The 1,026,283-nt window shown below is 39.8% G+C and overlaps 2 protein-coding genes across 6 annotated transcripts in view; one reads left to right on the forward strand and one right to left on the reverse strand.

Annotated features, from left to right (window-relative positions):
• The window catches only part of LRMDA (leucine rich melanocyte differentiation associated), an 871,997-nt gene extending 632,893 nt beyond the window's left edge, over positions 1 to 239,104 (forward strand). Inside the window, exons 6-7 of one of the 2 annotated variants that reach the window (XM_063307686.1) lie at positions 97,709 to 97,793; positions 150,630 to 150,728. In XM_063307686.1, coding sequence (XP_063163756.1) covers positions 97,709 to 97,793; positions 150,630 to 150,697 — 153 coding nt within the window. In that variant the 3' untranslated portion in view covers positions 150,698 to 150,728. Of the gene's footprint in view, positions 1 to 97,708; positions 97,794 to 150,629; positions 150,729 to 238,407 lie in introns of those variants that run through there. The other variant, XM_063307685.1, reaches the window with a different exon arrangement.
• Positions 239,105 to 422,828: 183,724 nt separating this feature from the next.
• KCNMA1 (potassium calcium-activated channel subfamily M alpha 1) lies at positions 422,829 to 965,196 on the reverse strand. Of its 4 annotated transcripts, XM_063307683.1 has the most exons (30): positions 964,837 to 965,196; positions 831,846 to 832,010; positions 725,701 to 725,762; positions 674,162 to 674,255; positions 672,073 to 672,184; positions 639,692 to 639,767; positions 634,783 to 634,858; positions 633,130 to 633,300; positions 631,034 to 631,125; positions 604,420 to 604,530; positions 601,990 to 602,095; positions 600,940 to 601,022; positions 598,173 to 598,242; positions 594,007 to 594,162; positions 586,772 to 586,881; positions 582,159 to 582,227; positions 577,186 to 577,197; positions 570,384 to 570,470; positions 568,225 to 568,301; positions 511,530 to 511,623; positions 496,824 to 496,947; positions 492,972 to 493,196; positions 491,023 to 491,215; positions 456,248 to 456,361; positions 452,989 to 453,119; positions 441,035 to 441,229; positions 440,133 to 440,251; positions 437,928 to 438,152; positions 435,375 to 435,403; positions 422,829 to 423,258 (listed from the first exon to the last, which is right to left on the reverse strand). In XM_063307683.1, exons 1-30 carry the CDS (start codon positions 965,179 to 965,181, stop codon positions 423,104 to 423,106), a joined length of 3,678 nt encoding a protein of 1,225 aa, XP_063163753.1. In that variant the 5' UTR covers positions 965,182 to 965,196; the 3' UTR covers positions 422,829 to 423,103. The 4 variants fall into 4 exon arrangements, with proteins under 4 accessions (XP_063163753.1, XP_063163751.1, XP_063163750.1 ...); XM_063307681.1 differs by lacking the exon at positions 435,375 to 435,403 and having other exon boundaries at positions 422,829 to 423,255; XM_063307680.1 differs by lacking the exon at positions 435,375 to 435,403.
• Positions 965,197 to 1,026,283: the final 61,087 nt, after the last annotated feature.

Genomic DNA, 1,026,283 nt, shown 5'->3' on the forward strand with positions numbered 1-1,026,283 from the left:
GCCTCAGAAGGAACATGTATCGAAACAACCTGGCTGTTCTGCTGTTTAGAAGTGGGAGGCAGGATTTATTTGCAAGGCAACTTCAAAGAGACATTTTTCTGGGGGTATGACAAACAGCAATAAATAAGTAGCACAACAGCTGATCCCAAAATGGCAGATAACCTCTGATTTCAGTTCTCAAACAATATGCCTCAGAAATGAGTCCCTGTATAAACATTTTGTTCTTATGTCATAGAGAATGGCATTTGTGTACATAATCTAAATCAAATATAGCTATGGTGAATGCTTGTTGTTTTGTTTGGCCTCTGTAGAGTGTCTCGTACCTAGAATAAGGATGTTCCATAGAAAGCTCTATGTGAAAGGACAGTACCTCTGACATCAGATCAAGTCTTAATTACTTAAACTTGGGTTGTTGGAGATGTGCATCTTAAAAGGTCCTGCATGACTTGTTTTGTCCAGATAAATCTAATATAGGGAAGCAGCACTGATTTGGGGGGGAAAGTTTTATAATCCCATCTAGATTCCAGATTCTTGTTCCTTGAATAAAAGAGACTGGAAAATGTGGTTTTGTTCTTCACATGAAGGTATAGAGAGAAGCACAGCTGTAACTGATTGGAAAAATGCCATGATTTTCCCCATCTGGTGTTTTGGAGAGAAGCCACCTTCTAATCTAGATCAATGTTTCTCAGCCTTGGCAACTTTAAGATGTGTGGACTTCAAATGTGTGTTGAAGTCCACACATCTTAAAATTGCTAAGGTTGAGAAACACTGTTTTAAACAATACAAATTCTTCCCTATAGAGGATTAGATTCACAATGTTCTAGAAGAAGCAGGCCTTTTTGTTCTCCACCTACTTGCCAGCTCTTCTAGAAGAAACAGGTATCTCTATCTACTTGCCGGCTGCTAACTGATAAATAGAACTCAGATAGAGGCCAGGATGGCTGGTTGAAGGACAACACTGCTGAAGGCTAGATTGCTGGACAGTGTTGCTGGAGTGTGGAGTATGTTGGAGAAGGAGCTGGGTATTTGAGCCTACAGCATATCCATTTATCTAAAGAAGGCAGAAGACACACAGGAAGAAAATAACAAGGAAAAAGCTGGAGAACTGACTCATTGTGGCAGTAACAAAAAGCAGTAGGGTCAGCTGAGAGCTACCTGCAAGCAAAGGAGAAGCAGTCTAAAATCTGAGAGAAAAAATGACTTTGACTACCAAGTGACTCTTCTATCTGGAATCTCCAGGAGACAGGGAAACTGATCTCCTACAGTGTGAGTTGGAGGCTAAGAAAATACTCTGTAAAGAGACTGTGAAAATGAAAGCAGATTAGAGAGAAGGAAAGAAAACTCTAGAGCACTGAAAGAGGAGAGACAGAAATAAAAGAGACTGCATCTGAGCTGGACCCTCTGCACTAAAGTAAGAGTATTGCAGATAGATAGATACTGTAGGTAGGTAGATGATAGAGATTTTAGCTTATAGGAAACTGCCTGTGGTTTATGTTAAATTAGGTCTAAGAGTAGCATTAAGACTTTATGTTAGTAGAAACACTTCTGTATCTGTAAAGCAATAAGTAGAACCTGTTGAGGTTGTATCCTGTATCTTTAGGTCTGCCTGCCTGTACTGAATCATATGAAACAAATCTGTGATGGTTCCTGCAAATCACCACTAAGGGAATCAGCAGGAAAATTTGCAGGGTGGAATCCTCCCTTGATCTCTTCTGTCATTTCCGCTCAATGGTGAATAAAAGCACCAGGTAGCTCTTTTAGCTGTTTCGTTTTAAGCTATTCACATCTTCTGCCCTAGAATGGAATGAGTTTCACAATTAAAATAGTGAAATCAATGCTGCATCTATTGTCATGTCTTCAGAAGAAAAGCTTTAATTACAACAGTCTTTAGATAACACAATCATTCCACCCCCTTAATCTCAGATATGAAATCAGTCCCTTTTGAGTGCTACACTACCCCTTTTCTTTCATTTTTTTTAAATGAATGGCTTTTTATCTGAGTACTTCAATTTGTATGGCTTTGCTTCAAGGCAGTTCCCCCTGATATGTTAATTGCAGAGTGCTTTAAGTACTAAAAGATTAACATAAAACCCTTTGCAAACAAGCTAATAGTTTATGATAATTTTTGCACGGCCTTTGTATGTCTATCACTGCGTTGCCTCTAGCTGTAATTTTATAAAGAAGCTGTAAAATATCATTTAAACAAGTTCATTTACACATAATTATTATACCAGAATCACATTATTCAATTTAGATACTCCAGCCTATTAACAATCCATGAACTAAAATGTAATTAAACTATTTTCCTTTTATGAACCTATTCATTACAATGTGTGGGGGATAGATCTTACAGATTCACTAAGACTTTCAGTACTTTGTTGTTGAAATTGACAAGTCTGGAACTCATTTTGTGCTTTTAATTATATTAAAAGTAATTCCAGACAGCTCAGATAAAGAATATATTTAGCAAAAGAAGGCTTAGAGATGCCAACAATGGTGCTATCCAGAAATTTATATTTATTTCTCTCCCACACAGTTCCTGCACATTTAACTATGGAAAAGATATGATCGAAAGTATTCTTATGATTAAAAATGTGATTAGGTTTCTAAGCAAATCCTCTCCCCCTCCTTAAATATAATTTAAAGTTAAATCATCTTACAACAATGTTCTGTATGGTAATACAGTTTCTGTACTAACAATAAATTGAACTTTTGAAGGCACATAATTATATATCATAGGTATATTATACATTAAGATATGCTCCATAAAATAGAAAGTGAATGTATCTTTCATTGAAAGTTAAATAGTAAAACATATGGTTTGGTTGCATAAAGTTGCTCCTTTTGATAGGATTGTGGATTAAAAATGGATCAGAATCCAATCTTTTGTCCCCTCCAAAGCTGTTGGGGGAGGGGGAGAAGACATTAACTTGGAATGAAATGAAACAAAAATCTAGTTCATTTAAAACAACCTTTGTACTTTCAGTCTTTTTAAGCATTTGGCTAAACATACTATGATCTCCCAAAGTTTATGCCACCAGATTTTTTGTCACTTAAGCTTCATCCGGTTACTCCCCAGACATAGTTGTGTTCAGGAACAGTAAGAGATTTCTCTTCTAAAATGCCCACATTTCTTAGGCTGTTCAGAATACAAAGGATAAAGCTGAATATCACATCGATTGGGCCACACCTTATTCTGAGCTGCCCAGAAAAGTCATTGGAATCAGTAGTGATGCTGTGAGGTGCTGCCGATTACAAATCCCTTGAATGGGCCTTGAGACACTCATAGATGAAACTAAAGCACTTTCTGTGTCCCCTATCTGAAATTCAAGGTGTTCTTCTTAAACAAGCTCACCCTAGAAAGAGATTCAACTTATCTGCAAAAGAATTGACTTCCCAGCCTGCTCATCTCCAAAACCCTTTCCCAACCTGGAGCTTCCACCATTGGCTTCTTGCTTAATTTATATTTGTATGCCTGGCCATGCAAATCATTTTCCATATTTATAAAGAGAGGTCTGCCATAATATTATTTTGCTGGTCCTAGTTCAGAAGCTTACTGTCCCTTCTTTGATTTCAGGAAGAACATGTGCTTTATGTTTAGGACTTTGCAAATAATGTTTAAAAATTGCCTTATTTGTCTTTATTTGCTTCTTGTTAGATTTCCTCCTCTAGAGCTCAAGGGGATGTGCATAACATTGCCTCCTCCAGTTTTCCTTTGCAACATCCCTGTAGGATGGGCTCAGAGAGACAGAATAACTTGTTAAAGTGGCTCAATGAGTCTGGATTGGATCATAGGTCTCCCTTGTTCTTGACCAACACCCTAGTTATTACACCACACATGATGATGATGATGATGATGATGATGATGATGATGATGATGATGATTTCCAAGACTAGAACTAGGAATATTTGGAAATGAAAATAAATCAGGAAAAGGAACTCCTCCATTAATTTGAGAATTTGATTTCAGTTTCCGCACCGGATCATCCCAAGTGTGGGAGCTGAAATCCAGAGTTTCTCAGATCACAGATATTGGTTACGTTGACAGCCAACAATTGCTCAACTTCACGGCTGAGAGTGCATGGCAAAAAGCCCATTGAAGCATGGGAAGGGTGCAAGAAATAAGCTCCAGATTGAAGCAACTGTGGGTATAAAAAGAGAATTGCACAGAGAGCAATCCACTGTTGTTGTAACCTCTCCTTAGCTTGTAATAAAGATTCATTCTCTGGCATGTGTCAGAGAGCCTTAGCAGAGTCCTGGGTTGAGTATCCAGGAAATTTTTGCCAAGGTTTTGCTAGTGAGCCTGACACTAAGATTTCAGATTGGATTTGTAGATTGCTGGTACCTAGAGAGCAAGTAAGGTCAAATGAAGTATTTGAAATTGATTTGGTGGAAAATGTGCTCCCAGATTTGTTTGTCTTGACCGATGTTTATGAACAAGTTACAAAATAGGTGGGAATATCAGAGAAACGCAAGATAAAACTTTATCAAATGACACCCTTGGCCTTAATTCTCCAAAGAGGAAGCACAGTAATAGGATAGACTATAGGTGGCCAAAGAGTCAAGGGGTTTTGATATGGTAGAACTCACTTCTTCATAGAAAACATCTGTCTGAAAGAGTAATAGCAGATAAAATGCACCCAGAGATGATCTAGGTGAGCCACTGAGGAGATTTCAACATGTCAGCTCACCAGTGCTATACAGAGGAATTGGGAATGCCCAGTTTGAAAAAATGATCTGATACCTTAGCATCCATGCAAATTCAAAGAGCTGGTGCTGACCAAAAAGAAGACTTCTAGCAGAACTTGGAGACTGACTGTCTTTGGTGGCTTGTATTCAAGTCATATTTACATATTGTCAGTTACTCAATTACTGTTTCAATGTGATGCAAATACAAAACACTTTTATAAGCACTATAATAAATCACACCAAGGTTATATTTGCCAGACACAGCTCTTGCAAAAGATTAATTTTAAACAATTAGCTTTGGTTCATATCTCTGGTAGTCCAAAAAATTCTATAGCCTTTTTTAATTTATTAAACAAACAGAGAACAATAAGGTTGATAGCAACTTAATAATGGAACAGAAAGAGAGAGGGGGAGGGAGGGAGAAATTAAACAGCATGTATAATATAAAAAGGAAAGGAAAAAAGTGCTTGGAAATATGTATCACAGACAAAGCAACTCAAGATATTTTCCATGGTCAGTTTTAAAAAAAACAACAATTCAAATGTTGACAAATAGCACATACCAGCAACTCATTGCTGAGAATGAAGGGTAGATGTATTTCCAAAGTCATTATTATGATTTGGCTACTCTGCACATCTGTGAAGGTCCATAATTTATTTATTCAATCATTAAACATATTTTAAATAGATATTAAATATATTTGTATGCCACCACAATAAAAAATGTTAATCACATTCTAAGATCAAAGGAGACTAATTCAGTTTTTCAAACTTGCCACTGATTTGTAAAACCAAGGAATCTAAGCTAGCTATTCAAAAAATAGCATAAATACTATCAAATATATCTCTTTGCTTCAACTCCTTATAAGGGTAATTTACTGGATGACAAATTTTATGTGATTCTTTGAGTATGTGCCATAAGTACAGATTTTCAGGGATAACGACGACATCAGGACTCATGTGTTTGGTGTAATGGTTAGGGCACCAAGCTAGAAACTGGGAGACCGTTAATGGATTGCTAGGAACCCCAGGGAATAATGGGTTACCAGGAAGAGATGGGAAGGAAAGTCCTTCAGGGGCAAAAGGAGACCAATGTACAATATAAACAATTCCTTACATTTTCTTGAGAGCCAGTTTGGTGTAGTGATGTAGTGGTTAAGGCACTGGGCTAGAAACTGGGAGACCATGAGTGGGTGACCTTGGGCCAGTCCATCTCTCTTAGCCCTAGGAAGAAGGCAATGGCAAACCACTTCTGAAAAACCTTGCCAAGAGAACTGCAGGGATTCGTCCGGGTAGTCACCAGGAGACAAACTGATTCGAAGGCACAAAACAAAACAAAACAAAGCATTGAGCAGACTAGTAAGAAATCTTCCATTAAATAAAAGTCAGTTTTAAAAAGTACTAAAATAGAGCTTGTGGTTCTTATTTTTAATTATTATGAGAAGTCTAGTTCACATCCAAAAGAGTTTGCAGCTGTTCTTAATAGAGGATTATCCCATAATGGAAGGTTTTGTTGGGTAAAGAAATCAATACCATTCAATATTTTTGTATACATAGCTCCAGCCTTAGCAAAGGCATTGAAACAGAACTCTGAACAAACAAGGATCGGTAGGGTCAACTGGTAATTTTCAAAAGGAGATCAGTTTTGAAATTTCTCATTCCAATCAAAAGCTAAAATGAATGCTCAGTGAGCAGCCAGAAAAAGTGGAAGACCCTGCTAAAGAGAATTATTCAAAAGCTTACAGTGAATGTAAATGTTTGTCTAAAAGTGTGGATTAATTTAAGACTTTTTGCTATATGAGGTAGAAGAGTAAATAATAACCATAAACACTCAGGTCTACTAAAACCATCCCATTTTGGCACAGGGAACAAAAATCCCATAATTATATATCTACCTCCTTGGCAGTAAAATGTAAGAATATCAAATTAAATCTGCTGCCTTTTCATGATATTCAAAATCTTCCACCCTGTTACACCTAATGATAGAGATGGTCCTACTACCCCCTCATTTAATGGAAAATGGATTTGCTAAAAAACCATGTGAAAGAGGGACTCCACAGCAGAACATAAGTTGGGCTATTTGATTCATATTTGAACTAGGAATTTCTCCCTTTGTCACACATCATTCTGTCTGAAACACACCGTGCGTTATTTGAAAATGTATGATTCTGCTGAAATTATAAATGGAAATGGAGAAAATAACAACAAAAGAATCCTGGATTTGTTATTTCCTTTTGTAGGGAGTTCACTTGCACAATGAACATCCTTTCTTTAGATTATCATTCTGTAATAGAGGTTTTTAAATGTCTAAGTAGATGAATGAATGTTTGGTTACCACCAGCATAGCATCTGCTTTTTAAATGACGAGTTTTAGGTCTGAAAACTACACAGGAGCAACATAGTCATGTAAACTCATAATACGTTTGAATTAGGAGCTGAAGACTGCTCAGGGGCAAAGTAGGTGACCTGCAGGACATTTGTTTTGTGAACCATGATCAAAGCCACATCGCTATTGGCAACCATCACTACAGAATGTTAGTAGATGGCAAATTCTCCCAAGCTACAGCTGGGATTATCTCTGGCTGTGAAATGGGAACTTTCCATAGATTCAGGGCAATGCTACACATTAGAGTTTGCGTTTTGAAGCAATAGTCTCTACTTCACGTGGCTTGCTCATGGGCTTTCTAATGCATGCACGGGCCCTAAGGCTGTCAAACTTGATGAGACCCCCCCTTGTTGCAAAGCTGCAAAGCGACAGATTAAAACCATGGAGCGTCTCTACCCCAAGTTGAGTGGTTAGAATAGTCAGTTAAGGAGAATATTATCCCATTTTCTGTTCTGTAAGGAGATGACTTCCTTCTTAGAAATGACAAGCACGCTAGTTTAAATTTGTGTTTTACCTCAGTGTTCCAAATCCAATTGCTCCTGATATATCAGGGAGAACAGTTATGAAGGAACCACAAGGTATAAAGAAAAGCATTTTTTTATTTTAGTATCTTCCAGGCCTTTCCAAGCTTCCATTACTTGGGCTGTCAGCTCGTCATTGCCTGAGGTGTATTCCAGCTCTCTTCTAAAAAATATGCTTTTCCACTAATGGCGATGTTCTTGCAATGGGAAATGTAATTTTCCACTCCATTACAAGTAGTGTGTAAAAGGCCCTTTTCTTCACTGCACACAGATCAGTTCCCACTGAAATCCTATTCACTAAATATTACAGTGGCAAACTCCACTTCAAATACACGTGCTTGTCATGGTGCTGGACTAACAGCCTGGATCAGCCAGGATGGTACATTCAATATTTGGGTGTTCATCACAGTTTAACAAAAATAGAAGAGAAGGGGGTGGGGCTGGTCAGAATGCTTTGCCATGAGAGGCAACAGAGAGATGATAGATAGAAAAAGTTAATGGAGTGGGCATTTCCCTGCTGTTTTGCTGCTAAATTTTGTTGTGCCCATAACATCCTAATGATGAAAAAGAGGTGGATCTTTTCCTTAGAGAAAATCAGAAATAAAACTGAAGTAAAACTATACAGCTAATAACAATATTCAGATAATATTGTTAGGTAAGTAGCTCATTTGCTGCCTCAAGAGAGCATTGTTATGCCAAATGCATAAGCAAACTCACATATACATGTTTGTCAAAACAGAAAGGGAAATGTGCATGCTACCAGACCTATGCTGTGTTTCAATGATAAGTGAAGTTTTTATTAAGCACAGGGAAAAAAAAGCTCAGCTTAAAGTCCCAAATTGCAGACTTTATTTTTAACAGATGCACAGATGCCTCCTTTACTATATGGAAAAGAATGGTGCAATTAGTAACCCCCCATTGCTTCTAGAAGACCTAATCAAAAATAAGGACTTGTGGACATTATCATCTGGAGCAGAAAGAATGCCATGACAGTGTCAAAACGGAGCAGAAAATGTGACCACTGGTGAAGCTGGAAGGCTTACAGGGGAATTGGGAGATTTAGAGAGGGAGGGAAAAGAAAAGCACAACTTAGGACCAAGGTAACTTATAAGTCCTCCTATCACCATAAAGTCTATCCATGCTTTTTACAAGTACCCGCTCTACAGGCATCGGACTTCAGTGACCAACTTGGCCTTCTCTCTGGTCAAGGAGAAGTTATAAAATAATTTGCTCCCTGAGATGAACAAAGCCTTCCTCACACAGTTTAAAAGGGGGCTCAAAATGCATATATGTATTCTCCTGAGGCCTTTTAATTCTCTTCTGTTAACGTTTGTGCTTTACCTCTGTTACAGTTTAATGCTTTTATGAAAGATTTTGCTGTATCCTGTAAGCAGCCCAAGTTGTTGAGGGAGTAGGTGGTGTATCTAGATAGATTGATCTATTTTCTAAATCAATCTTGGAATGATTAAAAAGGTCATAAGCGGCTTAATCACCTCTTTTAAGACTCAAAGGCAGGATTTTGATTCATGGTTAGTCATGAGATATGGGAACATGCTAAGGGTCCAGCTTATGGATTGCATTATTTGGTCCTGGGTTCAAAATACTAAGGCCAAGCTGCTAAGTTATCCAGAGCTCTGTGTAAGTAAGACTTCTGGAGCAGTCAGTGAGGGTGGAGAAAACTCTGTGAAGGTTAGCAGTTAATAGAGATGCTGAACTCAACAATTGGGTATAAAACCAGACTTGAAATGGAGGGTCTTAAAATGAACTTCTCCTAAAATCCTGTTGCTCTAAAGGAAAAAATTATTGAGAGAACAAGGACGTTGCAGGAAATGGATGAGAGAGGTGGTGGGGCTGGTCCTCAAGGTCTTTGACAGTGACTTCATTAAATGCTGTAAATTTCCTAGCATTGATGTCCAAATATGTTTCTCTTGTTGGTTGGTTTCTCTCACTCTCCTTTATAAGGCATGGAATGGTATGTTACACTAGGTGTGCTATTTAAGTATGAATCCAGGCATTACACTCAGCCAGGGTGAGCAGAGGGCAGTGCTGGGAAAAAACGACAAGTAAATGTGGATTAATCTTAAAACCAAGCTAAAAACAAGGAATACTCTATGCTGAGGGTACCCAGGAAAAAAAGAGAAAAATAAATAACACTTAGACTCCAGAGCAGTTAAAGGCTTGAGAATAAAGAGTATACTGGAAAGAATCAAGGAGGGGAAGGTGGTGCATAAGATAAAGAAGAATAAAGAGATCAGCAGCTTGGGAATTGAAGAGAGGGGTTCTGTTAGTAGACTGAATGTCTGAACAATACTAACCCCTCGCAGAGTGGGAAAAACGTAATGGTATGAGGGGTATAAAACATAGACAAAATGTCAGGAAGATGCTTCTGGAGTATTCTGATCAGCTGACCTATCCTAGTTAGGAACATGTTCCTAATGGGACATTCTTCCCCCTAAGAATCTGGATTGCCAGTTTAGGGGTACCCTCATCAGTTATTGGTTGGGTGGTGACTTGGCAGAAAGGTAGGTATATTGATGTTCATGAGAACTATTCCCTTTAACGGGGAAATATCACATAAAATGAAACTCTAATCCCACTGCAGTTCTCTAGATTTGTTCTCTTATTCCTGGTAGACTTGGAAGCCTAGAGACCTGCTTTCTTTTCCAGAATAAAATGGGCTCCGATGTCTGAAGCTTGTCAACAGCTATCCTGTGCCTGTAGCAAGGAGTGGAGTGGGGGCGGGGGAGAAAAAAAAGGACTAACACTGTCACAGAAGATGTAATACAATAACTATTCTGTGCCATAACTTTCACTGTTTATACCTGGAAAAATGCATTGTGTTCCTATAGATTTTAGATCAGCTCCTGAAAGCAGAACCATGAATGAATGAATGAATGAATGAATGAATGAATGAATGAATGAAGGAGTATCTTTATTACGGTCTTTGACCAGCCTTTGCTATAAAATAAAATAGTTAAACCCAACAATTTGTTGTCAGGAAAAAGGAAAACAATAAAACAGTGAAACAATATATCTAGTTAAAAGTTTTGCGCAATTGTATAACTTGATAAAAATATTTGCCCACCTGGTGTGTGACTGTAGAGTCAGCATTCCTTAAAAAGAAATAAACATAAAATCTGTCTGTATGACCCTCAGATTTGGAGATGATTGGGGAGATCAGAGTACATCTTGGGGCATCATAAAAAGGGCACTGTATGAGGACATGGGCAAGAGTTTCTACCTCCCTGGATCCACAAGGGCAAAGTCTCTGTGAACAAGGAGTCCCAAGAAATCTTCCTGCCAGCAGTGCTGAAGGGAGGGCATCAAAGCAAGCTCTGGAAAAGGCCCATCTATATTTGCTTAGGGTTAAATTATATAGATACCCTGCAGTAGAGGGTTTGCAGCTAAGAATTTGATGATAGAATTCGGGAGCACTGGTAATATCATTTTGGTTATCAATGTCCCAAATTCTTTCTTTTACTATTGATCTGGCCTTCTCCAGGGTTAATTGGCCTAAATATTCAGGAGAGAGGTCAAGACTGCAAAGTTATTTTGTACAGGTACAGTGCCAATGAGATTGGTAGCTGTCTGACAGCAGCCAAAGTATCAGGCCTGTAGGGTTGAACATGATTTTGAGTCCTGAAGTTAGAATCCCGATCCAGCCTGAGCCTTAATTCTTGGCACGTTAGCTTCAAGCCTCAAAACTGCATTGGGGGTGCATTTTGGGGCACCAAAAAAAACCTAAGGAAACGCAGTTGAATGCTTTTATAAGCCCTTAGGTCTGTATATGGGCCAAGTTGTATCCCATATTATAGTTGGGCAACTGTTTTGGCCATGAACAGTTTAATTGTTGCTGGGAGAAAGCAGAACCATGATATTTTTGCTGGGTAATGTTTTCCATGGCAGCAACCAACTTAGAAGCCTATGAGAATTGCTGGCCCATGGGCCCTTGCTGTTGGAGACTTCTGAAGTCTCTCCTGAGATGCCCCTGCCTGCCATTCTTACCTGCTTAAGAGTTAGGAAGCTTACAACCAATCTGATGGAGGTTGTACCCAATTTGCATACTTATTTCTGTGCAAGGATCATCTAGGGTAAGGAAAGACAACCCACTGCCTATGTACAACATGCGGTTCCCTAACCCTCATTTGCATCCTCCCCAGCACCCAGAAACGTAGCAGAAATTCAACAAAACTGACCAAATTTTAGCGGTAGAAATTCACACTGGGATAGGCGGGAGTCAAGAATGGTCTTCTCGTGTTCTGATGTCCATCTCAACCTTTCCCTAAAATGGAAAAAAGACACCCAGAAGAGCCCCACCCCTTCCAATGACAACATAGCATCGGAGTGGTCTGGAAGACAGAAGGTTGAATTGCAGTTCCCCATCCCTCAAAACATGATCACTCCAAATTTAGTCAATTTCGGTTCAGTAGGTCTTACACAGTCTATCCCCAAAACAAAGTACATTAGATTGGGCACATAAGGGATCCATCACTGGTCTTCCTGCATGTAAAGTTTATATTCTGCCACTGGGTTTTGAAAAATTTCCATTGGTTTCTGGTGAGCACAAAGAAAAAATACCTTTATCCAGTTATCATTGGTTGATTACCATATACTCTTACAAAAATCAGCTCTTGGTGTTTCAGAAAGCCACTCAAAGCTTGTATCCGTTCCCTTAATGAACCTATGTGCAGCATTGCTTTGTATACAATTCCAAGACCAGCACAAAAGAAAGTTGCAATTAACTAATTAATTAATTAATTGGGTAGAGTTGCCACCTTTCGAGACTGAAGTCTTCTCAAAGGTTGCGACAGGACAGAATATACCATGCAATTTTCAAAATTACTGAAATAATTTTATCATTTCGAAAAAGAAATCAATGTGACAACAAAAGTGTTATGTATAATAAAACTAGCACAATAAAAATGTTCACGTAAAAGCCAAAAAGAACAAAGGCATTTTTAAAAATTGCTTCAAAATGATAAAAGTGATTTTAAAGAATCCTTCCCAGTTTCTTGCCCAGGAAGAAATTCTATAGGGCCCTTACAATAAATTCCTATCCCTAGAGCCTGTAAACTTACAGGTATTAATAATGGGATGTTCAGTGTTCTTAATGCAGAGGGAGAGATATTCTTAAAAGTGTTGGTCGCCATTCATGTAACTTGGACCTAAACTGTTCAAGCTTTAAAGATCATAAACAGCACTTGGAGATGACTAGCAAATAGTATAACTGATGCAATAGTGTTATAATATGATCAATAAACCTTTCTGGAAATGTCTTAAACAGGCATATTCTACATTAGCTACAGTTTTTGAGCTTTTCAATGGCCATCTCCATACAGGACATTCTAGTTGCCTAATTTAGATATAGCTTTGTGTGCTTGTACATGTGTGTGCACACCTTCAAATCACACTTGACTCCTGGCAAATATGTGGACATACAATTTTCTCAGCAAAATTTTTGAAAGTGGTTTGCCCTAGGGCTGAGATAGGGTGACTAGCCTGGTGTCACCCAGCTGGCTATTGTGACCAAGGCAGGACTAGAACTCACAGTCTCTCAAGTTTCTTGCCCAGTGCCTTTAATCGCTATACCAAACTGGCTCGCTTAGATTTGTACATGCTTCTTTGAGGCTATATCCAATTTCCTTAGATAAAATTTCTTTATTAACCAAACATGGCAGAAGATGCTCCTGGCTACTATAGGTAGTTATACTTTCCCAGCAAGTGTCTAATCTAGAAGCTCTAGATGACTCTATTGAGAAGTGTCTTGTAACATTTTGAATGGGGACATTGAATCATCTGTATAATGTTGGATTGCTTTGCACTCTGTGTGAAGGACCAAGTTCATACTTAAAGATGCTGCTGGATTCCATTCAAATAATAAATAGTAGGGACAAAAAAAATCCCTTTGTGCTATCCCACAGTCAAAAGTGGAGCAGAAATTCATGACCTGAGAGCCATAAGATTGACACTACATCAAAACCAATCCAGCCAGATGATTGGAGAGAGACCGATCATCTGATGGAACTGACATGAGGTGTCTAAGCAGTTAACAGCACTGCACTCCCCCATCCAATCCTTGATGTCAGTGCTGAACATGTACGCATCCAAGATGGTGGCCTTGACAAGATATGTGGATTTCAGAGGTCGCACATAGTAGCATTCCAGATGGAACATGTTATGTTGCAAAACTGCTTCCTGTCCTGACAAAATAATAGTGTTATAAAAGGACTACTTGGCAGAGAGGGGCAGAAATTCTAAACAGGTTGAGGCTTTTGACAAATTTTGCAACATGATTTGAACTCCATGATGATGATGATTGCCCTGTCAATCATGCCATTCAGTTTCCGGAACTCATCCAGCTCTGCCTTCCAGATTTCAGTGCGTCAAAGTGCTAATGTAAGCAAGCTGGCTTACAGAGCTAAATCAGTGAAGACTACAGTCTCTGCTAAAAAAGCTCCAAGGAATTTCCAGCAGCCAGAACGACAAGCAGTTATTCCTGGGCTCCTAATATTCAATTAGGAAATATTCAATTTCAGTCCATGCTACTATTACTCCTCTCTGGATTATTGACCTCTTTGTGTACCTGACCAAGACCTTAGCCAAGAAGGGTGGGCACTGTTTTAAGGAAGGTGCTGTTGAACTGAATTTGCATAATTTTTGGGCTTCATTGGATAAACAAAACTGGAATGCTTTGATTAACTCTCTTTGGGGCAGAAATAGCTTCCTGAGTTGGGGACTGAGTTTTCGAGGTGGTGTTGAACTCCAAGGCCATCCAAATAATATGCCAGCCAGTGATTCAACTGCTTGCAAGCTTGGGAGGTTAAATCATCACTGCCACTGTATATCTGAAGTTCCAGTGACTTTCCATGAAAAAGTCAAGTTGGCCTCAAGTTAGGCAACACACCCAGTGATTGATTAACCCATCCATGCAGTTCTCTTGGGCCACATTATGGAAGTTTCTTGTCCATGGCTTCTTCTGGGATGTTTTTCCAACTTCCCTGTGTAATGCACTGACTTGGGATTTCCTGATAGTCTCCTATCCAGCTACTACCCAAGTCTTACACTAGCTTTTTTGAGATCCAGGTTGGCTAGATGTTGCCACTTGCTGTGATTTTTCCAAAGACAATCACTTTGGTATTTTTTTAAAATCTTAAAATAATTTTATTACATTTTCAGACATAGAGAAAGCAGCTAACATCAAAAGCATAAGAATTAAAACAATGATTTGTATATAATGATTACACTCATCACCAAGTCTTCAGTATAGCTAAATATTTTATATTTCTTGTATACATAAAAGCACTAACAGAGATTCTATCCAAAAGGCTTACAGGCTCCGGATTAGTAACACTGAATATGAGGGTAGATAATCAGAGTCAGCATTTGAAGTATAAATGGGTATCCACAGTGTGGTAAAAAAAAGTCCAAGATGGCCACAGTGGTGTGATTGAAGCTCTGCCTGTTTTTAAAGTGCATCCCATAAACGAATAGTTTATTCCATATAGACAAAAACGTCCTTGTGCTTTGAAATATTAAAGTTATAATTTTTTTTCCAGATATTGCGGTGTCACATAATTTAGAGTATCATTGGAGGCCATGTTTAGTCAAGCTACAATAGACATAAAAACTTTTCTTTTTTATTTTTTTGCCTAATATCAGTTTCTATAAAGATATTCCAAAAATATAAAGCAGGATTCAGTGATACTTTTATATGCAGATCCTTGGAAATTTCGTTGAACTTAATTCTACAGAACTGTGTTCTAGCTGGGCAGGTCCCCCATGAGCACGAACAGGTACCATTTTCGTCTCAGCCCTGCCAGCAACTGGGGCATTTAAATTTTAGCTGGTTATTTTAGAAGGCCTCCAACAACAGAAACCTTAAGAGATTGTGCTTTAATTTGCCGTTTTGTAACACTCTCACTTTCAGCGTTTTCATGAAGGGACTCACCGTGTTAACGTGCTCTGAATTGTGAACCCATTCCTTGTTAACTTCCTGTTAGCAGCCAAGCTAATTCCAGAGATTTCAAAAGCCTTGAAATCACTGCTGAACCAAGTGCATGTCACTGCATGTGTTATTTTAGCTTTTATGTACAGTATTTGTAGTCAACCAGCGCATAATAACTCTTTCTAAGAGGTTCATTTCAAGGGGAAATTATCTTTTTTTCAAAGGTAACGGATGAAAGAAGCCATGTTTTAAAGCCACTTTGAGGTTAGGAACCCTACTTAAGAAGCAAAAGTTAATTTGATTAGAAAAGATGCTTAATTAAGTCTCAGGACCATAACTTTGCCATTAAAGAGAATTCTTGGTGTCATATGTTTTGAAGGAAGGCAGATTACAGCTTAGAGGTAATTACTTCTCTTTCTGAAATACTTTCCCTAATTCTATTAAAATGAATATGATCAAGGACCTCAATCAAATGACAAAGGAAGCACTCGCTCCGTTACAACTGAGCATGGCCAAGTAGACATGCTCTTCTTTCTATGTGTCACAATAGGTCTTAATTAAAACTGCTGTCATTAAGTTCCAGGTCAGTGTAGAAGAAGGTGCTTTATGCTCAGGAATATCTGCAGCCACAGCTGAGAACACAACTTGCTTTGCTCTACGTTAAAGATATTTTGCACAGTCAGTTGCTATTATGGCCATATCCTTCTGGGATAACCACCAGGGGTCCATGGCCTCTGCCTGAAATACTTCTGTCCACTTTTAGAAGTCTTAATACTTCGAATCGCATCTAAAAGACTCAATTTTTCACATGGAAGGAACACCACTATATTATATTCCTTTAAATGCCAAACCAAGATCTAGCTCTTTTAGAAGGGTTTTCTAAAGACTTGTGTCCCCTATTGTATCCTGATTTTTCTGGACTTTGGCTTCTGGTTAGGATGTTCTTTTTTACTTCTTTATTCCTGTTGCTATGTCATTTTTTTTTTTTTAATCTGTTCAATTGGGTCTGATTCTCAGAGACTGCCTGGACAAGTCCCTGCAGTTTTCTTGGCAAGGTTTTTCAGAAGCGGTTTGCCATTGCCTTTTTCCTAGGGCTGAGAGAAAGTGACTGTCCCAAGATCACCCAGTTGGCTTTGTGCCTAAGGCAGGACTAGAACTCACAGTCTCCTGGTCTCTAGTCTGATGCCTTAACCACTACAACAAACGGGCTCTCATGTCAAATTTAACATTACCCAGATGGCAAAATCAGCAGTATTGAATCATGAGAAAAATCTGAGACGAATCCCAGATCTAGATGGAGCCAATGCCTTTATTAAACCAATTCATAGTTACAAATAATGTGCAAGTTTCTGAGATTTCAAAAAGTCTTCATCCAACAAGAGATTAAGGGAAAAAGGGACCAGAAAGTGAAGTTATTGCTCAACATTGGTGTTCTATATGTGATAACAGGTAGAATGTGGGTTTAAATGGCAGTAAATGTGCTGATGTTGGGCAGCACCCCTGCTTCCCCCAAAATTTTCTGAGATGGAACAAACGCTTCCCTGTCTTGGAAGACAGTAACAAGCCAAGTCCAACCCCGCTCCATTTCTGTCTGAAAAACCCTGTTCCCTTGGGGACTAGAAAGGAGAAATGAGACAAAATTTAGTCACTCCTTATGTGAAGGAAGCTGGAGATAATTTAGAAGATTTATGAGGCAAAAAGGATAAACAAAAAAGTCCCATCACTTAGGATTACATTGTTCTGGGAAGGTGAGGGTATATTTATCTTGAATGGTACATACAGAATAAAGGCTCATATGTACCTTTAGATACATTGACAGAGCTATACACTGATAGAGCTTTTTGCTTGCTTTCTGGAGCATTTGATGCCCATATGTGGTACCAATCAAAGTGAATATTTCTAACATTTACATACCATTCAAAAGAGACAATAGAAAAGCCAAACGACCAGTACACTCCCTTGCCAGCAATCAACACCCAGCTATGCAAAAATCAACACTAGGATTAACACCAGATGAACCATCAAACAGCACAATACACCCTCATCAAGGAACTATTAACTCAGTCAATCAACCAAGCAGCAAACAACAGCCCAATCAAAGAACTCCCAAGGAGAGAACAACACCCCCACCAACACAAGCAGGGCAAGCCACGGTATATAAACTGAGAGCAAGGCCCGCTCCCTCCTTGCACTGAAGATGTTGCCTAGTCTGGCAATGAAACGTCTGCAAGAAAACAACAAGGCTCAGAGAGCACCAAGGACTCTACACCTTTTGCTTGTTTTGCAGTTTTGGATTATATTTTAATACATGTATTTTATCTGTATGATTTGAAGGGCTTTTTTAAAATCTTCTTTTCATTCCCTAAGTGGCTTTGCATCCACCATTAACAGCAAAAACTTGACTCATTGTGCTTGTTAAGACCTGACAGTAAATCTCTTCCCAGACTTGGATGATGTTGGGCATCCAAGGGCATAAAGCAAGGGAGGGGAAGGGATTCAGATAAATAAACTGACTTAGCCGAGATTTTGAAGGAGGTTGTAACCTCAGGGCCTACATATTCCCTTCTCTGTCCAACGGTGCCAGGTCTCCAAGCTTTCTCTTTCAAGCCTAACGGCATGAACGCAGCCCCCTCAGATGCGAATGACCTAAAGCAGGCAGTGAACGGTTGGCAGAATGCTTTGCTTGGAGAGAAGTTATCACCTTGGAGCTTAAAGTGCATACTTACCCTTTGGGTTCTGATTATGTTCTCTTAAAAAAATGAAAATAAAAAACAACGTACATCACACTGACCAGGGTTTCTGACTGAGCCAGCCAGCTATGTGAACCCAGCTGGAATCTACAGGTGTTTAAAGAGTTTGCTGCCATCTAGTATGTGAGGGTGCAACAAGGGTCAGTTTAGCCCTTGGCAGAACAATGGAAATATTCTCCAATCAATATGGAGTTTTGAGCTGCTATCATACAGGATTCAGATTGCTTCCATGCGCTTTTACGGTGTTGGTCTTACAAAAATGTTTCCTGGGGGGTGAACTTCAAGCTCTTATAGTATATATGGCCTATGAATACAGTTGTCAGGGCTCAGAAAGTTAGAACTATAATTGCTCAAGACTGCAAGTGGATGATTTCTATAATTCTGGTTCCAGATTTGTTATCTAGCTGTAGCATAGTACAGGTAGTCCTCATTTAATTTAGTGTTGGTTCAGACTTACAACAGTGCTGAAAAAACTGACTTACAACTGGTGCTCACACTTACAACTTTTGCAGCATCGCCATGGTCACGTGATCACGATTTGGGCGCTTGGGAACCAGTTCACAGTTTTGACTGTTGCAGTGTCCCATGGTCATGTGATCGCCATTTTTGACCTTCCTGGTTGGCAAGCAAAATCAGTGGGGAACCATGTGATTCACTTAACAACCACATGGTTTGCTTAATGACCATGGTGATTCACTTAATGACTGCTGCAGAAAAGGTAATAGAATTGGGCCAGATTCGCTTAATGACCACTTCGCTTAGCAACTGAAATTCCGGTCTCAATTGTGGTCGTTAAGCGAGGACTGCCTGTATGCCAATTTCATTAGTTTAACTTCAACGTTGAAATGTTGCCTTGAAACTCATTTTCTAATTCTGATGTGTCTCTAGTTAATGCTTCTCCCATTTTGTCCGGCCATGTATTAACAGATGCAGTATTTTTAAATGCTTTTCAAATAAGAGTTGCAATATGTAGATCCTTTTTTCCTTGATGAACAAAACTGCAGTGATTTAAGCTATAAAATAATTCCTGCCAGTGGAAAAATTGCGATCAAGACTACTCATGTTTTTGTGAGGCTCTAAATTTTCACACCTCCTTTTCTGCTACCAAATTTTTCTTCAAATATTCAAAGCTCCCACACTTTTTGCTGCCTTTTTCATTTTGTATTGCTTTGTGTTTTCTAAAAGTGATGGAGGGGGGGGGGGAATCTGGATAATACTTAAAATAAATGTGTGAGGTGGCAGCTAAAGATGAAGGTTTTAAAGCATGTGCAAATGAACCACTAAAATCATCAGGTCATCTGAAGAGACTTTGGCTAATAATGCCATAGTTTCAGTAAGGAACAATCTTAGCTTTTGATCTGTATTTTCCATGAATATTATTTTTGGTACCCTTTCACTTTCCTTCTTCTTGAAAGTTCTGTTTCCTTTTGAGAACATGCAATGGATATCTCTTTATCTGGTACTTTTATGTTAGCAATATTTTGACATATATGGTGGCTATATTGCTTCTCCTTGTCATCAATTGGTTTTTCATGTGTTTTGTTTTGTTTTCTGTATCTTTCATTCTGTGCCTCCTGAATTCCAGTTGAACTAGGACACTCTAAGCAGTTCTGTCTCTATGTAAAAACGTTGTAAGTGTGGAAGGAGTAAGAATGTCTAAACTGGCATCCTTCCCAATATACTTAGCAGCAGAATGTGAGCTTCCATTATATTTTGTTCCACCATAAAACTTAGGAATCTCATGGTGCTGGCTGAAAAGCGAAAAAGATGAACAGCTTTCCTTGAATTCTACTTTGGGGTATTTTGTTGTGTTATTTGTTCTAAACAATATTGTTGAGGGGAAAGGGGGGAAGTCTTAGATACAGTGAGTTAGCCAAGTGATCTTTGTATATCCGTTGGTCTGCCGTGGACTGCTCCAATCGCTGGGAATAGAGAGAACTTGAGGGAATATAACCATTTGCTCAGCTCACCATTTTCCATAGCCCATCCTTAGAAGTCATAAGAGGTTATGTCGCTTTTGGGTCTATTCAATTTTTTAATCATTAGTTAAGGGGAGTCTACCCACCCATCTGTTGAGGATGCAGTGAGGATGCAGGAGGTTGGACTCAAGGGTTGAATGGCCCCTTCCACTCAGGGAAAGTCAAACTGCTTGTTGCCATAATGCAAGGTGAAAATGGTGAGTTTAGAATTGCCAGATCTGGGTTACCAGACATGAGGGTGACCACTAGGTATCAGGGAAGAGTATCATTGGTGCCATCTAGTGGTCATCTGTATTTTAGCAGTCCAGACCAATTAGCCCTACTTAAATCACAGGAATATCTGGGAAAAATATGCAGCACATTTAATGTGCAAATCCGTAAACATCATAGTAATGCAACCCCTAAACATAGTAATGCATCTTCAAATACTTTATGGCCCTCACATTGTTGGCCAGTAGGTTTCTAGACTCACCCTCTCTCTGTGTCTATGTGTGTATAGTTTAAGTAATGGAAATAAAAACCAAGGCATGCTGCACATACAGTATTTTGTTTTAAAATAAAATATAACAAATTATTCCTAAAGCATCAATTCCACTTTGCAAATGAAGCCAGGTAATTTGTAATTTCAAGAGAAGGAGAGTAAATTCCAGTGTGGGGACTGCAGAAGCTTTCTTATTTAAACATAGTTATCAGGGGGTAGACCAATGTTCCAATTTATGCTGCTTGTCTTTAAAGCAACCTCAGTTTTTGAAAAAGCAAACAGACATTTATTTAGGACTCCCTGACCTCCTGCTTTCTAAGGGGCTGCAACTCTCCGGGTCTGTTAGATATGGTCTCCAGATCTTCTGTTAGAAATGAGTAGCCATCAGTGCTGATTTGAAAACTGAAGTCCAGCCACTTCTGTTTGCTATAGCACAAGTTAAACAAAAGATGGTGGTATTTATGTTTATCACTTGGATAGGAGGTATAGTACAGATGTGAAGATGACATGGTGAAGGCTTATCTGTGAAAATGAACTCATAGCTGGCACAGCAGATAGCAGCACATTCAACAGGGTTCTTGTTTGCCTAAATTTTACCCTCCCTGTGCATTCCAGCAGATGCAAAATGAACTTCTATCATTTTGCAGATGGAAAAAAATGTCTTCTGCTATTGTCTACAAATTCCCCAACACTGGGATCTCTGCATCTCTGCCTTTTGGAGAGCAATTGCCCTGTCTTCTAAATGGAGTACAACACTCATTAAATGAAGAAGATAAAGGCATTTTTCCCATAACCAGAAACAAATATATGGGAATGAAAAGGTGGTTTTTGTTAGAAAGAAATGCAGGTATGACTCAAGATTGCCAGCTCTGCCACCGTTCATAACTAGCTGTTGCATATTTTTCTGATGTTGTGTTGTGTTGAACCCTGTTGACATAAAATGCCAGGGCTCCCAGATTTTTAGCTGCAAAAGCCCAAATAGATGTTAGATGGCAGCAAAGTTACTGGAAACTCTATTTGCTTCTATATAACGGGCATCTGGACTTCTACAGCCCAGACGTTGTAGTTCTGCCTCAACTGAATCCATCCATCCATCCATCCCCCATCATCTATCTATCTACAAGAGAACAATGCTTGTTAAATTGATATGGTATGACAGTTGAATGGATTTGTTTATTATGAATTCCTAAGTACAAAAAAGAGCCAGTTTGGTGTAGTGGTTAAGGCATCAGGCTAGAAACTGGGAGACTGGGAGTTCTAGTCCCGCCTTAGGCACAAAGCCAGCTGGGTGACCTTGGGCCAGTCACTTCCTCTCAGTCCTTGGAAGGAGGCAATGGCAAACCACTTCTGAAAAACCTGCCAGGAAAACTGCAAGGACTTGTCCTGGCAGTCTCCAAGAATCAAACACAATTTAACAGATTTTTTTTTTAAAAAGTACAAAAATGGCTCAGAGGGAAAAGCCACCAAAACATTGGGGTGATGCTGTGAGTTTGCAGTGGAGTACTACACAGGTTAACACAGGATGCTTCAACAGAAGGGGCTTGGAAGGGGATTATTTTGCAACTATCCTGTCTGGTAATGAAACAAAAAGGAAATTAGTAGTATTCTTCCCTTCAGTGGGCAGGACAGATGTTAAGTGGCAGAACAGTCTGAAAGAAAAATCTGAACCCCATTCTCCAACCATCAGTTCTTCACTGCTGTCTTCCAAGTGGATTCTTGTTTTGTTCCCTTTCAAACCACAATAATATAGTGTAGCTCTGACAAAGCTCTGAAGTAGTTACTCCTTCCCTTCTCCATGTGAGTGAGAGTTAAAGAAACAGATGTTTCAGGCCAGCTCTGAAACCATGAAAGACACCCAGATTAGGCCTGCAAAAATCCAGACACCCGCTAGGTTAGAATGGGAGATTTCTATATCTGTTTGCTGCCATCTAGTGGTTGTTCAGATTCTGCTGGGCTGCAATGAGGCAGTGATCAGCAGTGTGTCTGTAATAGCAGCAGCCTCAGGAGTGTGCTACTTATTTATCAATTCTTAATTGACTTGATGTTTACTCACGATTGCAAACAGATGATTAATTTATCCCAGACTTTTATGACTATGATAGTGAAGAGATCATTAGAAAGAAGGATTATAATAGACTTCTCTGCACTTATAAGCCTTCTAATAAAGATTGACTAATATAATTAGATATAGCTTTATAACAAATGCTATTAAACTGACTCTGGATTTTTATGTAAACCCACTGGCCTGCTATCTTGAACTTATTAGCTGGAGGGAGTTGAGGGGACCCCCTGCCTCCACTGTTTATTCTTGCCACTAGAGATTAAAGCTGCTGTGTGGTTGGAGTTTGAATTCTATAGTACATAATTTGTTTCAATGTATTTCTGTGTCAGTTTTTTCCCCATCATCAACGTGATTGCCCCAGCCTGGGGGAGGGGAGGAAAGAAATGATTTTAGCTCTGTGCCTTAAGATGGGGGTGTCAGCGGTGAGCTTCAGTCAATAACTTCAAGAGCCAGCATTAGGCTCATGCAGTTGAAGGAACTGTCCTCTAATACTCCATTTAATAAAAGAGTGGGTTAGAATTGTCTGGGTTTGTGTAAAAAGCCTTTGAGACTTCTTTCCCTCCCTGAAAAACTTCTTCTCTTCCACCTATTTCACTTTTGTAAACAAACTAACCTTCACCATACCTATTTAATTTCAGAAACATATCCAGGGTGCTATAATGACTTTCTTCTGCATTGTCTTATCTGATGGCACTTCCAATTAAGTATTTGGGTCTTTTGGCCATAATAAAAATATTACATTACTTCCAGCTGAGCTTAAGTTGTTTACAGGATCTCCAAGATGGAACTCTGGGGTGTGGGGAATGTTTTGGAAGTAAGATAGTTTTGAGGGTTTATGGGCTTTTCAGACTTTTTGAAGAATGGAGGAGGTGCATGGCATGATCTGCTGGTCTCAGGTTCCATCACATCCTCTACTTAGAAGAAGAGGGGGTGTTTATGCAAGGGCTTCAATTCCTGTACTCTAGCCACATTAGTAGTATAAAAAAAACAAAACTTATTCTCTGAAACTGCCCAGGAACCAGAGTATTTGGGAGCATGCCAGTTCTCATTTTTTGGCAGGTTTTATTCTACCATTGCACCAAGTAATCTGAACCACACCACATGAATGTTCAGGACCGGACACCAATATAATCTCTGTGTGATAGGGCTCTTTCTTCTGGGCTAGCTCTCTTTTTTTTTATACTACAGTGGGCAGTCTTTGAGGAAATGGGAGTCACAACATAACCATACAGTTTTTTTGTAGGGCCACAGGAGGTATTAGATGACACTCTGGTATCCCTAGAAGAGGTATGACTTAATTTTTTTCAGTTATTTCCCCCGTCCTTAAAAACATCCCAAACCCCAGAAAATGGATTGACATCTTCAAAGTCCTTGAAAAACAGCCATTTGGCTACTAAATTTCAGCAGCATGATCTGAGAGTGCCGTGGACCACAAAGAGAATTTGGAGGGCAATGTGGCCCATGGGCTGTAAATTATGCATTAAAATCCTTGTATTCCATTCTGAGATAGATAGATAGATAGATAGATAGATAGATAGATAGATAGATAGATAGATAGATAGATAAACAAACTTTATTCTGGTCATTGACCAATAAAATACATAAAACAGAGTTATCCCCTTAGTATCAGTAACTGTACAGGGACGCGGTGGCGCTGTGGGTTAAACTGCTGAGCTGTCGGAAGGTCGGCGGTTTGAAACCGCGCGGCGGGGTGAGCACCCGTTGCTAGTCCCAGCTCCTGCACACCAAGCAGTTCGAAAACATGCAAATGTGAGTAGATTAATTGGTACCGCTTCGGCGGGAAGATAACGGCGTTCCATGAGTCATGCTGGCCACATGACCCGGAAGTGTCTGCGGACAACGCCGGCTCTAAAGGCTTAGAAACGGAGATGAGCACCGCCCCCTAGAGTCGGACACGACTGGACTTTACGTCAAGGGAAACCTTTACCTTTACCTTTTATCAGTAACTGTTAACAATCATTTGTAGGTGAAGCTTACACAAAACGTAGCAGAATTTTGCTACTTTCAGAGAGATACATTTATCTTCATTATTTAGCAGAAAATATAGTAAAAATTATCAGAGTGACCTGGGAATTTAGGCAAGAGGGGGGTAATCAGCTGGTGGCGAATATCCCTATAAAACTGACAATACAAGAGAACATGGGCCGTGGTCTCCACAGCACCCATGTCACAGGGGCAAAGACAGGTTTCAGATGGTATTTTCTTATATTTCCCCTCCAAAACGGCTGTAGGGAGGGCATTCAGTCAGGCTAGTGATAGGGCTCTCTAAATTTGGGAACTGTGATATAAAATAAATATGGAGCTGGTTTGGACAGTAAGATTTGATTATTGACAAATATGTTATGAGTAAAAGCAGCAATTTCTGTTTGGCCTTCAATACCTAAGATCCTTTGCCTTGGTAGTGATCTAGCCTGGTCTGACTCTAGGGCTAAGATGGCATTACTGGACAAACCACCGAGGCTCAGTCTCTTTTGGATAGCTGTTTCCCAGGATGATTTAAAATTATCTGTCAGTATTAGATGGGTCAGCCCACTGGGGTTGTGATGTAATTTTAACTAGTAGCTAAAGGTATTTATCCAGAGGTTAGATTTGAGTTTACTGACTCCAGCTTCCCATCAAAGTACAGCGTTTGGAACACAACAGGTAACCTGGAAGATATTTCTTAGAAATTTTGTTTGGATTCTTTCTAAGGCAGTCATGTTGTTCTGTGGTCCCAATTGACCCCAGTATATCAGCTGTGCTCCCGCTTTAGCTGCAAACAACTTAATTGCAGCAGGGATAAACTGTGCTCCTCTGGTAAAGTAATATGTTGGATGGCTGATGCAGATCCCTGGGCATTGCGAGTTACATAGTCCATGGGGGCATTTCTGCTTCCTGTAGCTTGAAAAACTATCCTGAGATATCTAAATATCTTAACCTGCTCAATGGGCTGCTCACCTAAGTTCAGTTTCTCTGTTTGGATGTTTGGAGAAAGTAAGTACCTTAGTTTTTGTGTAATTTATTATTAATTCCTCCTCAATACAGTAATGCATAAGTGATCTCAAGGCTCTTTTGAGGCCAATAGAAGTTAAGGACAGAATTACTGCATCATCGGTATAGAGTAATAAATTGATATGTCTTTGGGCTAATTAGGGGGCTGAAAAGTGGAGTTACTTAAATGAGGGACCAATGAGTTTATATAATAGTTGAATAAAACTGGAGCCAATACACATCCCTGTCTGACTGCCCTCCTTTGTACTGGAGGTATTTCCTTTGTGACATGTCCTTGGTTACTGCACCTGACTTTCTATCTTGTATTCTCTTGTATTTTAATGAGCAGCAGGAGTAGATGTTTGTCAATTGTGGAATTTTTCAGTTTATACCACAGTTTGGTTCTAGATGCTGTGTCAAAAGCTGATTTAAAGTCAATAAATGCTGCAGAAAGGGATTGCCCTGATTGATGGGTGTACTTTTCTACTAAACGTTGCAGCCCCAAAGCATGGTCTAACGTTGATCGTCCTACTCTAAATCCAGCCTGTTCATCCATCAGAATGTCTTCAGATTCAAGCCCACCATTTAGTTTCTCCTGGAGATGTTTGGCATACATTTTGCTGATCCGACTTAACAAACTAATTGGGCGGTAGTTAGCTGGGTCGTCTCTTGCCCTTCTTGTATGTGGGTATTATAGTAGCCAAGTCCCCATCCTTTGGTATCATGGCTGAACAGTCTATAGCAGTGGAAAGTGAGGCTAGCACCGGGGTCCACCATTCCAAATTATTTTTTATGACGTCATACGTAATAAGGTCTGGACCAGGGGCTTTCCCTGGTTTGAACTGTTTAATTTTATTTCTGATCTCTGAGCATGAGACTGGGGGCAATGGGGAAGGGAGGTTGCATTAAACTCCAACTCTGCCAGGGAATTCTCTGCTTGACCCTATAGGGTGACAAAATGGTGTTCCCATATATGTGGCAAAGAGCTATAAATATTGTTAAAAAAAGAAGGGGCTACCAGCCTGCAGAAGATAGCAGGGTTTTTCGCGCTGGCAGCCACTATCAAGCGTTGCCAGGAGACCCTCATAGCATTCCTTTTTTTTCCTTTTTGACAGTTTAACTGTTTATACTGTTTTTTCAACGTCATTAACTCAGAGCCAGGGTTCTCTTTGTATAATTTAAAATGGCGGTTTGGAGAATTCCAAGCATCACGGCATTCATGGTCGAACCAGGCATGACGTATTCTTGGATCATGTCTAATTGTAACAGACTGCGGGGCTGTTAACAGCGATTGAAATAATTTGGTCAAGGTATTAAAATTAGCCAGCATGATGCCATCTGACTTACCCTCCACTATTGCTGAATAAAGAGACTTGGCTGGTTCCCTACTAATGGAGTTGGTAACTATTGCTGCTTGCCGAGGTGTCCATTTAGCATGAATGGGACAAAGGTCATCAGCCACTGATGAAACACGGCAAGAAGGTAGAAACGAACTATTAGAGATTTTTAGGCATAGAGTAATGGGGAAATGATCACTTTCAGGTCAACTGACAATTACAAACTTACATAGATTGTTGTTTATTCGTTTAGTTTACATAGATAGGGGATTAAATTCTGAGAGATCCTAGCGTAGACTAACAGGGAAGGCTTGGTGCCAGCCCAGTGGGTATACTCAGCTGGGTAATCATCACTAGTAGACCCATTTAAAATTACCAAATTCAGCTTTGTGAAATTTCGACCAAGGCAGAGCCCTCTATTGTTGTTTATTCGTTTAGTCGCTTCCGACTCTTCGTGACTTCATGGACCAGCCCACGCCAGAGCTTCCTGTCAGTCGTCAACACCCCCAGCTCCCCCAGGGATGAATCCATCACCTCTAGAATATCATCCATCCACCTTGCCCTTGGTTGGCCCCTCTTCCTTTTGTCCTCCACTCTCCCTAGCATCAGCATCTTCTCCAGGGTGTCCTGTCTTCTCATTATGTGGCCAAAGTATTTCTGTTTTGCCTTTAATATCATTCCCTCCAGTGAGCAGTCTGGCTTGATTTCCTGGAGGATGGACCGGTTTGATCTTCTTGCAGTCCAAGGCACTCTCAGAATTTTCCTCCAACACCACAGTTCCAAAGCATCTATCCTCCTTCGCTCAGCCTTCCTTATGGTCCAGCTCTCACAGCCATATGTTACTACGGGGAACACCATTGCTTTAACTATGCGGACCTTTGTTGTCAGTGTGATGTCTCTGCTCTTAACTTTTATTGAGATTTGTCATTGCTCTTCTCCCAAGGATTAAGCGTCTTCTGATTTCCTGACTGCAGTCAGCATCTGCAGTAATCTTCGCACCTAGAAATACAAAGTCTTTCACTGCTTCTACATTTTCTCCCTCTATTTGCCAGTTATCAATCAAGCTGGTTGCCATAATCTTGGTTTTTTTGAGGTTTAGCTGCAAGCCAGCTTTTGCACTTTCTTCTTTCACCTTCATCATAAGGCTCCTCAGTTCCTCTTCGCTTTCAGCCATCAAAGTGGTATCATCTGCATATCTGAGATTGTCAATGTTTCTTCCAGCGATTTTAACTCCAGCCTTGGATTCCTCAAGCCCAGCATGTCCCATGATGTGTTCTGCGTACAAGTTGAATAGGTAGGGTGAGAGTATACAGCCCTGCCGTACTCCTTTCCCAATCTTAAACCAGTCCGTTGTTCTGTGGTCTGTTCTTACTGTTGCTACTTGGTCGTTATACAGATTCTTCAGGAGGCAGACAAGATGACTTGGTATACCCATACCACTAAGAGCTTGCCACAATTTGTTATGGTCCACACAGTCAAAGGCTTTAGAATAGTCAATAAAACAGAAATAAATGTTTTTTCTGAAACTCCCTGGCTTTTTCCATTATCCAGCGGATATTGGCAATTTGATCCCTAGTTCCTCTGCCTTTTCTAAACCCAGCTTGTACATCTGGCAATTCTCGCTCCATGAATTGCTGAAGTCTACCTTGCAGGATCATGAGCATTACCTTACTGGCATGTGAAATGAGTGCCACTGTTTGATAGATTGAACATTCTTTAGTGTTCCCTTTTTTAGTATGGGGATATAAGTTGATTTTTTCCAATCTGATGGCCATTCTTGTGTTTTCCAAATTTCCTGGCATAAAGCATGCATTACCTTGACAGCATCATCTTGCAAGATTTTGAACAGTTCAGCTGGGATACCATTGTCTCCTGCTGCCTTGTTATTAGCAATGGTTCTTAAGGCCCACTCAACCTCAGTCTTCAGGATGTCTGGCTCTAGCTCACTGACCACACCATCAAAGCTATCCCCGATATTGTTATCCTTCCTATACAGGTCTTCTGTATATTCTTGCCACCTTTTCTTGATCTCTTCTTCTTCTGTTAGGTCCTTGCCATCTTTGTTTTTGATCATGCTCATTTTGGCCTGGAATTTACCTCCAATGTTTCTAATTTTCTGGAAGAGGTCTCTTGTCCTTCCTATTCTATTGTCTTCTTCTACTTCCACGCATTGCTTGTTTAAAAAGAATTCCTTGTCTCTTCTGGCTAACCTCTGGAATTTTGCATTTAATTGGGCATATCTCCCCCTATCACTGTTGCCTTTTGCTTTCCCTCTTTCTTGGGCTACTTCTAGTGTCTCAGCAGACAGCCATTTTGCCTTCTTGGTTTTCTCTTTCTTTGGGATGTATTTTGTTGCCGCCTCCTGAACAACGTTGCGAACTTCTGTCCATAGTTCTTCTGGGACCCTATCTACTAAGTCCAGTCCCTTAAATCTATTCTTCACCTCCACTGCATATTCCTTAGGAATATTAGTGAGCTCATATCTAGCTGATCTGTGGGTCTTCCCTAATCTCTTTAGTCTGATCCTAAATTGTGCAAGAAGAAGTTCATGAACTGAACTACAGTCAGCTCCAGGTCTTGTTTTTACCAACTGTATAGATGTCCGCCACCTTTGGCTGCAAAGGATGTAGTCAATCTGATTTCGGTGTTGTCCATCTGGTGAAGTCCATGTATAAAGGCGTCTCTTAGGTTGTTGGAAGAGAGTGTTTGTTATGCAGAGTGAGTTGTCTTAGCAAAATTCTATCAGCCTATGTCCTGCTTCGTTTTGTTCTCCCAGGCCATGCTTACGTGTAATTCCAGGTGTCATTTGACTGCCCAACTTAGCATTCCAGTCTCCCATGATGAAAATAACATCTCTTTTAGGTGTGTTGTCCAGTAGGTGCTGCAGATCCTCATAGAACTGCTCTACTTCAGCTTCTTCAGCATTTGTGGTTGGGGCATATATTTGGATCACTGTGATGTTAGATGGCTTGCCCTGAATTCGAACTGAGATCATTCTGTCGTTTTTTGGATTGTATCCAAGCACTGCTTTAGCCACTTACTATTAATTATGAAGGCTACTCCATTTCTTCTTTGGTCCTCTTGTCCACAGTAGTAGATCTGGTGGTCATTTGATGTGAAGTGGCCCATTCCAGTCCATTTCAGTTCATTGATGCCCAAAATGTCTATCTTTAATCTTGACATCTCACCAATAACCACATCCAATTTGCCCTGGCTCATAGATCTTACATGCCAGGTTCCAATGGTGTGTTGATCCTTAGAACATCGAATTCGCCGTTCACCACCAGCACCGTCAGCCGCTAGCCGTCCTTTCGGCTTTGAGCTAGCTGCGTCATTACGTCTGGGGCTAGTTGAACTCATCCTCTGTTCCTCCCCAGTAGCATTTTGACCATCTTCCGACCTGGGGGTCTCATCTTCCGATGGTATACCGACATATCTCTGGTTGTACTGATCCATTTATTTTTCACGGCAAGAATACTGGGGTGGGTTGCCATTACCTTCCCCAGGGATCGCATTTAGTCTGACCTCTCTGTCATGACCTTCCCGTCTTGGGTGGCCCTTCATGGTTTAGCTCATGGCATCATTGAGGTGCTCAAGCTCCAGCACCATGACAAGGTAACGATCCTTTGCTGAAGGAGCCCTCTATAGTCACTGTATATGTCCTTAGATTGGCAGCATAGAATAGGGGGTGTTATTATAGAGGGTAAAGGTTGGAGATGAAATTGGCAAAAAGTGATTTGTCATTTGCTCCAATTCTTGCATTAAAATTGCCAGCCAATATTAAATATACTGCAGGGAATGCCACCATTAGATCTTCTACATCGGTATCTATTTTATCCCATACATGTCTTATCTGTGACGCAAATACGCAGGGGTGAGACGTACACATTAATCAAAAGGAGTTGACTCCTATTGAATTGAAGCAGAACTGCCATTCTGAGCTCATTGGGAAAGAACAAGATAAAAATAGAATGGATATATGATAAAATATACCATAAAGGCATTAAGCCTGACATATGAAACTTACCCATTTCTTCCCTGTTAAAAACCCAGAAATTGCTCCAAACATATAAAATTAATCTTTTGAGGTGTGCAGACATTATGCGAACTAATTCTTAACCTTAACTTACAGCCTAAATTTCCTTATTGTGAAAGAATCTTACGCTGCAAAGCAGCTATGGATGTCAATCAGCAACATGAATGTGCTGTAGTGTGATTGAAGTAAAAAGGGATTTCTGGAAGGGAAAGAAACGGCAAGGAGAGGGAACCTCGGTAACTAAAAGGGGAAATGTTTGTGTGAATTGCAGTTAAGAACACTGCTGGGATTCCCCTCCCCAACACCCAGTACTTTATCTTTGATGCCAAATATTCCTGAATGACCAGTTGGGAAGGGGGCTGATTATTTATTCTTCACCAGCTTTACCAAGGGCTCTCAGGGACAACCAAAGAAGGTGGGGTTTTTTGAATGATGAAGGGCACATGGTTTAGAATTAAAGAACATTGGAATCAAGTGGGCAACTGAAGCATTCCAGAGACTTCTATGCCCTCTAAAGACTTCTATGCATGATCTTCAGAGGCCATCAAGGTATCTATTCTATCTTCAAGAGTTCTTTGAACACAGGCCTTGGATTTAACAATCTGCTTAAGTGAATTCTGCATATTCTTCTGAATATGTTCCTTCTGAACGTTGGCCAAGGTAATGGAATATCCTTTTAGTGTGCAATCCTAGACAGAGGAGGAGAAGTACGCAGTTGGAGATGTTTGGGAGCCTTCATCTCATTACCCAGTAGCTGAAGAGGCAAGCCATGGCTTTAAAATGGAAACATGGTTTCACCTCTAAAGGAGGCATAGGTGTCCACAGTGGGTGTAAGTGATGAAATATGGGTCACAACTTTGTGATGCTCTAATGTCCTTGTGTGCAATGTCCTGATACAAGTACAAAACGGTAGAGCTTGAGTTGTGACATCACAATGCAGTTTTTGTCTTTTGGGCATCATGAGGTTTAGGAATGGATGCTATGGAAGCAGGGGCTTGTCCATTTGGAAACAGAAAACTAGACAGCTGTTGGTCTATTTCAACAGTGTAAATGAAAGCTTGATTTAAATGTGCATTTGTATGTGGGGTTTCATCAACACATAGATGAAGAAGAGCTGCTTATGAAGATGCGTAGGCTCATGAATGTACAGGAGAAGGAGAATTGCTCACAAGCATGGGTGAGCAATCTCACAAAGTACACATGGGAAGACTATTCAAATGTGCCTTTGGCTGGTTATTTTCATTGGTTCTCATTCTCAAGGTCAGTCATTTTGCTCAGTCCAAAACACGACAAGCCAAGTTCTGCCTTTTGATGCAGCTGCATGCTTTTGATGCAGCTGCACCCTTTCAGTCAACCTGAAGAAATTGGCAACTTTTTAAAAATACTGTATGTATGGACCTTTTTCCCCCCCGGTGCCCTTATCTTCCTTTTTATACAAGTGAAACATTGAATGTTATCTAATGATAACCAGGATACATTTGATCTCTGACAGAGTTTGAAGAAATAATTTCTGGAAGACATTAGAACAGAAATGTGTTCTTTATCTTCAGATTGCCTTCTTTAACATGTATGATTTCAGTCATTTGTTTGTGTGTGTTTCATTTTACTCGTAGATCTTTCTTCCACTTAACTGGTGAATAATGGACAGTGGTTGGAGGGGTGGGGGGAAACCAAGATCCATTTAAATGTGTTATTGGGGAGTTTCATTTTTATGTAGATAACATATGGTTCCTTGAAGATTATAATCAAGTGAAGATAATCAAACAGCCTAGAAATGAATGCATGGAACAGACTCAGCTCTCCATGCACTAAATTTAACTTACACAACAGGATCTAAGGTGCATAAATCAATCAATCAATCTATCTATCTATCTATCTATCTATCTATCTATCTATCTATCTATCTATCTATCTATCTATCTATCTATCTATCTATCTAGTAATTCAATTTCGAGGCCTCCCAACCCCTCAATGGATATGGGCAGCTTAGAATTAAAAGGGAAAAAAAAGAGATATTAATAAAAACACAGCTGACTGGAAGACTAACTCCATATCACAAAAACCAAAAAGGCATAGAGGCTCTTCAGCCATCCTATCCCACTGAGTCATTTAGGTAGGAGCAATATGTTTCTTTGGTCCCACAAAATGACATTGACATGATCCAAAGCACGAACATCCTGCCTGATCTCATTGGATGGGCAGAAACATCACAGGAAGTGGTATCTCCAGGGAGAGCTGGACCAGCTGCAGCTTCTGGATGCTCTTCAAGGGCAGCCCCATATTACAGTAATCCATGTGATAGGTGACCAAAGCATAAGTGACTGTGAGCAGAGTTGTTCCTGTTGTCTATCCAGAACGTGGAAGAAGGTCTTCTTCTATGTGGCCCTTGCAGTCTGTGGAGTGACCTCTCCAGTGCCTTCACTCTTGTAGTGTTTAGGAATAGGACAAAGACCAATATCTTTCGTGAAGCTTTTAAATATGAATTTATTTTTAACTTCGTTTACTTTAATACTACATTCTAAATACTGTATTCTAGTTTTAAATGTTGAAGCTAACTTGAGACCTTACATGAGGAGGAAAGCAAACCCAACCCAACCAATGAATGGGTAGATGGATGAGGCAACATGAAAACAGAAGATTTTCTGGTTCACCCACTTCAATATTCTACCTGTCCTTGTTAACAAAAGAAGCTTGTTGACAACAGTTTAAGCTGAGATCTTTTGTGAAACAGCTGGAGAGTGAAAAGAGGAATTGTGGAGGGGAAGAGAAAACCTCTCAGGACTTGCACATAGTCTGATTTCTATGCGGGACTTATTTAAACAATATGAGTGGGATATAGTGTGCCTGCCTTGGCACAAAATCAGAGGTTTCATATGTCTCCTTATTTGCAGGAATGAACTTAGCAAGAAAGCGTAAAGAGGAAGTCACAGTAATCCCCAATATCTCTGTGGAATTGGGGTCCAGTTTGTCACGTTGATGCCGTTGCCTTTACAAGAATCACAAACACACAAGGGACTAACTAAAGATCACGAAATCAGTCAAAGTGGCTCTGCTAATATTGGACAGATCAGGGAAGCTGATAGCTCCATTAGTGTGTCAGATTGGTACAAGATAGTTTTAGGGAAATGTAATAACAGTTTCTGCAGTGGAAATAGCTGAAGTCAACCTCCCCTTCCTTTCCCACATGATGCTAGGAAATCATATCAGCATTTCCTCCCTCCCACTTAGCCTGTGAGACCAGCACAATTGGATTTGGTTCTGCAGGCTGCCACTATCAGGAGCCATAGAACAGAAGAAACCAAGCCTTCTTTCTAGTATTTGCCAACTCAGCTTACAGAAGCCTTCTTCAGTGTTCACTGAGTCTTGAGGAAGGTGGAAAAAATCCTCCTCCTCCTCCTCCTCCACATCCCATAGTTCATTTCAGAATAACAACCTGGACTTGGTTGGCTTATATTAAATTTTATAGAGGATCGTTAGATTTGGCTGCTGAAGGTGCTCCAAGTGCATCTCAATCGTGACACCCAACAGATCTGCACATCCCTGCCATGCTGAGCTTTTCAAATGGAAGGCCTAGCTTTTGAAATGCCATCAAACATCTGAGAGATGTTGTTTTTGGGTTCACGAAGTTGGTTTTTTCACTGTCTGTTAAAAGAGTGACTTTGCATAAGAGCCAGTCTGGTCTAGCGGTTAAAGTGCTGGGCTAGAAACCAGGAGTCTGTGAGTTCTAGTCCCACCTGAGGCATGAAAGCCAGCTGGGCAACCTTGGGCCAGTCCCTCTCTCTCAACCCAACTCACCTCACAGGGTTGTTGTTGCAGGGAAAATAGGAGGAGGAAGGAGTATTTGGTATGTTTGCCGTCTTGAGTTATTTATAAAAATAATAAAGGCAGGATAAAAAATAATTAAATAAATATTTGTGGAGTCCTTGGTGCTCTCTGAGCTGTGTTGTTTCCTTGCAGATGCTTCATTGCCAGACTAGGCAACATCTTCAGTGCAAGGAGGGAGTGGGCCTTGCTCTCTGTTTATATACCCTGCTTGTGTTGGTGGGGGTGTTGTTCTCTCCCTGGGAGTTCTTTGATTGGGCTGTTGTTTGCTGCTTGATTGATTGCCTGAGTTGATGGTTCCTTGATTAGGGTGTATTGTGCTGTTTGATGGTTCATATACTCATAATACTCAAAAATAAATATTTGTTTTGAGTATTGTTTTGTTGTTTATTCGTTTAGTCGCTTCCGACTCTTCGTGACTTCATGGACCAGCCCACGCCAGAGCTTCCTGTCGGTCATCAACACCCCCAGCTCCCTCAGGGATGAGTCCATCACCTCTAGAATATCATCCATCCACCTTGCCCTTGGTCGGCCCCTCTTCCTTTTGCCCTCCACACTCCCTAGCATCAGCATCTTCTCAAGGGTGTCCTGACTTCTCATTATGTGGCCAAGGTAGTTCAGTTTTGCCTTTAATATCATTCCCTCAAGTGAGCAGTCTGGCTTGATTTCCTGGAGGATGGACTGGTTGGATCTTCTTGCAGTCCAAGGCACTCTCAGAATTTTCCTCCAACTCCACAGTTCCAAAGCATCGATCTTCCTTCTCTCTGCCTTCCTTATGGTCCAGCTCTCACAGCCATATGTTACTACGGGGAACACCATTGCTTTAACTATGCAGACCTTTGTTGTCAGCGTGATGTCTCTGCTCTTAACTATTTTATCGAGATTTGTCATTGCTCTTCTCCCAAGGATTAAGCGTCTTCTGATTTCCTGACTGCAGTCAGCATCTGCAGTAATCTTCGCACCTAGAAATACAAAGTCTTTCACTGCTTCTACATTTTCTCCCTCTATTTGCCAGTTATCAATCAAGCTGGTTGCCATAATCTTGGTTTTTTTGAGGTTTAGCTGCAAGCCAGCTTTTGCACTTTCTTCTTTCACCTTCATCATAAGGCTCCTCAGTTCCTCTTCGCTTTCAGCCATCAAAGTGGTATCATCTGCATATCTGAGATTGTTAATGTTTCTTCCAGTGATTTTAACTCCAGCCTTGGATTCCTCAAGCCCAGCATGTCCCATGATGTGTTCTGCGTACAAGTTGAATAGGTAGGGTGAGAGTATACAGCCCTGCCGTACTGCTTTCCCAATCTTAAACCAGTCCGTTGTTCCGTGGTCTGTTCTTACTGTTGCTACTTGGTCATTATACAGATTCTTCAGGAGGCAGACAAGATGACTTGGTATCCCCATACCACTAAGAGCTTGCCACAATTTGTTATGGTCCACACAGTCAAAGGCTTTAGAATAGTCAATAGAACAGAAATAGATGTTTTTCTGAAACTCCCTGGCTTTTTCCATTATCCAGCAGATATTGGCAACTTGGTCCCTAGTTCCTCTGCCTTTTCGAAACCCAGCTTGTACATCTGGCAATTCTCGCTCCATGAATTGCTGAAGTCAACTTGCAGGATCTTGAGCATTACCTTACTGGCATGTGAAATGAGTGCCACTGTTCGATAGTTTGAGCATTCTTTAGTGTTCCCCTTTTTTGGTATGGGGATATAAGTTGATTTTTTCCAGTCTGATTATTAGTTATTAATAATTAATATTATTATTATTTGAGTATTAGGGTTGTGCTAAGTTCTCTTTTCAATTGGCATTTAATTTTGAAATAAATAAAGTGTCAGAGCTTTGTTCAGGAAGAGCATTGTGTATGCATGTACAAACATACACGTTTCCTAAACCTAGAATGTAAATTCCTTTTTCCACAGCCTATTTATTGATTGATCAAATTTATATGGCTGCCCATCTCATGAAATATGAAATGAAATGAAACTAATGTCCATTATTCTCATGTTTTCAGTATTCCTATTACTGGCCTTGCTGTATCATGGTGCCTTACTATCTATACGTTTCTCATTTATATGGGGAAATGGCTAAGATGGAAAAAAGTAGTCTAAAGCTGGGCTTCTGTGTGGCTGATTTAGTTGTTTGCTGTTGACTGGTAGTATCGCAATAATGGATGGACTAGGCCAGGCCACTTGATCTTGGAACATTTCACTATAAATCCCCGTTGGGTGTTGTGATCAGCATGAGATTTCTTCACTTTTCTCATTTTAACCTCTAGCTCTGTCTATAATAAATAAAATGTGGTCAGATATTGGCTTAATGTTCACATGGAGTATGGCTTTTATAAAACTTCAATCCCCTGAATTGTCCCTATACAAGTCAGAGAACAGCAGCACAGAAGAAGGCAAGACGGGTATCGATAGGAAGTTTGAGAAAACACTTCAGCTGGTAATGAATGGCATTTGGCTTTGATGGAATCTCTGTATTCAGCAGAAATCCTGCTTTTTGTGACTATCAGGGCAAACCTTAAACATCTCCAGTTGTGTGCAAATGGTTTTAAATGTATGGCCTTAGCTGCCATTCTTGTGAGTCAAAAGTCTCACCTTCCAGAGCTCCAGATATTCTTTACTATTATTCTAAATGTTAGAAACCTAAGCAAAGCACAGCCACATCACTTGTGCATGGTAATTCAGAGCTTGGCATTTAATAGAAGTCTCAGGTCCAGTGCATTAACCTCCAAACAGCTATTTCTGACCTTATGAAACAAGAAGTTGGCTAACCATTAAACTGAAATATTTTGCCAGTTTTAAAACAAACAACACTTCAGAGTCAGCATGAATTGTTCAAAGTCCTCCCTCGGGCTGAATTTGAATCTGTAATGGCTTGGTGCAATTAACATTATTTGTGGTTTGCTGCAGCATTCACCTTTAAAAGGAGGCCTTCCTTTGGTCATCCCTGTGGTTTTTAAAAATGGAAACACTTTGGCACACACATATAAAATCTCTGTAGCTGGGAACTACAGAAGATTGTTTAGGCAAACAAATGCTGGAAGTTATCTGAAGATGTTCTCTTCTAGCAGGACATCTCTTACTTGACAAGAATGCTCCTTAGGAGTGTCCATTAACTCTTGGGACTGTTATACAGCACGTACAAAGTGCTATAATTTGCCAATGATTTGAAAAGCCCCAGAAGGCTGCATTCTCTATATCCTAAATCCTATCATTATGCAACACAGCAGTGCAACATTACATGAAGATATAGACGGTTGAGGCATAGAGACCAGATTCATCTGAATCCTATCTTCTGACCTGAATCTGCCTTTTTTGGACTGAATATGTCATGAGCACTGATGGTGAGCAGGAGGGGGCCCCTATCCAGGGGAGAAAACACATGCGTTTCCCCCCCTGGATAGGGGCCCCCTCCTGCTCACCATCAGTGCTCATGACAGAATATGTGGTTTTCCAAAGGCAAAGGGAATTCCTGTGAGGTGACTCTGATCAAACTGAGACTGTTAGGAAGCTTGGGGCATGACCTGGCTCAACAGGATGGCTGCCATAACAGGCTTTCCTCCAGTCTGTGAGGTGTAACTTTTTCTGTCCTGACACCTGTGTGGTGCTGTCCTTATAGTATTAATGTGAAGGGCAGTGATTGGTGGGCTGTTTCCCCTCCCACCAGCATTCCCATGTCTACTTTCCGGATGGCAAAGCCAACCACGAATCGCTTGCCTTAAAAGTGTGGAAAGTGTCAGGTGGCCTCAGCAATGAGCCAGGGATGAGTTGAAGGCATCTTGAAGTTGTTGTTACGGGAACAGGTGGATGAGTCCTTCGTGCTTCTGGACACTGTATCTGAAAATACACCACATTCCTTTTTTGTTTCTCCATAAAATATGTCAATAGGGGTGCAAGGGAGGAAGAGGTAGGAATGGATGTAGTGTTGCCTCTACAGTGCAAAGTGTCTCATCAGGGAAAATCATGGCTGCTTCTGTATACAAAAATATTCTCTGTGCATCTTTGCTCCAATATATCATGCCTTCTCAAATTGCCACAGGTTTTGATCTATGAATTGCTTCTTCTGATTTAACCCTGTCACATTTCTGGCTTATCTTGATGGATGTCCACTTATAAGTGCAATCAGTGGCTCCTATATTGCTCATGTCAAGGCATTCAGAAATCAGTGCTGGTGCTCCTTATTAAATTTGTTTAGATAATCAGTGGTATGAAAAAAGTCAGCCTCCAGACCTAAGATGAGGAAAAGTGCTAAACAAGAAGTTGACACAAGCTATGTTCATTTTTCGTCAAAATCCACAACTCATTAACTGCACAATTTGTGAGACTATTTATTGATTTATTGATTGATTTGATTTGATTTGATTTCTATAGCTGCCCATCTCAGCAAGTGACTCTGGGCGGCTTATGCTCATAATAAGAATCAGTGGGGTTTACTGGTTAAGGTGTTGGACCAGAAAACCTAGGTTCTAGCCTACCTTCAGCCATAGAAGTTCACTGGGTTACTTCAGCCCAATGTTTCTCAACCTTGGCAACTTTAAGATGTGTGGACTTCAACTCCCAGAATTCCCCAGCCAGCATAAGCAGGGAGCACTATATATTGTACAGCGCCCTGAGCACCCGATTGAATGGCAGAATATAAATCTAAGAAACAAATAAATAATGTCCCTCCTTCCTGTATAGCTCAACAAGGAAGTTGATATTCATTGATCTTTCTCAAGCTGAGTTGTTGAAATTGAATAGGGCTGCTCCAGGGAACTACACAATGTTCCATGTTCTGCATTCATCTCTGGGATCCATTTCAAAAGCATAATAGAACAAGACCTAATCATGTGAGTTAAAGAACCTTCATATTTCTTATATCTCAAACATAAAAAGTCTGAAATTCATCCCTTTTTCAGTATTCTCTGAAGGGTTCAACAAACCTGAAGTAATATTGTCTGATCAATTAGTTTCATATTAAAATCATACAAAAGTATATTTTGCTGTTACTTCTATTTTTCCAAAATTGGATATTCCAGTTCTTCCTGCCACAGATCAAATATATAGCTATTACTAGCTTTCATTTCACTTTTTAAAATCTCTTGGATTGCTGCTAGATGATTCAGTCTAAACGTCTCAAGAATCAATTACGAAGTGATCATTTTTGCTGTTTTTTTTTTGAAATTTTAATCAGGTTAAAAAAACACACACATATGACTCTTGTTTTGGTGTTGGGCACCAAAAACACCTCCATTAATCATCTCCCTAGAAGCCTTCTTAAACAAGGTCTTCCAAAATGAGTGAGAACTGCAGTGTCCCTCTTTGTTTAATTGGAACTTGTGCAAGAAATTTGAATTGTGAATTATGCACGTTAGCAATTCTTATGCAGACCAAGCAGGTCTTTGTGGTTCAACAAAGATCACATTGGTTGTACAAAAAAGAGAAATAGAAGAGAACAAAAATTCATCCTTGCCCTTACCCAGGAAGTTTTAGGATGGCAATATAAATTTATATACTGGGATAAATATGAATTGAATAGAGAAAGCCTATAAAAGCATCATTGCACATATTCACCAGACAGTGTAAAGAATGTGTATATTTTTGAACAGAGAACTAGAGGATAATGTCTTTCAGTGTATTATTTACAAAGAAAAAAAATGTGCACTACTTTCAAGGACAAATTATAAATAGTTTGTGAGCAATGTTTGAAATACCTTATTGATGATCGGATGTTCTTTTCCAACCTCGGTCTTGACAACCTTAATGTTTTTGTTTTGTTTTTCTCATGTAGTCTACACAGTTAGGTGAATGTGCACAATAGTTATTATCCATATTTCCCACTCATTTTACCTTAATCACAAATTGTTTGCATAGCAAAATACATATGTTGCATTGTTTCAATGGCAAATAGAGAAGTATGAAATCCCCCAGTTTTACAGCATTTTAGCTTATAGCATATTGGTATTGCTCAATGCTGTTTTCATGAGTAAGCAGATATACCAATATTGCTGATTAGATTTGACCTTATGCTGAATTGCTGCTGGTTTTTTTTTTTTTTGCAGTAGTTGTTGGTGCTCTGCAAAAAGTAGGTCTGTCTTCCATTCATAAGATGAGACTGGGCAGTTGGCATAAGTGAGCAAACAACTGCATATCTATGGCCTTCTGCTTTATTTTTCAAGGATCAACTGATGTTTTTTGCAAACTTGTTCCTTATTGAAGATATTTGTTTCTGCATCTGATTTTTTTTCTTTGAGAAACAGAAAATGGGACTATTTTGTACAGCATATTTGCTTGAAAGGTGATGCCAATAAAACTGTTTAGTCAGTTTAGATTACATTGTTAAAAAAATAGTAACTGCATATGCTTCTTAGTTTTCAGGGATGCTTTTAAAGAAGTTACGGCAATGCATTGCTTTTTACCAATAATGGAAAATGAATTCCAACCATGCAGAGCTCTGCATTGCTTTTTAGAGTGATTTTTGACTATCATGTGAATGCTGTAAACCCTACAATTTATCTGTAGGTTGGTGTGTGTGTGTGTGTGTGTGTGTGTGTGCCTGCGCGCATTCTGCTGTTGTCCATAGTGATTTCCCACGTTCGTCAAGGCAAAGGTTAAAAAAGGGAGTGAGGTAGGCAAGAGAAATAGGCCACCCATTCATTTCTGTATGTCAGAAGTCTACTTTGTCATGCTAACAGTTAAGTGGTATAAATGTCTACCCTGCTACTCAGGGTTAGAACAAGAGTGAAGAGGTAGAAAGAAAAAGAGAAAGCAGAGAACGAGAAATTACTGAAGGAATTTGTGCTTTCAAATCTCACTGAATATACTGGAAGGACTCTGTATGGGGGAATATTCTACTGTAGAATGCCTGCAATGTGGCAACAATTGATCGGGACAGAACTTGAAGTTGCAGCAACAAATCTATTCATATAAATAGTGAATCCGTTGCTGCAGAATGCGTCTGTTTTGGCTTAAGGTCTGAGGAACATGTTGCTTTCAAAGTGAATTCTTAGGTGTCAGTTCCCATAACTTATTGCTGGAGATTACAAAGCTACTGATATAACATATTAGTTTGATGGACAGAATTATACTTCCAATGCTTCCTGCTTTCCCCAATGACGCACACTAACTTAGTGTGCTGTGACAGCTGCCTTGATTTACCACCAGGCTGTGAGGCCAAGTGGGAGAGCAAACATTCACATGAACGCTGAGGCCGATACTGGCCCAAAGCCTAGTTTATAAAGCTGCCCCATAATTCACCACAAATGTGTCACCATTAAAAGGGAAAAAAGGATTGCAGATAATAAATAGTCTTTAATTTATTAGCTAACAACAAAGAGATCAGAGCCAGTTGTGATGTGATTGTTTGACATAATATTGTCAAGGAAAAAGGCTAAGTTGACCAAAGATGTATATTACACATTGGACCAGATGCATCAACTTTTGGCTTGTCACAAGCAGGGCTAAACAAAACGCCAAGGAGAAGAGAGATCTGGCAAACCACACATTCATTTATCTCGGGAAGAGACGTACTCAAGAGCGGGTGAAATAAGACCTAGTTCTTTCAGCTTGGTCAAGGGCCAGGTTCTAACTATTATAAATTAAAATGTTTTTGTGTACAGTGGATGGCAACTGTGCTGGCCTCCCCTCCTTCTGAGGAGGAAGAGTACAGAAGGCCCAACTGTGTTTCAGGAAAAGTGCTGATGGTCACAGTGTCTGATTTTTACAACCTTGACTTTAGTAAACAGAAATTAAGCAGCGTGTTAGCAGCTCTCTCTGGGATGTATCCAACGAAGCCCACAGATGTCCTGTCTTCTTTCTTTCTGGTTCCCAAGAGAGTGAGCTGTTAGAACATATATCATACAGTCATCAATGAACTCAGTTCAGGTTCATCTGTTTTTAATCTGATTTCAAAATTGCATGGAGTTTATTTTGAGAAAACAGCATGGGCTTATTTTAGACCGGTGTTGTTCATGCTGTATCAAGTGTTTCCAATGCATATTTTTTTGGTTATGCGCTGAAGAATTTCTGCCTTGGGATGCAGAGAGAGAATGGGAAAAGCTGCATTTCGGTTTGTTTACTTTTTACTACAAACAGCCCAACTCATTCCCATCCCCTATTGTTCCACTGTCACACTCTGAAACACAACATTTTACATGCCATCCCCATACGCTCCCCTATGACAAAAGTCAATCCATTCACATGGTCATGCGTATATGTGATTAGCTTATTATGGGTAGGCAGCCAAGAGTGGAAGGCTTTTCCTAAAGTTTCTTTGTGAGCAGTCACTGACTGGATTGGGCCATTCGTTTCCAAGATGGGGCCTGTTCTTGCTGCTTTATCTGGAAACATCAAGGTCTACAAGACCAATTATCTGCACTTAAAATGAGTCTCCTAAGTTCCAGTGGCTTTGGGAACTGATCTTTGGGGAAGATAAGCAAAGAGTCCTTGTGCTGGCAGCTCGATTGTTTACTCTGGAGTAACTGGAGTAACCGAGACAATCAAATCTTCCTATGTAGGGCAGTTAAAAACTTTATTTGGCAATTATCTTTGTCGTGGCTACATTTTAGTCATAACAGTTTTTCCTCAAAACTGAAACCTAGAAAATGTGAAGGTCATATAGGCTTTTATAGACCTTTAGAGGAATCTGTGACCAAGCACAGTATTCAAGGGCAACTAGGTCTTCATTCTTCTGGCTCTGTTTACCAGGATGTAGGAGCTCTAGAATCAGTATGGACCAATCTCTCACACTGGGACAGTAACACAAAATGTTTTGCATTCTGAATGTGCTATATAAACACAAGTCATGGTTATTATTCTCCAGGACAAAGAGACAAATGCTACAGGGCTCAATCTACTGGAGATGTTTTTCTGACCATTGCTAGTCTAGTGAAGTCATCGTGTAGAAATCTTGGGGAGATCCATCCTGTTGAATCATCCCTAGTTAATGGCACATGCAAAACAAACAAAAACTGGACTGGCATATTTTCCGTAAGATTATAACGATCTAGTGAGAAAACTCTCCTGTGCAAAAATCATCGAAATGAGAAGAATGTAAGGATTGGTTGTTGGTCCAATAGAGCAATATTCAGTTTCCCATAGTAGTAAGCCAGGTTCCCCTGATACCAGCCCATTGTTTTCAGTACTCTGAATGTGTCAGGCTTTTAAATGATTTACTAAAATTCTGATATATATTATATTTATATTTGCCCCTAATTTACTGCCCATCAATTTCAGTGGGTAATCTCAGTGACTTACTCTCTTACACTCATAATTTTATAACTGATAATCAGTTTGACTAAGTTGAACATTTCCAAATAGGTTAGCTCTTTTCCTTAATAGGAAAAACGCTGAGGCTCATGATCCCTTTAGCTATCTTTATCTGAATTTTTTACACGATTCTGAGATGGGTGGACAAAACTGTTCAGGGTAGTGTAATTGTTGTAACAGGATGCAATGATATGAAAGCATCATGATAAGTGACCTTCGCTAATAATTCTTAACATTGACTTGGTCCTCTTCTCTCCATAATTCATTTCAGTGGGGTTTGTTCCAAGGAATTTTTCTGACAAATTGTGAACTAATGCTGCAATCCTACACTCACTTACTTGAGCAGTAAGCACAACTAAGCCTTCTTTAAAATAATCATGGTTTTCTGCTTGTTTCCTGCATTGGTGGGGAGGAATGAAGGTTATCACTCCCTTGAACTGAGTCAGACTCTTGCTGATACATGGACTCACTCTAGGCAGCAAGACAGAAGTGCTCCACCCCTGACTTTTTCATTCAGATCTATCTACAGGTAGTCCTCATTTTACGACCACAATTGCAATTTACATTGCTAAGTGAGGCAGTCGTTAAGTGAATCATACCAGATTTTATGACCTTTTTTGCTGCGATCATTAAGCAAATCACTGTGGTCGTTAAGTGAATCACATGGTTGTTTAGTGAATCCAGCTTACCCCATTGACTTTGCTTGTTGGAACCCCCTGGGAAGGTCACAAATGGTGATCACATGACCCAAGATGCTGCAACTGTCATAAATACATGCCGGTCGCCAACTGCCTGAATTATGATCACATGACTGCAGGGACAGTGTGATGGTCATAAGCGTGAGGATCGGTCATAAGAAACTTTTTCTGTAGCTTTGGACAGTCATGAAACAAATGGTTGTAAGTCGAGGACTACCTGTATTTGCCTACCTACCTACCAATCTAGCCTACTGCTCTGGGTTTAATGGTGGCCATCCACCCGAATACTAACCAAAACCAACCCTACTTAGCTTTGTTCAGAATCTACGAAAGTTGGCTAAATGTTGCTACCTGCTGTTGAAGAAGGTAGAGCAGAATCAAAACTGCACTGCAGCACAGATGTTGTTCAGCGTTATTACATCATTATCTTTGTAATGCTTGTGGCAGCCCTACCTATAAGGTAGGCCAGTACTGTCTTCATATTCCAGATGGGGATAAGGCAGGGTGGCCACCTTTAGGGAGATAGACGAACGTCTTTGATCAAAGACTTCCTTGAGCATAATTCAGGTTTCTATTTAGTCATGGGACAATGCCAGAAATCTAGTGTAAGAGGAAAAAATGGGGCACAATGGGGGGAAAAAGGAGCATGAAAAAATAGTTCCAAATGAGCGGTCTTCTGGCTGCAGCTTTGTCTGTGGGATTTGGGTTTTATTTTTTATTTTTTGGATCCCAGTTCTATGTGTTTAAATGAGCACCAGTCAACCATATATTGAAACATCCTCAGCATTTCTATCAAAGAGGCACTTAGTCTGATTCACAGCAGGAATCAGACACCCAGAAAAACGGGAGGGAATCTTCTAGCAGTTTTGGAACATTCACATACTATTAATTCTAATGACTGTTCTCCTCTGTATCACTTGAAGCAGTTGTAGTTTTTCCCCCCAAACTTCAGTTTTCAAGTGATGCATGTATAGGTGTCTTGTTAATGCTCATCCACGCACTTGTTGATAACAATATGCTTAATAGCCTTAGAGGTCAAGTGCTGAATCCCTGCATATCGCAGGTTCATTATAAACCAGACACACACCCCACGGTATAAGCTTTTTAAGAACATTAATTCTGATTATTATAGCTTTTTTTTTTTTTAAGTGGTGGCCAGTGGTGAAATTGGACCGGAAAAGTTCTGGAAAAAAAAGCAGTGTTGTGCCCTGGGTTAGGTAGTCTATCAGGCTATGGTAGGGAATTTAATAAAATTCCTATTAAAAAAAAGACTATGGTAGGGAATTAAGAGCTAAACTTGGGAAGACAAAGACCTGGTTTGCATGACGTGCTATTTTATTGTGCAGTTAAGCTTCCATGGATTAAATTGTTCCTTAAGAGGAGTATCTTAACCAGAGTTTTTAACCATTGCCTATCATAAATTCCTTGGTCCTGCCTGTTTGAACCTAGGTGAGGAGAAGTTATTCTGTGATTAATATCCCTTTCAGACAAGGAGTCCTTTCTGCTCCCAGTCCCTCTGTTGTTTCTCTTTCCCAAATACCCACAGACATATTAGGTGAGTGTGCATGCATGCAAAATGAGAATGGAACGAGTGAGGGACTCCCTTTTCTTTAACTAAACTATGGAAGTTCCATCTCTGAGCAGATCATCGTGTTTTTTGAAAATACAGCAACAATAAAAGGGAAGCATCCATGAAATAATCATCCCAAAGATGGCTGGAATGTTGACCAAAATGGAAATGGATCAGCAAAATATATCTGACTATGGTTTGAAGTATCATTTGGAGCTAAGCCCCAGTGCAAGTTTTGGCTTAGTGCGCCCTGCAGACATACTCAGAAATAAATTATACCTTGCCTCATGATTTCTGAGAAGCTCTTGAGCCCAGAATTTGGCAACCCCCAGAATGCTCAAGGTGACAGGAATGGAATATGCAGCTTATACTCTCTGTTTCTTAACTCTCATCTGCTTTAATGTGTGCTTTTACATCCAGAAGAAAGAAATGATTTGTCCACCATGCCACATGGTTGGCTGCTTTGGAAACAGAAAAGAATTTCTCAGCCCATTGGTGATACACATCAATCTGCTATTCGAAGAAAGGGGAGAATAGAGTCTTCCAGAAGATTTGGCTCACCTGAAGCAGTAATTTTGATGCCAGTTTAATTTTTCATGATATAAGAATTCAGGTGATTTTCCATGACCTTTTTCCAAAAGAACTTGCCATTGACTTTAGCATTGCCATTAGTGCTGAATAATAATATTCTCATCTTGTAAAAACTTCTACAGATGATTGGATCTAAACATAAGGACCCAATTCATGGGAGGTAGGTAGAGAGACAGACAGAAATGTGCATACATAGACACATATGCAGACATACGGTGTTACGTAGAGTGAATTCAGGAGTTCAATAGCCATGGGCCCAGAGGTCCACGGCAGCTCTCCCCCATTGAAAACAGCTGGACAGGATGAGAGAGGTGACTCCTGTTGAGAACGTGGGGGAGATAGATGATTTCTCCATCCTGCATATGATGCTTATTATCCAAAGCCCCCTCCCCGCCAGATATGCTTCTCTCCCTCCAGATGGAAATTTGAGGAAGAATAAAAATATATGCAATTCTTTTCCCCACCCCATTTTTTTTCAATCCTAGACCTAGAAATTTGTATTTATTTATTTCATAGTCTTTTGAGGAAGGCTTTTAGAATGCATATCTTTGTAGGGCATCTTATATATAACCTTATGCATATTTACTAGACGCACAGTGTAGAACGGTGTTTCTCAATGTTGGCAACTTGAAGATGTGTGGACTTCAACTCCCAGAATTCCCCAGCCAGCAAGGGAGTTGATGTCCACACCTCTTCAAGCAGCCAAGGTTGAGAAACACAGATGTAGAGCTTATCCCCCAGTAAGTTAAGCCTCCCAGTACAGTCTCCTAAGAGAATAAATGCATACAGGATTGCTGTTTTAGGTTTGTACAGAAAAAGAGAGACCTGCAAATTGCTGTAGTTACATTACCCAAGGACATATTTCTTTGTTATTGTTGCTTGAGAAACAGGGAAAATTAAAAGTTAAAAAGCCACTAATAAAATATTCTGTAGACCAAAGCGGCATCATATAATCACAATATTTAAGACTGACAGCATATCTGACTTTCTAGTTAAAATTTCTAACAACATTGAAAATCTAGAACTCTGCAGTATATGCAAAAAATTATTCCCTATTATTAAATTAAATTGGTCCACCTACGGATCTCGAGTGCATAAATCTGTGTAAAACACATTTAACTCATTCCAAACAGTTCCAAACAAAACCATACCATTTGTTGTTGTTTTGCCTAAAGTTTCTAATTTTATGCCAGAAAAGTAGGGAAAAAATCTCACTGGCCTTGTCATACCAGGCCAAACAGTACGAATAACGTTTATCTGGACCCTTAGCACTGTGAGATTTGAACAGGCCCATCTTGCAGCTCAGACACTTGGATTGTCACTCAGTCTAGTGGCATGGCTGTGGTCTCCATTGACTAGAAGTGTGCAGCTCAGATCTGCTTAGTGGAAATCATCCGTCCCATTTCTCTGTCCTCCAGAGAAGTACCATTGGAAGACATGAAAGGCCAGGTTAGGGATAGAACATCATGGAGAAAATCTATCTATGTGGTTGCCAGGAGTCAAAAATGACTTGATGGCACATAATCAATCCAGAGAAGTACCTGGGGGTAATATAAAACTAATACATACAACAGGTATATGGACCCAGAAGGAACAGTCCTTATCCAGTAGACTTAATCTACATTAAGGGCTTTTATCACATGGTGCCTTTTCTTTGTAATATTTTGTTCAGTAGCCTTTTCACTGAAGGCTGGATTATCCAAATAGCCCTGGGTGATCCGTACAGAGCAGCAGGCTAAGTGCTGAATTACTGTGCTAAAACATGTCCTACGATGAAACATCCCCATCTGTCACTAGGGAGCGAACAGCCACGATATGCCTGTAATTTGTGTTTATCCATCTTTGCAAATAAAAATGAAGTAAAATGAAGAGAGAGGAAGAAAGGAAAAAGAATCCTTCAGATGGTAATGGGTTCCTGTCAGTAGCTACCCAGGATAAATTTGAACCCTTGACCTAGAGGTGAGAATCTCCTTACTCCATTAACTGTCTCCTGTATCATGTTATCAAATGGCATGTGTGGGAGATATGTATGGGCTTTCACTCTAGAAAAAGATTAAAATAAAAATTATGAAGTGTTCATCCAACGAGGCCTGTTATCGTGCAGCTCCGTTTTATGTCTATAATAACCCAAAGCCAGTACTTGTACTTAGAGCTCTTATCAAATGGCCATAACTCTAATTTTGGCCCTGCTTTGCATTTCTGAAAATGTCTCGGTGGATATGATTGTGGAAGGTGAGCCCATACTGATGTTTCTCTTGAAGAAACAAAGGAATAACCCACAATCTCCTTTCCTACCAGCTGTAACTGCTTTCTAATGATACTTGCCTGTGATCACTGGGAGTGGAAAGTGTCCTATTAGGTTCTTAGAAGTTAAGTAAATTTGGGCTTAAGCATAATTGAAAGCATTTTATGCATTATACCTCCCAGCTTCTGTAATGAACCATTCACTAGCTTAAGAATTGAAACAAGTACAGTGATTCCTTTCCTTTGCAGGAACAAGCCTGTATTCTGCTTGACACACTTTTTTGCACTTTACACGCAAGCGTGTTGAAGGGAGATTTGGGTGGTTATATTCTGTGCCTGGACTTTTCTCTAAAGGTGCTCCTGTAATTTGTTATAAAGTTTATTTCTGACCCCAGCTGTTGGCAATTGGAATCAGAATAAATACATTTTGAGTAAATCGGTCAGCAGCTGCCTTCCATTCAGGTTCTTCCAGATATTAACCTGTCTTTGAGTTTATGACAAAGTTAAAAATTATTCATTAAACTGACCTGCAGTATATTCAGTAACTGGAAAATTGCCTTGCAGTTCTATTTGGTTTGTAGATGTGATCATGAGTAAATTTTTAACTTAATTAATTGGCCGTTTCTGTTGACAAGAAATTTATGTGGTAATAATTTGCTCGAAATAGATGCCGACTGTAGGAAATGAGATATCCATCATAGGCTTGTGTTCCACCAGCTGCACAGTGGCTATTATGAAAGTATTTCAGTCTGCAATGACCCCACTGTTTGTGCAGTCAGGATTATATATACCCACGATCCATTGCCTGCCTGAAAGGCGCTCATGGAGGTCTATGATAACAAAGACTTTGTGATTTATGGCTTGCTGTGAAAGCAAAGCTTGATGAGATTAAACAATTTCATAGCACAAGTGTTTCTTAAGACCTGATTTGTAGTTGCAAGCGGATGGTAAATCACATTTATATATCCAAAAGCAGGCTCAGCAGAGAAGTGCAATTACAGTTTAAGACAGCTACTTTTTATTTAATTTTTATCCTGGTTTTGTCTCTTTTATAACCTCTTTGTCTGCAAACCGTTCACCTTCACGAGTCCTTTCCTCTGGTTGGAAGGAGACTGAAATCACGGATGTTCTTCAGCCTTATGTGCTCACTTACGGAAAGCACTCAGGCGTTTCAAAGCAGCTTTTACTGGATCCAGCTGTCTTTGAACTGGCTAAAGGTGCGTTTCCTAGCTCAGGGTGGTGTCAAATGTTGGCGGGGGGCAGTCGTTCCCACTTGAAGCAAAAGGAGTCATCACCAACCCTTCCAAATTGCCACAATTAATATACGAAGCCTGGCAGTTGAGTACATCCCAAGCCAAATGTCCTCTTGTGGCTTTTTTTGGTGCAGATCAGACAAACATTTTTAAATAATCCCATTTATCTATTTTTGCCCAGAAATTGATATTAGTGATGGTTTGTTCAGGATTTGGAGGGTCCGATGACTTATTTGGATCATGTATACATAACTGTGCTTTCCTCTCTGATACAGGCTATTCTGGAAAGCTTATTTGATTTGCTCATTCTGGAAGGAAAAATATTTTACACCTGCTATCCTCAACAAGCTCTTATAAGTAAGGCCTTTTGTCTGTGGTTTGTTTTTAATGGAGTTATCTTTCTAGTAATCATGATTTAGATTACAGTCTTATTTTATTTTCCAATTCATAATCGTTATCATTTCCATTGGAGTGCATTAATGAGGTGTATGTGGTCTAATTGCTTGGGAAAAATCTTGCCTCCAGCTCTCAGCTCTAATGCTAGAATCTGCATGTAACTGCAAAGAGATAAAATCCATCATTTCACCATAAGCTGCAATTCATCATGATGATTATGATGAATTACATAGAGAATTTCAGTGTTCAAAATATGTGCATGGATACATACATACATACATACATACATACATACATATAAACTTTAAACAGCCTTGTGAGATGTTGGAGAGTAGATTTCATGGTTAGAAATTCAAGTAGGTATCCTTCCACACTTAAGAAAGCAAGAATTTTGGGTGCAAGGATTAAGAAATATATTAAGGACATTACTGACTGAACATAAATCCCCATCCTGTACTATCTCTTATAACACTAAAATTATGAAGCTTACATTGAGCCAGATGAAAATAAATCAGGCCACATACTTGAAGAATTGGAGGATAGGTTTCCTTTGGTTTCACTTTTGTTTACCTTCTTCTGGCACGCTTGGCTGATTTATGGGAAAAGAAAATGCAAGCAACAAGGAATACATATACACCATAACACACCAACTACCTTAATATGTGAATATACATACCAGTTGGGTGTGAAGAATAAGTATTATGTCCATTATTTGCTATCTTCAGCCCTCTTCTTTATATTCTACCTTTATACACAGAGTCTCATAAGGTAGAAGAACATGCTTGCCCCAAGATTGCTACTTAAGCTTGGACTTCACTGAGGCTGATAACTACGTAGTTCAAACGATTTTGCTATTCTTGTGTTCTCCACTCTTTCTTCCTCATCTAGAACACCCCTAACAGGAGCTTTACACTTTTCTCCAGTTTTAGAAAAAAGCAAGTGAGTGTCCCCCCACCCCCACAACAGTACAGAAAACTGTATCAGAATAGGTAGCACCAGGCAGCCCTTGGAAATAACTTTGGCTTCCAAAATGTCTAAGTGCTGCTTTCCATGTTTCCATACCCTCTAGCATCCTGGATGCCATAATCCCCAGCGAAAACAGACAGCAACCAATTGTATATCCACATGGCTGAAGAGAAGCTGGTGGAGGAGATAATTGCTTGCAATGCTTCTGCTCCAGCCCTCTGAACCTGGGGGTCTACTTGCCTTCCTTGCCAAGTCACAACTATGGGGCATGGTGTTGCCTCTCTTCCACCAGCTACCAAGGAGTTGGCCTTTGTCCATGCCAGTGCTTCAGCAGGTGTGGCTTTAGCAGTGAGTGACCCAGTCCTGCATGGAAGGGTCAGTAACCATCTGTGGCTCTGACACCTATCAGAAAAATCACAAAACTATAAGTGATAGAGGGTCAAACATTATAGAAAATACACCTGTTGCCCCCTTCATTCCTTTTAATTTTAATTTCTTCATTTCATTTCATTTTTTTCTGATCCTCTGAAATACCCCCCTCCCCCTCGTTGCCCCACTGTTTCAAATGTGCACATTTCCACTGAGGTCCCAGAAGTGGAATAGCATTTTCAGCTCAGGTATCAAAAAAATCCTTTTTCTTCATCCAAGCAGAAATGGTGTGTTTTGATTGCCAAATTGTGTACTGAAACCATTTGCCCACTATATTGGCAATAGGCAGTAAGAAAAGTCTGGGGAAAGTTTGAAGGTGATTGCACATTTGATTGCATTAATTTTCTATTTTCATTGATAAGATGCATCAGTAAAAGTGTGTTGACTTCTGGACACAAATCCCTGCAATTTTCTTGGCAAGGTTTCGAAGGTGGTTTGCCCTTGCCTGCTTCCAAGGGCTGAGAGAGAGTGACTGGCCCAAGGTCATCCAGTGGGCTTTGTGCCTAAGGAGGGACTAGAACTCCCAGTCTCCTGGTTTCTAGCCTGATGCCTTAATCACTACCCAAAACTGGGTCTCATCAATAAAGACCAACACAAAAAGAACTTTGATATAATCATTCATGAAATGCTGGTTTACAGATTACACCAAATGTGCTCATCTTCGAGAAGAAAGTTTCCTTTTCCATTTCCTCTTCCTATACACCAGGGGAAAGATTTATATAATGTTTCATTTCAGCTTTGCAGAATCCTGACTTAGTGTTTCATATAACGCAAAGAACTTACTTGAGTCAGTTTTTTTTAATGTCAGCAAAGCTTTGATAGAATCCTTGCAGCTCAAACATGTAACAATGGATCTTTAAAAAAAAGTATAAACACAAAATGGGCAGTTTCCTTTCCTACAAGAAAAGGCTAGAAAATCTGAGGCTCTTTAGGTCTGAAAAACGGTGACTGAGAGGGAAAATGATTGAGGGGTAGCATGGAGAAAGTAGACAGGAAGAAATTTTCCCCACTATTTCAGAACACTAGGACTGGGGTCATCCAGTAAAACTAACTAGAAGGAGATTTAGGACAGAGAGTGGAAATTCTACTCATTACAAGAAGATGTAGCTGTAATGATTGCCTATTCTGACATACTCAGCCTCACAAGCAGGTTCTTAATGAAAACTGATTTATTGAAAGAATAGTGTGCAAATACAAAGAAAGCTGAGAATGAGCAAAAGCGCGCCAAATACAAACTAAAAACCCTCGCTTCAAACCCAGTTCCGCCCCCGCTCCCGCTTAGCAACCACCCCCTCCCCGGTGTTAGCAACGGTTGCCCACATCGGCCTGAGAAAGTAACCTTGAAGACATTCCATAACCCAAACATACATTCCACAGTTACAGTAATGAGATGACAGCCTGGCACGGCTGGAAATCTCCACTCTGCAAACACGTATCAGGAAAGTGACATGCGAAACGTTATGATGTATTCAGAACATTGGAACGATGAACATGACAGTAGCAACACAGAGGGGGTCAAAAATATCAAGATGAGGTCCACAACCATGCAATCAAAGCCCCATCCTTTTTTACATTGGCATGATGCTTGACTTTTTTGACACGCCCCCCGTGGACCCCCTCTGTGGACCTGCCTGAGATGTATCAAGGACAGTTCACTTGAACAGCTTGAAAAAGGGATTGGACCAGTTCTTGGAGGACCTGTCAACCAACGGCATTAGTCTTGAAGACACAGAATTACTTCTGAGCTGGGAGCATTATGCCTCCAGTACTAGATGCAGGAAAACTACCATGGGAGAGGTTATTTACACTGAAATGATTTATCTCCATCTCTTGCTTGTTTGGCTACTGTGGGAGATAAAATGGTAGACTAAGGTAAAATGGACTTTGACCTGATGCAGTGGGACTGTGCTTAAGTTCTTCTGCCACTCCCTGTAGGCTCCGGGGTTCTATTGACCACGACTCAAAAGCAATGTGAAAATGGCAGTATAATGGTGGGTGGTGTGTTACCAGAAAATATCCAAAATGATTATTAATATGTCAAGTTAGTGATTTATGCTGCAGGCTTTCCAGTATCATTCTTTTCCATCAATTTCCTCGCCAATTAAGAAGAAAAAGAAAACCTCAGTGGCTCTATATGGATTTAAAACATATTTTTCTTTGTTTATGTTTCTTCTTTTATGCAATAAAACAGGATTCCCTGCAATACACACTTTTCCTTACCCTATTTTCCCCTGCGAGGCTCTGTATCAGTGCTTTATTTCAACCCATCGCTAAGATACGGTTGTTAGTTTTTACACACATTTCAAAAAAGTATGTTGATTTTGATGAGCTTTTCAAGCCAAGCATGAGGTGTTTGTGTGTGTATGTGTGACATATCCCTCATTCCAAATAAAGTTTTCTTGCAGTTCATAATGCCTCTTGTGTGAAATTTGAGTATAACACCATTCTGTATTAGTGCTATCAAATTCTCACTCCTCCAGATTTTCTTTTGCTCGGTACAGCTTTCTAAATAGTGTGGAATATGAGCAGAGCTGTTTGACAAATTCCCACCCTACTGGGGTAACCATTTCAGGGGAAGAAGGAACTGTTAAGCTCGTTTTCGACAGTGGGATTTGCCACTGACAATTGAGCAACATTTTTTCAAGGAACAGCAGTACCATTTGCGTTGACAGTCTAAGCCGCCATTTTGACCTGCCATTATGCTCCTGACTGAAGACTAATCTCAGATATTTTTTTTAAAGAAATATTCTGAGAAACTTTGGCACAGCTCTAAAGTGACTCTATAACAAAGCATCTGTGGACCTAAGCATGTTATGTGAACGGATTATTTATTTCTAAAAATGGTTAACTACCTTACACAAGTGTGAAATCTGCAGTCCAAATTCCACAGTTAATTTGACAAATTTAGCTTTTTAAATCAGAAACAAAGTAAAGTAGAATGCAAAGATAAGAAACTTATGGAGTAACAGAGGAATGGAACAAGGAAAAAAAATATCCTTATTTCTTCCATATTACATTTATTGTTTATAAACAGTCCTTAAACATGTATTGCATTGTTGTATTATATTTCTTGGAGGGGATGTTATATTTTTCTTCTTGTTCCAGCTGAATAATTTGTGATAGGTGAGTGAATTAGGAATAAAAAAATAGATATGAGAAAGCAACAGTTTTAAGGAGCACATATCCTGACCTTCCTTTCATGTAGTAATATTTTCCAAAAGAAAACCTGGCAAAAGTTCACAATCCCCAAATTTAGAAAGTGTATATGTACGTATGTTATAATGATGCCCACGTTAAAGATCTGAGGCACAGTTCTTACATAGCTGTGTTTTCTTTCAAGGGAGACTTCTCTTTTGGATAAAATGAAGGGCAGTGTTCTTTTTGACAATGCAAAAAAAAATCCTCTGGATTATTGCTTTGAAAGGGGATGAAAGTGTCTCCCTTTGAAAAAGTTACTGCCCTCACTTGAAATCATTGCCATGAGATGAGTGCATAAGCAAATCTGTTTGGCTCTGTATTATAGTCCTGCTAACTTCTCCCACTAACACATCTTTGGGAAGGTAACTGCATTAAGATCCGAGGCCCTACGCTAATGAGCATCCATCCATATATCTTGGTGGTGATATCTGCCAGACATTTCAGTGGCCTCCTATATGATTAATCTTCCCATTCATCAATTTACCTCCCATCGCAACTGTGGCTGAATATGTACTGGGTTAAAATAGTAGCATGTCTATTGTATCTCTATAGGATGCTCTTGGGAATATCATATTGGAATGATCCTTACGTCAGCAATGAATGCCTTCCAAGGATTTTCATTTTTTCCTGTTTATCTTGCCTTCCTGTCAAATGTGTCTGATTTTTCTTCTTCTGTAGTAGAAGTAGGATTGGCAGATAGGGGAACTTTTTTGCAGGGTGTTAGGACTTATTTTACCACATTGGCTCTTCCTGCTTACCCTTTTAATCTGTTCATTCATTTTTTCCTGGTTTCAGGATTTCATCATTTTCCAAAGGTGAATATTCATTTTTAACCCAATGGGCTGTTCTCTGTTAGGCTAAGCAACATTATGCAAAGCACAGAAAATGAATAACACAATAATCAAACTAACAAACAAATCTTCATACATTGCCTTGAATAACTTTTCAGCCACGTGCATTTTCTTCACCTGCACTTGGATGTAATTTTCCAGGCCATCTACGTGGAACAGTGGCACAGCTACTTTACGCTGCCATCACATATGTGGGAGTTCAAGTCTGCATGGGGAGAATTCCAGGCTGCCTTTCTTCCTGCCTTGATATCCAGAAAACAAAACGCTGTTGTTTGTGGAAGTGGTCAGGCACAGCTTTCAGAGTCCAAAACTGACGCGAGAAATATTCTATCAGAGAGGTTAAGAATGGCAGGAGAAATGGGGCAGGAAAATTGCCTATTTTTTGTTTACTTGTGAAAATCTGAAGAATGAGCAGTTAACCTTCTGTTAGTTATTATCCTCAGGCAGCTATGAGGTTGTAGAGTTTTGTGCAGAAATAAATTAAGGCAACCTACAGTACGACCAGATATATCTATAACATTTATCTATATAATTTAGGAATCAAGGAAGCAATATTTGATTATTTTATTTAATAATACCACAATAATATCACAGCTGTCCTGCGGCTTCCAAATATGTCCATAGAAGAACCTAGAACCATTAGAAGCTGTACAATCAAGATTCCTCAGGAATCTGTTTTTAGTTCCTTGTTGTGTGGCTAACTCAACCCTTCGGACTGAGACTGGAATGGTCCCAATTAAAACTCATGCCCAAATAGCACATGTCAGTTACTGGCTCAAACTAATTCTCAGCCTAGGTTGCCTGGCATCTTTGACTCTTCAAGACAAATTCCAGACTTCTTGGCAAAAATCCCTTGGTGTCACCCTAAGCCATTGTGGATTCTCCTGTGATGTATTGATTCCAATGGGATTTGATCAGGCCAAAGCATCTTTCAAGCAATGTGCCAGAGATAGGCCCTGCAAAAGGATCTTAACCAGGCTCCACCATATATTAATTCAGTGAACCCACAAAAAAGTGTTGCTCCTGCACATTACTTCTACAATATTGTCCCCCAAAACACCAGAAGAGCTTTTACTCTTACCCTCTGTAATGTACTCCCCTCCCTGCCTCTTGGAGGAAAGGTTTTATAACATACCCAAAGAGCTGGGGCTCTGTCCTTGTGGTGAGCGGGAAACTGAAACCGTGGGTCATGTGTTGCTACATTGCCTTTTTTAATAGAAATCTACAAGAGATTTATATTTTGCCATGTATGACACAATACCTGGGCAGGCTGGAGGCTGATTACCTTAGTCCAGTGCTTCTCAACTTTGGCCACTTGAAGATGTGTGGACTTCAACTCCCAGAATTCCCCAGCCAGCATGGGAGTTGAAGTCCACACATCTTCAAGTGGCCAAGGTTGAGAAACTCTGCCTTAGTCTCTTGCTAGCTGACCAGGTGGCAGGGATTTCAGACAGTGTAGCCCGGTTCTGTGTCAGAGTTATGATTAAATGTAAACACCTCCTCCAAGTGAGGTGATGCTGAGCCTTAACTTGGCTTCCATAACTCAATATATTTCTTCTTCCTCTTCCTCTTCCTCCCCCCTTTTTTCCTTTTCCTTTTCCTTCTCCTTTTAAAAGTATACATAACACTTTATGTTTGATTTTGCTATTTCTTTTTATAATTGGTTGGATCATAATGGTGTTAATCCCAACAAACCCTAGCAGGGCTTCAGCAAGTATTAGACTTAATAAAAGTTAGCATAGCTTTACATTCTCATAGTGTTTTATAAATTCTAGTATTCCTTATGTCCTTTTATAGTTATCTACCCTAGTAATTTATAGTGTTTAGATTATTCATTGTAAAATTAATTGTAATTTTATAGGATTCTTTTGCATTTTAATACCTGTACTCTGTAATTTTACTTTAATAATTTTATCTTTTCCTTATTTTATTCTATCAATATGTCTTTTTATTTTTATTTCTATTTTAGCATAATCGTTACGTTATTAGTTCTATGCTGGTCTACGACCAAAATAAAATTGATTGACTGATATGTAATTGAGGAATTAAGGAAGCTATATTTAATTTGTTTTTAATTGCAGTGTTTAGCCTACTTCAAGCTAATACTTAAAATTAAGGGCTGTTTCTCACAGTTGACCTTGTAGGAATTTTGTAAGATGTCTGTGCTTTGTACCACATTGCTTGCCGTGATCTTATGTTTTTGGCACTGAGTGGCAAAGTTTAGATCTATAGTCCTCTGCATGCTTACTCTGCTGAATAGAGTGTGATTTTCTTCTAAGTAACCATAATAAGAATGTACTGTGTGTTTTCAAAAAGGTTTTGTGGTATTCCCTTTTCAAATTAAACTGTAACATATAATATTTGCAGAAGCTTAACGTGTTAATAAGTCAATACAGATGTTGTTTTTCATGATTTTCTTGTTACTGAGTTAAGGCTTCATTTATAAGTCTCCACTAAAACTGTAAACACATTTTTTTGCATACAGAGGATCAATATAATTTAATATCATTTATAGAGAATTTTCCAAGCTACGAACGGTTTCTTAATATGATCTTGGGGGGGGGTTGTTTTGTTTTAATTCTTAAAAATTGTGGTTGTACTTTTTCTTCTTGGACAGATGAGCTGAGTAGGTGTGATGGCTCAGTTTATAGAAGAAAACTGTCAGGAACAGTCATAGTCTAAATCCCTTAAGAAGGGATAAATTGCCTTAAATGGAATGAAGGCTTCACATGACCTTATGGAAGGACGAATTATATTGCTATGTGTGTTGCTTTATGTATATTCTAATTATAGGAAAGCACTGATTAAATCCACCTTGAGTGCTTATACAAAGGCCAGGTATACCTTTATTTTATTTATTTATTTATATATATATATATATATATATATATATATATATATATATATATATAAAAATTCATTCATTCATTCATTCATTCATTCATTCATTCATTCATTCATTCATTCATTCTCTGTGAGAAGACCAAGGACTAGAAACTGATGGTAGGAAGTTTCAGGGGGTGGAAAGTCAAAGGTTTAGAGAACTCAGTGGCAAGATAGTTGAAGATAGGAGGAAGAGAACAGGATATGAAAGCCAAAGAAAGGACAGGTGGATGAATCAGAAACTCAAGGAATAATGTATTTAAATTGCTAAATAATCTGTATATACAGTACTTCAAAGAAATAATATGCATAAAGGTAGCAGAGATGGGGCTGGGTTTGAGTACCTCTACACGGAGCCTTTGCAAGCGTTAACCACTGCTCTGGACTTGTGCAGTCCCATGATGTTGGCTCTGTATGACAGTCATTGTTTGTATTCTGGGATTTGTGCTAGTAACAGCAGTTTATTAATGTCTTTTCTTTTGTGTGGAATAGGATGAGATTTGCCCCCTCCCTCAGTGTTTCCAGGATGTTAGAAAACTGGAATGGTTCAATCCACTTTTTAAAGGCTGAAGAAAGAAAAGTGTGTGGTATGGTACTGCCCACTTTCTTCTCTTCCTAGCACAGCTCTTGAAACAAATATGTCAAGGAATAGTTTGTGCACATTGAATACATCCCCACCTACTTCAGCATAAAGGTATGCATAGCTTAAAAGATTCTGCAAATAATTGCCCTATCATATCTGAGGTGCAACCAGTATTCTTGTGCTCATTTTCATTATTTTTACTACTACTGAAACCAACATGCCTGCATGTCAGTATTCCTTCTTTCATTATCTGCTACTTCTTGGTCCAAATGCTTCTACTTATTGCTGTAAGAGGGTGGCTGATAGGTTTTCAAACTGCTGCTACCTCTTGATGATAGCATCTACTCAGAGAAAGTCTATGCCCCTATACTGATGCTTCCATTTGTTTCAGAGGCAGACGGAGGGAGAGAAATTGCAAGTTCTTGCTACTGTTTTATTGAGAGAGATGTTGGCCTTCGTAACTTCACACTAACGAAGTTGCCTGAAGAAGACAGGCAGGAGGCCACTAGCCAATATTCCTCTTCTTATCCACTTTCTGTCAGAACAGAAGAATCACTGCTTTCTTAGTCCGTAATGCCATGAGAAAGCTGGTTCCTTTTTTCTGGATTAGAAAGGTTTTTTTTTTTTAAAGGTCTACCTTTCTTATCTTTCACATCGTTCCAAATACAAACCATCATTCTGGGTTTGGGAGTGTATGCCACAGCCCTCAATTCTTGTTTATTGCCATTGTTAGTCTTCTCTGTGTAGTTTGCCCACCTGCTACTTTTCTGTTTTTTCTCTCTCTGTAAACTGGTGTCACTAACTAGTTAACAGCCATTACTTGGGGATGAGAAAGCATCAGAGGGCATTTCCAGGTGACAGCCTTTCTGGCTGTCTAGAACTCACAATTCAATCTCAAGTGACCTATTCTTAGCTATAACACTACTTCTGCAATTCCTTGAACAGATTCAGTTATTTTGCAGCAGGGTGAAGAGCACCTCGAGTTGTTTTGTGTAAATAAAAGGAAGATTTGTTTTCATTAATCTCATCTCATCTCATCTCATCTCATCTATCCTACCCTACCCTAATATCATTTAACTGGCCTTGAATTGAATTTTTTAAAAAAATCAACATTAATGTGTACTCTTAATAAAAACAGATGATGATGACGCTATTCATTCAATCATGTCCGATTCTCTGCAATTCTATGGGCCAGGTCTCTCCACATTTTCCAATCTTGTACAGCTTCTTTTAGTTGTTTCATGCTCTGGCTGGTGTCAGCTTTGATGGTGTCTAGCCACTGTGCTTTTTGACGGCCTTGTTTCCTTTTACTGCTGACCATTCCGAGCACAACTGCCTTTTCCAATGTGTTTGATCGCATGATATGGCTGAAATAAGTAAGGCGGAGTTTTGTGATTTTGCCCACCAGTGATATGTCCGGTTCTGTATGCTCCAGGACTTCCTTGTTTGTCACCTTTGCTGACCAAGGAATGTGCAGGAGCCTTCTCCAACACCACAGCTTGAACGAGTTGATTTTCCTCCTGTCTTGTTTTTTATGGTCCAACTTTCACAACCATAGGTAGCTATGGGAAACACGATAATGCAGACTAATCTGCATTTAGTTGCCAGGCTGATGTCCTTGCTTCTCCATACTTGCATCATGCTCATCGTTGCTGTGTGAACCAGTGCAATTTGATGCTTTATTTCTGGACTGCAGGCACTGCTTTGATCAATCAGCAAACCTAGGAAAGTGAATTCTTGCACATATTGCATCACAAAGTGAATTCTTGCACACACAAGAACAAATACACGTTGGCAAAAGCTTTTATGAACAATATGTTACTAATTTATATGAAGTTTTAAATGTTGTTGGTAGTTATTTATCAAAGATTGTGGATCAGTGTTAGGGCAGAGATGCTGTGCTTAGATGGCAGAAAATGCAAAACAGGGGAGGAGAGAGAGATTGTGACAATTATATTAAAGGTTAACTATAAGATTAATAGTGTGACTATTCAGTAAGTATTTTGAATGTAACATGAACATCCTGGCCTTCCTAGGAAATTAATACCTATAGTAGGATGAAAACATATTATCACCATTCAGGCCAGAGGTGATAGAATTGTGTTACTTGATAAGTTGTAATTCTGTGAGTCTCCCTTTGAAGTTCCTTTGTTGAAAAATCACTTCTTTGAGGTCAATTACAAGCTATCCTTGGAAGTGGGAAAGATCTCCCACTGTGTTCTCACTATAAGCTCCTTCTGATTTTAGGTTTGACTCAGTTTACTACTTTGCAGAGATACTGCCTTTTTTGACCTGCCAAGAATGCAGATTAGCTATCCTGAATCTGTTAGAGTGCAGGCTTGATATTGAGACATGTGCTTCCTTGAGAACAAATCAAGGATTCTCCAAGAGGAAAGGGTGGTGGTGCTGAAGAAGCTTTCCTGGAAAACTGACTTCATGGGGTTAGTTAGTGAGGTCTATGTCACTTTCTGCTGAATCCCTTTTTAAAAGGAATATTCAGGAACTGCAAAACAAAAAATAAAAGTACATAACTAAATTCTATTTAGAGCTTTTGTCCTGGAGGTACTTGCAAATCTCAGTGCTGTTAATTAATTGAACGGATCAATTTCAATTTGTCCAAGAATCCTCCTGTTTTTGCAGAAGGTATGTATCTTCTCTGAAGTTGAAAACTCACTTACTTAAGATACATCTGCTGCTGTTTTATGTGAAGTGATAGACTGCATGACAATTTGAAAAGTTACACTTACATGAATTCTTTTATGTGCATTTCAGTTTTGAATTCTCCAAAGTAGAGAAGTGAATACTTGCATAGGTAGAAAAGATTAAATTCCGACTTTAAAAAAGAAAGCCTTTAGCAGCTACTAATACCCATGTCCAAACTGCCAACTTGCAGCTTCATCTGCATTTTTAATATTCAACCTCATGTGCTACCTTTCTGCTGGAGGCTTCCCAGCATGAGCCATTAGCTGCCTGTTGGATGTAACCTTCCCATGTCTTACACCCAGCTGCACACGAGCTTCGGTACAACACAGCCTTCATCTCATGCATAGCAACTAAAAAAGGCTGTTTAACTTGTGATCAATGATCATATGATCCATTTACAGGATACAGGTTCAGTCAAGTTGAACTGGTAAATCATTATCCCAAAAAAATGCACTCAACACTCTTCCTGCTGAGTAGAACATCATGCTAACATAATTCCACCCCCAGTCCCTCAACAGCTCACAATGTGCTATTAGTAGATCTAGATAGACCAGCACTAGGTTTTTAAATAAGCAGACTAACAGAATAGGCAGATCATTACAGAAGACAAGGAATTCACAAGATGCTTGCTACTGACATTAAGGTAAATGCTTTATAATGCCAAGCAACTGGAATTTATTGGAATGGATAATAACACTTCACCCAAATTGTTTGAAGCATAGAATCACTTCTTCAAAAAGAAGACCATACCATCATTAGGGTTGTGATATTATGAAGCTAACTTGGAGAAACATCTTAGGAGCTTTAAGCACAGCAGACTATTTGCATACAATTAGCAACATGTTATGTAAAGTACAGTATGTTACACACATACACACACACTCAATCCATTGCTGCAAATTGCTGCAAGAATCTTTTTCTTTCCAGTCTTCTATTATCATTCTTTTAGCCAGCCCCCCTGGACAAATGAACAAACAAACAAACAAACAAATCACAATTCCTAATCATTTGATAGACTCCAAATGCTGGGGTTATGACCAAGGATATGTGTCTTTAATACAGTGATTGATCCAGAGTTATATTAATGATCCAGCCCAAGATGTAAAGAGTAATCATAGAAGACTTAATGAAACCAGTTTATTTTCCAAATCCTAAGTTGCATCTTCAACAGCAAGGCACTTGTAACCCTTATTTTCTGAGGTATCCAATATGCACAAAACAGTTATTTCCCCCTTCTATTAACCACATTTTAACACAGGAAACCAACTTTTAATTGTTCAAAGTAATCCTTCATCAGTTTACCAAAACAGGAGATTCAAGGTCATTGTTCCAGTGATCACATAAATAGTTTCAATTTCATCAACTCCTGGTTAAATAAAGGTTCTGGCGTAGGAGTTGCCATTAATTCCTCCCAAACTTCCAATCACTATGGAAGATAACAGAGGCTGCCTCTGAACCAGTGGCTTGGGCAAGAAATCTTTGAGATGAATAGAGTAGATTTCTAACATAGGTATTATGTCATGGCCAGTGGTTGTTATTCAATAGGCAGAGACAAATGTTGCAGAAAGTTGGGTCAATCATTTCACATATAGTATATATTCAAGTCACAAAATCTTGAACTTGAGAGATAGTTTATGATGCCATTTGGCATTGGATACCTCCTGACCTATATGCATTTCTCTGGAAACTGGATCCATGAGGATACTAATTATTCTGAGTACCATTCAGGGCATCACTTTTGATCCATAAAGCTCTGCAAGAATAAGGACCCATGATGGTGCAGCCATGTCTTCCAAGTTGACTGGCTGGCTTTTCTGTGCTGCCTGGGAAGGGATTCACTGAATTTCCACAGTACAGACGGTGAAGGGACTGGAGCTCAGAATAAATGCTTCTCTGTTGCTCCCTTGGCCTCCTTGTTGAGATCCAACTAGCCCTCACTTTAGTCACCTTTCAGAAAACAATGAAAACAGGGCATTTTTGATGGGCATTTGAAGCCTAAGGTCTATGCTTTGCTTCCTGTCCAATTGGCACTGGTTAAATGTTTATATTATCAATTAAAGGTTATTTATTTATTTATTAAATTTATATCACCGCCCATCTCCCCCAATGGGGGACTCTGGGCGGTTTACAATAATACTTGTTATGCTTGTTTCTTTGCGGAGTGTATAGGCTGCTCCAATTGGCACTAACTTTTAGTGGAGTTATCATAATGCTTTTTGTTTTTATTATTTGATTTGTAAACTGTCCAAGAGCAGTTAAATATTTTAACTGGAAATAGTGAGATACAGAAGTATTAAATAATAATTAGGAACCATTTTGTTGACTCTGTGTTGCCTTACTGCAGTTACCCTGAAAAAAAAAAGAGTTCATGCTATATTGGCATGAATACTGTGGAAACAGATACATTCCTCATTGATTTTTGTTTTAAAAAGTCCTGAGATAAGGGCATGTATATACAGGAGGACACCCTTTGTGTGTTTGTATTTAAAATGTCTATCTCTGTGGAATGTTTCAGGGAAGGAGTATCTTGGAAAGATACAAAGTTTATTACATTTTTAGACCACATTATCCTTGTCAACCAGATTAAAGCATTCTTGCAGTTTCTGCACTGTATTAACAATGGAAGTGAGGACATAATGCAGTGTTTTACACAGAGCAGCTTATCAATTCTGACATTAAGTGTGTGAGAAATCACATGAAAATATGAAGCGACCAAGAGGAGTAATTAGGATTCAACAGAACAATCTTAGTAATATGACAACAGAGGCTAAAGCACCCCACAGAATTGAAATCATCAGGTTTGCTTGACCTATATCTTTAATAAAAACACCACATTGCCTTTTTATTAAAGCTAGAGGGGAAAGGGAAGAATCAGCTTTGTCTTGTTTTAGGAGCAATTGCAAACAGCAACAACCAAAAGTTTATTTATTGACTCTGTGCAAATGACCTGTTCTGCTATTGCCAAGTGACAAAACAAGTCCTTGCACTTAAGGCTGTTTTTTAAATGCTGGCGTGCACACACACACACAGACAAGCATCTATGTGCATTCTTACCCGTTTGCGCAAGTTTGCAAAATATATATATATATTACGCTATATTCAAATAAGATCAATGGCTGTGTTAGTAGCAGAAAGAACCTCCTGTTTAATTAGAACATAAGAGCTATATGGAACAATAAAAATGGTTACTGCAGCCCTCCATCTCTGTTTAGTAAATATGATTGTGGTGGAGATAATGTTAAATGTGATTTATTTCTGCAATTTCTCAGACTCTGGAATGGCTTGCCATGCTGATGCTCTCCAGACATGGGGAAGAAAGCTGCTTTTAAAACAAAACTTTATTGATAGAAAATAAATGAAGAAAGAAAAGTTTTTCCCCCTCTACATTTTCCATATTTATTTAGAAGAGGATGTTTTTTCCTTCACTTTTTATAAACTGAAGCTTGTGTTATCCAATACAGGTATTGACTTTCTCAGGGTAAATTAGTACTTGGAAATAAATCAGTACTTGCAAATAAATCAGTACATCAAATGATTAAGTGTATTAAAAGTATTAAAGGTGCTTAATATCAATACTGGGCATTTTAAAATATGATTTGAAGATCCTCTGAAAGAGCTCAGCATCTGTCCCAACAATCCTGTAAAATAAATCCTTATTATCTTGATGATGCAGATGACAGATTTCATAGAAGTGATGAGATCAGAACTTGAGAAATCCTGATTTATGGCTCAATCTCTAGCTATTCCAAAATATATTCTCATTCTCTAAATTGGTTCTCATTAATGCTACACACACACAGCATTAATGATATATTAATTAATTAATTAATTAATTAATTAATTTAGGGAGACTCCTGCTTTTGTTAGGGTCCAACCACAACTTTATACTGCACGTTTTTGTGATTCTCACATACATGATGAAGAAGAAGAAGAAGAAGAAGAAGAAGAAGAAGAAGAAGAAGAAGAAGAAGAAGAAGAAGAAGAAGAAGAAGAAGAAGAAGAAGAAGAAGAAGAAGAAGTATTTTAAGCAAATGGCTCTAATTTACAACTCCTGGAGCAATATGTAAATTGGAACAAAATTGTTCTTTGGATTGCACACCTTTCTAAGCTGTGCAACAAAATCCTCAGTTCAAGGAACTGTGTTCAAAAGAGCATGTGTTAAGGAAACCTGTGCTTGAAACTGCATAGATTAAGGGAAGTCTCATATCTTTAGTTTAGAAATTGCAGACAATGAACTATGACTGAATATCATGTGTACCAGAAATAGACTTGTCTGTTCTATTTTCATGTGCCATGGGAGCTGAGGGCAGTTAAAATAAATAATAATATGTTCTACTAGCCTGTTTCGCAAACTTGGCATGGGTTCATTGAAGATGTTTTCTGTGTAATAGGGGAAAGATGCTTGATAGGACTAGAGCAATGAAACACTAATATCTTATCTGATGGGAGAATGGAAGGATGAACTATCTAGGTATTTCTATCTGCACTCCAAGTGTATCTCTTTACAGGAATGCCACAGATTCTAACAGTCATTTGCAAGGTAGAAATTGCTGTTGTAGACATATTGATTGACTGGCTGACTGATTATGTGCCATCAAGTCATTGTTGACTCTTAGAGATTTCATACATAGATTTTATCCATGACAATCACTAACCTGGTCTTTCAGGTCTTCCAACAGTGCATGCATCACCACTGTAACTGAGTCTACCCACTTTGTTGCTGGTCATCCTTTGCTTCTCTTTCTTTCCACATTTCCCAGCATCAGAGCCTTCTCCAGAGAGCTAGGTCTTTGCATAATGTGTCTGAAGTAGGGTAATTTGAGCCTGTCATTTGTGCACTGAGTAGGAAATCTGGGTTGATTTATTTAATGATCTATTCGTAGACACATAAGACATATAAAATCTAACTTGCCATATGCATAGAGTAGTTTCTTGAGCATAGAATCTATACAGGACTTTGAAAGGGGGTATCTTTTAATGATGCACACAGAATTGCTGTACCAACAGTGATATGTCATTAAAGAAAAAGATTTATTGAGAATTAAGGAAACCATTGAATTGACAAAATCATATGCAGTTCGAAATATCATCCTATTGTATCTCTTTGTAGTTGATCTTTCAACCTGGTATAAATTGGTATTTATTGCAAAACCAGAGGTCTATTAGGTCTTTTAAATGTATCAGTATATAGAAAACTGGTTGGCACACAACAATATGATTTCAACACAAAGTGTTTTGACAGGAACTGGAGACCTACAACTGCACTTTGCCTATGCAAACAATAAATACTGCAGTAATGCTGAAAAAGTTTCCATCATTCATCATCAGTACTAATGATGGTGAAACTTATTTTGAAGAAGTCTGTGGCCCTGTAACATTTTATGCCACTTAATATCTAATAGAGACTATATGTAGCTCAGGGTTGAACTGTGGAGTCCTTGGTGCTCTCTGAACTTGGTTGTTTGCTTGCAGAGGTTTCATTACCCAATTAGGTAACATCATCAGTGCGAGTGAGTGTGGGGTTTGCTCCCTGTTTATCTACAGTAGCTTGCCTTGCCAGTGTTGGGGGGAGGTGTGGTTTTCTCCTTGGTAGTTCCTTCACTAAGGCATTGTTTTCTGCGAGATTGTTTGTCTGGTGTTAATCCTTGCTTATCTGGGTGTTGGCTGCTGATGAGGATGTGTCTTTTTGTTTCCTTCTTAGCTTTTTTTTTATTGTCTCTTTTGAATGGTGTATAAATGTGGTTTATCTCTATGTGTCTATTGATGGCTGATTTGTCTGAATGCCAAGCGTCCAGGAATTCCCTAGCATTTTTATATTTAGCTTGGTCTAGGATGCTCACAGTTTCCCAGTTGATACCTTGCAACAAGTTGTATACAGACAAAAGCTGTTAGAAAATTAAAAATAAGAATGTAAGACCATCCAAGTAATATAATCACTTAAAAAGAAAAAAAAATGTTAGAAATCTAGGAAAATAAGACAAAACCTAACTTATTTGGAGTACTCATAGGACACCTTGTGGCTCTCCAGATGTTGATCAACAATTCCCAGCAACTGATCAGTGATGAAGGGCTAAGACTTTGGCTCAGCAATATCTGGAACAATCTATACAGGTTCCTCTTTTTCAGGTATTGCATGATTTGTTAGTTTTGTAGATAGATGAATATTCACTTTTTGAGTTGGATTGAATGTCAGAACTTTCAGCTCAGTGAAAAATTGGCTTAAGTGGATGACATTGTTAGAGAAATGGAGACCAACAATATCATCTCATCATAAACTTTAATATAATTATTCAGTGGTTTTGTCTCCCACATTTTATTCAGGAACTCAGGGCACCATATGTTGCACTTCCTCCTCCTATCTTTCCCAACAAAGACCATCCTGTGAAGTAGGTTGGGTTGAGAATGAGTGTCAACATCACCCAGTGAACTTTCTGGCTGAGGGTGGACTTGTCCCTGGGCTCACCTGTGTCAGCCCAACACCATAATTACTACTCCATACTGGGTCTGATATACTGTATGCAGAGTTAAATGAAAAACTTGATCTCCTGTTACTAAATTAGGGAAACACTGCATCTAATAGGTTGCCTAAGAAAAGAAGGAATATTTATGTAAGCAACAAAGGAAATATGTTCTATCCATAGCACTGGAAGAAGTTTCTTTATGAAGCCATGATGAAGAGTTTCATTCTAATTTAGACTTACAGTAAATACTTTACTGTGACTTCATTCACTATACTGTCCATGGATTTTTGAAGAAATAGGCCAACAGTGTGCAGGTTTAGCAATGTCCAACCAATGTGCAATACAAATAATAAAATACCGTAAAATATGGGTATCAAAATTATCAGTAAAACAGAGAGATAAAGCCAGCATGCCTGCAGATAAATAATTTAATTTAATTTAATTTAATCTAGCCTTAAGTGAAATAAATAAATAAATAAAATGCCCCAAGAACAATGAACAGAGCTGAAAAACACAGTGCTTGATGGAAAAGACCTACAATTTAGGCACCATCAGAAAAAAAAAAGACCTCCATTCTAGTGGCAGGACATTTGCCAAGTTCCAAAACCTGAGATTCTTAAAAAGGTATATCAGATACCCCTGAGATCTGGTAGGCAGGCTCAATAAGAACTCCTAATGAACTCCAATGCTGTGTTATAGGAAAAGGGGTCAACTTTACCAAGAGGATGAGAGCCAAGTTGCTTTTGAGTCTTTTCCCTACATGGTTTTATGAGGTTCTTTTAACCTGAGATGCCAGATGTTGAATATATTGATCTGTGAAAAGTTTGAGAGATTAATATGTTCACAACCATTCTGCAAAGAAATATTTCAGCCATCAAATGATGTTAATGTGTAGTATATAAATTTCTGCACTGAATAGCAATACATCTTGTTACTTATATTCTTTTAATGTCTTTAAACTGCCTTGGAATCAATGATAAAAGATATACAGTATACTGTAAACATTCTTAAATAACTGGATAAATAAGCAAAATTAAATCAGCAACAGCAACATAAACTGGGCTGTTGAGAAAAAGGGGCAACCAGCCTTACAGTGATGGTTCATAGTGACGGTTGGGTGATGATGCTATAAATCACTAGCGTATTTTTACACTTTCTTCTTGATCTCACAATGGATTTGATAAATTTTGATCCTAGTATTTATAGCTCTTGCAGCCCAAAAGTTAATAAAAATGCAACGGAATGAAAGGTTATCAGAAGGGATCTAATGTATGATGTGTTGTTGTGGTTTATACGTTGCTGAAAACACAAGTAGCCTTTGAGTCACCTGGACAGCAGACCTCATTCACACTTCCCACTTTTGTTGGTCTTTTAGCCCTGTAAAAACCTTTTAGGTTTGTGGAGAAAATGGTTTGCCTGGAGTCATGTTAGTCTGAATGCCCAGTAGCCAGGAAAGTATAAATGCTCAATACTTCTGTTCTCTTAGGGGAGATTTGCAATCTCTTATAGGAGATTTGCAAGAAATAAATAGAGTTATCCATTAGAAAAAGGCAGTTTTACAAAAAAAAAAAACCTGAACCCTATCTGCTTCATTATCAGCATCCGTATCCTCGCCAAATCCTTTAACCGTCTTGGCTGCCTGGTTTCCATTCTCTACTCTCTGAAAGGAAGAAAAGGCTCTTCTCATACCGACTCGTAGGTTGGGGAAGGATGCTTAGCAACAGCATTCCTGTGCCTTAAGTAGCTGCAAGCCTCTTGCTGAACTCTTTGAAGTGACTGTCAGGCCAGATTTAGTTTGTTTTAGCACATTGTCTACTTGTCCAGATGTATCAGGAGATAAAAAGGAGTCATGTTTACACTCTGGGTTTTTTTTTCCCCTTAAGATGTAATTAAATCGCAGTTTTGATGAAACTCTGGGAGACTGGAGATGAAACAGAAAGCAGGAATTGGCTGGAGAAAAGGGGAGGCAACTCACTTGCCCGTCTAACACCTGATACATTCAAGGGAAATATATATACAATATTATTTTTATATATATATATATATATATATATATATATATATATATATATATATATATATATATATATATATATAGTATATACACACATACAGTACATACACACACCTAGCCACGAATGTCTCTGTATTGATTTGATTCAAATGCCTGGGAACTGAGGCATATTTTCTTTTTAAACTGAAAAGGAGGAGAGTGGCTCCATTCTTATCCTGGATAATGATTCTTTCTTTAGTCTTACTCAGTGCAAAAGAAGCTTGTGCCTGGGTTTCTGCAGGAGCTCTGGGTCCTGCCTGGAAACCTACAGCAAGTAACACACCAGGGGTGATGGGAAGTTGCCTTTCTGAGTTTCTGCCTTGAGTTCTGCCCAGTTACTGCAGCAGAATCTCTGTCTTCAGCTGTGCCTTCTCCTCTCCAGGAAAACCAAAGTCCTGTTACCGGGAAAACAACAGAAGAATTATTGGATAGTGAAGAGCATTTTCTTTTCATATTTCATAATCCAGCTTGAAAGTATCAACCTAATTTCAATCTCTTGTTACCTATATCTCAGAAGAGATCTAGACGAGAGAACTGTGGTTCTCACTGAATCTTGAATAAGAGGACTTCTGTGCCTCACTAAGCTTAAATTAAAACTACAATGCAGGGCAAATCTAACTAAATTTTCCACTAAAAGCCATATGCTTCCTCACACTGGCGTATTCCTACAAACATTTTTGGAGTGTGCATGGATGCTTAGCAGCATTGTTGTAAACTCCATTAAAAATTTACACAATTCAGCAACAGCCTGGTTCCTGAACTAAATACTTCACCAATTCTTTGGAACAAGCCACGTGCTTAAAAAACTTTAGCTTGCATGTGCAAGAAGTTCTCCTTGCATCTTTGAAAAGGTTACACCACAGCACCCCCTTCTGCTAACTGAGCTGAGTGGTTTAGCTCATCCGCCCTACAGCATAAAGACTCTTTTAAGTTAACTTTCCCAAAGAGTAATAATGAGAGTCAGTGTGCATGAGCCATTAATTTGTATGATTTGCAGAACTGCTAACAAAGAGATGGACATTTCAGGATTAGGTATTAAGCAAACAAAGAACCTGATTCGGATTATAATGATTGCTAGGCCTTGGACAATATTTTAGGCTGAAGCAGTCAAAACCAAACAGTCCCGATCCTCTATCACTGATATTCAGGATGCTTTTAATGTGTTTTTGTAGCTATGTACTGTCTGTGCACAACACAGCATAGATCACAAGAAAATAAATCATTGCGAGCTGAAATATTGTTGAAGTACTAAGACTGAGACGACTCCAAGGTGTAAACAAGAGGCCAATAGCAGTTCCATTTTTTTAAATGACAAATTTCATCTAAAAGAGATTTAAGTGAGGAAGTGGCTTTTAAACCTTGCTTACAGTCCTACTATACTTAATTGCCATTCTAGACATCGGATGGGATCTATGCTGATAGACCTGGTAAGGTAGCTTAACAGAATGGGTGGCATATCTCCTGTATTTATGGGCAATGCAGTATTCTGATCTTTCAAAGTAAACCTTGATGAGGCTCAAAATGCAACAAGTTCTAGGACTGAGCCAAAACTTCACCTTTGCAAAAAACAAAAAGCAAATCTTAGTTTGGCAATCTCATACAGATTGCTAGGTATAGACCCCACAACACACTTAGCCTCATCAGCTGCTAATGTATTAAATGTTCTTAGGGAGGTTTTGGTAGTATAGGTAAAGGTAAAGGTTTCCCTTGACATAAAGTCCAGTCGTGTCCGACTCTAGGGGGCGGTGCTCATCTCCGTTTCAAAGCCTTGGAGCCGGCGTTGTCCATAGGACACTTCCGGGTCATGTGGCCAGCATGACTCACGGAACGCCGTTACCTTCCCGCCGAAGCGGTACCAATTAATCTACTCACATTTGCATGTTTTCGAACTGCTTGGTGTGCAGGAGCTGGGACGAGCAACGGGAGCTCACCCCGCCGCGCGGTTTCGAACCGCCGACCTTCCGATCGACAGCTCAGCGGTTTAACCCGCAGCGCCACCGCGTATACAAATGCACTAATCAGGTCAAAAGCCACCCATTTCTTTCAGGAAGTTCCTGATATTCCATGTACCTTTGTACCAGGAGAATCCTGAAAGCCTTCTGGATATGGCAAGCCCTTTCCAGGCTGGCTTGTGAGTGGAGTCCACTGACCAAGCTTAGGTTCAGGCTAGAAGAACTGGGCTGCAGAAACCTCTCTGCTACCATCTAGTGTTTGTCCAGATTGTTGCAGTCCAGTTATATAGTTTTGTCTTCCTGCAAATACAAATGACTGACTGAGTAGTTAGTTTAATGCTAGGAATGAGTGCATCAGTTTATTGCTAATTTAGCCCACTGGGGATTGGTTGTCTGGACCAATTGCCCATTTCGGTACTTCCACTGTGTATTAACCTCCACAGTGAATCATTTAAGTCTGTTGTGGAAACAGAACCAAAGCTGAGAAAAGTCATCCTGTTCACATGGCAGTGGCCTTTTTAACTCAACAAATGGCGGCACAGTTTGTTTCCTGAGTCTGGGAAAGGGCTGCTAACAAAGAGATCATGCTACGCATTATGTGACAGACTGACCCTCTCTGAAAGCATAGCACGCTCTTCCTAATCCCTTTTTGTCCTATCCACCCAAAATATGTTGATGTCATCAGCAAATCTGGCTCCCTCATTGCTTGCTCCTAATTCCAAATGATTTATGGACATGTTTTAAAAAAATCCTTGGGTAACCATATTCCTTCCATTGAGAGAACTCCTTGATTTCATCAATACTCTCTTCTTGCTACGTTTTAAGTACCTACCACTCCATAAAAGTGGTAAAACTCCTCTCATCCCAGGAGTTTTTTTTTTCCATTGATCTTTTGGAAATCCAAATAAGTAATGGATAATATCAATCTGTATGCTCGATATTCAAAGATCTTCGAAGGTTTAGTGAAATTCTACTTCATTTGCAGAAATGATGCTGATTGTTCTTCAGGAAATCTTGTCATTCTGTTTAGCTGATAATTACATCTTTATTATTTTTAATAAAGCTTTACACCAATTTACCCAGAGCAGGCGTTATGTAATCCAACTGTAATATATATGGATGAGTCCAGTATATATCTCATCTCTCTGATGAGATTAAGGCAAAAAAGGTAATGATAGATTAGTTTAAGGGGTCGGATGCAGAACGACCCAATAACCTTCCAGACACGCTTCCATTTCTTAGCAGCTAGTTGTCACTTTTGCTGTGCTCTTTTAAACTCAGAAAAAAAAGAATCCAGATTGGAACTCTGGCGTTGGTTCAACTTAATTTCTTTCTATGTTGTCCTTTTTATGCATGTTGAATTTCTTTTTATTACGTTTACTATTATTTTTAAGTCAGGCTGTATTGTTATGACCTGTAGCCATCGCCATAAGCTTATTGCAACAACACTTTCCTGAAATCTCTTTGGATCCCTTAAAGAAAAAAAAAAAATCACTGTGGTCACTGCTGGGATCATTCCCTATTTTTGCTAGAAGATTGTCAATTCGACATTGGAGTTCTGGATCTAATTATTTGTTGCTTGGTTTCAGTTTGGACATGCTTATGTCCACATTGGCCTAAGACGGCAGCATATGTTTGGCTTTTCTTCCAGACCAGTTCTGCATGGACATCTGCTGCTAAATTATTCCAGAAATCTTACAGTGGAGATGAAAGACTGTGGGAATCAGTGATACACATCAAAATCAGTTTGTATAATGTGCTGTAAGGTTTTGTTAAAATGAGCTCATTGCTTATTTTAATTTCTAAAATCCTTGTCATGAGTGATCATATATCAGCCTCTATTATGAACCACCCTGTGGGCTTTCAGAGCTGAAGGGTGGGGCAGAAATGCAGTCAATCAATACAAAATTCAAAAACCAGAGGAAACAAATCGTCTGGCTGAATAAAATGTGCAATATGTTACAGTAAAACAAATCAATTTTGAGCTCTGCAGAAACAGTCATTCCTCATGATTGCATAAAGCCTTGTGGCCTTTGATCAAAGAGAAGCCATTCAATCTAGTCCCTAATCCAATCCTTTTTTGAAAGGCATTTAAGCAGTGGGAGTGGAGAGAGAAGAAAAAAACATTGATAACAGCTGGGATTTAAATTTGATTTTTTTTTTTTTTTGCCTGTCTTTTGTTTTGAAAGGATTCCTGTTATTGCCACTTCCTTTTTCATCCCAGGAAGATGGGCCATTGAGTAAATTGAAAAGGTGTAAGGGGAAAGGGGTGGGGACTTAGAATTAATCTTCCAGGAAGGAAAGAAAGAATGTTTGATCAGTGGGTAGAAGAGGATGGAAACTTCTGATGTTGACAGCAGGCAACTTTCGGACTGCCCCGTGATTGGCATCTTTGATGCCTTGGTGGGGAATTGGTCTCCAGCCAGGCAAAAATACCTTGTGATGGTGGGTGGCAGTATTCCTGATATGGCCCCTGGGAAGATTAATTCTGGATGAGATGCAGGGTTAAAGGGGAAGTTGTGATTATAGAAGGACCGGTAGTCATAAGACTTCTTCTATCAGTCCAAAGGAAAATGAATCAGGGTGGATTGAATCAGACTTCTTAAACATTATTACTGGAAAGGAGGTTGGAAAAAAAATTAACCAGGAAGGCATTTAGGATATTAAAGCAAAGCCTTGAAGAGGATATTAGAAGAAGAAAAGAAAGAATGAAATTTCTTATAAGACAAAATATCTTCCTTTTCATAAAATAGCTTTAAAGAGTTCAATATACTCCTTCCTGTTACAGGACATCAATATATCTATGGCTGCTAGGTGACCTGTTGAGCTTCAGAGAACTTGGCATACCTTAATTTTATTTCTCTCATTCTTCTCCCTCCCTCTCTCCTTATTCTATCTTTCTCCCATTTCCTCCCCTCCCTCTCATGTACACACACACAAACACACAGAACCCAAATCAAAATGCATTTGGAGAAAGTTTGCTTAAAAATAGTCTCAATACACTGCTCCTTTGTATATTTTCCTTCCTATTCTTTTTGGTAAAAAGTAGATTTTTTTTTTGCCAATAAATTCTGTGTTACCATTAAAGAGGCTATTCATCATGCTTACTAATGTTATTAATCAAGATAACCACAGTACCCTTAAAATGAGATCATTCTGATAAATCATGTATGACATGAAAAGACTTTATTCCTTTTAAGTGCAATTTAGACTGTAATTTTTTCCTCTCATTTATGATTCATGGGAGAAGCATAGATAAAATCCCCCTGCACATTTACACCTTATCTCCAGTAATAATTCAAAGTTACTTTTAGATGGAAATCCAAGGGCTGATTCGTCACAGCAGGTTGCTGCCTCATAATTTTTTGGCATTCAGGCATTCCCCCAAAATGATGTCCATACATTAGGAAGTTATTGATTTTATGCAATTAAGCTTAAATGAATGAGACCTTCCTTTTTTTTCTCTTAACACTGCTGATCCAGCTACACCTAATTCTTGACTTTGTAAGGTGGTGGAATAAAACAATTGTTATTGTTACTGTGGTAAATTTCAGCAGACCCTTGCTTATAAAAATCAGGACTTTTTTTGGTAGTGCCATCTTAATTTTGAAACAGTGATATAATACTTAGAGGAAATATCTGGATTATAGCTCAAGGGACATTTGGAAACAATGGTTGGCTTCATTAAAGTTATATTCTGGATTAGAAAGGCAGTTGATATATATGTCTAAGAAAAAATGTCCAGTCCACCACTTGAGATTGTCCATAATTACAAAGGAAATTTAGGAAATTTTCCTACTTCTACTGAATATCTGAAAATGTGAAAAATGTCCACATCCATTGTGCCTTTTTCACAGTTTTGACATGATTTCCAGGATTTACCAGACATGAGCAAAATTGTACAAGACCCATTTGTAGGGCAAAAAGAGAGATAAACATGTGTGGGAATCTATATGTGAATATAGACCCCTCTCTTTCTCTCTCCTAGGTAAGTGCCATAGAAAATTACAGCCTTTCTGTAATATAGCCAGGTGGCCAGCGTTAATTTGGAATTGTGGGGAGTGTAGCATAAGCAAGGTCTATAAGATGAATTTTTCAACTCAGATCTCTGAGTTCTCTAGCTTGAGCTACAAAAAGTCAGGACGCAAAGAATGGGAAAGGTGCATCTTGGAAGAAAAGTTGGCGCTACTGCTACCAACATTCATTCAAAACATTCATTTGGCCTCCTCTATTTTCTGCTTTACCTGAAGGAAAAGGGCGGGCCAACCATTGGGCAGAATGAGATGTTAACCTCAGGAAGCAGGGAGACGTGAGAAGACCTGGCTGGGCAAGTCGCAGGGCCTACTTCAGCTCCTTCTGCTTACTTCCTGAATCTTGGTACATCTTGACCTGAGTAATCTTCATGCCTTTTCATCTTTTCGAAGTACGTGTTAATAAAGCAAGATCAAACAATTCCAGTCCTATCAAATCCCCTTATTCACATTATCCCTGCAGGGTTCACGTATACCATACTAATCAATTCCTTTTTACTGCAGGAATGTTTATGAGACTTTAAAAAAAAAACCTTCCTCATCAAACACTGCCAGCAGGATTTGTTTGTTTGTTTGTTTTGTTTTATATTGGCAACATACTTTAGAATATGTTAAAAGTGACATCATTGTGCTGGTGAGGGGTACAGTGTTGATTGCAAGTAAGACAATAGTGCTATTCATTAAGCCAAAGAATGTCTGAAATGTTGAACTGCTAGTTCCTTTAAATCATGAAATAAATTACTTAGAAATGTTTACACTGACATCTAAGTTTCACAAGTGAAAAAAAGTAATGGCATTTCATCTAGAACTCAGCATCACTTAAGAGGGTTTTTTTAAAAAAATCTTCTTTACAAGTGGATTGGTTAAGCCCTGAAGAATGTTTTTTTTTTCATTGCAGGGGATAGAGATGTGATTGATAAATAAAAATTAAAAAAAGGTGAACAACTCTCTGCTAGAGAGGTAGAAGAACATGGCTGGTCTCCAAGCCTAACAGGAGACAAATTAGACACACAGTCTGGCAGCGCCTTCAGATTGGGTTCGAGTGGCCACGGCTTTGGATTGGATCATGCCTGAGCGGCCTCTCCGTGCCCATGGCTCCCGTGGCTCCCCATGGTTTACGGAGGAGCTGAGGAAGCTTAAGAGGGCTAAGAGACACCTGGAGCGCCGCTGGCAGAAGATGGGGAGTGAAGACGACCAAACACGAGCTAGAGCCGCTATTAGAGCCTACCTCATGGCGGTAAGGGTGGTGAAACGTGGTTATTTCTCCGCTCTTATTATATCCGCAGACTGTTGCCCGACGGCCCTGTTTCAGGTGACCCGGTCCCTCCTTGGAAGGAGTAATATTAAGGCTTCACCTATAGGGTCACTGTGAGGAATATGCTGAGCATCTGGTGGGTAAAGTCAATTGCATCTGCTTTGCGTTGAATTCCAGCCTTAATGCAAGGCCAGTGGGGGCCACGGGGGCTGAGTCTTGCATGGTTATCTGGGAGGAGTTCAAGTCTGTTGAACCTGAGGAAGTGGACAGGGCTCTAGTAGCTGTTAGTTCAGCCACATCTGTGTTAGATCCATGCCCCTCCTGGCTGGTCAAGGCTGCCCAGGAGAGGACACGTGATTGGGTCTCAGCAGTGGTTAACTCCTCTTTGAGGGAAGGGGTGGTCCCGCTGGCTCTTAAGGAGGCAGTGGTGCACCCCCTCCTGAAGGGGCCATCGCTCGACCCATCCAATCTGGATAGTTTTTGTCCAGTCTCCAACCTCCCCTTTTAGGGAAGATGGTTGAGAAAGTGGTCGCATGGCAGCTTCAAAGGGTTCTGGATGAAGCGGATTATCTGGACCCCTTTCAGTCAGGATTCAGGCCAGGATATGGGACTGAGATGGCATTGATTGTGGTCTTGGATGACCTCTGGCAGGAGCGGGATGGGGGCAGTGCGACCATCCTTGCTCTTCTTGACCTCTCTGCGGTCTTCGATACCATAGATCATGGTATCCTTCTGGACCGACTTTGGGAGTTGTGGGTGGGTGGCATAGTCTTACGCTGGTTCTCCTCCTTCCTCCGGGGTTGGTTCCAGTCGGTGTTGGTGGGAAGTGAGAGGTCCAGTCCATGGCCCCTACTGTGTGGGGTGCCGCAGGGCTTGGTTCTCTCACCCTTCTTTTTTAACATCTACGTGAGGCTGCTGGGTGACGTGATCTAACAGTTTGGGGTGAGGTATCATCAGCATGCTTTATATCTCTACCCCGGGCTGTCTGAGTGATGCCGTGGATGTCAGTGCCTGGAGGCTGTGGGAGCCTGGATGGGGTGCAATGGGCTCCGGCTCAATCCAAGCAAGACTGAGTGGCTTTGGCTGTTTGGGCCTCCTGGTACCACGGTTCTTCCATCTTTGGATGGGGTGGCACTGCCCCAGATAGACCCAGTGCACAATTTGTGGGTCCTCTTGGACTCATGGCTCCTGCTGGAAGAGCAGGTGGTAGCCATGGCTAAGAGGGCCTTTGTACACCTTCGGGTTGTATGCCAGTTGCTCCCATTCCTGGAACAGGAGGCACTACTCCCTGTCACTCATGCCCTCGTGACCTCCCATTTGGACTACTGCAACATGCTCTACATGGGGCTACCCTTGAAGAGCATTTGGAAGCTTCAGCTGGTACAAAATGCGGCTGCTCGGGTTGTAAATAGTGTCGGCTACTCGGCACACATAACACCTCTGCTTTGGGAGCTGCATTGGTTGCTGGTGTGTTTCTGGGCGCAATTCAAGGTGCTGGTTGTCACCTTCAAAGCCCTTCATGGCTTGGGACTGGGTTACCTGAGGGACTGTCTTTTCCCATCCAATCCGTCCAGCAGTTCTGCCCATCCAATCCGGTCCAGCAGGATGGGCCTGCTCCGGGTCCCGTCAGCCAAGGAATGTCGGCTGGCAGGGACCAGGAAGCGTGCCTTTTCTGCAGTGGCACCTGCCCTCTGGAACATCCTTCCTCCTGATATTAGGATGGCCCCGACCCTGTTGGCTTTCCGGAAGGCCTTGAAAACCTGGCTTTGTGCCAAGGCCTCAGGTCCCGAGTGTGGGAAGGGCCCCATTTCGTGGTTATGTTAACACCATGGCTTTTAGATCACTCAGCTGTATTTATATTTATTTTCAATTTTTGTTATTGTTTTTATTGTTTTATATCATGACTGTTTTTATTGTAGCTAGCTGCCCAGAGTTACTAGTCTGAGATGGGTGGCAATATAAATTGAATAAACAAACAAACAAACAAACAAACTTTATTGGGGCAGCTGCTCACAAAAACTTGTGACCTAGTAAAATTGATTAGCCTCGAAGGTGCTACCAGATTCTATGTCTGTTTTGTTGCCAAAGATTAACTCAGTTCTTTCCCCCTTGTCCACTAGGAAAAGTATGAAGAGTCAAGCAATTTACAAAACCACAGATCTGAAGTCTTTATAATGGCACTATTAGATATTCCTAAATATTTTTATAATACTACATCTGCTTCTCATAGAAGGGCATTCACACTGGCAGGATTTGATGTCCTACCATTGAAGGTTATAGAGAGGAAATTTGATAACATACCTTACCAGGAACACCTATGGATGACGGTAGAGGTTGAGACAATTGTATGTGTTCTGTTGCATTCCCTTTATACTCAACTTGTCAAGCAGAGCTATTTTCTCCCCTTATTAGCAGAAGCTTGGGATGGCCCTGGTCAGAGAGTGCAAGTTTTTTTATTGAAGGATTGGTACAGCAAAATTTCTGGGAAAGTTGCAAGAGAAGAGAATATCTGTAGCTCAGGGTTCAACTGTGGAGTCCTTGGTGCTCTCTGAGCCTGTTTGTTTGCTTGCAGACATTTCATTACCTGTCTAGGTAACATCATCAGTGCTGGTGAGTGTGGGGTTTGCTCCCTGTTTCTATGCAGTGTTTCTGTTTCTTGCCAGTGTTGGTGGGGGTGAGGTTGCAAGAGTTTGTGCCATTGTAATCATTAAAACAAGATGCTGGGTTGGAACTACGTATAGATGAGAATAGATGTAAGTAGGTACGTATGCATTCTGGTTTATGAAGGTAGATTGTCTTTTACGAATTTGGACCTTGTTAAATTGGTTTCAGGTACGCCGTTCTGTTTTCTATGTAACTTGATTGTGAAGAAAGAAAGAAAAAGAAAGAGAGAGAGAGAGAGAGAGAAGCAAATATCCCATCTATTTATCTTTTTCAGTCTCTTCTGCCAGTAACTCCAGAAAGGGCTATGACATCATAATTTGTTATTCTTTCAGACCCCACAAAGATTCCTTCTTTCTTCTGGCAGAACAGATGCACACAGCTGTTAATGAAGCTCTCCATGAAGTTGCAGGGTTCCCACACTATGAATCATGGGGTAGAAGAGAGGTCTCCAGCATGTGTTGCTTATCATATCTACTCTGTTGATAATAATCTTTTTAAACATTCTACATGATTTTACTGTTAGGGTTGTTAACAGTTTTTATGTTGTCTGAGTCCCTTTTATGAAAGTAGAAGGCAGTTGAGAAGTATTAGAAGTAAAAACATTTAAATGGGATCCAGTTTCATTCAGTAGGGTGGAGGCCCTAGCAAACTGAGCAAGAGAGATACCATAGATAGTATTGCTGTTAAAATGATAACTAGGAAAGGTAGTTCTGTTGTCAGAGAGCGAATAATTGCATCTGTATTTTTGCATCTGTATCCTCCTCATTCTTCAAGGACACCATAGAACCATGCACACAAATCTTTTATATTTCACAATAACCCCCATAAGGTTGCAGCTACCCAAAGTTCATTCCACATTTTTTAAAAGCCTCTTCTAAACGAGACACGCTTTCCATTATGACACAGTGCCTGCCCATTTCCTGGTTGACTAGATGGGGCTTTCTTTGTTTATCCTGTCCCAGAGGACTTGTACAAAAGCCTACTTGATATGAACAACCTTCAACCTTCGTTTTCGTTTTTCATTTTGTTGAAGTACAGGTTGTAGTTATACTTGAATGGGATAAAGATTTTTACTAGTTCTAACTCAGTTTGAAGATTCTTGTTGTCTTTCAGCCTGAAAAAGTGCTCAGCTCCTTTGCTGTCAAATTGCTTATAATTTATCAAACTCAACAACTGCCGGTTCAGACAAATCTGGGTCCTCTTCATTGCACTTTACTAAAATAATAATAATAAAAAAATCCATCCCTTTGCAATATATTTTATTATCATTCTAGCAAGAGTCAGCATATTGTTACAGCATAGTCTGTTTAAGGGACATCTTGGGTGTACTTGTGGCTGATAAAAGTCCACCCCCCCAAAAAAAACCTTAATGAAATGCTTGTTTGTTGTTTAGTGCCATGGTCAAATGTCTGATTTTTTCCCCCCTAAATACAAGTTCTATTTTCTGTAGGGTTAACAGGTCTTCTCATTAAGCCAGTAAAGATTAGACCGCTCGTGATAATGCCATACAGCTGGTATTTCTTCCTAATTAAAATGTCTCTATATAACTAATTTATGCTACAAGTTTATCAACAGTGATGCTTCCAGGGTGTCCGGTGTCATTGCAATGTTTAGAATTAAAAATAAACTCTTGGGACTGTTAGCAAGCAAAGTTAAAAAAAAAAAGGCTGGGCAGGGATTACATGCCACCTGTTGGATTCTTCAACACATAGCAGCTACTTGTCATAAATCACTGCAGAGCCCTGAGCTTCCTCTCCCTTGAAACCCAGTTTGCAGTAGCTTGGCAGACAGCATGATCTATGTCCCTTTTCTAAAAAAGCAGATGTCCTTCTTCCTTCAAGCTGATAAATAAAATTGTCAACCATATAATATTTATACCAGAGCTTTTCCGTGGAGAGGTGGGGGGAGTTGTGTTAGTTCACTGCAACAAAAACAGCCCCGAATCCTGTGGCACCTTAAAACACCCCAAAATTTATTGTGGCATGAGCTTTGCTGGATTAAAGCTCATTTTGTTAGATTCAAGGAACCTGATCCTCAGTTGAGAAAGATATATGAGCAATAAAGTTTGTAAACAGGGCAATCACAGGACCATGAAATGCAATGGGTAGAGTAGGACTCCCATGTATTGTGCTGAAACAAATGTATAAGGATAAGACCACAACAATACATCACAAGTTTGGAAAAAAACACTGATAATAACCCACAGTCTTCCTCAGTAGGCTAATTTGACACCTCCATAAATAGTTAAATAATTTTCTATACAGAGGAAGATATCTCCAACTTGAAGGCATTCAAGTTGAATCATTTTAGATTTGGCTTAGTTTGGAATCTTTTTTCCTGAAGTATGACCCAGCTAGGGTGGCAGCACCTGTTTGACGTCAAAAACTAAGCAGAACGTGGCATGTCAGTACCCAGATGGGACACCACCAGGAAATCTCAGGGCTATATGGCAAACAAGGAAGCAGACACTGGCAAATAGCTTTGTACTGGGGCTAAGAAAATTACCTGGTTGTGACCGGAAAATCACAAAGATCCAGGCTGAAGGCATCTTCACCTTCACCTTTATCTTTGTGCCACTCTTTTGAAACTACTTAAATTCTATCCACTCCCAAAGGACTGCATGTCAGATAGATTAAGACTGATTGGAAAAGGCAGTCCTGAAGGAACCCAGTGCTAAGACGCACAAGGCTTTAAAGGTTAAAAACTGCATTCAGGAACCAACAGGGAACACAGTGCAGGCCTGGAGCACAGAAGTTATGTGTTCAAATTGGCGTCTTCTAGCCAGCACCTGGGCCATGGCATTCTGGGCTGGTTGAAGCTTCTGAGTGGTCTTCAAAGACCTCCTCTAGAGGGTCTGGACTTGCAATAGTCCTGATGTGTATCGATAAGGACAAACAAGGTCCTTGTGTTCCAAACAGGTCTGCAACTGATGCCCCAGCCAAAGCTGACCAAAGATACCCCTGACCACAGCTTCCACCTCTCTATCTAGGAGCAGCCGTGCTGTCTGGGTGAAGCCCACGTTGCAACTCTTTCAAAGGCAGTTCCACTCCATCAGGAGACGACCCTGGAGACATCAGAGAACCCTGATGAACAAAGAGCTATTCCATCTTGCTTGGGCTCAGTTTTACCTGTTTTATCCCATCCAGTGCCTCCCAGGGTGCAGTCATGGTCAAGATGTTGACAGCCGCACCTCTGTGGCCCACGGTAGTGATGCACAATTGGGTATCATCAGCATACTGATGGTACTCAGTCCTGAAGGAGCATATGTCAGTCTCATTAGGTAGAAATCAACTCCGCATGAAGGCTAAATCTTACTGAGATTGGCTATAGTAACAGATTCTTGCAAGTCTGGTTGTGCTGTACCTCCTCCTCCTCCTTACTGTTCATTGTACTAGGGAGCTTTCAAACATTATCTGTCTGTTGTGGACTTAAAATGAGATCTGTAGCAATGGATGTTGCATATCTCCATCAAGGTCATCTTCCTTATTCTCTACATCAGATGACCTCCTCCCAGCAGCTTCCTGTAGATGTAACAAAACGGGGGAAAGACCAAACCCTATTGGAAGCAACTGTTTGGCTGATCTCTCCTCCCACTCCACAACTGGTACCATCTCCTGAACAATGCATCCAGTTCAACACCACTCCCATCCAGATCACAAAACAGGACATTCACAAGAGTGACCAATGCTCTCTCCATCTCATGCCTAGGTCTGAACCCTGACTAGAGTGTGGATAGGGGGCTCTGTGGTTATATACTGAGTGAAGTCTTGATAATCTTCCTAGAATGGAAAGTGAGGGACAGAGGAATGGTTGTCAAAAGCAGATTTGTATTTCTACATACAAACTACTTTTAGATATTGAACTTTCTCTACAGAATGATGTGACCTGCCACTTTTCAAAGTGACTCCTCAAGGCAACAGATTCTTGAATGTTGGACCATAGAATGCATCAGTGAAATGTTAGCAATTAGAAACAGTATAATAAAAAAGCATAACAGACTCTTCAAACTACTCTGCAAATATATAAAACAATGCATATTTTGGGAATACACATAAATATATGTATAATATTAAAAGTGGAGAATGAATTTGGTCTAGCGGTTAAGGCACTGGACTAGGAGCATGGAGATTTGAGTTCTAGTCCCACCTCAGGCACAAAGCCAGCTGGGTGACTTTGGGCCAGTCACTCTCTCTCAGCCCAGGAAGGAGGCAATGGCAAACCACTTCTGAAAAACCTTGCCAAGAAGTAGTGTCCATGTAGTTGCTAAGACTGATTGAAAGACATACACATACACACAAGCAGGGGTGTCTCCAGGGGATCAAAAATGGCAGCCACAACCATGAAATCCAAGCCCCCTTTTTACGTGTGTTGTGATACACATTAAAACGGGTGGGTCTTTGACTAGCCTCCACCTTGACTTTATGACTCTCTCCCTAGTGACATCCCTATACACAAATCTCAAGGAGAGATTCAATAAATACATTTTTATAGACAGAGATAATCTGTGAGCAATTTACAGGTTAATACAGTTTAAAAAGTGTGACCAAATATGAATAAAAGTGTTCTTCAAGACTCTTTGCTGTTCTGTTAGTTTTTCAGCCAATGCTATTTCCCATACTTTTAAATACCATTGATCCAAAGAAAGATGGTCTTTAGTTTTCCAATATTTTGCTGTAGTAAATCTGACAGCTAACAACGAAAATTGAATTAAGACTCGTTTTATATGTCCTGGGAAAAATGGACAATAGGTTCTACATCAATAATTTACTGCACCGTGGCAGTAAATATATAACAATAAATTAGATAATAATCAAGTCCTTAATCCTATAAAGTCCTTTATCTTCCTATTCCTTGATCATATGTATTCACATGCTTAAAACTGGGACGATCAAGGAACAGAAGAAAAGGAGAGAGATCAAGGACCAAAAATGGTTTTTATCTTCTCAAAACATCTGAAATAAGTTTTCAGTATAGATTGTGATAAGAGAGATACATTTCTTAATACATTTCTTAATGGTGCTGCCCTAACAGACTGAGGATCCAATTCTTACTTATGGAGTACAAAGACATTCCTTTTAGGGGTCACAGAGTGAATCTCTCTTCACATCAAGCTCAACTCCTTATGGACATATCCATACAGTTTTCTTACACTAATAATACAGAAACAATTAGCCATCACCACCTTATAGGATCTCTTTCGCGTTTCCAGACTACTTACAGTCCTGAGATTCTCCATCTAACTACTAACCAGTTCTGATACTGATTAACTTCTGAGTCCACTGTGAGTTAATTTTGTAAAGCAGAAAAACCTTTGGTGGAGGAAGGGCTCTCTGTTCCCCACTGATCTCGTATCCCCACTGATATCCTGATATGATGGAACCACTAAAAATGTCAAATTAATAATTGCCTGAGAAATACAACACTTTTCATGTTCATAGGTTGCAAATAGGCTTGAGGAAAAGCAGAGAGGCACTAATATGAAAAGGCCTACAAAATACATTTTGAATTTGAGGAAGCTTTTTTTTTTTGGTGATTAATTAACTTTGAGGCTTTGAAAAATTACTCACAGTATAGTTCTCCACCTCCTTAGGAGCACTGGTTTAGGGCAAGCTTGAGTTTCATTCCTGGGATTTATCTGACCTTTCTGGGTGAGTAAACAGTGAGAGATCATTTAATTGCATAGCACTGGTGAAACTAAACAGATGCAGAGCTAAGCAGAGCAGAGCCCATCCCTCTGTTCTTTATATTCTATTAGAAAGAATTGTTGTTGTTGTTTATTCGTTTAGTCGCTTCCGACTCTTCGTGACTTCATGGACCAGCCCACGCCAGAGCTTCCTGTCGGTCGTCAACACCCCCAGCTCTCCCAGGGACGAGTCCGTCACCTCTAGAATATCATCCATCCATCTTGCCCTTGGTCGGCCCCTCTTCCTTTTGCCTTCCACTCTCCCTAGCATCAGCATCTTCTCCAGGGTGTCCTGTCTTCTCATTATGTGGCCAAAGTATTTCAGTTTTGCCTTTAATATCATTCCCTCAAGTGAGCAGTCTGGCTTTATTTCCTGGAGGATGGACTGGTTGGATCTTCTTGCAGTCCAAGGCACTCTCAGAATTTTCCTCCAACACCACAGTTCAAAAGCATCGATCTTCCTTCGCTCAGCCTTCCTTATGGTCCAGCTCTCACAGCCATATGTTACTACAGGGAACACCATTGCTTTAACTATGCGGGCCTTTGTTGTCAGTGTGATGTCTCTGCTCTTAACTATTTTATCGAGATTTGTCATTGCTCTTCTCCCAAGGATTAAGCGTCTTCTGATTTCCTGACTGCAGTCAGCATCTGCAGTAATCTTTGCACCTAGGAATACAAAGTCTTTCACTGCTTCTACATTTTCTCCCTCTATTTGCCAGTTATCAATCAAGCTGGTTGCCATAATCTTGGTTTTTTTGAGGTTTAGCTGCAAGCCAGCTTTTGCACTTTCTTCTTTCACCTTCATCATAAGGCTCCTCAGTTCCTCTTCCCTTTCAGCCATCAAAGTGGTATCATCTGCATATCTGAGATTGTTAATGTTTCTTCCAGAGATTTTAACTCCAGCCTTGGATTCCTCAAGCCCAGCTTGTCACATGTTGTGTTCTGCATACAAGTTGAATAGGTAGGGTGAGAGTATACAGCCCTGCCGTACTCCTTGCCCAATCTTAAACCAGTCCGTTGTTCCGTGGTCTGTTCTTACTGTTGCTACTTGGTCGTTATACAGATTCTTCAGGAGGCAGACAAGATGACTTGATATCCCCATACCGCTAAGAACTTGCCACAATTTGTTATGGTCCACACAGTCAAAGGGTTTAGAATAGTCAATAAAACAGAAATAGATGTTTTTCTGAAACTCCCTGGCTTTTTCCATTATCCAGCGGATATTGGCAATTTGGTCTCTAGTTCCTCTGCCTTTTCTAAACCCAGCTTGTACATCTGGCAATTCTCGCTCCATGAATTGCTGAAGTCTACCTTGCAGGATCTTGAGCATTACCTTACTGGCATGTGAAATGAGTGCCACTGTTCGATAGTTTGAACATTCTTTAGTGTTTCCCTTTTTTGGTATGGGGATATAAGTTGATTTTTTCCAATCTGATGGCCATTCTTGTGTTTTCCAAATTTGCTGGCATATAGCATGCATTACCTTGACAGCATCATCTTGCAAGATTTTGAACAGTTCAGCTGGGATGCCGTCGTCTCCTGCTGCCTTGTTATTAGCAATGCTTCTTAAGGCCCACTCAACCTCACTCTTCAGGATGTCTGGCTCTAGCTCACCGACCACACCGTCAAAGCTATCCCCGATATTGTTATCTTTCCTATACAGGTCTTCTGTATATTCTTGCCACCTTTTCTTGATCTCTTCTGCTTCTGTTAGGTCCTTGCCATCTTTGTTTTTGATCATACCCATTTTTGCCTGGAATTTACCTCCAATGTTTCTAATTTTCTGGAAGAGGTCTCTTGTCCTTCCTATTCTATTGTCTTCTTCCACTTCCACGCATTGCTTGTTTAAAAATAATTCCTTATCTCTTCTGGCTAACCTCTGGAATTTTGCATTTAATTGGGCATATCTCCCCCTATCACTGTTGCCTTTTGCTTTCCTTCTTTCTTGGGCTACTTCTAGTGTCTCAGCAGACAGCCATTTTGCCTTCTTGGTTTTCTCTTTCTTTGGGATGTATTTTGTTGCCACCTCCTGAACAATGTTGCGAACTTCTGTCCATAGTTCTTCTGGGACCCTATCTACTAAGTCCAGTCCCTTAAATCTATTCTTCACCTCCACTGCATATTCCTTAGGAATATTAGTGAGCTCATATCTAGCGGATCTGTGGGTCTTCCCTAATCTGTTTAGACTGATCCTAAATTGTGCAAGAAGAAGTTCATGATCTGAACTACAGTCAGCTCCAGGTCTTGTTTTTACCAACTGTATAGATGTCCACCACCTTTGGCTGCAAAAGATGTAGTCAATCTGGTTTCGGTGTTGTCCATCTGGAGAAGTCCATGTATAAAGCAGTCTCTTTGGTTGCTGGAAGAGAGTGTTTGTTATGCAGAGTGAGTTGTCTTGGCAAAATTCTATCAGCCTATGTCCTGTTTCATTTTGTTTTCCCAGGCCATGCTTACCTGTAATTCGAGGTGTCATTTGACTGCCCACCTTAGCATTCCAGTCTCCCGTGATGAAAACAACATCTCTTTTAGGCGTGTTGTCCAGTAGGTGCTGCAGATCCTCATAGAACTGCTCTACTTCAGCTTCTTCAGCATCTGTGGTTGGGGCGTATATTTGGATCACTGTGATGTTAGATGGCTTGCCCTGAATTCGAATTGAGATCATTCTATCATTTTTTGGATTGTATCCAAGCACTGCTTTAGCCACTTGACTATTAATTATGAAGGCTACTCCATTTCTTCTGTGGTCCTCTTGTCCACAGTAGTAGATCTGGTGGTCATTTGATGTGAAGTGGCCCATTCCAGTCCATTTCAGTTCACTGACGCCCAGAATGTCTATCTTTAATCTTGACATCTCACCATCCGACATATCTCTGGTTGTAGTGATCCATTTAGTTTTCACGGCAAGAATACTGGGGTGGGTTGCCATTACCTTCCCCAGGGATTGCATTTAGTCTGACCTCTCTGTCATGACCTTCCCGTCTTGGGTGGCCCTTCACGGTTTAGCTCATGGCATCATTGAGGTGCTCAAGCTCCAGCACCACGACAAGGTAACGATCCTTTGCTGAAGTCACACACTTTAGACAGATGTTATTTGCTTTTTTAGAATTTTAAACATTATGACCTACTTGATAGAATCCAGATATTCAGAAATAAGTGCTATAAAATTGTATTAATATGACCTTAGATAATAGCCTTAGAGTACATTTGATTATAATAAGCCCATTGATTTAATTGACTATGGTCAGTTAAGTATCAACATACTTTAAAAAATATTCCAAATAAATGAAGGCTTAATTCCTTTTGCTTTTCTTAATAACAGCCTCAGCTACATGGTTTTGAAAGAAGACAAAAGACTATCCAGTTGGGTAGGTTGTACTATCCACTTGAAATATTCCATACAACTTGGAATGTAGAAGTCTTCTCCTGTACGATACTTGTGAACAATCGTATCCACAGGAATGAGGGAGGTCTATCAAAAGAGACAGGATGGTGGTTGTAGGATCACAGTCAAGCCCTGCCTCATGAATGTGTGACTCATGTACAAAGAGAGGGGTTTCAGTCGTGCTGCCACAACTGCCTTTTTGCCTCTTTTGACCTGTTGTTGTTTATTCGTCCAGTGGCTTCCGACTCTTTGTGACTTCATGGACCAGCCCACGACAGAGCTTCCTATCAGTCGTTGCCACCCCCAGCTCCCCCAAGGATGAGTCCGTCACCTCTAGAATATCATCCATCCACCTTGCCCTTGGTTGGCCCCTCTTCCTTTTGCCTTCCACTCTCCCTAGCATCAGCGTCTTCTCTAGGTTATCCTGTCTTCTCATTATGTGGCCAAAGTATTTCAGTTTTGCCTTTAATATCATTCCCTCAAGTGAGCAGTCTGACTTGATTTCCTGGAGGATGGACTGGTTTGATCTTCTTGCAGTCCAAGGCACTCTCAGAATTTTCCTCCAACACCACAGTTCAAAAGCATCTATCTTCCTTCTCTCAACCTTCCTTATGGTCCAGCTCTCGCAGCCATATGTTACTACAGGGAACACCATTGCTTTAACTATGCGGGCCTTTGTTGTCAGTGTGATGCCTCTGCTCTTAACTATTTTATCGAGATTTGTCATTGCTCTTCTCCCAAGGATTAAGCATCTTCTGATTTCCTGACTGCAGTCAGCATCTGCAGTAATCTTCGCACCTAGAAATACAAAGTCTTTCACTGCCTCTACATTTTCTCCCTCTATTTGCCAGTTATCAATCAAGCTGGTTGCCATAATCTTGGTTTTTTTGAGGTTTAGCTGCAAGCCAGCTTTTGCACTTTCTTCTTTCACCTTCATCATAAGGCTCCTCAGTTCCTCTTCGCTTTCAGCCATCAAAGTGGTATCATCTGCATATCTGAGATTGTTAATATTTCTTCCAGCAATTTTAACCCCAGCCTTGGATTCTTCAAGCCCAGCGCATTGCATGATGTGTTCTGCATACAAGTGACCTACTGCTTGCTAATTGTAATATTCATATCAACACTAATCTATAGCTATTGTAACATGCTTTTAAGTAAGCCAACAATTCTGATTACCTTGGGTTTGTGTGTGGGTCTGTTTATAACTATCTTGTACAGCATCCAACCTCCAAAGGAGACTTACATCAAGAGAACTGAAATGACTATAACCTAAGATTCCAGGAGATTAAAGCAATAACAATAATAGAACAGCTGTAATAATGGGAGAATTTTTAATGACGTGTGGCTTTTATAGTTTTCTTATGTGTTCTTCTTGTGATTTTATGTTGTAAACTATCATTTGGGAGTTTGGTGGTATAAAAGAATGAATGAATGAATGAATGAATGAATGAATGAATAAATAAATAAATAAATAAATAAAGTTATAACATTAGTTGCAGCTGATACTTACTTATTTAATTAATTATTAAAACAGCACTGTGTAGGTTCCCTAAAGTTAATGGGCACAAAACAGCCTCAAAGTGTCTCCTGAAGGCCAACAAAGACAGTCCATGTATATTGCCCATTTAGTCTATAGGAAATGAAGAAGACCTGATCTTTGATTTAGCAATGTCTATTTATTATAACCATTGTGTTTGTTTTCTGATATTTGCATGGAGAGATGGTGTCTCTCATAAGGATCCAATGATCTCAGGTAAACTAGATTGTGACTTGCCCAACTTATCACAGTCAAATTGTGGGTAGGGTGCTGGGGCATCTTCGGGTCAGTATAACAGCTAGTCTGGCTAGCTCCCAATATTCAGAAGAGCAAATACGGTTTCCTTTCCTTCCCCCTCCTACCATGCCAAAGTGTTTGCTTGCTTGCTTGCTTATTTTTTTATTACATCCCTAGATTACTTCAGTATAAAATGTCTCCAAATACCATATGAATGAACAACAATACCACAATACCAATGCAATACCAACATCATACATATATATTGCATTATAAACCTTAGAGGGCCACACAAGAGCCATTCAGGTTTACTGCCATGAGCATAACGTAATCAGTCAGTGAAGCTCTTCCAAATTTTCCCAAGCCTTCAGAAGACCATGAAAGTAGGAAGCACCTTTGAATTGTTGGGCAGGTTTTTACTAAGACGGGGAGACCACACAGAAAATGCCTCCTTCCATAACCACAGGTTAATAAGATGTTTAACAAAACTGTTTAGGTGAACTGGTGTTGCTTACAGTAGCTAGGATGCCAGAAAGAGAGAAATACAACTAAGCAAACTGGATACTAGAGCTTTGGGGGGAAGATTGTCTTATGTCCAGGACTCAGGAAGTGGGGTCAATCTTCTATTATTCCAAATGCTGCTTTATTTTCAACCTTCTCCTATAACTACTATAGCATCCTCTTTTGCAGAGTGGGAGTGTTGGGTTGACAAGATATTGTGAGTAACTATTCAGCTTCCACTTGCCCTACATCTGCACCTGTGGTGGGAGCACAGACTTGGATCACTGTAATACTGTTTGGCTTGCCTTGGTCTGTAGCATTTCTTGGATTGTAGCAAGCATGGACTTTGACACCCTTTTGTTAATCATGATAGCTCCTCCATTTCTTTTATGATTTTCTTGCCCAAAGGACAAGAGCTGATGCTCCTCTGTTGTGAAGTGACCCATTGCAGACCTTTTCAATTTCAATGTTTTATCTTGCCATTTTTGCTCTGACAAGATAAGTTTGCCTTAGTTCATGGTTCTGATATTCCACGCATCAACAGTACGTACATCTTTGCAGTATCAAACTTTCCTGTTGCCTTGGCTTCCAAGGGGGTCTAAATGTTTATAAACATTGTACGTTAGCAGAAGCACAAAAAGAGGGAAGTTAGAAACCAAATAGCCCTTTTTTCTTTTTCTTTTTCTTTTTCTTTCTTTTTCTTTTTCTTTTTCCTTGCCTTTTTTATTTTAGTTGTTGTTAGCTATATTACTTTGTCTATTTTTTTTTCTCAACATGCACAAACAATAATAAGTAGCAATACAGTGGAGATTTTGTATTAAGTAAGCAGCTTAAGACATAAAACTTTATTATACAACAAATATTTTGATGTTATTAGCAGCTGCTTCTTAATGTTATACACCAGCTTTGGATGTAAGAGCTACATAATCTTATTAACATCGACATTTTGAATCATACTTAATACTGATATAATAATTTTTATTATCTTTAATGGTCTAAGTTATCTAAACTAATGTTAATAATCTCTAGTCAACACTATATGTTCAAAATAATATAATGTATTATGTACAGTATGTCTTATAACAATATAATAAAACAAATTATTGATCTCCCCCCGCCCCAAATATTTCCTTTTTCCCTGGTACTCAGGTGAGGACAAGCCATCTTAAAGTGTGACTTAGCATGGGTATGGTTGAAGGGATCCTTCACATAAATTGGGTCTACTTTAAATATGAATCTAACCTATTGCATTTTCAGCAGAATATGCATGCAATTTCAAGAAGATAAAAAATGGAGTCATTCTTGGTATATCCAGAGAGAAAATTTGGGAAATGAATCCAATCACTTTAGATTATATCTGGAATAGATTGCTCAATAAAACATTGTTTTAAAAATTTTTGTCAGCTGAAGGAAAGAGGTAACTTTTAATATTTGTTTGCATCTCCATAGCCTTCTCTCTCCTTTGTATCAGTCATAAAGGTCCATTCATGGTCATTTCTCTAATATACCTGAAACTTCCAACATGGTTGTAAAAGCTGTCTGTCAACATGAGCTGTCACATGTCAGTCCTTTTGGTATCAAAATATTGCGGCAAATAGTAAAGCCTATAATTCTTCTTTACAACTCATGTTTGGAAAATTAGTAAGGGTGTAGTGTCATTTGTTGCTTTAAAATGGGGAATTATGTTAGTACATAGGCAATATTCCCATTATGTAAATCAGCATTTTTCAGCCAGTTGTAATTTGTGCAAAATAGTTTCAGCATGGAATTAACTAGCATTTGTAACTGCAGACTTTGTGGAGAGGTAATGAGACTCTTGTATTTTTGACAGGGAATTATGTACAGAAAGGCATTAAAAGGCCTATAAGAAACTCTTCTGTTCTTGCTTTTCTTAACATGGAAAATAAAGCTAAATTGTCCCTTCACTCCAGTATCCTTTTTAGAAGTTCTTGAATTTTGATCTGTCAGTGGTATTTGCTGAAAAGGCAGAGTTTCCTTCCAGTAATTTTAAGAAAAGCTATCATCAAACTGTCAACAGCCTAAATTGAGATTAAAACTACTGAAGAGAAATCTTTGCTATTATCCGGGTTTCAACTAAGAGCCCTTTAGCAGACAGAAAATATTTGAAAGGTCTAAAATGGACCAGCATCATTTCTTTTGATCCATTGGAGAAACCTAGGGGAGGGGGGAATAGGTCATTCTTTAAATAAGTGACAAAAACTTAAACACACTACCCTGGGTTTGCAGACAAGTCAAAATATACAGTAGGGAAAGCACCTGTGGTTTGCATACTGTTTTAGATTTGTTGAAAACATCAGAGAAGTCTGTTGGGTGATGTAGAGCCAAGAAGGGCTGAATGTCTTCCATCCACCTTGCATGCTAAGGTTTAGCATATGTTGCAAATGTCCCTGTCAGCCCCATTATCTAGTTCTGTTCTTGAGAACTCTGTTCGTCTTCTGAATATTGGGATAACTCAGGGATCAAGGAACCTACTTCTGTCAACTCAAGAGCAGCACCAGGCTTTCATTGACATGTTGAGCGATGCACTTTGAAATGGGTGGGGCCAGGGCATGGGGAGGAAGTTTCAGTATAAGAGGTGAAGACTTAAGTGATCCATTTCACTCTTTAGAACTACACCCAAAATGTTCAGCTCCATGACCTTTCAGATTTACAGGACTACAAAGAAGATGCCAGCGTGCTGCATTTTAGCATCCCCTGCTTTAAGTAACTCTTTGTATACATTCACGTGTTGGAGATTTTTTTCCTTCATTCCTCCAGAATAAATACTGACCAGGAGGAAAATCATATTTAACTCCTGCACAGCCAGTCACATCTGACATGACATGATTGAAGATCCTGTAAACTGGCAGATAGTTTATGAAGACAGAGCCAAGGAATCATTGGAAGGGAGAGAAGTGTTTTTCAATTGCCAAGAATATTTGTGGGAAAGTAGTAAATCATGGAAGGTCATAGCAAAAGCACATCCACTTATTTGAGTGAGGGCCCCCAGGTTTTGCTAATTCCTCAATCTGTATCCACCTTGATAAAGTTGCTGATGGACCTTCAGGAGTAGAAGATCTCCACTTGGTATGGAAGGTTGTAGCATGAGAAATGAAAGAAATTGAATGCCCTCCTTATGATAGTAAAATTGCTCTAGGCCAGTGCTGTTGGGGTAACTGTGTTTTGCACTGAATATAACTTTTGAAATCCAGTTTGTTTGTTTGTTTGTTTATTCAATTTGTCCCTGCCCATCTCCTCCCATCGGGGGACTCTGGGTGGTTTACAATAATTGATTAAAACAACCATATGATAAAATAAAATATACAAATATAAAATTATTCTAATAAATAAATATAAATAGGAGTAAAAAGTAAAAAAGTTGATTTCAGTGTTGCTGTTGTTAAAGATGATTATTTTTGCTACTGAACTATAACTATATATATGTTTCCATTCAAACTCTCAAAATGTTGAGATATCAAATCAGGGCTACATACTGGAATTGCACAAATATGGATGATCACTTGATGGACAGAGAGAGATACAGAAAATTCTGGTGATTGTCTGGATTAATAGAATCAACAAAGGCTAGGCAACAGAAGAGACATATTGTTACATGCGGTAACAGTAATTCAAGATCAGTTTAATATCCCAGCAATTTCCCTTCTTTGGATGGGTAGTGGAGGTGAGATTTGTGGTATGTGTATGCAGGGGTGGGGTCTGGGATATGGGCTATTTGGGGTTATATGGTTAACATCTGGATCTGAAGGATGGTTTGAATGTGAAAGCAAAGGCATAGCCATTCTAGTTAAATATATTGGCAATAGATGCTGATCAGCTATTTTTGACTGATATCATGACAAATTAGGAAAGAAACTGCATTGGCTGGCCAACGTGTACATGCAATTCATCTTAAGCATGTTTATGTAAACTAACAAACTCTTGTAATGGAACATATTTTTAAAAATGCATTTTTTTCACTGTAAGAGTGAGTTTAATGATCAATATGTGTAATTATCTTTCTGTGACTGATTCCTTGTGCTCATTGCTTAACACTCACCTTGGAATTCCAGCAAAAACATTGCTTATAGCAATGTTATTGGTCTAATATTAAAACATATTTTACAGGAATATATACCAAATGTTATTTACCAGGAAATAACCATCTTTAACTTTAAAAATGTACCTTAGTAATATCTAGTTATTGCCAACCTAAATGTTGTTAGTAAATACGATTTGATTTAAAAATCTTTGTCATCCTGGGCACAATATTGTCCAAAGTGTTTTTAAAAATATAATCTAGACCCAATGTTCTTACAAGAATTGTTATTTTGTGTTCCGATGTTTAGAGAACAGTTAAATAAATTATGTGAATTTTCTGTATTTATGCAACTTCTGTAACAGTCACATAATATTTTATCTATTCATTTTTAAAATTACAAATGAATGCGACATTTATGATTTATTTTACTTATTACATCTATGTATGTTACATTTGGGAATACTTAGTCTTATTCAAAGTTAGTCGGTGATACTCAGTGGTCCAAGCTGCAGCCAGAAGTGACACTATCTGCACTCCAAATTACTTTCAGGATTGGCTGCTAAACTAAGTTGTTTCATTTCTCATTCCGCAAAAGGATGAGCATAAGCATCGGGTGCAAGGCATGATGACATCACATGTATCATGGTGTCCTTTGCAAAATGACATCATGATCTCTGTGATGTCACTTCTCTGTTGCCCACACTGATAAACATGTTGCTTCTGAGGACCACTGGAATGGTCAGCACATATGTTTTGCCCAGCCACTGGACAGTAATAGAGGGGCAAATTCCTGCTCAAGCAGCCTCCTGTTACCTACCATCAAGATGAAACTACAAAAAGATAAGAAAAGAAAGTGTGTTATAAGGGGCAGGAAAATGAGAAAATTTGTTACGTCGGCTCCCATGTGCAGCCTGAAGAGGTGCAGCTTAAACAAGAGATATGGCTTCAGTGTAAATTCAACACAGCTGGAAATAAAACACACTTTTTTCTGATTTGACTACTGTAATGTGAAAGTAAATTTGGAAAGCAGTGTCATCATCTCTGAATAGACTTAGTGAGATGTCAAGTGATAGAAGAAGATTGACTTATCTATTTTTTTAAATTCCATTTCACTTTAAAAGTGAAAACCATGAGAGTTACTTGAAAGTTATATTTTGCTAGTTCTGGCCCAACTTCCCAGAAGCTGACAAGTTATATAATTGTGTACATGTTGAAACTAACATGATTGCTTTATATCATCTATATAGCATCTTAACTGAATATACACTTTAATATTAATTATTCAAGTGATCACTGTTACAGGATTCTGTTGAAGATGCCCCTGCTTCCTCCCAGACGTCCTATACACCTTTGCCTTCTGGATCAAGGAACCTCACCCACCACAGAGGTAAACAGAAGTTCAGCCATGTGTACACAAAACCACATTGTTATGAATTACTATAAAAGAGTAAGCATTTTTATTTGGTCATTAGACTTCATTACAGCTCTGTCCCGTCAGGCCACTCTCTGGGGATGATGTACCACCTGTAAGAATGGTCTACTTGGCAAAATTAGAATTTCATTATTTTGAACTGGCCCTAGAAGTCCTCTTCAGGGGCAGCAAATGAATCTATTAGATCACACTTTTCTACTTCAACAAAGACACAATTAACTGAAATATTTCTAAACAGACAAAAATATATTTCACTGATGAGATCAAAACAATTTGTAGACATTTCTGGTAAGAGAAACATTGAAACATATTTACTTTGCAGTTACTGTATAATTTCAGTACTTTTGCATTCCATTAATTCTTTTTTATAAATTTGTAAAACAAAAAGCATAGGAAAAGGATAAATGATGCCTGCCTGCCTGCCTGCCTGCCCTCCCTCCCTTCCTTCTTCACTGTGTATTAAAATGGAATATATTGACAGAATAATTCATTTTTAAGCCTCTATGGAAGAATTCCCTCTGCAGTACAGGAAATATTCTGAACACATTATATTTGTTTTTAAAAGGTGAAAGTTGGTGTGTTAGTCTGTTATTCTACAGCAGGGAAGAATGACAGTGAGCATGAGTTGCTGTTATACAGAGATTCTGTTTTGTTTATTTCCTCAATGGAAATTGTATAGATGGTACCAAATAGACCAGTCAAAGAAAGGAAACCATGCTTTATAAACAGGTGTGTGGGAAAGACAAGCTATGCCTTTTGATTTTAAGTTGTCTTACAATCTCCTATGATTTAGGAGTAGATTCTGGAGTTCTGGAAAACAGTCAGGGACCTTGAACATGTAAACAGTTCCAAGTTTTCCTTCTAAGTTGATTCATGGTGATTCCTTGACCTGCATTTCAGAAAGATATTTATTATGGTTAGCTTGTTGTCTTTGTCCAAGTGTTTCTTTCCCATAGAAAGATCACAGAGACTGTGAAAATGTGCTGGAAAATGGGCAGTTTAAACTCTGAATAGAAAGAAGTCATGAGTAAAATGACTAGGGTACTTTTGGGTCATCATTCCTCACCCGAGCAGTCTTGAGAAGAAACTCTGAATTTGGGTCAAATCCTGAGAATATAATAATGGTACGTAATCTAATTCACACTGGGAAAGTCTGAGCTCTCAAACTTCATTATACATTTTAGAATGAGGAAAATGTAGATATGCTCTTATTTTGGTGAAATTGCTGCACACTTAAAAACTCTGTAGAGAGGGGAAAATGTATAAGCAGCACTTTAGCTGGAAAAAATGAATTCCAGAGTCTGTGCAATTTTACAGCTATGGGGAACAGTAAGCAAAACTGAGAGGAGTAAAAGCTTGCCTATACATGTTTTAACCTGGCGACAAATGGAACAGATTGTGAATGTTGGATATGTCTCCCCCTGGGGAAAGCTTCAGGGTTCCAGCACAGAGAAGGTCCTCTCTGGCACTGTATTTGAAGAAAATAGAGAAGGATGACCTCCAGTGATCTCTACGCACAGGCAAATAATCCCCTGCATTTGTCACTGCCTTTCAAACTATGGTGTAACCTTGAGGGGGTCTAGCAATGAACAAAATAAATGACAAAATAAATAAGAATTTTTCTTCTTCCACCATGTTGCATGATTCAGGGCAGTTAAGAACAGTTGAAATCACCCTGAATATATAATATATTAAACAGTTATGATTTAAAAAAAAATCAACAGGGGCATTTAATAGAACTATATCTATCTAGGGAATCAAATCCTTGCTTGAAGACAAAGTTTTGTTGCTATTGTTCTTGTTAAGGTGGGAATTAATTATTTACCTGATAAATTTATATCTCATATTTCCTCCAATTTTCTCAAGGCAGCATAGATAGTACTCAGGTCCCCTAATTTTTTTTCCCCACAGACACAACCCTGTAAAATAGATTAATTTGAGAATTTGGTTCTGTTTAAAAGTAGTACTAAAATGTGTTGAAAAGATAAAAATTGAAGCAAAAAAACTCAATATGATCATCAAACCTCTGTTATTTTTTAGCTGAGCAGTTTATCAGATATTTTAGGAGGCTCTTGTGTCCTAATATAATTTCGATGATCAACATAACAGAGCATTTTTGTTGCTGAACGTACGTTGCTGCTCAAATGAGTGGGATATGTAAAGGATCAGTTGGTTATCTATTGTTGATTTGTCTCTTGATTTAAAAAAAAATAGTAAGATTGAGGTTGCTTCCAAGTGGCTCAGCATAGAGAATGATTTATTTCACTTAGACGTTTGTTTAAATTCGGATGAGTGAATAATATTCTGTGTATTTTAAACTAAAGTGCAGTGGCACAATCCCAGCCAAGATGTCAGATCCCTGCTTTCAGGGGGAGAGAGCTTAAAAAGTCTGAAGTCAAGTTAAATGCACTTCAAGTAAATGAGAGAACATTATCCAAGGGTCAGAAAAAATGCTCTGACTGTGACATAGTCGGCTCAGTTGACTGTTCATACATATTTACTTTCAAGGAAAGCATAATTAAAGGATGCTTTCCAGAAATCCAGGTGCTGTGAATTGAGTCTGGAATCTCCTGCTGGAAGACTATAGGTCAGCCATCAAGTTTTTCCATAAAATGCACGGACCTTTTCTGAGCTAAAGCATTCTTAATTGGAGTCAAGAGTGTACCAAGAAAAGAATGAAACACATAAACATGCCATTTTGGAATTCCACCCCTGAGGTTTTTCTATTCCCTGAATGATCTCCATCTCACATAAAAGAATGAATCAGCAATTGCATATGTAAATATTGGCAGCTTTCTGGGAATTCTTTGCAACCCCAAGCAAGAAGAAAATGACCATTGACTTTATTCATCAGTAAAAGGGCTTGTTTACAGGGCTCTGAATCTTCTGGGAACAAGCAAAAGCAGATGTAAATTCACCCCCTTTGGGGCTCGGAAGGAGAAAAAACAGAACCAACTCATCTCTGTTTGGCCCTATTTTCACAGTTTCCACTTTGTTCTCACCCCTCCTTTAGAACAAAGACAAAAAAAAGAAAAGAAAAGTATAGAAGAAGCAACTCTTTTCCTATTCAATTAAGTTTGTAATTTTTGTGATGGCTCCAAAGAACATTCACGTGTCCAGGCCACAGTCATGGTGAAGTTACTGGAAAACTACTCATCCTTTACAACTGCCTTCTACTTTTCTACTTTTCTCTTCCAAACTGGAGTGTGGAAGCTGCTGGAGAAAGAGAGGTGGAAAACAACATATTTAGATGGTTGCCCAGAATTGGAAGCCCAAATTGTGTGTGTATCCAAAATCTTTGGGAATATACAGGCACTGTTTACATTGCATCTCCCAGCTCTGTGTCAAATATTTTATTACACTTGAAAGAGGACTCACTTCATTGAAAATATGGAGCAGCTTTCCCTTCTTCTTGGACTAAAATTTGTCTTTGTATCAGTTGGTATCATGTCTTAAATCTAGAAGATTTAATTCCAGGTCTTTGCATTCTCTTCAAGATATAATACCATACCGGGTTTGGAAAATGACTGAAGGACAGTTCGACAACATATCTGGATTTCAAATTTACAGAGGAATAAAATTCAATTTCTAATAATTTGTAGGCAAGATTAGCTAATAATGGCATTCCCTCGGTGGAATGCTCATCTTCATGTTTGACTCCTAGATGTATTTTCTAATGTGTGAAATGTTTTCATCATTTGGTACCATAACAAACAGGGTCATAAGTTAAAACTAGCAAATCTTTAAAAATGTCCAAAGAAGTTCAGTATAGAAGCTCTGATATTTAACCACAATTTTGTTACAATATACATAGTAATTCTGCTGTATGAAGGAATAATGGCATCCAGTTTTTCTTAAATGTTGAGGCAGAAGGTTAATTCTTAGAGCAACTGCCAATTGTAAAGGTTTACCAGATTTGTAAAGGTTGCATGCATAGTATATTAGCTACTGTACTTCATCTTCAAATATTTTATATTACAAGAAAATTCAGTAGTTCTATCCCTAAACACAAGTATGGATGGATGGACAGACAGATGGACACATACACATACAGAGAGAAATTTCTCTACTACTGTCAGTATTCTTTGATAAAACAAAGGAAATTACAAATGGCTAATAATATTGGCATCTTTGAAGGTATCACTGCTTGCTCTTGTTTCTAACTCATAGAAACTGAGAATTATTTAGTAATATTTGCTGCTGGCAATATATATAGTATGTGGCAAAACTTTAGCAACTGTTATGCCTTCCCAATTTTCCAGAAGTTTTGTTTACTCTATATTCAAACATGTGTTTGGGATCTTCCAAAACACAGCAAGGAGCAATCAAAATTATTTGGGGAGAGGTTTGATAGGAAGCAGGTATTTTCTCCACAAACAAGAGGGCTTTTTAATTGATTATGTACCTTCAGGTTGCTGTCAACTCCTAGTGGCCACAAAGATAAATTTTGCCCATTAAAATCTGTCCCTAATTTGGTCTTTCAGGTCTTCCCACAGTGTACTCTTTTCCTCTGTAAGTGAGCCCATCCATCTTGCTGCTGGCTGTCCTTCCAACTTTCCCAGCATTAGAGCCTTTTCCAGAGAGCTAGGTATTCACATAACATGTCCAGAGTAGGATAATTTGAGCCGGTCATTTGTGCCTTGAGTGAGAACTCTCGGTTGATTTGTTCGATGATCCATTAGTTGGTTTTCTTCGCTGTCCATGATATTCTCAGGAATCTTCTCCAATGCCAAAGTTCAAAAACGTCAATACTGTTCCCATCCTGCTTCTTCGAAGTCCAGCTGTGACTTCCATAGGGTGTCACAGGGAATACTATTCTTAGGGATGGAAAAAAATATTCAGTGAAAGATAATGAAACCATAAATATTGTTTAACAGCTGGATAGATAGAATTCTCCTTAGAATATAGTAAAAAAAAAAAAAAGCAGTGCTCCCATCCCTGCCTCCCTTCAGGTTCAGTTCCTAGTGATTTCATGGATGCAACATACAATATTTTTGGCAGCCGTACAAAAGTGGTTTCTCATTTTTTAAAAGCCTTTCAGCTTACTTCCATGTAGTTTTCTTGGCAACTATATGGAAGTGGTTTGTCCAGGATCTTTTTGTAATTTCCCAGTCTAATCTAACCGAACCTGGTGGCCTTCCATCCAGTTTATAACTAGGTCCAATCCTGCTTAGAACTTTAGAGCTTCACATAAGGCCAGATAATGTGCTTCCACTCTTGCTGATCCTCTTCAAGTAGTGGTGGGTCAGCCACTTAACATAGTTGTCAATAGATTTAATACATGTAAAATTAACTCTGCTGTTAGATCTTGGATGCATTTTTTTCTTTTCAGAAAGAGACACCGTACAAGTGCTATTTAGATGGCATTTGGCCCTTTGTTGGAACTGGAGAGCTGCTCCTGAAATTTGCATGAAAAAGAGTTTCCATTGTTCCCATATAAATGGCAAACAGCCCAATATGGAATGGCAGTGCCATGGAAGCTGAAAAGAGAAAGCCCCCAGGCCCCTTGCTGGTGTCTCCATCATGCCTTATGAGCTTTTTCAGAAAGAAAAGTCTTTCAAGAGAGTACAAAATGGTCAATACTCAATGAGTCAAGCTTAATTCCTGTGCCTTTGCTTTACTTTAGGTCCTCCTCATTATGGCCCACAGCTATAACATTTTCTGGTGTTATCCCATCCATTTACTCTCTTAACTGTTTGAGATTGGCTAAAGTCACCTGGGTTTAAGACAAAAAAAAACCCTCAAACCCTAAAAAACTGTTAATATAGTTAGATTGTCCCTCTGGAAAAATGCAAGACATTTTTTTTGACATAGCAGGAAAGTAATTGGTGGCATTCAGGATCACGGTATATGTTGAAGGCTTAAGTGGTCTTTACTGAGAACTAAACAAATATTGGGAGAATCTATCATTTCCTGAGAATCACTACAGCTAAATGGGGTGTTTACATTCAGAAAAAGAGGTACTGTATATCTTTGGAAACAAAGGCAAGAGACCTGCCTTGTTAGTAAATGTTCAGCCTGGTTGTTGATGAAGACAGGTTTTCTCAAAGAAGTCCTTGTTGTGATTTAGCATGTTCTTAGCCCATCCTTCCCCTATCATTTCTGTTAGTGGAGTCAGCATTCTGGCCTTTCAGTGCCTCAAAACAACATGTGTGTATGGGATGAAAAATTGGCCTTAGCAGGTAAGGTCCAAAATAGATAAGGTCCAAAGTCACTCTACCACCTTGCAACAGTTAGTTAAAAACATGCTAATCATAAAAATGGAACAAAAGACTTCTGTTTCCCAGAAGGTAATTATTTTACGCATGTTATCAATCACAAATACCCTTGCAATCTTTGCTATTGATACAGTTGCTAGATTCCTATCCCTGTTTACAGCAGAGGCTTCATCTATTTAAAATTGAAATGGATAGCTAGGAATGTCACTGTGTAATTTACACAGCAGCTTATCATAATTAGTCAGAGTTTGTAGTTTCCTTAATGTGAATTGTACTTTATGCTCAGTGGTTGATTTTCCCCTGTATCTATATGAAGCTCTATATTGTGAGCCATTCAACATAGTGTGTTGTTTTGCTTTTTAAGTATATTATGTTGTCAAACTGAGAAATCATGAAATATATTTAATCAGGGTATAGAAATAGTCAGTATTTGCTTTGACTCATTTATTATGGCACAACAGAATGAATGAGGTAGGCCGGACTAAGGGAGGGACTTGACCTGCCTAAAGTCAACTGGTCAAGCCAGCCAAACTGTTTGGCTTCTTTCCCCCCCCTCATTTTTTGAGCCCAATTCAAGATGCCAGTTTTATGGTGGCAGTTCTTCTCTGAAGTCTGAAATTGTTTGGGACTGGGTATCAGAAAGCCTACATCTTCCTTTTTCTCCCTGTCCTGGGGCAGCCAGCTAACTAGCATCTAAACATGAGACAGGTGCTTCTTTGTGAAAGGAGAGAGAACTGACACATTTCTTCCAAAATCCCAACTGGATTCTTGCCTGGCCACTTTTCACATGACAATGTTGTCTCCCACACTGGATCCCTCAGTACACAGCACGACCCTTCATAAGCCCGGTTTTCTCCTTTGACCATAGCAATCACTTGCTCCACTTCTATAAAGTTCTTAAAACCTCCAGGAGTCTTTTGTGATCATCATCTCCTGCATTGCCCCAGGCTTGTAGAGCAACACTGAAGAGATGAAGATTTGGGATAAATCTCCTCATCTATCAGTGAACCACAGCCAGATGTGTAGAGACAATCTTTATTGCAGGAACAAGGGGGTTGTAATGTGTTGTCCTTCTCTTATTCTTCTTATGTGAGGATAATAGCAGAGCCTGACCACCACCACCACCACCACTTTGGAATGAAAAAAGCTCTCTCAGAACTGCTGCTGATCCATCTATCTCTAGAGAATTAACAACTTGAATGGACACTTAGGTAGGAGATTAGAAATAGGCTTTACTGCAAGGTCTGTGTTTCTCCTCCTGTTTGTGCTACCAGACCTGAGCTGCAAATATCTTTATGATCATTACACAGCAGCATACTCTTTCCCACCATTTTGTACAGGTCTTTGCAGCCTGGATTCAGTAGCATTACCCGCCCAACCAAATATCTCTTCTGTAGACTTTCAGTCCATGTTTCAATGTCCTCTCATCCTTCTCCCCCACATCCTCAAAGCAATATGTGCAGGCTCTCTTTTCAGCTTGGCCACCCATCCTGGTCCCAATGAAAAAAGAATTAGGAAGGGGAAGCAGCCATCCTGATGCAACTATTTAGAGACTTAGAACTACTGGCTACAAATATGAAAAAATATTAAAACAGTAATAGAGACCCTGGGTGACATTGTGTTGTTATTGCGACTGCTATTCTCTCTTTGGGTCTTAATTTGTTAGCCCTCTTTCCTTGCTCTCACCCAGAATCCTGCTATTTTTCCAAAAGCTTGCAGTTGGGGGTAGCCCTGTCTGCCCCTGTAACAGACACGTCTGTCAATGCAAGCTTCTAGAGGTCCCTGTTAGCTCAGAACAGATACACAAGTGATCTGTAGACTAATCCCTTCTACTACTAGTCTGAGGCCTAGTTGGCTAACTCTCTGAGAAAGCACAACCCACCATTCCTTGAAGTTAAATAGCGAGGCAGGAGTTTGCTGGAGGCTTTTGCTCTTTGGAATCTCTCCTGAAACAGCAGTGGCTGTAGGAACGGAGATAAAAGACACCACTCCCCATTCCGCCTGCAAGTTATGAAGTTAAAGCCACACTAGGTGCTGCAAGGAACTAAAGAGAAAGTGAGGTTAGGTTTGATTTGGTTTTCTTCCCAAGTTGTTTTTTGTTTTGAGATTTAATCCCCATTGTTCCTTTGCTTACATTTCCTCTTTGAAGCTTATTCTTTTTCTCTAAGCCATCCATCCATCCACTCATGTGTGGGTTTTCCTTTCCTGTTGTGTGTTCTTACTGTAATCTAAATACTAATATAAACAGATTTCCTAGTGCTGATTTGTGCATCTGGAAATATACCTTAAAAAGTAAATATACCTGGGGTTCTCAAGACTGGCTACCCAATACCAGAGCAAGGTCCCTTTGTGTTTCTCAGCAGAAAGAGAAGGTATTCTTCTTCCTTTGGCCTTGTTCCTATAACTTTGTTTGAAGAAAGTGGGGGGAAAAGGTGGTAACAGCTAATAAGCTAAGTTCTATTGTGTCATGACAGGTTGTATAGACCAATTTCTGAATCCAGTACTACCCTATCACTCACCTCTTTGTTCCCCATGGTAGGCAAACGCCAAAGAACACTGTTTGAAAGCATTTTTCCTAACCTTATTGCATGCCGAGGACACTGAGCTCCTGGTTTAAAGGTGGACTTTTTGGGAGGATCTTGAATTAGAAATAGGGTGAATTAGAGATACATGTCCTTCTTTGTGTGAATTACAAACCATTCTGGACTGCTCCATTCTCCGTCAAGTTCATCTTGGACTACAATCTTTATAGCAATTGTATTGCTTTGTATGTGCTTAGCCTATTAGCCTAGAATTAAGTTTTGATCTCCTCAATCATTTCTAAATTTGAGGGTCATACTGATAGACTTTATGTTTATTTCTTTTTAAGGGATGCTGACTCTACACTCATATACTAGGTGGCCAAATATTTTATCAAGTTATACAATTGCACAAGTTTTAGTTAGATGTGTTGTTTTCCTTTTTTTCCTGATAATGAATTATGGGGTTGAACTAATTCTCTTCTGTTGTAAAGTCTGGTCAAAGACCATAATAAAGATATTTGAATTCAGTTTTGAATTGGAATTAAGATGGATGTTTACTTAATGCAAAGGGTTGTTAAATTAAATACAACTTCAGCAAAGTTACAGAATTGTACAACAGTAATATGAGCCTAGTTCTGTGTTTGCCTTTTTCTAGAAATCACACAGATGTTACTGAATGTTTAATACATTGCAGTTAGTTTTGATTTGGACCCTTGACTTAATATGGTTCAAAATGTACATTTATTTGGGTCACTGGATTCATGTTGCTATCATTTTCTAAGCTCAACAATTTTGTGTCTGTGCTTCAGAACAACGCTGTATTTCTATCAGGATATTGCAGGCTGTTAAAACTTTGGCATAAAAGTGTACCACTGGCTTGTGTAGAATAATGGTGGGAGTAGCCAGTCATGTGGAATGAGAGATGGGTGAATGGGTTTGGAAATGTACATAAACACTCTCAGGGGCCTTGCTGAGAACTTGGAGAAAACGTTGCTTGAGGCCCTTGGGGGTGAAAAAAATCCACTAATAGATTTCAGATTAGATAATGCCTTCAATTGGTAATGTCATCTGCCTTCCCAAATTTTCAGTGTAAGACTGAAGCTTTGAAATCTTAGAGAGGGAGAGGGAATCCATATTTTCTTGCCCAGCTAGTTGAGTTTGTTCTTCCTTGTCAGACGATTAAGGGTCATCTTCTGGGAATCATTGATAGTTATTAAGAGTGGGACCTGGGTAGATTTTGGTTGCTACCTAGTGTTACTTTGGCTTATCTCAAACAGCTAAGCATGACTGAGCCTGGTTAGGATGTGGATGAGAAAGCACCAGATAATCTCAGGGCTGTGGGCTGTAGGGAAGTTGGAAAAAAAAAAACATTCTTGAGGAGGCAGTGGCTAACCTCATTAATATTGCTGCCAAGAAAACAAAAATGGATGTCTGTATAATGTCACTAACAGCTGATCACACTTTCCAGAAGATTTGATGGTTTTACCGTTAGTACTTTCGGAAATGAATATTGTATTACTTTTTCAACTTGGATTGCGTGGTGCTTGGAAGCCCAGTGAGATAAATGGCCGCATTGTCAGGGGGAGTATTCCTTCCCATGGAATCTTGAGATCCTTCTTTTACAGAATCCCAGACAATTACTCCTGGTTTATCCTGATTTCCTGGGGTAAAGCTCTAAAAAAAATAAGTAGGTACAATATAGCAACTGAGAGAACCTCTGGATTGGACCAAGAATAATCTTCAGAGCATGTCTTTGCACAGAATTAAAATTAACTTTTTACTGCAACAATGGCTGTAGTTAGAACACACAAAAAAATTAATCATTAATGCTGATGGGGGATATGTGTACGCAAGAGACTGGAGCAGGTGTACACGTCAATAAATTTCAATTGACGGTAAAAGTCTGTAGCCAAACAGCTTCATCATCTGCCTTTCAAACCTTGTAGACAGGCAATTTTTCATGATTTCACCATTTTGGCCAAATGAGCCCTTTGAAATTAAATATACCCTTTGATTCCAGATGTTTGTTTATTTGCTCCAGCCAGGCCATAAAAAATGGCTGGTTAATCTCAAATTGGAGGATTTTTGAAAAACAAAACAAGGAGGAAAGAAAAGGGAGTCTGGAGCATTAAATAAACATGGAAATTCCCAGAAAAACTGTTTTTGCAAGGCAGCCTTTTTGCTTTGGTTTGTTTTCAAATTCTGAGCATATCAATGCTATATTTAAGGAAGGGGATATACTGCACAATTGCATTTTAAGATAATATTACAATTAGTAATGCTCAGCCCAGAAAATGAGTTTTTGGGTCTCTCTCTCTCTTTCTCTTTAGTTTCTGAATGCCACTTGTACAGCCTTTTATGTCTCGAATGTAATTAACATCAAAAGTTGATTTTCCTGTTAAGTTAAATCCCCTCCCTGTATAGTACATCTACAGGAGGAACTGTATTATTTTATTGATTTGTTTGGTGACCAGTGAACATATCTCTAAGATCTGTATGTGCATGAGCCTATGAACTGAGGAATCAGTTTAGGTTTTAAAGAGTAAACATATCATTCTGTGAAGCTAGCTGTACAGTCTTCCATATGGTTTTCTTGTGAGTGACCATTGCCCTTGGGAGAGGGGAAACTTGGGAGAGGGGAAATCTCAAGGGGGTCCTGTCCTATTCCCAGTGAAGATTGAATACACTTATTGGGCATGGAATGCTGGCTAAATGTGATCTGAATCAAAGAGTGTGATTGAGTGACTGGAATCCTGAACAAAGTCAATAGTTCTTGGTTTTATGATTTTACAGGTTAGTATGAGGTATAGGGGGGGACGCGGTGGCGCTGCGGGTTAAACCGCTGAGCTGTCGATCGGAAGGTCGGCGGTTCGAAACCGCGCGGCGGGGTGAGCTCCCGTTGTTAATCCCAGCTCCTGCTCACCTAGCAGTTCGAAAACATGCAAATGTGAGTAGATCAATAGGTACCGCTTTGGCGGGAAGGTAACAGCGTTCCGTGTCGTCATGCTGGCCACATGACCCGGAAGTGTCTATGACAACGCCGGCTCCAAGGCTTAGAAACGGAGATGAGCACCGTCCCCTAGAGTCGGATTCGACTGGACTTTACGTCAAGGGAAACCTTTACCTTTACCTTATGAGGTATATATGTATCTAGGCTGTATTTCACTTTATTTGAAAGCATGGTTACTCTAGTCCTGCTCCATTTTAAGATCCTCTAGCTCATGTTCAGAAGGGACTGCTCTGGAGCTCTGCATTAACTTTAAAAGGGAACACTTCACATTACAATATTTTGTTGAAGCTTCCATTGCATTTGAATTCTCTGGGTGCTGGTCTTTTGGAGCTAAACAGCATCATGCAGATTTAACAGGGATGGGAAATTCACAGACCATGAGCTGAATGCCCTTTCTTTTGTGATTGCTAGAAAGCTTGCCCCTGAATATCAGGGACAGCATACTGAGAAACCAGAGACATCGTTTCTTAACATTTTCCGGTAGAATTCTACATTGCAACCTTTTGCTTCTGGTCCCATCTTTTTTGTGTGTGTTTGTGTGCCTTTGAGTCAGTGATGACTCCTGGCAACTGCCTGGACTAGTCCCTGCAGTTTTCTTGGCAAGATTTTTTGGGCGTGGTTTGCCATTGCCTCCATCCTGGGACTGAGAGAGAGGGACTGGCCCAAGGTTACTCTGCTGGCTTCATGCCTAAGATGGGACTAGAACTCACAGACTCCCAGTTTCTAGCCTGGTGCCTTTAACCCCTACACCAAACTGGCTCTCCCCTTGCGTATAGGTTATACAGAACTGGCAACTGAGTTCCATGAGTCAGTGCAGTGTTCCCCAATATGAGATCATGTAGTACTAGGACCACAGCTCCCAGAGTTCCTGTCTGAAGTCATTCTGGCTAGTAATTTTGGGAAGTGTAGTCCTGACACTTCTGGAGAGACCATGTTGAGGAACGTTGACGTAACAATCCGTATATGCACCAGAATCCTTCTTTTGTATTATTCTGTCCCTGCCAATGCATGTTTAAGGTGAAAGCCAGTAGGATCCCTTGTTAGCATTGCCTCTGTCAATACTACCTTTCTTTTAAACTTCTGCTGCCAGAGAGCTCAGGTGTCTCTGTCATCAAAAAAGGAAAACAAAGAAAGAAACCAAGACATGATAATCTCAGGTTCTGCAGGAAGACACTTTGCACCAGGGATCTGCAGGAATGGAGGTGGTGTGTGTGTGCGTGCATGCGTGTGTGTAGTTGATCCTTTCTTGTTATTGTCAACAAATGTCATCTTGTGAAGTTTGAGAGCTGTATAGAAGTATTGATTTTGTGTGAAAATAAGCCTATATTGATATAAAAATGAAACACACATTTCTTGCACAACTGGCAATAAGGGTATCTTTTAATGTGGCTTTTCAGAAGACTCAAGGGTGATTCCTAATTGTCAGCCAGTTTTGAGAAATCACTTGGGATCTTCAGTCTTCCCACCCACAGGAGCAAGTCATGGCGTAAACCTGCAAGAACAATGGAAAATCATTCACTGAGTCTGCATTTTGCAGCCTGTGGAAAACAAAACGCATCGTGAAGTAATTTTAGTCCTTACATGCCACTAAGGAAAACAGACACTTTCCATCACATCACTGAACACAGATGAATAATACACTGAAAGCATCAGTGTATTATTCATTCAGAGAGCCAGTTTGATGTAAAGGTTAAAGGCACCAGGCTAGAAACCAGGAGATTGTGACATTTTGTCCTGTCTTCTGCACAAAGCCAGCTGGGTGACTTTGGACCAGTCATTCTTTCTCAGTCCCAGGAAGAAAGCCAGGTCAAACTGTTCCTAAAATGTTGCCAAGAAAACTGCATGAACTTTTCTGTGTACTCACCAGGAGTTAAGACTGACTTGAAGGCATACATACTTTATCTAAGCACTCTGATGTGAAACCCTCAAATTAAAAGTATTGTGTAAGTTGTATCTCCCTTTTGTAATTAATGTGCTAATCTGAGAAAACCAAAGAACTAAATTCTTTGAAAGTTGCCCATTGAATTTCTTCTGAAGGCCATTCTTTTTTGCTTCATGAGAAAATAGGCCTCATTTTAAGTACAGCTTAACTAATTATATGCATAAAGTGGCTCCATTGGAGATTCTGAATCTAGTATTATCCAATATGTGCTTTTTTAATAGTAACTCTTGCTTGCTATAGGGTGAAGTTAAATCTTTTTACCAAGTGATTTAATAATTACTTTTTAAAATATCTTCATGTCCTCTAAATAGAAAATGTGTACAATCTAAAAACTTGGCCTGCTTCTGTTCCAAATATTCTAGGTAGAAGATTGAAAAGTTTATACCTAAAAACAATATACACACCCACGTTTTAGGGGAAGAGGTTAAAATAGAGATGGGCGACTTGTGAGGCGTGGGCCATATCCCGGCCTCCAACTTGGATTGTACTATAAAAATCCAGTGTCAAATGGCACAATTTTTGATGGCAAAATGTTCACTTGATTTTAGAGTTTGGGGTGGTTTTAAGGATGGGATGGGAGTGTAACGTATTCACAAGGGAAATGGAAAAATTTTCCAGAGTGTCAAAAGAATTCTAGTCCTTAGAATGCCTTTGAGATAATCTAGAAAACATTTGGAGATGGCCTGAATTTAGAGTTTAGAATAAAAGGCATAAAATCTCAGCAAGCCTCTTGTAACTGGAGACTCAACTCTAGCACTCAGCTCTGGGTAGTGCTCTTTAAGAAGGATTCTAGGAGACTGGAACAATAGGAAGAAATTCTCTGAGTATATTAACAATTAAGCTTTACAAGATTGTTTGGGATACTGTCACATTTTTATAAAAGCAGATGATGTTGTAGCTCTAAACTCTTACACTGCAATAGCAATCTATAAAAATATTAATAGATATTTTTTGTGATGGAAGAAGTAGCCATAAGTGTGCAGCATTTTCCATGGAGTGGGGAAAGAGCTATCTCTGCTCATGTTTCTATTCAGAAATGCAGCATTTTGTTTTAAACATGATGGAACCAATTCAAAATGAACTAGGAATGGTGGGATGTAATCATTTCTATTTGTCTATAAAGGATACTGTTTTAAGATACTATAAAACAGATTTTCTTGTAATAAATAAAGGCTAATAGAATTCCTTCCTGCACTGGCTAAATGGTTGACTCTACACTCAGGTTGCCTGCAGAGACAAACAAGCCTTGCCATCATTTTGATTTGGCTTTGGATCTTGACAAAGTCTGATTGGAGCTATGATTTGGGCACAATGACCTCGTCAGAAAGTCAAGTCAGAATGAAGCTCCTACTCTGTTTTGAGTTTGTAACTTGGCCCCATTGCCTAATCAAACCATATTACTATTTGTTCTTACTGCTTGGCATTGCATGCAGTACAGTGAACGATTTTCTAATTAGTGAAGCAGATAAATAAATAACCCTCCTTTGTTTCTTCCTTAAAGTCTCTTTCCCCTTTCCCCTCCTCCAACCAATAGCCAAGATCTCTTCATGTGCATCTGGCACTGTTTCTCCTGTTTCTACATATGTACAAATGTGTGTGTGTGTGTGTGTGTGTGCGTGCGTGCGTGCTTTCAAGTCAGTGTTGACCCCTGGCGACTGCCTGGACAAGTCTCCGCAGTTTTCTTGGCAAGATTTCAGAAGTGGTTTGCCATTGCCTCCTTCCTAGGGCTGAGAGAAAGTGACTGTCCCAAGGTCACCCAGCTGGCTTCATGCCCAAGGCAGGACTAGAACTTACCATCTCCCAATTTCTAGCTTGGTGCCTTAACCACTACACCAAACTGGCTCTCATATGTACAAATAGTTGTGTAGATTGTGAGTTCTACTCCCACCTTAGGCCTGAAAGCCGGCTGGGTGACCTTGGGCCAGTCCCTCTCTCTCAGCCCAAGAGCCAATCAGGGTTGTTGTTGTGGGGAAAATAGGAGGAGGAAGGAGTATTTAGTATGTTGACCACCTTGAGTTATTTATAAAAATAATAAAGGTGGGATAAAAAAATCTAAAAAAAAATTACTGAGGCTACAGTGCAAATGAAACATGGTGCCTCTTGGTAAAGCTTGAATATTGGAATCTAGCATATTGGAAGCCTAGTGTGGAATCTTAAGAGTGGATATTTTGAGCAAAATATTGGTATGTGGGAGATCGCATGTACTCCAGATGTAAATGAAAAATTTCCCTAGACATAACTTTGTGGGATTCAACACGATGGTCTCTCAGTTTCCAGACTAACTATAACCATTCTAATGCGTGGCACTGCATTTTTGACTGACGAAGTATTAAGGATGATTTGGAAATTAAATAAGGAAAGTAGTGTTGAATTTGCAGAGCAGGGAAATTGCAGCCAGGAATGTACCTATAATTTAGGGTAAAGAGCAATAATGAGAGCCCATAAAAATAAATAGCCATGCTGTTAAATAGACTGCAGATCATTGGCACCTCATGACTTTGCTTAGATTGTATGCCAGTTAAGAAATGTGGTAATAAGCTTTTGCAGGTTTTGCCAAGCAAATTTCTGAAATAATAAAATTTCACGGGTTTTGAAGGGCTTGGGAGTTGCAGTGGGTGTAGTAAGGCAGAAGTCATCAAGGAATCTACTGACCAGTGGGACATTTTTTTTAATCACAGAAAGAACCAGCAACTACTTTGTCCCTCTTTGTGAACAAATCTGTTGCTCTTTTCTACTCTTTTCATTTTTAGAGATATTTATTTATTTATTATTCAAATTTCTATCACCGCCCATCTCCACCCAAAAAGGGGGCTCTGGGCGGTTACGTGAATAATCGTATGTGAATAATCATCAGAGGGCATTATTTTCTCCTTTATAAACTGAAAGTACTGCAAGACAGGGATGACTAAACTTTTTCCAGTCCCCACAGGGGAGAAGAGCCCTTCCATAAGGAGAAAAACAGCTTTTAGTGCAAAAAATAGCAAGGACAGCATTACGCAAATATTCCCACTGAGGTGACTGCAGCTTCTGGTGTTATTCCTCTCCCTTCCCCACACACAAAAAACATATCAGGAGTGTCTGTAAGGTGCGATTAAAAAAAAAAAGTCAGGATGGCAGCTGTGATGGTGCAATTGAAGCTTTTTGTACGTCATACCTAAAAAACAGGTATAACTAAAATCATACTGTTGTGGCCACCATCTTGACGTTTTTGCCACATCCTGCACACATCCCTAAAACATATCCTATCCAAAGTTTCTAGCATCTGTCAAAATTTTATTTTTCAAATTACCCTTTTCCTTGATTTAAGGTAAGATTACAGAATCCTTCACATTTCTGTCTCTCTCTCTCTCTCTCTCTCACGCTCACTTTTATAATCTTATAATCTGCTTTGCTTCCATCTTGTATATTATGATGGCTTTAGAAATCAGGCTCTATGCTTGTGAACTTTGGAGTTCAAGCGGGAAGGGCCCAGCGAGACACTCCACAGAAATAGCTTCTCTAATCCCCTGATAGAGATGTCCCAAGGGAAAGTATGCCTACCACATCTCTGTGATCCAGTATGCTATCTCAAAATTTCCCTGATTGTAGTATTTGGTCAGGCAGAAATTCAACAATTTGGCCACAAACATTCTTTACAGATATCTAAGATGGATTTGGGCTTGGGCTGTGACGTTAGAAATGGCATTGCATGAGCTAGCAGTGCAAGCATAAATATGTAACTTAAAGACACCCATAGATTAAGCTCAAAAAATGAATGGGCAGATTTTTAAAACCTGACCCTTCTTGTAATATTAGAACACTTCTCTCTGTCTGCCATTTAGCAGTTATTTGAAATGTATTTAGGTTAGGACATGGAAATGCTTACAAAACCATTTGGTCTGCGGTGACTGTTCCACGCTCCCGTTGTTGGGGAGTGCTAGTCACAAAAGCTGATCTAGAGATTATTTAACACCCTTGAAGAAGAAAAAGGACTTTAGTTTGGATCAGGTGCTGGTTGGGTTCACTATAAAGGCTCTACAAAGCAAACAACATCTAAGTTGCTGCCAAGAAAACTTGCCCAGAAAGCCATTATGAACCAAGTTTGACTCGAAGAAGATTTTACAATGGAAATTTATTTTGTTTTTATTTATTTATCTAATTTCTATCCCGCCTGTATTATTTTTATATATAACTCAAAGTGGCAAACATGCCTGATACTCCTTCCTCCTCCTATTTTCCCCACAACAGCAACCCTGCGCTCTACTTTTCCTTCTTTGACGAATCCCCACATTGTGTCCGCTATCAGCTTTCTTATGTTGTGTGCAGAGCATATATTCATGTAAAATTGGAGAATGCAAGGCAGATTAGAAGGTATCTGGAGCAAAAAGGACCACTTTTTAAATATAGGCCAGGTGCAACTAACTTCCCAGCATGAGAAACAGCCACAGGATGGGAATTTTTAGAACTTTTTCCTCATCCATCTCTCCTTTGAGCCTGAACACAGAAAAAGTCTTTTTGATCTGCACAGGTCCATCTTCTTCCCTATGCACAGTGTTCCCCAAGAGTGATCCTTTCTCTCTGAACAGATCCACAGCTGTAATAAACCCAACATAATACTTTGCACAGTCTCAGGGTCATCTGTATGGTAAGCAAAACAGTGAAGATGGCAGGTGTGACTGTGTGATTTAAGTCCTTTCTCTTTTTTCATGCAGCAACTTTGAGAAAATATTCATTCATTTAAATTACTTAAAATTAGGGCCCCAACTGAATCTCTATTCAGGTCTCTAAAATAAAATGTGCACCTGATGAATCTCTCCACTGGCTATTACTCTGTTTCTTATTTTATTATGTGTCATTTTATTTTGGCTCTCTTTCTACATTCATTTACAAATTCAGAAAAAAATGTTCAAAAATATGTACTCATTTGGGGACAAGTTTTTCTCAGTATTCACCTTTCTGTATACACTGTTCCTTAGATGCAAATTCTTACAAGCAATGTTTTCTATAATACACCATGTTTCATATATACTTGGGGAAAAAAATCTTGATGTACTTTTCTTTAATGTATGGATTTTGGTGCACCTTTTAAAAATTGCAAACTGACGTTCAGAATTCAAGACAGTGGAAATGTTGCACACAGTTGTAAACTGAGTAAACTCCTCATTCCTCCTACAAATAGTCGGTAGCTAACTCTGGAACTGAAGATACAAGCTGCAGGCGGGTTTACTAGGGAAGGGTAAAATCCAGATCCTTAGCATTTGACTGTCTGCCAATCAAAGTTGATCCCCTTTTTCTTATAAGCCCCTAAGAAGCCATCACAAGCCTTGAATTCACTGCCTCTACTTCACCATCAGGTTAAGGGGATTCACAGTAAACCCTTGACATTTCTGACACTGGCAAACAAATTACATGCTGTGGTTTGACCACCCTTAATTCATCTTTGGGTACTAAGCTGAGCCAAGAGTAAGTAGAAGTCTGAACACATTTTTCATGTGTAGGATGTTTTATCTTAACTTTGGCAAATATCCACAAATTAAATGTAGAATGCATTGGCTCTAATGATGTGTTTTAAGTTCAGTGAAAAGAAGAGTTACCAAGAATATTCCCGTTCTCAAATAAAAGGGAAATCCTCCTCAGCTGATGCATAAACATAATCCACTCATAGCCATTTATCTGGAAAGTTAGTGCTTGTGATAAGTCTGTCTGTCTGTCTTCCTTTCTTAGAATGAAGTTGGCAGTGCTTCTTGCAATGAAGCTTTGAAACTGTAAGCATTCATACATTCTTGGGATTGATTGATTGATTTTCTATCCCGCCTTTATTATTTTTATAAATAACTCAAGGCGGTGAACATACCTCCTCCTATTTCCCCACAACAACAACCCTGTGAGTGGGTTGGGCTGAGAGCGACTGGCCCAAGGTCACCAAGCTGACTTCCATGCCTAAGGCGGGACTAGAACTCTCAGTCTCCTGGTTTCTAGCCTGGTGCCTTAACCACTAGACCAAGCTGGCTCTTACTCCACATCTCAAAATAAGGTTGTTCTTCTTTGTTTTAACATGGAGGTTCCTCTCTCCCCATGCAACAGTTATTTCTCATTTTTAAACCGACTATACTAAAGTTAAACTACTGGGTCTCTGTATCTGCATGAGCAATTTAGAATATGGTTGATGGCATTTGCCTTAGGGAAAGCATGCTGAGAGGGACAGATTGGGGAGACAGGCTCATGGACTGTGTGCTGCAACTTAGTGTCCATCCCTAGTTCTTGCATTAGATCTTAGCCAAAGAAGGTTCTAGATCTACCTATGTGCAATTCTTGATAGCACACTAGGACTAGGCCTGAGGATTCTTCTCCAGAATGTAGAGTCACAGCCTAAGCATCACAACCAGTGAAGATGTAATGTTCTTACACACTCTCACTGAACTGCAGAGAAAGAATTCCACTTTGCCAGCAACAGACCCACTCTGAGGCAAGCTAAACTAAGCTTCACCTAAAATGTGGAAAAAGACTTGGAAGACTCACTCCACTGTCTCCATTTTGGCATGCAACTTGGAATGTAGAAGTCTTCTCCTGTAGGATACTTGTGAACAATCATATCCACAGGAATGAGGGAGGGCTATCAAAAGAGACAGGATGGTGGTTGTAGGATCGCAGTCGAGCCCTGCCTCATGAATGTGTGACTCACGTACAAAGAGAGGGGTTTCAGTCGTGCTGCCACAACTGCCTTTTTACCTCTTTTGACCTGTTGTTGTTTATTTGTCCAGTGGCTTCCAACTCTTTGTGACTTCATGGACCAGCCCACGCCAGAGCTTCCTGACGGTCGTCGCCACCCCCAGCTCCCCCAAGGACGAGTCCGTCTCCTCTATCCACCTTGCCCTTGGTCGGCCCTTCTTCCTTTTGCCTTCCACTCTCCCTAGCATCAGCATCTTCTCCAGGGTGTCCTGTCTTCTCATTATGTGGCCAAAGTACTTCAGTTTTGCCTTTAATATCATTCCCTCAAGTGAGCAGTCTGGCTTGATTTCCTGGAGGATGGACTGGTTTGATCTTCTTGCAGTCCAAGGCACTCTCAGAATTTTCCTCCAACACCACAGTTCAACAGCATCTATCCTTCTTCGCTCAGCCTTCCTTATGGTCCAGCTCTCACAGCCATATGTTGCTACGGGGAATACCATTGCTTTAACTATGCGGAACTTTGTTGTCAGTGTGATGTCTCTGCTCTTAACTATTTTATTGAGATTTGTCATTGCTCTCCTCCCAAGAATTAAACGTCTTCTGATTTCCTGACTGCAGTCAGTGTCTGCAGTAATCTTTGCGCCTAGAAATACAAAGTCTGTCACTGCCTCTATGTTTTCTCCCTCTCTTTGCCAGTTATCAATCAAGCTGTTTGCCATAATCTTGGTTGTTTTGAGGTTTAACTGCAACCTTCAGCATAAGGCTCCTCAGTTCCTCCTCACTTTCAGCCATCAAAGTGGTGTCATCTGCATATCTGAGATTGTTAATGTTTCTTCCAGCTATTTTAACCTGTAACTTTTTTTTAACCTTAAAATGGGTGGCCATACAAATTGAATATGTTGTTGTTGTTGTTAGTTAGTTAGTCAGTAGTCAGTAGGACTTGATTTATGAGACTTTGCATATAACAGGCAACATTTCCATCCAGACATCATCCCGTAAACAATGGACATAGTCCATTGTATCAGAAGTAGCCTGGGCAATTCCTGTACATTTCCATCATTTGTGTGATTATGTAGTTATGTAAATGAAGCAATTACAAAGGATATAAATTGCTAATGGCATAAATTCAAATGGGTTGTTGAATCATAGTTTTAGTGTATATATGCACATGCATATGCCCACATATACAGAGAGACTAGGGGTATAAGGATACTGTAAAGGTTTACTGAACCTTTTGGGAAGTTTGACATTTATGGATAGTATTTTAGAAGCATAAAATATATGTTGCATCAGATCTAGATTGCACAAGTCAGCATCATTCCTGGCACGTGCTGGGACTTAGCTTGGCCCTACTTTTGTTGTTGCTAAAGCTCTGCCAGAGCCTATTTTTCAACTTTGTGAGTTTTTTGTAAGTGGGAGAAAGAAAGAGGAAGGAAGCGCCCTTTCTCATTCCTTAAAATGATGTTCCTTCCAGTGTTTAAGCAACCCATGGTAACTGAGGCAAAGTTTTTATGCCAGTCAGCACCTAGGAAGTATGGCAATTAAAGTATTGCTATTTCAATCCAGTCCTGATTAACAGAAAAAGAGTAGGTTGATGCAAGAAGAGCTTAATGTACAGAATTCAGGTGGATGATGCAGCCATCAGCAAGTATCACTCTGGAAGAAAATGTCATGGTTTCCTTATTATTACATTCCACATCTCTGCCTGGGTGAGTTCTACTCCAGTTCTACAATGTTAATATCAGAAAGAGAGCCAGTTTGGTCTAGTGGTTAAGGCAACGGACTAGAAACCAGGAGTCTATGAGTTCTAGTCCTGCCTTAGGCATGAAAGCCGGCTGGGTGACCTTGGGCCAGTCACTTTCTCTCAGCCCAACTCACCCCACAGGGTTGTTGCTGTGTGGAAAAGAGGAAGGAGTATTAGGTCTGTTTGCCACCTTAAGTTATTTATAAAAAATAATAAAGGAGGAATAGAAAATAAATAAATTTTAAAAAGCCCTTCCTTATCTAGTCTAGGCATTTGGTAGAAGCCATGATGATATAACATATGACATGACATCATTTGCACAATGGGATGCCTTGGAGGAGGCATTTTAGAGTCTTGTTTTCTTGTTGCATAAAGCATGATGGTATGTTCATAGTTGTGTTTGTCTGAAGATTTACATCAGTTGTGGTCAATCTTAACTCTGAGGCACCTTTCAGATCTACAACAGTTTTACATTATTGTTCTGTACCATTTAGGAGTAAGTGAAAGACTTTTTCAAAATATTTAAAGAGCAGGGAACACATGTCTACTGGACACAGCTGCCAATGAAGGAAGTGTGCTTACATCTGCCAAGACTTAGAATTAAGCATGTCATTTGATAAATAGGAACACATTTTTCAAAATCCTTTGTGTGCCTAAAGAGGAACCTATAAGGAGAATAGAAGCCAATGCTCTTTGGAAGTTTTATGTAACTAAAATCCAGCAGAAACTGAATTTGGAGCAAGATCTCAGAGACAAATGGTGAAGGGCAAAATGCCAAGAACAGATGCATTAATAATCCCTATAAAGCAGTGGTAGCCAGCTAATTTGAGATATTAAAGGAAACCATGAGTTTAAACTTTCCTGTATTTTGAGGATGCACAGTTCCATCAATAAGTGCAGGAAATATTAAACTACCCCATTAATGCCAAAGGAGAACAATAAAATATCTGGAGATCTTATTTCAGGTTTTTTTTTTATTTCTGCTTTCAAAATGGAATCCATTACCATATGTGAATGATTGTAAAGACTTATGATACCTTTTAAGGTTTCTTTTATGTTTTTTTTAATTGCCAACTGTAATCGAGTTATGTGAATTTGGGAACATGTACTGGGCCAATTAATATAGATGAAAATGAATGCAGACTTTGTAGTTTCACAGGAGAGCAGAGTTTGGATTGAGGACTGTTTTTGTTTATTTGTGTTGAAATAAGTTTCACCTTCAATTGCTTTGTTTGCAAGCACAACTCATATGTTTTAAAGCCCTAAAAAGTTTGGGTCCAACTTATTGAATATAATGATATGTTTAGAACTGGAAGAGGGACGCGGTGGCGCTGCGGGTTAAACCGCTGAGCCGTCGATCGGAAGGTCGGCGGTTCGAAACCGCGCGGCGGGGTGAGCTCCCGTTGCTCGTCCCAGCTTCTGCACATCAAGCAGTTCGAAAACATGCAAATGTGAGTAGATTAATTGGTACCGCTTCGGCGGGAAGGTAACAGCGTTCCGTGAGTCATGCTGGCCACATGACCCGGAAGTGTCTATGACAACGCCGGCTCCAAGGCTTAGAAACGGAGATGAGCACCGCCCCCTAGAGTCGGATTCGACTGGACTTTACATCAAGGGAAACCTTTACCTTTACCTTAGAACTGGAAAGAGAGAGATTTGTACTGAAGCAAGCTGGCCATTCCCTAAAGTGAAGGAAAGGGCCTCTTGACAAGTTCACATGTAAGAGACTGAAACAATCTCTGCCTTTGGAACCTGGAAGATAAATTGAATTCTAAAGGGGTAAAGCAATTCAGTTGGTGAGATTTCTGTAACCTTATCCTATCCTCTCTCCATACATCTTGATAAAAAAGTTTACAATGATCCTGCCTGCTCACTAAGTGCAAGAAAAGAACCCCTACTATACATTCCACTGCACTGTGGAGTTGTGCTCCGGATCACCCTGAAATATCTTACTATGAATGAGAGAAATCCAGAGGCTTAAACATTGTACCATTACAACTCCCTGGTAAAAATTGAAAAGAAGAAAAGTAACCAACACCCTTGATGCTATAAAGACAGAGTAGAGCTTGGTGTTCCATCATGCCAAAGTCATAAGGTAGGTGCCATATGGTAGCAGAATGAAGCTAGCCAGGTATTCTCTATAGGCATATGGGCATGGGCATGGGGAAAAGGGAGAGAATGTCTTGAAGGCATACTCAAGGCTGTACTTGCAAACTACTTCAGCTAGACTGCTAAACCAATAGGTAAAATTGATTTAAATCACCTTAAATCCATGGTGTAGACTTGCTGGGTTATGGATTAAACTAATATGAGATACACTTTTCAAGATAGGGGAAAATGTATAACAAGTCAATGACATATTAAGGAAAAAATCATGAGATTGTTAATTTGTGAATTCTAGCTCTTAGTTATTATTACTGCTCTAAGGAGGTCTCAGTTACTTTATGAGATCTTCCTTATCTCACTTCCTTTAGGTCAAGACATATCTTTGTGCATGGGAAATAAATAGTTTTTCCAAGTATTAGATGCATCTGCCAAGAGTGCATCCTAAGATATCAAGCATTGCAAATTCATTCTAGATGGGAACAGACTATTACTAGCCCACTTTGCATAAGTATATTAATGGAAATAGGTAGGTCTGAAGCGTATTGTTTTGATGGTGACATTAGTTGATTCTTCTGCTGGCAGATGATCACATTGCTTGCACCAATGTCCTTTAGTGAGTTCTGTATTTCTCTGTTCTTTTGGTACAAACTGTCTATTTTTTCTTATCCCACTCCATCCCCAATTCCCTCATCCACCTGATTTGACAGGTTTCCAGTATTTTAAGGGGAAAAAAAAGTCATTCATCAGTGACAGCCACATGTCACACGTTCCAGTCCATGGAAATTACTCTCTAGGAATGTGTTCCTGGATAGTCAACCGCTGAAGCATGAGTTGTTATTGTTTTCTCATGTATGTGAGTGTTATCATTGTATCTGAATGTGTATCACTTCATGTGGCATCTTGGCTTTAACAAATTATAAAAGGAAACTTGCAAGGGAAGAAATCCAGGATAATCAAAACATTGTCTCTACAATGATCACATGAAGGTTAACATTAACTGCTCAGAGCAAGGCAAAAGGGATTGCTTCTTAGCTGACCCCAAATTTACAATAAGATGGCATTCCATGCTTGATTTCTGGGGTTCTCAGAACAGGAATCTGACTGATGGTTGCAAGGTAGAAGACAGGTGGCCTCTGTTTATAGTTCTTTCTTAAGAAATGAAGGATAGATTTTTTTTATTTTATTTTTTAAAAAATGGATATGCCCTCCAGATACTTGAAAAAGCTCCAATAATTATTTTACTGGCTGAAAGAAACTGGTACTGGTGACTTAGTTATTATACCAATTATTGATTATCTCTGAAGGCTTTTGAACAAAATATGAATGGAAGAGGGAGGATAACACAGTTAGCCAATCAGGATTTTCAGATGAATATACCAGATTCAAACCTGTGGAATATACAAGGGAATGGAGATTACATATGCCTGGTAACATCTAAACATGTCTTTTCATGCTGAATTTGTAAGCAATGTTAGCTTAAAAAATGAACTTGTGGCTGTAACAAATTGAGCAAAAATGGATTTGACAGAATCACACATTCCTAAAGCAGGTTGCTTCTTGATAAATTGCACTAGTCTTATTGATATTATTTTTTGTTTTTCTAGGATAATTTCAATTTGTAGTGTAATTTCTTTTCAGGAAAAAAAAAATAGTGCCACCAGCTTTTCTGTTTTTACCATCTCGATCGTCTGGGTAGATATTTTCCCCCCACAAAATGTCTTAGCCTCTCAACTTTCACAAAGTTTTGAGGCTAAGAGGACATTCCAAAATAGCTCAGTTATGAAGTTACATTACTTTCTGAGCATTCCGGAAAGGGACATATGGGGAACATCCTGATACTGTTGCTAAGCTAATCAAAAGTCTGTTTACTTACCTTAAAATGCTTCAGATGTTTCACCCAAGCAGAAATCCATGGACCTGAATTGAAATTTTGCTTCAGGCAAAATTTTGTTACTGAAATGCCATTTAGCAGATGATCCTAGTCAAACCTTGGCAGTCAGTAGAGATTTTTATGTCTGTGTTTTGTTTACTACCAACTACTAATCCTGCTAATATTGTTTCACCAAACTAACCTAAAGGCAAACTTTAGAGATGCCTAGTGATTCCAAATAAGAGGGAGTCCCCTTGGGGACTCAGTGGCAATTATATGAATTAAAATGAAGGCTTTTTGACTGTCCAAAGGTCTTTACCTTTTAAAATTTATGAATTGTTCTCTTTACAAGAATCATACAGTGGATCCACTGATACCTGTGATATAAATACCTAATAAAAACTGTGCAGGGCACTTTTTGTGTCCCTGAATCTGGGTTCTGAAAGAAAATCATGATGTTTGGAAATAATATTGAAATCTTAAATAAAAAAAAAGAGATCTCAAGTACCTCATTTTACAAACCACTAGATATATCCTAGCAACATGGAAAAGTAAGAAAAATAAGTAAGAGTTGGTGATCTCAGTCATCAACATGATAAGAAGGATAACATTCCACAAATGAGAAGTTGGTAGTACATTGATTATATCCACTTCATTTGTGTTAAGATGAGCTGTGACCCCCTCCCAGTTAAGCTTTTTGCAACTCAAAGTGTTTTGCAACTCAACCAGTGTTACAAAAAAACTCAAATATAGAAAACTATGAAAATGTTGTGAAAATTTCATAATGTACTGTTAAGAGTACATCTACTGAGACAGTGTAGGACAGAGTATGTTGTTTCCCACCTTTTACTATTTAATTAAACAAAACAGAAAAAGAAAAGAAAATAGAACAGCAGGGAGCAGAAAAAAATCAACAAAGTCTATGTCTATATATGTTTATATATGTATATGTATAAAATATGAGGTCTTCTCATACATGTATATAAAGTTTTCCACAACAGTTTCGATAAAGGAGGATCATATTTCATTATAATTTTCTATACATAATCTATGTCTGTAAACAACTTGTTCATAAGTCATGAGTAACATCGCATCTTCAATCCCCTGAGTAATTGGAATCATAAATTTATATTTCCAGTGTTGGCGGATGAGTTTCTTAGCAATAAAAAGGGCACAGAGGTTCCATTTTTGTTATTCAGCCATTAATTCTCAGGTATTAGATATGTAGGTGAAAATATGGATGTCTGAAAATAGTAAACCTTGTCTCAAAATTCTTTATGGTTGCTCTCTTTATTCATATTTGTGAGAAAGGAACTAAATCTATCTTTTATTTCTGTTTGAGGGGGTCTTTTCCATGTTCATTAAAAGCTGTAGAATGTGCTGCTTTCTTCTTTTGATATCTCACCTGATGTTTTGCCATCAAAATTCCTAAAAGAAATTGTCCCAGACACTGTTATACTTGTCAGACATTGCAAAAAAGAAAAGAAATAAATTGTATAATGGGCAGCCCAAAAAGATGGCATGACAAAATTCTGTACAGAAAAACAAAAGAATTGGCCATCAGAAAAATTCTAAAGTCCATATTAGGTCAATACTTTTATTAAGCTAACTCAGAGTCACAATTAGTGTGCAAGTTTCCATGTTTTCTTCATTCAAAACATGAATCTTCATTTAACTACAGGTTGATAGAATGTGGAAGCAGAAAGCAGACAGAAATTGGACTTTCAGGTGCTGAGATAGTCAACGAAAATAATTGTGCTTATTTTATAACACTAAATAGTGTGAATTTCAAGCAGTGCAGGCTTTGAAAGCTACACAATTTGCAAAACACAGATGCAGGCACACTGTCTTCCTCCTTGCTCTGTATTAAGTTTATGGTGAACTTTTAAAAACGAATATGGGCGTTGGTTTAAATATCTGTATTCCAAAGCCAGCCATATTAGTAGTAATCTGTACTTGTTTAGCTTTTGACAGACCCATACATTTTATAGTGTGATGAAAATGTAGGTAAAGTTTGATTAAACAGCACATCAGTAGAAACACTAGATTTCCAGCTTATGATGAGTGTTAACAAGGAAGTGTTTTCCTATTTGCATTGCCATTTAAGCAGTTGGCTGTAATCACTGGAACAATGTAATGGCTTAATCTCCCTATGAAGTCACCTGTTGGGGTTTTCCAAGGGATGCTAGCCATTTTCTCACACAGTAGACACCATGAAATTCAAAGAACACAAAGAAAAAGATGTAATTCAAGGCTCAGTTGTCTTCTCCTGGGCTTAAAGACATAAAGACGAAAAAGTGTGATGATGCCACGGTTTTGCATTCCCATAAAGGTATCACAAAAGAGGAGAAACTCATCATTATGTGATGATGGAGAATAGGAAATCCTATATATTTGTTTGGCAGGATAAGAAAATGGAAAGAATCCGTCATTGGAATCAAGTTGGTACTCGGTGATAAAGCATATCCAAATATTTTTCATGCTTGAGAGATCAATTTTGAGACTCTGATGTAACTGGAAAGGATGAGGTTGCTGTTTTCCCATGACTAGATTCCACAATAATCAAGTAATATATGAAGTTTGAATCTAGTATCAGAGAACTGGTTTCAGCAGAATTGCTGTAGTGGGTATTTATTTGACTGAAATTGTCCCATGATTCTTTTTTAAAAAATAAACACAGTAAATGCGATTAATAAGATCTACAAATGCTCTAAAGTATTAATAGCTTTTACATCTTTCAATGTTTTTGTGGTTCTGGTTTTTTGGTTATTTTCTTGTATTGTTTTTTGTGTTTTTAACTTCATAAGCTTCACATAGATGAGATGGGTGGCTATATAAATTGAATGAATGAATGAATGAATGAATGAATGAATAAATAAATAAAAACAGGAAGCAGGAAAACAGGGTGACTTCCATTAATAAATATAATAGATAAAATGCTCCATTCAGTATCTACAAGAATTCTGCTTTAAACAACAACAACTAGCTGGAGATCTAAGGAAGATTAGCTGCATCTTCTTACACTCCCAGGCACACCTCTAGTCAAATCCCTAATCAGTTCTGCCTTAAAATCAGTGTAAGGCCAAGTAGTATATTTTTTATAAGATTGTTGCTGTAGCCCGATACAGTTGTTGTCTTAATCAAGAAAACTAGGAACCTTAAAATTCTGGGCTCTGGACAAGATCATGCCAACATCTTAACATCAAGAGGGAACATGGGGATTTCCAAGATTGCAAGGCACTGATATAAAAGGTAAAGGAGGAAAGGTATTAGGTTCGAGGAAAATCTACTTTATTTTAGATCACAACCCATTGGGAATCTCTCCTCTGAAGATTCTCTAAAGCTCTGAGAGTTGTATCTGAACAGCTCTTGCTCATTTTTAATGGGGCTTGGGCTGGAAAACTTCATAGTGGATTCTACCTATAATATTTTATTCGAGCCAACTGAATGTCTAATATAGTTTATTGATCTCTTTTGAAACGGATGATGAATCATTCTTTCTCACATAATTTTTGTATTACATAATTCTTTGTGTAATTTATCAATGGCAGTAATGTGTGTTGACCTTTCTGGTGTGACATTAGACACTGAGGAAGCTCAGTTATACTTAACAGCATTAAAATATAAGCTAGAAAGGTATGAGATACTGAAACAAAGAGAATTAGAAGAGTAGGATATTCAGAATAATTGTGAATAAGAAAGACTACAATATATATTATAACCTAATGGCTGAAATATTTAACATCAGTTTTTCCTATACTGAATAATTCTGTTGGCTGTAGGTTGAGTCATGGCAACATGGCAGCTTCTTCAGTCTGGGCAGAAGACTGAAGAAGCTGCTTGGACAAGCAGCGAAACATTTCTACCCAAAAGAAAGAAATCCAGTTGCCATGACTCAACCTACAGAAAATTCCACCAGGATGACTGAGAATCTTCATCAACATAATTCTGTTGTGTTTTGATTTTATTTATGGAATTATTTTTATTTTGGATATCTTGAAGTATTTAAAATCCAGTTGCTGAATTACATGTGTCACTATTTTATGTCCTGATTTAAAGATTAGAAATTAAGAGAGCTAGGACATAATAGAAGCTATTCTTGAGTATGACTTCTTCCTTATGAAATTTCCTGTCCAAAGAAGGTTGTCCATCTACATTTTTAAACAGATTTCAGTGGTATTTAATTTTTTTTTAAAGTAAGATCTTCCACCTAAATGAGGCCTGGTGATTCCCATTTTTAACTATTGCTGATTTTGGATCTGTGGGGTTTTTTTTCCCCCACTACAATGTTTTTAACAGTTACACCACCATTCTTTTGATTTCAGTATTCAGGTCAGTGACCCCTGCAGGGAGGGTGGGAGGGGGGAACAGACTGACAAAAGATACTTTGTCCCTCTTCTATTGCTGGTAGAAGAGGGGCAATGCTAAACAATAGAACATAAAAAAAATTATGTTTGGGTGGGAAGTTTATGATTTTTGGCTTTGATAAAACTATTTTTGTTGGCATAATAATCCCTGAAGAAATGAGGATGGCTGCAATCAGTTGCTTCCTTAAAGTTCATATCATAATTTAGCAGGACCATATGCGACTCTTCAGAAAATATTAAGAAAAGCATTTCAATTACTGTACAAATTTCTTTTCTTAATATTTTCTGAAGAATCCAGGCTGTATATCTCATTTTAGTCTGTAATCTATACATACATGGTGTTTTATGGATATATTGGTAGATTTATGTTCCTGTAAAATGATGGTTATTATGTGTCCAGCACTATATTTAATTCCTGACTTTCAAATATGCCACCACAAATTAGAGAGCTCTACTGCCTCACCACCAGGTTCTCAACAATTTGGAATCCACTGTTTTGCTTTGATAAAGCTCTAGTAACTTTCTGTTATAGGGTATTTATGCACCAAAATAGGGCAGGGGGTGCAAAGTTATTGTTGTAAGCCGCCCAGAGTCACTCACTGAGATGGGCGGCTGTAGAAATCAACCAACCAACCAACCAACCAACCAATCAATCAAATAAATAATAAAGCACATTTCAAATGACTTGAACATGAACATGAGAATCCATTGGTGTTTACATCAACACAAGTTGCTTCTAATCCATTCACAGAACTCCTTAGCAAAAATGAGACACCAGCAACTCATTTAGCAGGATTCTTTCCAGAAAACAGAAAAGAATTAAGGCTGCCATCCTATGTAGATTGGAAGTAAGTCCTACTTCCTTTTTATCAGGAGATAAAACAGTAGCAGGGGGAAAAAAGAGCCCTGCTTATGGGGAGCAGAAGGAATTATTAATTATTTTCCATTTCCACAGAAGTAGTAGACCAAAAAACAACAAAGAAATGTCTTGCACCTTTATGATTAAATTATAAATATAGGAACTATAGCTTATGCTGTAGATATAAACATACTGCAAAAATAATAGATTCCATTTAAGTTTTCAGAAGATGGGGAATATATCAAGTATCACATGACAATGCTTATTTTTCCCCATCTGTGTCTTATATGACATTGCTCTACTGGTGACTGATCTTTGAAAATGGGCTACAAAATTGGGAAGGCATTTTTCCCCCTAGTCCAGAGAGGATGCTGATGCTGGGGAAAGTGGAAGGCAAAAGGAAGAGGGGCCGACCAAGGGCAAGATGGATGGATGATATTCTAGAGGTGATGGACTTGACCTTGGGGGAGCTGGGGGTGGTGACAACCAACAGGAAGCTCTGGCATCCATGAAGTCACAAAGAGTTGGAAGCGACTAGACGAATGAACAACAACCAGAGTTCTGCAACTGGTCAGTGTGGATTGGATGGGTGGAAAACGTTCACCATTAAGTCACCATCTACCACCCTTGCTGCAGAGAGCAGAAATTTTCTTGATGATTTAAGTTACCAGGAGGTTAAAATAACTGGAGAATTCTTAAGGTAGCCTGGTCTGACATTGTGTATTAATATTAAAAGATAGAAACTCTTTTGAGTTTAGCTCAGATCCTGGTGACTTTATGGATTATTGGATTTTGGGCAACTAATACAGAAGGGGTTTGACACTGCCTTTTCTTGAGACTTCTTTCAACTTCCCCATTAGATTGGAATCATTCATCAGTGCTACGATTGGCTTACCATGTCACTAGGTTACTTGAGGCAGTCCTTTGAGAAATATTTGATTTACTGTTTGGAAAGTTCTTATGTTTTTTTTTAAGCTATGTTTGTGAATGTTCTTGGAGCTGTATATCTTTTCTCCTAATTCCTGAGTTTTTAGGAAAGAGCTATCTAAATGAGACCAGATATTAAAGGAGGAATTTGGATGTAGTGGTGTGAAGTGGATTCATTCCAGACTTACCTGTTTTGGGACCGTTCCTGTTAATAATGGTGGCAGAATTTACCAAAGTAGTTGCTAGACACCCTTTCATTCCCATAATTTTACTGCAAACAATACAGAATTTCTCCTAAGATTATTTATTTATTTATTACATTTCTCTGCCGCCCACCTCATGTACAAAGACAATTATGAGTGATGAAAACAGCAGCTGTCCTGAATAGCATCTTTTTGGCATCCTTCTTAGAAAATTGTGGGGTATTTGTTTCTTTGTATTTTGCAACACTTTTGATTAAGTACTTGTGAATCAGATCAAGGCAAAGGCATTGCAGCTCACTTTCTACATAAAAAGTGCCATTTTGTCCTTTTCCCTGATCATATGTCCAAGAACTTTCATTTCAGGAAGGTGACAATGACCACGAGAGAGGTATCTACCCTCCAGGGCCCCAAAAGTGCTCTTCTGAACTTGCCAACATTTCTTTTTCTGAATATACTTAGACCAATGAATGGAATATTTCTTCCCACATTACGTTTGTTAGTGTATTACATCAAAAAATACAAAATTTAAGTGCAAGATATATCACAAAGGCACTCAACTCAATCAGCTCAAATGAAGTCCTACTAGATGCATTCACACAACATCCTGAGCTTGGGTAGGATGGGCCTTCATTAGGCTTTTGCGTATGCGTTGTGCAAACCTAATCCACTGACTAAGCTCATGATTCAATGTATTGTGTGAATCCAAAAATGGCTGAATTCCACAATCAGGTTGTTTTGTAAAGCCATCATTGCCTGAAGTTCTCTGTGGTGAGCAGATGTCATGAGTAAGGATGGCGAGCAGGAGGGGGCCTCTATCCAGGGGGGAAAACGCATGCGTAGTACTGAGGAATTAAGCAGCCATTCAAACAGACACAGATCAGACCCGCCTTAACTTTCGGGGTTTATCTGTCTGGGTTTTCCCACGCTTCTTTGGTTTGTTAGGATTCTGTTTATGTAGCAGTAATAAACATTAGAGACCTACTCCTCGTCTCAGCGTGAATTCTGACTGTTAGGACATCATCCTTAGTTCATGTTTGTGCTAAGTGTGAAATGGCCCAGTTAATGAATGGAACAGAGCAGCATGTTCTGTACTTTCTACATTTGGTGAAGAGCAAAAAATCAAATTGTGCGAGTTTTGCCCCCAAATGAATCAGGTTGAAGCACACAGCGATGGGAAAATGTGACTGGAATGATACAGGAAATGAACTTTAAGGTACATCTCCCCAGAGATAAATTATGGTGTCTAAACCTTCTTTTCTTCCCTCTTTAATTACAACCAGGTTTTTTCTAAATCTATTACACCCCCACAGGTCAAAATGATTTATTTCTCTATTTTTGGACATGTGAGTTCTATTCTACTGTTGCCAGTGTGTGTTCAACTGTGCCAAAAACCAAGCAGGTTTGTGGTTCCTTTGTAACATCAAAACGAGGACATTTATCATAGAGATTTATCATGGGACAGCTAAACAGATGGTTTGGGTATTTTGAAAGTGGATGCTGGGCCTTGATCAGAACATGCAATTTTTTTTAGCTTACAAAGATTACATCAGCTTCACAGTAAAATTGCTACTTTGTTTATCTTTTTAGTGGAACAGAAAATATTAAGGTAATGGCAGCAATTGCTTAGATGTCATTTTCAGAAAGAAAATCTAGTCATAACCAATTCCATTCATTGTGGAACCTCGTCTTGGTTTGCAGACTGCTGAAAAGTATACGCAAGGACAGACTGCTTAATCCTAACTCTATTGCCCCCACATATTTTTAAAAAACACTTCCTGGATTTATACACAATGCTTTAATTTCTTCAGAAGATTGCATGCTACACTTTCAGTAAGTTGAAAACACAACATTTGCATGGTGATTGGTAAAGGTTATTAACTGAAGTTTTAAAAAAAATGAGCAAGATTTTCTAATAGGTTCAACTGCACACATTTTCAAGATAAAAGGAATTCAGGTTGTGAATTCAGAATCTATTGTTTCACAAAAGGAGGGGGGGAATCCCAAAAGCCTAAAAGCCAAGGAGTTGGATACAACTTGGCAGAAGTGTCCAGCTTGTCCCAAAGATGATGAGAATGGGTGCTATTTCTGACCCTTGTCATACTCAGCTTAAATTTAATCACTGATTGCAACTGCGCATATTTGCTGAAGAGAAATCTGTAGGAGAACAGAAATGCCTTTGTTGCTTCCAGGTATGTTCCAAACATGCTCATACACAGTACATGAACAAATAGGTATATGCAAGATCTTGTGATGATGAACCATAGCTGCATATGGAAAATCTGATACACCTTCCAGAAAGACTACAGACAAAGATAGTGAATCCAATATTCGTGTTTATAAGAATTTGATTGGCAAAGAAGGGGAAAGGGAAGACTAGGGCTGCTGTGGATGCGAATTAGGAATGTTTAAAGGAAGGACTTGAAGATAAATGTCAGCTGCAAACTTCAGGAGACTTTGCAGGGTTGGGATCACGGTGAATGCTTAAGAAAAAAGATATAGAGAGAAGTTAATTGTTTTATGGACCACTTAGAAGAAAGAGAAGATAGTCCAAAAGTATTCTTATCTTTATCCTTATCCTGGGATACAGTGAAAGCTGGCTTTGGTTCTTCTAAAGAAAGAAGGGGTTAAAGAGAAACAATGGGAGGATCCTGCTTAGATAAGCAGGATGTTTGTCTCCTGCTAATCCGAGAATAAGGGAGGACCTTTTTATCCTTTCATTGTGGAATTTAATACATCAATGAAGAAATACTCAAATTCTCAATCATGGATAGCTCATCTGAATTTGGTAAATCATCAGTAAAGGGTCAGACAAAAGAAGAAAAGGAGAAATGCTTCCCCCCCCCCTTCTTCCTGGGATGGGGAAGGAGGGAAGAATAAGAAATCCTTTAGTGTAGTGATCAGTGAGAGACAGAATCTCTCAATGATTATTTATTTATTTATCAGATTTGTCGCCACCCATCTTCTCCCACCAGAGGGGCTCTGGATGGGTTACAACAAAAGTTGTAGATTATTTAGATTATCCTGAACAAAATGGTTTTCCTGAAGTGATGGTTTTGGCAGTATCAGAATAATGTTGGAATTGCAGATTTATTTATTTGTTTGTTTGTTTTTTAAATTTATTCAGTCGTCCGTCTCACTTGTATGTGACTCTGGGCAGCATACACTGTTAAAACACAAGTAAAATTATAGTCTTCTACCATTAAAAACAATCAAAAGCTATTTTTAAAAATACAATAATAAAAAGACAATATCAAAAAGACAGAGGAGAGTGCAATCTAACTACATACAGTGTAACCATTTAACTTCCTTGGAATTATGCCAGACTCTCGTGTTTTAGTCTACTTCTTTCAAATCCATTATCAGGATAATAAAAAAGCACAGAAGTTCTGTCTGGGTACATAAATATACGCAGGGCATCTCTCTTTCCCTTTTTGGCCTAAATAGGACCACTTCTTGATGGCTACTTCTATGAATTTGGTCCTTAGGCAATGTCTGCATTTTGAAATGTGGTAACAGAAAGAGATGGACGTATTAAAAGAAGACAATCTACCCACCAAAGGTGCTTCAATTGGAACTGACCAATCAATGGTCAATTCTCAGCCCTACAAGGTAGTACTGGAAAACTCCTCCCTAAAACTATGGAGAGCAACTTCTGATCCATCTTGACCATACTATGTTAGCTGATCCAATTGTCTTAGTCAGGCATATCCACCCTTTTATCTGGTGTCCTGAGTTTCAATAATGAAGAGGCTTCTTCTGTGCCTTTGCCAAGCTGGCATTGCTAATGCAAAACAGATAAACTAGCCTGTAGTTTTCTGCCAAGGATTGTCTATGCAAGATTAAATGCCTCTTTTTTTCCACTATCTCTGAACCATTAGAAGACAAGGAAGTAGTGATTAGACAGCCACACAATCCTGGGAGAAGCTGCAGCTGTTCTAAAGAGTTGCAGACAGGTACTGTATTTTGCACTTCCATGTGCTCCAAATTGGAAGGCTTTTCAAATAACCTTCTTGGCTTCTCTTGTGCTCCCCTCCACTAAACTGAGATTCCAGGTGAAGATGTGTTTTCACCTCTTCCCCATCTTACATGGGCCACTATTCAATATAAAGAGAACATTTAAGAAAGTGACAGAAAGTGATACTAATATATAAGATAAGATAATATGAATGTGAATTTTTAAACAGGCTAGTCCTTCTGCAGAGGGCAATTTGCTTCCAGGCCATACTCCAAGGCAATCTTCTTCAGCTAGGCAGAGTGAGAAGCTGGTGCAATAGATATTGTGATCCACTTTTTTTCCTTTTGAATGTCAATAGTCTTCTAGAATGTTCCAAGTATTCTCTCACCTCCCATTTGGACTACTGAAACTCATTCTGCTTGAGACTGCCCTTAAAGACTAAGCTTCAGAATATAGCTGTTGGTGGGAGTGGGAGTGATAGGATTTCTCAAGTTCTCCCCTGTAAGGCTCTCATTTCAAGAGCTGCACTCACTACTCATCAACTTTGGGGTGCAATTCAAGTGCTGGTGGTCACCCTTTAAGTTCTACATGGGACAGAGCCTGAATATCTACAGGAACATCTAGTCCCAGTGGCTCCCAACTGTCCTATGAGATTGAGCAGGGCAGATTTGTTCCAGGTCCCTTCCCTTAGGGACTGTCATCTACAGGGCTTAAGGAGTTGAGATGTCATGAGTGCCGTTGAGCTGAAGACATCAGCACAACGGCACACATGACAATAACGAGGAAGCAGAGGAAGGGACTCAAGATAAGCATAGCACGCACAACAACAGACACAGACCCTGGCCGGAGGATGCAGCCATCAGAGCACAACAACAGACACAGACCCTGGCCGGAGGATGCAGCCATCAGAACACAAAAGAGAAAGAAGAAAAGACAAAGACTAGGCGGATCACGAGGCACACCCAAGCTGTTAGCAAAAGCGCAACGGAGATCGCCCAGCTGACAGCAATCACCGGCTGAAAGAGGAAACCGATGATGGGTGATCCCGGGGCACCAGCTGGGGCCTCGCAACCCTTCACCTACTGGCACGACAGCATGCAGGACAAAGGGGGGATGACGTAACCCAGGGTAAGGGGGCGCTGACCGGCGCGGGGTATTTAAACCCCGCACCGGCGCGCTCCCCTCACTCTCAGCTTTTTTCGCAACTGACACTACATATGAAATAAACCGGAACCTGCTCTCCTTTGAATCAGCGTCTGTGTTTTACTCTGCGGTAGGCAGTGCATGACATGAGACCTCTTGCAGCACTGCAGATATCTGATGGAGTGAGTTGCAGCTTGGAAAAGTGTATGCCTTTTAATAAAATTGGAACCCATGCCCTGGATGTTTTTGTTCTCAGTGGCTTTTGTTTCTTTATTAGTAGCTTGTACTAAGTCTGTAGTAACTGTACTAAGCCATAGTAACTTACTATGTCTGTTATTTTATTATATTGATTTGCAGTTTAATCCTTTTACTATAGGAATGGAATACAGGCTGCTCAGAGTTCTGCCTGTGGGCCTGAAGCAACACATAAATCCCAGTAAATCAATCAATCAACCCATCCATCAATGATCCTCACCCGTCTATCCTCCCCTTCTGCAACGGAATCCATGGCTTTTCCTCACTGTGTGTTGAAGACCATAAGGTTGCATGCAACTGCTTTGGGCTGGAGATCCAGTTTCTAGACAACGTTCAGTAGCATCAGCAGCAACCAGCACATGGGTGCTGTTTCTGAAGGATAGATTAATGTTCCTGAGTATCAATGGACAATTTAGTCCACATTAGCTTCTTAATGTAGATTACTTACCCAGATATGCCACAAGCAAACATGCCTGCATAAATTCACAGTTCCCAAATACACTCCCAAAGTTAATCACTGGGTAGCTTAATCAGATAATTACATGTAGATGTTTCGGTATTGATGAGGAAGTAAGCCAGCGAACTCTTGTTCCCTCAGGGGCCTTCCTTCTTCTTCATCTTCTTCTTCTATGGCCTTTATGGCAGCACTTCTACAAAATAAAGAGGGGGAAAGAAGAAATAAGGTAGAGGAGATGGAAAACTAATGATTCAAGAAATCACATAGCATCAGATAATTCTATTTTGAAATCACAGCAGTGACTCCCACAGGCGTAAACTTCCCAAATTGCTAGTGATAGCCCCCTTTGACGTATCTGCTACTAGGAAAAGCCCTGAAGCAGCCTTTTCTTCTTTCTTTTTTCCAGTTGTGCCTAATGTTTCCTGAAAAGACCCCATTTAGCAAATACCTGTGTAGTTTTATATTCCAGTTTCATGGATGCTTATAGCAAAAAGCTTTCTGCTGCTGCTGGATTTCGAAGAATAATATTCTCTCTGCTGTTGAACAATTGTCCTAGCCTTTGCAAGCCAAGGAGGTGTGAGTTCAAGAGTGTGGCTTATTTTTGTCTATGCCTTTTGGAGCCATCTTAACTCTTGAAAATAAATCTTGTTTATTATCAGCCTGTCATTGTATCTGTTACAATAAGACTTGACTTGCTGCTGATGTGACCTGAGGTTCATATAACATGCAGCCAATTTCCCTTTACTAAAAAACAGTTGGTTAGGAATCCGAAGTCACTGAGCTTGTGAAAATTGCTTCAAGTATGCCTCAGATATTACTATTCTATTATTTCTAGATCAAATGTCTCAGCCTGGGCATCTTTGTGCATTTCCTACCATTCATGGTGTACGTTGTACTTATTTGAAAGGAAAACTAGGTCCCCCCAGTGAGTTATAATTAAAATTGGGGGATCATGGATAATAAAGTAATGGAAACAGGTCAGGGTTGTCTAATTGTTCTGGGGTGGGGAATTGTCTGAAATTAATCTTCATACTTGTACATGCAACTTAATAAAAATAAAGCAAGCGTATATTGGTGCCCTCTGAATCATTATGTCTGTTATATGTATGCTTTAATTAGAGAAAACAACCTGCAGGATAGGGTCATTAGATGGACAACCTCAAAAAATTAAACCTGGAAACCAGGTGTAACCTGGCATTCATTTACTAGTGCTTGGTATAATAGTTCTGACATTATCCTGACTGCTTTAAGGCATCTTGAGGTGTACAATTAGAAACATTCATTATGATTTAGAGTGTACAAATTGCTCTGAATCTTCTGTCAAAGGGCAGGCAATATGTGTGTGGTCAATAGCTACAATTCAAGCTCCTGAACTGAAGGAGGCTGTCTGGTGATACAGTGAAGACACCAGAAGATGTGGGGCTGAAATCTTTCTGTCCATTTTTTTCTGTTTTAGGGGCATTAAGGATAAGAGGGGAGCCTTCTGGAAGACAAAGCTTCTCCTTGCCACCAATTCCCAAACTTTGAAAAAAAGCCCCAGATTGCCACAAAGTTTGATTTCTGTTGTGAGCAGAAATGGGCTGCAAAAACACTGCATCCATTAAGTTTTATAGAAACAGGAAGAAGGAAATGGGTTTGGAAAGATAGGGAATCACCTCTTCAAGTGCAGCACTGTAGCAAATGGATTGGATAGCTCAATTTAAGAATGTGATCAGTTGATGAGTTTGGACAGGCCATGTCAATCCAAGAGTATTCAGATGAGTGAAAGGCAGAGGTCAGAGTAATGGCTGAGTCCAAGATCCTGCTAGTTGGCCTAGTAATAGATTGATGTTAACCAGAAAAAAATTGTCTGCAATTATGTGGTTAACCTTAGTATTTTTTTAAAGGGGGAGGGGGGCTTTGAAAAACTTGTAATATAAGAAGGTGATCAAAACAGCCCAAAGCTTTAGCTTTTGCTTTTATCTCCTGTAGATAGCACCCCCTCCCCATGATTAATGATGGAGCTCAATAAATTACAAGGCAAAAATAATAAAATGAAGCTGAGTAGAGTTAGTTTATGTTCACATATGTTATTTATTTAAAATTTGGATGGCTTTGCAAAACTGCTGACTCTGTGGGTTAAGAAATATTAGTGTCATTTCAGGGAGGATGGGAAGGCCTTAACACTATACATTTGCTAGGATTAATTTGACATGCTGAAAAGGAGTCCATTTTGATTTATGCTTTGAACCAGACCAGCCACTGATTCTCTTAAGGAGAGAAAGTACCATGTTTCATAGATACTTTGTAGCATATTTCAAGATATTTTGTATGTAGATATATGTGGTAAGTATCTTGCTGTAGCTGTTCGCTCAGATCTTTACGTTAATAGAGCCAGGTTTCCAAACTGTCTGCATTTTGCATAAGTTCCGTTCATTTGACTCAGAGGCCATCAGTCCCACAAATCAGCCACAGAATCAGTGCTATTAAGAGAAGCATTTGAGCAATATATTCTGCCAGCAGAATTCATGTAATTTTTAGAGGAAAAAAGATGCCCTGTTGTTGATTTGTTTGGAGAATCCCAACATTTCCCAAACCACCATTTTGAGACCTGATGTCATAGCAGATGTTGAACCATATGTAAATGTTGAGATCTGGACTTGATTCGAGGTGTCTGTGTGATTCAGTAAAACAGCCTACATTGACCAGAACCAGGCCAGAATCTGCCAGATTTCATTAGATCCTGAATCCCAAACAATATCTGGAAAATCAAAATGGTGTGCCCCATATTGGGAGAGCCATAAACAGAAAAGAAGAAGAAGAAGAAAAAGGAAGAGAAGGAGGAGGAAGGAGAAGGGGATAAAACTTAGGTATAGGGATGTTGAAGGAAATCTTCATAAAACTGTAAAGTTCCTATAATTCATTCAATTAATTGTAAATTAATAAACATATTATTATACTCTATATAATTATTTTATATATTGTTCATTATGATCAATGATCAGTCAACATAAAAGAGAAGTTCAAGACACTAAGCTATAGAAGAAGTAAAATGTGTAAGAGATAATCAGAATAGAAGGTATGACAATCATGAAAATATCTAAAATGTTGCTTACTATCAAGGACACATTTACATGCAGTATACTTGAGATATACTTGTAATAAAAACGAATGATTTATATTTGCTATTACAGAGGGAACAGAATAGGGCAGTTATTCTATCTAGGGGTGCTACAGATTTGATAGGTAGGTGTCCCCCTGTGACAAATATAACCTAAGGTCAGATTTTCATAGCTGTGATGCAACTTAAGCTACGGGGTGAGTAATGTTGGTCTAGCAGTCTGAGAAGAGAAGTGAGATGTATACCTAATCTTCTCTACCTGGTAAGTCCTTTAAGAAAGGAATGATTAGGGTGCTCATAAAGGTAAAGGTTTCCCTTGACGTAAAGTCCAGTCGAATCCGACTCTAGGGGGCAGTGCTCATCTCTGTTTCTAAGCCTTGGAGCCGGCGTTGTCATAGACACTTCCGGGTCATGTGGCCAGCATGACGACTCAGAACGCCGTTACCTTCCCGCCGAAGCGGTACCTATTGATCTACTCACATTGGCATGTTTTCGAACTGCTAGGTGAGCAGGAGCTGGGACTAGCAACGGGAGCTCACCCCGCCGCGCGGTTTCGAACCGCCGACCTTCCGATCGACAGCTAGGTCCCTATAAAAGTTACCATAAGAGATCTTGTGGTATCTAACAGCTGAAAAGGGGGTTTCTAGCTTAGCTAGAGAAAAATCTCTACAATGGTGTTGGAAGAATTTCTTTTCTATGGTTCTTCCTTGCTCAGGTCAAATGCCAGATATCATAGTTGAGTTCAAAAATGTATTTAGCACACAAGGCAAGAGTGTTGGGTGTGGCCAGCTGTGTGCCACCTAGTTTGTACATGTCTAACTCTAAACTTCTCAAGTTTTATTTCCCCAATGTGGTATAACCCAATTTCCCACATTGGTATACCTTATCTCTTTTGCCAGATGTGTAGACATCCTCCTCAGTCCTTCCTTACCTGGCCACGTGACCCTCTCGCTTTTCTGCAATGGCAAAACACTGACTTCCTTTCTAAAATGGCATTAGTTCAGCTTTCTAATAACTTCTTTCTAAACATGGGTAGAGTTTGTCAAAAAAATAATGGCAGTAATTGGCTAGACTGGCTGTATAGGAGATGCTCCATAGTTTGAGCTGCCTTGGGCCAGACTGATTGTACGCTGCCCCTCTTGACCAAGTATTTTCTGTTTGATGGTCTTGCTAGCTTGATCAGCCTCATGTGGCGCAGAGTGGTAGGCGGCAGTATTGCAACTGAAACTCGCCCTGCGACCCGAGTTCAATCTCAGCAGAAGCTGGATTCTCAGGTGGCCGGCTCAGGTCGACTCAGCCTTCCCTCCTTCTGAGGTTGGTAAAATGAGCACCCAGCTTGCTGGGGAGGGTGATGACTAGGGAAGGCAATGGCAAACCACCCTGCTATAGTCTGCCAAGAAAACGTTGCAAAAGCGGCATCCCCCCAGAGGGTCAGACATGACTCGGTGCTTGTACAGGGGACCTTTCACTTTCACAGCTTGATCAAAGCGCAAGGATTGCAAGAAAAGCCATATAGGGTCAGATTATACTGATTCTTGGCTTCCACTGTAAGTGAAAGCTCTCTCTCTCTCATTCTGAGGGAGACCAGCCCAGATGAGGTGAAGATCCATTTCAGCAGGTACCTGAAAATAACATTCCAGATCTGGGCCTATGTTACAATCAGGTGTAAACTACAGTTTTTTTCTGCCTAAAAAGTCCAAAATAGTGAACAAAAGCAAAAATAATAAACCCTCTACAAAACAATGAAAGTCAATTTGGTGTAGTAGTTAAGGCGCTGGGCTAGAAACTGGGAGACTGTGAGTTCTAGTCCTGCCCTAGGCATGAAGCCAGCTGGGTGACCTTGGGCCAGTCACTTTCTCTCAGTCCTAGGAAGAAGGCAATTGCAAACCACTTCTGAAAAACCTTGCCACGAAAACTGCAGGGACTTGTCCAGGCAGTCTCTGGGAATCAGACATGATTGAATGAAAAACAAAACAAAAAATTACAACTGCTTCTAATAACCACAAATATTAATTTAAAAGGCAGTCCTGGAACAGCTGTTACCTGGGGTAAGAAGCTGCGGCTGAAGTTTTATCTTAGACTAGAGCAGGGGTTCCTAAAGTTTTTGCCATCACACCTCCCTTTAGTGTAATCTTAATGTACATACCTCCCCTAAAATTCCAAATACCAGAATCAACACAGATGAACAATAAAAACAATACAATGAAACTTTGGGAAAGGTGGATTTATTGTAACGATGTACAACTAAGAGTTTCTTCATACATCCCCTGGACTCTGCCTGCACCAAGGGAGGTACATCTCACAGTTTGGGAAACCCTGGACTAGACAGTGAGGTTAGGATGAGGTTAGAAGGCCTTACTCATATGAATCAAATATGTGTGATCACAAGGGGGGCCTCAGCTGCTAGCAGTGACATTGGTGGAGACATTTAAGTATTTGGATCCTAGGCCATTTAGGGCTTTGTAGATTAATGTCAGGACTTGAATAGAGTTGGAGGTTCATAGAAGGACAGAGCAGAGCTTTAAGGTCTGGTATTGTGCCACCCCATATATATATATCCCTGTTAACAACTGGGCTCGGTGTTAACAGGAACCCTATTATTATTAGGGTTCTAATTAACAAATTAAGATCACAGAGTGGAGCTTGTTAACTTGCAGTTAGCACTTATTAGGGATGCTCTGCACTGAGAAGAAAAGCTGCTCTGGAAGAGACACTCAAAAAGCTGGGCAATATTTGCTTTTAAGGCCATGGCTGCTGGACAATTCAAAAACAGAAAAACAATAGAAGTAGTAAATCTTCCTATTCTTGTATTTATTGCTTGTCTTAGTATCTCTGTTGTTCCTTCCTGTGAGCTATGCTTCCTTCTTCCATATTGATGGAGTTTTTAAAGGTTAATAAAAGAACTCCAAGCAGCAGACAGCAATCTTGCAGAGTAGAAGTGTGAACCAGAAAAGGAACTTGCACATTAAGCTTAATTATGTTCAGAAATAAATTCAGTCTTTACACTGTAGTTAGATGAAGAAAATAGAGATAGCTTACTTTTATTCAGTAGATCTGGATACAGGTAGGTTCATAGTAGAAAGCAATCATCACTGGTTCTTTGTAGACACTTTCTGTGTGGAATAGAAAGTCTACATGCAAGCTAGATGGTAGGGGGAGGGCTGCATTCCTGCAACACCTCCTGCTTGCAGGTCTGCCAGTGAGGTAATAGAGATTGTTAATCCCCAAGCCCAAGAAGGAGGAGGAAGTGGAAATCAGGTGACCCATGTGACATCCCACAAGCACAATAGAGATGCGTTTACTAGAGAGACCCCTTTATGCTTATGAGACAAAGCTGAGTTGACCCCTGATAATTCCAACACATATCATTATTTGCATGCTATAATGACTTTCAGCTGATCTGTAAATGCCAGATTGCTAAACAGGCTGTATGTCAGTGTTAAATTTTCAGAAGAACAGTGCTGTCACTCTGTACCATATGTGGGCTAATATTGTGGCTATTTGACCTAAATTCCTCCAATACCCTTTTAAAAAATTAATTTAAGATTTCAATCTATAGAAACTCCCTGCCAGAGGTTTTAGTCAGATAGGTCTTTCCTAAAATGCTGTCTCTGTTACACCACTTTTAACCCCTGCTATCAAAATATGCCTTATTTATAATATAGTCTGATATCTGCATGGAACTGACATTGGACTATATTATAAATATAGTCAAGATGAACAGAATTAAGATATGTATTGTGGGGATTAGTTACAAAAAGGGATAAAATCTCAGTTTTTCATAACAGAGAATTTCAATTTGGGAAAAATTCCAGCTGGGAAGAACTTGAATTCACTGAAGAAAACATTCTAAAAAGATTTCTCCCCTGTGACTCTATTCCTTTATTATGTCACTAACCTCTTAAAAGGATTGACTAAAAAGTACTTTAGTGATATTTCAGAGATCAACCAAACATAAATGAAACAAGTAAAATGATACAACAAAGGCACATCAAATCTTAGAAACAGTTCTTGAATTTCTACAAGTATTACTTTATCTTTCAAATTTATATTAGATTTTGAATCCTATGACATGCATATTCACACATGTTAAAAATGGCATTTTATAGCCATGTCAGATATCAACTTAGAAAAAGTTTTAAAACCCTACTAAAAATTGCAGAGTTTCACATGTGTGCCAAAACAGAGGTGTGGCAATAGGCCATGATGTCTGCAACTTAAGCATTCCTATCAAAACCACACTTCTTAAAAGACACAAAATGAAAGCTACAAAATTGGCAAGGGGAAGCAAAAAGATGTAGAACACATTAAATGTGATAGCTGCCTTGAAAATTAAGACATCAGAATATTAATATGGATATCCTGTAAGCCAGTCTGGCTTAATATGTTCTACAGTTTGACCTTTGATTTATTTACTTAGCTAAAGAAAGAAAATGTCAAACACAATGTGAAGTGATATCTGCATTAAGGGTGAAATGAATGTTGGTGTATGCATTCAGGATAAAAGTCTGAGTTTCCCAAAACATGTCATCTCAGCTGTGTGTGTTTTAGATAAAATCCTGTTGTGATGTTACTCTTGCAGATGAAGATGCTTGAGTGAAAGTTGTGTACATACATGCAGAATATCATTCTGTTTCATGTTGCAAAACTGTAGACCAACTCTAAGGCATAAGGCAAAATGAAGCAACCGCTTTGAGTTTGAGTTGTGATGGATGGCAAGTTTGGACTCATCCTAACCCTCTACCATCCCAACCTGCAGACCAGAACAGCTGTTTTGTTGTGTATAAAGGAAGGGTTTGCTGCCCCAGCCACCCAGTTGGTCAGAGGTGGTCCTCAGTGTGAAACATTGTGAGGTGTTTGCCTACCCAGCTAGCCAATGGAACCATTTCCTCAGGTCATCTATCCATTTCAAGGAAGAGGGCTTTCATGGGTCATACCTCCAGAAGCTTCCATCATTTAATGTAAAATGAGGCTGTAAGAGTTATTGATCTCAACAGCAGTGGGAATGCCATGGATCTGGTTCACTTCTTCCCATCCCAAATTAGTGCGACAACCCAAAAGTTTCCATCATCTCTAGGCCTTTTCTTTATCTCTTCCACCTGTGGTGGGACAGCAAGGACCTATTGCTTTCTTTTCTGTGGGTAGGTCTTGAGGATAGCAGTTCCCATTGACAGACTTTTGTACGAGCTGCTCTGCACTAACTTCCTGTTATACCTGACAGCTTCCCAGTAAACTGGTAAAAAAGAAGCTGCCCAGGGTCCTTGAGAGTTGGGTGGCATATCAATTTAATATAAATAAATAATAAATAAATAAATAAATCCATGTTACCATTCCTTCTGTTGCTTGGCTAGAAGAGGAAATTGGCAGAATTCTTGTCAATTTCAGCTGGTGGGGAGGGCGGGGAAAGGAAAGGGCCATCCATTCTATCAGCACACTTGTAAAAGGATGATGATGAAGAAGAATCATGACTGGAGCCCTTGGAGCAATACCTAATGGACTCCCTTGATATTTGGAAAATTTGAATTTATCAGACCTGAACATCCTAACTTTACAAAAAAACAAAAACTCTGCTTGGAATTGCCTGTATCCAAAGACACTACCTTAATAATTTTAGGTCCTTGGTTAGGACTTGAATTATTAAGATTTCACCAGTCTTTGACTGTGAATCTAATGGTAGATTATCCAGATGATGATGATGATGATGAGATAAAAAGAGAACGTTTTTCAATCAACATCTCTTCAGAAGGAGACAGGTAGCCCAGCCAGTCCAGTACAAAATGGTCATAAAGGGCGGTGACCAGTGACTGAAGATGAGGGACCATTCCTGTTACACCCCAGCCAATTGGACTGGGGATGTTTGCTTGTGATGAAATGAAACACTACAGGTGAACAAGACAGCACTTCCCAAGTCAGAAAACACTCCTTTTGACATGTAGCAGGAAAAAAATGTGTGAAGGTTGCCTTCCTGGAGGTGGAGGATGACATGTCTTCCATTCTTCAAAAAAAGTTTAGTGGACCGTAGTTGTGCTGAGACAATCTGTTTGTGCAGATCAGCCCTTTGTAGTGCTTAGTTTTATCGTGAGGATTGATGATTGACTAATGGGGATATATGCTAACTTCAGAGATCTTTCCAGAGAACATAGTAATTGTCAAACATCATAAAGCTCTAGAAGCAGGGATGTCTCTTCTTTTTCATATTTGGGAGTGTGGGAATTTGCACGTGAGGGAAAGAATTACATTCCAGTCAAAAGAAAAATCAGAATTAATTGGACTGAATGTTAAAGATTATGATAGGGAGAAGAGTGGAAGAAGGTTCTCTTTGAACCACGCTGTACTATGCCCAACCAGTTAAACCATATAAAAAGTCTAAGTGAAGCATAGGTCTTATTAGACTAATCTCACCTTTTATTCAAAAGGCTTGAATAATGGCCTGCAGCTAAGTTTCACTTTAAAAGAAGAGACTTGCTGCTGTGGGAATCTTTTTATACCCTTATTGAAAGAATTATTAAGCTTCTTTTCATTCCCAATGAACTAAGACATTCTACTAAGACAAATCTTATAGTTTGTTTAAACTCATTATTTGTGCCTTTTTCAGTATCAAGTCTTCCTCCCTCCCTTCCTTCCTTACATTTAATATTTAATTTGTGTTATCAAAAACATGTTTATTTTATTTGTATTTATTTATTCAATTTGTATGCTGCTGTAATCAAACTAGTCTTTTGGCAGTTCACAACCCAGCAGCAGCAGCAGCAACAAAAGATAATAACAATGTAACTAAAACATTCTGAGTAAATAATACAAATTAAATTTAGTATTTACTTTCTCACTTACTTACTTACTTACTTACTTACTTACTTACTTACTTACTGGGGTTTATATGGTGCTCCAATCTAGAGGGATTAAAATATATCACAACCAACTGTGTTTTAAAGAATAACAATAAGCAAATGTGGAGTGCTTGGTGCTCTCTGAGCCTTGTTGTTTTCTTGCAGACGTTTCATTGCCAGACTAGGCAACATCTTCAGTAAGCACATGTTTTGTGGTCCCCTCACTCTCCAAAACAGTTTTGTTTCTGGTATCTTTTAAAAAGCCAGTAACCTGAAGACAGGTCCGATCTCCAGAGAGAAGCTATTCCAGAATCCAGGTATTTCCACTGAAAAGCAATGCCAGAAATCTTCCTGAAAGTACCATGTAGTGCTCTATAGCTGAAAAAAGAGCATTGATTTGCACCTGGAAGCCAAGGAGAACCCAAAGTATCAGGGTAATGTGCTTTCAGCAACCAGCACCAGCCAATAATGAGACTGCTGCATTCTGGACCAGATGAAGCTCCCAACTGGTCTTCTTACATACAGGCATGCCTTTCTTGTCATCAAGATGAACAGATATCTTATGCTGTATTTATGAAAGGGAAAATACCTCTTTCCAATGTTGTTTTAAAGTAGCAATTTTCAGCTGGACTCAACATCTTATTTTGTTCCCTTTTCTACAGACAAACCACAACATGTAGTTCCCTATACAGTAATTCATATCACCTTCTCTCTCAGTTCAGGGTCCCTTGTTTGCTGGGTGATTCCCAGAAGCCTTTGCTGCTCATTTACATTCTGCTTTTGCTAGTTGGGCATTTTGTAGAGAACCCTCCCAGTTCCATCGTCACTAATGGTGGTACCTTGGTTGCCACATTGTCTACATGCCTTAGAACTTGGTGGGGAGGCCCTTCGTCCGATACCTCTCACAGCTCTACATTCCATATTCCAAAACAGGCCTACAGTTGCATGTCCGCCCTTATTAGCCTCAATGTTATTGACAACCTAGACTAAAAAAATGTTTCATGGTTGAGACATGACATTAACATTTGTTTCCTTTTTAGTCCTCATATTTCCTTAATAAAACAACTTTGAGGCCTGAGGGGGTGACCTCTTCCTTTGTGTTCCCATCAACAACATTCCATATAGTCACTTTAAAAGCTACATATGTAGCTGGTTCCCTGCTCTAGTTTTCATTCGTTGGCTTTTTTCATCCTACATTTTCTTGCCAAGGTCTGTGCTGTGAAGTTTCATTCCAAGAGGCCATCCCTGCACAGCAAAGTTTAAATAAACAGCTCATTTTATTAGATGGAGATTTATGGCTTTTAGAAGTTCTGTTGTTTTAATAACTGACTGGCTGGTTTTGCTGCTCGCTTTAACTAGTCAGAATAGCAGGATGCAAATTGCAAAAAGAAAAAGAAAAAACCTCCAACAACCTCTTTGTGATGATTGCTGCATGAGATGGACTTAGTGGGAAAAAAAGGCAAATCTTTTCAGGCTCTGTAAGAAAATGGCGAGGGGATTTTACATGACTTTTGAAATGTCACAAATTAAACTGAGATAACAACCAACTCTCACTCATAATTAATAAAATATTTAACATTTGCCAGAAAAAATCCATCTATCATATCTTCAGCCTTTATGTAAGATATAAAAAAGTATATTGAGTGGTGGGATGCAAATAGCAACACAAATTCTTCTAACCCCCTCAGAGGCTTTCCACAAGAGCCGTTTGGCCTGGTCCAGAAGCCCCTGTGGTTTCATGCCATTGGAGCTCTTCAGCAGCTCATCTAGAGTTGAACCAATTGACTTCTGGCTCAGCTGCAGCGCAGGAGAAGATATTGGAAAAGTTGTTTTGCTGCATTAACCCTGAAGTTGTAAGGCTATTGTTATACACTGGTGAGAACTCTTGCCTTGCCCTGTCTTCCACCTCATTGTTCTGCTTTGTTCGTTCTGTGCTAGCATAGAAGCTGATAACCAGTTTCCAGGCTTTTTAATCTATGTGATAAGGTTCTCTCCCCACCATGCCTGGCTCTAATAGTGTACAGCAAGGTAATAAAAGTAGAGAGGGCAGGACGCCCTCTGGATGCCATTTTTGTGTTCTCCTCTTAGTTAGCTGTAAGGAGGACTAGTTGGCATATGAGGACTGTTGAAGATTGCAGGAATAATAGCAGGGAAGCTACCTGCAGACTAGTGCAAAAATGTTCCCAAAGGTTTGATGGTGGAGCGCATGATTGTGGAAGTGGCCACATCCTTCGCAGCTTTCTTTATCTTACCTCGAGAGCAGAGAAGTGGAAGAGATGCTCATGGCAATTGCATTGGCTTCTGGAATGTTGAGCCTTCGTGGCTGGGCTGTGAATGTTGAAGTCACATTTAACATTTTCAGTAACAATTTAGGATCTTGCAGAAAAAAAAGGCAGTTTCTCGTAATAAGTATCGACTGTGCTGATGTAACTATCAGGGCATCAAAAAAGCCAAGATGGTAGCCATGATCACACAGTTGTGGTTTCCATCTTATTGTTTTTAACTCCCTCCTACTGTCTTCCCTGCTAACCATAGTGAGGATTGATTTTTAGGGCTGCACATATTTTAAACTTGATTCTGAAGGAATACTTTATGCAATCACAACTCCTCTTTGCTCTTCACTCCTCTCTGCCTCTCTGCCATCTGCATAAGGCTGAAAAAAGTGTGCTAGCTCCTTTAAGAGTTTTTATGTTAATATAGCTGAGTCCTTCTGCCTGTTTGGAGACCTTTGTCTGCTTCCCTAAATCTGGAAAGCACTGTAGCCTCTTGGCCTGGACTGATGTGGACTTGTCTCAGAAGTCTCTTTGAGATGTTACCTCTATAAGAGCACATACTGAATTAACATCCCAGAAGCACTGTGATGGGATAGGATTCTTTTTCAATGAAGTGGACTCTAAGATAGATGAAGAAAAAGTCTAATAATAACTAGGAGCACAGCCTCAGGAAGTGTGGAAAGTTATGGCAAAATGGTTCAAAAGCCTGATCTTCTGTTGTTATAACTGGTGAAGGACAAATAGCCTGCACAAAATCTAGAAGGAGATTTAGAGAGCCTGTAGGAAGAACTCTAGAGAAAACTGTTTAGATTTATGAAAGGATTCTAAATTATCTTATTCGGTCTTCTTGTTTCCTTTGAAAAAGTGAAAACTCCCCCAAGTGTTCTAGTGACAGCATGGGCAGGGACATACAATTTTCATAGCAACCAATCTCCCATTTAGATACTAACCAGGTCCAACACTGTTTAGCTTTTCAAGATCAGCCAAGGTTGGCTAGGTGTGGCCACCTGCAGTGATGCTTAATCTTTGCTGTCTAGCAATTCCTTAATCAAAATGATCCTGCCAACTAAGCTTTTTCAGAATTCCAAACAGCAAGTTCTCCTTTTCCTTCAAAACTTGCATTCATAGTTTCTAGATGGATAGCATGCAAGCTGCTAAAAACAATTTATTTAACCAGAACAACTGCTTTAAAAATATTCCTATCAGTTCCCATTAGTTCCATTAACTCTCTTGTGTCCCAATCCTAGTCTCACAACCACACAACACATTTAACTGGGTCAGTTACAAATCTAGCAGCTGAATTCACACAGTGTACTAAGCTTGGCTTATTTTAACTTTTTAGTTAGCTTTCTTGTGGCTTAGTGTGAACCCAAGCCATATGGTTAGTTCATACTGTACTGTATCACACAGACTCAGAAAATGGGTTAGCACAGTAATCAGATAAAAGGTGTTGGGTGAACCCAGACATAGAGAAGCACACATTTCATCAAAAGTCCTTTAGATCAATTCTGCATCTCAAAATTATCTTCTTTTGAGGTGAAGGAGGAATACTTAGGTATCTGTAATTCCTGCATACATACATCAATTGCAGTGTTCTTCATTATGAATGTATAGAACAGGATGAGTTCTTCCTCCCAACTTCAATTGCTCTCCCAATCTTTATCTCACCCAAGATAAAATGAAAAGAAATAGAATTTCTTCTAATAAAACATTGTTTCTCCCTTCTGTTTTGTTCGTTTATATGCACGTTGCATTCTTGCCCATCATTCCTCCTTGAACTCAAAGTGAAGTATCCAGTACTTTCCTCCAATTTTATCCTCATTGCTACATCTGTTCTCTAGAATTGATTGGCATATCATTTAATGTACTCTGAAGTACTGCCCTGAGCTGAATCTTCCAAGAATTTAATTGTGATAAGTTGAATCTTCTTCAGATCTACCACTATCCCCAAACTTTGGTTATGCTAGCTAGGGTTGATGGGAATTGGAGTTCAGCATGGGGAAGATCATACGTTTTCCAATCTATCTTTAAGGATTATTTCTGCAGGATATGTAAAGAATAAAGCTGTAGTTCATAGACTCCAGGGAATTACAGTATGAGAACAGACCAAACATTATGCTGTGGCTTCTATGGTAACTGATACAAGTCAGTCAACGTTACATGGTTGACGTTAGGGGCCTCATCATCCAAGCAAAAAACGTTATGCCCACTGATTATATGTAATGCTTCCCAGGTTTTGGTGTCCAGCCATGGCAAATGGAGCTTGATGTGGTCTTAAATTACACTGTGGCAAACTTGGCATCTGGGGAGGGCTTGGCTACTTTCCAGTAGGAATAGCTGAAGATTAGTCTTTTTTTTTTTCAAGGTCAAGTTGTTGAACATGCAAGAACAGAAAAGCCAATTCCTTGCAAGCCACTTCAGAAGCTCCTTTAGGGTTTTCTTTGAAAAGGCCAGCCTGAATCCTAAGCAGCTATAAGCCTTCAGTCCTTCACATCTGAACATGTGAAGGCTAGAACTGGGTAGAGCATAGAGCTACTGTATACATGCTGCTCTGGACCTTGTTGTATCTGTCTTCCATGTGGAAAGGTGCACTTTCACTGGAAAGTTATACTCAAGTTGTCAAACTGCATGTAATTTAGATGAAATTTCCTATAATAAAAGCTTAGGTTTTTTCTGTATTACCCTAAAATTGTTTCTTTCTTTTCTTTTCTTTTTTTCCTTTTTTGCCTTGTCAGTTCTTCACACATTTGTCTTGTTCATATAACATTGTTACTATCAGTTTCTTCTTTTGGTCTTATCTGTCTTGCAACCTGTTTCAGTAAGACTTGAAGAAATATAGCGCCAGTATCCTTTTAAGGATCAAAACAATATCCATTGCAGAATTCAAAGAACTGAACATATAAAAGACATATCTGCTACCATATGTCTTGACTGAAAATGTCCATGGAAAGGAGCACACATTTGGAAAGTTGAGTGCAAAAAGTTATCAATTTTTTTTGTGAACAGAGATGTTTATATTTAGGCAAAGTTGTGAACAAACGTGCATATATGGGAAATATAATGTGTATTAAGCAAACCTATGTAAGACACCAGAAGACAATGACGAACGAACCATGGTACTGTTGATGAGAAATCTATATGAATGTGTCCTTTCATGCTTGACTCAAATAACCTTACCTAGGACAACAAATGGAGATTTCTTTAGCATGTTTCAAAAATTAATTTGCATGGTATTTAACAATATGGATAGACTTAAATGTTTGCTGCTCTTATATGAGCTGAATCTGCATGTTCATATGATATCTGTAATATATAATGAATAGGCCATAGTTACTTCCAGGCTAGAGAGACCCATTATGTCAACACAGAGCAGATGCCTCTCGAGATCAGCAAGAAAATGGCCAAATACCCATCAAGCCTGGAGAAATGTTGGCTTTGACTCCTGTAAGTTGCGCTTGACAGATCTGTGTATAAATGACTTCATTAGTCATTTATACGGCAATGGAATTAATGTGTTGTGTTATACAGCAATGGAGTTAATTGTGTTGTTTTGTGTCTGTAAGCCTTCAGCTTACTATGCCAGTTCTGAATAAGAGGTATCCCTCTGAAGACCTGAGTTTTTCACCACACATTTGCAAAGAGAGGTGATGCCAAAAACTACTACTTGAATAGTGCAGAAAGACCATTTATTTTTGCCTGGTGTTGATTGATCTGTGCTTCCTGTGCTCTTTGCATCCTGTTGAATACTCCATCAGTTATTAGAATGCTATGTTAGCATGAAGATCCACTTGGGGACAGGGCAAGGAGTGACAGCATGCTAAAATGAACTCTTAGCTATCAACCTTCTCATTATTATGTGTGGTCTCAGTACCAGTGATGTAGTTTTTACTTTCAAGGGCTAATCTCAATCTCTGTTCATCTTCAAAGCAGGACATCTTCAGCTTGGGCTGTTTTCATTTGCAGCCCTATGTTGATTAACAAGAGTAAGGATATATACCAGAAATACTGCAACATTACTACTCTGCGTTAGGATAAGCAGATGATTACTATCAGTTCAAATTAAATAGCTTATGTGAATGACTGTCTTCACGGGCCTCCACCTTAATGGCTGGCACCTTAGAGTGCTCCTCACACACATGGACTGAATTAGATCCTGCCACTTGGATTTTACTCTTATTTTTATTTTTATATCTATTTATTAATGGTATTTATATTTTTATATATTGTATTTGTTTTAATTGACTACCTTTGCTCTAAACCACCCAGAGTCCCTCTGGTGGGAGGAGATGGGCAGTGACAAATTTGATAAATAAGTAAATAAATAAATAATGCTATAGGAACAAAATAGCTCAAAGGAGCAAGATGAATCTGGAGAGTGGTTTGCTCACTGATTAAATATTCCACAACAAAAACTAGGGAGGTGGATTTACCAGAGACCCTAACAGAAATATAAGATCCTTGCTTTGCCTTGTAGATTACACCCTTAAATTGTTTTAGGCACAATTTTTCATAAACTTTTCTTCCTAGCATGGATGTTGCTTTTGATTCTTCCAAGTGGAAGACTGACTAAATTCTTTTCTCTCCAGAAAGGGAGAGGCTGAGGAGCCCAAGGGGATCCTGCTTGTGAGAAGTATTTGAATGCCTAAGCTGGAGCGAATGTGGGGTTGGGGGGTAGACTTCTGGAGGTTTCCTTTTAATTTCCATGAAATCTAAACCTGAATACAGATTTGTTTACAAGTGTTAAGGCAATCACAAAAGCAACTTTCCCATAAGACCCACCGTTAATTTTGTATGCAAAATGACATACTTATCCTGTGTCTAACAGAATGATCTTGTGCAAAGAATGGGGTGCAAATTATTTTACTGTTATAAAGAACTCAGCTTATTACCTAAAGTAATGTGCTTACACATGTCTGGGAATATATATACCACATTTTCATGCAATATTTTCACTGCTGTATAGCTGTCTTCTATTGTGAATTTTAGATATGGAGAAATTTAGAGTATTTCTCATAACTGGTTAATAGTGATGGTTAGAGCAAGCTATCTCTGAGTTTTCAATAAGTCTTCAAAATATAAATATGTGCAGGCCTAATAGCATTGTTCTTTAAGATGGCTAAAAGCTGTTCAGTGAAACAGAATGAAAAAATCATTCCATTCCATATTTTTTTTAAAAAGGGAAACTGAAATGTAGGGGAATAAATTAACACATTGCAAGTTGGTTAATTGGCACATTCAGTTGATCCCATTGTGAGCCTGAGACAATAACACTGCAAGTGAAGACTAATTCTTCACATTATTCCTTCCATTCTCCATGTTTCGTGGGATTGCGGAGGGGGAAATGGAAACGAGAGCATCAAAGAATAATCTGTTCTATGTTATTCCAATAGTTCAGAAATAGTTGGACTGTCAGTCCTAATGAGGAACATCAGTACAATAGAAAACCTGAAATATGGGCACAAGGGGAAATGGAAAAAGGGAATGTTTTAGATGCTTGAATCAGAAGAAAGCAGTGATTTAAAGTTAAACATTGCGGGTACCAATTGTGGATCATAGTACCTCTTCAAACGAGCTAACAGAAATGTTCCCTCTATATGTTTGTGTGTATATGTGCATATGTGCATATGCTAGCTTGGTACCACAGTATAGTGATTTTCAGTCTGGAACAGTCCACTGTTGAGGGAACAGTTTGATGCAGAAAATTGAGGCCCACTTTGATACCTCTAAGCCAAAGCACTTAAAGTGAACTATGTGGATTTGACCAGTCATTTCACTAGGATGGAAATACCTTTTATGCATGCAAAAACCCAGTCAGCAAACACCAGGTCGACATAGCTGCCACCTGTAATCTGACAACTAGAAGGGGACGCCATTTTGCAGAACTGGAGCAAGGGGTCATTTCAAATGCTCAAAGTGCTCCAAATTCAGATTGTCTGTTCTGGAAATACACTCTACTTCTACTTCTCCATCTTGGAACTGCAATGGACCTTTTTGATAAAGCAGTGACAAGATCTATTGCATTTTTCTCTAAGTTGATCTGGTTCCCACATGTGCAAAGCCATACTGAGCAGCTGGCTTTAGCTTGGTGTGTTGTGTGTATTCAGCCATTGTGCCTAGAAGCTTGTTTGCCTTTTAACGATCCTCACTGAGAAATATTCAAGGGATCCTAGATCTCCTGAAAAATATTCAGACACATTTTTCTGATGAGTGGAATTATGAGTTTGGATGTGACATGCTATATTTTTGCTGTTGATTTCAGAGATTTGTGAGTAGCATTTTAGGGATTTACAAATAGCTTCTCCAAGCAGAAGTTTGAATTAAGAGGCAATATATTTTATTCTCAGACTCTCACCACACGCTGTCATCTGATTCTAATGGCTTCCATAGCTGTGTTAAAATAAAGATCTAGTTCATATCTGTGCTGTTCAAGTCTCTGGAAAACTTCTGCCTAATTCATGCTAACTTGACAACCCTGACAATGGATTTCCAATACAATTTATATTAGGGCTTTGTGGACTTTGGATTCAAAGGCAAAAGGTACTTTAGAATGCACATGGGTGCTCCAACGCACTTTTGTGCCTCTGAAATAATCAAATCATAGGGCAGGAAAGGACTCTGGAGGTCTTCTGGTTCAAACTCCTGCTGTCAGTCCTTCAGGGGAGACTGAACTAGGAAACCAAAGTCATGCATGTAATACTACTTTTATTAGAAGGTTACAGTAACAAAGTCTTGCATGTCTGAATGCACTTCCCTCCCTTTATCTTCATGAGAATTAGGGATGCTTACTCAGGTTACAGATCTGGCCAGGACTCAGATTTCCTTTATCTGACTGTTGTCTCAGTAGCAGCTCTTCCTCCTGTTCCTCAAAGTTATTCCTTCTTCCCATTACATCTGCCCAGGACAGGAATCTTCAGACTATCCAGGAAAAGTGACAGGTCAACCTTTGTTTGAAAGCCTCCAGTGATGGAGCACCCATGAGTCCAGGAGGCAGGCTGTTCCATTGCTTAATAGCTCTCACAATCAGGAAATTCCCCCTTATGTTGAGTTTGGATTTCTCTCTGTTGAGCTTCCACCCACTGGTTCTTGTCCTACCTTATGGAACTATGGAGAATAAATTCAAACCCTCTTCCCTGTGACAGCCCTTCATGCTATCATGTCTTCATTTAGCTTTGTCTTTTTTAAGCTAAACAGAGGCATTTCCTTTAACTATTTTTCATTTGAAATGCTGCACAGGCATAATGGACATTGTAAACACATTAAGAATATATGTGCAATATTAGAAGGAAATGACACTGATAGAGAGAGTTAATGTTCTAGTGTTTTAGCCATTTAGAGTTCAGAGAAAATCAATCTTAAAGATAACTTTTAAAAAGATTACTTTAAATGATTGGGTAGTAGAGAAGACTTCAGCAAAGGATCGTTACCTTGCCATGGTGCTGGAGCTTGAGCACCTCAATGATACCATGAGCTAAACCGTGAAGGGCCACCCAAGATGGGAAGGTCATGACAGAGAGGTCAGACTAAATGTGATCCCTGGGGAAGGTAATGGCAACCCACCCCAGTATTCTTGCCGTGAAAACTAAATGGATCAGTACAACCAGAGATATGTCAGTATACCATCGGAGGATGAGACCCCCAGGTCGGAAGATGGTCAAAATGCTACTGGGGAGGAACAGAGGATGAGCTCAACTAGCCCCAGATGTGATGACGCAGCTAGCTCAAAGCCGAAAGAACGGCTAGCGGCCAACGGTGCTGGTGGTGAACGGCGAATCCGATGTTCTAAGCATCAACACACCATTGGAACCTGGAATGTAAGATCTATGAGCCAGGGCAAACTGGATGTGGTTATTGGTGAGATGTCAAGATTAAAGACAGACATTTTGGGTGTCAATGAACTGAAATGGACTGGAATGGGCCACTTCACATCAAATGACCACCAGATCTACTATTGTGGACAAGAGGACCACAGAAGAAATGGAGTAGCCTTCATAATTAATAGTCAAGTGGCTAAAGCTGTGCTTGGATACAATCCAAAAAACGACAGAATGATCTCAATTCGAATTCAGGGCAAGCCATCTAACATCACAGTGATCCAAATATATGCCCCAACCACAGATGCTGAAGAAGCTGAAGTAGAGCAGTTCTATGAGGATCTGCAGCACCTGCTGGACAACACGCCTAAAAGAGATGTTATTTTCATCACTGGAATGCTAAGGTGGGCAGTCAAATGACACCTGGAATTACAGGTAAGCATGGCCTGGGAGAACAAAATGACGTAGGACATAGGCTGATAGAATTTTGCCAAGACAACTCACTCTGCATAACAAACACTCTCTTCCAACAACCTAAGAGACGGCTTTATACATGGACTTCCCCAGATGGACAACACCGAAATCAGATTGACTACATCCTTTGCAGCCAAAGGTGGTGGACATCTATACAGACGGTAAAAACAAGACCTGGAGCTGACTGTAGTTCAGATCACGAACTTCTTCTTGTACAATTTAGGATCAGACTAAAGAGATTAGGGAAGACCCACAGATCAGCTAGATATGAGCTCACTAATATCCCTAAGGAATATGCAGTGGAGGTGAAGAATAGATTTAAGGGACTGGACTTAGTAGTTAGGGTCCCGGAAGAACTATGGACAGAACTGCGCAACATTGTTCAGGAGGTGGCAACAAAATACATCCCAAAGAAAGAGAAAACCAAGAAGGCAAAATGGCTGTCTGCTGAGACACTAGAAGTAGCCCAAGAAAGAAGGAAAGCAAAAGGCAACAGTGATAGGGGGAGATATGCCCAATTAAATGCAAAATTCCAGAGGTTAGTCAGAAGAGATAAGGAATTATTTTTAAACAAGCAATGTGTGGAAGTGGAAGAAGACAATAGAATAGGAAGAACAAGAGACCTCTTCCAGAAAATTAGAAACATCGGAGGTAAATTCCAGGCCAAAATGGGTATGATCAAAAATAAAGATGGCAAGGACCTAACAGAAGAAGAAGAGATCAAGAAAAGGTGGCAAGAATATACGGAAGACCTGTATAGGAAGGATAACAATATCAGGGATAGCTTTGATGGTGTGGTCAGTGAGCTAGAGCCAGACATCCTGAAGAGTGAGGTTGAATGGGCCTTAAGAAGCATTGCTAATAACAAGGCAGCAGGAGATGACAGCATCCCAGCAGAACTGTTCAAGATGATGCTGTCAGGGTAATGCATGCTATATGCCAGCAAATTTGGAAAACACAGGAATGGCCATCAGATTGGAAAAAATCAACTTATATCCCCATACCAAAAAAGGGAAACACTAAAGAATGTTCAAACTATCGAACAGTGGCACTCATTTCACATGCCAGTAAGGTAATGCTCAAGATCCTGCAAGGTAGACTTCAGCAATTCATGGAGCGAGAATTGCCCGATGCACAAGCTGGGTTTAGAAAAGGCAGAGGAACTCGGGACCAAATTGCCAATATCCACTGGATAATGGAAAAAGCCAGGGAGTTTCAGAAAAACATCTATTTCTGTTTTATTGACTATTCTATAGCCTTTGACTGTGTGGACCATAACAAATTGTGGCAAGTTCTAAGCGGTATGGGGATACCAAGTCATCTTGTCTGCCTCCTGAAGAATCTGTATAATGACCAAGTAGCAACAGTAAGAACAGACCACAGAACAACGGACTGGTTTAAGATTGGGAAAGGAGTACAGCAGGGCTGTATACTCTCACCCTACCTATTCAACTTGTACACAGAACACATCATGCAACATGCTGGGCTTGAGGAATCCAAGGCTGGGGTTAAAATCACTGGAAGAAACATTAACAATCTCAGATATGCAGATGATACCACTTTGATGGCTGAAAGCGAAGAGGAACTGAGGAGCCTTATGATGAAGGTGGAAGAAGAAAGTGCAAAAGCTGGCTTGCAGCTAAACCTCAAAAAAACCAAGATTATGGCAACCAGCTTGATTGATAACTGGCAAATAGAGGGAGAAAATGTAGAAGCAGTGAAAGACTTTGTATTTCTAGGTGCAAAGATTATTGCAGATGCTGACTGCAGTCAGGAAATCAGAAGACGTTTAATCCTTGGAAGAAGAGCAATGACAAATCTTGATAAAATAGTTAAGAGCAGAGACATCACAGTGACAACAAAGGTCCGCATAGTTAAAGCAATGGTGTTCCCAGTAGTAACATGTGGCTGCGAGAGCTGGACCATAAGGAAGGCTGAGAGAAGGAAGATCGATGCTTTGGAACTGTGGTGTTGGAGGAAAATTCTGAGAGTGCCTTGGACTGCAAGAAGATCAAACCAGTCCATTCTCCAGGAAATAAAGCCAGACTGCTCACTTAAGGGAATGATATTAAAAGCAAAACTGAAATACTTTGGCCACATAATGAGAAGACAGGACACCCTGGAGAAGATGCTGATGCTAGGGAGAGTGGAAGGCAGGGGGCCGACCTGTCATGTTCACCATTCCAATGTTACCGTTACATCGTAACGTTTCGCATGTCATTTGGCTGATGTGTGTTTTGTCTGGGAGGGGAGGAGGATTCCATCTCGTGGGATTGTTATATGTTAGCAGCTGAATTGGAATGTGTTTGGGTTATCTCGTGCGTTCAAGGTTCCTTTCCCAGGATATCAGCAGAAACGGTTACCAGCATCTGGGGGGGGGGGGGGGGGAGTTTGCAATGGCACGGCGAGGGGAGGGATTACGTTTGAACCGAGGGTTTTTAGTTTGTATTTGGCGCACTTTCACTCATTCTCAGCTTTCTCTGTATTTGCATACTATTCTTTAATAAATCAGATATCATTAAGTCCCTGCTTGTGAGTCTGAGTCTATTAGAGCAGGCAATCATTACATAAAGCTGAGAATCTAAACATTTACCGTTAGCCCCTTTCCAGATTTATTTTGTGAGGGAGAAGTGCTAACAATCAGCAAACCAAATCCCCAAACTACGGAAAGCGAGGAATCAAGTGAGGGGGAACCCGACTCCACAGTGATAAGAATGGAGAGGGTCCCTCTTCGAGAGCTTTCAGAAGTTTGAGAGGGGTCAAGTTCCAGCCTAAGAGAAGAGGAGGTTGGAGGTAAAAGAGCCCCTGAACCGACTGGTGAGTCGCCAGGCGAGCTGACCACATGGGATGAGACACAGGGATCCCTACCAGGGACGTCCAAAACGTCTTGGAAGCAGCGATACCTGAGTTCCCCAACTGTGGTAAGGCAAGAGGGAAAGGAAGATTCCGAAACCCCTGACCGTATAAGACTGGTGGAGGCTAAATTGGAGTCACTAGAATTTATGTTTCAAAAGATGTTCATGGACTGGGGTCCCTGGGAGAGGAGGAGAGAGGAGTCTAGTACTAGGCATTCGACTCCTTCTTTGTCCCCAACTTCCCCAGAGGAAAGGAGTAGGACCCGGCACAGAGAGGAAGCAAGAGCACCGAGGGTGAGGATTTCAAGGTCCCCTCCTCGTGAGCGGAGATCCCTGGGAGCTACAAGAAAGCTCGATCACCCAGCTGTGGCGAAGGGACTGCCCGGAGTGGGGGTTAAGGACTTTACCATTAAATTTGATGGAGATCCAACTAAGCTATCGTTCTTCCTTACCAAAGCAAGGAGTTATATGGATGAGTGGGAGCAGTTTTTCCGTTCAGAAAGAGCCAAGATTAATGCCATTGCGACTAGGCTCAAGGGGCGGGCAGCTGATTGGTATGTGCAGTTATGTCAATCGGATGCCCCTGAGCTGGAGGAGTTCGAAGAATTCCTGTGGGCATTGAAACTACACTTTGAAGACCCATTAGCTAAAGAAAGAGCAAAACGGGCACTGAGGGAGCTGTGCCAGGGGCCACGATCGGTGGCAGACTACGCACTGGAATTTAAGGCTCTAGCTGGGAAGGTTGAGGATTGGTCCCAATCCACATTAATAGAACTTTTTAAGGACGGTCTGAATATGGAGTTCCTGAGGTGGTCGCTCGGCAGGGATGACCCAGATACCCTGTATGAATGGATACAGCTGGCAGGGAAGGCTGAGCATGCCCATGAGACCTTCGCTCACAGGAAGGGTTCCTGCACTGCTGCGCCCACTGGAAAGTCCGGTCAACGTGCCTGGGAAGAGGAGAGGGAGTGCCGCTATGTGAAAGGACAATGCCTCCAATGTGGGAAGGAAAGTCACCGAGCGGCAGCGTGCCCGAAGGGAAAGACCGATGATCATCCGGGGAAGCCGTCGGGGAAATCTCCCTCTCTACCCAAGAAAATGAAGGCAGCCATGGCTGAAACTGAAGTGGAGGAGATTCCTTACTTCGGGGGCGAGGGGGAGCCCGATCTACTCCAGCTGGCGGGAAACGCCAGCCACCTGCTTTAAAGAGCGCCTCTGGGCAGGTGGTGGAGGAGGGGCGCGAACATATTTCGGTGAGTGGCAACTATCCCACACTGACTGTTAAAGTGAAGTTAGGCTCCCGCACAAGAACCATTGAAGTTTGGGCATTGATCGATTCAGGGTGTTCGCGTTGCTTGATGCACCCTGACATGGTGGCTGCTTTGGAGTTGCCCAGCTTTCCACTACAACGTCCCATGATTTTCACCCAGCTGGATGGTTCTACGGCGGGGGGGAAGCCAGTCACCCATTTCACGGGCATGGTGGCGTTGCAAATGGGCAGCCACCGTGAGGGGCTGCCGTTTGTGGTGGCGCCTGTGGGGGGTCCCTTAGTCATTCTGGGGATTCCTTGGTTGGTCCAACAAAACCCATATATAAATTGGGTGCACAGGACTTTGACTTTTGGGGATGGTTTCTATCAAGCCCCTGGGGAGGACGATGCTCCGAAGGCTGCAGTGGGGAGGGTGGCGGCAGCAACCCTGCATTTCGCTGTCACCCCACTGGAGGGCTTGCCGGAGCAATACCAAAGCTTTGTGGATGTGTTTGGTGAGAAGGAAGCGGACCAACTTCCACCTCATCGAAAAACTGACTGTGTGATAGTGTTGGTCCCCAACGCGCAACTGCCCAAACCAAAAATCTATGCCATGACGCAAAAGGAACTGGCGGCATTGCGGGAGTTTGTGGACAAAAACTTGGCCAGGGGTTTTATTGAACCAGCAAATTTGCCAGTGGGCGCCCCCGTCTTGTTTCGAGCGAAGAAGGATGGGACATTGAGACTTTGTACAGATTACCGTGGATTAAATGCGGTCTCGATATTAAACAAATATCCTCTGCCAATAATAAAAGACATGTTAGCACATCTGGCTAAGGGAAAATCTTATCTAAGCTGGATTTGCGGGAAGCCTATTTCCGCATCCGCATACGGGAGGGGGATGAATGGAAGACTGCTTTCAATTGTCCTCTGGGTTCTTTTCAGTACAAGGTTTTGCCTTTTGGGTTGGTGGGGGCACCAGGGGTGTTCATACAATTGATCAATGAAGTGTTACATGAACATTTGTTCAAGGGTGTACTGGTCTATTTGGATGATGTTTTGATTTATACTGAAACGGAGGAGGAACATGAGCGCTTGGTGGAACAGGTGCTTAGCAAACTGAAAAAGGCTGAGCTTTATGCTAAACTTTCTAAGTGTGAATTTCATCAGACTCAGCTTGACTACCTGGGGTACAGGATCTCTGACAAGAGCATTGAAATGGATCCTGCGAAGATTCAAGCTATTTTGGGGTGGGAGCGCCCGCATACCCGCAGGCAGCTCCAAAGTTTTCTTGGATTTGCCAACTATTACCGCCAATTCATCCAGGGGTTCGCAGAAATTGCATTGCCTCTCACTGATTTGTTACGTACGAAGGGGTTGGGGGACACACGCAAGGTGAAGAACCCGGGGGCATTGCTCAACTGGACACCTGAATGCCAGTTGGCTTTTGACAAACTCAAAAGCCTGTTCACTGCTGAACCCATTCTTCAACACCCTGATCCCACTAAACCCTTTGTGGTTCAAGTGGATGCTTCCGATTTCTCAATTGGAGCGCTCTTGCTGCAAGCGGATGCTGGTGGCCACCTGAAGCCCTGTGCGTATCTGTCCCGGAAATTTTCTGAGATGGAAAGGCGATGTCATGTTTGGGAAAAAGAAGCTTTTGCAGTCAAGGCTGCTTTGGAGGCATGGCACCACCTCTTAGAGGGGGCTAAATGTCCTTTTGAAGTTTGGACTGACCATAAAAATTTGGAAGCGCTCAGCACGCCCCGTAAGCTCAGTCCTAAGCAGATCCGCTGGGCTCAATTTTTCAGTCACTTTGACTTTAAGTTGAAGTTCATTCCAGGCAAGAAAAACTTCCTGGCTGATGCGCTTTCCTGCCTGCCCCAAGATGGATGGATGATGGATGATATTCTAGAGGTGATGGACTCATCCCTGGGGGAGCTGGGGGTGTTGACGACTGACAGGAAGCTCTGGTGTGGGCTGGTCCATGAAGTCACGAAGAGTTGGAAGCAACTGAACGAATAAACAACAAGTAGAGAAGAGGTGCAGTTCTACTGGGATGGCATTCCAAATCCAAGGAGGTATAACAGAGAAGACCCAGGTTCTTCTGCTTGTCAGAAGATCTATGGAAAACCTGATATTAGAATAGTTGTTTATTGAAAACTTGCAAAAGAAATACCATGCAGAATCCATTTTTTTTAAAGTCCATCTATAGAAATATGAACTTCATACTACTTATACATATGGTGTGGCTTTAAGTTTCCTTCTCTGCCTTCATAACCCTGCCTTCTACTCCATTGGGTTAAGGCTCCTGCCAGTCAAAATTCAGAGTAGAAGGGAACATTTCATTGTGCAAGAGAAAATTTAGCAAGATACTTCCTATGCATCCCCAAATGTCCACCTAATTTCATTTGGGGGTGTGTGTTTAAGAGCATCTAGAAGGGTTGTCCTTTCTTGATAACATGTAAATAAAAAGTTCTGATGTAAATGTAAATATAGATATATTCTCATTTGTCTCTCAGCTTTCTAAATTATTATTTACTCAAAACAGCCTATGAATACCAATGAGCAAGTGATAGAATTAAATCTTATAGCAGATCTAGCCCTAAGGATAATAGGTATGGATCCAGTTAAGGTGCTCTCATTTATTTGTGACCAATGGACAAAACCATGGGAAAATCAGCCACAATCACTAGTTTCAACAGTTGTAGGCAGTTTATGTTGAGTGTTACTCGGATAATGGTTTACTGACAAGACTGCTTACTTATCTGAGGCAAAATGCATTGCCACTTCTGTTGCTAGCTTTATCCTTTATTCTGATGCAAGAATGTTTCATATAGTGATATTCTTGGATTATGCTCAGCTGCTTACAAATTATATGTTAGTGCCCTTATGCAGCGTCTTAGGACTAGCTGATTACATGCCCCCTTTATTCTATATATTTTAATAAGGTAGCAAACTATCAGAATATACCATTTCTAAAATGTTAGGCTGTGAAAAGTTACAGCCTTTGAGATGAAAGCCCGTTACTTTTGCATGAGCCAGTGAGATGTTGGGTCTTAGCTCACCTTTAGCTGCAGTCAAGCAAATAATATGTACTGAGCACTCTATCATGTACCATTATAATTAGCTCTGTCAGGTCTTAGCCCTGCAACCCTCATGCAGATAATATGATAATATGTCTTCATAACCAAGTGACCTTACATGCACAATATTTCTCCCCTTATGAAGATTGCATGTCAATAAAGTAATTGAGTCTCAGAGGCTGGAGCGAGTGAAGATTTAGATGATTGGACTTTCAGGGCAGTGATGTATGACCGTTATTATTCTACTTGTCAGAGAGCTGCATACGAGCGAGGATGGTCAGAAGATGGCAAGGATGAAGAGTTGTGTTTCATTAAAAAAAAATATTGCTGTTAATCACCACGCCATTCTTTTCAAAGTCACTGCAAAAAGAAACTCCTTTTCATTTTAGCCTTGGAGAGGAAGCACAGAGACTTTGCAGATCCACAGCTTCAGAAGGTATCCAGTTTAGAGGAGGTGGGACAGAGTCACCAGCTGGAAGCTGATGTTGATAATGGAGAATCCAATTAGGTTCACTTTATTGTGGTCAAATTGAAGCTAATTTATATGGACTTGGCTTTGTGGGATATGTTCAGTGTGTGTTCAGTGTGAACCCACACATTCATGGTTCAAATAATTCCTGGTAAACTAATGCACTGTGGCTTGTTTGGGAAACCATGTTTAGAACAAATCATGGTATAGCAAGAGACAAGGATCTAGAATCTATGTCAGTCAAGTAGTATTGCATCTCAACTAAAAGGGAAAGAAGATGTGGTTAAGGCACAACTGGCAAGGACATCCTAGGAAACTATCCCTTCCTTTCTGAGCAGTATGCTGCAATTTTATCACTGATTAGCCCTTCCTGTTTTTATGTCTCTTTCATTTGGCAAAACTCAGCTCCCAAAGTGGTTGGTGGCCCAATCAGGACTGGGACCACCATATGTGGGGTGGTGGAAAGACACTCCTTTTCCCAGTCCCTTTGTTTTTATAACCAAACCTTGCATGCCTACAGAGAATGAAAAATGAAAGTAGACATGGCAGAGAAACTATGATTCAACTTTGCAGGTGTTCTGTATCCTAGCTTGTTCTCCTGGAAGATTAATAACAATTTTAACAATAATCTTAGTCTGAGTTTGGATGAGTATCTTGGTTGCAACTGGTAACGAAGGCACATCTTCAGGTTTGGCTTAGGGTGTGATGCAGCCATAAACTAAGCCACCAGAACTGAACTGGAGAAAGATGCTTTATAATGCTATAACAGAGCCAATGAAACCATTGAATGTTAAGAAAAGAAAATATACCACCCAGTACAGCATTTGCTGAATGAATTCACAAGATGGTGTGACGCCTGCTACGTTAAATGGCACTAAAAAGGACTCAAGAATGAATGAATGAATACTGAAAAACACGTTAAATATATAGTGCTTGTGCATGCAAATGAAAACAGATTAACATTAAGGCTTCAGCTAATTCAGAATCATATACAGTATTTGTGCTTATATCATAATACAGTTACCTTTAACAAAAAAGCCAAGTGCTTTTCTTTTCTTTTTTCTTTTCCCCCCTTAAAATGGGGTTTGGCAGGGGAAATGAAAATTGCAGCAGACAGAAGAGAATTTCTAGCAACATGTGCTAGAGATAGTTATTCTAAATGCAAGGAATACAGACTTCAGTTAACGTTATTTCAGTTAATTTTACACCCAGATACATATGTTTGCTGTTTCAGTTTTAGTCTCAGATTAGATTCTAGCCTACTTTTCTTTTTCTTTTTAAACTAAACGTTTAAGCCTTAATGTTTCAACTGCTAAAACATTGTGTGCATTGCACCAGTGTTGCAAAATTCTGGACATGGTGAATTGAGCTGTTTTTCCATGTACTATCTGATTGGACAATTGTGACTTTCGGCACATTCATATTTCTACATTGTCCCCTTTCATAAATTGTGCCTTTCTTCTTTTACAGTAAATTTGCCATGTGATGCAACAGCCTCAGACTTATTTGATGACAAAATATTGTTTCATATTTAAAGAGAGTGTTGCTTTTTTATTTGATTTTATTTCGTGGCACATTACATTGCTAGAGGTTTGCAATATATATTACAGAGCATAATTTATGGCATCATTTAGTTCATAACTTCTGGGGTGGTTTACACATGGAACTTTCTAAAAGAATGCATATTTTCAAAGTGTAGCTCTGTTTGGTGGAAAATTGTACAGTAGAAGAGGCTTAAGAAGTAGAACATTTTAACTGGAAATATACAGTATCTCTCATAAGGAATTGGCTTCAGAAGTCTTTATGCCCTCATGTTTAAGTAACTGACTGAGATATAACAGCCTTGAAGCAAAAAAGCCTATCCAATCACTTCTGAACATACACATTAAGGTACTAATTTATTGTTTGAAATTAGCACCAGCAGCCATGTCCTTTCAACACTGGTGATTCGACCAGCTCTTTGGATTCAAACAACAGAAGAAGGATAGCATCAAGTTTGTATTTAGATAATGATATTATAGAACCTTGCCTGAATATGATCAAGAGGTCTATAGCTTATTTCAGTAGCTGCATGTTCTGTTTTCCCCATAGAACATATATGCATGCAGTCCTCCTGGTTTTCTCCAGAGCAACAGCCCTGTGATGTAGGGTGGGATGGAGGGCAGAGGGAATGGCCTTGAAGGACAGGAAGAAGAGCTGCTATGAAGGCAATGGTCAGATAATATACTTATTTTAACTAAAACTATCTAAAGAAAACAAAGATAGCTAAAATATACTATTTAAAAATAATATAAAATTAAAAGGGCAGACGCATGGAAAAATGTGTGTTGCTGGGCTGCTACTGTATGTTGGCTCCACCCGCCACAGTATTATCTATGTTTCTTTAGAACAGGATAAAAGATTGGTAGCTTACACTCCCTTGGAGCTATGCCATGAGTGACCTACTTCTCCCTTAGTGTCCTTTGCTCACTGTTATTGGTGGTGATATTTGCACTCTTCACAGAGAGCCAAATGAGGCCATTTTGATCCCTTGTGCTTTTCTTCCTGTCCCTCTTCCCCATCTGTGGTCACTGTGTCATGTCAAATCCCTGTGTGATGGCAGATGTAGGCTTCTAAAGGACTTGGAAGGAGGCACCGGGCTTCACATGAAATGAATATAATAATGGGAGCCAGAAAAATAGCACGGACCAGTTATAATGGAAGGAAGCAGCTAATAAGGGTTGTTAGTGGTTTCTGTGATGGTAAAGTTAGAAGTACATCCTGTGGACAGGAAGGTGAGTTTGCCTTGTCTCAGAGTTTGGTTACAAGCAGGCTGCGAAGATTAGTATTGATGTCTGTCACGTTGTGCCTGTCAAGCTGTTTAGTTGAGAAAATGATAAAAGCAGTGGTTATCTGGTAATCAGCCCTGTACAGGAGGATAGGAAGGAATGTAGAAATGCTGGGAATTTTATCCACAGGGTGACTTTATTTCTATATATTCTTCCTCATGCTCTGAATGACATTGTCTTTCCATCTAGCAGCTTTGCTTACACAAAATTAACTGCAGAATTGTTTTCTTCATTGTGTTATCTGTATATTTTCAATCTTACATTGTTTTATCAGTTAATGTAATCATTTGAATAGATTTTGTTGGTTGTAGAAAACAGATTGCATCAGTTTCCATTTTGCAAAAGACCGAAAGTCTACTCTGATAGTCTCAGAGATTTATTAGGCTATTCCTGTTGCTTGCTATTTAGTTATTTGCTTATTTATTAACTGTATCTGTTTCTAACCTCCTTCTTCAAGAAATTCAAGGAAGCATATTAATAATTCAGTTTCAATAATTACTGGAATTACTGTTGTCTTTGTTCTTCAAACATGTGATACATTGCAGGTTAAAACAGTAGATTTTGAAGTTGGACTCATCTGTAACCTTGCTCAATTGTTAGAAAACACATGTAAATTAACTCTACCATTCAAGCCTTATTTCCCTATTTTTCAAAAGAAAATGACTCCTCTTCCTCCTCCCCACCATGACTCTTCTTTTTATTAAATACTCATTGCCAAACTCTCAAAGGTATGAAAGGCCTCATCTGACCATTCCAGAGTTCAGATCCTGTATGTATTTTGAGATCTGTGAACATGACATTCTTTGCACCATCCCTGGCTGAGTCTTTAGTCTGTCATCTTCTTAACTTCATCCTACACACCTTCGCTTCATGTTATTGTATTTGTTAAAAGATGCAATATGTTCCAGGTGTCCACAAGGGAAATGCTTGACTTCTCTCTCTTGCCCTACCGAAAATCAGTAGCTTCACAGCTTCTATTTTATCTTTGACTGACACATCTTAAAATCCAGCAGGTGTTCAGCTTGACAGGAAGGAGGCCTTTATTTAACACACTAATCACAGATTTGAGTGACACTGGTAGTGGGACTAATCTCATTATTTTTATACAGGTAGTCCCCACTTACTTAACCCTCCGTTCCCAGAAGTCCTTTGAGTTTTATACACTCTGGCCCTGCTTTCCTACCTTTGGGTAGCTGCTTGCCCCCACGTATCTTCCAAGGGGATGGCTTTGCCTGGTGTCCTCCCCGTAGCCTTAAATTAAATAAAATTAAAGTTTAAATAAAATTAAATATTAATTAAAGTTTAATTAATTAAAATTTTAAAAGATTGAATGAAAGATTAAAATGAATCATTCTGTAGTTCCACCTCCTAAGCCTATATTGTATATAATTAGGGAAATCTGTGCCCTCTTTCTCCCACCTCCCAGTTGCGAGTTAGATTGCTCCCACAAGCGATAAATAACTTGTTGGTCACTGACCGCAATAAAGGTCACCTATCTATCCAAGTCAGCCTTTCTCTACCTTTTTACCCTGGAGGAACCCTTGAAATAATTTTCAAGTCTCAGGGAACCTCTGCATAAAAAGTACAAAAAATATGAAAACTTCACAATGCAATTTACTTCTAACCCGTACAATTCACATTTAATGACAGCAAAACGGAAGGCTGGCAGCTGAGACACAGTACGAAAAAATTCCCACCCTAGCAGGTGCTAGCACTACATAGCATACAATGTTCAAAAAACCTTTTTTTCCCAGTCACAATCTTTTGTGGAACCGCAGTAGAGAAAGGCTGATCAAAGTGATAAATAAGATTATTTTTTAAAAGAGAGAGAGAGAGAGAATAGGGAATGTAAAAATTCCTTTTGTTGCTTTAAGTAGTGACGGGTTAGCAAAAGAGATTAAAACGTAGAGCTTTTCCAATAATAGAAAAATGATTTAAATGTGACCTCCCATAAAAAAAAACTATAAAGGCCAACTCAGGTTCTGAGTTCTGAGATATTGTTGCTCTGTCCCTAATTTAAAGGAACTCTGCTATAAAAAGGTTCCATGTTGCATAAAAGCACACAATTCACTGAGCATGTACAGAGAACATAAATATTGGAATCAATCATTCTTAGCTAACTTTTCCCTATTCATCTCGAGGACAGATGAGCCTCAGAACAGATGTTATCTCTCTGCCAATGTTGAAAGCTAAAAAATTGTGCTTTCAGGAGTGCTGAACTAAGAGAGACAAACTCAAGGTCACCAATTTAGATCTGTGTCTTCAAAGGGCACAGAGAGTTTTTTTAGCTCTATGGAAGATGGAGATACCTAAAAATCAGAGGCAGACTAGATATCATTGTAGTCACAGAAATAATCTGAAAAGTTTACATCCCTTTGGCTGCCAGAATCTTGTTCGCTGAGCAATTATTCTATCATGGAATCAATCAGTCTACCAGTGAATGAGGTTCAAAAGATCCAGACATTTCTATAAAATATAGGCATGTTCTATTACTGTTATGTATATTAGGGAAAAAGATGTTAGCTAAGCAGTTCCATAACCTCAGATTAACTGCTCTCAGGGCTACCAGATAAGGAATAAAGAAAAAAACATGTTTTTCACAGGCAATGTCCCCAAATCTCCAGCCCTAGGAAGAATGCCTCTGCTAACCCTTGGAAACCTGAAACAGTGCACTGATCCTTCTTTCTGCTGAAGTCACAATATTCTTCTGCATGTATTACCCAACCGTCTGTGGGTGAACATAACTAGAAACTAGATCTTCACATTCCTCACCCAACATCCATTCCTTTGTTCTCAAAATTTACAGAGCCTTTTTAAGGGTTTGCGTGGCTTCATACAGTATATGATCTCAGTAAAACTTCTAGTACAGGCATCTAATAATTTTAGGAAGTGACTGAGTTTATTTTATAGCCTGTATCTGCATTATTATATTATTCACAAAATACTGTAGATAGCTGCCATAAGTCAAATGAAGGAATTTTCCACTGAATTTTATTCCCATATTATGTACTGAATTAACTGGTTGACAGGTATGGTGTACTAGTTTATGTTGACATGAGAATCATTAAACATAAACTTTATTGCTCTCATAATTTTATAGCAAAGTAGACCTAATGGTTTATTACAGAAGGTAGAGAACTGCCCCAGAAGGCTTGAGTTTTATTTTCCTTTATTGTTTTTTTCTGGAGTTTGTGAAATAGTAGTACAGTTACCTTCCTGTGGATGCAGTAGGATAGAAATTATCTGCACCAGTCCTACAGCTGCAGCCCATTTTCATAATCTCAACTGTATATGACAAAATAGGACAGAGATGGAGTCACCAGACAACCAGCCCGTCCAAAGGGCAGAAAATAGGACTTGCTATAAAGTTTCATGACATAAATAAGAGGGAAAGTTTAAATGTAGCCACTTTGATGATTTTTGAATTACTTTTAATGAAAGCTGGGGTAAAAAGTAGGATGGGGGTTAAGCCCCTAGGATTTCATTTGCTTGAAGAGTTACCTTTTCTGGGCATACATAGTTTGGGTTTCTTATTGTTTCCATCATCATCATCATCATCATCATCATCATCATATGTTATATGCTGCCCAGAGTTTTATGGAGTTGGATGGTCTTCTAAATCAATCAATCAATCAAATGAAAGAAAGGTCCCCAAGTCATTTTCTGCCTCCTTGGGGGACGCCACTTTCATGACATTTCCTTGTCAGACTATAGCGGGGTGGTTTGTCATTGCCTTCCCCAGTTGTCACCTTCCCCAGCAAGCTGGGTGCTCATTTTACCGACCTCGGGAAGATGGAAGGCTGAGTTGACCTGAGCCGGCCACCTGAGAATCCAGCTTCCGCTGGGATCGAACTCGGGTCGTGGGGAGAGTTTCCATTGCAGTACTGCTCTGCGCCACACAAGGCTCTTTAATCAATCAAATACAACAATTTAAAAAATAAAATGAATTATTGCATAGGCCTCCTCCTCCTCCTCCTCCTCCAATCCAGATCCAAAGGTGAAAGGGTAATTCAGACATTATACTGTCAGCAACACCTTAAGTCAAATACATCTTTTTCTAGGGCTGTGCACATGTCTAAGAAAAGGGCTGCAATGGGCCTTTCTGCATGTACTCCAAATTACCTTTTCCTCTTCCAATTCACATTGCAGTACACCAAATGAAAGATGTTAATAAGCCAATATACCTTTTGCTATGAAAACCGAAGATAACCTACCCATATAAAATGAAGATTACTAACATGGTCAAAATAAAATTGTAAAAAAGTACTTCAAAAGTCACTAGTATAAACCATCAGTTAATATAACTAATATTTACAACAAGCCCATCCTACTGTTTCTTACGGGCCATAACATGAACACTTCTGGACTGTTACCACTTTCCAAAAAACATTTTTATGCCAATTTTAAAAATAAAAACTAATATATATACTCTGGACAATACTATAAACCCAAAGGATAAAACTAATGGCAGTAATCACCCACAATTAAATTTATAAACAAAGAGGAAATCTAAAGTTACATGGAGAAGGCCTGCTTCAAAAGTCCAGTTGGATTTTTCAGATTGATCATCAAGAACAATGTTTGCAAGGAGATAAACAAATCTCTTTACCTTATCATTTGGCTATTTACTGTACATCATATCCAATAACTGTTCCAAGGGTCTAGAAATGTTGCTCAAAAAACGGACGTTCTTTGGGTTCTAAAGGACCAAAAGTAATTGAAACTAGTCTTAATTCTAGGGTCCATTTTTTGTCAATTGTAATATATTCCTGTCCTTGAAAGGAAAAAAATGTCTAGAGGTAATGAACAAGATCTAGGGGAACATGAATATATATGATATAAATTGCATCTGCTACTATTTTCCAATATGTATGCATTTTCTCCAAGTATGTACAACATTCCCTTTATCTGTTGAAAGTATCAGCGCTGTGTATATCAGTATACAGAGTACTGATACTTTCTAGTGGCTGATGCTGATCTATAGAAAGTATACCAACAACAGCTGTTATGTAGGACAGACAGGCAAAAGACTAGCAGAGTGCATCCTTGAACACAAACTAGCAGTCAGACGACACAATGAAAACTCCTTAATCACAACACATGGACCTTAGTTTCAGCTGGGAAACTGTGAGCATCCTAGACCAAGCTAAATCAAAAATAGTAGGTGATTCCTGGAAGCTTGGCATTCAGACAAATCAGCCATCAATAGACACATAGAGATAAACCACATTTACACACCATTCAAAAGAGAAAATAATAATAATTTTAAAAAGCTAAGAAGGAAACAAAAAGACACATCCTCACTGGCAGCCAACGCCCAGATAAGCAAGGATTAACACTGTACAAACAATCAGGCAGAAAACAATACCTTAATGATGGAACTACCAAGGAAAAAATCACACCCCCGCCAACACTGGCAGGGCAAGCTACTGTACTGTATATAAACAGGAAGCAAACCCCACACTCACTCGTACTGATGATGTTACCTAGTCGGGTAAAGAAATGTCTGCAAAGGAACAACCAAGCTCATAGAGCACCAAGGACTCCACAGTTCCACCCTGAGCTACAGATATTCTCTTCTTTTGGAGTATCAGCCCTGTCTGTTGTTGGTGTTCCAAAGCTTCAGGATTTCTTAAGCAGATAGCTCCTACTGAACTGTCATCTTAACATTGCTTGCTCTTCATATTAAATGAAGCAAGAATGGTGACTTTTTCTAAAAAAGGAATTTCTACATTTTTGTTACCACCAACGTATAAATAACATGTTCATTCCCTACAGAGCAGGGCTGTGAATCTGAATAGAGTAGATCAAGCTGTAAAATTGGACTGCAAATTATGTGTCAGATGGTTGGGGAGACCCATGACCTGTGCAGAATCATCCAACTTGAGGTGCCGGAAATGGAACATAGGTCCTCTCTCTCTTTTTAAAAGATGTCTCCCTTTCCAAAAGTATAGTCTCCTTTTTTCCTCCAGGAGAAAGCCCAGAAGGGATTTCAAGATGAAAACATACAATATTTAGGCACTCATTTCAAGGACAGGAAGGAATGGTGGGAGACTAAGGACTGTTCTAATAGTGTTGTTAGGTTTTAGAGATCACCTTGGATGAATCATTGCTTTAGGGATATGGCAAAAAATTAGTCTTCACCTATGGTTCATGTCTACCAAGTAAGTTCTCATAAATCTGGTGCATGAGAATGCAGAAGGAGTGGAAAAACTATACTGTCCTTGTATTAATTTAATAGGAGGCAGACCTATTTGTCTCTTCTTCATTAGCTTAACTGCTGTTCTCCAGTACCCTTCTGTCTCTTTTTCTTCCCATCAGCTGACAGACTGCCTTGAATTTTGGTCTTTAATTTAACATAATTAGTTTGTAACTGAAAATAAAAGTGATTGGTGGCTTGGCAGGGTATTCCTTAGAACCATCTGTTTCTCTCTAGCACCTATTTAGTGCTTGGAAGGGTAATCTATTTTTTTATCTAGACCAACAAAGGTCAGATTTAATTTGGACTTACTTTTGAATCTGTCACTGTTAACACAACTCAGGCTATTTCTGAGACAAAATGTCTGGAATATGTTAATTGCAGCTGTTATGTCATACAGTGTGCATTTTTCAAGGGGGAAATTTCAGGGGCAATGCTTAGTTGCTAGAACATATCCAGTACTCAGTGGAGAAATGCAGGTAGAAATTTAATGAATGTAATACAAGAGTCAGTGTGAGCTTAAATGTATAAATATAATCACGTTGCCATGAGAGAAAGGTGGACTGAGTTCATGCGTGCACCTTCATCACCTAACAGTAACTTTGAGGTGAAAAGATTTCTAAACAACAGCATCACATGATGGCTTACATGGAAGGGCAAGAGATTTAGTCTGGTATTCTGGAAGACTATTAGATGCAGATTTATTTATTTTTTGATGTGGGAGAATATTTGGAAGGATAGTCCTTTCTAGCTCTACATCCTAATGGTATAAAATGTACATAACATGCCCTGCATTTTATCAAACTGTTAGTTGGCCAGTAAAAACACCCCGCAATACTTGAGTTATCATTAAAATATGTACAGCGTGGGTAAGAATTAGATTAATTAGTCCTTCTTGCAGATACAACAGATTCCACTGGAATGGGAAGGGAATAATTTTCTCTTACCCTTCCTAAACATCCCTATTTTAAGGATGGGAGTTCTTCTGGAGCAGCCTTGGGAGGGGCAGTTGAAAAAGAGAAGAAAGAGTAGGAACCCTGTTTTATGGCATTTTATTTGACCTAAATATTTACATCATTCATTTAAAAGAAAGTGCAATAACAAAGAAAGGGAACTGTACTTCAGTACTACTGACATATATGCCCTCCAGCTAATTCTTATAAAACCAGTTTTACAATCATTTTAAACCACCCAATTTTTATATTTTTGTTAGGCAAAATATTCCATGAATGCTATATTGAAAGGTTGTTCTTGGCTTTCGTCCCAGAACATGAGGGTAACCTAAAGTTACACATGAGGTTTAGTTTAGAATGGCAAGAAATAAATAAAGCACAGTAGCAACTGTGAAGAGATGGTGCAGTCTTACAGTGATGTGTATCTTCATGCCTCCAAGTGGATAGGTACCTTTCTATCTATCTATCTATCTATCTATCTATCTATCTATCTATCTATCTATCTATCTATCTATCTATCTATCTATCATATAGCTGCCCATTCCAGTGGACTCTGGGCAGCTTCCAATATATAATAGTAATAGTAAAACAATAGTAATAGTAAAACAATTAAATAGTAAAACAATAGTAATAGTAAAACAATTAAAAACATAAACAAAACATAACAAGACAGCTTGGACTAAAAACCATTGAAACCAGGCAAGACAGCCCTTCCCACCCTACCCCCACTCCAGCATTAAACCTACGTCTAGGACCAAAACCAGATGTAAGGACTTTTTGGAACCACAGGAGAGATGGTGTCATCTGTATCTCTGGGTGGATGCTGTTCCGGTGGCCGGGGGCTGTGACAGAGAAGGCACGGTTCCTAGGTCCTGTAGGATGACAACATTTAATAGAAGAAAATTGGAGTGCATGTAAAGAATATTTGACTTTTTAATATCAATAAGAAGTGGCATTTGTATCATCTTTTACTAGATGGCATTCCACTGACCTCCGCAGAGGATTCATTTTTCATTACACTGAAGTAACTCAATTTCACAAGAGCTGGGTTCGTGTATGAAATCTAAACAGATGTTAACACTTTTTAATTTTTTTCATGTATTTTTTTTAATTTTTAAAAAAATGATGGTGCCACCACCTGAAAAGGTTCCTTTGCTCCAAATTATGTCAAGGTATATGTTTGGGAGAGAGCCAATCTGGAGTCCTGGTTAAGGCACCAGACTAGAAACTGGGAGACTGTGAGTTCTAGTCCCACCTTAGGCACAGAGCTAGCTGGATGACCTTGGGCCAGTTGCTCTCTCTCAGCCCTAGGAATTAGGCAATGGCAAACCACTTCTGAAAAACCTTGCCAAAAAAAACTGCAGGGACTTGCCCAGGCAGTCGCTGAGAATTGGACACGATTGAACAGATTAAAAAAAAAATTGTGGAAAATGGTGTTGTTCTACACTCTTAAGTTCATATGTTCTGAGTGCAAGTCAGGTTCACATACAATCTATTGATTGATTGATGATGATGATGATGATGATGATGATTCACTTTAAGAAAAAGAGAAGAAAGAACGAATACACATATAAAGAAAAAAAACTAAAATAAAAACTAAAGCTCAAAGTGGATAAACAGGGAATTTATAAGGATCACAAAATTACTTTAATTCATTAAATTTGTAAGGCTACCAGTTCAGAATGAGTCTGGATGGCATACTGTTAAAAACAGGGCGGGGGGGGGGGGAGCATTTATCAATAGGTAAGGCAATGCAGAAGCCTTGGCATACCCCCACACTACAAAAGTACTGTTGAAGACCCCACCATTGGTTAGCCTAAGGCCTGGGGGGTGGGAAACAGGATTTAAGGACTTTTTAAAAATCAGATCAGGTTGGGGGCCATATGGGTCTCAGGGAATGCCGGTCCAGATTTCCAAATATGGAAAAATTATCCAACCTGGTTGTTACATTTCCAGAAATTTTAGAGAATGAACCACCCATTTTAGCAATCACTATTGTAGCAATATACCAGTGGGATATTACCAGTTTTCTTTAACGTTCAGTGTGAATTTATTGTTTTTCTTCCAGTGAGATTTCCATTGTTGCATATCAGTTGTTGCATCTAAATTCTGCATCCATATAAATCATACAGTCTTTAATTTGTTCAGTTTCTACATCATCTTTCCCCAACAATTTACGTATAAATAAGGCCCAGCAAATGGTTTTCAAATCCAGACAGGTCTTTAAGAGTTCCCTCTTGTTTCTGCAATTATTTTAAAGCTATATTGCTAATGTGAAGATATCAGAACTAGCCTGGTGCCTCTGATCATTCTGCAGAGAAATCCTTAAAAGATTTTCTCATGTTACTAATAATCAGATCTTGCAGTTCATTCAGCTAGTTGCCTCTCCACTGAGTGAATGTCATTGTACATTGTATTCCATTCCTCATGGAAATAAATCTTCTATTACAATGGAAGAATATTTATCCCAAACTTTTAATATGCTGTTTATTATTGCATAGTCACTTATAGCCTGTTTATTTCTGCCTGTATCATTCCATATTGTTGGGTGATATGATCCAATCTGTAATGCAAGCTTGATAGTACAGTTTAAAGTTCAGGCCTGCCAGATCACCTTGTTCTTTTAAATCCTGTAGCCTTTTAAATTTAATTCTTGGCCTTTTATTAGACCATATAAAATGTGTTAACTTCTTTCTCCCAGTCACTTAATACCTTATTTTCCATTGTTATTTGAATCATCTGGAACAAAAAGTTAAAGCTTGGTAAAATGTTTGTCTTAATGGCGGTAATTCTTCCTAACCAAGATAATTTTAACTTTCTCCATCTGTCATTAGCTTTTTCCAGATCTGTGAATAAGTATTTTTAAATAGGTCTCTATTGTTTTTTGTCACAAGAATTCCAAGGCATTTAACCTTTTTAGCAGTGATACCACATCCCATTATTTAGTACAAATATTTTCTTCCATTCAGTATTTCAGTTTTATCCTTATTGATCCAATATTCTGACACTGAAACATACTGCTATATGTAATCCATTAACAATTCAGTCATTTGGCTGAGTGACTGTAGCTACAATATCATCAGCATATAATTTTGGTTTATGTCCTTGAATTGCAATTTTAATTCCTGAAAGTTTGTTTTCTTGACATATCTTTTTTGGCAGTGGCTCTAATGTTGAACAGCTCTACCTTGTCCCCTTCATTATGGTGCAGTTTTGTCATTAAAAAAAAATATGATATTGGTTTCTTGTTCTTTATCAATCACTGTATCCATTTTTTTAAAATAAAGCCACAAGTCATTTTTTTTCAGTCTTAAGCATGAAAGACCCATCCAAATTATCAAAAGCTTTCCCCACATCAGGAAAGATCAGAGTCATCCTTTTGTTCTGATTTATTTTATCAATTAATATTTTACCAAGATATATTTGATACTATCTCTATTTAGGAGAAAGCCAGCCTGGTGAGGATGTATTAATTCAGTTTAAAAACCCAGCAACAATCTTCCCTTTGCAAATATCGCTATCAACAGCTCATAGTCTAATGTTCAATAAAGAAATAGATCTTTATGACTCTGGATTGGTCGGGTTGGTTCCGTACTTGTAGATCAGAAAGATCAGGTTAACATCCAATCTGAATGTTTATCAGGGTTCATAGAACTGCAAAGTCTTCCTATTTGGTCTCCCCACCTTTTTTGGGGGGGTGCCTTTCAATCAGATTTAACTCCTGGCAAGTAGGCGGCATTTTGGGGAGTGGTCTGCCATTGCCTTTTTTTCTGGGACTGAGAGGGAGTGACTGGCCCAGGATCACCCAGCTGGCTCTACTGCCAAAGCCAGGACTAGAACTCAGGTTTTACTGTGCCTGGACTGGCATCTTAACCACTAAGCCAACCTGGCTCTTCTCTCCTTTGGCATGTCTCAAAAGACCTGCAAACAAGACCCAACATAATCATGTTACATCAAATTAGCCAAGTCACCTGTATAGGTAAGCATGCATGCGGATTTTAATATATGAAGAGAACCAGCATATTCTCTCAAAATTCACAGGTATCTAAACAGTAATGATGGTCTATGGATGCCTCATAAAATCCTTCTTGACCTATGTACTTATATGCTAATTGCATTGTTGATGTTGTTGTTCTTTCAACTGCAGTATTTCCTTAAAAGCACAAATAATCTCAAAATATTTTTCATGGGCTCATCTTGCTAATCATCATAAATATTTTAACTATTTATTTATTTATTTATCAAATTTAGTCACCGCCCATCTCACTCAGAGAGACACTCTTGGCGGTTTACATAAAACGGGAATAAAATATTAGTTAAAACACAACAAAATGGTAAAACAATAAAACAATGCAGTAAAAACAATCTTCTTAATAAATAATCTATTCCAAGAAGTAGATGGTAAAAAGTTCTTAATTTAATTTCCAGGGAGCATCTTCAGGGTGCTAACCACCCCCAAGGTCATTTACCCCTCTTCATGCCCCTAGCATTGGGCCAGTGTCACCTGGTCTACCAATTGTCATTTGCATTTCTTGCTGTGTACTGGGAAACTTTCTGCTGAATTGTAGTCTGTGTCAGACTCAAACAGAAGTGCAGTCTTTAAAACCCTTCAAGCACTCTTCAATATGATCTGAATAATGAGGCACAAGCCATGCTATAACCAATTGCGGTAAGAAATTGTTAATTGTTTAGCCCACATAAAAAGAAAAGTCAGTTGCTTATGCTGATGACTACATAATTACAAAGCATTTTAGAGTCAAAGCAGCCTGCTGTGTATCCTATTAGACCATATATGCATTTTCCAACTGTATGCCAAGTATGGCATATCCAGTATCAATATGAAAGCAAAATATGGAGGTGCAACTAAAACCAGTAGGTCTATGAATCATGTAATACTGTGTATTTGTGTATTTGATGTCCCTGATAAATCAGGCAATAATTTATTGTGGTGGGAGCCAATAGTGCCAAACCATACATTTCATACATAGTTGTGGAAGAAGAAGGATAAAAAACAAAGTGCTATTCCCTTGTGTTCTTAAGTAACACTCTGAAGTTCCGCCTTTAGAGATTTCACTCTGAGATTTCACTCTCATTTTCAAATAAAGTAATTTTTTAGACCTTTGCAGAGGAAGGATTAGAAAGATATGGCTTTAAAAATAATAACAACTACTATGGATGTTGGCTATTGTGTTCAAGGGGCTGGTATGTAGGAACTGAAATAAAAGTATTGTAGGCATTTTCTTTCCACGGGATTGTGGGCAAGACTAATCCTAGCCATAACACAATCAGGCTCATTTCTATCCTTTTCTCCCTAAAAAATCCCAAGCTACAGAACAGGATGGGATTTAATTTACTGTAGTAGAGGAATGCAGTACATTAGTCAAAACAATCTTTCTTCATTAAAAAAAAATTAATGAAAGAACCTGGAATGTTCAAAACAGCAACAGAAGCTTCTCCCTCCTGTAGAATTTCCTGGAAATAACATATGTTCTATCCATATCATGTGACCAACCCAAGCTACTCTAGAGGAGGAAAAGGTCTCTTCTAGCACTATTGCAAGCATGGCCAAATTTTGCAGTGTTAAAAGAAAAGAAAGGAGTTTCTTGACCATCCTGGCCGTCTGAAATTAAGTTAAGCTCCTCCAACCTCTGGCACCAAAATAGTGAATATCCACCTAGTTTTTCAGTCTCACTAAAATCACTGAGCCAGTAAGCGGGCAGACCACTGATCCTTCCTCGCTTCCAAGTTGACCCAGGTGACTGGTTATGTTTGCTAAATTCAGTATCCATCACTAAAGCCTACGCACTATGCCAGAGAGATGTTATTTTAACTGGCCTTTTCTTCGTTTTCCCAGCACTTTTAAGCAGGAGGAGATACTAATTAAAACAAAGGTAATGTTTAAAAGAAGTGCCTGCTTGTACCTTTGTAGGCAAGGCTGGTTCAGGTAAAATCAATGTCATAATGTGTTTGCTTACTGATTAGTTTAGTTTTGTTTGTTTGTTTATTTAATTAATTTCTTACATTGTCACCCAAAAAAAGGTAGTTCTTCTCTTGACTTAAAATAGAGATGTGCTGTTTTGGATCATACAGGTTCAATTAAAGGAATAGAAAGGCATTCTTTATGGAGGTGCTAAATAGGTAGAGATATTAAGGTCTATGCTCCCCCAGGCAGCCCCTTATTGATTGATTGATTGATTGATTGATCGATCGATCAGATTTGTCACTGCCCATCTCCTCCCCCTTATGGAACAAAAGTTTGCCTATTGTTTGCATTCACACTTTAGCTAATGACTGTTTCCATATATAACAAATGGGAAAATGTGCATTATTTTACTCATTCAAACTAGTTACTTTCTTTTCCAGATTTTTTTTATCCCACCTTCACTATTTTTATAAATAACTCAAGGTGGGGAACCTACCTCATACTCCTTCCTCCTCCTATTTCCCCCACAACAGCAACCCTGTGAGGTGGGTTGGGCTGAGAGAGAACGACTGGCCCAAGGTCACCCAGCCGGCTTTTGTGCCTAAGGCGGGACTAGAACTCTCATACCACGCCTGATTGGCTCTTGGGCTGAGAGGGAGGGACTGGCCCAAGGTCACCCAGCAGGCTTCTTTACAAGCGAACCCTATTCTGCTTTCAAGTTTAGGGGATATGATGCATGAACTCCGGTAGTGATGCTCCAAAAATTCCATGTGTGGTTGATGGTGTGCAAAAATCATGGGGAAAAAGTCCTTTTGCTATTTCCTGAGTAACATATTCAGAGGTCTAACAGTAAACTGAACTGTTCCTTATCTATTTTTCTGCTGTTGATGAAAAACTCAAGGAAGATTTTGGTTTTTGATTTGCTGTTTATTCCAGAAAATTATATTCCATATAAATTTGCCAGGCAGCCTATATGTGTTTGGTTATTTATTAGCTATGTTTTGTTTAATGAAAGAAGAGAGAAAGGGAGGGAGGAAGGAAGGGAGGGAGGGAGGGAGGAAGGGAATCTTAAGGACTATGAACTATGTAAAGTGAAAGCTTCAGGCTAAGCATGGTGGTGCGGAACTGAAAGGCGATTTGTTTCTCTTTCTGTTTTGGAAGCTGTTGATTCCTTTCTCTTCCTTGCTGCTAAGGTTAAGGGATGAAAAAATTTCTTGAACTGTTGAAAACTGGAAGATTACCAAGCTGCTAAAGATCAGTTTTAGACCACAGCCTGAAGAGATTAGCTCAAATTTATAACAGTTCACATTTTTACTATTTCTCTTCCAGAATCACTTGGTGAGGAAATTAAATTTGTGATGTTCATATTGGTGTCACGTTTAAGATTTTTCCCGATGCATCCAAAGGTAGACATAAAAGGTAATAGGAATTGAGAAAAATATCTGGTCCTTGATTTTTCATTACAGCAGAGTTAAAGAAGCAATTTCTCAGCCTATTATGTGAAATCTTGACTCAGAAGAATAGTGTTAACATGAAATCAGATTATTTTGATTTTCCATGCAATTTTCAATGAAAGCAATCATTTCTATCAGTCTGGTAAAAAAGTATCAATTGCTATCTTGCTTGCTTTGGAAATGCTAAATGTCAAAGGTTTTTTTGGAAAACCACAAAAAGGTTATCTTATTACTGGAAAGCTTTTTGAGAAGTTTTTTTTAAAGGTATCCTATGCTAGGTTTGTCTACTGACCAGACAAAATTTCTTGGCTGGTTGACTTTTATTTAAAGATCAGTTTAAACCGGAGAAAGTTGTTTCATCTTCTTTGTCGTCCTGTAGCATGTCCTGCATAAATATGCAACTCTTCCTCTGGACCTTTCTGTAAAACTTTTAACGAGCTTATTAAAGCTTTTGACTTGTTCAAAATAACGTGCTCAATTAACAGCATTTAATTTCAAGGGTTGACAAAACTATTTTTTCTCCAGACGTATTAAACCCTAAATCTATATTCCAGAAATATAATTGGTACGTTCACTTACACGCCCAGACAAATGAGCCACATTCTGGTTTAATGTGATGGCCCACCTACATCTGCACAACATTTCAAGGCAATGACTAGGTACCCATATCATGCTGAACAATGAACTACCCAATCTCATTTTAGCCTAGCTTGTTGTATGAGCTCAACCAGTGTGTGGCTTCTGTAATGTGCCTTCTCCAAGTGGAAAAGAATTCCCATTCACACTAAGCCTTCCTTTCCCAGACAGAACAGAAAAGTTCCACTAACACAGGCAAAGAGCCATCTGGTCCAGGATTCTGAATCACACAGTGGGCAACAAGTAGATGTAGGAAGCTTATAAACTCATTAAAGGTTTCAGAGAGAATGCTTTATTCTTAAATATGTGCAAAATTTCCTGTTCCAGAAAAATGACCTGCCCATTCCAGAGGCGGTCTGAGAGGTTTTCAGTAGTTAATCTTCCAAACTGCACATGGGTTTTTATGTTATGGACACAGATTTTTAATGTTATGGACATGGTATATATTGGACGACACAGCTTATTTTTGGGACAGACTGTATCCAGGACATCCCAAACTCCTTCCAGATTGAAGGATTAATTTCCAAAAATCTGCTGGAACACCCCTGTATTCGTATGATCCAGAGGAGAAACAAAACATTCCAGCATTCTTTAGAATGATCACATGCTCAGACAGTAGGTTCTGCCTGCCCTTATTTATTTTTATTTATTTCTGTGCTCATAAATCAATTTGCATTCTGTAGGCAAAGATACACTTCTATCTTCTTTTAAAGAATGATTACTCAGCCCAGCTTTAATCTTCCTTTGTTACGACTAAATTTTGACTGGTAGATGTAAAAATGCCTCTTCTGGACAGTTTTACAGTCTATGTCCATGCTAGAGTTCAGTTTTCTAACCAATGGGGAACTAATTTATTTTTGAAACATTCATTTTCTATCACTTAAGAAAATGATATACAAAATCCCCAGATAACATCTGTGGCTGGCCACATGTGTACTTTTTGTAGAATTGTTTTTATATCCACACACATTCTAATCTCCTGGAGAGTAAGAGAAAATGAGCAGAGCCCTGAGAATCAACAATATGATTTGAAACAAATCAGGGAAACATAATCATCTACAATATATAGCTGGAGAGGTACATCCCCCATTTTCAGTTTCTAACAACTTTTATCTTTGGTATCACTGCATTTAGCTTAATTGATTCTAATGAATGGTCCTTTTGCATCCTGGAGAAAAATGTTATGGATCAAGTTTTTTTGTTAAGAAAGATGAAAAATTAAAACCAGTGTGATTTTAAATATTGTGGGGTACTTTTGTATTTGAATTTTACACAATGTTCAGCATTCACAGCTAAATAAGAAATCAGGTATTTGTGTTTTGACTTTTGGCAGTCACTGTTTTCATCTAAGGATGTTTCCAAGCCATCATCCTCTTAACAAGAGGGAAACCTCAGAATCCTGTTCCATTCAGCACATAGATTTACTACTAATACAACTTAGACAGTTTTATTAAATCCATTTTCCATCATAGGATGCTCACATGTAAGATCTACAAAGCAGGTTCAAAATTCCACATTGCAGGGTAGAATCTTCCTTCATAAATCAAAGATAGCATGCAGTTCAGTTGGACTGAGATTTATTACATATGTAGCCATAGGCTATTACGTAAGGTTATGTTGAACAAAATGGAGAACAATCAAGGTGGTTTTCATTGGATTTATACAGGGTAATAACTGGTGTGCAAATCACACAAGATCCAGTTCAAATTGTTGATTGAATCTGAGAACATGCATCAAGCTGATCCTATTCAAATTGTCAGTTTGGTGTGATAAATTGAATTGGGTCAATCTGGATAATTGATTTAATTTTATAAAAAGTGTGCACACACAAAAATGCATCCAACTGCTGAACTGAATTGATGGTTCTTAATTAGAGCCTATGCATCAAAGCAAGTTGGTGGTATGATTCAAAGATGTGATTCAAATGGATGATTCTTCAAATCAAGGCTTCACATGGCCTTAGTATATTCTTTAAAATCAGTTTTCATGGCTGTCAGCTTGTTGGCACATAACTTTAAGTCTCATTGGGGAAAGAAACATACATTGAGGGATTGGAGCCAAAATTTATTACAAGATATTATCTGATCTGGTTGCTAGTGCAGTGAAAATTGGCAAACTCTGATGGAGGGGTAAGGTACAACTTTATTTGTTGGCCTTCAAGAGCTGAAGTGGTCTTGGTGGTGACATGGAAACATCACTAGAAGGATAAAGCTGAAAAAGTCAGCCTTTAAAAGAAAAAGTTCTTTTTACTTAAGCTTATCTATCAAAGCATATTTCATATGACCCTCAAAAAAATTTATGCTCAAAAATATCAGCAATTAGTTGCTAATTTTCAGCAGTGTGACCTTCAGGAGAGGTGGTTCCAGGACACAAGTTTCCCACCCTATCTTAAATCATAAGCAAAATGTAAACTAAAGATTAGTAAGAAATGAAATAACTTATTTTGAACTCTAGAATCTAGGATCAAAAGAAAAGGATGGGAATACTGCCTTGTAAGGGAAGAACCTAGAAGCATAAAATATCCATGGTATCTTTTAGGAAGTTGTAGAATTTCAGTTGATTTCCAATTCCATGTAAATTGGTCTCATTTGCAGCCCTTGGACTATTGTGCCAGTTGAAATAATTACCCTTTACTTCAAATTATCCTCCTCTGAACTTGGGGACACAGAACAATATAACAATGTATATTGGGAGAAGGTGTGTTCAAAGCACCTTGAATCAGTACTGTGGGAATACAGGATATTCTTTCCCATAATTTGTTTCCAGGGAATTGAAACCTATCAAGGTGTCCTCCACAATGTTTGTGGTTCTACAATGGCTTGGAATTTGGCTCATGACATTTGCTCGTAGCTTTTCTTTTTCTTTTTCTCTTTTTCTTTTCTCTCTCATTTCTCACCCCCCCCCCCTCCAAGTGAGCTGTTGGTGGGAAGGTGTTGAAGCTTTTATTTCCAGCCTCAAATCAGGCAATTCTTTCTGTCGATGTTGTTCATGATACAACTTTAAATATGCCTTATTGCCTTTGAATGTATTTTAGTAAACACTTCCTTGCAAGAAGGTAATAAAACAAGACACTTCATAGCCTTTCAAGTTCTACTAAATATGCTGCACAACACTGCAATTCAAATGCATTAAGATTTGCTGACTTTATTGTTCTTACAAAAATGCCCTTCCGTGCCTGCCTTTCATCACATATGTCTAAAGAAATCTGCCAAATGTTAAATCTACAGCTCCAGACAGGTGTGTATTATTCACCAGAATGTTCAATTGTGGGACCTGTAATTGACTAGTCGTCCTGATTAAGCCTTCAATCCTTTTGCACTTTACATTTTTAGACTTATTTCAAAATATCTCTTCTAGTGTCAAAGTCACTGTTAAGGCGAGCTTCAACTGTATATTTTGGTACTTGTACTTTTTCAAGGGCTTAAAACTGTGAAAGATAGTCTGCCAAGGTTAAAATGATGTCAGATATTTTCCACTTTCAATTTCCAGCTAGAAAATGAACGATTTTCATGGGATGCAAACAATTCTTCCCCTCTAATGCAAATTCTATGAATATTCTTGGTTGTTGTTTTTTTTCCTCCTGTTGTTATACCCTGAATATTGCTGGTTGGTGTACTTCACAAACTTCAGGAGTCAGCTTTGGATACATGATGCCATCACTGAAAACAAAATGAATAAATTAATATTATGTAGTGCCTTCTTAAAAAGAAACAATGATTGTGCTTTTGAAACCTGTACACCACCTTGGGTGTCCTCAGTGACAGACAGTAATTTAAAAGCAAACAAACATTTACATTTTTTCTGGGATTAACTGGAACAATTTCTAAAGAAAGGATCTTTTCCAGCAATGTTAAATATGTTAATAATACTCTTTTGCATACTTTCTGATCAGGTATGTTTAAAATAGGTGAGGAGAAGGGCTCATAGCTTGCTAGTAGAATACACACCTGCATACATATAGGACCAAATATCAAATAAAATTTCAAATATCTCCAGTTAAAATGATCGGAGAAAGTTGCTGGGAGGAAAAAGTGCATAGTTGTCCAAAATGAACCATTTTGTGGAGTATCTTGATGGTTGCTTTGTGGTTCTCTTTGGATTTAACATTTTTAATTTAATTAATTGTTAAAGCACTTTCTTTGTAAATAAAAGTCCAGGTTCCATCCCCAGGATTTCCTATTAAATTAAGGAAACATCTCTTTCGGATCACAGCTCTGGAACTCTCTTCTTGGTTAGAATAGGAGATAAATACCATGTGGAGTCCTGGGTGCTCTCTGAGCCGTTGTTTTCTTGCAGATGTTTCATTGCCAGACTAAGCAACATCTTCAGTGCAAGGAGGGAGTGGGCCTTGCTCTTGGTTTATATACCGTGGCTTGCCCTGCTTGTGTTGGTGGGGGTGTTGTTCTCTCCTTGGGAGTTCCTTGATTGGGCTGTTGTTTGCTCCTTGGTTGACTGACTGAGTAAATAGTTCCTTGATTAAGGTATAATGTACTGTTTGATTGTTCATCTGGTGTTAATCCTAGTGTTAATCTTTGCATAATAGAGAGCCAGTTTGGTCTAGTGGTTAAAGCAATGGGCTAGAAACCAGGAGACCATGAGTTCTAGTCCCACTTTAGGCATGAAAGCCAGCTGGGTGACCCTGGGCCAGTCCCTCTTTCTCAGCCCAATGCACCTCACAGGGTTGTTGTGGGGAAAATAGGAGGAGGAAGGAGTATTAGGTATGTTCGCTGCCTTGAGCTATTTATAAAAATAATAAAGGGGGGATAAAAAAATAAAATAAATAAATCTCTGGGTGTTGATTGCTGGCGAGGAGGTGTTCTGGTCTTTTGGCTTTTCTATTGTCTCTTTTGAATGGTATGTAAAATTTAACACTAGGATTAACACCAGATTTATCGATTAGATAAACCCCAGTTTAACTGGACAAATATTCTAATCTAATCTAATTTAAAAGATTCATATATTTATACTTTTCTCATTTTTAAGCATCCTGAATTTATGTAGAAAATTTCAAATGTCAGATACAAAATAGTGGCTGATATTTATGAACATGTCATATGTTGGACTAAGGTTCAACTCATGAACCTCAGATAAAACAAGCATGTTGAAAGTGTTTCTTTGTTTTTTTTTCTCTTACTTAAACGGCAGCATGTAACAGGTTGTTCTTTTATTTTAAACTGTAATAAAATAAACTTCAGCTCTTAAATACTATTTAAGATACTGATGTTTTTCTTGCTTATATTTTTAGTGGGATCTTTTTGAAATGAAGTTAACTTTTCTAGTATCATTTACATGGCTTTTTGAAGGCTTTCCTTAAAATAGTTGAACTTTACATGAACTTGATTGCATTGATATTCTTTCATTTTGGTAAGGCTACACTGATGAATTCTGTTCCTCAGTTCTTTCACTCACTTCAGTGGTTTTTATTTGTTTGTTTGTTTTATTTCAGCTGTATTTATACTTGCACAAAATAATTTTGGAGCTGAAGAGAATTGGAATGGCTATCTTTTTTTTTCCTGGCAAAAAATTGTTGCTACCATAATCATTTTCTCTAAGCATCATTATTACAAAAAGCTGTTTAATATCTTCCAATCCACAAACATTTTTTTTCAGTTCAATTAATTCAAAAGTGTTCCTTTGAAGAAAAGGTAGTAACAAAACATGCCTCCTAAAAATATAACATTGGTCTGCTGTTTAGTACAACTATATCTTTCAAACCTGAACTACAATACTAGGAAAATTTCTCAAATTTAGGGTCTCTTAAAAAAAAAAAAAGTCTTACATCATCATCATCATCACCATCATCCCCCCAATGGGTTAAAATTACTGATTTGTAGTGAGGCTGATAAGGAGAATTTGGAAATCGTGTTATATTTTAAGCATGCATCATCAGGAATAAAATAATTTACTCCCAAGTAAATATGCTGAAGAAGTAGCCAAATGATTTGGAAAAACAAATTAACAAACCTATTTTACCAGTTTGGGACTAAATAATTGATTCTTCCCATTCCTAGTGTTTAGTCTTTGGACTAGTTCTGCTTGATCTAATTGATGAAGTTATCAGGCATGATAAAATGTCAACACTCCATCAACATTAATATGATTTAAATATCACTTAAATTGGAAGCTCAAGTTCATAAAATTCAACAGAATTTTGATCAACCCAGAGTAGGGAGAACTGACAGACCAATTTTTATGCTGTGCCTTAGAACTGTTATTTGTATCTTGTGAATAATTCCTGGATGCAAACACATAACAGTGTAACACCTATGACATAACTCAAGCTGCTTTGGAAACACTTCAGTTTGAAAAGTAATGTTTTATCTAACAAGGTTGGGAATGTGGTCACTCTTGTTAAAGAATACCTACCCAGAAACTCCTGAGCAGGCAAAGAAATAAAACAAAGAACACCATTACTGAAATGTCTGAGCCCAGAGGACATATTTGAAAATATTATGTTAGGAGTGATGTCCAGTTCTGTAGTTCAAATCAACAGTTTAAGTAGTAATCCAAGATCAGCGAACAGAAGTTAGAGGAAAGGAGACAAATATATTTCTGAAAGAGCATAGGACCAAGGATCCACAAACACAGAAGAATTCAGTGGGTGGTCAACCAAGAAACAATAGTAAAATATCTAAGGATAGACATTATCCTGACATTGATCTTCTGGCACAACATTTATTGTCCTGCTATATTTCAAGAACTAGCCAGCTAAAAGAGTCCCCCTTTTTGGGGGGAGATGGGCAGTGATAGAAATTAGATAGATAGATAGATAGATAGATAGATAGATAGATAGATAGATAGATAGATAGATAGATAGATAGATAGATAGATAGATAGATAGATGGGCTACTTGGAATTAGGATATCGCTATGAAGTAGACCTGTTATTCTCAAAGGTATCTCCATTCCAATGCATCTGTGAGGCCCACAAACTTGAAACTTCTGTACCTATAATCAACAGGGGAGGTCATTGTTTCCCATGATGAAGCTAGGTTAACGAGTTCATGGGATCCAGCTTCATTCTTAGAGGAAAAGGCAAAAAATTTTGAGAGGGGCCTAAATAGCCTTTAAAAACATTAATAGAAATAATATCCATAGAACTTCTGTTTCTTATATACTGTCTCCTACATTTTGGATATGATTAAAATTATATTGGGGAAAAGCATTCCAACTATAGCTCTATAGTTCACTAGTGTAGTTGAAAAAAAAGCAGAAGAGCAGAACATTGGCACTTATGGATATTTTGCTATATATTGCTGGTTTCAGGTGTGTATGTGTATATGTTTAGACTTTCCTTAGTAGTGAAACTCACCAGCCTTAGTTTCTCATTTCTGAGCTAGTTCTGCCTGATGAACTTGATGAATTCTGAGAGTCAGCATATCAGAATTTGTTTTCATGCATTACGTTGGAATTAAACGTCTCATGTTTCCAAAAGCAGCATTCTCTTCCCTTTCTTTCTGTTGCTCAAGCTGCCAAGTTGATGTAAAATGGGTAATCAGAACCAAAATTATATGAGATTATGAAAAGATTGCAGAGGTGACAGTGAAATGGAAGGATGCTTTCGCATGAATGTGTTTAGACAGTGTTCAAATGCATTTTCCAAAAGAAATTAGTAAATTCCTAATATCAGTGTCGGGGTACACAAATCAGTTATGCAAACAATGGTGCATTATAAATTGATACAGTGAGCAGAAGACCTTGGTATGGGAATATATCCTATGGCAAGCATTTGAGCATAGAGTGTAGGACCTGAAAATAACATAAAAGTCATCAGTTATTTTTGGCTCAAATTGGAAATACAAGCAGCATTTAAAAACAAACAAAGCAACAACAACAAAAATAGATTTTGGAGTCCAGAATGCTCCTGTAACATTTGGAACATGAGAAGGTACAAAGTACCTGCAGTCTTTGCCATGTTTCTCCATTGTTCTCACCTACCTTTCAGGAATAGAAGAGATAATTCTTGTACTCCAGCCTCCCTTCCTTTCTGAGCAACAGTATCTAAGATGCCTAATACCTTACTGTATGAAATTTATTCATTTCTTTCAATCTGGACACCGTCTAATTCCAAATGGCTCTGGGCAGTTCACAAAGAACAACAGAAGAACCAACAAAAGCCAAAAAGAAGATTGCATTCAGGCACAATATACAAACAGAAAACAGAACTAACGAACACACCCAAAATAACAAACACACCCAAATTAATCTTCTAGGAACTGAACCATAAACTGGGGGGGTGGCAGCCAATATATAAGTTATCACCCTCTTTTTGAGATGCTGATGAGCCACGCAAAGTACCTGAGATGCTTCTCTGCAGCATTTGTGAAATGCTGGGGGAAAGGAGGTATTTATGGGAAGATGTCATTGTGCTTTGAATGCAACCAAGCATTGAACTCAACAGGTATATGTTGAGTATATCAACCTGAAATAGTATATCTACCTGAAAAGAAGACTGACCTAAGTTTAAGACATTCACTGTTGTTGAGGCTGAAATAATTCAGCTCTCCTGTTACCATATTCTTAGTGAATTGAAGACAACACTCTTATTTAAAAGGAATATTTTTGGGTGAAAAACGTGTCTCCTTTTCAGGTAAATACAATATAAACTTCGGCAGCATGGCTAATTTCCAGTAATGTCGAATTTTCCCGATGGACCCTCCAGTTTTAGCCCTTGGTCATCCACATGTAGTTGATTGACTTCAACCATGGGAATCTAGGACAGTGATTTTCAATTTAATAGACTCTGTCTGTGTTTCAGTCAGCACATTTAATTACAATTGTGATTCTCTATTCAGTTTTCATTAAGGCCTGCTAGCACTTTCCTTTTATGAAGGCTAGAAGTGTTTCCATTTCTACAGTTGCTGTTCTGTAAACAAAAATAATTAGCAGTCTTTACATGATCACTATAATTCCAGCTTGACTATTCTAGATGCCTTTAAGTACGTTCACTCCCTTCTCCCCCAGTATGTCACATACTGTAAGATGGTTTTCAAAATAATCTTCATGTCCAGGATTTCAACTGTAGAACATCTGTTTCATTTTGAAGAAACTATGATGAGCATCTGTTTCCAGGAAAGGTATGAACTTAACCAGACTGTATCCATTTGTGGTGTCATGGATTATCTAGTCTTAAACTATTTTACAGATAAATCAAAAGGTTTGACCAGCATTATCAACCATATTAGCATATTTCAGATTAGTATAAATCTTTTGGTTTGTTGCAGTTTTCCTCTGTCCACTAGCACTAAAATATATGGTTAACAACAATAGCAACATTCTTCAGCTGTCCTCTGCTCTCTGGAATGCTGTACAAAATTCAGAAACTACTATTATTATGCAGTTAAGCATTTTCTCAACAAATGAATAAGCCAAGAACACTTGCAGTATAAAAAGCTTCAGTCCAACAGGAATAGAGAGGGACTCTGAAAAGACTAACCCAGAACCTGCCACACTGAATTCGAAATCATCTTTGATACCACTTGTTATCTATCTTCTTCTCTCCTTCTCACAGGACAGAGATATCAATTATCAGAATTAGAGAAGACAGTTTTACTGGGGCAGTGAAGTTACGTAAATATGAATGCTATTTCCATGGGTATAGATATATCCTCCTGTTAGAGTGGCATTTTAGAAAATGGGACTCAAGAAACAGCATGCAAATATATGAAACAAATGGCATGAAGAAATGGTGCAAACTGAAGAGATTGTTGATGATGTTTGTGTGGCTAGGAACCAGTGGTTGATTTTATAAACTACAAAAAACAGATTTCATATAATAGTATTAATGTCTGTTTAATTGTTTTGCTCCTATGTTGTAAGCTGCCTTATACTCTAAGATAGAAGACATCATAACATCAGACTATGCTATTGGCAGACAAGGAAGAAATGGATTAAATAATTAAGATAAAATAAATACACTACTTTTCGATTAATCCCATTGCTTCCAATGGGACATTTCTTTCTGGATTAGTGCCATTGGCTGTCACAGAAAATTTAATTTTTGCTTCAAGCATATGGGCATAATGGTTGCACCATTAAAAAGAAATAATATTACAAAGGTCAGATTCCATTTTTATTGCAGATTCCATGACAGATGTTTCCAATTATCTTTTCCTTTTAGAAGAGGGGGAAAAAACTGTCTGCTAATGACTTTTTTTAAGTTACATAAACCAAAGCCTCAGGTTGGGTAATTGACACCCTTTCAAAATTCACTTTTCCTTGTGCCAAAACAAGGCTGGTAGTTCTCTTGCACAAGCAACAGGAACTTAGGACAGCATTTATGAAGTAAGTTAGAGTAGTGTGGTGAAGGCCAATTTCTTACCACAGGAACTGCTAAAATGATTAGCATGGAGTTGTATTTAATGGATGTAAAATATCCCTTTTTATACATAAATGCTGAGAAAAATAATATTGGGAGACCCAAGTTACACTAGTAATGATAGTGGTAATTCTATTTTAAACGAATATTTCAGGTGATCTTAGTCTGTAGAAAAAGGATCGGAGTCTTATAAAATATAACATCAATTGTTTTACTTGTCATTTTATCATATGTTTTTCTGTTCGGGGATGCTGGTTTTCTCTTTAAGACAAAAATAATGCAATGGACACAATGTTGGTTTCTTTTATTGTCTTTCTACATTATAAGCCTTATGTGCATAATTTTCAAGCCTTACCTACAATCAATATAACTTATGTAGAGATAATGCGTAGTTATTCTCCATGGGACATCAATAGCGGATTATGCAAGGAACTTAAAGAGATAGAAAAGGCAAAAAGGAAAATCTGCATTATATAACTCCCTTGCAGAAAACATCATTATGCATGGACATTTTCAGAACAAAATATAATAAATTGGATTAGCTACTTATCAAGCAGAGTAGCAATCTTCATATCAAATAGAAACCATAAATCATATATTTTCTTTCCTAAATTTAGGCTTATAAACAACTACTTTTTCTTCCTAATCATTCAATTTTCTTGGGAGCAATTCATATAGATGTCTCCATCCCAGATTTTCATAACCAACTTGCACTATTGAAAGAGTCAGCTACCACTGATCTTTTCTTCTTGGGATTGCAGAGTTGTAACCAAGGTAATGGGGTAAAATACACTCTTGGGTGCTCGACCTTCATTCCCCATGCTGCCAATATAGTACATTTTAATACATAGAATATTAACATTATTCCATAGCTTACAGTGAGTTTTCATAGTCTTCCTAAGACATGGATGGACCGATCGAGTTTGCTTTTCATGATTTTCAAAATGGTTGAGATGATCCATCACTGGTCTTCCTCCCTCCCTCCCTCCCTCCCTCCCTCCCTCCCTTCCTTCCTTCCTTCCTTCCTTCCTTCCTTCCTTCCTTCCTTCCTTGTTTTTTCATAGTTAATTGTTTTATTGTATTATAAGATGCAAATAATACATTATAGAATTCAGATATTAGCTAGGTACAATCCTATTTCTACAATAGAAACTAAAAATTGTTGATACTACAATAATGTAGATAACTTAAACCTTTAAAGATAAGAAAAAAGTTTATAGCAATGTTAATTATATTTCTGAAATGTTTATGAACATAAGGTTGCTTAAATTGTACAATTAAAGCTGAATGTGGCATTGATAGACTATTATTGAATTAATTCCTAATATAAAAAGGATGTCTATATTTAACTCGATAATTAATACTGAGATCTCTGCTGTATTATTATTCATTATTGTTTATGAATATTAAAAAGAGGGAAAAAAAGAAGAGAGAGAGAAAAAAAGGAAAAAGGAAAAAAAATAAAAACTGCTTAGAAAAATAGATAACTTCCCCCTTCCTTATATTTTGACTGATTTGCAATATTTATAAATATTTACACCCCCTTAGAAACCATATTGAAAGTATTTGTATTTTCCTTGCTGTGTGACGTATTGCATATAGAGAAGCCATTCTTGCTTAAATTTAGTTAAACTTCTGTTGTGGATATATGCTGTTAATTTTGTCATTGCTGCATATTCTCCAAATTTAAGTTCCCAATCCAGTATCGGCGTTGTATCTTTCTTCCAATATTGGGCAAAGTTTATTCTCACAGCTGTGAGCGTATATCTCAGTACATTATGATATTTCTTGTTGATGGTTTCCACCATGGGTTCCACCATCACTAAAGTGAGGGGAGATAGCAATTGTAACTGCAAAAGACTAACTGCTTTAATAGCTTAATGATGAAGAGCTGCAATGAGGCAACTAACAAAAACATGCAGGCACCAAGCACATGGCCAATGAAGACCATTTTCTTGACATGAAGATCAAAACTACCCAGCTCAAATTTTAAAACTTGTAAAAACTTACACTGTAAAAACTCAGGAATTTCTTTCTGTTGCCATGAAGGCAAGCTGAAGACTTTTCATGATTCTTGCTGATCATCGTTTAGGAGCTGAAATGCTCCATGTATAAAAGCCCACCTCCAGACTTTGGGAATCTCTTGACTCATCCAGCAATGAGATTTATACTTGGTAAGGGAATCCATGCTCTAGGGACCTCACATCCCAACTGGAGTTATGTACCACCTACTAGCTGCAGTCAAAACCAGAGGAGGCAAATTGCTCTGGTACTCAGCCACCAAAGGGGCAGTAATTCACTAATCCCAAATTAGGATGAAGAGGAGGGATGCTGACCTGTTCCTGAAAGATTGCACTCAGACTGAATGTGCTGCTTTTATGGAACATCTTGGCTTGCTTCACATCTTCATCTCAAAAATGAAATGGAAACAAAAACACTCTGTTGGAAAGGGTAACCAAAGAATTCCATCCTGTTTCTTCATAAAATGCAGTTTAATAGATACAAAGTCTGCATGAAAAGTGTTAATATTTTGTGTGCCTTTTATTTTAAGGGACACTGTTTTTCCCTACTACAAACTTCTTTGTATAGCTTCCTCCCACAGACATAAGATATGCTTTTTTTTTAATTGAAGAACATGTCGTAACACTTGGAGAAGTACAAAACCCAAAGGATAATTCTGTTGTGTGTTGTGTATTGTGTATTGGTTTGCAATAGACTCAAATTATTTGCCTTCTCTTCACTGCTTATTTCAAGCATTTGTTAAGAGAATCAATAACCACTCTTAAATCTGATGAAAAGAACATTCAGACAATTCACATAGATATGAACAGTATGGGAGATAAAATTAAAGTTTATAGAGTCACATTCATTGTGGAGGACTAACAAAGAAGATCTACTATTTGGCATTGTCTCTGAGGTAGCAATAAATCAACTTAATGCAGTGCCTTCTAACAGCCAGACTATATATAAGAATCTAAGTTCTAACTTAGTTGCAGGTGTTGAAGATTTCTGAATGTTGAAGGGAATGTTCAGCGTCATATTAGCATTATATATTTATCCAGATTAAATTCTCTAACACAGAAATCAAAGCAATTTTATTACATTGTTGTACACCTTGGTACACAGGATCTGACCAACAACTGTCCAAATACCTTTTCTTTTAATAAGGTAATAGAGGCTCCTTTATTCCTATTAAATGTTAATACTAGTGTGTTATAGAGTGTTACATGTATTGTGGCCCATACACTCAGAGTCAGGGAGCATACAAGTTTAATAAATTATTATTATACTGCTATGGAAACCACCTTCAGCAAAGGATCGTTACCTTGTCATGGTGCTGGAGCTTGAGCACCTCAATGATGCCATGAGCTAAACCGTGAAGAGCCACCCAAGATGGGAAGGTCATGACAGAGAGGTCAGACTAAATGCGATCCCTGGGGAAGGTAATGGCAACCCACTCCAGTATTCTTGCCGTGAAAACTAAATGGATCAGTACAACCAGAGATATGTCGGTATACCATCGGAAGATGAGACCCCCAGGTCAGAAGATGGTCAAAATGCTACTGGGGAGGAACAGAGGATTTCGGTGTTGTCCATCTGGTGAAGTCCATGTATAAAGCCGTCTCTTAGGTTGTTGGAAGCCCCAGACGTGATGATGCAGCTAGCTCAAAGCCGAAAGGACGGCTAGTGGCTGACGGTGCTGGTGGTGAACGGCGAATCCGATGTTCTAAGGATCAACACACCACTGGAACCTGGAATGTAAGATCTATGAGCCAGGATGTGGTTATTGGTGAGATGTCAAGATTAAAGATAGACATTTTGGGTGTCAGTGAACTGAAATGGACTGGAATGGGCCACTTCACATCAAATGACCACCAGATCTACTACTGTGGACAAGAGGACCACAGAAGAAATGGAGTAGCCTTCATAATTAATAGTCAAGTGGCTAAAGCAGTGCTTGGATACAATCCAAAAAACGACAGAATGATCTCATTTCGAATTCAGGGCAAGCCATCTAACATCACAGTAATCCAAATATATGCCCCAACCACAGATGCTGAAGAAGCTGAAGTAGAGCAGTTCTATGAGGATCTGCAGCACCAACTGGACAACACGCCTAAAAGAGATGTTATTTTCATCACAGGAGACTGGAATGCTAAGGTGGGCAGTCAAATGACACCTCGAATTACAGGTAAGCATGGCCTGGGAGAACAAAATGACGTAGGACATAGGCTGATAGAATTTTGCCAAGACAACTCACTCTGCATAACAAACACTCTCTTCCAACAACCTAAGAGACGGCTTTATACATGGACTTCCCCAGATGGACAACACCGAAATCAGATTGACTACATCCTTTGCAGCCAAAGGTGGTGGACATCTATACAGTCGGTAAAAACAAGACCTGGAGCTGACTGTAGTTCAGATCATGAACTTATTATTACACAATTTAGGATCAGACTAAAGAGATTAGGGAAGACCCACAGATCAGCTAGATATGAGCTCACTAATATTCCTAAGGAATATGCAGTGGAGGTGAAGAATCGATTTAAGGGACTGGACCTAGTAGATAGGGTCCCAGAGGAAAGCAAAAGGCAACAGTGATAGGGGGAGATATGCCCAATTAAATGCAAAATTCCAGAGGTTAGCCAGAAGAGATAAGGAGTTATTTTTAAACAAGCAATGCGCGGAAGTGGAAGAAGACAATAGAATAGGAAGGACAAGAGACCTCTTCCAGAAAATTAGAAACATTGGAGGTAAATTCCAGGCCAAAATGGGCATGATCAAAAACAAAGATGGCAAGGACCTAAAAGAAGAAGAAGAGATCAAGAAAAGGTGGCAAGAATATACGGAAGACCTGTATAGGAAGGATAACAATATCGGGGATAGCTTTGATGGTGTGGTCAGTGAGCTGGAGCCAGACATCCTGAAGAGTGAGGTTGAATGGGCCTTAAGAAGCATTGCTAATAACAAGGCAGCAGGAGACGACGGCATCCCAGCTGAACTGTTCAAAATCTTGCAAGATGATGCTGTCAAGGTAATGCATGCTATATGCCAGCAAATTTGGAAAACACAAGAATGGCCATCAGATTGGAAAAAATCAACTTATATCCCCATACCAAAAAAGGGGAACACTAAAGAATGTTCAAACTATCGAACAGTGGCACTCATTTCACATGCCAGTAAGGTAATGCTCAAGATCCTGCAAGGTAGACTTCAGCAATTCATGGAGCGAGAATTGCCAGATGCACAAGCTGGGTTTAGAAAAGGCAGAGGAACTCGGGACCAAATTGCCAATATCTGCTGGATAATGGAAAAAGCCAGGGAGTTTCAAAAAAACATCTATTTCTGTTTTATTGACTATTCTAAAGCCTTTGACTGTGTGGACCATAACAAATTGTGGCACGTTCTTAGTGGTATGGGGATACCAAGTCATCTTGTCTGCCTCCTGAAGAATCTGTATGACGACCAAGTAGCAACAGTAAGAACAGACCACGGAACAACGGACTGGTTTAAGATTGGGAAAGGAGTACGGCAGGGCTGTATACTCTCACCCTACCTATTCAACTTGTATGCAGAACACATCATGCGACAAGCTGGGCTGGAGGAATCCAAGGCTGGAGTTAAAATCTCTGGAAGAAACATTAACAATCTCAGATATGCAGATGATACCACTTTGATGGCTGAAAGTGAAGAGGAACTGAGGAGCCTTATGATGAAGGTGAAAGAAGAAAGTGCAAAAGCTGGCTTGCAGCTAAACCTCAAAAAAACCAAGATTATGGCAACCAGCTTGATTGATAACTGGCAAATAGAGGGAGAAAATGTAGAAGCAGTGAAAGACTTTGTATTTCTAGCTGCGAAGATTACTGCAGATGCTGACTGCAGTCAGGAAATCAGAAGACACTTAATCCTTGGGAGGAGAGCAATGACAAATCTCAATAAAATAGTTAAGAGCAGAGACATCACACTGAGAACAAAGGTCCTCATAGTTAAAGCAATGGTGTTCCCTGTAGTAACATATGGCTGCGAGAGCTGGACCATAAGGAAGGCTGAGAGAAGGAAGATCGATGCTTTTGAACTGTGGTGTTGGAGGAAAATTCTGAGAGTGCCTTGGACTGCCAGAAGATCAAACCAGTCCATCCTCTAGGAAATCAAGCCAGACTGCTCACTTGAGGGAATGATATTAAGGTCAAAACTGAAATACTTTGGCCAGATAATGAGAAGACAGGACACCCTGGAGAAGGTGCTGATGCTAGGGAGAGTGGAAGGCAAAAGGAAGAGGGGCCGACCAAGGGCAGGATGGATGGATGATATTCTAGAGGTGACGGACTCATCCCTGGGGGAGCTGGGGGTGTTGACGACCAACAGGAAGCTCTGGCATGGGCTGGTCCATGAAGTCACGAAGAGTCGGAAGCGACTAAACGAATAAACAACACATGGAAACCACAGAGGGGGGAAAAACATATCTTATAGAAATTACTTAAGCCACTTCCAACATGTCATGGGACTTACAGCCTCCTCTGTACAATGCTAATCACTTTCACAGACCCTGGGTGGTAAGTTTGTTCCTGCTTAGAGACAGCCTCCAAACTAAAGCTGTTCCATGCCAAGAACAGATCACAGAACAGAGATGCAGATCAGGGACTTGATCACCAGGAACCATTCTGATCAAGGAGATGTGGACATGGAGATCAGCCAATCCTATCTATCTCCATATCTTTCCAGGCAACACTATTTCAGAACCTAATAACTTCAGCCAAGCCCCAAAGTTTTCTCTACCTGCCCAGCTTCCAAACTTATAATCTGCCAGCATGTTCTTCAGCATTGTAGCTAAATAGCATCTATGCAAAGTTACAAATCTGACATCAGAAAAACAGTATTTAGGAATCAGGGGAAGAATACAGATTTCTATCTCTTAGTCACTTATAGAGGCCAAGCCATAAAAGCTCAACATCTGGGGCTATGCCTAATATCATATGATTAAAATGCAATTATCAATACAGATTTTTCCTCTTTTTGAACTCTCTGTATGCTTACTTATGAAACTTCTAATTGTCTATGGCAAGATTTTGTTTACATGGTGGGAGGAGGCTGCAAGATGGAGGGAGATCCCATCCAGATGCACATTGTTGAGATTTATACTGGACTCATGACCAAGATGTTTCTAAGCCCAGCTTAACATTCTACTGGTTAACTTTAAAGTTCTAAACTGTTGAGACAATTTTATTTGAAGAATTGCTTCCACCTACCCAAACTTGTCCAGGTCCTAAGATGTGTGCTCATTTTACTGACCTTGGAAGGATGCAAGGCTGAAATCTCACTATTACCTGATGAATAACTGTAATTAATTTAGATACATTAAAGCTTTAACATAATTGCTAATTAAGTTAACGCTTCTGGATTTTTCTTTTTCATTTTTCTCTGATCTTTCCCCTCTACATCTGTGGGTATAGCTATCTATGCAACTTGTTTGATGAAATAGACTGCAATCCCCAAAACCTTTCTACTCTGATAAATGTATTAGTCCTTCCTTCCTTCCTTCCTTCCTTCCTTCCTTCCTTCCTTCCTTCCTTCCTTCCTTCCTTCCTTCCTTCCTTCCTTCCTGTTTTGCTGCAACAAATTAACAGAAGAAAGTATTAATTATCATTGTAAGGAGATGGATGAAACTTCTTTGCAAAGATCAAGCTCTCATGTGATAAGCCACACTTCCGATAAACTTCTTGTGTGGCATCAATAACTGAAAATTCACTAGTTGCAAAGCACAGCTCCTGTCTTGTATCACCTTAAAGACTAATAAATTGATCATTTCATACATTTTTATGGATTGCATTCTATTATCCTGAAACAAATACAAGTACATGCGCATGAGCACACACACACACACACAAGTCATAACCATGCATAATAGGTTTTCCAAGCATCCTTGTCACATTAAATCACATTAACCAGTTCTCAGGCAATGTGTTATGCCTTGACACACTGGCAAGTAATATTTTCAACCAGACCATGACTGTGCATTCAGTTTCAGTGCCACTCAACCTGCCTCCAAAGTTTACCAAATTTGGAAGGTCAACCACCCACCTCAGCACTGGAAATCGTGCATTTTACTAACATAGAGCAGTGGACAGTAGAGGAATAATTTTAGTTTGAATCTTGAGGAATCACTTCTGTCAATGAGGGGCTGGAAGTATCTAGCACACAACAAGCCCTTACATCAAGAAAATACTACAAGGTTCAGGTGGTGTTAGTATAACCTATGCAAGACATGGTAAAAACTGGGAATTAGTTGATTCCTTTTATGTGTTCCAACAACACTGTAATCACCTCAGAAATTCAGTCAAAGGTGTTGTGGGAACACAGCCTGTGCAAGGCAGCTTCAGCTGACCATATTTATGAGGGTATTCTCTTGAGTTCAAAATTAACAGTTCCATTTCCCAGTGATGTAATAGATGAGATTGTGGTTCATCCAGCAATGTAACAGAAGTAAGGTTTTGGTTTCTGTACCCATTTTTCTTGTGAGATTCTTATTGTTTTTATATTTAGGTCATGCCATTTGCAAAAAAAAAAAAGTATTAATTGGAATGGTAAGTTTTTCCAAGAAAGGTATTTAAAAATAAATAAATAAATAACAGGAAATTCACATGGTGCCTTAAGGACGTAATTTATTTAGCTTGCTTTTTTGATATAAATACTTTTGGGGGGGGGAAGTAATATATTTGTCCCATTGCCCCCACGGAGATAACACAATATTCCTAAAAACGATCCTTTTTAAAACCCCTGCAATATACGCTGTGAGATGGGCTAGGCCAAATGAGTTCTTGACCAAAATCCAACCCAGAATTTCAAACCAGGTTTCATAGTCTAAGTTAAAAGCTGAGTTATTCTTTGCTTCTGTAGTTTATTTCCTTTTATAAAACAAATACTTAGTTTTTCTCAAATTTTTGAGACACAACCACAACTTTAGAAACCTAATGCTGTGGAAACGTGGTGGTTGATTCTGTTGTTTGAAAGAAGTATGGATTTTATTGAGATCAAGGATAAAGTTTTGACATTTAAAATAAATCTTAGCTTCTTCGTCTTAGAATACATTATTCAACATTGTCAACATTGCCAATATAAATCAGACTTGAAACCTCCTTTCTCTTTTTCAGTTATGTGCTAACATTTACTTGAATATAAACTAATTTATTGATTGTCTGTAAATGAAAAGGTTTACTAATACTTTTGTCAGGTTTCATAATATTAATCTTCCATAATAAGGTGAAAAAAAACCACAGTGGTAAATGGTAAGGTTAAGGGGGACATAATTTATTTTTCACAGAAACTGTATGTAAAAATGGTCAGAGTAACTACTGTTGAGAACTTACATGGTTCCTTCAAATCAAATGCCACAAAGCAAGAAACCTCCAATTTTGTGTTGAAACAGGAAATTTTGCATAACTGTAGTTTATGGTGCAGGCTTAAACCAGGAGTTCATTTGTTAGAGGCTGGCTTATGAATCCTGCTACTTCAGAGGAATAGTGCCAAGTGAGATCTGCCATGGTTCAAAGCAGAAGAAGATGCTAAGAGATGGATCAACTAGAAGTAAAGGAGGAAAAAACATGTATGCTCATGCAGCTTCTCCCTACTACTGGGGGAGAATAATATCTAGCTATTTTAGCTAGTGAGGAAAGTTCTCTGGTGTTTCAGCAAGGTGATTTAAATCAGAACCTGCATATGGCAATTCAACACCAATGACTTCTCTTTGCCAAACTCTTTTTTGCTAATTGATTATGAACCATCAAGTCAGCATTAACTCTTAGCAACCAAAGAGACAGAGCTTCACCAGGATGATGTCTCCCTAATCTGGCCCTTCAGCTCTTCCAACGGTGCATCCGGAACTCATAGTGTTCTGATTAGGTTTTGATTAAATTAGCCTGCCATATCTACCGTAAAGATGGTAATGGAAAATTAGCCTGTACTCTCTAATTATAGGTTGGGTAAATTTACTCACAGAGGGTAGTTGTTGTTTCCAATGGATTAAAGGAGGGTGAAAGACCACCCCCATCCACGCAAGCCAAGCTCCTAGCCATCTTGGCAGGGAAAGAGACATGAAAAATGCAGTTTACCTATTTTACTTTTTCACTTTTAAGGCTGTCTGGCACAGTTCCCACTGAATCTGGAGGCCTCTTCTCTTCCCTTACTGCTATCATCTTAATTCTTTTCTTTCTTTTTCAACAATGTTCTGAGTACTTACATCACCAAGGATGCTGGGAGGTCACCGGGGTTTTCATAATCAGAAGGTAATGTAAGAAAATCTAATATATCCTGCTCCTTCCCTGTGCAGAAGGACTGCATCAGAGGTCCTCTGACAAGTGAAGAGTGAGAGATAAAATTCCTTTTGCTGAGCTGTCAAGATCAATTGGGTTTTACAGCATTGGAATTAAGAGCATGGAAACCTTTCCCGTACTAGCTTAGACGATTTGTCCACCTAGCTCAGTGCTATTTACTCTGACTGGGGACAATTCTCCAGAGTTTCCATATAGCAGAGAAAGTTTTCTTCTCTTGTTACCAGAGATCCTTTTAATGGAGAAGTTGAGGTGTTTGAGAATTCGGCTGTTGTGAAGTTTGATCTTCTTCTTCTTGTTGCTTTCATTGTTGTTCGGTCATGATCCAGTGAGATCATTTCACCAGGGTTGTCTATCAGCAACTGCTTCTCTGAGTTCTTCTCAGGATGTGCTTTTGTCATCAGCAATAGTATCTAGCCACCTTGTCTTCTATCAACCTCTTTGACAACTGCCTTTGATTTTTCTAAGCATCCAGGTTTGCGCCAGTGATGGTTGCTTATATATTCAATGCATAGAAGTGTGTAAGATTAAAACAGTCCAAAAACCAGGTCTTTTCTGGAAAACTGCAGCTTTCCAAGGAAAAGCATTGTGTAATATCCATGTGATTACTAAGAGGGTTTTGTCTGAACCAATCTTGCCTATGGAGTAGACAATCTTTTTCAGCCTCAGAGGATGTGCGTTGTCCTTCTGCCCTGCTGGAGAAATTGCAAAATGTATGGCTGCTGACCTCATGGTATCACTAGAATTTGGGACTTCTTCTTTGTGTGTGTGTGGTTTGGAGAGTTGGGGAGTTTAAAGGGTAAATCCCTCCTCAGAAGAGTCATGAGCAAGTTAGAGAAGGTCCCAGTTTTTCAGAAAACCTGATCAGCTTTGCATTGGCATAGCGAGTATGCTGTTGGAATTCATAACATCAATTTCTCTGCAAAAGCTCTAGTAAGCAGTGGTGGCACCCCAAAATCTGAGAAACCTAGTGATGTCTAGATTTAAATTTTATTATCAAAAGTAATGGTATATTTATTTCTTGCCCAACCACAATAAAATAATTTGTTTCATCATTTGGAGCAGGTCACCTAAACTCATGCATCATTTTAAGAAGTTGTGGCACTGCAGAGTTGGAGAACCTGTAGCTAAGGAAAGCAAGACAGTCAAAAATAGAATGGTTGGTATCCCAGTAGGTGGTAGGTCGTAGTCTACAAATATTGGATGTCTAAGGTGTGGAGGTTTAATCAATTTATATTGCAGTTATTTTAGTCAGGAGTTCCTTCATTGCTTAGCTCATTTGTGAATTGGAGTAGAGCTGTAATAAAATCACACATAGGAACAAAAGGCTAGAGCTGTGATCCCGGAAACAGATAATGGAAACCAGAATCTTGTCCCTCCTTAGAGTGTGAACGGAATGGTGTGGAAGGAGGAAGTATCTGGACACAATAAACACTATTGTTTATGGAACCGAATGACTGTATCTAGTGGATGTATCTTGAGGGATGAAGAATACCAGGGGTGCCATGGTCAAGTCACTCCCAATCCCTTCTCAAAGGCATTCCAGTGCAGAGGTCACACTACAATGTACAATATTTTCTTCATCTCTTCAATGTAGCGTAACAAACCAATCGTATATAATCTGTAAGCTTGCTTTGATTTGAGCTGTTCTGCAGTTCTTTGGCAAGCAGCCCAGGGATCACTGTAGTTTGTATATGCCAATAAAAGATACATTGTGGCATCCATCTCCAATCACTTTGGTTTCTAACTGAAGTAAGCATTGTTCTCACAACAAAGGCTTGAAGTCTTCCTGTATGGGCTGCTATTAATGAGCCCACTTACTCCACTATTCAAAGTATTCTTCCTTGAGAGAACCTCAGGTGATGATTTAACCCAATACTGATATCTGTAGCCAGATACTACAGTCTTCCATCATATGAGTTCCTGCTTGTGTTCAAAATAGCACATCCTATACATTTCCCCATCTCAGTATGAACTTGGCCTGTGAAATTAATCCAGTATTTTTTATTCCAGGCTCGTCTTCCTTTTCACCTTCTGCTGGGCTTGAAAGCAGTATGGCTGGCTTGCCATACTGATTATTTCTCAAATTCTTTGAAAAACTCTCTGTCACTGATAACTAACACTGGTAGGAAAGTCTTTTCCAAAGAACATATTGTTCGTGTGCCTTGAGATAATAATTTTTGTTTCCCTTCCCTTTTCATTTTTTAAATACATTGCATCTTATTATACATTGCCTGCTCATCCAGTTGCAAAACTAAATCACTTTGTCCTTGGACCAAGCCAAAAAAAAAAAAAAAGTTCTCAGAATTATGAAAAACCCAAGTTACAAAGAGGACATAAGTGATCACCTAGTAGATCAGGAGAAGGATATCTTTTGGACCAGAAGTATCTTGGGCAATCTGACAGAATAATTGTCATAGAAGATAAGCCTCTTAGTAGCCTATGCCAGGACATTCATTCACCTGAAGGAAAACCAACAGTATTAGTTTCCCTCTGTACCATCCTGGAGAGGTCTCAGAGAATCCCAAAGAAATAGTTGCAGATAACTCTATAGACGAAGACTGGCCCTTTGCTTTGCCACAAGCCACTTTTCTGAAGCCAGGTAGGACAAGGACTTGATAAGCACCAAAGGAGTCTGTCGCTGGAATAGGAGAAGGAATAACGTAACCATCTCATTCACAGCACTCAGACTTCAGCCTATTGAAGTCTGTTGATGTCTGTTCTGACTATGTTCTTTCCTTCACTCCTTGGCACCAACAACCACGTGGCTCTTCTGTGGCCTACTTCCTCCCCAGAATCAGTAGCACTCAGCCATTGTCACACTGTTGCACCAATGCCTTTCTTCTGTTGCTGCAAATGTGTCAATTTAGGATATTGTTCTATTTAGACTTTCAAATGTATCATTTCTGTTCTTTGTTTTGCTTGACATTCTCTTCTGGACTGTATACTTTTTCTCCTTTTGTTGCAACTATCAGAGACAAGGCTTAAATTTTTACCTTTTCTCTTCTAATATGCTGATAAATACTGCTGATTCAGAACGTTTACATAATCTTTCCAATGTCAGCAGTCATTTAAATTATCCTAACTTTGTCCTGAATCTCCAAAATCCAATTACCAGCTAATAATAATTGTCAGTTTTACTCTAAACCTTTAATGATAGGTCACAAGGGAAGTTGTATCAGAAGGATTAAATCGCTGGAGACGGAAGCTATGCCCGGCCTTAAATTACTAGCTTCTTATCTGCTGGTAACAGAGCTACTATATGTTTTGTCGCCATTTTTGCTAAATAGAATAAATGTCACCCAAATTAATTTCATCTCTCTTAAATTAGCTTCTTAGTGTGATTTCTCACTTCAGTCAAAAATTTATTTCCCAACGGAATTAAATTTCCTTCGTAATCTCTTTTTATTTGCAAGAGGGAGTGGAGGGGATGAGAACATTCATGAACAAATGCTATTTAATTCATTCTTGGAGTAGGTTTGAATGCTTATTCATTATGAGGAGTTAACTGTTGAAATATGGCAGAGTCATCCTGGATCAGTTGCTCCCATGGGCAGAAACATTCTTTAGTGAGTGAGGAGCTCAAGGCTTACAGTCCTGCTTTGGATGCTAAACTATCCCCAGTGGAGAAGAAAAAAAATGAAAGTCTTGATTTATCAAGGTCCAGTTCAGGTCATTATCTGGACCAACTAACACACAAAAATATTTCTTGTATAAAAAACAACGTATTAGATGTTGCAGGTGCACCGTATCAATATGAAAACTAGCCGAAAATTAATAAACTCTTGCCACTGTTAGCTACCAGATCTAGGCTGAAAAATTGCAAACTACTACTAGATGGCAGCAAAGAATTAGAATTTTCTCTGTCCTTTGCTGCCATCTAGTGGTCTTCCAGATCTTTTACATCCCAGATCTGATGACTGTTTTTTTTAATCCATTCAATCGTGTCTGATTCTCGGAGACTGCCTGGACTAGTCCCTGCAGTTTTCTTGGCAATATTTTCAGAAGTGGTTTGCCATTGCATCCTTCCTAGGGCTGAGAGAGAGCAACTGGCCCAAGGTCACCCATCTGGCTTTGTGCCTAAGGTGGGACTAGAACTCACAGTCTCCTGGTTTCTAGCCTGATGCCTTAACCACTACACCAAGCTGGCTCTCAAACTCTCAAACTGGCTCTTCTCTGTCCTTTGCTGCTCTCTAGTGGTCTTCCAGATCTTTTACAGCCCAGATCCAATGGCTTCAATGGTAACAAATTCACTGTTTTATGCCACTAGTTTTAATAAACTAGCTTCTCAGACATTGCAACTTTCAAACACTAAAACCTATTTGTGGGTTTTCAGCACAGCGATCCCTAAAGACATAGAGATATATTCTTTGCCATATTATCATTAATAACTATCGATAGTCATAGTAGTAACAGCTATTTTTCTGGAAGAGTGTCAAACATTGTATTTCCATGCCCAAAATATGCAAAATGGATAGTGATAATTAAGAAATGAGAGACACAAAAAGGTATCTTATACCCTAAATGAGCAAATGGGCTCTCCTAGAAGTGTAGGTATATGATTTGGGACACCCAAAGCTATTTATGGGTTATATACTGCTGATTACTTAACCATTTTTGAATCATTATCACTCGTACAAACACACCATGCATGACACTGTGGTGTATTCTAAAGATACCATTCATTTGGAGCATTGCCCCAGACCTTACCACAGCTTTGGAAGAAACTGGAAAAACAACATGGTGCTTTTGACAACTTATCAGGATGCTGGCACTTACCTGACCTGAGGTCGAAGAATTGGAAATTAAAAAAAACCAAACAAACTGGACCTTGAATTAACATAGATGTTACAATTTTTATTATATTATTTCTTACGCTCATCTGATTATTGTCTAAAAATTACTTGGCCATTACTGTAAGTTTGCATTCTTTCTGCTGTTTTCAGAAACTGGAAGTTCCCTGTGAACTAAACAGCTGTCCCACTCACATTTTCCCGCGTATATAAGGAAATTGCCCCCTTTTTCTTCTATCTGTCCTTGTTATACTAGATGCCAAAAATGTACTTAACGGTGGAAATTCTTCATGTGCCACCTTTTCACATGTGTTTCCATGTATAACAATTGGCTTGATGTGCCATCAGTGAGCACTGAGGAAAGTCTTCTTGTCAGGAATGCTAAAACAGAGCTACAGGGAGACGACATTTTCCATTTCTGAGATGAGCTGGAATTTAGCAGTTTGCTTTATATGGCTTTAATCAGCTATAGAAAATAGTGTACCTTTTGAGGCTTAATGTAATTGGGAAATGTATTGAGAGTATAAGACTAGACTTCATTAGGAATGGAAAGAGCATATTAGTCTAGAAATATTGCTGCAGAGAAACAGTAAAAAGATCCCTGGTCTCCAATGTAAATTGTTTTGCAAATACTGATTAAGGACTTCTGAGAACACACCCTCCTTTATTGCAATCTCCCTGGCATCTGCTGGAGGCTGTGTGTGTGTGTGTGTGTGTGTGTGTAGTAAAAAAAAGTGGAGATGGCGGCTGCGACCACATGATCAAATCCCTGCCCCCTTTTAATGTGCCTCAACTTATGTGACTCATGTACTTGCGTTCGATGTCAGGATGCAGGTTCACAAGTTTGCTTTTGGGGGGCGGGGGTGCCGTCAAGTCAGTTATGACTCCTGGCAACTGCCTGGACAGGTCCCTGCAGTTTTCTTGGCAAGATTTCAGAAGTCGCTTACCATTCCCTCCTTCCTAGGGCTGAGAGAGAGTGACTGGCCCAAGGTCACCCAGCTGGCTTTGTGCCTGAAGCAGGACTAGAACTCACGGTCTCTCGCTTTCTAGCCTGGCTCCTTAACCACTACACCAAACTGGTTGTTTGTCCTTTCCACATCACTGAGGTTTGAACTGAACATGTATGCACTTGCTTACTTCCAGCTCAAATTTTTGAGGGAGCCTGTGAGAAGCAGATGGACAATATTCGAACTATTACTGGTATATTCCGTAGAATATGTAGGATGAATCTACTTGAGAACAAATTCAGTGGTTTTTTTGCCCTGAAACCATGCCTTTATTCTTGGACATTTATAAATGTCATGGTTGCACAGCTCAGTTCTCTCTATCTTTGGCTCACAAGTCCATTTATGTTAAAATAATACATTAAAGCTACCTCAGAAGATGTCCCTAAGGTATCCTGGACTGCTTCATTTGGATGAATGTTTGAAATGGGCCACTGATTTCCTTCAGAGTAAATTGACTTGATCTCCAGGGCTGGAAGGGTGATTCAATATGAAACCGGTCAATCAGTCTTGGACCAACTAAAGAATGACTGCCTCTTTGAGGTGATGGACAAGCAAATGGACTCAAAAAAGCAACTCTCCTTAGCAAAACTGAAGGAAGCTGAAGAAGGGGAAGACAATGGACAAGGTGGAATAAGGTGGATGGATGGGATCATGGCAATCATTATAATGTCCTTGGAAAAGGTCTGGGTTATCACAAGGGACAGGTTGAGAAGATGGGCATTTGTCTGTACCCTCACGAGGGCTCTTACTCAGCTTTGTAGTACATTGCTAACATGGTGATTTCATGAATATGTTCATGTAGTTTTCTTGGCCACAGTATTGCCACTGTCATCTTCTGGGACATTTTTTCAACTTCCCAGTCTGGCCTACACCCCTGAGATTCCTGTGTGATCTCCCATCTAAGTACTAACCAAATCCCATCTTGTTCAGCTTGTGAGCTTGGCCAGATACTGTCACTTCAAGCAAGTAGTTCATGCCGTTTGCTGGTTGTGGAAGTCTCTCAGTCTCTTCTGGCCAATGTTTGTTTCATTTGAACAGCAGCTAGAAAATAGCAAGTCGGCTGCTAAGCATTGTTAGATATAAGCTAAGTTTACTTGAAGACAGGGTTTTGGGAAGATATTTGAAGATAAAGTTTCAAGTAGATTACCTGAAAAACTGTCTGTAAAAAGATCATGAAAAATGATACTGCAAAATACACAGAGGCTGGGTAATTATGGTGATAATGAACCGCAGTGTTGTATATGAACAATTTCAAAGTTCCTCTTCTCTATCTCCTCCTATTTCTCTTCCTAATTTTAATACATAAAATTAGACACCCCCCCCCCAAACATTCTCCTAATTCTCCCTCCCAGTTTGCATCCTCTTGGCTCTCTTAATATCTACCCACTGAAATCATTCCTTCAAAGTTTTGGAAATATCTCCTCTAAGTCTTTCCCAAGTACAGAATTCCTATTAGGGTATTGTTGAACACTACCATCTCGATGCCCAAATGTAATCAGAAGCCATAAAATTCAGTTAAAATATATGAATGTAAGTGATATCCATTCTTAATTACTATGTATTAAGAGTATAATTCCATTTTGTCAGCCTTGTGAGGTAGTCCAGACAAGAAGCACACCCAGGAATACTAGCTCCATCTTTACTGTAAGGTTACATTGACAGAATCTTGCAAGTCTGAAAGTACCCCTCCCTCCCTTCATTTTTACTGTCCCAAAAACTAGGGGGCCCTTCTAAGCAGCTTTTACCACCCCTCCTCCTTTGGATTCAACAGTCGTTTATCAGATTGTTGTCTAGGCTGCAGCTCTTCCTCCTGTCTCCCAAGGTCATTCCCATGTACCATTATTTATTACACACATATATTTAATGTATAAATCACACATATCTTCTACCTTAAGCCTATGCAAGTTTACTTAGATGAAACTGGTACCATGGCTCCAAGTGGATGCACCTAGCCAACCTTGACTGAATTAAAAAAAAAAAAGCGAACAGTGTTTGACTTCATTAGTACCTATACTGTGTGTGGTCAGGAGACCACCAGGAAAGTCAAGCAAGATCCAGATTTTTTTTTAAAAAAACCTCTACCATTATTGGAAAAGGGGGGAATGCAATGTTCTTCCATATTGTCAGCAAGAAAACTGAATGGATATGTCTATGGGGGTCACCAAGACCTGAGATGACTTTGAAGGTGATTTTATTTTTTAACCATGACTTGGTCTTTTTTAACATACACGAGGTGCTCACGAGGAAATGTAATATTGCAAATGGTCTTTTGAATTAGAACAATGCCTAAAAATGCCAGAAGGTGTTGCAACTGTGGTTAATGATGAGAACTTGAGACATCAACATTGAGTTTTTATTATTTTGAATGGAATGTTACACATTATGTTTGCAATATTAAAATATTTGTAGTTACAATTAAGTCCACTTCATCAAAGTTGCTGGAACTGGAGCTGAGAACTGATCCTAACAAAAGTAGAAGATTTTTTCCCTTTCCAAATAAAAGGTTCATCATTCAAATTCAAAACAGTTTTGAGATGATAACCATTGTGTCCACCCATTGAAGTTGTCAGAAATTAGCTTATATTCTTCACAGTAGCTTTTCTCACTTCTCCATTTTTTTTCACCCCTTGTTCGCTTCCCTGACACTAATCTTTTAAGCTAGCTAGCCATCCATCCAAGCTCTTTTATTTATAGTTCCCAAAGCTGTTAATATTATTGTTAAATTAATTAGAAAAATACTGAGATGGGTTGTGATGGTAACTTTGGTACTGACATTTTGGAAAGAAAAATCCAGCATCTTTTATTTTTCAACAGGCCTAAAAACCTCAGCAGCATCTACTTAAGAGTATTTTTTTGCTTGGGGAAAATCCCATTTTTCTGTCTTAGTTTTTAGCAGGGAGTCTTTACCCTTGGGCACTATTACAGTACAAGTTAGTAAAAATGGAAGCAGTTAAGAATGCAAGCCTGCATCATGAAGTATTTTCATTTTCTACCACACTGTGTATTAAAAGTATTATGCCACTCGAACACAATGATATGTTTCTCCATTGCAGAATGTTTGCTTTACCTTGTCTTTCCGTATCTAATAAATTTATTAGGGGAAATTTATTATCTCTCTTCTTTCTGATGTTGAATGGCATTCTTTGGGACAGATCTTCATTTATTGCATTTATTTATTGCAAAATAACAAACTTGCTGTCCTAGTCTTATTCCTTTATGCAGTGTTATGCTGGCTGGGGAATTCTGGGAATTGAAGTCCACATATCTTAGTCACCGAGGTCGAGAAACACTGCCTTTATGTGAAAAGCTGGTAGTATTTTTCAGACTTTTGACTTTTTTTTTTTTTAATGGCCCAGATGTTTTGTTGAGGCAGAAGTTCCAAAGTCAGGGGATGCAAAGTGCAAGAAAAAGAGCTTCTGCTGGATACATAGGAACCAGGGCTGCTCCAGAATACTGGCCCACCTAAGGAGAGCCTCCTTCTCCCTACCAAGTCAGGATGCAGATAACTTCTGCACCAGTCAGAGAAAATCTCACAAGCCTCTCTCCTTTCTAGTAGGAAAATACAATCATGGTGTGATGACTGCCACTCAGTTTACCATTAAATCCGATTCATACGTATTAAGTAGAAATCTCTTGAATGGATTGTAGTGTGCAGTACAGAGAAAAAGTTGTGAATAAAAGTTCCTGTGCTTTCCCCAAGTTAAACAGTCCAATGAATTCAACCCCCTCCCCCTTCTTCAGTATTCAGCCCCCCTTTTCGTGCCAGTCTGTTCAGTTCTGTGCAGATGTCTGCAGTGGCTCTGCCGGTTGACCTTGGATGCCAGAGATAGTCCAAACAAGATGCTTTCACACTCCTGGCTAGTCCCCCCTCCCACCTCTCAACCTGTGTTGATTCCATTCATGCATGCGAGTCGGATCAGATGTTCTGGGAATGTTTGATCTGGGAGCATGACACATGGTTTAGTGCTAAATGTAATTGAATAACTAAGAATTTGTTGCCTACCAGACCGAGCCTAGTATCGAACCCTACAGTTTACGGATTCTTCTGAAATGGGCACGTGCCATCGTCTCATCTCTCTTCAATTCTAATTCTGAAATTTTGCTGGGCTTTCACCTTGGCCCGATTGGATGCTCTACCCTTTATCGTTCTGTGGGGACGGTAGAAAAACATCCCTGTTCAGCCATGCTTATGTCCATGTGGAAATGGCTCTGTGGAATCCCTAAGCCAGATGCTCCTTTGTTGCTCTCTCTGCAGGAATCAAGAAAGATGTATATTTATCCCATTTTAAAGAACCACCCTGGTAGAGAGTACTAGGTCTATCTGCCACTGCTTCTATTTGACCAGGACCTGACATATCTTTTCCAGTTGCCTGATTTTCTGCTATCATTTGTTGTATCCGACCTACCTACAGTTGAAGTTTAGCACCAGTTTTGGTGATTGCCACTGCTATTTGTGCTATGTGAGGTCCCCTGTGCGAGCACCAAGTCATGTCTGACCCTCTGGGGGGATGCCGCTTTCACGACATTTTCTTGGCAGACTATAGCAGGGTGGTTTGCCATTGCCTTCCACAGTCGTCACCTTCCCCAGCAAGCCGGGTGCTCATTTTACCGACCTCGGGAGGATGGAAGGCTGAGTCGACCCGAGCCGGCCACCCGAGAATCCAGCTTCCGCTGGGATCGAACTCGGGTGGCGGGGAGAGTTTCGGTTGCAATACTGCCGCCTACCGCTCTGCGCCACATGAAGCTGTATTTTTGCTATAGTTACTATAATAATGTATTTTATGTAATTTTATTGCAATTTTAAAAAAGGTTTTATTAATAATTACAGGTCTGTGTATTTTATTGTTGTGCTTTCTGGCCCAGAGGCCATAGTAAAGGTTTGATTTGACAACCAAATCAAGACAGTCAAGACCTCTTGTTTGAGGTGGCAGCAGCTTCACCATTCTTAAAGATACAGCCAGAACCATCTTTCTAAAGTGGGAGGGGAGGAAGCAGTGCAGGGAGTTGCCCCTCTCCCAAACTCATAGGAGACTCCTTATGAAATATAATGTAGGATTGAAAATGGTCAGAGGAATCTCTATTTTTCATTCCAGGCAGCCCAACTCGTCAGCTAGGAGCAGGAATAATGAGAGTATTTCACGTTTCCACCCACACTCTTCCAATAGCTGAGCTAATGACTTCAATTAACCCCAAACCTTGGAGGAAAAAATACCTTGATGAAGGATGGAGTAAGAAGGAAATGGGGAGGGACAGTTCAAAAGAATATTCTGCACCCAACTTCCAAACCTCACATTGTGTCCAGGTTTATGTCCTGACCAGCTGAGGTTAGGAAGATAGGAAAAGAGCTTTCTAATTTCATGCGGTCCTCCAAGGGGGGGGGGGGGGGTCTAAAAAACCTACAGATTGCATGCAGACCTCTGCCCCTCATCAGTTTAAATCCTGGTGCATTCAGTCACATTCCCAAGGAGGTTACAGTGGGGAGGTATGAAAATAAAAGAAGACCTTTGCCAATGCCTGCATTGCACTGGGTTCTGGCTCTTCTTGCCTTATTTGGTTAGAACAGAGGAATAGGTGTGATAGGCAATAGGCACTTTAAAAAGTGGATTCTTGGTGCCTTCGTAGCTGTGTCGGTGTGTTTTTATTCTTGGCAACAATATGGAAGGAATTTGCTATTAGTTGCTTCTGGATCTTTTCCTTTTTACTTCCCCATCTGGTTCCCAGAGCTGAGATTTTCTGGTGGTCTCCAAGTACTAATCAGATCCAACTGTGCTTAACGTTTTTGAAATGAGCCAAGTTGTTAGGTGCTGTTACCTCCTATGGCTTAAGCATGTTAAGGAGGAAAAATACCCTTCCTCACCTGAAGTTGAGAACCCCCCACATTATACTGAGGGACCAAAATGGAGAGATTTTGGAAAGGGTCTGTGGCTCAGGTAGAGAACTGGAAGTTCTCCAGATAAGCCATTTCAGTTTCTGCCAGTTCCCCTTCTAGCTTCAGTTAGGGAAACAATCTACAGCGAGGATATAGAGACTGGAGGATGTTACTGCAGAAGATTCAGAACTGAAATTTTCATCTTGATTAATTCGTCTGTTTCGAAACACAAACATGATATTCTTTAAGGAAAATACTAGGTTAGGCCAGCGCTAGCTTACAACGTTATATCTTTAAGCAGGAGGCGGGGGGCGGGTAGGGGAGAAAGAATATTAAGAACTGGAGGCCTGATTTATTAAAAGATTGGGGGGGAATAGAAAACTAAACCTCTTAAAACTCAAGTTCAAAGAGGATGCTTAGTACCAGGAAATAAGACCCAGCGTGCATTTTATATACCATAATTTAAGGCTGATTTGTCGAATCATTGCACAGAGGAAATATTATAACAATAATTTTGTTGGAAGAAGGTTAAACACAACTTTATGAAATGGCACTGTTGTGCAAACAGTCCTCCGTCTGGCATTGTTCTCTTATTGCTTTGTAGCGTGTGCAACATCCAGGTCACTGCTAGTACAAACCAGACAAGCTTAAGCTGTGATGAGTGATAGTGAGGGGGAGCAGCAGAAATCTGTAGCTCTGGATTGTCTCAAGCAGATACCCCAAGCAGACATCTAGGCTGTCAGATCATTTGGGCCTGCATGTGCGTCTTTGTGTTTGTGTTGTGCGCCGAGGAGGGAGGAGATCTGCAGCAAAAGTCTGCAGTGTGAAGAGATCCAGACAAGGACACCTTGCCCAAGGTATTCATCGCAGCTTCTGGTGCGGTGAACACACTGGCCATTAGAAGCTTTCTAAGCAATGTTTCTCAGTCGCCCACCCCCACCCCTCTTACTCCTTCCCTTTATGTTTTGAACTGGTTGGAGTGACTGGTGCTGAAACCATTTAATGCCTGCCTGCAGAACAAAGCAGAGGACATCCATTGTTCTGCTCCTTTCTCCTGACTGCTTGATTGTTCTTGGTGGGGTCTGCCTTTTTTTCCTCATCTAAGTTTCATTTTGCAATTGTAGCTATGATATATTCCATGCTTTGCAGGGCTTTTCATTAAAAAAAATACTTTGCAGACAAGATAGCATGAAAGGCATGGCTGCATTTGTCCTACAGAGATACAGTACATGTTTATATCTAGGCCAGCCTTTCTCAACCTTTTGACCCTGGAGGAACCCTTGAAATATTTTTCAGGCCTCGGGGAACCCCTGCACATTCAGGCTCAAATATAGGCCAGAAGTCACAAAATTATTATATTCATTTCACGTGTGTGTGTGTGTGTGTGTGTCTATGTGTGTGTGTATGTGTATGTGTGTGTGTGTGTATGTATATATATATATATATATATATATATATGCATTAACAGTATTCTTAAACTGAAAATAAAGAAGGATACTTACCTATTTAATGTGAAGTTGCCCAAATTTGAAATAATTTTTTAAATAAATCGTGATCTCCCATGGAACCCCTAGGGACCTCTCGCAGAACCCAAGGGTTCTGCGGAACCCTGGTTGAGAAACCCGGATCTAGACTGTAGATGCAAAATGCATGGGATCACCTCCTTGAATTCTCTTCCTCCTCTTCCTCCTTCATCCACTGTTGATTTATTTCAGTTCAACATAAATGTTTTCTCAGTATAGTTTCCCACATTACCTATTCACATTACTCTCCTGTGTTCACATAAACGGGATTTTCTTGCTCTTAGATCGATAGCATGAAACAAAATAGAAGAGATAATGCAATGATTCCAGTGTTTACCCGGAAGAGACCCATTTTTTTTCTGGCAATGCATCCAGTACTGGTAACTCAGTATCTTCTTTTTCGTCTTGTGATAACGCCTTCCTAAAATGGAATGGGTCCAGTATGTGTGTGTGATTATACGTAGGGTATGCCAGGGGATATCTTAGCTGAAGACTGAAACTTGGAGTCATAAAATAGCAGAATCCCAGTTCTCCAAAAAACTAGACAACTGACATACATAAAGAGTTATATCCCAACCATCACAAAGCAAAATCATAAAATTCTGGAATTAAAATTAAAACAAGTGCATGCTTGCAAAATTCTAAATCTCTGTTAATAACATATGACACAAATCAATGCAACCACAACAGAACATTTCTTTGTTGTTCTTTTTGCTGAAACTCTTTTGGATGCATTAGTTTACATATTTTTTATTTTTGCTTTTGTATATGACCATATTTGATTTCATGGACATGTGCTGTACCTAGCTTGTATTTTAAGTGTAGTAATTGATTCTGATATTACAAGTTTTGGATTCATAAGGTTTTTATCAATTGACTTAGTGAGTTATTAATATGTAGCTTTATATGTTCTTGTAAAATGATTGTATTGAGATATGTATACTTTTTCAGGGCTGAAACTGAGAGTCTTGAAGGATTTGACACATACAGTTGCATTGCATTGACCAGGGTGGCACTGAAGACCAGATTCCTACGCTTTCTGCCTGGTTTGGATAATCCATAAATGTCTGCTCACTGTCTGCAAGACTGACAGATGGCAGGCAGAAGTTTCTGGGTTGTTCAAAATAAACATTTTATAAACATATATAAAATCTCCCTTCTGTGATAAAACTGAGCTCTGGAAATTTAGCAGAGAAATTTCAAGTATTGTCTTACCTTGGAAAGACCAAACAAACTGAAAATTTGGAAGACGAGACTGTGTCAAACCAATTGGAAATAACACTTTGATAAGCAGATAAGATCAAGCAAGCAAGAAGTATTGCTGGGGAATAATGGTTGGTGGGTTGGTGGGTTGGGCATCAACTTTGCACATTCCTGCCTGGCACTGTAAACGAATGGACCTTAATAAGGTTATCATCTTCTTAAAATTAAGGGTAACTGATCCTTCAGAGGAAGGATACACTTGGTGGGGGAGAATGTCCTCTGTAGATGCTCAAGTTATTTATTGCTACCAAGCTTTTCATAATTAAAATGTGGGCAAAAAAAAATCTGTGATGTTTCCCTTGTAAAATGTACCCATAAATTGGTGCTTTAAACACGGGAACATCAATGACATTAACTGATTTATGGTCATTTAGGAAGGAAAGGGAAATGTGTACGGCATGCCATTTGTCACTGTAGGCAGAATGAAGGAACTATATGCATCCACTGTATGCTTGACAGATGCATTTGCCCCTTGCAGTGTTAATGTTCACTTCTTCTCACGCAAAGAATCATCAGGATGAATCCAAACATGGTTTTCTTATACCTTAAGGAAACCTAGTGATATTTAGTTGGGCACTGAACCTAATAAAATGTGGACCAACATCCAGAATGAATGCAGGAGCTAGTTTCTAAACGTGATTCCTTTTCCTTTGCGTTAAGGTACCATCCAGTGTTTTCCCTCTGTGTCACTCTCTACAGCTTTTCTCCAGTAACTGTATCAAGGAAAAATTGCTGGTGGGCTTGGCTGGAAAGGCACATGACTCCGTTTATTTACAGCCCTTCCTCTCAAAGAAGTTTCAGTTATTTTACTCTGACTGAAATAAGAAACCATAGTCCATGGATGAAAAGACAGTGGACAAACTCAGTTAAATCTTGAGTACCCCGAGGCCATATATTTTGCCCATTTTTCTAGTTCTTTATGCTCCCTCCCTCTCTCTCCTCCTCTTTCCTTTCCCCCTGCCGCTATTTCCAACTTTTAACTTTTGAAAAGCCAAGCAGTTTAAGAGGCTGGGGCTGGCGAACTGATTGGTATGCAGCACCAATCCACAACCTGTTCCCAAGCCCGTGCAGAGTGAAAAATGGCCTGCATTTTCTTGATAGCCCATGTGGTTGTAAAGAATAAATGGCTAATGAATTACAGATGAACATTGACGCAAATTAATCTTCCTGATGTCCCTGGGTTATATGGTAGCCATTTAAAAGTTTAATCAATACACTGAAGTTGGAAACATGCAGGCACTGCAGTTGTTTGGATGTAATAAACATCAGAGGGAAACGGGAGGCTTGTACCCAGTCCATGTATCATAATGACAGGTATTTATGTTTAATGGACTAAATATTTTTTATTGGTAGAGAGCAAATGTCAGCCTAACTTTGTAAGCCCTGCATTCAACTTTCCTTTGTGGTTGGTGAGAGATGGCTGACATGTCACTGAAAATGAAGAGGGGGGAAAATGCCAATAGAGACAAAGCCAAGGATAAGGAGCTACATTTGAAAGCACATTGTGCTGTTTTTAACACTCCACAACCATTCATTAAATGAAAATGTTAAGTCCATTTCTAGCATTGCTGTAAACCAGTTTACTAGGGAAGCTTTTAATGGGTATTAGGGAAAATGCAAACCTACTGCTGCCAGATTTTTTTTTCCCTGTGAGCATATTATTTGCAGCATCTTTTCACAAGTTTCACTTCTGGGAGATTTATAATTAGCCTCCTCACCATCTCTTTCACGCACACTACTTGGCAAGACAAGAGGAAACAAGGAAATGATTTTTAGAACCTGCTTTTTTTCCACACAACTTTCAGTTGGAGTAAAGTAATAGCTGGGCATATGCTTTCCAAACAGTCTAATATTAATTACAATTTGAGTCCGTAAATTTCTGAGCTGTCAGCTTATTCAACTTTGCCATAAAGAAAGTGCTGTGTGTGTGTGTGTGTGTGTGTGTGTGTGCAGGGGCAGGGTGGAATCATCCTCTAAACTAGTTTCTAGCATAGCAAGGTGTGGAGTCTGAAGGTAAAATGAAGAAAATAGTAGTTTAAAAAATCCCAGTAATATCAGGGGAGTAAGAACTAAGCTATAAAAGTCAACCTGATGCAATGGCCACAGTGATGAGTTGAACATGATGTGCCCTGCAGTCTCCTCTCCTAGAACGGATCCCCTACAATCTCTCTGTTGTCAGGGTTTGGGGTTCCTACCCAGTCATGGTTTTCAGATCATGTTTGGTCACAACTTCATAGCTGCCATTTTCCCCTGCTTAAACCTCCGTAACATATATGATGAAACAATTACTTTTCTAGTGATGAAATATAGCTGCTGAGAAGGAGCAAGAGAAAGAAGATAGACATTATTAAGGGTACAATGGACTGCGAGCAGAATAATCCATCAGTCCTGGACCAAATAAATAAATACTGAAGGTTCCCTGAAGATCTACAAGCATAACTCAAATGCTTTGGGTTTGTGATGTGAGTAGATGATGGACTGGAAGAAACAACTATGCTTGGCAATGTGGAGAAAAGGAGAAGCAGAAGACAGTCATCAAGGTAGATAGACAGGATCAGGGACATCACTGGAATGTCTCTGGAAGATGTTGACAGGTTGAGGTGGAGGGTGTTTGTCCATACAACCATCAGGAGCTGGGCTTCACTTCTGTTACATAACTAACTGATTGAACTCTTATAACAGCACACACTATCAGCTGATGTAGATTACTTTATTCTGTCCCAGGGCTCTGCAAGTTATTGTGCCCAGCCAACCTGCAAGTTACACCAGCAATCCAGTTAATTAGATGGCGTAAATGCTACCACCATACTTGTCCTAAGGAGACTTTTTGTTCCACTTCCTCTTTTTTTGATGTTGCTCAGCAGGACTTTTTCTGGTGGTGGGATGCTAACCCAGAAATGAAGTCGGATAAGAAGTGAGAAAGGCCTCACAGCAACCATTTTACAAAAGCATCTGGGCGTTCTCAACATTTATAATATGCATATCATGCCAAAAATAGTTGGGGAATCTTGGCATAGAGAAATGTTGATTAGGAGTTCAGTTGCTGAACTGGGTAGGGACGGCGTGTTTCACATGTTTTTATATCTAACTTCTTTTCCTTATGTATTTATAACGGGGCTCTAGAATCCTTAAAGTCTTTTTGAAATAGGAGGATCGGTGGCAAACCAGATCCCTTGTGCTTCTCTCCATGGTGATCTACTTGGCCCACCTCCAATGACCCTACCCTCCATGCCACCAACCACAGGGGCCATCAGCCACCATTTGTCCACTATTTGTGATCAAACAGAGGAACTTAATTCAGCTAGAAATTAACTCTCTTCTGAAAGATTCTCTTATATATGTTTTAGGGGAGATAGTCGAAAAATAACTTGTACTGATCTTTTTGCAACACTCTGAATAATGGCACTATATAAACTATAGATGGTAGTATTTCTATTTTGGTGCTAATTCACACAGGGTGCTCGTGAAAGCGCCAGGGCTGATGCTGTGCTTTGCTGAGTTCAGAGGCGGAAGCAACTGTTGAAGAAGTTGTTTGGTTTATTATTGTTGTTGGATTTGTATCCCACTTTTCCTCCAAGAACTCAAGGCAGTTCGCCTAGCATTCAGTCCTGCAGTTTTTCTCCACAAGCAAAACTTGGTGAGAGAGGTTAGGAGGAGAGAGACTGGCCCGGTGGCACCTATTGCACTTCCAGGGCTGAGCATGGACTTGAATCCGGGCCTCCCCAATTTTAGCTCACAGCTTTGCTGTGACAAAGCCTGCTCTTCTTCAATACTGTATCCTGCTTGATTACTCTGCAATCAGTTAATGCCAACAGGATGAGAAGTGATTTTGAGGGTGGTGCATCTCCAGATTCTGCTGTTGGAACCACATATCACTGCAGCACCCTCAGAACTTAAGTCCCTTTACCTGTCGATACTGAATAACATGCATATGATAAAAATGGAATTTACCTTACAGACATACGGCTATTGCCTGAGAAATCACACTGCATGCTATTTTAACAAAGAGGAAGAAAGCATGGGGGGTGGGTAACCTTTCATCATAAAGGCTTAGGAAAGCCATAAAAAAGCCCCCTTTTGAGACAGGGTCATGCATTGCTCCTTATATCTGAGAATTAAAGTAATCATTTGAAAACAAAGTGGTAATTCCCAATGGGCTGAAGGCGCAAAAGCTTTAGCCAGATTTACATTTGTGTATCATCCATGCTTCAAAATGCAACCCATGAATAACACATAAACTACAGTATATAAAGCGTAGAGGCACAAGCACGATATTTAAAATCCAACACACCCCCATTGTTGTGGAATCAAATGCACAGCAGGAATGGTTCCAGTTGACAGACACGCAATGAAGTCACGGCAGACAAAAACATATTAATTATATTCCTTCAAGATTAAGATTGTAACAGTTGAGATTCCCTAATTGTCCCATACTGCTGTTGCTTCAAAAATTCATGTTGGGGTTTGGAGGGTGGGGAAAATCACTGAGGTTTCAAAAATGGTTGAAATTGCTGAGGATTGTCTTGGCATAATCCTGTGTTTGTAACATGCTTCCTGGCTGAGTCAACAGCATGGGGCGGTAGCAAAGGACAAAACCAGAGAGAATTATAAGCCATGGAGAAATAGGAAGGAAAAGGCAAAAAAAGGGCAAGGGGAGGAAGAGAGATTTGGGTCCAAAGAAGTATTTGCTTTACATGAGCTAGTTGCAGAAACAGACCGTTTCAAATGTGCAGTTCTTAGGTACTTAAGGAAACGCAGCTGGGAGAATTGCTCTGCAGCATTCTTGCATTATTGAAAACACTAAGAGATACTTAATAAAGAGAATCCAGAGTCCGAGGGCTGCTCAGTATTTGATATCAGAGGATTCAGAGGAAGATTCCAAGCAGGGCATTTCCAAAATGATTCCTTTTTCCCTTGGTTCTTTTCTTTTGAACGCCTCATGAAACCAGGTTTTTATAATGGCTTTACACAGCCGTACAAGGTAGGAAAGAAAAACAGGGATCGCTCTCCAATGAAGTGGCTGATTTTGTCTACCCTTTTCTTCCACATGAACATCCAGCCTCTCATTATGTAGTACAGTATCTGCACCTATCTGCAACGGATTAAAAGTTCTGACTCTGATAAACTTTTCCAATCTGGGCTCAGGAAAATGTCAGTAAACTTGAATGCAATGGTTAGATTTGCACAATCATTCTTGTCCTATTTCAGATGAGGAATATCTTAGGAGGTGATGCAGCTGTCTGTGTCAAAGCTGGGATAGTCTTTCCTAGCATTTGATGACTCCACAGACAGAGGTGTTTGCAAATTTAAGCCTCTAGGTTTTAAAACGGTGTTCCACATCATTTTTCACTTCTTATATATGCTCCAGATAATGTGTAATTGATAGCCTGCATTTACTGACATGGCTGGTATACAGATGTAAATGTTATTATAGCTTTTATATTTTATGTTCTCTCTGAAATATCATTTTGCCTTTGAATAATAATCCTGTTCAGATTTCTGGGGGCTGGAAAGCGAGATGGCTGAGTGTTTGCTGCTCTGTGTGTGTGTGTGCGCGTGCACATTTGTGTGTGTTATCTTTCCAAGGGAATATGAATTAGATATTGCACATCATATATTTCTTTAAGGTAATTTGGAATTTTAGGATATAGGATTTTCCGTGATTGATAGGCTGCCTGGATGAGCTATATCCCACTGAAAATAACGGTACTTCTACATGCTTACATCTGTCTCAGCTCATAATTCACTTTCACACTGGGTTATAGATGTCTGTATGCAGTGAGTCTATCTCCCCTTCAGGTATTATTTCAGCCCTTTGAGATAATAAGGAAAGTTTAATTGCGTTGTTAATTGATTTTTTGCACAACATTATTACCTTGATTGATTGCTGAGTTGATGAAAATGTTAGACACAGGCAGCGTAAAGTATCAGCCCTGGTAAAGTGTAGGAGTCTTGCGGAGAATAGATAACCTTGACGTTAGGAGCAATATCCTTCAGATATGTCTTCCCTTGACATATTGATGGCCCTTGAAAAGGGAAAAGCTGATTGTATGCAGAATGCAATCATTAAACCCACTTCAGCTAGCTCTTGATTAATTTGTTTTTTTTTCCCGCTGAAAGGTCTAGTTAAAGAGAAGGTCTCACCAGTATCAACAGCAGCCGTTTCCCAGGCATCAGAATTTGTTTTAAGGCAACTTGCAACAGAAGAAAAGGATGATGCTGGGCTGAGTACTCTTTTCACATGAGGAATGTCCAAAATACTTGGCTGCAGAAAATCCAAATGGTCCTCACCCCAAACAGGAGAACCCATTCCAGTAGGAGCTTCAATTTACAAGTCCTGTTAAAACGAAAGAGGGGCATCTGCCCAAGCCCTGGGTTCTGTCTGATTTCCCCCCTCCCCTGAGTGGTGCCAGAAATCTGCCCTGATCTCCTTGGCTTGCTCCCTGGTAGCATAGATGGGAGGCCTTCTTCCATACTGGGTTGATTTTTACAATTGCAGTGCAAAAAGGTTCCCTGAAGATTTTGCAATCATCTCTCCCATCTGTGCTACCCCCAGAATCTTGCTCATAATGAGGATTCTTTCATGGGGATTCCCCCCCCCCCATTTTATCAATTGGAATTCTCCCATTAACCTCCACTCTCCCAAATTTCCTCACCAGTGTCTAAAATGTATGGGAATGCCCACCTCTTTCATTATTCCAGCTACTTCCAACCACATCATAAACTAAGCTGCTACTTAAGTTCGTAGAAGGAATGTGCACTAGCCTTGTTACAAGTTGTCATATTACCCAATTTTCCTTGTACATTCCTTTTAGGTTCAGAAGAAACGTACTGTGCAGAACATTTTTATGGGCTTCTCTGTGAGAAGAACAACCAAAATTTCTTTTCATGAGTTTTTGGAACTTGTCCTTGCTCACCAATATGATTTATGGAGGATACATTATCCTGACATATTTAACTGGCTTGTGGGATGCTTAGTGTTGACACTTAAACACCTTAACCCAGAAAAGCAACCCCAAAGTTGTCAGGCTAAGGTGTCTGCCCCTTATGCCAGTCTATGAGCGTAATAAAGATTTGATTTGATTTTATGAAAGTAACTGCCTCAACTTAGCTGTTATCCAAACAACTTGCTGATGTGGTAATGGTAGTAGTGATGAATTGTTACTGCTTGTGAGATATAGATAAAATCTTAGTGATTCTCAGTGAAAATGGGTCTTCTCTAGGAACTCCATCTCTGTAGCCATTTTAGTACCCTCCCAAACTGTTATGGCCAAATGGAGGGAAGTTCCAACTGGGTCATAATAGATTTTATCTTTTCTTCTTTGTCACTCCACCTAAATAAATAAAAGGAAGTAATGGGCCCTCAGCCTTCTTTGCAGTAATTCTACAGACTTACAAAACAGCAGCTTGGGTCACCGAGGATCATGAGCCACTAGCTCATAGAGGTAAGTGTCTTTAGTTTGACCCCAACTGGCCCAGTCTTATTTGGGGTTGAAATATATTCTCCTTAGTCAACTATCTCCCCCATACCGGTAGGCTAAATGTGCCTTCCAATATCTATGATATCTATGATAAAGCCAAGTCCTAAAGTCTCTGGTTTCTCTAGCACTCCATCTCTGTAATAATTTTGTTCTTTGCTCTCCAAGAGAAAGACCAGGGAATTAAAAGAGGGAAAAATAGGTTGGGGAAGTACATCCCATACAACCTTGTCCACAGTAGCACCAAGCCTTGACACACCAATGTGGCACTTCAGAAGGGTGGGGTGGGGGACTGAAAAAGCCAGGAAATAGGAAGTTGTAGATGTACAACTACAGCAGTTGAGAGGACTGAAAGGGTAGCTCCTGATCAGGACATCCCTCATCAAGCAGTGCTGTTACAGGAGGATGGTCAGTTGACTAATGAAGAAAATTGCTGAGTCAGCTGGACCATGTGAACCAATTGACTACAGTCAATTTATACTCCCTATATTGATTCACAATAAATCTTTAAAATAATCTAGCTGGTTACTCTATGGACTAAAACAGTGGAATTAACATCTCCATCTGGCATTCCTCACATGTGCCTTCAGACAATCCCTGAAAATAATTATGGGAAGGAGTTCCCATGCTTCTAATAATTGACTAAAAGGAAGAATTGACAGGTGCCTGCTTTAATGCTGTAGCAATGAATTGGCTGACAGTTTTACTTAACATGGGCCCAGACATTCTGTTTTGTATTGAGACTGACAATACTGCATCAATAAAACCCATGTGGCTTGTCCCCCCACCCCAGCTTAAGAGGCCAAAATTAACCTCTCTGGCATATCCAGGAGAAATGGTATACTTATAGTAATCTGCCCAGTATTATCTGAGGGGCAGGGAAAATAAACAAACTTTACTGTTTCAAGGGACGCGGTGGCGCTGCGGGTTAAACCGCTGAGCTGCCGATCAGAAGGTCGGTGGTTCGAAACCGCGCGGCGGGGTGAGCTCCCGTTGCTAGTCCCAGCTCCTGCTCACCTAGCAGTTCGAAAACATGCAAATGTGAGTAGATCAATAGGTACCGCTTCGGCGGGAAGGTAACAGCGTTCCGAGTCGTCATGCTGGCCACATGACCCGGAAGTGTCCCTAGGGACAACGCCGGCTCCAAGGCTTAGAAACGGAGATGAGCACCGCCCCCTAGAGTCGGACACGACTGGACTTTACGTCAAGGGAAACCTTTACCTTTACCTTACTGTTTCAAGTAAATATAAATATCGTGACACACCCCTAAAACATGTATAAAATCTGCAACCAAGTTAGGGATGTCAGCCCAGACCTAGCTGTACAGAAGCTTAGGAATTTTCCTATTGATAACTTTGAATAAGGCTTTGGAAGTTTGAAGGAATTCCCCATCATTTGGAACACAAAGTTCAAGAGAAAATGGGTGCTGAATCTGCTTTACATAGAAGGAAGTAAAACAAACTGATTCAATCCAAACTACAAAATGTGTGACAAACAAAAAGAAGTAACTATTAAACTGGGAATTAGATAATTCTAGATTGTAAAGAAGGAAGCAAATTGGAACCATAACCTGGATCAGATGGTGCCCTCATAGTAGAATTCTTGTAGTGGAACTTCAAATGTATAGTTACATTTTATCAGCAAGCCTTTCTTCTGATGACTATTTTTATTACTTTATTGTTAAAATTTGTTATGGCTGCCCACTCCAGAAGACTCTGGGCGGCTTACAAAATCTAAAGAAGCAGTAAAACAGTCAAAAACATAAAACAACACAAACAGCTGGGGTAAAACAGCCACAACAATAACAATAAAATACCACAGGGGCTCCACAAATACATTAACCCCAGGCCTGGGACTATTCTTTCTAATAAATTGAAAACTGGTATCCAGATATTTCTTATGGCCAGTCATTCTTTTTTTACCCACTCGTTTTGTTCTATAGCCTTCATCTTTTTTGTTATCATGGTTGTTCACGTAACACACTTAACTGGGTAAATAAGAAGGTAATACATTGTGGGAACACCAGAAAGTGGTCGGCTGACTCAGTCAACCTATTCCCATGGAATTAAATTTAGTCCATAACAGTTTGCCCAGTTCATGCAAAGCTTAAATTGACTCCTCACTCAGTCATACTGTAGGAGCATCTACACATAAGCAGCTGGCTCATTTAGCTTACCTAGTTCTCCAGGAAAAAGAGCTGGAGAGAAAAAAATGTTGAAAACGTTTGACATTGTAGAATTCAGTGCCAAGAGAAAGCAAGACAGTATGTACTTTCCAAATAAAGATTGGAAGAAGTGGCTAATCCATGGCCACTGCTGCTGGAGTAACCAATAGGAAAAGGTTGGTGCAAGGACTTAGAGAATACTATACTAGGTACTTCCTAAAAGTGTGTGTGTGTCTGTGTGTGTGTGTGTCTGTCCATGTATGCATGCCTTCAAGTCAGTGTTGACTCCTGGCAACTGCCTGGTCAAGTCCCTGCAGTTTTCTTTTTGGATTTTGGAAGTGGTTATCCCATTCCTGCTTCCTAGGGGTGACAGAGAATGACTGGCCCAAAGTCACTCAGCTGGTTTCATGCCTAAAGCAGGACTAGAATTCACCATCTCCCAGTTTCCAGCCTGGTGCCTTCACCACTACACCAGAATGCCTCTCTTTCCCAACAGTAGACATTTCCTAAATCAGCCTTTCTCAACCTTTTGACCCTGGAGGAACCCTTGAAATATTTTTCAGGCTTCAGGGAACCCCTGCACTTTCAGGCTCAAATATAGGCCAGAAGTTACAACATAATTATATTTGTTTCATGGGTAGGCCTGTATGTATGCATTAACAGTGTTCTTAAACTAAAGAATGAAGTTTACCTCTTTCATGTGAAGTTGCCCAAATTTGAAATAATTTTTTAAATAAATTGTGATTCCCCCAGGTAACCTCTAGTAACCTCTCATGGAAGCCCAGGGTTCCAGAGAACCCTGGTTGAGAAACCCTGCCCTAAATTATTACTCTTGATCCAGTTGCTGTGATTGTGAGCTGCCAAAACCCCTGGTAAGTAAATTTAACCAGATTGGTGACTGATGAGATTATGGGAGCAGGTCCTGTTTCTCATTAGGTTTATCCAGCTGTTCCAGATTCACAGAACCTTACTTTAAGCAGAAGAGGAGCATAGTGTTTAATATGTTCACACCCGCAATAATGTGAAAGTTTAAGAATCAGTAATCAATGAAGTAGCAGTAGCAACCATCATGAAGGTTGTGTTATATTATGAATGTCAATGTTTTGTTGTAAGGCACCTGTTGGGAGTTGGCAGCATATAAATTCAATCATTCAATCAATCAGTAGGTCTGTAGTGCAGTGTTTGCCAGAGATGTCCATCCTGGACACACTTTAATACATATCATGGGGGCTTCAGGACATCTCTTCTTTCAGCCTTTCAGAGTATGAACTCTGCTAGAGAAGATCGAGGAGAACTGCAAAGTGAAGAAGCATGAGGAAACATGATCTCTTTGCTTCACATTTAGGGTGTGGCCTCACAAAGCAGCTTCAAAGGAACGCTTGGCTCAAATCTTCATCAAAGTGAAACACTTTTGAAGATTTGCGCAGCCCTTCTTCTGCATAAATGAATCTAAATTTGTGCTGTTAATACTGCATTAGCATTTTAGCATAAAGATTGCCAATACTATACTGCCAATAAATGGATGTTTACTTATTGTAAGCATTACCTCAATAACAACATCAGTATACTGGAACAACGATCAAAATATAATTAAAAAATACCATGATCAAACACCATACTTTAATGCTAATGCCTATATTTTCCAATGACCTTTTATATGCAAGTCACCATGAAACCAGCTATGGCATAATGAAGTGGGTTTTAGCCTTTATTATGCCACAAAAAATTTGCTCTGGAACTTTTCCCTAAGAAAAGTATTGCTTTCCATCCTGCATTCTTATGTAATCAAAACAAAATGTAGGGCTACTTCAGAGTTGCTCATTTTTGCTTCAATTACAGTTTTTTCTATTTCCATTTTTAAATGGAGATGTTCAACATCCCTTGAGAAATGATGCCAGTCTTATGAAACATGGTGAGCTGGCTCAGGTCTTGGAACAGAAATGGGGAAACCCCAGTTGAAGTCCATCCTCAACTGTGGAGGCTCATTGTGTGATTCTGGGATCCTGGAAACAAGCAACATACTGAATAATCAAACCATCAAATGCTGCTAGTCTCAACATTTGCTTCTTTCAAAATTCCCAAGTGTTTCTTGCAAGCAGGAACTTCAAATGGAATTTCAGTTATAGGCCCAAATGTTGGCCCATTTCATAGAATGTCTTATGGAGTTTAGATCATATGGTGGGAGGAGGAGATAACAGCTTGCTAGGAACCTGCAGTGAAGTTTTAGTTCATCCCAGGAGGGATGGTGCTCATAATTATCTCTTGTCTAGGGAGATTTCACCACGCTTGGTGTTCAGTGTGGGCCTTCAAATTGTTTCTGCTGAGTAAGATTTAGAAATTCGCCTTAGCATTTGCTTAGAGAGCAAGCGTTGGTGGTCATTGTGCCTTTTTTTTTAAATGATATTTCTTCCTGGACTGGACAAAACTTATATTTTTCATGGTGCGGGCTTTGCACAAAGATAGATGGTGAGTGGGATTTTTCAGTCTACCACAAGTCAGATTCCTAGGCATAAGCTGGAAGCTATGAATGTACAGATAGAAACCACAGGTCCTTACAAAGCATAAAGTGGACTGTGATGGAAGTAAACAGCATTGCTTTAATTGTCCTAGAAGAATATTTAGTTTGTGGCTTTGGTCCCTTCATTTGACAAATTAATGCTGCCCTCTAGTGGGCAAGGCCTTCAGTTTAGTTGCTTAGCTGGGTTTGGGGGAATAGATTTCTTTGACATGCTTTCCATTACACAGGAGAAGAGGAAAAAAGACTTATTTCCATGCCATACCTTTAGGGATATATCTTTAGGCATAATTTCAATGCACAAATTTCAACTTTCATAGCAACATCAATTAAATGTGAATATAATGTTGTCTGCTATGTTTTAAGCTCTTCCCTGGGTCTGCCTACTGCAGTCTATCAATGAAACGTAATGGGTACCTGTGTGTGTGTGTGTTAGTGCCTTATACACAAAAGTTATATTCATTACAGTATATTAATGTCACATTCCAGCTTTGTTTTTCTGGGGTCCAAAAACACTACATGAAATGAATTTCTGAAAATTCCTAGAGTGGTCTAGCTTGATGATTTTTCTCAAGGAGCTTCAAACAGTTTAGAAGTACTATATTTAGGTAAAACATCAAGATGGTGCTTAAGTCAAGTATGAAGACCCAATAGTTTTAGGATGGTACTATGTCCAAGAGAAAGGAAGTGGTATCTTGAATGCTACACAGCTCTGTTAATGGCTCTTCTGGATGTATGTCACCAGTGGCAATATGGCATTTCTCAGTTGGGCAATGATGTAGAAGAACCTAAGAATGGGAAAAGATCTAGAAAATAAGATTAGATATAAAACCTATAAGTTAATTTTATTGTAAACTGCCCAGAGTCCCTCCTTGGAGGGAGATGGGCGGTGATAGATAGATAGATAGATAAATAAATAAATAAAATAAGTTAATCAAAAAGAAACAATAGAATTCAAGTGGCAAACATAGAACATTACAAACAACATTAAAATAGACAACAGTTGTTTACTAATCCTGTCTTTGCAGTTCTTAGATTTGCATGTGTTATGTGCAATGTAACTACTTAATGAATAAATAGCTCTTTTTGCCTTTTACTAATGCTATGTTTTCTATTCTTCTGCCTCTGTCCTCTGTTTCACATATTTTACCCCTACTGAAAAAACAAGATGGTATCAAGTGTGATCTCTCATATTTTATCTGTGATCCAGTTATGGGACACAGTTCTTCCCCTGAAAAACAGTAGCAGATTAGAAGTGGTTTAGGGAAGTTCCCCCTTGCTAATTTTCTAGAGAATCTTGAACAAACATTAAATGTGGAGTGCTTCAGATATCAAGTACAATGTATTAAGCAGAATATTGGACCTAGAGCAGAATTTTATTTGTATGTACAGTATATGTGTGTGGATGTGTGGATGTAGACATAGATGTAGATACATATAGATACATATACACTATATGTCTTCTGTGAGTCAAGGTTGACTTCTGGTGACTTCATGGACAAATCCATTTACTATTGTTGGCAACAAAGCGCAAATGGTTTGCCAGGGTTTTCTTCCAGTATGTTTTTAAATCCCCTAATCTAGTTCACAGCTATAGGGTTTTCTTGTGGTAGTAAAGGTAAAGGTTTCCCTTGACATTAAGTCCAGTCATGTCCGACTCTAGGGGGCAGTGCTCATCTCCGTTTCAAAGCCGAAGAGCCGGCATTTGTCCAAAGACCCTTCCGTAGTCATGTGGCCGGCATGACTACACGGAACGCCGTTACCTGCCCGCCGAAGCGGTGCCTATTAATCTACTCACATTTGCATGTTTTCGAACTGCTAGGTTGGCAGGAGCTGGGACTAGCAACGGGAGCTCACCCTGTCACACGGATTTGAACTGCCGACCTTCCGATCGGCAAGCCCAGCAGTTCAGTGGTTTAACTCGCAGCGCCACCACATCCCTCCCCTTCTTGTGGACTCCCATCTAAATGTTATCTAGGTTTGACTCTGTTTAACCAGGTGGTGTCATCTGCTGAGGCATGCATCTGTACATCCTCCAAATGGCAAAATGGCAATTTACCATGATTCATGTGGAAACACTTGGGAATTTGTTAGTAGTGCTCTTGCAGGTGAAGAGAATTTCTCCACCCTTCCACATTTAAAGGCTAACATTTCAAAACCGGTAGGTGGTAAGGATTTGGCCATTATGCTAAAAAAACAATAGGGATTCTTAACTTCCTGTGCTTCCATTCATCCTGGCCATGAAGAGGAGATAGCAAGCTTCTGCTTCCATTTTCAGTTAATCAGTTTAAATGTGCCTTTATAAGTATTGGTTATGGATAGAAGGGAGCTTTATGGCTTCAAATCAGTTCATCTCAAACTACTGTTAAGTAACCACAGTTGCTCAGCTGTGGAATATAGACAAACTTCAGATGATAAAACATGTAAATGAAAGCTTGATTAAATGGAAGGAGAGCAAAGAGGAGATTGGATGAACCATGCTTGGCCTAGTCCTGTATCCTAAAATGAGACTTAACTACATCTGAACCAGCTCACTTGCATGAATGAAGCCCAGTTACCAATCTCTATCCTTTGCCAGTTATTAATTTGTTCTGATCTTCATGCTTCCCTCCATCAAGAAAACTCCTAAGCCAAACATTTACTGTGTAATTAGAGGAGGGTGAGAAGCAGAGGGTAGGATGCTGTGAAGTATAGGTCAGCAACTGCTGGAAGGGCATCTGCTCCCCATCCATATCCCATTGGCTCCTATTGGACCTTAACAAGAACAAGTAAATGTCCCCTTTTCCCTTCTTTTTACACACAGAGAGAGACTACAGAGGCCTTTCTACAAAGTCCTACCCAGCTATTTAAAATAATTTCTCTGAAAGGACCTATGTTCACCAGAAGGAGTGGATCTGTGGAAAGCCCAGTGCAAAGATCATGGCATTGTCATTCAGGAAGGAAAACTGCTTTTCTGCTCTCTTTGCAAATGAAGTATGACATCTGAGGCACAGTGTGCTGTTTGTTTCACTGCAAGGATATGCATAATGGAAACATTCGCTTCCCCCCCCCCTTTAATCTGCTAACCTAATGGCTTGGATCCTTAATGCATTAGAGAGCCTTAAACTATGTCTCAGCCTGGGTCATAGAAAGCAAGCCACAGTTTGTGGCCTGACTAGATCATGATGACATAAATGAACCCTGGCATAGTATGGCATATTATTAAACATCAACTTGTCTGTTCATGTCCCTGCACTTGGCCTAAGCTTAATTTTTTGCTTTGGGGTTTTTTTTTTCCTTCCTAACCAGACACAGTTAGTTATATAGAGAGATTTAAGTTACTTAAAAATAAAATTCCAGGGAGTCTGTTTTCTCCCATTTCTTTTTTTTAGAGAAAGGACACCCATTTCATCCATAGCTGCAGTGGAAATACTGAAATGCTTTTAACCAAGCTGCTTTTAATTACACATTGGCTGGACTGCTAATTTGCCCAGAAGTATTATTGAAGTTTCTGTTGGCCTAGTTCAGTGTTTTTCAAACTTGGCGACTTTAAGATGTGTGGACTTCAACACCCAGAATTCCCTGGACTTCAACTCCCAGAATTCCTCAGCCAGCATGCTTTAAGATGTGTGGACTTCAGCTCCCAGAATTCCCCAGCCAGCATGCGTTAAAACTTCTGGGAGTTGAAGTCCACACATTTTTTATTTATTTAATTTTCTATCCCGCCTTTATTATTTTTATAAATAACTCAAGGTGGCGATCATACCTAATACTCCTTCCTCCTCTTATTTTCCCCACAACAACAACCCTGTGAGATGGGTTGGGCTGAGAGAGAGGGACTGCCCCAAGGTCACCCAGCCAGCTTTCATGCCTAAAGCTGGACTAGAACTCTCAGTCTCCTGGTTTCTAGCCCATTGCCTTAACCACTAGACCAAACTCATGTTGGCGTGTTGGCTGTCGAGGTTCACCTCTGATTTCAACCAGTTTGCAACATTCCAAAAAATTTAACAGTTGGCTCTCCTAAGCCTGGGAGAGCTGGCTCCATCACACCACTGGATCTAGACCACTTAGAGTTTTCAAGACTAAGACCGGGAATTATGATTTGCCTTTGGCCTGGAAATAAAATGATAAAATAAAATAAAATAATAACTAATTAAGTTATTTTAAAATAGAAAGAATCTATTCCTAGCAGGTTATTACTGCTAACAATAAAGGAGCTTAATTTTGCACCAACTGAAGCTTTCAGATAATTTGAAGGGTTCCCGTGCCTAGAGTGTATTGTAGGGTCAAATCATAAAAGCAACTGCCTGGGCATTTTCTGTGGTCACAGGATGGCCAATGCAATTATGGACCTCAGCATGCAGGGACATCTGTCTCCTTTCCCTGTAGGACCCTAGGAACTGCCTAAGAAGAGGCAGGGATAAGGCATTCACATCCCAAACAGTGAAATGCTGTTGCATTCAGTGTAGGAATTTGGGTGTCCTTGTTGGAGGTAGATCATAACTTGCCAGGGACATGCTGGGAAATACTTCAGTGGAAAACACCCAGCTATCTATGACTGAGGAGGATCCCTTATCAGAAGATAACTTCTGTCTGAAAGAACCATTATGTCTTTTATGTAACACACTGGTTGATCCTTTGTGGGATATATATGGCATTAATCCAGTTTCAATCTTCCAGCAGGCTAAATTGCTGGTAAAGCTAGGTCACAGCTATCACTTGACTATGCAGAAGTATGTCCTTTTAGAAGAGGCATGAGCTGTTTGGGACATGTTTTTTCTGGACAAAGTATTGCTTGAGATATCAAGTCTTCTCTATTTAGGAGAATGTTGAAGCTGCCGTTATAGGCAATGATATCAGAAGACTGTTCTGGTGTTTAATACTAATTGGAATGAAATTTGAGCCAATGACATGATCTCATACCCTGAAAGAAAGCCTTTGTATTTCCTACTAGCAAGTGTATACACTGTAGTTTAAATATTCAAGAGTTTTGAGCACTGCACACTCATTTTTCTAAAATGCATTTTTTAAACTTGTATTGGTATGCATGCATGTATTTATTTATGAGGATAATTGGATCTCCCTCCCTGCACCCGAGCTCCAGTAGGTCTGTCGCCCTGACAGTACAATGTAATGTTTGAGTGAGACAGATATCCCCGTGCATGCGAACGATTGCAAGATTGTTACTTACCCAGTATAATTAGAACATCCATTCCGCAGAGGGAAAACATTTAAAAGATAAAGAGTGTATTTAAAAATGAATCTTCCCCATGCAATTTTTTCATAATTATAGTTTTAACAGCTTATGGGTGACGGTGGAAGTGGCTACTTAAGAAAAATTAGGTGCCTCATTTGGGGAAGGATGATCTCTCAAGAGAGTGCGTATCATCATTTTTCAACAGCCTGAACAGGGAGCAGAATAGAGCTCCCGGTACTTGTTGTTTGGAACCATATTTCGCTTATCAGGACCAGCGCTAGATATTTTAATTAAAAATGCCACGTAGGTCATTAAAGGTTGGCAGTTTTTTCATTCTTTGCCACCCAGTTCTGGAATTATTTTTGGAAGATATAGCCAGCGGGGAAAATGGAAGCATCGTCAGACGGGAGAGATCCATCTCCGAGTCAAGGGAGACTGGAATAGCCAGCCTAGCTACCTACCACAGGCTCTTCCTGAAGCTCACAGCCCTGACCATCTGCAGAGCTTTCTCAGCTGCAAGGAGTGGGAAGAGGAGGGTATATGTATTTGTGTGTGTGTGTGTGTGAATATAAATCCCTGCGAGTCTGTGTCTGTGTGTGTAAAAGATGCAGGAATCTCTGTCACCTCACTGAAACGATAAGGAAGATTATTGCTTTACAAATAACTTTCATGATAAAAAATAATAGCCATTCCGCTGAGTCTGTTTTTAACTTGGCATTTATCAGGGCCCTCTGAGCAAAAAACGTGGGCATACAGCACCCAGCGATGGAGCTGCAGCTGCGTTCCTTAGTAGGAGCCCTCCTTGAACACAACACTTCATTAATTTAAACAATTGTAGACCCAAGGAGTTAAAAAAAAATCCAGCTGACTTTAACAGTCACGAGCACCTTTCTCCCCAGGCCAGCAGCAGCAGCAGCAGCTGGATTTCATTTCTTGCTGCCAGAGTGTCCAACATCCTTGCCCAGCGTCCCTGGAACGGAGGGCTGTTCCTTGAAGGACTTTATTTAAGGTGACAGTTCCTCACACTTTAGTGTTCAGATCACCTCAAGTCGCCGAAATCGCCATGAAAACGAGAGCGCTTCTGCCGCCAATTCCAAATTTAGATTGACTGAGGTTATCCTGAGGCCCCTAGGACTGAAGCCCCCATGACAGCAGAGGCCTGCCAGGAACTTTAGAACAACACTAGAGTTTGTAATGATGTCTGGGGAGGGAGAGGAAAAAAGAAAAAAGAGATCTGCAGGAACCACAAAGAATACTCTAAGTGGTAGGAAAGGATGTCAGGTTTCGTTAGGGCTGGCGACAGTGTTAGTATATACGTGGCGTAATACAGCACCAGTATCTCTGTCTGTATTTCTGTTTTCTGTCACCACACACAATTCCAGTCTTGTCTCTAATCCTGACAATGTCTTCTCCGATCAAGTTATTGCCCAAAGAGTCACTCTGCCCAATCATCCCCTTTGTTTGAAGCCTGGCCTTTTGTCTTTAACACATTTGATGTCTATTTAAAATTGGATGGTGACTGCAGGATCTGTTTTGCTGTCAAGAGATCATTGACAATATTAATACGTTGCGTCCTTGCCTCATTTTCTAAGCCCTGACACCTCATCGCTGTCTGATGCATTCATCAAAGGGGGCTGCTGCTCCAGGATTTTCATAAACAGCCTCCGTCCCAGGCACTGAAAAACGGGATAGACTTTATGGACGGCTTTATCAGTCCAATCTGCCAAGGGAACTTGAGGAATGTTGTTAATAAAAAACAACTCATGCTAATAAAAATACACTTCATGGTCTTTAAATTTTGATACTTAAAATCGACAGGCCTGTGTAGCCTTGTGGGGGAAAGAGAAGCAATGATAGCTTCAGTGTTTGTCGTGGAAAGTCATTCTGGAAGATGAAAACCCTGTTTTCCATGGATGGTGATTTGCAGAAAAGATGGAGGAAGTAATATCTTTCTGATACACCTTACCTTCTCAGCTGTTCATCTCTCAGTCTAATCTACCCATTTCTGCCTTAATCTCTGAAGAAAAACAAATATGCATGGGAACTTGGAATTATATGCGTATTATATTGTGGATATTATTATACATATTATATTCTCTCCATAATTATATGTTTCTAAATGTACTGTTTTTCAAAATGCATGTGTCTCGACATATTCTTTCAGAAGGCATCTTTCTAAATACCTTCAGACCTGTAAAAGAATGCTGAAAGGTAGCCCCCATTGAATTCAACTGAATACGCTCAGTGCTTATTATGTTTATTGAGATGAGAATTTTCTGGGAATCCTTGGAAAGCAGAAAGAATATGGATGATTTAACGGTGATCCAGTAGGTCAGATTAAATTCAGAAGTGGAAAAAACTGAAAATAAAATTATCGTGTCATAATACAGTGCTGACCATCAAGTGCTAAGGCGAGCACCTTCCCAGTGTTTTGATTCCAGCTAGCATTCCAGTGGTCAGGAGTTATGGATGTTGTAGTTCAAACCTAATTCTATACTATATTTCTCTGATACAAATCATGCAGATTTAGAGTAGAATTTTCAGGGAGTTTCACCTGAATGTATGTTGATATGTGTTGCATTTTATGATTGGGTAGGGTGTTGGCTAAATATATTTTGCATTGTTATATGACAACTTTTGCTCAATGATATGCAGTGATATGCAACTGCAGACAGCTAATCCATTTTCAGGGGTAACTGCAGGACATGGCCCCAAAAAGTCAACATGTCAACCATGACAGTGTGACGCTCTGCCCATTTTTTATGTGTGTCACAGATGCGTAATTTTGCTCTCTCAACCAAACAGCTGGGTTGCTAAAAAGTCTGTCTAAAGTACATGATTTTTGATGTGTAATTTTACTCTCTGAATTTGAGTGGAGACATTGGGAAGTAAATTTCGCCAATATTAAATACACATTTCAGCATTTAAAAACCTCCTTGGAAGATATTATGTAAAGATGCAAAATAGACACATTTGCCTGGCTAAGTGACAACATCTAGTTGACCATGGCTGATCTCAGGGAGCTAAGCAAGGGTGGACCTAATTTGTATTTGGAGGGGTCTACCAGAGCTGTAGACTAGAGTGAAGTAAACAGAAAACTACTTTAGTATTGTTGCCAAAACAAAAAACAAACAAACCTACAGGGATGTATTCATGAAGTCACCAGAAGTTGAACTTGATTTGAAGGAAACTTTAGTTTTTTAAATGTGGTGTTAAAAGACCTTGATATGCGTTGTACAAGTCTTTTGTAAAATGTGTCCTGAGCTCAGATTAATTTGAGAGACTTATGGTTTAAGTGAAATCAACCATGATGACTTTGTTGCAAATTCAGGTGTCTCCATGGATGATTCTTTATCACCAGTCCTCTTCCTTCACAGGGAGAACAAGAAAGAGATCAGGAATTCCTGTTCTACCTACTAGAAATGCTTGCCATGCTAAATATCTATGTGTGGATTGAATGCTTAAGAAGGGCATGATGTATAACATATACGAATGTGGTCCTGGAAAGGAAAATCAGATACCTTCATATGTCCTGGAAATTTACACCCTATTTAAATAAAGCAGGCAGGGAAAGAAGTATTAATCTTGCTTCTTTGCCTCAAAGATAAAGCAGAAAACCTAGTCCAATCTATGCCATAGGATATTAAATATTTAAATACAAGACTGAAGAACACTCAGTTCTTAAACTCATTTTTTTTTTATTCCCATCTCCCTGCAAGATACTCTCATTATATACATCAGAGTAACCTTTTCTGTTCCTTTGTTTGCTGCAGGTGTTCTGGGGAAATGCCGCTATGTCTACTATGGAAAGCATTCTGAAGGCAACCGATTCATTTGCGATGACCAGCTTTAAGGCCAAGCGTGGGTCTCCAAAACCACACTTGTTGGCATATGCTACCCACACATCTTGCATTTACATCTGCAGATCAACCCATGTAGACCTACACACGCCACACACACAAACACACACACTGTGTTCAATTTGTAGAAAGAAAAGAAAAAGGATGTGTAAATCAGAGTCCTCAGTAACTCCTGCTGACTTTGCCAGGCCTGTCAAAAGCATCCTTCAGCTTTAGCCTGAGTAGACACATAGATTTTGACATGATTGCCTCTAAGCAGGTTCCATCTACCCTGGTGACAGACGGCTGCAGCAAAGCACCAGACCTGACAGCAGGGACACCATGATGGATTGCCTGACCCAAATGTTGCTTACAAAAGAGCAAAAGGTCACACCTGGGTCTCACTGAGCATGCTCAGCTGGTCTGAAGACAAGCATCTCCTTCTGGCTGCAGCCTGTTGAGTGTGAAAGCTATATGTTTATCAGAAAGATGGGTGCAGTTGCAGCTATTAAACAGCATCACTTCCTTATCCGACTTTATTTTCCACAAGAATTAAATATTTAAGGTGGACATACAGAGAGGGCATACCACATGGAGAACATGGCAGGGTTGTATGTTGCTTGCAGAGAAAAATAAACATGATTTAACTTTAACATCTGTAAGAGTGGTTATGTGAGAAATTTGGAGGGTTTGAGTTCATTCCCTTATCACACAGGATTAAAAAAAAATCTCACCTAATTTGTTTGCAGTTTTTTTGAATTGGGGTGGAAATAAAAAAGTGGAGGGGCATGGAAAGGGACATGCAAAAGAGCTGGATGAGATTGACTTTGGAAAAGAACTGTCTAGTTGTTCTCCTTAATAATGAATCTTGTAAAAGAAGCATGTAGGTTTAGTAATGTGTCATAAAGCAATATTAGTAGTCTTTTTATTAAGTGTTTATCCATATCCAAATGAACTTTTAGTCTCTTTTTGAAGCGTTAGTCCACCATATTGTTCCTCACAGTGGCCAACCAGATGCCCTCTGGGAAGTTCTGAAGGAGAAGCTGGAGATGTATCCCTCTCTCACCATTTTTGCTCTGCAACTGCTATTTAGAGGCATAGTGCCTCCAACATAACGCTGAGTCTTCAAGACCAATAGCCTCTGATAAGTCTGTTCACCATGAATTTATCCATTTCCTTTTAGAACCAAACAAATCACCCATGTAATTAATTTTATGCACTGTTTGAAGAAATACTTTCTGTTGTCTGTCCTAAATCTCCTTCCAATCTATTTCATTACATATCCCTGGTCCTCATATTTTGAGAGAATGGAAAAACCCCATCCCTGTCCACTTTCTTCACGTACACACCCTGACTGTGTCCCCACTCAGTTGCTTTTTTTCCAAGCTAAATCCTCCACATGGAAGCTTTTTATGGGACAGATCATGAATTGATTACAAACGAATTGCCTTGTAATTGAGTTTAATGACCAATTAATAGATCTTAAATAAGATTTCTATGAGTCGAGTAAAGAACAGCCATAAGAATCTGCTTTGAAGAACTATTAACAGTGATGAAGCTTAGTTGAGATTATAAAGCCTGAACATTACAGGTTACCAGCTCTGGAACAACAATGCTTTCAAGAAGGGATTGGAGGAAGTTAACTAGATCCCCAAAATACCAGCAGACTGTAAGCCATGATTATTTTCATTTGATTGGTGGTTTTGATGCATAAGTGCACATTTTGGCCCTAGCCATGGCATTCAAAGTATGATGTTTGCAATAATTTCATGTTGCACTCAGGCTGGTTAGATAGTTCTTTCTCTCTAAATCATGTTTTTTAAATCCTGTACAAAGGCACAATGCATTTTCAAGCTGACCCCATGACTTGGGTATTTATTTTGCCTTTCTTTTCTCAGTTGCCAAAATCGTAAGCATCATTCTCAAGAATGGTTTTTTCCTCCTTCAGAGGCATGAGCATTTTAGAAGTATATTGTGACCATGGGATCATTCCCAACCTCATTTGTTTTGAGGTTTATTTCTTGTAATGTTACACACAGCAACTTTAATTACAATTAGCAAAATTATCCACATTGTCAGATCAACATCCATCTTTTTCAGATGAGCCAGACTAGAAATCACTTTCTGCATACAATTTTGCAGTTAAATACCAAATAGTGTGCAAGCTTCTGTTGTTCTCATGGGAAATTGTTTAAGGTGAAGCAGATAGGAAACACCAACAAATGATTTTGTTAATGCACAGGACATGTCATCGGCAAACAGTAAAAGAAAAGTTGAGTGGGATTGCAGATTTTTTATTTTTCACACCTTTTACTAAGTTTTTGGCTATAGGTTTTTAAAAAGGTAATACTAAATATAAAAGTTCAAAGCATACTTGAAAAATTTGTAAAACTCTGAAAGGAGCATTCATTAAAATAAGATGTGTGGAAGACGAGCAGTATAGGTCTGTGTGTTTTCTGTGTGTCTGTATAATTTATTTGATTTATATCCCACCTTTATTTTGTACAACTCAAGCCAGTGTTTGTACTTAACGTCCCATCCTACTTTCCCTACAACAATCTTGTGAGGTGAGTTGGGCTGAGAGAGTGACTGGCCCAAAGTCAGCCGCATGTGCCTAAGGGAGAACAAGGACACATGGTCACCTAATCGTTTGTTTGTTTCTTTGTTTTCTATTGCTGCCCATCTCAACAAGTGACTCTGGGCAGCTCACAATCATAAAAACTATAAAACAGTTAAAATAATTAAAACAATTAAAAGTACAAAATAAATATATATGGTCGCCAAGTAAACGATGCATGGATGTTAATATAGCCAAGAAACGGGGCCCTTAACACACTCAGGGCCCCAGGCCCGGGCACATAACCAGGTCTTCACAGCCTTACGGAAGGCTAACAGGGTCCACCAACTGACACTCCCTGGCTGATGGGACCTGTAGCATGCCCAACCTACAAGAATAAATTGGACAAGAAACAACTGGGAGAAGGCGGGCCCTTAGGTAACCTGGTTCCAAGCCATGAAGGGCTTTAAAGTTGACAACCAGCACCTTGAATTGTACCAGGAAGCACACTGGCAACCAATGCAGCTCACATGGTACTGATGTTATGTGTCGAATATCCGACACCATTTACTACCCATGCAACCATACTCTGTACCAGTTGAAGCTTCCAAATGCTCTTTAAGGGCAGTCCCATTTAGAGCGCCTTGCAGTAGTCCAGACGGGAGGTCACAAGGGCATGAGTGACTGTGAGCAAAGCCTCTTGTTCCAGGAACGGGAACAAATGGTGCACAACCTGAAGGTGTACAAAAACCCTCCTAGCCATTGCTGCCACCTGCTGATTGCTGCCACCTGCCATGAGTCTATGAGGACCCCCAGATTGCTCACCATCTGGGGCAGTGCCACCCCATCCAGGACCAATGATGGAAAAACCTTGTTACCTGAAGGCTCACATACCCAAAGCCATGCAGTCTTGCTTGGGTTGAGTCGAAGCCCATGCACCCCATCCAGGCCCTCACAGCCTCCAGGCACTGGGACAGGGCATCCCTGTTGTGTATGTATATTGCCACAGCATATGTCTCTCTGTGTGTGTGCATGTATATGTACATGTATTGAATTTATTGTGAAAATATTTGTATCAGCTATTCAACATGGCTACTTACCAGGAGAGATGGGTCAGTCAAAAAGTCGAAGAGGAGCTTAAGTCAAAAGACAAATGTAAGACGTGGGTAGACAGCCTGTTTTTGCTGTCCCATTTAGCACAGAAGGGTAAAATGTGTAAGTCAAGGAAGGGAAGATTTTAATAACTCTACTTGTTGAAAGAAATAGAGCTGGAGAACTGAGGAATGCAGTTTCTCCTGCCAATTGTTTTAACTTCCCCAAAGAAATGCTGTACTGGACTATGAATAGATTTCTGTTGGTCCTCTATTCTATGTATGTGGGGCCACTGAGAGTGATTAAATATAAGAATACAAGGACTGGTTTTCTCCAATCAAGTGTTTCTTACCTCGTCCCCCTTCATTGATTATAACTTTTTCGAGTAGTGTTTTACTGAATCCACTTGGGTACTTTGAACACAAAGTATTTGGTTGTTTGAAGATAGCGTTAGCTATGAAGAAATCACTGGAGTGGCAGAAATCCACAAGTTGGTCTTCTGCTTCATTTTGGTTTCCTAATCCATACAATCCAACCACATTTCCTCCTTACTATTTCCAACTTTGCATTCCAGTCTCCAATCACAACCGGTGCATCTGGCTTGCGTGTTCTGTCCATTTCAAATTAAACTTGGTCATAAAACTCATCAACCTCCACTTCTACATCAGTCTTTGGAGCATCAGCTTGAATGATTATCATATTAAAGGGTTGTCCATGAAGTTTAATTGATATTATTGCATTGTAGCCAAGTACTGTTCTTGCCATACCCTTCTAACTATAAAAGCAACACCATTTCTTTTTTGTTTTTTCATGTACTGAGTAAAAAAACAGTGTGATCTTCTGACTGAAAGTGTCCAATCCCAGTCCATCTCAGTTTGCTGATGCCTCAGATGTCAACCTGTGGTCATTTCATTTCATCTTTCACTGTGTTGAGCTTTCCTGTGTTCATAATTCTTACGTTCCATGTTCCCACTGTAATTCTGTCTTTGCAGCTTTGGATTTTCTTTTCCTGTATGGCAACATCAGCAACTAGATGTCCTGAAGGCTTTAATCTAGCTATGTCATAAACACCATTAGTACTCCAAAAGATCCTCAGCTCTTCCTCATTAGCATGTTGAGTGAATCCAACCTGAGGGGCCCATATTGTCAATCATTTTATATTTTTTTATCTAAGTGGTTTTCTTGATAATGGTTTACCATTGTTAGAGAGTTAAGATGACCTTCACATCCTGGGTGACCCTGCTGGGAACATACCCTCTTGGCATAGACTCCTGGTGCTCTTCACTCACCTTCCCAGGAACACAAACACACACACACACACACACCACCACCACCACCACCACCACAATGAGGCAGCCCGACAGGACTTGGGGAGGGGAGTGCATTTAATTCTCTACTTCAGAGTTTTTCAGTGTGCTTATTGTTTTATTGCAAGCTGCACTGATGACATATTGTCAGAAAGGTAGAAGATTGAACAGAAAAAAACAGATTCTGTGAATGAGAGCATAAAATCCAGTGACTTTCTTTCAAAGGGAAAAAAAAGTGAATGATGGGGTTGAGATTATGCTGGTGCTCATGCAGCAAAACAATTTATGTAGTTGCTGTGAAGCACATCAGAGATAAAGATTCATACCATCCTGCCTAGTTTGAATGATACATGCCAATCAGAACATTAGTTTTTCCTCCTTTTCTTGGCTACAATTTCCCCTTGGAAAAATGATCTTTCTCCCATTTTGCTTTGCCTTACAGCACATTCCTGTGATGAAGGGGAACAGGAGCATGTATGACATTTAATATAGTTCACAAAAGATTGGCATTGTTCATAACCCTTGCTTCCCTGTGAATCTGTCACTCCCTCAGCTCAAGACAGTGTTTCCAGGATCTGTGCATAACCATTTATGATGGCGCTTCCAGAGAATGATAATACTATAATGATAGCAGCCCATTTGCCCATTCAGAATTATGTTCTTGGGCCACTGATTCATGATTGGGAAAATAATTGGATCTACAGACTTCAAAACTTGAAATATTTAATCTTATGCCTGGATGTTGTAGTCTTAAGCAAGAGAGACCTCAGATAAGTCTGTATTTGGGAAATTTCTACCACCATTGATTCTCAGGGCCTAGAAACATAGTCAACACAGAAAGAACATAGTAAAAAACACAGATTATTAATTCATGTTTAATCTTCCTTCGGGTAGATCATCTTAAATTCATAATCATCCTTCTTTGGGGGAAATGTGCTTTTTGAGTTTTGTTTGTATGTGTATTTGTTTTATAAGAAGTGCTCCAAATCTCTTGAGATAGTCCAATCTTCTCAGATCTATTGGTTCTCACATGGGATCTCATGAGATTTTGGTTATTTTTTAAAGTTATTTGTTATATATTTTAAAACAAAACAGTTCTATCAATTCTTGTTAAATTATTGGAAGCCTGTCCATGTAGTTACCAAAAGTCAAGCTCAACTTGATAGTCTTTATTTTTTAAAATAAGCTATTTAAAAAGCCATTTCAGGGAGTGACTAACATCACATCCTATGGCAGTGGTATTCTTTAATTGGATATGTGCTTTGTGAAGATTTCCCCCTTATTTCAGTGCTTAAGCTTACTGCTGATCAATCTCATTGGATGACCCCAATTTCTAAGGGAGAGAAAAAGAGGCAGAACAGATGTGACTATCTGCATGCTTTCATAATCTTATAAGCACATGTCACATCCTACTGCAAGGGTCAATCATATACTCTGTTAATCTTCACCTCTAGATACAATAAGACCCTAAGTGCGTTTGCCATTCTTCGTGGAGATGGTGCTCCAACCCCTTGATAATGTTAGATGGTTATTTCCAATGTGGTGTGCACAGACCCGGACCAATCAGCACATCATAACAATTATCACCATCCAAAGACAAATAGGAACCCAATTGTTGCATATGAAGTATGTTACTTAGTGCAGGCTCTTTAAGTGAGCCAGATCACGTGGCCCAGACTAGTTTGAAAACACTGGATGGCTCAGTTACACCAAATGTCAGTTCCTTGGCATGTTGCAAACTTATTTCGCTTAGGGAGGTTGTGAAAAAATAAAAGACTGGATGGCTGCAAACTATAAAGCCACTCAATTCCGATCCCATGAAGGCAACAATTGTACTGCTGTGAAGTCATTCTGACTGCTACAGCATTTATGGCAATTTTACAAAAGGATGGTCAGTTATATTTTGTGACTTTTAGGGTTATTAACTCTTGGCAGGCATTAGGGACTGAAATTAGACTCCAAGATGCTGAGGCAAGTGGCTTTCTCAGGGAAAAAAAAATCAAATGTGCTTCTGACAAATACCAGCTCTGAAAACCCTCAAGCTCCTTCTTCACTTTGCTTGGAAATATTCTCCTCTTCATAAGAACTCTTGCAAGCCACACACAACATCAAGTTATGCTGAGGGGTCCATGATCAAGTTTTTATTAATGGTGTGGGCAGTTTTTCTCTTCTGTGAATTAGCAGCTTAAATAATTAGCCTATGGAGTAGCTTTTCTACAAAGCTCGATTTAAACACCTCTTTCATCTGGAGAGTTCAGTCTGGAATGTTGGGTATTAGTAAGATTTTTGTTGTTCTTCTGTAGTAAGCAGAGTCCAATGACAGTAACAGTTACAGTTTAGGGGAAACTTCAATTAAAAAATGGCCAGATGGTGCTATGAGCAAAATGTGTCAGCTAATACATTTTGCATACTTCCCTAAATGCAAATTCTGGGATCAAAAATATGGATATTGATGGTTTTGTTCAACAGGAGATTCCCCCAAAGCAAAGACTGAGTAGACAGTGGTCTCTAGGGGGACTTAAAGAGCCAAAAAGAAAGAGTTCTAAGAGACAATAAATGACTAACAGGTACTTTATAGAGAAAATAAAATACAAGAATGCTAGTGGGTTTGTAGACCATCAGGAGACTTGAAAGAAAGAAGCAATTTGAGGAAGAACTGGTTCAGAGGAAAGGAGCAATCAGCATTATCAGGCTAGCAGAAAATAATGTAATATGTGGACAAGTAAAGTCCCACCAGAGAAAGTCTTCCATGTTTCCAGTATCCCTCTGGCACATGGTTGCATTTTGCCTTGAAGCCACAGAAACAACCTTATTGCAATAATATGTTTTGACTCCCGAAGATGCTGCACCCCATTTAGGGACCACCGTCTCTTCCAGACTCTGCAAAAGCCAGAGGGAGCCCCAGAAGTGGGGCAAAGTGAGAGGGATGCAAAGCACTTTGACGGCTTCACTTAGTCTAGAAAACTGGGGAAAATGTTCCCAAAGTCAAGGAGCTCTCAGCTGAAGCCTCATCAAAGCAAATAACTCATTTGCAGCTTAGCACAGCCTGAGTCTGCAAGGTGGCTCACCTTTCCATTGGCAGGTGGGAGGAAATCAAAGGATTTTCAGCTGTCATTTCTGTGTGTGTGCAGGCGTGCATGTGCCTGCACATCTAAAAGAGACAGAAAATGGATTTGTTCATATTCACACACCCTCTTTTAACCATTCTGTGTAATGGCTCCTTTCTCCCCACTGTCATCAAGCCAATAGTGATGTATATTAAAAGACCAAAAAATGACCCCTGAACCCATAAGAAATAAGCGCTTTTCTGGTGTGATGTAATGCCCATCAAGAATGACAAAATCAAGGATTTTCTTCCGTTCCGCAAGATGATTGTTCCTGCCATTTCTCATCTCCTGCCTCCGGGCTGCTCACCCTGATTCATGAGATGAGGGAGGGAGAACCTTTGAAGCTTTGGTGATCCAGTTGTCCTTATCCTATTGCCCAGAGCTGCACGTCTGAGGGAGGGATCATAAATTTATCCTAGGCTTCTTTAATAACCTAGCTGCTTTATTTAGCCCTCTGACCCCCTGCTGCAGTGAATTCTGGGTCTGCCTTGTACAGAACAGTATTTCTTTCCGTCGGGGAGTTCTTGGCTCACATTTATATGATGGCAAAAGGGTGTAAAGAAATAAAAGGGGGAGGGGATCTCGGTTCCAAAGTAAAGTGTGAAGCTTTCTAAATAGGTGACCTCTACATCAAGAAGCAGGTCCTTTTCTTTGGTGGGATAGTGCTGTCAGCATTGAGAGAATAGGGATGAGGGCAATTTTACAGTCAGGTGATGCTGTCAGGAGACTGGTACTCTTGCTATCAGCCAAAATAGTCATAATGCTTTCCAAGCACTCCATCATGGCAGTGCAGCTGATTCAAAAACTCTTGCAGAATGAGCCAGGCCAAGGCAAGCAACCCTTGATGGGGACCCATGTGCAATTCTCTCCCCACCACTCAATCAGGAAAGGCTTTGCCTTTGCCCAGCTTGGTGCTAATAAGGCTCCAAATTCCCTGTGACAATGACACCCTCACATCCTGAACCACAGTATGTACAGTATATGCCCTTGATACTATTTTCATATACTGTGCCTTTGTCTCTGTTGAGAAGCTTGGAGAAGCCATCCAAAGGCTGTTAAGACAACTACGCAAGCAGAAGCATGTGTGAGCCCAGGAAGGTGGCAAGTATTAGAAAGGGACTCACACTGGCTCCCCCCAACTCCTGGGGTATAAGAGGCAGGGTAGGGGAAACACAGGCAGTCTTGCAAGATTCTGTTACTTCAGAATACTTCTTCAGTTTCCTAATCTGTCTCATCCAAAGTATCACCCCTCTGGAATGATGCCTCCCTGAGATCTTAATGGCTTCTACCCTGAAGATGCTCAGGAAGCTATTAAAGACCTGGCTATTCTCCCAGGCAATAGAGCATGGCAAAGATTAACTCCCCTGCTGGATGGGCTTCAGTTATCTATTTATCTTTGGGCTGTTCATCATTTGTGTTTGTGTGTGGTTTTTTGTTTTTGTTTTTCTTTTTAATTGTAAGCTGCCCAGAGATGTTGGGAATCGGGCAGCTTCTAAATTGTATAAATGAATGAATGAATGAATGAATAAGATCCGAGCCCAAAGCTGAGGTGGCAAAGAGTCACCTTCAACTGTTCCAGTTTTCTCTTTCCTTCCAAGTCAATGTTTGCCATGGAGATGCTCTTTGACAATGTGGTTGAGCTTTTTTTTTTTTGCCTTGTGGTTTTCGTCTGCTTGTCTCAGATGGAAATGAAGCTACCTAAGAAATTCTTTCCTGGATCTCAACTCCTTCCTCTACTTTCCTCTAGTTTTCCATCCAGACCATGGTTGGACCACGGTTGGGCAATGGGCCTCAATTTGGCTTTTCCTTCAATTGATTTGAATAATTGTGTTATGTGTTTATCTCTGTCCACCACCCAGAGTTCTACAGGTTAGATCATTGGCCATATAAATTTGTTGAATAAATAAATATAAATAAAGAAATGCCACGGGTGTGGCATTTCTGGGCAGGGTGTTAGACCTGCTTCTTAAACATGGCCTTAGCGCTAAGAGCACTAATCCTATGCTGCACAGAAGGTTGATTTAAGCTGAGCAAGTGAGCTAAGTGTTGCTGGGTCTGTCCCAATGAGCACATTACAGGTTTTCTTAGACTTCTACCAACAAGAGATTTTCATGTAGCTATACTTTTTGTTGGATGTATTACTCCAGGGACAGGTTCCATTTTGCCTATTGCATGTTTCTGGAACAGTTGAAGGTGACTCTTGGCCACCTCAGCTATGGGCTCGGATCTCATTCATTCATTCATTCATTTCTGGCACTAGCCATCAACAGAGCAAGGAGGTTGCAGGAGCAATGGGAGGTTTCCCTTCCTCATTATTCGACAACCCTCCTCCTCGCTGAGAGACAGATCTCAGTCCACAGGAAGGGCTGAGGATGGATAGTGAAGGAAGATCCCTATTACTCTTTGCAACCTGATCGCCACACTTGCAACTTGACAGCTGGGCTAACCCTACCATATATAACACTCAGCTCTGCCTCAGAACACCTTAAGGAGAACATCTGGTGGTGGTATGTCCCTCCAGCCTGTGATGTTTGGTATGAGAGGGAATCCACCAATTCCTTTCCTTAATTGTAATGACAGCACAACTCACCAGCCTCATTATAGAGGCAGACTAGGTCTTGGTTGTTAAGGCAGTGCAATTTAGGCTAGCCTGCTCTTCTGCCTGGTCAAGGGCTGGTGGCTGAAGTGGCTGAATCCTGAGGGATTGTCAGTTAGGCATCATGGCCTTCTTCTGGGTTTGTGGGGGGACAGCTGAATTCTTAATAAAGAAAACAGGGAGTCTGAGACAAACTGAGGACTAAGAACTCATTTACTCTGCCAGACAGGTTCAGTAGTCCTGCTGCCTATGGTTTTATCTGTTGACATTACTGAAATCAAATCCTTTAGCATCACTGTCTGTAACTCAAAGATTTGTCAGTTGGGATTGATATAACTTGGGACATGGAGAGAAAATCTATATTTGGAGATGGAGTCATTGTCAACATACATCCTATTCCTCTATTTTCAATATCTTTCTGTGACTGCTGGTAAAGAAATTGCTCTGCCAAGTTCCAGCTGTTGAGCTCTGCTCAAATTATGTGATTTCCCTTTTTTTTAAAATGCAAAGTTGGCCCTTCTTGAGATTTTACAAACTTATGATTCTACTCTAGAATGTGGGAAATGGGTTGGACTCCTCCCCTTTATCTTCTCTTCCATGTCTCCAAATTAAATTTGCACTAGCTATTGAGCCCAGAAGTGATTGGGCATGCAAAAAGAGATATCAGAGGACCTTTTCTTTGCATGTTTAGCATAATATAATCAATCCAAACTTGAATGGAGGCAGAGCTTCTTGTGGGTCGTCAACACCCCCAGCTCCCCCAGGGACGAGTCCGTCACCTCTAGAATATCATCCATCCATCTTGCCCTTGGTCGGCCCCTCTTCCTTTTGCCTTCCACTCTCCCTAGCATCAGCATCTTCTCCAGGGTGTCCTGTCTTCTCATTATGTGGCCAAAGTATTTCAGTTTGGCCTTTAATACCATTCCCTCAAGTGAGCAGTCTGGCTTTATTTCCAGGAGGATGGACTGGTTTGATCTTCTTGCAGTCCAAGGGACTCTCAGAATTTTCCTCCAACACCACAGTTCAAAAGCATCCATCTTCCTTCTCTCAGCCTTCCTTATGGTAGCATCATGCAAGTTTGGCACCCTCTTCCTCTCTTAAAAGCTTGCCTTCACAAATAGAAGCTAAACCTCTAAGCCCCTGCCTTGTGCTTGATTTATCTCTCTGTCTAAGGTACCCAGATGATTTAAGTGGAAATCAGCCTCACAGCCTTTAGGTAGCACTGACTTTTTAATAAGAGGAATTTCTGTAAAAATGCAGCATGCCCAAGGAGTCACATTATCACAGCCTGATTGTATTTGGAAAAAGCTAATAGTAAAGAGCACAGAAGGGACGCGGTGGCGCTGTGGGTTAAACCGCTGAGCTGCCGATCGGAAGGTCGGCGGTTCGAAACCACGCGGCGGGGTGAGCTCCCGTTGCTCATCCCAGCTCCTGCTCACCTAGCAGTTCGAAAACATGCAAATGTGAGAAGATCAATAGGTACCGCTTCAGCGGGAAGGTAACGGCGTTCCGAGTCGTCATGCTGGCCACATGACCCGGAAGTGTCTATGACAACGCCGGCTCCAAGGCTTAGAAACGGAGATGAGCACCGCCCCCTAGAGTCGGACACGACTGGACTTTACGTCAAGGGAAACCTTTACCTTTACTAAAGAGCACAGAACTTCACTTCCAAGGCCATTAGATAAAAAATATGCATCCAGAATTAAAATGGAAGAAGTTAGGAAGTAACCACTCCCCTCCCCACCCCTCACCTCAATTCTTGGAAATCAATGGCAGGTTAAGCTATTAACTGCAAGCCTTTCGATATCCTACATATTTTAAACTAGATCTTTTCGATAACAGTGACACGTAGTGATTTCTTTTTTCCCCCAGTGGGATATTAAACATTTAAGCTGTTTAACCTAGTTACTGAATTAACTGATTTGCTGAGTTGGCACAGTACGTTGAGCCATAAAGGAACCAATGGGTTAAGATTGCACTACTGTACATGTTAAACTACATAAAACATGGTTAACAAATCTGACTGGGTCTTCACATGACCTGTGCAGTTATGTGTGTTATGTGTTTGGTATGTTAATAGTTTACAGCAGGAATTTTTAACAAAATACCATCATGATATTGGCAGAGAATTTGGGACATTGAGAAAGAATGCCCAGTGGCCATTTCCCAGTCTCAGGATATATGTATGGCTGTCAATAACTTGGTAGCAAATATGCAAAGTGTAATTTCCATAAAGGCATTGCAAAATACAGATTGAAGCAATGGAATTCGGTGAGAAGGACCCAACGAACAGGATTAGATGATCACTGGAGAATCAGATCTAGGAACTCTGGGGTATCTGCTGAATAACTGAAAAGCAATAAACATAGGGGATGAGATATAAAAATGGTGGAGAAGGGGGAAGAAGTTCATTTTCTTCCTTTCCCCTCCCCACTGCCTCCCTCATTTCTGAGTTTTCAGGTTCCTGTGGTCCTGGCCTGCTGGAAACTGTAACTGTTTCATCAGATTCTGCAGGGTGTGACATGCAGATTTTTACATTAAGTTAAGCTTGCTACAGGATCACACCCTGGAACAACCTCAGGCATTTTGCATCAGATTGACAATCTGGCCTCAGATCGACACGCTCCAAATCCATCTACCCTGATACTTTGGGTTGGATGATCCTTTCCCTTGAATACAGATGTGTAATTTGTTAGATTGTGAAAGTACATAAGAGTAGCCATGCTGAACTTACTCCAGCTTTTTGTTTCTCCTGATGGACAACTTGATGACTCTGAGGTGTCTCCCAGAAGGAGATGGAGTCATACCGCTGCCCCACCATTGCACTTCTGCAACTGGTATTCGGAGTTGTGCAACCCCCACACTGTAAAGGGAGACTCTGGTCACTTTGTCCTTTTTTGCACAGCAAAGTTAGCCCTATAGAGTCTCTGGCTGGCTTCTTTCCTCCATCTATGGCTTTCTGAAGGCTCTATTAATGCTCTCCTGCTTGTAGACCAGCCACTATTTGTTGCTTAATAGATAGAATCATGGAATTGTAGAGTCCAGTCCTCTGCAATGTTCAAGAAAACCAATTAAATCCTCCAGGATAGGAACCAGCCTTTTCTTAAAAACCTTCAGAGATGTAAAACCCACAACCTCCATAGACAGATTGTTCCACTGTTGTATAGATCTTACCATCAAGAAGTTTTACCTCTTTTTTAAACAAAATTTAGGTAGTTGCATCTTATTCCCTTTATTTCTGATGCTAGTTTCCATGGTCATGAAAAATAGTTCTTGATCATCTTCCTTGCAGTTTCCTTTTGAGTACCTGAACATGGCTCTCATCGTTTCCTTAAGACTGAACATTCCCAAATCCTTTACCCTATCTTCATGTCCCTGTATCATCATCTTGGTTGCTGTCCTCTGAACCCTATTCAAAGCTGTCAATCTTCTTCTGGAAATGTGGTGCCCAGAATCATAGACAATGCTCTATGTGGTCCTACCAATGCCAAATAGAGAAGAATAATGACTTTGTGTTCCTTTGATATGATGCTTCTTCTAATACAGCCTGGAATTATGTTAGTCCTTTTGGCAGCTGTCTCATACTGTTGAATCAGTTCAGTTTGTTGTTAATGACCACACTCAACTCCTCTTGGATGTAATATTTCTAAACCATGAACCCTTTATCTGGTATGTGTGTCCTAGATTTTTTATCCCTGACTGTAATACCTCACAATTCTTTCTGTTAAAGGAGATATTATTCCTTTCAACCAAGTCTTCCAAACTTGTCCTGATAAAATTGTAATTGTGTTCTATCAACCTGAGTGTTGGACCCATCTCCCAATTTTAAGTCATGTTCAGATTTGATACATCTTTAATGTCCATCTATGTAACCTCTGTAATACTGCAAATTCCATAGATGAACTCAACTCAAAGGAAACTTTACTTTTAATATAAAATGGCAGCGTTGAGACGGCACAGTCTCTTTCATCTACACAGTAAAAGTTCTGTTCTAGATAGTAATTTAGGATTGTCAATAAACCCTGTGTAATCACAAACGTATTCTGATCAGAGTTATAACTAAGAAAGAGAAGATATTTCCAAGTGACAGTATCCCTGATAGGAGACTTCTATCTGTTTGTATGTTATTATTTTCTATAATAAACAAGGTTTGAGTGGAGTTATTTTGGAAGTAACTGAGTCACTGGCCTAATGATAGGCATAAGGTGTTTGTTTTCATGGAGAGAACATTTCTAGAATGCAAAAGTGATGTGTTTGGGTCAAGAACTTGGAGAAATCATTGTCCATAACTCAGTGGCATTAAACTAGAACAGAAAAATCCATTTTAACTTTCTCTGAACCCAGATATTTGGGAGCTGGGCCAATGTCACAGGAGCTTCCTAGCATCAGTTAGATGAGAAGGAATGTGGTTTTAAGTTTCTGAACTATTGCTGTAGCCTGCATCCATTTGTCCCCCCCTCCTTTAGTCTTGTTCTAGTGTGACATAACAAGGATTTGAAGTGACACACACCAAACTTTGAATGTCCTGCAGGCAGTTTCATTGGCTCAGATGCTGTCATCTTGAGCCACATCACTGGCTCAGTGGCTTTGTCCATGACACATGTCAGAAACGTTCTTACGTCTGCTCTTTTTTTTCATCAGGATGCTTCTGTAGCTTAGCAAGGGAAGAGCTGACATTTTCGGTTTGGATGGAAGTTGCTCTTGTCCCCTCTTCCTGCCTCCTCTAACTGTCAGTCTGAGTTTCCCCTAAACATATCACAGTGCAGTGAAATAAACCATGTCATTTAGAAATATTTTCAGTAATAACCAGGCTTTTATAGCAATAGAAAGAAACTTGGGCACATTTTCTCAAAGAACAGATGCATGGTGCAAAACACAGCAATGGGCTATCTCTGACCTTTGTTATGTGCCGAATTCAAATTTGATGTGCAGAACTCAGCTGCAGTATGTGTTCCTTGACATTTCTGGACCCCCATCCCCACCAATCAAGGGAAATTATTTGATAAATAATTTATTCTCCTCACTTGGCAGAAGTTGGAAGAATTAACATTTGGATCAAAACACTTCAGTGAAGGAAACTACACTACTACCCATAAACACTGCACGGGCGCACTTGGATGACTCCTATTTTAGAACTCATTATTTTTCACAAGATTTGAAGCAACTAAATCCTCACCTTCACATGGGAAGATATTTTCTGGATGACAGCCCATAAACTCCATCTTCCTCTTCCAACAGGGGTCATCTAGATGCGTCCAGGAAGCCACAAGGAAATCAAGAAGATATCTGCTCTCCTCAGTTGTATGCTCCAGAGTAAATACTTATCTTGGATTGCTGAGTAACCAGTCCTGCCTTAGGAAGACAGTTAATCAATATCCAGTCAATATCCTAGAAGTCATCATTGATATTTGTTTTTTTAATGGCAGCTCATTGGTCAGAGAATGATGATATCATAAGAAGTAGAACTTGTATGAAGGAAAGAGAATCTGGAGCTGAGAAAAAGGATATTCCACCTGCTGAGATACAGGAGATGAGCCAAGACCCAACCATTTCTTGGTTTGGGAAGAAAAGTAGTGAGTTAATGAAATGATGGAGTCGTCAAGGTTGAAGGAATGTTACAGGGCCCCCCTCTGGGGGTTTAATATGTCACAGCAGATGGCAGCACTTACCCAGCCTTTGCTGATCTTGAAAATGCTATCTGCCAATAACTGTAGTGTTGGAGTACTGCTAAAGCATTTCAAAGTCTCAGAACATACAACTTCATAGGAATTGCATTTCAACCACAAACAATCCTCTCCTTGTGGTATATGATATAGATGATAGCAATGAACATGTCCGCCTTTATTAAGTCTCCCTCTGCTAGTCAGGAGAAGGAATAAAGGGCCCTGTAACCCACCTTCCTCCTCAACAGCAGATGGCAGCATATAGTTGACCATGGCTGACTTTGGAAAAATGTAGGAAGAGTCAGACCTTAGGACTTGGATGAAAGACCACCAGGAAATGCCAGAGGAGATGCTAGGCTGAGAAGGCAGCAGCAAATCATTTCCAAATTGTTATCACTAAAATAACATGTCAGCAGGAGTTGATCTGAGCAAAACTTTATGCAGGCATGCCTTCTAGGACAACATGGTGTTTACCTATACTTGTGTTCCCCTTTGATATCCTATAGAGAAAAACACTAGAAATGACCAAACTGAAATAATGCTATTCTTTGATTTCTATAGCAATGCTTTAAAAGAAGAGACTTCTTCGTAAGAAGTAAGAACTTATTAGAAGAAAGATAGTAAAGGTCCAATCTCAGACTATTCAATGAGAAGCATCTGGAGGAACCTCTATAGTAAATGGAAGTGCAAATCACCAAGGACAAAAAAGTAAACAAAGCTTGCAGGAAGGGTGCCAGATAAGTTAAGATTTGTCATGAGATCAGATATTCAGGAAATATTAAAAAAAAAAAAAAAAGAGCAGCAGGAATAGAAGGGAATCCACAAGGAGAAGACAGAGACATATTAAGGCACAACAGAGAAAACAGAAATGTTCTTATCTTAGGTTTCCTCAAACTTCCTCCATAAAGGTGGTAATATTCAACTGAGCAAAAAGAAATCAAATTATGAAGGGAAAGAACTGCACCTCAAGATAGTGATGAGCATAAACATGAGTTAACTACCCAAGGGTACAAAAGGAATTTGCAAATAGAATCTCAGTGTCTTTGCATAATTTTTTTGAAAATTCTTGAAGAACAGAACAACTACCACAAGACTGGGGATGGAGGAAAGCAGGTATTGATCAGCCCTCTTTCCTGATGATATCTGGAAAACTTGGCATTACTACCTGACAGTTTCTAGAACTAATCAGTAAGCAGCTTTTTAGGAAGAAATATTATGGACACTCCAGATCAACACTTTTCTGAAGAACAGCTCTTACATGCCTTTTGTGGAGCCTACCATACAGCAGAAATTATGTGAATGGAGCATATGATATCCTATCATACATACGATATCACATATGATATGATATCATATATATGTATATGATATGTATGGACTGTATTAGATTCTCTTGCCACTTGGATTTTATTCATATTCTTATTTTTACTCTTATTTTTATATTTATTTATTAGGGGTAATGATATATTTATATATTGTATTTATATTGTATGCTTGCTGTTTTAATTGACTATTTTATTGTAAACCGCCCAGAGTCCCCCGATGGGAGGAGATGGGCAGGGACAAATTTAATAAAATAAATAAATAAATAAATATCTTGATTTCTGTAAAGCTCTCAACAACATTCCCCCTAATAGTTTTGCTGGCAAATGGGTAAAATGGGAGCTATACAATGGCACCACTGCATGGTTCATCCACTGGGAGAGGAATGAAAAATGGGGCACAGGATTGTTTAATAGTATCTTTATAAATGACTTACTGTAGAAGTACAACAGAGACTCGTGAGATCAGCAGATGACACCAGTTGGGACAGGCTCATAATGGATGTTAGGGCTGTGCAATAGAGACAATATATGAGCTAAGCCAAAGCTGGGAACCAGGAGGGCTGGAATCCTGCAAAGTCAAAGATCAAGCCAAGAAAACAAGACCATGCATATAAGGTGGTTCAACATTCTACTTGGAGAGTTGCATATAGGTTCAGCGATTTCATAATGCATTCCCTTCCATAAGAGCAGGATACATTATACCTCCCTAGGCCACCTATCCACTGTGCTCACCTTAATGCTCTTGCAGAATCTTAAGCTCATATGACTGGGCTTGCACAGCACACAGTGCAGTAGGTTACTTTCAGATTTGGGAGACCATGTGGTTTAAAATGTTGTCTATCCCACCCAGTAAGTCTGAAGAGTTTGTCTATTCCAGGTTGGATATCTATGAGACAGTCATATGTTTAGTGAGGAAGCAACGATTCTGCTTCCTTACTAAACACTTCCTCACTAAATATTTCTCCTTCCTAATCCTGAAATACCTCTGCAAAGGTCTTCTGTAACTCAGTCGTCTATGAAAGGACTACTGGGAAACTGTGGGAGTTCTAAGGTAGGTAATGCATATAGATTTTCCTTCTGGGTTGCTAGAATAATAGTAGGATCCTTTCAGATTGGGAATGAAATGCAATAAAAACAGATGCAAATGTTAACTTATGAATTTCCACAAAATGGTGGAACTGGCATGGAGGCAAATGTCACTTTACTCCTCAAATCATAATTCAGATCAACATCCTCTTTCAGTTCATGTACACATTTGTACTTGGAAAAGATGCTGAGTTTGCTGAGCTTTCTGTGATGACTGGACCCATCTCAAACACTATAAAGCTCATTCAAAATCACTGAAATCCTTAGAAGAGCATAATAGCAACAACAAATAATATGTTATTAATTAATTGTGGGACCATATCTGATATAGTTATAGATAGATGTAGATGTAGATGTAAATGTAGACATTGACATTATAGAAAGTTCAGAAAGGGAGTAAGAAATACCAAGCCAAAGATATTGAGATAAGAGAAGAAAAGGAAATTTGCCTACATCTACTTTATAACTTTACAAAGGGACGCGGTGGCGCTGCGGGTTAAACCGCTGAGCTGTCGATCGGAAGGTCGGCGGTTCGAAACCACGTGGCGGGGTGAGCTCCTGTTGTTAATCCCAGCTCCTGCTCACCTAGCAGTTCGAAAACATGCAAATGTGAGTAGATCAATAGGTACCGCTTCGGGGGGAAGGTAACGGCGTTCCGAGTCGTCATGCTGGCCACATGACCCGGAAGTGTCTATGACAACGCCGGCTCCAAGGCTTAGAAACGGAGATGAGCACCGCCCCCTAGAGTCGGATTCGACTGGACTTTACGTCAAGGGAAACCTTTACCTTTTTACTTTATAACAGCACTATTAAGTGTACTTTTCTTCATAGCTTTCCGCACTAGCAAATCATACTAAGTTATGACACATGCTGTGGTGATGCTTGCTATATCCGTTATACTGTTTTTATATCTCTTTTTCAATGTGTCATCAACTTCACCAACACCAACGTCTTGGTCTTGTCCTTCCCCTTGATTCATTCACTCTTTCTTCATATACTCCTCATTCACTTTTTCTCTGTGACCAAATCACCACAATCAATTTCTCTCATAGTGGTTACTCACTTTTATATTCAGTCCACATTCATTTACCATCCATACATCCTTGACCCTATCTCTTTCTTTTATCAGCCACCATTAAACGTCCTCACATTTTTGTTTTGTCTTACATATCTAAAATTTACTTCCATATCACAAATTGTACAACCATGTCCACTTCTTTTGACAAACATTCATTCCTCCCAACAGACTCACATACTACCCACTGTCTTTGTACCAACACTGATGTGCCTTAAAATTTCTCCTTCCATTTTCCCATCTTTAGTAAGCATTCTACTAAGAATTCATTTCCTTGTTCTAGTTTTTTACCATATACTGTATGTATACCTTGCAAGCATGCACTTCATTTTCCCTGCCACCTGCAAATATCTGGTGACATCTGCACACAACATTAAGCATATATTCATGACTCCAACCAACATACCTATCACAACAAGCTGTCAGGACTTCACAAGGCACAGAAATGCTGTTGATGTCCTATCCCAGTGCTGGGAGGTTGTGGGTTCCTGAATAGGGAAAACAGGCTTCAGCTGAATCCTGGCAAGACAGAGTTGCTTTGGGTTTGGGGGCTTGCCAGTTCTAGGACTATACCATTTTTGGTGCTGGATGGGGTTGCGCTGCCCCAAACAGACCTGGTGCACAACTTGGGGGTTCCCTAGACTTGTGACTCCTGCACGAAGAGGAGATAGCAGTCATTGCTAGGAGAGCTTTTGCACAGCTTCATGTCGTGCACCAGATGCACCTGTTCCTGGACTGGGAGGCTCTGCTCACAGTCACTCATGCCCTGATCATGTCCCGAATGGACTACTGTAATGTTCTGTAGATGGGGCTGCCCTTGAAGAGTATCCAGAAGCTTCAGCTGGTGCAAAATGTGGCAGCAGGAGCAGTTATGTGTGCCCCTAGAGGGACACGCACTACACCTCTGCTCCACGAGCTGTGTTGGTTGCCAGTTTGCTTCCAGTCCAATTCAAGGAACTGGTTTTGATCTTTAAAGTCCTACATGGCATGGGGCTGAGTTATCTGAGGGACCACCTCCACCCAATTACATCTGCCCATCCTATCAGGTCCAGCATACTGTGGGTCCCATCTGCGAAAGAGTTTCATCTGGTGCAACCCAGGAGGCGTCCTTTTCTGCAGTGGCACCCACCCTGTGGAATATCATCCCCCTGCCCCAAGGTGAGATTCACCCCATCCTTGGCATTCTTCCGAAGGTCCTTTAAAACATGGCTGTGTCAGCAGGCCTGGGGATCTCGAGGCAATGCTGAGTTGATGAGACGGATGCACTGTTTTTAACATCAATTCTCCACACTATCTTGTTAATAATATTGCTGATTTTTTTTTTAATTGTAGTTTTCAACATTTGGATTTTACAACTGTTTTTATTGTAAGCCTCCTAGAACCACTTGATTGTGAGATGATCTATAAATGTGAGAAATGAATGAATGAATGAATGAATGAATGAATGAATGAATATCAACTCTTCAGAATCTAATCAGTAACAGCAGAGGTTTCACAGATAAGTTGATTAACTGCAGATTTTTTTTTTAAAAAAGTCATTCTTTAGGTAGTCCTTTTTTTCTCCCCAACAGTGGTTAGTCCTGAGTTTGTGAAACTGCCCTGAAATGGTAGAGCACAGAAATCAACCCCTCAGTATATTCAGTGACAGGGTTTAAATCCAAGATGTTCACCTCCTTCTTGGAACAGTCTTCTTTTTTGTATTCATATTACATCATATCTTTCTCTCACCCTCAACTTTTGCTACAACCATTCTCTAATATACATATTTCTTATCCTCGGTCTCTTTCATTTCATCCTTGCACAAAGGATCCTTTTTCAAACTTCCCTTAGTATAACCACACACCCTTCTCTGGCACTTTGTAGCATAATTATTTTCATTCTGTCCCAAGCTGTAAGGTTTGAGTCTGACTCTGAGGTTGAGGAGGGGGAAACTGAAACTTATGCTGGGCAAAATGAGGAAACCCTGACCAGAAGAGCAGGAAAGTCCTGAGCAGTTGATTGGAGGAAAACAGGAGCCCGGTTTAAAACCACCAATCAGGTCGAGGGAAAGGTGAGCCAAAAAGTGCGCCAAACAGAAAGAAGCCCAATTGGTTCCAGAAGGGGAATGGCATGAAAAGAACTGGATAAAAAGAAGCCAGAGCATGGATCGGGTCGCTGGAGACAAACATTCCACTGAACTAACAGCTTCTTTTGGAGATAAGCCAGAATCATCCTTGGAGCCTTGCCCTTCCATAGCCACTACAGAACCAGAGCCTTCCCAGCCTTCTGAATTCCGCCTTGCTGCCTCGCATCAAAGCCCCGTCGCATCCTGTCTTGCTGCCTTGCCCGGAACCCCAGCCAAGTTGAGTCCTGCCAGCTTGCCCAGAAGCCCAGCCGAGTGAAGTCTTGTTGCCTTGCCCAGAAGCCCAGCCAAGTTCTGCTGCCTTGCCAAGAAGCCCAGCCAAGTTGAGTCTTGCCGCCTGGCCGCAGAGTCCAGTCGAGCCGGGTCTTGCCGCCTTGTTGCGATCCTTAGCTGAGCTTTGCCTTGCTGTCTTGCCATGATCTCCAGCCATCTTGCTGCCATCTCCAGTTGAGTCCTATCCAGTAGCCTTGCCACCATCATCGGCCAAGTCCTGCCCAGTCTCCTTGCCTCAGTTCCCAGTTAATCCTGGCAACCTCGTTTTGCCCAGTGATCCACCATTGCCCACTTGGGTTTGAACTAACAGTTAATAAAGGTTTACATTGCTACTGTAAATAGTTTACTTGTAAATAAAGATTTCTAATTGAATTCTACTGGTTGTCTGAGTCTAACCAGAACACAAGCAGCCACCACATCCTCTTTTCTTACTTCTACTTTCCATTCATTCTGTGGGAAGATTATCCATCTCTTAATACTTCCTGCAGTTGTTCTACTTTTATTCTAGTTTCTTTCACATCTTTCCTTGTCTTCCATATTCATTCTTCCACTCTTGACACTACCAAAATTTTTTTATCACCACATTCAGATATGGGTGATTAATATCCTTCACTAATTCTCTTAACCTTTCACTGTAAACAGTCAAATCAGTTATGCTTTCAGATTTTATATCCACTTATTTTTCATCTGTTCAAATGAATAGCCTTATGCTTAAACCATTTATTCAAAAAGATCTTTTTCTCACCAAACAGGAACCATTCTCATTCATTCTTGGATCTTAAAGTCATTTTTTCATTCTGGGATCTCAGAATCAATTTTTGTCCTCTTTCATCTTGTTCCCATTCATCCATTCATGCCACCTAACAGAATGATTTTTGCCTGGATTGCATTCATTCAGAATACTGCACAATTTTCCTCAAAATTCATCTCTAGTTCTTCTATTATTGCCATTCATTGGAGCGTAATATACAACTGTAACCAACTTATTAATTCCTATTTTTATATATACCCCCATTAAACAAGACCAATTCATGCTTTCTGACATACATTTTAGACCTTTCATTCATAATTAAACCTACTCCTTAATTTCCCTGCATATAGTCATCAGCCCCATTTCATAAGTTCAGATCACCTTCATTAAGATCTTTTATATCTTTCCTCTTTCTTTTAGTTTCAGAGACACACGGCATATTTAATTTTCTTTCTTTCATTTTCTTTCATTCATTAGGTCATACTCTTTATTATTCCTCTTACATTCCAAATCTCAAACATCATGAAAGTCCCTTTTTTTTTGTTCCAGAAAGCAGGAGCCCTGGATCAATAGATTTAGATTAGGGGGGATCTAAACTAACATTAGGAAGAACTTCCTTATCGGGTTTGATCTTTTAATAAGAGTTTTAAAAGCAAGTAATGGAGTTTCAGAATTAACAGGGGGATAGATGGGAGGAACTTTTGAACTTCCTCTCATTTCTGTGATGCTTTTTCAGCCTTCTTTCTCATAGTCACCAGCTAACAGCCTTTCAGAAAACAGATACCAGGATATGAGATCAACCACTTTCTCCTTCTGTGATTTCCTAGTCAACAAACCATATTAGTCCCTGAATAAACACTACAATACCTCAGAGGCATAGTAGTATATATGACTGGCAAGCTTTAATAGCCTTATCAATCATGAATTAGTCTAATTCCCTTTTAAAGCTATCTAAATTAGTGGCATGACTAATTGGCTGCTGTTGCATTTATTATTATTTCTATTTGCGGTACCTGCATTATTAAAATTCATTTAAATAGCAATAGAGTTGGACAATTTGGGGGAATGTTTACTGCTTTACTGATGATTAAAATAAAATCAGTCAGTTCCTGCCCTGAAGACGTATGGTAGGTTCCTTCCCAGTCTGTCTGCAACTCACAGCTGCAAATAAAAAGGAGAGAGGCAGTGCCTGAAGATTTAACAGAATGAAGATGCATTTGTTCTTGGCTTCTAATTAATCAAGATAACATCTCTTTCAGCCATTAGACAGTAAAATCAATAGGCTGGGCAGCCTGACTGCCATTTAGACTTATATACAAACACCTAATATTGGCAATAGTGATGTATTTAACCATTTCATCCTTTATTATATTTCAAATAAGAATCAGTCTCAAGAAGATGTACCAGGTTCCATGATCACATTCACCTTGTTGTAAACATTTGATGTTCTCTGTATTTTCCTGGAACAGGAACAGAATCCGTATATCAGACCACCAGCTTGGCTTTATAAGTGAGGATCTGTTAAGTGCCTAGAATGAAAGAATGTATCTGACAAAGTTGTGAACTGTTCCATTTCTTTCCTAGCCAGCCTCATTCAGTACCATGTTGTAACAGCATCTTCCTATTTCCTGCATACATTACCATTAGTTTGAAATAGGACATGGAAGGGCCAACTGAAGCTGAGGACAAGTCTCCTTATAGGAGTAGCATTCATGGACCTATACTTAGCAGTCCCCAGGTTTACTTGTATTTTATTTTAAGGGAATGTAGCAGGGAAAGATAGAACCTTTAATACTGTTTATGTTAAAATTTGGATTAAAATCTGTATTTCATTTTAAATTTCCTGATTTTTAACTGTTTAGCTTTGTGGGTATACAATTTCATGGGCACATTGTGTTCCTTGGCTACAAGATTACTTTCGTCCTGGGTGGTGCTTTACTCCCCCCCCCCCCACCTTGCATTAGTCTCATTGTTCTTCCCATTCACTCAAGGGTCACTCACTAAACAGGATCCATTCACCATATGGCTAAAGGGGTTTGTATGCATGATAAAGTCACTTTCACAGGTGTGGCAATTTAGGTGGAAGCATCTAATGTAACATACAAAACAGAAATGATTTACCACTGTCTCAATGAGTGCCAAAGTCCCCAAAATTAAGAGTTTGTCAATATTGTCAAATAAGTTAATAAACAGATCTAAGCGTAGGGTTGACTCTAACATACTTTTCACTGGAAGCTTCCATGACCCAAAGGATATGAATCCCTTCTCACTCTTAATGTGCTAATGTAAATTAATGAGAACAATATATTCCTTCTGAGTACGTTAGACAAATGCTAAATTATACTCAAGCTGTATCGGTAACTAACAGCCAAATGTGTGTTATTCTCAGGACACTGTAATGTTGGATGATGGAGTAGACTCATTTGAAACAAAACTCTGAGGCTCATGACCAATAAAACTTTTAAGTATATATAATCTGTCTACAAAGTTACTCCAGAATCCTTTGGAAAAAAAATGGGTTGATGTAGGCTGCTGCTGGTCAATTTTCATGAAGTCTCAAGTTATTTCTGTGATCCTGATTTCGCTTTGATCTCATATCCAGTTGAGTCTTTCAGCTTATCAAATTATTCATTAGGCGATTGGCAAAATACGTCTATGGCTATTTTAAATGGCTCCCTAGCTAGCCTGTATCAGCCTGCCTTTAGGACCCCATATTGATAAATTTAAGACCATGTTGCCACTAATGCCAAGGTGCAATCTAAAGATTGCCACAGTCAGATAGCTGAAAAAGGCTTGGAGGATTGGCACACAGAAGGAAGTTAGACTTCTCCTTTGTCACCCAAACTATTGGATTTAAGTTGCTGTGAAGCAGGTTCTGGCTGAACGTTAGGAAGATCTAATAGTAAGAGCAGTTTGATAGTAAAACCAATTAACCAGAGAAGTGGGTTCCCCTTTGCTGGATGTCTAGCAAGTGGACGCTAGACAGCCATCTGTCAAGGATGCTTTAATTTGGATTCCTGTACTGAGCAGAAGGTTGAGCTCGATAATCGAAATAGTTCCTTCCAATTCTGTGTTTTCTACTTATGTTCCCACCTTGTCTGGTCTTGCCTTTTTAACTATGTTCAGTGTGTTATGTCTTCCTTATATCTCTTCTCCACATCTGAGAATTGCCTGACTTTAATACAATTCTTGATATATTGTAATTAGGTAGTCCCCCCCCTTTCTGAGTGAGAGTGTCTGAAAATTTATGATATCTGAAGGACTAGCTTGTATGCAAAGCCAAATCTTCTTTGTGTCTTGCAATTTCTTCCGTTTTCTCTCCTCAACCTCCAGCCACCCTATCCTTGGCAATATTTTAATATGCAGTTAATATCTTTTTCAGTGTAATAGTGGTTTAGTTTTTTCTTGCCAGGGTGTGTTGTCTTGCTTCATAAAAGAACAATGGCCACAGAAAGGTGGCCTCCAGCACTGTACAATTTATAGGTATGGAGTGGTTTAAATAGCCAATTTGTAAAAGCTTCAGACTCAATTTATGTGCTAGGTTTTTCCCCCTATGGCGTTTACTTTGATAAAAGTGTAAAATGTGCAAGGTTTCAGTTCTGTTTACTCCGTTTGTAACTCATCAGCTAACGAAAAGGAGAGAAAGACCCACTTAACCATAGTTTTAAATTCATTTTGTCATTGAAAATAAGAAAAGCATACATATTCTTAAAACACATAAAGCATAACCTTGAAGCTACATATTTAATTTTATTTAGCACTATGCTAAATATCTACAGCTGGGAAATTTGGAAAGGAGCAGTTCAGGTGAAGATAAAATTTTATTGGAATATTCAACTTAAAAAAAACACCTTTGAAATCATTGTTTCCCCACCTTCTGTCACATCAGTATCATTTTTCCCTTGGCCAACTAGTTTTCTCCTTTAAGAATCAGTCCCAGTGGTGACCACAATCAATTAGGAATCATGAAGTGAACTGGACACTGTCATACTGCATAGTCAATCAGATAGCAGGCTCTTCAGCAACTGCCTAAACCAACAGAATTTTTTCCAAGTGACATTCTCACAGAGTCTTCTTTAACAAGATTTATTGAGATGAAGCAGATAGGGTTACAAGAATTGCAGCAACTGAATTATTTCCAGATTAAAACCAGTTTATCCCCCAATATAGTAAGATGGAAAGTTTCTTAGTTTCTTGTTAACAGCTTTTCTGTGGATCAGGGAGGAAGCTGTTCTTGCCAAATCCAACATCTCCCAAATCCTCATGTGAACTGATTCAGTTAAGTGGTTTATATGAATGTGGACAATATTTCCTGGATTACTCATTTGGGTGAGTAATGAGATGAGTTTTATAGCCAGTCACATTTGCACATTCCCATAGCCCAGTACTTGTTTTGGACAACTTTTGAAAACACTTTTTTTTGTTACTGTCTTTAGCCTTCCTGCATACTTAATTCTAATATGTGCCTTTTGCATTGATTATTTATAGTTTGTCACTAAAAATAGAAGGTAAGGAAGAACTCAGGCAACTCTATGCATGCATGTGTATGAACTTCTCACAAGTTCAACCAGTCATAGGCCAGATGGGAAGTCACCATGGTCACTGAAGCAATGGTACAGGTAGTCCTCACTTAACGACCACAATTGGGACTGGAATTTCAGTTGCTAAGCAAAGTGGTCATTAAGTGAATCTTATCCTATTTTACAATCTTTTTTGTGGCAGTTGTTAAGCAAATCACCATGGGCATTAATCAAACCACATGGTCTTTAAGCGAATCACATGGTACCCCACTGATTTTGCTTGTTGGAAGCCAGCCAGGAGGTTGAAAATGGTGATCACATGACCATGGAATGCTGTGATGGTCATAAATGTGAACCAGTTGCCAAGTGCTCAAATTCTGTTCATGTGACTGTGGGGACACTGCAATGGTTGTAAGTGTGAGGACTGGCTGTAAGTTGGTATTTCCAACACCATCGTAAGTCTGAACTGTCACTAAACAAATGGTTGTTAAGCGAGGACTATCTGTACCTTTCTGCCCAGAAAACATGAGGTTGTTTCTAAGCATTGTCTGCCAGGTGTCATAGCTGGCTCCCATGCCTGTTCAAGGCCCCCTTGAAGTCATACGTTTAAGTAGCATTTGCTACCACCTCTACTTTCATGTATTCATTCAGCATGAGGAAGCCCAAAGCCATAACATATCGATTCAAGAAGTTTAATGGTCTCAAATGCAAAAAATCTCAGGGCAGAGTATGGGAATTGCTGTCAGCATCTTGGCTGGGCTATTGAAGAAGGGACTGGCTAATTCAGTCCAGCCTGTCTTTCTGCTACAGCTTTGAGTGATGTGCATGGCCCAGTGCACATTTGCTGAAAACTAGTATCAGGGAATGACATACAGTTTGATAACATAAGATGCTTAGGGTTTTTTTGGCTCAAGTGAGATGTTCAGAGCTAATAGCCCTGGTGAGCGGAGTTTAGCTGTGATCTGTACCTTGAGATATCGGCTGTGTCTGGCTCAGGGAAAAAGGGGGGAAGAATGAAAGCTTATTTCTAGAAAGGGCTTCCGATGAGCAGCATTTGTCATTGAAGGGGAGATGGGTATAATTAGCTTGTCAGTCTCATTTGGGCTGAGCTGGCTTTCTCTGCTAAGAAAGATGGACTAACTGTCAGAGCTGCTGACAGGTAGTCGATAATGCAGCAATTAATGTCATAAATAATTCTGGAACCAATTATATCAAAATGGACTTTGAGCTTTAAAAAAGATCAGAATTCCCTTCTTCTTCTTCCCTACTAACAGCAAGCCACCGTTTTCATTTTTCTCTATAATTACTTTTCATTGCACATGGCCATAATGTAAAGTCTTTTTCTTCTGCCCATATTTTTAAACCTCTTTCAGTCCCCATCATATCCCCATCTCCATCCCATGTCCCTCCCTGGTCCCCCCACCCCCCAAGTTTTGATGTTACAGAATATCTTTTGGTGTGTGCATAATCTTTTAGCCTGACGGTTTACATGATAAGTCCCTCTGCACTATAATGATTAAGGACCCAGTTTTCTCAAATGTCATGAGCAATGACAGCAGAGCAGACCAAAACAATGGCATTTGGAAATGAAGACATTTGTGAAATAAATTGATTTGTCTTATTATTTTAAAGGTTGTTCTGACTTTGCTTACACTGAACCTATTGATTTGTGGTGGCCTCCTCCTTTTCTACTACAGTTGCAAGCTGAGAATGTTAGCCAAGCTATTCCCTCTATGTTGCAAAGACAATTTGCTACAAGTTTAACAATGGAGTTGTAACCCTTTCTTGTGTCTAAGAGGGAAATACACATATATGCACACATACACAAAAGAAAATATTGTTTTTTTCTTCGATGGATGGCATTTTTAAAAGAACCGGAGGCCTTTAAAATGATGGCTGTCAGAACAACTGCATCTATTTGTGCTTCCATGATGTGCATTTTGAGAGGTTAAGACTGGAATCAGCTTCAGCTTTGCATGCTTTAGGATGATAGCAGAGCAGGAATACATAGCATTTATTCAGTCCTTAGAAAATTTACATGAGTAACAAATCAAGCACACTGAAACCTCAGGGAGGTGGAGAATTAGTGGGAAGAACATTTTCTAAGGATATTTATTATTTATTACCCGTTAATTTACAGCACTTACTATATATTTGATATAGTTGCAGCAAAAAGACCTAGTTTTTTACCTTAAACCTAAATGAATTTTTGACTAAAATTTATAAAGTCAAGAAAGATTCATATTTTCATTCTATGGATAGTATTTCAGGGTTGAGAGGGATATTTGAAATTAAACTAAATACATTATACTATTCTGTTCCATTCCATTCCATTCCATTCTTACAAGACTAAGTGAAACGTGTAACCAAGATCTGCAGCACAACCCCATATATTGTCTACTCAGAAGTAAGAAGTATAATACCACCAGTAAGAACAAACTGCTCTTAGAAGAAAAGAAAAGGGTTGCTGATGATGAGGAATTGGACACAGATACTGGTACCCCTGTTTCATCGCCTGTCTCATTCTGAAAAAGTTGTTCCAGGAAGGAGCACTAAGACACAGGGACAGAGAGGTGTGATGGAAACCCACAGTCCTCTTTTTGAAAGAAATGCAAAACTGGAGCATAATCGTGCCAATGAATGGCACAATTTGTTACCCTGCTGCAGGGTTGGAGATGGGAGAATTTGGGAGATCATTGTCCTCCATTTAGAAAACTCAACTGGCTCTACAGCTTTAAAAGTATTCCCACTAGCAAGAGTTATAATATTGCTAGACTTGAATATACATAGCTCAGTGATGTGTGAGACAAGGTGTAAAAATAATCTGTAAGAAACATGCAAATATTGATCAGTTCTGTGACTTGTTACCTGTCAATGTTTCAAAGCATAATTTTCTTCCATGTCTAAAGGTGATTCTTGGCTCTTTCTTACCTCCCCCTACCCTGGTCATGTCAGTACATGTTTTTCCACCATGTTTCCATGAGGTTGCCTTTGTCTCATCCTGACCCCAAAGCTGCTTAAAGTCATCCCTGGGGATAAAGTATTGTTTTTCCGTCTTCTCCTGACACAATGTTGGGAGTCTTATGATCTAACTTTAGAGTTGTAATCTGTTCAGCTCCTAAAAGCCACTAGTGGCTACTAGAAGCACACACACACACAAACACACACATCCAGTTGCTGGGACCTGCCCTCCATGACCATTTCACCTTGGTCTGCAGCAGAGAATGGACACCTGGCATCCACAAAGGCATCAGTTCACATAATTTCTGACCAATGCTTTCAAAGGACATGTCAGGTCTTATACAGACTCCTTATATGCACCAGTTTAGTGCTCTTTTATTTTTTTTTAAATTTAAGCTTTTAGCAGATTTTTTAGTGAGTTAAAGATACAAAACACAGAGTAAGTAAAAACAATGGTAGAATAAAAAACATTATAGGAATACTTTTAACTTATGTGTCTCCCATTCCATTCCATTTGTTTCCCCAACTGCTTATCTAAATATTTGTACTTTACACTGAACATTGAACATTGACGGTTATGGCTAGTATGTGGTTAAGTAATTTCATGTGTTGTTTTTGATCGGTCTCATAACTCTTTCCATATTCCAAATGTCTAAATTCCAAATGTCTAAATATGCCTTGCTGTGTAACCTGTACTATATAAGGGAGCCATTCCTATTTAAACTTGGTTAGACTTCCATTATGGATCTACAATATACTATCAGTTATGCCATCGTTGCATACTCTCCCATTTTGGTCTCCCAGTCTTGTATTGATGGCAAAGTTTCTCTTTTCCAATGTTGTGTCAAATTTGTCCTCGCAGCTGTCAGCATGTATCTTAGTAAACTGTGACATTTTTCATTTATAGTTTCTGGAATCATAGCTAATAGAAATATTTGTGGTTTCAGTTCAAGTTTAGTGCTCTTTTAAAAGAGCGCTAGACCTGTGTTTTAAAAATTGGGCTAATGCTGCTGATTATCATTACCTCCCACTTCTCTGTACCCATCTCCTCCTGTCAGTTGAGCTGTTTTTGAACACCAGTTTAGCACTGTTTCAGGAAAGTGATAGATTTATGTTTTTAAAAAAACCCAACTGATAAGTCACAGGCACAGAGGAGGCATTATGCTCATGAACACTTCTCCTGTGCACCCTTCTGCACCTGTGATCCATTAGTCAGGCAACTAGGCCAATGGCTAAACTCACCATTTTAAGCACCTGCCTTCTAAACATTTTACTGAGATACTTTGTTCTGTTATACTTCACAGAAGAATTGTCACCTTGCTATTTCACATACAATAAGTTACAAGGCAGGTCTAGATCTTCTTCCGGCTTGATATAAACATCTTGAGGGATTTCAAAGGAAAGGAAAAAAAAAACTTTTCCCCCATAAAACTAATGTATTTCCACTTGGGGTAACAAAGCTTCCACATGTTGGTTACATACTGTAGGTCTCATGGGGCTGCATTTCCACAACATACTTAACATGGTTCTTGAATTATCTTTTCTAGATTTATACAATAGATTCAGCCATATACTAATTGAAGGGGCTGGATTTCTACAACATACTAAGCCACAAACACATTAATCACATTTAAAATTAACCAAGCATGACATATTGTATGTCCATGTAGGCAGCATGAGGATTTTGAACTGGTCTAGTTAAGAATTGGATTTATTTTATTTTATTTTATTTTATTTTTTATTTTATTATTTATTTTATTATTTTATTTTATTTTATTTTATTTTTTGTATGTTGTTGGAAATCATCTTCCTGCTCTTAAGCATTTTGTAAAAAGCAAGTATTCCTTTTCTGAGAAACATCTTTTTGAGGGTTTGCAGTTAGCAAAAGCAAAGCTGATAGACTCATGTGATATTTCTTAAAGATTAAGAAATATTTTGTGCTGGAAGTTTTCATATACTGACTTCTCTTGAGTAGGAAGGCACATTAGATGATGTCTGGCCGATTAGAATACTTGGCACAGCTGTCTTCTTCATAAAACAAAGTAAACGGCTCTAACCTGCTTGGCCTCAATTCGAATCTCATTTTTCTTGTTCCAGATCTCATTGCACTACAAATGTTTTTCTGCTAAATTTCACTCTGTTCTGGTAAAAAGACAAAAAGTTATGAGCACTTTTAAGAAACAGATTTTTAAGAAGTAGAACTTGAAAGGGTCTCTTCTGATTTTGGCAAAATGGATTCATCCTTTTGTTATCCTTCATCTCTGAATGTCATCCTGTTCTGCTAAAAGCAACAATATTGTTAGAGCCACCTGAACTTTCATAGATTTCCTATCCTAGATATATAAGAGGACAAAGTTTCAATATTCTGATTCATGCTCCAGAATCAGGAGCAAGTTGGAATGGATGACTGACCAGGGACAAGATGGGCTGTCTTTGAAGCCAAAAATCCAGCCTTCAAAGTGAGTGAAGAAATCTCTACACAGGTCGGATTTTGAGTTTCTTAATGGGATGTTAATCTAACATTTTTATGCTATTGTAAACCTCACTGAGTCTTTTTACCATGAGAGGCTATGTAGGAATATTTTTTAATAGAAAAATTGGGGCAGCCATTGATGGATTCTTCACTTCTATTTTCATGAATTTAGAAAATATTCATGGAAAAGGGAATAGGCTTTTTTTCCAAACAAGGTTGCTTATCTTTATTATAAATGAGATGATGATCATCATCTAAGAAGAGTCTCCTACAAAGAGCCTGATATGCATTTAATTTCACAGCAGCTGAATGTATTATGATTAATAAATAGGTGTGCTCTTTCTCCTCTCCTTATATTTCTCCAATTTATTTAGTTTGGCCTTCTGGCAAGCTGATTATTCGATTACCTCTGTTAGTGAAATGGCAGTGAATACTCAACAGGCAAGCGAGGTGGCCTAAGAGGAACCTCAAAGCAACATGCAGATTCAGTTTGTAACATTAGTCAAAGCTTACAATAAAAATCTCTTTGCTTTCAGTAAAAGATGGAAGTTTATCTCTTCACTGAAGACACTCCATGAAGTAGGAACAGCACAGGGAAAGTATGAAAGGAAAGGTTATTTCAGCCAGATGTGCTGATGATATAAAAGCACTATTCTTGTGGATAAAAAGAGAAATTCATTGATCTTGCCTGCACATTTAGTAAAATCACACTGGGGTCCTTCAGGGACTATATCATTTTGGAATGCATGCAGATGATACACTATGAAGATGATACACATGAAATAATATCCCATGGGTGGGATACCCTAGATGCAAACTTTACTAAAATCATCTTTAGAGAATATTTATACTTTCTGCTAATGCCGAAAGCCTATATTCCTTCAGTAATTCAGAGGGTCAGGTTACTTGCTGGAGAGCTTCTGCCTGAGGGTATCTGCCCATCCTACTAGGTTAGAGAGAGTGGGTGCACTCCAGGTCCCTTCCCTTAAATGTTGCCATCTGATGGGACCTCAGAGGCGTGCCTTCTCAGTGGCTGCCCCAGCCCTTTGGAACAGCCTCCCACTGGAGATCAGAGGGATCCCTACCCTTTTAGCCTTCCAGAGGGCAGTGAAGTGGGTGGGATTCTTCCCCCAAGCATTGGGCTAGGATGGGGTTGAGCTGTGAGGAAGCTTGGTCTGGTACCTGGGGGGAGGGGTATATTTTGAACTATGTTTTATGGATCATTGTGAGTGCCTAGAGTCATTGTATGAGATAGGCGGCCATATAAGTCCTGTAAATAATAATAATAATAATAATAATAATAATAATAATAATAATAATAATAATAATAAGTCTTGATTTTGTATGGTATTTTTATTCAGGACAACAATAATTTTGAGCAAAGAAGAGAGCATGTATGCCTTTTCTTCTTCATCATGCCAATAGTTTCATTTGCAATATTATAACTGCATGGAAGTGCATTGTGATCACTCAGAAATCAAGTGAAAGATTGCACAAATCAATTATCTGTATGAGGCTACTACATAGTTTTGCATGGTACAGGAAAGGGGGCTGAACCCTTTTCTCCATGACAAAAGTATGGTCATTTGTCTGGATTTTCTCTGACCTGGAACCATAACCCAAATTTCTAAAGCACAAATAATTTTGTGTTCAAGGGAGACATCTACTATGGTTAGGGCCTGTCTGATCAGTTGTGGCTTGTGGTCATTCAGATTTCTGCAACCCTGACCTTATCACCACACCTTAACAAGTATTCCTCCTTGGAGTTTAGGTGAATCAAGAGTCCTGTGGCATGCTATTCGAAAGGAACTAACTTGTTATTACTGTTTGTTTCTTTTTAATCCATTTAATCATGTCTGATTCCCAGAGACTGCTTGGACAAGTCCCTACAGATTTCTTGGCAAGGTTTTTCAGAAGTGGTTTGCCATTGCCTCCTTCCTAGGGCTGAGAAAAAGTGACTGGCCCAAGGCACCCAGCCAGCTTTCATGCCTAAGGCAGGACTAGAACTCCTGGTCTCCCAGTCTCTAGCCTGGTGCCATAACCACTACACCAGACTGGGTCTCTAATCCTCATCCTTAAAAATATTTTATTCCAAGTTATCTTTAGCAGAATTTCTACCCAGTTTCTCCACCTGTCACCTATTTCTCATTTGTATCTGAATTTTTTTTTCTTTTTCTTTTCCTTTTGCAGCCCAAGTTTGCTTTTCCAGAATAGAAAAGGTGAGTTTCGTTCTTCATTTCATCAACCAGCAATTACCACCTTGTATTCTTCCCTTCTTTCTCCATTTAACAAAACCTTGAAGTCGGCTGTGATCAAGTGCATAAAACCCAGTAAGAACGCACTGAGTAATCACCAATGAAACGGCTTAACTCCTGTGGCAGTAAATCATGACCAAACAATGCACTTTCTAATTGAAATACCTTTTCCCCACATCTGATTCACAAACGTACTTACTGGGAAGATAATGAATAACTTATTCTTGGGCGGAGTGGCCTACGTTTGATTTATCTCTTAGTATAAATAAATAAGAAAAGTCTGTCAAATCTCGATGCATAAAGCTCATGTCTCCTAGAAGGCTTGTGTATTAGGATAAAGGGGTGGAGAATAAGCGAGCAAGTGCTTTTACCCTAATTGGGATAGCAGGGAGGGAGACAAGCATACCCTCTGAGGGAATAAATCGTCAGCCCATGAGAATATTTCTAGAGAATTAAGGGACTCTGCAAATCATATTTCCAAGTAGATTCTTGGAAGTTGAAGAAGTAGAAATAATTCCAGTGGAGAATTCCTGAAGTGGACCTCACAATCTTGGTAGGGTTATACAGTGGCTGTGGCCACCAGATGCACAACTTCTCTCCAAACAGAAATGTTGCCACTTAATAACACCTTAAGCATCAACAAGCAGTTTTTCTTACTAACTGCTTTTCAGCTGTGGTCTTGGTCAGAGATCTACCTTCAGGATGTAGGTATGAGATGACAGATAGATAGATGATAGAGAGAGAGAGATAGATAGAGACAGATAGACAAACAACAGCCCAATCAAAGAACTCCCAAGGAGAGAACAGCACCCCCACCAACACAAGCACGGCAAGCCATGGTATATAAACTGAGAGGAAGGCCCTCTCCCTGTTCGCACTGAAGATGTTGCCTCATCTGGCAATGAAACATCTGCAAGAAAACTACAAGGCTCAGAGAGCACCAAGGACTCCACGGTTCAACCCTGAGCTACAAATATTCGCTTTGATTGGTACAGATAGAGACAGATGGAGACAGATAGAGACAGACAGATAATAGATGATGATGATAGATAGATATATGATAGATAGATAGATAGATAGATAGATAGATAGATAGATAGATAGATAGATAGATAATAGGCTATCAATGTACCCAATGTGGCTCACCAACACAGATGAACTCCATGCATACAAGGGCTATATCTATGTGACTACACAGATTTTAAATAATTTATTATAATGTGTTAACTTCTGAACTGAATTTCTGTCAGTTAAGCTTATTTTTCTGTGAGAAAAAGATTCAAAACAATAACATGAATTCCTATGGAATGAAAGAGTTGAACTCCATCCAGACCAAATAGGGGCTCATACACTTTAAGAGTGTATATTCAACAAACCTCCCACCATAATGTCCCAAATTAGGATGTTCCTAATGGTATTCTTGAAATGGTGTGCTTGGGATATTGGAAGAACCCCCATCACTTGTAATAGCATGGACATGTGGTCTCCTTCCTTGTTATTGTCCTAAAAATGATTATTGTTACTGAGCATATATCAAGTTTAAACTTAACACATGAAGAAAAGTTATGCCCTACACTTAATGTCCTGCACATAAAAGACAGTTTCTTTGTCCCTCTGGCAGCTTTGTACAGGAAAGAGGAATGAAGTCTTTAGTTTGCAAAAATCATTTAGTAGGAACTGCCTAATAAAATGTCAGAAGACAGCAACACACAGGCTGATTTGCACACAGTTAAAATACCAGTTATGACCACAAGGATTGAAGCAGTGGGGAGCGTGTGTGTGTGTGTGTGTGTGTGAATAAACATACAAAAGAGGTGGGATTTGTATTGTGACTCGTCTTTTGCCATCTTGCTTTATTTTTTGTGTAACACCCATGCCCTGCCCCCATGGAAGCAGCAGGGCAAAGGAAGATAGAAACTTCTAACACATCAAAATCTAAAGAAACCCAAAGGGAGGAAGAAGTGACATGAGAAGCCACAGAAAACCAGACAAGAGTAAATTAAAAAAAAATAGGGGGGAGGAGGAAGAGGAGGAGGAGGAGGGAGCAAATCAGGAAGAAGCTGCCAAAGTGTTTGTCTGGTGTCAGGAGTTCCAACTAGACAAATGCCAGGGCAATCAGAAGTCAGGACTTAGAATATTTCCTAACTTGAGTCTAAGGTGAATTAAGGACATAAGCTCAGAGGAGAATCACTAGATTCAGGGATTCTGGAGAGAGAATTGGCTCTGCTGGGGAAAACAGAGCCAGCCTCATATGTACCTCCGTATTGATCTTTCTGCTTGACTTGTTTAACCAACAGCAATCAAGGTTCAAAGTTTCCCGGTATAATTACCTTGATAGATGTATTTATTAATCATACACCTTTTAGCATATTCTTCAGCATGTCATGTTTTTTTTAAGTTTTAAAATATAAAGTTTCCTGCTTTATTCTTGGTCTTTGGACGTAATTCAAATGTTTATGTATCTTATTTATTGGTGGTTGGTTTATTTATTTATTTGCATACTTGGCGTATATACCATCCTGATCATAACTGACTCTGAGTGGCTTTCAGACTTACACCCAATAGCTAAGATTAAAACAATGAACGCCAATCTTATGACAGCATCAACAACAGCATCCCTCCTTGAGGGAGAGATGGGCAATGATAAAAAATTGATAAATAAAATTTGATAAAGGGCTGGGAGGCAGCCATGGCTTTTTCCTTCTTTTGCAAGTCACCTCAGCTGGCTTCTTTGTCCTGCAGACCAGCAGTGGCTGGAAAACTTCCAGGTGGCTCCAAAGAAAATCTTCACAGGTCTTTGTTACTTGCCTTTAAAAATGTGCATGAGGTGTGGAGCTGAACTTTCTGCTCTCTCTGGGGTTTCCCTGGGCTGCTTACTGGGCCCATAACCTGTGGCAGAGTGTTGGAAAGCGCTTGGCCCGAGAGATCAGAAAAAACACACACCAGGCATTTCTATACAAATAAATGTATTTACAGAAAGCACAAAAACATATTTACAAGCTTGTGCATTCACACATGCTCAGAGAAGACTGGGAGGAAGGCTGTGTAGAAAGCAAACCGAAACTAACAAGCACAGGCAAGCTGCCCTCCAGGCAAAATCAGGAGCTTTAGCTTATATGGTCATGACTTTTCACCCCCAAAACTGAGGATACTTAAGTTTCACCTGTTGACCCTGCCAGAGTGATTTGTTACCATAGTAACTTAATGGCTTGCTCCTTGCAAAAAACAAGGAAATGCCAACAAGAAAGGCACCATGTGTGAAAAGCTTTGAATGGTGCAGCTTGAAACTTCACTAAAGCATCAGGATGAGTAAACATATTCCCTCAATCTTAAAAAGAGAATAGGGGGGACTTATTTGGGATTATGTTTAAATCAAGCAAAGATCTGCATTTAAGAGAAGACAAGCCATGCTGCCAATTTGTTCTCAACGGCCTCTCAAGTCATGGCGAACTCGAGGTATAGGACAAGGAAAGCTTTTGCTTGATAGTCCAGAAAAACAAAGCATTCTTTTATTTTCTTTTTCCTGGTGTTCATCTGAGAGTTTGTGGAAGACCTGAGATAAAGCAAGCTCCTGCATTTTTACCTAGCAGCGTTAATCATTCTTGTCTCTCTTGACTAACACTGCTAGGTAACAATGCATAAACTTGCCCTGTCTCAGGTCTTCCTCAAATTCTCCCTCTCCCAGCCTCCATATTGAGGATCAAGCCAGAAGCTGATGCAAGCAGACTGCTGTGATTGGATCTCTCGTCAGCACTTCTCTCCACACTGTCCAGCTGCTCTACACAGCTGCAATATTAAATTTTACCAGATGATTTTTTTTTAGAACAAGGGGCTCTGATATCCCCCCCCCCATTTAAAATACATTTATCTAGATGTGCACATAAAACACAGAGGCATACCTTTGTGGGGGGCATTCTATGTACATGGAATTCTGGACTAGCCCAGTTCAAGCAGGGCAGTATCCTGGCTTCTCATGTCTCAGCCAAAATAAAGCCTTCGGTGATTTCTCACCACAAGTCAAAATTTGTGACAGGCAAGTGGTCTTTTAGAGGTCTTCTCAATTTCTTGCACTTCTCATTAAAGAAGACTTGAAAAACTAAGTTTGCAAAAATCACACCGAGTCCTTAGAATACATGTTCATACACACACACACAAACATATATGAAGAGATGAGAGGATAATAGTGCTAGATACAAATTGGTATAAGCAATATTTGTTTGCTTATTACTAAGATTTCTATTCTGCTTTTTTCCAGACTGGAACTGTAAAAAATTGGGAGGTTGATGGTTGTGTTTGTGCCCTACAGAAGAGAGTTAGGATTGAGTAAGAAATATAGTCTCACAGTTTTAGTTCTGAACATCCAAATTAGATAAGAAACTTTTCCAGCTGTCAAGTTATACCCATTATATCCACTTATATCTTTTTCTTTTTCTTTTTCTTTTTCTTTTTCTTTTTCTTTTTCTTTTTCTTTTTCTTTTTCTTTTTCTTTTTCTTTTTCTTTTTCTTTCCTTTTCCTTTTTTTTTTTTTGACCCTTCAAGTCAGTCTTTACTCCTGATGACTGCCTGGACAGGTCCCTGCAGTTTCCTTGGCAAGATTTTTTGGAAGTGGTTCCTTCTTTCTAGGGCTGGGAGAGAGTGCCTGGCCCAAGGTCACCTAGCTGCCTTTGTGCTTAAATCAAGGCTAGAACTTACGGTCTCCCGGTTTCTAGCTGGTGCCTTTAACCACTACACCAAACTGGTTCTCCCACTGTCATTAGATAGTATAAATATAGCTAAGGAAGTGAGTTTTCAAGTAATATCTCCCATTCCCTATGTGCAAGACAGATAATCTTTCTTTGATAAATGAGTTTCAGTTGGTCTAATATATTTTCTGAGACTTGACATATCTGAGATGTTTTTTAAAGAAAATATCATCTGGCTTAAACTTGGTTAGGGAGCAAAGTCAGAACTGGGTTACAGTTCTGGTGTAAGTTCAGATGCTTATATATACAATGTTGGCAGCAATATGGATGGAAAAAGCATGTGTTGAATCTATCTTGAGTATCTTAGGTCTCTGAAGGTCACTCTGCTAAAGTAATATATAGTGCCAGGATTGCTGGCTCAAGGTCAAGTCAGGATGCTTTTCATAATGCATAAACCTGAAGCTCACACAGACACCAATCATCTGACCTAAAGCCTTGGAACAAATATTTTACTAAGTAAATCAGGAGCATGCTGGCATTTCTATTAACCTTCAATGCACTGGTGACAGGAAATGAATAATGATAAATAATAACTCAGGCCTGTAAATCATACCTAACATCATGGGCAGGAAGAAAAAAAATGTGGTAGACTACCGCATGTTAAGAATAAAGCTTTTAGAGCTTGTTTCCAGAAAACAAAGGGAGGACAACCTGCTGCAAAGGCTTCTCAAGGTGTCCTTAAAAATAGTGAAAGGAAACAGTGATTTGAAGGTATGTGTTTCCTGGTCAAGTGGGAGTGATGATATGTAGGAAAGCTTAAGGATTTGACCGTCTTATGTCTGTAATCAGGACTACTTTCTCTTGCTACACCTTTAAGTACACCGAGGGAGTCTGCCAGACCTCCTGGACAACGGAGGAATGAATAAGAATGGATGTGCAACCTTTTATGGCAGGGTAACTCCTTTATGCAAAAGAAGAGGAATCAAGACAAAACATCACCAAAGTATAGAGCTGTGCAGGGCAACTTTCATTTGCTTTGACAGAGTCATGCCATGGAGGAGGCAGTTAGCATATTCTCTAGCAGCTCTTAGCAAAGCTGGAGATAAGCCATGTTGGGCAAATACATGCTGCTGGAGAAGGTTTGAAGGAAATAGTGGGAAAGAATTACACTCTTCTGGTATCTTCTTTTTGTATCTGTCTTTCTTCAGAAATAGAGAAAACATCTGTCCCTCTCAATTTCCAATCTCACCTTGAATGCCAATACATACAATGTATGTGTGTGTGTGTATACACATACATACATACATACATACATACATACATCCCAAAGTACTGTGTGTGTGTATACTTTTTCACATCTCCAAACCTCACCTCCTTCCTTTTTTTCTGAACTTTCAAAAGTTATTGCCCATGTGTTTCCATTTGTTTTGATTCAGAACATCAATCCAATCACCTTCCCTAAATCAAATCTGAAAATCAGTTTGAATTGATGAATCAAATTGGATGCTTCTGAATCAATTCAGACTGTTTCAGACATTTTTGCACATGTGCAGAGACTGTTTTTCCTGAATTAGTTTGACTTGTCAAATCAAATTAGATCAATGTGAGTCAGAGTCTGCATGATTTTCTTAGGGTTTGCACCTAGTACTTCCAGAAAAATAGATGAAATTGCATTTGCCTCATGTTAATTTAATACCGGCATGTCATGTTCAGTGAGTTCAAAGAGAGCTCCTCTTTGTTGGAATTAAGTATATTTGATTCATTGGTAATCCTGTGCAAATGTGCTTATGCTGAACACCAGAATTCTGTAGTAGCAAACTAGACTAACAGATGTGAACTAATAAACCTTGTATCTCTATCCACAAATACCAAATTACATGAATTTAAGCTGGCTAATGGATGAACCACTGATCTTCCAGCTTGGCAATAATGTAGATTACTGTCTGGTCCATCTTTGTTCACTTCTGTGATTCCGAACTGATCCATGATCTCAATTGATGTGTTGGTCTCATTATACTTCTCTGATTATGCTTCTTTGCTTCTCTAAAAATTATCTGCTGTAACATCTTTAGTTACTTGCAAGAAGGCCAACATCCTGCTCATCTCACTGGGAAATCTGTCTATTTATCTATCTGTTTGTAACACTTGCATGTCACTCTTTTTCAAGGACTTCAGGGTGGTGTATGGTGTATATTGTATATATAATATTAAAAGTGTTTGATCAGGATCTATGTGTATCCTGTTAATACAGCATTTACTTAAGAGAAGCAGCAGCAGAAATTTTTGTTAATGTTGACTATTGGCATCTTGTATTCCAATTATAATGATTTATTTGCATGTCCAAAAAGAACCAGTCAAGAAGCAAAGCAGGGATACTGAGTATCATTCAGAAACTGATTAGACTGTTAGTATCTAGGTTTCTACTGCTTTCAATTCACTAATTTATGGCTGGGCTCTGACAACATGTTAAACTAAGATAAAATAAGGTTGGGGAATTTAAAGTTTGGCACGCTGTAGGAAACCAATTGTTTTAACATGTTATGTGAACTGAGCCATGATGTTAAAAACAGGACCTTATTTCCTTGTGGATGGTGTGTAACATGAACAGCAATTGTATTTTATTAAACCAGGTTTACAGTTTGGTATGTTGGACAAAGACAACCATATAATGGTTCCAGTAATGTGTAAGGAGTGAAGAATCAGAGTGGGGCTTTTACAGTTCTTGATTTAGCCTTCTATCACCTGACAATGCATCGATTGATTGATTGATTATGTGCTATCAAGTCATGCGGACTCTTAACAGCCACAAAGACATATTTTCTCCATGACAGTCTGTCCCTAACCTGATCTTTCAGGTCTTCCAACAGTGACCCCATCACCACTGTAATTGTGCCCATCCACCTTGCTGCTAGCTATCCTCTTCTCTTTCCTTCCATCTTTTCCAGCATCAGAGCCTTCTCCAGAGAGCTAGGTCTCTGCTTAATGTGTCCGAAGTAGGATAATTTCAGCCTGTTCATTTGTGCCTTGAGTGAGAACTTTGGGTTGATTTGTTCAATGATCAATTTGTTTGTTTTCTTGGCTGTCCATGGTGTTCTCAGGAGTCTCCTCCAACACCAGACTTCAAAAGTGTCAATACTCCTTCTATCCTGTTTCTTCAAAGTCCAACTTCTGCTGCTGTAGAGTGTCACAGGGAATATGATTGCTCATACTATTCTGATCTTTGTAGGCATAGACACATCACAGCATGCATAATGATTGTGGGAACTAACTGCCATTTAACAATTGTAAGGCAAAAGTGAACACGGAAGATATTTTATTTATTTATTTATTTATTTATTTATTTATTTATTTATCAGATTTTTATCACTGCCCATCTCCCCCACATGGGGACCCTGGGCGGTTCACAATAAAAACAATTTAAAATTTCAATAAAATCATAAATACTACAAATAATCAATCAGTGTAAAATGCAATAAAGTCCAAGCCATGGGGGATCTAATTCAAACCATGAGGGAATAAAACTAGTCCCGGCAGAACAAGGGAACCAACCAGCCCCAAGAATGGCTCTTCCCCTCCCTATTCCAGGCAAGGCAGCAAAACCAGGTTTTCAGCTATTTTCTGAAGTCCAGGAGGGAGGGGGCTAACCTCACTTCCTGGGGAAGGATGTTCCAAAGGGCGGGGACTGTTGCAGAGAAGGCCCGCCTTCTGGACCCCGCCAGATGGAATTCTTTTACAGACGGGGTCCGCAACATGCCCCCTCTGCATGACCAGGTGGGACGGGTTGATGTAGTGGGGGTGAGACGGTTCTGTAGGTAACCTGGACCCATGCCATGTAGGGCTTTAACTTATTCACTTTCTTATGAGAGAATCATAAGTTTCAGATGTCTATAGAGAACTTTACCTCATCCTGTTTAATATTCATGTCCTACCATAAATTTTATCTTCACGATGCCTATCATTTTGAGAGACAGTGAGGAGAAAGGTCTGTGTATTACAGAACCTTTAGTTTCTGTCTTAATGGATGTCAAGGTATCTTGGGTGAAACAATATCAGCTAAGAATCCTCAAGTCTGGCATTTTCGTTTTTCTCACCAGTGGGGTAGCAGGCAGACACTTATATGGAAGACTGAAAGGAAAGTTTGTTTGCTGTTACAACCTTTACATTTAGGAATCCTTGAATAAGCTTTCAAACACCCCAGTGCTTTCTAAGAAAATTTGAAGACAGATATCAGATCAGGGTAAATCCCAAACTGACACAGGACTGTTCTAAAGCAGAGTAAATTAGAATTAGAACAGAGTAAGACTGTTCTAAAGCAGAGTAAATTAGAATTAGGGATCTGAGTGGGGGCAGGAACTCAAAAATTATTATATTTTAAGGTCCTTCTGCCTCTTTGTCCACATTGGTCATCCATTTTTCTGTTATTCATACAAACTGAGCAGTAGACAAAAAACCTTCATCATTCCTCCTAAAGTTTTAAACCTTCATATGTCCTTATGAAATGTTGCTGATTTCTTCCCTAGGTACTCTTGCAAGATGCCTGCTATTTGCCTAAAAACTAGGTAGCCCTCCCTTGTTCAGGGTAGAAGAAAATGGTCTAAATGGTGTTTGTAATATCTGAAGACTTTTCTTTGAGGGGAAAAAAACCCCATCTCCTCTACTCTTGCTAACTGGAGTTGCTTGTCATAATAATTCCCATTCAAAAAAATAAGGACATATTTTCTTTTTCAGAATCCTCCACACTGAAAAGAAATCTAGTGCTACAATCATCAACCATACAGAACTTCACTGATTTAATACTTCGAACAGTCAACCGTCAGAAATTCCAACAAATTCTGCTAAGAAAAGAAATTTTCATTCAGATATCTATTTGTCTGAAATTTCCTATCCTTCACCCTTAACATTCATGAAAATATCACCCAGTTCTCTTCACAATTATAGCTCTTTGCTTATCACACCAATGGGAGAAAAGTAAAAATAAATACAGTTGACCTGAGGTGATATGACAACTGATATATTTCCTCTGTTGCTTTAGCACTAGTTCTTCCAGAAAAGATCTTTCCAAATTTAGTAAAAATAAGCCAAATTGTATAATAGCAATGCCAACAGTTACCAGTTTAACACTTCCATTACAAGACTAATGCTTGCAGGAAGCAGACAAATTAATTCTGAAGAAGTAAATGTTTAGTCAGCTCCTAGATAGAAAGTTGAGCAATTTAGCCCTTTCATATATACCACCCACTTTTTAAAATAGAAATTAAGTCATTTAACAATGATTTAATACACACTGGAAAAGTGTAATAAACTAAGTAATGGATTGGATTTCATATTTCATATTCCTACTTTGTACTCAAGCATTTTTGCTTTTACACCAATTTCACATTTTTGTCATTGGAGCTTCCCCAGGTGAACTTTTATGTCATTCCTCTTTCCTCTGAAAATTCATCTAACCTGCAAAAACACAATCAGGAAAAAATAATCATTTGGCCAGATACATTGCATTAGGAAAAAGCTAAATATCCAGCATATTAACCATACACATTTGAAAGGTCTCTTTTCATATATCACATTACAAAGGATTTAATTTCTTTCTCTCCTTTAAAATGTGGTGGAGAGTGGAGTCAGAATTCAAAGGCAGAAGGACATGTTGAACGAGCATACCAAATTTCATTCCATTATCTTAATTTTCAAGGAAAATGTTGTCCTGAAGTGTGCCTGATATTTTCCTGGTTCGCTTGAAACTTTGTGCAGGAGTCAAGCTGATGTATGAATCCAAAGCACTGAATAACACCAGGAACTGATCCCTCAGCTTGTACTCTGTAATTTCTTTCTTCAAGAGAAGAACACACTATGTGATAATATGCATCTTTATTGCCTTATCTGAAAAAAAGGTGGTAGAATAGAAGTACATGTCAAACCTGAAATATCAAGCAAATATCAAGCAAGTGCTTGAACATGGATACCAAGGTTTCTTATGATTTCTTCTTCTTGGCACCAGGTATTTCATTGTGTCCTATTTCCTAGGTCAATTTATGATATATTTTGAGACGAGCTGGTGTTTAAATTTGATTTGAATATTCTGATATGAATGACGCACCCCAATTTCATTCTAGTATGTCAGTTTTGAAAACACATAATCACCAAGTTGATGAATGCAACTTGGACACATTTTCAAATGGCACCAATCATTTTTGTTTCTTTAGGCAAACTTTTACTGGGGGAGAGGGGAGGGTGAATAATACTTCTTTTTAAAATAATTCAGGAAAGTCCTGGGTAATAATAAAAGCTTTCTTCTAGTGTAATGGCAATTCAAATAAAGAAATGGCCCATTTCAATTTTGGGCCTAGTTGTCTTTGTTCAGAAGATGTTGTGAAGAAAACTTGCCTACAAAATAAAAACACACACACATTTGCAATGTTGGCTATAATTCACTTACAATTCCAACTGAATCGTGATTGGTTAAAAGTCTATAGACATGGCAAATAAGTCACTTGTTGGATGGAATGAGAAATTTGCTCCAGAAAAAGAAAGAACAGAAGAGAGACAGAAATTATTAGCAGTTGAGATCAGTGCCCGAGAGGAAGTGAGACAGTGTCAGTGACAAAGCTTAGTTGTGGTATTTGGTTAATAGAGTTGCTTTTTTGTGGGGAAGCAATCACTTCCCATCAAGGATGTCTGTTTTTGAAAAAAACCTCATCCTTCTACAGACTGTGTGTCTATCAGTCATAGCTAGCACTCTTCATTCAGTTGCTAACACGTTAAAAAGCAGGAATGGTCATTGTTCCAAAAAAGGCAGAGGAGTGGTTGCACGTTTAACTTCGTACTTCAACTTCCAGAAAGACTAGGGACTACCTTTTTTGTAAAAGAAAAGAAAAAAAGAAAAAAAAAAGAAAAGAAAAAAAGGAGAGGGAGAGGGAAAGAGAGAGAGCGCAAGCTGGAAACCTGGATATTACGGCTCATCTGGACATTATATTGCAGATATAATGAAATAAACAAATATATTTAAATGGATGCCATGTTAATCTCTTGCATCAGAAGCAATGTATAGTCCACACTTCTTCTAGGAAGCAACCATGGTTTGGATACAGAAGATGATAGGTGCTCATTGAAGATGGTAGGTGCTCACTGGCATTCCAAATTCTGTATCCAAACCATGGTTGCTTCCCAGAAGAAGTGTGGATGCCATTTTTCTTGGCTTCATCACCAGGTGGAATTCTTCAGCTGAATGTCTGCCCATCTGGTTAAAGCCAAGAGAATGAAATGAATTCTAACAGAACGTTATGCATAATGATAGGAGCTAATACGAAGTAACAGCAGGGAGACTTGGGTGATGAGCTAGGTAGAAGAGAGTAGACTATGAAATTTATTATTTGGATTGTTATGCCCTTTTGCTCATATTTTTCTCATGTTTAATTGAGAAATAAGTAAAGTTTCTACTCACATTGTCTCGCAAGTCCTGTCCTAATTCAATGCCTTCCTGTCTAGGATATCTGCCTTGTAGGAGATACATAAGGCATACAAGTATGAGGACCACATTTATCAAACAACTGGGAAAGCTGCATCTGATGAATGATTGCCTGGCCAAATTCCTCCCGGTCCCAAATTAATCTGAAAGATCATAATGTGAGCACATAAATCCTGATTTGTAAAGCCATCTTAATATACGAAACCAAAAAAGGATTTGCAGCACATAAGATGTTATCTTAGACACTAGTTTCCAGGGCTTTGAAGCATGAGTGAAAATAATTTTATAATGTCATCTTAAACTGAAGATTTTATTATGATTGAATTACAACTCATTTTGAGGTTTTCAAAATGACTATTGGAGGTTATGCCATCATTCAAACATGAAACAAAAAGTTGTGTCTGTACTGAATTACACTGTCCTGTCTCCAAGTTTAATTGTGTTATCGCTATCATTATTCAAATGAATGGAATACCAAGCAGGCAAATTAAATCAAAGGTTCCTCATTGTTCAACCACTCCTTCCAGAGTCAGATAGCACCATTAATGATGCTATTCAGGCAAAAGGTGTGCTGCAAGGGGTGGTGAAACCATGTTATCATGGAAACATGTATGGTGCTAGCTACTGTATCTTCATTATGTTGTGTTTAGGATGAAGATATTTACAGAAAGAACCAATAATGATAATACTAACAATAATACTAACAATTAGAGCTGAACTCCAGGTTGAACTCTAACCCTAATAAAGTGATAATATAGAGGGCAGCAAATTTCCTTAAACTCCTGATTATAACATTTTCATGCTTGTTAATAGCCATATGTTGACATTCTTTTCATAATCTAACACAGTGATTCTGTAACTGTTGATATTTTAAGCTGCACTAATACTTCTTTCAAAGAATCTGGTCTCACCAAGACAGAAACAAGAAGAACATTTTCCCCAAGAGAATCACTAACTAGAGATGAACCATTGTTTGTCACTGTGGAACATTTTTTCTTGTAAACCAAACCAAAATATACATCCAAATTATGAAAGAGAGATCTGCTAAATGTGATTTGATTTTATTTTGGCTGCTACACCCAAATTTCTCAAAGGCTTCACCAACCTTGAACTCCAGGAGATGATCTAATGACGTGCTCAGTTGCTTTTGTCTTAGCACACTTACCTGGAAACTGGAAGCTCTGGGCTCCTTCCCTGTACTCCTCATGATCTCTCTTCCTACTTTATGTTTGGAAGGGCAGCCATACCCTACCTTGAGATGACTTCTGCCTGCCTCTGTGATGTGAAAGGTCCCTGTGTAAGCACCAAGTCATGTCTGACCCTTTGGGGGGACGCCACTTTCCCGCTGTTTTCTTGGCAGACTATAGAGTGGGGTGGTTTGCCATTGCCTTCCCCATTCGTACATATTCTACGCGCTGATAAACATTGCTCTAATATATCTTTGTTTCATTATTGTTTGATATTCATATTTTTTCACTGATCTCAGTTGATCAGGGATCACATATTGAACATGTCAATGTTTAAATGCCTTGGAATTCTCATAGTATGCAGCAATGTGCTGATTTCACTGTGGGTAAATGAAGGTCAATAGAGAAGGATCCATGCTTCCTGTAATGGTCACATGAGCTTTCCTAACCAAAGAAGTATGAATCTAGGAATTCATAATATTTCCTAAACAAATCCTGGGGTGGGGGGCATTATAATAAAGGTTCCCAACTCTCCATTTTGGCTTAGCATCACAAACAACTGTGACAAAAATGCACCAAGTGTGGAAATAAAATAACACAATAATATTATTAACCATCTACACAATTATAAATCTGAGCAAAGTGGTTTGGGAGTTAAGAAATCTAGTTGAAAGCTCCATATCTTTCCGTCTGTCTGTCTGTCTGCCTGTCATCTGTCTGTCATCATCTAGCTATCTCTATTTAGCTATATTATCTATCTATATCATGTTGCTCCTTCCCAGTTATAATTCATGTATGTTGGAATAATATACTCACAATATATCCCAATATGTGTATATGGTACTGTGAGATCTGAGCAGTCCACAATGAGGTATAATTCACAGTGTTTATTGCTTAAAAAAAGACTTAAGACTTAACTAGGATAAATCTACAGATTAATTAAAATGAAACAGTGGATATTTATTTTGTGTTGTAGAGTCTATGATGAATAGCTCTGAAACCTATGTCACAAATAAATAAATAGTCCTTCATATATTCCATGAAATTACACAGACATCTTGATTTATTGTGGCCAAGGATGTCTCAATGAACGTAATCACTTGATCATAATAGATCATATTGCATTAGGATATATCTAGGGATGTAATTTACTTTCCAAAGTGTGAAGTATTAGCCCCACTGAAATAATGTCTAGAACAGAGCACTTTGAATTCATTATGTGCAAGCTTTGGACTTTAAAACGTTAATAATATTGTAAACTAAAGGTACACTTTGTGTACTATAAATCTCAGTGTCTGTTCATCCTTTGCGCTCAATAAATATACTTCTCATCAACTTTTAATTATGCTGTTTACATTATTCTGTCCTGAAGAGGATAACTCCCAGTAAATCACCTACTTCTAATGTATACTGCAGCATAAGTTCAGTTAATTAAACCATATATTTTATTGGTTCTTGCACGTCCATCTTGCAAATGTACACTGTTCTAGGGGGAAAAAAAACCTAGAGAAGTCTTTATTCATGATGGAATCAATGCCAGAGAATTGCCTGGAATCTGATTCTTTTTTTCTTGTGAATTTCTGCTCATGACAAGCTACTATCAAGCAAAAAAGCACCGTCATTGATAATGGGACCAGTCATGTTGGGAATGCTAAGTAGAGACGGATGCATTATAGTAGAAAGTGGTTTAAATCACCAGCTACTGAAAATGGCACAATTTACATAAAAAACGGTTTATGCATTTTTATATATACATCCTCAAACTTTACTTTTGAAGCTATCGCCTGTCCATTTTTATTAATTTGGACCAAATGTGAAATGTGTAAATATATTGTATCTGTTTCTAGTCATATTTTCACTTTTAAATCAGTGTTTTTTTTCTGCCCGGTAATTGCCTGTGTGTCTATGTGTATGTGGGTATATGTCAATAGTTTTTGTATATATGTATTTTGTTTTAAAAATGTATTTCTCTCAAAGCCACAGCCATCTGGATTTTATTTATCTTTAGTTGCTTTGTGAAATTGTTTTATGGTGTATTTTATATTGGAATTTTATTATATATTTATTGTTTCTTGGATTATATTGTTGTAAACCGCCCAGAGTCCCTCTGGTGGGAGGAGATGGGTGGTGAAAAATTTGACAAACAAACGAACAAACAAATAATAAAACACTCATGGTAAATTGTATTTCAAATCACTGGGAGCTGAGATCTACATCAAAACTTTGGGGAGGTGGAAAATTCTGCAGAACATTCCAATCTGCATGTTACGCTGGTAAATATGAAAGGTCAGTTCCTATCTCAATTCACAAGGATGAAATTCCTCAAAAGCCTATAGTTAAGTCAAACATCTGTAGTTCATCCTTTGTCCTGCATATTTTGGAAATTTAGAATTTGGAAATTTAGAAACCAATCCCTTTTCTAATTAATTTTAATTGGGTTAATATAGGCCAATTAACAAAAATGCAGACTATTATGAGATAACTGAATGAATTATCTTATTCTTCCCTAATGTTTACTATGTGAACAATTCCCAGAATTCTCAGAAACATCCCTGGGGAATTGTGGGAGTTAAAGTCCATATATCAGAAGGTCACTCAGCCTAAGTAAGACTGTGTTATCTCCTAGTCAGGGGAAAAAAGTGTGACTTTACCTATGCATAATCAAATCCATAACTGTCTGTATTAGGTTGGCTATACATTCATCCATACAAGTTAAATAGCTCTAAGCTGAGTTTGTCTTACAGTACTGCACAGGATTCTGTAGCTCACATGACAGGCCAGGTGTGTCCGTGGGATTTAAAAAATCGAGATGGTGACCTCATTTGCACAATCAAAGCCGCACCCCATACTGTTACTCTTATCATTATATCAGCCTTTAGGATCTAGGATCAGTGATTCTAGAGTGATTCCAGTCATATTGTATAACTTATTACTCTCTTGGATGGCTTTTAATTAATTTCAACCAGTAGTAATGAAGTACATCTCATCTCTTACCTATCTGCTCATCAGGAAGGAAGGAAGGAAGGAAGGAAGGAAGGAAGGAAGGAAGGAAGGAAGGAAGGAAGGAAGGAAGGAAGGAGAAAAAAAATGCTTTTCTTTTTTTAAAAAATCTATTTTTCCACTTGCTATTTAATTCCACTGATCATGATACAATTCATAATTGTATATCCAGCCTCCCAACGGAATGAATCTGATTATGGAGGCTAAATCTACCTCTCAGGGGACTTCCCCTCTTTTTTTGCAGTAAAAGAAGGAAAGCTCTTCCCCTTTTGTAGTGACCTCTCTTTGCCTGGCGATAAGATGAATAAGTGTCCTTCTTTTCTGTAAGCTTGAATTTAGCTGCTTGCCTTTAAAGTCAAAGTAGATTGGTTCAGGGCTCCAGGCCACTTTTGTATTAAGCACTGAGCAGTTGGCATGGAGCTCTAGTAGAGTGGACTCCATCAATAAAACAATCACGGTGGGGGGAGTTTAAGAAATATAGAAGTCTCTTAAGCATCTCAAGGTGACTTGGGAGGAAAAAACAGTGTTTATTGTTCTGAAAAGGTCTATTCCCCCCTATGCCCTTTTGAGGTGAAATTAAAATAGAACTCGAGCACTAAAGAGAATGGAAAGAAGGAAACTAGATTACGGTAGATCTTATTTTAGAAGAAAATGAGTAGTAGGAGAAAGGCATCTAATGTTTTCCTCTGAGAAGTTTCATAGACTCCAATTCTCTTGAGCACCTTTGTGATGGTACCCAAATTATACCAGGCTTTTAAAAAAAATTCCCTTTCTTGTTCCTTTGTCTCAAGTATCTGAAGAAGCCCTGTTAAAGCACAATCTGAATATGGAGCTTATTCTTTACACTGATAATCGCTCCACACATGAAACTGTCAGGGAATTCAGCCCACAAAAATGGGACAATGTCACAGTTGTAAATGACTTAAGACAGCACACTGAAAGACTTCAACATCTTTCATGCTGTGTAATAGCCGGCACGCTGCAATTCCAAGTGATTCGGGAGACCACAGTTCATATTACAGAAAATTCACAGCTCTTCAAAGTTTTACAAATATAGGCCAATGTCAGCAAAAGGACCATCTGTTTCAAAGTGATGTCCAACGTGAGCCAACATTTTTATCAGAAACACTCACACACTTATGCATATTTTGCAACTGAAAGCAGGCAAACCAAGGTGAGAGTGAACTGAAACATAACATTAAGTGCAACCAACCAGTCTTTTCAAGCAAATTCATTTCTCCTATTGCTTAAAAGTATTGGTGAAGCAAATCACTTTTTCCGCAAATGTCATGCTTTGTAGAGTTATGCAAAACCTATCTCTGTATTTAAGAGGTGTGTTCAGCTTTTCTGCCCCAGGGCTACAAAAAAGTACAAAGTCAGGTGTTAAAAACTGGAGAGCTGGATGAAGGCACCACCAATGTTCAAGGCCTTTAATGTTTCAAAGGCAAGCTTACTTGGATTCCTATTCCTATTGTAAAACTATAAAACTCCAGTTAGTTTATTTCACAGCTTACATATCCAGTGCAGTCACCAGAGTACTCTTCCCTCCCTCCCTCCCTCCCTCCCATTCATTCATCTATCCTTTGAATAGGATAGAATCACCAAAAGGAACTATCATTGAGTTACAAAGTCCACATCTAAAAATTGGACATCTTTGGGTATTGCTGCACAGAAAATTATTAGTTTTGGAGAATAACTTGTCTGTGTTGGGAGCTTTGAATCAAGGAGACTTGGGCAATTCTTCACTGCAGCCTAAATGGCTTATTTCCCTTGCTGCTCCCAGAAGCTCCTGAAGCCAATTCCAGTTGGTGGGTTGGTGCTCAGTCTAGACTATGACCACCATGAAACTTGAATGGCCATTCCCTGCTCTTTGCCCTTCCCATCTGTGCAGGGAAGGCAAGTCTTGTTGATTGTCCCTGTGTGGATGGGTCTAAGTGCCTGCCTTCTCCTGTTAGGGATTGTTCTCTCTTCACTAGTCCCTATGCTTTTTCTCTGCTTTCATAGATGTCTGCACACATGGCTGTTTTCATATTTTCCTCCTACCTCATCTCCTTTGACACTGCTGCAGACCTTTCTTTTCTTTTCTTTTCTTTTTTCTTCTTTTCTTCTTTTCTTTTCTCTTTTCCCTTTTTGTACCATCTTTTTTCTGATGCTACAGTGACCAAAGCAAAGGGAAGAGATTGTTCCTGTGCTGTGCCATAATTCCATAGAAACTTTTAACAAGGAAGATCTGATAGTACAGATTCATAGAAAGAAAAGAATAGCAATCATCAAAACTTTGTAGCTTTGTTCCAATGAATGAAACTCAAAGATTAAAAGAAAAAGAGGGAAGGGAGGGGAACCATTACAATATGGTGGGCTTATGGTCTCAAGGAAAAGAAGATTGCACTTCACCCAGCCTGTGCAGAAACTGAAAGGGTGTCCACTGGAGGATATAAGGATGGGATGGAGCTTATAATGATTGCCTATTCTAAACAACATCAGACTCATAAGCAGGATCACAAAGATATCTGATGTATTAAAGAATAGTATGCAGGTTCACAAAGAAAGCTGAGAATGGAAAAAGTGCGCCAAATGCAAACTAAAAAACTAAAAAACTACAAACGAGATCCCTCCCCCCGTAGAATCTTCCCAGGTTCACAATCCCAGGTGCTCCTAACAGCTTCTGATGGTCCATGGGAAAAGTCTTTGAGCAGAGCACATAACCCAAACACATTCCATTGAAATGAACATAGATACAGAGCTTGGCACAAGGTTTCACAGCAGCTCCCTCCCAACAGAAATGCGCGTCAGCACCATGGCATGTGAAACGTTATGATGCACAGTGCACATTGAAACAGTGAACAAGACATACTGCCCCCCAAAAGAAAGAAAGCATTAAGTGGAAGGTTTCAATGGGTAAGCCAAATGGAAATGGTTAACTAAATCAGGAGCATTAACGTGGCGAGCAGGCACCCATTCAGGATGAGGGAAGTGTTTCCAGTGGATCAAGTACTGGAGGGTGCCCCGAAGCTTGCAAGAATCAACGACCTCCTTGACCTCAAAGTGCTGTTGCCCGTCAATCATGATCGGAGCAGGAGGAGGAGGTTGGGGATGCCACTGGGAAGAGTGGTGGACAGGCTTGAGCAGGCTGCAATGGAAAACAGGGTGCAAGTGTTTCAAATTGTGAGGCAGGTCCAACTTAACAGTAACTGGATTGATAAGACCAACAATAGGGAAAGGACCAATGAACTTGGGAGCAAGCTTCTTCGAGGGCTGTGGGGACTTGATGAATTTAGTAGAAAGATAAACCTGATCCCCAATTTTGAAATCGCGTTGCAAAGAACAACATTTATCGGCTTGAAACTTGTAAGCAGCCTGGGCACCAGCCAAAGCCTGTTGAATCACTCGCCAGGAATCAGCCAGCTTAACAGCCCAGTCAGATGCAGAACAGGACTGGGGAGGGGTTTGTGGCAGCTCAGGGATGGGAACAAAGTCATGACCAGAAACCACATGAAAAGGGGTTTGCCTGGTGCTCTGATGGACAGCATTGTTGTAAGCCACCTCAGCAAAGGGCAACAAGTCCACCCAATTGTCCTGATGGTAATTTATGTATGCTCTAAGGAATTGTTTGAGGGCAGAGTTCAAAACCTCTGTAGATCCATCAGTCTCAGGATGTGACGATGTGGACAACGCCTGTTTGGTGCCAATCAATTTTAAAAATGATTTCCAAAACTGGGAAGTGAACTGTGTCCTGCGGTCACTGACCAAACGGGAGGAGCTACCATGGAGATGGTAGGTGTGGATGACAAATAGGCGGGCCAATTGTGGGGCTAACAGGATGGATGCACCTGGAATGAAATGGGCTTGTTTGGAGAAAAAATCTTTTACAACCCAAATGACAGTTTTCTTCTGACTGGGGGGGGGGGGGGGTAAGTCCACAATAAAGTCCATAGAAATCTCGTCCCAGGGATGGGATGGGCTGGCCACTGGCTGCAGAAGCCCCTGTGGTTTACCCCCTTTTGCTTTGACATGGCACAAACAGGACAGGAAGCAACATAGTCCTTTACATCACGCCTTAAGGTTGGCCACCAAAATTGACGGCGAACCAAATGCAATGTTTTGACAAAACCAAAGTGTCCAGCAAGCTTGTCATCATGGGAACACTGCAAAACATCAGCCCTTAAAGTTTCAGGCACATAAAGGTGGTGTTCCACCCACGCTAGACTGTCTTCAAAAGAAACATTGTCTCTATTAGCTAGCAACCAAGTGTCAGATTTCAGTGCCTGGAGAAAGTCCTTCTGTAACTGACAAGGAACTTGCACTTTCCGCTTCCCAGACTGTGCTGGGGACGGGGGTGCCTGCGCACAGGTCTGGCTCTGAGTGACAGCAACCAAGCCCAGTTGTGGTTCAGTGAGAACAGTCCCAACCACATCTGCCATGTGGTCAAGGTCCTGAGGTAAATGTGACAAAGCATCGGCCAGAAAGTTTTTCTTTCCCAGAATAAATTTTAACTGGAAGTTAAAGCGACTGAAAAATTGAGCCCAGCGAATTTGTTTAGGACTGAGACGCTGGGGGGTGCAGAGGGCTTCCAAATTCCTGTGATCAGTCCAAACCTTGAAAGGGCATTTAGCGCCTTCCAGGAGGTGACGCCAGGCTTCCAAAGTGGCTTTTACAGCAAAAGCCTCCTTTTCCCAAACATTCAGTTTCAGAAAATTTTCTAGACAAATAAGTGCAGGGTTTTAAGTGATTGTCAGAATCCCTCTGTAACAATATAGCCCCAATTGAGGAGTCAGAAGCATCAACTTGGACCACAAAGGGGCGTTCAGGATCGGGGTACTGTAAAATAGGCTCAGCAGTGAAGAGGGTTTTTAACTTCTCGAATGCCGCCTGGCATTCAGGCGTCCAATTCAGCACTGCCCCAGGGTTTTTCACCTTGCGTGTCTCTCCCAAACCCTTGGTACATAGCAAGTCAGTAAGGGGCAAAGCAATCTCAGCAAATCCCTGGATTAACTGCCGATAATAATAACTGAACACTAGGAAACTTTGTAGTTGCCTCCGGGTGCGGGGACGTTCCCAACTTAAAATCGCCTGAATTTTTTCAGGATCCATCTCAATGCCTTTGTCAGATACCCTATAGCCTAGATAGTCAAGTTGGGTTTTGTGAAATTCACATTTGGAAAGCTTGGCATAAAGCTTGGCATTTCTAAGCTTACTTAACACCTGTTTGAGAAGGGGTTTGTGTTCCTCCTTGGATTCAGTGTAAATGAGCACATCGTCCAAATAAATCAGGACCCCTTTAAACAAATGATCATGTAATACTTCATTAATCAATTGCATGAAGACTCCTGCTAACCCAAAAGGGAGGACTTTGTACTGAAATGAACCCAATGGGCAATTAAAAGCAGCTTTCCACTCATCTGCAGCTTGTATGCGGATGCGAAAATAGGCTTCACGAAGGTCAAGCTTGGAGAAAATCTTGCCCTTTGACAAATTGGCTAACATGTCTTTCATTAGTGGTAGAGGATATTTGTTGCAGATTGAGACGGAATTTAACCCCCGATAGTCCGTACAGAGTCAAAGCGTGCCATCTTTCTTTTCTGGGAATAGCACAGGGGCCCCAACTGGGGAATTTGCAGGTTCAATAAACCCCCTTGACAGATTTTTGTCAATAAAGTTCCATAATGCCCCAAGCTCCTTCTGAGTCATTGGATAAATTTTTGGCTTGGGCAATTGAGCGTTAGGAACCAACTCTAAGGCACAATCAGTTTTCCAATGAGGGGGTAGCTGATCCGCTTCCATTTCTCCAAAAATGTCTGCAAAAACTTGGTATCGATCGGGCAAGCCCTCTAAATGTGCCGAACTAGGGCGCGGCATGGCAATTGCAGCCCTTCCAACCCCCGCTCTTGAAGCCCTCTCCGCGGTAGGGGCTTGGAAAAACCCATCCTTAAAAGTCAGAGTTCTGTGTTCCCAATTTATATGGGGGCTTCGATAAGTCAACCAGGGAATTCCCAGAATTACTAAGGGGTTGCCAACGGGTGGTACTATAAATGTTAAAGTCTCATGGTGGCTGCCCATTTGCATTGCCACAGTTCCAGTGAAATGGGTCCCCCCCCCCCCACCGTTGAACCATCCAACTGTGTGAAGATCAAAGGCTGCTGGAGGGGAAAGCTGTCCTGACAGTGAGACACACACTGAGACGAGGAGTAGTTCTCTAGTGTTTATTACTGCTACACAAACAGAATCCTAACAAACTGAATAAGCGTGGGAAAAACCCAGACATATAAACCCCAAAAGCTAAGGTGGGCCTGATCTGTGTCTCTTTGAATGGCTGCTTAATTCCTCAGTACTACGCATGCGTTTTCCCCCCTGGATAGAGGCCCCCTCCTGCTCACCATCATTACTCATGACAAAAGCTAGGCAGGTCCAAAGCAGCAACCAGATCAGGGTGAATCAGACACCTGGAACACCCAGAGTTAACTAAAGCCCAGACCTCTGTAGTCTTTGTGCAGGAGCCCAATTTCACTTTTACTGCTAGAGTGGGACAGTCAGCACTCACCATAGCATCTTCGCACCCATCCTCCTCCACCTGCCCGCAGGAGCTTTTCATGGCAGGTGGCTGGCATTTCCCACCGGCTCCTTAGAGTTGTCTTCAGCCTCTCTCAAGAAGTAGAGTACTTCTTCAGCGTCGGCCGCCCCCTTGGCTGCCATCATCTGCCGCGATGAGGGTGGCGATTTGGCTGGCAGTTTGCCCGCTCAGTCTCCAGCCTTGGCTTTTGGGCAATCAACTGCTCAGTGCCCTTCCTTTCCACATCGGAGACACTGACCCTTCGCATAGCGCTGATCTCTCTCCTCTTCCCAGGCTCTATAGCCTGACCAGGTAGCAGTTGCAGCACTTCGGGGTCCCCTCATGGTGGCTGGTTGCTTTTCAGATCGTTTGGTTTGTATGTAGGTATGCTGGACATGCTCAGCCTTGCTGGCCAGAGAGATCCATTCGTACAATGTCTCTGGGTTGTCTCTACACAACGCCCACCGCAGGACGTCCCGGTTGAGTCCCTCTTTAAATCGTTCTATTAAGGTTGACTGAGACCAGTCGGGGATTTTCCCAGCTAAAGCCTTAAACTCCAGGGCGTAATCAGCTACAGATAGTTGGCCCTGGATAAGATCCTTCAGTGCCCTTTTAGCCCTTGCCTTGGCTAGAGGATCCTCAAAGTGCAGCTTTAATGCCCACATGAATTCCTCGAAATCCTCAAGCTCAGGGGAGCTAGCCTCACTTAATTGAACATACCAGTCAGCCACTCGTCCCTTCAGCTTGGTGGCAATGGCAGTTATTTTAGTCTCTTCGGAAGGGAAGCAGGGTCCAAACTGTTTCATATAACTTTTAGCATTAGTGAGGAAGAAATACAACTTAGTTGGATCCCCGTCAAACTTGACAGAAAAGTCTTTCACCCCCACTCCTGTTGGAGCTGAATTAGCAGCTGCTTGAGTGACTGGGCCCCAGGTTACAGTAGTTCTCCTGTCTCGGGGTGAGGACACTGATGGACGAGCTCTGTGGGGTGGAGATTCATCCTGGCTCTGGCTCTGGCCCCGCTCCTCCAGTGGTTTGGGTGAGGGGATGGAGGATGATTGCGTGGAGCTGGATTCTCCTTCGCGCCTCGGCTCCCTGCCCCCCCCCCCCCATGACAGAGACAGGGCTTTTAGCATGTACTCCATCGATTCTAATTTGGCCTCTACCACTCTTAGCCTTTCAGGGGTTTGAGATTCCTGCCTCCCTCACACGTTAGGCTGTCTCCCTTCTAATACCGTGACATTTGGGGTCAGTGGGACCTGATACTTCCAGGACTCCCGGGACGTCCCTGGCTGGGGTTCTCCCATTTCATCCCAGGTGCTCAACTCTGTGGGAGATTCGCTGGGTGCTGGTTGCTCTGGTGCTCTCCCATCTTCGGATTCCTCTCCCTCAGGACTGGAACTCGAATCCTGTCATAAACCTGAAGGTTCTGGGGGGAGGCTCAGTTCTCCGCTCCTGACCGTTGACTTGGGCATCAAGCCAGTCAGCTCCTCAAGTCTCTCAGTTGTGGATTTGGATCTGGCCATCGTTAACTGTTTTCCCTCACAAGAAACTAATCTTGGTAGGAGCTAACGGTACAACTTTGGTGATTCTCAGCTTTATGTAATGATTGCCTATTCTAAACACCATCAGACTCATAAGCAGGATCACAAAGATATCTGATTTATTAAATAATAGTGTGCAGGATCACAAAGAAAGCTGAGAATGAAAGTGCGCCAAATACAAACTAAAAACCCTCGGTACAAACGAGATCCCTCCCCCCGTAGAATCTTCCCAGGCTCACAATCCCAGGTGCTCCTAACGGCTTCTGATGGTCCGTGGGAAAAGTCCTTGAGCAGAGCACATAACCCAAACACATTCCATTGAAAGGAACACAGATACAGAGCTTGGCACAAGGCTTCACAGCAGCTCCCTCCCAACAGCAACGCGCATCAGCACCACGGCATGTGAAACGTTACAATGTACAGTGCACATTGAAACAGTGAACATGACAGCTGTGCTGGCAGAAGAGGCAAGAAAATGTGGTGGCCAAAAGGAAATTACTAAAACAAAAAAGAACAAAACAAAACAAGAAAGTTGCTGACCAGCTGAGAACATAGCAGCAGAATAGCCCAGGATGAAATGGACATAGAGGCCATGGACAGCCAATAGAGGGTAGTGGGCATGCTGGGCACCGTAGCTAATCAAAGAGGGGAACTTTGCTAGCTTGGAATGAAATACAGTAGACCAAGTGGTTGGAAGGGCCGAAGAGAGCTCAGGATGGAAAATGGGAAATGAAAAACTTTTGAAGCGGAGCTTAAAACCATGGTTGGGGGTGCTTTTGCAATTGGCAGGGAGCAGTTGGAAGATGATGCCATCTGTCCCTCCACTCAGGAAGAAGTGGGTGCCCTGTACTGGCCTTGGGGCAAGCAGAAAATGCAGATCTGGCCATTATCATTTTTTGAGCATTAATTTGGTTTATTTGAGTAGATCGGTTTTATGTCGTGATTGCTGATGGTGAGTCTGAATGTTGATCTGCCACTCAGTAAAATATTGGAATCCTTTCTGGAACGACAAGAGTAAAACTCAGAGGATGTGTTGTTCTCAGCCCTTCATCTGGAGCTGTTCTGTCATGTATGTATGTATGTATTTATTTATTTTTTAAAAATTCCCAGTGACAAAGTGACCTTTATTATATTCACTTGATAAGGATGAATAGTTCCAATTCACACAAGGGATAAATGCATGAAGGTTCTCAAACTAACATCACTTCTTCCTTTTTTTTTCAGATACACAACTTCATCTAATGATGTACCTCATTATTAAAGCCACCAAGTACAACGACATACATCTCATCCCATTATTCATACACATTCACCCATGCTTACATGATAAGCATACACATCTAATCAGCATTTGTTTTACATCTTAAAATAACTCACTCATGTCCACATACTGAGTATAAGACACTACTCTCAATTATGCTGCTCTATGCAAACAAATTGAGGGCTGGATACTCTTGAAAATTTCTGGAAAGGAAGTAGGGCAAATCATTCACCTAATACTCCATCCTATTGTGCTGTTCTGAATATTTTCCACTCGCAAGGTGATGTTCTTTGTCATAAATGTTTGATAAACACACAAACAAGTGTCGTAAAAAGTAAATATAGCTGCGTCGGTACTTGAAAGAAAATACAAAATCCATAGCTGGGGAATTGTTTTATGAGGACTAACCAAAATGTCAAAAAAGGATGTTCAAACTTTTGAGTTCTCAAAAATACCACAGTAACAATCCAACCTCCCACAAGAGAAGCTGTGTAAGAACATTATTCAGATGAGCAGTTACACACTGCAGCAACCCAGCACACCAGAAAAAAGAAAAAGATCGTCTGTACAGCATCTTCCAACAAAATGGATACCTGCTCAACTTTATCAAAACGTGCCTCACCACCCAACCCACTACAACCCAACCAGCAGAAGCTATGAAAAGGATAACACTACCATACATCAGAAACATCTCAGAAACCACCAACAGATCGTTACAACCACATGGCATCACCATAGCACATAAACCAACTGAAACTCTTCAGAACATATTAAGCAACCCAAAAGACCCAAGAGCCCAAGAAGAAAAAACAGGAGTTATTTACAACATAAAATGCAAAGACTGTGACAGCCACTATGTAGGACAGACAGGCAGAAGACTAGCAGAGCACATCCACGAACACCAACTAGCAGTCAGAAGACACAATGAGAACTCCTTAATCTCACAACACATGGACAGACTCAACCACAGTTTCAACTGGAAAACTGTGAGCATCCTAAACAAAGCCAAATCCAAAAATGCCAGAGAATTCCTGGAAGCCTGGCACTCAGACAAAGCAGCCATCAACAGACACATAGAGGTAAACAACATTTACATGTCATTCAAAAGAGACAATAGAAAAGCCAGAAGACCAGTACACTCCCTTGCCAGCAATCAACACCCAGATATGCACAAATCAACACTAGGATTAACACCAGATGAACAACCAAACAGCACAATACACCCTAATCAAGGAACGATTAACTCAGGCAATCCACCAAGCAGCGAACTACAGCCCAATCAAAGAACTCCCAGGGAGAGAACAACACCCCTACCAACACAAGCAGGGCAAGCCACGGTATATAAACTGAGAGCAAGGCCCACTCCCTCTTTGCACTGAAGATGCTGCCTAGTCTGGCAATGAAACATCTGCAAGAAAACAACAAGGCTCAGAGAGCACCAAGGACTTCACAAAAATACTTCATTAGGCAAGATTTTTCCAAAGGAAAACATTTCTCTCTCTCTCAATCTCTCTCTCTTGCTCTCTCGCTCTCTCTTACACACACCAGAGTATAACAGAGTAGCAAAGAAGTCCAAACATTTGGCCAGATGTTCAGCCATGACATCTGCAACTCAAAAATCAATCCCAAGTCATAGCTTGTAGAGTGAATGCAGAGTTTATGTTACGTTACGTTACGTTACGTTATTATTTATTTGTCAGATTTAAATGGCTTAAATTTATCATCTCACCCAAAGTGACTCTGGAAAGCATACAATAAAACCAGGAATTAAAACATTTTACAAACCCATTAAAACAATAAGAATAGCTAAAACAAGACCATGAGAGGGAAGATGTTTACATACAGTGTAACCAGTGCGCAGGCTCCCTATTACCAGGGAGATCCCCAGGCTTGCTGAAAAAGCCATGTTTTGAGAGCTTTCTGGAAGGCCATAAAGGTTGGGGCTAATCTCACATTAGGAGGGATGATGTTCCAGAGAGTGGGTACTACGGCAGAAAAGGCCTACCTCCTGGGTCCCATCAGATGGAGATCTTTTGCAGACAGGACCCACAGCATGCTCTCCTGCCTGATCTGATGGGATGGGTGGATGTAATTGGGGAAAGGCAGTCCCTCAGATAACTTGGCCCCTTCCCATGTAGGGCTTTAAAAGTTAAAACCAGTACCTTGAATTGGACTGGAAGCAAGCTGGCAACCAATGTGGCTTGTGGAGCAGAGGTGAAGTGTATGTCCATCTAGGGGCATGCATAACTGCTCATGCCGCCACATTTTGCAACAGCTGAAGCTTCCAGATACTCTTCAAGGGCAGCCCCATCTAGAGCATGTCACTGTAGTCCATTTGGGAGTTCATGTTATATTTGTCGGTTTCAGATTTAAGGCTAGCTTTACAGTTTGGGCCTAATATATTTTTCTCTATTATTTATTGACCTTTTAAACTAAATAAACTCAGGTCAACCTGGCTTCATGCACAGCTATGGAACAGAGGTAGTTTGGAACCTGAGTTAAATGGAATGTTGCTCTAAGTACATACAGTAGATAGAAACCATGATGTCCAACCGTATGCATATTTGATTTTATAATGACTAATACTTGCACTGAGAAATCAGTATACTTTTAAAGGTAAAGAAATAAAACAGTGATGTATATTATCCTAAAACACAGTCAGTGAGAGATTATGTGGTTGTCATGTTCACTGTTTCAATCTGCTTGGTACATCGTAACATTTCGCATGTCATTAGCCTGATACGTGTTTGATCTTAGAAGGGAGGAAGATTCCTCTTCAGGGAGTTCTTATCTGTTGGCTGCTGGGTTGGAATGTATTTGGGTTATCTCATGTATTCAAGGTTGCTTTCCCAGGATGTGTAGAAAACGGTTACCAGCACCTAGGAGGGGGGTGGTTGCTTTGGCTGACAGGGGGGAGGGATTACGTTTGGAGCCGAGGGTTTTTAGTTTGTATTTGGCGCGCTTTTAGTCATTCTCAGCTTTCTTTGTAACTGTCATAATTTCCCTAATAAATCAGAGTTCATTTAAGTAACCTCTTGTGAGTCTGAGTGTTTGGGATAGGCAACCATTACATAAAGCTGAGAATCAAAAACTTCAACTCCCGCTGGCCCCTATCCAGGAAAAGACAAGTTCGTCCGATCCTGTGAGGGAGAGTGCTGGCGATGACCGATCCAGATGTGCTACTCGTGGAAAGTGAGGGGTCAAGTGAGGGAGAGCCCGATTCTACTATGATGCGCCCCAACAGAGCCCCCCTGGGAGAACTCTCAGCGATCCGAGAGGAGGCGAGTTCGGGGTCTGAAGGCGAAGCTACGGGCATGAAGACCGTGCCAGAGACCACGGTCACGACCCTGGGCGAACTGGTCACCTGGGACGACAGTCGGGGGGACTTCTCAGAGGCGAGAGGCTCGTCCTGGAGGCAGAGATACCCGCTGTCGCCAACGGTGGTACAGGTGCTGCCGAGGGGGGACTCCCCCACTCCAGACCGAATCCGGGTGCTAGAGTCGAAGATGGACTCCCTGGAGCTCATTCTGCAGAAAATGAGCATGGACCTGAGTTCGCTGAAAGAGGTGCGGGAGGGGTCAAGCCAGCGGCATTCCACCCCTTCCTCCCAGGCACAGTCCCCAGAATGGAGAAGGGGAGCTCGCCCAAAAGAGGGGGATTGGGCTCCCAGGGTGGAACTAGCGTCGCCGCCCGTCCCTGAGCGGCGGCGGGCGGGACCTGTCAGAGCAGCTGAACCACCCATGGGGGGACGCAGCCCATTGGGTGGAGGATTGAGGGACTTCTCTGTCAAGTTCGACGGAGACCCGACGAAACTCTCGTTCTTCCTGACGAATGCCAAGGCGTACATGGAAGAGTGGGGGTCACTTTTTCGATCGGAAAAAGCGAAAATCATCACCATTGCCACCAAGCTGAAGGGACGGGCAGCAGACTGGTATGTACAGATGTGCCAGTCAGAAGCCCCTGAACTGGAGAAATTCGACGAATTCCTCTGGGCTCTACAGCATCATTTCGAGGATCCCCTAGCGAAGGAGCAGGCGAAGCGTGCCTTGAAGGAACTCAAGCAGGGATCGAGAAGTGTGGCTGACTACACGCTGGAATTTAAAGCGCTAGCGGGGAAGGTGGAGGATTGGTCGCAGGCAACTGTCATAGAGCTGTTCAAAGATGGTTTAAACACCAAAGTGCTGCGCTGGTCGCTGGGGCGGGATGACCCTGACAGTTTGTATGGGTGGATCCAGCTCGCTGGAAAGGCTGAGCATGCCCACGAGGTGTTTGCGCAGAGACGAGCAATGAAGTTGGGGCGAGATGGCAAGCCCACCCGCCCCTCGGGCTCCTTTGGTCGATCTGGACAACGTTCCTGGGAAGAGTAGAAAGAGTGGCGGTATGCGAAGGGGCAGTGCCTGCGCTGTGGCAAGGAGGGGCACCACGCGGCGGTGTGCCTGAGGGCAAAGGGTGAAGATCGGCAGGGGAAATCGACTGCGAAGTCCCCTTCTCTACCGAGGAAAATGAAAGCAGCTGTGGCCGACAGCGAGCTGGAAAGCGTGCCGTTCTACGGGGACGAGGGTGAACCAGAATTGCTACAGCCGGCAGGAAACGCCAGCCACCTGCTCTAAAGGGCGCCGCAGGGCAGGTGGTAGAAGAGGGGCGCGAGCCAGTGGCGGTGAGTGGCAACTATCGCATTCTCACTGTGAAAGTAAAATTGGGATCCCGTTCGAAGATGATAGAAGTGTGGGCGATGATTGATTCTGGGTGCTCACGGTGCTTAATGCATCCCGACGTGGTAGCTGCCTTAGAGTTACCCACCTTTCCATTGCAACAATCCATTGCTTTCACCCAATTGGACAGGTCCATGGCCGGGGGCAAACCGGTCACGCATTTTACCGGTTTGGTAGCCTTGCAGATGGGTAGCCACCGGGAAGGGTTGTCATTTGTAGTGGCTCTGGTGGGGGGTCCTTTGGTGGTTTTGGGGGTCCCATGGTTGGTCCAGCAGAATCCGCAGATAAATTGGATCTATCGAACTGTAACCTTTAGGGACGGATTTTACCAAGCACCAGAGGGAACTGAAGCCCCAGAGGAGGTGGTGGGGGTAGCGGCAGCTGCAACTCCGCAGTACCCAACCCCTCCTCTTGAAGGTCTACCGGAGGAGTACCAGGTCTTTGCTGATGTATTTGGGGAGGAAGAAGCGGATCAACTGCCTCTGCATCGGAAAACTGATTGTGCCATTGAGCTGGTGCCTAACACTCAATTGCCTAAGCCAAAGATTTACTCAATGACTCAGAAGGAACTAACTTTGTTAAGAGAGTTTGTGGACAAAAACTTGGCAAGAGGGTTCATTGAACCAGCTAGCTCGCCAGTGGGGGCACCGGTCCTTTTCCGCCCGAAGAAAGATGGGACATTAAGACTCTGTACCGATTTCCGTGGGCTCAATGCAGTCTCAATATCAAATAAATATCCCCTGCCTTTGATAAAAGATATGTTATCACATCTGGCAAAGGGGAAAATCTTCTCAAAACTGGATTTAAGGGAAGCCTATTACCGTGTGAGGATCCGGGAGGGGGATGAATGGAAAACGGCATTCAATTGCCCGTTGGGAGCTTTTCAATATAAGGTTTTACCCTTTGGTTTGGCTGGGGCCCCTGGGGTGTTTATGCAATTGATCAATGAAGTACTACATGAACATCTGTTTAAAGGGGTATTGGTCTACTTAGATGATGTATTGATTTATACTGAAACGCTGGAAGAACATGTACATTTGGTTAAGCAGGTGCTTCGCAAACTAAGAAAAGCTGAGTTGTATGCCAAACTGTCAAAATGTGCCTTCCATCAAACACAAATTGATTATCTGGGGTACCGGATCTCAGATAAAGGCATCGAAATGGATCCTGCTAAAATCCAAGCTATCCTAGAATGGGAAAGACCCCGCACCCGTAGGCAACTTCAAAGTTTCCTTGGGTTCAGCAATTACTACAGGTTATTCATAAAGGGGTTCGCTGAAATAACCTTGCCCCTGACTGATTTGCTTTGGACAAAGGGGGTGGGAGAAACCCGCCGGGTAAAAAACCCAGGCGCACTGCTTAGATGGACTCTGGCTTGTCAGGCAGTGTTCGACAAGCTGAAGGAATCTTTTACACAGGAACCTATTTTACAACATCCTGACCCCTCCAAGCCTTTTGTGGTTCAGGTGGATGCCTCTGATTATTCTATTGGAGCCCTGTTGTTGCAAGCCGATGGGGCAGGGTGCTTAAAACCATGTGCCTACCTGTCCCGCAAATTCTCTGAGACAGAGAGACGTTGGCATGTGTGGGAAAAGGAGGCTTTTGCAGTTAAAGCGGCTTTGGACTCTTGGCGCCATTTGTTGGAAGGGGCTAATCACCCATTTGAGGTGTGGACTGACCATAAGAACTTGGAAGCCCTTAGTACCCCTCACAAGCTGAGCCCTAAACAAGTCCGCTGGGCTCAGTTCTTTAACCGCTTCAACTTCAAACTGAAGTTTATTCCAGGGAAAAAGAACTTTTTAGCAGACGCGCTGTCCCGGCAACCCCAGGACTCCAGCGCAGCACCAGAGGTGGTCAGCACGCTGTGGACACAGCCACAGCTAGGAATGCCTGCTGTGACCCGCAGCCAAGCCCGCGCGCAGCAGCCAGCTGGCAGTGATTCCGCGCCGTAAGGCACTTTGTCTATTTCGTCTCAATTGCAACAAAAGTTTCTAAAGGAGCAGAAAACTGACACTTGGTTGCTAGCCAATAGAGACAATGTTACTTTTGATTGGGGATTCGCTTGGAAATCCAACTGTCTCTATGTCCCTGACAGCTTGCGAAAGGAGGTTTTACTCTGTTCGCACGATGATAAGCTTGCTGGGCATTTTGGTTTTGTAAAAACATTGCACCTCGTCCGCAGGCAGTTTTGGTGGCCCACATTGTGCAAAGATGTGAAGGATTATGTGGCATCTTGTTCTGTGTGTGCTATGTCTAAACGTAAAGTGGGAAAGCCTCAAGGCTTGTTGCAACCAGTGGCCAGTCCCGCTTGCCCCTGGGAGGAGGTGTCTATGGATTTTATAGTGGAGTTGCCTCCTAGCCAATGAAAAACTGTGATTTGGGTCGTAAAAGACTATTTCTCCAAGCAAGCGCATTTTATCCCATGTGTCTCCATTCCTTCAGCACGACAATTGGCCCGCCTATTCCTTGTACACGTGTACAGGTTGCATGGATGTCCCTCCCGCTTGATTTCGGACAGGGGCACACAATTCACCTCTCAATTTTGGCGGGCATTCTTAAAGCTTTTGGGTACTAAACAGGCATTGTCCACGGTGTGGCATCCTGAGACTGACGGGGCCACAGAGGCGTTAAATTCAACACTGGAGCAATATCTGCGTGCTTTCGTGAATTATCAACAGGACGACTGGGTTGACCTCCTTCCCTTTGCTGAGGTTACCTACAACAACGCTGTTCATCAAAGCACCGGTCAAACCCCTTTTCGCACCGTACATGGCAGGGATTTTGTCCCTATCCCTGACTTGCCACAGCCATCCATCCCGCCTGCCTCGCCGTCCGAATGGGCAACACACCTGGCGGACTCTTGGCCGGTTATCCAGCAAGCACTAGCGGATGCCCAGTCTGCTTACAAACAGCACGCTGATAAAAAGCGTGCCCCTCACCCTGCGTTTCAAGTGGGTGACATGGTTTATCTGTCTACTAAGTTCATCAAATCCTCTCAACCTTCAAAAAAATTAGCTCCTAAGTTTGTGGGTCCATTTCCTATTGTCGCACAAATCAACGCTGTGACTTTTAAACTTGATTTGCTGCATAACTTGAAACGCTTACACCCTGTCTTTCATTGCAGTTTGCTCAAACCCCTTACTCGCTCTGACTGCTGGCGTGGCCAACCTCCGTCGCCTCCTCCCATCATGATTGACGGGCAACAACACTTTGAAGTAAAAGAAATTCTTGACTCTCGCCGGCTTCGCAACACGCTGCAGTACCTAGTTCGCTGGAAACACTTCCCCCACCCTGAGTGGGTGGCGGCTCACGATGTAGCTTCCCCTGTACTTGTTGCTCAATTCCATAATGCTTACCCCTTCAAACCGGGTCAGTGGTGTGATCTGATCTGCCTACCCAAATTAAAAGGTGAAGAATAGTTGCTATGAGCCCAAAATCTGATGGTAGTGCTTGGATTATTATTCTTAAAGATAGCTTCCTACTTTTAAAAAATGACTCCTTAAATAAGAATTAATCAATGGCAATTTCCCACATTTTCTAAACCATTGTTTTCCCTTAAAGAGTGTCTTAGATCTTTGATCCTATGTTTCCCCTGATATATTAAATGTGCACATTACCCATCTGTTGAGTTATACATCAATGGAGTGACTCATTCTGATGATGTATTCTATTAATACATCATCAAAGCACCTTGTACTTCTGTTGCACTAATGATATGTTACTGTAATACATCACCAAAGTGAACTGCACTGAAGACGTATTACTAAACTGGAGATGGCATTATATGAGCAAAGGCTGGTGGATCAAGTGCTGTTTATGCACAAGCAAAAATCTAATTATCATTATTGCATCTAGGAACTTTCTTGATAGCACTGCTGGTCCTAGCTCAGCAATACAGTCTACAAATCCAGCTTGGAGAAGTTACATTTCTACAGCAGTTATTGTGCTGCTGAGCTTTTGCATCAATGTTTGCTCTTTATGTCCTAATGAGAAGCATTGTGACTCTGAAATGCAGTAAGATAGCTTAGTAGCTCCATTCTCTTTCCTTGCATAGCTGGTGAATTATGGAACATGACACCCCCATTCCAACATTAAGCTTGGCACTGAATGCTCTGAGGTGATTGATGTTGAAGCAGATGATCAGCTACTAAAAGTAGCATTTCCTATTGCTATTTCCTTTTCTTGAATTTGGCCAGCCTGATCGTATTGTATAATGGCATGTGAGAATGATCTTGGGAGGCAGGTGGAAGAGCTGCAGACTAGACAACAGTCAGACAAGCAGCAGCTGAGTCCACAGAAGGAATGTGGGCATGGCAAACATCTCAGAAGAGACCCTCCCTAGTTTCTTGGACTGTAAAGTCGAATGAGAGAGAGAGGTACTTGCAGACTTGCAAGATTCTATTCCTGTAACCTTACAATAAAGTTAGAACAAGTACTTCTGGGTGTTCTTCTTGTCTGGACTACTTCGCAAGGCTGATATATTGTCTCTACAAAGTGGTAAAAAGTGGTAATCCACCCTTGACGATTGCCTCTAGTCTTTGCCCTAAGAATACAGCTCATCATCTGGCAGATGTGTACCCAAGACTTAAATGTCTTGAGAAGATTGGTTGGTCTTTGGGTTTAGCAAAGTAGAAGTGGAAAGTAGCAGTGGATATCAGACTGATGGCAATGGATTATGCAGATTAGATTAAAATGCAGAGGATTAGTGTTAAGATTAGGGTAGAAGTTTTCATTATCCTTGAGGTCTATCTTCTCCACTGCCTAGGTGATGCTGCCTTCCCAAAGCAACATGATAGCCAATCAAGTTTTTGCTTGCCCAGAAATGAAGATGAGAAATGAATGAGAAATGAAGATATTCTGCCAGTTTAAGAGAAGTCAATGAACTGTTGCTACATTGTCCTGTTGCTGCAACTCAGCTGTCTGATCAGTTGCATAAGGCAACCTTCTTTTCCATTACTATCTGAAACATAGGAAAGAGTCATCTGAGTTAACAAGAGGAAGAAAATCAAAGGTACTACTCTAGTAGCCTAACTGCTAATGATGATGGCCATTCTCCACAATCCCTTGTCCCAGAACAATATAGTAAGATTCCATGCAGCACTTAGGGCTCAGTGAGTCTGGGTCCAAGACCTAGAGATGACCAGGATTCATCTCATCTCCCCCAGTCAGAAAATGATCAGCAATAAGAGCTTCCTTTTTCTGATTGGGGAAACCTGACTATAGGAATGCATTAAAATGGCACGCATTTGCAATTTTGTATATGTGGATATCTGGAATCTATGAGTACGTATGATTAGCTCTGGAAAACTAACCTAGGGCTCCTTATCCAAAATTAGATGGATTGCATCTACCCAAATACATCAACCCATATACATTGTTGGTGCTTTTAAGCTTTCCTTGCAGTTTTATAGCAGGTAACAATTTTTGGCAACTACTTCCCATTCTCGTTCTTGGTATTTTTACTTCTTTGCTGTCAGAGGCTGGGGCATAATCCAACTGTGTAATCAGCATGCTAGAAATATGAGAATCCTCCAAGTTCCAGATTTGAAAGATAATCCATCCTGTGTAAATGCACAAGCAATGGGTAGCTGAATCTTTGGTAGAAAATAACTATGCATCAGAATCTCTTTGTATTTTTGCCACTCAGAACTAATATAAACAAAACGCTATAGTTCTCAACAAGTAGGGAAGGCCTCTCAGTATATTCCAAGTGTAGCAATATTATTAGAAGGAACCATCAGACTGAGTCACTCTTTCATCTTTAGCGAGAATGTTCAACAGGTTTGCATTATTGCTGATTATTTTTTAAAACATGCTCCCTGTCTGGTGCATAAGCCCTCACTGAACGGTTTTAAACCTGATAACCTTGGATACTGCAAAAAGAGCATTTTAAGAAAGTTGCATATAGCATGTACAGTAACTAAAGGTCTCCAAACCAAGCAATTAAATTGCATTGTATGATTTGGGAAAATATGAAACTGAACACTGAGGGCACTTTCATACAGCTATCCCCTTCACCCCTCCACAGAGAAGTCAGAAGTATCCTCACCATTGCCCAAGACACAATGCTCAATGCTCCCCATCAGCTGGCCAATAAAGTTTCCAGCCAATGCTCCACCCCTCAGCCCCAGCCTCACTGCTCCTCTCCTCTCCTCTCCTCTCCTCTCCTCTCCTCTCCTCTCCTCTCCTCTCCTCTCCTCTCCTCTCCTCTCCTCTCCTCTGCCTTCGAGTCATTGTTGGCTCCTGGTGACTACCTGGTCAAGTCTACACAATTTTCTTGGCATGATTTCAGAAGTGGTTTGCCCTTCCCTGCTTCCTAGGGCTGAGAAAGAGTGACTTTGTGCCTAAGGCGGGACTAGAACTCACAATCTCCCAGTTTCTAGCTTGGCGCCTTAACCTCTACACCAAACTGGCTCTCTTTTTTGTTCTTATCGTAAAGGAAAAGTTCCCTTATTTAAACACATGCCCATAAACACATACAGAGCAAAATAGTGGCTAATGTCTGAACTTTAGAAGGAAGGATGGTGAGCCCCGCCCTCCCCATTTAAAAGGCACTGTGAAATTGTGGCAAGAAGCCACAGTGCGTGGACCTGAGCAGGACAGGAATACAGTTGAGCTCAGCTGCAGGAAAGTGACAGAAGCGCAGGGATGGATTAGGAACATGGAGGTGCAGCCTGGATCCTAAACAGGTGCAGATGATACATGTGCAGGAGTTGGGATTCAACAAACACTTATGCTAGTTAAAAACAAAACACAAACATCTGGCTTCATGGCTTGCATTTGTTTCTGATTTGGAAACCATTCAAACCTGTACACTACATTCTGTATACTGTATGTATATATGCAAAACCAGGAATATATATGCAAAAACAACCATTCTGTTTCTGTCTCAGACCACATTGACCTGATAATTCTGGACTTTTCTGGAAGTTAATCCTCTGAACTGGAAGCTGTTTGTAGCACTCCAGACATCATTCTCCAGACCCAGAATAGTGTGTTTTATCTGGAACACCATGCCTTCAACAATGCAAACCATTTATGCTTTGGGGTATTAATTTCCAGAAATCTTCTTGACCATTCCAGGAAAGGCTGGATTGGCATGGCCTGAGAAAGAGATTGGGAAGGATTCCAGAGCTCAGGGAAAAATCCAGAAGACATGTGTTTTATGGTGGAGTATGGGGGAAAAATATGACACACACACAGACACACCTATATCCTAAATATTCAACTAGACTACAGTCACAAACTGCTGCTGTTGCTCCAGCTTTTAGTGTTGTGAAATTGTTTTATTGAATATTGTTAGTTTCCTTCTCTGTGAGCCATGCTGTCCTCAGTAATATTTTGACCTTGAAAGGGCAAGATGAAAAATATAAACGCAACCTTTTTAGAAAGCAAGCTCTTAGGATCACTGCAACATCATTTATTATCAGATTGCATGGTGAGACCAGTACCTCTCAGGCAGCAGTTAAGGAGTTCTTTATTTAGTGTGTGAAACTTCTGCCCTTCAGCATTGCTCTTAATGGCTTTCACTTAGCAAAGTAGTCATAGTCAATATGCATCTAATTAACATTTCTTTTCCAGATGGATCTATCTAGGCCTGTTAGTGCCAACTTAACCTCTATGTTTCACCCAAAATGAATGGAAGAAAAATGGGATCTTCTTGTCTTAATAATAAAAATAATGCCTCTCATTCCCAGAATTTTATCTGCTGAGCATCTTTCTTTTTTTTAAAGACCAGGAATTATTAGATGAGACTATGAAACTGCTTTATAAAGAGACAGGTGGTCTTTACTTTCACTTAATCCTGTAGTGCCTACTCTGACTTACAGAAGTTTCTCGATGGGTTTTCTTAGTGTGTGTGTGTGTGTGTGTGTGTATGCGCCTTCGAGTCAGTGTTGGCTTCTGGCAACTGTCTGGATGATTGATCTGTATCCACTGATGCAAAGAAGTTTTTTCCACACATATGGGATGCTTTGCATCCCCACAACTATGAGTAAGAATATACGTACAATGTGTGTGTGTGCGCCTTCGAGTCAGTTTTTGACTCCCAGTGACTGCCTGAACAAGTCCCTGCAGTTTCATTGGCAAGGTTTTTCAGAAGTGGTTTGCCATTGCCTCCTTCCTAGGGCTGAGAGAAAGTGACTGGCCCAAGGTCACCCAGCTGGTTTTGTGCTTAAGGCGGGACTAGAACTCACAGTCTCCCGGTTTCTAGCATGGTGCCTTAACCTCTACACCAAACTGGCTCTTTCTTAGTTTGGCTACCTGTAGTTCTATCCATTGCATATGCCTAGGATTATCTGTATATAAAATATGTAATTTATTATTGAATAACAGCAGCCTGTTTTACGCTCTCCTTGTTGTGATGGAGTAACCCATTCCTTTATTATTCTTTTCTACTGCTGCCTCCATTGAATCCCTTTGAGACTTTAGAATCATTAACTTAATATGACTGGGTGGAATATGGAGAAGATAAAGGATAACCCAGACACTTGGTTAACATAAGAACAAGGGAACAAATGGACTCCTATTAAATAACTTAAAAAGAAGTCACTTATTTCTTCAAATTATCTATGTCCCAACAATTTGTTGTTTATTCGTTCAGTCGCTTCCAACTCTTCGTGAGTTCATGGACCAGCCCACACCAGAGCTTCCTGTCAGTCAACACCCCCAGCTCCCCCAGGGATGAGTCCATCACCTCTAGAATATCATCCATCCATCTTGCCCTTGGTCGGCCCCTCTTCCTTTTGCCTTCCACTCTCCCTAGCATCAGCATCTTCTCCAGGGTGTCCTGTCTTCTCATTATGTGGCCAAAGTATTTCAGTTTGGCCTTTAATATCATTCCCTCAAGTGAGCAGTCTGGCTTTATTTCCTGGAGGATGGACCGGTTTGATCTTCTTGCAGTCCAAGGCACTCTCAGAATTTTCCTCCAACACCACAGTTCCAAAGCATCTATCTTCCTTCTCTCAGCCTTCCTTATGGTGCAGTTCCCACAGCCATATGTTACTACGGGGAACACCATTGCTTTAACTATGCAGACCTTTGTTGTCAATGTGAAGTCTCTGTCTTAATTATTTTATCGAGATTTGTCATTGCTCTTCTCCCAAGGATTAAGCGTCTTCTGATTTCCTGACTGCAGTCAGCATCTGCAGTAATCTTTGCACCTAGAAATACAAAGTCTTTCACTGCCTCTATGTTTTCCCCCTCTATTTGCCAGTTATCAATCAAGCTGGTTGCCATAATCTTGGTTTTTTTGAGGTTTATCTGCAAGCCAGCTTTTGCACTTTCTTCTTTCACCTTCATCATAAGGCTCCTCAGTTCCTCTTCGCTTTCAGCCATCAAAGTGGTATCATCTGCATATCTGAGATTGTTAATGTTTCTTCCAGCAATTCCCAACTTTGTCTCCGTAAAGGATTTGCTTTTTCCAAATCCATGTCTTTTCTTCCCTTCTGCTGCTGGAATATAACTTGGGAGGAGATGCCCAATGGTGTCATCCTTTGATTGGCAGTTCCATCACCAAATCAGCACACAACCCAAGGCTTAGGAATGTAGACCGATGTGGAATACTAAGAAAAGAATGAGAAGAACCGAAGGGGAAATAAGTGCTAGCGCAGGAGTAGGTTGGATATATAAAAATGAATTCAGCATTAGAGGCTATTAGCAACAGGTCTGGATATGAAATAAAAGTTATGGCAATGGTATTCTGTAAGAATCTTGTACACAGTTTCATTTCTCCATTCAGTACCTGTTTTCAAGGGCCTAAGGGAGGCAATGTGGAATTGAAACATTGAGTTGATGAGACTGAGCTTCACAATGACTCAAGTACCATTATGCGAGGTGGTCTGGGTGGAAGACATTTTACCCCAGCAAATAGCTTAAGGAGCATCCTGAGTGCCTTTCTTTGATGAACTTTTACTCACAGCCTTCCTTGGTATAGAGGGAGATGCAGTAATACCTTAATCCAGGGGTGTCCAACCTTTTGGCTTCCCTGGCCACATGGAATGAAGAGGAATTGTCTTGGGTCACACATAAAATATATAAGCCAGGTTTGGGTTTGTTGTTTATTCGTCCAGTCGCTTCCGACTCTTCATGACTTCATGGACCAGCCCATGCCAGAGCTTCCTGTCGGTCGTTAACACCCCCAGCTCCCCCAGGGACGAGTCCGTCACCTCTAGAATATCATCCATCCATCTTGCCCTTGGTCGGCCCCTCTTCCTTTTGCCCTCCACTCTCCCCAGCATCAGCATCCTCTCCAGGGTATCCTGTCTTCTCATTATGTGGCCAAAGTATTTCAGTTTTGCCTTTTGCCTTTCAGTTTTGAAATGTAAGCTGGGCCATGCCTTTTAATCCACCCCCAGCCCCCCCCTTCTCTTGCCCCCCTCCCCCGCCAAACTCAGCAGCATCCCCAAAAAACCCTTGAGCCCCTGCCTCCCAATGCACGGGACCACAGCTCCCACCATCCAGCTGCAGCCCCCCATGTGCCCCACAAGCCACACAGTGGGTGAAGGCTGCCTTTCTCCAAGGACGGGTGCACAGGACAAGGCAGTGCAGCATGGCAGGCACAGGCTCAAGGGACCATCACCACAGCCACGCATGCTCCCTCCTGGCAGCCAGGGAGAGAAGGAGGGAGGGCGCACACTCCACCTGCCCTGCGCCCAGGCCAGCCCCCGGCCTGCATGCCCACCTTCCTCTTCCCTCGTCCACTTGCTCAGTGGCACCTTGTGTGCAGAGGAGGAGGAGCAGCAGCAGCAGCAGCAGCTCCCCGCCGGGGGTGGGTGGGGAGGAGGCTCAGCCACCTGCTGCCAACCTTTCTTTCCCTCTCCTGCTCCCACCGGGAAGTGGCTTCCTCTGCTCTCTGCTCCCTCTGCCTCTTGTTTTTGCTTTCTGCCCCTTTTTCCTTCCCTCTTTTCCCCCTCCTTTTCTTTTTTTCTCCCACTTTTGGGCCGCGTTTGGCTCTCACTCCCAAGCAGCAGTGGTGGGAGCAGCAATTCCAACAATAGGTGCTGGCGGTTTGAAAAAAATCACAAAATAAGGTTAAAAGTTTATGATTTGGGGGGGCCACATTACTAGCCATTCAGTGCCACATGTGGCCCACGGGCTGCAGGTTGGACACCCTGCCTTAATCCAATATCAGTCTTGCCCATTGCGGGAGTCTGCCATCCCTGTTTTATTGCAGTGTCCTTTTATACTTCCTGGTACGTAGACGAAATCATCCCTATGTTGTCCAGTGGGGGTGGTCTGATGAGGAGGAAACTTTCCTGCTTTTGGCCAACCTGTTTCTGAACCAGGAAGGTAGTCAGGTTTTGTGCAATTGTGAGTCATAAATGGCAAGTAGAGAGAGCAGACTACCAGAACATGTTTTCCTATTTCTTTTCCTATTTACTAAAAAATATGTTCACTTCCCAAGAAGAATGTGTGACTTTCAGAAACATATTATCTCTTCATAAACAATAAACATTCCTTTGCCAAAGAAAATGTGATTGATCGTATTTTTAATCTGCAAGTTGGGTCCATCTGTTGGACAGATGGGACATTTTCTCATGTGTGGCAGCTGTGAAGGAGTGCCTAGGAGATACCTGCTTCGATAGACAGCTGTTGGTGTCTTTACATGGAGCATTGAGGCAATGGAAGATGGATGGAGGAGGAGCACACACCACAGAGGGTAAGGCATCAAAGGCTGAGAAGCATAGGGAATAGCAACATCTTTTATTCTGAACAGAGCGTTGGATTTTAATAAAAAGTGCAATGACGGGAGGGCCTTCTAGACATTTGTCTACGAAGGGATGTCTAGTGGTTGGCAGGGATCATGATTGTTTTTGCTGTTGTGCATAGCCCACTATTCTACCCTTAACTCTATACATATTTGCATCTGAACACAGCAGTGTATGATTGTATGTGAGTAGGATTACTTTATTGGACAATGTGGTAGATGTGAGGGTGTCTTATAGTTTTTGAGAAGAGAAGATGCTGTTGAAAAGAAGTGAATGAGCAGAGGTTAAGAACAGCTCAAGGAACTAGGCGTGTTCAGCTTAACAAAAAGAGGACTGAGGTAAGACATGATAGCAGTCTTCCAGTACTTGAAGGGCTGCCACAGGGAAGAGGGCATCAACTTATTCTCCATAGCACCTGAGGGCAGGACAAAAAGCAATGGGTGGAAGCTCATCAGAGGGCGATCCAACCTGGAAACATGGAGGAATTTCCTGACAGTGAGAACTATTAAGCAGAGGAACAGCTGGCCTCCTGGGGTGGTGGGCGCTCCATTGCTGGAGGTTTTCAAGAAAAGATCGGACGACCATGTGTCTGAGATGGTATGAAGACTCCTGCCTTGGGCTGGGGGTTGGACTAGAAGACCTCCCAGGTCCCTTCCAACCCTATGATTCTAAGGGCAGATAACCATCACTTGCCTGGTGAATTTTAACTCTTTTTTCAATAATCAACAGAGATTAATGCTCTTTCTTTTCCTTCCCTCTCAATTTACTTTGCCCCCTGCCTTACCCCTTTACCACCCTTTTTCCTGTGAGGTGTCTTTTTAAAACCTCAAGCCTCTGAAATCCTTCTATGATTCAAAAATGTTCAACAAGCCCTAGAAATTTTGTTGACCTCTTTCTCTTCCCTTTCTTTCCCTGTGGAACTACCACTTTCTCTTGCTCTGTCTTGCTCCAAGTTTCCTCCTCCTCCTCCTCCTCCTCTTCCTCCTCCTCCTTTTTTCTGATTCTTCTAGAAGTGTGTGTGTGTGTGTTCTTGTATATTTCTGTGTGAGAGAATAGTTTGTGTACAAAAGAGACGAGAACTGGTATATGCAGAAAGGAAAACTAATTTTATAAATGGAGCATACAACTTTAAGGGCCATTAATTTTAAATAGTAGTTATTAGTTAATGATACTTTAATTTTTGGTATAGCTCTTTTTCCCTTCCCTCCTTTTTTCTGGCAGGCAAGTATTCACACATACCTATATCCACACATATATACAAATAACTTATGCACAAACACTTGTTGGAAGGGGTTGCCATCCAGCCTTTATTCCTCCTTTGGGAGGTGGGAGGAATGGTTTTAAATTACAATTAATTTTCAGTTACTACTGCTGTATGCAAATTAAGGCCTGTTATAAAGCCACCTAATGTTCATTTCTGATGGATGTCAGACCTATATATTCCACAGAAAGAAATAACTTTGGTATTTCAACATTCCCTCATGTTTTCCAAAAATAAGTATGCCAAGTTATTAAACTGATAGAGGTGGAAGAATGCCTCAGATGCTTTTAATTATGAAATATAGATTTAGATATTTAAATATAATTTAAATATTCAATTATAAAATATCTATGGTGAGAGTATAGAGACTTATTCTCTTAATAAATCATGAGGTGTTTCGTAAATTTGTATTTTTACAAAGTTTGTACAATGGTCAAAAGACGGGCTATTGCCAACAAAATATTACTTGCTCAAAGAGCTGCTACAGATCCCTCATTAATAATTCAGAATTTAAGAAGTTCCAAATAGGACAATACTGATCATGTATTGTCTGCCTCCTGGTGGTTAATGTAGTTGGAAACACCAGGATGTACCCTGTATAGAAATAGCAACATTCTCCCCACACTTCGACGTAGAACCCCATACTTGGGGGCATGACATAATCTAACTTCTGTATCTCCCTGCTCTGAGGGCTTAAGGAAATATGGACTGTATATACCATTCTTATTTCAAGTCAAATGAACAGGCTTTGTTTGAAATCCTTCATCACAGCAACTTCTCGACATGCATTATGCCTCTCTAAGAGGTCCTCTTTCCTGTGATTTCCGTTATATTTAAACTCCAGCAAGGGAAAGAAAAATCAGGATTAGGTTTGCAGGAGGCGAATGGTGGTGGTATCTGATAAGTCCAGGGAAGTTGGTTACTTATGTGTGTAGTAGAGTGGTACAATCTTTGGTACAATCTTTGCATTGTGACACTACATTCACCTTCTTGGCCATATTGACATCTCCTTCCCTCAGATGCCACTGCTTAGAGACAAGTTCCAGAGAAGGAATCTATCCTATATCCTCTGTATATTTAACCCTAATGCATATCTGGGTTACTGAAACCCATCTTTCCTTGTCTCTTTCCCAAAAGAAATGGATATCAATGAGTCATTTATGTGGAATAAAGTAAAACGTTACAGTGGTCTGGGACTCCGATGACTGCTTGGTAGTACACCCAGTTCAGCTTCTGAAAAGAGGTCCTCTTTGCATAACTCTACTCAGAATTATTTTTCTTACTATTAGATGCAGTGTTGAAAATTGGCTTATTTATATATAAATGGAGACATCAGGACTCTGAGTACAAATCTCCATTGCATCAATTTGATGAAGTTTTGATGATTTGATACATGAAATCAGTTTGTTAATCAACACATTAGATCAAATCACCCAACTCAATTCAGATGTTTTGTTCAGATCAAAATGGGCAGAATCGATTCAATATGATTCCTACATTTGAATCAAATCAATCCTTTTTTTTTTAATAAAATCAATTCAGTCTCTTGAACTGGATCTGGTTCATATGGACTTAATTGATAAAGATGTATAAAATGCCTAAAATTATTAGACCCTTTGCAATGAAATTTATAGTTATGTTCACATATTATGACTTAATCCAAAGACCTATCAAGTTCAGTATAGGAATATAAAATAAGTTCACCACAAATTTGATTGGGACAAATTTGAAATTTTTACTCCCATTAAACTTTTTAACAGCGCAAATGAATTATCTTTTTCATAATCAAAACTCTACAGATAAGAACAGAACAGAACAAAAAGAGCATCTGAAAAGAAGGTATGAAAATATGCTGAAAGTCACATACAAATAGTGGTGGTTATATTTTAAAAAGAGCTTACATTGAAGAAATTTACATTTAAAAAGCCCACATCAGGAAATCTATATGTCAAAGCCCGAAAGCTGGATAATCTGCATTTTAAAAAGGCTCTTGGGAAATTAACATTTTAACAACTGCATAAATTAGCAAAGATGGATACCAAACCTTGGTATATTAGGAGACAATGCAAATATATCTAGATTAATTCTTTTTTTTTTTAATCTGTAACCCTCTTTTCCATCAGACAGGAATACTGCCCTATTATCACAAAAGGGTTAACTTACCCATAAATAAAAACACCTACCTGTTTCTCTCCTTCTTCTCTTCTGTGACTGTAGTGTGTGCCTGTGTGTGTGTTTGTGTGTGTGTGAAAATGCATATAACTCCAGAAAGCACACTTAGCACACTTAGAAAACCTTGTTTCACTACAGCCTTTGTCTCAGTTGCAGATGTTGGAAAGGATGCTTAACTAGGACCACCACATCTGGGATGCAAAATTTCAGGTAACTACTACATGGCAGAAAAAAGGGAGAAAAAAACTAACTCTCTGTTTCCATCTAGTGGTTGTCTGGATTTTTACAGCCAAGATATGGTAGTTCTAATTTCACATGACATGGGTCAATTAGTTTAGCCCCAAACAAAACTGGGCCTCTCTGGATCTCAGTTAAACTGAGTCTTACCAAATAGCCAGTCAAATATATGGCAATTGAAGGTATGTCTTCAGGATAATAGCTCAGTTATAGACCTCTTATAGAAAGCAATTTCAGAAAAAGCACTGGAAATAAAAATGAGTTCACCTGTGCTAAACTGTATCTCCAGAATTGATTACATTTTTTGTTCTGCCTCTGGATTGAGACAGATTTTGCAAAACTGCATATGGGGAGCATGCTAATACATTATAAAGCTTTATTTAATCACTTTCCCAGTTAAACAGATTAAAGCTTGTGCCCTAAGGATATGCAGCACCCTTCTGAGAAAATCTGCTAGTCTTAACTATACACTTTGTGCATCCTTCAAAATAACTCAAAGGTTTAGTCTGAGAAGCTTTCTTCAAAGTCTTCCTAAACTCCAAATTCAATAGCTGGTTAAGGACACATAGAATGCTTTTGGAGGACTATCTTTCAACTCACAGAAATGCTATGTGCGTTCTCCAAAATTCTTCTATGATTTGCCCAGAATGTCATTTTCCATTTACCAAAATTCAAGACCCAAATGTTCTGCCGAATGATGATCACAATATGTCCATTAGAGATTGAGCTTATTTGCAGCCACTCATCTTCATTGGGTAAGTATGGGTGTAGTTACTGGTACCAATTCTTAGAGAACAGATTATGCCAAAGAATAAATAAAGGTTATTCAGTCTCCCTTCTGTCAAGTTGAGGACCAAAGTAGTCTAGTTGCAGCTGGTTTTGGCCCTTCATAAACTTAATTAATGCTACTGCCTACAGTCTGCTTGATGGGACGCGGTGGCGCTGCGGGTTAAACCGCTGAGCTGTCGATCGGAAGGTCGGCGGTTCAAAACCGCACGGCGGGGTGAGCTCCCGTTGCTCGTCCCAGCTCCTGCTCACCTAGCAGTTCGAAAACATGCAAATGTGAGTAGATCAATAGGTACCGCTTCGGCGGGAAGGTAACGGCGTTCCGAGTTGTCATGCTGGCCACATGACCCGGAAGTGTCTATGACAACGCCGGCTCTAAGGCTTAGAAACGGAGATGAGCACCGCCCCCTAGAGTCGGACTCGACTGGACTTTACGTCAAGGGAAACCTTTACCTTTACCTTTACAGTCTGCTTAACAGGGTTAGGGCATACTATAATGTAGCCATGACATGAAATTAATAGAAGGGAATATCTGTAGCTCAGGGTTGAACTGTGGAGTCCTTGGTGTTCTCTGAGCTTGGTGGTTTTCCTGCAGCTGTTTTGTTACCCGTCTAGGTAACATCTTTAGCTGCCCAGAGTCATCATTGAACGAGATTGGGTGGTGGATCAATTCATAAATAAATAAATAAATCATTTTAATACACCTGTTAATATGACTCAGCAGCATACACATCTTCTTAGATGCGCATGCTGATGGATTACCGTCTTTTCCTACTCCAATCAATGCTTTCAGTTGTGCCTCCTTTTGATGGATGGTCTTTGACCATATGTGAAAGGGGGAAATCAATGGGAAAATGTATATTTTCTTCTCTTCTCTGAAAGGAAGTTTCTTAGTTGGTCATTTCTTTTCATGTGAGCTACAGCTAAAAATTTGGAATAGGATCTTATCTACAGCCAACAGTCCTGTCGCATACTAATGTACATATTTCAACAGATACAGTATATACTATGCTCCCCTTGTGTTAGAATTTATAAAACAATAAATCACACAGTTTTAGAAATGGAATCATAGAGATAAAATTAAAGTAAAACAAAATGGAATTACAAAGATAACAAATGGTATAGATGGTAATGAAAAAACAAGAGAGCAGCTGATATTATTTTAATATTTTAGGCGCACCAGATCAGAACCAACTACTCAAAAAAATAATGTTTTTAATTTAATGATGCTGGAATAATTTCCTCATTTAATTTTTATGGAAAATAAAATAAAAGGTGGAGTTCCCTTCGCATAGAACACGAAGTGAATTCATAGATACATTCATGTAGTTTTCTTGATAGAATCTGCTATTGCCAGATTCCACTTTTTTTCCAGCTCTTAGTCTAGCCTTCAGCCCTGAGATTCATAGGTGTCTGAAAAAAAACACAATAATGAAAAAAAAAAATACAAAAATCATTGCAACATCACAATGTCACCTCTGAGGTCCTTTTCCTGATTTCCCATCTGATTCTGAAGGATGGTACCCACAGAGAAGGGTGTCTGTGTTGGGTTTCAAGAAAACATGAGTTCATATATGGTAAATGAAGATGGCTTGATAATACAGAGCGGAAACCTGACTTTGCTGACTCTCAAAATGACAGGCTTCTTGATCTGAGTTCTCCTCTTGTCTCTGTCTTTCTCCCTTCCCATCTCTGTCCCTCAACCATAAATGGAACCTCGCATCTTAAATCTGCAAGTCTGCCTAGAATAAGATCGAAGTGAATTTCAGTTCCTTTCCATCTAATTGTATGCCTCGGTCTCTCTAAACAAAATGAAGACCTATAGTCTAAGATGGCTGGAACATTCCTGCCTAACCCTAACCCATTTGCTGTAGACTGCTCCTGGGATCACTTCTAGATTAAAATAAGCAGAAATGAAGCACTGGTACCAAAAGCAGAACTCACAGCTAGGATTACTTTTTTTCTTTTTTTTTCCTGATTCTGACTTATAGAAAAATAAGGAGGAATAGTTGGGGTACTTCTTTTCAAAGTAAAATAATATGGAACTGGATTATTAGTTGCTGAGCAGAAGAATGATGACTGTTCTACCTGTCCTGAACTGCAAGAATAAATTCTTTTGCCAATGGCATTTTAACAAGTACACACAAATGCTGCCTTTTTGTTTGGATAAACTTTGGCCTTTGGGCTTCCACTTTTCTTTCATATGCCTGGTTGTTATCCTTGAGTTTTCCTTCATCCTGACTGAGCATTGATGGTGGTAGGTGGAACCAGCAGCTCTTCTCTAACGAGTTTATATGTTAAAAAATCAGCTCTGAAAATTCAAAGAAATGACAGGAGAATAAAAAGAACCATAACCATTGCCCCAAAGAGGATTCATACTGTGGTTCTTTTCCTCCATTGATATCAATTGCCACTGCCTGCCTTAGCTTCTCTCAGTCTAATTTGCGTTCTTTAGGGGCTCTGGAGATCGGTGCAAGCTTTTATATATCTGCCGGCATGGCATGGCAAAGCAAGGAGGGGTGATATTAAACCCTCTTCCTGGGACATTGGGACCATCCTTCATAATCGAAGCTGTCCTTGGGAGATGGCAGCTCTTCCAATGACCCTTGGAAAGTTCCACTGTGCTGCTCAACAGAAAAACAACAATTATCTTCTGATAGATGGACAAGATTACACTTTTTCTTATTTTTACTTTTTATCGTTTCAAATAAAAAAAAATCTTTGTTTAAACAGCCTTCACTTCAGCCAGAAACCCTTTTACAACTCAGAACTAGACTTTCCTGATATGTAAAAGGAAGGTCATTTTTGTTCCATAGATAAAGAGGGCTTTTGAACTCAGAACTCAGAGCAATGACAAATCTCGATAAAATAGTTAAGAGCAGAGACATCACACTGACAAGGTCCGCATAGTTAAAGCAATGGTGTTCCCTGTAGTAGCATATGGCTGCGAGAGCTGGACCATAAGGAAGGCTGAGTGAAGGAAGATTGATGCTTTGGAACTGTGGTGTTGGAGGAAAATTCTGAGAGTGCCTTGGATTGCAAGAAGATCAAACCAGTCCATCCTCCAGGAAATAAAGCCAGACTGCTCACTTGAGGGAATGATATTAAAGGCAAAACTGAAGTACTTTGGCCACATAATGAGAAGTCAGGACACCCTGGAGAAGATGCTGATGCTAGGGAGAGCAGAGGGCAAAAGGAAGAGGGGCCGACCAAGGGCAAGGTGGATGGATGACATTCTAGAGGTGACAGACTCGTCCCTGGGGGAGCTGGGGGTGTTGACGACCGACAGGAAGCTCTGGCGTGGGCTGGTCCATGAAGTCACAAAGTGTCGGAAGCGACTGAACAAATAAACAACAACAGAACTTAGAACTAGGGCTGCAGTTAATTGTAGCCTAATTTGCTTTATCAGATCAAGAACACCAGATGGGAAAAGTTATTTCCTGAATATGTCTGAAGTGATCATCTTTTTTCACTTGTTTCATCGTTTTCTGTTTCCTTTGATTCCCACCCCACCCCACCCCAATAGGAGCTTCTCTCTCTTTCCTACAGTATTCCCAGGTCATTGTGGTGTGTTACAGCATCATCATGTTTGTTGTATAGCATCGAAAGAATACACCAAACCAGATCAAAGCGAAAGCAATACTTTCTAGATCAGCACTGCTTGCTGATGCTGTTAAGGCTTTTCAGAACGCTTCTACAAAATCTCAAAAATGACGTGCATTTCGCCAAAACATCTTTTTGGGGGGCAGCAGATGCTTTCTTTGGTTCCTTGGGTAATTTTGCCATAAGAAAGCCATTCAAATTATTTTATGCATTGTCAGTTCTCTGTGCATCACCCAGGACTCAACACTTCATTGGCTATTTTGCAGAGGAAGGACCACCCCCTCAACTGAACCAGAGCTTATCACGTGCTTGGATTGGTTCTGTATCTTTCCTTATCTGGACTACAGTAATAGCATTAGTAGCTAAGAGCTTGGTTTAGCATTGAAAAATGCTGGTTTATTGCTGGTTTAAAACCAAGCAGAAATGTTTCTGTTCTTTGTTTTCTTAATTACATTTTTTTCTGGAGTAGATGGTCTCCTCTTCTGCATTTTTAAAAAATAAGTCCAGAGTTTTACCATTTTTCCAGGCACCTGATGCAGAAGGGTTTCATCTCCAGCTCCAAGAAGATAATCCAAAGAAGGCCAAAATCAGTCATGGTTAAAAGAGGCAAAGAAAATGCACAATAATTTTGATGGAGATAAATAATTCTGATGGAGATTTTTTTTCCAAACTGGGTGAAAAGGGCTCAGAATTAATTTTATTATTTGTAATTTATTTAAGGAATTTCTTATAAGACCTCTCAACTCATAATTTATAATTCTGAGCAACATGCATTAATATAAATTTTTAAAAAATCAAAATCAAACAAAAATAATATAAAGCCAATATAACAAAGCACAACCACATATGCTGAGGATGGGTATTGCTGGTACTCACATTCACAACAGAATAGGCTCATTTAAGAACTTGGTCCAATACATGGAAGAAAAGTCATTCTTCATGGCTCTATGGAAGATTAATAGGGTTGACTACCCAAACTTGCAGGGGTGTAGAGCTTGTTCCAAAGAGCAGATACAGCCAGAGAGAAGATATGTATCCTACATCCTATTAGATGACCCTCCTCAGAGAGGAGACCTGGAGCATTTTCACCCTGTGTGACCTGGTGGGACAGGCAGAGCTAGGCAGTCCTGCCAAGAATAAAAGTGATGAATGGTTTGAATGAAACAGATAATGCTGGAAATAGTATTTCTGAGTATGGGAAAGATTATGATACATCAAGGAGTGGAACTGAAAGGCATGTGATAAATGTTAAGTGTCTGAGATAGAATTGATGAATAGGGAGTCATAAATACTGTGAGAATTTGAAAAATGGTAAAGCTGCAGGAGTTGACAGCATAACTGGAAAAATGTTAAAATATGGATGTGGTTTGCTTATGGAGCAGTTGCGTAATTTGTTTAATGTGTGTGTGAAGGCTGCATCTTTGCCTTGCCAGACTTTTGAGGCAGGCCAGGTCAAGAAGTAAACACTGCAGAGATACCAAGAAGGCTATTTTATTGCAGCAGGGAATAATAGCTGAATCTTGAAAGCCTGTTTAAGTTTCTCTCTGTCCCATCATATGCGAAACAAAATCAATGCGGGATTAGTTTGAGTTTCTTTCTCATGCTTGCTTCAAGTGCCTCCATAATGTCTCATTCCTTCCTTCCCCCCAAAGGGCTCTTCCCCAAGGTCAGCTCTTAATTCTTTTACAGCCAGATGATTGGAAGAATGCTGGCATTGCTCCCCCATTCAAAGGCAAAAGCAGCAAGTGTGAATGCAGAAACTACATTGATTGTTTTCAATTCATGACAAGTTGCAAACGTTGCTTTTAAATAAATCAATGCTGAATTTTATATTACACTAAAAATAAAAGTAAGTTGGAGGTCCATTTTGGAAAAAAAGGCAGTTATTAATTGAACAAATCACATCATCCCGTAATGGTTTTGCCTTCCAGTCAACTGTATTTTTCTATTGTTAGACAGGTATGTTCTTGCCATGCATCTATTGATTTGATTTTTAATCAGGTGGTGGTTTGTAGAAATAAAAAGATCCACACATAGAGCAATATCAGCTAAAATAGTGAAATTGTTAAACAGAAAACCTTAAATGGAATTAAAGCAGTATCCCAAAAACCAATCATACTTCAGTGGTGCTGTGTTAATTAATTTATTAAAAGCCCTCTTAGAAAAGCTCTATTTTGACCAACTTCTAGTAGGTCATCAAGGCTGGGCCAGATGAACTTCCAAAAAATGAGAACCATAACAAAGAAACATCTCCTTCTAGCCTCCCCCTTACCCCTAATTTTGTGATAGTGGGAGATTATCAACATTTTTTTTCTTTACAGTTCATATTAAATATGCCAATTCTAATTGAAGGAGGCTGTCCTGAAGGCATCTTGTTGCCAAGCCGCTAAAGTCATATAAGCAATTTCTCCATAAATGATCCTGATATTTTTCATAGATACTTGCAAAAACAAAGTAATATTAAAACCAATTATATGCCTCATGATACATTCAGCATAAATCAGTAAATACACCAGTAAAAAGTAGTATTTCTAACCATATTGTGCTATACTTAATTCTGTAATATGTATTAGATGTAATGCATTGTGTCGATGTTATGGAATGTGTCTCTGAAAGTGGGGTGATGTGGTGGGTTTTGGCAGTGCTGCTGGTTCTCAGGAAGGAGGGAGCACATTCCAAGGAGGTGGAGCAGATAAGCAGAGGCACAGTCCAGGGAGCAATGGTGGGAAAATGAAGAGCTTCAGAGTAGCCCCGCCCTAGAGCCTTTCCAGGTTATTTTCCCATAGGTTAGGTAGAGTCGCTTTAGTCTGGCAAGATTCTGTCTACACGGTGTGAGCAAATAAAGAACTGGAGTTGGAATGGACTGACTCTTCATTGTTCTTGGGCTGGGCCTGACAGTCACTAATTTAAAATATTTTTCTATAATTTTAATCTTCACTGAGAAATGATGATGGTTCTACGCTGGTTCGCCTCCTTCCTCCAGGGCAGGTCCCAATCGGTGTTGATAGGGGGCAAGAGATCTGGCCCACAGCCCCTCCTTTGTGGGGTGCCACAGGGTTCAGTACTCTCCCCACTCCTTTTTAATTTCTACATGAAACCCCTGGGTGAGATCATCTGTCGCCACAGGATGAGGTATCAGTACACTGATGATACTCAACTCTACATCTCCATCCCAGGTGACATAAGTGAGGCTGTGGCCACCCTCTCTTGGTGCCTGGAGGCTGTGGGGATCTGGATGGAGAAAAACAGGCTTCAGCTGAACCCTGGCAAGATGGGGTGGCTGTGGGTTAGGGGCTCCCGGGTATCCGGGAACATACCATCTTTGGTTCTGGATGGGGTTGCACTGCCCCAGACAGACCTGGCGCAGAACCTGGGGGTTCTCCTGGACTCAGTACTCCAGCTCGAAGAGCAGTTGTGGGCAGGGGAACCTTTGCACAACTTCATGTTGTGCACCAGCTACGCCCCTTCCTGGATCAGGAGTCCCTCCAAACGGTCACTTATGGCCTGGTCACCTCCTGTATAGACTATAGTAATGTGCTCTGCATGGGACTACCCTTGAAGAGTATCCGGAAGCTACAGCTGGTCCAGAATGTGGCCATGCGAGCAGTCTTGGGAGCCCCAAGGAAGGCAGATATAACACCATTGCTGTGCAAGCTGCACTGGGTGCCAGTTTGCTTCGGGGTCCAATTCAAGGTTTTGGTTATCACCTTTAAAGCCCTACATGACATGGGTCCAGGTTACCTGAGGAACCACCTCACCCCATCACATCAACCCGTCCCACCCGGTCAGGCAGGGAGGGGATGCTATGGACCCTGTTCATGAGGAATTGCCATTGGCAGGGTCCAGGAGGAGGGCCTTCTCTGCCATGGCCCCAACCCTGTGGAACAGCTTACCCCCAGAGACAGGCCCCCATTCTCCTGGTGTTCCGGAAATGGGTGAAGACATGGCTATGCCACCTCGCTTGGGATAGGAGGGGGGATAGCCATTCATGGGGGTGGCTGGCACTGTGATCATGCCAAGTATAAGATCCTATTGCCATCTTGAATATTATATTATATATCTTTGCATTTTTATATTTTTATTGGTATGTATGTATATTTATGTTTGTATTGACTTTATATTATACTGTTTTTATTGATTGTTATTTTATTATCTGTAAGCCACCCAGAATCGTTGTATATGAGATGGGCAGCAGAGAAATGTGATAAATAAATAAATAAATAATGATTTATATATTTAATGTATTTATATATATTCTGATGGTTGAAAAGATACAATAACATTTAAATCCTATGTCGAGTATCCTCTTAGTTTTGCATTCAAATTTAAATTTCAGTGAGGTATTATGGACATTTAATTATTTGGCTAGTTGTACTAAAGATCATTTTTTTTCAAAATTCATTTCTCCCTTGGAGCCCAATCTTTTTTCAAAGCAGCTTTGCTAATACGTTATCTCTTGAAGAGATTCAAGCCAAGAAGGAATCTCATCAAACATTTTACTTTTATTCATGCAAAATCACAGAACTTTAGAATTTCTAACAAGACCCTTTTACCTATATATTCTTTGATTTTTATCAAAGCAACTTAGCATTCTTATACTACTCAATACCATCTCCACTACATAAGCCTTACGGATGATCCGTTTTCTTTGCCTGAAGCCTAGATAAAATTCAATATATTTTTGTGCAAAGGGGCTTATTATAGTCCTTGGTGCTTTAATCACATACCCAGATGAAGACCTACAGTATTAGGCAATTAAATTAGGGGCATCATATGGCAAATATTTACTTTAAATGTAGTCCCTTTAGATTGCTGGTATTTACTGTGTCAGGAGCATGTGAGTTCTCACGTTTCTCCCTCCAATGGATACCAGTATATGTCAAAGAGGGGGTAACTCCATAAGATATATTAACTACTTTATGAAAATGCTGAAAAGATCTTACTGTATGAATGTATGGCAACTACATTGATTATTAGGCCAATGTGGGGTCAAAAATCAGTGCAACTTTTAATTGGAATAGAGGGTAAGCTTGATGAAGGTCTCAGACCAGCTTATATACATATAGTATGCATAAGATCTTCCACAATTTATTAAAACAACAATAAAAAAAGAAGGGGAAAAGAAAAGTTAGGGTTGGGGTTAAAGTTGCTGTTAGATATGGGAGGAGTGCTGTTGTTTTATACAATATTGGCTGCCCCATTCTCATAGCAGCCAGAGAGAATCTGGCCATGTTGTGAGTACCAGTGTTCTTGTGCTCTGCCGGGAGAAAGAAGATGCACCAGTCATCATCTTCTGCCTGGGGGTTCTTTTATGGGGGCCTAATTAACACAATCCTTCAGCAAAGGATCGTTACCTTGTCGTGGTGCTGGAGCTTGAGCACCTCAATGATGCCATGAGCTAAACCGTGAAGGGCCACCCAAGACGGGAAGGTCATGACAGAGAGGTCAGACTAAATGCGATCCCTGGGGAAGGTAATGGCAACCCACCCCAGTATTCTTGCCGTGAAAACTAAATGGATCAGTACAACCAGAGATATGTCGGTATACCATTGGAAGATGAGACCCCCAGGTCGGAAGATAGTCAAAATGCTACTGGGGAGGAACAGAGGATGAGCTCAACTAGCCCCAGACGTGATGACGCAGCTAGCTCAAAGCCGAAAGGACGGCTAGCGGCCGACGGTGCTGGTGGTGAACGGCGAATCCGATGTTCTAAGGATCAACACACCATTGGAACCTGGCATGTAAGATCTATGAGCCAGGGCAAATTGGATGTGGTTATTGGTGAGATGTCAAGATTAAAGATAGACATTCTGGGCGTCAGTGAACTGAAATGGACTGGAATGGGCCACTTCACATCAAATGACCACCAGATCTACTACTGCGGACAAGAGGACCACAGAAGAAATGGAGTAGCCTTCATAATTAATAGTAAAGTGGCTAAAGCAGTGCTTGGATACAACCCAAAAAACGACAGAATGATCTCAATTCGAATTCAGGGCAAGCCATCTAACATCACAGTGATCCAAATATATGCCCCAACCACAAATGCTGAAGAAGCTGAAGTAGAGCAGTTCTATGAGGATCTGCAGCACCTACTGGACAACACGCCTAAAAGAGATATTATTTTCATCACAGGAGACTGGAATGCTAAGGTGGGCAGTCAAATGACACCTCGAATTACAGGTAAGTATGGCCTGGGAGAACAAAACGAAGCAGGACACAGGCTGATAGAATTTTGCCAAGACAATTCACTCTGCATAACAAACACTCTCTTCCAACAACCTAAGAGACGGCTTTATACATGGACTTCACCAGATGGACAACACCGAAATCAGATTGATTACATCCTTTGCAGCCAAAGGTGGCGGACATCTGTACAGTCAGTAAAAACAAGGCCTGGAGCTGACTGTAGTTCAGATCACGAACTTCTTCTTGCACAATTTAGGATCAGACTAAAGAGATTAGGGAAGACCCACAGATCAGCTAGATATGAGCTCACTAATATTCCTAAGGAATATGCAGTGGAGGTGAAGAATCGATTTAAGGGACTGGACTTAGTAGATAGGGTCCCGGAAGAATTATGGACAGAAGTTGGCAGCATTGTTCAGGAGGCGGCAACAAAATACATCCCAAAGAAAGAGAAAACCAAGAAGGCAAAATGGCTGTCTGCTGAGACACTAGAAGTAGCCCAAGAAAGAAGGAAAGCAAAAGGCAACAGTGATAGGGGGAGATATGCCCAATTAAATGCAAAATTCCACAGGTTAGCCAGAAGAGATAAGGAATTATTTTTAAACAAGCAATGCGCGGAAGTGGAAGAAGACAATAGAATAGGAAGGACAAGAGACCTCTTCCAGAAAATTAGAAACATTGGAGGTAAATTCCAGGCCAAAATGGGTATGATCAAAAACAAAGATGGCAAGGACCTAAGAGAAGAAGAGATCAAGAAAAGGTGGCAAGAATATACAGAAAACCTGTATAGGAAGGATAACAATATCGGGGATAGCTTTGACAGTGTGGTCGGTGAGCTAGAGCCAGACATCCTGAAGAGTGAGGTTGAGTGGGCCTTAAGAAGCATTGCTAATAACAAGGCAACAGGAGACGACGGCATCCCAGCTGAACTGTTCAAAATCTTGCAAGATGATGCTCTCAAGGTAATGCATGCTATATGCCAGCAAATTTGGAAAACACAAGAATGGCCATCAGACTGGAAAAAATCAACTTATATCCCCATACCAAAAAAGGGAAACACGAAAGAATGTTCAAACTATCGAACAGTGGCACTCATTTCACATGCCAGTAAGGTAATGCTCAAGATCCTGCAAGGTAGACTTCAGCAGTTCATGGAGCGAGAATTGCCAGATGTACAAGCTGGGTTTAGAAAAGGCAGAGGAACTAGAGACCAAATTGCCAATATCCGCTGGATAATGGAAAAAGCCAGGGAGTTTCAGAAAAACATCTATTTCTGTTTTATTGACTATTCTAAAGCCTTTGACTGGGTGGACCATAACAAATTGTGGCAAGTTCTTAGTGGTATGGGGATACCAAGTCATCTTGTCTGCCTCCTGAAGAATCTGTATAACGACCAAGTAGCAACAGTAAGAACAGACCACGGAACAACAGACTGGTTTAAGATTGGGAAAGGAGTACGGCAGGGCTGTATACTCTCACCCTACCTATTCAACTTGTATGCAGAACACATCATGCGACAAGCTGGCCTTGAGGAATCCAAGGCTGGAGTTAAAATCTCTGGAAGAAACATTAACAATCTCAGATATGCAGATGATACCACTTTGATGGCTGAAAGTGAAGAGGAACTGAGGAGCCTTATGATGAAGGTGAAAGAAGAAAGTGCAAATGCTGGTTTGCAGCTAAACCTCAAAAAAACCAAGATTATGGCAACCAGCTTGATTGATAACTGGCAAATAGAGGGAGAAAATGTAGAAGCAGTGAAAGACTTTGTATTCCTAGGTGCAAAGATTACTGCAGATGCTGACTGCAGTCAGGAAATCAGAAGACGCTTAATCCTTGGAAGAAGAGCAATGATAAATCTCGATACAATAGTTAAGAGCAGAGACATCACACTGACAACAAAGGTCTGCATAGTTAAAGCAATGGTGTTCCCTGTAGTAACATATGGCTGTGAGAGCTGGACCATAAGGAAGGCTGAGCAAAGGAAGATCGATGCTTTTGAACTGTGGTGTTGGAGGAAAATTCTGAGAGTGCCTTGGACTGCAAGAAGATCCAACCAGTCCATCCTCCAGGAAATCAAGCCAGACTGCTCACTTGAGGGAATGATATTAAAGGCAAAACTGAAACACTTTGGCCACATCATGAGAAGACAGGACACCCTGGAGAAGATGCTGATGCTAGGGAGAGTGGAAGGCAAAAGGAAGAGGGGCCGACCAAGGGCAAGATGGATGGATGATATTCTAGAGGTGACGGACTCGTCCCTGGGGGAGCTGGGGGTGTTGACGACCGACAGGAAGCTCTGGCGTGGGCTGGTCCATGAAGTCACGAAGAGTCGGAAGCGACTAAACGAATAAATAACAACAATTAACACAATCAAGTAAGTCTCTTTAGAAACGGTAATACAGCACAACCTGTCATACCTCCTGACGCAACCTCTGTGGGGCAGAGTCACCTGGGCAGGGGCATTCACGGAAAGGAATCTTTCAGTATTTCCCATCAAAAACTCTGAGGGCAGTGAACCCAACCTAGCTGGGGCAAATACTCAGCAATGCCTATGCTGGTGAAGGATTGGCTCTAATCAGTTGGCTTAGTGGTACAGTCGAGCCTCCAAGACTTACGCTGCCCTGGTGCCACGCTGATATCTTTCTGCCATCCCGTGTCAAGAATCCTCTCCCTCACAATTTGTTTTGCCTGATCGTATCCCCTTTTCTTTACTGTCTTGCTAGAGAAGCCATGCACAGCCAGTTTTTCTCTGATACTACATGTCTTCCAGGTAGACTGCAAGTTACTGTTGTTTGTCGGTGATATGAGCCCCACTGAGGTGAACATTAATTCCAGCCAGTAGTTAAACATGGCAATCCAGAACTTGGCCTCTATCCTTGAGGTTCCTGATTCTAATCTTGAAGCTGCACTGGAGACACATCTAGGAACTTGCATAATTGATCTTAGAAACTTGGACAGCACCTTCTCTGCTACAGTTAGGTTGGTACAAGGCCCCAACTGAGTGCCAGACGGTAACTGTGTGATCATTTTAAGGCATCTGGAATCTACTTTCAGAGAATAAAAGGGTTAGGGTCTCTGAAGTACACAGGCCAGGTGTGGGCCTCTATGCCCTGAGGAATGAAGGTGATTCCCAGGTAATTAGCATTTAACTTGCTCTATTATGTTACCATTAATAAACCAGCTATTACGTTTAAGGCCATATTTTTCAATTTTCTCTATCTCTTCTATTCACACAAACACAAATACAGACGAGAATCTTGTGCGATACACTGTGCTCCTCCAACTGAGGTACTCCTGGAGATTTTGCCTCCCCCACATAAATGTGCCAATTTAATATAGTCATCTATGCTTCTGCATATACATATATATACACAGATACACACTGGCCAGAAAGCACACTCCAAAAAAGTGGCAGGACAAGGACACAATTAAATCATTATTAGTCAAATTAATGACTACTGATTAAAATTAATTGGCTGTAAAATAAGCTACCTTGTTTATATAATGAGTTGGCCTCAAATTTATATCAACCATTTTCTCTCACAAGCACAATCCACTCTCCCACAGAAATATAAAAAAGCATGCACACTTTCTCCTCCCTCAACCACAAAAAAGAGGAAATAAAAACATAATGAAGATGATAGCTGCATGGGGAAGAGAAGGGGAAGGGGAAGGGAGGAATAAATGGAAATAAGGAGACTGGAAAGATTAACTAGTCACTAGGAAGAAAATAGAGGGAAATCCTGTTTAGGCAGTACAAAAACTGCTAGATTCGCTCATTCCTTAGTTTCTTCTTCTAATGAATGTAAGAAGGCTCCCCTGCCCAATTCACAGGTAATTAGGGGGAAAAAAACCCTTTGTCTTCCTATTTGATAAACACTGTATATGCTGGGGCAAAACTGTCATTTCAGGGTGTTCATCATCTTGATATTATTAGGACTGTGTGAGACTGTTGGCTTGGACTATGGATATCCATAGATGTGATAGGTAGAGAGGACAGTAGCAGAAAGGTCCTCATCTCTTGTCATCTCTAACACACTCCCTTGTGTGTTAGTGATAATAATATTTTCCTCATCAAGGATTCTCCTTAATAAGATACTTTGTTCACCGCAAACCTTGATTGATTGAAGGAAGTCATGCTCAGAGGAGGACCTTCTGCTACTCTCCTCTCTACCTATGACATCTATCGATATGCATTCTAATGTGCACATGCACACAACCTCCCCATAGAGGAAATGGGGTGAGGGAATGCAAGCCAAGTGGGGCGGGGGAACTCTCCTCTCTGATCTCAGCCTCATCTTTTCGTTCAACCTTTTTGCCATGGCCCCTTCTTCCGTGTGAGCTTACCTGGTCTTTGCATTCTGCCCAGATTCACTGGTGATTTTTCTAGGATCTGGCGATATTTCTTTAGTAATTGTTTGGAGGATGGCGTTGTGCTTATTTGACTGCCAACCACTTTGAGATTTTTGATTCAATGAAAAGCTGTATATCCAGCTTGAAAAGGGAAGAAAAATAATATACTCTAAATGCATATTGACATACATATCGTCACTGTATCTTTTCCTTCTTCTTCCCCACTCCTATTTTTCTGATCTTATTCATCAATGTGCATTACTTCCTGCCACCACTTCTGAGTACAACAGTCTCAGCAGCAAGAATGAAGACCCAGAAGTATGCTGAACTCACGGGGAGCCTATCAGTGCTGTAACTGATCTGCTGAACCTGGGAAATACTAGTTGCCCTAAAAACAGATCTAATCTTTTAAGATCAATATGATGCATTTTCCCCTTTATTTTGCTCAACGCGATAACAGTCAGTTCATACGCAATCAAAATCATAGCATCATAGAGTGTAAGACCATAGAGTGACCCTGGAGATCATCTAATGTAACCCCCTGCCCAGTGCAAGAATCCACTAACACAATATCCATAACTGTTGGCCAAACAGCCTTTGTCTAAATACTTCCAGCAAAGGAAGGCCCTCCATTTCCATAGGCATCTGCTGCACTGTTGAACACCTCTTCTCATTAGAACATTTTTCATGATAACCATCCAATACAGTTTCATAATTTAATTTAATCTCATTGTTTTTTATCTTGTCTTCTGAAACAACAATGAACAAGACTGCCCCATTTTCTACATGAGCCCTTCATATACTTAAGATTGATCATGTCTCCTTGCAGTTCTCTCCACTGTGTTAAATACACCCAATGTTTCCAACCCTTCCTTCCTTCCTTCCTTCCTTCCTTCCTTCCTTCCTTCCTTCCTTCCTTCCTTCCTTCCTTCCTTTCTTTCTTTCTTTCTTTCTTTCTTTCTTTCTTTCTTTCTTTCTTTCTTTCTTGGCTTAGATGAAGACATCTACATGGGCTTTTTTTAAAATCCATTCAATAGTGTCCGATTCTTGGAGACTGCCTGGACAAGCCCCTGCAGTTTTCTTGGCAAGTGTTTGTCAAGTCTTCCTAGAGCTGAGAGAAAGTGACTGGCCCAAGGTCACCCAGCTGGCTTAGTGCCCAAGGTGGGACTAGAACTCACAGTCTCCCAGTTTCTAGTCGGATGCCTTAACCACTACACCAAATTGGCTCCATACACATGACCCTTAGATGACCCTAATTATTGTAATTATTTTATAAGTTCTTTTTGTTGAAATTAATGGAACCTAAAAGTGTTTAACTTTGAACAAAACAACTCAATATAGTAAGTGTTACATGTTTGTCATATTTTGGTGATTCCACAAACTAGGATGATATTTTAATGCCTTCAATTAATTAGGTAAAATCATTTGATCTGTATCTTTAACTTTATTAGGGACATCTCTGTTCAGAACCTAATAAAATGTATTTTATAGAGTTAAAATAAATCTATTATTATTTTTGTTTCTTTCTTCCAAACTCACTCACTCACTCACTCCCTTCCTCCCTTCCTTCCCTCCTTCCCTCCCTCCCTCCTTTCTTTCTTTCTCTTTCTTTCTTTCTTTCTTTCTTTCTTTCTTTCTTTCTTTCTTTCTTTCTTTCTTTCTTTCTTTCTTTCTTTCCCTCTGGCAGTCTGTCCTAACCCTTGGTCCAGAATTCCCACAGGTTGATAGTAGAATCCACTGTTCCTTTTATGTACAAAGCAAGTAATGCATAAGCTGGTTGGAAAGATAAAAACTTGAGGAACCATTACTTTTGATAGCAACTAAGGAAAAAATATATTAGTTTCAGTTAAGCATAAAAGTATGTTACAAGATCTTAATGATTACAGAAATGTGAGAAGTGTGAAAATATATTTGGTGTATTATGACAAATTTTGCCTATTACTAGAAAGGAGGTAAAGTGTGTCTCAAGATATAAAGTATAATTACTATTCTCTATTATTCATCAGTAAAGATTGATCTTAGGGCTTGATTAATCCCTTACTCAGTACAAGAACCCAAATTTAAGCACCTCAGGTAGATAGCTCTCTATTTGTTTTATTTCATTTTTGTAGCTGTAATTAGAAGAACGGCGGATATTTTCTCAATGACTGGCTGATGTTGGATGGAATGGGAAGGAAACAAAGGCATTGGAATATATGAATCCTTTTCCTTAACCCACTCTGCAAACTGTAAATGAAGTCACCACCATTCAGCAGCAACATGCTTGTACTAGGGCAGAGACTGGCAATGGGAACAGCAAATGTTATGTTAATCAGCACAGGACAATTGTCTGTGTGATTTCTGAGATGTGTAAACCTAGAGTACAATTTTATTACTTCACCTGCAAGTGTAATAACTTGTGCTGTTTGAATGCTTGCAAATATTTGTTGAAATAACATTAATGGGAGTCCCATATAGCTGCTTAGCTTTCTTGTGTTACAAATAGCACACATTTTAATATATTTCAGGTTTCTTTGTGGCTGGCTCATTGCTATTGACTTCATGTCTTTGTGAGAAACCGCTCCACCTTTAATGTAAGCAGTAGCTTGTCTCAAGAGAGTGGATGGCAACTTTTCTCAAATTGTAAATAAATTATATTTGTATACTACAATTACTGAATTTCTCCAGAGGTATCAGTGGTTCCAAGACACTTTGTGTGTTAGAGATGCACATAGCACAGATCCATATACAGTATTTAGGCAAATATTCCCCTTTAAGAAAGATCTGTATGGTCATGTTCTAAATTGTCTGTCACTCCTCTGTTTACTCCATCAGAACAGTCCTGCCTCATTTGGTATGCTGGGGATGATCTCCCATGGAGACCTGTTTGGGGCTAAGGAACAGGGATTATTTGGCAAAAGTAGAACTGAGGTACACAGGGCAAACATCCTCTTCCTTAGGTCATGGTTCTATAAGGCCACTTCTAGGTAAAGGTAAAGGTTTCCCTTGACATTAAGTCCAGTCGTGTCCGACTCTAGGGGGTGGTGCTCATCTCCGTTTCAAAGCCGAAGAGCCGGCATTTGTCCGTAGACCCTTCCGTGGTCATGTGGCCGGCATGACTAAACGGAATGCCATTACCTGCCCGCCAAAGCAGTACCTATTAATCTACTCACATTTGCATGTTTTCCAACTGCTAGGTTGGCAGGAGCTGGGACTGGAAACGGGAGCTCACCCCGTCATGCGGATTCGAACCACCGACCTTCCGATTGGCAAGCTCAGCAGCGGTTTAACCCACAGCACCACCGCATCCCTCACTTCTAGGTATCAGAGACCTAATAGAGGTCCAAGTCTCCCAACTGATGGTATTTAACTACTGCCAATCTTAACACATCCATAGCAAAAGGCAGTTCTTACTGGGTTGGATGCAAAAATTTGCCCTTTGGCACACAGGCATAACCTGCATATCTTCTGGCATCTTCTGGAAGTCCCAAAGTCCTCAAATAAACATGGTGTATAAGCCAGGTCAATTATCATTACACAGAAGCCTGCTCAGAGATACACCAATCCATCCCAAGGATTTATCCCTTGAGGATTTCTCTGCCAGTTTGAAAGAAGCTCCAAACTTTGTGTCCTCCAAATGATTACAAAATTGAAGAGCTGAACAGATTTATTTCTAGCTCATCTATACTGTAGTTGAAAAGGAGTCAGAAATAGTAAGCCATAAATAAATAAATGAATATAACAAAGGAATACAGCTAAACCTAGCCTATACCAATGGTATTCACTACACAGGTAGTCCTCATTTAGCGACTGCCTCATTTAGCAACCGTTCACATTTACAACAGTGATGAAAAGGTAACTTCAGACCAATCTTCACATTTACGACTTTTGCAGATCTGAAAGCAAAGGAAAGCTGAAGTAAGCACAGTCACGGTTTCACTTAGAGACCACTTTGCTTAATGACTGAGTTGCCGGTCCCAATTGTGGTCACTGAACGAGGACTACATGTACCTCTTTCCATAACTTCCTATCCTTGCCAGCCATTTTGCTTCCATCAGTTTCCAGTAAACCCACCTGCATACACTGTTTTTTGAAAATGCTCACCTATCTCTTTTCAGGATCTCATCAGCTCCATCCAGTCGCCTCACCATCAACTTTCCCTTCCCACTTGACCTGTTCACTCTTCCTTCCTATCTTACAAAAAGTGTGAGCTTAGCTTAGGCTAAGAATTCATGTCTGGCTGAAAGTCTCAGCTAAGAGGGAACCATGTCTTCTCAGTCCCAGCAGATCAGATAGAGCTATATAGATATTTCTGTGGCAAGATATTCCTCATATTAACACCATGAACTGTATTAAGTTTCACTGTAGTCTTTCAATGATTTCTGGATTTCCATATTTATACAATAAATATGATCACTGAATCACAGGCCTAGCCTGCTTGCTCATTTGCTTGTTTCTTTTTAAAACCAATTAAATACAACCATGGACTGTAGTTTTTCTTATTTAAGTCAGAGAATTAATATACCCCATGTACACTTATATCTTACTCAGTTAGAAAGTTGGTTAGACTGATAAACAGTTAGCAATTCAGCCTTTCGTTATATGAGATTACTTAATTTTTTTTTAAACAAATATTTTTTCTGGACAGCCCAGATTTCAATACTTATACAGTTGGCACAACTAACAATATATCTGCTTTTTTAAAATGAATGTAGATCTGTCTACACAACTTTTAAGTCATTTATGAAAAAACATTTAAGCCGGGTGTTTAAAAAATAATAACATGATTATTTATGTTAATGGGGATTTCATGCTACAATGATCATCTTATAGAGGGAATGTAAATTTGGAGGTTGGTTTGTAAGCAAATCAGGGCACATCCACTCATGTATGATCAGGGCAATTATGTAAAAACCACAGATCTGACATTGTGAATCTTCTTTTCAGGGTAAACCAGCTGTGGTAACAACAGAATGATCACAGGCAGTTGTAAAATGGAAAGTATATAATAAAAGTATACCCTGCTTCATGCTGATAGTCGGGAGAGGACAGGATTGACCATCCCTGCCATCAAGAGAGCTCTACTATAGTTTTAAAAATCACTCTTGGATCAATAAAATCAGCCTTGCCTGGTTTTTATAGAATACTTGCCTTTTGGTTGAAAACATTAGCCAGACTTCTAAGCAAAATTTGGAGAAAATAAAACCAGGGGATCTAAAAAGGAGAAATAAAGCAATTATAACAGTGTTAGACCAAGAGGAACAAGAATTGTTGCAGGATGCTGTTTTATGTAATAGATATATGACAGCATCTAGCTGACCTTGACCGACCTCAGCAGGCTAAGTGGGACTGGTCTAGTTAATACCTAGAGAGGAGACTACCAGGGAACCCTAAGGGCTGAAAAGTAAACTGGTAAGTCAGAAAGATATCCTGGAAGAAAGAAGGGGCAAATCGCTTCTGTACTTGTGTCCCCCCTTCCCCAGTCCTTTGTGAATGTGTCCATGAAGCCACCAGGAGTTGAACACCATTCAGTAGAGACTTTATTTTACTTTATTATTGTAGAAGACTGGGAAGAGATGATAATCAGGTTTCTTAAAGGAAAAGGGCTTGCTTTTATTCAGTTTTGCTCTGCCATATTTCTGGCCCTCTTCCCCAGGCCTCATTCTGAATCTGAAAGCTCTTTCTGAATACCCATGACTGAAGACTTGATCTGAAAGAAATGTAAGGGCCATCCCAATGAGATCAGAAAATCTCAGCAGTGTAAACAATGGCTAAATAGTAGCTCTTTGTCTTTCTCTGTCTCTTTCCCTCCCACCCTGTTCTCTTGATGGTCTGAAAGTATGGATTTACTATCCATACCAACAGTAGCAGTCAATGATGAATTGCAGAGATTAGATGTCAGGGTAAGGGATAAAAGGAGGGAGAAACACAGAACTGCTTTTTCTGAAAACTGACTGATCCAATACTCTTGCAATGGGTGAATTTTTCCCTCAAGGAGAATCTAAGAGGCCTGTTGAGTCAGTTTCTTGTTTCATCAGTGGCCAGCCTGGATTCTGGGTTGTCCATAGAAGGGTAGAAAGAAAATATCTTCTTTTACACCTAGCTTTTCATCACTAATGACCCTTTCCATGCAGGCTATTCAGTCAACAGATTTTTAGTAACAGAACTTCCATTACAGGACAAGTTTAGCAAATAACCCTTAGCACTGTCAAAATAGTTTAGTGGAAAGTCGGCATGGGAGGACTACCAGATCTGGGTTGTAAAAATAGAGATGACCATTAAATGGCAGAACAGATAAACAAAAAGTGCTAAGTCTTAAAGTCATCTAATGGTCACCCTGGCATTTGCATCTGACTTGGAACACTGCCATTCCACCAGCAGTTGTGAGTTGCATTTGAAGGTGCACCAACTCATATGCCTACATACATATGCACTCATGCATGTATATACACAAAACCTATGACAACACACATCACAGGATTCCTCAGAAAGACATATGAGTTGGGTGTACACTCAAAAGTCAAGATGGTAGCCACAACCATATAATAAAAGCTCCACATGACAGTCAACCCTACCTACATATTTGGAAATCAAAGCCTAAATCAAACAAAAGGAAGATAAGAGTATTGTCCCCAATTACTAGGAAGGCAATGTCTTTGAAATTAGAGAAACAGATATTTATCCTCAAATGGTTCCTTTATTTTTTCATCTCTTTGGGCTTTGTGTTCAGGAATTTAAGAATGATCTCCTGACACATCTGGAGATGAAAGACATGTTGAAGTTATCTGTTGAGATGAAGAAGGGGACATTTTTTTTCTAACATCTCAGACATTCCTTATTAGCTTTCATAAAGATGAAGAACATTCCATTCACAATTCCCTTTTTCTCCCTCTTGTGTCTTCTCTAGTATGTTTTGATTGAGTAGGTCAGTAATGTAAACTGATAAACAGTGGGGAAACATGATCTGGACATGAAGACTTTAATCAGGCACATTAGTTTGAAATAGCCCTCAAGTTATTAAAAAAAGAGGGAAGAGGGGATCTTAGGAGATGTCAAAACATCTATGTTGTTTTTGCCTACAGCAGTCTTTCTCAACCAAGTGCTCTCCACAAGCTTTGGGAATTCCTCTCTCAAATTTCACAGCCAGCACTGCCAAAAGTAGGTCTAGAGATTGGTACAAACCTGGCATTTTACCCAGTATAAATGCAAAAGGAGAGGCAAATCTATTCAAAAATTCCTCCTGACTCCCTCAAAATGGTTGTAACTTCTAGTGAAATTTCCTTCTTCTATTATTTTCCCATCAAATTCATCTTCATCACTCCTCACCACTAAATAGCATAGTTCAATTAAACCTTTTAACAAAGATTAACCTCCCTAATATGCACTAATCAAAAGCAGCTACATAGTTGTTATATTCCCCCTAACACTCCTCTCTTACACAGAATTTTGCCACGTTACAGATGATGGGCTCATCCCTATCTGATAAAAGTACAAAAGAATAAAATGGCCTGACCATTTGAAAAGAAATGGAGTAAGGTACTTAAGAGGAGTATCTTGATACAGTTTATGGCAGTGTTTCTCAGCCTTGGCAACTTTAAGCTGTGTGGACTTCAACTCCCAGAATTCCCCGGCCAGCATTGTGAGAGTTGAAGTCCACACTAAAGTTGCCAAGGTTGAGAAACACTGGTTTACAGTATAAAAGCACATCAATAATGTTCTCAATTGTTCTGATTCACAAGGGCGAGATGCTGTTAATGCAGAATATGTATCCGCCCTCTAGAAATGCCAGTGGTAATACATCACACCTTGGTTCTGTAAATACTTTTTTTGTTCAGATGGTATGAAGGAGAGGAGCCACGGCACAGGTTTCCCTCTAGGACACACAACCCAGTCTCTAACTCCACTAGACCAAGAGGCAAAATCTTCCTGAAGATCTTATATCCTCAGATCATTGCCTGAGAGATGCTGCTTGCTTATAGCCCAAGGAAAGAAGCCACTTGGAACACTGGCCTAGAAAATGCAGCTTTAACTCTATGGCCTGCTTCCACCTGAACAAAAATATTTTCAACAACCAATAATTTATGACTGCAAACCAGGCTTTGTAACTCTCACCACCGAAACCTCCAGTCATAAAGCTCCATTTGGTGCCCAAAAGTTGCTCTGAAAAAACTAGATTGTACTGATTCAAGCAATCCATAATTGGAGTAGGAGCCCAATTGCACAGAATCAGGTTAGATACAACCATCAAGGACATTAAAGCTTGCCGTTCTCAGGTTGTTCTTAGAGAACAAGCTTCTTGTACCTCTTCTGTTGAAGACTCCACAAGTTTACGTCTTTTAAGCCAAGGGATACAGTATTTTCCTCTGACTTCCATTACCCAGCAGATAAGATATGTGGAAAGATAAGGTAACTGACAATGCAATCTTGTTATGTGTACTAAGAAGTAAGTGCCATTCAGTTCAGTTGGACTTCCCCTGAGGGGGATGTTTTAATAACTTTTAATAATAAGGTTTACTTATTATTAAATAAGTGATGATAATAATGAAACTCAGTAGAGTTACTGAGGTCTTCAGAAAAATATACAGATCTTACTTAATTATCACACTGGATCTCCTGATTCTGGCATTTCACAGTATTGGATGGGATGGTAAAAGAAGAAGAAACAGTAGACATCAGAAGCTCCACAGATTTCTGCAGTAGAATGACCATTTTTTCTCTTAAACCTGTTTCTCCCTGGGATAGTGGCTGTTTGGCTGATGTGGATACTTTCATTCCTTCTCCTTCTCCTCTCCTTCCCCTTCCCCTTCCCCTTCCCCTTCTCCTTTCATAGAGAACCATATTACAGAGAGGAAAGATTCTTCCCCATCTTCTCACCATCATGCTAATTTTCTATGTATAAAGATTTATTAGTTTGATTTGGTACTGAGGGATCACATGAGCCCCATTATCCCTAAAAGACCCCCAGAACAAAACGTTCAAAGAAGGCTTTAGATGGCTGCATCGATTGGTGAGGCAGTGATGTAAAACTGATGTTAACATAGCGGATTTGATATTGAGTGTACCTATTGCTGAATTCTATATAAATCGAGTTGGGGAGATGTATAGCAACTGACTGAACAACTGCTGAAGAAGCAGCTGCAAATTTCATTAAACCGTTCCTTATTTATTTATTTATTTGGAGGATTTTTTTCATCTACCCACTTCAACCCCACAGAGATGTGTTATCTGGAGAATGTTTCTGGAATCATATCTACTTCTCATTGTGCTGTTTTTCCCCTCATGAATCCCCCTTTAATTTTGGTTTTACAGCTTCCAAATTCTTTCTGAGGACCATAAATCCTATTGGAAGTTCTACTGTACACACAATGCATGCCCAGACACACACACACATACAAGGTACACCTACCAGGTTGGGAAGCTTTTATCAAACCCCAGAGATAATACAGAAAACTTGGTGTGTTTTTAGCGTAGCACTTTAATTCTGTTAATCGCCCTAGGTAAAGATTAGCAGCTGTTGTCAATTTAATTCAGCTTCAAACAAAGCAACAAGGTCACTTTTTTTTCCTTCTTAGCAAACAGGATTGAGTTGTCATGTAGTCCTAATAGGCAGCACAGGGAATCATTAGTTCACCTCGACTCCCTGACTGACGGGCATTTCATTTCAATCATTTGACAGTGCTCCAGAAGTCCACTACTATTGACACCATGTCAGGACTGAAAGTAGATGCCTTAATCGCCTCAGACACTCTCTGCATTGATTTGACAAGTTGCTGTAATGACCTTCCTGGGTTCCCTCCACCCACCCCTTCCTTTTCTCTTTTCTGAAGGATGAGTGTTTATCCAGGGAGGTGCCGGGGTCTCTGTGCATTGCATTGTCATGGAAACTATTATTGTTGCATCTCAATCGCATTAATGCTGTGGTGTGTGACATTGATATGAGGCACTGAATATTACAATGGAGAGCAGGCCATTGCAAAAACACTAGTCTCTCTCCATTAACCAGGCTTTTCACAAGCCACGAGGAGTTCTCCCCACATGGTTGAGCAGGTTTATAAGTGCTCTTCAGTGGCTGATATACATATACATATACATTTTGTTGTTGTTTATTCATTCAGTTGCTTCCGACTCTTTGTGACTTCATGGACCAGCCCACGCCAGAGCTTCCTGTCGGTCGTCAACTCCCCCAGCTCCCCCAGGGATGAGTCCGTCACCTCTACAATATCATCCATCCACCTTGCCCTTGGTCGGCCCCTCTTCCTTTTGCCCTCCACTCTCCCTAGCATCAGCATCTTCTCCAGGGTGTCCTGTCTTCTCATTATGTGGCCAAAGTATTTCAGTTTTGCCTTTAATATCATTCCCTCAAGTGAGCAGTCTGGCTTGATTTCCTGGAGGATGGACCGGTTTGATCTTCTTGCAGTCCAAGGCACTCTCAGAATTTTCCTCCAACACCACAGTTCAAAAGCATTGATCTTCCTTCTCTCAGCCTTCCTTATGGTCCAGCTCTCGCAGCCATATGTTACTACAGGGAACACCATTGCTTTAACTATGCGGGCCTTTGTTGTCAGTGTGATGTCTCTGCTCTTGACTATTTTATCGAGATTTGTCATTGCTCTTCTCCCAAGGATTAAGCGTCTTCTGATTTCCTGACTGCAGTCAGCATCTGCAGTAATCTTTGCACCTAGGAATACATACATATACATACTGTATACATATACAGTACATATACCCTGTACCTAAATTGAATTGTTACATACTTGATCAGAAGCTGAAACTTCTTATTCTGCAAATGATAACTGAGTTTAGTGGATGATCTGATTTTTAGAAAATATTGTATCATCATCATCATCATCATCATCATCATCATCATCATCATCATCTATCATCCAATAAGACTATCATGTGTTGATTTTGGAAAGCATATATTAATGAATGCAGAAATGAATGAATCTGTGTCTGTATGTATGTACAATATCTGTATCTGTATCTATCATCTATCTATATCACAGTATATAATATTGTAGACATCCTTACCATTTTCAACTCACTTTCCCCAATTGCATTATGTTCCAAACCTCTGTGATTTAATGCATGCAAGGCAGCAAACCCCCTTGACCCACCCTCGGAAACAGGGGTGGGGGGGAATTTATTTCATTCTAAAACCCAGCATAATCGAAATAAAGTACAGTCTCCAGTCAAATGATGCATGCTACTTGTGCATAGTAAAGAACATTCTATAAAAATATAGGGAATATGGCTTATTCTTGGGGAAGTATTTTGATTATTTATTTCTTATTTATTAACTTGTACGCTGCCTTAATCATGAAGTGACTCTAGGCAATTTGCACAACAGGGTTAAAAACTTCAAGTAAAAAGATACTGTATATAAAAAAAGAAAAAGAAAAAAAATAAGAAAAAGACGTGAAGCAACAGGCAAAAATAACAAAAAGATGACAAAAAATAACAAACAGACAAAAGACAAAAAATCCACAGCAGAATACATAGGGTGCACCAGGAAAGGGTAGCTAAACAAACATACACCCAACCACCCACCACTGCGGAGCAGAGAAGCAGATACCTAAGGGCCTGTTGGAACAGCCAGAGTTTTGCAGCTTTACAAAAGCCCAACAGGTTCAACAAACCCATGCGGACCTCAAGCAAAACACTGTTCAACAGGGCAGGCCCTATGACAATGGTTTGGATGCCTGGAGATGCCACCTCATTCAGATCTTACTAGTCAGGCAGAAACAAATGATGGTCCTGTAGGTACCCAGGATCTGAGCCATGGAAATGCTTTGTCATGGTCTTTTTCTAGAATTTTTTTTTTCAACTTCCCAATCTAGCCTGGGAGTTTCCTGGGACTGTCCCATTAATCATGCCTGGTCCTCCTTAGGGCCTGAGCTGAGAGAAAAGTCAGCTAGTGCTGCACTTGCTAAGGCATATAGGTTATTAAAAAGGTAAAGGTTTCCCTTGACATTAAGTCCAGTCATGTCCGACTCTAGGGGCCGGTGCTCATCTCCGTTTCAATGCAAATAGTGTTGAAGGGATACAGCACAATTCAGTTCTCAACATTTGGAATACAGTATCAAGGCTGAGCACTCCAGTACTTGGGTGTCATGAGTACTGATGGCGAGCAGGAGGGGGCCTCTATCCAGGGGGGAAAACGCATGCGTAGTACTGAGGAATTAAGCAGCCATTCAAAGAGACACAGATCAGACCCGCCTTAACCTTCGGGGTTTATCTGTCTGGGTTTTTCCCACACTTCTTCAGTTTGTTAGGATTCTGTTTAATGTAGCAGTAACAAACACTGGAGACCTACTCCTCATCTCAGCGTGATTCCTGACTGTTAGGACATCAATCCTAACAAACTGAAGAAGCGTGGGAAAAACCCAGACAGATAAACCCTGAAGGTTAAGGCGGGTCTGATCTGTGTCTCTTTGAATGGCTGCTTAATTCCTCAGTACTACGCATGCGTTTTCCCCCCTGGATAGAGGCCCCCTCCTGCTCGCCATCAGTACTCATGACATTGGGCCACACCAAATGGACTCTTGGGTCAAAACTTGTTGTTAAGTTCTGCAGTGTTGGACCAAGCTTAAGTCCTTTGACAATGGGTGAATGGGTGCCAGACCAGCACTAAAAGAAGCTGTGCTCAGTGTTTCATGCTTTTAAGAATGGAGGTAGGGATATGACTGCTTGCTCTTCTATACCAGCCAGCCTCTTTCTCCATACGTTGCCTATCTCTGTATGTTGTTATGCCAGCCTGCTTCCATGGGCCCCTTAATTGCCTTTCATAGAGTACTGCCAGCAAATCATAATTCCTGGAGCAAGAAACTCCTGCCCAGAACTGGCTAAGATTTGCCATAAGGCTAAGATCTACCTAGCATGACACAGCATCAAGGCCAGTGATGAAGGAGATGTTCCCGGGGAAGGCAAGCTTAACAATCAGGTATCACAACCTGGTGGGTTCTGACACCCCTCTAAACGCAACGATCATATGCAGCAAAGATGCACCACCCCGGATTGGCAACTTCCCCAGAAACAAATGGGGAACTAAGAGCCTATTTTCTTAACAGTTTTTGAAAATTGGAGTGTGATACTTTTTTCATTGGTTCAGCACCATCTTTCTTTAGGCTCCTTCCTGGACAATTTGGACCCTGTTGTTACTAACCTTTCCTTAACCCTGTCATCTTTGCCTTAAAAAGGGTACAGGGGGGATATTTCTAAAAATTGTTGCAATGAAAGACTTGGAGGTATCTGGCTGTAACTTGACAGGGTTAATGTCTTCTAAAACTTCTACCATCCCCATTGTTTTCAGCCCATTCTCTAAAAAAAAAAAAAAATGAAACAGTTGCAGGGGTTTGATGCTTCCTGGTGACAGCTTAAGGAATATCTTTTTCTCGAACTGAATCTCAAAATAGCTTGGACTGAATCAGTTTTCCCTCAAATTATGAATTGCATATTTGAATCAAATCATATACTCCTCAAAACCTGAAGCACCAACCTGAAATAATCTGCACAGGCCTTTGAAAAAGAATATATATTGTGTCTTGTGATGGTTTGTGTGTGAAAGTTTTCAAAATGTGGATTGCTCTGGAAATTGGAGAAACAGAGTTATGACTCAATAGATTTAATTTAATTTAAAGTTCTGCTGTTGGAATGTCTTTTGTTGAAAACTGTTTTTAATTGTTAGAGATGTTGCTGTGCCTCAGTACCATTTTCAGCCTTTTAGCCACCTTGAGAAGAGTATGGTTTTGGAAGACATGAAATAAATAAAATGATACATTGGTTAAACAAACAATATACAGTAAATAACTGATGCGTGAAACTGACATAGGCTGGAAATAGACTGATTTGTCCATTAATTGCTACTTGTGAGTAGAGACCTAGTTCCAAATAAACATGTTTACAATTCCACTGATAATCAATTTTAATCTAAAATTGATTAACCTCACCTTGTGAAAAGTTGCTATTCTTATAAAAATTACCTGAAATTCCCTCCCTGCAGTCCTCCCAGATGGTTAACCTGAGCAAGATTCCCCAAATTAATTTCCAATGATCCTGAGTAATTAGTACAATTTGACTGGAAAACTTCTCTTAGGACACCCCACTTCAAGGAATGGGGCAGCAGCGTCTGCAGGGTGAGGTCAAAGAAAGCAAGGTGGCAGGAACAGTGCTGTGATGCAAGCCTTTCCTCTTTTGTACACACACACACACACAAACACACTAAACAAAACAGCTGTCTGGGCTGTATAGAGCCTTCACAGGCAGTAAAGAGGAGAAGCTGAAAGATGATTACAGCGGAAATTCAAATCACTGGAAGAATTTCAAACTGGAAGTTTTGCTGTTTTAATTTTGGACAATCAAGCTAGAATAAAGTCCTCTTGGGAGCACATTGGGGATCCTAGCACAAAAGGAAAGGCTGTCAGGCTATTGAGGAAAACGGCATCAAACGGCATGAGGAGGTGCTCTTAACATTGGAAAAAGGTGAAAATGACACAAATAGAAACAGGCAAGTTTGTCTGTCTATAGTATCAGCATTTTCTTCCTTGCACAATAAGGTCTTTTGCAGTTGGACCTATCTCTAGGAGATAGACTACACTATGCTATCGGGTCAATGTGGGTTTCCAACAAAGGGAAGGAATAGATTCTTAAAATAATGAAGTCAATTGAACAAGTTCCATTCTGTTCTTCAGGAATGAATTTGCACGTCTATCTCACAATCACAAATGATCTGATATTTGTTCTTGGTAACGTGAAGCCACCTTGGACTCAATTAGGATTAAAATCCATTCAGTCCATAAATCCTATATTTCTTTGATTCATTGTAAGACAACTTTCTGCTCATGTCAGTTGGTTCACAAAACCTCCAGTCAAGCTAAAATTGGTGGCTTGAGAAAGCTCTGCAGATCTTATACTGTCTCAGGTTTATTTTGAACTTCTCCATGACAGTATGCAAAAGAAGTTAAATATCCATGTTTCTGATAGTGAACATACTCCTCACCAGTTTACTTCAATTCACGAAAGAGCTTATGCCCCCAAGTAACCCCTTGTTTAAACTCGTAGTTAGAGCTGGTCTCTTATTCTGCTTAATTAGACAAATATATAATCCTTTGAAACAAAATCAAAGTTTTGGTTCACTTAATCATATTGTTTGCTTTTGAGATGGAAACCCTTGCATAGTGCTTACCCTTGCTATAATCCCAATCCAAGTGGGAGCCCAATGCCTGCAATTTGCTTAAGAAAAAAGCTTCTTAGGTCCTGAAATTCCTGAAGAACCCTAAATCTAGCCAGTATTATTCAGCATTTCAGGTCTGTCATTGGTATGGAAAGTGTTTGGAGCATCTAGGGATTGAACTATAGACATTCTGCGGATTTTTCCGCATTTTGATCTAATACCGCAACAGATTTTTTTGCCTTGTCCCCCTACCATTGCTGTCATCTCATCCTTAGCCCATCATCTCATCCCCAACTTAGTCATCCCTAGCTATTCTAGTGTTAAAGAAAATGTTCCCCCTTATTCTGATACCAGGGCAGCAACAAGGTGTATAAAATCTGTTAGGCAGTGACTGAGAAGAAAGGCAGGATAAGGAACAGCAAATTTCATGCTTGTCATGTTTTTTCAACAGTTCAAGGATAGGTTGATAGCACTACTTTGCAATAGGGAAAGAACCTGAGATTAAAAATATCAAAATTCTAGTGGATGTGCTAAACTGTACTTGGGGGTGCTTGCACCTTTGAATCCAATTAGTCCACAAAATTGAGCCTTGCATCTGATTAAGACCACCATCCTACATGCATACAGTCCCTCTTCTGGGGGGAGATGGGTGGTGGCAAAAAAATGATAAATAGATAAATAAATAAACAATAAATAAATAAATAAATAAATACACACTTTGATGTTCTCTGCTTGGCATTACTGGACAGCAAGCACAGGGCTAGGGGGTACAGATGCAGCAATGGCATTTTGTTGGCACCATCCCACTGTGCAGCTTGTCCCTAAGAGTACAAGTGACCTGAAAACCCATTGGGATCACTAGCCAGCTCCAATGGAGAGCAAACCTAGCTTTCTTTTCCTCTGCACATCTGCATATATCTGCATCTGAAATTCTATGCACAGTTCTGTTTTCCACATTTGAAAAAGAAGGTGATAATGCTGGAGAAAGTGCAGAAAAGGGGAACCAAAATTATCAGGAGGTTTGAATCCTTTTTCTATGAGAAAAACCTAAAACGTTGGGACTCCTTGGCTTAGAAAAATGGTGGCTGAGGAGGGGAGATGACTGAGATACAAAGGACAATATGTAGTATGGAGAAAGTGGACAGAGATAACTTTTCCTCCCTCTCTCCCAAACTATAGAACCAGGCCATTCAATGAAGCTTCTAAATGCATTGCATAACAAACACTTCTTCATCCAGCACTTGTGAAATTCATTGCCAGAGGACATGAGGAAGGCCACTAAAACTTGGTTGGCTTTAAAAGTTGACTGGAGCCAGGTGACAGATCTATCATGGTTATCAGTCTTGGAGACTAAGTGTGGCCTCCCTGTTGGGAACATCATGCTTCCAGATATCAGTGGCAGAGGAAGAAGGGCAAGATAGGGGTCTATTCCACCTCTTTCTTATTTATTTATTTTATTTATTTATTTATTCGATTTCTATAGCCGCCCATCTCAGCAAGTGACTCTGAGTGGCTTCTTGCAAGCACTCAAGAGGCATCTGGTTGTCCAGTTGGAAGAACCAAATGCTGGACAAAAAAGAGTTTAGTCTCATCCAACAGGGCTATTCCTATCTTCTAATCCTAATCATCAGAGGCTTGTTCCTATCCTCTGCCCAAAATGATATCTTTCCTTGACCACACTGTTGTCTCCACTCTACTTCAGACTAAATTGTTTTTTCTCTGCCGATCGGAAGGTCGGCGGTTCGAAACCGCGCGGCGGGGTGAGCTCCCGTTGCTAGTCCCAGCTCCTGCACACCTAGCAGTTCGAAAACACGCAAATGTGAGTAGATCAATAGGTACCGCTTCGGCGGGAAGGTAATGGCGTTCCGAGTCGTCATGCTGGCCACATGACCCAGAAGTGTCCTACGGACAACGCCGGCTCCAAGGCTTAGAAACGGAGATGAGCACCGCCCCCTAGAGTCGGACACGACTGGACTTTACGTCAAGGGAAACCTTTACCTTTACCTTACCAGAACCAAGAGTGACAAAGTCTCATGAGCAACAGAGCTGGCCAGAGTAAACAATGAAGAGAACTGTGTGCTGCCTTTATCTTCTGGGGCTAACTCCATGCATTCGATATATTTGTGTGCAAGTTCCATTTCCGACCCAAGATATGGGGGGCTACATAGGACACCAGGAAGGAAATGACAGGATGTTTGCTATGTACCAACAGATCATATAAGGACTCGTTGAAATATATATTAAGATGACAAGACTCCAACTGTGATAAACCCTCAGACTGCTAATAGATGGCCTGTTGTTTGCTGCCCCCAAAGACCATCAGCAGTGTTTCACATTCAGGAGGGATAACATAGGCCAGCAGTGTGTCACCTTAAATCAAAATGTTGCTTGGCAATATGCATGGGCATAATTGAAGATTATGTATCTGGCATCTGCATGGTATTATAATAATATATTTAGCCAGGAGAAATACAGCACACCGAGAAAAATAGTGATAAATGACATCCAAATTAGGAAGGGAATGGGCCGGACTTGCTCCTTTGAATTAAAGCCCTCAGGGTTAGCATGGAATATGCAAGCTATAGTATTTTATTGCCTTGTTCTGTCCCTGTCTTTCTATTTAAATTGGATTTAGCCTGGTTCTGCTCAACAGCAGCCCTGTATCTCGTTAAAATAGAATCTAGTGCAGCCATAGGCATCTGAAAAGTTTGGAACTGTTAGCATCAGGATACAAGGGGCTAGCCTGTGGGATCTGAAGAATGAAGCAAATCCACTTTTGCTTTTGGCATTTCTTTGAGTGCTATGGAGGTCGACCACCGGATTATGCCTTACATCTGCTGCAGGACACTCTCTCTCAGTATACAGTACACAGTCAATCCAGAGTTGAGATAGTGCAAGCAACGAAAAAACAAAAGCAAAAATAACCTGCTCTGCAGTCTCAGGAAGACAGCTTTTCTTTTCTTTTCTTTTCTTTTCTTTTTTTCTTTTCTTTCTTCTTCCTTTCAGCATCAGGTAGAACATGCACTCCAGTAGGCTTCCTTTGCGCCTTGTTTGTTCACTGGAGATCATAACTGCCTGCTATACCTTCTGCCTCCTAGCTCTCAATTCATTCATTCATTTTTTTAAAAAAATCGGTCATAGACTAGCACAGAACTAATAACTAATAACAATCACTCTAAAATAGAAATATTTTTTTAAAAAATCATAAAATTATTAATGTAAAATTACAAAGTACAGGAATTAAAACCCAAGAGAAACCTATAAAATTACAATCAATTTTACAATAAATAATATAAATGCTCTAGCTAACTAAGATAGATAACTAAAAGGGCATAAGTAATACTAGAGTTTGTAGAACACTACAAGAATGTAAAGAATGTAACTTATACTAAATCTAATACTTAATATAATTCATTCATTCATTCATTCATTTATTCAGTAACAATTTGCTCCTGAAAACATTTGCAATCTGCTGGTGGTAAAGACAAAGCAAAGGAACATCAAATGAGGCATCCAGTGCATGGGGATGATTTTGTATCTGAATAAGTTATGGAGTGGTGGAGTTTGAGATTGAAGTTCTAGACAGGCTACAGTAGTCCAATGTAAGAGTTCTAGGTCCTCCTGAGACCAAAAAAAATTACATGCAATCAACCTCTATGTTTCTCCCCTTTGAATGAGAAGCTATAAGATGAACTTCACTCCTTATACCAATAGTTTATTGCTTTCTGAACTATCAAGTTCTGCTTGCAATGAGACAGGATTGATCAGGACCAAGAAGTAGGCCTTTACTGCAGCATAACTAAAGGAATAGGACAGAACTGGCTCCTGGTTTTCATAGTTTATGAACTGATGAGAGTTATCTACTACCTATTTCTTATGTTCCTTATGGATAAGACTCTAATTCCTTGACCTCATTTTCAAGGTAATCTCATAAGCCCTCATATCAAATCTTGGCTTTGGCTCATTTCTAGTAAATAGTTAACAAATATCAGTCAGGAATCTGTAAGCATGCAAGACCAGAAAGCAATGTCAAATAGGACCCTGCAAATATTTAATTTGGAGATTAATCTCCAATGCAATTTGATTGAACCTTTGAACTGAATCAGCTTATTGAATAAGGAAATCCATTTGTATTATTAAAAAGAATTGGAAGTTTCCAAATAGATTTAGACAATTATGAGCATGTGTAGGAATGGGTTTTTCTGAATCAGTTTGGAAATCCCAATCTAGTTGACTTGATTCAGCAATTCAATATGAATGACCAAATCGGACTGATTTTCTGAATGGATTTAGATTGTTAAATTAATTTTCTGAATCAAATCAACATTTCAAATCAGATTTCCCTATTCAGTAGGGAAATAGGTCCCAAAATGGGACCAATAAGATCAGGGAGGTCTAAATTAGTTGAGGAATTATGTCTAGGACTGAAAGCTAACTTCAAGATACCTAGTATTATCTCTAAGACAAGCAGAACCTGAATAAAATTACTCAACTTCAACAAACTCTGAATGGAATTAAAATTGCAGTTTTAAATTTAAAGAATTTCTGAATTCTTTGGATGGCTGTAAAGAAAAATAAGTGTATCTTCAATCCCAAAGGTTGTTTTTTTTTCCAATTATACCTTTACCTGTGACTCAGGTAGAAATCTGCAGGCTAGTTTAGCAGGAAGGTGGGAATGAGCACAGGGATAAGAATGGATTAATTGTTTTTATTTTAATGCAATGAATAATCTCATCCTTGTATTCCAAAAGCATCTCGCATGCAAAGAATAAATACCAGGTGTTATAGTACCTTTGTTCCTGTGAGATCATGGTAGGATCTCACAACAATTAATTATATATCATGCCATAATGGTTATAGCTGTTGTTATTACTATTACAAAGAAGGAGACTGGTCGATGATTGCTACTCAGAATATAAATGTCTGGAGACATTTCCTTTTTCAGTTAATCTATTTTGCTCCCATCTTTCTGTTTTATCATCTTTTTCTTTTTGTAGCATGCATGGGTATATATCTGCTTGCCTGTTATGTGTACATGAAGCAACACTTTGCAATGTGTTAAAGTGATTTGTAACTTCAAATATTTTTACAGTCCTTAAGAGATGTAGCTCTTTTCTTGGGCATAGAAAATCTGCACAATATATTCTGCATTCAAGAAATTGGTACTGGGTAATATTTTCTATTATTATCTGTACCTTTTGCTTATGGTCTTCTACCATTATGATACATGAAATAGTGATCAGATTGTAATGTATGTATTACACACATTTCTTAAATGGAAGGTGCCCTAATCAGCCTTGCATCTTTTCCTTTATGATCCTGCAGCAGGAAGTTGCAGAAGTTAAGACAGACTAACGGCTTGATTAAAGGGGCACAGGATGGCATCTCTGGTTCAGATGATTTGGGAAAACTCCCCAGAAAAGTCTCAAAACATTATTGTTTATAAGCGTTGTCTTGGCTCATAATTGAAAATCTGATACCTACAATGTACTTGTTAAAATTGACAGCTATGCTAATTTTCAATAGCTTTGATAAAAATGGCTACAGGTACAGCCAGTTTAAAAATGCAGAATATTGGTGCCCACCTCCCTTAACCTTTTCTCTTTGTGCCAATGAAATTTTTCCTATTTTGTTGAAATGAACTCCTATACTTCATTACAGCTTGTCAAAAAAGACCATCCTTCATTAGCTCAGTAAAGTTCTGAACAACAACAGTTCAAAAGTTACAACGCATTTACTTCCCATAAAAGCCTATGGCAGTAACTGCAAGTTAAGATATTCCACTGTGCAGGAAAAGTTTCATTTTGAAGCTCAAAGGCTGCCAGTGTGCGGTTTTTGCAAAGATCCACACGCAATAACTTTTCCTTTAATGATATGACATGGTCAAACTACACAATGGGCCATCAATTAAGTACCTAATCCCAAGAAATCTGTTTGATGCCTGTGGGTATCCAGAGCACATGACTTTTTGGCCCTGAGAAACTCTTCAGGAAGAACCTAAGGAGGACTTTTGTGTGTGTGAGCCAGGTATGAAAGACAGTGGAAAAATCGAGACAAGAAATGAATTAAGGACTAAGGCTTTAAAAACCATTAACTAGGAAGGCTGTGAAGGAGAAAATTACCAGGAAAATCTTCTAACAGCATTTATCCAGTTGCAACCATTTATCCAATTGGAAAGGCTAGAGTTCCAGGGCAGTGCAGCAGGAGACAGAACTGAGATAAGAGGCCCTAACTCCTTATTAGTACTGGATGCACTAAGGTGTAACTTGTTCTACAAGCTAGAATGCAACTGTCTGTTTGCATTCCACATCTTTGTGTGGGGAGTAGAGAAACAGGCCTGGTTAACAACTTTAGATCTTCTAGCTTTATTATATTTGAGAATGAAGAAGCTTTCTTAATGTTTAAAACCTGATCTTCTCAGTTTTGACTTAAAGTTAAAAATGTTGTCTGCAGGACCATCCAAAGGAGTGGTCAGATAAGTCAAGATGGTGGTGTGATCATGGTTTCAAAGCCCAACCACTTTTTTACTTGCAAAACAATATAACAATGACACATGTAAAAAAGGAGTGGGTCTTTAATCACACAATTGCAGCCACTATCTTGACTTCTTTTATTGCCTTGGTGGACACCCCTGGTTGCCTATATTTATTCTTTCTGCTTAATTAATAAACTTACCTGCCTTCACTGTTGGTTGGAGGTGCAGACCTTAAATGAAATGAACTGATCATTTCTATTATATAGTCCTACTTTTCATTTAGGTTAATGAACACCAAGGACAAGGACACCAAATCAACTATATTGGAATGGGGATGGCATTGCCAACCAAGACATCTTTTTGTTTTTTTCCTTTCAAAAAGTTAAGGTGCTGTGTGCTAAAATTCCACATAGGAAGGAAATTGCACATTAAGACTAAGGCCTTAATATTTGCACCCAATGAATAATCAGGATATTTTGTCCAGTCACAACGTGTGCCTGCTTACCATTTGCTGACACAAGCCCATGGTCTTCCCAAATCCAAATGGGGAAGACCAGCAAGGGTCAGAAAAGATATTTCAGGTTATTCTGACCCTGCTTTTGAAATACCTGAGTTGTTGGGTTTTTTTGCAGGAATTGCACACTATCATCACTAATCATGCAAAATGCATCTTATTTCCAATTTCCTAGCTTTGATGGACTTGAGCTAAGATTTTGGTAAATTTCCTGAGGACTGAGGCATGATGTGTATTGATGATTAGAGTCCCTGTAAACATACTCAAAGACAAACCTTTATAGCGCTGTTTCTCAACCAGGATTCTGTGGAACTCTAGGGTTCTACGAGAGATCACTAGAGGTTCCCTGGGAGATCACAATTTGTTTAAAAAATTATTTCAAATTCAGGGAACTTCACATTAAAGAGGTATGTTTCATTATTTTTAGTTTAAGAACACTGTTAATGCATCTATACAGGCCTACCCATGAAACAAATATAATAATGTTGTAACTTCTGGCCTATATTTGAGCCTGGATATGCAGGGGTTCCCCAAGGCCTGAAAAATATTTCAAGGGTTCCTCCAGGGTCAAATGGTCGAGAAAGGCTGCTTTAGATACTTGGAGATATAGGACTCTCGAATGTGAAATGACCAAATCAAGAAAGAATTTAGCATCCAGGTCATTAAAATTCAAGACAAAAGCACTATTATCATTTTTAAAGTTTTCCTTTCTGTTAAAGAATATTTGGCAAATTGTCTACATTTCTTATGTAGTGATTCCCATGTCAATGGTATCTGTTGTCCAGATCTACCTTAGGGTGAAGTCTGTTTAGAAAGGTTTAACTGCTACGGGTGAGTAAAATAGGTTGAATTTGATGCTTTACACCAATTTGGTTTGGAACGTTGGATCACTATTTTTTAGTTTACTCTCCCCCCAGTTCTGGAGACCTATTGGGAGAATGGGTGAGTTTGGGATCTGGTATATCTAAAGAATTCCCCAAATTTCCCTTTTTGACCTTGATGTCACCAAAGATAGATGGAGGGCTGTTGCTACTGCAAGAAAGCTAATGAAGCCAGACATTTCTCTCCATCTGTAGAAGGGAAATCTACAAAATCCTGTGCCACCCTGAAGACACTTTCTTGTAGACTCCAGGTTGACATTCCAAGTAATGTTAAACATATTTTTATTTTCCCTTATTTATAATTTTCCCACCGTACAAGTTTTGGTGCTGCTAAAATATAGTTAAAGATTATGATCATACCCTGCTAGGAGATAATGTTTGCATGGAAGATTGCCAAACCTTCTAATTTCAATTTTAACATTTCAGTCTCAGATATTAAATAACAGCTGTGAAAATTGGAAAGTGGGTTTCTTAAGTTAAATTAATTTAAGTTCTGTTGAAAATATTTACAGTCCTGCCAAGATCAGCTACAGCAAGGAAATCCTGAGCTGTAGTCTTCTCCCTCTAAATTTCTGTTTTGCATTTGTCTTCTTATAAGAGCAAAAATGAATAATGTTAGCCAGAGGAAATGGGAACTTCTTTTTATTATTGAATTGCTTTTGGAAACAAATGTCATCTTTGGCTGTCTGGTGGAGAAAAAAAGACAACCGCTAATGGCAATACAACCTTTTGCAGAGAAGTTTTGCTATTTAAATAATATTTATGCTATTATGGAAATGCCATCAGTCTCTAGTCTATGTACAATGGTATGGTTCAAAAATCAGTAGGCATCATTACTTCAGCTACAGACACTTCTAAATATTTGTCCTAGCTAATGGTCTAAAAGACCAATAAAACAACCCTACAGGGGCAGTTAAGCAGGTCCAGCCATATTAATAGCCAAGATGCATAGGGAGACTTGTGTTTATTTTTATTAAAAGGAATAATAATCAGGACAACCTAACTGCAGAAATCCACATGACCTCTAAATGGCAGAAAAGAGTCATGTATTTCTATTGTGCCATCTAATGCTCATCTGGATTCTTTTCAGCTCATATATGGTCCTAGTGATAATATTCATTTTAATCATGAGTACTGATGCCCACTTTTACTGGCAGGATGGCTATATAGGTGGAAGTTGAGGCTCATGTCAAATCAAGCTTGATGGGGTAATGGTGTTAGCTTAATCATTTTTCTATTGCTTTCTCATCTAGGGTGTTCAATCTTTCTCATCCTGGGGGTTCTTCTTTTAAAAATGGGCATGTGTCTAAAACTTACTCCTCAAGCTCCCCAGACTAACTCAACTTGGACAATTTTTTATTTCTGGCAACAGGAATCAGTCCTCTGCCTACTACTGTTTAAACCATTGAGAGAGATCTTCTGTTGGTTCAGGGTGTGGATTCATATACGCTGATGATACTCAGCGTTACACCTCTACCCCAGGCTGTACTGGTGGGACTGGTGAGGTCCCGTCCTGGTGTCTAGACGAAATGAGGGTTTGGGCATGAGAGAACAGGCTTTAGATGATTTCTATCAAGATGGAGTTACTGTTTGTCCATCCAGGTGTTCAGATGTTCTTATTGTGTCTTTTATCTTATACCTACAAAAAGCTATCACATCCCATTATTTAGGCCTTAGCTGCTGGATTTCCTGGGTAATGCCAAGGCTGCCAATGTGTTAATTTGCCCTTTAGTTGATGCTTCCCAAGCTCCATGCCCAACTAGTTTTATTTTTATTTTTCTAGAGATTTTTTATTAAATAGGATGCTTTGCAAAACAAAGCAATTACTGAAGCCAATATCTTTATTTTCCAGAATGCCTTGAGGTCCCACAAAGAGTTTTTATCCTTTTTATCTTAAAAAATAAAAATGGTGGATGGGCAGCTGCAGCCTAGACTGGCACTGCAGAAGTTTGGCAAGGAGTTAGTGGTGTGGACCCCTTTTTTCCTTTTCACTGTGCAGAAAGGATTATTTAGCTGGCTGAGGCAATCTATAGTTGTCTATTGCAAAATTGCTGTAGGCATGCACTTAGAAGAAGTGACCTAGCAGAGTTTTGCAGATTATATAGTTAATGCTTGCTTCTTATCTGTATGAAGACAACACCAACTCCCTATCTAACACCTGCCTAGGAACAATGTTCTCATTGAAGGGGGCACTTCCCAAGACATGGCATCACCTCATTCCTAAATGCTGTCTGCTAGAGACTCTGCCTTCAATAAAAATATTCTTGGCAGAGATTCCCCTGTCTAAACTTATGATCCAGTCCCTGATAAAAGGTGCTACCAAACCATCTCCAGGTGTTATTGTTTACACCTCCTGTCTCTTTAGAAAAGTATAAAAAGGGACCAGACAGTTTGAACCACAGTGTAGAACCAATTCCTGGTTTGCATAACTGGCAAGCTGAAGGTGCATTTCTTTGAATGCTGACCTAAAACACTTGAAGTCTATACCCAACAATGTCAATGTCTGCACAAGGAGACAAAACCATGTTTGTAAACAAGATGTGCGCCATCTTGACATCATGGGCCACTTTAAACTTGGCAAGTTTCAGCTTTTCTTTTTCTTAAAAAAAAAGTTTTGTTTTCAATAGTTTCCGTGTATGTACATCTAAACATATACTGTATGACAGCAAAACAACAACAACAATGTATTCAGAAACATGTATATTATATAGATACCACTGTCAAGGAACTGTGATGGCTACAGTTCTTGATAGCAAATCTGAGTTTGCCCAAATGTAATCTGTAAAATAGCCTTATTAGTCACAGTGTCATGAGTACTGATGGTGAGCTGGAAGGGGCCTCTATCCAGGGGGGAAAATGCATGCGTAGTAGTGAGGAATTAAGCAGCCATTCAAAGAGACACAGATCAGACCCGCCTTAACTTTTGGGGTTTACCTGTCTGGGTTTTCCCACCCTTCTTCAGTTTGTTAGGATTCTGTTTATGTAGCAGTAATAAACACTAGAGACCTACTCCTCGTCTCAGCGTGATTCCTGACTGTTAGGACATCAATCCTAACAAACTCCTACTCCCATTGAAAGAGGGAGGAACAAAGAAAAATAAAGGAGAGACATTTGGAAAATGTCTTCGGAAAACCAGGAAATTCGGCAAGCCATCCAACAACTGGCAGCAGCCCTGCAACAACACCACCAACAAGTAGATCTCCAGATCAACACATTACAAGCAGCCATGCTACAGCAGTTACAACAACCAGCTCCGATTAACCCACAACTGGTGACAGCAGCAGCAGCAGCAGCAGCAGCTCCGCCAGCAGCCTTGAGATCCCAGGGCAGTCTACCAGAGAAGTTTGGAGGAGAAGTAGGACAGTTGAGAACCTTTCTCACACAGTGCACAATGTTTTTCGACAGCAGACCGGCAGAGTTTCCCACAGACAGAACCAGAGTCACCTTCATTCTAAGTCTGCTAAAGGGACCAGCAGCCAAATGGGCTATTCCCATGGTGGAGAACAACGACCCAATTCTCAACGACTACCAGAATTTTCTGGCAGGGTTCTGAGCACACTTTGACGACTCGATCAGAGAGGTCACTGCCAGCCAGGAAATTCAGAAGCTCAAGCAAGGCAACAAGAGAGTGGGAATCTACATTGCTGATTTCAAGCTGTTAGCAGGAGATCTGGACTGGAATGAGAGTGCCTTGAAAGACCAATTCAAACAGGGGCTGGATGAAGAAATTAAGAATGAATTAGTGCGCCAGAGAACACCAGCTACCCTAGAAGCCTTATATCAGTTGTCTGTGGTCATAGATGCCAGGCTAGAAGATCTCAGACAGATGCAGCTGGGGAGAGGCAGGGGCCTCAGGATGCTTCCAGGATTTCCAGCTCTCTCCACAGCACTTCCTTACTCAGGACCAGAGGAGCTGATGCAGATTGGGGTGAGTAGGAGGCTTACTTCTGAGGCTGAGAGACAGAGGAGGAGAGAGAGAGCCCTCTGTTTCTACTGCAGAGTCCAGGGGCTTGCCCAGCGAGAGAGCTTGCCCAGCGAGAAGCCAAGCAAATTCCGTAAGAGCCCCAGGGCAAGCAGCAGAACCAAGATCCACCTCCGCCTCTACTTCCAACCAGGGAAACTCCGTCAGTCTCCCTCCACAGAGCTCAGCAGGGAGACCATCAATCAATTAAGAAGGGCTCATTCCGAGGATTCCAGGCAATCCTTTTACTACTTACCAGTAATAATGCGCGTAAACCCAGAGCACCAGGTCAAGCTAGAGGCCCTCGTGGATTCTGGAGCTTCCACCAATTTTATTGATGTACAGACCATACAAGACTTCAACATCCCGACCATAGAAATGCCACATCCCATAGAACTGGAGACCATTGATGGCCAGCCCCTCAAGGCAGGGCCGATTAGAAGTTTCACAGAACCTGTGCAACTAACAATGGGAGACCACATTGAGTGAATCCAACTTTATGTTATGGCATCACTTAATGTGCCTATAGCCCTGGGCACACCTTGGCTGAAGATCCACAACCCATTGTTGAACTGGACTACGGGAGCAATCTACTTCCCAGCTAAGGAATGCCAGCACCACAAGATTCAAGCTGCTCTCCTCTCTCCAGCAACCAACGCGGTCACGGAAGCAGGGGGGGTCCAGTTGCCAGCCAAGTATGCAGATTTCGCAGACGTTTTCAGCAAACAAGAGGCCACAGCACTAGCCCCCCACAGGGACTGTGATTGCACCATTGAGTTGATACCAGGAGCCATGATTCCAGCAAGGAAACAATATCCCATGTCCCCCAAAGAACTAGCCACCTTAAAGGATTACTTGGATTCTAATCTCCAAAAGGGGTTCATCCGACCATCTACTTCCCCAGTGTCTGCTCCTACCTTCTTTGTACCAAAGAAGCCTGACCCATTGGCACCGGCAAACCAGGAGGCACCCATGAGAGTGGTCCACGATTTCAGTTTTTTAAATAAACTCACAATAAAAGAAAATTACCCCATGCCGTTAATATCTGATCTGCTGGATCGCTTACAGAAAGCACGCATTTTTACTAGGTTGGACCTCAGGAATGCATACAATCTGATCCAGATGAAAGAGGGGCATGAATATCTGACTGCCTTCGATACCAGGTTTAGTAAATTTGAGTACCTTGTTTTGCCCTTTGGCTTGTCTAATGCAGGAGCCATATTTTCCGGATTTATGAATCAAATTTTCTCTGATTTACTAGATAAGTATCTGGTCATTTATCTAGATGACTAATTAATTTTCTCTGAGGATGCTACAACTCATGTAACCCATGTACGTAATGTCTTACAAAGACTGAGAGAGAACAAGCTGTTCGTCAAGCTAGAGAAGTGTGCCTTTGATTTAACTGAATTACATTTCCTGGGCTATAAGCTATCAACAGAAGGCATATCCATGGATCCTTCTAAGGTCCAGGCAATTCTCTCTTGGCAACCCCCCTGAAATGTGAAAGATGTACAAAGATTTCTAGGGTTCTGCAATTTTTACAGGCGGTTCATAAAAAACTTTAGTGACAGGGCTAGACCCCTCACACAGCTTTTGAAGAAAGGATCAAAATTCATTTGGGGGGAGAGGGAGCAAGCAGCATTCTGAGAATTCAAGCAACTCTTTGCATCCCAGCCGCTGTTAAAACACCCTGATCCCACGAAGCAATTCATAAGGCATTCAGATGCTTCTGATATTGCCATTGGGGCGGTGTTTCTGCAATATACAAACAAATCTGAGAATACATTGCTTCCTTGTGCATTTTTCTCCTGCACGCTCTCACCAGCAGAGAGAAACTATGATGTTTTTAACAAGGAGTTGCTAGCAATTAAAGCAGCATTCCAAGAGTGGAGGCACTGGCTAGAAGGTGCAGCCTTTCCTGTGAAAGTTTGCACTGATCACAAGAATTTACAGCTTCTACAAAACACCAGATCCCTCACCCCACGCCAAATCAGATGGAGCCAGTTTTTCTCCCATTTCAATTGTGTTATTTCTTATGTTCCCAGGGTGCAAAACTGTTTGGCAGATGCCGTATCTCGATCCATTCAGGCAACCCCTGCCACTCACCAGGAGGTACAGGCTACTATATTGCAACCTCACAACTTTGATCAGTCAATGAGGGGGAACCAGACAGAGATTTTAGCAGCAGGCAGACAAGCAGAGGACCTATTTACAAGAGTCAGAGCTCAGCAGCAACAGGACCCGTATGCCAGGGCCAGGATGGATGACCTCCAGAGGGGCCCGCAAGACACTGCCTCACCATTCAATGTGGAGGCAGGAATCCTCTGGCATAGTGGGCGATTATACATTCCCCCCTCATCGAGGGAAGAAGTACTGAGACTTTGCCATGACCATCAAACGGCAGGGCACGGAGGTGTTTTCAAAACTCTCCATAGAGCTCTGAGAGACTACTGGTGGCCTAAGATGACTGCAGACATAAAGGGCTACATGGCTTCTTGTCATACCTGTAGATGAGCCAAGCCTCTCCCAGGGAAGCCCACAGGACTCTTGCAACCCCTACCCACCCCCAGTGGGCCTTGGGATACAATCTCCATGGATTTCATCACTGATTTACCCCCGGTCCAGGGGCTGACTTCCATACTAGTGGTGGTGGACCTTTTCACAAAAATGGTGCATTTTATTCCATGCAAGGGCCTCCCATCTGCGCAAGCCACCGCGCAGTTGTTCATGGACCATGTTTTTAGGTATAGAGGCATGGTAAATCACTTGGTGAGTGACAAAGGCCCTCAGTTCACTTCCAGTTTCTGGAGGGCACTTTTCCAGTCATTAGGGGTCCAGATCCACCTATCATCATCGCATCATCTGGCTAGTAATGGGCAAGCTGAGAAAATTAACCAACGGTTACAGCAGTATCTCAGGTGTTACACCATTTATCAGCAAGTCAATTGGCCAGCCCTACTCCCCATGGCAGAATTTACATATAATAATTCTGTGCAATCCTCTACCAAGATGTCTCCTTTCCAAGCACTCTACGGGGTTAACCCTCGGGTGTTGCCCACCTCCTCCCAGCAGGGAGCTGTTCCAGCCGCGACTGATTTTCTTAAAGAGCAACAAGCCGCACAGGAGTTGTTAAAGGAGCAGCTGAACAGGGCAAAGAGTGCTTACACGAGAGCTGCAGATGCTCACAGACAAGAGGGGCCAGCGATTGCGGTAGGAGACAAAGTGTGGCTCTCTACCAAGTTTTTGACCTCTACCACACCCTCCAAGAAGTTGGACTCTAAGTTTGTGGGCCCTTTCACTGTGGTACAGCAAATAAATCCAGTGGCTTATCGCTTAAAACTGCCAACATCCATGAAAATCCATCCAGTCTTTCACAGAGCCTTGCTAGCCAAGGACCCTCCCCCAAGTGCCTTATGATTGCAACTGCCCCCCCACCTCCAGTAATTGTGGAGGGGGAGGAGGAATACGAAGTCGAGGAAATTCTGGACTCTAGGAGGAGGGGAAGGGGCATCCAATATTTCATACACTGGAAAGGGTACCCTGAGGAAGAGTGCACGTGGGAGAATGCCAGAGATGTGCATGCACCAACGCTGGTTCATCGATTCCATCAGCTTTTCCCTCACAAACCCAAGCCTCGCACTCTACCAGAGATCCCTCACTTGGCTGAGCAAGCAGAGAAATCCCAAGCAGAGGAGTTCGTAAGTTTGCACTTTCCACCCCCGCCTGAAGCCTTGACACCAGTTACGGGGGGGGGGGGGGGGGACCGCAGCCCTCCACCTTGGGCTTGCATTTCCCAGGGGGGAGTGGGGACGATTCTTCTAATTATATAGCTATTTTCCAGCAGCAGCCACCTGGGCCAGAATTGTTATCAGACCTGGAGAGCAACACTGATTCGTCCTTGGAGGAGTTTTTTCGTTGCCCAGTTCCCATGGGAGCTTAGAAGGAGACATAGACTCTTATCAAGCCTCTGGAAGGGAGGGGGCTGAAATGGAATGTGAATCTGGAGGGGAGGGTGATGTCATGAGTACTGATGGCGAGCAGGAGGGGACCTCTATCCAGGGGGGAAAACGGATGCGTAGTACTGAGGAATTAAGCAGCCATTCAAAGAGACACAGATCAGACCCGCCTTAACTTTTGGGGTTTATCTGTCTGGGTTTTGCCCACCCTTCTTCAGTTTGTCAGGAGTCTGTTTTATGTAGCAATAATAAACACTAGAGACCTACTCCTCGTCTCAGCGCGATTTCTGACTGTTAGGACACACAGAATACAGAATTTATCCCTTGGAAACTTCTTTTGCCCTATTGTGTTTTTTTTTCCTGAAAAAAGGATTGTATTTTCAGAAAATTATGCTGTCTTCTTCAAATGTGTTCATTTTTTTAAATAACCAGGAGTACATTATTTTCTCTTCCCATGGTATCCTTCTAACTCCTTTTCTTTTACCAGTACTACATAATTGCTCACTTCTTTTAGAAGTAAGCAGAATCTTCAACTAAAAACTGAATTGCCTTCGACCCAGAAGTTTACTGGCCTTCTTCTTCCTTAATGAATGCCAAAATAATCACAAAAGAATGCTTCATGAATAATGCATTGTGGCCCAATTAAATGTGACTGCTCCTTTATTTACTACGAGGGGTATCTGATGTCAACAACTATCCAGGACTTGGTGCTATTTTCTTTTGACAGACAAACCGACAACTTGTAAACATATAACATCGTTGGAATTCTAGGAATTAAAAATGACTGCTTAAAGTTCTTCACCTTAATTGTGGTTCATTTCCCCTATTATAATAAGTTATGCTTAACTAAAAAAAAGGGAAATCACGTGATTCTATGTCTTTACAGAAGCAAAGGAAGTTGCAAAGGGGAAGAACTGTAGAATATCAAAAGCAAAGGAATGGTAAGATGTAGAGAATTGCAAGTTTTTCCAAAATGTTGTCATGACTTTGGCTGCGTACATACTTGTGAATCAGTAGCCATGGACTTTGAAAAAAACATAACTGTCCATGATGATGATGGTGATGATGATGATGATGATGATGACAATGATGACAATGATGATTTGAGCCTGGAAGTTAGCCTTCAGAAAGTAACCCCTTGAGAACTTGACTTGCAGTTTGAATTGTGTTGGAAATAGATGAACAAAGAACTGTGATTGAAAAGAACATACCTTAGACAGAAGGACTCTCCATTGAGAGCTGTTAAAGGTATGGTAGATTTGCTTCCAATAGATTCTATTTCTGTATTTGGTATTTAAATATAGAAGCTACTCTGAAGTTCCAGTGGTGTCTTTTGTAATAGAGACTGAAGCCTGTAGCTCTCTTAGAATATATTCAAGAAGGGAGAATTTCACCTTGACTGCTTCTGCACCACTGTGTGCTAGGAGCCACTTTACAGGACTGCAGCTTTTAAAATTGCAAGCAAAGGTTGCTGGGACTGGATTTAATCAAACAGCTGCAACAGTTATATTGATTGCTAACAATGCTTACTCTTACTACCTTGAAGACCCAAAGGATTTTTTTGAGTCTCTTGTTGGCCTGCCCACTAACTTTCTCTTCTAATTGTTCTCTTTCACTTCAGTGTCTCAATTAAATGAGTATAAAGAATTGGTAGCAGAGCAATTAAATTCTCAGCTTGAACACGGAGTTTTCTGAAACATATATTTTCTTCATCTCTCCTGACCTTGCAATGCTTGAGGATGCATCCAGGTTTGTGTTAATGACATGTTAAGTGCAGACATCTCCTTATTAATATCTGTTGTTTCCAAAGCCACCTTCACCGTTGTCTCAACCGTTTCTATCTAGTGAGTGACAAGAGCCATCTTTTTTGCAGTGCCTTTAAGGCTTCAACTATATCAGCTCAAAGTAATTGCTGACAGGGGTCGAGCTCTAATTCAGGAACCATGAGAGTTTCTTTTCCTCCTCTTTTTTTCCCTGCTTCATTTGCCATGTTTGGAAGATTGCCCTAAGTATCTGAGCTGGAGTCTCTTCCCTCTGCTTGTATAATAAACGTGTTTTTCCTTTAGAAGACATCCCTTAAAAATATTCAGTTGTCTGCTCTCTTAATCGGTTTTCTGAGGTAGATCTTGAAATTAGGCCATTATAGATAGTTGAGATCAATGTTATGCAACCATCTCATATGGGTGCCAGGCCATGCACAAAGAACTGTGCAAGAATGGCAACAATGATCTAGCTAGTTCCCACAGCTGCAAACTACCATTACTTGGAACTTTTCTCAGATATTCTCCAGATGTACAGTATAATAGAGAACTACTTGCATTATTGACTGCTCCATGTTCATGCAGATTTCTTAGCAAGAGTATGGGAGTGTTGACATTATGTTCTTTCCAATTTTTTCAACTGGCCACTCCAACCTTCAGTTTTAGGGCTTCCTAGAGATTTCTCATCCAACCTTGCTTAACCTTTTTCAAGGTCAGCCGAAGTAGGCTAGGTATTGCCATCTGAGTTGGGCATCCACGTGATATTTCTTTAGAACAATATTCAAGGGTTTGCCATTTTTTTACTCCACAGTCTAGTCTAAAGCCCCAGGTCTCCTGTCTAAATGCCAACCCAGTCCAACCTTGCTTCCCTTTTTCAAGATCAGCTAAGGTCAGCTCTAAGCAAAACCTGTGCAATACAGTACACTATCTTTCTCTAGGCAGAAGTAGTTTTGTCTGAGACAGAATTAAAAAAGGTGATATTTCATCTGTATTCTGAAGAGATATAGCCAAGAAGGACATAATCATGCAATTTTGTTGAGCTCATAATCAAAAGTCCCTTGTAAAAGTCCCTGTGTAATTTACACTGTATAATTTGCACATTGTGTTTGCCTTTTGCATGGAAATAATATTACCCAGTTGGGCTTGTCACTGCTTTATGATTATATAAAAACTGTGGAGATAATAAGGCTAAATCTTTGCTAATTATTAAAAAAAAAGTGTGTTGGGTTGTAAACATATTTTTCCCCAGCTCAATTTAAAAAAAATATAAGACAATATTTTACACTACCATTTGCCATTGTCTTTCTTCACAATGATTTGTTGACCCCACAAACTAGCCCACAGCCTTGGGTCTCCTATCCACATAACTAATCTGGTCTCACTTTGCTTACCTTCGTATGTCTGTGTGAGACTGTGTATGTGCTATGTATGTGCACAGACTCAGTAATAAACTAAAGTTGCTAGTAATATTGAACTAAACTATTTATACTGATTGATAATAAATTTAATTTAATATTATTGAATAGTGAATTTAATATTTAAAGGGAGTTGGGCTGAGATCCTGCCTCTCATCCCCAACCTGTTGACAAGAAAGATATGAAGAGTTGAATGATTTGCCTAAATGCAGTTGCTAGGGATTTGTAATGTGGGGTCCAGTTTGACTCAGACACTAACACCAGTTAGGACAATCCCTCAGATCTGGACAACCAAACTTATCTGGATTGACTCTCTGAGTTTGGATCATTAAAATGCATGCGCGTGTGTGTGTGTGTGCGCGCGTGCACAAAGCATCTGAATTGATTCAGATGCCTTCAGTTTGATTTAACAGATCATTTCAATTGTGCATAATTGGACCAAATCAATTCAGACCATAAAATATTCATACAGAGGTAACAGTTACAATATTGCATGGAATCAGGCTTTAACTGCAGATCTGCAGATCCCCTGCAGTCCCAGAACTAAATTCATTCAAATGCATTTCCAGCTTCTTTTTTGGTTTTCCCTATCAACAGGGAGAGGGCCAGTCTGGTGTAGTGGTTAAACCATTAGGCTAGAAACCGGGACACCGTGGGTTTTTATTTTAATTTTTTTAGCCAATGTGTTAGACAGTTTTCAAAACTCTTATTCACAAGGGCTCTTTATGGCTTCATTAACTATATGTTAATCTTAAAACACAATATTCTTTTCTTTTTCACTTTCTTCTTTTTTATCCAGAATCACAATCTATGGTACAGGTTGCTCTGATGGGAAATTCCTGGGAGGAAAAAAAAAGTGGCTATTAAAAAGCATACTGATGATGCCAGTGAATTTCCCCTCTACAATCCTAACACTCTCCTAAAATCCTGCCCCAGTTTGGCCACCTGAAAATGGGGTGAAGAACTGGCTGTCAAGATATAGGCAACATCTCAATTCTAAATGACTTCATGTCCATGTCCCTATTGGGGGGGGGGCACAATATGGATATTGTTTTCCATTGCTTTATTCTATGTTGTCTTTTCAACTTTCCAGTTTAGCCTACCACCTCAAAATTTCCTTGTGGTCTCCAGTCCAAACACCCCATATTATTCTACAGAAACTGAAGGAAATCCACAATTAGAGAAAAATAAGCATTTATTGACTGAACTGAGGAATACTAATAATTGGGATACTCTGTACAAACCAGAAATTGTGCACCCTCATTATAGACACAAGGCTGCATGCTATACACATTAATTGGAAATATTCCCATTTGCTTCAGAGTAAAGAGGGAGACTGCAAGGGTCATACTAAGAGCAGAGAAACTTAGCCATCCAAAATCCATGGTTATTGATGTCTCACTTTATAGTAGTAAAATGATGCAGCTTTTTTAATATTAATTAGTTTAAATAGAGTCCTGAACTTTCACTCTGAGCTTCTTTAATTAACCCATGGAAATGCAGTATAATCACTGTCATTACTGTCTTTCAATACTGAATTTAGGAGCTTTGCAGTAGCAAAACTGGTTGTAAGAAAAGCATCGCAAAAGATGGCTCTCAAGGTTACTTCATTCAACATGCCAGTACAAGACAATATGGGATAGAGTACGTATTTTAAGCTTCAGTATTTTAATGTTCCTACTAAAAAGCTGTCCTTGGAGAGAAAACATAAGGGTAGAGTGTGTACACCCCACACAACCTTTACATTTTTATATAATGGGGCTTGTTAAAGCCCACAAATGGGGCAAGAGAGCTTTCACAGCTGCGCTGTATATTTCTCATCCCTTTGTGTGTGTGCCTACATAATTTTGAATGAATTTATCTGCACAGCCAGCCTGTGAGATGGTTAACACTGAAGCTCTGGATAAATATGAAGCTTATGCTAGGATCTAAACAACTCTTGTCCAACTCTGCATCTCAGCTGGGTTCCACAGCCTTTTTCCCAGTGACAATTATCTGGGGTGTCGCTGTGTCAAAGAGTTAAACCCTTGCCCTGGATATCATATTATTTTTCAATGCATTTTAGATATTTGCAGAAAGCTTCCTCTCCCTCTTCCTCTTTCTCTCTCTGCAAGCCAGAATTCTGCCTGGCGAATGGCCCCTAAGCTTCCTTCCCAGTTTGTCTGAAATGTTGCTCCTTCTGAATCACATATCTTATCTTGAAGAAACACATCTTGCTCTGTATCCGAACCCCGGTGGCTTATCTCACCTCCAGAGACTGCCCATCAATGGTAGGGTGTGAAGTGAAGTGGCTTCCCTAGTGATTGGTTCGATTTGCAGCAAGCAGCCCGCATCTCAATAGCAAACACATAATTCAGTTGACTTTGGCAGACCGTTAAAAGGAAGGTTAGTCTGGCCCTCGCTGAAATATATCAACCCGAGACAGAAACTGAGTCCTGCAGGTCAGGATTTGAGGACACAAAACAAAGCTTAAGCTTGTGTCTGCAGCAGCTGTTGTTTTGAGATCTGGAGACTCAATCAAGCAGAAACTGTGATGGCACCAGATATTTTCAGAAATAATTAAACATGGTGTTCATATTACTAGTTACCTTATGTTACGGAAGAGAAAGGACAGCAATGTGGATCGTTATTTATTTCTCAGTATGTTTCAAAATACATACTGTATTCACCTACCCAGGAAAAGATTCTTACGCTATTTCCAAAACATGGAAATAAATTGATCAGAAATGCTTTGGACCTGAAGATAATTCAAGCAGATCATATCATGGTTTTCAACAGCCACATGGCCTGCTATCCCCACCTTCTTTTAGCACTGGGTCTTTGTCATAATTCCATGAATCCTTGACAGCATAGGAAAAGCCAGAACTCCACATCTAGAAGGATATCTATTCTTGGACAAAAAGGAAGCAAGTCTGATCATCAAATTTACAGATGACACAAAGCTGGGGTGGTAGCCCATACCTTAAAGCAAAGAATCAGCAGTCAAATTGACAAAGCAATCAACAGCAATATCAAGATAATCTCATACTTGTACGTATGTGTGTTTATAGAAGAACAGGATAAAGCTCAGGATTAGAATAGCAAAGCTTGCCAGTAATTTTAGCATCTGGCTCAGCACATACACAATGAGAGATTGTTGGGCTGTAGCTTAGAAATATTTTAATATAACATTGGTCACCAAATTTATTAATGCTCCTATCCAGAGAAGACGCACCCAAATAAGCAATATGGCACTCAAACAATTTTCAAAGTTTCACCTACGCACCATCAAAGTTTTGGGGAACTTTGATTAAGACTCACAAAAGCAGGGCCCAAGCCATGCTGGAAGCTCAAGCAAAAGCAGAAGAATAATACATATATCAAGTCCCAGCGTGGACCGACAGCTGAAGAGGTTAGCCCCAGAGCTCAGTAAAGTTCTGTAAAGTCTGGGTCAATACACAGTTGATCTGTACATTCAGAAATTTCTGAGATAGGTTCCATGAAAACATTTAGGATTAAGGCATGTTGCATTTTAAGTTTTTTTAAAAAAATAAGTTCAGTAAAGCAATAATAATTAAGTTTGGACACCAAAGCCTGCATTAAGATTAAGAGCCCCCCCCCCCCCCCCGATGGTTCTGAACTTTAAGGGGAAGGGCTGGATATGTTTGTGAAGCATAGAGCTACTGGCCTGGGCAAAGTCGGCAGTGGTCAGGGAGCTTGGGCTGATGGGGTTATAAGATCAGGTGGAAACATAATGGTTTTGATGGGTAGTGGGAAATACAGCAGGAGACAGTTATGTCTTCTGTACTCAGTGAAAGATGGTGTTGATGTTTTATACAGTACCAATCTCATCTTCTAGCTCCCTCGGTTTATCAAGCAAGACCAAGTGGCTATGGTTCAAGGACCATCCCCTTTGGCAGATTGCTGGACAGAGTAGTACTTCCCCAGACAGAACTGGTGCTCAATTCAGGGGTTCTTCTTGACTCATGTTTCCTGCTTAAAGTCAGAAGGCTACAGTATGTCTAGGAGGACCTTAGCACAAACTCTTTAGGAGACCCTTCTCCCAATCACACCTGTCACCTCTTATTTTTATTATTGCATTGTACTCTACATGAGGCTACCCTTGACGACCACTCAGAATCTAAAACTGGTCCAGAATGAAATGATGCAAGTAGTTATAGGTGCACCTCAGTGCATCCATGTGGCACCTCTACTTCACAAACTACACTGATTACCAATTGTCTTCTGGGTGCAATTTTAGGGTCATCTAGAAAGCCCTTCATGGTTTAGGGCCTGGTCGTTTGTGGGACTGCTTCTCCCCAGTCATCTCTGCCTATCCTATATGATAGAACAGGTTGGCAAGCTCAAGATCCTCTCAAAGAAGAAATGCCTATTCTATCACACTATCTGCTAGTTGGATCAACTTTTCCCCAAAAGTCTGCATGGTTCCAACTTTTCTGTCCTTTGGGAAAGCCATAAGGGACCCGGCTCCTCCAGCAGGCTGTGGGCCAGGAGAATTTGTAAATTCACTGGAAAGGTATAGCTTGTTACAGTGTTTGTATTTCCTGGGTAGTTGACTGTTATTTCTGATTAACTTCTGTTTTTCTGTATAGTGCCTCGAGTTACATGACAATTAGGTGGGGTTAACAAATCAAATCTTATGCCAGTCTATGTGTCTGTCTGTCTCTCTGAAGCATATTTGTCCAGAAATAACTCCCACTGAGTTTAACAGGACATGAAAGTTTAACTTGTTCCTGGGAAGGATGCTTAGTGGAATTCATATTTCTTCCTTGAATCTGGCTGTCAGCCTTACACAGTAGTTCTGAAACAATGGAGGCCCCATGTCTTTAGGGTTACCACAGATGGGCTTTGAAGATTCAGACAACTATCAGGCGGTAGCAAAGAGGCAGAGGAAATGTTATCGCTTTGCTGCCGTCTTGTGGTGGTCCATATTTTACCAGCCCAGCTATGGTAGCCCTATTATAAGTCTCAGGACTGCCTCTGAGATGTATGTAACTGTTATGTACGGCTGCTACTTGGTTAGGGCTATTGAACTGCAAAAATCCAAGAGACCTGGAGATGACAGCAAAGAGAGAGAAACATTCTTTGCTACCATCTATTTGGTTGCCCAGATTTTGTACCATCAGATATGGTAGCCCATGCTTCCTGCCATCAGCTGCTGACGTCTGTATTGACGGGGAACAGGATAAGTAGAACAGACTAATTTGTAAAGCCAGGCAGAAAATGATGGTTTGACTGTTTCTATCATTGAGCCCTCTGCCAGTTTAAACAGCTGATTAGTCAGCTTCTCTGGAATCGATCTGAATCAGTTCCACCTGCATGATCCCACCAGGAGCCATTTTATTGTAAATCAATCATTCCAAGAACAACTCTCAAAGGGGCCAGTCCACACTAACAAGCCATCAATTTAACCTGTCTATCTGGAGCACTCTGGCAATTAGGGGTACAACAAACATTTATTCAAAAATTATGGGCAAGTTTGCACAGTGTATTTTCCACTTCTTAAAAGCGGTCTATAACTATTCCTTTTGCCACAGCCTTGTTCTTTTCCACTGGGAAGGAGAATAGTTTCTAGATGTCGCCATAGAAATGTGATCTGGGTATGTGTGCCAGAAAGGAAACACGTTCAGCATTTTAACCATGAGATCAGGTAGATAGCCTTTATTACAGAAAAAACAACATTAACAGGAACTCTGAAGTTTTATGACCTGCCCTTGTGCCCTGGGGGTTTCAGATCAATCCTGGAAGGATTCTCCTCATTCTCTGACATGATGAATTGCTAAATTTTGGTCTTGCAGATCGTGACTCTTCCAACTGTCAATAGTTGGTGAAACTGCCTCAGGAGAGAAACACAAATATACCATTTGGTGTTTCAAGTCCTTTATCCCAAACCATCCTGAATAAAAGGGAATTAAAAATATACATTTGCCTCTCCTCTCCTCTCCTCTCCTCTCCTCTCCTCTCCTCTCCTCTCCTCTCCTCTCCTCTCCTCTCCTCTCCTCTCCTCTCCCCTTCCCTTCCCTTCCCTTCCCTTCCCTTCCCTTCCCTTCCCTTCTCCTTCCTTCCTTCCTTCCTTCCTTCCTTCCTTCCTTCCTTCCTTCCTTCCTTCCTTCCTTCCTTCCTTCCTTCCTCAGCTTGCCTGAGTATTTCATTTATGTCAGAGCAAGAAATATAAGAATGGTTTTTGGAAGTTTGTTGTTGTGGTTTATCTTTTCAAGGAACTCCATCTCCTTCAGTGAGATAAAGCAGCATCAGGTGAAATTTAATTGTCCTACTGATAAAGATAATAGCATGAAGAGATGCAAACTGCTTTGCCTTCACAAAAGAGCTGATCCTCCTCTTCTTTGGTCCAAAAATGCACACTCACACAATATTGTGTTGTGATCTTAACCTTCCTTCTAATAAATACTATTAATCTTTGAGTCTGCAAGGAGGAAATACTGACATTAATTCCTGCAAGTACTCTCTTTTCGTATGAGAAACCGACGTATTGGCAATCTTCATCAGCACAATTCTTGTCCATTTTCTCATGCTTTTTCAGTACAGAGGAAGCCTGCCTTTTCTGCAAAAATGGAGCATGCACTGGATGGGTATGAGAGATACATATTTCTAGTGCTGTTCTGGACTATGCTACGTTTATTGTTTAGCTATGCTTTTAGAAGCTGGCCAAATAAGTTATTGTGGCTATAAAATGTGATGTACCTTAGACATCATACAATACACCTCTAAAAAGGTAGGAATGGGAAAAGTCCCATTTTCAGTTTCCATCTCAGTGGTTTTCAAATGTACTATTTTCTGAGAACACCTTTCACATTAATGCATTTGCTGATCAGTCCTTCCTTACTTATCACAGAAGCTTACCCCATTGTTGTTGCTTTTAAGATGTTTTAGAATGCACACCTACTTGTATTTGCTAGTCACTGCCTATTGGTGCCCAGGAATACATCTAGCACTGCACTACAACAGTGCATTGCTAGGAAAGACTGGAAGTGCTCTACATGGGGCTACCATGTAGCTACAGCTGGTCCAAAATGCAGCCGCGTGGGCAGTTTTTGGTGCCCCAAGATCAGCACATATTACTCTCTTGCTCCGCGAGCTGCAGTGGGTGCCAGTTTGCTTCCAGGTCCAATTCAAGGTATTGGTTATCACCTTTAAAGCCCTACATGGCACGGGTCCAGGTTACCTAAGGGTGACCATCTCATCCCTGTTACATCTACCCATCCCACCCAGTCATGCAGAGAGGGCATGTTACGGACCCCATCTGTAAGAGAATTCCATCTGGCAGGGTCCAGGAGATGGGCCTTCTCTGCAGAGAATATCCTGCCCCTGGAAGTGAGGTTGGCCTCCTCTCTTCTGGACTTCAGGAAATGGCTTTGTCACCATGCCTGGAGCAGGGAGAGGAAGAGCCACTCTTGGGGTTGCTTGGTTCCCTAGTCCTGCTGAGGCCAATCTTGTCCCCTTTGGGTGGAATTAGGTCTGCCATCACTTAGATTTTATTATATTTTATATGTATATTTATTGATATTATTCTGATTTTATTGAATTTTATACTGTTTTATTGTGATCTGCCCAGGGTCCTCTGAGTGGGGGAGATGGGCGGTAATAAAAAATATGATAGATAGATAGATAGATAGATAGATAGATAGATAGATAAGAAAGAAAGAAAGAAAGAAAGAAAGAAAGAAAGAAAGAAAGAAAGAAAGAAGTGGAGGTGTTTCACAAAGATGTTTCATAGAACTGGGCTGAGCAATTGAGTTCAACTCCCTCCTTAGGGCAAGAATCCAAGTTAAAGCATCCCAGGCAGATGACACACTAGTTTCTGCTTGAACATACTCTATGAAGGGTAGCCCACTGCCTCTTTGGTTAACTGGTTCCACTTTCAAACTGGTCTTGTTAAGAAGTTGTAAGTAATATGACTTGCATTCTCCTTGAGGAGCTCCTGATAAGTTTCTGGAAAAATCCAATTTATTCAGACAGAATGCAAAGCATTATCCTTGCTCAGCTGCCTCAAAATACATGTTTGTCATAATCAATTAAAATCAGATGAAAGATTCTTATGGTCTTTTAGCCTATTATAATCAGGGACATGAGCCATTTGGGGTTTAATACCAGTTTTAGCTTACTCAGAACATCATCCTTCTCTGGTCCAAGGAAAGGGCAACGGCTTGTAATGGGATCAGTCACTTTTATAAAGAATTTCAGATCCAGTTCATGCATATGAATGCAGCCCACAATTATCTTCACAATGAATATCCTATACGATGCCTCCAGTGATGAACATTAACCTGAGAAAATGTGTGAGTCTATAGAAGTTGTTTACCCTTCCATGGAACAGAAGTTAAGCCTGTGCCTTACGCTGTAATGCTTTACAGTGCATGAGTAAATTTGTAAGTAGCTTAATTAAATATTGTTATGTAATAAAAGATACATAACTGCATCATCGAACAGGAGAAATTAATTTCCAACTGCCGCTGCTCAGAGGCTGAGAAAGGAAGCCATCAGAATGTTCTTCAGCATCCAAAGGCTGAACCGGGAAATTGCCCAACCTTTGATGTCTTTTGGCTTGGTGGTGTTATATCATTGCTGCATTCAGCCCATTCCTTGGAAACATTAGCGGTGTCCTGGGGTGGAAAGGCTTTGTTAGCCTTTAGTATGTGCCCTGCCAGGTGATGTTTTGGAATGACTTTCCCTATATCTCACATATGTTCTAGGTGAAAATTGTGGGGGTCCAGTGCCGAAAAGTTGCCCCGTTAGCCTCTTTGTATTTCCTGTCTTGATAATTTTCAGCACCACACTCAATTTACAGGGAAAGAAAGGTAGGCAGAGAATTGACAACAGCAAGAAATGATTTACAAGCCTGAGCTTGCCAAAGAACTTGCCACATGGCTAAAATCTTCTCCTTTCCTTCTCTTCAAGCCACTTCAATAAGAGTAAAATATGGGCAGAAAATTGACTGCAGTGTTATGCTTCTGTAGGAAATTATCTTGACCTGGAGTGTAAAGGATGCTTCCATGCCAGTCATTACATCAGAAATATTAAGCTAAATTCATTCACTTTCTTTGTGGAGAAGTCCAGTGACATCAGACCAATCTACTGTACGCCAGTCTTTTCCTCCTGACTTTTCTCCCCAGGCATTTTTGTTCAGTTTGAATTAGTTTTGGAGCTATAGTACCTTCAGTCAGAAGCTTCCTCTTTATGGCATATGTTCCTAATCATTTTCTGTTCAGTTGCTACGGCATTACTGATCAGGAGCAGCTTATACAATCTAATCTTGTGGCTCCCAGCAAAGCCTCAAGAAAGTTGTTTTGACAAAGGATTGATCAAAGGATCCTCTACAGCTGTTCTGTGGAGGCAATGGGTCCTACTCTTGCCTCTAAGAGCAAAGAGACACATCCATGCTTTGCTCTGCTTGGCAGCCCTTCTGCAGTATCTTCCACCTGTTGCAAAACCTGGAAGAGACTTCTGTACATAGATGTAGGTGCTGAAGGAAGCAAAGAGGAGGTTGTAAGATGATTCTTCTCCCTGCAGCCTCCCCCAGAATATGCAAGGGTTGTTCTCCTTTGCAACCTTCTTTTTGCCACCTCTTGTGAAAACCAGAAGAATATTTTTCTAAAAGTGTGTGGCCTTTTGGCCTGGGGAAAGCAATTTTGATTCACCATATTGAAGTATTCCAAAGCTTGAAAAAGCTGCCACTGGCCTCATTGAAGCAAAGAGGGGACAGTTTGTCTCAAGAGGCACTTTGTATTGTCTTGCAGCCTCTCCTAAAAACTATACTCCTATACAGTGTCTTAGTATCTGAGTTCAGCAGGCATATCCCTAGTACCTGGATAGAAAAATAGGAGATAAATGGATGAAATCAATCAATCAAGCAATCAAGCAATCATATTACATACACTTATATTTAAAAAAGTGGGAAGAAATAATAATAATAATAATAATAATAATAATAATAATAATAATAATAATAAAATATCCTAAAGACCCATTTCTTTACCCAAGCTTCCTTTTGACTCAGTGTTATAGCTCTGTCCCATTTGGAATTGAATGTTACTATTCTGAATAATAATTTTAATTGTAAATTTCTTATATGTACATGTTTTCCTGCCATCAGCGGAAAAAGAAGACCATCCTTTGAGCCCCCAAACTTTGAATTTCTCCCTTGCCTTGACCCAATGAAATCAAGCTAGCAAGGCCCTCTAAATAGCCTACTAACAGACAGCTGCTAAGGTCTGATAGACACTCACCATCTGCATAAACAGCATTCTTGCTTTTAAAGGAAATTCTTAGTTTGCACTGTCTGGCTAAGCTATCCTGGGCCAATGCCTTCTTAACCATTTTCCAGGTAGCATCTACCTTTTGGGGGGTTCTGTCACCTTTCCAAGACCTTCCTTCTAACTTGTCCAGCCATCCATAAAATGTGCATTCCTGACAATGTCTCCTGTAGGTTCAATTTGGTTGCGCAACTGAGAATCTTGCTCTTACACTGACCAAGATTGTTTTCACCGAGATGTATGATCAAACTGACTAGGGTGACATTCATCAGAGAGAGGCCCACACCTAGGGCTGCATTTCATCTTATAACATGCACCAGGCAACCTGTCCTGATGGATCAAAAAGGGGGCTGGGTAATCTGGGATGATTATCTGTTAGGCCTTTTTTAGAGCCTTCCAGCAGGGATGAATTAAAAATGATATAAACTCCCATTTCATGATGGCTACTCTTAGATCTTCTTAAGGCCCCCTCTATCCACTTTTCCTTGGAGGATGCTATTAGCTTCCCACCCTATAGACCCTGAAGGAAACTTGCAGACATTCTGAAGTTCAAAGATATCCAGAGACACCAATCAACAACATATCCATTTCCATTGCTGCAGTTTTTCTCAAGTTCATCATGTAGGGGAAGTGCCTGGAAGAGTGTGAGGTTTTGTAACTGACCTTTAGGTTACTTTGTTAAGATCTCCCTTTTATTTGTGACTCCAGTGTTTCCAGAGGAATATGGTAGAAACATATTATAAATTATTTGTGTTTTTTCCCTTTTTTCTAGCAGTGACAGAAGATGGACTCTCATTTGAATCAAGCTTGACTCTTGGTTACTTCATAGATACAGTTTTCTCAGCAACAGAAAATGGCTTATCAGTACTTTCTTCTAAGATTTTGTTTTACTTCCTAGTTTCTTTTGCCAAGAAAATGGCATGGATGTGTCCATGTAGCCACCAAGCTTGACTCAAGGACATGTTTACCTTTAAAATGTCTGGAACAGCAAGATATAAGGAGCTTGCAGGGTGGAATTCATTCTGCCTTCTAGAAGGTAGCCTTCCAGGTTCTCTGAGGATTGTCACATAGTCATAATTGTTTACTTGCAGAGTTTGTTCTTGGGTATAGCTTTGAGAACTTCAGCAAGGTCCCTCTTTCCTACTTCAAGCTGCTACATTCCCAGCCAAAAAGGATCACTAGGTCTCCTACCAGCTGTTAGGGTTTGAATAAATACTCTAGGGCAACCAGATGGTCCTTGACAAAACTTCAGACATCAACTTTCATTCTGATATCAGAACATTTTCTCATCCCACAGTTTTATGCTAATGTGTTTGTGCATAGTCATGCACACATCTTAGCAGTCTCCACTGAAAAGTATTATGTGTGACACATATTCTCTACCTGTGAGAAGCTGACAAGATAGCGAATGTACTCATAGAAGTAATCCTTTAATGGTATATCCAGTAATGCACTTCCATACTGAAACATTTTTTTACTAAACTTTTTTTTAAAGATGCAATTTGTATGCCTGGTCTTTTTTAATATATATTTGCTGCAAATATTTGATTAAAAATCGGGATTAAAATGTACAGTATTTCTAAGATCTGTTGTTCTCTGAGATAGCAAGAGTTGTTCTGAGTTTTGTAGTAAGTACTTTTTGCTTAAGAAAATACTTCATAGTCAGAACCGGCATCTTCTTGCCACCAGCAAATGCAGTTAGTATCTCCTTTCAGTGTTGCATGCCTCTAGAAAGTCCAGTTTTCTGGATATTAGACACTGGCAACATAGCATGCTCACTTCAACCCTGGGGAAAGTAAGCATTGTTTTATAACTTTTATTCACATGTCTATGTGATAGGGACATTGGCTTGCCATATATGGCTATAAAGGACAACTGCATCTAGTTTAGAGCCAGTTTGGTGTAGTGGTTAAGGCATCAGGGAAACCAGGAGACCATGAGTTCTAGTCCCACCTTAGGCACACAAAAATCAGCTGGGTGACCTTGGGCCAGTCACTCTCTCTGACCCCTAGATGCAATTTGTATGCCTGGTCTTTCTTTCTATATATTTGCTGCAAATACTTGATTAAAAATTGGGATTAAAATGTACAGTATTTCTAAGATCTGTTGCTTTCTGAGAGAGCAACATAGGAAGGAGGCAATGGCAAACTGCTTCTAAAAAACCTTGCCAATAAAACTGCAGGGACTTGTCCAGACAGTCTCTGAGAATTGGACACAATTGAACAGGGGGGGGGGGAAATGTAGTTAATAGGGATTAGGACACAACCACAATTGAACTGATTCAGTAAGCTGTTTGCAGCACGGAAACCATATGTGAGGTTCGTAGTCCATAAATCTTGAAAGCAGAAACTCTTGCCACAAGCCATTAAGGATATGGAAAAGTTCTTTATTAAGAAAAGTGACTAGATCCAGGCTAAAGCCTCACAAATCATCAATTAAAACATTCAATTCCCGCTTCTGTACCAGCCCCTCCTTTCGGTGAGACTAACTGCTCAGTAACTTTCCTTTCCATTCTTACACCCCCACTCTTCCCTGCTACAAATCCATTAGAAGTTCCCAGATGGTACCAACTTGCTTGACCTTGATGTAACACTTCACTTAAACAATCTCTAACAACTCGGTGGGAATGCTGGCGATCTCCCCCGCTTTCACTATGTAAACTACAGTCTACTAAATCCCTTGATTTAATACCCACATGTACCCCAGTTACCCATCTCTATCTATCCCATGGCTGAATGTTGCATTCAGACGCAGTTGACCATTGGGTCCGAATGCTCCATCCTGACACCATACAGGGGGTTCTTCTGGCTACTGGATATGACAGAATAGGGTAGAACATGGTGGTTGGAGTGATGCAAAGTGAACCAACATAGAAGCTTTGAAAGAGGACAGAGGAAAAACAGTTTTCAAGGGTTGCTTCACACAAACCATTGTCAAATCTTCAATGTTTGCACAGCCCACACTATGTCATAGTGAGAGTGCAGAGAACATGGTTCAACAAAGCGTGAGACAATGAAAGAGAGTCATGGGAAGGACCTACTGTAGGTGTGTTAAGAAGAAACCTTGAGAAATGCATTGGGGTTTGCTGACAGAATTTGGCTTTGTTTTTGTTTAAATATTTGATTTGATTTGATCTTATGTATTAGCCATTAACATTACATCCTTCAATACATAGAAATGATTAGTGCAAAAAATTATTATGTAGAATTCTGTAACCATCTTGTAGCTAGTCTTTCTTTTTAAGCAGGCAAACTAAGTATATTTCTTGGTGGATTTTTTTTTCTTCAATGCCAGAGATGGATGTGCAATCAGGGATAATAGTGATCTTTCCTTTATTCTTTCTTCCAGATACAGAAAGAGCATTTGGTAACATAAACAGCTAAATGTCAATTTAAGAGAAAATTCATTATGAATTAAGAGAGTTTATTCTATAATTAGGAGGTCAGAATGACAGAAATTCTAAATAATATCCATTGCCTTTGAGAACTGTAATATTTATGAAGGTAGATTCTGAAGTAAGCAGTGGTGACTTCTTGAGCTTAGCCTTAATATGCAAGTAGATAAGGGACGCGGTGGCGCTGCGGGTTAAACCGCTGAGCTGTCGATCGGAAGGTCGGCGGTTCGAAACCGCGTGGCGGGGTGAGCTCCCGTTGCTCGTCCCAGCTTCTGCACACCAAGCAGTTCGAAAACATGCAAATGTGAGTAGATTAATTGGTACCGCTTCGGCGGGAAGGTAACGGCGTTCCGTGAGTCATGCTGGCCACATGACCCGGAAGTGTCTATGACAACGCCGGCTCCAAGGCTTTGAAACGGAGATGAGCACCGCCCCCTAGAGTCGGACACGACTGGACTTTACGTCAAGGGAAACCTTTACCTTTACCTTACCACCAACACCAACACCAACACTGCTCTGTCTCTGTCTTTCTCCATCTCTGCTTCTTTGGATTCTCAGTTGCTGCTTTCAGATGTTCCCCAGACTGTTCCTGAAGCTGTTGAGTCCTAACATCTACTTGTCTTTTCTAAGACTGGCCCAACCTGTGTCTTACCAGTCCAGATCACACCTGTGATCCATATCAGTCTTTCTCTTCTTGCAACCTGAGATAAAGTCAATAACAAAAACAGAGGAACCAGAAGTACACTGAGCTTCTAATGAGCTATTGCACATGGCTGACAAGTTATGCTTGACTTGTTGAAGCTCAAGCTGGCTAGACAGGCTCCAGGATGAAATTAGTGAATGGATGGGTGGCTCTTCAGCGTCTTCATCACCTGGGGCTCCAGAAATCCAGAAATCAGACCTGATTACCAGTCTGTGTCACCATTATTCTTGGAGTCTTCAAGTGTCAATATAAGCCCAATAAAAATGAACCAGAAAGGATATGGAAGAGAAGTGAGCATGCTGGGGAAAATGATATTTTTCATGCAAAACCCGATCAAATTCAGTAGCCTGCAGTGATGGAAAAGATACATAATATGATAAAGCTTGGTAGCAACGGCATGTGTGATTGAACAAGCCAATGAAGAGATAACATTTGAAAGCTTTACAGCTTGGAAAGCTGTTAGCAAGCTGGGGTCCCCTTCATCATTTTTAATTTTAGTTTTACTGCCCTTCATTTGCTTTGACGGGTTGATGTTGCCATGGTGCAGTTGAAATTCTCATAAAAATGCTGTTACCCTTTTCAGGATGGCTATTTCTTCCTAGGGTTTATGCCACATTTTATAGTTATGTCAGAAGGTTTACATGGTTTATGAATTTTGCAAGCAATAGGGTTGCTTGGCAAATTCTGGGCTTCATTTGGGCAACACTGAACAGTTTGAGCTTTAAAAAAAAAATCACTATCTCAATATGTTACATCCTTAAATAATTAAACTCATTACAAATTTATATCTTTGTTAATAAGGGCACATAAAGATAGTTTATGCTTCTACTTCCTATTTAATACAAAAATATTTCCTACAGAGGGATGTCCTTCTCCCTCTCTCTCTCTCTCTTTATGAAAGAGGAGCTGTCACATATTTTTAATGGCTTTTAAGTGATGCTCTGGTATTTGAAATAGTATTATTAGTAGTAGTTTCTAAATTTCCAGGGCACTGTGATAATTTTTATTTGCATTATTTGTTAGATAATCAGAATATATCTATATTTCTAAAAGTAGCAACATTTTACTACATTATGTGCAAGCTTTGCCCACAAATGGCTGCTAGTAGTCATCAATGTTAGGAGTTAACTTTGCTTTATTTGTTTTACTGAATGTATTCTTATTGGTCAGTGACTGAAATAAAGTTTCTGTCTGTCTGTCTGTCAGTGGTATAATCTAAGGCCATAAGATTTCTCATATAAACAGTGATTATTTCATTACATGAGGCTTGTTTGATTTCCATTCAAGACTGCATTATATTTTATGTTAAACATGCTATAGGGTATGTTCCCCCATTGGTATGTTTATACTTATTAGAAAATATGTTTTGCAGAACATGTGACTGACCCAGATTAAAGCTCTCTGCCACTCGTAGCAATGTTCCATGTCACCATTGCAGTAAGATGTATATACATACTGTATATCATACAGCTCTATTAACAATTTGAAATAACTGCAAATAGGCTGATTACAGGAATTACAGGCAAGCATGGCCTGGGAGAACAAAACGAAGCAGGACATAGGCTGATAGAATTTTGCCAAGACAATTCACTCTGCATAACAAACACTCTCTTCCAACAACCTAAGAGACGGCTTTATACATGGACTTCACCAGATGGACAACACCGAAATCAGATTGACTACATCCTTTGCAGCCAAAGGTGGCGGACATCTATACAGTCGGTAAAAACAAGACCTGGAGCTGACTGTAGTTCAGATCACGAACTTCTTCTTGCACAATTTAGGATCAGACTAAAGAGATTAGGGAAGACCCACAGATCAGCTAGATATGAGCTCACTAATATTCCTAAGGAATATGCAGTGGAGGTGAAGAATCGATTTAAGGGACTGGACTTAGTAGATAGGACTCAGTTCCCGGAAGAACTATGGACAGAAGTTCGCAACATTGTTCAGGAGGCGGCAACAAAATACATCCCAAAGAAAGAGAAGACCAAGAAGGCAAAATGGCTGTCTGCTGAGACACTAGAAGTAGCCCAAGAAAGAAGGAAAGCAAAAGGCAACAGTGATAGGGGGAGATATGTCCAGTTAAATGCAAAATTCCAGAGGTTAGCCAGAAGAGATAAGGAATTATTTTTAAACAAGCAATGTGTGGAAGTGGAAGAAGACAATAGAATAGGAAGGACAAGAGACCTCTTCCAGAAAATTGGAAACATCGGAGGTAAATTCCAGGCAAAAATGGGTATGATCAAAAACAAAGATGGCAAGTACATAACAGAACAAGAGGAGATCAAGAAACAGTGGCAAGAATATATGGAAGACCTGTATAAGAAGGATAATAATATCAGGGAAAGCTTTGATGGTGTGGTCAGTGAGTTAGAGCCAGACATCCTGAAGAGTGAAGTTGATTGGGTCTTATCATTGCTAATAACAAGGTAGCAGGAGATGATGGTATCCCAGCTGAACTGTTTAAAATCTTGCAAGATGATCCTGTCAGGGTGATGCATGCCATATGCCAGCAAGAATTTGGAAAACACAATGGCCATCAGATTGGAAAAGATCAACTTATATCCCCATACCAAAAAAGGGAAACACCAAGGAATGTTCAAACTATCGAACAGTGGCACTCATTTCACATGCCAGTAAGGTAATGCTCAAGATCCTGCAAGGTAGACTTCAGCAATCCATGGAGCGAGAATTGCCAGATGTACAAGCTGGGTTTAGAAAAGGCAGAGGAACTAGGAACCAAATGGCCAATATCCACTGGATAATGGACAAAGCCAGGGAGTTTCAGAAAAACATCTATTTCTGTTTTATTGACTATTCTAAAGCCTTTGACTGTGTGGACCATAACAAATTGTGGCAAGTTCTTAGTGGTATGGGGATACCAAGTCATCTTGTCTGCCTCCTGAAGAATCTGTATAACGACCAAGCAGCAACAGTAAGAACAGACCACGGAACAACAGATTGGTTTAAGATTGGGAAAGGAGTATGGCAGGGTTGTATACTCTCACCCTACCTATTCAACTTGTATGCAGAACACATCATGAGACCTGCTGGGCTTGATGAATCCAAGACTGGGGTTAAAATCTCAGGAAGAAACATTAACAATCTCAGATATGCAAAAAGCTGAAAGCAAGGAGGAACCGAGGAGCGGATGAAGGTAAAAGAAGAAAGTGCAAAAGCTGGGTTGCAGTTAAACCTCAAAAAAGCCAAGATTATGGCAACCAGCTTGATTGATAACTGGCAAATAGAGGGAGAAAACATAGAGGCAGTGACAGACTTTGTATTTCTAGGCGCAAAGATTACTGCAAACGCTGACTGCAGCCATGAAATCAGAAGACGTTTAATTCTTGGGAGAAGAGCAATGACAAATCTGAGTAAAATAGTTAAGAGCAGAGACATCACACTGACAACAAAGGTCCGCATTGTTAAAGCAATGGTGTTCCCCGTGGTAACATATGGCTGTGAGAGCTGGACCATAAGGAAGGCTGAGCGAAGGAAGATCGATGCTTTGGAACTGTGGTGCTGGAGGAAAATTCTGAGAGTGCCTTGGACTGCAAGAAGATCCAACCAGTCCATCCTCCAGGAAACAAAGCCAGACTGCTCACTTGAGGGAATGATATTAAAGGCAAAACTGAAATACTTTGGCCACATAATGAGAAGACAGGACACCCTGGAGAAGATGCTGATGCTGGGGAGAGTGGAGGGCAAAAGGAAGAGGGGCCGACCAAGGGCAAGGTGGATGGATGACATTCTAGAGGTGACGGACTTGTCCCTGGGGGAGCTGGGGGTGTTGACGACTGACAGGAAGCTCTGGCATGGGCCGGTCCATGAAGTCACGAAGAGTCGGAAGTGACTAAACGAATAAACAAACAAACAAACAAAAGCAAATAGGCTGAGAAACAGAAATAGATATTTTACCATTCAGACTACGTGTGTGTTGGAACTGAATCTTCCTGACTTTAGACTGTCCATGGATTTGGGACTGGTTGGTTGGCTAGATGAGTTTATCTGCATCTTTCTCATTTTCATGTGTTTATACATTATTTAGCTGTTGGCAAATTTCTAACAACTAGCATGTATTTTTGAGAAACAAAGATACATATCTCCTTTTTGTAATCTATGTTTTGGGGGGCAGAGTGAGTATTTTTGTTTGTTTTGCATATCTCTAAAATCCTGTCCCATTGGCAGATATTATACCATAAACATATGAACATAGAGGCTTGTTTTGTACTACAGTATTTGTGTATGAGGAACTGGTAGCACCTACGCTTGGAAGGTAAGCGGGGATGGACCTCATACTACCTGAATGGGAGATTACTAGGGAAGTCTAAAGCTGTAGAGTATTAACACTTTTGAACTTTGACCTGAGATAGCCAAGAAAACAAACAAATGGATCATAGAACATATCAGTACAGAGTTCTCACTTGAGGCACAAATAGTCAGGCTCAAATTATTATGTTTTGGACACCTTAAGCAAAGACCCAGCTCCCTTGAGAATTCCACAAGGCTGGGAAATACAGAGAGAAAGAGGAGAAGAGGATGACCAGCAGGAAGGTGAATGGACCCAGTTGGTTACACTATTGGAAGATCTGAAGGATCAGGTTGGGAACAGATTCTCCTGGAGAAAATCTACCTGTGTGGTCACCAGGAGTTGGTCATCAACACCAACTTGATGACACGTAACTGATCAATCAGATTGGGAAACTGAAAAACTTCCCTATGTTTACAGGAGAGTCACAATTAACTTTCACAGTATGATCAATAGCTGATCCCACCATACCTGACTTTATAGTCAGGCAGAAAATTCCATCAGCACCTACGTCTATGGTGGTGGTTGAAAGCCAATCTCCTCAAGCCAGCTGCAGGATAGATACATGAGGGAACAATATAATTTTGCTATATTCCTAAGGAAATAGCCTATCTGTCATTTTAAATCTACTTTTGTGCAAGTAAATCAAATGAATGAAAGTAATTTATTGATTCATTTATTTATTTGCTGAAAGAATCTTACATGCTGACATTGCTAGCTAGCTTACAATACAAATAATAACGTAAGAATGAAGAATATCTTCCCCATTTGCAATGTAATGTAAAACATGTTTAAAAATATAGTAAGATTTTCTAAAATAATATGATCAAAATCTTATATGCTGGACAGCTTAGGAACAACATTCACACCTCAGGTCTTTATTTTAATTTTTAAGGATGGCTCATGATCAACTACTATCCTTAATTGTCTTTTGGGTGGGGTATTGTCTCTTCTTTGATTTATTTTTTGCTTATCTGGTGCTGGTTTTAATTTACCTGGGTGTTGGTTAATATATTTGTAAGGAGGAAGGATGTTTAGATCTGTTTGCTTCTTTCCTTGCCCTTTGGTTGCTTCCTTTCTTGAATGGTTTGTAGATGGAGCTTATCTCAATATGTCTGCTAATGGTTGATTCATCAGAGCACCATGCCTTTAGGAATTCTCCTGCATTTTTGGATCTGGCATAGCCTAAGATGTCTACTGTCTCCAGTTCTAAACAAATATGGATAGGATGAGACTATATAACTACACTCTTATCCACACTTGCTCAGAAGTAAGCTACTTTGGAAAAAATGAGACTTCCTTTTGTGCACTTATGCCAAGGACAGGTCTCCAAGTGACTTGCCTAAAATATTTATTTATTTATTTGTCAAATTTAGCACCGTCCATCTCCCCCACAAAGAGGGACTCAAAATATGCCAGAGCTCCTGCAGCAGTGGATGGAAATGACCTTGGAATTTCCTAAGCACCAGGAGAAACTGACCTGCTTGGTCAGAGAACAAACAACAAGCATTGTTTTGAAAGACTGAAAAACTTATATGGACTTTTTGCTGAAAGAAGAAGAAAAATGAATTGATGATTTATGGATTTGAAGATAAATGGGCGGTGATTGGATTTGATATGGATCGGAAGATAAATGGGGGGAGATAGGCAGTGATAAAATTTGATAAATAAAAGAAAAGAAAAGAAAAGAAAGAAAGATGTGGATTAAGGGAGGGGGTGAAGGGTCTTGCCAAATATTTAAGCGGGAAGAAGGGCAATAAGATTGCAATTATCTCTTGAAAAGAAGTCATTTATATATTTCTGAACTTTAGTTTTCTTTTTCTGTTCTTACACTATTTGTTTCTTTTCTTTTCTTCCCTTTTTCCTTTTGATTTGTCTTTTATTGTATAAAAAATCTTAATAAATATAATTACATTTTAAAAAGGGAATTTCCTAAGCACAAGTCATATAGTTTTGCTACTATCAGATGCTGGTTACTTCCCAGAGGGTGAAAAACAGATGCCCTGACATTAAATATATCTTTGACTTGAAGAGGAAGAGATACAGATAATATACATGTAGCTGCAAAAAGTTTGAATCAGTCATTTATGGACATCACCTTGTTGTACTTTGTAATAATGCTTTGTCTTCAAAAGCAATATGCTGTCATTGACCCCTCTTTGCTCAACAGTGTTCTTCTTAATTGCCTTTCCATTCGAGCCAAAGATGTATTGTAGCAACCATGACGTGGCGCACAAAATCCATTCACTGTTATCGGTCATGGAGCCTCCTGAAGGGGCACCTTATTAAGAACCAATTCACTACTACCCTAGAGCAGAAGACGGATCACATTCAAAGTTCATAATTTGAACAAAGGCATCTTACTCATGGCAAATTTATCTGGGAGAGTATGGTAGAATTCTACTTTATCTTTAAAAAATGGTATTTTATAAAAGTAAGATATTTACTTCTGTTGCAGTATGGGATTTAAGTGGACAAATCCCTCTAATGTTTGTTTGAATTGTAGTAGAATGATGAGGCAAAGCCCAGCTATATATCAAGAAACTAAAATGGAAAGAATAATAAAAAGAAGACTCTGGGTTATATTGTATAAGAAGAAAGCACCCTATATTATTGCTGACATTATTTTGTTCATTAAACAGATGCTTGTCATTGAAATACTTTCCCAGTACTATCCTAAAATTAATAAATCTTCCCTTTCCTGTTCCAGCTGCTACATTAAAAAAAAAAAATCCAGGAAGCATACTTATTCATTGGTGACATCTCTTTCATGCATGTTCTGTATTTTGAATGTTAGTGTGATTATGTTTTTGGCCCTGGAATAAAGGCATACCTAGGCATGCTGGATAGAAGAAAGACAGCCAAGGAAATTGTTGTCAGGCACATAGGAATAAATAGATATATATTGAAAGGAAGATTTGCATCATATAGGAATGGTTCACACACATAGCAGCTCAAGACTTGATTGTTGCAATTTCAAAGCTTCAAACAGAATATGCAAACAGGAGTCAAAAGCATTGGATTATGCACTCTGGTTCTGCTCAGCATCTTCATCCTCTCTTTCCTGGTCTGTAAGTTGGTGGGTTGAGTGGCAAGGGCTGAAGAGACGCTTCTGCTTGTATTCACTTAAATGCAAATAGAATTATGCATACAATAAAGGGACTTATGCTTTTGAACTCATGATCATATAGGGTCCTACACATGAGATGTTATAAGCAGGATGTTATATGTAGGAACATTTGAGGTAGGATCATAGCCCTGTATCCACAGGGTTAGAAACTGATCTTCCCATTGTGAAAAACTCAGAGATAAGCAGATTTCCTCCATACATTCAGATCTGGAAACAAACAAGGTAAATTGCTATATTACTTGGAAGTTTGTATTTATTTTATTTATTAATCTTATTATCCCTTCACGTATCAAAATCCCTTCTTGGTTTACAATGAGGATATATCTCTTAACTCTGTTAAATTCAGTAGGCTTACTCCAAGGCTAGTCTGTACATAATTGCAATGTCATCCTCCATTACCTGATTAGAAATTTAGATTGGGAGAACTTCTGAAACTTCCTTATATCAACTTCTGTAACATCTGTTATATGATATTGCTTGGCTTTAAAAATAATGTCAATGCACAAGTTTCAGCTTCAGGGATGAAGGATCTTCAGAAAGTGATTTTTTAAAAGAAGAATTAACTTTCTCTGGAACACATTAGGTTCTAACATGTCCCTGTTGAACATTTTATCATAGCAAAAGCCTAGTATCTTGCAAGCATTTGAAGGGCTGTCCAGTTACTAAGACAAGTGACATCACTTGGCAATAATGTCTCTAAAGTGCAAGCATATTACAAATCATATAGGCAATGGAAATACTGTGGAACTCATGTGCCCCCGCATTCCATTTAATGTGGTTTCTCAGCAAACCTTTCATAAAATTCATGACTGTGGCTGATCCTTGTTATTGGCTGTTCTCTCTTTCTTTTTAAAAGACCTATAACCTAGCTCTGAAGAAGTAGGCCTGGGAGAAACTGATGTGCAGATAATCATGTTCTCTTCAGAAAAAAAAATGCAGAAGGTGAAACCCTGGTTAAACAGTTGATTGAATGTCACAGAGCATTGGGCTATCTTCTCCAAACAGCGACAGGATATATTTCATTTTCTCTCCACAAAAACCCAATTCTGCAATCCTCTAACAGGATAGCTTTCAAGGGAATCTTTAGTGAAATGAAACCTGAAGTGAATTTTGGAGGGCTTCTTCAGGAAGATCACCTGAAGAATATCAAATCAACCTCCCCCCCCCCCAGTTGGAATAAAACTAGTGATGTTTCTCAAGGGATTTCTTTATGTTCTGAAGATAAGCTTTTATTTAGTTTTCTATGATTAAATGTGGCTTCATATCCAGGATCTGACAACCATCACCTCCACACCCTTTGTTGTTTCTCATGTTTCCAGGTGGCAGCATGTTTAAGTTACTCAAACTTAATGGTGTCTATTTGAAGGACCTTAGCAAAATATAGGACCCACTGTCTTGGCCTTCTATCTTATAGTGGGTTACTTTTTCCTAAACTCACCTGCATATTTTGAAAAATTATGTTTTTGTAAAAATGGTAGAAATTGTGAGTAGGGTTAGGTTCACTGGAATGTTTAAGACTTTTCTCTGGATGCTATATCGAAATGTAGAACTGTGGATATCAGTGCAACAAATTGCTCTATGACTAACTTTCCACTGAAGGTCAGCAGTTCTTCTTGGAGTATCTCTGGCTCCAACCCAATGTTCCTAAATTATATTGACATGGAAGGTTTCATATATTGATTTTTTTTCCCTTTGTCTGTGCTTGTTACTGCATTTTTGGTTACGTTTTTCTCTTTTCAGTCTTTCTAGTTTGTAATTCATCCAGACCACTTTTTGTTGTTGAATGGGATAAAAACGCAATTGAAACATGCAACATACAGTACTTGCTTTAGGTGGGACTCATTCTCCTGCTGTTAAATCATCTTCTTTAAAGGAATTATGGGATGTTGCTCTGAAAGAAATCCCATTGCCATCTTCTTCCCAAATTAAAAAATAAAACAAAATGTAATTCAGTTGAGCATAACCCACAAATGCTCTTAGCACTGTAGGGAAGCAGAGAGGGTTTTCTTTCATTCCCTTTACACAGAGCACAAATCCATGTGAATGTCTAGCAAGATATTTGGTAACATTGTAACCTGTATGGTAAAATGCTGCTGTGATCACAATGCTTTTGCTTCTTCCTCCATTGTGTTTAACTCTGGGAATAAATACCCCGCAAAGCAGCTTCCCTCAATCTAGCAGCCTCCAGATATGTTGAGCTAGAATTCCCGGAATGTCCAGCTATCTCTGACCATCTTGGTGCTGTTTCCTTAAGCCATCTGCCTCTGACTTGGATCAGATTTCTACATGCAAGGAAAGATTGTTCTGTCTGAGAAAATAACACTGGGGAGATTAAAGCCACTGGAGTAACAAAGCAGCTACAAATACTGTAAGGTGGAATTTCCAAATTGGTTTTCACAGTCTTGCATGACTCCTGGTAATCTCTCTTTCTCTCTCTCATCTCTATCTATCTATCTATCTATCTATCTATCTATCTTCTATATCTATCTATCTATCTTCTATATCTATCTATCTATCTATCTATCTATCTATCTATCTATCTATCTATCTATCTATCTATCTATCCTCTATCTACTTGGGCCAGTCACTCTCTCAGCCCAACTCACCTCACACAGTTGTTGTGGGGGAAAATAGGAGGAGGAAGGAATATTAGGTATGTTTGCCACTTTGAATTATTTATATAAAAAAATAATTAAGTAGAATAAAAATTAAAATAAATCAAATAAGATAAATAAGATAAATAATCTGATTTGTAACCCACTTTTCTATTTGGTGAAGTTATTATGGCATTGCCTAGGTACTGGAGGACAGATCAGTAATTTCACATTTTCAAAATAGTCCCACAGTTATTTTCCAAACAAGAAATGATCAGAGGAAGCTGATTATAAAACTCAATTTTTTAAAACATGCTTTTTTAAAAAAATGCTTTTAAGCTTGCATGCTTTTCTGCCACTATAAATATAAGGAATATAAATGCAAATGGCAATATTCTAGTGTGTAATGATTGCCTATCCTAACATACCCAGACTCACAAGCAAGAGCTTCATAATATCTGGTTTATTAAAGAATAGTGTGCAAATACAAAGAAAGTTGAGAATGAACAAAAGCACGCCAAATACAAACTAAAAACCCTCGGTGCAAATGTAATCCCTCCCCTCGCCCAACCATTTCAAATGCCCCACCCCAGGTGCTGGTAACGAGTTCTGCTGATCTCCTGGGAAGAAAACCTTGAACACAGTAGATAACCCAAACACATTCCATTCCCCGGAATACAGATAACAAACCCAGCAGAAGGAGTCCACAGACCCCTCCCAAACAGAACACGCATCAGCAACTTAACTTGACATGCAAAACATTGCAATGTACAATGCATATTGAAACGGTGAACATGACATACCGTCCCCCCAAAACAAAGCCAAAACATCAAGGAGCAGGTTTCAAAAGGTAAGCTAAATGAAAGCGTCGGACCAAAGCAGGAGCGTTAACGTTGCGAGCAGACACCCACTCAGGGTGTGTGAAGTGCTTCCAGCAGATAAGGTACTGAAGGGTGCCACGCAGCCTGCGAGAATCAAGGACTTCCTTCACCTCAAAATGCTGCTGCCTGTCAATCATGATCAGAGCAGGGGGGGGGGAGGCTGGGCATGCCAATGGGAAGAGTGGCTGACAGGCTTGAGCAAGCTGCAATGAAAAACAGGATGCAAACGTTTCAGGTTGTGAGGTAAATCCAACTTAAAAGTGACCGGATTTACAATGCCAACAATGGGGAAAGGACCAACAAATTTCAGGGCTAACTTTCGTGATGGCTGTGGGGACTTCATGAATTTGGTGGAAAGATACACCTGATCGCCAACTTTAAAATCAGGCTGAACATCCCTTCGCTTGTCCGCGTGCAGTTTGTAAGCAGACTGGGCATCAGCCAAAGCCTGCTGAATCACCGGCCATGAATCAGCCAGTTGAGCAGCCCAATCAGAAGCAGAACAGGGCTGGGTAGGAGGTTGTGGCAACTCAGGAATGGGTACGAAGTCCCATCCCAAAACTACACGAAAAGGAGTGTGCCCCGTACTCTGATGAACTGCATTGTTGTAAGCCACCTCAGCAAAAGGGAGCAAATCAACCCAATTGTCCTGTTGGTAGTTTATAAATGCCCTTAAAAATTGTTCAAGGGTCAAATTTAAAACCTCCGTAGATCCGTCAGTCTCAGGATGTGAAGCAGTGGACAATGCCTGCTTGGTGCCATTCAATTTCAAAAATGATTTCCAAAATTGGGAAGTGAACTGTGTCCCATGGTCCGTGACCAAACAAGAGGGGCTACCGTGGAGCCTGTAGATGTGAATTAGAAAAATGTGTGCCAATTGTGGGGCAGAAGGAATAGAAGCACATGGAATGAAATGGGCTTGCTTGGAAAAGTAGTCCTTGACTACCCAAATTACTGTCTTCTTCTGGCTGGGAGGAAGGTCAACAATAAAATCCATAGAAATCTCCTCCCACGGGTGGGATGGGCTCGCCACTGGCTGCAGGAGTCCTTGCTTTTTACCCCCTTTTCGTTTTGACATGGCACACACAGGACAGGAAGCGACATAATCTTTCACATCGCGCCTCAGAGTGGGCCACCAAAACTGGCGCCTAACCAGATGCAACGTTTTCACAAACCCAAAGTGCCCAGCCACTTTATCATCATGAGAATGGGTTAGAATTTCAGCCCGCAACTGTTCAGGCACATAGAGGCGGTTTTGCTTCCAAGCTAAACCACCATCAAAGGGTCTGTTTGCTTGCAACCAAGTATCAGATTTCAGTGTCTGGAGAAACTGTTGTTGCAATTGAGAGGGAATCTGTGTCCTCCTCCCTGCCGGTGCAACCGGGGTCAGAGGCAGCTGCGCCCTGGTTTGGCTGCATGTTACAGCCTGTAGACCCAGCTGTGGCTCTGTCCACACAGTACCCACGATCTCAGTTGCGTGGACAGAATCTTGGGGTAACCATGAGAGAGCATCAGCAAGGAAGTTTTTCTTACCTGGAATAAACTTCAGTTGAAAATCGAAACGACTAAAAAATTGAGCCCAGCGAATCTGTTTAGGACTGAGTCTCTGGGGGGTGCGGAGCGCTTCTAAATTTTTATGGTCAGTCCAAACTTCAAAAGGACACTTAGCCCCCTCTAAGAGGTGGCACCATGCTTCTAAAGCTGCCTTAACTGCAAAAGCCTCCTTCTCCCAAACATGCCACCTCCGTTCGGTCTCAGAGAACTTCCTTCAAGTGATTGTCAGAATCTTTTTGCAGCAAAAGCACCCCAATTGAAAAATCAGAAGCATCTACTTGAACCACAAAGGGCCGAGTGGGATCAGGGTGCTGCAAAATGGGTTCAGCAGTGAAAAGGCTTTTAAGTTTTTTGAAAGCTGCCTGGAATTCAGGTGTCCAATTGAGTACTGCCCCCAGGTTCTTCACCTTGCGTGTGTCTCCCAATCCCTTGGTACATAACAAATCAGTAAGGGGCAAGGCAATTTCAGTGAACCCCTGGATAAACTGGTGGTAATAATTGCTAAATCTGAGAAAACTTTGTAGTTGCCTCCTGGTACGTGGGTGTTCCCACCCCAATATCACTTGAATTTTAATGGGGTCCATCTCAATGCCTTTGTCAGATATCCTATACCCCAGATAGTCAAGTCGAGTTTTGTGAAACTCACATTTTGAAAGTTTGGCATATAGTTTGGCACTCCTAAGCTTGCTAAGCACCTGCCTAATGAGGTGTTCATGTTCTTCCTCAGTCTCCGTATAAATCAAAACATCATCTAGATACACCAGTACCCCTTTAAACAAATGGTCATGTAACATTTCATTAACCAGTTGCATAAACACCCCAGGTGCTCCCGCCAACCCAAAAGGTAGGACTTTGTACTGGAAAGAACCCAATGGACAATTAAAAGCAGTCTTCCACTCATCCCCCTCTCATATGCGGATGCAGAAGTAGGCTTCCCGCAAATCCAGCTTGGAGAAAAATTTGCCCTTTGACAAATGGGCTAACATGTCTTTTATTAACAGGAAAGGGTACTTGTTTGATATTGAGACTGCATTTAACCCCTGGTAGTCTGTACTAAATGGATCAGTACAACCAGAGATATGTCGGTATACCATCGGAAGATGAGACCCCCAGGTCGGAAGATGGTCAAAATGCTACTGGGGAGGAACAGAGGATGAGCTCAACTAGCCCCAGACGTGATGACGCAGCTAGCTCAAAGCCGAAAGGACGGCTAGCGGCTGATGGTGCTGGTGGTGAACGGCGAATCCGATGTTCTAAGGATCAACACACCATCGGAACCTGGAATGTAAGATCTATGAGCCAGGGCAAATTGGATGTGGTTATTGGTGAGATGTCAAGATTAAAGATAGACATTCTGGGCGTCAGTGAACTGAAATGGACTGGAATGGGCCACTTCACATCAAATGACCACCAGATCTACTACTGCGGACAAGAGGACCACAGAAGAAATGGAGTAGCCTTCATAATTAATAGTAAAGTGGCTAAAGCAGTGCTTGGATACAACCCAAAAAACGACAGAATGATCTCAATTCGAATTCAGGGCAAGCCATCTAACATCACAGTGATCCAAATATACGCCCCAACCACAAATGCTGAAGAAGCTGAAGTAGAGCAGTTCTATGAGGATCTGCAGCACCTACTGGACAACACGCCTAAAAGAGATGTTATTTTCATCACAGGAGACTGGAATGCTAAGGTGGGCAGTCAAATGACACCTCGAATTACAGGTAAGTATGGCCTGGGAGAACAAAACGAAGCAGGACACAGGCTGATAGAATTTTGCCAGGACAATTCACTCTGCATAACAAACACTCTCTTCCAACAACCTAAGAGACGGCTTTATACATGGACTTCACCAGATGGACAACACCGAAATCAGATTGATTACATCCTTTGCAGCCAAAGGTGGCGGACATCTGTACAGTCGGTAAAAACAAGGCCTGGAGCTGACTGTAGTTCAGATCACGAACTACTTCTTGCACAATTTAGGATCAGACTCAAGAGATTAGGGAAGACCCACAGATCAGCTAGATATGAGCTCACTAATATTCCTAAGGAGTATGCAGTGGAGGTGAAGAATAGATTTAAGGGACTGGACTTAGTAGATAGGGTCCCGGAAGAACTCTGGACAGAAGTTGGCAGCATTGTTCAGGAGGCGGCAACAAAATACATCCCAAAGAAAGAGAAAACCAAGAAGGCAAAATGGCTGTCTGCTGAGACACTAGAAGTAGCCCAAGAAAGAAGGAAAGCAAAAGGCAACAGTGATAGGGGGAGATATGCCCAATTAAATGCAAAATTCCAGAGGTTAGCCAGAAGAGATAAGGAATTATTTTTAAACAAGCAATGCGCGGAAGTGGAAGAAGACAATAGAATAGGAAGGACAAGAGACCTCTTCCAGAAAATTAGAAACATTGGAGGTAAATTCCAGGCAAAAATGGGTATGATCAAAAACAAAGATGGCAAGGACCTAACAGAAGAAGAAGAGATCAAGAAAAGGTGGCAAGAATATACAGAAGACCTGTATAGGAAGGATAACAATATCGGGGATAGCTTTGACGGTGTGGTCGGTGAGCTAGAGCCAGACATCCTGAAGAGTGAGGTTGAGTGGGCCTTAAGAAGCATTGCTAATAACAAGGCAACAGGAGACGACGGCATCCCAGTTGAACTGTTCAAAATCTTGCAAGATGATGCTGTCAAGGTAATGCATGCTGTATGCCAGCAAATTTGGAAAACACAAGAATGGCCATCAGACTGGAAAAAATCAACTTATATCCCCATACCAAAAAAGGGAAACACTAAAGAATGTTCAAACTATCGAACAGTGGCACTCATTTCACATGCCAGTAAGGTAATGCTCAAGATCCTGCAAGGTAGACTTCAACAGTTCATGGAGCGAGAATTGCCAGATGTACAAGCTGGGTTTAGAAAAGGCAGAGGAACTAGAGACCAAATTGCCAATATCCGCTGGATAATGGAAAAAGCCAGGGAGTTTCAGAAAAACATCTATTTCTGTTTTATTGACTATTCTAAAGCCTTTGACTGTGTGGACCATAACAAATTGTGGCAAGTTCTTAGTGGTATGGGGATACCAAGTCATCTTGTATGCCTCCTGAAGAATCTGTATAACGACCAAGTAGCAACAGTAAGAACAGACCACGGAACAACGGACTGGTTTAAGATTGGGAAAGGAGTACGGCAGGGCTGTATACTCTCACCCTACCTATTCAACTTGTATGCAGAACACATCATGCGACAAGCTGGGCTTGAGGAATCCAAGGCTGGAGTTAAAATCTCTGGAAGAAACATTAACAATCTCAGATATGCAGATGATACCACTTTGATGGCTGAAAGTGAAGAGGAACTGAGGAGCCTTATGATGAAGGTGAAAGAAGAAAGTGCAAAAGCTGGTTTGCAGCTAAACCTCAAAAAAACCAAGATTATGGCAACCAGCTTGATTGATAACTGGCAAATAGAGGGAGAAAATGTAGAAGCAGTGAAAGACTTTGTATTCCTAGGTGCAAAGATTACTGCAGATGCTGACTGCAGTCAGGAAATCAGAAGACGCTTAATACTTGGAAGAAAAGCAATGACAAATCTCGATAAAATAGTTAAGAGCAGAGACATCACACTGACAACAAAGGCCCGCATAGTTAAAGCAATGGTGTTCCCTGTAGTAACATATGGCTGCGAGAGCTGGACCATAAGGAAGGCTGAGCGAAGGAAGATCGATGCTTTTGAACTGTGGTGTTGGAGGAAAATTCTGAGAGTGCCTTGGACTGCAAGAAGATCCAACCAGTCCATCCTCCAGGAAATCAAGCCAGACTGCTCACTGGAGGGAATGATATTAAAGGCAAAACTGAAATACTTTGGCCACATAATGAGAAGACAGGACACCCTGGAGAAGATGCTGATGCTAGGGAGAGTGGAAGGCAAAAGGAAGAGGGGCCGACCAAGGGCAAGATGGATGGATGATATTCTAGAGGTGACGGACTCGTCCCTGGGGGAGCTGGGGATGTTGACGACCGACAGGAATCTCTGGCGTGGGCTGGTCCATGAAGTCACGAAGAGTCGGAAGCGACTAAACGAATAAACAACAACAAGTCTGTACAAAGTCTTAGCGTGCCATCCTTTTTGTCCCGGAACAGCACGGGGGCTCCGACTGGAGAATTCGCTGGTTCAATAAACCCCCTGGCCCAGTTTTTATCCACAAAGTCCCGCAGTGCCTCAAGCTCTTTTTGAGTCATTGCATAAATCTTCGGCTTGGGCAGTTGAGCGTTGGGGACCAACTCTATCGCACAGTCAGTTTTTCGATGAGGAGGGAGTTGGTCCACTTCCATCTCCCTAAACACATCAGTAAACTCCTGGTATCTATCCGGTAAGCCCTCCAGAGGTGTCACAGTGAAACGTGGGGTTGCCGCCGCAGCCCTCCCCACCGCAGCGCAAGGAACTCAGTCCACCGTAAGGGCTTGGTAAAAGCCATCTGAAAAAGTTAGAGTCCTGTGTTCCCAGTTTATATAGGGGTTTCTTTGGACCAACCAGGGAATCCCTAGGATGACCAAGGGATGACCAACAGGTGCCACTACAAACCTTAACCCCTCACGGTGGCTACCTAATTGCAACGCCACCGTTCCTGTGAAATGGGTCACCGCCCCCCCCCCCTGCTTCTGAACCATCCAGTTGGGTGAAAACCATGGGGTGCTGAAGGGGGAACCTGGATAGGTCCAAAGCAGCAACCACGTCTGGGTGCATTAAGCACTGTGAACACCCAGAGTCAATTAACGCCCAAACCTCAACAGTCTTCGTGCAGGAGCCCAGCTTTACCTTCACATTCAGAGTGGGACAGTTAGCACTCACCAAAAGATCTTCACGCCCATCGTCCTCCACCTGCCCACAGTCGCTTTTTAGAGCAGGTGGCTGGCATTTCCCGCCAGCTCTTTAGGATCGCTTTCCTCCTCTCCACCAAAGTAGGGCACTTCATCGACTTCAGTCTCCCCATTGGCCGCCGTCATTTTCCTGCTCAGTGATGGCAATTTGCCCGCCGATTTTCCCAACCGATCCACTGCCTTGGCTTTCGGGCAAGCGGCCACCCTGTGGCCCTCCTTTCCGCACCGGAGGCACTGCCCTTTGGCATAACGCTGCTCCCTCTCTTCCTCCCAGGCTCAATATCCTGGCTTCACAGCTGCTGCAGTGGTTCGGGGTCCCTTGATGATCGCCGCTTGCCTTGCCACCCTCTTGGTCTGCAAGGAGGTCTCTTGGGGATGTTCAGCCTTCCCGGCCAGCTGTATCCATCCATACAGGGTGTCTGGGTCATCTCTGCCCAACACCCACCTCAGGACCTCCGTATTCAGACCTTCTTTGAATCGCTCTATTAAGGTAGACTGGGACCAGTCATCAACCTTCCCAGCCAAATTCTTAAATTCCAGGGCATAGTCTGCTACTGACCGTTGCCCCTGGCTGAGATCCCTTAAAGCCCTTTTTGCTCTTTCTTTGGCTAATGGGTCTACAAAGTGCAACTTCAATGCCCACAAGAATTCTTCAAACTCATCCAGCTCAGGGGCTTCAGACTCGCTTAACTGAACATACCAGTCAGCTGCCTGCCCCTTCAACTTGTTGGCAATGGCATTTATCTTGGCCCTTTCGGAACGGAAATAGGGTCTGAACTCATCCATATAATTCCTTGCATTTGTGAGGAAGAAAGACAACTAGGTTGGATCCCCATCAAATTTGACGGCAAAGTCTTTCATGCCCGCTCCAGGTGGGCCCCGTGCAACATCTGGTCACCCGGTCGTGTCCCTGGTTGCCGGGGATCTCCGTTCTCAAGGAGGGGATTCTGGGAGACGAACTCTGTGAGGTCTTGGCTCAGCCCTGTGCCATCTCCTGCCTCTCTCCAGCGGTGGTGCTGCCGAGGGGGGGGGGAAGGGGATGAGTACCTGGCGCTTGATTCCCCTTCGCTCCTCACCTGGGGCCCCCATGCCATTGACATTTTCTTAAACATATACTCCATCAATTCCAATTTTGCCTCCACTACCCTTAGCCTCTCAGGGGTTTGGGAGTCCTCCTTCCCTTGTCTGTCCGACTGCTTCCCTTCCATCCTGACGACGGTTGGGGTAACAGGTAACGCTGCTTCCAGGACGTCCTGACCGTCCCTGGTAGGGGTCCCTGCACCTCAACCCAGGTGATCAGCTCTCCTGGTGACTCTCCAGTGGTTTCGGGTGCCCTTCTTTCTCCAACCTCCTCTTCCTCCAAGCTGGAACTCAAACCCTCCTGTACCCATGATGGTTCTGGAGTAGGGTTTCTCTCTGTTCTCCTAACCATGGAATCGGGCACCCCGTCACTCGCTTCCTCGCTTCCACCGGTCTTGGGTTTGGGTTCGGTCATCGCTAGCTCTACTCCCTCACAAGATTAAATCTGGAAAGGGGCTAACAGTAAAACTTTGAGATTCTCAGCTTTATGTAATGATTGCCTATCCTAACATACCCAGACTCACAAGCAAGAGCTTCATAATATCTGGTTTATTAAAGAATAGTGTGCAAATACAAAGAAAGCTGAGAATGAGCAAAAGAGCGCCAAATACAAACTAAAAACCCTTGGTGCAAACATGATCCCTCCCCTCGCCCAACCGTTTCAAATGCCCCACCCCAGGTGCTGGTAACGAGTTCTGCTGATCTCCTGGGAAGAAAACCTTGAACACAGTAGATAACCCAAACACATTCCATTCCCCGGAATACAGATAACAAACCCAGCAGAAGGAGTCTGCAGACCCCTCCCAAACAGAACACGCATCAGCAACTTAACTTGACATGCGAAACGTTACGATGTACAATGCACATTGAAACGGTGAACATGACATAGTGATATTCAGTAGCAAAATGCCTTCTCATTTTGCTGTGTTCTTACACATTTAAGAAATGGGGGACAGGAGAGGCTGACAGTGTTGACAGAGCACCCAACCAATGGAAGAGATTTGAATTGGAGGGTCACAAGCAGGTCACACTGTAAGATCTGTCCCTTTTGCACACATGTGCAATATTAGAACATGCTACTTAAATACAGGGTGGAGTTATGTCAAAGCATCACAGTGCTGCGTTTAGCATTTCCCCTCCTTGATCCCCTCTGCAGATACCTCTGGTTACAAATTGTTCAGGCTTGATATAGCAGAGTTTCATGTCAAAATTTCAAAAGATAGTAAATTCAGTGCAAGGTTTGATAAAGTGCAATTCTAGGGGGAGATGTCTGATCCAGCAAAGGTGGAGGTTTTCTTAAGTGTCAATGGTCAAGTCCTTCCAGGATGTCAAATCTTCCTTATATCACAAGACTAATGCTTTGTGACCATCAGCACATGGCTAGGGTAATCCCAGGAGTACTGCAAAAGGAAATTGGCAGAGCCAGAGCATTGGAGGACCCTATTCCATTAATTGTAACTGAAATGACAATGCCACATGAACTCCACAGCCATCCTCAATCCAGAAGATGTACATGAGGATTCCAAGGAATGTTCTTTCATTATTGCTGGCATATGTCCTTTAGCTTCAATGCTAGGAAATTGTTGCGGGCAAAGGGTAATACTTCTTAACATGTTACATTTCCCTCAGGATTTCTTGACTGACATTAAAATTGGTTTTTCCCCCTCTCCCCGTCCAACTGATTGACAAGGTGGCAGGTGTGAAGTGATGGTGGAGTGCTGTAATAATGTGTCAAAATACCTTAAATCAAGACTAATGTGGCTTCAGTGATAAGTTCCCATATCATTCATATAGAATTAGAGGGACAGATTCAGCTGTGGAGTGTTATTTCTAGAATCATTGGATTACATAATATTTCAGTTCTAAAGAGGACTTGGACAGAGGTTTAATATAGGCAGTTCTAGAAACCGGCTAAAAAAGTGAGTTTTACAAGACAGAAGAAAGCAGGTAGGTGTTATGAATCCCAGAAATGCATAAAACTTCTTAAAATGTTTTACTAGGCATAGCAAATCTCTAACATATTCTTCATGTTAGAACACTCCAAGCTTTATTTTGGTAGCAATTTTAGACTCAAGGTATATTAAATACAGAGCTATTTTAATAAATTCTGAACTCCCTTCCAGGACACTGAATAAGACCCAGCTAGACATATCCAACATTTTAAAAAAATGTATAAAGGTTGTCCTGAGAAGGTGTTGCAAAAGCCACTTCCAATATTCAACTTGATAATTCCCAGTAGTAACACATTTCCACCCTTTTTTTTCCCTTACGAGATCAATATTAAAAATAATATTGTTGTCTTTTATCGATTGGAATACAGGCTTGGGAAGAGGGAATAGAGAAAGTTATGATGTAGAGTTGCTATCTCATATTCTTAATATATTATCAGTTCTGCTGGTGCAATAAAGGTTTTGATCCCAGCTACTTCATTATGCTTCCCTTTCTTGCAGGTCCCCTGCTGTCAAGGGAATTAATGGCCCCTTATTTATGTATTTAATACATTGACATGCTACATTCTTATTTTAGAACAAGTTGTTGTTGCCATTATTATAATCTATCCAATGGAAGACTTCTTCTTAGGTTGATTGTGCAGAGTGTTTGTGGATTTTTAAAGAAAGGGATTGACCCATTCAGCGAGGCAATTAGGCTTTTAATCCCCTTCTGTTGAAGCCACTGGAAGGATTTCTTCATCCCTAATTACTGCTGGGATGATGATCAGATGGAGAGGAACTGCAAATTCTATCCAACCCATTCACTACTGTGTTAGACAACACAAAGATGGCCACTCCTGAGTGGCATTCATGTAGGGCATCAACATCTGCAAGATGGCAGATGCAATGTCAAGATCCAAGTCCCATCCCTTTTGTAGGTGCCTCAACATCACACACAATGAGGGCACTGTCTCAGGAGAATCTTGACACTCCTTACATCGGCTTCTGCAAGACCATTTGATTCTGGGTATTCAGGATTCGATCTCATATATGTTGAAAACTATATGCTATGGCAAAATACTTGAACATAACATCTACAAATTGTAGTCCATTATCTGTTACCACAAGTTGTGACATGCCATTTAAATGTGTGTGTGTGTGTGTGTGTGTGTGTGTATACTGTATGTTTGATGATCACTTGTGTGTGTGTATACGGTGTGTCTGATGATCACGTCTACATCTTGAGCTACCTCTAGATAATTTAAAGAGTAATCCATGGTTACAACATAGACTTTATTATGTTGTTTGAACAAGTCAGTGCCTAACTTTTCTCATGGAGTGAAAGGAAAATCCTCATCTGAAGAGTTCTGTTGGAAAACTGGGATAATGTGTCTGACAAACCTTACTGAGACCGACCCACACTTCAGGGTGGAAGTTCATAATAAGCCAGTAAGGAGTGTCTCAACACATCTCTTGGACTTTTCAATCCCTACATGGCTTTCTGTAGACTAAAACTGTGGATTGTGATGAGTGAGGTATTTGTTTGTTTGTTTGTTTGTTTATTTTCTATCCCGCCTTTATTATTTTTATAAATACCTCAAGGCAGAGAACATAGCTAATACTCCTTCCTCCTCCTATTTTCCCCACAACAGCGACCCTGTGAGGTGAGTTGGGCTGTTGTGGGGAAAAAAGGAGGAGGAAGGAGTATTAGGTATGTTCTCTGCCTTGAGGTATTTATAAAAATAATAAAGGCGGGATAGAAAATAAATAAATAAATAAATAAATAAATAAATAAATAAATACCTCGCTCATCACAATTCACAGTTTTAGTCTACAGAAAGCCATGTAGGGATTGAAAAGTCCAAGAGATGTGTTTGAGACACTCCTTACTGGCTTATTATGAACTCCCAAGGTCACCCAGCCGGCTTTCATGCCTAAGGTGGGACTAGAACTCACAGACTCCTGGTTTCTAGCCCAGCACCTTAACCACTAGACCAAACTGGGAGATACTTTGAAAGTTCAGAGAAGGCAGTTTCCAGGTACTGAACACTCCCATGATTACCTTACAAACCTTCCTAAGGATCTCATTCGGTTTAGTGGCTTCTGTAATTTGTTGCCATATGTGATTGTTCATTGGATAGCTCCACTTTATGGCATTCACATTACAGGATTGCAGTCCTTTTAATATTCACCATTCAATCTGTTATGACTCCTGGCAACTGCCTGGACAAGTCCCTGCAGTTTTCTTGGCAAGATTTTGGCAGTGGTTTGCCATTGCCTGCTTCCGAGGGCTGAGAGAGACTGGCCCAAGGTCACCCAGCTGGCTCCGTGCCTAAGGCAGGACTGGAAGTCACGGTCTCCTGGTTTCTAGCCTGATGCCTTAACCACTACACCAGACTGGTTCTCTTACAGATAATCTGCCATTACTAAATGTTTGCCTCATTCAAACCTGAGTTCAATGTTGAGGTGACAGCAGTAGTCTCCTTGTTCTTGGTAGAACATTATTTAGTCCTCTTTTCATAGCAGAGTTGCTTTCAAACACCATAGAATTTTTTTGTTGAAGACGTTGCCATTCACCTTCCATCGCTGCCACTTATGGCCTCATAGCATCCAGTAAAAAAAATGTTGAAGCTGTCGCTACTCAGGTTACACCAAAGAGGGCGCTATTCCTTAATGGCTCCACAATGATGCTGCAATTGGCCTTCTAACCCAGTGCTCACTTTGTATGGTTTGACTGGGCAGTGGTACTCACATTTTCTTCTTTTATCAAGCTAGAAGATTATTATTATCAGGTTAGAAGGTTATTATTAAGAACGATCACACTTGAGTTTGTAGCATGCTAGCACTGCCGCAGAGGCATCCAGCTTCATTTCTGCATTTCATGCATTGCTAATTTATGAGGAAGCCATGGCACAAGACTAAGTTTATCAAGATTATATTGGAGTCAACTCTGCTCTTCTTCTGTACAGTTCCAGGGCAATATCATAATGTTCCTACAGAACGTGGTCCATGTGGCATAGAAGAGGTTGAGTTGATCACGCATGTTCTTTCGTACTGTAGATCTTTTTTGACAATGAACCAAAAATGTCTTTTTTTTAACTGCAATCCCTGACCATTCAGATGACTTCTATGTTATTCTTCTTGCAGACAATTGTTTTTTTTAACATACACTGTCACAAGTTTTGTTACGTAGGTTCAAGATTGCAGCAGGAGATCCACAGTGAAAAACTAAGCCAGATTGCTGTAGATGCTTTTTTCCTCGTTGTTTTTTGTATGTGTTCACTGGCCAATGGATATAATAAATTAAAATGGAAACAACTCTGACCTGGAATAAAAAAGGACTTGACCTATTGCAAGGAATGTGCCACTATTCCCCATCATATGGGGTGGTTCAACTTTTGATAAATTCTAACATCTTCACACACACCAGCCTTCTGAAAAGCAACAATATTAGTGGGTGATAATTGGATAGTTTCATTTTGCCCAGTCTTCTTCTGGCCAGGTTGTTCAACAAGAGTTATGCAGTTATGTGTTTGTGCACTGTACAAATTAGAAACACCCACACATAATAAAAAGCTTGGTACAGCATGAGAATATAAATTTCATTTGGAGCTGACACCCTCACGTTTTCCAGAACAGCCAAGAAAAACATGGATTATCTAGCAATATAGTTCAGCTTTGGGGAACTCAAGTATTTGTTTGCTCTTCATATACTCCATATAGTCCTACTGATCTTTAATCAACTCAGCTCTGGCTCAAAACATTGATGAGTCAAATGAACTCTGCCCTTTCTTTTTGTCCATGAGTTAATGTCACATTAATTAAATCTCCATGCTATCCTCTCAGCCTCTTCCTGTGTCTCTTGTGCTGTGTTTTCCTAAAAGCAAGCTGTTTCCAAATATGAATAAATTTGAATGTCAAGTGAAGTTGCTGTTCCTGCTTCAAATGCTGATCAGAATATGAGTGTCAGGGCCCTGTGCAGGCTTAGATTTTGGCACAAGCTTTTCTCGCCTATCTGGATGAGTGATTTGACTTCTCTATATTGCATTAGACCACTGTCATTAACGACAGGGATGTCATTTTGATGTGATCTGTGAGGCAGCCGAAGCTTTGAAGTTGAAAGATGGAACAGATACAGATAAATTGTGCTTGGAGTATTCTGCAGTTGCAACCATTATTGCTGGCAATTATTTCTCCAAGTGACACATCTGATAGGAAGTGATCTTGCTTGCTTGGAAAAAAGAAGGGAGGCCCTCTCTCCCTTCACTGCAGAAATGTGATAGATCTGTTGATTCTGTATTATTTTTTAACCATCTGGCAAAAATAAAATAAAGAAAAAGATTTAGACATAGAGCTGGTTGTGTTCAAGTTGTTTTGTGCAGCTCTGCATTTCAAGGATCTCTCTGGATGATCTTGGGTGGGTCAGTTTTCAGCTTCTGTGTCTAGATACCTGTCTTGTGTCTCCTTGCATGCATTTAAGTTTAAATTATTTAATTTTGTTAAAGTTAAGTATTTTTGTGATTCAGCAAACCCTGCCAAGAGTTAGCAAGCCACCATTCAAATTAGCAATTCATTTTTTTTTCTGGATTTTAGTTTACAAAAGAAAACAAACAAAAATAAATGGGGCCTCCACAGAATAAAAGCCTCATGTGGCGCAGAGCGGTAGGCGGCAATATTGCAACCGAAACTCTCCCATGACCCGAGTTCAGTCCCAGCGGAAGCCGGATTCTCTCTCAGGTAGCCGGTTCAGGTCGACTCAGCCTTCCATCCTTCCAAGGTCAGTAAAATGAGCACCCAGCTCGCTGGGGGAAAGGTAATTATGACTGGGGAAGGCAATGGCAAACCACCCCACTATAGTCTGCCAAGAAAACATTGCGAAAGTGGCGTCCCCCAAAGAGTCAGAAAATGACTCAGGGACTTTTCTTCTCTTCTCCACAGCGTAGCAGTACCTTTCCGGGCATCATCCAATTGCTTCATCCTACTGTATGACATACATGCTTTTAGAAATCAGCAAAACTATAGACCTCAGCTGCTTCAGAAGGAAACATGGTATGATGAGGAGGACCTGTTATTTTTCTCTATATAGCAGCATGAGAACATTGGAAAATCACCAAAGAAATTTGTATATTTTAGGAGATGCCTTCATACTTTCGGGTATTGACTTCCTACTTATTTTAGCCTGAGTGTCAGTGTCCAGCCAAATGATCATATATCCATTTGTCCTTAACATTATTGTTCATATGTAAACCAATATATGATTTTTAGAGCCCCTGAGTTACATTATCTTCTTCAAGGTTCTGATGAAGTAAATGTTGTGCAGAGGTTTTCAGTAAACCTTCTGCATCTTCTGCTCTATTCACTAAATAAACAGTCTTCTTAACATCCTTCTCTTTGCAAACCCTGAAAAAAGAGATTTTCTTTGAAGTAATACTGAAGAATGCTATCTATATTTGGCAAGCATTCAGAGCATGCTTTCAGCTGGTCAACCATGTCTGAACTCAAAAGTTAAGCATGGACATCTCAGGTTATTCTTGGATGGGAGATCACCAAGGAGAAAAGCAGAAACTAATCAGGAAAACTACACTGACATCTTCATGAAATCATCAGGAGTTCAGCTGAACTCAGGGAAAGACTTTACTCTTTCCTTTTCTGGATAAAATGTACAAAATGGTCATAACCCCCTCCTCCTTGGTGTCTATTTTGTTAATATCTTTTCACAAATTTCTGTCTTTGTTTTGTCAATAATGTCTGCTGCTTGAATAGCTTCAAAATGTCCATGGCAATTTGATCTTGTATTTATTCATTTATTAATCAAATTTATGTGCCGCCCAGCTCACTGTGCCAGTGCTCTTGTTTTTAAGAGTCTCTTAACCCTTCAAAATTACAAGTTGAGTTCTTGCCTCTTAAATCCTGAGAGAGACATTCCAGAAGACTCTCCAGTCTGTTGGTGTCATGACTTAATTTATATCTTTCAGCTACTTTGTTACTCCTCAAACTTTGCCACCAGTGTTTTAGGATGAATTCTTTCCTCAGCAGACAAGTGAAATGGATTTTATAAGTTCTGAGTTTCTGCTCCTGACACATTTGGAAAAATAGCTATTTTCTGTACTTTGCTGATGAGTGGATACTGGAACCATCTGTGAATCTTGCTTAAATTTCCATTGGTCCTCCCAGGTTCATGTAGGAGAGCTAAAGGAGAAGTAGTCATCAAATATTCCATTCTGGGCAGACTTGTGTATCCATTCATTTATTACCCTGTTTACACACCACCAAATCCTACCATGACTTCAGACAGTTTATAATAATAATATGACACTGAATAAAATAAGTAATTATAGTTCAATAAAATATGATCAAAATTAAAATAAACTAAATATATTAAACTATTTTCCCACGCTAACCATTAGCAGCCTTCCCGTAAACATGATGAAAGTATTTGATCCAATCCAAAGGCATTTTGAAAAAACAATTCATCTCCTTGAATGACAGCAATGTACAGGCCTTTGGGGGCAGGAGAAAGACTATCCCAAAGGCTTTGGGTGGTGACCAAGAAGGTCTGACTTCTCCCGATATTTCTCAGAGGATGGGAACTCAAAATATCCCCTTCTGCACAGAATGCACAGGGAGGGCCAATTCAATTTGGGAGAGATGGACCCACAGGTACTTAGAAACTAAGTCATGTAGGGCTTCATAGATTTAAACCAACATTTTGAAATCTACTCAGAAACTTATCAATAACAAATGCTACAGCCACAGTCCAGTATTACATAGTTACAGCAGTTCTCACCCACTTTTTGGGCCACTGTGTCTACACAATTGAAGTTTCCAGATAGTCTTTAAAGGTAGCCCCATGTAAAGTTCATTGTGATAATCCAGGTTAGAGGTGATGCGTTACTGTTGTCAATCCCTCTCACTCCAAATAAAGACACAATTACAGGCATACCACAGGCTACTTTCACTCCTGGCATCCTGTGTCACAACAGTATACCACTTCTATCTGCTTGAGGGCCACCCCAGGCTTTGTATATATTCAGGGAGAAATTCTGAAAGTGGGTAGGTCCAGCATAAGGCTTTGGAGGTGGGTTTAAGGAATGTTTTAACTGATAAAATGGATGATCTCAGCCTCAGCAAGACTTTCAGAAACCAGTTGGCTTCTTAACTGTCCTCCTGAAATGCTAAATCAGGCCCAAAATGGGTAATACTTTTGCACCCCTCAATATGATGGAGTTTGGGGACTCCACTTTTATCTCAAGTGTTTCTATCTCTGATATTTTATCAACTAGAAACCAACATAGGTTTTTAGCAGAAAGAAAACCCAAAGGTATGTAGTAATATCAGCTTCTTTGAATGGATAGCCTTGACTGAAAACAGTCTTCACACAAGGACATAAGACATAAATATAAAAACCAGACTTGAATAAGAGGCACAGGCTCTTCTTCCCAAATGTAGACTTCGGTTTGTATGTTCTCCAATCCAAGCTTCCTGATTTTACCAGCGGGCCTGAGACATCATCCTATTGTCCAAGAAAAGCCATAAAAACTCTTCATAGAGTATTTATCCAATACAGGCATTCTGGTCCGTCTGTTTTCTGCAGTTAAAATGGGCTCAGATGCATTGTGAAACCTAAGTGTGTTTGACTCTGCCTTGGCTGATGAGTTTTGGTTCAAACCATACATTTCTTGATTATTGGTTGCGGCTGCTTCTTGATTCAGAAAAATTAGTTCTCTGCATGTGAAGTAACTTCTGTTATGTGTTATTAAATGATATGCTGTGTGGTATTGCAAATACAGTATGTGCGGGGGCTGATCCTCAGAGTAACTCTGATGCTGCAGTTATAGTCAATGGGCCTCCATGGGCTGATATTTTTCTATTGGTGTCTTTTTCTAATCTAACATTGGCACAGAAAGTCAATTCTGATGGTAGATCTCCTGCAGGATTAAGGCAGAATTATTTATTTATTTATGTATTTATTTTCCTGCCTTTATTATTTTTATAAATAACTCAAGTTGGTGAACATACCTAATACTCCTTCCTCCTCCTATTTTCCCCACAACAACAACCCTGTGAGGTGGGTTGGGCTGAGAGAGAGGGACTGGCCCAGTCACCCAGCCGGCTTTCGTGCCTCAGGCGGGACTAGAACTCTCCTACCATGCCTGACTGGCTCTTGGGCTGAGAGAGAGGGACTGGGCCAAGGTCACCCAGCTGGCTTTCATGCCTAAGGCAGGCCTAGAACTCTCATACCACACCTGAATGGCTCTTGGGCTGAGAGAGAGGGACTGGGCCAAGGTCACCCAGCCAGCTTCCTTGCCTAAGGCGGGACTAGAACTCTCCTACCATGCCTGATTGGCTCTTGGGCTGAGAGAGAGGGACTGGCCCAAGGGACCCAGCTGGCTTCCTTGCCTAAGGCGGGACTAGAACTCTCCTACCATGCCTGATTGGCTCTTGGGCTGAGAGAGAGGGACTGGCCCAAGGTGACCCAAGGCTTTCAGGCCTAAGGTGGGACTAGAACTCTCCTACCATGCCTGATTGGCTCTTGGGCTGAGAGAGAGGGACTGGCCCAAGGGACCCAGCCGGCTTTCATGCCTCAGGTGGGACTAGAACCCTCAGTGTCCTCTGCACAGTTGTGGTCTATACACTGCAAGCTGGTGTGAGGAATGACAAAAAATTATTGCTGAGGAGCTAGGAAGGAAAAGCTGAAAACAGCCTCTCCCATAGACTGCTCTTGCAGGAAGGAAATGTCTCAGAGCATCTTTCTCCAGCTATGGGTCTTCCAGATTCATGGGAAGACGTTCCCCTGTGAATTAAGGGAGCCATACTTGAGAAAGAGTGCCTAGATATAAACCACTTACAACCTCACTAGGTGTATTTGAAAGTAGTGGTTTTTACAGTTACATTGTGGTTGCAACCGTTGTTAACCAGCAAGATCTTAGCTGTAGACTTCTGGCTATACGCAATTTTCATGAGCCACTCAGAATGGTAGCTGAGGAATAGGGGGTTGATTCATATGAGTATTTGCCTTTGTTTTGCTTGACCAATATTTGGTCAGTGGGAAACTTGCAGTCATATGGCACAGCCAAGACTGTGAAGACAAGTGGGAGGTGTTGAAACTCTGTGCTGCCATTTCACTTGCAGCCTTGTTTGGTGAACCCCCACAAGAAGTCCCCTCAGGAAGTTCCATTGGGAAATGGCAGGTTGGCAGTGCCTTGCATCGGCTACATCAGACAGATGGCACATGATTACTCAGCTTTCAAACATGCCATCTGGGATCTATAATGGATCTCCACTTAGAATGTTAAATTCTTTCTGCATCTCTGGTCATAGAGAAGCCAGTTAAATAAAAGAAATGAATGATGCTCTATTTTCATAACCTATGGTAAGTAACATTTTGACTTAACACAAGTGTTGGAAGAAAAGCTGCTTCTGGAGCATTAAAAGGGAGTTGGTCTGAAAAGTGGATGGACAATGTGCTTTTATTCCCAAGTCTGCAAACTTAAAAGATAAAACAGGAATTGACTTTTGTGGCACTATGAAGTTGGAAAATTAAAGGGGCATTAAGCTGCTCACTTTGCATATGTCCAGGGCAAAATGTTCCCCACCTTCCTATGACAATAGCAAACTGATGCTGAATTAAGAAGTCTTGATGACAATGTGTGCTTCAGAAAGATGGAATCTGCTTTCGGGAGATTTATTTATTTATTTGGCTGCCCTTCTATTTGAATAAACTCTGGGCAGCGAACAAAATAAAATAACATTCATTTGAAACTAGAATGCTAAAGTATCATCATAAGCTTCAGGTCCTTGATCTACAGTTGTTTCTATGGGAATGTGACTTTAAAGGAATTTTTGTTCAGGACTCACTATTCATGTCTCTTACTTCTGTATTTGAAAAGAAGGAGGGACAGATTTGAGCTTCAATTGCTGATGCCCACTTCTGGCAGATCTCAAAACATTAAGTAGGATTGGATCTATTTAGCTCGTGGATGGGAAAATCCAGGACTCTAGGCTAGTCTGGGAAGTTGGAAAATCATTCTGGAAGAAGGCAAACAATTTTTTCATAGTTGCCAAGAAAACATGAAGTCATCAGGAGTTCAGTTCAATTCAAAAGAGAATGACTTTTCTTTTTATTTCTAGGAGTATTTCCACACTATCAGACTATTTCCTAAGCCTTTAGAATGCATGAATTCAGACTCTTTCCCTGTTGTCTTTGCTTTTTAGAGCTAAGATGATATTCATAGCATTGCGATGATGGGCATATCTTTATTCTGCAAGTCCACATCTTGCAGGGAACATCTACCAATCACGGTTCCTAGAAATCGCCTCCATATGAACAGTCCATAATTGAATACTTTGTGCCCACAGGAAGTTCCCATCCCATTGTACAAGTTATGAATTCACAGAAATTCTATAATCACTTATCTACCCTGTTCCCCTGCCCTAATCCATGTATTAATTTCAGCAAATTTATTTGCACGGGTCTGGTTTGTCCCTCCAAAAAAAATCCATTCTGACTGCATGCAGACTGGTGATATGGTGCTAAGCCTGTATTCCAGAAACCCTACTTAGTAGTGAGGAGTGATGAAGTGAAAGAATATCACGTGTAAACAATACATGCATAAATAAAAGGAGACTGGAACTAGGCCCTAATTCTCTATTCTGGGGGAAAACAGATTGTTGGCAAGTTCTATACCTCACTGATTTCACATGGAAATGTAGTATTTAAGTAGTATTTGAACATAGGAATTTGGATCAAAGGGGTATTGCAAGAAGTCCTTCCTGTGGCATACATATGTACTGCACCCATGAGGCTAATGAAATGCTACAGAGGTTCCTGATATAATAATGATGTGGCTATTGCAGGAAATCTGAAAGGGAACATCCAGTTTTTCATCATGTTTGGATGAAAAGAAAAGACATAATTTTGATGAGAAAAGGAAGGAGGAACACAAATTTGGATGAGAAAAGGGAAGATAAAATCATAAAAACTGCTAGTGGATTGGGCATTTTACTGGCAGATTTAAAAAAATGTGTAGATGGTATCCATGTGATGAAGAGTGTATCTTTGCAAGGACTGGTTGTCCAGATCTGTCTGTTTCTCTCATAACAGTTTCAGTGAATTCTTTGTTGCAAAAACAATAGTTATATCCAAACAATGACAGGGGCAAAGAATAGGCCATCTCACCACCACCCCACACACGCAAAATTTACTTTATTTGATATTTTTATTTGTATGAAGTAGGAAGGAGCTGTATGCATCCCCCTTACCAGTTAGGATACTTAAACAGTTAATGTTCAAAAGAAACCTGAACATAGGTTTAGTGCTATTTCAAAAGAGTCATGCAATAAATAGCTCCCAAGCACTGTGAGAGCTGTTGGGTGAAACAGATCCTCTTCCACTTCATTCCATAGCCCTGAGAACCCATCAGCTTTTTCCAACTTTTACAGGCAAGTGCTCAGAGGCTACGGGGTGATTCCCAGTCTGAAAGAGAAAGTAGGGAAAGCCAACTGTTTAATTGCCAGGTCAATCTCTTCTCCTGCTACATTTCTCACGCAGCACCAGTTATTGTAGCTGGTGGACCTTGTCCAAAGCCTAACTTTCTACAGATGGCTTCAGCTGCCATGATACCCATCTGTCACACTTCATTGGGCAAATCTCCATTTTCAGCCCTGTCCCAGATAAGGAGAGTGATTGATGGATATTTTACCACCAGTTAGTGACATCTGGGAAGAGGGAAGGAAATAAAGATGGGGAATCCACCATATTCTTTTCTTAACTTGTCCTGCAGATTAAATAAGGACAGCATTATCTGAGAGCACCTTTCCTGTAGCAGGATAGGGATCAGCAGACTTTATTCCAGTGTAGTTTTCACCTGCCTAAAGAGCTCGGGAATATCCCTTTGAGTTTTAGGGAAGCTGCATTAGTGCTTCTTCTGATCCTGCTTCCTCACTGATGCCGATGTGGTGGATTTCGGCAGTGCCACTGGCTCTCAGGAAGAAGGGAGCACATTCCAAGAAGGGGAAAGAGACAAGAGGAGACACAGTCCAGAAATGGAACATGGGAAGACTAAGAGGTTCTGAATAGCCCTGCCCTAGAGCCTTCCCAGGTTATTTCCCTTTAGGTTAGGTAGAGCAGCTTTAGTCTGGCAAGATTCCATCTACATGGTGTGAGCAAATAAAGAGGTGAAGTTTGGCTGGACTGATTCTTGCTCATTCTTGGGCTGGGCCTGACAGCCAGATACTGTGGCTTGTTGAACAGGGTAGCTGTGCCCAGACTATGCCACTGGGATCCAAAAATGTGTACTCTATTATTCTTTTGAACAAGACTACAGAACTCGGAGGGGTGGGGAAGAAAAAGCCACACAAATCTAGGTTCTTGAGTTTTTACAACACAAATACATAAATTTTTAATCTGAGAAAAATACAAAATGAAACCATGTACAAGTTATGTACAAACCCTTTTTACAAGACAATATATTTATCACAGGATATTACATATGACAAAGTCAGGTAGACCATTTCCTGAGCACCAGTGTTTGCGCTCTCTCTCTCTCTCTCTCTCTCATGCCCTCTTCCTCCAAACCTTAGTCACACAAAAGAAACTAAAAGTTGATGTGGCCACACCCCTTTTTCTTGATGAACTTTGAGTTAATGCCACAGGCATTTCCTAGGACAGCTTTGGGAGAAGCAGCCAGCTCAGACAGCTGTCTCAGTAGGTTATATGCTTCTGTGATGGGGTTTGGATGGAATAGGTAGGCCATTTTTGATGGCTACTTTTTTTTCTTAATTAATTGCAGGCTTTTGATAGTAGGCATTAAAATTTGCAATTTCTGGACATGTGCTCTGGGCACAACCCCCAAAGAGAAGCTATAGCTTCTGTATATCTTTTCCTAACCTGGTTGGGAATTTTGAGAATTGTAGAATGGGTTTGGCTCTGTTGGGTAGAAATTCTGAATTTTACAGTCCCAACTTACCTGAAGGGCACCAGGTTGAGAAATAGCAATTTTTAAAAAATTGAGTTTACAAACATCCCTTTTGAAGCCTCTGATGGCTTTTTTTTATATTTTCCTCCAAGCTAGTAATCCTTCTTAAATTGCATTAACATACCAATCTCTACTGTTCCTTCTAAAATGTTAGATGCATGTATACATTATTCTTATCTATTTAGAAAGCATTTAATTCAGAAATAAATTGGGAGGAAAGAGGGTGGAGGAAAGAGGGTGAGCTTCTGGAGGAAAGTGGGTCTGGAGGAAAGAGGGTGAGCTGCACAGGAATGATCTGAGCATTTCTTACCTGACAAGTCCGGTGGAAGCATGTGTCATCTAGCTCAGTGCATACCGAAGGCATTACTAGCAAGCTTTAATACTGATGCCTTCTCAGGGGAGGCAATTCAGTCTGGACAACTCAATCAAACAATTTTGAAGAACTTAATGGAACCAATCAAGCTTCGGAATGCTTTGCCAGCTAGTGCTAAGACCAGTTCCAAGAGAGGATAGGACACTATGGTATGGACAATAACATGGGAAAGGAAAGTAATTCTCTCTGGCATCTTCTATTTGTGGAATCTGTTGAAGTGTGACCTATAGGTAATGAAGCTGAGCTGCAAAGGACTTAGAAACAAGATACTCAATGCATAGCTGTGTTGTTGTTTTCACATGCATATGTTGCATTGAATTTTAATATTCAGGTACAAAATGTCCAGTCTAGGGGCCTACCACCATGTTTTTGTGGCCACCTAAAGCCAAAAAATGAATGGAACCCCACATTTGGGAGAGAATTGAATTATTTTTTTTTTTGAGTTTGGGGCTTTTTTTGCATGCCTTAAGTTTTACAGATGCTCAAGGAACTTGTTGTACCCTTTGACTTCTAAGTGCTCCTCTCAGAAAGGGTCCAAGTGCTGTTCATTTTTGGAGCATGGGCCTTGATATACAGTACAAAGCTTGGTGTGGCTCTTGAACTGATGAGAAGTTGGTGCCCTCCTGCTTCAAGACACAGCAGAGCAAGTGGTCCCTGGCAGCTGCGTGCCCAAAATCAGAGCCCTTAAAAAGATTCTACTGTGGAGGACTTATCTCAGGAGACCACAACAGGTTATCATAAGGAAAGCATGGGTGACCCAGTTGTGGATGGTATTGTGAATTCTGAGTTATGAAAGCCTGTAGCATTAATCCACTTTTAAGTTATTGCTCTTGTATTGCAGCAAGATATGGAGCTTATTATTGCAAAAGGTTTAAGCATTTTAAGCCCTCAGGTTTTTCCATAGAGTTTGCCTCTCATGGACATCCAAACCAGGTCATTAGACTCTAATGTTATTTTCAGAATCTCCATAAAGATCTAGTGAAAGCTTTCTTGGTTTCAGACTCTCTATTGAGCATTTCATGCATGTGTACAAGAAGGCAATAACAATGCACATCCATATGTTGGCCAAGAAAACATGTGGACATGCCCATGAACTCGACTCATGGAAATATTATTTGAACAGACATGTCTTGATTAAGGCAGTAATAAATAACAGAATTATGCTAATTAAAAATCAAATGGCTTCAATAATGAATTTGAGTGCCACTCAGAGTTTATTAAAGGATTATGGCAGAATCATTGAGGCCCCCTCTTCCCTGCAGAAAATGACAGGGACTCAGTAGTTAGTCCTGATTTTTGGGCAGTTGGTACTTTTGCATTCCTATGTCTGCTGTTTTGCTTCTGCTCATTCCTGTCACTGAAAATAACTAATAGGAGAACACTTTAGTAGAAGCTCTCTGGAAATAATTAAATGTGTGTATGTGTTGAGAGAAAGATAGCAGGGGAGAGATGCTGTTAAGGGCCTCATTATTAAAGGTTATTCAAGGCCCCTCATTTATTTTTCCTGGAACAGGCCAAGCAAATGTTCAAGGGGTTTTAACATTTGACTTGCAAAAAAGCCTAAAGAATTTGTTTTCAGGCTAAAAAAGAAAAATCCTGGAAAGGAACATTATTGAGGTTTCTAAAATTATGAATGTTGGGGAGAAAACAAACATCATCCCATGAAAATGCTTGGTAATACATTTAAGACCAGCAAAAGAATTTGCCACAGAGGGCGTAATTAAAATAGATTTCACTAAACAAGATGAGTTGATGGCCATTATCAAGTTTGGCTTGAAGAGGCCCTACTAAATTACTGACTCAGTTCATTGGACTGTACTAGCCATGGCTGCTATAGGGACCTGCTTGAATCTTCTGGGAAGGGCTAAACCAGAACCCTCTACTTGTTAATTTTCCAGAGGAGTCTGGTTGTTCCTGATGTATTCTTCCTCAAATGCAGACTTCCCTGACTTGGTGTGCACCAGATGTGTTAGGACTACCACAGTAGCTGGGAATTCTGGAGAGTGGTTCCTAAACAGGAAGTGAAAGTGAGGCTGGGGAAGACTGTTCAAATCTATCATGTGTTTCATATGATATCAAATGATCCTATAGAGCAATACATGGGCTTACCATTGATTCTGAGATAATAATAACAGTTGTTGTTGTTGCTATTATTTATTAAATTTATATGGCACCCAACTCCCAATGATTCTGGGCAGCTGGGAGTCAGGTTGGAAGATACTTGATTGTATTCACTAGTTAAATTACTGAAAATCAGTTGACCAGAATTACGAGGCCTTATCTAGCCATACATTTTTTTCTCCTGATTTTTAATTAATACAATGGATTTGAGGCAATGGTTTACATCTCAACTGGTGGTAGCAACTTAGCTTGCAAGCTAAGCATGGTCAGACCTGCTTGGTACATAAACTAAAACCCACCAGGAAATCTCAGGATAGTAGACTGGACTGATAGTCAAAAAACAAAACAACACCCCAGAAGAAGGCAAAGTCAAGCCACTTCCATTCTGTCCCCAAGGAAACAACATACTGTAGATGTATTAATGAGGTCACCAGGAGTCAAGCTCAAGACTTTACTGCTATAGATCTGCACATCACTTTTGGTCACTTCATTTATTTCATTGTAGTCTAGACAGTGGACTCATCTTAATTCATATTTCTATCAAGCATTTGACACTTTTCTTCTAACTCTTCAAAATGATGAAAATGCAGGTTGTAAGTTTCTGACATTTTGACTAATTTAAATGCATGGTGCAATGGACTTTCCTTTTCCTCAGCTGTCTCTCATCAAATTTTATTACAAGGTTACAAATGCATTCAGTTCACTACATCCTCAAAGATCCCACTTTTTCATGAATGAGTTCAAGCTCTATTCTGTATTTATTTAGTTAGCAGTTTTATATGCCACCCAATCCCAATGTCTTAAAAAAGATAATCAGATAATACAGTGATATACATTTCATCAAAGTTACAAACTCTAAAAGGCTTGAATGAAATGATATGCTTTAAGCCCCTCCAAAGAATGTAAGAATAAAGAGACTTGGAAGCAACAATCTGTCACCTAATAAAGCCCTCCCCCGCTTCATGGAAAAAGCAGAATTAATCACTAATGTTAAATATATCTGTGTGAGATCTGAAAAAGCCGCTCATGAATTCTTTAAGCTATCAAATATAGATGTAATAAGTAAAGATATTATAAAATGAAGAAATGAGCAATCCATATATGATTTTTTTTTTCTTTCTCATGAAAAATTCCCAATTTACTTTGGGTAAACATTCATAATACGTAACTTTCCAGTCATGGCTGAAGACATTCTTATGGAACTTTGGGACAAAATGCTACAGTGATTATGAAGACTGCAACTGAACATAACTCTGAATTGGCTCTTCCATGGATTGGCTGTGCTCACTGCCAAAAGTCTTACAGTTAGACTGCTTAGGCAATCCAATTTTTGCATTAGGCAAAGCTGAATTCACTTCTTCTCCACTCACAGAATTGGGAGATATATGTACCTTCCTGTCCTAACCATATTAAGTTCTTCAGACCTATTAGCAAACTTTAGAAAGAAATAGTCAGAAAGCTGCTACTATAATTCTAGCCTGCAGTCCTTTTGGACAGATGTATTTTTGAGCTATATTGATATACCTGAATCAAAATTTTGTACATCCGTAGTGTTGATTTGTGAATATCATCATTACTATTCAAGTGCCATATTCTAACTTTAATGTTAAAAGGGGAGGGGGAGAGAGAGAGATAGGCTTGGGGATTGTAATTGTTCTGATTTTTTTTTGCTTTTGATATTTTAATTGTGTGAGCCACCCAGAGTCACATACTGAGAGATGGTGGCTATATAAATTCGACAAATCAATAATATTTCTAATAAAAAGGATGGCCCTCCCCCACTTTTAAAGGTGCTTCTTTTGATTGCATTAATTGTCTATGCTTTGCTCTCAGAGCCAATATTCTAAACATCCAATATATTATTATATTGAAGCATATTATGCTTTTTATATTTTTCAGTTCATGAATGAAAAAGGAGTACAGACTCTGACACAATCCATGTCCTTTTCCACCACTGGCCATACACACATTCATATTGGATTGTGCCCTCTGAAGACAAACCTAATGCAAAAACTAGAAGACAATTTGCAACTGCCCTTATTTTTACAGTGGTAAGATTTCTCCGTAGAGCCCACCTTCACGTGGGTCTTATGATATGGCTAAATAGAACTGCACTTCATTGTTGATTTTCGGGAAAAAAGATGAAAAAAGTACTTTGATAAACAGTCCAACTACCCATATATCATATTCACCAGTCATTTTTGTTTGTTTGTTTGTTTGTTTGTTTGAATAAATAATTCTACAAAACATAATGACAGAGTAGTCACAGTTGAAGAAGTCACTCTGGAATTCAGCCTATTTGGACAAAATAAGAATATATTTGTCTTGCAATCAGTAGACCAACATTAAAACTGAAATAATTTTAGGTTAAGGTACTGGGTCATACAGTACTCATTTGATTCACTGATATTACTCTAATGATAACAATATCACAGAATGCTTAATCTCAGTATGTTTACACTTTGCACAATTACGAAGCTTGAAATTAGCTTGTGTAGTGTGACCTGATGCCATCTTTGACCTCAGCCTTATTGTGCCCATTTTCTTCAAGAGATCATCTGTCTGGGTTGATCCAGGTCAGTAGTACATAATTTAAACTGGAGAGAGTTGCTAAATTATTTACAGCCTCAAATGCTGGAGTGACTATGTTTTGCAATACAGATATGAAACACCACAATTTTGTCTAATGGTAGAGAGGTCATCAGGCCCGCAACTAGGGTCTGTGTCACCCGGGGCAAACATGGATTCTGTGCCCATTTTGGCAACCCCCCAGCACTCATTTTGGTGCCCCCACAGCGTGGCACCTGGGGCACATGCCCTGCTTGCCCCCCCACCCCTAGTTGCAGCCCTGGAGGTCATCCACCATTTTGAGAAAAAGAGCTCTGACTGAGTTGTAAGCCTTTTCTAAATGCTTTGTATTTCTTACATTAAACATAGTTAATATTCTTTATTACTGTGCTTATGCTTGATTTGATATAACTGTAATGGAGAGTTCCAAATGCTTGGAAATTAAATGGTTAATTTCTAACTTTGTTAAAAAAAATACTCAGAAATTAGGTGGCTGTAGCTTAGCACAAGCAATGTCTGAACCACAGTGTTTGCATCACAGTTAGAGCTTGTTTAACATCTGTATGTATTATGACTGAGAAGTAGGGTTCTGCCATTAGCAACACAAGACACCACTGAGATACCGGCATGAATTTTGTCACTTTTCAGGGTGCAAGGCCAACCTCAGCTTTTTGCTAGATTAACATAAATCACACTGTAAAATATCATTGTCAAATGATTTGCCTATCTTCTTTAATTTGACCTTGGGCTGTAAATAATGCCTTCTGAAGCTTGTTGAGAAACTTTAAATTGCCATGGTTGACCCCTCTTCACCTTGAGATCTTCTGATAATACTCAACATAAAGCTACAGAAAGAAAGCAACCTCATTATACAAGTTTCTGGAAGAAATAGAGATTCAAATGCTGCACTGATATTTTTTTTCCTAATACTCACTTTCTTATTGCCCCTGTTACCCATTGATGTTGCACTTGGACCTTATATTTCTCTGGGAGGAAGATTCCATTATGAACATCCATGAGAACTATAGTGGTAAGAAAGCCATTCTCAAGCTAGTGTCTTCCATTGTGGGAATTATGATCCTCAAACATCTGGAGGGCACCAGTGTGGGAAGATGGTCTTTAAAGATTCATAATTCCAGAATAATATTAATTCTATAAAAATATGACGTTTCCACTTTTTTTCAAAATAAATATGCTTTTGTTTATTAAGAGCTGGTGTCAATGCTAAACAAAATACAGGTCTTCCAGAAAAGAAACATTCTAGTAAACTCTTCTTTGTTTTTTCTTCTTTGATTTACTAAAATATAAGTGGACTTGTTTAAAATACATTATTTGTCTCTCTTAATTACATTTTTGCTTTGATTTGTGACCATCATTCTCCTGAAAGTGACAGAAAGGAGGAGGAATATTTAATTTTTTCTTACTTTCTTCCTCCGTTACTTTGGGGGGGAGTCTGGCCACAATCTGCAGCTGTTCTGTTAAGGGAAAATACTTGACAATGAATAAAGATTATATATATATATATATATATATATATATATATATATATATGTATATATATTCTTTCTAATAAATAAAAATAATTAAAAATGCTAGAGACTATACATGACTGTTTTTATTATGTTCATTTATAAATGAAATAGTTTCCAAAATACATGGAAGCAAATATTAAAGGCAGACAAACAAAGATCTGTCTATTGTACTTTCTGGCAAACACTTGCCTTTCATTCACTTTTCCCACCAGAGGTTCAGCATGAAAGAGGAATAAATGTTATATCGCCATTCATGATGTCTGTCGGGTGTTGTTTCTCTCTCTCTCTCTCTCTCACTTTTTTTTTTCCTTAAAAACACATTGTCCTGGCCTTCTAGGAGTCAACATTCATCTTCAACTTCTCTGATTGGTGGGATCAAGCTGCTTGTAGACTTATACTGATTGATGTGATTGGCCACATGTGTGGTCATGGGCTTGATCTGAATGTTTCTGGGATAGGCATTATCCGGTTCATCTGTAAACCATTTCTTTTCTGCTAAAGAGCAAAATGGAAAAAGAGACAGAACAAGGAAGGAGGGAAATGAAAAGCTTAATTAGTGCCATGCCAAAAGCAGTTGAGAAAAGTGCATTTAGGTTTTGTTGTGTGTGTGTGTTTTAGAGCAATCAATAGAAAGTGACTTTGAATAATGACTAGCAGTGAAGGGCAGTAGATTTTATAAACCTGAGAACATTGATTAGATGAAAGGATGAAAAGCTTGCTGGTTTGAAGGCAAAGAGTTAAAAAGAACTGGCAGGAGTCTGACTTATTTATGGAAGGTGACCAGCCCCTTTAGCATGGTGTGCTGGAAATGTGAGTCTCTAATGTGATTAGTGAAGTGTCTAGTATTTGACTTTTAAGAAAGTACTACATGGTTGAGATTAGAACCGAAATGCATTTGCTGTGCTAAATTCTCCTGAAAAAAAAACGCTTTGGGAATTTCAATGTCTACTCTTTTTATTCCTGAATATTGTAATATTTCATTTTACTATCTGGTGATAATTGAATTCAGTATTTGATATCCCATGGCTGAACTATAGTTTTTGATATTGGCAACATTTGATAATGCCATTTTGTGGTATTGGTTATCTGATGCTCTCATCAGAAAAGCAACACGCGCTTTTTTTTTTTTTTGGAAATGGCCATGGAAGGCTATGCTTCATTGCAGATGTGCAGCATATAATTGCATTTCTTAGCATGTAATTGACCATACCTATGACTGATTACAAGTTGTAAGTTGCACATCTGATACCTGCCAGTTCAAATTGAGGGACACTCAATTCTCTAAAGTACTCAAATTATGTGACTTTTCCTTTTGTGTGTGAAATGTCAAATTCGGAATGTGAGCAGCAAACCTGGAAAATGTGATCTGCTAACTCGTGTTAAATCTGATGCTTATTTTCTACTAACTGCCCCTGGAATGAGGTTCTTATGTTTCCTGGCATTTATCGCAAAATATTTCCTATTTACTCTTCCTCCTCCTTTGTGTTAAAAGAGAGTTCTGCTCCTCAAGGAAGAAGACACATTTCTGATCTTGAAGGGTACAATCAAATGCTGGGTTCTTCTTTTCTGCCTGCTAGGTTTAGAAGCTCACTCTTTTAGACGTTGGGAAATCCTGGCCTGGAAGACCCCAGAAGGACATTCTAGGAAGTACTGAGACTCCAGAAGAACCCTTTTTATGCCTCAAGCCAAAAAAATAATTTCCCTTCCATGGTTCCCGATGGGAGGTTAAAATACGTTTTAAAAAATATAGAAAAGAATCACATGACCTGATTTTGCTTCATCCATTTGGGAGACTCCAGTCTATAGTAGTGCTCAATTAAAAAAATATATATTTTGGGAGGAAATGCCTGTCTAAATGCACTTTAATGACGATTTATATCACCATCACCCCCAAAAACCCACCCAAAACATTAACTCTAAAATGCAGGTTGGAACAGATTTTCTGGTGAACACATGGACCAGTGATAGAGATCAGAAATAGACTGGTTTCCCCATCCATGGAAGCAAAAAAAAAAAAACAGTCAAGAGAGGTTCAGTGGGTAGGAAAAAACTGAGCCAACTTTCATTGACTCAAATCAATGAAAAGTATCCTGTGAGTGGGAAGAGAAAGATTGAGTTGGCCATTTCCCTTCCTTTCAGTATGAAGCCAGCATCCCCATTATTCCCTTGCTGATGAACCAAATTCTCCAAAATAGCAATGTTGCCCATGTGGGACACTTTTTCAGTCTCCACCATTGTCTAATCAATTGCTTATAAAGGAACTCCTTTGTGGCTTTTACACAAGGCATTGTTGTTGAAGAAATGGCTAGGGTGGCAGCCAGTCCAGTGATTTATCTGTATGACATTTGAAGAAATCTTTCCTGTTGTGGTGACATATTGACTGACTTTGTAACCAGAACTGGCTGTTAACTTTAACTAGGTTTTCACTGAGCTACATAAGTGAGAAATTTAGATGACACAAAGAGGTTTTATCCCCTGTGCATTTTGTTACAAGTCATTTTATTTTGCTTGTGGAAGTCTTTATTTCTCTGTCTTTCCATTTCAAATGCAGGTGCTCCAGAAGAGCATACTTCTCTTCTCAGAAAAGCCTGCATGATCTAAGTTCCTTGGTCTCTAATTAAGTTTGCTCTGATTTGAACAGATTGGCCGATAGGAATTCATCATGTTAAAATCCTGCATAGCAAAGCTAACTGATTAAGTGCCCTAAATTATTCTTCCTGACAAAATGATGAAGTTACAATCTGTTCTAAGATGATCTACAGCTTTGCAGATTCCTACAGTGTCTTTCTATATTCATTTATCTTTTTTGGTCAAGCAAGGTTTTTTACACATATACAGCCATATATCTTTTAAAGTCATCAGAACATTTGAATAGTTAATGAGGCTTGGGAGGGAAGGAAGGTAGGTTTCAGGTGGGGCTGGTTTCTGAAAGGTTGCTGGGAGAAAATTCCAGGGAAACTGTACACTTCAGAATAATTTCAGCTCCATTTAAAAAGCATTTAGTTCAAGTACAACACGCAAACCATTTATGCATTTGTGGAAACCAATTTTGCATGAGCTACGGTTAAGCTAACCTTTCAGGGATGTGTTAAAATGTGACAGTTTGCCTGTTTTACAGACCTTGCATGTTCACACAAACACGTTCTAACTGCTTTGTATTTAAAATGAAAGAAATCTAAGCATGCATACTTTGAATCTGTTTCTTTTATCAGTGTGGTGTTTGCCAGAGCTGCTGTTTTGCACACTTTGCTTTACACAAAGGTGTCCTTGGATTAGATATCTGAGAACCAAGTGATGGAATGGGGAAGGTTTTGGACCAGTACTGGGCCATGGAAGCATGCTGGTGACTCTCTCTCAGCCCAACCAACTCACAGGCTTGTTTTGCTGGAGAAAATAAGAGAAATGAGTGCTGTGGATGCCACTTTGAGCTCCTGAATGAAAGTTCAATATAAATCAAATAAATATGGGTTCCCGCTTCGACGGGAAGGTAACGGCGTTCCGTGAGTCATGCTGGCCACATGACCCGGAAGTGTCCTATGGACAACGCCGGCTCCAAGGCTTTGAAACGGAGATGAGCACCGCCCCCTAGAGTCGGACACGACTGGACTTTACGTCAAGGGAAACCTTTACCTTTACTAATGGGTAAATCTGAAGAAGGAAAGATACTTTATCTTGATCCATTACACAATTCTTTATATTCCTGTGCTAAAAAAAACCAAAACATGTCTGATGCAGGAACTGTGTAGAATCTAGTTCTTGCTTTCCATAAAAAAATATCTTCAGATTCTGGATCAAGATTTTAAAGTGGAAGGAATGTCCAGAGACACTCATTTGGGCTCTCAGCTGCTACATCAGTCTGTTTCACTGATATCAGTCTTGAGGGAATGGCAGGGGCTGCCATGAAATGGACCCAGGGTCATAATTTTCAGAAACGCAGAACAGTTTTCCTCATCTTGTCAACCCGGTTTCCGCATCCTTTGGAAGAGGTCTTTTCCTGAGGCTGACTTGAGTTTTGCTGGCAGCATAAGCTTTAATACCCTAAACTAGCCTTTCCCAACCTTTTGACCCTGGAAGAACCCTTGAAATATTTTTCAGGCCTCGGGGAACCCCTGCACATTCAGGCACAAATATAGGCCAGAAGTTACAAAATTATTATATTCACTTCATGGATAGGCCAGTATAGATGCATTAAAGTGTTCTTAAACTCAGAATAAAGAATGAAACTTACCTCTTTAATGTGAAGTTGCCTGAATTTGATATAGTTTTTAAAATAAATCGTGATCTCCTGGGGAACCCCTAGTGACCTCTCATGGAATCCCAGGGTTCCACGGAACCCTGGTTGAGAAACCCTGCCATAAACCTAAAAATCATATCCAAAATGTTTGCAAGGGGTACCCAAAAGGTTGATTATTATATCTTCATGCAGCTCTTGGCAAGTCATTGTGCATGCTTTCTATGGCCTGCAAAATCAAAATAAATTAACACGTCTAGAAAGAAAGGGGCAGGTGGATCTCCTGCAATCTGTCTGCCTCCAAATGGGTCGGAACTGGAATTCCTATAATATCATGATACCCTAACCAAAGGCCAGAGGCAATGTCTGGCTGAGAATTTTGGGAGTTGAAGCTCCGATTTCTGAAACTTGGGGTAAGCTGGATTCTGCGACTCACATAGTAAAAAAAGAGTTCTTAGTCTCCCAATTTTCCTTTAAATTATGTTTTATTTCTAATGAATGATAATACCATTTTACACTGACCTCAGCTTGGAGCCACAAATCTCACACTAGACTGACGATTTTTGATAGAGTAATCCCTTTCTTCTTTTTTCTCTGCCTGGAGCTTTCCTGACTTTCTTTAAAATATATCGTAAGAAATCAGAATGAAAATGTGTTAACGCCTATATTATTAAGGCGCATGAATGCTGTCTTTCAGTTGAATTTGGTGGAGACCATAAGGATTTATGACTGAATGAGGGAGTTTTACCTTTCTTGTAAAAATGCAGTTGTGGAAAAATCAGTTCCACCAATTATGTAATGAAATATTTACTGTATTACAGGATACACACACACACACACACACACACTACATATACTCTACAGTAAGCATAGGAACAGTCATTTTTTCTTAGCCATCACATTTAAATTAAAATGTCAGTGTTGGGGGAAGTTTACCTTGCAATTTTTTCCCCCTCTTTCCCTAAATGGCATATTAAAAGTTCTATCCCTGGCATGCTCGTTTATTTGGTAGGGAATATTTTATATGCAGCAGCTGATAATGAGTTTGCAAGGGAGTGAACTTGTTCTCATTATCTCTGAACTCCTCTGACTGGTCCTTACTTGGTTTCCCTGCAAACTCATTTCACGTCAGGAAACATGGGGGCCATGATAAATCAAGATGCCCAATAAGACACCCATCCCCGACAAGGATTCTTATTCTGCTTCTTAATTGTAAAGAAATTGGTTCCCCCCCCTTCTCCCATTTCTTACCAGCACCTTATATATGATTTGTCTTCATTCACATATAAAGCAAATGTGTGGGTCTGATTTTACTATTCATTACTTATTGGAAGTGAATTTGCCAGGGAGAAAATTCTTTGGATGCCAGTCCACACAAGGTGGCAGCTAGAGTTCATCTCCTATCACCTGAAGTCTTATTTTGATGTGAAAATCATAGATCCAGACTCATGAATACAACAGACACATTATCAAACAAAATCTGGCTGTGGCTGTTCCAGCTAAGTCCTTGGTTGATCATAAAAAGCATGCTGGATATGATTCGTATGTGGATGAGAGGCCACCAGGAAATTCCAAGGTTGTGGGATAGACTAAGAAGTTGAAAGAACATCCAATGGACTAAAAATCTTGGTTATAAGGTACAAATTGTGTTCCAGCCTTAAAGAGGATTTTTATAAAATGATGTACCATTGATATTTGTCACCAAAGAAACTGCCTGGAATGTATAAAGCTACATGGAATCTTTGATGGAAATATGAACAACATGAAGGGACATTTTATCATGTTTGGTGGACAAGTAAAAAAGCTTAAAAAAATGGATACAAATACCTTATTAATTCAGAAGATTTTAAAGATTAAAGTACAACTGAAACCACAGACTTTTCTTTTGGGACTGATGGACAAGCAACTAGAAAAAGGTTATGGGACTTTGTTCTTATATATGACAACTGCAGTAAGACTATTATACGCTCAAAGGTGGAAAAAGTCTGACACTACCCACAATGGAGGAATGGTTGCCTGAAGATGATGGAACTTGTGGAGATGGCTAAATTAACTTCTTTGATTAGAGAAAAAACAATATCTACATTTATGGCTGATTGGAAATCCCTTATAGACTTTTTGCATGAAATGGGGAAAAAATGCACTTATGACTTGTGGTTTTGCAGATTAGAAAAAAAGCCATGGATAATAGAAAAAAAGTGAGCCTTTTTTATAACATAGGGTAAGAGGTAATTTTGTAATTATATTTGCTGCAAACGAAATCGGAAGCTTCTTTTTATTCTTTCTTTCTTTCTGCACTTTTTCTTTTTTCTTTCTCTCTCCTTTTGCTTCTTCTACTCTTTAGTAGTTTGTGTTAGTTTTTATATTCTTCATAAAACTTTTAATAAAATTTATTTTGGAAAAAAAAAAGTTGAAAGAACATCCCAGTAGAAGGATGTGTCAATGAAGTCATCAGGAGTCAAGCTCAACTTTACTTTCTTAAAGCCAAATTCACAGGATAAGTTCAGAGGTAGACAAAATTGCCCATAAAGGGCACAATAAAATCTTGAAAATCTCTAGTCCTCTTTTTCAAAACTGTGTCTTTAACTCTCATTAGGTTCAGTATTGTTTGTTAGCAATAAGCATCTTATGCTGATGTGACTTCCAAGTACAAGACAGGTTTGTGATGGATCTACCATTACGTTAGTAATAATGTACGTATTTAAAAGTATATGCAAAAATCAGCTCTGTGTACCATACATGTTGGCCTGTTTCTGTGCAGGAACATTCTAGATCTCAGAGTTTTGCGGGGAAGCTCTCCCGAATTTTCCTGAGGAGTTGCTCCCACCTTTCCCTCAGTTCCATTCTTATCACCACAACAGATTCTTGGAGTGTGCTTTCCTGACTGAACATTGTCCCCTTCTTCAACTCTTGCTTGGGTTCTACCTCTCTATGAGTCATTTGTTGATTGTTTTGTGAGTTTCATTGTGTATCCTGTATGCATTCACTTGCATTAGCCCAGCACAAACCAACCAATGTACCTCACATGCATGTGTGAAAGCCGTCACCAGGGTATCTGTTCTCATTCCTAATACTTTTCAGCAGGCTTTGTGGCCCTGGGTGTAGTTATTGTTGTGGGATCAGGTCCTTGATGCCTTCTTTAGGTAGGTTCCTTGTCTTTAGGGTTCCAGCTGCTGCTTACTCTACAGAGACATGTCCTTTGGACACTACGTTTCCTTCAGAATCTTCCAGATCAGTACATATATCAAAGCTTCAGGATCCGTAGCCTTGATAACAAAGTTGGGGAAGCCTATGCAGCCTAACCCAGCTATCACTTCTCCATCACCGGAAAAGCACTGCAGTACATCATTTCTGGAAATTAAAGCTTAGGGCAGTGCCCCAGGCTTCCTTATTCACCCCTTCCATTTTTCAGTCACTTTTCCTCTTGCCTGCTTTTAGGCAAACTAGCTACTCTTCTTGTTTAAGACCTGGCTGAAAAAGTTGCAGATCCAATCTATCTTTACCAATTCAAAAAATCTGCATACTCCTACTCCTTGCCATTTTTGGGGGGTCCCTCTCACTGATAATCTGTGATTTTTCCATTTGGGAGATTGGCTCAATTTGAAGGATGCTATTTGATATATCTGTCATAGTAATTTTGTAATTGAACAGTTTAGCTTTTGCATCTTTGTTTTGTTCCCAGCATTTTTGTATTTTTATGAATATTGTATTCTGGTTCACTTTAATTATAATTCAGTTGCTACTACTATTGGTACTACTACAGATTTCTTTCTCTCCTTGTTTCATTTAACTTTTATTATCTAACCCTACATAATTCTGGCTAGTGACTTTAATAAAGTATTGATTGAGTTCACATATCCATCAGGCAAAATCTCGGTTGCTTCCTTCACTTTATGGTGTCCACGTGCAATTCCATGACCTACCCTTCAGCCTATCAATTGCTCCAAGGATATTTACAAAATACATGGTGATATAAATTCAGCTTTAGGTAGTTGTCATTTTTCTGTAAATCAGTGATTGGCTGCTTGTTCCCTGACCAACAAGTTCCTTTCTTCTCATATCCATCACATTCTCATTTCTTCCATTATGTAGACCAGATCCAGCAGTCACATCTGGCTCCCTCCAAGGTTCTCCCAATTAGTGGTGCTATTCTACACACCTCTTGAGGCTGATTATTTTTTCCTTGGAACCAGTGTTGATTTCCTGGGTGGAATCATACTATCAAGTTGCTTTTATAGGCATTGAAGATCAATTAAAAGTGTTTGAAGTCAAGGGGCATAATCACATTCAATATTCACTATGCCAGGACTCAACTCCAATTGTGTTTGGTTCCTCTCAATATGCCTATCATGCATTTTACAGTCATGCTGGCTGTTGTCTCTTTTACTCAGTATGTGAACTTCTCTTCATAGTTGACTAGCAGGCTACAATCTCCTTTGAGATGTGCTTTTCCCTCCTCTTTGACTGTCAGAGTTCTCATCATGCAAACATTTCAGTTGGAATCAAGGACTGTACTCTAGGTGTTTTCACATGCAAAGCCAATTATGAGGATCTGTGGTAACACTACGGATCAATGGTCATGAATTACTGTGTTGAAGGCTTTTGGACTTCAGAGTGCTTCTTCAGGGACACACTGTTAATATTTTGAGCAACAATATGAATCAAGTTTGTTACCTTCACCAGCAAAGTGATGCACACTCCTTTGTCAATTCTCCACCTTTCAGTATAAACATAGGCTTCATGCTTCAAAGTATTCACTTAGTTGCCTTGCTCATACAGGGAATTAAAAAAAAAAACCCAACTGTGCCCACATTTTCAGTTGAACTTATATATGGAACAGCATGAATGGCACTTTCCCCTTCCATAGTATAGAGACATTCCCACTGGTGGGCCTGATCGCACATAGATTGTCTTTCATTACAGTGTTGTTGTTTTTTAACTGCACCTGCATGGGCAAAGATCAGACCGCAGGAGATCTGTCTCTGTTTCCATTCTTGGATATGATGTTCTACATACTCCTTCTGTTTCCATTGCTCCCTTGATAGTCACAAGATTCATAGGATTGTCCAAATATCATCTTAATTACTCTTTAATGACCTCATCAGCCACGGTTTGAGTTCTTCACCTTTCCAAGCAAGTATATTGGAAATTTCAAGCCTACTTAAGTAGCAAGACAGAGGAATCCATCACAGAAAACTATTTTCTCATAGTCTAACTCCTGGAGAATCAGGTTGCCCAAACTTCAGCATCATTCATTTTTGAAACATTTAGGTCTCCTAGGAGGCCTTTCACCAGGTGGTCCTACATCTCACAATAGTCTATGTTTAGTAACTTTCTTAGGAGTTGGGCTGTGATTCAAGATCTATTTCTTTTGAATTGTATTTTCCAAATTATTTATCATCATTTGAAAAACACTGTCTACTTGGTGACTATTTAGGCATTTCTTTTGCCTACCAAGAAAATTTCAATTTTTCTGCATGCCTTTAATCAGTGTATCACTAAAAGTGCAAAGAAATCTCATCCTCCAGGTGTTCCTTTGTTAATCCCCTGGTTCCCGACTTTGGTTCTCACACAGTTGAGGAGAAAACCCTTTGAGTCATTTGCAATCTGTGACCTGCGTCTGCTGACATGAAAAGTCATATTGCTCTCTCAAGTAACTTCAGCATGGAAGGAACACGAGTTGCCAACTCTCAGAATCGGCTTTCCTTTTTTTTTTAATCCCACCTTTATTATTTTTATAAATAACTCAAGGCAGCAAATGTACCTAATACTCCTTCCTCCTCCTCTTTTCCCCACAACAACAACCCTGTGAGGTGAGTTGGGCTGAGAGAGAGTGACTGGCCCAAGGTTTTTCCTTGTGTTTCATTAGGATTTTTTGTTTTGTGTCTGTTTCATGCACAGACCTCTCTTTTTTACCTAAAGATTTTTCTGAATTTCACCTTACGCAGGAACTTTTTTGTTTTTCCTCCATCCTAAATATATAAACAATATCTTTACTACACACATCGGATCTTCACATAGCATTGCCCTTTATCTACAGAAAACTGAGCCACAATGCATCTATTATGCATCTATTCCACTGTCTTACAAGCTAGCTAAGCAATCACTAAGGTGGTCTCAAGCAAGTCCTTTCTTTACACAATTGTGTATTTACACTGCTTTTATTTTATTTTCAAAAGAACTCTGATAGTTTAAAAGAGAGCAACTTGCCGCATCACCCAGAGGTAGGGCATTCATTCACCAACACTTCATCTGATTACTGAATTAACCCATTTTCTGGATTTGCATAATATCAGTGAACTATAAAATAAAGAAACAGACAGGATGCATGCAACAACAACAACAACAAAAACCTTAACCAAGCTGAACTGTAACAAAGATTAACATATTGGGCTAATTCACTTCCTAGGGCCTCATCTGACCTGGTTAAGTACATTGTGTGAATATAGCTACTATTATGGTTGAGTTGGAGTTTTAATGCATTCTCCTTGATCCATCTCTGACAACCTATCAGTAACAGACAATTATATTTACTTCAGTTCATGTTCTGCTCTAGAAGGATACTATTGGCCTACCTGACAAAGTTGTTTTAAAGATTATACAGCACTATATAAATGCTAAGTATAATTAAACATTCTTCATTTCTAGCTGAGCTGCCACTTGAAGGCACTTCTGGTATCTGGCAGTGGCACTTCAGACAAGAAACATTTACAATTAGAATCCAAAGTAATGTGTACATGGGATATAATAGCAGTTCAAATAGGAAATGGCATAAATACAAGAGAATAAATTACATTTTTTAACTTCTTCTCCCCTACATGCACACCAATTTTACTATGAATCTACTTCTAGATTGAAAGTAGTATAAAAGAGGCTGGTGGTAAATGGCCCAATCCAGCAAAAATGGTGAGCTGAATGCCATTTTTCTAGTGCAGGTGTGGCATGCCTGTGCCAAGTTTCATTCAAAGGAATGGAACTATGTAAAGCAGGGATGAAGAATGTCTGGTCCTATAAGCTACATCTAGCTGATAGGTTTCAGTTTTGGCCTTTGGGGCTTTTGCTGAGGTGGTTCTGGTCTTTCCCCAATGCCCAGTCCTCTCCAAGAAGAGAGAGAGGGAGAAAAATGCTAGTTCTGTTTGAAAACTATGTTGAAGTGGTGATTCCAAGCTTCTCTTTGCCCTTCACCTCTCCCACCAGGAAAGGTGATGGCCACATGAAGTCAGCTTCCGGCTGAGTTCCCCTTTGAAGACACTTCTGGCGTCTTGAGGTGGGATCAAAATCAGATCAGACATGCAAAGCTCAGCTTAAAAGTAGCTCATGCTGCTAGCTCAAAGCAGTGGGAATGCCTTGAGACAGTTATTTGCTAGGGGTTTCCTTCACCTCTTTCCTTTTTGGCAAGACAGCTAACACAGCAGTTAAGCATTATGATGTCTTACTGGTGTATGAGTGATGTGGGACACGTGATCATGCATGGATGAGGTTGTATGTATCTGCATCCAGACAAGGACATAAGAAGGCTGCATTAGAGATGGCCTCAGGGTAACAATGCACACTCATACTTGGAACTAACATGGCCTTCTAAGCTAGAAATGTGTTTGCTGGCTTGATACCTAAGAGGCCCAATTTAGATTTGTTTCTGAGTATTTTACTTCACAAAGGATAATTTCTGGTCCATCACCCCTACCAAGCCAACAGATTAGCCGTGATCATCTCCATTTTGAGCATATTATGGATTTTCCCCCAGGTACATTCTTTGTTATCAAATGCAAATGGAAAATGCTTTCATATGAACATCCCTTCCTTAGTTGGCAGAAACAGGATGAAACATTAGCAGAAAAATAGGTCAAGGGGCCAAACTGGAAGAGGTGTCCCTCTCTGCTCCCCATCCCTGGTGGGTCTGATTAAATTAGTAGCATAATTTCACATCAATTTCACCATTAGAAAAGGATAGAAGGATGATGGTGGACATCTATGGGGTTGGAGTGGTAGTGGGGAAATAGACAAGACAAGGTGGAACCACAGGAACACAATTTCATTGAGTACCTAAATATCCAGTACAAAGACACATGCAGATGGAAGTGCAAGCAGATGAAAGGGTTTATAAATGAAACAATCTGGAAAAAAAATAATGAGAGCTGAGCAACAGCAGCAAGTATAGCTAGTTTACTCTGAGTTTAAGAAATAAGGCAGAAAGAATAAAAGCACAACGAACATAAAATGAAAAGTAAAACAAAAACAAAAGAAATAAAACAAAAACAAAAACTGAATTAAGTTTGGTAATGTGGTCTTTAATGTGTCACAAGTTTTCACAAGGACGAAGTTGTAGAAGGAAAACCCCATAGCAGTTTTCTAGCTCATGCAGAACCAGCAGTGGTCATACCTTGGCCCATCCTATTCATCCTTGTTGCACTTTAGAAAGAGAAGTAAGCTACGTAAGTTTTAAAAGGCTTTTAAACTGTCACATGTCCCATTGAGCACTTTAACTGGCACATCCTTGGCATCTGTTAGAAAATGCCTAATGGCAAACCAGGGGGTGGGGGCCTGTTCTTTTGCAAAAGTACATTAATTTACCTCCATGATCAAGCACTGGCAGAAGGGGACCACAATACTGCTTTCCAGCTGGGGCTGGAACAGGGACGCTGATTGGGAGGGGAAGAATATTAATCGGAAATGATTTCCAGAAATTGTATCTTCCAAATCATCAGGATCAAAAGAGGAAGTATTTGTGCATAGCTCTCATTGTATTAAACCAGAGGTTGTCAGTAAAAGTGCTTGGCTTCATTGTCAATTCACACAGCAAGCTTTTATAATCAACATGCTTTGGGGAGAAGCAGAGGGGAAGGAAATGTCTATCTAGCAACTCTTCCCGCCCCCAACATACTTTCTAAAACACAGAGCACATGCAAGGCAACCGACTAGCTCTCTCTATAAAAAGAAAAGAGGGTAGGGAAGGAATCATACAACTGCAAGGAATTAGCTTTCTGCAATGGAAAAATAAAGTTGTGCAGAATTCCAAAGTGCAGTGCTGATAGCTTAGAAACTTAACATCTTCTCTGGACATTCAGTTTTGATTCCATTCCTACAAGTCACAAATAATTGACTGCAACACAGTTAGCTTGATCAGTGTCTTGCCAAACAACATTACTAAGTGCTTTTACTTGAAACTAATAAAACAGAGTAATGAGTAAATATATTTGGGATTTAGATATCACCTATGCAAAGAACTGTGAAATATCAGTTCACCCTGTCTATGTTTTGAGAACAGGATTTTCTCAAACTGTTTTGCTGAGGATATCAGCATACTGCAAGTAAAACTAAAATCTGTCTCAAAAAAAAAGAAAAAAAGAAAAAAGAAAGCACTCCGTGGGTGTATTAATTTTATCATGTGGTCTGTAGATATACCTGTTGCAACAGGGAAGTATTATGCAGCAATGTTGTCTGTACGTATACACCCTGCCAATAATACAGCCAGATTAACTGGCAAGCAGGGAGGAATCGATGAAGCATCACCAGTACCCAGAAATATGGGATCATTTTAGTAGCAAATGGGCAGGCAGAAAGAATGCTGGGGGCCATATTAACAAAAAATATGCTATGGTTACATATGGATGCCTGTTCTTCTGGAAGTGGATTCTTTTTGAGTGATAGAGAGAAATAGGTCTCCACTGTGGATCCAAAATGAAATGTGGTCCAGTGTTTGGAAAACACTGACTAAACACTTAATAAGGAAGTGAGATTTGGCAAATCTACTGGAGTGATTACCAATGTAAAGAAGTATAAGGCAGTCTGTTTGATGGCTTCTTTCACCTGTTAAAACCAGCTGGTAGATTTCATTATTATACAGCCTTGCCAAGTCCATTAGCTAAAACCTGATCCCATCTTTTCTTCAAGGTGTATACCTTTGTTGAGGTATTCATAGCACTAAATTAAGCTCTCCAGGTAGGGAGAAGGAGTCCACAGAGGGCTAATACTCAAATAAGGAAAACTTTCTGCTCTGTTTTGAACGTTCTATATATGCTCCTTTGATATGTGGGGGAAGATTTTACCCCATTTATTCTGTACATCAGGTGACAAATTCACCTTTTGTTAGAAGTAACAGTCTCGGGAAGGAAGATTCTAATGAGTTGCATTCAATATTTATGATACACATAGCTCTTCATCCCAAATGTCAAAAGTGAGAGAAAATATGGTTATTCGTGTAGTAGAATAGACAGAATTTAATATGCAATTAGAACCTTATAAAAAAAAGGTTAAATCATGACAACTGGAAAACTATATCCCTGACCATTTTTAGTATTTTGGTATTAAAGGGAAGAAGGCACTGGGATACCAATGTTGCTTTAGTATAAAAGCACATGCTGTAAGACTATGGAAAAAAAGAAAAACAGTGTGCAAGGCACATGCTGTCTGCAGTCCAAGAGATTGAATTTCCTCATTTCCTTAGTACATCATTTCATTGATGCTTGCAAAATTATTCCATTGGGGAAAATCCCAATTTCATGTGTGTGACTTTGACGTCCCCCTCCCCAACTCTTACATTAGGTAGCTTTGTTTCTGGAGTTGGCTTCTAAAATCAGTGACCACACTAGAGATGCAAGTCGTTCTGATATTTAGAGCAGTTTTAGGAGGGAGTTACTCACATCTGCTCTTCACTCTTTTCAATCTGCTCTGCGTCATAAATTATGTTTGGTCCGTCTGCTTTGTTGCTGTTGTGCTTAAGGGTTTCATGGTATTGAAATAAAAATGACAACCACATGCACACTGTTATACATATGCCAAATATGTGTATAAAATGGGAAATCCATGGGGAATGCCAGGGAGAACTGGGGAAGCTATTATTGGACACACCAATTAGGAAAGTATGAGTGGTGGATACAGCTTCACACACAGTGAGAGTAGATACATGAATCAAAGTCTATCTTCCTGCACGTACTTCTGCTTTTCCCTGGAGTCTCTGGTCTTAGGGCGATTCTGTCGATTTGCAGTAGCTGGGAGAGAATGGACTGAAGAGCTTTTCTTGCTAGACGCATAGGAAGAATGAGAAGAGTGGGAGAGGCTAGCTCGAGACTGGCCAGCGTTATGGTCATACTGCATCAAACAGAAGATCCAGTCTGTCGGCACAAGCTCAAATTCATAAGGTGGGTTGGCTATAACAAAACTGAAAAAGAAAAAGGACAGTGGTCTTACTTCCCTTCCATTAGCTTTCCCTGGTTTGAATACCATTTTTAACTGATCAGAGTGAGCCTTTTAGCCCTTTGGAAATTTTCGGTGGGTGGCTGCATTGCTTCTGTAATGCCATCAATTGCAATTTGAGGGAAAGGTGTGACTTTGGCTGCAAAGCCAAGCTGAGCTCAAGAAAAGCACAGAGTCTTCTTAGCAGGGTTCAACACATCTCTGATTAATACATTTGGGAACTTTCATTCAAGTCAACATATTTTGGAGCACAGGGTTGATATTAGACCAAGTGAGAGGGGGAAAACATATTATACTGCTAATGGCTACAGTTTCTCAGTGGTTTACAAGCTGTACCTGACAAATATTACCAGCCAATTGGGATGATTAAGGGGAAAAAGGTAGATTTCCAGATTACTAAGTAACCATCTGCTACTCTATCCTGTTAGCAGGAAAGAAGAGAGTTTGTCCTGCATTCTGAGAAATGGTTTGATCAATGAAAACCACAATATTCCATTTGTATTATTTCGTTGTAATTCTTCACATCTTAATCCTTTCCCTTATTGGGGTCTTTCAGACTTTATCATTTCCCTTTCTTTGGTCTCTCAAGTTTCATTATTTCCTTTTCCACTCCTTCTTCTCCTTGACCATTCACACTTCTGAGTTTTCCAGCTTTAGCCTTATCTCCTTGGCCAATCTAGAATGGAGAGCCTTTTGGAGAACAGCATTAAGGCTGATATTTGCTTTGGGAAAGGAGCATGCTAAGGTTAAAAGTAAAATGGAAATAGACAGTGCTCACTGTGGTTACACATTGATGCTATTGGCTCATTTATTTTACTTATCAAAACAATTTCTATCTCATCTTTCTCATCACCACATGTGACAAACCCCTTAAACTCTGAGAAGGAGCTTGAAGGGAATCTGTGATTGTCTTTTCTCCTCTTGAGTCAAAATGCTGACAACAGGGGCTCAAACACCCTGTCCCATCCTGGACTGCAGAAAGTCACCCAATCTCACAAAAAAGCAAAGGTTGCACGCTTGGCTGTTTGAATGCTTACTAGTCCTCAGATAAAAGGAAAAGAAAAACAGACACAACTCTTAACCATTTTTCATCTGTGTGTTGTGTGTGGGTTACAGAAGGGGAGCTGGAAATCTGACAGGCTATCCCTCCCCGTAAAAGACCAGAAAGAGGAGTGAGATAAGAAATCTTTCCAATGGGGAAATGGAGCCCCAGCATCTCAGAAACAAAAGCAAACAAACCAACGAAAGCCTTCAAATCTACATATCTCAGTGGCAACTGTAGCTGAGTCAGAAATAAATCTGTTCAGCTTTCCAGTGCTACCAATACTGGAATACAGAGATCTGAAGCTGCTTTCAAACTGGTGCTGAATCCTCATGTGGTAGCACCCCAGGTTTAATGTTCAGGTGGGGGCAGAGGAAAGAATAATAGTATACATAGCTTTTATGCACAGATTATAAGTATTTTTACTCAGGACAATTGCAAGATTTTCCCAAATACAGCAATCAGAAGAAAGGACACCAAGCTTGCCTCCAAGTAAACATATATCTGATTGGGCTGCATGGATTACCAATACTTCCACCGCTTTTATTTTAAGAGAAAGCAAAACAAAATCCAGAAATAAGGTTAAATTACAATTTATATCATCTCCCAGGCTCACAAAAAAAATTCTTCCTTTCCCTTCAACATCCCACTCAAGAAAGAATTGTGGGAAATGTGAAAGTTCAGGTCTGCAGAGTGGACATCTGTATGTCCTATCAGAAAAGAGTGGGTTTTTTTAAAAGCAATTGTGTATTTCTATTTATTTCTGTGCAGAAGCAATAAGATATCTGAAGCTAACAGGGGTAAGGCTGTTGAACAACTGCTTCCTTGGTAAAAATCTAATGAATGGTTGAAAAGATTTAAAGTAACAAGGATCAGCCAAGAATCCCAAAACTTTGCACATACCGTTTCGTGCATTGGCTAGGCGTGCTTGAATTGAAATCTCTTAATCGGTATATTCCAAAGCATAGCATATTGTAAGTTTTCAAAGCTTTACAAAATAGATCTCCATAACAACCACCATCCTAGGAGACAATAAGTAAACAAACGAATACATAAAAGAGATGTCACTTTCCCCCCATATCTCAGTTATCACTATGACACTGAACATGAGGAAGATAATTTAAATCAGTAGTTCCATGCCAAGGAAAGGAGGTGTAAGGCAATCTGTTGCAAGTGAGAGACGATTACTCAAGGAACTGTCTCATTGAAATGTTTAACCTTGAAGCAGCTAATACATGTGTGCATGGGAGGTGTGCAATCTCACTAGTTGTACTTCAGAACAACAATCCTAACCACAACCAAACAGCTGGAAATGGGAACACCAAGTGACTCTTATTTTAACTGAACACCCAAGCCAGGGGTCCAGAGGCCAGCTATTCCACAAATTAAGAGCAATGTAGTCTGAACTGGGATGATTAAGAAGATGTGACTTTTTCTTTCCTGCTCTAGTCTTGGAAATTACTATGTCATACGGCTTCATTTGTTCATGCTGTCAATTTGCACTAAGATAGTTTGGATTTCACCAGGGAGAGGAACACTTTGTAGGTAAGGACTGTCCCAGCTTGCTCTGGGAAAAGCAAGGAGATTAGAGGTGGAAAAGAAATCATATTTCTACTTATTAAGGTTTCCAACTATCCCTAAGCCATCCATTTACTCTGATTATGGGAATCAAATGCTGTTCAATATGCCAGATGCAGACCCTGGTTCATATACATATAATGAATCAAATTTGTTCCACCATAACAAATCTGATGGATAATCTTAGGGAAATCTTCCATAACTTCCTTTCCTTGCGATGATCTTACCCCAAGGTCTGCAAAAGGTCCATCCAACAAGGCCAGCTGAGCCACCCGGCACCTGTCCCTGTTGGTCAGAGTCTGGGGGGTACTGTAGCCGCCCCTCAGTGCATTCTCTTCAGCGATCAGTGACTCCAGCTCTGGCGTGGCCCCTCCCGTTACCAGCGTACGTATCAGTGTGAGAATATTGTCATTGAAGTACGTCTGCAGAGATAAAAGACAGCTCCTTCAGCAAACACCATTAAAGTCACCACAGAAGACACTTTTCTGGGCTTCTGCTGTTTAAAGTTCTTGGCTGTCTCTTCAAATAATTTCCCATTGAAAGTGAAAAGACAGCAGCCCCCATCTATTTTCTTCTGCCCTATTAGGCTTCCACTTGATTTGTCCCCCCACTCTGTCTGTCTGTCTGTCTGTCTCTCTATCTTTCATCTTTCATCTATTTACCACCCCCAACTCGGGAGTGATTTTTATTAAGGAACAGAAATGTAAATCATTCATGTTTCCTATAATTGGTGTTACTGGTGAAGGAATGACTGCCTTTCTTCTCGTCGCTTTCATGTCTAATAACAGCCTTGAGGACATGCAGTTGGAAACACTGGACCACATTTAAAGCTTCTACAGGCCAGCTTGCATTTTTATATTTGCCACCAATACACTGCGGAGTCACCTCTGTGTTTTGGGTGTCATTACTGATTACTGTGCATGGACTTGAACAGTTTTCTCAAAGCATTGTACTAAACATTATATTACAACATTTGACAGTGTTGAGACACAAGCATGCATCAATTAAACATTCTCAGTCCATTCCACATACATGTATGATGAGTTTAGGATCCTGCTGGTAAAAGAAAAACAAAAAACCTCTAGGGTATAAATAAGTGTGATTTATTAAGGAAGATTTATTCCACTGTGACATTTTGCCAGCACTGGAAGCTAACCTGGTCTTTCAGGCAAACTATTCATTTTTAAAATATTAATTGCATGCCAACAGAAGGACATTTATTTATACAGTATGTTCAGGGGTCTGGTGCTCCATTAAGAAGTTCAGGTTTATGTTTCATCACATAGAATAATTTTTTTTTAAGATACTGTTATTGCTCATCAGAATTGGACTCACACATGCACCCCCTCAAAATTTTTGCTTCACAGTTTGCTTCCAGCAAAATTGGATGAGCGCTCAAACTCATGTGCAGAAATACTATACACAGATGTGTAGAGCCACTACCATCCCTACCATCCCTATCTAGAACTTCCGTCTTCTCCAAATAAATTTCATGAGCTTTGGAAACATTTATCCCCCCCCCCCCCGTTTCTCTGATTGAGACAAAATGTCCAAATTTGTTGAGTAGTGGAGTTTTCTTTTTTTCATGTAGACAGAACTTTGCAGCTCTCATCAAACTGTCTTTGGGAAAACACCACTGATGCAGTAATTTCAAGGGAAACTTGTAACTGACTGGTAGCCTGATCCCAAACATTTGAAGAATTTCACACAAGTGGCATACCATAGCTTGCAAAGCTGTATTTAAAAAAAAAATTGTGGAAAACATACACCATACATGCACCATTAGTTTCCATCTGGTGGATCAGGGTCCTACCTTTCCTATAGCAGCCCCTGCCCGGTGAAACACCCTTTCCCTTGGGATCCAGGAGGTCCCCATTCTCCAAGCTTTCCAGAAAGCCATAAAGGGTTGGCTTTTCTAACAGGTGCTAGGACAGGGTTCGGTTTTATTATTGTTGTGAGCTGCCCAGAGTTGTGTTTTACAACATGGGTGGCCATATAAGTCTAATAAATAAGCAAGCAAGCAAGCCACACCTATTTATTTGTTTGCTATATAGTCATAGACCAAAAAAAAAAAAAAGATTAGAGACCAAAAAGGTGAAGAAAGCCCTAGATCACATAATAGCTATGGACCATGGACTAGAGGCAAAATAAAGGAAAAGGGAGAAAGGAGGGTGTTTGGCTACATAGATATATATGTGAGTATGTATGTGCATAGTGGGAGAGCAATTAGAGAAGATAAGCTAGAGCTGTGGTCATAAACCTTCATGCCAAACCCATGGCCTTCTAACAGTGATCGCAACATTGTAGAAATTCACAAGTTTTGTGGATATTATATTGGACTGGCTACAACCTGACTGAACACCCTATCTGGAATACCATGAACCATTTCAAGTTTGGAAAATTAACTTCTGGAAAACCACTGGATGATTCCCAGAATGCATGGACCAACGTGACCCAGAGAGGAAGTGCTCTCCAGAACATTTTGTTCCTAAAACAGTAAGCTTTGCACTTTCAAAGCAGTATGCAAATTTATTTATTTATTTGTTTGTTATTATTAAAGCCCTACATGGCATCGGACCAGGCTACCTGAGGGACTGTCTCATCCCCATAACATCAATCCACCCCACCCGGTCAGGCAGAGAGGGCATGCAAAGGAATTTCATCTAGCGGGGTCCAGGAGGCGGGCCTTCTCTGCAGTGGCACCCGCCCTTTGGAACATCTTGCCCCCGGAGTTGAGACGGGTCTCCTCGCTCTTGGACTTCTGGAAGAAACTGAAGACCTGGTTCTGCCACCTTGCTTGGGACGGGGAGGGTGACAGCTCCATCTGGGGGTGGTTGGTGCCATAGCACCCCTTATTAATTTTTATTTTATCTCATCTTGGATTTTATATTTTTATCTTATTTATGTTTTTAGACTGTAATTTATGTTTTTATATTTTTATTATTATTTTTATTGTAAACTGCCCAGAGTCCCCCATTGGGGGAGATGGGCGGTGATACAAATTTAAATAAATAAATAAGTTTGTCAAATTTATCACTGCCCATCTCCCCCTCAAGGAGGGAGTACAGTAGAATATACTCAGTAGTTACTGAGTAGTAGTAGTAGTACTTACAATTAGTAATGTAGTTACTAATTGAACTACTCAGTAGTCCAGTTAGTAATTACATTATGAAATTAATGAAAATAAATAATACTAACATTTAATTTTTTGCTCTGCCCACTTTTAAATGAGTTTGTCTGTGGTCTTGCTCCCTTTTCTGCTGCAGCCCAACATAAAGGCTGGTGCAGCGCTCAGTAAACGTGGTGTATCTCTGTGGTCCAACCCTGTAAGAGAGGAGTGCCAAACCTGGATGCATTCCTGTATAATTCACTAGTTAGTTAGATGCCATCCAGCTGGGTTCATCGCCTGCTGATCACATGGACAAATGCTCACCATCTTGAATGGCATCCAGAATAAGTTATAGTTCTCCCAAGGCTAGCTCTGTAATCTCAGTCCATCCACCTTATCTTCTGTCTTTGCCTTCTGCTGGTCCCTCACCCTTGCCACCCTTGTCATTTTCTTCTAGTCTCACATCAAACACAAAACATGTAGGTGTAGATAATTCTCTCAAGGAAGCAGCTGTCTTTATTTAGTTCAGGGCCAGCTGAATAGTTTCTCCTAGCAACGGTGTTCTTAGTAATTGTGTTCAAATCCATAATTGGAAGGTATCTATCTCCTTCCTCTTGCTGTTTCTCAGGGTCCAACTCTCACAACCTTACATTGCCATGTAAAGACCATTGCCTCAACTGTTCTGATGTTCATTTTCATAGAAATATCTTTAACCATCATGTTCTTGGCTACATTTTCCATTCCCTTCTTCTGTAGGTCTAATCTGTTTCTTTCTCCAGCTCAGTGTCCATCTATAGTTATTCCTGAGTCCAGAAAAACAAAACTATCTACACCTTCACTTCTTCACCATTAACTGTAAGTTCATTAAAACACCTACCGACATTAGCTTTACCTTCTCAATATTTAACATTAACACCGATTTTTCAATTTCCATTTTCACTTTCAAATGAGCTTGCCTTCCTTTATTTTTCGCTGACAAAATGCATATCTGCATATCTTAAATAATGTTTCAACTCCCAGTTTTGATTCTAAATTTCATATCACCCCATTCTGCATTTTTATGATTTATTTATTTATTTGTATTTCAGATTTCCATCACCGCCCATCTCCCCCGAAAAGGGGACTCTGGGCGGTTTACAATCAAAATATATTTAATGTATAAACAGAGATGGGGACACAATATGCATTTTGGTCTCAGTCCCTTTCCTATTATAAAATACTCTCTTCTCCAGATCTACTTTTTAAATAGCTTTTTCTTTACTGTAAGTGAATGTTCCATGTTTCAACAGTTTCTTTGTTCCTCAGAAGAATAATCATAATAGCATATTAGTCTTAATACATTCCACATTCTGACCTAATCCATACAATCAATGGCTTTGCCTCAGTCAGTAAATCAAAAATAACTCTTCTTCCTTAAAGCATCTTGCTCTCTCCGTGGTATGATCCTGTGTCCTTCTGCCTTTCTGAAATTAGTTCTTAAGCAAAACTTCTATTGGGTAAGTAATTTATAGTTCAGTAATTTGCACATTTTACTGTATCTCCCTTCTTTGCATACTATAGGTATATACTATGGTCTTTTCCAATCTCTAGACCACACTGTGTTGCTCAATAATTTGTTGATATAGAGCTGTTGCAATTTTAAATGTCTCTTCTCCAGCTTCAAACAGTATTTCAACCACACCTGTTGTTTTCCTATTTATTTATTTATCAGTCATATTTGTATAGCTGCCCATCTCACGACTTTAACAGGTCTATTATCTGTGGTGCCTTATTTTCTCTTGGCAATATTTCTGTCATTCCATATTCCCATTAGGAAGGACTTCAGGACAGTCTTTCCATCTTACTTTAACCTTATTTGCCTCTCACATCCATGATTACTTGAGTAGCCAATCTTAGCTGTGGATTTTATTATGATTTCTCTGATCTTCTTTTAAAAAATCCTCATTTTCTTATTTCCTTTTATTTGTTGACATTCTTGATTGTCTTTTCCAGGTTGGCATTTGATGTCTGAATTCATTTGTTGTATTTGTCCTTTGTGTTGTCTAAGATTTAAATCCTTTGTCTTTCATTGGGTGTCATGACAACTTGTTCTTGTCCACTTTTTTCTCTTTGAAATTTGAGGAATATTTTTATTGTTTCAGTTTCATGATGATTTTTACCTCATCCCATGTCTCCTTGGGTTCTCTTTTATATATGTTAAATGTACTGAATCTGTTCCTTACATTGATCTTAAATTCTGACTGTTAGGTTCTCTAGGTCAAATCTTGCTGGCACATGTACTGTTTTCAATTTTCTAACTTTAACCCATACATTTGACACCAATAATTCACAGTCTATTCCACAGTCTGCACCTGGAAGTATCCTGGCTGACTGGATTACATTTCTTGATCTTCTGTTTCCTATTATGTAGGCAATTTGATTCCAATGTTGCACATCTGGTGATGTCATGGGTAGAATGTGTGTTTATGTGGCTTGAAGCAGGTGTTAGCAATAAACAACAAATTCTCTTTACAAAACTCTATTGACCTTTACCCAATTCAAACCATCTTTGCTTTAGGTTTCTTCATTTCTCTAATGTTTACACTGCAATCATCCATTAGATGCATCCTTTCTTGCTGTTCCCCTTAGCATCTTGTGCAATTTGCAACAGCACTTCACAATGTCTTCCGCCCTGTATCAGTGATAAGTACATAATATAGTCACTAATTTTAATAAATATGATCCTATCTTTTTTTTTAAATCGTATGGCATAGCAGTTCGGTGTTCATGCTGCTTTTTTTTCTTGCTGGGAAATCCTTGTGAGGTCCAGCAGCCAGATGTGTAGACTATTTAGCCGTGACAGGTCACGTTGCCCGGGGTGCACCACAAGGAGGCTAGTCTACATTGCACCAAGTTGGGCTGAGAGAAAGTGACCAGCCCAAGGTCACCCACAGGCTTTCATGCCTAAAGAGGGACTAGAACTCACAGACTCCTGATATCTAGCCTGTTGCCTTAACCACTAGACCAAACTGGCTCTCTGTCCTACCATTTAATGATATAATCCTATCATTTATTGGATTATACCCAAGTATTTTCTTAACCATATTCTCTTTGAGTATCATTGCTGCACCATTCCCTTATATAGTCTCATGTTCTGAATAACATATAATCATCTGACTTACAGTTGTCCATTCCAGTTCACCAAAGTTCACTTAGTCTTAAAACCTCCCATTTCAGATTTTTTTTTATTCATGCTTCTCACATTCTACATTCCAGTTGCATGTGTTCTTGCACATTACTGGCATCACCAGTGACACGATTTTGTTGAGCTTCGGTCTGACCACATCATCACCTCCAGATCTAATTGTGAAAATTTCCCCAGAAATTAGAAGAATGCCTTCTGACCAGGGAAAGCCTCATCATTTAGTACCCAAAGTTGTCTAATGTTTAAGCCATGTTCACACAGTTGATTTGTTTGCTTGTTCGTTTGTTAACCATTGATTTCTTATAGCTTTGACTTAGAAATTTCTTCATCTACGTGGGTTGGTTACTCTCACACTTGCAGAATGTCACCTCTCCTTATTCCTACTGTTAATTACTCTTAGCTTTACTCTTCCCATTCTGATCTTACTCATGCCATACGTCCCTTATTATAAAGGACAGCCCTTTATTTCAGAAACCTGTCCTTTGCATTTCTTTTATTTTAATTACTTATTTTCTTGGTTTTGCTCTTGAATTTGCCTTTGTAAAGCAACAATACAGACATAAACATTTTTTTTAATCCTTATCAGCCTCTTTCAGATTTGCCCCCTTTTCAGGTTTGTCCTTTATTTTTTTCCCAAGAAAATATGGTCACTGTATCTTACTGGCAAGAATGACCTTCCCAGGAACTCTCATTCCCACTGGCTTCACTTTGGGCTTATAGAAGCTACTGAATGCTTTCCAGGTGGTAATCCCCTGGAATGGATATACTTAACATATAGGTAAAAACTAGCATAAAGAAGATAATTCTCTCTATCTGCTTGGAGAGGTTTAATCTATAATTTTTTAACAGTTAAAGTGTGATCCTAAGTGAGGTAATTCCAGAAACTCAACTAGGCAGCTCTTGAATAGTCACATTACCAAGGACAAAAACAAGTGGCTGACATTTGGTCCATTGCTAAAGTCCTGAACTTTAAGAATACTATTTCCCCCCACTCTTTTATTACACTCATCTATAGGGCCACCCACATCATTTGTGCAAGTTCCAAGGGTGCGGTAAATGTAACAGAAGACTCTGCTGAAAGAAGGACAAGGAATTCCAAAACATGTATGAGAAGATGATTAGCATCCTGTTCGGACTAAGAAATGGCCAGGCAGATTACAAAAGGAAGTTCTTTATTTACAATTATTTACAACAGAGAAGAGTCCAAACGTTAGAGAGTTCAGTTCAATCAAGTCCACCCAGGCAGTGGAGGGTAATGAGGCAAGGCTGCAAGATCAGGAATAGAAGGAGTTTGTGGCAACACAGCAAGGCAGAACTCAACTAATCCTCGCAACGAAGCAGCAAGACCGGGTGTGGTGAGAGCATGTGGCAAGGTGGAAGCTTGAAGTTTGACTGCAGGGCGCTGCAAGGAGATGAGGCTAGGCTTGGCGGTGGAAGCAAGGCAAGACTCTGCTGGAGCTACAAGGCAAGGCTCAGATCTGGGGGCAAGGCTGGGCTCGGCTGGAATGGCGAGATGAGGCTTGGATCTAGAGGCAAGGCTGGGCTTGGTACTGGCAAGACGAGGCTTGGTACCAGAGGCAAGGCTGGACTGGAGGCAAGGCTGGATCCAGCTGGAGCGCTAGGACAAGGCTTGGCTGCGGAGGCAAGACAGGACTCAGCTGGAATGGGATGCGGAGGAGATAAGTCTGCGTTGGCGGAAGGAGCTGGCACTGGTTCCACGTCAGCTACAGGCAAGGCTCTGGGTTCCGGCAAGGACTCTCCTAAAGAAGCTGTTAGCTCAGCAGATCAGTTGTCTCTGGCAGTTTGCTCCTTGCGCTGGTGCCTTTTTTATCTGATCCTTTTTGCACTGTTTCTCCTCTGTAGCCAAGTGGGCTGCCTTTTGCTTGGCTCGCTTCTCAGCTCTCCTCTCGTGAGCACTGATTGGAGGATTTGAACCTCCCTCCGGTTTCTGCCCAATCAGCGTCTCCAAATTTTCCTACTCTGCTGAGTCACTCCTGGTTTCTTTTCCCCCAATTCCCTCCGGATAAGTTTTGTTTCCCCCTTCTGGCTCAACATAGGTTTCGATTTCCCTTTGTTCAGAGTCAGAGTCAGACTCAAACCTCACAATTAGGCTGCTAAGGAATATCTATCCATGTTATCCATAGCTACCCATCCAGATCTGCACTGCTTGCTGGGAGAAAGCACTCTCCTTCACCTAAAGAGTCAAAATCAGAAGTTGGACCCTGCCTCCTTCCTCTTGGAAGAGTTGCAGTCCTGTGGTAAGCAATGCCCTTTTGAACTTCAGTAGAAAGAATGGGTCTTTGCATGCTGACAGTCCAGAACTAAGATCATTATTTTAACATCAATGACATCCCAGGAATAGATCTCTTAACAGCACCAGAAAAGTGATAGTTTATAACATATAAATCTACCGCCGAAATTTATAATGTATTTTATTATATTATCATAAATAAGTCAGACGGTGGTTTATCAGCTGGTAATCTGTTTCAACAGCAGGGGACAGCAGTATAAATCTTGTCATTTTATGGTGCCTGTCAACTAATACTTTTAAAAAGACACTAATTGATTAATGCTTTTGACTGCAAAAATCTAAATGAAGACATTTCAAGGAATCTGAAAGAAGAATTACATTCTGTGACATTTGGTAGTTCAACTCAGAAAAGACCTGCTTCTCCTGCACCATATTCCTTGCAATTCTATCTGTCCTTGGCTATATTATTCCATAGGTGGTCTTCAATGCATTTGTCTTCTCCTATATCCTCTTTGTCTTGCAATCCTAGCAATTCTCCATTGCCTGCTTTGCTTCTCACTTCAGTTACATGCTTATTTTCTATATTTACTTTAACCAACTATGGCTACATGGAACTTTCCACAGAACTCAATAAGAGAGATGTGAGTTCTGGCATTATAAAACATGACTCTTTAACTGGAGAGAAGCCCATACAAAACAAATCCCCTCCTTTCTAGACAATATTGTATCTTTGGGCCCAAATGCAGGTACTTTGTTCCAGACTTCTCTCTTGAGCACCATCTCAAGGGGATAGGTATGTTGACATTCCTATCCCAAAGGTCTTAAGTCACAAAGAAACAGGTGAAGAAGGCAAGAGAGATGAGATTATATGTATGTAGATGATTGTATTTATTCAAATGTTCATAATTTATTCATCATTCTTAAGAATAGCAAGAAACAATTGTTTCAGGGAGCAAGGAATGTTTGGGAAGCTGAGAGTGGTACAGCTGAATAAGTGAAAGTCAAAGGAAGGAATATGTTGAGTTATTAGTGCAAAAGGTTCTGAGAGGACAAGATTGTGGAAGACTGTGAAGGTAAGGACAAGAAGCTTATACAGATAGCCAGAGGAATGTTTTAGAAAATGGAATTACTTTGTCAGAATGAGAAGATGGATTATGTGCCATCTAATCAGGGCTGACTCTTAGCAACCACATAGATAGACCTTCTCCAGGTTGATCTGTCCCCAACCTGGTCCTTCAGATCTTCCAACCATGCACCCATCACTGCTGCAATTGAGTCAATCCACCTTATTGCTGGTTGTCCTCATCCTCTCTTTTATTCTACCTTTCCCAGTAGGAAAGGAAAGGAAGCTGGTCTTCTCATAATGTGTCCAAAACATGACAATCTAAGCCTAGTCATTTTTGTCTTAGTTGAGAAATTTTGTCTTAGTTGAGAACTTTTTGTCTTAGTTGAGAACTTTGGATTGATTTGTTCTGTGATCCATATGTGTCATTTTGGTTATTCACAGTATTTGCAAGAATCTTACCCAGCACCAAAGTTCAAAAGCATCAATATTCTTTTTATACTGCTTCTTCAAAGTTCAATTTTTGTTTCCAGAGAATGTCATAGGGAAAATCACGGGCTGCACAAGTCTGATTTTTTAGTTATAGATTTGTCGTAGCATCTGAGTATCTTTCCCAGGGCCTTCATTGCTGCCCTACCAAGTGCTAGTCTGGGATGTATTTCTTGACTGCTGACTCTTTTACTGTTCATAGTTGATCCTTAAAAGCAGAAGCTATCCACCACTGCAATATCTTCATCATCATTTTTAAGGTTGGGTGCTGTACCTGTTGTCACTAATTTGGTCTTCTTTATATTTAATCACATTAAATGGGCATTAGTCCCATTTTTTTCACTGTGCTCTGTGACTTTCATTACTAGAGCTTACAGATCATGTGCATTTTCAGCTATCAGAGTAGTGCCATCAGCATGGCACAGATTATTGGTCTTTTTTCCTCTGTGTTTAAAACCATGCTCATTTTCTTCCAATCTTGCCTCCCTCAATACATATTTGTATATGTTGTAATGCATATAGTTTGAATAAAGCCCTCCTTTGCCAACCTGGACCCAGTCTGTTTAACCATGTCCTGACTATGGCTTCCTGTTCTGTGTATAGGTTTCACATGAAAGCAATGAGATGTTCCCATTTTTCTAAGGACATTCCACAGTTTTAGATAGCGGACACAATCAAAGGCCATTCTATATTCAATGAAGCACATGTTGCCTTCTTTTTGATATTCTTTAGCTTTCTCAATTATCCAGCATGCATCAGCAATAATGTATCTTGTTCCTTGGCCTTCTCTAAAACCAGCTTGCACATCTGGCATTTCCTTTTCCATGAAGGGATTTAATCTGTGTTGGATACTTCTAAGTATTATTTGGCTAGCATGTGAAATTAAGGTTATTGTGTTATACTTTACACAGACTTTTAAATCTCCTTGGTATTGGTATGTAGTTTGACCTCTTCCAAGTCCCTGTTGTACTCCAGATTTGCTGGCATAAATTAGTTAGAACCTATACTGATTCTTCTTCTGTTGCTTGCCATGTTTCTGTAGATGTTCCCTCAATTCTTATAGTCTTTCAACTTTTTAATGGCCTGAGTGTTGATCTAACTTCATCTTTTAGTCACAGAAGTTCTTGTAAATGCTTAGTCACTCAGTGCATCTGAAGTGAGCTGTAGTTCATGAAAGCAGATACAGTATTTTCCTTGAAAATGGTGGGTATTATAATCAAGTTCATATTATGTACATTGGTTGGCTTTCTTTTTCTGCTTTAGCTTGACTTAGAACTTCATAATTTGTTCCACAGGCAGTCCCTGGCCATGTTTTTGCTGTTTCATCTGAGCTCTTCTACCTCCTTGCACCAATAATATAGTCAATTTGATTTCTGGGTGCTTTCTCTTGTATTGTCTATGTATATAGGCATTATTTTGGTTGTTTGAAGAATGGGTTAGCAATGAAGAATTAGAACTAAGAGACTTGTCTGGACAGCAGAGAGTGGATGATGCTAATTTGGCAGAAATCAGTTGAGAGATAATCAAAGTATGGGCAGGAATTTCTCTTAAAGAGACAAAGAGAACAGACCATAGATTGTCATAGAGGCCAATTTTCATTCCTTGCCCAAACTATATGCATTAGATAAGAACTAAAGCATGTAGGTTGTTGAGCAACATGAAATTAGCAAAATGGAATAAACTGCATCTTGTGCTGCTTAGGCTTAGGTGGCTCTAATCATGCCAAAATGAGTTGGTAGAAGAGCAAGGGCTGGAGAAACATGACACAAGTTCAAGATTTGAACAATCTTTTTACTTGTCACCTTTGAAGTTCCTCAAAGGGATATTTGGGAGGCATTCTTCCAGTGAAAAGTTGCCCATTTCCTCTAGACATTGTCTATTCCTACTTCACGTTCTTCACAGATTTCTTCTACCTGTGCTTTGGAAGGAGAAAAAGGATATGCAGAAAAGCAGGGGTCCACTACTGTGAGATGTTATCTGGGAATGGTTCCCTTTTATGCTGGCCACAGGGTGAAAGCAGAGCTATAGCTGAAACTACAGTCTTACTCTTATGATACACAGGGCAAAAAAAAGGTTGATGCTTACTGCGCTCATGAGGGAATCCAGCACACTGACCGCAAAGGCAGTTCCACATGCAAAAGGCTGTGTGAGATACAATTCTGTATCGGGGTCATCATCATCATCTTGGTCCAGAAACTGAACATTTGAATCATTTACTGAAAAGAAAATGGTAAAATATCTGTATCTATAATGGATACCAGCAGATAACTTTTATATGCTATACATGAAGAACACAGTGTCTGTATAGAAATGTATCTTGAATGCTTACATGTTAGATGGTGTACATAATGCTTCTATGTCCTATTTTCCCCACAACAAGAAGTTGTGAAGTTGGTTGGGCTGAGAGGAGGTGGCGACTTGGTCCAAAGTCACCCAGCCAGCTTCCATGCCTAACAGAGGACTAGAACTCACAGACTCCTGGTTTCTAGTCCAGCACTTTAACATTATACCAAAATTATCTAGAAGAGGTACCTGCAGTACATACATAAAGCCCTGTATTTGCATATGCTTCTTGCTATTAGCAATACTGATATATCAGGATTCAAAATTATGTGAGGAATCTAGAACTGCCCTGTTGTTTGCAAGGAGGTCAAATTCAATATATGGACCAAAGAGATGGGGTCCTGTTTTCTCCTTGGAGCACTGAAACAAGATTAAATGGGCTTGAGGTTTTTGTTCCTCCGCATTCATGTTCCTACATTTTCAAATACACACACACACACACACACTTTTTCTGGGTGCCAGGATTACAGACAATATTGTTGTTAAGTATTTCTCTGTAATATATCATATTGTCAGATGATTAACAGAGATTTTGTAATGAAAAGAAAAAGACAAAATAAGGCCAGTTAGCCGTATGAACAATCTTACAACTAAATTCTTGGCAGATATGGCTTTAAAATTAGATTCTCCATATCTTTGTCTCTTTCTCCTTTGCTGCAGTTAATTAAAAACTGAATGTGACTTACAGTAGATTAATTCAAAACAGCAATAGCTCCATCAATAAAACTGTTTAATAGTCTTTACTCAAGTATTTTAACTTATTTTAAAATTTATTTTAAAGTTTATTTTATGTACTTGAAAAACGACATTTGACATCAAGAATGTAACTGTAAGAAAAGTCTTCCATCGAGTGGTAAATGAAACCAAGACACAAATCTTTAGTAGCACTTCTATTCTATATACTACTGGCACTCCTGAAAACTAAATTGCACAGGCTGATGGAAAAACTTATGTAGAGATAATTTTGGGGCCAGGGCAAAATCTCTGAACATGTAAGTGCAGGCTTTAGCACCAGAGCTCAGTTGCTTTACCTCTATGTTCTCCTAAGGTTTATTCAAATGGCTCTCACCTAGTAAGGGGAAGGACTGGGTTAAACATTCAGAGCTTCATCACAGACATGATAATCAAAATTACAATTGGGTAAAGGGGAAAAATGCTTAGAAGCATAGTTGTTTTCATGACAGCCAACATGGAACCTCTGAATGAAAACGTCTTCCCACAAATTTGCGAACCCATCAAGTCTTAAGGGAAAGAATAATTCTTTCTTTCTTTTTTCTTCCTCAAATATTTGTCTTTCTTTTATGTGTCTGAGAACTGATAAAATGTGTCTGTCAAATTGACAGCGAGGAGGAGGAGGAGGAGGAAGAAAGAGGAGGAGGAAGAGGAAGAGAAAGAGGAGGAGAGGAGGAGGAGGAAGAGGGGGAGGAGATGATGAACTGGTGTGAAGATGCTATGGAAACAGCCAGCAGGTCAGACGAATGTGATCAAAGATTTACCGATACTGTATGTAGAGAAGAAAAATCATTAGGAAAAGGTGGAACAAGACAGTCAGTTTCAACTGGAATCAAACACATTCAAAGTAGTGCTGAGAGGGCAACTCTCTGATGCAGCCAGATAAAGAAAGGGGAAAGCCAATGATAGTAGGAACAGCAGCAGAGCAAAAAAGCAGTTGATATCAAAGAGAAAGCCTTTTCTTACCCCGTTTGGTTATCATTAGAACCTGACTCCACTGTTTTTTTTCCTGATTGAAACCAAAGGCAGAAGTTTGCCAGGTTTAGCTAATAAGTGTTGAGGAGGGGAATGGGGTTGGGGTGGGGATGGGCAGTGAGGGAGGAGAAGGCACAGAAAGAGAAAAAAATAAGGGGGTAAGAGAAATAAAGCTTAAAACTAAAGGGGAAGACAATAAAATGAGGAAAGGACCACAAATCAAGCTTGTCTTGAAACAGAATGGCTTGCAAAATCCACACAGGAAAAATGAGAATGAGTGACATTGCAGTCTTCTCCATGCTTTTATGGCAGAAATTAATAATTAATTTGTCAGCATAATCTCAAAGGGATGAACAAAGAAGACTTTCTTGGCTTTCAACATGCAGGGAGGAAGGCAAGTGGCTCTATTTCCTCTAGGTCCAAAGTGTCATGCTTCCTTTGCCACCACAATCCTAAATCTGCCTCCGAGGGCACTGTGGGGAAGAGCCAAATGCCATTCTGGGTCTTTCTGAGCCTGGACTAAGACCAGTAAAAGAGGAGAATATTCAGAGGGTCCTGCTCTAATACCGCTATTGTTATTGTTTTGATTTGCCCCAGTCATCTTTTGCTGTACGGACTCAACCCTACAAATGTGTAGGTTGCTACCAAGCGAAGGAAGAAGTAAGATTGTGATAGTGCTTTAAAAAAGGAGCTTGCTTAATATTGTGTGTGTGTGTTTCCCTCTGTATATACAGTATGTACAGTATGTGTAGGTATGTTTGTTTGTATGTATATGTGGTATTACTATCAATCGACTGCAAGAAGAAGGCCATTTCATGAAGGTTATAGACTGCCATCTACCATGCTGGTCCAGTGCAGATTGGGAGAGAGACGTTTTTGACTTCCAGACTAGGGATGAGAGAGGGTGACTGGCCCAAACTCTTCCAGTTGATTTCCATGCCTACAGGAACACTAGAACCTGGGTCTCCCTGTTCCTAGTCCATCCCTTTAACCATTACACACCACTAGTTGTTGTGTTGTTGTGTTGAGAGAGTGACTGGCCCAGAATCACCCAGTTGGCTTTCATGCTTAAGGGAACTTTACAACCTGGGTCTCCCTGCTGCTAGTCCAGCATCTTAGCCACTATATCACACTGGCTGTATGTATACGTCTGTGTGCTTGTTTACATGTGTATGTGTAGAAAAGAAGAACATTCCACACCTTAACTCAAATAAAGCATGTTTACAGGTTAGTTTCCCTAGGCTGGGGAAAACGAAAAGAAAATAGGTACGGAAAAGATCCCAAGAGGGCTTACCTAACTCAGTAATAATAGGGATATCAATTCCCGTTGTAATGGAGGGCTGACGGAGAAGGCCATGCACTGGACTCTTGTCAGGTGATGACCTGTCCATTCCTGGTGGTGAAAACCCTGTAGAGACAACAATACAAAGAAACTGAAATGTTACACTAGGACTCGTAACTCTAATTACAAAAAGATTCGGCTTGGAAGCAGCTGCATTTAAATGTGTAATAGTGGGCCTGTGGATGGAAAGAAATAAGAAGGCCAAGATTTTCTTTGTTAAGGATGAACTTGAACCACTTGCTGCCAACTTGGATCTCCCTGTCCAATAAACCCCTAAAGTTTACATTGGATCCATCCCAGGACCGAAACCTGGATGGCTTGAATTTTTTATTTTTTTAATAGTTTTCTCAGCAACAACATGGGCCTTTGTTGCCATCATCTTCTTCTGGAATGTTGTTTCAACATTTCTCTCTAGCTTACAGCTCTGGGATTTTCATGTGCTAATTAGATCCATGCCAGAGACCATGTAGAAATACCCTGCTTTGCTTTTCAAGATCAGCCAAGGTTGGCTAGGCTGATCACTGCCACCGAGCTGGGCTAAGAATTATTAGGAGCATCAAAAAGAGAAGCCTATTTTCTGAATGGGCAGCATGACGCAATACCATAAATGACATGCTTTGCAATTATTTAAATGACAACCCCTTCCACACTCAAGTTCTCTCTCACATTTACAAGTACTGTGCTAGGGATGTTATACAGTATATCAGCTTATCTCCTGAAACAAAAATTGGTAAAAACCACACATAAAACATTAAAAACATAAAAACAGAAGTTATTCAGAGGATGTTACTATATTCTATCAAAACTATGTTTTCCAAATTGGATGGTAGTAGTGCAATGAAAAGAAATAAGCTCCTATTTACTCTATGTAAACTATATGCAGCCAGGGAGTCAATCCAAACAAGACTAAAATACTGCTGCAAATGAATTTTTAAAAAGATGCCGTGCCTCTGCTTCCCCACTGGAAGGAACTCTTGCCCCTTTTCAGGATGCTTCTTCGGCTTCTAAGGCTAATCTACACCCTCTCCAAATATTAACCAGTTCTGACCCCATTTAGCTTTTCAAGATAAGCCAAGACTGGTTAGCTGCTGCCATCTAGGGTTAAACTAGCTCCCCACTTTACCAACTTATCTCTGTGCAGTGTGCACATTCAATCAGTCATGGATATCAGAAGTAGTACTTAGTTAGGAGTTTGCATCACACAAAGTAGTTGATTCGGGAGTTAATTTAATCCTGTTTAGGGCTAAATCAAAGGAACACCAAAAAGGGTGTCAACTGGTCCAATTACCCCATGGGGGTATTTGACTAGGCCAATGAACCCTTTTTGGGTGTTCCCATGGTGTACTAACCCCTCCATTTCATGGCAGTGGGGGCACTGAATAATATCTATTGTGTGTTTCTCTGTGTGTGTGTGTGTGTGTACGGGAGAGAGAGACAGAGACAGAGAGATGTGTGTCTCTTATGGTCCTGTTGTAGCCTCTGGGGCATTCTTGCGGCCAGCACTCATTTTGTATCATTCCTCCCCAAATTAAAATATAATTCAAAACCTTGTTTTAAAAATAAACTCAAAGAAGTCAGGAGCCTGGATGACATTTGCAGAGGATGCTACGTTAATCAGTGGAGAACACAAGCTGATCACAATTTATCTGCAGGATCCCTATTCCTTCTTCAGCTTATAGAGTCCTACCACAGATCCAAAAGCAAACGATTAATCCATCTGTCCATCCATTTTCTTCATTTATGTACAGTACACTTACAAGCATCAAGATATTTGTGAATATGTGGCTGTACATCTTTAAACAGGAATACAAAACACCTAACTCATGGGTTACATGTAGCACACCAGCTCCTGTTGGTGGCCTGGGAATACTTCTGGGGGGCTACGTCAATACATTAAGCCTTGCAGAGTCTTAAGATACCCAGTTTTACTACTTCATCCATCCAGCTGCATTTGCAACCCCCAAACAGATTGGGTTGCAAATGCAGCTCTCAACATGCCATACAAATGGGTCCTCAGCCCAATGGGTAATGTGCAACCCTGGTTTATGCAGGAAGGAAAAGGTGTCACGTGACTGGCTCTATTCAAGGTTCAGGGTTGAACATGACTGTTCAAGGTAATTGAAAGTACAATTAACAGTTATTTACAGTGCATTATTTTTCTTAAGAAGTATAAGGGTGTAATATCAACATATGAGTTCCCTCTACTTACTAATTCTCCCCCCTCCCCCTGATTGTTTGAAACACAGAGTCAGTAGCTCTGTAATTTTGAATTGCATATTTATTTATTTGTTTGTTTGTTTGGTTATTTATTTATCAAATTTGTCACCGCCCATCTCCTCCAACCAGAGGGACTCTGGGCGGTTTACAATACAGAACAATAAATATACAATAAAATTCTAATACAATCCCTCTAAAACAATTTCTCAGCTACCCCAGCTCATAAAATCCAGATGGCTGTGATCTCCTTCAATCATTATGTAGGATATGCTACAAAAGCATAAAGGAAAGTTTATTAAAAGGCTTGAATAAAAAGTGGCCCTGAGCAATTGCATACAAATATATGTATTTATTTAAAACATTCATGTGACATCTTTTCACTCAGAAACTGAACATTTAAGCTGCCCAGAGTCACTTGCTGAGATGGGCAGCTATAGAAATCAATCAATCAAATAAATAAATTTAAAGCAAGGTAAAAATAGACAAGGCCAGAGCCCCCTAATTCCTTAAAAATCCCCTTCAAAAGAAATCACTGCTTTCTCCTCCAAAAGCATTTATAATTCACTGCGCTAGGAGGGAATGAATGTTTATGAAAAAGTGACCTGCCTTATTTTTTTGGACTGTGTGTACGTGAGAATATTTTTCACTCTTGAGCAGAAGGATCACAAACAAGTGTGCCAGATAGCCAAATCATGTCCATCAGTTTCTTGAATGTACCACATGATCGTTCTCTTAGCATTGCATAGCGACACAACTATGGAATTCATGTCATTTGCATCATGACGTCATGCCATATGTGTTGTTACTCCCCACCACTACCACCAAGGTTGCCTATGGTGAGTAGAAATTTCCTTCTCTTGGTTCCACCAAGAGAAGCTGGTCATAAGTAGACAACCAGCAGTGGTTGTTCACAGTTCACAGTTTATTTCTAACTCTACTCAGGTTAGAAATCACAGGCTGTTATCCCACACCACCCCAGGCATAAGCTATCTAAGCGAGAAAAGTCAAAGAACCAGGGCTGCACTTCAAAAGCATGAGCCTTCCAACAGAAAGTTCCAAATTGTTTTTCTTAACAGAACCCCAAAAAGTTATGTTGTTCCTGGAAAGCTGGAATCCCATCCTTTAATACCTTCATCAAAGGAAAACCTCTCAGGCTTGGAAAAATGGTGACTGGCTACACATCAACATCAGCTGACATTACAAAAGAGGAGAAGAGGGGTTGATCTATTAAAATGCCAAACTAGGACATTAAATATAAAAGTGTTCATCAGTGGGTATTCATGCATCACTGTTCACTTGTGGTTGCAGGGGAAAAGCAGCTTTCGTTTCTCTGAACTAATCTTGCGAAGAATTAGGAATTCCCTTTAGGGGTATGTAGGAATGCTTATCTTCAGCAAAGGATTGTTACCTTGTCGTGGTGCTGGAGCTTGAGTACCTCAATGATGCCATGAGCTAAACCGTGAAGGGCCACCCAAGACGGGAAGGTCATGACAGAGAGGTCAGACTAAATGCGATCCCTGGGGAAGGTAATGGCAACCCACCCCAGTATTCTTGCCATGAAAACTAAATGGATCAGTACAACCAGAGATATGTCGGTATACCATCGGAAGATGAGACCCCCAGGTCGGAAGATGGTCAAAATGCTACTGGGGAGGAACAGAGGATGAGCTCAACTAGCCCCAGACATGATGACGCAGCTAGCTCAAAGCCGAAAGGACAGCTAGCAGCCGACAGTGCTGGTGGTGAACGGCGAATCCGATGTTCTAAGGATCAACACACCATTGGAACCTGGAATGTAAGATCTATGAGCCAGGGCAAATTGGATGTGGTTATTGGTGAGATGTCAAGATTAAAGATAGACATTTTGGGCATCAGTGGACTGAAATGGAATGGAATGGGCCACTTCACATCAAATGACCACCAGATCTACTACTGTGGACAAGAGGACCACAGAAGAAATGGAGTAGCCTTCATAATTAATAGTAAAGTGGCTAAAGCAGTGCTTGGATACAATCCAAAAAACGACAGAATGATCTCAATTCAAATTCAGGGCAAGCCATCTAACATCACAGTGATCCAAATATACGCCCCAACCACAAATGCTGAAGAAGCTGAAGTAGAGCAGTTCTATGAGGATCTGCAGCACCTACTGGACAACACACCTAAAAGAGATGTGATTTTCATCACAGGAGACTGGAATGCTAAGGTGGGCAGTCAAATGACACCTGGAATTACACGTAAGCATGGCCTGGGAGAACAAAACGAAGCAGGACATAGGCTGATAGAATTTTGCCAAGACAATTCACTCTGCATAACAAACACTCTCTTCCAACAACCTAAGAGACGGCTTTATACATGGACTTCACCAGATGGACAACACCGAAATCAGATTGACTACATCCTTTGCATCCAAAGGTGGTGGACATCTGTACAGTCGGTAAAAACAAGACCTGGAGCTGACTGTAGTTCAGATCACGAACTTCTTCTTGCACAATTTAGGATCAGACTAAAGAGATTAGGGAAGACCCACAGATCAGCTAGATATGAGCTCACTAATATTCCTAAGGAATATGCAGTGGAGGTGAAGAATAGATTTAAGGGACTGGACTTAGTAGATAGGGTCCCGGAAGAACTCTGGACAGAAGTTCGCAGCATTGTTCAGGAGGTGGCAACAAAATACATCCCAAAGAAAGAGAAAACCAAAAAGGCAAAATGGCTGTCTGCTGAGACACTAGAAGTAGCCCAAGAAAGAAGGAAAGCAAAAGGCAACAGTGATAGGGGGAGATATGCCCAATTAAATGCAAAATTCCAGAGGTTAGCCAGAAGAGATAAGGAATTATTTTTAAACAAGCAATGCGCGGAAGTGGAAGAAGACAATAGAATAGGAAGGACAAGAGACCTCTTCCAGAAAATTAGAAACATCGGAGGTAAATTCCAGGCCAAAATGGGTATGATCAAAAACAAAGATGGCAAGGACCTAACAGAAGAAGAAGAGATCAAGAAAAGGTGGCAAGAATATACAGAAGACCTGTATAGGAAGGATAACAACATCGGGGATAGCTTTGACGGTGTGGTCAGTGAGCTAGAGCCAGACATCCTGAAGAGTGAGGTTGAGTGGGCCTTAAGAAGCATTGCTAATAAGAAGGCAGCAGGAGATGATGGCATCCCAGCTGAACTGTTCAAAATCTTACAAGATGATGCTGTCAAGGTAATGCATGCTATATGCCAGCAAATTTGGAAAACACAAGAATGGCCATCAGATTGGAAAAAATCAACTTATATCCCCATACCAAAAAAGGGAAACACTAAAGAATGTTCAAACTATCGAACAGTGGCACTCATTTCACATGCCAGTAAGGTAATGCTCAAGATCCTGCAAGGTAGACTTCAGCAGTTAATGGAGCAAGAATTGCCAGATGTACAAGCTGGGTTTAGAAAAGGCAGAGGAACTAGAGACCAAATTGCCAATATCTGCTGGATAATGGAAAAAGCCAGGGAGTTTCAGAAAAACATCTATTTCTGTTTTATTGACTATTCTAAAGCCTTTGACTGTGTGGACCATAACAAATTGTGGCAAGTTCTTAGTGGTATGGGGATACCAAGTCATCTTGTATGCCTCCGGAAGAATCTGTATAACGACCAGGTAGAGACAGTAAGAACAGACCACGGAACAACGGACTGGTTTAAGATTGGGAAAGGAGTACGGCAGGGCTGTATACTCTCACCCTACCTATTCAACTTGTATGCAGAACACATCATGTGACAAGCTGGGCTTGAGGAATCCAAGGCTGGAGTTAAAATCTCTGGAAGAAACATTAACAATCTCAGATATGCAGATGATACCACTTTGACGGCTGAAAGTGAAGAGGAACTGAGGAGCCTTATGATGAAGGTGAAAGAAGAAAGTGCAAAAGCTGGCTTGCAGCTAAACCTCAAAAAAAGCAAGATTATGGCAACCAGCTTGATTGATAACTGGCAAATAGAGGGAGAAAATGTAGAAGCAGTGAAAGACTTTGTATTCCTAGGTGCAAAGATTACTGCAGATGCTGACTGCAGTCAGGAAATCAGAAGACGCTTAATCCTTGGAAGAAGAGCAATGACAAATCTCGATAAAATAGTTAAGAGCAGAGACATCACACTGACAACAAAGGCCCGCATAGTTAAAGCAATGGTGTTCCCCGTAGTAACATATGGCTGCGAGAGCTGGACCATAAGGAAGGCTGAGAGAAGGAAGATCGATGCTTTTGAACTGTGGTGTTGGAGGAAAATTCTGAGAGTGCCTTGGACTGCAAGAAGATCAAACCGGTCCATCCTCCAGGAAATCAAGCCAGACTGCTCACTTGAGGGAATGATATTAAAGGCAAAACTGAAATACTTTGGCCACATAATGAGAAGACAGGACACCCTGGAGAAGATGCTGATGCTAGGGAGAGTGGAAGGCAAAAGGAAGAGGGGCCGACCAAAGGCAAGATGGGTGGATGATATTCTAGAGGTGATGGACTTGTCCCTGGGGGAGCAGGGGGTGTCGACGACTGACAGGAAGCTCTGGCGTGGGCTGGTCCATGAAGTCACGAGTCGGAAGCGACTAAACAAATAAACAACAAAGGAATGCTTATGGGACTCATCTATGAGATGGGATGGTATTGATGGACAGAAAAAGAGAGATACATATATCACTTAGACTGAATGTTGTATTTGCCAGAGCTAATAATTTTTATAATTGCAGCCACTTCGTTAATGGAGCGCTTAAGCAGGGCTTAAGCTGTATTAAGCATTACAGACTAGTACAGAGGTGTCTGCAGGTGGGAGTGGGTGAAGAAATGAAGATGGTGGCTGTAGTCATGTGATCCACCCCTTTTTTTATATGCATCACACATGGGACACACATTTAAAAACTGTCAGGGCTTTGATTGCACAGTTATTGCTTTGTGTCCATTCAATAAGAACTAGTATGTGGCATCAGCAGATGCTGATACAGGGAACAAGGAGAATAGCTTTTACAAATATATAGCAGAAGTGCATGGAACAACCTCAAAAACTTAAGCACAGTCAGATCTTATTACCTGGGTAGGAAACTGCCAGAAAATGCAGAGTTGTAGGTAGGATTGCATCCTATAGGGTCACTAAAAAAAAGACATTATGGAGGTGTCTGTGATGCAAATGAGACTTTACACATACAAGTGTATTTTCTCATTATTTTTCTATGAACCCATGCCTTTTGTCCACAGCTAATAATTTTTATTGGGTTAGCCAGGAGCAAATTCCACAATACTGTGCTACATTTATGGGTTTACATATCACTTTCTGTGAATCAGTGGCACTCTTTTATAAAATTGCTGTTTTTAAAAAAGAGCTATATAATTGCTAAATATCATTGTTTCAACTTTCGTAGAAAGCGGAAGCTCAGAGAAAGCCAGAAAGGTGTTCCGTTCTTCAACTTTCAGAAAATTCCGCTTTGTTGCCTGCCTTTCAGGTCACAGCATAAATTTTAGATGCTGTCTGTTTTCTTCCTTCAGAAAAAAAAGTCAAGGAAGCCTAAACTGTTTTATCACAACTTTCATTTGAAATTACGAAAAACTGCAAGTGACAGCTGGGTGAATTCAGTGAATGTGAAGTTTTTGAATTTCTTCAGCTTGACAAGTAAACACCTTAAATCGCTAATGCTAGATATGCATTATACATGGCCTGTATTTTGACATCCATCATCAAATGCTGACTAGAGAAAATGCTGATTTGCACCCATAAAGCAAGAAGAAATTCAGGTCACAGAGTATTAGGAAAACAATATTTCATTACAGCATCAGAAACACGCTAAGTCATGAGATGTAAAAGCTGCGTGGGGTGTGGAAGGGTTTTCTTCTTCTTCACAGGACTTCCTTCCTTCCTTCCTTCCTTCCTTCCTTCCTTCCTTCCTTCCTTCCTTCCTTCCTTCCTTCCTTCCTTCCTTCTCTCTTTCTTCTTTTCTTTCCTTCATGCCTGCCTGCCTGCCACACTTTACTCAAAGATCCATTTTCATCTGCCTTCTCATTTCTCTACTTCTTCAGCTTCAGCGACTACAAAACTGAAAGCAGGGGACACAACTCTGTTCATACATTATGCCTGAACAAGAAATTTGAATGTGTGAAGAAGTATAAGACCTTGCTCCAGCTCCAGAGTCAAAATCTCCATGCCCTCCACCCTGATCTTCCTATGCTGGAAGATCTGCACATACTTGGATTACCGTGCTTAAAAATGGTTCATGTTCTACACTTTCTCAGGATGACTCAACATGGGAAATCTTGTATTTATACTACTGAATGGAAATAGATGAATCCTACAGACCTTCCTATTCAATGGAGAAGAATTGGGATCAGTTTAATAGTTGTTAATTCTCAGCTTTAACTCTGTGTATTATGACTCCCTTTCTGGTAATTAATTCATTAATGGTTAGCTATGGCAGCTATGGAAAATCACTATTCCCCCAGATGTTACCAACTACAATTCTCAGCAGAGAATCTAGAGCTGCACCTCCAAAACATCTGCAGATAACTCAATATCCAGTCTCACTTCCTTATTTCTGAAAAGACTTCCATGCCAGGAAAGAAAAGTGTGCATGAATATGAACCTTCTTGCTCTTTGGCCTCCAACTTACAGGGGGCATTCCTACTTCAGGCCTACTTCATTCCCTATGATCAAGGGAGCCGAAAAACAAGCTGATACGATGGATCTTATACAAAGAATTGCTTTATCTAAGATGTAAAGATTTCTAGGGCGGGTTGCATTGTTAACTCTCTAGCTCGGATAACTCTATTTCTGAGGAGAAGCAAAATTGTCTCATCTATTTAATCCTTGAGGAAACTCTTATTTTTCAAAGTACACATAATCAGATAACTAGGCTAAGAGCCATTTTTAAGTTGTATATATCTGCAATGTGATGCATATACTGTAAGAAAAAGAATTTAGCACCTGGATATTTTCAGAAACCGCTTAAAACTGCTGAAACACATTCAGATTAAAAAGTGCTGGAATATTTAGGGGATTCAGTGGTTTTGGTTCATACACGATTATCAGAAATTTTAAAAGAGAATACAGTTAAAAAAAGTTTCCCTTTTTCTATAGCTCACTGCATGCATAATTTGATCCAGGTTCTCCCTAAGTTTCGAATACTTATCCCACAAAATCTGTCACCTTACTGCTATTTCAGATATTATTCTTTGAATTGCTATTTTTTTTTAAAGAATAAACTCTCTCCCTCCCACTCTTTTCCTGACAATGTGGCCTTTAAGATACTGTTCCAGTGATCCCCTCTGCTACCATCAAGTGGATGTACTAATTTTCTCTTTGCCTCTGTTTAAAATTACTTCTGTAGTTTACTGATGGATCCAGCTGGTGAGTACAGTTTAGTAGAGAAATTAAGGGATTGTAGAAATTAAAGCATTAAAAGGTAAGCCAATGGCAAATTTAGTTTATATGGAAAACAGCAATTGCACTGTCATGGGAATGATATTTAAAGGCAGAGAAAACATCATATTTTAAAAGAATTTTAAGAGCTAGCAAAAAAATTACATACCAAAACAACATGAGACATATACCCATATATATATATATATATATATATACACACACACATACACACACACATACATACTCTAGGTCATTTATCTTCTTTAGAAAACATCTAGAAATAAATCTGGTGCTTTGGGAATGCTTCCCCCCCCACCACCATCTTGGTTTGGATTTCTAGATTTTTTCTTCTTTCTCCAGAAATATCATTACTGATTTGTTGTGCGCTTACACTACTACTGGGAGGGACGCGGTGGCGCTGCGGGTTAAACCGCTGAGCTGCCGATCGGAAGGTCGGCGGTTCGAAACCGCGTGGCGGGGTGAGCTCCCGTTGCTCGTCCCAGCTCCTGCTCACCTAGCAGTTCGAAAACATGCAAATGTGAGTAGATCAATAGGTACCGCTTCGGCGGGAAGGTAACGGCGTTCCGTGAGTCATGCTGGCCACATGACCCGGAAGTGTCTGCGGACAACGCCGGCTCTAAGGCTTAGAAACGGAGATGAGCACCGCCCCCTAGAGTCGGACACGACTGGACTTTACGTCAAGGGAAACCTTTACCTTTACTACACTACTACTACTGCCCTTCCTAACTTCTAATCAAACAGAAGGAAAACGAATATTTACCCCTTAAGTTTCCAGGATAATAACTTATTTCATTCCCCCACCGCACACCACCATTCTCTGACTTTTTAAAAATGTCAACAATATCTTCTAAAGCATTTTACTGAATAACCAAGAAAAAACAGGGTAAGGGTTTTATTCCTTTACAGACATCATTTTAAAGATAGTTATAACACTGCTTTTCTACTGAGCTTGGGGAAATGAATGTCACTGTTGCGATCGATTTATTTATTTATTTATTTATTTATTTTTCAAATTTTATCAGATTATGGGTGGATTATCTGATGAGTTTTTATGAGAGAGGCTGTATTAAATTGTGACTATTTTTGACACTGACCATTAATTGGGTAGTTCAATAGTTACTGGTTGTTACTCTATTACAGTTGATTTATTGTACTAGTTGTAAGATGCTTAGAAGATTGAAGCAGCATTGAAATTTTGCAAATAAATGAATATATCAAGGGAGCCAGGAAGCAAACTTCAAAATGAATTTGGTGCTTCCTGCTTAGGCCAAGCATTTATCAACTCTGTGTCGAACTAAACTAGTTTCAACAAAATTAGCAAAAATGGCTTAGGAGAGTTGCATAGACACATTTCTACAAAATCAATACTTTCAGGATTCCTGAACAAATGAGATAGACTGTGCCCTCAAAACAACTGGCTCAGGGATAATGGTAATCATTATGGGCTGGATGGTTGAAGTTGAAGGCCTCTATGGACCAGTCTGTAGATATCAGCCTGCTCTTTCACCACTCTTAGCATGGAACAATATAAACTCCCACAATAGTAATGGTCTTACCCAGTGCCCTATTAAGGTGTTATACACTTAAATGGCATGCTGGTAATTGTGTTGCTTTTCATGTTCAGATAGAGGTACAAAACAGTTCACCAAATGCAAAAAGTCACACTGCTAGCAATGAAATGGAGACCTTACTCTCTTTGTTTCATCAATACAAGGCACTATTACGAGCCCTCCCATACCAGCAATCATCGGCACCACTGCCTATTTCCCTTGCATTGTCCTTCTTGGACACACAACTCCCAAACATGTTAAGCTGCCCCCTACTGGGCTGAACTGTGAGTTGCAAGTTGGGAGGTAGGGGTGGGTCAGTTTCTCAGATAAAATATCCACAAACACAGGAAGAAGGTTCTGGAAGGTATATTACATCTGGTTTTGAGGCAAAGGAGGACAAAAAAAAAAGGCTTAATTTTTGTTGTGTTTCCAGTTCACAAAAAATCAGTGCTGCATTGCTGAGTAGCAGGTGTACACCTAACACATGGTGATTGTAGGGTACAATCACCATGTGTTAGGACACTATGCTGTTTATTTGGTACTCTTCTACCTCACCAAATTGATTCTGTCAAAGAACTTGAAGAATTCCATTCTGACTCCTGAGCTTCTGCAAGACTGCTAAAATCCAGACCATACCCTGATAGTATTTATCTGGTGTCAATATGTGCATCTCCGTCTCTGTCTCCATCTCCATCTCCATCTCCATCTCTATCCAACTATCTATTCTATCTATTCTATCTCTCTAATGCTGTTTTGTGATACTGTTGAGACCAGATTTTCAATATGGTGAAAATGGAAAGGTTACTATTAAAAATAAATACAAATTAGAAACACATTCCGTTTTCTCCTATTTCTTTTTCTGGGGAGAGAAAGGAGCATAGAGAAAAGCAAATTTTGAAAACCTGTGCAAAAAGGAAACCAAATTATTTTGTTAAGTAAACGTAGCGGTTTTGTTTTAACACATGATTGGCAACTGCTGAAACATAAATTACAAAAATTTCCCATTGCTGCTTATGGTGAAATTATGCAGATTAAAATTTGATTAGGTTTATTTCATGAGACTCAATTTGGACTTTTAATCTATTAAGCTCCAATAAATTAGGCATCTCAATAGCTCCCTTGAGCTGCAGCTGAAAGGACCATAGCTGTTCCCTCACGCTACACCCCCTTTTGCAATATGAGTTCCAGCAATTTCTTTAGGAGACGAAGTTACTGAAAATCCCAGGTCTCTGATTACCATTACTTCTTAACTAGAGTGTAAATGTCAGGTAAAACAAACTGTGCATTAAAACGTGGTATATTTATGTATCTTTGCACGGTTTTGATCACTTTCAGGTATGCATCCAGGAAGGCCAGGAAACATATATAGCATTAGAACTGCAACTGAGTTAATATACTCTATATCATGCACCTTCAAAATGTGTATCTCACTAGAACTTAGACTTCATAAATGTTAATTTTTTCTTAACTATAACCTCATTTCTGTGTAATACGACATTGTCATCATCATCATCATCCTCACAGAAAAGTGCAAACAGAAATACTACTGGCTTGATGAGCATGGGTCAGGTTTTCCCCCAATTGTTTCTAAATTAATGTTGGCCTACTTTGTTTTATATAGGGACACGGTGGTGCTGCGGGTTAAACCGCTGAGCTGCTGAGTTTGCCGATCGGAAGGTCGGCGGTTCGAATCCGCGTGACGGGGTGAGCTCCCATTGCTAGTCCCAGCTCCTGTCTTAACAGCCAGGAACCACGCTGAGACAAGGAACAGGTCTCTAGTGTTTTATTGTTGCTACATAACAGGGAAATCCTAACAAACTGAAGAAGCGTGGGAAAAACCCAGACATATAAACCCCAAAGGTTAAGGCGGGCCCGATCGGTGTCTCTTGGAATGGCTACCTAATTCCTCAGTGCTACGCATGCGCTTTACAGCCTGGATGGGAGCCCCCTGCTCGCCATCCTTACTCATGACAGCTCCTGCCAACCTAGCAGTTCAAAAACATGCAAATGTGAGTAGATTAATAGGTACCGCTTTGGCAGGCAGGTAATGGCGTTCCGTTTAGTCATGCTGGCCACATGACTGCGGAAGTGTCTACGGACAAACGCCAGCTCTTCGGCTTTGAAACAGAGATGAGCACCACCCCCTAGAGTCGGACACAACTGGACTTAATGTCAAGGAAAATCTTTACCTTTACCACTTTGTTTTACAGAATTGAACAGCAGTATATCTAAGCAGCACATAAGAGGAACTTTCAGTTGGAGGGCATTTTGTACACCTGCATTACAAGGAAATCCACAAAGTTTTAAACCACTTTTTCTCCTCTTTTCATAATGCTCTAGAATAAAGACCACTTTGAGTGATTTGTATGTGATAATGCTTGTTTCCATATTCCTGGAAGTCATGCCAGATCCCTTGTCTTCTCCTACAGTGGCTTTGAAAGAAACATATCCTAGCCCAGCGTTTCTCAAACTTTTTGAGGTCACCACCCCCTTAGTTGTACCAAGTTTTTTGTAATGCCCCCTATCCTGTGTGTGTGTGAATTATTAAAAAAAAAAATCTATTGCACATTTATTATTTCTTTGCAAAGAATTTGTTGGATACGTTACGTGTAACCTTCTGTTATTATAATCCTAATTGCCCCTCCTGTCACCCCCTTGCTGTCTAACACCCCCGTCACCCCCTTAATGCCTAATGCCTCTCTGAATAATTCAAATGCACCCTAGAGGATGGTATCGCCCACTTTGAGCATATTGTGGGCATTCTCAAATACGACTGCCAGAGGGTGGCACCAACATACTCACAGAATGGTTGCCAAGCTGAACATGACATGTCACAAGACACTCATTTATTGTGGCTACGCATTCTGGACCAGAAAAATCCACACAACTACTGGATGGCAACGAAGTGTAAGGGTTTGTTCATTTCCCTGCTGCTGCAAAAATCCATTTTTTTGGATTTTTGTTGCCTTAAACTATGGCAGCCTTATCATTTAGCAGAACAGAAACTGGTAAGGTTTCCTCCTACTATTGACTCCATCATGCAGCTTACCTTCATCTTTTTTCTACCTTCTAGACCAGTGTTTCTCAACCATGGCAATTTTAATGTTGAGAGTTGAAGTCCACATATCCTAAAGTAGCCAAGGTTGAGAAACTCTGGTCTATACATGTAGGGATGAGGAGGAGGAGGACTGCCTCCTCCTCATCCCAAAATTGCCGTGGTTGAGAAAAAGCTCTCTGAGGCTTACATATGGCCTAGAGACATTCTTGTAAACAAAAATAACACTAGAAGCCATTTAAAAATGAAAACGGACTTTAAAATCAGACGACTCAGCAAGGTTGCAAAGTGCAAAAAAGTATTCCTTGAACATTGGCATCCACAGACATCACCTTATTTCTCCCTACTGCAGGGAGATGCTTAATAGTAGCTCATTGGTGTTATTTGGTGTTTCGCCTTCTCTTCCTCCTTTGTTCTAAGATTGCCTGAAACCTCTGAATGCTCACAGCTGGGCATTTAGAACAATGCTGACCATGGAAAGAGCACCTAAAACTTTCAGGTCTGCCAAATCACAGTGCAAAATTGGGAAGAAGTGGAGATGCTCAAGCAGTTTGAAATCTAAACAGATTTTAGATTCTTTGGATAAGCTCTGTCAAATGGGCCCCATTCACCACCGATGTCCATCAATTGCACACATATTGGCTCTCACACGAAGCAACACAGAGAATGCAGTGCTGTGGTCCGTATGAAGGCCAAGACATATATCATTGTATAGCAAAGGCTTCCTCTCCTAGATACTTGGGTTTAGTGCATCAGTTCCTTAAGGAGATTGGTGTAAATTTGGCATTGTCAGCAGGGGCGGGCCTATTCTGGATTATTCACATGGGGAGTGCTGAAAATTCCTATACAAACCAAACTTGCAGGCTTATTAGGAGTTTGCAAAGTATTTGACTGGGTTTTCATTTGCAGAACAATCCTTGGCTTGAGAAAGCAGTAAGAGCTGTTTGACACAAAATACTTTCAGACTAATGATTTAATTACATCAGTGGAGTAGTCAGGGCTAGGCCAAGTTGAGAAATAAAACTGATTTGATTATTACTGGGCAGCTTTTCATATTCTACCTGATATTCTTCGTATATTTTTTTTTAAAAATCAGGGAAGGTAGGTAGAATACCTCTGAAAGTGGCTTGAGGGCATTCTGCTCACTGTAGGGTTTTATTGGGAAAAAAAAATCAACTTTCAAAGCATGTCCTTTTAGCAAAAACAGCAGTGAAAGATCAAAGACTGCAGATGGACAGCAAGCAAGCCTATCATAAAAATATGTGTTCTTGACAGTTGTAGCTCTCCTAGTTCAATGTTCAAAGATTGTTTGGATAAAATATATGCAAATCATATGCTTGAGTTTTCTGTACAAATTCAATGTGTCTTTAACAACTGCTACTTGCAGTTGTAATAATCATACAAGTACAGCAATTAATATGGCATAGGAAAACGTAGAAATGCATAACTCAGAATTGTTGTTTCTAAATCATACTGTAAACTCTTTAAATTGCATAGTATAGATTTTGGGTTTTTTGGTTAATCATTATCATCACTGTCATCATCATTTTTATGACTAAGTAGATAGGATTATATAATCAATATATTATAATTAAGCCTTATTTGATGTGAGAAAAACATGGAAAACTGAAATAAATGTGCTAAGTAATCATTAAAAAGCCATTTCTTGTCTTTTATATTTCTTCCTCCATCCTCAAAATTAAATAAAATAAAATAAAATAAAATAACTTCTACCTCCCAGAGATCCCCTCCAGTAAATCATACTTTATAGAACCACTGAAATGTCAGACTCATTCTACTAAAATTGTTCATAATTCCATCTTCTATCACTACTCTTTAATCTTTATGTAAACTCAGTTGTAAAATATCTTAACAAAAGGAATTTCTATCCTCCTAAATTAGCTGATGGACACCTTTCAGGTCTCCTGTATGCTGATGACATGGTTATTTTCTCACTGTCCATGATATATGAAGAAGAAAAACTGAGAATAAATTACCAAATCTTGAAAATTATGGTCCTAAACGTAATAGCTGGTTTATTAATGGTAACATAATAGAGCAAGTTAAATGCTAATTACCTGGGAATCACCTTTATTCCTCGGGGCATAGAGGCCCACACCTGGCCTGTGTACTTCAGAGACCCTAACCCTTTTATTCTCTGAAAGTAGATTCCAGATGCCTTAAAATGATCACACAGTTACCGTCTGGCACTCAGTTGGGGCCTTGTACCAACCTAACTGTAGCAGAGAAGGTGCTGTCCAAGTTTCTAAGATCAATTATGCAAGTTCCTAGATGTGTCTCCAGTGCAGCTTCAAGATTAGAATCAGGAACCTCAAGGATAGAGGCCAAGATCTGGATTGCCATGTTTAACTACTGGCTGGAATTAATGTTCACCTCAGTGGGGCTCATATCACTGACAAACAACAGTAACTTGCAGTCTACCTGGAAGACATGTAGTATCAGAGAAAAACTGGCTGTACATGGCTTCTCTAGCAAGACGGTAAAGAAAAGGGGATACGATCAGGCAAAACAAATTGTGAGGGAGAGGATTCTTGACACGGGATGGCAGAAAGATATTAGCGTGGCACCAGGGCAGCGTAAGTCTTGGAGGCTCGACTGTACCACTAAGCCAACTGATTAGAGCCAATCCTTCACCAGCATAGGCATTGCTGAGTATTTGCCCCAGCTAGGTTGGGTTCACTGCCCTCAGAGTTTTTGATGGGAAATACTGAAAGATTCCTTTCCGTGAATGCCCCTGCCCAGGTGACTGCCCCACAGAGGTTGCGTCAGGAGGTGTGACAGGTTGTGCTGTATTACCGTTTCTAAAGAGACTTACTTGATTGTGTTAATTAGGCCCCCATAAAAGAACCCCCAGGCAGAAGATGATGACTGGTGCATCTTCTTTCTCCCGGCAGAGCACAAGAACACTGGTACTCACAACATGGCCAGATTCTCTCTGGCTGCTATGAGAATGGGGCAGCCAATATTGTATAAAACAACAGCACTCCTCCCATACTCTAACAGCAACTTTAATCCCAACCCTAACCTTTTTGTCTCTCCTCCTTAACTAGCTATTTAAAAAAAAGCACTCAAAAAGTCCTTAATGATGGCTTACCACAAGGGTTCTGTCTTAGCCCCCTTTTTATTTAATCTGTATTTATTTAATCTGCCTGATACGATCTCCAGAAAGGTTGGATATGTGGATGACTGGGCTACAGGCATAAGACATCAAGCCTTTGAGACAATGGAAGCCATCTTAACATCTGACTTAGCTGCCCTGGGAACATACTTCCACAAATGGAGATTGCAGCCAAACCCTGCAAAGACAGAAATAGCTTGCTTCCACCTACGTAACAGGTTGCCGAATAGAAAACGTAATGTTCAGTTTGGAGGCACTAGACTCCAACATAATACACACCCAAAATACCTTGGGGTAACCCTAGACAGGACACTTACTTATAAGAAGCACTTAGAAAATACCGCAGCTAAACTGAGAACTAGAATTAACATTCTTCATAAGCTATGCGGTACTACATGGAGTTCTTCTGCTGACACACTGCGCAGTTTGGCTCTAGCGCTGGTCTATTCAACCGTTCCAGTGTGGCTCAATAGTGCACATGCAAGGAAGGCAGACATACAGCTCAACAGTACGATGAGGATTAACTACCATGTCCACTCCTATCCAATGGCTGCCCATCTTGAGCCATATCCCTCCTCCAGACCTCCAGCGGAAGAATGCTCTTCTCCAAGAATATAGAAGGATAGCTGATAACTCCGAGCTCCCCATACCTGGCAATATAGCAGAATTAGGAATAAACAGATTGCGATCTAGGCATCCACCTATGGCTACTGTCAGAGAATTGGCTATAAAAAATTTTCATCTCCTCGATTCCTGGAGGCAATCTTGGCAAAAAGCCTGCCCCCAGCATTGTCAAAGCCTACCCTGTATTACAATGAAGCCTCCTGCTTTTGATCAGTCACGCAGAATATGGTCAGCTATCAACAGAGTGTGCACTAATCATGGCAGGCGTGCAAATTCCCTAAATAAATCGGGTAAGATACCATCTCCAAGGTGTGACTGCAGGGCTGACAGGCAAACCGTTAAACCCATAATACGAGAATGTAAGACTAGAGCCTACGACGGGAACTTTGCTGATTTCCTGATGGCAACTGATGCTGCAAAAGTCTATATTTGTAATCTTAACATTTGTTTTTAGTTATAATTGCCCTATGACCAAACTATATTTTCTATGTACCTTTTTATATTCCTAATTTTTTTTAGTATGATGTGCTGCCATACGATAAATAAATAAAGAAATAGCTATAAAACTCAGACTTCTGCTTCCTTTGATGGTTTTGGTGGGGGGATGACAAGGGAGGCAAATTATGACACATACAGTATTTCATGATGTTATTATGCAAATGCTGCAACTTATGTACTTGTGTCAGAAGTCCTGCAGCAAGTATATAATTGTGGCATTTCCTCAATATGACATTGCTGCAATTTGGGGCAGATGTCACTGCTGCAGATCATATTGCAGTCAGTCAGTCAGTCAGTCAGTCAGTCAGTCAGTCAGTCAGTCAGTCAGTCAGTCTGTCTGTCTGTCTGTCTGTCTGTCTATCTATCTATCTATCTATCTAGGAAGCCAGCATGGTTTCAAATTGCTATATAGATATAGATATATATCAATCTGAAACCATGCTGGCTTCCTAGATGAATATCCGCAGGCCCTGTAGGCTGAGGAAAAAGCAGAAATCAAACCAAGAAAAAGACTGTCGTGCACCAAGAACAGAAAGATAAAAACCCTGGAAGCAAGTGAAAAAAACCCAAAAGTTGCAGGGGGGGGGGAGAACATTTTTGCTCAATTTTTTGCTTTCAGTTTTTCCGTGAGAACTCGGCTTAAAAAAAGGGGGGAGGAATGTATTTTCCTTTATTTTTCTCTGGTGTTCTTCCCCCTAGATCTTTACATTTCTAATACAAAAATATCAAGCAAGCATCTTCAATTAGTTACAAATTCTTAGCCTAAAATTTCAGATAGTAAAATTTTAAAGCGCCTGATGAATGTCTGCAGCGAACGATTCGGAGATGACCAGTATTCCTGCTTCATCTGTTGTGTGTTTAGATGGTAACGATGAGGCAGTAAGCAGAATTTAAAAAAAAAAAAAAGTTTCTGGCAGCTGTGCAGTGGAGACCCCTCTGTAAGAGTTCACTGAAGTTCAAGAATTGCAACACCCCTAGGTGGAGACTCAACATTGTAATTACCTTTAGTAATGAGTGCATAGTAGGGACATGTGCAAAAAGTTAACAACACCCATGAGCAAGAGTAGGGACATGTGCAAAAAATGACAATGCACCTGAGCAAGAATCAGGAGTGAGATGATGCAAATTAGTAGCTAGGTAACCAGTACAGATGGTATGCATAGGTATTTACAAAACACCTAAGCGTGTTAAGATAGTAAAGCAACACTGGCATATCCTAGACCGAGAATTCCCCAGTTTGCATAGTCTATCGCTTCAAGGCTGAAAAGCTGCTTTTCACTTCATATTTTGTTGCAGGAATTTTACTTTGTATCTCTTGCAGAAATGTATAAAAAGTTTGTTAATCTGAGAAACTTGGTGCTTGGCTTTGGAAAATTATTCCTCTTGGGCCTTAAATGCAGAATAAATATTTTACTATCTCTACCCTTGGTGTGTTTTATTGGGCAAAACTGCATGCCAGGCTACGAACCCAGAGTTTTTTGGGACAACGGTAATATATTATATGCACATATCTTCAGCATAGTTCCTCCATCTATATATTGGGTGCATACTGTATCTTGGTTGGAATTGCTAAAGTTCTCTTCTGGAAAGCCAATACTACAACAGTCATTCTGAAATCCGTGAACGTTCCTATGTAATTGCCTCAAAGTATATAAATAACGATCTATTAAACAAACAATATGTGCCAGAACAAGGGGGAAAAAAAAAACCAGAAGGAGAATATCTGCTGTTAACCCTAACTCTAAATTTCTGTGATTCTTATAATTTATTATTGGTACATTCTACTTTATCAAAGCTATCTTCATAATCAAGATAGCATCACAGCCGCTCTGGGCATTGAAACTATTTTTAATTTTAATTTAAAGAGCAATTAAAGTAAGACAACGGATACACACATAATGAAGTAAGTGATTAGCGGCATACGAACAAGGCTGGCTTAATGATAATACTCAGTTTTATTCTCCAAAGACCCCTGTTGAGAGAACCCCTTCCTACTCAAGGATTGTTTGGTTAATATGCCTCAACCTACAATTACAACATTGCTGACACCATTAAGCACTGAAACAACATCCCTTTGCAAAACTCTTGTTCTCTCATTAAAATGTAAAGGGTCAGGTAATTTACCAGCTTGGAATGTCTAGTGTTGTTGTTGGTCATTAGCAAACATTACACAAAATAGGTCACCATTGGGAGTCCATGAACTTTTGTGAAATATGCAAGAGGTAAATCTTTATATTCTATTAAAATTGAAAATAAGGCTGCGATCCTATGCGCTTCTCTGGGCTTAAATCTTAATTCACTCGTATTGAGAGTAAACGATAGATAGGCTGCACAGATTTTGCTGCTTAGATGCCTGAGAAGAGGACATAGCTGTCTTGAGAACCTACAGGAAAGTGATTAAAACACAAAACTGGAACAGGATGCAGTTCTAGTTTCATGTAAATAACGTGGGTGAATTGAGACTAAATAGAGTTTCGTGTCAACATGGATGCGTTATAGATCAACCCACAAAGCTACTGAAACAAGTAAGGGCTGAGTAAGTGCATAGAGTAAAAAAAATAAAAGTATAGTTGATGGGTTTTAATATAGTTAATTCCAAGTTAAGGTATTTAGAAGGGTTAGATTAAGAATCCCAATGCCTCAATGTGATTTACTCGCATGCATTCAGACAAGAAGATTGAGAAGCCCCTTCTTGAAATTCCCGGGCCTCCTTTTAATATGAATTTCCTACCATATTTTTAAAGCAGCTCCAATAACATTTACCATTAGTTAATGTGCTGTCTGGAAACAGGCTGGTATCCTATTCTTTAAGTGGATCGTTTGGAACATAAACTACATTCCAATAAAAAGTGAAGAGAAAATTATGAATTCATTAAAGCACTTTGGTACCTTTTGTACTACATATAATATTTATTTTCCAACCCCTGTAAAAATATGCTTTAATATCTTTAGGCAACTATAAGGACTTAAATATTTATAAAACAGCTAAAGATAAAGCATGGCCCTCTTCCTCTGACATATAGATGATGTAAGGCGTGCAATCAAAGACAATAACGTTTTCAACCCATTTGTCATCTTAAAGCAGCTTTTTGACTTCCGCTCCCTTGTGAACCATCTGAATGAGAGTTGTTGTCTACGCATGCCAGCCCAGACGAGTATGCTTCTTAAAAACTACCAAGAGTGCTATACTTCATATAAAACAGGGTTTTCGGAAAACGGAGACAAAACTATAAATTTGCAGAGGCTTCCAAATACTGCTGTATTTATCTCAGGGACATCTGGGAAACAGGAAGCATTTTGATTTAATATTTCATAATGCAGAAGCAATTGGTTCCCAGTCTGGTGTATAATTAATGCTCATAAAGAGCAGTTGTGTGTCTGTGGGGCCAGGTTGTTTAAATTTTATTTCAAAGTATCGGAGATTTTAAAAAAGATAGGCACCTGCATATTAAAAGGGTTATTTGTCATTTCAGTTTTGAATCAAAAATATTGTTATAATTAATGTGCCACACCATATGCTTAGCAATTCCCCCCGCGTCCACTTGCAGTCTTTCAGTTTATTAGTTTGACCAGAGCTGGCTTGCGTCCAATTAGAATCACAGAAACCCTGATCATAAATATGAAAAGTACCTCTAACTAAATTCCAGCTATTTTCACAAAAGCTTATCCATTTTCAGGCTCTTATAGCACACAGAAGTCCACCAGTGCAGACGTTAAATGCTGATTTGCTTAACGAACTAGGAAGTGGCCCCTAGAGCGAGACCCCTTTCCTGCAGGCACTTGAGTTTTCCCTTAACTCAGAGTCCATAACTCACTTCATGCAATCATTCCATTTCAAAGAGAAACTCTGCTTACACAGTGAAGACTCATTGGAAAGGTATTCGTGATGGGATTCCAGTGAGGAAGTTAGCATTAAAGCTGCAGTAATCCAGTTTACCATTTATTCATTGTCGACTGAGACTATCTTCTATTTATGTAAATTTACACTGTCCTCAAAAATTGCACTCAACTGTCTGATCTTTTTTTGCACCTTCTGTTATAGTTAATCCTACCTATAACTGCTACAGCCTACAAAGCTGACCTTTTGTTCAAAATTTCAGAACAAATTTGTGGCCAAGGCCATGCTTTATAAAGTCCAGGAGTTTGTCCAGCTGCTGTAGGTCACACGATGGATGGCACTAAGACGGTGTTCCTGGAAGGAATGGGATTTTCAACTCTCTTTTTTGAGTTTTTGGATGACTAGAAAACAAGTCAGTTAGCAGGTTAAACTTTGGAAGGCTTGTCACATCCATTTTGGGGGAGGGGGGATATTTGTGAGTTGTTTTTAAGCAGAAAATTGTCCAACTTAATTCAGAAGTTTGCCACCACACTCTTGGGTGCTTCTAGGAACCACTGAAATTGGATCGAGGGCATATGTGTCTATGGATTGCCAGCCCTGAATTTAGAATACAAACTTTTAGGATACCTTCTTTGTCTTTGGTACAAAAGCTAGGATACTCTTATATTATTTACAGGTTCAACAGTAGTGGTAGAATGAAGTCAAAATCCTAAACAACATCATAGAACATAAAAAGTCAGATGCTGGGAGAGTAAAAGAAGACAGCCATCACCAGACTGGCAGCAACCCATAAGACATCTGTCTGGTTTTGTTCACATATAAGGCTGGGTTCTCTGGACTCTTGACCTCATCCAATAAGGCCAAGAGTCTAGCCCCCTTTTGTAGCCCTCACACCCCTTGTTAGTCATGCTCACATCTTCTCCCACTCAACCCTCCACATAAACATCTGAAGAACATTTTTTTGCAACTTAAAAACTTATTAGGTAAAGGTAAAGGTTTCCCTTGACATTAAGTCCAGTCGTGTCCAACTCTAGGGGGCGGTGCTCATCTCCGTTTCAAAGCCGAAGAGCCGGCGTTTGTCCGTAGACACTTCCATGGTCATGTGGCTGGCATGACTAAGCAGAACGCTGTTACCTGCCCGCTGAAGCGGTACCTATTAATCTACTCACATTTGCATGTTTTCGAACTGCTAGGTTGGCAGGAGCTGGGACTAGCAATGGGAGCTCACCCCATCACGTGGATTCGAACCACCAACCTTCCAATCGGCAAGCTCAGCAGCTCAGCGGTTTAACCCGCAGTGCCTATTACCATCCCAATAAAGCTGATTAGATTCCTCTCTGTTATTTGTGATACATATTGCACTTGTTCTGTCTGTTGTCCAGTAGGAACTGTGGGTTTCTTGAAGGAAACAAAACTAACCAGCCAAAACCACCCATTTTTTTCACCAGAACCTGTCAGCAGACATCCAGCTGTGACATTTTTGAAAGGACAATATGATGATGGTAATAATGTATATATTTATGTTATTTGCTTATGTATAATAACATCTTAATTCAGGTAATATTTAGCTTGAAATGTCAATATTTAAACCTGTTAACTAATGACAAAAATACCTGACTATTGTTTTTTCATCATTTCTCTAATAAAAGTTAAAAAGAATTAAATTACTAGAATCCATGTAGATATGAACATCAATAGGAAAAAAGAGAATTGTGGGTTAGAATTTGGCTGTTTTCCAATCTGCCATATACCCTGATGGTGGAGTAATATTATGTCAGCAAAATAAATTCTGTAACATTCTCGCTGTAATTCAAGAGATACAAATGTCTGCCCCTTATCTCCCCCTAGAGACATGAAGGACAGATTTCAAAATACGTCTGTAGCTCATCATGGCATGCCAAGGGCCTATGAGAGGTGAGATATTTCAAATAGTAAGGTAAGCATTATGGGAATCTTTCATTGCATATTCTTGTGAAGGAACTTAAAACACAGTCGTGGGGACTTGATAATGGGAACTCTAGGAGAAAGAAGTACTGATTGTGAACAATATACAGCCAGAAATAAGGCCAATATAAGAACAACATATTGCTAACATTTGTCTTCCCAAAACTCTTGTAGGTACTTCAGATCAAGGTTCAGAACCCAACCATTTAGCAAGGACCTCAATTCTACCCTAGCATCTGTAGGCACATGGGCGACATACGCAAGGAAGGAGCATAACAAACTTTGGAAGTCTGATTGTAGAAGGTGGGAATCATATCCTGCACATAACCCACAATATAGGAAATTAAGGATCATCTTCCTGAAGCAATGCCCCCCCCCCGCCTTTCAACAGGTAGTAGTACAGTTTCCCACATGGAAACTTAGGGTACTACATGGAAGAATAGTATATGGAAAGTACATGTTGGCCATTTATTTCCAATGCAGATAATTTCTCACACACATCAGTATGTGGGCAGTATAGATACTTTTCTAGGTGAACATCAGGCATTACTGCTGACCAAATATACCTATCCTGGCTATTGCTGGTATGATAATCCATACAGTTGAGGAGAGAGATGATAAAACCTTCTGTGACAACAACCGGCATGTAACAGTCAGTCATTTTGGTGTAGGAGAGAGATGGACAGGTCTGACACAGGTATTTTAAATATGTAAGAGTGAGGTACCTGATAAGGTTTGGTAAAGTAATGCAAAGCAGAAGATAAAATGACACTAATGTCTCAGACTGTGTTCAAGGGGAAACCTGACATGCTTTTATCTACACTCTGGCACTGAGCTGGACTTGATGCAAAATGGTGTCTTCCCTCTCCTTGAGTCTATGAAAATGTCCATGAGCAAATCTGTTTCAACTCTGTCTTGACAGGGAGATATTAGAGGTTCATTATCCCATTGTTGTGTGTTGATGCATATTCATAACTAACATGGGGCTCTATCGGGACATAATATCATGACAAAAGGGCAACGCAATCTCCAGTGACATCATTAAAAAAAAACAGGTTTGAAAAAGGTACAATCCCTGGCTGCAGAAAAGCTGATCAACATTGTCACAGAAGGTGTGGGAGCTTCTGTTATCTCTTCAAATTAGTATTATATTGCTGTCGACTCTGCTATTCAGAGTCCATAAGGTCTCAGCTCCATTCTGCCACCGTGATACTGCTTGAGTTAAAGGCTGGTGGTAAAGGGGGACTCCAGGATCACCTTACGAAAGCTAATTTCTCTTAACTCATCCATCTCCCCCTATTTAATTCCCTTTATATTTTGTTATCACCGGGCCTATTACAGGAATTGTAAATGGAACTCACAGCAGAATTACTTATGTGGTTGAAATACAGTTCCTAGGGAAAACTCTCATAAGCTGAAGTCATTCAGAAAACTATTCTCTGAATGCTGCAGTGCTGAACTACATCTGAACTATTACACTGTGATCTTTCTTGTAATTTCTTTGGGGGAAAAAAATGTTACTCTACAATTCTTTTTTCTTCCCCAGCCCACTTTAAGAACTGCTGAAAGCCATAAGATGGCTTTGTACTCTATGAGAAGCACTTTTAATGAAATTCATTGTTCTTATAATCTAGAATTCAAAATAACAGCTTAAATCATTTAGCCAAGAACATTAAATTACTGAAGTGCGTATCTCAAGTTGTTACACAGAAGTAAAGCTGCTGTAACATATGCTGTATAAATCTTGAAGTGGTTAAGTATAATTGTCTTTATCCGTTTTGGTGAGAACTACCCATGCACTATCCATTATAACAGGGGAAAATATTTTGTATTCTGCAAAAGCAAAAAGAAAAGAAATTCAAAAGGAGAAGGAACAAAATAGGGAAAATGGATATAATAGTTATAACCAGAAGAGTTCCAATCTGCTTCCCAACTCACATATTTACTCACGTCTGAGTAATATTTTATGCATGTAGCTCCACCCAGAAATTTTGCATTAGGCCTGAGATATTTTTTTATTTTATTTATTTTCTATCCTACCTTTATTATTTTTATAAATAACTCAAGGCAGCGAACATACCTAATATACCTTCCTCCTTCTATTTTCCCCACAACAACAACCCTGTGAGGTGAGCTGGGCTGAGAGTGACTGGCCCAAGGTCACCCAGCTGGCTTTCGTGCCGAAGGCGGGCCTAGAACTCACAGTCTCCGGGTTTCTAGCCTGTTGCCTTAACCACTAGACCAGACTGGCTCTCAGATCTAGCATTCATGTTCTCATTTGATCAATTCCAATATTAAGTGGTGACATGCATGCCTGAATGATCAATCATGCTGACACCAACAAAAGCAGTGCAAATATTCAACTGTAGTGAAGTGTGTGCGTGTGTGTGTGTGTTTAAATTGGGCATAACAGTTCCTGGTGGTTCTGGCATATGTTTTCCTCTGTGGATGAAAAGCAGCTCAGGAACAAATGGGGGCAGATTTTAAGGAGTTAAATAGACTCCCCCTCTCACTCCAGTGCTGGTCTTCTACTTAAGATTCCAGCTTCTTACGGTTAGCTATTTAGTTGTCATGAAATAATGTAGTCTCCTAGGCACTATATGGACAAATGTTCATCATCCTGACCTGTCTTTAATAATAATTCACAGGCTTTCTAAGGAGATTCCATTAATCTCTTTGATTCTATCCATCCATTATAGCTGTCATTCGTCCCCTTTGTTTATTTCTCTCAACCTTGCAAGGCACAATCATTATTTCTAGCCCATCATCTCCTGCTTACATCATATGCCCAAAGTGAATTTCTGTTTGTTGATCTTTGATGCCATAAAGCAACAGTCTCCGAGCTATGTTTGGTTAACACACACGCTATCCCATGGATAGTTTTAGCAAGAACGCAACATGGGCAGCATTCTAGCAAACTACGGCAGTGTGGGAGTGAGTAAACAGTATAGCAATTTTGTGACATGATATAAAACTGGAAAGACATTCTGGTCCCACAGATCACAAGAACGTGTTGCTGCACAGGACCAGGTTGCCAAAAAAACCCATCCACAACACAGATCTCAAAAAAGCCAGATGAAAGATATTAATCACTAGAAAGGAAAGCCATTTCAGTAACACAGAAGAGGGAAAGTGGTTGGGTTCTGCAATTGTACCATTTTCTCCTAGGTAAAACAACATCAGAATGATCAAAATAATATAGAAATACGGAGGGAGGGAGGGAGGGAGGGAGGGAGGGGAAGAAAGTGCCTAGTTTTTTCAGTATGCATTAACAGAAACACTGCATGGAAGTTGCAATAAATAATAGCATAAATAAACTTTGCATTGGAGTTCACTCAGTTAGGTGGGATATTGACCCAACTTCAACAGCGGGCAAATAACAATGTATTTAAATTGGCCATGCAGCCATTGTTGTTATGTGCACAGTCTATTGTAAGTTGCTGACAGTCATGTGACTGAGTCAGTATCCACCACCAGCGACTGTAAACATTTACTATATATGCAATGGCTGTGGGACAATTTGTCTTCACTTTCTTGGCTATTTCGTGGCTGTTCGTTGGAAGCTAAAGGATATCTAAGATGGTTTTTCAAGTAAAACAGCTGAGGCCATTCAAGGTAAGCTATGGTAAACTAGTCAGTTTCTCAGGGAATAAGGATTATACAAATCTACTGTATAATTATACTGGATTTGGGCCTACAGTGAAATGTGAAGTGAACTGTCAAGCTCCTTTTCAAGCAGAGGACTATTTTAGAGAGAGAAGACATCAAACAGCAATATTTCTTACTTGGGCTGTATTGATCCCTGCTTCTAAGTAGTTTTCCTGTTTCTCCACATGGCATGTAAAGCTCATGTTTTCTAGAGTGCAAAATATTCTACCTGTACTGGCCTCAGTCACCTGGATCCCACTGGATGTATTGGACTTCAACTCCCATAATCCCCAACAGGGGCATCCATGGGAGAGTGTAAAAAAAAAATCAGATGGCAGCTGTGACCACAAGATCAAAACAGCACATAAGAGGTGCTGTTGACACCTCTGATTTCCAGGGGTTTTATTTTTAGACATGCTGACTGAGAATTATGAGACTTGCAACATCCAGGACATCCAGGGAATTGCAACCAACATTTGATAATGATGGAGAAGTATCAAAACCAGAGCAAATTCAGAGTTTGCTATATTTTTTGTTGCTTTAAAATCAGCAAGGAAATGCTTCACAATCTGTCCTAATTTATGGATGCTCAGATCTTCTGTTGAGTATTGTAGATTGGTTACTGTTTGACAAATTAGTCACTTCTTAAAAGTAGCCTTTCTGTAGCCTTTTTCTTAACAGAGAACCTCTCATTTGTATGGCAGAAATTACTTTAAATATGAGATGAGTCTGCACTGTTGATTTTGCTTAATTGATTTTTTTTTAAATCTGATTTGAAATATCTGTTTAATCCATGGGGTTGGAAGAAAAAATGTTTCTGGTCAATTGACTACTTGGCTTCAACAGTGACTTGCTACCTCCAAATGGATTATTGGGATTACAAAGAGCTGTTGAAATCAATCAATGGCAAACCAACTTTGCTTTGTGGTGCCTTAAAGTGGTGAAACTGGTAAATAGGACAAATGGAACATTTCAGACAAGTCTGCAAAGTTCACAGCAGTCCAGTTAAACAGCTTATATTTGTCAAAATGCACCTATGGAGTATCTCTGCTCCTCACTGAAAACCCAACGGAATAATTTTGGCATCACTGGAGGAAAAAGTGGTAAATATGAGGAGAGAAGAATTAGAGAGCTCTCTGGGACAGAACCTCTGTTACTACTTAGAAGATTACCTAAAGCAAAATTCAATGAGGAATTCTTTTGAAATTCATCCATGAAATATCTGAAGAATATCTGGGGAAGACAAAAGTATTCTAATATCAAGATGAGGGCAGGGGAGATAGACCGAGAGTACCCCACATTTTCTCCTCCTTCTCACTTTTTTTTTTTTTTTGCTTAAAGGAAAATTTCTAAGTGGTTTCAGCGTGAATAATTAATTAATCAAGATGAGTGGGATTTTTCCTCTCTCTAGCCAAGAAAAAATATATGGGCCCAAGCAAATTTATTAATGGTGTATACAGAATGAATCAATGAAACATGCATTTCTATCCCATAATTAAGAGACATTATCTAATGCTGAATAAGTCCTGTTTGCCAGATGACAATGATACCCATTCCTCACTAGGCAGAGAATCAGATGGAGTGATTCAAAACACACATTAGGAAGCGAAAGTTATCCGCACCCTTTTTAACATGCACGTGACATTGCTGGGAGCCATCTAGACTTTCCATCATAATCAACAAAACTATTCAAGTACTAAATCAGGGTCTGAGGTCTTATGCTGGTAACAGATGAAAAGCAGCTGATCTCTGCAGAGGTTCTGAAATCAGAAGGCTGCCAAAACACTGCCTTCCACTTTGATCCTCCATCTTTATTTCTACATGGGGTTGGGAGGAGGGGGGAGAGAGGAAGTTGTCTTCAGGGTCCGATGCAAGGTCACTATGGTGCTCTGCAAGCTTTGTAGCTACAAGAAAGAGGAGAACCATGGAATGGTGAGCCGAGGGGTGGTTTGAGTTCCTGAAAGTGAAAAACCAGGCTCCCCTAATCCTGTGGGTTCTGCCATAATCAAACTGTCTCAGTTTGAACACAGAGGCATGCCCCAATTTGGGAACAGTTGTTGTGTGGAAGCAACCTGTCTACCTTTCTTCTTTTGTCCTATAAGATGATGCTACTCCAGGAGTCACTGGGTTGTCACATCATTCTGGGTCTGTTCCCATGCAGGTGGAACCTTGCCAACCCCATCTTTAAGTCTTTTCTAAACTATTTCAACTAGAATAGTTCGAGGAGTCAGGTTGGAGTGCGCACAAAAGCTCTCTCTGCGGTAAATCCAGCTGCCATGCATTTCAAAACAGAAAATGATTTGGGTCAGATTTTGCACCTGAATTATATGATTTAAAATGTTTTCCCAGGATAAATAATGCACCAACTTTTAAACAAAAAGAAAGTGACAGCTGCTGTGCAAATAAATGCATTGAGTAACTGGTAAGGAACTGTATAGTGAAAGCGTTCTTTGCTGACCAGCAGAAATAGCATCTCCCCCTTTATAGATATAAGTTATTGCCTTTGTAGATCCTGCTTATTAAGGGTAGAATGGGGGGAGGCTTGGACAGGAGAGCTTTCTGCTCGATTGTATACCTAAAACTATCCCACTCCCAATACATCTCACTCTAAATACAGTTTCCAGCCCAAGTTGCACACGATCCCCTTTGATCTAATTGCTCCTGACTGTGTGAGCCGTGGTATTTAAGATGCCTCCAAAAAGTCTCCCTACATTCTGTCATGAAAGCACAAATAAAAGATCAGAAGTGGTTCATACATAAGTAATTGTAGTAATAGTAGTGGTACTTTTATTTGCTAAGTGGCACAAAACTCTATGGGTGGAAGGCTAAAAGCAAAGTGCCTGAGAGCAGATTGATCCATTACATAGCAAAGCTCAGGTGTCAATCAGCCAACCAACCCAATGAGGGTGCCCATTGTCTATCATGATGAACAGCCAGGAAAAAGGGATGCAAGATTAAAACGTTGGTTCTGCTATATGGATGTAGCTGTTTTTGTTTTTGTTTTAATTATTCATGGCTTTTCTATGATACAGATTTTTGAAGTGGCTTTCAACCAGCAGTTGAAATAATTAATATATATGGACTTTATTGGTCCTAAATATTCATGGCCCAATTACAAGGAATAAAAATATCATTTTCATTCACACAGAAAATCTAAATCAGCATCTGATTCTTGTCACCATACAGGTAAGTCCGATTTCCTCTTTCTGTTTCCTTCAACTTCTCACTCTCCTCTTTAAAGAAAAATCAATAAAGAAGTAAATTATAGCACCACCGGTATGTGTTGCTTTAATTTTGTTCATGTCTTACCAGCTGAAGACTAATGTTCTATAATTTATTATTAATGAATCATTATAATATATAATAATATTACAGAACATATTATTAATATGTTTGGCAATATATTAATATTATGTATTATAATTATTCATAAATTAGCAAACAGTGTATTATATTATACATATTTCATTATACATATAATAAATAATAATTATGCATAATAAACTACTCTTTACTGCTGAAATCAAATAATAGCAAAGTTATCCATTCCAAAGTAATAATAAGAAAGATAAACTCAGTAAAGTGTAAGGTGAAATAAAGATTAAATAAAAACAAAAACAAATGGGAAAAAATAGATTAAATAGGACATTAGCCACAGATTAATTCTGTCCCTGGGTGAGGAATATAAACCTATAAATTATTGGTTATATAACAGTCAAAAGTGTGGACCATTGGCCTCCTAATGGCCATAGCAATCACACAAAACCCTGCTACATTCTTGGATGTTTCAGAGAGCAGATCAGCTGAAACAAGGTGAGTTTTCTCATCTGGCCAGTTGGAACAATTTGGCAACAAGATGATATTAACTGTCTCTGTGCACCTTTCTGAGTCTGATCAATGGTTCTGACATTGTCCTCCTTCAAGAAACATAAAAACATATGGAGGAAGACTTAGGTCATATGCCTTAAAGGCCAGTCCAAGCCTGAGTAGAGGCAGGGCCAAGGTGACTTTAGTACCTTGATTTCATATGAAATCAAAGCAGCCATTCTAGAACTTGTGATCTGGGTTCAGACAACTGAATATTTGTTGGGACAAGCTGGGGTACCTGTTGGAGTCACTGCAGTGTATCCTGATTCTGCTGTGATACTTGCTGGTGACTTTAACACCAGATTGGGTCCAAATGACAAAACTCTGTTCTCCCAATATAATAGTGAACCTCCTCTGGCTAATGGTCTCAACTGCACCTAAACCAATAAGTCAAAAGATAAGGGGATTAATCATGGGGACTGGTGGTTGATGAACCTGTGAACCTGTTTATACTAAATGGCTCTGTGAACCTGTTTATACTAAATGGCTCTGTGGATGGGGATTCTAAAGAGGAATACATATTTGGGGGTTGACACGTGGCTAGTACTATTGAATATGCTATACTGACCTTAAGCTTAATTAGTAGAGACTTTTATCTTTACAATGATCACTTCACCATTATTGTGAAATTAGCTGACTAATTTCTGAGAGACTTACAAATGGTATCTGTGTATTGTGCACTTTTTTTTTTTAATCCATTCAGTCATGTCTGATTCTTGGAGACTGCCTGGACAAGTCCCCACAATTTTCTGGACAAGGTTTTTCAGAAGTGGTTTGCCATTGACTCCGTCCTAGGGCTGAGAGAAAGTGATTGGCCCAGGGTCACCCAGCTGGCTTTGTGCCTGAGGTGGGACTAGAACTCATGGTCTCCCGATTTGTAGCCTGGTGCCTTCACCACTACACCAAACTGTGCACTTAAGATATGCTTTATCCCTCATCACTTTGGTAATAGAACATGAATATCTCTGCCAAGGTCATCTTCCTTACTCACTACAAAAACAGACAGATAATATTCAGAGGTAGCTCAGATAGAACCTTCCTATATCACTGAAGTATAAGAAGGGGGAGGAGGTATAGCAGATTCTGTTATTATAACCAATCTCAATAAACATAGTTTTTGCCTTCCTGTAGAATTGATTTCTTGGTCTGGTCAACCCAGTAAGGCTGGGTGATGATAGTAGAAGGAAATTCCTACCAATTCAAATCACTCCTGTGTCTTCTAAGTACAATCCCATACTTCCATAATCAGGAGGGTTCCCTGCTATCATTTGAGGACATCAAGGCTGATCTAGAACAGACAAACCAGTTCCCAGTGGTATACCAGATTTGTTATACTGAATTACATATCTTACAAAATGATAGCCAAGTTTGTTGTCTTGGAGTATAATTTGAAATCCCAGTTAGGTGGCAACACTTAGGTGATGTTGGCTGACTTCCATATTCCACTCACCCCACCCCAAAAGTCATATAGATGTAAACATGACCATTTTTATATTGTTTGGAAGTACATAATAAATATTAACAATCAGTTCAAACATTCAAGTATACAAATTCCATATCCTATAACATCTTGAAATGCAATCCGGTTGACTGACTTGAACAGACTTCTTACATCAATGGCTCTCTTCATATTAAATGGTTATAAAGTTTCTAGAGTATCAGTATTCCGTGTAGATGCTAATAGTGAATAATTAAATGGCCAGACAACTGTTCCCCAGCATATAATCTTAGGTTTTACCAGGGCCGCAACTAGGGTCTGTGTCACCCTGGGCAAACATGGATTCTGCGCCCATTTGGGTGCCCCCCCCAGCACTCATTTTGGTGCCCCACCAGTGCGGCGCCCGGGGCACATGCCCTGGTTGCCCCCCCTAGTTGCGGCCCTGGGTTTTACTGTTACATAGGGATCATTCCTGTTTTAAATAGGGAAGTGAAATACAAAAGTGATCCCTACCATTATCACGATTTATTTTTCACTTTCATTGTCCATCAAATCTTCAATAGTAGATTTTTGAATGAGAGCAATTTTCTGGAGTTATGAATTATAATTGAATGGAAAGAAGAGGGTGATTGCTTTTGTTACCTTTAGACTTCTACATACAGGGATCAAGGGAGGCAGGAGGAAGATCCAAATGAATAAATGAAATATTCATTGCCACAACATGCAGTATTTTGGTATTTATTCAGCATATTTTTATTGATTGGTTTCTTTCTATATTGCAATATTCAGGGCAGGTAGGAGGCACTGATGAAATATCAAGCCTTGTTTGCCGATGATCTGTCTATCTGAGGTTTAAAATGTTTTAATCTGTTTTGTGATCTTGGGAAAACATTAATGAAACAAAGGAGCAAAAAATATGTGTTCAGAAAGGTGTACTCTTAGGTGCTGTGCTTTGGAAATTGGAAGGATTTTGAACAAGACTGTAAGGACTTCTGTGCAGATTGTAAACAGGTCTTTACAAAATCCTCCCCATCTTTTTTCTCTCTCCCCACACCCCTGCCCCGAAAGGTGTTGCTGCTGCTGCAGCATTGTATGACATTTAGATGATATAAACTGGTGGACAAAGCAAAGATGCTGGTCAAACGCACTTGCAATCATCCCCTTTTGCATGCAGCATAAGGAAACACAACCTCTGGCAATGCAAAGCGTATCAGTCTGACTTTATCGTTATGCACAGACAGGGTGCAGAGTTCTACAGACTGAGCAGTGAGTACAATGGAATAAAATTCTCTCCCCAATCAACCTTTGTTCTCTTGCAGAAGATCACCCAAATTAGCTTTTGTTCCTGTGCATGCTGCACTAAAACCCCATCATCCCGATCAGCAGGTTTAACCATCAAGCAAGCTGATGGACAGTCCCTTTGAGTTACTGAGTGAGAGATATTCTTCCTGCCAGATCCTGTCCCCTTTAGGCACTGTAGAGAAGTATTATAGGGCAGTCCTTACCTTGGGAATTAGCCTGCAAGACCCCAATGCTGTCATCAAACTGCATAGATTTGATGTTGAGTGACGCCAAGATGCATTCCTTGTCCTGCAGCGAAGTATCATCAATATTATTCTGATTGGCTGACAGGATGACGCACATGTCGCAGAGGTTGATGTTGACAGCCCTTAAATCAGCTCGGCTTAATGGTGTACCCTTCAGCAGAGAAAGGGGGAGAGAAAAGAGGAAGGGAATGAAAGAAAACAAATTAAACACCGAGAAGGAGCTTTGGGAAATTATTTAACAAGTATTCTTTTTATGCTCTGACATTAAGCTGGTCTAACTGTGTGCCAGGGAATAGAAGAAACGTGCTAATCTAAAAGGGTAGTTGGTGCTGATGGCAGCATTTTACTGTTAAGTCTCAATACTCAGTCAAGCTATTACTAACAAACAAGGAAGAGGGATGATGCCAAACTTTCTGCATCATGACTGCAACTTAGAACCATCTTGATGTCCGTCAGTCTCCTGGGCAAGAACTGTCTTTCTAAGCATAGCAAGGGGTGTGTTCAGATACCCACCACTGGAAATACTGGAGCTGTGCCAGTGTTATGGAAAAGAATGATACCCTTTACGGACCTAAACAGAAAGCAATCTCTCTCTTTTTATTTATTTATTTATTTATATATATATATATATATATATAGAGAGAGAGAGAGAGAGAGAGAGAGATCAAAACCATAGTACCTGCAGCAAGTTTCATCTTTTTCTAAGCTATCCTGCCATGACATTTGCTTAAACAAACTGGGATTTTGTTCAGAAGAGAAAGGAACCCTAAATTGATAAGCACCACATGCATGCTGTTTTCTAGCAGCAAAATTACTAATTGGGCCATGTAGCAAAATACTATGATGCTCTTATTGTTTATATGTGTTTGCACATGTTTATAAAATATACTCAAAACTATTGGATGGTTTTAACATTACAAATAGGATGACTTCCTTCAGGCCATAGCTGTGCAAATTTGGCATGGATGTGAATTAGAGTAAGAGCTAGAGGGAACACAATCCAGGGGGGGAGAGAGAGAGATGCACAGCTAATCTGTGATGGTGTTCTCCTGTTTTGTGTTCCTCAGCTTTATGACAAGTGGGATAAATGGAGAGATTGCTTCAGCTTCAAAGGTTAATATGAAACAGCCCCGCCAAACATGTAATGATGGATTTCAGTTTCAATTTTGACTGTAGGCATTTTGTTTTATTTTACCCTTATTTTGTTTATTTTTGTAAGTTGTCTTTTTGGAGGGAAGATTAAGCAAACATAGTATTCAAAGAAACATGTAAATGTGGACAAGGTAGTGATTTTCTTCCTGCCCTTGTGTGAATGGCAACCTATTGTAAAATCTGCATTATCATTAACACTGAGCCATAAATGGTGAGAAATTGGGGCCTTCTCAATTCTGTTCTCATTTGGTGATGAAGAAATTCATGTCCTTTGACTCTGTACCACCTTAAGAAATAGATAAGATGTCCCTGTTGGGGTATTAAAGAGAAGAAAGCCAACAGGCCAGCTTTCACAGATCTGTGCAAAGGCAGAGATCAGGTAATAGGCAAATAATACAAAATGTTTTCAAAGGTTTCATAGGCATAAATAATGCCATAACTAATAATTGTCATGCTGTCAAGAAAAATCAGAACATCAAACTGGCTGTATGCAAGGCATTCGGGCAAGTGTTCAATGAGCAACATTGCTAACATATTTGATAGCAGCTGAATTTCATCCTTGACAAGGGACTGAGTACATCGGCAAATTTCTTCTAATAAGGTCTCACAGGGCTTAGTTTTCATAGCTACAACAAACAGGGAAAGGCCAAGTCCTGAGGCTTATAACTAGTCAAGAACAAAACAATGAAACCCAAGATCAAAGGGAGGGAGGGAGGGAGGGAGGGAGGGAGGAAGGATCAAGTCTTTGGACTTACAGGCAAAATGGAGACCTTGGGGAAGTTATGCATGGTCTCCCATTCCCTCCTTAAATATTCAAGGGAGCCAACAAACACAATGTGTTTGAGCTCATGGTAGTGAAAGTTGCTTGCTCTGAGCGGCATCACAAAATTTCTTAGTCCAATCAGCGCTGACGTCACATCTCCAAATATACAAACCACCACATGGCCACTGAGGACTGTCATAGCAGCTTCACTTCGTGTCTGAAAAAAGCAAAACAAAATTGGGAAAGGAGGGCCACACAGAGAAGAAAAAAAGAGTTTTAGATGCTAGCAAGACACCACCTGAATCAAGCACTACTGTGCCTGCAAAAGCATGAGAACACAAGGAAATTGTTTCTGTATTTTTAGTTCAATAATATTTTAATATAATATTAAATGCTCAAAGCTTAGAAAAAAATATAGAGTTTGGAAAGCAGAAGAATATAGTAGCTGTTAAGTAGAATCCCACATTGTTGGTATGGAAGATAAGAACCAGGTCTTCAAAAGTTATGGACTGTATCACATTCACACATTCCATCAGACTAGTAATGGGGTAAGAAGGAATGACATTGGGGTGTCGGGACAAAAATAATGGGCGGAGCTTTGATCACTCCATTACAGCCGCCATCTTGATCCTTTTGACATCACCGGATGACATGCTAAATAGAACTTGATGATTAGAGATATCTAGATATGGATATCATTTATAACAGTGATTCACTGATAAAAAGGAAATGTTTAAGTCAGCTGTGGTATAAGTCTGATAATTCTGGGGGGAGTATTTTCAGGACTATGTGTGATTAATTAGTGGTAGTTAGATATTCTATGGTGGACCATTGCTGCTTGAGTAATCTAGCCCACTGATCTCTGATACTGGCCAGGAGGAAGAAAAGAGGGCTGAAGGATATCAAAGGAAAGGCTTTGCTTAGGTCTCCTGATGTAATGGGAAGAAGGAATCACCCTGAGGAACAGGAGGAAGAGCTGCTTCCGAGACAACAGTCAGATAAAGAAAATCTGTGTCTGGGGCAGAAATGTAATTTGAGAAAGCATCTCATACAGGACTCTCCTCAGTTCTCATGAAGATAAAGGCTGGGAGAGGGGAAGTGTATTCAGACTTGCAAGACTGATGTCAGCCCAAGGTAGACCAGTCTAGGGAACCAAAGTTATGAATGCCAACACTACTTTTATTATATGGTTATTGTAACAAAATCTTGCAAGTCTGAATCTGCTTGAATCCGCTGAATACAGACTCGGATTTCTTTTGGAAATACCATTTAATGGAACAGACCATGAGATTAAATGAATACAGTTAAGGCTGAAAGCAACTGCCTATCTTTTTATGAGAGATGAAGCTGATATGATTCAGCCCCTATCATTTGTGATTTTCAGACCTGGTGTTACAAAATTGCCTTAAGGTGGCAGGTTGCTCATCGAACTGTTTAAAAGTGTGACTATTAAAAGTGCAGTTTGTATAATTGCTATGAAGTTCGTTCGTCCTTTCCTTCTTTCCTTCTTTCCTTCTTTCCTTCTTTCCTTCCTTCCTTCTTTCTTTCTCTTACACAAACACACACACTGTGGCAAATATAGTAAATGAATCTTCAATCATAACCAGACAAAGAGGGTACCTCTAATGTCATTTTTTTTAACATGCAAACTTTGTGAAGTGGAACATTAAGGTCATTAAGTGTCGTCTCTGTTTAAAATATACTTAAAATATTCTAGCTGACATCTGTCGCCCTCAGTTATTTAACAACGTATGGAAAACTTGTCCCTGGTGGTCTAATGAACACTGTGGCATGCATATCAATTTAAACCGTTTTGAATCAAATTCTTAACAATTTACTCAGTGGAACCGACTGGTATATTGATCGCTTAAATGCCAATACTGCAATTCCAGACAATGTCATGGTTATTATGCAAACTCCCTTGAGAACATGAAGAACAAGGTTTTGCCATATGATCGTTAGAATAAACCAGAGCTGTCAGTATTATTGGTTGCGCTACTCAGCATTGCAGGGAAGTCTTGAAAAAGCAACCACTGAAACAAAATCTACACCCACTGAATAAAGGGAAAGTCCAATGGGACTTGGTTTCACACAAGTCTCAACCTTAGCTGTGACATATGGAGCTGCTTGTGCTTCACACAAGCGGATGGACACAAATGGCACAAACTTTCACCAAACCTAACAAAGTAAGAAGTCACGAGGTAATTGGATTAGATTAGTTGAGTCAGTTTGATGGCTGTCCCCAATCCAAACAATGAATCAAGAAGGGGATTCCTTAGAATGTGATATCACAGAAATGTTGCCCCGAATGGCACCTCTGGATAAATATGTAATAGAAATATCTCTAAATCACTGGATAATGACAACAAAGAAGGGAACTATCACCAGTGTACAGCACATTAAAATGTAACGTGAACAAAAAGAGGATAGAACACAACATGAAAATACTGTTTTCTGAAGCACCACTTTCTCTGCCACTACCTAGATTTGCCTTGAAAAATGTGTGAAAATGGAGTTTTGTTTAGCAAAAATGGATGGGCATAGGGGCTACTTCAGCCTTACACACACACTTGAAAAAAGACGCTGCATGTTAATAGTCACATGAACTTTAATGAACAGATTCCTTAATATTTTCTTCTGGCTTGAGTAAAAGCTTGAAAAAAAGTCAGACTGCTTTACTGAATCACAAGGAAACACCTGAAGTCCAAAGCACTCAAATAAACACACACACACACACACAAACAGTTCTGATAATTTCAGTGCTGTACCTATGTACATACTTGAATAATCAATTGCCATGTAGATAAAGAGTAGCGCAAAGCATGTGCACACAAATCTCTGATTATAATGTAAGAGTTTTCATGATGGTAATCAAGGGTACAATATTGATCAAGTGCATCCTCTAACTCATATCTCACATTTTAAATGCTTGTGTTGAGTGGGATTTTAATGATTTGAAAGCTGCTCAGTCACACTGATAGTGTAGTTAGAGAGCATTAATTGCAAATGACATATATGCAGAATTTAATGATCCTATGAATTTTTCCTATAACAAATGACTGGGGTGTATTTATTAATCAAGAAACCAAATGTCTTCATTGACTAGTTTCTAATTATCAGCTTGGTGCTTCAGGGTTAATTAGTTTGGATATAGTTATGTGATATCATACAGCCACTTACAAATCAGTTTTTTTTCCCCCTTAAACCTAAAAGCACAGGACCTGAAATCAGCTCTGACTCTTCCAGGGGAAAGGATAACCACAGGCATCATGCTTGTAGAACGTGGCTTCTGAAAAGACATGTAAAATCTGTGTGGGATTGTCAATTTAATTTGGAAAATCAATCTGATTTCATCCAACACTTCAGTTTTAGAAAACTGAACTATTTGATCTGATATTCAACCTGAACTATCCTATTGGTTTGATTCAATTGTGGAAGAGCCATTTCTATGCTTTTGCAAAAGGATCTGAATTCATCCCAGTGGCATCAGATTAGCTAGTTCAAATCACCTGTCAAATGTGATTCAGAAAGTTAGCTCAATGAGTCAATCATTGCTATTGAATCTCTGAAACTAACATTCACACAGCCCTGTTGTAGACACTAAACACAAAACAGTAAACCTTAACGAGCCCCAAACTCTTTGGACCACCAACAGTCATGAAAATCATGAAAATGACAAGAAAACCTAAGTCACAGAAAACTTAACTGTCCACAGATTTCTCATTTGCGGATTCTTGGTACACTGTAATAGTTATATGCAAGGTCAGAAACACAAAAGAGTGCTGAAGAAATTCAATATAATTCCATCTGATCATGCGGTATGAAATTTCCTTCAGCTACTCACCAAAATAACCTTGTCAATCTCCTTTGCTGGACACCAATGAAACATCCCTGTGGAGTCATATTTTTTCACATTGCAATCCATGTTGTCCACTTGTTCATTGCCAGGGATTAATAAAGGATCGTGTCTGAGCAAGAAAATACATTGGGATTAATATCAGCTGATATCATAACAAAGAGTAAAGCATGTACTATCTTTTGCCACACCCACATTTAAGAAACAATGAAAATGTGAGATTAGTTTTAAATATGGTATAGAGACACTAGTCTCACTTATTAGTTTTCATTAACAAGAACAATTGTAGTTGAAGCTGGCATTCTTTACCTAAAGATGCATACACATTTCCCCTTTTTCTCTCCCAAATAAACAGCACAAGAGTTGATATTAACATCTACAGTGAAGTAGAAGGAATAGAAACCAAAATTCCACCCTGACCTATTGGGAGAGTAGAGAAAGCCAGGTGGCTGCTTTTATTACATATAGCTTCTGATGTGACTCTTTTGAAGCTTTAATAGGCTGTACCGGAAATATTTTAGAAATCTGCCCAATCATATTTTGCATCCCCAACCTGAAGCTTTCAATTACATCATTTTACAGCAACCACACAGATTTTACATGTCTTTTCAGAAGGCCCGCATAGTTAAAGCAATGGTGTTCCCTGTAGTAACATATGGCTGCGAGAGCTGGACCATAAGGAAGGCTGAGCGAAGGAAGATCGATGCTTTTGAACTGTGGTGTTGGAGGAAAATTCTGAGAGTGCCTTGGACTGCAAGAAGATCCAACCAGTCCATCCTCCAGGAAATAAAGCCAGACTGCTCACTTGAGGGAATGATATTAAAGGCAAAACTGAAATACTTTGGCCACATCATGAGAAGACAGGACACCCTGGAGAAGATGCTGATGCTAGGGAGAGTGGAAGGCAAAAGGAAGAGGGGCCGACCAAGGGCAAGATGGATGGATGATATTCTAGAGGTGACGGACTCGTCCCTGGGGGAGCTGGGGGTGTTGACGACCGACAGGAAGCTCTGGCGTGGGCTGGTCCATGAAGTCACGAAGAGTCGGAAGCGACTAAACGAATAAACAACAAACAGCAAACTGACTACTGAGTGCTATATCCAGAATGCATGACTTTAATGCTCAACACAATGCCCACTTTCTATGACAACAGGGGGATCTGTAGCAATCTTCAAAGCATTTCTTGTGGCAAAATATGTATAATGAAAATTGTTTTTCACCCTCATGTACTGAAAGTGAACCAGGAGTAGACAAAAAGACTGTAGTCTACAATTTGCTCTTCTGGGAAGTGGCATTGGCCACAGCATCTTGCACTAATACAATGAAACAAGTACAGTAATATAGATACCAAATCTGTCAATTCCTAAAGCCCAAGGCAAGTCCAAGTCAGAAAGAAGTTGAGAGGGCCACAGAAGTGTCCCTCAGAATAAGAGTGACTGATTCCCTTCTGTGGGTTTAAGCTTGCGGGCTAACATAGCGACCTGTGAATGTTCATCTGAAAGTCTTCTTTATCTATTATGCTAAATGGCACCCTAATTTTAGGACAGCCATCTTCCAGATGTATGACTGATGCAAAGAATCGATGTGGTGTCAATTCCTGAAGCCCAAGGCAAGTTCAGGGTTTCTTAGCACATATGGATGCAAAAGCCATTTCTGAAATTGCACCATCGGTTTCATGTCAGATTAAAACTGTTTTAAATTGTCCAGGCAATTTAACTTGGCATGTCTGTTTCAGTTTTTCTACTCTTCAATAGTTATTACAATTGCTCTTAATTGCTTTATTGTTTATCTTGTTTCTAACATTTGATCATTATTACTAAATCTGTTCCCTTCTCATAATTATTAATTCTGTTCTGTTTGGGTAGCTGTTCATGAATGTGGGGGGGAAAGTATTTTAATCAAGAAATTATTGATTTCCTTGGTGGGGGGGGGAAATCCTCCTAGTTGAAAAACTTACATGGATGATACACTGATCATTACCAGTTTCCTTGACATGAAATATCACTGGGACATTTTCGGTTTCCTGAGAGGTGATAGATGCAACAGGTCTAGTCAAGACCCAGTGCAAACTGAATGTACCATCTAGAGCAGGAATGAGTCATGCGTTTCTTCAAATGTTATGTTGCCCCAGTTCCCATTAGTCCTAGGCAGCATGGATGACAGTGAGGCATCGTGGCTGTTAAGAGTCCAGCTACATCTGGAGGAGCACAATTATGCATCCCTAGCCAGAAAGATTCCACAAAATATGTACAGATTCTATGGCAGAGAGTTCAGGATTCTTAGCACATATGGATGCAAAAGCCATTTCTGAAATTGCACCATCAGAAAGCTACTGGGTGACTATCATCATACCAACCTCGCATTTGAGGAGTTGCCCAACTTCTTCCTCATCCACCATCACCACCCTTACTTGCATGCACCTTGGTACAGGATTTAGCCAAATATCGTGAATGGGTTGTCCGACCTGTCTCTAGATCTGGAATAGAGCTTGCTTCTGTGCAGAGATGCCTCTTCCACTTTTCTGAAGATGTTTAACCAAGGGGGATAAGACTCTACTTGTTTAAAACCAAGGTTGGACTTTTGTTTTTTTTTACCTTGAAAGACAGGCAGTGCTGGCTTTCAATGCATAGCAACATCCACGGTTTTGTACAAAGAAATAAACAGAAAGCAATTGAATGCATTTTAGAAAATCTACCAAGCTACTAATCTCATATCTAGATCTCCAATTATATTCACAGCTCCTCTGTGCTTCTACCAAAAATTATGCGCACTTGAGCTCAAGCAGAGAGGAAAGTAAAAATTTTCTGAGTTTTCCAGAGCAGATAATGCCACTTATGATCAATGAAACTCAAGAGCAACCCCAAATGCTACGCTATAACCCACAGAAAGACTGCCTCAAGCAAAACCACAAATGCCTCTTCCAGCAAACCTGCCATGAGAGAGCAAGTATTATACTTTAAAGAGCAACAGTCTCCTTCCAGCCCTTTAAAAATACCTTCAGTGCATTCAACTGGCATTTTCTGAGCAAACCAGAATTAGAGGAAAAAGTCAAGACAAGAAAAAAAGTAAATATGTTTTCATAATATGGTTAGCTCATTCCACTCCCTCTCTTCAGTTTTAGTCCTATACATTCTGGAGGTTTTACTACTTAGATGAAAGATGGTTAATCGGGCTATGCCTTTGGTTAGTACACTACGTTTTGATTTTTTTTTTTTAATCCGTTCAATCATGTCCGATTCTTGGAGACTGCCTGGACAAGTCCCTGCAGTTTTCTTGGCAAGATTTTGGAAGTGGTTTGCCCTTGCCTGCTTCCTGGGACTGAGAGAGAGTGACTGGCCTGAGGTCACCCAACTGGCTTTGTGCCCAAGACGGAACTAGAACTCACGTCTCCCGGTTTCTAGTCTGATGCTTAGCCGCTACACCAAAGTGGCTCTCACATTTTGATTAGGATACATTAAAACAATATCAGGGACAATTCCCTTGTATTTTTCCAAATTAGTAAACGTTTGTTGGGCCAATCCAGCAAGGGCTTTCAAAGATATAAACTCAAAAGCAGCTTCAGAAATGGGTTCCAGTTTTACATCTGTGCTAACATAGTGGCTTTTTCTGCACTAGAAGGTGCCTGTCTCATCAACCTCTGCTAGAGTCAACTCACACGAGCCTTCCTCAAATTACGCTTACCTGGACTGCCTAGGGAATCACGTGTTGGTTGTATACAACCTCCCCTCATTGTGTAAAGAAGTTTACAGGCAAAGTTGCATTATGATCCATGCCCATGCCTCATCATATTGAGCAGATGACTCTCTTCTTAGAGAGAAACATGTGTGCTCCAGCTGAGCATCCATGACGTTTCCGGTTTTCATGCACTCCATGCAGTGATGTAGTTTTTTGGGGGGGTGGGGAGGGCAGTTTTGTTTTATTTTTTTAGATCCAGTGGGTAACAAGGCATGCCTTTCCTAGTCTCTCTTGCAACTGCCCTAACAAATTGTGGCAATTAGCATGCGGTTAGTGTTACATGCAGGGAGCAAAGGCAGGTGGTGCTAATAATTGAAAAAGCATTTAGAGCTTTTACACCCCAGCTGAATATTTCATAATCTGCGGCATGTTTCACCATTTACTCAGTGGGCCTCTGTCACTTCAATCATCCCTGACTGCTCTGACTGGTGCTCTGAAGCTCCACCAAGTCAAGACTGACAGTTTGTCACAGGCAAAGTCCTCAAGTCCACTGTGTCAGCTTGCTGGGGCTGGCTGCTCTGATGGAATGTAGCAAATGTTTTGTGACTAATAGATCCACCTTTTGTCATAGCATTAGCTATTCCTGTGGCCATTCCAGTCTGTAACAAGGGCAGTAGGCTGAAATGAGGCTTTGTAGGCTCTCTCTGTAAAGGGTGCATTGCACTAATCCTTTCTGGCTGAGCTTTACAAGTGTAACCAGCAATGAAATTTCCAAGTTTTCAGCATACATGTAGAAGCAACTTGTCAAATTAAAAGTACAAGGCCAAGGATGGACAGTTACTTGTAACCTTCAGCTTAGCTACTCAGCTTGCGATAGAGAGATGAGCCATCCATAAATATTAACCTGGTCCTAATTTGACATTTATCTTCTTCAGCACAGAATCCACTTTTGTATCCATGATTCAAATTTAGGGATGCAAACAAATTCAGCTGTGTTTCACCTCACTTCCACCTCATAAGTTGTTGTTTTTCAAAACTGTGTGTGGCATTTTCATGCTGTTTTCTCCCAATATGTGAATATTTTTATACATTTCAGAAACAGCTCTATTTTTTTTTACCCCACTTTTCTACTAAGAAGCTGTGAACTTGATTTCTGTAGGGTATTATCACTAACATTCTTTTAATACATACATTTTGTGTACATTCTTTTTTTTGATCCACAATTGTATCAGAACACTTGGAGAAGTACAAAAGCTTAAGAATGTCCTTCCTGCATTAGTTCAGAAGAAGGAATTATAGCAATTCATTCTCAAATAAAATTCTCCTCTATTCCCAACAAAGTTGCAAAATAAGGAGCATACGGCATCTCAAGCACTTTTATGCAGCCCTCATTGCAGCCAATTTGATCATTTCTTATGAAAATGATGTGAGCATACTTAGCTTTTAGTTTCCTTTTATCTTCTATCACCAGTTGTTTTTAGGATGTAAGCAGCTTGCCAGTGTGGGGAAGAAACACTGAACTATAATGGATGCCATTCACCATATCTGAAAACCATACTTCAGTGAGTCTTCTGTTTGATTATTTACCTTCCTTATTTTCTATTGGTAAATAAAATGCATATTTGTCTAAATTAAATTTAACAACTCAGTATATGTTAGCACTGACAGCCAGTGTGATGTAATGGTAAAGGTGTTTTAGACTAGGCCAGGGGAGACCCAAATTTGAGATCACTCAGCCGCAGAAGCTCACCAAGAGCCTTTGGATCAGCCCAACCAAGTTCATGGGAAAAAGTTAGAAGAACTTATGCCACCTTGAGCTTCTGGAGGAAAGGTGAATTATAAATCTAACAAACAAACAAAATTAGCATTATATACAAAGAGGTGAACTAAGCTTTGAAAAGCTGCTTCTCTATGGGAGCTACTGTTTAGCAAGACAGGAAAGAGGGAAACTGCACAAATCATAGGTTGTAGAGACTACAAATCATAGCTTAAGGGCTAAACTATTATCACTTCTTATTAAAGTAGAACCAGAACCAATTGCTATTTCTCAAAATGGTTCTCCAATATTTAAAGTATTCCCACAGGAAGGACTTTGCATAACCCCCCCACAAAAAAAACTGATGTTTTTAAAATTCTGTTTGCAAACTGTTAAAGATTCACAGCCTAGGCTTGCCAATATTATAATTTATTGTAAGCTTCTTTCCACTACTGTTTTCAATTAATTATAATGTATTGCTATATTTAGATTTTAAACTTGGTTGAATATAGTTTATTGTTATTAACCAGCTTCAGAGCTGGCTTGTCTCAATACATATATTCAAGGCTTACCATAGATCCTCCAGGTAGCTATTGAAAAGCAGAGGGAGAAGTGTGCAATCTCCTCCCTGTAGCCCAGTAAGAGGAGAGAACATGAATATAAGTCTTGGTCATTTAACATTAAACAATAGTTTGGCTTCATTTGGGTATCACATTAATGGATCAGAAATGTCATGCCTGGAATCAAACAATCATCCTATGAAATTATGGAAATTTGCCTCTAAACTTTAGAAGAATGGACAGATTTTGCTATGGAAGTCAAACAGGAAGAAACTGTCCCTCTCAATATAAACTGAGTCCTACAACAGAACTGTTGGTATGCAGTTCACAATGTTTTATTCTGATATCTTGATCCATCACTGGAAGACTAGTTCTTTCCTCTAGCTTTACATAATCCAAGACATTGGAAAGAGAGCTAAACAGGGAGAAAATATACAGTTTGACTGGGTCTTTCATCCAGATATGTTTAAAGAGTGTAGCATTTTGCTTTGCTTCTCAGTTTTTTTAAAAAAATAGATTAAATTTTAATTGGAATAGTTTTTTTTAATCCTCGTTATGCTGGACTAATGAGTTTGCAAGATTCCAGATTTATGATCAACCTATTACAAGTGGCACCACCTAACCAACCTCAGCTGATCCCAAAAAGCTAAGTAGGGTTACATCTGTTTAGCATGGAAGGCCACCAAGACATTTGAGGGTTGTAAACTAACTGAGAAGTCCTGGAAGACAATGAAGACAAGCCACTTCCTCCTGATTGTCACAGATTTATATGAGTGGGTGCATGTAATCTCCAAGAGCTCAACCCAAACAGATCTTTCCCTTAGATTTCCTCCACTGCAAACATAAGCTTATGATAACACAACTAAGAAGTCTATAGAATGGTTCAAAATTATCGTTTTCAGTACAATCACAGGTACATAAATGAGGACTTGTGTAATACCATCACAGTAATACCCTTTATCATATGGAATCCTTGATGGCTGCTTCTCAAATCTGTGTGATTTCCAGAAGTTGAAGCATAAGCCAGAAGGCAAGGGCTGTGATAGAGATGCCTGCCCTCTGGAATAGTATTTCCCCAGACATCCATATGGCCCCCATGCTGAAGATGTTCCAAAAGGCACTGAAAAACTGGCTGTTCACCCAGGTCTTGGGGCAGGGTGGTAGGTGAGCTCCTGTAAGATTTTGTCTTGTTTTGTATGTTTTTTTCTGGACAGCTATCATCTGTTTCATTATTTTATTCTTCTGACATTTTATTATGTAAAATGTCCAGAGTCAGAGTCAGGTGTTCTTTAAATTTATGGAAATAAATATTTTACCCAAACTCCTCATTCTTAGGGCTAAGGGTAGTAGAAAAGGTACTATTAGGACTGTGTAATGCTTTGAGTTCAAGTTTCCAGAGAAACCAGGGTGCTAACATAGCAATATGTCTGCAACTCTTTAAAGCAGCTGTATCTTTCCCTAGGGTAAGGTGGCAGCTGCTTAAGGATTAGCACACACCTGCTATGTTTCTACCCCCACACCCTCCAAGGGCTCCCTAGTTACCTGTCCTGAGTTCATTGGATGATACTGGATACATGTTGAATTAATGAAGTAGACAATCCTACCTACAGTATTTGTTTAACATATTTCTTCCATACTTCCAGAGGTCAGTGTTAAAAGAAAAGCATTATTCTAAATACTAGAAAGCAGAATACTTTAGTGAGGCAGGAGGACAACTTCATAGTCCCCATCTCTGTCAAGCTGCCTGGAACACTTCATTTAAGTACACACTGTCATGAGTACACACTGATGGCGAGCAGGAGGGGGCCTCTATCCAAGGGGAAAACGCATGCGTAGTGCTGAGGAATTAAGCAGCCATTCAAAGAGACACAGATCAGACCCGCCTTGACTTTGGGGTTTATCTGTCTGGGTTTTCCCACGCTTCTTCAGTTTGTTAGGATTCTGTCTTATGTAGCAGTAATAAACACTAGAGACCTACTCCTCGTCTCAGCATGGTTCCTGACTGTTAGGACACACATTGTGCAATGATACATACAGTATGTATCTATATAGAAACAAGGTCATGTTGAAGGGTTCTCTTCTTTCCTGCCATTGTGCTTGACCTTACCAATCCTTTTGCATGCAAGGTTATTGGTGACCTCCTATGGAAAGGAGGGAACTTGTCATGAGTACTGAGGGCAAGCAGGAGGGGGCCCCTATCCAGGGGGAAAAACGCATGCATAGTTTAGAGGCTTTGAACCTTCCTTCAAAGAAATTCAGAGCAGACCCGCCTTGAGTTTTGGGCTTATCTTTGTGGGTTTCCCACAGTCTTTCAGTCTGGCAGGATTTTCTGTCTACTAGAGTAGGACAATAAACACTAGAGACCTAGATGCCATCTCAGCATGGTTCTTCGCTCCAAGATAGGAGAGAACCCAGGGATAAGGTTGGGTAGTGAAATGAATCTTTGGGGTTGTGATCTTCTCTTTGGAAATAGGGCAGATCTAGCACCTGAGGGATTCTGAATATGAAAAGGAACCCTACTAAAAGGGAAGCTCAGCTGAGAAAGCCAATTGTTTGGAGGATAATGTCAATGATACTATTTGGTTTGAAGTGGGCAGGGGCAAATTATATTTTTGCCAGTGCCTGGCTCCATCACATGCTATCTGTTTCTGTCTCAAGAGGAATGTTTTACTGGGTCTGATGCTTTCTCTGGCTCTCATTAGTCCAGCTCTGGACTAATGCAACTATAATTACTGAAGACACTGTGGACCAGAGGCCACAATCCAGGAAGGTTTTTTTGTTTTCCAAACCTCATTGAAATCAATAGGAGAATAAGAGCAAACATGCTATAATAAAAACCCTATTCATTGTGAATGGGTTTTATCCATGACAAATGCCTTCTAGATTGAGGGTTTGTTTTTTTTTACATTATTGTCACCAAAAGTTATTCCTATATGTTCAGATCAGGTAGTTCTCATGCTTTAGCCTATGATGCCACTGAGGATTGGGAACAACTCCTCCTTTATTACATCCAAAAGGGACAACAAGGCCCGTTGTTTATTCCAATAAACATTAATCCATCAGGGTTTTTGATTCTCCATTCAGATCCAAGGACATATTCCCACTGTATGAACTATAATGATTCTGAAAATCATCTAAGGGTTGTAAATTTAAAGCCCTGTTACACAGGTTGTACATCTTGAAATGTATGTGGAACATGTAGCAGAGAACATTTAAAAAATAATTTCTAAAATGGGAAATTATTATCTTCCTTAAGTCCAGCCTTAGCTCTTGCAGGCCACTGATACTTACTTGAAGGGGAACTATGTAAACTGGTAACCTCTTCAAATGTAGATGGAATTACTGATCAATACTGCAGATCTCTAGTAATTTAGACTGTTTCCCACTACCATTTCCTCCTCATTAATAATATTTAAGCTTTGGTTATCAACTGAATATGTTGCACGCTACGAAATTATTTCCTTGTCTCAAGCCAGAACAGTGGATTATGGAGGTATTTCTCTTCTCCTTTCTTCCCTGTAGAACAAATATAGGGCCCTCCATCTATTAATTCATTCATATTTATACTAGTGTGTGTGTGTGTGTGTGTTCACGTGTTGAACTAGAATGTTTCAAACCAGTATTTCTGGCTCAGCTCTGGGGGAACTTTATCCCATACCTGGGAAAATGGGACTCATTTCAGACTTACCTTTACGGGGAAGAGAAAATGGGGTCAATTTTGAAACTGTCTACTTTTTTTGGGGGGGGGGCAAGGAAGCTTACAATAGCAACTGCTGTTTTAATAGCTGCTGTTCTCCATCTCCTCAAATACGTTTTTGAGCTATTGGGTGCACATTCCATAGCATGTCAACTGCTAGAGAAGGATGGGAAATATCTCTTGGCTCCAAATATAGTTTTAGAAGGGAGGAAAGAGTTAGAGAGGCTTTGAGGGGATGAATTGGAATGAAGATAATGTTTTGGAGGGATCATAATAAGAGTTGAAGAAACTTTTCCACCTAACTAGGGAACAAGCATCCTCTGCTTAGAAAGCTAGAAACATGGTGGTGATGTTGCTTTGGCAGAAGTACAGGAGAAGCCTAGAATGAGAAAAGAGAACCCTTTCCTTCTCCTTCTGGTGTCTGGTGTACTGCAATGTGTCAAGCATAAGGAGATCTGGGAAATGCAGTTTTCTTTAGGCCAATGGAACCAGGAAGCGCTTGGGACAGCTAACTTTTCCAGATGAAGCAAGGTTCTGCTTGATGGCTCTTATCTATCCCAATATTACTTCCAAGTATGCGACCCTCAGTTCAGCGTTCCTCTTGGAATGAGAAAATGGAAAAGACACAGAAACATGTGCATAATTTACATACTGGTCACATGATAGCTCTGGATGATCTCTTCCAACAGTTTCATAGGGATGTTGAACAATGTGGAGGACATGACAGGACCTGAGGATATCCCAAATGTAGGAAATAGCTTTTGCAAGTCCTTTAAGTTTGAAAGATGCTAATGTGATCTATTTTGAACGGGGCAGCTGCTTGATAAAAAACCCTGGGTGTATGGAACTAAGTGGATGAGTTTTTGGACCCAGCCCATGTCATTAATACTTTGAATATGGAAAACTGTTTCAATGCTATGGACCATATTTGAAATGTTTGCATTTTCTGGAAGGCTACTAATAATTTTAATGATTTCTTGTAACTCACTTTCCAAATGAAAAAGGCAGAGCTCTTTAAATTACTGATCCAGTAGATGCTGATAACCAGATATCCCACAAATGAGATATTAAAAGTTATAAAATAAATTTCCTTTTTCTCTACAGTTGTGTAGGAGATGATTAGATTTATTGGTTTAATTTCACTAGAAATCTGGGTTTGAAATCATTATAAAAGTAAAATGTTTGAATTCACAGGATTTCACAGAAATCACACAGGTTCCATAACTATGCTAAAGAGGGGCCAGAAATTCATTATGCTTAAAAGGATATAAGAGCATTTAGTAAAAAGTATAATAACAGGACATTAATAAATGCCATGAAAGTCAGAGTTAAAACATTCTGATGCAATTCTGAAAGGAGACCTGACTGCAGACTAGCCAAAGCATGGATGTATTATATATTGAAGTAATAATCTTACCAATCAGTTTAATTCTCCAATGAAACTAATATAATTATAAAAAAGAAGCTTAAGGGAACCTAAATTGCACACTTTTGGTAAACCTGAATCCAAACATTTTGAAAAAGCTAGCAACATTTCTGGGAGAGATGTTGAAATTGTCCTGTGCAAAATTATATCTAGTCCAAATCTGCACCTTTGCATTCAAGTCAAAACCTGAGAGAAATTTCAAGAGGAACTTGATAAATGATCTGCAAGATTTGTTGAAGATTTTGTTTATGGCCTCAGTAAACCAATTCAATTAAGTGGTCAAAGGCCCTTTTCTTTCATCCCTTTTAGATAAATGTTTTAACGGTAACGCATATTTGCATCTGTTTTGAAAGATGAGATCTTCCCTTGAGCTGGAACGAATCTTCTAAGCATGGACTCCCAAACACTGGGGTGAAGGGAGCAGGCAAAGGCTCAGGTTTGGGACAGAGATCTGAGTCCAGCAGATGGACAAAGGAGGACATAAAACAAATCTAGGTTTGCTGGGCTCCTCACTCGTTGTCCAACCCATGTTTAGCAATTCTGATGTGTTACTGAACAGACAGCTCAAGCCTGAGATGAGTAATCTCCCTGAGTCCCTCTTCAGCAGGCAATGAAAGCAAGGCTCCACTTTGAAAATTCTTTCCCCATCATGCAAACTGACACAGGCATGCTTTTCAAAAACCCACAGCCAATCTGTTGATCATTACTTATTTACAAAGGCCTTCAGGCAGAAAGTCCTGTAAAAACCATACTTGATACGATATACACTAGCTGTTTTGGCTTGTGGAAGGGGGGCGGGAAGTCCCCCTAGGGCTACCTCAAACCATCACTTTCCATTGCACATAAAATGTACCGTGTAACACTAAAGTATTTAATATATATGGTATAATATATCTACAGGAAAGGCATTTGTGTAGAACTGTGTTAGCCTGTATTTGGTAATTTGATGTTTTGCTGAAGGCAATGACTTGAAAAAGCCTCCACCTAGTGTTGAGGGCCTGTCATCTTAGTACCCATGAGCCAGTAGAATAAAGAAGTACCCTAAAGCAGCAAAACTTTGACACAGCTTTGAAGCATATGAAAACAGTAGAACTCCCCAGAATTCTTATGACTCCAGATCAAAGAAATGAGGCATACTTTACATAGCAAACAGGGACACAGCCCTTCACACCAAACGTTGCTGGGTCCTCTGCCCTCTCACTCTTTTCCCTTTTATTTCACTTTTATGTCCCTATATTTATCAGATAACAGAAGGATTGGGGGATTTTTTTTCTCTCTCACATTGCATATGGATAGAAATTAATAGAGATGAGATGCATAGAAGATAAGGGAATTAAACATGATGGAAGGATGTCCACAAGCATCATATAATGGAGGGAATAAAATGGGTTGTGGGTTCACTTTATTCCCTCTCTGACATAAAGAAACATGTAAGTAAGTCAGTACTGCATCAGCAAGGATTAGCAACTAGAATAACTTTTTGAGCAAATACACAAAGCAGCAATGGTTGTTCAACACAGAACAGAAAGCTGCATTTCCTCTTTCTCTCTCTCTTTTTCTGTCTTCCAGTTCTAAATGTTGGTGAAAATAGGTTGAGGAAATCCACTGTAGACTTCAGGAACAATCAGCTCCTTGAACAATGCAGAAAACAGTGTGTGTCTAAATCTCCACTCATGGTACCATCTGGTTTTAAACTGGAAACTTGCCTCTGCCACTCAACAGAAAGAACAGTTAAGCTCAAGAGCAAGAAGTTTCTAAATGTATTTTCTTGTTCCTCTGCTGATGTGGAGGTAATGCTATATGGACATCTAGATCAGTCATGATTTAAATCTTTAACATACTTTTTCATTCAGGGAAAAAGGTTGACACCCTGATCCAACCATATCCTGGGACTTCCTAAGGCCCCGCCCCAGCAGAGGCATCTGAAGGATTGGAGGCTCTCATCAAAGTGACAAAAGCAACCTCACACCATCACAATGCATGTACAAAGCGGGTGGATCTTGCATCACAATACCGTGATGGTGCTGTTGTCATTTGCCCTCCGTTGAACCCCCTGTGGATGCCTTGGCAGAATGTCAGCACATCTTTATAGTATGGTAGCCAGTGTTGGTACTCTGCATGCTTGCATCAATAGCATAAGTAGCATCAGGTAGCCCCTCTGATAGTAAGAAACCGCAGGTACTAAATCCTCCTTCCAACCTCCTCCTCATAAGGGGTCCCTTCCCTCCTCAGTCCCTGCAAAGTAGAGCAAGAAGTGTGGTACCACTTTCCTCCATCTGTGACACTCCTCTGCTCTGACTCCAAGGGGACCATTTTTTGTTTGGCTTTTTTTTGGAAGCCTGAAGTTCTAAAGTAAGGCATAGGACAGCAGGGAACCTGAGAAGGCCTGCCCCAAGGCAGTCACCTCCCCTGCCTTCCTTATTTTATGCCCCCCACCCATAAAAGATCCACAATTTGGCAAGATCAGCTCATCAGCTGGGGATTCTGACTGAAATTCGACTGCCTCTCAATCCTGAAACTTCACTGAGAATCTTACTTCTAAAGCAACAGCTGGTTGTTCAACTTCAGTGGGTACCTGCTTGAGAACTGCCATTCGAAGGAGGCCAAAAGTGAAATTTAAAATCCAAGCATAATGAAATTCAGAAGAATCTCAAAGGCTACCAAGATTTCAGGATGGTGGCTTTCCGGGGCACCCCTATTTTGTGATCTGATTTTTTTTGTCTCCAAGAAAATTCAGGACAAATATTTAAGAGATTTGAAAAGATGAACAAAAATCCACTCTCACAGTTCACTCCTATTTCTGTATAATCTGAGTGGTTTACACGAGTCATAGAAATTCTTTTGTGGAGGAACTGCTCTTTAGACGTTGTGCTAGCAGAACACTTTTAGAAACAGATGTTCTAAACGCTTTTAGAACACTTAGGAAAAACCCCACCATATTTCACAATGAATCCTGTTTTTAGCCCCAGTACAACTGCATTAGTTTTGAACTTTGCTTTGGAAAGCACATAGATTATTTCCCCTTTCCCCCCTACCCATCTTTTTTTAAGAATCATTCAAAATCAATTAGAGGCAATTTGATTTCAATCGACAGGATAAAAGGAAAGGTAATATTCAGGTTCATTTCTGATTGTGATGATACATCTCACATACGTCTTTAAGCACAGAACACAGTCCTCGGAGGGATTTCAACAAAAAGAGAATTGCCAGAGGCAAACTAACCCCAGGAGTTATTCGGATTGGTTAGCGCTATCATTAGTGCCACTGCTGTTTAAGAACTACACATGGACAGGCTGGGTGACAGCTAAGACTTTAAAGCCTATGCATTTTTCAAACAGCTTTTCAAACTGTTTTTCATGACAGATTTTTTTTTCCAGCTCTATCATTAACTGCTGACAAGCTGACAGAATAAATACTCCAGCGTTTCAGAAACCATCTAACAATCTTTTACTTTTCCCAACACCCTGCCATGAATCTTTCTTCCCTTAGTTTTTTTTTTGGGGGGGTGGGATGGGAGTGGGGGGGCAAGGTTGTTGTCATTAGGAGAGGAGATGAAGATGTGAGATACATAGGACCTTACCTCATCAATTTGGGTGACGAGTTGGGTGAATTTCTCATGCCTCCATTTCGCTGCTTCTTTTTGGGTGAGATGGTTGTCAGTTGTTCGTCTTCAACTAGAAACACAGGCAACTTATGAGGTTATGACCAGCTCAGCCATGGAATACAGGTGAAATAGCCAAGAACACACACCCAGTTCCATTCCTGCCATCTTACTTCATTGCTACTTTCTTTAGCCATGTTTCTCAACCTCAGCAACTTTAAGATGGGTGGACTTCAACTCCCAGAATTCCCCAGCCAGCACAGCTGGCTGGTGAGTTCTGGGAGTTGAAGTCCACCCATCTTAAAGTTGCTGAGGTTGAGAAACACTCTTCTTTAGCTTCACTTAAAACCATACTGAAGATAGTGAAAAGAGATTAGCTTAAAACTCAAGGAGAAAGAAGAGAAACGGGATACTGACTGAAGATATTCTTGATATTCTTGACTTTTTAAAAACAATATTTCTTAGTGAAGTTGTCTTTTTGAAAAACAGCAATCAGCGCTGTCCTGCAAAGCTTAGGTATCTTTATTCAGAAATAAAACATCACAAGCCGCCAGGCGCCACTTTGTTAATGAACCCTGAATTTCCTTTTTAAATAATCTGACTGTTCAAGGAGAATTTAAAATCTTCAAGCCTTGATTTTAAATGTGGTAATAAATTAAAGCTATGCAAAGGGCTTCACTACAACTCAAAACTCATCACTTTACCCTTGATCACAAAATGAGACGTTATCAGAGGAGCACATAGAATGAAATCAATGTGGCCAGTTGACAAAGGATAGGATTTATTTAAATGGAGATGGACCTTTTGAGTAATAACACAACAAACAAATGCTTTAAGTTTGTTGTTGTTATTATTACATCCTTTGGCAAAATTCTATAGCACAACAGTTTTTACCCTAAGCACAATGAAACCAGACTTCCTAACAAGCTATGACTCATCATCATTATTATGATTACTATTAATGGATCGGTTTTGCTGATTTGAAACTCCTAGTTTAGCAAAATGCTTCTGCACCCAAATGAAACAAACTAAATAATATTCCAAAGATAAGAGGAAATGAGACCAATACAAAACAGTACATTGACGGACAATAACAACAAAACATTATCGTAAATCGTTTCGGGAATTATTGTAAGAAAGAAGAATAAAATGTAAAAGAAGGGGTAGGACAGTCAGAGTGAAAAGAGGAGAGGAGAATTGTTTTCATTGAGAATGAATCAAACTATACTCTAAAGAACTGAGATAAATTTAGTTCTAACTTCCAAATTGCATTTTTACCAGGTTTACGATATAATTACTGGGGGGAATTGGAAACTCAGATGTTAAACCTCTATGGATATTTTCTGTTACCAACATCTTTCCATCCAACAGTGGATCCTTCCCTCTAACTTCATAAACTCAAGGATGTGCCAATGTATCATAGCAGATGCTTAAATATCCTGCCATGTTTACAGGAGAAAAACAACTGAAAATCTCTACTCAGACCACCAGAATAATTTGCTTTAAAAGTAGATCTGATTTCCTCTATTTTATAAAGCAAATCCTAAGAATATATATACAGTCCACTTTATACAACACAAACTTTGAAAAATTCAAGCTGTTTTGTTGGTTCCTTTGCTTTTAAGGCAAGGCACAGCCCAAGTGAGATACTGATAGGTACGACTGGTTCTAGTAGCAGAATGAAATATATCACTGGGCGTCCAATACATTTAAATAAATAAGGAAATAAGAAATAATTATACATATTGGTGAGACCCGAAAGTTCTTTCGTTTGGTGGGATTGTGCATGCTCTCTCTTATTTGTGAATGAGCAAAACAACATTGAATCCTTGTTGTCATAATAGTGCATTACCTGAATCCTGAACACTTTCTTTAATTTTCCGCTTTTATTCCATGCCACATAAACTAACCCACAGCATTTGTTCAGCTACAGCTACCTCTTAAAACCAGTCTTGTGAAACATAGCACTAACGGAGATACTTTCTTAATAACATCTATTTATGACGCTATAAGGCAAAGCTCTGTTGGTAATACATGCACAAGTGCCTTTTGGTCATGATCCAAATGCAGTCGAGCAATTTTAGCTCCCACTGGTTTTAAAGGGAAAATCAAGCATTGGCTCACTTTTCTCCATTTAAGTTCGAAGACTAACAATCACTGTTAATTGTTTAACTGTGGTTGGATGATGATGTCAGTGCAATTGAATTCAAGTAAGTGAAATGAATGGGAACTCAGTAATGCTAGTGGGTCAAAACGGGTAGAGGGTCCCATTCAGTTATTCTGAAGTGGGGACTAAAAAGACAAAATTCTAAGCAGCACTCTCAGTGACAAAGCATTTGGGTTAGCATTTGAAGTTGAAGCATTTCTGTTGGCCCCCATTTGCAATGCTGACCACAAATGAAGAAATCTAGGCCACCACTGAGCTGTAAAATCAGGCAGTTAACGGGTCCACAGTGCAACATAAGAAGACAAGAAGAGTTAACTTAGCGGTTGTATTGACAAAGCCTGCACCCTCTGTCTGTCCCTTCAGAGAAAGGTGAACGACGGTGGCTTTCTATATTCTCTTGAAATCAGTCAAGAATGATCAGTATCACCATAACACTGTGATTCCCATCTCCTTTTATCTATACAGCTGAAATCAGCAGACAACATAAAGGTGTGAATGAAAGAACAAGAGAACATATAAATAAATGGCAGTTAAGTGGCAATACCAGTCAGAACCACATTAGTTAGAACATGGCTACAAGAAGCAATTTTTAAAAGAGCCCAGATGTGCTCCTGAAATCAGGCCTGTTCTCCTCAAGCCAGGTGAGAGAATGACTGCATCCATTTAAACAGGCCTAGGTTAAATGATGTCAGGAGTAATGGTGTCATTATGTATCTTGCATATGAATTATCTTCTGGGATATACTGTAGAAGTGTGGCACAAATTGCTAATGGTTAAAAAACAAAAAACCTTACAGGTTCCCATCTGCCAAAAACAAAAGGTGAACAATTCTCTACTATCACCACTTTCACTCCCTAAATCCTCCAAAGCAGTTTGCGATTGTCTTCACATCTGTTGGCTAGGAATGCTGAGAACAAGCAGGAAACATCGCCCTAGTCTAAGCAGCTGCATGTTTTGCCATAACCACAGCAAAACCTCACCCTCCCACTCCCCACAAATGGAGTGGGGGAAAGGGGAGAGAGTATTACAGGGGCATTGCAGGCTGGTTGCTTTCCTGAAAACACTGGCCAATTTCATCCCTACTGGTTTGTTTGTGCTACTGGGGGCAGGGAGGAACTGCAAAACCAGCAAGCCATCATTCTCTTTACAGGACCTGAACTTTACATTGGTCTGCAATGGCTTTTAAACTAGCACAGTATCCTTGTTTGCAAATCCCCCTAATGAATCCTGCTTGTATTATTCAATTATATACAGTTCAGTAAAAACTAAACAAGCACTAAATTGTCTGCTCTGGACCTAACTAAAGACAGCTCAATTGTTCTTTATGCCATGCATTTTTCCACTCTTCCTTGACCAAAACAATGTAAATCTTCTATCAGTTATAAATAAAGTAGACATTAAAGCAATAAAGAACAGTGTCTAAAGATTGTAAACATTCAATACCACCATCAAATAATTCCAGCTTTAGCAAAGAGCAGGTCTAGCAAGTGCAAGAATCCTCTGCCCCCTTTTTACATTTCGGTGTGATAGCCCTGATACGCTAGAGAAGTTCAGGACTAGGAGGAGGCAGCAATCTTGTTCTCATTGTTCTCACACAGCCACTCTAGAGGTCCAGCCTGCTCCACTTCTGCTCAGAAGGGATGCACGGATGGGACTGCAACAAGCTTACTAAGTGGTAACAATGAGGGTAAGTAGCAAAGACAGATACCTTGGCCTTATTAAACTGGGTCTGGAGCTGTGCAGAGAAAAGGCACTTTGAGAAAAACAGAAGTATGACTACTCTTGCTGATCAGCCTACCCATTTGACGCTGCTTCCCATCTTAAAGATGGCTTGGAAGGAAACCAAAGCCCATTGCCTTTACATCATCACTTCAGCCATCTAGTAAGCTCACCGGTGGAGTGGTAAGAGTCCTTTAACACAGCCAAGTTTGTCTTTCAGTGCTCCCAAATGTGTGGTTAAATAGCCACATTTTAACCAAAGCTGTAAAGATTAGGAAACATGTTGCCAGGGTTGGCTATCGGAGATTACATTTCATAAGGGTAGCAGCACAAAAGAAAACACCCAATTTATAGTCTCCCTGTTTTATTTCATACATGACTCTTCAGACAGAGTCTCACTGAAGGAAACCTTGTCATCCTTATACATACTAAGGAAAGCACTACCTTATATTCTATGTGGAAAATGGGTTCTTCAAGATAGGTTATTGATCCCATTCCTGTCATTAACCACAGCTTAGCAATCTTTATGGTTCTCAGTTTGTTTCTCAGCATAACTCACAGGCTGTTACTGACCTTTTTGAACTGGAAAAGAGATTTCGAAGAATTGGAGATTTGGGGTATGGTTTTTGACAATCTCATTAAGGTCTTGCTTCAGATTCCCTGCTAGCAGCAGTTTGAACAGGGCCTACTCAGTGGTGGTGATTATGTACTGTAATTTTCAGATGAGTTCAGTCGGGCAAAATTTATTCGCTGCAGAAAGACAGCTGGGACTTTCTGAAAAACTCAGTGTTGGGATTATTCAGTCTTAATCTTAATCTTTGGATTCACAGTCTTAACCAATCATGAAAGGACACTCACCCCCCCCCCCCGAAAAAGAACCACAGGAGGGACTTTAAAACAAATTAGCATTCAGTGTAAATCTTCTGAAGAGGAATAGAGTGAATAAGTAATTCCTCCAATATAAACAAGGTGGATTATGCAGACAACACCCCCCCCCCTGAATTATTAGGTCAGGAAATTGACACAGAATATTACAGAACTAAACTCCATCCTGTGTTGTTTTAAAATCGATGATCTACATTTCCTTGATATCTTTCACTAGAAACACATAATACATAATAATCTTCTTGCAATAATCAAGAGATCGTTTTTGCTTAATAGGGAAAGATCAAACCGTTTCAAGGAACATTCACTGTTGGAAAAGCATCATACAATGGATAATAAGGCTTCAGAGCCCCTGATTTAGACTGCGGTTTAGTTTAATCGTCACAAGGATATGTGTGTGTGTATGAATGACATAACTTCCAGATAATGTTCCATGATCTGACTTAAAATGTTCAGGTAATTTTAATAGTTTTTGAGTGAAAGCAGACATCTAAAACAAGAATTTAGTTCCTATTCTCAATTCTTCCTTTAAGCACAATCAAGAAAATGTCAAAAAAAGCAGTGGTCAGTCTCTGAAGTATTTCTATGTAATTAGAAAAAAAAGTATCCATCAATTCCATAATCTCATCTACATCAGCAGGAAAACAGCTAATGTGGACCTTCAACAAAGCTCCTCTTGCTGTACCAACTCACAGGATTAATCAGACAGTAATGCAAACTTGTATACTTGCCAAAACTCCTGGTGAAAATGGTAAAGATTTCAAAGCCAGTCAAGCATGAAACACAAAACCATCCAGAAATCATTAGTTGTCTAGCTATCTTGAGTAAGGTATTAATCACTGTGTCTGGAAAAACTTGCATCTGCAAAGACTTAGAAGAGCATTATGATGTCATTTCTACACTGAGTGTACAACCCATGCACACAACTGCACATCTGTTGCCTGGTGGAACCAGCTACAGGGTTACCTACTGAGATTTGGGTTCAAGCCTGATTTTTTGTCCAGATAATGGTGACATTGGACTGGTAGGCCCAACAGATTATGCTGCATCAGAGGGGGAATGTGGGTAAGATGGGGGCTTCCTTTATAGTTATTAACCAGCAGGACACGTTCTGTGATTCCATCAGTGGGCTTGATGCCAACCACTGCATAGGTACTTGCACGCTTGAACTGAACTGAGTGGTATGAGTAACTTGGCTTAGCTTCATTCTTTGCTTCTAAATAATAAGGGAAAAGTGTAAATTAACGTGTTGGGCGTTAAAAGACTGCCCTGATTACATCTGCAAATTACTTTTATATGTCAGCTGCCTCCAAAACCAGAATCCATGCTGGCTCCAAAGGGTCTGGGAATCCATTGTGTCATTGTGGAAATCTTCACTTATGCCAACAAATTGCAACTCTTTAAAGTATCTATTTCAAACTGGATTTGTTTGGGAAGCTGACGCAGAATGTTATGATTAGGATCCAATGCATGTGCTTAAAGATTTTTCATGGGTCCTTTTTTCAGCCCAGTTGCTCTCCTTCCTACTATATTGGATACTACCCTATTAGATTCCCAGTATTCAAAAGACTTTTTCCCCAAGTCCTTGAAGTTTCAGAATATCCATGATTGTGCCTATAAGTACCTGGATTCTAAGCTATCATATGGCTTAGGGTAATCAACCCAGTCATTATCCTTTGCAAAGCATGATTTATGATAAGCACCCCAATACATGTGGCTTATTTCACAAGTTGTAGTTCACCCAAAATAATACCTGTGTGTGTGTGTGTGTGTGTGTGTAAATGAACATTTGGAACTGAACCATGGGCTGGATTACATGCTTGTGATTTTTCCGGATATCTATTCTAGCTTACATAAAGGACACAAATTACATAAATGATACATATATGATACAGCATGTGAATTTAGTTTAATATTGATTTGTTTCAATATAACTTTAACAACAGACAATTGAATCTACTATTCCTATTGTCACTACAGTCAAATCCTTTATTTATTTAGATTATAATATTAGATTTTTTTAAATTACACGTCTTGTTCCTAAGAATCGTTTGAGTATATTATATATAGAATAGTGACTTACAATGAAAGCCTAACCATATCTATTCCATTAGGTTCAATAGGACGCAGTCACAGCTGACTGTCTATACATGCCTAGGAGAAAACCTACTGAACAATGTGACTTCTTGCCCAGTAAACATGCGGAGGGCAGTAGCTTAATTCTAACTCATTGAGATCACCGTCCTAAACCTAAAAGCTTTCCACAAAAAACAGTTCGGGATTTTTGGATTTTTTTTATGTTTCATATTGAATTGTATCACTGGAAAAAAATAAGTGAACAAATAATATAGGATTAAAAACAAATTGTGAAACTATGAGCTTTATTATTTTACTGGATGAGAGAAAAGGAATTTAAATGTTGGTGTGTGTAATATTTATATCTTGTAAAAATTATACAGAGTTACCAAATCATGCAAATTGATATGAAACGTTTTAAAAGAAAGTAATCCATTCAAACATAAATTTCCAATTGGGAAGCAAACAGAGATGTTAACCAGTTACTTTCTAAAAATAGGAAGCCTGTTTTTGTTATAGAAAGCTTGTCAGATGCAATCTGGACTTATAACATTAAAGCTTAAAGGACTTATTTCACTTTGCTATTTAACAAATTTCATATGAAGGGGTTAATTTTATGCCCAAATCAGGAGATAAAGTGAAGGCCTCGGCATCATATTTTTGCATCTGAAGCTGGCAATTCCTAAGGGTGTCTAACTTAGGACACCCTTGGTAAGGCTTTCGTAAGACAACCTCGTGCTTACTCTTGTAAATGCTAATACGGCAGATTTTAAATCCCAGTGTCCATCTGCAGAAAGAACAAATAATGACATCTTTATTTCCCATGGTATCCCCACAGGCATACAAGCCAGGAGCTACTGTGGGATAGACATGCCACGTTCTTCCTACAGAGTCATATTAAGGTGAACAAAGGCTAATTCCTAAACGAACAAGCAAATCAAGTATGAAATGAAATAAGACAGCATTTCTATGTGCTGGAGGAACATTAAAAAAAAAAAAAGCTTGAAAATTAAAGAAGGAACAGAAAGAGGATATCCACTGTGGATCTCACCCTATATAAAACTTTGGCCCATCCATCCATCCATCCATCCACCCATCCATCCATCAATGGGTCTGTCAGATCAAGCAGCATCCTGTTTTTTATGGTACAAGTTAAATCTAGGAAGCTGACAAGCAAAACATTGATTTAAATTCAGAAATCCATGTGTATGCTTGAATGCTTTATAGTGCCTAGGCATTACAGTTCAACTAACAGTTGCTGGGTAGAACAATGACAGAAACAGATGCACACTGCACTGTGTTTTCAAAATTCAACAGAATTAAATGTTGGTTGGAACCACTTTGAACAACACATTAAACCTGTTCAATTTCACAATGGGCACTTCAGACAAAGAGCCTTTCCATCTCCCATCTCTTCTGATTTCAGGGTAAGCTGCATCTGAGACAGACCAAGGTTATTATGATCATGGATCTATTCCATCTTGCCTTCTGCCCCATGTGAAAACAAACTTTGGTGAAATTGATTAGGAATTAATTAGCAACCAACCAGCTATTAGCACAGTGCCAGACTGCTTATCTTGTTTTTTTGAGGGGTGGAAGGTGGGGAGACAAGAGGGAGCAATTCCCTTGAAGGAAAATTCCCAATTCAAGGACATTACTGAGATCTACTAGAACTGCTCACCATTGCAAGCTGTATGTACTGATGCTATTTGATCACAGGAGATTCATCCCATTGAAAAAAACAGAACTGCTACTCTGCATAGCAATCACCAGTGACTAAGGGGTGAATGCCACCAGCACTACTGTTCTGAAAAAGGCCAGAACTAGAGATTAATGTCATTTTTTTTCTTATTAATGCTTAGTAACACAAAACACATTGTTCACTCTACCTGTGAACTAGATGACTAGTATATAACTTGGCAAGAAATCCACTAAGATATAAACCGTGTCACACATTTGGGGTCACGCTAGGCGTATTAGAAAATAGGGGAAAAGATGACCTTGGCAGATATTTTAGATGGTAACTCTAGGTCTACACAACGGTAGTTTGGCCCAGGATCTAAATCTACCAATCCAGGAGAATATTCTTCTGAAGATGGCCACATGATCCTAGCTGATCTAGAGACACAAAGAAAGGTCATACTTGACGTCCAAGGCATGTACAGTGTCTCAATTTTTTTCCTTGATATTTACTTGCTACATGGTAAATAATTTTAATAATAATAAAGCCCTGAAACCTTCTTTTTTACACAACCCATTTGAATAATTGGTATTTCCATGCCCACGGCAGTTTCTGCTCCATTCCTTTTGAATGTGCATTTGCCATAACTAAAAAGGAGTTTTATGTAGCTTTAATTTAAATACAACAAGGCAGAATACCAGCATAGCATTTGGAAACAAATGGCTGAAACTAGCTTCTGTGTGATTAGCTTAGAAGCAGCATGAAAATTAAAATCTTTTTTAAAAAGTAAAAAAAAATAAAACTCCAACTGCCAATATCACTGTCCAATAATCATAACTCTCCAGATGATAATGCAGTATTAATGTGTGCTAATGGTGGAAACCTTATAATTTTTTCATCCTCAGATTGCCATAATCATCATGAACCATGACTGCAAATGAATATAAACTGTAATTTCTGCAGTTCGCCTCCTCATCCACAGCCACCACTTAAGCTAACCTCCCTAAAACCAAATTCTGTAACTTGGCCTGGTTCCATCAAATGCTGAGTTTGGCAGTGTTACAGTTAGCTCCATCTTATCAAATATATATAATCAATAGATTATTAAACTTCCATTGACCCCAGCTTTCTTGATCCACAGGTCATGAGAGAAAGCAAGTCTTCCCATTTTTCAAGACGATGCCTGTGTAGTCCCTCCATCTTACAGTATGACATCGTGAATCAGGAACCAAATGTGCCCAGAACAAAGTGTCAGCTATTTCTGTGTTTCTGCCCAGCACCCTCTGCAGAAAATAACAGATTAAACATTATACTCTGTATGTTGAAAGTATACAGCTTCAACCTTTCCCCAACTGGCTCAGAGCAATGTACAGATGATGATCTCAGTTGTCAGCTGCCGCACAGACTTAGACCCTTGCGTGATCACTCTGGATTCCTCTGCCCCTTGTCAAATTTGCACAGCCTTATATTGAAGCTACAAAGTATGGCAGATTCACTGTGGATCAGGAATAGCCCAGACGGCTGATGTCTGTTTCTTCAGCGAAAAGTTGAGTTGATGAGTTCGTAATGCATTTCTTATCAAAGGGAGTATCTATCTATCTATCTATCTATCTATCTATCTATCTATCTATCTATCTATCTATCTATCATCTATGTATGTGTGTCTGTGTGTGTCTGTGTGTCTGTGTTTGTGTGTACCCTCAGTCAGTTTGCTTTGGAGCTTATTAAAAACACCAAAAGGGATAAATTACAATTTTGCCTAGAGAGAAGGAGAAGTATATACTTGTGAACTCCTTAAATAAATATTTCAGTTAATTATTTATGGCTCAGTCATTAATACTTTATTTTCTCTGCTTTGCCTTAGCAGAAAACATCATGAAATCATTGATTAGTACACCAAAGTACTGGTGTAAAATATTCACTCTCTAAAATATTCAGTCTGACAGAAAGGGAAGGAGTGCCTATTTATGTAAGAATGATGCAAAAATATGGGAAGAATCTAGGAACCTTTGCCATTGCAAATCACTGTCCCAGACAGAGAGAGGTTGCTACAATATTTCTATCAAATTTGTAAAATGCACACACACACAGACACACACACAATGCTTCCTAATTGCACAGGAACTATGCAGCAATGACTCAGAAATGCTTTCTGTTCTTTGGAGAAGAGACTGGGATATGCAGTTAAGCCTGATATGGGTAATAAATTCCATGGAATTCCTAATCATGATGCAGATTTGAACTGCAAAACCAGCATATCCATATCTGAAAGTGAGCAACAAAGGACAGATTTTGAACACCCCTGGTCATGGTTATACATGTGTATCGACCAGCTGAGATGTGACCTTCCTCATATTTTGGCAACACTTGCTTTTTATCAGCATATGATAAACAATTGAGTTTCTATATGAATAGATTCTGGGGCGGGTGCATTTGTACATAAGAATACATTGCTGTTTGAAGATATGTTCACAGGCTTTGTCACTGGAGGAACCTGCAAGCATTTGCATTCATGTGCAATTAACTATGGCTTCTTGTAATGATATACCCAGGACAAAATATGGTTCCTTGTATCTAAACAAGTCATTATAGTGCAAAGCATTTGATGGGGAGCTTTGCAAAAGGCATTGGTGGAACCAAAATGTCCATCTCCAAAGAGGTGTGGCTTGGTGTGGCTGCTTCAAAAACTTTCACCATGCATTCAGAGATAACCAGGAAAGCATTTTGAGCAGCTACCTCAAGGCTTACAAAGGACATGGCTATTTTAATAATCCTGAAAAGGGTCCTTTGCTTACAGTAATTTGCAAAGCAACCCTTTAAAAATGTCCTGCACAGCTCTAGTAACCATAGGCTGAAATGGACTTTTTGGAAAATCAAAGGAGTGGCAGGCTGTAGTAGTAATTCAGATGTCAATCAACAACAAAAGATGACTAACTGGAAGTGGGAATCACCCCTTGATCTGAATTCAAAGGCACAACGTGATTTGGAAAGCAGCCATTCCAGGCTAGGAAATCACACCTGACTGGTACTATATGGATGCTGCTGCTCACGGTGAATCACACTGCCCTTCCAAGCTGGATCTCTGTAATGCCCTACTTCTCACTGCACATCAGTTAGATTTGCACTGCAATGGAGGCATGTTTGCATACTGACCATATGGAAGAAACGGAAGCCTATTAACCAATACCTGCTGGTGTGTTCCCAAGCTGTACTTTCTGAAGCCAGTTATCCTTCCAAATTCAGCACTGGGCTTCTGTCCCATGTACAGCCTATTAAACTTGTGGTCCCTCCATAAGCATGTATTCTACCTTACTAATTGCTTGGTGATTCCTCCATCACTAAAAAATTAAAAGCAATTCTGATCAGGTATGGAAACCGAAACAATCCAAAGGTCTGTCAAAGACTGGTGGGCATAACAGAATATGTAAATTATTGCTGGGTTGGCAACAGGTTTTTATTTTTAATCCTCTGAAATTGCTTCCAGCAGGTTCATTCTCTTTTTTACAGACTCTCCTATTAACTAATTGTGCACTAATTTCTGTGACGAACTAATTAAAGACCTGTTTCTCAGTAATATTAATGTCTAGAAATTAATTTCAGCTGTTGTTTTTCCTGCCTGCTTTCATTTAAGCCTAATGTAATTAAAGCAAATTACGGGACCTAATGAACATAAACTGCTACATATCTCCAAGCAGCAACATAATCCTCTTTTTTTTTACTTTCCCAAGAAGATGCATACAATAAGCTCAGGCTGTCAGATCCTAGAACATGTGTCAGGACCTTCAGGAATCAGTCGAGAAGGTGTCACTTGAAAACCGGGTATATTCTACAATTAGCGTAAAGAATATAATTAGTGTGAGAAGATTCCCAAGTACCACTTGCCCTCCTTCCTCCATGTTAGCATCAGGAGTGAAATACTTATGACAGATGCGTAAAATGATCTTGGTGAAGGGGTAAAGTCCTTGCACCCCCAATTCTTCTCTTTTTCTTCTATTTCTTACCTTCTTTCTGCTCACTTTTATGTTTTCCCCTAGAGCTGAGAAGTAAATTATATCTTTCAGGACAGTACTGCATACACTGGTTGTGTCATATATAAAGCTAAAGATTCTCTTCTGATGAGCTCAACACCTGGTGACTACATGAATATGCCTGTGTGTGGTTTTTGGGGAGGGAGGTGCAATAGTATTAAAGCACTTTGCCATTGCCTTCTTCTAGGATCTTTCTCCAACTTCCCATCCTAGTCTATATCCCTGGGATTTTCTAGCTGTATTCCACCCAAGTACTAACTACATCCATCCTCTGCCTAGATTTGTCAAGATCATTCAGAGCTGGCTCTTTATTCATCCAGTTTAAGCCTGGCATCCACATCAACATTCACAAGGCTGTCTTTGTGTCAAGCTCCTGCAGTAGGCATTGGTGCAGAAACAGTGTCTTGTTACATGCCCTTTATTCCATGTACACTATCAACTCCCTCTAGTTTTTTGAAAAGTTTTCCAAAGCTAGAGGTATTCCAGAATGGCAGTCCATGAAATATCCACTGCTCAACCATGAATAGAATTCCCTTCTCCTCTGTCACAGGCGACAAGCTGTTCTAAATAAATAGAGGACTAATTGTGTTGTCTCATGGAATCACAGTTCTCTGGCTCTGCACCCCAGCCTAGAGAAAAAAATATTGCTGAAGTGACAGACTACCAATTTCTTATGGACTGTCCCTCTGGGCAAAAGGTTCATTTGCGGCACGGTCGTTCTAAATGTTGTACATCTGGAGGTAGGCAGTGATGTAAAAGGCTTAAGAATACCACAGTCTTAGGTATTGTTTTCTGCCTGTGTTTGATGTACATTCACATAAAAAATTAAATACTAATTTCTGGAGAGTTAGAATCCAATACCGCTTTAATTCAGGCATATTTAAGAGCATATTGAACCATGCATATTTGGGGATTTTTATCCTCAATTTCACCGCCCCGCCCCCCAATGGCTTTTCAAACCTCCGCACTGTGCTGACTTCCCAGTTTATGAATCACTGTCTGTTTATTCAAGTCATTAAAGCACTATTGGCAAACTGTCCGAAGAAAGCTTTCAAAGATATGAGAGGGCATTACTCTCTGTCAGTCTGACAATCCATACACATCCATGCTGCTGTAATTCAAAACAGTACAATAAAATGCTTTAGAAACAAAGCTTTCCCATCCACAGCTACTACGAAAGTGGACTAGAAATAAAGGGGATGGTTACAAGTTGTGAGATTCCAGAAAACAGAATCTCTCAGTTCTTAGGGAATATTCAACTCAAGCTCCCCTTGAAAAGACCTGGAATGGCAATCTTATCTGGAGAAGTTTGGAACAAAGAAAAATAAGAATTTATTTATTTATTTATTTATTCATTCATTCATTCATTCATTCATTCAATCATTCATTCATTTTTGGTGGCTGCCATAAATGCAGCCAATGAGTAGCTGAGAAAACATTAAAAACAATCATCAAGAAAACTATAACCAAAAGCCAAACATAACTCCTGACCAGCAAGTGCATCAGCCATTCCCTAGGCCGGAACATGCTACAACAATCACCACATATGATTCTGTGGATTTTCAGACAGCCGATCTTTCATTACATGAACTTTGAAGGCCCTTTTCCAACTGTAGTCAGATCAGCTCTTACTGTAAAAGGTAAAGGTTTCCCTTGACGTAAAGTCCAGTCGTGTCCGACTCTAGGGGGCGGTGCTCATCTCCGTTTCAAAGCCTTGGAGCCGGCGTTGTCATAGACACTTCCGGGTCATGTGGCCAGTATGACTCACGGAACGCCGTTACCTTCCCGCCGAAGCGGTACCAATTAATCTACTCACATTTGCATGTTTTCGAACTGCTTGGTGTGCAGAAGCTGGGACGAGCAACGGGAGCTCACCCCGCCGCGCGGTTTCGAACCGCCGACCTTCCGATCGACAGCTCAGCGGTTTAACCCGCAGCGCCACCGCGTCCCGTCCAGCTCTTACTGGGAAGGGGCTAAATCTAGTTCTTCATTTGCTCAAACAGCTATCAAAGACCTTTTCCTTCAGACAAATACATATACAGCCCCAGCAGTTGAATTAGGAGAGAAATGTACCTCTTTGCTCACCTTTCCCATCCAGGTGATGGATCTGTCTTCCAACAACCACATTTACTGTGTTGGATGGGAATCATTACACATTTCAAAGGAGCCATGTTAGAATGGGCTGCCATATGCCAGTTTTATATAGCTAGAAAAGTTGTTTGCTTGCTCAATTGATTGATTCATTGCTTCTCCATGAACTTGAAGTGGTGTACCTAACTTGCCCTCCTTCAATTTTTTCCCACAGGAACAATCTTGGACAATAGATGGGATGAAAGGGACAGTGACAGGCACAAAGTCAGCCAGATTCCTTGCTCACCTGAAAATGTATTCCTATATCATATCAGAAATAGATTATGTATATTACACACACACACACACACACACACACTGTATATATATTTGTTCAATCGTGTCTGATTCTTGGAGACTGCCTGGAGAAGTCCCTGCAGTTTTCTTGGCAAGGTTTTTTCAGAAATGGTTTGCCATTGCCTCCTTTCTAGGACTGAGAGAAAGTGACTGGCCCAGCTGGCTTTGTGCCTAAAGTGGAACTAGAACTCACAGTCTCCCAGTTTCTAGCCTGAACCACTACACCAAACTGAGTCTCATAGATGATATACCTTTTCTCTAATTTAGACAAATTTTTGTGTAGGTCAACATTCTTCAGATATTCCCCTTGACATTTGCTGAGAATGAAGTTCTTAGGTTATACTGTTCAGTATATGGCAAGTTTTGGGAACTGATCAAAACTGTGGGCATTCTACAATTGTGGGCGGAAATTTTAGAATTTTGATTGGTTTTCTTCTTTGCCAATATATTAATGGTGGGAGGAATTCCATTAAAAATGGTTTGCATCATCCATAAAGCTGCATTAGAGAACTAGTGAGGGAAGATCAAAATGAAGCAAAAATGGCAAAGAAACAGACAGAGGTCCTCGCCACAAGACACAAAAAGGGCCTTTCTGTGATGACATCCTGGCTGCAAACTTTTCACAGCAGGTGAAGATTCATTCACTTTGTCATCTTTCAGTTATTAGAAAGGGTGTTTATGCTTCTTTTAGTTTTTTTATCTGCATTTGTTTTTTTGGTTCTTCAGCCAGTTTAACATCTGCACACATTGTATGCAGGGTGTTCAAAGTTTCTGAAAGGTTGGTGAGAAGCAAGTTCATTTGAACTCCCTTCTTCTCACTGTGTCCTATGCCAATGTAATTTTTTGGTCTGTTAGATTTTGTCCATTTAACTAAATAGCCTCATAAAGGCATGTGTGAGGCATGCTGGCTGGGGAATTCTGGGAGTTGAAGTCCACACATCTTCAAGTTACCAAGAGTGAGAAACACTGGAGTAAACCAAAATACTAAAATAAATCTTGGGATTAAATTGGAACTAATTAGTTTTATCACCTCCAACTAAAAGTATAAACCCATTTGAACACTTCAAATGCTGAATACTATTTTGATGGAGGGTGCTCCATGCATTCTCCCAAGGCCATGCATCGCTTCCCAACTTACAAATGGCTCTAGTTATATATTTCAATTATGAAATACTTTGTGGTTAAACCCTATTTTATTAACCAACTAGAGAGTTTCACCCACTGGACAGATAGAGAGGTAATACGTAAATCTTGACAAACTAACCCCCCCCCCAAAAAAAACTTAGTTTTTAAGTGTGATGTAAATAATCATAGCTATTATTATTTGAAACGCAGCAGCACTCCACCTCATTAAAAGCATAGCAAGTCTTTTTTCTCAGCAGCTTTCTGCAAAACACTTGGAATGTTTGCAGTTCTATGTAGTGACAACAAATTGCCTGTGTTTTTTCCATAAATGTGTTAAACCATATTTTTGCAATCAAATTTGGAGTGATGTAAGGCACTTTGGAACTCTTGCCTCTTTCAGTGAAATTCCTCAGATACTTCTATTAAAGAGGCAAAAACTGAAAACTTAATTAAATTTCTCAAGATTCAAAATTCAGTTGCAACTTAAGGAGAACTCTAAAGATAAAATGCTTTTAACAGTTTGAACACCATTTAAGGTATCAGGTATGTACTCTTAATTCTTTGCCCAGAATTTGTTGAAAGTCGAAGCAAATGCAGAATATTTCAATATTTCAATGATTTCTGAAAAAGCCAAAGCTGCTTTTGTTCACCTCATTCCAAGATTTATGCATAAAAACATTTGTTATACAGGATATAAATACAAATAGAGAGTTAAAACAGATTGCTACAAGTCGGCCTTAAAAAAAATCTGTTGCTATTAAGCATTGTTGTTTTGCTGTCTTTTAAAAATTTGGTGCATTTTTGTTTGTCTGCTTTCTGCTTCATTTGAAGAAAGGCAATATATAAATATAGCTAATACCGAACAATAGAACAATAGAAGCACATCTCCAGGTCACCTCCTTGAAGGTAGGCAACTTCAACAATAATTCCCTCCATGAAAGAATTAAACTGAACACTGCCATGCATTATCTTCCTGCCATTTTCACGCAGGAATTTTAGCACTCCAAGGTCTTGGTTCAAATTGGAGCATTAAGATTATTTTCATGTACAGGTTTGATTTGTATACTAATCTATACAGAATGTCTGTCTTTGAATACATCACTAACACAGATACTCTTTGTTTTAGCTTGTGGCCCAAGATAAATTTTTGACCCCAGCTCTTGGAGCTGAGGGGCAGCTGTGACAGAAACATCCTACAGACCGTGATTATGTAGTTCTGTCAAACGCTACTGCTGTTTTTCCTGCTGGATGCAAATGGAGGTCACTCCTTTTCTAGCCAGACAGACTTCATAACAGTCAACCTCTGTTAGGATCAGTGACATCACCCACATGGTCAAAACACATGGCTATGCTAGAAAAAGAAGTCTCCAAAACTCCACCCATACTTGTACTTGCACTTATTGTCTATCTGCTAACCCATCTTCACTTAGAATGTGTGAAATATGTTTGTGTGTGTGCCTCTCTGTGTGTAATAGGGCCCTTGGGAACTGCTTTGTTCTCTGAGTTTAAAAGCCTTCCATGCATTATGTACAAGTAACCGAAGTTACTGGTTACAGAGGGAAGAATTAAACATATGGCCTTGGATACTTCACTGCAGGATTCAGCTGTTCATCTAGAGAACAAACATGTTTTAATGACACTTTGCAGAAGATGTGCGGGAATAAATTCCTGTAGACGTCATTAAAAAGGGGGTTCCCTTGAGTTGAGTTTGACTGTTGGAGAATGTATGGATGGGTCCATGTTTGTTTGTTGACTGATTAACTTTATAGGCCACCATTTCTCCTACTAGCAGAAGTTCCAGCAAGACTGAATATCTTATCACCCACAATGGTGGAGGTTGGCTGTTCTAGAGGTGTTTCTACCAGTTGATCATGAATGCTATTGCGTTCATCTTTGTCCTGCAATTACAACTCCAAATGATCAAGCTGCACATTTTCAAGCAGAAACTTTCCAAATTTTCTGTTCAGGGACCATCTTCAGTTCCTACCAAAAATACAAAATAGATTTTGCATTTGCTCTTTCCTCTTCCCCTTTTTTATTCCCTCCTCCATGTTATTTTTCTCTCTTCTTTTTAAAAACAAATAATAATAATAAAAACATTTTAAAAAGCAGTACTATTTAGGTCAACAGCTTTCAGCGTACCTGCTGAAAACCAGTCTTTTATAACATTGGTAAAATCTATGGAAAATAAGTTTCACAGGCTGAACATTAACAAAAGCTGTGTGATAGTCCAATCATATAATTGCATCAGGGTTAGGGTTAGGTTTATACAATTCATAATTGCCCTAAGTTAATGGATTTTTTTTACTGTTTTTAAAAATGAGATTGTACCCACTTTAAGGTGTCACCAATCTCTATCTTCATTATCATTATCTTTTACTCAATTTAGTCTTCAAACAGTTTTATTATTTGGTAGAATCTACACATCATATTCCAATAATACCTGAAATACACATTAAAAATAAAGAATGAAGGCTGTGAACATGTGCTTGCAAGCTTGTCTATTATAAAGGTATACTTGTCAGGGCATACTTTGTGGAAGACTGATTTTCATCATGATCTGTGAAACTGCCACTAATTAGCAGTACTTCTTCCAAACAGAACTCTTTAAAACACAGACTTAGCTAACCTTCCAGCAGTAACACAATCATGAAATTTCACACTTTCTAAAAAGAATTTCTTTATGATGACTTTGACATGTATAGTCACAGCAAATGGCAATAGCTGCCCATCCTGGAAATCCCACTGAAATAGCTTAACAAGGTAAAATTTGGTTAGTAGTTACTGTAGATGAAAGACCATCAGAAAATCCTAGGGCTGTAGGCTAGACTAGGAAATGTTAAACAAAACAAAACAAAACAAAACAAATCAGGTGGCCTATAAAGTTAATCAGTCAACAAACAAACATGGACCCATCCATACATTCTCCAACAGTCAAACTCAACTCAAAGGAACCCCCTTTTTAATGATGTCTACAGGAATTTATTCCTGCACATCTTCTGCAAAGTGTCATTAAAAAACTTTTTCTGAAGCAGCTTCCTATGGAGTAATATGAATATGGGCACCTTAGAACCTAGAAGCAATGCAATTCTCTTCTCTGTGTGTACTGTTGGGTCTGGAGGACAGAAGTAAGCAAATAGGATCTACTTTACGTTATATTATTGATAAGCTTCTCAGATAGCATATCAATTCTCAATTCACTTAGCATTATAGGGAGAAAGAATAAAAACTGTATTCTATATATTCTGAATTCTGTATATTTATTGTTGGTATCATGAGCCAATAGGCTAGCAAAATAAGCTAAATTATCTAGTTTATTAATCTACTAGCTGATTCACATAAATAAATGACACAGGCCAGCCACATTATCTATGAGACCTAGTTCCATTTTATTCATGTTCTCGTTTTTCCAACCTTAAGCTTATTTCACTAGCTTGTGAATTCTTTTTTTTTTTAATCAGCATGGGGGGGGGGGATGGTTTTGTGCATACGTCTTTGAATGTATGCATTTTTGTCAAGCAGATTGCCCTAATTTAATTTAGTGTTGGTTAGATATAGATAGATAGATATAAACTTTATTTTGGTCATTGACCAATAAAATACATAAAACAAACAGAGTTATCCTCTAGTATCAGTAACTGTTGACAACCATTTGTAGGTGAAGCTTACACAAAATGTAGCAGAATTTTGCTACTTTCAGAGAGATACATTTATCTTTGTTGTTTAACAGAAAACGTAAGTAAAAATTATCAGAGTGCCCCGGGAATTTAAACAAAAGGGCGGTAATCAGCTGGTGGTGAATGTTCCTGTAAAACTGACAGTACAAGAGAATGTGGGCCAACAATTTAGTGTTGGTTAATTTCATTACAAATTATGTTTATTTTTATGCACACAGTTTTAACTGAAGAGGTGCATTGTAGAATCCAGAAAAGATATCATAGAATAAAAGTGTACTAATGAAGTCACAATAGAATTGAACCCAAGATAATTTATCTGCCATCCAAATGGATTCTGGAAACAAAAGGTAAGTTCAGCCCACCAAAATAACTTCAGTGTGCATCATCATTTTTTTTTTAAATCTTTGTACACCAACCTGAAGTTTAGCTAATTTCAAAATGGAATTGTTAGATCATCTCTTAAAGCAATTGGTGTGGTACCCACCAGAACTTCAGTCAAAACAAATGGTTTATGGAGACCAACTATTTCTCTCAGAATAATTTCTGCTAACTAAATGATAGCTACTAATTTTCTTATTAAGCAAACACAGAGTTTTGTTTGAAGTTACATATGTTTTATGACATGCATTTTTATGGAAAATGTTTATGATTTATAGAAGCAAGTTAACCTAGCCTTTTATCTATAATTAAATCTATCTATTTATCTATCATCTATCTATCTATCCATCCATCTATCCATCTATCTTTCCCCATCCCACTATCCTAAACCCTGGAAATTGTGGTTAGGGGAGGATAAAAATTCACTCTTAGAGATGATTTGCTTTCCATCATAGACTTGAAGTATATAAAGCAACTTGCAACAGACAAGTAATTTAAGTCTGTGAGGCAGACTTATGCTGTTCTTCCATGTTATAAAAATGTTATAAAAAAGATAGGCCTGATTAATAGAAGAACACTTTGATAAGGGTTTGGGTGCCTGATAGAGAATTGCAATCCTGCAGTATTTTCTACAAGGTTGTAACTGATGTTCACCCACCAATATTTTCAGAGTGAAAAGGAAGCATTCATGTTCCTAAATATTCTTGCACAGATCCCTTGATGACGATGATTATTAGACAGTTAAATATTATTGCTGAGGTTTCCTCTCTGCTTTGGCTCGACTCTTCCCCAGCCTCTCTAATTAAGCAAGGACATCATTAAGGTAATTCGGAGTGAGAGCAACGCTGCCCTCATTCTGAACTAGCACTGTAACTGCATTTGCTACCTGGTTCTGAAAACACACAGAGAGAGCCAAAAACGGCGATTCTTTACTCTGAGCAGGGCTTCAGTGGAATATGTTTTTTGTTGGCTCAGCTGTAAATTTACACACACACACACACAGAGCATAGCAGAAGTATACACATACTGATGTGCACATTTAGATAAATGATGACCAACATGTGTCTAGTATTTGTGGAAGTGCTTTATGGAAACCACTTAGTAGTTGCAAAGCAAACCATCTCATTTCTAAGGGGAGCTCACCATCTGCTGGTGGCTGTCTATAACTGTTCAAACAGATAGGATTTCTCCTTTGCTAAGCTTCGTGAAATGCACCCTCTACAAAACATCCCCATTTCTAGCCCATGCTTAACAGCTGTCAATTTTACCATTAATTTTTGAGCAGACCCTACCTTGATGTTACCCCATTCTCTCTTTTATGTCTTCTACAGAGATATGCAATATTAACTGTTCAAAAACCTAATTCTGCTATATAAATACCATTTAGTAAAGGTAAAGGTTTCCCTTGACATTAAGTCCAGTCGTGTCCAACTCTAGGGGGCGGCGCTCATCTCCGTTTCAAAGCCGAAGAGCCGGCGTTTGTCCGTAGACACTTCCTCCGTGGTCATGTGGCCGGCATGACTACACGGAATGCCGTTACCTGCCCACCGAAGCGGTGCCTATTAATCAACTCACATTTGCATGTTTTCGAACTGCTAGGTTGGCAGGAGCTGGGACTAGCAACGGGAGCTCACCCCATCACGCGGATTCGAACCGCCGACCTTCCGATCAGCCAGCTCAGCAGCTCAGCAGTTTAACCCGCAGCGCCACCACGTCCCTTATAAATACCATTTAGGCTACCATTAAATAGCCAAAGAAATATTCCTTATCTGGTAGCAGATTGTGATTATGGATTCACTGGCTGGAATTGTGATTCCATGACACACGGCATCAAGAAATGGGTGAAGCCTTTGCTGGCTTATGTGGTAGTGGAGTTGAAAGTGTTCCATATGGGAGCGACCTATTCCAATTCTAGGAATAAGGCTGGACTGGTGTTGTCAGCAGACTCTTTTCATCAATATGCAGAAGATAAAGAGCGCAGAAGAAACTTGAGATGGCTGATCAAGCATTCAGGTCTCCCCAGTTCAGCAGGTAGGCAGACGATGGAAGGATGGACAGATTTCATTCCCATTTGGCTGTTCCCCCAAATCTACAACCAAATTCCTTGACTCTGGATAGAACTTTGAGAATCAACCTTGTGGAACTTGAGGGTTGAATGCAGATTTATGCAAGTGCATCTTGGGTTTCAGAAATAGGTTCTCCTGCCTCCTGTTCTCCATGATAGTCCCAACACCTCTGTGGTAGCCCCAAAAGTGAGATTTAGGAGATTGGGAGATGTGTTAAATGGGATAGATACGGTGTGGGGAAAAGAGAAAAATCTTCCCAAACTGGGCATGAAAAAAGCCTCTATCTGATTTGTAAAATCTCCATTCATCCCCATTCAGCAATATTCCCAACCCCTCAAGGGGCAAAGGGCTACCAGGAGAAACAAGAGCAAGGAACTCCATTTATGCCAGAACAGTTGGTCATGTCTGTCTACACTTGCACCCAATGTAAATGCCTATATTGGCACCCTTTAAACCTATTCTACTTAGGTTTAAATCTTACATGCCCCTATTTCCTTCTGAAGAAAACTACCCAAAAGCAAAGGTAACAAAGAGAAATACCGATGAAACAAGTAACCACAGTTATAAGCATCAAAGATTAAATCTCTAAAACGACAGGGAACAAAGGGTAATGGGAAAGAGGAGCTGAACCATATGCAGCAATGTGGAATAACCAAAGAAGCATGTCCTTCTTCCTTTCTCTCTCTTTGGATAAATGATGGCATGATCAAAAGGCAAAGTCACAAAAATAAGGTGGAGCAGTGGATGTTTGCTGCATCTAATTATGTTTGCAAGAGTGACAGAGAGACCTTGCCTTCCATTAAGAATAAATGCTAACAGGTCAACAAAAATACACCTTTCTTTCCTCTATGTTACATTGTTATAGGGGAGCCAAGCCTGCAGCAGTCCACGAGTGAAAAATAAACTCTAAGCCAGAAAAACTAGCAGTGATAACTAATGGCAATGATACTTACAACAGCGATTTGATCTCTAACAGAAAAAGTACTCTGAAGGATGGATGCGTGCTGCCTGTATCATTTTTTCATAGAAAAATAAATCAGAACCAAGATGCTTCTGTGAAATAACAAATGGCTGCCATACATTTCCACTGATACGATCACTAACAAAAATATTATACCGATAACACTCAAACAGTGGCAACTTACTTATGAACGTGACATCAAAGAAAGGGGTGTCATTTCACATAGACCAATGAAATGTGGCCAAGTGCTTAAAAAGTTACACCAGTGGAAATGGTTCTCTTCCATCCACGCAATGGTCAGAACTTCGCACTTCCAATAAGGAAAAGCAGAATGTTCAGTTATAATTGGAAGGGAATAGTAGCTGCATCTGGAAATGCTAGAAGACTAAATTGTAAGACTGTGTCACCTCTGGTTACTCTGAAAGGCTTAATATACTTATCTTCTATTATGTACAATATCCTTGGAGATAAACATTAATTTGTATATGTGTACACGAGGGCCAGTTTGGTGGAATGGTTAAGGCATCCGGCTAGAAACGGGAGACTGGGGGTTCTAGTCCTGCCTTAGGCACAAAGCCACCTGGATGACCTGGGGCCAGTCACTCTCTCTCAGCCCTAGGAAGGAGGCAATGGCAAACCTTGCCAAGAAAACTGCAGGGACTTGTCCAGGTAGTCTCCGAGAATTGGACACCATTGAATGGATTTTTTTTAAAAAGTGAGGCGGAAGGGGGAAAGGAGGACAAATGATGTGCGTTGATAGGTAATATGACTAAAAGCTGACTACTGTGTCCTTTTCTCCATGCCTAGTGGAGAGTATCCATCTGATTATCTTTCAAAAGAACTGTACTAACCTCCTGGTCAATATACATATCCATATTCTCCAAGAATATCCATGTTCTCCCAAAAGTTCTTGGGAAACCTGTATATTTCGACAATTTCAAGAAGTATGCTAATGTCAGCGAGATCTTGTGGAATATGCCTATCTCAGCAGGTTCTCCTGGCAACAGGTCCTGAAGAATTTTCTTGGCAGTTTGCCCACTTTCCAGTCGGTAGACCTGCTCCTCACAAAATAACCTCTTAGGGCAGTAATAGGTTATGAGTGATGGCACTTCCCTGTTCTGCTAATCAAACAGAAAAGGAACAACAGAACAAAGCTGCAAAACTGTTTCCCTCCATTGAGCTGAGTAACATGGAGGTAGCAAAATAACACCACCCTGTTCCCTTGCATTCCTGATGGAATCTGGTTCCACTACCATGGAAGAGAAAAGGTAAACTTCTGCTGGCTTTCATGTCTTCATAACTGCATTTAGCATGTTTTCCTTAGATGCTTTATAGTACAACAGCGGGATGCCACAGATTATCTTTAGGATTACTAAATATGCAAGGATACATTGAAATGAAAAGAAAGAAGGAGGAAGCTCTTGTGGAGAGGAAGACTTAAAAGACCACATCACCAAAGATGGTACATCAAGCCTACATTTCCCTGCATGCTGGCAAGAATATATATTTAAAAAATTATGCTTTTGGCACCATTGCAAAGTATTGCAATACAAACAGATGCAAAGGGGTCAGAGGGACTTTATCTGAAGAGCTGCTCTGACAGAAAACCTTGGCAGAGTTTCCTACGTAGAAATGGGAAAGGGAAGCTTCCCAAAGCAGCTTTGGCCAGATGGGATGCAAGTTTTTCAGAGGTGGAAGAGGATATTACCTTCAAAGAACAAAAGACAGCCAAACATTTAACAGCAGATCAAAAGTTCTTGAGTCAAATATAATTTTTCTCATGAACTCACTAACTGGCCTTGGGGAAATCACTGTTTTCCGAACCCCTTTAGAACAGCATTCCTGTTCTTGCTAATATAATTATCACAAACAATGGAGCATCTTGCTGTGTATTGAGAGGGATTGATTGTCTAAGGAGCCTCTTTTGTAATCTTATTTTGATCATCCTCAGGGAAGCCCTCCTTTAGCAGTATTTATGCGATTAAAGCTTGGGAGGAACATTTTGGAACTTTTTCATCTCCTGGACTTTGGTCCTTATTACAGACAGGTAATCCTTTCACAAAACGATACTGACAACAATGTCGTAAATGCCTCCTTTTGAATTCAAGCCATCTAGTCTCAACTAATACATTGGAATTGGAGAAATTAGAGGGCAAATTACTCATTTTTTAAAGATTTAAACCAGACAATCAACTGCCTATCCTGTAACACACTAAAAGACTTTTGAATTTCTCCTGGAGAAGATGCTATGGTCACTGTTAGAATACACATGCAAGAACTACCAACTTTATTTATTTATTTATTTATTTTTCAGATTTTGCCACTGTCCATCTCCCCCGAAAAGAGAGGGACTCTGGGCAGTTTACAATAAAACTAGCACATTAGAATAATAACCATAAATAATATCTAAAATATAAATACAATTCCCAGATATAAAAATAAAAATAAAATCCAAGGGGCCATAAGTGATCTAATTCAGTGAGGAGAGCTCTAGGGCACCAACCACCCCCAGGAATAACTACTCTACTTCCTGCTCCAAGCCCCAGACTTTGGGACTGATGCAAACCCTAAAGCATTTCCTTCAGCTTTCTCCTCAAGCTGTCTCTGTAAAAGGCGAGGTTTTTTAAATTGACCTACCTGAGAAGGAAAGGCACACCAGAAGGCGGGCCTTCTTTGCAGTGGCACCTGCCCTGTGGAACATTCTGCCCCCAGAGGTAAGGCAGGCTCCTGCACTCCTGGCCTTCCAGAAGAACTTGAAAACCTGGTTCTGCCGCCTTGCTTTGGGTGGGAGGGGCACCAGTTCATCTTGGGGGTGGCTAGCACCATAGACCTTTCCCACCAAATAAGAATGTTGCCCCTTGGTATTTATCTTATTCTTATTTATTGGTGTATTTATTGTAATTTATATTTTATGATTTTAATTCTGGTTTTATTGTAAACCGCCCAGAGTCCCCCTTTCTTGGGGGAGATGGGCGATAACAGAAGTCTGAAAAATAAATAAATAAATAAATAAATAAAGTTCTCTGAATAATGATAGTGCCAAAAAAAAAAAAGCCCTGTTCGGAAAAAAAAAAAAACACACAACCAAAATCCAGAGCTCATGCCAAGGGAGAAGAAATAACCCTTCAGGGCAGTTGTGCTAAGGAAACAGTTTGGCACATCTGTAGGAAAGTTTGTTTTGCTTATGCTACCAACATCCCTGGCTGGCAAACCGACTGCCTTTCCCCCAAATATTTAAAAGCCACAAACTTTTGTGAAAGCACATCCTGGTGTCACATCAATAGTTAGGAGTTCATGCAGTTCTCCAATGATTTTTACCATGACATATTGCAAAATAATGTCAGAGTATTATATTCTCCAGAATCACCAGCAAAATGATTTAAGGAAATAAGATTATTTTCTTCTTCCACCATCAAGTATTCAGCGGGATATTGTATTTACATGGATAGTTTTAATACCCATAGATAGAACTATCCTATATCAATCTCTCTAATTTATTTTAAAGCTATCAAAGCTAAGGCCATCACCACATTTTATATTGGGGAATTAACAAGGATTATTGGCTATAGATGCAAAAAGAAGAAAAAGGTCTCTGAGATGAAAGAAAAATATGGGCTCTTCCCATTCCCTATTCCATGCAAAGAAGCCAACTGGACTGGCAACTGAATCTTATTTCAACATTGACCAGGGACAGGATAGACTCACTGACAATACCTCCATTTGCTGTTCTCCACCCAAACTGAGCATCAACCATGTTAAGAAGTTGTATTGCCCTCTTACTCTCTAATGGTAAGACCATCTTGATTTCCAGATCTTTGAATCTGAACAGTTCCTGCTCATGTACAATGCTATTTCTCTCAAATATATTGCATTGTCCAGTGATACTTGAAATAATACAGGATTTCCCAATGCACTTTCTATAAATGTTCCCATTTGGCTCCAAAATGTCAGATTCCAACTCAGGTGTAAGCATATATAAATTTAAGAATCTATGACATTTCTGCAAAAGTGAATAAAATTTCAGTGGAACCACACAGAAACACCTGGATGCTGCCAAAAGTCCTGTCTGGAATTCTATGTCCTTCTCCAGAGTTGGTAATATGACCTATGACATGTCCTGAGAACATTGCTCTAATCACATTCATTCTTCTACCAGATGATGATCAGACGCAAGAAAATTTTGCAAGGGTTCTGACTTAGGGTACAAAGCAAATTATACAAGGCAAATAATATTGCTGACTTTTTTTTAAGCAGGAGCTATAAGGTGTCTGTAGGAATTAGTTTTACCTAAAATCATAGTGTCAAAAAAATAAGTAAAATAAAGGCTTTCTACTGAAATTGGTAGTTGGTACTAGTTGGCACTGAAACGTGTAAGCCTGGAATATAGTTTGTTGTGCTGTAGTGACAATGGAAAGCAATCTCAGTTTAGAAAAACGAGAATATTATGTACAGTATACCATGGCAGAAACAGTGACATCTAATGCAACCAATGTCTTTTACGCAAGAGCAGGCAAGAAAAATAGAACAAAGACCAGAAACTCTGGATGATTTCTATGATTTTATGTGGCAGTTCCATTTCTCTTCTTCCGCCGCCTTGCACTTCCCTTTCATGCTTTACATTAAAATTAGAGATTAAAAGTTGCTGTAAATTGCATAGCTTTTGTCCTCTGTTTTCTTTAAAAAACTGAGTTTCTCAGCAATGGGTAAGAAGAAAGCTTTCTTTCAGAGTGAAAATATCTGGAATATGTCTTCTGCAATTTTTTTTCCAAAGAAGACCATGAGAATTAAAGATAATATAAGTGAGCACCTGGACAAGTGTTTCTACAGACCCTCCTTTTTATTCCACAGCATCACAAGGTTCATGCAGATAAGCACTTTCTGATAAATTTTGTGGTTTTCCAGGTTTTGAAAAATCCTCACACATATTGCTAAGATGCTGATAGCTACGCATTTCCTTCATGCGTGGGGTCCTATCAAGAAATCTAGTGCTATGAGAATCTTAAAACACTAGAAATTTATAAGCATCCAGAAAAAAAAAAATGCAACACTATTTCCTGTCACTGATAGATGTCAGCTAAAACCACTTAAATATGTCCTGTATGATCCTGGGCAATAACACTTCCCTTTCACAAGTCTTGGACTTGAACTTGATTGCCACCCTTGAATCTAAAACAGCTATTATACCAGCAATAACTGATCATGTCACAATGCAGCAGTCTGAGTAACCAGATTCCCTGGCATACCCAGGTATTGTACTCCCACGGTTCTACTACAGAAGGGCCTAATCGGGTCTTCTCCATCATCAGGGAATCACACATTTGCTTATCTGCCAATAAGTAGATTAGTTGTGCCACCATTTACCAGCAGTGGTCTGTGACCCTTTACAAAGAACAAAATGGTCAATATCTGTGCAAAAGTATAGGTAAAGGTAAAGGTTTCCCTTGACGTTAAGTCCAGTCGTGTCCGACTCTAGGGGGGGCGGCGCTCATCTCCGTTTCAAAGCCGAAGAGCCGGCGTTTGTCCGAAGACACTTCCGTGGTCATGTGGCTGGCATGACTACATGGAACGCCGTTACCTGCCCGCCGAAGCGGTGCCTATTAATCTACTCACATTTGCATGTTTTCGATCTGCTAGGTTGGCAGGAGCTGGGACTAGCAATGGGAGCTCACCCCGTCACGCGGATTCAAACCGCCGACCTTCCGATCGGCAAGCTCAGCAGCTCAGTGGTTTAACCAGCAGCGCCACCGCGTCCCTTGTGCAAAAGTATACATCAATGCAAATCTGACTTTGTAAGAGATCATTGTTCAAAATCCAGCTGGGAAACATTTCAGACCCCCAGAATACTCTGTCTTCAGGGTGGCAAGCCTTGATAAACGATAAATCCATCTCATTGCATTGTTGAGCAGGGGATCGTGAGATGATGCAGCAAAGTTTCATTCACGCTATGTTCCATGTAAGAATGGCACACTCAACTGCTACTTCACATTCCGTCCCTCACATTTCTTTTCATTGTTTCCCTTTTCCTCCACCACCACAGCTGTATGTATATGTAATATATATATTTCAGAATTTTATTTTACGCACTTGATGAAGTGGACTTGGTGAGACAGCACAAGGAATGTTTGTCATTCTGGCTGCCAGAATACAAGATGGATGCTGAGAAACTAAAAAGAGTGCATAGAACAGCAACAAACATGGTGAGGTGGTTGGGGGCTAAGTCTTAAAAAGAATGGTTAAAGGAACTGGTTATGTTTAGCCTAAACAAACAAAGGTTAAGGGGAGACAGGATGGCAGTCTTCAAATACTTGAAGGCATGTCACAAAGTGTGGATTTATTCTCCAGAGCACCTAAGGGCAGGGCAAGAACCACTAGGTGGAAAGTTAACAGAGAGAGATCCAAACTTGAAATAAGAAGGAATCTCCTGAGTGTAACAGTCTCATGTGGTGCAGTGTGGTAGGCAGCAGTATTGCAACCAAAAACTCTCCCCACGACCCGAGTTCGATCCCAGCGGAAGCTGGATTCTCGGGTAGCCGGCTCAGGTCGACTCAGCCTCCCATCCTTCCGAGGTCGGTAAAATGAGTACCAGCTTGCTGGGGAAGGTGATGACTGGGGAAGGCAATGGCAAACCACCCCGCTCTATAGTCTGCCAAGAAAACATTGCGAAAGCTGCATCCCCCCAAAGGGTCAGACATGACTCGGTGCTTGCACAGGGGACCTTCCACCTTTCACCAAGAGCTATTAAGCAGTGGAATGGCCTGTCTCTTGCTGGTTTTCAAACAAAGGCTGAACAAATGTTTGGGATGTTTTGAGGATTCCTGTCCTGGGCAAGGGGTTAAGGATATCCCCAAGTTCCCTTCCAGTCCTATGATTCTATGGGGTTCTGGACTCTGGTCCACAAAAGCTTAGGTGATATATATTTCTTCATTGCAAAGGCAGCAATAGCACATTAGAAAATACAATAGGCCGTGCAGTTCATGGAAATTGTGAAACAGTTTCAGAGCTTGTATTTATTAATGCTTTGTTAATTACAAGAATGCATAAACTATCCACCAACATTATGGATACCAATGCTTTATAATCCTAGGGTTATGGGTCTGTTCTTACATAGAATGCATGCTGGTCAACATCCCTCCAAATCCACTGCAGACACCGAATAGTATTCAGTCTAGGACTGGGCAAATGGGACTCTTTTTGGCACGTGGAGTTCCCAGAACACTTGATGTGATCTTTCAATCTTACGCTGTTTCTAAAAGCTTCTTCCCAAGGGCACATTTAGGACTAAATTAAATCTAACTTTGACTTAATTAACATTTTCAATGATAATGAACACAATATAGATTCACAGGAAGCGTTTATATTGTGTTGTAAAAATGGATAAAATTTTAATAACTCTTTATTAATAAGTGATGTCTCTCCTGACCGGTAAAGCCTAAACCTGTCCAGAGCTCTATGTGAAGGTCTAATCTAGGTTTCCTAATGCAGGGGGAAGAGAGATGCAGAAGTCTGGCTTGACATTTGCTCTAAGCTTGTTGTGAATCAAGGCTTTGCTTCTTCATCAGTACTTTATTTCATCTAAGTAAAGGTCAGAATTGGGGCTCAAGGCAGGCTATGACAGAAACATTCAAGAGGAAAGCGAGCTAGTCCTGGCATCTGTCATCTGAAATCCCTCAGAAGAAAGAGAGATGGAGAACTAACTGATGAGTATCTCCCCTACACCAAGGAGGTAACAGGGAAAACCTCCTGCCTGGTGGTAAGGAACTGTCAGGGTGAGTTTCTCGACAACCAGCCATATTCAGGAAATAAAAATGCAAACATAATTTCCATGTCACCTTGCATAAGGGCCTCACTGAAACCTGTTCCATGGGTGGAGGACAACTTCTTTTCCTGCAGCCTATGCCCATCAAAGTAATCCATTCACTACTCACTTTCCTGTGACCCTGGAAAGAAACACTACCTAAAGTAGAAGCCTAAGGGAATAGCTCAGGAAGGCTTCTCTCTGCCTTTTCCATGCTCCATCCTTCTGACAAAATCTTCAGAAACATGTCCTGCTCAGCTTAGGAATGTCTACATCTGTGCTTTCTTCAGATATAACAAACAAGGTGAGCTCCAGCCTTGCCCCATCATCCAACAAAACTGGTGTGTTTCACAGCAGTTTGCAATAACTAGTACGGGTGAGCCCGTTTCTTGGCTGTGGTTATGTTAAATGAGTAAATCTCCACTGCTATGTTGTTTTATGTTATTTCTATTGTTTTTAATTGTCATTGTCTTTACTATGATTTTATTCTGTTTTTAGAGACATGCATATGAGATGAGTGGCCATACAAATTTATTAAGTAAATAAATAAAAATAAGCAAATAAAAATTAATCAGGCTGTCTTGGACTTGTCATAATGCTGCAAGTCTTTGGGCAGGGAACATCCAGTTTTTAAAAGTCTTTGACATTCTGTGCAAAGGTTAACTAATAAAGCAACTTATTCTCAAACAAAAACCAAGTTTCACTAGCATCTTTCCCATTGGTTGAAGCTATTGTTAGATAAGTTCATAATGCATGGGGTTTCTTCTTTATGGCCTGCTAAAAAAAAAATAAAGCCAGCCAGCCAGGATGCTTAAAATACCCATTTCCCTAGTGCACGAAAGATATTTTGTGGAATTACTACTAGAAACCGCCAATGCTGATGGCTGAATGCCTGAAAACTATCTTGTCATTTGGAAGTCAGAAGCATCAAATAGTAGGGTCGCTCTACGGTGGCTGTATTTCTTCATTGTATTCCTCTTTACCCAACTTTTAATTTGGAGAAAGTTATCATATCAAATCCATTTAATCTTATTGCACATTGGGGAAGATACATACTTTATCATGTCCCTTTAAGTATAAGGCTATCCAAATATAGCCAATTATATCCCCTCCCTCTCTGGGTCTTGAATATTTCTTCCTCCCCACACAGTGCAAGCACCAGAAAACTATGGGGGTGTGGAGGTTGATTCACTTGACATTTTCATGAGAACTAATCCAAATTACACTCAGGAATTTACACATAATCTGGAATGCAAATATACACTAATTACCTGCATTTTTTCATCTTATTGCAATTCAATTTGCAACTCATTGGCAGAACATTTTTATATTATGGAAAAACAATGCATAAAAATGACATTATTTCCAAATAGGGAAAAGATGTACAAGTTAGCAGAAATGTATACAAACTGCATACAAATTTCTGTTAATGTTGTTGTGTTTTGTTAAAATGCAAATTGATTCAGACATCTGACTATCAAATTTAAGGCTGGAAAATGGAGAAACTGATCAAAACCACAAGGCACATATTTACCCATCCTCAGTTATCTTTTCAGTATCTTGGAAGAGACAGACAAAATCCTGAAAGTATTATTTGATCCATAAACTTTGCTAACCTTTCTTTTCAAGCAAACACACAACAGGACAATACTTTAACTTCATCAACGCTTGAGAAAAATGGGAGAAAAAACACACCATTACTGGAAGAGAAACAGAATTTATGTTTTGGAAGAAGCCAAACCTAGGGATTCACACTGCTTATTTATTTCCTGCCTCTGTTCTTGCAATGCCAAAACTCTACCTTGTCATATAACAACTGCTTCAGCTTTCCCCGAAGTTTTATCTTTCAGCATAGCAATGCAAGAATGGGATTGTAAAAGCTCTGTGTTATACAAAGGTCATAATTTGTGACACCTGCATTGCATGATTTCTCATCTCTGTGGGATTGAATTAATACAATTTTTATTGTGTCACTCTGCCCTTGATTTGATTGTCTTTTCGTATTAGCCTCATTAAGAAAATGTCAGGCTAGAGTAACACTAATGTTCTCCAACAGTAACTGGTTGGGCTGTTTCATAAAATTTGCATTAGGAAAACAGAGCTGTCTGATTACAGGATCTTGTGTGGCCACTGATAAGACAGCATCTCAGTGCCTTGTAACATTTTCCCATCAACTCTGTCAACTATTAAGTCTATTTCTTATTTATATACTGACAAAGCCATGAACTGTTTCCTTCATCTCAGCTTGTCAAAGGGCGAAGTTGGAAGTCTTGCTTCCTTCAATAGGCCTCATTCCACGCCCAAGGATATTAACAAGCAGGAGTTTCAGAGACTAACCCTGTTACAAATAATGTGGTCTTTGTTATAGGGACAGTATCTTTAGAACATAAGCAACAGAAATTCAAATAATTTTATTTCAGCCTTAAATTAGGTAAAATAATATAAAACTAAAATAGAAATAAAGTGAAGTCAAAACAAAACAAAACAGCCAGCGTGTAAAGAATAAGGAAGATGATGTTGACAGAAATAGTCCAGGTCCGTCACCAAAGTGACAAAGGAGGATTCACATGGCTTAAGTCCCAAAGAAGAAGGCATGCACAAGTGATTCAGGCAGACACCTTCCTAATTCACATGAGTCTGATGAGGGCAGGGGTGGGGGGAAGTGAAGCACCATCAGATTTGCAAGATTGATGTCTAAAACTAGCTTTATTGATATTGACTGTAGTAACAAAATCTTACAAGTCTGACTGAAATGAATGAATTGAAGTGAATCTTGCTTTCCCCCCGCTCCCCCACCATTATATGCATTACCTTGCTGGCTATTAAAGAGTTATATAGCAATTATTTGCAGTGTATCTCTATTCAGCTTAGGGTAGCCTCCCCACATCTTGGTACATTCCTGACACATGGACCTCTATTCTCTGTTCTTGGCAATGATCATATTATTTGGGGAAACCCGTATTTGAAGCCCACACATCTCAGGAGAATTCAGATTGGGAAAGACTGGTTTACGGCAATAAAAACGTGTGTGGCAGATGAAGAAAAAAATGAATTCCCATCCAATTCCCATCATATTGTATACAAAGCTCTCTCTCTCATCATCTCTTGCTTTTTTGTTCAAGTCAGTCTTGACTCTGGACAACTACATGGACAGCAGTTTTCTTGGCAACATTTTCAGAAGTGGTTTGCCATTGCCTGCTTCTTGGGGCTAAGAAAGAGTAGCTGGCCCAGCTAAGGTAGGACTAGAGATCACAGCCTCCCCGTTTCTAGTTGAGGTCTATAACCATCACACCAGATTGGCTTTCTATAGGAAGTTATTAGTATTTGTATATTGTGTTTCAACTATTACTGACTTCAACCTGAAGGCATTGATAAGCTATTCTCCTGTATACCCATCAACAGCCCTTCAGTTTCTAGGAAGCCATTTTTATAGCAAGTGACTGCTCCACAAAGCTGCTCCTTTGGCACATACTCTGGTCAACTGCAAGATGTGGTAAGAGGCTTCAATACCAATTCTGTACTGCAAGTCACTTCTACAGTGACTCAGGAGCCTTGCTACCAATTCCGAAAAGGCCTGGGAGAACAGCCGGGTTTTTAAACACTTCTGGAACATCACTGGGGTGGGAGCAGAATGGATCTTGGTGGAGGGAGGATATCATTCCACACATGAAGGAGCATGATAAGGAAGGTTGATACTTACTGGGGCCCAGTAGACGGGATTGTTTGATTGGAGGGACCCAAAAGCACATCAACTCTACCCAATTGCACTGGATGGGCCAAAATGGTAGGAGATAGGTGGTCCCTCAAATAATCTGGCTCTAGGGAGCTTGGATCTTTAGGCTTCTCAAACAACAGCCCATCTTCCTACATGGGGAATCTCTTTGGAAATCTGGCAGGATTTGGAAAAGCAGCCTTCAATTCAAAGGTGAGGGAATCCTCCTCCTCCATCAGGCCTACCTAAAACTCTTCCTAAAATAACTTTTTGAATCTTTGAATGGAGTTCCTCATCAGCAAGTGTAAAACTTTTCAGATCATCAGGCTTTCTGTCCTTAGAAAGACTGCACAAGCCACATGTTTTCAGCAGCAGGATAGTAGAGGACTACCAGTGCTGTGAATTCAAGTGAATGTGTAACACATCTAGCAGCAAGTTCTTTTTGGCCAGCCCTAGGAAAATAATGGAAAACACAATGAAAAGTCCTCTTCATTGTAATGGAATGTGTGTGAACATTCCTGCAGGATTAGAACCAAATTAGCATGGAAGCAGTTATATTTTTAAGATCAGAGCTATGTTCTTCCTTTCTTCCTTGTTCTTGTTTTTAAATATTACTGTTCATGATTATTCCTCATCCCCTTTAATATAAAAAAAAATAGCAAAAGAGGGAGACGGAGGGAGAGTAAAGAGAAAAAGAAAAACACATTAAGCCATCTTAGAGGCAGACAGACTTGATTGTTGCGGGGAGGTGTCTATGACCAAAGCCAGCCCTGTAATAATATAATGATCTTTAATGAGTGTCTTGGGAAACAATACAGTCCTAGCATGAAAGACAAAGGGCATAACCAATCAAGGTTCTGCTGACACTAATTCAAAATGATTTTCAGAACAACTGAAGAATGTAAGAAAGGTAATCTGATCCACCAATCTGACCTCTCTTTGATTCCAGGTCCTTACTGCTGCCATTTCTAATTGTCAAGCCCTCTACATTTCACATATGCTGATATTTAATGAAAAGCCAGCTCTCACCACTGTTCTTTGAGCTAACCAGCCGTTGTCAAGGTGGGCCTTCTCACTGGGAAGAAAACTCCAGTTTCAATTGAAGCCCGGCCAGTGAGATTTCAAGAGGTGTGTGTGTGCGTGTGTATGTGTGAATATGGGACACCACCAGCATTAATCAACTAACATTGGTTTACGAAGAGCAGATTGGTATTGATGTTTGCATTGTTTCTGATTAACTATCAAAGATGAGTGATCTCACACAGAGAAGAATTAAATCTTGTTTTTGTCTGATGGCTTGATGATGGATGGAAGGTGAGGTGAGTGGGTGGGGGGAAGAAGAGAAAGCCAAAAACCTTCCAAGCTATTACTCTGCTTTTATGTTTGACTGCAATGTGTGGCTAACATGCTTTTCAAAAGCAGTACTTCAGAAGTGTGTGGGCAATGATGTCACTTTTTTTTTTTTTTGCTAAACTGTTCCTTCCTTTCCACCAAAGCCAGAAATCAAAATGAAAATAAACGATGTCAATGGGTAAAAAAAGCATCAGGCCATATTTATTGGGCTGGTCATTATGAACACTATTATTATGTACTGATTTTCTTTTTAAAACTATGCATTAACATAGTTTTTTTAAAACACATTTTAGTTTAAAGAAACTGTTTGGTACAATTCTAGTAATCCCAGTGAATGGGCATTTCCAGAGTGTAGTCCTTAAGAAACCCCACAAGGGAAGCTGTGCATCCCATCTTGAATGAACCGTTCATGGACTTTTTTCCCCATTGAGATGATCAGGTTCCATTACTGTTACTCTTCAGAATAACTGTTGGCCAAATAAAGGGAGAGGTGAAGCAGAGGAAAGAGAGGAGCCGCCCCTGCCATCCCAAACTTTCAGGAGCCTTCCCAAACTTTCAAAAGTAGTCTGAACTCAAGCACAACTCTTAACATGATCTGTGACTTGATTAGAGCAGTGTCTTGGATTGGGCTGATTTTCTTTTTCATGTCAGAAGCACCTACCAAGGCGCTTCTGTATTGAAAGGGTTTTCTGGTGATATCACCACTGCCCGTGGGATGCCCGAGGGGGCTCCTTTCATGTCCCTGTTATTTTCCCACTGAAGTGGAACCTATTCATCTACTTGCATTTGCATGCTTTCGAACTGTTAGATTAGCAGGAGCTGGGACAAGTTGATGGGAACTCACTCCATCATGCGGCTCACACTCTCAGGTTTCAAACTGCCAAGCTGCCAACCTTAATGGTCCTCTGACTCAGCGTCTTAACCACTGAGCCACTGCGGAACCCATTGGGCTGATACTATAGGTCTACGTGCTTGCAAGCTGATGTAAGTGTGGTTCCTCATTAGATCTTTCACCTGAAGCCCCCAGAAGTTGGTGTGTGTGTGGGGGGGGGGTTGTGACTCTTCCAAATTTGTGCTCCTCATTGTGTTCAAGCAAATACTTGAGAAGAACAAGACTTTTCAGTTATTCACTGAAAATCTATGTATGTACTTGTTTTATTATTTACTTTGTTGATACTTCTTTTTCTGCTTCTGCTCCTTTGGATGATAGTAGGTCATGTGGTATCACTGAATACAAAATGCACATTTGGGAAGTAAGCAATAGTTGTGGGGGTTTTACCCCTAGGCGTTGGATAGAAGCTATGGTGGTTGATCTCATGATACAGGTGAAATCACTTCACCCCCACCTTGCCTCCCCAGAGATGCCCCTGCTGTCACCAAGGACTGCCCACTGTATTTTTTTCTTAGAGTCAGCTACTTCCTCAAAATCACTGTACCTTCTTGTGATGAAGGTTGCAACGATTGCCACTGTAGGTGTTTTTCAGGAATTCTATGTTATTCAATGGGGCTGATTCCTGTGTAACAATAGACAGGCTGGCAGTTGCAGCATGAATCATGCCCCTGCTATCAAATTCATTTGCACCCCAGGCATTTTTAATTTGGAGTTGTCTATTCATTTTTAACTCCTTTCTCCTCCCCCCTCTTTCCCAGCCCTTCTTATATTTCATTTTTTTCTACCTTTGTACTTGCTTCACCTTCCAACACATATCCTTCACAGCTGACTTCTAATTGTCCCTTTGACCTAGGTTTACTCCACCATTATCAAGATCTACATCCTTTTTATTCTTCTCCACTCACTTCCAAAAATTTTTGAACCTGAAAAAGCACTGAGGATATTTTTGGGACGTGAGCTACCACCATCCTGAAGGTTTTGGCTGCCATATCGTTTACATGATGTTCAAACTGCTTTCCCTTGCAATCTTTAAGATCTTCATGTAAAAGCAGCCAGATGTAAGTCATGCTTTCACTGTTAAGAATGGCAAAGGTTTCTTTTGAGACAGGATGAGAAGGGGGGCCACAAGGAAACTAGGAGGTAGGAACTATTGATCACCTTTCTTTTAGTGGCTAATATTTCTGATGAAATGAAAGGAGACAAAGGTACAAAGACCATTATCTGGCAAAAGAAAGCTTAGCTAAGCATAAATAAGCAACAGAATTACAAAGGTTCCCCATTTCTGTATTTCTTCAAAGAACCCTTGGGAATATTGGGCAATTGGAACAAGATTTAAATATAGCTCCTTTTTGTAAATTCAGGATGAAAGTTCTCAAAAAAGAACTTTTAGCACAAAAGAAGGCAGAAGCCTCTTGGCCAAAGTGTTTGTGTTTGTGTGTGTGTGTAGCTACTTTTTCTCAAAATGTCTCTCCAAATGATATTGCTAGCATGGAAAAGCTAATATGAGTGCCTCTTTCCCACAGGAATATGATTCAAAAGAGGCAAAATACTCTCTGGCCAGCATAGGTGCCAAATGGATCCCTAAAAGCAGAGGATTACATTATACCATTAGTACTTCCTTCTTCTCCTGTTTTGGAAGCTTCCATTTATTTTAAGGATATGAATTAGAGAAAACTAATTAGACAACAAAGTAACATCCAGATTGTATATCCTATCCAATAAATCATGCCACTCGTGCAGGACGCAGTATGTCCACAAAAATCCATCCTTCAATACTTTTCTTTGACCAGCCATTCCAAATGAATGGTATCATCAGCCCAGTAATATTAGCCTAGACTTCAAATCCTTCGTCTGTACAATCGAAATCCTTAGTTAATATAATCGAAGTGAGAAAGAAATGCATACAAAAAATGCAGTCGGAATAATCTGAACAAAAATGCATGTACATTTTCCATATGGATGTTGTATTGGGGGCAGGGGGGGAGTCATATACTGTGGAAAGAAGCTGCATCAAACTTAGGTCTGCAAAAATGCAAAATAGTGAAACCAAAACTGATAGATTTATTTGACCATAATGCTGAGCTCTGCCTCATGCTACTTTTGATTTCAAAAACACTGGTCCCTACATGGGCCAGATCTGGAGTGAGGGAAAAGCTGACAAGTCAGTGGAAATCACAGCTATGGAAAATGACTCAGTGTTAGGTTTCATGCTTTACAAATAAAAAGCTATACATTCAATTCATAGCAACTTTTAAATACAAAGGTGGAAAAACTAGCACCAATGGAAATATGGGGTCCATCAGCTTGAGAAGGTAATATTGAGTAAAGTGGATCAACTTTACACAATAGAAACTAATAGGGGCTGTATAGAGTAGAGGTGTGTGAACCAATCTAAATTGTTTTGAATGTTTGAATTGATATGAACAGCAGATCTGATTCAGACATTTCAATCTGATCTGATTTGGATATCTGGACTGATTTGTTACCGAATATCCCAACTGGGCTTAGACATGCAAGTTGGCATGTGTAGGATGCATCCAAATTGATTTGGTGGTGTTCAACTGAATCCATCAATGTGATTTGTCAAACTGATTGATTTCTGAATGAATCGATTTGGACTGTCTGAACATTAGCTCATTCCAAGTATAGGGTCTGACACTTCTGGGTCACTTCAGACCCTGCAATTCTTATCATAATGAGGCTTTACTAATTGTGCTAGCTGGTTGGCATGGGCAACCAGAACTAAACACACAGCTTTTTGGACTGTTGCTTATTGATTGGCAAAATAATGGAGATGGAACACAAACAAGTGTATTGTATTGAAGAGAATTATGCAGTCAGGACAATGTCTGCCATAGCCACCAACTATGAACTGATATTGACAATGCAAATAATAATAGTCATATTATATTACTTAGTTCAGATGAAAGATGAACTCATCTGCATGTCTGCAAAAAGAAGTTATAAAGATAAACAATTGTTTGTGCTACACACAGCATGAATTACACCGAATTTCCCTCCTACAGCTAATAGTAAAACATTTGACAACTATTATGCTGTGCATGTGAGTTAAAAACAAAATTGCACAATTGCCCAAGATGCACATTTTCTCTCTGAAAAGCTCACAGGTAGAGTAGAAAGCAACAGTTAAACAAATGATTGCAATTGTTACAACAAAATACATTGCAAGATATAGAAATAGAGGATTGCATAAATTGAAACAGCCACAAGAACCAAAGTGTGCAGTCACAGGTCATTTGAAACCCACTTCCCACCCCCTGGAAACAACAGAACCACAATGTACGACACAGGACAGTGATGATACCACAGACACTACAGACATGGAACAATGCGTGCTGGTGTTAAAACTTACAGGCACGTAAACTGGTGGAGCAATCATTAACAGAGACAGAAGAAAGTGGGAAGGCTCTCTCAAGGGTGTCCATGTTACTATGCACACTGCCTGACATGCAAGAGCAGTCACGCTCAGAGCATCCGCAATCAAAACAACATGCCAGTTTGATTCTCTTGTAGATGGACATCTTGGCTATAACCACGGGTTGAATGGGAGGAGAGGAAGAGTAGCAGGTTAATGGAAAGGTTAGATATAGCTGGAAGGTCATTTAAGGGATATCAGATACAGGCCTTAGTTTATGACAGTCTCGACCCAGAAAAAATATCATTATGCTAATCAATCACATTTTAGCTGTACATCAAGTTCAGGGGGAAAGACAAATTGTTTTTAATGTTCTTTCTAGGACTTTCGTAGAACAATTCAAGGCTACAACTCTTTAGTTACTATTCAAGGCTTTTGTGCAGTTGAAAAATTAGAAGAAGGCATAAATTTGTTAAAGAAATGGTTGGCCCAAAATTCACTGTTTATTTAGATTTTGGTTGTTTTAAAGCTATGTTTGCTCTCGCACTTTTTCTCAGAATGATAACTACTGTATGTTTGAGACCCCGATTTCATTGGAAAATGAAGCTGATTTGTTTAAATACCAAATTCTGTCCATGTAAGAGATCCTGCTACTAAGGGTAGATATGTTCAGCACTAAAGACTGTTCTCATATAAGGTTCCACCAGAGCGTACGAAATGTGAGTCCAGTGGAACACAATGAAGCAATCACTAACTTCTATTATTTTCAGCAGATATCTGTAGATTTCATATTGCGACCACAATAAGAGGTCAATTTGAAAGTCCATCAAAAAGCACTCATTCCCTTTTCAGCCAGTTGGCCAAGATCAATGTAAATTGACAGTTTGTCAGCCTAAATGGTTTCAGGTTTATGCATTTCCAATAGGCTGTTTCTGTAAAAACCTATTCTGCCCAATCCTTCTGAGATGGTTTCTTTCACAAACGACAAACGAAAGTGAAACCAAAGGACATCTAATTGTTTCCCAGGTGGTCCTGGACCATATTTATTGGTCATGGCTCAGCATGAACTAATTCAATTTTAGCAACTTTGAAACAAATTGCTGGCAGCCAAAAAAAACATGAGCTTGAAGAGCAAATGGGACTTTAAAAAGTAAAAGAATAAATAAAACTGTCTTATAACCTTAGGCAGAAACAATCACAATTCCGTCTTTTAATTTAAAACATTTCCCCAGTGGCTTTGCTTTTTCTGCTTTTTCTTTTTGAACTGAGACAGGAGAATATAAATCTCTCCCAATGGGTCAAGCCCTGTTCTAAGGCCTCGATGACTTGCCATCTACAGTATATTTGTCAAGCAAAGGGGAACATCATGGTTGTGGGAAAACAGGCATTGAGGGAGATGGATGAGCGATCTCTTCCCTTCCTCTAAAACTCTGCTTGCATCTTCTGGGGCTGTGGGCTCTTAGCATTCTTTTTGAGTTATCTTGCAGCTGTTGAGATTTGTCAACATGCAACATCAGCCTCGGTCAGAGTACCATATATCATTCTCCTCAGTTTGGTTTTTAGAATAAAAACAGGATTCTGCTACAGTTTTTGACAGGTAGCAGTTTACACTACTATAAAATGATTCAGAAATTGCTTTCCCAATTTTTGTTCACCTCCTCTCTTTGGGTGTCCTCCACTCATTTAAACAAACTTTTGCATTTTTCTATTAAAAATATTTTGGCCTTAACAAGAAAACAAACTTTCTTCCTTTGGTTTTTGTTTTTTGTTGAGGAAAAAACAATACAAGTGGTCTAAAAAGCATTGATTGGTTACAGAAAAATTAAAGTTCCTCTGTCCACAATATAAAGTTGCCTCTTATATCTACCTATTAATCAAACACTGTAGCAAAACCCAAGGATACACCAGCTGCATAATGTTATGATATTGGCTTAACAAACCAGTCCCTGTTTTCATTTCTAACTAAATAATATTTTATCAAAAGTCAATAATAAAATAAGACAAGGGAGAAGAGACAAGAGAGGAAAACATTTAAGAACCATTTTCTTCAACAATAATTTGTGTTCTGTTCAAATCGGGAACTGGTGCATTTTAAAACCAATGCATTTCAGGGACTGTTTTTAGTTATTAATATCAGTTATTCTGGAGACCATGCATCATTTTAGAATTCTCTTTATGAACATGCAGGAAACAATTTCAACTTTGATAATCAACGTATTAAAAGAACTGGCTGCAGAGGATTCTTTTTCATCAATCAGCATAGGAGCAATCACATATTGGAAAAGCAGTTTGTAGAGAAACATGCATATCATTCTTCATTCCTGATACAGGATCATTTTGCATCCATACCAAACAGAAAAAGGAAAATAAATATTTTTAAATGCACCCACACATAGAACAAGATGAAGAATCAAGAAAGATGGGTACTGAGCAGATTAAACACATGATGGAATGATTAAAGATTGTGCAGCCAGACACATACTGTTTCCCATTAAACCGTCATAAATGTTAATTAAATATGGCAATCAGCAGCAAGAAAGGAGATGGCTCTGTATGTTTTCATTAATGTTTGTTTCGTGGCACCTTATCGTTCAATAAACGCCATCTATTCTGAAATTGCACCTTTGGAAGAAACAATCTGGGTACCACACAATACTGTACTGTAAATGTGATGAATTAAAGCAAGCAGAAACAAAGCCACCTCCTTTGGTGCTGATTACTCTTTTTTGTTGTTGTTACCACTTTCTTTTAAAAGCTATTACTTCTCTGCTTTACTACTACATCATCAATGGTAATAAAAATAGGCTGGTGAGGACATCTAGTGGTTTATCATCAAACAGCAGCTGGCTAAAGAAATGGACTCAACATCTGTCAAGTGGGGTTGAATTAAAAAACAATAACAAAAGAAGAACTGGACTACCATTAAGAACTGAAATGGATATAATGTCATTTCAGTTCAGCTCCTCTCATCCACAGCAAGATGTAAATAACAGTAAAGGGAAATTATAGTAACATAGGGAAATGACAGCATCACAGGACAACTACATTGATTTAATTTTCTGTGGGGTGATGCTAGTTAAGCTTGCCAGTCTAAAGAATAGCCCAGGGTTACCCAACTGCCCAATTTCTGTTCTTTAAAAAAAATACAGCAGGGTGCCTTAAAAATGATTTTGACGATTTATTTTCTCTGGACTCAACAGGCAGAAGGTCTCCCCATCACCACCACCCTTCACAGTACCCAGGGAAGTCCTAAAGCTGCTGACTCTCGTCATCCTTTTACAAGCTTTGAAAAAAAAATTAAGTAATTTGAGTTCAAGGGAATGAATTCACCGTTTCCAGTCATTTACCAACTGCCACCATTGCACACTTAAGGATGAGCACCAAAAGGAACTGTCTGAACAGTCTACTGTACAATTGTTTCCTTAATAGTTCATACATTCACAATATATTGGGATTTATGGTGTTTACTAAAATGACTAACTTTCAGATTCCACTTCCTTCACTGTACATTAGTGGAGAGTAGAATTCTAATAAATAAGCACATATCTCTACCAGCCATTCTAAGCCAAGGGTGTAAATGTGTTCACTTCCTGGGGGAGAAGCTGGGCTGGAGGGGTCAAGTAGCACATTTCCAACAACCCCCCCCTTCTGAAAACACAGGTAACATAAATTGAATTTCAGTGCTGTATAAAAATTTGGGGAACACATTGATGAAACCAAGGGTATCTTGACCACACATAATGTTCTTTGTCAAATTGGAGCCTGTGGGAGTCTCATGACATCAGTTGGCTTGACAGCCCAATTCTGAATGATGTGTGAAGTTTATACCCATGTTTTAAATTATAGATTGGTGCACTAATCCAAGTGCATTTACAGTAAGAAAAGTGCTATGTCAAAATGATTCACTGCTACTGTAGATTTGAGCTGTTATAATCCTCTTGTTTTAGAGAAAATTTGGTTGGGTGTTTGTTAATGGTTTTCCTACTAACAGATTAAGGTGCTATTGTATCTAATCATTTTGGCCGGGTGCAGAGGTTGAATTCAACTGCCCCTTTTCGAATGTTAATTATTGCACCTGGGGGGAGGAACCTGCCCGGACTTGTTTCAGTTCCTCTTTCTCTTCTGTGCCGGCATGTAGCAAGCCAGGTAGCTCTCAATGAGAGCTAAGTCCTTTAAATATGTTTTGCTTTCATTTTGCTTTCTGTAAATAAATTATTTTTATAGAAATGCCTGGTGTGTGACTTTTCTGATCATTCCTGGGCTAAAGGTTTTCCCAGCATTCTGCCAACAGGTTATGTGCCCAGTGAGCAGCCCAGTAAGCCCAGTAAAACCCAGAGAGAAAAGAAAGATCAGCTCCACACCTCATGCACAATTTAAAGGCAGGTAGCAAAGACCTGTGAAGATTTTCTTTGGAGCCGCCTGGAGATTTTCCAGCAACTGCCAGTCTACAGGACAAAGAAGCCAGCTGAGGTAACTTGCAAAAGAAGGAAGAAGCCATGGCTACCTCCCAGCCCTCAGCGATGCCTCTGGAGCACCTATCAGAGACCAACTATTTGAATTGGGCCCTGAAGATGGAGATGTATCTTCGCAGAGAGAATCTTTGGCTGCCAATTGGTGAGCAAAACCCCCCAAATCCCAGTGCTGAATGGCTGAGACAGGATAAGTGGGCTAGAGCCACCATTATCCTGGGAGTTGAGGACAATCAGCTAGTCCACATGTGAGGCATGCAGTCTGCAAAGCAACTTTGGGACGCTTTGAGAGACTTATATGTAAAGGCAACAGCAGGGAGTAAAGTTACCCTGACGAAAAAGCTGTACAAAGCCTACCTTGCAGAAGGAGATAGCCTTCCTGAGCACCTGCATTATATTCAGCAGCTGTTTGTTGAGTTGCAGGAGAGGGGAATGGAATTTACACCTCTCACAAAATCATATATCCTCCTGTCCTCACTGAATGAAACGTGGGACACGCTGATTTGTACCCTGGAGGCTATGCCTGAAGCAGACCTCACCCCATTGTATGTTACACAGCGCTTACTCGCTGAATGGGAGAAGAGAGAGGAAAGATCCCCCCCCATCTCTTCTGGAAAGCTGCAATACCAGAAAATGAGGGAAAAGAAGGAAAAGGAAGCTGAGGCCACAGCGCTAGCCAGCCAGCGATGCTTCACTTGTGGTTCAGCTAGACATTTGCAAAGAGACTGTGCCATGAGACCTAAGAGTAGAAAGACAGAGAAGAAGAACACAAGGGCAACACAGAAGAAGGCTCTTCAGACAACCCAGATTGCACAGGTTGCTGAGAAGGGTAATTCTGATGTATGGGTGTTAGATTCTGGGGCCAGTTGTCATTTATGTAATTGTAAAAGCTCTTTTGTGTCACTGTCTAAAACTGAAAGACAAAGTGTATCTTTGGCTGATGGGTCTGTGACCAAAATTATGGGACAAGGTGACTTGTATTTATCCTGCTTGGGAGAAACTGTAAAAGGTGTGTTGTATGTGCCAAATTTACAATCAAACCTTTTATCTGTGGCACAATTGGATGCAACAGAGTATATCATAACATTTAAGAAAAATGGTTGTAAGATACGAAAAAATGGGAAATTGTGTGCTACTGGTATGCTAAAAGACTCCTTGTACATTGTGCAAAATGCAAGGAAGCCAAGCTGCAAGGCTGCAGTTGGCAACACTCCATATCATGACCAATGTGTACACCTGATGCACAGGAGATTTGGTCATGCTAATTTCAAATATATAGCACAAATGCCACAGCTGTGTGCTGACCTAAAGATAAAACCCTGTGATAAATACTTAGACTGTGTAGTTTGCAAAGAATGCAAAACACTAAAAGCTCCTGTGAGTAAGCACAGTGACAGAGTTACAACTAGACCATTGGAAATTGTACACTCTGACATTATTGGTCCTTTTGCTCCAAGTCTTGGACAAGCAAGGTATGCAATGACCATCATTGATGATTTCTCAAGATACACATTTATCTACATCTTAAAACATAAAGATGAGGCATTTGAGAAATTTAAAGGTTTTGTGACATGGGCAAATGGAAAATTCCCTAGGCCTGTATCTGCACTCCAATGTGATAGAGGAGGAGAATACCTTTCTCACAAATTCAGAAGGTTCCTAGTGGAAAAGGGGATAGAACAAATTCATTCTAACCCTTACACCCCTCAGCAAAATGGTGTTGCTGAAAGAAAGGGCAGAACCTTGCACAATGCGATGGAATGCATGCTAAAAGATTCTTATTTATCTTTTAAGTATTGGGGAGAGGCCATATCTACTGGTTGTTATGTACAGAACAGATTATATAACTATGATTCAGAACACTCCATTCCATTTGTTTTATGGTGTGAAACCAAAGGTAAACCATCTTAGAGTGTTTGGTAGCACTGCATGGGTTCACATTCCAAAACAACAGAGAAGGAAAGGAGGCCCCACAACAAAGAAAGCCATCTTTGTTGGCTATGAACAAAGCCAAAGGAGCTACAGGTTCATAATGGGAGAGAAATTAATAATTAGCAAAAGCGCTTCTTTTGCTGAACAAAACTGGGAGAGATTAAATTCTAGCTCTCCAGTTGATCTGACCACCACAAGAGAAGAGCAAGGACTTGCTGATGGTGATCTTTTGTCTGATGAGGACATTAAACCAGAAAAGCAAACTGAAGATCTGTCTGATGAGACAGATGCTTCTCAGGAAAGTGATAGGAGTCAAAATTTAAGCCCTGTATTACCTCGCAGATCTCAGAGAAGTAATAAAGGCATTCCTCCATCACGTTTTCAGGCTGAAACAGTAAAGGCTTTTCACATATTCACAGAACCTGAGTCTTTAGAACAAGTGAATGCTTTACCACCTGAGATTGCACAAAATTGGCATTCTGCCATGCAACAGGAGTTAGCATCCTTGAAAGAAAATAAAACATGGAAACTGGTAAATCTACCTCCCAATGAACGCTGTCTGGGTTGTAGGTGGGTTTTCAAACTGAAAAGGAATGCTGATGGCAAAATCCAAAAATATAAAGCAAGGTTGGTTGCAAAAGGGTTCACTCAAAGGAAAGATTTAGACTTTGACAAGACTTTTGCACCAGTTACTAAAGGTGAATCAATTAGATTACTGTTAAAAGTTGCTGCACTGAAAGGAATGTCAGTTCACCACTATGACATTCAAACTGCATTTCTCTATGGTGATTTAGACCACAAATTATACATGCAGCAACCCCCTGGCTATGAAAAAGGGGAGAATCTAGTCTGTGAACTGCAGAAGTCAATCTATGGGTTAAAACAAGCTGCTAGATCCTGGAACCAAAAAGTAGATGAAAAACTGCAGAGTTTTGGTTTTGAAAAAGGAAAAGCAGATCCCTGTGTATATATGAAGAAGGACAAACAAGGCTGTATGTATCTGTGCATTTATGTTGATTTGCTGCTGTTCACATCAACAGAAAAACAAAGGCTTGATTTTGAAGCCTGCATGAAAAGCCATTTCATATTAAAAAGCCTTGGAATTATAACAACCTAGGTTTGGAAAAACACAGGAAGAAGGATGGTAGCTTTCTGTTAAACCAAAGGGGAGATAATGGTAAAATAATGTGAATGAAAAGACATACAGAGTGGTCAGAGAAGATTGTTTTGCATCTTAATCTATAGTATAAAAGGGGGAGTGTTAATGGTTTTCCTACTAACAGATTAAGGTGCTATTGTATCTAATCATTTTGGCCGGGTGCAGAGGTTGAATTCAACTGCCCCCTTTTCGAATGTTAATTATTGTACCTGGGGGGAGGAACCTGCCCGGACTTGTTTCAGTTCCTCTTTCTCTTCTGTGCCGGCATGTAGCGAGCCAGGTAGCTCTCAATGAGAGCTAAGTCCTTTAAATATGTTTTGCTTTAGTTTTGCTTTCTGTAAATAAATTATTTTTATAGAAATGCCTGGTGTGTGTGACTTTTCTGATCTCTCCTGGGCTAAAGGCTTTCCCAGCAATCTGCCAACAGTGTTTACATCTGCCTGGATCAGAAAGTCACAGATACATTCACCCATTTTCAGTGATGAACTGGTTACGTCCCTTCACTGGATACCTTCTAAATAACAGGTATTCTGTATGAAACCCTGGAAATCCTTTTGCTTTGCCCTTTGACTCTCATAACATGTCATTTTAAGCCTAAGGGGAAATAGAAAGGAACAGCAGTGATTCTGCCTCCCATGCCAGTGGAGAATTGCCTTTGCATCATAATTTAAAATATGCAGAGATGTTGATGAAACTTCATTTTGATGATATAATCTAATTTGTACCAAAGTGCGAGTTGTCGTATTTCCCTTTCTAATTCTAGGCTGTGTTGCTTCTAGTGTTCTACTCCATTTTTAGAAATAGTTTTTTTTTTTTGACAATATAGTCATTCATCACCACCCCAGTCCTTGGTTCTAGGGCAAGAGAATATTCCTCCTTGCTCCAGGAGGAATGAGCTGAGAGTAATGGAGTCAAAACAGGAGGAAGGGGTTAGTACTGCATTTCATTTTGTTCCCATTGCATCTTTAACTGTGTATAAGGCCACTGAAGGAAACTGATTCTTACACCAATAGCTCGCTATCACAGTTAGAGAGTTATTGCGCAATACCGAAAGAACAGGATCTCAACCTTATAGTGAAATCCTATACCCACCTACTAGAACTGACCACACTAAATATAGTGGAGCTTACATTCTGGTAGTAAGTAAGTAGCTTCACTGAATCTTTAGATTCTTTATGAACTGTACAAGGACTAGTGTCAGTGTGAAAGCAAAAGCAATGTGAAATCTGACAAAAAAGGGGGAAAAAATTCTTCATTTATCTGTGATTTTGCCCTGTTTGTGCACTCTGCTATTGACACTCCTGACTCTAAACATGATTATTATGAAGGATCAGTCTCTCTGCTCTGTGTGTGTGTGTGTGTGTGTGTGTTTGTATATAGGTCAAATCTTGAGTGGTAATACTCAAATACTTAAATAAGAAATCCAGAAAGCAAATATTTACTTAATGCTTTATGGAAAAGCAGGAAAGCTCAAAGATATGTTATCCTTGCAAAGGAAAAACAAAACAAACCCAAAAAAACCCATCATCGCTAAGTCATAAAGTTACAATAAACACATGGCCCCATTTATCACTGTGCACTGATGATAAATAATCTACAGATTCGTTCAAGATAATTCATAACTCTGGAAGAGAATGTTAGAGTCACACATCTACTTTTGGAATTACTTAAATTTCTTCTTCAAACTACTTATTCATCAATCAAGTCTGATCATGTGTGGGGGTGGGAGGAAGAAGGGATGTTGTCAAGATATTTCAGGAAGTTCCAAATTTAGTGTTGTAGAATCCTGAACAACTAAGCCCAAATTAAATCAACAGGGGAAAAAACAAACAAACCCTCATCCCATTCCTAATTAAACCATTTGCCCTTGTTCTACATAACCATCACTAACCACCTTGAATCTAGCGTGATCCTTGAATTATTCAGTTTCCAAGCTATGTTACTGAGAATACAGAAATATGTGCACTGGCAACACATTGTGATGTCATTCTGAGAAGTGCTATATTTGAGAAGGAAGCCTGTGCTATCTTAATAGGCCTTCTGCAAAGATTTTTTCTTCCCAAATTGATTTTTTCTCGTACCACGTTAAAATGGCTTTTTAAACTCCACGAGGGTTATCAAGACCTTTGGAATGTGCTAGTATTGCCAAAATATATACCATGACATCTCCATTCTTTTTCCAGCAAGCCAAGGGGCTGAACACTGTCGGTGATTAACATGTTCCAATAAATTTTGTTTCTGGGTAAAGTTTTAGAAATATTAGATCCACCAGTTTTACGCAATGCGGCTACTTTCTATAATTCAGTTTCACAACTCCATGGAAATGTTGTAAATTATTATTTCCTAGAATATCTCATAATGCTGTGGAATTACATATTTTTTCCTCAAATCACCAATAAATTCTGATCAGATTTGGAAGAATGCAATGCAGATTCTTTAGACTTCAAGGGCCGACCTATATATTACATTAAATGTGTGTTGTTTTTTGTTTGTTTTAATGGAAGTTTGATCTGATTTAGAACTATGATGCAGAAAGGTGTCCCGCTGCTATTTGCTGCAGGACAGAAACCATGGCTATTTTTCTCTAGGACAAACAACATTTTTGGGAAGATAAATAATGAAATTACAAAAGAGCAAGAAGTGGTTAATCTCCGCATCTGTGCAAGAATCCTAATTCAGTTTTCAAAGCTGATACCTGAAAAAGCACACTCAAAGGTGAGGACACATATAAGAAAGTGTGTTTGGTCCAAAATTTCTGTTTTTCCAGTCTAACAACATACAGTTTTGGCTAAAAGGCATTCTGAAGTAGCAGATACACTAAATGTAGTTTGCTTAGGTATAGCGGTTCCAATATTAAAATTGAATTGAATTTAAACAAGGAATCACAGGGTTGGAAGTCCAATTTCCTGCTTTGTACACCTTAAAAATGTAACATGTGAAGAGGTAAATGTATTTTGGGGATACGTGCATCAGACTTGATGCAGATTGCTTTTACACGTAATTAATAACCCAGGATTTGTTCTCATCTAATGCAATTCCCTAGAAGCAGCATTTTATTGAACATTATGGAAACTACATTTCTTAGGATTAGTTGAAGTTTAGTATTGGTGTTTATTCTCTGTTAAAATCATTCTGTTACCCTTTTTTTTTTTTAGTTTAGAGATATAAAGGAGACTATTAAGTAAATTTCAGAAATACCCTACAGAAATACCTTACTCATTAGACACACCATATTCTATACTGGATTGGCTCACTATTACAACATTTGAAACACTGTTACTCAAGAAAATTCACACTGCATTGTGCTTTGCCTATTCTAACAACTGCATGACTGCTTTTTATCCAGCAGAAGCTTCCTTGCATGCTTGGACATTTAAATAAACCAACTACATGGGAAGTGCTTGACCAGGAGATTCGTGGGATTGGTACTCCCTTTACAACAGAAACTGGAAAGAGGCTTGCAACTGGTCCCTGACTATGTCATCAGGTTATTTTGACATTTCCCTAACTCATCACAAAGAGAAGCAAGTAAAAAGTAACGAGCAGTGCATAGTGTGCAATTAAAAAAGAATTTTAAAAAATGTAGAGAGCAATGGCACTAAAAATACCCTGGGTCCATAGACATGAGTTTATCAATTGTGCAGCAAATAATCATCCAGAAATTATTTATTAACAAAGACTTGAGAATCTCCAAATCATTCACTGGAGTGTTTATATTCTAGAACCAGTATATCTGTGGAGCTTCAGCTTAAACTCAAGTTTTGTTAGAACATAACGTCAGAAGAGGATGCTTACTGCAGCAGGATTTTGGCAGCAAAGCTGAACTTCAGATGGAAGTAAGTGTATATCTGCACCACCATTTTCTACTGGCTGGCTATCAGGCATGACTTCCACCCCTGACTACTGAATCCTGCAACCTATAAAAGGGATATTAAAAAAAAAAAAGATTTCCTTGCATTGCTTAGAGTGATAATACTGGGACTTTCCCAGCCAGAGGACATGATTCGGTTTATACTGTAGCTACACCTCCATTTCTGGTGTTTTAGTCACTTATCCAGTAATTAATTTTGCTTAAATCAGCTGGCAAATAAATAAATAAATAAATAAATAAGGTGATTTCCTATGGCCTAGTTGGTAACCAATTCTGTCTAGATGCCATAACATTCTGATTTTCACTTACAAAAACACAGTCTATCAGAGGGGGACAAACAGGAGAAGGAGAGGGACAAAGCCAAGAGAAAACAACTTGAAAGACTGCGGTATTTTCTTCAATGTGGCCCTAACTTACATGGGCATCAAGCATGGAAAAAAAGTGTGGGTATGAGACGCCACTGCTACATGCAACATAAAAGAAAAGAATCAGAATACTGAACAAATGAATACTCTCTACTGGAAGAAAGACAGATTGGACTGCACTCTGGGCTACAAAGAACCCGTTTTTTACTCACAATAGATCACTATCAATGTGTAGTTAAAATATAGTAGGGGCCGTGTTCCAAGGCAGCAAGAGAAAAAATAAATCAAAACATTGTCAATTATCATCTGTTAAGGCAATCTTCTTCATAAATATCAGTGTATACATGATCTATATCTTGTAGATGCAATAATCTTTTGTGGAAGGAAGAATCACAGCTGGAAACAAAATTATTTAATACAAGGAGGAAAGGAATGAGTAAGCACAGCTTCCCATGTTGAACCTTCATCTCAGATGGCTGTGTCAAAAATTTTAGAACTCTCATTCAGTTACGCAAACTTGAGCCAATTAACAATGAATCTTGCTGTAGTCAATCAATATAGATCAGCTCATGAATACAACAAAAGTTTTGTTCAAGACTTTCTTTATAGGCTTTTATAAACATTTGTCTTAGATCATGCATGCTTATTTTGGGGGCAGGTATCTTCTTAGATGTATCTCCTTCCTGTGAGAAATACCACTTCTAAAATGGAACGTGTTGCTGTACTAAAAATGTCATTATGCTGAAATCAAACAAAATATCTCCAGTGGATTAATTCAGTCAATCAACTACTAAATGTTAACAAAAGTGCATTGTTTAGTTGCAAGGTGGACACACAGATACATCTTTTTCTTTAATTCCTAACCTGCAATGAAATTAAAATAAGACCCAAACTGGAAGCATAACGTATCACAAGCTACCACAATATGGATTTTGCGCAAGAAATTCATTTCCAACATCATGGAGCAGGGTTGGAAGAGAGAGAAAAGATCGGTAAGAGGAAAACTCCGTTTCTCTAATTATCCCTGGTTTCATGAAGCTGCAGAGCTCTGTGCTGAATTATTAATATTTGGCTTAACAGGTTTGGACAAATAGCTATGTAGGTCAGGCTCACTTTGAGACCCTGACAATACTGAAGCTAATATTCAGAAACATCTGAAGGGACGTTAAACCTCAGATGCATTATTAAAGAACATGGCTTTCAACTAGTCCAGGAAATGGAATGTAATTAATGCCACAATAATTATGATTTCCCTGTAAAAAAGATATTCTTTTGCATTTCATTCACCTGTCTACAAAACTTTGTTCGCCTGCCTTTATTTTCTCTTAGGCTTCTAGTGTTTATTATGATGCTTGTTAGCAAATCTGAGGGGAGGAAGGAGGGAGAACATCAAAAAGGGTCATTCTTCTAAATTAAGCCTTTATTTTATGTAGGGAATATATCAGCTTAAATCAAGCATATTTCATACAGACATACAGATCAGTCAAAATTTGCTATGCACAAAGAAGAAGGGCAGGAAAGCTATCATTTGTGTTTATGGGCTTCTTTCAAGACATAGCCTATAGAGCTGTCTGCAACTGAAAGCCTGTGTACAGCTGAAGTTGTACACAACAGTGCATAACTTCTGGGTACCACTGAACTTCTCTCAAGTGAACTCCCAACAGATGGGTTATCTTCTGAGTCTAGTCATATGCCTCGAAGTGCTGCTAGCTCTCTCCAAGGTCCTGCCCCAGTAGCTTGTGTGGAGTTTAGGATGGGCCCTTCCATCTTTGATTAAGGGAGATTTCAGGTGGACTGGCCTCACAGTGAGAAGATCAGTCACTCTAGACTACACAGGACTCTCAACACAGGTGTTTCCCCACAATACACAGGAGAGGTTCATGGAACATTTGATCTGGGGCACTATATACGGAGGATGCCACTGAAACCTGGTCAGCTTCTTTTCCACATCCTCAACCGGGTGCAAGGATTTCCTCAAGAGATCCATTGCTCTGGAAAAGGTTCTCTGAAGGTAATTAGTAGTTAGCCTGCAAACTGCTAACTAGAGCATTAGCTATTCATGGATAGATTATACCCAAACTTGTATTGTTTGAATAGGTAGGCAGGTTTCTTTTAAAACCCATGCTGATGTTATCGTGGTGCCAGAGTTAGAATCTTGATTCACTTAATATAAATAGAGCTAACTGCATTTACAGACTGGGATTCTTAAACATTTAAAGTATACTGGCAGTACTACAATCAAATTACAGATAACAGCCCGATTATGTTCTGTTCTCAGCCGCAGCCAATGGAATCAATGGGATTGGAATATGTCTAATTAAGCATAGGTGACTCCCTAAAGCAAAATTGCTAACTGTTCTGCTTTGTTTTGTGTTGTGTTGAAATGTCAAAGCCATCTTGGATATATGGCTGAACTGACACAATATTTGGCTAAATTACTTTGCCAAACCATGACTGCAGCTTTCCTGCTGAAAGTAATTTTGGAACAGACTTAGTTATATCATGAAAACAATTCCCATTTCTCTGGAATTCTTGTTTCCCCCCTATAACGTTCAGATCTATAGTTCCATTGCTAACAACCAATTTGGAAATGTAATGTAGCTACATCAGTGTAATTCCAGCCTGTATGTATAAATGAGGTCTCACAATAAAGGGAATTGAAAATAGGGTACCAAGATTATCTGTTTATTTGGCCTCCCTTTCCTTTATCCCCCTCCATTTACCTGGCTGATGCCATACTTAGCAGAGTGCTTCTGACATCTCTCTTCCTCACCAACTTTCATTCTTTTCAGCACCTCTCCAACGCTATTTCCTTCACTGAAGTGACTGACACTTCCAATCAGAGGCTACTTTTTATACATATCTGGGTAGGGGTGGGGGGCATCTTCCAAAGGTTTTCCAATAGTTTTAGATAAACCTTTCAAAGGATTAATACTTCTTTCATTTCTTTCCTTCAGCTTCCAAATGTCACTCTCCTTTATCCTATTGCTTGGTATCCATCCATCCATCCATCCATCCTCTATCTTTTTCCAGAATTATATGATTTCAGGCTGAAGCTGTGGAAAAAAGCTGCATGTATGTAATTCTCCTCTGGTAGTGCATGGAAAATTAGCATGACGAGGAAGAAATCTGTAACATTTGATATGTATGACCATTTTGTTATTTTTGAGGAACACCATAAGTCATGAAAACTTTCATTTCTAAAGTGCCAACCAAAGTGACACAGACCAGTAAAAAACATTACTTTTGGATTGTGTTTATTATATAAAGGGCCTGTCTGGTCACCTTTTTTAGAGAATTGGGTAAAACCCACAATATATCAGGTATGTGTGAAATGGGAATTGATGAACCTGCAGAAGAGCTGTCCATTTTTACAGATGGATGATGTGTGTGTTGCCAAGAAACTATAGAAGGGCTGCAGGCACTGTTAGCTCAGAATGACATTTCCTACAGCTGCCCTTGAATCATTCTTTTCCTTTCAACTTCTCACCATCTAAAATCCGAACAGACCTGGGTCCTTGGTTGGTTCAGCTCAATCAAAGTATTGGTCTGACTTTCGTCTTTGGCACCAGTATGTCAGATGGTGCTGGTATTTAGCTCCAGCCACTCTTAACACACGGAGAAGTCAAAGTGGGATGTTATACACAGAACTCTGCACACGCTGGCGTCCAATTCACTGCACTATTTATTCAAAAGCACAGTGAAAGGACGTCACTTTAGTGGGTAGAGAGCACTTTACTGAAAGGGAATATGAAAACTCTTTGTATTCCTACATGTGATAGATATTCAGAAAATCATAATGATCCATTCAGGGCTGCTGCCTATGAAAGATCCTACTGGCAATGCAAGTCTAGTTGGACCCATCAGTGTGACTTTGGCCAATGCCAACATAGGATGCATTCATAATCGTTAGAGTTAAAAACAAAAAAACTCAGTGAGAATCAATAAAGGGAAACTAACTCAGGTTTTAATGCACCATCTGAGCTTAGGGGCTCTTGAATGAAAAATAAAAAGAGCCTATGGGTCAGCTCAGAAACTCTCCACTGCTTTGATTTGCAAGATACAGAAGCTCAGGGGCAGCTGGTTTCTTTTTAAGAAGAGGAGAAAAAAAGTGTTTGAAACTTCCTGCGTATTTTCCCCTGAGCAGTCTTGATAGGGAGACACGGATAAGCCTAACAAAAAACTGACATAGTTTATATTTATGTTGGAAAATTATTACTCCCAATAAAAAAAACAAAACCAAAACCAAAAAGCTGAAGTTCTAAGGATCAAAGAGTGTAGATGTTCAAAAGACGCACACATTGAAATGACTGGAAACATTTCCTAAACAAATTGGATGGATTTTGTAGCCAGGGCAAATCCAGGAGAGAGCAAGATGGTGGCTGTGACCATGCAGTACTTTTTTTACATGAATTGCTATTGTGGGGCACACTGACTTTTTGGCCCCCACCCCCCATTTCCTAGTCTCTTTCCACCAGTGCGCAAACCACAGAAACTGGGTTAAAGTGATTCTTTAAAGCAGAGAAGGAAAAAAAGTAGGAGGTGGAGAAAATTACTTACGTCGTTTGCAGCCACATTTTTTTATCCTTTTGGGATCTGTGATGTCATCGTGACACGCCTTGCAATAAAAGAATGCCCTAAAGGGGAGGGAGAAAGTGGAAAAACTGACACTTTTCTTAACTCAGACAAATGAAATTAGTTCTATATTTTCTCTCTGTTGCAAGCACCAAATTAATAAAACATGCCAGCACTAATTTCCTTTAATCTTTTGAAAGGTTTAGACATTTAAAGAAGGAAATGTTTGCTACAAGACAATTAATTTCAGACACTAGCTTGGGTGATTCAAGCTCATGCTTCTTTTAATACATTTATCTCGAAAATAATTGGGGGGAATGGTTAATAAATATGACATGGTGGATCAGATCATTCAGCTTTCATCTTGGAGAGCAGCAGTCACAGTTACTTTTTTCTCCAAACATACAAGAGATGAAAAACCCATTCTTGGCAGAGGAACTGCAGACTCAGAGGCCCCTGATTTTTAATTTTTTATGCTTTTTTTTTAAAAAAAAAGACCAGACAGCTGAAGATACAGAAGACTATTTGTTCCACTTAGTTTCACATGGCTTAATGTTCTGAAGGAATTCAAATGCTGTTGTGGAGGAAATGCAGGAGAATAGCATTTATTGCTGCAATTACAGTGCCAAGCTACCTTTGCAGCTTTGCAGATATTAGCTTAGATTCAGAATGCTCTCTGTATTGTTTCGACATTCTGCTCACATAGTAAAGAGGATTGCCTATTTTTTTTTTTTTCTCCTTCCCTCCCAAAAAACTTAAAAAATAGGTTTGGGGAAGTGAAAGGGCTCTCAAGAACAATTTTCCAAAGGCAGGGTTTACTGAAACTTGGGAAGGGAAAAAAATTAGGACTTCCAGCTTGCAGATCAGGAACATTGACTCTAGGCCCTTTTGATTTATCAATTCATTATGTTACTGTGCTATACTGGGCTTGAGCTAAACGATTTTCTTCCATACAGATGTGAAAACCTTTCTGCCTTTGTACACTGATAAGGTTTATTTGGCTGTATTTCCCGGGTGGTGGGGTGGAGGGGAGAGATTCAGACAGTATTAGCCATCTCACTGAAAATGTCAACTCACTGTGCCATGAGAAAAGACAAGACTGGGACAGAAATTAAGAAATGAATTGAAAATAACATCTTTTGTATCATAACACTAGAAGTAAATCAGTACAAATTTGAAATAGTCATGCGTTTCTGGACACTCTAAATTGGAAAGTTTTTAATGTTAAAAAACTATTATAAATGTATAAACAAATACATGAAATGACATGGTAACTCCACAAACAATGATTCTAAAATGATCAACAGTTCAAATGATCGTCAATCTTACAAGGAATGTAAAGCACACAGAAATCTTTAGTTTGGGGGGGAAAAGCTCACTAAGTTATATGCTATAAATGGGGGACACAGCAGAGGTACATAACATTATAAATGGAAAATGGATTTTTTTCCTCCCCCTTTAACGTAAGTATAAGATTCAGGCAAGATAAAAGAAAATAGGCACTATATCAGACAATATAAAAGCAATAGAATTCACTGTCCTAATGCTGAGTTGTTTTGATAGGCTTACTCATCCGAATTATCAAGGACAATAAGCTCTAACTGCTAAATCAAGTCTCCATATTGAGGTACCATGAGCTACCTGTACCTCTGCATAGTACGAGATGGAGATGTCCAAAGTCAAGGGGAGTTTCTGATCCATCCTGAAGTCTATGCTGAAAACAGAACACTGGGGTTGACTGGCCTTTAGTCAAATTTAGCAAGAATTGTTTCCATGTTCAGTGAATGCCTGAAGGTTTCTCTGACTCCTTACCACATAAAAGCATATAGAGAAGGCTTTTCATTAGCAACAAGTGCTTCTAAAAGTCGGGTAACCCCTTTGATTCTTGTCAATTCCTTCACCACCCTTATCACATCACATCCTGCTCCAGCTGTTTCTGAGACCAGGAAAGCCTCTGGAATGCATCAAGGACTGTAAGAGATAGGAGTAGTGCAATTCATCTGTGCTGTATTAAGGGAGCAGAGCTTAAAACTACCACTGGATATGACCAGGGAGAAAAAATCTGGTTAGTCAGGCTGATTTAATAACCTAAGCTTGACACAAATGTTAACAAGGAATAAAAAAACAGAGTGACCAAGCATTACCTTTTCACTTCTTTGGCATCACTTGCAATGAAGAATCCTAGAGTACCCTCTTGAATTTTCACATGGTTTCCAGGATTGATTAATATACTGCCCAGTAAAATGGAACAAAACAACAAACAGAAATCAAAAAGAGAATGCTGTATGAGCATGTTACTTTTGAGCTGTGAAACCAAATTCATTATTTTTTATTTTGTTATAGGGGGCCCATTAGTTTGGCGCATCCATAAAGTCAACCAGAAACCATTTTTATGAAATGCTTCAAAATACAAAATATTAGCTCTACTGAAACACTGAAGCAGAAAGCAAGTCAAACTTGTATCACTAACGTCTTATCTTATGACTTATCTTAAAGGCTGAGCAACTTCAATTAGAGGGAGAAAGGGGGGGAAATGTACAAAAAGCTTTGATTTTTGCTCTGCATTAAAAGCTGACAAAATCATTATGATTGATGCAAAGAGAAATGATTCCCATGGAAAATATTTGCTTGGCTCTCTCCTCAGGCAGTTTACCCCTTCATGCCAATTTCTGTTGAAATAGAGTATTATTAATGGGCCCCCTATCACTGTCTGTCTCATGATTTGTAGTATAGTACACATATATGCTCAGGGGGAATGGTACAAGACAACCATTTACAATTGCTAAAGAAAACATAAAATGAATATCGTGGTTAATCATTCCTCCAGCCCAAAGCCCCTTTTCAGACTATTGTCAATGAAAAAAAATAAGTTACTCATCCTTTCCAGAAAATCAAATCAACTACATTTCAAGGATTAGACTAATCTCATTGGACTGACTTTTGTGTTTATGATGTACAGTACAGTCTTCAAAATTAACTATGGCTGACATAGTTAGGCATATTGACTAAAGCAGTGCCCATTTTAACAGAGCCTGGCCAGGGTCTTGGGCCCTGTCTTTGGGAAGAGAGGGTGAACATGGACAGCCACCGATGAAGTTGTTAACTTATACACTCTGGAAATCGAAATGTTTTGTATTTCCCATTCAGTGTCACCCATTCGGTGTTGAATGTTATATCAGGTTCAACATCCGACATCAAGGGAAGGTGTAAAATCCACTACACTGCAGGAGAATAAACCAATCAGCATATTAAGCAGTTGTAAATGCAAGGGATACCCCCCAGATAGAACATGATCTAAAGTTTACTGTATTTTATTTTCCTTTGCATACAGATTTGTAATCCTCTCAGAGAATGTTGGTCATTGGACAGATTAAAAATGTAATAAACAAATCTTGATACTCACTAAATACTCTATTTAGTGAGTATCAAGATATTCAAAGGATATTTTTATAAGAGTGTAGATGATTCTGTGTTCCATATGCATCTTCCAATGACCTGATCCTGCCCCACTTTCTTAAAATCTCTTATTTTAATGCAACACTTCCTACAAAGGAGGGGAGGGAGGGGAGAAGAGTTCTTACTGCTTCTAAAAAGGCACTAGGTTAATTTAGCTCAACAAAATGCTTGTACTGGTGAATTCACAAAATTGGTTTCTTCCTGTAAAATCATAGGCAGTCCTACATTTTCTATTATCTTTTAATGCTGCGGTCAAAGATTAGATCTAATGGTTTATACCATGCTAGTTATTGGTTATTGTAGTTCATCTGTGCTGCTGAAAAAGCCAGTCTCCTACAATATCTATTTTCTAGAACTAAGCATGCTTTGTAAGTGGGCCTTCGATCTTGCAGCTCTCTGCGTTTCATTAAAGCAGACCATCTTTTTTCAGCATGGATTAGTGTAACTCTGAAAGCAGCAACGCCTGCTTTCCAAGTGTGTGTTGATGCCTGAAGAAAGAGGGGCTGTTCCCCGACTAGCAGAGAGGTGGTGTGCTTGTATGAGGTCGGAAGCACCTCTTCCAAATCCCTTTGAAAGCATCCACAGCTGTGCTACCTTCAGCAATTTGGTGACACTTAAATGCTAACTTATGAACCCTGTCCCCCCAAAATGGGTCATTTAAATTATTTTGGAGCCTTTGTGTGGGAAAGCATGAACGTTTTCAAAGTAGTTTAACAGAGCTTCTAAGGAAAGTTTGATTGCCTGTCTCTCTATTGGTCTACAATTTCATCTTTGTTACATTAGAAGAGAGTTAACATCCATGCAATACTTGTAGGAAACAAAGACTGCCATGATTAGAATCAATTGGGACTTAGTAGAAAATATGTTTTAAGGGATGAGACAGTGAAAGCACATACATATGGACACATGGTACAAACAGTGTAAGATACACATGGTACAGCTTCCTGGCATTATCTTTAGGAGTAATTAGATCCTGATGTTCTTCCTGCTAACTACTCATAAATTGTATTCTTCTGGAAATATTTGAAGTGTGCAAAAGAGATTTTGCAGGAAAAACTTACGGTTAATGCTGCTACATGGAAACTGGTTTCATATTTACCATAATGCTATCTAGCATCTGCACTGCCATGCAGTGTAAGAACATATTATTATTATTATTATTATTATTATTATTATTATTATTATTATTATTATTATTATTATTATTTAGTCAATATTGAGATCAGAGCCAGTCTGGTGTAGTGGTTAAGGCACCAGGCTAGAAACTGGGAGACCATGAGTTCTAGTCCTGCCTTGGGCATGAAGCCAGCTGGGTGACCTTGGGATTCATGCCTAAGTCGCTCTCTCTCAGTCCGAGGAAGGAGGCAGTGGCACACCACTTCCGAAAAACTTTGCCAAGAAAACTGCAGGGACTTGTCCAGGCAGTAGCCAGGATGGAACACTAACTTGAAGCCCACCCACCCCCCATTATTATTGAAACAAAATACAAGGAAGGGGCTAGATTATTCATGAGGTAGGTAGCATTTTTCAATGTGCCAAATCTGGACTGCTCTGCAGCATGGCAGATTTCCTGAATAGCAAAACCTATGTTGGAGCAGATTTCCTGAATTTAAACAATATTTCAAAAGTATTGGATAAAGAGATGCAAAACCTATGGTGGATTCTGGGAGACAAGGAAGTCATGTGCAGGAAGGAGAGGACAACGTTTCAGCTGGATACCAAATAGCAAAAGCCTAGGCCTGAACGCAGGAAATAGATCTCTCTCTGATATTTTTTACTGTATGCTGACAAGTTGTATGTGAAAATTTTGGATATCAAATCACACCATGCCAGGTGGGTAATAAAGAATTTTATCTCCGAGTACACATTATTTAACTACCATGTTTGTATGCTCTTTTCAGTTTCTCAAACTTGAGGATTTGGGAGAAGTCTGACTTTTGGATGAAAGCATCTGCATTACCATTGTTTCAAAGTAAGGATTTCTTTTTAGTTATTTGTTTGCTATAAAGTTCAATATGGGGAAAAACACATACCTTTAAGTTTTATAGTTCCTCTACCTATTGTTTAGTATTCTTCCATTGTAATGCGGCTTTTAATATACAGTGCAATCCACATTTCAGTTTTATTTTCCCTGTGTTTTTCTTGGTTTGTTTCTAAATGGAACACTGATGACCATTTAAAGAAAAAATATTGCCAAATTAACATGATATTAGAATGTAAAATTGTATTTACTTAACCAGTAGGGGAATTCCACATTTTTTTCCTTCTAGGCTAAAGTAATACTTTCAACTGTTTTATGTTAAGAATTCATTGGAATGAATTTCAGTGGGTTCAGCGTTAATGGTAGCCCCATTGTCATTGACCAGAAAGCTGAACTCGAGCTTAAATTCTTATACAGCCCAATTTAATGTGGCTCTCACAGCAGGATGATTGAAAGACAGAGTGAATTGTAATGTCAGGAAAACCTGTATCTTTGTAAATAAAATGCTCTACAGCAATCCGGTGAGTATTCATTGAGTAATAACTGCCATTTAGGCCAGTGTTTCTTTACTTCCACAACTTTTAGTTGTATGGACTTCGACTCACAGAATTCCCCAGCCAGGCTATTATTTCCTACTACTGAAGCATAACATTCCAGCAGAACTGTACCATGCATTAGTTAAATCTTAGACAAATCTTAAATGTGGGTCAATCTGTTCAACCATTGCTCCATTCATGAAACTGAAGCTTCCAGTTCTATGGGTCAAACTACATGTTACATTACGTACAGAAGATACACTGACTCTTACTTGTAAACAAATTCCCTGCTCCCCAAGACAGATTGCGACCCTCGTAAACATAGGGGGCAGGATATCATTGCTTTCATCGTTTTGACAAAAACAGAGTCCCAGCATTATTCTGCAAGCACTTCCCCATTTGGGTATCTGTGCAACATTGCAATGCGCATAGAAGAAAATGAGGCTTGTATTGCAGTGGCATAAATCTGCTTTCCCCAGATTTCATAGGCTGGATAAGTGCCTCTAATTAAGCTTCTTTTCTTTTCTCTTCCCAGCATGTAATAATTCTGATCTGTCTCAACTTCATTTGGAGCAAAGGAGAAGAGAGGGTCAGCTATATGTTACCAGCTTAATGCAACATACAGTTTAACTTTCAATCCCCTGCTGATAATTAGAGATCCCCATTGTAAATAAAAGCCAACACTTACACTTCCTATTAGGTCTTCAATACTAGGTAAGTTAAGGGCATATCAACCTGCTCTAAAGGGAAATACATGTGTCTCTCAAGGAAAAAATGAGAACACAACATTAAAATGTATACATATAATTTTATGCCAGCAAATAAGTCCAAATCCATGTCTTGCATGCCTCAGCACTGAAAGCACACCAAAACATCTACAATATTCTGAGCTCCTGTGCAGGTCAAATGTCAAACTTGTCAATGGGATGAGTGACTACAAAAAAAAAGGAGAAGTAGTAACTTTCATGCTATGGTAGATGTGCTGTACCATTCCCCGTGCAATTAAGATCACAGTAAAATGTATTATTCACCACCATGGTTGCAGTGCTGTGTTTAGTTTAACAGAGATGGGAAGGCAAAGTTTTCTTGAAGATTGGTTGGTCCATAAGCTATGCCAAATGGTCCACCAAGATCTCCTTAAAATGAACTTTTGCCATTGAAGTATTTGTGAATGACAGATACAATTGTACTTTTTCCCTTATGAGTTTCTTTAGAACATATCTATAGGCAGTATAGAGACATGCACACGTATCTCTTTTGGGAGCAGAGAGTCTCTCTGCTAGCACTCTTCAGGACATTTCAGACTAACGTTAATACAGATTTACATAAAGATTTACATAAAGAGGAAAAGAAATCACTGTAGACACCAGAGAGAAGGCAAATGACAAAACACTTCATAAAGCTACAGAATACTAGAGCTGCATAATCACTAAAGCAAGCAATTCTAAGTGTTGCTCCCAGAGGATAAAGTCCTTAGGAATAAATGTGGATGGCCAACAGATTTATTAGCTGTCTTTCACTATGCCCAAAATTGCTCTGAGTCAAAGCAGACCAAATACAACATGTTTTCTGATGGATGCCCATTGTCTGTGAATTAGCACAGACACCCTAACTAAAGCCAGGTTTGGGTCATTCTATTCTGGGAGCAAGACTGCGCACTTTTAAACCACACACTTTTTTCACACAGCTATGCATGCCTTTACCACGAGGTTAAAATTACTGGTAAACAAGAAGCCATATAAGAGGTGCAACAACTGCAGATCCTTTGAAGATGCCAAGTGTTGCAGTAACTTCTCTGCAGTTGGATCATATGAATAATGCCAAACTGACAGGAAGCCACCTCTCTTGTTCACATATCTACTCCAAATCCACAGGATATAAGAACTAAACAGAAAGAATATTACATACTACACAGAATGGTAAGACAGAAGCAGGAACAGGAAACAGAAAACAACCGATTCAGGGTATGCAGTTCAAAAGGAAATCAGAATAGGTCAAGAATTAAGGAGTGCCAGTGTGCAAGTTGAGGCATTCAGATGAATAAAATGAGAAAGAAATCAAGGGAGTTGGCAATCCACACCTTGCTGATCTCAAATACACAACAGCTTCATGGCATGTAAGTTCAAGTTGAGTACTGAATATCAGCACAATAAGTAATATGCAAAACAGGCCAGCACAAAGTGGGGGAAGGAAGCCAACCCATTCAAATATTCCAGTCAATGGTCTTCTACAAAAAGCTACACAATGGCCATCATTAAAACTATAGTAGCTTCTGTGTGGTTTTATATTTCAGTTAATCTGATTCAGTGTTAGGCTCAAAAATGAAATACAAACCAAATCAAGGCATTCATACTCTACTAATGAATGGTGGAAGGGGAGGACATGAAGCACTGTGTGGAACAGAAACTCTGAAAGAATGCTTGGTGGGGGGAATTCGAACAGGAGTGGGGAATGTAAAAGCAATGAACAGCAAAAGTGGATAGACACAAAGCAGACACCGTTGCAACAAAACGTAAGTACATAAAACAGGGGAAAAGGAGTACTGGACAGGAGAGACAGTTCTCCTATTGAATGAATCTCATATATCTTCTCCTATTCAATGAATCTTTCCTCCTAAGACCATGCCCGGTAGCTAAATTTAATTTATGTGGGTATTATTCCTGCAAAGAAGTTAGTGCATAAGACATAAGAAACAATGAAAAAACCAACTGTTGCTATCAAATTTTCTCTCCTCTTTGAAACTGTGGGGCTATATATATATATCATATATATATGAATGTATGTATATATATATATCATATATGTATATATGTATGTATGTATGTGTGTGTGTGTGTATATATATATATATATATATATGAAAGATAGACAAAGATGTTATCTTCCTGTATTCCTGGTAAGGAATTAGTCCTGAAGTTAGAAGGTGTGAAGGTAGGATTGAGGTTGGAAGGAAAGGTAACGAAGAGGGCATACCGCTTTCGGCTTCTGCAAACGACAAGAAAAAAATTGCAAATCAAACACTTTGATAAGAAATCAACTGACACCAAAACAAAGGCCAAAAAAAACCAAAACAAAAAACCACAACACTTTTATTTGAAGTTCTCCAAACCTATTCCCCCCCCCTTTTTATATAAAAAAAGGGGGCTTCTGCTGTGAATGAGGACAAATAAAATGGAGAGACAGGGAGAAGGCCAACAGAGGAATAAACATAGGGGTATGAGAGAAGAATGTTAACTGTTTTTCCATTTTTATTATATCTGGCAAATAAACAAATAAACTCACCACCAAATTAGAGTTGGAGGAAAGAGATTCTGGCTTTTTAAAGGGAGCATATGGAAGGATCATTATTTCAGAAACTTTCCTCCAGAAATGCTCTTACCTGGGATATTTTAGTTTTTACTTTTTCTCAAAAATTCAAGGACATCAAAGGCATATGGAATGTATTCCGTTAAAAAGTTCAGCAAGGTAGGCTTATTTAATGCAAATTGCAGAATACTGCAAGACACATTGAAATCCCTTTTCATTGAAACAGTAGTAAAACCTATCCCTAAATACAAGGGACTTCAGCAGAGTATCTTGATTTTCAGGTCCATATCCAGCTTGTGAGAGAAGGACCAATTTTGCTGTCATTTTCACAGAATACATTTAGTTCTCTTTGTGGGAGGACGGTGGGCAACACATCTTCCCCAAAGAGTCAGTCAGCAATGTGAGTGCATTGCTGTGGGCTACGATGTTTCACGGGATGGAGAACCTGATGGTACAGTCAGCACTGTTCCTCATTTCAGAAACATCATTTCTGTCTGAACAAGGATTTCAGTGAACTACAATTCCATCCTCAACTATATGCTGTTACTGCTGAAAAGAAGTGTTGATCTGACTAAGGTATCAGTGATTAATGACCTCAGTTCTGCTCATCAGAATTTAAATGTAAATTCTATATGCAAACCACTCTTTCAATTCTAAGAACAATCCTTATCTGCGTAAGTCCTCTGGATCCTCCCCACCCCCTTAATCTATAAGAAGCTATTCTAGTATGTAACCTTCAAATCCTTTTGAAGGGCACAAAAGGTTCCATTAAATTAAAGGGGAGATAGATTGTCCAGTACTTCTGAAAGGGAAATGGTGGCTGTTATACATGTTAGTAATTTGCAACAAAAGAAGTTACTGCAGAGAAACAGAGGCGGAATTCATGAATATAAGTGCTAATGAAACTTATGCAAGCAATTGTTTTGAATATTTCATTTGTGTTTGTTATCCATTCTAGTAATGAGCAACATGGGTCAAAAACAACTTCTGGCTTATCATTTATATTGTATCAAGGGAGTTGCTGGGTGCCAGCATTTATTTTGAATGTACTTCTGAATGAAATGGCAAAAATGCTGAAGTTCATGGTTCTTGCAAATGGGATGCCTCTGAAATAAATTAGATATTAATATTCGATAACATAAAACAAATATCTGGGGTCACATGAAACTTTCTGCATACTGTTTGTTACAGGAGATGCAAATGACTATACAGGGTTATTATTGCTATAAACCTTGGCATAACTAGGAAATTTGAATCTGGGTTTTCATAAAGCATGTATGACAATGAAGAAAAAAACTGATATGGGGCAAAAAAAAATCTGGAAGGAGTTTTTTAAAAATGACAAGGGCAAATTGGGTGTTGTAGAACTGACAAATGTTTAAATTTCATCTGATGCTAGGACATCTTTGTACACAGGACCAGCAACATAGTTATATTTGAGAAACTCTTCACATGGAAAGAGGCAGTGGCAACTAAAATCTCATCCTTGGGCTTCTCTCCAGGTCTAATACTCAGCATCAGATACGATCAGGCCAAAGCACGCATTAAACAGCGTGTAGCAGACACAGAGCACCAGTTGGATTTAGCCAGGTCCCCAACCTTTATTGCCAGTGAATCAAGCAGGTATTCTGCCTCCCCTATGGTCAACTTATCTAAACTCGAGGTACCCAACCATCAGAGGCCCTTTACTCTGGCACAATGTCACGTCTTCCCTCAGCTGTCCTTGAAGGCCGATACAGGAAGATTCCGTACCTGGAGAGACAATGCCCCTGTGACTCTGGACAGGCAGAAACAACAGGTATGTGCTCCTCCAGTGCCTGTACCACAGAGACATTCGTTCTAGCCTCATCTCCTCATTACTGCATAAATACCCAGGGCGCACAGGGCAATTCTACAACTCCCTGCTGCTTTCAGATACCAACCCTGCTACAACATACAAATGTTGCCAGGTTCTGCACTCAAAATTTGCCAGATGACGACCAGTGCCATAAACTAAATTTAATGAGCATCTATTTCACCAGACTATAGCACTGTATTTACAGATATACTAACCTTATGCTCCCCTACACCCATCTAAACCTCCTACTTTTAATGTATTTTCCCTGCTTTTGACTGACTGTATCCTACCCTCCTTATGCTGGTCTTTGACCGTAATAAAGATTTGTTAGTTTGTTTGCTTCCTCTGAAAAATTCAGTTCAAAGGATCTATTTCAGGTTATAGGAAGTACTTCCTTTCATTTGGCACTCATCTCTGATTCTGTGAATGTTGAAAAGTGCTCCCCATTCACATCAATAGGTCAACGTTTGACCAGTTCTGTGAGGATAGCTGTGATGTGATGCCAGATGTGGCTGCCAAGTGTCACTGGTCCCTGCCTATCACCTACTTTCCTCAGAATATGGATACATCAGCCCCTGAAGTCGGCAATTCTTCTTCCACTTGGATTTTAATCTGTGCAGAAGAATCTGAAGGAAGGAAGCTGAAAAAACGTCTTTGTTCAACTTGGACTGTGAGGCAGGAGGGATGGTGTCAAGCATATTAATGGAGATAAACTTGGGAGAAGTTGGATCAAACTTGGACCCGATTCACTCAGAAATCTATCTGGTAGCACTGAGAGCAATACAGAAAGCTAACTTTTCTCCCATGACTGAGTCTGCCAGGAAAATAATTGAAGCTTTGCCATACTGTGTGAGTTTTTCTTAACTAGGATGCTGAGAAAGCAGAGTAGAGGGAAACGATTCCTGTTATGAAGAGTTTGTAACATTTTTTGTCAACGTTCCTTGATTTGGATTCCAGTGGTGGAACAAGTCCACTTGTCCACTTCTTTTGGGTTATTTCGGCTTCATCTTAAAAGGCAGCAAAGGGAAATGAAACAGAGGCTGCAAAGATGAAAAAAGCTCCCCAAAAAAGAGTAGCACAGATGTTTGGACAGGGTGTCCACAAGATATGGTAAAAAAAGTTGGCTATGATGATGTGATTGAAGCTCCACCCACTTTTTATGTGACATGTGGCCCTCATGGCCACCATCTTAACTTCTTTTGACCCTATCCTGCTGATACCCCTTCTCCCCATCTTCAATATGCTGTTCAAATATGCTACTATTTAAGTGCTGCTTTCTAATGACTTTCAATAATTTTGATTGAAATTATTTCACTTTTTGGCACATTTTGTTGTAAAATTTATCTTCACTGATAAATATGCATATGTCTAAGGTGGGGGCTGTATATTAGTTCACAGAAGAGAATTTTTGGCAAGATTAGTAATGCTATTTAAAAATGGAAAGAGGTTGTGGTTGTAGGGAAAAAAATGTTTTGTTTTTTATATGCATTTAGCTATCACAGAGCAGGATGGAAGATACCAATGAACTGAAGATATGAAACCTGCAGGAAGCTGTGGATCTCCCAACTCCATAATTCATCTTAGAAGTTCTATAAATTAAGCCAGATTTGGCATCAGGTTAATGAAGACCTTCAATGAAATGGAACTAGGAGATGTCATCTCCTGAGTCCATTGGAATGTTGGATTTGGTGACAATCTCAGCAGAATGCATTGAGGAGATGGGGATGTCCAAATCTGATTGCAGTTGTGAATTATGTGGGCTTCCATTTTTCCTGACTAGTTTTAGTCCTATTCTACCCATAAGGCGTATAGTGCATAGACCCAATATCTTTGGCTTTTAGAATAGAAAGACCTACATTCAAATCCCTTTCATTCATAAAGCTTACTCCATTGCCATGAGTCAGTCACTATTCTTCAGTTTAATTTAACACAGAGCATTGTCATGAGAGTAAAATTGGTGGGATGTTAGGGATAAGGGCAAACATATATAGTATCCAGCTTGTTCTGCTTTGGTGATGGGATTGGTGGGATAAAATGCATGACACAAACCAGGGTCTCACATCTTTAGGGGCTGGGAATCTTTTAGCAGAAATGATAACTATCTAGATTATTATCTTTTATGATGGGGAAGGGACTTAAGTTAAAACTGCCTTTAAAAAATGTTGTCAAAAATTCCAAGCTTGTAGAAATGGACCAAAACAAGCTACGGATGAGCCTCATGTTGAACTTGAACAATTATCTGGCAGAACGTTTTTATAATACCTCTCTCTTTTTGTCTGGGGTTATATATAGCACTACGATTGTCTGTGGTCTTTCAAGCCAAGTTTTGCAAAGGATTCAAAGTGCACCAATCCTATGTATAGATTTATATCTGTCATTTGGAAGTACTTATGCTGGTTAGATTGCACTGGGTTATAAATTAGTTCTAGAATTACCAAGGGAGGAACTGAACTGGGATTTTAGGATTCTAAAGTTATCTTTCATCAGCTCCACCCAGGTTTAATTTTAATTGAGAACTTAACATTCTTTAGTGCAGGGTACCAAGCAGAAACAATCTGTTTTAAAAGCAATATAAATTAAAAGACTGTTTCTTTTCATCAATTTTATGGCAATTTGAAGCATGATGCTGCCTTTGGATTAGTTGGCACCATGGTGCCAGAATGCCTGGAATATAAAACTCTTCTATAAACACCCATCCAGAAATCAAGAAAAAAAAGAAAGAAAAAGAATGAATGAAAGAAATTCAAGCAGGCCAAATGATCAAAGATGCATTATGAAAATGTTTTGGTAGACAGTTACATACCTGCTTTCCCGCTTCTCTGATTTGTATTCTATGGCTATCATTAAGAGCTTTAGCTTTGCAAAGACCAGTCTGCCAGAAAGAGGGTGGAGGGAAAGAAAACAAAACAGGGATATTTAATTTACTTTGTTGATAACATGAGTACTTTGTTGTTGCAGTTGTTCTTAAGGCTATCAAGATATGGACTTTTATAACACGTAGTTTAGCTCCGTGCCTGCATTCCTCAGCCTTGTCAAAGTCCCTATGACCTTCTGTAGCAACAAAACATTTTTATCGATGGAGGTTCTCTATACTTATCTGGCTGGATAATCACTTGTAAGAATAGTGCTTTGATAAACATCTGAAACACTTTCCCCCATATAAATTTTATGTTTAGATTCCTCCCAAAGTAGAAATGACATTGTAGGTAGCCTTCATATCTATTTTATTTTAACTATCAAACATCATATTTTTTAACAGGTGCAGTTTGAACATAAATATCCATGAACAATTGCTTTAGGGAAGCCATGATCATTCTACCTCCCAAGAAGAAATAAATTATTCTACTTAAATCAGAAGATGAGGGACGAAGCTATTGCTTACATAAATTAGAGGTGGAACTCATATTTTTAATTCCCTGAAAAATTGAGAGAAATAACTATGGCAATATCTGTTACTTTTTTCCAGTGCTTTGTCTTATGATATTGTGACTTGGCTTGGTGTATTTGGGGAACGTCAATGAATAAAGGAAAACTCAGTCAACATTCTATATTCAACCTGCTGTGCATAGCAAAGACAGGTGGTTAGGAAAAATACAAATAATCAAAAGCCAGAATCAAGCACATTTCAGGTTGTGTGTTTGTGTGTGTGTGTATTCTCACTGAAATTCCAGTAATCTTATGTCAGTTATTCTAATTGCTGCTGATATTTAATTCACTTGAGCTAAGGGATTAGATAATTGTTCAAATGTTGGGTGGGTTTGAGTTACAGTCCTTTCTTGATTTCAACCAGGAATCAGATAATTCAAAGATCAGATAATCCCATATTTCAAGAGAATTATTTCCCATATTTCCCAGTGTTCTAGGGAAAGAACTACAATTCCTAACCCCCCCTTTATTATAATACCTAACATTAGATACAATTGATGGTAATGAACACAGGATTTTTTTTAAAAAACCATGTAAAACAATTGTTTGAACAATGAGTTTCCACAGTGAGGGAGCAACCATCATGGGAATGAAGCCCAATGGGAAACATTTAGTTACAATGCAAAATGTCATAGAAACCATTCAAAATTTTCTGCTTAGCAGATTACATTACATTACATCTGCTAGAATTCATAAGTAGCCATGGGAAATGTTAATGTTGGCTGTTAATGGGGCAACCATAAACCTTTGCAAACTACTGCAAACCCTTATGATGATGAGCACTTAATTTACAGATCAGTTTTATTCAATGGTAGGATGAAATTCAAAAGCACAGATCATTGGAAAAGTGGCTTCTGAAAAACATCCTTATAAAATGTGGACACAAAGGGAGCCAGGATGAGCAACATGGAAATCAAGGAGTTTTTTAAACACCCAAATCCCATTTTTCTTCCTTCAAAGAATAAATCTCTAGCCTCCAAAACTGCAGGAATGTATTTGACTAGGTAGTGGAATGGAGGGATACATAAAATTTATAAATTGGAACTAATTATGACCTGTATGAAAATGTAATTACATCTGATCTTAATATAAGCCCCCTGTTGTATTCTTATCTTCAAATCAGATACAGACAGGTAGAGATATGTGTATGCATAAAAATTATGACACCCAAAATATGTCATTCCTAATAAGACTCTTATCAAGATTTAATCATCATAAATTACTATATCTCGGCTTAAATAAGATTAAATGGAATAAGAACTGTGAAGCTGTGTAGGATTTTTACTTTCAAAAAGTTCATCATTTATTATTGTGAATTAAAAGTGTTCATATTCCACTACACAGTACAAAAAATTACAAAGTGATTCATAAATGCAATGGACTGAAAGTACATTTAAATATCTGATGTTTAAGGACTATGATCTGGGTCAAACTCTAAAATAATCTAGAGTGCTTCCTCCCACATATTATTCTATAAGCTGGTGGCTCAAGGCTACAACTATCCAACAGCTTTAAAGAAGCACTCTAAATCTATTGAACATCACAGAATCACTTACAAAATTATATCAGAAAACAGAAAAGAGGCTTTCCACTGATCATGATATTGGATAACATGAGTCTTTCCTGATACACTATCTAGTTTCCTGTTACCTGATATTTGCACTCTAAATGCTAAACAGCTGAAACTCTAGACCAGGGTTTCTCAACCAGGGTTCCATGGCACCATAGGGTTCCATGAGAGGTCACTAGGGGTTTCCTGGGAGATCACAATTATTTAAAAAATTATTTCAGATTCAGGCAACTTCACATTAAAAAGGTATGTTTATTCTTTATTTTGCCTGAACGTGCAGGGGTTCCCCAAGGCTGAAAAATATTTCAAGGGTTCCTCCAGGGTTAAAAAGTTGAGAAAGGCTGCTCTAGAGGAACCAAACTATTGCTGAGTATTTATGCTTCTAGTATTCCCTTCCTAGCAATCTAGATCTACTTCTACCTCCAGACTGATTACTTATCTACAGGACTTGTTCCTAGCAGCATGCTCCTCTGATTCCTCTCTATTTTAATAGTTTATCCACCTATATGGCTACCTTAATATGACATGGCTTTCTGGATACTATTCACTGACCACAATCCTGTCTCCCATCTGACCTGGATCTAAGATGTGGTGGTCAGGATAAAAGTGGGTTTCTTGCCAAAACAGCATCTACAGTACATGTAACCTTTGCATAATTCTGATTTGTGAAATTGGAGGGGGGAAAGGTTAACCTTTGTTGTTATTTTTTTAATTTGTATTTGTTATTAAGATGCTACTAATGTCAAAATGGCTAACCTCCATTTTGACCTAGGTTCCTCAAGGTCAAAAAAATAAAAATAAAAATAGAATACCTTCACATTATGTATTAGGGCTTTGCAAATCTGCATGGCTTTTTTTTTTCCTAGCAAAATGAACTCATTGAGCATGTAAAAACTTTTAGTGAAAGCCAAGAACACTTTTTGCAAGAATAATGCAAGTCTGAAAAAAGATGTGATAGATTTAATCATTCAAAAGGAGGTTCAGAGTTCTCCAAGGTTGTAAAATTCATCTATATTCCTGTATGTTCCAAAGTGGCAATTTTTAAGGATTTGCAAAGTTGTTGTATATATTTATTGTGATACTTAAGTAAATCAAGTTACTGTATGTTTGTGGTCTTTTTGGAAGGGGAAGGTTGGGTCAATACAATTCTATCCTGAATGTTACAACCCTGGAGAACTCTGAAGTATTCTCTACCCTTGTAATATGGGAGAGACTTGTTGTTCTTTTTTGGAGCTATTTGATTAAATTAAATAATCAATGCAAGCAATGGGAAGAAAAATAAACAAGCCCAAGTCTTGGTTTATATTCTACCCTGGATTAGGAACATGGTAACAGACTCTTAGGATTCATTAGATCTTAAACTGCTCCTGCTCAGCCTTAGAAAACAGTGCCCAACAAAACCACACAACTGGGGTGTGATATTGAAGTCTCCCCTCCCAGACTCAGACACTGGACTCCAGCATGGGGGGGAGCCTATATATCTAGGAATTATCAGATTGTGAAATTCAGTTCCAAACAGTGTTTTTTTTTAAATATTATTTTTGACAGCTCTCTAAAAGCCTTTTTGCTCACCCTGTTTTCTTGCCTGCAGCCATGTGATAGGCACAAAACACACATATAACACATAATAAAAAGTTACGAATTCTTAACATAATGTAGTCTTCATATCCCTCTTATTTAGATAACTATTTAATATTAAACGTAATAATGTGTATATTAAAATTAGACTTTAAGATTTGTGCTGAGTATTGGATGTACATGTGAGGGAAAGAAATTTAAGACAGTCCAACTAAATTTCGGATCTGTTAGCCATCGATGATGATAACACAAAAAAACTGAAGTTGTATACACTGGCTCATGAACAGTGATTTTAACACCAGTGATTAAATAGTGTTGATATAAAGGTGGTAGAGATGTTCAGAGGTTTATCATCATCTGGCTCCAGGACCCTTCATCTGCCAAATGAAGCTCCTGTCCAACCATGGCTAGTGGTAGGGCCTGCCCTCCTTTGAAAGACAATTTTCACAACCATATACTGTCTAGAAACCTCCTCCTCCTCCTCCCCCCCTTCCTCCTCCTCTTCTTCCTCTTCTTCCTCTTCAAGATGCAATATAGAGATGCTTGTGCTTACTGATTTCTGTACCAAATAACAGTTTCTGCACCAGCATAGTATGACTGCAGAATACGCAAAGCCCTTGTTATTCTTTCAAAAAGCCATAAAATTGGATTATTACTGGGCTTCTAAATCACACTTTACTATCTGATATCAAGCACGTGGAAGACTTCTGCACTGGAGGAAACCTTCAGTGTTGCTATTGCTTTAATACTTTGTTTTTCAGCACTTTAACAAACTATCGTATTAGGGTTAAGAACAAAGATCCCTTTGAAAGAAGAAGACTTATGGTTGCAAAAGTACTTACTCACAAACAGTAGGGAATGACAGACCAACAAAGGCACTAGAGAGATACTCTGTATACATTTCATTAGCAACTCCTTCCAGGTAGTACTTCTGCCATGTGTCCTCTTCAATCTAGAAAGGAGATGGAGGGGGGGGAAAAGCCCTGTAGTCTGTAGCTATATTCTTAATAGGAAATGGATGTGAATAACACAAATCAATTTCAGGTAATTAAGGTTGGTATTGATATTTAACTTCTCTTTTAAAAAATCCCCTCTGAATTATGCCTGCTAAATTTCTATAATTTGTTCTACGAATAATCAACAGAAAGAAAAAAGATGGTGGGAAAACACATGCAAACCTTTATGACCACATTTATGTCTGGATTGTCAGTAATATAACATGTATAGGATACAGGGACCTTAAGAAGCCGTGATGACTGTGTAGAATATTTTGTTCCCTTTTGTCTGAATAGCTGACTCTCCCCATGGGCTGCAGAAAATAGACATAGGTCTATGTATTTATCTTTGTTATTTTGTAAATCACCTCGAGTCCTAGGAAGGAGATGATATGCAAATGTCTGTGGGTATAAAGAAATGTGTCTGTTTATCAGTGTGAGGAATATTTACAAGAGGGCTGGATGACCAGTCAAGAAAAAAAGAAATGGATTACAAGGCAGAAGAACATGAAAGTGAGATTTGGTCAAAAAAGGAAGATATTGCATTAGATCGGGCATGACTCCTCCAAGCTGGTAATAAATTAACAGTTAAGTAATTAACAAGAATTTAATGCATGCTTAATTATTAACGAAAGGATTAATAAGTCCTAAAGAAGGGTAACAACTTGCTAGAACAAATGGATTTGTGTCCTTTTATTCTTTTGGGTAGAGAACTTATGAAAAGGCCTTTGTAAAAAATGATCAGATTTTAGTCTGTTTCTGTCCTTTTAAATTTTGCTGGTCATTGACCGAATAAATATTATTGACTGACTGATCAGATAATTGATGCACCTGATGACATGAATCACATGACCAGAATTTTTTCAGTCTGAAATCTTATCTGGATAATAAGTGCCCTGCTTGACTCGGCTGTTCATCTGATTCAGTATTTGGGAGTAGCCAGCAGGCAATTAAATGCATTTTGGAAACCCTAAACTCTGGAATTGACTTTTAAACCACATGGGCTTATTAAGTTAGCTTTACCACTCTTTGTCCTATATTTTTTACTTTAATAATTCCTGAACGATTGTCCAGTCAACAATATTCCAATGATTATTTTTCTGTATTTAGACTCTACTATTAAACAGTTCATTAGACATGCAACAGCAGGGTTCGTGGCTTATTGTTATTACTGAATGTCCAACTCTTTCTTTAGTAAACACCCATGCTGTTTACAAAGTACATCCAGGAGCCCTATTCTTGATGTGGTATTCCCTGGAATAAGGGAACAGCACATGCCTGCATAGCTAGTTGAAAAGCCACTTTCCTTTTGATTACTGACCAGATGCAAAGAAAGCATATTCAGGTAAAAGTTCTTGTCAGAAATTGCTGCTGGCAGAATTTAACATGTCGACATGTTTTGATCCATCTTTTTATATGTTGAGGGAGCTTTGGGAAATGCAGACTTAGTAAAATAACCCCTTTACCACTTGGAATGAAATATGAATTGGGTTGGATTAATTCTGAAAATTAGATACTTTTCTAGGAACTTCACAAACATTCAAACACCTAGTTTCTACAATGCCTGGAAAAAAGAACAGTGTTTTTGCTCAAAGGCTTACAGTCATTATCAAACTGTGCCGAGTCCTGTTCACCTAAAGCACAAGTGAGTTGCCTCATCTTCTTTCTCCCACTTTTGCAAAGCTCCAGAATTTACAGGCAGGACATTGCCCCAGATATTCCCAAGGACCCAGTAGAACATGGTTTTTAGAAAAGAATCACCACCAGTCAAACATTACAGGCTTGTAGCTCACTTTTATGATTGTGCTGTTGAATAAAAACTTAAAAGTAGCCTATTCTTTCCAAACTTTTGGTTTACAACTGATTTTTTACTCTGATACAGTTTGGAAATGTTTATCATCTTACAAGCAGAAGAGATCCATCTTCTGAACTATCCAAAGACATTTGAGGAATATATCAAGTTCTTCTAGTACATCCACAAAAACAAAAATGAAGTGGTGATAAAACCTGGGCCTCCTGTCCATGATATTGAAAAGAAACTAGCACATCTATCTTCTTCAACTGCAATACTTAATAAGGAGAGAGTTATACCCAATGCCTTGAATGAGTTTATTCAGCAAAACAAACAAAAGTTTTACAGCTAAAACCTTTGTGCTGAAATGAAATCCACTGTTGTTCTTAGAACTTTATTAGCCAACATTGTATAGAAACAGGTGATTTAATGTATCTAACGTCAGCAATCCCAGCACTCAACTAACGTGGAGGATTGTTTTGAATCACAGTGTTCTCATAAAAGGAAAGTGAACAGTTGTTTCTATGCTATTTGAAGTTCTCTTTTAAAATCACGTATGAATTCATTACAGACCCTTTCTGGCTCAGTTAAGTTCTGTGGTTACTTCTCAGAGCACCACTTGTTTTTGCATTCTGTATTCAGCAAATCAGTCCTACGTTTCTCATAAATAAAAGCTTGCAGCCAAAGAATTAGCTAGTGAGATCAGATCAAGGGCTGAATTCCCTCATTGCATTATGCCAAACTTGTCTGGTTTGGTTTTGGCTTAGCCTGATATGTGAACACAGCAATTATGATTTGTAAACTGTGGTGCATAGATTAGCATGGCACGATAATCACATTATTATTGCTTGTTCAACATACCTCAACACGCTTCAAGCAAACTATAACATGATATGGGAAAATCATATAATGACACTCAATTCTTCGTTATTATTATTGTCAGGACATGGTGCCATACTTCTGTTAACTGGCTTCATCCTCCCTGAATCTGACAGGATCATCTGATCTCACCTCCATCAAGAATATCTCTATGACCCTTGTCATAGAGTTGTTTCTCATACGGTCAGAAACGCAGCCTGATCCCAGATCTGGCTATTCCCCAGACAAGAATCAGATAGAAAATATCCCTATCACCCAACGAAAGAGTTGCTTCTAGCCCTTTACAGCCAATACCCGTATAAATATGGTTAATCTGAGAGGGAATAGCAGATTTGCAGTGGAAACTGGTGAACTGCATATTTCATTTTGTTATGAACTATGGATGGAGAGCCCTAGAAATTATATAAATATAAGAGTTTATATATAAGCATATTCACTCATTTTGGAAGAACTTGACATTCTTTGAAGGATTATAATTTCCTCTTCTCACACAAAGACAAAATTATAAGTAGGTACCCTAAAAGATGATGCGGTGGCGCTGCGGGTTAAACCGCTGAGCTGCCGATCGGAAGGTCGGCGGTTCGAAACCGCGCGGCGGGGTGAGCTCCCGTTGCTCGTCCCAGCTCCTGCTCACCTAGCAGTTCGAAAACATGCAAATGTGAGTAGATTAATTGGTACCGCTTTGGCGGGAAGGTAACGGCGTTCCGTGAGTCATGCCGGCCACATGACCACGGACAGGTCCTTAGGGACAACGCCGGCTCCAAGGCTTAGAAACGGAGATGAGCACCGCCCCCTAGAGTCGGACACGACTGGACTTTACGTCAAGGGAAACCTTTACTACCCTAAAAGATAGGTTGGGGGTAAAAAAAGAAGTAACAATGAAAATGGTGGTGGGGAGAGGGGAGCAACTCCAACAAAAATGTTTTGGCAGAGGTTAATGGTAAGAAGATGATGAAACACCTCTCTCACTTGTTTAAGAGAAACAGGGGTGGAAAATGGTGCAGCCCAAGAGCTCAGAAAGACAGAGCACCGAGGGAAGCCAAGCCAAGACAAAGAAGTAAGGAAAGGGGATTTGAGGGACAAGCTGAGGCAGGAGGGGAAAGTTAAAACGGGTCTGGACCTTATAAAGTAGTTGACGTGCGTCGTATCTCATCTGTAAGACTGAATATTTTGTCTGTCCCCTCGAAATACATCAAAAAGAAACAATCGCTGCCTTCCCTCAGGCAGTAGAGTATTCTAGTGCTAACTTTCCTTTGGGGAGAGACAAGGCACTGGCAATAAATAGAGAGACATGATGGATATTTCTTGAGAGCAGTTCTATAGCGCTGCTTTCATTTGGATTCCTGCCTTGAACCGGGTTGGGATTCACTGGCCTAAATGGCCCCTTCCAGTTCTAGGATTGTAATTTGCAGTCAAATCATTCTGTGGCTTCAGCAACAGGGCTACAAGGTTCCAGTTTCAGAGCCTGCCGGACTGTCTGGTTACAGGATGTCCTTCAGGAAGATGTCCTTCAAGGAGTCTTCTTCCCTGGGTCAGCCCCACTCCTCCTCACCACAATTGTTTTTTCTTCTGAACTATATCTCAGCTGCTGCCTTGGCAGAAGGTGAACCAGGCTACTGTTTCTTCTCCTCCCATTTTTTCTTTCTTACTCAGAAGAAACAAGCAAAAGGGAAAGATGAAGCAGCCTAAAAGTGTTGACACATTGATCAATGCTTTGCTGTTTTGCCTACAATGGACCTCTACTCATCCTGAACACTGTTCACTAGCAGAATCTGTTGCTTGGAATTCTGTTCATTACATTTCTGGGTTTTTTTTAACTTGAAGCATTTCCAGAAATCCCTTCAGTTATGCCCAACAGAATGGCATGGACTAAGGTTATCTTGGATTTATTTTCCTTTGCGCACGTTTGCTGCAAATTAAGAGGTTCCATATGAAAACTGTTGCTCCAAAAGCAAAAGAAACAAAATATTCAACTGCAAGTTTTCTAGGTTTGTTTTGCTAATGTTGAGTAGAGAGGTTACTGAAATACTTTGGCTGCAAAATTAAGCCATAATCAGTTAAATGCGTGCAGTGTCACTCCTGATCATGTAGATTTGTCATTGACAAATGAAATATTTATGATATTTTCTACTACTCTGTAATCAGCTAGGAAGAATGAGGGGAAGGAAACTCTCCACTTCAATCTATTTTCCCAAAATGGCAGGACTTCTGCTAAGATTTTTCTGGCAATCTTCTAACATGTATATTATGCACTGAGTTTATTTGCCTGGAGCATTTCCTCATTAGCCTGAAAACACGTGAGAAATTGAGAAGGTTGCTGCCTTGTCCCAGAAATACTGGGGGTGGGGTGGGGCGGGGCTGTAGAATAACCTTGTACAGGACACTTTTCAACAAAGTTGTTGCTGATTGTAATCATGTTTCCTGATGCCTGGTGCATCATTGTTGTTGTTGTTATCTCCTCCTCCTCCTCCTCCTCCAATTTCCCAGGACAAATTTTTAATCCAGACAAAGAGGTAGAACCCTCTGAATCTCTGAAGTGGCAACAGACATCATGATATTGGAATAAATTCTTTCTTTAGGGTAGCCACTGCCAGAGAAAAGGCACAATTCTGGGTCCAACAGGATGACATGGTTTAATGGAAAGGACCTGGATCATGGACTCCATTTAGATGTTATAAGGATGATGCAATGATTAATGCCAAGGAAAGGGTTGAAAATGGGTGAAGACCACAGCTAGCTGGGCTTGCACTATGTGCGAAGTCAAAAACCAAAGAAATAACATGGTAGCTCAGACAGTGTGAGACCAGATTACTTTAACTAATGTTCTCATTTTCAAAGCTGAAGGCTTTGCAGGCAGGCTCTAATGTGTTAAGCCAAATATATGTGGCTGCGTTTTACTGTGGCTATGTACAGTAAAAACAGCCAGATTGAACACTCAAACTGTCCAGAAAACCTACAAACAGGACACAAACAAAACAATAGTTTCTGTTATTGTTTGCTGCCATTAACTGGCCTTCAAGGATGCCCTGTTTCTCAAAAGGGATAATTGGCAAATTGTGCTTGGAGGTTAACACTATACATAGCTGCATCAGGTGGTGTAAATTAAGCACTGTATGAGCCTTTTAAAAAAAAGATGGTCCTGCATCATGAGCATTAAATAATGCTAGGTTCTGATATCACCAAGGAAATGCTGAGGATTAGTCCTCCATAAGCCAAGTCTATCCTGTTATTTCAGGAGGGAATTTTGCCTTTCTTCAAGAGGAGTGGGGAGAGGACAAGACACCCCCCCCCCAATGTTATTCTATTCATGGAGAGAAACTTGAGATTTGCCCCTTGAGGAATCCTACCCCAGCTGCAAGTGTTTTGGAAGGAAGAGGTTTTCAGGATCAGCAGAATGGGACTTCATAAAGGTTTTCCCCACCACCCCAAAAAAGGAGAAGGTTGTTTAATGAGATAGAAGACAAACATTACAAAGCCATTCGGGAGACAACAAATGTGAGCTATGGGGGTGGGAGGGTGAAGAATACGTGGATTCCATTCTTGTCTCATAATATTTAAAAGCAATTCTGGGACTAAAGTAGAACATATGTATTCCATTCAATAGCATCTCTGCTTGCAGAGTGGATATGCTGTAGTAAGGAATGCCGATAACTTTTTTCATGTTGACTGTACATGTTACCAAAGTCTTTTAGTCCATGGCTTTCCAGGACTGCAGTTCATTTCACTGGATTCCATTTGTCCAAAACAATCAACCCAAATTCCCAATCAGGACAGAGTGGCCAAAAAAATGAATCAGAGCAAATTAACACTAAAGGAACAAACTGGTACAAATGCCTGATAATGTTTGAGCATTACCAGGATACACTATTATGATTTTCTCATAAATCTCAAGGGTCCTCTTGAATGAAATGAAATGAAACAAATGAATGAATGATTATCATTGGAGGTTTGGGCTTTGGTACAGATGCATGTTCCATATTTATAAGCGCAGTCTGGGAGACCCAGCCAATTGATGGAGGAGGAAAAAAATTCAAGAAAGAAAAACTATTATGTCTTTTTTTTTCTGTTGGTGGTTTGTGACCATATGGATTGGATAGAGATCATATTTTTAACTGCAAAGGATTTCTGTGTTGATAAACATGTGGTTCATCTAACAGGAATATAGAGTCAGAAAGATTGCACTTTGAAAAATCTCTAATGGCCATGGATGTGCCAAATAAAAATAAAAATATAATTAGGAAGGAACCTGGCCCCCTGCCCAATTTGTAATAGCCAAGGGTTTTATTTTTCTTTGGTATATATTGTTCTCTGTTGATGTATTTGTTTCTGTTTTGAGTTTAAGCCATGCACTCTACTCAGCCCATGACAAATTGAATCCCATTAAATAACCCCTAATAAAATGAGACACTACCTTTATAAATGATCTCATTGAGAAGAGGTTTGCCAACATTGTCGATAGGCCCGGTGCCAGGCAGCTCTGGGCAATAAACCCCAGCTTAAGCTCTGCAAGGCATATGGCATCATCACCTTCTTTCCAATTCCAGCTTGGAATATTTAGCAGATGGGCCTGAAACAGAAAAACACAGGTAAATCATGCATCCCTCAAATCTTTGATGATTCATCTTACTATCTTAGGATGGCAAGCAGGGGGGAAGACAAGAGGTGGAGAGGAAAGGGAAGGGAATATCTTTACAGTTCCTAGTTTTTCATTTTTAAAAAAATCCAGAGCCACTCAAGTTGCAGGGCATATACACAGTGGTTCCCCTTGGGAAGCAAAACAATTTCTATTTAAGCCTGTAATATGTTGGAAAGAATGGCCCTGAGTTCCTTATCTTCCTTCCTCTCTGAAAGCTACAATCTTCCATTATGTTCTAGCCTTAAAGAAAATTTTTATAAAATGATGTATTGTTGGTACCGGTCACCAGAGAAATTGTCTAGAATGTATAAAGGTACTTCAGATCTTTGTTGGAAATGTGAACAACTTGAAGGGACATTTCACCATGTTTGGGGGACATGTAAAAAAGCTAAAAAAGTTCAGATAGAAATACGTATGTTAATCCAAAAGATTTTAAAGGTTAAAGTACTTTTTGGGATTAATGGACAGACAATTAGAAAAAAGTCATGGAACCGCCCAGAGTCCCTCTTTTGGGGGAGATGGGCAGTAACAAAATTTGAATAATAAATAAATAATAAATAAACTTTATTTTTATTTATGATAACTGCAGCAAGACTACTATATGCTCAAAAATGGAAAGGTTTGATACTAGCCACAATGTAGGAATGGCCGGTGAAGATGATGGAATTTGTGGAGATGGCTAAATTAACTTCTTTGATTAGAGAAAAAAGAATATCTACATTTATGGCTGACTGAAAACCCCTTATAGACTTTTTGCATGAAACTGAACAAAATGCACTTATGATTTGTGGTTCTGATGATTAGAAGGAAAAAAAAACTGGATAATAGAAAAAATGGGCTTTTTTTTAAATCATAGAGTAAGAGTTAATTTTGTAATTGTACTTGTATTTGCTGCAAAAGAAATCAGAAGCTTCTTTCTATTTCTTTTTGTTCCTTCTTTTTGCACTTTTTTTCTTTCTTTTTTTTCTCTCTTTGTTCTTTCTACTCTTTCTTAGTTTTTGCTAGTTTTTACGTTCTTTGTAAAACTTCTAACAAAATTTATGAAAGCTACAACCTTTTGGTTCTTTAAGAAACAAATTTTACCGAAAACGTGAATCACACCCTTTTTTGACGGGGGTGGTGGGGGGACACCTGGCCAGAAATGAAATTCTGTGGGTGAGCCTAGATGGCCGTAAGAGAAACATTGGGTCCCAGATTGGTGGCCAATCTTGCCTCTCTTCTGTTTCCTGGCAGCTAAAATGAGAAATTTTCTCTCTAACTCTTCATTCTGTAAACTAGGTATTTACACAACTCTGTCAATCTCTAATCCTTTTCTTTCTGCAACCAAGTAAATGAGTCCCTCTTAAATTACTCTTCCTGTGGAAAAAACAGAATGTTAACAGCACTTTTATCTAATTAGGTCCACTACTGAATTTAATTTCTACGCTTCCTTTAATTTAATTTCACAGCTTCCTTACTCCTGTTAGCTCCCCATATGACAGAATGATTGCTGAGTGGGGAAGGCTAGGCAGAGGATCCATAATTCGGAGTTACCAAATTGTATCTCCTTTCTGCTGATCTGGTTCATATCTGATTCCTTAGAAGCTAGTTAACTGGGGAGCAACAGTATATAAAACACTGAGCCCTCCATAGATGAGTCTTTTCTATCTCCCTCTTACCTAAGAAGGATCAAGGTGGACCATACTAAGGATTACAGCTGCTCCACCTGATTTCCAAGAATAGCCAGATAGACTATCATAATAAGCAGGGAATGGAAAGGTAAGCCCTTCATCTAGCACAGTCTCTCTCAATCTCAGCAACCTTAAAACGTGTGAACTTCAACTCCCAAAATGCTGCTGGCTGGGGAATTATAGGAGTGTTGAAGGCCACACATTTTAAAGTAGTTGAGGTTGAGGAACATTGATCTAGAGCAATGTTTCTCAACCTTGGCAACTCTAAGATGTGAGGACTGCCAGCATGGGGAATTCTGGGAGTTGAAGTTCTCACATCTTAGACTTGCCAAGGTTGAGAAACACTGATCTAGTAAAATTAGATATACTGAACCCCCACCCCCCACACAGTAAAAAAAAGATCACACTCATGTCGACCAAAGGGAAAACGGTCCTACATTAAAAGCAGGGGTCAGATTAAAATGTAGGAAGCTACAAACACCAAAAGTTGTGCCTATACATACATGGGAAAGCACAAAGATAGCCTCTTTGCATTCTGAGCTGGAATCTTCCTGCAGACAAAAGTGGGAATACTGCTGCTCCCCACATTCAGCTGATTCTGGTACAATTCAGATATTTCCCCTCCAGTTTCCCCCTGGCTGGCTCACAGAACATGTTAGTGGGGAGCTAATATTTCATTTGCAAGACCCCAATGACTGACTAGAGATTTGAAATAGTCAAGTGATTCAAGGGCCAAGCTCCATATTTTTAATTCTTCATATTAGCCAACCACAGGGGATATTCAAGTTACTGGTCCATTTTTCTCATTATTGTGGAAACAGATTGCCCTACTCTTGGGGATAAAAAAGCCACCATCATAATTTGGTTCATGGACTTCACGTGTTAAGATTGTGATTCTTTTCACAAGGAGGAAATGCAAGCGTGTGGACGTTTCTTCAAGAGGACACAGACAGATGCTCAACATGGAGCACCTCAGGAATGAAGAATAAATTTGCATTTCCCTCCCCTGAAAATAGCTGTCAGTCCCACATAAGACAATTTGTGCTCAACAGATGACTGATAAGAAGGCAACGATGAATCTCCACCATGAGAGTCATCACTGATCAAATATGGCTTGTAGTGAAAAATAGGAGAAAATAATGTCAGGATAAGAAAGAACAACATACTATTTTATTTTGGTACAACTTTAGGTAGCGACCTTGATGGGTCAACACACACTGGATTAAGAATAACCTGATTGCAAGGAAATTTTAGGAACACAGGCAATGTAACTACACTGTGATAACATTAACAGCAATCAATTCTGAAGAAGAGAGGAACATCTGCCTCCCATTTGAAAATCAGAAGTAGAAATGCAAGCTTTTGATTAATCAAAAGTTGGTAAGTATTTTAACCATGCAATTTACCACAAACCTACTTGATAGCATTAAGATAGACAGAAAAGCCACCCCAGAGAAAAAAGGATCAATGTGACAGTCTGATATAAAATTGACATATTTATTTGTTTGACCATTAGAGAGAGGCTCATGTATTTTTTTTTCTCATGTCCAAATAACTTCTCTTTTTCTCACCTGGGGTAGCTTTGTGATCTATCTCATTTTTTCAAGTATAAATAGAAATTTGTTTATTTATTCAATTTATATGACCACCCTTTGCAACAGTGCCTTTGGGTGGCGTACGAAGTTAAATACAATAATTGAAATAAATTAATCCAATCCATAATGGCCAAGAGCATAACAATTTTTTCAACTTTTAAGAAAACAACATGAACTGGCAGAGCTCACTTAAAAATTCTAGCCCAAATGCTTGGGGGAACAACCAGGTTTTCAATGCCTTATGAAAGGCTAACGGGGTTGGGGCCATCTGGATCTCCTGGGCCTGAGAAGATGACATTGTTTAATGGAGAGAAACAAGAACATGCCCTTTGTGCTAGATGAGGTGAGACAAACAGAGAAGAAGAGAGACAGGCAGTCCCACAAATACCCTGGCCAATGATTTTGCCATTAATCAAGTGTAAGTGGTAGCAATATGTGAAGTTATATTGAAGTCACTCTTTGAGTGAGATGGGCTGTGACTAAATTTGAAATAAATAAGTAACCTACAAGTATCCTTAATGACTTTGAAGAGGTACAATTTAATTTAGCCATAAGTATCTTAGATATTATACCATAATGTCTATGTTCTAGTGTCTTCTCAGGCAATTTATCAGAGAAATCTTTTAACAGAAAACCTTTACGGCAAATATTAAATATTGTTCAGAGTATTTATTACCTTATTATGATACTGCAGCATCTGAGTGATTATTCTTATTTTTGGATGGTAGTTCTTTATGGAAATTACTCTGAAAAGGAAAAAAAAGGCAATTCTTGTCATTTTAATTCATAAATAGTTTCATATTTATGATATTGTCCTATCACAGTTGTTCAAACATCACAGTAATTGTATAATCAATTCTTGATAGTCAACTTCAACAAAGTTGTCCTAATTTTCCAAAACCAATTTCCCATGAAGCCCAGACCAAAAATAAAGGGGGCAAAAAAGGAAGATCTCCTCTCACTCTAAACCATGATATAAAACTAGAATCTGATCAAAATGAACTTACTACTTGGCTACTACCTACAGAAAAGGGGTAACAATGAGCTGTGTGTATTAGTTCTGACGTGGAACTGACTGTAAATACATAGGTTTAAATCTGTTCCAAAATTCTATATCCAACTTGCCCATTTACTATGTAGAGACTCGTGGCAAGCTCTACATTCCAACTTCTCTGGATTGGAATAATTGTACTCCATATGGATATTATTTACACTGTTTATAAACAAGCCCAGAATGTACTGTCAACGTTTCTTTGCTGCCAGTCCTAAGTCATAATCAGCTTTCTGTGTTTCTCTAAGTCCTTTATTTTTATTCCAGGATAAATGGTCTCCAGGACTAAGGTGCTTGTATCTGAATGCCAAGTAAAACAATGAGCAAATAGCCACAGAAGATTCCATACAGCAATAGCTCAGACCTCAATAATATATGAAGTAGGCAGCATACAAACATTGTATAAATATGCAAATAGATAAATAATGAGAAGATGGAGTTGCCAAGTCTATGATAGCATCTTACTCTTTTTCTTCTTCTTTTTGGGGTGTGGGCAGAGATTTAAAGCTTAAGATACTTACAAGTTTTAAATCACAAGGAATCTGCCAGCACCTTTTTCCAACTAACAATTTTATTAAAAGGCAAAAGCTTCCTTGGGCTGTAACAAACTTCATGATCATAACCATTCTATGCATCTGATGAAGTGAGCTACAACTCATGGAAGCTTTTGCCTTTTAACAAGGTGTGATAGTTGGAAAAGGTGCTAGCAGATTCCTGCTGATTTTTGGCTATGGTAGACTAAAACTTCTACAATATTTATGAGTTTTAAGTCTCTCAGGGTCTTAAGATAATCAGCAGGAAATTATTATGCTATTATGTGGTGGTTTGTCATCAGTTTTTGGTCATGGAGGATCTTCATTGTATGTGTGCAACCAGACACTCATCTGTCTTGGATGCTTTAATTTGGATCGTTGACTTTGTGTGTTCTTAGACTCTTCTAACTCCATGCTCCTTTGAAGCCAAAGTATCTGGTACCTCAGCTTGTCTAGGTAGTTCACAAGGATAACAAACCTTCATGACAAACCCAGAAGTGAACTCCTTTTGTGTTCTTCCTTTTCAGGAACAAGTCATAATATCCCATTCTTGTTGTATTATTTTTAATTTCTCTCTCAATATGCCCCACCACTCCACATTTTCACCAGAAACCACATTTGTCTTCCAACATCTGATATTCCCTCAATTCACAGCTGTATTTGGCAAAGGGATTTCTTTTGTTTTTGCTTTTTATGATCAGAATTATTGCATCATTTTATTGGCTATAGGGTAGGCATGCTAATTAAGCCATTCTCTCACCTATAAATTGAATGCTTGTTTCCCTGCAGCTATTTTGGGGGGGGGGTATATGCAAAATAATACTTGTCTAAGCTAATTTATCCCCATTGGTTATGACTGTGAACATGCTTTTTGAACTATTTTTCCCCCCCATTGTTGGAAGCCTGAGTCTGAGATAAGCTATTTTTCTCCAATTTGGGAGGGGTGGTGGTTGCAGGATACTGGGTTTTTTTTGGGATGTGTTTGAATTTTAGTTTTTTGAAATTGTATCAACTTGCCTTCAGCATTCTTTTTAATTGGATGATGGGTTAAAGTTCTAATAAATAAATGCAAAAGCCAGGCATATGAACAAAGAATCAAGATGGTGGTATTTTTATTTTATTTATTTATTAAATTTATCACTGCCCATCTCCCCCAGAAGGGTATACTCTTTCCCCTATAAGAAAGCAAAAGGAGTCAACACAAAGGGGAGAAGTGGGCCTTTATGACTTGTTCTCACATTAACTCTTTTCTGATAAAGCAAGTCACAATAAGTCAAGGAAAACTAGAACAGTTCCTTCCCCCCACTCCTATAGCAGGTCAGCATCAAAGGGTGAAATTAAGGCTGGTCCTCTTTTCTATTTTTCCCATCCAAACCCAAAATATATTTCAAGAGTTCTTGTAGTTCAGACAGACAGGCAGGAATTTTACAGATCTGGTTTTGTAGCTTATTCTGATTGACAAGCAAAAAATCATTTTCAGGAATCTCAACAGTTCCTGCTATGCCAGGTTCTTGTTTCATCCTCATTTCTCCTCTTAAGAAGCATCTCTTTTTGCAATATGATTTTACTAGTGCTGGCATCTTTATCCCATCACATTGGAAAAGCATAGAGTGGATTCCCAATTTAAAAGAGTTTCAGGTTGGGCTCCAAGGTTAGGACCTTGAGTACTTAACCAAATTCTTTGGTGTATGTTGCATTTGCATCTGTCTCACTTCTTTAGCTCTTCATCTTGGCATTCACTTACCAAAGAGATTAAATGATCTCACACCTGAAACTTCTTGTGTACACTGAAGCCCATATAGTACTGTCCCTTTACTCCAAAGATGAAAATTAAATACAAATCGCTACATCTAAATTACCTCATAATATTAGAAGCATCTTCAGCATCTGGATCTGCGCAGTATTTGTTGGCAAGGATTAGGCAAGCATCTGCTGACTCTATCTGGACATCAAAGGAGAAAACATAAAACATAAAAAACAACTTTTTTTGTTAACCTATTTGGCTTTCATGGAATCTGGGCTAAGAGATCATATGTGGATTTGAATGGCAGACAAACAGGTAATTTCATGCACAAACAAGTGAACTCTATTATTCATGGGCCCCTTTCAACATCCAGATGTTATAAGGAAACTTATGCATCTAGATCATTATTTCCCAACCGTAGCAACCTCCAGATGTATGGATCCTACTCTCCAGGCAGCATGGCCATTGTTGAGAATTCTGGGAGTCAACGTCCACGCATCTGGAAGTTGCCCAGGTTGAGAAACACTGGGCACAAGGCGTAACAGGTTTCAGCTTCTATAGGTGGCTATACACATAGTCTTGAAGGTCTAGACTTAATGCTTTGTTGTTGGTTTCAGAGACTCTCATGGACCCACTGTGCTATTCAATTGAAATCCTACAAGAAAGGGGTTACTTTCAGAATGATTATCCAATTCATCAAAGTGGAATTCTGGACTGTTGCTACTTCAGTCTTGAACTTGCTAACATATTGTCACATTATCCACTGCCTTTCTTTCTAAATAATTTCATTGTAATCATAAACAGGCAAATCCTTGGATATCTTTATCCCTCAAGGGCTAGTTTGGAGAGAAGGTTCAGACAATCCAAAATGTAATTCTGTGACATTTCTTCTGAGCCAATTTGAACTTGAAGTGACTTCATATTTCCTAAGCTTTAACACAACAGTATAGTTTTAGACTACTAGAATGGTATGATTTCTGCCAAAGCACCATGGAAATGAAAACACTGTTTTCTACAAGTGGTTTCTAGATTTCCTTACAGGAACATACCTCCCAGTTTTCTTTAGGAAGCTAGAATGGCTTTTAAAATCAGCTTACATTTTTAGACATTGCTTGTTAAATTTCTTCTCCAAATGGTGGGATAGAAAATAGAAGGAACACCTTACCTTTACTCTAGCCAAGTCATGCGGATTGAGAACTGAACCCTGAAAAAATTCCACCTGAGTGAAGTGTCGTTTAAAAAGAGCTTCCAACTCAAGGTTAGGGGAGATACTAAATTAAAAAAGACAAAGACAAATCTTATTTTTGAACAGTTACAAAGGTTACAACATTTGGAATAGCTCATAGCATGACTTTTGTACAAAGTGTCATCATTTTCCTCCCTGTTTTCTTTATAGTTACTAGCTCTCGAGAACTTTGCCACCTTCATCAAAATAGGAGAAGGTGTGTTTCAAAAGACATTGCACTCAAAGGCACTTTGTCCACTGCTTAATGTTACTGAAAAGGTGACTTAACTTATTCTGATTATATGTCCATATCCATATCCATATCCATATCCATCCGTACACACATACACACCCCACCTGGGAAGACTAAGCAGCTCATTTTCACTACTCTACTCTAAAATGGTCTGTTCCTTGCTAGTGTGGCTGACTATGACCTGCTACATAAGAATAACTTTGAATGTTAGGAGTTGCCTGATGATTTCAGCAGTCACTCACAATTTACATCTAAGCAGGTGAAAAACAACCCCTTTGTGTATTTTGTACTTTGATTTATCCTGTACTTCTACATAATCCCAACTCTGTGAAATTTTTGACAAGACAAGATAAGAATCCACATAAGAGTGTTCAGAGTGTTTCAAATTAGTCATAGCACCCAGCTGATCAAAACTGTATTTTTGTCTGTAAAGCCCACTAATTCATTTTAAAAAATTAGACCTGCCTGATCTAAAAAACAAGGCAGTTATTATTAGAAGTGAGTTTTACTGTAACAGCAGGTTCTTTAAGCATTCATGACTGCTGATAGGGCATTTTCAGGAAATTAAGACTGATTTGGAGAAGTTGTGGTCCAACTATTGGAAAAAAAGAAAGAAAAAATCCTCAGTGCAATAAATTTAAAAAATCATAAACTGCCAGTGTAAAAATAATGTAAGCAGTTAGGTCTTGGGAAGAGCAGTGCAAAATAAAGCAAAGACAAAAACACAGAGAAAACCCCACAGATGTATTTGAAAATTACATTAAGACTGAAATCCTGGCATTGGTAAATTTAATATCTTGCAAAGAATAACAGTCATTCACAATACATCAAAATGGCACTGCCTGGGTCAATTTCTGTTCTTCATGCTCAACTACCATCATTTAATGATATATCATTTTAGTAGGATTATTAATTTCAATCTCTTTCAAGTTGGATTTCAAACCTCTTCTTTGAATATGCAAAATACTGTATATGAAACATTTCAGGTCTTCCTTGTTAATGTCTAGAATTATTCTTTACTGGTGACATTTCTGATCTGGATAGGTGGACATGTACCAAGTGGAAGACTTGTGGTTCCAAAATGATAGACAATAAAATTAACTGAAATCTATAATCAACTTTGTTTAAATGATATTGATGTTTTCTCATTTACTTAATCTGTGGCATGAATGATAGGGGATATTACTTGTTGGAAGAATCCTTGTTCACCACTCAGTTTTTTCCTTTGAGGATCCTGTAAGAATCTTAAAAGAATTCTCAGTCCCTAGACCACAGAAGTCATGCAAGGCATGCTTCAAAAATGATTTGGAGGCATTCTTTCAGACCTCAGCAAAGCACAGCACTATTTTGCTATTCATTAAAGCAGCCCAACTTTTTCCAGGAATCCAACTGAGCCAACTGAGATCTCTTAAAGCATCAGTTATGCTGGTCTATGATTTGATTTGATGACCTAAAGAAACAGCATCTTTTTTTTACAGTTCACATGGAAGCCTGAAAAAGTCAGACTGCTTAATGAGATCCTATGCTTCTACTTCAAAGATGCAAGGCACTTGAAAGCATGTACAATTCCAATCAGCACTTTTTAAGTGCTTAAGAAATGATGTCCCTGAGGACTATGACATTTCAAATATCAGGCCAACTACGGCCCATCCATCTGGGAAGTTTGTAGACAAGGCCCTAAGAACTGCATAATAAAGAATACAATTGTCCACTACAACCTTATGGAAATCTCATATTCATTCATTTTGGTCAGATGACTTGTGCCTTTAATTATATTCAGGACTGAATCCTAAAGCAGATAATGCATTCCTGCCATATTCTATAAACCATGCCTTGTTAAATATGTTGTTTAAAATGCGTTTATGAGCCAAAGGACAATACAGAAAGAATGGGCACATTCTGTGCATTCAGCTGAAATAGTTGCAGGATGTCTTTTTCAAAAGAGGTACTCAGACTATAGCAAACACTTTCCAAAACCTTAATAAGTGGTTTAGCACCACAGTATGTAAAAACAATGTCTATTACTAGCATTGTTTACAAATGAGGCAGAGAAAGTACTGCAGATTTCAGGGTCCCACAAGCTTTTTTTTTGTGCGTTGTGACATGAATGTACTTACTTATGCAGAAATACAATTTCTACGTTGACATCATCCCTGTCCTTGTGAAGGAAGTCCTTCAGGAAGTTGGACACACTTTCCAAAGTGATGTGGCCACAGACAACAATGTGCCTGGGACAAAAAAAAAAAGGACACAGTTAAGTCTGCTGAACAGACAACCAGGAAGAACAGGAAAAAGTTAATATGAAGGTGTGAGGCTGTTACTTTTGTAGGAAAATAATCATGAAAAAGGAAATAACCACTGATCTTGTGATGCATCCCCAGTTTGTTCTTGAAAAGAGAAATACAAGTGCCCACATTACAAAGTCTGAAAAGAATGCCATTTAATTCAATACAGTGTAATTACAGCCACACACATGGGCCAGAAGCACATAATGTAGCATGCTTTAGATGCTACATGTCTAGCAACCTTAGCCATTATGGTCAATGGCAAGTTCCAATTAGATGGCTGGTCTAAGATATCTTTTTATTTATTTATTTATTTGTTTTTGCATAACATCATTAGCATTTTGGCCCAGGCCAGCTTCCTGTTAACAATTGAAAAGTTAGCTTTTTAATCATGATTTAAACAAACCAGGATTGAAAACATAAAGGGTAGAAGGGAGGTGTGTAGCTATCACTTCATTCCTAATTTAGGAATGTCCAAATCAACTCACAATGTTCTTACAAAGTGGGATGTGTCCGGATTGATCAGAATGTTATATCCCCTGCCATATATCCATCTTACATTTGATATCAATGATTTGGGATTTCCTAACTCCATTCAGCTAAGTCTGACCTAAAAGGGAGACTGTTTTGGCCCTGTATGCTGAAAAGCTTGCGCCATACTAGAAGTTTTTATCAAACTTGCCAGAGTTTATTCTATTATAACTGAAAATGGGCAGGCAAAGCCAGGCTCTAGAGAGATAGGTTTATAAGAGAAAACAACCCTTAAAAAAATACCTTCCTAAAATAATTAAGTTTTTTTTCTTTTCAGTTAAAGAATTGAAGGTCTCCTCAATTTATTGACATTGCTCATGGGTCTCATTCAACATCCTTTCTTATTTGGTTATTTTTCTCCTGCAAATGCACACAAATAATACTATGTTACTTGAAATATGTCTTATGCAATTTAAGGTACCCTCTGTGAATGTGCAAACCAAGGGGCTGATCTTTGCTTCTTTTACTAAGGGAAATGTCTGTTACTAGCATTGTTAGTAACTGTAAAGGAAGCTTTTGTATGAATATTCCTGAGCTTATTCATTTGAAATCTGGCAGTCTTGATCCCCACAGGGAAAACTTTGCCTTCACCTTTTATTCAACTTTGCCAAGAATGGAAATAGTTATCAACCACGTGTTTGTATACAACTTGTATAAAAACTCCTGCACCTAATTTGTCAGAACACAGGAACATCTTATCCCTTGCTATTTCTTCAAATTTCAACAATTTGTTCTCTCTCTCTCTCTCTCACACACACACACACACACACTCATTTGGACAATGATAGAATTTGGATTTCTGGACCTCCAAATCATTACGAGAAAAAAAAAATATTATAGAAAAGTTCCAAAATGCACTTGAAGCATTCAGGACCTGATTTATAGCACATGCCTCAGACAAAATTCACAGGAAGTCATCCCCTTACAAGTATGATTAGATAACATACCATTGCAAATGAACAACAAAAACAAAAAAATCAAATTTAAATCAATAAATATGACAGCATTTTTAATGTTCTGTGACATACAGTAGACTCCAACACTTTAAAATTTACTGCTAATGACTTTTATTCAGAAGCATCTTTGATTTCAGTTGAACTTCTTTCCAAGAAGGCTAGCAACTCCACTGACATTAATAATATTTATTTCTAGGTAGTGGAATAGCTTACAGTCTTGATAGAATATTGAGAATTGCAATTATTTGCTATTTTTGCAAACTCAATTTTTTAAAGCTAGTTTGGAATGATCATCTAGGGCTTGGAGTTTTCCTTACTCCATCTCTGCTTTGACAGCCTATAAGTCTGTGCCTAAGAACATACAAAACCACATTGGAAGGAAACTGGTAACCGGATTGGACTGAAGGTCTAAATGCTTCAGGGATGGGTGTCTGGTAAAAGCTATAATGACATCACTTGCATCATGACCTCAATGCATAACTTATATAATTTGTGTTATTTGAATGACGACATCCTGATGTATGTGACTTCACCCCTACCTTCTCCCTGTGGATGGCATGGCACCTATCCAAAACTGTCCGTGTGTGTGTGTGTGTGCGCGCGTGTGTGTGTGTTTCCCCCAACAGAAATCTTCAAAAAATGGAAAAGAGGACAACACCAAGTCAACTTGAAGTAGAAAACTGGACAGGTTCAAGATAATTAAAAGTCAGCTTGTAAGTATTTGGAGCAAAAAAAATCTGTGATCCGAATGAGTATAGTGTGATATCATAGACAATCTTTGTCTATAGTGTGATATCATAATCTTTGTCTATAGTGTGATATCATAGATAATCATAGAGACAAAGATTTCTGCCAGACTCTGATAATTTTGCTTTTATGTTAAGAACTTGAGAAGATATGGATCTAATACTTGTTTTTTTAGATAGATCTGCAGTTACTTGAGGTATCAATACAGTACTATCAGGAGGTCCAACTGGTTAGCATCCTTATAAATGCCTTAAATAAAAGAATGGAGGGGAAGGCTCATTACATTTACAGAGGGAAACAAATTAGGTATATTGGACATCTTAGACCTCAGACATAGATTATACTGATAATGGAGAAAATGGTCCATGCATAAGAAAAGTTCCACATTAAGGTTTGAAAAATGAGATGCGCTAATTAATGCTTGGCTGAACTGGAACCTGAAGTCGGTGGGACTCATTACTCTTTGTGAAAGAGTCAGGAATTTTTTTCCTTGTTTTTTTTTCCCCCCTTCCCCAAAGGGAGTAAACAAGTTCTATAAAGTTTGGGGAAGAAGAACGTCACCTTGTCTTGGCTGATAATCAGTGTTTTTTTGTTTTCATCCTCTGCTTTACACTTCTATCTTCTTTCTTCTTAAAACGTTAACCTAATCATGTAAAGATGCAAGGCTGACATGACAAGAAGTAAGATTATTGAAGGAGTGATTACATGGGGTCTTTTCTTTTAAAAAAAGTACAGATTACCAAAAAGGCCAAATCGTCACTGGCGAGGCAAGACAAGACTGCCCTTCTCCCCTAAATTTTAAATTTGTCCCCCATTCCGATTACTCCATTTCCACTTCATTGCCTCTTCATAGCAGTAGCCAAAACTGAAACTGAATGACAACTAGTTTACAACAGGCAAAAGTGGAGTTTGAAGCTAGCAAGGAGTATTGATATTCATTCAAAAGTGTTCAATTTGGGATTTGCAGTTTAAACTGCACTTCAGTTTAAATTAAATTAAATGTGTCTGAGAAGGTCAAGAAGGGTGGCCTGCAACCTTAAACGTCCAAGGAGAGATTGATAAGTTTGGATACATTTAGCTTGAAGAAAAGTTGTCTAAGAATGAATGATCATCTTCAGATATTTGAGGAATTGTCATATAGATGATACAGCAACTTTATTACCTGTTATTCCAGAAGGAAAGATCTAAAATCCACAGACTCAAATTGCAAGGAGGAAAAAATAAAGTGAATAAGGTAAGAAAGCAGTTCCTAATAATGCAGGTGTTGAAATTAAAGTGAAGATTCTCCTTTGTTAGATGCCTTTTAAGAAAGAACTGTTTGGCTATCTACTGAGATGTAGCAAACATAGATTAGACTCAATGGGGGCAAGTGACCATTTTAATCTATTGTATCAATCTGGATCTTTAAGAGAATATCATGGCCACTTACCCAAATAGCTGTGATAACAGAGAATTCCTGTTTACGAAGTGGTTACTAAGATGACTATAGCTGATCATCTATTGCAAGGCAACTCCCAGATCTGCTTCCCCTGTCCAGATTATCCCTTTGTGTGTTTGTTTATTTATTTTTAGCTAGGTGGAGACACTTCCCAGAAAAGGACTAAACTGAAGCAGCCTTGGATTGTTGTTGTTGTTGTTAGTTATTAGATGATCCTTTTTATTTATATGATCCTACAATTCTAAATATTTAATCGTCAATATAAAAAAGGTGGTTGCACATGCAGTGTTAAAGGTAAAGGTTTCCCTTGACGTAAAGTCCAGTCGTGTCCGACTCTAGGGGGCAGTGCTCATCTCCGTTTCTAAGCCTTAGAGCCGGCGTTGTCATAGACACTTCCGGGTCATGTGGCCAGCATGACGACTCGGAACGCCGTTACCTTCCCGCCGAAGCGGTACCTATTGATCTACTCGCATTTGCATGTTTTCGAACTGCTAGGTGAGCAGGAGCTGGGACTAGCAACGGGAGCTCACCCCGTCATGCGGATTCGAACTGCTGACCTTCTGATCAGCAGCTCAGCGGTTTAACCCGCAGCGCCACCGCATCCCTTTTACATGCAGAGCTGGGCTTCTGTTAATTTCCTATTTCCTTTATTGAAAAGTGAGCTGAATGTAGATGGACGCTTACTGGTATCCTACCACAGTCACATACAACTAAGACATCTACTACATTGTTCTAACTGGTGTGAAGAATTTTCTCCCTCCCCTGCTTCCCCAGGTTTCTCATCAGTTATGAAACTGGAGGAGTCACCATGACTTGGAAAGGCAGCTAAAGGGAAAAGCTTATGAAGTTGTTTCATCCATCATGAAGAAAGCAGACACTTCATAAATGGCCACCCATATTTATCTATAGTTACCGGAGCAGAAGGGAACATGTGTGAAGTTCTTTTTGAGACAATGACACCAAGTTGTTCAGTATTCTGATCTGATGGAAGTTTTAAAAGCTTACTCTTTCATTGTGCAATATTGCCTTCTTGAGCTGGCAGCTGAGATGACAGCAGGTGGCATATAATAAGCAAAGCACTTTCTAAGGTAACATTTAGACCATCCAGGTCACTCATACTCTGTAATTGTTCTGAACACATTCCAATAAATGATTGTGGGGGAAATCATTGGCTGGAAGCAATGAGAGATAGGTAGCAAGCAATCACCATCCTGTAATTTACCTCTGGGACCATTATGAGCGTCTGCCCTTGTTTCATAATTTGGTGCTTGACTAAGGATGTGAAAAATAATTGTAGGGGCCTTGTTGGTAGAAAGATAATGATGCAGAACAATGAATAAATCAATAACAAGCACAAAGATATTATTAAACTCACAATCCAACATGGTTTTATTTGCAGCGGCATCATTAATGACTATGAAACTGCACCATTATATAAAGACAGCACGTCTTATATAACATTGCTCCCTTCAATGGACCAGAAAGACCTTATCAAGTATGTAGATCTCTTTAGAAATCATTGTAATGATTCTCTATATATGCATAAATCCAGGGTTTTTATTACTAACTTTCAGAAGATGTGTTATCAACTGATTTCAACCGATGCTGAGGTTGTGGTAAAGTGCACAAAGGAATTGAGTGTATGCATGAAGAAAGGGGAAGCTGTAGATTTTAAGACTCCCAAAAAAAAGGGAGGGAGATGCATGGGAAGCAGTAGGTTTTAAGACTCCAAAAGAAGGGAGGGAGGGAGGAGATGTGGCAGAAGCTTCATTGAAAAGAAAGGGCAGAAATGGATCACAAAGTAGGAGGAACAAATGGAATTTAAGAGGGCAGGCTAGTAGATTAGCAGGCTAGTAGAGGATGAAATTAAATCCATCTCTTCTTTGCAGAGCTATGGATGCCAAATGGGAGAAGAAGGTGGTATATACCTATCCTACTCTGAAGCTACTTCTCTTTTTTCAGTGAGGCCAGCTCTGTGGGAACCTCTATGCAAGCATCAGCTTTTGTGCTTCTGCCTACCACCTTCCCACTGAGCCAGTAGCACTCCCTGGTTGTTTTTCTCAAGCTGAGGAAAAGAACCAAACAAAAACCAGAGGTTGACTTCCAAAACTACCATAATCTGTCCATAAGATGCTGTCATCGTCATTTTTTTTTTTGCAATGTTCTGCTCTACCGCCAAAAGGAAAATGGTGCAGAGATCAGTACTGCATTTTGGATAACAAATGTATCTTGGTCTCCACCTGCCACTTGGAACAACTCAAGGTTGGGCCCAGCAGGTCAATCTTGCTATTAAGCAGAAACTTGTTTGCCAGCTTGGGTCCATATCCCCAGCTGTCTTCCCCACTCCAATATATACTTCCTACCTTGTCTTCTCATAAGCAATATGTTTCATTGTTCATCACAGATGGTCTGTGTAGTCCCCCCCTCCTTGGCTTGCTCTATTTCTTTCACTATGCATTGCCATCTGCCTATGCGACATGGTTCAGTCCAAAACTGGTTTCCTTTGAACACTCAGAATGTCCTTCTCGCTTCATGTCAGCCATGGCATTGATCAATCCTACTTGTCAGCTCTCCTATAACCTTTTAAACACCACATTTTTTTCCAGTTCAAAGTGCAGTGTTCAATCAGTCATCTGTAGATGAAGGAGAAATCAAGTTGCTGATGATCTGAGGGCCAGCTCAAAGAAGCCACTCCCTCACAAAAGTGCATATAAGTTTTTCTTCATGAAATGATTTATACCCCAACTTTTAACCCTAAGTCACATTTTAAACCCCGAATAAAATTTTAAGTTGACAATTAAAAAATATGGGAATTTAAAAATATATCTAAAAGTATGGGAAACTGCTTTGGCTCAAAAATTAAGCAACAAAGAGCTTTCAAAAGCTTTGCAATACATTTCAGTCATCTTTGATCACAGTTCAGTCATCTTTCATCACCATTTATAAATTATATTTATGAAGGTTTTTTTCCTTATCTGCACTAATATCATTTTGAATAAAATAGTGAATATGGATATTTAAAAAGAAACTATTTCTCTTTAAGATTATCTATCTATCTATCTATCTATCTATCTATCTATCTATCTATCTATCTATCATATCCCTCTCTCCTACTGTATCCATCCATCCATCCATTCATTCATCCATCTGTCCACAATAATTACTCTCTTTTTAAAATGTGTTCCTGATTTCTTACCTTGGTTAACTTGTTAAAGTTTATATTATTATTATTTGGGTTTTGGTTTGCAATAATGAAAAATAATAATAAAATAACAGTTAACAGAATTTAAAAAAATAAAATTAAAAGCATTACATTTGCATTTAAAACTGAGGTGCAGTAATTTTTTCCCCTTGTTTCTAAAAGTAACCTAAAAGGGGTTTTGCAAACAGGTGGGTCAATGTACTCCAATGACAGACATGCCATGTTCCCAAATGTTCTGCTCCTTGATGAAATCCAATTTATTTCAGGAGATAAGAGGCATTCTGGGCAGAATCTTGGAGTTTGGTGGGAAGGAGACCCTTTCAAATATCAAGATCTCCAATCACTTAGGGCTTTCCTTAGCTTGAAGTAATTCAGAGCTCATGCAACACCCAGCTTTTTAAGCTATCGTTGAAAAACAGTTAAGAATTCATTATAACTTTTCAATGCACTTGGCAAACAATTTCCATCAAATTGGTTCCTGCAATAGCTGCATTTGGCATCAAACTGAAATTTCTAAATGCTCTTCAGAAACATGGCCTTTGTCCACATTGGGCAATCTGATGTCCTCCAGATATAATAAGCTTCATCAACTCCAGCCAGTATTTAAAAAAAAACAAGTGACTGTGGGAGTTGTAATTGAAAAAAGATTACAATCCCTTTACTCTGGAGCAATCTGCCCCATCAAAGTTAGGACAGGCTTTTCTCAGCCAACATTTCAGAAAGTAGAGAAGACACCAAGCCTCAAGGGCAGAAGGTGCTACTTCACTGGAGATAACTACTGGGTGGTGATATGGATGTAGTCTGGTTACATGAAAGATTGTATTTTTGTTTCTTGAGATGTTTTTAGGTTCTTTATTGTTCGGAGGTATAAGCTGCCTAGAATTTTTGGCATAGGTGACATACACATTTATGTATAAATGAACACATTAAAATTTACCCTTCATTAAAAAAAATATTGGATAATCAAGTGCCACCTGATGATTTCAGATATGTGAACTATAGCCCTCAGGACTTCTAACCAGCACAGCCCTAATGTGACAATTATTATGGAGGTTCCTGTTATATGTCACTGTATGATGTCAGGCAGGTAATGCCAAAATATTAAAGTATTTTTCAAATGTTGTTCATAAAGGGGATTATCCAATGCTAAATATGCTGTTCTTTTGGAATCAGGTGCCAAATCTCTCTATCGATATTTCTATTTATTTATCTATTTTATTTTATAAATTTATTCACTGCCCATCTCCCCTTCACGGGGGGACTCTGGGCAGCTTACAATAAAACAGGATTAAAATTCAAAACCATTCCAAATACGATAATACAATAAAACGGAAATATAATGTTTAATATAATATAGATATATATCTCTCCGCAAAGGATCGTTACCTTGTCGTGGTGCTGGAGCTTGAGCACCTCAATGATGCCATGAGCTAAACCGTGAAGGGCCACCCAAGACGGGAAGGTCATGACAGAGAGGTCAGACTAAATGCAATCCCTGGGGAAGGTAATGGCAACCCACCCCAGTATTCTTGCCGTGAAAACTAAATGGATCAGTACAACCAGAGATATGTCGGTATACCATCGGAAGATGAGACCCCCAGGTCGGAAGATGGTCAAAATGCTACTGGGGAGGAACAGAGGATGAGCTCAACTAGCCCCAGTCGTGATGACGCAGCTAGCTCAAAGCCGAAAGGACGGTTAGCGGCCGACGGTGCTGGTGGTGAACGGCGAATCCGATGTTCTAAGGATCAACACACCATTGGAACCTGGAATGTAAGATCTATGAGCCAGGGCAAATTGGATGTAGTTATTGGTGAGATGTCAAGATTAAAGATAGACATTCTGGGCGTCAGTGAACTGAAATGGACTGGAATGGGCCACTTCACATCAAATGACCACCAGATCTACTACTGTGGACAAGAGGACCACAGAAGAAATGGAGTAGCCTTCATAATTAATAGTAAAGTGGCTAAAGCAGTGCTTGGATACAACCCAAAAAACGACAGAATGATCTCAATTCGAATTCAGGGCAAGCCATCTAACATCACAGTGATCCAAATATACGCCCCAACCACAAATGCTGAAGAAGCTGAAGTAGAGCAGTTCTATGAGGATCTGCAGCACCTACTGGACAACACGCCTAAAAGAGATGTTATTTTCATCACAGGAGACTGGAATGCTAAGGTGGGCAGTCAAATGACACCTCGAATTACAGGTAAGTATGGCCTGGGAGAACAAAACGAAGCAGGACATAGGCTGATAGAATTTTGCCAAGACAATTCACTCTGCATAACAAACACTCTCTTCCAACAACCTAAGAGACGGCTTTATACATGGACTTCACCAGATGGACAACACCGAAATCAGATTGATTACATCCTTTGCAGCCAAAGGTGGCGGACATCTGTACAGTCGGTAAAAACTAGGCCTGGAGCTGACTGTAGTTCAGACCATGAACTTCTTCTTGCACAATTTAGGATCAGACTAAAGAGATTAGGGAAGACCCACAGATCAGCTAGATATGAGCTCACGAATATTCCTCAGGAATATGCAGTGGAGGTGAAGAATAGATTTAAGGGACTGGACTTAGTAGATAGGGTCCCGGAAGAACTCTGGACAGAAGTTGGCAGCATTGTTCAGGAGGCGGCAACAAAATACATCCCAAAGAAAGAGAAAACCAAGAAGGCAAAATGGCTGTCTGCTGAGACACTAGAAGTAGCCCAAGAAAGAAGGAAAGCAAAAGGCAACAGCGATAGGGGGAGATATGCCCAATTAAATGCAAAATTCCAGAGGTTAGCCAGAAGAGATAAGGAATTATTTTTAAACAAGCAATGCGCGGAAGTGGAAGAAGACAATAGAATAGGAAGGACAAGAGACCTCTTCCAGAAAATTAGAAACATTGGAGGTAAATTCCAGGCAAAAATGGGTATGATCAAAAACAAAGATGGCAAGGACCTAACAGAAGAAGAAGAGATCAAGAAAAGGTGGCAAGAATATACACAAGACCTGTATAGGAAGGATAACAATATCGGGGATAGCTTTGACAGTGTGGTCAGTGAGCTAGAGCCAGACATCCTGAAGAGTGAGGTTGAGTGGGCCTTAAGAAGCATTGCTAATAACAAGGCAGCAGGAGAAGACGGCATCCCAGCTGAACTGTTCAAAATCTTGCAAGATGATGCTGTCAAGGTAATGCATGCTATATGCCAGCAAATTTGGAAAACACAAGAATGGCCATCAGATTGGAAAAAATCAACTTATATCCCCATACCAAAAAAGGGAAACACTAAAGAATGTTCAAACTATCGAACAGTGGCACTCATTTCACATGCCAGTAAGGTAATGCTCAAGATCCTGCAAGGTAGACTTCAGCAGTTCATGGAGCGAGAATTGCCAGATGTACAGGCTGGGTTTAGAAAAGGCAGAGGAACTAGAGACCAAATTGCCAATATCCGCTGGATAATGGAAAAAGCCAGGGAGTTTCAGAAAAACATCTATTTCTGTTTTATTGACTATTCTAAAGCCTTTGACTGTGTGGACCATAACAAATTGTGGCAAGTTCTTAGTGGTATGGGGATACCAAGTCATCTTGTATGCCTCCTGAAGAATCTGTATAACGACCAAGTAGCAACAGTAAGAACAGACCACGGAACAACGGACTGGTTTAAAATTGGGAAAGGAGTACGGCAGGGCTGTATACTCTCACCCTACCTATTCAACTTGTATGCAGAACACATCATGCGACAAGCTGGTCTTGAGGAATCCAAGGCTGGAGTTAAAATCTCTGGAAGAAACATTAACAATCTCAGATATGCAGATGATACCACTTTGATGGCTGAAAGTGAAGAGGAACTGAGGAGCCTTATGATGAAGGTGAAAGAAGAAAGTGCAAAAGCTGGCTTGCAGCTAAACCTCAAAAAAACCAAGATTATGGCAACCAGCTTGATTGATAACTGGCAAATAGAGGGAGAAAATGTAGAAGCAGTGAAAGACTTTGTATTCCTAGGTGCAAAGATTACTGCAGATGCTGACTGCAGTCAGGAAATCAGAAGACGCTTAATCCTTGGGAGAAGAGCAATGACAAATCTCGATAAAATAGTTAAGAGCAGAGACATCACACTGACAACAAAGGCCCGCATAGTTAAAGCAATGGTGTTCCCTGTAGTAACATATGGCTGCGAGAGCTGGACCATAAGGAAGGCTGAGCGAAGGAAGATCGATGCTTTTGAACTGTGGTGTTGGAGGAAAATTCTGAGAGTGCCTTGGACTGCAAGAAGATCAAACCAGTCCATCCTCCAGGAAATCAAGCCAGACTGCTCACTTGAGGGAATGATATTAAAGGCAAAACTGAAATACTTTGGCCACATAATGAGAAGACAGGACACCCTGGAGAAGATGCTGATGCTAGGGAGAGTGGAAGGCAAAAGGAAGAGGGGCCGACCAAGGGCAAGATGGATGGATGATATTCTAGAGGTGACGGACTCGTCCCTGGGGGAGCTGGGGATGTTGACGACCGACAGGAAGCTCTGGCGTGGGCTGGTCCATGAAGTCACGAAGAGTCGGAAGCGACTAAACGAATAAACAACAACAAGATATATATCTATATCTGGTTTCCTTACCCCCTTAATTTAAAATTTCATCTCTCTTTATTCTGATGTTGCTATTGTCTCCATTTTATTGCTTGATTTCTTTTATTATTCCTTCCTATTGTTTCAACTTATATTGTTATGTTGTTTTTATTTGATTATTAAAGTTTATTCCTTCTGCAGTATAACTTGATTCCAAATGCCAGATCACCTAGAGAACTGACCCTGATAGGGAAAGCGGGAAAGCTACTAATTCTACTTCCTTCCAGAAGAAAACATACAAGCAAACTAAGTCAGCCATGGAAATAAGCAGGATCAGATTCAGGCATGGGACCTTTAACCAGTTCTGTCCTGTAGTGCTGTGGGAAATTTGGAATGTTTTAATTGGGGTTTAGGCAATGCTGGAATGTTCTTGGTTTCCAGTTTAATATCAACAGGGTATCTGTTGCATTATTTGGGGATCATTTATTTTGCTATGGGAGTGCTATCACAGGAACAACCAAATCAATGATGATTTATTTATCAATTTTATGTGCCCACCATCTCCCTACAAGACTCTGGGTGGCTCAAAAACCATTAAAGAACAGCATAAAAACAGCAAACCAATACAACAAGTAAAAACCATATAAAACCATATAAAATGTTGCTAGCTATTTATAGTTCCCAGCCTCCAAAATAAGCCAAACAATTCACAATACTTCCTCTTAGGCAAAAGGCTGAGAAATTGATACCAACGTAGTGTGGTTATTAAGCTACCCTTCAGCTGTAGAAGCTTAATGGTTGACTTTGGACTAGTTACTCTTTCTTAGCCCAAGCAACCTCACGGGGTGCTAACCGTCAGCTGCCTGCAGTTCCTGGAAAAAAGGTAGAACATAAACCTTAAAAGTAAAAAACAAAACAAAACAGAAAAATAATAATGGCACTTGTTTGTGTTCACTGAAAATGCTCCACCTCTTTCTACAAACTGGCTACTGTTCTGTTTAACATTTAAGACTACGAGCATTTTCCAAAGAAGCACACTTCACTGTTATTCCTCAATATCCACATTTAGAGTATGTAAATTTACTTAGTTCCTGCCTGTTTATTTCTCACGGCATATAGCTCCTTGATCCTTCAGTCTACACTAATGTAACCCAGGGTGCTGGTCAGGAATTATTGGTTCAGAATATGTGCTCAAAATAGGATGCAGATTTTTTTCCAATACAAATAACTTTGCCAACAACAGTTACCAAATTAGTTCCATTCCCAACAATTCATGCAACAAGGTTAGAGGTACCCTGAGGGAAACACAGTAAAAACCAGTTATACCATGCAAATTACAGTCCAATTTTAAAAAAAAATACATAAAATAGCAACTTTCATATAATACTTGTGGTGGGACCTTTCCTCTCTATGCAGGCAAACAATAAAAAATGCAAAGTTCCCTTGGCTGTTTATTTTCAAAGAAAATTACATCCATTCTATTGGAACAAATATAAAGAATCTCTTAAAAAGTCACCCTTGCCATCCCATCACAGTAAATCACTGACAGTAAATTGCAAATTTTGTTCAACATCTACTGACTACATTGTATTCATTTTGTCAAGCAAGTAAATGAAATGTGACATATATTGATCTAAATGTCTCTGTATAACTATAATATTTATATCAAATACATATGTCGTGGTTTTTCCCCTCTCCCCTCCTTTTTAGCTTTCTAATCATGTGTTCATCTCTTGGCTGCCCACCCTCTCTGTTCTGTTTCTCTGGTAATCCTCTTCTCTGCCCACAATTTTAGTAACTAGCAAGCTTAAAATAAACTTAGGTAAGTGGGAGAACTCCAAATTCAAGTGAAAACTATCATAAGAAATTAGTTAATCCCTGATCATTGGTTTCCTCTTTAAAATATACTTGGACCACGTTTACATGGAAATAAAATTTCTCTGATTCATCCCTTCTGGTTTAAGACTTTTAAAATAATATCAGTCCTCTACTTCCATTTTTAAAAAAAATCTCAGATTGTTCACCTATCAAATCAATGTTAATTTTAAGTATACAAGTGTTTTATGGACTGGTCATTGACCACAATAAAGATTCTCTTTTGTTTTGTCCAGGTTGTTTGATGAAATTTACAATCATTTAAAAAACCAGAACATCACACAAGGGGTCCATCACCCACTTTAACCCATAGCCTGGAAATAGAACCAGGTTTTAAGGACTCATTTAAATAGGGACAGGGTTGGGACCATACAAATCTTGGGGGAAATGTTGTTCCAGAGGGCAGACACCATGACGGATGTAAAGATTGCCTATTCTAAAACACCATCAGACTCATGAGCAGGATCACAAAGATATCTGATTTATTAAAGAATAGTATGCAGGATCACAAAGAAAGCTGAGAATGGAAAAAGCACGCCAAATGCAAACTAAAAACCCTTGGTACAAATGAGATCCCTCCCCCCATAGAATCTTCCCAAGCTCACAATCCCAGGTGCTCCCAACAGCTTCTGATGGTCTGCGGGAGAAGTCCTTGAGCAGAGAACATAACCCAAACACATTCCATTGTAATGAATTCAGATACAGAGCTTGGGACAAGGTTTCACAGCAGCTCCCTACCAAACAGAAACGCACGTCAGCACCATGGCATGTGAAACGGTACGATGTACAGTGCACATTGAAACAGTGAACATGACAACGGATCTGTCACAACCCAGTTTCATTAAGAAAGAAGTCACACAATATTTCATACAAAGGAAAACTCAGAAGAAATCTGTTGAGAAGATGCTAATTTTAGCAACATTAGATAGAAATGATAATCCCAGAATTGTGCATGGATTAATTTAAGTTTAGGGCTGCCCCTAAAATACATGGAATAAGTTATCATTAACAAATTTGTATGGCTATCGCACCTGGCTGAACCTTAAAAATATCAAGAAGCTAAGACCTATAAGTACTTAGATGAGAGGCCACCAGAAAATCATAAGGCTTTGTGGGAGAAGCCAAAATACATAATACATCTTTCATGGACTACATGCTTTGCACTTTCTACCCACTGATCCCCAGAAGGATTCTAACTGACCCAAAAGGAGTCATGATGAAAAGAGTGAAAGGGCCATTAACAATGCACAGAAGAAAGTTTGTTTCTTGAACTTCAGTGATTGATAAAACCATTCATAGCAACAATGGTATGACCTGGTTACTGTGTACTACACACCAAAATTTCTCTCATTTATCCTTCTATCTGCTATCAATTGTATGTCTACAAGACATTATGTCTATTATACAAATCCTTGTTGGTCATTAACAGTGTTCCTTCCGAATGCATGAACATTTCAGCTAAGTACAAGGTACTTAGTTGGGGTGTGAATCAAAATTTGTGTGTGGAGTGGGGGAGGATATGGCAACCTATGACTCTATGTTAGCCACAATACCATCAGTCCCGGTACCATTTTGCATTAAAAAGAGTAACGACAACCTTAGTGAATGAAGCATTCTTACTTCTCATATCTGAATGTTGGCATGTGTTTAGACTTAACTGAAAGAGCGCTACGCCAGGGAGAGGACAGCCGTGCTGATGAAAATAAACATAAGTTTGATTCCAGCCTTAAAGTGAACGATGGGGAGAACTGTTTGGGTGATTACAGAAAACCTCTTTTTGCAGGTACGGGAGCAAGACTTATGTAGTAAAGAGTCTCTATTTTTTTAAAAAAAGAAATAGTTAAGCTTAATAGCATGATTTCAAGGGGAAAATATGTCATTTTATGTCATTGCTAATGAAGTAATACTCATATTTACATACAGTAAAACTCATACTACAATAAAAGCAAGTTCTTTTTGGCAAGTTATTCTTATTAATCTTTGGGTAGTTGGTCCTGAAACTCCTTCTATACCTCCTTCTGAAGTTTCGGATCGGTTACAATTCTGGAGGCATAAACTGACCCTCCTAAGCCACCAACCATTTTGTTGGTTGGAAATATAATTAAGGAGTTGGAATATTAACCTTTACAGTCTTTACTTCTATTATTGCCACTATTTGAGATGAAATTTACAGGACTGGTTAATATGACAAGGATACGTATGTGCTTCTTAGTTATGCCTAGTATTTGGTACATAGCAATATATCAAAAATTGTGGACACTTTTCACAAGGGAGATGGCCCAAATAACTCTGAAATTCAAAAAGAATATATCCAGACCTAATCTGCAGCAATGCATTGCTGATACCTGTTGACTGTCAACATCTAAATATAAACATAGGAACAAAAAAGAGTATTTCTGAGCCTTTTTTTTTTTGCTTAGGATATTATTTTCCAAGCCAATTTTCAAATTTGCTCTTTTTTTAATATTCATGTCATATTACACCATTAAGACAGTTATATAACCGCACGTTTATGGTAATGTGATATCATAACATAATTTTTTTTAAAGCCAGTGAACAGCCTTTCCCCCACTGTGACATTCTACTATAATCAGAAACAGTTGTAGGTAAAATCTATTCCAGGAAAAGCTAAAGAGAATGAATAGATGGCAGCCCATTCAAGAGGTGTGAAGTCACCACTCTCCTGCAGAAGACAAAAAGGATGATTGCTTTTTTTGTTTTTTTAATCGTATGGCATAGCAGTTCGGTGTTCATGCTGCTTTTCTTGCTGGGAAATTCGTGTGAGGTCCAGCAGCCAGATGTGTAGACTATTTAGCCGTGACAAGTCACATTGCCCAGGGTGCACCACGAGGAGGCTAGTCTACGTTGTACCGAGTTGGACTGAGAGAGAGGGACTGGCCCAAGGTCACCCAGCTGGCTTTCACGCCTAAGGCTGGACTAGAACTCACAGACTCCTGGTTTCTAGCCCAGCACCTTAACCACTAGACCAAACTGACTCTCTTATAACTGCTGTAAAGAAGATCAGAAGCCCCTTCTTTGTATCTTTTTTCTGCCTTTTCTATTTTTCTTTTTTCTTTTTTTGAACGTTAGCTTTCTCTTTTTATTTTTTCCTTCTTCCTTTAGTTTGTATTAATTTTTACTCATTTTTAAAACTCTAAATAAAATATTAAAAAAGAGAAAGAGAGTCAGCCAGCATACAAATTTAATAAATTATTAAATTATTATTATTATCATTAATTCTTTATCCATAGTCACCAGTTAGTAGTTGATGTGGCTTGGCTGGAACACCCTAGCAGTGACTTCTGCAGTGGAGAGGCAGGGATGTTCTTTCAGCCATTTTTCTTTCTTGCTCTGTCCCCTGTAGGGAACAGAGAATTAAATTAAATCCCCCAATTAGCTGTGATGTGGGAACAGCTTAACCCACAATACAACTGACTGGGAGAGTTAATTTAATTCTATGCTCGACTAAGTATGTTTGTTGCTGTTCACTGAGTCAGCTGGATATTTCTGCAGATGCTCTTCCTCTTGTCTTTGAGATACTTTTGGTGGTTCTAATCTTTGATCCACTTGGGCAAGGTCCACTTGTTTTGGATGGCACTCACTTCATGTTATGTAGCAAGTCTATCATGTTGCCAGGAGTTTTATTTTTCAGCCAGCTTGTCACAGAGCCTGACACTGATATGGGCTGGGGAGGAGTGACTTGCCAAGGTCACCAATATGGCTACTGTGCCTAAGAAAGGACTAGCCTGGGTTCCTCACTCCTAGTCCACTGCACCATCCTAGTTTTTATTCCTCTCATCTTTTAAATATCAAGACAAAAATTGCCAAGGATTAATGAAAAAGCAAAAAGAAGTCAATTACTTTTAAGTAAAGATTCAGACTCAAATCACAATGTTTAATCAATCCAAGGTGTTCTGTCAACTTCAATTATCTGTTTGTCTTTGTGTTTACTCAGTCTTTCCCCTTTTTAAAAAAAATATGAAAAACATAGCTATCAAGTCTCATATTTTCTTCTGGAAGGAATCTCTCACAGATTGTTCATATGATAAGTTGATGATTTGAACGTATGGTTTATAAATTAAAGAACTATGAAGAAACCTCCAAGAAGCAGAGAAGATCAGGGCACAGAACTGAAGGCTGCTTAAAATAAAGGGCCCTTAAATCTATCTCTAAATGTGGAGGCCATGAGACAAACAAGATCTAACAGTATTAAAGCATTTCCAGGGCAATCTTTTTCTGCCACTTGTTCAGAAGACAATCACCACCAAATACACAACTTACTGTTTATAGTTATACATGTTCCTTGTTCTGAACAGGAACTATTTTAATTTTGCCTGCTATGGGTTAACAGTTAAGAAGATGCTTTATTGAAACTCAGCTGGGTGAAGATGGGAATGTAGCTCTGTCTGAAATTTGCTCAGTTGTGTATCAGGCCCAGCACCATCAAGACTAGGGAAGGGTAACATCAAGGTTAGGGAAGGGTAACCATGATTGTGCATGAGGCTCTCAGAGCACTGTCCTGAAATAGGGCTGCTCTGATAAGCTTGGGCTGCTGCTAGTGCACTGATCTTATATTGGGACTGGTGCTGGAGTTTGTGAGGCTGCTTGCCCTGGGGGACCTCAATCTATTGGGAGAGTGGTCTACTGGACCTCATGAATTCATGGGCTCCATGGTAACCATGGACTTGTTGCAAGAATTCACAGTCCTAAACCACATAGTAGGGCATATACTTGATCTGGCCTTTATTTCAGTGTAAAAATGAAACATGATCTGAAGACAGAGGATATCAACATCCATCTTTTGCTGTAGTTAGATCATCTCCTTATCAGACTGTGGATCATGGACACCATGAACCTATGAAGTGCTGGAAGACCACTTAGAAAAAAGCCCTGGGATTTTTCTTGACTCTTTGGCAGGCACTGATTTTCTTCCTTGGTTGACTTGTCAGAGTTGGTCTGTGACAAGTAGAAGTAGGAGGGCCTTTGCCTGTTATATCCCTACTTAGATATGGAGTCCCTGGCAATGGTAACTACATCTTAATCACCATTCAGTTGGACAGCTACAAAGCACTCTATATGGGGCTGCCTTTGGAGGTCACCCAAAAGCTGGTACATAAAGCAGTGGCTGGAATTCTGGCAGATCAGTCCCACCAGTATATACTAAAACCCATTGTGGTCACTGCTTTGGTTAACAATAAGCTTCTAGGCCCAATTCTCAAAGTCCTGGCTGTTACCTTTAAAGCCCCCCCCTCCCTTTTCTGAGATACAAAGGATGTTCTGTGTGAGATTCCAGCCAGCCTCTGACTCAGAAAACGAAACTCTTTCTGAGTCAGAGGGGGAAACAGAAACTTACCAGGCTGAAACCAGGAAAGCGAAACCCAGAAGTGACTCAGCAGCATGAGAAGAGTCACAGACACTGATTGGCCAGTCTTTGGAGGAGGATTTGAATCCTCCAATCAGTGTGCATGAAGGACGGGCAGAAAAGTGCATGAAGGAGAAGGCAGCCTGATTGGCTGAAGAAGGGAATAGGTGCGCAAGGGATTGGCATAAAAGGCAGACGCGCAAAGAGCAAGCTGCAGGAGACAACCTATCCTTTGAACCTGCAGTCCCAGTGGAAGAGTCCTTACCCACGTCAGAAACCTTGTTTGTAACCGGAGGGGAATCAGTGCCAGTGTTTCCTATCAGAGAGGACTTGGATCCTGCATCCACTGCCACCAAGGATCTTCTCCTTGCCAAACCCAGCAGCCTCAGTCTCGCGTCCAGCTTCAGACCTCTTCATCTTCCTTGTGCATGTTCCAGGCATGCTTCCAGCCTTCCTAAGAGTTTCCAGCTGTGTCCAGAGTCTCCAGTCCAGCCTCATCATGCTTTAAGCCATCAGCCTTGCATTGAGTCTCCAGTCCAGCCTTGTCACATTCTAGCTCCCAGCTAAAGTCTCTAGTACAGCTTCATCATGCTTTCGACCTCCAGCCTTGCTTTGAATCTTCAGCCCAGTCTAGCCATGCTACAGTTCCCTGACATCGCTCAGGAACTTCGCATCTGTTGTCATGAACCAGGTTTGCAACCTGACCTAGAACCTGTGGTCCAGTCTGGTCGTGTGTCTAGTCCTTCACCTAGTCCAGAACCTCCAGTCCAGCCTAGTCATGTGCCTAGTCTCCAGCTCAGTCTGGAATCTTCAGCTGAGTCTAGCCTTGCTTTGAGTTCTCAGCCTTGCTCTGAGTCTCCAGTCCAGAGTCTCCAGTCCAGCCTGAGTCACCAAGCCCAGTCCAGTCCTGCTGCTAGACCCAAGTCTTGTCCGGTGGGTCCAGTTCGGTCTCACCCAGCTTCCCAGTGCCAGCCTAGTTCAAGTGGTGTTTGTGGACATTCGTCTCCAGTTCCAGTAGTGCCACGTGCCCTAGCTTCTTCCAGCCTCCCAGCCTCCATCAGTGAATCCTGCTCCGCTGTTTTACCACAGCTTCCTCTTGCAACCTTGCCGGTTTCCTCGTTGCTACCCAGTTGCTCTTGATCAAAACCAGTCTACCTCTTGACCATAAGGATTTATTTATTGTAAATAGTTATTTAATAAAGAGTATTTTTTGAGATTAAACCTGCCTGGCCACCTCATAGTCTGAACAGGACATTCTGAAGAAGTCAGTTTTCTCATTAGTAGTTTCCCTTTTATGGCACACTGTTCTCCCAGAAAGACACCCAGCCCCACCCTCTTGGCTTTTTGTAAGCGGGTAGAAACAGTTTTGGTCCTAGCTGAATGGGGATGCCATGATGTATTTTTAATTATTTTATAGGAACCCAACTGCTGTTCTAGTTGCCTTGTTTCTGTTGTACAGTTCACTGCCCAGAATCTATTGAGAGGGGATGGCCTAGGAATGCTCTATGGCACAGGCATACATGAATAAATACAGAAAATAAATAAATATATGCAAAAAGGGAAGAGACGTGCCTCAAAGTAGCATCTGAGAGTAGCAATTTTGTGATGATAAAGTATATTGGGCAATGATCTTCCTTGAGGAGAGAGGGCCTTAATATGACCAATTACTTAAAATGACTCACTGGGGAACAAACTCAAATATTTTAAATGGCACAGGCACACATACTATTGTGTGGTGGTGAAATGATACTGAACTGGCTTACTTCATGGTTCAATAGTGGATTTCTTCCTCCTGCTTGCAAAAATAATTATACTAGACATGTATGCAAATAGAGTCATTATTAAGGCAGTGCAGCACTTCAGATTCAATTAGAAAAGGGTGCTTCAGAGCGTCAGGTCCTGAATATAGTGCCTGTCTGTGGCTCCTTAGAACAGCCGCATCTTTTTCCAGGACCATATGGCATCTTCAGAAAACAGCCACACTACCCTTAGAAAGAAGTGGCTGCTGTAAAGAGTTGAGACATATGGGACTTTCATGCTCCAGAGCACCTTTTGTGATTATTTCTGAAACACCACACAACTCTTGACATTATAGTCACTTGAAATTTCCAGGTGATAGAGAGACAACTGCAAACTTCTTATCTAACTTCATGACTGTTTTCTTCTCAGGGCCTTCCCATCCACATCAAGAAATGGACTGATAAAAGAGTCAATTGAGGCAGAACAAAATGATGGAGAATGCAACCAGTCTGTCAAGAACGTGTGTTGAAACCTGACATAGTTCGGAATTTTGCAATGAGGTTGGTAATTCAAAAGGTGTACCAAAATGCATACATAAATGAAGAACATGCACAAAATGTGTTTTAATTCGTGAAAGGCATGCACCATACGCATTTCAGAGAAATGTGTGTGCAAACATGTGCAGATGAAATCTCTGTGCAAAGATATGCACAATATGTACATTTAAAAAGTGTGCACAACCTTCCACCACTCCCAATTTTACAAAATAAGATGGAAATGAATTGAAATGAACTTTTAATCAATGAATTGAAAAAGGAAGCAAAATCATCTAGGCCCTGGCTATCTATTAACGTCTTCCCCAACCAGATATTTTGGACTTCAACATCCATAATTCCCTGCAGCAAGCAATCTGGAGAACACCAGATTTTTAAATTCTGGTCAATTCACAGTAGCATCTCAGTTCTCTTATAAGCCTTGCTGTTTCAGATCACTGAAACTAGAAAACAAAGACAGAATTGGTGATTTTACAAAAATAAAGCATGTAATGAGCTTTGACCCATCACTCAAATCTTTTTCTTTTCTCTGCTAAATTTAACCAGCTTTAAGCTTCAAGCCATTTCTGGAGGCTTTATGATTCCCACACAATCTGTACTACATTTTGAGATGAGAGAGAGAAGCCTTGCATTAGAGCAGTGTTTCTCAAACTTTAAAGCTTTAAGATGTGTGGACTTCAACTCTTCAACAGTTGAAGTCCACACATCTTAAAGGTGGAAAAGATCTCCAATTCCAGATTTCTCTATCAAAAAGAGCAAATAAAAACTTAGCAAACCTTTTCCTCATCCAAACTTTGTACCAAGTATTTTACTTTATGATATAGAAGCAACTGCCACTCAGCTAAAGTCCTTAAGACGTGGCTTTGGTATCAGGGTTAATGTGCTTGTTGGGCTGGACTTCAGGACTCCTGTTTGAAGAGAAGGTGGTAGCTGTGGCTGGGAGGAGGTTTAAGCAGGTTTGGCTTGGACACCAATTGCGCTCATCTCTGGACTGGGAGGCCTTGCTCCTAATGATCCTAATGATCATGCCCTAGTCACCTTCCGTTTGGATTACTGTATCACAGTCTAAATAGAGCTGCTCTTGAAGAACAGTTGGAACTGCAGCTGGTCCAGAATGCAGTGGCATGGGCGGCTTTTGGCGTCCCATGATATGCCCGTGTAACACCACTGCTCTGCTAGCTACACTGACTGCAAGATGCTGGTTGTCACCTATAAAGTCCTGCATAGCATAGGGTCAGGTTATTTCTGGGACTCCCTTTCTCTCATTGTTTCTGCTCAACCAACCAGATCTAGCAGAATGGGGATGCTCTGGGTCCCCTCTGTTAAGCAATGTCATCATGTCGGAGCCAGGGTTCTCTGTGCCAGCACCTGCCTTGTGGAGCAGCATCTCCACAGAGGTCCAGATGACCCCAACTTCATTGGCCTTTTGTAAGGCACTGAAGACCTGGCTGTTTCCCTAGACGCTTAGGCCAAAGGTTGGGCTAGGTTTGTGTGTTTTTATGATTGGAAGGTGTCATTTACCTGGGGCGCTGTGAGTTATTGTTTTAATTGTTGGGTTTCGATCTTTGTATGCCACCCAGTGTCACTGCTGTGAATGGGAGGTCATATGATTTCTTTAAATAAATAAAATATATAAATTCTAGCTCAAAACAATACTGTGCAGAATAACAACAGCCTGATGGTATTTGCTTTGTTTTAAGCTCCATGCTGCGCATAATCGAACATATCTCTTATTTAAATAGTATGTTTAAACAAAGGAAGTTAATGAATACTTCTTTTTGAGAGAAGAAAATTCTCCATTAGACTCTGAATAACATCTTTCAACAAAGTTTAGTGATTCCAGTTTTTCAAATACATTACATTTTATCTGGAAACTTTTTGACATTAGGAATTGCAAAACTGTATTCCTTCATTAAGTTTGCTGCCAAAGTCTGTGCTGAGTTGTTCAGCTAAAGACCGTACACTGCTAATTATTACCACATGCCTTCTATCCAAAGCAATGGAAAACTTATTGGTTCTGACAGCCCATTCTCTCAACGTTGAATTCCAAAGGAAAACTCAAATTTTCAGCCAAACATAACATTTCATCAATCTTGTTCTACTGACTGCAAAACCAATATCAAACATAGGACTGCTAATGGCTTTTCACTGTGCCGTTCCCAAACTCCTATGCTCTGAAGAAAGATGTATGTGAGCAAAGGGCTTCTCCAAGGCATTTAGAAATTAGCTTTTGAACCAGGAAACAATGCATAAAGTCGAACAATCTGTGCACTGATGACAAAATTCAGCTCTAGTCAACAAACTGTACAGGCAAAAAGAGACAGATGAAGAGAGACAAACAAAGAGTGCATTTTAAAAAGTAAACAAAAAGCCCACAGAGATAAAATAAATTTAGCAAGGCCCCAAGCCAGCAGGGAAGCTTATAAACCAGTTGTCAAAAGGAACAGGATGTGGGAATTTGGAGATTAGGTCTACCAGACCAATGCTGGGCATGAGTGACAAAACATATTCTCTTAAATGCTAGCTTCTTGAAAATGCTATTTATTGGCACAAGCATCTATGTGGAGCGTGAATCCCTTTCACTCTGTTGTCTCATAATACTGTACTCACTGTTGACCCAACTTAGACTGAAATCATATACAGCTTCCTGTGAGTAAATCTCACTAAATTCAGTAGGGGTTATTGCTGAGGAATACGTTAAAATAATGCAGCTCATTTAAAAACCTTGCAGGGCCTTCACTAACCTTGAAGAAAACTAGATGAAATATGAAAACACTATTACCTAACTGCTCCTCTTGGGGAGGAGGACAAGCTGAAACTGTACTTAAAAAGCACAATCTAGCAAAAAGTGTTCGATTAAACCCGGTGAAAGCAAATGGATTAAGCCATAACTAGCATAACTCTTCTTTCACTACGTTTAGAAGGAATTGCAAGATCTTTCATTTTCTGCCAAATGTCAGTATCATCTTGGATTGCGGGAAAGGGATATCAAATCTCGGAATATTCCCCCATGGAGTAAACTCTGTAGTAGTGGAAATAAATACATGAACAAAGTTCTAGTTTAGTATCCATTAGTTTTTCAGCTCAGAATTCTAAGAACTGTACTTGCAAGATATCTGGAAAATATGAGCTTTAGGAGTCTGAAATCTGCTGATTTGTAGATTGGCTTTCAGCTGCTGATAATTAAGAGAAGAGTATGTCAAGTATTTTAAATGCGATCAAAAACATTTTCAACTCCAAAACTTGAATTCACATTTAGAATAGCAAAGTGTGAGTGTCAGTGCTCCAAAAATATTTGAATTTGGATTGAAATTTCAGTTCAGTTTTGATTTACAGAATTCTTCATGACAATTCCTTTGACAGCATTAGGCTTTCAGCATTTTTGGTGAATAGGGTGCATCAGAGTAATCTCAACAGCAGGAAAAGAAATGAATTTCATTTTGAAATGAAATGCTAAGCATCTGCAGAAGTGCACTTAAAGATCCTGGAATGCCAGTGAAATTAAATACTTGTTTGGAATTAGCTGGAATATGATTATATATCTTTTGGATCTTGTCAATAGTGAAAGCAAAAGCAGATGGCTCCATTATCATCATAATTATATCATCTCACATCAGAAAATAACAAGGGCTTCATGATTTCAAGATACTCTCAAATAAAAAAATGGAGGTTCTGGGATGAAGAGAAAACAACAAAAACAAAAAAATTGATTAAAAAGGAGAGGGCTAGAAAATGCCATTTTCTATAGTTTGGGAAAAGGCAAGTGGGAATTCAGTTTATTTATACCAACCATCAGAAACAGATATAGGGTTAGTTATACCAACTGGGAATGGTAAAGTTGTCTACAGATTACTTCCTTGACCAGTATAATATGAATGTGATATTATAGAAATTTAGAACAATTAATTTCTAAAAATTGGTAGGGGGTGTTAAGAACCTTCTTATTATAAGTTAATTATTGCTGATAATTCGAAGTGAGTTTAGCAAATTTAGCAATTTGAGGTTAGCAAACTTGGCATAATTACAGTTAGCATACTTCAGGGATCTTCAGAAACTCTTCATGTCACTAATTAAGGTCAGATACACTGTGGTTCAAATAAAAATTAGATCGTTGAGATAAAGTGAAATCAATGAAGAGCTGTGTCTAACTGTACTGTCAATGTGGATTATGTCCACAAACTGAACTGGTTAATTGAGAACATATAATTATATGTCAATGTTACTAATGAAATATTAATTTGGGGCGGTGGGGGGGGAGAAATGGATTTCAATACATCCTGAAACAATATGCTTCCATTTGTTCCCTACTGGGGCTCTCTGCTCCAGGGGCCTTGGTACTGAGGACCCTAAGGTATTAAAAGAGGTCACCAAATGTTTAGTACTAGGTGGAACTCTCATAGCCACATACCTGATTACATACCTGTTTGGAACTATTTTATCTGTATGATTATGGCAATCGTTTTTTAAGCCCCTAGGTTTGTACACTTGTATACTATGAAGCCTCTTTGCACAACTGGGAGTTTTCAAGAATATGTAGTTCTGCAGGAGCATAAACAAAGGACACCTACCATTGTACCCTGCCAAGATGAGCACACAGCAGATACAGGTGGACATTTCCTTGCCACCACAATAGGGACTGGGAAATTTGTCATTAAGTGATGCAGTCATTAAGCAAGGCATCGTATGACCGCACCTGATTTTACAACATTTTTTGTGGCAGTAGTTCGTGATCCTGGGACGCTGCAACCATTGTAAATACATGCCAGTTGCAAGCACCCGAATTTTGATCACATGACCATGGGAACACAATGACAGTCATAAGTTCAAGGACGGGTCATAAGTCACTCTTTCCAGCACCGTCATAACTTCAAACGGTCCCTAAACAAATGGTTGTAAGTTGACGACGACCGGTAGATGTTATTGGTGACTTAAAAAGCAACCACAAACATCCATAAAGTGAGATATCACTCTTTAATTTCATAATCTGACTAGAGTACCAATTATGAAGAGCAGGGTTTTTCAGATTGTGCAGACTGTGTCCTGATATGGTGTGCCATTCATGTATAAAACAAGAAACCATGGTGGCTTGCACCTGAGCACGGCAAGCTTAGGAAAGGTACGACATTTGATGACAACAAGATACACCCAGCCCTGAACCTAGATGTAACACAAAATGACATGGGGGGAAGGCATCTACATGTCAGATGTCACCACCATGTGGGGCTCCAGTTCCACTGGTCTCTCAGCCTGCCTCTCTTTTTCTTTTAGTTCTTTCAACTTACTTTCTGCCTCGGGTTGAATTATAAGTTCCGCCGTATTTCTTCCGATTAAGGATGAGAGCAGCAATTTCTGGCACGTAGCGCGCAAACATTGCCTACATGCGTGAAAGAAAAGCAAAAAAAAGAAAAGAAAAGAAAATGGCATGCAGAGAGTGTCCTGCTGCAGCAAAGGCAGCAGAACTCCTGGGAATACTTACTTTCTTCCACTAACCGCACTATAGGAACCACCATATTTCTTGCGGTTTCCTATTAACTCTATGATTTCAGGGACGTAACTGGCAAACATGGCCTAAGGAAGAAGACAGGAGACAGAAGAAAAGACTAAAAAGAGAGGCCAAAGGAAGGGAAGGGTGTGACGAATATTATAAGAAGATACATCATCCTTACAATCTGAAAATGCAAGACATAGGTCTATCAAGTCTTTCCTCAAAAAAGATTGTAAAAAGCGTTCATCTCAAAACAAGAATGTTCAGAGTCAACGCTGGTCTTTTAAGAGGGACACATCTGCTCAACTACAGAAAATGGTCAAAAGAGGGAGACAGGAATGAAAAACAATGCAAAAAAAAAGAACAGGAACAAAATTGAGTCAAAGTGGCATTCAAGGCATAAAATAGCGCTGTGTTTTCAGAAAGGGGTGAGCGGAATTTTCCAAAGGTTATTTACTGTCCAAGCACCCCACAAAGCCAGAACGAAGCAAAATGTCTCTTCTATTACTGGTGTTTGCATTATTATTTTAGAGAAGACAGAGGAGGTTCTTTTCCCCATATTCAAAGATGACAGAGCAGACGCAGAGTGGTTTTCTGCACGCATGAAAACGAACACAGTGTAATTTTGTTTTCAAGTTCATCTTTTTGAAAGATGGTTAAGAACTTGTAAGGATGGAAAAGGGAAAAAAGGCAACAAGGAGAAAAAAAACGGATTCTGCCATGTTTTGTGCAACAAACATCTCGCTTGTGGCTGGATGCTTCAAAGAGCTGCCGCCAGTAACGTTGGCCTCAATATCCACCTTTTTGGGGGAAATAAATGGAAATATACAAAAACGTTGATGTAAAATCACTAAAAAGAGAGGTGTGTGTGTGCACAGCTTAGTTATTTGTATGACAGTAATACTGTACGTAAATATATATGTGTTTACACATACACACCATGGACATCTCTGCACACACACACCTTGGGCTGAAAAACTCACTTACCTTATATTTCAACCCTACCATTTGTTGATTTTTAAGACAAAAATGCAAAGCTACCAGGGTGCCTTTGGCCCTGAGGAAAAAAAAGTAGGCAGTTTGTTCAGGGACAATACCTTTCTACATTTGGGTCATCTGTGCTCAGTGTCCTTATGCAGCTCTTTCAGCCCCACAGCAGGAGCGCCTGCAAGGGGGCCCAGAGAGTCAAGATGGCTTCCGTACAATCAAAGTCCTGCTCTTTGTTTAAGTGCATCATATAGGCCTTGATCATCCAGCTGATATCTGGACTTTCTTTTACCCTCCCTGCAGGTCTCTTTGCATTGTAGGAGCGTTATTTGCCAATCTGTTAGGAAATTTGTAAGGACTGACTACTTTAGCCTCTGACATTGTTGCTGTTAAGAAGATTGGGAATTTGCTTTTCCCACTGCCTGGGATAATGAACCCAGACAACAGCTCTTTAAAGAAGATCCTAAGCCACAGTGTTTGTTGGAATTTTGGGAAGGAACACAGAAGGGAAGGGAACGTTCTTGAAATCGCAACTAATTTCACCCGGACTGTTCTCGCCAGTGCAGTATTAACCACTAGCCACAGGGCCTGTGCGTACTTTCAAAATAATTTCAGTGGCATACTTTGGACCTTGTGCAACTGCAAGCCAAACCTCTCCTTGCTTTTTGTTAAAGCTTCTTTTCTTTCTTTTCTTTCCTTTTGGGTTTCTGTTGAGCCTCCAAACAGTTGCACTGCTTCAGGGAATTTCCTCACTAACGTTCAGCCCACTTTGAAAGCAGTGGCACTTTTTCCCAGGGTTGCTCGGAAGCTTGCGAAACAACAGGCTGGTTCCATGAACAGCAGAATGGTGCTGGGCATCTGTGAGGTCCAAAACACCATTTCCAAATGATTTTCAAAGTCTGCACAGCCCTCATCATCGCTTAGTGCTGTGAATTCTTAAAAGCCCTTACTATCTCTGCAAGCCTTATACCCATTGTTCTCGTATTTTAGTTCAGTAAATAGCTCTTCAAAATGCAATAATGGGATATGTATTTTGAAGTCGTAAGTTACTGTATACTTGTTACATTTAAAAAAGGCAGAATATAACGTAAATATTTTACCAATCCCCCGAGGATGAAGAAAACCATGAAAAGACGACCAAGTGTTGTTTTTGCATAAACATCTCCATAGCCAACCGTGGACATAGTAACCATTAGCAAATAAACACATTCCCAATATGTAAGTGCTTGGTTATTTTGGAAATTTTCCCACGGATCCCCTGAGTTCTCCACCTATAACAAAAGGATAACAGCAAATAAATATTTCATGTTCTGCAATGCAAAAGGGTTAATTTATGTCCATTCATGAATCTGAATGTACTGATGACTAATATTTGGGGGGGGGGGGGGAAATCCAACTCAGATATGATCTCATGGACGAGCCAAAGCCAAATTCCCCTTTTACCAAGGGCTTATTAGTAATATCTCATCCAGCTGTTATGATGTTGAGTGCTCTAAACCTTAAGAACTCAATGGGCAAATGCTTTTCTTTATATGAAATCAACTGGGTTATATAGTGGTTAGATCCAAATACAGAATCTTGTTGTAGGAAAAAGGTTAGGAATCATCCTAAAATAGTAACCATTGCTAGATACCCAACTGGAATTTCTAGGAGGACAGGATGGAAGTCTGATAACCAATAAACTAGTTCATTGCTACACAACAAGATTATGAAATATACAACTATGTTTAAATATAACTGACAGTTAGAACTAGCACAGGTGATCAAGATAGTCAAGATGGAGTGCATGACCACACAACTGGGCTTCAGTCATGTGGTTGTAGCTGCCAGGTTTACTTTTCTGGTGCTCACCCTCCTCGCAGACACTCCTTTATTCCAGTCCACAAAACTTTGTGGCAAACTACTCATTCAATCCGTCCCCAAGGAGTCACAAAATTCAGTAGCAAATAGGTGCTGTTACCTCAGCAAAGAGTTACCACAATAACTGTCACTCAAGACCATGTTTCAACCCACAAAAGAGGAAATGTGAATTGATCCCCCCCAAAATCAGGTCTCTGGTAGGTAGGACCTGTTTCCAAATAATAGTTCAACAGCACATTTGGGAGCTAATCCTCAAAGAAGTGTTGGGCAAGATGTAATGTATTTTAATTCAAGCAGGCGACACTCTACACTGATTTTCAGGAGAAAATGAGCATTGTGTGTGTATTGCAAATATTAGTAATCTACAGTATGAAGTTCTTGATATTTTATAAGAGGCTGTCTTGTATCTGACACCATGTTTTATTTCTTGTTTCTAAGACCACACTGCCACTTAGTGGCTTGTTGTTGTTATTGTCAAATTCAGTCAAAGTTCTCCAGAATTACAAAATTAGACCCAAAAATCTTCTAGCTTTCTCTTCCAGTAGTTATTATTTTCAGGCAAAGCAGTTGTGGGCTTTGAACACCAGAGAAAATCAGGGTCTTTCATGCTGTTTGCTCTTTTTCTCCTCTCAGAAGAATTTCTCCATGAGAGGGAAAAGATACTATCACTAACTATCCCTAGTAATATTGAGAGGAACACAGGAGTCCTGCATCAAAAATCTGAAAATGGCTGGGGGAAAATGCTCCTATTACATTTTGCTGAACAGCAGTACATAGTTCCCACCAAAAATTGTGGAAGAAACCCATGATGATTTTTTTTTAAATATCTATAGCCGGATTAGTTCATAATAAACGTAAACCTCCCCAAACAAGCATTTTCCAAGCATACTTACCAAATGTATAAATCCAGCTGCTGTCAGCCATGTGCTAATAAATATTGAGCACAGATTCACCAACTTGATGGAATTACTGGTTGAAAGAAAAGGAGAGAAACAAACAAATGCTTCTCAGAGTTTGTTTTTACCGAAATATTCTCTAACTTTTTTCAAGTCTTTCCTTCCCATCCATCCAACTGACAGGTCAGTTCTCAGCATTAAAGAATCATACTGGAAAACAGGTTCAACATACCTTTCAATAAACAAAGGATACACCTAAAATAGCAAACAGTTAAAAATCTAAAAAAAATGAACAGCTGATAAGTCTTAAATCTTGAGTGCTTTACTGGTGGGGAAAATATGTCTATGAATGAACAACAACAGTTCGTAATATCTAGGAAGTAGATCTTTTTTTTCACAGCTAAATGGAAGCACCAAGTCAATCTTGGCTCATCTTAAAAATGGGTTTTTTTCAATCCCAAGGTAGATGGGAATTCATTTTTTTTTTAATATAAAATCCCCAAAATATGCAACGCAAAACCACTTCTGTATTTTTGCCAAGAAAACTACATGGATCTGTCCATGTAGAAAACGTTATAGCAGAGGCTGATCTTGAAAAGCAGAGCAGGGCCGGACCTGGTTAGTTAGACAATCAAACGTCCTAGGACTGCAGCCTTTACAGAAAGTTAGAAAAAAATGAAATGAGGCAATGGCAAACCACCTCATACTATTGCCTGTATGGAGGTGTTTCCAACACAGAGAGACCAATTCAGATTATTTTTCTGGATTCTGCCCCGACCAGTTGGTGTTGTATTTTGCCAGAGAATGTGGCCACCTTCCAAAATGAATCTAGTGCTATGGGGACTTCATAGTTGCAAAGCATGCCTCCTCAGGCACTGAAAACACTTTCACAGTTTGAAAACTTTTGGCGTTTTTCCTTACAACCGAAAGGATGGATAAATGTTTACACATTTTCATTGTATAACAGTGAACAGCCAAATGAATTGGTTGCGACGTGTGCATGTGTTTGAGTTGCCTCTCACTTCTCCGTTTGAATTATACGTGCACCTCATCTTTAAGATCAACATTAATATTAATTAGCATTGTATTGTATAACATTGTGTAAATATTGTATGTTCTGCAGGCCAGTTCTTGCATCTGTTGAAAATACGTACTCAGCTGAACATTGCTGCCTCATGATGTGATACTGAAGTACTGAATATTTCAAATACACATGCAAATGATTTTGTCGCCATCATCATCATCAACAACATATCATTACTGTTCCTGATTCATGAAAAGAAATGTGCCATCTTGAAATGGACACTGATATTTATTTATTTATTTATTTAATGATATTTCAAATTTCCATCACCGCCCATCTCCCCTGAGAAGGGGACTCTGGGCGGCTTACAATCCAAATTAAAACACATAATTACAATATAAATACTATATAAAAATATAAAATCCAGCAGCATAGATCTTGTTTATTGGGGAGAGATCTATAATAGCCACCCCCAAGATGAACTGGCGGCCCTCCCACCCCAAGATGTTTTTCAATAGCTCTTTTTCTTTGTTTGTTTGTTTGTTTGTTTGTAGGTGACACAGGATTATTCAGAATGGCTTCCTGCCTTTGAAGGAGAAGATTTATCTTTTGTCTTTTCAGCCCCAATTCTAAAAATAGGTGGATTAGTCACCATTATTTTTCTGCTCTATAAGTTGTCAGAGACATCTGTGCTGCCCTAATTCTGCTTGAGCCCAGCCTAAACCCCTGAAGTTTTAGTGAATCCTCATTTAATTCAGGAAAGGATAAAGCAAAGTAAGGGGATAAATAAATGTAGCAAGTCAGAATAGGGAAAAAAAGACCACCTCCTGAAAATTATGTGTAAATAGGACTCAAATACATATACTGATTCAGAGGAGTATAAAGATTAATATACAATTGAGACCAGAAGTCTTCCCCTTGGGACCGATGGACCAAAAACAGTTGGAAAAAAGTCATGGAACTCTTTTTTTTTTTTTTGTGTAGATAATAACTGCAGCGAGATTATTGAACTCGCTGAGATGGCCAAATCGACTTCTTTGATTAGAGAAAGGACAGTATCTACGTTTATTGCTGACTGGAAACCTTTCATGGACTTTTTGTGGAAAACAGAAAAAAATGAACTTATGATTTATGGTTTTGATGATTAGACAGGATAGATTTTAGACAGGATAGAAGAGAGACATGCTTTAACTTTAGAGGAAGAGGTAAATTCATAATTGTACTTTTAACTGCTGTAAAGAAGATTGGAAGCCACTTCTTTGTATCTTTTTTCTTTCTTTTCTATTTTTCTTTTTCTTTCTTGCATGTTTAGCTTTCCCTTTGTATCTTTATTATTCTTTTGTCTTTCTTACTTTACATTAGTTTGTATTAGTTTTTACCTTTGAGATAAAAATTCCCTTCTCATCCCTATGAGTGGAGTGTGTCTTCCTCAACCTAGGTCCTCCACCAGAGGCCTGGGAGTTTGAGGGTTCTGTGCAGTATTTTAGCTGTTCCTAGCACTGCACTCTTCTGGACAGAGAGCTCTGATGCGGCTCCTGGAATCTGTTGGAGCCCCTCTCCCAGATTGGGGGTCACCCCCCGAGTGCCCCTACCACCACTGGGACCACTTTGGCCTTCACTTTCCACATCCTCTCTAGTTCCCCCTTCAGCCCCTGATAATTCTCTAGCTTCTCCATATTCCTTCTTCCTGATGTTGCTGTCACTTGGCACTGCTACATCTATAACCACCGCTGTCTTCTGGTCCTTGCCTACTACTATGATGCCCTGTTGATTGGCCAGTACCTGCCTGTCTGTCTGGATCTGGAAGTCTCACAGGATCTTAGCCCTGTCATTCTCCACAACGTTCTGTGGAATCTCTCATCTGGACTTGGGAGGGTCTAGCCCATACACCATGCAGATGTTCCTGTACACAATGCCAGCTACTTGGTTGTGCTGTTCAGTGTATGCTGTTCCTGCCTGCATCTTACACCCTGCGACTATGTGTTGGACTGTCTCTGAGGCCTCTCTGCACAGTCTGCACCTTGGGTCCTGTCTAGTGTGGTAGACCCCTGCTTCTATGGATCTGGTGCTTAGTGCCTGTTCTTGTGCTGCTATGATCAGTGCCTCAGGGCTGTCTTTTAGTCCAGCCCTTTCCAGCCACTTGTCTGCCATGGCACTTCCTCTGCTTGATCATCCTCCCATGTCTGCTTCTGCCTTAAGCATTCTCTCAACAGCTCATCTTTAGGTGCCATCTTACTGATGTACTCCTGGATGCTCTGGGTCTCATTCAGGACAGTGGCTTTGACCCTGCCCTCCCTCTTTCCACTTGGCATACAGTCTCTGGGTGTTGGACTTGGGGTGGAAGCCTCCATACATTGTGAGGAGCTTCCTGGTCTTCACATCAGCAGCCTCCATGTCCTCCTTTGGCCAGCTCACTCTACCGGCAGGGTATCTGATGACTGGCAGGGCATACATGTTGATGGTGTGGATCTTGTTCTTCCCATTGAGCTAGCTCTTTAGGACCTGTCATATCCTTTAGTGGCACTTGGATGTTGCTGTCTTCCTTGCCTCCTCATCGTGGTTCCCATGTGACTGTGGGATAACAAGGTACTTGTAGCCAGTCTATATGTCTGCTATGTGGCCTGCTGGTAGTTCCACCCCATCAGTCTTAACTACCTTCCCTCTCTTTACTACCACGCGGCCACATTTCTCCAGTCTGAATGACATCCAAATGTCCTCACTGTAGATCCATGTCAGGTAGATCAGTGAGTCGATGTCTCGTTCACTCTTAGCATACAGCTTGATGTCATCCATGTAGAGGAGGTGGCTGATGGTAGTTCCACTCTTGAACATGGATGAGACAAGAGAACCTGTTTGTGTGTGTGTGTACAGTATGTGTGTGTATATGTGTTGTGTGTATGTGTATGTATGTATGTGTGTATGTATGTATGTATGTGTGAGTGTGTATGTGTTGTGTGTATGTGTATGTATGTATGTGTGTATGTATGTGTGAGTGTGTATGTGTTGTGTGTATGTGTATGTATGTATGTGTGAGTGTGTATGTGTGTGTATGTGTGTATGTGTATGTGTATGTGTGTATGTATGTATGTGTATGTGTATATATACACACACACACACACACACACACACACACATACATACTGACTTATCAATATAACTTTGCTTTGCTTCTCCCTAACCAGAGTCCATCTGTCCATTCCCAATCTTTCTCACTCCAGCCTTCTCTGGATTCTAGATATGTTCTGTGGTAGTTTTTGTGTGTTTGTGTGTGTGTGTGTGTGAGAAAAGATCTGCTATTTCTGTTTAGGACTTCTGTGCTTTACTGTCCTACTAGTTTACTGGATCAACAAAATATTTTTTAAAAAATGGAAAAAAATTGGAAATATCATTCTGCTTTTGACTTTGTGTTAATGTTGTCTGTAACTTATTTATTTAATTTGATTTACTCCGGAGCATCCATTGTATGTGTGCCAGCAATTAATTAATCCACGAATGCCGTTAAGGGGATACAAGAGCCGAATTTGATGAAAGATCTCAGGATATACACAAAGGAGTAAAAAGAAACACTCCAAGTACATTGAATAGTTGGATTTACTACAACTTCATTTAATTGAAAGGGTGTTTGTTTTTTTTTCAGAATAAGCACTCATTCTTTCTTTTTTCTATCAAATATCCATTACCAGGACAGATCATTAATTCATTACAATTACAAACTGCACCAAAAGCAATTCAAATAAAATTTTGGCTCCTATTTGAAAATGAGACTTGATCTCATTGTCCAGATCTTGTCCTTTTAATTCTCGAAAGGACTGTGAAATTAGCCTTTATGCAACAGGTCGAATCTGTCTGTCTTAATTTTATCTATGTATATTAATGCCTTACCTTGTTTTAAGAATATTCAGAAACTGTAAGATTTCTGAGAACTGAATCAGCCTAAGAGCTCGCAAAAATCTTAAACCTGTAATTCAAACAGAAAAAAAAAGGAGTTAGGTTGTTTTTATCCCTCAATGACTTTCAATGAGTTCTATCAAGTCAAAGTTTACAATGATATCAAGCATCTCTGGAACATTACTCCATTCTGATTATTGCCATACCTGTGCCAGATCTTTTTAAAGAAACTTGTTTTTGTACCTTGGCACTTAATATATTCATGTTAATTATAATATGTATGGAAGGGAAAAGCTTCATTTTAAAGATACGTTTCTAAAAACTCATAATATGTTCTGAAAATTGAGTGATTATGGGCAAGAGGTCAGTTAACCTGATTTCAAAAGAATCGAAAAGTGCATGTGTATGATGGTTTTCTTTTCCATGATGTAAAATATTTGGTAAAATGCTTGACGTTGTCACAGCAAACTATCTAAATTGTGACCATTTTCCAATCTATTTAATTTAATAATTTCCTTTCGTATTTTTTAAAATAAGTTTCCTTTATTCTTTTTACTTTTCCTTTATAAAGAGATTTATTTATAAACTTATAAACTGCATCAGCATAAGACCTATAGATGCCTGCATTGGTCAAAAAAACACCATAAGTTATTAAAGACATTCGTTTATTAAGGAAATTTTATAGTGATATGGAATACTTGTGCTCTAGAGCTGCTCACAGCGGAAAAGTTATATTAGGTGTTATACTGCTACATAAAAGAAGAAGGAAAGTTTAAAGAACAATTAGAAAACTAAGAGTTTCATATCAAGCTGGAAATGGAGTCAGCCACCAAAAACACAGCATTTCTTGATATAAACTAGGGGATTTCTCTTAATATGCACATATAAAGAAGGCTGTTCTTTTTTTAAAAAAAAAATAGAAGATATTTTGAAAACAAAACCATATTGCTTTACAATTACCTTTCTGGGCCTACAAATTACCAGCAATTGCATAGCATAAAAAGAGTGAAAAGAACCTATACTATGTTTCCAGTTGGTACGGGCAGAACAACATACTGTACGTGTCATCAATTTCTAGAAAAAAAAAACCCTTGCAAAAATGGAAAGTAATATCCATTTTCCCCAATAATTTATTAAGAGTTATATTAAACAGATAAAACTAATACAAGAACATAATACATTGAAAAAAGGGAAAAAAAGAAAAAAATATATATAAAAGAAGTGCGGAAGAAAAATCCCCCCCAAAAAAAGAAAAGAAAAAAGGACGAAAGAATAAAAAGAAGAAACTTCCCCCTTCATCCCCAGCAAGTATATTCAACATTAGCAACTTATCAGTGTCTCTTAAAATATATCCAAATACATCTTCATTCCATACCTCACCCCATTTTCTATCAACTCATCTCTAAATCTTCAGCTCTCCTTATTAATCAGCAAAGGTCCAGTAAAAGTTAACATATCTAATATCTAACAATAAAAAAATAAAAAATAAAAAAAATAAAAGTATCGTCCGTTCCATTTAATCAAAACTCCCCTAATCCCTCTCTTTAATAATCAAAATCTAATCCCAATTAATAATTAAACATTACAAAGAATTAAAGACTATTAAACATTACCAGAAATAGTAACCCCTTATTTACATATCAAAAATAATAAAACAGATATTGCAAACTAATCCCTTACACCCAGTTGAACACTTCCAAAAAGAGCTATCCAGTCAAGATAACCATTAAGCATCACCAAAGATAGCAACTCATTATGAACTCATAATCAAATAAACCAATTTTGTATTTTTTTTCTTTTTCCTCCCAAGAATTCTTAAGTCCCATAAATAAAATTCTAACTTCTGCTTTCTTCTACTATCCTTGTCTTTTCTTTTCAGAATTCATGTCATCTTTATCCAAGTCCATTTGTAATTTTCTTGTAGTAACTCCAGTAGATCCTGTAGATATTCCAATTTAAAAACGTAATCCACGTTGCTCTTTTGATACATTATTTGTATGTCTTCTTTAATTTTTAAATGATCATCCAATTCCATTTGTAAATCCAATATTTCTATCTCTTTCTTATAGGTTATAAGTCCACCTTAAAGTCCATTTCAGTTATCTTCAAAGGGACTTGTTCCTTTTCAGTAACAACTTTTGGTTCCAGTATAAATAACCTAGTCACTTTTTCAGCCCACATATCATACGTTCCCTTTAAAGTAGCCATCTGGTGCCCTCTAGTGATCAACCTTCAAAGTCTTGTTATCAGCTTGGAATGTAAGCAAGATAAATTTTCCCATGGGAGAGGATCTTTCTAATTAACTTCAAAGCCTTTCTTTAAATTAATTTCCTCTGAACTGTTAGCATTTAAAAACTTTCCAAAAGCCATACTATAATCACTCTTTTCCCATATATTGCAAAAAATAAAGATCTTACAAAGCTGAAAACAGTAATTTTCTTTCTTTTTAAATGGATTGAAGAGAGGCTCACCCATCAAATGCTAAACTTGTGGCTCTTAAGGTTTTTCAATCTTAAAGGAACAATTTTTTTTTAAAAAACCCTTCAAAGTGAATAAAAAGATGAAGTTTGGTCAAACCCTGAGTCCATGAAAGGCTGCATTAATGGCTCAGAGCAGGATGGAACCTGTGACTCCCAGCTGATCACAAACAATTGCAAAAACATTGGTTTCTGCCAGCTACTCACAAAAGCCAGCTATCCGGAGTATATATGGATAATCTCAAGATCTCTCTTTGATCTAGAGAGTATTTTGGCAGTCCAGATCCTGCATCCAGCTGCCTTTTTGGCTATAATGCCCTCCACGATCCATGGACTGGAGAAATGCAGGGTGTTAGTTCTCCATTCCTCACCAGAAGTGGGAAAGTAATATCCATTTTTAATGCAGATTAAAGTTTGGAAAGCATAATAAAAAATAAGGTACACTGGGTACTTTACAGATGTGCAAAGTGCTGTGTGCACGGAGCACTCCATCAACACACGGAACATCTGTTTTGGGGTGGCCCATACCCAAACCAAAGCACATGTTTCACACATTTTCATCTATGCGCAGAACAACACGGGCTGTTCTGGTCCAAACATGGACTGAAATGCGGCTGTTCCAGGCAGAAGTGGTTTGAGGAAGAGGAAAGAGGGGGGGAAAGGCCAAGGAGGGTGGTGACATGGGCCGAGGGGAAAAGGGAATGGCAAGTCAGTTCCCTGAGGCACAACCCATCAGCTCATCTTTCTTGATGTTCTCAGCCCCTTCTCCTCAGCCACTCAGGTCCAGTGTGGCACTAACTCACCCCCAATCTCTCTGCACCTTCCCTTTTCTCTTCCTTCCTTTGGGGAGCAGGAAGGCAACTGCGACACACCACTCTAGGAGACCAAAAACAGCTCAAGGGAGGGAGGAAAGGGAAGGGGAAGGAAAAACTGGGAAGCTCAGGGGCAGGCGAGCTGATGGGATGTGCCACGCTGGCAGTGCTATGAGAGAGGAGCTCTGGGGAGACATGCTTTGCTTGCCTTGACTCATCCAGATTACATTTCATCCAAAATCCAGAACCGTTAAAACATTCCAGGTTTCACTTCTGCCAAACTAAGTCTGACCCAAAATGGTACAGCAGAAGTTCTGGAATGGAAGTAAACCAGTTTTCTAATTCTGTGCACACTCCTAGCAACATCATTTTAAAAATGAGGGTGGGGAGAATCCCAAACAAATCCCAAGTATAGAGGACAAGAACAAGGATATGATATGAAATGAAGATGAAATCAAAGGAGAAAAGATGCTGGAGGAGAGAACATTGGCCTGCTTAAATTTGAGGCTAATGGCTCAAACATTTTTAAAAGGCAAGGGTACCACTGGAAGAACTCAGTAATACTTTAGAATTCATGCTGGCTTTTAAGAACAAAGAGAAGCAAATGACATCACTAAAATGTTTAATGGAGCACTCCATTTTAAGAATTTTTTTTTAGTTAAAAATCATTAAAAACAGTTTTGCCTTTCTGTGTAGCTCAACATTAACAGGTATTACATGCAAAAAGAGAGAGGGCAGCAGTGGGGGGAAGAAGAAATATTTAGAGAAAGAAGGATGGACACATTTTTCAAGAGGAGCATTATTTAAAGTTTTAAATGATTCTCCATTAAACAATAATGCTTCTTTTAAGAAAGAATAATACAGAAAGATAGATGTGACAAGTAATGTTAAAATAAAATCAGTCAGACATTTTCCTTTCTGTTATTAAAAAAATATCCTAATAAAATCTTTTTCTTCAACTTCACAAATGGAAACACATTATGAGGAAGAGGGGAGGGGGGAGCCCTTTTCTACTAATATACTGTATATGAAAACATTTCACCTTGCAAACAACTCAGTTACTATTTTAGAAGACAATCACTCAACCAGCAGAATGTTTCTTACCCCAGTGGAAGCCAAACCTGTAAGAAGACACCAGAGTCTGTCGAAATGTATGTGGCTCTTCCTTTTCAAGGTTATTGTGCCCAGATTTGACCCGGTATCCATTTTTGAATAAATCTCCATGGGACTTCTTGCGACGCCAAGTAGGTTTATAAGTCTCTGTCTGAACACCCCCTGTGGGGATGTGATAGACCAACATCTTGCTGGGAATCATCACAATAGAACTTTGAGGGATTGCCAAACGTTATCTCCTTCCAAGATTTAGAGAAAGGCTAGAGAGAATCAGTTGCCCATCCCAAAAATTAATGTATGGCAATATTAGGTGAATGAGATATTCTGCCTTCGATTTTATATCAAAATATATTTTATGGTAGTTGGAAGAAAATACATTTCTACTCCATCACTTCTGCTTCCTAAAATCTGAAGAGTACTGCCAAAACAGGTCTCAGTTGTTGATGGAAAAACGGATCTTGTTTGCTATGTACAATATCACAGCTTAAAAGGCATTCCCTATCCGGATATTGCTATATAATCTTCTTTCATACCCGCTCCAAAATGTATCCTTCCCAGCTGGAGAAATCAAAACAGATTATCACTCTGAAGAAGGAGATGAACAAGGCCACAATAAACAGTATCTGGTTGTCCCAGAAAGCGCTTATGGCTTGTACAAAGGTCACATATCAGCTTGCTGTTACAGGTTTTAATTCATACAAATTGAAGTTGACTTCCACTATTCCTCATTTAAAGAGAATTATAATATACTGAATATTTTAAGCTATAGTATGGCAAGGCACAGAGACAACATTTCAATAGGCTGGAACAATCAGCATTCACAAAACCCTTCTATCTAAGGCATCCCTCAGCCTGCAGCCTATAAAGAAGTGTCCAGCACCTCACCTGCATGCCTCCAGTACCCCAGATTGTGCTGCAGAAATTTGGATACAGAATGGCCAAATTTCAGAAATGTAGTTTTGGGCATTTGGGGTAGAGTGTGACGATTTTAAAGGATGGGGATGGGCCCAAAATATTAGCCCCTTTTCTTCCAGTGATGTCCTAGAATCACCCAGATGACTTCTTCGGGTCCTCTGGAATATCAAGGGCTGCGGTGCTACTCTTTACAGTCCAAACATTGCCCTAATCTAAGAACCAAGAACTCAGCCAAGATATCGAGGTTAAGAACTTTATCATTATTATTTTACATGAACCCTCTTATTTCATGAAAGGCAAGAAGTCATCCTGGGCACAGCTGCAAAATATACTGGCTTCCAGAATCTACTACAAATTTTCATGCAGCTCCAGAATTATGTAACTATGCCATTCCAGTCCCATTAAAAGCTCAGCTAATTCAGGATTATTCACGATAATTTCTGTCAGCAAAAGTAAGAAACGGCTATAGGACTCCATTTTCTAGGCTTGTTAAATTAAAACTTAGTTATTCTGCTCCTGAATAACAAAACCTTGGAAGAATTACCAAGTGTCAGATGAACTGCCCAAATAAACTGGCATAAGCACCCCAATCTATTTTAGTTTGTATTTCTTCTGTGCAAGCTGTCAAGACTTTTTTTTAAATTTTTTGTTTTGTTTTGTTTTGGGTTTCTTTGTTGCAGCACAGAAATATGTCCAATAAATAAAATATAAAGAGAGGAAGGAAAAGCTTCTGCCAGATGTCTTCTGCTGTATAACACGAAAAACCAGTATGGTGGCAGACAGCCCAGATTTCATTTTGTCTTCCTCCCAGCCTGATCCTTCCTTTGAAAAGAGCTACTGTCACTGAAGGAACAACAAGAGAGAAAAGTCTTAATCCCATCATGGACCTCACCTCTCACTTGTGTATTTTATAACTAGAGAACTAAGGTGTCAGGAGGCTTTCCCAAAATTCATTGTTGGAAACTGGTATAGAAATGTTTTAGTGCTATTCCCATTTTCCCTTGTTTGAGATCACTCTCTCTCCTTGCTGAATTATTGGTACCTCTATTTAGTACCTTCACAAGCTTCTGCCACTATTTCCTTTCTAGTATGTTGAATATGTCTCATTTCCTAAGTAAGGAATTAGCAGAGTCTTTGTGACATCAGAAGCCATGACACAAATTCCCTTCTTTAGCTCTGTCTGCTTCCTCATCACCACCACTTTTTGGGTGTGTGTGAATTGCTAGCCATGTACATTTGTTCTGAACATAGGAATTAGGTTAATGTAGGGATAGGCAACATTGGAAGGTCTGTGGACCTCAGCCCCCAGGGATACTTTTTTTGCAGGGGGGGGTTCCTTCAAGTCAGTTTTTGACTCCTGGTGACTGCCTGGACAAGTCCCTGCATTTTCTTGGCAAGGTTTTCAGAAGCGGTTTGCCCTGGCCTCCTTCCTAGGGCTGAGCGAGAGGGACTGGCCCATGGTCACCCAGCTGGCTTTGTGCCTAAGGCGGGACTAGAACTCACAGTCTCCCAGTTTCTAGCCTGGTGTCTTAACTCACTGATTCAATGTAGTTTATACATTGTAACGTTTCACATGCCATGGCGCTGACACGCGTTTCTGTTTGGGAGGGAGCTGCTGTGAGACCTTGCTCTGTATGTGAAATCAGTACAATGGAATGTGTTTGGGTTATGTTATCTGTTCAAGGCCTTTTCCCGCAGACCATCAGAAACTGTTAGGAGCACCTGGGATTGTGAACTTGAGAAGACTCTGTGGGGGGAGGGATTTCATTTGCACCGAGGGTTTTTAGTTTGAATTTGGCGCGCTTTCATCATTCTCAGCTTTCTCTGTGATCCTGCATACTATTCTTTAATAAATCAGATATCTTTGAATTCCTGCTCATGAGTCTGATGGTGTTTTAGAATAGGCAACCATTACATAAAGCTGAGAATCCCAAAGCTGTACCGTTAGCTCCTACCAAGATCAGTCTCTTGCGAGGGAAAATAGTTAACGATGGCTGAGTCAAAATCCATGACCGGGGGACTTGAGGAGACGGCTAGCTTGATGCCCGAGTCGACGGTCAAGAGCGGAGAACTGAATCTCACCCCAGAACCTTCAGAATCCAGAGACCTGTCAAGGGATGAATCAAGTTCCAATTCTGATGCGGAGGAATCTGAAAATGGGGAAGAGCCAAAGCAACCGGCACCCAGTGAATTGCTCGCAGAGTTGATCACCTTGGATGAAGTGGGGGAACCCCAACCAGGGACATCAGGGACATCCTGGAAGTATCGGTTCCCACTAACCTCAGACAAAGAATCTACTACGATGTCAACTGAGAGGAAGCCGGGCACGGGAAGGAGAGGGGACTCTCGAACCCCTGAGAGACTAAGAGTGGTGGAAGCCAAAATAGAATCGATGGAGTACATGTTGAGAAACCTGTCTTTGTCACTGGAGGGGCAGGGGAGGCGCGGAGGAGATCCCAGCTTCCCGCAACCATCCCCCATCCTCCCATCCAGACCACCTGTGGAGCGGGGCCGGAGACGGTTCTGGGATGACTCTCCACCCCGCAGGGCCCGATCATCAGTATCTCCACCCTGAAAAGGGAAAGCTACTGTAACCTGGGGCCCAACCACTCAAGTGACTGCTGGTTCCACTCCAAGCGGAGGCGGAGTGAGAGACTTTTCTGTCAAATTTGATGGGGATCCAACAAAGTTATCTTTCCTTTTAACTAATGCTAAAAGTTACATGAGGCAGTTTGGGGCATGCTTCCCTTCCAAAGAGGCTAAAATAACTGCCATTGCCACCAAGTTGAAGGGTCGAGCGGCTGACTGGTATGTTCAATTAAGTGATGCTGACTCCCCTGCACTTGATTATTTCAATGATTTCATGTGGGTGGTAAAGCTGCATTTTGAAGATCCTCTGGCCAAGGCAAGAGCTAAGAAGGCACTGAAGGATCTTACCCAGGGCCAAATGTCAGTAGCTGATTACGCCCTAGAGTTTAAAGCTCTGGCTGGGAAAATCACTGACTGGTCTGAGTCAACTTTAATAGAGCGTTTTAAAGAGGGACTCAACCGGGACATCCTGCGTTGGGCGTTGTGTAGAGATGACCCCGAGTCATTGTACAACTGGATCTGTCTGGCAGGAAAGGCTGAGCATGCTCAGCATACCTTCATGCAAATTAGAAAACCTGAAAAACCACCCGCCACCATGAGAGGATCCCAAAGTGCTGCAACTGCTGCCCAGCCAAGCTATAGAGCCTGGGATGAGGAGAAAGATGGCACGCTTTGACTCTGTACGGACTATCGAGGGTTAAATCCCATCTCTATTGTCAACAAGTACCCTCTGCCCCTCATGAAGGACATGTTAGCTCATTTGTCAAAGTTTCTCCAAGCTCGATCTGCGCGAAGCCTACTTCCACATTCGCATAAAAGCTGGGGATGAGTGGAAAACTGCTTTTAATTGCCCACTAGGATCGTTTCAGTACAAAGTCCTCCCTTTTGGGTTAGCAGGGGCACCTGGAGTCTTCATGCAATTGATTAATGAAGTATTACGTGATCATTTGTTTAAAGGGGTCCTGGTTTATTTAGATGATGTTCTCATTTACACTGAAACCGAGGAGGAACACAAACGCCTCCTCAGACAGGTGTTACGCAAACTTAGAGATGCCAAACTCTATGCCAAACTTTCCAAATGTGAGTTTCACAAAACCCAACTGGACTATCTGGGCTATCGAGTGTCTGACAGAGGTATAGAAATGGACCCTGCAAAAATTCAGGTGATTCTAAGTTGGGAACGTCCCCGCACAATTACAAAGTTTCCTAGGGTTCAGTAATTACTATTTGCAATTTATCCAGGGGTTCACTGAGATTGCTCTGCCCCTCACTGATTTACTCCATACCAAGGGCTTGGGGGAGACACGCAAAGTAAAAAACCCTGGGGCAGTGCTGAATTGGACGCCTGAATGCCAGGCAGCATTTTAGAAATTAAAGACTCTTTTCACTGCTGAGCCTATTCTACAGCACCCTGATCCTGAACGCCCCTTTGTGGTCCACGATGATGCTTCTGACTCCTCTATTGGGGCTATTTTGTTACAAAGGGATTCAGAAAATCGCTTAAAACCCTGAGCTTATCTATCCAGGAAATTTTCTGAAACAGAACGCCGTTGGCATGTTTGGGAAAAGGAGGCGTTTGCTGTAAAAGCAGCTTTAGAAACCTGGCGCCATCTCCTTGAAAGCGCTAAATGCCCTTTCAAGGTTTGGACCGATCACAGGAATTTGGAAGCCCTCTGCACCCCATGACGTCTCAGCCCTAAACAGATTTGCTGGGCTCAGTTTTTCAGTCGCTTTAACTTCCAGTTAAAATTTATTCCGGGAAATAAAATCTTTCTGGCCAATGCTTTGTCACGGTTGCCTCAGGACCTAGACCAGGTGGCAGATATGGCCTGCTGCTTGATGTATTCTTTATTTTGGGGGGGGGGGGCAGTATGTCATGTTCACTGATCCAATGTAGTTTATACATCGTAACATTTCACATGCCACGGCGCTGACGCGCGTTTCTGTTTGGGAGGGAGCTGCTGTGAGACCTTGCTCTGTATGTGAAATCAGTACAATGGAATGTGTTTGGGTTATGTTATCTGTTCACGGCCTTTTCCCGCAGACCATCAGAAACTGTTAGGAGCACCTGGGATTGTGAACTTGAGAAGATTCTAGAGGGGGTGGGATTTCATTTGCACCGAGGGCTTTTAGTTTGAATTTGGTGCGCTTTCATCATTCTCAGCTCTCTCTGTGATCCTGCATACTATTCTTTAATAAATCAGATATCTTTGAATTCCTGCTCATGAGTCTGATGGTGTTTTAGAATAGGCAACCATTATAAAAGGGTCCTTTCCAAGGCTTTTGGGGGGCATTGGGGACCATTAAGTTGAGGGTGGGAGGCCACTGGGAGACAGTCTACATCCCTTCTTGATCCTCCACAAAATTATTTGAACTCTTGCAAGATTGATGTCAGCCTTACTAGGTAGACCAGACAGGAAACACGACCAGATGAGCTAATTCTACTTTATTGTAAAGCTACATTAACAGAATCTTGCAAGTCTGAAAGTACAGTTCTCCTGCTGTCTTCTTTATAGCCTGAGAAACTAGGGAAGATCTCTTCTGAGACTCTTGCCTTGCCCACTATCCAGTTGTGGGATATGCAATCTCTTATCTCACTATTCTCTAGGCAGTGTCTCTTTGGCCCATCTCCCAAGGTCTTTCCCACATACCATTACACACTGCCACAATTTATTTGTTCCAATTTATAAGCCACCTCAATCATCTGAGTGACTCTAGGTGACGTACAACATATTAAAACAATGAAACAAATAGAAAACAGTAATAAACCACATAAAACTTCAATATATATTACCATCATCAGAGAAGAAAACATCAAGGACCAAACAATAAAATTCCAACATCATTGTATAATCTTGAAGCCTGCTGAAAGAGCCACCATTCAACCATTTTGAGACCCTGTTTCATTATGGCACTATGAGGTGATGCAGCTCAGAGCTCAGGCTGCTTATCCCAGGGAAACTGCTGAAATCTCAAACATTCCGTTTTCTCATAGGGCAGAGTAAACCATCCTTGTTCTCCAACATTGTTCAGGAGGGAAAGAAGGCATTGTTGGGAATCCTCTCTCAAATGAAAGCTACAAAGGCTTCACAAACAGGTTCCTTCAGACCTAATTTCCAGAAATGGTCATTATCTTCAGCAAATGCAGTGCATCACATTTGCACTTTCCAAATTACTTCCTTGGAGTAAACTACTGTTGCGATTTATGATTTCTTTTATTTGCCTCTTCCTCAGCTTTGTAAAACGTGCCTGGATCCCTGCAAGAATGGTTCCACATCTTGATACATTTCAGCTGAAATATGTGAAGAATGTGGTAATAAGGTCTTTTTAACCTCTAAACTACTTTTCTGTTGGTTATGTTTTGGATGCTCAAGAATGGTCTAACAAAAGACACAAATTATGGGAATTTTTAAATAATATTAACAATAATAAAAATTAATAAAAACCCAGGATCAATTTCTATGGAATTTAGTATAAAAGAAAAAAAAGAGTCTTTAAAGGAGTACCGCTCAAAAAACAACACCCAAAATTGACCTCTACGGATTCTGACAGATTTCATCTATCTTTCCTGCAAACTCTGTCCGTTTCTGATATAAACAAGGCCATAGTCATTCATGCATTTGTTCTGTGCCATACTAGACTTTTAAAAAAAAAAGGTGGGGGGGGCAGTGTTCCTTTTTCCGAATCCTATTCAGAACAAAAGACAGCCACGAAGGCCTATTTCTGAAATTCTGGATACAACCTTGGTATAGATTCAGCCCTGGATTCACTTCTGCACAACCTCACTAGGAATTCTGAGTTATAGTTCTAAAGCACCTGGAAAGGATTAGACTGGAAAAGGCTGTACTATTCCAGATACTGCACAGTCATTTTCTTTCAAGGAATCCTAATGTGAACTGTACTATCTGTAAAGCTAAGTTTCCTATATAATTGAAGATGAACACTGACATGTTGGCAGGCAAACTGCAAAAAAGGAAGACCAAAATCGTATCACTCAAGCCTCCTTAGAAGCATTTCCAGGGCTCTTGGGAGCCCTTTCCTTTTTATCTGAAACTTCTATAACCTTCTGAGAATATATTTCTGTACACATTCAGAGAGCATCCTTTGTTCTATGCCTCTGAGTAGAGAACATTTTTTGTTTTGGGTAAAGAAAACCCAAATTCTTCAGGTCTACTGTTCGCTTGCTTGCTTGCTTTTCAGAGTATCGTATTTTATAATAGAGTTGAGTTGACTGGTCTCCACAATGGAACATTTTGCACATTTTGCATATCCTGTAGCTTAGAAATACACACAGAAAGCAGTTTGCTTATGGACTGCTACTCAATTATATGATAATGAAAACTAGAATGCTGCCAAATGGTTTAGAAAACAGCTCATATGCACTGTATGTTCAGTGAGGACAACTGGTACAATGTTCTGAAATGTCTAGAGATACTTCAAAATAAAATGAAGAATTCAATCATGTTCCCAGCGATGATGATTACTGTGCCATATTTGCCCTCCCATGACTTGTAAAAGCAGAATATGGGATGAAAAAAGAATGAAAGATATGCAAAGGGGGAGAAGCAATTACATTTTTTAATAATATTTTTCAAGAAATGTGCAAAATGTTCTGAGTTGGAGCATTCTGTTTCAAGTGTTCTGAGCTTGGAACAAAACGTTAAGACAAAATCTTGATCCTGGAACAAGAAATTTGGCACTTGAGAAATTAGATGTTCCTTCCCATTTGCAGTAGTGGTAACTCTTTTAATTAAAAATGTGCATATTACAATTTCCTAGGTGTTCTTTATTCACATTAAATCCTAAATTATTCTAACTTTTCCATTTGCTGAGTGCTTCATCATGGATATAGTGCTTAAACCGGAACTATATTCTTCAGAATATGTAACCAACCAACAGGAAGAAAGGAAAAAGAGATCTAGGGTCACCAGCACATGTTCCGATGAAGATAATATCCTAAACCTCTCACAGCATTAATCATAAGAAGCAAGAAGAAGATGGAGACATACTTTAAAGTAGAAGAAAGCATGAACCTTACACACTAGTTGTCAACAAGAGCAAGGTAAACTGAAACAATGAAGCTTGGTTGATACCTTGGAAAAATGGTCTCTAATTCTGCTTCTGCAATGAACTAGGTTTGGTTGCCTAAGAGAGCGGTCAAGACCTGTAATGGGTCTATCTCAATTTACATTGCTTTGCATTAGTAAAATGCTGCTGCTTTTAAAATCATTGTTCTTTAGATATTTAATGACATGGAGAAAGAAGTAATACAGAAAAAATACTAAATTAAAATCATTTAAAAATGGCTCCTATGGTATGAATTGAAGGCATGAAAATTAGCATGCAATGAATCATTATTTATCTGCCACATTTCCAAATTTTATACACTGGATACTGAGTCTCACTGAGTTCTATGTATTTTCCACAAATGTGTGCAAAGGATATTGAATTTTCAACACAGAGATGAAGTTGGCCTACCACACATGCAGGACATGTTAAATTTTATTTCTTCTTTTAACAGAACTGAATGAAAAGCTGCTTTTAATTATTCGCTGGAAGCTGTTCATTAGACGAAGCAAGATTGAGCTATATATTTCTACCTCTTGTATTAAAGTGGATTATACTTTATTGATTAGTCTATTTGACCATATCAAAACATCAACTGTAGTAAAATACAATAAGACAAAATGAGATAAGATCCAATATAATGGGATACAATAGACTAGAATGAGATAAAATAGATAAAATATAGTAAGATAGGGTAAAATAAGAATAAAAGATAAGGTAAAATAGTATACAATAAAAAGGAATAGAGAGATATTTACTAAGATGAATATTAGACTCTAAGACAATATTGGTTTAGGTGAATTGTATGCAACCCCAATGAGGTTATATTATAATTTCTGGTCCACTTTCTAGGGCCCCGCCCCCAAGATGGCAACGAAGCCATAGCCTCCATAATGGGCTCTTCCATTCATACCTTTTAAATCATAACTATTATCACGGTCAACATGGGGAAACGAAAGAAGCGACAGAGAACGCCGTCTGTAACACAACTGCCAGCCAAGCCATTAAAACAGCAGAAGGTTGATAGATTTATTACAAGCAAGCAAGTCTCCCCGTAAGTAACGTTTCCCCGCTTTATCTAACAGACAGATGCGACCCGCTTGAGTGGGATTTGCAGGCTGAGATTGAAAGCCAGCCACTTTCAGACCTCTCCTCGTCACTGACAGAGGATGCTTCCTCTCCACGGGCAGTTGCTGTTAGCTCAGCCACTGAACGATTTATACAGGAGGGAGACATGGATTCTAACCCTAAATCCCTGAGAGAACAAAATGCACTGGACTTTATAACTAGGCATAGCCTACTAACTGCACAGACCGTTCTTTCAATTTTTGACTTGCTGACTACAATTAAGGATAAAGTTGACTCCCTAAAGGAATCCTTCAGGAAATTTACTGAGGGTCAGCCTAATCATATTATTTACCCTACCAAATTAAATGACTGTGCTTTACATGCAGCCAACAGAGGAAAGGAAGATTTTACCTCCAAATCCCAAATCCATACCTTTGAGAGGGAGTGCCAGCGGGGGGAAGGAAAAGATAAGCAGCTCCACAGAGAAAGGAGTGAAGGATGAAAAGTATTCATTAAGAAAATGTCTTCTACAAACTAATAAGATAACTTTGCAAATCTTAAACAACAGAACAAACAGAGGCAGATGGGGATCAAAAAAAGCCATTATTCAGTCCCTAAGTCAGCTTTTACGCTGTGAAAGGAAATCTATGGACTTACAAAAGGTAGAATGGCTTCCATCCAGAGGCAATTATAGTCGAGTCCTGCTAACATGTGGACAGTCTGTGGTACCCAGTATGCTCTTCAAAATGAAACCTTTTTTGAGTACATTTTTAATCTTTGCAGTTCGTGTTTTTCATTTTGAAGAAGTTAGATCACTTGTGGCTCAGTGCAGCCAAGAGGGTACTGGCACTTTAAAATATGATAGTAAAACTCCCCCAGAAAATTTCAAGGACTTTTCAGCAGCAGAGCCTCTGCCAAAGAAACATTCAAGCAAACAACTAGCCCATCCTACAACCACACAGCTGGCAAACGATTCACTTGAAGAAAGCCTGATCAACTCCTTCGGTGCTCTGTCAGACTCAAGGCAGGCCGATATACTTCAGAGATTAGATGTTCTGAGAGAAGCCTTAATGACAACTTGCCAAGCAGCCAAGCCATTAAGAAATTTTGCCCTACGAAATATTCAGGACGATAAGCCCAACTTGAAGCAACAAGGCGAAGGTAATCCTGAAAAAGAGCAATCGCTCGGCATTCCCACAGCTGTTATAAAAAATCAAGAGCTACAAAATTCTAAGGCAGCCTCTGATTTGGTGGGTCTCTCTGGTTTTAATTCATGTCCTAATAGCCCTCTGAATGTATTAGAAGTTTCAAAATAAAAAATTCTTGTAGTTGCACAGGTTCATGCCGACTGGGCCTCCTCATCTCCACCTCTCCAAGTTGTTGTTTATTCGTTTAGTCGCTTCCGACTCTTCGTGACTTCATGGACCAGCCCACGCCAGAGCTTCCTGTCAGTCGTCAACACCCCCAGCTCCCCCAGGGACGAGTCCGTCACCTCTAGAATATCATCCATCCACCTTGCCCTTGGTCGGCCCCTCTTCCTTTTGCCCTCCACTCTCCCTAGCATCAGCATCTTCTCCAGGGTGTCCTGTCTTCTCATTATGTGGCCAAAGTATTTCAGTTTGGCCTTTAATATCATTCCCTCAAGTGAGCAGTCTGGCTTGATTTCCTGGAGGATGGACTGGTTTGATCTTCTTGCAGTCCAAGGCACTCTCAGAATTTTCCTCCAACACCCCAGTTCCAAAGCATCCATCTTCCTTCTCTCAGCCTTCCTTATGGTCCAGCTCTCGCAGCCATATGTTACTACGGGGAACACCATTGTTTTAACTATGCGGACCTTTGTTGTCAGTACCTCTCCAAGAGTAGTACCTAAATCGATACCCTCGCTGAGGCAAACGGCCTTGGCTTCTTTGCTTGACCTGTGTTCTGCCACTCTGCGAATTATCAATGTCCCAAGCTGTTTGTTATAATGACTCCCATCCACCTGTCCACACCCTTTGTAACATGTAGGATGTATCATTTCACATATTGTTTATTTGGTATCCTGATGCTATTCTGTGCCTGGAAGTAGATGATAATAGATCTGGATTTTGAGCTGGGGCTGACAGAGGCAGCAAGAGTTTTAGTACCGTTGGATCCAGGATGCCCACAGGGATGGGTGAAGTCACTGTGCTTTCTTTGTGGAGTGTCGTTCTGTCACCCAGGTGCGCAGAGAAACAATCGTGCTCTGACTGCAAAGTGGATTGTTAGCATCTGCCTGGACTTGGAATCTGTGATATTACTTCTATGCAGATATCAGGTCAATGTTGCCATTTTTTGACATCGTACACAGAGAATACATTTTATAGAACTCATTGGGGTTGTGTACAATTCACCTAAACCAATATTTTCTTAGAGTCTAATATTCATCTTACTATATATCTCTCTATTCCTTTTTACTGTATACTATTTTACCTTATCTTTTATTCTTATTTTACCCTATCTTACCATATTTTATCTATTTTATCTCATTCTAGCCGATTTTATCCCATTATATTGTATCTTATCTCATTTTGTCTTATTGTATTTTACTACAGTTGATTTTCTGATATGGTCAAATAGACTAATCAATAAAGTATAATCCTGTATTAAAGTGATAGCACTCACATCTATAAAAATATAATATTAATTAGCTGCTCAACAATCAGCTCAACTTCATAAAGGTTTGCAAATGCATTCACTTATCTTTTTAGATAAAGAATATCATTTACATTCTTCCTCATACTGTGAAAAATAAAAATAAAATAAAAATCCCTGGAAAGCAGGGAATATTGTCTTTAACATAGGCACACATCTATGGTATGGACATCTCTTTTGATCAGGTTTGAATTGCTGATTTGATTTGAGAAGTCAAATCAATTTGCTTTTATTTGTGTCACCAATCAGATTGTTGACCTGAATCAAATTAAACTGTTGATTCAGTGCAGAAAACAGCATCTAATTCAATTCAACGATTCCAATTGCCTTAGTATTGAATTTTGAATCAAATACTTGTGCAGCTGAAAGGAAGAACAAACGAACTACACTCATGGTCAACTTGTAAAGTGACTTACTAAGACCCAAACTTCTTTGCCTGGATCCCCAAAAGGGACCCACATTATTCCCAGTGCTCCTATAGATTTGCTTCTTTCTTTCTGCCAGCTTTGCTTCTGTCAGCTTCAGAAATCTACCCACCCACCCCAAATCTACTTGCATGTATACCCCCCAAAAAAGGTAACTTCCCTATCTACAAATTAAATTAACTCAGGCTCATACCATTCTCAAAAACTTTTTCTGGGCCTTAAATTGGGGGCACATTCTGAAACATCTCACAACTAACATCCCAAGAAGCAGTAAAAGACATCAAATGTAAAAGGCACATGGAAGTAAACCAGGAGTCAACTGGTAATTATTCTAGTGAAATAGATCTAGAGCAGAGTCTCAACCTTGGCAGGGGAAGGAGCAGGGAGGAACTCGGTTTTTACATCTGACATGTCCAAAGTTAAGACAAACCCAGTCACCCAGATCCTGGTGGTCTATGCAAGGGATTAGAAGTAATAGATTGAAGAGAACTTCTCGCTGTAGAGATTGACATTTCCCAAACAGTACTGAAAGATATTTGACATTATTACTACGTTGCAAATTTAATTCACTTTCTGCATTGTTCACAGCTATAATTGTTCCACAGTGACTACATTAAGTGCATTATAAAGAAAGAACATTGTCATTAGTCCAAAGACAGATTCTCAGACTTGCCCTCATATGATGTCTTTAGATCTTCAGAAGTAAGCCATCATTTTCTTCCTTTTCTCATCCATCACACAAACATTCAGATCTAATTTCTTGCACACAGGGAAGAAAAGGATGTGTGTGTATGTGTGCGTATGTGTGTGTTTTTTCAGAGAAAATGTGGAGTGGAAAAAGTCCACTCTTGCCATTGTTCCACAGCTCAGTTGGCGTAGGAAAGAGTACTTTTTATGGCGGCTTCTTGGCTCTAAAAGGACCATTTCTGATGTTCTCCTGTTCATGACCTGCCAAAGCATTATACTGCCTACATCTGAGCAGGGAAAAACAGAAAAGCAGCTATTCTTCCTTCTCCTGTATATGCAGACTATAAGCTTTTATAAATGCTAGGAAAGGGTAAAATATAACTACTTGGCAATGGGTGAACTTAAGAAGCTAAGCAGGGCCAGACCTTGCCGGTATATGAATGGAAAACAAGAAAGAAATCTCAAGGTACGAGGCTATACTGGAAAGTGAAAAAAGAGCAAGAAAAACTACATGGGCATATCCATGAAGCCACCAGAGGTTTAACTTAACTGGAAGGTGGCTTTCTTTTAAACAACAAAACCGTGCAACGGTCTGGATATAAAGGTGATTCAGAGTGTGCAGAGGTGCTCATGAGCCAGCAACTCCTTAAGGATGGTGCTTCATTTCCTGAATCTGAGTGACAGCAGGAAAACCAAAATAAATGGAACATTTCCTTCAAGAAAGTGAATTTGCCCTCTTCTCCTTCACAGAAGAGCTGCTGAAGCTCATATTCTGATGTCCAGACCTTTTCATGCCAAGAAAATATGGACAAACTAACCCTCACACTTGTGTCTGTGCTATATATCCGTGTGTTGGAAACTGCATGGGAGTGGGACAGAAGCGAGGCAATCTGTTGCTTTTCAGCCTTCTAAGCAAGCTTTGGAAATCGTTTCAAGGAGTAGTTTATCGTATTTCGTTCTTTCATTGCCAACCTGGCTTTTTCAGTGTTGATTTCCAAAAAGCTTCCCCTTTATTTACTCTAATAAACTTGCACAAGGATTTCACTGTCTACCCAAGAATAAAAAGTTTTGTCTTTAAGGCAATATATATATGCTGGCGTTGTGTACAGGAACATCTGCACAGTGTATGGGCTAGATCCTCCCAAGTCCAGATGGGAGATTCAACAGAAGGTTGTGGAGAATGACAGGGCTGAGATCCTGGGGGACTTCCAGATCCAGACAGACAGGCAGGTACTGGCCAATCAACAGGGCATCATAGTAATAGACAAGGACCAGAAGACAGCGGTGGTGATAGATGTAGTGGTCCCAAGTGACAGCAACATCAGGAAGAAGGAGTATGAGAACCAGAGAAGTACCAGGGCCTGAAGAAGGAACTAGGGAAGATGTGGAAAGTAAGGGCCAAAGTGGTCGTAGGAGCACTCGGGGCTGTGACCCCCAACCTGGGAGAGTGGCTCCAACAGATCCCAGGAACAAACTCAGAGCTCTCTGTCCAGAAGAGTGCAGTGCTAGGAACAGCTAAGATCCTGAGCAGAACCCTCAAACTCCCAGGCCTCTGGGAGAGGACCCAAGGTTGAGGAAGACCCATACCACCCATAGGGGTGAGAAGGGAAAAATTATATATAAAACTAAACTTAAGAATGTGGTACACTAATTGTGGGGGGGGGGACACAAACTCTTTGAACACAGATGGCCAGATGGCCCACTAACAGTTGATACAGAGAAATAAAACAAAGTAAATGTGAGTTGAAAAATATTTTATCACAACAGTTTATGTCAAAAATGCTTGGAAACAGCAAGAGATCTGGCCCAATCCTGACAAACGATTTTAATTAAATAAAAAAACCAAAAAAGAAAAAAAGTATTAGAGCCATCAAAGATGGGAATACTAAGATATATAGCTCTCCTGAAAATATAAATGTTCAGCTATTTAAATTTTACTTAGACCTACTATATATAATAAACATGAGAATATATATTATGATACAGAGGCTTTTAAAGCTAAAGTTGACCTTCTGCAACTAGGTTTCTTACAACAACATTTATTAGCTGCTCCTTTGATGAAATGAGGTCAAAAAAGTTATTTTGATTATGAGTAATGGTAAAATGACAGTCACTTTGGTGTAGTGTTTAAAGGCACTGGGCTAGAAAATGGAAAATCATAAATTCTAGCCCTTTTTATGCACAGAAGCCAACAGGATGACTTTGGGCCAGTCGCTCTGTCTCAGCCCTAGGAAGAAGCCAAAAATCTTGCCCAGAAAACTGCAGGGGCTTCTTCAGGCCAGGAGACAACACTGACTTGAAAATGTGTGCAGACACACAGACACACAAACACAAAAGTAAAGTACCAGAGCTAAATGAATTTTCTGTGGAACAGTACAAAACATTATTCATAACCTCTATTAACTGTACAATGAGTTTTTCTTAAAACAAATAGCATCTTATCTTCTTTATTTAGCGAAGACCCCAGGAACAAACTCAGAGCTCTCTGTCCAGAAGAATATCATGCATTTTTAAAAAAAAACTTTTTTTCTGTTCTGTGTAATTAAATAGACAGTGACTTAAAGATTCTGTGCTGCTTTTTGATTGTAAGGGAAAAAAGCAGCGGTACCAAGCGATCATGCCTTGGTATTACTGGGATGGGAGATGACCTAGCCCTATTGAGAGCTAAGTCTTTGCTGTTGTCATATCACCAATGGTGCATGGACCACCAAATCAGAAAACTGAAAATTTACAGAGGCATCATTAGAAAGACACAGACACCAAGAGTGAGTAAGGTTTTTATCAGAAGCACAACAAAGGTAACCCTTCCACACAATTACCCATTACATCTTGCCCACCTGGTTTTGGCAAACTGAGAAAAAAATATTTCATTTTTGACACACTCTTGCTGTCAATGCGGAACAGAGACGATGAGATGAGAGTCCACAGAAAACTGGGACTAGAACTTAAAAGTTGCAAAAGAATTAAACACAATGAAGCAAGTACACAGATTTGGGGTGATTAATGCCAGACAATGCAACCATAAATTCACTGCATCAGTTTTACTTTTGTATAAGCAAAGATTAAGACCTGGTCTTGAAGGAGTCAGTGGGCTCCTTGGATGATGGGACTATATTGGAATGTGTAAATAACACTGTAGTGCACATTGGAATTCAACTGGCATAGAAGATAGCCACATTTTATATCTACAAAGCTGGGGCCAATTTATCTGTAGATGGTGTGGAATCAGGAAAGACGAAGCTCTGTATTAGCTTAGATTAGGAGAAGGTGCTAAAAAGAATAAGGGCTTCTTCAGATTAGTTCAAACTAAAAAGGAGAGAAAAGAATTGACACACCAGCTGCTCAGTGAAGGTGGCAAAGGGATAACAGGTAACAAAGGAAAGGCAAAACTATTCAACTTGTATCTTAACTCTAGTCTCTGAACAATTGCGCAGACTTGATTGAAGAAGAATACCAGCTTGAACTTGATGGAAGCATAATTAGCAAATATATAAATCTTCAAGGCAAGTTGGATTGCTTACTGGAGTAACGAAGGAACTCCTAACTTTCTGGCCAAAAGTTCATCCCTTATCTTTGATCAATTCTTCAGCATGGATGAAGTACCAAATATCTGAAGTGTGGCAAAAGTTGAGGAGATGTTCTGTGCTGCCCTTTATACATTTTTATTGTTTTTTAAACTGCCCAGAGTCACTTGCTTGAGATGGGCACCCATTTAAATTGAATGAATGAATGAAGATAGAAAGAGCAGACTTGAATACCAAAGTAAAAGTGTTTATTGCAATAGTAAATCATTAACCAAAGTAACGCAAAGCATACTGCACACTCAAAGCTTTCTACATACAAAACAAGTATGAAACTTTTTTTAAAAAAAGAGGCTGGTGAGACAAATCTCAAGTTCAGGAAGATTCAAAACTAGCCTGTTTCCAGTCCAAAGTTCCAGGTAATCCAACAACAGTAAACAGCAAGTCACTGGTAGGAAGCTATAGCATTATTTACCACAAAGAGCTTAACCCCCAAACTATGTATTTTATTTGGACCTGACTATCAGCTTGACTAATTGACAGTGACAGACACTTTTCTTTCTTTCAAGCTGATGACTTGACTTCTTCTCTTTTCAGTTTGTGATGTGCTCCTGGCTCAGCCTGTCTCCTCAGGTGTGCTGTCTTCACCTAATTCTTCAGCTGCAGGCTGAGGCTCACTCTGGTCAAGCTCTTCAGCTTCTGAATCTAAAGACCAAAGTGCACCCTACCAGGGGGAAAAGGAGGACCCAAGGAATCGGACCAGTCAGTCGGATCTCAATATCCAGGAAGATTCTAGAGCAATTAGTCTGTAGGCATCTCAAGGACTTGCAGGACCTACTAGAAGTCAGGATAGATTTTATTAAGAAGTCTTGTCAGAGTACTATTATTATTTTCTTATAACTGGGAACATCATCCTTAAGCTGGGAATATAATGTATCTCAACTTTTCAAAGTACTATGGCATTCTGATGAATGAGCTCGTAAAGTATAACCAAGATGATGTAGCGTGCTCAAGAGATTCTCCTGAAACTGGAATGAGATTTCAAAAATCAGACCTTCAATGTTTTTATTAATGACATGGATGAAGAGCTGGAGGGAACGCTTATCAAATTTGCAGAAAACAGAAAACAGGATGGGGCAGACAATATTCAAAGACAGAAACAAAATCTGTCTTCACTGATTAGAGGAATGGCTTAAAATAATAGATGAAGAGTAACTGAGAGGGGATATAATAACATGTTTCAAGCCTCTAAAAGTGTATTATATAGAAGCTTTGCTATAATCTCAGAGTGTAGGATGTAGAACAGTTCAACAATGAAACCAATTATACAGCCAGGTGTTAGTTAGGGTGCCCTTCTTTAGATGTGTTGAAGCAGAAGATGGACACCTGACATTTTTAATTCCATGCCCAAGATTCCATGGATTTCTGAGTGAGTTATATATTTTATTTTGGATGGACAAACATAGGTGTTCAGTCAGTCTCCATGCTTTCTATTTAAATGCAACATCTAAACTAGATGTGTACCAAACAACATTATAAGCTAACCATGGGTCTTTATACATACATACATACATTTGTACACCTCCCCACTCCAGAGAGACTATGAGCAGAAAGTTTAATTTTACATCTTGCCCTCTTTTATACTAACAAATATCAAACAAAAAGATCCATCTAATCAAGGAACTATTAACTCAGGCAGTCAATCGAGCAGCAAACAACAGCCCAATCAAAGAACTCCCAAGGAGAGAACAACATCCCTACCAACACAAGCAGGGCAAGCCACGGTATATAAACTGAGAGCAAGGCCCTCTCCCTGTTCGCACTGAAGATGTTGCCTCATCTGGCAATGAAACGTCTGCAAGAAAACAACAAGGCTCAGAGAGCACCAAGGACTCCCCAGTTCAACCCTGAGCTACAAATATTCGCTTCGAAATATCAAACATTCCCCAACTCCTATTCTGGTGATATTAGATCTCACAAGACTAATTCTATTCTGCAAGTGTCAGCACAGTCCTGATATTCAGAGACTTTGGAATCTTTATCATACTATTTATTTATTATTCAGTTTTTGTCAGCTCCCAAGGGGAAAAAAAATCAGGATTTGTTTACATGAAAGGAAAAGAAATGATGAACAATCCATGTGAAAATTAGAATGAGTATCTTGAAAGCCAGATTAAAAATAATTTTTATTGAAAACAACACATCTTAGAGCACTAACCATTTATCAATGGCATCTGCAAAGGGGGACAAAATATGCAAAATCATGGGTGAGACTTTCCAAGCCCCACCTCTTTTGTAAGTGCCTGCACTGTACACACATACACAAGGAGTGGGGCTTAGATCATGTGGCAGAGTGCTGAAAAGTGTTTGGCACGAGAGATCAGAAAAAACACACACCAGGCATTTCTATAAGAATAAATGTATTTACAAAAAGCATAACACATAAACAGGTTTCCATATCCAGAAATCCTGGATAGGCTCAAAAGCTTCTTACATAAACATATTTACAAGCTCATGTATTCACATGCAGAGCTGGGAGAACAAGCTGCTGCTGCTGCTGCTGCTGGGCTAAAAAACAGAAACTAAAAACTTTCTGGTGGCAAGCTTCCCCCAGGCAAATCGGCAGCTTTATCTTATATGGTAATTCTTTTCACACCCACCCTGAGGATACTTAAGTTTGACCTGTTCACCCTGCCAAAGTGATTTGTTACCATAGTAACCTAGTGGCTTGGTCCATGCAAACTACCAAATCATGATGCTATGCTCACCATTTTACAGATTTTAACCACCAACTTCCACAGGTGCCACTATAGCTTATGCTTTTGTGAACTATTTCAGGAGGACAGCTCTGAATTTAGTTTATGGCAAGTAAAGTGGATGTTAAAAACAGTACTGGTAATAATACTATCACTGTTAAGTAGGAATATCTTTTATGGGTAAGAAGGAGTCTCAGTTCAAGGCAAAACAAGCATCTACTGAATTCTGTGATCTGTCACAAAACATTTTGTTGCCTAATGGTTAGGAGAAAATGGCTGTTTCCTTTCCCCTGGCCCAATTCATTCCATAAAGGGTGAGGCAGGCCCCCACTCTCCGGGCATTCCGGAAAGGGGTAAAGACTTGGCCCTGCCATCTCGCTTGAGGCAGGACGAGGGGTAATCAATCTTGGGAGTGGTTAGCGCCCTAAAGAGGCCCTGGTGAATTCATTTAATTTAAATTAAGAACTTTTAATATCTTGATCCTGGATTTTATATTTTACATATATGTGTATATTTTTATTTTTATTTAAGAAGTACTGTTTTTATTGTATTTTAATCTGTATTTATTTTTAGTTTTATTGTAAACTGCCTAGAGTAGCTCTTTGAGTGAGATGGGCAGTGACAAAATTCGCAATATAAACAAATAAATAAAATAAACAGGAGCTGATCTTATTACCTCACAAGGAATGACAACTGCACTAAATGGAACAGGCTAGCTGAGGACATGTCCTGCAGACCACAGTCAGTTCTTTTTATGAACAGAAGGAATAGTTAGGGGCTCAAGAGAAATGGCTGTTAGGGATGTTACTACCACCTTCCAAACCACTAATCATCTGCTTCCTCACTTTTCCTATGACCAGGGCTGGCTCTATCGTTCAGTTCAACAACTGCAGGGAAAAAGGGCCTATTTGATTAGTCCACTCCAAGTGCCTGATGGACCCTGTTGGGTTTCAAAGGGAGCCTGAAGTTGTTCCTCAAGTTTTGATGCACAGTTTGTCTGAGGTTATCCTTGCCATCTGGAAAGAGGAGTGGACTTGGACTGAATTATACATGTGCAGCTCTCTCCATCCATAGATCCTAGAGAATTCCCTGGTTCTTTGAAGAGCTCCAGAAAATGATACAAGTAGTCCTCGACTTACAAGCACAATTGGGACTGGAACTTTGGTCATGAAGCAATGCCATTGTTAAGTGAGGAATCACATGACCACATGAGATTTTACAACCTTTTTTGCTGCAGTCATTAAACAATTCACATGGTCATTAAGCAAATCTGGCTTCCCCCACTGATTTTGCTCATCGGAAGCTGGCTGTGAAGGTCGTAAATGGTGATCATGGGACCCTGGGATGCTTCAACCATCATAAATACATGCCAGTTGCCAAGTGCCCAAATTTTGATCATGTGACCATGGGGACGCTGCAACAGTCATAAGTGTGAGTACCGGTCGCAAGTCACTTTTTTCAATGCCATCTTAATTTTGAACAGTCACTAAACAAACGGTTGTAAGTCGAGCAATACCTGTACCACAGAAGAGTTGTCTGAAGCACCACTGGAGAAAAAGGAGTGATTCTGATTGAACATGAGTGAGATCTTTTTTAAAGACTGCCTTATGGCAATAACAGTGGCAAAATGTAATTACTTCCCCATTCTTTTCATATCTGCAGATAGCTATTCAGTGGCCTTGTTTAGAGTAACCCAGTTCCTTCTAAGGATGAAGGGACTGACAGTTCTGAAAAACAGCCAGACAGGATGGGATTGCTATATCCAAGGAAATAGAACTGATTGATCTTTGACTATAGTTTTCTGGCAGCAGTGCCTTTATGTGTATTTTATGATATATATATATTTTAATCATATAGCCACTTTTGTAATTTGTCACCAACTTATATCATTCAAAGCTACTCTCTTGCATGCAATCTTTAATTTCTGCTTCCTAGTTTCACTGTATTTTTAGCCTGGATTGAGCTGGCTGCCCTTATTTAGCAAGTGTGGTAGAGCCTATCTACCCTTCATGCTGAAAAAGGTAAGCTGATTTAGCCCCAGTTAGTCCTTGGATCGCGGAAAATATCCTGGAAGCAGGCAGTAGCAAACTACAAACTCTTTCCCCAACACTACCAGGAAAATAGCATCAGTACGTCCATATGGTCAACAAGAGCCAAACCTGACCAAAAGGACTTCCAGACTCTCTCTTCCTTGCCACAAAAGTCTCCATCCTCAGCTACAAAATGCAGGTATCAGACAGGTATCAGACCCAAGCTTTACGTATGGAGGGATAGACAGTATTAAGAAGTCATCTCTGAGACATCACTGCATAATAGCTAATGCTCTGGGACAGCTTGAAGGACGGGAACTGCCAGCCACCTCTACCTTCAGTTGTTCTCCTTTTTTTCATCCATGAACGGATCCGTGGGAGTTGCTCAGATTTTTAGTGGCCAGGCCTCTCTGTTGTCTGTGCTTTCATGGATTATAGCATTACATAATATATTTTTTTTCTTTTTGAAAAGCCTAACTGAACTCTAATCTTCCCTTGCATTTATTCTCCCTAATGCCTTCCTGGGGGAAAGTTATGAAAAAGCATTTGGACAGGACACTCAATTGTTCTGCTTTTTGAAGGACTGCTTGTCTACTCTCTGAACCTAGAGAATGTCAAAACAAGCTAAATTTTTAAAGAATGGTTGAAAGGACAGAATAACATTCCACATTCAACCACTCTGAAATTACATCTTCAGAACTAGACCTGGGAACTGACTTGCACTTGATTATCTAGAGGCAGCATGTGGAGTGAAATGGGCAGTAGAGTATCCCTTCTTGTTTCATTCTTTCTATTTTCCTCACAAATGCTTTGTCAGGGATATTGTAGAATTTTGTTTCCATTTATTACTCTTTGTACTGCAAGAGGCTATCCAGTCTCCCAAGCTTTGTTGGAAAATTAGAAACAGAAGGATGGTTGCTATTCCAGAGTGTCCTGTGGTAGATGAAAAAAAAAAGTATAACGCATTTTCAGAGGCTTTGAAGCTCCAGCCATTTGATGTACCAGTTTCTGTATGCACTCAAATGCTTTCCTTTCATGAATATCCCCTTGTGTTCATAGCCTTGCTTCTGATTTTCTAGTTTTGATCTTGGTAGATATTTGCTGAGACTATCCCAAATTTTAAAAAAAAAGTTTTTGGTATACTGAAAGAAGTCCTTGATTATGTAGAAAATATTAATTCATTTGACTTATTCAAATACAGGCCATTATATGAATTCCCTTCATTACTTAGCTGCCTGATAGAATACTTACTGAACTCTTAATATGCAAGGATAGACTTGATAATTCCATAGGTTAAAACTACTGAAAGAATGAGATAATTCCCTGCTTGTATTAAGAAACATTGCTTTGAAGGCTTAGAAAGTAAGACATGGAAATTGTATTTGGCTGCAAAAAATGCAAAGGATAAGGAAGGGAAGGGAAGGCCAGTGAAGAAGCAGAAATGAGAGAAGCTCAGTGAAGAGTCAGAATGGGTGAGGGTGACCCTCATCAAGGTGAAGGTATCAGCAGCCTTGCCTTGATGGGTATGTTGGGTGTGCATGATGGGCACACTTCCTTGTGGGGAAAGATCTTCTGTTTTTTAACAAATACGCAGATAGAGATGATTTATTGTCTCTGGAATCAAGCATCAATGAGTCCTGGAATCAGATCAATATTTGATCACATCACTGTAGAGGAATGTTTAGTATCCCTTTGCACTTCTTATGTACCTTCTAGGTCCAAGAATGGTGGTTTATCAGATATGGTCATAGGTGTTTTGAGGACCAAAGAACATCAAGCAAATCTTAGTTGTCTATAGATATTTGCTGGAACCTTAGCTCTTCTGGAGCACAGGTAGCAATGGGTAGCTTTCAAGATATTCATGAACTTTGATTCCCAGCAGCCCTATAATTTGCTAAAGAAGGGGGGATTATTTGAGGGGGGATATCAACAAGAGTTCAACAGGGTCCACAACTTTCTTCTCTCTCTAATCTCACTGGATGGGCAGATGAGACTACTCAGATGGTGGTCTCAGAGTTCTTTAAAAGTGACAACCAGCTTTGAACTATAAGTTAATCAGAGATAGACAGATAGATGATAGATAGATAGATAGATAGATAGATAGATAGATAGATAGATAGATATGCAGTATCTGCAGTCCACTGTTTCACATGGTTGATAAACTGAAGACAAGTTTGGTATAGTAATTCAAGGCACCAGGCCACAAACTGTGAGACTGTGAGTTCGTCCCACCTTAAGCTAGGTGACTTCAGGCCGGTCGCTATCTCTCAGCTCCATGAAGAAGGCAATAGCAATCCCCTTCCAAAAATATGCCAAGAAATCTGCACGGACTTGTCTAGACAGTTGCCAGGAGTCAAGTCTGACTTGAACTCACAAAACGAACAAAAACCAGAATAAAGAATGTGTTTTCTCTAGTTGCTGCCTAGAGAACAAAGCATTAGGATCTGGCTTCTTGAGACTTACCACACTTTTGATTCTCAGGCAAGGAAAAAATAAGGACTGTCTTCATTAATGCATTACTAAAAAAAGGAGTCTGTCTTCTTAAACTATAGTTCCAAATTTCTGGCTATAGTTCTCATGCCCAACTCAAAAGGAAAAGAAAAACAGAGATTAGCTGGACTAGGAAAGTAACTACAGAAGTGAATTATTAGGTCTTGGACTGTTTGTGTTAATAACCTAGACTATTTCAAACAGTACCCTGTTCAAAAGGATGTACAACGCCTGGCTTTCAGAATATTTTTTTAGAAAGCAGGATTTACCAGATTCCTGGTGCACTCAATTTCATAGTTCTAGTTTGTCATAAATTATGCTAACAGTTTCAATATTTCAACCAGTGTAGAAGAAGATCTTTTATTTTGTCTCATTACAGAATTTTGAGTCCAGATATCTCTTCTGAACATGTGCTTTTCTTAATTTTATTGTAGATCATAAACCTATATACACTATACTTTGGAAAACACTGTCTCATTAAAAAAAATGAAAACATGTCAAATTAATACTCTTTATGGCAGAATAGTATATAATATAGAATTTAGTTTCCATAAGCACCAACACGCTACTCTTGATGACTATGAGGCTCTCAGCCCCGCCTGACTTTATAAAATGTGTCTTTAATTAAAAAAATGAGGAAAGTGACATGCTGTAAAACACTCGCTTCTTATTTACTTTAAATAATAACTTTGAGCACCATAGAAATTCCACTGGATGGAGAAGAACCTCCAGGTGGTCTCATTCTCCTTCTGGCAAATCAGTGTTTCTAGCACCATTATGGCAGCTATTTGGAGAATAGGTAATTCGCCCACAGTAGCCATTTTTGTGAGTTCTGATCTTTATACTAGTTGCTGAGACACCAGCTCTACATTCAATTGTGAAGTTGGAAAAAAAAATATTGGAAGAATGGCCCAAGGATTGATTGGGCAGTTTACAAACATTGTTAAATAAATATACAAGCCAAGTGCTAAAGGTAGCTTTCTCATGGAATTGGGAGACAAAGCATAAGTATTGATTAAACTCATCTGTTTGTCATCAGTTGGGTTTTTGCAAAGCTGAGTGTCTGAGTTGCTACATAATTCTCTGAGGGCACCACACTTCAGACCGAAAGTTGCTTCTAATATTGCCAGTAAAAAGCAACATTCAATGTTATGGGCTTTTTAGGCCTAGCAAAAATCACTGTTGGACTTACAAACTTCATACTATGGCAGGACACTTTTTCCCCCCCACCTCATGCAATTACCTATCCCAGCTCATTTGAGTAAGGATGCAGTCATGCTTCAGGATGACCACAAGAGGGCAGAAGCACATAGTTCTAAAAACAGACTGAAGATGAAAGGAAAACATTTTGGCAATTTCTATCATCTGTGATCTACTGAATCAACAGGACAGAACTAGATGAAGTCTCCAGTTATCAAATGCCAAATTAAAGTTATGAAGCTCATAATTATTACTATATGTTACTGTCCTTCTTCGTGCTCTTTAAAAATAATAGCTATATTTTAACTGCTAAAAGATTGATCCTGCTTTTTTCTTCTTTAGAAGCAGTCTAAACACCAAAACAGGGAAGCAGACAAATAAAGTATTGGGGAAAAGCTTCATCTAAAAAGAATACATGCCAGGTTTCAGGTGAAAAGGGGTTTTAGAAAGGCAGTGCTATCAACAATTCAGTGGAGGCACAAGTATTTACCCATGAAATAGCTGTGAAAGAGAAATCAATCCACAAAATTCTACTTCTCCTCTTGGATGGGGTCATACACCATGCTAAGGCAAATCAAACTGTGGTTTGGGAACCCCTGAAGGATCAAAGGCAACTTACAAACACACACACAGACACAAATAAATCCTTGATCAGCTTTGCAACAGGCAGAGTGAGAATGTCAAAATTTGCTCCCAGCTTAACTTCTCACTTGGTCTGCACAAGTTATTGTACCCCAAAATTTGAGAAACCCTGTGATTACATTTTAAGTAATATTTAAATGCAATGAAAATAAAGTTTTAATTATTCCTTGCCTAACCCTAACCCCTGGGCAGGTGTGGTGGCTCAGTGGTTAAGACACTAGGCTTGTCGACCAGAAGGTTGCAAGTTCGGCGGTTTGGGACCCGAGTGCCACGTGGTGGAGTGAGCTCCTGCACTCGCCCCAGCTCTTGCCAACCTAGCACTTTGAAAGCATGCAAATGCAAGTAGATAAATAGGTACCACTTCAGTGGGAAGGTAACAGCGTTTCTGTGATTATCATGCCGGCCACATGACTGAGGAAGTGTCTTCAGACAGCTTTAGCCATGGAAACAGAGATGAGCACTGCCCCCTAGTGTGTCATTAGACACAACTAAATGGGAATCTTTACCTTCTACCTTAACCCTAACCCCAACGAAATGATTAATTTGAGAATGCTTGGCTTAGCACAGTAGTGTGAACTTAATCCATCTCTTAGTTACTGGCACAGATATCATGACAAGAACTCATAATCTTAACAGGCCAGGCACTAGGAACATGAACAAATAGTAGCAATCAAGAAAAACTCACTACATGGTAACTTACTTTTTAAGTGCTACTGAAAATGACAGATTTGGGTGATACCAAAGGTCTTCTTCCACCAGTACAGGAACCCTTTCCCATGTAAACATTAAAGCCCTCCTGCCAGCAATATCTATTATTCAAATGTGTTAGGAAGACAATCTCATCAATGAATAAAATCACCTATTTTTTTGTTGCAAGTAACTGCAACTTGCCGCAGGCAGATAAATTCATTCAGTTTGAATTTTTATCTGAATGAGCCTTCATTTTTCAGAATTTGGCAACGCACAATATCAGTGAAAAGTATGGAATGTATTAGGAAAATAGTTGGGGGAAAATGTGTGCTTACCAGGGAAAAGATACAGCAATTTGGTTATATTTGGAGAAATATAAACACAAAATGCACACCATTTTATGCAGAACTGGTTTTTCAAAATTCATGTGGAAATGAGCCAAAACACATTCATGCTTAGAAAAAAGGAGGCATTGACTGCAATTGCAATTGACAAACTCATCCACTGCAAGCTGCAAATTTCATTTCTTATGGGGAGTAACAAAAGTTAGAAACTGATCCCCCAATCTATTTGGTTGATGAGGGCAAGGAGGCTTCATTTGGCCTTGAGAAGGTGGTTCGCACTTCAGAGGCCCTGATATTCACCATTATGCAGTTTGTAAGACTCCAAAGCCTCATCCCAGGAACTCCATTAGCTAGAACACAGTTCCACACAACTATACCGCATGTATAGAAACGTTTTCCAAGACTTCTAGCAACTCCGTTTAATCAAAAGAAGCTTTTGTGCATGAACAGTGCAAACAGAAAAGTTTCTTCTAGCTAATAAAGCTGTTGGGAAAGGTCTTGAAGCAAGTCAAAGTGAAGCAACACAGCTATTTCACTTTCCTTTCAGAAGAAGAAAAGGGACATCTTCATACCATCCCAGACAAACGGCTGTCCAATACTTCCTTGAAAATCTCCAGTGATGGAGCACCAATGAGTTCAGGAGTCAAGCTGGTCCACTGCTTAAGAGCTCTCACAGTCAGGAGATTCCTAATTTCAAGTTTGGATCTTTCCCTGTTAAGCTTCCACCCACTGCCCTTGGGTTCTATGGCAAATAAATCCACACCCTCTGCCCTTCCCATGGAACACAACCTTTACAAGCTCCTGTTGCTTTTTCTCTTCTATTTTCTTCTTTCTTTTTTACATATACAATGAGAAAGAGCAATTTTGTGTACTTACCCAGCCAACTTCTGTTTAAATACACTGAAACAAACACAGGAGGAACAGTGAAGAAATCAACCACAGAGTTTACTTCCAGCCAAAACCATAGCTTGTCATTGGCTGCTATGAACTGGGGGAAAAAAGAAAGAGAATCAAATAAATAAAATAAAAAGGGCGAGGACAACATTTGGGATGAGTGGACCATGGGCCATCCTTATTTTGTGAAAGATACCTCCAAGGGATTGTTTCATAATCTTTGAGCCCCATGTTCTACAACAAATAGAGCAGAATCATACTGCAGGGTTCAACATTTGGCATCTAGAATCATCTGTGCAGAACCTGCAAGAGTGCCATAATAGATGTGGTTGATTTTGGCCCTGCCATTTTGTAGATCTAAATCCCAAATCCTCTGTTTAAGTTTGATTAAGGCTTTATCTGGGCTGAGAGTAAGATGCTACAATACACCAGATCAGAATCAATCTGCCTCCTCAGGGATGAGAAGGACCTATCCCGTAGGATAAGGTGAACTAGAGACTTACCCCCAAAAGATTTGTTTCAGCCCAAATCTGAGATGACAAAGTCTACCCTTATAACATCCTACATATTCCACATAGATTTTTTGCCTTGCCTCTAATTGGCACACTACCTACTTTGGAAACTGTAGTACAATTGGATGTGTGTCTGCTCAGATACAGAGTTTGAGGCAGTAATCGATGTATTGTTACACTGCCCATTGTACCAGTATGGCACCTGGCACTCATAAACTCAATGGTCAGAAATTTGGGTTGTCTCTGTGATCAAGAAATTACAATCTCCCTTTGGCAAGACCTAACTTGGACAACCACAATAAAGGCTGCCAAGTTTCTAGCAGAAGCCAACTGATATCCTCTTATTAATTTTTCAGGTTTGGTTTTTCCATATCTTAAATTTTGTACTTGTATTTTATTAGTGTGGGACTGTAAATACATTTATTTAATTTAATGATTTTAATGACATCTAGAGACTCAGCTGACTTGGGTTAAGGCCATAAAGTGTCATGGCGGAGGGGGGAGAACATTGCTTTTAAATGTTTAAAATTCGACAAAGGGAAAATACAGGTAGTATTTTCACATGGGATAAATCCCAGAAAAAAAAAAAAGAACTTATTTCTTCTTCTCTGTTTCTATTCACTTTCCAGGTACATTAACATCCTGGAACTGGTCACTATTTTCTTTGGGGAACTCTCTTTTTTGTCACATGAGCAAAAAAGGAGCGTTCTGGAAGAGATGGGGTTGCATTATTCCATTTCATCTCTCTACAGCATTAACAGCAGAACATTAATATGCTGTAAAGTCATTACAATTCACAGGAAATTGTTGCACTATTGAAGAAGAGGGCATTAATAATGTATTCTCCTTTTAATTTGAAATTTATATACATATGCACAACTAGTAGATCTACCAGATAGGAAAAACTCATTATTTTATTTATGGATAATGGATCCATAATGCTTTATCCAAATGGACAAAGCAACTATATCCCTTATTTATTATAGGAATGATATGGGTGGGGAAGAGATTATGCAATATTTGCATCAGAGAGTACAGTAATATAAGTTCTGCTGTCACTATATATATATTCATGAAAACCTTATGGGTGTACAATAATTATTAAACCTTCCCCAGAAGCCTGTTTGCCTTATTCCTCCCCTACCTCCATGAGAAGGAGGGAGAAGCAGGTCATCCTCCTAGCACTTGTTTTCTTTTCCATCATTCTCTTCACTTCCTGAAGCACCACATTGCTTTTCTGCTTCTGTGACCCTTCTGTGTCTGTGCCTTTCGAATCCATTCCACCACCTCTCACTGGAAGATTTCACACACGTGTGTGCAGTGGCATGTGGTCCAGAACTCTGATGAACAGAGGTGGACTAAATCCATTACATGGGTTTGAGCAAACATTTCAGCCGGTTTGTTCAGAAGAGGCAGACCAGTGGAATGGCTTCCTTCAATCTTTGTATACTCATCAAAGTCACAGATTCCAGGATACCCTGAAGGGAACATCTGGGAAATATAGTGGTGCAACTTATTACCATCCAAAGAAACCACTTATGGAAGAGGGAGGTACTTACACGCAAGCCGAAGTAGAGCAGGAAGAACACATTGAAAGCCATGTCTATCTGTAATGTGAAATCTTTGTAGAAATTCTGGCAAGATTCTATTGGGCTATTTAAGAAAAAGAAAAGATTGGAGTTAAAACCAGCATAGAAGGACAAAGGTAAAAATAAAGGTTTAGGTGGCCCTGACCCTTTTAGCCTTCAGGAAAACTTAAAAATCTTGTTTTTTCTGACTGGGATTGGGACAGGATCGTAGATAGATAGATCCTCCATCTTCTAGGAGTAGAGAGTACAACTGATGAGTCCCAGCTGGATGTTGTTGGTATGTGTGTTCATGGATTCCTTTTGTGGATGGTATATTGTTTTGCAATATTATTTTCCCTGGGTTTGCATTTGATGTATGCCGCCTGGAGTTATGATTATGCAAGGCAGCTATATAAATCTAATAAATCAAGCCTGTTGACCACTGTCATTATCTGGATAGTTCAGGAGTTACAGTTTTGTTTCTAGCTACCCAGTTTCTCAAAAATCCAGAAGCATGGATCCTCATATTTTCCTTTCAGTACTCTATCACTATACTGTTACTGATCGGTTAGATATTCTTACTGTTCACTTATTCGGTTAACAGTTGAAACAGAAACATGCAAGCTTTTTAAAAGAAGGACAAGCAGAAAAATCTTGACCTCACATTAACCCTTAAAGAACTGACCTCTTTCAACACAGTATTTAAAGACACCGTTCAAGACTTCAACCAGGATTGCCAAAATTTTGCAACAGCTTAATTTCCCAAGAAGAGATCAAACCTCCCCCCTCTATGATGGGAAGTTTTACAGCTAATTCCCAAAGAGCAATGTCTGTTACAATGGTACAAACCTAAGGCAGGCAGGTTTTTCTCAACATCTGGCAATTTTAAGGGATTATACAAGGTTTTATCTATTTTGAATAAAGCAGCCCTGTATAAATTTGCAACACGAACTCTTTTATTTTGTCTTTTTGATAGGTAATTTTAATGTAACCCTATTACATTCAAATTCTTCCTTTGGCAATGAAAAGGAAGGTCCCACATAAGAATATTCTCCAAATGAAAATCCTGGGAGGAATTCTGTAGGCCACTTGATCAATATAGTACCATGAGTTTGAAAGAAATAAAGAGTATGATCTCATTGTGAAGAACACAGCACAGAACAAAAGTCCCAGAACTAGAAGCAGGACTCTAAGGGTTAATTTTCACATGCAGAATAATTTATTTTTTTCTCCTTTTCTCAAGCCATCATTGCAAATTTATATTTTTTCTTAAAGAATTAAGGCATACTGTATTCAGTTCAGTAGCATCCTGTATACAAACTGGTACCATGCTCTACTTCAATATACCAGCTTGTATCTAATATTTTTAAACAGTGATTTATTTGTGATACTCCTAGGAAATGCTTGAGAAGACTAAAGGTGACATCCCCCAGATCAAAAGCATGTCCCAATATTTGCACAAATTGTCACTGGGTCAGCATAAAAGTTTAGTGGTCAGAGATTATGCTTCATTGGGTGTAAAAATCAGTTAACATTGAGAAGACAAGAAAATTAAGACAATAGAAGGAAGCTCACTAACAAATAGCATGGCTTGATTGCAACAAATAAATCACACTGTATCATTCCAGTTAGTATTGTGGCAGTTCTGCAAATTCAAGGTTAAATTAATGAACAAGCAAGATTCTATGCATTACTTGTAGTCTAATTAAAGGCAAAAAAAGTGGGGAGATGAGCTATACATGCAGTCAGTTTCCAGTTTCCTTATAAACATCTCAGCTCAAACAACTCTAACAATAGCATGCCCTTTCTTAAATTCAGGCACTTCACAGCAAAAGTTTCCCTGATGGACAATGACAAAGTATTTCAAGAAGTCTCACCATTGCATGAAACTGTATCCAAACTATTCATAGATTTTTATTTTTATATTTATCATATTCAATACATCATTCTTCTGCAGTACACTGAATTTGGGTGGGAGGGAGTGAGCAAACCAATATTATATTTGTGGTAAAGGTCCATGCAGCTGGCAAGACCAAAGAAGCAAGAACAACATGGATTTCAGGAAGGTATTTTTAATGCTGGTCTAGGATAAATACAAAACCTTGGCAACTTCAGAGTAATTTCCCAGCTTCAGACGTAGTGAATTAATGAACATGGAGTCTCTTTGATACACTTTCTCCCAGAACTCTTACCATGCGCAGCTGAATTGCTGTTCCTGAGAAAGCCTTTCAACTCACTCACCTATAGATTCCCCACAATCTCTTATATCAAGAATGCAACATAAAATTTGTTTTATGCATTGTAGAAGAAAGTGGGAAAAAGTCAAAACAATGAATGGAGCTATTTGTATCTCACCTGTGATCAGATCCTCCAAGGTTAACTTGAAGTCATGGATCTGAGAAAGGGATAAATGTGCTGTGCTGGTTCTCATTTTGTTATTGTAGAGGAAATGGGGAAAAATATGATATGTATTATTCATACATCTGGTTTTCAAGATTCCCTGCAAAATAGGTAACATGGTTTTGCCTAGATTTTTAGTTAGGTGCCACTGAGTCAGTTCCAGCTCTTGTTTCCAATATGGACCAACACTTGCCATCCTGACCTTAGTTTGGGATTACTGCTCCATCCTTTACAGATGAGCTACAGCAGAAGGCTACAAGTTTGTTTCTTGAGTGTCAGTTCCACAGTTGAGTCATACAGGAAGTACATACTGTGAAATTACAGTGGATAGGGTGGTTTGTACACCCTGGGTTTCCTAATACACAGTTAATTGTCCAAACCCAAAAGTACTCACAAATATTTTGTTACCTTACATATCATGGTCATACATGGTTAAGCTATTATACTGTCAATATAAACATATTAAGGACATATATTAAGGATGTATAGGACAGGATGTACAGTTAGGAAAAATAAATATGCAGTTCTGGACCATAATATTCTATCATGTGTACATTCATAAGTCCATTCTACCCCTTTTAAAAGATCGTGAACAACTGCCTAGTATTTAATTCTGTTTTTTGGATAAAACTAAGCATTCAGAAGGATTTTGTGTCTAAATTTGAATGTCCACTGAATTTTATCTCACCATTCCTCCATCATCCATATTTGTGGACATGCAGGACACATTATTCATAATTGATTTCAGGGCCAAAGTATATTGGGTTATACTGACTGACCCTTCCACGATGATCAAGGTCTTTCATAAAGTACCCAACTATCTAAATTCAAAGAATCATGTTAGATTAAAATGTATCTTTCACAACTTTTAAAATATTTTGAAGATGATGAAGATGAAGAAGAGGGGGAGGAAGAGTAACTTAGGATCAGAGATCCCTGCATAGCATGAAACCAGAGAAACTTTGGGAGAAATGGGGCACAGCAGATGTTTCCTTCAAAAGTGCCGAAAAGTTAACAACAATAATATTTCCATTTGTCACTGAGTTCCCTGCCCTAGCAGAGATGTGGTTTTAGTTGCTGCTCAGTGAATATGACCTTATGAATCACTGTAGGTTGTTTCCCAGTGCCTAAGGAATCCAAGCCCTACCGCACTGATACTTACAGAGACCTTGCAGGCAAAAGGTGGCAATTCTAAAAATGTTATTTTCAGATCTTAAAGAGAACTTAGCAAAACTACTTAGCAATTTTATATTCCCAGAGCTCGCAACTCTATTTCCCAGTACTATTGGCACAGACATGACCACTGCCTCCATATACATGGAGAACAATGTCTACAATTTTTAACCCAAATCAGCATATTTTCATACAACCTCATTATAAAGCCACCAAATCTCCCCACTATAAAGTCTCCTCCTCTTCCTCCTCCTCCTCCTCCTCCTCCTCCTCCAAAAAAAGAATTCTATGTATTACAAACTCAACTTACTCCAAGAAATAACTTTGATATAACAGATACACGATGGTGGCGTTGTGGAAATGGTTCGGTCTAATGTTTCTGAAGATCTTCTCTATGAGAAGACGGGAGGAGATGGGCGGGGACAAAATACACAAATAAATAAATAAATAGATAGATAGATAAATAAATAAATAAATAAATAAATAAATATTGTGCTACACCCAGCGTTTCCAACATATGGTTTGAATTCAAGGAAACAGGTTTCTGCAGAAGTCTCAGGAGTTTTCTTCCTTAACACTTACTCCCCACTCCTCCACAAAATAGCCAAGAATGTAGTACCATAATAAGTAAAATAGGCCAAGAAGATTAGGGTGAAACTTTTACTCAGTTATCAAGGTTAACAGCTGATTTTAAGCCAGCCATCATCTCTGCAGCCCAGCCCAGCCCAAAACTCAGAATATAATGAGGAAGGGGATTTCACCAATATCATTATAAATTTCTTGGAGAAAGAACAAGATTACTTCTAGCCAGCAGGTATTTTTCCTTTCTTCCTCCCGCACTTCATGTTTTGCACATAAAAACCAATTCAAAACAAATCATTATTTTGCTCAAATAGTCTGCCAGACTATTAAGAGAACCACCATAATGAATGCAACTAGTTTCATTCTAATTGCAGACAGCAGGTACAGAATTAGTTGCCTGTAATTTCTTCCTTCCAAGCTATAAACTTCCTGGAAAGTAATTAACAATGAACTGGAGAAGTTCTAAAAAGCTATAAATTAACTATTCAATTAACATGTTGACTAGACAACTAGACAAGTTGTCCCATGAAAGCTTAAATAGAACTTACATTATAATGATCTCAGAACATGACAGAGATCAACAGTAGAAGTAAAGCTGAAAGAAACTGATAAAATCAGTACTATATCATTAGATTAATATGTAATCAAGATTAAGGATTAGTAATCTATTTTTTTTTTTTGCCATACAGAAGCCTGAAACTTCTAAATGTATTTAGGTATGCCCTATAAAATGTGGTTCAGATGTAGAAAGATCTGCCAGATCCAATATAGATCTAATATAGTCAATGCTGGGGATGGCTAGCACCTTAAAGTGGTTCCCACATATTTATGAATCTGAATCAGAACTTTTAACTGCCATCTTGGATGCTATTTTATAGTTTATACTTATATTTATACTTTATGTAATATACCTTGTTTTTATTGTATTTTAATCTTTTTTAGCTTTACTGTAAACTGCCCAGAGTCCCTCTTTTGCGGGAGATGGGTGGTGATGAAATTTGATAAATAAATAAAAATAAATTTTAAAAATATTGAAGATTTAAAATAAACTGGAAGATAATGAACAAATAAACAAGTGCATGATTGGATATTATGAACCTAATGTTTAAAATGCTTTGATCAATAGAATTCAGTTCATTCTGCCCTATTATTTCTGTTTTGAGATTTACATTACCACAAAGTAACTAATAATAATAAATGACATCATTATACTTCAGACTTTTAGAGAAAACATTTAACAACTGACAACATAATTACATAAATCTGTTTAAAATATGTACCAGCAAATTTGCTGTTAAGGTAAAAATATGATAAAGCAAAAGCAAAATAGCCAGTGTTTCTGTAGCTCACCTACAGTAATTCACTGTACTAAATAATATAAGCAAGTTCTTTAAGAATCATTAAAAAAAATTGAAAGTATTTGAAAGGAAGATTCCAATGTAAACATATAGAATTAAGAAGAGAGTAGATGCATCTGGCAAGATTAAATGTATCTGACAAGATCCAGAAGTAAATACTGACACTGGTATTATTGATTTCAACGAAGAAAAATTAGATATACTTACCTCTCACAATGAACTAAAGGGACTTAAAACTAGTTAGGAGTTAATTTTAGCTAGATGCTAAATATCTTAAGATATTTAGCATGAAGAAAGTTTCATATAAATTCATTTGATTTTTATTTCATCTTGTATGAATAAATCTACAGATTTCAAAATATGAAATATAAAATACCTTTTTGCCTGAGACTTAAAAATGTGACAAGCATTCAACAAATTTCTCTTTTAAAAGGTAGGGAGGAAAGTGACTGTCATTCTTTCTTAGTTTATGTGAGCAGTATAATTTTTGTTCTTTTATACTTTCTTTTACTGAAATGCTATTTTATTTTCCAAGCAAGGTCTGATGGCAAAGATGAGTTAACTAAGGTACCACTAAGGTACATCTGACCTCTGTTCTAAATGGTAAATTGAAAGCAGTGCGGGTAGAATATTTCTAAATAACTTTCAGTGGTTTCCAAGAGAAGCATTATAAAATAAAATACTTTTATGCATTGTTACTTCATTGGTTCATTGGGTTACTGTAAACACACACAGTAAGTATTTAGTGCCACATTCTTATATACATATAAAATACTTAAATCTTATACAGACTCTACATCAGGAAGCAAAGAAATGAAGTTTTGAAGTTAAGCATATAATAATTTTCAACCACCTCATTCCAAATGTCTAATGCAAATGGTTGAACCATGCTGGTAAGCATGAATTCAGGAATAAGTATCATTTTGGCATCCCTACTCTCTTTGTTGACTGTGCTCGAGAAAGGGCTGGGATATTCAAGAGTAATAAAGCTTAGCAAATTAACTTGGCTTTTGTAACATTTGTATGAATCCCCACTGGGTAGAAATACTGCCCTAACTTCTAGTATAAAAATCCATGCCATTAATAGCTGCATGATACAGAGAACAACTGCAGGGACAGCCTCTGCTGTTACTGAAGGGCCATGAAAAATAAAGCACAAAATTTGTTAAGGACAAATTGGGCCAATCTTGCAGGTAATTTTTAGGATATCTGTCGGAATGGACTTGGCTACTAAAATCTATGGCTTTTCCACCACTTTGTCCCAAACCCCACGCCGTAGGAAACCTGTCCATCTCTCTGTATGACCTATTGTTCAAGAAATTTAGTTGCTACACATGCCTGAGTTTTTGGATCATTTCCACTCACCCATCCCTCCAAATCAGTGTTTGAAGCTAATTGTACAATCACTTTCACTTTTCCAGATCTTGGAGTACAGAACACAGGCAGGAAACATGATGAGCCAATCAGTGTTCTCCCTCTGGCTGATCAATAAGAAAGGACAAAAAAAAAGTGATTCATTTTCTGTCCCACCACAAGCCTAAGTCCTTGAACCAGAACAATCCTCTCATGCCTTCTTGCCAATTCCATGTAAAAAAGGAAATAAATAAATTGATAATACAATCAGCATCCATTTTTTTGTTTTGTACTTAGTGAAGTGAAGTGAAGAAAAAGAAGTCTGAGTTTTTCTAAAAGGTTAAAGCACTTTAGCAATCAAGCTGTAATTCCTTCTGTACTGAAAATCCTGTTGAGAACTGTGAGGGGGTATGATACCATGTCATCCATTTTGGAACCAGATGTTCTTCTTAAAGTCTATAGTCATGGTTGTAGGCTGCATCAGCAATTGAAGTGAGCAGGGAGGAGACTACAAATTCTGAACAGTGTCTACAGACAGGTATTGGAAATGGAAGCTGAAGATTCCCTGACAGGAGAGATCGTTCTGGAGCAATCAAGATCCCTTCATCCCTAATCCATACAAGAGAAAATAAATTGCTAGACTATGCATTAATGAGGCAGTCATCTGAAAACCCCCAAGCAGTCTGATACCTTTTCTATAAATTACTCCTCTGATGAAGAGAAGGGGGAAATAGACACAATGGTTGTCAACTCTGTGCCACCTTGGTCTGGGCCACTATGTACAGGAACAGTCAAGACACAAGGTTTGTCAAGAATCAAAACTGCCCCTATCAGTTTCTGCTGCATTTTAATGTACAGACCACCTGGTAATGTTGTAGGCAAAGACATCTAAGCAGTTGCTGTTAAGTGATAACTGTGAAGCTGGTAGGCCACCTTTCCCCTTTAAGGATTTGAGAGCAAAATATAATGTCAGCTAAATTCAGGAGAAGGAGGAAGGATTAAGCAAGAGCTCCTATTAATAGAAAAAGAGTGCACCCACAAATTTTGGTGGGCTTTGTAACTGTGTGTGTGTGTGTGTGTATTTGTGGGTTATACCACAGCAGAACTAGAAATATCACCTGTTAAACACAGATGACAAAAGGAGGGGCAGAGGGGAGCAGAGTTGATTTTGGAGTGGTACAAAAAGCTTTTGTGGAAGTGTCCTTAGTTTAAGTTGGCCTCTCTAACTGTGTATATACAGTCATCTTCTAAACCCTTTAAAGGAATAGAATTAATACACCAGATAATAGATTGGTAGCCTAAAGACAGAAAGTCAAAGAGACGGATCTATATATTTCAGGGCATATATTGAATTCTGTAAAGATAAGTGACTTGTGAATCTGAACAATATGTCTTGATGACCTCTTACAGATTTAGTGCCCAAGGCTGGGTCACAAACTAAATTAATATATTTTTAAAATATTTTATCTTCTTGACAGTTAATGTATTACCCTGTCTAGAGTTAAAAAGGATTTGAGGCTGGCACAAATAACTCAGTTCGAACAAAAAGGTTATTGAATATCAGGTTCTATCTGATTTGCGGGTCCAGAACTGTACATAGCGATGAACTGACTCCAGGCACAGTTTGATGAAGTACCAGCCTTCCTCATAAATGTAATTCTTTGATATATTTTCAGTCTGGATGATAAACAAAGTGCAAAGGTTTCCAGTCTTTTGGGCTAGTGGGCACATTTGGAATGTTGGCACAGGTACTCTGACAAAATGACTGCCAGTCATTTAATGGGCAGTCATAAAACATCCATTTATTGGAAGGCAGACTTCTGTGATGCGGGATGCTCTCTACCACTTCATCTCACCATTGTCTTCACACCACCAATGCCCACCTCCTGGCCGGAGACAGACAGATTGCCAAACGGAACATTAGGTTGCAGCCAATTTGTTCACTACCACCAATCTTCTCCAACCAGCAGAAGCAGGGTGGTATTGGTTGTTTTCAGATCACTAGTTCAACTATGGCCCAACCATTTTTTGTCCTGCCCCAGGTGAATTAAACCTTAACAAACCTCAACTAATCTGAAACACAGGACTTAAGTGTATTCAACATAGCCTGCTTTCGACAAAATGCCTCTTTTGTTCAATGAGCAATTAATGTTAATGGTTAATGCATGCATAGAGTGTGTGCATGTCATGTTTTCAACCCCACTTTTTCTTTGAAAAGCGAAGGTTTTATTGCTTTTAAGAATGCACCATTAAATGCCAGACAGTGCCATTTGAAAACCAGTTCTCTTAACTCTGCAGCTACAGAAATTTGCAGATCTCCAGACCTGTGCTTCAGAAATGCAACCCACTCAAATCCAAGGACATTCTCATCTTTCCATATTATAACCCTCAGTGATAAAGGGGGCAATCATAAAACATTGATATAGTGCTTTGTTGTGATCTGGAATCTCTGGGATATGTCCGTTTTCCGAGACTGTTGTGGGAAGTCCTGCCTTAGACATGGCTAAGAAGGTGCTAGCTTAGCAACCCTGTGAGCGATATACTACATTTGGAAACCACGTCTAAAGTGCTGCACAGCCCTAGAAAGCAGCATCCTTGATTGTAATGCCAAATGTAATCCGCCTTCTTTTCATCGTTGTAAATTTCAATTTTCTTTTAAATGGATTTATTGCAAATCACTTAGAGTAGTTAGGAAAAAAGGCATGGTTTGGAACTACTAACTTGCTTTCAGGCAGTATGTCTGCTGCTGTTGTGGTATATGGTTGCCTTGGATGTTCCTCTTTCTTTTTTTGGTTATTGGCTGCTTATTTGCATTTTACGGTTTTTAGATTGTTTTATATATTGCCTTTGTGACAGATTAAAGCTTATAAATGGTTAGATCAACAAATGAATATGTCCACTAACCTCCATCAAAAGTAGAAAAAAAATTAGTAAGATGTTTTTCTTTGCACTTTTGCAGTCGGACCTATCTACATAAATTTCATTTTCATGCTCAAGATAGCAGTAAAATACCATCATTGTTCAAAACCAATTTTCCTTCCCTGTTCCTCTCTCATCAGTCATGGAATTCTAGAGAATAGCAATCAATCTTGAAACAAAATCAGGCAGGTTGTGTTTTGTGCATGGACGTAAACCTTGCGACAAATCTCTAGTTGCAAATGGGGGTTATAATCTGTTAAAACTAAGTTGTGGCAGGACTCAGTGAGAGCTTATTTACTAAAGTGCTGATAAATTTGACCTCATCTGATTTTTAAGATGTATTTTGATGAATACTTTTCAAAAGGGAACATGTTTTGAGCAATGATTGTGAGATGAAGGAACCATTCTAAACACACTTACTAGATATTGCAGAAAGAAAGGCCTTTGTGGGCTTTACTTCTAATAATATTAGTATGGGAATAAAATAATTAATAATTAATAATTAATAGCACATAATATTGTGTAGTTCATTTTCAAGTTCAAAGCCCATACTTTTCCTTTTCCCTTGCTGGAGATTATAATCTTAAATGTATATACTTGGAAATGCCCCACTGAAGTTAACTCCCTAACTGCTTTGTTCTGTTTTAAAATCAAGGCAAAAAAAGAAAATTGCCTACCTTAATTAGTTAAAACCAAGAATTGCCAAAAGCCAACCCCTTGCTACATATGTCTGGAATACCTCCATTCCCATCATTAGGTGTGTCCTCCTCAGACATTTTAGCTTTTGTACTTTAAATGGTATAGACAAATCAGACAGTAAGGACTTCTTTGAATCAGATTAAACTCAGGTATCTCTATGCATTTTTCTTGGCAGTCATTCAGAAAAGGTTTAGCTTTGCCTTCTTTGCGGACTTTTCAATGGACCAGTCTAGCTTCCAGCCTGGGATTTCTTGGTAATCTCCTGCACAAATCTAACCAGGTCTGAGGTTTTGAGATCAACCAAGGTCAGCTAAAAGCATAATAGTGTTCTTCATTAATTGCTTCAAGAAATGGGTAGCAAATGAATTATGGTCACAGACCAGAATTAAAAATAAGTTAATAACAAAAACACAAACAGGATAAGAATATTACAGTTGTTGGTGGGTTTATTGGTGGGCAGTCAAGATATCTAATTTTACAGGCAGTACAACAGAGTTTGGCTATGTTCAAGGAAACTAAATCATACTGATCTGATAAGTATTGCACATAAAAAAAGATCAGAATTTCCTGGGTGTTTTCCCAGGTAAGGTGGGTTCTAGAATCCTTACAGAGGGTACAGTATAACAAGACATGTTGTGTACTTTCAATAGCCCCTTGTCCATAGGGGCAGAGTCTTAGCTCATACAGAACTTTTTGATATCAGCCCTCCAAAACTGTTGAGGACAGAGCGTTGAAATGTGCTAAAGGTAGCCTTCTTCAAGATTTGGAGTTGGTTATATGATGTAAATAACTTGCTGGTTTGAATAAGGGGCTTGACTGCTCAGAAAAACATAAAAGGCTGGTCCTGTTGGCTTTCTAGGTCTTTAATTTGTTGTTTAAATGCACTAGGAAATGGGTATACTTCCAAACTTCTGTAGTGGTCTCGTTCCTCTGCCTTAAACAGTGGCCCAACCATTAACTTACTGATAAAAAAATGACTGGGAAATTCTTATTACCTTTTCCTATACCTTTCATTGTTAATGGTGTGAGAGCAAGGCCCTTTTATAAAAAATTAAACTTCAGATCTGGAGGGATAGGAGAAAGAAATGTAGTTGGTATAAACCAGGAGAAAGGAAAGGAGAAACAGAGGGCCTCGGGTGTGATCTTCTCTAGCATCTAATATTTTTCTCATGGGATCTGATCCCGTATATTCTTTAGCCCTTTTTCATTCTCTTGCTTTATCCAAGGAAAATGCACTTTCATCCACTCTCTTCATTCTTACCAATGTCCCTCAAAATTCCACATACTTTTGGCCTCCAGCTTGAGCAATTTCTGCACTTGGAAGAAAGTAACAGTTTTACAGACTGTATGTGTGTGTGTGTTTGTGTGTGTGTGTTTTACAGTGTCACTGCTCTTAATAGTGCTTTTATGGAATAATATAATGGAGGAAAGCAAGCCTCTACCATGAAGAGCTTGTGTGAATTGTACCTTTCATCTTAAGTTGTGCTTAAGAGATAAAGCTTGAAATTAAGGTAAAGAACCTGGTATGGGAAAGTTCTTTTCAATCTTGGATACTTATGCATGCCTTTCTCTCTATAAATATGCCCTCATGCTGAACTTTACTCCCAGAGACTGCATCCACCAGTTTTTCTAGAAACGTTACAAAAGTCACTTGCTGTTACCTTCTTCTGCAATGTCTTTGATGTCCCAGTCCAACCAACAGCCCTTAAATTTTCTGGTCATTCCCCATCCAAGTGCTGCTTAGTTTCTGAGATGAGTCAAAGTCACCTAAGTGCTGTCACCTGCTGAGACCTTCATGATATAGTCAATGGTATTTTTTTTTAAAAAGCATCAGGCAAAAATGGACTAAAGAGATCATCCAATCAAGGTAATATCAGAACTGTTCTCATTTATGCAAAATATCAGATCCACGGTCTTTATTCATGCATTTAATGCTTTGATTGCATTCAGTGTTCTGGTGGTTAGAATAAGCCCATTAGCATGCACCAAGCATTAGAAGAGCAGTTGATACTGGTACCAAGAGACCCAAATATATGGAGTTGCATCATGCAGTGAAGCTACTCCCTAGGTCTGGGCTGCCATGCAGGAGGGAAGGAGGGCAGGGAAATAAAACCTACATCAGTGAGTCTGCAGAACGGCTCCTGGGTAAGAGTCGACATGAGAGAGGGTGTTATTTCAGCAACACGGACAGAGGTTGTAAAAATATATCACACACAGCAAAAAGCAGACCTTGTTTTTGTTTTCCTTTTTCAAGGGAACTTTTACTGTATATCCAGGAAAAAGGCAAAGAAGACATAGACAAAGTGCACTCATTTTCAAATTAACTGGCTTCACGCAGCATGTTTGGAATAGCTTCAACTCTTAACCAAATCCTGGAAAGTTGTTGATTCTACTCAGCCTGAAGCATGTCATCTCTACAAACATGAATGCCTGCTGGCCTGAATCAGAGCAAAAAGGGTTCTCCAACTTCCTTTATCCTCTTTCTTGCTGGAAAATCATCACCAAGGACTCCGGTCAGTCACAGTGATATTACCAACTCGGATTTCTTGTTTACGCCCCTGCTGTCTTTCGCAGCCTAGAACAGAAAGAGGTGATCTAAACGGTCACTTTCTCCCAGTTCTGCAAGACTGTACCATCTCATAATGAAAGCTGGGAGTGAGCAGTGTATTTGCGCTGCAGTCAGAATAAAGCTAAAAACAAAAACAAACTCTGCCTGCATACAGGAAACCAGCACCACAAGGAAGTTGGAAAACAATTGTGTGTGTGTCTATGTGTGCTGAATAGCATTCAAACTGTTCTACCATTTTGCCCAACAGCAAAATTCAGCATGAAGCTGTAACGGGATGATCAAAATATTGTCTAGGCATATATATCCGGCTAAGCCAAAGTTTGACTTAACCACAGTTGGCCAAAGAAGCCAGGCTCACACAACATACTATGCCAAGACAAAATGATATTATTTTATAGACCACCCTATGAATGATGGCCATTCCATTAAATGAGGGGAAAGCAATTGTGGACCATCCAGAACTTATGCATTTCTCAAAACCTTGGGTTTTGTGGAGGTCTATACAGGGCATTAATAAATAAATAATTCCCATAAGCTCCAGCTAATAGCAAGAGATTGCAAGAATTGTAGTATAATGGTGCTGGAGAGCACAAGATTGCCTATCTATCTCCGAAGCATTTCCCCATATTAACTGAAAGAGACCCTTACCCAAAATATTAAACCTTCAGAAATCATTTTACTGTTGCTTAAATATGTCGTTCTGTGGTCTTGGAGATTAGCCTGTGGCATAGCATATTTATTTACTTGATTTTTAGCAAGCTTTCTTCTAGGATATCAAGGTTGCTTACATCAAATTCCCATTCATTTTATCCCAACATTAAACCTGTGCTGGGCTGAGAGACAGTGTCTAGCCCACCGTCACCCCATTAGATTCAATGCTGAGAAGCAGACTTGAACCTAGCTGAGTCTCCCTGTTCCTAGGCCAACAGCTTAACCAGTGCCCCACAGAGAGAGAGAATGAGAAAGACTTGCTGCCTTTCTCAATTTTTAAAAAAATATTTTTACATTTAGCAAAAAAATTCGCCATTTTTCACTTGCCAGTACAACACTTTGGGCCAAAGGTAAATGTTGAAAAGTAGGTAGAATATAAATGAAAAAGGAGTACTGAAGGCTAAGCTAGTGCTGTGAACTAGTCAGTTCCTGGCTTTACTACCTATTAAGTCCTTCAGAAAAAAGGTAGTTAAGAACCTGGAAAGCTACTACCCCTGGGAGATTAGTTGCAACTGGCTTGGTAGGCATATCTGTCTGACATTTTAGGTAGCCTGGATTCATATGTGGTGCTAAACTATGCCTTGCTGAACAAGTCCCTATCATGATCATGCTAAGCATGGATGACAAACTGCAGAGATGGGGACATCACACCAAGCTTGTCTGGCAGTTCTAGCAGGGGACTGCAGCTATCGTATACCCTTGACCGAAGACTGGTACTCTCCTTCTATCTGGGATGGTTGTCCTCTTCTACCAAGTGCAGTTTTGGGAGGGACGTACCTAGAGGTGAGGAAGGAAGGAGACACCCACCTAGCCAAACGAATCAGCCAAATCAATTCTGGCGATCAATGGTGTGGCAGATGTTTCAGGCAGATCGCCCTCACATTCCATCATACTAAACCAAAACTAAACCCACTGCAATGTATGGTCCCACCTCCTACCTCTTATACTTCCACTTCATGAGTTTGTTGTAAGACTGATACACTATGAAGAAAAGGCTGGTTATGGTTCTAACTCAGCTACTTATTTTCTAGAAGGAAAGAAATAGAAAATCAAGTGAAGGGGCTGGAGAACCCAAAATTCTATCCCCAAGATGCAATCATTAGCTCTTTTAAGCCAACAGAGAAGCCTGGTGTGCATATACTGTATATTCAGTAGATTTAATAAAACAGAAAGCTCAATTGAGCACATTTGGTTGAAACTGTCCCAATAGAAGAGAATATCTGTAGCTCAGGGTTGAACTGTGGAGTCTTTGGTGCTCTCTGAGCCTGGTTGTTTGCTTGCAGACATTTCATTACCCAACTAGGTAACATCATCAGTGCGAGTGAGCATGAGGTTTGCTCCCTGTTTATATATGGTAGCTTGCCCTGCCAGTTTTTCTACAGTGTAAGGACTGTAACAGCCACTATGTAGGACAGACAGGCAGAAGACTAGCAAAGCACATCCATGAACACCAACTAGCAGTCAGAAGACACAATGAAAATTCCTTAATCTCACAACACATGGACAGACTCAAGCATAGTGTCAACTGGGAAACTGTGAGCATCCTAGACCAAGCTAAATCTAAAAATGCTAGGGAATTACAGTATATAGCATATTATATATTGCATTATATATTGTAGTCTAATGTCATAAATGTATGGCCAAAGTCAATTTTTGAAGGTTCATCTGTAGCTTGAATAACCAGATGATCTACGGTAATGATGCTTATCGCTAGACCAGGAATATTTCACCTCCACTTTCTGCAAACCTCTAAAAAATACAAGAGAAGACCCATCTTTGTTTTCAAACCTACAGGCAATCACATCAAATCTAAAGGAATATATTATGGTCCAAGAATGTTGTCATAACCCATTCTTGTCCTTTTTCATACACAAGCCAAACCAAACGTTAAAGCCTAATTTAAGTGAATGGCCATCATCAAATCCTGCATATTGGATTCCATGTGTAAACTATGCACTGGAAGTTTCTCTTTGAAACCTTCTCTTTTTGAAGGAATTGCCATACCATCACAACAGAACTAAAGAATTTGTTACTTCTGGAATGGCTTCAGAGGTATTATCCCAAAGTAATGGAAATGAAATTAGCAATACTTCCATTAGTCTAGATTTCTAACTTAAATCGTAATTCAGTTAAACAAAAATATGTAGCTAGAAGCACACTAATGCTAACTTCAAAGGTTATGGCCAGATCGGGAGTAGTTTAAACTGCCTGTGAATAGCAGCTGCTCACCATGTGCTTTGTGACCAAACATTTATGGTATTTACTTGGAGTACAACATAGATAATCCCAAAAAGGCAGACAATAATTAGGAAAAACCCTAATGGTAAATGCTGGTAAGTCTGGTTAGAATAGTGGTGGACTGGCCCTTACTTGATGTTTTTGAACAGAGGCTGGATGAGCAGCTGACAGGAACAGTTTAGTGGATTCTTATACCGGTGTCTCCAAATAGGGATAAGAGATGGCAAGAGATTGCATGGACACCATGACATCATCACACAAATGCCGCAACTTATGGACTTGCATCCAGATGTCCTGACACAAGTATATAATCACAGCAAATGAGCCATTACATCATCACAGTCCGTTATGGATGATGCTGACATTCCATGAACACATTTAGCATGGCTAGACATGTGCATATAATCACAATGAATAACAACCATGGACCCTTCCCATAAAGTCACATCATGAAAAATATGCATCTGTCTCACAAAGAAGGATACAGCAGAATTATGAGTGTCTTTCTATATTGGTTCATGTTTAGACAAAATAGATATTTGATGGGCAGTTTGCCATTACTAGTTGACTTCTGGCAAGTAGACACATTTCTCTGAAGTGTTAACAACGATGCATTTCTGTCTGGCCACAGCACAGATCCACTGAGCCATCATTTTCTATGACATGCATTTACAGACATGCTAATAAACTATGACCTCGAGAAATAGAAATAAACTGATGATGACATTAAATAATTTATATTCATCTATTTAATCCACAGTTAAATGTCACAAGTCCAAACCTTCATCTTGCAAAGATGCTGGAAGAAAACCCTTAATTCTAGAGCAATAACTACAAAACATATGGTAGCCAACATCACATCAAGACGTGGCTGAATTCCCTAACATAGTCTAGGATACAACTAGACTATGGGGTTGAAGAATCCCAGAGGAATCGCCATCACCCAGAAGGTACAACTCCATTTTGAATCTGCTTTAGGAAGTTGAGCTGCAAGGTTCCTCAGGGTGGAGATGGGTGGTGATAAAAATTTGATAAATAAATAAATATGATAATTTTACTTTTCCACACCAAACCTGGACTGGAGATGTTATTGATTTACTAATGAATTTATACCACAATTTCCCATTTGATACTACCCATAGCAGCTAAATATCTATTGTTCCAATTAAGAACAAACTGCCTGGGTTGAAACTAAACATAGAAAGGGACAATTTCCTATCATTTACAGGTAATCCTTGGGTTATGACCATTCATTCAGTGACTGTTCAAAGTTACAATGGCACTGAATGAATGGTACTTACAACAGGTCCTTGTAGTTCTGGCCGTCACAGTATACCTATTGTCACACGATCACGATTTCAGACATTCCCTTACTGGCTTCCCGCAAGGAAAGCAATCAGGAAGCCGGCAGGAAGTTGGAAGTCACAGTCACATGAAGTCCTTGCTTAATGACCTGCACGGTCCTTGCTTAATGACAGCAACGGGGACTGCCAGAATTGTCATCACTAAGTGACATGGTCACATGACATCGCACTTTATGACCCAATTGTCATCATAACCTGCAGACTATCTGTGCTGCCTTGGTTTACTTCCTTAGAGCAAAAATCTAAGGAAGTCATAGAACTTTCTGTTTTACTTTGATGATCTCAACCTATATTGAACTCAAAACAGATGGTGGCATCGAATCAGATTGTGCGCATGTGTGTGTGTGTTACATGCCCATTTGAGTCTTTCCCATTTTGGACTTGATTGCCTACTAACCGTACAGATGCAGTCCCCATAATCAGATGGTGCAAAGTGTATGATGAGGATTTTAAATCTCCATTAGCATTGCTTTACAATTTTTAAAGCTTGTTTTTGCAACAATGGAACACAAATACACTTGACAAGCTGTAAAAGGACTTCTGAAGGAATTCTGAGTCACTTGTGAATAATCTATCAGAAAACAAAGGTCACATAAAGGAAATAAAAATTGTCCTTGCATTTTTCACATCTGTTCCATTGCCATTTAACTAAGTGGCAAGTAATGATAAATTATGTTAAATGAATCCAGTAATGATGCACTCAATCAAAACCAGAACATAGCTTTTATTTTTTTCAGCCTTCTGGAGCCCAGACAAAGAATGGGTAGTTCTTTTTCTTTGATTTTTAATTAACATTTCAAAAGTCTGGAACTGAGAAATGCAACTGGAACAGCTTGGTATCACAATAGTCATGGGCAATCTGTATTTAATCTGCATTTCGTAATAGGACTTTAATCAAGTCATAACTTTATAATTCAGTTTCATCCAAATGCTGTGTTTCCTAGATCAGTATGTACAGTTTGAAAACTTTCCAGGTCAGCATTGAAACAGAGCACTTTTCTATAGAAATCCCATGGATGGAAATACTCATTTATATGATTTCCCCAAAGATTGGCATATCGGTTATATTCAACAGTTTACTGAATTTCAGGATAAATCAGCTTGATTTATGAGCTAAAATAAGTGAAGCCTTTAACTCATTTGTTAAAGAATACTGCCTTTCTATAAGATTGTAATAGAACAGCTTTGTCAAATGATGTGGTGCCAGAATTATTTTGAGTGCAACAATTAACAGATATTTTTAAAAAAAATGTCTCTCCTTTGCAAAACTTACTATGAAAATGGTTTGACAAGTTCAGCTATTACCACTGCTGAAACGCATATCGCTTTTAAATTCAGCTCATAAAAGTCCTAGCAAAGATGATAAAGAAGACAGATTCTATGGATATGATTGCTGCAGTTTACATTGTTCTCCACTATAACATACTAAAAAAATCAATTTTAGATAATGAATGACAATAAAGACATTTCCATTACTGCCTGTTCATTGAAAATGTTGCTGAACTGTGCAATACAAATGTCAGTGCTGAACTACAGAAGATCCTGAGGGTGAAATTTGGTTGATGAAAAATATGCTCTGTCTTCTCTTTAAGAAACATTTGTGGTTTATTTTGTTATTTATGTATCAGAGAAAATAATTATTCAGGATACTGTGATGTGTGCTTGGTGGACTAAAAAGCCACCTCTATGAAAAAGGCAAAATTTCAGCAAAAAACAAGAGAAACCGATTATTACAAATTTCTCGTTCTTAGCAATACTACACTGTATTTCTTGAAAGGATTTAAGCAGGACTTCCCCACACAGAGTCATAGCTATGAGATGGGTATTTACAGTATATATGTGTATGTGTATACTCACACATACATACATATAGACAGACACACATACAAACCCAAATTATTGCGAATGGCGTGTGCATTCTTCCGAATCATGCTGCTTAGTTTGAGAATAAGACAACAGAATCTAGTCAGAGCTTTGTAGCCTGAGCAAAGTCATTCTGGTCAAAGTTCCTGAACTGGGTCATTAGAAAGGCTTGCCCCATGTAGCTACAGAATATGCTTTTGACTATTAATTTTCAGGCACATATTCCCACAGAAATACCCATCATCCTTCCCTGGAGGACCTGCTGAAGTGTCAATTTCTCAGCTCTATATGACTGAAATTGTGTCCAGAGTATATGACAGAAATAAAGGAAGAAGAGGAAGGAAATTTAGTAAACATACAACTCAAAAAGAAAAAAAAAATACAGCTCATCAAACCCATATCCGGAAATTTCTACAATGGTAACGCTTCTTGCTGTCTTTGGGAAGCCTAATGGTTAATAGCTCATATATTAGCTAAAATGTGTACAGAATACATAAATCAACACTTATTTCAATTTTTGAGTTTCCCTATAAGAAAGGACAAGATATGAGGTTAAAACACATATTGGAAAAATTGAGCAAAGTTCAATTCAGGTTATACTATTTTACTAAGTGTTTGACAGAATTTTCAAGTTCTTCCCAAGGTACTCAATTCACTTTAAATTGCAAACAAAAGCAAATTTTGGGCGAGTCATTTTTCCTTATGAATTATGTCACATCCACATATGTCCATATGCTTTAATGTTAAACTTGCCTGAATACACATAAATTGTGTTGATTTCTGGGAACATTTCCATGGTTATACCAAGCAGAAATGCAAGTGTCATAGGAGAGTCAACCCTGACAATCAACAATACTAAGCAGGTTTTATTATATGAAAACTTTTCCCATTTGGCATCTCGTATCACAAATGAAAACAATTGAAGAATTATTCAAAGTGTACACTTCGGATAGTGGAAGTGTGCGTGAGGAAGTTTGAATCTTTTTTGGAACAAATTATAATCTTCCCGCTACTGAAACAAGAAGCCCTTTTCTAAGAACAAGTAGGACAGCAGTAAACATTCAAAGTCAAGTTGTGCTGAAGATTCAGCAGTTAGATAGCAATGTTAGATAGCATACTCAGTTAAAATACTGTATGTTGGTGCAACACTTTCATAAATGACTTAGAGATGAGGATAGAAGGGATGCTCATCAAATCTGCAGATGACACAAAGCAGGGGGGAGGTCTGCTAATACCTCCTACGACAGGTTCAAGATTCAAAAGGATATTGATGAATTTGAACATTGGGCCCTATAGAACAAACTGCAGTTCAGTGATGAGAAATGTAAGTCATTTGGTTAGGGAAAAAAAAAAACAGAAGCATAGGTACAAGGTGATACCTGGCTTAGCAATAGTACTTATGTAAGGATCTGGGCTTCTTGGTAGACCATAGGTGAAGTATGAACCAGCAGCTGCCAAAAGAGCCAATTCAATCTTGGACTGCGTCAACAGAGGTATAATTTCAAGATCATGAGAAGTTATAGTTCTATTCCACATTGCACTGTTCAGATCACTCCTTGAATACTTGTCCAGTGCTGGTTGCCACAAAATGAGGAGGATACTGAAGAACTGGAAGAGTGAAGAGTGACAAAGATGGTGAATGGCTTGGAGACTAATCCTATGAAGATGATTAAAGGAATCAGGTGTGTCTAGCTTACAGAAGAGATGGCTAAGTTTTCTTCAAAAATGTAAAGGGCTATCATAGGAACGAGGTTGTGGATTTATTCTTTGTATCTCCCTAGGGTAGGACAAGAACCAGAAAGAACAATTTCCAGACTATGAAAGATATTAAGCAGGATACCTCTTCAAGATGTGGGTGCTCCATCATTGGAGGCAGGAGAGGTTGTACTAGAAAACCTCTAAGAATGGGTCATTCTAAGATATTATACAGGTAGATTTCTCTTAGCAACTGCCTCGGGCAGCAACTGTTTGAGGTTATGATGGCACTGAAAAAATAATTTTGCTACCAAAGCATGCATTTATGACCTTCTCAGCATCTCTCTCTCTCTCTCTCTCTCTCATATTTGCCATTACAGTCAGTTAGTATGCATTATCCTGTGCCTGACCCTCTTTTCTCTTCTCCCTGCCCCCACTTCCAGATCGGAGGGATTGTCTAAACAAGCTTTCTCTTCCTAAGCCTTTTTTCTCTGCAGCACAGCCTGTCCCTTAAAACGTGCTAACCACAAATTTACAAGCTTAGCGCTGTGACCTTAGTTAGCCAGCTTGAAGCTGCTGCCTGTAACTGACAAGACTCTAATCAGCTTCACACCTTTGCCTTTTTTTTGCCTCCTAAGTGGCTCAGGGCTCTGAGCTGTGCTCAGCGAACAGCCAATGCCAATGCATTCCTTCTGATGTGTATTCCCCATTGTGTGCCTGCTTACTCTTTGTAATCCCTCCCTCTCCAATGAATGTTAATACAAACATCAATTCTCTTCTTGCTAATTATCCCAGCACTGGAGTGAGCATTACAAAGGGTGGGGAGTTGGGGAAAAGGTGATAAGATTTGCCCTTTTACTCAGCTTCCTCATGAGTCGAGTTCCAAAAACGTTCTCTGCCATTTGGGCTCAACTGGCTATTTGGGGTTGTATCCTTCTGACACTGTAAAGCAAAGGAGAGCTGAAGTAAAATCATAAGCACAGTCATGGCATGTGATTTTTCATTTAGCAACCACTTCATTTAATGACCAAGTTACTGGTCCCAACTGTGGTCGCCAAATGAGGACTACACAGACATGACACCTGGATGAAATACTTGGAACTGGAATCAAAGCCCATTCTAATGGGCAAGATTTAATAGGGAAAAATAAGTAGGGTTAAAACATTGTTCTAAAACTGGCTACTAAGTTTAAGATGTGGTTGCAAGGTAGTTCATTCATGGACTCCTCCTTTAATGGAGGAGCTTTAGTCCTATTCAAGGAACAAGGGGTCTATTTCTAAGCTGTGTATTCCAGTAACACTGACAAGCTACCTTATGTGCCATCTCTGAGACAGAGACTTCCTCTTGCAGAAACCTCTACAAATAATGAAGAAATAATGCCCCCAGGGACCATGTTTTTCCATCACATAATTTAATGGTCTCTGAAGACACAGTACAAAGATCAGTAGAAAATTCCTCAGGTGGAGTCATTAGCCAAGTCATTTGTGTGATGTTTTTGAGCAGGTGATGGAAAAACCACTGCCCTTATGGGATTCCTCCCATTACAGCAGTGGCTGATTCTTGAGACTGTCCAAGAAAGTAGCTATCCAGTCTTATTATCAGTATGTTCAAACTATTTTTCTAGTTCTGAGATTCCTGAGTCAAATAATTCAGTAACTAATATTTTCTGCTTGACAGCTGAAGGTAGTTTATTTTTTCCATATGCAAAATTATATTATAATTTAAATTAACTGGGAAAAGATTTTTGGGTTTTGATTTTACAAATACCATGCATGTTCCTACAGACCAAACCAAACAAGAAGACTGCTTCTCAGGTTCTGTCATTATACCACGCAACAATAGAGTTCCAGTAGTCATTGGGGAATCTGTTCAGCATCTGGCTTACCATGATGCTTATGTTTTGACCCTGAGTTGTCGTCTCCTCCTTCTCTGCCCTCAGTGGGGCTAGTTTCTGCTTTCATCTGACCATTTATGTCTTCTTTTAGGAATGCAGTGGATTTCATTACTGATACTAATATCACTGAAAAAATCAGTGCATATTTGTGTGGTGATCACTTCACTGAGATTTCAGGTGGAAGAATATCCATTGCCCACATTGTTTATTGGGGAAGCAATTTGTGATCACAACCACACTGGCCTTAACCCCACCCTTCCTCTCCCCCAGCTCGAGAGAACTTCTGAAGCGATTATAAAAGTAACTCAAGCATATATGTAAGATGAAATGAAGCAACTTTAAGAAAATGGTCATATTTATTTATTAAGTTAGTAATCTACATCATACCTTTTGTCCAGAAACTAAAGTACTTCTCCTCCAATTTTTCCCCACAACAGCAACCTGTGAGGTAGGTTGAGCTGAGAGCAAACAACTGGTCCAAAGCCATCCAGTAATTTTCTCTGGCCTTGAATGGACTTGAACCTAGAACTTCCTGGAACCAGTCCACCATCGTAATTGCTACACCACACCAGTTCTCAAAAGTGCTCTTGCCATACAGAAGTGGTTTGTTACAGTCTGATTTCAGGATTCTATTTTTAGCCTAGCTGCTACCCCTAGGATGTCCTGTTAACTTCTCATTTGAATACTGTCCCAGTTAAGTCCTCCTTAGTGGCTGAACCCCAGACAGAACAGTCAAATGCTTTAATCTCTCAGCTTATCTCCCAATGAACCTGGCAGTGGTCTAGAAGAAAGGGATAGGCTGGAACATAAAAGGGCCAACTCAGAAAAAGGAGTATCAAATAGCACCCCATGAAAACAAAAATAGTTTAAACCCCACTGCAGAAATAAATTTGGCATACACTATCAGTGTGTATATGATTAACTTGCTTCATCAAAGCAGGGGAATTTAAGTCTTGCTATAAATTGGCAAACTGTCAGGTTATTGGCAAAGATGACACTTCTTCCCATACTGCTGATCCAGTACATCACTGCTAATATTATGGGGATTATTTATGGTATGTTATTTCTATGTGTGGAATGTTATAGCAAATAATGAGACAGATGGGAATGATAACTATGCTCAGCAATGATTCAGAGGCATCAACATATGGCTCAGAGGAATTGACTAACACCAAACATTTTACCAAGAACAAAACCAAGGAATTGCAAGTTTATTCAAGGTAAAACTCAATAGAACTATGTTTGTTCCAAGTACATACTGTATTTCCATTACACAATCTTTTCAAGGCATTTTTTTTAAGTTGAAAAAACGTTATCTGTTTCTACCAACATGGGATTATCTGGTATGGGCTGACACTCAGAATATGTGGGTGGGTAGGTGTTAAAAGGCAAAAGGATGATCATCTTGAATTTAAGATGACTCCTCAAAACTTAGCATGACCAGCTTTAGCTTGAATCATTTCTGGAATGGCTTTTTCCTCCTCCATTAAGTGTGAGATATTTGTTTGCTCAATCTGATAAACTGCACCTTATATTTCCTCCAGGAACTCAAGGCCAGGCACATAGTACTCCGTCCTCCTATTTCCACTGCAATCCTTTGAGGTGAGTTGGGCTGAGAGAAATTGACTGGCCCAAAATCACTCTTGAACTTCTGTGACCAAGGATGGACTTGTCAGAGTTCAACATATATATGCATTTGTATATGTGTACGTATAGCCACACTCCCTCAAAAATGTTGGGCCAGGACAGAAAATAACATTAATATTCTTCATTGAATATTAACTTCTGGTTAAAATTAATTGCCTGTAAAATGAGGCACTCCATTTATTAAATTTCAACCCAGAGTTCTCACTTGAGGCACAAATGACCAGGCTGAAATTATCCTACTTCGGACACATTATGCAAAGACCCAGCTCTCCAGAGAAGGCTCTGATACTGGGAAAGGTGGAAGGAAAGAGAAGAAGAGGAGGACCAACAACAGGGTGGACAGGCTCAGTTACAGTGGCAATGGGAACACCATTGGAAGAGCTGAAGGACAAGGTTGGAGACATCATGGAGAAAATCTGTGTGGTTGCTAAGAGTTGACACTGACTTGATGGCATTCAATCAATCAATTTATTAAATTAATTTGCATATATGCAAGTATTCAGACATCCCCTTGTCTTCTTCCAGAAGTGGAAGAAAAGTGAAAAAATAAACCTGGGTGGAGATGGGAAAGGTAGGTGGACAGGGAAAGGAAGAAAAGAGAGCTTGTTTGCACTCTGCATGTCTGCAGTGATATGAACAAGGAGAAAAGCTAACCACTACCATTGCTTCTGGGTACTAGAAGTCATGGTCCTGTTTGAATATCCTCTTTCCTACTTTTTTTATTGTTATCAGCTGTCCCTAACTTGAGTTTTTGTGCCATTGATTCTGGATATGTGTGTGTATTCCTTCAAAGGTTCAATCTGGATTCTCACCCAGATATGAATGCTGAGTCAGAAACAGTTCTAAAATATAACAGTGCAGGCTTTCTACTAATCTACAATAGCTTGTCTGCTTCTCCCTTTGCCCCTCCACTGCTTTTGTACAGAGGGCAATGCTGGATTGTGAAATAATGTTCATCACTACTTGAGGCAGTGGTAGCATCCCAGGAGAACTACTTGTCTGAAGAGAATACAGTACAAAAGAATACAGTACACAAGGTTTACCATACCCTGATTGCAGAACCCTGCAGTATCATTTATTTTTTATAGCCATTACATACACACACATGCACACAACAAAGCCTTAAAAATAAAAATAAAAATTGGGTACACAGGAGAAGCACCGATATAGATATACTCCTGTATAGATAGGTCCAGAAGACAGTGATGGTGATAGATGTAGCGGTGCCAAGTGACAGCAACATCATGAAGAAGGAGTATGAGAAGCTGGAGAAGGACCAGGGCCTGAAAGAGGAACCAGACAGGATGTGGAAAGTGAAGGGCAAAGTGGTCCCAGCGGTGGTAGGGGCACTTGGGGCTGTGATCCCCAAGCTGAGAGAGTGGCTCTAACAGATCCCAGGACCAACATCAGAGCTCTCTGTCCAGAAGAGTGCAGTGCTAGGAACAGCTGAGATCCTGAGCAGAACCCTCAAACTCCCAGGCCTCTGGTAGAGGACCCGAGGTTGAGGAAGACACACACCACCCATGGGGGTGAAAAGGAAATTTATGTATAAGGAGTCTTCCTTATCACCACTCTTCCCTTTTAAGAGAAATTGTCTATGTTACCTTCCCCTCCTTCCAGCAACGTCTTTAATATTCCTGCCAGCAAAATGTTCACACCAGTTGAGATGGCCTCACTGCCCTCCTTACATCTGACTGAATTTATATCAAAGCCAGTGGCAAAATGTTTCCATACATGATGTGCTCTGAAGCACCAGAAATTCCCTGTGCATCAGACCACTGTCAATTCCTTCTGTGTTGCGTGTAAACCTTGACATCAGCTGGGGTGGGAAGGAAGAAAGGGGAATCTGGCAGCTGTCATGAGTGGGAGAGAAGAAAAAGCAGTCTTAGCAAATGCAGCCATGAATGATACTTCAATTTTTATCAGCAGCTAAGCTTCAACTGCAGAATGTGCTTTGCTGTCCTGATACTTGTTTTTCTAAAATGTACTGCATTTTTTCTTCCTACGTTACCGTTCCTTCTGCCAATAAAGTAAACTGAGATTCAGTGTTTAGAACTGGCTTAAACTCTCCCTAAAACACACTGAGGTACTTTGAATAACATATACCCAGTCATAATTGTGGATATATTTCTACTTTTGTAGTATTAAGACTTGGTTGGTGCTGTGATTAGAAGCTGAGAGATACCAGTTAATAAATCCCCCAATATCTGGCATAGGGATTAAACTTACGAGCTTTGTGTGCACACAATGGTCTTTGAAGCCGGTGGAAGGTTTACGTCTACAGTAAGGAGCTGCCAGGTACAAATGAGAAAGAGGCAACAGCAACTTATCTTCAGCATAATGGTAACACAGAGCAAATTCTCCAGAGTAAAACCAGTGTATTAAAGAAGAAACACAATGCAATTAATTTCTGTTCCCTGGCAGTCTTCAGAAACCTAGATGTTACAAGCAAAAATTATTGGATAGCAATGTTCTTTTAGTCCACACACGATTACAGCTCCCAGAGTTCTTTTCAAGGAAAGACACAGCCATAAGGTTAATTTGTCAATTATAAGGAGAGAAGTCGTCGGGCTACAATCCAAGACCGATTTGATATGCAATTCAGTGAAATTTCAGGATCTGAAAATTTAAGACTTTACCCATAAAGATTGTAAGATTTAGCAAGTATCAAGGAAAGATTCAGCTGGGTGGTGTATTACCAAATGGGACAAAACACAGAGGGAGGGGAAGAAATCTATCCTTTAAAAAAACCACAGGAAAGAAAAGCTTAAACCTATTAGGCCATTCTTCTTTTTTCAGGTAGCACTTCATACAATATGTAATGCTACACAGCTATATAGTATTTGTTAATGTTATACAGTATATGCTAGTGTGAATAAATCTTAGGTCCAAAAGGTAAGTTATTAAACCTTAATGGAAAGAGCAGTTCTATCTGCAAATAGACTACATTGTTCATCAGTGATGGTACTTCTCTACGGCCTGTGATGTCACATTGTTTTTCTGTATCTGGGCTAGTATCTGTAATTCACGTTAATTGGCTAATATTTTCAAGTTTGAAACATCAGTTTGTTAAAGGCAGTTGTCAGTGGGTGACAAGAACCTTGCTTTGCTTTTGAATATCCTTGGTATAAACATTCAACTCTTTTCAAATGTCTCTTTTTAAGTAAGAAGAAAGAGAAAGAGTATTGGGGAAATCTTAACGAAATACGCATAGACACGTAAACTATCTATATAGGGAAATCTTTTTTTAGAAATCTCTCTCAGTGATGGAGTAAGTTCTGCCACTGCAATTTTGCCTGAAGGAAAATTTGAAAGTGTTAAAGAGGGTTTCTTCTTTCCTGGGTGAAATACTTAAGGCAAAACAACCTTGTTTAAATGTTAACAATTACATTTGAATAAGTCCTATATAATCTTATGGTCACCTACCTTGTTTAAAATGAAATGCAACTGTTTCACTTAGGTGACATCTAAGAAATTTTTAAAGAAGACTTAAGGGTTTGGGGAATTAAATTAAGGAGACTTAAGGGGTTTGGGGAAAACAAGTGGCATTTCTCAAAAGCAGGGAAGTCAGCCATGCTTTCTTTGTATGCAACCAAAAGGAAATCCATCTACAAAATACTTCAAATCTTGTCATGATTCAGGTGAAAAACAACTTCAGCAATTGGGCTCATAAGCGATTTTGGAAAGACTTTCCAGTCTCTTCAAATAAGTATCAGAGATGAGAACACCTTAATGCTTGTCAGGTCAGATCTGCTGAGATTGAGGCTGAAAAGTAATTTATTAGTATAGAAATCATTACTGAAGGCAGCCCATCTGAAATAAATCCATATCTATCAGGGGAAAAGAAGTGACACTCGATGGGAGGAATGTACATTATGACCGCCTGGAGTCATTCCCCCTTCACAATGACTTTAGCTTGGGACAATGTAATGAAAGAGACAACAAACCGCAGTTTTCTCTTAATGAAAGTCATCCTTTTCCAGCAAAGGTATTACTGCAATTCTTCTTTTCAGCTACTAAGAAACAAACAAACTGAAGTGCCACAGCTTGAAGTCTTTTCTTGTTCCACTTTTTACTCACCAACTGCCCGACTCAGCTTTCCGGGACAAATGAAGTGAAGATTGTGGAGAGAAACAGTGACAAGTTTTCTACCATTCCCAGCTATCTCAGGGCCAATAGTAGTGATGTTTCTCGTTCACTTGCCTTCCCATTCACATATAAAAGAAGTATGTATGCTTATTTTAATATCAACAGGGAAAGGAAGTGCAACAGGAACGGAGTCCCTCTCTGTGTTATTTACAGACTAGGGTGTCCACAGGTTACGATGAAGATGGCAGCTGTTTTCCTTTGATCGCACATGCCTTCCCTGGTGCATTTTTCTAACTATTTGACACACAAATAGGCTTATAGGTGTGAACAGGCAGACTCATGAATACCTATCACGTCTTGTTTGTAATACATTAGAGACCCTTTCAGACGGAGAAAGGTTTTTTCTGCAGATTTCATACAGCCTTTCTTAAATAACACCAGTCCTTGTTGTTGCCCCAGCAGCATGAAGCACAAGAAGGAAGCTGGGCTCTGGGTGCTTAATAATAATAATAATAATAATAATAATAATAATAATAATAGCAGCTGCTGCTGCTGCAACTACTTTGTTGTTTATTCGTTTAGTCGCTTCCGACTCTTTGTGACTTCATGGACCAGCCCACGCCAGAGCTTCCTGTCGGTCGTCAACACCCCCAGCTCCCCCAGGGAAGAGTCCGTCACCTCTAGAATATCATCCATCCATCTTGCCCTTGGTCGGCCCCTCTTCCTTTTGCCTTCCACTCTCCCTAGCATCAGCATCTTCTCCAGGGTGTCCTGTCTTCTCCTTATGTGGCCAAAGTATTTCAGTTTTGCCTTTAATATCATTCCCTCAAGTGAGCAGTCTGGCTTGATTTCCTGGAGGATGGACTGGTTTGATCTTCTTGCAGTCCAAGGCACTCTCAGAATTTTCCTCCAACACCACAGTTCAAAAGCATCGATCTTCCTTCGCTCAGCCTTCCTTATGGTCCAGCTCTCGCAGCCATATGTTACTACAGGGAACACCATTGCTTTAACTATGCGGGCCTTTGTTGTCAGTGTGATGTCTCTGCTCTTAACTATTTTATCAAGATTTGTCATTGCTCTTCTTCCAAGGATTAAGCGTCTTCTGATTTCCTGACTGCAGTCAGCATCTGCAGTAATCTTTGCACCTAGGAATACAAAGTCTTTCACTGCTTCTACATTTTCTCCCTCTATTTGCCAGTTATCAATCAAGCTGGTTGCCATAATCTTGGTTTTTTTGAGGTTTAGCTGCAAACCAGCTTTTGCACTTTCTTCTTTCACCTTCATCATAAGGCTCCTCAGTTCCTCTTCGCTTTCAGCCATCAAAGTGGTATCATCTGCATATCTGAGATTGTTCATGTTTCTTCCAGAGATTTTAACTCCAGCCTTGGATTCCTCAAGGCCAGCTTGTCGCATGATGTGTTCTGCATACAAGTTGAATAGGTAGGGTGAGAGTATACAGCCCTGCCGTACTCCTTTCCCAATCTTAAACCAGTCTGTTGTTCCGTGGTCTGTTCTTACTGTTGCTACTTGGTCATTATACAGATTCTTCAGGAGGCAGACAAGATGACTTGGTGCCATACCACTAAGAACGTGCCACAATTTGTTATGGTCCACACAGTCAAAGGCTTTAGAATAGTCAATAAAACAGAAATAGATGTTTTTCTGAAACTCCCTGGCTTTTTCCATTATCCAGCGGATATTGGCAATTTGGTCTCTAGTTCCTCTGCCTTTTCTAAACCCAGCTTGTACATCTGGCAATTCTCGCTCCATGAACTGCTGAAGTCTACCTTGCAGGATATCTTGAGCATTACCTTACTGGCATGTGAAATGAGTGCCACTGTTCGATAGTTTGAACATTCTTTAGTGTTTCCCTTTTTTGGTATGGGGATATAAGTTGATTTTTTCCAGTCTGATGGCCATTCTTGTGTTTTCCAAATTTGCTGGCATATAGCATGCATTACCTTGACAGCATCATCTTGCAAGATTTTGAACAGTTCAGCTGGGATGCCATCGTCTCCTGCTGCCTTGTTATTAGCAATGCTTCTTAAGGCCCACTCAACCTCACTCTTCAGGATGTCTGGCTCTAGCTCACCGACCACACTGTCAAAGCTATCCCCGATATTGTTATCCTTCCTATACAGGTCTTCTGTATATTCTTGCCACCTTTTCTTGATCTCTTCTTCTTCTGTTAGGTCCTTCCCATCTTTGTTTTTGATCATACCCATTTTGGCCTGGAATTTACCTCCAATGTTTCTAATTTTCTGGAAGAGGTCTCTTGTCCTTCCTATTCTATTGTCTTCTTCCACTTCCACGCATTGCTTGTTTAAAAATAATTCCTTATCTCTTCTGGCTAACCTCTGGAATTTTGCATTTAATTGGGCATATCTCCCCCTATCACTGTTGCCTTTTGCTTTCCTTCTTTCTTGGGCTACTTCTAGTGTCTCAGCAGACAGCCATTTTGCCTTCTTGGTTTTCTCTTTCTTTGGGATGTATTTTGTTGCCGCCTCCTGAACAATGCTGCCAACTTCTGTCCAGAGTTCTTCCGGGACCCTATCTACTAAGTCCAGTCCCTTAAATCTATTCTTCACCTCCACTGCATATTCCTGAGGAATATTAGTGAGCTCATATCTAGCTGATCTGTGGGTCTTCCCTAATCTCTTTAGTCTGATCCTAAATTGTGCAAGAAGAAGTTCGTGATCTGAACTACAGTCAGCTCCAGGCCTTGTTTTTACCGACTGTACAGATGTCCGCCACCTTTGGCTGCAAAGGATGTAATCAATCTGATTTTGGTGTTGTCCATCTGGTGAAGTCCATGTATAAAGCCGTCTCTTAGGTTGTTGGAAGAGAGTGTTTGTTATGCAGAGTGAATTGTCTTGGCAAAATTCTATCAGCCTGTGTCCTGCTTCGTTTTGTTCTCCCAGGCCATACTTACCTGTAATTCGAGGTGTCATTTGACTGCCCACCTTAGCATTCCAGTCTCCTGTGATGAAAATAACATCTCTTTTAGGTGTGTTGTCCAGTAGGTGCTGCAGATCCTCATAGAACTGCTCTACTTCAGCTTCTTCAGCATTTGTGGTTGGGGCGTATATTTGGATCACTGTGATATTAGATGGCTTGCCCTGAATTCGAATTGAGATCATTCTGTCGTTTTTTGGGTTGTATCCAAGCACTGCTTTAGCCACTTTACTATTAATTATGAAGGCTACTCCATTTCTTCTGTGGTCCTCTTGTCCACAGTAGTAGATCTGGTGGTCATTTGATGTGAAGTGGCCCATTCCAGTCCATTTCAGTTCACTGATGCCCAGAATGTCTATCTTTAATCTTGACATCTCACCAATAACCACATCCAATTTGCCCTGGCTCATAGATCTTACATTCCAGGTTCCAATGGTGTGTTGATCCTTAGAACATCGGATTCGCCGTTCACCACCAGCACCGTCGGCCGCTAGCCGTCCTTTTGGCTTTGAGCTAGCTGCGTCATCATGTCTGGGGCTAGTTGAGCTCATCCTCTGTTCCTCCCCAGTAGCATTTTGACCATCTTCCGACCTGGGGGTCTCATCTTCCGATGGTATACCGACATATCTCTGGTTGTACTGATCCATTTAGTTTTCACGGCAAGAATACTGAGGTGGGTTGCCATTACCTTCCCCAGGGATCGCATTTAGTCTGACCTCTCTGTCATGACCTTCCCGTCTTGGGTGGCCCTTCATGGTTTAGCTCATGGCATCATTGAGGTGCTCAAGCTCCAGCACCACGACAAGGTAACGATCCTTTGCTGAAGGCTGCTACTACTACTACAACACAATTCCATATGGACCTTAGTTTCTCCTGAAAACAATATTGAAAAACAAATCAATGTTTGGTTAAGGTATAAGGAAACTATGGATATAATTCATAGCCATGCTTTTTTTTTTCTTTCTGAAAATAGAACATTTGTGCAAGATTAGCCTAGCATCATAGACTGACAGATAATATTTCAGACTTAGAGGATGGGAATTATTAGACTCTTCATGTGACCAAACATGTTTTCCCTCAGTTTTTGTCAGTTTTTTTCCTGCAAATGAATGCTTTAACCTTTGCAGCCTAGAATATTGATTTTATTTTACTATAATGCTGAGAGCATCTTCCATTTTTAACTTTTTCCAGGACTGCTAAAGTTCAACCCCTTTTGCCTTATTTTTAACAAAGAAGTATTTTGAAGCATGCAGGATTTGGCAAAGAATTTTGGTTTCTTTTGCCAAAGAGTAAGTTGTAAAGGAATATTTATCTGAGTGCTAAATATTCATGGTTCCCACTGTGGAATCGTTCTTTCTTCCTAGTTACTTGGTACTTATCTGTTTATTACTTGCCTTGGGGAGTTTTACGAATAAATATTGTGGCCTACAAATGTGTTTGCTACTTTATTTCCATGGAACTTTCTGTTCCTCTGTCCTAGACTCTTCACCCTGCATCTTTGTTCGTCAGAACATCAGGCATAAACAAGATGAGGCATTCACAAATAAATTTTCATTAAATAATAGTAAAAGTGTTCCTTGGAAATAAAACCATTCCCATTTATGTCCTGGAAATAGCTGAACGTCACTTAGCAGCAGTGATTTTAAACAAGCCTTCCACAGCTCAGCTATTTATGCCTGGCGACAAGAAGTAGAAGATTGTACAATTTACCTTTGGCATGTTAATACAAAGAATTCTAGATTATAGCATAGCAAGAACATTTATAACACCCAGTCATAAATATATTGAAGGTCACCAATTTCAGGGTAAGCAATTCTCTTTCTATGCTCAGAACAGGGTCCAGATTCCAATCAAAGCGAATATTTGTAGCTCAGGGTTGAACTGTGAAGTCCTTGGTGCTCTCTGGGCCTTGTTGTTTTCTTGCAGACGTTTCATTGCCAGACTAGGCAGCATCTTCAGTGCAAAGAGGGAGTGGGCCTTGCTCTCTTACTGAAAGCAAGGCCCACTCCCTCTTCGCACTGAAGATGCTGCCTAGTCTGGCAATGAAACGTCTGCAAGAAAACAAGGCTCAGAGAGCACCAAGGACTCCACAGGGTCCAGATTCGATCTGCTCCTCAATACAGACACTAAGATGTTTCAAATTTAGCTGCAGACTTTGAGCCAGCATCTTATCAGAAAAAGATTTGTACAAATAACTGTTGTTTCACTAGCATACATCTCCTATTTCATTTCCCCAGACAGCTATATTGCACATATTCTATTCAGATGCAGTCCGAAAGCAGTAATGTTTTGTTACTCTTCACGGCCAGTTGCTCTGCTTATGCAGATATCTGCCTTTGCACCCACCACATTTAACCATCCCCTTCTGAAAAGACAGCACTGCATAATTTAACTTTATTTATTTATTTGATAAATTTATATGGCTGCCCATCTCATATGAACAGAACAGAATAGAACAGAATATTTTATTGGCCAATAGAATACTTTATTGGCCATTGCTTTACTCTGGGTGGCTAACAGTTAAAAACAGAATAAAAAAAAACAATAAAAGCAACCAAAATTAATAACAGAAATAATACAAAATAGCCCAGTAGCTGAAAACACTTTAACCCAACCACAACCAAGAAATGGGCTCACCTGTTCCTTTAGGTTAAACTCCTCATATTTCTTTAGAAACTGATCATTGCTAATAAAAAGGCTATCAGCATCAATAAAGCTATTTACGTTTTTTAAAAAAGCATTCCTGAATTACATACCTAACCCTAGCTCTAATTTTTTTGCTTTTTAGTGCCTTCGAGTCATTGTTGACTCCTGGCAGCTATCTGGACTAGTCCCTGCAGAGAGAGAGACTGGCCCAAGGTCACCCAGATGGTTTTGTGACTAAGGTGGGACGAGAACTCTCGTTCTCCCCGTTTCTAGCCTTGTGCCTTGACCACCACATCAAACTGGCTCTCATAAGAAAAATCTAGCCAATGTATATATAGTTTCACATATTGCTTTCCTATTTAATGGAAAAACACTAAGTTAAGCCCAAGTCGCTTTTACTCTGCAAAAGTCGTTTTAACATACGGTGCACCTAAAGGCTTACATTCTGTGTGTTTGGGTATTTAGCATTTAATTCCAGTGCTGTTGCCATATGTCCCCAAATTAGATTAAAGGCAGTGGAAAATTATCCACTTAGAGATACTCTGTGTTGAAAAATAGGTAGTGTATATCAAAATGTCACAGATCAAGGTTCTCTCTTTGATCCAGATTGTTGTTAAAATAACAGACTTTTGAAATTGGAGATACAAGATTCTAGCTGTTCACATGGACATGCCACAGAGAAATTAATCAGACGAACAAGAGATATTTTTTATAAAAAATAGTCCTTTAGTCTCCAATCTCTCTTCAGCCAGTCATTTCAGGCCTTCCTGATAGCTAACCTTATTTTTGTTGTGGACCTACCTAGGGGTGGGATGGGGCTGTGGATGGATGCAGCTCTGAGCATGCAAAGAGGACGCAGACAAAAATTTTACTCTGCCAATGTTCCCATACTGTTATTAACAAACCACGTTGGTTTCACATCACATAAATCCTTATTTGTTTGTACAAAAGCCATCTTCAAGCAAAATGTTACTAAAAAAAAAAACTTCTTGGGGAATTGGAAAATGCTTTTAAAAGCACATTTCTCTAGCCTTCCAACATACTTAGCTTGACAAAAATGATCATGTAAGTATCAACATTGGAGACAAAATATGGATTTCAACCTTGGGCATATGGAGTTGTGATAGAATCATAGAACCATAGAACCATTGTGGAAAAACAAGATGGAGTATTTCTGTTTCCTGTTCCATCCTAGAAGCTCTGAGCTGTTCCTCAGTTCTTCCTTTCATTCTCACTGTGATTGCTTCCTTCTCTTTTTCCCAACAAATTTATATTCCCTGGTCATGATTTTTTTTTTCCTGGTCATCCTCTCCACTGTCATCTACCAACACCCCTCTTACTTGGTGGATTTCCTAAAATCGTTTTCTTCTCATAACACGCACATACAAATGCCTCTCGCTTCACTGGATTCTAACCTAGTTCCTCCCTCATTCTCCTTTCCAGACCAAGACCTTCCCTTCTGAAATCTTCCAACAAACAGATGACATGGAGCTTGTTTAGAATGTAATACTGATAATGGTATTGACTACTTAGAGCAGAGACAGCCAGTTGGAAATCAGACCCATGCTTTCCCTTTGACTAACTGAAGCTCAGTAAATGAATTATACAAAATAGTAATCTTTACAAAAATCACACAGGATAAATACTATACATTTCATTTTGTTATAATTGTATACCATACCTCTTTTCTTGACTGAAATTGAAATTCCTTGGGTAAAAAGTTTCCACCGTCTTCACTGCATTGACAGATGCTATTGCAGACCAGTGCAATCAATATATACAGCTAAAGAAAAATCTGTGCTTGTGAAGCAGCTTTTTTTAGTTTCTAATCAAGAATTGGGAGATTCCTTGCCATTATTTTTTTATTTGTTTGTTTGTTTTCCATCTTATCCTTTCCCTGGTATATATGGGAGTCTCAACAGAGCCATCTAAATTACAGCCACAACAGCAAAACCGTTAAAGGGAATTGGAAACATAAATTTCTGAAACTTATAATGCTTCAAACACTGAATGTCTCATTAAGTCTATGAACTTCTAACCTCAAAATGTGTCTGCAGGTTGGCCCTGCTGGTTTAATGTTTGAAAAGGCATTGGGTGGGGGGGAGGGGGAGATAGAAAGTATCATACTATCCTTGCAAGCCATTCAGGAGGGGAAATTAGAGATAAAAAGAGCAAGTCTCTGCTTCTTGTAGTCATATAGTAGCTATTAAATATTGGTCCTAAGAAGAAAGGGCAATCATTTGAGCTTCATATAAGAAAATAGGGCGAGCACTCTTTTCAGTTGTTGACTACTAATAGAAAGGAGGAAGTCATACTGCCCTTTCAAAAAAGTAATTTATCACAGTCTGGAAGTCTTGCTGGGAGTAACAGATTAAGCAACGTTGGGAACTTGCAATGGAATAGCCAATTTCTCCAAGACTGAAAAGCTGGCCCCCAAACATCCTGAGGCCTAAGTGGATTTGGCTTCATGGAAAAGATCAGGCTTGATACCAAATGAAAATTCATAGCGTTATACTTTGTTTTGAAAACAGCCTCCTTTGTTCAGAAGACTTAGATGCCAGTTTAGCTGGAAACGTGCCCATTATCTTGTAATCACACAAGGCTGGCCCAAAACTGTCCCAGGAGTCACTGAAGGTCTTAGAGCTTCCAGAGGGCTACTGAGCATTCCATCAAGGGTGTGATGTTTAACTCCTTCAATAGGATGCTGCTTGATGGAATCATGTAGAATGGAAAACTATTGAATCACTCTGAACAAATTAAGCATAATCTGTTCCTTGAAGTACTATTTCCCACACAGCAATGAAGTCTGGTTCTGTCTAGCTTATCTCATAATGGTGGCATGTACCAAGGGGCAGTTTCTTTCTCAAAACAAGAGAAGATACCATATATCATCCCACACCACCCCAAAAGACCTGCTTTGCTACCCCATCATGGTGGTGGGGTGTTCCTGGGAAGGATGAGTGAACAGTATCAGAAGTGTATGCCAAGAGTCTTCAGCAAAGGATTGTTACCTTGCCATGGTGCTGGAGCTGGAGCACCTCAATGATGCCATGAGCTAAACCGTGAAAGGCCACCCAAGATGGGAAGGTTGTGACAGAGGTCAGACTAAATGCGATCCCTGGGGAAGGTAATGGCAACCCACCCCAGTATTCTTGCCGTGAAAACTAAATGGATCAGTACAACCAGAGATATGTCAGTATACCATCAGAAGATGAGACCCCCAGGTCGGAAGATGGTCAAAATGCTACTGGGGAGAAACAGAGGATGAGTTCAACTAGCCCCAGACATGATGACGCAGCTAGCTCAAAGCCGAAAGGACGGCTAGCAGCCGACGGTGCTGGTGGTGAACAGCGAATCCGATGTTCTAAGGATCAACACACCATTGGAACCTGGAATGTAAGATCTATGAGCCAGGGCAAATTGGATGTGGTTATTGGTGAGATGTCAAGATTAAAGATAGACATTTTGGGCGTCAGTGAACTGAAATGGACTGGAATGGGCCACTTCACATCAAATGACCACCAGATCTACTACTGTGGACAAGAGGACCACAGAAGAAATGGAGTAGCCTTCATAATTAATAGTAAAGTGGCTAAAGCAGTGCTTGGATACAATCCAAAAAATGAATGATCTTAATTCGAATTCAGGGCAAGCCATCTAACATCACAGTGATCCAAATATACGCCCCAAGCACAAATGCTGGAAGAAGCTGAAGTAGAGCAGTTATATGAGGATCTGCAGCACCTACTGGACAACACGCCTAAAAGAGATGTTATTTTCATCACAGGAGACTGGAATGCTAAGGTGGGCAGTCAAATGACACCTGGAATTACAGGTAAGTATGGCCTGGGAGAACAAAACGAAGCAGGACATAGGCTGATAGAATTTTGCCAAGACAATTCACTCTGCATAACAAACACTCTCTTCCAACAACCTAAGAGACGGCTTTATACATGGACTTCCCCAGATGGACAACACCGAAATCAGATTGACTGATAGCTGACATCTATACAGTTGGTAAAAACAAGACCTGGAGCTGACTGTAGTTCAGATCACGAACTTCTTGCACAATTTAGGATCAGACTAAAGAGATTAGGGAAGACCCACAGATCAGCTAGATATGAGCTCACTAATATTTCTAAGGAATATGCAGTGGAGGTGAAGAATCGATTTAAGGGACTGGACTTAGTAGATAGGACTCAGTTCCCGGAAGAACTATGGACAGAAGTTCGCAACATTGTTCAGGAGGTGGCAACAAAATACATCCCAAAGAAAGAGAAAACCAAGAAGGCAAAATGGCTGTCTGCTGAGACACTAGAAGTAGCCCAAGAAAGAAGGAAAGCAAAAGGCAACAGTGATAGGGGGAGATATGCCCAATTAAATGCAAAATTCCAGAGGTTAGCCAGAAGAGATAAGGAATTATTTTTAAACAAGCAATGTGCAGAAGTGGAAGAAGACAATAGAATAGGAAGGACAAGAGACTTCTTCCAGAAAATGAGAACCATCGGAGGTAAATTCCAGGCCAAAATGGGTATGATCAAAAACAAAGATGGCAAGGACCTAACAGAAGAAGAAGAGATCAAGAAAAGGTGGCAAGAATATACAGAAGACCTGTATAGGAAGGATAACAATATCGGGGATAGCTTTGACGGTGTGGTCAGTGAGCTGGAGCCAGACATACTGAAGAGTGAGGTTGAGTGGGCCTTAAGAAGCATCACTAATAACAAGGCAGCAGGAGACGACGGCATCCCAGCTGAACTGTTCAAAATCTTGCAAGATGATGCTGTCAAGGTAATCCATGCTATATGCCAGCAAATTTGGAAAACACAAGAATGGCCATCCGATTGGAAAAAATCAACTTACATCCCCATACCAAAAAAGGGAAACACTAAAGAATGTTCAAACTATTGAACAGTGGCACTCATTTCACATGCCAGTAAGGTAATGCTCAAGATATCCTGCAAGGTAGACTTCAACAATTCATGGAGCGAGAATTGCCATATGTACAAGCTGGGTTTAGAAAAGGCAGAGGAACTAGAGACCAAATTGCCAATATCTGATGGATAATGGAAAAAGCCAGGGAGTTTCAGAAAAACATCTATTTCTCTTTTATTGACTATTCTAAAGCCTTTGACTGTGTGGACCATAACAAATTGTGGCAAGTTCTTAGTGGTATGGGGATACCAAGTCATCTTGTATGCCTCCTGAAGAATCTGTATAATGACCAAGTAGCAACAGTAAGGACAGACCACGGAACAACGGACTGGTTTAAGATTGGGAAAGGAGTACGGCAGGGCTATATACTCTCACCCTACCTATTCAACTTGTACGCAGAACACATCATGCGACAAGCTGGGCTTGAGGAATCCAAGGCTGGAGTTAAAATCGCTGGAAGAAACATTAACAATCTCAGATATGCAGATGATACCACTTTGATGGCTGAAAGCGAAGAGGAACTGAGGAGCCTTATGATCAAGGTGAAAGAAGGAAGTGCAAAAGCTGGTTTGCAGCTAAACCTCAAAAAAACCAAGATTATGGCAATCAGCTTGATTGATAACTGGCAAATAGAGGGAGAAAATGTAGAAGCAGTGAAAGACTTTGTATTTCTAGGTGCGAAGATTACTGCAGATGCTGACTGCAGTCAGGAAATCAGAAGACGCTTAATCCTTGGGAGAAGAGCAATGACAAATCTCGATAAAATAGTTAAGAGCAGAGACATCACACTGACAACAAAGGTCTGCATAGTTAAAGCAATGGTGTTCCCCGTAGTAACATATGGCTGCGAGAGCTGGACCATAAGGAAGGCTGAGAGAAGGAAGATCGATGCTTTTGAACTGGTGTTGGAGGAAAATTCTGAGAGTGCCTTGGACTGCAAGAAGATCAAACCAGTCCATCCTCCAGGAAATAAAGCCAGACTGCTCACTTGAGGGAAGGATATTAAAGGCCAAACTGAAATACTTTGGCCACATAAGGAGAAGACAGGACACCCTGGAGAAGATGCTGATGCCAGGGAGAGTGGAAGGCAAAAGGAAGAGGGGCTGACCAAGGGCAAGGTGGATGGATGATATTCTAGAGGTGACGGACTCGTCCCTGGGGGAGCTGGGGGTGTTGACGACCGACAGGAAGCTCTGGCGTGGGCTGGTCCATGAAGTCACGAAGAGTCGGAAGCAACTGAATGAATAAACAACAAAATGGCAAGAGTATATAATCTCAGGAGGCATTCAAGGCATGAATGTCATTCAAGCTGCCCAGCTATAGCAAACGGCTCATGTACACGTTCCCATTTAAGCTGAAGCTGAGGAAGAAAGCTAATAGCTTCTATGGTACCTTGAATGTTGATATCCCTGCCATATGGAATTTCAGCATACTCCTTCCATCTTTCTTTGATCTTCTTTGAATCAGTTACTATCTGTCCATCATTGTCCTGTAGTGTATCAATTCCAGACTGGAACCTCCTTCTGAGTTTGGAGGTCTTTTGGAAGACCTTCCTTGTTTTTCCATGTTCATTTCCATCTTTATACTGCTTCTTGTCTCTTCTAACAGCACTCTGAAATTATGTTGTTGTGGGTTTTCATGGCAGAATAATTTTTCAAATAAATTGTGGAAATGCTGTATACATAATATACAGTATCTTGATTTCAGCAAAATACTAATGGAATGCTCTGTGACATTCTACCTGGGAAACAAGTTAAATGTGTAGCTGGTTCAACAAATGATAGACAAAGAATGTCTGTCAACGCTGTCTCATTAAAATGCAGAGAGAAATAAATACAGTGCCACATCATTCAGTCTTAGGTCCTCTACTGTCCAATATTTTTTTTCAATGACCTGGATGAAGATGCGGAGACAATGCTTTTTCAAATGTGCAGATAAAACAAAACTGGGTGGAATGGCTAATATTGTAGAGGAGTGGGGCGGGGACACTTGGTAAGTTTTAGAAATTGGTGGAGAGTATCAGAATTATATTTAACACAGAGAAATGAAAAGTTTTTCATGTATCAGAACAAAAATCAAATGCACACATAAAGGCTGAGAAAACCCCTGGTTTTGGAATGGTAATTGCAAAAAAGATCCTGGAATAGTAGCTGGTTACAAACTGAATTTAAGCCAGCAATATGATATGGCTGCAGAACAGGCATATGCATGAAAAGTATATTTTTCAGTCTTGGGAAACAAATGTCCCACTCTGATCTGCAGTGGTCAGATCTCACCTTGAGTACTGAATGCAGTTCTGGCCATCACACTTTGAAGGATTCAAAGGACCTGTAATAGGTTCAGAGAAGAACATTTGGGGACTAGAAACTAAATCCTAAGGAGAGAGATTGAGGGAGTTGGTATATTTAGACCTGAGAAAAAAAGATTGAGGTGGGATATGTGACTCTTCAAATATCTGAAAGGATGTGACAGAGCAGATAAAGACTTTTCTTGGTTGTTCCAGAGTGCAGAACACAGAATAATGGGAGACAGATTCTGATGGAATGTTAGAAAAAACTTCCAAAGAATCAAAGAAGTTGGACAGGGTTACCTTCCACCCAGAGAGCTGGTGGGCTCCTGTCAGAGGATCATCCCAGAAGCAATAGTTAATAGCCTCTGGAATTTCTCCACTGCCATGGGTTGTAAAAGTGGGAGGGGGAAGGACTGATTGTTGTTTAGCAATGGAGACAGTATGAGCAGAGACAGAAGAAGGCTTGTGGTGAATCCTTATCTGAAGTAACACCATCTCAAGAACAGAGCCTGGGAACAGAGCCATAAAACCAGCAAACATAGCAAGCATTCAGTTTCAAAAGGGAGGTGGGAAGCTTCAACGAACTTAATGGGGGGGGTGAGGGAATTTGATTCACTTGTGACTTTGCAGGACAATGGACTGTATCTCAATAAAATAACTTTCCTATATCCAAAGAGGCTTGTAGCGAGGCTTATTACTATTGGGATATCTGAACCTACGTTCCTCCCAGCTCCCTGTCACTCAATGTTCAAGCAAAAGCTTGAATATGGGCAGGGGACCAGACTCATTGACTGAAATGGCTCCATCTCTCTGGAAAGAAAAAGCAGTCCCTATGAACAGCAAACCTAGCTCTCTCCCTATACTGGGTTTACATATTGGGCACTAAGCCATGGTCTGTTTTATTGACTCCTTGTTGAACAAGTCACAGATGTCTGGTTCGCAACAAGCATTTACAACAGCTGGGTTCACATGTCTTGCTAAACCAAAGCCAATATTATAATCCAATTATATCTGAGCAGGACGTGTGGACCCAACTCCTCTCTGCAGAAGTTTATAGCTGAATCCATCATTTCCATACACCTTATCTTTTACAATGATTTTCCTTTCTCCTGTACAAGGAAATGAGACAGTAGCTTGTGTCTATCCTATTTCCACAGCTGGAAAATTAGCTCCTTAATGGAATATTGGAAAAACATGCCAGAATTTAAATATAATATTTCACTTGATCAGCTAAAGAAGTTAAAACCTATGAAGTTTTATGGTAAAATAACTCGTTCTGTAAGAGTTTCTGGGAGGTTGCCCTATTAATCTATTGCAGCAAATACAATGGAGAGTCTTGCGATGCCTTAACAATAACAAATTTATCATCACAACAGCTGTTGGGGACCATCGTTTGCTTCATTTGATGCACTTTTGTAGTCCACTTTTTTTACTATAGTGCATTATAGATCATTTTAAGCAGTTTTTTTGTTTTTTTAATAGACCGGGGAAAGGAGTCTACAAAATATTAGCAATACAGGCAAACAAGCGCTGGACATTTCCTAGCACTTGGGCGGGGGGGGGGGAGGGATGTTAGAAGAAACTTCCAAAGAATCTGTAATAAATATATTTTCCTGAAACATTTGAACATTATGGAGAAAGATTACACTAAAGCAGATTCCTCTGATCAGCTAAAGAGTTGGTTATTGAAGCCAGAACTAGGTGTAATTACTCGGGCTGTGCAGACATAAAAAATAATTTATTTTTATTATTTATTTTATTTATTTATTTTTTTATCCCGCCTTTATTATTTTTATAAATAACTCAAGGTGGCGAACATCCCTAGTACTTCTTCCTCCTCCTCTTTTCCGCACAACAACCCCCCTGTGAGGTGAGTTGGGCTGAGAGAGAGTGACTGGCCCAAGGGCACCCAGCTGGAAAACTATCAAAGTTAATGGAATTCTTAAAACAGTCACAAACTGTTTCTTGGGGGCATGCAGAAATCTGAAGAAAATAGCGGCAAGTTCAATGAATAGCAGAGAGGTGGTGTGCTTCCACAAAATCTGAAGCACCAGGGGTATCCACAAAGTATGATTTTAAAAAAAAAACCTCAAGATGGCAATCATCTGGAGTTGTTTGACCATACCCCGCAGACACCACCATCAAACACTTTTCCTAAGTCATTTCTGAAGCATGCACAGTGTTAGGAATTAGTTGCTTTCTGCTGATTCTGATGCTAGGATGGCAGGGGTGATTAAAAGAGGGGTCAACGTTTTTACAGCCAAATCTGCCTAGACTGAAAAGGCAAAAACCATCGATTTTGTGATGTGCTTCTCGCAGAGGGCGTATCAGCCCAAATGAAAAAGGACCAATAAATGTGCTCAGGCATAAAGATAAAAGTCACAAGATTTGAAAATAACACGGAAGAGCTGAAGTCAATTCAAGCTGAAGCAATTTCAGACGTCCCAGGGAAATTGATTTTTTCTTATTTAGAGTTCTACCCTGCCCTACTATATCAGGCAGATTCCAACAACAACAAAATGATGTTGTTATGATATAAGTTATTTGGTGCTAAAAAAACAGCAAGCTAATGCCAGGTAGGGATGACTGGGAAGAATATTCCATGATTCAGTTGCCATTATCAATGTGGTGATGGTTTATTTTTCTATCTGAAACTTAATTACTGTATTGGGATACTGCTGGCTACTCAAAGTCTCTCAGCTGAAGCAGCATAAAAACCCAAATAATTAATTAATTGGGCTACTTCTTGATTTGCTTACCAGTGCCTTTCTCTAGGGAGCAGGGAAGCCTGGACAGCATTATGTGAAGACAGCTGAAGTTCTGAAAACCCTGAGACCCAGGCCAGACCCCTGTAGCTACCCACCTAGATGAAAGGCCAGTAAGAATTAAAGATTCATTCTTTGCAGCAGCTTCTTGCAAAGCCTGGGATAAATTATGCTATCTTGCTTCCCAATCTGAGATTTATGTGAATCTTACTCATTTATCTATCACATTTATACCCTCGCCACAATTGTGCCGAGATTCTCAGCAGCTCACGACTTTATGAAATAAGCCAAATGGACAGATCTGAGCTCCAAAGGGCATCTGGTATCAGCCTCCCTCCAACTTGACTTCCCAAAAATAGGGGACGGATTCTCCCAGCCAGACTGAAGCAGTCGGGCTAATTCCAGTGGAGAGGTGAGATCCTGAAGTTAACCCAGTGCCAAACCGCAAAAGGGCTTTTAGGTTAAAGCCAGCACCTTAAAATTGCACTCAGAAGTTGATAAGAAGCCAGTGCAAAGTCTGCAAAATAGGTGTAATATGTCACAGCTGCAACAATCCCTGAGCACCCGGGCCACCACATTTTGCACCAATGGAAGCTTCTGGGTGATCTTTAAAGGTAGCTCCATGCTGACTGTGTTGGAGCAGATGGAGAATCTTTCTCGACATTACCAAAAGAAAAAGAAAAAAAGAATAAAGCATGCACACAGTGGTAAATATAGCCAATAAGAAGAAAAAGTGCAAGCCAGTTTTTTGGGTAAAGAAACTTCTATTTTTCTTGTCAACAATAGTTGATCTCGAGACACAATGTTCTAGATGTTATATTAGTTATTGACCAGTAGAAGGCACTACACAACCATACTCAATGTTCTATGTCAAACCCTTTAATGGGATTTGAGTCCACAGGTTCAGTATAGCATCTAAAGCTATACAAGATAAGGGGATCTTAAGGGGAAGGTGGTCTTGAGGCCTCTAGCATGAGGCATGAAGCAATAAAAATCACAAAACTGTCTAGTATGAGACTATATAGAAAAAAGGACAATGTACCTGCATAGCTTTTACACAGAGTTCTCCAAAGTTAATGCCTTGACCAAGGATGCTCTGCTCCAAACACTTCAACAAAACAAATGGTGGAATGCAGAGCAAGATTGCTGATTATCATAATGAACCAAAAAACAGGGGATTTGATGCTCCCACAGACAGACCAGGGCTCTGGCCAACTGTAGCACTGCATTTGAGAACTAACATTGTAAGTTTATCTCTGTAGCAACTAGCAGCCAATGCAACAACAGCAACACTGAGAACATCAGAGACTGGTTTCATTCTCAGCAGCTACATGATTCAGTCCCTAAAATGTCTGAGCATCTTTAGGGTAGCTGCATATGCACTGTTACAATCTAAGCAGAGTTACATATAATCATTCAGGCACTGCATTAATCCACAATAGAAGCAATATAAAAACAAGTGAGGGGCTCTTGAGTGGTGTATCTTGTTTTATAATCATTCCTCATCTGTCATATAATGGCTTCAATGTATTAGTTTTTAACCCAACCTTGAAAGTATTCAGATGTCCAGCTGAATCACCATTATCAGACTCAGCCTCCCACTTCCACTGAGCCTCTTCCACTTGTGTGTATGTCCCTTTTTACCCTAAGTTGGTCAAAAGTAGAAAAATGGATGTAGCAGGGAGACTACAATGGAATGGTATCATTTTGCAATCATGGTCTGTGTCTGGTGACCAGAAGAAGGAGGTAATCACAGGTTCAGATGTCATGCCAAACCATGATCCAGATAAACAGGCCTAGAACAAAGAATAGCTGTAAATTGTGATATGACACAAATCCATGGACAGGGATCAAGCATTATGTTCGGCCTAACCACATTTTGGCTTGGCAAAGCCAGTTGGCTTGGCAAGTTTATGAACCAGGCCTGTATAAAGCCACCAAGTCACCTAAGCAAATCAAGGAAGACCAATCTTTGCTATTTAACTATATATGAATATTGATCCATCAGGGCTACAAAAACAGTATTTTTAATAACAGGGCTAGAAACTACTTAGAATACTTCTAGAAGTTTGATTTTAGTGAAGGAACATGCATATATTCACTTGCTATTGACTTCTTGACTCTTTCAGTCTCTCTCTTTCTCTCGTTTCTACCAATCATAAAACTGGAAGTCAACAATACAAGTTTTCTGAGAATATTATGCATTTCCCTGGTAACCACAACTGAAACTGATCTCCCCCAAATTGACAAGAAGCCATGATCTCTTTTTAACTGTATTGGAACATAAACAAGGGATTTTATTGAAATGCTTTATATCATGAAAGCCTTAAAAATATTCATTCCCTTGCTACAGTTAGTATGTAATAGAAAACAATCCAGAACTCATGGTTTAATATTCAGAATTCGCAATCTTAAAATAAAGAAACATGTTCTAATAAGTTTTGGTATATGGTGACTGCTGAAAAATTAACTCTAACCCATATTCCAGTTATTGAGAAAAGGCAGGATTTGATACTTTTCATCAGTGAAAATTACAACACTGAAGAACTGGTTGAGAAGCAGTTTGGTATAGTGGGTAAGGCACCAGGCTAGAAACTAGGAGACCATGAGTCCTAGTCCTGCCTTGGGCACAAACCCAGCTGGGTGACCCAGGGCCAGTCACTCTCTCTCAGCCCTAGCAAGGAGGCAATGGCAAACCACTTCCAAAAATGCTGCCAGGAAAACTGCAGGGACTTGTTCTTAAAGTTGCCAGGAGTCAACACTGGCTTGAAGGAAAAGCAAAAACAAACTGGCTACTGGTTATACTTAGATGTGGAAAGATACATGCTATTGTGAAATTGATTTGTGTTATTTGTTTATTCATCAACCTATATGTTACTATGGTCACAAAGTGACTCTTGTTTTTTAGATAATAACTTTAAAAAGAGAGACCATGCTTTTGCTGGCTGAGCCTGCAAAATTAAAATGAATACCACCTTTTCTGAAACTCAGGATAGGCCCAGTTTATTGCTCTTTGGCAATTTCCATTCTTTTTAAAGCGGTTCTGCTTTGTTGAACTTTATGTTGCTATTATAAGAGATACTGCAGTGAGAAAAGTATCTTGTATAGCTTATTTTAGCATCTTTGTAGAACAGCGAAAAGCTAATTAGCTAGAATAGTAGTGTGTTTACATTTCTTTTGTACTGGTGTTAATGAATACAAAGCAATATGGATATGTTTCTCTTAATGTTATTTACTAGGTCACTGATCTATGCCTACAAATGTCAAGATTTATGGAAAGACTGTTGCCTGTGCTGAAAACATTATTTTCAATGCGAGAATAGCACATTCAGGAATGGCTGATCCAAACTGACACTCTGAAAATTGGCCACCAATGTTTGCCTTTTTGAAGGCCTCAAACACATTTTGGTTTAATCAGCTGTAAATATTTCCAGCCACGTTCATTTCATATTGTTTCATTTCTTTGATTATGTGACATCAAGTTGGTGTTGACTCTTCTTCTGTTTCCTTCTACCTTTCCCAACATTTTGACTTCTCTAGAGACCTAGGTCTTCACACTCTTTCATTACTAACTATCAATCACAGGCACTACCAAGCAAGAGTAATATTTTTTTCTTTTCCATATTCATGATTCCTGCCATCACTGGTGGGTTAGCTGACCTGCCTTCTATTAACAATGATCTTGGCAAACTTTGAACTTGACCTCATTGTTTGGCAGCATTTAGTTACATAGTTCTACGTATTTTCTCAAAATACTGTACTTGCCTTTGAAATGTGAGGGGAATGAAGGTAGACACTAGTCAAAGGGAGATTGCCTCACCAAGTGAGAATCATACACAGATGTGTGTGAAGTCCTTGGCTGGAGAACTTCACTTTTCCCTGAACCCCAGGCGTTTTCTGAGGGCTCTGCTCTCAATGAGCCAGAAGTGGTGGCAACAGTAACTCTTGCCTTACCTTATTGCAGATACTCACTGTCTACACACGGAAGGCTAATGCCTCTTCTCCCTTTCCTTCTCTATCTGGTTATTTCTTCCCCTCCCCTCATCTCCCCCCAAATTTTATTCGTCTTTTGCCTTGCATTGCCTTCCCATTTCTTCATCTCCATCCGCTTTGCTTCTTTTTTGCTGTTTCTTCTGGGAGAAGGAAGATGTGAATGGAAGTGCACTTGCTTCTGAGTGTATATAGAGATTAGTGTTATAATTTGAGTGTCTTATTTTATAGACAATTATTGTAACCAGAATCTATTGGCCTGGTCTTTCCCTTTTGGGGAGTGTGACTGCTAGCTAAGGTATATATGCACATATACAGATATATGCACACTTGCACACAGTACATGTGTTTTAAATGTGTACATGTATTCAGAAGAGGGAAAATCTGTAAGAATTGTTTCAGCAGGAACTCTAGGCTGATGGGATGGTAGAAGCCAGGCATTGCATAGGACTTTGGTTTATTAAGATATTTTCCTGTCTACTCTTCCTTGTATCATCTTCCTTTTCATGAAATGCAGTATATTAAGCATTATCATTTTTCTTCTTCGTTACTTAACAAGACTTTATTGGCCTCTGTGGTTTCCATTCTGCATCAACGATACTCTTCCTTCATGACTTTAATTGCAAGTATGAGAATGGATTTTCCTTTCTTACCCTTCTTGTTCTGTATCTGTTCTCGGTTTCCTAGCCATCAAAACACGTAAAAATGTAAGTTGCAATGGCCATGACATCTATTAAACACAACACTTGACTAGGAATTTTAACAGGGTATTTCACTCCATTTGATAATACACTGGCCTAATAGATATCTAGACTTTTATGTGAGGAATTGAGTTAGAATATCACACTCTAGGGAGCTGAGTGCAGCATTTTCTATGTAGCTACTAGCCAAGTGATGGCAATTGCTACCCAACAAAGGAAAGAGATACACTAATAACAATCTGGTTTGACATTCCTCAAGGTGGTGTTTTTTTTTTCCTTAATAAGAGCTCTCATTTACTGTTCTGCTGTTTTAACAAGGTGAAAAGTAAGATCAGAAGTCGAAGTAATGCTGAGTTTAAGCAACTGCAAATAAAAAAAGAAAAACGAAAGCACTTACGAACTAGCTGAAGGCCTTGAGCGTTTTTATTTGATTTGAATTGAGATAAATGTTTTGAAAGTTCCCAGGATACAATTCTGGAGTTCTTAAACAGATACTAAAATATGCTGTCTCTGATTCAGTAATCACCGTAATTCAGTACTTTTATCTCTATGAATTTTCCCAATCCCCATTTAAGGCCATCCAGAGTTCCAAGCATTCCAAGGAAATTCCATAGTTTAACTTTGCACTTGATAGAGAAACTTAATTCTTTTGTCTTTCTTGGGTCTCCCCATTTGGGATGATGCAAGCTTCATCCTGCAGAGGTTTAATGCATTTACCGCAACCCTTAATTTCTCCCTAACACCTCAACATTTGGACTTATTTTCCTAATTTAGGAGATTTTGAGGGGCAAGATTTAGTCTAACCCTTGAAGCCTCCCACATCGTTCCCAAAGAAAAAAATTGTTCAGCCCTTCCCATTACACTGATGTCACGATATCACTCATCACACTCCCTGCAGCCTCCAGACAGAGCGAAGTCAAACAGGGTCCCCACCTCTGCTTGACAACATACAGTAAGGGTGCTGTGAGGTGAAAATCTACATTGTCTTGACCAGCACACAGGATACACAGTACAACTGTGCAACAATACACTTCTGGTGAGAATAAGATCCCACATCTGCTCTCACATCTGCTCTGACATGATTGCAGGAATGCCCAGCAAGGATACACTTTCTTTGAGGACCTGCTGACAGATGCTCTCAATCATGCATTCTGCTTCAAATCTAGATCGCTACATAGCCCTAGTGAAAATGACATTTTATTTCAAGGATGTCAGTGTAACTTTGACACAATCAAACAATCAACAGCGAAAATTGACAACTAAGATTAAATAACAATGAATGCAAATGAGGCTGAACAAAGAAGCAAGGAAGGGGGGCTTTTTAATGGAACCACCAATTTTAGGTTATTGTCTGCATCAACATATCTCTTTTCCCCTTTTCCATCTAGAATCATCTCCTTTTCATCCTGGTGTTTTCCCATTTATCCTTCTTAAGCTGAATGACTATTAAGAAGTGAGAGGAACATGGTGCAAAAGTTAATAGTCAATTTCAGTTACTTTTTGGGTGAGTAATTTTTTCAACGTCATTCAGTGTGCTCTTCTCAAAATGAGTATCAGATTAAGTGCATACTGTATGTTGTACATCAGCATATGCCTTTTTGCCTTCTACAGCTAGCTATAGGATGTCACTTAAATCCCAACCAATGATTCCTATACGCAACCGTGCGTCATTCATCCATTTCATGGCAGCTAACTGTTGGTCCCAAACTTAATCTTAATCTTTATGGCAGCCTTAGAGCCAGAAAATGTTGATCCCAAAACACATTTTGTATGTTTGTATTCACATGGACTCACATCTTAGATGTAGACCCAGAAAAAAATGAAGTGTAATTCAGGCAGATGGAAATTTTTATTAGTTCTGCAACTTTCTACAAGAATACTAACTCCCTGCTAAAATCTGTTCCTCTGAAGTCAGCACAGTCTGAAGTTACTTTATGTTACTTTATGGAGATAATACATATAATAATATGGGCTTCTAAAGGGTGGAGAATTCAGTTACAGATGGGACTACAGATGCAGTTACTGACTATATTAAGATAAACTATGAACACAAACCAAGAAAACATGGCCCTTATTTATATTACAGAACCAGAAAAAGCGTTATGTTCAGTCTATGGTATCTTTTATCACAATTATATTATTGCCCAACCATTATGGTCATCACCAGCTACTGTTCACCACAAAAGAAAATCTGAGTTAATTTCAGTGTCCTGCATATCTTTTTAGATGGGATAATACCAGGGAACAACATCAGCTGAAATTCAGACTGCAGGGTATTGACAGGAGGAAATGGTATATTAGGGCACGTAGCATAGTATGACAATTCCCGTATTAGCCATAATATATTAATTAGTTTCAGTAGTTACACATATAAACACATTTCCATTTTCATGGATTATTCCTCCAGTTCACACTTGTCTCTACTGTGACTTTTTCTGAAATGAACAGAATTGCAGGGACATCTTTCTCCTTCTCCTCTGCTATTTAAACTGTGGCAAAAACTATTAGAAAATAACTTCCCCAATATCTTTGAAATTATATTAGAAAAACTGTGGGATTTTAATGGGTCTTGCATTATACACAGGCAATAAGTACAAAGCTTTGAGCTGAAGTAGATGAATGGAGCCATATCAAATCTCATAATCACTTTAGCAGAAGGTGGGGGGGGAACAGGAAATGGGTTAAAATACTTACTTTGACGAATCTATGAAGTATATTACAAGAGCACCGATACTAAGAGCAAAGACTAAAACCACCTGCAAAAGTGAAAAAAAAATACAATCACTTTCCATTGTAGAGTCAAGACGTTTATCGTTCAAACAAGCAAAGGAACAGGAAGAGACGTGAAATTTGGTAGTGCCATTTTCATGGTCTTCTGCTTCACAGAAGTGAACACTATAGGCAAAGCTTGACAAAGCTAAGAATTGTGGAGTCCTTGGTGCTCTCTGAGCCTTGCTGTTTTCTTGCAGACGTTTCATTGCCAGGCTAGGGCAGAAAGCCACGGTACATAAACTGAGAGCAAGACCCTCGCTCTGCACTGAAGCTGTTGCCTCGTCTGGCAATGAAACGTCTGCAAGAAAACAGCAAGGCTCAGAGAGCACCAAGGGCTCCCCAGTTCAACCCTGAGCTACAAATATTCACTTCGAAAGCTAAGACTATATTTAAAAAAATATGCAGCCTGACCTACCCCAAAGCATGAGGCAGAAAATCCAAGTTATGCCCAGTGGTGCTAATATAATAATAAACCTGATAATTGTCCATTTGCTGCCCTGTAATATTATTGCAAGTCCACCAGTTAAGGTGGTTTGCTTCCCCCTGTATGATCCGTGTTAATCACATTAATTAGATAAAGACTCCTCTCATGGGAACGTTTACAGGCTCCAGGAGAGGCGTTGCTCCAGGACTATCCCGTTAGGAAATCCGAGATTGTGATACTGGAGGGGCCCACTCTCGGTAACAGACTCACATCTACACAATTTCTACAAATATCTCCCAATGCCCCTCCCTATTCAGAGGTCGGCATTCCAATTAGAATTAGACACTCCAGTTAGGGTTAGACATGCAGCCTCAGTCGGTATGTCTGGATAATCTTCTCAGTGATTCTTTATGATATTCCAGGTTTTCTTTTAAGCTAAACAATTTATTCTAATGCCTTAGCAGTCTTAATCATGCAGAACAATTTAGTCCTGAAAATAAATTGGGCAGAAATAATCTATTTCTAACTTTTTAAAACAGATCTGACTTCCTAGAGAGAGAAGCTGACAGTTGTAAGTCGATTGTTGTTTGAGATGTTTCTTTTGCATCTATAACATCAGGAGCATTTTTTATAATGAAGCATTTATTGTAAATATACTTATTCTTGCTGACTGATTTTATGAAAAGGGAAGCCCATGCATGACCAACCTTAATGCCTTTGTATCCGTTCTAGATAATAAAGGATACTACAGGTAGTCCTCGCTTAACAACCATTCGTTTAGTGATGTTTCGACTTACAACGGTGCTGAAAAAACCGATTGTGACCGGTCCTCACACAACCGTCGCAGTGTCCACATGATCACAATTTCAACGTTTGACAATTGGTTCGCATTTATGACTGTTGCAGCATCCTGTGGTCACATGATGACCATTTTTACCTTCTCGGCCAGCTTCTGGCAAGCAGAATCAATGGGGAACCACGTGATTCACTTAATGCCCACGGTGATTCATTTAACGACCACCACAAAAAACATCATAAAATCAGGTCATAGTCACTTAATGACAGCTTCACTTAGCAACTAAAATTCTGGTCCCAATTGTGGTCATTAAGCGAGGACTACCTGTAGTTCTATCCATTCTAGAAAACATTGTAGGTAAAGCCATATTTGCTGATGTTTTTTAAATATATGTGCATTTGTATAAGGAGACAATATAAGGATACAAGAAACATACTTCAAAAGCATTACACAGAACTTTACAATAATTAATACATCATAAGCAGAGTGCCTCCTGTTATTTGTACAAGTGAGTTAAGAGAAGCATGGGTTGTTAATCTTACTGAATGCAAGATACTTGTAAGAAGCAGAATTATCTTTTGCCTTAGCCCTGACTGGGTTTACACATATCAAAACTTGTATAGGTAGAAGTGGGAATGGTGTGAAATGATACACTAATGAGCCACCCGTAACAGATAATTAAGACCCTGATTTCAAATGAAGGAAAAAAAATTCAGTCTGTTCAATCAAAATAGGAATACGTTTCTGAAAACATAGATATTAGGATCATCAAAAGTATCGCATGAAGTATTTGGGTTTATAAGCCCATAAGCATAACGGGTTGAAAACCTGCTTTTTGGAAAGGGCTAAAAGCCTCAGAAATAAAGCAAAGCTTTAGTGCCAACCCCCTATTTCTCAGAATAAATATCTTAGGAAGAAACAGGACTGAAAAAGATCAAGCAGTTTTGCCTGTACAAAGTAGGCAATACTAAACACAATGGGCTGTTTTTAAGGCATCTCCTTAGAGCCCGTTTAATTCACAGACATCAGAACAAAATTTGACAGCTGAACACATCTCTTCCACTCTCATTTCCTGCTACCTTCCTATGACTAAGAAGAACAAAGAGTCTGAATGGATGAGAATCAGTTATACAAACAAACTTATTCTCATGCTGTTCCTTTTTGGGGTAAGCAACATTATGTACAGATCAGAAAGGAGTAAGAAATAGCATGGCAAACCAATTAATGGCATGAGATCAGAAAAAGGGGAAAAAGCTAGTTTACCCAACACCATCCACTACATCTCTCCATACTTTTCTATCCTTGCTTCCATCCATTGCTTACTCATTGCTTTTTTGGCATCTAAATTTCTGACTTCTTTCTTTCTAGAATCTCATCAACTCCATCCCACCATGACTTTCTCTTGACTCTTCCTTCATGTATTTGTTTTGCAATCTGACTGTAAAAAAAGAACATCTCAACGTATTTATTATACTCACTTTTGTGTACTAGCCACATTTGTTGCAGACGCATTCATTCATGACCCAACTTGTTCCAGTTTTACCACATACCCTTCTAAATATCCCATTCCTGCTGCATTCAGCTCTCACTGCCATATAACAAAGTGAGCCGACACATGCTCTTATATACAGCTATGGTTGCTTCTTTCATCAAAAAATCATTCCTCACAATAGACTTCATACTACCCCTACCTTTCTACCAACATTTGTGTGTCTTAAAAATTACCTGTCCCTTCTCTCATCCTCAGTAAGCATTCTACCGAGATGTAAAAATTAATCTACTTCCTCTGGTTTTCTGCCATTTATGAATAGCTTGCAATTATTTATTCCAGTTTTCCTATCAAAAACAATGGCTGTAGTCTTTAATGCATTAATTCTCACATCCACATTCCTTGTGGCATCATACAGTCTAACATTTGCTGCAAATAAATGGAGTTCTCATCAAAAACATAGCACCACCTCCACACAAATACACCCATACAATCAAATCCTCAACTAACTCATTTCTAATGCCATCATAACCATTCATCCCTCAATACATTACATATTTAAGGAGACAACATATGATTCTTAACTAATTCCCTCCTCTGTGTGGAACCGTTCACTAAGTCAGCCTTTCCCAACTTTTTGACACTGGAGGAACCCTTGAAATATTTTCAGGCCTCGGGGAACCCCTGCACATTTAGGAACAAATATAGGCCAGAAGTTACAAAATTATTATATTCATTTCATGTGAAGGCCTGTATATATGCATTAACAGTGTTCTTAAACTAAAAATAAAGAATGAAATTTACCTCTTTAATGTGAAGTTGCCAGAATTAGAAATAATTTTTAAATAAATCATGATCTCCCAGGGAACCCTTAGTGACCTCTTGCAGATCCCAAGGGTGCCATGGAACCCTGGTTGAGAAACCCTGCACTAAGTATTCTACCTAATCGTACAAAGGCTTTCTTTACATCACTTACCACTATTCTCACCTTCAGCAACTACATAACTACATAACTGTACAAAACTTTTTATAAAATACAGTTTGGGTTGGTTAAAAGTTGTGAATTTTTACAACAAACTGTAGTTTGACAAATCCCTTTAACACTTGAATAGATACTCTATGCTACCATCTCAGCCATTCTTAGGAGTGGCTAAGTTTTCAAAAAGTAAGCAACACTCTATGGGATCAAAAGTTTCTACTTCACGTACTAAATATATTAATTGGTCCGATATGATTGGTAAGCTAAATCGGCCACTTAAGAGAATTATTCCAATATGTATTTTCTCTTGTTTAATTAACCAGACTCCCTGCACTGCTTTTTCTTTACATTATTCTAGTTTTTGTTTTTGTATTTAAGATTTTGCTAATTGGGTGTCGTGTGATTGGCTATCCCCCCGTGGTGGCCATTTTTAGACAATACTTATAATGTGGTTTTAAAACATCAAATATTTCACCTGCTAAACACATTGAAGAACTCTGCATACCAAGAAATATAAGACAGAGTTTTTTCCCTCAAACCATAAATGAAGTTCATTCAGTCAATCAACCAAAGACAGTTTAGGGGGCAACGTGCAACTAGCAAACAGCCCCCACAACAGAGAAATCTTGCCTTGATAAATCCCTTCTGGGAGTATGGGAATTAATACTCACAATCCTATCCTTTAAACTCCAATTTGGGACTGAATGGAAACTTCCCCCCTTCCTTGGTTTCCCTCTATAATTGCATAAATGGAAAATGGAAATGGAAATGGAAAGGAAGCAGTCTTTGTGTGTGAATAGAGTTTAGCATCAGCAATGATTGATGGAGGAAAGAAAGAGGGGAGGGAGATCTGCTTCTCTCCAGCAAAACACAGTCAGCTCTCTTTTTCAGCCCAATAGTGACTTTAAGCATGACAGTGGCCTCCAGAGAGTTTTGCGAGTAGCATTATTGTGTGATGGTATCTGGAACAATATATAAAATCTGCCTTGCAATAAAGATGAGATAAACCAGATAAACAAAAGTAACTTTTGCTTGTGTGTGTGTGTGTGTGTGTGTGTGAATATGTGCCCTTGAGTCAGTCTTGACTGCTGGTCACCACCTGGAAAAGTCCCTGCAGTTTTCTTGGCAAGATTTTTTCAGAATTGGTTTTCCCTTGCCTTCTTCCTGGGGCTGAGAGGAAGTGACAGATTTAATGTCACCCAGCTGGTTTTGTGCCTAAGGAAGGACTAGAACTCACCATTTCCTGGTTTCTAGCCTGGTGCCTTAAACCACTTCCCCAAACTAGCTCTCAAAGTCACGTTATTCAATTCATTTTCATGTGACAAATATTAAGATGAGAGTGTGACATATTAATGGATATCCTTCAATGGGAGGCCAAGTAGGAATTGTATACAGTGGTCAACTTTTGTCTTTTTGAGCCAAAGAGGAACCTGTCTCTTGATGGGTGCATAGAGGAGGCTGAGGAAACCACTTAATTCTGCACCAAGGCATTTTATCTCCATGTGTGATCTCTCTTCCTCTGCTCCCATATTTCTAGTCCTCCCAACTTTCATCTGCTATTGCCTCCATGCCTTTGGAATCTCTTGGAGTAAGTTTTTCCATTACAATTCTTGGTAGCAAGCCCTTAATTTTACTTTCCAGATACATGTCCTTAAGGGGTTGTGGTCAATAAATTTTGGAATAATTTGTCATCGTATTGCAAGAAGGGTCAAGAATAAAACAGAAAGGTTTGGGAGAAAGAACCACAAAGAAAATCAAGTCTCTGTCACTCAGCTTTTTTTATAATATATCTGAAGGCAGGAAAAACATTTTATATGAAACCTTGGAACTCTGTTGAAGTAGAGGAAAACTTGGTAGATAGTATTATTTTTCTTTCGTATAAGAACTAAGAAATAAAAACTTCGTTCTGGAACTTCCCTAGAATCACCATATCAGCTGAGTTGATGTGATTTATGAAGGCACTCATGAAATCCAAATAGACCCCAGATTTAGCTGTCTTCATATGCAGATCTGTATCCTCATTAGATCCTTTTCATTCCAATTTTATCCCCCACTTGAATAATGTTTTAGAAATCATTTTAATGGGGCAGCCTTTTCTTAGAAAATCTGGAGCTTTTTTTTTTTAAATTTTAATCCAAAGGAAACTGCCAAGTAAAATAGAAAACTAGGCAGTCTAGCAGAAACTTTTTCCTCTTTGGCTGATTGCAATGAATTCCAGCAGGCCAAATGCCGAGATCAATTCAACCTACGTTTAATATATATGATATATGACTGGTGGCACATTCAAGCTTTGGCACCGAGGAAGGAGAGTGATTTGAGGGAGAAAGACATTTGGTGAACTACCAAGAAAGAGGCAAAGACTACCCCATCCAGAACAGAGAGGAAGAGTTGTGGAATCAGAGGAGCTCCTGATAAAGAAATAGGAGAGATGGAAATCCCCCCTTCTTTCAGAAGTTGGGGTAGAAAGAACTTAAAAGGGGGCACCTCTCTGGCTTCAGATGAGGGATAAAAAGGCAAATCTTCCTTGAGACCCTCAGGTCAGGTGGAGAAAGGGATACAGATGTCCGAAAGGAGGGTGGAAGATTTGGCCTGCTCCAAAGAAATGGAAATATAGGCAGGGCCGCAACTAGGGGGGCAAGCGGGGCGCCGCGCTGGAGGGGCACCAAAATGAGTGCTGGGGGGGGGGGCGCCCAAATCGGCACGGAATCCATGTTTGCCCCAGGTGACACAGACCCTAGTTGTGGGCCTGAATATAGGCACTGCCTTGTAGTCCCCTTTGACCAGAGAGAAAGAGGGAGAGATGCAGATCTGCAGAGGGAGGGGAAGGAGAAAATAGGGAAAGAGGCGATATAATGGGCTGGAACCGCTGAGGCAGGACGCTGCCATTCTCAGAATGAACAGAACCTTTTCATAAATACAGAGGAGTTTCTCAATATGCATCCCAAAGCTGGGAGGAGAGTAGCCAAATTTCTCTTCATATAGGGTTTTGGTCTTCTGTTTAGATCTTCGGGGTGTACAGTATATGACTTCTATCACATCTGCAATAAAACGGTGTATTGAGCTGTGCCATGCCTGCCAAGCTTCTGCTGAAAGCAAGTTGCAGGCGTAAATGAGAAAAGAATCTACATGCATGCCAGCCCTGGTGTGAAATCTGAAATAGATTATATTTAAATCACCCAAATCCTATATACAGTATGCTTCTTCAAAGTCCTTTGGGTTTGCTGCATTTCATTCACAAGGTTGATGGGTGCAACAATTCAGGGAAGCCTCTGATTCTTTAAAATGGACTTACCATCTCAATTATAGGAGCTGGCAACTCATAAAACAGCTAGCCAAATTTAGTGACATCTGCTGTATTCTATATTATAACAGAAGGTCTACACTAGCTTAGAGAAAGACTTTATATTACACCTGATATAAACATTCTGGATTAAGGTTTTTTGAATAGGTCATCCTCCAGGTTTATCCTCCCCATCAAAGCTGCATGCAGGGGAGGGTCAAAAGAAGTTTTTAAGAAACTCGTCACATTTAAAACCTAGTCAAACAATTCTTTCAACAGTTTCAACACTTTCAGAAAACGATGAGGATCGTTTGATCAATCAAATATTTTTAATCACATTTATTTCTGGGCTCTGGTTGTCTTATTCCAAGGAGCAACAGCTGTGCTGAAATCCATTATGACTGAGAACCACAAATATATGAGGACAGGATCAGTCAGTAGAGAAGACTGTTTCTCTCCTCGTGCCATCCTCTTTTCTGCTGTAGTGATGATGCTTCATAGTTTTCATGTTCTAACAATCATAACAAATAGCTTCCTGACTAGCAAAACAGGACTGCACGGACCGTAACCATGACAGAAATAATGCATTTGTCCAAATCATTCACTGTTTCTCAAGCAACACCTCCACAAATCCTCATACGGCCTTTTTTGTCTCTTTTTGCACCCTGCAGAAATCTTGTGTTTACTTCTGAAGATCTTTGCAAACCTAAACTCTATCTTCCATTATATGCATTAGTCTTTGGAATTTACACTGCATCCTTCGAAAAAATTGTCCCCAAAGATAGAGGCTAGCAATGGCGCAACAGAAGCAAAGTAACCTTAACAGGACAGCAGAAAGATCGTATAAATATAATGCACATGGAAGTAATTGGCAAAGAAAAACAAGTTGGATTCCAAAGTCTGGGAGAACAGGAAGGCCTTTGGCATGGAAACAACAAAGAATCAGGTGAGCCTCCCTGGGGAAAATACTTCAAAATCAGGGAATTACAACGAGGGCAATGACGCAATACAAATGGCATTTTTGCTTGTTTGTTTCTTTGCTTGCTTTCTGATGTTTTAAACTCCCTAGTCCATGAGAAATCCACCAGAAAAATGTCCCATTGGTTAGTGGGATTGTGCATTTGAATTTAATTAAGCTGGTAATAAAGTTTGGAAATGAAAGGAAGCTTTTGCAATGCAGATCTTAATGTTACAAAATAAATGTTTCTGGAAAAGTTTGCTCCTCCTACTAATGCATTTCTGTCAGATGTTGAATTCCAAGTCAACTAGAAATTAAAGGAAGATTTGTGTCTACCTTAGCATTGATGATAAATCTGTCTAAATATGGGTATCTAAATTATACCAATATAAAAACTATCAATTCTTCCAGAGGTTCCTGAGATTTGCAGTTTACTTCCAGGTGTTGGCAGTTATGTGTGTAATGGACACCTTAGAAAATTTAATAAGAATTGGCAACAATTGAGTAAGAGTTTTGAAAATGCAACTTCCAAATCACTTTGTCATTTTGAGGGCTGATATCAACAGGATTGCTAATATGGTTCAGGATCATTTGCTGTGTGTTAAAGATGCATATGCTATATCCTCAGTTCTTGGAATCTATCAAGACATCAGGGCTAAGAATTTTTCAGAGTTCTGTCTGGCTAAAACAATTACCACGAGAAGGAGAAATCTATACCTGATTTATAGCAATGGGTTGTTGATATGTGTTGTTTGTTAACATTTGAATTATGGGTATTCTTGTTTTTATTATTTATTTTTCATAATGGGTAAGGAAGATTTGAGCAATTCTCCCTGGTATTTTTCCCTTTTTCCCCTTGTTTTATTATTATTATCATAATTCTTAATTTCTTCTGGGATGTTTTCTCAACTTTCCAGGCCTGTCTACAGGCTTGGGGTTTCATGATAGTCTCCCATCTTAGTACTGACCAGATCTGACCCTGCTTAGTTTTTTTTACATTAGCCAAGGTTGTTTACATGCTATAAAGAGCAAATATGTTATCAATGAGCAGAAAAAAACAAGGACAATCTTAAGTAATATTTGACATGGCGTACCTTTTCCTCCCACATTCAAACTCACAAATGGTGGTGGCCAGCATTAAGCTTACTATGGAAAATAGGGGAATGGGATATTTTTTCTTGTACAGGCAACCGAGTAAATGATTATTGCATGTATTCAGTGTTAGTTTGGATAATAAGAATATATTGGCTGACATATTTACACAATGTAAATGTGGGTAACCAATCACTACACAAAAATTTCACCACTCACTACTCATGAAAAAAGTCATAAATAACACAGTCAAGAGTATGAGAATTGAAACTTCATAATATGCAGATTTTCTTGACAGCCTGTGTGTCCAACTTTACAGTCAACAGTCTTATATTTGGAGGTCAAAGTTGCCTTTAAAGATAGAAAATCTTAAGAAGGAAGAGCAGAAACACTGAAGTTGTGTGTTCATGCCATTTACAAATCAACTCAACCAGAACAGTGCTTTCTGATATGGCATGATATCCTGCATTTCTAGCAATTATACTTAATTTTCAAAATATAAATATAAAACAGCACATTTTCATGGAAACTTGTATCTTCTTTTGTTATCCCTCTCTTTCTTGTTAAGGCATGTGCGTCTTTCTTCTTAGCAAATGAATAAGAAATTAATTCCCTAATATTCCATGTTTATGCATTGAAAGTATGTACTTCCAAAGGTAGGATTGACTCCAGGCAGTTTACAGCATACTAACACAGCATCTGATAAAAACAATAAACAGGTGCTAATAAAATCAAGGTGCTAACTCCAAATTGCTAATATCCACCATTATGTTCTAAATGTCCTGTGGGAGAGTTAAATCTTCAAGGCTTTCCTGAATGATGTTACAGGAGATGCTTTCTGCATCTCTGGTGGGATGCTACTCTGTAAGGCGAGGCCCACCATGGAAAAAGACTACCTTTGAGCTTTTCTCTCTTTTCTCACTGACCTGAATGGGGAATTCTAAACATCTCCACTTGGGACAAGCATACAAACTGGGTTGGTTCTATGTGGAGGCAATCTGAAGGTACCTGAGAACCAAGCAATGTAGGACTTTAAAGGTTAAGACCAGCAGTTGTTATGTCACCCCAAATCTTATCTAAAGTTAATGCAGTGCCCATGACACTCAAGTGATGTAATGGCATGAGGGAATGACCTTGGCAACAGGAGGGAGAGCTGCAGACTGGATGTAAGAAACTGACACTTTGAATCCCAATAACAACCTGACTCATGCACAATTAAAATATGCAGAATTCAGATTTATTGAGAATGTGTACAGATCAAGAGAAAAAGCTGTGATTGAAGATTCCCACCCAAACTACCTAATTAAAAGGTAGTTAGCAACTACCCCACTTCCCCCTTCTTCTCTTCCCACCTAATTCCAGTGGCCACGTATGCCAAGCACAGATGTCTCTGATGGTATGACCTTGACTCTCCCTATTAGCCCAAACAGCATACGTTCACACTCCTTGGTGTTCCCCCTCCCCACTGGTTCTTGACACGTGTTGACTCATCATGGCAGGTGAACACGATCAGACGATCCATTAATCATTTGATTGTGGAGTCTGACACTATTGGCATTTAAAAGGTATCTCAGTCCACAGAAGGAGGGAGGGCATGCAACCCTCTCTCTCTAGTTTCCCAGAGAGTAAAAGGAAAGGAGGGGAGGAATACTTTCAGTCTTGCAAGGTTGATGTTAGCCCTGTGAGGTAGTCCAGACAAAAAGCACAAGCAGGAGTACTAGCTCTATCTTTCTTGCAAGGTTACGTTAACCAAATCTTACAAGACTGAAAGTATTTCTCCCTTCCTTTCCCAAGATATTGTTTACACACCACTTGTCCAGTCTGTGGCGCTCTCCCTTGTCTCCCAAGGTCATTCCCACACACCATTAAAAGTAGGTGGCTATAGTGTCACTCATCTACTAGCATATGGGCTGGTTTCCAAGTGGTCTGCAAAGGCAGCCCGATGTGCAGCACACTGCACTAATATGTTCTGATGGTGCTAAGATCATACGTTATCACCAGCAGGAGGCACTAGACAGACAGATGGATGGATGGATAAAGGCAACATGAAGGAATCAGGCTGAAAATATTTCAGTGGCTAGAAAATGTTGGCAAACATTTGCTCATAACAACCTACAGACTGAATGCAAGGTTTTTAAAAAGGCTGAAAAGACCTTTGAAATATATTTTTGAAAATGTAAAATTCAAGTTGTTTTATTTTCAAAAAGGATTAATGTCTTTATTTCTTGGCAAATATCCTATGAAGCAGAAACATTTTTTCTCCATTCTGTAACAGATGTTTTGCTCCCCCCCACTCCAAAACCCTTCCATACTGTAATTTGTAATTTGTTTTGCTAGGTGATATGTGAAGGGCTTAACATTTTACGGGAAAGAAACGCAGCTGCTGGAAACCTGATTGCTGCATATTATTGCACTGTGACCTCCGTAAAGCACATTTTGTGATATAAAAGGACAAGATCACTAGGAAAGAAAAATGTTCCTCTGCAGGTTTCTCTTTAAAAAAGAAATTAATTTAATGAAATGAGTAAAAACAAAAATGTGCAAAAGGAAAAAAAAAACTAGAAAACAGTATTGTTAGATTACTTACAGAAAAGGAGACTAAATATAAAGTCATAACTATGAGATACAAAAATTCCCTTTTTATGGGTTTTGACATCTGTGCATATGCTAATATTTCACGTTCTGGTTCAGAATATCAATTTGTTGCACAGTCTGAAGAAGGACTGTTAAAAATCCTGGGGAGATTCATGAAAGTCCCTGAAAGAAACTGACAAATCAGATCTTATTTCCCCCACCCAACAAAACTCAAAGTTCTCCACCATGGTATGATGAACTTGCAAAAAGGGAATGGGAGTTGAATAGCCAACTCTCTCCTCCAGCCTGTGTGCATACAGTATATTCAATATATATGATCTCTCTATACATAAAGTCATGAATGGGAGATCAGGAAAAGCACTCTGCTTTTTGCATGGCCTATTACTGTACATATGGAGCTTTGGTACAGAGACTGTATTAGTTATAGTCTACATATGTGCAAGCTGGAAGGAGAGCTTATACTCCATTTCCTAAGCCTACTGAGGATTTAACATCTTTCAGTCCTGTTAATATTATGGGAAGAATTAACTATGTCCTTAATATTATCCTGCGGAGATCAACAGAACTCACTGGAGCTTATCTTGTCAAAACCCTACAAAATCTTATCTCTGCACTGACTAGGTCATACTACTATGTCCTTCAAAAAGGGGAAGAAAAATATATTATTTAGGGCTGAAGTGGTAAATCTGGGGCTGCGAGGTTGGATGTGGCCCTTGGCCTCATTTCACTTTCAGGGGTAGAGAAAGACCTGGTTAAGAGCAGCAGTGGTGAAGTCTTCAAATCACCATCGTTTCTTCCCTTCACCTGACTTTGACTTTGAGTGAGTGGCTCATAGGGGGAAAAAAAAAAGGTTGCCCATTTTGGTCTCGGGACAGGATGAATGGCACACACAACCCTTTTGTCCAGTTGTCAAAACTATGTGAAAAGGCACTGTGGGCTATTTTTGCTGCTAGATATACCGATAAAAGAGAAAAGTGGCTTAAAGACCAGATTTTCTAAAAAATTTAAAATTATTAATTAGTTCACTCTGCCTAGATTAATTCAGCAGTGTAGTATCTCAATGTTTGCTCCTTCAGTCTGAGTAATGTAAACACCTCTCAAGTAGGGCTGGAATTACTAAAATAGATTTGCCCCTCTTCAGCCATCATCTACTTCAGCCTGAAGAAGACTGGTTACATTAAGATGAAAGCTGTATATTAAGAGCCAAATAAGTCAATTACTATTCCCTGATATCGTTAGGCAATTCCCAACAACCTAATGCCTTCTAATTTCCAGAGATTATGGCAGCTGCAGTCTAAAATACCCAGAGTCTGCTACCCAAGGACCATAAGATTTCAATTTATCTCTTTATGGTCATTTGCTTATATTCAATAGAATGCAGGACTGAGGGGGAAGGCCATTGTTTTAAGAAGATGACTCACTAAAATAAGTCTTAATCCTCCTCCTCCTCTTCCTCCTCCTCCTCCCTCTTCCTCACAAAAGCCTAAAAGATGGGCTGCTTTAGTGAATAAGGGAACTGCTGTGTTTGGGCTCATGCAACTTCCAACAGACTAATATTTTATTCCATTAGTAGCACTTCTTTATATCCAGAGACAATTTCTCAAGATTTCTCAGTTTCTCAAGAACCCCCTTATTTCTGCATTTGCTCGCTTGACAAATAGCAATGGTTGTCATGTGAGAGAGGTTTAAACCAGACCTACACAATATCTGACCCAACTAAGCAAGGCATAATTTTCCAAATGTGATTTGAGACCACCCTTCACCATTTTTTTTGTTTGTTTTTTTGGTGGTTATTTTGAAGATATAGCTGCAGCAGCATCAATTATCTGCACCTTTTAACCTACTGAGCAGGTAAGCATTAGGGGAGAGAACAAGCTAGCTCATTCTTCCTCTTGTTTGTGTTCCCTTGATTGGAAAACTCTTGGGTTATCCTCTTCAATTTGCTTTCCATAGGAACAAAACAAACGTTCGTTCTTCTTTCTCTATTATGTGGACAGAAAGCTCAGAGTTGCGAGCTTTCTATTATAACTTATTAGTCCTTTAATTGACTTTACTCTTTGGGACTTACGCTTCTGTCTTTAGATACCCTTAATTATATATAGGTTTCACTAAATCCAGGCTCTTATGAATAAACTGGATTATTCTGACCAGGTTAAACACCACATATTAACCAAACCCTAGAAGACTGTAGAATACAGACAGCTGGGCAACTGTTTTTGAGGGCCTTTTCTTTGCAGGGTTTCACTTTCTAAAATGGATGTCAGCTACTTTTTAACCCAGTTAGAGAATTTAAACCCAAAGACAATACAGAGTTTGGCTGACCCTGTGCAACTCATGGATTTCTCCATCAGAAATATCTGAAAATTCCAAATCTCATAAAGTTTAGACATTCAAATAGCCAAATAATTGAAAGTTTTCTGGTTTACTGGGCACTGCAACTTGCTGTGTTCCCTTTATATTAAGGAGAATTTCTAAGACAACCTTTCAGAGGTGCAGTGTTTTTTGTGCTGTATACCACCTGCTGAGCTAATTTCTTTTTAATTCTATTTAATGCTGGGATGACAGAAAGCAATCAGTCCTGCAGGAGAATACCTGGTGGTTGCCAAGCCTTTCCTAGTCTTCCAGCCAAGTCAGACACCTCCTTTGGACAGCTTTCTTTTTCCAGGTCAGCAAAATTAAGAATACACTTCAGTGTTTTCCGTAGTGAACGGTCAGGGTTTTATTTCATTCCTTTCCTTAACAGAGAATAAAAGCTCTGCAGAGTTGTTATGCTAGTTAGTCAGGTGGAACTGAACATAAAATCAAGATAAAATGCTGACATGACATTTTCCTCTATGTGCAGAAGCAAACACTAATGTTTCATTTACACACCTGCTACGCCCATGTAAATATCTGTTTCTGAAATTCAATTTGAAGGCAACTTGTTGATTTTAGCAATTTGATTCGAAGTTCATACTCATTCTCCTGACTGATTCAAAGCACAAAAATTGAAGATCAAACAGAATTGATGAAGAAAACAGGTTTTAAGATTGAGAAGAAGGTAAAATACCTGGGTATCACTATGACAAATATGAACTGTATGTTATTGCAAAATAGCTATGTTAAGACATGGAATGAAGTTTAAAAAGACACGTTAAGATGGGAGAAACTACAATTGTCATTGCTGGGAGAATTTCTTAATAGAAATGAATGTTCTGCCTAGAATGATGTTTTTGTTTCAGACCATTCCTGTTTTGACAACTGGTGCAGCATTTAAATAGTGGCAGACAGATATATCTAAATTTGTGTGGCAGGGGAGAAAAACAAGTTAAATATAAGGTGTTGCAAGATGCAAAGGAAAGAAGAGGATTGGGTCTACCTGATTTGCAACTGTATTGATGAAGGAGTGGGTGCTGCTTCAGAAGGCTCTTGGACTTAGAAAGACACGACCTGAGATTTGGGTGGCATGGATATTTGTGGTATGACAAGGTCAAGGTTAGTGTGGATTTTAAAAATCATTATGTTAGACATGCCATACTGAGAATGTGGAATAGATACAAACCCGGGTTGTGCCCAAAAACACCTTTGTGGCTCTCAGCACAAGAAGCATTTTATAGACGAGAAACTTCTTGTGTGACTGAGACTGAGTTTGAAATAGATTGGGTACAAATGATGAACATGTATTAGCTAAAATGTGTAAACTTTTATTGAAACTTGAAACAGAAGAACAAGTGAAAGGATGCATGATAACATGGGCTAAAAATTTGGTTATAATACACAGATGGAACAATGGGAAAAGATGTGGTTGGAAGGAGTGAAATTTACATTATGTTATAATCTTAAAGAGAATGTTTATAAAATGATGTACCGTTGGTATATGTCAGCAGAGAAATTGTCTAGAATGTATAAGTAAAAAGGTAAAGGTTTCCCTTGACGTAAAGTCCAGTCGAGTCCGACTCTAGGGGGCGGTGCTCATCTCCGTTTCTAAGCCTTGGAGCCGGCGTTGTCCATAGGACACTTCCGGGTCATGTGGCCAGCATGACGACACGGAACGCCGTTACCTTCCCGCCGAAGCGGTACCTATTGATCTACTCACATTTGCATGTTTTCGAACTGCTAGGTGAGCAGGAGCTGGGACGAGCAACGGGAGCTCACCCCGCCGCGCGGTTTCGAACCGCCGACCTGAATGTATAAAGGCACTTCAAATTTATGTTGGAAATGTGAACAGGAAGGGACATTTATCATGCTTGGTGGACATGTAAAAAAGCTAGAAAATTTTGGATTCAAATACATAACACTGATTCAGAGGATTTGAAAGATTAATATATAATTGAGACCACAGGTCTTTCTTTTGGGACTGATGGGCAAATAGTTGGAAAAAAAGTCATGGAACTTTGTTTTTGTATATGATAACTGCAGTGAGATTATTGTATGCACAAGGATGGAAAGATTCAGCAATACCTACAATGGAGGAATGGTTGGTGAAGATGATGGAACTCACTGAGATGGTCAAATTGACTTCTTTGATTAGAGAAAAGACAGTATCTATGTTTATTGCTGTTTGGAAACCCCTTATGGACTTTTTGCATAAAAGAAAAAAATAAACTTATGATTTATGGTTTTGATGATTAGACAGGATAGATTATAGAAGAAGAGAGTCATGATGTAACTTTAGAGAGAGAGGTTAAAATATAATTGGACTTAGAACTGCTGTGAAAAATATTGGAAGACTTTTTTTCTTTCTTTTTTCTCTTTTACTTTTTATTTCTTTCTTGCATTTTTGGCTTTCTGGTTTTCCTTTTCTTCTTCTTACTTTTTAATAGTTTGTTTTAGTTTTATCTTCCTTTTTAAAACTTTTAAGATAGATGATGAATAGATAGATGGATAGATGTTAAAAAGCACTTGGTCAATAGGTTGGCCAGATTGAGAACTCAAGAGTGAAGCTTTCAACTAATTCTCTTGGGCAGAGGATAAAATCACTCCAGACCAGCCTCAGGAGAACTTGTCCACATATCATATTTGTAGGATGCAGTTCTGAAAGCCAAATGGTGTCTCTGGAGCTATACCATCTTTTCTTCCCAGAGTTATCCTTCCAACTTCTAGTTCTACTTCTCACCATTTACCTGGGCTTTGTGTGTGTGTGTGTGTGTGTGCATGTGTGTGTGTGTGTGTGTGTGTCAGTGGAATTATCCCAACACATTCAAATTCATGATTATATGTTTCTGACCAGCAACACATATTTCATGCCTCCCCATGTAGTTAGCAGGCACATGTATTTGTACACCTCGCCATCCCATTCTTTCATCATCTTGAGAGAAAAAATAGAAATATCAGCCACTATTCTACATGTTTTGTGAATAGCTCTCAGGTTTGTAAATTCAGTAGCATGGTCACAAAATATACGGGCAAACAGTAACTGGGAATCAGGGCTCTTCTCAATGATATTTTATAATGAATTTTTACATTTCAGTCATTTCATAAGTTACAGAAGAAACATGGCATGTTGTTCCTGAATACTAAAAAAGTCAATATTTTGAAAAAAAAACAAATGCTAACTCTTGAAAGATAGTCAATTCATAGAAAATAAGAGTTTGAACATTAACTGGGAGAGAAACAAATTAAACCCAACCGAAAGCTATAAATAGCATGCATTTTTACTTCTACTAAAATTATTGCACTTAAATAGCACTTTTAAATGATCAATGTGTTTCACATTCATATTGCCAGCAATCCTAACAGTAATTCTCTAAAGGAAGGCTAGTAATACTGTCTTCTATATCGGAGATTTGTATTGGGGCAGCCTCTGAGCCAAAGAATTCCTGGTTCTTGGATGGTTTACTTAACTGCTATATTCTCCTAGTTCTGTGTTTTAAGAGATTATTGAAAGTCATCCAGATTATAAATAGAATATACTTTTTCCTGGAACAAATGAACCGATTCCTGAGCAAATGGCTTTGATGGATCCCCACATGCACAAGTCATGCTCTCCCATTGACAGAAAAGAAAATACTGTGCTTTTATCCATCACAAATCTGTCAAAATGGGAAGGGACTCAATGTGAACACAGAGCTCTGAATACATTTAGGATGTATAAAATATTGCATTGTTCATCGACATTATTTTTCATTGTATGGCAGACCTGAAGAAGGAAACACCTGAGCTACTTTAGGATTCTGCTATTTAATCTTCAGTCCCTTGTGTTGGTCAGCAGCATTTTTATCATCAATTTAGATTAAATATAATTGATTATTTATTGAAATATATGCCCCACTCAAAAAAAAAGATACTTAAATGTTCCCATCAAAAATAAAGAATATTCCAGTTAGAAATATTCACAATCATATAAAGATACCCTAAATTTTATTATAAAATTAGTGAAAATGTTAGGAAAACAACTGTACTTTCATACAAGTGTATATGTTCTGGTTACTCCTTCCCAATCTGCATATGGCATATGAACTTCTTATGCAAGTTTGTGACCTACAGTTTTTATAACCCACAGCCCTCAGATGGTCAGATGCAGCAAAAAACTCTCACTAGGTTAGACTAAAGCTTCTTGTTCAGAGGAAAAATAATTGATCCCAGATTCTTGGCCCTGCTAGCCAGGATACAATCTTGCCATCCTTCTTATCTGAAGGATAAACCCTGAGCAGAACCTCTGCCTCTCCAGAAGCTTTAATGACAAATCACTCGAGGGCCCTTTAAACAGCCCAATAAGCTAGGGATGAGTCACCTACTGGGTGGTAAGGCATCAGTTGACTTTAAATGGCTCTAAAACAACTATCTTTTCTTCTGGAAGGAAAGAATGTCAAACTGCAAGGAACATTTGCCACTATCCATGGTCCTGCATGCTGCTGCCACTTGTATAAAAGGGCTTGTAACTTCATTCAGCTACCTACGTCAACTGGCTACTGCCAATTTACCAATTTCACCCTGCTGTTTTTGACTATCTGTCTAGAATGGACTTTCCCTACCTAGGTCTGGTGTGGGCAATGTAAGTGGTTTCCCCTATGAATTTCAGGTAATACTAATAATTAAAAAAAAAAAAAAACAGCAGTGGGTCTTTTACCCAAATTCTCCTGCTTCAAAACTACAGCAAAATTTTTGAGCAAATGGAAGGAATTGTCTGAGCCAGCATAAGGCAGATTCCTAAATATCTGAATCTACCATAAGGAATTTTCCCCCTATTTTTGTTGATGGAAACAAAATTTAACTGGAAGATTCATAACTGTGCATATTTCTTGATGATATATAATATTTGATACTGAGCATGAGGCTCTTTATTTTCCAATATGTAATTTACTTACTTTGCAGAATGACATTTGCATTTTAAATAAAGAAATAAAGTCCTAAGATGCATTAAAAATAAAGACATAGTGTCCTAAAGATGCACTATATGGAGTGAGCAAAGGCAATTGTCAAAAAGTATGCAAAATGCTGACATTTTAAGGGAAAGCTAACTAATGTATTGAATCTTAACTTTCTATGTACAGATGAAGTTCTACTGGTTTTGAGGCAGCTGGTCATCAGGGAATGAATGCTACTGAAGAGTTATTTCCTTTGGAATTAATTGAATTTATTTGGCTATACAAATCTTGAACTTCAGAATCACCTCTGAAATATTTTCTGTGGGGAGGATCACCTGATTCCAAGTCTGAAATCCTTTGGATTTGTAGATTGACATGTCTGCCAACATCACAAAGCTGAGTTTGGCAGGCCTGAGTAAATGCATCAGGTCCTGTTCATTGGTGAGTCAAAAAGGATAAGCTTTGTTAAAGTTAATCATGACTTCTGGTGACTTAATAGACACAACCATGTAGCTTTCTTGATAGTAGCTTGCCATTAGCTTCTCCCAGGATGTATTTACTTTTTTACTTCCCACTCTAACCTACAGATAGTGTTTCCTGAAAAAGAGAATACAATAAAGAGCGAGGGAGGGCCCTTGCAAGTTTGTTTACTTTGCAAAGGATTTGTGAGTAAGTTTTTAGCCTATGGAACTTATTTTCTTACCATCATCTTTCAATGGCATTAACAAGACAACTGAATGCCACACAATCATGCCAAGATCTAGTTATATATTTAATTCAGAAAAAGCAACAATCATAAAATCCATTAAGCAGCATGGAATGCATTATGGTTCAGAGGTTTCAAAGTCACTCAAAACATCTGTGGCTGGAGACCAAACAAGACTATCTATTTTAACCTTCAGTTAGATGTGTCAACTCGAGATAAGTTATGTTGCCTCCCCCCCACTCCAATTAGCACAAAAGGAAAGTCTGTGCCTTCCTTTGATGCTTGATTGGCTCATCAACTTTTGAAGAAAAGACAAGGATAGTTTGACTAATCAGCAATTTCTCTGAAATTTACAGCTTTTCAAGAGCGATGTGCAGTCTTTGCAGAAGGAAATGTAAATTTACAGCTGCAAGTTGAACCCCACTGAGGCTTTTTTTTTTCTGTTATATGGAATAAGCATCTGTGGACTGAAATAAAAAGTGCTTTGTCATTAACTGAACCAATACATCTCTAGGACACGCTAACTGGGACTAAGTGGGCTGTTCAAGATATGCTGTTCTTTAATACGTTTTCATAAGAATGTTGATGGTTCACCTATTAAAGAATAGAAAATCTGGAAGTGAGAAATCTGTAGGTAAGTCTGGGCGGGTATTTTGCTCTTTTCTTTCAGCTTTACCTCATATCCGATCTTGACTACTATTTACAGCTGCAATTTCCAAAAATGTTTGGGAATATCCCATGTTCCCCATTTCTAGATCCTTTTTCTCGAAGATACTGTCCTGAGTATGGATGGTGAGCAGGAGGGGGCCCCTATCCAGGGGGGAAAACGCATGCGTAGCTTAGAGAGTTTGAACTTTCCTTTGAAGAAACTCAAGAGTGGACCTGCCTTGAGTTTTGGGTTTATCTGTGAGGGTTTCCCACAGTCTTTCAGTTTGGCAGGATTTCCTGTCTAGTAGGGTAGGACAATAAACACTAGAGATTCAAGCTACCATCTCAGCGTGGTCCTTTGCTCTAAGATAGGACAGATACCACGAACACCTAACATTTTCTTCTCTCCAGCTCATAACATTGCTTTGACTAGTGCCTTTCTGTGATAACCTTCCACCTTACCACATACAACTCCATGCTGAAAAAGAATCTTCTCTATGATGGATAAAACTGTAATTGTTATAGAACTGTTAGGTCTGTGTTATATAATCACATTTAACATCTGCTATCTGTATAGACGATTATGAGAAAGATGGGAAGACAAACAGAACACTGTCATTTTGTAGTTCAGCAATCAAGAAATAATTAACTTTGCCTCTCCCAACAAATGTCTGCCAAAAACTGGGCAGAACAAAACCATGAGCTGTGCAATACTTTGGATTCAATTCCAATAGGTGTTTCAGCACATGGGACACATTTGTCACACGTCTCAGCAACTGCTCAGAGCAAGTTAATCTTTGCCTGAAATCATGCAGCTGTCTGAATAGGCAACCTCTGAAACCTGGCAAAAAAAAACAAACGGCTGCTTTATTATAGTACATTTTATTAGGTTTCAAGAAAAGAATAAAAACGACAAAAAAGCAACAAAAAAACCTACAAAGAAAAAAAGTGCAGAAACACAAGAGATTTTTTTTTAATTTACAAAAGATGGGGCTTCCGACTTTTAGCAGCAAGGATATACAAAATTTCCATGATCAATCTCTTACTCTACATTAAACCAAAACACATTATTTTCTATAAGTCATTCCACTTTATCACATAAAGTACAGTTACTCCTCCCCTTTATATTAAAATAAAGGAAAAAAATTCATATAAACCTTCTAAACATCTTTCACTCCTCCAAACGATAAAGCATGCTGTATTTAATTATTCCCTTCCTACCACTATTCTATACATTTCTGTCTACTGTAATAAGAATCAAAATAAAATCCACGTAGACAAAGACTTATTCAATCAATACCGAGAACAATAAGGAAAAAAAATTGGACAGCAAAATTACACTACAATAATATAACATAATCAAACCAATTTAAAACCATGCATAACATTCTAATAACTCACCCTACATATCATGTTTGTTTTTCATTATCCTGGATCTAGTTCTGCAGTAATTTGTGCTTTAATAGCTGTGACACAAAATTTAGGTATAATATATGTACTTTAGGCTTGTTATCCAATACAAGGAAGATAAGATAAAATTGAACTAACCATCCTGGCATATGTTCCGACAAGGGGGAAATAAAAGTTTGATGTCTACCTTGATAATACAAACAGTACAACAAAACATGCTGGGTGATTTCTGTTGAAGCTGAATTACAGGAGAAAGGAATTTTGGCTGAAAACTGATGTAGATAGAGCACCATGTCTGGCTTTTAAAAAAATTCACCAATGAGCAGGAGATACAACTGTAGTTGAATATTTACTTGGTTCCCATCTTGGGTACTCTACATGCTCCTTGATATAACATGAAACTAAATTCATTCTCTTGTTCAATATTAAAAAAAATAATCTAGCATTAATAATTTGAAAAACGTGTTTATATTCTAAGAATCGCAACTAGTCAGGAGGAAGGCCAATGGACACAAGTTTTTTGAGTACTGATACCAAGAACACTGAAATCAATCCAGAAAAATTAGAGGAATCAATCCTGTTGGGGGGGGAAATGGCACTTGAGCCAATAATTAAATATGTCTTTGCCTCTGCTATCAATGATCCTATTCTAGCTTTAATAATGCATTTGATACACATTTAGGTACCTGGAAATTGATTGGAGGAACCTACTTTGAATTGTTTCTAGAAGTTTATAATTAGAGAATGCGCCTAACTGTGCACCATGAAGCATTTGGGCCATTACCTTTCCCTCAAATAACTTCAATGCTGCAGAGGTACATTCTTTGCCTTGTGCACAAAGAAACTCAGTATTGATGCAGAGCTCCTTAGCGCTTTTGATTTGCATGGTCTGTAGGAGCTTTCCAGGAGCCAGTACCAGGTGGAATGTTTCAATTTCTTTCTCTGCAATGGTCCCCTTAAGTTTTTTTAGGTTTCTTATCAAAAACCACTACTTTAGTTTTCTGATAGTGTGTTCTTTACATTGGTCTGCCAAGATTCTAAAAGCTTGTCTAAGGCAAACTGAGGCTTATGAAACAATAGCTATTATCATTGTCATATAAGAGAACAGATACATGAGTACCCACAATCTGGGGCAGGTATAAGTTGGAGTCAGTCAAATTAGCTATTAGGAGTTTAGGTAAGTTAAATAATGTGGGGATCGAAATACAACCCTGTCTAACTCCCTTCTGAACAGTTATTGGGTCAGTTAACACACATGTAGCTCTGGCAGTAGAATTTTCATTCAGGCACTGGATACGAAAAAATACATGTCTGTCTATGCTAGTATTTTCCATTTCCTCTACCAGATTGCCCTTGAAATGGAATCAAATGCCAGTTTAAAATCTACAAAGTCCACATATAATGAGGTCTTTGCTTCATGGCTATATTTCTCAAGTAGGTTTCAGAAAACCAGCACATAATCAATGTTAGAGCACCTAGAAGGAAAACCCGCTCATTCATTATTCAATAGATACTTCCTTTATCCAGTCCTGCAATGTCCAGTCTAGATGGTGTTCATACAGTTGCTAGTAGTGCTAATAGGTCTCTAGTCAGCCAGATCTGCTCTATTCCCCTTGTTAAGTATGGGGACAATTATGGCCTCACTCCAATCTTGTGGATATGTCCTGTTTGCTTTGAATTAGATGCTAGTGTAAGAGTTGGTTGGCAGACTGTCAAATATTTTAAAGATTGTTAAGTAAATAACCACTGCAACCTTCTCCAATATCAGTGAAAGGTCCCATGACCCCACTGGATCACAAGAAGGCAGTTAGAAAGAACCACAACGTTTCTGCACAAAGGCCTATGTTGGTTCTAAATGGGAAATAGCTTAGTTGCTGGAATTATTATAACCCCATCCCTTTCTTCTCAATAAATCTTAATAAAGATAGTCAGTGAGTATTGTGAATGGCAAGGACCACTTTCAGTTTTAGGCAGCTACCAAAGTGCCTGATGGCTGCTAATGCATTGGAGCCAAACTATGCAAAAACGTGTTTTCAAATGCATATGTTGCCATTCTTAAATTTCAGATCATCCAAATCCCTCTTTTAGTAGCTCTAATGGTTTAAAAACTTGATTAGGAATTAGCTGATCTAAAGACTAAATACCCATGTTAGCCCATAAATTCAAATCTCTCTCTCCCTTTATCTCCCCCTGTCTCTCTCTACTGGGATTATATTCCAAGAAGTAACTTCATCACATGAATAAGGGTCAACATTATATTTCTGTCCCAGCATTTTCCAAATATGGCTTACAGCCTTTAATACTAGAAATACAACAGAATCCTGCCTCAAAAAAGAATGATGCCCCTTCTGCCACATCATAATTTCTTATTTGCACCCACAATGGTTTTTAACCTTGATTACCTGGATTCCATAAAGAAATAGAACTTAGAATGTATCTCCTATGATAAAGCTGAAGACAGAGAAGTTAAACTCACCATCATCATATGGTCACCATAATTTATTTTTCAAAAAATTGAGAATCTGCATTCCTACATACTCCAAAGGACCTTATTCTTTTTTCATGAATTCCCAAGCACTGCCAACCCTGTTGCAGCTTTGTTAAGAGAAGCCAATGTGTGGACTATGAACTCAGTGTGGTACTATGAAATGTTCAGTGTGGTCACTCTTAGTGAAGTAGCCTTAGACTCTGAATTAACTCTGTTCCTGCCCAGATTGGCCATGAGATCTTTGAAAGGTACTGTAGAACAGAAGAGGTTTATCTGTTTCAGCTGAATCTCAGTGGGCTTTCTGAATTGTGATGCATCCTTCACTCTAGATTCCAGTCTGCTTTTGAACCTGCATCCCTTGTTTGTCCTTAAACTGGGACTCACCACAAAACTTTGGTGAGCATCATATTCCAGCCCTGAAGAGTTCTTTATGTCCAGGAAGGTCTTTTGATCATCCTGGTTATTTGACACTTGAACGCAGTGTTCCTAGCAATTCATTGCCATACAAACCCAAAGACTCCCAGTTAAAATTCTGAATAGTCTTTGCAATCATGTACAGACAACCCTAACACCTAATAATAATTTCCCTTCCAACTAACATATTGCTCACTTTCTTAGACCCTGATAGGACAGCTATAGCACTTAATGAATTGGAGCTTCATTGAACTATTGTCCTGCAACATTGTACAGGGGCTAATCCTTAGCATTGGTGCTAATACTTAACCACAATACCACTTATCTGTGCAACAAAATAAATAAAATTGTGAAGAATTTGTATGAGAAAGTTACTATGTCTTTCATATACCAAAATTGAGTGGGAACATAAACTAACAACTCTGGAGGAAAAACTGCATTTTATTCGAATGATACCCCTAAAAGATAATAAAACTTTTGGCCATGACCTTGCCAAATGTAAGGTCTTACCATGCTGAGATGAAGGAGAGAGCAAATATATCTTGAAACATTTCCACTGGCCCAGACAATCTTAAAAGTTCTTAGCACTGGTAGGGTACATATATCTCTTACATTTTTTCTAATGTCAGTGTGTTTCACCTATTTAATTAGATAAGCTACATTGGCTGTTCTGCATCTTGTCTATTTAATTATGGATGGATGAATTTAAAGATGGATGGAGCAGGTGATTATTTTTGGGGGCTCTGCAGGACTTTGGATTCTAAGGGGAGGAGGCTCTTCAGAGAGCGTCAACACTCACTTAGTGCCTGTCGGTGACTCTTTAAAGCAGCTGCCTTTTTGCCTTTATGCACTTACTCTCCACTGCTGCAGCACAGTCCCATGAAAATTGATGCTTGGCATAAGGATTTACCGACAGATACTACATGGGTGTCCATGCATGCTCTGAAGCACCTCTTCCCTTTGAAATACTGCATAGCCCTAATGACTTTTACAGTGTCAGACTTCACACAAGGCATAGCAATGAGTATCAGCTCCTCATTCGGTAGGGTTGGAAGCTTCATAGACTCAACATGGCTATCTAAGTTGATTTATTGCTTTATTAAGGGAAGTCACAGAAATCCATGCATCTAGGCCTTTTTCTCCCACCTTTTCAAATCAACAGGCCCTTGGCTATTCATTTCCTGGCCTTGAGGGTTGGAGATATCTGCTCCACATAACGTTCTGTCTGGCCTAAGAACTATTGGTTCCCACCTTGCCAGTTTCACCCCTTACATACAGTGACACACAGGTCTACCTCTGTCAATTTAAGCCTTTCTAAAAGAGATCTTGGGAAGGAGGCCATACCAAGCCTAGTGACATGAAGTCCTTGTATAATATCTACAAATGTATATGTATATATATTCCTCTTTAGCCAGTCTTTGAGAAGAAGGAGGGAGGAATGGGTTTTTTTTGTGTGGGGTTTATGATTTTTTTCTTTGGGGGTGTGTGCCCTATGCAAGGAATACATGCCGCCCCATATAGTCCCAACAGTGGCTTTTGACTTTTTAAAAATGCAATATCACTTTATTTCCCCCTTAGCAATAATGGCAATTTCCAAAGCCTGCGAACAACAGATAGTATAAAGAAAATAACTCTTTTGCTATCTCTCATTTAGAGCTTCTAAACCAAAATACATCTGCTTATATAACCAACAATATTCAGCCAGCCAGAAGTGTCTTCCTCCCAAAGGGCAGGAAGGCTTATTAATCAGCTAAGTAAATATATAAAAGTCCCATCTTCTCTTCTTGAGTGAGTTTTCCATCTGCAAAGGGACTCATTACAATTTGCCTTCTAAAATATTTGGTCCACAGTTTGCGAACACAAAGGGGAAAGGATCTGGGTGAGAAGTATGAAGAGAGAAGAAAGGGGAAAAAATAGGGGCTGTTTACTTGGTGTCTTGGGCCATGAAAAGAACCCAAGAGGCAGGGCATTAGCACTTTGTCCTTATTGTAAAATGCAGGGAAGTGTTAGAGGACAGCAAGGCAGTTGATAAATAATACACAACATCAGGCATTTATTGGTTGTTGGCTTGTGGTGCACTCAAGCTCCCAATACAGTGACTAATGTAGCATCAGAATCTTAGATTCTCAGCATTGGGCTAGGATGGGGGTTCAGCCATAAGGCTGTTTGGTCTGGTGCCTGAGGGGAAGGGTACCTTTGCTCTTAACTATGGTTTATGGATTGCTGTGAGCCACCTAGAGTCACTGTGTGAGATAGGTGGCCGCATAAGTCCTGTAAACAAACAAACAAACAAATAAAGTATACACTTTCAAATCCTTTTATGTAAATACCACTTTTAAGAATCCCCTGCATGGATAGTTGATATGGATACCAAGTCCTTTTCGGTGCAACCCAAGAATGGTGGAAATCCCTTCTATGTAAATGATGATTTCTTCAGCAGGGTTGATAGCTTATTTCACAATGCATTAATATATTCATTAACAGTAAAGAAAGCAACTTGCAGAGAAGGCTTTTCTTCTTTAATCTGGCTACGTTTTGGATTGGTTTTATTGTGTTCCTTACACTTGTTGGTAACTGACTTTCTGCTTATTGCATTGTTCTGGGAGCTTATCCAAACATGACAGGGAGCCACAACAACACAAAAAGATGGCAGCTAATTCAAAAGGATCGTGGTGATAGTGTGCTAGTTACTTATCTTCTCTGTAAGTAAGGAACTAAAGTAGGTGGGGTTAGAGGCAGAGGAAGCTGATTCTGAAAAATAAATGGGTCTTCTGATTACGCTAAGGTCCCCCTAAAGCTGGGGTCTCCAATCCTGGAATACGCTATCCTGCAAGCTTGATGAAATGTACATTCTTGACTTCAGTATCACGTCCTTGAAGGTAATCTACTTTCACTCATCACTACCCCAGATCTGTGTACGCTTCCAAATGCTACACACAAGGCTTTCTTTCAAGTTCTAAAAAATGTAAATGACTTCCATTCTGTTGGCTTTCAAAGACTTTAATATTACAGACTTTGAGCAGTCTGCCACATTAAAAATCTTCCCATCACCATTTGACAGGATGAACATCTGCCATAGTAGAAAATGTTGCTGTTCTGATTTAAGAGAATGAGAAGAAAAGCCCATTTCATAACTATAATGATTTAATTCAGCAAAGAAACTAAAGGGTAATTAAATGCTTTGGACTTAAAAAAAGCTGTCTTTTTTTTAATGTCAAGTTATAAACCAAAATTATACTGCATTTCAGTATTTTTGTTGGTATGGAAAAAATGCAAAAACCACATTTTTCAATCTAAATATTAGCATTCTAGAATGTGGTAGCCAATTTCTAAAACAAAACTTCCAAAATTTCCTTTCTGAACTAAATATTCCTCTATGGACAGTATACTCCTTTCGAAAAAGCCATAGTCTGTTCACTTTTTAAAACAAGCCATTAAATTTTAAAACCTATAATTGGTTGATTCATAAAGGTAACTAGCTAGTGGCTTCAACAAATATTGTAAAAACTCCACTTAGATTTGCTGGACAGCAGCCCTCAAAAGTTTTTACTGTCATGCTGGTTTAACTAACTGACTTTTTAAACAACAAACTGCAGTGACTTTAAAGCAGATGTTAAACCAGTTTTCACCTGCCAGCTTAAGCAGACACATATCCATCTTGGCTCCTGTTAGATAGCAACATCAACACTAAACATGGAACAGTATGACATGAGCCAAAGAAGTACATTATCACATGAGCCAATGGAAGAAGAAGGGGTCATTTTTGTAGCTCCCAAACCAAGTGGGCTTACCACTGGAAAATAAGAACTATAAGAAACAACAATTTTAGCAGTTTGAATTGCATTAAATTATATATAGTAGCTTTTCCATTATACACACGATTTTGCATCAGGCTACAACTGATCAACTGGCCTAGGAAACCAAAATGAGGCAGGCAAACTACTTATCAGTTTCTGCCAATCCAATGATTTCTTCATTGTTAACACAGTCTTCAAACAACCAAAATGATGGGTATATGCATGGACATCACCAGATGGAGTACCCAGAAATCAAATTGACTTTATTATTGGTACAAGGAGATCATTATAACAGCAAAGATGTACCCAGAAGCTGACTGTGGAACAGATCATGAACTCATGTGTAGGCTCCAAGCAGCTTTGTGTTCATCGTGTGAAACTGTGGAATGGGCTTAGAAAAATGGGAATCCCCGAACATCTCATTGTCCTCATGAGAATCTTATATGTATACAGGTCAGGAAGCCACAGTATGGACAGAACATGGTGAAACCTGGTTGGCAAAGGAATAAAACAAAGCTGCTTACTCTCTGCTTATTTATTCAACCTATGTGCAGAATATATATTGATGGAAGCTTGTTTGAAAGAAGATAAACGTGGTTTTAAAATTGGAGGAAGAGATGCCAAATAAACTGCACTATGCTGATGGCACTACTCTGATAGCTGAAAATGCAAATGGTCTGCAAATTCTAGTAATGAAAGTCAAAGAGCACAGGAAAAAAAAAACGGGACTCACTATAAAGATGACAATTAGGTACAACAATTAGCCTAAGAACTGACAATAAAGATATTGAACTGGTAGGCAGGTTCTGCCTTTTAGAATTGACTGTCAATAGTAAAAGAGCCAGAAGTCAAGAAATATGTCATAGTCTAGCTCTTAGTAGAATGACAGTGAAGACCTTGGGAATGACAGGTGCTGCAATTTATCTATATTTTCAAAGATCAGAACTGTGCAGGCAATGGTTTTCTCTGTAACACTCTGTGGAAGTGAAAATTGGACTTTGAAGTAGCAGGAAAGGAGGGATATTGATGCTTTTGAACTTCAGTGTTGGGGAAGACTTCTGAGAGTACCACAGATAGTCAAGAAAACAGATTTTTTACTTTGGGAGGAAGAAATGACAGACTGAAGACAGCTCCAAAAAGTGGAGCTGATGGCTGCGGTGGAATGAAGAGCTAGCGAGTAAACTGGCATGTTGATAACACCCCTCCCAATAATAAGAGGACTTGAGGTAGCCTACAAGTGCTCCAGATGGCTGCTCCTTGGGAGGAGACCATAAGATATTGGTCTCTGGTGAGTTTAGAGCTCTGAGAGATGAAGGAATAGCCATCTTGCTCAAACTGCCTTTGAAAGGACACTAGGTTGGCATACTCCCTTTTCTAATCACTTTTGGAAATTGCTTGTTAACTGCTTTTCAGCTATTAGGAACCTTTGGATCGACAGGTTTGCAGCACTGGGTGAGTTTCCTTCAATCCTTAGTGAAAGAAAGTTTTAACTACAAGTTTTTAAAAAGTTTTTTTTGGGGGGAATAAACAGCAAAAGGATGATTAAAACTTTGATTTTAGAAAGTTACAAATAGATTAAGGGTCCAGATGAATTTGAAATAAGATTTTGGAATTCATTATAAAGAATCCTGCCTGTGGGAAAATGCTTTTGTTTTGAATTTTTTAAAAAAATATAATAAGATAATGGGACACTAGAAGGAACTAAAGATTACAATTAAAGGAGAACACATAAACTTAACTTACAATTATAGAATGAAGCAAAATATTCTAACATTGGACATACTGAAGGATATTTTTGAATGATGGACTCAGAAATTAGTTTTAATACTGTCAACAGAGACATCTGTCTGCATGGAGAGACTGTGTCTAAAAGGAAAGAATATAAAGTTGGTTTATTTGATCAAGGTTAAAATAGATATGTTGTTATCTCTGGACTTAATGGACTTTTGCTGACACCAGGACTGAAATGATGATGCTTTATCAATTTGTTTATAGATAAGAGATAGGGTATGGGAAGAAGAGATCTTGTGTTGTATTTTAAGAGAAGGTGATAAGTTACTGAAATTGTTTATACTTGTTGTGATGAAGGTGGGAAGTCACTTCTTTATATATTTCTTTTCTTTTTCTTTATTCCTATTTTCTTTCTTTTCTATTTCTCTTTTCTTCTTTTTACTCTTCTATCTTTTTTCAGTTTGTATTAGTTTTTACTCTTATAATTATAATCTTTAATAAGATTACTATAAAAAAAAGATAGCCAAGAAGAGTGGCTGTGGGTTGATGGCCCCTCGGGTTCCAGGAAGTTGTCTTCTTTGGTTCTGGATGGGGTGACACTTCCCCACTCAGAACCAGTGTGGAACCTGGGGGTCCTCCTGGGCTTGTGACTCCTGCTCAAAAAGCAGGTAGCAGTCACGGCCAGGAGGGCCTTTGCACATCTTCGGGTGGTGCTCCAGCTATGCCCATTCCTGGACCGAGATGCCCTCCGAACAGTCACTCATGCCCTTGTCATCTCCCATACAGACTATTGCAATGCACTCTACATGGGGCTACCCTTGAAGAGTATTCAGAAGCTTCAGCTGGTCCAGAATGCGGCTGTGCGGACAGTTATCAGGGCTGTAAAATCAGCCCATGTGACACCACTGTTACGCAAGCTGCATTGGGTACCAGTTTGCTTCCGGGTCCAATTCAAGGTGTTGGTTATCACCTTTAAAGCCCTACATGGCATGGGGCCAGGTTACCTGAGGGACCGTCTCATCCCCATAACACCAACCCGCTCCACCCGGTCAGACAGGGAGGGCATGCTACGGACCCCATCAGTAAAGGAATTTCATCTAGCAGGGTCAAGGAGGCGGGCCTTCTCTACAGTGGCACCCGCCCTTTGGAATATCTTGCCCCCGGAGTTGAGACGGGTCTCCTCGCTCTCAGACTGAAGAAACTGAAGACCTGGTCCTGCCGCCTTGCTTGGGAGGGGGAGAGTGATAGCACCCCTTAGTGATTGTGTTCCCTCTCCACTTGGATTTTACATTCATTTTTTATTTATATTTTAATGGTAAATTAGGTGGTTATGTTTTTAGTGTCATTTTATTGTAAACCTCCCAGAGTCCCCCATTGGGGGAGATGGGTGGTGACATAAATTTAATAAATAAATACATAAATAAATAAAAAGAAAACAAACGGATGAAAAAAAACAAATCAATCCAGAGTTCTGACTCGAGGCACAAATGACCAGGTTCAAATTATCATACTTTGGACACATTATGTGAAGACCTAGCTCTCTAGAGAAGGAAAGCTAGGTGAAGACCTAGCTCTCTATAATGCTAGGAAAGGTAGAAAGAAAGAGAAGAAGACAACCAGAACCAAGGTAGATGGACTCAATTACAGTAGTGATGGATGCATCATCAGAAGAACTGAAGGACCAGGTTGGGGACAGAGCGTCCTGGAGAAATTCTATTTATGTAGTTGCTAAGAGTCAACACTGACTTGATGGCACATAATCACTCAATCATAATTGATTAAATCAGTATGGTATAACATTAAACCAAGTAAAATAAGAAATTTAAAAGACACAGTAATAATTGTAATACTTTGAACTGTTAAGAGTGGCATGACTGGCAAGAAAAGTACTGTGCTTTCTTCATTTGAGCTTACGGCAAAAGAGGAGAGTCTGCTCCATGAGATTTTAAGGAGTCCCGTTGGCCCATCATCAAGAACTGACAACTTCTGACATGCAAAGGCTTGGAGAGTGATGCTTATGTAACAGTCCCTCACGGCTTGGTATTTAACTGCTGTGATTTCAGCAACATATTGGTGCCTCTCCCTTAAAAACCGTAACAGACAGATGCTTCTTATCTCTGCAAATACAGTCTCTTTGGATCCTTTTCATGTTTAGTATCAGCCGGTATGTGGACCCAGCCACTCTGAGGATACTCGGCAAAACCAAATACTTGGTGAGGAAGGAAGGCAAGCAATTATGGGTAGCATCAATTAATAACTAAACTGAGAAGCAGCAAGAAGCAGCAGAATAATGAGGTGATTTTATTAATTCCATATCTCAGTCTCCTTCAAGATGGCTTTTTAAAATCTGCTGCAGCAAACATTACACACTTTATTCTCACACACGCAAGAGATGATTATCTTTTGGCTCACTTCCATCGCAGCTAAAGTGCAGACTTCCGTGGGACAGCCTATGTTTCTATCTGCATTTCTGATTCTGAACAAACCAGGTTATTACCTACACATCAAATGCCTTCCAATGTTATGCCAATCAAGGAGCTTAATTATAGGAGCAGTTTACTGACTTGATTAAAAAAACATGGCCACATATGGCTAAAAGAGCATTCTGAATGCTCAGGAATATGGCTCCTTAATTAGTTTCTAAATGTCACTCTTACAGCACAAAACTGCACCGTAGCAGAAAAGAGGCATCTCTAACAATGAGCTTTTATCCCTCTGACAATAACTTCTACCATATTTTCTGGTTATTAAATGGTCAGCTTTCGCAACTGGCAGTTACGATCCAACTCCTTCTGTGCAAGCTCTTCTGGAAGATCTCAAGTTTTTCAAAATAGACCTCTGAGTACATTTTTACACAAGCAAATATGGGTACTATCTACCTCATATTGGGCCACTGAAGAAAAATATCACTTCTACCTCCTCAGAACTTTTATGCTCCAAATTAGATCTAGCCTTTCTTGCCCTCCCCTACCATCACATGACACTGGGGAGGGGTAGGGAAGGGAGGTAAGATCAAGTGTGACATGATGTCATCATGGAAATGACATGAATTTCATAACTACCATTTTATCATTTGCATGATGACATTCATGATGCCACTGTGCTTCTGCTGGATGCCTAAGGATGGGGAGGAGTTTCCAGCCCAAGTTACATTGTCAGAGTAATTGTTATTATGCTGTCAACTATAGATTCAAGTGGTGGTTCTTCCCACCTTTACTCACTAATGTGATATACTGCAAGGGAAAAAAGGGGGGGGTGAGATTAAACTACACCACCCTTTTTAATTTTTTTTTAATCCATTCAGTCATGTCCAGTTCTTGGACTAGGCCCTGCAGTTTTCTTGGCAAGGTTCTTCAGAAGTGGTTTCCCCATGCCTCCTTCCTGGCCCCAGGTCACCCAGCTGGCTTTGTGCCCAACGCGGGACTAGAACTTACGGCCTCCTGGTTTCTACTCTGATGCTTTAACCACTGCACCAAACTGGCTCTTTGTAATTTTACATAATAATAAACTGCTATTTTTATGGTTTTGCATATCAGGACAGAGAAAGCAAATCAGCAACACAATTTATTCCAAATTAGCAATCTTTCAGAGCTGAGAGTTAATCTTTTTCCTATTCAATTTTTTCCTATCCAATTCAATTTTTTTTAAAAAATGGCCAGTGAAGGCAGACCAGGAGGTGACATGTGGGTGGATCCAGGCAACGGTGAATTCATCCTTGGGAGAGGGAGTGTTCCTGGCTGCCTTTAAGGAGGTGCTGGTGCACCCCCTCCTCAAGAAACCATCGCTGGACCCCACCGCGCTGGACAATTTTCGTCCAGTCTCCCACCTCCCCTTTTTGGGGAAGGTGGTTGAGAAAGTGGTGGCGTTGCAACTTCAGGGGATTCTGGATGAAACGGATTATCTAGACCCCTTTCAGTCAGGTTTCAGGCCGGGATATGGGACAGAGACTGCATTGGTCGCACTTATGGATGATGTCTGGTGAGAGCAGGATCAGGGGGGGGGGGGGACCAGCGGGCCATGTGCCCCTGGCGCCACGCTGGGGGGCCACCAAAAGGAGTGCTAGGGGGGGTGCCAAAATGGGCACAGAATCCATGTTTGGCCCGAGTGACACACCCTAGTTGCAGGTCTGAGTGGGATGGGGGCAGTGCATCTATCCTGGCTCTTCTTGACCTCTCAGTGGCTTTCGATACCATTGACCATGCTATCCTTTTGGGTCAGCTCAGGAAGTTGGGGGTGGGCGATGTGGTTTTGTGCTGGTTCACCTCCTTCCTCCAGGGCCGATCTCAATCGGTGTTGATAGGGAGCAAGAGTTCTGGCCCGCAGCCCCTTCTCTGCAGGGTGCCACAGGGCTTGGTACTCTCTCCTCTCCTATTCAACATCTACATGAAACCACTGGGTGAGATCATCCGTCACCATGGGATGAGGTATCATCAATATGCAGATGATACCCAACTCTACATCTCCATCCCTGGTGATGTAAGTGATGCTGTGACCACTCCCTGCTTGGAGGCTGTAAGGGTCTGGATGGGGAACAGCAGGCTTCAGCTGAACCCTGATAAGATGGAGTGGCTGTGGGTTGGGGGCTCTTCTGTATCTGGAAACTTTCGATCTTTGGCTCTGGATGGGGTCGCACTTGTACCCCATCACCCTCCGCACTTGAATCTGGGGGTTCTCCGGGACTCACGACTCCTGCTCGAAGGGCAGGTGGCAGTCATGGCCAGGAGGGCCTTTGCTCAACTTCATGTTGTGCACCAGTTACGCCCCTTCCTGGATCGAGAGGCCCTCCAGTCAGTCACTCATGCCCTAGTCATCTCCCATATAGACTACTGTAATGTGCTCTACATGGGGCTACCCTTGAAGAGTATCCAGAAGCTTCAGCTGGTTCAGAATGCAACAGCATGAGCTGTCTTGGGTGCCCCAAGGATGGCACATGTAACACCTTTGCTGTGAGAGCTGCACTGGGTGCCAGTTTCCTTCCAGGTCCAATTCAAGGTGTTGGTTATCACCTTTAAAGCCCTACATGGCATGGCTCCAGGTTACGCCTCACCCTCGCTACATTGACCAATCCCACATGGTCAGGCAGAGAAGGCATGTTACACACCCTGTCCATGAGAGATTGTCAATTGGTGGAGACCAGGGAGCGAGCCTTCTCTGCCATGGCCCCCACCCTTTGGAATACTCTTCCCCCAGAGGTGAGGCAGGCCCCCTCTCTCCTGGCCTTCCAGAAAGGGTTAAAGACCTGGCTGTGCCATCTCACTTGTGGCAGGAAGGGGGGTAGTCAATCCTGGGGGTGGCTAGCACCTCAGAGTGGTTCCCATCTACTTATGAGTTTGAATCAGAATTTTTAACATTGCCATCCTGGATGCTATTTTATATTTATTTATATTTGTATTTAAGATAACTTGTTTTATTGTATCTTAAACTCTTTTTAGCTTTACGGTAAACTGTCCAGAGTCCCTCTTTTGAGGGAGATGGGCAGTGATGAAATTTGATAAATCAATCAATAAATAAATAAGTGCAAAAGACTTCTTGGATTGACTCTTTTGCCACTAGGACTGTCTCTTTAATCCCAAATACCCTTTAGGACTGAAACATCCCATCCCTTTGTGGCAGCTTGTATAAATAGATCTTGACCTAGATAACCTCAGAGTGGGAAAGTCCTTTAAAGAGCAAGAGTTAAAAGCATAACCTCCCTGTGGATAAGAGCAGACTAGTAATCACTCCTTATAAACATGACTAACCTTCTTCTAATGCAAATGCCACCTTCGCTTAGGAAAGCATCTGATCAAGATAAAAGGGCTGCTAATAGCACATTTGATTCAAAATACAAAAAGCAGCAGACCAAGGATGTTCTGCAAAAGGCAGGTCTGCATCCCTTCTCTTTAGTGCATAGGAAGACGGATGAGAACACTGCTTAGTGCATTTCCTTCTTAATGCATAGACACACCTTGTCACTGCTAATACGTTTTATCCACATTTTGGAGCCCATCCATTGCTAGCAATATGGCTTTCAACTGATTAAAGAGACTTTAGGTTGCCTTGTGTAGAAAGACGGATGCTTAATCAATTGCAGTGAGATAAAACTGCACATTATTCTCAAAGCCTCCAAAAGGCCTCTTTGGGAAGTGAAGGAAGCATAAACATTTTAATGAATAAAAATGCCACCCTTGATTATTGGTAACATTGATTGTTACTATTCTGATTTCTCTCCCAATGGAAATTATTCCTTAGTAACATTCAGACCTATTTCTGAAGAGCACGCAAACTTATTTCTGAAGAGTGCTAACCAACTGCAGCACTGCTAATTACTATAGCAAGCTAGCTGTTTCATACCTTAGTTAAAATTAACATTAATTCCTGATGCAAATATAATCCATTTATATAAACTAAGATTACTGGCATAAAAATAGCTGGTCAACATCTGGTTTTCTGATACTGGTTTTTAATAAATACAAATTATGCAAAAATTACAGAAATTGCTACCATGTAATTATTTGGAATACAGATTTGTCCAGCACATGCCTTTCTGGGTTATGAAGCGAGGTTTTTCCCCAGTATGTTCATTCTGTTTTAGAATATAAATTGAAATTCTACATGGTTGGAATCAGTATTCCAGATGACATGTCGATTTGTAATACACAGAGATTATTTAATATTTGTGCCGTACGTTGAATGAATCCCTCTTCTTAAATATATTAATCATAGTGAAACTGAATTATAATCCATCCGTTTTGTAATTCTTTAATATAAGCTCCTTCAGACTTCATTAAACTCCAATTGCTGTGAATTACATGACCAGATCATCCAGTTAAAAAGCCTTTTGTTCACTGTGTCTCCATTGGAACCTCTCTCCATCTGGATGATTCTGCAACCAATTCTCGCATATGTTTTATCTGGTTGCTATGTTTAACTTGAAATGAAAACAAATCTCATTTGTAGAGTTTTCTACTGGGAACAGAGGAGTAACTGAGAAGTAGCATCACTGACCTTGTACTTGCAAGACTCTGCTAAAAATGTGTCAGCTATATGTAAATTATGGATAGATTAACACCAACTGTTTATTATTTAATAACAGTTGGTAAGAGTTTAATAGGCTAAAATGAGCAGCAGGTCAGTCTGAGTATCTTCCCAACTCCAAAGTTAATATTAAAAGTTGAGCAATATATTGACCATAGGCCATCTCTGTTATCAAAGTGATGAGAAAAACAAGACCTACAATTCAAAACAAGCAGAAAAATATGAATAAATAGCTCAGTAAAGGTAAAGGTAAAGGTTTCCCTTGACGTAAAGTCCAGTCGAGTCCGACTCTAGGGGGCGGTGCTCATCTCCGTTTCAAAGCCTTGGAGCCGGCGTTGTCATAGACACTTCCGGGTCATGTGGCCGGCATGACTCACGGAACGCCGTTACCTTCCCGCCGAAGCGGTACCAATTAATCTACTCACATTTGCATGTTTTCGAACTGCTTGGTGTGCAGAAGCTGGGACGAGCAACGGGAGCTCACCCCGCCGCGCGGTTTCGAACCGCCGACCTTCCGATCGGCAGCTCAGCGGTTTAACCCGCAGCGCCACCGCGTCCAGACACCTCCCTAATTCACATTGGTATAAGGAGAGGAAGGGGCCCAGCTCAACCAGACTTTCAAGATTGTTATTATAGCCACTCCCAATTTTCTATAGTTTTCTCATTCTGCTTCCTAATGAATGGCTGCCTGTTCTACCCATAAATTTTCACTCATCTTATAATGACTGACAAATCGGGATAATAATATAGAGAACACTCTTTCTTAGAACAAAATCTCTGGAGATTTCAAATTATGCTTTACATTCAATGTATGTGTATTACATTCAGTGAACTGTAAAAATTGTTAATCATCATTTGCCCTTAGTGGTATACAAAATGTTTCAAATCCAAACTGCCCTGAACTTGAAACACGCCATCTGGACACAAGAAGCCCTGTTTGAAGTGAGGCTGTTTTGATCATCTTGGAAGTGCTTTGACCTTGAATCCATCCTATCTCAAGCTAGGAACACTGAATACAGAGCATGTCTGAACTGATGAGACACCCCTTTTCATACATGAAAACAGAGTGTCTCAGACTTGAAATGGTTGAAATTTGAAACATTTTGCATACCTCTAGATGGTGTGTCACCACTTTCCTATCTTCAGCATCAGTAACAGCTTTCAGTAATACTTACCTGCAGTTATATACCTAGTTGTGATGCCCCTTAAGCAGGTTATTAGCAGGTTTAGTAAGTCTGAATATTAAAGGATTTTATCTGATACTGAAGGGCCTTAGTTTGTATAAGACTTGGTTCTTGGGGACACACTGTGGTCTACAGTAGGTGAAGCAAGGGGAAGTATGCATGACCCAAATGGGTTTGATCAACACACAAATATTCTATAATATTCTATATTATATTATACCACATAGAAGCAGGGTTCTGATTAGGGAAGCCTTTGTGCAACATTTGGGATATTGAGCCAGCTTTGGTTGTCAATCATGGTTATAACAAACCATGATTTGGACTTCACAATCATTTTGACGATGAGAGGACTTCTTAGATCCAGTTATGAGAACTCCACCCGGGGTTAAACTTATTTTCTTTATAGTGTCCTTAATTCTTATGCCATTGCTTTCTGCATCAGTGTTTAGTGTACTGGAGGATAATTTTGTCTCTGTTTATTTTTCTTCTTTCAGAGCTTGAAGAAGAGCAAGCTGAGCTTCTGTGGGGCCTGAAGGGAAGAGCACTCCACAGGATTCCTGAAACTCCATTTTAATTGGTCCCGTTTTGCTCAAATTTCTAATACCTACTGAGCAGCTTTCTCATGTTTAAAGGTGTAAACTATTTTTTAAGATGTTGCCATTAACTGTGATTTAAAACCATCTAAGACTTCCTAGCGTGCTTTCATGCAGGCCAATGCTTGCTCCTAGAATTAAACATTTAACATCAGGTGAAATGTTCACAGCTTAATGGTACCTTTCCCCATGGCAATCAATTATAGCTGAGCTTAACGTTTTCCCCTTAGTATGCCAAAGGGTAGAATGATCAGATTCTGAGTTCCTGGGATGGGTACTTGGCAAGAATTTCAATTCAAATGGTGAATTAACACTCTACAACAAAAGGTCCTTCGATGACCCTTCCCTACAGCAACCTAGCAACATGGCTGTGTATGATTTTTTCCACGGTAGAGGATAGGAGGGGATTCTCCCCAGGGGTTGATAGAAGTACAAGTTCTCCACCGTCACCACTCTCAACCAAGGGATACTGGAGAATTTTAAGAAAATCCAAATCAAGCATCAGAAGCCTTCCTTGTGGAATTGAAAGTAGGCCTGTAGCTATTCCGAGGAGGTGTTTGAAAAGTTACAGAAAGTTTCTCAGTTAGGAATGGGGGAAGCACAGACAGCTACCATCAATTACAGGTAGTCCTCGCATAACAACCACAGTTGGGACCAGAATTTCCCTTGCTAAGCGAAGCAGTCATTAAGCGAATCTAACTCGATTTTACCACCTTTTTTGTGGCTATCGTTAAGCAAATCACATGGTCGTTAAGTGAATCATGAGGTTCCCCATTGATTTTGCCTGCCCGAAGCTGGCTGGGAAGGTAAAAAATGGGGATCATGTGACCGTGGGATGCTGCGATGGTTGTAAATGCAAAGCACCTGAATCATGATCATGTGACTGTGTGGACACTGCTATGGTCATAAGTGTGAGGACTGGTCACAAGTTGGTTTTTCAGCACCGTCATAAGTCCAAACTGTCGCTAAATGAATGGTTGTTAAGCGAGGACTACCTATACTACTGGGAAATAAATAGGGCTAGCAGATCTGGGCTGACAAATCCAGACAAGCACTAGATGGTAGCAACAAAATCAACATTTTTTGTATCTCTTTGCTGCATCAAGTGCTGATCTGAAGTTTTGCAAACCAAATCTGGTTTCCCTAGAATAAGGGATTATATCCAATACCAGGGATAATTTACTATAGACTCCTCTGATAAAACATTTTTCTGTACCAGCTTGATGGTTTACCAAGGATTAGATTTCTGGCCTGCTCTCTACTACACTACAGACCTATCACCAAAGATCATCAGGCTTCAAGTGACCTCGGAACTACTGGCGTTCCATTTCAACCTATTAAACTTCTGACGATGACCTATTTCCACAGCCTCATCAGTTGTGGGCTGAGCAAAACCCACTGAGCTGCTCTCAGGCTGCCCAAAGGTAGTTGTCTATATGCCACCTAATTTTTGCTTTGTCTCCAGGTCTCAGGCTCAGATTGAGGGCTCCGTGTTGTCACAATATAGCCAGTCTTTCACAGCTTGGGAGAATGGGAGTCCACGCCAGCCCTATTGTCTAATTAGCAACATTTGCCTTTGTGCAGAAATCCAAGAAACAGCAAAGGAGTTCATATTTATATCCAATTCTTTTTAAAGATGCCATATCTTTGAGTGAGATGGGCAGCGATGAAATTCAAAATATACATAATATAAATATGTGCAAGGAATAGAGCATCTGATCCAGCATCCAAACACATGATGTCACCTGCTGTGCCTGGATGCTGAGGAGGAATACAAGACATCCCAGTGTAGCATTTGAATTGACAAGGGTTATTCTATTACAAACTTTTGCCATCTCACAGGCAGCCTGAGGAGACAACTGCCAAAGCAAGGAATGTCATCCAAAATGAACTCTGTCAACATCTTTTATTTCTGCAATGAGGAACGTTCATCTTTGTGTGTCATTCTTCCTCTTCCTCTTATGTGGATTCAGCCTTCTATATCCTGATGCCTTCTAGATATATTTAGACTACAATTCCAGAATTCTTTGCCTGGATGGTCAATAACTGCAGATAATGATGAGAGCTTTAGTCTCACCATTTCCAGAAGGCACCAGACCAGGAAATGATCTTTACAGTTGTCTTTTTTTTAAAAAAACCTCTCCTATTGTGAAAAACAATCAGGTTTCCACATCAAGCTAAGCCACCATCTATTAAACACTGAAGTATGTCTGTGAGCCATTATTGACTGGCAAGATTTTTAGAAGTGGTTTGCTATTGTCTTCTTCCTGGGGCTGAGTGAGAAGGACTGGCTCAAGGTCACCCAGCTGCCTTCATGCCTAAGGTAAGACTGGCACTCAGAGTTTCCTGGTTTCTAATCTGGTAACAACTACACCAAAACTGGCTTTCCTATTTAACTATAGATGTCCAGATTCGCCCATAGGTCATAACATTTTATTACATTTCACCCTGTAAAGCTTCCCCAATTTTCCAAGAATAGACTTTTTAAAATGTTAGCACAGCCCAATCTGACAATGCTGTAATCTCAACAACCATTCCCTTGAAGCTCTCAGAGCCCAAAATATTATTTTTATTTAATGAAAGAACAGCCCACAGCAACAACCCCCTGCACTAAGTGAAAACCAAACAAAATTCATTATGATTAAGTCAAATGTGTCAAAGGATCTAAAATGTACAGGCATATAGCCCACAGTTGTGCACATGAACATATTTGTCTTACACTGTTTTGTGAAATAAAAATAAAGTTTTCTAATTTTCAGTAGGTACTGGAGAGTGTACTTCAGCAATTCATGGAGCAAGAATTGCCAGATGTACAAGCTGGGTTTAGAAAAGGCAGAGGAACTAGGGACCAAATTGCCAATATCCACTGGATAATGGAAAAAGCCAGGGAGTTTCAGAAAAACATCTATTTCTCTTTTATTGACTATTCTAAAGCCTTTGACTGTGTGGACCATAACAAATTGTGGCAAGTTCTTGGTGGTATGGGGATACCAAGTCATCTTGTCTGCCTCCTGAAGAATCTGTATAACGACCAAGTAGCAACAGTAAGAACAGACCACGGAACAATGGACTGGTTTAAGATTGGGAAAGGAATACGGCAGGGCTGTATACTCTCACCCTACCTATTCAACTTGTACACAGAACACATCATGTGACATGCTGGGCTTGAGGAATCCAAGGCTGGAGTTAAAATGGCTGGAAGAAACATTAACAATCTCAGATATGCGGATGATACCACTTTGATGGCTGAAAGCGAAGAGGAACTGAGGAGCCTTATGATGAAGGTGAAAGAAGGAAGTGCAAAAGCTGGCTTGCAGCTAAACCTCAAAAAAACCAAGATTATGGCAACCAGCTTGATTGATAACTGGCAAATAGAGGGAGAAAATGTAGAAGCAGTGAAAGACTTTGTATTTCTAGGTGCAAAGATTACTGCAGATGCTGACTGCAGTCAGGAAATCAGAAGACGCTGAATCCTTGGGAGAAGAGCAATGACAAATCTCGATAAAATAGTTAAGAGCAGAGACATCACACTGACAACAAAGGTCCGCATAGTTAAAGCAATGGTGTTCCCGGTAATAACATATGGCTGCGAGAGCTGGACCATAAGGAAGGCTGAGAGAAGGAAGATCGATGCTTTTGAACTGTGGTGTTGGAGGAAAATTCTGAGAGTGCCTTGGACTGCAAGAAGATCAAACCAGTCCATCCGCCAGGAAATAAAGCCAGACTGCTCACTTGAGGGAATGATATTAAAGGCAAAACTGAAGTACTTTGGCCACATAATGAGAAGACAGGACACCCTGGAGAAGAAGCTGATGCTGGGGAGAGTGGAAGGCAAAAGGAAGAGGGGCCGACCAAAGGCAAAATGGATGGATGATATTCTAGAGGTGACGGACTCGTCCCTGGGGGAGCTAGGGGTGTTGACGACCGACAGGAAGCTCTGGCGTGGGCTGGTCCATGAAGTCACAAAGAGTCGGAAGCGACTAAACGAATAAACAACAAAAAACTGGAGAGTGTGGCCAATGACCAGATCTTGCAGGTTTTCAAGGGGATGGAGACCTTATTTCAGAGTTGGTATAACTACAAGAAACACTTTAGTAGAATATAACTATATATACCCTTACTTATCCCAGAATATCCTACCCTTAATGATCATTTCTCCAGTTCAATTGTCTCAGATGCCTAAAAGACAATTGCTCCTTCAATCACTCTTCCTTTTCTGACCCTTGCACTTCAGAATTTTTCTTCTGGAAACTCCCTTTCTTCTCTGTGAAGGAGAAGAAGATGTGTTTGCAGATCACCAGTAAGTCAGAACTTTAGCTTCCTACAGGTGAGTAATGGACTGTCCCATCATTCCCACTTGCCCTTGGTTTCTTCTACTAGTTTAATTAATTATGGGAACATTTTAGATGATTGATTGATTGACTCTGTGCCATCAAGTCCTTTTTGACTCCTAGCAACCACATAGCAAAAACTGAGTGTTTTATTCTTAGCTTGTTTGGGAGACAGAAGTCAGGGTACTTGCTTCAAACTTAAGACATTCAGATGGCATTTCTGCGGTTTATTTTGCACCTCCCCTTACAAGGCTAGTCAAGTACGATCAATAAACAAGTCTATTAAAGGCTACTCTGAGAATGCACTTGACACAAAATCAAATTCAGATCTACGCTATCCATCATATATTGCCAGAATTCCAAAATGGCTTATCAGAACAGACCAGTAATGTAAAGAATTAACAAGCAGATTGTTTGTAAAGTGGAATCATACTGTTGATGTATCTAAGTAGGAAAAGTGGTCTCATATATGCTTGCTGACTCTACTCTTCTTTCTAAAATGCGTGCTAAGGATTTGAGCAACATAATTACATTTATTTTTTTTAAAAATTATACACTTTCTAAAACTATTGCATTGCAGGAAAGGCCACTGATGACTGATGGGCCTTAACATTCATCAAGAAAATTAACTGGATGTTTGGTGTTTCTATATGCCATTGTAAATACATGTATAAGGCTCTCAGAAAAGCAGTAATCAAGAGTGAGTAATGGGCCAACATACTGTAGGGTCAACCTATGATGCATTAAGTATTATCTCAGATGAAAAGCCTTGGATCTGAGACAGAACTGGGTTTCTTCATTAGAAGAAAACAGAGATTCTGAGTTCTTCTTTATCTCAATAGTAGCCCTAGATAGATGACAAAACAAAACTTGAACCAGTTTGTTTTAAATAGGGTGGGAGGAACACATCTGGACAAGAAAAGCTGTTACATGTTTCTAATAATGTGGTATATCCATCCCAAATTAAACTTGTCTCCACTCTTATTTGGATTTTTTAAAGATACATTAAAAGACCCAGAATCGCTGTTAGCAAAGATAAAACTGATTTTTGTAGATTACAGTACTTTGTAGTTTGTTAGAAGGCACCATTCACTTTTCATCAATATATTATCCATGTTTTAACTCTTCTCTGTGTGTTTACTCACCCTAATTAACATTTCACTTTGCTGCGGTGCAGCTTCCCAGCACTTACAGCAAAGTCTCTGTTGGTGTAACTCATCCCTAAGCACTAACACGTACATGCTGTAAATCCAAGGGCAATGCTGTTATTTATAAAAGGCCCATAAGAATCCTTGCCTGCCCAATGCCAGTTTAAATTATTTGTTCAGGATTTACCATGCCCTCTTCAGACTAGACTCAGAATATCTATCAGGTTGGTATACATTGGCTACGTCTGGCTAGGTTGGCTTTGGTAGGTAAGAAGTAGATCTATAAGATCAAACAGCAAATCTTTTATACACTGGAGAAAGGTGGTTTCTTCTCTCTTCGCTAACAAAACTACCTGAAGGTGAGAAAAGGAACATGAGGTTGTCAAACTCTTTTGTAACTTAATTTCTATAGATTTGTGGGATGGGTCTTTGCATTTTGTTCAAGGAAATTAAACTGCCAGAGGAGAAGATGTCCATTATAACCATAAATGGTAAAGTATATTAAAAGGATGATTATGGTTGTAGGTCATATTAACTATTATTGCTTTGCAGCTTTTGCAGAACAATAGTTCACATGTTCAAAGGGAACATTTCCTGTCCATGGCCTCAGATCAGAAAATGCTGAGCATGTTTCCATAAGCCAACGAGAAAACACTGTGGTCACTGTCCCCTCTGGTCAGCTAAGCTCTCAGCTCCCTGCTGCTGCGACATTTTGTCTGGGAGGTATTAACTCTGGTTTGCAATTTGAAAAGAAGGCTTCCTTCCCTGACCCCTCTTTCAGCTTTGAAAATTTGACATGCCCCTTATTCTGATTATTTCAATCCAATACCTCTTATCACCATACAAACATTTGTCCATCCTGTTGACCTTGGTTAGAAACGATAACTTGCCTAAAACCACTCACCAAACTGGAAGCTGAAAAAGAGCTATACTAGCTGCTTAGATTAATACATTTTTGGTTCCAATATCCCCCTGCTACACTCATTCTACAATAGAATGGTAGATTTTTATATCTTGGAAGGGCTATACAAAACCCTTGAAAGGGCACTATAGTTGAGCTGTTTCGAGAATTGTTCCAGATTGTCTGTGAGAACATACACAGGAACCTCAGCAGACAGTAATACCTAGGTGAATTTGGCTGATCTCAGAAGCTAAGCAGGGTTGCTCTGGTTAGTACTTGGATGGGAAACCACCTGGGAATCCCAAGGCTAGACCAGGATGCTGATCTTTTTTTTTTTAAGGAAGAAGGCGGTAGCAAAGCACTTCCTTAGTGTTGCCAAGAAAACTGCATGGATACGGTCACCAGGAAATCAACTTGAGGATGGCTTTACCTTACATGTACTGTATAGACATCACTTTTACTGGAAATTGCTGGCAAAGCACATAGATGTAGCAATGACTTGAGAAAGGCCATGAATGCCGACTTTCCAGAGGACATGGATGTCCCAGGGCTTCGCAGAAAGGACCTGTAATAGTATGTTGGAATGCCCTTGGCAGACAGGAGGCAGAGGCGCAGCCTAGGCAATGGTCTGATGAGCAAAATGTGAGTCCGAGGGAGGAGGGGTGGGGAAAGCATCTCAGAAGGGACCCTCCCTAAATAACAGGAGAATAAAAGTGAAGGGAGGGCGGAGTACTTTCAGACTTGCAAGATTCTGTTAATGTAACCTTACAATAAAGATGGAGCTAGTGTCCTTCTTCCTGGACTACCTAGTTGTGTATCCTGGTGTTTTATCTGCTCTGTTCATTGCTTTGCTGCATCGCTATTGTTTTGCTTGCTTGCTTAAATGACTTCAGAAACAGTGAATATTTTGAATAAATTTACATTCTAAAGGACTTTGGTTATGGGGAGATTTGAAATATAGTAAGTAAATAATAAAAACACTTCCAACCCCATACCCTGTCTACTATATTCTTAGAATCACCCTGCCCTTTACCTAAAAAAGGGCCTGCTCCTCTCCACCTTGAAATGTCCTCTGTTCAAAAAGTGCGTCATATGCTATGAAAAAAAAGACTGCCAGAATGAAAAGTCTATTTGAAAAGCGATTCAACTTTTTTTTTTTGCAACAGGATCACAGCTCAGTAAGCAGAGCCTGGCTTGAATGCAAGACTGACATCCAAGGCTTAAATCTTGATATTTATAGTTCAAGGATGAAGACTACAAGGCAAGGTTTCTCCTAGGGCATCAGGAGCACGTTTCAGTTTGCAAGTAAAGGCCGACTAGTGGGAATAGAGCACTGGGTAGCAAGCAATGTATTTTCTCTTGCAATAATGTTGGATTTATTTACTGTTTCATTTTTAGCCCACTACGTTTAACTGCTCAGTGCAGGAAAAAGAAAGGTTGTTGTAAACTATGTACAAAACCACTGTTGGACTGGAATGTGGTCCAAAGCAGAAATGAAACGCTCCATTCATAGAAGTGAAGATTTTGCACACCTCTATTTTTGATGATCATCAGGGAATGCCTAAGCCCATGTGTCCTTTACAAGTCTCTGGTGTACTGAACATTGCAGCCAAAATCACATCAAACTAAAGAAATTCCAAAACTCTATACCTCAGCAAATAGACTCTCAATTTCAGACAGTAGATACAGTCAATTCTGGAGATACAACTTTTTGTAAAAGGGATGTACTATATCAGCCCCAGAATTAGTAATCTTTATTCTATTAAATAAGCCAACTGTTGCGACTCATTCTCATCATTTAATTTCTGCCACTCATGTACTGTACATGTAGATATTTCAATTCATTCTTGAGCTGAACGAGGATGGTGGGGAGGTTGAATTCCGAGTTTTCTTTCATTTTTAAACTCTTGACTGCTGAGTTGAGCATCTCATTTCCATGAATATGAATCTATTAAGAAAAGCAACCCAGTAGCCATTTCTGGAATTCATTATTAGTGCAGATTGAGAATGAGGTCAAGTATAGCCAGTCTGGTGGAATGGTTGAAGAGTTGGAACTGAAACTGGAGAAACCAGTTCCAAGTTCCATCTGCAAGGTCCCTACATGACAATCAGTTTCTCTGAGGCCAACCTACTTCACAAGTCTGCTGTCATGGAGATAAAAATGAGAAGGGATCCCATTCCTGCTGCTTTGAGTTCTCAGAGAAAAGACAGGAATAAACAAAAAATGCTTTTCTTCAAACACGTTAAAAACGGAAAGTAGCATATCGAGGACTCATTAGCTCAGAAATAGGCAAATAAACAATTAGTGGAAAAATGTGGCTATGCCAGACAAAGGAAGTTTATGACCAAGTGTGGAGATCAAACAGGACCTGATCTGTTTTATTCCAGCTGATCTGCCTCCCATCTGGCTGTCCTTTATATGCCTCCAACCAGTTATTGGCTGTGATTTCTACACTGTGAACATTGCATATTTCCTTATTCCATGTCAGACTAGTTGAAGTTCATATTTATGAAGCATGCAGCCATAGGACATTAGATGAAATTTATGCAGAACAGGACATAAACAACAGAGTTAATCTTCACTGAGTTCATACCAAAAATTCATTGTTGTGAGAACCCCCTTCATAACACTTCAATCAGTGGGACTGCCACATTGATTGATCCAAGTCATGGTGGTGGCATGAAAACCTTGTTGAGAGAAGAATAGTTCTCCTGATTTGTGATCTCCTTCAAAATTGACCCTAACAATTCACCATTTCAATATTGCTGAAAAATAAGATCCCTGGTCAGTGATCTTCAAATATAGTTTGATTCATTACCCCAAATACCTTTTGTTAAATTATGAAGAACATTTTCACTTTGGGACTCTCTCTGTGTGTGTGTATATATATCTCTCTGTGTATATATATTCCTCTGCCTAGGAAAAAAGATACTAGAAACACGATATCCCCATCCCATGATTTGTAAGAATACAAGGTTCCTATATGTCATTCTGATGTAATTCCTCTGATCAGTTTATTTTTCAAAATGGATTCTCTTTACCTGATAGAATGTGACTACCTATAAACCTGCTCTGGGACAAGAACACTCAGATCTTCAGCTGGTACATACCAATAAAGCTGTAAAGAATTGCATACAGACTCACAGACAAATAAAGACGGCCTTGAATCAAACTCAGCTCCTACTGATTACATGCCACAACTGTGTAGTTTCTTTGCAACTATTCAGAATGTTAAGCCTTCTTCCAGGATCCTTCAGCTTCCCAAACTAGCCTACAGTCTTAGAAATTCTTTGGGGTCTTCCGTCTAACCACTAACTAGGCCCAACCCTGCTCAGTTTCCCAGCCTAGCCAGATGTTGTTGCCTGAGAAGAAACACAAGCAGATATGGGGAGAGATTGAAAGAAAGCCCTGTTAAACTAAAGAAGGAATTGTGGAAGTTCAGGTTTTTAGTCAAGGGGTACACAACCTCTGGCAATGCAACAGTGTATACAAGCTTTATATGCGCTGTTGAAGGCTAAACTCTAAAGGTAGGCACAGCCAAGACCCAATTTAGGAGGATGTTTCAAGAGTGTTAAAAGGTAAAATGTTTAAGCACCCATTCTGCCCCTTAACCCTCTTCTATCTCTATCTCTATCTCTATCATCTATATCTATTGCCCCCATTCAGCCTCAGGAACTTCAAAAAGACCACATGAAATCCCAAACTTTGCTCTAGTCCAACCCAGTATGTCACCCAATCAACCAATCAACAGAGACCTTTTATCACCTCACAGGCAGCTGGCCACCCAGCTTTTTGCCATGCTAATATTTGGCCTTGATATCAATCAAATGCATATTGTATAGATTTGAGTTAATTTGGGTACTAGAGGCACATTTCTCATTGGCAGGCAATGGGACCCTACATGGACTCCAATATATCAGTGAGCCAAAACTCACTCAATAAAGATATATCAGTGAGCCAAAACTGATTCAAGTCTTTGAGGCGTCCTTTTTATTGCCCTAAGTATGAATCCATGAGAAAGCTGAAGTCTCCTATGAAGGTACCTAGTGTAAATGGGGAACTCCAGCACCTGTAGTGCAGAAGGTGTTCCTGAACTTTGGGCATGCTTCCTTGGAAGAACTCAAGAATGCAAGATTCCCAGACACATTCAGTCTTCTAAGAAAACCTGGATGCATCTACACACATTAAAAAGAAGGTGCGTAAGGGCAGCACAACATCTGGCTTGGCAAAAGCCTTCCTAGAAAGATGAAACAGGAAAGAATGAGGGATGCATTCTACATCAGTCTGTGGCCAGGCTTGCTCAATATGCTTGTTTGTTAGTTTGATTGATTTCTATAGCCACCCATCTCAACAAGTGACTCTGGGCGGCTTAATCTGATTATAGAGTTAACTCACTTTCTGTATTCATAAATTAACTGAACCGTAAACAAACAAACAAAAAAAGAGCTGGGTTTGTATGGTCTACAAAGACTGCTTGAATAGGTTGTTTCTTCCATTAAACCTTCAGAGAAGTCAAGGGACTATTTGGAATGGGGAAACGGGACTACAGAAAGATCTGGTCTACTTTCCTTGAGGGCCTGGGCAAAACATTTTGCTTAATCTGTTATTTGAGCAAAATACTCCTTGCAAGAAAGGCCATGATATCAAGAGTCACTCTGCTTCTAACCAGCAAAATAGTTTCTGCATTTGGCTCAAGTGCCAGAGTTTCTGTGCATCTGCAGTGCATATATCGAAATTGTTATTAGCAAGACAGGTTGGTAGACTGGCTTTAGGGAATTGTCTAAATGGAATGATTGCCCCATGCTAAGGCAGACTGCCTGTGATCTGCACATCCCTACCAAATAATTTTAGAAATGATAGGAAATATGTTGCTGTAGTTGGATGCAGTAGAGCCCTGTATGAGAGGGAACTGCTCAAGAATTGCAAAGGAATGAGAAGGTTTTTAAAACAATGGTAGCTTGATGATGATATTCATTCTTTCCTTTCCTTTTTTTTTAAGGAAGTTGAATGAAAATCTCTGCCCTAGAATTGCACACTGTTTCTAACATCTTAATGAAGATGACAAAACTGTACTGAGAGCACAGTTGAGATTTTGCTCTTCACTTTTTTCTAAACTGAGAGCTAAATGGATGTTTGAGTGGAACAGCAACAGCCCCAGGACAGTGGCTGGGGTCCAGATGAAACTAAATTTGATTCAATGTCATTTTCACCTAATTAAAGTTAAATAGAGTTAATATGGGTATTTTCATTTATTTATCAGGTGAAGATGCAGGATGGTGAGATGCATAAAATATGGCATTCAATTCTTGTCAACTGCCTTAAGGATCTGCTGAGAGATGAAAACCTGGCAAAGACCTGGTTCTGCCGCCTCGCCTGGGATGGGAAGGGCAACAGCACTTCCTGGGGGTGGCTGGTGATGTAGAGTTCTCCCTACCGAATGGAAATTTCCCACCTGGGTTCCATATTTATATTTATTTATTATTTTAGCATTGTAGGTGTTGACTTGGTGATTTTATGATGTTGAGGTTTTAAGGTGAATTTTATTGTAAACTGCCCAGAGTCCCCCTTTTGGGGGGAGATGGGCGGTGATAGAAATGTGAATAATAAATAAATAAAGATATATTGCTGTAAATTAATGAAGTGGTACACACATGAACTGCGATAAGAGAAGAAAGCAGAAACAGGAAAAAAAAAGACTTGGGATTAAAGGAGGTAAAATGCTGTTCCTGACCACAGAAGGACAAAGAACAGGTACGCCTAATTAGTTATCCCCCCTCATCATTCAAATCGCTAATGACAATATCGAAGTGCAGAGGGCCCAGGAGTGAAACTGGCAGCTTTTCACTTGTTAACTCTCCTTAATTGGATTCCATTCATGAGTACGCTTTGAGTACTCAGAATTCTCAAGTTACACTATGTATTAATTTAATTGTAATGCCATCAAGACCACACTGAACTAGTTGTTAATCAGCACATCATGGCATACTTGGTCAAATGCTTTTCTGGAGTCAAAGTATATAGTACTTCCACAATCTGTTAACAAAGGTACCTGATCAAAAAAATTACAGAGGAACATATGCTGCAAACTTCCATAACGCAAATACTATTCTTAAATGTTTGTGTCCCAAAAACTGAATTGAACATACAAGTATGGAAATCACAACATTTGTCTGATGACACTGTCATACATGTTTCATCATTTGAACCCCATGACCCTCCTGCAGTCACCTGTGGATGGATGGATGGATGTAGGTATGTGTGTGTAAGTGTTTTCTTTAGACTGTGTCTCCACCATTACATAAATCAAGTATTAAGTTTCTAAAGATATGAAACGTAGGTTAAATCAGTTAATTAGATTAATCTATTGAAAATCTATAGATTGACTTAGAAGATGCCCAATTAATCAAGCAGAAAAGTCAGTTTATGAAAAACCATGTAGACTTCTTAAAATACAAGTGTTTTCCAAAAGGGTGGATAGCAATCATCAGCTTGGAAGAGACAGTTATTCTTCACTCATACGCAGCAAGAGTGTGCGTTGTATGTAAGAAAGGAAATATTATAAGGTCATTCAATTAATTTGTGCGGTTAATCAGGATTTAAGCCAGGAGATAACAAAATGCATAAAGCCATTCAGGAACAACAAAGACTAGATCTGAATTATGGGAGGTCCTAGTTTACATCTGTTAGTTCTCTAAGGAACAGAATGCATTGGGGGAAGGGAGATGCATGTGAATGAAAGTTATTTACTGAATTGTTGAATTTCTAAAGGATTCTGGTCTGTGTATTAGAGTACGGTTCCTAGGATAGAATATAACAGGCCGTAAGCTTCATAGCGTCTTACATTCTATAAAGGCTATAAATATAGGATTTTACACACATTGCAGCTTCCTAAAGCTCCAACATCAGATGATGTTGTAAGGTAAGGGTTAAAATCTAACTTTCCAAACTGAGGAACAAATATGCCTATTAAACTAGGATAAACAAAAAGATCTGAAATATCACCTTTGTTTTTTGTTTTTTTTAAAAGATCACTTAAGGAAAGATCACTTAGCTACCACTGTTGTGTAGCAAAGTTGAGTGACACTCAAATCACATGAAATTCAAATCCACTATGGTTTAGGGATCTTCCCTCTTTATCTCCAAAAGAATAAATATATATTTTGAACAGAGACGATTGCACAACTTCTGTGGTTGTGCAATATCTGATGCATTGCTTAGAAGCATGCTTCAAAACCACTCTTGACAGCTCTTGTTTAAGCATACACTGCTTTGTTTTCTTGTTTCAGATTCTATTGTAATCCTCGTTTCAAGTAATGCCTCATACATCTGCATTTGAGAAGAAGATAAAGAATGAACGTGGGTGAGAATGAACTGTACAGAGCATTAACTAAAGTAAAAAGTGTCACTGAAGATAAATATTAACCATGTGGATGTTGGCAGGATCAGATTACGTCGGCAAGCCTTGTTCTCTTGGCTTGCATTCCCCTATCTAGTAGCTGGCCTAAATGGCACATTAACCAGATGGTACCTTAATCAAATGGCTCATTAATGCAGATGGAATCACACTGAAGCTTTTGGGCATCAGCCAAACCAAAGTGGCTTGTGCGATTATATCCCATTGGCACTTATAGAGCAGAACACAGCCTTAAGTAACTTAAGTAATAAGGGAAGTAGATATTTCTTTGAGTGTTACAAGGTCTGCTCACTAAATTTGATCCCAAACCAGTCTGCTCATATCCATTCGTGTAAGTCAGCCTTGTTGCATAGACACTAGGTCTGGTTGGCTAGCTAAGGAACCTGTATGGCAGATGCAATGCGATCCTGGGAAAATGTGCTTTCGGTTTAACAGGTTGCAGGCTGGTGCTACAGGAACACTCCCTAATGCTCCAACCCATCTTTCTGCTTTTGAATCCTGCCCAGCCTTAGTAGATGTGCTGGTAGATATCTGCATGGTTACACAATCAGCTAGGATGGCAGTATTACTGTAAGTATGTTAGTGAGATAGGATGAGGAGGTGAAATGGTAATCATGGCACCAAGGATGCACAAATGTTTTATATGGAGGTTTGCTGGATTATGCAAGTCACTGCAGCAGCAGCAGCAGCAGCAGCAGCAGCAGCAGCATTTCTTCCTCCTTGTGTCAAACACTTTTAACAGTGTCTACACAAATACAGAACTATAAAGCAAAGACAAGCCATGTATGTTTGATATGTCCTTTTTTTCCCCCCATCTAAACTCTGCATCTTCATACCACTTTCATGCAGCCTTTGGCCATTTATTCTCAGGAAATACATTCTGATGCTCTGATATCCCTAGAGCAGGAGGATTTTTTAACAATAACTTGTGCCCCCTCATCATTATTTCCTTGGATTCCTGAAATGCGCTTTATAAGGAGCGATCGCTGAAGATGACCTGGAAGTTGCAGTCAGTAGAAAGCGAAGCCGCTTGCACCCAGCTAGGTGGCAGCTGTGGACCCATTTTGCTGCTGCTGCTGTGGGCCCTACATTCACCGCCAAGAGATTTCTAGGTGCAATTCAAAGTGCTGTGTGGGCTTACAAGGCTTTATATGGCCTGACAGTGAGATGCCTCCAAGACCACCTACTCCAACCAGAATCAACCCCTTCAGTTTGCTCTTCCTGGGAGAAGCTACTAGCAGTTCCCACTTCTGATGTGTGGGGAATGAGGCTAATTTGGATTAGCTTGTTGCTGATATTTTTGTCTCTTTTCCATATAAATCAGCCATCAATCAGGTAAGTTTCGTGTAGGGTTATTAGTCATGCTTCCCTGTAGCTGTGGGAACATTGGGAGGCAAGAAAACAGCCCTCTTTTCTAACGCCATGATTTGCTCCAGGTACAGAGGGTATAATGGCCAAATGATTCTTAGGTTCTGCTGGGGTTGAAATGATGGAAGATAAAAAGAAACAAGATCAAAGGTTTGCTTGTTAAAGAATAGGAAGCCAGTCACTTAGATGGGGAGAGGGAACAGAACCCTTAGAAATGTTGACGGCAAGGAGCAGCCCAAACAAAGAAAGTTTGTGGAACCCAGATTTAATCTTCAAGCTGTTATGTCTCCATCTGGACTTGTTATAAGCAAGCCAAACATACATCTTGGATGCCTGGGACATACCAGTTTCTTTGCAACAGCAATAGCAACAACATAATAATAATGATGATAATAATCTTTAAAAAGTAGGGCTGTGTAGAAGGTGTTGAAAGGTACTTTGAGAAGATTTGGAAAAGCATCAGATCCCAAAACACTTCTCCAAAAGCTTGTGCAACTGACCTGAGCAGAGCTGATGTTCACCTGACAGGTAACATGCAAATGGCATCTCCATCAAGGCAAAGCTCACGTGGAGATGATTGGAGTGGCCAAGATTCCTCTTGGTTTGTTTTTTACCTGCATCTCTAGCCTGGCAGAGCTAACAGGGCACTTAGAGAGCTACAACAATACACAACACTTCCATGCTGTGAAACCTAGAGCCAAATGTCTTTGCTTTTTAACTTATGTCCTGATTTAACTGCTTGGAAAAAGAGTAAGTCTAATTACACGGGATGGCACCACTACCATTTATGGATTGTTTAATTATTATATTTTTAATCTGCCTATCTAGCAATGTTTTCTGGAAGGACTGCTTCAGAGATAACTAAGCTGACTTCATCCACCATACATGCACAGTTCACAAGCCATAAAGATGTATTTGTCAATGGCAAACAGGTTTGCAAATAAAATAGTAAGCACCATCATTAAACATAACCACTAACTTTTTTTTTAATCGTATGGCATAGCAGTTTGGTGTTCATGCTGCTTTTCTTGCTGGGAAATCCTTGTGAGGTCCAGCAGCCAGATGTCTAGACCATTTAGCCGTGACAAGTCATGTTGCCCGGGGTGCACCACGAGGAGGCTAGTCTACATTGCACCAAGTTGGGCTGAGAGAGAGTGACTGGCCCAAGGTCACCCAGCCGGCTTTCAGGCCCAAGGCGGGACTAGAACTCTCATACCATGCCTGATTGGCTCTTGGGCTGAGAGAGGGACTGGCCCAAGGTCACCCAGCCAGCTTTCAGGTCTAAGGCGGGACTAGAACTCTCATACCATGCCTGATTGGCTCCTGGGCTGAGAGGGAGTGACTGGCCCAAGATCACCCAGCTGGCTTTCATGCCTAAGGCGGGACTAGAACTCTCATACCACGCCTGATTGGCTCCTGGGCTGAGAGAGAGGGACTGGCCCAAGGTCACCCAGCCAGCTTTCGTGCCTAAGGCAGGACTAGAACTCACAGTCTCCTGGTTTCTAGCCCAGAACCTTAACCACTAGACCAAACTGGCTCTCTAACCACTAACTGCTGAATGTTTGAAGAATGTGAGAGATTTTTTAAAGTTATTCCAGTGTCTTAGTTGTCTATCCTGATCAGGATTTCGAAAAAGGAAATCTGGATAGAATACATATGTAATGTGTATTAATCAGAGTGGATGAAACAGCTTTGAACTTCTCTCACATTGTTTAGGAGAGATGGGGTCACTGTTGATGCAGAAGAGAAAACAGGAGAGAGGCATTTGTAAAGTGAATGAGCCTCCTGTCTCATGTAGGTTTACATCTGCATTGCAAAAACATTGAAGCACAAGCATCTTCTGAGCCCTCTCGCAAAAATGTTTCATAATATTTACATGAACATTTGATCAGTTGTTGAGATTGAAAAGAAGCATCTATACATCAAATGGGCATTCCAGACTGTGTATGGTTAACATTACCCTGCAAATCAACTGAAGCAAGAAACCATTTTAATCTTCTCCTGTAAAAAATACCTCAGAGGCAACCATTGATACACACAAATAAAATTAATACTTTTAATTTTAGAGACTAATCCAGTAAGCACAGAAGATAGAACTAGCACCTCTATGAAAATTAGTGAGTGAGAGTTGGGGTGGTGGGAAGACATTCATTTTTGTCTTCTCCAATAAAATCATTTTAAACTCCAGGTTATTAAAATAAAAACTTATTTCAGTATTGGGGAGGGAAAACAAGGAAAATTTCAAGGAACAGTGACAATCAGTCTTGCCTAACACCATTTAAATTTGAATGTCTGAGAGCATATACATAATTTGCAATGAAAGTTAAAGCTATTAAAAAGTCCATGACCAACATTAAAATTTAGAATGCATTTTTAATAATACAATTCTACAACACATTCAGAGGGCTGTCATTTCTAAGCCTAACCAGTTTTAAAGCAGTTGACATATCGTTTATAAAATTCAGAGTAATTGCGACTATAATTTCTCCTCTTTATAATCCTGACACAAGAAAGGTATGATGGAGAGTGGAAATTAATTGTAGTAGAAAGAAAACAACTGAGACACCCCAAATCCAGACCCAGTGTAGGACTATGGCCTCAAGAAACAGACTCTGAAATTTCAAAGGAATTTACAGAGAGCTAAGGGAGTACAATATTTCAGAAATGATCTCTAAATGAAGTTTTTGGGTCATAAGGATCTTATTTCTACTGCCCACATATGGAAGCAGTTGTCTGTCTCTCCTGAGAGACCAGGACTTCACAGGTAGAAATTATTTCTTTATTATTGATATGATACAGTAGCCGTATCAGATAGTTGAAAGTCTCTCCGTAGGCAGAAAAGATGGAAGATAATTTTATACCCAGTCATTGTTCAAATGCTCTAGCAGCATCACACCCAATGAAGAGAAGTCTTCGGGGGGGGGTTTGCCTCATTCATCCTTCGCCTATCAAATGAAGATGACTGCACATTTACATTCTCGCCATTCCTTTCTAAATAATTCCCTCTAATTAAGCTGCGATGTTCCTACCACAGCAAGCAATCCAGAACTGGCCAGTTCATATGAACTGTAAATTGTAGGGCAGTTTATATTTTAAAGATAATCTTCTTTATTTTTTTCTGTCAGATACTCGGTCAATATTGACCTTTTTATTGATTGATCAAATTTCATCACCACCCATCTCCCCCAAAAGAGGGACTCTGGGCAGTTTACAATAAATTTAAAAAAGATTACAATGCAATAAAAACAAGCTATATTACATAAGGTATACATATAAGTATAAAATATAAAATAGCATCCAAGATGGCAATTAAAAGTTCTGATTCAGATTCATAAATACATGGGGACCACTTTAAGGCACTAGCCACCCCCAGGATTGACTATCCCCTTCCTGCCCCAAGCAAGATGGCAGAGCCAGATCTTTAACTTTTTCCAGAAGGCCAGGAGAGTGGGAGCCTGCCTCACCTCTGGGGGAAGAGTATTCCAAAGGGCGGGGGCCACACAGCAGAGAAGGCCCTCTTCCTGGACCCCACCAATCGACAGCCTCTCTTGGACAGGGTCTGTAACATGCCCTCTCTGCCTGATGTGTTTTCCTATCTGTCATGTTTTCTTACCAAAGCTAAAGGTAATACACGCCTATCTTAAATTAATTACTTCCTAATGGAGGTCAGAATGGAAGGTTGAGTGACGGAGGAGACGGGATTTAACGCGAGCTTTATCCTGCTCATCCAATACTGTGTCATATTAGCAAGTACAATATTAGTTTTCAAATCAGTATCAACCAATAAATACTACACAAGAACTGGCAAATAGAGTAAGGAGATAATGGGAAAAGGAACTCAAGCAGTGATCCTTGGTGCTGGGCACAGATATACTTGTCCATATCTTCATTTCGGAAATGATTAAGGTCCTGATTAAGCAAGAGAAATGCAAATGTGATCCCTAAAGTCTGAATGTCTGATGGAAGAGTTCTGTACAGAAAAGTCAACTACAACAATAGCTTCCTGGTTTGTTTAGTCGCTGGGATAGAAGCAAATGGGACGCTATAGCCAATACGTAGCTAGTTTACATTATTTGTTTGTGTACAGACTCCATAGTTATATACAATTCAGTCATACTTAATGAAACATTTTTTTTATTGCAGTGACTCTTTCCGTACAACTGTATAACATGCCAAAGGACAATTCAACCAATGTTATCAGCATTTGTTTCAAAGGTCAGCCATGAATGCCTGGAAATACATTCGTGTTTATCACATTTGTTTATATAAAGACAGTATTTTTCTTTTGCTGAGGACTGCTACAAAAGTAGAAGAAACTCTCAAGACTTGAAAGCATGTCATCTAATAATACTTAAAAAGTCAAGTTAGCAGCCTCTAGCTTTGCTTCAAGAACATAATTCTCAGAAGATAATCTGATCAGAAAGTCAATGTTATTGGGTGGTCTCATTTAATTCTGTTTTAGTTTTCTCTATGGAACTGTTCCCTCATCAGACAAATATTTGTCCTTAAGAAAGAGTTGTTCTAGTGCTCTATCTTGCCTAGCATTAAGACATAATCTCCCAGGAGACAAGAATGAAGAACTGTGTCTAGTCCAGGGGCTGGTTCTAGTTCCTCTCCTAACCCAGTTAGTCAGATCATTTTAGGAAACAGAGCTTTAAGATGGAGAAATTCCATATGAGGGCCTTATAAATGGCCCTATAGGAGAGATGTGCCAACTTGTTGGTTCACTTTGCACCTGCAAATCAAAAGCTTCTCCATCCTTGAACTACTGTATTCTGGCTCACTGTAGCAATATCTACCTAAGTGTCCCACAGAAGAATAGCCATTTCATAAGAGCAAATTATTCACAGCGGGGCATGTAAGGAATGCATGGCCTTCGTAGCCCAAGACTACTAACAAGTAAGTACAAATGTCTCTGGGAATAAGGCAAGATTTTATTATGCTCATACACTAAAAAAAACCCCACAATTTTAATGCTTTTCCCACAGCAATGTTGGAAGGAAAATACAAGATCTCCCTTAACAAGTTCCTTTTCTGAATTCCGAAAGAGTGCTCTTGTCCAGATAACTCGCCAATTTGTATTTTGGAAACTGGTTGCTAATGAATACATCACAGGGACAAGCTGCATACAGTTGCATACAACTGGCCTTCTGCATCTAGAGTCCTTTGTCTCAAAACTGAGTTGGCTTACTTTAACCCAAATGGCAAAAGGATGTCCCAAGAACAGCCATAGAAGTGTAGTTTCCCAGAAACGGCTTTTTTCTAAGTGGAGTCAAAATTATCTACTATGATTAAAGGAGCCAGTCCAGCTTGACTATGTAATAATTTCAACCAAAATTTATTATTATTAAAAATTAAAGATCATCGTTCAAAGGCCAGATTTAACTCTAGTGTCTCCTGCTTCTTCCTGAAACACCATATTTGGGGCATGGTGAGGGACCTGGAAAATATTTCTCAAAAATTTGGATTGAACTTTCTCTAATGTTGCCATCTTGCTGTATGGAATCAAGGAAGCCTTGTACTATAACTGGTCATGAGTTTTAGCAGTAAGTAACTTAATGGCAGCTGGAATGAGCTATGTACCTTGATTAAAATAGATGAGTGTATAGCTGAGGCCAATCTTTGTGCCTTTGGGGATACATAATCCCAATGTACATTTTGGGCACTAGGAGCTTGGAATACCACTCTTAAGTATTCAAAGATTTGGACTGGTTTGATGATGTGGCTTCCTATTTGCAAGTTCTGTGACTTGGAACTGACTTGGAACAATGGCAAAAAACACCCTACGATCGTAAGAGTCGCAATCGTTTATGACTAGTCCTTGTTACTGCAGTGCAATAAAAAAGCATGAAAGGCTCTTTTAAGGCCCAAAGGAGTCAAGAACAAAAGCACCCTGTCTTCAGCATATGGCAGTAAATTAATGTGCTGTTGGGCCAGTTACCTTAAGAAGGTAAAAATGTACAGTAGGCTGCTTAAGCTGGCCACCAGGGAATTTATAGAAAAATTAAATAGTGCTGGGGCTAACAGGCAGTCCTGTCATACCCCTTTACTCTCTGGTATTTCTTTGGTCCTTGAGCTTTATATCTGACTTTCACTTGTATCCTCATCTTAAATATCAATAGCAAGAGATTTTGTAAATTGTGGAATTTTTAAGTTTGTGCCACAGTTTAGCCCTAGAGATCAAAGTGAGTGCAAACTTAGTCAATGAAAGCCACAAATAGGGATGAACTGCATTTGAAGGAGTATTTTTCTGGGAGATGTTGGAGCACTATCGCATGTGGACCTTCCTGCCCTGAACCCTGCCAATTCATCTCAGGATGGATTCAGATTCATGCCAGTCTAGGAATTTACTCTGCAGATGTTTAGTATACATTCTCTGGGGATAACTATTTCCTGCAACTGGCTGATCTCGATGACCTTTCATTTGAGGAGTCAAGGTTAGGGTTTTCCTGCAATCTAGTTCAGAAAAATCTAAGCCAAGAAGACTTCATTTGGGCTACTAGATATGTCCTATGCCGGGGCAGGAGGGGGAGTTCATCTGTTCTCTGTCCTCCTACAGATTTCTGAATAGAACAGAGTATGCAACCCAAAACTAGCCCTGATCTTGCCTTGCAAACTATGTCATTGCTGGTAATTTTTGAAACAAGACCCCAGAACATCTGGAAGCTGCTGAATTTTGTAAAATAAATACTGCAGATCTGTAATTATTGAGAGATATTTAGTTTTGCATTTCCCTCATGATAATGGCACTTTTTTTCTCACTACTAAATGTGATTCCTGATAAAATCTTAAAATACCAGTTCCTTTTTCAGAATAATGAAGAGCTTTAACCTCTTGATTTGAGATTGTGGAACCATGGTTTAATTTATTTATTTAACTTTATTTGACTTTTTATGTGGCAACTGGTATCTCTCAATGGTTTATATACTGTAAATTGGTCATAATCAGGCTTGGCTTTCTGATGAAATGTAACGAAGTCAACACAGCCTTCTCCATTTTCAGAATCACCAAAAAGTGTGGGTTAGCCAGGAACCACAAGAAGACAGGCCAACAAAAATAAAATAATCATACTCAGTTTAGGAGAGCAGCTAAATGAAAACAAGGCTGAGCAGAAACGATGACAATAATTATGAAATAAACTCAACTGTAACTATTGAGTGGAATGAAAAGCTACAAATAAAGCTGAATATCACCAGGGATGGATGAATCTGTTTTACTTTCAGTAAGGCTCTAATGTTTTCAAGTAGAAAGTCCTTCCATCCAATTCACACCAATTCTATGTCTTGTTATGTGTACATTTTTAAGTAGATTTTTGTACAGATGGGAAAAATAGTACATATTTTTAATGTAATTCTTCTTGATAATAATATCACAAAAGTCAGAGAAGCCTAACAAATGGCCAATTACAATCTGGTTTGTAAATATTAATTGTGCAAATTAATTGCAAAATTTTATTAAAATGTGAACCAAACTGATTTCTTCCTCAACCCTAGCACTCCCTGGTATAATGAAAGTAAGGACAGGATAGCCCATTGGTCTGGTTGCCAATTTAGCAGGATGATGTACAGGGTTAGAGAGACTTATAACTAATGAATTTATATAAAATGTAATGGGACAGGTGACAATATACAAATACCTGGGATTATTCTGAGACTTTCTTGCTTCTTTCTCACCCTGGCAGATAGCAAAAGTTTCCCTAAGGAAGCATTTCTAGAGAATTCAAAAGCTTGCACGTTTTTGTTGTTGTTATTTTGGCTAGTCATAATAAAGGCATGCTTTTTATTATTTATTATGATTTTTTATGATTAAAAAGGATACAGCCACCCATCTAGTGGCAAGCCATTTAAAATGCTTCTGAAATCTATACTTTTATTCCCTTATTTGTGAAGTTCCTGAAAGCACTGGAAAATCCCCCCACCCCAATTATATTCTACAGTGGCAATCACTACACGCCTGCTGATAAAACTGAGTCTTCAATAGGATGTGTCAAATTTAACACTAAAGTTCAGTTTTGTAGCAACTAGTTGAAAGAGAGCCTAATACTTAAGTTATGAGATTCAAGTAAGAAAAGACCAAAGTTTCCCAGCAATTATTTCTTATTATACCTTCCTGCTGAATTAATCTATTCACTGTATGTGCAATGACAAAGGTTCTTGATACATAGATTAAATCTCTTTTCAATCTACTCTACTTCACCTGGTACTTTCACCTCTCATCAAACTGAATATAAGACCCATTCATTTGGAACACTCTATTAGTTCACTGTTAATAGAAGAATGACCTCTTTTCAAGGGACAATTACTTTCAACTGATATTTTTGTCTCTCTGTACAGTTGCTAGTAAGTTCTGTCGTTAGCTCAATATAAATATACATTCTTCAGTTACAGCATTTTTTGAACATACTTCACAGATATTCTAGAATCCATTTTCTTGGATTGCAAACCTATAAAAAGACAAGAAAGCCTGAAGGAAGAATCAAAAATATAAGACAGAAGAAAAGCCCTCAATTCCAAACTAACTCAATGGACAATTTCAAACATGCCAAGAGAAAGAAAGCCAGATCAAGCAAATAAATGAATAGGAACATTTGGAATATAAATGATATCTTATAGCTAAACTGAGCTATTCATTAAAACGTTCACAAGTTCTTTTTCAGTGTAATGAATTCTATTACTTTTCCTTCTAGTGGTATCTTTATTTTTGAGAGGAATTATGCAAGAACACGTCTCTATTTCTAGTTCACCATGACAGTAATTAAGTAATAAGCATGGGACAAATGTCCTACAAGCAGGGATGGCTTTAGACTAAGGCTGAATAGGTGCTGGCCTAGGGCACCAAAGCTTAGGGGGTACCAACACCACCCCTCCTTCTGCACTATTCTAAAAATGCAAATCTTAGGTGGTGCCATCAGTCAATATGGCTTAGGGGCCACATTGTACTCATAAGCCAGCACTACCTACAAAATATCTGGAATCTTATATTGTAACAAGCCATTAAAAGGTTGTACCATTGTAGTATGTCTTTCGGTAAACAGCCTGAACTGTGCCATCCAGAGGGACCAAAGTACTGTGAGCAGATCTACCAACTGATTCGCCATCCATTCAAGTGATTTCAACTGCTACTCCTTTGAGTGATCAAGGCAATGAATGCTACTGTGCTTTCTAAAAAGTCATGGTTGTCTATTGCTGTATCCCTCATAATGTAACACTGAAGGCCTCTTTCCCACATAGGGGAAAAATGCCAGTTAGCCAGATTGTTACAGTGTCAAACTTGTATGGTGAAAATCACGTAAATCAGCCTAACCTGCATACGTATATATGGTGGGGGGAAGTCAAAGGAAATCATAGCAGGAGTAGGACAAATTCTATAACCAATCATCCATCTGGTATTCATTCTGTCATCTAACTGAATTCTGTAACCATAGAATTACTCTCTTTTTCTTTTTCCTAAACAGAGTAAAGTACATCACATTAAATTAATATTTACATTTTGGTCAACATCCTGTACAGCTTTTGTTAACCAAAAATACTGATTTCAAATGCATGATATCTCTTTAATGTTCTAGCACATTTTTCTAGTCTACTCAGATATACTATTAGATTAATTCTGTGGGGAAATCATCTCAACTACTCAAAATTATAATTAATAAAGCCAATAACCCAGTCATAGTCTAGTGAATCAAGGGATGTTACAATGCTAGTACCATTTGGCCTGTATAAATTGAATATACTCAAAGACTACAGCTATAAAAATAGATGGTGTGAGAGTATGCTACAGTTTTATGCTACTGGTCAGCCTGATCCTTATTTCCTGCAGCCAAGTTACTTTTAAAACATTATAGGATTATGTAGACTTTTCAAAGTTTTATCAGAAATGTCACATAAGTAGGAAATCAAAGTGGGATAATTATTCAGGTATTATATTCAGATATTCAGGCCCAGATATGGGACAGAAACAGCATTGGTCGCACTTATGGATGATCTCTGGCGGGAGAGGGATGATGACAGTGCATCCACCCTTGCTCTTCTTGATGTGGCTTTCGATACCATCAACCATGGTATCCTTTTGGGGCGGCTCAGGGAGTTGGGGGTGGGTGGCGTGGTTTTGCGCTGGTTCACCTCCTTCCTCCAGGGCCAATCCCAATCTGTGGTGATAGGGAGTGAGATTCGACCCTCGACCCCTCTATTGTGGGGGGCTGCAGGGTTTGGTTCTCTCTCCTCTCCTATTCAACATCTACATGAAACCGCTGGGTGAGATCATCCATCACCATGGGATGAGGTATCATCACTATGCCAATGATACTCAACTGTATATCTCCATCCCAGGTGAAGTAAGTGATGCTGTGACTGCCCTCTCTAGGTGCCTGGAGGCTGTGGGGGCCTGGATGGGGAACAACAGGCTTCAGCTGAACCCTGGTAAGACAGAGTGGCTGTGGGTTAAGGGCTCCTCTGTATCCGGGACTTTGTCATCTTTGGTTCTGGATGGGGTTGCACTGCCCCAGACAGACCCGGTGCATAACTTGGGGGTCCTCTTGGACTCACAGCTCCTGCTCAAAGAGCAGGTGGCAGCCATGGCCAGGAGGGCCTTTGCGCAGCTTCGTGTTGTGCACCAGCTATGCCCCTTCCTGGATCAGGAAACCCTTCAAACGGTCACTCATGCTCTTATCTCCCATATTGACTACTGCAACACAGTCTACAAGGGGCTACCCTTGAAGAGTATCCAGAAGCTTCAGCTGGTCCAAAATGCAGCTGCGCAGGCTATTTGTGGTGCCCCTAGAAGGGCGCATATAACACCTTTGCTACATGAGCTGCACTGGGTACCAGTTTGCTTCCGGGTCCAATTCAAGGTGTTGGTTATCACCTTTAAAGCCCTACATGGCATGGGGCCAGGTTACCTGAAGGACTTCCTCTTCCCCGTTACATCTACCTGTCCCACCCGATCTTGCAGAGAGGGCATGCTGAGGACCCTGTCGGTAAGAGAATTCCATCTGGCGGGGTCCAGGAGGCGGGCCTTCTCTGCAGTAGCACCCACCCTTTGGAACATCTTGCCCCCGGAGGTGAGGCTAGCCCCATTGCTCCTGGCCTTTCGCAGAAACTTGAAGACCTGGCTCTGCCAGCTGGCCTGGGGCGGGGAGGAGAGGAGTCATGCCTGGGGTTGGCTAGTGCCTTGAAGTGCCCCTTCCACGTGAAGACTGAATGAGATACAGCCATCTGGACTTCATTTTTATTTATATTATTAATAATATGTAATTTTATAATGTATTTTATATATTTATTGTTTTACTGAGTATTTTGTTGTAAACCACCCAGAGTCCCTCTGGTGGGAGGAGATGGGCAGCAACATATTTGACAAATAAATAAATAAATAAATAAATATAAATAATATAAATAATGGAATGCAAGACTTCTTACACCATATGAAAATCCTTTATTTACACCTAAACCAAAGGACTTTTTAAATCTCAAAAAATACTTCATAGATGAACTACCATTTATTTCCTCAGGAATGGATCTGGAAGCTTAACACATGGGTCAAGAAGAAACCCTGAAAATGAAACCTCTTTTATTGTCATATCTGCATGCTCAAACTTCTCCATCTAACTTATATATGAAGTACAATGAATGAATTTCATTTTTCCATGGTGCAACTTCTGAGATCTTCCTAGTCCCCATACAACCTTGTGGTTCAGTTGTTGCTTGGCTATTCTCTGTTGACCTTCATGTTTTGAGGAACAGAGCACAGCTCAACTGGGGTGGAGGTGAGGAAAAAATTCACCTCCTCAGCAGTTCCAGTTAAAAGTTCAGATAATAAACGACAAGAAGGGCCTCTACAGGAATGATATACCAATCAATTATCTAATGCAGAGCCATGCAAATATTCAAATCCAACCATTATTTTAGTCTGCACTGAAAATGAACTTCTCCAATGATCTTGGATCATCAATCACTGTCAACCTCAAAATACTCCTGAAATTCTCTTGAATACTAAATCATGGTTTCAGGATGAAAACAAGGAGTTTCCAGATCAAGATAGCTTGAATTCAAGATGATCTGCAGACCATTAATCTGATTATTCAAGGCAGGTAATATATGCAATATTACTTCTTATAAGCAAAAATTCTCCTTTAGGGGACCATTTTAACGTATGAAAAGTCATCCTATAACATGTATGGGAGATGGGGACACCTGTGTATCTAGACCTTTGTATAAATATTGTCTGTGTGTGTCTGTCTGTCTGTCTCCTAGGTTTTGAAATCCTAACCCTGTCAGCCTGCGTACTAATGAATCTTTGTTCCCAAATAGCAAGTTAACACAGTTTGTTCGGGGAGAAGGGAGGAGGAGGGGGGAGGAGGGAGAGGAAGAGGAGGAATTATACTACTTCACTGAGAACTAAAGAAACCCACACTTCAATATCGAAGACACTTGCTCTTTCTGCCATAAAAAACTTCACAGCTAAGATGCTCGGTGAGCTTTATAGTTCTCTGAGCAATTTTTTAGGTGCAGCCATGCAAACCAAGTACTGTTTGTCACAGGAACAAAAGCTTTCCAATTACCTTACACAGAGCGATCAATATTTCACTAATGTTCCATTCCATCTATGTCCCTTGCAACTAAAAGTTGATTAAAATATAAAAAGTGTGTTGTATTGTAGTTTTTCTCAGCTTCACTTCTGTTTTGCCGTTCTTTTCTCCTTCCTCTGTTTCTTCAGCTCCCCACCTGGGCTTTTCGCACTACCTGAAGCACCCACCAGGCTCTGACATAAATTTTGGGCTTCAGGAAAAATAAATAAATTAAATCATAGATTGGACAGGGGATCCTTAAAAACATTTTGGACCAGTGGGATATCTGGACTTTTGAAAGCTTGCTAGGTGCATCCATCCAAATGGCAGCCCAGGAGTGGGGGCATGACCAGTCACAAAAGATGGACCAACCCAATGGCAATTTAATTTGGTTGCCCATCACCCTTTTGTGCTTGCCTGCCCCTGATTTTGGGGGCAGGTAGGCAACTTTCCAACAAAGGGTTGAACTGCAGGCCTCTAGCATTAATTATTATTCTTTTCTACGAATGCTTCTGGGTTGTATATGAAACAAGAGGCTTTCTTGGAAATAAATATGAAGCTTGAAACTGGTGCTTTGTTTGCAGCATGTCAGGTCCCTGTTTATTGTCATTTTAAATTAAAGAACCTTTTAAAAAATGATGTCCAGTCTCATATGGAAGCTGGTACTTCTGGACACATTAACATCCATGACCACCTTTTTGGGGACTCAGGGACCAGACAACTAGCTTTCAACAACACAGAAATAAACCTTAAGCAGAAAATCATCCAACCTCTGCCTGTGAGAAATTATATAACAAACAGAGAGAGAGAGAGGTGGAGCTGTCAAAGGAAGTGATTTGTGCCTTGGGCTTAATCTGAACAAAAGCAGACCCATCTGCCTTATACAGTACCTTCTCAGACTCTTCAATTATTCACTGCAATATTTGTCTGCTCTGGTTGGTGCTAACTCTCAAATATAAAACTTCTAAAACCTGACCCCACTCCAGGTATGTTTGTCTGCAGAACCCAATCAACGGCATCGTAGGACTTGTCGTCTGTCCTATTTGGCTGGCAGCCAGTTAAGGAAGAATATCTTGGAGCATAGACATCATCTGCCATCACTAGAGATGGTCAAGGTTAAAGCTGAGTCTCCTGCACAGTCTTGCCATTTTAATATGAATAAGAACAAACTAATATTCTCAAAAATGATGACAGTGGATAATGTACTTAACTGTCATGACAAGGAATTCTCTAGTCAATAAAAACTTTATCCTCTCTGATCCATTGGGAAGAATATAAAAGAAAGAAACCCCAACCAGGCTTTGACTCTTCCTAAAACCTTTTGATTTAGTTGTTCTTTTTTAATAAACTGATTGAAGTTTAAAAAACAATGAAATAAAACACTCTTACTGTTTATTCCTGTGAGGGGCTAAGAATGCCATATTTGGAAATAGGTCTCCCCTTTAACCCACAGGAATCCTATATTTCTATTATTCCTATTATATCTATATAAATTGGTTTAATAAATAAATATTATTTCAAACATCCTTTTATTTTATTTTATTTTGCTTTATTTTGTTTTTTTTAAAAAAAATTAAATGTATTTATTGACCGTTTTTAACTCTGTTGTATGCCGCCCAGAGTCGCTTGTTGTGAGATGGGTGGCTATATAAATTGGTTTAATAAATAAAAATAAATATTTAATTAAATGTTGTTAGTGGCTGTGTCTTTAATAGTCTCCTTTTTTCACTTCAAAATGTATAATTTGGTCGCAACTTTTGCAGGTGCTGTAAAACCCATATTTTTGGGTGTATCAGCAGCTCTGGAGCTGAGGCTGCGCACCATTTCTTAACATGAAAGACCAAGAGGACAACCTCTAACCTTGCTTTATTCAAGCGACCACTGAATTGAACATACATGGGCAAAATGTCCTGTTTCTTGTTTCACCTGGTTTGATGAACAGTATTGCCCCATTGTAAGGTTTGAATCCTGTTTCTGTGGTCCTTGGTACTGGTTTAGCTTTTTTGCATTAGGGTGTAAATTTAATTCCAGATTCTCCTTCAATTTTCAATTTATTATGTTAGACGTGCCATATTGAGAATGTGGAATAAATGCAAACCCAGGTTGGTCCAAAGACACCTTTGTGGCTCTCAGTTCAAGAAGCATTTTATAGATGAGAAATAATAGGCTAACTTATTGGGAGATACTAGAATTTTGTCAAGGGGAATGTAAAATGAAATCAAGAGAAGAACTGCTGGCAGAGGGATATAGTTGCCAATGGTTCTCTTATTTACAATTATCAGAAAGATTCAAAGTAGACAAAAGAGTTTATGGTATTGAATACTGTAAGACTGAGTTTGAAAAAGAATGTACAACTGATCAACATGTAATAGCTAAAATGTATAAACTTTTATTGCAATTTGAACAGAAGAAGAAGTGAAAGAATACATGATAATGTGTGCTAAATTTTTTGGTTAAAATATTCAGATCGAACAATGGGAAAATATGTGGTTGAAAGGAATGAAATTTACATTGTGTTATAATCTTAAAAAGATTTTTCATAAAATGATGTATTGTTGGTATATGTCACCAGAGAAAGTGTCTAGAATATATAAAGGAACTTCAAATTTATGTTGGGAAAGTGGACAAGGGACATTTTATCACGCTTGGTGGATGTGTAAAAAAGCTAGAAAATTGTGGATTCAAATACATACACTGACTCAGAGGATTTTAAAGATTAATATACAATTGAGATCAGAAGTCTTCCTCTTGGGACTGATGGACAAACAGTTAGAAAAAAGTCATGGAACCTTGTTTTTGTGTATGATAACTGCAGCGAGATTATGGTATGCACAAAGATGGAAAGATTTGGCAATACCCTACAATGGAGGAATGGTTGGTGAAGATAATGGAACTCACTGAGAGAATTCACAATCTCATTGTGTGTAGTTTAGTCTAAAGCATCTTGATGTCATTTGGTTTGGAGTTTTTTCAAATATTATTGCTTTTCATTTAAAAAAGTATGCATGAAAGGTTCTCTGGTTCTCCCTAAAAAATGACACAAAACAACACAGTTGCAGAGAGGTGCCTACTAAATACAGGCAGGGTGTATCCTTGTTAATAGCACTGCATAAAAAAGAGCACTGACTTGCAAGAAATGTAATGCGAAAGGATGTCAGCATTCAAAGGCATGTTGCGTCTGTCTCTCTCACTCAGCGCTGGGCTGCTGTAAAAATTGATAGTCAAACAACAATCCAGACTATAAAAAAGAAAAAATGGCCGAATAGGGAGATGATAAACAGAATAACAACAAAACTAACCCATTTTATACCCTAATGCCTGGGAGAAGAGCCAGGCCTTTGATGCCTATCTAGGAGAGAGCAGGATAAGGGCTGTTCAGATCTCTGGGGGATGCTGTTCCATGGGACAGATGCCGTAACAGAGAAGGCAAGCCTCCAGGTCCCCTCTGATGGCATTGCTTGATAGATGGGACCCAAAGACTGCCAACTCTATCAGATCTTACCATGGGTGAAAGACAGCCCTTCAAATAACAAGGGCTTATGCCAAGAAGGGCTTTATAGGTGACAACCAGCAGCTTGATTTGCACCCAGAGGCCCACTGGTAGTGCAGCTCATGCAGCAGAGAGGGTATATCCACATACTGTGGCATGACCATAACTGCTCACACCACCACAGTTTGGGCCAGCTGAAGTTTCCAAGTGGTTTTCAAGGGCAGCCTCATGAGGAGCCCTAACAATAATCCAGATGAGAAATGAAACTGTGCATCCAGCCCCATTTCTTCCTTTTGTCTTGGTAAAAAGTAAAGCCAGATGTAAGAACACTTGAGCAACAATAAGAACAGTTGAGATAATTGTCCCCAGCATCGGAACAACACCTGCATCTAAACCTGTCAATTCTGTTCCTAATCAGTGTGTGTCCACAGCAAAAGAGAGAGAGAACGGGGCAGTACGCACAGCCTTCACATTAATAGTAGATCCTCTTGTGTGTCTTCTGAGAAGAAGGCATATTGATCTCATTGATCTAATGAATCAGTTGAAAACATTTTTAATCTTAATCATATTTGAATATTCCTCTTTGGCAGGCCAGCCTTGTGAACCTCCACTAAGAGAAGAGAAAACAGTCCAGTACTGTACAGCTTTGCAAAGCAGAGAAGAAATCATTCCGCAAGAAAAGCTAGATTCTCAGGCTTTCATGTATTATGCAGCTAGGCATATTTTTCTTTGCATAATTTATTCTCTTTCAGCCTATTGTGAAGGTCACAAGGAAGTACAGCTGACACGGAAGCTATTGCAAAACCTGACAGCAAGTTTTTCAGCATTTATTGCCCACATCTAGGCCTTCGGCTGCAAAAATTGAGAGGATCTCCAGATGACAACCAAGACACAGAGAAACGTTTACTTCTTTGCTGCCACCTATGTCTTAAAAATATGGATTCGATGACCACTAATGTACTCCTGTAGTTTCTGGTAAGCTTCCACCCCAGTGCTGTGTGCATATATCCCTCAACAGCAGATGTTAAGTCTTTATCGTACCCCTCCTTTATAAGCAGCCAGACATGCAGGAATTGTAGTTAAGCTTTTGTTCCCATGTTAGTAAGTGTGAGAGAATGCATAAATTCTTCAGGTTTTTTTAAAGTATATCCAGAGGACTTTGGAAGAATAGCTATAATCTCCAAATTAGAACACTACAAGTATCAATTCTGGAAACACTTAAGATTTATAGGAGATGGGAGGGTTTCAGAAAACTCTTATAGTACAAAACAACCAGTCAGTCATACATAATCCAGCTGTGGGGCAGAAAAGTTGCTGAGGGTGCAAACTTGACTGAAGAAAAAGTGAAGGATTGCCTTTCTGAGGAGCAGAACTCCTTGTGAATAAGAACTGTTTACTGGTAAGGTCTCCTCATGCATATGGACTAGCAGGCCAGGGTAAATCTGCTCCATTTACAACCATCACCACCACCACATCATTATGGTCCCTGACCACTAGTATACACAGTTTTGTGTCAGGATTACAAACCTCAGATCATCCTATTTCTCCTTGTAGGCTTCATTTTCTAAAAAAGCAGGATAAATTTTCACTTATTTTCACAGATGAACAATGCCCTTTACCATTTTGGGCTGATGCATCAGCTTCAACCTCATCTAGACAAAGACTATCTGGACTTGGTAACACATACTCCAATGACATCCTGTTATTGCAGTATATTATAAAATAGTTGCTTTGGCAAATAAATCAGAAGCTGTAATTAGCCCAGAGTACTGCAACCAGAAGGGACGCGGTGGCACTGCGGGTTAAACTGCTGAGCTGCTGAGCTTGCCGATCGGAAGGTCGGCAGTTTGAATCCGCGTGACGGGGTGAGCTCCCGTTGCTAGTCCCAGCTCCTGCCAACCTAGCAGTTCAAAAACATGCCAATGTGAGCAGATTAATAGGCACCGCTTCGGCGGGCAGGTAACGTTCCGGCGTTCCGTGTAGTCATGCCGGCCACATGACCACGGAAGTGTCTACGGACAAACGCCGGCTCTTCAGCTTTGAAACGGAGATGAGCACCGCCCCCTAGAGTCCGACACAACTGGACTTAACATCAAGGGAAAGCTTTACCTTTACCTTTACTGCAACCAGGATGTTGCCAACTTTTACAGAACTTATCTCACAAGAACATCACTGAATGCCTATTAGTTTCTGGGCCCAATTAAAAGTGCAAGTGCTAGTTTTTAATTCCCCAAACACCTTGAAACACAAAGACCTGAAGGAGCAACTCTTTTCATACCAACCAGCAGAACAGGAAATTTACTTTTTCACCCCAGCTAGGAGATGGCCTCTCCAAATGATGCATGTGCAGCCACTGTTACATTAGCCTCCCTCAGCTGTCCTTGAAGGCCGATACAGGAAGATTCCGTACCTGGAGAGACAATGCCCCTGTGACTCTGGACAGGCAGAAACAACAGGGCATGTGCTCCTCCAGTGCCTGTACCACAGAGACATTCATTCTAGCCTCATCTCATTACTGCATAAATACCCAGGGTGCACAGGGCAATTCTACACCTCCCTGCTGCTTTCAGATACCAACCCTGCTACAACATACAAATGTTGCCAGGTTCTGCACAGCAGCACTCAAAATTCGCCAGATGATGACCTGTGCTAACCTAGACTTAATGAGCACCTAGTTCGCCATATTAGAGTGCTCTGTAATTTGATCAGATATTGTTTTCCATACTAACCTTTTATGTTGCCCTATGCTTATCTAACCCTACCCCTTCTTTTAGATCCTTCTAGACTCTTGTTTTCTAATATACACTTTCTGTCTTAATGCATACATCTTTTATATCTACTAGCTTTTCTATTTTTTTTTAAGATTCTGATGTATCTTCTTTGCTTTTTCATTGATTGTATCCCACCCTCCTTACACTGGTCTATGACCATAATAAAGATTAGATTGCTTACATTAGCCAATTTTTTTTTATTACAGCATAATTTTCACAAGTATTGAACATTTTTTACATACTTTAAGTGTCTTATCTTAAGTAAACCTTTCACTTTTAAGAATCTGCCTGTTATGAATGCATTATTGTTGTTTTATTTAATTTTTTGTAAAGCACACTGAATTCATCCCTGGAACTTAGTGTATAAAATGAAGTGTTTGCAACCCATGGTCTTCCATTCTTTTACTCTTCTAGACCCACTTCTTCAGACTTTATGTGAAGAGTCAGAAGTGGAGCTGGGAGGAGAAGATTACAAAACAAAGCAAAACAAAAGGGACACATTTCCAAAATGTCCTCCAGAAGAGGATCCACAAGCTCTATATTTATTAAAACACTTATATTCTGACCTTCAAAAGCTTGTCTTGGTTTGACCACTCTTAGTTCAGAATCCAACTCCCTGATCTATAACTTTACCTTGAAAAGTATTTTCTGAGCAGGTCAAATCTGAACCACATACAAGGAAGAAGGAACTGAGGTGTCTCTTTTGGAAAGATCAGATGAAATGATTTAAGCATGAGTTGTATATTCTTTTTAATCTTGTTATATTATATTCTTTTAAATCTAATATTAATTGCTCTTGGTTCATATTTCACATCTGATACATATTTATGAGAAAGTAATGTATAATAAAATCAGATACTTTCCCAAATTGTAAAATATTCTTGTGTCAAACACCTTTATCAATAGCAAAATGATATCCCCAATATCTGGAATATCTGTGCAGTGTCTTCTTTAACATTTCACTTTCTAGAGATCTGCTAATTAAGAATCCAAAAAGCATTTATAATTCTAACACTCCTAATTTTATGGCTTTTCCTGGGTCTCAATTCCATTGACAGGGTGTTAAGGGATACTAGAATTAATTACTATAGGATACTTTCTACTAAATTTGCCATCAGCATCTTCTTCTTATAGTACTGCTCATTTAATTGACCTTTGCCACAGGTCAATTACTGCAAATAGATAGGACTAGAAGAAGGTTTTTGGAGACTCTTTATTCATCCAAATTAAACTATGTGATTACTGCTTCCTCTGTCATAAGTTATACTACACGTTACAGAGAGGAGTTCATGGTGGTCTGCAATTTTGAGGTGGCAGTCAATGAGCTGATGTGTTGAACAAATCAAGGGACAATCTGGATCAAAGAAGCATATTGTCTTCCTGAATTATACCAGTCTCTTGAAAAGCAAATGGTTTAACAAGCTTTGTTTATTCCGGTCTCCATTTTAAGCTTAAATTATGTTCACTCCATTTTCTAAGGTCCTTTCTCCACTGCAGAGGTGACTGCTTCCCATTCATTACTGAGACAACAGCAAATTATACTGGTATGAAAATCCCTATCCTGCCTCTATTGTCTCTCTTCCAAGTTCCGTGCCTTGCAACCTCTCCAAGGTCATAGGCGACAAACAACCTTGAGGCCGTCCCTGGACAATGTTGGAATAAGGGAGAAAAGATTACTTTTACACCAATACAACTAAGTATGATTTATGTTGGTCTCACTCATGAGTTAGGGGTGATATGAAGATTACATCATGGGGTCATATGGATAAAATATGTTGACAGAGTATGTTTGTGCTGTGTGGACAAAGCCTTAAAACTACACATTCTCAAGGAAAGTGAAAGATAAAAAAGTGAAAGATAAAGCAAAGAAATGGCCAAGCAGGGGGGGGGGGAGATGTTATATGTGTATACCAGGCAACTGTAACTTTATAATATAGGACCAACTGTATTTTCCCTGTATGAAGACATGATACAGTGAATATTTTTGAAAAGCACTGTGATACAGGCAGCTTAAAATGGGGTCGAGTGACAAGATTCAAATTAAGAATTCTGCAGCAATAAAATCTTTAGAAGAATGCTTTTGTACCACAACAAATGCAAGACAAAAGGACTCTTCTATGATAAAGCAGTGTTCATTGAAGACATTTACTATCACAATTATTTGACTGTCAGTAGAACTTGTTCTAAGGAGACCACTTTGCTTCCGAGAGAAATGGTTATTTCATACATTCCTAATTTTCATAACATACTGACAGTTCTCTGAAATGGTTTCCTTCTTTTGCTAAATGTAAAAATCTCCTTCAAGAATCTCCTTGCGCTTTGGGCCAAACATTTATAGAAAATAAAAGCCAGTTTATATGTTTTATTATATGTGGAGAAGAAGACAGTTGTAGATAACTGGGTTAAAAACATGAGAGTAGCATTCAAAAAAATGCAATGAGAAGGTACACTAATCTACACTTCCTATACTTAATAGTTTGATCATACAACTATTTATACATTGTAGCTTTACTCCCTACATTTTAGACTATCTTTAAATTAGCCTAAGAATAAAATTCTGTACTGAGCTTTTTTTCTTGATTTTGGTCATTCAACAACCTCATCCACAGCCGTGACTTTTTAATATATTTTATAGCTATCAACAAGAAAAATCTTACGTTTCTGTAAAAAAGTACTGCTCATCAAGAGCTACAGCTGAGCCTAATGAGTATGTATTTAAGTTTTCAGATCTACGCACTATCTTAAATAACATCTAAAATCGTGAGTTAGTTGTTCCCTCAACAGTCCTTTCCTATCTGATTGATTGGTTACTTGCCATCAAATCGTTCTCGACTCCTAGTGACCAAACTGATAGATTGTCTCCATGGTTTCTCCATATCTGAATCAGCCTCAATTGCGTAAACAAACACACACACACACACACACAAAACCAATTGTGCTTTTCATAGTAGTTTTGCAAAGCTATCATAATACAATATTACTGAGAATGTTTAAATCAGTAATTCAAAACAGGATCACCATGGATAGTTCATTTTTTGTGGTGATTTCCTAGGTTACAAAGAACACAATAAAGGGAGAGCTAGACCTTTACCTGGAGTTTATACTGCAGGCTGGACATTTTAAAGAATGTATATTAATATGTCCAGTAGAAGTAAGCAACATCAAGGAAGCATTCTTTCAAACATTCTCCCATGTGACATTACAAGATTAAAAAAAAAAAATACAGAGGTCTGCAAAGGACAAGCTTACCAGATAACAACCCTCTGTGTCAGTATGTACTAGCCACTGAATAGGTAACTCTGGAGAACCAGAGTTAGTTTTATACAATATAAGAATATAAACATGTATTTAAGAGTCTAACCATGTTACCATCACCATTCCTCTTCAGTGCAAGAAAAGCCCAGGAGACAGAGCAGAGATTATTGTTTTATAGCCAATGTTCATATATTCAGAATCAATCCACCACATGTTATATAATAGTTGAGCTAAATATTTAATTCTTAGGCAGCTGCCTAGAGCAGCTTCAAAATAACCTTGCAATCTCCTTCAAGCTTAAGAGAAGCATTTAAAATCCTCAACACATAATTGTGTTATTTACATGCAACTCATGTAAACGCTACAAGCTGCCCAGTTTAGAAAGCACAGCATGACAATAGAAACTAATGAAGATCTTCAAAATGCAGAAGGAAACTTAACAGCAGAAAAATCATCTTGCTCTGGAGCACTGTCTGCCTTACTTCTCAGTTACGCACATTCTTTTCCAATGAATTTGTTTAGCGCATGGACAGTGACTTTCAGACATAATCTGTCCCACCAGCCTAGTCTAGCTACTGCTATCCTGTTGTAGTGCTTTGGTTTCAAACAGGCTTAAAGGGAAAGAAGGCCACCAACTAAGTATTTATTTATTTATTAATCATATTTATATGGCTGCCCGTCTCACATGACTCTTACAGTACAGACCATAAAAAAACTATTTTGAAAACATAAAAAGTACAAAAAAAATCAATATTATTATGAAAAGGCTAAGAGAGAGCATCAGATTATGACCAATGGAGCCACCTCATCAGATCGCCATTCTCTTGAGACCCCCAGGCCTTTTGACACACCATGTTTTATTTAAACAAACGCAAATATCTCTCAAAGTCTTTCATTCTAGAAAACTAGAGTAGTAGAAATGCAATGATTTGGGGAATGCGAGCAAGTACAGTAGCAGAAACTACCAAGGCCATTTTAAATTTCCAAGATGGAAACCCTGTCTTTCCAAAACTTGCTACAGTGCTCAAGTGAAACCTTATTTGTGATGGTAGCTCATAACTGGGGATGCATGAGTTTGCCCCCATTCATTGTTTTAGCATTTCAAAGTTCCTTCTACTGATTCCTGTCTAATAAGTATTTCTACAGTTACATCATCATGGAATATTGTTAATAGAAGTTCAATGTTTTTACCAAGGTACATGTATATACCAAGACAAGGGGAAGGGAGGGAAGATGAAGAAGAAATCAGAAGATACAGCAAACTATTTTCTCTGCAAAATCTGGAAATGCTGTTGCACCAATAACAAGAATGAAGAATGAGCATTGTGTTTGATTTGGAAATACTTCAAAATAATTTGAAATTTCAAAATAAAGAAAACAGTTTGGGTGATCTTAGTCTTCATCAACTCAGTAATGCATCCATTGTTTGTGGGTTGAGGAACCAAAATAAAATAAAATAAAATGTTGCGCTAGTTAGCATGCAAGCTTTCCATTTCAGTATTCTTTTTTGGTTTGGGTTTGAGGGAAGGCTGATCTCATAATGGCAAATATTGTTTCAGCTCCTATTATCTCTCATTCATTATTTCATAGTTATAGAAGCAAAAATACTCTTTTCTGTATTACTGCAGTGTTTTCTGTTCTTAAACTTTACCATTATGGGTCCTGATAATTACAAAATGTTTGTACACATGCCTGTTCTTCTCAGGAAAAGTGGAAAGTTCAAAATAAAATGAATGTTAATATTCACATATGAAAGCTGATGATGCCAGATTAATGAAAGGAATCGTTGTCGTTGTCGTCATCATCATCATCCCACCTTTCCCCCAGGACTCAAGAGAATTTACCTGGGGATATCACACAGTAGCACCCTATGAGAAAGTCCAGGCTGAAAGAAAGCAATGAACTCAAAAATATCCAGGGAATTTCCGTGGCTGGGAGTGGGACTGAAGCTGGAACCCCCCCCCCCCAGTTATAATCCAATATTTTAACCATTATGCCATTATCCTGCAGTAATATATTTCATAAACTTTTGGACCATTGTTGCAACTAGATATTTTCAATCTACCCTCCCCCTGCAAAACAGCTATGTAAGGGGAAAAAAAGAAACAACTGGAGGGTTGTTTTCAAGTCAGCTTTGACTCTGAATGTCTTAGATACTTTTCTTGGCATATGTGAAAAGTAGACTAGATAGTAAATATAATTCCGTATGTGGATAACCCCTATGGTTATAGTCACTGAATGCCACTTAAGATCTTATAATACTATCACAAGACACTTCACCCTTTGCCTTCTTTTTCTGATACGTTTTTTTAAAAATAATGTTCTCTGCAGGCAAGTACATTTAGCACCAGGATTGCCACATTTTTAATATCCTTTCAACACAGTTCAAGTCATGTTCTTCATCAAGAGGCAGCAAATACTCAGGGCCTGCGTATGCACAAAATGAAAATGAAACATAGGAAATTGTTATTTACGCAAGGTTGGAAAATAGTTTCAATTTACAGTCTGATGGTTCTGCTCTTCAGAAAACCAAAAAAACAAAACAGAGTCAGCTGTTATCTGAACAACTAGAACTTCTTTCTCCAAATTTCTGAAAAAGGAATGGAGTCATTTCACAGGCATTGTGATTTGCATTTTTTTTCTTTATTCCAAAAGTAAAATAGAAAGGCACAATGCCTGTTTCCAAACCCCACATTAATGTTCCAGCCCTATCAAATTTCTATTAGGGTAGCTAGCTTTAATGCTTTACAGATTTCTTGCTAAAGCTTTAGCAGGCTAAACTTTGAGGACTAATTCTAACAGGAAAGATAATGAGTGAAAAAGTTCCCATATTTTTCTAGGCTATTTGGGTTCTAGAATATTACAGTAATGCAAAATGCAAATGAAAAGAACCAATACCTTGCCCTTTTAACACTTTCTGGTCAGTCAAAGCTGATAATCTGAAGCCTGATAGGTTACTAAGAGGGCAGAAGTGGGAAGTCCAAGACTGAACCAGTTTGGGATAGGAGTCAGTACACTAGCAAGTTCTTCAGTTATGCAAAGCATGATCCAACCCTTGTGTCACATGATCTTCTGATAGTCCCAACAGCCATTTTCAGTAGTTAGAGAAAGATCCAATTTATGAAACTTGGTTTTCGCTGAACTTGGTTTTCTTCTTGCAAATGTTTCATTACAAAACCAGGCAACATCAACAATGCCTTGACACAAAGGAGTGGGGTTTGCTGACTTTTTATATACGGCGGCTTGTCCCACCTCTCTCCATCAGGGTTATGGTAGTTTGTGGGCCTGTTTCTGATTAGCTTACCTGGCTTGTTTGACCATATTGTTTCATCTTAGATTGGCCCTGTCTGTTGTGTTCATTCTTGATTATCCACCTGTTGATTACTGGGTATGTGATGAGGGACAATGTGCTCCAAGCTGTTGGCTTCCCTTTTGGGTCTTTGTTTTCTTTTCTGGATAGTCTTTTTTTTTAATCCGTTCAATCTTGTCTGATTCTCGGAGACTGCCTGGACAAGTCCCTGCAGTTTTCTTGGCAAGGTTTTTCAGAAGTGGTTTGCCATTGCCTGCTTCCTAGGGCTGAGAGAAAGCGACTGGCCCAAGGTCACCCAGCTGGCTTTGTGCCTAAGGCAAGACTAGAACTCACAGTCTCCCGGTTTCTAGCCTGATGCCTTAACCATGACACCAAAATTAACTCTTGAATAGTTTACAGACCAGGTTTATCTCTATGTATCTGTCAATGGCTGGTCTATCAGAATGCCCATCTTTTGGGATTTCTAGGATTTCTTGTTTTCTTACAGTTGGTTTGGTCTAAAATGGTTACAGCTTCCCAGTTGAATTGGGGGTTACAACTATCTATGCGTTGTGACATTAAGGAATTTTCATCATGTCTTCGGAGAGCCAACTGGTATTCATGGTTGAGTTCTAGTAAGCTTCTGCCTGATTGTCCTATGCCTTCACCACCCTCGCATTAGAAGAACGTTTTGGAAGAAGGACTTTTTCCCCATACAAGCTGCACTTGTCGAAAATATTCTCATCTATGTAACTATTAATAGGAAAGGATTCTTTCCCTTTCCATCAAGTCCGCTTAGGTAATAGCTTTTATTTATGTCAATGGATGAGATGAGTTCTCTGAGCCTCATAAATCTTTTTTCCTAGCAGGAAGAAATTGCAAACACATTCCAGTAACCCTCACACAGTTATTTGCAAGCCATATATTAGATAAGACCATGCAAGAGCTCTTGTAATTTAGTGTCTTAGCTACGAATTAGGGTGCGACATTTCCTCTTCAACAGAAGGACAATGGTGCTGTCCCAGCTTGTTAGACCCTTGTAATTATTTGGATAGCATGCGTAAAACATTTCTCTATCACTCATGCTCTTTAACAAAGTTTATAGAAAAATAAACACCTCAGAATCTATTCTTCCTATATTTTTCCTTTTTCCATGGAGAGCCAATGTGGTTCTTGGACTAGGACCTGGAAGATCTTCCTTCACTTGACTATTGTAAGGGTAATGTGAAAGGACATCCATTTTAGCAGCATATAAAATTAACCCACCCACCAACAAAATCCTGTTCAGAAGGGGCAAAACTAAAATGGAAATAATATAATCATAGTGATGAGATTAAAAAATATATATGTGTTGAATTTTTTAGCTTATATTTGAGCTACTGAGCAATTGGTCTTCAAAAGACTATAGAATTCATCTAATTGAAGATTACAGGATTCACCCAACCTAGAACTTAGGCTGGAATTTAAGAATGTCCTATAGAATGTCCTACCTTTCACTCTTTAAAGGCCTGGCTGGGCAGGCTTTTGAACTATGTAGAATGTCCATGAGATTCATGGGCACAGTCCAGTTAGGAGCACAAGGTTCTGGGTCTGCCAGTGCAGTGGAGAAAGATGGGCTGTGAGAGCTGCCAGGCAAGTGACAGCTCAGCCAGGATAGGCCTCCTGCTGCGCAGCCTCTTCTTCTCTCTTCATTCTCTCTTTGTTACCTCCACTGTTGAGGCTCACCAGTGAGAAACAGGTACTGACAGATGAGGAGTCAATATCCCAAGATGCCAGGGAAAAAGAAGAAGTATCTGCATATGCCACTGTTGATCAACTGATTCAACTTTAAATCACCTTGAAGCTGGCCTTCCTCACCTCCAGCTCAGTGATGGCTGGTATGGAAAACACCTGGAGAAAGCAAAATGCCAGAGAGAAGCAAAATGCCCAGATACATGCTCTCCAGCTTCTCAGTTGCACCTCTCCTGCATTTAGAACTTGTCAAATTTCAGCCAAGTAGAGATTACTAGAAATTACAGCTGGTGGTGGTTTTGATACGTCCAATACAGTTCAAGTTAGGGAGTTACACCCTCTCTCATGACACCCTCTGCTTTAATTAATTCATTTATTATTTGGTTTGGGCTTATGGAAGACTTCTTCCACTTTGGCAAGTACTGTCTCAAAACACTAGGTTGTCCCAATTACTACTTCAGAAACAGAATGTGGGCAGGAGGGAAAGGAGAAAAGAGTACTGTAGAAACTAAGCAGATTATGTTTACTTTAGCACACATATAGCAAAAAAAAAAAAAGATATAAATAAGGCCACTTCGGTTCTTCAACCTGAAAATTATTTGAAGATTAAAAGGGGAAGTCCCAGCAGGGAGCTGTTCATCTCATTCACCAACACCTCTGCTCACTGCAAATAGTGTTCTTAAAAAAATCATTTTTTAAAATCTTTAATTATTGTACAATATTCTAAACCTTCCTAAAGTGGCTATATGGCAATATGTAACCTTGTAAGGTATGTCAGTTTTAGAGAAGATGTAGGCAAAAAAAGACTGATTCTCATAAAGCCACCTGCTTAATTCTTTAGCTACTCTACTAAATAAAAAATTCTACCCTGAATCATGAGAGCTATTTCCACCAGAATCAAAGCCCAAGGAAAATAAAAGCAAACGAAGAAGTGTACAGAACTTTAAACAGGAGTTAGGACTCAGTAAAAAAAATGAATGAGGAGAGAATAATTTTTTCCACTGAATGCAGAATTGATAGCAAAATAAATAATAAAATAAAATAAAGTTCAGTATTGAAAGGCAAATGGGAACAAGCCAACATACATTTAGGAGGCCAAAAGTTTTACCTTTGTGAGTAGAAGGTGACTTGTTTAAAAAAAATTAAAGGTGGTCTGTAGAGACAAACAGACAGACAGACAGATGCTTAGTTTAAAAACAAATCTTTTGATAGATTTATTTAGAGAACAACCCTTTTTAAAATTGGCATCAGAGAAAGTATTAACCATTTTACAAAATTACACAAGACACCACAGTAACATTCTACATTACAGGTAGTCCTTGTTTAGCAGCTGCCTCGTTTATCCACCGTTTGCAGTTACAATGGTGATGAAAAAATAACTTTGCAACCAACCCTCACATTTATGACCTCTGCAGGTCTGTAAAGCAAAGGAAAGCTGAAGTTAGACATTAACCACAGTGGCAGTTTCACTTAGCAACAGCTTCACTTAACAACTGAGTTGCCAGTCCCCATTGTGGTCGCTAAACAAGGACTACCTGTATTTAAACAAAATGGGAAATGGGAAAAATAGCCCTGGTTTTTCAGAGAATAAAATGCCAGAATGATTTTACAATTCACTCTGGCTGCTGCCATTACGGATCATGTAACTATTCAGAATCAGCACCCTAACCTGTTTTACAAGCCCCAGTAACAAATAAGCTTAATCTTCGTGGAAACAAGCAAGTAAATATAACTCATTTGCTTATAACCATGTCTGGGTTTCACTCTGCTGTTCTGACCCTATATTTCAACTTTTCCTCTTTTCCCCTCAAATGTGCAGTATTCAGCAATATTTTGGTATCTGGATCAGCGATCATATTTTAAAAAAAAATAGTATGATTGTATTTTATGTTGAAACAATCCAGGCAGAATTAACAATCCAAGTCTAGTAATTTTAATCAGATCACCCTTTGTACTATATTTTTTTAATGCAAAGCCCCCCATGTTAATAACACCGTAAGAGGAGAGCCATGGTAGCCTATGGTAGCCAAGAATCAGGGGGAGTCTGGTAGCACCTTTACGGAATAACATACTTTATTAAAGGTTTTCATGTCATAATCTTCATCATCTGATGAAGTGAGCTACAGTTCACAGAAGCTTATGCCTTTCAATAAACTCTATTTACTCTGAGAAAGTGCTACCAGACTCTTTCTCGTGTTAGTAACAGTTTCCATTAACACATGTTCTATTTTTATTTCCACCTGCGTTGACTCCTTAATTATTAGTGTGTCCCAGTCACTTCTATCCTCTTACCCTTCCAAATTCAGTTTAACAAAGCATTCTTATTTAAGCTGGCAGCACACCCTGAGACATATCAAATAATTGCAGTTACAGTATTGTGAACTGCAATGAATTCAGTGCAATATGAACAACAGATCTGAACAAAACGCAGCCCCTGCCATATCTTATTCCATCTACACCTGCAGGTAAGACAAGATTTCATTTCTCTTCTAAGTTCTCTGTTTGGTAGAGTATGGGGAGGGAAGGGGAGAACAGATTACCTGTTTTCAGAGCAAGGAAAACAATGGCAAGCTATTCCTACTTTTTCTGTTTCCCAGATGTGAGAAATCCCAGTCTCTTTTATTCAAAGTGAGAAATGAAATAAATCTGGCTGGTTACATTGGTCAACTTTGATACATGCATCTGCCCATACAACAGCTTCACTGTGTGTTTAAATGGCATATGGTAACAGAGATCACAGAATCCTGGAGTTGGGAGGACTGGTGAGCTAATGGAGTCCAACCCCTTGCTCAGCGCAGCAAAGATGGTGCAGCTTCAGTTACAGAGGTCCTAGAGGAAACAGATTTTCTAGATACCTTTCAGTTGGGTTTCAGGCCAAGATATGTGATAGAAACCGTATCAGTTACTCTAGTGTATGATCTTTGTCAGAACCTAGAAATAGGGAGTGTGCACCACCTGAGCCTAGCAGGCCTCTTGCGGTATTTGAGATCATCCAGCTTGGTATCCTTCTGCAGCACCTGCAAGGGTGGGGGATTCAAAGGACTAATTTACTGGGATTCTGCTCCTTCCTAAATGGCCCCTTTCAGTTGTCTGCATGGGGAAAGAATGCTTCAGTCGGGAGCTGCTCCAGCACAGGGTGCTGCAGGTCTGTTATCTCCCCCAATTTGAACATCAGTACATGAGAGCCAGTGTGGTGTAGTGGTTAAGGCACAGGGCTAGAAACTGGGAGACCATGAGTTCTAGTCCCGCCTTAAGGACAAAGCCAGCTGGGTGACCTTGGGCCAATTGCTCTCAGCCCTAGGAAGGAGGCAATGGCAAACCACTTCCAAAAATCTTGCCAAGAAAACTGCAGGGATTTGTCCAGGCAGTCTCCGAGAATCAGACGCAATTGAATGGATTAAAAAAAGAAAAACACTGAGGGCCCTCAAGTATACGTCACCACGCCATGGTAATCTGGGTATTCTGTGGAAGTCCTGACCCAATACCTGGAAATTATAAGGGCCATATGGAACAAAGCAAGCTCAGTTTAAATCTTTGCAAGATGAAGGCCCTGTACAGGATGACCTTGGAGAAGGCAGGCAGAGACTGTTAGCAAAACATGAGCTCGGTCTGGGAAAACAAGAAAGCATGATAGTTGCCCAGCCTTGAATCTCTTCAGTATAAGATGGAGGGAAGGAGAAATGCTGTCAAGTTTTCAATATTTGTCATTACAGTCAATATCAACAGAGTTCTAGTATTTCTTGTGGTGGCGGCTTCCTGACCTGGCCTATCTCAAAGGGCTGATGGATACTGCTTGTCAGTGATAAATCTGGCTTCTGTTTTGGTTCTTGACAGGGTCACACACTCCCTTAAGGAGCAGGTTCAAAGCCATGGGTGACTTTGCCCAACTTCAGATGGTCCACCAATTGCAGACCTGGGAACCCCTGACAACATCTCATTTTCACCTCACAGCTAGATTACTCTACATGGGTCTGCTTTTGAAGAGGACATGAAAGCTTTATTTGGCCCAGAGTGCAGAAACCCTTCTGCTAACTGATAGTGGCAGATTTAGCCATGTAACACCTATGCTAAGGTCACTGCTGGTGGCCAATTTGCTTCCAAGTCCAATTCTTAACCCTGGTTGTCACTTTTAAAGTCCTTCATGGCTTGGGTCCCAGGTACCTACAGCCTGTTTCTTCTAGCAAGATTCTGCCCATCCTGCATTCTTGCAAGGAGGGTTGACTGAGAATCCCCCATAATTTCATCCTCCATGAAATTAATGGGGTGGGGCAGCTCTGTGGTTGCCCGTGTGTTGTGGGACATGCCTCCTGAGATATGGAACATTCCAAGCTTCTGAGCCTTTCAGAAAGATTGTAGACCCTGGCTAGCTGGCCAAGAAGTTGGAAACTAATGGTGTGTGGGTTGCCTACAAACAGATTTAGTATTGATTGCTCCTGATTTTACTAAATGTATTTTCTGCTTTTCTGTAAACCACCAAAAGTCTGGGGAAGTGAGTGGTATACACAATTGTGCAATCAGTAAAAAGAACTGAACCATCCCAGACAGATGGCTATCTGGACAACGCTTCATAAATTGTTTCACTCACCTAGCAGCATCCAGGCTAACAGCTTCTTCTGCTGTCTAATCTTTCTGTTTAAGGGACGTAGAGAACTGCATCTGACTTTCTACATTACAGGGGCATCATCTATTACATTTCATCTGCACCGATCAAACGGGTAAGAAAGGGACCCCAAGTATTGCATTTTTTTAAATGCTTCTGATCCTTTAAAAATGTGTACTGAAGTATCCTTTAAATTTCGATATTAATATGATATAAGAAACATGGATGGATGGATGGATGGGAGGGAGGCAGGAAGAAAATAAAAAATGAGGCTGACCTGCAAGGATGCATCCTTTTGTTTAAACAAAAAGTTAAAATTAGCAGAAATATAAACCTTTAAATGCTCCTTTGTAAATAAGTAGGCAGAAAAGGGAAATTTAAATGTCTTATTAAAAAACAAGGAATGTCAGTTGGACAGGTAATAGTGAAGGTGTGTGTGGTAGAGATGGATGTTGAAAGGTTCATTGATCCAACAAGTCTGTGCACATGTCAAATTGATGTCTATTTTTAAAAACAGAAGTTGCACAAAAAACTACAATATATGTGTGAAGATCTCACATCTGTTGCGTGCTTTTTTATAAATTACATTTTCTGAAGCATCAAAAAGCAGAAGGATGAAGGGGAGAAGATGGGATGATAAAACTTTGCTGACAATGTCATATATCTATCTTATTATTCCACAAGAAGTGTGTAATGCAGAAGAACCAGAAAAATGGAAAAATCCAAGGTCATATTTAAAATTATTTTTGGACTCTCACTTCAATTTATAGCACCTCCACAGCAATCTTCCTGTCATTTTCATCAGTTACCTTCAACAAGACTCCTTGTACAACAGCTGAAATGGGAATAGAATTAGATGGTCTGTAAGCTTAGTACAACATTGAATGTGATGTGCTGACTACAGACTTATTCATTAGACTGAACTATTCTATTTTCTGAAGCACTCACATCCTTCCAAAAATAACTTTAGATGGCCAATTATATACAGAAGCAAACATTCTTCTGCCAGAAGGCAAATTATAAGGGGGAGCTGAGATTTTCCACTTGATGCTGCATCATTCTCTCTCCCCAACCTGGAAAGAAACGCCATGAAACATTTTATAGGGATTTTGAATTTATTTATTTGGTTAGTTTGTTTTGGGTCTTCTTCCTGCAGCTTTAAGTGCAATCAGACATATTAAAAGGTACAGGGGCAGTGAAACACAGCTGGGGTTGCTTTTACTAAAATTGAAGTAAACAGAAATGGAAAGCATCATTTGTTAATTTGTGTTTGCTAGACTTCTGTCAGAGGTACACAATCAGTCCTTGCTTAAAAAGAAAACTGACCAAAACTAGAGATGGGCACAGAATCTGATGCTTTAAGACCTGTAACTTCATGTCTTATTGGAAGGAGAGAGTTAACAGTTTCCAGCAGCAGGGATTATGAAGCCTCATTCCACTTGATAACCTTGCTCTTAAATATTGGGAAAATTTCTGGCCCAAAACATGAATCTAGAGGGGAGTCATGGTGTCTTCTTCTTGCCATTGACATGAGATATGGGCAGTTGGTAGGTTTTTCAAGACGTTGAGCAAACCAAGACAGGGTGTTAGCCCATCTTGATATTGGTATCAAGGGAATTGTCTGGGACTGCTCATTTCCTCAACCAGATGCAAACCCTGCTCCCCAACCAACAGAAGTGTTCCAGAAACATTTCAGAGCATCCAAGAACACTTCTGCCAAATACAAGAACAACACTGCTCAGTGGAGATCAGAGTGACTGCATCAATTAAGCAAAGTGTTGCTATCTGCAAGGTTAAAACGATACATTCTCTGTAGGAGATGGCCATAGCACTCAGGGGAAAGCATCTGTGAGATTCTGCAAACGTGAGTATTTGTAGACAAGGAAAAGCAATTTAGGGCATTGTACATACTTCCTACAGTGCCTAATTATTGCTACCACTATGAAAAGAAGAACCAATTCAGAAGGAAATTTCTCCATTTGGAATACATATAAAATAACAACCAACAATGGTTAAACATGAAGAACTGAGTTTACAAGACTTAGAAATTTCCCCTTGTAAAGGACCCCCTTGAAGAACTTTGGGTGGGGGAATGCACTATATGACAGGAAGGAAGAAGAAAAGTATCTGTTTGGCTTGATGACGGTTTTCTCTGTTAGCTTTCATGCTCATGAGGTTTTATTTTTGACTTCCCAGGCAAACGGAAGCTATACTGAATTCCAGAAAGTGCTACTCAGACCCACCCTTAACTCAGTTGACTTTCTCTTGGGATCTTTCCTCTTCCACCCCCAACTTATTCTGCAGGTACTTCCTCTTTCTTACATTTTCCCATTCTGGCAGCCCTGATAGATTCTACAACCAAATTTCAAAATATTTACACATCAAAATTGTTCAAGAGGTGATTCATTTTTTTCCCCAAGCCACAGTATTGTCACAATAGTTACATCTGGCATTTACATTTCAGAATCTACTCAGTTCATGATTCTGGTGGCATAGAGGCTTAAGTAGCTGCTGGTTTCTCCTCCTCCTCCTCCCCTTGCTAATTATCTCAATTGGATCAATATTTTGATGAGCCACTTCATAATTTTGCTCTAAACTTATGAAGTGTACTTTGTACTTCTTAGAGAAGAAATACAGATTTAATACTACCTCATAAAATGAAGACCCAAAACGTTTCTGCCTCTTCAGTCAAGGAAGACATTCCCTCTAACTGAAAATTTAGTCTTGACAGTAAAAGCTTAAAATTGAAACTGTTTCTATGCTTGAGATTCCTGTTGTTCAAACTGAAAAGCCTTCTGTATCTTCTGATACAATTCAAGTTGAGGCTGGGGCTTTTTTCCATGGAAAAATGCATAAATTGCAAACAGTACGTAATCTCATGCTGTAATTGCATGATGAATTATGTTCTGAGATGGCTATTATTCACTGAGATATTGGCACATTGCATAAGAATACAACTTTGGATTGCAATGGGAAATTTTATGAGATGATATGAAAACAATGCAGGCAGAACTCAGCAAGTATCAGCAAAAGTTAGAGGATGTGAAAACATCAATTGCTTGTTCCCAGGTTGAAGGTGGCTGAATCTACAATTCAAATCCTTTGGTTAAAACTTTGATTAAAGTACAAGGGGACCTGACTCATAAACATTTAAAAATACTTGGTTTACCTGCAGATACTGAAGGTTCAGATCCATTGTCTAATTTTTTTTTAAAAAAAACATGTTTGCAAGAGCTACTTCCACTATTTTCTTATTTTGATTTGTATATTGATGATGCCTATCAAATAAGAAGCAGTATGGACATTTCTAGGAGTGCCACTCCCATTATTGTTAGGTTTTGTTAGAGTTGGTTTTGAGACAAGCACATGAGATCTTTTCCTTGAAATTTAATGGCATTTACCTATTCTTGCTGGTCAAGCTGAAAATTGAAGCCACTAGTAGCCCAAACCCAATCTATTTATGACTGATAAATATAACCACAGAACGTTGGTAAAAAAAAAATAATAAGTTGACTTTTGTTTAAATCTTAGGGTAATCCAGGTTGCCTAATACATTGATTGACAGGACTTAAGAAACGAGAGGTCAAAAATCACTGAGACAGCACAATGACCCTTGTTAGAAATCTACTGAGTAGTGCATACTAGGATGTACTGTATAATGACCCCTATTTATCTTCACAGCAGGAAAAAAACTGTTATTGTTATTGTTATTATTCCCAACTCCCAATGACTCTGGGCAGCTCACAAGTAAAAACATTTTTTTGAACAACAAAAAAAAAGCTTGGGATGGATGGATGGATGCCCTTATTGCAGAGCTACTAAGTAAACAACTTCACTCTGTGCTGACCTGTGACACAGAACAGATTTTCCAACTGACCACATGAAACTGCAGCTTGGCATCTTCCAAGCAGTGGAACCGTACTCACCATAGAAAGTGGACTTACTGAAGACTATCCTGCATAGAAGTGATGGGGAACCTCTGCTCCACAGATCTGTTCCTCAAGCTGATAGAGGTTGTGCATCCCTGCTATAGCGTTTCCAATAAAATATGTTCTGGTTGTGTTGTGTTCACTCAACATGCTTAGGCTGGTTACTCCATTAATCCATTTGAGCCCAGATTTGTATGATGCATCGATCCATAAATGAACCAAATGACCTGGATTCTCAGAACACAGTAAGCCACATAATAACACCAACCCAAGTTAAAACTAGCCATGTTTGGCTGCAATGTTGGCTGCTGAACATAGCTAATCCAAGCCCAATAGCCTTCCTTTGAACAGATCTCTTTGTCAGATTTTCAGTCTTAAAAAATCATCAGAACTGCCTGAGGCAAATGCTACTATAACAGCACTATTTGTCCTCCTGCTATTTAGAAGCTTAACAACTACCCTAGGTCTCATATTAATATGCTCAGGGGAGAACCATAGATGTGGCAGGAAGCTTTTTGGCTCTCTTCCTTCTCTGTTACTTCTGCTGCAGCAACAACAGTAATTGTCCCCTAATTTGGCATAAAAGAGCTAGCAAAATGTTTTCTTGTGGCTGTATTTACAGTCCTTTTCAATTGATTTTTTACCGTCACTGACCAGTACAAGATACAATTCTATAAAAATATGCACATTAGCCTTTTTTTTTTGCTGCTTGCTTGTATCGCTCCCTGCTCTCCTGTCTTCTTCCAAACCAGGCCACAGGAAGTCTTTATTCACACCCTGAAGTACTGACGGGAGGAGGAGGAGGAGGAGGTGATGAGGTGGCCATAGTAACAACAAAAAGGCATGTCTTCCAGCCAAGTGGAAGTAATATCTATTTAAGAACTGAACATCGGGAATTTTGTAATTGGATTTATCTTATTTTATTTTTTAATGGAAGAATTATGGAGTCATGAAGTGACTATTTAGTTATTTCGTATCTCTATTTAGTCTCTCAAGTCGAAGTCCCTGATCAGTGCTTCTTCCTTAAGCATATCCAAAAAGGTAACTGGAACTACTGTTGAAGTACTCATACTATGAAGAAGGATTTCATAACATTCAGCCACAAACTAACTTCCTATAACTTCAATATTCACCTTGTGAGCTCTGAGATGCTACCGGAGAATTCTTGGGCATGTTCGGTGGGATATTTCTTCACGTTTTTGAAGAGTAGTATCACATCCCTCCTCAGACACCTTTTCTCAAGGCTGAACTTACCCAGCATCTTCAACCTCTCTTCATAAGACTACATTTCTACCCCCTCACCATCCCCATTTCTCTTGTCTGAACTTGTCCAATATCTCTGAGTCCTTTTAAAGTGTGGTACCCAGGACGCGGTGGTGCTGCGGGTTAAACCGCTGAGCTGTCGATCGGAAGGTCGGCGGTTCGAAACCGCGCGGCGGGGTGAGCTCCCGTTGTTAATCCCAGCTCCTGCTCACCTAGCAGTTCGAAAACATGCAAATGTGAGTAGATCAATAGGTACCGTTTCGGCGGGAAGGTAACGGCGTTCCGAGTCGTCATGCTGGCCACATGACCCAGAAGTGTCTATGACAACGCCGGCTCCAAGGCTTAGAAACGGAGATGAGCACCGCCCCCTAGAGTCGGACTCGACTGGACTTTACGTCAAGGGAAACCTTTACCTTTACCTTACCCAGAACTGAACATAATATTCAAGACAGAGTCTGACCAAAGCAGAATAAAGTGAAATTATTACTTCCTGTGATTTGGAAAGCACATTTCTTTTAGCACTACCTAAAACTGCATTTGCATTTCACAGCAGCCATATCACACTGCTGACTCATATTCCGGTTATAATTTTCAGTCATAGTTGCCGAAATTTTATATACTTTAATAAAACATCTGCCCTTCTTAACTTCAAGGAGACTTTGCCTTTTCTGAAAGAGATACAGCCAAAAGGAATACTGTGAATGAGGCCTAAGATTTTCAGCACTGAAAATCTGACCACACATTAACTAAGATTTTTCCAAACATTTAGAACACATCATGGTAACACCTGTTTTTAGTGACTAGATTTAGAAATACTTTCTTACAGAAGAGGCATGGAATGAGCGTGAGCTGTAAATTAATATATATATATATTACTTTAAAGATTATCCTTTCATCATTTTAGCACAATCCATGCCAATACACCATCCAGCACTCTTCTTTATTTACTTTTTTTTTTTTCAATTTTAAGCCAAACTGCATTAACTCATATGTGAAGCTACATGTTCTTTCTACTGACTGGTTTAAAACAAATCGTAAGTAATTCATTTGTCTAGAAAAGGAAAAAAGAAAAATACACAGTGCAGTGTGAGTGAGCTAAGCTTAACCCAAACAATCAAACATAAATAAAACAATAGGAAAGAATAGAAACAGAAATTAGACTACATTTCCCTAGTAATCAGATTTATAATTAGTTATCCGCCCTTGCTTTTAACTGATTCTAGTACAAATGACTGTTAATGAAGCTGTGTTCAGTTCAGGGCACAAGTTTTCTTTTGATTTACTAGTAAGCAGAATTATCTCTTTTCTGAACATTATGATAACTACTTTGCCCCCATCACAAAAGAGTTTTCACTTAACAATAATAGGGATTTCATAAGCAAGAAAACCATGGATTCTTCAGGCAATCACAGGCTAGTGATAGTTAGGGCCACAGCTGAATTTATAAAATGAACATGATGTATTATCTATGCAGCAATTTTGAATCATCAGTGAATATTTTCCCTCCAGGGTACCATTCAAGTTACAACCTGGTCTTCAAGCCAATCAGTATTTCTGCTGTCCTGATTTCTAAATTCTCTGTGTAAGGTCCTAGGCCAGACACCCCGGTGGAACAGTAGTCACAGCAGCTTTCAAGTTTTTCAGAGCTTATAATTCATTTTTTAATAGGACCAGAAAACTTCAGAAAACATCCATCCACTTTAAACAATGAAATTAACTCAAAATGACTCAGCCTCAGTTGATATCTATGGTCTTATGTAACAGCTGCAGTACAAGAAAAAAAGTCAACAATCGCTGGGGTCTGGAATAATCTAGAAATAAAATTAGCTGTTACATTGCTACAAAACATAAAATGAGCTCTCATGTTAGTATAAAAACTACAATATTTGATGGTATGAAATGTTTCTATCACACAATTCTGCTTGGGCAAACCATCAAATTCTAGGTAGATTTTAAATTTGCCACTTGAGACTTCTGATGATAAAGGATTTAAAGGCACCATTAATAAAATTTCTCCTGCATTTAGGGAGAATTAGGCATTCTCTTATATGTAGGGAGGTCTTTTGTTAGCCTTAAACAAACTTCCTTTGCCCCACAACAGAATTTACAAAAATAAAAATGAAAAAAATATATATTATTCAAACAGGTATCTTCACTGGAGGTGAATAATAGTGGTAACAAAAGGGAAAAGGGAATGTAGCTCTGCAACTGGCAAGTATGTCTTCCCATCCAAAGAATGACTTTTCCCTCAATTTCTGAGATTCATAACAGCAATTCTTTCTCCTTCTCCTTCTCCTTTCAGAGAGCCCTTTTGTGACAAAATCTGATGGCAGCAATATTCAGATCTTGCAGTAATGCTACCTGGAAAGCACATAATTAAGCTTTGGAATTCATTACTGGAAGATATGGTGATAATTACTAATTTGGATGGCTTGAAGACAAGATCAGAGGACAGATCTCTCAAGGACTGTTGTTCGTGAAGACTCTGTATAACTGCCTGGTTGGGATCAGCAGGACTCCAAATTCAAGTAGAACATCAGCAGTAGAAGATTCTTCTTCTTAGCTTGTAAGGATCTCAGAGGCATCTGAGAAACATACAGTTGAACTAAGATGGGTTATTTTTCTGTTCTTAATCAGCCTGTTCATTGGGTGGCTGGTCCCACTCCCTGAATAGAAATTCAGGCCATTTTTTTTTCTAACCACTAAAACTTTTTCATAGCTCTGAAATAAAATTTAAGAAGACTGCCATAGACTGCCAGAAAAAAAATGGAATCTTGTTAAGGCTTTACTAGCAGGTAGAGTTTTATAGTTTGAATCAAGCATTCTTCTCTCTATATGTGCCAGTGCATGCCTACCACTGGCACACATTATGTATAAGTGGCTACATCAGCTCTGTTGAGGCAGGCAAGGCATGAGGAGGTACAGAGGCTACATGGTTCTTCTGCAGGGAATATACCAAAGTGCACATCTAACTTACACATCATGTTCATATAAATTGCCTACTGAACCACTGAGAAACAGAGCATCCTTTTAAAAAATAATCTTATATAGAGGAGATTCCCGGCAGTCATATGTCTGAAATTTGACAGGCTTCATCTCTTCTAAAAAAGCTGCTTTGCCTGCAAATTTCAGTATGTTTTGCTCAAGGTAAGAAGGGTACTAATTTGTATCCATGTTTTCCTTTGTACAGTGTTTTTTTTTAATCATATGGCATAGCAGTTCGGTGTTCATGCTGCTTTTTTTCTGGCTGGGAAATCCTTGTGAGGTCCAGCAGCCAGATGTCTAGACCATTTAGCCGTGACAAGTCACGTTGCCTGGGGTGCACCACGAGGAGGCTAGTCTACATTGCACCAAGTTGGGCTGAGAGAGAGTGACTGGCCCAAGGTCACCCAGCCAGCTTTCATGCCGAAGGCAGGACTAGAACTCACAGACTCCTGGTTTCTAGCCCATTGCCTTAACCACTAGAGCAAACTGGCTCTCTCCTTTGTACAGTAGTCAATGAAGTTGACATCTGAAGCCTCAGAGATACACTGGACAACCTGAAGTTGCATCCTACTGAGACAGTCCACTGTTAGAACTCATCTATAATTAGAAATCTGTACTGATATGAAAGTTCCTATGGTCATTTATATAGTTCTCCTAATGGTGGAACTAAAACACTGTAAAGGTGATATAGGAAAGTTTGTTCTTAAAAAGATGGCAAAGTTTGGCAAAAGAAGACCTCTGACGGAATGAAGCAAACATCTATTTACTCTGAGATCTTTCTTTCATCTCTGGTCACCCAGACTCTTTCTGGGAAACCCACAGGCAGAATGATGAAAACATAGACCATAATTGTATCTGAGATCGACTGTAATCTTCAGAGGAAAACTCAGATTGCAATTTGGAATGTATAGCTTAATTCTTCACCCAGGACGAAAAATGACACAGAAATAAAATCTATTTTAATAGAATGGTATTCTTTGGCAGGTTGGCCTCTAGAGGGAGGCGTTTGCTATAGCTGCTGCACTGAAAAAAAGGCTAAGCCATTTTTTAACAGTTTGAATTACAACGTATGTACGTACATTCTTTATTGCAATCAATGATCCAGGTTTTTAAAAAAGAAAAACCTTAAAAACATAATCAGGGATACAATATTTGATACTGTGTTTCAACTGTAGCAATACAGTTAATGTATTAGTGCTAGAATCAGAAAGTAGACAGTTTATATAATAAAGGTCTGTCTGTCCTCTCAGAATAGGTAAAATAGGAGAATTCCATGTGTCCCTACAAAATGGGAATATGGAAGTACATCGGCAGTGATTTTAATCAGCTCCAAACCACAAGGAGAAACTAGTTCAGACAAGGGAATTTTGGAGTATTTGCCCTAATGGTAATGCATTATGCCATGCCCCAAACAGGTGCTTTCTGAGTCTAGAGAAGGTTACAGATGGCATTGATGCTCACCTGTGCTCCGTGTAAGATCTGAGCTAATGTTATGACTTTAAAAAGTTAAAGTATGGCAGGAACTAATTCTCTACTTTTGGAGGAAAAGCAGCACTTAATGGTGGCAGATGATTGTAATGCCACCCAAGAGGCATAATCATGAGGTGTTTTCCATGATCCTTTGGTGTCAAACATCACTCTAAGGTATTTAAAGGTGTGAACCTGCAAAGATGAGTATCTTACAGCCTGCCAATTTGAGAGTGTGGAAATCAGGTTGTTGGGAGTTGACACCATCACATTAATATATAGATTGAAGAAGGAAAGTGTCAAGAAGCATCCTTGATGGACCCCACTTTGTATGGCTATTCTGTTTCAGAAGAGCTTACCTGTGGGAGACTGAATACAAATTTGGGGGCATTTTTTTTTCCAGAAAAGCTGTGTATCAATCCATGCAATATTGTTGAAATTTGAAGTAACACTTGGTTTTACCCCAATCTCCTTTCATTTCATTTTGCTTGACTGGTTGGGGGTAGGGGTGGGGTTTATCCGGAAGTGAAGACATGAAATTAATGCTAGATCCTGCTGACTGTGACCCTGAGTTAAAATGCCATAACAAGATAAGATAGGACCCCCAAACCAGGTATATTTCTCAGGCAACCTGGAAGAATTGGCTCAAACCAAATGTCCATTAGATGCTGCAGTCCATTTCCAGTTGTGGCCATACAGATGCCTTCCAAGAAACTCAGAAAAGCAGGCCATAACAGTTAAACCTTCTTCCTGCCACGAAACCTGCCTCAGAAGATTCTAGAGAGTGTCTTCACCTTTTCTCATCCATGCTTTGTGAACTTACAGTAGACAGCAGAGAAGTGAAGGTGGGAGATAGTTTAGTATTCTTGGGCTCCAGAATAAAGCTGGAGAAGAAAAGATGAAATCAATCTGAGTGAGGAGAGCAATGACACATTTGGACAAGATCATGAAAATAAGGATATGTGTATTACAGGAGAGTTCAGAACAGTTGAAACAATGCCACTTCCACTTGTGTAAGGACATTGAGAAAAAAGGAGGAAAGAAACGATTAGAAATGGTTACCTAGAGTACATCAACTGTCAGAGAATTCATCAATCAGTCCAAGTTCTAATGAAGACTGATGGCTCCCTTGAGGTGATCGTCAGTAGACAGGGATTCACGTACTTTAGGTGTGACACTTAAGTAATCACTGTTGATTGAGCACTCTTCTTCATGGTTTTGCCCAAATCCTTTTTGAAATATATCCCTACCACTGGTCAGCCCTGGATCTTGTAAATGTAAATAAAGTTATGCATTACCTCATAGTTAATTGTTTGGTCTCTATATAATGGAGAGACCACCAACCTCATTTTAGAGCTGCAGGGGAAACTAAAGGAAAGATATCACCAGATGTTTATAGTAACATGCCATGGTCCATCTACTTTAGAGAATAGAGGAACACTTTCGGAGTTTTGCCATATTTAGCCACTTCTCCATAGAAAAGAGTGGGACTTTCCCACCTCAATCATTAAGGCCTCTCAAGTGCTTGAAGCATCACCAAAGCCAATTATGATATTGCAGGGTACTGTATAGATCAGTGGAAGGAACAAATGTAGTCTTATTACCAACAAAACCAGACAAATAAAAATGATTGTAACATCTTGAAATTATGTGTGTGTAATACATAGAATGTGGATCAATAGGAAACCATATCTTTACATCTTGGAGAGATGGAGAGATCAGCATTTCACAACATCACATGATGTTAATGATAATAGTGAATCATGTTATGGCGCATTTATGCATGTGCTTTCTCTTACTCAAATAAAAAATAGCTCCCCAATTTTAAAATCCTGGATATATATGAATGGAAGTCATTATTCAACAGAACCTGGCAATCCTATTGAAATGAGGCAGATGGCAGTCTTAGTGTTTCACAGGGTTTTCAGTTTGATTTCAAGAGAGAAGGAACAGGGTGCCAAAAAATATAGGCCCAAAATATATATATATGCTGTGTTGTCCCACAGAACTAAATAGGCATGTATTTCATACAAGCCCAAAAATACATCTCCACAAATACACCATAGGTTTGGCAACAGTATCAGTGCAGATGATTTTTTTTTAATGCACGTGCACGCGCACGCACACACACACACACAGAGGGTAGATTAAAGGAAGCTGAAGTTGCCATAGTAACCAATAAGACCAACTCATCACTGTGTACTTTATAGCATCATAATTCTGTGGCTGGCAAAGCCCAACCAGAAGCGTTATTCCTGTCTCCATGGAAACTGAGGGAATAGCCCACACAGTAGTCACAGGAGATTAAAGCAATCTGGAACATGCATCTTCAGTTCAGCAGTGAGCAACCTCTCACGTTGAGAGCTGCTACCGATTTATACAGAAAGAGGAAAACACATGAACCCTGTGTATCAGTACTCAAACCAGCAGAGGCTCTCAGCCTATAAATTAATTGCAAGGGAAGAAAAAGGGTCTGCCAGCAGATCAACACATACGAACACTGTCATCTGAGAATGAACTCCAAGCTTCTTTCCCCCCATGGTAAACAGGAAAAATCAAATCCTTATATTGTTTCTAATTGTTAAATGAGTTCTCAGCATCTTACAGCCTCCAGAAATACTTTAGCCTTGCAGGAGCTCATTGTTACATGGGGACAGAAATAAATGGGGAATGGTGGGCTCACCCAACATACTAAATCTAAACCTAGATTAATAGCACTCCACTGCTGTGTCCATACAATGTGTTACAATGAACAAATAAACAATTTTAACCATATTATGACTCAATGTTATGGTCTGGTTTACACATAAGGCGATGGCAGAATTCCCCCAATATGCTGAAGTACCCTACTTTAACCTACTTCAGGCCTAATTAGTAATTAAATGGGAGATGACCGGGAAATACCAGACATGTTGGTATAAACTGGGAAATCCAAATCTTTTTCTCTCTCTTTCCCCTAAAGAAGACAGAGATAAACCACTTCTCTGCTATTGCCCCACAAATGGCATAGTTGCATCCAGGTGGTCACCAGAAGTTGAGATCACCTCAGAGGCATCATGAACACCCAGCCATTGAAAGTTGTATTCTTCCAAGAGGTTTTTGGGTTTTTTTTCAAATTTTGCTACTGCCCATCTCCTCCCAGAAGAGGTATGCACTGATAACATCAGTAAGGAAAGTGCCATTTTGGTATATTATTTATGGAATTAGATCCAGGCTAGGAAAATACAGGTTCAAGTTGCCTCTCAGCCCCAGAAACTTAGTGGGAGACTTTGGACCATTTTCTCTTAGCCTCCTGGTCTAATGGCAGCTTAAGCAACTCTTTTCTTTGCTTCACTCCAACACGGTGGTGGATGTTACTGTAGGTGAGTTATTTGAACTCCGTAAGTTCATTTTGACAAGGTACAGATAAAACTATAACAATGACTATGAAGGTCAGATAATGCCTTGTAAAGCCAAGAAAAATACCCCCCTTCTACTCTGACTCAACAGTTCTCCAAAGGATGGAGAGGTGGTGAACCCTGGATTGATGGATGTTCTTCCAAATATTAAATATTTTCTATTTGGGTCCACCATTTCATTGAATCTACCAGAATATATGGAATAATTTGCTCTAGCTGTGCTGCTTTATAATCCATGGTATTCCCCATTCTCCTATTCTCTGTAGGTATATAAAGTATTAGTGACTGCTGCCACCATTTGTCAGTTGTAATTTACTTAATTACTTAATTTATTTTGGTATTATTTTCATATCATGTTGGTGAAGGTGTTATTTGGTTCTGTTTGGAGTTATAATGGTTGTAAACCACCTGGCGTCTGGAAAGCTTTGACAGCATACACATCTAATAAATAAATACATAAAATGTATGGATTGCCTTGAGCTCCTAGAGGAAAAACAGGAAATATGTCTAATGAATCAACAATAAATAAATGCTCACAGAAATTATTCCATAGTCCATTTGCTTGCTACAGCTTCTGTTGCAGTAAATTTCTGCTGGTTGCTGGGCAGTCAATCATTCTGCAGGGTTAAAGAGCAACAACCCTGTCCTGTGAATCTCAGTTTGTATAGAGAGTCATGAAGGCTAAAGAAGGCTTCTAAGGTTAATGGAATTAATGGTTATTACATGGGTGGACCTGGGTGGGAGACAATCCAAATTCCCTGGGGTGTAGGTTACCAAACTGGACTGGTTGGATATTATGAGAATTGTAGCCCATGTCCTTAAGGATACCAGATTGGCAAAGGGTGATTTTTTTCATTTTCTACTCCTTCTCGTAAAAGGTGTCTTAACTTTTGCATAGCTGCTCTGACCAGATACTACTACCTTATTTCCACCATGCACTTTATTGCCTTTGGCACTAAGTCTCTAACTGTAGGGCATATCCTCAGCAGATATTTACTGTAGCTCAGTGAGAATAAGCCTTCATGGGAAAAGCTGCATGATTTTCTTTGTACACCCTTGGAACTCTCCTTGGTGCAATATACTTGGCACTATTTTTAATCAATGTGGTTTGTGAGAGAGGCACCCTCAGAACTGCAAGCATGCTGGGTTGATGCATTTCATGCAAAGGCCATTTTATTCATTGTCTGAGATAAGCGTTTGGCCCTGTGTTTCAGTCACCCAAACAATAAATAGGAATCTTGACATAGGCCTCTATGTTCAATTTACTCTTCAGATCTTGGCTACATATTATATGTGTTGTCAGATAAATGTGGCAATGTTAAGTCAGACTTTGCCCGTGAAAAATTCTAACAGGTCTCCTAGGAACAAGCAGAAGAAGCCACTGTTATTCTCTAGCCATGTTTACTGATGATTCTTTTATACCATCTAAATAGCATATTCTCTTTAAAATTACCTAGCCCAGCTCCCCAGGAAAATTAGCTACTAAAGCAGGAGTGAGCAATTCCTTGCTCAGGAGAACCCCCAGAACATTTCTGCAATTGCCTCTCCCAAGATTGTGCTGCCAGAATATGGCAACAAATCATAGGCATAATGTTTTCCTTAAAAAAAAAAAAGTAAAACCAGTTACTTTGGTCTCTGTTAGGATTACCATACCTGTTGTGTAGGGAACAACAAAATCCTAAATCTGCAAAAATGAAGACAAAAGAAAAATAATTCATTTTAACCAGTAATGTCATTGTGCCTCTGTTACTTTTAAGGGTGCATAACATGCCATCCTAACAGATGTTTTGGAACAAAACTCTCATAATCCATGTTGCCTCACACTGCCTAGGTTTATGTGACTTATAGTACAAAGTATCTGGAGGATACCAAGCAGAAGTAAATTTACCATGCCAAGAACTAACCACTTGGTTCAACTGATCAGGCCCAACTTGGAAGCCTGTGGCTGGTTCTGGACACCACAATTCAAAAAAGACTATGACAAACTGGACCAAGTTCAGAGGAGGGATGTAAAACAAACCCTGAGAGGACTAGTTGAAGGATCTGGATATGGTTAGCCTAGAGATGATATGATAGAGTGGGATAAGATAGCACAGTTATCACACAGAAGAGGGAGTGGACTTATTCTCTATCGCCTCAGAGGAAAGGACCAGAACCAATGGGTTAAAACTGTAAGGAAGGAGATTCAGGCACAGACATCAGGATGAACTTCCTGATTGGAACAGGCTGCCACATGAAGTTATGAATTCTCCTTTGCCTGAGGTCTTCAACAGAGGTAGGAAAGTCATCTGATGAAGTGAATCCTGCACCAAGCAGGAGGTTGACTTCTAAGGTGCCTTCCAATTCTAAATGATTTTATGATATTCTCGAGCCTTCGCTGTCAGCCTCCAAAGCAGCCTGAAGAATTGTCCACTGGCACAGCTAGTCTTCCACATCCCTATTTTCAATATAATCAATATCAGGAGAATGAAATATGGCTTTAGGAACATCAAAAACCTTCCACAGGGGGTTCTCCAGGATGTCCTGTAAAATTTATTCTTGGATAGGACTGGTCTCATTCATTGTAGGAGACCTATTCTGGAGTAATATATAAGCTTTCTGTCCCTGATTTTGTGGCTGCTCCTGTTGCTACAAAACATGTTTAATGAATAATAATAATAATAATAATAATAATAATAATAATAATAATAATATCAGAGACTGACAGGAGCAACTGTTATGATGGTGGGTTAGATCAACGTTGGGAAAATGATCCAAGTTTCCCCCTAACAGCTGTGCTGCTATGCTGAAGCAATGTGAAGTCTGTCCATGCACAAGACTATGGCCCATCTGCTTTCAGAGATCAGGAGGCCGAATGTCAGCCTCTTAGTAATGCTTGATATTGTCCATCCTCCAAACAGACCTCAAAATCAGCCAACAGAGGATAACCAGGCAGCAGCCCTACCCAACAACTTTCTTTTGCAGTTACAGCCCAGGAAACTAAGGGCCAATAATGTGCTTTAGACACAAACTGCACCTATCATATAGGCCATAAAAATATAGCTTAGTACCAGTAATTGACAAAGTTATACTGCAGAGAAGATATGCATCAAACAATGGTGCCTGTTCTAGCCACCAGATTATAAAAAGCATCTCAAATGTTGTTTTCTTTCAACAGCTTTATTTTCGAAATGCTTAGGATTAATTTAGAACAGAATAAGTTTTCACAAACTGTTCTTGGTTTTGACAGCTGCCTAGGAAAAAGATGTAACTCTTAAATCATTTTCACACATGTACTTGCTAACAACCCTGATTTTTTTTTTTAATGTGAGAATAAAAGGGAAAAAAAGTGAAAGTGGCTATCCCCCTTTTTGTTTCATTATTCATAGGTTGCTTCTGAACTATGCCCTACTATGTCTGACTTCTGGCTTCATCTGGGGCAGGGTGGGGGGAGAAAATTATATTATTTCAGTTAATATTATTTTTTGCTGCTGTTGTTGGTATAGGTCATGAATGCTGTATTCACTGAAATGCAGCATCAGTGAAAAGTGCAATCCCATTGCTGTTCCTTTTTGTGAAACATTGTGTGCTTGTGATTTAATGCATTCTTCTCACTTGTAAATCAAATGCAACATTGCACAGACCATACTGTGGCTGAATCAGGAGTTCAAAACTGAAGAAGGGTAGATTGCTCAAAACACAGTGATTTGGATAGCCAATATCCAGGAAGAAATTCAGATGAAGAAAATGTCCATTAATAACAAAGCAAAACACCTTGCCTATAAATGGATTCAATAACATGTTGAATATATAAACAGTAATATCATTTAAATGGTGATTTTAAAAAATCTATGAGGAATTGCTAGATTTTTGTTGGGGTTCAAAAGAAGTGTATTGTTCACTAGAGAAAAGAAGGGCCAACTTTTTAATGTCTTAGAAATGTAGAGTTTAAAAGATGATGGTTATTATATATGAGTTTGAAGTCAATTGGACAATTAAACCTATCACCTACCCTATCAAATTAAAAAATTACCACTGGTTTTCTTGACTCCCTTTTTCTGTCATCTTATATTTGTATCCATTCTGTCATTTAGAATCCCACCCTGTAGTTCCAACAGCTATCCATTTCATGACAGCTCTGAATTTATATAGTGTCTAGTTCATTGAGAAAACAGTTTATACAGTAAGCCATGGGAATTTCCAGCCATGTTAATGAACACAGCTTAAAGGTGCGTGTATTGAAATCATTCTATGAAAGCAATGTAAGTAACATGCCTTTACTTTCTGGTAATGAAAAGGAGATTTCCATCACTGTGACAAAGAATGCCCCTGGGACTGAATTCTGAATACCTCGCATTAAGAAGCCCTTCCCCTGTGATCAGGCCATAGTACTATGGAGCTGAAGAATTCATAGCACAAGAAAAGGTCTTGATACTGTCCAAGGCATCACAATGTTCTCTTCTGCCAAGAGCTTGAGGAACATGTAACACAGCTTTATAAGATTCAGAACGTTGGTCCATGCAGCCAAGTACTGTCAACAGGGAGGGGAACATGATTCCATGGTTTTAGCTAAGTAGACCTTCTCAGCTCTCCTCTGATAAAGAAGAGGGCACAGATCAGATTTTGAGTTATGCAGGCAGAGACCTCTCCTGTCATACTGAGCTATGGCTACCCACAATGGAACACATTCTGAGAAAGTGACTGAATGAAAGGAGGGAAAGGGGGAATTGGAGAGGATAGGAACATTAATGAAGTCTAACCTTGCTAACTCTTTTTTCTTTGCTGAGCCTAGCCATTACAACAGCAGAGACACAACTGTTTTCTTTGTCTGAGCATGCAAACCCAAAGATCGATTCCTATGTACAGAGGAAATTCCTCCCTAAAAGTTATTTAATGGAGAATGTGGAATATTGATTTTGTTTTAAACTGTGCCCTGCAGTATCAAGAGGTACTGTAATTCCTTCATCTGTCATTCTAGTTGATCTAATTTTGATCTGCAACTGACCAACACAAAAATGTAATTATTTACTCAATAAAAAGGAATTTTCTGCATTTGGTTTGAGAGGGGATGGGGGAAGAGAATGATTAAACCTTTTGGAAATACGCTGTTCTATGTCACTAAGAAGAAAGAACCAAAGATTACATATCTTAAAAAAATATTTTCAGACATTGCGCCCAGCCTGAGTTTTACTCAGATGGTCCACAGCACATGAAATCACTAGAATGACTATGGGAGCATTGAATTGGGTGCAAAATGTGGCAGATTGAATTTATAAACACAGAAAAACTGTCTAATTTTAGGAGCGTTATGTACTGTCAAAAATTAAAAAAAAACAAATTGAAAGAGGTCTGGGGGATGGGGGGAGGTTAAAGTTCTAAAAATATATAAAAGAAACTATATAGGATTTTAAGGAGTACTATAAAATCATCTTTTACAGTATAATTAAACTATTCCTTTTCTGAAGGTTTAAAATGGCAAACTCTGCAAAATAGACCTGCAGATTTTCCGCATCTTTTTGGTGCCTACTATGTAAATAAGGCCAAAATAAATATGGTAAATCTAATTCATATTTTCCCCCCACCCCAAAAAAACAAAATAATTATATTCTTGAGTCAAATGAAAGCATGGTTCTAGAACAACTGATGAAGTTAGCAATTCTTTGGAACATTAAAAATAATTGTAAAAATTAAAATGCGGAACATTTATTTTGGCTGAATTAATGTTATCAAGAAAAGTAAGACCAGAACTAGATTTAGCACCCAAAGTCATTAAAATACTTCAAAGGAAAGCTGTTTTTATATATTCAAAGATGCATATTAGATTTTTCATTAAAAATGTTACTTATATCCAGAGTTGATTAAGCGAACCTTCCTTATTCTAACCACACTGACCTTACAACTTGGTATGTACTACAGAGGCCATTTAACTACATTCTTCAAAGACAATTAAGCTAAGATTGATATTATTCCAGCTGGATATTTTAAAAATTAATATTCCCTTTCTTTACAAGTGGCAAATGATTCTGTGGCAGTTGGGACAATTTTAAGTAGCAGAGTAATTTTTAACACGCTGGGGAAGATAAAATTAAAAGGTGCTAAAACCTGTTTTAAAACATGCTTCATCATACAAAATCTTTTAGATTAATAATAATAATAATAATAATATTTTTTTTAAAAAAACATACTCAACATTAAGTTTAGCTAATTAACCCCAATTAGCCTATTACCTGCAGTGTGTCTTAGCAGACTGATATTTTCATTTACTCTGTCTAAAAGCATACTGCATTACAAAGCAGGATTACTGCTACAGTGCCTACATCCAAAATGATTGCACTCAAATGAAAAGAGATATTCCCCTCTGGATGTAAAGGGCTCAGAACATAATGTATCATGTTAAACTGTTTTTACAGTTAAACAATCATAAAGGAACAACACCATGTGCATGGAAGTGTTTCTCTGAGCACTATGCTTATTGGCTTATAGACCATCATCATACTAAAAAAAAATAAAGTATCTTTTATTCCATCCGCTTAAAGAACAGCATGTAGCCTGATTTTAAATATGACATTCCTGGTAATACATTTTTCACAATATAATTTCAAAATCACTGGCAAGAGTTGGTGTGGCTGGAGGTGGCTGCCACATTACAGATATAAAAATGATGGCGTATCCTGAATATCTGATCTTCTTTGAAATTACAAGCTAACGTTGATAAATGAAGGTGCTGTATACCAATTAGTCTAGTAGTTTTAATTGAAGACCATCTAACAGTATTTTATCAGGGTAAAATAATAATGCAAGGTGAGTCCCATTTATGTTTTCCAAACACATTCTGAAGTAAGAACTGTAGAATTAAAGTAGTTTCATATGGCCACATTGTCTCTCCTATTGACTATAAACATCAAGCATTTGCAAGATCCTCTGAAGGCTTTACTTATTACTGATTGTGCCCAGCAACCTTCTTAGCAATCCATGATGACGTCAGAATGACCACACGTGTGTCATGATATTATTGAGCAATGGTGGGATTATGAAAAGGCATCATAACAACTGATGCAAATACATAAGTTGCATCATTTGCACAGTGACACCATGATGTGTGGGTCCTTTCTTGCTTTCTTGCTGTTCCCCCTCCTGCACACACAGATAACAGTCCATGAAACCGTTCCAGTTTCCAACCACCCATCAAATAGTTGCTGATATGGAGCCTATCCCATTGTTAACAGAGCTATCAGCTAGCTACTGGAACCCAAATTTAACAGAAAGTCGGAAGAAATTGAAACAAGATTGGGAACACTCACAAGAACTCTGCCAGTTAAGGTCTGGGCTGAAATCATCACCCCTGCCCAGTCTTTAACAGAGGTCATCCAGCCCACTTCTGCTGCCACCGTTTCCTCTTTGTCATCTGTGCCTTTCAAATCCCCATCTGCCTGGGTCTCGCCATTGCCAGTTATCTTCTGGGCCTCCTAGAAAGTGGAAAGTGGAGAATAGTTAGAATCGCCATAGTTAAAAACCACAGAGAACCAAGTAAATGCAACAGTTAACATTACATCTTATCATAAGTGGGGAAATCCTGTTCCTTAGCCAAACATACAGATACAAATCTCATAAGTGATACTCAGTTCTTTGATTATTAACTGTTGAGTAATTGTGGACACTAAGTGTTCTGAATTCTGCCATTCTCCTGCATCCCTTCACATCAGAAAAGGTTAGATTTATTTCAATTCTACCTTCTTAGCAAAAGATACATTTTAAAAGCCCACTGTTCCTTATCCAACCCAGCACTTTATACCATATGTATAGATATTATACATTCCTGGACCAATGTGCCCTTCTCACAGTCACCCATATCCTAGTCACCTCCCATTTGGACTATTATAATGTACTCTACATGGGGCTGCCCTTGAAGACTATCTGGAAGCTTTAGTTGATTCAAAATGCAGCAGTCTGCATAGTTTTGTGCAAGTCCAGATTTGCACATGTGTCACCTCTTTTGCAGAGCTGCATTGGTTGCCGATTTACTTCTGGGTTCAATTCAAGGTTCTGGTTATCAACTTTAAAGCCCTACATGGCTTGGGGTTATTTGAAGGACCGCCTTTCCCCAGCTACATCTACTGGGCCCACCAGAGCAGGGAGGCAGGGTATGTTGCAGGTCCCATATATGAGAGAAACTCATCTAATGGGAACACAAAAAAGGGCCTTCTCCATGGTGGCTCCCTCCCTATGGAACATCATTCTCCTGGAGATAAGATTGGCCCTCACCTTGATACTTTTCCAGAAGGCCTGGATACATTTCTGTCAGTGGGCCCGGAGACCCCAGGTTGATACGGAGCCAATCAAGTGGCTGATTTGATTGTGTTTGTGGCTGCCATGGGGGGTGGCGAGTTGATGGGTTTTTGTATTGTGAATTTTAACTTTGTAAGCTGCCCAGAGTCACTTTGTGTGAGTTGGGCGGCCATGTACATTGTTAAATAAATAGATAAATAAATTTCAACTGAGGCTGATCCGATCATATGACAGCCTGAAGTGATGGGCTTCCAGGAGCATCAGGGGTGGAGAGAGAGGGACAGGAAGTAGAAGAGATGAACACTCTCCAAAGTGTTGATCTAGAGGGAGAGGGGTCACTGAGCTCCACACTGTGTAGCAAATCATTTAAGCAAACCAGAGTGACCCGTGGGTGGAGATACAAGCAACATGTGATGATGATTAAATAAGAATTGTTTTAGGTTGACTGACCTTCCTAGAGTGGCATTTTTCTGCTCAAAGGGCTACACACAATGAATATTCAGTGTGCGGCATATTTCAAGAGTTGCTAAACAGACTGATTAGGTATTTTAAACCCAAAGATGCTTGGCCCCTTTCTTAATTCCCATGGGCAATATAGCTGACACCTGAAATCTCTGAAATGAAAGCAGCCAGGTATTTATATGGCCTTGTATGTAAGCCTCTGTGCAGAATATATTCATAGACAAAATTAACCTAAAAGCAACATGCGAAGAATATTGATATTAGTCATGCATCATTTTAATTTATGGTTTCTAGAATTAGTTTCTCAAGGAAGCTCACACTGGGCAGTGTGTGAAGTCTAAAATGCCAAGCAAAAACGAAATGCAAAGTTCCAGCAGGATCACTATTTAAAAAGCTGTTTGATTAATCCAAGGCGCTCCTCTCTGTAAGCAGCAGTCTTTACTGAATCACCAGAGGGAGAGGAAAAAGCAAATCAAAGAAAACACCCACTGAATCACTACTGGCCAATACCACTCATATTCGGTGTCTCCAGAAACTGCTACTATAAAACTACTGAGTTCTTACATCCAAGATAAATATGCTTCAATCACAAGTAGCACACAAGAGGAATGTCATTAGGCTCCAACCAAGGAACTTCCTGGCTAGTTCTGATCTACATGATGGATGGATTTATGTAGCCCCCAAGATCAACTCAAGAGAGTCTTTGTCTTTATCTACTAATACTCAGCTATTCCAATCTCTTACTAGGTCCTATGTGATGTTTTTTCTACAGTCTTGCCATCTCTTCTCCCAGGAATATAAGGAAGTCCAGGAAAATTGAAGCGGAGGAACATGTGCTTCAGATGCATCAGATCTGAAGAAACAGTAATCAATCAAGCCAAGAATTTGCATTAGTTCCTTCCTTCCTTCATTTCTTCCTTCCTTCCCTCCCTCCCACCCTTGTATGGTACACCAAGACTTCTAAATTTGATTAATTTTGTTTCCATGAAGCATATTCCCAAGAAATTTAGTAGAGTGCAAATTGCTGAATTCCTGATTTGAAAACACCCAAATTGTAAAGTCTAACTCTAACCATTCTCTTTTCTGCCATACAGAAAAGAAAAACAAAAACAAAAAGTGCCAAAAGGTGCAATGTTGCCTGAAAATTTCTTCCAGCTATGCCAATAAAATTTTAAAAGTTTCTTATTAGACTGGATATTGATAGGTTTTTTTCCCTCTTTTTGGAGGTATATGGAAATATCTCTTACTGTTAGAAGACCTGAGAGACCAGGTTAGGGACAGATCATCACGGAGAAAATCTATCTATGTGGTTACTAACAGTTGACAATGATTTGATGGCACATAATCAATCAGTCAAACCACCTAACAACTTCTTGGGTCACCAGTGTTTAACTAGATAGTTATAAGGCACAATCCTGTACAAACTTCAGTGAAACAACTGACTCCCTTTGTGTGGACGTTTTTAATAAAGTTTGTAATAAAGCCTCTAAATGCCTTATGTCATACTGTCATATGGCACTTCCATATGACATAATTCTAAGCTCCAGTACTGTCTTTTTCCCCCTTCTGACTTTTCTTATTCTTATGATTACTTTCTTAACAAGTCTTATAGAAAGGAATAGGAAAAATTACAGAATGCAAAAAAAAAAAAAAAAGAGCAGGAGATAAATGTATGAAAAACTACAAAAATAAATCAAAACAAAAAAAGAACAGAGGGCCAACAGTCAATATATGCATATATTAATCAAATGTCAAACAGATTTCTTAGGAGACACAGTCTTTGCAGTGGACCCAGAAGGTAAGCAGACATGGCACTCCACAAGGCATGCAAGAAAATTGGCTTCCCAGTACAATTAAGTTTAAAGAATCACTCATGTACTCCAGTAGACGAGATGCAGTCCTATCGGTGTTTCCTTACTCCACTACACATAAGAGACTTATCTGTGTAAAAACAAGCACTGAGCTGCATAGCCTATTTCTTTAAATACTAGCTTTTGACAAGGTTTATCCCACAAAACAGCAATGCACCAGCAAGAGAGATGAAGATGTCATGAAACAGCAGAAAGAGGGCAGAAACGAAGCAAGTTACTTCATGCTAACTTCTCAAGAGTTTATCTTTTCCTTATCATTTATTTATTGCAATATCACTTCAATCAGGCAAACCTAAGGGGTTTACAGGTACAATTAAACATGTAACACACAACAAAGTAAACACTTGTTCCAAGTAATTTGATAAAATCATATATCATTGGGCCAAACACCTCCTAGGTATCTAATTCTTACGTCCCTGATTCCCAGATGCCATCTGGAATAACAAGGTTTTGACAACTTCCTGAAAGAGATTTTTCCCATCTTTACATTGACATCCCCTTCATGTTGATAAACAGTTGCTTGGAGGGCAGGGTTTTTCCTCCCTTGGATGAACAAAACAAAACCTGCCTGTAATGGTTGCCTAATCCCAAATACTCAGTCTCACAAGCTCGGGCTTAAAGATAACTGATTTATTGAAGGAATAGTATGCAAATACAGAGAAAGCTGAGAATGAGCAAAAGCGCGCCAAATACAAACTTAAAAGCCTTGCCTTCAATCCAGTCCCGTCCCAAGCACCCGTCAGCAAGCACCCCCTCCCAGGTGCTAGCAACCGTTACATGCGCCTGGGAAAGTAACTTTGAATAGGAATGCAAACCCAAACATACATTCCAAAGTGCCAAAACAAAGCAGAGCGCCCGAATGGAAAATACCAGCAATGAGCAAGGCGGGAATACACGGAAAAACGGTTTGACATGTGAAACGTTACGATGTTAACAGAACGTTGAAACGGGGAACATGACACTACCCATCCCCTGAGTGTCATACAATAGAAACAACATTCCTCAAAACACAGATACTGTCATGAGATTTATTCTTTGCAGACAGCTCCAGAGAAATAGTTCCCAAAAGAGGTTTCAAGGAATTCTGGAGCTTTGGGGGAATTATCTGAACCCTCTTCATGCATATGTATCTGCCTTTTCAACCCAACAGCGTTTGAAAGCCACTGCTTTGGGAAAAGGATGAACAAGCAAGACACAATCTCTCTCTCCCAAAGAAAGAAAGAGACTGAGAGCTTTCAGATTCCAAAAGAAATCTGTGGGCTCTTTCCTTCTATTTCCATAAAAATATGTGCTACATTTTCACAGACAAGTTGAATTCCATTTTTTTACTCATGATCAGGTGAGTGACGCAGATCAGGTCATCTCTGATTCTCAACCTAGAGAAAGACATTTTTTAAATACAGGGTAGGTGGCAGAAGCCTTCGAGGCTGAAGAGCCAAGGAGGCCTGCAGCAGTAGACTTGAAAAGGCAGAAGAAACCCAGGATGCAAACTCTGAGACTAACACATATTCCTAAGCGTTGTTAGATGGAGACTTTCTACATGTCTGGTTTCCTAATTCTCTGTATTAAATCTACTTATTTAGCCTCTGCTAAAATCTGCTTGGGAATGTGCAGCAGGAAAAGTCTAATTTCAATACTTAGAAGAAAGCTTTAATGTCAACTGTCCAGGACTCAGAGAAAGGGCCATTTCAAGAATCTGAGAATGAAGTTTTCACTGGTGTCTTATTTAGAGACACAGAAGGTGCATTCTAAGTTAATGCTATCTTTATGCAGCCAGGCTGCTTACCTGTTGTTTTGTAAAGTATTCATTATTTTAATTGCTTGATGACAGGAACATATAAATAGAGTGAAGTGGGAGGGTGTATTCATTACTTGGTGCAGTGTTGTCTCTCTTACATTTATAAATGTTGTGGAGACATTGCATATTTATCAGAAGAGAAGATTTAGAGTTACAGGGCTAGAAATCTATTTTAAAGCTGTGACAGAACCAGAGACTTCCTGTTAATAGAAAAAAATGCTTGGTCGGTTTTCTATTACCACGCCATCCAAATTCCAATTCATTTACCATATTTATTTTTACCTTCCCCTTCTTTTTCAAAATATTCAATAGGCAAGAGAAAGCCCATTTTATGTAATGAAAGACCTATAAGGAAACTAGATCACAGTTACCAAATGTTAGCCAATTCCTGTCAAAGCTGGGCAGAAATTTTAAAGCTGTCCTCTCCATCATAAATCACTCCCCAAGTTTTCAGGCCAGGGACTGCCAATATGGTGCTTGTGGATGACGGAGCTTCCAACACCTACAGATAGTCCTCGCTAACAACCATTCATCTAGTGATGGTTCGGAGTTACAACGCTGCTGGAAAACACGACTTGTGACCAGTCCTCACACGACCGTCGCACCATCCAATGGTCACATGAACATGATTTGGGCACTTGCCAACTGATTATGACCATCACTGTGTCCCATGGTCACGGGATCGCCATTTTTGACCTTTCCGGCCAGCTTCTGGCAAGTAAAATCAATGGGAAACCACATGATTCACTTAACGATCATGTGATTCACTTAACGACCCTGCAGAAAAGGTTGTAAAATCAGGTCGGATTTGCTTAATGACCATTTCACTTAGCAACCGAAATTCCAGTCCCAATCGTGGTTATTAAGTGAGGACTGCCTGTACCAACATCCAAAAGATCAACCTTCAGCACAACCAGCTCTGCCACGAACTAAAAAGACAAAGGTTGGGGTCTGTTTTCTTCCCTAAATGGACATAACAAGCATCAAGTTCATCCACTGTTTTAATGCCTAAACTGGAGAAGCAAAGAAATGTTTCAGACTGAATCACCCGTAATCTGCTCATGCTTCTTCTCCCTGGAAGCAGACCAAGTCTCTGTCTTTCTAATACATGGGAGAGCTGTGCCTTTGGGCGCGCTGCAATTTGCTCTTCTATATATAACCTACGTGGACTGTGGGCACCCCTAATTTATAAAGCTTCTACTGATTGCATCTACAAGAAAAATCATTGTATTTGCAGCAATCAGTCATATATAAGAACTAATAAAGAATTAAGACCAAAGACATGATGAAGGAAGGTTTCTTGTGATTTATGTTTATGCACTCTGTCAAATGAAAAATGGGAAAACACAAACAATTTCATGCTGGTAGCAGGCCTTTGCTTTGCCACCTCCTTTGGCTCTCCAGAAGTGAGACCAGCTACTCCTCTTCAGGATAAAAGACAGTAAAATACCAATATTCATTATGAATGATTACCTGCATGAGGTTAATGACAGTTGACCTCTGCAAGAATTTCTGACCTTTCAGGAAAAAATTCAGTAGTGCCACAATTTTGGATGAGACTTAGATAAGCATAATTGATCCTATTACATCAATATCATGGTTAAAATCAAGATACCCTTCTCCTCAGGAGTCTGTATGATTTCCCACGTTATCTGCATTGCTGCTCAAAGAAAATGCCACACTTTGGATTAAATACTACTGTGGAACAAGGAGGAGGAGGAGGAGGAGAGGAGGGGAAGGAAGAGGTAGAGGAGGGGAGGGGAGGGGGAGGATCATCCCCCACTTGTATCTTTTTTTGGCACTGTTACATTAAGCCTATCCACTTCTTACTACTTAAATATTTGCCTAAAGGCCCAATTTTGGCTTTACAGAGGCAGTCAGATGCCGTATTTGGGCTCCTCTTAAGAGAGATGGAATATGATGTTAGAAAATCCAACCCATGCCATGCAATAAACTTCAAGTCTTTTCTCTCTCTCCCTTCCTGAACATCGTTGAAAGGAATGTCCCAAAGTGTACTTGTTCAGGGTTGAATCGCCTTTATTGGAATTCAATTTATTTTAATTTAATGTAATTTAATTTAGGCACCGCCTGGCTCCAAACTGACTCTGGGTGGTGGAAGAAATGACATAGCACCTGCTTTGAGATTTACAAAATTAATTAATTAGTTTCTGTAATTTATGTCTTGCTCATCTGCAGAAAAAAATGCAGATAATATATTATTAGACTCCAAATAAGAAACTCACTACTAAAATTAAGCTGCACAAAACCAAGACCACTACAATAGGACAACACCATTAAGCCGCAGTTACTGGGGCTAAGAAGTTTTTACAATTCTGATTAAATATTCTTGCCATCCCTATAGAAAATAGTTGAATTTAAATAGCTTTGGACAGAACTTAGGAGTCACAGGAGAACATAGTTTAAGGTTGCCCCCAATTTTAATTTGAGGACAGGAGTCTCCAAGGAAAACCCACACAATCATAAGAAAACCATCTATATAATCTAGTCCGTAAATAAAAAAAACAAAAACTAATATAGTTCCTCTAATTTCCATATTTGTTGGAATGTCAAAGCTGCATCGTTCAAATTGGCATCATTGCTAAACAGCCATTACTCTGAATTCCAATCAATATTAAAGAGTTACTAAACTCTTTAGGTCAGACAGTATGCCACGGTTTTATTTTCTAATGAAGTTTAGTAACACTCATTTTGCCTTGGCCCCAAAACAATGCAAGTGCCACTTCTGATTTCAGTAGTGTCCTACTTCAAGCTAATAAAATACATGTTTTGTCCTTTTTTCAGCCACAACTTTATAATTGCATGGGGCTTTGAGGGTTTATTATCTTAAGAAGTAAGTGCCCTGACTTCCTTAATGAACTGGGTTAAGCAGTAAGGAATGTTCTGATTTATAACAGGTTCAGGAGAAAATTATACAAAAGTGTCCCTATTTCATGTGAGTCTTGATAGTTGAGTCAAATTCAGATGTTTCTTCTGCAGTAATGTCCTTCTTTATGAAGACAGCAAGTACTGGAGCCTAGGCACGTAGATCCTAGAGTTGTCCTAGAGGTGAACACTTCCCAGATTTGCTGATCTCATGACATTCTGACTGAGGCTTCAGAGATAGTCTCATGCTGTCTGGTCAGATAAAATATTATTTGAATGCTACCATTCTTGATCCACTTGCCTTGTAGATTAATTTGGCTTCGGTGAAATTTAATTCACACTTGGGCAAATGGAACTTTGTTATAACTGAAGGTTAATCCACAGGATTAACAGTTTGCAGAGTGCACAGTAACTTCCTTTGTGGGTTTGTTAGATATAAATCACATCCAAATCAACTTGTTGGATTTCCCATTGCTTGGTGAATCACCAGCTGGATATGTGAACTGACTCGTTGAAAAAACTGTTGGAGAAGCAATGGCAGGTGATGGTTCATTCCAAATTTAAATCCACAGATAATAATGCACCTGCCAAGCAGTGCCTGTGGGGTTCTTATGCTGTTGGTCTTTTGTAAAGGGGTTAGAAGGATATCTCCTAAGACCATATACTTGTCTATAGATCTGTAGAGTAACCACATCTTAGGGAAAAAAAACTGGTGCAATTTCCCTATATTGGGATTTTTTTTTCTTTTGTAAAAGAAAGTGAATAAGTAGGGACATGCCAGAGTTGACAAAAGCATGATGTGGGGAAAAAAAGCTAAGAACTATTACTAGAATTTAGAGTCATCCAGTGGTCCTCCATATAAGAAATCTTGAGAGTAAATCATCTTGGAAACAGATGCTTAATGAACTAAAATACAGCAGAACTTCTAAATGTCCCAACTTAAAATCCATGCGTATAATCAAACCATTCATTAGCCATCTATCTAGTGGGAACTTACTAGCTTGGACTTATGCAGTGTGCTCCACAATAAATGCTGGTGTCAAGGAAGTGATCCATACTAGCAGAACAGGGAACCCAGTGAAAACATCTGCAGTAATAGTTGAAAGTATATGGAAGGATAGTTAAATGGGGCAGAAAGGACTAGGTTTATCCATCACACTAAGATATAATACAGCTGATTTGGTTGATGATTTATTCTGCTGTCCTAACCCAGCCACCTGTGGCTGATTGTACAAATCCAGTTAAATCTGGTGGATGTGTAAACCCAGTCAAAGATTGATCTCAACTACTACCTTGCTTGCAATTGTGGCCAGATGGATGCTTTCAGAAAGCACGATAGAGATTGATCCTCACTATTAACTGACTTTAAGCAGATGGTGTTCAGAGGGGATTGCTTATGAATCTAAGGGTTCTGTTTTGTTATCCCAGCTATGGAATAATGTTGTCTGGTGTTGAAAATATTGGGAGGAAGCCCACTCTTCCTGGAAGACCTACTTCCTTATAAATATGTGCAGGATCATTTTAAGTGTACATTTTCTTAAACTGCTGAATCCCCACCATCACACATTATACAGCTTGTGAATTGGCTGAAGGTACTGTAAATGAGTTTGTCAGCCAGTAATGAAAACGGTGACATTCAATGTTGCTCACCTGTCTTTAATCTCTATGCTTTAGATGTTTTCCAAATTCCATTTTTCCTGCTCCACATTTTACCTTCCAGTTTGCTTTTAGACATAAGTATTCCATCAACAAATGAGTAAGAATTTCTTTTAATCCCAATGAGCCAAGAAGAGTTTCTAACTGGATTGAATCCATGCAGCATTATAATACTGGATGGATGATTATCTATCTATCTATCTATCTATCTATCTATCTATCTATCTCAGGTTCACAGCAGATGCTTTCAGTGGCATCTTAAAAACAATTTGTTATGTTTCTTTTTAATCCTGGGATCTTATTTCTCAACTTTAGTTCAGCTGGTGCTTTCAGGTTCTGAATGAACTCATTCCTGTGCCAAAAGATGCAATCACACTTGGACAGTGAATTATTCAGAGTTCCATTTAACTGTTTACCTGGGCTCACACAGCAGTATATGAAACCAGCTGCAGCAGTTATACAAACAGCAAATGCACTGCTATATCGAAGGCTACTGCAGAAAAGAGGGCCCTGATTATGAACTAGCAACATTGGCTCTGTTCAAACCTGCATTTTTTTAAAGGTGGAGGAAATGTCTCATGAGCAGTGCAATGTAAAGTTTAAGTTCACACAAAGAAGGTCTCCATTTAAATCTCAATTTTAGACTCAAAGGTAAAGGTAAAAGTTTCCCTTGACATTAAGTCCAGTCGTGTCCGACTCTAGGGGGCGGTGCTCATCTCTGTTTCAAAGACGAAGAGCCGGCGTTTGTCCGTAGACACTTCCGTGGTCATGTGGCCGGCATGACTAAATGGAACGCCATTACCTGCCCGCCACAGCAGTACCTATTAATCTACTCACATTTGCATGTTTTCAAATTGCCAGGTTGGCAGGAGAATTTTAGACTTATTAGGGATCTTATACTATATTCTCAACTCTAGCTACATATCTGGGTTACATAGACCTTATGTTCAGGATGATTGCAAGTATGTTTGAAATCAAGTATATGGAGTGTCTTGAAGAGCTCAAACAACTTTGAGACAGAGCTGATGATCTCAGAGGCTGCAAAATAATTCTCAGCATGTAAAATTCAGTTGTAAGCTTGAACTCAGATAAGAACAATGAGTGGTAGACTGTATCTGACCTTGGAACTGAGAAATGGGCAGGAGGTTTTGACCTTATATGCATGCATGTTTTAATCTTTTGATTGAGGCAAAACTATTTTGTATCTGGTAGTTCTCATACCAATAAGAAATTGCAACATTCCCCTGACATTAGATTGGCCCCATCCTGTTGGCCTTTTGGAACACCTTGAAAACGTGGTTTTGTGCCTGAACCTGGGGCCCTGAGCATGGGATGGGGCCAGTCTCCTGGCTGTGTGGATGATTGGTTGAATAATGCCTGGCTGCTACGCGTTTTGTTTTTGTTTTTGCCTTTATGTTGAGCATTTTATGTACTTTCTTTACTTTATTGTAAACCACCTAGAGTCACATTGGCTATATAACTCAAACAAACAAATAAATAAAAGGCTAGCCTATCACCCATCACTCTCTATGGAACTTTGCTGGCTCCACAGAGGATGCAAAAAAAATAATCACATCAAATCATGGCAATGTTATTTTCAGGTGGAATCCCACATAATGGTTTACCTTCTCATCATAATTTGTTCAGACTGGTGAAAACCTTGACCTTAAGTTCATTGTCTATGTGTGCCAAGTTCCTATGACGAAGGTATTGTAAACTGTTTCACGGATGTGGAACTCTTTTGGAAAGTGTGAGTTTAACTCTCCGAAGTGCCATTCCAAATTTGTTCTGTAGAATATTAAAAATGATAAACCATCTGTGCATAATGCTTAACAGACTACATGAAGACAGATTCCTACCCAGAGGACCTATAATCTATGTTTCTTAAACTGTTACCTCTTAAGATTTGAAATTTAAAAAGCATGCAGATATACAACAACTACTGATAAAATCAACATCCAATTTTCTCTTTCATCTATAATCAACCCTAAATGCATCTCTCCTTTTCCCTTCTTCCTTCTCTGTAAGGTCATTTCTGTATTTTCTATCATCCTGGAATGCAGGACATAGAAGAACGATTTTAAATTAGAGGGACTCATTCTAGTTGAATGTTAGGAAAAAAATTCCTTACAATCAGTAAGAGCAGTCCAAGAATGAAATCAGTTAGACAGAAAGACTGTGTCTCCCTTTTGCTAGATACATTCAAACAGAGGTTGGACAGCCATCTGTTGAGTCTACTTTAATTTGGATTCTTGTATTGAAAGGAAGTTGACTCAGTGGCATTAGTGACTCCTTCCAACCACATGATTCCATGATGTGTTTCTCTGCCAAGAGGAACTCTGAACTTGACAAAGATCTAGCAGTGAAAATGTAAGGTTGGCAGACATCAGTGGAAAAAAATAATAATTTCGGTTGCTTCAGGGTTACCATACCATCTGGAGGATTGTGCCTAAGAGGCAGTTCCAGTACGGGGGGGGGGGGGCAGCAGATAGGTGAAACTGGGGCTTGAGTTAAACAAGGTTGGGTTAACCAGAAGTTAATCTGATGAAGATTATGAAGTAAAGAACCTTGTCCAGGCCTGGGTTCCTCTGATATCTTGGATGTCTCATCACCCCCAGTGTCTGCAATCACCCTAAATTACTGTAAATTTAGCTTTTGGTGGCTGGCCAAGATTTAACTCAAGCCCTTGGCAGTCACTTGCAACCCAAAGGCAAGATTCTCGGAATCTTCTTTAACCAAATTTATTGAAAGGGAAAAGGGAATTAAGTTACATCAATCTTTCCTGATCCTCTTGCTAGTTACTTACTGATGCCCTGGGAGGTGGCCACTGATTTTCCTAATAAAGAAGGATGTGAGGATGTTCTGCACATGTAATATTTTGCAAACCGTCATCCTCTTCTCCAGGCTTGGAGAAGCTCATTATGGATGTTACCCTTCTCCCATCTGTTTCTGTTCGTTTTCATTACCCTGGTTTGGTTGTGTCGTGGTTCAAACCAAAAGACTTACAGAGGGCTCAGGAGGCTTGTTTTCATAAGATCAGTTTAACTATATATGACTCTGTAAGGTTACGGCTAAGCTTAACCCTCTGGCCTTAGCTGGCCAAAAGCAAGTTAAGACCTCTTTGGTTTTACCATGACTTACAAACTCCCTTATTAACACAGGTAAGTGTATCATAAGAATAGGGCTTTTGTGTTGCCCTGTGTTGGAGGAGAGGTACTTAAAGCAAAATAAGTCCAACAAATCCATATTTGCAGACCCATTTATTATGCTGGTCTTCCAATGAAAGGGCCAAAGGCTGGCTATGGCTTCCAGTTGGTGTAGGTTTGGGATTTTCCCTGAAAAACGTAAAATTGATCTAACTGTATATAATATGGGTAAAAATATGCAACAGAGCATTGCAGTTTAGTAAGGAAGGCAGGCAGGTTCAGAAGAATTTCCAACAAGAATGAAAAATTAGAAGGAAAGGGCATTGTGTCTAACCATCTCCATTCCTTGTCCTCTGTAGCTCAGCCACCATCACCCAACCACGTTTCCTTCTGCTGCATCTCAGATAAGGGTTTGCAAATGCTTTGCTGGAATCTGACTGACGTGTGAACAATCAGAATGTGAGGATCAGAGGAGAAGTGGTTAGGGAATTGATTAAACCCATCTTCCCTGTCCTGCTTTCCTACTTAACATTCAGGTGCTTTTTCTGTTTCTGTCTTTTTTTCCTGAAAGAAGGAATCGGGTTTCTGCTATGCGTTTACATGTAATATGCAGATACTTTCTTAGGCTCGCTCATTTCCCAGGCAATGAACATTAAAGGGTATTAACATCATTTAGTTCTGCTGAATCACTGCTGTTCTGCAGTCACCTAGAAGTGCAATTATGAGTTGGGCTTCAGAAAGAACTTTTATTATTCTAACTCTCCACAACAACTGCATAATCTCCATGGCAATTTTATTTATTGAAGGGTAATGCATACAAAGAATGACTCAATCAGCAAACATGTTGGGATTTGATGTATTGTGAGAACAGCCCAACTCCTGATGTCATACAAATTGGCTTTTTCACCCTCCAATTCCTTTCACTGTTCTTAAATTTCACAACTTCCTTATTTTTATTATTTCTTCTGGGCAATCTGGGCTTCAGAGTGTGAGAGAAGAGTGACATGCAGATCCAGGCAAGCCAATGCTCCTAGCCATTCCTACCTACCATTTCCTACTCTTTCAGCAGCAGCTGCATGCTCTTCACTGTTCACGCTGTTGTAAATGTTGGGAGTCCTGGCAAATCCAGCATGCCTTATTAGCATGTGAATCAGCATGTAAATTGAGTTGTCCCACAATGCAACTCTGAGGAAACTGTTTGTTGCCACTCCCACTTACTCTTTCCCCTTTTTCCACCTAGGGAGAAGCAAGCATGCTGCTCGGGCCTTGATGAAGGATTCTGCCCCTTTCTTCCATGCAGCTCTTGGCAGCTGTAGGGCTGAGAGTTTAGGGCAAACTAAGTATTTAGAAAGAAAAGAAGAACAAAGGAACTTCACCTTTTCCACCAAGATGGATGTAGCAGAAGCAACAAAGAATAAAGTCAGTAAGAATTCTTTTACTTATCTTAACCTAATCTGTCTAAGCGTGTGTTTCTTTATGCTTGGGAGGGCTGAATGTGTAAGATCAGTAACCTGTGTTTCTCTGGCATGCTCATTAAAGCTGTTTTAAGATAATATTCTTTTTCTGTGCCAGCTTCTCAGCTGTGTTAAGCTCTGCTCCATTTCAGTGGTTCTAGCAGGCCACTAAATTGGCTTCAGTAAACTGGGCACCCAAATCAGGTCATCCTAGAAGAACCTTCTCTAAAACGTAGGGTTTTTTTTTTCCCAGCAGCTCCCTTCCCCCATGCTCTTTTCCTCTCCTTCATTTCATATCTATTATCTTCCCCAGAACCTCCATGACATTTTGTGCATTACACTTTGCCCATCTATGCTGTACCACAGCATTCCAACTGGAGCTGTGGTTTTACAGCAATCTCTACAAATCAAGTCTGAAAGAAACAAGAGAAGAAAATTAAAAACAACAACAACAACAAACTACCAATGCCACAAATAATCAACAGTCCTACCTGGATGCCTTGCAAAATGGTATCATCATCATCACAGTTGGAGGGGTAGTAAAACAAGGTTTCTAGACAAAAGCACAGTCCCTCTTTTAATGTGAGATGATCTGATCCCCTTGTGATCAAACAAGATCATGTCTGGGGACTTATAATTGTGCAGGATCTCACTATATCCCCATTGTTTTCATTACCAATCAGCTGCTTGTTCAGAAACTGAAAAGCCATTGGGAGGGGAGACCAAATAGCATGATATTTTGTTTCCTGCTGGAGAAAAGGGGACCAGCTGCACGAGAAAAACTTTGCAAATCAGAAGCAACAAGGCAAAAAACACAGAAGCTAGCAGTTGGTGCTTTGCTCTCCTGCTCCTTCTCTGCCAACAAAAGAGGGACTTTTCCTTTTTGGCACCTCGGAATAAAACAGATGCTTCCCACTCAACTTTTCTAATCACCTCAGATCAGTTTCGGTCTTGATCACCTCACCTAAACTAATGTGCTTGGAGGGATTACAGTTGCAAACAGCCAAATTGCTCAGGGTAGTTTTGGGTGTCAGTTTTAACAGGAAGAAGATTTAGATACAAAAACTGGTTGTCTGGAGGAATCCAGAGACTGCAGATACTACAGTCAAGACAGGTTAATTCCAAGAAGAATGTAATTGATCCCTTTCTTATTCAGTATTCCCCATGAGCTGGATATGTCTCTCTGTCACAAAAGAGCTTTACCATCTACCTAGGAAATGTGAAAGGTGAAAGGTCCCCTGTGCAAGCACCGAGTCATGTCTGACCCTTTGGGGGGACGCCGCTTTCACGCCGTTTTCTTGGCAGACTATAGAGCAGGGTGGTTTGCCATTGCCTTCCCCAGTCGTCACCTTCCCCAGCAAGCCGGGTGTTCATTTTACCGACCTCGGAAGGATGGGAGGGTGAGTCGACCTGAGCCGGCCACCCGAGAGAGAATCCAGCTTCTGCTGGGACCGAACTCGGGTGGTGGGGAGAGTTTCGGTGGCAATACTGCCGCCTACCGCTCTGCGCCCCACGAGGCTCTTCATCTAGGAAATATTTTACTATAAAAATATACACTCTAACACACACACAAGCATGACTGAGTGACATGTCAGGCCTTAATAATCATCTAAACATTGTTTGCTGTAGAATTCAATCATTTCTCATTCTAAACTGAGAATATAAATCTAAAGAAACGTAGCTTTCTTATTATACAATTAGGAAGGAGCAAAAACAATTTGTGTTTGATTAAAAAAAAACAACCGGCCATGCCAAATTCCTCAGCACAAAATAAACTTCATTTCAAATTAAAGAATGATACTCATGATCAGGAGACTTTAGGTAACAAAGAGGAACTACATTACTGAGTGACAGTGCTACATGCCCCCAGGTTGTTGGGCATATTTTCAAGGCAGAAAAGTCTCTTTTTAAATGTTATTTTGATGGGTATTTCCCATCAGCATGGGCTATTCATTTCCATTTGTAGATTTGACATTTTAGTGGGGAACCCCTCTGTTCAAGTTGCACACCGATATCTATTTAGACACAGTTCTTAAGAAAAGACTCTGCATATCAGAGATTTTATTATTTCTTCAGGTCTATTCCTGGGTGTATTCAGGTGTATTCCTTCAGGTGTATTTTTAAAGAAGCAATGCGCGGAAGTGGAAGAAGACAATAGAATAGGAAGGACAAGAGACCTCTTCCAGAAAATTAGAAACATCGGAGGTAAATTCCAGGCCAAAATGGGTATGATCAAAAACAAAGATGGCAAGGACCTAACAGAAGAAGAAGAGATCAAGAAAAGGTGGCAAGAATATACAGAAGACCTGTATAGGAAGGATAACAACATCGGGGATAGCTTTGACGGTGTGGTCAGGGAGCTAGAGCCAGACATCCTGAAGAGTGAGGTTGAATGGGCCTTAAGAAGCATTACTAATAACAAGGCAACAGGAGACGACGACATCCCAGCTGAACTGTTCAAAATCTTGCAAGATGATGCTGTCAAGGTAAGGAATGCTATATGCCAGCAAATTTGGAAAACACAAGAATGGCCATCAGACTGGAAAAAATCAACTTATATCCCCATACCAAAAAAGGAGAACACGAAAGAATGTTCAAACTATCAAACAGTGGCACTCATTTCACATGCCAGTAAGGTAATGCTCAAGATCCTGCAAGGTAGACTTCAGCAATTCATGGAGCGAGAATTGCCAGAAGTACAAGCTGGGTTTAGAAAAGGCAGAGGAACTAGGGACCAAATTGCCAATATCCGCTGGATAATGGAAAAAGCCAGGGAGTTTCAGAAAAACATCTATTTCTGTTTTATTGACTATTCTAAAGCCTTTGACTGTGTGGACCATAACAAATTGTGGCAAGTTCTTAGTGGTATGGGGATACCAAGTCATCTTGTCTGCCTCCTGAAGAATCTGTATAACGACCAAGTAGCAACAGTAAGAACAGACCACAGAACAACGGACTGGTTTAAGATTGGGAAAGGAGTACGGCAGGGCTATATACTCTCACCCTACCTATTCAGCTTGTACGCAGAACACATCATGTGACATGCTGGGCCTGAGGAATCCAAGGCTGGAGTTAAAATCACTGGAAGAAACATTAACAATCTCAGATATGCAGATGATACCACTTTGATGGCTGAGAGTGAAGAGGAACTGAGGAGCCTTATGATGAAGGTGAAAGAAGAAAGTGCAAAAGCTGGCTTGCAGCTAAACCTCAAAAAAACCAAGATTATGGCAACCAGCTTGATTGATAACTGGCAAATAGAGGGAGAAAATGTAGAAGCAGTGAAAGACTTTGTATTCCTAGGTGCAAAGATTACTGCAGATGCTGACTGCAGTCAGGAAATCAGAAGACGCTTAATCCTTGGGAGAAGAGCAATGACAAATCTCGATAAAATAGTTAAGAGCAGAGACATCACACTGACAACAAAGGTCCGCATAGTTAAAGCAATGGTGTTCCCCGTAGTAACATATGGCTGAGAGAGCTGGACTATAAGGAAGGCTGAGAGAAGGAAGATAGATGCTTTTGAACTGTGGTGTTGGAGGAAAATTCTGAGAGTGCCTTGGACTGCAAGAAGATCAAACCAGTCCATCCTCCAGGAAATAAAGCCAGACTGCTCACTTGAGGGAATGATATTAAAGGCAAAACTGAAATACTTTGGCCACATTATGAGAAGACAGGACACCCTGGAGAAGATGCTGATGCTAGGGAGAGTGGAGGGCAAAAGGAAGAGGGGCCAACCAAGGGCAAGGTGGATGGATGATATTCTAGAGGTGATGGACTCATCCCTGGGGGAGCTGGTGATGTTGACGACCGACAGGAAGCTCTGGTGTGGGCTGGTCCATGAAGTCACGAAGAGTCGGAAGCGACTAAATGAATAAACAACAATTCCTGTGGAGGTCAAAAGGATCAAGACGGCAGCTGTGGCTGGCTTAAACTGCGTGGTCACTAACTTGACTTTTTGATCCTCCTCCCCAACCCTGTGGACAACCTTATATTTAAGAAAATTTATACAAGTATTTATTTGTTGTTGTTTAACTCAATTTCAATGCTAGATTTATTCTCCTTAAAATAATAGTTCTGATAGGATTCATTGATAGAACAGTAAGATAAGTCCGTGCAAAAACATGTACAAGATACTACTATTACATTACTTTAAGACAATTCAGTCTTCTAAATTCATGCAAACATAGGCTGCACTTGCTTCAATAGACTGGTCTGTGGATTTTCTGCCTTTTGATCCACCCATAATCTATTTTCTTTTGGATTCAAAACAATTTTTATCTTTTCATTCTGTATATACATTCTTCTGTCTGGAGTGCAATATGGACAGAATTCGGTATTATAAAAGCAATAGCACTCCTATTGTGGCACAGTATTAGAAGTGAACTTTGAAATAATTTGAAACTAAGGATACCCATAATTCGAATTATGACTGAGTAGTTTTCCAGAGTTTGTGTCTGTATCTTACAGTAAAATGAATGTTGGTCACCAGGACTAGAAAAATGAGAAATAATTTTCATGGATTATAATGCAATGGGCACATCTACACAAGTAACATAAATTGGACATAAGTATTTAATTTCAAAATTTGATAACACATTGATTCTTGCATTTTGCTGGCCTTATCTCTGAAATGTTGGGTGCCACTAACAGTTGTTTTTGCTGTTGTGGTACAAAGATTTCTTCCAAAACAGTCTTCAAACATTAAGCAGGAATACACAAACCTCCAAGATGAAAACCGTATATGAGGTGAAAGCGTTGGACAGCATCATTAGCCTGACTTTTGAAAATGGGAAATCAGAAAGAGAAACATTAAAGCAACACCAACTGTCCTATATCAAAACTAGAATCAAGTCAAGATTTTCCCCTGAAACAGCTTGTCCATCAGCCAACTCAATTAAATCTCAAATGAAATTAAGTGCAATTTTCTGGAGGCAGACTATAGATGGCTCCAAACTTTCACTCGCTCTGGAAACAGGATCTGATAAGCTCTTGTGCTAAGACAGCAGCAACTTAAAAAGGACCGTGGCTTAAGAGAAATGAAGAAAATGATCTAACTCTCTGTACAACTAATGTCACATACACTTGCTGAAGGAAAAATGATTTATATTCAAAAATCAGCCAAAATGAGGAGCAAAAGTGAGAGTGAACTACAATCAATCAATGAATGCATAAATACATTGGGTGAAAGGGCTACTAACTCTTTCCTACCCTTCTAGGTACAACTATTTAGTTAAAAGCATCTCCATTAGCAAACTTCACTGGTATTTTTTTTAACCTACAGTTTAACCTATAATGCAACAGAAACACTGCATGAGTTGAGTTTATATAAGTTGAAGTAATGTTATCGCCTTGTGCAAAAGACCCAGGGGAAAATCTGATTTAAAAAGTTGCCAGTCCTACCAACCAAAAAGTAGATAAACTTTATGCATCCAGGTACAACACATTTGCTTTTTTTATGTGAGCACTGCCAGAAAAGAAAAGCTGCATTAGGAGACCTCAGAACTTCACTGGCCAGAGCTTTCCCACAAGTCTTTCAGGTAGAAGCCCTCAGCTTCTTCCAGAGTGAGGGCCACAGCAAGCTGCACATAGTTCATTGAGGGTTACTCTCCAAAGTGGGCTGGGCCAGGACCCATTTCAGTGGATTCATGGATTTTAAGGGGTGAAACTGATGTTTTTTTTAAAGCCTCTGCCACATTTGACAAAAAATGAAAAATAAGCTTGCCCACCCAGGAGGGTTTCAGGGTCTTGTCATAATGTAACCCTAGCAGCCATTGCCCCCTTTTTCTTCTCAAATAAAGTTCAACACTTTGGGCTTTTTGTTTGTGATCTGTTAAGTGAAGGGTTGTCTCTCTGAAATGTTACAGGTTTTTAATAAGAAAGGTTGCTAATCACTCAGTCTACAATCTTCTACAATCGTAACAGAAACCACCAGGTTCCATGAGAGTCTAAATGCAGAGCATTCGTCCATCAATTTCAGGACCCTTGGCCCCCTTTATTTAACTAAAGCAATCATGAGAAGCTGAGAAAAATACATTATAGATGGGAAAATACAAGGAATTATCTGGTAGATAGAAGAGCATGACAGAGAAAGAAGAAAGCAGCTGTCTCAAGAAGCAAATGTACCTTCTTAAGGAGAGATAAGTGTGAAATGAATCAGTCTAACTCTCAGGATAAAACAGAACATTCCCCAATGTAAAATGGGTTGGGGCTGCTTGTGCCTAAAAGAAGCATATAACCATGTCTGCACTATTCTCAAAGGATGTTAATTTGATATTTTTTGTACAATATTAAAGAGAAGAAAAATACCTTATTTCATAATCACTTGCTTTCATCCTTAAAAGAATTCTTAAATAGTTATAAAAATGACCTACTTTACATGCTGAACTCAACATAAGGCCCCAACAGCAAGAACATAAGAAGTTACTTAGTAAGTACCGGCTTCCTTCTCTTGAGTGCTTTAAGTTTACCACTTAAAGCACCGAAAGGAATATTAACACTACTCCACAAGTTACTCTTCTGTGTTTGCTTTGCCAAGATCTGTTAAAGGACACTTGCTCACACACAGATACCTCTCACCAAACAATTAACAACTTGGTTACTTCCCAGTAATGTAGGAAAGAGATCCTGTATTAGTGCATTAAGCCCATCCCAGTTGGGCCTGGCCTGGCCAAACCAGAGTAAATTCCTTGCCATTTAGAAAGTTCACCACTTCATACTGTGGTTGGGCTTACTCATCATATTAAATGTAATGATAGTTGATAAATAAACTACAACTGAATAGGTTCACACATCATAAGCCATGAACCATGGTTTATTAACTAACTTGCCTCAGTTCATATACCCAACTAAACTAAATGGATGCAAACTCACATGATATGGCCTTATCCTGAAAGTATTGCCAGATTTTCATTTAATATCTACAGCAGACAGTGTAAGGGAATAGATGTACTTTTTAATTACATCCCCCGAAGATGAAACTTATATGAAGAATTATGGGTTTATTGAGCATGGAGAGCTGCAAAAAAAGATTCTTCAATATTGGAAAGAAAGCATAAACCCAAATTTACAATCCTGAATGGCCAACATTTGTTCATCTTCATTTTATGAACTGGCTCTCTACCACTATAATATGAAGGCTTATTAATGCTCTGGGTGAAGTTTATTGCTGTGTTTAAAAATTAGGCTAAATTATTTCCTATATATAAAACATATATTTCTGGGGGTTTTCCCCTTTTTTCCTTTCTTTTTTCTTTTTTGTTTTTTGTATTAAATCAATAAAAAAATTAAAAGATCAGCTGGTTTCTCACACTGATTAATCAATTAAATTTATAGGCAAGCAGTTGGTAGGAAAAAACCTTGAGTTGCTCACCGCTGTTAATCCTGCAGTTATACTGTGATCAAAATGGATAATAAACAGAAGTGTCATCAATATATATCAAACACATTTTCACACGCCAATTTTTTAATACGCTCTGTTTGTAAAAGAGCTAAAACTAGGTGTGTTCCCCTCAGATACACATTTGTGGCTTGATTTTCTTGTTAATCTTCTATAAAGATGACAACATTGAAAGATGTTATGCATTCTCTAGGGTGGTCAAATACTGTTATCACAGAAGATTGTAACAGAATCTTTGATCAGGCCACCAGTATTCCCTGCTTCCAGAGATCCTGCAAATTTTGAACAGAAACAGTTTCTACCGCTGATTGATCAGAAAAATAATTAAATGGACACACAGCTTCTTTTGTGCCAAAGAAGAAAACACAATTATTCCCAAATCTCAAAAAAAAAAAAAATGTTTTCAAAATATATGCCTGAAGGAGCTGTAATTAAATATCTGGCTGGTTTGCCCTGCTGACTAATCAACTAAATCTGCAGGCTGCTACTGGTAGAAGAATCTTCAGTATTTATCAGTCCTTCATATTGCCGCTCTGCTATGATTATTAATAAACAACAGCATCATAATGGCATTATCAGACAAGCTCAGGGCCGCAACTAGGGTCTGTGTCACCCGGGGCAAACATGGATTCTGTGCCCATTTTGCCACCCCGCATGCTCATTTTGACACCCCCACCAGCCCCGCTTGCCCCCCCCCCAATTGCTGCCCTGGACAAGCTTTCATATGCTCAAATCTCAATCATTCTGGTGGGTTTGTGGTTTGCAGACTGCCACATTACTTCATGGCTCTCAAATGTTAGAGGCCATTTGAAATGCTCTTTCTGCAATTTTGGATCTGAAGTTCTTTCTACCTGAATTCTGCTTATCATCTTCTCATTCTTTTCAGATTTCTCCTGCATCCATTTGTACCGCTGAAGAGGCAAGCCACTTTCAGATTAAATTGGACGTTTTATACGTGAAAGTCCCCTGCCTATCAGTGTATAGTGGTTATTTAGAAGAAGCCTTCTAGCATTTTCTTGTGGTTTTGCTAACATGAAACATTTCCATAAACATGAAAATGCTATCAAAACCAGTGGTGGATGGAACCAGAGATGTTTGTTCTCAGCCTTTTGGCTAAGATCAAGCGTGTGTACTATTACCGAATATAATACTGAAAGATAATTTCTAATACTGAAATATTAGAAATTATCTTTCTCTAAATTAGGAGATCAGGCAACCAATGTCATGTTTTCAGAAGGATGAATTTAGTGTTTCACCCAGCAACTGCTACTACCAGTTGCTTCAGTTATACACATGCCTTGCCTCTAAATGCTAGGACTGCATCAGATGATTCCTTTGAGTTACATACAATTGCATTTTTAGGGGCAGATGGACAATATAGAGAGAAGGGGATTTGGGGATCTTATACACCAATGAACCACACAGGTCACATTCTAACAATTTGCACCCTTAGATGTTTCAACAAACTCATCAGATTTGGCTATAACCGTATCAATGCTTGCCTCAACAGCAGTGCGAAACAATGGAATGCTTTGGTTGCAATGTGAATATGCAATATTTCATGCTTTACTAATCTGTGTTATGCAATACTTCAGCTAATGAAAATTTAATCTTCATCAGTTCATAAATTAGTGGTCAGAATAACCCAGGGAGCATTAAATGATATGAATGGATTGAATGAATGAATGGATAACCCATTGTATAAACAGCTGGAAACCTGCTGATATAAGTAAAATTAAGCAGGATGAATCCTGCTCAGCCATCTAATGTCAAAAGCTGATATAAAACTGAGAAAATCTCACACCCTATGACTTCATGAATCAACAATGGAAGCTGATATGCAGAAAAATAAAGTGGAACATGGATAAAATTTGCTTTAAATAAACGTTCTCTGCCCTCTTCAACAATCATTTAAGGTGGGGATAAATTTGTGGAAATTGGGAGTTTCCATGGGTACCCGTGAGGGTGGAGGGAGTTTATGGAGTGAGAATGATGAAAAATGCATTGCAACATTGAGATGGAAACTCCATCCCAAGATATCACACACATATACATTACAAGTGGTGTTTGTGTCACTATGTCATAACACACACTAAAGCAATGTTATTAAAGTGTCAGGATAAATATTAAAATAGTTAAGATTATGAAAGCACATACTAAAAAAAGATAATCTGTAATATTCACATAGTCTTGGGCATTTATTAAAATGAGCCCCAAAGTTAGACATTTCATGGTAAATGAAAGTGAAGTCTCCCAGGAAGAAACTGCCACCACCAAAAAGCCCTGCTTCTCAGAGATGGAAGATGGTCCTCACCAATCAACCTTGGCAATCAAATAAGTCTGTACATCAAATGTAATCAGTCAGATATCCTGGTCTCAAGATACTTTGGTCCTTATATACCAAACAGAAACCTTGAATCTGGGTCAGTAGATAAATAACTAGTGTCCTTGCTTTTAATGAGAGCCAGTTTGGTCTAGTGGTGAAGGCAACAAGCTAGAAACTGGTAGATTGTGAGTTCTAGTCCCGCCTTAGGCATGAAAGCCAGCTGGGAGACCTTGGGCCAGTCCCTCTCTCTCAGCCCTAGGAAGGAGGCAATGGAAAACACCTTCTGAAATCTTGCCAAGAAAAATGCAGGGACTAGTCCAGGCAGTCGCCGAGGATCAGACATGATTAAACAACAAAAAATATATAAAAATATATATCCTTGCTTTAACAGAAGTGCAGCACAGGTTGTCCATTTAGCGAAATATAAGCTGCAAAGATCTCAGTTCCCAATAAAATTAAGAATAAGCTGCAGTGCTGTTATTTTCTTCTGGAAAATGACATAAATAAGTATGATTATCCTCTACAGTCCCAAATTCAGTTGGGGGTGGCTGTTGATATTGTAAATAATGCAGGTGTGATATGGCATCTAATATATTCTCAGTTTTGGTCCTGAGAGGACCAAACACTGTTTAACTCTCCTTATTTCAGTCCTCTTTCAGCTCACACCTCTTCCTCCAAAGGTTGGAAAGGAAAGAGATGAGAAGAAAACACCAGCCCTCTTTCTGGGGACTTCCTTTTCTGCTAGTGAACTGAATCAGGCAAAATAGAGCAACTAAATAAAAAGAATGTGGAACTTCCTTCAAATGTCACTCAAGTTCATGCCAACTAACACTAGATAAATAAAACTGCATAATCCTATACAAACAAAAAGGGAAGATTAGAAATCATTTCCTTCTCCTAATGTTGCCTTGGAGAACTGGTTTACAGAGTAAGGAAGATGCTGGTATGTTTTAATTCACTTCTGGCTGAGGATTTTCAGTGCTATAGAAAAAAACCTGGCACCACTGAGGCCATATGAACCATACAGGCAGGTTGCTTAACAAATAAGGGTTTGACTTCTACTCCCTCTCTTTTACATTTCTAGGTAGGCAGTAATGGAGGGGGGGGGGAATGAATATTAATATCCCTTAGAATTTGCACGTACAATGAAATTAAAAGAGCACTGCCTCTAACTCTCGAGCTCTGTGAACTAAATTCCTGTATGTCCTTGCAGATTGTGTAGCCATATTTAGTCATAATACAATCCAAACTCAAATATGCCAGTGTGGTTTTTGCTACAACCCAGGCTCACTTAATTAGTTTTCCAGGACTCTGCAATCCAGCCTTGCTTCCCCAGAGGTCCCACTCTCTGGGTTGATGCTGTTGCAGCATTCTTTCATACGTCCCAACTGGGCAAAATGGGACTGGGGAGTGGGGGAGAGTCCTTGCAATCCTTTCATTCTTTTTACAAGCTCTATTTTTTATTTCACGTTTAAGGTAAAGCCATCCAGTGTGTCTTGGGTCATGTTCAGCATAAATTACTGTTTCTTCTTTCCTTGTGTACTTAGAATTTAGTAAAAGATCATCACTGTGAAAATGCAAAGCTTAGGTTCCAAAAGGCTGAGTCCCTAGGCCAGTTTTTCTCAACCTCAGCAACTTTAAGATGCGTGAACGTCATCTCCCAGAATTCTTAAGGCTGCTGAGGTTAGGTTGAAAAATACTGCCCTAGGCTGTTGAATCCACATGAAAGTTTCCATGATACACAACTCCTTGTTCCCTTTCCTTTTCTACTATCTCCCTTTTCTCCCACAAATCCTACATTATCTCCCTTCCTTCAATTTTTTTCAAACACTGTTTGCCAGTACAAACATCATCTCTCACTGATTGGATTAGTGGAAGGCCATTTTGTTTTTGAAAGTTCATCTTTGGCGTAGCATATCAAGGGGCATAGGCTGTCCCAAAGAATTCCCTTGCCTTAAGCTCTCCTTTTCTCCACCCCCTACCAAAAGACACCCAACACAGCTCCAAAGAGCAAGAATTTCCTTCAAGAGCAACCAACCTCTGTAGGTTGTTGGAGACTTGGAATGCTCTGTCTCCACTGGGTCACAAGACACTGGCAGCAGTCCCATCTCTCACCGATTGGATTAGGAAAGGAACAATCTTCAGGCTTCCTACCATCTCCACACTGAAACAGCCTCCAGGAACTACATTATCCTGCCATCTTTTCTCCCTTTGACCCAGGCATTTTTTTTCCACTTTTTTTGCCGGAGGGCTCAGGTAAATCTTGTGGATCTTATCAGCTTTCCCTTCCACATGGATTACAGGTCCATAGGTAAGAATTAGATTAATGCAGGTGAATCATTCTTTTTCTGAAGAAAGGACATTTGCAGCATTGCCGTGCATGACTGTTACAGCAGACCATTTTGCTATTTTTAGCAGCCAGTCAGTCAATGAAAAGATGACCTAGTCAGAAATACAGATGTTGTAAAGAATCATTATGTACAGCCTGAAACCAAAACAAGTGAGGGCAGTGGTCTTCTCTACAGGCCACCTCTCCAATTAGCCCCGTTGGAAGATGACGTTACTTTCCTCTCAGCTATTTTCCCTCCCCATTCCATTGTAAAAATGCTCTCTTGATTAGGTGTACAAGGTAGAAAATATCATCAGGCGCTTTCTTCCTAGTTCTCCCAAATATAATGGATGGAGGTAATAGGTGGGAAAAGATCTTTGAAAGGCAGAGGTAGCAAATCTGAAATGGATTGGAAATTCAAGCCTATCAAACTCAAATTTATGCCTTGGGGTAGCCCTGGGACTGAACAACTTCCTAGGGGAAAAAATGATTTTCTCATGCTCAGCTGCCAAAACGCTCTACTTGCTTGAAATAATTCTGTTGGGGAAAAAAAAGGAGTCTTCCTCACTTCTTTCTCCAAATTTGAGAACGAACTCCCACAAATAGTTTGACCAGATGGCTTCTCTTTTAGACTGTTCTTTATTTTTTGGTTCTTACTGGTTTTTTACATTATTTTTTAACCATCCAAGGTGTGGATATTGCTATGAAATATGTATGTGTTTTCTAACCCCACAAGTTAAAGGTAGGGAAAGCCCAGAAACTTCCCCTTAAATTTATTGTTTTTCCAAAAGCTACAAATCTCTGAATGGTTGAGTGGAGAGGGCACTCCAGAAATCCCAGCGGCTGGTTAATCCATTTGTAGGATCCCAGTGATGTGGAGAATATGTGGAGAAGGAGAGAAAGATGAATGTTACAACTCAGGATTGCAGTCTTAATGTTGCTGGGTAAACGTTTTAGTTAAGTACTTCACTTGTATTTTCTCCAATCTTCCAAATGCCAAAATAAAATAAAATAAAATAAGACAAAATAAGGTCTCACAGTACCATCACATATATTTAAAACAGAAGTAGAACTTTCTTTCAGGCTTTAGACTTTAAAAGTAAGAAGACAATTGAATGGATTAAAACAAATCATATCCAGTATCAGGTCTATTCATTGTGAGAACAGACAAATAATTATCCCCAGCATAAAAATTATTTGAGTTCAGTTTGTTCCTTCAGAGTGGAATTGAAAAAGATAAGGCTGTGGGAGGTAAATGTTTGCAGTTATGAGCAATTTTAGTGTATTTCTAAAGATACTCTGTGATTGCATTTTCAGGTTGCTGATATTTGTAAGCTTACCCTACTATCTTTTCCACTTCCAAAGAGTAGACAAATTTATTTTTTGTTCTTTTCCTGAACTTTATTTGAGATTTAACTATATGTCCCAGGCTGGTCTCTTTAAGAATATTTCATGTTATTTACTTTAAATAATGAAATTTGTTGCATGTTATCATATATATTACAGTCGTATCAGCTAACACATTTCATGCCACAAACTTTTTTGTGAGATGTGTGGCCATATAAATATGATGAATAAATAAATAAATGTATTCTCTCTCTTTCTCACACACGCACACCCCCCGATAGGCAATGGTCATATAGTTGCAAATCCAGTTAAATCAATTCCAAAGATATCCAGTTTTGCTCAACTATCCTCTTATTTCACAACCTAGCCATATTGCTGGCAACTTTTGAGAACCATTTCTAATCCAAGCTTAATAACAGCACTGAACCAGTTAACACAATATTCTGAAGACAAATCACATGAAACAGAGGGAAAATATTAAGATTTTTATCTATTTCTAGAATCATCTACTAAACTAAGGATTCAGTATCTTTGTGACAGAACATTTACTCTAAAAATGATTCTAGTCATTTTTCTTACACACACCACATCTATCAATCAAAAGAGATTTAGACAGAAAAATCTCATTGCTATTAATTTATGCAATAACCATTTTTCCCTGGGACAAATCGATTGTACAGATGGACATGTGTCTTTTCACCCAGTCAGTAACATCAACGTAAAAATTGTGTTTATAGTGCTGAAATGAGATTGTTTGTTTGTTTGTTTGTTTGTTTGTTAAATTTAGCCACCAGCCATCTCCCCCCAAAGGCGGGACTCTGGGCGGTTTACAACAAAGATAAAAAACATTAAAATGTTTTTATCTTTAAAACGTTTTTATCTTTAATCATAACTTGATGACTTACATATACAGTATGTTATATATCTAGATCGGCATAAAGACATCCAAACACTGAGCACATCTTTATGGTCCTATTTTCAGAACTCTTAAAAACAATTTCTAAAGGCATAAACTTTTGAATAGATTTTTCTATGAACACAAAGACAGCAAAAAAACTCAAAACGTTCATGATATAATCTTCACGGTTCCCCTTTTTGCTTGTTTTTTTTCCTCTTGGTCAGGGAATTAGTTTAATGACCATGTCAGTCAGAGCCTGAGAAAAACATCTGAGGTCCTGAATTCAGAACTGAATGTTAAGAAAAGGTCAAGGACAATTTACACTTAGCAAGGTATCTTCTTACATGATCTAAGGGAAGACCTTGATGGTGCAGCTGTTATCACACGTATTCTAAGAACTTTGTCATGTGGGCTGTCATGAGTAAGGATGGCAAGCAGGGGGCTCCCATCCAGACTGTTAAGCGCATGCGCAGCACTGAGGAATTGGTCAGCCATTCAAAGAGACACAGATCGGGACCGCCTTAACCTTTGTGGTTTATATGTCTGGGTTTTTCCCACGCTTCTTCAGTTTGTTAGGATTCCTGTTATGTACTAGCAATAAACATTAGAGACCAGTTCCTTGTCTCAGCGTGTTTCCTGGCTGTTAGGACATGGGCACAGTCCTCATTTAGTGTACTGACTATATTTTGGGTCTCAACATAGAACAGAATAAAGAGAGACTTCCATGAATGTCCAGGAGCAGGCAAGAGAGAAAATTATGACACACACGTGGGTCAGACTCTGAGACAGAAGTGCACAATGGTGGCATCTGCATGATCATATCCTTCTATGTCGGCATGGTTTGTTGCAGACACTGCTGAAGACATAATAGGGAATGTGTAAAAACTGTTGGATTACTTGGAAATTGAAGGGAAGATGCAGATGAGACTAATATGTACAAACCTACCAAATGCAACAAACAAGGAATTTATCATTTTTAAAAATACAGTAGGCACAAATTACACTTGTTTACAATTCACACACTGATATTTTCCCTTGACTTCTAGGGTCAGACAAGATATCACATCTTTTCTTGTTCCTATATTGTCTTATTACACAACTGTATCTTTGATATCATTTTATTGATCATGGAACCCATCTGTTAAATGTTGGGTTTCCATTTCTTAGTTTTGTGGACCCTCTACCAATGAAAGAAAAATTAATATTCTTTACTCTCATATCTGTAAGTAGGTCCTATTGAATTTAGTAGAACTTACTTGTGAGTAGACACATATATGATTGCGCAGTATACATAAACTGAAAGTCAACATAAACAGTGAATTAAATCCCTTTATCTGACAAAAGAAATGTTGGTTGCATATTTGTAAGTTTTGGTCTTATGGAGATGATAATCTACCAATTTAATTCCTCAAATAAGGAACAGGTAACCAAAATGTCATATTTGGAATTCTACTTTATTTATTTATTTATCATTCAAATTTACAGAAATAAATATTTATATCTCACAGCAGAGTGGCATCCCATTGCCTAGATTTATGTTTTTGTTAAAATTTCATGATGAAGGGGAACACATTAAAGCGATTAGCAAAAGAGGCAGTTGGGCTGTTCGAATATTTTAAGAAAAAAGCTCTGTGCACATTGTGGGGATATGTAAATGATCTGGTTTATTTTGAAGTGGGATAAGGGTTTAAAAATATTTATCTGGATTGCTTTTAGGATTTGGCTGATTTCATTTATCTTAAAACGATTTGGTTAAGATTATTAAGGTATAATAAAAAAAATAATTGTCCTTGGATGGTTTTGGGTTTAATATGATTAAGATTATTAAAATTATGGTATTATCAAGTACAATGGCAGACAATTTATGGTTTTTTGTTTGATCTTTATTATAGTAGATAGGAATGTATAGAATAGTAGTAGGAAGGAAATAATTAAATAAATGTTATCTTTTGTGGGGGGAGTTGATTAGGAGATTTATATACTCTGTGTGTGTGTGTGTATTCTTTTAACATAAGAGGAGGGAGTAACTGTATTTAGTGATTTTTATAATGTGCCAATGGAATGATTTATAGAAATAATGTGATTTTGGTTTAATATAGAGTAAGGGATTGATTATGGAAAATTTTTGTATATCCTTGCAGTTAGAAGTTGGAAGTCACCTCTTTTTGAAATGTTGAAAATTTTTCTCCTGTGTTTCTACACTTTTTTAGTTATTCTCTTTTTTTCTTTGTAGTTTCTTTGTTTTTCTTTAGCTTTTCTCTTTGCTTGAAACTTAAAAGAACGATTAGCAAAAAACAAGGTTTATGAAAAACAGTAACTTTTGATTGATGGCACTTTATAAACACAGCAATACCTTTTCATTATGAATCAACTTAAGAGAAAGTTATTTTCAATCTGTAATTAAACCAATGATTCTTCTTAAGGAACAGGAGCATAGAATTCTAAGAACTGAAATGTTAAGAAGACATGTGACATAGCAAAAAAGTATTGAGAAAAAATAGAGCAACAGCAAAAAACTAACTCAAACCATTGTGATTATCCCCATGATATATAAATTCTGTATTGCAATATAATTTCTTGTACATCTGTGCGTAATTTTTTTTTTTTGCTTATGAAAAAGAAAACATAGTTTCATGGCACTCTGAAAATACTGAAAAGAATGACAGCTCAAGGATAGAATATATTCTTTCCAAAAACAATTCCTAGCCTGAATCCTTAATGTCTCAGTATGAAGGGTCTCATGTAGCAGGTGGCAAATGTCTTCAGCATCTCTATATACGGCCTGATTCAGCAATGTCCTGATTCAGCAAAATAACACAAATCCAACTCTCCAATCTCAACTTCATTTTCTGTGAAACACAGTGTCATGTCCCCTGTTGCAATGCATACATGCATCACAACGGGGAACATGCCTTTCCGGAGAAGGGAAGGAAAGAGGAAGGAATTAGTGATAATCCTTTAAGCACTGAAAGACAAATACAAATAAAGGACAAAGGAGCCATACCTTTGCCCTGACCCGAGAAGCCATCATCCTATCTCCCTGACATCTCTGCATTACCCCGGGGGACACACCTGCGCCGGACACAGGAAGAGGACAGAGGTGATCAGCGCTAATCCCCGATCGCCCATCGAGACTCCGGAATCGCACCCTGATCGCCCATCAAGACTCCGGATCAGGACTTTGGGACAATGGGGGGTGGAGAAGGACCAGGTCCGCACCGCGCGTATTTACCGGCTACCTTGCACGCCATGTGCTCATTCCCATCTTTCTCTGTGTATGCATTCTATTCCCAATAAACTGGAAATCCTTAGCCCTGACTAAGTGAGTCTGTGTCTCTTTGGGAATAAGGCAACCATCACACACAGGCTGTTGTCTATGTTATATCTGGAAACTGCCGGATTCCAGATTTCCCTGGTGATATATGGATTATACAGATTTCCTTGAAGTCTCAAGTTGAAAGTATTGCCAGAAGCTGGCCAAAGCATTAAAGCTGCATTGTAAAACCAGCTCACTGCTTTTTCTTTACTCCATCAATAGCTGCCCTCATTCTTTATGACAGCCACGGCTTGTTTTCATCTGTAGTATGATACTGAAACAGAGACAGCAGCCTACGCAAGATACTGCAATGACACCAAAATCCACAGGATGATGCAAGCACGCAAATGGTGCAAGACAGATAGACAGTGTTGCATAGTGGTAAAAGTGCTGCACTAGAAGTTCAGAGACTAAGGTTCAAGTCCACCTTCAGGAAAGGAAACTGACTTTGGGCCAATCACTTTGTCTTGGTTGAACCAATCCCACAGCATTGTTGTTGTGGGAAGACTGGAGAAGAGAGTTCTGTGTGTGCCACCTTGACCTCATGAAACAAAGGTGGGATATAAATCTAATAAATAATGTAATAATATAAATGGAATTAATAAATGTTTTGCAGGTTGTGCATTACTTACATCATCATCCATGTCATCATTTCCTCCCCTTGCTCTGCCCTTAATCATAGCATTTATGAACTTAGGATGGGGGTGTTCTTTCAGAAATATATATATTTTAACACCTACTTCTCAAGGCTTATATGAGAATACATTAGCAATTTCAACTGATACATTGACTTTTATTTGGGGAGAGGGGGCAAGTATCCTTAATATATGGAATCAGAATAATGTTTAACATGGGAACATTAAAAAAGATACTGCTCATTAAATATGAACTATAATTAAACCAATCACTTTGTCTTCATGTGTATACTGTATTCCTGCAGTATACACATGAAGTAGTAACCACAGAATCCTAGAATTAGAAGGAACTATTGAGACTAATCCCCTCCTTAGTGCAGATGCTCATCTTCTTTCAAAGAAAATATATAAACAGAAACAAGGAGAAAATATAAAGAAATAAAATATGAATAAGCAAAGAATTCAAAAATGCCACCAAGAGTGCAGTACTCCAGTGTATTATTAGTTAATTATGAATAACTAAATATATTACATTGTATTAAAAGACAGAAAATTGCTATTAAGCTCTAAACTAAAGATGAATATCAAGAATTTAGTAAAAATCACTGATATTAGGAATCTAGATTCAATTGCCACTAAAAAATAACTTTTCATGGCTGTAAAATTATGTTTTGGAAAACATACGTTTGATTTTTATGCTTTCTAAACAAGCTATAATGGACAAGGGGCATGGGTTATTCCCAGGGCATATGCACCCCCTATCCAAGGTTTCATTTAATTGCACATTTTAGGAAAGCTCTTTGATCAAGACCTCAGGACAGGGTTTCTCAACCAGGATTCTGTGGCACCTTAGGGTTCTGCCAGAGGTCACTAGGGGTTCCCTGGGAGATCACAATTTATTTAAAAAAATATTTCAAATTCAGGCAACTTCATGTTAGAGAGGTCAGTTTCATTCTTTATTTTTAGTTTAAGAACACTGTTAATGCATCCATACAGGCCTGAAACGAATATAATAATTTTGTAACTTCTGGCCCATCTTTGAGCCTGAATATGCAGGGGTTCCCCCAGGCCTGAAAAATATTTCCAGGGTTCCTCCAGGGTCAGAAGGTTGAAAAACGCTGCCTTAGGAGGTCCCTCTCAAATAATAATTTTGCAGTGCTAAGCAATATGGGTGGGTGATTCAATAATAAAAGTGCTTCACACGTTAAAATATTTTATTTTTTTCTTCCCATTCGGATAGACATTTACTTTAACCATTCTAGTCAACCCACATGATTCTATTAACGTTCCTCCATTTTTCTTCTTCATTGCTTCAGTTGTTATTCTTTGGGGACATTTTCCTTCAGAAAAATAAATTAGAAAGGTACAATGTGAGATGTTACAATACATATGATGAAACAAGCCAATAGCACAACTCCCCTAAAACAAAGGCTACAAGATCAATAATCGGTGGGAAGGAGCATAAAAGTAATGTACACTGCAGCAAAAAAACTTCTAAAACTGCTGCATTTTCATTTCAGGGAGAGATTTCAGCCATAGAACTGTATTTGGAGAAGCAAATAGTGAAGTTTAGATATTCAATTTTAGAAAGGGGATTTTTGTTTTTTTAAATCGTATGGCATAGCAGTTCGGTGTTCATGCTGCTTTTCTTCTTGCTGGGAAATCCTTGTGAGGTCCAGCAGCCAGATGTGTAGACTATTTAGCTGTGACAAGTCACGTTGCCTGGGGTGCACCACGAGGAGGCTAGTCTACATTGCACCTAGTTGGGCTGAGAGAGAGGGACTGTCCCAAGGTCACCCAGCCAGCTTTCGTCCCTAAGTCGGAACTAGAACTCAGACTCCTGGTTTCTAGCCCAGCACCTTAACCACTAGACCAAACTGGCTCTCTTAGAAAAGGGATAATGCCTCAGGCTTTGAGGATAGTTTTCCCCAAGGCGCTAGTTACTAAAAATTGTTTTCTGCTATTTTGAGGTGCACAGCAGTCAAAAATTATAGTTTATAAAACAGGCTTAAAACTCATTTTAACTATCTCATAACCACTCTCATCAAAAACACTAGGCAAATAACCCATACAATTCTGGACTCACACATCTTGCATCGTAATGTTATTTATTGGGGACCCTGGCTGTCAGGCACAAGAAAAAGACCTCGGCAGATTTGCTGGATACCAGAGACTTGCCTCTAGAAATGGGACTGGCAGAAACATGACGTGGTAGAACCAGAAGAAGCCATTAAAACAGTTGATTGCCCACTATCAGCATTAAAGTGTTTTTCCTTTCTTTTTCTTTTTTTCATAACCACTGTAGTTTTAATTCCAGGATTTCTTCCTGTTGTTTAACCATCTTTGCACTGAGCTTCTTCTCCTTGAAGCAACTGTTGATATCTGAACCCTGAGGAACTGTCTGCTAATCTCCTATGCTGGCAATCCAAGAAAAGTGGGCCCCAGCCTTCAGGAACCACTTCATCAGAGTCTCCGATCAAAGGTTCACAGAACCCCTTATTGAAGCATCTTCCATCCTTCTCTTATTGGTGTGAACAGACTTTGTGTTGCCAGATTGGGTGGGGGGGGAGGTGCCAGATCGGAGTACGAACTGAATTGTTATGGCTAGGGGCTTATTGCATCAGCTACCCCAAGGCCATGCAAGCAGGAAACATCAGAGGAGCCACCTGGCAGGGGAAGGGGGGTGGCATGCTTTAGTGGGTAGAGGGATAGAAGGTTAATTTAGAGAATGTAGTTTTAAATGTGGGTTTGAGAGGGGAATTGGGCATTCGCAGCTTTCTTCTCGTGCTGGTCATTTGGCTTCATTAAAACAGTAGAAAGAGCCTGGTCTCCTGACTGTCATTGAATGAATGCTTGAATGTGCCAGTACTTACAACTACTTGCTTCAGAAAGAGTTATCAAGCAGCACTCTGAATTTATGGGATACAGAAAGATATCATCTAAGAAATAAGGCCGTGTGCTATGAAAAGACCAGCAGTGTGTTTTTTTAAAAAGCTTATAAAACTTTAGAAACTTGAGGCACCACATGGATTTCATCAATTTCTTATGCTCTTCAGGATCAGGGATCTGCATTCTACCTCTCTGAGTCAGTCCACTGTAGTAGCTAATCACCTTTCTTACATTCAGTAAGAATGACCTGGGAAAGTTGCTGAGGACTAACCTGGAAAGCCCCAAATTATATTGCAAGTGGAAAAGAGCAAAGTATGAACATGTGCATATTGTCCAATTGAGAAAGTTGGCTTTCCTATACAAACCAATCAATCAAGAATAAAACAAAATGAATTTTTAATTCAAGTATTCTACATGAGACAGAATAGATAAGGGAGTGAGAGAAATCTGACATGGATTCAAAGTAGTGTGATCAGCCCAAACAGATTCCCCTGCAGCATAAACAGGATGTAATTCATGGAGTCCCCCTTCAAAGATCAGCAGGTTTGAGTCCTATACAGGTTTAGAGTATCTGGATGCACATGCTTTAAATGGTAAATTTAAAAAAAAAATCAAATTAAAGATGGCATCACCCTCTGCCACAATATACCATCAGCAATAGCAGCCGAATACAATTCCAGAATGATGTCTCCAAAGAATAAATGGGTTGTTATTTTTCTCTTCCTCTTGCAATTACTGTTAATCCATAGAATAGTTTATTCCTATGGATTAGAAAAGAGTTTATTCAGTAGGTAAAGTGGGTTTTTTAGTCCATGTAAACAAGAACAAATGGCAGACAGGAAAGTGTCTCAGGAGGGGCTTAATTGGCAAACTGCTGAGATCTTGGATTCAATGATTCACAACCCCATTTTTTTTTTAAAAAAAGAGCTTTCCTTGTACATAAATATCTAAAAGGAGACAAGATCAAAGGCCCTTCTGTTCTGTAGGTATTTAATATAAAAATAAGCACAGACTGCATCACCCAGATTTCAACCTGAAGAATTCTTGGAAATCCTTCAGACATCTCACTGAAATAGCTGAATTCAGTGAATTCAGCCTTCAGTTCAAAGACATAAACAGATGAGTGATCGAGTCTTGGTCATTTCTGAAGTTCAGCTGAGACTCAGATAAATGAGTTCTTCTATCAAAAATTCTTTTCTCCTGTTCAAGATTGACCAAGGACCTTCCACGGGGGGTTCCAACTTCACAGTGGGGTGGGGGGAAGGGAGCAGATTGCCAGAGCAATAGAGAAACATCCATCTGATAAACGGGGGTTGGAAACAGGATAGAAATCCCACCACCACATAAATGATTCAGTTGCCCCCAAATCCATACCTACCCTTCATTTTACAAAACGTGTCTAATCACCTGAACAAAACAGCATCTTCCATGGTTGTAATTTTTCTCTCTGTTATTCCCCCCCAGGTAATCATTGATGTAATCCATGCAAATGCAACAATTTCAACAATAGCTTTAAAACCATGCTTTTCAAAATTATGGAACCTGGGATTATAGAAGCGTAAGAATATTTTTATCAGTAGACATCTGCTGAATGACCGTGTATATTATTACTATTTTTTCCTTAAACCGACACCTACAACAAAAAGAGGAGTATTATTCAAATCCATTGGCAACATAGAGGACACTGTTTTAGTTCCTAGGCAACAATGAGGCCCAACTGGATGGGCAAGATCCTGCAATAAACCTGTAATCCTTTGCAATGTGGAGAGGTTCCATAGTAAATACCCACAGACAGATCTATGTCAAATGATTGTTCCAATGGAGAGATGAACTAATATATCACACTCATCTAAAAACTTTCAGAGATGCCCCCTGAAAGCATTTCTATTCACTGACTATTTTTAACTCCAGCTGGAAAGCTGAATTAATCAGCATTCCTTTTGGCAGTTTCCCCAGCTACTGACGTCTAGCAACATCCCATCATTGCTACCTGACCTGATCCCATCTACAATCTCATGCCAAAACAATAATTGTGATGGTATGGTACCCTACTGTAGAGCTGCAATGCAGTTGCTAGAAAAGAGGTTTCTAAAATTGCTACTTTTTTTCCACTTCTCTTCAACAGCTGATTTTCCAAGAAGAAAATCTAACTCACAGAACTACGTACTAATTATATTTCTTCCCAGATTGCAGTGATGTAGCTTTGTAACAGGCATATCAAAATGCCTAATTTGGCTTACATAATAGAATAGATCACTCTGCAGTCACTAGTCCCTCACCAAGCAGTAGCCCACGAATGTCTGTTATAGTGCTACCAGGTCTACAAATATCCTGATGAACTTTTTTTTTTGTTTGCGGGCGCCTTTGAGTCAGTGTTGACTCCTGGTGATTGCCAGGGAAACTCCCTGCAGTTTTCTTGGCAAGGTTTTTCAGAAGTGGTTTGCCCTTGCCTCTTTCCTAGGACTGAGAGAGAGGGACCGGCCCAAGGTCACCCAGCTGGCTTTGTGCCCAAGGCAGGACTAGAACTCACAGTCTCCCAGTTTCTAGCCTGATACCTTAACCACCACACCAAACTGGCTCTCAGATGAGCCTTAGCTGGCAGCAAAATGTTAGACTTTTCTTTATCTGTCTGCTGCCTCCAGCAGTTACTCAGATTCTTTCAGTCCAGATTTGATAGTCTTACTAACTGGAAATTCTCAGCATTCCTGGCAAACGAGCATTCCCATCGTGCTTTGTGGATTACTGTGCAAAGTCAGCGAAATGAGATGGTTTGACAGTCCCAACAATCATAGGGATAGAAGTTTCACTGGAAAGTTATCGATCACACCTTTAATAGCCTGTCAGATTATAGCCCAGAAAGATCATATTTCTTTATCAGTAAAATTTCTTTCAACATCTGTAAACAGGTGAGGTGCATTCCTCTCTGAAAGGCTGTCAAACATTAATTGTTCAGTATTGGTTTTTGTTCTGTTTGGTTTGGGCTCTTCACAAATAAAAATAGGATGTGAGAACTTGATGCAGATTATTTGAACTTTCACTCCCTGTGCTCCCGTTAAGACCTTTCAGAAATTGTTATGTTGGGATTAAACTATGTTGAAACCGATTTTCAACACTGCAAGAAAAGAATTTCATTCTTATTGTACAGTATCCTCTGACCAGCCTGGAAACATCCTAGTTAAGGCCAAAGAGCAGCAGGAACTGGTGGGCAGATAGGAAAACATATTATACCCTGCAGGCAGAAAAGCAGCTGGAGGGAGAATTTTCAGTTTAAATTGGTTGATAGGAAAAGGATTTTTAAAAACCCCAAATAGAGGGAGTATCTCTTTTGAGTCTAGAATCAAGATATCTGACAACTTTATGTCACATTACAATTATATCCTTCCCAATATACTTCCCAGTTTTAATTGTTAACATAAAAATTAGAGGCACAGGTAAATTCTTCTGTGGGGAGGATATGTTTTGGACATTGTTGTCTCTGGATAAGAAAACCATTGGAACACTTATAATTAATGGCCAAGAAGACATGAACAATCCTTTACAAGAGGAACAAAGAAAAGTAAGGTTAACAGTTAAATGCACAAATTGGGCATGGGGGGGTGGGAATCAACATGAAGGCAGTTAACTGAACAATACCAGAGTTCAGGTTAAGGCAACCTTTATTTGGAATAATTTTGGGAAACAGAGAAACTTGTAAACCTGACTTGGCACCATATATTTTGTTCTGCATGGAAACAATGGAATCCCTTTCTGTGCTTTCCAAGATTTAATTCATAATATATACAGGCAAGAGTTAAGGTATTAGAGTATCAACTGGAAACAGTATGAAGACATGGGAATTTGGAGGAGAGGCAGAAAAAACACAGCTGTAGTAGAAATCAATCCACCTCTAATAGTTGTTTGTTTATTAATTTGTAAGGCTGCCTGACATAGCAGCTCTGGATGCCATACAATACTGAAATGAAACCAACACCATCTCAAACATACAGCATTCCCACCAATCCAAGGCCTGGGGAAGACTCAGATTTCAGGGTAAGGGCAATAAGAATCTCTGGAGGAATTCTAATTCTCATAAGCTGTCTAGAAGATACCATAGTTGGTGGCATCAAAAGCCAATCAGAGATCAAGGTGACCCAGAACACTCACACCATCTCCAACCCAGCTCCACCACAGGTCATTGTAAATGCAACCAATGCAATATCTGTGCTATGTCCCAGTCCGAAACCTGACCAACAGGAATCCAGATAATCTGTTTCCTCCAGGGCCTTCTGAAGCAGTAGCCTGACCACCTCCTCAATAACTTCCCTAGAAGGGAAGGTTGGAGACTGGACAAAAATTGTCCAGAACTTTTGAAACCAGTGCAGCTCCTTATGGAAGGGTGTACCACTGCCTCCTTCAAGGTCAGTGGAACCAACCCCCCTCAACAAAACTGATATTACTTCATGGGTGCACCACATGCCACCTTACAGGTCAGGAGGTTCATGGATCTAATAAACAGGTGCACGGGTTAACAATCCTAAGGATCCTCTCCACTTTCTCAGGAGTTACATACTCAAACTTGCTTCCAAAAGCTCGACAGGACTTGCCCAGTTGGAATCCAAGTGGCAGATGAACTGAGTATTCTTCACGGTAGTCCTGTAACTGGTCCTATGATTTGTCCCTCCCCAGGAAGGAAGAAGTGACTTTCAAGAGGGGCACTGGCTGGCTATCAACAGATGTGATAAGAGTAGAAAAATAACTATGTTTTGTCACTGTTATAACACAAGTTATCTGTAACATAGGTTATTATTTATGCTTAGTCAGACTGACCCTTTGTCTTCCTCTAACAGTGCTCTGGGTATCTATTCTGATGTCTCATCTCCCAAAGTTCCTCAGAGAACCAAGGAGCACCATGAGATTGACACATTGCAAGGGGCCACATAGGAGCAATCTGATCTACAGTCTTGATCACATGACCTTTCCAGGCAGTGGACTAAGAGCTCAGTGATGCACAATAGGTCTTCAGGGAAAATCCCCTGCTCCTTCTAAAACCCATCAGGATCTATCAATCATCTGAAGTAGATCTCTCTTAATAGGTCCTTCCTCCCTTCCAGTAAGCCAAAGAGTCCATATAATTATGCTGACATGCATGTTTTAAACTCAGGAGTTTCAGCTGTCCTGAGTCTTCACATGTTTTTCAGAATCTTTCAAGGAATATGTATGTGAGGAGACTCCTTGCACTTATTCCTTTTAACTCAAAGTGTGACCCTTGTTGATGGCATGGACACATCTGTGTTGTTTTCTTACCAACAATATGTAAGTAATTTGCCACTGTCTTCCTTCACATAACATTTTTTCTAGCCTACAGCCCTAGAATTTCCTGGAGGAATCCTATTTAAATACTAACCTGACTTGACCATGCTTAGCAATAGGCAATTCCAACCTTTACAAAACCAGAATTCCCCCTCCAATCAGATCTAGAATGAGAAACCCTTGAGTATCATATGAAATTCTGCTGGGAAATAATGGGAGAAAATGAGGTTCGGTTTCAATTCAAGTTAATGTATTTTCTATTATTAGTTTAAAAAGATAATGTTTGTTGCATGAGCACTCATGGGAATTTTTCCAAGGATAAGGGGGAGGGAGGGGCAAAGCTGAAAACTAGGATGCGAGTGCAATTTGTGTATGGAATGCACATCATTCTAACACCCCTATCCATTTTTCTGGTATGTATGCTTTGTTGCTTAATGTAATATTCCATGACTGAAATATAAAACATCAGTCCAAGAAAGTACTGGCAGTCTTGGCAATGACAATGGCAGCTGGCAATACTACTTTTATAATGATTTTGATAGCCTTGCATGGCTTGCCAGTTTGTACAGCCTTTCCTTCCCTTTCTCTTAGAAATACTGGTGGTCATGTTGCAAAGGCTGATGAGCAACACAAACAGATGAACATGCTGAGTCCCCCATAGGGAATGAGGAGAATGTCTTCTGCAGAGATGTTAATAGTGGTGATGGTGTGTGTAGGTAGATCACTTAATTTACCCCCATGGTGATAGTTCCATATTTCTGCACTTTGGCTAAACCACCGTATTTGGGAAACCATTCATGTAAGAATTGGTTGCAAGTCATGTTGAAGAGTCCCCATTCAAAACCAGCAAGGGTAAAATCCTACAAACTTAGTTAAAACTACTGAAAGAGGTTCAGTGTGATCTGACTGGAATCAAAGTATAACTGACTTCAAATTATTTATCATGGCAACTTCTGGATTGTACTCACTGTGCTACAGGCTTTGAAAAAATCTATTTTTTCCCCCTTTCATACAAATGTTTACTATTTCAGAGCAAGAACTGTATACTTCAGTTCTGCTTGGCTTTATGTGGGAAGTGTTTCCTACCAATTGCCAGAAAATCTACCCAGAATCATTAAGCTTAGCATGTAAATAGTCATTTGACTGGGAAAAGAAGCCTTCTGAGTAACCAGGATGGTAGCATTTTGGAACTTGGGCATCTGTATTCATTAGCTTTTCTTTAGCTTTTTCTACCTTGTGAAGCAACACAAATGAGTACCATTTGTGGCAGGTGGGTGTGGGTGGATGGATGGATGGATGGATGAATGGATGGATGGATGGCAGATAGACAGATTTGTTCATAAGGCTGTTTAAAAGGCTCTGTAGAAAGTGTACACCTTTCCCCAGGGAATGTGCAGAGAACATTGCAAAACAAAACTGCCTCCCTGATATTTTAAATCTCAGTTGGTGGTATCCATACATCTCTGTTCACATTTCTTTCTCATTAGACTTTTGCTTTCTGCCCCATAATCTTTTCTGGCCCAACGCCTTGGAAATATTCCCAGCTTTCTGATTTATCTTTATAATCCCATGTCAGTCTCTAGATATCACAACTCTGCCTGAGGCTTCTTCTTTTAAGCCTTGCTCCCACTCCCCATCCCCCCATTTTTTCTTGGCTAACTAAGATGATTCATTGATGAACTGTACCTGACTATGCACAGCATGATAATGTACTAATAAAATCTAATTAAATCAGCATAGTGCGGCATTCTGAAACAATCAGAGAAATCCATTAGTTAAATTCACTTGCCTGCTTGGATACATTAAAGCTCATATTTTGACCAGACAGTGAAATTCAAGTCCCAAATAAAGTTCATCTTTAGCCAACAGTCTTCATTCAACAAATCATATTCTTTAAAACTTAAGCAGAAGAGCTGGAACACAGCTGTCCCATAACTCTGACAGGCAGATTTTGCTTTCCTCATGACAGCATTCCCAACTACAACATAAAAATGAATAACATCCATTCAGTTACATACAAAAAACAACCAAAAAATAAACAAACATGATTCCTTGGAGATTCTAATGATGCAAGATGGACCTCTTCCTTTCCTCTGATTTTCCAAGGCACTGGGAAATCTATTTTCAGAGCCCTATGACTTCATCCGCAATGAAGAATAGCTTCACGGAGAGAAGCAGATGTTAATATGCAGAGGGGAAAACACCACAAGGTGCTACTAAAGCAAACCAGCTGCTACTAGAGATTCCGGTAGTGGTCAATATATGGTAGCCATGACAAGTCAAAACAGCCAACCTGACTTTGATATAGAGTACAAAGGCATATAGTCAATCACAAACATAAATGAAAGCAGTCCAGACCACTTCCAATTCGTAAGACTGTCTGCTCCAAGTAGAATCTACCCATCTGGTGTGGTCAAATCTGAAAGGGATGTTTTGCTTTCCTCCTCTTCAAGAAGTTAGAGGAGTAGATGTGAAGAAGCAGGCCATTTCCATGACAGGCCCTGTTTTATGGAATAGCTTGCCATCAGAATTCAGATGGTCCTTTCTGGAAAGTGATGAAGGAGATAGGTAGGTAGGTAGGTAGGTAGGTAGGTAGGTAGATAAGAGAGAGAGAGAAGAGAGAGAGAGATAAGATAGAGATAGAGATACTGTAGATAGATAAGGTAGAGATAGATAGATAGATAGATAGGGTAGAGATAGATTAGATAGAGATAGATAAATTAGATAGACAGACAGACAGACAGCATCATGCCTTTGGGGCTTAATACTTTACTGGCCTGTCTTGTTCTCAGGAGTTTTAACGATTGATATTGTCACTGCAATGTTTAACATTTATTCTTTCAACCTGATGCATTAATAAAAAAGCCACCTTGATGTGATTGATTTAGGACAGATTAAACTCACACACATACAGTACGTACATACTACACCAAAACCCGTTAAAAACTGCACACATATTTAGTTATACGTATCTTTTAATTACAGTTCAGACTTAAACTATACACCACCCAAGCCTGAAACAAAGAGAGCTGAGACTTCTGGAATGTTCATTGTTTGTTGTCCCAGTCTGCGTGGTTAAAGTTCTACTTGTTAGAACTGAGAATCAATAAAAGGGGAATGCAGAGGGATAAACTATGGTCCAATAATTGGCCGTCTCAGTTGGTGGTAGATTCTCTGATCTTGTCTGGGCTCAGAAGCTAAGCAGGGGTGGGCCTGATTAGTGCTTCAGTGTGAGACTACCAGAACCCCAGGCTGAAAGAGACCCTAGGAAGTCAAAAAGCATCCAGGAAAAAAGCAATCAAAAGCAGTTCTGTACTCTGGCCAAAAAAAACCCTGCATGAGCATGTCTATAAAGTTACTGAAAAGTCAACTCAAAGATTTCCCCTTTTTATTTGGCCTCTGCTTTCTTAGTTGTGGCTCCAGCGCTCTGGAATAATATCCCCCCTGAGATCCACAGGGCTCCCACTCTGATTCCAATCTCCTTGAAAACCTGGATGTTCTCCCAGGCCTTGCAGTAGGGTGGTTGTTGACTGTCCATCAACATCTTCTTTCAGCCTAGCCTCTCTTACAGGCTTATGGTCAGAACTTAATGAAAGCTCCACATATGTTGCCCTAAGTCAACATCGATTTAAAATATATGATTAAAAACTGGAGCAAAAATACAGTATGAATTTCAGGTTCAGGAAATCAGCATGTAGCCCAGATAAGGAGATATATATTTTTATATCCAAATTATAGCCAAAGTTATTTAGATCTTCTCTGAATTCTCAGCTTGACACTGAATACCAAGGTGGGTCATAATACAAGATGGTCCATTAATTCAATTAACTCCCCTGATTTTATCTAAATATAAAATTAACTTTGACAAGACCCCAAAAGCAAATATAAAAGTAATAACCTACAGTACTTATTGACTTAAAAAAGAACATATGTTTACATATATGGGCATGCACATCCTCACAAATGATAGCAGCCTTTTAGAGCAAGTCTAAGCCACTGAAGTCCTATTGGTTATTAAAAGCTGTGGAAGCCACGTTTTTATAGGGATAGCAAATTGGACTCCAAGCCAAAATATACGAGAAGGGGCTTTGTAACCAAAAGCCACAATCACAGAGTTGTCTCATCTTCACCAGCTCTGACTGTTCCTTCTTTTGTTTTATTGTATTGATTTACAAAGTAGTACTGTAGTGGTCAAAACTGTATCAACCTTTCAGCAATCTATATCTCCTTTGGTCCAGTCCATTGTTCTCCAATGAGGTGCAAAATGATGAGGGGGAAGAAAAGTGACAAGCCATTTTTCCATTTTCTCCCAATATTCTCACTTATGCTCTTAACACCACTGGCCAAGAAAGAGAAATGAAAGGGGAAAAAATGGGTTGGAGGTCTGGAAAGAGGGTGTGGAAGGCTTTTGGAAACATCAAGGACAGATGGGAACAATAGCATTTTTTGAGCCCTGAGATTTGACAGGGAAAATGTGTGCCTTTGAAGGACAAATATTGAGTTCTTGACCTTTTTAAAATCTAGTTGTACCTACTGGCCTGATTTGTAATCAAGAATTCCAAGGGGAATTCTCATTTCCTAGAGACCTATACTAAAAAGCACCTTATTTCATCTGTATTAAACTTGCATTTATTCATCCAGCCCATTCATGATTGCTGACATTTGTTCCAGGTCTTTCTCTCCAATTGAGAGAAAGGAGAAGCAATGCTGAATTGCTTTATTGTAGAACAACATCTCCATCTTCCACCTACAAAGAGACAAGATGCAAAGTATCTGTTACACAAAGTGAGCTTCTAGGAGCAATCATTCAAATAGGAACATAACTATGAGCATGGTTCCAACTATCCAAGAAGTCCAACAGTTTTCCTAGAGAACCTGGAATAGACAACACACAGTGATTGCCAATCAACACAATTTAGGTCCCAAATCCATGGTAGAAGCCCAAAGATCTAGATGTTTGGTTTCATTCAGAAATATTTGGGGCTACTTTACACCATTGATTAATGATTTCCAAAGTCTTGTGATGACTGCTTCAAGAATAATTGATAGTCTTCTTCATTAACCGGTTGACTCTAGTCCCTCTCTCGCAACAACACATTAATGGTTCCTGTTCAGTGGCATACAATTAGCTAAAATGGACAAGAGTGGAGTAATGGATAAACTATCCAGCCAATGTAGCTCCTTTTATTGTTACCTCAGATGTTATTTGACTATATATCAAGTACTGTTGCTTCCTCTTATTGACATTAAATTTCATGTGAAATTGATAATAATTCGTTATGTACTCAGCAACTAATGAATTAACAGGGAAGGCAGTAAATGAACCAATGTATCTTTTTCCTGCACTTCCTCACTTTCAAAATCCAACTGTAACTGTGTATGCACATTAAATTTAGACTTATGTAGGATATACAGTAAGGGACGCGGTGGTGCTGCGGGTTAAACCGCTGAGCTGCTGAGCTTGCCGATTGGAAGGTCGGCAGTTCGAATCTGCGTGACGGGGTGAGCTCCCGTTGCTAGCCCCAGCTCCTGCCAACCTAGCAGTTCGAAAACATGCAAATGTGAGTAGATTAATAGGTACCGCTGCGGCGGGCAGGTAACGGCGTTCCGTTTAGTCATGCCGGCCACATGACCATGGAAGTGTCTACGGACAAATGCCGGCTCTTCGGCTTTGAAACGGAGATGAGCACTGCCCCCTAGAGTCGGACATGACTGGACTTAATGTCAAGGGAAACCTTTACCGTTACCTTTTAGGATATACAGTAGATGCTTGCCCTTGCCATGCTTTCTCTTGGACAATTTCTGACCAACTTTCCAATAACAAGAATTGATTCTACATTGCCACTTACAATGCAGCGTAATGAGGGAACCAGTTTCCCCAGCATAAGCTCTCTTCTCCAAGCTACGCCAATGCAATCTGCTACTTTTCTCCATAATCAAGTGTTTCCCTAGAATTTGATTTAAAAATATACTTATCCTCATCTTCTTGGATCTGCATCTTATAAAGCATAATCCTGTATGATGAATATTCACAGACAACCAAAATTTGAGAGATAATATTTTATCAGGGCATCTGGCTGCTTATCATACACTGAAACTGGTAATCAAGGAATATTTACAATCTGACATTATCCTTCACAATCATCCAGCTTTTAAACATGCCCTTGAACATATCCTTCATCATGTAATTCCTATGGATGTTAGCAACAGATTATCTCTGCCTCCTACTCAGTTTTTTAGAAACCGAAAAGGAGATTGCTTTATCCAATCATTCCTCTGCTTCCCCTGATGTATATTCTCTACCCTCAGGTTTTTAGGACTAGTGTATAGTCCCTAGACATCTATCCATTTCCAGTTTATATAGGGAAACTGAACAGATAATCTCTCTTCTAAAATTAATTCCTTTAGGGTATGGGATTTTTAGGCTACCTCATTACATAAGACCTAATGAAGTAGCCTAAAAATCACGTATGTCTTCTTCAATCTTTCCTCAGTGTTCCACTTTCTATTAATGTGTGTTTGTGTGTGTGTGTGTGTGTGTGTATAAATACATGACATTGCAGCCTACTGTCCTAGTCCCAATTTATTTCTACAAATGCATTGTCTTGCACTAGTTTTCAAGGTCATTCACTAGGAGAACTTCAGGAATTCACTGCAAAGTAATATTTTGGTCTAAAAATCAGGCCAGGAGGAGTCTGAGCCTCCCTTTAGTATGGAATTGTTAGTCAATTCAAAGAACGTCAAAAGTTTTAAATCACAACACCAGTGCACAAGGAGTTAGGAAGTCAGTCTAAGACCTGCAACTGTATCAGTCAAAGAAATTCTGAGACTATCAAAAACAAGAGTTTGGAGCCCATAGAACAATGGTCTCCAACAGAACCGAAGTTTATTAAGTAACCTCTATAAATAAATACCAAGTCCTATCCAGTTCCAATTGGTTCCAGTCTAAAAGGGTCAGGAAAGATGCTCATTATGCTCTCTTTTCCAGAATTCATCAAAATCTTCGTTTAGCTTCTATCAGAGATGTTCTCTCTAATCATCATGTTGTTTCTGGATCCAGACAAGTTTCCCAATATTTCTCTGCTCTTAACAAAGAGAGTTAAGTGCTCATTAACTGGCAGCTATTCAGAACGCTGGATGGGATGGAAATTTTCCAATTCAGCATGTTCAGTCTTCTTTTCCATAGCAAGCTATGCAACCATTCCATGTTCCATAGGAAGAACAATAGGAAGAAATCACGTCAAGCAGAAAGTCAGGCTTTGCCCTCCCTTTTGCACAGCTATCGGCCAATGCACCATTCAGCTTGTTGTCACACTCTCCTTTCTGTTAATCTCTGTGTATGTGCTGGAGGAGCACCTACAGTAAAGTACACATGCCTGATTCTGCAACAAAGAATGCAACTTGAGTTAGGAGACCTCCATTTATTCAACTGTACTATTACAGACTAGAGTTGATGGAAGGATATTTTTTTCCTGGACAATTTATTGATATTCAAAAGTGATCAGAGGATAAGATTCCTTTTTGTCTCAGTATCATTCTTTAAAACTACAGTCAAAAAGCCCATTAGAAATTGAAAGGGGTAAGAAGAAATTATAGCTGGTTGATTATTACAGACTAAGGTTGGGGGAAGGCTCTTACTGTACATCTGAAACAAATACCTTAGTGAGGCAGCTGGGCTACAATCTTTGCCTTGATCTTGCATTTACAGGGAATGCATTCTGTATTCAGGCATTCCAGCTGCACACCTGTGTCTGAAGCAACAGAGACATTACGTAAAACCTCCTGATGTTGGGTTTTTCCTCTTAATCTCTTTCAGAGCACGTGTCCATTCAGCACCTGAGCTTTCCAAGCCTCACATCTTCCTTTTATGAAGTGTCATATGAGCAAATCATTACCATATCAGTTCAAGGAATGCTTGCTGAATGTCACAACTTATGGTACTGATCACAATGCTTTAACTTAACCCAAGATCTCTTTCACTACAAAGCGCTGTGGAGCAGAAAGAAATGACCCATCAGCTTGACTGACATCTGATGACATCTTACTGTTTAATTTTCCAGCATAAGTACTACATAAAATATTTTGGTAGGTTGTCTTGCGCTTATCAAGTAATGGATGCCATCAATCAATAGCTGCTACATCATTCTCATTAATCAGAGACATTGGACTGTCTGTCGGGAAATGCTATAGCAGATTTAACCAGAGAACAGCTTGCATGGTAATAATATTGACAATGTCTACCTGGAAATCTCTTTCAGGTGTCAGAAACAACCTGTAAAGGATAAGGGATCAGTCACAGACTTCAGAGCACCTACAATTTGGAGCTGGCATCAGAATCACAATAAAGATTGATTTCCAACATCTGATAGGCCTTGTTCCTCTACCATTCCCTTTCTTATTCATCTTTCTCTGCTCAATATCACAGATCTTGATAGTACTGGTTGCCATGAATGTTTTGCTTTTTGCACATGACAAATGATTCTGAAATATGACAGTAGTTAAAGATAACTAGTATATTATCTTTGCTCATTGAAAAAACAATTATTGAAACTATTTCTTCTTCATAACATGTTTCCCACTGCCAGCCAGAGAAGATCCAGTCTTAGTGTTATCAGTATTTTAGAAATCACACTGATAAGACTACCAAATCACATTAGTTTACCATATTAATTTATAACCAGCATTTTTCAATATGATTCCCTCTTATTTCTTTAGAACTAAAATACGTGGCACACTTAAACAACACTGTCTAACATCTTAGCTGAAACAAAGTCTATGGGAATCAAACTTTTTTCCCCCTTGTATCACTTAGTGAAATGCAGAAGTAATCAGAGAATCAAATTCCCTTTTCTTTTTGACTCACTATTATTCTTTAAAAATACAGTCAAGAAGCCAATTTGAAATTAAAAGGGAAAAGAAGCAATTATAAGATATAGGCATACTGAATGGTATCTATACTTAATCTTTCCCTTACCCCAGACTGCAGGATATTGAATGCTGGAGATTTGTTTACATCTCTACTCTCAAACAGGCTTCACCATTTCTACCATCCTGCTTTTCTTTTCTATGATAGAAATATAGTTTTACCCTATGTTACTACATTAGGAGAGCCAGTTTGGTGTTATGGTTAAGGCACCAGGCTAGAAACCAGGAGACTGTGAGTTCTAGTCCTGCCTTAGGCATGAAGCCAGCTGGGGGATTTTGGGCCAATCGCTCTCTCTCAGCCTTAGGAAGAAGCAGGCAATGGCAAACCACTTCCAAAATCTTGTCAAGAAAAGTGCAGGGGCTTGTCCAGGCAGTCGCCAGGAGTCAACACTGACTCAAAGGCATACACACACACACTGCACTAAACTATCTACTTCACCAACTTCAAATATTTTGGAGTCACATTGTTTGAAGGGTCTGCTTAGGTACCTTGCTCAGTGAAAGAATGCAAATTAAAGCCATTGAAGCAGATGGCTAACTACCTGCTGCTTAAGGATTTATCAGTACTTTGGATGAAAGCAAGAACCCCCATATTTGCATGAAAAAAAAATTAGACAAAATTTAAAATATTCATGGGATCCCTTGCTAGCAAATTTTAGTAGCCCTTTTTTTAAAGTTGCTTCCCTTGAGTTTCCATGACAACCTAAAGTGATCAGATTGTTTCGGGAAAGTACAATGCATCAATGTACAACCCAAGCTGGTGGGTCCAAAATAGTTGGCCTTTTGAGGAGCAAAGAGTGGGAGAAATTTTAGGGAAAAATGTGTGCCCTTAGCCATACAGAAGCACCAATTTCCCCCATTAAACACCCCCCATGGGACAATTTTTTACAAGGGGGGGATGAAGAGACAGAACAAAACAGGAAGATCAGAAAAAGAAGTCGCTATGGCAGCATGGCTTGTTTTTGACTTCAATATATTGCTGTCTTCTAAAATGTTAGGATTTCATCTTTAGCCAAATATTGAATATTGAATAATAAAAAATGGTTCTGAGTGTGGGTGGGAGAGAAACAATACGAGGACGACTCCCTTTGATTGCCAAGGTATCTGCGGGGTAAAATGCTATCTGCATAGGGACTGAAATGCATGCCGCTCTCACAATGATGTGCGAACATCTCTTAGCAACAGCATGTTAGGAGAGGACTAAGAAATGCAACATTCGTCCTAATTCAAGCATCCTACCTGCCCACATGAAGTTCTAAAAGCAAAGTGCAAAAGGGAGTGATTCTGCTAGAAACGTACTCCACTGCAGCTATTAAATGTGTCTGTGCAAGAGTGATAGATAGAAAAGAATAGATAGATAAGAAAGAAATCCTTGCTGTCAAAAGCTTTGTTGCTGTCATTTTCCTGAATAGGAAATCCTGAGAGCAGAAGGCTTCTGAACTACTTGGGACTTTACTCAGTATCCACGTCCTACTAATATACAGGAGGAAGTATTTGTTGCATTGATTCCTATAACTGGCCATCAAGTGAAAGCTCCTGGCTAGATCAATACTCCATGTTTGGCCTTCCATCTTTTCTGGATCAATTAGTCAACACCTAGTCAAGAATATTTCCTGTTTTATCCATTCCAGTTGCCCTTTGCAGCTTGAGCCAAAAACATGAGAAATCTAATCTTGAATTTTAGTCTAGAATGGGTTTGGCTTACCATGGCCCCAACAGAGCCAGAGCCTTATCCAAGAAAACTAGGGTGGAAAACCACAATTAGATATATTTGGAGAAATATTCTGCTGAAAGAGGCATTTAATTACACAGCACTTTTGATCAGGAAAGTGAATGTGTAGACTTTGTGCAAATGTGTGTGTGCATTTTACCCATATTTCTTTTTTTACAATAGTGTAAAGTCTAATAAAAAGTAACGCAGAATCAAATGCCTATTTATTGCAGCCATGTCATTTGGGGCAAACTCAGTTATTGGAAGCCTGAGACAACGTTGGACAGGAAGAACACAGGTTCGAAAGGTAGACACAGCCAGATGTTCAGGTTTACAGACCCAGATTCAAAATCAATTCTCTTCTCTGCCCATTTCATTTTTATAAGAATAAAATATAGGACATGTCATGTATGTTACATTTACAGAGCCATTGTTTTTCTACTGTTTGTAACTATCTTTTTCCCCTCTCCCTTCCCTGTTTTTCTCGCTTTAAAAAAATGTTCCAGATTTTCATTTGTTGTTCAGACAGCAGATGGGTTGTCATTGACACTTAAGAGACAAAAGCATTAAAAAAATTGACAAGAAAAATGTTAATGGTAACTTGAAAGTTTATTGTAATTTGCTTTATGCTGTAGATAGCTAATAGTCAAACTTTTCTATTGACCTAGAAAAACTGGTCATCACCCCAAACTATTCATCAAACATTAATTTCTCTTCAAGAATTCTAGAATTTGTTTTTGAAAGAAAAGATGCCTTCATGCTCACATTATAGGTAAAGGCAAAGGTTTCCCTTGACGTTAAGTCCAGTCATGTCCGACTCTAGGGGGTGGTGCTTATCTCCGTTTCAAAGCCGAAGAGCCGGCATTTGTCCGTAGACACTTCCGTGGTCATGTGGCCGGCATGACTACACGGAACGCCGTTACCTGCCCGCCGAAGCAGTACCTATTAATCTACTCACATTTGCATGTGTTTGAACTGCTAGGTTGGCAGGAGCTGGGACTAGCAACAGGAGCTCACCCCATCACGCGGATTCAAACCGCCAACCTTCCGATCGGCAAGCTCAGCAGCTCACCATTTAACCCACAGCGCCACCACATCCCTTTTGCTCACATTATAGCATCTTCTATTTCACTGATAGCAACACATCAGAGAAAGCATTAATCTCTTATGACAGGACAGCAAAATAGGAAACATTTAGTGCGAGTAGGTATGTAGATTCATCCATAAGTCTAATGTGTATGTAAGGAGCAACATTAGGTTATAAATAAGGAATCCCATACCTTCAGGAAGATTAATGAGCATTGGTCTTGGTTAAGTTTTTTCACAGCAAAAAGATTCCAAGGAATTATTACTGTACAAATGGGAAAACATGAGGAATGTCTTCCATTGTGAACAACCCCACTTGGGCCAGTTATGTACAGTACAGGTAGTCCTCATTTAGCAACTGCCTCTTTAGCAACCATTCGCAGTTAAAACAGTGATGAAAAAGTAACTTTGCAAGCAATCCTCACATTTACAACCTTCACATGTCTGTAAAGAAAAGGAAAGCTGAAGTAAGATCATAAGCACAGTTGTGGTTTCATTTAGCAACCTCTTTGCTTAACGACCAAGTTGCTAGTCCCAATTGGACAAATGGAACCTGAACTTTTATGCCTAATTATGATGCCTTTGCCATTTGTGTGATATAGAGAATATTGACGTAAACCATTCAACAAGAAACAGAATCTAATACCACTTGAAGATAGGAATTTATTCTCTAAGATTGTATTCCTCAGAAGTGTAGATAAAGCTAACCAGTTTCTGCCTAATGGAACTGAAACAGTGTGGGTTGCTTGAGGGAATGACCTCTTTGGGAACCTGGATTGGGAGAACAAGCCGCTACAATTAAATCTCTCAATCATGTCTCTCAATATTGCCAACCATAGTATACTTCTAGATCTTCAAGGGCTGGGAACACCATTTGGCAGTAGTTCCACTTCTACAGATGATTCCAATCAATAATCATGGGGGAAGAATGATTGAACCCATAGCCCAGAGTCTCATCTCCTCTGTGTTAGTTAACGTCTATATCAAGCCTCTGGGGCAGGAGGGATTCATCCATCTGCATTGAGGCATCATCAGGATAGTGGAGATACTCAATACATCGTTACCCCAGGCCATACAGAGCTGCTAGGGAAATCATGAACCTGTCTGAAGGCTGTAGGGGACTGGATGGGGAGAAACCAGCTCAGATTAAACCTTTGCAAGAAAGAGGTTATACCAATAAGATGGTTATTGGTAAACATCTTAGCCATCCACATAAATTGGTCCTGAAAGTAACTCTAGATAGTTGTGCTTCCCCTGAAGGAGCAGGTCCATCGTGGAGGCCAGAAAATGTGGCAACAGTACCTCATATCCTTCTCATCACATCCCTGGACTACTGTAACACACTCTAAATGGGGCTACCTTTGAAGATGAGCCAGAAGTTATCAGCGGTTCAGAAAGAAGTGACCAGCTGTTGGCAGAGGACAGCTGCCACTCAGAGTTATACCTATTTTGTAGTCACTGCATTGCTTATCAGTTGCTTTGAAGCTCAATTTCAAATGCTTGTAATTACATCTAACGCCCTATAGAGCATGGCACTGGGATGTATCAGGGATCATATCTTCCTAAAGAAGTTTCTCCCCTGTCTGTCTCCCCTAGAGTGGCAAACCTTACATTTCTGCTCCACAAGCTGCATTGGGTGCCAGTTTGCTTCCGGGTCCAATTCAAGGTGCTGGTTCTGACCTTTAAAGCCCTCCATGGCATGGGGCCAGGTTATTTGAGGGACCGCCTCTTCCTGATTACATTTGCATGTCCCATCAGGTCCAGCAGGAGAGGTATGCTGTGGGTCCCATCTACTAAGGAGTTACATCTAACAGGATCTAGGAGGCAAGCCTTTTCCACCACGGTACCCACCCTGTGGAACATCGTCTCCCTCAAGGTGAGATTGGCCCCATCTCTGCTGACCTTCTGGAAGTCCCTTAAACCCAGGTTGTGTCAACAGGGGTCGCAAGGGGGTCACAAGGAATGGTAATCTGGGGAGGCGGCTCCATTGTTCATGATCTGATGCTCTCTCTTCGCCTTCTCATAATAATATTAATTTTTGTACTTGTTGAAAGTTTTTACAAATGTTTTTATGGCTGTTTGTATGCCGCCCAGAGCCACATCGCATGAGATGGGCGGTGTCATGAGTGCCGTTGAGCTGAAGTCATCAGCGCAATGGCACACATGACAATAGCAAGGAAACAGGAGAAGGGGCTCAAGATAAGTAGCCATCAACTCACAACGACTAACGGCCAACAAACAATAACTAAACGGATCACGGAGCACACCCAAGCCATCAGCGCCAATACAACGGAGATCGCCCAGCTGACAGCAATCACCGGATGAATAGAAAACCCGATGATGGGCGATCCCAGAACGCCAGCGGGGCCTCACAACCCCTCACCCACCGGCAGGGCAACGTATTGGACAAAGGGGGGTGACGTGACCGCGAGTGAGGGGGCGCTGACCGGCGCGGGGTATTTAAACCCCGCACCGGCGCGCTCCTGTCACTCTCAGCTTTTTTCTTCCGACGCTGTGACTGCGCTGTGAATAAACCAGAGCCTGATCCACCGAACCAGTGTCTGAGTATTATTCAGAGGCAGGCAGCGCATGACAGGCGGCCATATAAATATGATTAATTAATTAATTAAAATTATATTTGAAAAGGGGTACTTAACACACCACGGTTGTTGTGAAGAAAAAGTGGTAAGCAGGATAGAAGGAACAGCACCCCTGCAAAAGGATATGTCCAATTTGATTTTTCCTGGAAGATGAATTCCAGAGACTGGCCGTGAGACGCCTTACTAACTTTTAGTTTTTTTTAAATGTGACAAAAATATTTTGCCAATCACAGTGACCAGAAAAACATACAGTGGTTCTAGTGTTCTATGAGCAAACTTCTACTCGCAAAATGAGCACCCTCATATTATAAAGTTTACTTACAACATCCTTCGATTGTCTTTAAAAATATTATAATCAGAGTTTTTTATAATGCTCAAAGCAAGCATGATCTGAAAATATAATATTCAGTTTGTCTTCTGAAGATGGAGAGCAAAAAAGTTGACTTTGTTGTCATGTCTTCCATGAGCTAATCTTTTCACGAACTGTTATACGCTCCCTAAGGATAACTGTGGCATTTAGTCAAAATCATCACTTACTGCATTATACGACCCCAGCCATTCACTCTATCAAACAGTTTAATTTATGTAAGGCAACATTGCATAATTGAACTGAATGTTTAATACCAATTCTCCTGTATCCTGTCCCTTGATGAGACTTCAGAGCTGGTGGAGAAGAATGACTAAGCAACAAGAATATTTATGAATAACTGCAAGACTCATCCTAAATTAAGATAATACTGAGCTGCTTAACGAGGTTGTTGTAAATTTACTAAGCTAATAAAGATGAACCCCAGCATACTAAGTATTATTACGAAGACTTTGTAGGGTTATTTTACAAGTAGAACTATTGTTTCACAAAACCTCAGCATGATCTTGCACTCATATTTCAACGCAAAATGAGACGTTTCTACAGCTCACAACTCTATGTTTGCAACTTATTCCACCAGACGTAGAGAAACATGTGGAAAATTTCAGGATTAGTCAAGAGGAAATCAACTTAATATCATGCCTTCTGGATTAGTCCAATAAAAAGAAAGCAGTTTACAAGCATCCTCAATGCTTCTAAAAATAAAGTGGCTTTTACTGGAGTTTTGGATGAGGAAGGTTAAATTCTGGCAGATGGACAACCTATTTGTGACCAGGTCTGCTGCCACAGGGCAATTAAGTTTTTATTAGAAGACAGAGAGGTTCTGTACATCAGTTTTTCTAAAAGACTGCTGATGTAGAACATTACATTTTTAGGAAAAAATAATAATAAATCACCATATAACCCAAAGGCATGATCGTTTCACAGCAAATAATACTGATTCTCCATTCTTTTCATCACCATCTACAGAATACTAGCATGCAGTTATAATTTTTCTCTAAGGCTTTCCAGAACAAAAAACTGTTTTTAAAGAAGTATGTTTTATGAATGTCTGCTCTTCTTCCCATTAGTTAGAAGAAGAATTAGCTTTTTAAAACATTAACTACTGTATATGGTACAACTCTTAACAACTTTTTCAGAAGTCTGTTTATCCAAGTCAAGCATTAAATACATTTAATCTAGGCATTCAAATGGTAGGATGGTATTTAAAAGGGCAATGACGGTCAATATTTATGACTTGTTTGTGTTGCACCAATGAAATAGATGCATTTTACTTGTAAATGTGGGTGCTTAAGGTATACTAATAAAGATACATTCAGGAATATTTATGGCCTGCTACTTCAGCTGGACACAGTAAATTCATATCACTCAGATGGCATCTCTTCCATTTTACCTCCCACACATACACCCCATTTTTAATCGTCTTTAAGATAATGTATTATCATTCAGGGATTTCTGAAAAGGAAAGCCAAGTTGGCATAATGTTGTTATCCTTATGCCAATGCTGCAATTTAACAAACAGGCACATTACAGCGATGGAGACCGTTTATGCAATTCGAGCTCAGTGACCATTTTATTCTCTGCCCTTCTCTTTCTTGAGATGGTTGTGTCACCTAGAACAAATGACTCGGTTATGCTGTTTATCACTGTTGACTCACTTGACAATGAAGGGGAGATTGACACAGCATTATTTATCCTAATTGCAATTTTATTCTCCTGGAACAAAAACAATAAGAGAATCTGTTGGCATCCCAAAGATGAATTTTTATTTATAGCACAATTAAAGATATAAGGTAAAGTCTCAGTTTAGACATGCTCAGTGCCATCTTTGTAGTTTTCTTGGGAAAGTGCCTTGCCATTGTGTTTTTTACTTTTTTTAAAACGTCCTTCCCAGTCTAGTCCCGTGCTCTGGGATTCCTGGTGGTCTCTTATCCACATACTACTTGGACTCAATTCTGCTTAGCTTTTCAACATTAGCCAAGGTCCCCTAGATGCTGCCACCTAGCTGTACATAAAACATATTCCTGAGCATATCTTTTGAGAAAAAAATGGTTTTTTCTTCAAAAGCTGTCCTCTTCCATAGGATACTACTATATTTCATGTTTTTGAAGCAAATGTGTTAGAGGTTATGGCAAACATAGTGACCGTTTGGGAATTATACCCTAAGAAAGATAAGATATTTAAAGCATCTCATCTAGATACAATTAAGCCACAAATCTGAGTAGTATCCAACTACAAGTATAATATATTCATCGAGTCAGATCCAAGACAGAGAAGCATGATTCTGCCTCCTCTTCAGCCACCATCTCCATCATCCATCTCTTGAGTTAACTGGGAATGTCTGCATTTCAAGAACATGCAAAATTTCCAAACTCTTTTGTGGGCTTTGGAGGACTGCTGGCCACGGCTGGTGGTTGGTGATTGCTGTGTATAACTGTGAGCAGTCCAGAGCATTTTGACTGTGGCCAAATCACATAAATAAGCTACTTATCTGCTTAGCATACAACAGTATAAACAGGAAATGTGCTTGCTTAACAGACCGTAAAGAAACAAGGAGCAATAACAGATTTATACAGACTTCTCAGTGTCTAGGCACATGCACTGTAACACATGTGCTGGTCTGTTATTTATTTGTTTGGATTCTCCCGGTGAACGAACCCTGCAGTTTGCCTAGAATCATCACATGTTTCACTGAAAGGACATTCATACTGTGTATGCAATTATTTACATTAGGGGTAAAATAAGGGTGGTCAGGGACCATGCCATCAGTAGGCATCCCTTTTGTGACCACTAAAATGGATGGGGCAAAAAATGTCCCCTTTTTGTGCATTTTCATTCATCTACTTAAACTGGTAAATTTCCCAGCGAGTAGAATTCCTTGCAAATATGACTTATTTATTTGGTTATATCCTGACTTTCATTCAGGAGCAAAAGGCAGCATACACAGAACTTCATCCTCTTACACTTCTACAACAGCAACCCTGTGATGGGGTAGGTTGGGCTGAGAGAAAGTGGCCAGTCCAAAGTCACCCAGGGAGTTTCCACGGCTGAGGATGGACTAGAACCTGGGGCTTCCTGCTGCTATTCTAATACCTTCACCACTCCACTCCACCATGCTACATTAGCTCCCTATTTTTTCATAGAATACTAGTCATGCTCTCATGATCAATTACTTTAATTAAAAAGAGTAATTTCATTTTGTCAGCACCCAGATTGGTTGATTGTATGTTAATCAAGAAACAAACAAAATCTCACATACTTTCCCAAGTAAAGAAGTGACTGATAAGCAAAAGGATGCTTAATTACCCTGAACACCTGATATGAAAACATGTGCATCAAATCACATGAAAATATTCAGCTGCACATCAACAAATAATTGCCTGCTGGATTCAGGTTATCCCGTTCATTTGTGTTGGATTTGATATATGAATACCTCTCCAGAGTACACCTATTACATAAGTCCGATTTACAATGGCAGAAAAATGCTGGAATGCTCAGCAAGCTCTGCTGAGCTGTTTGCAATTATCAGCTAATGATTTTACATCATTTTCTATTAGAAGAGTTCACTTTGCCATTCAATTTCAGAACCAAACCTTCCTGACTAAAGCATATTGATCTCTGCAGAACGGCACGAGGGCCTTAAAAAAGGCACAGAAAATTTATTTCAGATTACGTCTTTGGAAACAGCTTGGCACCTTCAGAGGTAAACCACAGGATATCGGGTTCAGCAGATGCCGTTTAATTAATTTGTTGCAAAAAGGACAGGGAAGCCTTTAAAACCTAAGAGGCACAAATGGCAGAATAGGCTGGAAAAGGTGAGCTCTTTTTCCATGGAACCCTCAATGCGGTGAAAGAAGGCATAAATGACTTATAGAAGACAAGTCTACTAATGGCTCTTGTCCATGAAAACCAAATGGGAAATTCTACCCCCAGAAACTGTACAGTGAAAGGATCTGTGTTTTCTGCAAAGAAAAAACTCTGGTCTCTCAGATACCTGAAAAACTCACAGTGTTGAATATGTTCACAAATTATCTTCGCATGGTCCCCATCTGCATTCTTCCTGGTTACAAGAAACCCAAATTATTTTTGCTAAGGAGTACAACAAGGCCTTCAGAGGGGAGAAATCAATTCTCAACAGGAAGGTGCATTTGTGTAGGGTAAGCATATTTAATAAACATCTATAAACAAGACTCTTTCCCTGCCCTGCCCTGCCATTCCGCCGTTTCCTCTCCAAAGAGAATGCCTCTGGAATTCCTGCTCAGAGTTCACCTTCTATTCACCTTCGGTCTCCTAGATTAGTGCTAACTCACCTCTTGAATAATTCTTGCTGAACCTGAGTGTTCTTGACTACAGACCTTCACTTCTGAACTTTCAAGTAGAAAGCAAAGGTCAGGGGTCTGTTGTGGAGACAACAGCTTGGCCATCCTCCCACGCTTCCATGGGAGCAAACGCAATGATCTTGCCATGAATATTTAATAATTGTATTCCTAGAATACAATTGGGGGGCAGGGGGGCTCAGCGGGTAAGACGCCAGGCTTGTCGACTGGAAGGTTGCAAGTTCCGCAGTTCGAGACCCGAGCACCACGTGATGGAGTGAGCTCCCGCACTCGCCCCAGCTCTTGCCAGCCTAGCACTTTGAAAGCATGCAAATGTGAGTAGATCAATAGGTACCGCTTCGGGGGGAAGGTAACGGTGTTCCGTGACTGTCATGCTGGCCACATGACCGCAGAAGTGTCCTTAGACAACGCTGGCTCTTTGGCCATGGAAATAGAGATGAGCACTGCCCGTTAGTGTGTCAGTAGACACGACTAAGCGGGAATCTTTTTTACTTTGTACTTATTCCTAGAATACCCCTTTGTACCACTTTACACTCCGCAAAGGATCGTTACCTTGTCATGGTGCTGGAGCTTGAGCACCTCAATGATGCCATGAGCTAAACCGTGAAGGGCCACCCAAGACGGGAAGGTCATGACAGAGAGGTCAGACTAAATGCAATCCCTGGGGAAGGTAATGGCAACCCACCCCAGTATTCTTGCCGTGAAAACTAAATGGATCAGTACAACCAGAGATATGTCGGTATACCATCGGAAGATGAGACCCCCAGGTTGGAAGATGGTCAAAATGCTACTGGGGAGGAACAGAGGATGAGCTCAACTAGCCCCAGTCGTGATGACGCAGCTAGCTCAAAGCCGAAAGGACGGTTAGCGGCCGACGGTGCTGGTGGTGAACGGCGAATCCGATGTTCTAAGGATCAACACACCATTGGAACCTGGAATGTAAGATCTATGAGCCAGGGCAAATTGGATGTAGTTATTGGTGAGATGTCAAGATTAAAGATAGACATTCTGGGCGTCAGTGAACTGAAATGGACTGGAATGGGCCACTTCACATCAAATGACCACCAGATCTACTACTGTGGACAAGAGGACCACAGAAGAAATGGAGTAGCCTTCATAATTAATAGTAAAGTGGCTAAAGCAGTGCTTGGATACAACCCCAAAAACGACAGAATGATCTCAATTCGAATTCAGGGCAAGCCATCTAACATCACAGTGATCCAAATATACGCCCCAACCACAAATGCTGAAGAAGCTGAAGTAGAGCAGTTCTATGAGGATCTGCAGCACCTACTGGACAACACGCCTAAAAGAGATGTTATTTTCATCACAGGAGACTGGAATGCTAAGGTGGGCAGTCAAATGACACCTGGAATTACAGGTAAGTATGGCCTGGGAGAACAAAACGAAGCAGGACATAGGCTGATAGAATTTTGCCAAGACAATTCACTCTGCATAACAAACACTCTCTTCCAACAACCTAAGAGACGGCTTTACACATGGACTTCACCAGATGGACAACACCGAAATCAGATTGATTACATCCTTTGCAGCCAAAGGTGGTGGACATCTGTACAGTCGGTAAAAACTAGGCCTGGAGCTGACTGTAGTTCAGACCATGAACTTCTTCTTGCACAATTTAGGATCAGACTAAAGAGATTAGGGAAGACCCACAGATCAGCTAGATATGAGCTCACGAATATTCCTCAGGAATATGCAGTGGAGGTGAAGAATAGATTTAAGGGACTGGACTTAGTAGATAGAGTCCCGGAAGAACTCTGGACAGAAGTTGGCAGCATTGTTCAGGAGGCGGCAACAAAATACATCCCAAAGAAAGAGAAAACCAAGAAGGCAAAATGGCTGTCTGCTGAGACACTAGAAGTAGCCCAAGAAAGAAGGAAAGCAAAAGGCAACAGCGATAGGGGGAGATATGCCCAATTAAATGCAAAATTCCAGAGGTTAGCCAGAAGAGATAAGGAATTATTTTTAAACAAGCAATGCGCGGAAATGGAAGAAGACAATAGAATAGGAAGGACAAGAGACCTCTTCCAGAAAATTAGAAACATTGAAGGTAAATTCCAGGCAAAAATGGGTATGATCAAAAACAAAGATGGCAAGGACCTAACAGAAGAAGAAGAGATCAAGAAAAGGTGGCAAGAATATACAGAAGACCTGTATAGGAAGGATAACAATATCGGGGATAGCTTTGACGGTGTGGTCAGTGAGCTAGAGCCAGACATCCTGAAGAGTGAGGTTGAGTGGGCCTTAAGAAGCATTACTAATAACAAGGCAGCAGGAGACGATGGCATCCGAGCTGAACTGTTCAAAATCTTGCAAGATGATGCTGTCAAGGTAATGCATGCTATATGCCAGCAAATTTGGAAAACACAAGAATGGCCATCAGATTGGAAAAAATCAACTTATATCCCCATACCAAAAAAGGGAAACACTAAAGAATGTTCAAACTATCGAACAGTGGCACTCATTTCACATGCCAGTAAGGTAATGCTCAAGATCCTGCAAGGTAGACTTCAGCAGTTCATGGAGCGAGAATTGCCAGATGTACAGGCTGGGTTTAGAAAAGGCAGAGGAACTAGAGACCAAATTGCCAATATCCGCTGGATAATGGAAAAAGCCAGGGAGTTTCAGAAAAACATCTATTTCTGTTTTATTGACTATTCTAAAGCCTTTGACTGTGTGGATCATAACAAATTGTGGCAAGTTCTTAGTGGTATGGGGATACCAAGTCATCTTGTATGCCTCCTGAAGAATCTGTATAACAACCAAGTAGCAACAGTAAGAACAGACCACGGAACAACGGACTGGTTTAAGATTGGGAAAGGAGTACAGCAGGGCTGTATACTCTCACCCTACCTATTCAACTTGTATGCAGAACACATCATGCGACAAGCTGGTCTTGAGGAATCCAAGGCTGGAATTAAAATCTCTGGAAGAAACATTAACAATCTCAGATATGCAGATGATACCACTTTGATGGCTGAAAGTGAAGAGGAACTGAGGAGCCTTATGATGAAGGTGAAAGAAGAAAGTGCAAAAGCTGGCTTGCAGCTAAACCTCAAAAAAACCAAGATTATGGCAACCAGCTTGATTGATAACTGGCAAATAGAGGGAGAAAATGTAGAAGCAGTGAAAGACTTTGTATTCCTAGGTGTAAAGATTACTGCAGATGCTGACTGCAGTCAGGAAATCAGAAGACGCTTAATCCTTGGGAGAAGAGCAATGACAAATCTCGATAAAATAGTTAAGAGCAGAGACATCACACTGACAACAAAGGCCCGCATAGTTAAAGCAATGGTGTTCCCTGTAGTAACATATGGCTGCGAGAGCTGGACCATAAGGAAGGCTGAGCGAAGGAAGATCGATGCTTTTGAACTGTGGTGTTGGAGGAAAATTCTGAGAGTGCCTTGGACTGCAAGAAGATCAAACCAGTCCATCCTCCAGGAAATAAAGCCAGACTGCTCACTTGAGGGAATGATATTAAAGGCAAAACTGAAATACTTTGGCCACATCATGAGAAGACAGGACACCCTGGAGAAGATGCTGATGCTAGGGAGAGTGGAAGGCAAAAGGAAGAGGGGCCGACCAAGGGCAAGATGGATGGATGATATTCTAGAGGTGACGGACTCGTCCCTGGGGGAGCTGGGGATGTTGACGACCGACAGGAAGCTCTGGCGTGGGCTGGTCCATGAAGTCACGAAGAGTCGGAAGCGACTAAACGAATAAACAACAACAACAACCACTTTACAAATGGTATGGGCACAAGCCCAAATCATCTAAATATATTTCTTCTATGAAAAACAACAAGGCGTCCTACAGCAGTGTCAATGTGTCACATCTAAGGAAAGGGAAGATGCACCCACTCTATTTATTTCTTCATTTAATTCATTTCATACCTGCCGTTCTTTTCTGGCAAGCACTCTGGCCAAGACACCTTCAAAAAGCAGAAACAAAACTCAAAAACTTAAAAATGTAGAATTACAGTAACAATCCAATAGATCCTAAAATTATTTGAAGAATTACAAAGCTAGCAAAAAAAGATGTCATTTTACAAATCATCCAAATCCTGAGAAAGAGGGAAAACACTTGGAGCCTGGGAGCCATGCAGGAGAAAGATTGGTTCTGCCCTATGTGCCTTGTGTTACTTTGCATGTTATTCCACCCATGGGTGTTCACGAGGGGTAGCAAATGATTGAACGAGCATCACAGTGCAAAGACTGTTTTTGTATATGCATTATGAGATCTCATGCATGTACATAAGGAGCAGGGTTCGTGTTGTGACATTGTGACACCATCCAATCCTGCAGATCCCTCTCTGCATCCCTTATACCGTAACTGCCCAGAGTCACTGGGAGTCAGGCAGCATATACATTATTATTATTATTATTATTATTATTATTATTATTATTATTATTATTATTAACCTCCCATGTGCAACATCAACTGCCTTGTTCATGCTTGTGTCTGTAAGCATCACTTGACAGTCCCTTAAATCCTACAATCATCTGGTACTTAGTTAAACTTGGGTGCAACCTGCTCTAAAGAGATTTCAGAATTCCCTGCAGGAGCTGGCCATCCCAGAATCTTCTGTCAGAAGATGTGTCCACTCAGCACTGGGAGAAGCAGTCGAAAAGCACAAGTTGTTGTTGTTTATTTATCTTCCCATTCCTTACATGTCTAATCATCTCTTCATTCTCTACAATTAGCAATTTGAACTGAAAGGAACTTCATTTCAATTTCTGCTGTCCATGAGTCAACCATCCCTAGCTACAAATAATACACTTCTTTCGAATTGTTAGAAATTCAAAAAGGTATGAGGCCAGCTACCTGTTAAATGGCATTCACATACGTTGCTAATGTGAATGGAACAGAGCCTCTCCCTCTGGAATTTAGCTTAGGACTCAGAAGAGTATTTCCCATCTTAAATTGGTGAGAAAATTGCCTCCAATTATGGCCTGAGATGGGTTCCTGGGCCAAATGCATATCTAGGTGCTCAGGCACCATTGCTGCTCTAGAATAAAAGGAGAAGTACTTTTATTAAAAGATCATGGCTGGGTGGCCTACACTGGAGTACTCAAAAGTTGATCCATCCTTAATATGAATTAAACCAGACATTTAAACCACTGGGCATCCTTAGCCTGAATAAGCTTGCAACAGGAAATATTCCTTCCTGCTGAGGTTCATCAGACAGGCAGAATTTTTAATCTGGGAAGAGACTCTCCAGTTGGGTTTTACAGCTCTGATTTAGGAAGAAGCCATGATCTTAGATCATAATCTATAATTCCCTGACCTAGGACAAAGGGCTATCATTGTCCTGGGAACTGTAATTACGTGAAAGCTGGTGTGACAGATGCTTGTTTTGTTCTTTTGTGGTTTACCAAGTCCTGTTTGCATAAATTCAACCTTACCAACTATTTATTTCAGTGTTGCTATCCTTAGCAGGCCTTGACCTGAAGTGGGAAGAGATGTTTCCAGTTTCCAAAATGTCAACCGGTTTTGGTTTTTTTTATGATTGTCATTCTGTTAGAATGCCATGTTTGTGAATACTGTTACATAAATAACAACAAATATCCCTCAGCTCCTGCAAATAGCCTTACAATAACTGCTGAGGGTTTAAGAGCATCACCCAGCTAGACAGCAGCACATAGGATTTCAAAACTGCTAAGCAGACTCAGATCTGGCATCTTGACAGCTAACTACACCAAACCAAGATTCTTGCAGAGGCTTATTAAAATGGAAAAGAAATCAAGTTACAGAAATCTTAACAACAAATATTTCACTTGCAGGACCCCATCTTGCTCTCTGTTTGCCAGGACAAGGGAGCTTTCTGGGAGCTTTCTTTATTCTCTTGGTAAGAACCCTTTGAAGAACAAGAGGGCTTGCTATCCATTTTCTAGATAATGAAATAAAGTGCATTTCTTCTAAACTTGCAACATTTTCCAAACCACCCTTCTCTTTCCCAGGCCCTGAAAGGACATAACACTTGGTCAAGATTTGAACTGAAGATACCCAGGGTGGTAGGCTAGACTGGGAAGCTGAAAAAGCAACCCAGGAGAACGAAATGGCAAATCACCACATTGTTGCCAAGAAGTTTACATGAGCATGTCCATGAAATTACCAATCGTTGAGCACATCTAGAAGGAGTCTTAATCTTTTACAAGTACCCTCAACAGATAAAATGGTCAATTTATGGCAAAAGATCATGTCCTAACAACTGACTACAGGTAGTCCTCGCTTAACTACCACAATAGGCACTGGAATTTTGGTCACTAAGTGATGCAGTTGTTAAGTAAGGCACCACATGACTGGACCCAATTGTATGACCATTTTGTGGTGGTCATAAAATGAGTCACCACAGTCATAAAGCAAATTGTGGCAGTCATAAAGCAAATAAATTATTTCCAATTGATTTTTCAGGTTGGAAGCCAGCTGGGAAGGTCGCAAATCACAACCACGCGACTGCGGGACACTGCAAGCAGTTGTAAATGCCAGCTGGTTGCCAAGTGCCCAAATTGTGATCATGTGACCGCAGGGATGGCGTGATGGTTGTAACTTTGAGGACAGGTCATAAGTAACTTTTTCAGCCCTGTCATATCTCCGAACCATTGTTAAATGAACCGTCGTTAAGCGAGGACTATCTGTAAATACATGTGGCTTAGATTACTTTATTTTTAAAAACCATGCCTCTTCTCTTTGAGGAATTCAGGAATGCTGGGGCTACTGCAGAAATAAATATTTTATCTCTTCTTCATATGAAAGGACCCTGAACAATTCCCATTACCTCTCAGTGTGAAAAAGAAATGGCCCCCATCTATTCTAGGTGTGAACTGCTCTCTCCATAAAATTATTTTGCTACAGTCCTATTTTGTTTACAACCCTTAAGAGAGAGTTCGGTTTTAGTCCAATATACTTACTTCTTTCTCTAGATTATCTACAACTAAGCATTGCTTTGACTAGAAAGAAAGCTGGCTAGACCTGCTGTATTAATATTCTGTGATCCAAGTTGGACCATGTGCACAAGTAAGTATATAGGGAATAGGGATACATCCATATCTCATGTTCAAATGTTGGTTATTACTCAAGCATTATCTTTTGACTGGGATGTCCACAAAAGCTGCCTAAATCCCCAGAGCTTGAAAGTTAGGACTTAGAGAAGGCCAACAACTGCACAACATGTGTTTTTGATTTTTTGTATCTTTCCATACTGAATCATCAACTGGGAAACAGCACACCATATAGAATTGCATATTTGGTTGTGGTGGGATTCTGGCATGGTCTGTTGGACCTCAGAAGGTGTAAGGAGCCAAAAAGAGTTGACTGTAAATAGAACAGTGCTGATGATTTCCTCTTGAGGAGATGTGGGTGAAACTGCTTAAAGCAGCAGCATCTGTGCCTGTTAACGCTAACTTTGAGAATTTCATGAAGGAAAACCTAACTGTATACATAGAAGTGGGGAAGATCTGCATTGGCAGTCTTACAAAATCACCACTGCAGAGAGAGAGAGAGAGAGAGAGAGACTACATTTTGGTTCCTATAAAGGTAATGCTGATTGGGAAATTATGGGAAATCTAGTTCATCACTTCTGGAGACTAACATGTTGGGAAACACGACTTTAAAAATGTTTGTAGTGTTCAGCATCTTGTATCTTAACACAATCCATACAATAACTTTGAAAACATACATAGTTGATCATTATTATTTCCATTTTATTATGACTGTTCTTCAACACAGTTTTTAAATTATTTTTAGCAAGTCTTCTGAAAAACATGCATTGCCTGACATCTTCTTAGCAGATTTCTGCTTCAAAAAAAGTTGAAACCAGGTTACTAACTATCTTGATCTCTGGGATTGTTTGGAACATTACAGTTTGAATCTTCCAGCTTCAAGGAACCCATTCCACTTCTGTTTCCCAGCTAAGCAGGTCTACAGACCTGTGTTGTGGCATCAATTAAAGTTGGGTTGTGTGTCTATCCAAACAATTATGCTTAGTTTCAGTTCACATTTTATTGTAAATACAGCTTGAATGTACTAATGACAGAACCTGAACAGCAACCTTATAAACTGAGGAGATCAAAGGTCTAGCTGGAGGAGGAGGAGGTTGAAATGGGTTGAAAGAAAATATATGGATAGTGGGGAAAGACATTGTGCAATAGAGTGCCTAACAGGGAACACAATTCCAACTGGGACAGAATGGTGCCTATGACAGAGTTTGTAGACATTAGCACATTGCTAATTCTGCACCGCCTGGCTAGCAAGAGAGTTTAATTTTCCACCAGACTCCCCAAGATCATCTGGGTTCCTACAATGTGCTAAGCCATGATGTGATTTGTTAGACCCCAAATACAACATATGAATGCAAAACGCATTGGTTAATCTCATGGTGAATAAAACAATGGCTTTATGTGATGTTGGAATCCGGTCAGTGTTCTAGGCATTCTGGGGGAAAGAAAACTCCCTTCAGTAGGAAATCCCTTCTAACTGCCTTCTCAAATCAGTAGCTGGCCCTAACTTATGGGACATGTTCTAGGAGTTACTCAGTTCATTCAGAGAGCTATCCCATTGTTCTTCCCATTGTTCCATAAGAATTATACCCCAAAACCTTTGGGGGTTATGCATTTCAGGAAATTATAATGACAGCCAACCAGGAAAGTTCATCTGACATTACTAGTCTTTTCAGGCATGAAATCCTGATTCTGCATCACCTGCATTCTGCACTTGAGAGAAACATTGGGATATAAATGCAGTAACTAAATGTGTGGACACATATGGGTGCTATTTTATGCATATATGCATAAGCTGTTGCGCAGATCTTGAAACAGAGATCAACCGGTTCCTGCAGTTTATGTTAAATCTCAGGAGACTCTTCCACTTGTTGTAAACAGCCCTTTGCATAATTTCCATTCCTGGCTTACTCGTTTTTGAAACAAACTACTGTCTCCAGGAGGTGTCACAGGACCCAAAATTTTACCTGGCCTGTGAAAAGTAATAAAAGGAAGGATTTCGCTCGAACAGGATTGGTAGTTTGTTGTTCTGCTCACATTCTCTTATGAAGATGGATAATATCAGCCGATACACGAATGGAGATATAGAGAATGTATTAGTAGGCTTACTCTTGGACACTGCAAGAAGAAGTAAACATCTGAACAGGGCAGTAAAGAGATGCCCCTGGAACCTAGAAAACCCTAACTGACTGCATTTTTCCACTGAAAAAGAAGTCTATTAGCACAGAAAAACAATAGGGGAAAGAAAACTCATGAGCCCCAAGTGCCCATCAGATCCGTCATCTGAGAACATCCAAGACCATCTTTGATTCGTCACCAGAAACAATCTCAGAACCGGAGGTAGGGAGAGAATTTGAATAGCCTCCTATGATTCATACCGTTTACTATTTCTGATATCAATTCCCTTTAACAGCTCCTGTACCACCACTACCGATTTGGCAGTATCCTGTGTTATTATTTCCTATATTTAAATGTTTGAGTGTAACCCCAATCCCTTTTGTCTAACAACTATTTTTCCCCAATAATTTATTAACAGTGAAGGAGGGTGGGATAGCATTAAATCAACTGCTTTACTGCAAAGCAAAATGCTAAGATTTAAAACTGAAATCTAGCAGTAACTTTTCCTGTATTCGCTCAGTTGAAATAATAGTCACCAGAGTCTGCTCTTCCTTTTTAAATACATACAGAAATATCTGTTTGAAAAATATTCACACACAATTCATCTTCGTTTACTAAATATAGTTTTAATATGTGTGAAAGGTTTTGGACAAATCACTGAATGTTAAAGATGCATTAAGTCATCTTGGCTATACCTGATAGTTTATTGATTAATTATAGTCTTATGACCATATCAAAGAAAATAAAATAAAGATAAAATACAAGGTCTATTTCCAGGATAAAATAGGTAAAAGAAAATACAGTAGTAAAATACATGCATGCTAAATACAAAGAATCATTTAGATAAATACATTATATCTGTTCAATATAATGGATTCTTAGCTGAACCACCTTAGCAGTTCTATAAACTTAGCAGTTCTGCTAACAATGTTAGCATCACATCACATCAGCCCCATCACATCAACCCGTCCCACCTGGTCGTGCAGAGAGGGCATGCTACGGACCCAGTCTGCAAGAGAATTCCATCTGGCAGGGTGCAGGAGGCGGGACTTCTCTGCAGCAGCCCCTGCCCTTTGGAATATCCTTCCCCCAGAAGTGAGATTGGCTCCCTCCCTCCTGGACTTTAGGAAACAACTAAAGACCTGGTTCTGTAATTATGCCTGGGGTGGGAGAGAGGGAGTAGTCATTCCTGGGGATGGTTAGTTCCTTAGAAGGACCCTGCTCTGCTTGCAAATCACAGAGAACTTCCAGCCATAGGGGTTTTTATCATATTTATTTTATTCCGTATTATAGTGTTTTACAGTTTTATGTTTTTATTTCTGTTTTATTGTAAACTGCCCAGAGTCCCTTTTGGGAGATGGGCGGTGATAAATTTGATTAATAATAATTTTTAAAATGTATACGGTAGAGCCCAGGAGGAAATAGGACAATCTGCAATTCAGGTCCCAGTGAGCTGTTCTTTCAAGTAGGGATTTTAAATATCTAAGCCTAAAAGGGGCATGCAATTGGCAATCAAACAAAACATGAGCAATATCTTTGATGGTCAGGCACTGCATATACACATCCTCTCATGATATGGCAATTGATGGAAGCCTATATTTACTTATGCTTATAGGCCACTCCAGTCAACCATCTCTGAGCAGTATACATCTTCCAAAATAATTTAGGTTAAAAATCAATACATACTCAATCAAAATACACTGTATAACAACCACATTTGGAATTTATTATGATAAATTATGGCTAGGAGAATAGTCATACAACATCATTTAACTGGAAGGTCAATTCTACAGCTGGTTTGCAGCAATAGATTATTCATGTGTTGGCTGTGTGTGTGTGTGTCTGTGTGTGTGTGTGTGTCGCTCAAACAAAAATGCAAGGAAGAAAACTTTTGAGCAATATAATCCAAGTTTTGTATTTCAAGGTTTTTTGTTCTTGACATTACTATGTTGCTCATTAAAAGGTTCTATAAATATTTGTACTTTTCTTTTGTTGATTCATTTAGCAAAATAAAACATTGCAAAAGCCACATATACTGAGAAAGGCAAAGGGTGATGGCATCAAGGCTAGAGAAAGGCAAAGGGTGATGGCATCAAGGCTAGAGAAAGGAAGCAATTTTTCTTTAGGACATATGCTTTCATCTCTTATTCACCATGGACAAAAGGGACCTTCTTTTAAAGCTGCCACTCTCTTGTAAAATGGAACTCAACTTCATGCTTCTGGTATGCTTTCCTTGTATACTGAGGTTGAAAAGAGTTTATATAATGATGTTTCAATTAGGCATTATTCTGCAGTAAATAACAATGGATCTCTTAGATCACCAGCATGGGCTACATCTGATCTACAAGTTTAGTCCTCAGATTTATGCATGTAACTGCTGCTAATAAACTTGATGAGGTCCTGAGGAACTCTCCCCAAGAAGCCATTTCTCTTTATGTTTTTAATTTCTAATGTAACACAAACAATACAGTAATCAGGAGCTATTTTAGAAAGTAGGGGGTAACTTGGGTTCTTCCTTTTGTATTGCTCAATGAAGACATCAATAATATAAGCAGGAAAGTGAAGGCAGAATTTTGCAATGCAGCATCTTAATTGAGTATTAATTACACTGAAATTGCGATGGAATGTGTCCATGAGGTGGGGGGGGTGACATCACAGAAATAAATTAAAGGCTGTCTTTATTAGAATTGCCATAGTTAGAACTATGATACGTATCTATATAGGTCTACAATCCTGTTTTCCATATTTCAATCCTTGACCGCAGTTTAAAATCTGAAAAGCAGAAAAGGATGCAACTTAGTATGCAGACAGGTTAAAGAATCGTTGCTTATCTAATATAGCAGAATGTGAAGGTGATTAATCAAACACTGTTCAGAGCTTAACACTTGAGGCGAATTTCTCAAAACTGGTGTCCTCTCGGTATGTGAACTTCCATTCCCATAACTGTCAGCCAGCCGAAGACCACAGTGGCTGGGAACCATGGGTAGTGAAGCTGAATATATTGTAAGATCACCAGAATAGGTAAGGCTGGTCTTATAAAATGTAAGTCATTTACAAGTGCTTCTTTACAGCAGAAATTATTCTTAACAAATGTCTAATTCATACAAGCCAATTCAAGATAATCCTGATGTCCATTTTGCTGCAACCAAGTCAAAAGCAACTGCAGGCTACATAAAGCATTACTTTATTGCTTCGACACAATTCTATCCCTCCCCATCGCCAATAATTTTGTTTACAAAACCATAGTAAAATGGTAAGAAACTTTTAAAAAACATTGATCAAAACTGCACACATTACAAAAGTTGAGAGCAAAATTAATCACAGGAGATAATAAACCTAACTCCCTTTCCGTGATGCAACACCAATGGAAAAAGGATGATATTGACAGAGGACTTGAAGTACCCAGCAGAATAGAAGCTTTTTAGGGGGGTGGGGTGAGTTTTTACTACTGAAACTGTTCTACTCTCATTAACAATTTGACAGGTGGAATTCAATCAAAACCTTTAATCATGGTATCAGCAAATGAAGGGATGAGGGAAGCTCCTGTTAATGTGAGAACTGGAATATCTTGATGAGGATTCTCATGTCCAGAAAACCTTTACATAGGGTAAAAAGTTTACTGCTTGGGGACAGTTAAAATGCCCAGTTTAATATGATGGGCCCTCAATCGGAGTGTGAGTTGTTATCTACATGGGGTGTTGAATCATCTTTTTATATAGGGTACAACTATTGGGGAAAATAATCTCATTAGAATATTCTAGGTTTGTTTCTTCATTCCTGAGCTTCCTCTGTCGTTTTAAAATCTGTTTCTCATCTCTTTGATGAATAAGTGAAAATATGCCATTGGCATGCTCCTCAAATACTCTAGGCTACAAAGTAAAACTTTTTCTAACACAGAAGATTGTCAGGCACTTTATATGACCATGGCTTGGTTCAGATCTTATGTTAAGAATCTCTACAGCAGTCTTTCTCAACTTTTTGACCCTGGAAGAAACCCTGAAATATTTTTCAGGCCTTGGGGAAACCCTGCACATTCAGGCTCAAACACAGGCCAGAAGTTACAAAATTATTACATTTGTTTCATGCGTAGGCCTGTATATACGCATTAACAGTGTTTTTAAATTAAAAATAAAGAATGAAACTTACTTCTTTAATGTGAAATTGCCCAAATTTGTAATAATCTTTTAAATAAATTATTTTTTATAAATTAAATAAATCATGATCTCCCAGGGAACCCCTAGCGACCTCTCACGGAACCCCAGGGTTCCATGGAACCCTGGATGAGAAACCCTGCTCTACAGCAGGCTAAGTCAAATGCAAACAATCCATTTTGGCAACTGACCTTTCCACTGTATTTTGCCTTTTAAGGTAATAATTGGAAATGGTGAGCTTTGTACTCTACGTCATGCCTTGAATCATGTCCCATAAAAACTACAAAACTTCCACTGCTTTCTCTTTCTCCCACCCAATCCAGGTAGATGATTATCTAGCCTGCTGCATACTGTTGCAACACTGACGTGGATAATTAAAACTGCTTGCATTATTACCAGCAATATGACTGTTCCACACCATTCAGTCCAAAGCATCACAGGTTTATTACATCTCTCTGCAATGAATCTGAGATAAACCGCTGTGCAATGGCCATCAGCATCCATCTTCTCTACAACCTGTAACTTCTGTCACTGATTTTTAAATAAAGTTATGTTAAACTTTTATCATATCATGACCCATAAAGGCATTACTGGTATACATAAACACAATTAATTCTGATTAATTTATGGGAGCTGCTTTAAATGAACCATGAGAACTTGATTCCAGAAAGAAAAGAATGATGAAACATTATTTATGAATTCCTACGGACACTGAAAGACAACCTTTGACATAGCTCAGCATCTTTATTCCTGTCCATGTTCTTTTGTCTCCAAGATACCTTTTAAAGGGTGTGAAGAAATTCTTAGTAGTTTATAAATAACTCCTCCGTACTGAAAATTGACACTAACTGATCACCAGAGGTCACGTCAAGGTAAAAATGGTGTCCTTTGATTGTCCTTTGATAGTTTCGCTTCTTATTGAGCAGGTGATCAGAAGAACCTAAGTATAGTCTTACTGGATCAAACCAAGGACCATCTTAATCCAAATGGCCAATCAGGTGCCTTTGGATGCTCACAGGCAGAAGATACATTACCCAGATTGAACTTTAAGACTAATGATACTAATAACTCTTGACAGACCTGTCTTTTAGCAAATCTATCCAATCCCATTGTAATGTAAACCATATTCATGGCCATGATTAAGTCCTGTGGTTATGAATTATGCGGACTAATTATACAAGCACAATCAGTCAGGGCCAACAAGACTTTATACATCTAAGAAACAACCCATATGCTGATCTGCATGATTGTGTGGACATAAAAGAATTAGAAAAGCAACTCAAACTACAGACTTCTAATCTTGGAACAGCTCCTCCCCAGCACAATCCCTTGACTCTTGCAGATGTTGCCTGGCTACAAATGAATCCAGAACGAAAGCACTCTCATTCATGGCATAACAGTTTACTGACTCAGTTTCACTTATTTATAAAATCCACTGGTCTAGAAAACCTCTATCCTACTATTTCATCATTAAAGACAATTCCAAAGTGGAATCTGATCCAGATCAGTCCTTTTGGACACTGAAAGGCAGATCTCCCACAGTCATCTCAACTCCCTCTCTCCCCTTGGGAACATCTAGTTAAATAACCCAGGACTTCAGATCCTCTTGCTCTGAATTTTCGTATTTCCTTTCGCTGAATGCCATTCTTAGGGGACAAGGAAACCTCAGTCCCAAAACAAATCCTGCTAGGCACCCAGGGGAGAATTATCAGATACTTCTGCCTACCAGTGAATGTCTATTTAAAAGCCTGCTTTAATTTGTTGTGGCTAAATCAATTGCCAGGAGTATCAGAAAGGAAAAAAACAAACAAGCAAAGGATAAAAAGGGAGGGTGGGGAAAAGGCACTTTAGCTTTCCAATACTTAGTACAATAATAAAGGCGGGATATAAAATTGAGAGCCAGTTTGGTCTAGTGGTTAAGGTGCTGGGTTAGAAACCAGGAGTCGGTGAGTTCCAGTCCCGCCTGAGGCATGAAAGCCGGCTGGGTGACCTTGGGACAGTCCCTCTCTCTCAGCCCAACTCACCTCACAGGGTGGTTGTTGTGGGGAAAACAGGAGGAGGAAGGAGTATTAGGTATGTTTGCCGCCTTGAGTTATTTATAAAAATAATAAAGGCAGGATAGAAAACAAATCAACAATACTAACTGCTCTTTGCTGCAGGACCATCTTACCATAAGAAGGAATCTTTCCAGGAGGGCCAATGCTTGCTGGCTTATTTCATACTTGTTTAATATTACCAAACAAAAGGCATTGTGCAGCTGTTTTAGTTCCTGCTTAATGGACAACTGCATTATAAAAGTCTCCTCTCAAAACATGATACAGCTAAATGATGAACACTGATCTATAAACTCTGCTGGGAGATGTTTTGGCAAAAGCTGAGCAATGGGAGAAAGAAAATAGTTAAATTAATAATTAAAGCCGCATGCAAATTGCTTCTAGCTGTCAGAGTAATGGATTGGTAAGAAACTGTTTGAGGAATGTAGCCAAGGGGCTGGGTGCTAGTTCTAATCTTATCAAGGATTTAATACCAATTTTATAGCTAGAATGCTGTAATTGGTTTAATGTGGCCGAACATATGAATATTTCCATTTTGAAAGCCAATATCTCAAACTGAAAATAGAGGTATAGCTTCCAAGAAGACTGGGGGAAATTCCATGCTATATAAATCCCATGCAGAATTCTGTTCAGAGCAGTCCTGCTCTTTTTGGGTCCCTATTGCTGACCTTCACCTGTAGGCCACACCCATGTTCCTCCACATTTCATCAAAGAAGGATTTCTTGGCCTGATAACTAATCCTGTTGCTCTGTCTTGCTGCAGTAAAATACAGTTTCATTTGGCCTTGGGATGAATCCCCTTACAGAGTTACTACAGGTCTCCAACTCAACCAGGTCACTTCAAGTGATAGGAGGACTGACGTACTGTTGACTATTTCTGATTATCCATACTTTGGTTTTTCCACTCCATTTTGGATATTGTCTCTGCTATATTGCTAGATCTGCCCCTAGCCAGACACTGCATTCAGATCTCATGATTTTTGAGTGCTGTTAATCACAGTCAAGCTATCCCTGCGCTGGACTGAAAGTTCAGTGTCAAGGGTTAGTCCTCCACCATAAAGGAGAGATATGAATGAATAAAGCATGTGCCAGTATATGTACTACCACAACAAAATACAAAGGCTTATTCAATAAAGCCATCTTCAGCTTTATTTAAAGTTAAATATCAATTCATCACAATTCCAAAGGTTTTTAGCCATCAACTGAAAGCATGAAGTGGGGTGCCCCCATGAAACAGCGGGTAGTACAATGAAGTTAAAGTTCCCCATAGAGTAAAATTCCCACTGGAGTCAAGAACTATGCCAGCAAGACCTTACAGAGCTGTATATGGAATAGGCATTCCCTATGCTCACAGCTGGCACAAGAGTCTCTAAGCATAGGGAACTGTGGGACTGTCTCTCATTCGTACTCCACCCTCATCCAAAACCATCACATGTCATTAGTCCAGCTATAACAGTTGAACAGTAAAAGGAGAAATAACGTGTATGTAAACCAGGATGGAAAGGACAGGAGAGTTAAACCTGGCTAATAAACTCGTTTGACAGGGGCACAAGATGCTCATATATCAGGATGTTGTTATAGCTGCCTTCTGTTAGGTATGGAGGTAAGGAATTACCTCTTGCCAGGAACAAGGTCCTTCAGTGTGGCACACAGAAGATGTTCATTAGTAATTAGCTGGAGAAAATGGTTTGAAGATTCCTCCATAATAGGGCAGCCTATAGTCTCCAATGTAGAAACTACTCCAGTCCCTATGAAGGTCAATGTCATGGTTGAGATAGATCCTAAAGTAACCAGGGAGGTAGCTAAAGTTTATGCAAAAATTTTATTAGATTTATTAGATTATTTATTAGATTAACCCTTTGATCAACTCACGGCGTTCCGTGAGTCATGCTGGCCACATGACCCGGAAGTGTCCTATGGACAACGCCGGCTCCAAGGCTTTGAAACGGAGATGAGCACCGCCCCCTAGAGTCGGACACGACTGGACTTTACGTCAAGGGAAACCTTTACCTTTACCCTTGATCAATTACATACCATCAAATCATTTTCTACTCCTAGCAACCACATAGATAAGATCTTCCCCATGACGATCTATCTGTAATCTGTTATTTCAGGTCCCCAGACGTGCCCCCATCACCACTGTAACTGAGTCCATCCATCATGCTGCTGGTCGTCCTGTTCTTTTTCCTTCCACCTTTCCCAGCATTAGAGCCTTCTCCAGAGAGCTGGGTCTTTGCATAATGTGTCCAAAGTAAGATAATTTGAAGCTTCAATATAATACATCAAAACCGTCCAATGGGAGGAGATGGGCAGGGACAAATTGAATGAATGAATGAATAAACAAACAAACAAGTAATATTTACCCTTTTTTCACCCTAGACTGTATGTAGTTTATAATGGGAGAGAGATTTGAAGTTAGCCATAATCTTTTTACCTGCTTTCTATGGATCTTGATGTTTTATCACTGTGTTATTGATCACATTGCATTTTACTTACTTTATTTTTCTATATTTTCCTTTATCTTTTTGTCGGTTCTTACTTTGGAACTTAGATTTGTTACTGTTTTTTTTAGTCTCAGACTGTAAATAAAGTTCAGTAAATCAATCACCATGGAAATATCCAGCTTTTCTGTGGCCCTGCATGTTCACCTCTCTGCTAATCAGAACTGCTTGTCATTTAATAAATTGCCAGGTCCATCTGGTTTCACTCTGTTTTTAACAAATGGGCCAACTGGAAACAGCTGCTGCTAATCAGAAAGATCTCACCATCTAAACAACAGTTTCCTTCCACGTGATGGAGCATCCACTTTGTAGTCTGTCAAGCTGTAACTTGCAGTGAGTTTTCTAGCAACTGGCAATGCTTGGAAATCATGGTTTCTCATTGGTTTATGAACTGTGGTGTGTTTTAATAGTGGATTATTTAAACATCTAAGTTGTAAATTATGCCCCAGACAGTTTCTGAATGTCAAACAGAGATGGGAGCAATGGTGGCTGAAAACCAACATCATTGCTAAGGTGACTCATGGCTTAAAGGTCAATGGCTTCAAAATTATAGTTCTAGCACTAAAAACCCAAGCAGGGGGTGACAAGTGAGTTTAATTACTCACAGTACTGATATTTAGGGTCAAAGAATATTTGAATCTTTGTCTCTTTGAAATTTCTAGGTTTGGTGTTTTTACTGCTCCTGCCCCCTTTTCCATGACCGTCTTGTTCACAAAAGTCAAACTCATGTATGAGGAGTTAAATGTATGTAGCAGCAAATTGTTAAGGGTCACCTGCATCTTGCTATCTGAGCAGACATGAAGGTAAAGAAAGTGGTGTAGGACCACGTGCTTCCATCATTTAGCAAAATACAGGAATCTGTTCAAAGCTCAAGACTGAGCTTCAGTTCCATTGGTCTCTGAAGGGTTCCACAGAGTTGGAAGTACTATCATTTAATAACAAATTAAAGAAAAACATCTTAACATTTTGACATTCAAGTAGAGGGCCAGCTCTCTTTCAGGCCTTTCACCCTCACTGATTCCAGCATCAGGCCTATGCAAATTATCCCAAAAAGGAGAAAAAAAGAGGACACAAAAGGTTTCTTTTATCTGTTGGACAGCCTGTACATAATCAGATTAGTATCTGAGCATACTTAATGCCAAGTGCACCTCTGGGAATCAGTGGTTGGTGTCCTTCCACCCCACATCTGGCTTCTACATAGTTCATTTACCTGCCACACTCCTTCTCCATGACATGCAGAGGAGAACTGGGCGTCAGGTCCAAAGGACACTGAAGGATCCTGCCTGGGCCAAGAACTCATCAACAGTGAGGGGAGTCTTAGGAAAGCACTCTTTGGCTAGCATTTGCTTTCCTGGCCAACCATCCATACTAACCCAGGCATGCAGCTCCAAACAGCAGGCATTTGATACCGAAGCAACGGGGGGGGGGGGGGAGGAGAAGCAGAAGCTGTGTGGCAATTTGCAGAGGCAATGCTGTGTGAAGCTGAAGCTATGGCACATAGGAAGGATTAAACCAACTCCCCACCCTGGCTAGCAGCTCCGGGAGGGAGGGAGGGAGGGAGGGGAGAGTTAGTTTCACCCTATGCAAGATTGGGTCTCTTGAGGGCTAAATTTAACATTCTAGTAATGGGGCAATTCACCCCTTTTTGGAGTTCCCACAATACCAATTCCTTAATTCAGTTAAGGGCACCCTGGGAACAAGGCCAAAATGAAACACAACAGGGCATTTTTAAAAAAAGAAGTAAGGAGGTCCAATGCACTTTCCCCTCCAGCCTGCTTATTAAAAGTCCTGTAATAAATTATCCTAAAGAGAAAGTGATTCCTCACCTCTATATTAAAGGGACAGAATGAGGCACATTAACATTTTTGGCAGCAGCCCCATGGAAAGCATGAGGTCCAGTTCCACCTGAACTGAGTCCACCCACAAAGCTCAGAAACTGATCAGTGGAAACCCGAAACAGGAAGGACAAGAACGTGCTTCTGTTTTCCTCGTTGAAACTACAGGCCTGTGTCTTCTCCCTATGAACTAAATTAATGGAGTGGAAAAGAACAAGGATGGCAACTGCTCCGATGCCAGTCAACCTATTTATAGCCACACATAGTAAGGATATAATTAGTAAGGCCACAATCTGAATAATGCTATATTAAACTGCAAGTGTTAAAGAGGGGATATAAAACATCCTTTAAAAAAAAACAATGACATCAGGAAGTACCCTTATAAATTAAGTAGGATCTGAAAATAGTTTAAATTTGCATATGATCCAGAAAGCCCGACTTTGTTGGTTCCTTTACATGAAGCCTCCCAGGTAGGCATATGTCTGACTGTTTGGGATGCTGCCCCCAGTTTGCAAAACAAATCCAGGTTAGCAATCCTTGAAGTCTTACAAAGGCTGCAGTTCTGACCCTTACAGAAGAGAACTCCAAGCTCAGTTTGCTCTGGATAGTTGTATGGAGCCTACCAACATATGGTTAGAAAAGTAAAGTCTCCTTCAAAGTGCCCTTGACTCCTGGCAATTTCATGGTCACATCCATGCTCTTTTCTTAGCAAAAAATATGGAAGTGTTTTCTTCCTGCAAGTACTTTCAACTGCAGTCTAGCCAACAGCTCTGACGATTCCTGGTGATTTCCCATCTTGCACTACCCAGGCCTGCTTAGCTTCTGAACCTAGACAAGATCAGCCGTGTGACCATCCAAACTGACGATAGTTAAAAGGTGGTGAGGATTCCCCTGGATGTGCCATTCTTAGCAAGCAGTGTTACATCATTCTAGCTCACTACTGTGAGGCAGGCAGATAGGAGCTGTTCCCAGCCTTAGCTGAAGACTGAATCTGGCATTCTTGTATAAGCATATCTATACTCTGCCTATTAGCTTCATACGTTCTCTCAGCCACAGATTGATTTACCTTTTTATTTGGGTTCGGATTAAAAGGTGTGACACAAGTATAACTTAGTTTCAATTCTGATTTCAGCAGTGAGAAATATTTTAGTATTTCATCTTCTGAAAAGTCTACCCCATACCTGGTCTTTGCCTATAGATTTTATTCATTCATCTATTTCTGCTTTTACTGTGACTTGTCTGAATTTACTTAAGTTGCATGTAATGGTTACTGTGATGCTTTTGTGAAGATGTATGTCCTATGTAATGTTGTTGCTTATTATTTCTAGAATGCTGCATAACTGGGTGCTGTATTCAAAGGAGAACAAGACTTTGCCAGATTCCTGAAGATTTCAGTTTAAATCACTACTGAACCTAAGAAGGGGGCAGAGAATAGTTGAGGGGAGAAGTCAGTTTGAAAACACTAGCATGGACCTGAGTGTTCAAGATGCATTTTCACTAAGAAATCCATGAAGGACACCAGAGGCTGAACAAGTTCAAGAACAAGCAAAAGAGAAAGGAATTGGTTCCCAAATGGAAGGTGCCATTGAGGTACAAAGGTGTCCAAAGTCAAGATAGAAAATGCGGGGCTTGGCAAGACAAAGTAAAGCATCACTTTTCCAAAGCAGAAGAAGGAAGTCACTTCAAAGTCATGATGGTTGATGTAAAGTATGAGAAGGTAACCTAGAAAAGACATCTCTCTGAATGGTTATGAACCTTTATCATAATCCAGTTCTACCACTATCACATAAACTAGAGCCATCTTGGAAAACATGGCCAGAATAATTACCATAAGGGTTCTAGAGCTAATCATATCATATGATTATATATCATACCATAACGAAGTGGGGTAATGAGACTAAAGGAAATAAGTTCTCCACTTCAGTAAGATGTTTAAAAGGTTTGTTTTCTCCAACATTTTGTTTTTATTGCTGTCAAGCTTCCTACTTGATCTGAAGACAGCAAGAACAGCTAATGTGTCTTTCCTTATGACTGGAAATTAAAATTAATGCATGGTTTCTTCTTTCAGAGTGCATGTGTGGTTTCCACAGATGTTTTGGTCTTCTCTACACAACTTACAAAGCCTCAAACTATTTTTATATAATGGAAAGAATTGCATCTTGGCTTGGTTAATATCAATTCTGGATTGGGCAGAGCAGGTAATTCATTATGTCTGGGTATTGTGGATAAGAGACTGAGCAGAATATGGCAGGGCATTTACAGAAGAAAGGAGATCTTGCTTACTAGCAGAACATAGCAGGAAGCTAACAGACTAGCAGCTTCCTTGTACTGTGGTTGTCTGCATGTCTCCCATGCATAAACTGGCTGGAAATGAAGCTGCTTAAGAAACACCTTCCTGGATCTCAACCCCTTCCTCCACTTTGGCCACAGTGATAGCCACGTGTCCCGTTTAGACCATGGTTAACATGGCCCCTGACTGGTGGATTCCCCCGCTTCTTTTCCCTTCCCACCATGCCATGACATGCATGAGCCAATCACTTTCCCTACTATGGGCCTGTCTTTTGAGGATGGGTGAAAAAATAATAAGAAGGGTTGTGCAATTCTTCCCCTCACTTGGGCTAGAACGGGAAACTGACAGAAGTGGTCAATTTCACCACTTAAGAACAGTGACAAAAATGGCCAGCATTTTACTGTTCTGCTGCAGAACCTGAAAAGCAAAAGAGAAATCAAAGGAACAGCATTTCATGGTAGACAGTCCAGTAGCCAGGATGAAGTGGCCACTGAAGGCAGAGAGTGGAGACAAGGGGGGCAGAGGACACACCAGCCAACTGGGACAGGCATTGGCAGATGGACCTGCTGGTGTCAGCAGATAGGGAAAAACTCTACTTATCCGCAGGGCCAGAGAATTCAAGTGAAGTTGAGTTCCACATTAATTGATAGGTGGGCCACAGTTGCACTGGAACAAGGAACAAGTGTGGATTAGCCTTAAATGTTGCAGACAAACAGCTGCTGGGACTCTCCCCAAAACCTGTAGGTCAGTTTTACCTCCCTCCCCACTCTGAGCCATACAGTTTGCAACATCTACTGAATATTTGGACTGCTGCTCCTGATCTTATTGTTCAGAGATGTGATTGAATGAATTATTGAATGAATTATTGAAAGGCTGCTTAATTATGTTTTCAGAACACACCTTTTAAATTTATTTATCTAGTCTTCAGGTTTGGCCATGCAGCCTGTCCTCACTAAATAATTAAGTTAATTGCCTTGAAATGCTTCTTTACAAGCTCCTGTTCTGTTTCAAAGCTCCATGCAATTTATGGACTGGCGTGGGATGTAGAACTTCTCAAACTTGGCTATTTATGAGGTGTGGACTTCAACTCCATGCTGGCTGGGGATTTCTGGGAGTCGAAGTCCATACATCTCAAAGTAGACAAGGTTGAGAACACTGTTTGAAATACAAGTTCCCTCCAAATGTGTGCAATCAACTGTCTACATCAAACACAATACTAATCTGGGAAGGGACAACAGGAACAATACTTCGTCATATTGTTATGCAAAAGGCAGCCCTTTTCAAAGATGTGGAGAATGCCAGTTTAAAGATGGCTGTTTCTGTTTCTTCGCTACAATAAAGTAATTCAGAAATCTCTGTAATGGAATTTGCTTTGGTTGTTTGGTTGTTTTGGTACTTCTAATCCTGTCGTCCCTGTGCATCTTTGACTTTTAACTTTACATAAGTATGCCTGTTCTAAAAACATTTATGAACAGCCTCCGTCAACATTATAGCCCTGGAACAGGATTTCTGGCACCGGCACACAACACAGGCCTGCCAGACCTTTTCTGGCAATTTCCCTCTTCCCATCTCCTGAGGCTTCTCCAGGACAGTTGTTTGTTTGCTTTTGTATTAAATATTTACTGTCAAATTTATACCCACATGCTCCTGGCAAGCCAGCCCTGGTTTACTGTGCAACAATAAATAGCACTGAAAAATACCATGCAAAACAGCATAAATTAAAAAATAAAACAATAAATAATACCAGTTAAAAAAAACATATAAATTCCAAAGCAGCAATCATACAGTATCAACAAATGCAAGATTAAGAATGGAACCTGTTGATGCAAGTAGAACTTTAGGTTTCCCTCCAAAGTAAAGGGGAAAACTGCATCCCTTTCTGGGTGGCCAACCAACCTTTGCTTGGTGGAGGTGGGTCAGCTGTCCCCACACATTCCTGAGTCAGGAGATCCTACCCTACCTCACTCCAGCCATTTCAACAGCAAGTAAATTTCTCTCCTTTTTTGTACTGTTCAACACATGGAAGGCAACAAGGATGGAAGATCAACAGACTATGCAGGTATGTCCTGCAAGCACAACCCCATTCTTCCACCCCAAAGGCTGCAAGAGACCTATATGCAGCTCATACAGACCACACTGGCTGAGTTCACACAACACAGCTAATCTTCTTACAGAATTAACCCATTTTTAGCATTTAATATACTAAATTATAAACTAACCAAACTGGATGGGTTTGCACAACATGCTAGCACATAAAAATTAACCAAGCTTAATATGAATGAATCCAAACCATAAACTAACCTGGTAAAGCATACTGTGTGAATTTCAAATAGTTTATAATACGTATTATAAGACTGTTTTATTGTTTTACAGTTCTATGGCTTAGAATTGTGTACCACCAGATGTGCAATTGTGGTATACAAGGAATGGAAAATAAAATAATATAATAAAATATTGGACAAATAGCAATGATGCAATTCTTTGTTTGGAGGGCCTTAGCACCTCTCTGGGCTTTTGATCGAAAGATGTACAAACCATCACCACTCTGTTAAGTATCAAAACTATTTTCCCGAACTCATCAAACACACTAAATGTCCATGTACAGTATGTACAAAATTATTTGCATATTGGCATGGCACGTTCCAAGCCATTAGTCTTTTTAATCTCAAAAAAAATTTACTACCAATTTACTACCAAAAGATCATAGGAGCTGGGAAAATAGCAAACCTGGCCTTTTCATCCATTTCTGTTGTGTCCCTGCTGCTACTCCTTCAGTAATGTTTTACTGGTCCCAAATGATATAGGCAATTTAGAATTTATAAAGTGCATGAATATGCATGAATAAGCTTTAGAAATGGTTCGTTCAACCTAGTCAGGTGTTTTAAAACTCTCCCTCTATTTTTTCCCACTTTCCAGCAGTTTAGCAAAGCTAAAGCAACATATTTCTAGAATCCAAGAGTAGATTGGAGTCCCCTTTTTGGGGGAGATGGATTTCCAGTGATGGAAATTGGAAATATAAATAAATAAATAAATAAATAAATAAATAAATGTTTACACTTAAAAAAAAACAACTCATCGTCAAACAGTTGGTTTGGGGTTGTGTTATATTATGATCTTTCAATTTCTTTTGTTGATAAAGGCGACAAGGGGAGAAGACCAAACACTCCAGTATCTGCAGCTGTAGATCACCTTGCAAGTATCCTCTGCTTTTGTTTACTATAGTTAAAACTGCAGTAAGAGACCGAAGTATTTCTTATGTATATCTTTGCTGTAAAGAGTCAAAAGTCATTCTTTTTTTATCTCTTTCTATTTGTTTCTGCACTTTTTAGTTTTTCTTTTTTCTTTAGTTTTCTTTCAACCTTTTTCTATCTTTCCAGGTTTTATCTTCATTCTGAAAATATAATTTTATTTATTTATTTATTCATTCATTCATTCAATTTATATTGCTGCCCATCTCAACCTAGTGACTCTGGGAGGCTAGCAACAATAAAAACAGTCACAATATAAAACAATAAAAACAATAAGAAAAATTTAAAATAAATATAAATATAGCTGAGCGATCCAAAAGCCATGGTGTTAACATAATCATGAAACGGGGCCCTTCTCATACTCGAGGCCCCAGGCCTGGGCACAAAGCCAACAGGGTCGGGGCCATCCTAATATCGGAAGGGAGGATATTCCAGAGGGCAGGCGCCACAGCAGAAAAGGCATGCTTCCTGGTCCCTGCCAGCCGACATTCCTTGGCTGATGGGACCGGGAGCTTATAAATAAAGTATAAATAAAGTTTCTTTAAAAAAAAAAGTATTCCTCCACTTCTTTTTAAAAGCAGATATTTTGACTTGACAGTATCCCATGTCCCAGGTCAACTTTTTCCATGGATCTGTTTGGGCCTTATCTCCAATACCACCTTTCCCATGAGTTACTGTATATGTCTTCATTCACTGTTCAAGCCATCTTGTAGTATAGTGTGTCCCAGCATATTTTAAAGCTGAGTTTCTAGGTTGTGGAGATCTTCAGATTCCAAGGGAAGATGGGACCTTCAGATGTACAGGGGCACAAAGGTGGCACCTTTCAGCCATTCCTTAAAGCACCCCAGCTTTTTTGTAGGATCAGATCCAATGTTCTGCATAGCTATTTTACTTATACATTTATACCCAACATTTTTATGCTATTTTTTTAAAAAAGAAAAAAAAAAAAACTATCTTTAAAATTGGCCCCAAACAAGCAGTGTTAAAACATTGCCTGTCTTTAACTACATTAAATCATTCTCCAGCCTGTATTTTGTATGTATATATACGTATATAAAAATAATCAAGCATGAATGCCAAAATAAAAAAAAGTATTTTAGCATAAACAACAACGCTGATTGTAGCTAATCTAGAATTAGACTTAGGCTTACATAGAAAGAAGTTTAAAAAGTGCTAGACAACTGAAGGTCTGGTTGGTGGTTGGCAACTGTGATGAATTTAGCAACTCAGTGGAGATATCCAGTGACCTGTCACTAAGAGAAGCAAAGTGCTCTGTGTTAGCATGTGAGTAGTTTAGGAAAGACGATTAAGTTGGCCAGCTAGGAGTATGTGAAGGCCCACATCTCATTAATGCATTCTTAAAATTTATCTCAATATGAAATGCACCAAATATTTGATGTACCAAATGAATTTGATGATTATTAAATATTAAGGGGGCAAAATGCTGTTTAAACTCAGCAGATATGAATGTGCATGTATATGTACCTTTCTCTGAATTTTTAAAAAAGCAGCAGTCAAAATATCTGTAGGACATTGAAATCTTATGCTGAGGATTGAGGCACAGAAGGGGCAGGGTGCCATTTTTTATTTTTCCAGTCAACCCCTGCCCCCTAATATATAACCAGTTATCAAATTCTAGATTTCTGTAAACATGGCTTCTGACAGCAAAATATATATTCCAGTTGGAGATCGGACACTACATGATTATACATGGTTAAGTCATTAGTTGCTTCTGGAGTGAGGGCTTTGTTCCAGGTTCATAATGTCTTCTATTAATACTGAAGAGGGGCAAGAACATTTCTTGTCTATCTCCCCAATTGGTAATTTTCTTTGAACTGGGATAGGCAAAAAACAGAGTAGAATCCATTAGTAGGTATCTTTATGGTCTAGAATTGGTCTATAGGACTTCTGGCTTCCAGTTGTTTAAAACTAGCAACTGCTTTCCCTCCTTCTGTTCAACATTGTAATGTCTAGTCTCCTTCAAGTCAAGCTCAACTGTAGGGCCTTCACATTCATGTCCATCCAGTTTTCCTGGCAACAATTCAAAAATGGTTTACCATTGCCATTTACTAGGATGTTTTGCTTTTTTAATCTCTCAGTCTAGCCAATTGCTTTGGTATTTCCTGGTGGATCTCCCATCCAATCATTGACCAGGCCCAACTCTCCTCTGCTTCCCAGTCTAGACAACTATTTAAGGTTGGGCTCCTGAAATACATGCTGGTGGTGCAGAGGAAAGAGACCTGAAATGAAATACTGTCAGGAAAAAAAAAAGTATGAGCTCAACACTGATTTTTAAAAAAGGGGGCTTCCTTGAATTGAGGTGCGTATATACCACCTGACAAGCCCCTCTTTTATGTCTATCAAGCTGGTGAATTTCATAGCATCTAGTAAAAAATAAAATAGATCCAAGTAATTTTAAACCTGTTCTATCTCTTCCATTTTTATAATAATTTTATTAAACATTACAATTAAAATGATAAGAAATAATACAAACTAAAAAAATATAAAAGAATAAAAATAGAAAGTGCAGAAAAGAGGAAAAAAGAAAAAAAATAGAAATATAGAATAGAATAAAAGAAAAGAAAATAAGAATATAGTAAAGAAAAAGAAAATATATAAAGAAATGACTTCTCCCTTCATCACAAGTATAAACAATTTTAGTAACTTTTCACTTTCTCTTAAAATACAATAAATGATCTCTTCTTCCCATATCTTGTCTCTTATCTATAAACAAATCCTTAAAACCTCATCGTTCAGTCCTGATCAACAAAAATCCATTAAGGGTTACCAGAGATAACAACATATCTCTTTTAACCTTGGTCCAATAAACCAACTTTATATTCCTTCCTTTTACTTCTAACGATCTTCATCTTTAATCCCTTCAAATAATGTCCTAGAATTTTATTTCTTTTCATTTTTTTGTCCCTCCTCACAAAATCTTCAAAACTTTCACAAGTCTCTTTTCTAAATCCAATACAGAAAAATTATCCAGGTCACTCTTTTGGTTTGTTATTTCTATATCCCTTTTAATTATTAAGACAGCAGCTGATTTCATTTGTATATCCAAGTGTAGCATCTTTTTCCATGTCATTCTTGTAGCCTGTCATTTTTAAATCCACTTTCAAATTAGTCTCATTCTTGTCTGGTAAAACCTGTTCCTCTTCCATAACATCTTTTAAAGACAGTCTGTCTACAATAGCAGACACTCTTAAAATTAATTTTTGGGTCCATTGTTCACAAATATCCTTCAGTACATCCAATGTTAAAGTATTTTGCTCCATTCTGTATTAGTAAGTCATATTTAAGTGTTCTCCTTTAATTGTAATCTGTAGTTCCTTCTGGTTCCCTCTAGTGTCCAACCTTCAAAGTCCCATCCTATCATGCTTTGTTTAAAAAGAATTCAAAACAACAGCATTTTCCCATGGGAAAGATTCTTATAATTAATTTCAAAATCTTATTTTAAATACATCTGGTCCCTTAGTCCATTTGTAACTTTCAGAATCAATGTTCTAATCACCCTTTTGCTGTTTATTCCAAAAAAAAAAAGTTTTTTTTTAAGTCCTTAAACTTGTATTTAAAATTTCTTTTGCTAACGATTGAAGCTTCAGCAAAGGATCGTTACCTTGTCGTGGTGCTGGAGCTTGAGCACCTCAATGATGCCATGAGCTAAACCGTGAAGGGCCACCCAAGACGGGAAGGTCATGACAGAGAGGTCAGACTAAATGCGATCCCTGGGGAAGGTAATGGCAACCCACCTCAGTATTCTTGCCGTGAAAACTAAATGGATCAGTACAACCAGAGATATGTCGGTATACCATCGGAAGATGAGACCCCCAGGTCGGAAGATGGTCAAAATGCTACTGGGGAGGAACAGAGGATGAGCTCAACTAGCCCCAGACGTGATGACGCAGCTAGCTCAAAGCCGAAAGGACGGCTAGCGGCCGACGGTGCTGGTGGTGAACGGCGAATCCGATGTTCTAAGGATCAACACACCATCGGAACCTGGAATGTAAGATCTATGAGCCAGGGCAAATTGGATGTGGTTATTGGTGAGATGTCAAGATTAAAGATAGACATTCTGGGCGTCAGTGAACTGAAATGGACTGGAATGGGCCACTTCACATCAAATGACCACCAGATCTACTACTGCGGACAAGAGGACCACAGAAGAAATGGAGTAGCCTTCATAATTAATAGTCAAGTGGCTAAAGCAGTGCTTGGATACAACCCAAAAAACGACAGAATGATCTCAATTCGAATTCAGGGCAAGCCATCTAACATCACAGTGATCCAAATATACGCCCCAACCACAAATGCTGAAGAAGCTGAAGTAGAGCAGTTCTATGAGGATCTGCAGCACCTACTGGACAACACGCCTAAAAGAGATGTTATTTTCATCACAGGAGACTGGAATGCTAAGGTGGGCAGTCAAATGACACCTCGAATTACAGGTAAGTATGGCCTGGGAGAACAAAACGAAGCAGGACACAGGCTGATAGAATTTTGCCAAGACAATTCACTCTGCATAACAAACACTCTCTTCCAACAACCTAAGAGACGGCTTTATACATGGACTTCACCAGATGGACAACACCGAAATCAGATTGATTTCCTTTGCAGCCAAAGGTGGCGGACATCTGTACAGTCGGTAAAAACAAGGCCTGGAGCTGACTGTAGTTCAGATCACGAACTTCTTCTTGCACAATTTAGGATCAGACTAAAGAGATTAGGGAAGACCCACAGATCAGCTAGATATGAGCTCACTAATATTCCTAAGGAATATGCAGTGGAGGTGAAGAATAGATTTAAGGGACTGGACTTAGTAGATAGGGTCCCAGAAGAACTCTGGACAGAAGTTGGCAGCATTGTTCAGGAGGCGGCAACAAAATACATCCCAAAGAAAGAGAAAACCAAGAAGGCAAAATGGCTGTCTGCTGAGACACTAGAAGTAGCCCAAGAAAGAAGGAAAGCAAAAGGCAACAGTGATAGGGGGAGATATGCCCAATTAAATGCAAAATTCCAGAGGTTAGCCAGAAGAGATAAGGAATTATTTTTAAACAAGCAATGCGCGGAAGTGGAAGAAGACAATAGAATAGGAAGGACAAGAGACCTCTTCCAGAAAATTAGAAACATTGGAGGTAAATTCCAGGCAAAAATGGGTATGATCAAAAACAAAGATGGCAAGGACCTAACGGAAGAAGAAGAGATCAAGAAAAGGTGGCAAGAATATACAGAAAACCTGTATAGGAAGGATAACAATATCGGGGATAGCTTTGACAGTGTGGTCGGTGAGCTAGAGCCAGACATCCTGAAGAGTGAGGTTGAGTGGGCCTTAAGAAGCATTGCTAATAACAAGGCAACAGGAGACGACGGCATCCCAGCTGAACTGTTCAAAATCTTGCAAGATGATGCTGTCAAGGTAATGCATGCTATATGCCAGCAAATTTGGAAAACACAAGAATGGCCATCAGACTGGAAAAAATCAACTTATATCCCCATACCAAAAAAGGGAAACACGAAAGAATGTTCAAACTATCGAACAGTGGCACTCATTTCACATGCCAGTAAGGTAATGCTCAAGATCCTGCAAGGTAGGCTTCAGCAGTTCATGGAGCGAGAATTGCCAGATGTACAAGCTGGGTTTAGAAAAGGCAGAGGAACTAGAGACCAAATTGCCAATATCCGCTGGATAATGGAAAAAGCCAGGGAGTTTCAGAAAAACATCTATTTCTGTTTTATTGACTATTCTAAAGCCTTTGACTGTGTGGACCATAACAAATTGTGGCAAGTTCTTAGTGGTATGGGGATACCAAGTCATCTTGTATGCCTCCTGAAGAATCTGTATAACGACCAAGTAGCAACAGTAAGAACAGACCACGGAACAACAGACTGGTTTAAGATTGGGAAAGGAGTACGGCAGGGCTGTATACTCTCACCCTACCTATTCAACTTGTATGCAGAACACATCATGCGACAAGCTGGCCTTGAGGAATCCAAGGCTGGAGTTAAAATCTCTGGAAGAAACATTAACAATCTCAGATATGCAGATGATACCACTTTGATGGCTGAAAGTGAAGAGGAACTGAGGAGCCTTATGATGAAGGTGAAAGAAGAAAGTGCAAAAGCTGGTTTGCAGCTAAACCTCAAAAAAACCAAGATTATGGCAACCAGCTTGATTGATAACTGGCACATAGAGGGAGAAAATGTAGAAGCAGTGAAAGACTTTGTATTCCTAGGCGCAAAGATTACTGCAGATGCTGACTGCAGTCAGGAAATCAGAAGACGCTTAATCCTTGGAAGAAGAGCAATGACAAATCTCGATAAAATAGTTAAGAGCAGAGACATCACACTGACAACAAAGGCCCGCATAGTTAAAGCAATGGTGTTCCCTGTAGTAACATATGGCTGCGAGAGCTGGACCATAAGGAAGGCTGAGCGAAGGAAGATCGATGCTTTTGAACTGTGGTGTTGGAGGAAAATTCTGAGAGTGCCTTGGACTGCAAGAAGATCCAACCAGTCCATCCTCCAGGAAATAAAGCCAGACTGCTCACTTGAGGGAATGATATTAAAGGCAAAACTGAAATACTTTGGCCACATAATGAGAAGACAGGACACCCTGGAGAAGATGCTGATGCTAGGGAGAGTGGAAGGCAAAAGGAAGAGGGGCCGACCAAGGGCAAGATGGATGGATGATATTCTAGAGGTGATGGACTCGTCCCTGGGGGAGCTGGGGGTGTTGACGACTGACAGGAAGCTCTGGCGTGGGCTGGTCCATGAAGTCACGAAGAGTCGGAAGCGACTAAACGAATAAACAACAACAACGATTGAAGGAGATTCACCCGGTGTATAAAATTTGTTGGTCCAAAGGTTTCTAATAGCTGAAAAGCAGTTAAGGAGCCATTTCCAAAAGTGATTAAGAAGTGAGGCTTGGCAAACTTTCTGTCAATATAGGCTACATTATGGCTGAAAGCTTGATTGAAATCCCTTGACTTCAAGCCACTTGACTCACAAGGAGACCACAAAAACCTCAGTTCCTGCAGTCTAGTCACAAGAAGCAGCTGTCCAGAATGCAAGCAGGGGATCTCATGATCTCTCCTTTCTCCAGAGAGACTTTGCTGGCCAGAATTTGCCATTTGGCCACCGTTCTCTACCACAAAGCTGTCCCCACTCCTTCAGGGATGTCTAGTTCACTGTGAATCCTCACCAGAAGTCTATTCTATCTGTTCCATGACAATGAAGAACTTGGTGGTGGATGCCTTCAGGATCCTTAGGGAATGCCCATTCACTTTAAACTTCTTCGAGTTGCCAAATAATTATTTGTGTGTGCTTCCATTAGGATAATTAAACTTCAGAATCAAATGATAAACCATTATAATGATGGAACTGCATGGATGTGATTCATCTAGAAAGCAGGGAACAGTGTGCTTTGTTACATTGGAGTCAGAGATAAAATTGTAAGAGAAATTAATAGAATCTGAATTCATTTTCCAGAGGATTGGCCATAGGTATATCTGCAGCAAAATAAAGTTTCAACCCTCAGCAAATTCAACCCTCAGCATATCAGGTAGGACAAGGAGGGATTTCTTTTGTTGAGGTACAGAGAGTAACAGTACTAAACTTAATACACCAGACTTATTTCAGATGCAAAGAGATTTCTCACCCCACTGCTGAAAGAGAAGTAGAATAAAAGCTTTATCACTACATAAATCTCCCATTTGGTATAGAATGCATGTTATACCAGCATTTTATGTTCCTAGCTAATGATTCTCCTTGGAATCTGGGATATTCTTCCAGGGCATCCACAAAATCCAATAGTTTCATCAACATGACAAAAGGAGTGTCATAAGCAACACACCTAAGTATGTGTGTGTCATATCACAACATATATACAAAATGGGTGGATCTTGCATTGTGACAGAAAGACATTCCTTTTGTCACTTGCTATCCATCCCCAGATGTTTATTTACTATCATTCTACAGATGATTGTACAATTTTATTGTAAACCACCCAGAGTCCCTCTTTTGGGAGAGATGGGCAGTAACTAAATGTGAATAATAAATAAATAAATAAATAAATAAATGCACCTCCTGATGTTGTTTTGTTGTTTATTCGTTCAGTCGCTTACGACTCTTCGTGACTTCATGGACCAGCCCACGCCAGAGCTTCCTGTCGGTCGTCAACACCCCCAGCTCCCCCAGGGACGAGTCCGTCACCTCTAGAATATCATCCATCCACCTTGCCCTTGGTCGGCCCCTCTTCCTTTTGCCTTCCACTCTCCCTAGCATCAGCATCTTCTCCAGGCTGTCCTGTCTTCTCATTATGCAGCCAAAGTATTTCAGTTTTGCCTTTAATGTCATTCCCTCAAGTGAGCAGTCTGGCTTTATTTCCTGGAGTATAGGCTGTGTTGGCTCCGAATGTTTTGATGACAACGTCCATTTTTTCCCATTTTTTTTTCTTCTTAAAGGATTGTTGTTGTTTATTCATTCAGTCGCTTCTGACTCTTCATGACTTCATGGACCAGCCCACGCCAGAGCTTCCTGTCAGTCGTCAACACCCCCAGCTCCCCCAGGGACGAGTCCGTCACCTCTAGAATATCATCCATCCACCTTGCCCTTGGTCGGCCCCTCTTCCTTTTGCCCTCCACTCTCCCTAGCATCAGCATCTTCTCCAGGGTGTTCTGTCTTCTCATTATGTGGCCAAAGTACTTCAGTTTTGCCTTTAATATCATTCCGTCAAGTGAGCAGCCTGGCTTTATTTCCTATAAAACAGGCATTTAAGGTTCTTCTGAAGTGTCTTTCTCCTGTTTCATCTGGTGAAATCGAGCTAATCAGCAAAGAATGCACACTTCCGTAAAATTATAGGAAGAAGAGGGAAAAAAAGATTATTATTCATTAACAAAGAAAGGTTACTGGCACAGGGGAAGCTGTTAAAATATTATTAATCAATAATATTTTCATCCACTAACAGTGAGGACAGCTGTGTTACCAATGATGGTTATAATACCACACTCAGCACTCTACTATTCTGAAATGACATTTCTCTATGAATATATAAATAAGAGATAGAATTGTTCGCTTCTTCATTTTAGTAGGAGAGAAAAATCATTATTCAGTCATGCTTTCAAAATCCGAGTACATGTGTCTCATCCTTTTACAAGCTGAATTTTGGCCTGGAGCTCTATGCATCTGCCTTCTCCAGACTGGGCAGAACAGTTTTGCTTCTTGCATTTCAGATTAAATGCATGTCCCATTTATCCAGAGGCAATCTGAGTTATAGAAAGGAAAGAGCATTCTCTATATGCGCAAAAAAGTCCAGTCTTTGTTTAATTTTTTTAATTGCTTGGATGTTGCTGCTGCTGCTATTATTATTATTTCCAGGAACAGTCAGAAAAAAGTGAATCATTTCCAAGGACAGTCAGAAAAAAGTAAAAGGAAATAAAGAAAGAGGAATAAGAGAGGCAAAAAAGTAAATGAAGAGTTTACAAACGTCATAGTATTAGATAGATTAAATAAAAAATTAAATAACAGTGATTCAACTCTGTATATTAGAATATGTATATATATGAATACATATTATATCAATTTAAACTATAAATCACTATTAAAATCAAGCTATATAATAACTAATGACGATAGGCAGTATAAATTACAAGTTAGAAGACAAGATAAAGAAATTGCAGTAATTTCTGTCTAATCTGAAAATGTTAGCCTTATTTAACAAACCATAACAAACTTAAATTGTAAGACTCTACGTATTAAAGAAACCCAAATTCTGGATGTGGTACAAGCCTGTTTATAAAACTGTAGCCTTGAAATGGTTTGCATGCTACATTAACCTCCGTATCTGATTTATTTTTCAGACATGAAGCTAATTTCGACATTGAGGCATAATTCCATCATTTAATTAGACATTTTTCTACAGAAGGGATTGTATGTAATTCCCAGTGAGAAGCACAGAATATCCTAGAAGCTGTTACCATACAGAATGCCACTACAGTATTCAGATTCTTACAAGAGCAAGCTATGGTTAAGCAGATTCAACCTTCTTCAATCTACTATTCTCCAGGAAACTTCTCTTCCAATCTACTGGAACTAAGTCTGAAAATTAACTGCCAGGATGACCATCAATATTTCTATATTCCAACTGCAAACCTTGTAAGACAAATAGGATATTTGATCTAACTATTTGGAAATAAATAGGTGGGAAGAGTCATGGCCAATCTTTCCTTTCAGCTGAGGAAAGATTTGTTGCTACTGAGACTTCCAAAACCACTAGCACTTTTATCATCAAAAATGCAGGAAAATCAACTCTGTTTAGACTGCAGCTTCAAGGCTGATGGAAAGCAGCAACACCAATATGAGGAAACCAGACTGAAAGTGATACCTTCTCAGTTTGAATGGCTTCTTAATGTAGGGTGGATAAGCTAAAACCTCACCCAATTCTAAGATAAATACAGTATGAATCTTGTTTTCAACAAATGATGTTTAATAGAGAATCCTCACCACCTGCTGATGCTGATTGAAAACAATAAAATAAAAAAGAGGCCCCTTTCTCCTTTTATGAACTTAAAACAATGTCCTAACTCTTACCTTTTAACTCATACTAAGTTATGTGCTACTTGTCATGAAAAGGACAAGTAGCCTTTTCTAAAAAGCCTTTTAGAAAGTCTTTTTGTATGAACTTTGGTTTAATGTTTTTATCACCAGCCATTTGTTTGTTTATGTACATGATTCTGGCTTCCTTTTATAGAAAATAGTGGTATACAATAAAATATTTTTCTTATTTTTAATTACTGTACTGTTTTTAAACTACTCTAGTGCTGTCACACTTACAAATCTGCATGCCAGTTTAAAATATGACCTGGTACTGCAGATTTTGGCAACTGCACAGTACAAGATTTATTTTTCCTTTTTGATAGAGGCTATTGATGCTAGGAAAGACTGAAGGCAAAAGGAGAAGGGGACGGCAGAGGATGAGATGGTTAGATAGCATCACCGATGCAATGAACATGAATTTGAATAAACTCCAGGAGACAGGGGAGGACAGGAAGCCCTGGCGTGCTACGTCCACGGGGTCACGACGAGTCGGACACGACTTAACAACTGAACAACAACAACAATCTAATCAGAACACTGCAAGCAAAAATTCAATAGGTGTAAGTTTTCCTACTTCCTCCCTCCAAGAAATTAAGGAAGCAGCAGCCATTGGATGTCATGCTCTCATATGAAAGCTTCTGACCTCAGAAAAATCTGCAATAACTAGTTTTTATAGAACTCCACTGGAGATCTATAAGGCATCGCAGTGCACAGAATATGGAATTAGGACTGAAGAAGCAAAAATGCTTGTTTCTGACAAGAAGCTTTTTGAGTGATCTTGGACAAATCACACACTGATAGCCTTTTTCTTAAAAAATTGTTGTGATGATAAATGAGATCAGTGTAAGATGTGGTAATTAACATTACAATAGCAGAAATGATGGACAATTGGGGAAGGGATTCTAACATTTACATTGATAAGCTACAGTGTAGATAGCAGGTTGCCTCTTTTAAATAAGTGTTCGTCTGAACTGCAAATGATTTTTCAAATAGCAATTACAGTAAGTTCAAATCGTTACTCTTACAAACAGAAGACCTCAGAAAAAAAGATGAAATTAGAGAAATTAGCAAAGGACTTGTCATATTTCACAGTGAAAAATGTTTAGCTTTAATACATTCCCCACCACACCCCAAATGAAGTATCTTGCCCCTGCAACACTATATATACGAAGTAGGGATGTTCAGTCTAGGCTACAGGTCTGCAAATTGTTTTGATCCAGAAAGATCCTTCTTTATCTCAAAATAGGCCACTGTAGTCTCCAATTCATAGCTGGAATTGTTCATATTTGAGGTCAGAATACTTCAGTAAGGCTGGAACAGCATCAGAATGCATCTGGGTACAGTTGGAATGGACATTTCTGAGTTGGAGTACTTTGATCTGAAATGTTTTGGCCACCTCTAGTCCAAACTTTAACAACATTCTTGCACATCAGACAATGTTATGGTTTTTCCCATCCAGGCACTGCAGTGAACGGACATCCTGCAGTTGGTAGCATCTTCCCCTCAAGATAATCCATGAAACTTTCAAGAACTTGGTCAGTTCTTGAAAGTTTCAGACGTAATAACTCACTTAAACCAGTGTAGCTGTTTATTGTGCCACACTAATTAGGTCTGCTTCTTGAGCTTTATAAAAGTGTGGAACACTTTAAAATATTATCATAAAGGCTCCATCCATTTGTCCTTATAATGTACAATATTCAGTGCCTTGAGCATTATTGACAGGACCTTATTTTTCTAGAATGGTCCCAGATGATCAAAGTTCATATATTGAGGGTGGTGAAAGCAAGCCATAGCACAGAGCCTATCAGATTTAATGTTGACATTGCTTGCACACTGTTTGTGGGGAGAAGAAGGACAAGTCCTCATGCCCAAGCAATGGAATGACAATCCTTGCCTGAGCATGCTGGTAGTTTCATTGCCAACTAGAGAACTTCAATCACCATGCCACTCTAGCTGTTAGTAATTTCTCAAGACCACCTGGAGCAGATTGGGGATGAGAGGATGTGCATGCATTTCTGCTTTTGAAGATTATGAGAGATGGTTGGACATTTCATGAGCACTTAAACTGCTGGTGCTGCAGTTCCAGCATCCAAGCTCCCCATGAATGCAATACTGATCTTACAATACATTTTGTATGTCAAAACGTTTAAGATGGACTCATTCCAGCATGGAAATTTTGGACTTACAAAGGCACGCACAAGAGTTATGGTGTGTATTTTACTTCTTAAACTCCATAAACGCCCTTGTCCATTCTGGAAACTCCTGGGTGCCACAGAAGGAGTGCTTTTTGAAAGATAAAACATATAGCCTGACAACCACTTATTCCAAAAAAGTTTAAAATGGGATACGTTATGTCCCATGGTCAAACTGGAGATAGGTTGTTTACTTCAAAGCAAAGGCCAATATTTTAGAAGGGAGCAAGCCAAGCTCCCATGGAATGGATTGCTGAATCAAAAGATGTCCACTGCCTCTTCACGCACTTGCTGGAGATGTGGATGAAAGTGGGCTGAGACTTCCAGGAAAAGCCAAGAACTTCTCTAGCTGCTAGTTGGAGTTCTTGACTAGAGCTTTCATCCTTACTAGAATCGACTCAAGTCATCATAGTGGGATGTTTTACCCTAACCTTTCTTCTTGTAATGCTACTCTTTGTAGGTGGTCAGTTCTGCCAGAATGGAATTTTCCTGCAATGAAGAGGATTAGTCACTGGCACACTGAGAAAACCAAATGATCTCACTATTTTTTACCAAAATAATTTTCAAGGCAGTAAACAGCAGTTGAATTTGAGACACCTACAGAAATGCCCATCTCCTGAAACAAGTTTGGGTTCTCTTCTTTCTCAGGGCCATGGATAAAATCTATATCCAAGCCAAGTGCAGTGGCTGATCATTTGAGGCAGTGACAATGAATTGTCTGCAGAATTCCCATTGCATTCACAACACTGAATACCATTAATGACTTGTTCTGCCTAAGTATAACCTTGCATTTGAACAGGCTCAGAGAAGGCCAGCAGCTAAGGCAGGGTTTCTCAACCATGGTTCTGCGGGAGGCCACTAGGGGTTCCCTGGGAGATCATGGTTTATTTAAAAAAATATTTCAAATTCTGGCAACTTCACATTAAAGAGGTAAGTTCCATTCTTTATTTTTAGTTTAAGAACACTGTGGATGCATATATACAGGCCCACCCATGAAACAAATATAATAATTCTATAACTTCAGGCCTATCTTTGAGCCTGAATGTGCAGGGGTTCCCCGAGGCCTGAAAAATATTTCAAGGGTTCCTCCAGGATCAAATGGTTAAGAAAAGCTGAGTTAAGGGTTCCTGTTTGAAACAAAACAGATGAATGTTATAGTAAATGGGTGCAGCCTTCTCTTCCCAAAACAAGGAATCTGTAATCTTCCATGAGAAAAATACTGACTATCCATATTCTTTCATACTAAGAACTCAAAAGCCAGTGGTCCTCATCCTCCACTGATCCACCATGTCTACTCTTTGCCCTTGCTGTAATCTCCCCACCAAGAGTGTCACCAAGCACAAACAAGATCCCTTCCTGCCATCCAGAATGAAAACTCTGAACTACAATTCCAGCCAACATATGGCATTAAAATATGCAAACACTAACTAGTCCCTGCCTCATCTATACTTTTGAGAAGTTATAATCCTGCAAAGCTAAGCACCAACCTCAAGCATAACCTATGCTTATAGTAATGCCTCTGAGCCTGTATATTTCATTTATAGAAAATAAAATGGTAGGTGGCTACAGCCTAGTGATTTGTCTGCCTTCTGGTAAAGACTTAATTATTCAAGTGAATACTACAAGGATGGTCAATAATATCTCCACATTGGTTGCTGTAATAATAAATTCACTGACTTTCCTCTGATTTTTTTTTTTGTTTTTTGCTCTGAAAATCAAACCCTACATTTAAATGAACCTTCCCCTCCACCTCCAAACTTTTCAGGCCAGGCAATGCAAATCTGGAAATCCAAAATATTGTTGCTGGCTATTTGTAGAACCCTTTCTCAAAACCCTTGTGGCTACAGGAATTCATGGTACATAATGTGATACTATACAAGTAGTTCTCACTTAACAACCATTCATTTAGTGATGGTTCAGACTCATGACGATGCTGAAAAAAACAACTTATGACTAGTCCTCACACTTACGACCATTACAGCATTCCCACGCTCATCTGATCATGATTTGGGCACTTGGCAACTGGTTCGCATTTATGGCCGTTGCAGCATTCTGTGGTCACATGTTTGCCGTTTTCAACCTTCCTGGCTGGCTTCCGGCAAGCAAAATCAATGGAGAACCACGTGATTTGCTTAAAGACCATGTAGTTTGCTTAATGTCTGCTGTGATTCACTTAACAACCACTGCAAAAAAAGGTCATAAGATCAGGCCAGATTCACTTAATGACTGATTCGCTTAGCAACCAAAATTCAGTTCCCAATTATGGTCATTAAGCAAGGACTATTTGTAGCAGAAATATTTCTCATTCCAATACTATAGTAAGTAGGAGGCCACACAAATTCTAAAGTTTAACTTCAAAATGCTGAATTAAAAAGCAGAATGTGAACATCATATAAAGCTCCTTGCTGCCCTCCACACTCCTTCAGTCTCTAAAAATAAAACAGTACACTATTTGTAGTACTGTGGAGCAGGCTAGCCTCTTCAAGGCACATGTCAATTCCTGTATTGTGGTGCTTTTCCTCTCTAAATGTTTAATTGAGGGAATATGATTCCTCAATTTTCGTTGCTAACAAACAGTAGGTGCTTTTCACCTGCATCTCTGCTTTGAAAGGGGGGTTGTTCAATCAAAAAGGACTTAATTCATTAAACCTTCTTTCCCAGCTGTTATTAGCCATGCAATTCTTGGTGAAGTAAAAGATGATCCCCTGTACTGGAAACTCACTGTAATACAAGACTTACAATGGGGGAGATGCTGAGAGAAAATTTGGCCTTGGAACAATGGCTGCGAGCCAGAATGTAGCAGGGCTTTTTGTAACCTATATCAGTAACAAGAGGTGGACCGTAAATGCAAAGTATGTTCCTGATGGGATTTGAGTATCTTTGACCCATTTCTGACAGCTCTGAGGACCGGTGTTTCACAGATAGGTGCATGTTGTTGTTGTTTATTTGGGTGAATGGTGAAGACAACTAAGCTTAGACTCTCATACTTTGGGCACATCATCAGGAAAGACTGATCGCTTGAAAAGGACATCATGTTTGCTAAAGTCGAGGGCCAGAGGAATGGATTGATACAATTACAGCAACAATGGATGCAGACATTGGAACAGTCAGGCGTTTGGTGCAAGACCAAACAGCATTTCATTCTGTTATACATAGGGTCACCATGAGTTGTAGATGACTCGACAGCAACTAACAACAACAGTTGGGTGGATCAAAGATGGATGGTTTAAAGAATAATGTGGGCTTAATGTAATCACTCTCTAGCAAAGACAGAGCAGCGAACAACTCCTAAATAGGGATGCTTTGAACACTGAGGGTCAAAAGTTGCCAAAGTGAATTGCTAAGCTGTGATGGCCAGTTCTACAAACAGTGCTAAGCCTTGATTTAGAAACACTATGCCTAGATTAACACATCATGATAAGCCACACAAAAATCAATGATAAATATATCCCCATAGCTACAGATTTTCTTCCCTATAAGCATTCTCTTTGTGAAATAACTTTGCATATACACACTGTTTGCAATGTACTTGCATACTCTGATTGAATCTATTTCACATACACAGATTATAGAAGATAAACTCATACAGTGAATAGATATCATGGCCAAGGCAAAGGTGCGTTACCCATCTTGTTTATTTTATTTATTCATTCATTCATTCATTCGTTCATTCATTCATTCATTCATTCAATTTGTCCCTGCCCATCTCCTCCGATCAGGGGACTCTGGGCGGTTTACAGTAATTAATTAAAACAACAACCATATAATAAATAAAATATACAAATATAAAATTACTCTAATGAATAAATATAAATAAGAATAAAAAAGTTAAAAAGTCCAAATGGCAGGAGAATGTAAAACAGTCCAAGTGGGGGAGGAGTGGTCTATAGCAGCCATCCCCATGTAGGTCTATTCTCCACTCCGCCCCAAGCGAGGCAGAGCCAGGTCTTCAGACTCCTCCAGAAGGCCAGCAGCGATGGGGCCAGTCTCACCTCTGGGGGCAGCATGTTCCTCAGGGCGGGAGCTACTGCAGAGAAGGCCCACTTCCTGGACCCCGCCAAACAGAATTCTCTCACAGACGGGGTCCATAACATGCCCTCTCTGCATGATCGGGTGGGGCGGGCTGATGTAATGGGGAAGAGGCGGTCCCTCAGGTAGCCTGGCCCCATGCCATGTAGGGCTTTAAAGGTGATAACCAACACCTTGAATTGGACCCAGAAGCAAACTGGCACCCAGTGCAGCTCGTGCAGCAGCGGTGTTACATGTGCCCTTCTAGGGGCACCAAAAACAGCCCGCACGGCTGCATTCTTTCAACAATGCAATGAGGACTGCATTGTTGAAAGCCCAGTGTCCCTTTGTAAACGTTTAGGCAGTTCTGTGGCATCTTCAACACTTTTAATAGTTTTATCGTGTGATTTTAAAATCTTCTCCCAACTATGGTAGAAATGTTTGACAAGAAAAATAAAAACTCAGCAAAAACAGATCAACTTCCACCAACCCTAGATTACGATAATTAGGAAAATCTAGGGTTGATTCTTTACAGTAAAATGTTTCAAATGGCCCATAGTAACCTTTTCTAGTGATTTTCTGCAAGCTGTAGATGGGAAGTCTCATCATCCTTAACTCAGCTGGGGAAAGCTAGGCTGAAGAATGGTGTTCTATAATTCACAGTTGCAGAAAATAGTGGCTGTGTGTTAAAAAGCATTCTGTGTTCCCAGAATTCTCTGCCAACAAATTCCTCAAAATTTGATCTGGGAAGGGTTACCAGAAAGCAGAATGCTTGGAAACTATTGTGAGAACCAGCACTAAGCTGTCTACTGATGCTAAAGTTTATGGCTCAACCCAGCTATAATTATTCAGAAGTAAACTTCACCAATTCAGTTGATCTTACAGCCAAGTTGGCATGCTCTACACTGTACTCCTAGCAAGCAAGCCATTTGGCCTTGGCTAAAACGGCCAGCCTCCCCCATCTCTATCCTGCATACTGAAAGCAGAGTTGCGTTCTTACCTGCCCGATTCCCACTGCTTTTTAAATGAACTCATGCAGCAAAGAACCCCATGTGATTCGGAACCACGGAGGACCATATGTTTCCTAATGGAAGCACTGTACTTTAAAAAAGAAAGAAGCAGGGGTAATCAGGCAAAATAGAAGCACCCTGATTAAAAAACAAAAAGATGAAAAAGGCAACTCTTTTTATAAAAATGCACAGCTAGTACAGATGCCATAAAGTGAGAAAAGCGTTTTTAAAAAGCAGAATGGATAAGTATTTTTACTTAAAGCCCTATGTTTAGTGCATTAGGCATTACAATATACCCCGCAGATAAGAGTTATCTCAATTTTTTTGGCCCAAAAAGCTGTGCAAAATATCAACGCTATCCTAAAAGCACCATCCCTGTGCATGTTACAAATGCAGCAAATGGCTTATCTTGGTATCAATCAATCACCTTCATTAGGGTCTCAAACTAGTCCACGACATTGCATCAAATAATAACAGAACAGGAGAGATACGGGTTACATGGAATACATAAAAACTGTGTTAAATGCAGTGATACCCAATAATAAAAGGAAAAATGACAGATTTCTATCTTCCTACACTTTCTGCTCTTCCATGCAAATGCACCATAGCCAGCAGGCTGCCAAACAGAACTTTGCTACTTGCCACATGATTTTAGAATCTTCATCTGCACAGTCTATGTAAACAGCTTACATAAAAATTATCCACAGCTCCGAAACATGTTGCGTTTAAGGGGGATTTTATGGTATTAAGGATGTCCATACCAAAGAGAGAGGAAAGAATAATATGGCCACTGTTTCTATCACATTGCCTCATATGGGCAGAATCTTCATTAAGGGGAGTTGGTGAAAATGCTAAAGGTGCAAGGGGTGAAGGTGATTGAGACTTGAGGCTGAACCTCAGTCCTTCTGAGTATCCATATCCATAAGCCTCTGTTTCAGCATCTCCCTTGCTTAGGGTTAAACCATCCATCTTTGATCCCTGCAGCACCTGGGAAAAAAGTCCTCTCTGAATCATTTTAAGCTCTACCTTAATTCTCAAAAATGCACAGAAGAGATACTAATGCTAAAGAGGAATATTAGACACCTAGCAAAGAAGTTCATGAGTCAGGTGCTGGGCAGTCTGTATTCTGGCTTCTTTCATTCAACCTAGCTCCATGCAAAGAAAAGAAAATTGTTATCCTCATTGGCCTTCCAGTTGAGCTTGAGCTCTCCTATGCTTCTCTGCTCATGATTATGAAAGCAGACTCTTTCTTCCTCCTCAATGCACCCTCCATCAGGAGCATCATTTCCAGCCTGGCACATTCATGCCATGTTGGGTTAACTGTGCTGTGGGGTAAACAGATCTTGTTATTTGTAACATGAGGGATGTCTTCTTTTGGTTCTATCATGGAAAAATATGAGCTAAGAGAAGAGTTGAAGAGATAAGGCACTGTTTCTCAACCTTGGCAATTTTAAGATGTCTGGACTTCAACTCCCAGAATTCCCCAGCCAGCCATGGGAATGCACATGCTAGCTGGGGAATTCTGGGAGTTGAAGTCCACACACTGTTTGCTCATTAAACAAACCACAGTGGTGCAGTTTATCCATATCATCATGTTATACACCATGATACTCTAACTGCAGAGGTAGAGCATTATGGTGTAACCCATGGTAAACAACTCACATTGTCATTTGGCCGGGTGTATGAACCCATCTCTGCTGGGTAATAACGTTATGCAGGATAAACTAATGGTAAATCCAATGCAGGATAAGGAAGCTCCCTAAGATTAGATCTCTTGATTCTTCCATGGGCAATCAGCCAGAATAAAGAAGAGCAGAAAGCAAGGAAGCCTTCAACTATCAACTTACTTGATTTAGCACCAGGCAGCTTATGAGGCATTTCTGGGCTTCTGGCAATTTGTGACTCATTGCAAATGTACTGACTGAGGTGCCTTAGGAACATTCTGGATAGGGAAACACAGAAAATCACGTTTAGCCTTTTCGGGTTGTCTTCTTGCAAAACGATAACACATTGTGTGTTGCTGCCATTTGATGTTCAGCTCCTAGTGTCTTGTTCTGTTGACTGCAAAAATGATCCTACTGATTTCTAGCCTGTCCTTCAGTACAGAAAGTGGCCTCCTTAACCACACTGGGGATTTCTTTCAGATAAATATGAGCCCTGGGAAGACGGAATCAACTTCTTGTTTTCAGTCTCTCTGCAGAGCCTTCATGTGTTCGCTCCATGTGCATGGCCAGTCCTCATTATAGGTTCAGAGATTTCAGAGTATGGATCATGCATGAGCTCTGTACACTGCAGTCCATGGAACTGATAATGGGAACAGCAGGGAATGTTGTAGCTGTTCCTCCTCTAATGTGAATGGAGGCCTGAAGGCAGCTTGTGTGTGCTGAGAGGCACACCCAACTGGCCTGGCACAGAGAGACTTAAACACCATCAGTGGCCTCCCACAGAGTATGTCACCTTTCAAGCTAACACTCCAGCTTTCTAACTCATAAAGCAGCTTGGCAACACTGCCTAATTTGAGCTGTGAGCCACTCAGCCACTGGGCCTGATGAAATGAAGGGAACTGCGCTTCTGAACAATTGAATGGAGCAAAACAAGGAGAGGGAGCGGGTGTGTAACACAGTTACCACTTGGCTGCGTAAACTGTAGGGCTTTCACAGCTTTGGCAATCTCAGTGTTTCACTGGAAATAGAACCCGTCTTCCCCCCAAAAAATCTGTGTACCATTAAAGATGGGAATAGTCACAGCAGTCAGTTAAGCAATATGCAGAGGAAATGTATGTTATTGTTGTTAGCAGGGCAACTTAGATGGTCCATTTTATATTATTTCATTAGGCCATGTATTCTGAGCTAATTTGCCTCCCTCAGTCTTTCCCACTCCTACACTCCCAGTTAAGCCCAATATTGCTCATCAGAACTGCCCCTAAATATTTGAACACTTGAAACAAAAAAATTCAAACAACACCTCTTCTTGTCCCTAGCTATTTTTCATACCTAGGTTCCTAGGCCAAGCCATTGCTTACCTGCAAGCCATTTTTCACACCTGGAGGTAGGGGTAGCATTTCTACCTGCCAATGGAGAGCTGACAAGCAAAGGAGGTGAGCTGTTGTCCTATACAGCTGAGGAGGTTTCTAGCATTGCTAATCAATTAAACAATTAACAATGTGCAACAGATAATGGAGAGGGGTGTCAAAATCCATCACACCTTATTGCTTTAAGGTTACAAGCATTATGCAGTTACTGTAGTGTGAATTACATATCCCTATGAATGATCCAAGGCTTTAACACTACAGCTCTGAGAGGGGGGAAAAGGGGTTTTATGAGCTGTACTCAATGCTACCTTCCCAAGTCCCACATCTGGAAACAGTTCAAACTGCTGAAATTATGTTTTAAATTTAAAACCAATGCACCTTTTATGTTGCTCATCTCCTAAACCTATGTAGAACAACAATGGCATATTGAGCATAACTCCATCTGCAAACAGCCGTTGTGCAAACCTAGTATAGAGAGAGCTCGAACCGAAATAAGTCAGACAGAATCAATGCCAAGGAAATGCATTTACGCAAAGTGGGCTTTGCCACTTGCTCCTTCATTAAGACAAGTCATGTAATAACACAGCCCCACAAACCACTGCATTTGTACAACCATCCTAAGAATAGCTACGGCAGATATAGACAGAAACAGTTCTACCAGTCCTGAGAGCAAATTCTATCCTTAATACCACTGACAACTAAGAGCCACACAATGAAATATGCAAGACAGGAATGGCTAACTGGGTCGGTGGCTTGTCTGCCACTATTTAAAGCGTGACATTAACACAGATTCAGACCCTGTCTCAGACCATTGCCGCCCACCACACCAAGTCCAGGGCTGTATCAAAGGTTACAGATTTGTATGCGATTCATTGTTTTGTTATTTTGCTTGCTTTTTCCAGAACATTTTCACAGGCCAGAGCTCATCAGCTGCATAACACAGATTGGTTTAATTAATGGGATTAAATATATAAATTCCAAGTCACGTGCCTATCCACTAAAAAGGTAGCCTCATCATGCACCAGAAAGTGGATTCTAGTCAAAGCTTGATTATTTTTAAGATGCTGCGTCACTATCATCAGTATCATTCAATACTTCAGGCTGTTAGAAACTAATCCTGGCCAGGCAATCATTTTGATGGAAATTAACTAAGGACAGGTTGCACCTGCAATTACATCTTCTGGCCATAGAGCTAAGTTTCTTCTGATGGAGGATATTGCATCCTTAAGCTGCTTTTTTTCCTGTACTCATCCTGGGTTGATAGGATCCTTTTCAAATTGACACACCTGGGCATCAGCTTGCAAGGTGTTCAGCCCAGACAGCAGACTACCACTACTCCCCATTAGACAATTCCCCTACTGCTTGTTATGTTTGTTACCACATCAAACACAGAAAACACTAAGAAAGACAAACCCAATACATAGGCAGGTTTCACTGGTAGCTTGCAGGTTGCATCAAGAGAAGAGAACTTAGATGCTTCTACTGTATACAACTTGCTGCTTTTATCCACTTGTTATAGTCTACTCACAAGTAACACAATACATAACAATTCATAATGTAATGAAAGGTGGGAGAAATGTGCTCTCCCACCTTTCTGTTCCAAGAAAGCAACTGCCAATCACTCTCCTTCGTAAGGGTGGGTCTTTCTGGACATACATGTTATAAATGTGTGTGTGCGTATCATACACATACACATACACAAAGTTAAATTGAATGTTTATATACAAAGTTAAGTCATCAAAATGCACATACATACAGGTACAACAGGCAGCTTTAAAGTAAGGCTGCCATTAAAACATCTTTAATGTCTCTGACAGCTTCCTTTACCAGTGACGCAACAATCATGCAGCAGTTCCCAATACATGTCTTGCAAATAAAAGTCTGTTGGTTTGAAACCATACCAAAATGTCACCCCTTCCATTAATGGTGACTGGAAAAATAATGAAACAGGGCAATGTTGGACTTCGGAAAAAAAAAACCTCAGGGAAATATACTGTATGTAACCCAGGAGAAGAAAAAAAAGCAATTAAAAAAAATTCTGTTGGGTTTCAAATCAGCAACCTTCTGTTTATAAGTCAAGTGTTACAACCATGGTGAGACTGATAAAGGTAGCTGTAGAAGACACCAGAGACAATGGTAACCGATTGATTCAGTTGAGGGGACTTCCTGCCTTTGCAAAGTAGCCAATTAACCTCTGGAATCGGCCTGTAATGAATTAAAACACACCAGCCAAAATGAACAGGAATGCTCAAGGTGACATAAGGGGAAGGAGAGGATGTTAAAGCCGTAGGAGGAAATTACAAATGCAGTTGCTATGGTAGAAGTATCAATATAGATGGCTGTTACCCACTCCTGGCCCATTCTAGCAACTGGGCAATACCGAAGACCTCTAAGTATGCCATTACACAGAGCTTAGGTACACATACTGAACTGTACATAAGCTTCCTATTGCACTCTGCCAGTGGGAACCCATAGCCTACCATCACATAAGGCTATCTGTACAAGGGGTGACTTTCTGCAGAGAAACACACACACATGCTCTCTACTGGTCCCCCACCTAGGAAAGCTCACTTTTCTTCCCACAGCTTCATCTCCCCACTTGTTCTCTGTATCACTGTTACCATTCTCATCCACACCATCAAACCTCATGCTTCATTCCTTCTTTTTTCTTCCCATATTTCAAGTCATAATACTACGTGACTTTTGTTTTGGTACAATATTGTGAAGATCTCCACTTTCTCGACAACCTTCTCCATTAAGATACAGGATCATCTTCCGCCTGGACTGCCAAGTTTATCATCACTGGTTTCAGCGTGATCCAAATACGTAGTTCATAACTCTGCCCCAAACGCATCCACCTGACCCATTAATCAAACCATATGACAAATGCATTCATCCTGCCTTCCACATCCAGTCTTCTTTAAAACTCTCAGCTCCATTATTGCTTCACTTCTTTTTCTCCCCTATGTAAGCTACATGGTACAGACTTGCCCACGTTTCTTAAAAAGTCATTATCTATGTTTAAAATTAGAGCCATTAGAGTACTGTGATTCTCAATACTTTGGCAAAACTTTATTTAATATCATGGAACATTTTAGTACTCTGGAGAGATGCTGATGCAGTTACAATATTAGCTATAGTTCTGAACTGGAATATTGAGGGGGGTAGAAATAGTCACAGAAATAAGGAGAAAGAGGAAGGAAAGCTTTGCTGCTGAAAAGCTTCTTTGGCTCAGAAAGAATACATGTGAATACACGTCAACTTTATAGGGTGACAGAACCTTCTAAACAGGATGTTCTGGAGGACAGATCACAATCAGACTTGAATCCAAGAGCTCAAAAGCTGCAGTTCACCAGAGGTGGCCCCAGTCTAGGCCCTCCGCCTACACCAACCTGAAATTAACAGAGAATCATTCCTTCTCATAGTGGCCAACAGGAATATTTGGAAAACCCTATTCTTGAGGGTTCATCTCCTCTAGTAAGGATGGGGAATATGTGGCTGAGAAGCAATTCTATGTCCCTACTTGGTCTTCAGCCCCTTAAAAAATAATATGATTGGGGAGGGGACAAGAGATCCTGACCCCACATAGCAAAATGAAGATTGAACATGTGCAGCAGCCAAGTAATATTTGGTTGGAAAGGAGGACAGGAGCATTGTTATTAGGGTATGTTTTCCCAACCGTGATCCTCCATTTCAGATGAATCAGACCCCACATCACCCCCTGGCTATGTTGGCTAGGGCATGATGAGAGCTACTGCCAAGCACATTTGGAGACTGGATATGGCTTTGTTTAGTGCAATAATCTGTTGCGAGATCCATTTGCATCAATGACAAAAGAATAATAATTCAATTTCTTTTCAACTTGAGCCGGGCACTCATGTCTTTGGCAGCAGAAACACAATTTCTTTATCTCTAACGCATTGTCTTTGTGGAACAGAAATTTTCAGTTCGAAGAGCAAGCTGTCATCGTGTCGAATAGTTTGGAAACTGAAGAGGGATGGAAGCAAAAGGAATGAAAGAGCTAAACCCAAAGTCAACCTGCAGATGGGAGGAAGCAAGAAAGGGTTGTGATAGGTACGTAATGGATGTATTTGAGATATTCCATTTTTAATCCTGTTCTGATGACATTAAATTCAACATCCTCTTTCTAGCATTGCATCCCAGCTAATTCTCTGTTCTACATCACTCTTACCTTGCTTGCATTACAATCCTGAAAAGCAGAAGTAAATATCCCTGGGGTTCCCTCATTCAGTTAGCACAATATCTGCACACGCATGTGGTGTAACAGCTACTTCAACACATATACCCTAGAAAATTCCTAAGACAAAAGACTAGTAAGAATCAGAATGGGATGCTGAAATGACATTTGCATAAAGCAAGTCCATAAACGACCAGAGCCAGCATTTAGGACTGCAGTCTTAGACAATAACCAATTTGCATTCAGATATAATTTGTATTTCTACATGTGAAGATTACTGCAGATGCTGACTGCAGTCAGGAAATCAGAAGACGCTTAATCCTTGGGAGAAGAGCAATGACCAATCTCGATAAAATAGTTAAGAGCAGAGACATCACACTGACAACAAAGGTCCGCATAGTTAAAGCAATGGTGTTCCCCATAGTAACATATGGCTGCGAGAGCTGGACCATAAGGAAGGCTGAGAGAAGGAAGATAGATGCTTTTGAACTGTGGTGTTGGAGGAAAATTCTGAGAGTTCCTTGGACTGCAAGAAGATCAAACCAGTCCATACTCCAGGAAATAAAGCCAGACTGCTCACTTGAGGGAATGATATTAAAGGCAAAACTGAAGTACTTTGGCCACATAATGAGAAGACAGGACAGCCTGGAGAAGATGCTGATGCTAGGGAGAGTGGAGGGCAAAAGGAAGAGGGGCCGACCAAGGGCAAGGTGGATGGATGATATTCTAGAGGACTCGTCCCTGGGGGAGCTGGGGGTGTTGACGACCGACAGGAAGCTCTGGCGTGGGCTGGTCCATGCAGTCACAAAGAGTCGGAAGCGACTAAACGAATAAACAACAATAATAGTTTATTCGTGTTGGAATGATTGCAAAACAAGGTCACTGATGTAATCCATGAAAATTGACTTGTAAATGAAATCCTATCTCTTCTGGAATTGTGGCCAAACATGTGTTACGTTAAATTGTCATGAAGGTTGGTTTCCAGCAGACATTAAGATCCAAGGATGCTAAAGATTAAAGCAGGAAATACTTATTTATCTCATTGATACAAGAACCCTGCAAAATCAATCAACGTAATTAAGAGGGTATATGTTGACTTCAATAGTCAATGTTCAGTGCTTGAGCTGGTCTTTTGATCAGCATCGACCAGGCTGGCGGCAACTTCTTCTTGGACTGGCTATTTTTTTTTTCTCCTTAACATGATTGCACTCATTTGGGAACAATTCTTGATTTATCAGCCACCTTTTCTTCCTTAACTTTTGACTTGATATACAATGGACACTATACTTTGTAACTCCTATGTATAATTAGTAAGTTTCAAATTCAGTGCCTTAACGGGGGTGTACATGGGATGTATGGACCTTTGTGCCCTATGCACAGATAGGAATAAAGCTCCCTTCCAATAAAGCTCTCACTGCCATCAGTATCTCTTTGCTGCCATTTAGTCACCATTAGATATTTGCAGTCCAGATCAGATATGACAGCTTTAATCTCTCCGAAATATTACTTCTTTGTGTAGATAATGATTTATTCTGTATGAATAGCACATGGAAGCTAGACAGCATTAGGGCAGCCATTTGCATATTGGCAGGGGTGAAGGAGAACCATTTAAGGCAATGCTGGCACATTTGCTACCCACTTACTTTGTCCTATTAAACTGAAGGAGGGGGATATCATTTGTCAGAATCCCACTCCACTGGGGTTGCATGGAGTTACTGGAATTCTTATTATTCCAGAGCTTCAATTCCACCCAGGGAACTAAACCAGGCCACATCAAGGACCCATGTCTTATATCACTCTCCTAGTGCACACGCAACCATCTTGGAGATAATATTCAGAGGGGAGGAATGCAAAGATCTAAATCAAACCGCTGATCTTTCCAGGCAGGCCTTCAACTTATCAAAGGCCCAAGAGACAGGATCTGGATCTGGAGTAAATGCTGTGAGTCAAGACCCCGAGTAAATTATTCTTTTGCAGCTTTCCATGATACTGCAAACTTGATAACTGCAGACAAAACTAAGACTAAGATTTGACCTAGCCTATCTCAATGGTTCTTGCGAGCTGCTAGGGAAGGCACAGTGCTCTGGGTTTTACACTTGCCACTAGTATTGTAGTCACTGGCTTGAGCATCCCAGCAGCTCACACCAAGAGCTGATAGTAAAATATATGGTCTCAAACACTTTATTTCTGGTCTGAGGGCAATGCAGGTTGTTGGTGGTGGTTGCCTTAATTCTTTGCACCTTTGTATTTGGTCCCTACCCTGCTCTAACTCAGCATCTGCATCACTATCCTAACCTTCACTGCTGCATGATCGGATTTCCTTATGCAACATAGAAAACTGCAGACGTAGGACCTAGAATTATCATCTGTTCACATAAGCATCCTACTCAAATGTTATGCCCAATGGAACAGACAATTCATGACTGCCAAATCCATAAAGGGATAAAAAAAGGGGGGGCTACCTTTTCATCCATACTTCCATTTTCTCTGTTAAGTCCAACCTGTAGGAGAACATCAATTGTAGCAGTGCCAAATGCCTTCAGACAGTCTATTTAAGAGACCTTGTTTGCTTGTATGGATGTTGCTTTGACATGCTTAACAAAAGCAGTCCACCATCTGTCACATAAGGACATTTAAGGAAAACCAACAGATTTAATGTTTATTTTGGCTCACAACATCACACCTGTTCTCTCTCACCATCTACTCTAAAGCATCAGCAGGCACCAAAGTCCAAGTAAAAGATACATCTTACAAATTATTCATTTTAATTGTTACTGTACTACTGCTGCTTGCCTTTCTTGGTTACAACAAGAGAGCTCAGCTGATACTAAAAAAGATTTTCCTTTTAAGAACACAATACTGCATTCACAAGGAGAGCTGGAGAAAGCTCAAACAAGCTAAGAATAACTCAGCTAACAAAATCTGGGTTAAACCAGAAATCATCCTCAAAATCTAAAAGCTAGCTTATTCTTTAGAATTTTAATGTTTGTTCTATAATTCAGACTTCTAAAATTTAACATATTTATATGCAGGAAGTCTGCATCACTGCTTGGGGATTTTATAATCTAGATGAGTAAGAGTTGTGGGAGTATTTCTTCATTTAAAAATGGTAAGGGAGAAATATCCAATGAGGAATGAAGTTGCAGGGATTCAGGGACTTCTGAGAGATCACAGAAGGGGAATTAGTTAAATTACTTAATCATAATGCATCTGTTTTTCAAACCATAAAATTAATGCACTGTCATAGCTAACAGAGTAATTTGGGAGCTGGGAAAGACTCTGGTTTGAAGATCACCTTACCATTCTCTGCCCTTCATCTATAATTTGGTGATTAAAATATTGGTCTACCATTCCAAGTTATGGAAGGTTTAATTGGACCATGGTTTCTTTTACTGCGTTTCCACAAAAATGAAACAATCCATATGGGGATGGACCACCCATTTATTTTTGTAACCACATGCTTTGATACTAAAAGGAAAGGTAAAGTCTCTTTCAGGTTCAGCTTAACTCCTGGTGACTTCATAGACAAATCCATGAGGTTTTCCTGGCATAGCAATACCAAACTGGTTTGCATTGTCTTGTTTCGGATGTCTTTTTCAACTTCCCAATCGAGTCTACAGCCATGGAATATCCTAGCAGTCTTTGCCCAAATAGGTCAGCCAGGTGCTAAAAGACCACCATTGAACAAGTCGCTCAAAGAACTTAACATCTCTCCAGAATTTTTTCTATTTCAGGTTAGATAACCTGTACATTTTACAAACATCATGAAGATTAAAAGGAACTGGATATATTAACGGAATATAGATCCTAATCCCAATTTGATTTTCATAACTGTCAGAGGGCAAGTGCCACAACTTAGGTCTTAATGTGGGGACATGGACCTCAAGGTCTGATCCAACAAGGCTCTTATGTTTTTAGTTTCTGTAGAAATACACTGATATATTATGTCCATTGCAGATTGTTTCAAATTGTTAAAGAGCTTCAGAACTTGAGAACATCCATCAAAAATGCATTCTGTTACGTTCCCCTATGCCTCCAAGGATGTACTGGAGGATCTTAAAAGCTGGGCAGACCCATTCAGAAGAAGGCAGACCTTGAAACAGGACGATCCAAATCCTGTAATACTTTGCAATTCTTTATCAGCCCACGAAAGAGACCTCTCACAACAGAAACATTGTAAATGAAGGAGAGTCATGAGATCCTTCAGACCCCTTGGATGCATCCTTTTTGTCCAGCTGAAGTTTCAGAAGACATTTCAAAAACAAACCCATGCATGGCATATGAAATATTCTAGGTCAAGGGAAAGTAGCTACTATGAGACATACAAGTTCCACTTCTTTATAATGTCCAATATAATTTTATGCACCCTATGATATCATTTCCAATTATGTGAATTGTGGGATAAGCAAATCATATCAAGCATTATGTTATATATGTTGCTGGGAAGGCCAGAAAAGCATGAAGCATGTCTCTGCTTCTTGCAGGGCCGTTATCAGAATTTATATTGGCAAATTCACCTGCTTATTTGGAGTTTGTATAGAGTATTTCAGATTTTACCTTACTAGGATATGATCTGTTTTTTCCTTCTTTGTTGGCCTCCCCACAACCTGCTTTTTGTCTGTCTGTTTTGTTAACAGATCTGTACTATTACCAGCAAGAAAACAGATGCATCTTCCGTTGTCATTAAGTTGTGATGATGCAAAAACCTCACATTTTAATTTTCTTTCTTCTATATTAAAATAGGATGCCACCTTCTCCACAAGTCTCTTCTTTTGCCTTAGACAGATGTGCAACAGGCTACAATTCTACAGCTGAAGGTTTTCCCACCATGCTACAGAAAGTTTCCCCTGTTGAAAGGTTGCCTGTTGAATGTTAATCAGGAGTTTAACAGTGGTGGAAGGAAGGGAGCAGCAATGATCATCTCAGTGTCTGCTTTATACTTTTAAAAACTTGTAAGACAATCTGCAAAACACTATCAACTACTGCCAGTCAGTTAATACCCAGTACCCAACAGTACCCATTCATTATTCATAATAATGAATTATGATTCATTATTTGTACATGTTCAAATTAACTGCCAGATGCTTATCTAGATACTGAAGACACACATTATCCTTCTCCCCAATCACCTTGCACACTGTTCTGGCACAGAGTGATAGGTAATGCAAAATCTATTTTGGTTCCTGGTGGAATTGAAAGCCATCATCTCTGAGAAATGGACTGGGATCATCCTTTGTTCTAAACCACGATTTTAACTGTGATTTGGTGACTTAATCCAAAAGGGCTGGGTTCACATAACACACTAAGCCAAAATCATACCCAAATCAAATTATGAATTATCACTGCAACAGAAACTGTGGGAGTGCAAACAGAACACCTGTCTGTGACTTATTAAAGCAGCTGTATCTTTCTCTGGAACTGTGCAGCAGATGCAGAAACGGACACAGCAGCTTTAATAAGTTGCAAGCAGCAGTGTAATATAAATGCCATTGTGTTGCACCAAGTAAATAATTCAGCTTTTTGTTTTTTCTATTTTATTCAACTATATGCAAATAAACATTAATTATCAATGATTTCAGAACTAGTAGCTGAAGATGGTTGGTCAATATTTCTTTACAAAGGGAATGGCCAAAAAAAGTAAACAAACAGACAAATAAAAAAATGAGCATAATGAGTCAGGTGACAGCTGGGCAATCAATGTGGCTAATACAAAAGTCCCAAATTGGAGAGTTTTTGCAGCTGGATGGAAGAACTCCAATCAATGCTTCAGGGAAACAATGATGCTGCTTTATGGTCTTGCCATTTGTTTACTTCTCTGTTAAAAAAAAGAGAGAAAAGTATCACTGCAATGCTATAAATCTCCTAAAATCCCCTCTCAAAATCTAAGATTTTGCAATGCTATAAATCTCCTAAAATCCCCTCTCAAAATCTAAGATTTTGCAATACTATAAAACTCCTAAAATCCCCTCTCAAAATCTAAGATTTTGCAATGCTATAATCTCCTAAAATCCCCTCTCAAAATCTAAGATTTTGCAATGCTATAAATCTCCTAAAATCCCCTCTCAAAATCTAAGATTTTGCAATGCTATAAATCTCCTAAAATCCCCTCTCAAAATCTAAGATTTTGCAATGCTATAAATCTCCTAAAATCCCCTCTCAAAATCTAAGATTTGAGAGGCATGGTTCATCTTGTTCCCAAGAAAAATATGGGAAAAAGGCAAAAATCTCATGCAACGTACCTGTGCTAGCTATCATGTCATATCCAAGGCTTCAGAAAATAATTACGCATGGTATGTCCTTCAATAAATTGCCTATGGACAGGAATAATGGAGACCATACTCCAACACATGGGAAGTGGGGTGAGAAGAGGTAGGAGAAGGATAGATTAAAGGCTAAATTATCCTTTACAGGCAACTGGTCCTCATCTGCTGCAGCATCCAGAATGCTCTCTCAGGAGATGTTTGTTCAGCTTCTTCCCTGATATCCGTTTCAAGGGGTATTATCAAATTATTGCCTTTTTGAGTTGTTTATGTGCTGGATTTGTAGTTTATTCACATTGCTCTCTTCTCTGTTGGAAGCTCTTTCAATTGTTTGATTTTACTATTCTATGTACAGAGATGCAATAATTTTAATAAAACCATGACTATCACTGCTTCTTCCACTAATGCTCTGCTTATTAGACAGCAGGCAAATGTAAGACAGGGAAACTGGACCACTTTAAAGCCTCCTATTAAATTAGTCCTGTATGTCATCCAGACCCTCCACTGTTCTACTTTTGTGATAACCTCCTCCATAGCACTGGTGCCCCTGATTTCAGCAACTCACCTGAGGCCTGTGCCTATTCTGCTGGTTTCTACAGTAGCTAGCAGGATCAACTATGGTCCTAGCAGGGATCTGAGATCGTAGGCAAACTAGCAGGATCGATTCAGATGGAAGGGCTTGCACTATCAATGTCCCCTTCCTGTGTTCCTAGCCAGTGCTAGTCATAACTGTAGAACTGCCTGTATCCTTGCATTAAAATACATTAAATGTTCTTCATGTCCATGGCCTGCTTAAAAAAAAAAACTTTTTGGAGTTTAACTCATGTACATCTACATAACAATTTTTCACACTTCTTGTTTTGCTATTGCCCAAAAACAGCAATGTGTAAGATGAGCGCTGGAGCGCCACTGTCCATGCCTGAAAATCCCAGGAATATCTCAGATTGTAGCAGTGTTGGCCCACAGTTCCAGGCTTCTCAAGCTTCCTGACCACCAGGCTCTTCAACTGCATCTTCACCCCCACCAGGCTCTTCCACCGCAAATTAAGCTGATAGCAACAAAAGAATGTTCCCATCTGCTGTGCTAGTTCTCTCCGTGGCTGTTCTTTCTGGTGTTAGTTTCATCGTCCTTTACTTGTCAGGTTAAGACTAGTTTAGCCTCTTAGGCATTTTAACAGCTTGAATTTTAAAACACTGGAAGGACAGTGTATTTTAAAGTCCTGGCTGTATTTATATATTGTGTTTGAAATGCTATTTTAATTGTGCACTGTAATATTACTGTATTTATTACTTCAATTTTTTTGCTTTCTGTGACATGACAGAACCACTAGAAGCCGTCTGTTCTCTTACATGAAAGCTGAGCATCAGAGGAAGCATTTAAAAAAAAATCACTACCACATCAACTTTTAAAACTGTGGAAATCCTGTAAGTTTGCACGGGAAGGTTATTATCTGAGAACTGCCCTACAAATGCATGTCTTTTTTTTTTTTAATCCATTCAATTGTGTCCAATTCTCAGAGACTGCCTGGACAAGTCCCTGCAGCTTTCTTGGTAAGGTTTTTCAGAAGTGGTTGGCCATTGCCTCCTTCCTAGGGCTGAGAGAGAGTGACTGGCCCAAGGCCACCCAGCTGCTTTTGTGCCTAAGGTGGGCCTAGAACTCACAGTCTCCTGGTTTCTAGCCTGATGCCTTAACCACGACACCAGACTGGCTCTTGCATGTCAATTAGGAATGAACAAAACCTATTCTTTCCAATATTAGCAAAATTATGTAGCATGTTTGGGATATTTATCTCTGGGAAATGTCCTTTTCATCAAACAGATTTTCTCTGGCATTTAGTTCTCATTTGCCATTGTTTTCTCCTATGAAGTACAGACTGACTTTTGTCTGCCTCCTCTGTTCTGTCAAATTGACCTAATTGACTGAATAATGATGTTTCACTCTTCTCTTCTTTTTTCTTTCTACCAAGGTTGATAATATCTTTTTCAAAATGCACTGCTTCCTTCAAGGGCTCTGATCTGTTACTGCAAAGATGTGGTTTTTACTTCAGGTAACAAAACCCACCAGCATTTCTTGCATCTCTAGCAACCGTATAATCCTTCAATGGCAGTAAGAAGAATCAAACATGATCAGGTAATTCTGTTCTGGATGCAAGTAAATTGACAATCCATCAGTCACATCATTCCCTGTGAGTCAGGAGGAAGGGAAAATGAACAGCGAGGCAGTGAATTGTAAATTGCAACAGATAGGAATGAGAAGCATAAAATGTAGCTGTTTTCATTCCTTTTAGACCAGCTGCTCAGGACTGCTAGTTGGCTCGCTTGAAAGATCGAAGGACCCTTATCGGATTACAGCACAAAGGAGAACAATCAGTGTTCAACTTGAGTAAGCAACTCAGCGTTGAAAATATTTTGCTAGTCCAAAGGCCATCAAATCCCGTGCCAAGAAAATCCCCCATTAACCATAACCTGAGCCCACCCACTTGATGCATTAGTTGCATGACTTCAAGTGCCCCGATTTGGCTACTCAGCTTTCCATCTTTAATAAGCTGTCATGGGATGATTCATTCATAAAATCTGTTGCTGAAGAACTGCAAAACCAAGCAATGTCTTCAAAGTGTGACTGTACTGCTACAGAGGAAATGCCACATCAGCACAGGTGAGCTAATACGCAATTATTTTCCTAGCAGAATCAATCCTTGGCATCTATGGCCTTCAACAGAAGTAGAGTAAGTCAAAACAAATGTAGGTGTGCATGAAGTAGCTGGAGGTTTATGCTTCTCACATGCTTGTTGCCACTGCCCACAAATGCACATGTATGCCACAACAGTCTTCTATTGTCTATTTATTTCTCCCCTTCATTTTTCTTCATCCTCAACCATTCCTGCAAAGCATTCAGTGTCCAAGATAACATCCAGAAATCTGCCTTTTCTTATATTCACCTGTGGCAAACAGGCAGCTACCATTTTGCCACATAGGAAAGTATACAAACTCTGAGCCATCTTTTTTTCAACATTGTCCATAAATTCAGTATGCTTACAAAAGGGAGCTGTAGCTGAAAGAGAATGGAATTCAGTACCGAATACAAAATTCAGCTACTAGAGTGTTTCAGCAAAGACTTGCGGAAATTTCAAAAGCCTGTTTCAGTCTCAGAGACTTTAGAAAGCAGAGTTACAATGTTCTCTTAGGTCTTCCCCTCCTAAAGCAGGCATAACCAAAGTAATTGAAGGCTAGATCTGCATTAAGTTATCAACACTGCAGAACTGAGCTTCTCTTCAATTATAGGGAAATTAAACATTCATAAATACTAAATTTCTTGGCACATACGAGAGATCTTTTGCAGCTGAAATTTGACTTTTATTGTACAAAAAATAAACATGTGTTTTGAGAATAACAGTGTTCACAGATAAAGCTAAGCAAAGATTTGCTCTGACCACAGTTTGTTCTACAAACTAGAGTCAAGTTTGCAGATCAGCAAAACAACCATGATGTGTGCTGTCCCCTCCTATGCTGTTATCATGACAGGTTTGGATAACTGGATTGGATCAAAAAATTATTTGTTTATTTGGATGTCACCTGTCTCCAACAGACTGGTTTGAACTGGTTTGAGTTGGAACTAATGATCTGAATTGGATTGGAGCTGATCTGCACACCGCTATTAGTGAATTCTTAATCAAACAAAATCCTACTTGACAGTGTGAGTCCCCTTCAGGCAATGACCACTTTGCATCCTGGTTTGTTTTGGAGCCTTTGAGTCAGTCTTGACTCCTGGCAATTGCCTGGACAAGTCCCTGCAGTTTTCTCGGCAAGATTTCAGAAGGGATTTGCCATGGCTGCCTTCTTCCTAGGGCTGAGAGAGAGGGACTAGCTTAAGGTCACCCAGCTGGCTTTGTGCCTAAGGCAGGACTAGAACTCATGGTCTCCTGGTTCCTAGACTGATACCTTAACCATGACACCACACTGGCTGGCTGTGCATCCTGGAACATTTGCCTATATGGAGGCAGAGGAACTTCTCCTTATATGTGTATTTGTTTCTTGGTACTTTTATTTGATCTATTGCCCATTCTTGCCTGTTTTGCCAATGCTGGCAGCTTCTCCATAGGCTGACTGTGGCATTTCATTTAGTTCTGCCCCTGAGATCCAGCTCCTGATCAGTATGGAAACATGTTCCAAAAATATTCTGGTCCTTTACTGAAACTTACAACTGAAATAAGCAAATTAGTTTATTCTTCTGAAGTGGCTCTACAGTTCTGGGTTGTGAATATTTCAGCCTAAGCCCATCTGTAATTTAGATCAAAGGCAAGGCAAGTTGACTCCCCAAAACATCTGTTTTCACCAAAGCAGCTGCAATGGGTCTAAAAACTGGTGATTAGCAAATGTGGAAGATGCCAGCTTGACCTCACATAAGTTTGATGTTCAGCCACCCCGGAACCCATAAGCCAAATCCCTATGGGAGCAAAACTCCAGGTGCAGGTGACCACTCAAGGATATTTTAGCCCCCCATCTGAATTTCTAGCTGTCTTTCTTGTCTTGTTAATGAAAGCAAATTTCTTGTTAATGAAAGCAAAATTCTTTTACTGATAGTGACCTAAAGAAAAATGTACAAACACTGAATCACTCTTTAAAGGATGGGAAGGAGAGCAGTACAATTGGCTGAGCAAAGCTTCACAGAATCCTTTTCAAAGCTTCTACTACAGTTAAAGGATTTAATGGTCTTGCCTGCCAGCAGTTCTGATTAACCCTTCTTAAATGCTTTTAGTAATTATTTTATTGGTAATTTTAATCTGTGATTTTGATTTCTTTTTTTACATTCTGATTATGTTTTTAACTTTGTTAGCTACCTTGAGTAGTCACCAGAAAAGGAATGCAGGATATAAATCAAATAAATCTAACCTGCCCACCTCTATTCTTCAGATGTTTGAAATAATTATCACACAATGATGGGGGGGGGGGGGTAACCTACTTCCACAGAAATCTTATCCCTTAATCAAACTGGTTGATTGATTAATTTCTAAGGCCACCCAACTCCACTGCAACGCTAGGCGGCATGCAATATTAAAACAATTTTAAAAACGTGAGCAAAAGAACAGCATTTGAGTTACTTTTTTTGAGATGCCTCAGATACAGGACAACACTATAAATGTTTCAACCAAACGGATCGAAGCACAGCATTCCCTAAATCAACACTGAACTAAAATATGGAAACAGAAACAGGCAAAAAGGCAGCAAGAAATATACAACCACCATTATAATCAAGATTACAAGGAATGCAACATACTGTAAAACATGATGCAAAGAACAAAATGGGTATTTTAATGTACACTAAAATACTTTTAAGTTACTGCCTACTTTAAAGCCTTCAGAGATGCCATGCTGATCAACCTTGGATACCATAGCTGATTAGACATATTGGCTTGGTTACATGGTAGAGTGAAGCAGAAAGCCTTACCACTGCAATTTTTCTCAGGGATTTGTCTCTAGAGTCAATTAGTTTTATTACCTTGAATCTGAACCTCTGTTTGCCTTTATCGGTGAATTCAGACATTATCATTTGACAACACTTCTTTAAGTCAGACTTGCCTTTTCTTGGCTTTCCTCCTTGTGTCTCTTTCCCCTTGGGTCAGCAGTAACAAAGGCATCAGGCAGAACATTGCAAGCTTGGTACATTGTTGTTTGCCTGTTGGTAGCCCAGAATTGGCCTGTGATAGCGGCTCATTTGGGACTAGCAACACAGCATCTTCTGATGCAGGACTCTCATTTGTGTCCTCTGCTCTAATGCCTTTCATGCCTTTCCTCTGGTGTTGATCACTTGACTGGTGGGCTTCAAGAGACCTTCTTTCGTTTGCAGGAAAACAAAGTCATCCACTTTTGTCTTTCCAGCAGTGAAGCAGCTGAAAATACTTCTGATTCCATTCACCATGGCATTAGAAACTAACAACCATTAGCAACCTCTGTCGAGAGTAAGGAGAGACTCTGGGCTCTTTTTCACCCTTGTACAAACAAGAGAGTATCTGTGCATCTCTGCATCTGCACTTGGCTCTTCTTCATGGCTGTGTTAAGATACATTTCTCAGGTCAGGGGAAAAGTAAGTCACATAAATTGCATGGTCCTGACAACAGACCCTTATTCTGACTCAGTAACAAGGTTGGCAATCAACGAAGGAAAATCGACCACCAATTGTGGACTTTAATGGGTGGTAAAGCAGGCTAAGACAACTGTGAGTGGATCCCAAAAATGGAAGTTCTAGCTGCTTTTCACAATGCCTGAGAGACCAGCCACTCTTCCCTCAGGCTATTTCTGAATATGAGTCTAGCACTTTTCTGAAAGAGAGCTGGACCTGTTTGTTAAAACGTGCATGTAGTATTCTTCTGGAAGTTCACTACGCCCACATTAAAATACAGCACAGCTAACAGAAGACACACACACTGGAAGAGTACAGGCTGTGTGAAACAGTCATTCTAGGAGTATTCTCCAGCTCACCCCACTGTCTGTGGTCTGGCAAGAGAATGTCACTGCTGTTGGTAAGTGGCCAAGTCCAGCATCATCGATTCACCCTTGATTGCACCCGTGATTTGTTCCTTGGTCTAAAACAGGGGTTCCTAATCTTTTGGGGCCATGGACTCCTTTGAGATGAAACCAACGGACCTTTTCTGAGAAAAATGTATTTAAATGCATAAAATAAACAGTGAAAATAACCTAATATTTCCTCCATCCAAGTTTTTTTTCCTCCATTGAAGACCTCCTGATATCTTTCTACCCCAGGTTAAGAACCCCAGTCTAAAAGGAAGGAAGCAAACCTTTCATGTTGGTTCTCCTTTATCCCAAATCAGGAAGTGCTGCAATGAAATAGCAACTTTCAGCACACAAAAGTAGCCCATAAAGTATGCAAAATGGCACTACCACCACTAGTAAGTGTTAAACATCATACCAAATACGGCCACATGGTCCTCTGATTTGTAAAAGCTACAGAAAATCTCTAGTGCACACACTTGGGACAGAACCAGCAACAAACAGCTGATGGAAGCTGATTCCAGTTTCTGTGGACCAGTCTTTGTTTAACAGCTAAACCAAGCATTCTTTCAAAAGACTGTTAAACATGTTGAAAACAAGTCTTGTGTGTTTTCAGAAGTGCATAAAGCCATATATAAAAGGAACACACATCATGCTTAACCAGTATTTCTGATCAAGCAGATAAATCTGTGAAAGCCAAGAGTCTGGTCTCTCCAACAACTCCAAAATGGTCAGAGAGCTGTGACCAGTCACCACTAGGGAAAGGACATGCCCACAGAGCCATAAAGTAGCCAGAGATGGGCCATCCCTAATATCACTTATGCGGTATCTTACATTAACAAAAGAACCCTTAAATACAAATCTAAGCCATGACTGTGATGGGTTGGGAATGAGATGAAGACAATGTCATGACAGCATTCCCTCAATGTCATTAAGGGCCAATTTGGTGTAGTGGCTATGGTGCAGGGCTAGGAACCAAGAGACCATGAGTTCTAGTCCTTCCTTAGGCATAAAAGATGGTTGGATGACCTTGGGCCACTCCTCCTCTCTCAGCTAAACCCTTCTCACAGGATTGTTGTGGGCCACCTTGAGTGGACTAAAAAATAATGGAGGGATAACAATATGATTATAAATAAGTCCTTTAAAAACTGTCAGAGGGCATCTTTCTGCTAGTTAGCGGGACAGGAGGATGACTTTTCTGCCTGCAGTATTATATCCTTCAAAAATCAAAATGCCAGGTGGCTGTAGCCCAGGACTTCATGTGAATGTTTTGCACCTGCCCAAAAAATTGTTAAAAATAAAGTGGGTATTGTAAGGAACAATGAGGAAGGAGCTTAATCCATGCTGTGTATGACTCTGTATGTGATTCCTTTGCTGTATGTGCCTACAATGCATCTCAGTGTTGGCTGATTTTGGTTTTTTAATATGTTGCATATGCTTTTTTTATCACTATCACTTTGCCTTTTGTGAAACAGGTGCTTTGTTGTGCTAAGTAGGAGTAAAAACGAGATTTTGCATTTGGGCCCCAGAGTCCCCCTTTTAAGGGGGAGATGGGTGGTGATATAAATTGGAATAATAAATAAATAAATAAATTTTCTCACTTAGGTTCTCAGTCAAGCTATTCTACTTTTTCCCTCCTTCTTGCATTCTGGTAAAGAGGTATATTGCATTTGCTTGACTTTTGATCACTTTGGATTTTTCCCCCTCTGCTGTGAGAACTCCACGCATAGAAAACAATAAAGAAATACAGGATTTCAATGCAACTATTCAGAGTAACTGAAAGTGCTTTGGACTGAAGAGAAGGCTGCATTTGTCAAGGTATTACATGAAAAACCTTTCACACTTTCAGCTTTGCATGAAGCTAATATCTAAGCACGGGCAAGCATTTTCACTGTCACCACCTAAGACAGCAGCTTGTATTAAATGCCAAAGACTGGTCATACCCTTCCTGTCCATGGCATTCAATAAAAACTTAGAATGTTGGTCTCCCAGACAGAAAAGATGAAACAATAGGAATTATTATGCTATTTTTGTTATGACCCCATGATCGCATCATCAATATACAGTATATTACAAGTCCTGAAAACTCTTGTGTTCTAATTAAGTGGTTTTTATTAAAACTGGTTTTTAATTTACAAAACTATCTACCCTAACATACCTAAAGAGTCTCCTGTATTTGCCATATCTATTTGCTTATTTTTAAGTGACTGTGTTTTATTTATTTGTGTATGTGTGGGCAGCCATGCATAGGAAACACAGTAAGACATTTGAATAATTTTCCCCTGGGTCTTATTTAAACCACATCCAAGACTGTTATGGATCATATATGATCCTTCGGCATCAGATAATATCAGAAGTTCTTTCAAGATCTAACCATCCCTTCAACCTTTCTTCCCCCACAGCTACGATTTGCTCTGTGACCATCCAGGAGACAATCGTTCTATGAAAGGAGGAAGACCTTGAGAACCCTCAGAAAAAGATTATTTCCAGTTGCCAAAGTTGCAGTTCCTAGGGTTCATTGGGGGAAAGCATGACAACTAAACTAATCTGGTGCTGAAAAAGGTGTGTAATATAGAATAGCCCACCCGCTTCTTCCAGAAGGAAATCCACACCTTCTATAATATGGTCCCTTCTTGCCTGGTCTTAGAACTTAATTTGTTTGGATAACATTATTCCTCTGAGAAGCCTTCACAGAGAAGTAAAGAACTGAAGGCTAGGGACATCAGCTCATGTTCTGTCACCTACTTGCTATCACTCCCATGCACTGCAGGGATTTTTCTTTTTAATCATATGGCATAGCAGTTCGGTGTTCATGCTGCTTTTTCTTGCTGGGAAATCCTTGTGAGGTCCAGCAGCCAGATGTCTAGACCATTTAGCCGTGACAAGTCATGTTGCCCGGGGTGCACCACGAGGAGGCTAGTCTACATTGCACCAAGTTGGGCTGAGAGAGAGTGACTGGCCCAAGGTCACCCAGCCGGCTTTCAGGCCCAAGGCGGGACTAGAACTCTCATACCATGCCTGATTGGCTCTTGGGCTGAGAGAGGGACTGGCCCAAGGTCACCCAGCCAGCTTTCAGGTCTAAGGCGGGACTAGAACTCTCATACCATGCCTGATTGGCTCTTGGGCTGAGAGAGGGACTGGCCCAAGGTCACCCAGCCAGCTTTCAGGCCTAAGGCGGGACTAAAACTCTCATACCATGCCTGATTGGCTCTTGGGCTGAGAGAGGGACTGGCCCAAGGTCACCCAGCCAGCTTTCAGGCCTAAGGCAGGACTAGAACTCTCATACCACACCTGATTGGCTCTTGGGCTGAGAGAGGGACTGGCCCAAGGTCACCCAGCCAGCTTTCAGGCCTAAGGCGGGACTAGAACTCTCATACCACGCCTGATTGGCTCTTGGGCTGAGAGAGGGACTGGCCCAAGGTCACCCAGCCAGCTTTCACGCCTAAGGCAGGACTAGAACTCACAGACTCCTGGTTTCTAGCCCATTGCCTTAACCACTAGACCACCCTGGCTCTCTACTGCAGGGAATGATCACCTATAAATCTACAGTCATTTCCACTTTGTGCCATCCATTCCTGGAGTAAACTATTTTCCCCTCCCTCTTTCTTCTTCTTCTCCTCCTCCTCCTCTTCTTCTTTCTCTTCTTCCCCTTCTTCTTCTTCTTCTTCTTATCCTTCTCCTCCTCCTCCTCCTTCTCCCATGACATCATAGCAAGAAAAAAGAGCTGATCTTCTAAGGACAAGTAGATGGGACCATCAGGAAGAAGAACGGAGAGGGGAAAATGGTATATAAAACATGTTAGGCAATTTTGACACAACACAAGTCAGAAGCTAGCACGGCTCAACAGTAGAAGGGAAATTAAAGAAAGTAATAAGGCTCAGATAGATGAGGACAATCCAGTGGCAACAGATCTATGATGGGTAAGCAACTAGCCAGCCAAGGGGTAACTTTAATTACTGTTGTTTTATGCTGAAAGCAACCAAACAAAAAAAGCAACATCTATACAGTACAATACACTTCGTTACTGAATGAATTGGGCTTAACTGAATTATAAACTAACCAAACATGCTGGGTTCACCCAACATTGTGGGCTACCAAAACAAACCAACCAACCAAGGTTCGCTAAATTGAGCATCTTTAGCAGCACTAGGATTTTGGTGCATTCATCTTGTTTTGAGAATGCAGCCAATTAGTGTGAATATGGTTTTCATTTGCACTATCTAGGAAATTTCTAGTAGGAATGCCTGTTCTACAACATTTCCTCCAACAAATATATTAACATATTGCAACATGATCAACTGAAGTACGTGTTCATTGTTATGGAATAAGCAAGTCGCTTTATTTGTTTATTTGTACCTTTTTGTATACTGCTCCAATCTTTGTAGACTCTGAGAGGTACACGGCAAACATAATAACATAAACAGAATATAGCAATCCAGAATAAACTCAGTGGCTGCCCACTGTCTTACTAAGGCTTACTGAAATTAAAGTCATCATTGGGGCCTTTCAGCATGAGAGTAATATCAAGGTCAAACACCCCTCCAGGGAAGTAAGTTCTAGAGAATGGAAATCCTTTTTTGCAAGGTGGTCCCTAATGTATTGTGGGGCCATGCCAAAGAGGGCTTTATAAATAATAACCAGCCCTTTGAACTGAGCCTGTCAGCCCAACCTCAAAATGACAGTAATTCTTCAGTAGCCCGTTTCACCAGCCAACAGCTTGGTCACTGTATTCTGGACCAATTAGGGCTTCTAAATCTCCTTCAAAGGCAGTCCCATGGAGAATGTGTTGCAGTCATCATGCCTTGTGGTGATCACAGCATGAGTTCCTCTTTCCAATGGCTTCCTAATCGACTGGGGAACCACTGGAACTGTGTGGAGGCTCCCCCAAACCACAGCTTCCATCTGCTGTGTCAGCAGGAACCAAGAGTCACAGACCAACTCCTACACAACCCTGTCTAGAGCAGCTACCAGGAAGAGTATTCTCAGAAAGCCCAGAAATGTATGAATGAACAACAGCGCCATCGTGTAGGATTAAATCTGAGCTTGTTTCTCCCTGTCCAATCTCAGACTGCCTTCCGACTGACCCAGTTCAAGACTGCCGTAGCATCACCAGCATGGCCTGGAGTGGCGATGTAAAGTTATGAAAAGACACATCTTGTCCCAGGAGCTTAATCTTAGCTGCATGTGGGACTGTATGTATCACCTTAAGAATCCCTCTTCAGCTGGAGCATCACCCCAGCCACCTTGGATTATTGTTGGTGAAGAAAAGAATAGGAACCTAGTAAGAATTCCCCCGTAAGAATTCCCCCCAATTTATGCTGGCCACCTTTTCAGTTTTCCAAAGAGAACTGTGGCTTAAAAATGCCTTTTCTTCCACAGGAAGTTTAAGAGCCAAGTTAACTCTGACCTCCTCCCCTGCCCCCAAAAATAAAAATGGGAAATAAATGCACAAAATGATATAGTTGAAATCAATCGGTGCCCAGTTATTTGGATGTGACTTAGCTTTCTCCAGATTGCTCTCATGGTTTTTGGGATAATATTCCACTGCTGTGTTATTTCTATCATCTTTCCCCTTTCCTTCCAAATTTAAAAAAAAAAAATCCACACTGTAAGCTAGGTGAAGACCTATCTCAGGGGAAGCAGGGGATCCAATAGCTGAATGTCAGCTCATGACAGCAGCCTAGCAACCATATATATTTAAAAGGCTGGTGTGTTTTATGTGTATCTATGTGCCAAGAATAGCTGAAACAGATCTATTCTTCCATTCACAATCCAAAAAATGTAAAAAGGCAAATATCCAGCTGCTGGCCTATTTTGACAGGTCACAATTGCCTGTCAGGTGCCACACTGAGAGCATTAACACTTGGGGGGGGGGCAAAAAGTATTCTTGCAAATAAAGAATAAATAAATAAAGTATTCAGCACTCTGTTTCCTAGCCTGCAAAGCAGAATGGCATGTCAAGAACAATCATGCACCTCCTATGTGCCGACTCTGCACCAAGCAGTGATAACCAACAGACGGCACACTTGTGGAGTAACACTATTAAACAGTCAGTAGCATTGATGGGAGAGGAAATTGCCAGTGACATCAACAGTCCTCCTCAAGAATCCAAAATCCACAGAGAATCAATATCTGTCTTAGGACCAAACCAGTCACAAAAGAGTTAGCAAGTGGCTGAACGTCTTTGAACTGTTTCATCAGGCCAGATGTGAAGCAAAGAATATAAAGAGAGTCATGTTAAAGCAGAAGGATTTTCCACAAGGGCTGGGTTGTTTCTCTCCCTAAACCACATAATCCTTCCCACAATGTGTCTTTTTGATCTCTTGATGTATTTTGGTTAAACCAACGTGTTCCAGGACTGAGTGAGCCCTAAAAGGCTAATGGACACAGAGTTCCCAGTCCCATCTCACCTCCTCCCGCCCCCCCACAGAAAAGCACAGGAAAGACGGCATTCCTTATCCTCAGGGCTATATCCATGTTCCTCGTGAACAAGCAGTCACAAACAAAAGGTTCATTTCACCCCCAAGCAATGATTCCACATATACACCGGCTCTTTAAGTAAAATGCATGCCAGAATTCAGGACCAATTAGAAGGGGACAGTCAATGCACAAGGAACACGATCAGCAAAACCAATAGAAACGTAGCAACTATCTTAAGAAACAAGTTATGTTTTCCTTTTCAAGAGTCATCCCAATTAAAACATACCGTGAAAACAAGAAACTTAGCCCAAGCATTTGTTTGTATACTTTTTTTTTTTTTTGGTAGTAAACCAGATTTGATCTACTTCAACTATTTTTAAGTTTTTTGGCGTAGATAACTTTGTTCAATTACTGGCTATTTTCCCCTATAGTTCAAGAAGCAGAAATTCAGAAGTAGTGAAAAAGAGAAGTGTGGGACATCAACCACAGTAGCAGGCTCGCTTGTTCACTACAATTCAGAGCTTTTTTGTTGCTACACACAAGAGAGTGAACAGCAGCTCTGGGTGACCTTGCCTGGGTTGGAACCAAAGTAAGGTTGGGTACTTCAGTAGGAGCCCTCCCGGAAATCCTAAGATTGTAGGCTGTACTAGGAAGTCAAAATAATATCCCAGAAGAAGGCAGTGGCAAACTACTTCCACATCACATCAAAAAACCTGGAATCAGGTTCAACCTGACTTGACTTAGGCACAGTGACAGAATATGGCCCTGCTTTGCTAAAAGAGGAGGTTGACAATTTTCTAAGATCTGTGAAAGAAATGAACACTAGAATTGTTCACAGAGTGAGACCACTTCAGTCCTATCAAAATCAATGGGATAACCAATAATAGTTGTGTAAAGGCTGGTGAACAAAGAGTCTGATCCAGAAAAAAAAAAATAACAATCTTCTGTATGTCTGCTCTGAAGTACAGTAAGCCCCGCAGTGTTTTCAGTAACAGTTACTGCCTGGTAAGGACATTTAGTATTATAGCCCTGGCATGCTTCAATCTCATGGAAATTTACTAGACATGTTGGTTATGATTATTCAGTTTAACAGGACTCAAGAATAGCATCCTTTCTTCAGTTCATAAGCACAACTGTCCAGATAAGCAATGTGAACCACAGCCCAAGGCCCATCTTAGTCCAGTATTTTCTTTCTCACCATGGCCAACCAGGAGTTTCTGGAGTGCTCAGAAGCAAGAGATGGAGATATACCCTCTCCCACCACCCTTTCCCAGCAGCTGCTATCTGGGGGCTGCTGACTCTCACCCAGAGGAAACAGTGAGTCTCAATGCCAATACCTCTAGAAAGACCTGGCTTCCATGAACATATTTAGTCCCATTTTAAAGCTGTCCATCACTGCATCTTGTAATGAATTTAATAGTCACTTATGTGCTGTATATAGTGCTTCCTTTTTTTTTCTGCAACTTTTAAATCTCCTTCTAGTCAGCCTCATAGGATCCTAGTCTTGAGAAAAACTTGATCCTTGTCCACTTTCCCCGTATCACGCATGATTCTGTAGACATTAATCATGTCCTCTCTCAGTTGCCCTCTTCAAGTTGACGAGTCCCAGGCATTCCAGCCCTTTCTCACTGGAATGAGTTTAACCCCCTAATCATTCCAGCTGCCCTCTCCTGAACTTCACCTAACTATGCTATCTCCTTTTTAAAATATGGCAAACAGAACTGTACAGTATTCCAGATATAGAATGCACCATAATGACCTCCACTGAAATCGATGAGGCTTACAAATTAAGCATGCAAAGACTCAGCATCTCCAACTTCGGTCAGTCAGTGAGCATATCATTGCAAACTCCAAACCCCAATGAAGTCCTTAACACCTTAACACCATTTCTGTTTGTTTCCATGGGGCTTCTACTGGAAGGTCACCTCACAGGATGCCAAGAAATATTTTCAGAAGACTATAATTCCAGATAAAAGATTATGGATCAAGTGGATCAAATACAGAGATGCTAAGAAGCTCAAAATTTTGGCCACAGTAGCCTCAGATGGTCTATTTGGTTTTCTCTTTTCCCTATGTTTTTCAGTAGTCATCTGACGGGAATCAATATGAACAAGTCTTATCAATGCAACATTTTTGGCAAGCTAAAATTTGCTTGCCTTTCCAGCACTTCTGAAAACCTTCCTCAATGACAGTCTCACACGGAGGTGATTACAGTCATGGAAAAGAGAGCCCTCCAAATGCTTCAGTGTGAAGTCTAATCAACAGAAGCAAGACTTTATATAAATATCTCTTTGGAATGAAATGGGAATGGAGTCAGAATGAGGGAGAGGAACCTATCAATTTGAAGAAATACCATTTCTGAAAAAAGTAGACTAAATTCAATTTTGCACCTGAAGGACATCCAAATACAAATGGAAAAGTCTACCATGCCATGTTTAAAATACTAGCTGAGTATCCTCTTGTATATTCTTGTTTCTTTCAAGTATCCTGCTCACACTATTCCTTGAGCCACAGAAACTGCTGCAAATCACATTTGCACTTCTCCTTTTCCTTCCAAATTATTTTCAACTCTATTAATTCTACGGTGGTCTGAGTGAACTAGAAGACCCTTATTTGGAGTCTGTATTAATTGGAGCGGGGCTGCTGAGCGTATTTGCTTATTTATGATTCCGTATTCATTCATCCTTTACAGGCCATGGCTAAATCAAGTAGAACTTGACATGGACATGTCAAAATGTTAAACTTTGCCAAACAGTTGAACCCATACATGGACAAGGAGGATTTGGCAGCGTTAACAGCAAGAACAAATTAATTGTGGAGTCTATTATTACAAGCCGCATTTCCTTCTGTTTGTGGGCTTTCCGTAGGTAGGGGAAGGCATTGTTTGACAAGATAGAAGACCCCAACCATGTATTCTTCACTTCCAACATCTTATCAGAAGGAAGCCTCCGTGTGGGACCTTACACAACTGCCACCTTACACAACTTCCCTCGGAATCTGGCTTTTCAGGATCACAGCGTCCTTAAATTGGCATCGACAAACAAGGAAGGTAAAGGAGTTATTGAACAGATGGTAAGAAGGTTCCATTCAGGGATCCACCTAGAGTCAACTTAGTTCAGACAGAAAAAATTTCCTCCTTAATATAGCACCAAAGAATGCTTAAACTTTTCCAGTAAATGAAGAACAATAACTGATGGAGGTGTAGGAGAAAGAAATGGACCACAGGGAAACAGTTTTGGACAGAGCTGAAAAACTATCCGAGAGAACAAAAGTGGCCTCGTCCAGTGGATTTTATTTGGAACTAAGGCTGTAATGCTAAGTACCACAATGAATTCAGAAGGATTTTTACTTATGTAGAATCCTTCAAACAATCACTCCCAAATATACATGGGGATGCCCGAGGCTTCGGACTCTGTCCAGCTTATTTCTGAGCAAACATTAACATGCCCAGGATCAGCTACACAACTGCACTTGTACTCATGTTTACTTGCAAGCTGAACTGCCTTCAGTGGGATCCCAAGTGACAGTTTGGAACAAAGGGCTATTTCATATATCCAGGTTTCTCACCCAGCCTGCAAAAACGGGGCCAGCTCAGCCCTAGCTCTTTGGTGGACGTACTTCCAAGATCTGCAGCTTTCTCCAGTACCCCCGAGCCCAGGTTGCGGGGCTAGGCGCGCGCTCTCTCTCAGCCCAACCTACCTCACAGGGCTGCAGTCTGCATAAGAGGAGAAGAGAGCGCCCGCCCGCCGGCCGGCCCGAGGAAGATGCCCCGAGCTAAACCAGAGTAGAAAAGCGCTAGGAGCGGAGCAGGGCTGGAGCCGCGGCAGGTGAGCGAAGCCGCCTTACCTTCTCCTTGCCCCCGCAGTGGCAGCAGACGGTCCACAGGTACTTGAGGGTCCTCCAGAGCAAGATAATAAAAAGACCCCCGAAAAAGGTGACCATGGACGAGGCCAGGAAGGCCCACCACATGCGCTGCCCGCTGTCGCAGGGCACTTCCATGGTCATGGGGATGATGACCGCGTTGGACGCCCTGGCGGGCGCCGAGTACGAGTCCGTGTTCAGCCTGCCGCTGATGGGGCTGTTCATCCTAATGTTGCCGCTGCCGCCGCCGCCGCCGCCGCCGCCCGAGTAGTAGCTGCTGGAGCCGCCGCCGCCGCCGCCTCCGCCGCCGCCGCCGCTGCCATTTGCCATGGCTAGCACCGAGCAGGGCGCGCCACCGGCGCTCCGGGAAGCTGCTGCTGCTGCCGCCGCCGCCACCGCCGCCGCCGGCACCTTCCGCCAAGCCCATCCCCAGCCATGGTGCTGCTCAGCCGAGGGGAACCGCCGCCGCGCAAGCCCCGCCGCCGCGCCCGTCCAGGCAGGCGGCCGCCGGGGCGCCCTCGCCCCCCCTCCCCGCCCGCGCCCCTCCGGCCACGCTCCCCGGCGCCTCCCGCGGGAGAGAAGCAGGCGGCGCGCGCGGCGAGGGGCGAAGAAGCGCGGCCGACTCGGCTGGCCCGGATCCCCCCGCCCCCTCCCGCCTCCCCAGCGGCCGCGCCGCCCGCCGGACCGCCCCTGACCCGGCCCCTGCCCCTGCCCCTGCCCGGGGTGCGCCGGGCTCAGGCGCTCGGCGGGGCGCGGAGGTGAGGATGCCCAGCCCCCGCGAAGTCCCGGCCGGCAGCCCCGCCGCGGGGCGCCGTCTCCGCCGCTCGCCTAGGGCAGCCCCAGCCGCGCGCCCCGCGCGCCCCGCGTCGGGGGGGCTCCCGCGCCTGGCATCCTCGGCCGCCGCGAAGCCGCTCGCTCGTCCCCCGGCCGAGGGGCTGCAGCCGGCGTCCCCGGGGCTGCCGGGCGCGGACGGTGGCGGGCGGGGCGCGCTGCTCTCCCTCCCCGGCCGGCTGCCAAGGGCCTCGCGCGGCTGAGGCCAGCGGGCGAGCCCGGGAGCCGCACGCGCTTCCAGGTAGCGGCGGGAGGAGCGAAAGGGCCGCCCGGCTCCAACAAGTCCGCTCGCCGGGCGCGGCGGCGGCGGAGGCGGGGAGAGCGTCCCTCGGCGGCCGGCCGGCTGGCTGCGCGTCTCTCCGGCTGGCGAGCCCTCGGGGGACCGGGAGGAGGGGGCGGGCGGAGGAGCGGACCGGGGCGGGCGACGCGCGGCAGCAGGGGGAGGGCGCAGCGCCCAGCGCGGGTCTGCCGGTTGGCGGGCGGCGTGACGCACGGGCTGTCACTCTCTTCTGGCGCGCCCCCCCCGCCCCCCGCCGATCCACTTCGGGTGCCGCTGCGCCGGTGCGCCTCCAGCTCTGCTGCTGCGCTCGGCAGATGCCAGCGACTCGCATACCTAATGACAGGGCCGAAGGCGGGGGAGGGCTCGGAGGGAGAGCAGGGGGCTCGAGCGCCCCCCGACCCGCGCCCGCAGCCCCCCCCGTTGTTTGCCATTCATTTCCAGCCCCCCCCCCCTTCACTCCCCCGGTTGGCGGAGCGGCGATCCGCGGGGTGCATTGACAAACACAGGCCCGGGGCACGCGCCGGTTCATCTTAGCGCTTGGGCTGCTCTTCCTCCTCCTCCTCCTCCTCCTCCTCGCTACCATCCATCTTGGAGCCTAAACGCAGGGCCCACCCGAAGGCGGCGGTCATTTTCCGGGGGAGAGGGCGAGAGCGACCGAGCCAGCCCTTGGCAGCGCTGAGTTGCAGAAACAGGTGCTTCGCGGGGTGAGGAGGGGAAGGGGAAGGGAGGCGTTGTTTGGGGTCGGTTGTGTTTTTCCTTTTCCAGCGGAACGCCCACCAGGAAACAGCTCAGAGGAGCGTGTCGCCGGGCTTCAGAACTGGCACAGAAGCGGAGGAAAGGCGGGCGGGCGGGGGGGAATCCCTTAATCCTCTGCCTTGCGCTGCGAACTGCCTGGGAATGAAACCGAAAGGAGGAGGAGGGAAAGCAGAGGAAAGCAACGGGGAGTTTCAGCCCGATAATTTAGGGAAGCCCAAATTTATCCCGGGATAAAATTGCCCGGGCACCAACCAAGAGGCTGGGCACACACACACCCCACCGCTCATTTTGGCGCCCCCCCCTCCAGCGCGGCGCCGGGGGCACATGCCCCGCTTGCCCCCCCTTAGCTGCGGCCCTGCAAAGTCTGTGCAGAGTCTCCCTTCCACTTTCTCAGGCCATCCTGCTGGAGCAGGGGGCATCCCTTCGCCCTCACAAAATCCCTTATGATCCCTGACGCAAGGAGTGCCCAGGTCGCTGCCTGTGGCCATTGATTTTGTTAGATGTTTTTATTAAATAAAGATCCTCCCACTGGAGACAGAAACAAAAGAAGAAAACAGGGACAAAGTTGAAGCCCCCAAGCAACTCAAGAGACCAAACCCAGAAACCCCCTCCTATCAGAGATCCTGATTTCCAGCACCTTTAGCCTCCATTTCTGTCAGTCTCTCTGGGGTGGAACAGGCAACTACTCAAGTATTGCTGAGAACAAGGCCTGGTTGACTTTGTAGTTGGGAGAGGAAAGGAGGGGAGGCTCTAGAGTAGATTTGGAGGTCAGCATCTTCCTCTTTTTGCCAAGAAAAGCACCAGGACATGTTCAGAGTCAAGCTTGACTCTGACATCATTCACAGGAAGATGCTTAAGGGGAAAGGGAGACAGCAGCATAGGCAGAGCAGCATAGGCAGGAGAGGCTGAGAAAGACAAACAATACATTAACATTTACCATTCAACAGTTCTTGTAGCTGAGGCATTATAGTAGCTACCACATCAAAATCATAAGGATGTGGCTACAGCAGCAACATCTGATGCTCAAATACAAAATGCAGGTTTTGCATCTGACATTGGAGACTTTGAAAAATGTTGCATGAGATTCCAGTTCATTTGTTTAATTTAATTTAAATATTATGAGATATCCAAAGGCTATAGAGAGAAGCACAGTGAGGGCTATTTGTTTATTTATTTAAACAATTTCTATGGCTGTCTATCTCACCAAGGTGATCCTAGGCAGCATACAAAGATTATAACAAAAATTAATAGCAGAAGCAATAAAATCAGATTTTAAAAAACCCAGAGACTATATGATCTGTATGAGGTGGAAAAACCATGCCACTTCTATCACTCAGATAATCAGGAAACGCTCAGCTCATTTAACCCAATCCCAGTCCCTGGGGGAACATCCAGGTCTTTGAAGCCTTATGAAAAACCAACAAGGTTGGGGCCACCCAGACATGTGCATTTCTTCTTTAATTCACCTTTTTTAAAAAAATGCTTCATTTTAATGTGAACCAACTCATTCCGAAGGCTCAATATGGATTACAGTGTTTTCAAACATTAGGACTTCAATTTTATGCATACTTTGCAGGGATAAGCCCAATTAAACAATGTGCAATGTATTTTGCAGTAAATGCATAGAATTGTGTTCCAAGAATATAAATATCCTAAAGATTTTTTAAGTACCAATAAGATTCCAACTCTAATTAAACACTACCCAACCCTGAGAAAAAATGCACCAGCCAAACTATTCAAGACTTCGGCAATATTCTCCAGTTATCGCCTGAGTTAATGGCCTACCTTATTAGAAATGAGAATCAATAAAAGAGGAATGCAGGGAGATAAACTATGAACCAATAACTTGTCAGCAAAATTAGTTCTTCCTAGCACAGCTACTTCAACTCTAAATTGCAGCAGTTAGCAACCGAGCTAGAAAATATGGTTTTATAGTCTAATGTATGTATTAAGCTTTCAGTTTAAGCTATCCCTCGACTGTATTTTGGCATTTTAATAATGCTAACCCCATTTCGTCATGATTGCACTCAATCCAGTCATGAGATATTGGATAACACACCTACTTGAACCTGAGGATAAAAAGGAACTGGGGGTAAATAATATTCCATTAAGGATGTAACCAGTGGGGTTGCTTACGAATCTTTCTTCGCACAAGGTTTTTTTAAAAAAAAAATATTTGTAAAAGATCTAGAGTTTCAAAGTCTTAAAGATCCAGCTCTTCTGGAAGGCATTTGGAGAAGAGGTGGAAGGTGTAGGAGCCTTTTATACTGTAGTGGGAATAGTTTACTGGGGTATTTGCTCTTTTATGTGGTTGGCATGATATTACAGTAAGCAGATTGTAAGTTGCTCAGAGGGAGCAGCACAGAGATCTAAGCAAATAAGAATGGAATGGAGATACACTATAAACCATGTTGGTGTCAGCAACTTATTACAGGCAGATAAGTTGGGGCATTGAAGAACTTCAAAAGGATGCCTTCTAACTAAAAATACAGTGGATAAACAGGGTGGAAATAGTTTAAATAAATAAATGGTTGGTGGCAATGGAAAATTGATGCATGTTGGGGCAAAATAATTCTAACTACACCTCTGTGTAAACTGGTAGGGACTGAACTAACAATAACCAGGAATATATCAAGAAACAGGAGAGGAGGCAGACTCTGCTTGACTGTGCAACTAGCTGGGTCTAAAAAACCTGAAACTGACTATTTGGCCCTGGAGAAAGAGTGATTGAAATTGACAAATACAGGGAAACTGACAAGTAAGCAAAAAAAGCACAGTTCAATATCCCTTGCTGTTTTCCAAACCCTTGATGAGAAGTGGGGCTGCTACATCTAAAACAAACAAACAGACCCACTACCCACAAACCCAAGTTTGTGCAAATATGGTCCTCCTCTTTTTCCCCAAATAAAATAGTAGAAATCTAACCCTTTCAGAGTATTCTTAATATGGAATATCACTAATTTGCCCCCTCTTCTTCTCAGATAAGAGTGTTCTCCTCAACCTTGTTGGAAGCCTAGAGAAAGCTGGTGTCAAAACTAGGGAGGGCGAGATGAGGGGTGTGAAAAGAAAAAGGATGCCAAATAGTAATTGAGGGAGTAAATGTTAAGAGAGACATGGCTGCATCAAGGACTGGTTGGTAACTAGGGTGGAGGGAGAGTGCACGTGCACACCTATTCAACACACTTCCATTCCCACCTACAAGCAAGTCATCTCACCTGACTTCCCATTTAAATGGGAGACAAAGTAATATGTGTTTTGCACACCTTGACACTGTGACGGGACAGTTTTGTCTCAAAGGAGAAAAGATTATTTTTGTCCTGATATAAGGTAGTTTGAGACATGGCACGGAACAGGATGAGGACAAAACCGTGCAATGAAGAGGAGGCTGCCAGAACATAATGGTACCATGGAAAACTGCAAACGGAAAGAGGGCCTCCTCAGGACACTAGAACTCAGAATCTCCCGAAGAAACTGAACGGCTGAGATTTAGACAGATCAAAGAGACTATTGCTTCACAACATGAGTTAGTTAAGCATAGCTGAATTTGCTACAGCTTGGCACATCAGAAGAAGATTGTTACTTTTATGCACCAGACTTCCAAGTGGTGAGAAATTTCAGGGAAGTTTACGCTTACTTAAAACTCAACTTCCCCAGAAGAAAGTCCTTGTTGGTGTTCCTATCATTCATATCCTACCCATTTTCACATATGAACAGACTGAGCGAAAATGTGGTTCTCCCTCAACACCGAAGTTCTTTTTTGAGAGAAACTCAGAGGGAAATTATTTTTAATTGGAACAAGTAAATTCTCAGAGCATCAGATTAGGCCAGCTGCCTCTTCAGAGTAAAGAAAGATAATCTCTAACCATCACTGGCTAGCTTGGCTCATTGAAACACAGTCACAGCCATCTCCTGCCTTTGTCAAGTTTCGGGGGCATCACTTTTAGGGCGCTCAATTTATAGGGGTTCTTTATTTTTTATTTTTTTTTAGAAAATGGGAACATGAACGTTTATACTATCCCAAACCAAAAATAAGGGAATAATCAATGGCTACTTGTCACCTGGTCTCTACACCACCAAGATTTGGAACAAACTATTTGAATGTTAACGTGCTGGAAAAACAAGTTAGATGTTGTGCAGAACCTTTTGAGACAGTAGTAGTTATGGTGTATCCTAACTTATAATGTGAGCTGATAAGTAATTTTAATCAGTAGTGCCATCAAATGAACAGTCAAAACCTGAATGATGCAGACATCAGATCATGATCACTACTGAATATTGTTACCTAACGCCACCAGGAAAGATGGGTCCAGGTCATGAACTCCCTATCAGATATGATGTGTCACCTAATTCCGTCAAGAAAGGCTGCTTACCAGTCCTAACGTTAACAGTGAATATGACCTTCCACTTGATTGCATTGACCTCTGGTAACGCAGGGCCTGACGATATCAAAAAGCTATATTTTGAAGCAAACCCTAATTTGAGCTTTTTTGCAATAAAGAAAACACCAATAACGTTTTATTTTGAAATCAGCATTTTAAATGCAGGTAAAATAACTTTTGAATCTACAGCTTGCTTTTCTGAATGTTAAAAGGCACATATTTTTGTAAAGTTCAACCAGACACACGCATGTGCACACCCACACTCACGCACACCCACACTCCAACTCACCTGCAAGCATGAAAAAATGAACATACCAACATATCCTATTTTGTGCCTTTCCAATGGAAAATCGGTGCAGAGCTTATAACACAGCTGAGAAGCTGGCACAGAAAAAGAAAATTATCTTAGATAGCTTCAATGAGCATGCCAGAGAAACACAGGTTATTAATCTTACACACTCAGCCCTCCCAAGCATAAAGAATCACACACTTAGACAGATTAGGTTAAGATAAGTAAAATAATTTCTTACTGACTTTATTGTTGCTTCTGTTACATCCATCTTCTGCCCAGAGTCCCTCCTTGTGGGGGGAGATGGGTGGTGTTAAAATTTTGATTAAATAAATAAATAAAATCTTGGTGGAAAAGATGTTCCTTTGTTCTTCTTTTCTTTCTAAATACTTAGTTTGCCCTACACCCTCAGCCCTCTTTGCTGCCAAGGGCTGTGTGGAAGAAAGGGGCAGAATTCTTCATCAAGGCCTGAGCACATGGCCCTGATGAATGGAGAGCAGTGCAGCATGCTTGCTTCTCCCTGGGTGGAAGAAGAAGGAAGAGAGAGAGAGGAAGTGAGAGTGGCAACAAACAGCTTCCTCAGAGTTATATTGTGGGACAACTCAATTTACATGCTAATTCACATGCTAATGAGGCATACTGGATTTGCTAGGACTTCCAACACAGATAAGGTTCTTTTTTACCTTGAAGAGCTCCAGGAGGTCCCCAATGACCAACAACCTTGTGTACAGAACTGAAAAAATGGTCAAAAAAAGAGGATGAGAGAAATAGAGACGAATACTGGTAGAGATACAGTACCCACACAGGTGGAACACATTAACCTCAGATGCTAATTTTTAAATTACTAATGAGAAACATACATGATTTTTCTTTCAGATGAGGTACTAGACCAGCATCCAAGAAGCACTGGAAGACATGAACAACCTTATATTAGACACCAAGTATGGCCCTAAGGTGATCTAATGGTTCCAACATTGATATTAAAGGATTCTAGCTTGTAAGGGCTTGGACGTATGTTAGGCTCGCACTCCAGATAACATTTAAAAGCAGCAGACATTAGCAGAGGCGTCAACACATTATAAGTTTATACAGCCATTATAGGGCATCAGAGAGTGTGGCACTCTTATGCTCCATTACTGCACTGTATACTGCACAGGGCAAGCATGATTTCACCATGGTAACTTATGACAACTCCCATTACATGCTGGTGAATAAACATTACATCAGCATCATTACTGTGGAAGTACAAATTGACTGAACGTCCATTTTTATCACAGGAAGATGGTTGTTAAGCTTTGTTTTAGGCCACACAGAAAAGTGAAGGATAGTTATGATCAAGGAGGACGGAAGCCTTCAAGTTTCCACTGCTTTTAGCACAAGCTTGTGGTCTCACAGGCTTCCAAGGCAACCCCCATGTCAGGCTTAAGAGGGTTGTTCTGAGGACTTTTTAGAGAAACAATGTCTTTCCTGAGGTAAAGCCTAGAAATCAATAAGCCACACATTAAATCTGCAATATTGTCAGAGACATGTTTGAGCAGCTTGTGTCCTATGTCAGTGATGGAAACCAGCAAGGATTGTGCATCACCATGGTCAGGAAGAGTTGTATGCAAAATCCCGCCTGCCCAGCTAAAAAGAGGAAGGCTGTGACAGAATCCTGTCATATACAGATGCTGCGTTCATTGATGGTACATGGTGGCCCTGACCAATTACCCTATCGTATCACTGCTTAACCAGTTGGACATTGCCTTGGCAGTCTGCTTCATTATATAGAGCCACCATTGCTATTCTTACTGGACTATGATTGAACAGATTCTGCGCATGGATTATGACATGCTGGGGATCCAGTTTACAGCTGGAGGGTTTTATAAAGATGACTCCAGATGCATGGAAAGGACCTTGCTGATCTTGGGCCATGCAGAAGACTTGTCAATATCCAGTGCCAGACATCCTATTGATCGAGTAAGAATGAAGGTTTAAAGCATTCTTGCAAGCGGCCTTGTGTATAATTAGGAAAACCTATTTCTGGGGTAGCTGCCTAAACAACTAGCAGTAAGGTTCATGGGCAACATGGCCTTTGGTGGCAGTTGTGGGAGAAACCTTTTCAATTACCAACACTGCCATATCAATGCTTGTGCCTTGTACTGTGGTGGTGAACAAATCCATGCAAAGTCTCTTCAACCTGATTGTGAACACAGTCATGGTCTATGCAAGCTTTGAAAATGTTATTGAAACAAATCACACAGGGAATGTGTTTTTTTGATTCTGTGTGCAAACAGACACTCTGCAACATAGCTGCTTGTTCTCCAGAAATGCTGCCTTTCTAGAGGTCTATCCCTGTGACCTCTTCTCCCACAGACAAACCTCTAAAAGGCCTTTAGACACCCATCCTAAATGCTGCCCACTGAACACTGTCTGCCCTATACTTCCTTCTCAAGCATGTATGTGGTGTGTGTGTATGTGTGTGTGTGTAGTGTATAAAAGTGTGCCCACCTTACTATAAAATAGTAATGATTTCTTGTTCTGTAAATAACCTACTGTCAATCAGATACAACAGACAACCTGCAAAATACAGAAATTCACCCTCTGTAGTGAAATCAACCAGATGGCTCTTTTTTTTCTTCCACACTTGGCTGAACAACATAGTACTTAACTACCCACGACCACCCCCCACCCCTCTCTGTGGTCTTAACAGTGATGCCATCCAGATGGGTTTGGACTACAAATTCCATAATGCTATTTTGGCTCCTGAATTACGGGAGTTGTAGCACATTGTTTTAGGAGGGATTCCAGAACACATAAATATTGCTCTGTAATATGCTTTCAACATGGTTCAGAAAGTCTTTGGCATTTAAATCACCCTATGCCTCTCAACAGAAAAGAGAGTGAGAATCAACCCATCTGCATCCATCCTGAGTTGCATAAAATTGTTTGGACCAATGTCTTTGAAGCATAATTCAAAAGATTCTGTAATCTCATTATGAATGACATCAATGGCATGTGTGGGTGAGTGGATACAGTAAAGTTTACGACTCTATAGCACTGATAGTATTCTATGGCACGGATAGTGTTCTACAGAAATTCACTGTAATTTCTGATAGGTCTTCTCCATATCCATATCCTGTCCATCAAAGTCTGTGTGTTCATTGAGTCTGAGCCTTCTGACTGTATGATGAAGTTGTTTGCATCCTCCACTGGTGCAGCTTTTGGCATGGACTTCTCTGCACTGCTTACACTGCCTGAGGAACCCCCAGGAAATCCTCTGCCTTGCATTTTTACTTTTTTACATGGCTGCTCTGGATAAAACAGGAGAAACTTCAGCAAAATCACAATAGCACATTTACATATCTGGTTCCTTAAACCTGCTTGCTGTTGAATATGATACAGCAGACATTTCCACCTTTTAATCTTTCATGAGTCACACAGGACATAGAAGGCAGGGGATCTTCCATAACATATTGGTGTGGTTGTGAGTCATTAGGCACAAATATCATTTGCTGGTATTTCTCCACAAAAGTAGTCATAACGTCTATTTACATCAGCTGTGTCCATTCTCAAAAAAGTTCTTCTTAACTGGTAAATGGGAAAAATGGCAGAGAACCTCCTAGTGAAACAGTCATTTTGCTGCTGCCTTTATATGTCCTGTTGACATACAAACTATAGCCCCATCAGTCCTAAATTCTTCACGTCTTTGCTAAACTAATCTGACCCAGGAAAACTGATTTGAATAATACCTTGCTTTGATTTGATTAAATTGTATCTATCTGCTTTACAGTCTCAATAGAAGAGAATATCTGTAGCTCAGGGTTGAACTGTGGAGTCCTTGGTGCTCTCTGAGCTTGGTGGTTTGCTTGCAGATGTTTCATTGCCAGGCTAGGCAACATCTCCAGTGCTAGTTAGTGTGGGGTTTGCTGTCTGGTTGCTCTCAGTAGTGCCCTGACAGTGTTGGTGGGAGTGTTGTTCTCTCCTTGGCAGTTCCTTGATTAGGGTATGGTTCACTGCTTGATTGTTCATCTGGTGTTAATCCTGGTGTTAATCTTTGCTTATCTGGGTGTTGGTTGCTGGCAAGGAGGTGTTCTGGTCTTCTTGTTTCCCATTTAGCTTTTCTATTGTCTTACCGTCTGTTTTACAGTCTAACACAAGTAAACAGGGTTAGCAAAAGAGATAAAAAGGATCTTGTTTTCCATGTAAATATTTTTATTATAAGATTCAGTGGAGGGATATTAACATTTTCTTGTAGATGACAGGGAGTAGTACTTTGACATACCCGCCTTTTCAGACTAATGGGTTATTTGGCCCCATGTTTGGCATTAATGTTATTTGGTTATTTGGCCCCATGTTAGGTCATGAATTCATATTAATGACTGTGAATCAATGTCCTCCTCAGTGCAATGTGTGAAGGTTACCAGTTCAACAAAAGTGTCTTCATGAAATAAAATTATCCAGCCTTGTGGAAATATTTATGAGGATCCAAAGGGCTTCAAGTCTAGAAAATCTACAGCAAAAGTTTTTAATGAGTTGTGTTTTAGTGCAGCTCTCAAACATGTTCTTTTTGCTCACATAGACAACCCATCAGACAATGATGAAGGATTTTTATGATACTGGCTTTCAGAATCAGCATCATGGTAACATTGTGAGACATCACCATTTCTAAAAATAAGACAAAATAAAATACAATTGGGGTGGGGGATTTAGAACTAAACAGAAGTGCTATTTTCTTTTATCTTTACACATATCATTTGTTGTGTTGCAAAACCTATAGTAGCAAGGAGTAAAAACTCCATTCTGTGCATTTTCCTCAAAGAGGATGCATTATTCAACAGTGTGGATTCTCTTCCTTTTTCTAGCCCTTCGCTATGGGGTCAGGGGTCAATTTTAAATCGGAGAAACCAGCCTACCTGATGCTTGAAAAAAGGTCCCTGGTTCTGTCCAGATGTGCCAGGCACCCCATTTTAGTAAGCCACAGATGTTTACCCTTGCAGAGTTTGCTTTTCATACATGCCTAGAATAATTACACTGGACTGTCTGAACATGTGCCCAACATCACCCTGCATGGCATTCTTATTGCATGCCCAGAATAATAGTTTTGGAGATGCTTTGCACATGTACAGAACCTGCCCTTGGAGGGGGTTTTTAGGTAGTAGTTTTTATTTTCCTTCAGAAAGGCTCAAAATGAGGCATGTTGCTGTAGCTTAAAAGAAATTATTTTTCTGCATTTAAGGTGCTGATCTTAAACACTCAACAAAAATAAACGTTTATTAGGGCTGTCTTTATTGCAAAAGTTCTCAAAATAGGGTTTTCTTCAAAACATACTGTAGTTTTCCAGGATTACCAGAAGTCAGTGCAATGAAGTGGAGGGTTACATTAATATTAACATTAAGGGCTGACTAGGAGCCTTTCTTCATCAGATTTGGTAACACATCCTATCCAATAGGGGGGTTGTGACCCGGTGACATCTTTCTCCTCGGATTAAGCAGTGTGTCATATTCAGTGGGTCTAGTGACCTGGTGACATCTGCACCCTGTGGGTTTTGATTGCTTACTTTGATTATGTCATTGAGTAAAATCACTGATAATGTCCCGTTATAAGTTAGTATACACTACCATTTCTCTTATTCAGATTGATGAGAATATGACTGTGGAAACAGAATGTTATATCTGATAGCCATGTAATCTGATCCAGCATAGCTGTTTTGTTGTTACATGTTTTGTGGTATGTTCCTGCTCAAGAATGAAGTTCAGTGAGGGATTAGTGAATGATAGCATCTAACCAACCTTGCTTGATCTCACAAAAGCTAAGCAGGGTTGGACCTGGTTAGTACTTGGGTAGGAAATCACCAGGGGACTCCAGGTGGTTGACTAGGCTGGGGGGTTGAACAGGCATCTAAGAAGATGGCTATGACAAAGCACTGCCAGACCAAGAACAACGACATGGGCGCATCTATGAAGTCACCAGGAGGTGTGATTATTTCTTAGCAGTATTCCTTACTTATTTTAATGTAGCTTTTGTATGTAACCCAACAATCTTGCAAGATTAGTGTTGTATAATAATTTTCCACCCCCACTCCACATATAATTTTTTTATTCAACTGAATGGTACAACAGATGGCATAAAGGAAGTCCCATCTATATATTCCTATTACAGCAATGTGGCATTTTATTTTCCAAGCAAAAGCCCTTGTGCAATACATTGTATATGTTTAATAACAATCATCATGTCTAGCATGACTGCAGTGACCATACATTATTTATTATAAGGGACAGTCTTTTATTTCAGAAAGCTATCCTTTAGATTTATTTAATTTAATTATTTATTTTTTTGGTTTTGCTCTTGAATTTTCCTTTGTCAAGCAAGGCTACAAACGTAATCAATTATTATTACTATTTTTATCCTTATGAACCTCTTTCAGATTTGCCCCTTTTTCAGGTTTGTCCTCTATTTTTTCCAAGAAAGTGTGGTCACTGTAGGCATGACCCAGATAAAGCCACCCTTTTAAAACAACAGCCACTTAGAAATGAATCCCACCAGACAAAAAAGGAAGGATGAGGAACTGAATGAGATCACAAGACCAGCTCCAGCTTGGTTCTTTCCCAAGTTGGGCAGATGCTGGTAAGGGATGGTGTGTTTTGCATGAGGAAAGCATGTACCTTGGTCCTATTCTGAAGCGGAGCATTATTGAGGAGTACTCTTAACTGGGATGACTGCAACTGCAAAGCAAGGCTCTTCCTGAAAGGCTGACAAGTGATGTGCACATGGGAGGCATAATTGGTCATAACTCTGCCTGAAACTTGGAGGGCTGGATAAATCAGCCCGGGGGGCCAGAATAGTCTCATCAACTGGAAGCGTCCCATTCCTGGGTTGCAGGATTGAAGCTTCTGTCTCTTGATTCTAGTGAGAGGGCTCAGCATGGGCCTAAATCTTTCCCAAATAAATCTGCTCCCTCAGAAATATACCTGGCAGCATCGTGTGGGGCTTCTTCTCAGAAACAGATGACGACATTGTGGCTTTAGCAGAGCTTTGAAGCCACTGAATTGAGTGCTAGCCAAATAATTATTAACGGTCAATTAAATTACTAAAGGAGCATCTGAGTGCCGCAGAAATTACAGGTGAAAAATCCTATTAAATCTGTCATGAAAACACGCAAGAGGCAAATATACTTGATAATAGGTAAATGTTTTCCCATATGAACTTTCTGGACACATAAAATCTTAAACCATGAAGTATTAGTCAGATTCAACAAAATGCCCAATGAACAGTAAAATCATTTCTTTGTGATTATTTTAAATCCCAGTAGACCTTTCCCTTAATGTTATACATCTTTTCTCCAGCAATAGAGGAACATAACTATTCTCATGTGGGCCTCAGAATTCAAATATAAAAATATTACTTTTTATGACTATATGATTATACTTAAATTACCATTCCAGGCTAGGTGCTCAGTTATCACTGCTGATATTTAAAGTCATAATGTTAACTTGGTGCAAAACCATTCAGAATTAATGGAACCAGTAAAATGATTGGAAATTTTCACCTAGAATAAGTTTGGCATGTAGTGCAACTGAATAATTGCAATTTAGCTTTATACAAGTATATTCAGCAAAGTATCCAACCGTGTGTACTTTTTGACATTCACTGTCATGAAAATATTGCATCACAAGTAGACAGATTTGTCCAAGTCTTTAGTCCCTACATTTTAGGATCTGAGATTTTAGTCTCAGTGAAATTAAACACCAGTGCATTCAGAAGGACAAAGGAGTGTTTCTTTGCACTTTGCATCATTTATCGCTACAAAATATGAAGCTACCAACTTAATGAGTCCCGTGGAGTGAAGAGGCAGTTTTGCACAGCCATTCTAAACACCAGTAGGGTGGGGGCCACCCAGATCTTGAGGGAACCTTATTCCAGAGGGCAGGTGCTGCTACAGAGAAGGTGGGCTTCCAGGGTGCCAATCGATGGCATTTTTTAATTGAAGGAACCTGAAGCACACCAACCATGCCAGATTGAATTGGCCAAGGAGATACTATGGGAGACAGGCAGTCACCCAAGTAACTAGGCCCTGTGCCATGTAGGGCTTTATAGGTAACAACCAGCACCTTGAATCACACCCAGAAGCAAACTGGCAACCAGTGCAGCTTGTGAAGCAGAGGAGTTATGTGGGCATCCTAAGGCACGACTATCACTGCTCTCACCACTGCATTCTGAGCCAGCTGAAGTTTCAGGGTGGTCTTCAAGGACAGCCCCATGTAGCGTACCTTGCAGTAATCAAGCTCTGAGGTGACTAACACATGAGTGACTGTCTGAAGAGACTCCTGATCACGGACAGGATGCAACTGGCACACCAAATGAAGCTGTGCAAAGGCTATTAACCTATAAAATGAACAGAACCCCAAATCTATACTATGACATGAAGCCTATAAAACCTATAAGTTAAAACCAATTATTCTAATACATAATACAACATAAATACAAACCACAGATTTATTTTCTCGCAACTAGCCAAGCAGCTGCCTTTTGAAAACTCCAGGCAATATAGCAGAATTTAGCAACATTCAAACTAACTGTATCATTTCTATCAGACAAAAGATGCCAGGGATAAAATGAATCTGGATGGCCTAGGTGATTTACTAATTAAACTATGCAATATACCATATACTAAAAATCAGAATACAAAAACAAATCAATAAATAAACCATTTAAACAAGCCAAGAGAAATCTATCATAACCCAGCACAGTTAGTTAACAAAAAGTGACCACATGGACAAGGGGCTTTCTTGGTGACACCATGGAAGTTGTTTGCCACTGCCTTCTTCCATCTTGTTTCATGTTTTAACTTCCCACCAATCTAGCCCACAGCCAATTCTGCTTAATTTCCCAGCCTAAAGTAGATCTTCATGGCATGCTCCTCCTCAACTAAGGCCTGAAGATGTTGCAGGCAGTTTGCTATTCAAGGACTCTAGAAAGTGAAATCCTGATACAACCAACCCAGTTTTAGAATTCCCTATCTATTGGAGCCAAGTTTCCCACCCCCCAAATTTTGACACCAACATAAGAAGTATCTGCTCCCTGTGCAGTTCATTAAAGTCATATCACTGTGCCTTCTGATCTAGCTCATTTTTGCCCCGTATGCTGTTTATGAAGTATGTTATTTTAAAAGGCTTTTTTCACTGAATTATTTTCACTGAACCATTGAATTATTTATGTTGTTGAATTGTTTTTCATTTATTGCAAGTGGTCTCTGCTTTGGGATCATTTTTTTTTAATCCTGTAAAGTGATGTAAAATCAGATAAGCAATGAAAAGAAAATCAAGTGAGCTAGTACAGTGTTCTCCCTGTCAAACGGAGGGCTCCTACATTTACATAGTTAATTTGAGGTTCCGCAACTATTTCGTTTCTTGTTGCAATGGCTCCCTTCAAAATCTCAATCATTCAAACAAGACTAAATTTCATGCAACGCTGTCTGCAGTACTGAAAGGTTGTATCACATCCCTAAAAGTCTGACATATCTTGATCCCCCTATTTGATGTTAGGACAGAGAATATCTGGAAATATGTTTTTTTGAATATATGAATTCTATGTACTGTATATCTGCAGAATTCTGACAAGTATGTGTAGAAATCAATGTCCCAATAGTTGACTGATAACTATTGATCAGTAGGATGGTGCAACACTTCAGATTCAGTCAGAAGGGCTTTGGAGGCACAGGAACACAAGTTCAGTGTCTTTTGGTGACTCATTAAAACAGCTGCCTCTCTTTCCAGGGCTGCAACTCCAAAGCTCCTTTTCGAAATCAAATCCAAAGGATGGCACATCCCTAGACATCATCCAGACATAGTGCATTCCAACTCACAACAAACAATGTTTAAAAAGAGGTTAGAAAGCTCTACTTGACGTTAAAACCAAGGTAAAGCTCAACTGCTTGTTAAAAGCTAAACTTCATAAGGTGGATGTTCTCATTATCAGAACAGAGAGATTCAGTATACAAATGGTTAGTATTTTTAATCTGTAGTAAAAATCTGTAGTTATATTAGTCAGTATATTCTTCAGCACCTTAGAGGTAAGAAGCTAAGTCGTTTGTTTCCTCAGGTGGATATTTTGTGTACAGAAATATACCACCATGGATTTTCAAGATCACTCAAAATGTAATTCCACATATCAGATAGGCACAACTGCTTCTTAAATATAAAAGTTGAAGTGAGTTGGTGGGGGAAGGTGATAAATGAGTATTTACTTTAAAATGTGTATGTATGAATATTCATGTATTCATGTACAAGAATATTGTGGCCAAGTGGGCCTATTTTCCAGTTCTTTATTTGAAAGACTTCTATTTGAAGTGTCTCTGGTTCAAATCTATTATAGCAAGGGAGTATAGACACCCTGAAGTTGCCTATCAGGAATTAATTCCTGGACAGCACACAGGTTGGAGTATCCCAGTTTTCCCACAGTAATACTTTATTCAAAATATGTATGTATGGATGGATTCCTATGAAACCTCATAACAAAACTGAAGGCCAATTTATGCTAATTGTTGTTCTGGTGTTTCCTTATTTATCTCTTGCTCAGAACTCCTTGGAAACATTCTAGTCATAACAGCCTGTGAAGTGAAGCAATTTGAGTAGCAGAGTAGGAGGAGGAGATGTACCATCTTCTCAGGTGGCAACACATGGGACATGAAAAAAGAGAAAACTGGAGGAGCAAAGGTTAACACCCATTTATACAAGCCACACCACCTTTGTCTCCCTCAACCTTTACAGTTCAGAAATATTTCATAATATTTAAATAGAAAAACATAAAGTATCATTGTGGGAAAACTGGGATACTCCAACCTGTGTGCTGTCCAGGAATTAATTCCTGGGCCACAATGTTCTTCTGATGGAAACTGCATCATCTTTGAGCTTTTAGACCACTAAAGCAAATGGGGAAAGATGGATAAGGGGAAGGATCTTCATAACCCATCTCTGGGTCTGTCTCTCACCTGGTCTATTGCTAGTAAAATTAGCTTCCATGTTTAAGAAAGGAAGGAAATTCTCCCCTCACCCCCATCTATCTTTTTTTCTTCAAGGATGTACAATGTACTTTAGAGAGAAGTGTGGGGCTTTCCTGCCCTACATATTTTGTAAGAAATCTACTTTTTACTTCAAATAGAATGAACATGTATTAGCGTTCACTGACGGCTGGGCTAAGCCCATATTCTGCATCCAAGATAACTTTTTATGAGCATTTTATTCTTGGTCAAGGGACCTTCTGTTACAGAATGACAATATTCTCTTTGCCCTCTGCCTATGGTCATGAGCACATTCTCTAACAAGGGCTCCTACTGATTTCAAATTTCCAACATCTTCAGACTAATTGGTCCCCGAGTCTCCTTGTCAGGATAAAATATGGAGGTGGGGTGGGGAGATCCATGTGACCTGAATTTAATTCCTTAGAGCAGTGTTTTTCAAACTCGACAACTTTAAGATGTGTGTAGACTTCAACTCCCAGAATTCCCCCTCCAGAAAAACACTGCCTTATGGAAAAGCAAGATGGAAAAACAGAGAGGTGAACATAACAAATAGATGGGCACATAAAATTGGTCCTATGACATCCCTTCCTGCCTTATTTTCCTTTCCTCCCTCCCCAGGCCTGACTGCATTCTAATTTTAGTAGGAAGAGTCATTTGCAGTTAAAACTATTTAGGGCCCAACTGCTTACAAACACCTTTATTAGATTCAGAGGATGTTTTCCTTGCAAGAACATGCAGATCCATCATATGATACCCTGGCTTTGCAATATGAGTATGTCTTCAGGTGCTGTGTATGCTCTGAGTTAATCCCGAGGCAAAGCAGAGCAGGACCTGTATGGATTAGTAAGGTCACCAGAGAAGCTCACTACCAGGGAGTCACTGATCATGCTACACTGTGATTTTGTTAATCATGATTAATCAAAGAAGACAAAATTGGTTGGGTTCACATATTGTGCTCATCCATAAAGCCTTGTTTACAAATCACCGTTTCTAGATTCATACCAGTGCTAAGGCAAAATGAAACAATGCTCATTAAAGCTTAGCTTAGCAGTATGAACACAGCCAGTGGGTTCACTGAATCCCATGCTGACCTGCCTCATTCTCTGGGGCTCAGCTAAAAAAGAAGCATGGTGAAAAGGCATAGATTGTTGGGTAATGCCTATAGGTTATTACACAGAGAGAAACTGGCTTGGAAAAAAAAAATCCAGATCTGTAATAGGATACTTTGATTACAGCTAACTATTTGGTGTCATGGTTAAGGCATCAGGCCAGAAACCGGGAGACCGTAAGTTCTAGTCCCACCTTAGGCACAAAGCCAGCTGGGTGACCTTGGGCCAGTCACTCTCTCTCAGCCTGAGGAAGGAAGCAATGGCAAACCACTTCTGAAAAACCTTGCCAAGAAAACTGCAGGGACTTGTCCAGGCAATCTCCAAGAATCAGACACGATTGGATAAAACAAAATTAAATTCGGGAGGTCATCAGTCAAGTGCTGAATTTCTAAAAACTTTTTTTTTCAGCTTGGATAACCTGTTAAAAGAACCAGCAGGCAATGTGAAAGAAAAGTGAGACATAATTTTAATCATAATCTTTCTCTCCTTTTAGTAAACTCTCACAATAAAGAAGAGTTCTGGATTTCCCCCTTCCCAGTGTACCAGTATATCTAACTATGATAATTATGTTCAGAGATGTTGCTAAGTGCATTTCTGGAGGAGAAATAAGTCATCCAGAGACCAAAAAAAAGGAATAATCTTCAAATTCCTCAAACTGGTCATTTTAAGCAAATATAATTTATCAATAAGCAATCGAGTTCAGGGAATCGAGTTCAGCAAGAAAATGAATGGAACTTCAACAGTGCAACCAAGGAGTTAGCAATGCAATGAAATAGCTGCAAAAAAATTATATCTTGGGTAGAACCATAAGCATTTCAATTACCATCTCATCCCAAACAAATGTGGTGACCTCATATAGCAATTGAACAATATGTTCCAAATTGAATACAGAAGATAATTTGGACCTAAGCCACAAATGAATAGTTATAAACCCTATGGGAAAGTGTAACTTAAGCTTGTTGAAAATTCTGGCAAATCCAGCATGCCTCATTTGCATGTGAATTAACATGTAAATTGAGTTGTCCCACAGTGCAACTCTGAGGAAGCTGTTTGTTGCCATTCCCACTTCCTTTCCCTCTCTTCCTCCTTCTCCACCAGAAGCAAGCACAGGGATGTGTGCTGCTCTCCTCCATTCTGGGCACCATGTGGTGGGCCTGGAATTCCCCTTTCTTCCAGACAGTTCTTGGCAGCTGTAGGGCTGAGAGTTTAGGGCAAAACTAGGTATTTAGAAAGAAAAGAACAAAGGAACTTCATCTTTTTACCAAAATGGAAGTAACAGAAGCAACAATAAACTCAGTAAGAAATTATTTTACTTATCTTAACCTAATCTGTCTAAGCGTGTGATTCTTTATGCTTGGGAGGGCTGAGTATGTAAGATTAATAACCTGTGTTTCCCTGACATGCTCATTGAAGTTATCTAAGATAATTTTCTTTTTCTGTGCCAGCTTCTCAGCTGTGTTATAAGCTCTGCTCCATTTCAGTGGTTCTAGCAGGCCACTAAATTGGCTTCAAAGCTAAGGTACCAAACATATATTAATTACATTACAGTAATGTGTGCTATATTGGGGTGACCTTGGCCTTGAGTGGGAATTTCCAATGTGGAATCTAAAGAGAACTCAGAAAGAAGAACAAATGCCTATTCAAGGTCCAATTCAAGGTGTTGGGCATCACCTTTAAAGCCCTACATGGCATGGGTCCAGGTTACCTGAGGGACCGTCTCATCCCCATTACATAGACCTGTCCCATCCGGTCAGGCAGAGAGGGCATGTTATGGACCCCGTCCATGAAAGAATGTCATTTGGCGGGGCGCAGGAAGAGGGCCTTTTCTGCCGTTGGCCCCGCTTTATGGAACACTCTCCCCCCAGAGGTGAGGCACGCCCCCACTCTCCCAGCCTTCCAGAAAGGAATGAACACCTGGCTCTGCCATTTCACATGGGGTGTGAGGAGTAACCAACCCTGGGGGTGCTTGGCACCCTGAAGATGCTCCCATAAATTAAAATTTTTTTAACACCTCTGTCTTGGATTGTACTTTTATGTAAGAATATTGTTTTATTGTATTTCAATGATTATTTATTCTTGTTTTTATTGTAAACTGCCCAGAGTCGCTCCCTGTGTGAGTTGGGTGGTGACGAAATTTGAAGAATGGATGAATGATTGAATGAATGAATAAATAAATAAATGTTCGGGAGTTTCTATTGGCAAACACAAGCGAAGCTGATAAAAACAGCCAACAGGAGGGGTGTGTGGACTGAATCACTGAGAGACATAAAAGAAAGACCTGTCTGAGGATGAATGAACAGCAAAGCAAAGGCAGCTCTGATTTAAATTTAAAATGCTTTCAGAATCCAGAATCTAGAAGGAGTTTTTGAACACTCTGCAGTGGTGATAACAAACTATTGCTAAGTTGCAAAAGTCATGTTCTCTGCATTCTGGGCAGGCCTCCTCCCTGGGAAATAAGACTGAGTTGAAACCACTAACAAGAAGGGAGAGGAAAAGGATTGTCAAGAAAACAGCGCTTGTGACATTTCCAGCATGGTGAATTCAACCTATCCAGGTGGTGGAGCTATTGAAACAAAACAAAATATCCAGAGTGAATGCAATTAGGGAATATCACAATATTATAGTCCTAGTTTGGGATTCCAAAATATTTGTGGTACTACATGATACACTGCTTTCAGGTACTGTTTATGAAGAGTGCCATAGAGATGGCTGATGCTCAGCAAGGCTGACAACTGATACAGAGAGACTGTTTTTTGTGGGGTTTTTTGCCTTTCATATTCTAAAATCCCAGCAAGGAATCACATTTCACTGCATTGAAAAACAACAGACAACAGACCCAACCAAGCAGTTCCACTTGCCCCTAAAATCACTACCTCTGGTGTAACTTTTGTTTCCTTTCCCCTCCCACCATCTTCTCCCACTGCTCTCTCGTTACGCAAGAAGCCATTTCTCTAAAGAGGGTGCTAACCACAGTTTCTCTACCTTCAGTCTGGAGAGATTCCAGATGGACACAGCAGGTGAACAAGCCAATTTTTAACCATTTTAAAACTGTTCAGTAATTCACCACCTGACAGAGTTCGTGACATGACATAATTGCATTGCAGGTAGTGTACCGGTGTGAATAATACTCTTTCTAATTGGAGGACTTTTCTTTCAAATTTTCTTAGCTGTAGTTAGCCTGAGCTATCAGCAAGGGCATTGCTAGGGTCCAAAATACTACTGTGCCCCTGTAGGGATTGTTGTCATTTAAAGATTGTCCCTTACAGAGAAGACAGGGAGGCAGTTTAGAGATGAAGAAAGGAAGTAGAAGTGATTAGATAGACCAGGCTGGCTGGGAAATTCTGGGAGTTGAAGTCCAACCCATCTTAAAGTTGCTGAGGTGGAGAAACACTGAGATAGACTGAAGCTTGATGGCAGCTATCAGGGATCACTCTACCATGATCTGTGTGGCTTTATTTAATTATTTATTTTATTTTATTTGTCCTATTTTTCTCACCGCCCATCTCCCCCACAAGGGGGGACCCTGGGCTATTGGTAGTAGATTAGAAGTGGCATATTGCTTGCCATATCAACCACCACCTGCTTGGTGGCTACACCTCTGCTGCTATTTCTAACAGGCCGGTAACCAGCACTGAAGCACCACCGTTTGGCCTAAGCAAGAAAAGGACTATACTCAGTCGGTTTCTGCTAAAGGTGTCTTGCCTACCTCCACCCACTTCAGCTGATGGAAACTTTTCCTCTGGTCATGTAAGGTAAGAGCTCACAGCTTTTCCTTGAGTGAGAGGGAACCACCGGTTTGTTATCAGATGCTCTTCGTAAGATCAGATCGTGTGCTTTCTCAACTGTAGCTGTTCAGCTTAGCTCCTGTCACCCAACAATCTGCAGGTCTCTATCTACGCTTGGGACTTCAACACTAAAGAATCCTCAGCCAACAGCTACAGTCTCCAAGTACTTCCTTTGCAGGGCTCTATGCAATGGAAGGAGATCCAGCATGGTGTAGCAGTTAAGGCACTAGGCTAGAAACTGGGAGACCATGAGTTCTAGTCCCACCTTAGACACAATGCCAGCTGGATGACCTTGTGCCAGTCACTTTCTCTCAGCCCTAGGATGGAGGCAGTGGCAAACCACTGAAACCACTGAAAAACCTTGCCAAGAAAACTGCAGGGACTTGTGCAGGCAGTTGCCAAGAATCAGACACTATTGACCAGATTTTTTTAAAAAAATCTGATGGAAGGGGTGGTTCTTTCTTTAGCTTTCAGATCTGCACTTTTCATCCACGGATTTCTCTAGGTAACTACCATTATCAACAGCTTGTTAGTTACTCTCTAATTGGAAGCCTCCCTTCCATAGCAGCTGTAACTAAGGCAGGCTGCAGGCTGGTTTGGTTTCAATAGTGAAAGTTTTTGATAAAATAAAAACAAGCAGATACTGTACATGTAACATTTCTTCAGAACTGCTTCCTCAGACTTGGAGCCAGTGCTAAGAAAACTCTTCCCTGATTTTTAAAAGATGATGCATAGGCTAACGTTGGATTGTGTTTTCAAAGTTTTTAAGCTCTGGAGTCTAACACTTAAAGCAAAGCTTTATCATCCATCCAGGGTTTCCAACTGGCCATTTCTTCAAGCACTTCTGATGACTTCCCCAGTCTTGCCCAGTTTCTGAGAGCCACTTAAGTTGTGGGGTCAAAACTTCCATCAAGAATCTTCATTTTTGCCAAAAAATGGACTGCGTTGCACTGGAGTGATTCTAATACAAAAGTGGAAAGCAATTATAGTGAGTTTCAACCATACAGTGCTTCATTAACCTCTTTCAGACACAGGTCTAAGGTTACAGAGAGATTATTTTTTCCCCATCCATGTGGTTTTGAAGCATTCGTAATATTTTGCTGTATACAAATCTGAGTGGGAGAGAAGATGGTGGCAAAATGATTAAAATTTATCCCAAAGACGTTTTTCATTTCAAATGAAATGTGAATAGTTGAATAGTAAGTCAGTCTCTCACTAAACTGAAGCCACATAAAGTAGCCTATCTCAGCTTCTTCTCTGTTGCCTCTGCAGGTGACAATAATGGCTGCCTAGTCTCAAAAGCTAAGCAGGGTCAGGCCTGGTTAGAATTTGGATGGGATGGGAGACTATTAAGGAATAACAGGATTTTTCATGACATTGGTAAATAGGAAAATATCTAGGAAGAAGGTCCTAGATGGATAAACACTTCCATACTGTTTCTCTTACCATATCAAGCATGGCCCGAACGGTATGGAAAAGATCCACCAGGACAGATGTATCACTTGGATAACACTCCCATTCCCCCAGCCTCAAGGCTGAAAGTAGCCAAAGCCAATATAAGCAGCCTTTCCGATGTACTGCAGTTCACCTGAAAGTGAGTGTCTGATGGAAAAGAGGTGAGTTATCACATACGTCATACCACTAAGAGAAAAGGCATCTGGTCCTTGAAGAAACAGAATCCTGCTCTCCACATTGAAAAGTTGTCCACCTGACCTGAGAGGTTCTGAGAGTTCTCACTCAAGGCACAAATGATTGGGCTCAAATTATCATATTTTGGACATATTATGAAAAGACCTACAGTAGCTCTCTTGAGAAGGCCATAAGGCTGGGAAAGGTAGAAAAAAGAAAGAGAAGAATTCAACCAGCAATGGTGGCAATGGGTGCTAGAAGTCCTGAAGGGCCAGGCTGCAGACAGATCATCTTGCAGAAGGTCTGATGTTGTGGTTGCTAACAGTTAACATCAACTTGATAACACAATCAGAGGTTCACTAAAGCTCAACCATCTTCTGGAAGGGTCTCCTAATTGTATTTAGCGAATAGAATGATCTACTAGGGCTTGATTATCTTTTTATCATAAGAATCAGCCCATGCTATATTTGTTTCTAAACCATGCTGTCACTACAACAGTATAAACATCAGATCTATTTATGCATTATTGAAATTCTATGCACTTCACTCAAGTAAACAGCTGCTTTAATAATCGTTCCTTTGCTACCGGATCATTTAAAATGCTTACTGTGCTGTTTGCTTTTCCAGGACAGCCTAAATACCCATTTAAGATTAAAGGTGGAAGCGGCTAGATTCTGTTACACTGACACCACAAGCTCATTCAGCAAAAGATTGGGTTGCATTTTGATAAGCTACAAACGGCCAGTGGAGTTGATCCTATGGAAAATGACCCTAAAATTTTCCACTCTAATTCTGGAAAAGTACAATCAACAAGAATTACTCCAAACAATGAATCGAATCTTATATTAATGGAGAATCTCCTGAACTTTGATATAACAGAAAAAAAACCTTTTTCAAAGGAAAATGGAAGAGAAAAACAAGGGAGATAGAACGAAGGGAAGAGGAAAATTATACCATATGGCTGCTAAACTGTGAACTGTGTCAAACTTGCATCCAGAAAAACTCATACACTGGAGACGGAGAAGAGGGGTGCATTCTGCCTCCAGGTCCCCCTACCCCAGATTGGGTGACACCCAAATGGAGAATTAGAGGGGAAGGAAGGAATAGAGAAAGATGGAGGGAGGCAGAAGAGTTAGTCTGCTCACTGGGAAGGAATGAGATTTGAACTGGGTACGGATTTTGAATGAAGATGAAGGTGTAGTGTTTCTGCTAGGAACTTCTGTCTGGTGTTCCAAGATGACCACCAGAGGAGAACTTGGTAGCTAAGAGGAACAGAGATGGAGAGAGGCTAACAGCAGTGATGAGCAAGGGAAATCTGGGGCACAAGCCATTCCAGGAGAAATGAGATTGGAAGCTTGCTGCTAATCCCTACTACCCTCCCCGCAATCTCACCTGGACTATTGGGTGCCCCAAGCCCAGGCACAGGCTTTTGGATACTGCAACAAATCTGAATCACCCAGGATGGAATTGTGAATGAGATAGCAGACCTGGCTTGTGTTACCAAAGCCTATCTGGGTTACCAAGAAACGGGGAATACTGCTCAGCTTCTGTATAGTGTCCCAGCCATGATTTGGGGAAATGGACTGAATAGTGTCCACTGGGAGGCTCTCACAATTGCCAGAAGCACTGTTTTATGGGCAGCAGGGTATGAGACTTTGTTTGTGAGGCTGAGCCAGAAAGCCATGCTGGGGATGCTGCATAACAGTGACCCTTCATAAGCTACACATCCTCACCCTCATTGTGGGGGTAGTTATGGATTCACCTCAATTAATTCATGCAGATTACTAATACAGGTAGTCCTCACTTAACAACCATTCATTTAGTGATGGTTCAGACTTATGACAGTGCTGAGAAAACTGACTTATGACCGGTCCTCACATCTCCTCACGCTGGGGGAGATGGGCAGTGCAACAAATTTAAATAAATAAATAAATAAAATAAGACCATCGCAGTGTGCCCATGGTCATGTGATCACAATTTGGGCACTTGGCAACCGGTTTGCATTTATGACCATCGCAGTGTCCCGTGGTCATGTGATCGCCTTTTTCAACCTTCCCAGTCGGCTTCTGGCAAGCAAAATCAATGGGGAACCACATGATTCATCTAACAACCATGTGGTTTGCTTAACACCCCCAGTGGTTCACTTAATGACCACCACAAAAAAGGTCATAAAATCAGGTAAGTTTTGCTTAATGACCACTGTGCTTAGCAGTGGAAATCCCAGTCCCAATTGTGGTCATTAAGGGAGGACTCCCCTCTCTTGTATAGGAGGTGGTTTGAGAAATTCTTGGTCAGCCTAATGCCATTGGCTCATCCTGGGTTCTTCATCCTCCCTACATCTCCTCCCTATATCTCTTCCATACCATACAGCAGAGTTAAGGTAAATGCATTTCATAAGTTAACTAACTTACAGATGACAATTGACAAGTGAATTGTATTAGCATGAGGTTTGTGCTTTTTATGCACGTGACCCAAATCCTCAGAAACATGCTGAAGTCCGAAAATCAGTCTGTTTTCCCCGGGGAGTGTTATGATAACCATATGCATGCTCTGGCATGAAGAGGTTGAACGTCCCATTCTGGCAAATCAGTGGAGGGTCACTTTAAGTAATATGAAATTTGCTTCCTATTATTTAAAAATGAGGTTAATATAACAAAAATGTTGCTTCTTGTGACATTAGACCTCTCCGAGAATGTTTAGTAAGGACAATTGCCTTATTTTTGCAGTGGCCTTGTTGTTGGAGATGCCGCTCAAGGAGCAGGGGTGTTAACTGATGGTTTGGACTTCTCCAATTACAGTCAAATTGTCTGCTGAAATCAATAGGCAAATATGTGAATATCGCTCTGGATCAACAGCTTTGTGTTAAAGATGCAAATGTTCTTGGCAATATCCCCAGTATTTAAAGTCTATGAAGACATCAAGAATTGTGGATTTTTCAAGCATGGAGGCTGGTAAAGGAATGATAATGTAACACTGGAAGACCTGTTTTTTCATCAATGGATTGCTGATACATTGGGGGGGGGGGGGTTGAAAAAAGAAGAATGAAGACTTCCAAGAATATAGTCCAAATTATCAGAATTGCTCTGTTTATAATTTCCAAGCCTCCACCTTCTTCCACTTTATCTTCAAGGTTTTTAATTCTGAAATTATTTCATATGATTAACATAATTAAATTGAATTTCAAGAGTGAAAAAGAGTGAGAATCACAGAAGTCCCTGGCTTCCAGAAGATCTTACAAACCAGGTGGTTAGTTGATGTGAGCAGTCAGCTGATCTGCAGCTACCCTACAGGCAAACCAACCATTTAGACTAGATTTAGGGTGGTTAGATATAGGGCCAAATTAAGGCCAAAAGAAGGAAAACACCAATGACAAAGAGCCAAAGAGAATCTCCAAATCTCAGCAGGACTAGAGAAGGTCCTAATGCAGATTAGAGGAGTCCTACTGCAATATTTGGCCTTGACTCTGATGTCCTTTATTATAGGCATGTGTGGGAAGGCACTGAAGTTCATAATCAAGGAAAAGTTGCGGCACCAGCACAAAATCAGTGGATGCTGATGTTGCCTTACGCAAAGCAGTTTATTTCAACATATATAGCTTAGCTCATGTGAAACAAGCACACCATCAGCCTCCTGAATGAATAATCCTTTTTGTTTTTTTGCCGGTTGATTGCAGATAGAGCTACTGACAGGGCTGCAAAAAACTCAGACAACCTGCAGATGGCAAGAAAGAGATACAGAAAGCTCTAATGTGCTCCTGCCAACTAGTCTCTCTGAATTTTGGCAGCTGATAGTCCTAATCTTGAGTGATTTCCTCCCCCTCATCCTCTTTTTATATATCATTTTCCTCTTAAATGCAGTCTTCAGAACTGATGAATCTTAACTCCCAGTCCAAGGAAGGAGGAGATGGGCTCTTGAAATTATATCTCCCACAAGGTGGTAGCACTTACCTAATTTTAAAGCATCTGAAAGAACTAAGCAGAGTTGGACCAGTTTGTCCTTGGAAAGGACGCCATCAAGAAATCCCAGGCCTGTAGGCTAGACTGAGAAGTCAGGAAAAAAATCCAGAAAATACAAGTGTCTGCAAAGAAAACTGCATAGGTGTGACCCTGAAGTCACCAGGGAAAATATATTCATTGGAATGTTTCTGAACCAGCTTCTCAACCAACTGAGTGTGATCAATGAAGGGTGATACAGAGCTTGATGCAGAGAATTGTTTTATATATATGTTTTAATTTAGATACAGGCTTCCAAGGCTTAGGTGGGTTGTGAAACCAGCAGAGCACACCAAATGTTATTGTAATGGGAAAGGAGTTTTCATCTCCTTCCTGCCTGACTCTGAGTTCCAAATATTACTTAAATATTTAACAGGGTTGCACAGGATTGATGTGATGCGTCTGTAGAAGGGATGAAGAATCTGTGACTCTCCAAATGTTGATGGATATTAGCTCCCAGCCTTTGCCTTTGTCAACCCTAATATAAAAAAATGTACAAATGGCTCACCAGCTTTGCATACCTGAGCCAATTTAAAAATTGAAGGGAAGAGAACAGCCAAAGGGCTTCATGAAGGAACAAGGCCAAAACGATGTGATTCTCTCCAGCCATTAGCCCCTTCTTCAACTGCTTATCTTCAAAACAATGTGTTATTTGTATTAGATTTTTTTCAACTGCATTGGGTGCCAGTCTAAAGATGAAAAACAGCATAGAGACGCAAGAAGCAGCCCTTGTTTGCAACACTGCAGTGCAAGAGTTTTATGTCTGCAGCATAAAACTATCAAGCCTGAGTAATAAGATTCTAAGCCACTGTTTGCTATGTAGACCCTCTAACTGGATATGAACAAAATGTGGAAGAAATGGTGCTGCACACTTTTCACCCTTACATGTGTCAAGCAATGCCTAAGGAAGACTTTCTCCACCATCTTAAGATATTTCCAACTAAAACTGACCATGCAGACAGGTCTCATTCCAACCTCTCCAGGATTAAGCTGTCAAAAGAATTTTTCCAATATATGTTTGGGAACGATGACCATCTTTAGTTTTTGGTTTTGGTTGTTGTTAAGCAGAACCCAGTGAAAGATACAGTTACTTGGTTTCTGGATCGTAGTGCTGCTGTTCCATCCATTTTTCTCCTTGATTTATTTCTTTCCAAATCTCCACATATACTTATTTTAGGCCATTACATAAACCATTACAGGACCTTTCACAGTCCTGTAGTGGACAGGTCACAGGTGAGCTCTGAAAGATAGATTCAATCTTGCATTCATAAGCAATGGCTTAATGGAAGGGAGAAAATAAAACCCAGTTAAGGCAGCTGTACCAGGATACAATCTCAGGGGTGGAGGGAACCATGAAAAAGATGTTTTCCAAACAATAAATGACTTGGCCACCAGGTCCCGTTTCAATAGTTTGTTCTAATATATCTCTTCATAGCTAATAAAACCCAAATATAGTAGGCTTTGATAGAAACACAGCCTTGATCATCTGATAATCTCCTACAAAGAGAGTTCAAAGTGAGCATCTCTCATGTGCTGGAAGGAGAACATGGCTTGCTTGCCATCCCTAAGAAATGGAAACTTCCAGATGAGGTCTCTGGTCTGAACCTGTAGAAACTCACAACTCTTGACTAGTTCTGAGAGCTGGATTGTGTGGATTTTGTCTTGGCTCTGCTGTAGTTTATGGAAAAGCAGAAGGAAACTAGTATTTTCTTTGCAACACAGCAGCTCTGCTGGGTCTTTGGACAGCCTGTGTACCCATTCACAGGAGCTATTATCTCATCCCAGCTCCTGGGATTCAGCTGTCTAGGAGGTATTTTAGAAAGGTGACTTTCTGCCTCTCTAGTCTTCAGTGCATAAGAACCATGACTCACGCCTTCTGCCTGAGGAGCAGGTGGCAGCCACAGCTAGGGGGCCTTTGCACAGATTCATCTTGTGTGCCAATTGCACCCATTCCTGGACCAGAGGCCTTGCTCACAGTCACTCACACCTTGGTCACTTCCTTATTGGACTGCTTGAAGACCACCCTGGTCCAGAATGCGGTGGTGCATGCAGTGTTGGTCTGTCCATGTTACCCCTCTGTTGCATGAGCTGCACTGGATCCCAGCTTTTTCCAGGTGCCACGCAATGTGCTGGTGTTACCTTTAAAGCCCTACATAGTACGTGGCCAGGCTGTGTCAGGGACTGCCTCTTTCTGAGAGTATCTTCCTTTCCACCAGACTGTATACAGTAGGCATGCTCCCTTCCCTTAAATGTTGCCACCAAGTGAGACCTGGAAGGCATATATTTTCCTTGGCAGCCCCTGACCTTCCACCCTCTTAATCTTCTGGAAGGCCATAGAGAGCTTGTTCTTTCCTCATGTGCTGGGATAGGGTAAGATTGGATCTTGAAGATGGTGGTGTTGGCTGCATCGAAGGAGATTGGTTGTGGCACCAGGCCTTGGTTTTTGCTTTTATTGCTTTTTGTTTTTATTGCTTTTATGATGTTTGGTTTTATACAACTGCCATGAGAAACTGTTGTGTTTCTTAAGATCAGTTGCCATATCAGTCTTAAATAAACAAACAAACAAACCATTCTGGGATGACTTCTTCTTCTTCTTCTCAACTTCACACAGCATGAGGTCAGGGGAGGGCCATAAGAATTGTGACTGACTGTGAGGGGAGCTTGTTTCTCTAACATTTGCAGCAGCTGAGAAAGGAACAGTGAATTTGTGCTCTTCATTCTCAGTGTTGTGAAACCACGGGCAGTGAAGATGATAGCAGATCATCCACAAACGCAGCCCTGTGAAAAAGGCTAATGTCAGCCTTGATGGCACACCTACATATCAAGTGGAATCATGGGATAATTGGAGGCAGGGGTATGGGTAGACACAACCCCCTCACACCTGCTCTGCACATTTGTGTGGGTTCATCTGAATGCCATCTACTCTTTCAGAGAGCATGGTCCTTTTTTGCCTGCTGCCTCACATATCTGGAATTTAGTCCAGAAACACCTACATAATGTTGACTCTTGGCACAGACATTTAAATCCTCATCCTTTACTAAAATTAAACCTATGTCTGTGTAGCTGAATACATATTCTTTCTCATTTAACTTTGCTTCTATTTTCTTCTTCTCATACTCTGCCTTATCCTGCTCTAATTTTAGATTTAAAGTGCTCAGGATGGGGGTTTTCTGTTGTTATGCCAGAAAGTATGACATGCATTGATGGCTCCTTATAATAAGTAGCAATATATTGATTGATTTTGAGAGGACCCATCGCTCCTGTGTCTCAAGCTCCCTTCTCTTGTATGATAAAAGCATTAAGAAAATATATGAACTAGCTACGAATCTTCTGAAAAACTTGGCTTCAGAGAAAAACCTGATTATTTATTAATCCTAGATAAGAATGACAACTAGTCAATACTTCACTGGTTTGATCCAGTTCACTTCAACTGAGTACCTTCCTTACTGTCAGATGTCAGTTCTTAGAATCCTAGCCAGCATGGCCCAAGGCATCAGGTTGAAGAAGACTGGTTCTAAACAGTAAAAACGTTCTATCCCCAGTGTCAGAATTTGAAATGCCATAAAGGGGAGATTTGGCCTAGGATACTATTTTCTACAAACTATCTACTTCTAACCTGATTTTACCTCTGATCTCATTCACTCCATACTTGTTCTACCAGACTCGCAAGTTCATTCAGGCCTCTACAAGCTCTTAAAGTCTCCTTCCAATAAAACTTGACTTTCAGTGACTTCATGGACACACTTTATTCTCTTGGCCACAGTAAAGAAGTGACTTGCCATTGCATTTTTGCAAAGTCTTTTTGACTCACAACCCTATGATTCCCTGATAATCTTCCAACCAAGTTCTGACCAGGTCCAACCCTGCTTAACTTCCCAGTCCAAAGAAAAATAAAGATGCTGCCACCTGCTGATATTGCTCCAACTTGTTACCACTGGTCCTATCTGGAAAGATCAAGCAATATTTTTCATAATACCAAGTTAGCAGCTCTTATTTCAGAAGCTATGAATATCCAGCTAATTACAGGACCACATGTAACCAGAGTAGGGACTGTGTAGTCCACAGAAGTGAAGGCTAAAACCTGACCTAGTTTTCTGCCATTTGGATTCAAAAACACATGAGAACAAAACATAAAACAGAATTTGAAAATTAGTTATATACACATGATGAACATGTAATTGCAAAAATGTATAAACGTTTGTTAAGACTTGAAACTGAAGAGGAACAAGTTAAGGATTACATAATAAAATGGGCTACCAATTTTGGCTATAATATAGTGGTTAAGGCATCAGGCTGAAAACTGGGAGATGGGGATTCCAGTCCTGCCTTAGGCATGAAGCCAGCTGGGTGACCCTGGGCCAGTCACTCTCTCTGAGCCCTAAGGTAAAGGTAAAGCTTTCCCTTGACGTAAAGTCCAGTCGTGTCCGACTCTAGGGGGCGGTGCTCATCTCCGTTTCAAAGCCTTGGAGCCGGCGTTGTCATAGACACTTCCGGGTCATGTGGCCAGCATGACTCACGGAACGCCGTTACCTTCCCGCCGAAGCGGTACCAATTAATCTACTCACATTTGCATGTTTTCGAACTGCTTGGTGTGCAGAAGCTGGGACGAGCAACGGGAGCTCACCCCGCTGCGCGGTTTCGAACCGCCGACCTTCCGATCGACAGCTCAGCGGTTTAACCCGCAGCGCCACCGCGTCTGAGCCCTAGGAAGGCAGAAATAGCAAACCACTTCTGAAAACCTTGCCAAGAAAACTGCAGGGACTGGTCCAGGCAGTTGCCAGGAGTTAACACTGACTTGAAGGTACGCCCTTCCAAAAAAATACAGATGGATACATGGGAAAGAATGTGGGTAAAATTTACACTGTGTTATAATTTAAGAGAACATTTTAATAACATGATATATTGTTGGTACATGCCACCAGAGAAACTATCAAAAATATATAAAGGTACCTCAAGTCAATGTTGGAAATGTGAAAAACATGAAGGGACATTTTACCATGCATGGTGGATTTGCAAAAAAGCCAAGAAATATTGGATATAAATACAGGCAACAATACAAAGATTTCTAAGGATTTGTATCACAAAGAAAGCAGAACTTTTTCTCTTGGGACTTATGAATATTGAATTAGAAAAGACTCGTGGAAGAGTAGTTTTGTATACGGTAACAGCAGCAAGGTTATTATGTGCACAACGATGGAAGAGAATTGAAATTCCCACGGTGGAAGAATGGCTCGTAAAAATGTCAGAAGTAGCAACAGCAAAACCGACCTGTCTGGTCACGGAGAAAGCAAGAAGTGCTTTAAAAAAAAAAAGGCTGGAAACCTTTTATGGACCTTTTGCTAAAAAGGAAAAAGTGAAATGATGATTTATGGATTTAATGATTGAAATAGATGAGAATTAGGTAAGGGGCTGAAGAGGCTTTGGGAAGAGTGAAGGGGGAGAGGAGATGATGGGCTTGTTAACATCTGTTGAAAAAAAAGTTGGAAGTCATTATACTTCATAATTTTAGGGGGGGGTTTCTTTTCTTGTACCTCTTTCTTTCTTCTTTTTTCTTTCTTTTCTATCTTTCTTTAGATTTGTTTTTTACTGTACGTAAAATCTTCAATAAATATAAATAATTTTTAAAAAAAACCACATGAGATTGTTCATATTAGCTACAAACAAAGAAATCCCCCAAACCTCCCCCAAATCCAGCACCAACTTCACCTCAGATGTGGTATCACCCAAGTTGGGGTCCTCCTGCCCTTCCAATACAAAGTGTGGCCCTTCATCACAAAAAGTCCCTTACTTTAAAGTCACTGGTTCTTGTCCTTATTTGCTAGCTGTGTATTTTTTAGTTCATTTTAGAGTAATCAGTCTTAACCATAGTATGGTTAAAAAAAAGAAGAAGTGGCACTGAATTATAAAGGCAATCATTTAGAGACTTTTCTGGGTAAGCGTAACAGTCTCTGTTTATCTGAAAGACAAATGCACTCCAGGTCTTCGTAACAGCAGAACAGTGTGTGTGTGTGTGTGTGTGCACTTGTGAGCACACATACACAGAAAATATTCTAAACAACTTTACTAATTTAGCCAACATGCCCATTCCTTTTAGTATCGCTCTAGAAACTATGGAACTAATGATTTTCAAATCTACAATCTTATGGGCAAACAAACTGCTATGAGGTAATCTCATCAGGTTGTAGATCCCATTGAGAATACAATTTGAGAGTCAAAACTTCCTGATTATCATTACTATCGTTATCAACATTACTATTTACTGGTCCAATTGCTTGCCATTAAGACATGGAGGAGCAGCTCCATAGAGCAACACCATGCAGCTCAGTGTATGCTCTCCTTCCAGATCCCCCTGGGACCTCTGTTAGTGGAGACCTTCATATTTTGGACAAATTATGTCACGACCTAGCTCTCTTGAGCAGTCCATATTGCTGGGAAAGATGGAGGGAACAAGAAGAGGACAACCAGCAGGAGAAAGCATGGACTCAGTTACAGAGGTGATGGGTACTCTGTTATAAGGTCAATATAATCTTCATTATACTGGCCGTTGTATTGCCTTGCTGCACTGTTGAATTCTATGGAACTTGATGAACTCTGAAATACTAAGACTGTGGTAGTAAGGAGGCAAGAACAAGTATATTTATTGTGAGATCAGTTGTGTCGTAGAAAGTGAGGCAAGATGGGGAAGGGGAAAGGGGAAGGGGCAAAGAAAGAGAAAAAAGGAGCATGTTAAATACAGAAGGGAAACAAAAAAAGAGAAAACTCTGTCCTTCTATTGTCCCATTCATATTTGTTTGTTTCCACTAGAATATAGAATGCTTTAATACAAAAATGTTTCAGGAACATTCCCATTATCCATTATTCATACTGGCAGGCAGAATAAAGAGTCATTAATTTATTTGCAGTCAACTAATTTTTCACTTGGAAAAGAGGTTACAAGGCATATTTATTTATCTATCTATCTATCTATCTATCTATCTATCTATCTATCTATCTATCTATTTATTTATTTATTTTTGTGATGTGCCCCCCTGAAAAACAATACCCCATGTTACTAGCATATTAGCTGTTAAATAGAGCAGTTGACGTTAAAGGGATTTCTTTCAAGGCAGTCTCCCTAACCATATCCTTTCCTTGGATTTCACAAACAAATCAATATTGCTCTTTTTAAAATTGAGTTAGCCAATCAAAATGTTTCTATAGCTGGTTCAATAAAAATGAACTAACAAGTTTGAATTTACCTGGTGGATGTGATGCGTAAACATCATGCCTAAAACCTAAGTCTTTCCATTATGGGAATCAAATACAGGTATACAAAGGAAACAAAACAAAAAGGCCCTCAAGGCTGCAATTCTATGTGTTAACCTAACTTTTCTTTAAGATTGAATGGCTAAATTGGAGTTGGTTAACACCAGGGACAACTGTCTAATAATAATACAATAGAGATCTGATTCTTTGTCTTTTCACTCATACTGTATGTCGGAACAGAGGTCACCTAACAGCATATTTATATCCTTAAGCCATTTCTTTTCCTCCAGCAAATAGCTTAAACATTTGGAGCTATATTTTGAACCACCCTCTGAGGGAGGGAGGAATAGAGATGACCTGTTTTTCAAATGTTTCTCCTACTTGGAGTATTCAGGATTACACTTAATCCCAAAGCAAGCACATTTCCCACCTACAGTATCAAATGAAATCAACTATTTGCAGCTTGAGATCAGAGGAAACTCACACGTAGGAGAGAAAGGGTTGGAAAGAGTGACTAACTTTCAAGGAAGCAAATGAAATAAGATGAAAATTTTCTTTATATTTTCCTGCAGTGATTTAAATATGGTAATAAACTGCCCCCTAAAGAGCACAGGATGCTTATAGCAAAACCAAGAATAAAATGTAAAAATTGATACTGAAAATCAGTAGCTTCTTTCTTGAATCAATTTAAATATATATCGATGATGGGGTGGTTTCCTCCTCCCCCTTTGGGGGATTATATTGTTATGTATAGGGCTTTTAATCCAGCAGGCAATGGGTGAAAACAAGCTTCAAGCATAAGGACAACTAGCCATCTTCAAGCCAAGTTTGACACTTGATGACCCCATGGGCCCAAACAGACCATTTCTCTCAAGCACCTGATTGGAAAAGAGAGCCATGTGCAAGGCAACACTACAGGATTTGCTCCACAGTTATTTTCTGAGCTCAACCAACAAAAAGTCTTAGATATTGTAAAGCCTAACAGATTTATCCTGGCCTAATCCAGAAGATGTCATTGTCAAATGCATGAAGACTTACAAACAGCAGGTCGAAACCTCAAGAAGTATATACAAACATATGCACGCAGGTTTCCTATATGCATAAAATAGGATTTAGTGGCATTAGTTTTGTTCTGAATAACAGCCTCATATCCTTCATTTAATAACTCTTGTTGCTCAGCTGGGAAATTTCACACTTACCCTTGCTGAATTGCAAGACCAGCATTTCTTAAATTTTACTTTCATTCATTCAGCTGCTTGCAAGCCAGAACAAGCACAAGCCAGCTCTTTCAAGACTTTTTTTTTGTAACACAGTGTAAATTTTAATCCCCTCGTCCACATCTTTTCCCATCTCTCTAGCATAATATTATAACCAAAATTACTTGCCCATTTGATCATACAATCCTTTACTTGTTCGTCCTCTAAATTTAAACCTAGTAGCATTTTGTACATCTTCGCGATATGTTCATCATTCGTATATAATTGCTTTTCAAACTCCATTTTTTCATTCCTAAATTTATAATTCTTTATATCTAATTTGTAACGTTCATTTAGTTGGATGTATGTAAACCAATGGCATGGGTACCCTTGTAATTCTATTTTTTCTCTTGTTTTAAATACCAATTTTTTCTTTTGTCATAGTTTAATAAGTCTTTATATCTTAACCATATTTCCCCTTTCCAATAGTTCCCTTCCTCACATATGCCTCCTGTGGCGATATCCACATTGGTATATCTGGGGTTCTTCAGCAAAGGATCGTTACCTTGTCGTGGTGCTGGAGCTTGAGCACCTCAATGATGCCATGAGCTAAACCGTGAAGGGCCACCCAAGACGGGAAGGTCATGACAGAGAGGTCAGACTGAATGCGATCCCTGGGGAAGGTAATGGCAACCCACCCCAGTATTCTTGCCGTGAAAACTAAATGGATCAGAACAACCAGAGATATGTTGATATACCATCGGAAGATGAGACTTCCAGGTCGGAAGATGGTCAAAATGCTACTGGGGAGGAACAGAGGATGAGTTCAACTAGCCCCAGACGTGATGACGCAGCTAGCTCAAAGCCGAAAGGACGGCCAGCGGCCGACGGTGCTAGTGGTGAACGGCGAATCCGATGTTCTAAGGATCAACACACCACTGGAACCTGGAATGTAAGATCTATGAGCCAGGGCAAATTGGATGTGGTTATTGGTGAGATGTCAAGATTAAAGATAGACATTTTGGGCATCAGTGAACTGAAATGGACTGGAATGGGCCACTTCACATCAAATGACCACCAGATCTACTACTGTGGACAAGAGGACCACAGAAGAAATGGAGTAGCCTTCATAATTAATAGTAAAGTGGCTAAAGCAGTGCTTGGATACAATCCAAAAAACAATAGAATGATCTCAATTCGAATTCAGGGCAAACCATCTAACATCACAGTGATCCAAATATACGCCCCAACCACAGGTGCTGAAGAAGCTGAAGTAGAGCAGTTCTATGAGGATCTGCAGCACCTACTGGACAACACGCCTAAAAGAGATGTTATTTTCATCACGGGAGACTGGAATGCTAAGGTGGGCAGTCAAGTGACACCTGGAATTACAGGTAAGCATGGCCTGGGAGAAGAAAATGAAGCAGGACATAGGCTGATAGAATTTTGCCAAGACAACTCACTCTGCATAACAAACACTCTCTTCCAACAACCTAAGAGACGGCTTTATACATGGACTTCCCCAGATGGACAACACCGAAATCAGATTGACTACATCCTTTGCAGCCAAAGTTGGAGGACATCTATACAGTCAGTAAAAACAAGACCTGGAGCTGACTGTAGTTCCGATCATGAACTTCTTACTGCACAATTTAGGATCAGACTAAAGAGATTAGGGAAGACCCACAGATCAGCTAGATATGAGCTCACTAATATTCCTAAGGAATATGCAGTGGAGGTGAAGAATCGATTTAAGGGACTGGACTTAGTAGATAGGACTCAGTTCCGAGAAGAACTATGGACAGAAGTGAGCAACATTGTTCAGGAGGCGGCAACAAAATACATCCCAAAGAAAGAGAAAACCAAGAAGGCAAAATGGCTGTCTGCTGAGACACTAGAAGTAGTCCAAGAAAGAAGGAAAGCAAAAGGCAACAGTGATAGTGGGAGATATGCCCAATTAAATGCAAAATTCCAGAGGTTAGCCAGAAGAGATAAGGAATTATTTTTAAACAAGCAATGCACAGAAGTGGAAGAAGACAATAGAATAGGAAGGACAAGAGACTTCTTCCAGAAAATTAGAAACATCGGAGGTAAATTCCAGGCAAAAATGGGTATGATCAAAAACAAAGATGGCAAGGACCTAACAGAAGAAGAAGAGATCAAGAAAAGGTGGCAAGAATATACGGAAGACCTGTATAGGAAGGATAACAATATCGAGGATAGCTTTGACGGTGTGGTCAGTGAGCTAGAGCCAGACATCCTGAAGAGTGAGGTTGAATGGGCCTTAAGAAGCATTGCTAATAACAAGGCAGCAGGAGACGATGACATCCGAGCTGAACTGTTCAAAATCTTGCAAGATGATGCTGTCAAGGTAATGCATGCTATATGCCAGCAAATTTGGGAAACATAAGAATGGCCATCAGATTGGAAAAAATCAACTTATATCCCCATACCAAAAAAGGAGATCACTAAAGAATGTTCAAACTATCAAACAGTGGCACTCATTTCACATGCCAGTAAGGTAATGCTCAAGATCCTGCAAGGTAGACTTCAGCAGTTCATGGAGCGAGAATTGCCAGATGTACAAGCTGGGTTTAGAAAAGGCAGAGGAACTAGAGACCAAATTGCCAATATCTGCTGGATAATGGAAAAAGCCAGGGAGTTTCAGAAAAACATCTATTTCTGTTTTATTGACTATTCTAAAGCCTTTGACTGTGTGGACCATAACAAATTGTGGCAAGTTCTTAGTGGTATGGGGATACCAAGTCATCTTGTCTGCCTCCTGAAGAATCTGTATAATGACCAAGTAGCAACAGTAAGAACAGACCACGGAACAACGGACTGGTTTAAGATTGGGAAAGGAGTACGGCAGGGCTGTATACTCTCACCCTACCTATTCAACTTGTATGCAGAACACATCATGCGACAAGCTGGGCTTGAGGAATCCAAGGCTGGAGTTAAAATCTCTGGAAGAAACATTAACAATCTCAGATATGCAGATGATACCACTTTGATGGCTGAAAGTGAAGAGGTACCGAGGAGCCTTATGATGAAGGTGAAAGAAGAAAGTGCAAAAGCTGGTTTGCAGCTAAACCTCAAAAAAACCAAGATTATGGCAACCAGCTTGATTGATAACTGGCAAATAGAGGGAGAAAATGTAGAAGCAGTGAAAGACTTTGTATTCCTAGGTGCAAAGATTACTGCAGATGCTGACTGCAGTCAGGAAATCAGAAGATGCTTAATCCTTGGGAGAAGAGCAATGACAAATCTCGATAAAATAGTTAAGAGCAGAGACATCACACTGACAACAAAGGCCCGCATAGTTAAAGCAATGGTGTTCCTTGTAGTAACATATGGCTGCGAGAGCTGGACCATAAGGAAGGCTGAGCGAAGGAAAATCGATGCTTTTGAACTGTGGTGTTGGAGGAAAATTCTGAGAGTGCCTTGGACTGCAAGAAGATCCAACCAGTCCATCCTCCAGGAAATAAAGCCAGACTGCTCACTTGAGGGAATGATATTAAAGGCCAAACTGAAATACTTTGGCCACATAATGAGAAGACAGGACACCCTGGAGAAGATGCTGATGCTAGGGAGAGTGGAAGGCAAAAGGAAGAGGGGCCGACCAAGGGCAAGATGGATGGATGATATTCTAGAGGTGATGGACTCGTCCCTGGGGGAGCTGGGGGTGTTGACGACCGACAGGAAGCTCTGGCGTGGGCTGGTCCATGAAGTCACGAAGAGTCGGAAGCGACTAAACGAATAAACAACAACATGGAGCGGGAAGGGGAACAGTCATTCGTGGGGATGGCTAGTGCCCTAGAAGGGCCTTTTACACTCACAGACTGAGATACAACCTTAGCCATTGGGATTTTATTACATATTATATTTTATTGTCTATTTATATTTATATTTATATATTTAGTCATTGTATTTATATGGACATTGAATTTTAAATTTTGTTTTGTTGTAAACCGCCCAGAGTCCCTCCCTGTGGGGGGAGATGGGCGGTGATAAAAATTTGATAAATAAATAAATGCCACCCAAGAAACAGCTGTTGATGACTGAAGGGAATAGTAAAACTCTCTGACAGACACTGACAGGCTTGTGCAACTGTCCTTCTTTGAGATGCCAGAGAACTCTTGCATCGCTTCACAATGACAGCAAGAGAAAGTTCCCAGAGATGCTGTCCAATTTTTTAAATTGGGCCCCAGCTGAGAAAGGGGAAGGGTGCACAGCTGTACAAGAGAGCCTCTGCTCTGGAGCTGAAGTCCTAGGCCAAAGGTAGATTAACTATGTTAATCGGAGGTGTTCTCACTCCACCTTCAGCTTCATTGGCAGGCAATGAAACTGGTTGTTGGTTCAAGCTGTCAGTCATCTCTTCCCTCCCTGCTGCTGCTGCAGCACTCAGCTGTTGACCCCAGCAACAAAGGCACCTTCACCCAACAACCTGGGCCTGGATGCTTCCTGTTCTCGGCAAGCATTTGTAGAGAACATGGTTTGGGTAAGTCCAGTTCAGGCATGAAAATGCATTTGCAGTGTGGTGCAATGACTTCAGTGTGAGGGTATGGGATGAGGGGCTTCATCAGACAGACTCCAGGGGCTTTTCCCCCCTGTCAAATAGAGGGGGCAGCCTATAACCTATAGGCTCTGGACATCCTGCAACTTCCCTCTCATGGCCCAGAGGACTTGTCTGGAATGGGCAGGGCCGAAGGTTTGCTTCTTGGGAAGAGACTGTATTTTTTTCCAGGGACTCTAAGGGAGAAAACTGGTATCATAAGGTTTGCAGAGCTAAAGGCATCCCCTCCCCCCCCGCCCATTATTGGGGCAGTTTTTCCCGTTTTGGAGACTTGCACCCTTTAACACCATTTCCCCCAAAGGTTGAATTGACACAATCTTTGCCCCCCCCCCCCCGTGCCCAAAAGTAAGACAAGAAGGTGACTGGACTAACCTGAATCTAGTTTTAGAAAGAGAAGAACCGAAGGAAAATACACAGAGAGATAAAGGTTTATGTTCTGGAAGGAATGTCTACCTGAGAAGCCTTGTTTTTTTCCCCCATCCTGTCAAACATCTAACATGGGAAAGGGAGAGAGATGATGATGATGGTGGTGGTGGTGATGATGATGATTCCAAAGATTTTTATTGCATAATCACTCTTTTCCTCTATACACAGGATTTTTTGCATGGAGAATTTTCTAAACGTTTCCAGCAATTTTAATTTACACTTTTACTTTTACTTTATTTCTACATTCTGCCCAGACTCAAGAGGGAATTGGGTGGCCTCATAAGTTGACTAAACAGATAAATGAAGTAAGCAAGCAGAGGAAAAATAGAGTGGGATCTATTGGTAGATTTCTGTCTGATTTGTAATTGATAGATAAGGAACTGAGAGAGAGAGATCAGCTGCCATTGATCTAAACAGCAGGAATTTTATAGCTTGTCCTAGTTTTGATAAACACTCTGAAAAGAATTGTATATTCAGAAATTAGAATAAAAATAGAATATGGATTTCTTGTGCTCTGCCTCTCCAAAGCCTGTAAATAATACCTCCAATTTGCCAAAACATTTCATTGCACATTTTTCCCTTATACAGAGTGCTAAGCCCAATGAGTGTGAAAAATTTCTGATTCTTGTTCACTTTAAGTCTTTAAGTGCAGATGGAGTAAAAATAATACTTATTTTAGAGTGTGACATATGTACTTCACTATTTCAACCCTGCCTTACATGGTTCTAATTCTAGCATAGCTGGGGAAATACCTAGACGTGTATCTGGATGAGTATTTAGAGCTTGTCTGTCTGTGCAATAAACTGAGCGTGTTTTTTTACAAGTTTACCATTGGCAATTGTACAAGGGCCTTTCTCCACTGTGAATTGGTGCTGTCCATCTGCCACTGAGTAACAATGTCAACATAACAATTGCTATCTCAGTTGCCAATCCTATCACTAGTTGGCTTGTTCCAAGTCCCTGCCAATCCTGTTGCCCTGATTGGAAAATAGAGGCATGCTGATTGATTGATTGATTGATTGATTGATTTACTCTGCTGGCTTCTCTGCCCTCCACCAAATCAGAGCCCTGCAGCAGGAATGGGGTGGGCTTGAGTTCACCATGTGATGTGTTTACAAACCTCTAGGCTGGCTTGTCTGTCTAATCTTGATAATCTTGAGTGGAATCAGAATAAAAGATGGGAGGGGAAATACTATTTTTATACAGGTATATCTAAGGAAGACTGAAGTCTGGTTCATTCAAAGGCTGGGGATGAGATAAGAGCAACCTTGTGGAGAGAAAATAGTGCTATCATGGAATGGTTTTTAAATACAAATGGGGACTGGGCCACCATGTTTCATATTTCAGGGAAATCTGTCTAGTTGAATATCTCTGTATGTTATGAGAAAGCAAGAGTGATCTAGGGATAGATTATAGCTAAATGACTTGAAGCCAAACACTTCCAAAATCAATTCCTATAGCATGTTATCTTACCCTTCTTTATTTAGAAGTAAGTCCCATTAAATTCCATCAGGTTTGTTCCGGAAACTGGTTTTAAGGGTCAGCCTTAAAATAGTAAAGAAAGACTTCTACAGTTTCTCTATGACTCTTTTCTTGTTAGTGACTTCAATAAAATGTCAAAACCAGAAAGCAGAAAATTATTATTGGTAATTTTTTGCCCCACATTTTCAGATGACTGCCCCATCCCATAAGGTGTATGTTTTCCTGCAGTTGTTATAGTGTATTGATGATATGAACCAGAGATCTGGACTAAAATTTCTCATATATTTTTAAGGGAATCTAGTCAATATTTGGGTTGAAATGATAAGACTGCAGGTCTTCAACTGCTAAGGAGGGAAAATATTAAAGTGACTCTCTTTTCTCTGAGAAGAAAAGAGAGAGCAGTTTGAAAAGAGAACAAGGGAAACAGCGACAGGACACCTACATTCGGCAAAGGAAATCCATGTACATAAGAAAGCCATTTTTCTGCAAAAAGAAGATTATAGAATTATAGAGTAGAAGGAGCTTAGAGGTTATCTAAGAAAGCCAACAGAGCTGGCATTTGAATTTTACTGCTGTTTTGGTAATAGGCAGCTGGCTAATTTAGGAAGTGCACTATCTGTTAGAACTATCTGTTTTCCAACCAAGAATAATGATCTGAGAGCTGTCCTCTCCATAGCACGCAGCATATGTTTTCTAAGATGATGTCAATCTGCCCAATAGTAGGGCAGTTCTAGAATAATATTACTATGGACCATAACTTGATAGATACTTTCACTTACATTCTGATGAGCATCCCAATTTTAATTGACTTTAATTGAGAGGGATCTGCTCATTCCCATCACAGAGGATAAGTACTTTTATATGATTCTAGACCAAAATGTATTTGCAACTTTGCATGCAATTGCTTCTACTCTTAGATGAGCTACTTATATATGGAAGTGGTAGAAAACTGCTCATTTACCGTTATGCTGCAGTATAAACTACACTGTGCCAAAGCTTCAAGTCAAACTGGGCTTACAAAGTTTTGCCATTTGCAAGTGCTGGAGTCTGAAAGCATTGATATCTTTTACAAGTCTTCTTACCCTCCATCTGCACTTGTAAAAATCAGGATAGGTAACACTCTCCTCTTCAGCTCTTCCCTAGCTTCCTTCTGAATTTTCAAATGTAGGAAAAGGCTCAGAAATGGCAGTGAGGCGATATGAAATCCTTCCTCAAAGCAAACGGCATCATCTCAGTGAAGGAAACGGCGTCGCCTTCATGGTGTGAAGCGCTTCCTTAAGGTGAACCAAAGCTGCCTTAGGGCATACAGTATGATCTATTGCAAGCAGCTTGGAGAAACTTAGTGTCCATTTTGGATTTTTCTATCCCGTTCCAAAATAGCATTCCAGGTAACTTAAGAAAAGCTGCGGCCTTCCTGAAATTTGCAAGCATCACTTGCATTTGCAAAGTTCAAGGTCTTCAGAGTTTCCAAAAATTGATAAACAAGTATAACATCATTGCGAGTCCAAGGATGTTTCCACTTTCACTGATGACTTAATTAGTGTAAGGGTTGTCTATATTTTTAAGCTATAATGTAACTGGTATAGCCTACATTTTTTGAAACTCACTTCTTCCAGAACTAAGCTCTTAGACGCAACCATGTTATGATTGGGATGTGCAAAACATCTCATTTTAAAACATTTCTATTGCAAAATTTCATGTAATATCCCACCAAGTGCAAAACTATTATCTTGAGCGTCAAATGGGCTTTTGTGCATCCTAGAAGCATCCTTTCAAGATTTGAAGGAGAACTTCCAAAGCTTGAGCTCCAGTTGCTTCCAAAATGTTCAGAATAACCCTTTTTGCATTTGAGGCAGCAGTTTCACACTTAGAAGGGATAATTTCATAAAACTTCACTCCTGAAATGTTTCAAAAGGAAATCCTTGTACAATCTACCAGCTTGATAGCACTTCCTTGATGGAAATAAACTTCCATGCACAAAAGCTAGGCCATATTAAATGGGTTGATCTTCAAGATTCTGAAATATTTCCTCCACACACTAGGAGTATTGAACAGGGATTTTGCACCTATTTCTATAGCTCTTAATCTCTGAGATGCCCCAGAGTTATCAGTGCTGCATAGCACAGCTGATTTATTTCTAGCACAACTGCAGATAAGCTGGACTATTGCAAAGCCAGGATTTTCTTTTGCAATATCCCACAGCATTTTGCCACACTGGATGACCCGCCCTCAGCCCAGCTTCCATCTCCTGGGCTTTGCTCCATACAGTCCTTTGTAGCATCTTAGGGAGCTCTCCTGTTCACCTTTATTTTCCTTATGACACGTAAGAAAGAGAAGGATGTGGAGAGCAATGCATTTTATTTCCCTCATCCCCCAGCTACCCCAGGAACTATGGCCACGCCTTCCCAACATTCTGTGATCAGCAGCAAGAAGAACAAGCAGAGATCTGTGTATGCATTTGTTATTTAGGGAGTTTGGGGAAGGGAAATAGTAGCAGAGGGAAGAAGACCTGTAAGTGTTGGGCAAGGCTTCCAATGTTATTCTGAAAAGATGAGGGCACAGAGAAACATGAACACAGAGCTTCTCTATAGCCATTTAAAGTAGCCACATCTTTACCCCCCATCATGCAGCTGCCCTCTGCCTATTTTCTGAAGTAGCATAGAAAGGTTGGCCATATCTCCCCTAAACGTTCCCCAGTTCAAACCTAAGATAAAGCTCCCCCAACCCCAGTGAAAAACTCAGATTGACCTTGCTCAGCTCTTTAAACTCAGCCAATGGCCAGAGGGCTGTAACCTACCAGATGTGGCAAAGTATGGTATAGAGATTTAAGAAAGAAACTACTCATAGATAATGAGTAGGAGAAGGAGGTGGTCATGCATGGACTTGCCTCATTCAATAGTCCATTAGCTTCTGAAAATCTATTTTTCAAGACAATGTACCCAATACTACTATCATTACTCCAGGCTTCTCCACAATATGTTCAATCTGGCTACTTTACTCTCTAAAAAAGAACAAAATCACATATAGGCCTTTATATGCCAGTGGGGGGCAGACATGAAGCGGTTTTCTTATGTTCATAGACTATGCATGGTAGAGTTTCAAAAATAATTGTGGCTCACAACAAGCACACACTGAATGGTATTTCAGTAGCCAGATTAGAAATTGGAAAGTGATGATCAAAAAGGCAGACCAACCAACTTTTTTTTTCTGTACAGGATTACCATTCATAAACAGACTATATATCACCTTCAAAGATGCTGAAGATAGTTCTAGAGTGGCCTTGACTTTACACACTGTTATGGAGTTAACAGCATTCAGATGGTAAATATTTGGACTGCTTGTTAATTAATGACCCAGGAAAAAAGGTTACATTACCATTACCAAATCCCCTAAGAGTCCTACACTGGGCTTATGCTGGACGTTCTGCCATCTGCTTTAAAAACTCAGTCTTTCCAAAAGTGTTACAAGCATAATTAGGAGAACAGTTCTTAATCTAACAGAAAATGTTACCAAAAGTAGATTTCTCATCAGATTAAGAGTCTATCTTTCAATATCTGAGGGAGGGAGGGAGGGAGGGAGGGAGACAAGCTGTGGCCCATAAGTAGCTTGCCATTGTCAATAGCTGCACATTTTAAAAAATATGAAAGCAGGTTTAAATATCTGGGGAACAATGATCATGATTATAGTCCAACGTATCTGGAGATCATCTGATTGGGAAAGAAGATCTTAGGACCTTTCAATTCATACAGATCATTGGTTCCACATTTAAGATATAATGGCTGTCATTATTTTCCTAGACTGATTAAAGTTCTAAGGACCAAAAAATGATGCTAATGTGAAAGAGTTGTTCTCCTCTATCTCAGAAAAGTCTAGAATCTAATGTCATTATGTGAAACAGCTTGACACTAAATCTGAGGCTGGCAGAAATAGGCACTTTGTATTAAAAGATGAGAGCCAGTTTGTTGTAGTGGTTAAGGCACCAGGCCAGAAACCAGGAGACCGTGAGTTCTAGTCCTGCCTTAGGCATAAAGCCAGATGGGTGACTTTGGGCCAGTCATTTTCTCTCAGCCGTAGGAAGAAGGCAATGGCAAACCAATTCTGAAAAACCTTGCCAAGAAAACTGCAGGGACTTGTCCAGGCAGTCTCCAAGAATTGTGCATGATTTAAGATATTAAAAATAAATTAATAAAAGATACAGTTCATGCATAGAATTGGTAGTCATGATACAGTGAAGATTATTTGCTTAGACACTTGAAAAAAATGTTAGACAGGTTCTTGGAAGACAAAGGTCATTAGCCATGTTAGCTACATGGGATGGAATGTACAATATTTAAAGAGAGTGTACTTTTTAAAGCAGATTCTCGAATGTACAAATCTGTTATTTTTATTGTCTGCTCTGTGAGCTCATACACAACTGGAGAAGACAGCTGAGCAAGAGGAACCTGAATTTGATTCAATTCATCAGCGTGCCTCTTTTATTCTCAATAGATCAAAATTTTCACAGGCAACTTATTTTTGTGCATGTAAACCTTCACAATCTATAATATGCATTGATTGCAACACCATTTACTTCCATTGCAGGAAGTGTTTTGTCCTTTAAACCAGGTGCAACAATTAAGCACTTGAAACTTTTAATTTGCAATTATTTCCATTTATTTAATTTGCAGTTATTATACTTCTCCTGCAAGGAACAGAAACATGCACTTGTGGTGTTTTTGTGTCCATGTATTGCCAACATAACTTGCTTGGCTTTAATTTACTTTAATTCAGTCTACTTGAAAGAGAAAAAATGTATTACTCTGTTCCTGGCCAAGGCTGCAAGTTCCCTCAAATTCCTCAGTGATCTTGCTGACTCTTTCATTTTCTAGAAGTGAGAGGAAGAGACAAGAGAATTGGCTCACCTAGATCTGAACCTAAGCAAGAGAGAAGAGCTGGTTGAAAAGATAAAAACAATGGGAAGCTACAGTGGGGAGAAAATGCTTATGTTCAAGATACTACAGAAAGAGAAATTTTGGAGCATAGTTGTATATGTACATGCATCCTACATTTCAGAGGAGCCAATTTCAACGAATTTAGATAAGAACTAGGTGAGATCCCATGGACAGACCTCTTCAGGCCAAAGTGAGTGCAGGGTGGGAATTTCTCAGATTACATTAGATTACAGTCTCTCTCTGTTCTAAGGAGAATAAACATTAGGGTGTAATTCATGATGATGACCGTATAAAGACTGAACTATGAGAAACATATGCAGGAACTGGAAGTGAGGGATTCCTATATATCAAAGGAGGTGTACACATTAATTTCTGCAGAAAAAATGTTGGGAAAGTTGAAGCACAAAAGGCAATTAGACTTGCAAGAGAAGCTAAAAGCAACAAAAAGGCTAGATCAGTATCAAAAGGAAGAAACAAGAAGAGGTGGATCTATTGCTAGGAGATATAATAGATAATGGGGAGAGGACAGAGCTCCTCAGCTCCTCCTTTGCTTCAGCCTTCCTCCCAAGGGAAACTTTATTGAAGTGCCTAAACAGAACAATTAAGAACTCAAGGTAACCCATGTTGCTCAAAGCCAAAAACATGATAGCTGTCTTCAAGTGTCTGAAAGGCTCATTTAGAAGATGGGCAGAACTGTTCAAAGCTCTTTTAAAAGACAGGACATTTAAATTACAAGGAACTAGAATTCAGTATGATATCAGCCAAAAAACAAAAAACAAAAACAAAACTTATATAATGGTAAGAATTGTTCAGGGTGCCCAGGGAGGTGGTGGGCTCTTCTTCACTGTAGGGGTTTCAGCAGCAGCTGCATGACCATCTGTTGGGATGTTGGAGCTGTGGATTCTTGCACTGGGCAGGGAGCTGACCTCTAAGCTCCAACCCTTACCTTCTATGATTCTACAAAAGAAAGTATGAAGCTGTCTTAATGTAAAAAAAAAGTATATTGTGGTAGTCTAAAATCCCCTTGGCCTCAGACAAAAGGAAAGAGTTTGTCACCCACTTTCTTCTCTCCTCATGATTTTGAGCTACTCCTCTTCTAATGGAGAACCTTCTCTCTCTTATGGCTCTCTAGACAAGCTCATAGGCCTTGTTCAGTGTCCTGGAAATAATTTTACTTTACTCTAATGGGGGTGTTTTACTCCCTCCGTCCTGGAACAGCTGTGGTCAAGTTTCTCATGTTATGAAGCCATAAAGTGTTTACAAGGAACAGACTGGATCCAGCATCTGGTCCTAGAGTCGGAAGTGCCATCTCATTCCAAACAGTCCAAACATGAGGCCAAGTTGCAAATATCTGAATAATTCAGCAGCTTCATATATATGCTGAATAATGGAAGGACAGGATAAAAGTCTGAAGACACATTATGGTAGAGAAGGTTGCCTTTTGGAGTTGGAAACACATCTAGAATTTTGAGAGCCTAAGTGAACTGCTCTCACAAAATGGCTCCCACAAAATGCCACAATTGCCACAATGGGGCATAACTGATCAGAATGATCCATTTTCCAGAAAGCAGACTTTTGTGGGGCCAAAGGCATGCCTACAAATGAAGATGCTACTAATGGTTAGGAGGCTATTTTGAAGCATACCAACATCTATTGATTGACTGATTTAAAAGTATATTTTTTTTAAAAAAGAAAGAAATAGGGAATCCAGGGGTCATCAAGGAAGGTATCTGGAGCTTGTTAGTGTTCCCAAATATGGCACTGCCAATTCTTGCAATAGAACATAATTTAGGACTTACATATCTTGAGTGCAAAAGTCCAGATGACCACTACGTACCAACAAAGAATCAGCCTTGACTATCCTACCATCTAGTGGTCATATAGAACCTTGCAGTCTACATGGGGTAGCCCTGATAATTGCCATGTGATGGGACAGTTTCCCAGCACCACCTTGTGGTGATTGCACTCAAGTAGCTGTATTAGAAGGGTGGATCAGGACATGGGATTAAAAGCCAATATTCCAGACAATTAGGATGCTCTTCCGTTATCCTTCACTCAGCATAGTTGTTTCATCAGCTCTTCCAGAGCCAAAGCTTGGCTGGAAACCAGATTCAGTAAATTAAATGGATAGCTGGTGTTGTCCAAGGGTCTTCAAATTTCTCTGTACAGTAGAATCTCATTAGTATGCCTTGCTTGTGCATCTGAGACTGCACTGACTCAGCAGAAAATATGTAGCTCAGGTTGAGGAGCATCATGTGTAAATACTTCATTTGAAACAATGGTATCCCAGAATGACATAATCAACACGATTTGGACTGAGACCATGTATCAAGTTATACCTGTTGAAGAGTTCTGTGAAATTTGCATACCTAAACTAGGGAGATCATTTTTTTTGTCTTTTTACTATCTGCCTTTTACAGTCATAAGTATTCTTGTATTTCTTTTCTTTTTTTCCAGCTTAAGAAGCCCAAGTGATTTTCATTCTTCTGATATTGCTTTCAAAGTTTTTCAGTTTTGGCCTTGGATATCTCCAGAAAACATCCACACCAAATAAAGAATATGCAAAGAAAGCCTTCTGTCTTCCTGGAGGGCTTTAATGGGTTTAAATCCATTATCTGCCAAAATAAAGGCCAAAAGTAGCAGTATGAATATGAATGTGATCAAAGAAAAACATGAGAAATATTCTTCTTCCTTAAAACATAGAGGCTGGGTTTAACCCATTGCACTAAACTACAGCATCTTTAATCATGATTTGTTGACCAAGCCAGAATTGGTTGGTTTCACACAACACACTAAGCCAAAATCACATGATGGCTTCATGCAATGTATAAACAGCCCAGACAATGATGGAGTTGTAATTAAAAATGAATTTGTTCTGAAGTGTATAGGGTTACATCTGAAAATATGCAGTAGTAATGAAACATTACCCCTGCTTGTTGCCTACATTAACATGGGAGAACTGTAGTAGATAGTTCTGAGGCAGAATGACAGGGATTTCACATTGCAGTAAGTCATCATTTGGTTGACTATGATGTATTCACTAACCACAGTTGGCTGGGATTACATATTACATTAAGCCAAAAAGTCTAACAATTTACTTTATGGTTTAGCATGATATACCAACCAAGCTTGTGAACTGTACTAATTCATATAACAATTAATTCACAGAAAAAAAGAAGGAGAGAGAAAGAGAGAGAGGAAATCTGTGCACCAGATATCCAACACAAAAGGGGATGCAGGGTTTCATATCACCACCCATAGTTCTGAAATCTAATTTCACACAACCTCCTTGTCATGACCCCGTTGCAAGGCACAAAGAGCCTCACAACGTGGATCAAGATCATTAAGGAAAAGGGGAAGGAGATAATTAAAACAGTGCTTAAACCAAGCACCCAAAGCACCCACACCCATGGACTCATATACAGCTGAAAAGAAGGGCTTCAGATAAGCAGCGATAAGCCGCACCTGGTGCCCTGGAGGACACACCGGAACCAAGAGGACAAGGACAGCCACCGGGAAAACACCCACGCAGCCATCAAGGAGCCCATCAAGAGGGATTGGGGACAATGAAGGGTGGAGGAGCACGGGACCCCGCAAGAGGGTATAAACAGGGTGCCTCACCACCGCACCCCCGTTCCCGTTTTTCGTTCTGTCAGCCACCATTCCAATAAACCGGAAATCCTTAATACCTATTAGGTGAGTCCGTGCATTATTGCGAAGCGAGACTGACCCTGACACTCCTTTGGAAGGGGAACAAACATTTGAATATGGTCCTCTTATACTTGGGTGTTCTTGTGGAAACCCTCCATGATACAGAAAGCAGAGCAGTTATTATCTACCTTACAGGTAGATAATATGGCAGAGACTAGAGTAGAAAGACCCAGAATCAGGCTACATACTAGCAGAAACTCCCTAAGAGTAGGGCTTGCTGATGGTGAAACTGATCACCTTGGGAGTCAGGTGGGCTCTGCTTGGCTGGAAGAAAGTGAGGGAAATCTGATTTACTCTCTGTCGGGGGAGCTCTGCTAACATCCTGCTTTGTAAAGCCTGCATTGAGCCACATGAAGACCTACCAGATCCCTTTTGATTTTAAAATTCTCTGTGCATTTTTCTTACATTAGGTAAACTGTGGTGGAAGGCAACCCCACATACATGCCTCTTCAGCAACATCTGTCGCAGTATATGAACTGGGTCAAAATCCCCATCTGACACAGGCAACACCTTAAGGAGACATGTTAACTTAAGGAACATTTCATGTTCCATGAAATAGTATCATGTCCAAGTGATAAAGAATGTAGAATCAGGCCTTCTAAAGGATTTGCAGGATTGTGTATCAGTACTGGTTCCAGTACTGGAGAAAAGCACCCTTCTCTGGCATACTGGATTTGTTTAATGCAAAGGATTAAATTATGCAGTTAAATCCTAATTTCCATTGAAAAGAATTAAGAAGTGATTAGAAAGAGGAAAACAATTCACCAACATGTCTACTGCAGCAGAACTAAAAGGCAGCAGGTAATCAGGGTTGTTCGTCATTGTTTCATTTGCTTAAGAAATGAACGCTTGTTTGGGCCTGAAAAGAAAGAGAAAAATGGTTACTGGAGGTATTAACCTTAGGAAGGAAATTGTCTATGCTGCTGAGCTTTGAACAGCATGCAATGAATAGATGTGCAACAATTAACTCTGGAACAGTTTGCAAGCCACCTTCATAACTAGGCTGAACTCTCCTGGGGTGTCAACCACTGAATAACCATAAACAGGAATCTGCACCATGGCTTATGCTGCCCCTCCTTCAATGCCACACAGGCAGCATGCAGAAATGAATCAGAAAAAGAGGTCTCTTTCTCAAAAATAGAAGTGGGATTAGCATCATGATTTTCTGAAGTCCTCTGAAAAGGTTCACCCACCACAAGGGGTTCATTTATTATACCTTATGTGATTCGCAGAGAGTGGTGTGTATGTGCAAGAAAGGGTATCATGATGATGCTTCAATGTTCCCAGCACAGGTCAGGATACACACCTTCTGTTCTTTTTCCTGTAATAACAAGTAGGTTTTCCAAACTATCAAACTATAAACCATCTTTCAGGCAAGCACCCAAGGACTTTTAGGGCAAGCAAATCATGGCTCTGCAAGAGCCCAAGAAAAGGAGGCATTCTTCCGAAGGCAGAAGTGTGGCTGAGTTAGATATTCGTAGTATGCATGCCTCCCTTGACAATCATTCCCAGAATTATGCTGATGAAGATGTCTACCTTATCATTTCAGGGAACCAATACCGTTGACTGGCTGGAAGAAAAATGAGCTGTTTTATTTCTTCTGCTTTAGTAGAGGTCCTTTGGTCCAGCCCCCAGTTGTGGATTGGTATGCCACAAAAGAACAGACTCACCTGAAGTGAATTCTCACCTTCAGATAATTAAACTTTTTTCCCTCTCTTAAAACCCATACATTTGCCCACAAGTAACAGTGGCTTGCATTTTCCCTATGTCAGGATCATTGATGGAGAAAAACGCACCAGAGAAACTCTGGATGAAGAACACTTGAAAGAGTTGCAAAGCTCTCTGTGGTTTTTGCTTGCATATCCTTTGCAAGTACCCTGAGCCAGCTGGCTTTGGGACTTCTCAAGGAAGCTTTTCCTCATAAAAACAATTAATGTCCCCACCCTCCAACCCCATAGTTGGAAGAACGAATATAGCGCTCTCAATGTTTAGCTTGAAAACTTCTCCTTGCAATTATTTTCACTGAAATGTTTGCAAATATTTTAAGGCAGAATAACATAGACTTCTTTTGCACTATTTAGAATTTGAGGAAGAAAAATGAATGCCTGGAAGAGTGTGGATATACTCCTTGGGGCATACTTGAGGGGAATAAGATGCAGTTGGAAAAATTGCCTAAAAAATATGTTATAGTTTGGAGTGTCATTTGCAGCAGTAGCCACGCCAATTGCTCAAGTTGACTTTGTTTTAATTCAGTATGAGACTATTTAACTTGATGCAATCTTGCAACAGAAACAAAAATACGTTTTGAAGCACTTTGCGCCTCATATTATTTGTTTGTTTGTTTGTTTGTTACATTGCTATGGCGCTTCCTAGGCCAAAGCATCTCAGAGCAGTTTAAAAAATAATAATAAATGCAATGAGGAATAGATTAAAATATAAACAATATTCAGTTTTCAAAAATCAGTACAATGATGGAGGAGGCTGCACCTGCAAACACACCGGCATTCTTCTAACATGCCCGCCAGAAAGGCCTGGATGAAGAGGTGAATTTTCAACAGATGGCTAAAAAAATGATAGTGAGGCATCTTGCAGTGGACATCAAAAATTAAGATACGTGTCAAAAGGGGTGGGGCTTTGATTGTGTAATTGCAGGTGCATTTTTGAAGCCGCTTTAGTGGCCTGCTAGAACCACTGAAATGGAGCAGAGCTTAACACAGCGGAAAAAGAATATTATCTTAAATAGCATCAATGAGCACATCAGAGAAATACAGGTTATTGATCTTACACACTTAGCCCTCACAACATGAAGAATCACACGCTTAGACAGAGTAGGTTCAAAGTAAAGGTAAAAAGAGTCTTAATGACTTTATTCTTTGTTGTTACATCCATCTTTGGTGGAAAATGAAGCTCTTCTGTTCTTTCTAAACTTAATTTGCCCTAAACTCTCAGCCCTACAGCTGCCAAGAGCTGCGTGGAAGAAAGGGGGGGAAATTCTTCTTTTCTTAGGCCCAACCACAGCCCACGATGGAAGCAGGAGCAGCCAAAGCATGCTGCCTCTCCCTCGGTGGAAGGAGGAAGAGAGAGAGAGGAAGTGCGAGTGGCAACAAACAGCTTCCTCAGAAGCACGAAGAGTTGCATCATAGGATGAACTCAATTCACATGCTAATGCACATGCTAATGAGGCATGCTGGATTTGCCAGGACCACCAACAATTTTGACCCCCCCCCCCCCGTTGATGCTCCTGGATGCTATAGTAGACATGCCCAAATTTCCAGAGGGAGAGCATTGCAGAAGACTTACCTGTGAGTTACAGCCAGCCATATCAGTTCTTGGCATACATAGCATGACATTACTAGCTATACCAAGGAAGGAAACCTTGATATGATAGCATGTTCGTAGCTGGAGAGACTTCAGAGATTGGTTGGGAAAATATTAGCCTATTGTGAAATCAAACAGCCTCTTTCTAGTTGACAGAGAGGCCTTCAGTAACAAAGATGGAAAAAAGTCTACACCCTAACAAGCTGCAAAATAAAGCAAAATCAATCCGGTTGCTGAGATTTCTCAACCTTATTCCATTCCATTTGCATAACTTAAAGGAAACTCTGGACTAATCTTGCTTTCAACTGAAGTCAGCTGTCAAGAGCTTGGTCCTTGATCTCCATAATGATTTCCATTTCAACTCTTTCAGTTTACTGATGGAACAACCTGGTGAATTGTCTTAAGCGCACTTCACCTCATATATTCCGGAGAACTGCGTGCTAGAAAAGGGCTTGGTAGCCCCTTCACGTGAATGCTGAATGCTCAATTTAGAAATTTAAGAGGTAATGTGAACTATCTGGCAGGACGCTTCAAAACACAGTTTTATTTTTATTTTCAACTTATTGAAGAGCTTTCCCATGCTCAGATCTTTATACTCTCTCACACAGAGATACCAATGTTCACCTCCAACACAACCGTGGTGCAAAAGTAGCAACCTTGCTCCTTCTGTGTCTCCATAAGCACAGCTACTTGGTTTCCCTTTGTTCTGTGGCAATGCAACAAAGGGAGCAGATAAATCCCAGAAAATCACACTAATGAACTTCTAAGCCATCCCATATTATGATGGAATGTGAGGGTGACCTTGGGGAACAGAGGGAAGAGAGGGTGCCTAGGGAACGATCGATTAGATAAAAGGAAAGGTAGTCCGAGAGAGGGTAACGGTCTAAAGAAGAAACTCAAGAAAGAGGGTAAACTTAGAGAGGGTAAATTTAGGTTTACCTGGGAGTAACAGTACAGTGGTCCAGTCAGTACCTGGCTGACATTCTGTATATCAAGGTTTTTTTCCTCCTGCTTTTTTACAGTAAGGGAAAGAATGGACAAGCATCACAGGACTGGGAGAGCAAAAGAATCTTTCCTGTTGATCATCTTTTTAGTTTGGAGGATGCCTCCTATGCTTCTCCCAAGATGAAGAAGAAGTCCATATCTTTATTTTTTACAAGATTTCTCGCCCTTGTAATTGAAGAGATACATTTGAAAATAATGTCTTGACCTCAACTGGACAGTAGAGGTTAAGGTCTCCTTCAATCCAAGTGCAACTCAGAGAGACTTCAAGGACATGTTTTTATACTTTTTTTTCACAAAGGTATGGGAATGTTTTGCCATTGCCTTTTTCTCAGATGTTTTTTCAACTTTTCCATTTAGCCGATGGCCCTGGGATTCCTTAATGGTCATTCCTTCAAAAACTTACAAGCTCTTACCTTGTTTGACCAAGGCCAGCTAGGTGCTACCTGTACTGAGCATCAGTGTAATTTCTTATTGGCAGAAACATAGAGAAAGCTTCCCATAGCCTTCTTCTGGGATCCCCACCCCCAGCTTCTCAGTCTCTTAATAGCACAATTTAGTGCACTGAATAAGAGCTAAATGTAAGCTACGCTAAAACCAAGGTCACAGTTTTCTTAAAAGAGCCAGTGTGTTGCAAACACTGGTGGTAGATAAATGGAAACATCACAGAGCAGGTCAAATACCTCAAAGCCATCTTTTTGCTTTGAAGGAACAAAGTAAATCATTAGAGGGTATGGTACTGTGAGATACTACAGGGCATTCAAATAAACCCTTCTGCTTGGTAGGAGTCATAAGACCTAGATTTCTGAGAGCCATATTCCAGGTTTGGAGATGCATTTCAAACACATCCATATATCAGGAAAGACAGATGGTCTCTTTGGAGATGTGAGTTCAGATTAACTGATTCAGTTTTTGGTCCAGATTTTTTCTCACTGATAGCTTTTCATCTGCTTTGATTTTTCAAAACAACTAGCTGTCTACATGGAGAAAGAAGTCCAAAAAAATCTTCAACAGTGTGGCTTTTTAAAGAAAAAAGATTCAGATATACAGTAACCCCTAGATTTTGTGGGTTTAGGACTAATGGGAAGTTCTTCACTCCTGTAATGTACTCGGGGATCTCATTTAATGTGGCTATTAAGAAACCTACCCTCAGTTAACTTCCCCTTTGGAGAGGAACTATGCTAATATCCCCAAACATGAACAGGTCTGTCTTTGAGAAGACAAAGAAATTGAGTCATCCACAAATTAGCCATTATGCTGCCTTTTTTATACTGATCTTTGTGTAAAACTTAAATCCTCTCTCCTAAATAAAAGATAGGACACAGGAACATTGCCTCTTATTCATGGACAGTATTCCAAAACCACAAAGTATGTTGCAAGATTCTTTTCTGTTGTCATCGTAATACATCACAAATATTTGGAAATGCCCAAGGTAAGCCAGATCAAGAATCCTGTGGGGATTCCAGGAATGCTACTTTATTTGGGCCTTTTTATCAGGACATGCTCTTGCTGATTACAGAAAAATAGCTTCATTGGCCAATTTGAATCAGCTGATCTGATTCTGTTGCTGCCACTGTAAAAATAGCTTCATTCCATCCTATGTTCTCATTCAAGAATAGAGCCACTGTTCTAGAAATATGATGGGGCTAGGGACCCTGTTGCTCCAGCTCATCTCATGGGAACTGGTGGGGCCTGCAATGATGAAGTACTTTTAAAATGACATCTTGGAATAGCTCCATGCTTAAAACAAAGTAGGAGATCAACTTGTTTGCAAAGTTACCAAAGTCTCACTCATTCTTCTCCACACAAGAGTTGGTCTTGAGGGCTTCAGGTTGGGAAAGGCCTGAGTTACAGTCTTCTGATACAGTAGATCCAAAAACTAATTATGCAACAGTAATGAGGGAGGACACATACAAGTCTACAGGGTGTAATCGGGTTAGCCATTCCTTTATAAAATTAATGTACGAGAGCCATTGTGCGGCAAAGTTGTTCTCTAGTGTACAATATTTGAGGAGAACTAAAAATCACTCAACGCAGAATCGTAAGTGAAATTCCAAATCGCCAGTTAATCACATTATACTGCTATAAATGCTGAATTTGCATCAAAGTATTGGGTTATCAAGTCTTAATAAATTGCTTTAGGAAGAGCCATTTTGGCCTATTAATTGTGCAGATACTTATTTCAAGAGGTCCCATAAACAGGCATAATGATCACTAATGAAATACACTGTCACCTCTGGGAGACACTTGCATTCCATTGTTGTTACCCAAATAAAAAAATATGTTCACTTGCACAATCTATCAAATGATAGACAAAGCAAGCTCTTCTTTGCACACCATTATTTATTTCCTACCACAGCTATCGCAACGCATTTGTTTATTTATTCCTGTGCTGCATCTTTTTCCAGAGATGCCCAGAGTGTCTTATTTAAATCCATCACAATAAAACCAAACAATCCAGAAACCTGAACTTTAATACAAAGTTCAAAAAATGTAAACAAAGTTCATTTTAAAAAAGAAAGAAAAAAACAGCAACCATAGAAAAGCAAAATAACAGGCAATCTAAAAGGCACCCTAGTCCTGGATTATTTGCCATCCCATAAATGCTAGAATACATAGGAATGTCTCTAATTATTTTGGACAAAGACATTGGGAGGCTGAGCCATGCGTATTCCAGAGCTTCATAATTGGGAACTTAAGTGAGAAAGCACCACTCAGAGCAATTACAATGTGAATCAAATTCATTAGTAGGATGGACTGCTCAGCTGATCTTAAAGCATCATTCGGACAATTTGGGGAGATGTAAAGATGCTAAACTTCTGTAGGCCTTTATGTCCATGTCCAATTTAACACTTCAAATTGGACTAGGCAACCAGTGCCATTCTTCTGGGAATTCTGGTATGTAGTTCCATTTAGCTGATTGAGAAATCACTAGGGACCTTAGAAGTAAGGCTATCTTGGACCAGTAATTAGTAGATAGCCCCCAAGCTAAAGCTAGATATGAACTTTTTGCAAAGTAAGTCACTTGTATCTCTAGTAACATCCTAATCTCCTGGCTTGGGAAGCAGCTATCCACAGAGCTTCCTCTATACTGTAGATTCAATTCTGGCCTTCATTTCATCCATCACAGGCTCAAGCAATTATCAAGCACTTGCATACCCGCTTCTTGATTCAGGTGGATAGGAGGGATAAAGTTGGGTGTTATTAGCATTTAAATGACACTGGATACCTCCTGGTGATCAATGTAACTGAAGAGTACCAAGGATATATACTGTGCAAAATCAGAGAAATTTCTACCAAAAACAGTAAAACCTGTCACAGTTATTGCCCGATAATGATTGTCCAGATAAGAACAGACCTCCAATTCCAAATGCTTCAGCACGGTCCCATGATCAGTGGTGTCAAGGTCATTGGAGAGATCCAGGAAAATCAACTCCATAACCCTCCTCATGGCTCTGTGCCTGTAGAAGTCATCTCTCAAGGCAGCTAAGGCTGCTTCTCTGCCGGATTCAGACATAAAACCAGTCTGAAATGGATTTAGAAAATCTTTGAAGCACTGTTGTAAGTGGATTATAATATTTGTATAACACTGAACAATATACTGTGTATATATATTATTATATATAACATAATATAATATAATATAATATAATATAATATAATATATATTATATTATATGTAATAATTATATTATAATATATGTTAAATATTATTATATTATATTATTATAATATATATAGTATACTATATGTGTGTGTGTATACACAATATAAAAATATAAATAATATTTGCCAGGGGGCTCAAGGAGAGCATCCTTAAAGGCAGTGGTCATAACTCCTAAACATAAAAAGACACCATCTACTCCCTTGAGCCCACTTCCTAGTTAATCCACCCTAGTAGATTTTTAGCAGCCACAACAACAGTAAGTATTTGGCCTAATCCTCCCAAGCATCTTGTCTGCTTCCTCAGCTCTTGATGAATCAAACAAATAAACTTTGACCAAATGGTACTCCCATAGGCTCGGCAGGATCTGCAAGAATTATACTGCCGAGTTTTTAAGCATCTATTCAAAGAAAAGAAAAGAAAAATACAGTTGCTATGTTTCCTTTCCTGTGGAGTTCATGAGTGGCAATTCAGTGTCCTGGATCTAATTATATATGGGGGACCATCTGGGAAGTCAAAAAAGCATCCTAGAAGAAGGCCATGGAAAGCCAGTGATTAGAAGACTGCCCAGAAACAATCACCAAAAGTCAAGCTTGATCTGAGGTCATCTTTATCTTACACAGACAGCAGGGTAAGGTGGGGCACACTGTAAGCAGGACCATGTTGCAAACACAAGACTGTATGCAACATCACTATGCCCCAAAAGTACTACCCTGCTAAAAGGAGTAGTAGAATAAATAGCTCAGACAATTCCTTGCCTAACAAGTTGTGCCATGGCTTATGAAATTTCACATAGCTTGTTCAACAGATTGTGGCATGGCAACTATCAATGTAAGGAGCAGCTTGTGTGCAATCAGTTGTGCAAGTGGAATTAAAGTGCTGGGCTTTATGATTGTACAAGGATGAATATGGGGGCTACACAAAAGGTGGAAGCACTAGGATAGTTACACCATTAAATAAAACTGGAGACATGGAATTTATTAGACGTATCTTTATCTAGCTGTTTGACTGCAATATCCAAATATCCAAATCGTTCTCAACCCTGGTCCAGTCGTTCATTTGAAACATTTGTTTCTTCAGTTTGAAACAGCATTTTGATTCAAAACATTTTTAAAAAAATCAGTTTAACCCTTAATTTCCCCCAATTGTCTGTGTATATGAGATTTATCTTAGATCTTTCTTTTCAGAAAGTGTGCATTGGGTGTATCATCAATCCAGTTAATTTCTTCAGCTCTCAAGATGCATATTAGAATGGATTGAAGCAGCATTACCTGCAGCAATATTCAAATACTCATCCTCTATTTTCTGCTGAAAGAAATAGGGGCACTCCTATATATGCAGGCCAAATTTTTTTCTGAATCCAAACTTATGTATAGTATGGCCATTTCCCCACTCATGATTTATAACATCTTCATAGCATCACCCATCCATTGCTGAAAAGACTGTCCTCGTTACTTATAGGTAAGTCACCAGGGATGAAATAAACTATTATACATCCTAGAACATTCTTCTCTGACAAATTAATATAATTTTAATTTACTCTGAAGTAACCTGCTATTCAATCATTTATGATGAAACTCAATGTGCTAATAAACTAACAGTCTCCTTAAAGAAATGTTCAAAAAGTTGTTTAAGCTTTATGCTTGTACAAGGATGAATATGGGGGCTACACAAAAGGTGGGAGCACTAGGATAGTTACACCATTAAATAAAACTGGAGACATGCAATTTATTAGACGTATCTTTATCTAGCTGTTTGACTGCAAACGACTTGCAATATTAAGTCAAACTTAGTCTCCTGGACTACTTATCGTGTGGATCATATTCAGTTAT

The sequence above is a fragment of the Candoia aspera genome, chromosome 6 (assembly GCF_035149785.1).
Source record: "Candoia aspera isolate rCanAsp1 chromosome 6, rCanAsp1.hap2, whole genome shotgun sequence".
NCBI classification, from domain to species: domain Eukaryota; kingdom Metazoa; phylum Chordata; class Lepidosauria; order Squamata; family Boidae; genus Candoia; species Candoia aspera.

Excerpts from the sequence above, each read along its gene's own strand:
- KCNMA1 (XM_063307683.1), bottom strand. The coding sequence starts at position 965,181 with ATGGCAAATGGCAGCGGCGGCGGCGGCGGAGGCGGCGGCGGCGGCGGC. Across the intron at positions 602,096-604,419 it reads GAAATTGTATTTCTGCATAA|TATCTCCCCTAACCTTGAGT; the intron begins GTAAGTACATTC and ends TTTTTAATTTAG. Across the intron at positions 586,882-594,006 it reads CAATGAGATCATTTATAAAG|ATTGAAGAGGACACATGGCA; the intron begins GTAGTGTCTCAT and ends TCTCCTTTCTAG.